The 1,064,909-nt window shown below is 37.6% G+C and overlaps 87 protein-coding genes, 4 long non-coding RNA genes and 5 other non-coding genes across 232 annotated transcripts; 45 read left to right on the plus strand and 51 right to left on the minus strand.

Moving 5' to 3' along the window:
* Positions 1 to 2,172: 2,172 nt before the first annotated feature.
* LOC114878174 (carbonic anhydrase-related protein 10) lies at positions 2,173 to 250,206 on the minus strand. Of its 3 annotated transcripts, none has more exons than XM_029191669.2 (10): positions 249,107 to 250,206; positions 128,334 to 128,381; positions 94,846 to 94,982; positions 57,750 to 57,941; positions 36,123 to 36,218; positions 27,544 to 27,610; positions 6,690 to 6,844; positions 4,686 to 4,811; positions 4,111 to 4,159; positions 3,868 to 4,026 (listed from the first exon to the last, which is right to left on the minus strand). In XM_029191669.2, the coding sequence occupies exons 1-10, from the start codon at positions 249,159 to 249,161 to the stop codon at positions 3,959 to 3,961; spliced, it is 993 nt and encodes a 330-aa protein (XP_029047502.1). In that variant the 5' UTR covers positions 249,162 to 250,206; the 3' UTR covers positions 3,868 to 3,958. The 3 variants fall into 3 exon arrangements, with proteins under 3 accessions (XP_029047501.1, XP_029047502.1, XP_029047503.1); XM_029191670.2 differs by having other exon boundaries at positions 3,868 to 4,008; positions 249,107 to 250,198; XM_029191668.2 differs by lacking the exon at positions 4,111 to 4,159 and having other exon boundaries at positions 2,173 to 4,008; positions 249,107 to 250,203.
* On the plus strand, positions 98,002 to 103,301 carry LOC123988302. The gene is made up of 3 exons (XR_006829879.1): positions 98,002 to 98,322; positions 101,682 to 101,834; positions 102,323 to 103,301. It is a non-coding gene; the product is annotated as an uncharacterized LOC123988302 (long non-coding RNA).
* Positions 250,207 to 305,579: 55,373 nt separating the features above from the next.
* Positions 305,580 to 319,698, minus strand: LOC114878175. The gene is made up of 17 exons (XM_029191671.1): positions 319,665 to 319,698; positions 316,700 to 316,763; positions 316,061 to 316,166; positions 315,823 to 315,921; positions 315,585 to 315,768; positions 314,919 to 315,105; positions 314,380 to 314,468; positions 313,564 to 313,837; positions 312,967 to 313,048; positions 312,486 to 312,638; positions 312,213 to 312,405; positions 311,343 to 311,521; positions 309,694 to 310,060; positions 306,772 to 307,115; positions 306,399 to 306,716; positions 305,791 to 305,904; positions 305,580 to 305,720 (listed from the first exon to the last, which is right to left on the minus strand). Exons 1-17 carry the CDS (start codon positions 319,696 to 319,698, stop codon positions 305,580 to 305,582), a joined length of 2,928 nt encoding a protein of 975 aa, XP_029047504.1.
* Positions 319,699 to 362,702: 43,004 nt separating this feature from the next.
* LOC123988308 lies at positions 362,703 to 366,871 on the minus strand. Its single transcript, XM_046287777.1, has 3 exons — positions 366,236 to 366,871; positions 365,237 to 366,071; positions 362,703 to 363,951 (listed from the first exon to the last, which is right to left on the minus strand). Exons 1-3 carry the CDS (start codon positions 366,869 to 366,871, stop codon positions 362,966 to 362,968), a joined length of 2,457 nt encoding a protein of 818 aa, XP_046143733.1. The 3' UTR covers positions 362,703 to 362,965.
* An 867-nt stretch (positions 366,872 to 367,738) lies between these two features.
* Positions 367,739 to 371,366, plus strand: LOC114878559 (putative lipoyltransferase 2, mitochondrial). Of its 9 annotated transcripts, XM_029192479.2 has the most exons (7): positions 367,776 to 367,792; positions 369,108 to 369,133; positions 369,474 to 369,621; positions 369,699 to 369,923; positions 369,991 to 370,135; positions 370,209 to 370,310; positions 370,403 to 370,567. In XM_029192479.2, coding segments are annotated over exons 1-7 (726 nt in total). In that variant the 5' UTR covers positions 367,776 to 367,790; the 3' UTR covers positions 370,481 to 370,567. The 9 variants fall into 9 exon arrangements, 7 of the variants coding, with proteins under 7 accessions (XP_029048317.1, XP_029048319.1, XP_029048312.1 ...); XM_029192484.2 differs by lacking the exon at positions 369,108 to 369,133 and having other exon boundaries at positions 367,739 to 367,788; XM_029192483.2 differs by lacking the exon at positions 367,776 to 367,792 and having other exon boundaries at positions 368,833 to 369,283.
* LOC123988316 lies at positions 368,239 to 368,722 on the minus strand. Its single transcript, XR_006829890.1, has 3 exons — positions 368,683 to 368,722; positions 368,340 to 368,580; positions 368,239 to 368,274 (listed from the first exon to the last, which is right to left on the minus strand). It is a non-coding gene; the product is annotated as an uncharacterized LOC123988316 (long non-coding RNA).
* Positions 371,367 to 372,840: 1,474 nt separating the features above from the next.
* On the minus strand, positions 372,841 to 397,706 carry LOC114878582 (tetratricopeptide repeat protein 37). The gene is made up of 13 exons (XM_029192545.2): positions 396,319 to 397,706; positions 395,860 to 396,233; positions 395,378 to 395,793; positions 379,955 to 380,422; positions 379,734 to 379,888; positions 379,410 to 379,545; positions 378,931 to 379,298; positions 376,179 to 376,498; positions 375,771 to 376,067; positions 375,433 to 375,690; positions 374,980 to 375,363; positions 374,078 to 374,339; positions 372,841 to 373,995 (listed from the first exon to the last, which is right to left on the minus strand). The coding sequence occupies exons 1-13, from the start codon at positions 396,642 to 396,644 to the stop codon at positions 373,839 to 373,841; spliced, it is 3,921 nt and encodes a 1,306-aa protein (XP_029048378.2). The 5' UTR covers positions 396,645 to 397,706; the 3' UTR covers positions 372,841 to 373,838.
* On the plus strand, positions 380,611 to 384,054 carry LOC114878588. Its single transcript, XM_029192558.2, has 2 exons — positions 380,611 to 382,084; positions 383,079 to 384,054. Exons 1-2 carry the CDS (start codon positions 381,319 to 381,321, stop codon positions 383,147 to 383,149), a joined length of 837 nt encoding a protein of 278 aa, XP_029048391.2. The 5' UTR covers positions 380,611 to 381,318; the 3' UTR covers positions 383,150 to 384,054.
* A 1,547-nt stretch (positions 397,707 to 399,253) lies between the features above and the next one.
* LOC114878590 (putative nuclease HARBI1) lies at positions 399,254 to 400,220 on the minus strand. The gene is made up of 3 exons (XM_029192560.2): positions 400,131 to 400,220; positions 399,837 to 400,043; positions 399,254 to 399,750 (listed from the first exon to the last, which is right to left on the minus strand). Exons 2-3 carry the CDS (start codon positions 399,972 to 399,974, stop codon positions 399,448 to 399,450), a joined length of 441 nt encoding a protein of 146 aa, XP_029048393.2. The 5' UTR covers positions 399,975 to 400,043; positions 400,131 to 400,220; the 3' UTR covers positions 399,254 to 399,447.
* A 117-nt stretch (positions 400,221 to 400,337) lies between these two features.
* Positions 400,338 to 403,648, minus strand: LOC114878583 (ankyrin-1-like). The gene has a single exon (XM_029192546.2). The coding sequence runs from the start codon at positions 402,993 to 402,995 to the stop codon at positions 400,341 to 400,343; it is 2,655 nt and encodes an 884-aa protein (XP_029048379.1). The 5' UTR covers positions 402,996 to 403,648; the 3' UTR covers positions 400,338 to 400,340.
* Positions 403,649 to 405,215: 1,567 nt separating this feature from the next.
* On the plus strand, positions 405,216 to 421,442 carry LOC114878584 (tyrosine kinase receptor Cad96Ca-like). Of its 3 annotated transcripts, XM_029192548.2 has the most exons (10): positions 405,216 to 405,886; positions 405,986 to 406,334; positions 406,846 to 407,123; positions 416,253 to 416,503; positions 417,259 to 417,371; positions 417,562 to 417,982; positions 418,492 to 418,665; positions 418,752 to 419,102; positions 420,466 to 420,771; positions 420,855 to 421,442. In XM_029192548.2, the coding sequence occupies exons 3-10, from the start codon at positions 407,063 to 407,065 to the stop codon at positions 421,089 to 421,091; spliced, it is 1,914 nt and encodes a 637-aa protein (XP_029048381.1). In that variant the 5' UTR covers positions 405,216 to 405,886; positions 405,986 to 406,334; positions 406,846 to 407,062; the 3' UTR covers positions 421,092 to 421,442. The 3 variants fall into 3 exon arrangements, with proteins under 3 accessions (XP_029048381.1, XP_046143802.1, XP_029048382.1); XM_046287846.1 differs by having other exon boundaries at positions 405,216 to 406,334; XM_029192549.2 differs by lacking the exon at positions 406,846 to 407,123 and having other exon boundaries at positions 405,217 to 406,334.
* Positions 413,855 to 413,973, plus strand: LOC114878616. Its single transcript, XR_003789765.1, has one exon. It is a non-coding gene; the product is annotated as a 5S ribosomal RNA (ribosomal RNA).
* Positions 414,119 to 414,237, plus strand: LOC114878617. The gene has a single exon (XR_003789766.2). It is a non-coding gene; the product is annotated as a 5S ribosomal RNA (ribosomal RNA).
* On the plus strand, positions 414,383 to 414,501 carry LOC123988343. The gene has a single exon (XR_006829941.1). It is a non-coding gene; the product is annotated as a 5S ribosomal RNA (ribosomal RNA).
* A 382-nt stretch (positions 421,443 to 421,824) lies between the features above and the next one.
* On the plus strand, positions 421,825 to 425,087 carry LOC114878586 (geranylgeranyl pyrophosphate synthase). Of its 2 annotated transcripts, none has more exons than XM_029192555.2 (7): positions 421,825 to 422,023; positions 422,142 to 422,296; positions 422,383 to 422,527; positions 422,592 to 422,640; positions 422,842 to 422,981; positions 423,061 to 423,163; positions 423,275 to 425,087. In XM_029192555.2, exons 1-7 carry the CDS (start codon positions 421,967 to 421,969, stop codon positions 423,502 to 423,504), a joined length of 879 nt encoding a protein of 292 aa, XP_029048388.1. In that variant the 5' UTR covers positions 421,825 to 421,966; the 3' UTR covers positions 423,505 to 425,087. The 2 variants fall into 2 exon arrangements, with proteins under 2 accessions (XP_029048388.1, XP_029048387.1); XM_029192554.2 differs by having other exon boundaries at positions 421,827 to 422,023; positions 422,592 to 422,712.
* A 352-nt stretch (positions 425,088 to 425,439) lies between these two features.
* LOC114878585 lies at positions 425,440 to 428,487 on the minus strand. 4 transcript variants are annotated; one of them, XM_029192553.2, is made up of 6 exons: positions 428,367 to 428,487; positions 427,477 to 427,927; positions 427,051 to 427,373; positions 426,744 to 426,973; positions 426,498 to 426,630; positions 425,440 to 426,438 (listed from the first exon to the last, which is right to left on the minus strand). In XM_029192553.2, exons 1-6 carry the CDS (start codon positions 428,393 to 428,395, stop codon positions 426,195 to 426,197), a joined length of 1,410 nt encoding a protein of 469 aa, XP_029048386.2. In that variant the 5' UTR covers positions 428,396 to 428,487; the 3' UTR covers positions 425,440 to 426,194. The 4 variants fall into 4 exon arrangements, with proteins under 4 accessions (XP_029048386.2, XP_029048383.2, XP_029048384.2 ...); XM_029192550.2 differs by having other exon boundaries at positions 427,477 to 427,948; XM_029192551.2 differs by having other exon boundaries at positions 427,477 to 427,948; positions 428,124 to 428,393.
* Positions 428,488 to 428,652: 165 nt separating this feature from the next.
* On the minus strand, positions 428,653 to 430,183 carry LOC114878589 (protein FRG1 homolog). The gene is made up of 5 exons (XM_029192559.2): positions 430,097 to 430,183; positions 429,947 to 430,023; positions 429,581 to 429,873; positions 429,302 to 429,501; positions 428,653 to 429,213 (listed from the first exon to the last, which is right to left on the minus strand). The coding sequence occupies exons 1-5, from the start codon at positions 430,153 to 430,155 to the stop codon at positions 429,066 to 429,068; spliced, it is 777 nt and encodes a 258-aa protein (XP_029048392.1). The 5' UTR covers positions 430,156 to 430,183; the 3' UTR covers positions 428,653 to 429,065.
* Positions 430,184 to 430,330: 147 nt separating this feature from the next.
* Positions 430,331 to 431,906, minus strand: LOC114878587 (nudix hydrolase 8). 2 transcript variants are annotated; one of them, XR_003789764.2, is made up of 5 exons: positions 431,562 to 431,906; positions 431,107 to 431,415; positions 430,833 to 431,035; positions 430,548 to 430,775; positions 430,331 to 430,428 (listed from the first exon to the last, which is right to left on the minus strand). XR_003789764.2 is itself a non-coding variant. In XM_029192557.2 (4 exons), the coding sequence occupies exons 1-4, from the start codon at positions 431,797 to 431,799 to the stop codon at positions 430,605 to 430,607; spliced, it is 921 nt and encodes a 306-aa protein (XP_029048390.1). In that variant the 5' UTR covers positions 431,800 to 431,905; the 3' UTR covers positions 430,450 to 430,604. The 2 variants fall into 2 exon arrangements, 1 of the variants encoding a protein (XP_029048390.1); XM_029192557.2 differs by lacking the exon at positions 430,331 to 430,428 and having other exon boundaries at positions 430,450 to 430,775; positions 431,562 to 431,905.
* Positions 431,907 to 432,045: 139 nt separating this feature from the next.
* Positions 432,046 to 434,740, minus strand: LOC114878564 (4-galactosyl-N-acetylglucosaminide 3-alpha-L-fucosyltransferase 9-like). Of its 2 annotated transcripts, none has more exons than XM_029192501.2 (6): positions 434,631 to 434,740; positions 434,422 to 434,541; positions 434,129 to 434,218; positions 433,630 to 434,026; positions 433,356 to 433,513; positions 432,046 to 433,255 (listed from the first exon to the last, which is right to left on the minus strand). In XM_029192501.2, exons 4-6 carry the CDS (start codon positions 433,825 to 433,827, stop codon positions 432,322 to 432,324), a joined length of 1,290 nt encoding a protein of 429 aa, XP_029048334.1. In that variant the 5' UTR covers positions 433,828 to 434,026; positions 434,129 to 434,218; positions 434,422 to 434,541; positions 434,631 to 434,740; the 3' UTR covers positions 432,046 to 432,321. The 2 variants fall into 2 exon arrangements, with proteins under 2 accessions (XP_029048334.1, XP_029048332.1); XM_029192499.2 differs by having other exon boundaries at positions 434,129 to 434,324.
* A 187-nt stretch (positions 434,741 to 434,927) lies between these two features.
* LOC114878566 (ribosomal L1 domain-containing protein 1) lies at positions 434,928 to 436,678 on the plus strand. Its single transcript, XM_029192505.2, has 4 exons — positions 434,928 to 435,034; positions 435,238 to 435,579; positions 435,794 to 436,359; positions 436,436 to 436,678. Exons 2-4 carry the CDS (start codon positions 435,257 to 435,259, stop codon positions 436,615 to 436,617), a joined length of 1,071 nt encoding a protein of 356 aa, XP_029048338.2. The 5' UTR covers positions 434,928 to 435,034; positions 435,238 to 435,256; the 3' UTR covers positions 436,618 to 436,678.
* A 99-nt stretch (positions 436,679 to 436,777) lies between these two features.
* LOC114878565 (RCC1 and BTB domain-containing protein 1) lies at positions 436,778 to 439,675 on the minus strand. 2 transcript variants are annotated; one of them, XM_029192504.2, is made up of 8 exons: positions 439,493 to 439,674; positions 439,103 to 439,349; positions 437,938 to 439,016; positions 437,611 to 437,883; positions 437,409 to 437,533; positions 437,252 to 437,349; positions 437,062 to 437,195; positions 436,778 to 436,983 (listed from the first exon to the last, which is right to left on the minus strand). In XM_029192504.2, exons 3-8 carry the CDS (start codon positions 438,040 to 438,042, stop codon positions 436,843 to 436,845), a joined length of 876 nt encoding a protein of 291 aa, XP_029048337.2. In that variant the 5' UTR covers positions 438,043 to 439,016; positions 439,103 to 439,349; positions 439,493 to 439,674; the 3' UTR covers positions 436,778 to 436,842. The 2 variants fall into 2 exon arrangements, with proteins under 2 accessions (XP_029048337.2, XP_029048335.2); XM_029192502.2 differs by lacking the exons at positions 436,778 to 436,983; positions 437,062 to 437,195; positions 437,252 to 437,349; positions 437,409 to 437,533; positions 437,611 to 437,883 and having other exon boundaries at positions 438,052 to 439,016; positions 439,493 to 439,675.
* Positions 439,676 to 440,600: 925 nt separating this feature from the next.
* LOC114878597 (splicing factor U2AF 50 kDa subunit) lies at positions 440,601 to 445,875 on the plus strand. 3 transcript variants are annotated; one of them, XM_029192587.2, is made up of 8 exons: positions 440,601 to 440,778; positions 441,415 to 441,644; positions 441,718 to 441,978; positions 442,057 to 442,207; positions 442,305 to 442,360; positions 444,877 to 445,158; positions 445,283 to 445,447; positions 445,518 to 445,875. In XM_029192587.2, exons 1-8 carry the CDS (start codon positions 440,757 to 440,759, stop codon positions 445,647 to 445,649), a joined length of 1,299 nt encoding a protein of 432 aa, XP_029048420.1. In that variant the 5' UTR covers positions 440,601 to 440,756; the 3' UTR covers positions 445,650 to 445,875. The 3 variants fall into 3 exon arrangements, with proteins under 3 accessions (XP_029048420.1, XP_029048421.1, XP_029048422.1); XM_029192588.2 differs by having other exon boundaries at positions 442,057 to 442,195; XM_029192589.2 differs by lacking the exon at positions 440,601 to 440,778 and adding an exon at positions 440,975 to 441,050.
* A 49-nt stretch (positions 445,876 to 445,924) lies between these two features.
* On the minus strand, positions 445,925 to 446,803 carry LOC114878599. The gene is made up of 3 exons (XM_029192591.2): positions 446,665 to 446,803; positions 446,375 to 446,458; positions 445,925 to 446,302 (listed from the first exon to the last, which is right to left on the minus strand). The coding sequence occupies exons 1-3, from the start codon at positions 446,705 to 446,707 to the stop codon at positions 446,142 to 446,144; spliced, it is 288 nt and encodes a 95-aa protein (XP_029048424.1). The 5' UTR covers positions 446,708 to 446,803; the 3' UTR covers positions 445,925 to 446,141.
* Positions 446,804 to 446,921: 118 nt separating this feature from the next.
* On the minus strand, positions 446,922 to 455,074 carry LOC114878591 ((E3-independent) E2 ubiquitin-conjugating enzyme UBE2O). 4 transcript variants are annotated; one of them, XM_029192564.2, is made up of 9 exons: positions 454,623 to 455,074; positions 454,189 to 454,362; positions 453,953 to 454,111; positions 453,248 to 453,892; positions 452,965 to 453,175; positions 452,704 to 452,887; positions 450,637 to 452,612; positions 450,195 to 450,551; positions 446,922 to 447,217 (listed from the first exon to the last, which is right to left on the minus strand). In XM_029192564.2, the coding sequence occupies exons 1-8, from the start codon at positions 454,842 to 454,844 to the stop codon at positions 450,202 to 450,204; spliced, it is 3,921 nt and encodes a 1,306-aa protein (XP_029048397.1). In that variant the 5' UTR covers positions 454,845 to 455,074; the 3' UTR covers positions 446,922 to 447,217; positions 450,195 to 450,201. The 4 variants fall into 4 exon arrangements, with proteins under 4 accessions (XP_029048397.1, XP_029048395.1, XP_029048396.1 ...); XM_029192562.2 differs by lacking the exon at positions 446,922 to 447,217 and adding an exon at positions 447,250 to 448,484 and having other exon boundaries at positions 454,623 to 455,073; XM_029192563.2 differs by lacking the exon at positions 446,922 to 447,217 and adding an exon at positions 447,250 to 450,016 and having other exon boundaries at positions 454,623 to 455,073.
* Positions 455,075 to 455,369: 295 nt separating this feature from the next.
* Positions 455,370 to 459,237, minus strand: LOC114878596. Its single transcript, XM_029192585.2, has 9 exons — positions 457,904 to 459,237; positions 457,560 to 457,746; positions 457,265 to 457,400; positions 456,915 to 457,132; positions 456,784 to 456,844; positions 456,575 to 456,703; positions 456,175 to 456,510; positions 456,025 to 456,107; positions 455,370 to 455,911 (listed from the first exon to the last, which is right to left on the minus strand). The coding sequence occupies exons 1-9, from the start codon at positions 457,938 to 457,940 to the stop codon at positions 455,785 to 455,787; spliced, it is 1,314 nt and encodes a 437-aa protein (XP_029048418.1). The 5' UTR covers positions 457,941 to 459,237; the 3' UTR covers positions 455,370 to 455,784.
* Positions 459,238 to 459,804: 567 nt separating this feature from the next.
* Positions 459,805 to 462,935, minus strand: LOC114878598 (ceramide synthase 6). The gene is made up of 8 exons (XM_029192590.2): positions 462,630 to 462,935; positions 462,346 to 462,535; positions 461,972 to 462,089; positions 461,464 to 461,576; positions 461,044 to 461,374; positions 460,833 to 460,951; positions 460,610 to 460,754; positions 459,805 to 460,536 (listed from the first exon to the last, which is right to left on the minus strand). Exons 2-8 carry the CDS (start codon positions 462,522 to 462,524, stop codon positions 460,414 to 460,416), a joined length of 1,128 nt encoding a protein of 375 aa, XP_029048423.1. The 5' UTR covers positions 462,525 to 462,535; positions 462,630 to 462,935; the 3' UTR covers positions 459,805 to 460,413.
* Positions 462,936 to 463,150: 215 nt separating this feature from the next.
* On the minus strand, positions 463,151 to 471,523 carry LOC114878594 (beta-1,4-glucuronyltransferase 1-like). Of its 10 annotated transcripts, none has more exons than XM_029192573.2 (6): positions 471,208 to 471,523; positions 465,551 to 465,915; positions 464,597 to 465,356; positions 463,984 to 464,372; positions 463,682 to 463,883; positions 463,151 to 463,540 (listed from the first exon to the last, which is right to left on the minus strand). In XM_029192573.2, the coding sequence occupies exons 3-6, from the start codon at positions 465,140 to 465,142 to the stop codon at positions 463,331 to 463,333; spliced, it is 1,347 nt and encodes a 448-aa protein (XP_029048406.1). In that variant the 5' UTR covers positions 465,143 to 465,356; positions 465,551 to 465,915; positions 471,208 to 471,523; the 3' UTR covers positions 463,151 to 463,330. The 10 variants fall into 10 exon arrangements, with proteins under 10 accessions (XP_029048406.1, XP_029048409.1, XP_029048408.1 ...); XM_029192576.2 differs by lacking the exon at positions 471,208 to 471,523 and adding an exon at positions 468,987 to 469,402; XM_029192575.2 differs by lacking the exon at positions 471,208 to 471,523 and adding an exon at positions 466,434 to 466,516.
* Positions 466,196 to 472,101, plus strand: LOC114878593. 6 transcript variants are annotated; one of them, XM_029192565.2, is made up of 8 exons: positions 466,196 to 466,287; positions 466,492 to 466,620; positions 466,757 to 466,878; positions 467,271 to 467,510; positions 467,603 to 467,935; positions 468,237 to 468,467; positions 469,443 to 469,547; positions 470,235 to 471,139. In XM_029192565.2, exons 2-8 carry the CDS (start codon positions 466,568 to 466,570, stop codon positions 470,801 to 470,803), a joined length of 1,653 nt encoding a protein of 550 aa, XP_029048398.1. In that variant the 5' UTR covers positions 466,196 to 466,287; positions 466,492 to 466,567; the 3' UTR covers positions 470,804 to 471,139. The 6 variants fall into 6 exon arrangements, with proteins under 6 accessions (XP_029048398.1, XP_029048402.1, XP_029048400.1 ...); XM_029192569.2 differs by having other exon boundaries at positions 466,589 to 466,620; XM_029192567.2 differs by lacking the exon at positions 466,492 to 466,620 and having other exon boundaries at positions 466,199 to 466,287.
* Positions 472,102 to 472,458: 357 nt separating this feature from the next.
* LOC114878562 (protein tumorous imaginal discs, mitochondrial-like) lies at positions 472,459 to 476,764 on the minus strand. 4 transcript variants are annotated; one of them, XM_029192490.2, is made up of 8 exons: positions 476,532 to 476,763; positions 475,726 to 475,922; positions 475,403 to 475,647; positions 474,535 to 475,001; positions 474,197 to 474,460; positions 473,668 to 474,112; positions 473,142 to 473,262; positions 472,911 to 473,002 (listed from the first exon to the last, which is right to left on the minus strand). In XM_029192490.2, exons 3-7 carry the CDS (start codon positions 475,614 to 475,616, stop codon positions 473,153 to 473,155), a joined length of 1,500 nt encoding a protein of 499 aa, XP_029048323.1. In that variant the 5' UTR covers positions 475,617 to 475,647; positions 475,726 to 475,922; positions 476,532 to 476,763; the 3' UTR covers positions 472,911 to 473,002; positions 473,142 to 473,152. The 4 variants fall into 4 exon arrangements, with proteins under 4 accessions (XP_029048321.1, XP_046143682.1, XP_029048323.1 ...); XM_029192491.2 differs by having other exon boundaries at positions 472,914 to 473,002; positions 473,146 to 473,262; positions 476,532 to 476,764; XM_029192488.2 differs by lacking the exon at positions 473,142 to 473,262 and having other exon boundaries at positions 472,459 to 473,002.
* A 1,031-nt stretch (positions 476,765 to 477,795) lies between these two features.
* On the minus strand, positions 477,796 to 484,854 carry LOC114878561. Its single transcript, XM_029192487.2, has 5 exons — positions 484,428 to 484,854; positions 483,980 to 484,047; positions 482,884 to 483,891; positions 482,425 to 482,754; positions 477,796 to 482,331 (listed from the first exon to the last, which is right to left on the minus strand). Exons 1-5 carry the CDS (start codon positions 484,837 to 484,839, stop codon positions 479,893 to 479,895), a joined length of 4,257 nt encoding a protein of 1,418 aa, XP_029048320.2. The 5' UTR covers positions 484,840 to 484,854; the 3' UTR covers positions 477,796 to 479,892.
* A 2,190-nt stretch (positions 484,855 to 487,044) lies between these two features.
* On the minus strand, positions 487,045 to 496,711 carry LOC114878563 (transcription initiation factor TFIID subunit 3). Of its 5 annotated transcripts, none has more exons than XM_029192498.2 (11): positions 496,064 to 496,711; positions 495,702 to 495,873; positions 495,371 to 495,613; positions 493,862 to 495,033; positions 493,158 to 493,724; positions 492,800 to 492,979; positions 492,612 to 492,712; positions 492,276 to 492,403; positions 489,543 to 489,637; positions 488,284 to 488,384; positions 487,045 to 488,056 (listed from the first exon to the last, which is right to left on the minus strand). In XM_029192498.2, the coding sequence occupies exons 2-11, from the start codon at positions 495,865 to 495,867 to the stop codon at positions 487,921 to 487,923; spliced, it is 2,889 nt and encodes a 962-aa protein (XP_029048331.1). In that variant the 5' UTR covers positions 495,868 to 495,873; positions 496,064 to 496,711; the 3' UTR covers positions 487,045 to 487,920. The 5 variants fall into 5 exon arrangements, with proteins under 5 accessions (XP_029048331.1, XP_029048329.1, XP_029048327.1 ...); XM_029192494.2 differs by having other exon boundaries at positions 487,898 to 488,056; positions 492,067 to 492,403; positions 496,127 to 496,711; XM_029192495.2 differs by having other exon boundaries at positions 487,898 to 488,056; positions 492,067 to 492,388.
* Positions 496,712 to 499,171: 2,460 nt separating this feature from the next.
* On the plus strand, positions 499,172 to 507,419 carry LOC114878613 (uncharacterized abhydrolase domain-containing protein DDB_G0269086-like). Its single transcript, XM_029192632.2, has 3 exons — positions 499,172 to 499,354; positions 503,475 to 503,671; positions 505,269 to 507,419. Exons 1-3 carry the CDS (start codon positions 499,333 to 499,335, stop codon positions 507,129 to 507,131), a joined length of 2,082 nt encoding a protein of 693 aa, XP_029048465.1. The 5' UTR covers positions 499,172 to 499,332; the 3' UTR covers positions 507,132 to 507,419.
* Positions 507,420 to 508,051: 632 nt separating this feature from the next.
* Positions 508,052 to 510,732, plus strand: LOC114878614. Its single transcript, XM_029192633.2, has 4 exons — positions 508,052 to 508,795; positions 508,912 to 509,295; positions 510,157 to 510,299; positions 510,377 to 510,732. Exons 1-4 carry the CDS (start codon positions 508,718 to 508,720, stop codon positions 510,462 to 510,464), a joined length of 693 nt encoding a protein of 230 aa, XP_029048466.1. The 5' UTR covers positions 508,052 to 508,717; the 3' UTR covers positions 510,465 to 510,732.
* A 102-nt stretch (positions 510,733 to 510,834) lies between these two features.
* Positions 510,835 to 513,478, minus strand: LOC114878610 (zinc transporter ZIP2). Its single transcript, XM_029192628.2, has 4 exons — positions 512,571 to 513,478; positions 511,809 to 512,142; positions 511,207 to 511,374; positions 510,835 to 511,143 (listed from the first exon to the last, which is right to left on the minus strand). The coding sequence occupies exons 1-4, from the start codon at positions 512,927 to 512,929 to the stop codon at positions 510,934 to 510,936; spliced, it is 1,071 nt and encodes a 356-aa protein (XP_029048461.1). The 5' UTR covers positions 512,930 to 513,478; the 3' UTR covers positions 510,835 to 510,933.
* Positions 513,479 to 517,695: 4,217 nt separating this feature from the next.
* Positions 517,696 to 522,478, plus strand: LOC114878608 (probable ATP-dependent RNA helicase DHX34). Its single transcript, XM_029192625.2, has 14 exons — positions 517,696 to 518,583; positions 518,673 to 518,839; positions 518,908 to 519,114; positions 519,182 to 519,314; positions 519,380 to 519,761; positions 519,825 to 520,011; positions 520,086 to 520,280; positions 520,352 to 520,561; positions 520,629 to 520,997; positions 521,062 to 521,237; positions 521,311 to 521,421; positions 521,632 to 521,753; positions 521,857 to 522,115; positions 522,193 to 522,478. Exons 1-14 carry the CDS (start codon positions 517,899 to 517,901, stop codon positions 522,467 to 522,469), a joined length of 3,480 nt encoding a protein of 1,159 aa, XP_029048458.2. The 5' UTR covers positions 517,696 to 517,898; the 3' UTR covers positions 522,470 to 522,478.
* A 188-nt stretch (positions 522,479 to 522,666) lies between these two features.
* Positions 522,667 to 524,180, minus strand: LOC114878609 (GPI mannosyltransferase 2). Its single transcript, XM_029192627.2, has one exon. It carries the CDS (start codon positions 524,140 to 524,142, stop codon positions 522,673 to 522,675), a length of 1,470 nt encoding a protein of 489 aa, XP_029048460.1. The 5' UTR covers positions 524,143 to 524,180; the 3' UTR covers positions 522,667 to 522,672.
* On the minus strand, positions 523,001 to 538,667 carry LOC114878606 (protein polybromo-1). 9 transcript variants are annotated; one of them, XR_006829918.1, is made up of 29 exons: positions 538,570 to 538,667; positions 537,131 to 537,245; positions 536,801 to 537,046; positions 536,591 to 536,719; positions 536,346 to 536,525; positions 535,826 to 536,270; positions 535,632 to 535,744; positions 535,461 to 535,559; positions 535,322 to 535,384; positions 534,961 to 535,113; positions 534,725 to 534,892; positions 534,479 to 534,645; positions 534,010 to 534,304; positions 532,917 to 533,122; positions 532,494 to 532,833; positions 531,827 to 532,411; positions 531,584 to 531,741; positions 531,343 to 531,515; positions 531,081 to 531,253; positions 530,896 to 530,967; positions 529,976 to 530,158; positions 529,640 to 529,762; positions 529,024 to 529,267; positions 528,808 to 528,958; positions 528,681 to 528,730; positions 528,446 to 528,563; positions 525,859 to 525,956; positions 524,187 to 524,333; positions 523,001 to 523,064 (listed from the first exon to the last, which is right to left on the minus strand). XR_006829918.1 is itself a non-coding variant. In XM_029192617.2 (27 exons), the coding sequence occupies exons 1-27, from the start codon at positions 538,599 to 538,601 to the stop codon at positions 528,166 to 528,168; spliced, it is 4,995 nt and encodes a 1,664-aa protein (XP_029048450.1). In that variant the 5' UTR covers positions 538,602 to 538,665; the 3' UTR covers positions 527,639 to 528,165. The 9 variants fall into 9 exon arrangements, 8 of the variants coding, with proteins under 8 accessions (XP_029048450.1, XP_029048449.1, XP_029048451.1 ...); XM_029192617.2 differs by lacking the exons at positions 523,001 to 523,064; positions 524,187 to 524,333; positions 525,859 to 525,956 and adding an exon at positions 527,639 to 528,382 and having other exon boundaries at positions 534,964 to 535,113; positions 538,570 to 538,665; XM_029192616.2 differs by lacking the exons at positions 523,001 to 523,064; positions 524,187 to 524,333; positions 525,859 to 525,956 and adding an exon at positions 527,639 to 528,382 and having other exon boundaries at positions 538,570 to 538,665.
* LOC114878581 (pyruvate dehydrogenase E1 component subunit beta, mitochondrial-like) lies at positions 524,594 to 525,844 on the minus strand. Its single transcript, XM_029192544.2, has one exon. It carries the CDS (start codon positions 525,671 to 525,673, stop codon positions 524,594 to 524,596), a length of 1,080 nt encoding a protein of 359 aa, XP_029048377.1. The 5' UTR covers positions 525,674 to 525,844.
* LOC114878612 (succinate dehydrogenase assembly factor 4, mitochondrial-like) lies at positions 526,083 to 527,791 on the plus strand. Its single transcript, XM_029192631.2, has 3 exons — positions 526,083 to 526,406; positions 526,475 to 526,567; positions 526,677 to 527,791. The coding sequence occupies exons 1-3, from the start codon at positions 526,307 to 526,309 to the stop codon at positions 526,844 to 526,846; spliced, it is 363 nt and encodes a 120-aa protein (XP_029048464.2). The 5' UTR covers positions 526,083 to 526,306; the 3' UTR covers positions 526,847 to 527,791.
* LOC114878615 lies at positions 527,017 to 527,791 on the plus strand. Its single transcript, XM_029192635.2, is given in 2 exon segments — positions 527,017 to 527,131; positions 527,208 to 527,791. Coding segments are annotated over 2 exon segments (435 nt in total). The 3' UTR covers positions 527,528 to 527,791.
* LOC114878611 lies at positions 538,582 to 540,135 on the plus strand. 2 transcript variants are annotated; one of them, XM_029192629.1, is made up of 4 exons: positions 538,582 to 538,671; positions 539,109 to 539,324; positions 539,441 to 539,633; positions 539,788 to 540,135. In XM_029192629.1, the coding sequence occupies exons 2-4, from the start codon at positions 539,115 to 539,117 to the stop codon at positions 539,895 to 539,897; spliced, it is 513 nt and encodes a 170-aa protein (XP_029048462.1). In that variant the 5' UTR covers positions 538,582 to 538,671; positions 539,109 to 539,114; the 3' UTR covers positions 539,898 to 540,135. The 2 variants fall into 2 exon arrangements, with proteins under 2 accessions (XP_029048462.1, XP_029048463.1); XM_029192630.2 differs by lacking the exon at positions 538,582 to 538,671 and adding an exon at positions 538,739 to 538,838.
* Positions 540,136 to 540,293: 158 nt separating this feature from the next.
* LOC114878567 (terminal nucleotidyltransferase 4B-like) lies at positions 540,294 to 546,388 on the minus strand. The gene is made up of 8 exons (XM_029192506.2): positions 545,742 to 546,388; positions 544,542 to 544,712; positions 543,924 to 544,281; positions 543,650 to 543,796; positions 543,017 to 543,210; positions 542,780 to 542,933; positions 542,544 to 542,679; positions 540,294 to 542,443 (listed from the first exon to the last, which is right to left on the minus strand). Exons 1-8 carry the CDS (start codon positions 546,098 to 546,100, stop codon positions 542,244 to 542,246), a joined length of 1,719 nt encoding a protein of 572 aa, XP_029048339.1. The 5' UTR covers positions 546,101 to 546,388; the 3' UTR covers positions 540,294 to 542,243.
* A 443-nt stretch (positions 546,389 to 546,831) lies between these two features.
* On the plus strand, positions 546,832 to 548,683 carry LOC114878568 (solute carrier family 35 member G1). The gene is made up of 2 exons (XM_029192507.2): positions 546,832 to 547,098; positions 547,280 to 548,683. The coding sequence occupies exon 2, from the start codon at positions 547,282 to 547,284 to the stop codon at positions 548,326 to 548,328; it is 1,047 nt and encodes a 348-aa protein (XP_029048340.1). The 5' UTR covers positions 546,832 to 547,098; positions 547,280 to 547,281; the 3' UTR covers positions 548,329 to 548,683.
* A 989-nt stretch (positions 548,684 to 549,672) lies between these two features.
* Positions 549,673 to 551,890, plus strand: LOC114878580 (transport and Golgi organization protein 2). 2 transcript variants are annotated; one of them, XM_029192542.2, is made up of 5 exons: positions 549,679 to 550,077; positions 550,278 to 550,566; positions 550,878 to 551,118; positions 551,252 to 551,470; positions 551,547 to 551,890. In XM_029192542.2, the coding sequence occupies exons 2-5, from the start codon at positions 550,422 to 550,424 to the stop codon at positions 551,755 to 551,757; spliced, it is 816 nt and encodes a 271-aa protein (XP_029048375.1). In that variant the 5' UTR covers positions 549,679 to 550,077; positions 550,278 to 550,421; the 3' UTR covers positions 551,758 to 551,890. The 2 variants fall into 2 exon arrangements, with proteins under 2 accessions (XP_046143791.1, XP_029048375.1); XM_046287835.1 differs by having other exon boundaries at positions 549,673 to 550,566; positions 550,878 to 550,914.
* LOC114878569 (Fanconi anemia group D2 protein homolog) lies at positions 551,772 to 557,432 on the minus strand. 2 transcript variants are annotated; one of them, XM_029192508.2, is made up of 16 exons: positions 557,182 to 557,432; positions 556,741 to 557,115; positions 556,345 to 556,618; positions 555,909 to 556,268; positions 555,478 to 555,838; positions 554,982 to 555,415; positions 554,799 to 554,890; positions 554,536 to 554,710; positions 554,204 to 554,461; positions 553,793 to 554,126; positions 553,384 to 553,699; positions 553,105 to 553,311; positions 552,720 to 553,017; positions 552,431 to 552,648; positions 552,118 to 552,326; positions 551,772 to 552,036 (listed from the first exon to the last, which is right to left on the minus strand). In XM_029192508.2, exons 1-16 carry the CDS (start codon positions 557,336 to 557,338, stop codon positions 551,917 to 551,919), a joined length of 4,188 nt encoding a protein of 1,395 aa, XP_029048341.1. In that variant the 5' UTR covers positions 557,339 to 557,432; the 3' UTR covers positions 551,772 to 551,916. The 2 variants fall into 2 exon arrangements, with proteins under 2 accessions (XP_029048341.1, XP_029048342.1); XM_029192509.2 differs by lacking the exons at positions 551,772 to 552,036; positions 552,118 to 552,326 and having other exon boundaries at positions 552,549 to 552,648; positions 552,799 to 553,017.
* Positions 557,433 to 557,866: 434 nt separating this feature from the next.
* LOC114878578 (17-beta-hydroxysteroid dehydrogenase 13-like) lies at positions 557,867 to 559,894 on the plus strand. 3 transcript variants are annotated; one of them, XM_029192538.2, is made up of 8 exons: positions 557,867 to 557,963; positions 558,086 to 558,266; positions 558,394 to 558,570; positions 558,642 to 558,818; positions 558,900 to 559,049; positions 559,123 to 559,379; positions 559,442 to 559,567; positions 559,649 to 559,894. In XM_029192538.2, the coding sequence occupies exons 2-8, from the start codon at positions 558,264 to 558,266 to the stop codon at positions 559,713 to 559,715; spliced, it is 957 nt and encodes a 318-aa protein (XP_029048371.1). In that variant the 5' UTR covers positions 557,867 to 557,963; positions 558,086 to 558,263; the 3' UTR covers positions 559,716 to 559,894. The 3 variants fall into 3 exon arrangements, with proteins under 3 accessions (XP_029048371.1, XP_029048374.1, XP_029048372.1); XM_029192541.2 differs by having other exon boundaries at positions 558,086 to 558,157; XM_029192539.2 differs by having other exon boundaries at positions 557,905 to 557,963; positions 558,059 to 558,266.
* Positions 559,895 to 560,224: 330 nt separating this feature from the next.
* LOC114878571 (symplekin) lies at positions 560,225 to 565,824 on the minus strand. 2 transcript variants are annotated; one of them, XM_029192516.2, is made up of 17 exons: positions 565,485 to 565,824; positions 565,302 to 565,401; positions 565,013 to 565,209; positions 564,692 to 564,925; positions 564,334 to 564,620; positions 564,036 to 564,265; positions 563,777 to 563,962; positions 563,255 to 563,697; positions 562,925 to 563,197; positions 562,668 to 562,851; positions 562,335 to 562,576; positions 562,090 to 562,268; positions 561,851 to 562,011; positions 561,639 to 561,774; positions 561,191 to 561,555; positions 561,036 to 561,113; positions 560,225 to 560,930 (listed from the first exon to the last, which is right to left on the minus strand). In XM_029192516.2, the coding sequence occupies exons 2-17, from the start codon at positions 565,353 to 565,355 to the stop codon at positions 560,844 to 560,846; spliced, it is 3,336 nt and encodes a 1,111-aa protein (XP_029048349.1). In that variant the 5' UTR covers positions 565,356 to 565,401; positions 565,485 to 565,824; the 3' UTR covers positions 560,225 to 560,843. The 2 variants fall into 2 exon arrangements, with proteins under 2 accessions (XP_029048349.1, XP_029048350.1); XM_029192517.2 differs by having other exon boundaries at positions 560,225 to 560,952; positions 565,302 to 565,824.
* Positions 565,825 to 566,061: 237 nt separating this feature from the next.
* Positions 566,062 to 568,020, plus strand: LOC114878576 (ketohexokinase-like). 2 transcript variants are annotated; one of them, XM_029192532.2, is made up of 3 exons: positions 566,062 to 566,388; positions 566,712 to 567,308; positions 567,386 to 568,020. In XM_029192532.2, the coding sequence occupies exons 1-3, from the start codon at positions 566,246 to 566,248 to the stop codon at positions 567,780 to 567,782; spliced, it is 1,137 nt and encodes a 378-aa protein (XP_029048365.1). In that variant the 5' UTR covers positions 566,062 to 566,245; the 3' UTR covers positions 567,783 to 568,020. The 2 variants fall into 2 exon arrangements, with proteins under 2 accessions (XP_029048365.1, XP_029048366.1); XM_029192533.2 differs by having other exon boundaries at positions 566,086 to 566,236.
* An 18-nt stretch (positions 568,021 to 568,038) lies between these two features.
* On the minus strand, positions 568,039 to 575,330 carry LOC114878577 (short-chain dehydrogenase/reductase family 16C member 6-like). Of its 3 annotated transcripts, none has more exons than XM_029192534.2 (8): positions 575,227 to 575,330; positions 570,219 to 570,378; positions 569,676 to 569,830; positions 569,409 to 569,586; positions 569,199 to 569,328; positions 569,000 to 569,123; positions 568,662 to 568,787; positions 568,039 to 568,590 (listed from the first exon to the last, which is right to left on the minus strand). In XM_029192534.2, exons 1-8 carry the CDS (start codon positions 575,244 to 575,246, stop codon positions 568,521 to 568,523), a joined length of 963 nt encoding a protein of 320 aa, XP_029048367.2. In that variant the 5' UTR covers positions 575,247 to 575,330; the 3' UTR covers positions 568,039 to 568,520. The 3 variants fall into 3 exon arrangements, with proteins under 3 accessions (XP_029048367.2, XP_029048370.1, XP_029048368.1); XM_029192537.2 differs by lacking the exon at positions 575,227 to 575,330 and adding an exon at positions 572,319 to 572,528; XM_029192535.2 differs by lacking the exon at positions 575,227 to 575,330 and adding an exon at positions 571,690 to 571,884.
* A 1,111-nt stretch (positions 575,331 to 576,441) lies between these two features.
* Positions 576,442 to 576,515, plus strand: Trnai-aau. The gene has a single exon. It is a non-coding gene; the product is annotated as a tRNA-Ile (tRNA).
* Positions 576,516 to 577,624: 1,109 nt separating this feature from the next.
* On the plus strand, positions 577,625 to 590,486 carry LOC114878574. 10 transcript variants are annotated; one of them, XM_029192530.2, is made up of 7 exons: positions 577,625 to 577,747; positions 577,869 to 577,998; positions 586,997 to 587,066; positions 587,697 to 588,407; positions 588,542 to 588,779; positions 588,842 to 588,932; positions 589,062 to 590,486. In XM_029192530.2, exons 3-7 carry the CDS (start codon positions 587,015 to 587,017, stop codon positions 589,170 to 589,172), a joined length of 1,203 nt encoding a protein of 400 aa, XP_029048363.2. In that variant the 5' UTR covers positions 577,625 to 577,747; positions 577,869 to 577,998; positions 586,997 to 587,014; the 3' UTR covers positions 589,173 to 590,486. The 10 variants fall into 10 exon arrangements, with proteins under 10 accessions (XP_029048363.2, XP_029048357.2, XP_029048356.2 ...); XM_029192524.2 differs by lacking the exons at positions 577,625 to 577,747; positions 577,869 to 577,998 and adding an exon at positions 578,025 to 578,395 and having other exon boundaries at positions 588,545 to 588,779; XM_029192523.2 differs by lacking the exons at positions 577,625 to 577,747; positions 577,869 to 577,998 and adding an exon at positions 578,026 to 578,395.
* On the plus strand, positions 579,026 to 579,098 carry Trnar-acg. Its single transcript has one exon. It is a non-coding gene; the product is annotated as a tRNA-Arg (tRNA).
* Positions 590,487 to 590,728: 242 nt separating the features above from the next.
* Positions 590,729 to 594,940, plus strand: LOC114878573 (cleft lip and palate transmembrane protein 1-like protein). Its single transcript, XM_029192522.2, has 9 exons — positions 590,729 to 590,828; positions 590,916 to 591,931; positions 592,013 to 592,127; positions 592,194 to 592,417; positions 592,485 to 592,770; positions 593,185 to 593,373; positions 593,451 to 593,626; positions 593,688 to 593,939; positions 594,013 to 594,940. Exons 2-9 carry the CDS (start codon positions 591,678 to 591,680, stop codon positions 594,101 to 594,103), a joined length of 1,587 nt encoding a protein of 528 aa, XP_029048355.2. The 5' UTR covers positions 590,729 to 590,828; positions 590,916 to 591,677; the 3' UTR covers positions 594,104 to 594,940.
* An 87-nt stretch (positions 594,941 to 595,027) lies between these two features.
* LOC114878570 (putative phosphoenolpyruvate synthase) lies at positions 595,028 to 602,158 on the plus strand. Of its 5 annotated transcripts, none has more exons than XM_029192511.2 (19): positions 595,028 to 595,140; positions 595,208 to 595,332; positions 595,414 to 595,552; positions 595,633 to 595,798; positions 595,876 to 595,983; positions 596,064 to 596,279; positions 596,354 to 596,481; positions 596,551 to 596,673; positions 596,744 to 596,952; positions 597,014 to 597,159; positions 597,229 to 597,492; positions 597,568 to 597,718; positions 598,294 to 598,833; positions 598,904 to 599,209; positions 599,271 to 599,660; positions 599,732 to 600,057; positions 600,132 to 600,216; positions 600,295 to 600,595; positions 600,878 to 602,158. In XM_029192511.2, exons 1-19 carry the CDS (start codon positions 595,035 to 595,037, stop codon positions 600,937 to 600,939), a joined length of 3,891 nt encoding a protein of 1,296 aa, XP_029048344.2. In that variant the 5' UTR covers positions 595,028 to 595,034; the 3' UTR covers positions 600,940 to 602,158. The 5 variants fall into 5 exon arrangements, with proteins under 5 accessions (XP_029048344.2, XP_029048346.2, XP_046143789.1 ...); XM_046287833.1 differs by lacking the exon at positions 595,028 to 595,140 and having other exon boundaries at positions 595,243 to 595,332; positions 595,414 to 595,453; positions 595,516 to 595,552; XM_029192513.2 differs by lacking the exon at positions 600,878 to 602,158 and having other exon boundaries at positions 600,278 to 600,388.
* Positions 595,165 to 607,401, minus strand: LOC114878572 (exocyst complex component 2). 3 transcript variants are annotated; one of them, XM_029192519.2, is made up of 11 exons: positions 606,899 to 607,401; positions 606,512 to 606,812; positions 606,085 to 606,280; positions 605,513 to 606,014; positions 605,151 to 605,440; positions 604,791 to 604,975; positions 604,612 to 604,726; positions 604,257 to 604,535; positions 602,576 to 603,168; positions 602,275 to 602,486; positions 595,165 to 595,254 (listed from the first exon to the last, which is right to left on the minus strand). In XM_029192519.2, exons 1-10 carry the CDS (start codon positions 607,005 to 607,007, stop codon positions 602,300 to 602,302), a joined length of 2,757 nt encoding a protein of 918 aa, XP_029048352.2. In that variant the 5' UTR covers positions 607,008 to 607,401; the 3' UTR covers positions 595,165 to 595,254; positions 602,275 to 602,299. The 3 variants fall into 3 exon arrangements, with proteins under 3 accessions (XP_029048352.2, XP_029048353.2, XP_029048351.2); XM_029192520.2 differs by lacking the exon at positions 595,165 to 595,254 and having other exon boundaries at positions 602,248 to 602,486; positions 602,576 to 602,760; positions 602,842 to 603,168; positions 606,899 to 607,398; XM_029192518.2 differs by lacking the exon at positions 595,165 to 595,254 and having other exon boundaries at positions 602,248 to 602,486; positions 606,899 to 607,397.
* Positions 607,402 to 607,959: 558 nt separating this feature from the next.
* LOC114878601 (RAC serine/threonine-protein kinase) lies at positions 607,960 to 610,866 on the plus strand. The gene is made up of 7 exons (XM_029192597.1): positions 607,960 to 608,248; positions 608,581 to 608,848; positions 608,934 to 609,156; positions 609,243 to 609,440; positions 609,520 to 609,790; positions 609,870 to 610,106; positions 610,192 to 610,866. Exons 1-7 carry the CDS (start codon positions 608,167 to 608,169, stop codon positions 610,530 to 610,532), a joined length of 1,620 nt encoding a protein of 539 aa, XP_029048430.1. The 5' UTR covers positions 607,960 to 608,166; the 3' UTR covers positions 610,533 to 610,866.
* A 694-nt stretch (positions 610,867 to 611,560) lies between these two features.
* On the minus strand, positions 611,561 to 614,025 carry LOC114878602 (acid phosphatase type 7). Its single transcript, XM_029192598.2, has 7 exons — positions 613,463 to 614,025; positions 613,148 to 613,342; positions 612,743 to 613,070; positions 612,484 to 612,666; positions 612,199 to 612,418; positions 611,934 to 612,128; positions 611,561 to 611,869 (listed from the first exon to the last, which is right to left on the minus strand). Exons 1-7 carry the CDS (start codon positions 613,560 to 613,562, stop codon positions 611,768 to 611,770), a joined length of 1,323 nt encoding a protein of 440 aa, XP_029048431.2. The 5' UTR covers positions 613,563 to 614,025; the 3' UTR covers positions 611,561 to 611,767.
* Positions 614,026 to 614,145: 120 nt separating this feature from the next.
* On the plus strand, positions 614,146 to 660,669 carry LOC114878600. 4 transcript variants are annotated; one of them, XM_029192592.2, is made up of 18 exons: positions 614,146 to 616,457; positions 616,938 to 617,050; positions 617,164 to 617,221; positions 623,501 to 623,561; positions 624,492 to 624,573; positions 626,290 to 626,375; positions 626,913 to 627,054; positions 628,024 to 628,214; positions 648,241 to 650,104; positions 652,263 to 652,439; positions 654,884 to 655,103; positions 655,990 to 656,225; positions 656,315 to 656,645; positions 656,729 to 656,943; positions 657,024 to 657,226; positions 657,649 to 657,821; positions 657,887 to 658,051; positions 658,131 to 660,669. In XM_029192592.2, the coding sequence occupies exons 1-18, from the start codon at positions 616,394 to 616,396 to the stop codon at positions 658,619 to 658,621; spliced, it is 4,872 nt and encodes a 1,623-aa protein (XP_029048425.2). In that variant the 5' UTR covers positions 614,146 to 616,393; the 3' UTR covers positions 658,622 to 660,669. The 4 variants fall into 4 exon arrangements, with proteins under 4 accessions (XP_029048425.2, XP_029048427.2, XP_029048428.2 ...); XM_029192594.2 differs by having other exon boundaries at positions 623,504 to 623,561; XM_029192596.2 differs by lacking the exons at positions 614,146 to 616,457; positions 616,938 to 617,050; positions 617,164 to 617,221; ... (3 more) ...; positions 626,913 to 627,054; positions 628,024 to 628,214 and adding exons at positions 638,905 to 638,969; positions 639,824 to 642,025.
* A 1,079-nt stretch (positions 660,670 to 661,748) lies between these two features.
* Positions 661,749 to 679,999, plus strand: LOC114878558 (protein stoned-B-like). Its single transcript, XM_046287778.1, has 13 exons — positions 661,749 to 662,669; positions 667,243 to 669,980; positions 670,073 to 670,667; positions 670,753 to 671,731; positions 671,791 to 671,959; positions 672,033 to 672,234; positions 672,313 to 672,807; positions 672,881 to 673,115; positions 673,187 to 673,355; positions 673,444 to 673,558; positions 673,656 to 673,974; positions 674,225 to 674,435; positions 674,806 to 679,999. Exons 2-13 carry the CDS (start codon positions 667,276 to 667,278, stop codon positions 674,948 to 674,950), a joined length of 6,339 nt encoding a protein of 2,112 aa, XP_046143734.1. The 5' UTR covers positions 661,749 to 662,669; positions 667,243 to 667,275; the 3' UTR covers positions 674,951 to 679,999.
* Positions 680,000 to 680,560: 561 nt separating this feature from the next.
* On the plus strand, positions 680,561 to 692,073 carry LOC114878604 (tubulin-specific chaperone cofactor E-like protein). Of its 2 annotated transcripts, XM_029192614.2 has the most exons (7): positions 680,561 to 680,845; positions 685,041 to 685,282; positions 687,218 to 688,228; positions 688,312 to 688,481; positions 688,946 to 689,054; positions 689,417 to 689,521; positions 689,810 to 690,453. In XM_029192614.2, the coding sequence occupies exons 3-7, from the start codon at positions 687,230 to 687,232 to the stop codon at positions 689,960 to 689,962; spliced, it is 1,536 nt and encodes a 511-aa protein (XP_029048447.1). In that variant the 5' UTR covers positions 680,561 to 680,845; positions 685,041 to 685,282; positions 687,218 to 687,229; the 3' UTR covers positions 689,963 to 690,453. The 2 variants fall into 2 exon arrangements, with proteins under 2 accessions (XP_029048447.1, XP_029048445.1); XM_029192612.2 differs by lacking the exon at positions 685,041 to 685,282 and having other exon boundaries at positions 689,810 to 692,073.
* On the plus strand, positions 691,954 to 708,385 carry LOC114878603. Of its 10 annotated transcripts, none has more exons than XM_029192599.2 (17): positions 691,954 to 692,039; positions 692,132 to 692,338; positions 692,818 to 693,146; positions 693,346 to 693,810; positions 695,229 to 695,576; positions 695,734 to 696,254; positions 697,094 to 697,321; positions 697,519 to 697,925; positions 698,250 to 698,371; positions 698,657 to 698,831; positions 700,219 to 700,546; positions 700,624 to 700,927; positions 701,009 to 701,293; positions 701,505 to 702,682; positions 703,388 to 703,786; positions 703,858 to 704,013; positions 704,117 to 708,385. In XM_029192599.2, exons 9-17 carry the CDS (start codon positions 698,282 to 698,284, stop codon positions 704,277 to 704,279), a joined length of 3,078 nt encoding a protein of 1,025 aa, XP_029048432.1. In that variant the 5' UTR covers positions 691,954 to 692,039; positions 692,132 to 692,338; positions 692,818 to 693,146; positions 693,346 to 693,810; positions 695,229 to 695,576; positions 695,734 to 696,254; positions 697,094 to 697,321; positions 697,519 to 697,925; positions 698,250 to 698,281; the 3' UTR covers positions 704,280 to 708,385. The 10 variants fall into 10 exon arrangements, with proteins under 10 accessions (XP_029048432.1, XP_029048433.1, XP_029048435.1 ...); XM_029192600.2 differs by having other exon boundaries at positions 692,851 to 693,146; XM_029192602.2 differs by lacking the exons at positions 691,954 to 692,039; positions 692,132 to 692,338 and having other exon boundaries at positions 693,056 to 693,146; positions 695,229 to 695,354; positions 695,417 to 695,576.
* A 1,030-nt stretch (positions 708,386 to 709,415) lies between these two features.
* On the minus strand, positions 709,416 to 716,252 carry LOC114878605. Its single transcript, XM_029192615.2, has 8 exons — positions 716,231 to 716,252; positions 714,461 to 714,662; positions 713,655 to 713,894; positions 712,222 to 712,308; positions 711,913 to 712,044; positions 711,515 to 711,666; positions 710,000 to 711,426; positions 709,416 to 709,921 (listed from the first exon to the last, which is right to left on the minus strand). The coding sequence occupies exons 2-7, from the start codon at positions 714,659 to 714,661 to the stop codon at positions 711,300 to 711,302; spliced, it is 939 nt and encodes a 312-aa protein (XP_029048448.1). The 5' UTR covers position 714,662; positions 716,231 to 716,252; the 3' UTR covers positions 709,416 to 709,921; positions 710,000 to 711,299.
* A 7,458-nt stretch (positions 716,253 to 723,710) lies between these two features.
* LOC114882136 (interaptin-like) lies at positions 723,711 to 726,179 on the minus strand. The gene is made up of 2 exons (XM_029199014.2): positions 725,952 to 726,179; positions 723,711 to 725,766 (listed from the first exon to the last, which is right to left on the minus strand). Exons 1-2 carry the CDS (start codon positions 725,962 to 725,964, stop codon positions 724,688 to 724,690), a joined length of 1,092 nt encoding a protein of 363 aa, XP_029054847.2. The 5' UTR covers positions 725,965 to 726,179; the 3' UTR covers positions 723,711 to 724,687.
* Positions 726,180 to 727,978: 1,799 nt separating this feature from the next.
* LOC114882410 lies at positions 727,979 to 729,117 on the plus strand. The gene is made up of 5 exons (XM_029199298.2): positions 727,979 to 728,258; positions 728,325 to 728,446; positions 728,521 to 728,642; positions 728,713 to 728,789; positions 728,891 to 729,117. Exons 1-5 carry the CDS (start codon positions 728,135 to 728,137, stop codon positions 729,046 to 729,048), a joined length of 603 nt encoding a protein of 200 aa, XP_029055131.1. The 5' UTR covers positions 727,979 to 728,134; the 3' UTR covers positions 729,049 to 729,117.
* Positions 729,118 to 733,559: 4,442 nt separating this feature from the next.
* On the minus strand, positions 733,560 to 738,507 carry LOC114882126. 2 transcript variants are annotated; one of them, XM_029199000.2, is made up of 4 exons: positions 738,117 to 738,507; positions 737,816 to 737,861; positions 735,898 to 736,167; positions 733,560 to 735,393 (listed from the first exon to the last, which is right to left on the minus strand). In XM_029199000.2, exons 2-4 carry the CDS (start codon positions 737,841 to 737,843, stop codon positions 733,880 to 733,882), a joined length of 1,812 nt encoding a protein of 603 aa, XP_029054833.2. In that variant the 5' UTR covers positions 737,844 to 737,861; positions 738,117 to 738,507; the 3' UTR covers positions 733,560 to 733,879. The 2 variants fall into 2 exon arrangements, with proteins under 2 accessions (XP_029054833.2, XP_029054834.2); XM_029199001.2 differs by lacking the exon at positions 737,816 to 737,861.
* Positions 738,508 to 739,373: 866 nt separating this feature from the next.
* On the plus strand, positions 739,374 to 740,504 carry LOC114879998 (proteasome subunit beta type-2-like). The gene is made up of 3 exons (XM_029195513.2): positions 739,374 to 739,606; positions 739,803 to 740,159; positions 740,240 to 740,504. The coding sequence occupies exons 1-3, from the start codon at positions 739,516 to 739,518 to the stop codon at positions 740,413 to 740,415; spliced, it is 624 nt and encodes a 207-aa protein (XP_029051346.1). The 5' UTR covers positions 739,374 to 739,515; the 3' UTR covers positions 740,416 to 740,504.
* Positions 740,505 to 740,862: 358 nt separating this feature from the next.
* LOC114879996 (minor histocompatibility antigen H13) lies at positions 740,863 to 743,121 on the minus strand. Its single transcript, XM_029195511.2, has 6 exons — positions 742,814 to 743,121; positions 742,493 to 742,603; positions 742,329 to 742,411; positions 742,065 to 742,239; positions 741,491 to 741,984; positions 740,863 to 741,410 (listed from the first exon to the last, which is right to left on the minus strand). Exons 1-6 carry the CDS (start codon positions 743,003 to 743,005, stop codon positions 741,335 to 741,337), a joined length of 1,131 nt encoding a protein of 376 aa, XP_029051344.1. The 5' UTR covers positions 743,006 to 743,121; the 3' UTR covers positions 740,863 to 741,334.
* A 246-nt stretch (positions 743,122 to 743,367) lies between these two features.
* Positions 743,368 to 748,223, plus strand: LOC114879995 (zinc finger protein 85-like). Of its 5 annotated transcripts, XM_029195510.2 has the most exons (4): positions 743,368 to 744,380; positions 744,607 to 744,991; positions 745,070 to 745,542; positions 745,611 to 748,223. In XM_029195510.2, exons 2-4 carry the CDS (start codon positions 744,910 to 744,912, stop codon positions 747,291 to 747,293), a joined length of 2,238 nt encoding a protein of 745 aa, XP_029051343.1. In that variant the 5' UTR covers positions 743,368 to 744,380; positions 744,607 to 744,909; the 3' UTR covers positions 747,294 to 748,223. The 5 variants fall into 5 exon arrangements, with proteins under 5 accessions (XP_029051343.1, XP_029051339.1, XP_029051342.1 ...); XM_029195506.2 differs by having other exon boundaries at positions 744,607 to 745,542; XM_029195509.2 differs by having other exon boundaries at positions 743,368 to 744,341; positions 744,607 to 745,542.
* LOC114879997 lies at positions 748,147 to 750,382 on the minus strand. Its single transcript, XM_029195512.2, has 2 exons — positions 750,155 to 750,382; positions 748,147 to 749,762 (listed from the first exon to the last, which is right to left on the minus strand). The coding sequence occupies exon 2, from the start codon at positions 749,724 to 749,726 to the stop codon at positions 748,425 to 748,427; it is 1,302 nt and encodes a 433-aa protein (XP_029051345.2). The 5' UTR covers positions 749,727 to 749,762; positions 750,155 to 750,382; the 3' UTR covers positions 748,147 to 748,424.
* Positions 750,383 to 753,774: 3,392 nt separating this feature from the next.
* On the plus strand, positions 753,775 to 756,917 carry LOC114880005 (26S proteasome non-ATPase regulatory subunit 2). The gene is made up of 4 exons (XM_029195533.2): positions 753,775 to 754,006; positions 754,098 to 754,822; positions 754,900 to 756,470; positions 756,544 to 756,917. The coding sequence occupies exons 1-4, from the start codon at positions 753,929 to 753,931 to the stop codon at positions 756,843 to 756,845; spliced, it is 2,676 nt and encodes an 891-aa protein (XP_029051366.2). The 5' UTR covers positions 753,775 to 753,928; the 3' UTR covers positions 756,846 to 756,917.
* A 372-nt stretch (positions 756,918 to 757,289) lies between these two features.
* Positions 757,290 to 763,131, minus strand: LOC114880003 (VWFA and cache domain-containing protein 1). 4 transcript variants are annotated; one of them, XM_029195530.2, is made up of 9 exons: positions 763,044 to 763,131; positions 761,501 to 762,040; positions 761,073 to 761,438; positions 760,823 to 760,999; positions 760,276 to 760,745; positions 760,015 to 760,216; positions 759,037 to 759,941; positions 758,591 to 758,960; positions 757,290 to 758,503 (listed from the first exon to the last, which is right to left on the minus strand). In XM_029195530.2, the coding sequence occupies exons 2-9, from the start codon at positions 761,973 to 761,975 to the stop codon at positions 757,971 to 757,973; spliced, it is 3,498 nt and encodes a 1,165-aa protein (XP_029051363.1). In that variant the 5' UTR covers positions 761,976 to 762,040; positions 763,044 to 763,131; the 3' UTR covers positions 757,290 to 757,970. The 4 variants fall into 4 exon arrangements, with proteins under 4 accessions (XP_029051363.1, XP_029051359.1, XP_029051361.1 ...); XM_029195526.2 differs by having other exon boundaries at positions 758,582 to 758,960; XM_029195528.2 differs by lacking the exon at positions 763,044 to 763,131 and adding an exon at positions 762,178 to 762,501 and having other exon boundaries at positions 758,582 to 758,960.
* LOC114880007 lies at positions 762,900 to 763,341 on the plus strand. The gene is made up of 2 exons (XR_003790014.2): positions 762,900 to 762,991; positions 763,071 to 763,341. It is a non-coding gene; the product is annotated as an uncharacterized LOC114880007 (long non-coding RNA).
* Positions 763,342 to 763,436: 95 nt separating this feature from the next.
* On the minus strand, positions 763,437 to 767,722 carry LOC114880004. Its single transcript, XM_029195532.2, has 3 exons — positions 767,523 to 767,722; positions 767,151 to 767,308; positions 763,437 to 766,829 (listed from the first exon to the last, which is right to left on the minus strand). The coding sequence occupies exons 2-3, from the start codon at positions 767,185 to 767,187 to the stop codon at positions 763,954 to 763,956; spliced, it is 2,913 nt and encodes a 970-aa protein (XP_029051365.2). The 5' UTR covers positions 767,188 to 767,308; positions 767,523 to 767,722; the 3' UTR covers positions 763,437 to 763,953.
* Positions 767,723 to 767,813: 91 nt separating this feature from the next.
* Positions 767,814 to 768,988, minus strand: LOC114879999 (putative nuclease HARBI1; the record flags this gene model as incomplete). Its single annotated transcript, XM_046287779.1, has 2 exons — positions 767,814 to 768,807; positions 768,890 to 768,988. Coding segments are annotated over 2 exons (405 nt in total), but the record flags the coding sequence as incomplete, so codon positions are not given.
* On the minus strand, positions 768,896 to 772,068 carry LOC114880006 (ankyrin-1-like). Its single transcript, XM_029195534.2, has 2 exons — positions 769,184 to 772,068; positions 768,896 to 769,096 (listed from the first exon to the last, which is right to left on the minus strand). Exon 1 carries the CDS (start codon positions 771,975 to 771,977, stop codon positions 769,401 to 769,403), a length of 2,577 nt encoding a protein of 858 aa, XP_029051367.2. The 5' UTR covers positions 771,978 to 772,068; the 3' UTR covers positions 768,896 to 769,096; positions 769,184 to 769,400.
* A 1,153-nt stretch (positions 772,069 to 773,221) lies between these two features.
* LOC114879994 (transmembrane protein 64) lies at positions 773,222 to 775,665 on the plus strand. The gene is made up of 4 exons (XM_029195504.2): positions 773,222 to 773,399; positions 773,472 to 774,070; positions 774,144 to 774,305; positions 774,384 to 775,665. The coding sequence occupies exons 2-4, from the start codon at positions 773,540 to 773,542 to the stop codon at positions 774,546 to 774,548; spliced, it is 858 nt and encodes a 285-aa protein (XP_029051337.1). The 5' UTR covers positions 773,222 to 773,399; positions 773,472 to 773,539; the 3' UTR covers positions 774,549 to 775,665.
* LOC114879990 (alanine--glyoxylate aminotransferase 2, mitochondrial) lies at positions 775,394 to 778,019 on the minus strand. The gene is made up of 8 exons (XM_029195499.2): positions 777,703 to 778,019; positions 777,537 to 777,625; positions 777,260 to 777,444; positions 776,833 to 777,148; positions 776,568 to 776,771; positions 776,164 to 776,478; positions 775,845 to 776,096; positions 775,394 to 775,770 (listed from the first exon to the last, which is right to left on the minus strand). The coding sequence occupies exons 1-8, from the start codon at positions 777,770 to 777,772 to the stop codon at positions 775,663 to 775,665; spliced, it is 1,539 nt and encodes a 512-aa protein (XP_029051332.1). The 5' UTR covers positions 777,773 to 778,019; the 3' UTR covers positions 775,394 to 775,662.
* Positions 778,020 to 778,240: 221 nt separating this feature from the next.
* LOC114879991 (evolutionarily conserved signaling intermediate in Toll pathway, mitochondrial) lies at positions 778,241 to 779,796 on the minus strand. The gene is made up of 2 exons (XM_029195500.2): positions 778,675 to 779,796; positions 778,241 to 778,595 (listed from the first exon to the last, which is right to left on the minus strand). Exons 1-2 carry the CDS (start codon positions 779,549 to 779,551, stop codon positions 778,303 to 778,305), a joined length of 1,170 nt encoding a protein of 389 aa, XP_029051333.1. The 5' UTR covers positions 779,552 to 779,796; the 3' UTR covers positions 778,241 to 778,302.
* A 185-nt stretch (positions 779,797 to 779,981) lies between these two features.
* On the plus strand, positions 779,982 to 782,240 carry LOC114879992 (ell-associated factor Eaf). 3 transcript variants are annotated; one of them, XM_029195503.2, is made up of 7 exons: positions 779,982 to 780,223; positions 780,321 to 780,679; positions 780,817 to 781,048; positions 781,111 to 781,344; positions 781,484 to 781,773; positions 781,852 to 781,957; positions 782,031 to 782,240. In XM_029195503.2, the coding sequence occupies exons 2-6, from the start codon at positions 780,538 to 780,540 to the stop codon at positions 781,953 to 781,955; spliced, it is 1,002 nt and encodes a 333-aa protein (XP_029051336.1). In that variant the 5' UTR covers positions 779,982 to 780,223; positions 780,321 to 780,537; the 3' UTR covers positions 781,956 to 781,957; positions 782,031 to 782,240. The 3 variants fall into 3 exon arrangements, with proteins under 3 accessions (XP_029051336.1, XP_029051335.1, XP_029051334.1); XM_029195502.2 differs by having other exon boundaries at positions 779,985 to 780,233; positions 781,472 to 781,773; XM_029195501.2 differs by having other exon boundaries at positions 779,985 to 780,223; positions 781,472 to 781,773.
* Positions 782,173 to 785,471, minus strand: LOC114879989 (chondroitin sulfate synthase 2). Its single transcript, XM_029195498.2, has 6 exons — positions 784,478 to 785,471; positions 784,087 to 784,394; positions 783,429 to 784,019; positions 783,088 to 783,363; positions 782,831 to 783,011; positions 782,173 to 782,739 (listed from the first exon to the last, which is right to left on the minus strand). Exons 1-6 carry the CDS (start codon positions 785,121 to 785,123, stop codon positions 782,429 to 782,431), a joined length of 2,313 nt encoding a protein of 770 aa, XP_029051331.2. The 5' UTR covers positions 785,124 to 785,471; the 3' UTR covers positions 782,173 to 782,428.
* Positions 785,472 to 786,372: 901 nt separating this feature from the next.
* LOC114879984 lies at positions 786,373 to 788,504 on the minus strand. Its single transcript, XM_029195490.2, has 3 exons — positions 788,412 to 788,504; positions 788,070 to 788,319; positions 786,373 to 786,890 (listed from the first exon to the last, which is right to left on the minus strand). Exons 2-3 carry the CDS (start codon positions 788,227 to 788,229, stop codon positions 786,439 to 786,441), a joined length of 612 nt encoding a protein of 203 aa, XP_029051323.1. The 5' UTR covers positions 788,230 to 788,319; positions 788,412 to 788,504; the 3' UTR covers positions 786,373 to 786,438.
* A 358-nt stretch (positions 788,505 to 788,862) lies between these two features.
* LOC114879983 (tsukushi) lies at positions 788,863 to 813,084 on the plus strand. 4 transcript variants are annotated; one of them, XR_006829897.1, is made up of 4 exons: positions 788,863 to 788,955; positions 789,054 to 789,140; positions 789,213 to 791,638; positions 795,130 to 795,211. XR_006829897.1 is itself a non-coding variant. In XM_029195487.2 (4 exons), exons 1-3 carry the CDS (start codon positions 791,590 to 791,592, stop codon positions 811,107 to 811,109), a joined length of 1,107 nt encoding a protein of 368 aa, XP_029051320.1. In that variant the 5' UTR covers positions 790,676 to 791,589; the 3' UTR covers positions 811,110 to 811,122; positions 811,200 to 813,084. The 4 variants fall into 4 exon arrangements, 3 of the variants coding, with proteins under 3 accessions (XP_029051320.1, XP_029051321.1, XP_029051322.1); XM_029195487.2 differs by lacking the exons at positions 788,863 to 788,955; positions 789,054 to 789,140; positions 795,130 to 795,211 and adding exons at positions 809,975 to 810,192; positions 810,270 to 811,122; positions 811,200 to 813,084 and having other exon boundaries at positions 790,676 to 791,638; XM_029195488.2 differs by lacking the exons at positions 788,863 to 788,955; positions 789,054 to 789,140; positions 795,130 to 795,211 and adding exons at positions 809,975 to 810,192; positions 810,270 to 811,122; positions 811,217 to 813,084 and having other exon boundaries at positions 790,676 to 791,638.
* Positions 789,720 to 809,968, minus strand: LOC114879986. Of its 2 annotated transcripts, XR_006829899.1 has the most exons (4): positions 809,451 to 809,968; positions 809,265 to 809,378; positions 790,445 to 790,520; positions 789,720 to 789,808 (listed from the first exon to the last, which is right to left on the minus strand). It is a non-coding gene; the product is annotated as an uncharacterized LOC114879986 (long non-coding RNA). The 2 variants fall into 2 exon arrangements; XR_006829898.1 differs by lacking the exons at positions 789,720 to 789,808; positions 790,445 to 790,520 and adding an exon at positions 802,873 to 802,947.
* A 369-nt stretch (positions 813,085 to 813,453) lies between the features above and the next one.
* LOC114879987 (probable multidrug resistance-associated protein lethal(2)03659) lies at positions 813,454 to 821,714 on the plus strand. Of its 2 annotated transcripts, XM_029195494.2 has the most exons (14): positions 813,454 to 813,730; positions 815,181 to 815,297; positions 815,739 to 816,038; positions 816,119 to 816,265; positions 816,503 to 816,927; positions 817,007 to 817,163; positions 817,237 to 817,439; positions 817,509 to 818,325; positions 818,416 to 818,599; positions 818,667 to 818,843; positions 818,915 to 819,371; positions 819,456 to 819,828; positions 819,893 to 820,589; positions 820,677 to 821,714. In XM_029195494.2, exons 2-14 carry the CDS (start codon positions 815,221 to 815,223, stop codon positions 820,818 to 820,820), a joined length of 4,158 nt encoding a protein of 1,385 aa, XP_029051327.1. In that variant the 5' UTR covers positions 813,454 to 813,730; positions 815,181 to 815,220; the 3' UTR covers positions 820,821 to 821,714. The 2 variants fall into 2 exon arrangements, with proteins under 2 accessions (XP_029051327.1, XP_029051325.1); XM_029195492.2 differs by lacking the exon at positions 816,119 to 816,265 and having other exon boundaries at positions 813,455 to 813,730.
* A 145-nt stretch (positions 821,715 to 821,859) lies between these two features.
* LOC114879988 (single Ig IL-1-related receptor-like) lies at positions 821,860 to 883,200 on the minus strand. 4 transcript variants are annotated; one of them, XR_006829896.1, is made up of 8 exons: positions 882,227 to 883,200; positions 848,316 to 848,497; positions 841,098 to 841,311; positions 829,799 to 829,932; positions 829,219 to 829,383; positions 825,400 to 825,537; positions 823,651 to 824,644; positions 821,860 to 821,998 (listed from the first exon to the last, which is right to left on the minus strand). XR_006829896.1 is itself a non-coding variant. In XM_046287847.1 (7 exons), exons 1-7 carry the CDS (start codon positions 882,439 to 882,441, stop codon positions 824,205 to 824,207), a joined length of 1,488 nt encoding a protein of 495 aa, XP_046143803.1. In that variant the 5' UTR covers positions 882,442 to 883,200; the 3' UTR covers positions 821,860 to 824,204. The 4 variants fall into 4 exon arrangements, 1 of the variants encoding a protein (XP_046143803.1); XR_006829894.1 differs by having other exon boundaries at positions 821,860 to 822,820; XR_006829895.1 differs by having other exon boundaries at positions 822,197 to 824,644.
* Positions 883,201 to 883,326: 126 nt separating this feature from the next.
* Positions 883,327 to 921,800, plus strand: LOC114880000 (acetylcholinesterase-like). Of its 7 annotated transcripts, none has more exons than XM_029195518.2 (12): positions 883,327 to 883,510; positions 884,771 to 884,900; positions 894,805 to 895,002; positions 895,297 to 895,552; positions 908,961 to 909,129; positions 912,642 to 912,966; positions 913,184 to 913,414; positions 913,860 to 914,151; positions 914,388 to 915,023; positions 915,119 to 915,280; positions 916,359 to 916,534; positions 920,227 to 921,800. In XM_029195518.2, the coding sequence occupies exons 6-12, from the start codon at positions 912,654 to 912,656 to the stop codon at positions 920,400 to 920,402; spliced, it is 1,986 nt and encodes a 661-aa protein (XP_029051351.1). In that variant the 5' UTR covers positions 883,327 to 883,510; positions 884,771 to 884,900; positions 894,805 to 895,002; positions 895,297 to 895,552; positions 908,961 to 909,129; positions 912,642 to 912,653; the 3' UTR covers positions 920,403 to 921,800. The 7 variants fall into 7 exon arrangements, with proteins under 7 accessions (XP_029051351.1, XP_029051349.1, XP_046143923.1 ...); XM_029195516.2 differs by having other exon boundaries at positions 908,961 to 909,125; XM_046287967.1 differs by lacking the exon at positions 883,327 to 883,510 and adding an exon at positions 884,297 to 884,698 and having other exon boundaries at positions 908,961 to 909,125.
* Positions 888,938 to 892,221, minus strand: LOC114880002. Its single transcript, XM_029195525.2, has 6 exons — positions 892,114 to 892,221; positions 890,518 to 890,599; positions 890,257 to 890,425; positions 889,975 to 890,166; positions 889,302 to 889,410; positions 888,938 to 889,222 (listed from the first exon to the last, which is right to left on the minus strand). Exons 2-6 carry the CDS (start codon positions 890,594 to 890,596, stop codon positions 889,025 to 889,027), a joined length of 747 nt encoding a protein of 248 aa, XP_029051358.1. The 5' UTR covers positions 890,597 to 890,599; positions 892,114 to 892,221; the 3' UTR covers positions 888,938 to 889,024.
* Positions 921,801 to 927,595: 5,795 nt separating the features above from the next.
* Positions 927,596 to 930,077, minus strand: LOC114880001 (RCC1 and BTB domain-containing protein 1-like). The gene is made up of 10 exons (XM_029195524.2): positions 929,898 to 930,077; positions 929,614 to 929,813; positions 929,360 to 929,518; positions 929,042 to 929,282; positions 928,836 to 928,966; positions 928,509 to 928,781; positions 928,307 to 928,431; positions 928,150 to 928,247; positions 927,953 to 928,083; positions 927,596 to 927,874 (listed from the first exon to the last, which is right to left on the minus strand). Exons 1-10 carry the CDS (start codon positions 929,983 to 929,985, stop codon positions 927,734 to 927,736), a joined length of 1,587 nt encoding a protein of 528 aa, XP_029051357.2. The 5' UTR covers positions 929,986 to 930,077; the 3' UTR covers positions 927,596 to 927,733.
* Positions 930,078 to 933,967: 3,890 nt separating this feature from the next.
* LOC114880985 (RCC1 and BTB domain-containing protein 1-like) lies at positions 933,968 to 939,369 on the minus strand. Of its 3 annotated transcripts, XR_003790193.2 has the most exons (11): positions 939,072 to 939,366; positions 938,765 to 938,964; positions 938,511 to 938,669; positions 938,192 to 938,432; positions 937,986 to 938,116; positions 937,659 to 937,931; positions 937,457 to 937,581; positions 937,300 to 937,397; positions 937,102 to 937,232; positions 936,828 to 937,023; positions 933,968 to 934,494 (listed from the first exon to the last, which is right to left on the minus strand). XR_003790193.2 is itself a non-coding variant. In XM_029197560.2 (10 exons), the coding sequence occupies exons 1-10, from the start codon at positions 939,160 to 939,162 to the stop codon at positions 934,438 to 934,440; spliced, it is 1,506 nt and encodes a 501-aa protein (XP_029053393.2). In that variant the 5' UTR covers positions 939,163 to 939,369; the 3' UTR covers positions 933,968 to 934,437. The 3 variants fall into 3 exon arrangements, 2 of the variants coding, with proteins under 2 accessions (XP_029053393.2, XP_029053392.2); XM_029197560.2 differs by lacking the exon at positions 936,828 to 937,023 and having other exon boundaries at positions 939,072 to 939,369; XM_029197559.2 differs by lacking the exon at positions 933,968 to 934,494 and having other exon boundaries at positions 936,797 to 937,023.
* Positions 939,370 to 939,558: 189 nt separating this feature from the next.
* On the minus strand, positions 939,559 to 942,624 carry LOC114880986 (RCC1 and BTB domain-containing protein 1-like). Its single transcript, XM_029197562.2, has 10 exons — positions 942,047 to 942,624; positions 941,763 to 941,962; positions 941,510 to 941,674; positions 941,219 to 941,441; positions 941,015 to 941,145; positions 940,693 to 940,959; positions 940,493 to 940,617; positions 940,336 to 940,433; positions 940,142 to 940,275; positions 939,559 to 940,063 (listed from the first exon to the last, which is right to left on the minus strand). Exons 1-10 carry the CDS (start codon positions 942,132 to 942,134, stop codon positions 939,923 to 939,925), a joined length of 1,572 nt encoding a protein of 523 aa, XP_029053395.2. The 5' UTR covers positions 942,135 to 942,624; the 3' UTR covers positions 939,559 to 939,922.
* A 1,745-nt stretch (positions 942,625 to 944,369) lies between these two features.
* Positions 944,370 to 946,702, plus strand: LOC114880988 (zinc finger protein 706-like). 5 transcript variants are annotated; one of them, XM_046287807.1, is made up of 4 exons: positions 944,370 to 944,762; positions 944,952 to 945,103; positions 945,272 to 945,416; positions 945,508 to 946,702. In XM_046287807.1, the coding sequence occupies exons 3-4, from the start codon at positions 945,273 to 945,275 to the stop codon at positions 945,595 to 945,597; spliced, it is 234 nt and encodes a 77-aa protein (XP_046143763.1). In that variant the 5' UTR covers positions 944,370 to 944,762; positions 944,952 to 945,103; position 945,272; the 3' UTR covers positions 945,598 to 946,702. The 5 variants fall into 5 exon arrangements, with proteins under 5 accessions (XP_046143763.1, XP_046143764.1, XP_029053398.1 ...); XM_046287808.1 differs by having other exon boundaries at positions 944,952 to 945,076; XM_029197565.2 differs by having other exon boundaries at positions 944,371 to 944,762; positions 944,904 to 945,110.
* Positions 946,703 to 947,075: 373 nt separating this feature from the next.
* LOC114880987 (glycine N-methyltransferase) lies at positions 947,076 to 949,945 on the plus strand. The gene is made up of 5 exons (XM_029197563.2): positions 947,076 to 947,257; positions 947,914 to 948,272; positions 948,924 to 949,059; positions 949,144 to 949,264; positions 949,355 to 949,945. The coding sequence occupies exons 2-5, from the start codon at positions 947,939 to 947,941 to the stop codon at positions 949,643 to 949,645; spliced, it is 882 nt and encodes a 293-aa protein (XP_029053396.1). The 5' UTR covers positions 947,076 to 947,257; positions 947,914 to 947,938; the 3' UTR covers positions 949,646 to 949,945.
* Positions 949,946 to 955,958: 6,013 nt separating this feature from the next.
* LOC114880982 (potassium voltage-gated channel protein eag) lies at positions 955,959 to 996,781 on the minus strand. 10 transcript variants are annotated; one of them, XM_046287740.1, is made up of 16 exons: positions 996,364 to 996,781; positions 987,729 to 989,129; positions 972,638 to 972,738; positions 972,032 to 972,164; positions 970,967 to 971,024; positions 970,471 to 970,577; positions 968,577 to 968,845; positions 968,208 to 968,507; positions 967,862 to 968,115; positions 966,601 to 966,866; positions 965,913 to 966,198; positions 965,473 to 965,836; positions 962,212 to 962,327; positions 961,043 to 961,159; positions 957,413 to 957,570; positions 955,959 to 957,346 (listed from the first exon to the last, which is right to left on the minus strand). In XM_046287740.1, the coding sequence occupies exons 2-16, from the start codon at positions 987,805 to 987,807 to the stop codon at positions 956,316 to 956,318; spliced, it is 3,639 nt and encodes a 1,212-aa protein (XP_046143696.1). In that variant the 5' UTR covers positions 987,808 to 989,129; positions 996,364 to 996,781; the 3' UTR covers positions 955,959 to 956,315. The 10 variants fall into 10 exon arrangements, with proteins under 10 accessions (XP_046143696.1, XP_046143695.1, XP_029053383.1 ...); XM_046287739.1 differs by having other exon boundaries at positions 967,847 to 968,115; XM_029197550.2 differs by lacking the exon at positions 996,364 to 996,781 and adding an exon at positions 989,873 to 989,945 and having other exon boundaries at positions 967,847 to 968,115.
* Positions 962,887 to 965,331, plus strand: LOC114880984 (MTOR-associated protein MEAK7). The gene is made up of 2 exons (XM_029197558.2): positions 962,887 to 963,164; positions 963,245 to 965,331. The coding sequence occupies exon 2, from the start codon at positions 963,245 to 963,247 to the stop codon at positions 964,574 to 964,576; it is 1,332 nt and encodes a 443-aa protein (XP_029053391.1). The 5' UTR covers positions 962,887 to 963,164; the 3' UTR covers positions 964,577 to 965,331.
* Positions 996,782 to 1,000,934: 4,153 nt separating the features above from the next.
* LOC114877715 (glutaredoxin-related protein 5, mitochondrial) lies at positions 1,000,935 to 1,001,735 on the minus strand. Its single transcript, XM_029190652.2, has 3 exons — positions 1,001,534 to 1,001,735; positions 1,001,322 to 1,001,463; positions 1,000,935 to 1,001,229 (listed from the first exon to the last, which is right to left on the minus strand). The coding sequence occupies exons 1-3, from the start codon at positions 1,001,606 to 1,001,608 to the stop codon at positions 1,001,045 to 1,001,047; spliced, it is 402 nt and encodes a 133-aa protein (XP_029046485.1). The 5' UTR covers positions 1,001,609 to 1,001,735; the 3' UTR covers positions 1,000,935 to 1,001,044.
* Positions 1,001,736 to 1,014,342: 12,607 nt separating this feature from the next.
* Positions 1,014,343 to 1,063,058, plus strand: LOC114877719. 8 transcript variants are annotated; one of them, XM_029190662.2, is made up of 4 exons: positions 1,056,877 to 1,057,206; positions 1,057,284 to 1,057,361; positions 1,059,180 to 1,059,510; positions 1,059,834 to 1,063,058. In XM_029190662.2, exons 1-4 carry the CDS (start codon positions 1,057,194 to 1,057,196, stop codon positions 1,060,420 to 1,060,422), a joined length of 1,011 nt encoding a protein of 336 aa, XP_029046495.1. In that variant the 5' UTR covers positions 1,056,877 to 1,057,193; the 3' UTR covers positions 1,060,423 to 1,063,058. The 8 variants fall into 8 exon arrangements, with proteins under 8 accessions (XP_029046496.1, XP_029046499.1, XP_029046498.1 ...); XM_029190663.2 differs by lacking the exons at positions 1,056,877 to 1,057,206; positions 1,057,284 to 1,057,361 and adding an exon at positions 1,014,343 to 1,015,107; XM_029190666.2 differs by lacking the exons at positions 1,056,877 to 1,057,206; positions 1,057,284 to 1,057,361 and adding an exon at positions 1,053,348 to 1,053,576.
* The last annotated feature ends 1,851 nt before the right edge of the window (positions 1,063,059 to 1,064,909 follow it).

Below are 1,064,909 nucleotides of genomic sequence, written 5' to 3' on the forward strand. Positions count from 1 at the left end.
GGTTAAAATCAGTTCGAAAATAATAAGATATCTTATCGACGCTGTTCGATGATCGAAAAGCCACGTTCCGTAGCGGTAGGCGCGTGATTTTCACAGGGGAAGTTGTTAGAATGAAATTCACTTACCTTGCCAGGTCCCCGAAGAGAGAGCCTGATCGAAAGTTGCCGTAACAATGGGAGATAATTAATGAAAGATGAGACACGGCCTCGGAATAAGGCGCGAACTTTGCCCGTCGTTCGACCCACTTCCCGTCCAGACAATTTGTCAATGTAATCGGGATTTTTCGATCGTTGTATCCCGGAATCTCGTCCCACGGGCTTCGCACTCGATAAAGAAACTGCAGGAATCGTCTGTTTCTTCGAATAATTATTCGAACGTCCGCAGAAACGGTACTGCTCGTTAATTCGTGTCACCGTCATCTATATGCGGTTCTTTATAACCTGAATACAATTTTCATTAAACTTTATTTTAAAAGAAATTCTTATTACAGTAAGTAGTTAATAACTTTTTAATTCAAATATGTGTTTGATAGATTTAATTTTGAAAAATTTCAACTTTCTTTTGTGATTTTCCTCAAAAACTGTTATTGTAGAAATATTAATTAAACTTATCTGAAAATTCAAAGATTTCTTTCCCCAGTAATCCTAAATTTTATTTTAAAAATTAAATACATCTGTTTGAAAGAGCTATTTTATTAGAAAATTTCAATATTAAGTACAAGTATCTTATTTTTAACCAATTACACTATCACCATTTGAACCTTGAATTCGACTTATTTCGTTGAATAATTATTCGAAGAAACAAAAATTGAAGCAAGGCAAGGAATTAGTGGCAGCTCGTCAGAATTTATACATATAGTGGCAAGGATGCAGTGGTAAAAATAAAGATCAATTGAAAAAATTATACGATTAATAAAACTAAAGGTAATTATAAATCAAATCTGTAACTTTTAATACTAGCGATAACATTGGCGTAACTTGGACGTTCTTCTGGAGCAGTTCCCTTAAAAATTTTGAAATTTTGAAATTTTTTGGGTGTGGAATTCTGAAATTTGTGAACCTTAAAATTTTAGAATGGTAAAGGTTTACATTTTTGAGAAGGGACTAGACAAAATTTTTAAAGAATTTAGGACTATCTTGGTTCCTATCTAGTTACGGTAATGAGCGGTAATAAGATGTAGCAACTACCATTCTAGTCTCTTTATGGACGAGCCGCCACTGCAAAGAAACAAATCTGTAACAACGTCTAGTACAATATAACGTTGCGTTTATTATTATCGTTATTCATTAACCACAATCGTTAAACGTTCACTTTCGTATGATACAACGTTAGTCTCTATACACACTCTTTTCTCTTATCGTCTCCCTAAATATCCTCTTTTAATTTGCTTACACCTATTTTCAATGGTAGCTTCATTTTACGTTTTCCTCCTTTCAGTCGTCTTGTGTTTATATACAAAAGCGCCGGATCATCCGCTCATTGTTCATCTAAGCTACGAACAACCCAATTAGTTTTTTTCGCGACTGGTTGATCTAGCACACGATTTTATTTTTTATTTTCATTCTCACGCATCTTCATTCCCTAAACATCGAGCTATGTTTCACTCGTTCCGCTTAGAGAACATCGTTTCGTGAATTCTTTTCTTCAACGTGTCCCGTTTTACGTGTATTGGCTACAAAATAATTGACAAAAACCTGTCAAGTAAGTCGATCATTTATTCTCTCGTTTCAGCTCCATCAACACATAATTTCATCGTTTCGTCTGCAAGCGGAACGAGCGTGATTCTTTTTGCTAACAACGACAGGCACACGATTTTTTAACCCTTTCGCCACGAATTGCTGCTGTAAAGAATATTAAGTAGACGTTTATTAAGCTGTTCTGAATTGTTTTTAGTGCTTTTTATTTATATGTACTGTGCGGAGCTGACGAGTTTGCCGAGTTGGACAGACTGCGAGAATTTAAGACGTTCGCTCGCTCCACCTATCCCCACTTTTACGTTCTCGTGGGTAGACGCACTGTCATAGTCGTAGGATAGTGCTTCCATTAGGTACACTCAGTCCCATCGAAGTTGTCGCAGTGAAGTTGGCTACACATTCACCGACACGGCGTGAATGGGTTAGTGCGCCAACTTCACTAACACATTCACGCCGGGTCGGTGAGCCAATGGCGAGATCGGTTCACCGACGCTGCGGCGTGAATGCGTTAGTGAATTTGGAGCCAACTTCACTGCGACAAGTTCATTGCAACTCACTGTACACATCTGATGATGTTTAAGGTAAGTAAAAAAATTCATGTCTACGCCAATGCCTTGAACCGCTCGCTCAGTGCAGTTGCATCTCACTCACTTTCGATACCTCGTTTTCACTTTCCTTATCTTACATCGAATTAGTAACTGTGATCCTATCTGCCAATACCGAAAATACGTGTGACAGAAGGTCACTTAAAAGCAGGAGTGGGTCAGCAACCATCATTACGCAGACCGCCCAACTCGGCAAACTCGTCAGCTCCTCACAGTATGTACATACTGTCGAGAGATGAAAAGAATATTAGGAAAAGGAATGCGGGTACGATTGGTCAGAGTCGGTATGTCACGCCTCACGCACACGCATTTTAGATCGTCGCGTGTTATTGGCCGATGCGGTCACACACTGATCGCGTCACCTGACAAAGAAGGAGAATGAGACTTCGCGACAAAGCGAGATGGTACGAAGTCAGCGTTGCGATGAACTTTAAACGTGAGGATCAAATGTGGGGATAGGGCGGAGCGTGCGAAGTGCTCCATTTGCCCCTGTGCCGTCCCGCTAATATTCTTTCCATCCCTACACTGTACCTCGTGTACCTACGATTTTTTGTAAACAATTTTATTAATTTTATTAATGAGTAAGTAAAAAGGTTGACAGATTCAAAAATGGATGACAGATTCCAGTGGAAATTTGTATACCTATGTTACTCAAACGCGACTGACGTGGAACTGAAAGTGTTAATCATAATCAATAAGTTCATCTATAAGAAAGTATACTGCAATTTTAATCGTAGAATAATAATTGCAAATTTTTATTTATGGCCGATAGTGTAAGTACGTATAGTTTTCTCGATAACGATTAATCTTTATCCGTGATGAAAGGGTCGTATAAAAAATATTACAGCTAAAGAAGAGACGAAACTATTCTCCAGTGAATGATTTACTGGCAGACGGAAACAAAAGAATTTCAAACTGAATGAATCTCAGAACGAACGTGTCAGTGTCGATTAAACTAGTCGTAACTTACAGGAGACACGCTCAATCGAGCTTGTACAGGTTGCTCATCGAGACAAACGTGCCTCAAAATATTTCCATTCGCCGGTACATTTGCCTCGATCCTGGCCACCCGAGGAAAAGGACGACAGGAACGATTTCCTGAACGTGTTCCAGTGACAAACACAAATTTCTCTCGCCTTCGAACACACTTATCATCCCCGTTCGAGAAACCCAGAAATCCTGTGTTATTCCAACATTCGATATCGTTTTTTCTTCGAAATTTTCCAGCAATTCAATCTGCTTGGAATTTTCAATAATTTTGTTACTTATTCCATCATTTGCAATGTCACACTTACGATTAATATTTTGACTATGGCTGCCAGTGTAGCTGTCATTTGCGCTATAAAAATTAGTAATTTTAATAATTTTAACAATGTTAGAAAGTTAGGAATTAGTAATTGACAGAAATTTTTGAATGAAAAATTATTAAAATTAGCAACTCTGCAGCGCAGCAGAAATGAAAAATTTTTGAAAAAATGTTTGAAGGATCATTGAAAAATCGAAAATCTATCACTGGGCGACTAATCGTGGCTGCTCTCGTGTTAAAGCCTATCACGTCTGCTTTTCTTTTCCTGTGCTATCATCTCTTTGAAGATGATCGCGTGAGCCTGTCGCGTTGGAAGCTGAAAACGTCTCTGTTCCACATAGCAGCGGGCCAATTCAGACGACAACGTTGTGCGAAACGGACCCATCGTCTTGCCACGTGTTGGCTGGAAAGAAAAAGTCATCTTTTCAGATTCTCATCGAGACAATCCCTTCGCTAAATGGTAAGAAATTAAGGCCTCTCGAGCCTGGATAATGTCCTGGGTTACCTCTATAATGCATGTCCTGGGCCATCGATGGACATTTTGCATCCGGCCGCTGTTCACACAAACATAAAATAAAATTCCAATTAATTTTCTAAATAAGCTACAAATTTTAACATTGTGCAAGGTGTTCCATAAGTTTTAAATATTAAATTCGTGGACTACGCATTTCTTTAAACAGGATTATTATAAATTAAGCTTCATCGGGATGAAAGATATTTTATTATACTTTTAGTAATTCTTGGCATTTTCTGTGATAAAAAATTCTAAAATTATATTTTGAGGAGCAGTTTAGACGAAACTTATGCAAATTTAATAAGACTAATGATCAGATCATATTGAAATTTTGATTATTATTAAAAATTGCAATATTTAATTTTCAATTTTGGAGTTTCAAGCTTTCCACTTGCTATTATTGATATAATATTTTTTTATTATTTTTTTCTCCAAGTTTTAGGAACGATATATTGGTAACATGCTTGTTCGAAGTTCATCTAAGGAACCAGAAGCGTAATCGTATTAACCAATGAAAAATTAGCGTTTCCGGAAGCGGAAGGAGATAATAGAATACGGCAATTCACCTTGTGAAAATCGATGTTTGTCCGTATAGTCCTGTAATGAAGATCCTGCAGCGGCCTCGAATTGTTTCCCAGGGGTGCTTTCGGTGTGCTCGCCGGACCTTGCATTAGTCTCCTTAGTGCGTAAAGCTGGAAATGGGATTAGGATTACGATGTAACGATGCCGTTCCCTCGTTCAATATTTAACCGTAAAGCAGAGCTTGTTAAGTAATGGCATGGGGAAAGGAACGAGATAAGGAACAACGAACTGACGTTACATAAAGTGGATCTTGAAAGTAATGCACTCAGGATATCAATGTCAATGGCTGATATCTTCTATAATTATACATTATTTGCTCATAGATTCAACCCCACTGGCGTAACTTGGACTTTTATTCGAGGTGGCCTACGTTCTTTATTTTTAGAATTTGGAAAATTTGAAATGTTGAATTTTGAAATTTGTAGTATCTGGAATCTTAAAATTTCAAAATAGTAAAAGTTCACATTGTTGGAAGGGGGCCATTTCAGATTTTTAACGGGATCAGGTCCACTTCTGTGACTTCTATCTACTTACGCCATGGATTTAACTATAATTATACTTTATTGATAAAATTCAAAGCACCTTGACGCGGGAAAATTTCGGAAAAGTTCAGGAAACATTCACTTGCTGAATGAATAAGTAAGTTAATTTTCCACTATGGTGTGCTTTGTTTAAGGACACAGACTCCGACGTCCGCTTCACGGTAAGCGCCGTTGGAAAAAATCGGGCATTAATGAAAACACATGATTGAGAAGTTGGATATTTGACGGTGTGCCATCTAACGTCATTATTCAGAATAAGAAACGAAAGTGAGAAGGCATAGTTGGCAAATCACATCATTTGAGAGTTCTGTCGCGCATGTTGCCGCATCTGTTACAATTTCGACCATTAGCAAAATGAATCGGCTCGAGCTGAGATTTCGATTCCTGCCGAACATAGAAAAGGATAGCGTGAGAGAAAGAGAAGAAGGGTTAAGAATGAAACAGTGCACAAATGTGTACACCCATAAAACGTGTAGACGTAGAAATTACAAAACGACCATACTATTTTTCTCAACGTATGGTGTTTATTACCGTTCAAACGGACCAGACCACCCTGTGGTGAAGTCTACCCGTGTGTGCTGTACCCGCAGAAATTTCATTTATGCAGTTATCGAGACGAAGAATGTAATCTACGAAATTGAGTGTCTCTCTCACGCATGGGTACACGTGCATGCTTTCTGTTGTTTGTGTGAGTTCACGCATACAGGTCATGGCATAAGGAGTCTGTGCCCTTAAAGGTATTATGAAGCTCTAATTATTAGAAATACTAATGGTTAATTTTTAAATTTCAAATCTACTACCTTAGTATAATAGTAACGTTATTCAAAACAATATTTCTCTATTATTTTCTATTAATTATTCGATAGAATTATATCTAATTTGTAGGGGTGTACGGGTATCCAAGCCTCGGGTCGGGTCGGGTCGAATCGGGTAGGGCGGAATCCCGAAAGCTTGCGTCCAGCACGTAATAATTTTCAGGTACCCGTAATTTCAGAACCTGAAATATCAACTTGATAATCGAACTTGCCTCGGGACCCGAAATTCAATTCGGAGCATGACTTTTTAGACTTATTCTAAATTTGTTGAGTTTGAAAGTATTTTTTCATATGTTATCGTAAATAATTGAGTATAATTGAATTTCGAGTCTCGGGTCGAGTTCGATATTTGGGTTCCAAAAGTATGGGTTTCTCGACGAATTTACATAAATTTTTGGAGTCCCGGCCGAATTCGAAAAAAAATTCCCGATCCGAATCTTTGAGTACCTGGTACATCCCTATTAATTTGTAACACTCGTGGCATTCAACATCCTAATAGACAATAATAAATAATAAATTATTCTCAATTATTGTGTCAGATCAATATATTTTGCATAGGTAAAAAAAAAAAAAAAAGAAATAGCAAATTTGATAGAACCAAATACTTATTGTTAGATAGAGTTACAGTCACCTCTCGTGCTGTTACGTAGATGGGTTTGTTGAGGATCAACCATACGGCCGTTTCCCAACAACCCGGATGAGTCGTGCTACCCTCATAAGTCATGTAAGCGTTCGTGTCCGGAAGCAGACTTTTCAGAGACAGATGACGAACTGGTGCAGCATCGCCTGCACAGAAATACCAATCTTTTGTTAGCACTGACGTTTATCTCGTTGACAATCAAAATTCTACGAAATTCATACGGTACATAGAACATACAGAGAGAAATATTGGCTGGAATGAAGACACGACAATATTTGTAGAATCTTAAAATATTCCAACCCTTGACCTATTAACTTCTAGCTTTGTAGTTTAAATTGAAAGGTCAATGTAGGTAAACAGTATTTATTGAGTTTGAAACTTTGAATTATAAAAGACAAGCTCTGAATAATTAAATTTTTATTTATTTAATGTTTGCAAAATTGAAAATTAAATCTGAAATTTCGAAACTTATTATAAATATATTGAAAGTTTATCTATGTTGGTATGTTTGACTCGTTCGAATTTTTCTAAGTTCTAAAATATTTGATTTACAAAATTAAAAGCGAACACAAAAGACACGCTTTCGATTCAAAGTCTTTTTAACTCTTTTTATGGTGGACAGCTAAAGCACTGGAGAAAAGGCGGGACTTGTATCGTACGAATTCGAGAATGTATTTGCATTCTAAACGATCAAAATTCGCCTCGTCCTCTTATTCTATCGGTGGAACGTTGCGTTGCATATTCAAGAACGTTATTTCGAACGCGACAAAATTACTCGATATTCGTTCAGCCGGCTCTTTGAACTTTGATCCGCGAGACTGGCGGCTTGGAAAAAAACAAGCTCGTTCCACGAGCTGTACGGAAAAAGAATTCCGTCACATTGCAATATCTATTTAGTTGTACAAACCTAGAGATGTAATGAAAGAAAATTCATTTACACCATTTGCCGTAAAGAAAACAAAAATCACTTTATAAAAGCTCGCTAAAAAGCTCCTGATAAAAGCTAAATAATTATCATAAAAAATGATAAAATTGTGATTTATTAAAAAATATGTAATTTACTTCATTTGTAACATGATATAGATACTTTTATTTTTGCTTCATATTTTACAAAAACTAGCCCGAGAGTCCCCGATAAAAACTATAATAGATCAGTGTTATATAAAATATCTAAAATATGATTCAATTAAAAGAGAAAAATGTTTGGGTCAGTATATAGGACTCGCTTAGAGCGGTTTGGTAAACAACGCGTTAATATAGTAGTAGAAAGCAACAAACGATCATTAAAAACCCAGGGTTAAGCATTTCCAGTTATCATCTTTCAATATCCATGAACGCAACAGCTGTCAGAGAAATTCATTTCTTGGTAGAAAACGATTCATATCAACATCCCGAATGACACTCGAACCACTTTTCTCCTCATTGATCTCCTACATAGGGTGAATTATGCGCGTAGAAAACGTCAGGTATCACGAGCTGCTTAGAATATCAGCGAGCACTCGTTTCGAGTACTCTGGCGAATGTGTTCGAGCGTATTTCCATTAGTCGTTCGTAACTTCAACGCAAGTACCGATGATTCCTGCATTCGCACCATATAATTTCGCAAAGTTACACGAAATATAAATTTCGCACGAGCAAAAAACAAATCGGTAATCTTTAACACCTTCGCAGTGGGATAAACGGCATAAATTATTTTTATATCATTAGTAATGAGATTCGACATTTTTCTTCTTTTGTTTTCTTTTATTAAATGTTAATAATTACTACTTTGGTTAAATACAAATTCAACAATTCATGTGGTCTTGCTTTTGTTTCTCTCTTTTTTTAAATATTCATTTGCCTTAAAAGTTTAAATTATGAGTAGAGGAATGTGGAGGTCAAGCCGAATACCCGCTTCTATTTCATACTTTCTATCTAAAGTGTAAATATCATTTACTTATATAAATTTATATAAATAATAGTAACAAATAAATAATAATAACTTATATAAATAAGCGTTACATGTATACATATAATAATAAAATGTTTTTCTTATAAGAACTAATTTCTGTAAAAAAACTTACCACCCGTTCCTAGCTACGGGGATATACATAATAATTTTTACAGGTAAGTCAAAATTGTAATTATATTATAATGCTACTGAATATATTATGAGATTAAATAATTTTAACTAGTAAGTTTATGCGATTTCGTAAGAGATAAACAGCTTTGCAGTTCAAGATTTTATTTGTGACTTTTGTTTCTTAAATAACTTGAAATAAATGTATAAAATTGAAATAAATCAAAGAACAATGAATTAAAACTGTTCATTAATATATTTACCTTTTAAATAATTAAGATAAATTAATGTGAATAAGTTAAAGTAAATTAATATAAGCTAAAATATGCTAAAACTTGTAAAAATCATGTAAAATAAATTCTTTATTAATTTTTTAATAATAGAAATAATGGTTTTATAGTTAAATAGTTATATAGTTAATAGGTACCCGGTTTCATCCACCCTTTTAGGGAAAAACTAAGTATATATTTGCATACTTTTGACAAATCTTGTTTTTCTCTGAACCAAATTTTTTTTTTTAATGGAGCTCTTATTTTCTGATTCTCGGAAGTGTAATTAAGATTTTTAACGGCGTATAAAGTTCTGATATCTGGCTCTTTGTTAATAAGGTAACTACATAAAGTATCCGGTTATAGCCCACATTCCTCTATTGCTGTAATATCTAGTATTATTCCAGTATTTAGTAATAAAATATAACGACTGACGGATAATACTCAAAATCCCATAAAATGAAACTTTTCTATCAGAATTAACTTGGATTGAGTACACATTGAACTCGATCCCATCTCCACTCTGTACTTACACTCCATCTCGTTCGGATGATCAAACAACGAGCTCTATCTCACAAATCCTCTCGAATCCCATTGAAAAAGCAGCAAACTCCTTTTGTGTGTAGGAAAAACATCAGCCATCACAATGCAAACTATTCGTTCCATTAATCATCGAAGAATCTTCCATTTCCTGCGTCGATTCGCGGACACGTTTGATATATCCTCGTCGTCGAAGGTGTTCCTTATTATTTATCACAAGAGCGTCGAGGAAATCAGAACGCGCGATAAATGAAAATAAAAGCACAGAGAGGAGATACGCATCCAGGATAAATGCTCGCAGGTAGACATAGAAAAAAAAAAAAAATAAAATAAAAAAGCAAGCGTCTGAAGAGGGAAGACGCGAATAAAAGCTCCGCTACTTTCTGCCCTCTAAGCAGACCTGAATGGTGTCCTAAAAGTGTTCCCTCGCGACGGAAGTAGGGAACAAGCCGGATGGCTGAGGCGGTCACATTTATCCCTTGTGTCAGGCCGCCACCATTTTCTTGACGCACGCCTCCTTAATGTCACCAGCTCGATGAGAGAAATAGTCGGTCCGGGCCGCGACGTCGCGACCAATACAACTCCTTACGAGCAAAGAAGCCTTTCACACGGACCTGAAGTCTTGAGCATTTGACTTACATCTGGTGTTGATTTTTATTAAGGCTCGATTAATGACGCCGCCAGCTTCCCTTTTACGAGCTACATCCGACTTTTAAGATAAAATACCCTCTTGTGTGGGGTTTTCAATAGAGATGGTGTTAGTCGAGGGAGATTGAATTACCGTCTACGTTACTAAGTTAATGAATTATGGAAGAATAATTAACACGTTAAATACCATGCTGGTGGTCGAGATCTTAAATTTTGAATAATCGAATAATTAATAATAAATGTAGGATGTGGTTAAAAGAAGGTCGAAAAAGACACGTATCATCGGAACAAAAAGATATTTAATATTGATGAGAATGGAAAAGAAACAGAAATCATACATGGACTGCGACGCGTTCGTCCTCGCGACCTTTCGTAAAACTGCCTTCCTCTGTTTTCCCCCTCCCGCACGCACACACGCATCTTCGTCTGCCTCATTCACACTGCCTTTAAGCTACATTCACACATCACACATCCATTCCCTCATAAAATTAGGATATTTTAATATTTGGAAACTGGAAATAGATGTCAGAAAATATATTAATATATTTTAGTATTTGAAAATTTGGATATTTACATATTTAAATTGCTAGACCAGTGCCGGATTAAGGGAAGGTTTGAGGAGGCTACAGCCCCGAGCCTCACTTCATAAAGGGCCCTATTATAACCTTTCCATTTATTACATGAAAAAGATTCAATGAAATTTCTGTTTATCGTTACCTTTTTTCGTTACGGTAAAATGTTCTTTAATTTTAGTTAGAATAAATTTCAATTTTTGGACCAAGTTTATCAACCAAAGTGTTTTAGAAATAGCTCCTAGATCTCAGAAATTTTAATTTGGTCCGAACTTAGACATTTGGAAATTGGAAAGAATATATAAGATAATATCCTCAGATAATATCCATACAAATCCTCATCGTCAGTGCCAGCGTTAGGGTGGGGCGCGGTCGGGTAATCGTTCGGGGCGCTAGATCTGCAGGGGGCGCTGCAGTCCGATGTCCTTAGTATGCGAATACATATACCGATATTTTCTCATTGTCTCTTTTTTCTATCTACATCTCATATGTAATATTACATATATACTATATATGCTGCGACATTTATGTCTAAGTACATCTTCTCTGACGCGTTTTTTGAGCCTCTGAATGGGCGCCACGATAATCTTGCCCAGGGCACCAATATTGCTAATACAGGCACTCCATATTCTTAATAATTACAATTTTAATATGTCTGACTACATATGTCAATTTCCACTGTGGCGGTTGATGTATTAATAGATAATAAAAGGGTTATGTTATTATTCCATTACAAAACAAATGACGAAAACAGCTTCCTTCGACTCGGAATATAATGATGGTCATATTTTATTTTGTATCGAACGTGAAGCGACGAGTTTCTTTGTCGCGAGAAGCGTCGAAGCAGAAAGGGCGCGAGACAAAAAGACGAAGCGAGGAAAAGAGCAGCTCTAGGCAGGTGACAAATAATAATAAAGAGGTGTCAGGGATGGAAAGGAGCGTAGGGTGTGGGGCGGATATCGCGAGAAGAAAGGGTCGCCGGCTTGAAATCCAAATGGAAAGAAGGAGGACAGAGGGTGCTGCCGTGATTAATGAAATGCATTAACTCATACGAAGGGTTGGGGATTGAAAGAAAAAACAGAAACTCGTTGGGAGATTGAGAAACGTGCCACGGTCCGGTTCTGTTCGATCATCTCGATTTCGAATATGCTGACAATGAATTTTGGAATTTTTGCCGAACCACGCGGCAAGTGGAACTCTCTTTGTCGAAAAGTGGACAAAATTCAAACTGCTCGATTTAGGCTTTTAGACCATAATTGTCGATTTCAGACACAACAATTTTCAGAAAAGCAGAAGGGGAAAAAAGAAATTGAATTCAACACAGTCGCGGTTCCACGATTTTTTATTTTTCACGTGTGCAGCTGGCGACACGCATCACAGAACGGTTAATATTTGCAGCCGGCAAATGTTTCATCGACTTTCGGTAGCGGGGTGTCTCGTTCGAAAGCGAGAATTTTTCGAATTTCAAGCTGCTCTAGTTTCCTGTGTCGAGCGCGTGGAATTTTTATCGCGGCTGAATCCGCGCGCGCGGAGAGACGCGTGACGTTAAACAACAGCGTGAATGGAAAGAAGTACGGTCGAAAATTGTGAACCGAGGAAGAATATTTGCTTGGCTAAAGGAGTAACAGAGGGAGAACGAGAGAAGGGGGAAGAGAGAGAGAGAGACGTCATGTACCAAATTAGCTTAGAGAAATGCTGTGAAAAGGATTTATAACTGTGTAACGCTCATGTTGAATACTAATAATGTAGAATGAGCTTTGAAGATAAAGTTAACGTCATTTAATATAATGGCTCGATGTATGTAATTTTTTCAAGATAGAGAATTTTTTACGATGTTAAATATAATTCTATCATGCATCAAAATTGGACAAATGAATTTTAATTAAATGCATTTTGGAGATTCCTGTACCATACATGTAACGAGACGACACTTAAATATTCATTAATCTTTTACAACAAATTAATTAAATATTTCACGTAAAGACAAATAAAATATTTTAATAAATAAGTCAGAGTTCATAAAATATCAAAGGGACGCGCAACAGGTACAATATTTCATTAATCGTGCTTGGAAAAATATTTTCTTTTCAAAGTACATAACTCCAACGATTTCAATAAATTTACATGTAAGTATATTTCAGCCAGCAGTTCCCGTTTATCTCCGCGCCGCCGCCCGTTCAAAGATTTACTCGCCTCCAGCCTCTCACCTTTCCTTCCTTCAACGCTCTCAGAACGTTTCTCTTGTTCGACGAACAGCTCGAAACTTTCACAACAATCAGATTCGGCCTACGGCTTGGCCTGAACAAGTTTTTCGAGTAAAAGTTTCGATGGAACAAGCTCTGCTTAAGGAAACACGATGTCGAACGACTGTTCCATTAGGAAGTTCGTTCGAAAGTGTTGCTCGATCTGATCGGTGCCAGCGTTTATTAATCGAATCACGATAATAATTGAAATAGAATTTCACTATCGTTTTCCAAACGATTAATTTCATTTTAGAATGTGATTTCAGTTTACGAAGTTAGAAAAATACATGTATCATAGAATATTGTATTTTAATAGAAGTTATCAGGTATCCTAATACTTATTCTAATATTTAGATATTTGAAAATTGGAAGTATCCGCTCGTGGTCAAATTACGCTTCTCTAGAAATAATGATAATATAGGGGAAGCAGGAATTCTTAAAATTTTAATTTTGACAATATTAATACTAGAAATAATTTAGAAAACGAATAACATCATTTTTGATGATTAAATATTATAAAATTTAGTATTTACCTGAGAAATATAGTTATTAAATAAATATCAATTTAAATTTTTTCGAGTAAACGCAAAATTTTTTATACGCAAATAGTGGGAGGCCACAGACCTATATATGTACATGTATATATTATGTATACAGGGTGTTCGACAACAGGTGGGCAAAATTTTAAGGGGTGATTCTAGGGGTCAAAATAAGACGAAAATCAAGAATAATGAAATAGCGTTTGCGGCTTTATTTTCCAGTAATTAACGTTTAAAAATTCGAGTAAAAGCGCCTGAAACCTGCAATCCGCTCAGTATCGATGACTGAATGTCAGGTCAGCAGGGGTCGGTACAGTCATAACCAAAAATCGAAGCTGAATGCTGTAGTACTGAGAAACAGAATAGCACGAGGTAAGTTTCTACTATTCAACGATTCTTGGTTATGACTGTACCTTCCCCTACTGATCGGACGTTCAGTTGTCGGTGCTAGGCGGATTGCAGGTTTCAGACGCTTTTTACTCGAATTTTTAAACGTTAATTACTGGAAAATAAAGCCGCAAACGCTATTTCATTATTCTTGATTTTCGTCTTATTTTGATCCGTAGAATCACCCCTTAAAATTTTGCCCACCTGTTGTCGAACACCCTGTATATGTATAAGTACGGAGTCTCCTTCCGTACATCGTCATTCTGTCTTGACAACGCCCACGGGAAAATGCGAGAATGCTGGACATTATTATTTTTTCTGGGAAAGTCTGATTTGATCCTAAGTGTACATTAGAGAACATATTATATTATTGAGTATGTATTTTGATACTCTGATATTTTAATCTTTGAAAATTGGAAATTTATACAGTCAAATCTTTCTAGTTGTGCATAAACTGAGAAGCGGAGGTGGACAATGTGGGCAGGGTAGATATCATTTTTCGAGCCTTGCGGCTACTTTTGATCTCCGGCTACAAGTCATAAAAGAGAAGGATAGCATGAGAGTCGTAGCTGCTGAGAAATTAACAATAGTATAACTTTCTTATTTTTAGATTTTTCTGGATATAAATTGTTTTAACATATTATAAAGTGAGATCAAACATAACATAATTTGAGTTAAAATGACGAGAAAAAAAATTCGCATTGGGGATGTTCCCTTGTACTATAGAGAGACGAAAAGTTGACGAGTCCATTAATCGCATCGCCTGACAAAGAAGAAAAATGAAACTTTGTGACAAAGTGACGAAGTCAGCGTTGCGGCGAACTTTGAACGCAAGGATCAAACGTGGAGACAGGACGGAGCGTGCGAAGTGCTCCCCCAGCCCCTGTGCCATCCCGCTCGTCAACTTCTCGTCTCTGCATAGTACTGTGCAGAGATGAGATGTTGCGGAGCGGGACGGCACAGGGGCTGGAGGAGCACTTGGTCTGTCCCGCCTAGTCCCCACTTCGTCACTCACCCACACATTCTCGAAGCGTCTCATTTTCCTTCTTTGTCAAGCAGCGTGCTTAGTATGTGTGAGCGTTTCGACCAATAACGCGTGACTAGAAAACTCTGACTTCCTTAGCTCCTTAGTCTAAAGTCTAACCTAGACTTCCTAGTTCCTTAGACCTCGAACGCGGCTTTAGCCTCCGCAACATCTCATCTCTGTACAGTACATAAAATAAATAAATATGACCCAAATTATATTGTGGATGGTCTCATTTTAATCAGAAGAGTTTGGCTAATATGTTTACAAAATCTATAGGTAAAAAAGATTATAGTGCTTTATTATAAACTATCAAACTCTAACTCTCACGTCGGGTGAGAAATACATAGGCGTATAGGACGAAACCGGTGGACACTATCAGCAGGGCAACAAAAGAACAACTAGAGAGATTTTACTATACCTTGAATTTTATTAAATATGAAAAAATAATTTTCATTCAATCTCCAAAAAACAATTCACGCAGAAAAAAAATCTTTGTGTTTCCTCTGAATAATACAAATGCAAGGCTGAAAGATGTTTTCACGTTGATTCTTTCGTTGTTGCTCAGCAACGCAACGGATCAACATGATTCCCGTTTCTTGAGTTTCTCAGCAACGAGAAAACAAAAGATCGGAAACAGGGCAACCGCACCCCCTTTCGTTGTCCAGATGGCCAACAATGACCGCTCGATGCTTTGAGAAACACAAGCATCCAGCATCGGCCAATAGGACATGTCAACCATTGCAGTGCCGCGCCGTTCCGTTTCGTTCCGTACCGAAAACGCTAGGATGCCAGCATACCGACGAAATGCGAATAATAGATGAAATATTCGCGAGGCATGCCCGACTATTAAACCAACACACCTCTGAAATTGTATTTTATAGCTGTGCCCGTTGCCGTTTCACCCCTATTGAGATGAAACGCTCCCTTTGTGGCATCTTCTGCAACGAAGAACACCGACAAAGCTCAGCTGAACAGAAATGCAAGATGTATTTTGCCAGATTCCATGCTTGATGCTCAAGAATTTTGAATGAAAGGAAAGAGAAAGGGATTGGTTTGATAACACTTTCAATTAGTTATCAAGCTGAAATACAAGCTGCTAGGAAGATTTCATTTTTAACACTAAAGAGTTTTTAAGTGTTTACAATGCAGCGTGTAAAAGTATTTATTTAATAATTGCAGCTTTCTTAAATGTAATCGTGGAACTGGATACCTATAAGGGGATTTTAAAATATATGACTAATTCTACTCATTTATTAAGCTGTTAATTATTTCTTTCTTTCAGAGTTATCAAACGATAATTATTTAGATTACGGACGGCAACTCCGATTTCGATGACTTTAAATATGTTGTAGAAATTAACATTTTGAACAACTTTTTCCTATACATACATATAACCGCCGCTCGGCCTTAGTTTTCGAGATATTTTCGAAAAACTGTCGAGACTGCTACATCTTACACATAGTGTGCGATCGTCGCTTTTCTACTGTTTTTGCAGGTATGTAGCAGCACGGCGCGGCGGCCGACACCAATATACATATATAACGGGTGGGCTTAAAAATTTTGAATCTCAGTTTGTGTGTCTGGTCGCCGTTAGGCGACCAGAATATTACTTTAGTCTAACCTAACCTAATTCATTGATTAGGTAGATTAGATTATGTTAGGTGAGGCTATATTAAATTCTCGGCTGTACACGATAGAAGTACACAAGGTATATATTGGTCATCGGTCGCCATGCTGTGGCCTGCAGAAACAGTACAAAAGCGGCGATCTCGGGTGGACTTCCGGAAAAGGGTCACCCCCGACTGCGTATACTTACGTATTTGGATACGCTGATTACATAAATGATAGTGAAAATTGGCGCAAATTTGATTTCATGGTAAAAACCGTAAAAAACCCATGAAAATTATGATTTTTTATGTTTATCTTGAGAAATACTAAGAATTTTAAAAACATTTCAAGTAAAAGTTGTAGATCTCATCGAAATATATATTTTATGTTGTATCTATTTTTCTTCTATGACTGATAGTTTTTGAGAAAATCATTGATGTAGTTGTATGATGTCTCACGCCCCACCGCTTGACTGTAGGCTATCCCCACTACACGTTATCGCATTATGTATGTACTTATACAGGATTGCTTCGAAATAAGCAACTGTTCGGTCCCGAGCCACTTGCTTATTTCGAGGCAATCCTGTATGTCCAGATTCGGTTAGGTCAGGAAACACTAATATCCCGGCCGCCGCCGCGTCGTCAGGCGGCCGGCATCGCAGGCAAATGTCAACATTATTGAAATTAGTTAATTTTGATTTAAGCTCGCATTAAATCGCAGTTACATGGTCGGTAGCCAGGTCAGAAATAGTAGAAAAGCGATGATCACTTGCGGACGAACACACAACTGCGGATGTATATTCGTATGTCCAAGTGAAATTCAAGTTCATCGCAACTTTCAACCCCTATATCTCCGCTCTCTTAAGACTTAGACACCTGGAATCACCATATTTGTGATCCTCATCCTCCAAGCTATCCGACTATATATATACTAAATCGGAGCCCAGATTCAATCCAAATATCAATGTAGAGTATCACGATATATACCTATAAAAAGTTCATTTGAGTCATAACAGTAAAAATAATAACTTTACGAAAAAAACGTATATAACTTTTTTCGTAGAGCTCTTTAAGTGCTTTATTTTTTGTTTGAAACTTTTTCCTCTAAAATCAATATTTCTGGAGATACACAATAAAAACGTTTCAAACTTTGAAGGGGGGTGGGGGGCAAACGAGGCCTTGCCGCCAAAAGTCCTCTTAGGGATTTTATTCTCTAATCAGGTATAAGCTTTGGTAAAAATTTCATCCAAATCGGGGGTGACCCTTTTTCGGAAGTCCATCCGCGATCCCATACTAATGCGTACGTTGCTACGGATACACACAGATGGGCAGAATTCAATGTGTTAGTTTCGACAGTTTTTCGAAAATATCTCGACAACTAACGCCGAGCGGCGGTTATATGTATAGGAAAAAGTTGTTCAAAATGTTGATTTCTACAACATATTTAAAAATCATAGAAATCGGAGGTGCCGTCCGTAATCTAAATAATTAGCATCTTTTTTTTATGTAGAATGTTTTAAATATAGGTGTGGGAGAATCCGAAAATTTCGGTATCCAATACTCAGATCGGGTTGAACATTATTTCGGTCGACTCGGGATTTCCACAATTTGGAGAACTGAATGAAAAGTGTTCACCAAAAACTGTACATAATTCACTCTGAGCTGACCAAAACAATTTTCGACGCGATTCGAAATTTTCGAGTTCTCATACACACATATTATCGAGAATCCAATCTAACCCGACTCGATATTTAGAGGTTTCCATTTAAATATCGAGTATTCGGATTCTTTTAGTTTCAAAACAACAAAAAATCACTTGAAATCTCGGAAGTGCCTCCACTTACGTTAGATAAAATGTAATAACGATAATTATGTGAATAAAGTAAAATGAGACATTCCGTCCCATAAATAACGACAAAAAAGAAAAAAAATGAAAGAAGAATTTCCCTTGTATAGCATCTGATTATACATCTTTCTATTCAGAATTTTATCATACGTGTCTCAACATAGATTCCTCACAAATGTTGTACAGATTAAAATATCCCATGCGTAAGTTAACCTCGCGAATAATTAACAGACAGTTTATTCATTGAATATCCGGGCGTGAATCAGAGTCCGTCGATTCATCGCACGCGGTGGTTGCGATTCTGAAAGGGTGCGAGCAAGAAAACGAAGAATGCTTGCTCGCGAAAAGCTTCGCCATTAGTTGGACGAAACAAAGCGGAAACGCGCGATGCACGTGACATTCCCGACCCCGCGTTCGTAGATAATAGGGCATGCTGGCTTTTCCAGCCCCAAAGTGGCTTGTGAAAGACAGCAGACAGGAGAGGATGGATTTTTCTGCTTCAGATCCGACTTGTCGTTCTGAATGCCACGCAGTTTCCGCTGCTACGTGTTTCCGTATTGTTTCCAAGGTTTGTCCCTGTTATTCGAACGCGATTTACGCGTGCAATGCACGGTTTACTCGGTGCTTGGAAAAAAAATCGGATAAAATTGGAACCGTTTGCTATCAATTGTCAACTGAGTGACGTGAGGTTAATGATGATTGAAATTCAAACAATCAGTGAAGAATTTAATTATTTAGATACCATTTTTCCTTTTACTTGGAATTGAAATTGCAACATTCCTAATAACATAAATTTCCCATAAAACAATTATTGCTAATGACAAACTACTAATAACTGAAAACTCATTGCGGGACCCGAGCCCAACTCAAGACACGAAACTCAATTCAGAAGTCTACATTTATATTCAAGGAATGATTTTTCAGACTTACTTCAAAAATTTGTTACAAAAATTAAAGTTATAGTTAAGTTTCAATTTATGTGTAGGATATAAACAGAACTTTCGGAATCCCGCTCGAATCTGAAAATAATTCTCAACCCGATCATCCCTACTCGAATTTTCGGGTACCCGTATGCCGTATACCCTTATTATGTTACATTGATTAAAGAGATAACGAGTCGTTTTTAAAAATGTCATATTTCAACGAACGATTCTTTGATTTACATCAGCATCGTGTTTCCATCATTTCCACGGGAACTCATTTCCTTCGATCCTTCAAATAGTCATAGGGAAATATTAACGGCAAAAACTTTTCCGTCACTTTTCCCTCTTTCCCTTTCCTCGCGGAGCGCCTGTTTCGTATATCACAGAGTTAATATAAATACTTACATTACACCGAAGAGCAGATTCACCGTGGCACGACAGACCGAACGCAGCAAGAAGCCATAAAAAATTTTATATTTGCTCGGAGCGTTGGCAAGTAATGCGTCGCATTTTTCATTTTCCTTTGGAAAATGCGCGCATAGACACACGTTATATTCATATTCACCGGCCGCTGGCTTGTCTTATTTCGTCTCTTTCCCCCATATTTTATCGTTCCCATATACTCTACGGGGACCGTTTACAATGAAAGACAACCCGACATGTATCTTCGTTCTTTTCTCGAAAATGTAGTCAAAGAGATAGTATGCTTTCTGATTCGCTATCGACTTTCTTCTGCTATGTGAATGTTTCTTTTTATTCTTTGTACTTGTTTTGATTTCAATGTTCAATTTTTCCGGATAATAATAACCAAATAAATCGAATATTCGGATAATCTGGATAATTTGAATTTTTCAAGCATTCGAATTTGAAATATTCGAATGTAATATTGCAATAATTTTGATGATTCGAAAATATTCGTATTCGAATAATTTAAAGAGTTCGAATTTGGAATATTTGATAATTTTAATTTTCGAAACGCTTCAATTGCAAATATTAAATATCGGAGTATTTGAACAATAGGAAGCGTTCAAATTTGAGATATTCAAATATTGAAATATTTTAATAAGTCGAACAATTTGAATATTTCAACATAGCAAAAATTCAGAAACGGAAATAACAGAAATTACTTTCAAAAATCCACCAGGCTGCAATACAACAAAACAATCTTGCTAAATTTCGCATTAAATACCTACTTGGAAACTTTTCCAGCAGCCAGGATCAGGTCCCATTGTTGTCAGCAGTGCCGTACGAGCGTACATCGGCACCCGTGCACGTACAATGGAATACTTAGATCCACCCCCTGTCGGTCCAGCGCTATTGTCTCATGATTTATGTGCCGTGGTCGCGCAGTGTCAACAGGGTATTGATTAAAATACACAGACAAGCGTAGGCGAATTTATGCTCGCTAGCCAGACACCACCGGTCGAACAACATCGTTGTCCCTTGTAAATCGAGCCCCCGGGTCGTGTCGATACGCCATGTCCTCGTAAAAAGCCATTCCATGGCGAATCGTTTAACGCCAGGACACCGAGGACACCTACGAAAGGTCCTCCGGCAAGTATCGACACGCTTCGTTGAATTCCTTCAACGCGTTTAGCGATCCCTTTCATACGTTTCCACTTGGAAATTCCTCACGTTTATTGTCGAAGAAAGTTACTTGTGTTATGATTTCTGTTTCTCTTTCTTGCTTTTGTGCTTTATCCTAGCTCATGCGCGTTTTTTATCAGTTTTAATAGAGAACAGAACATCGAACGAAGTGATTGGTAGCTGTTACTCTCAATTTAATTGATAAACAAGGTTTATACAAGGGTGCAGCGAGTCTTTAGAGGGTTTTCATTGAATTTTTTCTAAAGAGGAATTGTTTTTTTTTCATAAAATTAACGGAACTTCAAATAGCAATAATTTTCAAAAATTCATTTTTTAATAAAATCTATATCGTTCGAAAGCGCTATTACAAAGGTAGATACTAAATTCCTAAAATGTAACTCCAATCTACACATTTTCCCTACATAAAAATTCACTCAAACCAAAAATCAAAATGGAAAAAGCAACCCAGGCTTTAACCCCCCCCCTCCCGCCCTCCCCCCACCTGGTTCAATGCGCATTCCTTTTCATCATTTGCGCAAAACGTGGCCACAATTCATTCAGTCAGTCACAGTCTGGCAACACCCTGTAGGTTAAATGCTCAATCGTATTCATCCCTTCAGGTTCGTTCCTTTTCGCGAAATGCCCGACAATATCGAGTCTCGCGACGAAATAAACTTACCCTTTCGAGAAAGCTGGCACGGATATCCGCCACGGAGAAGTGACTCGTTACCTTAAGAGAGTCATTCTCCCTGCCCCTTTTCTCCACCCTCGTCTTCTTTTTCTCCTTTCCGTCGACTTTTCACCCCTTTCGAATCGTGTGCCACCCCTCTACCCATTCCTATCCATAGTTCGTGTAGCCTGCAGCGTCGGCACACTCCCTTTTCTGGCACCATTTTATTTATTATCCGGGGTTATCCCAGCGACACAGACTGCGGCCAACTTTCCAGCGCGGCTCGCTGAAGCGGCCCGCACGGTATTTGGTGCGTGAACCCACGTATTCATCGTGTACCATCTCACTTACTCTTACCCAACATCTGTTGGCATCTACTGTGTGTATCTGTGTGTGTTTGTATCTCGCTTTTGCAAACGAAAACTCGGGTTTTCAACCTCCTAACTCTTCCGCGCGTGCTTCCACGGAAGACCTTTTGATGGTCCACTAATTGCGACCGCGTCTTTCAACCACGGACGCGCGACGATGAATTGCACCCGTCTTTTAACCAACTGATAAACTACATATACGGATAAGTTGTGCCCTAGGATTTTTAGAATTTTTCGAGAATCGAAGGCATTTGGCGTGTTTAACGTATGTGCGATGATTTATGGTATGAAGAACTTTAGGTATAATAAACTTAAGACGAATTTTGATTTTTAGAAAAATTTGAAAAGTATCATATTATTAATAATGACGTGCGAGTTTCGGTTGGTGAACTGTTTTCGAGTTTTGAAAGTTGGTCCTGTCCCCCGCTCACAATATGTACGTAAGTCTTGCGTGACCGGCATAAGGGTAAGATGAGGGGATACTGCACATACCTTGACTGGCCCTGTAGTTTTATACGTACCTATTGTACATAGTAACACGTGACTGTTCCAACCAATAATACGTTACGGCTGAAAGTACTCGTGAACTAAAGTGAGCACGACCAATCATGTCGCATTATTTTCATGGGACTTCTTGTCAGAGAAAGACAGAGTACAGCACATAAATTTGTTTGGGTAGCCGTCGTTTCGAGACCCAAATATCAATTCGAGACATCCGATTATGTTACACACAACATGATATAAGAACACTTTCAAGGATACAAATTTAAGATAGGTTTAAAAAATCATTCCTCGAATGTAAATGTCGTCTTTCAAATTAAGTTTCGGGTCTCGAGTCGGGTTCAGATCCCTAAACCTCGAGTCGGTTCGGATAATTGAATTTTCAGCTGCGAAAAAAGATAGATGATGATGAAATTTATTAATTGAATTTAAATTTCAATTCTATTAAATCTATTGATGATTTTTATAGATTGACTGATTGCAACTGATGAATGATATTATCACCTCTGTTTAGATCATAAATCAAAAGAGTAATTTGTTTCACGTTAATGTGCCGTGAAATTATTAATCGCGTGATAACTTGGTGAAATTATTGAACGATGCGTTCTTCACAGGACGAGACGAGACGAAACAACAGAAGATAAATCGTAATCAGAGAACGCGACGTGAACGAAACTATTAATATTCCATGTGCAAAAGCAGACGTTAACGGAGCTCGGTGTATCGTGTTGAAAGCCTATAACGTAACTGGATATTCTGAAGCAGTACTAATGCGTAAATGTGTATTGATAGTGTACAATGGCGGCATGGATCGCATTTAACGGGAAATTACAATGAATCATCGATCGCAAAGTACACGAACTTCTGCTACCATTCAGAAATTTATTATCAATACTTGTGCTTCATTTAAGAAAATTTCAAAGGCCTTAAGAAATTCACATTTCAAAATTCAAGTTTCAAGTTTCAGGTCTAATATCGCAAGTTTCAAATCTAAATATTTTAAAGTTAGAGGGTTGTAACGTAAAATATTCTCAGTTTCCAAGAAAATTTAAAAGCTTTTTAGTAATCAACACTAATTAATATTTCACAGCTTAAGTTCAGCTTTTAAGTCTAATATCTGAAATTTTCAATTTAAATAATTTAACATATCCAATCGACATACATACATACAGAAATTTAACAAGAAGTTCCAGTATAAAATATAATATTAACAATTTTTCAAACGTTACTGCAACATTTCACGACTTTGTCACGTAGGCAGACCATTTTTATCAAACATGCCTCCTTTCAAATAAACCTTTAACATCTGGAAAGGAAAACTCTCAGGCAAACAGGCCACTTGCTCTTGAAATAAATAGCAGTCCCAGCGATAACAGGACCAAATGTTTAGGGAAAGTAATGGGTCCACTGTAATCGCACAACAGATGCAATCACTCTAAACTGTCACCAAAACAGATGGGCCCAAGCCGATCATCTGAATGTTACGTTCCGGACAGAAATTTTTACACATTCACCTTGTGCCCCCCCCCTTCTGTCCTCTTTTGGATGGGTCTACCCCCGTCATCTTGATCCATCGTACCCTTGACCTTGGTTAGAGGTACAAACGGAAACCATGAACATCGATGAATTGTTTTACATTCTGGACCTCCCCTGATTGAACGCAAAAACGATCTTTGATATTTCAAGATAGTCTATCTTTTCCAGACATAATTCCGATTGTTAGCGTAACAAATTCCTTCCTCGAAATCAGCGTAGTCCCGCGGCTCAAAATCACGTGTCGTCTTTGGTTCTGAGTATCGCCGGATGTAAACCCGAAACATCATTCGTGTGGTCCGATAATCCTGACCACTCTAGAACGTTCCTTATCGGCTCCGCGAAGATGATCGAAATTCCTTATACATACATTATAATAATCCGAATTTTCTACTAATTTACTAAACACTGTAATATTGTATTTCCTCCACGCCGGTCAGTCCAAGTTGCGAATTTATTTAGCATTCGTTCAAATTCAGTAATCTGTATTAATTTTGAAAAACATGTTTCCTTCCTATGACGTTAAGATCAAAACAATTTTGTAAAGTTTATTATATTTTAATGAATATCGAAATCTTTAGTATGACAGGAAGAGTAAAGGAATATACGCGAATTAGAAAGAGAAAGATTAAAACAGAGAGAGGAATGCACATATCCCTGCTGCACCACCGATAAGCGAATCCCGCCTCCTTACGCATCGACACCGCCGCCTAATTCGTTAGGAGCACAACAACGCAATGTAAACAATTTCGGACGAGGCCCACTCTGGTCTTCTCCGAGAGGTACAGATTGCGACACTCTTCGACGTACAATCGCGAGCAGCGTGTCGGCGGGTCCGCGAAGTGGTTCAGAGACGAGTTTTGTTCTAAGTTGTTTGAAAGTAGCAAATAGGGCAAAAGACTCTATCTTCGTGTATCCATTTTATTTTTCTTTTATTTTAATTATTATTTTATTCATTATTCTAATTTTTCAGTTTGATTCTATTTCTTAATAAATATATACAATTACGTAGTTTTAGTTTAATAGACTTCGCAATAGTTCACGCGTTAAAATTGTGTATCGGTGCAACAGTTCAGGGTGTGTGCTCTACTCTCCTTCCTCCAGAAACCAGTCAACAGGGAAATAGCAGCAATAGGAGTTTTTCCATATAATCCGGTGAGTCGTTTCTATTACTCTTCTGGTCATTTTATGAATATTTTACCGAGGAATCTCCAGTAGTCAAAATTGACGTAGTCAATTTTGATTGTAAGAGTCTTCTTCAATTGGAAATTCCTAATTCTGAATTGTATTTCATCACATGTATCTGTCCATTTCCGGCCAATAATTGTGTGTCTCAAATCTAAGTTGTTCATGAGCTAAATCTGCATTCTCTTATATTTAATCGCATTATTATATTTCATTATATTTTAACATTTTATACCTATTATTATATTTCAATATTTTATATACTCTTCACGTTCCAATATTTTATATATTTTATACCTTTTAATATTATATGTATTCCATTATATTTTAACATTTTTATTTTATAATATACCATTTTGATTCATTTTAATCAAAGCTAATTTTCTTTAACATTATCTTTTATAGCCTCCTTCATAAATCCTATTATATGTATCAGCGATCTGATGAAAGGGCCCGTATGGGACTAGCGTATCTCCGAACTCACAAATATTTAGTAAAACTTTTCCGGCTTTACGGCGTCACACGCGCGTTACGTTATCGATAGTTGCATTGCTCGACTAACACACTACCACAATTCATACTCTACACTCATACATCAGCTGACACTTCCACACAGTAGCGTCACAATCATACGCGCGCGCGCCGCACGTAACATGAATAATAACCAGATCACCCTTTCTCATTAGTATATGTATAAACCCGTTCGTACCAACGCTCTTCGGTCAGTACCAAAAGTCATCTTGTGTCGAGAACTTCGTGTACAAACGTGAGCTGGTTGATGTTTAGTGAGATCGGGTTCGAGTCCTCTTCGAGCAAAGTTTAACCCTAAGCCTCGTACTGACCTGAGCATTCGTGCATCAAAAACGTTCGTTCGGGCAACAATTCTCAAGTGAGTACGGCCCGTTAATGTGTTCACGAAGGCCCAGAGCACGAACTAACCCTTTTCGACGGCTGTAGCCTCGTACTCACTAGAGAATTCGTGCGCCGAAAACGGCCCGTTATGTGTTCGCGAAGGCCCTGGGCACGAAAGAACACTTTCCGACGGCTGTCAGTCCATCAAAGGATATTCGTGCGAACAATTTTACTGTGCCGGTTACAAATTTCCAAGAACCGTTAGTCGACCGCTGTCGAATTTACCCCTCGCAAAAACTCAGTTTATGATATGACCTGATGAACCGTCATAAACTGATTTTCGAAATCTGGATCAATTTTTGATATTAATTGTTTGGATACTTTAAACAGATATGTACTGAAGACTCGTATATGAATCTCCCGTTGCTAAAAAACGTAGCGTTATCGCTAAGCGTTCTTTTACCGTCACAGCTTTTCTAAATCTGGTGTCGTTTTTTTGTATTTTAGGGCCGATAGCATTTATTAAAAATTCAAAATCTTCCGATGACATCCGCACAAAATTTTTAAAATGTCCACTAGCTTCTACCTATAAATCTCTAACTAGTTTTTCACCACTAGAGGTTGCTCTATTTTTATACATCTGACTAATCCACCATCGTTTATCTTCATTTTTTCTCCTTCTTTTTCTTTTAATTATTGTGTTCATAATAATATCATATATACTGCACTGGCGATCGAGACGTCTGTTCCTGTCGACATTCTGACTTCGACTGGTTCACGGTAGAAAGAACCTTTCTACATAGAACCCAGATACAAAGGTTTACGGTACCCCAGGTAGAAAGGTTTGCGCGAACAGCCGGAGAAATTTCACGTTCGTTCGCCGAGAGCATTCGTTTGGGCAAAATGCACAAGTCAGTACGAGGCTCTATAGAATCCGCGAATCGAGTCAGTGTTTCTATTTGGCATTTCCAATTAACCACACACGACATCCCGCATTGCCAGTGCGTCAACCCCGAGCATACTACGGAGATAGGTAATATACACATTACACACCTATATTCGCGACAAGAACAATTGTAATAGATAAAATTGTAAAATACATTGCTGTATCAACCCCACATTAGCATCTTTCTTCAAACCCAGTGAACCTAGTGACAGTTCCCACAACAATACAATCTAACCGTTCGGGTTGTATTGACATTAAATAATATAAGTTACGCGACCTCTCGCCCCAAAGCCTCCGCTAGCCACACGTCCTGCCTACCCTTCGGCCACGTAACAACTTAAATTTCAAGTTTCAGACTTAACATTTCAAGCTGTAAAACTATATATGTAATTTAATATAAAAGCAAACAAGAGCAAACTAGCCAGGAGACTTGATTGAAACCGAATTCATTTCCAAGCAGAACTACCGGCATGTCCTCGATGCATCAATACAATACCTACCATATTCTACAGATAATTCATAGGAATCAGAATCAGTACTCACCACGATAAATAACTTTGTTGAACACGCTTGTTATGATTTGCAGCTCCGGGTTCAGTGTTTCACCAAGCTGAAACAGACATCAAATTTCTTTGAGTGTACATATCGTGAACACGGTTAGGTAGTAGTCGCTGATACCTAAGGTAGGGTCCAGCGTAGGCAAGGTCCATTTATTCTATGCCCTAATACGTTTTCCATCGATTTCCCATGAAAACGAGGTTGTTCGATGCTGCTAAGTGCACCGCATAAAGAGGTGAAGGAAAGCAGTCGTTTCGGAAAGGAAAGTTCTATGCTGGCCACCATTAAAGGTAATCGTAAAAGCCGGCTAAACCGGCCACCAACTTTGAAGTGACGATAAATAATAAAAGCTTATCCGAGCATCGTGCAATGGATCAACAGATTCGTCGTTTCTATGATGGAACGGTTTGATCATTGTGCACACTCCCATTCTTCATTCTTATTCCTTTTTTATCCTATATTTGTTAAGATCATTAACTGAAAAATTTAGCAACGATATTTAAGGAAACAATTTTAAAATATCCCTATGGATCTAGTGTAGAGGATAGAGGAAAGGAGTTTCACAATATCCGATGTAATTATCGCGTCTTCATCCGGCAGACAAAATAGAGGCAGGCACCCTGGATTATTAGCTTCCGAGCATGATAACTTATTAACTGATAATCAAGTTTTCAGTTGCATGTAATGCAGCAAAGTCAATAGCTACATTGCTGAGATAATTAGGGCACCTGGGTTGTTCGATGCCTATTAAACGTTCTTATGTAATAAAGAGCAATTAAAAACAAGCCTGGGAATATGTAAAAAAGATTCAAACGTTTACAGAATCCATCATTTACAGAAAATTTCCGATAAGACAAACAACGGAAATAGCGACAAGTTGTCACTAAGAATAAATCAATTACCTCGATAACAATTGTTCTATAACTAGAATGAACGAATGAATGAATGAACGAAGCTGCCCAACCTATGGTAAATTACATATACATAGAAGCAACGCAATGGGTCCAGATAGTTAAGATAAATTAACGAATGCACCGGTTGTGTAAATGGGCGAAAGAAGAATTCTAAATGATCCCAAAGCGGCTCGAACCTTTAACAGGTGCTCGATCTCTCGACAGGGGGTGGGGGATCGTAAAAGCGTGTCGTGGCGAGAGGTGGTCCGTGTTGACGGCTGTAATTCAAACGGATTATACCCCAGGGGTGTCTGAGGGATGAGATCGAAATGAGTCGCTACCAGCGTAACCTGTCACCGTCCGGACAATCCCTACCACCCGGATGTGTTTCTGGATATTTTCACTCAGTCAGAGTGTGACCCTTCTTCAGAATCATAATTCTTGTTTTTGGAGATGGATTTAGTATTTCTAGTATTCAAGTACAATAATATTCATACGTATCCTCAAATTAATCCTATACAATAAATATTCGATGAAAGTAAAATGCTCGGGATCAAACTTTCGCCTACATCATACAGTTCCAACATCATTAGAAGTTTGTCAACCGTTTCGAACGTAGAAAGGGACAACCAGTGAAAGAGAGCCTGCCGATTGTCAACGGTCGCAGCATTTTTTTCTTTTTCATTCGCTACCCTTCCCCATGTCCGAAACTAATTATTGTCAATTTAACCAGTATGTAAATAAATCATTTTAATCAGAAAAATGTCACAAATATCCTGGTAAAAGTTATGTAAGAAAAAAAAATTAAAAATAACAAAGTTCAGTCGTTGCATTAGTATGTATTATCTAACTGATATATCCGATCCCAGATCATATTATGTACACTACTAGGCGAGCGAACTTCACGGCATCTCAAGGGGTATACGTCCTCCACCGCACCGGTGGGAATAAGTTCTTCGCTTTCATCGGACAGATCTTTTTCGCTTTCATCGAATCTTTACTGTATTGTGAAGTTATTTATTATGTTGGTGAATTCTCAAAACTTTCTGCGTAAGCTTCTACTTTATTCCAATTTTTTTAAATTTTGAATGTATACAATAGCAACCTTTATCAAATTACACACTGTCTTATAATTAATAGAGAAAATTGCAGTTGAATTAAAACTAAATAAATTTTGTATTATTTGAATATGGTCATGTTTGACATTAGGACTCGACCTAAGGTCTCATATTTTATTAATAAGAAAATAATAGCACATAATATTGTATCGTAAATGAATTTTAATCAGTTGTCGTTTACTTTTCACAGTTCTTTAAAAATATCTCAGAAAGTAAATGTCCGACAAAACAGGATGGCTAGTTTTACACAAGCAAAAAATTCGTTGCACTGGATGAGTTTTTCTTTGAGATTTTTCTCGCGTTGCCTCGTTAATTTCGCGTCCTGCGATTTTTGGTTAATGATTTGGAAATAATCGAGCGAAGCGAGACGCTGTTCGGATGACTAGGGAAATTTTTGTGCTATTAATGCTCGGCATCGTTTGCCAACGAATTACGTCACTTTTGGTAAAAAATAGTAATTATGAGAACAAGCATGTTTTAATTTTCGATGAAGAATATGAAAAGAAAATTCGAATAAATTTACAATCGTGTGGTTCCAAAAAGATTTAAAATCTTTTAGAACAATGTATCTTTTACTGGCAATTTTCTGTTTCATATTATTCACGTAATAAAATAATATTAAACCATGTACAGGTGCTACAAAGAAAACGAGAAAAATGAGATTCAGTGGGGTAATATGAAATTTATCGCGTATTAAATGCAGGTTCGTAAAAAATTTAGGAGGCATATATTCTGGCAGAGTATTGCAAAATTGAAACTTTTCTCTCATCAGAGGGATTGTGAAACGTGCAGAAATTTCTTTTTTATCTTTCTACCGGTTAGGGGATTGTTTAATATGAGATGAAACTCTTTTGATACAAAGATATTACGATTTCAATATTTCACTTATTCGTTAAATCGTATAATTAATAATAGGCGAGAGCTTTGCTTAATCAATTTGATTAAAATATGTTAATCAATTATCAATTAGCAGAATATGTTTCTAAAAGGAACAATTAATTCGTTCTTTTATAAAATAACGTATAATACTGAATCTGACCTTCATAATAGTTTCATTAAATATTGTGTTAAATATAATTATATGTCCCAATTAATTATTAGGATATTTTTCAACTCTCGTATGGATGCTAATTGAATTGTAATTAACCGAATATTATTTTCAAATTCTTTTCATATTAAAAAAAGATTTATTGATAAAAAATAAAATTTGAAAAAATATAGCACAATTAATCCTTGGAAACCGGAGCTTGGATCAATTGTGACCCAAACTTACAAAACGTATACAAGGATATTAACTTAAAGTTAATTTATGTATTAACTTTAACTTAAAGTTAAATACATATATCATTTTTAAGAGAAAGAGTTTTATATATTGGAAAAATTATTTTTAAGGGAACAGTATAAAATTTAGATAATGAAAATAATATAAATTACAAAACTAAATTAAAATCGGGGTTTTCCCCATGGTTCGACAACCGAGGGTTACAGTTATTATATATTATTGTTGTTCAATTTTAGTTTATAAAGAAAGCACTTTACTATAAAAAAGAATATACTTTTGTCGTGGATAATCAACGAAAGACAAAAAAAGAACGGTGTTGAAAAATAAAACAACAAGGAAAGAAGGAAAGCGAGCTAGAAAATAGGTGAACGTGTTGACGAACCCTTTAAGCCAACTTAGAGCCGATTTTGTTGAACCATTCTGTCAGAAATCAGAAGCATGAACGCTTGTTTCCCACGTTTGTTGCCTCGTCGCTCGAGCTTTCCAGTTTCTTCTAGCGGAACGCCGGTTCCACGGAAAAGAGAACGAGAACTCTAGACAGAGAGGGAAATAGAGAGGAGAAAATGCAACGGTGGAACGAGCAGGTGAAAGCAGAATGTTTCCTTCGAAAGTTTGGAATTTACTCGCGGAATTGCGCCGACCGTCCGCGAAAAACGTCGGCTGGCTCTTTGTTTGTGAGAGTCCGAGCGAAATAATTGTTCTGCCATAAGAATATCGCCAACGAAATCTTCTCTCTTTCTTTCTTTCTTTCTTTCTTCCTTCCTTCCTTCCTTCCTTCCTTTCTTCCTTCCTTCCTTCCTTCCTTCCTTTCTTCCTTCCTTCCTTCCTTCCTTCCTTTACTTCGAACTGTTTCCGTGGGACATATTTATTGCACCATGCTTTTGCTTTCTTTATTATTCTTTTTCTTCACTTCTTTTTCTTTATCGAATTTCTAACTTGATCCAGCAAGTAGACCAAATTTTTTGGGTTATTACTGAATAATCGTAGATACTAAAATTTAGTGATTTTCAACACATTAAATATTACCGTGAAAAATTATTAATTGCTAATCAATGCTAATTAGAATTTTCTATTAATTATTAGAGTATATTAGAATATATTAAATACTGTGGTTTAAAGTGATACAAATGCAACTAAAAAGTACACTCGCAATCAAATCAGGTTTCCATGCGGAAATTGGCGATGTCTTAAGCCTCGTACTGACTTGTGTATTTTGCCCAAATGAATGCTCTCGGCGAACGAACGTAAAATTTCTCCGGCTGTTCGCGCAAACCTTTCTACCTGGGGTACCGTAAACCTTTGTATCTGGGTTCTATGTAGAAAGGTTCTTTCTACCGTGAACCAGTCGAAGTCAGAATGTCGACAGGAACAGATATCACGATCGCCAGTGCAGCATATATGATATTATTATGAACACAATAATTAAAAGAAAAAGAAGGAGAAAAAATGAAGATAAACGATGGTGGATTAGTCAGATGTATAAAAATAGAGCAACCTCTAGTGGTGAAAAACTAGTTAGAGATTTACAGATAGAAGCTAGTGGACATTTTAAAAATTTTGTGCGGATGTCGACGGAAGATTTTGAATTTTTAATAAATGCTATCGGCCCTAAAATACAAAAAAACGACACCAGATTTAGAAAAGCTGTGACGGTGAAAGAACGCTTAGCGATAACGCTACGTTTTTTAACAACGGGAGATTCATATACGAGTCTTCAGTATCTGTTTAAAGTATCCAAACAATTAATATCAAAATTGTTCCGGATTTCGAAAATCAGTTTATGACGGTTCATCAGGTCATATCATAAACTGAGTTTTTGCGAGGGGTAAATTCGACAGCGGTGGACTAACGGTACTTGGAAATTTGTAACCGGTACATTAAAATTGTTCGCACGAATATCCTTTGATGGACTGACAGCCGTCGGAAAGTGTTCGTTCGTGCCCAGGACCTTCGCGAACACATAACGGGCCGTTTTCGGCGCACGAATGCTCTAGTGAGTACGAGGCTACAACCGTCGAAAAGCGTTCGTTCGTGCTCTGGGCCTTCGTGAACACATTAACGGGCCGTACTCACTTGAGCATTTTTGCCCGAACGAACGTTTTCGGTGCACGAATGCACAGGTCAGTACGAGGCTTTAAGTTCTTGCTCTCTCATGAGCATCCCCGAGGAAAATGACTAAGTGTATATGTAAACAGTACTTATATAGATCTGTGACCTCCCATCACTTGCGTATAAAAGTATATGCGAGAAAATTCGAATTTATAGCGAGCTTTGTTGTCTCTTCACGTAGACACGTGACTTTAAAAAATACAGAACGTGCTAAGCCGAAACGTTGCGTGATCGTGGTACAGGTCCGGTCATTGGGTCGTGGGCTGAGGTGCTTTTTACAAAATAAAAGTAAACTCGCTCCTAAGCGGTACCGGCGCGGTGTACCGTGCGAAGAATCTGTGTTGTCCATTAGTGCTCTTCGCGATAGGTGTAGGTTGCCGAACTTTTGCATGAGAGGTTCAGCGGAGTTCTGCTGTGCGGTGTACCGGGTGTACAGGGTCATTCGATGCCTTCTACTCTGCCCGTTCGTTTTTTTTTTTGTTTTTTTTACGATGACTCGTGGGGGGGGGGGGGGGGGGGAGCCGGAGTTCGTCGGTAGCACAAGCTGGAGGCACCCTTGAATATATTCGAAAGCGCGCCCCACCTCTGTGTGTCGTGCCTGCTAGCTGGGGCCAGTTTATCGGCATTCATGGTGATAACGTGCCGTTAACTTCATGAGGTAAAACTTCTATGCCCGTTCGTCAGAATTATGTCCTTCTTACACCCGACGGCGGACCATGAAGAAATCGTGTTTTACGACTTCCTTAGCTAACACGACCCTCTGTATCGAGATCGGGTACCTTCAAATTGGTTAGCGTGCTACAAATTGATATTTAATTTATTCTTAATATTTCTCAGTTATATTGTGGTGGACTGTCGCGTCGGCCTGGAAGAACGTTTTTCGGGGTTTTGTATTTTTCCTAGAGGTTGTATACATATTGTGTTTGACCGAACTCGAGAACCTTGGTTCAAATGGAAAGTCGGCTAACGACTAAGGTTAATGAAGGGACGTTTTCTTTTCTAGTCCTTAAAGCTAGAAGAAAGTTATTTTTTCCTCTTCCTCATTTTTCCTGGGACGACCTTTTTATTTTCACGGAAAAACAGTAGAACGTTCCGAACAGTTGCCACGAGCACTTCGCACACCATCAATTATAATCTTATTATTAAAGTTAGTAATAAATGTTATTATTTATTATTGTGTGTTACAGTCATTGACATTACCCCGTCACGTCACATCCTAAGATATACTAAATTTTATTTACAGACAACGTACTGTACGGTTAAATGTACCTCGAAGGGGACTTAAATACCCGATCTTGCAGAGTTTTTCTCGTTGCAGAGATTTTCCGTAAGCAAACCGTACTGACGCGTACTGAACCCTTTCTAGACTTTAACTAAACCCTAAGTGCCTTCTTCGTCGTCATCGTTTTTATACCCAAAAATTAGAGTAAAAAGAGTGATGAGGACGGACGTTACGTGGTTCTGAGAGACCGCGCCTTTGCTTCGCGTTCGTCTCGAATATTCTAAAAGATTGACTATGACAGGTGTACATACGCATCTGGTTCCAAATAAGGAAATTTTCGAAAACGGGAACGTAACGCACACTTGTTATTCCACGTAATAGATCTCTTAATTTCTAATGTTGGTCTGAAAATTATTTTATCGTGTGAGAGGTTAAATTTTTTTTATATTAATGTTTTATTAATATGTTCAATTCCAAAGTTAAAATGACTGTGTACCAATATAGCATGCCATAATTATAACTATTTTATTTTCCAATTTAAAGTTTGAAGAAAATAAATAATATTATAAACCTTGTAAAATGATTATACATGTTTTTATATTGATTTTTCACACATTTTTTTATAGTTACTTACACAAAATGGAAACTACAGAAGGGAATTTAGAAAGTTTCGTTTCCACAAATAGTAGCATTCGCAACTTTCGTAGTTTCCTTGGCTCTGATTGCTCGCGTACTATTATAGAATAATTATTTCGATCGAAAGGACAGGGCAAACACGCGATACCTTGTTCGTAAACTCGACAATAAATTTCGAAGTTACCCCAACGAAACCATCCACCGTCAACGTCAACTTCCATGGTTTCCATCCCCTATTTTCGAATCCTTTTGTCCCCTATTCTTTTGGGAATCCTTATCTTGTCTCTCGAATCGTCCATTTAATTAACCTAATATTCGTCTAATTAAATTAAGCTGATTACAGCGTTTCCATGAAACACAGTTACGTGCTACGCTTTTGTAATCTTTCTTAAATATTTCATTATTTATAGAGTCAAGAGAAATATATTTCTCATTTTTAGAAGATACATTAAAATTTTCTTTGAAATGAGGTGAACGATGTTTGATTTTGAAAATATTAACGAAAATTAAACAAATACTTTGGGATGCTGAGAATCCCATGTCTCCAAACATCTCACGTCTATCCAATTCCACCGTATCGTGTGAAACTTAAGAACCTTCATCAAAGAAGAGGCGAGTACAGCAGAGAAAACTTAAAATAGCGGTCAACTTTGACCGCAACGTGCCATCAAAAATCCATTAAGAAATTCTTTTCTTGTAGACGCGTAATCGTACACGCAATCCAGGCCACGCTCACGCAAACGATATCAACTGAAACAACAGCTAAAAGTAGCTCGAAATACATACTGTGCAACCATTATACAGATTGTTTTATGGAAATCCTATGTAACCCGTTTGCTTTCAAATAACAAGCAACCTGAGTGGGGTACTACATTTTCTGTATACCCTATTTTTACGAACGTAATTTCTCATCTCAACTCATCACATTTTGTATAAAGAAAATAAGGAAATTATGCGAAAATATTTCTAAAATTATCGAATCTTTTACATTTAGCGAGTTGCAAGGTAATGATTTTTAATTTTACAAGATTTATAGTCTTTTAACACGTTAAACGTTGCAGTGAAAAAGCTATAAGTGTAATTTTTCAGAATACCATAATTTTATTTTCTAATTTGAAATTTTCTACCTGCCGCCTTACAGCAATTAATATAATAGGTATTGATACTACTTCGAATTTTTTTCAATAATTTATTATGTGAATTTCCATAACGTTTAACATGATAAGGAGGATATTCTGGAGTTTCTATTGATGGAAACATGTATGTATATTAATTAAGCTTTATAGTGAATATCATCGATTTACCTGAACCATCAACGAGATCGCGACCAGGCCTTGACTCTTGTGCTGCGCCTCGCTCATATTGTGATACAATTCAGCATTGAAGCCGTACACTTGTATCTGCAACAGAACATCAGAACAAAGGAGCATGAAATTATTTCCTCGTGTAATCGTGTCTTGTATATCTCGGCGTGTAATTACGCCGAGAAATTTCGTCTTCGCACGAAGACATTGCTCAAATAATTATAACCTGACTATCGTTAGGTTAATCTGCATTTTGTTAAATTGAATGGTGGTCATTGGTAACCTATAGTAAATTTTAATTAACAAGAGTGAATGAATTCTTGATTTAATTTTTAAGCGAAATGGGAGTACAACAAAACGGATAATAATGACTATATATTTTCTATAATTCCATGTTGGAGCATAAAATTCTTAGATATTGTTTAAAACTGACGACAACCACAAATTACTCGAAGGAAAATATTTTAATAATAGCATATTAGATGGATAATAATAAAAATTCTTGAGGGTATTTCGTCGATTGATACTTCGTTTCATGGCATACCACGATGCTTTATTAAGAGCTTCAATTTCGATAAAACAAAGATGCTTTCTCGTGTCTCGCATTTTTTCCTGTAAATATTCAATCGATAAGGATTCTTCTATGCATTCCTGATACCGTGTTTTTTCCATCGTAGAAATGAAGCGTCGATTCCCTCGATAGCTTTGATGCTTTTTTTCTGTCGAGTAAATTCACGGCAACGAGATTAAGAAATCTACCGATAAAACGGCTGTAAAAAAGAGTAAAAATATATTACATCCATAAAAATTGTACGAGAGAATGATATGTAAATTTTCCAAACGTAGTGTCAATATGCAGAATTACACGACTTTTTAAAATATATGCACAGCATATTTTAAAATTTCTTTTATTTACCTACACCTATATAAACAGCTTCATTTTTCAAAACTTATGCAGAATACATTTTAAAATTTCCTTCATATTATCCAACTTCAAACAAGTTTAATGAAATCATAATTACTGTTTAATTCTCTTGAAAAATCAACAGAAGAGATTTTCTTTCCAACCATCTCACATTACAACCGTTAAATTAAAACCATATTACAGTATTCATAACTTAAACGTTCAGTCAGTGCCGGAGTAAGAGAAGATCTGGAGGGGAGGGGGCTTCAGCCCTGGACCTCATTTTCCAAGGGGCGAGCTGTTACAAACTTTTCATTTATAGTGTCAAAAATATTGAACGAATTTTGTACTGTTGTTCTTTTTCTTTTTGATTAAGTGTTGTTTAATTTTATTTAAAATAAATTTCAATTTTTCAAGTGAAAACTTCTTCAGGCGCACCGCATAAACACTTTGCTGGGTAGTGAATGAGTCTGATCCGTCACGGTCCGAGGTGAAATGCTCATTCGAACTAAAAACAGACAGCTGTGCGTCGTTGCGGTGTTTAGTTTTGTCACTGAATGTTTTTGTTTTTTAATATTTAATAGTAGCGACGATGTGCATGTATAAATATTTGAATATTGCCCTTTATCTTCTTTATATATATATTTCTTCTGTGCGTCTGTATGTCACTGAACTCCTCCTAAACGGCTGGACCGATTTTGATGAAATTTTTTGTGTGTGTTCAAGTTGACTCGAGAATGGTTTAGATTCACAATTCGGTCCACTACAAAATGTTTTTTTAATTAATTTTTTATTTATAAGTTGTTGTTGATCTAGTTATGTTCAAAAACATAACCTATTAAAATTCCCGGGCAGAGCCGGGTAACGCAGCTAGTAGATTATAAAGACGAAGAAGAATCAAAAAAGCCAGTTCGATGATGGATTGAAATGAAAAACGGAATTAGCTAATGCGCCATACAAGTTTTCACTTGGGTCGTGCGGTCTTAAGCACACACTCACTTGTTTTTAACAAAGGGGGGTCTCGAAGGTTTAATAAACTCGGGTCCCAGAGTTACGTTCAGTGCCATAAATCATCAAAGAACTCAATGACCTATGACTGAAGTTCAACCAATTATTTTATAAAAGAACAATCAAAGATCTCAATTTTTAACCATTGTTCTTATTTTCTTCGATCTTCTATCGGTAATGGCATTGCAATGCCACTTCTGTCGCAGCTTCAGCTTCGACGAAATGCCTACGATGCGGTGGCTCGTGCTTCAAAGACATCGCGAAGCCAGCTTGCAATACAACGAATTAGAGTGACAAAGAGGGCGAACGGAGTTGAAACGCGAGAAAAGAAGACTCAGACAGATGGCAGATTGCCGAGGATGAACGTAAATCCAGTGCCTCTGATCAAAGTACGGCCAGCACTACTTGGATAAGGAGACGATTCCTTGCGTCCTACATGCATTCTCTTCGTCGTGCCTTCTGTGTTCCATCTTTCCGTTTTTCTATGCCATTCCTTTCCACAAGCTGGTTAGAAAATCGCTGTCTATTTTGATGATTGTGTACATGACGTTAGTACAGATGTGTTTTTTATAACCTTTATGATAAGTCAGAACTAATATTTATAGATTTATGACATAAATGTGTACATAGTAAATGACATAATGCAATAAATTTGTATTAATTAGTTCAATATAAAATCTCAAACGTTTTTAAAAGTACGGCATAGTAAGCCAGAAACAAACTTATCCCAGTGTAAGTAGTACTGATAAAATACTATGTCAATATCTTTAAAAAAAAAGAAAGAACATAATTTACACATTTAATTGCAAAATTACAAAATAAAAAAAAAAAGAGGAATGAACTATATCAAATGGTAGTCCTGATATTGCAACAGAGAAACAATTAAAACAAAATTGTCAAGTGACCGATGATTGAAATAAATTGAAACTCGTCGGTTGTAAATTAAATTTTATACTTTTTCCTGCGCGTCGAAAACAGCATCGAGAAGTACCGGCCAGAATCACCTGTGCGTATGTATATATATATATACGTGGGGGCATTCCAACACTCGCGTGTCGATTTAATTGAATTTTAGGTAGCCATGTAATCGAATCCTAGGTACAACTGCGATTACGAAAGTCATTCTATGTTTAATGCACTGCGGGGAAATAGTAAATGCAATTTGGAACGTCCTGCGGTGTGGTTAATTTATTGATATCGAGAGCGTTCTGTAATTTTACTTTGGTGTTAATTATGTACGATAAAATTATCACAAAAGCCATTCTATGCAAATCCAAAAAATTTGAAAGAAGAAAAAAAGGAAATTTTCTATATTACATGAATTCAAATAACTTCTGAGCAAACGTCGATTTTTCCATTAAAATAAATTTTCTCAAGATAAATAATTAAAAAATAATAGCAAACTGTAAATATTTAATGCTCAAATCTTTCACAAGCTATAGAAAGGGGAGCCAAAACATGTGTTCCAGGAGTGGATTCCCCTACTTGGACAGGCCTGATCTACAGTATAGCGTGAGATAGTGAAAAAGTTATAATAATTATAAAAATGGCACTTGGTTCAACCCAAGACGTTATTTGACGTCGCGTAGAATTGTCAAAAGTTGTCTGAAATTAACTACGTATATGTCCCAGAAATTCCAAATTCAGCCTCAGCTAAGAGAAATGCAACCATTGGATACTTCTTTTGCCATCTGCCTCTTATCCTCGGCCTACTCTTGGTCCCCCTTGTGCTTTATCGGCTACTTTGCCACCACTACAGCATAATCATGGTTGGAAATCCGCAAGCGTATCAGGCCTTAAATACTTCTGTCGATCGCTTTGAAGAGCAAAGGGACTATATGCTGCGTGTGTATGTATACACATCTCTTCTTCGAGTCTTTCGGAAACGGCTGGTTCAGCGATTTCAACGGCGACGAGAATGTTACTTTGCGGTTCAATAGCTCCTTTATGGGAACGTCTGACACTGTTCCCAGACTTTGTGGTGATTTTCCTCTTCATGAAATATTGTTTTCTAGTTGTTGAATTTTATGATAATCGGTTATATATTAACAATTGCAATATGTAAGTACTTGTGCTTTCGAAAACATATAATCTACAGGTGTTTGATTCTGATGGTAATTAATTATTGGTCATTGTATTACTACATTGTTTTTAAAATAATAATATATAAGTTATACCAGAGCCTTCTGTACTGTAATATAGATCGTATTAAGAGTTATGCGGCCATGATTTCAGACATACTGTTATGGTATTTCTCATGGGTTCAAGCATGGTTCTCGGGACGGTGACATGGGTTACGCCATGAGTTATGGTACAATGACTTGCATCGCACCATATTCCGTTATGTAGTATTTTGGATTACACCATAAGTTACGGTGTGATGATTTCAATAATCACATGAGTTATACCATCATAATTTGAACTGCGTTATGGGATTACATACGACTCATATTCCACCATCAAACAAACCTATATTTCACATCAATTATTTTTGAAATATTTTACTTTTTCAATAAATACCTAAACCAAAATCGTCTCTCGGTCCTTGCCAAGTACATTTTCTATGAAATTTTCATCGTTTTCCCTTGGAAATTCGCGACGGGTAGGTTTGAAGGATAATTCGCGCGTTAGAAACGGCGCGGCGCGACGTTCCTGTGGCCTATGGGCATTCCATATCCGGATTTCAGGTACAATGCTGTATTCCAGCGTGATAGATATACAGCTGTAATCCCTCGCAGCCTCACCTCTCTTCATAGTTATAGCAGCTATATTAACTCGCGAGCATGCTGCGTGCATCAGTACGTCTGCATCCTACGCGTCTACCTGAGACCCAACAATGCGTGTAGAACACTTCAGGGTACCCGTCTGCATTAATATGTAGATGCACGTGAACGTGTACCCCTTGACAATCCGACATTCATATGTAGATGCATTTGGTAGATCAATCTAATCGAAGAAAAAATTAAAAACGTGTATTCCATTATTGGGATAAACTTTCGAAAAGGACATACCTCCGATTTGCTTTATACTTTGGCTTCTTACGTATTTTGACGTGCTGATTGCGAAAATGATAGTGAAAATTGGCGCAAATTTTATTGTAATGGCGGAAACCATGAAAAAATCATAAAAATCATAGCTTTTCCATTTATTTCCGTAAATAATAATCGTTTTGAAAAATACTTTAAATAAAAGTTATAGGTTTTATCGAAATACATATTTTATGTTCTATTGATTTTTGTCATAAAGACAATATTTTTTGAGAAAAACGATATTAAATATTCAAAACTTCATACAGGGTGTTCGACAACAGGTGGGCAAAATTTTAAGGGATGATTCTAGGGATCAAAATAAGACGAAAATTAAGAATAACGAAATAGCGTTTGTGGCTTTGTTTTCCAGTAATTAACGTTTAAAAATTCGAGTAAAAAGCGCCTGAAACCTGCACTCTGCCCTGCACCGACGACTGAACATCAGGTCAGCAAGGGAAGGTACAGTCATAACCAAGAAGAGAAAGCCGAATGCTGCAGTACCGAGAAACAGGATAGCACGAAGTAAGTTTCTACTATTCAATGATTCTTGGTTATGACTGTACTCACCCCTACTGACCTGATGTTCAGTCGTTGGTGTTGGGCAGATTGCAAGTTTCAGGTGCATTTTACTTTTGACTCCTAGAATCACCCCTTAAAATTTTGCCCACCTGTTGTCGAACACTCTATATAATTCATCCAACACAAATTAAGTTTTATTGTTAATTTCATTAGCTAATACTAGAAAGGGATACAGCAAAGCTTCTTCCTCGGCCACGTGTTTTCTGTATCATTGGATTTTTAACTTTCCACGCGTAGCGAGATCCACCTTTTGTGGAAAGCTTCATCCCCCAAACGAATAACCTAACCAAACCTTACCTTACCTAACCTAAACCTAAACCTAAACCTAAACTTAAACATTAAGTTATAAGGAAAAGTTACCCAGGATTATGTCCCTGATAACATATTGTATAAAGGACATTAAAATCGAGGATGGCTCCGTATAAGTGAATAATTACATATCAGTTTTCTTAGAAACTATTATCTTTACGACAAAAATGTTGAAATATTACTTAGGGTACTCTAGGATAATATTTCTATATTGTAAGCAAAAATGTCTAACGTTCAATTTAAACAAAGGCGATAGAAGGACGACCAGATGTGTCTGGTCTTCGTCACCAAGTCAAGGGACTGCATCGTCAGGCAGGGTCATAAACACTTTTGTTTGGAAAAGCGGACCCCAACTTTCTTATGGGAGTCGAGTCACTCGCAGTCAAAATCTTAGAAGAGCTAGACGTGTTTTTCCTGTTCCGTGAAATAAAGTTAGCAATTTTAAAATAAAACTGTGTGATTTAATCTCCCATAAACCAATAAAAAATCAATACGACATAAAATGTTTATTTTGATGAGGTCTACAACTTTTATTTCAAGTATTTTTCAAAATTCTCATTATTTACTGAAGTAAATAAAACAAACTATGATTTTTATGGTTTTTTTCATGGTTTCCGCCATGAAAATAAAATTTGCGCCAATTCTCACTATTATATTCGTAATCAGCACGTCATAATACGTAACAATCCAGAGTATAAAAAAAAACGGAGGTATGTCCTTTTCGGAAGTACACCCATTAGTTGCAACATTTTGTCATTTTATTTTATGGTAATTAATGAGTACCAATGATTATGCTAAAAAATATATTGTACAGTATACTAATGCTTCATATAACATCAAAATAATTTTCACTCGATACTTATTTAAAATTTTATCATTTTATTTATATTTATTAATTACTCATTGCCCATGGTAATGTTAAAAAGATATATTATGAAATATACTTGTGTTTCATACAATTTCTAAGCAATCTTTAATCAGAATTTATTACTGAAAAATGACTACGATGTTTCTCTAACAAAAATCCTTCAACAGATGTTTCCCAGAAAAGTAAAACAACAATTCTATCGCGATTTCTTCAGGTGAAGTGATAGAAAAAGATTAATTAAAATAAAAACATTTTTGCCAAGGACTTGCAAGCAAGGCAGAAGTTCTTGTTCCGCAAATTCAAAGTAAACTGACTCGGCTTGGCCGGAAAAAATCGACGCGTTCTCGAGTTGACGGCCTTTTAACGCCGACCGGAAGTAGGAGTGCCACTCCCGACAACAGACAATTGCAACGCGACGAGAGTCGTTCAACTATAAACGACCACTACAATTACGAGGGGAACGTGAACGCCACAGCAGTCCCTCTTTCTCTCTTGACTGGTTAACGTTCTGAGAGGGAATAATTAAGCAAATTTGCGCCACCATTTCTGATTTAACTTGTACAGTAACGCGTGGCAAATTTTTCTCCCTTCTCACCCCTTCGTCACATGTTTCCTGAAGAAACTTCAACGATTGTTTTCCGATTGTATCGAATGATTTTGGGTGCGTTGTCTTTTGAAAATTAATACTTTTTATTTTGCGTCGAATATCTGAAAGTAAAAAAAAAAATTGCATGTGAGCCTTCAAATTTTTTTTTAAATTTCTGGGGCTGTGTGGGTCTGTGATAGGGTGGCATCTCGAAAGTTTATCCAGCATATAAACCTATCCAGGTATCCGTAATTTCAGGACCCGAAACTCAATTACATTTAAATTATACACTATAAACGTTTTTAAAGTAAGTTTGGAAAATCATGCCTCGAACTGATGATGAGTTTCAGATTTCGAGAAGAATTTGGATACCGAGGCGGGTTTGAGTCCCAAGTTGATGGTCTGGGTCCTGCCTATTGTTATATTGTGATATTATGTTGATACCACTTGTAAGAGTGAATTTTGGCAGCACTATCTAAAAAACTGTTAATACTATAAGAAGCACGCGTGAAATAAAAACGATACCTAAAAATACGTGTCAAGATTCTTTCTAAAATCCATATATAAAACTATCGCTGCCCTACACCATCAGACTCGAAGCTTGAGTGTTTGCCCACCTCCAGTAAATTCCAATACAAATTTAAATCCAAATTTGATTACTTCACAAATATTACTTTTTTAAAACAATTAAATATAAATTATTGAAAGCCCTTCAACAACCCTTAGTTTTATAAATTATAATCCTAATTTAGTTGGAATTTGTTCTACTTAATTATGTAGGAAAATCCTGAAAATTCTTCGACAAAATAGCTAAAATATTTTTGGCAACAATTTCGTAATATTTCATCAGAATTCGATGACACGATTTTATCCGCTAATAATCTCGCAATACATATTCGGTTACTTTCAACCAAACCAACCTCCACCCCTTACGTTATTACCCGCATTTGCATCGGAAAGATTAAACCGTAAAGTTAAATTACATAGAGAGAATGAGCAAGAGAGACAGAGTGTAGTGAAATTAGAATACCCTCTCGATAACGGGTTCGCACGCGATAACGCATACAACCGGCTGATGAATTGCTTCCCATACCTTTATCTATACATAGATGATACCTTTCTACAAATCGTTGATTATTCGACAAACCATTTCCATGCACACAGGAATCATCTGGTCAGCCTCTGCTCATTCGTGAAGTATCGCCAGTAATTTATGCAACTGACTGGATGAAGCACACGCTGATTTCATGTTACAATTTCGCTAAATCTTTTGGGAGGAATTCATTGGAGCATCAAATGAAATCGTATAACAGTAAATAACCATGGGAATAGGATTAATTTTCTAATTTTGATCGAAACTGATAAAATAGCACTGGCAAATTCAATGTGTTTTAAAAATTGTTTGAGGAAAAATTCTTTAGATATAATATGGATTAATATTATAATACAGTTTGAGGATTTCTAAGTGATCGTGAATGGCAGCTGAACTAACTTCGCGTAGAAATTAAACCAATTATGTCTGTCAATTTGCGCCCTTCCCGGTACCATAATAATAGCACTCGAATCTGGTCGCACGCTGTTTGACCATTACGTGGCATACCGGCTGTCATGCTTCTCGCAAATACCTACGCCCGTCAAAAGGGTCCTCAGGAGCCCGCAGCGCCGATTTCCATGGGCATTGATCTATACCGACTCGGTGCTAGTATTAACCGATCAATTGGGCACCCTAGATTTTGGACCTGTGCTCGGGATTAATCACTATCGCGATAACCTCCTTTGTCGTTCGTAAATTTACTATGAATACGCGTATACTACGATTCGGAAGACAAAGATCTTTTATTTAGTTAACGGAAAGTAGAAAAATTTCTTTATTAATATTTTCAAGAGAATTACTTAAAAAATTGAGAGTCACATTATTGTTGAATAACTTAATATATAACAATTTTTTTACTGCAAAAATGATATTAATATATTCATATCCTAATTTTGAAAAATATCATTTCTTGCACTTAATTATTTATAGATTATTTATTCTAGGAAGAATGCGTGGTAACCTTCTTTTTCTTTTTTCTTATATTAGATACTATGGACCACATCATGTGGAACTATCGAAAATATCTTGGATAATATTGAATTATTTCATACGAGGGCGAAGAAAGACGCCGGGCTAAGATTACTTCAAAAGAGACGGAATTTAACGGGAAAGTCGAGTTCCTTGAAGCGTCTTGAGCCAAGGATTTCGCGTGTCTGATGGAATTTCCTCGAGAATAGCCATGGAAGCTTTTCATTCGCACCAGACCATACACAGAATCAGGCCTGGCTTCGAGTTCTTTGACCTACTTGAGACTTTTTCGGATTCGACACAACTCGCCTCGCTAGGATACACATGACACCGCGAAAAACCCGAACGGGGAACTATTTTCCAGTGAAAAATGTTATCATGACAAAGAAAGGTTGGTTTTCTTGTTACACGCACCTCCGTGAGTTCTGACAAGCCTTACAGAAAAAAATAAAATAAAATAGATCCATAGAGTTTTGTCAATCCTATTTTCTTTTTGGATTTTTGACTTTTATAGATTTTTAAAAATTATTACCGTTTTAAATGAAATAACATTATCATTACTATGGTATATTAATTACTATATTAATCCTTGAACAAACTTACAAAACATATACAAAAATATTAACTTGAACTTGAATGTATACTCTTTAAACGAAATAATTTCATATATTGGGAGAATACTTTTTAGAAGAATAGTATGTATATTATTTCGAAAATGAAAATAATATGAAATACGAAATTAAATAAAAATTAGGACTCTCTCCATGGTCCGCCGTCCAAGGATTAATATATTTTATTAGAGTGATTTTTGGAAAAGACGGAGTAGTTTTTTAAAGACTGAACTTCGACTACAATTAAATGAAGAAAATGCACTTGTAAACAAACTTGCAACAACCATGTTTTATGAAAATAAACATTTTGATAATTGTAACAATGGTCCAACTTCACACACATTATGGGTTAGATAGACGTCACAAACAACACATTTTAGCTAATCATCTATTTTATTCGTTCCAAAAAAAGCATGTAGGCACATTAACAATCCAGTTCATTTGAATTTTTTAAGAGCATTGTTGCACTTGTCCAAAAATTGAGCTTATAGAAAAATAGACATTCCTACATTATTCAACATTCTCTCTTTTTAACTGTTTTCTATTCTAAACTACACTCGAATTGCGAATTGTCCCAATTATACATATAACAACTCATTCTATAGTGGTCCAAGGAACTTATTTTTAAGAGTTAGATTAACCAGTTTAGGGTCAAATTCGTATACCATATAATCAAGTTTAATATCACAAAGACGAAATTTTACGTCAGAAATTTTTAGATCCAATTAAAATTAAAAGGATAAAATACTTATGTTTTATGTAAACAAACTGCTAGTAGAAAGTACAACACATAAAACTGAAATAAGATAACGATTGTGAAATTTAACGAATGGTACAAAAGTTATAGAGGTGATCCATCTACAGAATATTTGTTAATTTTGCAAATTATGCAGCTATCCGATTTTCTTTTTGTACAATCTCTATTCCATAGAATTTATTTTACAAAAATTAATTAATAAACTACAACTTTCACAAAATGTTATTTGAAATCATATTAACGTTGTTCACACCCACTGTACATATATGGGTATTTAAGTACAGTAGCAGGGTCATAGATTAATTTCCATGAAAGCCGAAATACATGGTTATCAGCGTCGTATCATTTCCAGCTATTCCCAGTAACCGGAAGCCAAAATTTGCTTTCTACCATTCTTGTTTACAGTCTCGCACAAATTGGCCGTGCTGTGGCCAATCTCCATACAACTGTGTTCTGTTTATATCGGTTACACCGATTATCAGCTTTGTTTGTTTAAAATCGTGACCGCTGGTGGATCGAAAGTTTGCCGATTGAAAATGGAAAAAATTCACACTAATTTTTTGAAGTTCAAAAAGCTACATTTTTTTTGAATTATACTAAAAATTATTATTAATCAAATTTCGAAGATTCCTTTCCACCACTACAATATTAAAAAATAAAGATCAGTAGCGTAATTTAAAAATAGGTAACAAATGCCCGAAAATGAACTCTTTCATGGTGTTTCATGGTTATAAAAGGAAATGGATAGCAGGAGAAAGGTGGCGCAGCAACTTCGTTCCCCAAGGATGAGAAGGAGACGCGGCGCGGCGGGTCACGGAGAGACGAAAGGTATGTTTGAAAGCCCTACAGAAGGACAAGGGGATTCCCAGAGCCACGCCACTCGAGCCGGTCTGAACCATTACCGGCATGTTTGAGCGACGAGCCGCTTTGATGCCGAAAGCCTACTCGAGAAGGAGCTGATGGAGTAGCTCAAGTGGCTCCTCCAACGGTCCATGCCTGTCCCACCACCTGAACCGAATGTCCGCACGGCCTGCCAGGCTGGTTCACGAATTTATGGGCCAACCCTTGGGGCTAAATTGCCCTCGCCTAGCACCTCGTATTGTTGTCTATTAATTATTGATCGAGAAACATGCTTCGTCGATGTCTAGGCGATGATGGCTACTATAGCCTACGAGTAATTTATCATCGAACGTCTCTTTTTCTCTGTACATGCGTAGCTACTTGCTAAATTTTCAAATCTGATTACGCAAACCTCCCTTAAAAGAAAAAGAAGTAAACATCTAGGATTTCAGTCTTGTATTTCATAAATTAACGTAGCAGCAACGCAATGTCTAATTTCGTCGAAATGTCAAAAGCCACACTAGTATTGGAGATGACTTGGAAAATTGGTGTAGCACATTATTCAAATTCTTCTTTCGTGAAAATGAAACAAATGATTACCTTGTATCTATCTCACGAAGACGAACAATTAAAAGCGACGCGAACAATTATTTCAATGACATTCATAAGTAAGTGTAGGGAGAATTGGGAGGAAAAGTATATAATTATGATAGGAGGCTGTTTAGGCGTGGTCGCGGAAAAGAAATTTGTAGTCAGTCTCTATATTTGTTTATTCTCGACGACCTCACTCGCAATACTGAATATGTACTCGCTCTCGTTCGAACTGCTCAACAGTCATTAGCAGGTGTATACACTGCCATCTAAGATAATCATGGCGGGTGGAAGGAGGGAAAATATAAATTTCGTCTACATAAGTGTTCAATTTCGTAATGCTAGAAATGTTAATCGTGATATTTTTTGATCGAATTCGTCTTTTGGGGAATTTTCATTTACAGTAAAACCTGGATAAATGCAACCAACATTGGGACCCAGTGGTTGCATTTATCCAAGCGAGGTGTCGAATCTCGGGTTACACGCGACGACCAGCCAAGCGTGAACGTAGAAAGGGACAGACAGTGGCTGAAAGAGAGAGGTCCGATGATCAAAGGAAGGAGCCGAAACGTATCGGTGTGACTAATACTAATTGAAGTATAAAACTTTTTTATTTTTGACTTTTTTTTATTGAAACTTTTACGAACACATTGGTGAAATTTTTCTGATTAAAATGGTACCAAACACGATATAGTTTCAATTATAATTACTTGCTAAAATTGATGTTAAAGGTTGGCGAAAAGCAACAGAGATCGAAATCAAAACCAGTCGCGGTGTCGGCTCTGGTTTCAAAGGTTTCATTTATCCAGGCACGGTGGCGATTCTGGGCATTTAATGTTGCATTTATCCAAGCGAGGTGTCGATTCTGGGCATTTAATGTTGCATTTATCCAAGCGAGGTGTCGATTCTGGGCATTTAATGTTTCATTTATCCAAGCGAGGTGTCGATTCTGCGTCTGTACACATGTTTTCTATTCAGCCGACATGCCGACTCTGTGTCCGTACACATGTTTTCTATTCAGCCGACATGCCGATTCTGTGTCCGTACACATCTTTTGTATTCAGCCGACATCATTTATATTCAGTCGTGGTGTCAATTCTATGTTGTTTATTCTATTACTATTGTTTATAAATATAATTCAAACTATATCGTGTTTGGTGTCATTTTAATCAGAAAAATCTGACAAATGCGTTAGTAAAAGTTTCATTAAGAAAAAGTTAAAAATAAAAAAGTTTTATCGTTCAATTAGTATTAGTCACACCGATATTACGGTCGGATCATATTACACGGTTTCCTCATCGAGCGGCTCGGTTCGCCTAGGGGGATCCCCCCAAGTTGAGGGGATAATGATGTTGCACTTATCCAAGCATTCTTTCGTTGCATTTATCCAGGTTTTACTGTATCGCGTTACGTCGTCGACCAATGAAACTGTCCACGATTGGATTTTCATTTGCCCCTTTTCTCTTCGAATTCGAACGACGATCGATGCATGGATACGCATACCAGTCTGGTCAAATAAAAATGCAAATCGCATGGACAGTTTACGTTTTACGGAAACAAGGCAATTCCTTTCCGGATTAAAATTTTATTTGCGATTTAAACGGCGACGTTCATCCACGTTTTTTCAAAAAGGAAAAATATAATTCTATTTTTAAAAAGGGTTCTTCCAATTTTCTTATTTTAAAGGAGATCTTCAATTCTTCAAACTTCCTATAATTTGTTTTCTTTTTCTTTTTTTTTTCTTTACTGTCATATACCTAATTTGTAGTCAACGTGTTAATGATATACTTTTAATTCAAAGAACTGAATCATATAAAATTATGCTTATAAGTCATCTTTTGTAAAACAGCTGTCAAGTGCCCATGAAAATTCAAACGTCACCCAAATACGGGTTAAAGTATTAAGCGACGATCCTCTCCGTGAAATATTAAGGAATTCCAATGGAATCATTTTCTCGCAGGATAATATCCCTGTTTCCGCTGGAATTCGACGGAGAATTCGATATTAATTTGATCGAGATGGATGGTGCACGACAGACTGAACGATTTCTCGCTTGACACTAAGCCTGTAATTTTAATTCTTTATTACTTGTCAGATAATTGACTTACAACATTATTGCTATTAAATATGTTTAAAAAATAGCTTAAAGTTACAAATGTATGTATTTCGTTTAAGATGCTGTTTTATTCAAAAATTTTTATAATTTATAATTATTTCAGTCATTTAGGTTTAGCATAAGATTATTATTTATCCCTCGGACGGCGGACCATGGAGAGAGTTACAATTCATGTGACGTACAATTGTACTCGTATAATTGTGAAAATGATGAATCTACTTTAAGGTTTCAATAACAGATAACAATTGCAATTAATTTTATAACAATCAAATAAATTAAACACCTTCATTAACGTTTCGTAGAATTTCTGTTTGATTTTATAATTATCGCAACCTTTTTCAGCGATGAGTTAATTAAATTAGATATTATACGTGATGGAATCTTGTTAAAATTAATTAATAAACCATAATTTTAGATCGTTCATGTTTACAAATACTTTCCGTGTTAATTCTAGCATCTTTCAACAAATTTTATTTCATCACACTGATCAACCCACTTTGCATTCCTGTCATTTCCTCGTTACCCTTCGAAACTAATTACAGTTGGCTCTAATTAAAACCCAAATATCAATTTACAACCTCTATTATGTCGTTACCATTTAATTACTTTTGATCAATTTTGATCTGCTACTATACAAATTTTGTTATGTTTCGCTTCTCATTTTACAGATTTTATTTCATCACATGCGACTACTTTCCATACCTGATTATTTCTCCTCATTTTCATAACTAATTATCATCACATTAAACAACAAACTGAAATATTTAAATCATTGATGAGCAACTTGTAACATGGGAGTTGTGCCGGATCAATGAGATTTAAGGGGGGCTGTAGTCCCGCACCCCGTTTTAAGAATTTCATTAACCATGTATGTCAAAAAATTCCACCGCTTCGAATCCACTATAATCTTGCAAATTTTTGACTCAACTGCTATTGTAAAAATAAATCCGCTCGTTTCAATTTTGATAAATCTTCGTTATATGATTATTTAATGATTTATCATAATTGTGATTTAATGATCGAATAATTTTTCATAGTAATGGTTTAATGATTTTTTCATAATGATGATTTAACGATTTTTCATCATTCAGTGACGACAATTCAAAAAATTTCAAATTTTGATCATTTTGCTATTATGAAACTGAATTCTCTTCATTTAAATTTTTTAAATCATTAAATTATTAATATATATATATATATATATATATAATCCTTTGCAGATTATTATTTTTCTCTACAATTGAATGCCATTTAATTTCAATTTTTGAAGCAAGTTTTAAGTAACCACGGCGGCCCTTAAAGGTTTCTAGCCTCGACCCTTATGAATCTTAATCTTGCTCTTGTCTGGAGGCCACATATTGTTGCAATTGTTTATACAATCCTTTTTTAAGGATTATAATCCTTAAAACAATCCTATTATATTTACCATAATATGTGAAAATCATAAAATAGTGCAATAATCCATACAGATCATTAAATTTTAAACGTTGATTCATTGTAAAAAAGTTTTGATACCAAAAGAAAAGAAATTTAAAAAAAAGGAAAACTTTAATCTTCGAGAAATGAAAAACAATTTATAGAAAAAAAAGTGCTTTTTTCTGAGGCAAAATTCTAATTAAAATGAAAATCATGGACGATGCCTGTCACGCACGATGTTCTTTCTCGGCCCGTTGACGTCCACGAAAAGTGGGTCGCGTGTGGAGAGGGTTTGCTTGCCGGAAGGATGAACAGGCCGCAGTTAATTGGGTCATCGTCACGTCGCGTTTAACGAATGTTTAATTTGTCTCGTTAGGAAGCCGGCCCGTGATTAATTTTGATTAACTACGTCGTCGTCGTCGTTGGACCCGCCAACCGGCGTTCTCGTTATGCTCTTAACCTTGTCCATGATTCGCTGATGAACCTTGTCAACTCTCTGTTAATGGATTTTCATAATTATCTTTGGACCTCTTCGTTTCTCGTGTTATTGACAAAGTCCCTGTTATTTCATAATAAAATTCATACATCAAGAAAAGAATCTTTAATTCAAAACATTGAAAAATATTTTACATTTTTACAAAACGATTCAGTTTATAATTGCATCATTAATAATTTAGCAATATTAATAATATTTCAATGAGCTGAACTTTATTTTGCACGTGTTAGGTTAACTTTTTTGTAGCAGTAAATTAATGCACGTTTTCGCGGACCAATCAGATCATAGATACAAGTCGGGATGACGTCAAACCAAAACGGTCAAAAGAAAAATCAAAATGTTCAGTTTTATCTTCTATATATACAGTGTGTCCCAGAACTGGGGTAGGAGCCGAAGAGGGATGATTGCTGAGATCATTCTAAACAACTTTTTCCTTTGTCAAAATGTTGTTTAAGGCTTCGTTTTCGAGTTATTAACGAAAAACACTGGCCAATCAGAGCGCGCCCTTAGCGCGGGCCGAACCACGAGAGTGTTGGGTATGCTCTGCGTTCAAACCGTGGTCGTGATCAAGTGCATTGGCACCACATCGGTGTAATAGGATTCGTTGTTCATGAGCAATCAATAATTCGATACTATTATTCCTTTCTTTTTTTAATTCATCATTCGATACAACTTTTGCCCAACGAATCTTATTATACCGACGTAGTGCCGATGCACTTGATCACGACCGCGCGGAGCATACCCAACACTCCCGTGATTCGGCCCGCACTAACGGCGCGCTCTGATTGGCCAGTGTTTTTCGCTAATAACTCGAAAACGAAGCCTTTACCAACATTTTGGCAAAGGAAAAAGTTGTTCAGAATGACCTTACCAATCAACCCTCTTTGGCTCCTACCTCAGTTCTGGGACACCCTGTATAAAAAGAAAAGACCTGACTCACTGACTCATCAACGCCCAGGCCAAACCCTCGGATCTAGAAAGCCGAAATTTGGCACAGAGGTTTCCTTTATGATGTATACAAGGAATAAGAGAGGATATTTCGAAATTCCACCCATAAGGGGGTGAAAAGGGGTTGCAACCTTTGTATGAAGAATATTTTATTTGTGGTCGGATTTGCTTGAAACTTGGTCTTAACGCTCTCTGATATATTTAATCAAACACCTATTTCAGCATTTTAAAGAATTCAACCCCTGAAAGGGTGAAAAGGGGTTGCAACCTTTGTATCAGGAATATTTTATTTGTGGTCGGATTTGCTTGAAACTTGGTCTTAACGCACTTTGATATATTTAATCAAACACCTATTTCGGCATTTTAAAAGATTCAACCCCTGAAGGGGTGAAAAGGGGTTGCAACCTTTGTATCGGACATATTGTGTTCGTGGCCGGATTTACTTCATACTTAGTCTTAATGCTCATTGATACAATTATTTCGGTAATTATTTAGAAGTTGGTCCTCCTCACCGACTTTCGTGACCTTGAAATATGTTGTCAAGGTCATCATTCTGAACAACTTTTCCCTATACATGTTACCGCCGCTCGGCCTTAGTTTCCGAGATATTTGCAAAACTCTTTGGTTAAACTTACAATTAGATTACGAGTACAATGTATTCCGGGAAAAATGGAGACTGAATGGTGATTGAAAGAGTGATTGAAGTGGTTTGAGGTTAGGGTTAGGGTTAGGGTTTTGTTTTTGATGTTTTCACGTTATAGTTACTCTTTCTTTCATCTTTTATATATTGTATACCTATTAGGTATTCATTTTATGTTTTGTCAGAAATCGGAAACATTTCGCCCATCATGTCGCAAAATGCCATTATACGCTCATTAACATCATGTTGACGTCGGAATAAAAACTCAGCTATATATCCCACGTAATGAGACGTACGAGTTCCATAACGAGGAATATTAGCTCCCGTATCACGCGATATACGCTCTAAACCTAAACCTAACCTAACCCTAACCCTAACCCTAACCTCCAACCACTTCAATCACTCTTTCAATCACTATTCAGTCTCCATTTTTCCCGGAATACAGTGTACTGGTGACAGAAGTATAATTGCAGTTTTTTACGAATATCTTGGAAACTAAGGCCGAGCTGCAGTAACATGTATAGAGAAAAGTAGTTCGGAATGATGACGTTGACAACATATTTCAAGGTCACGAAAATCGGTGAGGAGGACCAACTTCTAAATAATTACCATTATTTCTCTTTAAAGTTGCCTTATTTCCGTAAATGTATCTAGAAACTTCAAATTTAACATGTAAGTACGTAATTATTATCTTATCACTAAACCGTTGTTTCAAAGTTATAAGGCCATTATCTTCCAACTGTAGGCATTTAGTGGAGGGGGAGAGAGGGTTTCGTCTCCCCGGACGCCTTGAGTTCGGGTCGGGGTCCGCTAGGTGGCGACGAGCCTAGGTGTTCTCGCAAGCGGTACCCCGGCATACGGTTCAGGTATATATGAGTTCCGAACCCCGGTACGATAGGTGCCTAAAAATCGATATGGGTGAAGTTATTGATGTTTCTTGGGACGTTAATTACGAAAATGGCATCAATTTTGAAATCTAAGATGGCAACATGACAAAATTAAAACTCTATAGGGGCGAACAGGGGGATAAAATGTTTTATGGAGTAACAATATCAATTTCCGAGGGCATTAAACGGTTTCCTGTGCGAGCGAAGCTGCGGGCAAAAGCTAGTTATACATATGCGTAACTTTTAAACGGATGAATTCCCAGATTAAAAAATTATATTTTTAAATTTTTCTAGTATAACACTATTAAAATATATGAAAAAGACAATAATTTTATGTGCCTCAATGTAAAATTTAATCTTTCAATTTTGGTAATAATAAGTATAGGTTATGACATTAAAAATCTGAGTATACACGTGATCAAATCAGGCTTGCTCTGGAAAAATGGTTATATGTATCCCGGTTTCCACATTACCCCCTGGATATCGCTGAACAAAATGATAATGTAGAAAAAAAAGCTCCACATGCAGAATGTTCATAAACAGATGGGATAAATTTCAGTTCTTTAACTAGAACTACCAAACCACTAAAAATGACTGGTTTCAAGTTTCTGATTTTAAGTTATAAATTTTATCGAGGTATTTTTGTTGAAATGTATATTGGCTATTGTCGAGGTAAAGAATGGATGTATATATTAAATTATGTTTCATTCCTTATATATTTAATTTTCTACATTATTTTCAACTTAAAAATAAGTGTGAATTAACTGTTGGTAGTTCTAGTGTTAAAAATACCTAATTTGAAATTACCACTAATAAATAGTGTTAACCCTAATCGAAACCAGAGAGGATTAATTGTAAAAATTAAGCGATTGAATGTGATTGATTGTTGAAAATTCAAGTTAAAAATCTATCAGATATTATATTTTGAGTGACAAAATGATGTAAATGGCACAGAGTCGTGTCTGTAAATTTTATATTTCGTTTGACGAATAGGTTTGACGTAAGACGTAAGGTCACAGAAAATGATCCTCGTCGAAACGAGCTCGCGTTAATATCTATATAATTAAAGACGAAAAACTTTTACGGCGAATTTTCAATGCTAAATGCTCAATATCGACTTGATAAAAAATTCAGAGCCTTTTTAATTCCTGACTCGGGGAATAATTTTTCCGTGCTACTGTAAAAGCATTACCTCGCTAATTTCATTCGACTCATCCCTTTTCACTTTTCTGTTTCGATACTTTCAGAGGACAGAGTGATACAAAAGAGAATTATTTTTTGATGCAATTTTGCTGAACAATGGATATTCAATTCTGCATATGATTCTGCAGAGATAAAATTAGTAATTCAGTTGTATTTCGCGCAGCCTTTCATCGTTTTACGATATATTCGAGCAGTAATTACAAATTCCGGTATTGTGGAAACACAGGAAATAGGTATATTTATCGATTTTCACAAACTTTGAAAGAAAAAACGAATTGTTTATTTCCTAAGTCAAACATACGTATATTAATCTTTAAATGATTACAACAATTTAAATTTAATTTTAGATTCTTTTTCACTTTCATTATTAATTTACATATCAATTTTCCAATATGTAAAAATCTTTCGAATAATTTATTCATAAAATTTCAAGCATCGAATTTTATTGTTATTTGCTATACAGTGAACGATATTTAATTAAAATGCGCGATAACAAAAGGGTTGAGTAGGTACTTACAATTAGAACATTATAAGTTCCTTTATTTCGTAATGTAAAGTCATCCGAGTCTAATACGATCTGCAACGAACCCGATTCCGTGTTATTCCTCGAATGTGTTGAATTCGAAACTGACTTCGAATCGAGGCAATTTCATATCCACTGATTCGTAACATCGATCAATATTACTGGTAAATATGCTTGTTTTGCCTGTTGCTGATCATTTCAAAGGATCATTATATGAAAAATGAATCAATTCTAACAGTTATTAATGTAACACAACATTTTGTGATAAAGTTTTGCTTTGTTTCTACGGAGCAAATTGAACAAATTGATTTTAAACATTCTTAGTAAAATTTTCATTAAATAAAGGATAAAAAATAGTTAAAACCTTTAAAAACTCCTGGTACACATGTGTACCGGCACCGATATTTTTTAGCACGCTTCATTAAGTGTGCTTATGTCACGACTTTTGTGTGTCTGTCAGATTTTGAATAAGGGTCATATACTTCTATTATTGAATTCTTAAATTCACGCGTGCGTAATTCGAACTTTTCATCATTTCAAGTTTCTTCCATTCTTTACTGTCATAATCGAATTCTTAAATTGCGATGCATAGACCTTTAAGTTATAATGTCTGAATTTGATTGTTTTGTTAAACGGATTCATATGAATTGGAATGTGCCTTACTACAGAAACAATACATGAATATCTTATTCGTGAACAAATTATATCTTAATAAATAATTTCGAAATATTGCACAAAGTGAAATTTTTATTCGTTGGACCGCAATGCTTTATTGAATCAACGAGCGTGTTTTAAACCGGGCTTGACTGCACTTGTTTTTAAGATCTATTGAGTTGTAGTACATATCTTGATAGTTAGAGCGATAGAATTTTCTAGTCTTCTATTTTTTTTAATTTCCTAACATCCTGATTTTTTACCTTTTTGATTTCCCAATTTTCTAATTAGCTAATTTTTTCATTTTAGAATCTTGAAATTGTAGATAAAAATTGAGAATAAGATTAGTATTAAAAATTTGTCTTCAAAGGGTTAAAGTTTGGAAAATAGAAATAAAGAAATTTAAAATTAAATTTTAAGTGTTACTGTCAGTTGTTCACCGTTCAAGGATTACTAATAAATTTTGAATAATTGAAAGAAATCTATTATTTCGGAATTATTATTATACATATTCTAACACTTCAGATATATGTAGAACAATTGCAAGCGCATTGAATTTATTGAGTTATTATTATTGCAATAATGAATTATTTCACTCACCTCAGCAGGAAATGCATAATTATTGATACGATGCTCGGACCCATGATCGTTGTCCATTCCATAGTGAATGTAAATTTCTTCGAACTGATAATGATAAGCGAGTGGACCACCCGTTATGTTGACCCGAACTTTTGCTTCTCGATCGGCTCTGAATACCAGGAACTGACCAGTGTTGTGTAAATGTCCAGAAACCTGGAAATGAAATTCATAGAAGTCATTTTATTTTTTGTGCGCCTGAGTTCAATCAAAACTGACTGAAAATCATACCAATCTGTTTCAAATAGAACTTTTTACCATGTTTTCTATGAAAATTTTCTTAATTTAAATTTATTATCCGATAAACACAGAATGTTTATTACCTATACAATTAGTAGTAGGTGTATTTTCTCCATGAAAGTGGAAAAAGAATGAAAAAATAGTAATTGAATAAAAAGCTGATAAGCAAAAGAGGAAAACGTAATATACAATTAAAATAGCGTAACTCTATTAAGTTTCGCATGGAACGCAATTATCCTGTATTACGTTTTCCGCGCAAATCATTTTCATTTAAATCACCATCGTTCCTGGTAAAATTTCAGTCGAACAACCGTTCATTGAATTACAATCACCCGTATAAAACTACAGCACCAGCTTCTAGTCGGTGTTTTGTAATTCGACCGAAAATTAATGAGCGATTAAAGTATTTTCAATAAACCGTTCTCGATCGATTTCACTCACTTTTGATTGATATTTTAATCAAACGTTTATTATAATTGCGAAGCTGACCGGTATTTTGTAAACTTTGAAATAATAGCAGAATTGTTTCGTTTTATTAATATATTTTGAGCAATTTCAGAACGAAATTAATCAAGTATAATAATGTTCTTGGTTATTATAATGAAGTATTTAATATCATTTAGTAAAATATTTGGTATTGAGCATTGATTGTAAACTTTAATAATCTTATATGTATTACGGGTGTGGTGGTACCCGAAAATTCGAGTCGAGAGTTCGGATTGGAACTTTTGTAGATTCGAACGGAAATTCAAGTTCAAAAGTTTGCCCAGAACACAAAGAGGCCCAAAAAATTACATCTAATTTTATACGCAATAACATATGAAAACACTTCCAACTTGAAAATTTAAAGTAAGTGTGAAAAACCTGGCACCCGACTTTGAAAAATTCAATTTCGTCAAATTGTATTGTATTCTCCTTCGTTTATACCCGTTTGTACCACCTTCACTTTCGTTTGTATGTACCCCAAGGGGTTCGTTTGTACCGATTTTTGAAAATGATCCCAAGAGGTAACTTCGCCTTTTTTGAAGATTTTTCAAATCTTCTTGCGGGTGTTGTTTCCTAGTTGTTTGTACCCGTTTGTACCACCTTCACTTTCGTTGAAAGTGAACCCCAAGGGGTTCGTTTGTACCGATTTGTAAAAAAAACCCCAATGGGTAACCGGGAATTTTTGTTTTATATCACTTAACAATCATTAATTATATGCACAATATCATTCCGTTTCGTACGAAGAGAATTATCGCGTTAAACTTATTTTGCAGATGGTGCGATAAACTTTTACGATACTTTGAATGCTAAATGTTATATTTTCTCAGTAGTTCTTTCATTAATCATTCGATATGTTCCATTAAGTATATTTGAAAATAATACTCAGATTAACAGTTGTTGTCTTTTTTGTAAGGTCGAGCCATCAGGTTTTGCGTTGTTTTCTGTTACTCAGCACATAAGAGATCTCATTTATCTCGGATAGTTCTTTTCTTTTAACGAGCCACTATAGTTTCCGACTAACGCATAGGGGGTGAAATTCTGTAGGTCGTATATTTGGAGTTAGTAATATTAGGTAAACAATATTTATGGTCTTTATGTGATTAATATAAAAAATGTTCAAAAATGGCGGTCAGCCTTGGAGTCAGTTTCAGAAATCGGTACAAACAAACCCCTTGGTGTAAAAACGAAACTGAAGGTGATACAAACGGGTACAAACGTTTCTTTTTTTTATGGCGTTGAGAGAATTAAAAAATGTTAAAGTGGGCTGCTAAGGTATTTTCGCCCCCTTATATCTTTTCACCCCTCGGGGTAAAAATGAAAGTAAAGGTGGTACAAACAGGTACAAACGAAGGGGAATACAATACAATTTGAAGAAATTGAATTTTTCAAAGACGGCTGCTAGGTTCAGGTCTTGAAAACTTATATATTACCGAACACAAATACATCAACGAAGTAAAATACATTAATCATGTAAAATAACGATTAAATAGAATAAAATAATGACCCTATTTGACACATAAACCATTCAAAATCTCAAACACTCGTGTTTAACGACGTACCTTTTTAAGTAACGAGGCTGAACGAGAAATTATAGCAATACCACGAGGTCGTTGCGAAGAGAAAAAAGCATTCCTTTATAACGAAGTTAATGAACCAACCTGTGCATCACGGGACTTGGCGGTATGTCACACAGTTTTCAGTCGCATACAAAGCGTTAATTTCGTGTCGGCCTCGGTAAGACCAGGAGATGAGCTGGTACACGGTCAAGGCTTTACCAAATTTCATCCTGTTCCCAAAATTACCTGCCGCGTGACTCTATCTTGAACTCTCATCCTCGCTCTTTTCCGCACAGCAAAGCTTCTAATTAGTACACCATCAGCATAGGTATCAGAGATTTTGAACGTTTTCAAGGCCCTGTGTAATCGGCTATTCACTTTCAGTTATTTAGGTTATTTAAATTTGTAACAGTTAAAAACGGGTCGAGCCACTGTTCGAAAAATTGTTAAACTTTATCTCACAATCAGGTAATTCAAATAATTTAGATTCGTAAATGTCCCAAAAAATTCATCTATCTTAATTTTTTATTCATATGAAAATAAAATTTGTCAGTTGATTCTCAAATGATAAAAATAAAAAAATACAAAAATACCTATACTTGTCGTGGTAAAATAATTGATTAGGTCAATAATTCGTAGATCGACATAGCAAGGATTGGACTCATATCGGACTATACCTAAATACGTAGGTAGAAAGTCGATTTACTTGTACGTCGCGAGAAGTTGAATTATGGTATCATCAGTTAGAAATAATGAGGTAACCTCAGGGAAAAGGTAACCACGGAAGACACGTCGGCAAAAGTCGCTCCACGGATAACTTATTATTTTGCAATAGATTTCCGTCCCACGGGCTCTTTTCCGGCTAGTTTCGTCTGCCTTCCATTAAACGTGCCGCAGTTTCCGCTTCGACGCCCGGCTACCTCTTTTTCTCTGTCTTGATCTTCGATTTTATGACAGGTTTTGTGCCTTGTAAATTATTCTAGATCGATTTTGAAGGAAATGTTTCTAAATTTATTTTTTAAAATAAATCAAGGAACCTTTGCTATTAATTTCGAACCGATGAATAGTTTTAAGGAAATTTGGTAGGTAGGATTTGTAGACTTTTATTTTTGGAAAAAATGATATTTCATTATATTATTTATATTATTTATTATAATCAGTCTTCTAAGTGTTACTTTCGAACTTCAATTCATAAATGTCTCTCTCGTTCCTCGAATCGCGTCACTTCCCTTTTTTTCCCTTTCCATTTTCCGAGTCGGAAGTCGGATCGATGAGAGCCGGAAGAAGACTCGCGAGGCGATTCTGCGAGGTCCCAGTCTACACAAAAGGCGTCGTTCTTTCGTTGAAACTCAAAGTTCATCCCCTTTCCACGAAAACCGTCTAAGAAAGTCGTAGCAGGCGAACAATCGTCATCGCGAATTCTGACTATGCTTCGGCCGTTTTGTTCCCGCCGGAAGTGGAAGATTCACGGAGGACGGTCCGCGGAAACCGGCTAGCTCGTGAGACGCGTCGCGAACTTCATCGGTGCATCGGTGATTAATGCGACCGACAGAAGTTTTCCACGATCAAAGGAAAGTTCGCTCTGAACAGATGAGAGCGAATTCCTTGTTCGCTATGAAGACGAATTTCGGTAAAGAATCGATAGTTATTTAATTTAGAATTGTTAAAAATCAAATTATTGCTTATTCAGGAATTTAATTTCATGATTAAGTTTACATTAATTTTGGTTCCGCTGTTCAAAGATACATCGATGGGATTTTGGACTAATAATAAGTGAAACAGGTCCATGAGAATTCAGACGAACGTTCAGAGGAACAGCAGCGCGTGTGGTCAAAAATAAGGGGAACTCAATGGACCATGAATTTCCACCCGAGCGAATAGAATGGATACGTATAAGGGATGAAATAGAATAGAATGAAGCATAACAAGACAGGGATACAAAAGGATATGAACAGAGCTTCGAAGCAAATGGTAAACAGTAAACAGTAAATAATTTACCACTTGCTAGAGAAAGAATTTTACTTCACTATACAGGGTGTCCCATGCAACTGGGCCAACTGTATTATATTTCTAAAATGGTAACAAATAAAAAAAAATTACACGAGACAAAATTAAATATTTCAAAGTCGTCTTCATTTTCTTTTCTTTTCTTTCTTTTTAATGGAATCGTATATTTTGTTATATATCAATTGAAGTGTTTTTTATTCTCTACAAAAAGGTATTAGGACACTTGAATCGACAATTGAATAGTTGAAAAGATATTTAAGGGAGTGATAGGGGGAACTTAGTAGTCTCCCCTTAAGATATTCTTTCAATTCTAAACTGCTGAATTTTCGACCCAAGTAACCTTAATACTTTTTTATAGAGAATAACTAGATGCATCAAATGAAATTTAGAAAAGTATACAATTGAAATATACGATAAAATAATTTTTAACAAAAAAAACATCCGACTTCGAAATGCACTAAAAAGTGTAAAATAATTTCTATTTCATTTATACCAAGATTCCATAGCTATTAAAAATATCTATTTAATCGTTAAATAGGATACCAAATATATTTCAAACTTTTCGGAGGCGGCGCAAAATTAAAAACTTTTCCTCTACTAGGAAGATCATAACTCGGGCGTCGGCAACCTATGATAAATCACCCATTTGATAATTTCAAGTAAACAATATTCAACGGGAATCAACAAACCCACTGCGAATTAACTATACTGCATGAAGTCTAGGGAGATTTTTAATAGTGCGTGTGATTCTCCTTTACAGCTTGTTTCTTACTTTGCGTTCACATCATTTTTTTTTGCGACAAATAATAGGAATTTCATTGTATCGTGAAACTTTACAATATCATCACCGGTTATCAGTTATCGTACGTCATATATTTCTGCCCACCATTTATATGATCGCAAAGTATAATAAGAAGCAAGCTGGAGAGGGGAATAACACACGTTATTAAAAATCTCTCTAGACCTAGTGAGCGGCGAGAGTTAAGTATGGTCTCTTGTGAACTGCAGTATAGTGCATGTCCATCAGGAGTGCTGCCAATTTCTCATACAATCGTTACAATTACAAATATTTTCAGCCGGACCTATAATTTTTCTCTTACGACTTATTAATTACCAAGTTTACCATACCACAATCAAATCGGTATTGGCAGCACCGTTTGTTCGGGTATTTTTAATTTTGCGCCGCCTCCGAAAAGTTTGAAGTATATTTGGTATCCTATTTAACGATTAAATAGATATTTTTAATAGCTATGGAATCTTGGTATAAATGAAATAGAAATTATTTTACACTTTTTAGTGCATTTCGAAGTCGGATGTTTTTTTTGTTAAAAATTATTTTATTTCAGACTTTTTAGTGGAACCAGTAGTATTTGTAAGGTAGTGTAAGGTGATTTTAGGTTTCTGTTGCTTAGCTAATAACCATAAACCGAAAAAAATTGACCGAATTTAAGTTGTTAGTAAACAACAAATTTCATAAATGTTTACGAGTGAGATCATCGCGGATATACAGGGTGTCACGCGACTATCTCGACAGCCGAAGAGGGATGATTGCTGAGGTGATTCTAAACAACTGTTTCCTTTGCCAAAATGTTGGTTCGTTTTCGAGTTTTCAACAAAAAACACCGACCAATCCGAGCGCGTACAGCGCGCGGGCTCAGGAGCTGCAATGCCGGCTACGAAAACAGGGCCTGACGTAGGTCGCGAACGATCGGCTCGGCACCCCGTTGATATAGCACAATGAAAAAACTGAACTGGTAGAACATTTTTAGTCGTTTAAAATGAATACGAAACTTAATCTCTTGTCGCCTGTCATAATGTAAAAAAGGAAATTCTAAGCATTCTAAACAACAAATAAAAATGATTGAAATGGAATAATTAATAAACGTTTGAATTGTAGGCTACGTTAATGATGAAAAATTTGAAAAACAATTTAAATGAAACTTTCGCATTCGTCCCTAAATTAACCTGCTACGCTGAAAGCAGATAATTGTCACTGGGAAACGAGGAAACACGTTCGGTAGAACAGCTGTTTTCATGATCGGGCCAGTGAACTCCACTCATTTATTGCACTTAGGTATGAATAATAGGCGAGGTGTTTCCTCGTCGAATGTTCAGAATCGACACAGTGACCTAGTGGGAACTATTTGCCTTCAGCGTAGCAGGTTAAGTTAGAAACGAATGAGTAAGTTTCATTTAAATTGTTTTCAAATTTTTCATCATTAACGTAGCCTACAATTCAAACGTTTATTAATTATTCCATTTCAATCATTTTTATTTGTTGTTTAGAATGCTTAGAATTTCCTTTTTTACATTATGAAAGGCGACAAGAGATTAGGTTCCGTATTCATTTTAAACGACTAAAGATGTTGTACCAGTTCAGTTTTTTTATTGTGCTATGCCAACGGGGTGCCAAGACGTTCGTTCGCGACCTACGTCAGGCCCGGTTTTCGTACCAGTCAGTGCAGTCCCTGGAACTGCGCGCTATACGCGCTCGGATTGGTCGGTGTTTTTAGTTATTAACTCCTATTAACACCCTGTATATCCTACTAAATATGAAAGATTTCACCGCGAACGGTACATTCCTTGCAGAGTAACATGAAGGAATGGATTTTTTGCTATAACAGTAGTTATTAACAAATTCCATAAATTTTTGCAAGTGGGATCATCGCGGATATACCTCCTACTAATTGTAAATGTGAAAGGTTTCATCGCTATCGGTACATTCCCTGCAGCATACATGCAGGAAGATATAAATGAAGTATTACGTATTTTGCGATAAAAGTCGTTAGGAATGAAAAAATACAACAATCTTTTTGCAGGACCAATTGGAAGATATACTCTACAAGATGCAATATTTTCGATCCGACTGGTCCATCCGTCTCGCGGTAATCGGTGTAAAATGTAAATCAAGCATTACGTTCTTGCAAAAAAATGGTTAACAATGAAAAAATGCAAAATGCCTTTCTGACGGGACCAAGTGGTCGATATACTCTACAAGATGCAAAAAGTTTCGTTCCGATTGGTCCATCCGTCTCGGAGTAATCGGCGAACGTACGGCGCACGTACATGAAATAGTACGTTTTTCTGCAATAAAAAGCGTTCGGAATGAAAAAATATAAAATGTTTTATTAACGGGACCAATCGGGACACATACTTTAGAAGATGCAAAAGGTTTCGTTCCGATTGGTTCATCCGTCTTGGAATAATCGGCGAACATACATTTAGAAAAAAAAGTCGTTAGGAATGAAAAAATGCAAAATATTTTTTTAACGGCACCAATCAGGAGACATACTCTACCAGACGCAAAAGGTTTCGTTTCGATTGGTCCATCCGTCTCGGAGTAATCGGTGAACATACATAAAAAAACAAAAAAAATACATACACATCGAATTGAGTATCCTCCTCCTTTTCGAAGTCGGATAAAAAGTACACGGTCCTTCATTAAACACCATTTCATTATTCCTACTGACATTTCTTTTTATTTTATATCTATCATTTTAGAAATATAATTTATAGTGTAAGGCCATCTATCGGCCCAGCTTCTTTTGCTAGTAATCTTTTATGTTTTATGGCGTGACGCAGTTCTCTAGTAGCCATACGAGCGATGCGAGTGCATTATATTTTCTTTCATTTAAATATGTATTAATCTCTACTTTCTTATAATATAATAATCAAAATGAACAGTCTTATCTTAATTTAACACTTGGTTCAATTATTTTGTATAATTTAAAAATAAACACCTTTCTAACGATACCATGATAAAAATGTTAAGTGTATCATATTGTAGTAATAATGTTTATAATAAAATTTGGTTTATCTATTATATCTGTTATTAAATTACACTTCATTTACATCACGCAATCAGCATATTTTCATGATGTGTAATTACATACATTCATCTTGTTAAACTCGGTAATATCAGACTCAATCTCAACGCCGTAATTGTTGCTAACAACAAAACAGCCGCCATCATTGCATATCGAATTCTACACAAATTGAATTCTATTTCGGGACAGGATACGTCAATCAACAGTCTTCGATACTCCCGAATCAATACAATACTTCCAGTTTCATTATTCATCATTTCATTCTACACTGTTTCATAATTTCTCCTATTACGAAAGCCAAAAACACTTGTTAAAATCCACCACTCATATTATTATACGTCTAGAAATGCTTCATTCTCTCGAATTAGAAATATTTGTATTAGCTACTTGTATTTAGGGCCGCGTCTAGAGCTTTTCAGGCTCTAGGCGAGCAAACGAAAATCGGGGCCCTCCTTAGGTCCCTAGAATCACTCCTTAAAATATTGCCCACCTGTTGTCGAACACCCTGTATTTTTAAATTTAAAAGTCAAGGCCGACAGAGATAGGTATTTTATTCACTAATGACAAGCACTTTGATGCGGGTCCCTCCTTTTATCTTGGGCACGTGCCTATTTCGCTTAGAATTAAACGCAACCCTCCTTGTAATTATAAATAATAAAAATAAGGAAATACTGTAAAAATAAAAAATTAAATTTTCATAAAACGAAAAAATATATAATGAAAATCGTCAACAACTTCACGCTGAAGCAACAGTCAACGTGTTGAATATTGTTATTTTACAATAACTTTATACCAATTTATTACTGGTATTTCCTGGCCAATAAAATTGTTGGCCAAATCAGTTAATGGTCCGTAAGATCAATAAACCAAACTGCACCGATCAGGTCAGAGATATTTCGGAAACCTTCTATCGGTATTCCCACATATTCGGAACGAACCGCGGCCGGAAGTCCAGACGGATCGTGCCGTTCGTCTAGAATTAGGATTCTCTTCAAACGTGAGCTCTCGATTGCGAAATAACGCTATCCGACGTCTGACAATGTAATTCCGCATAGACGTTTCCCGGCTAGAATCAGGAGGTTGAAAACGCGGGAAAGAGGGGAAAGGGTAGGTTGAAATGTCGGAAGGAAAAGGACAGAGGAAGCTCAGTCGAAGACGTACGTTCGACTCGGCGCGGTGCGGAGGCGCGGTTTGTTCTATTGTTTAATTTAAGTGCCAAAGTTTAAACCGGGTTAAACGCCGTATAAATTCACGAACTACGCCACACCCCTACCCCCTTGGTTCACGGCTTCCGGTGGGATGGCGTGGCTACGAAACGGACCAGGGGCTGTGTTTAAGTAGCGACGGGACCAGATGTGACGTCATCGTGGTTTCCGGACCGCAATTAAGGCTGACGATGCTTCCGGCTACCCGATTTTTCTATGCTTGATCGTCTCGCGAATTATTTTTTGCCAACTAAAGAACTTCTGAATCGACTGAATCAAATTCTTTCTCCTTTTTTTTTAGGTTCTGTGTCATTGTAACGTAGTTGGATTGCTTTAATTAAAGAAGTTGGATTTTCAGCAGATTAGCATTAGTATTTAAAAGAAACGATAAAACGTTTTGTTAAAATATTATTATTATTATTATTATTATAGCAGATATATGTATATACATGGATAGGACTGGATTAAAATGTTTAGGGTGTGGCGCCCGGAGATATCAAACCTTTGAGGCTTCCTTCGGTTGCTAAAAAGGGCAACAATAAAAAAAAACTTTATTGAATGCTTTTGAATGTAGTAAATGGAAGGCTTGTAACAAGGATCCCTGGAGAATGGAGCGCGGGGCTGTAGCCCTTAGACCTTCTCTTAACCTGGCGCTATAAATGGGTGTAGTAAATTTTTGAAAATGAATTTCAAATTTAATTTCTACTAAGGTGTACTTTACTAAGGATATTCTTATAGACTGTTTGTTAGAAGCGATTCATGATTCTTACTCTTTGATAATTATGTATTTTTATTAGATAGTGTTACATATACTTTCCAGTATCACGTAAAAAGTTATTGAAAATTTGCATCAAGTACAATAAAGCATACCTGTTGCTCAACAACTTAAACACTTTCCAGGAGACAGTTTGTCTTAAAACGAAGTACCTCGTCACCGTTACAACAATCCAGAGGCCCGAATACAAGGCTGGAAACGGAGCAGGATGTGAAATACAGCGGGACAAGTAATGGGTATCAAGGTTTTGCCCTTTGTCGCACGGAGTCCGGTTGCACATGTACGCTTATACCCGTAAGATTAATAGTTACATTAGAGGGATGCGACGGTCCAGATGTATTTGGGCTTGCGTTCTGATACTTCCTTAGAAATTAATATTCTAAACAGGCTATTAATTCCGTGGACACGCGAGACTTGTCGCATTAATAATCCAAGGATAATTTGCCATCCAGAACAACGTAACGAGGAACAAGTTTCAGACGTTTCGGAGACGAATCGAATTTTAGATTCCCATTCAAATTACTTCAGGAATACAATGTTTCGTCGTTTCTTTTTTCAGAATTAAAAATATCTCAACCGCTAGAAAATTTCTCATTGTAAATAAAATTATTTTATTTGATGGGTTAGATAATTTATTATAAGAGATAATCTTAGTGAAAAGTTTAATATTATACCGATAAAGGCTACCAATATGAAAACTTAAACTTGAAAATTAATATTTATCTTAACATTAGATTTACGAAACCCGTTAATTTGACGGGTTTTCGATTTTATGCTTACAAATTCTGAACATGCAAATATTATTCTTTAGACATTGCATATTGGTTTTTAGTGATATAATGCAGCAAATATACATATATTTCTACTCATTTTCTCTGGAACACCTATATTTTATTATTTCTCGATGGTGTATACCTATTTTTACGAAAATCCGTCAATTTGACGGGTTAATTTATATAGATCAATTATTGCGAAATAACCATGAATAAGAAAAAACAACACCAAGCAAATGACGGCTGTTTAGCAATAAATACATGGGCAAACAGGTTTGAACTAGTTGTTTACAATTGTGAATATAGAACCCAGGTGTCTGGGGTAGGGACCGTCTACGTCAGTCCCACTGACGAGTTCTAGTAGACGGTACCCTAGACGAAACGCTATAATTTTTCCGCCGGCATCTTACACAAATAAATGTAACAAGTATGTATGCGGAAAGTGTACTTCCAAGATAGAGTTTACATGTAAAAAATGTATTGAAGACAACAGTAAATAAAAATCTATAAATTTTAAATAAATAATTTACAAAAAATTTGCATTTTAATATACCCATCAAAAGCATGGATTTCTGTAAAAAAAAGTTAGGGGATACCGGGACTAGTTGAGACATACTTCAGTTTGTAATTTATAATTTCGAAATTGCTTACTTTATGCAACTATTACTTTAACCTGCAATTCTTTGATTCGTTCTACAACTGCTAATTTCGTTTCTATTTATCAATTTTTAAATTTGTACTCAAGAAAAGCATTTTATAGGTAACGTGTCTCGTGTCTCAAATTGCCCAATAGCCGGGACTAATTGATACTGAAGCGAGGCAGATTGATGCGATCAATTTATCTTTAAACTAAACAGATATAAAATACAAAGTATGATATATTTTTCTGATTTGACAAATAGTATTAATAGATTAATATTTAGAAACAGAAAATGCTAAAGGGTTACAATATTCTTTACTTTTTATTTTTTTTATTTTTATTACAAAACTGCGACGTAAATCGTTTCCTTATACCTTTTTTCTCAATTTTAGCTTTTTTAACATTTTTTTTTTGTTCTTCATGACTAAGGGCTTCTTTTTCAGGAGTGTCCGTCAATATAGCAGATTTTCTTTTTACCCCATTATTTCGTTTTACAATTTATTGAAAAAAAGAAATTATAAATAAATTGGTACCCAGGGGCATGTTGATACGCCCCGTCTCAATGCGCCCCAAATCACATGTATCAACATGCCCCTCCTGTAATGTACATATTCTTTAATTTGCGATTTTAAGGTTAAAATTAGTTGTAGATTATGTGTATAAGCCCATTACAATGTATTAATAATGAACCTGCCTACAAAATGTTATATATTTATTTACTTATCTCGAACGATATACGAGATATGTTCACTCAAACTCAAACATTTTTTGTTATGTTCATTGGCATAAATTTTAAAACGTGAACCACATCCAAAATACGATATATAATGAGAAATTTCTAAAGTGAAGTTGCATGCGACACCGTGCAACATACGTTGACGCATTTTTTATTTTATACGAGAAGAGCTATTTTTAAAAATATAAAATATATCAATTTGCGTTTGTCTCAACTAGCCCCGGTCTCCCCTATATAGTCAATGTCCGTAAATCTAGTGTTAATAATTAATATTTCAACGTGTCTTACTACACGTTTGTTAAATTATTAATAATTTCGTCCACAAAATAATACCAACTGCTTTATAATTCAGTGTCTCGAAATTCTTTCGAAATTTTCAAGCATCTCAGTTTCGTCTTTATACAGAGTGTTTCGAGGGGTTTCGAGGGAAAAGAAACTCGCATAGTTCGAATTTGTCGGAGCAGGACAAAAGTGGCTTCCACGGAAATGCCCGTGAAAAGGTTTAAACGCGCACCCAGGGGATCGTTTGCTCTTTCTCTCCACCCTTCTTCTTCTTCTTCTTCTTCTTCTTCTTCTTCTTCTTCTTCTTCTTCTTCTTCTTCTTCTCCTCCTCCTCGACGGCAACCCCTGACCTCTCACCTCTTGGCCAAAGTCAATCCTTCCGGGCGCAAGTAGCCACGGTTCCCACGAGTCGAGCTCATCGGATGCATTCTGCGCTTTGAGACGAGCCACGTACCGGCTTCTTCATTGTTTGGCCTACCCTCGGCCCTCGACCCTCGACCCTCGACCCCTCACTCCCCGCTATAAAAGCGCGAAAGGAAGCGGTTTCAAGTGTTCCTGGGGCCGGTTAGCCGCCGTCACATGCGTGGTTTAAGCCAGACAATTGTGAATGAAACACCCTCCCACCGTTGTTACTTCACATTCACGCACTTCGTATGTCAAATTTTTAACACACAAAGTTATATTCATCAACTACAAAAAGCTTTGATTTTCTTTAAAAAATAAACAAACTTCCTAGGTCGATGGTACAAAAATTCCAGAGCTCGATAATTAAACTTTATGGCCGCAGAATTTCACAACGAAAAACAAAGCAAGCGGAAACTGAAAACTCACCAAATTCCGAGCGGAAAACACGGCTCGACTCTGTTTATCGAATTGAAGCGAGAACGGGAAATGGTAACTCGACGAAACAAGGGTCACGAACGTATCGCGGTTTCGGCGAAGAAGAATCATAAAGGCGCCAATGACGAAGTGGTAGGCAGACAACGAAAGAGAAGCGGAGAAAGGGCAAAGAGGAAAAGGCAACGAGTGTTTGCACGAAAGTTACTTCTCGTCGAGTGTTATTGTTTGATAAACTGAAAAGAGAGAGAAAAAAGAAAATGACGCCCTTCTTTCGTAGGAAGTTCCGTGGTTTACAGACGAGCCAAGAAACAATGAAATACCATAAAAGGGAGAACCAAGCAAGTCGTTTAATCATTGAAGCACGAACCCACTTCCGGCTGGCGTTATTTTTATTATTAGCTCTTTCTTTTGGCTTATGTTAAGAAACTTCTTTTTCCTCCTTCTGGTCTTTTGTGTCTGCTTTCTTTGAGCTCGGTGTGACAGAACGTGAATATTCTTTGGAGCTACGATACTTGATTCTGAGGCTTTTGAGCTTTTCCAAGAACTATTCGTATTTTTATATAAAAATAATAATTACAATAACAATTATTAATTAAAAATTATTATTTAAACTAATATTAAATAATCGTGCGGAGGGCTGGATGACACCAGGATAATGTTGTCGCCCCCCCCCCCTCATTGTATTATCCTTACTCTCGTATAGCAGGCTCTGCGAGGGCGGACCACCCTTTCCTGCCTACTTGTGGAAACATCTATGGACCCATTTAATTTAAAAACAAACAATGCCTCAGTCATGAGCAAAGAGGAGGAGCCCTCAAACGAGGGACCTTTCTCTTCAGGGGCGACGAACGTCGGTGTTGAGGGACCGGCCGAGGTCGACGTGGCACTAGCTGCAGCAGCTGAAGAGAAGCTCTTCCTGGCAAATGTCGTGAAGTTGGGGAGGGACGAGAGCGCAGGCAGCAATGTTGAGCCCACGTCGGAAACTCAGGATAAGAGGAAGAGGGCGAACCGTAGTGGGGCGGCGAAGAGGTGGGCCCGGAGGGCCAAACTGGCCACCGGAACCTCCTCGGAGGCGTCTTCCCTCCAGGTAGTACCAGGGAACGGGACGGGTCCAAGAGATGGGAAAGTCGCGGCATCTGGACAGGTCAAAGGGGTCGAGGGGACGCGGGGGCTGCGGGGCTCAAAAGAGCCAAAAGGGGTCAGATATTCCCGGACCCATCTGAGTACAGGGAGGCTCTCGTGGCGGGCAAGAAGGTAGCGATTGCTCCTTCAGACTATCCCGAGACCACCCTGAGCTCGGAGTAGGGGGATCTTGTCCTGAAGGCCCTTAAAGCGGTGTTGGACTCGATATCGGAGGGTAAGGAGTAGAGGTGTGCGAGTACTCGATTTATTCGAGTACTCGAATTTTGAGTCGAACAATGATCGGTCGATCAAGCCGAGTCGATCGCTTGAATTTGCCGAGCTACTCGAAATCGACGAACTGTTTGATATAAAAGCGAGCTACTCGAAAAAATCGAACTACTCGAATATTCGAGCCCTCGTGAAATAGTCAATTGTTTTTTTTTGGTTCTACATACTCTTCTTTCTCTTCATCTTCTATGGATGGTGATTCTACCAATAATAATAGATGAATATTCGTGTAACTCGAACAGTTCGAATTTGTACGAGTAACTCGAAAGTTAAACATCTACTCGAATATATTTGAGTAATTCGAACATTTTCGAACTGAAAATTCATCTTCAAGTAAATCGAAGTTTCACAAGGGCTCGAATATTCGAGTAGTTCGATTTTTTCGAGTAGCTCGCTTTTATATCAAACAGTTCGTCGATTTCGAGTAGCTCGGAAAATTCAAGCGATCGACTCGGCTCGAACAATCGAAGCGAGTTCAGCTCGACTTGTAAATTACGAGTACTCGCACACCTCTAGTAAGGAGGTCCCACGCTTCGAGGGAAACAGGCAGGAGCAGGGGGTGCTTTGGGTGCTTCTCGGACGACACGGCCAGGGCATGGCTTAGGGACACAGCGGGAAAGGTGAAGCCTTGGGAGGGCGCATCTCTTCAGGTAATGGAGAGGAAATGCCTACTAAGGCTCCACAAACTCATTACAATCATCCCTGGCCCACCGGCGACGACGGGAGTGATTTTGAGCCGACTGAGGAGGCAAAATCCGAGATTCAATACCCATCTATGGAGGATATAGTATCGGAAAGAAGAAACAAGATTAGTGCAGCTGGTCCTAGGAGTCGAGGACGAGTCCTTCAAGGTCCTCGTGGTTGGGGCTTCGTGGCAGAGTTCTCGTTAGGGAGCCACGTGCACGGTCCGACGGGGTCGGGGAGAACCGACAGGGGCATTGGGCACCGCCAAGGACGGTGGCACGAGGCCTCCAGCGACCACGGGGACCTAGGATGCGGAGCCAGTATCTGTACCCGCGGGGACCGAGGTGGTCTCTGCTACCCCGATGTTGTTCAGGGGTGGAGGACTGCTGGAAAGCGAGAACAGAGGGAAGGGCCCGGCCAAAACTGGGGAAGGGACCAGGGACCCAGAGGCGGAAGGCTTGGGGGCCACTCCAACGGAAAGGGGAGGTCAAGGGCTCACCGGAAGGGGACCAAGGGGCGGACCTCCGAAGGCCTGGGTGTTGGGCAGAGTTGGCCTGTCGGAGATTCGGAGTGGGGTTCACTACGGGTAGCCGAACAGGACAAAAGTATGGGGGTAAATCGGGAGCCCCCCCAGTAAATCACAGGGGCAAATAATGGGCTAGAACAAGGGCACATTAAGCACCAGCGCGGTACACGCGAGGGAGAGCAATACTGCAGCCTCTATAGCTGCAGGATGCTTCTCTATCTCGCGGGTTAACTTGCAGCACTGCAAAGCAGCCACGGATTTGCTCTGTTGGCGTCTAGCAGTGCAGCACACAGATATTAACAAAAATATAGATATTGCCCTAATACAGAAACCTTGGTTACACCAAGGGCATGTAGACGGGCTGGACTTAAAACAAGGCTCCATCTTTCATGGGGACCTAACAAACGGTCCAAGGGCAATCGTCTTCGTAAAAAGAGGACTCGGGGCCACAAAACTGGCAGAATTCTGCACAAGAGACCAGACAGCAGTGTTACTGACACCCGGGGTGGTGGGTACAGGGCGAATCTGGTGGTTTGCTCGACCTACCTACCCTGCGACTCTGTGATACCTCCACCTTCGAGGGAACTCAGGGGTCTGGGAGACTACTGCAAGACTAAAAGGCTGCAACTAGTGATAGGGTGCGACGCGAATCCGCATTCTATAGGCCAGTCAGCCTAACATTCTTTCTGCTTAAAACGCTGGAAAGATTGGTGGACAGGTACATAAGAGAGCATACACTTGTGAGGAGACCGGTACATGCCTCGCAGCATGCCTATCAGGCTGGCAAATCCGTAGAGACGGCGCTCCACCATCTGGTAAGGGAGATTGAGGAGCGTGATCATAGACATAGAAGGGGCGTTCGACAGTACATCCTTTGACGTGATGTGCGAAGCTGCTAGCAGTTTCGGCATTGACAATAGCTTGGGTACCTGGATCGACAATATCTTGCAAACTAGGATTATAATAACTTATTCCGGCGAGACTGCGTTGAGGGCACGGATCGCAAAGAGATGCCCGCAGGGGGGAGTTCTCTCTCCCCTGCTGTGGACTCTCGTGGCGGACGGGCTGCTACGTAGGCTAAGCGAGGAAGGAGTCCTAGTGCAGGGGTATGCGGATGAAATTTGAGATTGCAAGAAGCACTCATACTCGTGCAGGAATGGTGCCTATCATATAAGCTGAAGGTGAACCTAACCAAGACGGAGATAGTACTGTTCTCGAGGAAACGGCGCTTTGAATCCAAGGCCCCCTCTTCGTTCGGGGTGGAGCTTGATATATCCACCTCAGTAAAATACCTAGGGGTTACCCTATACACGAAGTTAGCTTGGAATTTCGACATCAAAAAGCAGGCTCAAAAGGCAATCCCAACTTACTGGGCTTGTAGAAGGATGTTTGGACTAACGTGGGGTATAAAACCAAGAATGGTCAGGTGGATTTACACCGCGATCATGGTACCCCATCTAACGTAAGCCTCCGTTGTATGGGGGACCTCTATGAGGAATCACTGCAACAGGAAGACATTGGAAAAGATTTACCGACTAGCGTTGTTTGGGATGACAGGTGCCTTCCGGACCTCACCGACCCTGGCAATGGAGGCACTCATGGATCATATGTGGCACCACCACATATTATAGTAGAAGCCGGGACCAGAAGTGCAGCTATGAGGCTGCATCTAGCAAGAAGATGGAAGGGGGCGGGAACGGGACACGTGTCAATACTCAGGGAGTTCGGAGAACCAAGCAGGGCTTTGACACTGTAGGGAGACATGTGCGAACCGACCTACCACTTCAAACATAACTTCCGTGTAAGACTCCTGTGCAAGGAAGTGTGGGAGGTGAACCGGAAGGAAATCCTCACTCCGGGAGGGCTGATCTGGTATACAGACGGCTCTAATTGTAAGACTAAAATTGGGACTGGAGCGGGGATTTGGGGGGAGAGGCCCAGGGTGGAACTATCTCTGTCCCTGGGTCAGTACCGATTATTCAGGCGGAAATGTTTGCCATCTGGGCCTGTGCCAAATTAATTCTGGACCGGGGCTATAGGGACAAGCACATCTATATCTGCAGTGACAGCAAGGCTGTTCTTGGATTCCTCCGAGCCACAGTAGTGAGATCCAGGCTGGTACAGGACTGCACTGACACACTAGAACGGCTAGTTGGAAACAATAACCGTGTCAATCTGATCTGGGTTTCTGGACATGCAGGAATACTAGGAAATGAAAAGGCGAATATGTTGGAACGGGAAGGAGCCATGTGGCCCGACCCAGTTACATTGCACCATATAGGTGTCTCCGTGGGGACGGTAAAAGAAATGGTGAAGGCGTGGGTGAGAACCCAAACCCACCAGATCTAGAGCCGGACTCAAGGCATGAGGCACACTAAGGCCCTGCTCAGAAGGCCATCAACGCTGCTAGGCAGGACCCTAAGCTGCCTAGAAAGAAACCAGCTACGTTTACTCGTAGGGCTCATCACTGGGCACTGGTACACGAGGAAACATCTGACACACCTAGGCATGGAACGAGAACCTGGGTGTCCGAGATGTGGGGAGAAGGATGAAACTCCCCTCCACTTGATGGTGCGTTGCAAAGGCCTGGAGGCTCAGAGGCGTTCAAGGCTCGAGGCCCCCAATCCTTGACGGCGTATACTTGGAGGACATTGGAGTGGGCGGGCTCCTAGGCTTTGCAGGGAGGTCGGCCTTCACAATCTACCTCGGTAACTGGAACTGCCCGTATGGGTTCGGGTACAATGGTTCCCTGAGGACTGAGTGCTCGGTGCGTTCATCAATAATAATAATAATAATAATAATAATAATAACAATAATAATAATAATTATATAAATTAATATTAAAATTAATTAATTAAAAAATTTTAATTATTTAAAAATAACAATTATAGAAAAATCGGAATATGGTATTAAGTAATTTTAATGTTCAAATAGTGTGGGTTTCATTAGTTTTTAAATCAACTTTTCTATTAAATAATGAGATAAATACATGGAGAAAATAGGGTACTAATATAGAAGAGAATGAAATTGAAAATGTGCATTGCAGGAATGCATTAAAAATTAAAGTATTATCATTATGAGGAGCAAAGTTTATAACAATTAATACTAATGATACGCAAGAGGCAGCTGAGTGATACAGGTGGATAAGTTGTGCAATATACGGTGTAACAATTAATTTGTATAATTAATTTATTAGAAGCAAGAAAGAAATAAAAGGAAATAAAAAAAAGTAAAAAGTCTTCCATTGGGCGGTACGTATAATAGAAAAATATTTTTAAAGCGCCATCTTTCGAAAAATGTCTTTAGCATTCTATATTTGAAATGCTTATACCAACAGTACCAACTTAGCGAGTAGGTTGAAAACGATTTAACGCCAATGTATAGTAATATTTTTGAGGACAGTTATATTTCTCTTTTTGTTCATAAAAATTATTTTTTATACATGCATTTTACCTTCAACAAATGTGCGAAATATTAGTAAATATGAATAAGAAACATGAAAAGTCCGCTTAAATTGGGCCATAATACGTTTTCCATCCGCTCCGCATAAATGGCAGGTTCGCCCTGACTTAGCTTTTGACCGCTGACTCACTACTTTTTCACCAGAGTGTATGTAGCAATTAAACATGTTAGTGCCCAGACGCCGTTAGCTCGAACTGGCGATCGCCAGGTAGCCGTGGGAACTCAGCACTGTTCTCGCTGACGGTCGCCCGGCATGCGATTCGGATATGTACACTGAGTTGCATTGAACTTGTCGCAGTGAAGTTGGCTCCGAATTCACTAACGCATTCACGCCGTAGCGTCGGTGAACCGATCTCACCATTGGCTCACCGACGCGGCGTGAATGTGTCAGTAAATCTGGAGCCAACTTCACTGCGACAAGTTCATTGCAACTCAGTGTACAAGTTCCGAAAAGCGGTGTTATAAAGGGCAGGGATTGTCTGTCGTCAGTCCCACTGACGAGTCTGGCAGACGATCCCAAGACAAAACGCCTTTTTCTATTCCTACAATATTATCTCCTTTTTCTTCTGCAACTAAAATTTGAAAGCTTGACAAATTTTGCACCCCTACTTGCCTCGTCCGCAGCAATATAACGTATGACTGCCATTAAGCATTTGCCATTCTTTGCCTATTTTGTACATCTACTTATTCAGATATTCCTTTATTAACCGACTTCGAAAAGGAGGAGGTTACTCTATTCGATCAGTATGTTTTTTCTTGTGTGTTCACCGATTGCTCCGAGATGGATGGACCAATCGGAATGAAACCTTTTGCATCTTGTAGGGTATGTCTTCCGATTGGTCCCATTGAAAAAAAATTGTTCACTTTTTCATTGTTATTGCAAAATACAGGAAGTTTTTAATGTCAAGATTGGACGATTTCAATGACCTTTCAATATGTTGTCGGGGACATGATTCTGAACAACTTTTTCATTATGCATAATTAACGGAAAGTTTTAGTTTCCGAGATATTCGTGAAAAACTATTGTTACTACTACATTGAATTCTACGTATGCCTACGTGTCTCTACCGGTGTATGAGTCAGCATGCAGTCACCGATCCTCTACTGTTTCTTATTATGTATACATGTGTAATCTGTAAGGCATGTACCGATTGCGATGAAACGTTTCACCTCTAATCTATATCTATATATATATATAAAGAAAAGACCTGACTCACTGACTCATCTATATATCTATATATACAGGGTGGCCTACATAACTCTTAACAGCTCAATATCTCGAAAACTATGAAATCGATTTTAAAGTTCTTAGTCTTAAATTGCATGGATCTGAAGGGCCTTTCTAACTACATAAACATGAAGTGGCCCCCCTTCTTCTTTAATGGGGGGCGAAGGTACCTTTATAATTTTAAATGGAACCCCTTATAAAACGTTACAAATTTAGATTCTACAGGAAAAAACAAATAAATTTTGTCTGAAACATTTTTTTGTCAGATATTTCCATGATGAGATTAGAAAGCTGAAATTTTGCACAGAGATTTTCTTTATGATGTATACAAGGAATAAGAAAGGATATTTCGAAATTCCACCCCTAAGGAGGTGAAAAGGGGTTGCAACCTTTGTATGAAGAATATTTTATTTGTGGTCGGATTTGCTTGAAACTTGGTCTTAACGCTCTTTCATATATTTAATCGAACACCTATTTCAGCATTTTAAAGAATTCAACCCCTGAAGGGGTGAAAAGGGGTTGCAACCTTCGTATGAGGAATATTTTATTTGTGGTCGGATTTGCTTGAAACTTGGTCTTAACGCTCTTTGATATATTTAATCAAACACCTATTTCGGCATTTTAAAAGATTCAACCTCTGAAGGGGTGAAAAGGGGTTGCAACCTTTGTATGGGACATATTGTGTTCGTGGTCGGATTTACTTCATACTTAGTCTTAATGCTCATTGATACAATTATTTCTCTTTAAAGTTGCCTTATTTCCGTAAATGTATCTAGAAACTTCAAATTTAACTTGTAAGTACGTAATTATTATCTTATCACTAAACCGTTACTTCAAAGTTATAAGGACATTATCTTCTAACTGTAGGCGTTTAGTGGAGGGGGAGAGAGGGTTTCGTCTCCCCGGACGCCTTGAGTTCGGGTCGGGGTCCGCTAGGTGGCGACGAGCCTAGGTGTTCTCGCAAGCGGTACCCCGGCATACGGTTCGGATATATATGAGTTCCGAACCCCGGTACGATAGGTGTCTGAAGCCTAAAAATCGGTATGGGTGAAGTTATTGAGGTTTCTTGGGAGGTTAATTACGAAAATGGCATCAATTTTGAAATCTAAGATGGCAACATGACAAAATTAAAACTTTATAGGGGTGAACAGGGGGATAAAATGTTTTATGGAGAAACAATATCAATTTCCGAGGGCATTAAACGGTTTCCTGTGCGAGCGAAGCCGCGGGCAAAAGCTAGTAGGAGATATTTCCGCGATATTTCACTTGCAAAAATTTATGCAATTTGTTATTGTTAATAACTATTGTTATAACTTGTATGGAACTTGTTATCGTTAAAAACTATCGTTATTGCAATTAACCAGTAAGAACGGTAAACCACCTTACAGCATCCTACGAATACTACTCGTTCCACTAAAAAGTGTGAAATAAAATTGAAAACTTTTCTCCTACTAGGAAGATTCTAGTTCAGACGTCGGCAACCTATCAAATCATTATTGGCAGCATCGTATATTCGGGTATTTTTAATTTTGCGCCGCCTCCGAAAAGGTTGAAATGTATTTAGTATACTATTTAACGAGTAAATAGGTTTTATTAATAGCTGTTGGGTATTTGTATAAATGAAGTAGAAATTATTTCATACTTTTTAGTGCATTTCGAAGTCGGTTGTATTTTTTGTTAAAAATTATTTTTTAATAAATATATTGTTAAATTTGATAACTCGTGTACAGAAAATCCCTGTCATACAGAAATAAATATGTAACTCAAGCTTTCAATACTACTAAAAATTAACGCTCAAACGGTACAGAAGTTCAAAGATAAATTAAGCAACGTATTGTCTTTGATTCCTATGAATTTACCTTTTCACAGGTGGATTTTCAGTGTTTCGCGTTTGCGTCTCTTTCGTAACATTTTACACATCTCATTAGTTATTACCAGTCGGAAAATAAACGCACAAGGTATTGCCGTTTTCCTGGATTTCTTAATTACGATCGAGAAATTTTGCAAATTCAGCGTTTGAATAAAGTTATTGAACAACGATACATGAGTCTGTGCCTGAAAATAAAATTTCAATTTCCTATTTGTTACAGCGAGGTGAACCGAAATTGTCAAAATGAACAAAAGTCTACCGATTGAATCGTCGCGTCGACGAGGGAAAGACGTGGCTAAAATTAGCCACTATGTAATTAAATAAATCAATACGAAATCTGAAATTCGACTGTAACCATTCGAATTTATTAGAGTCTTCATAAAAATAGTCTCATTGTTTAATTCAATTACTTTTTGTAGCACTGAATTTAATATACATATACATGTATTAGGCGAGACAAGTGAGAATTAATAAATTGCACGCTTCAGTTATTGTAAATCGATAGAATAACGAAACGAATTTGGCAAGTATTTCATTTATTTCATTTATTTAATACCTATTAAGACAGAAAATCTTTTCAAATATCACAGAATAAAATAGATTTTCTACGATAATCATTGTTAGGAAGTTCGGATTGAAATGAAAGAATCTTTTATAAACCTTTGAAAAGTTAACCACCGTAGGAATGATTGCTGATGGGTAGCTCGAACTTGGTATGCTCGTTGCTTAATTTATGTTTCAGGAACTTGGCTTTACAAATTTAGTAATTTAGAAATTTAAACGTTTTGAAATTTAAAAACTAAAAATATTGGAAGTGTAAAATGATGGAGCAACATTTTTAACATCATAGAACAGAAACCAGCGGAGTCAACAAGTTCTCCATTTTTCAAGACCTCTACACGCTCAGCCGACGAGTGTTCAAAGAAAGTTCCAGTTTGCTTGAACCGTGAATCGTTTCTTCGTGGAAAGCATTGCAAGCTTTCGTTCAAGGAACACTGGCCGGCCACGTGCGCTTTGTCCGATTTTCACGAAAGCCACGCGACACGACTCGAGGCGAGGCGACGCAAGGCGTCTCAAAGATGAAAAGCGCCTCGTTTGTCACGCGTTAACTTGCAATCGATGCAAGTAGATCTCACGTGGACTCTGATTATTAGCACGTGAGCCGAGATTTTTGATTTTCAAGAGAATCTTCACCGGAAGCTTTTCCTATTTGTCATGGTATAATAGACAATAAAAAATGCTTCCTGTACCGTGTCTTTTGTCATTCGAGACTTCAGTTTTGTAAAAATAATGTGAGTCACCTGACTTGATGACTTTGTCTTTTGAAGCAAAAACATCGCGTCGCGATGCTGTTTGAAGCTTCAGACCTTCGAAATTCGTGAGATGTCTACGATATTCGGTACTTCTAGGGATTAACTTGAACTTTATCGTGAGAAACTAATGCGACAAGTTACGGTAACGCGTAACGTGCAAGGATTCGAAATATAAATCGGCCTTACGGCTACGACGACGGAAATTCTCGACAAATGGGTCAGGGCTCGGCCGACGTTTCCAGACAAAACTTTATCTCTTGTGTTTTAGCTCATTGCACCTATAACAAAGTTAAGATTTTATGAAATGCATCATCAAATTTTTTCAGACATGACATTTCGCTTTAAGTATTCGCAATTTTAAATGCTATATTGGCAAATTAGTTTATATGAAAATTGGAAGAAATGTAATTGAACGGACAGAACGATATTCACTCCAAAAGTGCAATAACCGCTATCAAAAATTTAGAATCAAATAATGAAACTATACTACAAATTTTCGAAACCCACCAAAAAATTCTTGAGAAAGGCAATAAAATCAAAGTTGTTTGGATCCCTGGCCACGCAGGTATAATCGGCAATGAAAAAGCCGATCAACTTGCCAAAAAAGCAGCAAACTCTCAAAGGATTAATAATGAAGGCAAATTACACTTAGAAGATCTGACAAGGGAAATAAAAAATAAACTGAACACCCAGTGGGAAGACGAATGGAAACAAAAGGCTCCTAACCATATTAAAAATATATCCGACAATTTCTTCGAGGACCTGAAAGCGACCCCCACTCTACTCAGAAGAGATCAAGTGGCCATCTCAAGAATTACAATTGGCCATTCTAGAATCACTCACTCCTACAGACTATCAAAAACTCCAGCTCCTCATTGTGAAGAATGTGACGCCGCAATATCCATAGATCATTTAATCCTCCACTGTACTAAATATGATTTTTTTCGTAACAAACATAAACTAGAATCGTCTCTCAAGGACAACTTAAAAATCAGTAAAATTCAGGACTTACTCAAATTTATAAAAGATACTAAACTAATAGAACTAATAATGTAAGCTTTACCTACTCCTGGATGTCGCTAATAACCTTGTAGTTGATGTGACAATAAACCTTAATTAAAAAAAAAAAAAAAAAAAAAAAAAAAAAGATTTTTAAAACAAAAGTATTATAATTACAATATGGAATTTTACCCTTCAATTTGTAACAAGTGTTGAATAGCTATAAACAGACTTACTTTCCACACTGCAATCCTTAATCAAACAATCCTTAAGAAAATATTTTACATTTCCTTCTTTCCCTACGAGTTTTATGTTTCACCCCTTCGTGTCAAAATTTTAATGAATATTCCATATGTGTATCGTAATTTAAATATAGTAAATTGTAAATAGTTAAGAATTATAAAAACATACAGTTTGACCCTTAACCTTTGATCCTTGCAGTTTGAGCCTGGGTCAATCATGATCTACACTTACAAAACATATACAAGATTATTAACTTAAAGTTAAATATATAATTTCTAAACATAAGGGTTTTATATACAATATTGGAAAAATAATTTTAAAGATACGTAAAATTAAAAAAATGTGAATACATAATGTAAAATACAAAATTAAATTAAAATTCCTGTGGTTCTCTCCAACGTTCATTACCCGAGGGTCTTCGAATACACGAGTGGGTAAAAAGGTCCTGTCGGAAGTTCATTGTTTGAAGCGAAATTGATCCAAAGATTTTCAACTGAAACTTTAATATGCATCTTATTTCTGCAATTATCGAATAATAATGATGCCACGTGTGCCCCCCGTTACAATTGCTTCTCTACAAAATCTCAATACATATATAGTACTGCTCTCTCGCCAAAATCTAAGCCTTTCCCCCACCTCCCGCTCCAATACATCATAACCCACGAATAACCCTTCCCTCACCGTAGTCCCCTTTCCCATCCGCCGGTAACGGGCCGATGGAGGCGATGGAGGAAACCCCTAGCAAGCGGCCACCACAAAAAGGAGCTTCGAAGTCGGCGACAGCACCAGCACCCCTCCCCAGAAAGGGAGCAACCCTGAACCCACAACAAAGGTCCAGCAACCCAACAACGGCGGAAAAGCAGCCGAATGGAGCCATCTGTCGCCGAGTCCGAAGACCACAGCCCGCCGTCGAGTCTCCGTCAGCCTCATCGATCCCGATTACCGGCCGATCGACCATCGATCAATCTTAGTCCCGGAAGATGTCCCCAATTCACCCCTATCCCCTCCCCAAAGATTCGTTGCGACCGGCTCGTCGCCGCTACTGCGACGACAAGCCGGCAATTTAGCGTTACGACGTTGTATAGAGAGAGAGCGAAAATATAGAAAGCGATTTAGAGAATATCATAGAGTTGTGTGTGTGGAACGTGCACGGCGATTGGTGAGTCCTTCCGATTACTAAAAATTGTAGATCTGAGTCCGGGAACGGCAATTTCCGCGTCCGCGCATTGTATTTCTGCGAGTCGCGCTCGCGTTAACCCGGTCCTCCCCTTAAAGATTCCCTTGAACCCTTTCCCTCGATCGCGTATCGTACATGAACCTTCCTGTACACTCTGAGATTTCCCTTCTCTCGACGACCCGCCTTGCGGACTCCCCAGCGTAGCGATTGTTACGGCAGAACACGGTTGAGCCGCGGAACCCGTCCCCTGTAAATCCCAAAATTTTCCCTTTCCTTTATTTGCCACAGCGAGTGGCTGGCGCCCAACGAATTTCTTATCATTATGAAGAAAACGGACATTATATATTATAAAGTGCACCCACGCGATTGCGGGTCACAGATGATGTTAAGAAAAGTACTTTTTTTCTTTTAAATAAATAAATAAAAAAAAACACAATTAATATTCTTCGAATTTTTATAAGATAAAGCTATTATTATCTCCTTAAGGAGGTATTCTAGTGTGAACCTTTGAAAAAATCGTTTTTCCCTACTTTTTCAAAGAACATACTTTTAAAAATATACGTGCTAGCTCTTATGCCAGAATTACTACAATTAACGAAGTTATAACTGTTGAACGTTACGTCGTCGTAACGATCAATGATATTGTCAAAACATTTTTTTCAGATCTATGTTTTCTAAAATGGCGTCCATGATATTTGGAAATTTACTTATCCAACTGTCTTAAAATTTTATATGCAATTTCAGTGCATATATCACTGTAGCCTGTACTAGACTTAATTCAAAATCTTTCATTTTTTATATTTTTTTTAAACGTCGGAATATTAAAAGGCATGGAAAAATCGATAATTAAATTTCCAATTGTCTTGAAATTTCTTGGTTTCTTTATTTTATATGTACATATAAGCAGAGCAGCCGGAATCACGGACACCGTGTAACGTTTTCTATAAGCGATTGCGTATCAGGGCACAGTTTTAATTTTGTTTCGATAAAAAAATTATAAATGTTACTCAGAAATGGATTCTGAAATTTTTACTGCGAGAAAAGCTTTGTAACTTTCTTTATAAAAAATTTCCTTATAACACACAAAAAAACTGTTTTACGGTAGAATACCCCTTTAAAATTCGTAATTACCATGAGAGTAGGAAACAATGAAGATACTAGAAAGGTATAGTGCTGCTTTGTAAATATTATTGCAGCCAAATATCAATTTCTAAAAAAAAAGTTGCTCGTGTCTTCAATTACAGCCTGAACGTGTTTAACCATACACGAATATTTCTACTGTGAGAGCAAACGTATTAAGGAAACACCATAAAAGGCATTATATTATTCTTCGTTAAGAAATCATGCTTTCGATCATGGTCATCGGTGAAATCGATGGAGAAATCCCCATGGCTTGTTCGGAATCAACGAGTTTCCGTTGTGATAGGGAGGAGAGGAAAACAGGGCGATGAATAAATGTTTACTTAATGGAAGATTAGTGTTTCTGCAGACTTAAGGGTATTACCGGGCGTACAGTTCGAGCGAGACAGAAATGTGGACGAACGTTAAATAGCCTGGCTGGTAATTAATGGATTTATTATCGAATTAACGAACTCGCTCAGTGAAAAATGGACAGAGAGAAAGTGGAGAGCGGTCCATGGTGAATTCGAAATCCATTACCAACTGGCGACAGCTCTGGGAATACCCTTGGTGTACAGTTGCGAGTGGACGTGAGTTCAATGCGCTCCGATAGAGAAGTCTCTTGGTGAGATAAATCATCTGGAAAATGTTAATTTTCGCTCCAACATTGAATAAGAATTTTTTGTTACGTTTTGTATTTTTACATTCGATCTATTGATCTTGCATTTGGCATTTAGGGAGCTCAATCTGTTTATTTTCCTTTTCTTTATATCGGTGAATATAAAAGATTATTGTTGTTATTTGTTGTAATAGGGAAGAGGCGGATGGCTGGGTAGATCTATTGCTAATTCACGATACTTTTCACTTATCTCCATTTTACATTTCTACAAAACGCTCGCGAACTCTGACACGTGTTTACTTTTTGTCAATCGCCGAGAGAAAAAGAGAGTCGGTGCGCCAAGTGTGCATTATTAACACGCAGCGCTCCGAATCTCGCATGGCTTGTTAGCGCGCGACATTTGACTTATTCATAACACCTTCCCTTCTTGAGAAGGTTTACCTCATACCGCTCTATACCATACCGGCGGTTTCTTAATTCTAGTAGATCGACGCAACTCGATTTCTTTCGCTTTCTATGCACGAGTTCCTTCGTGCTCTGGTTACATTATAAAATTCCCCTAAAAATTCTTCTAACGGCCCATAATAATGGTCCTCTTCCTCTATCACTTTCGGTGTCTTTTTCCAGATCGAACGTATTTGGTTCAGGTGTCGTTTCCAGATGCGGCCATCATCTAAATTAATTTTATAATGAAGCTTGCCTATACTTTCTCTTATTATACCGAATTTCCACCGATCGTGAACTACATAGTTCCTACAAGCCACACAGCTTCCTATCGCTAGTTCTTTTACATTTATGATCTATTTTCACTTTCCTTCGGAAATATTAGATCCAGTTTAGTGCGTACTTTCTGTCCTAAAAATAATTCTCACTTTTGTCGTCGTATGCGGTGCCGACCGATATTGCAATAAAAATTTTTCCATTTCAGTTTCGAGATTGCTTTCATTCGCACTCTAGTGTTTGTATAAAACGCTCTGCCTGTCCATTCATGACGGGGTTATAAGGTACTGTACATTTGTGTATAATTCCATGAATTGTTAGGAGCTTTTGAAATTCTTCTAAAATAAATGTTCTGCCATTATCGGTGTTACGTGGCCGAAGGCTAGGCGCGTATGGCTAGCGGAGGCTTTCGGATGAGAGACCGCATAACTTATATTATATTATTGTCAATACAATCCGAGCGGTTAGATTGTATTGTTGTGGGAAGTGTCACTAGTTTTCACTGTGTTGAAGAAGAATGCTAACGTGGGTTTGACACAGTAATGTATATATTTTACATATCAGGCTATTACAGTGTTGTGGTCGCGTATATAGGTGTGTACATTGTATATTACCTATTTTCGCTGGGTGCTCGTATTTGACGCATTGGCAATGCGGGGTGCTGTGTGTGGTTGCTAATAATGCCAAATAGAAACACTGACTGTACTGACTGTATTCTACATATAAGGTTAACTTTGCTCGAAGAGGACGCTAACCCGATCTCACTAAATAGCAACTAGCTCATAATCGTACACGATGTGCTCAACACTAGATGAACTTCGGTACTGCCCCAGAACGTTGATACGAACGGGTTTATATACTAATTAGAAAAGGGGTAGTCTGGTTATTATTTAGATGATCGGTCTGGGCCCATCTGTTTCGGTGACGGTCTGGAGTGGTTGCATCTGTTATGCGATTACGGTGGACCCATTGCTTTCCCAAAACATTTGGTTCTGTTATCGCTGGGCCTTCTGTTTGTTTCAAGAGCAAGCGGCCTGTTTGCCGGAGAGTTTTCCTTTCCAGATGTTAAACGTTTATTTCTTAAGAGAGGCATGTTTGATAAAACGATCTGCCAACGTGACATCGGTGACGAGAATTTTTGGTATACCATATGATGCAAAAATGTTTGTACATTCTTTAATAATTGTTTTGGCAGTAGGTAATGTTCCTTACAATTCGTACTTCCGGCCACTTGGAAAATGCATCAATCATAACCAAGAACCATTTCCCTAAAAAGGGACCTGCAAAATCCGCGTGCACTCGATGCATTGCTGTTGTTGCTGGTTCCCATATATGTTGTTCCGCCTTGGGCGGATTATTCCGTATTTTATTGCATGCTGTACAATTTTCTATTAAATCTTTTATATCGTTATCGATACCTGGCCACCAGCAATAACCGCGTGCAATTTCTTTTCTTTTACTTATTCCGAAATGACCTGTATGCAATTGTTTCAGAACCATTGCACGCAATGATGATGGAATTATTACTCGGAAGTCTCGCATAATAATTCCATTTTGTGCATTAAATTCTTCCAAATTTAAATTAAACCTATCCTCGCTTAGCACCTCCTTTCCTGTCTGCAATGCGTCCAATAATTTCTTACACTTAGGATCTCGCTTAGTTTCTCTTTTAATATACTCAGCATTAACTGGAAATTCTTGTAATTCCTCTAATTGAAACGCTTCTACTACATCTATTTTTGCATTTATTTTTGGTGCCGGCAGTCGTGAAAGGCAGTCTGCATTACTATGTTCGCTTGTCCTTCTATATTTAATTGTGTAATTATATCCCTGTAGGAAGATTGGCGTAATTTATATTCATGAAAAAAATGTTTTGAACAACATGCCTTCTTACTCAAGAACATCTAACTGTCGGTGTTTCATCACACAGTGTACATTTCATTTGTATGTTCTGTTCAAAAGCAAAATCTACACGATTCACAAAATATCCTGATTTTTTCTCTGTGTACCGACTTTTCTACCAAGCATACTGGAATAGATTTTTATATCCTGGTAAAGTCAGTTGATTGTGTGCAAGTGATTGTTATTTAATTACATTATTTCTTAAATGAAGATTAACGTCGTAATCACGTAACAGTACATCGTCGGAGAAACGCCTAACATAATTCTTTCAGACCCTAAATCCATAAACATCTTATAAAAGATTCAGATTAATACATTTATACCACATACACATACCTAACATATACTTGAAATATAATTACACTAATTATGTTACTAATACCGGAAATTAATTTACATTTATTTTATTCCTTACCATCTTTATCGCATATTAATATGTAGGTACTAAAGTAACCTTTATTAAAATTGTAAGCTATAAATAACTTTACTAATGCCTAGTATATGTATATGGTAAACGCCAGATATCGTAATGGATATTAACCGTACATCCATATCTGGTATGTCCGCGACCCGACGCGACGTATGTGCGCGATGCATATATAATATTAAAATATACAAAAATGTAAAAGGCAAAAGTTCGACATCATAGCACCGTCCGTGGTGCGGTAGGATTTATCTTCAATCATGTCCCAAATAATATGGATTAGCCATCGGGGAAAGTTCTTTCTGTTGAGTTTGAATATTAGGCCGTCAATCCAGACCGAGTCAAACGCTTTTTCGAGGTCCAGGAGGGCTGCTCCAACGAACCTGCTGCTACCGACTTTTATGTTAAGTTCTGAGACCAATTTGTGGATCGCGTGCGTCGTGGAGTGGAGGTGTTTGAATCCGAATTGGCAATCCAGGATAACGTTAAGTATTTTGCAGTAGGAGGTAATTAAGGAGTTAATGTATGCTTCATAGACTTTGCTGATGGCCGGAATGAGGCTTATAGGGCGATAGCTTGAAAGATTGTTGGGTCCTTGCCTTTTTTAAGAATTAGTATGACTTTCACGCATTTCCATGCGGGCGGAAAATATTTATGGTTGAGGCAATTATTAAAGACTATGGTGAGGGCCAGAATGAAATTTGGGGGTAAATGTTTAAGAACTATCGGGGGGATGTTGTCAAGTCCGTGTGAGGTTTTGTTAGGAAGTTTACTTAGGATAAATCCAAGTGAATAAGGGTTGCAAAATGGGTGCGGCTCATCAGCCGTAAAAAGGGGAGAGCTGGCTCTAATGGTGTCCAAGAAGGTGGTGAAAGTAATTCCCCGTATTCTATCGAGGATTGCTTCGGATTTGACAGCGTGGGCGGCCGAGTCAACCATCTCTTTGAGATTGGTGTTTTGGTTCATGTATCTTGGCATGTTAATAGATTCGAAGTGAGCCCCGAGTATGTTTAGTTTATCGTGAGGTATGGTGAAGATATATTTGTCATTGAATACTGGTGTGTTAGAGTTGCAGCATTTGCTTCGGTTAAGGAGTTGAGGATTGTCCTTGTCGACGTGGAGATCGCTGATTACTAACGACAGCTTAGGCCGAAATAGGGAATTAATTTTGGGAAAAAACAGTTCGGGGGTTCTGTGACCATTAGTTCTGATAACTTTCTCCCAGTATCTTTCAGATGTGATTCTGAGTTCGTGATGGATAGCTTTTGTGGTTGTAGTGAGCAGTGCTTTTAGCTATTTTGTTATGGCCAGGCGAGAAGTAGGATCTGAAAGGAGGAATTTGTGTAGGGTAGTAACAATTTTTCTTCTTTTTCGCTGTAATTTGATTTTTTTTTATTGAGGTATTTAATGAAGTTGGGGGTGCTGTTGACAGGAGGGGCGCCTTCTCTGAGATAGTGTTTATTATGCTATTGTTAATGTTTTGTAGTTCGCTATCTATTTCTGCTATTGATAGGTTGCGGTTGTCTGGGATTGAAGTAGAATAGTTGTCGTTAAGTCTCTTTGTAAAGCTTCCCCAATTAGTGGCCTTGAAGTTGAGGCGTTGAATCTGGGGGCAAGTGTTCACCAGCGGTATAGTGTCGCTCACCAACTCGAAAGATAAAAATATCGCCGCGTGGTCAATATCGTAAGGAAGTGTGAGCGCTTTGTTGGTGTGCCTGTGGTGGCTTGTGTGTGTCAGTCGAGAATCAGTCAGGCATATGTCTAGGAAAGTGTGTGCGGGTTTGTAAGTTGGGGATTGCGACGTGATTATGTTAAGTTTAAATTCCTGTTCTGAGAGTTCTGCCCATTGATTTAAGTATCTACCTCGTTGGTTATTTGCTCGGGCGCCCCACTGTTTGCGTCTAGCATTGAAGTCTCCAGCCATAATATAGTAATTGTCAGTCTTCTGTAATTGGAGCACGAGGAAGAGGGAGATGAGTTCGTCATTGAAAAATTTTCCGTTGTCGTTTCGGGCGTAAATACTGACGAGGAATAACTTATTTCTGTGTCGTTGGGAGCTTTAATATTGTGCATTCTATCTGAAAATTACGAGTCAGTGGAAGGTCTATGGTTTCGAAGTGGATGTTTTTCTTAACGAGTATGGCAGTTCCACCGCCGTGGCTAGCAGAGGGTCCATCATTTCTAATTATGTGGTGACTGGTAAAAGAAACTTGTGTTTGGCGTTGAGTTTAGTTTCTGAGATGAAAATAGCATCGCGGTCGTACTTTTGGGCAGCCTAGTAGTTCGAGTCTACGGTAGTTGGCGCATATGGAGTTAACGTTGATAGCGGCGATTCTTACATTACTTACGGATGCTGAGTTGTTAGCCATTTTGGGAGATGACCATAGAGTTAAGTATAAATTCGATTTCTTCGGTGTTGACCGAAATTTGCGCTGAAATTAATTTTAGGTGTTGCGAACCTAATAGCAAGATTTCAGCTTTGAGTTCGCTCATCCAGCTTAAGGGATCGCGTGGTGGTAGCAGAGGCTGTAGATGCGGCGATGCTTGTGTGATGGCAGGCATGTTGGGTAGAGGGTTGTCAGTCCGCTGTAGGTTGATTCTAAATGGCGTTCGGTGGTCCAATGTCCGGTTCAGTCCTAGCGCTTGGGCAAAGCTCAGGTCCTTTCTTACCGTACTGCGCCGTGTGTTTAAACTACGTAGCTTTTGCTGGTATTGAGAGGCCCTATGCGTTTTGCTACCTCTGGAGGGCAAACTTAATAAACGGGCAGCCTTTATATGAGGCAGGGTGTCCTTCCTGTTCGCAGTTGGCGCACCTGAGCGCCGATTTCTCAGAGGCTTGTGTGATGGGGCAGCATTCAGGGGTATGTGATTGTGCGCATTTCACACATCGAAAAGGTAGGTTACAGATTTTGCTGGCGTGGCCAATGCGCTGGCACTTCCTGCATTGGTAGATTGAAGGTTTTCTGAGGTGCTTCCATTTTATCTTCTGGTAGACGAGGATCTTAATCTTGAATAATTCAGCGGTCTGAGTATTGCTGGACACTTGTAGGATGTGGTGGAATCTTTCTGGATCTTTCTTGTGAAAATAAAACTTGTTTAGGCTGATATTCTCAAGGTTGGCCATTTGTTTTTCTTGGATCTAATCCTTTATATCGTCGCAATGGAAGTCACCCCTTATTCCTTTAATAATAAGGGATTTAGGTTTCTGACCTTTCGGGGTGTATGTGTAGAACTGGGCATTATGTTCGGCCAGTTTGTTCTTGAACAACTCGAAGTGTTCGAGATGTTTGATGTAGATCGTATGACTACTGACGTCAACCTCTCTTATAGTGAAATCACTTCTAGTTAGACTTAGGCTTTTTGCCAAGCCTATGAGTGCCGATATGGACGTATTACCATAATTGAGTATATAGGTGGGGATCGGTGTGTTTTTAATGCTGTGGGTTGCCCATGAGTGGCGCCGGTGCTGCCGTTGTCTTCCGTGTCCATATCCGAATCATCGTCAGATAACGCACTGAAACGGTTGTTAATGTCTGCGGCAACGTCCGTTGCGGGGGCTATTCTATCTTTGTTGATTTTGACTGTCTTTTTAGGTGTTTGCCAGCCATTGGGACCTGGGTTATGAGCCTGCGCGCTGTCCAAGATGGCGGCATTCGTAGGCCGCGCGGGCGTAGCACGTGGTCTAGCGGCTTTTAGGTTAGGCGCCGACGATCTTAGTTAAGACCGTCTTAAGTCCTTGCTTAAGTCGCGACTCTGAATACGGCCCTTAGCGTTTTTGGCTCTCTTAGCCGGATTGAATGCTCTAGTGTGGTGGCTTCTCGATAGGGGTCACCTGGCGAGACCCCCCGCTTCGCGTTATGCGTGGCTGCGGAAGCCATTGTAGTGTGTGTATTGTGGGCCAAGCACGCCAGTATATTAGGATTCCACTCATATAGTGTGATTATATAGCGTCTGGTGTCACAAGAAATGTAAAAAGGAAAATAAATATATATACACGAAACACTCTTGGACACGGGTGCAAGCACCAGTAATTACAAATGATCATACACTTTTCACCAAGTCGTTAGTATGTCCGTTCACTCTTACGGTTGCTGCGAAACTCCACGTGGACGGTCCCTGCCCCAGACGCCTGTGTTCTATATTCTCAGCTCTTATATATATATATGTACATCGACAAGTCCCGTGATGGAGCACTTGCGAGAAAGGATGGAGTTACACGCGCGACACCTTGCGGTCATCACAGGAAAGGTCCAAAGCGCATGGGGCACCACGCTCCGCTCACAAACCCCACAGTAATATATCCTAATATTTTTATAACCGATTTACAAAACGCTACTAAATTTATTTCTGTACCGTAGATAGTCGCGTCAGGAAACCACCAGCGCACATCGTTCTGATTCATAACGGTCACTGCCGATTCGCTATCTACCTCAAATTTCATTTGCTTGTTATTTACTTGCAATGTGCAGTGAAACTTATTTCTGAACTGGGGATGTTTCAACTGTAGTATATCCTCCAGTTGATTGATCTGCTCCTTTATCTTGAAACATACCTACTCTTTTCAGATCAATGTGTTCAGATGAAACATACTCCTTTTTCCCCACAACCAGAGCAACGAATTTCTCTATTTAATGTACATTGTGCTTAGTTACTGTTCCTTTCATACCCTTAACATTTTCTCCCCGATAATTATTGGAATAATAATTTAACAGAGTATTAGAACGATTATTGGAATAACTAGGAAATCCGTTTGTCAACTTCCCTTTTTGTCCATTTCTAGGTCTACTAGCCCCTGGTTTCCTTGGTGTAGAGAAATACTCTACAACATGCAAAAAGTTTCGTTCCGATTCGACCATCCGTCTGGGAGTAATCGGCGAACGTACGGCGCACGTACATGAAATAGTACGTTTTTTTGCAATAAAAAGCATTCGGAATAAAAAAATATAAAATGTTTTTTTAACGGGACTAATCGGGACACATACTTTAGAAGATGCAAAAGGTTTCGTTCCGATTGGTTCATCCGTCTCGTAGTAATCGGCGAACATACATTTAGAAAAAAAAGTCGTTAGGAATGAAAAAATGCAAAGTATTTTTTTTTACGGGACCAATGGGGAGTTATACTCTACAAGACGCAAAAAGTTTCGTTCCGATTGATCGATCCGTCTCGGTGTAATCGGTGAACATACATAAAGAAAAAAAATACATACACATCGAATTGAGTATCCTTCTCCTTTTCGAAGTCGGATAAAAATTAAGAACCGTCCCTGTAACATCTGTAACCACCTTCGCCATATTGTAATCCCTGCATCGAATGATTCAATTGTTAATGAATTTGGTATTGCCGTTGTCTGTGCAACTTTTTGGACTATACTTCCAGATCCTCCTTGGATCGCCATTCTTTTTTTCTTTTGTATAGTTATAGTTTAACGTCTTGGTCCTGATTCGTTTCCTTCCTTACACGGTATAACCGCCACGTGGTCTAATGGTGATACCAAATCTCCTCGAAGTTTTTCTTCGTCTTCGTATATCTTTTTTAATCCTCATCGCCAATTTGTTGTTATTTGTTGTAATGGGGTGGAGGCGGATGGCTGGGTAGATCTATTACTAATCCACGATACTTTTCACTTCTCTCTATTTCACATTTTTACAAAACGCTCGCGAACTCTGGCTTGTGTTTACTCTTTGCCGGTCGCCGAGAGAAAGAGCCGGTGCGCCAGGTGTGGCTCATTAACACGCAGCGCTCCGAATCTCGCATGGCTTGTTAGCGCGCGACATTTGACTTATCCATAACAATTATAAATATCGCACTTTTAAAATTATACATGTTAAATTTCCAAACGTTAATTATTGAAATATAAATTCGATACTTTGGAACTTCACTGATTACCTTGACCTAATAATCAATCTTTCTTTACTCTTCGTTATAGAAAGAATACCAATTGTAAGAAGTTATAAAATTACGATTAAGAAGAAAACAAAGAACATTGGATAAATTACCTTGTGTTTATCGACCACCACTGGTCTCAAGTGGCGGTCAAAAAGAAGCTTGTCAGGCTCGATGTTGATAGGACTCTGTCTCCTTCCTTTGCTGCACAGAGACCACTGTGGGTTTATCAGACCCCAAAACGAAGGACCTGCACAAAAGTATCAAAACAAATATTATAATAAATTTTACTATATACTATAAGTATAAGTATAGTATACTAGTAAATGTATAAGTATAGGTACACGTAACACCTATTTTTATTATTTTCTTTAGCCCTTGTAAATAGAAAAATTGTAAAATCATATGCTTAATAATTTTTAATAATATCTAACAGGGATGAGTGTTTTAATTACATTAATCAACCTCTATATACAAAGATCCCTGGCGTTACAAGTTTTATTTCATGTAACAAATAATAAATATATTTTAAAAATATATATATAAAAGAGTATTCGCTGACTCATGGGAGTCGTAAAGGAGAATTATAGCTGCAACGAAATGTAGTTGTTGGCTCGATGAAGACATTAGCCCGATACAGAGGAAATGCTGAGTAAGGAAAGAGAAGCAGGTCGTGGTAAATTCACAAAGGAAACGACTCGTTAGCCGTGGTATTCTTGCTATCGATTCGACCGGTTCACTCGACACGAAGAAAGTTAAATTTCTCAGAGGGACGCCAGCAAACGCGACCAACAGAATGGCTAACCTTCCCTGTTGGTTCCTATCGTACAGTAAAACGAGTTCGAAAGCCCTTATACCGAATAAAAGTTGACGCGAGCGAGGTATGCTTTAAAGGGGAGGCTGTACGAGCCTTTCGGCTTCGTATACCGGCTGGAAAAGTTGAAATTATAAAAATTTCAGATTTCCAAACGGCTGACAGACGACAAGACGACGATTCGCGACCATTGGGGATACGCTCGGCCACGGTTTCTCCAACAACTTTCCTTCAAGTTCGACCGACAGGGAAATTGGAAACGTGGCTGAAGGAAAAAAGACTAATTCTTTTTTATTTTCCACAAAGAAACAAAGAGTGACAATCAATTATTCATTTATTTATAATTTACAGTTTCAATTAATGCAACAAATTGTTTCCTATAAATATCAGTGTCGGGTTGAGGGGAACTACTGCCCCGGTCTCCACTTTGCAGGGTGCGCCATTATAAGCCTTCCACTTACGTTGTCAAAAAATATTGACAAATGAACGAAATTTTTTTTTTGCTACTACCCTTTTCCTTCACAATTAAATGTTACTTATTTTTATTCAGAATAAATTTTTTTTTAACCAATTTTATCAATCTGAGGGGCCCACGAAGAACTCTCCTGCGCCCCAGAAACCTTAATCTGCTTCTAGACAATATTATACTGTAATACGTATCAAAGTAATTAATATTAGTCCTGTAAGTTTTAAATGATCTTACTACGATTGATAAACGCGCATCTCATAATAAACACTGTCCTTGTGCCTATACATGTTATATAATACCTCGTACGGTCATATTTGTTACAATTTAATTTTTGCTGCAATTTGCAAAACTGGAAAAGATAAATCTATTATATTACCTATATATTAATGGATTTAGGAACAAATGTTTTTTTTTGTTATTATTTAAATTTGTGTAATTTTTACAACTATGTAACAATAAGTCTGTTGTTGTAAACAAATTACCTATTCTTTCACAAAATTAGTGACCCCCTTTTGTTTTATTACAAAAAACCATAAATCTTTTTCTTAAGAAGTTTTCTTATATCTGAGATTTTTGTTAAGATAGCCAATGGTGGTGACCTTACACCTACAAAAATTATTTTCACCCGATGAATATATCTATCATCAAAATCGGAGATAAACATCTCGGTATGTATGTTTCTTTATAAGTTACTTTTCGAGTAGTTGTTACGTCCGGATTATTTTCAATAATCCGACCATGGTTAAGATCTATTTCCATTTTCTTTCTGATAGTTTGAATAGTTTGACCGTTCACATACCGAATTTGTGTACCTCGTCAGTGCGCAGCACTTGGAGATAATCACACAAGGAGGCTATAATTAGTTCTTTTCAAATAATAAGAAGTCAACCTTCCTTAGGACAATTGCCTCGTCGAAACCGCGTAGCAATAAATATATAGAAATTCGAAATCGCTAAGGTTAAGGAGAGGTATTATCAACATCTTTCGCCGTGCAGTTAAGCAGTGCGACGCACTTGGAAATTTCCCGGCTTAACCGCGCAGAACAAAGGAAATACGATTTTGTTTTACCTCGCAAGCGAGATATCTCTCCTACCTGCAAACCATGCGTCAGCCGACCTTTCCACAAGGAATGAATGCAATTAAGATCGAAGGCAATTAGTATGAAACGGAATGAAACTGTTTGAATGACTATGGAATGCGAAGGTTTGCGTGACAACCACTGAAGTTTGAAATTTGTCGACCGACGTTCGAGAACGTTCGAGACGAAGGTCGACCAAGGCAATAAACATCGTCAATGAACTACAGCTAAATGTTAAACGTAGAACGTTTAGAAAATACGTAAATCGTTAAAAATTGATGTACGCGGAACTAATGACAATTAAATGCAGCAACATATTTGCATATATCCGCGATTCGATAATAATTACAAATATCCATTGCCTTTTTCGTAAACCGCCGAAACGCAAATAAGAACGGAATAATTTAATATTATTCAATTACTAGTTGTTCAATATAGCGAGTTAAACATCTATTAAGAAAGCTAGATCTTCTTCGATACCGAAAATATCATTTATAAGAGCCTCTTTGATTAGTAAATTCGAACAAATAAAGTCATAATAGATTTCGAATATTCCAGAAGGGTGTTAGAGGGGTGGAAAGAGATAGACAACGCTAGACAAGGGAAGCATGAAAGGTCGAGAAGGGATGAGAACTCGAGAAACGCGCCTAGATAAAACCAATGCGTGCGGGTCTTCCCCTTCGACACGTACCCTGATTTGCCAAATGATGTCCCCACTTTGGGCCCATGATCGCGGGTTGAACCCTAAGATACGATCGCTTGACTGAGGCAAATCACTCTTCGTCGAAAAATCGTAAGGTACGTGACGGGGAGCCCGTGTTCGCGTAGAGACAGAGTTGTCTACGGGATCGTGTCATTAGATTGCTCGGCAAAGTTCCTCCGTGTAACGAGGCAGAGTGTCGAGAGTGTTTCAATTCGCGATTGTCAAGGACTCATACGAATACGTTAAATTCATTTCACACTTTTCAATTCCTATCTTTTTCTTTTGTTTTTAAATCGATCGTTAATTAATTATATTTTCTTTTCCGCGCCGCGTTGTTTTCGTATTTTGCTTCGTAATTCGTATCCGTAACAATAATACCGTAACGAAAAGGCCGATCGCGAACGCGTAGTGCGTGTGTTAAGTTTTTCATCCTTTCTTCGCCTTCCGGATTTCCAGACAACATCCAGGCTTTCAACGAGATATTATCTTGAATCATATTATCATATATTATTTAACATCGAGCTTGGTAAGCTGTCTATTTCATTTTGCTCAATACGACGAATCTGGATTTAGTGAGGCAAAACGGGCGATCTTGAAACCGCGTGTTCTGGAAATTTCCCACTAGATCGTTCCGTTCAACGCCGTGTTTAATGTATCGAAGATATTTAGCATTTTCTAATAACAATTCCGTTTACAATAAGGAGAGGCGGCCCACGAAACCGTTGGTCTTGGTAGTTTTCCCCCTGGGACCGTTTCCTCTCACTATACACTAATTGTTCACTGAAATCGTCGCTTGAATCTAAAAATTTACTTTTCTTGTTAATTAATATATATATTTCATTTTTCTGTATTTCCAACAGCTCGTACTTTCTGTTAACCAAACCATTTTATTGTTATGCTTTTCTTTATTTGAAATTATACTTTTTGTTACACATAACTAGTTTCAAATTCATTTTTGGTTCAAACACACTTCCTTCCTATACGTTCACGCCTACCATCTTCGCACGAATTCACACGAGGGACCCGTATGGGACCAGAGCATTGACGGACTTAATAAATAATTCCAGAATCTTACTTTAAATTTATCGATTCTTTTTAAATTGTTCCAATCGTTACCGACCTAACATCGTCGAGCATGATTAGGACTGGTGGCAGCGATAATACCGTTTTCAACTGCGTATTAATCACTCAGAAAGTAAAAGAAACATCAATTTCTTTTCTTTTTATATTTTGTACGTCGCGCGCCGTATCACGCTGGCAACGGAACATAGTGAAAATTTAGTCAGACGATGGATCTCATCACTACTTTTTGCATCTAATATAAATAAAAATTCATTTTTGTTTCTATTTTGCTGTTAATTGCATGTTTCTCATTAACATGACTATAAACTTTTTATGAAATTAGTAACTTTAGAAATACATAATATTTTAAGAATTCATTAATTTGTTAGGAAATCATACATTTATCTCAAGTAGCCCAATAAATTGAGCAGCCACTCTTACAAGGAGAAGGCAAGCTCTTCGGGTCTCAGATCGTTAGTTGAAACTTCGTACACTTATAGATCTCGTTCTCTTGTTTACGAATAGATACTATTATAGGTGTAGATAATAGTTTTTTAGATATTTGTGTTTGAAGTTTCATTATGCAGAGAAATACAGATTTAGTTAAATAGTAATTTGGTAAGAAGTAATTTGACAAAGTGGTAACGTATTTGAGGTGCACCTGTTGAGCCGCTCCTGTTGTGTAACGTTTTTTTTCTGTTTTCGATTTATTTACTCCAATTAATTGGATTTCAAATGTATATGCAATGATACTATTCATGACAAACAAAAAATAAAAATTGTATGCAAAAGTAATATAATAAAGAATTAAATCAAAGCACACTTTAGGAAGGACATTAACAACAAAACGAGCAGATGTGCGTGCAATAAAACTACATTTATTAAATGTGGAAAATGTTTTCGTCATTTATGTTACAATTAGTTTGTTTTTACGATTATATTTTGTTTTCAGGCACAGTCAACGAAGTGTGCTTTGATTTAATTATTTATTATATTACTTTTGCATACAATTTTTATTTTTTGTTTGTCATAAATAGTGTCATTGCATATGTATTTGAAATCCAATTGATTGGAGTAAATAAACCGAAAAAAAAAATTACACACCAGGAGGAGGGATTTGATACGTGACTACTTCGCCAAGTCACTTCTTGCCAAAACCTGGAACTAAATCTATATTTCCCTGTATAATGAAACTTCAAACACAAATATCTAAAAAGCTATTGAGTATCTACGCCTATAATTGTATATGTATATTCGTAAACAGAAGAACGAAATCTATAAATGTACGAAGTTTCAACTAAATCTGAGACCCGAACAGCTTGTCTTCTCGTTATTAGTGAAAACATTGTAAGGAGAAACTTGTATAATGAAATGTACATATCATATCTGATTTTCTAGTTTCACTTTCACCCGTATCAATCATGCAAAAATTCCCGATTAAGATGATTAAAAGGGCCGGTGTTGAAGTGGTTCAAGTATCACGCGTATTTCCTCGTTTAAGCATGTTACTATTCCGTTGCATTCTCCATCTTCCACCTTCTGACGTCTATGATATTAACGATCACATGCCTCGTACGGGTATAAGTAATAAATTATTGCTCGTATAAACAACTCGTATAACCGACGCGCGCCAAGCACGTCAGCAAGGAAATTTGCCACCGTGACGGCACGCGACGCTCTACACAAAAGATATCCCTCTACAACGATCCATATATGCTGTGGTTTTCTATACATGAAAATAAATATATGCGAGGCACGTTGTAATAACAATTATTAACTTCTTAGACACGACATCAGTATATTTTTTTCTTCTCTGACTTATGGAATTTCAAATAGAAAACTTCTCTACGAACTTGAAGCCGAAAATATTAAGTTTCATTAAAAATTAAACAGAATACCAAAGTATTCGAAAAGAAACCCTAATCATGTTTCAGAATCTTTTCAATTATAAAAACATCCATCTAAAAAATAATTCTGCGAAAATTTTTAAATCCACAATACACGATGCAAAGAAATTTTGTTTATTCGATAACAATTGCACTCGTACTTGTCAACAAGGGTGAAGAATGTCGAACAGGATCGAAGCGTAACGACATGACACCCTCCTCGCACGCGAGTGCAATTAAAAATTACAGTCCCGATGAACGTGCACACGAGAGGTCAATGCCGATGCACACACATCTTGTTTCGCATTCTTGTCTCGTGTTCTCGCATAGAAACACCCTCCATCCACATTCTCCTGATATCGACGCAATTAACCTCATTCATCCCCTGTGATTCTCACCCTCGAACGTCACGTTACAACCCTCCTCTCCTTTTTGAACGATTTCCTCCATTTCTCTCTTTCCCTCTCCGATGGGAAAATAAAAGTCGTTTGTTTTCTTCCACAGTTTATCTGAACTGTCGTAATTATTTTCAAATTTCTTCACCATATTTCACAAAATAATATTGGACGTAATTTTAGAAATTTATTTTAAGAAATAAATAGATTCATTAATTACTGTAGAATTTAAATTTTGCAATAATTTTATTTTATTCTTAAAACGTTCTTCATTCTTATTTTTCAAATTTAAAATATTATTTTTGTATGTGTACGAGAACTTGAAAATTTTGCATGCTCGATAGATACTCGGGTTTCTCACATCTCTTAATTAATTTTCTAATCTATGAAAATTCTCTTTATAAATCAGAGTGCCTAATTTTGGTCTGAGCCACGATTGACCCACTTCCTTTATTCTAAGGTTAATTAACATAAAGAATGTAACATTGATAAGAACAAGATTAAAAAGTGGATATCATTTCGTCTGTATTTTAATCTTTCAGGTCATCAAAATGCAAAATCATTACATATGATCCACGGGACGAGAATACCATATTCAACAGTGTACATATTCATACGTAGGAAAGTAAACAGTTGCATAAAACGACACGCATCGCGCGATTGAGCGATAGAGCGAGCCAAGTAATTTGCAATAGGTATGTTGATCCTGCTTTACGGGTTGATTTGAAATTCTCACATTCCACAGCATTCCGTGTTTATAGTCATTTCCAGTTGATCTGCGTTTATCGTCGATCCACTTGACTTTTACGTTTCACTGAACTATCAAGAAGAGAAATATTTGACATTTCCTTCTCCTGCGAGTTTCATGTTCCACTCCTTCGTATCAAAATTTTAATGAATATTTCATACGCGTACCTTCATTTAAATATAGTCAATTATTTATGTATAGTTAAGAATTATACAGAAATGTTGATTAACACTTTTATCATTACATTATCAGATGAAATTAAATCAAGAAATTGAAGACATTTTTTTTACACTACTTTTACTCAGAAATGAATAGAGGAAAAATTTAAAGAAATTACGTTTTTCATTCTTAATATTAAAATTTATTATTTCAATTGAGTAGCTTTATTGTTGCATCAAAAATTTACCTTACTCTTTCCTTCTTTTATTTCCACAGGTCGAGGGATACGAAACGAAAATGGCGAGAAGAAGAAGAAGAAGAAGAAGAAGAAGAAGAAGAAGAGAGGCTGCAGAGTATACGTTGAGCAGAGGGTGGCGAGCTGTGTTAGCTTCTACACTTAATCACTTTTGCTAATTGCAGAATGATTGCTCCTCGCTTGAAGTTTCAATAATGGGGTTGTTACACCCCCTCCACAATTCCTAGCCACGGCGTAACTGGTTATACAGTAAAGCTCACCAGTTATCACCCTCTCTCTCTCTCTCTTTCGTTATCTAGTTTCTTCTACCCCTCTTCTGGCAACCCTTCTTTTCAGCTGGTCTCACTCTCCTTCTCGACTTCCTCAGGTAACGGCTGATGAATGCCATAATAGCCTACCTGCCTTCAGGTGATAAGAAAGTAATCATTCCATCTGGCCACGGTTATTTCATTACCCGTTTCTGACCCACCCCTCTCTGTTCGGTTTGCTGTACAGCCTCCAGAGAAGCGGACGGACGGTGCTAATTATGCAATTATATCGGCCACGGAGAGGTCGAGAGCTGGGGATAGTCTGTTTGAAAATGAAATTCCTCTGGTACGGGATGGGCGACGTTATAAATATCGGCTTAATGTTTCGTCGCTTGATAAATAGCAGCTGCCTGGATGCGCGATACTATAAATTTTCAGGCGTGTTGGCTCACCTCAGCCCCGCGAGCATTCAGCTTCAAGCGTTTTCGAGAGCGTTCTTTTAGATTTGTCCAGGAGTTTTCCGCCGGATGTTTATTAACACTTCACTCACCGGAAATTTATTAATAGGCTCATCATCGGTTGTTGACGAAAAACCAATTAATCTTTCGATTATTATTATAAATTCATTTATAATTCAGTTGAAATAATAAAAGTTATGTATACACTCGCCATCACATCAGGCTTCCTCATAAAAAATGATGATGTGTGGGTCCCTATCCTTTCCCGGAGGGATCCCTGGTGAAAATGACAATGTAGGAAAAGGATCTCATATGTATAGTATACATATACGTATACACACACAATATGTATAGGTCTGTGCCCCACCACCACTAATGTATAAACGTTTACGCAAAAAATTTGAATTGATATTTATTTATTAGTCATATTTTTCGGTTATATACTAAATTTTATTATCACGTAGGCAGATCGTTTTATCAAACATGCCTCTTTTAAGAAATAAACCTTTAACATCTGAAAAGGAAAACTCTCAGGCAAACAGGCCGCTTGCTCTTCAAACAAACAGAAGGCCCAGCGATAACAAAACCAAATGTTTGGGGAAAGCAGTGGGTTCACTGTAATCACACATCTGCAACCACTTCAAACCGTACCGAAACAGATGGGCCCAGCCCGATCATCTAAATAATAACCAGATCACCCCTTTTCTAATTAGTATATAAACCCGTTCGTACCAACGCTCTTGGGCAGTACCGAAGTTCATCTAGTGGTGAGCACATCGTGTACGATCGTGAACTGGTTGCTGTTTAGTGAGATCGGGTTGAAGTCCCCTTCGAGCAAAGTTAACCTTATAGAATGCGCGAGTACACTGAGTCCCATCGAAGTTGGCGCACAAACACATTTACGCCGCGTCGGTGAGCCGATAGGTGAGGTGCATCGTCTCACCGACGCGGCGTGAATGTGTTAGTGCGCCAACTTCACTGCGACAACTTCGATGGGACTCAGTGTACATAGTCTTTGCTTCTATGTGGCATTCTTAGCAACCACACACGACACCCCGCGTTGCCAGTGCGTCAAAACTGAGCACCTAACGGAAATAAGTTGTTGGATCTAAACTAATCCAATCTTTTTTAAATATCGCGCGGCTAGTTTGACCGTTGCAACGCCCTGAGACGGATGCGCGTCAAAGAAAAAGTTGACGTCGCTATGCGTCGCCCACGTTGTGAGAGAAGGGGTAGCTGGGTCTAGCGCGGTCGAGCGTACCGCTCGAGGGCCCTACGCAGTTCTTCCTGGTTCTTCAAAGTACATAGTCTACAGTGTTCTGAATTAGCGAGTTTCATTGTTTAAAGACGCAGTTCTGTCATAATTGCAAAGGTACGTAACCACAAAATCGGCATTTTACAGCCCAAACATACACACAATCCACCCGCGGTCGTGACGACGACCCGGTAGGGTTGGCTACTCCATGTAACCACCCTGATTACACAATACAAAATACAAGCGGCCGTTTATCGGTCAAGCCGATGACGACTCCATGTCGTCATCAACAATGCACTCCCTGCCGTTAATCGGTACAGTCTTTTGACAAGTTAACTTTTGACAAACACACGTTAAACGCTACCGTCTAACGATACAGCTTACGGCGACTCCACGTCGTCGTACAAACAATACGCGATCATGCATGATCCAATCTGATTACGTCAAAAATAATCAGCCAAATCAAAACACATACATGGGACACACACCTCACATTGATACAGACAAATTATCAAGAAATATACAACTTTATCGAGGTTTCTTGGCCGCAAGGACTTTTTTACCTCGGGGTATGCCCCCAAACATTGTGTTTATTTATTTATTCATTTATCTACCATAATATCTTTTCCATTTCCATGAATCACGGAGCTCAGACAAAAGGTTTGAGTTTCGACGCTACATAAGTAATATACAACATACACACCTATATACTCGACAAGAACAACTGTAATAGCCTGATATGTAAAATATATACATTACTGTGTCAAACCCACATTAGCATTCTTCCTCAAACCCAGCGAAAACTAGTGACAGTTCCCACAACAATACTATCTATCCGCTCGGATTGTATTTATTATAACATTGTCTGTTACGCGGCCTCTCACCCGAAAGCCTCTGCTAGCCACACGCGCTGCCTAGCCTTCGGCCACGTAACATTATAATATTTATTTATTAAAAATAATATTATTTTTCTCTAAGTCACTTTTAATACTAATATTCTGAAAATTAAGGTTTTTAAAATTCTTGCTTCCTCTATACCGCCATTTTCCCCATAGAAGCCTGACTTGTTCGCGAGTGTACTTTAATTGAAAGTAAAAGTTACACCTTTTAATCTTCTACCTAGTTACTATTATCTAAGTTAATGTAATGTATTAAAGGTGATGTTTCAGTTTTTAACTTATGGCTCTTGTTTATGAATTTATGATCATTGGTGAAATATTCAGCTTTAAATTTAACCCTCAGAAAAAGGCTAAATGATGAAGTTTCATTTTCATCCATTTTAAATAATAAAATGGAAAATCATACGAATAGCAAATGTGTTGAAGAAGATAAAAGGTTTTTCATAAACTCCTAATACGAGCATACTTCGTGTTGATCCTCTTATAGTATATTTCCTGTTCTTACCGCCCCTTCTGATAGCAGAGCTACCCCTCTGCGGGTTGTTTCAATGACACCTGTTTTAATTATCCAGCTGTCCTTCTCGCGGGACGCTTAATAATTCGTAATGAACGGACAGCGACGAGGATAACGGGAAAGTGGATATACACCCCCGCGGCTAGCTTCATCCACCCCTCGTTAACCGACGTAATTACGGGTTAGCCCGCGCCAGGAATAATTGTCAGGGATTTTTTTTCTCCTCATCCCAGAAGAGAAGAAAAGGATAGTCTCATCCCCTATCCGTTTCTTTTCTTCCTATCTTCAGTATACGCTCCTTTTTCTCGTCCCTTTCCCAGACACCAAGGCCCGTTAGATTCCTCTCGATAAGGAGAACGCTCAGGATGAGGATGGGATTAATCAAGGGTGGATTAGCTCTGCCGGGATTTCTCGATAAAAACAATTAATCGCCGGATGGAACGGTTGAAAAATGCCGGAGGAGTTCTTCGATCGTGAAGGGCACCAAAGGAGATCCTTTAAAAGTGTCTGAAGTACGCGATGATTGAAAAATTTGAATAAAAATATTTTAATTATTATTGTTGGCATAATTAATAAACAATTATTTCAAATGCAAAACTTGTATAGAAGCTTGGAATGGAAAATATTAACTGTACCTATCTCTGATAATTTGAATTTCCAAGAAATGAATCCAATTAACTTACTTTTCTTCAAAACAATTACAATTTAATTTCCTCCACGTTCGCGTATCGTGCATTCCAAGAATTACCCACGATATTACTCACGACCCGTCTCTATTACCCGGCAACTTTCGTCGAAGGCTAAAAACAAAAGCATTCCAAGAAACCCTAATCACTACCAATAACGAACTAAGAAACTTTCCAAACTGGACGACCTTCGAAGGATTACCTTGGTGAGAATATCTACGATTTCATTGGGCTAAAAATAAGCAAATAAGCATCGCGTTCCTCCTTGCAGGCAGCTCGACCTACATATGTGTATAGTTACTTAGGTCGCCAATTGCAGCCCCTGCGGAGTCGGTATCGGAGTGTAAACACTCGAGCCATCCATCTATCAAGCGTGTCAACCCTCGAGTGGTAACATGTCGACGGGTTTCAAGGGAAAACCAGCTGAATCCCTCGTGTAAAAAGCCTAATTACGGATCGCTGGATTAAACAGGGGTGGGAGATGGTAGAAGAGAAACACCCTTCATTAACGTGTAGATTTTCCACGGTCGAAAAACTACCCCTCTCTGGGCGCGGACAAAAGGAAGGATAGTTGATTGGAACGCGAGGAAAATATATTCATGTATGCATATGAATTCAGGGACAGGTAGGCTGAGATAGAAGTCGAAAGCTGGCTGGCTTTGCTACTTGAAAAACATCTTAATTGGACTTGGCGCCGATGTCGCGATCACCCTTCTGTTTTCGACCCCTCTTTTTAGCCTGTCTTCGAATCGTCGTAACCCTCCCGGCGGAATCGGGATTGCTCGATAATCCAGACGACTCGAGGAGATGTTTCCTCGTGGAGATCGACGCGAATGTAAAATGGGAGAAGCTCTTTGGGTAGGTAAGAGGATCTTGTTACGACCGACGAGGACTCGTTGAAGAGGTTTTTAGAGAAGGCCGTTCTCCAAACCTTTTTCCTTCAACGCTGTGTAAATTGCGTTTAACGGTGGTTAATACTTAGAACGTATGTTGAATGATAGTATGAATTATAGTAACCGTCTTACTAAATTTTACTTTACTTTTTTAACCTGGAAAATTTAGATAGTAGATGTTTTTTAATAAATAATGAAAACAAAAATTGTTTGTTATCAAAGAAAAAGATAAACGTGGATCTTATAAAAAATTAATTAAGAAAAGATAAGCAGGTATGTTATAAACAAGCTTGCAAAACATGTAGAACGATATCAACCTGTAGTTGTATGTATAATTTTTAAACGAAAGAGTTTCATACATTGAGAGAATAGTTTTTAAAGAAATAGCGTAGAAATTAGAAAATAAAAATAATTTATTTTCTCTCCCCCATGGTTCGCCGTCCGAGGGTTAATGATCAATAAATAGGTTTAATTAAAAATGACGTGTTTTGCATTGAAAAAGAACTATATACCAAAAATAAAATTGTAAACAAGAATAGGGAACATCTTCCATTGAAGTAGAAAACATTTCAGAAAAAGAAAGGAACAAAACACAGTTAACGTTTTATACATTCGAGTACATTGGTATATAAATGGAGGCCCGTAACACAATACAGTGGAAGTTTTCTATTTGGTTCTAAAATCGAACCCTATCGATAACCAGACTGCGACCAATATTCCACTGGATGAGATGGCTGCGAATATCTCGAGAAAGAAAATACTTTTCTTAAAGCAGATAAAACCACCGAAGATTCCTTTTTCGATATCGACGCCCGACAAAATTCCTACGTTCTGTCTATTGAAATAACAAACACTAAAATTGCTCCAACGCGAAAGATAGGTAATACCTATACTCGGTTCATATAAAGCAAACACGGAGACGTCTGTGCTATCGATAGAAAAATTACTGAATCCTTGGAAAATCATGCTATCCTTTTAGTTATTTTTCTGGATAAGACAAGTTTCAATAAAAAATTTTGATATTTTAAATTTTATGAGAAAAAAGAGAAATAAATTAATTAAATAATTTTACAATTTTCTTCTATTTATTATTTTACCATTATTGTACAAGAATAGACATATTAATTTTTATGAAAATTGTCATCTTGCCAACATGAAAAGTTTTCACTTTTTTTTCTAAAACGGAAACAAATTAAAAATGAAACGTCAAAAAATCCTATTGCAAAATTACCGTTTGTCCTCTATCTGTAATTTGCAATTTCACCGTCTAAGATCGAGCCAGTAATAAGAATGTAAAAGAAGAGAAAACTGTCGGAATCGTGCGACAGCATTTCGGAAACGCACGCGAAATGTATGCAAATACGGGAGCGGAAGGATTACTTACGTTTAAAGTACGCCGAGCCAAGAAGAGAGAGCTATTTCCATAAAAATTCCCGATCCCGGTTCCGGATCAATCTCGATACGCATGAAATATTCAAAAACAAAATGATTACAGCCTTAAGAGCGTCGATGCAGCCGGAAGTATCGGGAACGGTAGGGGGAAGAAAAATAACGAGGCCCTCGGAAATAAACGCTATACGAAAGCATGAATATGAGATGGTTAAAAGCTTTTGAGAAAGTAAAGACAGTTTCTCCAGTAAATATACTAAAATCTTTAAAATTATGCAATGATCCTTAAGCTATGAAAACATAATTTTACGAGATAATGAAAGAAAATTAGGAAATACTGGATACGCTATAATTTCATCAGGGTTTTAAAATTTATAAATTTATTAACATCTATATTATAATTACTCTGATGAAATTTAATTAATAAAATTTAATTAATCTAAGTCAGATTATGTGCAAACCTAAATACTCGTGTAGAAATTAATTTGTCAGCTTTCGTTGTTTATATTAAATTTCGATAACATTTTAAAATAATTTACAACAGTGGTTCTCAGCTATATGAACAGCTAATGGCAAGTACGTAAGAGGTAGCTGAGTGGCATGCGGATAGTTTGTGTAATATACAGTATAACTATTTCAATATTGTTTGATAGTTGTACAGTATCGAGCATGATAAGCTTCCCCAGAGAAAATGGCGATCCCTCCACCCGTAGGCTACCCTTTCTTCGGGCTTCCCTCCCTCTCCATGAAGTCTGTGACTGTCCACTACTTATTTACGTATAAACGTTTACATGAGAAAATTTTAATGGACATTTATGTTATTATTCATCATTCGTAATTACATATATATCAAATTTTATGATATGTAATAATCAAAAGTTATATTATTGTTTTCTAAATCACCTTCAACGTTAATATCGTCCAGTTTAGAATTTTGAGAACTCCTGCGTTCCCTATATCGCCGTTTCTCTTAAGAAAGCCTACTTTACTCAATACTGTAATACCTACTTAATTTATACTTTTTTCTTTTGTACAATTATTTGATTAGGAAGATAAAAAAAGAAATATATGACAGCAATGTAATTAAGTGTGTATAATCTCTCGTAAATTCTTATTCTTACTTCGTAAAAAAATAATATCTTATCTACCGATCATACTTTCCCCGATGATACTGGAATTCTTAAATTTTCATTTCGATGGTACGCACATATTTACGAAAGAAACTAGATCAATTGGTGCAATGACGTTCCGCCAATAAATTTAAAAAGACAAACAACAAAATGTTTAGAAAAAATTAGAATAGTCATATTTTTTAAAAGATTATAACACAAATTTAATTATTTAAACATTACACTCATAAAGTATGGGTCCAAAAAGAGTCAAAATAATAGTACGAATATTAAATGTGTTTAATTTCTTCACAAATTTTGCAAGAAATTTAGACTGACCTAAGTCCTAATTAATTTATCCCGTCTGTTAATAAATTTCTCAGCCTTCATAACCCTTCACCCTTTACTTCTTTCCTTATTAAGAAGCTCGATTAATTTGTTTTGGCAGCGAACGTAGTTTCACGATGCAAACGGCAATCTTAAGAAGGGTGCCGCTTGCGAAAAAGAGATAACCATAGTTCGATCGATGAATCTCACGGTTCAGAGGAGTCCTTCGACCCCTTGGCAATCCCCGTGTTCTGCTCGTTCACTCCTTACCAGAAGCTCGTTGGTCGGTTGCGACACTTTTCGTGTTCTCACGGAGCCGATAAATCTCTTTCTCTCGTTCCTGTGAAAACGAGAGTTTCTGTCGAATCGAGGGTCGTCCAATCGACCCCACAATATACATAGAAACATTTCCTTTTTTCTTAGATCATTCTATTTTTGAATAATTCTAAATTGCGTTGGACATTGATATAATGATTGCGTTGACTCTAGATTTGATATAATAATAAGTAGAAAAATAAAAAAGAAAAAAATAATTAGATGTGCACGAAAACCCGAAAATATCGAGGCGAAACGAGTCGGATTTATTCGGGTTGGATCGGGTCGGATACATCTGTATTTTCAATAACTCAATCTAAACCGACCCTAGTATTGGGTACGCAAAATTTTTTTTCGGCTTCGCGCACACCTCTACTAATAATCTATAATGCTAAACTGAAAGGTGATATTTAATAATATGTTTAATGTATGCAGTTAATCACAGAAGAATGAAAATCGCAAAAATAATAATTGAAAACTGATAATAAAAAGAAACAAAGATGAAATGGTTGTACGTCCTCAATTCGATTCTTCGTGAAATTGAAGGACATAGAGAAAGTTTTCAGATCACCTGGACCCGCGAAATTTTTGAGACTGCCAGGCCAAAGAAGTTCCGTAACACGTTCAAAGCTTCCAAGATTTGCAGCACTCTGGAGACTTTAAAGCTTCCAGGCCCATCACGGTTCGGATAACATTCAAAATAATTTTAAACTTCACGCTGCTCTGATCTGGACCGAAACTTTCCATGAAACTTGTCAGGGACCTCTTAGAACGTGTCCGCGGAACAAAACTTCATTTTAACCGGGAAAATGTTTCGCGAAAGCTCGCCTACCCCATCTCGCCAACCTTTATTCTACCTTTAAATACTTTGTTTATAAACTATACCCAATTTGTAAATACTATTATTATTATGATCATCTAACAATCATAATTGAAAAATTATCAAGTTTAATCCTCCAATAAAATTCCTCGATGCAAATTATCCGACATTGTTTGTAAAATGTTATTGTTCATAAAATAAAAGCAACGCTATCCTTCATTTATTTTCCCAGTCAAGGGAACAAAGCGGATACTCGACGGAATGTTCGCGTTTCCGGTGTGCTGTTGTAACGCGGAGAATCAGTCGTTCAATGATATCGTCATTTAGAAGCTCGCGCGGGCGCGCACGCGTGTACGGTGAAACGACGTTGATTAATTGGACCGCAGTAATTAATTTGAAACTCGACAGGCTAAATGGCGCGAAGACTTGAGACACGTAATCCAAGGGCCAAAGTATTTCATTCCACGCCCGTTATCCATCCTTGATAATCTTGAATTTAACTATCCAAAGATAAGAGAGCCGGACTCTATTCCGGATTCGAGCAGCCGTGAAACTTTTATTAGAAGCTACGGAATTTTTCACAACTCTTTCTGGCTGGTAGGAAGCTCGAGACGAATGGGATTCTTTCATTTCTCTTTACCAACTTCTTCCTGCTTGTCTTGTCGCGAATGATCGTCGATCGATTTGCTTTTCTCAGCTTGTTACTTCTTACTCGTGAACAATTCAACTTCCACTTCAGATTCTTCCAAACAATTGATCAATTAGTATTTTGATCCTTTGGCCCTTTTTGAAAAATGTTGGAACAAAATTTGTCCGTTCATCATTCTGGAATTTTGAAATTGAAACTTCAAAATTTCGAGGATTTTAACATTTCGAAGGGGTCTGGATCCACTCTAGAAAAAGAATTAGATACAGTAGATGCTCGCTGATTATCTGCCACATGGTTACCTATTAGAAACACCTCCGCCTCCAGCTGCATTCTGTCCCCCAGCTAGCCAATAAAAATAAATGAAATGTGAAGAATGCATGTGTACCATTGACGCTCGATAATTCTCCGTTTCTCACAAGTATCCGCTTCCAAAATCCCAAATGGAGGAAATTATCGAGCGTTTACTGTACACGTGAAAAAATTGAGTTTGAAAAAAAAAACACAAACAAGCAAAAGAATATACTCCGCAGGGAGGCAATTAAGAGTAACAACCGGAATTACGAACGATTCGAAAAGCTGTGCTTGCAAACAACGGGAACGAGCTTTCGAAGCTTACACGGCTAGCTCGCGATAACGATATCGTCCGATTCGCAATCGCGAAGCTGCTACGTAGAACAGGCCGATTTACACTGCGTCGCTGTCGCAGTTGTAAATTCGTTAATTAACTAAGGTAATTGCTCCTGTAGCCGGGTAATGCATTCGGAAACCGGATAGGCCGTAACACGCATCATACGGACGCGGGAACATACATGGGAACGAGTTCAATTTGAATATAACCGGTCTACATCGGCCACCCAACGAAATCCCGACAATGTTTTTTTTTCTTTTTTTTCTTTCTTTTTTTTCTTTTTTTTCTGTTTTCAACAACCATAAACCCACCGAGTGATAAATAGCAAATTTATAATGTACAGTGAAGCTACTGGGAACGTTCAGTTGTGCTGATTCTTACATCGTCACATATCTATTGATCGGCGGGGGCCAAAATAGCCTATGAATTATTAATTAATAGAAGGATGCTAAGAAACAGGGCAACTTCTTGGAAGAAAGAGTAAGGGGAATGCAGCTGCTGCAAGTTTCAATGAAAAATAGACTCGCAGGACGATTAATCCTCAGATTGATCCCCCTCCTCTAGACTACCCCTTCTGCAACGTATATTGAATTTTTCGCCCTCGAATTTCCCACCCCAACTTTTATCGACTTCCAAATGACGTCGAATCACGAATGAAACGGAAATCGAGGAAGGCCGAACGAACCGATTCGTTGGAAAGTTCGACGAAGCGTTTAATGCTTCGATCGTGGCAACAATGCGAGGATATATCGAAGGAACAAAGTGCTGCACTTAAGGTGCTATTTGCGGGGGTGGATTGGAGGGTGCAGATTATTGAATCGCTTTTTGATACTCGTTATGAGATCGTGCTTGGTATAGAATTGATTGGTCAAGGCCACCTTCCTTCTTCTTCTATAATTTCACTCGATTCTTGGATTGTTTAAACCCTTCGCGTGTTATGGGAACATGTACCGGTTCTTGCAATTAATGGTTGGTTTCTCAGGGCGTGTATCTAGGCCATTCGTAAATGAGAGACTATTTCTGTTTGATCGTATATAGGGTGCCCCATGAAAACTGGTATGATATTGGCTAATGCATATTCTGGAATTACGTTCATGCAAGTTCTGTGCATTGGTGCAGTAAAAAAGTGAAATTGTATCTTTCTGTAAGTGTAATATGTACTTACACTTTGGAAAGATTAGGAATGAAAAGAAGAACACGTCATGAAATAAGAACAAATGATAATAAATGAAATACAGATATGTGTTTTTGTACATCGGTGCATCCAAATAAATTAACTACACTAACTTTTACGATTCTTCGTCCTCTTAAGAAGTTATTACAATTAAAACTTTAGTGTAATTACTAACTGGTTTCAAAGTGATAACAATGAACAATTTACTGTTATTACTGACAGCTTAATTATTGTAACTATAATTGCATCTTGATGCATTTGTATGCATCGATACATTTAAAAAGTGCAACTGCATTTTTTCGTTAAATGAGATTCTAGTTAAAAACTATTATAATTACTAAAAGCCTAATTATGTGTCAGCCTTGTTTCCTAAGGCACAAATCCGAAACAGAAAATCCTGGGACGACAGAAGTGAATTTGAGCAAGCCCACGCGAACAGAATTGTAAAAGTCCTGGTGAGCTTGTTCAAAATCCGCGCGGTGCGTATTTGCCCTCTCACGGGTACATATACGTCGCACGGATAATGTATGCGCGCAATCCAGCCAAGCCGGCTGCTGTTGGATGAACCGGCGCGGCGCCAGGATAGTTGCTTTATCCGGAAACGTATTCTATGCATACATACATGTTCAACACCTGCGTAGCACCGTCCGGCCGCTGCCAGCCAGGATGTTAAATTACGACATTTAAATAATTTCATTTAATCTTCTGCACGGCCCGAACCATACCCCTCGGCTCGACTTTCGTCGCGAAACGGAGAAGGTATTCCTTACGATTCGACGTCACGAAATATTGTATTTTCCCGTGTAATATCTGTCGGACGACGAAATAACGAAAATGACCGAAACACTTTCACGCGTTCGTTACTCGCTTCGTTTCGCAGAGATTAGCCCAACGCTGCGCTGAGCCGATTTCATCGACGCGACGCGACGTGACGCGACGATGGATCGGAAAAATGGATGGAATTCCAGAGATTCTGACGTTTCCAGTTACTCGGTATCATTGATCCCAGAAAGGTCTGAAAATGAACCCATCGGTATATTAATCCTTCATACTTTGATTCATAAAATCTTTTCAATGCTTATTTAAAAATTTTCCTTCCATTCCTACCTACAGCTGATCAGTGAAACATCTAAACGAGAACTTCTCTCACAGAAAGTAGAAAAATATTTTTCCCAAACATCCAATCTAAAACCGCCCTCGGTGGCTTTGCAAGCAAATCCAAATGAACCAACTCGCGTCCAAGGAAGCACATTCCGTGAAAGCCAACAACAACCGTTTTAAATTCCATCCTCAGAACGTACCGCACCGTCTCGAATTGCTGATCTCGAAATGTCAGCCTTAATTCGTTCAGCGTAATAGCATTTCCGGGCTAGTTATCTACCCGTTTCCGCGATCTTACAGGAACCACGATGCTAAAAAATCCTCGTTGATCCGCCTTTGTTCGACTTTCCACGCGAGAATCACGACGAGTTTTGAATCAGCTTGCCACAATTCAACGCGAGACGATAAAGATGGAAGGCGGCCGACATTTGCATGTTTATTCCGCTTCTTTTATTCCGGCCACTTCGACACACCGTTTCCATCTGGAAAATACCAACAATACTGTTTTACCTCCGACAAACTTGAAATTCAACGATCTTTCCTTCTATTTCCGGCTAGGTTTCCGTTCAGACACTCCATGCTTTATTTCGTGACAAATGATTCTATATTTGGCTACTAATTAGAATTCTGCAAGAATATCAGTTGTAATTAGTAAAGGTGTACAAAAAACCTGAAAATATGAAGTCGGGTCGAACCAAGTAGGATTCTCGAAAGTAAAGATGTGCGAAAACTCGAAAATTTCAGATACGCGATACTTGAATTGAGTCGGGAATTGTTTTGGTCGGCTCAGAGTGAACTGGATACCGTTCTTGATGTACACTTTTAATTCACGGTCATGTTCAACAAAGTTCGTCCCGGAGCACAGTTCTCTGGGAATCCCGAATACACCAAAGTAGGTAATCTCCCATCCGATCCGAGTACCGGGTAGCCGATATGCTCGGATTTTTGCGCACTTCTAATATTTAGTATTCTCTATTCATTTCTTTTTTGTAGTATAAAATTGAAAGTTGAAACTAAAAAATTAAATGCTTGAAATAATATTTGAAATTTGAGGAATTTTAGTAATTGAGAATTAGATAAAATATGAAACTTTAAAAATAAAATATGCAGTTTAGAATTTGGAAGTTAAATTGACACCAGTAAAATTTTCTTTAGTGATACGGTTCCTCGCCAGTTTCACAGACTGACAATGAGTTATAAAACGTCCACTTTCCCATCTCGCATAAACGTCCATTTCGTGTCACTAAAACGTTATTGTTCCATGAAAATTCTCATCGAAGAAACCCAGAATTGGCTGCATCAAATTAAAAGCAGACCTGTCGTTCAGATTCTCGAGACCATTCGTAAGCATTCAGTTTATTTCATACGTCCTGGCTAAAAATATTCCCTGATACGCGAATATTCATTCGCTTCTATTATTCATGTCTTCGTCCTACTTTTTCGCTTTTGCAACTCTTGTTGCGTCTTGCTATGGGAAACTATGCGAGCAGCATAACTGAATGAACGTCACTTGAAGAATGAAATAAAAATATAATAAAAACAATAAAAATAAAGCTGATTAATCGACTGCGGATATTTCTACAAATACATCTGTTTTTTAACCGACTTCGATAAAGGAGGAGATTACTCAATTCGATCAATATTTTTTTCTTTTTTTGCGTACGTTCACCGATTATGTGCTCCGAGATGAATGGACCAATCGAAACGAAACCCTTTTGCTTCTTGTAAAGTATTTCTCCCAATTGGTCCCGTAAACGAAACACGTTGCATTTTTTTATTTCTAATGATTTTTACCACAAAAAATGTAATGCTTCATTTACATTTTTCGGCGTTTACTCTGCAAGGAATGTACCGATCGCGATGAAACCTTTCACATTTAGTAGGAGATGTTTCCGCGATGATACCAATTGCAAAAATTGATGGAATTTGTTGTTGATAACTATTATTATAGTAAAAAACCTGATCCTTGCAAAAAACTCTGCAAGGAATGTATCGTTCGCGATGAAACCTTTCATATTTAGTAGGATATACAGGGTGTCCCAGAACTCGCGTTCGTCCCGTGAAGGGGTGGTAGCTGGGGTGATTCTGAATAACTTTTTCCTTTGCAAAAAAGTTGTTTGAAGCTTCGTTTTTGAAGTATTCAACGAATTATCGAACGGCTCGGCACCCCGTTGGCATTACACAATAAAAAAATTGAACTGGTTGAACATTTTTAGTTGTTTAGAATGTTTAGAATTTCCTTTTCTACATTATGACAGGCGACAAGATTCGTATTCATTTTAAACAACAACTAAAAATCTTTAACCAGTTCAATTTTTTTATTGTGCTATGCCAACGGGGTGCCGAGCCGTTCGTTCGCGACCTACGTCAAGTCCCGCTTTCGTAGCCGACAATGCCGTCCCTGAGCCCGCGCGCTATACGCGCTCGGATTGGTCAGTGTTTTTCCTTAATACTTCAAAAACGAAGCTTCAAACAACTTTTTTGCAAAGAAAAAAGTTGTTCAGAATCACCCCAGCTACCACCCCTTCACGGGACCAACGCGAGTTCTGGGACACCCTGTATATCGATATATCCGTGATGATTTCACTTGGAAAAATTTATGGAATTTATTGTTTATTAACCATCTAAATCCGGCCAATTTTTTTCGGTTTATAGTTATTAGCTAAGCAATAAAAACGCAAAAACATGAAATAAAATAATTTTTAACAAAAAACACAACCGACTTCAAAATGCGCTAAAAAGTATAAAATAAGGAATAACTTAAGTTTATCCCCCACAAAAAAATGGCGATTTTTACGAATGAAATCAATAAAACTAGATTCAAAATGAATTTTATTCAAAAAACTAATCCGCGGAAAGATATACAATATTAATTTTTACGCAGTTTTCATCCGTTTCATCAATTTCAGTTGACCGCTCCTCATCGCTCATTTCCACTTTAGACTTCTTCATTTTCCCGATATTCGCAAAAATAATTTTACTGCCGTCATTTACGACTTGAACAGTAACATATTAAATTCGTTTTGCTGACTGGGAGGCTGCGCTCCCCAGACCCCCCGTAACAACTACCCTAACTAATACCAATTTATTTTTAAATAATTATTTTCGTACTCTAAGGCGGGGGCCTCCCGCCCCAAGAAATATAGGCAATTATGTGGATGATTGACAACCTCACCGATTTCGATTACCTTGATAATATATTTCAAGGTCATCAAAATCGGCGAGGTCGTCAATCATCTGCATAATTACTCATAATATAATATAATATAATATAATTACCAGTTCTGACTTTGCCTAAAAACTAATGTTGTACATGTTTCCGCGGATTATTTTTTGATTAAAATTCATTTTGAACCTAGTTTTATTGATTTCATTCATAAAAATCGTCATTTTTTTGTGGGGGATAAACTTAAGTTGTACCTAAAATAATTTCTATTTCATTTATACCAATACTCCACAGCTATTAATAAAACCTATCTAATCGTTAAATAATATATTAAACATATTACAACCTTTTCGGAGGCGGTGCTAAATTAAAAATATCCGAAAAAACGATGCTGCCAATAACGATTTGATTGCGGTATGGCGTACTTCGTAATTAATAAGTCTTAAAAAAAAATACGGAACGTTATAGATACGGCTGAGAACATTTGTAATTGTAACAATTGTATCAGAAGTTGGGAGCACTTTTGATGTATGTACGTGAAGTTAATTCCCAATGGGTACGTTGATTCCCGTTGAATATTGTTTACTTGAAATTATCAAATGGGTCATTTGTCCTAGGTTACCGACGTCTGGACTAGGATCTTCCTAGTAGAAGAAAAGTTTTTAATTTCGCGCCGCCTCCGAAAAGGTTGAAATGTGTTTAGTATACTATTTAACGATTAAATATGTTTTATTAATAACTGTGGAGTATTGGTATGAATGAAATAAAAATTATTTTACACTTTTTAGCGCATTTTGATTATAAAATGCTTTCTCTCTTCAGGTGATTTGAAATATTTAAACGTTGAAACTAGGAAAAAGCTTGGGATGTATATTCAAATTTATATAAAGCTATTTATTAACAAATACATTACGCTAATTATATTTCCTTCGAAAAATAAAATAAAATCATTTATATAAAAAGATTAGAATTTTTTTTTATATAAGAAACATTGCTCTTGTTTTATATAAAAAAGCATGATGTATCCTTGCTTGTATATTGATTGAAAATTTTCGCTTAGCTCGATGCAAAAAATATGCATATTAAAAATTCTGCACGATCTATGCGTAACGTAGCCATCTCGTTAATTAAAAAACTTCATCGAATAAATGAATAATATTGCAAATAATCAAAGCTGCAACTAATAACTGGAATATTGATGTAATATAAACGTGTCGAAAAGTGATATTCAAATTAGTACTTTGAGATGGAAGGAGAGGCAACTATGAATATGTTCGCATATCCGACAAATGACGGACATATTCTACTTCACTGAATAGAAATATCCCTCATGGCTAACAATAAGATACTATTAAAGCAAAACATATTAAACTTTCTGATAATTTATTACAGAAAATACATTCTACGGTAATTTTTGTATTACCAAACACACTTCATTGCAATTTTTGTATTCAATAATTTACAAGATTGGACGTAATTTATTATACTGATTGTCAAATCTAACAATAAGTTATAACAATTTTGCAATAATTTAGAGGTAAAATTATTTATAATCGCTATCAAGCATGTTTAAGATGTACCTATAAATTCAATCACTTACTTATTGATAGAACAGCGTAGAAGCTGACCATGTGGTCAGATCTCACTCCGTTTGGCAAATTAGCGACATTCTCGAAATTCTGGTCGGAAATGGCGTTTAGGAACGCATAGCCCGCATAGCCGTGCAAATTTCCTCATGGTGACCAATGTTCAAAGCGTTCTAAATTTAACCCCTCTCAAAGACATTGATTTTTTCAATCTAATGATAAAGAATTTTAAATTTTAAATGCACTCAAGAATTTGAGCTCTCTATTGCATATGTAACTTATTTAACAAGAATTTAATTCTGAATAATATTAAATAAATTGATCTTTTCTAAGATAAAAATAAATATATTATATTGTTTTATTTCACATTATTTCAATCTCAACGAAGTAAAGTAGATTGTTCATGCAAGTAGATTATCCTAGCGCTAGTTAGATAAAAGATCTAATGTCACCATGGTAATAAAATATGTGGCATCGAACATTCGTAAAAGCACAAGCGGAGAGATAATGTTATTAAATGTCATTGAAATGTTAATATCGGAGGAAAACTTTTGCACTTTTCAAGTTATAAAACAAAAGAAGACTATAAAACTGCCATCATTATTTTCCATAAGAAAAATATTATAGATCAGCTATTATTACATTTCTTACTTTCCTAATTTTAGTATTATTAGAAACGTTTTTTTCAAATATTAGGAATTCTTTAATTATTTATAATGGTTAGCTGCATCAACCCATCATCGTTAATTTCTTGCTATTATAAAATCTACGACGCAACCATGCATAGTATTTAATATTCTTAATCTAGAAACATTGAGAAACTGGTTGAAAGGGCTTATCTAACCGAACTCGGTCGATCTTGGTCATTTCTAGTCGGAAACCAGGCTAACGCACGCGATTGTTGCTTTTCATTCGAATTTATAAAATAAACGCTATTCTCGTTGTAAGTAAAATATGCTTTATATACAATATACAATACGATTAAACATGCTCCAAAGGGTTGGCTCGGGGTTTAGATATTCGCGGTTCGTCGCTTTAGAATGCTTGAAAAATTCGTGAATAGGAGTAGTGACACGAACAGGACAAGATTCCATTACTTACTGCAAGAGCTATTTCGCTCGAAAAGTTGCTTCCTTTCGTATTAATTATTACGTTGTTGTTGAAAAAATTCGGATGAATTAATTTGTGACAGTATTGAAACGATAAACAAAATTGTAATTATACATTATGACCCTCTGCGGGGGTTAACGCTATCTTACAACAATCGGAGTTTCGTTGGGCGCCAGCCACCCGCGGTGGCAATCGTAAAGTGAAGGACAAGGGGAGAATCGGGGGTCTACAGGGGACGGGTTACGCGGCTCAACCGTGGTCTACCGTAACACAACCTACGCGGGGGAGTACGCGAGGATTGTCGTGGGAGGGGAATCTCAAGGGTCGGGAAGGTTCACAGGAAGGTTCACTACGTTATGCGTTCGAGAATGGAACTAAAAGGGGTGAATGGGAAGGAAAAGGGCTTACAAGGGAACATCGGGGACTGATACACTCCGATTTTAATGAAACTTTGCATAAATATTTATTAGACCTGTTTATGAAGATAACTATAATTCGTTGGTGCCCGTTTTTCACTTTGAGGGAGATATCAACCCTTTTATCCGAACCGCCCTTTCTATATACGTGCTTATAAATCGTAAACAACAAAAGATATCAAAAAATAGTTGAAATAAAAGTTATACCGTATAAGGCTGCGTGCAAGTTTTTTTTTTTTAAATCATCCTTTTTGCAAAATTGAATTTCCCCTCCTCCTCCGTTTTTAGAAACTTAACTTTTTTCTCAATCAATAAAAGCGCCTATTTATTATGAATTCAACGATGTATTATAGTGTATAGTTGTTTTAATTATTCCGATGGAATTTTTGATTTAAGTTGTTTGATTTGTGTGTATTGACCGCTAACTCGACGTATAGTCGGTACTTGCGACGTTGATAGAACCTATATATGTTTTACAAGATATTTGCGTTTATATAAAATCGCAATAATAAGCCATTTATTGTAGGCGTATGATATTTTTTAAAAAGATAAACATATTATTCCCGAAACACGTTCAAAAATTCGGATTTTACTCTTTCGATGTTTCGTGATGCTCTTGAAAGAGGATCCATAGTCCATGATATTGATATTCGAAAATGGGCATTAGAAGCAAAAGAAAACATTGATTTGCCAACATTTAAAGCAGAAAAGTGGTAGATATTTAAATTTAAAAAAACTGCATGGAATAGTTTCGCGTAAAATAACAAAATTTGTATCTTACCGGAAATGTGAAAATTCTCAAGAAATAGATACAGTTATCGATAATTTTATTCAAGTTGTGAAACCGAATATTAATACTCGTAGTTATGGCGTAGAAAATGTATTTAATTTGGACGAAAGTGGTTTTAATTTAGAACTTCATTCTGGTCGAACGCTAGCTGCAAGGAAATCAAAAACCATTGAAGCTGTCGTACTGTCCATATCATCAACCACTCATAGTTATACCATACAACCTACTGTATCTGCAAATGGAACATTGCTTTCACTGCTTTACATAGTTTTAAAGGAATCAAGCAGACAGTTCGGACCAAGACTAAAAGAATGTTTCTGCTTCAATATCTAGCAAATTAACTTCAGAGCACTTTAAAACTTGGTTTACTGAAATATTTTTAACAAACGGGGGATCCCGAAGCGTTCTCCTACTAGATTCATGGAATGGACACTGTCCAAATGCTTTGCAACATCTTGTTCCTGAAGGAAAAGAAGTACTTTTTCTGACGATACCGAAAAAGACGACAGGAAGACTACAGCCTCTTGATCTTCTTGGTTTTCGAATATGGAAAAATTTTGTAAAAACCTTTAATCATTACGTTATTTTACATCAACGAAATAATATCATAAAACTCCAATCTCTTGTACATAATCAGTTGTCTTCACCTAGATTCCAAAATTTGTTTAAGCATTCGTGGTACAAAAGTGGATACATAGAAGAACGTCCGGCACGCTATGAAAATCCAGTCGATTATTGTTTTACAAAACAGGTTGACAAAATTCATCGGTGTGATATATGCGGAGAATTAGCTATACTTCCATGTGCTTGGTGTAAAAAATATTTATGTTTCAAACACTTTTTTGAAGAATTTCACTACTGTAAAAGCTATGTCGAATAATATTGGTTGTTATGTATATGTACAATAATATTATATTATAATAAACATTAAAGTCAGAATAAGCGAAATATGTATAGAAGCGGATTTAACGAACACAGTATGGATGAATGAGAGTGTTACTGTATCAAAAACTCTTTACATTTGCAGCTTATTTTTATATGTAGATTAACCGTCTTTTCAATTGTACTACTACATCGGAAGTACTCTGTATATTGTAGAAAGCCTACAAAATAAATGTACTTCATCATATGAAGATGAAATTAATCTTGCAATTATGAAAATGACATGTAAACGAATGGAAAAATGGTTCTTATCAAAAATCTTATCAACGTTGCAAGTATAAGTTGAGTTAGTGGTCAATACAGACAAATCAAAAAACTTAAATCAAAAATTCCATCGGAATAATTAAAACAACTATACACTATAATACATCGTTCAATTTGTAATAAATAGGGCTTTTATTCATTGAAGAAAAAGTAAAATTTTTCAAAACGGAGGGGGAGGGGGAATTCAATTTTGCAAAAAGGATGATTTAAAAAAAAACTTGCACGCAGCCTTATAGACCTCAAGAAACGGTATAACTTTTATTTCAACTATTTTTTGATATCTTTTGTTGTTTACGATTTATAAGCACGTATATAGAAAGGGCGGTTCGGATAAAAGGGTTGATATCTCCCTCAAAGTGAAAAACGGGCACCAACGAATTATAGTTATCTTGATAAACAGGTCTAATAAATATTTATGCAAAGTTTCATCAAAATCGGAGTGTATCAGTCCCCGATGTTCCCTTGTTAGGCGAAATCGCGATTGTACCGTGCGCGAACAAAGGGTACCCGGGCGGAGAAATACCGTTGCCGGATCCGCGGGACAATACTATACTGGAGCACGCCACACATACACACCGTACACTCCGCAAATCGTACTTTATAAAATCGCTAGGTAATTTCGCTAAGACCGCTACGCGCTAATTGCCGGCTCGTCGCAGGGAATTTCTGGAGAGGGGATCTATGGCTCAGGAATTGGCCGGTGATCGGGATCGGTAGGGCTGACGACGGGGCTCGGCGATGCTGGCTGCGGGCTAAGGGTCCTCGGGCTCGACGATAGATGGTTCCACGGTGTCCTTTTGGGTCGCTTTCTTAGCTGGACGCTCCTTTCGTGGGGGGCTGTAGGGTCGTTGTCCTTCGGGGATTGGGGTTGCAGCGTCGTTGTCCAGTCCTTCCGTCGCCTCTACCGGCCCAATACCGGCGGGTGGGAGAAGAGGAGAGGGGTATTAAGGGACAGGCGCGTGGTGGGCGAAAACCTGGATTATTGTAACGGGGGGGCACTCGCGCCACCTTGTTACAATATATTTCATATTTCAATTTTATAAATTACTGCATAATTTCAGACAATTAAATGACACTAAATTAAATTGGATTTCCAAAATATTAAATATTTGATATGGAATTAATTATTAAAATTCAATTAAAATGTAAGATCCAAAGTGCCTGCCTCCCCTCCTGGAAGCCTACAATTTTTAGATCCTACAACTCAACATTTTCAGTAGAACATTCTAGTCACATCAATGTCTACATTTTTCAATTGATCTATGGGTAGAATTCAAATGATTTTGAAACAAGAAATACGAAAATTCGCATAATTAATAATAATGATGATGACGAAGATGATAATAATGTAATCATGCTAAAGGCGAAAGATAAAATGTAACATACAAATTACATCCTTCGCTCGTTTAAAAGCACTGGTATGGTTTGATGAGAAATTCTTAATTAACTCCTTTATTTACGAGTTAAGTGAGATGCCCACTTTCGTGTACCGTCTCTCTGACACATTTAACAAGTATATCATTAAGTCTCGGTGGATACGCGACAGGGAAAGGGAGTGCCCTCGTCTCGCGGTAGAAATTTCATTTTCACTTCGAAATAGTACTCTTCCACCGGCCGGAAAAGTGTTCTTCAAGTGGCAACGAGAACCTTGCTCGGCTACGAAACACGACAAGCAGCCGGGACAGACTTGATCCCGCACGTGGAAAACTCCATTGGAGATTTATATCTTACTCTCTTATCGCGTCGAATTTTCTTATTTCCTTCTTCAACGTCATTATTCAAGAAGTTTCAAGGTTCATGCAAAATCTACAATATTTATTCTTGAATCGCATCATCATTAAAATTTATAATTGATTAATATTCTTGTATTTGATACGTTACAAATTAATATCATTTTGTCACGTTAAATGTTACAGAAAATTCTTGATTTATTTATTTTTAAATCATATTATCGTGAAAAAGTAAAAAAGAAAATATAAAGATTTAAATCGCCAAGTATGAGAAAGTCGATCGGTTTGTAGGGGATGGGGGGTGTGGAAGCCCTTAATTTTCTGAAGTTACGGAACCATCGAGTGGCTCATGCCGCTGGCACGAATTTTTTAATCTCGCCACCCTCCTCGTCGGGATCGCAGTTTTTATTAAAAATAAGACGGCCACCAAAGGGTCGTGCGAGACTACGGAGCCTCAAGTTTACTGTTGTTTCCGCCATGTGAGCCAGCTGCCACAAGAGAAACAGTGCCGTATACTTTGCCTTAAACACTGCCACCCCCTCTCCCTCACTCCCCAACCCATAAACTCGCCGACGATATTTTCGTTTCGCTTCTCGTTCGGATTCCTTTTTATCGCGTCAATTTTACGGCTTCTATTCGGAAAATTTTGTCGTGCTTATGATTTTATCGCTGTCTCACGATCGGACAGTGTATAAACTGCGACGATCCATTAACTCGAACAAGAAACAGCTGTGTGGTATAAAATTTTCTAAAAAGATATATCGCAAAGTTAGAGGGCTTTGGAATATTTGAAATATAACATTAATCACATATTACGAATAAGCTGTACTTGAAATAATTGCAAAATAATTTAAATAAAGGCTGAATAAATATTTATATAAGTTTGAAACTGGCTTTGGCTTTCAATACTGTGTTGAATTTCTTTTTTTTGTGAGGATAACAGGGACAGAACCTTTACGTGACTTATTACTACCATCGACAGAGTTCGAAGGTCGATTTTTAGGGTGCACCGAGTCTCATATCGCAGACAGATGGCTCGTCCGTTTTTACAACCAATAACGGACTTTCGTCGAAGATATACGTCTGTACTACCGTGCCCACTCGTCGATCTATACAGGGTGAATCACTCAACACCAGAATCTCAAATATTTTTGTTAATTAAATATTTTCTCTTAACGCGTTGAAAATTTCATTATTTTTCAATTCAGGTCGGGAATTTTTTTCGGGTTCAGACAGGACCCTGAAAGATTGCCCAACACATGAATTTGTTCGAGTACCCATCATTTCGGAACCTCAACTCGATTCGAGACTGGAAATTCGATTACATTACGTGCTACGCAGTAACATGAAAATATTTTCAAACTTAAAAATTAAAAGTATAGTGTATGCGTGTGTCGCGAAGCGCAAGGAAGCTTCTAGAAACGTATAGAAAGTTAAAGTCAAAGTTCTCTATATGGATCCAAACATCAAGGCTGCGAAAATCATTGAACAATTCATTAAATAACTCAAGACAAATAACATTAAAATCTAAGACGTACAGTGCCGGGATAAAATATTGACACACTGTTTAAAACAAAATATGTATCTCATTTAAAATTGGACCAAATGACTTGAGGCTTTTGGAGAAGCTATAAAAATTAATTTACTAAGATATGTGCTTCTGTTGTTTTAAAAAATTACAATTTGTCGAAATCGGGAAACAAATAGTAAAAGGCAATTTTTTAATTTTTTTATCTGAGTTTGCAATGAAAATTTAAAATATGACATTTGTAAATTTAAGTATGTTATGTGTATGCTGAAAATTTCATTGAAATCGGTCAATGCACTTAGAAATTATAAGTAATTAAAATTTCCGAAAATCTCTAATAACATAATTAGTCACATTCTTAGATGAAAAGCCGAGATTTTCGGAAATTTTAATTACTTGTAACTTCTAAGGGCATTGACCGATCTCGATGAAATTTTCAGCATGACATAACTTATTTGAATCCACGAAAGACATATTTCAAATTTTCATTATAGACTCACATAAAAAAGTTGAAAAATTGCCTTTTACTATTTTCCTCCCGATTTCAACAAATTGTAATTTTTTAAAACAACAGAAGCTCGTATCTTAGTAAATTAATTTTTATACCTTCTTCAAAAATCTCAAGTCATTTGGTCGAATTTTAAATGAGGTATTCTGTTTTATACGGTGTGCCAATGTTTTCTCCCGGCACTGTATTTCCTAGCAAATTAGTACCTGATACACTTAACTTTTAAAGGACATGGTCCAAAAAGAAGACTGAAATCTAGCTGTAAGAACAACGATATATTTTCCACACCGAAACATCAAACAAATGTATTACATTTAACACAGGCACATGGGTCGGGTAACGCCTAGCTGTCTATATTAAATTTAAAAAAAAAGTTCTCTATACGTTTGATGAGAAGGTACATTTTCTTTTAGCCATCTTACAAGGGTTAGCCTGAAAGAATGTAGTGTCGGCTTCCGAATTGAGTTTTGGATCCCGAGTTAATATTCGGTTCTTGAAATTACCGGTACCCGAATAAATTTACGTACTAGACAAATTGCCCGATCCAACCCGATGATTACCCGCCCCGAGCTAAGGCTCCTTCATCTGCACACCCTTAATATTTTTACAATATTTCATTACTTCTGTTACTAATATTCAAGTACTAAGTATTTCTAGTTAGGTAAGTAAAAAAAAATTCTAGTAATATGTACAATGGATGTCTTTGGAAATTCATGCATTACCTACCTATTTATGAGTGAATCACAAAAACAAAATATAGGTATGCATAAAATATATTAGAAAGAAACAGAGGGAGAAAGAAAATATGAAGATAAGGTGAAAGTTTTTTAGTGAGAAGCAGCAAATCTACTCTTAGCAAGTTTTTCACGGATAAAAGTGTCTCTTTGCCACCATCGAAGGTATTTCTGTAATCGTGCTGGAATATCAACTCGTCATAAAACTTTTCCAATATTAACTCCCTTGCGCGATTAAAGAAAAAAGAAAGGAGAAAAAAAAAAGAAAAAAGAGTTGTTTTCAACAGAACCATCCCCGATATCTCATTATTCAGGCGAGTTCACGCTTGCTGAAGATACGGAGTCGCTCGTCGAACTTCAACCAATCGATCGTGAAATCATCGAATATTAATGGAAATTAATTCGCGTCGATTAATTTCTCTTTCTGAGCTTGGCCGGTATCGGCTTCAATTCACCATCACACGGACGATTATTTTGTCCAGCTGCTTAGGGAATTGATGGAACATTCCTTCGAAATCCCACATCCACGATCCATAATCACTCGTAAACGTCATTACTATTTCAATGAAAAAACTCAATTGTTTTATTCTAACAGTGGAATTAGTATTTTGAAACTCTTGTATTTAATTTTTAGTTTTCAAAGTAAATATAAACAGACAAAAGAAGTGTTTTATCGTCTGCTTAATAACAAACTTTTGTAATACTCTGAATTTTTATACCTGAGATACCTACTTCAATTGCAAATTGAATTAATTACAAGATATTAATTAAATGGAAATTAATCGAACTTACCAGAAATACCGTCGTAGGTCCACCATTCATCCCAGCTGGCCTCAGATTCTGCAAAACAACAAAATACCACGTTAATACTAATATTTGTAAATAAATAACACCTGATATATTACAATATGTATTCCTATAAGTGTATCTAAAATTTTAAATAAATCCATTTTTAATTCCATCAAGCTTGCTATTTGAGTAAAGAAAGCATGGATAATAAAAGCCCTGCTATGTAATATTACTAATGCTTATGTGGCTTTAATACAACAACACTATGTTTCTCGTGGTGCACCATGAACATAAACTCGTTCCATTAACAATGTACCAGTTTCTTGGCCTGCATATCCTTGGAAACTTTCCGGACGCCGCCGGGAGAAACTTTAAAGCTGTATCATGAAACCGCGAACATTGATCGATCGAACTTGCTGGTAGCCACGGATGATCGATCAATCGATTATACCGAGTAATTCAGATTTGAAATTCCGAAAGTGTGTATGTTGAGTCGGAAACCGTTCTGATAAAATCGAATTGTGCGAAGAAATGAAGAAAGGAAAAATTTGAAATGGTACAATTTTCTTTTGTAAAATAATGAAATCCTTTTAGTATATTGATTAGTGCAAAATAGAAGATTTTAGAGTGAAAATAAAAAATATATATTTGAATATGTTCTCGGAGAACACGAAATGCTAATCGATTCATGAAAAAAGTCTCACCCTCGAAGCACTCGACTCAACGCCCTGATAATTGAATTTTCATTTCAACGAACGCTTTATCTGTCGCATTACCGCTTCTCTTTCCATATTCATTGCCTTTCACACCTCGAAATAGCCAGTAGAACACGATATCGAGTGGCTCGCTGTTCGTTTTTTCGCATGCAGATTTTTCCATGGCTATGCTTCCTCGGCAAACGTTTTATATTACACCTATATGCGTAAGCCTTCTTTGCTAATTTTTATTTATGATTTATTAAATTAATGTCTTTCATAATATAACTTGGAGAGGACAAAAAAATATAATGAATACAAATTAATCACAGTATAATCAGCAAGAGTTGCATTTTCGGTAGGGTAATTTCGGAAGAGATGGATCACTTTTGAACTGCAGAGTCTGAGTCAATTGATACTCGAACTTACAAAACATAGATACACATCGGATATAAAAGTAAAGTTAAATGTATAATTTCTTAATTAAAAAGTTTCATATGTGGGCAGAATAAGTTTTTAAAGGAACTGCATAAAAGAACATTAAAATTAAAGAATAAGGAAATTAAAATTGGGGCTCTATCCATGGTCCGTCGTTCGTAGATTAATTGAAGAAAATGCCCGGGGTTTGGCTTATGAACTTTCAAATAACGAAATTATAATAAGCATTTTAATCATTATAACAATGGTCCAACTACTTCCACGCTGGTTAGTTTAACCACTGTGTACGAAATAGATTGATTTATATGAGAAAATAAAATACACTTATTCTTGTGTAACAAAAATCCATCTTTTTGTTTATTTTAACAACACTTTATTTTCTTGTTGTACATACATAAATACTTTCGGTCTTTTTGTCGCAATAGCTACCACGATTTTTATACTTCATTTAGCTTTCAGGTGACTATTTTATTCGTTCCAAAAAAAGCATGTATGGCCATTAAAAACCAGTTCATTTGTATTTTTAAAAAGCATCGTTGCACTTGCCAAAAATTGAGCTTATAGAAAAATAGTAATTTCTACATCATTCAATCTTTTCTCCTTTAACTTTTTTTCTATTTTGAACAAAACCCTAATTACAAACTATTTGAATTATATAACAACTCACTTTATAGTGGTCCAACTAACTCATTTTTAAGACGTAGATTAACCAGTTTGGGGTCATTTACATTACGCCATATACACCATATAAAAATACTTTAAATTCGTATACCATGCGATCAAACTGAATAAAGTATGTGCTCATCTTTACTTATCACAAACATGAAATTTTCAGTGAGAAATTGTTAGACGCAAATAAAATTAAAAGGATAAAGTACCTATGTTTCATGTAAAGACGATACAAGTAAACAAACTACTAGCGGAAAGTACTTACACGCACAATGAAATCAGGGAAAGTGGCGATATAGGGGAAGCAAGAATTCTCAAAATCCTCATTTTTTCGATATTAATATTAAAAGTGATTTAGAAACAAAATAACATGATTTTTGTTTATTAAACATTATAAAATTTAGAAAGTACGAATAACAAAGTAGGAAAGGCTACACGCCTATTGTATACATACATACAGTCACTCACAGTGAAAATCGTCCACCCGCCACGGGGCGTATATTAGTCTAAATAAAACAATAAATACAAATAAAGTACAATGATTGCGCATATTAAATTATTCTACATAAATAACTACATAATATAATCTAAAAGCAAAAGATTCTGTAGAATAATAATCAAGATATAGCATTGCAAATAGAATCTTATTCGAAATGAACTTCACAGTGAAAATCGTCCACCTACAACAACGTTTGATAAATTGCAATAGTTATTTGATTTTGTAATTTTTAATGAGTGATTCATATAGATTTCTGTGTGCTGAATCCGAATCTCTAAACCATTTTTATCCGACTTTTATAATTTTCGAGATAATCAATCTTAAACACAAATTGCAAATATTCAACTTTGAAAATGATTTCCATATGAGTTTTTACAATAGCAGATATTCAGGTTCTTTTTTCACACAATAATTCTGTGGAATCTACCGAATAAAATGATATAAATTGTTACTACATTATAAATATGTAAATATGTTTAAATAATAATGGAAGTGGAAGAGACGCCTAAATCACACGAAGGCCTGCTGATATTTTTTTATTATATTTCAAAAACTAACAATCTAGGAGAAGATCTAATCATATCACACGATAGAGAAACATTTTTACTAACGATAAGTACATTAAAGCAAGGTATAAAATTATGTTTCTACTGAAAGAAGGAACATGATCGCAAAACGTACGCGACAAACAGGTCAACCGTCAGCATTGAGAACTACTGCTGTCACCGCTATAACGCCATAGCTAATTGATATCTAATAGCCGTGAAATCTAAAGTTATACAAGCGGTATATCTCACAGTAAATTACCTTATACCTATCATTCAAATATGCAATACATATATTATTTCATAGATTTTGGCACGAACCTTTCAAAACTTCAAAAGTGAAAATTTTACTATACCAAACTGTTAACTTTAAGATTTCCTCGAATAATTATTGCTTTATGCTATTTTCTAGTCCATATGCACTTCAAACCTCTGTCTATGTCTCGCATACTCTTAGCATCGCTGTGTGTGTGGTGTTCTCTCGCCTAGGATCGTCAGAGACTCGGTCTGACCAAAGCACGAGCCATTCCACTTCCGACGGTGACCCATATTCGATTATCTGGATGCATGCCATCCAGTCCCCGTGCGGCAAACTAATTGCCTCAAATTGGAAAACTTTCCAGGCCTGTCCTGATCTCCGCTCTCTCCTCTCTATTGTCAATCTCCTCTGCTTCTCTAACCATGCCTCCTATTACGATGTTTCTCGACGCTTGTTTCGTACCTCCTCCCCTTAATTCGCAATACACGAGTTGCTGATATCATTAAATTTTCGAAATTTCAATAAAAATATTGCTTTTCTAACACTTTGGCTGCCATAGTAATAATGAAGGTACTTACATAATTTTCCCATTTATCTTGCACTGTTAGAGTAACAGAAATTTTCCTTTGTCTTCTCTTCTATTTTATTTGTTGAAAATGCCAGTTATAAATGATAATGACATTTATTAATGGTTGTTAATTTGAACAATATTAAAAAATAATTCCATAGTCGCCTACAATGTAAGTTTCCGCTCTTTCCACTTTTATTTCGATGAAACTCAGCAGGATTTATAAAACTGCTTAAAATATTTTTTCTCCACTCTTCGACTTTCCCGTATTCCGTAATATTCTAAGAAAAAGGTGGAAGCGAACGAGAGCGCAGTCTGGTAGCAGCAACCTCTCCAATCTCTGGCGAGTTTACGGTGAATCAAGCGCATCGAAAGGAAACGTAAATATACTTAAAAGCCACTTCTCGAACGAGCTCGACCGGTCTCTGAAAGCGGGTTAATCGCTCGCTTCGGGCAACAAGGGATGTAACCTAGACAGCATCTCCGTCCGTGTAAATCTTGACGAAATAAACGTCGGGCGATAGAGAAATCGAGGTTACAGGGAATTAATAATTTCCGCGTGGAGGATTGTCACCCAGACGCCACGCTATAATTATGGTTAACCAAAATGTCTACGCTGAAAACGACCGTCACCTTTGGGAGTTGAAGTGTATGACTGGCTGGGACCGGGAGACATTGTTAACTTTAATGGCAAAACTATAGTAGGATTAAGCGTAAAACCAACTTGGCAACCAGATACCATTACCATTTTCACACCTACTTCGAAGGACTTTTTACAAAAACGAGAAGAAACTAAAGTGAATGATTTCTTTCTTGATGTAGTAAAGAAATTTATTAACGCTGGTTCGAACGTTCGGCCATCTTTACAGCTATCTATTGATATTGTATAACATCATAATTTGTATTTGAAAGGCTACAAAATGTAATTATTTCTCTGCTTATTGTAAGATGTATTGATTACTAATTGGAAATCTCTATGTATACATAAAATCCTAAGTGATTCAAAACCCCTGGATGTAGAAGGTTGAAATTTTAAGAATGGCTTCTCTTTAAAATGGAAGCATTCAATAAAAAGGGATTTTTCAAAATTCGACCCGTAAGAAGGTGGAAAACGAGGTTGAAATTTTTGACTTTTTCGGAAACGTCCAACTCTAAAAACATGGGAGGTAGAAATACTTGTAGTAAACTTATAGAAAAGCTAATCCTACTACGATTTCGATGATTTTTAAATACAGGTAGGTCTCGATTAGTACGAATAATAAATCCCAAAAATTGTTCGCATTATTTGAATTCGTACTACATATTCGAATACTTGAAATACAGGAATTGGTTTTTAGTTGAAGAAAATATACGATCAAAATTTGGAAATATACCTTTCATACGTATATTATTAAATTATAATAGCATAAACATGTTTATTATTTTTTTAAGTATTTTAACAGTGTTGATTGCACTTTCTTCTGCTTTTTCATATCTTCGTATATGTGATGATAAACCCACAGTATTTTATCCAAGTCTCTGTTAACTTGCATGCTTCGATCCCTGTCTGGATCGAAAAAAGTCTCGCAAGACTCGCATTAACTGAATATTTGTACGCATTAAATGCGACCTAGTATCATTTTAAAATTCGCACTAAATCGAATATCGCACTATATGAACTCGGATTAATCGATTTTAACACATCCGCTGCCACCGTCGAAGCATTGTCAGCATAGAATGTCATAATCCGTGTGCCATCCGTTGACTGTGCTTCGACGTTGCGCGTAAGAATTAGGATATAGTGGCACACAGCATGTCCTTCACATTTTCGGGCTGGCTGCGAAACTTTTTTCCTCTAAGCTATATGTCGGACTCAATTAGTTTACGTGATATTCGCGAAAGAATATTGTTACTATTGCAGTGAATTCTGCCTATACGTATGAGCTCGCGCTCGTGGCCGTGTGTGCGCCGGGTCGCTTTCCTACCGTTTCTGTAAGCAGCACCATGTGGTCCGGCTTCTATTCATACAACGGATGAACTGAAAAATCAAATTATAACATTTGACTCGCGTGAGTCGCCTTTAGGCGGCCGGATTCTTAATGTGGCCTGACCTAACCTAACCTAGACGTATAAATAACAAAAACATAAAATACCGCCGACATAAGTACCGACAGCAAACAATCTTGTGGTGCACAATGATTAATATTTTCCGTTACTTATATGTCTAGATTAGGTTAGGTTAGGTTATATTAACACGTTGAGTGCCACGTCAGTCATCGGTGACTGACACCAGGGGTCGAAAACTCTCACTGATTTTCTTGGCTTTTCAGTTTTAGTTCTCTGATGACGGACAATACGTAGATAGCGCTACTACGACGACAATCAGCGCCGCCTACATTGGCGTTGATTGGCGTCGTTTGGCGTGTTTTGGCGTCACAGCTTCATAGCGTCCGTTTTGGTGGAGTCCAAATAATTAATGATTATTAATTTATTATCGTATCCCTACAGGTGGCTGCTTTAAATCACAGATTTATGATTTAAAGATAAGAAATCAGCTGAATCATAAATCTATGATTTTTAGCAGTCACTTTATGACTATCCAAAATTGTGTATTCTATATATATACATATAGATGAAAAATGTAAATTAATTAATCGAATGAATGTAAAAAATAAAAAGATAATTCCAATAATTACATCTTATATATATGTGAGACATATATAGTATATGTACTTATACATATACAGGGTGTTCGACAACAGGTGGGCAAAATTTTAAGGGGTGATTCTAGGGATCAAAATAAGACGAAAATCAAGAATAACGAAATAGCGTTTGCGGCTTCGTTTTCAAGTAATTAACGTTTAAAAATTCGAGTAAAAAGCGCCTGAAACCTGCAACCCGCCCAGCACCGACGACTGAACGTCAGGTCGGCAGGGGTTGGTACAGTCATAACCAAGAATCGTTGAATAGTAAAAACTTACCTCGTGTTATTCTGTTTCTCGGTAGTGCACCATTCGGCTTCGATTCTTGGTTATGACTGTACCGACCCCGGCTGACCTGACGTTCAGTCGTCGGTGCTGGGCGGGTTGCAGGTTTCAGGCGCTTTTTACTCGAATCTTTAAACGTTAATTATTGGAAAACAAAGCCGCAAACGCTATTTCGTTATTCTTGATTTTTGTCTTATTTTGATCCCTAGAATCACCCCTTAAAATTTTGCCCACCTGTTGTCGAACACCCTGTATATGTATGTCTACTTTTAGTACACTCATGACGGATGGTTAGTAGATGGCGCTACAGTCAATGTTAGACTTTTTGTAGAGGCGAGTTTCCGACCCCTGCCTGACACTAAACGTTCCGTTCAGGCCGCGACAGTCGCCGGTGACTGACAGTGTAAAATACGATATCAAACTAAAAAAATTACATTGTTCTAATTACATTGTACGTTTCAATCTTAGAAGTGCGCTTGGCATTGCTGTATCACAATACCAGCGCACTTCTAATTGTAAGCAGCGCGCGTGGCCTGACGGAGATTTCCTTATAAATTTGCGTAGCACTCAACGTGTTAATATTCCGGCCGCCTTTGGACGATCGGCCACACAAATCCACTGTCAAAATTATTGAAATTAGTAGTTTGATTTTAGTAGTTTAACTTTGATTTTAAGCTCACCCGTTATATAAACGGTAACCGGGCCATATGGTGCTGTTGACAGAAACAGTAGAGAAGCGAGATTCGCCCGCCGACGCGCACACAGCCGCAGACGTATACGTACAGGCGAAATTCAATGTACATAGTAGTACTCATAGTTTTTCGCAAATATCTCGCAAACTAATCGAGTCCGACATATAGCTTAGAGGGAAAAATGTTGCTTAAAATGACGAATTTTACAACATATTTAAAAATCATCGAAATCTATAGATATATCTATAAGAAGAAATTTCAATTTCCACTTTTTAAAGAGATGAAAACAGGGATGGTAGGTGTATATTAAACAACATATATATTGCTCAAAAAAAAATTTGAGCAATGGACATTCTCCTGAGTAGATAACATTCTTTAAAGAAAGGAAAAAATAAATAAAAATGTAATTAGGAAGACTGCGCGAAGTACGGATAATCGACTAGTTATAATAAATATAAGTCCTTGATATATTCGAGAAATTAATCATTTTTTCGTACGTTAGTATAAAAATAAACCTTAAATAGAAAACTGGTCCTGCTAATTATACCCCTATTAATTATCACAGATAATCACATTGTCAATTTCCATGAATTTTCTACAACTCAATAAATCCTTTTAATCTCTAGTCATTTTAAACAACATATGCATCACTGTGTATCGACAACAAATACCAAAAGTATAGTTCACACAGGTACAACGAACAATGTAAGGGCTCGTTTTCATAAATCCCTGCCATTTGGAAGCCCTTCGAGCGAGCCACGTAAATGATCACCCGCATTATCGAAATACTGCGAACACGTCGGTAATTTTCTGCTTAAAATCGGTCATACATCAAGCGGCCAATTAATATCAGGAAAATGTTTCGTGCACCGTAAACCTCGAACCGTGGCTACGGACATCTGCTCTCGTAGAGAGATACGGTTTGCAACACCGTTAGCTATACACTTATTTGATATGCTCGTTGATAAAAGAAGAAAGGCAGAACCGATACTATCTACACCGTTATTTGCCCAGTCTTATCTAGTGAAACAGAGAACCAACCCCCTGACTGCTCTGTAATTTTCGTACAGCCACTAGATCGATATTACGTTTAATCGGTCTCAGCCTCACCTGCTTCTCCTTTGTTTCGCGAAATATTTGCTTAAATTACCGAACCGCTCGATTCCGTTCGTTCACACTGTTCAGACGAACCGTGACGATCGTTCGTTGGTTTCCAATTTTCCTTCCTTCCATAGAAATTGTATTCTCGTATTTTCTACTTTCAATCAACATGTTGAATACCTTGAGAATAATCGATAGTCCGCGCCGCAAATGACATATACTTGAATAATTGAAAGGGAATAATAATAAAATAATATAAGATATCAAATAGCAAGCTGGAAATTTGAAATTTCAAAATTAATTATTCCTTAGATGTGCGCGAAAATCCGAAGATTCGGGTACCCGATACTCGAATTGGGCTGGAAATTATTTCGGTCAGCTTTGGATTCTCGAAATTTGGACAACTGTGTTTCGGGATGAACTTTATTAAACGTGATCGTGACTTGTAAATCCACATCTATACTTTCAATAACCGGAACCGATCCACTTTGAACAATGCCGATCTGATCCGATATTCTCAGATTCTTTCACACCTCTACACTGTTTCTATTCATAATAACTAAAATTTCATTCAACGTGTTGATTTTGATAATTATAAAATACAAGTGCTCAAATACTTGTAGGACTTAAATGAGTAACAAATTTTATAACTTTCTGCAGGACCAAGAGTGTACAATAACGACGAATGCACTTATGCAACGATCGCGCCTTTGCATTCGGTAAATTGTTAGTCTTGTTAGAAGACGAGTCGATACGAAACGGTCGTGCACCCCATTATCCCGTTTTCCAGTAACGCATTTCGCTATCGATGAAACCCTTCGCACTCCTTCTCGCCCTTTGTCGCGTATAAATTGCTCTCTCAACACTTTAGGAATAATTCGCTGTTAACTTCTCAATAATTCATGGAACACGTGGAACCTGATGCGTTGGATTACGAGGGTGAAAGGGGAGCATCGATGGACTGCCATGCCATGCCGTTTAGATAATCCACGGTGTAACGAGTTCGGTGGAATGAAAATCGAGGGGAAGCTTTAAAGAGGGAGAAAAAGTTTGAATTCTATGATATTAGGTCATTCCGTAAATAATGTATATTTTCTACGATCGAAACAAAAACAAAGCCTAAAACGTTTCAAATTCGTCCAAACAAATCTCCAAAGGTAGGTAACCGCAGTGTAATTAAAAGCAAAGCGTATTACAAGCTCGCGGTGTCGGATTAATCCTCTTTTCGTTCGCGAGAAAAGAGTCGAGGCGAGCCTTAGACTTAATTCACAGTCTGAGCGTAGCCAAGATAAAGTCTAGATTAAGAAAACCTTACCCTTCCACCCCTTCAGAATGTTACCACGGGTAGTGTACGAAGCCCTATTCACCTCGAAATTATTTTCATTTTTTCCCACCTGCTACTTCCAGTCGATTTCACCCGCGAACGTTCCAAAAATTTCAACCAACCCCTCCTTCTTTCTCCTGATTACGTTTTTTTACAGAGAGGCGAAGGGGTGGTAAAAAGGCGAGCAAAGCAGCAAGTTGGTTAAGTGGCACGACGGGTCAGCGACGGTATTCAGAAGGTATTCGCTTAAGTGAAACGTGAAAAACGCGCGGAAAGGGAAATCATATTAAGCTCTGGACGAAGCAGAGAGGCTGAGGGGAGAATCAGCCCTTCTCTTTCGCTGCCGCTTGATTCACCCTGAGAACCTGCTATCATAATTAAACAACCGACAGACAGCTTCGTCCAACTAACCCACCAGGGAAATGAATAACTGTGGATAGAGGTTGGCACAAAGGGACCCCGGGAAATATTTAAATGCACCTTTGAATAGGATTTAATGCACCCAATCGGCTTTCCTAAGAATATACATATTACGTTCCAGGAAAAAGAAAAACTTCGGGGTTCGGGGTGAGCTTGTCTAAACCATACAGAGTACAGTATTGCCTCGAAATAAGCAACTCGCTCGGGACCGAACAGTTGCTTATTACGAAGCAGGTATGCTATACGACACTCGTAGAAACGAGTGAGAGATTCGAAGTATGTAACGGCAAACGGACCTCTCACTTTGCGGGCCACTTCAAACAAAGAAGAGGGGACAGCGAGTTGCTTATTTCAAAGCAGAGACCACTTGCTTATTTCGAGGCAATACTGTATTCCTCTAAAAACTCTAAACTTCTAAGATTCGAGGATTCTAAGCTTTTGAAATTCCAAAATTCTAAACCTACGAAGTCCTAGAATTGTAAAATTCGAAAAGTTCAGGCCTCTAAAATTTTTAATTCTAGAATATCAAAATTCCAAATGGTACAATCCCAAGGATGATAGAATTTTCTATGGCAGAAGGACCATAAATTATATTAATTCTTAATTATTATATTAAGACATTAATTTATTATTTCTGTCTTTTCTACAAAAATAAGAAAATCTAAGATCTAGGTGTACTAATCAAAGTTCGATCGTCTCGTTCTCTATAATTATTGTCTAGTCGATTATCATTGATGGTATTGATGAAACAATTGGCAACGGTGCTACGTACTTCCAGCTATTTCGTGAGGCTTAAAATACGGAAAAGTCACGCGATGGAACAAACACGAACGAAGGAGGGCGAACGAGTTGAATCGAATCGCTAGTTAACAGGTTCGACGCGTTCTTTGTTTAATTTATGCAGTTGCGTGCTACCATTGTTGCGGTTCAATTTGCGAATTTACTAGCGGAGAAATTCATTGATCTCGGTACAGTCGTTTGCCTCTGACGGAAATTTATTTTGATTCTCGTTTTAGATACTGTTCGCGAGTTTTTTTATTTAACGCGACACGAAACAACGACGATAAAACGCACCTGCAATATGAAACACTTTAACGTTGAAATCATTATTAATTACTTTCAATGTCACGTCACTTACAGTCGCTCACGGAAGTCTTTATATACCCTACAAAAAGGTCATTTTGATTGAAAGTTAGGGTACATTTACTATGTTATTATTCTATACTTAACACTGAGTTTCATGTTAAAATTGTAGAAGCTCTTCTCAAATAATTATTTTATTTTAGTAAATTTAGTAATATATCATTTATAAGATGTTTTTTTTTACCAAAACATTACTTCCAATTTGCGTTTTTTTTTTCTAAAAATTCATACTTCCTAAAAATATTCCTTCAGAAGTCGACATTTCCACTTTAAAAGTTAGCAATTTTTAAACATGGAGTTCTCAAAGTTTTTCCCAAACTTGTCGAGAATAAAACACTTTTGCAGTCAGTCAAAAATTCACGAGCGTAGCATGTAAATTCAAGGAAACCTTTAAAAACATTCCGCCAATTTCATCCTCAACGTTAATAATACAATTTTTAACTGGAAACTTTGGAGTACTTGAACGTCGATCCGAATTCGAACTTTCTTAACATTTCTTCAAAAATTTACGTCAGCATATCTAAATTCAGGCAAAATTTCGTAAAAATACTCCCCCGGTTCTTGGCTATTGATAATAGAATTTTCAATTTAAAGCGTCGAATTTCAACTTTCTTCTCGAACTCGAAGCAGGATAAAACACTTTTTATGCAGTTTCAAGAATTCACGAAGCAACGTTTAAATTCAGGTGATCTTTCAAGCGTAACTCCTTTCTCAATATTAATGGTAGTATATCCGATGAAACTTCTAGTTTCAACTAAAATAATGTATTCAGAGATACACCGCATGTAGAAAGTGTTTGTATAGCAATCAATGTCAAATAATGTTTTGTAAAATTGAGGTTTATTAATTCATTTCTGTAAAACAGTACGTTGGGAAAAGTTGAAGCTAAAAAAAATTACACAACAAAATTTACGAATCTATATGTACTAATGCATCAATAAAGTGCAATTGCATATTTTTTTTTTTTTTTGAATGATTATAGTTAGTCACTCATTACGAATACCCGAATCTTTTAATTTGTCTCCATAACATAAAAAATACACAATTCTTGAACAAAATTAGCTAGATACATAATTAGTAAAATTGTGTAATTAAAAATTAAAATATTATTGCAATACATATATAGTATGGTACTTTAATAAGCAGCATAATGTAGTGTAACATGTAAGAAATATATGTATAGATATAATATCAACTTTTTTAATTGTGAAGAACAAGGTATACCTACCAATCATTTTTGAATTATTTAAAAGTACTTACAAGGGATATTACCCAATCGACACACGCCGATTTTGATGCCCTTTGAGTATGATATAGAACTCAAAAAAATATTTGACACGTATTTTTTTTTATCGGCAATTGTCCACGCTGAAGGGGTGAAAAAAATGACAAAAATAGATTATTTTTCAATATATTTTTTAAACAAATAAATTTATCAAAAAGATGGCTACATAGAAAAATTTGCTATTCAAAAACACACAAATTTCATTTTGAATTTTTCGCCTACACCTAATAGGTCCTGAGATATTCAAGAAAATATGTTTTGCAACCCCAAATTTGAGGGCTATTTTCATCCCTTCAGCATGGACGATTGCCGATAGAAAAAAATACGTGTCAAATATTTTTTTGAGTTCTATATCATACTCAAAGGGCATCAAAATCGGCGTGTGTCGATTGGGTAATGTCCCTTGTTAGATGTATTGTCGATGCAACGAATATTTGCAATTCACATTTTCCTCATTTTACCCCTCGGACGACGGACCATCGAGAGAGTCCCAATTGTAATTTAATTATGTATTTAATTTTATTACTTTTATTTTCTAAATTTTATACTGCTCCTTTGAAAATTATTGTTACAATATATGAAATTCTTTCGTTTAAAAATTATTGGTGAACTTATAGAAAACGTGCTTCCCTTTTGATTTCGATGATTTTTGAATATTTTGGAAAAGTCGACATTTTAAGCAACTTTTTCCCTCTAACCTATAGGGTAAAGAATCTATGCACCAGATATTTAGCGCATGGCATGAAAGCTGTTGAAAAATTTCAACATGATTTTTTTGTTTATCCTGGGAATTTTTTGAATGAAACTGGTTATTAAGCATTTTTATAAGTTCGGGACTTACCGAATTAAATAAAAAATAAATTATTAAAAAGATATTAAGTAAAAATGTACAAACAAATTCTGTCATAATACCGGACACCGCAAAAACTGCAGAGCTATTTACTGTGCCTGAGTTACCGGACATTGTCCCGGATATCGTACTGCAGCTAACGGATATGAATAATTTATGTTTACGCGCAATTAAAGTTATTTTAATGTCGAATTTTGCAACATATTAAAAAATCGTCGAAATCGAAGGGGAAGCGCCTTTTCTACAAGTTCACCCAATTATTTTTAAACTCTAGGTTAATATCCTTGTGTTAATCAAAGGTTAATCAAAAGTACTTAAATACTTTTTACAGAGAGTGTATCAGCTAAAACTAACCCAGAAGAAGATTCATGGTATACGAACGAGAAAGAGCGGGACAGGGTGAGGGTGTCCAAACGAGTGGTCAAATGTAATTTAAAGAAGGAAACCTTCCCCTTTGCCACCCTTCGACTCCAGTTCGTCCAGTCTTCGGGCAACGACCAGAAAAGAAGGTAGAAAGTTCCGGCTGGTTTACAATTCAGCCCGCATAGGGCAACTCTTTTGCACCCTTTCTGACTAACCCCCGATCACCTTTACCCATCCTTTTTTTCAAACCATCTCCTTATTTGATCCCGTGAACTTAGGTGTGGTACGCGTTCTGCACCATCGACAACTCACGCACCCCAGCCACCTTTTTACGTCCCCTTGAACGAGCCATCGATCTGCGAATATTACAACCCCATTTTTTTCTTTTTTTTTTTTTTTTGCTGCTTGTAACAAGACTCCTTTCGACGGTGATAGATTATTGGAGGATTCTGTATATTTGAATTCGGACTGAAAAGCATTCTTTGGGATTTTTTCATCAATTTTTGTAATAACTTCTTCTTTATTTCTAAATTTATTACATTAGAAGTTGATAGAGATTAATAATAGAACTTGGGATTTTCTAACACAACCATGAACACACATGCAATCATGATTTCTTTACGATAAAAACTAAGATTAATAGAAACATCTACAATGTTTTAAACCATCTCACGAATAGGAACAGTGAATGCCATCCGGGTGGGAAAACTTTCTCACCAGGTATTTTTCTTTCGCGAATATACGAACAGCATCAAGAGCAAAAAGTAGAAAAAGCAGAGCGCAGCTGGATTCTTTTCGAACGTAACATGATCGTGGAAAATACTCTTTGTGTTTTATTTAATCCTTTGCATTTCCTGTACAATTAAATATTATTTACGTTCAAAGTATACACAAAATATAGAATTAGAGATATGTCACGCTCGATAAAATTTCACCTAATCGTGATTAAGTTAAGAAAATAAAAATAAATTAATACTTTCAGTCTACAATGTACTTAATAACATTTCAAACACACAAAGTTATTTTCAATATTAAACGCTACTTAAAATTATTTGCCTTGCACCCTTGCACCCAATAATTCTTGCCTACCCCAAGAACTTGCGCTTCTCGAAAAAAAAATAATGCAACGCCACCCTATTTCTCCAGGTTCATGCCGCGAGAGAAAAAAAAAGAACACTTCAATTCAGTGTGCTTAAAAAAAAGAAACGCTCCCTTAATCCCAGAACAACCCCCTAGTCAGGGCAGAATTTACAGCGTCTCGTTTTGGAATCCTCATCTTCACGCGGAGCTGTTGGTGTACCTAAACGTTTCCAACGGAACCATGTGAAAAGTAGGTGGTGGAAGGTTCACGGAGGTGGAAGGACGAGAATGTTACGGGGGTGAGAGAGGGAGAGAGAGTCGGATAAAAGGTCTGAGCCAGGTTTACTCCGCGTCATCAGCGTAATTGTATGCGAGGGAATAAACAAAACTATAAAGCTCGCGGTTCGGATTACTTTTCCGCAACTTTCCTCACCCCTCCTTGACCAACAACCCCTATTTCATCCCCTACCGCTTCTCTTCACTTCGCTGTTCCCGTTTACTATGTTTCTGGTTCGTCTTCCTTTTCTCGCTTCATTTGTTTCATACTTATTATTTTTAAATATTATAATAATGTATCCTGTAATTTGTATTAAATTTCAATAAATAACAATCTTCAACAAGAGCAGGTGTCATTCGCATCAAAATTCTTTTGTTACATTTAGGGTATAGCTTTTAAATTTCTCTTTATGGTAGAATTTGGATTGTTCTGAAGTAAAATTAATTTTGCAAATATTTATCGTATAAACTATGATGGTTATTTTCTTGAAAACCTGTACGAATCAATGGGTACATAAAGGTGCACCGAATCTCGACCTTTTCTCAACGATTGCTTTTTATTTACTCCATTTTCTTCTTTGTTTACTCCACCGCCTGCACCCTTCTTCTCGAATCCTCTCGCGTTTAATCTGGCGTCTTTCAACATCGACTGAAGAGCCGAATCGAACGATCTCGACACCCTGGGAGAACAGGGTGGCCAAGGTCCGGCCAATGAGAGTACAGGACGATCGAGGAGGAAGAACAGCCGAGCGGAGTTTCTCGATTCACTCCCTCGCTCGCTTACTGCAACTTTAAACAGGAAGCTCTTGCTTGATAAGCTGCTCTCTTTCTTCTGGAAACTTCCCCTTTTGAAGGAATACTTGTTATCTGACTCGAATCTGAACACGTGCCGTCTGTTTGTCGCCTCTAATGAGTTTGCTGATTCTTTAAAGATGATGTAAAAGGTAAACTTTCTCATGATTAATAGATTAATCCCTTCAGGGTTTGTTAAAATAAGGAAGTAGTCAATTCTTTTTTATTGACTATGAACTATTACCACTGAATAAGACCCTTGAACTATTAAACATATAAATAATTCATTTTTGAATTTAATTTCTCAATTATTAATATTATTATAGTAATAATGTTCAATCTGTTTATTTTTTAATTATTCAATTATATTACATTTGATACGTGGCAACGGATCGATCACCAATGTCTGTCACAGCAGTCAATGTATTAATTACCTTTAATAATTCGAATTACACGTAATTACTATCATTGCAGCAATTAACGTGTTAATTAAAATTAATTAATCGCGTAATTTGAATAATCGCCTGTCTAGTATCGAAATTGTTCGAAAGACACACCGAAATTGCAAATATTTGCCAATTTCAGCAATATACTAGAACATGAATTGAAATTCCAGCAGCTAGTAGTTATTTGAAACATACCAAGTTATAACATTCAGAATACTGTCCGGAATACTTCGACGGATCACCAATATCGTCCTCAAACATTTTCCAGTTTCCCACATTATTTCTAGCATAGTTCAGTGACTATCTCAGTAAGCGGAAGCATCGAGAATTACCAGGGAATCAGATCCGGTGTTTATTATGCTTCGTTTCCGTTCGACCTCCGTTATCGAGTCTAATAGTTGAAACCGCGGTTCGATTGAACCTTCCGATCAGAAATGCTGAAAGTTTGAGAGGTCAAACCGCACTTGCAAGTGGCCTTGTCCCAATATGCCCGCCTCGATACGTTTCAATCGCCTCTAGCTTTTTTTGAGGAAGTTAAATATTTTCTTTTCATTTTTGAAAAACTATTATATTATATATTTCAACGAATTATTGAGAAACTGATAAATATTGCCAATTACTATCAATTATTGATTTTGCAAAATTGAATCCTTTGAAACCGTCTGGTACATACGTCTGTAAGTATGTATGTATATTAATTTTTCAAAGCTTGATATTTTTTCTGAAGTTTGCTGGTACAAATATCTACAGCACACACCCTTTTCTTCATCCACAACGTATTTTTATATTACTAAAGAATTTTAGAATTTCAGTCTTGTAATTTCGCCGTTCCCCCAATTTACTCGCCATTTCCCATTTCCCATCTCCCATCTCTCATTTCTCATATTTTAGACAAACCTAATCAGATCAAAGGTTTAAAATGTGATAATTTAGAATAACTGTTTCTGATATCTGCTTTTGTTTTACAGAAAATCAGATGTGAAAATTGCTAATAAAATAATGTATATTCAAATAATAGCTGGAAAAAATGGAAAATTGAGTTTCGCCTGGACGTCAAACGAGTATACAAGGAAAGTTGCTTAAATACATTAAGAAAGTTTTGCGGCTTAGGTGGTTCAAAAACGCGATTGTGAGGAGATTCTTGGGCGAGTTATTCGAAACGGTAAACTCAGACGATTCATTTGCATGAAGAAGCAGATCTGCATTCATCAACTGGCATAACTTTCTCGACAACAGAAACGAAACGTGTGCAGAAAATTCGTTTAAAAGAGACCTTTTCGATATTTAACCGCAATATTAAATTATCTTTCATTGAAATAGCGAACTTTTTGACGTACAACTATTCTCGAAATTTAAAACCGATAGAAATGCAGAACGTGTTTTTAAATTCACGAAATATGACATTGGTTCGAAATTGGACAGATAACATGAAAACACAATGAATATTACGAGGAACGTGAAACAGTATGGGGCCTGCAGTTTATTTATGTCAATACAATTTTCGAAACATGCCCTCCGGCACAATCGAAAAGTACGACGCAACGTACGATAAAATTTACATCGGCGCCGGTGTTTGTCGATACCAGCTTTCCAGCTGGTGGAAAGCCAAGTTTTTCCCCGGCTTCGAACCGTTCGGCAGCTGATCATGAAATTTTAATCGCGTCGCGCTTTCTTCCGCGAGAAGCAATCACGCGAAGAATATCGGAAGGCAATAGAAAATGCTTTTTCGCCAATCGAACTGATGCATACGACATTGTCAATAAATTCTCAACCCTATTGAAAAATGAATCTGAGTACATTTATTTACGACAAAAATCATTTTCACTATTAACTTTGAAACATGTAAAATGTCTTATCGTCAATTCATTACATTGAAGTATGTACTTTGTAATTTACAACTTGGCACAAATTGTTTTTTCTTGATAAATTATCGAATGATTCATCGCAAGTCGAGTTTAGTTTAGAATTTAGAGTAACTTTTGAACATCTTATCCGGCTATACCTTTTCTAAAACAAACAAGAATTCTTTAAAATAATAATTGTTTCTTTAGAATAATTTTAATATTTTTTACTCACAATTTAATTCTATTAAAATTAAAACTTATCGAAATTAAAAATCTACGTTCCTTCATACATTGAAAGTTAAGAAATAATGTCAATAAGTCTTTCACAAACTTTGTGTAAATGTTTTCCAAAAACTTTATCATTCTTATTTATATTGCTTTATTTATAGTTAAACTTCTAAGTTCCACTTTAAACAAATAAAATGATAATAAACAGTTAAATGTAAAGGAACATACGGTCATATGTCAAAAAATATGAAATATGAATGTTATTTGCAATTAATTAAGGGATTTGATGTTTTCCAGTTTCTTATTAAATTCAATTTGCATTTGTTCAGTCAAAATTCATCGCCATTGAGTTAGAGGACGAAAACGAGGATCAGAGCAAAATCCTATGTAGTGTACAGCCATAAATACACAAGCCCGTAAACACATGCTGGTGCGGTGACATTAGGACACGAAAATGAACTAATATCGTCTCCCATCTCGCTCTACCAGCGACAAGTGCTTTCTGGGCGTCGTCCTAATTACAGCGGTATAATGAACTCGTGTACCACGACCCTACCTCAACATCGTTTTACTACGAAGAATAACAAACATTCTTTTTATTTGATATCACGTAGAACCTGTACCGTCTTCCCTTTGCAATTCAAATTTGAATTTTGCGAGCTTATAAATCTTCCACACGTGACTGCAATTTCAACTTAATTCATTTCTAGTCATGTTCCAAATTTGGAATAGAATATAATTTGACTCTGTATCATGGAATGTGGTAAGTAGTTATTAGTATATTTGCATATATCAATGTGTCATCGCATTTTTTTTTTATCATAAATCTTAATTAAAGATTTAAGTAGGTACGTTACAAAATTAAAAACAAAAATAAATTATTTAACTAAATTTTGCGCTAGAGTTAAATTAATCATATTTTTAAATTTTCCCTTCATTTCATAATTTTGCAAACGAATGACGCAAAGTGCAATGCTTGTGGCTATCGAAAAAGTGAAATTCAATTAACACGAGACAGTACGATCCGATTACCGTTTTTTTCCATAAATTAGCCGCGAAAGCGACCAATGGTTGGCAGGGTCGCAATTTTGGCTGGACAGCTTTTTCTCCACGGATTCGTTCACGATGATCAACGAGTGACATTTGTCCACTGAAAACGTGGCTCGTATTATCACGGGTCGGAAATTAGGGCGATTTAGAGACCGAAAAGGCAAGCGATTATATGCGAAAATAGGTCGTTGATCCTGGTGAATATTAATCATTTGATTAAAACAGTAGAAACATACGAAATTAGAATTTATCCGATGGCACTTGCCTTCTTTTTTTGTTAGCTAGATTTTCAAACGTAGATACTGTAGAAATATTTATAATTTGGTAAATAAGATTATGGGTGATATGACAAACAAACTGTAAATTATAATTCATTACTATTTTTTTTTTCTATCCTGATTTCACAACTATGTATTTTATTACATTAACTCTTGAACGGAGGAACCATGGAGAGAACCCCAATTTTAATTTAATTTTGTACTTCATATCATTTTAATTGTCTAAATTGTACAATGTTCCTTCGAAAATATGAAATTTCTTCGTTTAAAAATTATACATTCAACTTCAGGTTAATATCATCGTAATAATCCATATTATTGCGTATCTGACTAATTACTGATATTTCTACTGAATGGAGTATACTCGATATCACGTTGAGAGTTACAGTAGAAATAGCCATATCTTGCGTGGTACACAATAGTATGGACTGTTAAAGACATTAAAAATTAATATCAATTCCCTCGCGATCAAATCAGACTGCTGTAGAGAAAATTACTTAATTTTAACGATATTAATTTTAAAATTAATTTAGAAAAAATATAGTATCATTTTTAATTATTAAATATTATAACTAAAAATTATGAATAATAAATAAATATCAATCGAAATTTACTAGCGCAAGTGATAGAACCGATCTCCTATACATAATATACATATTGTATGTACATTGCCTTACATTGCCATTTTCTCTCCGGACGCCCATAGGAAAGGGCAAGAACTCGGGATTTTTTCCTGAGTAAGCCTAATTTGATCGCGAGTGCACAATTTTAGTAATATTTAAAAGTATTATAGAAAAAAATAATTGAAATTTTATAGCAATCTGAATATAATGGCAATATGACGGCATAAGCAGAAAAATTTTTCCATTTGTTTATATTCTATTTTTAAAATTACCGTAAAATTTTCCTACTCAAATGACAATGAAATAGCATATGCAATGAAACAAATCAAAGGACCAATATCTCTTTTTAAAAAGAAAATGAAACAGTTTTAAAGCAATTATGCGGAATCCACTACAACGAATTGTTCAGAATAGCAGCTTTTTCACGTGGATCCAGCATTATAAATGAAAGTTTTCGCAGGTGGCTCTTTCGAGGCGAAAAGAAGGAAGAAGGGAGGACAGTAGAGAGCAGCTAAAATGGATTACATATTGCTGTCCCAGCTTGCAACGGACAGGGCATACTTGACCCTGCTGACCATCCGGATAAATCGAATAGCCTCTAACCCAAACGAAATTATACTCTCCTTCCCTAACGGTCCTTGAAAATTAAAAAAGAAAAGAAGACTTTATCCATAAAGAATATCCCACGAAGATTTCATTCTTTCGATCTTGAAAGAAACTTTATTATTTAACCCCTAGATTACAAACAGCAATATTTGAAACTCCATTGTTTAATAATAAAATTTTCTAAGACAACATTTCTCAACCTTTCCATAAATGCATAGGTACCATCTAAACTAAAATTTAAGAATTCCAATACCATCAAGGAATTTCCCGTACAGTATCGAGCAAAGTAATTTTCCTTGAAAAAAAAAAAACAAAAAACAAATAGCGATAGGAGAAGAAGCAATTCTCAAAATACTAATTTTCACGACATTGATCACTAACAATGGAAGTTTACAAACTGTTCCTGGGATCTGGTACTTTTGACGCGTGATTCTTATGTAACTTTTACCGCTGGTCACGAATCTGAAGTCAGTTTGGGCCACCGTTGAACGGTTCTCGAGAAAAATGAATATTTCTGATTATTAATTAGTTTTTGCCAATTGACGCGTTAACGATGGAAGTTATAATACTGTGGTACTGCGCATGCGAAAGAAAACGATTGTACCTTATTTGAGTTTCTATCACTAGTATTAACATTTTTACAGAGGTTTAAAGTTTCGATGAGAAAAAAGAGTACATGTGTTAATGACTTTAAAAGCTCATTAACTCGAGAACCGTTAAACGGTGGCCCAAACGGACTTCAGATTCGTGATCAGCATTAAAAGTTACATAAAATTCGTGTGTCGAAAGTATCAGATTCCAGAAACATTGCAAGACGTACCATGATTCTTCACCGTGAGTGGAGAGGTTTCACACGCCATTACACGCCGAATTAAGGATGATTCACGCTACACCGTGCCCGAGATGGACCGTGCCGGAACCGAGCCGTTGTCGCCGGGCATCGTCCGGGCATACTATGCATGCTACACCGACGCTACGCCGTGCCCGAAACGGACCGAGATCGTTTTTTTCACGAGTTTCCATCGTTACGCCGCAAAAGACCCGTTCGCAAGTACATTCATGTTACACCGTGCCTGTACCGAACCGAACCGGGAACGGAGCGGCGACGGCGAAACATTATAAGGATGATTCACGCTACACCGTGCCGGGTCCGAGCCGTATCTCGGACGGGTCACGGTCAAAGATCTTCATATACGTTTTATATGAATCTGTTCATGTTACACCGAGTCGAGCCCGAGCTTCGGCCGTATGTCGGCCGTGCCCCGGCATCGAAACGTCCGTGTATATTGCTTCGCCGTCGCCGCTCCGTTCCCGGTTCGGTTCGGTACAGGCACGGTGTAACATGAATGTACTTGCGAACGGGTCTTTTGCGGCGTAACGATGGAAACTCGTGAAAAAAACGATCTCGGTCCGTTTCGGGCACGGCGTAGCGTCGGTGTAGCATGCATAGTATGCCCGGACGATGCCCGGCGACAACGGCTCGGTTCCGGCACGGTCCATCTCGGGCACGGTGTAGCGTGAATAATCCTATAATACACGGACGTTTCGATGCCGGGGCACGGCCGACATACGGCCGAAGCTCGGGCTCGGCTCGGTGTAACATGAACAGATTCATATAAAACGTATATGAAGATCTTTGACCGTGTCCTGTCCGAGATACGGCTCGGACCCGGCACGGTGTAGCGCGAATCATCCTTTAACCTTCTGTGAATGAGTTTAAACAAAAAGCGATGAGTTTTTTCGTATAATAATTTATTCGCACAGGAAGAAAGCTCAAATGTGTTCAAGGAACGACGTTTATATATAGATTTTTGATGCCTAATTGCTACAGATTCAGCTAATCAGCGGTCATTGTCAGTGCAGTTGTCGTTGTATCTGCGAGCGCACTTTATCTAAGAAAATTGAAAAGTCGCGATGCGCTGACTACTCGATAATATTAGGACGCGTCTATCTGTGATTTCTAACTAACATAAGTATCAGCGGTTCTCAAACAACCTGTCATAACATTAGTATTAAAATTAAATTAGAAATAAATAATGTAATTTCAAATCATTCAATATTATAAAATTTAGTGCATAATTAAGAAATATGAATAATAAAATCAATATCGATTTAAATTCTCCCGCATAAACGAATATGCGCAAGTGGTGGGAGGTCATGGATCGATCTTTTATTATTATTATTATTTTCATGGCTACCTATGAAGAGAAGCATGAACACAAAAAAACAATATTCTACAGGCGGGGCATCTCCGTTCTACCTGGGAAAGCCTACCATGCCCAGTAGTGTACAACGATTATCAAACAATATTAAAATTGTTATACTGTATATTTTACAACATTATTCGCATACCATCTAGATGACTTTCGCGCACCACTAGTTGAAAACTGTTCTCCTAAAGCTGTATTTAATTGCCAACTGCCTAATGAGATTTTTAAGTCCTATCTGTAGAACATTAATTTTGCAATAATAGACAATTTTTTAAATTATTACAAAAGAAAGATTTTTTTTGTTATTTTATTTTTCTTAGATTAGGTAAGACAGAATTAAATTACCTTCTCTTAAACATAACGCGTATATTATATGATTATAACTTTCAATGTAATAGAGTTTTTCTTTTCAATTATACGAAACAGAAAGTCTGGTAGGAAACATTTGCTTAAACCAACCACGTTTCACCCAATATCGTACGGTTTTATTTCCGCCACACCCTTTCACGCTTCTCGCCCTTTGTTTTTCTCGGCCGGTAGGAAAAGCTGGAGCACTAGGTGCATTCGAAAACGGCTAATGCGAGAAGGCAATGAAAATTTCAATCACGTGCTGGTCTCACACGTTCCCAACTGCAGTAACTGCAATCGTGGCAATTCCAATTGCACGTAATTCCGACGTCTAGAATCCGTACCACGTCGAGATTCAAAGTAAACTCGTAAACACTCTGTTTCGCGTAAAACTAAACGGCAGATGGAAAGAAGGATGCTACAAACTTCTGCTTCAAATTTCATTCAATTGTTGAAATAATATTTTGTTACTTCTTTAAAAATTAATAAATAGATTATTAAATTACAGGATATAAAACAGGCTAAATTGTAAATGTTTTGCCAAAAAATATATTCCTGTTTTCAAATAATTAAAATTTCTATCAATTTTGAAAACCAATACTGACAATGAGACCTTTTCTTTTTGTTTTTGATTTCACTACTTCAGGCCCAATTTCCAATCTAACAATAAGATCAACTTCCGTCTCGCAACAATAAAAAGAAAAGCTTGGAACGTCAGCTGTTTAAACCACTCTGTATCAAGAAAAAAGAGAAAGAGGAAAAGAGGGCAGACAAAGATGAGGCGGATGTAGAAGTGTACACGGAGAACGCTGAAAACACCGAGACAGCGTGTGCGGTTAAAGTGGATTACATATTGCTGTCCCGGCTCGCAACGTGTTGTACACTTGGCCCTGTTGGCCTTCCAGGTAAATCGAATCACCGCTAACCCGAACAAAGTTAGCCCTGTCATCCCTAGGAATCTCTGCTCGCGAGCTGCACGCGAGAAGAAACTTCGAAATGCCTCGGCTCGCGCTATTTTTACGGACGATTGATTAACACGTTGACCGTTATTGGTTACCGATGGAACTATGAATCTAATACAAGCAGAAACCTAAAAAAAAAAAAAAAAAAAACGCTAAAGAAAATTATTAATAATATTAGTGTTAAGTAAGAATTAAAATTATTAATTTTTGAACTTGTCTTCCGCTTGCTAATTTGCTATGTGGTTGAAATATTTTGAAATTGATAAAAATATTGATTGCACAATGATTGGACAGATATCAAGAATCCATGAGAAGTTAATATGTTAAAAGTAAACTGAAGTGCATTAACGGGACGCATGCATTTTTGAAAACAACGAGAAATCCGAGAAACGAGAATCCGATAGAAGAATTCTAGTGTCGTATTCACCAAGAGAATTTCAAATTCCTGTTTCAAGGGGCTTAACCGATGGATATTTAGGTCAACGATTTCGAAGGGTTTTAGAGGCTGCATAAAACAGATGCAAATGACGTCAGCGGATCAGGCTCAGAGAAGATTAACGAATAAGGCGGAGGAAAATTGCATTTTCTGATTAAAATTAAAAGGTAATTATTTTTTGATGAAATCCAGAAACCGGTATTCGAGAGAATCAATATTGCCTGCCTGGTGATTGTAAGAAACAAAGCTTCATAAATACGTACTAATGGCGACTAATCTTTAGTCATACTTTTAATGTTAATTAATTAGGTTTCAATACTGTCAAATAAGATATTGAGGAATGAATTCAATTGAATTGTTTCAATTGATGACTCATATTTGTATAATTTCTTTAACTCTGATCGCCCAACGCTTCATTTAATTAATAGAAATTTGTTTATATATAAATTGTTATAAATTTCAAAATAATTATGATTTTGGTTGTACTTGTTCCAATAAAAATTGTACTATGTAACTAGAGAATTAATTTAGTGAAGCGATCAAACATCCACCTGCCATGATTAATCCCAACTTACCCTTTGCATAGAAATATTTACAATTTATATGAATTTAATATTCAAGTCTCTAATTAATTCAGAGTTTCACTAAAACCTTCACGATCCCAACCACTCTCCACAATTTTTCAGTTAAAGTTTAATAATTAACATTCATCGCGCGTCGATGCTATCCTTGGAATGTTTATTAACGCGACAACATGCAAGGCACGTGGCGGCCACAGAAAAAGTGACGCAATGTTTATCGATGAAATGAAAACAATTTGCAGCCGTGAACGTGCAATTTTTGTCGATTTTCAGAAAGCGTTAATTGAAAGTAATCGTTGTTCACGCGTCATAATAAGAGAGACACAGACAGCTTCCGATTTAGCGATAAAAACGAGGTTTCTTTCCTCTGGTAGGAACTTCCTCTTTGTCTTAGCTCGCCCCCTTTTAATAACAAATTACTATTGTTCACCGAATTACCAGTCCCGGTTACGATCGCTTAACGTGATTAATTAATGCCACGGACCGATCGATTACTTGACACCTTTTGCTAATTACCGTTATTCCAGCGCGATCGCTTCTTGGCGTCTTCTGAACGGCAGCTGCCTTTTAATTAGACCAGTTTATGCAACTGTGTCATCGATTTCTTGCGGAAATCTAATGAAGAAATAAGGGACTAACTTCATCTTCTTTTCGGTAAAATTTCTACGAATTTGTGTTACAAAAAGTTTTGAGGTTTCACTTGAATTTTAATATGACTCATTTTTTAAAATTAGAAATTTCAGAAAATAAATAATTACTTTACAAATTAGTTGAAGTTTCTAGGTTAAATTTGTATATTCTTAAAGACTATTGAAAACCACTATTTTTCAATTTTTAATTTAAAAGAAAAAAGAGCGTATTTTCAAGCAATAATTTAATTCAATAATTTATGTACGAACATCACTCTATTACTGATACAAACTTGTCACGCGGATGTACATACTTCGTCAAGTGAATCTTGAGTATGCTCCGACTTCAGTTTGTCACAATGTTTGAGTTATCATGACAGGCAGGATCGCATGACTATTTGCGGATGACAAAGCTCGTTTCAACAAGAAGCGTCACCGTTTGTCGTCTACACGATCGGTTACTCGAGTGCACTTAATCCAATAATCCCAACGGTAACGACGATGATTCTCCTACTGATGTACACCTTAACACGATCATGTCCTAACCCTACATAAACTGTGCCATGGAACTTGAGAAATCCGCGTGAAAAGTAATCTAGTGAAATGAGTCGGTGTATAATTAAACATCACGTATTATAATGAAAACGTACAGAAAATTTGGAAATTTATTTTCACACTACGCTAACGCAACAAAATTTCGGTGGATCAAAGTGTATAATAAATGTGATCTCTTCTAAAGGTCAATAATATAAATATTGGAGGTGTACGGGTAAATTTGGGTACTCGCGTTTCGGGTCAGGTTGGGTCGGGTTGGGTCGGGTCGGGAGAGGGCCAACCCCGCCCCAAGAAGGAGACGCGTGGGGGAGGGTCCCGGAGTGTTCGTCAGAGGTCCCGAGGCCCTCCCTATAGCCTTAGTGCAGGCCACCGTGGGGGTTTTAGCGTGTAAAATTTCCGCACTACCTCCGGCCCCACCTCAGGGAGGCTGGAGGTGTCTTTGGAAGATTTCCCCCACGTGAAAGAAAAAAAGCGGGATCCTAGAAATTTGTCAGCACAAAGTTCGGGGTCCCGCCCAACCCGATACCGACCCCAACTTTTGGGTACCTGCATACTTCTAAGAAATATCAAAAATCACGGAAATTATTTGTCAAACTTTCATTCCTCTTTTGTAGATTAACGTTACAAATATCAATAGTTAGGCCAAAATTTTGAAACTTTAATCCCTCTTTCAACGGTTAACAATACAAATATTAATAGGTACACAAAAATGTTTAAACTAATTCCCAGCAGAAGTTTATGCTTTTACAATTATTTATCTAGTTTTATCAGCTAAAGTAATCTCCATCAGGGGGTTATTTGCATTTCATTGTAAAGCGCAGCCACGATCGATAGCGCGATATCGTGATGTGAAGTCAGTGACAATCAGGTATCCCGCGATTATTTGCGGATAATAATCGACGCCGAGCGTTTCACACCCACTCGATCAAGTTACGCGTGTATTTAATCCAATATACATCCTCCATATAACACAGACGCAGACGTGCATGTAGGACAAATGAGCACAAAGCGTCAGTTGCATCGCGCGTATTGTAAATTCGTTGCGTGTGCTCATCGCGAGGCCGAGTAGCCCTGTCTGTTGAAAATTTCAACCCAAGTACAACGTTACGCTTCTAATTACATGGAAACGAATTCACCGGTCACAAAGGATTTCTCCTACCACCATTTAATATTATTCTCGGCTGACACGTAGCCTGACTACAAATAACAGGATTGCTGTATGTGTTTTTTATCGTTCACCATAATGTAAACAACCGAGCTTTGTTCTCTGTCTCGTTATGAATTAACGTATTCATATAATTACGCACCAACGTTATGATCTAATTTTCTATGATGATAACACTACCTCTCGTGGACTATGGTGGTCACATATAGTTGTGTCGACATTTGTTTCACGATTTTCTGTGAATAATATGATAATTCTTATTGTTAGTCGCAGAGTAATTTTAATGAAACACTATTAGTGTGTTTTATCTAAGACACGATATGCGTGTATATATTTACTTTTATAATACAAAAAAGCATCATTGCAATGCAATAATATTTTTCCACGGAAAATGTATGTATGAATAATATAGAACACTGTATGCCTAAGAAATGTGTGAAGATAGTACAAGTGATAGAGGACAATCATATATCAGAAATATTCTCCATACACTATTGGTGCGCGAGTACTTGAATGTATCGAGCACTCGGAGCAATCAAGTCGGGTCGAGTAAAGTCAAATGGTTTCGGGCAAGTATCCGAAACATGCGAACATTCGGGTGGCCCGACACCATTGGACCAATTCGGAAAAAATCGGACGAGTCGCCTCAATAATTAAGATTCGATTCGGCAATATGTTTGAAATAGATATGCAACATAATATTAGTTTTTAATACAATCTTTAATATATCGAATTGTTTAACCCTTTCATCCCCGAATATACATTCTTTCCCCTAAATCAAAGAGAGGGCCAAGATTTGCCCTAACACTTGCTTTCAAGTGGTATTGAAACTTTTCAGTGAAAGAAATAAGGTGATCCTTTTAAGATGAGCGGGGAGAGGTGGTAAAAAAATGTATACCAGTAGGGTTTTAATTTGATACCTATATATACCAACAGGTAAGGAAAGACAAACATTTACTATATTTTCAACAATGTATTCTAGCTCCTTTTGGCTCACTCGACAAGCACGTGCACAATGTTTATCTTTATAGAAATTTGAAATAATGCAATTTTCACTTTATTCAATTAACTCGTATATTCATTTTGTATATGATTTGAATTTTTACTTTATCAGAATTTGAAAATATAGGTGTATTAACCTTCGGACAGCGACCCTGGAGAGACCACTAGTTTTAATTTAATATTGTATTTCATTTTACGCGATTCCTTTGAAAATTATTCTTCCAATATATGAAACCCTTTTGTTTAAAAATTATACATTTAATTTTAGGTTAATACCCTTGTATACATTTTGTCAAAGGATCGCAATTGACTCAGACTCCGCTGTTCAATAGTTAATGGATTACTTTTTTCTTTTTTTAATGTTGCAATATTCGGTACACAGGAATTAATTAATTTGTCAAATGTTTGAAAGTAATAAAAACATACAAGCTGTAGGCGTTTAGTGGAGGGGAGAGTTTCGTCTCCCCGGACGCCTTGAGTTTGGGCCGGGGAGCGCTAGGTGGCGACGAAGATGATCGGTGTTCTCTCGCAAGTGCTCTCCCGGCATGCCGTTCGGATATATATAAGTTCCGAATAGAGGTATGATAGGTTTCTGGGGCAGGGATCGTCTGTTGTCAGCCCACTGGACCAGTCTGACAGACGATCCCGAGACGAAAACGCCCTTTCTCTCTTCTACAAAGCATATGAACTGGGAAAGATTATATTGGGCTACCCGAGTGTTCGTATGGCTTTGAGTATCCACCTGAACCCAACCCGACCCGGATTTATTCCATGGTATCTATTATTGAAATATTAATAGCAACTAAAAATTCCACATCCTTGTGCGATTTTTTAATAACTAACAAGTTATCAATTACAAAGTAAAATCTCCAAAGACCCAATTGAGAAAAATTCAAATTTTCTCATGAACTTATGCTGAAATGCTCCAAAATTTCATATGTAAGAATAAAATTAGTAAATCAAGCCAATGTCAAAAGAGATCATCCCACTAACAAATGCTGTTCTATCCGCGTGTATCGAAGCGCAGCATGTTACGATGCTCAAAGTAGCGCGGTAATAACAAAGACGCGTGACTAGTTGCGTAACGAATACGATTTCGAGCGGATGCTTGTCCGTTGATGGCTTATTCGGGTGTACAGAATTCAATAACGCTAACGGGTCCCAACACAGAACGTCGACAAATCTCTCCGGGACGAGCTGTACGTGCGCGTATCTCAAAACGCGTTTCGATTCGGCTCGCGTTTCACCTGTGTTTAACAGTGGCCTCACGGACCGTGACTATTCATGCGATGCATCATGTTTTTCTATACACTTTCGCGACACGCCGGCTCCTGTTACAAAACTATCGTGAAAATGTTCGTTTGTTCGTGTCTGTGAATTTCCATAGCTGCGACGAACAGTACTCCGAATAACAATTTTCAATCCGAGTTTTCCCAGTTTCATTCTTAATACATACCTTATCGACAGATGACGCCATTTAATCGTTTGGCTGACTATTGTTATTTGATAAGGTGTGAAAGTACGTAGAATCAATGTTATAGGAATTTTATTAAAAATATATCAAAAATCTGATTGTGGCTCTTAAAATAAATATTAATAAAATGTTGTTATTTTGAATAAAGTAAAGGTTAAAAGCGATTGAAATCATTCTTAATATAGTTACGTCATAAAAAATTATTAACTTTCCTGAATACATTTCCATGCAATTGGAAAACTCATTCCTATAACCATAAAATATTAATGACGTTGCACGCCGTGCTCACACGCTTATGGTGAATAAACTCGCCAAATTGATTCGACGATTCGTCGATTTCAACAACTTGAATAAAGAAAACTTTCCTACAGGACCAGGCTCTCCTACATACACTAGCAACCAAAACTTTATTCATAGAGAATTAAAACGTCCAGAAATAATTTAGTACTTTACAGAAAAATCTTTTATTTCACAAATTATTTGTGCAAATCAAAATAATAATGTTAAATATAATTTTAACCATACCAGGGTACCACTGTAAATTAATTCATAATATATTATTAAAATTACAAAGAAAAAATTATAAGGGATATGGGGGTACCCGTGCCTCGAGTCGGGTCCTATCGACCGAGACCCCGTAATTTCAAGACCCGAATGCGACTCGATACTTGAAACTCAATTACGCTTTGAAACTTAAAACTTTAAAGGATGTTTCAGAAATCATGTCCTAAATGCAGTGGCGAAGTCCCAAAATGACGAGTACCTCTAATAATAATAAATTAATGTGCTGGATAAATTTTGTAAGGTGGTCCTGTACTTTTGACTTGCAATGTAGCTGTGCTCGTATAGAAATTCTGTGAAAGCAGAAAGAACAGGAGAAACGGTGCACTTAAGGCTATAGCAATTTCACTCGGAACGGCAAGCTGACGAAAAAGAGTTTCGAGAGAGAAGAGAAACGAAGAAAAAGGGAAAGTTTCATGGTGTATACATGTATATCTACCAGTATAGATCGCGTGACCACGGACAACAATCGCACTTCCATTTAGACGTCCGTCTGCATTAGGGAGTGTATTTAATCCAATAACACCAACCGGACCAACGGCAATTCCCTCGTTTGCACGCATATGCATCCATTTCCGGTTGGCGCGGCGCGCGCACGTTGCACCACCACGCTTCAGACACGCACAGCTGTTTGAGATGAGTTTACGTATTCAACGCGTGTTTATGTACACGCTCGACGACCCGCTACCAAGCGTGCACACCTACCTATATTTGCACCAACTGGATGCGTGCCTCTGTAGGAAGGCTTGGTTCACAGCGCACGTTTTCCTCCATGCCAGAAGACTCTCAAAATATTAGGAACCATCCTCTCGACAGCTTTCTTTATTCGCGTACTTTTCACACGGAGGAAATTTTTTATGGAAGAGTTGAATGTTAATAAAATTTTAACTTCAGAACTCTGGTGCCATATGAGACTAAAACTGAATATTATAAATCCTATTTTAATCAATATTTGAGAATGGAATGCAAAAAATTTAATAATATTTGTTGTGTATTAGATTTATAAGAAAATACACTAAGAAAAAAGATTGAACACTGTGAGACTCGTGAGATGAAGAAATGTTTAATAATTATAACTTTTTTTCATTTGTGATTAGTAAATAATTGTAAATACTACTATAGTTAACAATCAACAGTGTATGTTGAGCTTAACGCGTGGTTCTCTATGTCCGACTTATCCATTCGCGTACTACTTAATCATGTAGTTTGGTCCATACACGTGTATTATTACAAAATCCTCTTAGCTGCAAATCGAATGAATGGCTAACAGTCATTTCGTGATTCTGACCTAATAATCCTTAAACTTCATGTTCCTACTAAAGTGCTAATACTTTTAATATTTAATTTTGTAACCCTATAACAGCGGAATCTGCGTAAATCAAGACCCAAACATAAAACATATACAAAGATGTTACTTTCAAAGGAACAGTGTAAAATTTAGAAAAAGAAAATATGTAATATAAAATACAAAATTCAATTAAAATTGAAATTATTTAACCAAAATCACTTCTTTATTATCTTGTATTAATCTTGAAAGTACAAGCGAAAATAAATAACCTTTCAGAAATGTTTTATACGAAGCAAATAATATATTTTCGATATTTTCTAAGTAGTGAGCTTGATATACTCCCTCCTTTCTTTGTATTTCTAGGGTTAATTCCTGAAGGAATAATACGTAATTATGCAAAAATCACCATGTTATACTATTAAAATAATTATTGAAAATAACTGATTTTTCAATTCACTACTAAGATATCCATTTATTACTATAATGTTAAACAACAGAGTTCAATCATGTAAATTACAAAATGAAATGCTGCATTAATGTCACACCAATTCCAGGTGTGCGGCTGTCCAAATATTTATGTCGAGTTTAGATCAATCGAAATTTTTGTTTACCATATAAAGTTCGGGTACTCATGATTTCAGGCCTCAAATTCGACTTCAGACTCGAAACTCAATAATATTCGATTTTACACGATAACTTATAAACAATTTAAGGCGAGTCTTCAAAATCGTGCTCCGAATGCAATGCCGGCTCGCGAATTCAATTTCGGGTCCCGAACCGAATTCGGGTTTCGAAAGTACGGATATTTGAATAAATTTATGTGCTGGACGAATTTTCAGGGTCCTGCGTGATACGACCCCAAACTTAGGTACCCGAATTTTGGATATTCGCACACCCCTAACTGATCTTTAAGAGGTTAATGAAAATTTCTAAGATATAAAATAAATTATTTTACTTTTTTTTTTTTTGACAATTTGAAACGTACATACATACATTTTATCATACCATAGTTTTTTAACGCAAGCGTTTAGATGCCATTACACTGAATTGCTACACATCTTCAGTTTTACTACCTACCATTACATACAGAGGATATCGAGATGCATTATGGAAATCCTCTTACTCTTGGATATTACTACAGATCACAATTTTAGTACTATCTTCTGGAAGCTATCAATACAGCGGATAAAAGGTACCAGAAAAGTCACGTGCCATACTGAGAAATTCTATTATTAATTATCATATCGATTGCAGCGTAAACTTTGATCTCCGAGCCCTTTACCATTTCAACCGTGACGTTTCAAAGGCGATGCAGTGCAGGTGACATGGTCGGACTGCAGCAAATCGAATCCTATTATTCGAAAGTGACGTTAGAACTTATAAATTCTTCCAGAATATTTTATTATCTTTTTTCCTTAATTTAAACAATCTAATTTGCTACAGCTACATAATAATACGATGCATTTAAAACTGACTTAGAAGTTAAAAACGATAAAACTAAAAAATTAATTATTTCTTAAGCTAAAACTGGTGTAAAAGTACATAAGAGTTCAATTTGTTATTGAAAATTGAAAAGCAAGTTAATTACAACGACTAACAATTTAAATAAATGTTTGACTAATGGGTGAGCTGAACTACTGACGGTTCCAATCAGTATAATCCTTATTAAATTAGTTTATTTGAAAGGTTACCCCGACAAATGTTAAAAGGTAGCGATAATCTTCGTTAAAGGAAGCAGAAAATTAGAGATTAGCGAAGCGAAAACGACCTCTGTTGATTGGTCCAATTACGAATGACAAGCGTGGTTTCGTTGTGGCCGCTCGTTTGTCTCGACGATCGGATACTCGAGTGTATTTAATCCAATAATGCCAACGGGACTGGCGACAATACCCTCGTTGACGGCATACGTTTGCATATGCCTCTATTTCCGCTTCCCCTACGCCCTACGTTCTCGTCGTGTGCGCTTACGAGTGCGTACGAGTACTTCCGTCTGCCGCGTTTGCGCGTACAAACCCCTACGATTGTGTACGTATGTACGTTCGCGCCTATGCGTCCCCTCTGGTTTGCCTCGCTTTCGCCGAGCTATGGGAATTTCAATGGGCCATCGACTTTCCAAACAGATATTCAATGAATTACAAAAAGAACAAAATTATATACTATTATTATATTATATGACAATTTTCAGAGGAAATTGTTTTATTTAATATTTAAAATTGTCAAGTTAATTAGTAAACCGTAATGAGAATTAAGGATCTTCGTTCGTTTGATTAAATGAAATTTCTGGCACTTGATGAAACAGCATACGAAAACGTATCACATGGCCCGATCTCGTAAACCTACTACGAATAGCTTGAACACCGTAAATTCCCGGTTTACTCGGTACCGCGACTCGGATAGCCATAATCCAACGGGGTATCCGTTCGGTTTCATTGGCAGGATAATAATTATCCGGGGCATAGCTGGAAAATGTGGCCGGACCGAACAATTTCATCCGTTTCGAAACTGCGTACGATACACCAGATTGCTTTGCATTCGGACTGCTGCGATCGTCGTGGAAATACTGTGGTGGTGTTGCTCGCAAGGCGGGACAAGGTCCTGGTAGAAATTATCCGGCATTTCGAAACCCTTGGATTACCCTTATCGCGCGACCCAAATTCAAACCCCTCTTCCATCCCCCTCGAAGCGGATTACCAACCCTTCTGCACGCTAACATTCCGGAGAAATCCCATCCTGAAACATCCTGTGGGGGTTATGGATACACACGCCGCCGGGCTGTACACATTCACGGAGATTCGCGGTCGGATTCGATACGGAATCGAGGATCGCGCGCGGATATGTAAAGAGGAAAGCGTACACGCGACGAGACGAGCCGCATCCTACCGTCTCTGTATACACGGTGGCTCATAATAATATCATGCTTTAAGCAACTGCTTTACTGTTATTACCTGGTTAACCGCTGAAAGTTTTGAGTTAGTGTGTATTTTGGTACCATCTGTTGAAAGCTTTGGTCGTAATTAGGATGGAATTGGAATTGAGGTTTAAGCGCCGTCTCCTTATCTGAATATCTATTTTTAAAACAATATTGGAGAATTTATTTAACTAAAATGATATTTATATACGTGCTATTTTGGTTCTATATTTAGCATTTTTATTGACAATTTAAAGAATTATATCGAGTGTTAAAGCAATGATACTAATTTGTTTTTTAAATAAAATTTGATTTTGATTATTCCCAATTTTTGTAGCCATGAATCTTTTAGATTATATTATGTCAAAATCTTATTCTCTAGTCATTTTCTTATCAAAAAATATTCCATTATTTGCCTACAATTTCACGATCCAATACCATCTGAAAACCTTCAAATTGTTGCATTTATCAAGACTATCAACGGTAGAAACACAAAGCATCGTAGGTCCACTTTACCGTACCATTACACCATTTCTCCATCTTACAAGGCAAAGTAATTCCAACGTTTCCGCCAATTCTAGTGGTACCAGTGAACGAAAGCACATAGAGAACCGACCAGAAGCTAACCGGAACTGCGACCGACTTCTTAGCACGCGGTAATTTAAAAGCAGCAACTTTGAGTGGCCTCTGTAAATCAACGAACGCACAAAAGTCGGGCATCATTCCGTTCAAGAGAAGTTTTTTCCAGAATTTATTCAAGAAAATCTATTCCATGAATTCGTCTAACCTTTTTTTTTTATTATGCAGAGGACATACTGTACACCATGTAAGAAACATGGTCTTACAATTATTTCATTGCATTAATTGCTCTTATAATTTGAACTATAACTGTTTCAATTTTCAAAACTTTTTACTAAAAATTTTATAAACTATTCTTCATCATAGCCCAAATATAAAAAAAGAAAATTCATTTTTATTTTTTAATTTGCCAGAGTACGTCGCCTCCTTACAAGATAATACCCAGGTAGCCGAGGATGATACGGCGGGGTGCATTCGCGTACGCGGAACGCAATCTTCCCTCCTCCCCTGGGCTTCCGGTAGCGGTGTTCGTTCGTTCGTTTTCCCGGCAGAAATACCTACGGAACCATGCAAATACCTCGTCGAAATAAGGTCGCGCAGCACCGTTATTTCGTTCTTCCTTTTTCTCACCGTGACCCTTCTTCTTTCGGTATTCTGGCACCGATAAATTCCAGCCGGATTCCCGAGAATCCGCCAAGAGGGTTTCAACGACGAACTAGTCTATGCTTACTAAGGATAATAACGATAATAATGACGATAATGGTTGCGCCATCCAGTTCAGACGCAATCCCCTCTCCTCGCCACGACGCCTCACACCTCCCTTTTTCAAGAATAGCTACGCGGAATCGAACGGAAGGCTCGTCTTGAATCGTTGAAAGGACCAAAGAACTTTCAACTCGCTTATTCCTTCGCCGAATTCTTCCAGTAAGACTGGAAATATTATTTCGTCCATCGAAAGGAGCTCGACCGACCCTTAAGGCTGCTTTCATCTCTCTCGTTCCTCGTTAATCGACAGACTTCGAACTTTAGATTACGCTCGACTTCTGCGTGGCCACCACTGACAATTCAAAGAGCATTCCGTCGAAAGTTCGAGACGATGGTGGGTAAAAAAGTAAGAGATGACGGGTGTTGGTTGGAAGAAGAGTGACTCGAGTCGTCAAAGAGAACTTGACGCGTCCCTATTCCTTTGAAAAATGGATCTCTGACAGGGAATCTCTGCAACGAAACTGTTGCCAGTTTCGAGCCAGACGGAAACGAGCCCGTGTTTCGCGAAACCCACGGACATTTGACTTGGAGATGAAAGAACACAATGCCGCGAAACGATTCACCATGGAAAAGGTCGAAACTGCAACGACCCTGTTCACATCAGGATAACATTTGGAATATGGAACCGTGATGAATCATAATGCTTCATTGCTTTGATGGAAAACATGAATAATTTTGTCAAATGTTTCAGTAACAACTCATTTGACAATTATATAGTAATTTCTTTATCTCCAACTGAGAATGAACAAATTAAATTTTTATTTTTCATAAAAAAATGTAAAATGATTTATTTTTAAAAATATGGTATTCACGAGCGCAACTAAAATATAATTATTATGCTGTAAGTAAATATATAATTGTTTGCTTGGCCCTGGCCCTGGGTTGGGGAATGTTCCCACTTGTTCCCTTGCCCTCCCCCCGCAAGTGTATGTATCTATTATATATACAGGGTATTCGACAACAGGTGGGAGATTTTTTAAGGGTTGATTCTAGAGATCAAAATAAGACTGTAACACCAGAAAAAGAAGCTTCGCGAAAGCGACGCAATCTGGAAACGTCCAGACGATTTCGAGAAAGTCGGTGATAGAGCATCGCGGGAGTCAGAGACGCGAGGCGCGAGCGGAGACGCGGAACGCGAGCGCGGAAAATACCAAATTCATTCCTGACGACGAGATCGTTGATTTCGGCAACCGCGGATAGCAACGAGCGGATATAAATTAAGGGCTCGCGACTGCCTTGGTCTATTTCGCCTGCTGTTAACAGAGAGAAAGGACGAGGTAAGACCATCGGCCGCTCTTGGTCAGCAGGTTAGGGACTCCGGCAGGAGAGTACGGCGACAATACCTGGACGCCTGCCGGAGAAGAGAGAGAGAGAGATCCCGGTAGGAGAGTTCGGCGACAATACCTGGACGCCTACCGGAAGAAGGGAGAGTACGGGAGACCTGTTCCTGGACGCTCGACCGGCATGGAGAGTACGGCGATAATACCCGGACGCCTGTCGGTCGAGAGAGTACAGAGCATCTCCTGGACGCCCTAGTAAAGTTAGTCTTCTAAACGCCCGTTCGATATGGAGAGTTCGGCGATAATACCTGGACACCTATCGAACGGGAAGCGTATAAACATGGCGCTCGTCATAGAATGTTTTGTACGAATAAATAAACAAGAAAACTGTATCCTACACCTTGTAACCTCACCTAATCCGAATAAATCCTGTCTTTCAACAGATTTCCTTGTATTTCAATTAAACAATGGCTACAAGACGAAAATCAAGAATGACGAATTAGCGTTTCCGGCTCTGTTTTTCAGTAATTATCGTTTAAAAATTTGAGTAAAAAGCACCTAAAACCTGCAATCTGCCCAGCACCGACGACTGAACATCAGATCAGCAAGGGAAGGTACAGTCATAACTAAGAATCATTGAATAGTAGAAACTTACCTCGTGCTATTCTATTTCTTGGTACTTCAGCATTCGGCTTTCTCTTCTTGGTTATGACTGTACCCACCCCTACCGACCTGTCAGTTCAGTCGTCGTTGCTGGGCAAATTGCAGGTTTTAGGCGCTTTTTACTCAAATTTTTAAACGATAATTACTGAAAAACAGAGCCGCAAACGCTAATTCGTCATTCTTGATTTTCGTCTTATTATTTTGATCCCTAGAATCACTTTCTTACAAAGATTTCGGCTAGATGTAAGCAAAAACGGCCGTGGTTCCGCGATGTATCATTCAAATTGATTCCCGTTACAGTGTAATTAATAAAATTAAACGTTCGGTGCGCAGAAAGAAGAACCTAATTTATCTAAACGCCCAACCCAAATTGAGTAGAAACAGAATTAACTACTACAATAATTTTTTAAACTTAGTGAGCTAAATTACGTCATGAAGTCTTAGCAAGTTAGACTTGCAGTCTAACAATAATTAACGGAATACTATCAAATAATTATTATAATATACAAAAATGCACTTGCAGACTCTGAAGAGTGTACAACACAAAAACAAATCTGCATTACTCTGGAGGCTGACTACCACACAATGCACTAAATTTGAATTCTATAACTTGTAGAACAAGAAAAAACAAATGTCTTGAGTCGATGATCTGCATTTATAATACGAAGCTCATAAACTTTTTTTAAGCGTCCTACTCTGTAGGCTACCTATACCTTTCTTTTGAATAAATAATAAATTTACATACGACACCAATATTTTTACAAATGGTTCGTTTTCATACACACGTTCAACAAACAATTACTTGTTTCCACATTCAACAATCCATTTTTCCCGAACAAACAAAGAATTTAAATCACCAACAAAACTAACTACAGCCGAATATAACAAACGCGTTCATTTTTTCGATATCCACTCGATTAAAGCTGTGTTTGGGAAACGAACTTTTTACCCTTTGTCACCGCAATATTTCATTAAAACAAAATGATCCAGTTGCCATGAATTTATTTTAAATTAAATTTCATAGTCAATGAACGATGCATTAACTAAAATTAGACGCTGAGACTTTTTTGACGAAAGACTTACGTATGTACATGTTGGAACAGTAATCTATAAAAATGCGGTAAAATCTAGAAAATGAAAATTTTCTATCAAAGTTGTGAGAGAATTTAGAGAAATTAGAAATTTGGAGAATCTAAATTTAGAATATTTGGAAAATTTACATTTAGAAAATGTAGAGAATCTAAATTTACAAAATTTCCAAAACATTAGATTAACTGATAAAAAGTGAAAATTTCAAGTTCACTGAGTCAGCGAAGACCCACCTGTGTTAATCAAAGGTTGAACGGACCACACAACCAATTGACGGATCCCTTTAACTCAATCAAGTAATTACAGAACAGGACACGAACATATTATGAGGACAAATCACACGGTCAGTAATATTACTTAATCGATTTATTCGATTAACTATTAACCGTCCAGCTAATCATCTTCATCGATCACGCAATTCGATCGATCCAAGAGCATCGAGCGTGAACTGTTCACAAGCTAGTTAGCTACAGTTTGACTGGTTGAATAATTGAAGGCAATTGGTTAAGGAACCGGGACCAGCTGTGATAAGTTAATCGATTTGCAATGCTTCCCTGAACGTTCGTATACACGCACGAATTCCTGAATTCTACTAAAATTATCTCTTCCCATGAAATTCGAATCAAATTACGTTAATTACCATGGTTAATCACACTTTAATGACTAAATTTTTGTTAATTGTTGGCAAGATTCGTACATAGTCAATTTTTATTAAAAGATGTTAAATTATATTTTGAAAATTTGAATCATATTTCAACGCATTGTTATTCAAAAATGTTTACTCAAAATGCGAAAACTATAAATAAAATTTTTTTATTGCAGAACCTTCAGTGATTTTGTTCCTGGTATTCAAAGTATTGAATTGCAAAATTTTAATTGCAACTGGTTCGAATATAAAATATTTAAAAAAAAAAAGGAAATAACGAGGAAACATAAAAATTCCAAACACGAGATGCAGTATCCAGTATGGTTTACGCCGTAGCACGTAAAAGACGATTCTCGTAAAATACTGAGCAAGCAAAATTGTTGGCGAAACTATTCGGCAACGTTTCGGTAACTATGTCGTATCAACGTGTTTGAGACGCCGCAACCGATGTCGTGTTGGGTTATTTCGACGATGACGCCACACTCTGCCGTTCTTTACCTTACCTTCACCTTCGACCTCGCGTGTAAGTGCCACCCTAGACGGCTGTCTGCACCTTTTTACGGTCTGCCTGATGATCCGTGAGAAAAAGGTTCGTAAAGAGAGACACGTTTCTACAACGAGATCAAAGATAAGATACAACCAAGAATTCTCTATTCCGCATGAACTCCCTTGAAATTTTTTAAACAAAACAATACCCTATTTTGTAATTACATTAACTGAGTTTTATAAAGAAGATTTAATTATAACGTCCACAATTCTTAACTTAATTTGTAACACGTTGAAGGATTGATCATTGATGGTCCACAGTATTCACCAAAGATAATCTTCAACTCATTGTTGCACATTTGTTTAAATTTTGAATTAAAAAGAAATACATTACTATATTTTTTGAATAATAATAATAATAAGAGAATGATATTTGTTTATTTTGGAATCCTAATACAGACTTAATATTTCAAATTTACAGTGCAATGCAACAAAGCATTAATTAAGAGAACAGAGTTAATTAAGATATTTATCAATTGAATTGCAAAACAAAATCTTTAACATATTCACAAATTATATAACACACATAAAAAATCTTCCGAGATAGTAATTGACCCACCATTTGCAACCTAACTCACCTTATCATATACAGTGGTGCCTCGGTATACGACCTTAATCCGTTCCTGATGTTTGGACTTATACCAAACCAACCTATCCCATAAGAACTAATGTAAAAATGATTAATCCGTTCTCATGTAAAAAAACTCCTATTGATATTATACCTACATTAATGGGGTTGTAAAATAATAATTTAAACACTGTTTATGTCATGAACAGCATTTAAACGATTTCCTAGAAGGTTATAAAAAATATTCACTAGTTTATTTAACATAATTAATTTATAAAATATAAATGCAACCTAATGATAGATTCTAAATTAACAAACCAAATGGAATAAATTTTATTGCCTCCTGTCTTGCGGTTATAGTTTGTTATATGATATCCTTACTTGTATGATCAGTCAGATAATAATATATCAACTCCGAATATAATTGATTATTAATTTAATTTTTCCTCTGAGATAATTATTTAAAAATGACGCAAAATTCACCGAAAAAAATGTCGTATACCGAACAGAAGTTATATACCGAGCAAAATTTGTCACGTCCAGACAGGACGTATTCCGAATTGGACGTACTCCAAAGCAGACGTATACCGAGGTACCACTGTAATTTACTATTCAAAAACATATAGAACTGCGATAACATAAGACAAAGACACTGATCAGCAAAAAACCCCCGAATTGTCCTCGTACCATCGAACTGTTTAAAGCCAGTTCGACGAACCGGTCAGAACAGGTTGCACGAATGTAGAGACAGAGGGTTGAACGAAGAAGAGGATGAAACAGCAAGTGAGAGAAGGTTTAGCCCCGAGCTATCGACTGATGGTATGTAGTAGGATAGGATTAGTCGACCACAGACTAAATTGGGTTTCTGTACAGTCGCCTGCAAATACTTCCCCGACAGACACTATACCGGTTAACAGACACAAGGATGCGCAGCCATTGAGAACCGAAAAGAGAAGTTATCCTTTGCCGTCCCATCTTTTTTTTTCTAATTAATCCAGTATGCTGGAATAACAAAGCTAGGTGGTTCATTGAACAAGGAATTTTAGAACTATTTAATGTTAGGAATAAAGAGGAAGTAGAGGATTTACTTCCTCTTTGTTTGTGTCTAATATAAACTACATGATATGGTGCTTTTCAAGAAAATATCATCTACTGTATATGCGACGATAATTCGATTGATAAAAAACAAATTTATAACATTTTGTTTTAATAATTTGACGAAGTAACAATTCTAATTGAAAGTCCCAAACTACAAATTTGGGAGTCGGGAATTTTAAGTCTTATCGTTAGAGCCTAGATTTTAATTCCAAGTCCCCTGCGTCGCTCCAACTCTTCGGACTCTCAAAAGGTCCGAAATAGACAAAATTAGCTACTGTATCCCGATGAGATGTTGCGGAGGCTAAGGAATGCGGGTGCAATTGGTCAGAGGTTTCTAGTCACGCCTAATGCACACGCATTCTAGACCGTCGCGCGTTATTGGTCGAAACGCTCACACATACTAAGTCCGCCGCTTGCACACCGCAAAGTCAAGTGGTGTGGGTGCCTGACGACGTTGGGACTAGACGGGAGAGACCGAGGAGTTACTCCTTAGCCTCCGCAACATTTCATCGGTGTACAGTACATACCTCGGACCAATTTCGAAGCTTTGTTTTCGAACACGCTTTTCCAAAAGGTGTTCACTACAAATGGCGTGCGATCAAATATTTGACGACGCTAGCAAGTTGTTGCTGCATCAATTGAAACGCACGTGGGAATGTTCGATTTGAAGGTCAATTTCGAAAATAGGTATCTCGGGCAACTGTAAATCCTGCTACAATGCAAACTAAATCACCGTTACCAGACGTTCAACTGCAATTTCTATACGTGCATAAATCCTCCCCAGCCTGTCTGATGTAGTCTGCTTTATACACGCTGCGGATATATCGTTTCTCCTTCGCAATTGCGAGTCGGCGAGCTTCTCGTCGCGTCAAAATCCCTATTCACGATAGCACCTGATTGATTCGAAACTGCGCAATATCCCGAGATTGAAAGATCCTGTTATAGAGGGGCCGGACTTGCTCATTTCACTCTGACAGTATCTGAATTTTTTTAAGATTTAAAGGGATACGATCACACATGAATTCAGTTTCCAAAAGTCATCGTTGCTTTAATTGAAATATATATATATTTTTTTTTTCATCTATATTTATTTATTCTATTTTCTAAGAGTAAAATTTATGATTGGTACTCAGAAGCATAATTTGATTTTTTACAGTTTTCATTGAATTTTAGGTAAAAGCTTCTTTTATGTTGACTAATAAAACAGTCAAATTCTCTCGCAACAGCCTCACCATTACAACAAATTATTTTCGGACAATTAAATACAATTGTCCTCTATTATACAAGAGATCCGCAGTAACACGAAGTACTCTAAAATAAAAGGGATAATTAACCCCCGTTCGGACAGTGTTTGACAACGAAATGAAAGTCCGACACTCGACAGCACACGCCTGTTCTAGAATTCCAGCGAAACAAGTGTTAAGTAGAAATTACTCAGCCACTAATTATGCTAACTGCGTGCCAAACCGTGCACCGTCGAGATTAGCTCTCAAACGCTGAAGAACAGACGGGGAAACAACCAGTTGAGGGGCTCGAAATTATCCCAGACACAATGACCGAATTTAAACGCGACAAAACTATGCTAATCTTTTAAGAAAACAGGTGGTTTAAAAAAAATATTATATCAACGTTTCAAAGTTAAAACATATCGGGTGTTGTTAATGTCCCGGACTCCCTTTTTTCCCTGTAGGCGTTCCCGAGAAAATAATTTTTAACAAAAAGTACAACCGACTTCAAAATGTGCTAAAAAATGTAAAATAACTTATACTTCATTTCTATAACAAAATGCACTAAAAAGTATGAAATAATTTCTATTTCCCAAGAAAATAATTTCAATTGTATTTATACAAATACCCGACAGCTATTAATAAAGCTTATTTACTCGTTAAATAGTGTACTAAATACATTTCAACCTTTTCAGAGACGGCGCAAAATTAAAAATATCAGAATAATCGATGCTGCCAATAATCATTTGATCGCGGTATGGCGCACTTGGTAATTAATAAATCGTAAGAAAAAATACGAAATGTTATAAATACGGCCGATCACATTGTAATGCCGACAGTACACGCTCGCCGAGGCAAGACGTCCCGAGACCCGAGATCCGAGAGCACCGCGAGGAAACCTAGTCTCGGCTTCGCTTCCTTTGACTCGTCCTGAAAGATCGCGTCTAGGCCGAGCGCTCCGAGAACGAGGTTCGTGCTCGTCTGGTTTCGGGTCTCCTCGGCGAGCGTGTACTGCCGGCATAACGATTGCATCAGAAGTTGGCAACGTTTCTGATGTACATGAAATTTAAATAAAAAGTTTCTCAGAATGCAAAAATGCAAAATGTTTTTTTAACGAGATCAATGGAGAGTTATACTCTACAAGATGCAAAAAGTTTCGTTCCGATTGGTCCATCCGTCTCGGTGTAATCGTTGAACATACGCCGAACGTACATGAAATAGTACGTTTTTTTGCAATAAAAATCGTTCGGAATAAGAAAATGCAAAATGTTTTTTTTAACGGGACCAATCGGAAGACATACTCTACAAGACGCAAAAGGTTTCGTTCCGATTGGTCCATCCATTTCGGAGTAATCGGTGAACAAACATAGAAAGAAAATATATATATATATATATACTGATCGAATTGAGTAAACTCCTCCTTTTTCGAAGTAGGTTAAAAAATAACAATGTATGGGATGATCCCTTTCGTAAGGTAAGTGTACACTCTCGGTAGAGACACGTAGAGACGTGTATGTACACTGAGTTGCATTGAACTTGTCGCAGTGAAGTTGGCTACAAATTCACTAACGCATTTACGCCGCGTTGGTGAGTGAATGCGTGGCCAACTTCACTGCGACAAGTTCAATGCAACTCAGGGTACACTCAGTCCCATCGAAGTTGTCGCCGTGAAGTTGGCGCGCTAACGCCGCCGCGGCGTGAATGCGTTAGCGCGCCAACTTCACTGCGACAACTTCGATGGGACTGATTGTGAGTGTACACTGAGTTGCAATGAACTTGTCGCAGTGAAGTTGGCTCCAGATTTACTGACACATTCACGCCGCGTCGGTGAGTCGATCTCGCCCATCGTCTCACCGACGCGGCGTGAATGTGTTAGTAAATCTGGAGCCAACTTCACTGCGACAAGTTCATTGCAACTCAGTGTACATACACACCTTGTAGAGCTGCACCGTAGAGCTCTACGGTCTCTCTACCTGAGAGCTTTTTGTGGAGATTTCTCTACCGTGTAAACAGCCCCAGTAGAGAAATTTTTGTCTCTACATCGTCTCTACGTCTCTACGCATCGAGATGTATAAGTTGGTAGAGCTCTACCTAGTTTCATGCGCTTTATTTTGATATAGCTAACGAATTTTTAAGAATGTGGTGAAAAGAACTATTAAACATAGAATGCTAAGATTTGTTATACATATAAATATATTTATATGTTTTTATTTTATTTTTACATTTTTTATTTTGAGCTGTAGAAGCAGCGGGAAGGTTGACTGAGCGCTTATTATAAAACAAAGTTTTTGATACTTTTGAACACTATTTTAAATATTTGTACCTGCCATAGACTTAATCCCTCAAATAGATTTTAATAGGTAGTAATAAGTACCTTGCACAATTTTATAACACCCCCTTGTACGTATTTGGGTCCTCATCCTTCAATTCATTTATTAATTGTCGATAACATCCAAATTGTTCTCTTCTTTGTATCCACTCACGCACTCAACATTTTCGATTTTGCTTCTTTTTTTTTTCTTAATAAATAAACAACACTAGCTGCTGCGATTTTCACTTGTTCAGAACTCATGTTGCTACTGCACTCCGCAAAAATTGGAAGCATACTAAATGTACTTACTTCAACGTTTCTCTACCTGGTAGGGTCTATCATATATCTACCAGCCTACTCTCGTGTATAGGTAACCCTTCTACAACACGGCATCCTATAACACTGTTTCGTTCTAACACGATAGGATAAATTGCGGGAACCCTCGTATAGCACTGCAACCTATAGCACTGTTTCGCTCTAACACGATAAGAAAATTGAGAAAATCTTTGTACAACACTGCACTTCTACAGTACTGGATAACATGATTTTTATTTAACATATTTAATAACTAAATTACTTAATAATAATAACAGGAAGGAATAATGAACTACAGTGCCTTTACATGAAAACATATAAATAAATTATAATTTACTCATTTATAACTCTATTCCGATGTTATAGCGGAAAGCGTCATGCACAGTTTATACGCCATCCGCGTCTCATTATAAGTAGTGACGAGGAAGAATTTTAATAAATTAAGGATACATTAAATGAAAATAAAATTTTTTGTTTTTTTTTTTCGTTTTGTGTTATATTTTTAATAAAAATTAAGTAGCTTATATAGAATTTAAGAAAATAATGTTTGTTTTTAATAAGTTCTCGGAACGTAACCCCACTTTTTGTATTAGGACTGGGTCTCATATAACACGATTTCACACAACACGGCATTTTCTAGGAACCTATCTACCGTGTTATAGGAGGGCTACCTGTACATACATACACAGAGCTGTAGAGCGCTAACGTAGAGCTCTACCCAAAATTTCTCTACGGCTCTCAGGTAGAGCGAATTTATGGTAGAGACACAGTCTCGTGTACACGCGTATGGTAGAGCAAATCTCTCTCTCCCGTAGAGCTCTACCATTTTTACTTTCTCGTGTACTCGTACCTGTATACATATAGGTCTGTGGCCCTCACCACTTAATTTAAATTGATATTTCTTTATTATTGATATTTCTTAGTTGTATACTAAATTTTATAATATTTGATCATTAAAAATTACATTATTTTAATTGTAAATTACTTTTAATATTAATATCGTCAGAATTAAGATTTTGGGACTTTCTGCTTCCCCTTTAACGCCATTTTCCGTAGAGAAGCCTGATTTGATCACGAGTGTACGCTATCATAATTTTTCTGTCCAAATGTATAATTGAAGAAAAATATAAATAAAATCATTGTATACTAAAAGTTTTAATGATTCGAACATGACACTGATGCGTTAAAACAATAATGCAAATGTTCGATTCAATACTGAATCGCGGCAACAAACATTCAATGCACAGTAAAAAAAAATATATAATAGAATAATTCAATCACAGTTTATTCAATGAAAAAAAGAAAAAAAGAAATTTCTTTCTTTGAATGACGACGTTGTTTGTTATGCGAGAATAAACTGTACAAATCAAAGCTTTTTTTTTCTCTACCCTCGATCAGTTTTTTCTTCTTTTTTTTTCAACCACGATTTGCGATACGACTCTGACCGCGTTTTCCCGTTGCAGAATAATTCACAAGTTCATCGATTTTCTCGGTCATAATAGCAATATCGGGGCTTATTTATTCGGGCGCACTGTCGAATGGCCGGTTCTCGTTTTTTCCCCCCGATTTCCCCCTTTTTTTATCCCGCGAAATATACGGGACAACATTTAGTCCACCGCGACGTGTAAATGCAACTTCAAACGTTGCTCGCAAAACTGTCCTTTCACCTTTGAAACAATTCCAGGAAACGTACAATTTAATTCGTACGCGTGATCCATTTTACTCTGTAATCGGATATACAGAAAGTATACATATATTGAACGTATGGAAAAATCGAACGTAGAATTGATGGTATTATTTCACAGAAGACGATCGATGGTTCACTCGGTAGATTGCTTGCAGTCTGCAAATTTTCCGTTGCCCTCGCATTGCAGTTCGTAATTTACAACAATACATTGTGCATACGTTTTGCAAATTAAAAATCACGATTTATGGATAAAAGAGCTGTTTTGCCGACAGCAAATATTAAAACCGTGGCAGAAAATTATTTCAAGTTTAAATATTCGTTGCATTGTGCTGCAAATATGATATATTATTTATTAATGGAATGATAAAAAACACAAAGTTACAAATCTGCAAAATTAAACAATTTTACTTCAAGTAAGATTTCAAAATTAAATAAATTATACAACGAAGAATTAACCCTCTGAATATGAAACATGACTCTATATGACGTATGATTGAGGCCAATTTCTAACTTTTGCATAAAAAAAATAACCTCAAACAACAGATCATAGAGAGGCCCCAATTTTAATTCAATTTTGTATTTCGACGTATCAACTCTCGTTTAAAAATTATACATATAGGTAATTTATATTTTTAGTATCTTTGTATATGATTTGTAAGTTTGGACCTCGATTCAAGGGTTAATGCAAAATTTTGAATTTTATCCATTAATTTATTCTCAAATAAATCAGTCAACCAAATTATATTAAAATTTCTATCGTGTTTATTTTATGGTAAAAAAATCGTGCCCACGATTCAGTCATTCATCATCCAACAGCCAGTATACATCATTCTTCTTTCTGCACAAATCATTGAGGATCTATTACACACTATGCGATTTTTACGAAGCGTGTTTCCGGTATCGTCGTTAATTTCAGCGGTCTATTCGATCGAGCAGAACGCTCGCGGAACAAAGGCAGGCACGCGATTCGTCTCGCGGCTAACTTCACTAACTCAGCAACCTTTCCCCTCTCCCTTCTCTCTTCTACCCTTTCATTAACCCTTTGTACCTCGTGTACTTATTCTCTGGTTACGGTGAATCAATAATTCAACCAATTATTCTCGAAGAATTCATAGAAAAATTCGCGTAACGAAATCTAACGAAAGGTGAAACTCCTATTCGATCATCTATTTCTTACGATTCATTAGTAAATTGAAGAAGAAAAAAACGGAGGAAATTAATTAGAAGCTGACCGATACAAACCGTTTAAATTATTACCGGTGAAAAGGGGTTAGAATGCAAAAGAAATGAAACAAAAGGTAGAGGCGAGCAAGTGTTTCCGTTCGTTGAAAATTCCGCGCCTTTAAGCTTCGTGCAAGCAAACAAAAACACCAGGACGAGATAAAAGGATAGAAAAAGGACTCGATCGATGCCCTAGGCGTAACGGAAGCTCGCGAAACGGTGAATTAGACGAGCAACAAGAGCAACGAGAAAATAGAATAGAAGGAAACAGATAAAGGTGGATGCGAGAATTCAGAGGGAGTCGATGAAAATCGTGAATTCGAAAACGTTTTCCAACCACCACGCGAACGTGTCTACGTTTCGACAGAGAAATCGTCAATCGGCCTGAAAACGTTGGCCCGTTGTAAATTGTGATCCTCTGGCCGGAAAAGCCCGTTCAATTCGACCGGCTGCGAAATACAGACACAGATAGAAACGGCCCCCTGTCGTCCAATGATCACACGATTATTCTCTTTAGCTCGAAACGCGTATCGATTGCCTGCTGTCCACCGTTTCGGTTCACCGGGTGTCGAGGATGCCGATAAATCAAACAAACTGTTCTGGCTAACTGTACACTCCACCAGGAATTTGAACGTCTTTAGACTTGTCAGCGACCAGAAGCTGATTTTAACACATTCGCTACCAGTCACCAGTCACCAGCCACCAACAAAAAGTAGAAAAATCGATAAATTTGAAAGAGTTAACCCTTTATTAGAACTGTGTTGCAAATATGCTACGAATAATAATAAATAAACTGTACATTTCAGTATTAACGAAATTATAGATATATTAAAACATCCAAAAAATGAAGTTTCAATATTTAAATTTAATTTTACAATAAACTTTATACAATAAAATATTTTTAATTTTATATAGCTATTTCTTTAGATACCCACTATTTTTTGTAAAGACGTGCATACCAATATATGTACAAGTTTTGAAATTTCGCGATATTAAAAGTGAGAAAACACTGGAATGTCAATATTCATGTATTTGAATTAGACATGGATTTAATATCAGGATGTTTGATTTTCGAGGTCGTGAGATACACAGTATTTTGTGGAAAAATACAGGTACCATCCTACCGCCTTTTTTGTTTTTTAGTTTTTACAGATGAAGAACTGACATGGAAGTATGTTACCTGTCTCGGTGATAGAAGTTTGATTTGTCACCTGACGAAGAATCGAGTTTTTGGACATTGTGATTCATGATGAAAAGAAATGTATATTTTTTTCTTTTTTTTTTTCATGAGATAACAATGTTTCGAAGGTACGATGGTGAACAAGAAATTTATGATTAAAGCTAGAGATCCTTCTTTCAAGAGAAGAATGAAATAGTATTAAATTATTTACAATTTTACTTTTAATTACAATCGCGCTGTAATTCTGTTCTAGTTATCTGAAATTGCAAATAATGACAATGCCACGAACTTGTAACAGTCGGTTCCCCACGAGCAATTACCAATATTTCTTGCCCACAACTTTTTTCGCTATCTCATCTTGCACTTCGAGTGTACGTATCGATACATGTATGTATATGTACATATATCGAAGCCAAGGAAATTCACGTGCGTGGCGAGCTCTGACCCATGAAATTGAACCGTATGATTTCGTTCCGAACGATGGACAGCCACGTTTATACGAAAGCGCGCTGCACCGGAAGTGAGTACCTTACAGCTATGAAAAATCGCATTCGCCACGATACGTGCCATATGATAAAAATTAACCCCTTCTAAGACCCAATGCAGGCAAGCGACTTTTTGCGATACCACTGCGATTCTATATCTTCCTTTTCTTATTCTTTGGAAAAAAAAAACTAAGGCAGACATATGATCATATGATCGCAGTGGTATCGCACGACAAAAAGTCGCTTGTCTGCATCGGGTCTTAAGAAAGCAAAAAGTGTTCATCTGTAAAAATTAATTAACCAATTAAGTAAAATAACAATACCTTTTTTATATTGTTAATTTTAATCAACATCAATACGTGTGATGATAAATGTCAAGTATAAATTAGAAAACTGTTTTTTAACTTTTCGTAGGACTAAAGTTAATTTATTTATAACCTAAATCAATTATAGATTAATCCTTTAACAAATTGGGTCAAAACATATACAAGGATATTAACCTTGAAGTTAAACGTATCATTTCTAAACAAAAGAGTTTCATATATTGGGAGAATAATAATTTTTGAGACGTTAACCGCCCAGCAAGAGCCGGGTAAGTTTCTTGTGGGATCCAAGTTCAAGACTCACCAGTGTGACGTACTAACATAAAGTTTTAAGTATACGTGATTATGGTTAATCTACTTGCCTTTATTTTATAATTGAGATTGTTTTAAAATCGATTTCTTTCCTAGCTTTTAATTTCCACTGTGTTTACGGATTTATACAGTGCAATAGGTCATCATTTGTTATTGAATAAATTCGAATAACAGAGAATGCTGTTAGACGAACGCTGAGATGCCGTGGCGTCGAACTCTCAAGCTGACATTTGTTTGCTCTAATGGCTCTAGTGTGATATATGATCAGATAAAGAGAACCGAAATAATTATTTGTTTAGAATACTGTCTCAGCAGTGGGTATAATTGCTAACTCACTTAGGTTAGTTTTTTCCACCCAAGAACAAAATTCCATACGCTGACGCAGAGTCAAATACCTGACACAATGATTAGCCAAGCCCATGAGTATTCAATTTATCCATACCCAGCGCCACTTGAAGCGTGATGGCTGCTGGGGAGTGGATGTCTTTTAGCGCTCTTGCGCCCTTTAACACCGCACGCCGGTATAAGCAGAAACTACCTACTAGAAGTTAGCCCCCCACTTGTAAAATAATTAAAATTTGACAACTGTGCTGACTTGTGCTAGGTTTGTGCTACATTGTGCTCGAATATTAAAATCGTAATATGAAAAATACGATGGAAAAATGAAAAAAACGATTTTTTAGGCCAGCCTCCTACTTTCCATGTATTTCAATTTTTCCAATTGTGCTAAGTTGTGCTAAGTTGTGCTAACATTGTGCTAAAATACCGCTCTTAAAAAATGATTTTAAAAAATCTTACGATAAAAAAGACATTTCTAGTAAGTTGGAACATATTTAATATTATTATCCGTATGCTTTGTCTGATAAATACAATATTGTATATTTGAGTTGTGCTAGGTTAGCACAACTTACAAGGGACATTACCCAATCGACACATGCCGATTTTGATGCCCTTTGAGTATGATATAGAACTCAAAAAAGTATTTGACACGTATTTTTTTTTATCGGCAATCGTCCATGCTGAAGGGGTGAAAATAGCCCTCAAAGTTGGGGTTGCAAAACATATTTTCTTGAATATCTCAGGAACTATTAGGTGTGGGGGAAAAATTCCAAATGGAATTTGTGTGTTTTTGAACAGCAAATTTTTCTATGTAGTCACCTTTTTGATAAATTTATTTGTTTAAAAAATATATTGAAAAATAATCTATTTTTGTCATTTTTTCACCCCTTCAGCATGGACGATTGCCGATAAAAAAAAATATGTGTCAAATATTTTTTTGAGTTCTATATCATACTCAAAGGGCATAAAAATCGGCGTGTGTCGATTGGGTAATGTTCCTTGTTAGCACAACTTTCAATTCCTTCGGAACATCGATATAAATGGCACTTTACTCTTGTTCGCGATGCGTCGCGGTACAGTTTTCCATCCAAAATATGCATTTGCAATCACCTGAGGGATATAATATTGTATATTTGAGTTATGCTAGGTTAGCACAGTAAATCACAATAGAACACAATAAAACCATAAAAGTCACAATAACACGTGCTTGACCAGCAACGTCCAAAACTCAAAGTCACAAATGTTAATAAAATGTCAAATTTAAACGCGAACACGGTAACCTGAAAATAACACGTGGTCGAACGTTAACACGTAATAGTCCTTTATTCCACTTCTGAGGTTGTAGGCGAGGGAAAAATAAAATAAATGCTCTCACCGTAATGTTCGTTAACTGGGCGTTTTAATAATATAATTAACTTTATTGTATCACAGTCGCGAAACCACGCCGTTTATCTAAATCGGTTGTCTCGGTCTAATCTCGTTTTAATCTGCGACTAATCTCTGTCTCTAGTCCGCGGACCGTAATAGGCCCATTTTCGCCGATAATGTCACCTTGCTGCATTACCCATATCTACGCCCTTAAAGGGCAAGTGTAAAATTCGAAAAATGAAAATAATATTGTTAGATAGGATAAAATTTAAAAAGGGCAGCTAAATATGTTAGTACTATAAGTTCATAGAAGGTGGCGCAACGGTGTTGCATCTGGCCCCTTTCTTTTTGTTTCTGGCGTTCTCACTTTTACGTTTTACGTTGACTCGTGTCACATGTGCGCCGCATTCGGTCAATGAAAATTCGTTTATATCGTCTTGTACTATTAAATCAAAGTAAAAACAGTTTATGTGTAGTTAAATACTTATGTTATTCATAAAGACATGCGTGGTTTATTTAAATTTGTCTGCTGATGAGAGGTTGTTTGCGAGTACATATTAGCACCAAATGTTCATACATATATCAAAATGGAAAGTTTAGAATAACATTGCCAGTTCTAATTATTAAACAATATTTGGTGAACTTGTAGAAGAGCTACTCCCCTCCGATTTCGATGATTTTTAAATATGTTGGAAAATTGGACAATTTAAGCAACTTTTTTCCTCTAAGCTATATGTCGGACTCGATTAGTTTGCGAGATATTCGCGAAAGAATATTGTTACTACTACAGCAGCGAATTCTGCCTATATGTATGCACCCGCGACCGTGTGTGCGCCGCGCCGGCTCCCTTGTCTACAGTTTTTGTTAGCAGCGCCATGTGGTCGGGTTCCTATTCATGCAACGGATAAACTAAAAATTCAAATTATAACATTTGACTTACATGGCCGGCCGCCTAAAGGCGGCCAGAATATTAGTGTATCTTAACCTAACCAAACCTAACCTAATCTAGACATATAAATAACAGAAAAAATAAAATACCGCCAACGGCAGACAATCTTGTGGTGCACAATGATTAATACCAATATTGGCGAAATATAATTTTTTACGTTACTTATGTGTCTAGAATAGGTTAGGTCAGGTTATATCAATATTCCGCAAGTCTAATGTCAAAATTATTGAAATTAGTAATTAACTTTGATTTTAAGCTGACCCGTTATATGTGTGTACGGTAGCCGGGCCATGTGGTGCTGTTGACAGAAACAGTAGATAAGCGAGGGTCATTTGCCGACGTGCACACAGCCGCGGACGTATATGTACAGGCGAAATTCAATGTAGTAGTACTCATAGTTTTTCGCAAATATCTGGCAAACTAATCGAGTCCGTCATATTAGAGGAAAAAAGTTGCTTAAAATGACGAATTTTACAACGTACAGTAAAAGCTGGATATGTACATATATGCAACAGAGATTGGGATCCAGACGTTGCATATATCCAGCTTTTACTGTATTTAAAAATTATCGAAATCAGAGGGGAATAGCTTTTCGATAAATTCACCCAATATCTCTTAAAGATATAATACAACCGACATCAAAATGCGCTGAAAGGTATAAAATAACTTCTATTTCACTTATACCCATATTCCACAACTATTAATAAAACGTATTTAATCGTTGAATAGTAGGGGAAAGGGGGGCATGACGGGGAAGCGAGGTAAGATGGGGTATCGTACTTAAACGACAATCGAAAAATGCTATGCACATGATGAATGCACCAATAGCGAGCCATTATGTTAAAACAATTGGGTCGTCATCTATAACGTGTGGGAGAGCACATGTCTTTTGTTTCTGTTGACGGAACAGTGCGCGTGCTACGTTGATCTTATTTTCTATAACAAACAGATTCGTAATAAGTGTATATTTAAAAAAAGTAAGTCCACTATTTTTGTAATATCATAGTCTTCATTTTATCTACTTTAATATAAGATGTATAAGATTAAGGAATTTTGTTATTTATTGCAAAAATATACTAGTTTCTCAAAAATGATGGTTTGAGGCAAGATGGGGTCTTTGATACGGGGAATAATGGGGTACCCCATCATTCCCCATACCATAATTGTTCGTATGAGATTAAGCAACATTATCGTTCTCTGTTTGTCGTAATCTAACATCCAGTTTCGAAAACGCTTCTTCTATAGATATTTTACCTAAACCTGCAGTTGAACGAAAAGAGCCCAGAAAAAATTATCGCCGTGGAAAAACCGCAATTCTTACTTCCAGTCCATGTAAAAAAGAACTCGAGGATTTAAAACGTAAAGAAAAGAAAAAATGTTCTAACCCAAATGATCCACGATTAAAGAAAAATGCAAAAAAGCAGAAGAAAAAAGTAGAAAAGTCTACAAAATCAGCAGAAGAAGACAGCAAATGTTTATATTGTTATGGTTCATATCTGCAGTCAACGGAAGGTTGGGTTGCATGCCAACTTTGTGGACGTTGGTCTCACAATTCCTGTGCAGGGGTTGATGAAAATCCGAAAGAAATACATATTTGTATCGATTGTAATAATACTTAGGACAAACCATTTTGCCCCATTTTCGATACCCTGTTTTACCCCGCAGTAGGGGCAAGACGGTTTGTCTCTGATTTTTCTTAAAACATTAATAACTTAGAAATCTGATTTTATATTGACCAAAGCATCTGCCAAAAATTACAATGTTACCTTATAACTGTCTTATAATTCATAAAGACTTAATTAAAAAGTACGGTTATTATTTAAATTGCATTTTTCCTTAGCTTCCCCATCATGCCCCCCTTTCCCCTATATTAAATAGATTTTAACCTTTTCGGCCGTAAACGCCGAAAGATATAAATGAAGCATTACGTTTTTTGTGATAAAAGTCGTCAAGTATGAAAAAATGCAAAGTTTCTTTTTTACGGGACCAATTGGGAAACATACTTTACAAAATGTAAAAGGTTTCGCTTCGATTGGTCCATCGGTCTCGGAGTAATCGACGAACATAAAAAAAAAAAATAATATACTGATCGAATTGAGTAACCTCTTCCTTTTTCGAAGTCGGTTAAAAATCTAAGCAAATGAATAATAGGTAATACGTTATGCAATAACACTTTAAACATTAAATATGTTATTAAAATTCCATGGTAGTATTTTAACATTCTGTAAGACCCTTTAGAATAAATTTACATATTTCTCAAAGCCTTCTGAAATGATAAAAAAAAATTATATTACTATATTGAACAACTTTCATTTACTAAATATCTTTTTTAATTTAATCTTACATTGTAGGAACTCCGCCCATGATTCTTCTTTTATCAAGGTTTTAATTAAAACGATCCACGAATAAAACCAAAGAAAAACTCTTGACATTGCAGAGTGCCAATCGAAGAACTGCAAACAACAAGGAGCCACGTTATCAGAAGCTCGAATCGGAACTGATAGCCGATACAGTTAACCGTATCCCCGTGAATTAACTAGCCCCGATTTCTGTTCAAATATGAACATCAAAACGAAGCGTGCTTCATGAATGAATTTATCTAGCCGTGCGTTATCTTTACCGCCTTCCTATCTCTAAATGATCCTTGGCTCTCGAGCCGCATTAAATCAATTAGAATCGCATTCACGCAAATCGGCTCATTTACTTAGAATGATTTTGTACCCTGCGCAGGAAGTTATTAAGACAAATTCAACCAATTTTGAGAAATGTTAACTAGAATCAAAATTGGTAGACAATTATGCAGGTGTGCAATTTATTTACAATTGGAAGCTATGGAAATGCTAGATGATTAATAAGTAGCGGAAGCAGGTTCAGTCAATGAGTGTTAATTATACTAACAATAAGAACAATATTGTTATATTATAGAAAATTATTTTGGTGAAAAATGCTGTATGGTATAGAATATAGAAGAGGGGTCGATCCGGACTAATCTTGCTAAGACTAATCTTGCGGACTAATCTTGCTAAGAATCTGATTGACAGTTAGAAAAACTATTAAAATAATTATTATAAAATTGTCATTACATGTAATACATAAATAAACCACTAAAAATAAATTTTGTGGGGAGCGATAAGAGATTTCGAAGATTTTTAGGTGGTCGATATAATAAAAAACGTTTGGCGACCCCTGGTGTAGAATATTTTGTATTAAGAAAAATAAAATATTTGTAATAAAAGATTAAAAGGGTGAAAATAGTGTCGAATTGTTTTATTACCCATGTCTACCCCCTTAAGAGTTCTTACTTAATAACTGAACAAAAATCTGAATTTTTGTCACATTTTTGGATGGTATTCGTCTGTTAACGTTTCCAAATGTTAATTGCCTTGTCGAGTTTATTGGAAAATGCATTCATGCAGATTTTCCTATTTGCACCAGAGCCAATCCCCAGGCATCGGCCTCGAGTTCCTCGCGTTCGTCGGTTTCTTCCTGAACCACTATAAAGCCATTCGGCTTTATCGTCTTACATGGTTTAGAACGTGAATTACACCGTGGCTGATCGCATCTCAAAAGCACTCGAGCCAGTCCCCAGAGAATGCTCGGTTCGTTAGCTTACGAATTTATATTCAAATTCCTGTGCACTCGCAAATTTTGGCGCGAACGACTCCTTTTCATCGAGTACTTTGCTATCTGGATCGATAATCGCGTACTCTCTATTACCTTGCACATATATTTTCATTTAATCAAAATAGAGGCAGTCAATTTGTTTTTAGACAAATTTTAAAACAGATTTTCATTTATTTCCAATAACAATTTCTTTAAATTAAATCGATGTACTTTTTTCATCATTTATCATCTTAAACCTGTCATGTATTCTATTTCACATTTCTAACAATAAACCATGATAATAAAAGGTTAATCGGATGCCCTCGAAACTATCGATGCAATTATTTCTCTAAAAATAGACTCGGATCTATTCTAGATTAATTTCTCTTTAAAGACAACGTGTCACCTTTGCTACGCGAGTATTTCGTGAATTAATGAAGCTCCCTGCAGCCAGTCGCACCCTCTCCATCCCGGGAGATCGCGTTGCAAAATTCACGGGTGCTCGATTGAATTTGCATTCAAATATGTAGACTGGCTGTTCGCCAGAAGGGACGAGAACCTTTGCCGACCCTTTACCAAGCCGCACCCGTCCCTTTCGCATTCCTCCGACTTTCTTCACCACAAAGAACAGTCTACGATGCTATTATACGCCCATCTTTGCAACCTTCATCCTTGGGTTGTTTCGTACACGCGAGAAGAAAAGTGCCCTTTCGTTTTTAGAAGCACTCGAATCTGCTCTACTAACCAAACAACTTCAAGGTTTTATTACTGATATAAGCTGTAGCAATTCGGTAATCATACCTGACGTTTGAAATGAAACATCTAAGGACGCGGACGTTACCGATCCCGAGGTAGGTGATAAAAAAAAAAGCAAAACGCACTGACGCGACGCTTTTAAAGCTAAGAAGAACACCGAAATTGACAACACTATTCTCGCTGGCATATTTTCGCGTCTGAAGATCTCCGATCCAGCGGCAGTCACTGCACTGTCTTTAACGAAGGATGCACATCCGGCTGTCGTCCCTGTGTCATTTGCTAAGCTGCTAAGTTACGTTGCACAGTGAGGCACTTGCCTCGAAAAGCTGGCCAAAAATCAAATGTTTTTTCCTCGAAATGGAATATCTTTTTTTCCTTATGATCCTGGGATACCATGGAAGCAAATGAAACTAGAGACAGCGTGCAAAATCACTAACAGTGATTCATCACAGTGATCGCAAAATCACGATCATGAAGTTATTTAACTTCATTCATTAACAAATAATTGAATTCAATATAGTTTGCATAAAAATAGCTACCAATAATATAAATTAACAATTTATTATATACATGATCTAAGAGTGTAACGCGTGAAAAGAACAGTTATGCTCTCCACCAATCAGAACATTTTATGTAACATTTCACATCAACTTTAATGCCTAGCAATATCTCCGATACGCTTGGAATATGTATTTATATATATCTATTTTTTATTTTTATTTTTCTGCTATTTGTTTAATTTATAATAATGTAACTGATATTATTGTATATACGTTTATAAAAGGCTACGCCCGTTAATTTAAATAAATAAATAAATGATGAACTTCGTATAAATCGTTATTTTGTAATTTTGAAAAATGAAAGGGGTTGAATATTACGATTAAGAGATTTAGATTTTAACCTACTTAAGATTCAAGTTGTAAAATGATAGCTTTTATTTACATTTAAAAATGAAAAGAAGAAGATGTCAAATGTGAACAAACTTTTATAATTTTCAAAAATTGTTAGTAAAATCGTTAGCTTGATATTGTCAAAATTACAAAGAAAATTTGCATTTTAACCTATAATAATTGGCTACGAATTGTTTGCCAAAACATAATATCAGTTCTCGAAAATAGCTGTGGAATAACAGTCGAAGGGAATCCGCAACTCCTGCTTTTGCGGAGATCCAGATAACACAATATTTCTCTTGCATAACTGAAAAGTACTCAGCTCGTTTACATCGATTATTATACAATGAAAATATAGCCAATTAAGCGGCTCGTCAACAGTCATTCGCCACCGTTTGTTCAATAACGTCAACACTGTTTAACATCAAACTCACGAATAACAAGTAGTATCGCTTGTTTAATTGTTTACCGCAAACGAACAACCATTAAGCTAAACAAAGAGTATTGAAAGAATTAAGTTATCCATACAACACTCCACAAAATACGACGCATATTGAAACAACAGACTCCGATTCACAAAATCGTTACATTTAGTCTATATTCATGGAATACTATGGGATTATACAAAACTAAAGATTTTAAAAAATGGTACTCTAAAACGAAGTACTAACAATAAGTAATGTATCTAATGTTTTAAAAAAGACAAAACTTGAAAAGGGCCATTTTGTTTAAACTTTCTGAATTTCTAAATGAAACCAAGAACCATGAATAGGTTCAAATAGATCATCACAACTATAATTGCAATGCTCCATAATTTCAGACGAAAAATTTCGTCTTATAATAAGTAACCATTTCTGACCCAGTCGGTACTAATACTTCTCGGAAACTAACAAACTCGGAATGAAGTTAAGAGAAAATCCGCATGAACGACAAGTTTCAGCGCCAAAGAAAGAAAATGGAGTGTTTCTTGAAAAATTACACTTTGGATCGACTGGTTATCGCGTGATTCTCCCAGGGCGACAGCGATTATTCCATTAACCATTTAAACGATCGAATGAAAACTCGATTGTCGGACGTTCGAGTTTCTTCCAGTTCGCTTCGAGAACGAAGGGAAAGAGAATTAAGTTGGCGAAAATGAAATTGCATCGTCGGTTGCATTATTCGTGGTCCATCGCACCATGGAGAAAACTTCCGACCGAGGAAAAAAACTTTCCTTCACCGTTCGCAGTTAATTAATTAAGGACGTCGTAGGAAAGTTCCCTAATAAACGATGACAAATGAAAATCTCGAAGCTGCTCGCGAAAGAAAAAACTTGGCCGGATATGGTGTTGAAAAAAAAATGTCGAATTTTCGCATGGAACTCAGGCAGTTCGTATAGAAGCGAGAAATCTGATGGCCGGAAGTTCGATACGCAACGTCTCATCGATCATACCTCGCTCCAATCATTTTCGTATCGGTATGGATCAATGTTTTGCTACTGCAAACATGTCTGTTCGCTTGTATTTACAATATAAAACGACCTGTATGGATCTATCGCTACCTTTTGCCCTGAAACATGGCTTCCATTGCTGTTTATCCTTCTTAAACTATTAGATTGTAGATAAAGAAAAAGAAAGATCGTCTTGTGATAATATTACATAATAGATAGTATTTTACAGAAAATACGAAAGCGTGTCTACTCTTTTGTGCGATAGCTTCGAGATAAATTAAGGAGTGCATAATTAAATTTCCATGCGACCATGGTAAATACGCGTCACGCCATGAATCCTGTAATTCGCGTTTCAATCTGCACGCAATCCCCACGATAATTGCACTTATTTTCAAACGCAACAATCCATCATTTATCTTGATTTATCATACTACTAAAAGTTAGTAAAATTTATAGAATTTGGCAATTGTGCTGACTTCTGGTAGATTTGTGCTAGATTGTGCTCAAATATTAAAATCGTAGTATGAAAAAAACGATTTTTTAAGCCAGCCATCCACTTTCCATGTATTTCAATATTTCCAATTGTGCTAAGTTGTGCTAACATTGAGCTAAAACATAGCTCTCAAAAAATGACTAAAAAAAATTTTACGATAAAAAAGATATTATTTCTAATAATATTGAACATATTTAATATTATTATCCATATGCTTTGTCTGAGAAACATAATATTGTATATTTGAGTTTACGTTAGCACAACTTTCAATTCCTCCGGAACGTCGATATAAATGGCACTTTACTCTTGTTCGTGATTCGTCGCGCTAGTTTTCCATCCAAAACATCCATTTCCAGTCATCCGATGTGGATAATAAATAGCATATAAGTGTCGGTCATAATTTTTGGCACACCCTTTAAAACGGAATAACTTTTTTAAAATTGGAACGAACGACTTGAATTTTGTTGATAAGTTAGAAGGGTAAGTGTACTAGATAACGGGTTTTCGTTTTTTCAGTTGCCACTGGTTGAAACCTCGAAGAAAATAGTGGAGATCGCTTTTCAGAACTGTAGGAGAAAAAAAGGAGTTTTGTCTCGGGATCGTCTGTCAGACTCGTCAGTGGGGCTGACAACAGACGATCCCCCTGCCCCAGACACCTATCATACCGCTATTCGGAACTTATATAGATCCGAACGGCATGCCAGGCGAGCGCTTGCGAGAAGCTCCGTTCAATCTGGCCGCCATCTAGCGCTCCCCGGCCCGAACTGAAGACGTCCGGGGAGACGAAACTCTCTCCCCTCCACTAAACGCCTACAGAACTTGTTTATCTGAGTCTGTAATGAAATTTTAAAATATACCTTTTGTAAATTTAAGTAAGTTTTACATTTCTGCTGAAGGTTTCATCGAAATCGAATAATGTGTCTGAAAGCTACAATTAATTAAAATAAACGAAAACTGTTTATATCTTCCAGGTACATTTTCCGATTTCGATGTCAGCACGTATACAACTTACTTAATTCTACAAAAGATATATTTTAAATTTGCATTAAAAGTTCAGGTAAAAAAGTTGATAAAAAATAACCTCCGCTATTTTCCTCGCGATTCCAACTAGTAACAATTAAATAAAAAACGAAAACTTGTTTTCAAGCAAACTAATCCTTCTAGTTTCTTAAAAACATTTAAGTAGAATTTTAAAAAAGTTATTCTGCTTTAAAGGGTGTGCCAAAAATGATGACCGACATTATACATATACTAGTATCCACATCGGATAACTGCAATTTTGGATGGAAAACTAGTGCGACGAATCACGAAAAAGAGTGAAGTGCTATTTATATCAACGTTCCGGAGGAATCGAAAGTTGTGCTAACGTAGCACAACTCAAATATACAATATTATGTTTCTCAAACAAAGCATATGGATAATAATATTAAATATGTTCAATATTACTAGAAATATCTTTTTTATCGTAAAATTTTTTTTAGTCATTTTTTGAGAGCGATGTTTTAGCACAACTTAGCACAATTGGAAAAATTGAAATACATGGAAAGTAAGAGGCTGGCCTAAGAAATCGTTTTTTTCCTTTTTCCATCGTATTTTTCATATTACGATTTTAATATTCGAGCACAATGTAGCACAAACCTAGCACAAGTTAGCACAATTGCCAAATTTTATGAATTTTACAAGTGGGGAGCTAACTTCTAGTAGGCGATTATCAGTTGTAATAAAGAGAATTTTCCTGGTGAACTACAATATAAATTATACTCTTGGGTGCAAGACCCTTAAGCCTTTTTTTAATAAAATTCTCGTTTATAGTCTATGTCCCGGAAAATGGCACCCAAAAAGAATGCATCTGAGCGGTCGTGCCCCATCTTAGCTTGCATGAACTTTCAGTCATAGCGTATTATTATTGGTCGAAGTGGTCACATCTACTAATCGTGTAAAACGAGGGAGCCGAGAGTGTGTGACAGGAAACCGGAACCTCTCTTGGCCTTATACACTTGCGATCAAATCAAGCTTTTGTAGGGAAAGTGGTAAACTTCCGCCTTTACCCGCGTAAGCTTTCCCTGTCCGCGGACATCCCTGTGGAAAATGGCAATATACAGCAAAGGGACACCTATACGTACACATAGATATGTGCACTTTCACCACTTACGTATAAACGTTTACGCGAAAATATTTGCATTAATATTTAATAAATGCAGGAGAGGGGAGAAAAAGGCTGTCGGGATCATCTGTCAGACTCGTCCAGTGGGGCTGACAACAGATGATCTCTGCCCTAGAGACACCCATCATACCGCAATTCGGATCTTCTACACGGTGATTCTTTCGCTACTTTACTTAAAGGAAGTGCTGCCATAATGTAGAGTATGAATGGACCCAAGCCGTTTTTTCGACGGGGGTGCATACTGTAGCTGTATCCGTGAAAAGGTTTCGATGACAGAAAAGGGCTTGGGTTCATTCATACTGGTGTGGCGGCAATTCCTTTGTGTAAAGTAGCGAGAGAATCACCCTGTATATATTCGAACTGCATGCCGGGCGACCGCTTGCGAGAACACTATCACCGATCATCTCGCCTCCACCTAGCGATCCCCGGCCCGAACTAAAGGGGCGTCCGGGAAGACGAAACCCTCTCTGCCCCTCCACTAAACGCCTACATAAACAAGAATCATATTATTTTGTTTCTAAATCACTTTTAATATGTATTAATATTATCAAAATCAAGATTTTGGGTATTCCTGTTTTCCCTGTATCGCGATTTTCCCTAAAAAAGCCTGTTCTGATCGTGAGTGCATCACTCCCCATACCTTCTTTTCTGGCAAAGATGATAGATTACACATTCATTTCTACACGTAACCACTAAGTTTCATTTTTCTATTTTCAAAATTGACGGAGTTACAACAAATTTTGTAAATCAATGCTGATTAATTGACTTTTATTCTTCGAAAGATAGACACTTTTTCTTTAAAAAAGAAAGCTTCAAAAGGTTATTTTTTTCTATTCTTTATTCTTTGATCAACCATCGAACAGCGGAGCCTGCATCAATTGTGTTTTAAACTTACAGAACGTATACAAGATTACAAATCTAAAGTTAAATGTATAATTTTCAAACAAAAGGGTTTCGTATATTAGAAGAATAATTTTTAACGAAACAATGTGAAATTCAGAAGATGTCCAAGGGTTAATATGCTGACAATTGAAGACATCCTCGAAGATACCAAATGATTCAACAAAGGAGACTGAAAGTCTTTCATCATTACTTTTATTATTGTATAATATTTGTAATTCTTGTAATACATAATATTTTTTCTTCAAATACTATGTAAATATTAAATGAATAATACAAAATAATCCGAAAAAACAATACTGATTGCTGTATGTTATCATTTTACGTAATAATGGTCTCAGAAGATCACAAATAAAATCCATTTTATTCATCAACATATTACATAATTCAGATTGTGTTAATAAACCGGTAAAGAAGAAATATCACTTTTATAGAAAATATTCAATATTTGTTTCGTCCGACGCGGAATACAATGCACGATGGTTCTCGAAGGTTGGTTTATGACATGAACGTGCAAAACAAATTCTGGTAGAGATTAACTTTTCCGCATTTTTTATTAAATTTTACAACCGACAATTTCACTTTCGCGCGACAGTAAACTTTATTTTCTCGAACCTCTTAATCCTAATACAATAGCTCCGAATTTTGCGCCTCGCCGTCCCAACAGCTCGAAGACATGTCATAAACCTGGAGACCTGAAGAGTCGGTCAGTAACACGTGCATAACGGCATCTGCTAAACAAAGGTCGACTTGAAGGAAACCATGTCACTCCGTCAAACCTTCGAGAACCGCCTCCTTCCACAAGACAACCCACACCCTCTCTCCAAGAGGGGTGGCCAAAGGACGTACACGCGAGTCCACAATTTTTAGAAAGGGACGTTGATTGGAAAAGGCAAAAAAAATCAGCAACGCCTTGGACAGCACTACGAGGTGCCATGGCAAACATCGGACGGTTTGCTCGACACTTCTCTTTCGAACGTCGCATCGTGGAGAACACAAAGCTTATTAGTTTCGAAGTACAACTGGCATACGAAATCGGCCACAGAACAACTGGCATACGAAATCGGCCACAGAACAACTGGCATACGAAATCGGCCACAGAATAATCGTCATTCACGTCTAGCAGTCGAGACGTGAATTAGATTTCTTTCTATTGAACATCGTTCGGTTCAGGTGTAGTGGCATACGAAATCGGCCAAATTCAATACCTACACATTTATCGGCAACAAAAAAAGAACAATCGATCACAGTGTCCAAGATTAACTTGGCGGACACGTGTTGTGTAGCGTCGCGTACCACAAGGTTTAGTTGGGCCTTACAACCCCAACAAGGAAACAATCCGCGCGGCGATACGCAACACAAGTTTCTACGCGTTCGAAGAAACAATATTCAAATGTTTATAGACATTTTTCTTCTTCTTGAATCCAACATCACAATTATAGATGCACGATACAACTCTACCAAAAAATTTAAACACAATTAAAATAAAATGATTCATTTGAAATATACAGAACGAATCACCTAATTCTGTATAAGTAGTATAATATCAATAATTATTAGATGTATAAATTAATTCGATGCCTTTTGAACTATGCCTTTTCAAACTACTATTTTAAGTTTGATTGTTTTCCTGCGCTTCTGTGTATTTTAAAAGTAGCGGAAGAATATAATAGCAATAAAAATTATTTCAATAACTAACGTTTGTAAAAATAAATCTTTAACTAAAAAAAAGGAGCATTTGTGGTATCGATCATTAGTGACCACAGGATGTTCAACGTTTTCAAAAATATTGGTAACTTCTCTAAAATTTAGAAACGAAAAAAAAAGCATTTGAACAACGTGTTGCTTTCGGTCGGATAATAATCCAGCAAACGCGGTCACGAGCCTACCTTCTAGCCAAATTCGAATTTATCCACAATTCCCGAAGCTCCCAATAAGCCTCGGTTTTTCGTGGTACGTCACGCAATGAAAATTCAGATTAGAGTCAAACGGCATTAATTAATGCAACCAGACGAAATCCGGGAAATTATGAAACCGGTTATAATCGTTTGTACGTTTTGTGGTTGAGCGGTATTGTGAATAATCAATCGGTCTGCAATCGCGTGGATTGAATTCTATTAAACAATTAAACTGGCTGTGAAATAAATATTACGGAACAAAGAAGAATGTAATCTTTGCAAGAAACGTGAAAATAAAGTTAATCTTTTATACATTCTTAAGGAAAATTAAATTTTAATCTTATCGAATATTTTAACTTCTTTAAGCCATGTCTTTCAATGCTTTCGAATAATTCCGTTGGAACACATTTCTGAAGTTTTTAAAAGTGCTTATTAACCGATAATTACCTGAATCGGTAGAAAATTCTACCCTTATCAGCTTAAAATACTTAACTGGATTGAAGAGAATTTCGTTTAATCCAAAATTGCGCTGGAATTATTCATGTCAACTAAAAGTGAGTTGCTTTGAAAATGAGTTTCAATTTCAGGGTAATATAATTAAAGCTCCTTTTATAAACAGAGCAGCAGTCGTTGACCTGGTGCTTTTAATTTACGTATGATGAATAAATTGAATTTTAAATGTATAAATACGTACATATGTATATCATCAGGAAAGAAATGTTTCAATGAAATTAGATGCACCAGAGACTGAATAATTACATTCGCGAAAACGAGGAATAAATGTAATAAGATTATGGTTAAATTAAACAAACTATTGCAGCACGCCAAGTTGAATCCGAATTGATTTATTTTAAGACGGGTTATTCCGGCCAAACATTCCTTTTCCCAGGGAACTTATGATCGTTAACCTGCGATGTTTGTGTTTATGATACTCAGCTAACCCTTAAACAAACGCCATGAGCTTATTTTCAGCGAAACAAGACCAGCATAATCGCTTACGACAACGTCAGATTTCTTCCTTAAACAATTTTGGCAATGCCAACATTGAATATTAATCTTAAACTACTGTCTTCTCGAAAAAATAACAAAATGTATATCAATACTTACTCACTAATCAATTATTGCATTGTTAGAATGGGCCAATAAGTGGTGCTTGTAAAATATATTATCAGATGAATAAATAAATAAATAAATAAATAAATACTAAGCAAATAATTGAAATATATAGCATCACGAGTAGACTAGATAGTGTATGTGCCCAGAGAAATAAGAGTGAAAGAATATGTGCAAGATTAATAGAATACAAGTAGTATGAGTCAACCATATACGTCCCGCCAACTAGTACACGTATTCTATTATGTGTGATCGGACAAGTAGAACAGGTATGGTATACACTCAAATAAGTAGTATCGAAGGAATGTAAGATTGGGAGTAATAAAAAAACAGGTAGTACAAATCAAGCATATACGCAGCAGCTACATAATAAGACAAGCAACTAGGAGAACACACAACGATGATTAAACTTATATGGAAAAACTACTATCTTTAACATGCAGTCTAAGAAAAATAATTTGAACTAAGTTTACCATGTATAATAAACAATTCTGGGTAAATATGTATAAAAAAGTCGCACGCCTGCAGGTGTCTAACGTTAATTGCTGTGAATAATGTGAGTTTTAGGGAGTATTTTCCACAAAAAGCAATACGACGCGGCGCGGCGCGGCGGTCGCAATTATTCGTTGAGATGTAACGATCCTAAAATGTAAACAAAAAACGTAAACAAAGCTTTTAATCTAATATAAACACTGCTGTATATAAAAGAATTAGTTTTAGTGCAAAATATAACAAGGTTGAATTGTTAAGGGACGGTGTTAATACGCATAATAACAACATGCCTTCAAGTGTTAATTATATTTAAATTTTGCTACACCTTCGTCTAAAATAATATATTAAAACCTAACCTAACACATTTTTTAATTAAATTCAGAGTCATTCAGAATACAATAGTTTGATCTATTTCAAACGTAAATTAGGTTAGGTTAGATTGTTACAGAGAAGGGGTATAAGGAGGAAGGAGCAAAGCCCCTTTTTTGTTTCTCGTTTATATTTTGGAACGAGGGTACCTACTAATACGATAGAGTGCATACCGTAGCTAACATTGCTACGTTGGCTACTGAAAAATGATTATTTATAATCATTATATCTCGGTGAATAATTGCGACCACCTTTTTTTTTTTAAATACTCTGTGTAATTTACTTAACCAATAACAATCAACATTAAGCACTTAATTCTTCTATTCAACCCCATATTCAAATAAATATACCAATGAAGCATTAAAAATTTTTCCATCGAGGCAGAAATTTCAAAACTTCCGATGAATTAACATACCGTGGTCGTGACTATGAAAGTGGCTGGTTGCGAATGGAAAAAAGAGAAGGAAAAACGAAACTCGAAAAAGTTTTTCCAGTGCTTCCTTCGTAGTCGTCGCATTTATTTTATCGGAAAACAGAGGTCAGCCGACCTTAGAGCATGTCTCAAAAACATTTTGCACTTTTGAGACCCCGACCCCTTGAGGAATACCCTCTTTCGCGAACTTACCTGTCCCATAGGAATATCCGTGTGAAAAGCTCGGTACTCGCTCCTTATTGTCTTTGCGACGCTTGACGACGCTCAGCGTCCCGTGTTCCGTTTTCGATATCGCGGAAAAGACGAATAACGTTTCCCAATTTACTATTTTATATCGATCATATTATAATGAAACTATACTGAATTTGTTTTCTCTTTCCGTTTAATAATTTTTCAATTATATTGCATTTGAAAACTAGGTCACCAGTGATTCTCAAGGTATTTAGAATACATAGTTAAAGCATGCAGTATAATACTTTCTAAGTAATATAGGTAAATACAGGGTGTTCGACAACAGGTGGGAGATTTTTTTAAGGGGTGATTCTAGAGATCAAAATAAGGCGAAAATGAAGAATGACGAAATGGCGTTTGTGGCTTTGTTTTCCAGTAATTAACGTTTAAAACCTGCAATCTGCCCAACAGTGACGATTGAACGTCAGGTCAGCAGGGGTGGGTACAGTCATAATCAAGAAGAGAAAGCCAAATGGTGCAGTACCAAGAAACAGAAATAACAGAATAGCACAAGATAAGTTTCTTGTAATCTGACGTTCAGTCATCGGTGCTGGGCAGATTGCAGGTTTTAGGCGCTTTTTACTCGAATTTTTAAACGTTAATTATTGGAAAACAAAGCTGCAAACGTTATTTCGTCATACCTTGATCCCTAGAATCACCCCTTAAAAAATCTCCCACCTGATGTCAAACATCCTGTATATAGTCAAATCGATAATACAGGTAATAATAAAACTATACAAAATTTGTCTTCTCCCCTTTCTCATAATCATTCACAAAGGATTTCAAATACACGAAGCATTCTACTTTCCAAGTAGTACAGATATCTTATAACAGGACTACGTAGTCAAATATAACGATATAGGTAAATTATACAATCAAACATAGGAAATGAACCTACCTGACAAGTAGAACAGTTCTACCAATGGACGATCTATTGTTCGACAAGTAAAATGACCCTATTATCGACCAACAACGATTCTACAAGTTGAACGGTTCAACTTACAAGCAAACTACGAAACGACCCACTGTTAATTCACCGACAAATTCGAATAAATGAAATTCCTGTTCGATTGAGTGCAATTGTAGGATTGATTAACGAAATGGAAGCAAATTGACTGGCAAAGGTGTTAGATTGGTTGATTGGTCATGCGTAGATCAGAATAGGTTGAATACTGGTTGAATGGGGTTGCGAGATTGCTACGTCCAAGATGGCTGTGTGCAACGTAATTAATCAGTACTGGTTAACGATCAAAGGAATTTAAATTAGGCCCTGGTATTATTAACGTCAACCAGACGAGAACGGCCTGTATCACTGCAACTGCTGCTCGAGGTGCAAATTGCATCTTCAGAAGATTCCTGACGATGGGAATTCCTTGAATCTCGGGCCAACTTGAAGACGAGCTATGGTTATTGCATAAATAGAACCTTACAGAAACACCAGTGTTATTAGCTACGAACCGTAATTGAATGAAGTCCAGACAATGAACATCGAATTCCGAATGAAAGTCTATTTCACCTTAATCTTCCTACTATGCTGTTTACAATTTTCAAACATCAACATTTTAACGAATGTTGCTGACTTTGAACGTTATATTGTATTATATATTTTTCAATTGAAGGGAATTTTATATCTTGAGTAATGTCTCCTGAAATTAGAAATACCCCCGTTCTTCTTTTAGTTCGAGATCCCATAGATATCCAGATATGAAAATTCTAATATAATCGGGACTTGCTCCGCGATCCAACAAGATATGTTGAACAAGAAATTCGTGACAAGAACACGGTGCACTTGTGCAACTACGGTTTAAGCGTAAATTACGTTTGAGCAGTTGAGCCTGCCTCTGTCTCTGTAGCTGACTTTGATTATCAGCTAAGAGAGAGATTATGAACGTAAGCACCGTTCGAGGTCATTAAGCATGGGCTCTAATTAGCCAGGAAAACTTTTCGGATATTACCTCTTATCAAATGACAGCATTTTGAAGATGACTTATCATTGGGTCAAAGTTTCATTCCATGTTTTATTTACGTTAGAATGTAAATTACGTTCAATTTTAAAGAAATGATTAAAATTTCATCAATTACAAAATTGTTAGCAGCTAGCAGCAAATATTTTAAGATCATTAGTAATTTTAACGTAAGTATATGAAAGTTTATGTAATTTTATGTTTTCCCATTTATAAATACAATAAATTACATCCATATTGTTATAAATTTAAATTTATGCCTACAAGAAAAACTAATGTGTACAAAATTAACCATTTCATTCTTTTATTTCCCAGCCCTATTCCCAAGCACAAAGTCACGAGGTACTCGAGTATAAATCAACACTGTCTTCAGGAAAATTACTTCATCGCTTTCCCCTCAACCCGTTGCAGCCAGTTTCTCGGTCGCTTTTACCGAACCCGACCAAGGGGGTAGCTATTTAGAAGCTTAGCATCTCAGTAGGGGGTCTGGAAAAGGGGTGGCGTGTAGCTGGTGGCGTTAGGTGGCTGCTACCAGCCACGCAACCACTGTGTCACCTTTATCACCTTTATCACCTGCTGCAAATTGCCACCATTTGGATGCTAAACCTCCCCCCTCAGGTCTCGCCTCGTTGACGACTATTCGTAGGGACGCATCGAGTCAGGAGGGTTGGTAACGAGCGGAGAGGGGCTCGAAACAACCCTTGGCAAGTGTATAGGGAGATGATCGAAAGAAACAACCACGCGACAAGAACAAGGAAATGAGATGGAGCGGTGAAAAGGGGTTGTGTATGTACACAAGGAGTAGAAAATGTTAATAATCTACTGTTTTTAAGTATTTCCACATTTAGAGATTTCTTGAAGCAAACTGAATACTTTTCTTTATAAAATAATTTCAAATCGTGCAAGTATGCATAATTTTATCATGTTACCATTTAAAATGTTATAACAGTTTTTAAAATATCCATTTAGTGAAATGTACAATTATTTGAATAATGTTACTATGACGAATTACATTACTATCAGTCGTTAATAATGAAATAATTAAAACACTAATCTCGCATTAAAAAAAAATAATAACAAAAATTAACGGTTGTATCTAAAGAAACAGAAGTAACTATGAACGAAGGCAATGCGTTCGAAGATTTCGGCGACTTCGTCAGCCTCTGTTAAGCCGGATAATCCGCAAAGTGCAAAGGTAGAGAGCCCCGAAAGACTTGACAAAATCAACAGCCCGAAAAGATGAAACGAACGCAACAAAGAACCCAAAGACTCGACGATCTAACCAACGAATCCAAATAAATAAAAAGTGACAGTACACATTTTTCTCATTAAACACGCAGTTTATCATAAAATTAATCGCGATTTTTTTAGGTCAAACGGAAGAAAGAATAAAGAGAAACAAGAATTGAAGAGAAATAAGTGGGACCAGCTACTTGAAAGCTTCTCAGACTTTTCAAGGCTCTTCTCTAAAGCGGATAAGAGGTAGGAATGCAAAGGTATCCGAAAAGTGAAAGAGAAAAGGAGAGGAAGAGATTATATATTCGTTTTCTAGACAGAATAAGCGAATCTCTTCAACGACAGTGAATTAAGAATCAACTGGAAGCTAATGCACAACTTAAAACGATCTCATCTGATCGGTTTCTTCTTTGAATTGCTCCATTTGGATTTGAATTAAACAGCGTGTTCATTTGTATTATTCTTTCCTCGGATGATGATATCTAATTTTTTGGATTTCAACATTGACGGTCGTCAATAGCAGATATTATCAATGTAAATTTAAAATACCTACTGTAAGTACGTAACGTGTTATAAATTTAAGATGCTCAAATAATTGAAAAACAGGAACGATAATTTTGAATACTATAAATAAAGATATGCGAGAACCCGCGGGGTCGAGTTCTCGTAAGTAAGGACATGAGAGCACTCGAAAATTTCGGGTACTCGATACTCGAATCGGATTGACAATTATTTTCGGAAAACTTTCAATTTAAGAATGTTTAAGAACAAGCTCGGACGGGTATCTAATTGTAAGATACGCGTACGCAATCGGGCCACCTGAAAAAGTCGGGTTACCCGAGTGTTCACATTTTTTGGGTACTCGCCTGAGCCCCTTCAATTTTACCCGACCCACACCGAACTCGAAATTTTGGAAATCTTAATCCGACTGAATTAATTCCCGATTATATCCGAGTATCAAATTTCGGATTTAACAATTTTCGGGTTTTCGCACACCTTTAACTATCAATATTGTGCTGTTAATGTAAGACTAACAATTTGAAAGCTAACAATGAATAATTATATAAATACTTTGCACTACAGCTATTAAAGTGTTCAGACGTATCCCGTCCCTGGAAGGAATTCTATGGAATGTTTGAAATTTTCTGCTTGTTCGTCGATGGTTTACTTTCAAATACATTCTTTAAGAGGAACACACAGGATTCCTTGGTACTTGTGTGTTGCTACAGCTTACTATTCACTTGTCCCCACACCAACGTGGAAAACAACGCCTGTCCCAGACAAATACAAGCTCTCTTCCCTGACAACAAGATTTCTCTAAACAAACGGCTGCCAGTGAATTGCTGTAAATCTTCTGGCGAGAGAAAGAAATCTCGGAGAAAAAGTTTCGCGAGAAGGAGCTTTAATTTTCCTGGAAAAGGAGCCACGAAATTGACACGTCAGCAGAGAAAAGGGGAACTACTTAAGTCGTAGCTGGGAAACATGCTCTAAGAATTCGCGGATAGAACAGCTGCTGATTAATTTTTCTCTGTAATCTGATCGAATTCGGACGAACTTTCTCTCACGCGAAAATACACCGAGATTTCCTCGACCGGTCGAAAAGAGCCTGGAAAATATTGTACGAGGGAAAAGAAGCTTGCTTGTTTCTTTGTGGTAATGTAGTTACAGAAATACGAGTAGCCAGAAGAACGTACACGATACCCGGAGACTTACGCTCCCCATAGACGTACCACCACCCCCATAAACATAATGCTGCTATTAAGAACGTTACTAGCTCCACTAACGTGAATTTCGATGGTATTCTGTAACGATAGAAAAGGTTTTGAATCCTTCGTGAACGATTCGATCGGTAATTGATTGTGAGAATATCAAGCATGTGTTGAGAGGTTTTATACAAAGATTCATCTGTATTTATGAATTAAAATTTATAGATTTTTGAGTTCGAAGTTAAATTTTATGTTGGTAATGTAATGGTGATGCAACAGACTTGAAATATTAATAGAGATGAATGGTACGTCAACCATCTGTACAGATTATTAATTATAATATTAAATAAGGTACTAATGAGAAAGATTTGGGATTAAAATGCATTCGGAATATTAATGGAACATAAATAGGTTATTAGCACTTACTGTAAATGATTAATTGAACGTTGCGTAAAGTAATGACGAATAGAATTTTATAAATACCAAACATTCCTAAAATTGGGAATACTATTTCTTATCAGATCTTTAACTAAAATATAAAGAAATCCTCAACTAAAATCGGTAATGGTATATTATTTGGTCGATGTTTCTCATTTTTTTTTCGAGCTTTAATATCATTGAAAAAGGGCCACAAACAATTTTAAGTACTTTTAATTTTATATTAAAACTAAACCCAAACCTAATCTAAAACTCTAATAATGTATACGAAAATAAAGTATCAGAAAGTAAACAGTAAAAATAGTTAAAAGAAATTTAATTCAATGAAAATAAATAAAAAAGAAAAATGGAATAATCATCCGAGTCGCTATCAGTATTTACTTAACGAAGTAATAAATGGCTTTTGTTGGGATTAAATATTTATTGTTTAACATGTTAAGATGTGTAAGTGATTACAAAAGACAGCATCACGTGTTCAACACTTATACTCTCTAACGAACTCTACATCTAATCGTATATGAAACGCAAAAAGGAGAACAAAAGAATAAAAGAAAGACACGCGCAATCAACGGATTGGCGCGAGTTGTGAATGATTGACAAATCTCTATCAGCTTTTACTTGCTAGTTTTTTAATTAGTTAGTTTTAGGTAAGATTTAGATTTAGTTTTAATATACAATAAAAAATACCATTGCTACAACACATTTTTTTATAATATTCTTCCGTTTCAAGTATCGAAATTAACACTGGTTTTCACAGTAAACGAGTTTCTCAATCAAAATAACGAAATTTAATGCTTGCAATGTGTACTACTGGAAATAATTAGATACAAATGTGCCACAGTTTTATATTTTCCTTTTCATTCTTATATCGCACGCTATTGACTAACTGATTTTCTCTTCTCCACAAGACTTTAGTTTTAAATTAGGTTTGGGTTCAGTTTCAATATGACATTAACAATGCCAACCTTTTTTATTTATATTTTACATTTTTAAGTAATCCTTTTTAACATACTCAAATTTGAAAAAAATCAGAGATAGCGACCAAACAATAAACAATTAGCTTAAAATCAATGAAAACCCAGCCTACATCAACTAATACGTTCTTGCATACTACTACTATTCCTCCCTCCCTCCCTCCCAACATCTCATCAACAAATCCCTCCCCCAAAAATCGCAGACCTAGAAACCCCTTTTCCTGTCACACAAATCACCAGTGTATCTCTCCAGCGTGTCTTCCAAAGTACTCGCTGTAAATCAGCTCGCGACTCGAGCGTAACAATGACAGTAGCACATGAAACGACCCCGTAACGCGCGAGCGCATTGAAGTAAGAAAATATTAACTGGTCCGTAGCAGCGCTATTCCTCTCGGTTCTTAACACGCTCGAGCACGAGAAAAATAGCGTTTTCCTTTCGGTAGTCGGGACTTAGCCGGCTGGTATTTCACAAAGGGAGAGGTTCCAACGCCTCTGAAGGGTCTTTTACCTCACACCAGACCGGATAAAACGGAAAAACGCTCTCCTGGGAGGATGGAGGGGAGGATGGAACGGAAGGTAGCAAACGACCAAGTATGGGTGGCTCGTCGACACGGAGGATGGGTGGGCCACTTCCTGTGACGATAAGTCAGGAAGGCGCCTCGCGGATGTTCGCGCCATTTGCGCGAACGCTGCCCGAGATAATACGAAGCCGATAGACGATACTCGTTCGCGATACGCTCGCCGTTTCGTCGTCGTCGCTGATGGACGTACGCCGAGCGTACATCGTTTTATCTCATCGAGAAATATCAAGGGACCCCGATACAACGCGTTCGTATTTGATTCTATGCGGACAATGTAGCTCTGTTGGTTAGAGGAGGATGAAGAGGGTTCCAAGCCACTTGCTTTTATCGCAAGATCGGGTGTTGTTTCTGGGCTCTAGGGATTTAGATGATGCTTGAAGACGCTTTTTATATAGTGTTGTACAAAAGTGCACATCCCCCCCCTCCCTCCGGCAGTCCACCCATCACTTTGACAGTTTGACCATTGGACATTGAAAAGGCAAATCACACTTATTAATTGAATTAACCCATGATTGATATGGTGGTGACTTTATCACCTAGATGGAACCCACAGAAATAGTAAAAAATTTTAAACAATCAGCATACCGACTGTGCCCTAGTGAAATGAAACATTTGTAATAAGACATGTTGAAGCTCTAATTATTAAGTTCTCAATTTTCTATTTTCTATTATAAGTTTGATCATTTTAAATTACTCGCATCAAATCATGTTCCGTTGGAATTTTATTTACTTTCGCTATCAGTTTTATCTAAAATGCTATGTATCGTCTCATTGCCAAGTCAAGGTGATCTACGATATTTAAGCGAGATAGCCCGTATATCTAGGCAGTTACTAATATCAACATCAATTCTCAACTAAACCTATCTAATTTCCACCATCAGTGGAGAATATAGACATCGTCTACGGCATTCTGTTCAGCAACTTCTCATCGCTTATTCGTATTCGTGAACCGATAGAATCGTTACGTTACGCATTTCAGATGCCGGTAGGAGAAATTCGTAGTCACCTCCTCTTACCATCTTTCCCCTTCTGATTTGTTTCAGTCGAATTAATGCGTTCGATGAGAAGTTCCGGGGTTCAATGCCAGACACGTCGCCACGATTTCAATTTACTAGTCGACTCAAACAGGTTCCCTGAGGCGCAGCCACGATACCTACGCATACCGATGAACCTCCTGGTACACACTTAGAAACATCCGGCACCGGCTACGTGTCACGAAGCAGCCTGTTTCATTATCCTCTGATTTCCTGGCGCTAGTCCATTTCCGGCTTCTTTTGGCAAAAAAATGACGCCTTTCGATCCCTTCTTGATTTTTCAAATAGCGAATTCAAAATATGGAGAATCATAAAAGTATCTCAAAATGGCACTTATGGCATTCGTCTTATTAAACAAAAGGGAAGAAATCTCAGGGAAGGTTCAACAAACCTTGAATACACTTCATTTAAAGAAAAAAAGAAAGAAAAAAAAAATTCTGGTCGAAATAAGTTGGTCAAATGTTTCGCGACACGGTAGGCGAGCTTTTCCGCAACAGAGACGAGGCCAGAGGATAACAGGAAGTAGCTCAGTTAGTTTTAATGCGATGCTAATCTGGAAGTTCAGCGGTGCATTGTTAGCGTCTAGTTTGAAGTGCGGCCACGTCTTCGTGAAACGAAACGCCTTCTTCCTCTCTTTTTATTCCTACTAAAATCTTTGCAGCCTGGAAACCACGGCGAAAGTAATACGAGAAAGTGGCAGCTTTCATGCGAGCTTCTCTTGAAATGTTGTTCGAATTGCCGTCTAAGAATGAAATAAAGCGAGATCGATGAAACTGTTACTCGCACGGTGTTAAAAGCAGTATCATTTTAATCGCAGACATTCGTCGTTAGTTTTCGTAGTATACCATAACATACTTTCTTTTAAATTTTGAAAAATATTACGATAACAACTTTCTACGATCTTCGAGAGAAAGAAAATAACAAACAACAATTACGAAAAATCCCGAAACTCATTTTGCATTCAGTTTGAGAATATTAAATTCACAACGACATAAATGGTTCGAGCGGCCAAGAGGAAACCTGAAGAGAAGAAAAGTAGAAAACATGTAGTGAATTATTACGTCGATCGCTTATCCGAAATCGAGCAAAGTATACCGCGCGGCTGCTGATTCACGAAAAAAAAAACCAGCCAATAAACGTCATTCCGGCTTATCAGTCAGAGTTCATTAGCCCTGAGAACAGCGTCGCGGACAACGAAGCGACTGCTGGAGAAAATAGGAAAAGCAGAAGAAAAACCGCGAAAAAACGCTGGCTACGTAATGGCACTGGGAGCCAGGGATGGCGAAAACAAACAAGAAAAACACGCCAACGGGACATTGGACGGAAGAGAAGGGTCGTACGAGGTGGGGGGAAGGGGTTGCAGGGGCGTAACGCTGCTAATGCATGTACAACGTGCCAGGAGAAAGAATTGGTAACGTTGGCATCGTTGGATACCAGCAAAGTAATTTAAAATTTGCCTTCTCACTCGTGGAAATGAACGCTGATCGTCGCTTGGAATACGAAAAATTGCTCGTCCTTTTTGTTTTTGGGAGACGGAAAAGAGCGGTCCCTTTTAAAAAACGGAAGCGACATAAGGAATGGTTTGTGGCCGCCACAATTTGTTAAATAAAGTTTTATGAGCAAAAATTAATAAACAATAATTCACAATATTAAGCTCTCTCAAGTTACGCGCACTGAAAGCACATAGACCCAAACCTAACCTAAAATTAATCATATGAAAACAAATAAAGTGACAGAAAATAAACCGTAAATAGTTAAAACAGGTTTAACTTAATATCTATTAATAATAAATTCAAAAAGAATAAATAAAAAATGTAACTTAATATGTAATCATCTAGATAGCTATCAGTATCTACTTCATTGCTTGTGCTTGGTAGTTTTTCGATTAATTAGTTTTAGGTTAGGTTTAGATTTAGTTTCAATATAAAATAAACACAATTGTTTGCAACACTTTTTTATGGTACTATTTTACTTCTTTAATTATCGGTACTGGCACTTGTTTCCACGCCGAACGAATTCTTAAATAAAATTAATGAAATTCAACGTAAGTTTTAGGTTAGGTTTGAATTTAATTTTAATATGCAAATAATCCTTGAACAATGGAACCTGGGTCAATCGTTACCCAATCTTACAAAACGCATACAAGGGTAACAACTTAAAATTAAATGTATAATTATTTAATGAAAGGATTTCATGTATTAGAATAATAATTTTTAAGGGAACAGTATAAAGTTTAGAAAATAATAATAATATGAAATACAATATTGAATTAAAATTTGGTCTCTTTCCATAGTCCGCTGCCCGAGGGTCATAAGTACTTACTTAGAACTGTTTACGACATTTCTTTCCGATATCGACGTAAAAGTAAAATATTACTGAAGAAATAATTAATTTTGCTACATCAAAAAACTCTCAGATTCCCGCCATCTTATCTGAAGGAATCGATTAAAGAGTTGGAAAACGGTTCAAAAGAATTCTGGTCTTTTCAAGGATATTCGTCCTATACGATCCTCTTGTTTGGCAAACTCCCGGACAGGCCGTCTTCGAAGGGCGAACCTCCCAATTCCATTTCGTCTCGTTGGACTCCCATTAAAGCGGACGAATGCGGACCTTTTAACGGGGCCAAGTGTAAACGTACACCGTTGCAACGTCGCCATTTCTCCAGGAGCTCTTCACCCCTTCAGGACACTGCATTCCTGTCCTTTCGGCAGCGTCTCTTGTAGCTCGTGTCCTCGTGAACGATGCCCGTACTTTGGCCGGCGATGAAACTTGCCACCCGTCTGGATTCTGTCATCTCTTCTCGAGCGACGTCTCACCCCTCACCCCCCACATCTTTCACGACGTCTACATTATTCGTCAGGCTAGCACCAGAGAATACCAGGGACGATTTTAAGGGACAAATCTATCGAGTTTGATGGGGCTGTTACAGAAGGGAAATTGGTCTGTTGTTCGTCCTGACGAAGTTGCTTTAAGGAATCAGAATTTTTGCAGAGATCGTATCTTTATGACAAATAATAATCAAATAGTAAAGCATCATTATTAATCTTCGAGTGTGGGGTTACTCAATGTATTTGTTGCAAAAATCATTCCCAAAAAATAAATTAATTTTGTTTTATCCTTATCGTTAGTGATTTATATGAAACAAAGCTCATATATATCTTCTGTTTTTAACTACAAATTGTCACTACAATACCACCTACAAATACCACCATTACAAAAATAGCACTGTGAAAATTAACTATCAGGAATTCTATTAACACATTTTTAGTTAATCCTCAGGAAGCTGACCATGGAGGGAACCATAATTTAATTTTACATTTCATGTTGTTTTCATTTCATAAATTTTACACCGTTCCTTTAAAAATTTGTCTTGTAATATATGAAACCCTCTCGTTTAAAAATTATATATTAATTAAGTCAGTACCCTTTTGTAAGTTTGAATCACGATTGACCAAAGCTCCGCTATTCAAGACAGGGGTATATTTTTGTAAACGTCTGTTAATAGACATCCAGTTAATCAAGTAAGTTTTAATTTCTTCCAATCTAAAAAGAGTTAATATTTTGCAAAAAGTTATTTTTGTAAAGAAAAAAATTAAAATCGCATTCCTGATCACCAATTAAGAATCAATCAAAAATATGTCCTCAATCACAGAAGAAAATATTTGATCGTGTTTGACTAATACAATGCTCTCGTTGACATCTTCGATGATGAATCTTTTGATGTCAGAACGATTTATGCCACACGGTGACGTGCTATTAACGAGATTCTAGCAATGCGGGTATATTTATTGCTTGCACGTCCATACACACGAGTATCGGTGAAACAAGTTCCGAAATAACTGCCCGCGGGCAAACAGAAATAAAAGCGATCGAACACCGCGTAGCTAGCTTGTTTAACGAACAGCTCGCATCAAGCTACAAACACTTTTGCAATTTTCATCCGTGAAATTACCAACCATATCGAATCTTTTCATTCTGCTGTTTTGATTATTTTTTTTTTTTAAATTTCACAAGGAACACTCTTCGACGAGGTTCGCTATATTAATTCACCCCATATTTTGATGCATTTAATTAAATCGTTAATGAATTAACGAAATTAAATTGTTTGCTCATTGAACACGTATTACAAACCATATCTATATCAATGTATCTTGATATTGTTAGCAGATGGTAATTATTCAGCATTTAACAAGTAACCGATATGTTCATTAATTATAGCAATTTAATTTGATCGCACAATTAAAAATTATATAGTGAAGTATTATAATATGTAATAGATTATTAAAATTTTTGGGAAAATAGCGACGCCCAGGGACACACACACACACACACACATCTACACCATAGTAAGTACCGAGCAGAATGACAGCACTACCGGATCGAGGGATAAAAGGAAAAGAAATTTAAGTTGATATTTATGTTATCATTCGTGCTTTGCAATTATATACTAAATGTTATGATATTTAATAATTAAAAATTGTATTATTCCTTTTAAAAGTACTTGAAATATCGTCAAAATTGATATTTTAAGCATTCCTGTTTCCTCTCTAACGCAATTTCTCCAATGGAAGCCTATTTTGCTCGATGATGTACGTATACTACTGAAAGGCTTTGTCAATATTGACTTGTATTACTGCGTCTAACTGCAAGTACATATACATTGGATGATCAAATCATGAAATCAATTAGAAATCATTCTGAAGGATTAATTTAGTAATATTTGAAGAAACTAATAAACATTTAACGAGTAATTATTAAATACAGGAGCATATGGTACTACCACTATTTTTAATAAAAGTGAAATTACTAAAGTTTATTTTCGATTATGTCAACTTATTTTAAATACAATTTATTCACCGATAATTCCCTTTCTTTCAGAATAATTAAATATGACAAAATACGAGTACACTAAAATCAAGTAATTTTATAATAAAAATTGTAGCATCTCTTCAAGTAATTCTTCTCCCTTCTTGTTTTAAAGGTCTTCGGAAAACTTATCTAACGTATCGTTTCACGTTGCATAATAAAGTCAGAATAATAATTCAGTCGCTGTGTATCGCGATAATGGACAATGAAATATTATCAAGTTTTGAAACCCCACGTCGGTTCTAGCGAACAATGAACAACCCCTTTGCGTTAACAACGAACTCTATAGCTGTTCCCACAAATTATCGAGCAGCTTTTTACTCCGCGATACGTTTGACCGTTTAAAAAACTACTCCAATGCGTTAACATACCTCGTATTATATCAAAAATAATATTTTGCTAAATGAAATTCATTTATTATAACGACAAACTTTATAACAGAGAATGAACGTGAATAAATGGAACGAATGGAACCAGGTAGCGTTAAAAATTGCTTTATTTTAAAGAAGAAACTAATATATTAACGTAGTTGAAAAAACTGTGTAATAAAAAATATTAACTCATTCTCATCGTTATAATTAGTAACAATTAATAAAGCATTGAATAAAAGGTAAAGGATTTTAAATAATCTATTGAAAATCTATTATAGAATCTATTATAGCAGTAATTATGAACCTTTTCATAAATGTGTACTGCCGAAACCAAAATTCAAAAAATCCAGTACCATCAAGGAAAATATGTCCTGGCGATCTATGGAAAGCAGGAATTCTCAAAATCTTAATTTTAACGATATTGATATTAAAGTAATATAGAAAAAAATCAATGTAATTTTTAATTATTAAATATTATAAAATTTAGTACATAATTAAGAAATATGAATAATAAAAATAATATCAATTCAAATTCTCCCGCGGAGACGCTGCATAAAGCTCCCTTTTCCCTACATCGCACAATGGAGCAAAATGCTAATCTAGGAGTGCAAAATGACGACCGCTTATAACGATAGATGGTCATCAATCATATGCATTTTATACATATTAAATAAATATAGAGAAGGCTAATAGACTTCATTAGAGTTCGTGTTCCCTTGGAAAACCTGATTTAATCGCGAGCGTACATAAGAATTTAAAGGAGACTGCATATTTAATTACATTTCTTTCATAGTATATGTAGTTCTTTTTTATTTCTGATAGAATAATTGTAAGATTATCAAACCATATTAAAATTGTTGTACTGTATGTCACACAAATTATCCTGAGCTGCCTTTCGCGAGCATTAATTGTTTTTTTTCCCTGTACATTCGTGATCAAATCAGGCTTCCCCATAGACAATCCCAGGTAAAACGACAATGTAGGAGACCCATATATGTATACATCTGTATATACAGGGTGTTGGACAACTGGTGGAATAAATTTGAAGGGAAGATTCTGGGGGTCAAAATAACACAAAAATCAAGAATGACAAAATACTGTTCACGGCTTTGTGTTTTAGTAATTAAAATTAAAAGATTCGAGAGAAAAAGAATTGCCTAAAACTGGCAATCTGCACAACACCGACAATTGAACGTCGTCCTATTGTCCGTAGACATGTGTACAGTCATTGTCAACAGTTATTAATGACCTCCACTTGCATTTAAACGTTTATTGTATTTCTAAATCACTTTTAATATTAATGTCATCAAAATTAAGATTTTGAGAATTCAAATTCACCATGTTCTCTAGAGAAGTCTGATCTGATCGCAAGTATACTACTAGTTAACACTTTACTGGCCGCTCAGACAACATGTGTGTGATGGCCGGAACAATTGCTGTGTGATGATTTCTCTAAACGTTATAGACGGATAACATAATACATATAATTGGCACGTAGCAGGGTCAATGCATTTGGGGCTTTCACCTGCTTTTAAAGGGTATCGAAGGTGTCGATGTCAGAACATTATGTCTGTCACCGGAATCGGGTCCGGCGCGGCGGTAAGTGATACTCAAGCGCGACGAATTCTTTGTAAGAGTCACGGATGTTTTGTTTCTTTTTTATTATTTTTTTTGTAATTATAAGTATAAGTATTTAATTGTTTGTGTCTTTTAATATTTTTTTATCACTTTATTGTTATTGTGTTTATTTGTATTGTTTTTTTATTAAAAATCTGTGTGTTCGCATATGTTGAATTATTTCGTAAAATAAAGCTTTTTTTTAATTAATTCTTTAAAAATATTGCCAGCTCCTGGCGAAGTTTCGCTGCGTAAACGTGTGGACACTAAAGTGTTAAGAATTATATTATATATTTGTTTATTCTGTTATAATTTCTATTTATAAAGCAACTAATAGTAATTTTTCTTTGCAATGTAATCGATTTATCCAATCACCAACACATTCTCTACCCTGTTGCTCTTAATGGCTCGTTATCCTTAAGATTCTGATATAAATTTAGGAAAGACTTACACCTTAATAATGAATGGTCCATAGTCACCATTATGTCCTGAATTAATTACTGTTAAATGATCACTAAAAAGTTAAACAAAGCTGATCCCGGCTTTTTCATCGTATCGATTTACGTCTCGTTATTTTCATTGAACCTTTAAACGTAACTCCAAGTTACGGTATTAACGGATGAAACTTTATTTCCCTTCGCTAACCGCCCCTACTACCAAGGGTCGTAATTATATCTCTGGAGGCTTTCACGAAGCTCAACCGAGACTTCGTCGAGAATCCATAAATTTTCTCAAAGAATTCATGGCACGTTACGTCGGCGAATTCTCGAAATTTTCTCGCCAAAAATATTTCAGAAATTCGTCCTGTTCCCTTGTACGTCGACACCTTTTTGTGTACTTTCTATTGTGTACCGCTTTTTTTTTCTTTTTTTTTAGGAACTACCGAATTCTCGCTAGGCAAAACATAGTTCGAAGATACAAGAGAATGTTGTGTTACTTGCTGGAATTTTTCTAATTGAACTTGGAAACGTACTTTTAGAAACGTTTTATGCATCGATGATGGTTAAAAGCTTAAATTTTGTTAATATGAATTTGTCTGTAGCGCAATATTGGCTTTGAAAGAATGTTCGTTACGTGCCAGCTGCATTTTTGCATAGTGGTCCCAGTTGCTATGCAATGTTTTGAAAATTTTTTGAATAAGAAAAAAACATATTTTTAATATTTTCTAAGTGGTGAGCTCTAGAGGGTCATTTTAACCCACTTGTAAAAATATAAGACAGAATTAAATGATTGAAAGGAAAAGCACCATCCTCTAATTAAAAATCCATCGTTCAAAAGGCGGCTTCTTATGATTTGCAAATGAACCAAATTAGACCATATACATACATAGTAAAATTTCGTTCGATCTTGAATTATTTATATCGAAAATCGAATTCGAGCCAAGCGCTGCTGCCGGTACTCGATTAATTAATATTTTTAATTAAGCCGCCCCCTCTCGCACGTGGACCAACGGTGAAATCGGTGTTCAGCTACCGATAAATTATCGAGACCAGAGAGACTGGAATTCTCGTTGATTTGTTAGTAATGATTCTCTAAATTGCACTCTAAATTATTGTGGTTTAATTATTACTCGCGCCTCTGTGCTAAGGGTAAAAATATTATTGGATAAAAATGAAATCAAACTTACGAATGTCTTACAATTTTTCATTAAAATAATTCGTTTTTATATCACTTTAATCGCATAACACTGATTCCTAATTATTATATTCGATGAGCTTTTTAATTAAACACCAAATCAAATTTCTTTCAACGACATGTGATGTATTTTTTGAACAGCCTGTTCAATAACCGCTTCATCGAAACCCGTTAAATTCGGAATTTGCTTGATTATACCGATTCTTTAACCGAATTCATCGTTCAGTTATTTTCGTTTAACGTGGAAAATATATCAAAAAGGGCCGTTAAATTGGTAGCTACTTTCAATGTGAAATTACGAAATTTCATCGTTGAATCGTAACGATACATCTATACAAAATTGGATTCGTTTCGAAAATATATGTTTATATGTATACACACACGTAAGTACACATGCACATATATGTATGTATGTACATACATGTATATATACATATATATTTATTACGATATATTTCAATGCGATACCCGCGAAAAACATTTATTGCGAATACGAAGAGAATGAACAACACGCGTAGCAATATTCTCTCTCGATTGTTTTCTACACTTTTCGCATATAACTTCGAACATTTCAATTCAATCGATGGTACAAGCTATTCGTAAAATTATTAATTACCATTGGTAATGTTATATGAAAATTTTTATCGATTCTATACTCGCGACCTACATACAATGTAGGTACGCTGTTGAAAATATTCAATCACCGACGAAAGGATTCATCATGCGTTATGTAATAGCCAGGAGATGCTGACTTCAGCTTTGCACCAGATGTCATACAATAAAGCATGTATATACCAGTGTACCGTTTCGTGTTTGTTACGTTTAAGAGAGATTAGGAAACCCGCATATGCATTGTGCATTTGTGACAAGACAACGTCAACGTAACAATCTCCAACCTTGATGAAACTACCCACCGAATTTGAAGACGATGACGAGCTGAATATCTTGCACAATATAACTGTTAAAATTATTTTTATATTGGTGGAAATGGAACTTCAATCGTTTGCGCATCTATATTATTATTATTATTAATTTTCGGTTTGTAGCGAAATATCATTATTGCTACTGTATTGTTTTTATTTATCTAAAATTGATCAACCTCTAAAATCCTTCTAGCCAATCACAGTCAGAATTTCAATCGTTCACGTAGTTATACACATTATTATTAATTTTAATATTAATAAGCTATTATTATTAATTTTAATATTGATTTAGCTTTCAAGTGAAATAGCAATTTACTTAATGTTGGAAAATAGTAAAATTACTAAATAACTACTATTTACCTCTAAACTTTACCAACCACTGGATCTCTAGGTAAAATAGAGCAACAAAGAACCCCAACAGCAATGTGTCGGAGGACACCGGAAATGCGTCCCAAACGAGGAGACTAGATTCTAATTACAAGCCAAGTTTCACGGTTCACGAGTTGGAAGGGTTTCATCAGAAGGAAGCGAAGGGTGTTCGTCACCCAGAGTTGTCCTGATGAATCCGTAAGGTGTTCATTAGGTCACAAGAACGGATTAGGAAAGATATATGTAACTGAAAAGACAGCTAGCAGATGTTTGAAGAAACAAGATGAAAGAAGCGGTTGATAGAATAAGGATTCATTCGAATCAGAATCTTTCTTTTTCCGTGGAATTTGAACAAGAATGAAAGAAACCATGAGATAAAGAACGTATAATTGTTAATTGTTCTTCCTGAACAAAAGACAGAATAAACCGCAATTAAAGTTTCTCCCTTGCCAGTTCTTTCTCTGTTTTATTACCTTTGGAAGTTCTTCCCCCCTCTTTTGCTTCATTGTTCATTTTCGTTCCGAACGAAAAAGAGAGGGAAAAGCTTTGTGCCGCTTAAAAGCTTCTCCGGAGTGTCCGTGTTGCGGTCCAACGATTGTTTCAATAAGCATTTTACATTTTTATCGTCAACTCGAATTCGATACGCTTGCTTCTTTCAAGTTTTTCTACCATTTTCTACTCTCTTTGTATCTTTCCGTTTTCTTTTTTCTGGATATTATAAGATCTATGTTTCGTTGTTAAAGGATTGTTCGTTATTATGGAAATTAGAACTAGCTGCAAATAAGGTATACTTAAATTCTATATGAGTATTTTGAATTCTAATAGATATTTGTTAAATATAATTAATGATGGATCAAAGGGAATCTAAGGATAGCTATGTCTCTATTGTTATTGTTAACTAATTTCAACAAATTTTGAAGTTTGAAATCCTTTATAATTTTGAAAATTTTAGACCCAATTGCTATTATAAAAATAAATCTTCTCGTTTTAAACTTTTTAAACTATGAAATCAATAAAATACGTTTTCTATCTCTCTCCTTCAATACTTTTATTTGTCACCAACTGTTAGTTTTCTTTACAACTAAATATAATTTAATGTTGTTTGAAATAAATCCCAATTCTTGGACCGAGTTCATAAACCAAAGGGACTTGAAGAGATTTTAATCTTAATCGTGATTCTAATTGTTCTCCTGAGTCTAATTAAAAATTAGATTTGATTTGAATTGTAATAATAGTTCGGAAAGTTCGAAATTTAGAATGTGATCAATGGTATTCGCGTTTTCTTCATTCTCTATCAGTTTGGTTGAACGGAGATTTTGGAGACGGTCAATTGAATATCGGTGATCTTCGAAGGGTACCTATCGCTTTGCGAAACTCCAACGCAACTACTCCGCAGACATTGGCGTAACTTGTACTTTCTTCTGGGCTGGGCTAGATTTTTGAGAAATTTTTTAATTTCAGAATTTTGAAAATCTGAAACCTTTAAATTTTCAGGATATGAAATTCTGAAATTTTAGAGCGGTGAAGTTCCACATCTTAGGGAAGGCGCCAGTCCAGATTTTTGGAGACAATTTTTAATAGCTCATATCTTGAAAAAATGGTAGAATTTTCGATTTGCATTGACAAGAATAATCAGTGATTTGCGGGTTGTACGCTATCTTCGAACTCCTTGTACTTACGTTGTTGTATATTTGTACATATGACACAGTTTATTCATAATATTTGTTAGCGTCAAAGCGTTGCTCGAAGCTAAAAGACGTGTCGGGGTCGTACTTACACGTGTCTCACAGGTCACTTGGCGGTAAGAATAGTTCTAGGAAATTAGAGGGGAATTAGAGAGGTGACATCTAACAATAAGAGTCGTAGATGTTATGATTACTGATCAATAACGAAGAGTCCGATCGCTGATCGCCGATCAAGGCGTTAAGAGTGGGGAATCATCTTTTGATAAGAAGACCATGACAGTCGGCATGGCACTTATCCCAGAACCTTTAATGAACGCGCATCGCGAAGAAATTAAGAAATATATTTAACATATTTATGTACCATAATTAAAATAAATTCATTATTTAATTATATGTTTACTGACTATTTGTAAAAAGAACCTTAATATTGCTATAATATATTAAAATGTACATGAATTAATCATAAAAGGAAAAAATTTGATTCTTGTTTCTATATTCTCCTTTATTCGACGAGAAAAGAAACAAAATTGAATAGAATTACTTTTATATCAATAATATAAGATAGAAAATGAAGAGCTTAAATTTGAAAATTAACTATATTTTCAACTATTTCATTAAATTTCACCGAAATAAGAAAGAACCATATAATTAACAATAAACTGACTATAATAATTTTTCTGTTGTGGAATTTCGAACTATTGCAATCACAATTACATTATTTCGCGAGGTTACAAGCGAACGTAGATTCCAGAACAGGTTCCCTGCGAACGTACGGAAACTTTAATTGGAAAGGAGCAAATAAATACACGAATCCGCGGATACTTTATCGATCGTCGCTGGGCCGAGTACGATTTAATAAGTACGATCCAATCAGAAGGATGATTGAACGGGCCACGAATATCAAGTACCTCGCGAATTCGCTAGAGTTGCCGATTCAACGCGTTCGCGTCCGTTCGATCGTTCCTATCGAGCCTCGTTCGGCTATCGTTCGATCTGCAACACGGATTATGTTTTGTCCCATTAACTCCGTGACCGAACCGTACTCTGATATCATCAGCTCCGCTTCCGGTTGCCAATTTTGCAGTTTTCTCGGAAATGGATCGCTACATTAATACCGTTAACTACCGGAAACGCGATTCGCAAACGGGATTAGCTAAAACGCGCGATTAGCTGATGCTTTGATTATATTAAGACTCAAAGGGTTCAAATAGCTCGTATTTTAGGGAATTTTTGTCTGGCTGACGAAAGGACTTTTCTTTCCTTCAAAATTCAGAAATCCAAGATTTTCTCATTATTTTGCATTTCTAAAACTTCATTAATCAACGCGAAATATTGTTACGTTGAAACAACACGATTTACTTGAATCAAAGCCTTTCTTTATTTTATGAAAAATGGTTTTAGATAGAAACAATTGAAAAGGAATGCTTGCACGACAGACGGTAATGAATTCGTTCGATCTGTGATTGGAAAATTGGCACTGTTAGCGTGGCGATGAACAACGAACCAAACGAGCGTGATAAAATAATTGGAAAATAATTCTGTCGATAGAAAACCTATCCTTGCTTTGCAACCAGAGGTATTCTTCATAGAAACAGAGCTTTCTTGTGACTTCTTTCACTGACGATGAGAGAAAACATTGCATACCTGATGAAACCCATCGTTTTCTCGACGGTCGTTGCGTAACAAAGAACTTTCTTGCTATATACTCGATAATTATACATATTGTAAAATAAAATCTAGAATTTATTTTAATAATCTACTGATAATACTAAATTAAACATCTATTCGTCATTAGATAAATCGATTTGTAAAATCCATGTATCTAGAATAGAAAAAGAAAAAAGACTAAGCACTAGAAGTGTTATTAAGAATTTAAAAATTTCGGGTACCCCATACCCGGTAGCCCGACTATTTCGGGTTCGGTCGGATAAAATCGTACTGATTCGGACAAGCTCCCGCGGGCCGCGGTCCGCGACCCAACCCTCATGTATAGGGGAGAGTTGCCGAATTTGGACCGTCGCCTAGATTGGACCCATCACCTTATATTACCTCCTATAGCAAATAATATCGCAGTATAGGCAGCATATCTAACATTGATGTATGGTTACAATGTTAGATATGCTGCCTATACTGCGATATTATTTATTATAGGAGGTAATATAAGGTGATGGGTCCAACCTAGGCGACGGTCCAAATTCGGCAACTCTTCCCTACTTGTTACTGCTTACAATAAGCATGTTCAAAACCTATTTTGTATAAAATGAACATACAGGTGACATGAAATGAAATTCATTTTGTAACAACGGTAAAAAGAATCTCCGCGAAAGCGACGCGGTCTGGAAACGTCCAGACGATTTCGAGAAGGACGATGATAGAGTATCGCGGGAAGCAGAGACGCGGAACGCGAGCGCGGAAAACGCCATATTCATTCCTGACGACGAGATCGTTGATTTCGGTGACCGCGGATAGCAACAAGCGGATATAAATTAAGGGCTCGCGACTACCTCGGTCTATTTCGCCTGCTGTTAACAGAGAGAAAGGACGAGGTAAGACCATCGGCCACTCTTGGTCAGCAGGTTAGGGACTCCGACAGGAGAGTACGGCGAAAATACCTGGACGCCTGCCGGAGAAGAGAGAAAGAGAGATCCCGGTAGGAGAGTTCGGCGACAATACCTGGACGCCTACCGGAAGAAGGGAGAGTACGGGAGACCTGTTCCTGGACGCTCGACCGGCATGGAGAGTACGGCGATAATACCCGGACGCCTGTCGGTCAGAGCATCTCCTGGACGCCCTAGTGAAATTAGTTTTTCTAAACGCCCGTTCGATATGGAGAGTTCGGCGATAATACCTGGACGCCTATCGAACGGGAAAAGTATAAACATAGCAGAATGTTTTGTACAAATAAATAAACAAGAAAACTGTATCCTACACCTTGTAACCTCACCTAATCCAATAAATCCTGTCTATTCAACAGATTTCTTTGTATTTCAATTAACAATGGCTACAATTTCAAATAAATTCGATACAAGTATTATTTTTCCACATAAAAATTATCTTATTCCAAAATTCCAAATAAACCAGATTTTGCACATGCTTATTGCAAGTATTAACAAGTACTGTGCAGATATGAGATGTTGCGGAGGCTAAGGAGTGACTCCTCGGTCTGTCCCGCCTAGTCCCAACGTCGTCAGGCACCCACACTTGACTTTGCGGTGTGCAAGCGGCGGGCTTAGTATGTGTAAGCGTTTCGACCAATAACGCGCGACGGTCTAGAATGCGTGTGCATTAGGCGTGACTAGAAAACTCTGACCAATTGTACCCGCATTCTTTAGCCTCCGCAACATCTTATCTGTGCACAGTACTTTGAGAGTTGGGTCGCGGGCCGCGGCCCACGGGAGCTCGTCCGGATCAGCCCAACTGTACCCGACCGAACCCGAAATAGTCGGGTTACCCGACTGCACGCATGTATCGGACGCCCGCCCGAGCCCATAATATCGGGTACTCGCACATCCCTAGTTTCGGGACAAATTCTGTTGAACATGACCGCGATTAGATATTTTCAAAGAAAAAAAATGTATCTAATTCACTTTATGAACCGACTCTGAAGTTTCTCCAAAAATCATTTCAATTCCCCAAGAAAATCTCGGAAACTCTTCAGGAATATATCCATAAACGGAGTCGGCTCTCGTGAAACTCTTAAACATATAACACAGGCGAATTGAAAAGAGAGCTCCAAGCAAATTGAAACAAATGGAAACTTATATGCATTGCGGCGAATTTTTGTGCCTTTACTGTCGGCTCATTTCATTTCCGGCAGTATAGTTTTATTGGTGTTACAATGTTACGGATCTTCCGCCGTTATTGTCACTCCTCTGCTTCGTCCTTTGTTCAGCGTTGACGAATCAACGACCAGACAACAAAAAGTGTCCGCGTCTGATACTTTCTCAACCCTCTTGTTACTATTTATCCAAATGACTACTTCGAAGGGTTCCTTGAAATTAAACCAAACTCCCTGATGAATTCTTTCTTTTTTACGCGGTGTTTCGAGGAAGAATGAAATTTCACTTTCAAAGGATGTCGTAACTCTCTTTTTATTGCTTTGAAGGTGAAAAGAGCTTAATGATGAGGGGTGATAATGAGAGGATAGGTAAGGAGATTGCGGTACTCTTTTTCATGATTTTGACAATGTGTCTTTAGGGTGTTTTTCATGGTGATTACTGAAGGATTGAATGTAGGGATTAATTGAAAAAGCACGAAAGAACATTTAAATATTAAAAAATAACATAATTTAAATTTTGTTGACTCTAATTTTTCTATTTCCTCTGACAATTTCTCCTGTTCTGCATTTCTAAGACAAAATATTTGTGACGAAATACAAATTCAGAGAGAGATACGGAGTAGCGACTGTAATTGCTTGTCGTATATCAAAGGCATCGTATGGAGAGCGATTAAGTTATTTCCGTGCTTTCCTTTTTGCAATTGAAGATTTATCTTCAACAAGTAATAGTAACTCCAATTATTAAAGTAATTATTATTGTTATCATATTCCCTCTGCACTTTTCAAATACACAGAAGCGCGGGAAAATATTCAAATTTAAAATAAAAATAAAATACAGTTTTAAAATTCTGGTTGAAATATAGGCTTTTCATTATTTCGAAATAAATAGGTAATCGTAAGCTCTCGATCTTCGTACAATTTTCCAGCCTCATCTTTTCATTGGATAGAAGGACTTGGTTCGCGTGTGAGAACAAGCCATAACTCAGGAATTCTATCACCAAAGTTCGCTTATAACCGCAAAACTTCGTTTTAAAGGCCCATCGATTCTGAAAGTTCTTTGCTTCATTCCAGGTTCGTTTTCCGGATCTCGTTAACTGGCTGGCTGGTAATCACTCGTCGACACGCTGTCGATCGTAACAATTACTTTTTCTTTTCCTCAAACATATCCGAACGAATGAGAATGTTGAAAAACGGTTAATATACAAAAGAAAAGCATATCATCCCCTTGTACACATCTCCTCGACTACTCCATTGTACTACAGAATCTCAATTAGCGAGGATGAATTTTACGAAAATTAACTTCGTTAAGCAAACTTTGCTAACTAAGTGAATTTAAAGCAAATTCCCCTAACGAACTTGCTTGCTAAAAGCAAATTGCACCGAGTCGGCTAACATTCGCAACAAATTTCAATTGCATCGTTTCCTCGTCAAAATCCACCCTATTAATTACATTTCACCGCTACAAATATCTGTTAAAATTTCTATTAATCCCGGAAAAGGAAAAATTAAGATACTAGTGACCAAGTCCTACAAAACGAATAAAATTAATCCAACAATTTCTTAATTTAATATTTTAATTTCTTTCAATAATTAATTTTAGTAATAATCGGGAATCGATTGAATGTTAAGCTGAATCTAATAGAAAGGTGAAGAGGTATCGCGAGTTGGGTCAGCAGAATCTTGCTTTGAAACTTTATTCCTCTACTTCCTGCGATAGGCACATCCGGCTATGAATGTCTGCGAAACTGTAGCTTTTCCTGTTTCCTGCTGAATAGGGAGAAATGGGATTTGAGGATAAGTCGTAAGTCGACTAACTGGGAATGAGGAAATGAAGGGTCGATGGCGTGGGTTGGTTCAAGTTGCAACAAAAGGGCCAGCGAGAAATTATCGACTTCCATGGAGCTCATAAGATTTATCGTAATAATAACAACGAATGGGGACGCGTACAAAATGTTCCCTTCCCTGGTGTCTAGAAAAACTCTTATTACTTTCTTGCGTCATTGGCGCAACCAGAATTTTTTGTGAAATTTTGAAATTTTAATACTTTAGGAATTTTAAATTAAGAAATTTTTGAATTACAAACTAGCTCGTGATGGGGAGAAATTAATTGGGATAAATTAATTGTTTCGAAACTTTTTAAATCTCGAGATTTTATATAAATTGGACAATTTAATCATTTTTAAATCCTTAGAAATTTTTATAACGTTTAGAATTTCCATGGAGAGAAGCGATTTAAACATCTGAATTGGCGAAGGATCCTGTTATTGCACCGTTTCACGATTTATTTATAGAATTCAGACGATGCGAAAAATTCCCTGACGGATCCTGAGCACCTTATACCGACGACGAAATGCATCTTTCCGCTTTCTTGTATAAAGCAGAAAAAGGAAAGGTTCGCGAAACGGAATGTAAATCAAACGTTGGGTGGTCCAGACTGGAAGAAAAAGATACGAGCGAGAATGAAAGTAGAACAACCTACGGTAATCTTTCGGGTCAGTAATTTAATGGCTATCGATTTTTCAGCTAGCATTATCGAATTTCATTTTTCATGCTCCGACTGGAGATAAAACAGTAAAGAAAAATCGTTCGGTAAGTCGAATTTTAAGAACTACGCTTTCCTATATCTTACACTTTTTCAATTTATAATTACACAAATGGTATTTTTTAGTTTCTTTTAAAATTGGCCATATTCTACCATCTTCCTTTCAATTTGCTTAAAGAAGCATTTTCAAGTTTCAGGTACAAAATAATTTTTTTCCTTTATATAGAATAAAAGTATGATCCTTTAGAAGTTTGTCTAAAAATTGTAAAGATTTATAGCCAAGCAATCTTTTATATAGCCTTCTTTTAGTCCCTTCTTAAAAGTTTTACAATTACCTATAATCTATGCATTCCTTAAACATCACTAATAACATCACTAATTAATCATAAGTTATAAATTTTAATTGTCGATTGTGTAATTTAAACCTTTTTTGGGATGAGCAAGGTCTCTTAGAAATTTTGATTTGGAATTTATAAAATCCGGAATTTGGAAGTTCTGAAATTGTAAATTTCAATAGGTTTGACGAAATCCACATTGTTGGAGTAAATAATCGTCTACTCCAGATATTTAAGGAGGTTATGGCTCTTATGTACTTATCGCAATGATTTTTGTTACCTTAACGCAGTTTTAAATTTTTGGAACTCGAAATTTGTTTGGATTCTTAGAAAATGATCCCTGTTACTATTATTAATTTCTACTTAAAAATGGATCATGATTATAATTCAGTCACCCAATCACTTAGGTTACATTTATAGACACGACTGTTCTAACATTGAATAGAGTTCTATCATATCAGCCCAGGAAACTAGAACAATCGAATCGGTAAAATCTTTCATTCGCTTTTCTATTTGAGGAGAAAGAACCGTGACAAATGTAGAATCTGATCCTCGAGGAAAATACGTGACTGGAAGATCGCGCGTGTCCCAGGCGATAGGTTCGCCGATAATTCTTTCAGCCGAAGCGTTAAAAGCCCGTCTCGTGGGAACGTCGCGTACCGAATTCCCGGCAAGATGTATGTAAGTTTTAAAAGGGGTCGTCGTAGACCCGTTATATCGCTGGCTCGACCAACTTTTCCCGCCGAAAAGTTACCGGAACAACGAAGAAACTGGCTAGGTCGCCGGTAGAAACTAAAGCCCCCTTCGTGACTTGGATGCCTGTCTTACCCGATACCAACTTCGCATCCGCCCGATATTTCCAACCGTTTCCTGTATCCCATTACTTTTATTCGACCGACCTGTCCCCTCGTAACTCTTTCAAACCTTTCTGCGTTTTGTCCCGCGACTTATTGTTAGCCTTCTTCGGTCTCTGGTAGAGGCACCAGAGCACCAGAGCACCAGAGCACCAGAATACCGGAAGTCGATATCAATTCGATCGGCTGGATATAATTTTAGATGACTTCGAGGATATGCTACGTTTGTGGATGTTGGACAGAAATTATTTTAGAGAAGGATGGTGAAACAAAACGGCTTGTGAAATTATTTGTATTAAACAAATTTTGTGAATTATAGAAATTCATATTAAATTATAAATATATTTGCGAAGTAACGTAAAGAATGGAGGAATTGGGATATTGTGGGGGTTATAAACGGAGCATCGCGCCCCGGCGCGGCACCTGGGTCTCTCTTTCCTGTGGTAGCCGCAAGGTGTCGTGCGTGTAACTCCATTCTTTCTCGCAAGTGTATAAGATCTGAAAATATAAAACCCAGGCGTCTGGGACACGGACCGTCCAAGTCAGCCCCACTGACGAGTTCTAGTGGACAGTTCCCGAGACTATAACGCCATAATTCTTCCGCCCGGCATCCTACAATATGGATACTTTTTAATTGGAAATTGAGCAGAGTTTGTTGAGACGTTGAGCAATTCCCTTTAAGGTTCAATTTATAGTTGAGAGGGTGAACATTCGTTCCATGATAAATCAAATATCATAATTAGCTGATAAGTTAATTATTAAATTCATGACCCTCACATGGGACCAAATTACGATTTTTGGGACCGAGATCTATCAAATCTTAAGGCCAGATCCACACTATCGGTTTGATCACGGTCCGCTCTCGGTCTGATAGTCAATTATAAAAAGTCTTTTTCGATTGTGCCTTTGGCATTAGTAGATACAAATTATAAATTTACTGCTGTAGATATAGATACATATGGAAAAAATAATGCTGGTGACATTTTCGCGATCTCTGCTTTTGGAAAAAGTTTACAAAGTGATAAATTGAATGTTCCCGAGGATTCTCCTCTGTCAGAAACAAATGTAATAGCACCTTATGTGATATTAGGCGATGAAGCATTTCCATTAAAGAAATATTTAATGCGGCCTTATCTAGGATCAAAAGGTATAGAAGATATTGAAAAAAAAAAGAATATTTAATTATCAATTATGTAGAGAAAGAAGATTAGTCGAGTGCGCATTTGGGATTTTATCAGAAACCTTCAGAGTTTATTGCAGAAGATTCATAGCTGATCCTGAAAATGCCACTACAATTATTTTAACGACATGCGTTCTGCATAATATTATTAGAAATAGTCGATTTTAAATTGCGAAAAGAATTTGGAATACATTGAAACAAATCATGTAAACAATCTACGAAGACAAGGTGGAAATACACAAGCTGGAGGGTTTCAAACGAAGGAGCGCAGTCACGCTCCAGGAAAATATTCTTCGTGAGAGATCGGGACCGGACCGGGATTGGAGCGTGATCGGATCGAAACTGGAGCGGACGCATAGTATGAATACGCTCATAGATTCACATTGTAGGTATTATATTTTACTGAACCGAGAACGGACCGTGAGCGAACCGAAAGGCTCCAGGAAAATATTCTTCGCGATTGCTCGGGATCGGTGCGGGATCGGTGCAGGATCGAGTAGGATCGGTGCAAGATGGGTGCAGGATCGGAGCGGGATTGGAGCGAGATTGGAGCGTGATTGGAGCGTGATCGGATCTGAGCTGGAGCAGATGGATACGCTCATAGATTTGAAATTTTAATTACTTGTAACTTCTAAGTGCATTGACCGATCCCGATGGAATTTTTAGCACACACATAACTTATTTGTTCTGCGAAAGACATATTTTAAATTTTCATTATAGACTCACACAAAAAACTTAAAAAATTACCCTTCACTATTTTTTTTCACAATTTCAGCAAACTATAATTTTTTAAAGACAAAAGCACATATCTTAGTAAATTAATTTGTAAGGTTTCTAGAGAAACCTTAAGTCATTTGGTTCAATTTTAAATGAGGTATTCTGTTTTAAACGGTGAGCGAATAAAAGACTACTTAAATAATATTCCCTACACACTCAATATTTTTTGACATAGTAATTGAAAGGCTTGAAAGGGGGCCTGAGGCTATAGCCCTCTTTCGACCTCCTCTTGATCCGACGCTGCCCCCACAATAGAAAAATTTGAAAATTTAATTATCAAAAAATGTAATTAAATATATTTTAATTGAATGCTGACAGCGAAGGCGTTAAATTTGTGCAAAAATAAATAATAATAAATAAACGAGAGAATTCATGTATAATCCTTCAGTTGACGAGTGAACAACACTAAAGTCTACTTGTTAAATCTCTCAACAGGATGTCATCGAGCTACCCCTGCTATCAAACATGATTAAAACGACTGGAGGCGTTATTACAACGATTTCACGGCTGGGTCGAGGTCATTCGGCAAGCACCGGGATTATGGTCACGGATATAGGATAATAAGGATCCGAGGTGGTAAAGACAAGAACCTGAACGTACGTGACAGGAATCGGAGCCAGAGGAGTGCTCGAATTACTTTGACAAACTCCGCCGGCATACGTGCCTGTCTTTCTCCTTTCCGTTTCTCTTCATATCTCTTCCTCCCTCTCACTGTGTCGTCGTTTTTCTTTTTCTTGCTTTAGATATAACGAGACCATTAGGAATCAACTGACAGAGCTGTACGTGTCGTCAAAACATTATTAATTTCTGTCGTTGAGAAGCTGTTTTCTCTGTTATCATGTTTGTTTTCTACAATTCTCACGGCTCTAATCGGTCAACTTTTCTTTCAATCTCAAACGTGTTATAAATCGATTTTAATTTTAAGACTCTAAAGGAGAATAAATCAAAATATTTTAACAGATTTATACGTTATGTGTGTGATACATGTTTTTAGGAGTTCATTATTCTCTTAATTACCTTGTCACGTAGGCAGATCGTTTTATCAAACATTCCTGTTTTAAGAAATAAACCTTTAACATCTGGAAAGGAAAACTCTCAGGTAAACAGGCCGCTTGCTCTTGAAACAAACAGAAGGCCCAGCAATAACAAAACCAAATGTTTTGGGAAAGAAGTGTGTTTACCGTAATCAGACAACAGCTGCAACCACTCCAAATCGTCATCGAAACAGATGGGCCCAGCCCGATCATCTAAATAATAACCAGATCACCCCTTTTCTAATTATTATATAAACCGGTTTGTACCAACGCTCTGGGGCAGTACCGAAGTTCATCTTGCGTTGAGCACATCGTGTACGATCGTGAGCTGGTTGATGTTTAGTGAGATCGCGAGAACTGGCGACAATGAACCCCTTGACCGCACCATGAAGACACACAGAGTCGTCTCGGCCCGCTGGCACATGACAACGCGGACCTTCTTTATGGTGCGGTTAAGGAGTTCATTGTCGCCAGTGTTCCTTTGTGTCCGGCTGCGAGAGGATCACCCTGTATGTACAGGGTGATTCTCTCGCAACGCAACACAAAAGCCGTGCCGCACAATGGAACTCCTGCTGTTCCGTTTCTTGTCTTCGTCTCAGCCATAAACACAGACAAAGCAGTTTTGGGTCCGGCGATATGGCCCCTGGGTCTCTTTACCCGCAAAAACAGCAGGGTTCCATTGTACGCGACGGCTTTTGTGTTGTGATGCGAGAGAATCACCCTGTATAAGTTCCAAGTAGCGGTACGATAGGTGTCTGGGGCCGGGGTCGTCTGTCGTCAGCCTCACTGACGAGTCTGATAGACGATCCCGAGACGAAACGCTTTTTTTCCTCTCTCCTACAGGTTGTATTGACTATAATATGTATTAGGTCATCCCATAAGTTCGTGCCGTTTTTTGAACGGTTACATATGTAAAATTCAGCACGAACTTATGGGATGACCTAATATATGTTACGCGGACTCTCGCCCGAAAGCCTCCGCTAGCCATACGCGCTGCCTTAGCCATCGGCTACGTAACAACCTATATAAAAATATTGGTAATTAATATTTGAAATTACAGATAATAAAAATATTAAAATACTGTTAAAATAATTCAAAATTATTAAAAAAAAGTATAAAAATGCTGTCTAAGAAAGTTTACTGATTTCAGCATGGTAAGCATCTTCCTTTATTGACATTTCATAAATAATATAATAATTTTAATAAAAATCCTAACGCAATATCAACGAAAGGATAAATTTCACGTTTTTTTCTAAAATTTCAATTCTTTTCCAAACTTTTGCTTATGATTTATCGTTCTGGAAATGTAATTACTTTCTTCGCGTTGCTTGCTTTTAAAGACTGCAAACTGAATTAAAGGATCGAACTCGTGCTATAGTTGAATTCAACTAAGATGAGAGGAAGGAAGAAGAATCGCTTTTAGTCTGGCTACGTGCACAGCGATCCCAAGGAATTCACTTAATCGTTTCGAGTGCGAAGAATCTCTGGAGAAGCGATATGTACTCGATGGGCAGGGAACAGAAACGATATGTACGTATAGGAAATCTTTGAACTAGTCAGCACCGCGAATTCGTGTAATTTAATGAAAAGCTCCAAGGAGTCTCGGACGACCTTTTGCCTCGGAATTTAGATCGACAGGGTTTTTTTATGGACAAGCCCGTACAATGGAGTACGAGAATTCGAACTTGCTTGGAAGTTCTTGCAAGAAATTTGGAAAGTTTCGCGGCAAGAGATAACGTTTCAACATTTCGAGGGATTCTTTCGCGAGAAAACCTTTTTAGTGAGAAATTCAAGTTGAGGGATTCTTATCGAAAATTTGAGCAACTTATGGAAGACAAGGAATGAAATCAGTACCTATATAAAATAAATTATTTATTAACGATAAAACAAAAAATTGGCCATTTCTACAATCGAAATTAAAATTATAAAATTGTCTAAAAAGAGTTTGGCGTGAAATCTATCGATTCGAAGCGTTTTTAACGAACACATCAGTCAGATAAAAACTCTAACATCGATTATTAAATTTGCATGATAAATTTTTTCCGATAATTCGTACGCCGGCACGTAACGGACGATCTGATCTGCATTGTAAATCAGAGAAATTTTTGTCGGTGTCCGCTATTGTTTATTCGAAACGACAGCTTTCGAACGTTTCGCGGTCGAACCGTGGCCGCTGCTATTATTAACAACACGCAAAACGTGAAAGCGAGCCGCGACGATGGCAAAACGAAGATGAACACCGTGACCGCGTGCGAATTTTAACCGCAAATTGCGACCACAATAGAGGTCGTTATAGCAGGACAGGAAATTAATGCTATAACAAACACTGTGTCACTTGCATTGTAACTCACAAAAACATAGCTTCTACCCGTCTACGCCATAATGTTGTCGATATTGCACACAACGTTTCCATCGAACGGCTAGATTATCCGATAATGCACGATAACTCGATAAAGAGTTTTCACAGAGAACGCGTCAAAAGCAATGAAAATATTTTAAACAAACATTGAATATTGAAAAGGTACTTTGAGAAATAAAAATAGATGAATGAAATAATTTTCAATGTTGTTTTCAAGAAATTATAGAAAAGTAGTATAAAAAATTATATAACGGAATGCAGTAGTTAATAATGATTTGTATAATAATTATTCCTGACGAACAGTTACTCTGCGCTCACCATTTACAGTTCAGTTGTCAAGTGTATTTGTCGTCTAACCGCATATTGACTTATACTACTGAAATGCGTCCTACTGTGCGTTTCTTACTATAGTAATGAACTACTTGCTATAATTTGCATATACAACACCTCATTCAGCGCCGAATCAAACGGAGGTCTAAACGGTGTTACAACCCTAGTCACCACTTTACGTGAGACGACCCCATAAGTTTTCGATTTACTATACCAAAAAATATTGAATTAAATTTTCCTTACTATTGCCATTTTTCTTTACGATCAAATGTTACTTAATTTTGCTTACAAGAAATTGCAATTTTTAAGTCAAGTTTGATAACTCCGAGCTCCAAAAATTTTAATCCAGCCTTGATCTCATGTTCTTCAATTTCTGCTAACGAACAGAAATAGGATAATAGTACAAGTTGCCATCAATTGAAATATTATAAATAATCACTTTGAACTCTTTCTACTATTAATTACAGGAAACAAATTAACACTTGAATTACTTTTTAACATTGATATCTAACTTTGTACGTTAACATATTATGTACCAATTCCAGTTATAGAAACCTCCAAATTTTATCAATATCAATAATATTGATATCTGAATAAAATATTATATAAAACATTTCAATTATATAAAATGCGATATAAGCAATAGAAGCAATAGACAAAACATCTGTCGAACTATAATGGACAGTTTAGAACTATCACATAGCAAATGCCACAGCAAAATGATTAAACCAATAGATACATAGAGTTATACTGATGTGAAACATTGTTCTAGAGGAATTGCCTCTCAATAAACACACACACCATATGATTACGCGCTTCTAATTAGTACATCGATCCCTAGTTTCAACTAAATCGCATAAATGTTCGACCAGACCGGCTTCCCAATGCTCGATGATACAATGCTCTCTCACATCCCGTTATTCTTTCAGTCCGTGGCCTTCAAACTTTTCTTAACATTTTAACATCCCAAAATTCTAGAATTACAGATTTCCAAAATTACAAATTTTCAAAATTTTAGAATTACAAAATTACAAAATTTTAAGATTCTACAATTCTAAGTTTTCAAAGGATTAGAATTGTCGAATTTCAAAAGTTCAGAATTCCAGCTACTAAAAGTTTCAAATTTACAAAATTCCAGATTTCCAGAATTATAAAATTTCAATATTTGTAAGAGAATTAATCGCAGAAGAAGGTCCAAGTTACGCCAATGCTAAGATATCTAAATAAAAATACTGAAGAATATTAAAAATATTTGATATAACTAATAATTTTTTCTATTAAAAGTGAAAATTCAGTTATGGGTCTAAAGTTATATTTTCACGGGGTTAATATGATTTGTACGGTCACGTTTTTGTAAACTTTCTTTGATTCGTCTCCAGTCGAGGATGAAGGGAACGAACAAAAGCAAAAATTCCATGTTTGAACGATTTGAACTGGAAATAACGTCTGACTGCTTTCCTAAATAACGTAAATATCGCGAATCGCGTACGACGCCGGGTAAAAACGACGTCGAATCCTCCTCGTTATCGCGTCCTATCCGCCTCGATCCTGAAAAACTTCCTTTGCTTCCTAAGGAACACGACGCAACAACTCGATCGCGATAATTTCGCTTTTTCCACGAGCTTATTTTGTTTGCAACTCGCGACTAAAGTGTACACAACGATTCCACAAACATTCGGTTATTTCGAGCTCGTTAAATCTCTACGAGATACCGACAAAAATGTATGTTATATTATGTAGATTATCGTTCCTGGAATTTTCAGGTATACAGAGCTTGAAAAGGGAGTATGAAAGGATTAATTAGCATAGAGTTGAAGAACCCCCCCCCCCCCCCCTGCTGCTAAATAATTCTAAAGAGAATAAACAAAGTATGGGAGGGAGAATATAAGAAATTAATCAAAGGAAAAAGTAATATATAAAATTAGTTCTAAGAGAGTATATCAAATATTTGATAACAAAGGGTTGAAAATGAATCCTTTCTAATTAATGTTCACACACCATTTTGATGATGGTTTAACAGTCTTTATGGAAAATTTGCAAAAGGAAGTACAGGGAATATTTTATTAATAGAGTTGGGGAAGTAACTCATCCAGAACCTCTAATGATAGTAAATCATTCATCCTACATATATCTTCTCAACGAACAATTACTTTCAAACTATTCCACAGACGAAGTGTTAATATCAGTGCTGTCTACTGATAAGAGAATGGATCGTGAATCTAAACTTACAGATTTGAACAAAACTTTCTGTGGACATAGAGCTGTCTGACACATGAACAGAATCGAGCAACTAGAATAGAATGGTGTGTGCTCTGACAGGTGGAATGGGGTCTACAAATTATTAAAAATTAACAGTGTCAATTCCAAAAATAAATGTCAGAATCTGGTTGTGTGTTTTAAATAAATTACGGTTTCAATCGTTAATAAATTGACTGTGCCAAGTTAATAATAACTGCAGTTATTATTTTATTTTATTTCTTTTAATAAAACTGTATGTGTTATTTTTATTCCATCAACCATTCATATTTCAACCATTCTTGATACCTATTTCAATTAAATTTTTGAAATAATAATTGATTGACATGAAAAAAGAAACGTGTAATTTAATTTAAGAAAAGAAAAATAGTGACGTACAGATATTTTAGTGATCAATTGTATATACAATGGTTCATTTAAATACTATTCTGATTTAACAAACGAGAATAAAATCCCCTTTCCCGTTTGTTGATCGTTTTCCGTTCCTACGACGTTCTTGTCGCCTCTCTGCCTCTTTGACTCCACCATTTCGACTCTCACCGCGTTGAATTATAAACGCGAAAGCCCTTCCAACTCCATTTGCTCGGCACCGTTGCATATTGCACACAACAGCATATTACATGTCGCGCATTACAGACGAAGGTGTCTTCTCGTTGTAAAGAATTCGTTCCGTTGCTTATAAAACCCTTCACGTTCCTAGATTTCCCTCATCTCCGTTCCTTCTGCTTCGTGATTCTCTTTCAAATTAAACTCATCCCTTGTCTCACCTCTTTCTTTTCTTTTAGTTGACCATCTTCAAGCATTTCAGGCAATGCGCTGCTTGGTCATTTGCGTTATGAATATATTACATTTGAAGAAATAAATTGTTTTAGGTGCTTTCTTTGTTTTTTATTTACTAGAAGTGTGCGAGTACTCGAAGTTTTGGGTACCCGAGCCGAGGCACGGGTCGGGCAAAACCCCAAAAGTTCATTCAGCATATAAATTTATTCAGATAACCGTAATTTCGAGATCCGAATATCAACTGAGGGCCCAAGACTCAGAACTCAATTCGTACCCCAACATTGCATTCGGAGCACGATTCTTCAGACTTATCTTCAATTTTTTAATTTGAGTCGAGTTCGGGTCCTGGAATGACGAGTGCCCGAACAAACTTTCGTCGACCCCTCACGAGCCCGAAAGAAATTCCCGACCAGAACCTGTTCCGAATTGTCAGGTACTCACACTCCCCTATTATATACATTTTTTGAATATTTAAAATACTGAAGCTTCGCCGAGTACCCATTTTTATATTTCTTTTTAACATTTTTTAATTAAAAAGATAAAATTAATTATATTGTAAATAAACATGTGGCGACTAATTGTTAACAAGTTCAAAGTATCAAAATTTAAAAAAAAAAGCAAATTATTAAGCATTTGATTCACAAGTTTTATATAGACGTAAGTAATATTGGAATAAAAAATATGGAAGGAAAATTCCATCCTCTTTGACGTAAAACGTAAAGAAAGCTGGATGCAGTAAATATGCAGCTGTGCATCTGCAATTCGTTGTCGTTGAGATGGTCGCCTTACGCCACATTTCTAGCGACGCTCATATGCAATACTCGTCGCGAATGCTTGCTAGCTACGATGCCGAGGAACGTATCCCATGGAAGCGAGCGTTTCCGCGCGGATGGACGTGCTCGCAGCCCGCCAGGCGGAAAGACGGTTCCACGCGACGACGAATCGAGCCTGCAGACGTTTCCGTGACAGACTGTCAACGTCTCTTCCGCGATTAGTCGGGTCGATACGTTATCTGCTTTCGTTTCGTGAATTTTTCTGCTCCGTAACTCGCTTCTGTACAGAGGTTCGCGAAATTCTCTACAAATCGAGCAGTTATTTTCAATTGAGCTTTTAAATCTGCTTTGCTTCACCGTCTACCATATTTTCAGAATAATTCAACAGTCTTTAGGCATTCCTTGTTTAAAAATAACGATTTAATTACCATTCAGATGGTAATAACAGACATTAACCCTCGGACGGCGGACCATGGAGAGAGCCCCAATTTTTAATTAATTTTGTATGTCATGTTATTTTCATTTTCGAAATTTTACACTGTTTTTTTAGTTATTTTTCCAATATATGAAACCGTTTCGTTTAAAAATTATACATTAATTTTATGTTAATATCCTTATGTTAATACCCAGCCTCCACTTATCAAGGGTTAATTGGAAATTACATTTAAAAAATTTATTTATGATAATTATATTATGGAAGAAGATAGATCAGCAATTACTAGTATCTTAATTATTTAGAAAATTATAACAAGCTGAAAAATATTATTTTATTTTTGAAATGTGCGCTGTGCGGAAAAAGATGTTATTTGTGTAGGGGGATAAAATGTTTGATATATAAAATGAATGTGATAAATAAGGGAAATCTAGAGAACAATTAAATTAAAATAATGAATATTATTAACCTATCAAAAAATTAAAGTATCACATGAATTGTTATATTTTTCATTTTCTATAAGAATTTCACAGTAAACTTCCTCCAAATAAACCAGTCCTCGTATCAAGCATTGGACACCTACTTAAGTGAATCAATTTAGCTCTAGAGAAAATAGACGTCACTTTGATCAACCATATCATATTTTCGTCATTCTTCATGAACTCGTGACCTTTGCAAAATAATCGTCACCCCTGCTGATTTATGTGCCTTCATGAATATCAGTTTAAAACTGATCCCTGACGTAGACGATCACAGAATGTCCAAGTTAACTTGTTTATTTTTAGACTCAGAATATCTATATTCCAACCCCTTGCAATATAATAACGAATCACACTTAGAATATAAATATGTATATTTTCAAAATATTGATTGTATTCAATGAGTTACAGTTTTGAGGAATTTTATATGTTTCGATCAATTCGAACGATTCTATTTGAAGTATCTGTCGTTAGCCACGAGTTGGTAATCAATGATCTGCAGCGGAAATTCCCGCCAATTTCCGGTAGGTCGTAGAGAGTTGAGAATGGCAACGCGGTGCTTGGAGAGTGCTCGAGCGACTCGCGAGTGCCTCGAAGAGGGAGAAGAACGCTGATGCAACTGCTATTTATCTCCAGCCACCCCTCAAGCATTATCATTTCAAATTGGTAAGCTACTGCTGCGTGAGGCAGCTTGAAACCGTGAAAAAGATTCGAAGAAAATAATCTCTACGTTTCTCTATGAAACTGACTAACTTATGGAAATTCTATTCAGGTTAAATAGATGAGTGCATATCAAGTGACTGATTTTTAAATGTGACGTGATTTCATGACATGACACCTGTGGCATATTAATTTAAAGCTTAAAGTTTAATAAAAATGACTACATAAATGCTTTATTCGTATTATTAATACAAAATGGCTGAATACTAATTATATCAAACATTAATGGATTTTGTAACGAAGAAAATTTACTACGATTTTATAAGAAAAAAGGGTGGCAAAATGGTACTTATGGCATATCAATTCAAAGCGTAAAATTTAAGGAAAATTATTACATATAAGCTTTATTATTATTATTCTCAATACAAAATAACTGATTGTCGATTATGGAAAACAGTGGAATTTTGAAACGTAGAAAATCTAATGCGATTTCTTATGACATATTAATTTAAAGCTTAAGATTTAGTGAAAAAGACTGTATAAATATTTTGTCAACGTTCTTAGTATAAATTGTGCAGTTCCTCATTAAAGAACAATGAATCAATCAATGTATAGTTCACTTCGTATTGTTCAGTAACGATTATTCTGGACATATAAAACAACCTAGATATGTAAATATCATTTTTTATACACCCTGTATAAAAATAAATTTATTTTGATTTTATTTTATTTTTATTTGATTACATGGAACCAGAACGATGCTAATCGAAATACATTGTAATTGAATTGCGTAATTTAATCACATTGTATTTTATTTGTATAGTATTTGAATTATATTGTAATTGAATTACATAATTCAAACCTTACACTTAATTTAATCGCTCCCTAGTTAGGCAATTTGATAAATTGTATGAAAAGTTTAATAGTATAATTCGAGAAAGAATAATGAAAATTGACTTTGATTAAACCACGGCAGACATATGGTCCACGAAAAGGAGGAGTTTTCTAGGTGTATCGTATCATTGGATTAACAATTCTTTGAAGAGAGAATCAGTTACTCTGGCTTCCCGGAGGTTTCGTAGCCCCCATATACTTTGTTAGATCGGAATTGCTGAATTATTAAATGAAATAAACCAAGACCTCAACATTGACACTAACAAAATTATAGCGACAATAACAAACAACGATAGCAACTTTTTAAATCCCTTCAAAGAATTTGGAATGAAAGAAAAGAATATAGAAATGACAGTTGATGTGGGAGAAGAATTTGTTCACGCCGTTTCGGATTACCAGGGTGATCTGCCTAACAGTAAGTACCTACAACGAATGCATTAGCGGTGACGGTAAAGATACTTTGCTCATTATAAATAATGAAGATATAGATATTCTCCTTCCACACTCTCTATCAAAGCATCTAAAATGTGTCGCTCATATTATTAGTCTGTATCTTACGACTGATCTTAGTAATTTTATCAAGTGTGAAAAGGAACCTCAGGAATTACATAAGAAGGTGATAGGAAAATGCAATTCACTTTGGAAATTATCGAAACGCCCTAAATCGGCAGAAATAATACAAAATGTGTTTGTATTATGGAAACTAGGTGGAACAGCCTTTACGATTCGCTACAACAAATACTTCAACATAAAGTAAAAATGATATCCTTATTTAGATCGCTACGAGTACCAAATGTTTTTCTGCCAACCTACTTTACGTAGACATTGAAGAACACATCATGTGTACATATACGCCCCCTTACAGATGCTCTGGACATTCTCCAAAATGATAAAAATACTTTTTACAGGATTTTCTTGCCCTGTTTGGTAGTCGTTCAAAGGAAATTGAAAAAATTAACTGAAAAAAAACACCTAGTTTATTGCAGACCCAAATCGGAGCTGTTGGTAAACAGATGGATGCACACTCACAATTTAGTCAGCTGGGAAAGTCGTGTATGTTCAGCAACTTCTTTGATTTCGGTTCTCCTGCGACAAATGAAGAGGAAGAAATCACAGTTTTAGATGCTGAACTCCATGTGCTTCAATATTTCAAGGATCTATCGGAAGAACTATTTCTGCTTAATAAATATGCACCAATTAATGGAGTTTTTATTCAGCACAATACACCTCTCCCTTCATCTGCAACTGTAGAGGGGATGTTTTATCATGCAACGATGACCAACCTTCCAAAATGTAGCAATCTTAGTAACAAGATGTTTGAACAAAGAGTGTTCATTAAAAACAATTTAAAATTAGCTGACGATTGATAATAATCAGTGAATGTGACCTCATAAATAATTAGTGTCACATGAAGAATGTTCTTTTTTGAGGTTTTTCATATTATTCATATTAAATAGGAAATTTCTGAAACGAACGTAACAAACAAGTTTATTTCTGATCACATACTATGAATTTATGAATAATACCATGTTCATCACTGCTACTAATCTTTTTCATTTTCTCCACCTAGTATTTCTCTTATGTAATTCAGAATTACACTGTACTTTATAATTGTATTTCAATTGTAAAAACTAATTACATTTTAACGTAATTGAATAACAGACCAGAATTGCAAATTATATTTTAATTTAATTAAATGAAGCAACTGAATTTCGAATTACAAAATAATTGAATTAATGTAATTGAATTACTTTGTAACGATAATTTGCGAGGTAACTCTGCATGGAACAATGTCGTGAACATGAAAATAGCAAGGTAGAAAGGATCGTTAGCAAGTGTGAACGAGAGTAAAGACGAGAGATGTTTGTCTCGATTTGTTATCAGCTCTGGCCGACAACTACGGCCGTCAGTCATTTCGAGCAAATTGTTATTCGTCGCTGGCTCGAACCTTCAATCAAAATGATTGACGGGGCGTCGCGACGCGACGTCGGTGTCGCCGAAACCGTGCTACGGGCTACTTGCATCCTTTACGTGTTTCTCTGTTTGTTTATCCAATTGATAAGGGACAAATATCATTAATTCATATTTTGCAGATTTCTTTTTGCTCTTATCGATATTAATTTTCCAATATATTATGGAAGAATGTTCTTTAAAAATTTAATTATCTAATTTTAATCAATGCAGCACTGTACATCCGTAATCGAATCAATGTTTCAGGAACGGTGGTTCCTACCCTTTCCCATAGGATTCCATAGGGAAAATGACAATGGAGCGACAGGTCCCCTATACATATATGAATACACAGCCGACTCTAGTACTGTTCGTTGCAGCTAAGTTGCCGTCCAATCAAATTCGTTGACCTGCCTCCAGTCACATGTATTATGTTTATTGGCCGCGGCCTTTACATCCACAAATCTATCGCGCGACGAACGTCGCTAAGGACAGAAATTGAAACAGAATGAGATGAGGTGATAGGGAGCGACGATTCGGACACATTGACGTAGACGTAGATTCGGGGTTTACATTATTAAGAAAATAGGAAAGCTTTTACACTTTCCATACTGTGATTTACATAAATTTTGCATAATAACAACTGTTGTCAAGAACGAGTATTATAAAAAATCCATTAATATTCCGAAAAAATCGCATGTTTATATAGTTAAATGTATCGCAACAAATGTATAGTAAAATATCGCAAACTTGTCAGGCCCCTCGAAATACGAAAGGGTCGCCGCAAGTATCATCGGGGGTAATTTCTAGCCTCCGAAGATTTACCAGGAACGAACGCAAGAACTGCGTGGCCTACATGCGAATGGCGGCATAACTGAAAGACGGAAAGTTGGGAAGTCGGACAGTGGACCAGAACGGACAGTGGACCAGAAAAGATGTTCAAATTTTGAAATAAACAGAATAATCCGTAATTTTTTAAGGTGAACTTGGAGAAAAGGCGCTCCTCTTCCGATTCTGATAATTTTTAAATATCTTGTAAAATTCGACCTTTTAAGTATCTTTATCGCTCTAAGCTACATGTCGGACTCGATTAGTATGCGAGGTATTCGCGAAAAAATCTTATTAATACTATAGAGAATTCCGCCTATACGTATGTGTCCGTGGCCATGTATACGTCGACTAATTTGCCTACCGTTTCTTTAAGCAGCACCATGTGGTCCGGCTCCTATTCGTAGAACGGATGAACTGTAAAGTCAAATTATCACATCTGACTCGCGTGGCTCGCCGCCTAAAGATGGTCGAAATATTAATCCTTTGACTACGGTAGACTTTGAGATGCACCAGCCGTACCTACTGATTTTCGGTAGGTAGGAAATCAGACGAACACCGAGAACAGTGAAACTATTCGTTAGGCGTGCATTTTAGAAAAGCATATTCAGATAATTAAAACATTGAATTCCACTATTTATTTCTTTGTTTTCTGCATTCAATTGTTAGAGTACATATTCACTAACACATATTCATGCCGGAGAGCTGATGGGCGAGGGGCACGCGAAGGAGGGACTGCAGCCAATCGACTGCTGGCGTGAATATGAGTTAGAGCCCCCGCAGACTGCAGACTTTCTATCGGCCGATAGTTTGATCGGGATCTTAATCAGTATGAAGATGTATGCAAGTGCGCATATTACAACGATTCGGTATCGGCCGATAAATAAGTTTGATGGGCTACACGATTGCATTCAAACTAAACTATCCATCTCTTTCCACCCTGTTTCTTCTTTCACCAACCCGAGTATTTAGTTGGCCCAGTGTGCGCGTTAACAGGCCAACACGACCAAACTATCTGCCGATAGAAAGTCTGCAGTCTGCGGGGGCTCTTACAATTAGTCACACGCCGCGACAAAATCAACGAAACTCATCGTCAGTGTATGTATGTACATACATACTAAAAATTTAACATTAAGCTTTTTCCACAATATATCTAATAATCTAGTAAAGTGTGGTACATTTTTTTTGCTTTGGTGTAGCTTCTGTGCTATTCTCTTTTGATTCTGATGAAGTGGTTAAAAGACGACGTTTTTTAATCATACGCTTGTAAAGAGGAACAGGCATTTCAAAATTACTTGTTTCCTCAAAATCAGAATTATCTGCTGTACGCACTATTTGCACGCACTTTTTCTAACCATTTTCTTATCCCAATTTGTCATTTTAAGGATAAAACAAAAAATAACTGCAAAATATAAAAAATCATATTTAAATAATATATGACTAACGGAATAAGTAATTGCTGAAATAGCTTTCACTTACTTCTGACTGAAATAAGATCTGCCGAAATTATGATGGATAAAATTTTCCTGGCGCCTATAGGCGCCTTTCGTGTCAATGAACCGAACTCGTTTAAGCGCCTATAGGTGCCTACAGTACCATAAGAGCAATATTTTTAAGCGCCTTTAGGCGCCTACAATATCACAAGCGCGAGTTTTCTAAGCGCCTTTAGGCGCCAACAGTAGTGCAAGGGTTAATACAGTATTGTTTTGAAATAAGCAACTGGTTATCCCCTCTTCTTTGTTTGAAGTCGCCCGCAAAGTGAGAGGTCCGTGAAAACGAGGCCGATGATTTTTGGGTAATAAATTGTTACGCTAAATTGAGCAGTGACATCGGTTAGTAGAAGAAGGATAGAATACATACATATAATGCTTTTTCAATCTGGTATGTTTTGCCTCGAAATAAGCAACTCGCTGAAAATCATACTGACATAGGGGGGACATATGTAAGTACATATAACAAGCAGGGGTCTAAGCTAGGAACCGCAGACCCAAAGAATAACCGCTGTGGCACTTACCGCAACAATAGGACCGCTTTTACCATTTGCCACTCAAACCGAGACATATCTACTGAAAATCGGGAAAATTGTAAACGTTATATCTTGAAAACTAATTAAAATCGAGTGTATACATTAAAGCTTAATGAATTCATCTTGAGAAGCACTATTACATGATCTGAAAAAAAATATATAGTTGCATTTAAAAAACAACTTGACCATCATATCTCTTAAACTAATAATGCAAAAGATTTTTCACTTCGGCCAAAACATAGGCCCCATTTTACCATGCAATTTCCATATCAACAATTTTTTGTATCATTACTAATACACCCTGTATGTATAGGAAAAAGTTGTTCAAAATGTTGATTTCTACACCATCTGTAATCTAAATAATTACCAAAAAGTCATAAATAAAAAAGTTTTATCGTTGAATTAATATTAGTCACACCAATAGTACGGTTCGGATCATATTACATACACAGCTTCCTCCTGGAGCGTCTCGGTTCGCCAAGAGGGATCCCCCATGTGGAGGGGATAGCCACCTTGCACTTATCCAGCTTTTACTGTAGTACCAAAAGTTTTTTGCAAATATCTTCAAAACTAAAGGAGACCGCCACATACTTGAAAAGGAAAAAATTGTTCTAAATTACACCCTCTACCACGTATCCAAAAAATTTTAAGATCGTAGTGGAAAGTAAACTTCTGAATAATTACCGAATTTTTATCCCTTAATTATCCTCGAATCTGTCTCGATCGCGTACACCTCACAATTAGTTTTGCTTCGGAGGGGGTCTGGGAATGCCCTATACCGTCAAGTATAATAGATAACACTAAAAGTTAAGTATCTTAATAACCAAAGTAGATTCTTTTGAAATGAGAATAGTATTAAAATATCCTGTGATATCCAATACTTATTTGCCATTGTTCAGTAGTGTTTGTATTCTACCATATCAGTTAAGTGTTAAAGCCATCCCACCCCATCCCAGGTTTCAATTTCAAGAGGTGACAGATCCCCTTCCCTTCTTTCTCTTCATCACTGGTGAAAATCGAAGGTATCCTTCGTAGTTGATTCCAATCGAAATACAAATTTCGTGAAAGATCGTATCGAATGCAGCAGTGTATCGAACACTTAGGTATGGAGAAGGTACGGAACAAGGAGGAAAGTAATAATCCCGCGTGCAGCGGGTGTATTGGAAATATTTAGTTGAGCTACTTCACACCCGGCTCGGAGCTCGTTCTATCGACGTTTCTCGCGTAATTACGAGGTGGTTCCCGTCAATAACGACGATAACAGTCGACGAGGTTCGATGGAGAGTGCACGCTTACGCGATAATGCGTGCGATTAGATGCAAGCTGAAGCGTCCTTGTCCCGGAGATGGTTTGGGACCAGATAGAAAATTACGATCGCTTCCATCCCCCTGTCACGCCTCGTGCATTTCAACTTTACGAGCTATTCGAACCGCAATATTCAAACAAAAGCGTTTAAATATGGAGGATAACGAGCCGTTGCTTATAGCGATGAAGCTTTCTATTTCAATGTTAATACGTGTCTTTTAGAACAGATTGCATCGTTTGATGCACCTTTAGTTTTGTTTGATTTTATTTAATGTCTGTTCGAAACTTTAATTATAATCATAAAAGTTTATAAATTCATCAATTTGTCAGGAAATATAATTTATTCACATGTCGACTGCTGTAGAGTGTAATTTCATCCTCTCGACAGTAGTCGGACGCTACTGTCCTCTGCGAATGTTTCTGACCCTCTGTGGAACGATACGTGTCACATGTGCGCATTGCATTAAATTGGTTTTAGTTTATTTTTGATTACTAACTATTGACTATAAACAACAGCAACGTACAAGATAATCTTTATTTAGGCAATACAAAAAAAGAATAAAATCCAAATGAAAAATGCTCGCATCGAAAGGATTCAGCCTCGTATTATTTAATACTACATAGCTGTTGCCCGCGACTTCGTTCGCGTGGTCTTCAATTTAATGCGATAAATGAAATACACGCTATTACACGCACAAAAACCTTCGCGGACGTTCGCACGACTCACCAAAGCTTCATCGCAATCGGATGAATGGTGCAGGAACGCATACGGGACAAACAAAGAAACATTTATTTTTATATATATAGATAGAAGATAAAGATAATATTAATCATATTTATTTAAAACTTTTTTGAAATGTTTTTTCTTTTATCACTTCAACGCCATTAATTTACGCCTTATTTTTATCTTTTTTATCAGGTACTAATTGCACTTTGAAAATTAATAATTTGATATGTTAAACCGAGTCCTAAAACACGATTATGTATATCAACAATGTTTGTTAGATATAAAAATAGTATAAAAATTTAATGAATCATAGATTCCATGAAGCATGTAACCATTAATCTATTGTATTCAGAAACAAAATGATCAACTTCTTATCAATTTATAAAAAGTGATACAAACACGATAATTTGTTTCTCTCTACACTGGATGGATTTGTATTTTACCTCTAACTAATAAAAAAAATATATTGCATATCGAACGAAACAGGTATATCGGCGACGGCAAAAAGCGTCAGGTCTATTTGTTGTTTGGAAAAAAAAAGTGAATCGTTCGTTATCGGTGGCAAGCGTAGAAAAATGACTAGATAACCAGGATGGAAATCAATCTAGATAGAGAGGGAGAAAGATGGCTGGATAATCTCGGATTTATTTTTATTAATCCTAGGCGATCGACCCGGTTGCCGGTCAAATACTTGCCAGCGAAATTTACCGAAATATTGCGGTCGTTACGTCGTTTCTATGTATCCCGGAGTCGAGCAAATATTTAAAGCTGTTTCTGAAACTGTATCCTGTATCCTGTATCCTGTCGAAACGAGGAAGTCAATTTTTCTCGATTTCTCCCGGGGTTTAGCTGGCGTCCTTTTAAAAGATTCAACGCGATTTTAATCTTCGACGAGCTGACGCGACTGAATACGATTTTTCTTTCTTTCAACAAATTCTCCAGAGAGAAATTAATACACCTACTGCTCTTGAATTTTGTACAGGAAATTTGCGACACTTGAATGTCATGCGATCCTTTATATCTTCAATTACTTTTATGCTGCAATAAGTTTTTACGTATATGATTAATTTCGAAAAATAAAAGTTATAATGCGATTTGACGACATGAAAGTATTTTATAATGACACTTATGTATATCACACCAATTTAAAACTTAAATTTTGATAAAAATTGCTACATAAGTGCTTAATCAATATTTGAAGTATCGTTATAGGAGAATTATTCTGTTTTCAATATGATTCATGGAAAAGGGTTAGGTTATTTTTAGGGTTAAAGAACTTGCCCCAGAACTTATTAGACGGTTGAACTGCGTTTCAATTCTCGGATGTTACTCTCGTTTGCCGATTACACGAGCAAATTCGCGAAACAAAGCATTGCTCCGAAGCACTTACTCGTTTATTTGATTGCGTTTCGATGTATAACGCGCGTTTCCTTTTACCAGAAAGAGAGAAGAAGAACTGTATTTTAGCCGAGGGCTTCGAAGTAAACGCGAGCGCTAATAACAACTCCGTATCGTTTTCATTCTGTTTTAGCTTCTTACATTCTTCTGGTGGCCGTATTCAACCATTTCCTTGAAAATATTTCCTTTAAGTTTTCTAAACAAAGTACTGTTAGATAATGAAATTTTAAAAGTATATTTAAAAAAAATTCATTTGTAGACGACCGAGACAGGTTCGAGGATATTTTTATACTTCCAAGTTAATAATAATATAAGTCTTTAATAGTAGAATATAGACTGAGACGTCGCAGTATCGTTTTTACAAATGTCGGTCCTCCAAGACGCATAAAGGTCGATTTATCCGGTCAGACACGGCGCGTTTCCGTTCAGTTCGGTTTAGACAAATGTTTATATGTATATACAACCGTGATGGATCGCAACCGAACGGACGCTATCGTTTGATACACGTTCATTTCAGACAACATCTTGCGACAGAACAGACGTGTGAACAACTTATTATAATGCAAAATGAAAAACTGATACAGTTTGTGAGAAACTATACTTTTTTATTCGAAGAGGATAAAAATTCCAATATTCTTCACAAATCTCTCTTTTCTTTGACATTTGATAAACCCCAAAAGGTCGTTTTCTTTTCTTAGTCTCTTTCTCTTCATCTAATAATAATGCTATACAGCACAAATCTATTAAAAATAAATATGAAAACATTTTCGAACGATGACCATTAACGTTCATTAGCTGTCGTTGTTGAACATGAACTGATATAAATACTACATTCCTTTTGTCTTAATCAAACTGAACGGATAATACATACATATAAGGGGGTAGACACGGGTAATAGTAGCGCGTTGACATTACCGGCAAAAACGGGGTTCACAAAAATACACTGGCGATCTAACGAAATTCTGTCATTAGGAAAAGTTATGCTAATCTAACACAATCCGGCATAATCAAAGAAAATTCGGAAATATCCAATTTTTGAATCACCCCCAGCCAACCCATTTTTGTTAATTTTTATTAACCCTCAAACTAATTTCAACTTTTAACGCATGTGTCTCGCAGATTGTAAGTAGCACAATTCAGCACAACTTGCAGAATTCGATTATCTGTCGCCGTTCGCAAGTTATACGAATATTAGATTTTTTATTCCTAAAAATTCAACATTTTTTATCTACAAAATGAATAGAGATATCGAGTTTGAATCGTCGGCACGTCGTAGCACAAGTTATCACTACCTTTCTAAAAGAAAAAAAAGTTTGTTTCGGCAAACGTGCGGGGCTAGTATAACTTTGTTTCCATTTTTTTTCTTAATTGTTATTGATGTTATCGGTCTCTCGTTTGCGGCACAATTTAGCACAAACGTAGCACAATACGGCACAAAAAAGAAAAACTCAAAATTCGAAAAGTGCGGAGCTATCAAAAATTTTTTTTTTTTATTTCCTTGAGTATGTACACTGACTTGCAGAGTTGCGGTTTACGGCATAATGCGACACAAACGTAGCACAATGCAGCAGAATTTAAAAAAATACAAAATTCGAAAAGAGCGGGGCCAACTTTACATACATAACGAATTCCGGATTATTATCGAACGTCGTCGAACGAACCAGAATCTTATTTCCTTACAATATTAATATCCCATGCGTAAGTAGTTATTTATATGTATAAATTACAGAGTCAAAATTGGTTAAAATAAAGAATTCCTGTTTCTAGTAAATAATTCTAAAGTTTATTTTACCCTACACAACCTAACAACGGTTCCATGGAAATGGCAATGATAAAAGAGAACGAAGAAGAACGAGTAGGAATGCTAACACCGAGGATCGCGAATGAAATTAAGCAAACTCGAAGCGGTTGCATATTTCATTGGACTGGTAATCTTGTTTATTGCAGAGTAGCTACGCTCCTAAGTAATTGAACGTAAACAATGCAATTTTCAGCTGCGTTCGTTTGCTCGATTTCCCTTGGAAAATCAATCGATCCTTCTTTTCAATCAGGAAACAGAGGAGTGTAAAAAAAAGAGAAAAAAAAATGAAAAAACTCTTAAACATAGTACGGATTTTCATTCATTCAAGGCAAAGCAAAGCGAATCGGCATCGACTCTCTCCTTCATTCTCCGTTTTGACAAAGGGACATCATCAGAGCAAAAGGGAAAAAAAATGAGAGAACAAGGCGTTTTGATTCACTTTCACGGGCTCGTGCTCTTTCACCTGGCAGATTTTTTAGGATCGGCGCGAAAATCCACCGTCCATCCATGCATATCGTTTTTTATTTCCCCGACGAAAGCTCCGTTAATGCACGCGTTAACACCCTACGATCCGTGTTGGCGTTTTTTTTTTTTTTCTTTTTTTTTACAATCTCCCTTTTTCTTCGCCCATTCCGAGCTTACCCATCTCTTCGTTGTTCTCTCTCTCTTGTGCCACGCGTAGATTACGAGAGTCGTCTGCGCACGCCGTAAAATCTGCCGACACGTGTAAAAACGAGCTGCGTTAGCCCGCGGGCTATTCCATGTTTTATTTTCCTTGTAACTATTTGCTGTAAACCAACCCCGAAAAATCTCTTTCGAACGAGCTGACGAATGCTTTTAACGGACTCCACAACTTAACGTTCCTAATCTTCGTTTAACTTTTCTACCTTGACTATGTCGCTTTGATATCCTCTTTTGCTCGTTAATTCAAGCATTAACCCTTTCGCAATTATGAGCGATGATAATCGTCGTTAAGAGATGAGTTATAACTAGCAAGCATTTAGATACTCAAAAAGGAAACTTTTAGAGTACATTTGCGATCAAATCAGACTTTCTCAGGAAAAATGATGATATAGGGAAAGCATGAGACGATATTAAGAATAATAGTAATTTAAAAAAATTATACAAATGTTAATTATTAAATATTATGAAATTTAGTATATAACTGGAATATTAATTCAATATTAATTCAAATTTTCCCGCGTAAATGTTTATACGCAAGAAGAGGGGAACCACGGACCTATATGTATGTATATCTATATTAATAGGTATTTAATAAATGTACACAAAATATAACGATTCTGAGTGTCAGAATACATTGGTTCAAAAGTTTGGTATTTTGTCAAGTATGGATAATTTAATCCTTCTAATACTGTTTTGTTTGGATTATACATGCTGTTGTCGGTACATAACTAAATAGTTCCTCAAGTATTGAAAACAGACCCTTTAAAGAGTTAGTTTTTATTGATATCAAGACTATGACTGTTGATATTACTGACTAAATCTTCTTTTACCTTCTTATGCCTTGATAGTGTTCGGCGAAAATTATCTTTTGCACTTAAAATTTATCTAATTTACCAAATTCTAAAGATGTAGCAATTAAGTTCCGAACCGAATCTAACCTAGCCTAACCTAAGTAATTAATTCTGTTAGTCGAATACGATTACTATCAAGTTGAAGTTGAAAAAAGTAGTGCCTAAAAACGAATATTAGCCCTCATGTTTATTCTATTGTTAACGGAGTTAGGTTTTTTATCAGCTGAAAGTCGAAGGATTTAACCCTATTCCCACCCCGTAAAAACAGATTAAGCAGGCTTCCTGTTGCTCCAAGTTTATTAAGTAATTTAGAGTTAAACACGTCGAGGGGAAAAAAAATAGTTTGCAAGAAGTTTCGGTTAGAAACTGGTTAGCTCCAAACTTCCTTGCCACTTTATGGCACCGTCGAGTTTGCGTTTCTTCATTTAGTCAAACAAAATATCCACCTCAATTTAATACGTCAAATTGCTCTATCAATTAACCATTATTAAATGTTTGAAGCGAATACACAAATTAACGACAATAAATGTGCTTAAATTTACGAGCAACAAGACACCAAACTCGATTCGACACGAACTCGTGAATGTAAATATTTTGCAACTTCACGTGCAGGTTGCTTAGTTTGTTTGCCTCGTTTGTTCAAATCGTAAAGACGCGTTTAAGCGAATCAAATGTTTCTAAAACATAGGAAAACTATTCTTGACAACCTTTGTATTCTTTTTTTAGGTAGGGTGTCTGCAGCCGATAATTCCCACGATATTGAAGATATTAATCCTTTTGACCCTGCTGAGGCACATACATTTCTAACCCTCCGTGGGACGTGTGCCACGTGTGTAAATTGTTTTATATCATTTTTTTCACCTTATTCTATCATATACTATTATCTTTGAGTGTGATGACAACATAGCAATGTGCAGAATAATTTTTATTTAGCCAACAAAAGAAAGATTAAATCTAAGTAGAAAAATGTCGGGTTGAAAGGAATAGTTATTTAATTATACCACGAGGTATAATTTAAGACGTTATGATCTGCACAGTAATCAACATCCTACAAAATTCATCACTAGCAAGCTCTGCACAATTATTATGCATTAAGTTAACCCTATTCAGCGAGCAGTCCTAAAACAACACACGATATCTCCATTCAAACAATCCCGGATGCAGTGGTAAATCATCGCGAGGAATAGTCGCAAAATATCCGCGTTGGAAAGTTTACTCGGTAAATCATGAGGAACAAAACCATCGCACGAAAGGGCAAGTTTCCAGAAAGACATAGAACCGACAGGACACCTCTCCAAGGAACCTAGCCAAAAACTGTCGAGGCGTTTTGTCAGGTAAGCAACGCGATACGCGAATTTCGATTCAGCAGCATCGGTCTAGCACAGCCGGAGGGGTAAACCACCCTTGTATTTTTCCGCGTTTCGGGGGTGTCATAAGAAGCTTCAATAAAAAAAGAAACTCACCGTTCACGATGAGGATGACGCCTAGAAGGCAGAGCAGCAAGTGTCGCAGGCACATCTTCTCCTCTGTCGAGTGTCGAGCACAGAAAAAAAAAGGAACACGCAAAAAAGGGGATCCTCACTTGCTCCTGTCGGACATCGTTTTTTTAATCTCGCTTAGAAAAAGCCTTCTCTCGTTCGTTCTTCTATGGGACTATGGGCGATTCCGTGGCGATCAGTCGAGCAGAGATCCACAGACGTTCATCGTCGTCCTGCTGCGTCTTATCATCCTGGAAGAACTCTTCAAGGGAGTTCCAGGCAATTGACAATCTTAAAGAGTCAGCCAGGAAAAAGCAGCAAGGTTGTTGGAGAACCGAATTCGATGATAAATTACAATTAATTAGACTAATTAGAAATCCGATTCTTTACTCTGAAACCGTTGTATTCCCTTTCGTCTTCATTCGGTTTCTTTTCTATCCTTAGAATGGCTCTCTTCCCTTTTCTGTCCGTGGCACGGGTCTCGTCTGCGACTCTTTGTCTTCCGTCTTTCAGCCCAGGGATATAATATCTCCTTTCCCGAGGATCTTCGATCTGCTTGTTTGTTTTTGATGACGTCAGCTAGCTAGAAGCCGTGTCCTTTACGTGCTTCCCTTAAGAACGAACAGGGGATGGGGCTGCTCGAATACCCGTCTTCTACTCGGGACACTTGGTGACTCTTAACGTAATTACTTTCCCCGAGGACCTGCTTCGAATTCCTCGAATTTTAACAATCCAACGAACCGATCACTACCGTTTTTCTCTTAGCCATCCTCTTATCCTTCTCGCCACCGAACGAATGTTCTTATCTTTTTGTGAAATTACTTTTCAATAATCTTCGATTATTTTCGGGAGAATCGATTGATCACAAGGACGCAGAAATGACGAAAAGTGGCACGTCGAGAGTTAACGCGACGCGTGAACACCTCTGAAAGTCACCACGAGACACAACCACCCACGGTAAACTCGCGGCGCGTACTGATTGCGAGTCTCTCAAGGCGCTCCTCGAGGGTGATGAGCACGTTTCTCATCCCCACCACTGGCCCTAACTGAAAGACCGCGCGCCGATCGGCCGCGCATGCGCACTTCTCCTACTTCGCGGTTCAAGCACGACTCGCCGGCGCGACGCGACGCGACGCAACGTCGAGCGTCCCGACGCTTTTCAAGGAGCCAACTGACTGAACAGCGGCCAAGGTGGTCACGTGGTGGGGCGAAAGAGGAACGGAGATAGAAAACACGTAAAGCGCAGCGGGCCACGCACACACATCCGACTTGCGGCAAAAGTTATGACCTCAAAGGGGTCGTTAACGAGCACCCGCCAAATTAGTATAACGACCACTCCTCTCCCCTCGACGTCTCTTGGTACCACCCCGCTGATACCCTGGGTCTCCTTGGGACTGACTACTTTTCAAACTTGATCCTAGTTGAATCTTTCAGTTGAAGAAATCAAGCTAATTTTCTAGGTAAATATACTTTAAGCAGTCGTGGATTTGGCAATCATTTCATTCGTTCGTTTGATTGTATTTTAATCCTCGAACGGCGGCGGACTATGGAGAAAGCCACAAGTTTAATCTAATTTTGTATTTCATATTATTTCCATTTTCTAAATTTTATATTGTTCTTTTAAAACTTACACTTCCAATATATGAGACTCCTTCGTTTAAACATTGTATGTTTAACATATGTATGTTTCATAGATTTGGCTCTCGATTGAGCCAAACTCTGCTGATTAAGAATTAATAATTTATCAGCTGGAAAGGTATTAATAAAATTGGCGATGATGGTAATTACTGTTTCGAAATTAATTAATACGTTGATTGAAATTAAAGGTAATATCTTACTTTTTGGTCGGTATTTCTGACTTTTTTTTTCAAACTTCAATATATTGAAAAGCGTTATTTAAAAATGTGAAATGTCATTGGAAAAAATATGGCAAACAATTCTTAGTACTTTTATATTAATACTAAACCTAAACCAAACTTAAAATTAACCATTTGAATGCAAATGAAGTGAGAGGAAGTAAATAGAAAATAGTTAAAAAAGGTTTAATTTAATATTTGTTAATAATAAATTCAAGGAGTATAAATAAAAAGTGGGACTCAATCATATGGATTGCTATGTATCAGTATCTACTTCATTTCTTGTCCTTCGTAGTTTTTAATTTAGTTCACTTTAGGTTAAGTTCAGATTTAGTTTATAATAAAATAAACTATACTTACAATTGTTTACAACACTGGTAAGTGTTGATAGTGTTGCAAACAATTGTAAGTATAGTTTAATTTATTATAAACTAAACCTAACCTAAACCTAAAATGAACTAAATTTAAAACCTGGAAACACAAGAAATGCAGCAGATACTGATAGCAACCCACATGATCGAGTCCCACTTTTTATTCATACTCCTTGAATTTATTATTAACAAATTTTAAATTAAACCTTTCGATTATATTTTATTTTATTAAATATCGGCACTGCTACTTGTTTCACACTGAACGAATTTCTAAATAAAAATAATAAAATTCAACGTAAGCTGTAGGTAGATTTCAACGGAGAATTCAACGTAGATATTGCTTACTATTCCTAACCAAGAATACTTCTATATTTTCTATATTTCATGTGACTAACTTTTAAAATGTAAAAAATACAATTTTTAACGTTTCTTTTAAAAACGATATGTTTTATATTTTAAGGATGGCCAAGAACGTAAGATCTCCAATGTTATTATAATCTGAGAGTATCGTACTGCAATATTATGCGTCGCTCTCATCCATTTTAAGTGCATTCCACATTAATATTAACGCTAAGATTAATATGCGATACATGTGGCAAGATTTGAAGCACAAAGAGACTAGGTAAGCTGGAATCTGCATCGAAACTCGCATAATGTTACCCTTGATGACATGCCGACACCGATATACTTCCAATTTATGTCTCGTTAACGATGAAACTTGAACTATGCCGCGCCAAAATATCAAGCATATTTTTGTACACGATATCCTTATCGAATTTCATCCCTTTGCATTAACGTTCATCGAATTTTCCTTAACGATATCAACATTCTTTAAGGTCCACAAATTTTATTTATTAAAACAGATATTAAATGATAATACAAGTACTCTTCATTACTCTAAAAAAGTATGATAAATTTTTTAATAATCCAATTATTGTAACCTTAATTTTACATAATTCATAAAAATCTCGATACCCTTTTTTTATCTGATATCCAATTTAATATTGCGCAAGGGAGAATAATGCACATATATAGGATGTATCGATGATGCTCGACACCTGGTTGGTTTTTGTGGAGAAAAAAAAATTCTACAAGCATCGATACCCGTCGTGATCGTTAATTAATCTCTATAACGCGATCATGTATTCGAGGGAATACAAGCTACCTGTGTACTAACGAGCTGCGCGTCATACGCGATCGATTTAATTAATAATTAGTTTCTCCATATCAAAGCGATCCTCTGAACTCTGCTTTCTCTAGAGACGTAAATAATTATCCAATAGCCTGGACAGTGTAACGTATAATCAACAACGTGTCGGGCTATGGATCGTTTGACAAAGGAAAGGATTAAAACACTGAACCAGTTTCGAGGCATATACCACAGACCGCCAGCAATCTCTGTTCCAATTTTATTCATATGGGGTGAATGATCTCATTACAGGTCGTTTAAAATTTTATTTTTTAACTTATAAAAATATTTCAGAATTGAAAATTCCCAAATTCTCAGATTTAAAAATTCCACGGCTCTAATGCTCTAAAACTCTAAAATTCTGAAATTCTTAAATCCTAAAATTTTCAGCTTCTAAGATTCTGAAATTCTCTCGTAAATTTTTCGCGAAATACAAAGTAGGCACTAAACACTTGACATACTATTAATAAAGCTAAGGGACGTGGCCCACCTTCGAAATCCCACTCACGCCAATGCCCGAAACCCACATTTGGTAAATATTTAATTTAATTTCTGCACAGTCTCGGTGTTAAGATCATTAATTATATAATCAGCTAATAAAAAATCAATAACATTATAATATAAGATATAATATGCTCTTAATATAACTAATTCTGTTACTATTAGGTATACAAATTAATTCGGTGCCTTTTCTTTATTTTAATTAAAGATTTATTTTTGAAAAGCCATAGTAATTCCAATTATTGAAATAATCATTATTATTATTATGTTGTCTTGTCACTTTTCAAATATTCAAAACCGCGGGAAAATATTCAAATTTAATACATTAATTAAGAAGGCGTAATACTAAAGGCACTGAATTAATTTCATACACCTAATAATACGTTAATACTAGCATGTACCGCCGTATTAATTAGTAGAACAGAGAAATAAATGAAAATTACAGCGCCTCATAGTGTTTGTGCGTACAATGGACAAAAATCAAATATCCATAGTATTTAAATCATGATGTTCTATATATCAAACTGATCTGAAAGAAACATAGATTTCAAAAACATCTCTACTTTTAATAAGTATACTAATCTTTCTTTTAAATTGAGAGTAAAAGTTCGCCGTAGATTTTGGTGAATTTTCTTTAAACAAACGTAATTCGTAGAATATTTGTATATTTCATTTCATTTTTATAAGTTTTGTTAAACATTATAATACCTTTAAAAAAAGTGAAACAATTTTGAATGTTTATCAACATTGACGAGACTTTTCAAAAAAGCCCAAAAAGTACCTACTTGATATTTTGTACATTCATTTTGGGAATATTATACTTTATATACCTAGCTATCAACTTTAGCTGCTCTTTTCCCGAAACGAAGTAAATAATGAAAATTATTAGTACGACGCTCACCGCTCAAACTCTTTCTGGGACACTGTGTACAAATGCAATGTAAGTTCTCCATTGTGGATGCTGTCTTCAGTTTTGGAAAAGCAATCAGAGGTGACACGCAGCGAATATTACACAGTTATTTTTTCTTTATGTTAATTTTCTATTAGTATTATCAGTTTATAATTTAATTCTTATTAGTGTTATTATTAATTATTTTATAGTATTAGTGTAGCGGATATAGTGTAGTATAATATAAATATATAATATGTGTTAATATAGACATTTTACAATTTTATATTACGGACATGAGTCAACAGCCGCTAAGTGGTAATGTACAATACTTTTACAGGAACGTGTTTTCTTTATCATTGTGTTAACCCTTTGTTACATTGTGTTGGAAATGTACAACATATCTTCCATTTAAAATTTTTTTCGTTATAACAAACATTTGCTGCGATGTATAATTACTTTATTATGAAAGTTATATTTCCTAATTTTCAGAAATTTATATAAAAGATATTTATTACAAATTATTTATTAAAAACTGTTATTCTTATAATACTTAAATAATATACAAATAGTAAACTAATTATTAATTTGTATCTGAAGGTTAATATTGGATCATTTTAAATCATGTAACTATTTTCTAGACACGATAAGGAATTCGGATTTAGAGGGCTAATAGAACGACAATGTAAAATTAAATAGAAAAAATAATTTTGAGAAAATTCCATACTAAAACAAAGTTATGAATGTATACAGGAAATCCTGTTCGCCGTCGTCAATGTGTTAAGGTATTTCAAAATGTATTGATCAATTTTTTGAGGATTCCATCGAGTCTGAAATTTACGAGATATGGGTAGAAAGTTCTATTGAAAAATCGAAAATTCTGAGCGGACAGAAGGGTTCTTGGACGATGCTTTGGAAGGGAGGAGGAGCCGTTTTCCGCGCGGCGATTTAGCAAGTTCCAGCAATAACCGAGCGGAACGAGGCGGAGATGAATTCGTCGGGAGAGAAAAAAAAGTTTTTTTCGTGGCTCTCTCGTGGCACGCTTTGATCGGCGGCCCTTCAAAGCACCACCGACCCCCTGTCTCATTTCGATTCTGTTTTACTCCGCCCGCATATCGATATTCTCCCTACCCCCTTTTTCCTTCGACCTTTCTCTTTATTCGCGCCTCCGTCAGGTCGAGCAATTTTCGGCTTCGCGGAGAAACGCGACCGAGAAGATAGAACAAAAAAAGAGAGAGAGAATAGTTGAGACTAAAAAGAACAGTCCTCATTAACCAGTGCTGGTACCTCTATGGGGAGGAAGCTGTGCCTAAAAGAGGGTGAAATTTCCTTTTCTCCTCTGAAATGGATTTTGCTGTGAACGATTAATCTGTTCGGAGAGTGAATAACCATTGAAGCTCGTTTCAAAATTATCTGAATGTCAAACATCGATTTCTCAGAGAGGTTGATGATTCGAAAAAAAAACTTGCGCAGCTTTGGTGATTTAATCGTTGAACAGAGTAGTCTAGGTCGATTCAAATCCAAACCTATAAAACATATGTTAAATGTACAATTTTCAAATGAAAGAGTTTCATTTATTGAAAGAATAATCTTTAAAAGAACAGTGCGAAGTTCAGAAAATGAAAATAATATAATACAATATTGCATTAAAGAGTATAGCCCGTTAAGGTGGTCAAAAGTGCCCCTAAACCAAATTCGATTTGCGATGAATTATTCGATAGCTTATCAAGAAAAAACAGTCTGTGCCAAGTTTCAGCCCTGTATCTCATCGTGGGGGGGGGGGGGGGGGGGGGGGAGAGGAGGAGGAGGAGTTACGGGTAAAAATGTAATTGCGAAGTTTTTGGCCAATTTCTCCAATTTAATGACATTCGAAAATTCTGAGTCCAAGTGTTAATTAAACGTTCAATGAGGGAGGAATTCGATGGACTTGAGTCAATTGTGACCCGATTTAAACATAGACTCATCATTTATATAGTTTGTATAATTAGACGTGGCATGCCAATATAATATCTCCCAAAAAAAGGTGAGGGCCGAGAATTTTAATGGTTGCAATAAAGAAGAAACGTGCTCTGTGAAATATTGAATCGTACGAGCGTGAATTTCAGCACGAGGTAAAGAGGGTCGTTCGAAACCAGATCGTTAATAATCAACGATGCGCGTTACTGCTGTTTTAAATCGCGAACAAAATTAATATTTCATCATCGCAGTCGAATATCGCCTACGTTTTGCAACTTTCGATTCTCCCCGTGGAAAAATCAAATGTCCGATCGAACAATTCAAAAAATACATAGCCGTGAACTCTGAATAGCAAGGACAACTTATATGTTGCGTGGGTTAATTGGCTCACATTTCGATTCAGAACGTTGTATTCGTAAAACATAACAGCAATCTTTAAAATGCAATATTTCTTCACTGAATATATAATCTTATTTATTCAACATTCATTACAATCATTACGATAAAGTATTAAAAGACTTTATACGCAAATAAACTTTTTAATTTTTCGAAAAATTAAGAATTTTTAGACCTGGGGCTATCAAACCTTCGAGTACGTTCTTGGTACATATTTTAATAATTTAAAGATACGCAAAGTTGGAAAGGAGAGAATTTATTTTTACAATAGTAATTGGATCAAAAACTAACACAATTATAGTAGATTTAAAAGTTTGGAATTTAGTACCATCATCATGAAAAATTATTAGACCATCATCACATAAGAAAAATTTATCAAGATTATAACAGATTCCAAAATTTCGAATTTTTTGACATAAAAAATGGAAGGCTTAGAACGGATCTACCTCAAGAGTGGGCCCAGGATCGTAGTTCTGTATCAAACGCCCGTAAATTGTATCACCGTTGCGTATCCATTTGAAGAGACAGGCGTTGCATCGTTGCATGTCACAGCGTGCTACGGTTCGGTCAATATTTCTTTGTTTCTTGAAAGAAACGGTTCGGCAATAGGACTATAGTCCGTCCAACGAGACGAGTCAGTAAATGTATACAAACTCTCGGGCGCGAAGCAGGATCGCAGTCCCATCGAAGTTGTCGCAGTGAAGTTGGCTACACATTCACTAACACGGCGTGAATGGGTTAGTGCGCCAACTTCACCGACACGGCGTGAATAGGTTAGTGCGCCAACTTCACTGCGACAACTTCGATGGGACTCAGTGTACAGGGTGATCCTCTCGCTACAGGACACACAGGAACACTGGCGACAATGACCGCACCATAAAGAGGTCCGTATTGTCACGTGTCAGTGGGGACTCTGTGCGTCTTCATAGTGCGGTCAAGGAGTTCATTGTCGCCAGTTCCTTTGTGTCCGGGAGCGAGAGGATCACCCTGTATATCGATCCCTGCATACTAAAAGTATACAGGCAAAAGTGGTCACGGCAAGGGACCACCAAATGTTGGCCCTGAGCTCGACACTTGGCAACTCGTCTCGTTGGACGGACTAGAGGCCACTATAGTCGAGGAGTTTCGGTTTACTGCGTGCTGTTCCTTTGATATGAAGATACGCAACGGGCTCATCCGAAAAATTTGGCGGTTCTTTGCCGTTGCATCGAAGGAAAGGTTCATGCGTTTGCACTTGACATAGCTTATATTGCAATGTTATTTTCAGAAACTATATCTTTTCAATTGCGATTTTCAAGTAAAGGATTAGTCGTATCGAAAAAATGAAAGAGACCTTCTTTGTGCAGAATTTTAAGACAAACAACTTTTGTCTAAAACATTCTTTCGTATCTGCATTTCTTTTCGAGAAATTCAATAAAAACTGTTTTGAGGGTAGTTCTAAATATTAAACAACCCTTAAAATGCTAAACAACAGGGATGAAGGAGTCAGAAAACCACTTTGACTAATTCTAGTAAAATCCCCACTGTTATCAAAGAAGTGCTTGGACAATATTGAGAATAGTGAGAATTTAGTCACTTTGACCTCCCGTATCTCCAAAACTACCTCTATGCTCAACTTAAATTTTTTCTGAGATTAATGTACCATCATATAGAACTGATTGGCACATACAGGGTGATCCTCTCGTTACGCTATCCGAAAGGAAGTACCGCAACAATATAATGTACAAGTCGACATCCCATTTCTGTCATCGCTTGCTTAAAGCCTCGTACTCAATTGAGCATTTTTGCCCGAACGAATGCTTTCGGCGAACGAATGCTCTCGTAAGAACAACATACCTATTTGAAAATCCAAGCGAAGACACGAAATGCTAGATATATCAAGCGGGAACATGACACTTGAGGCACGGATATAATCATTGATAGTTTCTATGCGAGCGAATATGCATTTCTTGTTTTTTTTTACATTTTCAACTTTTTAAAACTTCAGAATATTAAAATCACGTTTTTCTCAAAAACATTTCCCTAAATTATAAACCGATTCCCAAAATTCCTCTTTAAACTTGCAGATGTAATGAAAGTTCTACAGTACTAAGCGATGGACTCTTACAATAAAGAAACAGCACGCAGCAGATTGAAACTACTCGCCTGTAGCGGCCGAGCCCTATTCCCTTACCGTTTCTTTCAAGAAACGAAGAAAAATTGACCGAGATGTAGCACGCTGTGATGTGCGGCAATGCTACGCGTGCCTCTTCAAAAGGATACGCAACGGTGAAACGATACGGACGTTTGATACAAGTGGATACCCGTCTTTAGACCCTCCATTGCTCGACGCTGACCTTAATATTTAAACTTCACATTTATCATTTTAACATTTAAATCTTAAAAAAAAGTATCATACTGTCTATTATTTTTATCTGCACCCGCCCCTAAACCTTCGATCACCGTCAGACGAGTCAATGAACTGAACAAACAAAGAAAATCAGAAAATCCTCCGGTTTTTCTCTCCTCGTTCCTTGTAAACGAGATCCGTTCGAAATTTCGATTAAATGGGATTTCGATATGCGCGAAACATGTCCCGAAGGGAAATTTAGCGAGCTCTGTATTAGCCTGGTTGCGAGGGTGGGGTGGTACGAAACGGAAGGGGAAACGAGGTAGTTTTCGCCGATAGAGTCATTGGCCGTTCGGCTGGATAATGCGAAATGAAATTGTCACAATAATCGTTGGCGACCGTATACGCCTGCGACTGAATAAACTTGGACAGTTATACGGGGTGGTCAGTTTATTCGGGATCTCTACTCGGTAATTCGACGGATCGGCAACCGAACAGAAATTTTCGCATCGAACGATGTTTGCCGAACGCACGTAATCGCTGAGTAATTGAAATTAAATAATTAATCGAACGACTACGTGATAGATTCGACGAAGAACGCAGTAATGAATTGAACGACGAATTTAACGATTGAACGTGGGCAAGCTTTGGATCTTCTATATTTATCAGGTCATTACAAAAGTCTTGCAAAGATGTTTAACTACTCTGTAAATCGTTTTAAAGGGGTGTATTCAGTTAGGCATTAAAAAGAAAGGACGATTTTTGTTATTTTTTATCAACAAAATGTTAAATCATTTTGTAATAAATTTTTATAACATATGAGAGTTTTTGGGATTTCTTATTGCAAGATATTAATAATTTTTTAAGGTAATCATTTACCTAGAAAAAACCTTTCCTGAGAAAAAAAATCTTGAATATTATTAATTATAAACTAATTTCTATGGAATTGTTTAAGTATTAATAGCAAAGAAAATCTTCCTCTCGATTGCTCCAAATCCTCTCAAAGTTCTTTCCACCCACGAAATTGATCGTATCTTTTTCTTTCGTTCTTTGTTCGAAAAAGCTGATTGGCTATCAGCGGCGTGCCGCTGATAACAGGTGAACTGTTATCAGAATAAATTCGCAGTCGATTTTTCGACGCTCGTTACGCGGCCACGAGATTCATCAGGAAGCAAACGTTTCACGTCCGCGATTGTCCCCTTTGGTCGATCGATTATATCCTCCGAAAAATGCAAACACCCTTCCTGGTGCAGCTGTTCCATTTTCATATTTTTTTTTTGTCATCTTCCAGCCAAGAATTTTTCAATATTCGCTACACTTCCCCCGGGATGTTCCCGCGTATCGATATTCCATTTCGTCGAGCGAATCGAGCGACGATGGCGACGCTGCACAGATCATCGAGAACGATGAACAAGGGTGAGAGAGAGAGAGAAAGTTTCGGCTAGAACACGCTGAAAGATGTGACGAGGCCGTCGTTTACCTTTATCGTCGCCTTTACCTTCCTCGCTATCATTATATGGATTGGCGCACCCTGCCAGGATGCTGGACTTCCACCCACTATGGGATTCATTCGGCCGCCGAAATGGGTCGAATTTAAACAATCTGTCTGCACCATGTGGAAAGGAAATAGAAAAAGAATTGGTTTATGAGTGTTTTGTTGAGTGAGATGGAGTTGAAGGAAAGGGTTGCTTAAGCTTTGAATAGCGGAGGCTGGGTCAATCGAGGTTCAAACGTATGAAACATGTACAACGATATCAATCTAAACTTGAATGTATAATTTTTAAACAGAAGAATTTTATGTATTGGAAGTATAATTTTTAAAGGAACACTTCAAAATTTAGAAAATGAAAACAATATGAAATACAATGTTACGTTAAATTTGAAGCTCCCTCCGTGGTCCGTCATTCGAGAATTAAGAAAGTATTTTGAGAATTAAATTAAAGAAAATTATTAGAGCTAGTAAGTTGGCGTGTTGCATAGATATTTATTTGTGTATTTAAGTAAAATGTTATAAATCTGTATAAAACATTTTGTTAAAAATTGTGTGAGTTATAAATAAGTAAGTTATAACAGCTTTTGAGGAAATTGGCAATAACTTCCATAATCATGAATATTATTCAATGAAAAGGTTATATGTTAAGGGGGTAGACACGGGTAATGCAGCGAGGTGACCTTACCGGCAAAAATGGGCCTAACAAGGGACATTACCCAATAGACACACGCCGATTTTGATGCCCTTTGAGTATGACACAAAACTCAAAAAAATATTTGACACGTATTTTTTTTTATCGGCAATCGTCCATGCTGAAAGGGTAAAAAAAATGACAAAAATAGATTATTTTTCAATATATTTTTTAAACAAATAAATTTATCAGAAAGGTGGCTACATAGAAAAATTTGCTGTTCAAAAACACATATATTCCATTTTGAAATTTTCGCCTATACCTAATAGTTCCTGAGATATCCAAGAAAATATGTTTTGCACCCCTAACTTTGAGGGCTATTTTCACCCCTTCAGTATGGACGATTGCCGATAAAAAAAAATACGTGTCAAATATTTTTTTGAATTCTATATCATACTCAAAGGGCATCAAAATCGGCGTGTGTCGATTGAGTAATGTCCCTTGTAAGAAGGGGTCCGGGATTTTTCGTTCTTCGTCCTTATATGAGAATATTTTAGGCTGGGTGAAGGCTCATTCAAAAGAGGAAGGTTCAATACAGCGCGCTCTGGTCATGATTCAACGAGATTTTGTTAATGTCTAATAATATTCTTTCGCTATTTTGGGGCAAGTGCCGTGCTGTTCCTTGCTCTTTCTGGAAGGCATTGCATTACTGCCCCACTCCGTGACTAGATTCTTCAAAAAACATGTCTCTGTTTTTTAACAATGCAACGTCGCACAGTGGGGCGACCATATACGAATGTTGGACATTAAGGCAAAATATTAATGTTGTAATTTAAGAACTTAAGTATATTTTTATGAATCTTTAAGTCTTCCACAATTATGTTCCACAATATTTTTACGTTTTGAACCACTATTTACCCTGAGGCATCCAAAATTAGTTACATCGATCAATTTTTCTTTTTGGTAATTCACATTCTAATCCTTGTATTTTGTGACTTTACCAAAAGAATATGTGTAATATCTAATGTTGTGGTTCTAATAATTCTGAAATAAACAGAGAGGTGACATAAATAATCAACAGAAATGTATTGCATTTGATTATAAAAGATATAAATGTTTTATTCAATTACAAAAATCGCCCAAAACGCCCAGAAAAAACTTTGCACCATTTGTTTTTAGAAAGTATGTAGATCGTAGCCATTCAAGTGTTTTTTGCTTTTTGTTGCCTTTTCGTCAGATATTTAATTTAATTGTTTAACAGTTTAAGCTTTATATCTTTGGTTGTAAGGTATGAAAAATATTGAAAAAAATCAGGAATATTCTGCTCCATGACCAACGTGTTTCTGAATTTTTTCAGAATTTTTCATTGCATAATGGACTTTTAAAAAATTCGGAAAGTTTAAAAAAATTTTTTCTTTAAATAGATTTTTTATACAGATGTATCACATTATATATAGACGCTTATGTTTGAAGAACAATTAGTATTAAATATTTAACGAATTATATTTACTTCATACTTCATTATACCAATGTCCAACATTCGTATATGGTCGCCCCACTATGCGTCGGGTTGCCTGCCGTCCCTCACACTTATCTTCTGGTAAATAGTCAGTTCTGAGTCAACTGATAGGACACCAGTCACCAGACATCGTGGGGCGGCGCGGCGTCTGGAGTGTTTACAATCGTGCGTTTCCGCGAGAGCAGGGGACCGAAGGGGTCTCAGCCATAAACCCGGCAGAGTAGTACGATAACTTAGCGACTTCGAAGTCGCTGATTATTGTTCTAGCTAAACCTCTCGCTCAAGTATTCTGGGTCGAAGTCCCAATTCGGGCCTTGTTCCAGCCATAAACTATTGAAGAGTTGAATGAACATAAACCACCTGCCTTCACTCTGCCAGCAGAATTTGCCCCCGCTAAAATATTTAAACTTTGTGGAAAAAATATTGTACGAAATGTAAAACCATGTGCCAAAGAAGATCCATTAGTTTTTTCGAAAATTTCCTAAAGATAATTAATGAACGTATTACGCATGGTGAAAAACTTCACGTAGGTAACACGAATTTTTGAAAGGGCCTTGTGGTAAAAAACGGTTCTTTCACTAGCCATATTTTCTTATCACAGCCTTCAATTAGGACTGTCGTTCAGTCGGCAGAAAATCATTAACATTTTCCGCCAAAATATTTCGCAGTGCTCAGCAATGGGTTCCCACCGGTCTCGTTTCTATTTATACCCGTGAAAAGTGCGAATACCACTAAAGGATAAAACGAAAAGAAGAAAGAAAGAATCGGGATGAAAAGCGAAAGAGTATAAAAAACAATTTCGTTGCCGTGCGCCGGCGAAGCAATGAAGTTTTGGGTCACCGAACTTCTATTGCCATTAATTAAATTGAAAGTTTGCCGCGCGATAATTTGATATTTCAGGAGTCTCGCGAATTTAGAAACACCGCGGAACTTCCTTTTACCCTTCCACCACTCTAATTTGCACGCTTTGCGTGTCACGAAGAAAAATCCTTACCCTTCTCCCTTTTACGGCTCGCGAGAGGATGAACTCCGTAGGGATCTCGCTTTTCTACTCGTCGATAAAACGTTGAAGGATAGTCGGCCACTTTTTCGTGGAAAGGTTCGGCCACTTTCAACGGTTACTTTTGTTCTTTCAATACCATGAGAGTTTTATTATATTTAATTAGAACGAGATCGTGGAGCTTTTCATAATAGCGGTAATGCCGTAATAATAATGGTGGTAGATTAATAGTAGTGATAGTGATTGATGATTGGTAAATAGTGATTAGCGGTTATAGTTGCAGTGATATAATAGTAGTGCTAATAAGCTATTAATAGCAACAGTAGTAGTAATTACATAAAACAATAAGTATCTTCTCTGCACTACTATTAAATAATATAATTTTCCTCGTATTTATCGAACGTAATATAAAGACCTTTAACGGGTAACGGTATTATTCAATGCGGAGCAAACGCAATTAAAATTTAATTAACTTTCCGATAGTGGAAGCACAGAGAGAAGATTACAGGAAAATTATGAACTCGCAAACGAAACAAATGTTTCTCGCACTCATAAATATCGTTCAGGCAATAATTACCAACTCTGTCGCCAAATTATATGAATTTTAAATTTAATTAACCTGAGTGGTTTCTTCGATCCAGTCGTTTATTTGCAGGGGCATTATATGAATCCCAGATTATTCGCATACACTCAGGAAATCATTGATTGCAATTGTTATAACGCAACGATCCAGTAATACCTCAACGGAATGATTTCGTTAAATATTATTCAGGTAAATATTTTTCTTTAACACGTTACAAAATTCCTGATAGAATACTGTGATACTTGGTTCACTTTCAACGTGATTTTCCATCGGTTTCCAATATCGGAAAATGAGTGGCTCAATTGGTCGAACAAGTTGTCCGACAAACGAAAAAGCCGAGTTTGAGTTCTGATTCAGCGATTCTATATAGAACCTTTCTCCTTCTACGAATTTACTTCAACAAAGTCGTTCTATCCTATCAGCAATCAGATTTCAGTTACTTCAACCTCCACTGTATTCTTTTATATCTATGGTCACAGCTATAGATGTCGTTTCATACCTTATTAAAAAAGTGGCGAATTTTTTTAGCAATATTGCAAAAAATTACTAATCATCAGTAACCATAGCAAACATTGAAATAAGCACAGAAGGTAACTATCGACCACGATAAAAAAAAAAAAAGAATTTCAGTGTTCGTTACAAAAACAGGGAGGAAGTGAGAGAAACAGAGGATTGTTAGAACAAGGGTAAAAAAAAAGGCTTGCGGTGTGGTGATTCAATTTAAAATGGACCACGGAAAGGACGATACCTCGCGGGTGTGTATAGGAACTCGCGGGTATTATATTACTTTCTATTGGCTCTCGTCACCCTATACGAACAGAAGGAAGGGGGATGAAAACGAAAGGGTGGCGAGAAGAGGAACGGTGCAAGCTTGCACCGCGAAATCCGCACTCATAAAAGCTCCATTTTACACGTTTCGATGGCACCAGGGAATACCGTCCGTTTCGCGATACTTTTACCTCCTCTCTTTTTCTACCTCTTCCTCTATACTCTATTCGCTACAGTTTACCACTTCCACAACGACACGCTTGATGTAAAATTAAAAGAACTAAAAAAAAGTATGAAATAAAAAGATAATGATTTAATAATAACATAATTTTTATTATTGTCTCTTTAGTGAAAGTTCCTTGTTATTATTTTTCTTCCTTTTTTTAGTGAGAAAATATTGCATATATGTAAACAATTTAAAAATATATTAAAATGTAATGAAATAAAATACTACCAAAAGAAACGTTATTTTAAAACGTAAATTCTTCTTTATTTTAATTTCACTATTCTTTGAGGAATGAATCTACTGCACTTCTGGAAATTCGTCTCTGGTTTTCGCCAGAATGAAGAAAAATTATACCACCGCTTCGTACATTTTCCCATCTCGCTTTTCAATAAATTTCGCGACAGTGAACGAGCCGTTACGCGCACCAGGAGGCGAACAACGCTAAACACGCCCACAAAAGAGACCACGTCCCGACAGGATACGTGACCACGATGCACTCTTGCAAGCCCACAGATTGAATCACGTTGTCGATCGAGCTTACCCCTTTTCTCGACTGATGAACTGCCCCAGCTTTCTACGTAAACGCATAGGGTGTCGTTAATACTGTGGACGGGCTGTTTAGACGGGCTCTAAACAGCTGCGGCTTTTGAATACGTCCAATGAATGCGTCCTTCAGGTACTCCAAGGAAATTATAAATGAGGTCTTTCTGTAGTGTTGCCTTTTTAAATTAAGCTGTATTACGTGACAATGGAAACCGTTATTAATACGATTACTTGATTCTTTAATTTAAACTTTTCAATTACTACCTTATAAAATTAATGTAATATTAATACTAGGAATAATTTTTCGTTTAATTATTTATTTAATTATGTTATACTCGTGGAAATTCTATAAATTCTATTTACAGTGGACTCTCTTTATGTTGCCATAAAAAAAATGATAAAAGTGGAATATTTACAGAAACAATAGCATAAGAAAAATTCATTCTATGCAGCAAATAACATCTTCCTGGATAGATTTATCTATACCAAGGCAGAAAATTTCAGGAAGTCCTTAAATTGCTCAACAGTAAATACGACAATATTACAAGAATCTAGTTCATATAAAATTTTCATAAAATCGCCCCTAGAAAGCGTACTAACCATTATCCCATCTCCAGCAATGTCTAAAACAACAAAAGTTTAATGATTTCTTGGGTTACTTCAAAGCTTCAATTCAATGCACTTCACACTTCCAGAAAACTTTCCAAGATTACAAATCGACCAGCAAACTATATAGTTCTTGCTAGCTGAACCGACCGGACCGCAGGAAGAAAGGAAGAAAAGGAAGCAAGTACGATGGCCAATGTTTCCTTGGGCGTCGAATCAGGAAGTCCAATGATGGTGCTCCTAAATAAAGCATGAACTTGGAGAGTTCGGTTCCAATTTAATGGCAAACCGCCGGACTGTCCGATATGTGGCAGTGGCCACTTGGCAATCCGCTCGAATACGTTCGCGTCCTCATCGAGAGGCCGATCGTCCTGCCTATCTTCTGTTCCATCTCACAATCTCGACCCTCGGACCCCAGCTCTCGTGTGTCCAGCCCCACGGTGCTCGTGGGAAACCACGTTTTGGCGTCACTCCAAATTGCGTGCAAAACCATCAGTGGTAAATGTGAACGACGAATGGCCCATTCGAGGAACGATTGGGATGAGTGTACCTACCGATCGTGATCGATCGATCCACGTTGTCGTTCGTAACGAAAAGTGGCCGGTCGTTAATGAATCGAGCTAACGGGAACGATGAAACGACGCCTTCGAGTTGTTCCAAACCTTTCCACCTTCGCGTTGTCTCTAATTTTGAATTCGTCCATTCTTTCTGTTTTTATTCTGTTTCGAAGATCATGGTATACTCTGCTAATCTCGAAACGTAGATTTTAGGAAGTGCTGGAAATTTTAGACATGGATTTTAAAAAGTTTGAACTAGTGTATTTTGGAAATTGTGGGCTTGGAAGTTTTAGAAATTTTTAATCCGTAGGTTTTCAAAATTTTGGACTACTAGATAATCAAATTCGAAGGGAAGGTTTTCTAATTTATTTTATTTCATTAATTTTGCTGGAAATCAAAAAGAAATATTAATATAGTTTTTAGCACCTCTAAATAAAATTTATATTTTTCAAAAATTCAGATTATTATAATTGTATTTTACTCTATTTTGACAGAAACTAAAAAAACACTTCGAAAAAAGTTTTAAGATATAATCTAAAGATTTCAATAAAAGAGTTCACCTAAATAAGAGAGAAGTACAGATTGAAATCACCTAGAAGCTTATTTCGGGTTGAATCTGGTCGTTAACTTCCGCAGAGCAAGCAGCACGTTGACCCAAAGCATTCGTCTGACGTTTAGACGTTCTGGTCGAACTACAACTACCTTGGATCGAGCAATCTGACGATTCTACTGAGAAGTCCAACTCCGAGAAACACTCGATCCGTCGGATAACCGTACGACTGGCCAATCTAACGCCTCCATCAGCCAATACAGAGGTTTGGTCTGGTCAACCGCTATGGTGTCACTTCCAACTATTTATCTATTCCACCTATTCCCACTTGGCTGCCGAGTTACAGACCTATTCTGCTTGTCTGACCGTGCGTCTGGCCACACGCTGCCCTCTACTACTTACACCGCCAGACTATTTTATTATGTGTATTTGCTGGACTATTTTAGTCTATTAGCGGAGAGGGTACGAATATTGGATACCCATTTTATTTTAACATGTACAGCGTTCCAGAATAGTCATAAACCGAAAAATCAGATATAGAAATTTGAGAAATATTGTACGGAATGTGCTGAATAAATATAAATATTATAGATATTACAAATCGGTTAAAGTCTAGACCTTCTGTTTTCTCATTTTTTCTAATTTATGACAAATTCAGGCTAACAGAAATTCGGGTAGTAATATGAGATGAAATTACTTAATAATTAATGAATATTAATAATAAATTAAACATAACAGAACGTTAATTTACGTTTCTTTTATTTTATTTTGCTCATAAGTGGCATGATGGGCACTCAATCCATAATTCGCCTTTACAATCTTCAGAAAATCTTTTATTGTAAAATATGCACATTTTATATGTTCATACGTTTATTTTAGTATTTAGTAATAAGTTTAGAATGTGGTAGTAATATAAGAGTGATCAAGTATCTCATATTTCTACCCATTTGTCATTTTAATATCTATTAATATTTATCATAATCAAACCACAGATACTTCAAATATCCTTTGATATACTGATACTATATGATTATTATAGTATAACTTACTTGTTTTGCTTTTTTAAAACGCACAATATAAACCCAAGTCACTTTAAAAAACACAAATCTATCGCGTGACGAACTCGCTAAGGACAAACATTGAAGCAGAATGAGATGAAACGATAGACGTTTACATTATTAAGAAAACAGGAGAGTTTTTATGCTTTCCATAATGTAAATTTCCATAAATTTTGCACAATAACAACTGTGTTCTTGTCAAGAACAAGTATTATAAAAAATCCATCATTCCCAGAAAAAGTCGCATCATAGTTAAATGTATCCCCCGCGAATATGCAGTGTGATCGCTGACACCTCAAGATGAGGGATCCTGAAAGGAATTATGTAGGTGGAGCCAGCGGCCAAGCCCCATTACCCCTGTGCTGTTCAGTTTGTACTGTGCAGAGATGAAAAGATGACGAGCGGAAGGAATACGGATACGATTGGTCGTATTTGGAAAATCACACCTCATGCATACGCATTACGCATTCTAGATGGTCGCGCGTTATTGGCCCATGCGGTCACATATTAATCGCTTTGCCTGACAAAGAAGGAAAATGAGACTTCGTGACAAAGTAAAATGGTACGAAATCAGGGTTGCGATGAACTTTAAACGCGCGGATTAAAGATGGGGACACAGCGGAGCGTGCGAAGTGCTCCCAGCGACCCTATGCCGTACCGCTAGTCATCTTTCTATCTCTGCACAGTAGGTGCTCGGCAACTTACGATCACTGCATAGTAGATACCTTCTTCTCTACTGCTACTTTTATTTCAATTGATTATTATGTACAGAGTGATCCGTGAAAAGAAAACATTTAAATATTTCCTTAAATACAAAATTATGGTTACAGAAAGAGTTCTATTAATTTAACACAGTCACTGTGGGGATCTTCAGAGCCACGTCCTTTTGTATAAGCAAAAATCAAGGTGTAGACCAGGCCTGTCCAAGTAGGGGAATTTACTCCTGGAACACATGTTTTGGGTCCCCTTCCAACGCTGCTCCTTCAAGTAAGATGGGACCGAGGAGACAATACCGCCGCTAGGAAAAACGGAGAGACGATAGTCGGAACCGTTCCATCTTACTTGAAGGAGCAGCGTTGGAAGGGGGCCCAAAACATGTGTTTCAGGAGTGGATTCCCCTACTTGGACAGGCCTGGTGTAGACTTTAACCGATTTATAATGGTGCCGCCGATTCTTGCGTCGCAGCGTGGCAAAATTTGTAATCGATCTATAGTGGTGCCGCCGAATCCTGCGTCGCAGAACAATGTTTGCGACTCGTGCTTCGGTGAAAATGTAAAATCGGGACGTCAAGGAAGGACAACGTTTTTAATAAAATAATTTTTAACAAAAAGTACAACCGACTTCGAAATGCACTAAAAAGTATGAAATAATTTCTACTTCATTTATACAAATACCCAACAGCTATTAATAAAACCTATTTACTCGTTAAATAGTATACTAAATACATTTCAACCTTTTCGGAGGTGGCGCAAAATTAAAAACTTTTCTTCTACTAGGAAGATTCAGGCGTCGATAACCTATCAAATCATTATTGGCAGCATCGTATATTCGGATATTTTTAATTTTGCGCCGCCTCCGAAAAGGTTGAAATGTATTTAGTATACTATTGTATTTAACGAGTAAATAGGTTTTATTAATAGCTGTTGGGTATTTGTATAAATGAAGTAGAAATTATTTCATACTTTTTAGTGCATTTCGAAGTCGGTTGTATTTTTTGTTAAAAATTATTTTATTTATGTACAGTATTACAGTATTATCCGTGCTTTTGTTTCAGAAGAACACTATGGAGATAATTTTTTTACCATTTTCAGTATAGAAAATGAATGTTAGTATTGCAATAAAAGTATTATTATTGTTGTATATTTTTTATTTAAATTTAGAAATCGCTGCCAACAGATTTTTAATTTATTTGATGCAGTAATGACAAACTCTTCTCTACGCAGACCCCTCTTTTCAGGGAGCCTTAGGCATGTACTGTTTATCGATCACAAGAAGTCCCACGAGAATAACTCAATCTGATTGGCCGTACCCTACTTCAGTCCACACGTACTTTCAGTCCTGACGTATGATTGGTCGAAGCGGTCACATCACTATTTAGACTCGTGTAAAACTAGGGTGTTAGTCGATGTGCGCGTAGTACCTCCTCTTGTCCCTGTGGCGTCCCGCAAGACTTCTTGTGATTGGTGTACCTATATTACCTGTTTTGCTTAGCAATAAATACGGCTCTGGGAACACCAGTGAATGACAGTGTAAATTATATATGTATGTACTGTAACGTGGTGACACGATTGCTCCTCCGTTACATTGCCAAGCTTCGCCTGGCTTTGTTTTAAGCTCCCCCCCCCCCCCCCCCCCCCCCCCCCCCCAAACCCCTACCCTTCCCAACCACCTGCTTCGGGGTCAAGAGGGTCGAAAAGAGAGTGGGCCGGGAAGCAGAGTTAAGCCCAGCGACGCTGCACAACCAGAAGAGGAAATCCAGTCCACAAGGACGCCGACGACCCACACAAGAGCACCCCAGGGGAGAACGTCCCGCTGTCAGCTGAGTACGGCCCGAAGAAGTCACTCGACGTCCCAATGGTGCCATCTCTACGCCCGGCCCAAGGATCCTCACCGAACAGCGCATTGCCAATCACTCTCTGTATCGACCCGTTATCGACTCCCGTCCCCAAGCCAATCCCTTATCGATACAGACCCACCAAGTAATTAGCCCCTGACCCGTATCCCCTTCCCAAAATTTCCGTGCGCAAGGCTCGCCGTCGCGACGACAGCGACGAGCGAGCATTAGAAATCGAGATTTAGTAGTGAAAGCGACAGTTACGATTTTGTAGAGAAGCGAATTAGGGATTGAGTAGCGAAAATAATAGATATAGAAATTTTGGTAGCGAAGGAGAATAGCGATTTTAGAGTTTTGCAAAGCGATAAGAGTGTGTATGAACGAGCGGTTACGGACCAGAGCATTTGGTGAGTCCCTTCCATTACCTTTTATAATATCTGGAGAGTAACGGGTACGTTCCGCGAACGGTTTATTGTAAATCGCGATATCGTTCCACCTACTGCCCTACTCCCGACGATCCCCTGTTTCACTGCACAATCCTCCCTCGATTGCGTAACAACCAACATCCTCGAGACCCCCACCCCTGAAATTCCCGACCCCCCGTAGTTCCCGCTTTCACGAACTCCCTCGTGAAGCCTGTGACAGGGGACGTGCCCGAAGCCGGCCACGGTAGAGCCGCGTGTCCCCTGCCTACTGTAAAGACCCAGAGATCCCCGCACCTCCCCTTTTCTTTCGATTGCCACAAAAGTGGCTGGCGCCCAACACGATAGTAAAGACCTATTATATTGTATAAAGTGAACCCCCGGAAAAGGGTCACAGTACATCTATTCGAATAATTAAAAGAATAATATTATTCTCAATAACGTCACTATTACGCTAATAATGTAAAATGGCAAATAGGAAGCTTGAAAGTAGAAATTTGAAAATTAATTTAACGGCAACAAAAGAATAATATTATTGTGGTGATTGTGAACAGTTGGAAAGTGCGCGCGAATGAGAAAAGTAGTGTGATTGGCAGGATGCGAGTAAGGGAGAGAGAGGATGTGTGCAAGGGAGAGGAAGAACGAAGTGCGAATGTTTGATGACGAGTTAGTGGATCCTTCTTGAGCGATTAGCGAAACAAGTAACGTGCTACGTGAAAATTTATCAAAGTTTGTTAATTATCTGTATTTTAATAAGTGTTTCTTTACTACAATGCAAAGCATGTTTAATGTAAGACTAGAATAAATTGCCACATTATTTTGAATAGCATTGTCATTAATACTAATATGTATCGTGTTCAAAAGTTTCATATTGCTAGTGAAATGGATTTGAATAAAATATGACATGGAGTAATGTTTGCTGTAATAATAATAATAATATAGATAGAATAACAGGTAGAAAGTCCGTCCACGTCGTCAAATATTAGCGTCGTCAAAAAGCATCACATCAGACATCGATTAAATATTGAACGGCGTTGTTACAAGCGAAGCTAATCCCTTTACTGCGTCGTTAAATTTGATTCATTCGTCGTCTCGTAAAATTTAACTTTCGATTAAACCGCCGATCGTTTAATACGATTGGCGCTTTTAGGATTTAAAGGACAATAAATTTAATCGAAACGAGAAAAAACTGCCGCTGCCCGTACGCCCACCTCTCTCCTTCTCCCTTTGGTGCGTGTTTTTTTGCGTTCAACCTATCTAATGAATTTATTTGTCGACGATGCAGCCCCGATATTTACCACGTTTTGCATAACTGACATTTAATTTTCGTTAACAGAGTGTTCACAGGTGTGTACGAGCATTTTTAGTACGTATTTCCGGGAAATAATCTATGGGTGCTTGTGACTCTTTTATTGTTATTGTTTTTCAAACGAACATCCACAATTTTAAAATAAGCTCCTCTACAGAGTAGATAAAACACTGTGTAAACTTTTGCTAATTGGTGATTTTAAATTATTATTTTGCATTAAATGTTTTAAAAAGTTATTTAAAAATTAAAAATAAATTCAATAAGATTTAAGCATCAGAATAAGAAGAAGCAATATTAAATTAATATTTTTTTAACTCTCAAACTGTGGATCATACAGATGATCCTGGTAAAAATAATGCGAACCAATAGTGGATACGGAGCGAACAGGAAGCGTATTTTGAAGCGAACTGAAGACAGCGCCGTTTGTTAGGCCCCAATATTGTGAAACTTTTCATACCGCTAATTTATATTTATTAATACTTCACACACTTATTGGAGGAAAATGTACATAAACAATTAACAAATTAACTTTTATCAATATAAATAAAATATTATATACTTGTTTTAAATCGTTTTCAAAGTACTCATTGATTTGATACTGATGGTACGACTTGCCACTCAAACCGAAACGTATCTACTGAAAATCGGGAAATTTGTAAACGTTATATCTTGAAAACTAATTAAAATCTGGTGTATACATTAAAGCTTAATGAATTCGTTTTGAAAAGCACTATCACATGATCTGAAAAAAAATATGTAGTTCCATTTAAAAAACGAAACTTGACCATTATATCTTTTAAACTAATAATGTAAATAAATTTTCGTTCACGCCAAAACATGGCCCCGTTGTACCGTGCAATTTCCATATAAACAATTTTTCCTATCATCAATAGTTACAAAATAAAACGTCTGTCACACTTTAGCGCGGACACCCTGTATGTATCAATCACACTACTTTCCTAATTCGTGCGCACTTCCAAAACGCACAATCACCACAGAATTAAAATTAAATAAAGATTGTATAGTACAAGATTTAGTCGAAACAAAAAAGTTTTTCATTGGGCAGTATTTACATATAAAATAGAAATATTCTTGAAACGCCATCTTTTGAGAAATGTCTTTAGCATTTCGTATTTGAAATGCTTATACCATCAGTACCAAATCAGCGAGTACTTTGAAAACGATTTAAAACAAATATATAATTAAGGGCAGATATATTTTATTTATATTGATAAAAGTTCATTTCTTTATGTACATTTACCTTCAATAAGTATGCAAAATATTAGTAAACATAAATTACCGACATGAAAAGTTTCCCAATCACAACGACAGGTTCGCCCTGAGTTTGCTTTTTTATCTGCTTTCTATTCGCTTTTTCGCACGCTACTTTTACAGGGGAGAGCCACAAAAGTGTAATTTTGAATTTCATATTACATATGTTCTTTTTTCAAATTTTACGTCGTTCCGTTAAAAATTATTCTTTCAATTGTTGGATGACCAACTCCAGATAAGCATACGTTAGTCAACCTTGTTTTCGAACACCAAAATCTTAGAGAAAGTAATGTCTCATCCAGGACTATGCACCAAGTACCCTTCTCATCTGTGACATCACCTAACATATAAGAAGTAGAGCCCTTAGGACAGCAGCGTTATTTTGACTAATCGTAAAATCTTCCTACCGTGTTAGAGTGTTTCCACATAGTAGTTGTATCCGGAGTTGTATATTTGAAACGTATAGAAATAAATCGGTCTCCTCGTTTCTCACCCGGATCCCAACACAATATATGAAATTCTTTTGTCTAAAAATTATGCATTTAACTTTACATTAATATCCTTACATATATTTTGTATGTTTGGATTGACTCAAACTCCGCTGTTCAAGGGTTAAAATAAGCAAAAATTGATGACATTGCTTTGTTGACATAAAACGGTATTTGCATTAACATTTTTTAGTCTAAGAATTCGTATTAGGCGCATAAAAGAGGAAGGTTACAATACTTCTTCGTAATTGCAAGCATAGTTCAGAATAAATTATCCCCATTTGCATTTATACTTACTTTATTTACTCAGTTGTGTAAGGCGAATGGTAATTTATTAGAGATACTTCGCGAACGTACGCTTTCAACTTCCCTGTATACGCTTACCGCTTATTATTGTTGGCAAAGTAAACGTTTTAATTATGAGCGCAAAGCCAAAGTAGTAACTCCTCAACAGAAACCTATTTGCATAATTATATACTTTCTGCGTATCGTAAGCTTTGATTTTGCAACTTTAATGATACGTTTTTCATTGTGCACTGAAGGTATTACTATCAATTAATAGAAATATATATTGTATGTTACGGACAATGTGTTTAACGTGGGCATTTTGTAAAATGACCCGGGCATTGTGTAAAATGCCCGTTTTTTGGGGCAATGTATATAATGGGCAGGTATTTCACAAATGGCCCGGACATTTTATACATATAATGCCCACAGTTCGTTGAGTAGTGTGTTGAATCCATAGTTGACATTCTTTTATCTTCATTTATTATCGCTTGCACTTTGTCTCGCTTGCAATCGCCTCGGGTTGTCGTTGTCATTGTCATTGTTATTGTTATCGTTATTATTATTATTATTATTATTATTATTATTATTATTATTAATAATAATAAGGCGGCCAGCTACGCTTTCGTTATTATTTAAACAACATTATTATTTTAGGAAAGCGTTGCCGGCCGCCTTGCGGCGCAGCGGCCGGATTTAAATATTTGGCCTAACCTAACCTATTACATCTATGTAACAAGAGCGTTTCAATACATTGACCACCACCCTCTAGGTATTCTGTATAATGACCGGACATTTATAGATTGACCGAAACTTATTACGGACATTTTGCACAATGTTTTTTCGAATGGGCATTCTACACAATGCCCGGTCATTTTACAAAATGCCGGACATTAAACACATTGTCCGTAACATATACATTAAAGCTTAATAAATTCGTCTTGAAAAGTACTATCACATGATCTAAAAAAAAATATGTAGTTCCATTTAAAAAACGAAACTAGACCATCATATCTTTTAAACTAATAATGTAAATAAATTTTCATTCACGCCAAAACATAGGCCCCATTGTACCGTGCAATTTCCATATAAACAATTTTTCGTGCCATCAATAGTTACGAAATAAAGCGACTGTCACACTTTAGCGCGGGAAAACCCGATAAAATTAGAGGGGGGTGAAGCTTGGACTACAACCATCCTCCCTAAAAAAACCTACCATGCTCTATACTGTATGATGAAATAAGACTTTTTAATAACAAATTAACTATAAATTATTAAACATGCATTTTGAATTTTATACTCCTATTCTACAACCCATTTCTCGCTTTAAAAATCAAATTAACCCTTTGTCCCTTTGTATTATAGTATCGGTAGTCGGTAACCGATATTAATTAAGTACACACACCAAAGGTCGCGTATCGAGAGGGCGCGAGACCTCCGGACGTGCCAAAACACGATCGTCGAAATCGACAGTTAAAATAAAGACTTCCCGACGCCAACACGTGTGATTCTTTAGAACAACCTTAGTACCCTTAGTGCCGTTACTACAGTATATATATAATATCGGGTCACACTCGTGACGCAACTTACAGTTCAAACATGTCAAATTTGACTAATACTTTTAGTATGGTTGAATTTTGAGTTGAATTTTAATCCTAATTTGCCCAATCAAGGATCCTTGAATGCCATGTATGCATGATATTTCAATTTTCTTTATTTGTTTTAAAGTTCAAGCAATGAATAGTTAGTTCTGACTAATGCAACTATCGAAAAAATCATAAGAGAAGGTGTTAAACCTCGATTCACCATCTGAAAAATAAAAAAAACAATCGCTATCAGAAGTAAACCGAATATTTAAATCACTAACGGACGTTTATTATAACCGCCATAAAAGAAGGATGGAAGGGTGAACTTATGGAAATTCGTCGAAATTTCAATAGCTGAAAGGGTCGAAGAGGTTCGGGACGTGTATGTATGTGTGTATGTGTATGTCGCGTGAAACGTGCACGGGCTGCGAATGTGAACGAGGCTTAATAACGCTGGAAGCTCGCGGCCTAACATTCCAACGTGACCGCCGACATACGCGGTTAGCACACCTGAGGGATTTTGAGTTATAGCCGGAAGCCGGGGTAGGAGGTTGAACGGAGGTGAAATGGAAGGAGGTTACCCCTTGAATCCGTTATGGTGCTGGGGTAGCGAGGGGTGAAAGGACCAGGCTAATGTGGTAACGCGTAACGTCCGTCTCGTTCGCGAAGCCGCATTAATTATTTCATATCCGAAACTCAATTTTCCGCGTAGACCCGTGAAAGCTGCCTCCGCTCTTTCGCCCTCCTTTCCTCGCAATTACCAGCCTATTCAGCTGCTTTTCCACTACGATCGTCTGAGTGGTATTGGGTCATCTTGAATGTTGCCACCATTTTAAAGTCGTTCATTCTAAAACATCATAAGTTTGTTGAAATTGAATATTTTTAGAATATTTTAGAAACTTTTGCCTAGATATTATAAGGTATTATTTCTGAATGTTGCCAATAGAGAAGAAAAATCAATTTACTTGTATCATCATGTTAAAGAATAATATTTAACATAAAGTTGCAAATGTCAATGATTAATACGTGTATGTGCAATAATTTGCTCCCTCGTATAAACGTAGTTGTAGATCGACCCAACTACAAATCAATTATTGATCCTTTGAAACCTAAGAAAATCATTGCGAAATGTCAAACATTTCAAGTTGTGTATTAACAGGGTAACGGTGACATAGAATCGAGAAGTTAGCGAAGCAGGGTTTGAAACGGTACAGAAAGAACGAGAAACGTGGCACGGTTAGCGTTCATAGATCTTCTCTGTAATTATTACTCTGTACTAGGGTTACCACAGCCGACCCGCAAACGGCTGGCATTTGTCGTCGATCCATAATTGCCAATAAATCAGCCTATTTGCGACGATACGGTACAACGGAACAGCGAACTGCGCGGCTAACAGAACGGCATAAAGTTACTACGGAAACTTACCACGATTAACCTCGTTTGGGACGCCATTGCTCGTTGCCCTTTCACCGTTTCCGTGAAATCAGGGATATCGGGGACGGTTCGGTGAATTATCACCGCGTTTAAATGCGTTCCGTTCTGTTCTTGCAACTGTGCATGGCTACGTTATTTGTTAATTGGTCGTGAAACAATTAACTGTTCCATCCTTTATAAAAGATTTTCATGGAATTTTGTTTTCTAAATTATTCGAATTGTTAGATACAATTATAGTTTGATACGACATTTTTTATATTATCTTTTAAACATTTTAAATACTACACTAAAATTATAGAAAATTCTACGAATTAATATATTTTACATATTTACTTTATTGTTTTTAAAATATCTGGATTTTTCTATTGCCTAAAGTTTTAAATCAAAGTATTAAGGGATTATGCCACTCTAGAGCAAAAAAAAGTAGACGTACTTTGGGAATTTTTTTTTAAATTATGGAATCGAAATTCTGTAAGCATGCCTTCATTTTACAACTAATAAACTTTAAAAATTAATTTTTATATAGTGATTCAAGTCAAAATATGGGCTCTGCAGCATTTCTTCGATGACGCCTCTTTTTTGTAGGGCTAAACGGCCGGACCAGTAGCCCTTACAATTTTTAACTTAGAATAAAAAATCAAAGTATTTTCGATTATATATGAGAACAGTTACAGAAGTACGTAGGATTTTTTTGATATATTGATTTTTGCCCAAAATGGCGTGTGTTTTAAAAAAAATTTTTAATTTCAAGAAAAAGTCGCGAGAAAATTAGTTATAACAAAAGAACTATGCAATATAATGAAAGAATTTAGTTTTGAATGTACTGTTAAATTTTCAAATCGATTGGTGATGATCTGTTTGATTTATGAGTCTGACCAGTTTGAAAAATGCGGTTTCGAGAAAAATGCGTTTTAAAGTTTTCAGTAATGCTTGCAGCAAATTGGGAGGGGCTGCACCAGAATTCGAAATTCGAGTACTTAGAGATTTTTCCCACCCATAATCTTTTGCCGTATCATTTTTAAGACATTAAGGCACCTTTTAAGTAAAAAAAAAATTTTTCATTTTTTCAAACTCCTAGAGTGGCCTATCCCCTTAATATTCGCCTGTTTTACTACCTTTTGCATGGTACTTGCTTATAATATAATAACATCGAATATTAAACAATAAATATTGAAAAAAATATCGAAGTTGCCGAATACACTTGCTATTAATTCAGGCTTCCCTAGGAAAATTGGTGATGCCCTGGATACCCACTCTTCCCCATAGCCAATTTCTGGGAAAATGACAATGTAGCGAAAGGGACCCCATATATTCAAAGTGTTCGACAACAGGTGGGACAAATTTAAGGAGATAATTCTGAGGGTCAAAATAAGATGAAAATCAAGAATAACAAAACGGCGTTCGAGATTTCATTTTTTAGTTATTAACTGGGTAAATATTTAGAATAAGGGAGCCACCTCCGATTTCGATCACCTTGAAATATGTTGTCAAGGTCGTCATTCTGAACAACTTTTTCCTATACATATAATAGTCGGACTCTTTTAGTTTTCGAGATATTTGAGAAAATAGTACATAAATTTTCGACAGCATTTTGCGTTCAATAGAGTGCCTTGTGTGTATATATATACATATATCTTGTTTATGTTTCTTATTAAAGTCGTTGACTCAATGTCCAAAGTTATCAGTGAACTTGACATTTAGCATTAGACTGTATTAAGCTTATACCGACATACTGAGGAAAAAGTACAGGAACGGTGAAATATTTCGAAAACAAAACATTTTAGGAAAAAATATTTGATACATAAGTTGTAGAGTTTCAATAGATGCATCAAACGGTGGTACATATTTGACCTTTTGCGTAAGTATGGAGGAGCTATCAAGGTCAAGTTAAAATTTTTAGATGGGAACACCCACTTTTTATTTAATATTCTTGCAGCTGACATCGAGAGCTTTTCAAAACACTTCCATGAGCTTCTTTCTATTGAGTACTTTTCCAGATATGAGTCGATAAAGTGCAAGTACCGTCGGCATTAGCAGACGCGGTACACTTTGGTTACTACTACGAAGTACTTAACTTTGTCCCAAAGGGGTTTGGGATTATTGTCGCCGTGGGGGCGGGAGTGTTTGGGGGGCGAAGCCCCCCAAAACAATAGAGGGGATCCTAGTTGCAATTTATTCACTTTTGGAAATATTGACAGTAAAGCGCGTTATTCTTTCAAATATCTCGAAAACTAAAAGAGTCCGACTATTATATGTATAGGAAAAAGTTGTTCAGAATGACGACCTTGACAACATATTTCAAGGTGATCGAAATCGGAGGTGGCTCCCTTATTCTAAATATTTACCACAATATGATATAAAATGCTGACAAATCAGTGTCTAGCATAAAATTCTTCTTTTTTTTTTTATTTCGGTGCAAATATTATATAACGCCTACCATACTCATTAAAATTAATACGGGATTGTCAGTTGTTCGCACGTCACATTAAATAGTGCAGCATCGAAAAACAGAATAGCACGTGGTAAGCTTTTAAATAGTATTCAATGACTGTTAACCAGTTAATTGCGTTCGACCTGAATACCCGCTAATCCAAAACTTTATTTTGTTGCGGTTAACATGTATACTCGTCATGTAAAATAAAAAATCACCATTTACTATAAAAACTCTAAATTTCAATAAGAAGTAATAAACATGTCATTTGGTGATATTTTTCCTTTATATTACCAATAAAATTGTTATGTATTTTATACAAAAAAATTTGATTATTCTCTTTGGTGTATCGGATGTTACCTATATATTGCAATCCTTTTTACAAACTGAGTTGATTATTTTTCCCAATGTATCTGGTATTCTCCGAATTATTTTGTATAATTTACTGCATATTTATCTTCTTAAAATTATTTTTTTTCTTTAATTTTTCTTGTTTATGAATTTTATTGTTTATTGACAATTTTTAAGTTTTTAATAACCATAACCGTTTCAATAAAAATGTAATCCTTTCTTGTTTTACTTTACCATTTTCATAAAATTTATAATAGGGGCATTTTCCCTGCGTTGGACGTGTATACTTGTCACTGCTTGATTTTAATTACACATCCCGTTTTGAAACTAAATTCCGTAGTTAATTGGTTAACTGTGGCTGTACAAGCCCCTAATAACATGATGTTCTAGGCACTTTTCACTCAAATCTTTTAACGTTCATAACTAAACAACAAAGTCGTGAACGTTATTTTGTCATTCTTGATTTTTGTCTTATTGTAAACCCCAGAATCATCTCTTAACATTTGTCCCACTTGTTCATAAACACCAGGTCTATGGCTCACCATCTCTTGTACGTAAACGTTTACGCGGAGAAAGACTGATGCCATTAACGCTATGGACCATGGACCAAAAATTTCTTCAGTAAAATTTCAACACAAACTTTGCATAGAATGATAGATCTCGTCGTCTTGATTGCAACGGTTTGTCGTTCCCGAGAAAACGGATCCAGAAGATGGCGCTGCGATCGAGACGGCATTTTCAATTCTCCAAATGGACTAAAATTGGACCTTAACGAAAAAGTAGTAGGTAATTGATGTCCACGTGTGAATGCTAATGTTCTTTATCACATTTAGTCTGCTCAGCCTGAATACGGCCCATTTGGAGAATTGAAAATGCCACCTTGATCGTAGGCGCCATCTTTAGGGTCCATTTTCTCTGGAACAACAAACTGACCACTTTAATGATTCATTCATGCATTTTCACTTTACTTGGGCGTAGTCCAAGATGGCGCTTTGTAGGGGGCTGGGGTGGAGTATCCCCCTGTATTGCCCAACGTAAAATTATGTCTATTTTTCCCCCAAGTCCAATCATATCACAATTTATGTTCCTATAAAACACTCACATCTTAGTTTGTACATTAGTTTTAATTATACAACTTTGCATTTTTATAGAGTCCATTCAATCGTTCCAACACTCAAGCCGTTTCCATACGTTCCAAAAATTAACATTACATAATTCCAGATAGTTACCATCCTGTATTTGTGTTATTCATTCTCAACCAAAACTCGTTTAAAATGTTACACTCTGTGTTATTACTCCCTGTCTGTATCTCAGAGAGGTGAAACCAGGCTCCTTTATTCAAATTCAAAAATCTTACTATATTCAAATAATTTTCCCCAACTTGTTCAGAAATTTGGAAATCTTTTTACATATTGAGGAAGTTCCCTTCATTACTATACTGTGAGCATCCGAATTTGTCGGAATTCCTTTTGCTTCCAAAAATCTTACTAATTCCATTCTCTCTCGGTACCACTTTAATAATACACACCATTGCAATCAGGACGACGAGATCTATCATTCTGTGCAAAGTTTGTGCCGAAATTTTACTGAAGAAATTTTTGGTCCATGGCCCATAGTCCATAGCATTGATGACGTCAACCTTTGAATTAATATTTACTTTGTTATTCTTACTTTTCAGTTATATACGGTTTCATTTTTATAATGTTTTATAAATGAAAATTGTATCATTTTGTTCCTAAATCATTTTCAATATTAATATTGTCCAAATTAAGATTTTGAGAATTCCTGCTTCCTTCATATCATCTTTTTTTCTAGGGAATGTTGATTTGATCATTTTTGTACAGATTTTCGAGATGCTCTAGAAAAGTGTAAATACACTTAGTTAGTTGCTTTTACCTTTATTGATTTTCTTACCACAGAAGCTGTGCTAAAGAAATACAACTTTGAGTATTCTACGAAATTGAACATCTCCGAAGCTCAATATCTTCTTATCCTTTCGAGAAATTTTTAAACTTACCCGTACCTTTTCATCCATTATCCTTTCGTTCAAGATTTTTCTAAATATAACAAATTGCATCAGGATTTTCTCTTTAATAAATGAAAATATCCTAGAATACCACAAGATATTAACTGCTGCCATATTTCTAAAATTGATGGCTAGTGTAATTTAATTTTCCTTTTTATATCAAAAAAAGATTACTGAAAAAATTATGTTTGAGATTTTTTATAACCTATACCAGAAAATTATACTTTAAATTGCAATTAGCATGTAACACAATAAATGAAAATAAACTAACTATTTAATTTAACCTTTGAACAGCAAAGTTTGGGTTTATTGTGACTCAAATTTATAAAATGTTAAATGTACAATTTTCAAACAAAAGAGTTTCATGTATTGGAAGAATAATTAAAAGACCAGGGTAAAGTTTTAAAAATGAAAGTAATATGAAATACGAAATAGATATTCTTCCTGGGCCGCCGTACGAGCATTAATAAATCATTAATAACCCTTCCACTCCGTATTTCACAGAAGGCATGAATCAACCACTCAAATATTGTCCGAAAACTCGGGTATGATATGTTTGTTTAAATTAGATACTCATATTTGCAAACATCGTGACATCGATCGACCGATTGTTTGGCCAAAGCACGAATAGGTAGAGACGTAACCATGAAACGGAATAGAACAGGAGTAAGGGAAGTTGTACAGAGTACGATGGGTCACGATTTCGGAACAGCATTAGCCAAGTATATTGTGACCCGTTGTAACTAGTAATCTGAACTAGCTCAAGCTATAGTCAATCAAGATCTCATGGTGGATTGACTACGGTAAATTGAAGCGATTCACTTGAGGTACCGTTCTCGTCATTTCATTTTCTTCCTTGCATCTATACGCTGCCCTGGTTACAATTATTATTTAGACGTCTTGGGATTATTTGTATCAACTTTGAGACCGAAATTCGTCCATTCGTTTGATTAAAATGAAGAGGGTACATTGGAATGAAGAAGTTATTTTGAAAGGGATAAAGTAAAGATATATTAATTTGTAAAAATGCTAAATAGCTAATTTAAAAAAAAAACCGTATCCAATTTTTATATGAATTTTAAATCGAATGTAAAATAGTGTGAATATTCAGGAAATATCCATTATACAAATAACACTCCACCACTGAATGGTACGAATAAACTGGTATATTCCTGGAAACTCTGCTTTTCGTTGGAATTGAAGTTCTGTGTCTATTCTGTAGCCTGGTTTTCCATAGATCTACCAGTAAACTAATAAAATTCCGTATCTCCGTAAAGCCGCCGCAAATTGAGTTGGAAGATCAATATTTACTTTCAAAATCTCGAAGTTTACTTCTACTCTTTGCGTTCACCCCCTTTTCTCCCTCTCTCACTCTGTGTCACTCGATGGTTTTGTTACCTCGCGAACCACTCTCTGCAATTAAAATTTCCACCTCATCAAACGCATTATTCACCAAAACATTACAAGCGCGTGTAAATCAGAATCATCCTCTGAATAGAAACTCCAATGAAAAAAGAAACCTTGATCAGACGAGAAAGTTCACGCGGATTGCCTTTGTGCAACTAGAACATCGAAGTTTCGTGTAAGATTAGGACGATCGTTTGTACGGACTTACAGGCATTCCGTGGAATACCATCAAAGACACGAAGACGCTTCTGTGAGGTAGGTCGCCCTAATGATCACAGGGCTGAAACCGAAATTCCTCGACAACGGAGCGAATCAGTCGTGCTATGCAAAGCCGAATCTGCTTGGCTGATGAGCAGCTGACGGCGCGACGCGGCGGTGCAAACGATCATGTTTTTCAACCTTGCGACAAAGGTATGTAAATTTCTCATTGCAAAACTGACCAAAACTCTGATAGAATTAGTGTGGTACCGTAAAATATCATTTCCAAGAGAAAATCATTCTTTTATGCATCATGTACGAACGAAAGCCAGCGAAGGCGCTCTGAAAGAGGTGTTTCAGCCCAAGTAGCTAGAAGCAGAGGGCACACGCGATAATCTTGAATAAGCGCGTCAACGGTGTTTAATTCTTCTTGGTCAGGGAGCGAAAGAGGGCGGTGAACATGGTCGGCCTTTTCAAGTAACCCAAAACCGCGATTCACCGGCACCGCTCGAAAACGTTGAGGTATGAAGAGGAACGAGGCGAATGGTTAGGAGAAGAAATCTCGCACGAGCGACGGCTGAAAAGTTTGCTTTTCACGAGAAGCAAGGCCCTTTCATTCGTTCCGCGAATCAATTCGAATCAGCTCGCGGCAAAGGCGAGCCGTTCCAAAGCTGAAAAAAAAGCATGAAAGCCACTGCAAAGCACCATATGTGTCTCTTTAACTGATCTTTTTTTTATCACCATTATATTAATATTAGGCTGTTGCATATTAATTCTTGAGAAGTGAACACATTCAGAAAGTGACAAATTAAATTTAACTCTTTATAACAGTAAGAAAAACGATAAGAAAAAAGGAAAAAAAATGAAATATGGAAAGTTCATATCTTTTAAGTTCTAATATGATGACTTTTCAGACATTATGTAATTTTGTTTCCTAAGGATTGATTGATTCATCAATGTAGCATCTTGGCTCAAGTAGAGGTTTCATTCTGTAGAAAGCAATATAGGTGACATAACTTATAAATATTCGAACCTTTGTCTAAATAGTTTTCTATTGCAATCTAAACAACTTTAAACACTAACAATGAACCATAACGAAGTGTCGATCGCCGATTTTGATGAAACTTCACTATAATCTAGTTTTCATAAAAATATTACACAGGTATTTTTTTATAGCTGCTAAAATTCATTTTAAAGGGATGAAAACAGCCCTCAAATTTGGGGGTGCGCGACGTCTTTTGATGAATATCTCGAAAAATTATTAAAGATACGACATTAGTGTACATTGATAAAATTTGTGTTTTCGAATGGCGAATTTAACTGTGCAAATACATTTGCAAAAAGTCCATTTGTTTAAACAATGTACCAAGAACCAGTATATTTTTTTTAATTTACTCTGTCAAATATTAATATTTTTTCCTCTACATTTGCATGAGATGTATCTATAAACAAAATATGGATAAATGGAAATTTTGATTTTTGCATTATAAGAAAAATTGTTAGATCTAACAACTTTTCGTATTTCGTGCAAGCGCGAAACACCAAATCGCATATAATAAAACAAATAACGTGTTTTCACAACTTCTAATTAATTACATACAATTACAATATGTTTTATTGGCTGCTTCTTGAAGTGGTAAAAATTTGGAACTGCAGGTATAACCTTGTGTTACGCGTAAAAGGTGAAGTAGCTTGACGAGTGCAGAATGATTTTATTTTATGAGTGTAGTGCATTTATTAAGGGATTTTTGTTGAACGAGAATCGTTTTAAATATTCCCCGTTTGTAAATGAATGGAATTCTGAAAAGAAGTCTTTTTGTTGCCAAGGTTTGCCGATCCTCAATTGGTAAAAATTGAAGTTGCTAATAAATCGTTGACTTTAGGTGTATAATAAGCATTTGAGATTTTCCTAATTGAAAGATATGTGGTAGCTCTGAAAAGAGTAGTTCTTGTTATCGGGTTGTTAGCATAAGATTATTCATTGCAATTTTCACAAAAATGGTGAGAACTTTTGAACAAATTCATAGTACATAATAAATATCCCTGCCGCTTGAAGACTATCCCTGTCATAAGATATAGTGGAAGGGAAATGGTTATGGTAATACCATTAATCGCCGCATGGTGTGCACAATTGGTATTAACAAAGAGGAGATATATGTATACTCTGCCAAAGAAACTACTTATAGAGAAAGAGAAAATGATACAACCAATTGAAATGTCCATTCGGTAAACTTTGTATGTACTCGTTCGTGAACACTCGCCCAGTCTAATATGTAGCTTTACGTATATGTGAGTACAGGGTATACCATTTATCTCGGAACCTAAAATTCGATAGATGCGCCCTCTGCAAACCATTGCTGAAGTAATGTCATGTAGAACTGTGGGGAGCGATGTAAAAAGTACAAGGTTTGTAGGTTTGGATCTCGATTGACTCACAAGGAAATGATTAAAAGTGGATGGTAGAGTTGCTCGTCCAGACTATGTTTATTCGAAAGAGCATGAAACGAGGAGTTTATGGTGCAATTTTTGGGCGCCATTGGCAACAGGTTGCAAAAGTTATGGGACTTTGAAATTTTCATATTTTTAAGTGCAAATGATCACACAAGTGCAAATTGCATCACACATGCAATTATCCCTGAAACTCATCTTAATTGTTAGTAAACATCATTTAATCGTCTCAAATTCATGCCTTTGTCACTTTTACACTTAATTTTCACTTCATATTTCGATTTCTCATGTTTTCTAATAATTTGCACTTAAAAATATGAAAATTTCAAAGTCCCGTAACTTCTGAACCCTTTGCCAATGGCACCCAAAAATTGCGAATAAACATAGTCTGGACAAGCAACTCTACCATCCACTTTTGACCATTCCGCTGTTTAAAGGTTAATGGAAGATTCTTTTGTAATTTCCTTGTAAATGAACTTTTTGACCGAAGCATCAAATGCTAAATATACTTATCAACAACCTACACAGGGTTAAGTCATTTTCTAAATTTTCCATTATTCCTTTAAATTTGATCGAAAAGTCGGGCAATATGGGGGACAGGAAACGCGAAAATGGTCATTTTATCGGGTACCATGAAGAAGATCACAAAGGATACGTGAAAAGGAGACAATCGTGGAGAGTAACGTGCAGCTTGACGTGTTAGGGTGCTGGTAGAAAGCTCGCTTTGGTAGATGTACAGGAAAGGGGTTGCAAAAAGGGATAGTACTGATGCGAATTGAATCATGGGGGCGTTTTAGCGTTTACGTGGGCCGCGTTCAAAATTTTGAAGCTCCGTACCGTCGAATACTCGAGATCGCCCTAGGTATACTCCACGGAAATAAGATTTACGTCGAAAAATTGCGAAGAACTCTTTCATTTAACCCTGTTCCATCGAAACGACGACATTTATCGCATTTCCTTAAGAAATAAAAAAAATAATAACAAATAACTTGTTTTATAATACGACATTTGCATTTATACCAACTTTCAAGTGAATTGATTTAATAATTGGAGCGTGACTGATGATAAAATAAAGCAAAAATTTTTATCTACCCCCTAAATATTTGATCACATATTCTCCATTAAATAAAATCAAACTACATATTCCAAGGTGGTTACCTGTATCAACAGCTGCACGTATCCAGCTATGTCTCCTCTATTCACGAAAAACGAGGAAGAAAAGAGGAACGGAGGGTGGGTTCCTCGAGACTGCATCGATTTTTAAACTTGTTCACTCGCGTGCAGGAAAAGACGAGGGAGGGCGGGCTTTCAGAATTTGTCCGATTGAAAATTTATCCGATGCGCGTGGTGTACCAAGCAGCCCCTGTCCCTTCGTCTTCATTCCCTTTCACGATCCCCTCACCCTTCCATCTTCATCGTTTTGCCACCTGCATTTGCTTTATTCTTATTTCTTTTTACTTTTTAGCAATTTCTGTGGTCGACAACGTCCGTCAATAATTCGTAGATCATAAGGGTGGACAACAAGAGAAATATTTGATCGGTAAAGATGTTTCAGCTAGCTCGTCAGCTCGTGAAGAATTCAAAAACAACGGTATTCCTCGCTGCAACTTTTAGAATTCGCCGGAAAGTTTCCGTTCGCTGATGGAAAGAAGATAAAAGGATGAAGAGGGACGGAGGGAGTCGCTAATGGGGAGGTAAGAAGAAAGTCGGCTGTGGATGAATTACGAATGACGCGATTGCTTCTTGGAACCTTAACGGGGACGATTCGACGAGAAGAAAACGATTTCTTCATCGATTTTCTCTTTTGTAACTCGTTTCCTTTCCTTCTTTTGCTGAAAATCGACAAAGAAATTGGATTATTCCAATGATACTTATACTTTCAAGCTCATTCTTTAATATTTCTTGAAAATAAACTCAAAAGTTCAATTCGATATTGATTTTTTAGTCTATCATATCAAGAATATTAGTTTACAAGGTAGGTATTGAGATTTTAATGATTTTTGAAGTGAGAATGCCATGAATTTTAAGTTATAATTTAGAAATTTTTTAAATATTTACTGTTTTGGAATTAATAAAAATATCACACAAGTGTAGAATGCCGGCGGAAAAATTATGGCGTTTCATCTCGGGAACCGTCTACTGGAACTCGTCAGTGGGACTGACGTGGACGGTCCCTGCCCCAGACGCCTGGGTACTGCAGGGTGATCCTCTCGCTAGTGGACTCAAAGGAAGTGCCGCCACAATAGCATGAAGTGTCCCAAGTCCTTTTTCTGTCATCGATACCTTTTCACAATATGCAACTACAATATGCACCCCCGTCGAGAAAAGGGCTTGGGTCCATTCATAATCGTGTGACGGCATTTCCTTTGAGTCCACCAGCGAGAGGATCACCCTGTATGTACAGGGAGGAAGGAAGTGCCGCCACAATAGAATGTAGTAGTCGACATCCCATTTCTGTCATCGCTTACTTGACCGAGGTGGCCCCTTTTGCTCATTACACACATTTTCACGCACACAGCCGTCTTCGCTGCAGGGGTCAAGTAAGCGATGACAAAAATGGGATGTTGACTTCTACATTCTATTGTGGCGGCACTTTCTTTCGGGTAGCGTAGCGAGAGAATCACCCTGTATATTCTCAGATCTTATATACAGAGCGATTCTCTCGCAGCAGGACATAAAGGAACTGGCGACAATGAATCCCTTGACCGCACCGTGAAGAGATCCGTACACACACAGAGACGTCTAGGCCCAGGTAGGTCCCCGCTGGCACGTGGCAATGCGGACCTCTTCATGGTGCGGTCAAGGGGTTCATTGTCGCCAGTGTTCCTTTGTGTCCGGCTACGAGAGAATTACCCTGTATATCGACCAGACCCGTGATAGAGCGCTTGCGAGAAAGAATGGAGTGTCACTCGCGGGTCACCTTGCGGCCATTACGGGAAAGAGGCCCATGGCGTCGGGACGCCATACTCTCCGCTTATAACCTCACACAAGTTTATGTCTATCAGAGGTGTGCGAGATCTTGAAAATTTCAGGTAACTGATACCCAGCTCAGAGCGGGAATTGTTTTGGTTCAACAAAGTTCGTTCCAAAATAATTCTCGAAATTTCGAGAATTTCGAGTGAACCGAAATAACTCGTAAACCAATCCGAGTATGGGGTACTCGAAATTTTCAAGTTCTCGCATATCTATCTCTAGTGTCTATTAGGTATACCATCAAAGTAAATTTACAAATTTACAAATTTTTCATATCAGCAGTGGAAATTTACAAATTATTGAGATTTTTAGAAATATGTGTGACGATGATGTTAGGAATTCTAAACAACAAGCTGAAACAAAATTTCAAAAATTTTTTAAATACTTTTTATCTGAAAAATCTCACGCGATTCGTTTATAAACATTATCGGTAGTGTGAAAGTTGAAAGCCATACCAACACCTGCGGACATCAGTTCAGGGACAAATTGGAATTGCAAATGAGGATTAAACGTTTCGTTCGCAAAACAGACGCTGGTGTGAAGTAGCGATAAATAAACGGTTTGACAAAAAGCTCGTCGATTCGATCCGACTTCTACAAATCTTGCCGTTGGAAACGTGAAATCGGAAACGCGAACCATAACAGGATTCGGCTGACCGCATACGCATTACGAGAGTAACATTACCATACGCTGTTACCAGCGGACAGCATCCTCTGTGAAAGTCGATGAAATGGAGCGGAATCTTATCGGATCCATAACTCTTTCCCTCAGCTACTCAATACCGATGAGTAATCAATCCATCGTCGCGTCGCGTCGGTTCGACTGGTGAGCCGGGAAATATTTTTGTCACTTTCACATGTCGTGATCCAACAGCTGTTGCAGTGTATATTGTTTTGAGTAATTTTAAACACGATTGAAAAAGAAAATATTTTCATCTTCGAACAGCGCAACTGAATCATTTGTGACCCGAACGATAATTCGAGAAAATTAAACGTATATATTTTTAAATAAAAGGATTCCGCACACCAGAAGAAGTTATTTGAAGGTATAACGTGAAATTTTAAAAATAAAAAAATCATATGTAGTTTGAAATGGAATTTAAATTGTCGTTTAAATGGTCCGCCATCTAAGGGTTTATATTACGTAGAAAATTTGCATTGTGATACTAACAATAAGACTTATTATTAGAATGTTCTTATGAGGGTAGTATCACTGTAGGTACGACGTGATCCAAAAAAAAAGATGATTAATCTAAAAGTTTGTAAGAAAAGGAAATGCGATGAAGACGAAAAATCAAGACGACAAGAGTGGACTAACACGAAGGAACGTGCAAAACTTTGATACACTTCGGAAGACATTAGCGTAGTGGAAGTGGAGAAGTCAGACACACGAAAGGAACACATCAAAGTCGATGAACACAAAAAGTTAAGAGGACAGAAGGTATTGACGTAGTCAGTGAAGTTTAAAGTTCAAAGTATAAAGGATCTTCCATAGAAGATTAATGTCAGAAATCAATATTTAAAAAATTGCTTAAAAATAATCTCCTCTAGAATAATTTATTACAAATTTGCATTTCGGTTAGATAGCTTGCCTAATTATTTTTATTGTATGTTAGAATGGATTAAAATTAATTAAAAGTGAATAGAGCATCACAAAGTAATTGTAACGGTAGTTTTATATTAGCAATGTACCAAACCAGTTCGCAGCTGTTCTGAAACAGACTTTGAAAGAGCAGAAAATTCCTGATATAATGTTCAAAATCCTCGGCCATCGTACGGACGGCAGGCCTCTCTTAATCCAATTTAATTTGACTTATTAAACTCACCATCTGGCGGTCTACACGCTCCTTTCAGATTATCGCCATTAATTATTTTCAAAGTTTGCTTAAACGTGACGCATATAGTTATCCCTGTTATATACATATGTACGAACGTGTATTAATACTACCTAACAATACCTAAAAATCAATGATAATATTTTCAACTTTATTTCTTAGGCTGTAGACACTAGACTCTGGAATTTTGACTTTTACCTTTCGACTTTACACTTGAAACTTTGGATTTTGGATATTTGACTTTTAACTGTGGCCGTAAGCTTTAGGTTTTGAGAGTTTAACCTTGGATCTTGGAGATTGAATTGTGGACTCTGGACACTTGACTTTAGCTTTTGTTCTGTTGATTCCGAACTTTCGACTCTGCACTCTTGATTTTTGTCGACTGGCTTTAGGAAATTCCTTCATTCAAACAACCACGTATTTTTTTGTAATCTTTAATAAAAGTTTTATCCCATTTGCTTGTTTGTCATGAAAGTATAAAATAAAATTTCTCTTCATTCCATTAAAATCCTGTTCAGGATTCGCAATACTTTCAACTAATGACGTGGACGATTACCAGTTAGATAAGAGAAGCGATTCAAGGAAAAGTGAATTTCCATTATTAAGTAGCGTGCTTAATCCGAAAGGAAGAACGCTTCTCTAATAGGTCGCTAATGAAAAATTCCAAATTGTATCACGACAAAATTCTCATTGATATTAACGTAATTAGATAAAGCTACCTTTGTTCCAATTGAAAATTACCTGATTTTGCACCAAGCCTATTAAATCAGGAAGCCTGCTTTACCGTAGATCTGACATGATTTCTTACAAACGGGATTCGCTTCTTCAATTATCAGTTAATTAACTCGGAGTATTATTAATTAATATTTTGAATGGTAGTCAATATCAATGGAAAACAGAGATGAAGTTAATTTCGATACTGTTACTTCGTAAAGTTTCTAAAAATAATTATTTAATATTTATTTGAAAAAATTATTACCAATAGCGTTTACTCTGCCTTACCCTATATCTTTGCAACACACAATTTTGAATGCAGTCAATGTATCTTTCCTGAACTTAACCGATTTCGATGGACTGTGTGGGAGATACTTGACTAGCTATTACTCGTTGAAATGACCAATATCGGCCAGTTGCATCATCGATTCACGTACTCGTTGCTATTTTATTGCAGACCACCGACCGACGAAAATTGTGTTCCTCGCTAATGATGAATTATGGAGGTATGAAAAAGCTGGGTGAACCCTTTAAAAGGCCGCTATTAACTGCGTGCGAAGTACGGTGACGTTGAAAAAGAAGCGTAATATCGGGAATGTGAGAACAGATGTAGAAAACATTGGCATAAATTATGCGACACGGGGTAGAATCTCGCTAATTGGGTTTGCCAATTGAACGCGGGGTGTATGGTTCAATTTATAACTGTTTTCATGGGTGTTGGTTGTCCATAGTATCTGCTACTGAAATATGATTTGATAACATTTTTTCTATTGCTAGATGAACAAATTGTATGTCAATTAACACTCACAATTTCTTTAATTAATTAGATTTTCATCTGTCTAACTTCTACTAACGGTAAGATCAATTAGGATTTTTATCATAATTGCGTATACTGTTGTTATCTGGTAGCATATTGTGCTGTTATCAAGTTTGCATATCGTATTTCAATTTCAATAGGAGATAGGGATATTCGGACAGTTACGTGTTCCGGCAGTAGAATATTTAGATAATTGCCACTCTACTATATGAAAGCAGCTAAATTATTAAGTGTAGGAGGTAGGGGCATGAGGGTCAGTCACGAAATGGAACTAGTTACTAATAAAATAATAATCTTATTAATAATGATGTACACTCGCTATCAAATCAGGCCTCACCAGGAAAAATGATAAAAATTTGTCCCACTTGTTGTTGAACACCCTTTATACATATACAGCGTGTCCCAGCCCAACTGTTACTGAGCTCTTATTCCGTAATTATTAACGATACAAAAATTTGTTGATATGGAAATTGCATTGTAAAATGGAGCCGAAGTTTTGGCCGAAGTGAAAAATCTTTTGCATTATGGTCAAGATTTGTTTTTTAAATGAAACCATATATTTTTTTTCAGATCATGTAATAATGCTTCTCAAGACGAATTCATTAAGCTTTAATGTATACACTCGATTTTAATTAGTTTTCAAGATATAACGTTTACAAATTTCACGATTTTCAGTAGATACGTCTCAGTAGAAAGTCGTAAAAGCGGCTCAATTGTTGCGGTATGTGCCACAGCGGTTATTCTTTGGGTCTGCCGTTCCTAGCGTAGACCTCCGCTGTGGCACTTACCGCAATAATAGGGCCACTTTTACGACTTGCCACTCAAACCGAGACGTATCTACTGAAAATCGGGAAATTTGTAAACGTTATTGGTATCTTGAAAACTAATTAAAATCGAGTGTATATGTTACTGTAAAACACCGAAATTAGTGAATCTCAACATTTTCCGGCGAATATCGACACATACCAAACACGTCGGCGATAGACCGAATATTTCTCAATATTATTATACATTCGGACCTTCGGCGGCAGATGTCGACAAATACAGATGAGCTCTGGTGAATGTCGGACGACACGTCTAAACAGGATTAGCCCGTCGCGGTCGCGTCCAGGCCCTCCAACTAAAATTAGTGTTACGCCTCACTACCAGGATCGCTGGTGTCGCTACAAACACATATAAATGATATCGGTGAGGTACATACACAAGCACATGGTCCCTATATACGTGTGCATGGTCTTACTTATTCCAAACTTTGAAAAATAAAAATAAAAGAAAGGAAAAAATTACAACAATATATGTGCAGTACTGGAAATATATTAAATTTTTACTAAAATATAATAAATATATATACATATATATATCAATAATAATATACAATAATATACAATCGAAAATCACGTTCTCCACTCCCCTGGTGCAGTCAGGTTTAACTATAAGAACAAAATTATATAATATTATACATACACTTCATGTAAGAAGTATTATTATGTATACTTAGTGTATTAATACCATATTAATGGTCTTATACATATATAGTATATGTAAACTGAATACTTACAATCTTCCTCTTTTTCTTCTTTTTATTTGCATCCAGGTGTCTTGTTGCTCTATTTTAATAGAGGTAATCTCTGACACTGTAATAAATATTTTCATTAACAATTATTTACATATGCTATAAAAAGTATACATAAGAGTACTTACCAAGTAAGTTCAGTATTGGAACTGCTGATGTTGTTAATCTTTTCCTCATGAAGTATTTTTCTTTGAAGTAGCTACTACAGATCATTCGGAATTTCTTTGGGTTGTCACATACTTCCACCCACTGTGCCATCCTCTTCTTATCCTTTCTCTCTTAGGGGAAGGAGAACACCTGCTGTTTTCGTTAATACACCGTCTGATGATGCATATTTTCTTCCTCTTTCTTTAAAGATACATTTTAATAATTAAAATTAAATATATTACTAAAATAGCAATGTAAACAGTTGTTTTCAGTAACAATTTAAAAAAATTCTGTACTTACTTAATTTCTATCTTCTCCTCCTGTTACTGCATCTCATCAGCAGAAGTTATTGAAAAAACTAAACACCTAGAAAAAACTTTAAAAAATATCTTTTTCAATAATAATAATAGTCATAATAATAATAGCTATAGTAATAATAATAGTAATAATTATAATAATGGAATTCACGAACCTGGAAATTCAGTCACCTACACTGCCACTGCCTGTGCGCCATATTTCTTTTGTCTCTTTAAATTTTGAAACAATTGAAAAACGCGGCGACAAATTTCGCGGGAACATGACGTCACGATATCTTTAGTTGTGTGTTAAAATCAGTGATACAAGCTATGCATGTAGAAAAATGACATCAGCGCCTCCTGGTAGTGAGGCGTAAACCTAAAATTTGCATCAAAATCACAAGAGTGGAGCTTGGAGGGCCTGGTCGCGTCGTCTAGCGCAACACGAGGTGTGTTGTGTTGTTGATGTTCGTCAGTTTCACTAACCTAACCTAACCTTCTCTTAATATGATTTTTCTTTTATAATAAATCATGATATACAAATTTTTATTTTGTTTGAATTAAAATGGACAATCGCCACCAGTGCATTCTGATTGTCGACATTCACCAGTGTAAGTGAGAAATAATGATATTTGCTGAATTTACTGGAGGATGTCGACATTTACCAAATTTCGGTCTTACACTGTCACATGTACATTAAAGCTTAATGAATTCGTCTTGAGAAGCACTATTACATTATCTGAAAAAAATATATGGTTTCATTTAAAAAACAAAACTTGACCAAAAGATTTTTCACTTCGGCCAAAATATAGACCCCATTTTACCATGCAATTTCCATATCAACAATTTTTTGTATCATTAATAGTTACGGAACAAGAGCTCTGTAACTGTTGGGCTGGGATACCCTGTATAACAGGGTTTTCGCGTTAATCTTTACCATCGTTTTCTTCGTAAACGATAAACATTAACAAAAAACCGAAGAGGAGAAAGTTATAGTATATTTTACTAGCAATATGATAGCGTATCTATAAATTTTGTAATTTTAATATTTTTCAAGAAACAAAGGTGACCTTCATTTTTTTAAATGGAATGATACATATTTTTTACATCATATGAAAGCAGGCATCGAGGCGAGTTCAACCATGTAGTACATGGTCTTCAAGGTCATACAAAGGCAGAAATAAGAAAATAATTTTAACATTTTGTAATATGTATTTTATTTACTAGTATGATGTAGTACTGGGATTACATTTCGTGTTCAATGTGCATTCCATTAGCAAGAATGCATTTCTGAGTTCTGCTAAACACACTCCTGGTAGTTTCTGCCAATGTTGCACCAGATATGGATGCACACGCTTCTTTTATCTTAGTTTTGTCACCATTGGATTTTTTTTTGTGAGGACATATTAAAAACATTGTTTATACTACACCACCGAGAAATTTAGACGACCTACAAACTAAGATAAAAGAAGTGTGTGCATCCATATCTAATGCACCTTTGGCAGAAACTACCAGGAGTGTAGTCAGCAGAACTTAGAAATACATTCTTGCTAATAGAATGCACATTGAACACGAAATGTAATTTTAGTACTACATCATAATAGTAAATAAAATATTACGAAATGTTAAACTTATTTTCTTATTTCTGCCTTTGTATGACCTTGAAGACCATATTGTACTACTTGATTGAACTCGCCTCGATGCTTGCTTTCATATGATGTAAAAAAATATGTATCATTCCATTTAAAAAAATGAAGGTCACCTTTGTTTCTTGAAAAATATTAAAATTACAATATCTATAGATACGCTATCATATTGCTAGTAAAATATACTATAACTTTTTCCTCTTCGGATTTTTGCTAATGTTTATCGTTTACGAAGAAAACTATGGTAAAGATTAACGCAAACACCCTGTAGATCCTGTAATCCTCCACAACTTGCGTATAAACGTTTACCTGAGAAAATTTTAAGTAAAAATTATTTATCATTTATACTTCTCAGTTATATATTTTATTTTAGAATATTTAATAACTAAAAGTTATATTGTTTTTTTTTTTTTAATTACTTGTAATATTAATATCGTTAAGATCGAAATCTTAAAAATTCCTTCTTCTTCTATATCGCCATTTGCTTTATAAAAGCCTGATTTGATTGCGAGGATAATCTTATAAGATGTTTTATACTAAATATCTTTTGAATTTGGGTGAGTAATTTACTACAGTTCTTAATTGATATTACTGTGACTTTTGAAAAATGAATTCTCGATTTAAAAAAACCGACCGAATTAATTTGCAATGTTCCACTGACAAAGTGCCATTAAGTGGCTAATCAGCGATGTTTTTAAAAGTGAAATGGCCGAAGAAGGTGCCATCGTCTCCCGTTCGTTAGGCAGATGCGACGAATGTGAAGCTCACAAAACCGACGTAGACGGAAGTCAGCGTTGCACAATCGTGCCAGACGATTAAGGCCGCAAAAAGGAGGGTGGTAAGGGGAGAAGCGAGGTGTATAAAGTGCGACGTAATCAGTATTCGGCCGGCGCCGACCGGAAATTCAATTCCATCTTGGGGTTATAAATTTTTTGCACCGCTCGTAAAGGCGTGCTCGCAGAGAATCATCGTGATATATCGGGTGTCCCTTACAAAAGGGGTATCCTTCCAGCTACGAACATCGAGAGACAAGGGTGCACTTCTGAAACCTTAAAAACCAATCTCTTTAGAGAATTTCCGGTGGAGAACATAATCTTATGAAATGTTATCTTTCTGATTAATATCAGAATATATATACAGTACCGAACATAGTGGCCTTCCCTACGATAAAATGGTAATGTGGAAGGAAGAGGTCCCACCACGGTTATAAATTAAATTTCATATTACATGCTTGAAAATTATATTAATTTTTTTTTTAATTAATCTTGTGCAAAGTAGGTATAATGGGTAATAACTTACAAGTATTATAAGTAGTTGGACAATTTTCTCTAAGAAAGCCCACAATGCTTGGGACTGTACATTTTAATTTATTTTAGACCACTGTTTCTATTAGAAGTCAATAAATTCCAAATTTTTTCATTATATTAATTAATTAACTACTGCACAAAACACAGAGAATAAAATTTACATTACTGATAATATGCTGATAATTAATTTTATTATATTTAAATTGCTATAATGTCCAAGATACGTAATTAAAATATTGCTTTGTGGTCTTCCCAACTAGAGTCGAAATAGTGATCTGTTACACTTTAATACTTCTGAAAAATTAAAAAAAAGAAAGAAAAACGTAGTTCCTACGATAGAATTAGCTAAAAATTAAGTAAACACCCTATGTACCCTTTCTTCTGAACATCATTTGCAAGAACTTATCAAAACGTTGCTGTTCACAAGTAAACCGGGCCATTTGTTCTGCCACGAGGGTTGAATTTCATCAAACAGTTACACAGACACCGTTCACCCACAATCGCATACAATTATTCGCAGACGTGTAAGGTAAAACAGGGGTTTGTTCGCTCACAGTCGTTAACCGGTATTATTGAAAATTATCTAACTTCCGCAGTCGTTGGTGGACGAAAGGTACGCTTGCTTTAAAGCGAGGACACGGATGCATCGATAAAACCCTCGAATATTCGGATGTTCCAGGAAAATCGAGCTTGCTGTCGTCAGTAGAAAGTAGGACTGTGATTCGGTCGTTGCAACAAGAAATTCCTGTGGTCAGCCAAACAGGGATCAACGAAGAAACTTTATCTGCCGAATGGACGGTCCATTTAAATTGGAATATGAATATTAAACGTTTGGAGGGTCAAAGAAACTCGAAAACTTTGTGTATCGCTAGAATTTTGCCGTTCAAGTACAATAATTATCGGATTCATTTTTTTCATTCTTTTCTGATAACATTTTATTTGGAGGGGACTAATAATAAATGAAAAATAATGTCAGATGTACAAACTAATTTTGTATAGATTTTTAAAAGTTATGGTAACTCTGATTATCAAAGTAGTTTTTACTGTTATCATATTCTCGTGTCACTTTCCAAATATACAAAAACGAGGAGAAATATTCAAATTTAAAATGGTAATTATGGAGCCGTAGTGCTAAAGACATTGAATTAATTTGTACATCTAATATATATAATGATAGATGTAATATATGTAATGATGATTGGATTTTTTTTTTATATCCACCGATATTGTAAAATTATAAAAATATACCTATATAAAAGTAAATACAATTTATGGATAATATTGGATTTAAACGATATTAAGAGAAATTTTATTATTATTAAGAATCTTGAGGATTTAAATATTTTAGGAAATTCTTTTCCACAGATGATACATAGAATTTCAAAAACAAGCTAAAACTTATGTGCATATTGTTTCAACATCTTAAAGTTTAAAAATTATAAGCTATAAATAGAAAATATGAACCCACAGACGGCAGACCATGGAGAAAGTCTCAATTTTAATTTAACTTTATGTCTCATATTATTTTCATTTTCTAAATTTTACATTGTTCTTTTAAAAATTATTCTTCCAATATATGAAAGTCTTCCGTTTAAAAATTATACGTTCAACTTTAGGTTAATATCTTAGTATATGTTTTGTAAGTTTGGGTTACGATTGACTCAAACTGTTCATGTATTATGATCTTCAATAAATTACAAAATTAATATCAATAAAATGATGCAAAATTCACCATTTAATTTAATAAACGATTATGCAAATTGTCTCCTATTAGTGATTTACTGATCCTATCGAACGACAACGCATAAACGAAGAAATTAGGCGGGTCTCAAATAGTAATAAGTCAATGAAAGCGGCAACGAGGCTTCCTTTATTTTAATAAATATGACGAGAAGAGATACGAAGGACTGCGGCATCTCTGTGGGTAGGATATTTAGATTTATTCGCGAATCCTCGAGCCACCGATATTTTCCTCGGCTGCACGTGCCAATACCAATAGGCGGAGTGGTTAATACCGTCTGGCCTGGCATCCATCCTTACTACTTGATAGTCAGCTTCCATTCGAAAGCTTCGTCTTATTTCGCGGCCTATACGGTAATCCTAACCCTTATCCGCCTTTTTTTTCACCCCCTGATCGCTTCGTTCTTGGCTCGAAATGAAGGATACAAATGTTGCTGCAATTTCAAGAAATTTCAGTAGTAAAATCAACGATGAGTCGGGTCTTAGGATTTTCATATTCTAGCTTCGATATATTTTCAAAATTATAACACATAATATTTATTTACAAATTATAAACTAAACTAAATAAAGAAATATATCATTTTTTTGTTGTACTTTAATAAATAAATAAATTCCTCTTTCCCACGAATTGTTATTGCCAGATGGTACGAAAAGTGATTATATCATTAGAAAACGAAGCCAGGAATGAAAAGTATTTATTCGCAAAGTTCAAATAATAAAATACTCGTGGCAAAGATTTATTCGCAACAGTGAATCGAGCAGGAACCGCAATATTTCGCCAATCGACTTGGCATCCATCCTTACTACTTGATAGTCGACTCGGCTACGAAGGACTTGCTTTATATTTATGTAGGAGCATAACGGTTACCAGTAACCCCAACTGTTTCTGTTACTTTAACCGCACGACTCGTGAATCGTAAAAGTGTTTTACAACTCTACGACCAACAATACTGTCGTTTCCTTTACTTTTCATTCGCTCTTTTAAGCCTAATACACTACGTTTTCTACACTTTACAATAAATGATTACCTTTAATAAGGAAATCTTATTTTGATGTAATAGTTATTAACTTTTGTTGTTTTTACAAATTTTCAATTATAATCGACGAGTATTTGAAAAATGAAATTTAATTGATTTATTGTTTATTGCAACTAAGAGCCATCCAATTTATGTAGTAATTTTCATGAAATTTTAAGTTTCAAATTCATATAAGTGCCAACTTGTATTTTTGTGTCATCAAATCGTATCAGAACTTTTACATTTTAAAGTTTCTTAGTCATTATATGCTATAAGTGAGAAGTAACCATATTGCATTAAACACCCTGATAAGACGTTAAAACATTAATTTTCATGGAATCCTAAACTTTCAATTCGCATAATATAGGTGCCATTTTACATTACTTTTATATGTAATGAAATCCTATCGGAACTTTCATATTTTAAAATTGGTCATGATTTGCTATAAGTGACAATCAGCCGTTTTGTATCAGGGATACTGCTAAATGTTTACACAGTCGTTTTCGCTAAGCCTCAATCTTTAAAGTGTTATTTTGCAATATTTTTATGTCACGAAATCGTATCAGACTTTCAATGTCTCAAAGTCAGCCGTTTAATACAAAATAAGCTAATATCATTCTTTATTATTAAACTCGTCTTTCAAGGGAAAACAAACTAAAGAAATTCCTCTCGATCTTTTGCCTCGTTGCGATCGCAAGACATTCCCGACTGTCCTCGACTACTTTGCATGGAATTATTTAAAAATGCACCCGACGTCCCGGGAAACATCCACTTAACAAGGGTTGTCGGGAGGGCTTAAGGCGCTAAGGGAACCGTGAGAATATTGGCTTTAAGGACGAGACGCGGTTGGCGTTTCACGGGAAAAAGGACAAACGAATTCGAACGGGAACACAAGTTTGTAATAGAGTCACGGTTCTGTTAAAAATTCCCGCCTAAAGAAAATGTAAACCGTATCGATGTGATAAATACATTGTTAAGTTCACCACACTTCGTTCATGAAGATTTAAAAACTATTTTTCTTGGATATTCATTGTCAAACTTCAGGCTAAATACAAAGGATTTATTAAACAAATAACATTAAAATATCTGTATTCTTACAACATAAAAATTAAACAGTTTTATATTTATATTAGTCACACTTCGATTGACCCCCTAGTTTTATAAGAATCTGATTAGTAGGTGTGACCGCTCCGACCGAATCATACATCACGACCGAAAGTACGCGTGAGCTGTGGTGGGGCGTGACCAATCAGATTGCGTTATTTTCATGTGACTTCCTGCGATCGGTGGGCAGTAGGCCCATCGCCGCGAAGATGCCCCCACCACCGACCGACCGCAGTAATATAGACAGCTACGCCCGTGACAAATCCGATTGCGACCTGCCTAAGCGTGCATGCCATAGAGCAGGCCTGTCCAAGTAGGGGAATTTACTCCTGGAACACATGTTTTGGGTCCCCTTCCAACGCTGCTCCTTCAAGTAAGATGGGACCGAGGAGACAATACCGCCGCTAAGAAAGACGGAGAGACGGTATTCGGAACCGTCCCATCTTACTTGAAGAAGCAGCGTTGGAAGGGGACCCAAAACATGTGTTCCAGGAGTGGATTCCCCTACTTGGACAGGCCTGCCATAGAGGGTCGCGATCCCCACGATTCCAAAATTTTAATTGAAGAGTTTTTCAAGTTTTTTAATATGATTTTCAAAATACCATAAATTTTTAACTTAAAATGGCAATACTTCTCCTAATGACTTACCAATAATAAAAATTCCCATTATATTTACAAGTGGTGGAAAGTCCGTTCGAAAAACTTTATCCGGTAAAATTGCGTGAATGATTCGATGTAACACCATTGACTTGTTCGTTTCGCCTCGTCTCGTCCTCCGTCTTTGCGAGAGACGCTCGGGCTCGATCGAATTTGCAAAATGGCTGTGCACGAAGGTTGAATTCCTGACGAGGTAATTCGCGGGGAGGGCGTCTACGTCTCTTGGAAGGGAAAAACTTGTAACGGGTGCGAAATTCAAAGTGAATTCCCTCGAAATAGGCGTCGCGACGCTTCACGTTCCTGCTGACAAGTTATCAGGACATTGTTCGGTGAACATGCAATGATTTTTCATATTTTATGGATTTCATATCACGTCCTCGTGTCAGTTTAAATTTTCAAACTGAACAGAAAAATTCTGTTGCAATAATTATTGCACAGTATTTTATTTAGTAATTTTCCTCGTTTGATTAAAAATATACTCCCAATAAACGTCATGGACCAGCAGTGATCTTCTTTTATGAAAAATTTCAATATTGGATAAATTTGATTTGGTTATTTCTACCGCGTCGGTCAACGCAAAATTAAAAGAAATTTTTTAGAATTTTTCGGTGAAGGAAAAGCAACGTTGACGTCCGGCTTATTTAAAATTGTACCCGATAAAATTACACAGAGAATGCAATTTCTGAAATGTAATTACGCATCCCTGGCTTTGATGCAAATTATCTTTGAACGGCATTTCATATTCAATCTATTTTCTATTCATTTTTGTATATCTACCATATACTGTAACAAACAATACAAAAAGTATTTGTTGTTAAAATAAAAGATAAAAGTTATTGTCAAAATTAAATCAATACAATTCACAACTAGAAACATCATAACAGATACGTAATTTAATTCAAGCTCCAAATTTTCCTTTCATTTATTTAATGGGACAAGTGAGATTATTTTTTAGAAATAAAAAAAGGAGACTGATTGACTATCAGCAGTCTGTTCCACTATTCGACAATTTGCATTCGATCCGATTTAGCGACGCGTGTCGTGTTAATCAGGTTACATGCATTAAGTCGCCCTCGATTGTTTAAAATTCATTGGTCGATCGATCGACCTTGTTTCTGACCGAACACCCCGTCACTCGATGCCGTCATTAACATATTTGCCAACGATATCCCTAAACAAATCACTCGATATTCTCGTTGAAGAACTTTCATCCATCGTTTCCTTTTTGCTCTTGCTTGTTCAAGCAACATTACGTATTTTATCGTTACGTAAAAACAAAATATATAGAGTGGCTATAAGATGAATACATAAATTAGGACTTGATGTTTACTAACGTTAAAATAAAAGTATAGCAACATTTTTAGCTTTTGTAATGTGTTAAGTTGGTGAAACATATTATGGCAATAATAATATAATACTTTTAAGAATCATAGTAATAATTATAGTAATAATAGTAGCACTATTTAATAGTAATATTAAGTAATATGTAGTAATAATATGATGTAGTATTAATTACATTAATATTATTAGTAAGTATAATAATAGTAACATTATTTACTAATATAACACAATTTCTATTAAAAATTATCTATCTAACAAGATTAAAGTAAACTTGGGTCAAGATAAAATCACCCGAAAATCCACTGAAATAACCGAAAATGTAATAGAAAAATAAAAAGATGAAGACAATTGTAGATAGAGAGAATAGAGAAAAGAATAGCACAAGTAAGTATTGTGGTCTTTTTTTTAACGTAAAAGAAAGGAGAATGCTAGTAAGAAAGTTTACGCTAATTAAGGCCGTTTCATCAGAGATTCCCTTTTTAGAGGGGTTGATCCTCCGCTTTTAAATAAATTATACCGCGTTAAAAGCCTCTTCGCACTTCCTCGGATAATCCATGGGTCGATCTCACCTTGGAAGGAATGTCGTAAGCCTTCTGCTTAGGAGGTGTATCATAATGCACCTAGAGCTGTCCAAGCGAATTGCTTTTTACTTCCATTTTAAACGACGAAGCAAAATTGTATAAATTTAATAAAATAACAATTTATCAAATTTCTGAAATTTTTTGGTAATTTATCTATCAATTTAAGTGTTAATATTTTAACTTTTACAATTAACCTATATATTACTAAAATTATTGTAATATCTGAATAATAATTAATTAAATTTGTTAAATTGAAATAAACGAGTAAAAATATGAATCACTTTGGCGTTATAAATTTTTATAACGATATCAGATAGAAATGTATAATTTCAATAGTACAATTTATAAAATTTATAGAATTTTATACCACGTCGCCCATATGTTATTTAAATTAATTACATAATAATAATTAATTCAGTTCGTTAAATTGAGATAAATGACTGAAAATATGAATAGCTTTCATATTTCAAAGTTTCGCATTGAATTTCGCAATTTAAAATCGAGCTCTTTCATATTGCAAAATTTTTGTATGTACACTGACGATGAGTTGCGTTGATTCTATCGCGGTGTGTGACTCCAACACATATTCACCGATTGGCTGCAGTCCCTCTTTCGCATGCCCCTCGTCGATCAGCTCTGAATATGTGTTAAGAGTCACACACCGCAACAGAATCAACGCAACTCAATGTACATAAAAACTCCACAATTTAAGCGTGAAATTCAATCGTTACACAGTTTCAAATAAACGGTACAAGGATGGATAATTTTCTGCATATAATTTTATTCTCCAACCTCGAAATTCAAATGTAAAATACTATTCGAATTTATACAATGTAATCAGCCATGTTAAAATAGAAAATCCGGAAAATAAACAATGCATATTTCGAACAGGGTGGCCGGTAGACGTTGCAGGGAAAGAATTGAAATGTACATACCGTCGACATCGACGTCGTGCAAAAATACAATCATTCCACCCGTGAATAAAATCATTGACATTTAAATGGTGTATACACTCTTAATCTTCATTCCTTTGTTTGCTCGAAGCAAACCACGAATCGCAACTAAAATGCTGGTCGACGAGTCAAAAGTTTACAAAAAAAAAAGAGCAAACAAAATTGTTTCTAACTACCTTCTTCGTTCTCGGTGACCAGAAATCGCCACACTTTTTAAAGAAACTACTGAAGGTGTCTTAGTTTCTCATGCTAAAATTTGTCATTTTATCACCGAATGAAAATCTACTCGGTCAGAGAAACGACACCCTATATATTTTAGAATTAAAAAAAAAAAAAAAAATCGAAGAAAAATAAAAATATAATGAATGAAATAAATCGTTCTAATTGTTCTATTCAAAAACGACCGCCATCTGTCTAATTTCTAATTAAATCAGTCACAGCCGTGGAATAATTAGTTTCTGCATGGCAAGAAACTGTTAGTGCGAGGAAGGCGAGGACTAAAAGATCCGTAGTAGGATGCTAGGTCGGTCAATCGAGATCCGGAAGTCCTCCGGTGGAGCTAAAACTGTCCCGAGAATCTTTTTGAGCTCGCTCGAAATGGCCGGTTGGCGAGGTGTCCTTCAAACGATTCTCGAAATTCAGAAAATCTGACCCGCACGGGCTACAGGCCTGCATAGATCGGAAAAAAATTCTCTATTTCAGCAGTCTGTGAATTGTATAGGGTTTCTGGGGTGTTTACTTGAAGAAGGAAACTATCTGGTCCGCCATTTTCCGTGATCTGTCGGTCTAAACGTGGAGATGAAATCACCCCACTGTCGGTACTGTTGCAGAGCCCTCCAACGCTGTCCATCATCTTCAAAAAATTAATTCCTTTTAATTATTATTCATTTATAAGGGTGTGCGGGTACCTGGAGACTCAGATCGGGGTCGGCGCCCAGAAAGTTTGTCCAGTACATAAATTCGTTCAGGTACTCGGCGAGTTCGAGTCCCGAAATTACGGGTATCCAAACAAAGCTATGTGCTGGACAAACTTTCGGAGTAATGCTCGGGTACCCGCACACTTCTACTAATTTAATTTTGAAAATATAATAAAAATTTAATTCCGTAAATTTCAAAATATAAATTTTCTATCTTTCGTGAAATCATTTAACTTTGTTTCCTCTTCGAAATTTTAATTTCCCTAAATTTCAAAATTAATTTTCGAAATCTCTTTCCTTCAGATTTCACCTACCTGGCAAACGCGGCGTGAAACGTTAGAAGACCGGCAGGGGTAAAACGGAAACGGTGCGCGATAGGACGATACGCTTAATGAGCGAACAAATTGAAGGTAACCATGAAATTTCTTACCAGCTTAGTTTTCTCCTCGACTACTTCCACAACGTTGCCCTCCTCGGTGCTGGTAATAATACCTGTTCCCAACTTCTTGCCCAGAATCTTTACCTCCTTTCTGCATCCGCCGGATGCGTTCACGGCGTTGGTGTCGCAACCGTTCGTGTTCGAGGCGGTACTCTTCAAAAACTGTTCGTACGGGCTAAGTAATTTCGTATCCTGATACTGAGACACCATCAGCTCTTGATTATGGTTCTTCGGACCCAGGATTTTCACTTCGCCCAGATCAGAAAACAGTTTCGATGACGGTAGACTATTGATTTTATTGCTGAGAACCTTTAAAATAGAACGATTGTTACTACTAATTCAGAGGATGAATAGAAAGCATTACCTTTGGGGTTGAAGTTATCGATCCAAGGATCTTCATATCCGATTGACTGATAGGTATTAATCCAGCATCTGTTTCAGAATCATCAAAAACGGAAGGTAATTTCATTTTTGACTCGTATACAGAGTGATGATCGTCCATGGAACTGTTGAGAATATTCAGGTCTTCGGTTAAGCTATTGTTGCTTTTGAGATAAGGGAGGGTGTCGTTTAGGATTGATAATGGAGGATGGTTCTTCATTAGGAGGGAAGATATGGAGGGGTGAGATGTGGTTGATAGGGTTGATATGTCACTTCGATGATTGAGAATGTTTGTTAACTCCTGTTGGCTAGAAGGCACTCCTATGGCTGTAATAAAATTGCAATTTATTTATTATTTATTTAAACTTAAATTTAAATTGCTTAAATTCAAATCCACAAATAAGAGACAAAATTTTATTTTATTAATGCTTATTAAAATGTCTTTTATTTAAAATTTGCCTATCATTTTGAGATCTCCAGAATGGCCTTATTACCATAACAATTTCTGTAAATTTTAAGAATACATAGGTGTTGCAAATTAATTATTTGAAGCTATCAGTATATGAAAAAATTATGGATATTGCGCTCCAGCCATCTCTGGCATTATGTTTGCGCGTTTTAACCCTTTAACTACGGATGTGGTTTATAAACCACATACTAAAATTAGTGGCTTATATACCACTAAAATAAAAATAAAAAATACAATAAAAAAAATCTTTTAAAATAGAATATCACTTCAGCAATACTAGAAAACCTTCAGGCGAACTGCACGTGAATGCCGAAGGCAAGACATAAACAAAATGCGCAATTTTGTATCGCTTGAACTTTTGAATCGACAAATCAACACCAGGTTCTGAATGAATTTGCATCAATAAACTCTTTTGAAAATATTTCGAAATTTAATCCATGTTGACCTATTTTCGCCAACTGTTTGCAAAACTAGAGACCGAGACCTTTACATTGACACCAAACATAGTATGTCCAAACATAGTATAGTCCAAAAAGTATGGAGGATAAGGTCAGAAGAATGGCAACAAAAAAGGTAACAACGAGAAACGGGGTCAGTGGTTCGGGCCTTCGGCAATAATTTGAAATTAGAGCGATCGGCAGTGCTAAAAGTACCCGTAGTTAAAGGGTTAAAGTTTGACGGGGTGGCTCATGGTACTGCCGTTTATAGGCCTTGTTGTGGGCCTCTTTCTGCGATCGTTTTAGTTAGTTCGTTCATTCTCAGACATGTTCGATCATTAGAAAAAGCCAGGGAGGCGTTATATGAGAAAATATGTACTGTCCACCGATCACAAGAAGTCACCTGAGAATAACGCAACCTGATTGATTGCGCTCCACCTCAGCTCACACGTACTTTCGGTCGTGACGTATGATCGGTCGAAGTGATCACATCTACTAATCAGGCTCGTATAAAACTAGGGGGTCAGTCGATGAGTACGTAGTATCCCCTTTTGCCCCTTCGTCGTTCCGCGAGACTTCTGTTCATCGGTGCACAGTAGTTGCAATGATTTTGTGTTTATTTTTAAAGTTATATTGAAATAATCATATTATTTAAGATCTTTCCATTTCTTTCTAGTTTGGTGTTTAGATTTATATTTATCCGATTAATATACATTATTATACATACATATACAGGGTGTTAAAAAATACCCTGAAGACTTCTACACCGCTGGATAGATCACGAAAAATCGAAGTGAAAAATTCTGTAGCATTTTTCGATGTGATCAGTAGTTTAGCCACATTTCGTTATTGAAAATTGAAAAATTGACGAATCAGCGCGCAGCTTGAGTGGCAAGACCCGCGGAGTAGGAGACTAGCTTCCTCTACCGCTGATGAGCCACGCTGCCGAGCGTCGCGCTTACGCATGCGCCGAGAGTCTAGTGGAGCCGGAATTAATTAATTATTTAAATAATTCAAACGTTGTTTACTATTGTTAAGATAACAATTTTAGGGTTTTTTGAATATGTTCGATATCAATCTTTACTACACGGTACAAACGAAAATTGTACGTGTACAATTTATCAAACCGTTTAATAAATTGACACAACTGGGTATGACCCACTTAAGGCTGGTTCAGACACGGCTAGTAGTTTAGTCGAGTGGCGAGTAGTTTAGTGTATGGACACTAGAGTTTAGTCGAGTAGTTTAGTAAAACGGTTTAGTCGATCCGTTTCATTGGATTTTGCTGGTCGAGTAGGCTTCCCCCACCACTAACTAGCCTTCGGGACAGACCTGTCCGGACGCATTTCTTTATTCAAGGGATATATCTTGAACTCTTGATTTTCAAAGCTCAACTGTACTAGTCCGGACACTTTTCTATGCACTAAACGGTTTAGTAGTAAGTAGCTACTCCCCACTCGACTAAACTACTAGCCAATCTAAACAAACAACTCTCGGCGCATGCGTAAGCGCGACGCTCAACAGCGCGGTTCGTCGGCGACAGAGGAGGATATCTCCTACTTCGCGGGTCTTGCCATTCAAGCTGCGCGCTGATTGGTCAATTTTTCAATTTTCAACAACGAAATGTGGCTAAACTACTGATCCCATCGAAAAATGCTACAGAACTTTTCACATCGATTTTTCGCGATCTATCCAGCGGTATAGAGGTCTTCGGGGTATTTTTTAACACCTTGTATAATCTTATCAAAAAATAATTTTCAATCTATTCAAAGTAAAATTTAGAAAATGAAAATAATATGAAATACAAAATTGAATTAAAATTGGGGCCCTTTTCATGGTCCGCCGTCCTAAGGATAATTGCAAAAAAATCAATTGTAATAAAATAAAAATTTGCAGTCGCAAGAAAAAAAAAATGTTAAAGGCGATGTTGGTTCAGATGCGAACAAAGCTTCCTATATTATCGAAAGGAGCAGTTAACTTAATTTCGTATGAAACTTACTCTCGTCCTCGTGTTCGGCAACGGTAACTCCACTATCGATAGTCAAAGGTTTTGGACCAAGGATCAAATCATCGATTTTCGACTGCGAGAGGAAACTAATGCCGTCCACGAAACGGTCGTCGAGGCTCTTGCTGTCGAGAATTCGGATGTCCTTGTCCTCCAGGATCTCGATGCCATCCATCGACATGGATTTCTGCGTCGAAGCGGAATCGAGTACCATGATCTGATTATCGGAATCCCCGATGATGACTTCCCCGTTGCTACGCATATTCACCACATTGATCGCATCCGCTTCCTCGCCGTCCAGAATAGTCACATCGTGTGAATTCTGTGCCATCAGGTCTCTCGCTTCGCTGTTCGTCATCACCTGATTAATAATTATGCACCAGATATTTCATTAATATTTATTTACAATTCCTACTATGGGTCTAAAATTACCAATTTTAGAAGTGGCCACAAATGGAAAATTAAGTGGATAAAAATGATATAGTCAGATGCAACTTAAGCACACCGGGTGGCAAAGGGGACAAGAGAGGTACCTACTACGTGCAATGGTCACTAATTGCAAGTACTATGGATCATAGTCATCAATTGCAATGAATTTACATTACAAAATAGGATGTTTGCAATGGAAATTTTCAAAAAACCAATTTTACCAAAATTTTCGTTGTAAATAAAATTTTAAGAACATAATTACGGTAAACGTTAAGGAAAGTCGTTGATGACCTCGACGTATGCTATCAAACACTGTCCCTATATTCTCATCTCAAATTAATTTAACCCAACTCATCCTTGAATTACATTTAAGATAAAATACTCTTAATTATCCCAAGGATAGATTAAGTTAGATACTATTATTTTGAAGTGAGGTTGTAGAAGCCCTTCCTCGTCCATACGTTGAAGTTTTAAACAAATTTTGCATTCATTAATAACCAAACGTTGTGATGTGCCACATACATGGCACTTACCGCAACAATAGAGCCGCTTTTACGACTTGCCACTCAAACCGCGACTTATCTACTGAAAATCGGGAAAGTAAACGTTACATCTTGAAAACTAATTAAAATCGAGTATATACATTAAAGCTTAATGAATTCGTCTTGAGAAGCACTATTACACGATCTGAAAAAAAATATATGGTTCCATTTAAAAAACAAAACTTGACCATCATATCTCTTAAACTACTAACGCAAAAGATTTTTCACTTCGGCCAAAACATAGACCCCCTTTTTCCATGCAATTTCCATATCAACAATTTTTTGTATCATTAATAGTTACGGAATAAGAGCTCCGTAACAATTTAGATGGGACACCCTGTATATCAACTTTATTGTCAAACAAACGTCCTTTTCAGTTCTACGTTTAACAATGAAGAATTTTGTTTAGAAATAACTAACAACGGCTAAAACCTTTGAAAGTTACCGAGAAAGCGACTTTGCCATCGGATCAGCCTGGCTACCAATAATTACCGCAATTATTTTATTTACTTTTTCATATTGAGTTTGATAATTTGATATGAAAACGTACCTTCCTCTAATATTTAATCTTAGCCAAAAGAAGCGCCGAAATTCCGCTGAAATTTATTTTTGTGGCCACAAAAGAAATATAGAAAAGGTAAATATGAAAGTGATGAGCAATGAATTCGTCACCTCGTAACGGCCATCTTCGGTGGCTCTCACGAATTGTATTCCACCCTGGGCGGCCAGTTCCAGTAACTCGTTGCAGTCCTCCATCGCTGTGGACACAACAGGACCATTCTGGCGATCTGGTTCATTCCGGTGGGACTCGGTGTACGTGAACTGGGAATCCAATGCCGTGACGAGACTCTCTGTCGACAATACACCAAATAAACACCATACTGCAACGACACTTTGAAAAACATCGTCGCTTTAACGAGCCAATTATAGACGGACAACTGGCATCAGAGTCCCTTGGTGCGAATGTGTCCTGACTGAAATTGTCCAGCAAACGTCGTAACAAAACGATTACGTTATAGAAACACCATTGATGTCTATCCTGAATTTTTCCATGGGAAGAGAGAAGGTTCTTTGAAAATTGCTCATGTTGCATTTTAAAGTGAAATAAGTAAAAAAGCTTGCATAAAAACTAAACTTTTGATTAGAGTAATTTAGATTAAAATTTAAAAATTGTTCGAGTATAAGATTATTACATAATTAATTAATATTATTGCCACAAACAGGACTGGATTAATATGTAATCATAAAGAGAAAAGACAACAGTAAACAAAATAACATTCAATACTTTTTAACATAATAAAAGGAAGGGTTATAACTGTGAGTTGCAAAGTGGGGCCCGAGGCTATAGTCCTCTTTCAATTAAACCTCCTCTTAATTTAGTGTCGACTATAAATATATGAAAAAGAAATAAAATTTGGGATATTTACTACTTTTCACAAATTCAAGCTTCTCCACAGCCATCAATTCATCACTGAGGACACAGCAGTTTATTTCTTTTGATGGACACTTTGATAGAAAAAAGATAAAGGAAAATTTTCTCACCGTGTTCATTTTCTGGTCCAGGCGGTTCAACGATGAAATTCATCTTTCCATCAGGATCTATGTTCTGAATGACGGTGGCTACCACGGGTACTTTCACTTGGACAGCTTTGACCCGGTCCACATCTGGGATCATTGGACTTAGGCTCATCTTTCCCGCCATTCGTAGATCCTCAGCTGTAGCTGGTGTCAGAATCTGAATTCATAAGTAAAACTTGCTTTTTTTTTTCAAACTAGTCTCTATTAAGTTTTGTATTAATTATGTAATAACTTTACATTTTTGTGGGTACCGGTTGGCGAGACTTTTACAAGCACTGGAATTCCTTTAGCCGGTTTGAAAAGGGCGAAGGGTGTTTGACCCTCTAAAAGTGCCATCTCCATTGCTTTCGTATCAATTTTGTCTATTACCACTGATTCCATCATATCAGACTTTTGTGAAACAGAATTTAAAATCTGTATTAATAAATTTTTTTTATTTGTACGAATGGTGGTACACCGTTTATATTAGTGTTTTAAATTGTTGACATTATTAAATTGTAAATAGGCTGACAATTAAATTCGTAACCTTTTTAGGTATTTTGCTTAAAAATGCTGCTAATTCTGCTATGAAGGATACAAAAACGAACACAGATATTGGAAAAGATGGAATGGTACTTAACTTGACTGAAAAATATTGTTTGTAAAATTTAAAAGAATTTCAAGATTGCGAATTTAATTGTTAATTTAATATGATATTATAGCATGTCGAGTTACTAACCGAAATCAAAGGATCTTTATCTCTAACTTCGATGGTCTGATTACGATCACTATTGGGCAGCTGCACAATCCTAACATTCTTGCTGAAATTTGATTTTTAATAAACAATTATTACCTTTCCTAAAATTGGTCATATTCTATCACATTATGCTTTACATTTAAACATTGGGTTATTACCGATATGATAGCTAATTATTATTTACTGTAACTAACAATCAACCACATTATAACAAAAACATTCACAAACTATTAACCTAGCTATCTCCACCAAACTTTAAGCTAAAAATTAAGGTAATACAAGTGTCATTTCATAAAACTTTTCTGTCATGAAATCTCGTTTGAAAAATTAACCATCCCCCCGTGCAACGATCTAACACTATCAGAAGGTGTAATGTCTCCATGAAATCCTTTGCGAAGAAGAATCAATTTACGTAGAAAAGAAAGAGAGGAAAGGGAGCGTGAAATTTTCTGCTGACTTAGAAAGATCAACATTCTGTCTACGTTCGGTTAACGGGGAGAAAAGATGGCCTCCACTGTCCGTCAAGGAGGAAATTAAGCGTGGTAGTTCGCCGCGATTCCGGTGACGACGTCTACCTACTTTCTTATAACGTTCGGATCGTTGATTCCTGGCTGTGGCGTAGTCGGATGTCGATATTTGATGCCGTGCTTGTACTCTTCGTGCGATCTCAAAGCGAATCGACGCGGGAACTCTTTGCCGCAGATTCCGCACACGTACTGCATTTTCTCCGCGTGTGCATGCGCTTTGACCTTGTGGCAGACCAAATTCGACATCTGATTGAAGCCTTTGCCGCAAAGCTCGCATTTATACGGTCTCTCGTTCGTATGGGTAAACACGTGGTTTCTCAAATTGCCTGACAACGGGAATGATATATTTAACTGTTAAACGTTCTCTCCTATATCCAATTTGCCATTCAATTTATTGTACTCTCAAATGATCAATTTTTATGCAATTTCCAAAGAAAATGAATAACTTTTCCTGATTAGAAGAATGGCTAAATCAGTTGTGGATTTATGATTCTTTTTCTGATTCAAATTTGACGTTTATAAATCACTAGGGGTGTGCGGGTACTTGAAAATTCGGCTCGGACTCGGGTTGACAATTTTTTTCCACTTCGAAAAGGACGTCGAAGGAGTGTTTAGTATATAAATATGTTCGGGTACCCGTAATTTCGAGACCCGAAATATTTCAATTATATACGAAAACATTTTCAAATTTACAAATTAAAAGTAAGCCTGAAAAATCATGTCCCGAATGCAGCGTCGACTCTCGAATTGAGCTTCAAATCTTGAGTCGATTTCGGGCTCGATATTCAGATCCTGAAGTAAAGGGTACCCGAGTAAATTTATATACTCTACCCGAATCTTCGGGTACCTGCACATTCCTATAAATTACCCTTTTGGTGGAATCCTTTCCCGCAAACTTGACACTTGTGCGGTTTGTGTTCCGAGTGCGTTTTCCGATGAGAGATCAATGTGGACACTCTAAAATTCAAAATATTAAATTACTATCTCAAAGCCCTCTAAAATTTCATCTAAAATACAATCATATAAAATAAATGCTATAATAACACATTGTTAATGACAATTTTTAAAAATAAAAAAAAGTATTTAAAATTATTTCAATATTTTAAAGCTGCTATTGCTTTCATAAAGACCTTCCTAATTTTTTCAATCATTTCGTTTTTCAGATACATTTAAACGACCCCCCTCCCCCAAATAATAAATCATGCTCTATTAACGTTAATTTTTAAAACGACAAAAATATGCTCGTTAAAATTTTGCGCTCGTGATCCGCTAATGATCCGCGACCAAGCGGATTGCTGTCAGAGCCTTTTCATTAAAACGCTTATATTGTTGTTTTAAGGTTTAACTTTAAAGTTTCGATCATTAGGCAAACATGAAGGAATTGTATATACTGATTTAACTGCTAACCTGTTGAAAGTCTTCTTGCAAAATTCACAGACGTACGGCCTGGCATCGCTGTGTATCGCCTTGTGTTGACTCAGAGTTGATAACTGGCGAAAAGCTTTGCCACAAGCCTCGCATTTAAAGTTCCTTTCGTCAGTGTGCGTTGGTAAGTGCCTCATCAACGTATACTGGTGTCGGAACTCCTTTGAACCTGGTTTGAATACGTGAAATTTAGAATAGTTTTATCTGTTGCTAAACCCTGTTGTTATTTCAATTTCCACCACCCAGAATTTTCTAAGTTTGAATTTTACCCTTTCGAATTCCATAAGTTCAAATTTTACTCTATCCAATTCTATTCTTCCGAATTTTTTATCTTTTCGAATTCTATCTTTTCAATTTTTATCCTTCCAATGTTTACCTTTTCGAAACCTACGCTTTCAAATTTTTATCTTTTCGAATTCTATCCTTTCAATTTTTATCCTTTTGGGTAATTCTGTCCTTTCAATTTTGACCTACCCTTTCAAATTCTATCCTCATAATTTTTATCCCTTCGAATGCTATCGTTTCAATTTTTACGCTTTCGAATTCAATCCTTCCAAATTCTACACTTTCAAATTTCACCCTTTGAATTCTATAAGCCTAAACTTAAAAAGGAGTCACATTTCTTTTCTGAATATAATAATTACTCACAAATTCCACATTCCCAAATTTTGAGCGTCTTCCCATCCCGTTTCAGATACTTCACGAAATGGAGCTTCGATCTTGGGTCATCTTTATCAATAAGATGAGTGGTGGACGAAGATGGCCGTTCAACCATGGGGTCCGGGTACACCATAATGTTGTCCTCGGACTTATTAACATTCTGATCAACGATCTAAAGATAAGTCTACTGTAAAAACGAAAACTAAAAAATATTACTACTTGATACCTTGTATTTGAAAGCATCTTTGCCGAGGAATTTCGCCACACTGCTGTCGATATTAATTACCTCCGAATCTATAGCAACATCTAGATTCATGCAGTCACCCTTTAGTGGAACAAATGAAATTGAACAGTAATTAAACGTCTATGAAACTGGAAGAATAATTAGACTATGAATGTGTTACGATAAAGAGATTAATCGTACACGGTACACGTTGATGATATGAATTGAAACAATTAATTACCTGAATTAATTGATGATCATTTGTGGTTGGTAAGCTCGGTACAACTGTGACATCGTTCCTGTTGTCAGAACCTGCGCTCTCTTCTTTCACGTAAACTTCATAAACACTAAAAATACAAAATTTTTGTAACAAACTACGTATATTTTCTACAAATTCATCGATCAAGTGAACCCCCGAAGGTTTGATAACCCCAGACCATGGATATCTTAATCCGGTTCTGTTTAAAATTCTCTAACAACAAAACAGAAAATTCAAAAAATAATCAAAATGAAAATAAAATAAAATTTAAACAATTGCAATATTTAATTAATAAAATATATCCTCGATAGAAAAATTTGCAGTAATATAAGGTTTTAAAGCCTGTGATAATGAAACAAAAATAAAAGAAATAAATCATTGCAATGAAAAAATGTTGCAGTATTTATATTAGTGTCTGTTTAATTAAACAAATAGAAAATAAAGAACCGAAATTTTTTCCAACGAAACACTAGCCAGGTTATCTACAAAATGCAGGGACACCTTCGCGTCGTCTGCAGAAAACTCCGCTTCTAAATTACATCGTTCGCCTCCAAAAATTTCGGGGATTAAAGTCAGCTGGTCACTGTGTAACACTGATACATGCTAATTTTTTAAGCTCACCTGATAACTTCGTCCGGAATAGGACGAGTGAATTGCATCTGCGGATCCTCGTACTGGGTCTCCCCTGAAAGTTTGAACAATATTTCGTGAAAATATTCCCGTTTAAAAATAACAATGACAATATAATAATTTAATAATTGTAATTACGTTTTCCCAGAGAAAGTAACATTTACAAATTGTTATCTTATATAAAAATAATGTTTATTGATACATTAAGTGCATTGATGCAACTAAATAATGGCCAAGATGGTGGGCCTAGCTCCTCTAACAATCTGAACTGATCTTTCCTAAAAAATGTAAAGCTTCATTATTCTAAAAGTTTAAGATTCCAAAATTTAAACATTTCAGATTTCCTACTTTCAGAATTACAGAATTACAAATCTTTAACAGCTGTAAATTCCAATATTCTCAGATTCTAAAATTCCAAAATTAAAAAATTTCGGAGTTCCAGAATTACAAAACTTCAGACTTCCTAAATTCTAGATCTAAAAAATTAAAAAATTATGAAATTACAGATTTATAAAATTATAAAATTTCTAAAGGATCTGGCCCATTCCAGAATAAATTATACCAATGGTTGATCGCCCGGGTGGGTCATCAATGGTCTATGGTATTTATAAAAGGCAACTCCTTAATTATACGAAAATTAATAAATATAGTATAACTGCAATTGTAATTATTAGAATCTAATTTTCAATAAAAAGATTTACATTTGTGTCAAAAAATTAATACAAATTCTATAAAATTACCAAAGATAAAAAATTACGATATTTCTATTCAAAGCAATTTTTTCAATTTTATATACATATATGTAGAACGAAAAATTCAGAGTAAACATGCTATTAAGTAGTAATTTCTAAAATGGTGGATAGTCTTTATCTTTTAGAAACTTTTTACTCGAGGATTCAAAAGCACGATGTTCTAATAGCGTAATAAAATAATCTCTTCTGGCAAAATAATTCCTTTCCTTCTTTCTACGCTCTTTTTTTTCTCATTGAATAATCCGTTACGTATGTAGATCATCCAATATGCTCTTTGCGACATTCGTTCATATCCAACTAAAAGAACTAATGGGCACGAATGAATATATTCTGTTGCTGGTATTATCTCGAACGAAAGCTCCAGCCTTGAAAACACATTTAATTTTTATCGTAACCTTTTCCTTTTATTTTTTCTAAGTAGATATATCAAAATTAAGACCTCCGAAAAAATTCAATTTAAAATTCATTACTTTTTTTATGAAATAATCTTACGTAATGTCTTCTTGCAATAGTACAATACATATGAATGATAATTTTAAAAAGAATTAAAATTAAAAATATGAAATAAAGTTTGATCTGAATAAATGCTCAAATATGCTCAATAACTATATTTATTAGAAAATGTTCGTAATTTGTAATTTTATAATAGCTTCTAATGGTCATTGGCTTCTCCCCAAAAACATGAACCTTCAGTATTCTGAAACTTCAAAATTTGTAAATTCCAAAATATCAAGATTTCAAATTTTCTCTATTTCAAAATTCCAACATTCTGGATCCTAAGAATTTCAAAATTCCAAAATCCTAAAATTTCAAAATATTAGAATTTCTGAATTCCAAGACCTCGGAATTCTAGAACACCGTATCACAAAAATTCTAAAACTTCAGATTTTCTAAATTCTAGATACCAAAAATTTTTAAATTCTAAAAATTTGTAAGAGACCTGACCCACCCCAGAGAAACGTCCAAGTTTTGCAAATACCAGCGGTTTTAACAATTATCATTCAATAAAATAAATAATAGTGGTAAAAAACATAATTTCTCGAATAAAGCTCGATCTGAACAGATAGTGTTTCGCCACTCTACATATAATGGAAATGTTCATTTAAACTCATCGTTAGATAATATCTTAAATGACCCTCGAATTGAGCGACACTGATTTAAATGGAACTGAGGATACAGGTGCCTCTTGAAACAATGTATCGTTTCCATCGAGCGTTTCGTCCACGCGAACGAGACAATGTTGCGGCGAACCTCACAAATGCATAAAACTGATTCCCTCGATCTGATCATTGAACTTGACCAATATATTATATTCCAGATTAAAAACTACAATGCTTTCCTTGCAATTTTATAATACCTTGATTTGTAATTTGAAATATACAGAACTATAGAAATTATTTAAAAGTTAAAAATGATCATTTTTCTTCCCAAATACTTTTACTATTTTGCAATTTTATAATACTTTGATTTACAGCCTGAAATATTCAATATACAGATTGAAAGTTATAATTTTTCTACCCTTACACTTTAGTTTTTTTGCAATTTTATGCCTCGAATTGCAATTTGAAGTATTTGACGTAAAATTATCTCAAGATTAAAAATTGCAATATAAGTGAAGAAAATCTAAACAGAAAGTGAAAATGTTGCAAAATAAGAACCACGATCATTTCTATTCGACGAGACTAAATAAAAAGAAAAAAAAGAAAAAATCCTTAAATTTTCTTAAACAAACCAAATCATGCATCTCCAAACTTACATGTTTCCTCGATCAGTCCCCGTTCCTCGAAAATCGGGTCACCTCCTAATAATTCCCCAAAAATCCATGGTTCACGTTGCAATCAGAGAATTAAACATTACACAAAACGTCGCTAAGTAAACTATTAGAAAGGTGATCGCCATTGAAAGACCGACGAGACGGTTAGCGACCGGAAGGCGAAGAGAAAAGACTGTCAAAGCGGAGGGATTTCGAGGTTCGTGGAGCGCGATCGGCACAAGTCGGACATCGCCTTTTTTTTCAGCAAGCAAATAAACGAAAGCCGCCATTATCACAGCTCATTTTTCACAAATTGGTAAGCAATCGAATAGTGAACAGCGAGAGGAGACGATGAAAATCAGAAGAGATCGCGAGACGTCGCGAAGAAAAATTTCCGAAGAGTAAATTTTAGAAAATCGGTTGTTATTGTTTTTTTATTATTAGTACTTACAGTTGTATCCTTGAAGAAGGTTATTCTGGGACATTTCACAGCTTGGACCGAGCCACTTTCCACGTGGACGTCTCGCGGCCTGATTCGCATCGATCTCTAACGAGGAATCGTTTGAGACGGAACCAAATCGGTTCGCCCATATCGCCGCCAAACGGGCAACTTTGGAAACTTTGATTAACAGTAACGTGCCCTCCACTCTCAAAACCCTCTTAACCTTTCATCTTCTATATACGATTTTTTCTTTTTTTTTTTTTTCAATTTTCTACTCAAAATTTATAGTGTTTCCATTGGTGTAATTACATAAGTAAAAAGCTTTAACATTGTAAAATTTCAAAATTCCGGAATTCAAAATTTCTTTGGGGCCTGACCCACTGCAGAAAAAAATCCTAGTCACGCCAATGAGTGCTTTGTACCATAAAATAGTCACTACATTTAAAAAAATATTAATTTTTGCAATACTACTAATTATGAGATTATAATCGAAGCATAGATTTTTAACTTAACCCTCGGACGGCAGACCATGAAGAGAACCACAATTTTAATTCAATTTTATTCATATTATTTTCATTTCCTAAATTTTACACTGTTCCTTTAGAAATTATTGTTCAAATATATCAAACCCTTTTATTTAAAAATGATACATTTAACTTTAGATTAATACCCTTGTATATATTTTATAAGTTTAGGTCATGATTGATCCAGGCTCCACTATTCAAGGGTTAAAAACAACACTAATTATACAAAAATTTGTATTTATTATTTAGTAGGATTTCCTTTACTCCTTAAATCTATTATCAAGTTTTTTGTATATTCTATAGTTTCTAGAATGTTTGACTTATTTTCTCAACATTATTTTATTTATTATATAGTATTGCTAAATTCTGAATTCCATTTAAGAATCTTTGACCAACATGAACAGAACGTACTCTATAATTTATTTCGCTAGAAATTAAGTGTATTTGGAACTTCCAATTTCCTATTTTTTAAATACTACGAAAACAATTCTTTACCTGAAAGCAAGACTAACCGAAGTTTACTTTCATTACTTTTCAATAGAACAGGGATAACAAGAGCGGCTACACACGGCTTTGTACAGAAATCAAAATACAGTAGACTCTCGTTATATTGCCGCGGACAAGGTTGCAGCCGGCTGAAGTTCTTCAAGCTTCCAAGCTTTCGGTCAGATGAGAAAGAGAAGATAAAAGTATATCATTTGCGTATGCCCCTGGAAGAGGGGCATTAGTATGCTTGAAAATCTGTACGAAGAATAAATCACTCATGTGGCATTATAACGAGAGTTTGCTGTAGTTCATATGATTATATCTTCTTTACTTAAAATGCAATATAAATGTGTCCCTGTAACTCTTATAAAACAAAGAAAGAACAGTAAAATGGTGTACATGCATAACTGAATTTAAAAAATAAGTAGACTTGGATTAATCGTTAGGTACAGAATTGATTATTGATATTTCAATAATAAATGTCAAAATTTCCCTATACCAACTTAAATTTTCTCCAGAGTTTAAGGGATTAAACCACTCAATCAGTGCAGAAGGTGAGAAAACTTCGTTTTTAGTTGAATCGAGATACCCCAGTGGCCCTGATTGTAAGGGGGTGCATTAATATTCCAAGAAACATCTAAATTCTATCCGATCGACGAGGCAGAGGTGGAGCCATCTTCTATCGTCGAAGTCGCCGGAATTACCCACCCTCTTCGCCTCCTCTGTTTTCGAATTCCGGTCGGGTACGTCCACATCGCCGTTCTCCAGCTTGCTAGCTTGGTCCGCGGCATACTTGCCTGACTCAATTATTACTTGCTACTTCTTGTTACCCGCTGTTTAAGTTGCTTCGATCCTTCTCTTCTCGCTATTCCAGTCACTAGAGTCAGCCCCCTCTTTAGCTACCAATAAGGGTTCGCCATAGTCGAGTAAGTTCCGGAACATTCAGGATTCGCTTAAAAAAAGGGAGGAGGGTGCAAAAGTGAATTTTAACCTTACATTAATATACAATGTATCAAAAGAATATTTAATAATTGCAATTACATTGAACTTTAAAATAAATAAATCTTAAATGGTGGTACTGAACGAGTCTTTCTGGACTGAAATTCAATTTAAAATTATGTTTTTAAATAATTTTATGATTTTTAACAATGTTTGTAAATCTAAAATGGCGGTACTAAGTATTCCTTCACTCAACATATAATTTACAGTTTAAGTGTAATTTGAAATTCGCCTTTAACCATTTTCTCCGACGATATCAGAATATTTTCTCTAAGAAAATATTAGATCCGATTCATCAAGTAGTCTTTAACTTTTGTGAAAAGTTGAATAACAGAGGAGTTGGTCGGACATTTCGATGAAATCTTTTCACAAACTTCGCGAGAATCTGCAAGAAAGAGTTCACAGGACGAAAAAGGGGCGACAATTTGATTTTGTAAGCTAGATAAAGAAAGCTTTCTTCCTCGTTATTGGTTACCAGACAGAGTTCCACTCCCTCTTGTAAACCAAGGGAAAAAGAATTTCGCTGAAACGAGCCGATGTTTTCGTTGCAAGTAACCTTTATACACAATAAACGACGCCTAATCGAATTCTTCGACGGGAAAGGAAAAAAGTCATCCCCCTTTGCCGTGAAAATGCGTGACGTTAAGTGATGAAATAGTTCAACCGTGATTAAACGTAATTTATTATATTTCTTACACGTTGCAACTTTGTTGTTGCGAAACTTTGTAAATCAAAATAGCTGGAAAATTCCTTAAAGTGTAAAAAATCATTTTTATTGCAATGTAATGTTCAACGAAAGCACGTTTAACCCTCGAAATACGATGCGGATCGTGTGTATATAATAAATTCTCGCTATATCGGCACTTTTTAATAAAATGTATCATTTTTTTATTATATTAAAGTTACAGATTAAAATAATTAAAGCCTATACTTCAAGCCAGATTTAAAAAATTGTTTTTCTTTCTTTTAACCTGAAAACTCTGAAAGGAACTTCTTGCTGTTAGTTATAGGGGTTCATAACATCAGGATTATTCCAATTGATTAACTGTCTGGTTTCGCTTGGTCAATCAAAGAGCAATATTTAAAAACGATTCCGATTGGAAAATCACTTGATCGAGTAAAGTGATTTCGGTGAATTGATATTCCTTGCGTTGCGTTTTTGTAACGATGCTTGTTTTTAGTGGAAACACGAATCGTGCTGCGCTGCAGGAATGCTTTGATAGAATTGGCCATGATTCCAATCACGAACGATTTTCAACCAATACTAACTGCTATCTCGTTCAACAGTAGATCGTTGCAATTCACCCACAGCGTTTCCTTTATTTTTTCTCCTCTTTTTATTCATGACTTCTTGCTACATTTCGAAATATGAGTTCTTAAAAAACTGCTGTAGTATTGGGTGAAGCACTTAAAATCCGTCCTTATGAAACCTCCTTAATTGATGATTAATAGATCATCCAATTTATGAAAACTACAAACAAAAACAATCTCTGGGATAGATGTACTTATATAAATTTTCCAGATAATCCATTAACTTTTCTAAATTTCACAAAAATGGAATAATTAAACACACACCTATGTGGAGTTCGCTTAATTTTAAATATAATCTAATGAATAGTCGTTTTAATTAAAAAGCCCTAGGTATTCTTGAGAATTTATCATGAACAAAAATATACTTACCCCTTATAAAAATCAAAAAATTAAAGATTTTGAAACGAATTAGGGTTTTTATCAACATAACGGTTCAATTCTCTTCCGTTCCCTACTATACAAGGTGTTCGACAACCGGTTGGGAGATTTTTTAAGGGGTGATTCTAGGGATCAAAATAAGACGAAAATCAAGAATGACGAAATAGCGTTTGCGGTTTTGTTTTCCAGTAATCGTTTAAAAATTCGAGTAAAAAGTGCCTAAAACCTGCAACCTGCCCAGCACCTACGACTGAATGTCAGGCCAGCAGGGGTAGGTACAGTCATAACCAAGAATCACTGAATAGTAAAAACTTACCACGTGCTATACTTTTAGGGGCCACGCGAGATGAGATTGCGCGGGCAGCACACTAATGTCTAGGATTAAATAAAACTCTAGGTTGGATAATTATGTTGAGATAAGACTTTTTATTTTACAAAGACTCGCGATTTCTAAGATGGCGATGGAAGTAAGAAAGGACGCGTGCCTTTACTTCCGATCGCGTTGCCGGATATGAACAGAATAAATAGGGTGAAAATGGGGGTGCGTTGAAGCGAGGGCGTCAGGCCCCAAGCACCCTAGAAAAGAGGGCGCGGTTGAAAGGTTTGTTTCCTCTTGTGATCGCTTGATGGTGCGAGGATCGAGGGCGCCACATACTGTTTCTCGGTACTGCAGCATTCGGCTTTCTCTTCTTGGTTATGACTGTACCTACCCCTGCTGACCTGATGTTCAGTCATTGATGCTGGACAGGTTGCAGGATTCAGGTGCTTTTACTCGAATTTTTAAACGTTAATTACTGGAAAACAAAGTTGCAAACGTTATTTCGTCATTCTTGATTTTCGTTTTATTTTGATCCCTAGAATCATCCATTAATAAATCTCCCACCTGTTGTCGAGCACCCTGTATAATGGTACAGCTTGATTATAAAAATATACTTAGAGATTATGTCTGGATTCTAAATCTGGATCAATCGTGACACATATACAAGGATATTAACCTATAATTAAATGTATATTTTTTTAACGAAAGAATTTCATTTACTGTAAGAATAATTTTTAGAGGTACAGTGTCAAATTTAGAAAATGAAAATAATAGGAAATACAAAATTGAATTAAAATTGTGATTCTCTTCATGGTCGTCTGCCGTCCGATGATTAAAATAATTTTACTCATTTAATTGTACAAAAAATGTTACTAAATAAATTGGAATATATTCACTAAAAGTTATCAAATACCATAAAAATTAATAAATTAAAGTTATTATATTAAAAACCAAATTATTATCTGAGAAGATTTTCAGACAATTTATCATAGTATTAACAATTAAAATCTAGCAAAGCAGTCTATTGTGACTCCTGGCATGATAGGATTCATCAGAAAATTATTTTAACATTCGCATTACAAACGCGCATAGTCCTCTAGAATTTTCACGTGGATCGTATGTATAAAGGGCCGTATCCTTGGTGAGATTAATTTTGCTAATGGAACGACGCGTGTGATTTCATTTTCATTTATTAATTTCGTTAATGGTATAATCTCTAGTTTGTATCCGATTGCTTGACTGCTGGCCGTGTACCGTCTCGAATCAATTTTCCAAGAACGCTGGATTGTGCCCGTGTTCCCCTTCAGGAGCGTCTGTAAAAAATTAATTTTCTTAATGCAACACTATCTGCGAAATGAGGTGAGTGCTGAGATTGCGAAATAATTAGTGTTCCCGGAGCTTGTCCGTGGCACAACCTGTTTAAGGAGAATTTTACACGCCTCGAGATATAATTTTGTAAACTCTCCGCTCCGGCTATCTTGAAAATATTCCCTTGGACCCTCCTTTACAAAACCGGCTGACCGTTTCCTATTACGCTTAAAACATGTTCAGGACAAGGTGACCCAAGCGTGGGACGTTGGATGCTTCTAATTATTATTGGGTTCTAGAGATGAATTTTTCAAGAAAACAGTAGAAAATTTGAATAATACAAATTTCGATAATTATTGATTCGTTGCTGCATCGAGTTTTAATGTTTAATTTGTTTTAAGATTGTAAATGTTTCTCTTGTCAATAAGCTGCGCTATTAAGGAAATGAAATTTACAATTCAGATAAGCAAGAAAAGCTATCTCTTCTTGCGTTTGGATTGACGTTTGCCACTTTTCCGATGAAGAAGTCGAGACTCGTTGCGAAAAACCGGAAACGTTCCATCAGAGAAAATAAAAATTACGCTTCCTTATCCTCAATCTTCATTAAGAATTTATCTTTAGAGAACGTCTAAAATTAGCCTGTGATTCTAAAGATTTCTTCAATAAAAAGGTTACTTTTCTTTATAAAAGCTTGTTATTATTTAAATTTTAATTATTACTAATAAGCATTTAACACAAATTTATAAAGAAAATTTCGAAAGCTATACAGAAGAACGAATATAATAGTGATACAATACAAAAACTAATATCTGAAATTAAAACAATTTAGATAATTAAAATATTAGAAAAATAGATACAAGGAAGCAGGATGGACCGCCACCTCCTTCAGCGGCGACTTGAGACTGAAATTTTAGCCAAATTCCTATCGATCCACCGGGAATTAAATATTTTGAAAATACATAACATTCTGAAGTTTCTTCAGTGATAAAAATAAATACATAGTACTCCTTTACCATTACAGCCTCTGTCCCCCCTCCATATCCTTGGTTTTTCACGTGTTCTATTTGTTAGTAGCTTATTCCTCGAATCCAGTCGAAGCTTCTCGTCATCGCGGCGTATTTCGTGGAAGGAAATCGGTATGCGGCGAAGGGGGTCAAATAATTTTCTATCGTCCGCGAGGCAGACTTGCCGAGGGGAATGTATTGCTCGGCCCCAACGAGCCAGGGCCATCTGCTCGCAGGAACGATTCCCTTCCGCGTTCCAATCGAAATATGTGCAGCACGTTCCTCGAAGGTAAACTGGAAAGGTACGGGGGTGCGGTGGTATTTGTCAAGACTCGTGAGACGTGCCCGACGGTATCCGACGGAGATATTATTCAAGATAGAGGAGACGGAAGCAGCCAACACGAAAATGGCCACTTGGACAGTTGGACAGTTGGTGGTTCGCGACGAGAAGACCTAGTATCTCCTCGTCGCGTTCCTACGCCATCCGCCAGGGGGGATGACGAGCGGAAACGATGGAGAATCGCCTCTGCTTCCGGCGTACTGCTGTCACAACGAGTTTCCTAGGTGTCACCGGGATGTCTCTATCGAGTTACGGCTTTGTTTTTGGGTCGATCGACTCCATCGTCACTTCTCTCTGCCCTAGCGTCTTCCTTTGACCCCTTGCAATGTCGTTTCCGGCTTCCAATGATAAGTACTGATACCCCTCGTAGTTGGGAAATTGACTTTCCAGCATTTCGTGGACTTGATGGTTTGACCCTAACAACAAGTATATACAGGGTGTTTGACAACAGGTGGGAGATTTTTTCTTGGTGGGACGAAAATCAAGAATGACGAAATAACGTTTGCAGCTTTGTTTTCCAGTAATTAACCTTTAAAAATTCGAGTAAAAAACACCTGAAACCTGCAACCTGTCCAACACCAACGACTGAACGTCAGGTCAGCAGGGGTAAGTACAGTCATAACCACGAAGAGAAAGACGAATGCTACAGTACCAAGAAACAGAATAGCACGAGGTAAGTTTCTTTATTTATTTACGTTTACTTGGGCTTCTGCCCAAGATGGCGTATCAGGGGAGACGCCCCCTATATTGCCAATGGGTAAGTTTCTACTATTCAATGATTCTTGGTTATGACTGTACCTACCCCTGCTGACCTGATGTTCAGTCGTCAGTGCTGGGCAGGTTGCAGGTTTTAGGCGTTTTTTACTCTAATTTTTAAACGATTACTGAAAAACAAAGCCGCAAACGCTATTTCGTCATTCTTGATTTTCGTCTTATTTTGATCCCTAGAATCACCCCTTAAAAAATCTCTCAACTGGTTGCCGAACACCCTGTATGTATTACATATTAGTCAATAAAAGATTCAAATTTTTGACTAATCCGTAAAACAATTTAACAAACAAACCCGATGGCGAATTTTATTACACAAAAGTAACGATCAAAGGGGTCGTAAAGGTCCAGAAAACGAGTTAATTAATGGCCAACGAGCGAACAGATGCTCAAACGATGTTGTCGCTTAGAGCGGCACGGTTGGGCCGTAAGTTTCGGCTTAATTTCGGCCGGATTTCTAAGACCCTAGCTCCTTTTTTTTCTTTTCCTTTTATGGTTCCTCCTAAAACCTCGTGCACACGATGAAACGACACAGAGAAAAACGGGAAAACAGCCAAGCCGAGCGAGATTGCTTGTTTTCTAATTTACAACTAGACACGACCTGACCTTAACAATTTACGTTGTTCCTTAGAAGACCGCGCATCCCACTCTCCTCCCTCTTTGGCCACAAATTCTGATGGCAGAAGGGTAGGTAACTGGCGTCGCGACCGTGTATTGCTACGATCGAACACTTTCTCGTCGTCGTTCCGCAGGAAGAATTACTACCTCGTTAACGGGACGATTGATTCTGATTATAGCTGGCGCCCTCGATTTCCGACACTGCCACCACCTTATTACCGCCCACGAGAAATGATCTAATCTTCCTTCTTTTCGCAGCCCATTGACGAAAGAAATTCTTCCTATATGGCCACTGAGTAAAATTTTCAGTAGCTTTAATGAAATATTAAAGTTACAGCTGATATGTTTACTTTTGAATTCAGAGCCTTCGAAAGTGCATTGTTTTCTTGAAACTTTTAGCGTTACACCTCTATTGCTACTGTAATAGTAGAGATGTGCGGGAAGTCGGAAGTATCGGCTTTAGGTATACCAGATGTTAATAAAAGGGCCAATTGATTACTTTTCTTTCCTTGCAAGTAATCTGATAATTCAAAACTTTGACCCCTGTGCAAGAAACTTTAATGCTTTTGACACAAAATCCTACAAAATGCAATGCTTCTTTAAAATTTTCAGCATATTAAGATTAAAAGATCTCCGATATTCAATTAGAAGAACTGAAAACGCAATTATCTCTTGAATCTTATATTTGAGTGCTTAACGAACTCTAATTATATTAAACCGCATTAATCGTTATCAAATATTCTTACAAATATTCAGCAATGAACTCTTGCGGTATTTCCGTCACTCTCAATTCATTATTTTAACCAAACATTAATACCAAAAGTTTTCCTGCGTGACGTTTTGTTTACTTCGTACTCTCGCGGCTGCAGTTTCGCGTTTTACCTTCCCCTCCAGCAAGGTTCGGGCTCATTAGAAAGCGGAAAAGCGGTGAATTTGTATTAAACGAAACGGCACATTGTGATGAATTCGATTAAAACTTTGTTAATAGAGACCTTTGCACACTTACAGGGGGAAGCGGGGGTGAATGAAGTTTGAACAGTCGCCGTGCGTAAACAGCAACGAAAGTTAGATATGAAAACCACAAACTTGCTTAGGGTCTAATCTAGTCAGTCGAGTTTCATAAATTTCAAAAGTCAAACACGTTTCCGGATTATCTAACGCGGAGCATCAAGAAACTTTCCTCTTTCGAAATTTTCTCTGGCGAACAAATGACTATAATAGATTAATTTTCACCAAAAGGACCAAAGGTTTTGGGTCATTTTCATCCAAGCATATGATTTCCTTTTCCCTTCTTTTTTTCGTAATAGCAGAAGGACATTGTAGAAGGAACGGTAAGGTACCGAAAATAATTAGTTCCTTTCATAAATAAAAATGTTACTTTATTTTATTTAGAATGAATTTCAATTTTTATACCTTTATCAACCAAGGGAGCTCTTGAAAGTCTGATAGACCAGGGCTGCAGAAATTTTAATACGGTTCTGTTCTATATTTGTTACCTAAAATCTGGTTCATAATTGAAACTGCTTTAAAGTTTGCTTAAAATATAGATAAACTAAGTTTATCTGTAATTATAGGTGATAGCATAAGGGAAATAATTTAACTAAATTTGACTGAGTTTGAAAAGTCCGAATTTTACTTTGAGACAGACACAATTATTGATTTTTTTTATATAATATATTCATAGAATTCAATGAGAAAGATTCAGAAATACTACTTTTGTGTTTAAAAATCCAGCCATGAAAAAGTAGCGTGTATATAATACTGAGCGTTTATTTAGACAGGTTATCTTCACACCATAATGGCTTCTATTTATATTTCATCCAACAAGCGAAGTCGATGCCTATAAAGAAATGCACGTAAGTAAGTAGGTGGCGTTGATTTTGGCAGAATAACTGAAATATCTTTATCCAGATGTATTTTGCACGTGTTAGATTAGATTAGGTTAATGTTTTCGTCAGCATTTTGATGCTCGTCGCCGCGGACCAATCAGATTATAGATAGAAGTCAATATGGCCTCAAACTAACCTCAAAGTATCCTAAAAACGTTTTCACTATTATACACACATGACTTTCAAACGAATAACATCTTACAATTAAAACTTGCCTCTTTTAATTTTTCTTGTCTAATACTAGCAGAATATGTCAAAAAGGTCAATAACTTGATGTGCCCCAAAATAAAATTCAATCTTTAAAAATTACCTAGGGAACCATGATATCACCCTTTCGCTTATAGTGACTATACATACACAGATATAATAAAAAAATTATTTTTCCATAGTGAAAGTGTTTAACAACGATGCACAGGAACGTGATAAGACAACTTTGGATTGTTTTCCATTCGGAAGTAAAACAGTATCGCCATTCTGAGGATCATTTTACAATGGGAAATTTGAACTGCGCCTCTTTATATCGGATTGACTTCTGAGGTGGAACAGGAGGCTTCCGGTTACACATTGGACAAGTGATGGATGGTGAATAAATGGGGAATATCGGCAGAAAATATTAGAGATATTAAAAAGGAGACGCCCTCTGCTCGTCATCCATGCCGGCATCCTTTTAGAAAATAGCTTTCGACAGGCTTTCGCCATATCCGTCATCGCGACTGATTGAAACCTGACGCCATTGAATTATTCCAATCAAACGAAAACTATCTTTTCGCTTTGTTTTTCTTATTCTATTCTATTTTCTCCTTATTTCCCCTTTTTACGTACTCTCTTTATTTTTATTTTGGCTAACGAAGAAGAGGTCAGTTTAAACATATTCCCTTTTAACACAGTTGCATTTAAGCGTTCAGATCACTAGCACATCGATTTCCAATTCCCTCGAGCGGCTTACAATTTCTACCTTTCGAAGGGTTTTCGATGGGCGAGAAACTCAGCAAAGAATCAAATCGAGTGTCCGTCAACGGGCTTGGAGAACCGGAAACTCTTGTCACGACACATCTAAAGCGAAAGCAATAAAAAGGGAAGAGATAGCCGGACAAACGCTGCGAATAACTGGATTCTTCACAGTGGTTACGCCCAGGTCTGGTCAGACTTACCAGTGGGTTGGTCCGATTAGGGTCAGCCAGAAGTGGAACCAGACTCTACTAGCTACGATCGCGTTCCATCTTTCGCAAAAAGAAACTTCCATTCGATTTCTCCAAAGGACCTTAGAATCCACGAACACATTGTCGCTACTATTTCCAAGATGTTTCCTCTTGGAAAACCAACGTGATTTTTTATTCAATTTGAAAACAAGCTTTGGATATTTATTGATGTTTGAACAAATTTTTCGATCGTAATTGAATAATTAATTACTTTTAGATATTTTAATAAATAAGATTCAATTTATTGAAATTTCGTCCTGTTAAATCATTAATAACCAATCAATTATCAAGTGTTTCAGAGTGAATTGCTCGTCGAAAGCGTTAAGTCGAATTTCCATTATAGTACACTCCATATCCAATCACTTCAAGTAGATTATTGATGGCAGGAAGCGGTCCACACCTTATTTCCTGACACCCTTATACAATAAATCTAAAGTGATTGCCATAAATAAACGACGATCAATTTCTACTGTCTTCCCTCAGGAAAAAAGAGTTTCTTTGTACAAGAAACATATTTACATAATTACAACAGTGTTCAGAACCGGATTAAAATTTCTAGGACCCGGGATTTCGAGGATCCTCTTGATTTATAAACTTGGTCCAAAAAATAAAAATTCTTTCTGAATGAAATTAAATAACATTTAATCGTAAAGAAGAAAACTTTTTTTAATAGTGAATAAAAGGTAAGTGGGGCCCGACGCTGTAGCTCCCCCTATATGTACCTTCCCTTGATCCAGCGTTGACAGTGATGGAGATTCTTTTAAAATAAAAAGGTAGATACGAGAAGCAGCGATGTTCATGGATGTACGATAATTAATAACCCGTGGAATTTTTCAATGCTCGATGGGTTTACGGCTATTAGGTGGAAAGCGTGGGTGGAATCGGGCCACGTACGTGTACCGAAGGCAAACCTGGGGGACTCTTCGAAAGTCCTCGAAAGTAACGGCCAGCCTCTCGGCCTATCCTCCAAGTATCACGAATTAGATCTCGAGATAAGACCGCTTCGCCACTAATGAATCCCAAACTTTCGAACTCCAATTACAGCGTCACGCAACTATACCTAACTTCCTTCCCCGTTAAGAACGAGAAGGAGGACCGAGGCGCGCGTACACCGACGATGAATATTTCTACATAAATTTTCCGCACGGTGTTTGCGGTGAAATTAAAATCACAAGTACGCGCGAATGAAAATTTCACGGGAGAAATTCTGAGAACCGAGTCACGTCGTTCGATCGACGCGACGATCTTCTAATGAATGAAACAAAAGTTTCTTTGTCGGATAGAAGCTTCCCGATTTGGCTGGGAAATTTACATAAATCTTTCTCAAAAGAAGCTTTTCCTTTTTTGCATATCGTTTCTATGAAAATAAATATACTTTTCTGAATATTCGTCTAAAAATTAATATTTTTTGATATTTATTCTTATCACATAATTAAATATAATTGAGTAAAAATGAAATAAAAGGATTCATTGATGATGGGATAATTAATAAAGATGAGATTAGTATCAATTAATTAATTATTATTAATCCTTAATTCAATTTTAATGAAAAATAAGAAAATTCAAATAGATATTAAACAACATTTTTTATAAATAATGTGTAAATTTTTGAAATATAATTTGCTGAATAACTGAACACTCGCGATCAAATCAGGCTTCAATAAGGAAACTTGCGATATAGGGGAAACTGGAATTCTTAAAATCTTCATTTTAACAGTATTTATATTAAAAGTGATTTGAATTTCAATTATTAAATATTATAAAATATAATACATAACTGAAGAGTAGAAATAACAAAGAAAATGTTAATTTAAATTTTCCCGCGTAAACGTTTACATGCGAGTGGGGAGTACATTCTATATAGATATGGAACCCCCCTTCGTTACATCCTCTCTTTTTCCAGGGATGCTTACAGAAAAAGGTGGGAACCCAGGATTTTTCCTCGAGAACCCCGATTTGATTACGAATGTACTTTCAATTACAACTAAAAAAAGTCCTTCATTGATCAAAGAATTCTTTAAAAATACATTGCAAGCCACATTCGTCGAAGAAAGACTGAAAAAGACACTTTCCGGTGGAAGTAAAATCGTATTGCAACACGAATGAAATTCTTCGATAGTTCATCGAACAAGCAACAATTTTCAACCCCAATCTCCTTTTTCCTGTAAAATCGTTCCCACTCCTGGTACTGGAAATGCAACGAAAACAGCGGAAAACAAAGGCGAACCGAGAACACGAGCGCCGCATTCCATTTGCATTCGTCGAAAAAGAACCGACTCGAAGAATATTTCAGCTGCGGAACAGGTAGCGACCGACGCGACGAGAAGAAAAAAAAAATACAGAAACTACGGAACGAGTAAGAATACTTTCAAGCATCGATATCAAAGGAATGAACGTCGTCCTTACTTTTACAATACCGCCATCCTTGCGAACGAAATTCTCCCCGCTTGTTGTTCATACGCCACGAGATTCAAGTAAACAAATATTTTTGCAACGGCATAAGATTCTACCCGTTTCTGGTCGACGAGAAAGAATCCTTATTCTGGAGAGTCGGTTTGCAGTGCTTATGTAATCGCGATTTATCTGCTCGATTAAGCAACAGTGCTTGCTGCTGAAACAGATTGACGTGTTCATCGTCTCTGTGAATTTTCCATGTCTGAGCGATGTTAAGAACGCTTTTCCGTGGAGCACTGAAGCATCTTAGCATCAACCTTCGATACCTTTTTAAATTTTCCAGCTGCAATTTTCATCTTTCCTCCTTACAACGAATAATAATTATTCGCAACGATAATGTAAATAATAATAATAATGTTATAGTTTTGGAATAATGATATTTATTATTTTTAACGAATATTTATTACTCTACTATTTCCATCCTTATCTTCGATTGGATGTCGCAAAATTGAATGTGGGGCTAGTCTGATCGCAAGTTTATTGTAACGACACACGATAGAATTAGAGGATTTCCTTTGCCTTTTAATTCCCCTTTTCACTGGACTTCCGACCGATTTCAGAGCGTACCGTGGAGGAAGAATCGCCAGATAAAAGTGGTCAGATTAGCGTTATCGTTGAATCAAAGTGGATGGAGTAAGTTCAACGAGCCACCTCTGTCTCTCTCTCTTCGAATTGCGACATTTCGAACTCGGATCGAGCCTGTTTCACTAAAAAGATCAAGTCTGAAAGAGCTCCTGATTATGCTCTTATCGGGATCATCTAATTGCCATTGACTTTTCTCTCGAACAATAAGTAAAGAATCCTCTCATTAAAATTAACAGAAATTAGAGCGATCCTTGAAGTAGCAAAAATGTTCTCTTGTTTGTCTGTGTTCTTTGTAGGCAAGGATAAGAGGTTCTAGGTTAGGTTCTTCCTAGGCTTTTTTTAGTCTCTCGATACCACAGCGGTCTAAACTCTCCTTAGGTTCTTCCCAGATTCACATTGAGCTTTCCTTAGAATCTCTCTAAATTCTCCCTCAGTTCTCACTAGACTGTCTCTAGGCTTTTTCAAAATTAATAATATAAAATTCTCTGCGGACACCACATACCTAGGTTAACTATGATGATATTAATATTAACTAATTATACTATGTTTCAGTTACTGGATCGGTTGATGGATTTCCTTAGAAAAGAGTTTCATAGAAGGATCGCGATAGACACCGTCGGTTGTTGAATTGCAACGACACGAGAAGGAAACACAAAGAAAAAAATAACGTAGTTTATGAGAGCACTGCATCAACGTTCCAATTGTTTATTTTTCACTTCTCACAAAACAAGTCGCTTGATGGAATTAATAAGAGAATCGCGTAACAAAAGGTTCGGTTGTATAATAGACTTTGGATTACATTAACCGTGTTGATTTACTCATGGGGTCTGAATTACTAATTGTAGGAGAGGGGAGAAAAAGCCGTTTTTCGTCTCGAGATCGTCTGTCAAGGCTCGTCAGTGAGGCTGACAACAGACGATCCGCAATTCGGAACTTACATATATTCGAACCGCATGCCGACCGCTTGCGAGAGCACTGTCACCTCGCCGCCACCTGGCGGTGCCCGGCCCGAACTAAAGGCATCCGGAGAGACGAAACCCTCTCTCCTCCTCCACTAAACGCCTACATAATGACGACGATGAGCAAGCAGGTAACGATCGCGGTTTCAATACAAAAAATTCGGTTATTACCGTGACAATAGAGGGGGACGGGCTAGACCTTCAGGAAATGGCAAAGTTATTCTAAATTTCGGGAACAAGAGCATGCGTGAGAATAAACATACCGTCGAAACGGCTAAGACAAAGAATCTTTCGCCCGAAAAGGAAGCCGTTATACCGAACATACTACAATAATATTGTATTAACTGCAAATTCGTCGAGTCCTCGGCGAATGTGTTAAGCAAGGTAAGCAAATTTTCAACTGCAAAACACAGATAAACTTAAATTCAACATCCTTTTTACCCTGAACCACCCTTTTCGAAATGTTTTTCAGGAAAAGAATCTCATCCATGGTCACTAAAATTAACAGTTTCATAGCATTTCTGAAAATAAGCAGAGGATCTTCGGTTATTGACACAGGAGGAGGTCAACGGTTAAATCCAACGTAAAAATAAAGGCACATTTTACGTTCGTGGAGGATCTCAAGTCGGAGAATAAACCGTGGAAGCCAAGGATGCTGGCCACTGTGTGTAGAGCCGGGATTTACGCGGGTTCCAGTGGGGTTGCGGGTGCAAAGACGCGGCCAAAGAAACCAACACGACGAGACAGAGAATAGAGTGAATCTCTTGGTCGGCGTTTATGTAGCCCGCGTCTGCACTTAACTCTCTATGAGCCAATGAAGTGGCTAAATCACTTTACGGTGGACGTTTACAACGCCATCGACCTCTATTTATTTATTACGCTGCTTCGCTCTTAAGACTGTTCGTGCGCGAAAACCAGCCTTAAACTAGGGACGTGGTTGACAACGAATTTAACACGCGTCGAGATTGTTGGAAACTTATGGTTATTATCATCAGCAACGAGATATTAATTTTGCTAAATTTAAATTCTAAACATTTCGCGTTTATTTATTGATTATCATGTTTCAAGGACGAACAATGAAAATTAGGTAAAGGGTTAAAATTACTGCTTAAATGGGACTTGGGGGTCGACGATATTTTGAGAACAAATTTTATGGGTTTTGTGAAATAATAGGGATTGGAAGAACATATTTTATAAGATCATTCATTTCTCTGGCATATGTGTGCTGAAACCTTGAAAACTAAGTTTCACTTTTTATAAGAGTTTTCCATCATAACTTTATCAATTTATCAAAGTAATTTAATACAAAAAAAAAATTATCATTGACCTATGGATATTTGTACAAATATATATTTTTATAAAATATTTTCCATATAACTCAACGATTATATTAGCTTAATTTACGCATTCCGAATAATTTATTTATATATTTTACAGAATGCTGCAAATGTATAAACAAACGCAAGGTAATTATTATTACGACTTCATTAATCACTGTGTGATTGTAGGTTAATAGAAATTAACAATCATAGAACGATCGAGCTCTGGCAAACAGTAAATTACAGATAATTTCTACGATTTCCTCGTAATATCTAAATCAAACTTGACGGTAGTCTGGTTGTTCTAGAAGGGTCAAAGGTTTCGACGAAGGGTTGCTCCCCGTATTACCTCGATTACCCTTCGTCCCTTCCACTCGATCTTCGTAATCGATTAAATATAAACGTCCATAGGTCGACGAATCTACCCTATCGAAACTCCTGATACCAAGGAAAGCTTGATGGATAATTAAATGCGACCGGTTAATAGAAACCTCTCCATGGAACGATAAAATAAATAATTTGCTCAACGACGAATCGAATGACAGGCCAAAACTCATCAACGGTATAACAATCTTTGACGATCTCATTTCCATATTGACGATATACAATGTTCAACGATACACCAAGCGAAAATTGATGCAACGACCATCGATTTGGTAATTAATTATTCACATGTCGAAACGTCACGTTGGCGAAATGTAAATTACGCGATGCACGCCGGACGAAAGATACCGTGGATTTTGTTGTTTTTCTATGGAGAATCTTTTATAACTCTGTCGATAATAATTGGCGAAGAAAAATTTCATTATTACATGATACGGTTTCTTTGTCAACGTTTATTGACGTACTGGAAGCAAACAATTTTAGAATAATAAAGAATAACGCTGCGCCGGGTCAAGGGGAGGTCCAAGAGGAGTAGACTTCCAAGTCTCCATTTAGTATACTAAAAAATATTGATGAAATTTAAAGTTAAATATCTACATAAGTTGTGGATTATTTGAATATTTAATTATACAATATATACATTTTTCTTTGGATTATTATTATAATTTAGAAAGCTAGAATGTCTAATAAAATGTACCTACATGTAGGTATAAAAAATGTTTTCCTTACACCCGTCTACTGATGATAAATTGTAACAAAAAAACTAATAGAAAACTTTCAAATACCAATATAAAATTATTAAATTTATTTACGCTCTCTAACCCATCAAAAATATGAAAAATAAAATACAGAACAAACAACAATAAAAAGAATCACGACGATTATAAAATCGGACAAACTTGCTACCGTTCTGGTCAGATTATTCGATGCAGCGTGAAGTAATCGTGATTCGTAATTAATTTATTCACTCGTGGCTACGTTGCTTTGTTGCGGTTGAATATTGCATTTTTCGATTAACAGGCTGCCATTTCCCATAATCGATATTTAATAATTCAGAGGTGGTAGGGGGTAGGTGGTTTGATACGTGGAAAACAGAAATTGAATGTTCACGCTTAAAAAGATCGACGTTTTACAATACACGCCGATGTGCGCGACGGATCAACCGGTACATACACCTTGATATTCTCATTTCCGGTTGCGAAATCTCTGATAATCAATAACAGAAATTTCTGTATTAAAAAATTAATATTAGTGGATAGAAAAATATAATACACGTATTCTGATGTGGTAAACCTGAAATTATGTGTTAATTGCCATCATTTTATTTCATTAAATTCTTATCTTGAGGAAGGAATTAGAACGATCAGGTTCAATAACTCACTCTTATTCTTAAGCAAAACGAGATATACATATTTAATATTATTACGTCGCGTCGGTTGTTTCCGTTACGCCTCCTTTCTCGTCACAGTTCTGCCAACTTATCTCCTAATACAGGCCTGTCCAAGTAGGGGAATCCACTCCTGGAACACGTTTCGGTTCCCCTTCCAACGCTGCTCCTTCAAGTAAAATGGGACCGAGGAGACAATACCGCCGCTAGGAAAGACGGAGAAACGGTAGTCGGAACCGTCTATTACTTGGTGTTAGAATTTAGAATTCCCCTACTTGGACAGGCCTGTCCTAATACATTAAGCCTAGTTTACAATGTACTTACATACTACATACATATTTAATTAATAAAAATAACCCCACATAAACAATAACGGCTGAAAATAAATTCTCACGTTTTATATCAGTGAATATTTTTCATGAAAGATTTTAACAAATTAAGAAGATAAACTTTATTTTAGGGGATACAGAATTAATGATGTTTTCGTTTGCCATTTAATAATTTTCAGTGTGTAGAAGCAAAAAATGTAATTTCTAAGTTTATAAATCCATCGATTCAAAAGTAGTTATTTATTCATAATCTGATTGGTCTACGGAGACCAGCGTCAGAATGTTGTCAAAAACCTGACCTAACTTAACCTAAGACGTGCAAGCACATTTGGATAGACATTTGAATTATTCCGCCAAAATGAGTGCCACCCACGTTCTTCTGTCTACAGTCTGAACTAAACAATTTCATTCATTGGACAAATCATGAATAGAATACGATATGGCATCCCAGTAATCTATCAAATAGAGAAAGTTTTTGCAAACCTTTCTTTTACACCTTCAACAAGATTATCATTATAAGAGTTAACGAAATCCCCGAAGATTACTGCGCGCAAGCTAAAAATGCATAACGTTTGCGCCGTTAAATTCCTAAAGTTAAAACTTACATTTTGTTATTCTGCGCATCAGAAACTATTAAGAAGCAAACAAAAAAATTGAATAATTTTGTGTTCTTTAAAGTAAAATCTAGTCAGTTAAAAAACCACTCCCGGTTTGAGAGCTTGAAAAATTGTCGCAAATCTATCTATCATTTGAAGCATAAATGAAACTAAGCCTGAAAAAAATTGTGATTTTTTATTTTCAGCATAGAAAAATCAAGTAACAGAGAATCTTAGACGAAGAATAAAATCGGTTGAGAGGAATAACTGTGTTTGGAGGATCTCGGAGGGTGACTGAAAAATCGTTTGGTCCTCTTTTTCCGGTGCTCGTGGCGACGTAAACCGTGGATTATCCGGTCGTCGAGAAGCCACGTCGCGAGATTGAATATTGTATTCTTTTCGACGAACCAGTCGAGAAAGGGTTGCGGAGGATGAGAGCCGACAACAGTACGTAACAGCTGACGCCATCAACTCAGCATAGCTACCTTTCCCCTTATTTCTCTCCCTCCTCTACCCAGCACCATCGTCCTTCGCGGTACTTGGATAGTACTTGAATACAGAGCTTCCGCACTTCAATCCATCTGTCTACTTCCGTTAAGAGTCAGTCGTTCTATTGGTCCGACGCGATGCGACGTTTCGAACACACGCGAAAATGGTGCAACCCCCTCCGCAAAGGGGTTGAAGATTAAACCCGATGGAAAATGAAGTCGTCTTTCGAATCGTGAAAGGTCACCAGGATTGAGATGCTTTTGCTACTCTTTGGATTCTTCTCGAAAATCGACGGGATTAAAGTGTCTCTTAAAGATTTTCCGATGAAACTGCAATTATGGGGATGTTTCCCTTTCACAGTATCAACTTTCCATATAGAAATCACTCAGTTTTTAACTTTGAAGAAAAAATAGAATTCAGAACACAGAAACTCGAGGTAAGTTTATGATAAACGAAGCACGCAAGAGAATATCAACTCCCAGTGCCGGATTAAGGAGGTTCCAAGGAGGATTCCGTTTTAAGTCTTTCATTTACTACGACAAAAAATTCCAAAATCTGGAATCCGCTCTAATTTTGCGCACTTTGGATCCAATTATTATTGTAAAAATAGATCCCGTTCTTTTAATGTTTTTAAATCATTAAATTATTGAAATAATTCGATGTTTCTACTTCAATATTATTTATTTACTTCTTCAATATTAATTTTTGAACCAAATTTATCAACCAAGGGCCTTCGAAGATTTGATAGTCCCAGGCTCCAGAAATATTAATCCGCTCTTGATGCCTCCTCCCCCCAATTTTATATTCCGTCCGAAAATCTGCGTCATATTGTAATTTTAGTTGCTTAAAATATTTGCTTAAATGTACTGTAACGTGGTGACACCCGTGCCCCCCCGTTACAATCGCTGCGCTTCTCCCACCCATACTTTCAACTAACGCTAACCTCTAACCGTTCCCTCACCTTACCCCTTTCTCCCTGCCCGCCGGTGTCGAGCCGATGGAGGCGACGGACTAACCCACAACGAGGACCGCCCTCAACAGGAGCTTCGAGTCCGGCGACAGGCCCCCTCCAGCAAACACGGAGCAACGTGGAATTCCCAGAAACCACGATGAAGCGGCCCAAACACTGACGCAAACGTCCACCCGGAGCCATCTGTCGCCGAGCCCGAAGACCTCAGCCCACCCGTCACCGCAGCGGCGACGACGAGCCGGCAATGGGCCTAAAGGCTGGTTCAGACACGGCTAGTAGTTTAGTCGAGTGGGGAGTAGCTACTTACTACTAAACCGTTTAGTGCATAGAAAAGTGTCCGGACTAGTACAGTTGAGCTTTGAAAATCAAGAGTTCAAGATATATCCCTTGACTAAAGAAATGCGTCCGGACAGGTCTGTCCCGAAGGCTAGTTAGTGGTGGGGCAAGCCTAGTTAGTGGTGGGGGAAGCCTACTCGACCAGCAAAATCCAATGAAACGGATCGACTCGACTAAACCGTTTTACTAAACTACTCGACTAAATTCTAGTGTCCATACACTAAACTACTCGCCACTCGACTAAACTACTAGCCGTGTCTGAACCAGCCTTAAGGCTACGATATAGAGCGTGTCAAAGAGAATTTTGTAAAGAGTGTGAGAGTGCGATTAAGAAAAGCGATTTTGGAAAAAGTGAGTTGGAGTGTGAGGTTTTGGGTAAGCCCTTCCCTTATTACGAGTATATCAATTACATTATTGTTTGAGTATTGGCAACGACCCCCTTCTCGTTTCGACCCCGTTCTATTGCCGTAAATCTACGCGTAACGTAGTGAACCCCGTGAGGACCCATCCCAGCCCTGCAACCTCCCTTCCTCCACTATTCCTCCTCGCGTGCTCCCCCGCGAAACTGTACGGACGCAAGTGCCCGAATCCCCTCTATTATGAACTCCCAATACCCCCTTCCCTTTTTCGGATTTTGATCGCCACGATAAGTGGCTGGCGCCCAACCCAAAGTATCGCGTAAAGCCCCTCCCTAGTATAGAGTGAACCCCCGAAAGGGTCACAGTACGTAAAGTAATAAAATTATCTATAACGAAAAGGTAAAAATAGAAGAAAAACAATTTAATTGAATTTATATGATATAAAAAATTATTAGCAGGGTGTCAAATTACCAGCCTTCCTGTATCTATTATAACAGTTTTAAATTTTCCTAAAAAGTTAGTACGTTCGATGTATCACTAAATCCGATTAATTTTAATCGGTATACAACGATTTGCGCGTTCGCGTGTCAGATTTAAGTGGTACGGATAAATCAACGATTGTCGACGGCCGATATGACAGCTAAATAGTCGCTTGTGTGCAATGAATGACATGTTAGAGCATCGAATTTATATGTGACCAATAAAGCAGGCTAAAATGTATGTACGTCACGTAGCGGTACGTTAAATTGTCATAATGGAGCTCGTCACAAACAAAGCTGACACGTGAAAATTTCAACGGTCATTTTACACTTTCAATGGAAAACGTGCGTGTCACTTTTCATGGCTAATAGTCTACGACATTTGACTGCATTTATTACATAAAGAAAATAATAATTCTCTTTTCTCTTCTCCTATGGGGAAGGACACTTTCCCTGGGGAAGCCTGATTTTATCGCGACTGTACAGGATAATTCTACGTGCAAAAATAAGTAATAAAAGTAGAATCAAATTTTGTAATTTTTGGCTTCATTTTCAAGAAAACTAAATTTGAAAATTCCAGTCCCCAGCGACACCACAGCATTCATAGTTCATTTTTAAAATTAAATATTAAATTTGATATATTTTTAATATATTTTACTTAGTTATTTTATTAGTCATTTCATTGCTTGAAATTTGAAACGCTGATCACTGATGGCTTTGAAGTAATTATAATATTTGTTATAATTTGCAAATATTAATAAAAATCAACTACACAGACAAAAAACATTTAAACTCAAAATCCAATTTCCAAATAAGCCATTTGTACGTATTCGTTAACGTTTTATTGAAATCGAAAAAAGCGAGAAAGAAAAATATTTTGTTTCAATTGAGATCGACAAGCAGCGTAACGTGTAACCTTCATTAACGAGTTTTAAAAAAGTAATAATACAAACACTGTTTCTATTTGAATAAAAATGTGTGTATGCTTTTTTTATTTTACAAACGCATTCAAACAGTAATTCCATTACAATTCAATCTCTATTTTATATCCTGCTCGAATCTTTTAATCATCACAATATATTTGGTTTTATACTGTTGTTATGGATAAACGTTGACATTATTTTTTGAAATAAAACCATCGATCAAAGGTACGAGTTCAATATAGTACAGCGTAATTCTGTTCATTTCATTTCCATCACGGAACGTTAAAAGTGGGTTACCAATAACCCCTGACCATTGGCACTACTAAAGAGCTAAAGTATATCTGCCCCACCGCCCCATGTAAAATTGGCCCCCTGACTATTCTGAAATTTAAAGGTTTTAAGATTTTAGTTTCAGAATTCCAAAATTGTAAAACTCTAAAGTTTAAAAATTCTATAACCCCAAGTTCCCAAAATAAAAAAATTCAAGAATTCCAAAATTTTTAAACTCGAAAATTTGAAAGATTCAAAGTTAAAAATTGAAAGATTTCAAAGTCTCAAATTTCACGGTTCCTAAATTCCAAACTTCCAAGATTCTAAAAATTCCACAATAGCAATATTCAAAAATTTTTAAATTCTCAAATTTCAAAGCTTTAAAGTTCAAAAATATTAAGAATATTTAGTACTATGTATATTTAAAATTTCTCCAAATTTAAATCTTGTTTTGTTTTGTAAAATTTAACATTGTTACATGCTAATTTAACCCTTTCTCCATGATGGTCTCTGCCGGGGCTACTGTCGTGTGACTTATGAGCAGTATATATTAAACAACACACGGGATCAATAGATACCTTAGACTCCTTGGAGTCAAGCCTTTTATTAAAAACAATTTCATCGCAAGAAACCTAAAAAAAAAGAAAAACAATCCTCAAATAATATGTCTATCCACAACCTTGGATGTTCTCGTAGCCTTGATCAAAAAACCGACGAAACTTTATTAATATTTCACAGTGGCTGTGGTTTTTCGTTCTTCCTTTTTTTCCATCACAGTCGGCCGAAGAATCGCGTTTCAGTTCGGTATGGGTTAAAAATGGGCCAGTGTATTTAAGTGGATTTCACGCGGACACGCTCGTGGGACCGGTCACCGAAAACGCTCTATCGATTCCGACAATTTTGCCGTCGACAAACCGCACCGACCGGACTGGTTAACGAAAATTAAAAAAAAAGAGAGACAAAGATGAAAAAGATAGAGGATTTACATGGAACGAGACGACGAAAAAGAACGGCGCGGCGGCCAGCCACGATGCGAGAACGTTGCAACTCGAATATACGTCGCTGATATCCCGTTGGCACGTTCAATAAATTGTTGACGGTTCATAAGAAATCGCGGGAAAAAAGTTGTTCAACGTTATCACAAGAGATAAAACTCTGAATTCGTTTTTTACTGCGTCGTTCGTAGGTACGCTTCGCACTGGCAACGAAATTTGTTCCGGACCAACCCTTCTTCTCTACATTTATTCTCTTTCATTTTTGATACGCCATTAATACATTCACTATAATTCATGGAGAACAGGGAAAATAGTTCTTCAATGTCCAGTAGCTAAATAAAATTTTTCATTCCTTCCTCTTTTTATTTTTTAAAGTGCCTGTTTTGAAAATATTTTTCTACTTAAAGTACCACTGGAATTTGCTTTGCAAAAAGCTCTTTATTCTTTTGTTTTATTCTTTTATTTTGTTATTTAATATTTGAGAATTAATGTTTAAAAAGAATTTATTATATTTTTTCTTATTTTTTAAAGGAGGCACAGCTAATTTCTTCCCCGCCAGAAATACGTGAGCCCAACTGTTAGTCAGATTGTTCGCTCCACCATTAGTCAATTCGTGCCCTTAAAATTCCGCTATCTAATCATCACTTCATGTATCCCTTATGGTAACTCGGAGATGCGTAATAATACTAAAACAACTTACCTTATTTTTTTCTTCTACCTGTATCAATCTTACGTATATGTATATATATTTTGCATATATTATATATATTATATATATATGTATGTTTGAAATATATTTTAAATATCGTTGATAAATAATTAAGAAGAAACAAATAATTGAAATACGCTGTGATAATGAACGCAAAATTATGGTACCAAAATCGGTAATTTAATTACCGACTAATGAATTGATGTTACAAGAGACTGCACTATCAATGGAAAAGTACACATGGCTAGGCTCAATGGGGTGGCTCATAGGGAAATGGTTCACGAATCACCAGTTAGCCATGCCTTTTTTAAAGAACCTCTTTTGGGGATATTTTATGCTTGAAAGGACCAACAATATTTGTCTCACGAAAACCACTATCTATCTATATGTTTCCCTCCATGGATCAGTGAGGATGCGTTTCGCCGTGAGGGTGGCGTATTCTAGGAACTTTCGGTTCCTCTCTTGCCCACCGAAAGATATCGTCCACGAAATTAAACACACTATTTATTTTTGTTGTTGTTCTTGTTTAGTTTTGTTTGACGTTTAAAAAAAGCATTTTATTTTCTATTTATTTTTTAAAAGACCTCTTTTGGAGATATTCTTCTATTTGATTGTATTAATGGAATTTGCTGTATAAAGTACACTCTGTGACCTTTTTTTTTTTATTTTGTGGTTTATTTTTTAAAAATTGATGTTAAACGAGAGCTTGATCAACAATTTTGTGAACTTTGATATAGCGTATTTGATCTGGGTTTGTTTATGATCAATAACAAAGAGGATAATAAAAATAAGAAAATAGAGAAGCTGATAAAAAAAGGGTATTCTTTAACAGGGTAGATCACTGCCTAATACATTTGGAGCCAGTAACGTTAAGAAAACCGATAACGAAACGATTGTCGTGGAAATTCATGATTGATAAAAAAAAGGAACATGGTCAGCGCACTCCCTTGGGAATCCTTCGAACGTCCTATAAAAAATTATGAATGAATTCTTTCAGGATCAATATTCTTTCATGAGAAATTCGAGAATTAAATAAACGATTCAACGGAAACTATTTGCAGAATAATTATTGAAGTAAATTATTTTAATTTATTCCGACCATGAATATTTTCTTTTTCTTCAGTTAAATAATAGACATATTAATGATTCTGCATATATTATATAAGAATTGTATAATTTTAAGTATGTAAATTTTACAAATTTCTGTTCCAAGAACATCTGTAATAGTTAAACGAATTTTATATAAAATATGGAACGAATACGCGGTGAAATACCAGATTTGCAGATAAATTATAACAAAAATGGCAGAAAAGAGGATAAAATTTGCATGAAAATTAAAATCGGAACCTCCTGCATTTAATTCCAGTTTCTTTTTGTTCCTAGTGCAAAATCAATTAAAATTTCATATACATTTTGAAAAAATCAATTACAACGTTTGCGGATGGATGGCCAATCGATTGCTTTTGAATATATTATAAACGGAGAAGTTGGTTTACAAGGGAGCAAAGAGGAATGAAAAAAAAAAATGGAATTCGTGAAAAGATCGTATCGACGTCCCAATTGAACGTGCAAATGCCCCTGGATAATCAATTTGAATAATTACTTTCGGACATTCGGTATTAACTGGTCCGCTGCGCGTCCAATTCCCTGGGCGACGATAAAGAAATAAAGGAATCAACCCTCTTTTTTTTTTATTTCTCTCTTTGCTCCTTGTTTTCTGCTCTTCGATAAATGCCATGGCGTAATATTTCCTGCGAAAAAATTTGACAAGGGTTGCTGTCAGTTCGATTCCCTATTTATCTGACAAATGTAAAGATTGTCCTTTCGGTTTGCATTGCGTGTGCTCCATTCTCCATTCACGTTTATTCGTTTAAAATCGATCAGACGTGATTAGAAAAATATCAAAAGATTTTTTTACTGTAAGGGATTGTTGCATTTTTCAATTGTATTTATGGATAATTAAATATTGATACCATTCTTGCACCTAATATTAAATTATCTTAAGAAGTTTAAAAAATATGAAAAATTTCAGACAATATTATAGTTATTTTATTCATATACTTTGTGAATAAATTAAAAATCGTACATTGACGATCAAATCGGACTTTCCCAGGAAAAATAGTGATGTCCCGGGTTCCCACTCTTCCCTGTAGGTATCCCTGAGGAAAATGCGCGACGTAGCGATAATAGTTACAGTAACGTATAACGTAATGGCGGCGCGGACCCCAGAATTTTGGTGGGACTGTACTGGGCAGGAACAACTTTTTTTGCCTTATCGTCACTTTTTTATCTTAGAACATCATGTATGCGTATATTTATGGGACTTCTTGTGATCGGTGGACAATACGTTATTGTAACCGTGATTGTTACGTTACGAGAAGTCACGCATGCGCGAAAAAACCTATGTAACATCACTGATCCAATCATCTAACATCATCGGGCCCCATATTATCTGGTATTATGCCAAAGAATGTGAATTAATATTTACTTTGTTATTAATACTTTTCAGTTCTATACAAAATTTTGCAATATTTAATAAATAAAAGGTATATTATTTTTTTATCTATTTATTGTTGTTATTGTTATTGCTATTGCTATTGCTATTGTTAAAGTCTGAGGCTAGCCGGGCACTCAGTCCTTAAGGACCATTATACCCGGGTCGTGAGGCAGCCTTCCTTATTGGCTGAGTCTTGGTAACTGGGCCTCCGTCGCAAAGTGTAGAAGCGCCGTCACGATGCTTAGCGATGGAGGTTTCAGGGTCCCCAGGATTGATTCCCTTAAGGCGCTAAGTTCCCTGCATCATAGGAGCACGTGGAGAGGTGTCTCGTCCTCCTCCTCACACCTTGGGCATGGAAACTCATCAGTGAGCCCCATACGTGCAATGGGTTGTCTCGTGTACCAGTGTCCTGTCACCAGTCCCACGAGCATGCGCAGATGCGCCCTGTCCAGGCGAATTAAAGTGTCACCCAGCTTCTGCGACGATCTCTCAAGAAAGGCCCTCGTGTGTCCCATACCGTTTACGTTGCGCCAGAGCCTGGTGAATTCCAGGTTCAACCATTCCTTAGCCAGGCCCCTCAACGTACAGGTTGAGACACCAATGGGGTACATGGGGCATGCCTGAGAGCTTTTCGCCCCCCGTCGTGCCAGTTCGTTAGCCCTCTCATTTCCTACGATACCAGCGTGACCTGATACCCATACCAGCTTAACTCTGTTGTTCAGAGATAGCCGCCTCAAGGTCAGTGCACAGTCCCTGACTAGCTTAGACCCGATTTCCACTTTGTGGAGGGCGCTGAGCGCGGCAAGGCAGTCCCTGCTAATATAGATGTATTTGCCTGAGTGGACCCTGTCCAAGTTGTAATTGGCACAGACCCAAATGGCAAACACTTCTGCTTCGAAGACCGATACGAGGTGGCCCAGCTTATAAGCCATTTCGACTTTTGGGCTCTTCCCCAATATCCTGGCTCCGGTTCTGGATCTAGTCTTGGAGCCGTCTGTAAACCAGACAAGCCCCCCCGAAGTTAGAATGTTGTCTGGATCATCCAGCCACTTCCTTTTGTCAAGGAAGATGATTTCGTAGTTATGTCTGAAGAGGTACACAGTCTTGCAGCGGTCACTTCCTTGGGTCAGAATTGACTCCGACTCCAATTCCGCGAGGTTCGTGGGGTGCCCGCTGCTCAACGGTGACCAGCTTCCAGCCTGGTGTAGGCGAATGGCTGCTCTCCAAGCCGCCGCAGTCACCACTAGGTGAGGTGGCTTGATGTCGAGCAGATTTTTTTATCTAAATTACTTCTGATACAGGGTGATTCTCTTGCAGCGCAACACAATAGCCATCCCACACAATGGAACCCTGCTGTGTTTGCGGGTAAAAAGACCCAGGAGGTCAAGTCGAGGACCCAAGACTTGGGTCTGGCGACTTGACCTCCTGGGTCTTTTTGCCCGCAATCACAGCAGGGTTCCATTGTGCGGGGTGGCTATTGTGTTGCGCTCCGAGAGAATCACACTGTATTAATATCGTCAAAATTAAGATTTTAAAAATTTCTGCTTCTATATCGCTATTTCCCCTATGGAAGCCTGATTTGATTGCGAGTGTATTTGAAGCTTTATTATAAGTTTACAGTAAGGAGAAAGTTCATAAAAAAATTTTTGTATCTTTTTTCAATAATTAGTTATTTAATTACCTTAAATTTAAAGCGTCGATATATTAATATCGCCTGAAACTCCGGTTTTAACCAATTGATTTATTATATCTATCACCTTCTTATATGAAGTAAATTTATTCCTGTTTATAGTTTATTATCATCTAAGAATCTTAACAACCACTAACTTCCATAGCATTTGAAACTACAATTCTAGCATAATTCAAGCAAATGGGTACATACAATAGACGTGCTAAACATGCTCCAAGCACGTTTCTCTAATTCATCCCTTCACCTTCACATATTCAATGAGTTTAATTAACTGCGTGTTAATTTAAACTCGCTTTAAGTCAAAAAGTGACGAATAAAATGTAATAATTACTACAGTCTATATTTATTTTATTTACCATAATCATTGTAAAAATTGTTTCTTCTTCAATTTATGAAATGAAAAATAATTTATAATTATGAAAAATGATTTTTTGTAAATGAAACTATTTATCATGATCGATTTGCCATTTTTAAGGGACAGTGATCTATCTATTGAAGGTATACATGTCTGTAGGGTATTTTCTGCACGCGTTGGACCACTACCAGACCGGCAGACACCGCATCTATTAGTCAATACCGGATGAATATTTGATAGTGAGAGTTATGGTCCTGATCAAATTCCACACCATGTATCCACTACTTACATATATTTCACGTGTTCGACCAACCGATACATAGGGTGTTTCTATTATTCGAAAACTATGGTTAAATCAAATAATTCAACAATTGTTATTATTACTAAAACAGATAACATTAGGATTTAAGATTCTAAGAGACTTTAATATAAGATTTTAAAATTCTAAAATTCTGAAATTCCACAATTCCAAGATTCAATCTAAAATTCAATAATTCCAAATTTCCAGAATATCAAAATTTTTAAAAATCCACAATTCCAGAATTTCAAAATACCAAAATTCTATTAAAAATTCAAAAATTTCAATCTTTCAGAATATCAAAATTCGAAAATTCTAGGATTCAAAGATTGTAATATTTTTAAATTCTCAAATCTTAATTTTCTAAGTTTCTAGGTTTCTGAGTTTCTAAGTTTCTAAGTTTTAGGATTCTTAGATTCTACGTTCCTCTTATAAAATCTTATAAAATGAAAGATATTAAACACTTGGCTCTGTTAACAAAACCATGGAACCTAGCTCACCTCTCAGAAAATCTTAGTTACACCAATAATATAATATTCAAAGATTCCAAAACTTAATTACCATTACTGATCTTACGTACCTTTATTGTTAATTGTAACTAATCAAGTGAAGAAAATATTAAATCCATAAAGTTACAAGTTTCCAAAGCTGTTTAATGCGGCAGCAATAGATTCTGTAATCCAAAGAATGAAAAGCTGGAGCAACGAGTTTATAAAGTTAATAATTTCACTTCGATTCGCTTTCTGTTCCAAGCTGTTTATCGACAGATTGGATAATTAATTGTTTCCTTTGCATCAAAGTTCTCTGTGAAGCCAGCATCCCTTTAGAACACAAGAGAGATGAGTGGAGAAAGCAGCCTCGTGCACCGCTTGTATAATTGAAGATATACTTTAACCAAAATCTCAGGGCTGGCTGTAGTACCCTCTATTGTTGTTGTTACATTGTTTCGTCGAAATTAATGGACCGACCTCGTTTCATTCGCCACGATTTCACGAAGGATCAGCTCGGCGACGCCTTCAACTTCCTTCCAAACACACCATAGAAATACAAAAACTTTCATTTCCTAAAAATGAATACACGCAAAATTTTATTTCGCAATTTTCTATTTGGAAATAGTCGAACTTGACTGACTTTGGAAAAATTATAAATTTAATTTTAAATTGAAAGAAAATTTAAATTTTTCGAAGGAAACTATATGACAGAGTTGCAAAAATTATAAATTTAACGAATAATTAAATTTGTCAATCGTGGCAAAAAACTTACAAAACGTATTCAAAGGTATTAACCCAAAATTAAATGTATAATTTTTTAACGAAAGGGTTTCACATACTTGGAAGAATAATTTTATGGCAACAGTACAAAATTTAGAAAATGATAATAATATGAAATACGAAATTGAATTAATCGTAAGATTGGAGCTCTCTCCATGGTCCACCGTTCGAGGGTTAATTTATAACTAATTTAATTTTATACTTAACAGAAAATTAAGAATTTATAATTACTTCTCATTGTTAGATTCAATAAAATTGAGGAAGAAAACAAACTAGTACAAACTGTACAAACTAGTTCACTCAAGATCTTTAAAATTCTATTAATAATTTTTCTTAAATTTTGTTCATAAACTACAAGAAAATCGCTTTAAAAGCACATCTTCTCCATAACAGAGAATCTTCTTCGCGATTTTAGGAACGTTGATCGACCAGAAAAAACAAAATACACGCGTTTCTGTGTATTCAAGTGAGAGGCCTGGCCATCGAGTGACTTTACTACTCAACGATTTAGGCGTGATTCGCGTCGTGAACGAGCACAGACCAATTTTCTTAGGAAAGAAGACAGACTAAAAATCGGCGTACGAGACGGAGGCGAGGTTCCGGTTTGCAGTAGGTAGCTGCTAACTTTATCGAGCTTTCGAGTTTATGTACTTTGCAGCTCGGTCGCGATTTTATACTTTTTTCCTTTGTGTTTTTAGCCCGTTTACCGACTCTCCTGTCCTCGCTTCTCCTTTAAGTATTTCGAAAGGAACCAACCATCGCTGAGGAAGATATTTCGTCATAAGTTTATGACTCTTTGAGGATTCTGCATTCCGAAACACATAACATATTGCAACTTCTGGTAAGAACGCTGCTATAAAATGGTAGCTCGACAATGTTTGTAAAATGTATCTACAGAAAGTCTGATTTTCATGACAGAAAAGTATCGCTAAATGTTACTTCTGATTCATTAGTTTAAAGAATGTAAACGATTTAGGAATGTAAACGATTCATCAGTATCCTTAACGCGAAATGACTGATGAATAATTATAATAAAAAATGGCTAATTTTTAAATGTATGATACCTAACATGATTTCATGACAAAAACGTACGACAGAATAACATAGAAAGTGATTACATGTTCTCTTGATTAATATTCTTAATATAAAATTGTTGATACCTATTTGAAAGAAACAGTGATTCAACTGATATAACAATAAACTGTAACTTGAAAAATGAAGGATCAATCATTTTGTACCAAAATATTTATGAAACGTTTATATAGTAATTTTCAATAAACCTCAAACTTTAAGCTGATGTGTCATAAGTGTTTATCTACCATATTTTTCTGTCGTGAAATCATGTCAGACCTTCAATATTTCTTTCAACAAAATCCAAAACCAAAATCTTTCAACTAAACACCAAAAACACATCTGCAGAACAAAATTAAAAAATATATTTCTTTGAAGGAAAAGTTTGTTAAAAATAATTAACGATGCTCGATTTCCTCCCGGTGTTGAGCACAATGGTAAAATCTCGTCGCGAGAAAAGAAACAGAAACGAAAGAGGGGATAGTTGATCGTGCATCCAAGAACGACCCAGTAACGGAGTTCTGCGCGTGACAGAGGTCATGACACGAGCATTATTTCCCTTTCTGTTCGAATTCTGGGGCGGTTACGAACAAGAGAAACAAAGAGGAAAGGTGAATCCAGGCAAAAGGAAGCGAGTTTGTCGTAACAGCGGGTACTGACTTTATCGGCCTTTCGAGTTTATATATTTCTCCTTTACAAGAGGTGCAACCCCCGCATTTTCACGCTCTCGAACCAAACCGCTATTCTTTCTTTCTCTTAGCCCCCTTTTATCCTTCTCTTCCACCTTCTGACACTTCTATTCAATGACGGCCAGACCCTGGTAGCACGCATTCATTTCACCCTTCTTCGAGCAACCCTTCCACGTTAAACCTCTCCCAGCCACTCTCCATCGGTTATTTATTCGCCATAGTTCTTACTTTTTACACTTTACGAGACTATATCGATGGCTTTTGTTCGTGCCCCTCCTTCTCGATAAAAGGCAAAGAAACATACATTTCTCACCCTTCTGCTTCAAATTCTTTAACATGTGCACTCTCTTATACAAACGAACAATGGTCGAAAATTGAATAAATTCGACATAAAATTGGAAGTATACAGCGTGCTTTTCTTGTCATTGGAGGAGACAAGATAATTTCAAAGATAATTTAATTTTTATTTAATAGGATACTTTGTTGCCAATATTCAGAAGAAAAATTATTAATAATATCATTATTGTGATAATAATACAAGACAGGGTGAATAGACCGAATAGAGAACCCCCCTTCAGTGACATATGTACCTACATATATCATAAGAGTCGCCATCTGGAGTAACTTTTCCTTATAACCTAACAGTCAGTCACTGTTTATTAAAAAGTTATTAGCAAAAAACGTTTCACTCAAAAAAATATCTACCCTAAACTAACCCACAGCCGAAATGTTTTTATATTAGTTACATATTTTAGTATTTAAGTCGATGTGTAAGGGGAGAGTACTCCCTCGGCGAAATCAGCCGTAGATTCGGCCCCAAAATAAAGATTCAGTCAGGTTAGGTTAGGATCTTTTAAACAGGTAGGGGTGCAGGAAAAAAGAGCAAAGCCCCTCCCCCCGTCTATTCACTACCTTTAGTACTAAAATGTATACTATAACTAATATAGCAGCACTTCATATGAAGAAGAATCAGATGTTTTTAAAAATGACGATACATTTTTAACAATGACCGATAGTTGGGTTAGTAAATTAACAATTAATATAGGGTTAAAAGTTTAAATTTAAGAATTAATTACTCGATAGTCAATAACACGGGACAAAGATTACATTTCCGAATTCGAATATTATCCGATAAGTAAGTATTGAAATAACCATCATAAAGAATGAAGGATAACGTAAATTTTCAGCGTCGTTATTTAAAATAAATTTTAGAAAATCTTCAGACGTTGGAATACCATCGAGAGATAGCACTGCAAGTTTAACGGTATTTAAATAAAAGCAAGGTGGTTTACATAGTCGTAATTAATCTCGCGAAGCCGAAGAAAATATCGATAACAGCCGAGGGCAGCAAGTTATTACATTTATCTTCCGGCCGTTTGTTTTTCTACCCTTTTAACAACTTGTTAATGCTTCTCGTCTCGCATGAATTTTTCACGCCACCCCTTCGCCCCCTTGGTTTTTTTCCACCCTCTCGCTAAATGATTCCAGGCTACAAACGCTTCTCTGTCCTTTTTCCCTCGGCCTGTTTGCGAGCCGACCCTGTTAATTATGATTAATCATGTCTCGGAAATTAAAGCGATTAATCTTCTCGTTGTGACGACCACTAGTGAGAGCAACAACACACCGTATATGTGGCTGTTTTCCACAGAGAGGAAAATGCTTTTCTCAATTAGTTCAACCGCTAATCGTTTCTCGTGACTTATGCATGTTTTCAGACCACCATCAGCGAAGAATTTTCTCTTGAATAACTGTTGAGAAATATGGAAAGTTCCATTAGAACGTATGGAATAGAAAAATATATTAACTTATAATTCTTGGAAGACAAATATTGCCTTATATTAATTATTAATTTATTATTGTAATTCTAATACTACTAACAATTTTTTCTTCAAAATATAAATTATTATAGTTTCTAAAATATTTATATTGTATTGTGATTTTCCCAATTATTAAATTTTAACTCTTTAACCTTAAAGGTGTAAGGTATCGGTACCCATTAAGGCCTACCTAAGCTTTGAATATTTTTCTACTTTTTTTAATCGATTAAATTTGCATTCCTCGTGTTTCATATGAAAGATCATACTGTTTTACATACTATATTGAAAAATTGTCAAGAAAAGTTTGATTAGTTCGACACAATTATGGATTTGGTGAAAAGTGTTACCTAATAATGCCTACTCTTAAGAATAAAAGATTTTTTTCTTTAAATAAGCAATATCAAAGTTTTAAAGAAAATTCAATTCTAGTTTATTCAATCAAAAACGCAACATAGACACCAGATAATTTCTCTGTCTTTTTTGGTCAAACCCATACATTCTTCATAAACATAATATTCACAAACACATCCTCATTACTCACAATACCATGAACTCTTGTCTTTATTTCTCCCCCTGTGGCTCGGGGGGCTTAGAATACGGCCACGGTATCCCCTGCCTGTCGTAAGAGGCGACTAAAAGGGGTCACACAAAACATACACACATGTACACATACACGCACACACACACGTACACACACACATATACACAGACGAGCGAAAAGAGATTAAAATGGAAGGACGATGTAACGATAATAATGGAAGGAAAAATGTATGAGTAAGAAAAATTCAAAAATGCGCGGGAGTTTGGTGCTGGCAGCGTGACTGCCAGCACATCTCCCTATGCGCGTGGACGCTAGTTTTCGTTGGGCAAAAGGGGACGGTTAAGTCCCCAAAGTACGCCAGCCCTTTATGGGTAAAATCCAAGATAGATAGATTGTCTTTATTTCCACCACTTTTACTTTTTCTTCCTCTTCCGCGCGATATGGTGGCAGCACCTGTCAAAAGTGCTTTTTAGTTATCCAGATATAACCTATGCCTTATTGGGTACCAGTACGGTATGTACTGTACACACCCTTCTTGACACAACGTTCAATCGTCGATACTGTGCAGATTGCCGGTTTTAGGTGCTGTTTACTAGAATCTTTTAACAATAATTAAAAAACAGAGCCGCGAACGTTATTTCATCACTCTTAATTATTGTCTTATTTTGACTGCTAGAATCATTTCCTAAAATTTGTCCCACATGTTGTCGAATACCCTGTATATGACCAGTGGATTCTTCTTAACACATTTAGTATTTTACTAAATTGGTGTAGGCATACTGTTATATACATATCGTGCTGCAATTAATCAAATAATTTAAATGTTAAAAAGTGTCCCAAAGTTTTCTGATCTTTAACAATGCAAAATTCGAATTTAGAAAAATATTGTACCGTAAAATGATGATGATTTCCCTTTAGAACACGTTGCAATTAAAGAATCATTATTTAAGTTACGTACAGTAAGCTTCCAAACAATTCTACAAGGTAATATTTAATTGGTGTATGAGAATTTGGGTGTGAGTAATATACCAATATCCAACGCCGGATCAAGGGGAGGTTTAAGGGAGCTTACAGTCCTGGACCCTGTTACCCCCATTTACTGTGTCAAAAAAATTGAATGAAATTTTCTTTACTGTTGTCCATTTTCTTCACGATTACTACACAATTGTTATTTAACTTTATTTAGAGTAAATTGCAATTTTGAACCAAGTTTATCAATCAAGTCGGTCAAGTGAATAATCTTTGTATCAAAATTACAAATGAAACAAGGTTATTCGAAAATAATGGATAATTTTTTATTCGAGCACTATAGATAATTCATTTGAATGATATAAAAAATATTCCTCATTATTCTTATTCAGTTTCAATTCTTTTGAAATGTATTTATTTCAATAATTACGATAAATGCAATTTGTTTAATTCATTAGAAATATTTTATTGAAACTTTTTTAAAATTTTCGATTTGGAAAATTTATTGTACGATATTTTGTTCATTAATATGATTTCATTGGTATATCGATATTGTTTGAATAATGTCGAGGCCTTTAAATAAAATATTGGTTAAAATTGGGCTGTAAAATTGCATTTGGAAAATGTAGGAATTGTATTGAGGGGGTTGCAGATCATCTGACGGTAAATGAAAATGCTCGTTACGCTTTTCGTTGAAAATTGAACTGTTGAATTATATGTAATCCACAGGTATTGGTAGATACCGTTATCTTGTCATCGTTCATTCGCGGCTCCAGTTTGGATTATTATACCGACGTATGTACAGATTATTCTATACATCTACAGATTATTATAAATACATTTTATGTATATAAGTACACTCTATTATTTGTCTAATTATTAAAGATGTAAAAAAAACATTTCGTATGAGAACTTGATAAGGAAATTTTAATATTTTGTTTTACGAATTGACGAACAGAAATATTCCTAAATTTTTTAATTTACAGATATCTAAATGTCTATATTTAGAAATTTTTTAAATTTCAAAATTTTTAAAACTTAAGAATCCCTAAATTTCTAAATTTTATATTTTTATATTTCCAAACATTAGGATTTATGGGTGGAAGCAATAAAACAATATTAAAATAATCAAGTTTTATATAGAAAAATATTTAATTATCAGAAAAACTATTGAAGGCTGTAGCTACGATGCTTTGGATTCAAAGGCTTCGTTCGAACTAAACGAAAACGATCCTGTTTGACGCGCATAAGATTTTAGGAGAATGTTTACGTTAGAACCCTTATCGCTCTTACGGTTCTCAGAAGCAACGTATCCGAAGACTTCTAATAAAAGAATCTTAAATTCATTTTCGCTTATTCGTTAAAATCAATACCAAATTTCTAGTTGTAAGAAGAAAGATAATATGAAATCGAAAGATGACAAAGTTGTGTATTTCGGTTTCACACGATACAATAAATTCTAAGACAAGGCGATGTTTTCCGTCTTACAGGCCAAACGGGACTGCCCTTTTTCCCGCTCAGGAAAGTCAGCTTGACTTTCCCAATTTTTCTAAAATCCTTCCGTACCCCTTGGAGGTCTAGGTCATAAAGACCGGCCAACATCTGGGCGGCCGTACAATTAAGCGCTGGGTCGTCAATGCTTGAGCGCCGTCGTCGAATTTTCTAACACTGTCTTGAAAAATTTCCAAATTTCAGACTCGAGAGCTTAAGTCCACCTTTAGCCAATTTAACAAAACAAACATTGGAAATGCTGAGTTCTAAAATCAGAAATCAAAGTCCACATTTTGCGAATTTGGCGAAGTAAAAATTGAGAGTCCCAGGACCCACAAGCCAGTTTAAGCCCCATGTGTCGCCGATTTTCCAGACGTATATTAAACCCTATACATATGTATACTAATTCATTCCCAAAATGAAAAGCTTGATATCACGAAAGTATTTCGAAATGATTAAGTCCAATGGCAGTATGGTTAAAATAACCCATTTACAGGCGTAAAGCGAACAGGGCGAATGTGGGGTGCATGGTAGAAAGAGAAGGAGGAGCAGGAAAAAGGGTGTCAACGAGCTTCCAGTCGAAATGAATAATACCCCAACAGGTGCAGGAACACAATCTCGAGCTCTCGTTGCCACTTAACGCCTCTGAAAGCGGCGTTCTCGCACGGCCCCTTGAGGAAACAGTGTTTTTCGCAAATTAAGAGATTCGCAATAATGGCCTTAATGGTGCTGTAAGGGGTACAAACTGAAATTACATAGCCGCTTAAACGCGGTTATTTATCGTCTACTTTATTATTAACGCCCGCGAGATTTTCGTGGCCTCTCTCTGTTCGAGACAACAGAAAACGTTCTTAAAAACGACGTTACACCTCGTTACCCTTACATTTTCAATTACTTTCTTTTATTTTCAGCTAGGTTATTAATGGTTGAATAGGATTTATAGGTTATGAGCAAGCAGGATTGGCCAATTTTTTGATTACATAAACAATTTATGCATGAAAGTTATTAGAGTAATTTAATTTCAGTATAAGGGGACTGTTTATATGGCTAAAGAGTTTTTTCCTGGAAAATTTAACACCTCTATTTTTGAAGATTATAGAAAGAAAAGAAGGTTTTCTTAATTGGGAAACTTAACACTTCAGATCTGATATAGTTATATTACTTATAGGACTGGATTAAAATTTCTAAGACCTCGGGGGTTATCAAACATTCAAGAGCCCCCTTAGTTGGTAAAATTGGTTCAGAAATTGAAATTTATTCTAAATAAAATTAATAAATAACATTTAATCGTAAAGAAGAAGGGGGAACAGTAGAAAGAATTTCAATCAATATTTTTTGACATAATGAATGAAAGGCTTATAACGGGGCCCCCTGCAAAATAGAACCTGGGGCTGTAACCCACCTCTGACCACCCTTTAATCTGATGCTAACTACTCACACAAAAATTTTTATAGGTTATATAAACTTTGACATCACAAATAATTGAAATTCCAAATAATATCAATATGCAAGTGGAAAGCTTAAATTTAAATTTTCAAAAGAAATTAATTTTTCAGTTCGAAAAATTTCCAATCTTTATTTGCCGCTCTGTACCATCTATATTTATCGGCGTACGTTTGTCAGTAATGAATCACTGTTCATTTACTGTCACAATTTACAAGGACACCCTCCACGACGAGAAGATAAAAAATCCAAAGCAAAAAAAAGGAGAGATGAGACAGATACAAGGAGAAATCGTTTCTCGGAAATTAATTTCAGGTCGTCATTTTAAAGACAGCGACCGGTAATTACGAAAGTTTACCTGCTGCGAGGGTAGCAAACGAAGAGAACGGATCGTAGGGGTGGAAAAATCGAGAAACCAACACGAAGCTGAAGCCGAAGCTGAATCGGGTAGTTACATAATAAAAGCGAGTCGAAATCACGAACGCGAGGTCTAAGATCTCACGGCTCAGAGGTGTTATATGAAGTCCTTTAAGCCTCGCTGCCCGATCGGAAAGTATTTCTCATTTGACCTTTGAGGCTGCTCTTAGGATTACCCTTCTCCACCTCCGCCCATCTCTGCACACATCCATCGAAGACATCAATAACGCCAACTCGAAACTTTCGCTCTGCTTCGAAGTGTTTCTCTCCTGCAACCCTCCGCCCCCATCGTTTCGCTCTCGAGTTTCTCTTCGCTTTCCAACCCTCCTTTTTTCTTTTTACTTTTTTTTTTACATTTTTTTATGGAGCACCTCCAATGGTCCGAAAAGCAATGAACTTTTACCGGGCGAAGTGACAAATGGCGATCGCGAACGAAACACGAAATATAAGGGGATGAGGCTAATAAAATCAAATGACAATCGGTATTGAGAATTTTGATGATTAACCCTTTTGCTAAATTATTCAAATTAATTTTCATTGATAACTCATCGTGTCCACTTAATATTAAAAATTTATTATATTTTCTATCTACAAAATTTTCAAAAAATTAGTTATCCTCACCTATATCTGTAAGATGGCAAAATAATCTTGATTTATTAGATATACAATATTAAAATTCCATTTCGAAACAACGCGATCGCGATCAAATCGTGTTAAAAGGATTCGAGCTGGTCCGGGAATAAAAATTTCAAAGGTGGATCTCGACTGACGGCGTCCGGCAAAGGAAGAGAAGAACAGACACAAAAGGATTTCAAGCTGATGCGATAGAAGTAGATGAAGAAGTATTAGGGAAGCGGAAACGATGAAGCGGCGCCGGTTAAAGACGCCGGTGCATCAAGTAGATCAAACATTGGTGTTGTTCTGTAGCGAAGAATAAGAAGAAGGGAAAAAATCTTTTAACCAAATGATGTAGAGGAGAAAGAAACAAAAGAATAGAGAAAGGTAAAAAAAAAGCCTTTTCGAAGAGCAGTAACTGGTAAGAGGATGGAAATAAAAAGTTCTGCAAATTTGAGTGGTGGTTTTAACGCTGCTCTACGAACTACCCTGACTGACCGTCTATAAAACCGCTACCTCGACTACGCCAATACCACCCCTGAAGACGATTCCCAGTTTCGATCGATTGTAATTAAATGGAAACGCTTTTACCTCCTCGACAGGCTCCTTACAGCTTCGCTAGTCATCTTTTTACCGAACGGACTGAATAATACTTCAACTGCGACACCTAACCAATCTTGTACAACACAATGATGTTAATAAACACTCGAGTTTAATTGCGTGTTTCGATTTAAGTGGAAAAGACGCCATGGAAGTGCTCTACATCTTACTACGGCAGCTTAAAGCTTCACTTTTATTCTTATTATCTTGGCTACTTTTTTTTCTCCTGCTTTTGCACTTGCACCTGAAAAAAATGTAACTTTTTAATGAAATTTTAATTAAGAGATGTGGATTATCATTTCAATTGAAAACGATTTTAAAAATATCTTGAAGTCTGTTACAATTTAATGACATGATTGTAATTACATTTTTGATATATTTAAGTAAAATTGTACTTATGACACATCTATTCATGACAATTTCAAACAAAAACTTTGACGAAAATAATCATATAAATTTTTCCATATTATTTTTCAAAAGAAATATTTCATTCCGGTTATCAAGGTCAAAAAACAAAACAAAAAGGTGTTTTGATAAAAGCACATATAAGTACGAAACGATGCGTCAATAACTCATATTTCTATACTCTGATACCCGAAACGGATTCAATATATGCTATCAGAAATATTTCGGATAGAAGGAGAGAAAAACGAGGCTGCGCACATACGCGAACCCTTTTCAAATAGCCCCTCGAACGAGAAGGATCCTTTCACTTTGTGTCGTTCTCCTAAGAGCATTACAACCGTTTCTAGCTCTCCGATCGGCAATGATTTCCAAATGGTATTAACGGTTCTCCGTTCGCAGTAAGCCGTAATACCGCAAATGTGGTCGACTGGTAAGTGCAGATTTCCGGGAGGACCAGTCTGACGCAGAAAGCTCCACACGAAATTGCAGTCTACAACACCGAGCCATGCCCCCAAGACTCCCATTAAATTAAAAGAAATATTTGTTTATACTTTCAACTAGAGAATAATTAAACAATCTTCGCGTTTAATTGATGCGAATACATCTTATTTTAATTTTAAAAACCATAGCAGATTTGTATTTCTTTTTATTAAATATTTGAAAAAAATTCATGATATTAGATTGTTATATTAACAATTTGCTTCTAATCTATTTTTAAAGATTAGATATATTTGTGTGTTGGAGAAAAAAAAAGATCACTTTTGTATGTACAACTGACAATAAGTTGACTACATAATATCAAAAATAAATCAGAGAGAACATTATACTAGGGTAAAATAATCAATTAAATAAGTTGTTATTTAAGATTGTAAAATAGATTTTTTAATTTTATATTAATGCGCTTTCTATAAAATCGTACCTTCAGCACTATCTGACGGTAAACGGAGAAACTAACTGCTTGCACCGATGAAATAATACAGGATACTGTCGAAGTAAAGTTGACGTGGAATATTAATATTTCTTAACAATTTGTATCTTAAAAAATTGTTCCCCATTTGCTCCCTCGGAATCTAAAATTGCTCCAGTCGCAAATATTATATTTAATTAGATATTCGCAAATAAAGAAGCAGAAATTTGTTATAAATGGTCTTTTTACAAAGGTATTATGGTGCCAAAAATCCGCTCCTGATTTGTTTTATAAAATTCAACGACCAGATATCTAAATAACAACTTATTAACAAGGAGCAATTAAAAATGTTGTTGCGTATCTGCCGGTAAGTTATGACGTCATAAACGACCGTTGGTTAAGTTAGCGATGGGGAAGGTGTCCCCATCATTGTGAGTATGACTGGAGACTTTTGTATTCGAGAAAAAACAAAATTTTCTCAAATAAATGATTAACTTAGAGACGACAACTTGGTAGGCAGAAAGGAACTAATAGTTCCTAGAACATGCCACCCTCGTGGGTAAAGGGTGGTGGAAGGTTCGTTTGGTTCACGAAGTCGTCGAAGTCTCTTCGACATCCTGTTCATTCATAGGGGGTGTAGATTTTCTCAAGGGTTGCCTCGTTTCGCTAGCGCGAGATCCATAGACATAATATGGCGAGATCTCTTCACTTTCCGTCTTTCTCTGGGTCCCATGCTTTCTCTTACCACGTGTGCATGGAATCGTTCTCGTGTTTTGGCGGAGTACCACCACTTCCACTCGCATCAGGGTAGACCGAAACCAGGGAAAGGGGCATCTTCCGGACAGAGATGGACTCCTACATCATTGGACCAGGAATGATCCTGAGGGAGGATCCAGGATCCAGCAAAGAGGGAATTTCAGCCGACATCGAACGAGGATCTTCACCGCCAAGGGCAGATCGATTCCAAGCTTCAAACCGCCTAGATACGCTTTTACAAAACCATTCTAAATAAAATAGTCATCATTCATACAAAACGCTCAAGGCTCTACGGGCATTGTAGGTACATACATACATAAGCACAGCCTACTCTAGGGCTGCGTTCGCTTTGGGCTGTAAGCGCTGACGCTTATGAGCGCTATTTTCAACCGTTTTGTTAATTTTTATTTGTGAAAAGAACTATGTAAAACAAATTTTCTAAAAACATTGTATTTATATAATAAAAATAATTTTATAAAAATTGATATATGATATTGATGATATTAAAATATGGTGTCGTAGTATCAAACTCTCTACAGCCTATTAATTCTAACTACAAATACATATTATTATAATATATGACCTAAAAACATTGGTTATAGTTTTATCTCATTATCTTATTAGTGAAGACATTAAATTGAATACAGTAATATTAACACATGAAAGTTTGTCTGTCGTATTCATCTTGATGTATTGCTATGTAATAAACATGTTTCATCTTCTTCTTTATTGGCTATAAAACTAACATAACAAAGATGGCACTAGTATATTCTTCGTCTTTTGTGAACTAGCTTAAAATTCTTTTGATGATCCTGGGACCAGAACTCTTACATACATTTCAGACTGCTTCTTGGCCATGGCCATCTTAAGAGCACTACATTTCTTTTGCTCAGAATCAAGGACTCTAATGAGTTCTTCATATGCAAACTCTGATGGCACTCCTCCAGGCACGTACTTTGAAATAATAGCAATTCTGTTTTTATCAGGAGCAAATCCTTTATTTATATACTGTTTGAGCACCTTAATCACTATCCCCTTTCTTAGATTTTCGTCCTTTAAGTTACGAGTGGCTGCAATAGAAGAGCATACAGCTATGTCGATGTCAGATTTTGTAAGATACTGCCCACCACTTTGTGTGCTTTGACTTAAATTCACTAGTAGCTCCACCTCTGTTATGCCAAGTTCTTCAGCCAATGAACTTGTATCATCCTTACTGAAAAACGCACAAGCAAGGGGGGTCACCAATTTGTAACCTTCATGATAACCCATTTTGATCAATCGTGAAAATGTCTCTTGAGCTAGTAAACCAGCTTCCTCAACTGAAAGGACCATAAATTTTGCATCATTCATTGAAGTATATTGCGCATTTTCTTGTTTGTAATCCACGATAAATACAATGTGTTTGTCTTGGGCTTTACAAAAGATAAATTTCCAGATCTTATCTTTTATACCGCGATTGACTTTACGCAATTCTGGGCCAATTTGAAATATGATCTCAGTACAAAATCCCAAAGCCTTTGATGGTTTATTTTGATAAAGTTCCTCCATATAATCGTCACAGTGTTTCTTGAACTCCACCTTGAGTTCTTCCATGTTGTACTCTAAGCCACTGTGAGGCTTGAAAAAGTCCCTTGAAGTTATTCCGAGAATATGGTATTCTTTTTCGATTGTGTGCCTTAACAAGACACTAGGTACAGCTGGTACTGATCTTACAACCTTAGGGTGTGCCATTTTCTCTAAGCCACTGTGAGAGTTGAAAAACTCCTTTGGTGTTTTTCCTAAAATATAGAATACCATTTTCACAGATATATGTGTAAACTATAGGTACTGTTTTAATCTTGCTATTGTTGCGAACCTCGCCTCAGTGACTACAGATCTAACAAGACTAAACTGGACTAAACATGCCTTTGTTCTGGAAGGGTCGTGAATTTGTGCCTATGGGTACTGGAAATAATCCGACACGTTTGCGGGGAGATAGCACAATGTTTATTGTAAGGCTTTAACAATGAGAACCCACTAAACGTCGAGCACGCTAAACAACCTAATCGGACGAGGAGTTCTAACGCGTACGATAACGGTTTTAATCCAGACGCCATTAAAAAGTCTTAGTTCGAACTTCGGGGAAAACCCGAAAAGGCATCGGAACCTAGAGGGTAAACTCTAGCACGACAGCGAGCCGCTGTTGGCGCGGAACCTTGGAAGGCAGGGGGGCAATTCCATTCTTGCCGATGCGGAAACCCAGGTAATCGACTTCTGACTTGCCGAATTTGCATTTCTCGGGATTAATGAGTGATCCGTACCGCTGGAGCCTGGTGAAAAGAGTTCGCAAATGATTACGATGTTCTTCATCTGACCGAGATGCGACAAGGATGTCGTCGATGTACACAGTGCAGAATTCCAGTCCCGCGACGACTTCGTCCATAAAACGTTGGAAGGACTGGGCAGCGTTGCGCAGCCCGAACGTCATAAACGGGAACTCGTACAGGATTGCCTCGTAATAAGCAACACAATCGGGTCTGGCCTGTTGCTTATTACGGATCAGGTAGGCTATTCGGCTCGACTTTGTTCTCGAAACGGGACGATAGAGGACACGAGAAACTAGTGAGAGATCCGAGGTAGCGGCAAATCATAAAGTGATCGGCCGAGCAAGGATGTTATTTTTTGAACAAGGATAGAATATAGCATGCCCTCTCATTCTCGCACTATTTCGCTTATTTCAAGGCAAATATGCTAGACTGAGAAAGCATTAGATACATTCCATCCTTCTTCTACTAAACGATGTCACTGCTCAGTCGAGCGTGAAAATTTATTACCCAAAACATCGGCTTCTCGCTTTCACGGACCTCTCACTCATTTCTCGGACCTCTCACTTTGCGGGCAACATTAAACGAAAAGGTGGGGATAGAGATTTGCTTATTTCGAGCCAGAAAACTGTTGCTTATTACGGATAAATACTGTATAAGCCAAAAGGTGTGATAATTGCGGTCTTGGCAATATCTTCAGCGCGTACCGGAATCTGCTGGTAGGCTCTCTTGAGGTCAATAGTGGAGAAAATTGTCGTACCGTGCAGAAAGGCTGTGCAGTCCTGGATGAACGGGATGGGGTAACGATCTGGAATCGTGACCTGATTCAGACGTCTGTAATCGCCGCAAGGACGCCAAGAACCATCCTTCTTCTTGACCAGATGTAATGGGCTGGCCCAAGGGCTGTTGGAAACTCTGCAGATACCCTGCTGCTTCATTTCCATGAAGACGTCGCGTGCTGCCTTAAGTTTCTCCGGGTCCAGTCGCCGTGCACGAGCCGTCAACGGTGGGCCAGTGGTTTCAATGGGGTGCACCACACTGTGTGCCACCCTGTTGACCGGGGACCAAGTACTGCTCTGGAGCGTAGGAAAACTGGCCAGAACGGTGCGAAAATCGTCGCTCCGGGTTATGCGGCTGATGGTGGAGACCCTGGAAGAGCACAGACGACAATTAATGCTCAGTAACGTCTTGCCGTCCACCAGCTTGCGCGTGCGCACATCTGGCAATAAGTAGAACTGCTCGAGGAAATCGTTCCCAACGATTGCCTTGGTGACGTCGGCGATGGTAAATGTCCAAGGGAAGGAACGTCTGAGCCCGAAGTCCAGCTCGATCTTCTTCTCTCCGTATGTGGAGATAGTGGAACCGTTGGCAGCCAAAAGCGGTGCTCCAGGCTGACGACAACGATCCAGGCGGGATGCTGGTAAGACGGACACGTCGGCGCCAGTGTCCACCAAGAATCTGATGCCTGGTCGGCAATCCGCTACGATGAGGCGACGTTCAGGGGCGTCGCCGCTGTCAGCCGCCGCAATAGACGGCGATCCTAGTTTTCCGCCTGCCTCGAGGTCCACGAGCATGGTGCATGGCAATGGCGAGCCCTGTCACCATATTTACGGTGGACGTAACACAGCCCGTCCTTGGATGAGGCCCTGGATCGTGACGGACTTCTGCCACGTGAACTGGAGCGACCTGGTCTGCGCGCAAGTGCCTCGAGCCTGCTGAGCCGCGTACATATCTCGTTCAGCTGTGCGGTGATCCTAACCAGCTCACCAGATTCGGCCAGGGTTGAAGGCGGCCTGGCAATTGCGCACGCCTCGCGAGGTGGTTCCAAAACACCGAACTGCTCGCAAATTCTGTCCGCCTGTTCGGCGAGCATCGACAAGTCCGCGTTAACACTAACAGCCAGGATGGTCCGCACCTTCTCTTGCAAACGTTCTAAAAAGAGAGTGCGCAATAAATTGTCCGGGCACCTGTCGCCCGCCAATGAGCGTAACTTGTACAAGAATACGGAGGGTTTATCACTGCCTAACTCTTGCTTGTGCAGCAGACGGCGCAGTTGAACCTCCTGGGATTCACCGAAGGAGTCAAGGATACGCTTTTTCACCGCGTCATATTTCCCGGTCGCGGGCGGATTTGTGGCTAAATCGCGCACGGCCATGAGAACGTCGCCGGTTACGTTCATAATCACTAGACGGAATTGCGTTTCGTCGTCGGCGTATCGAGAAAACGCGAAATATGTCTCCAGTTGCACAAACCATAGTGCCGGGTCACCACTTATATACGGCGGGACGCGGGGGGCACGACCTGCACTCGCGTCACCATTGTTCGTAGACTCGGCCATATTGTCACTGGGCTCTCTAACTGGTGTAATTCGCGTTTGTGAACGCGTTTCCGGCATATCACTTAACACACAGCAGAATCTGTCTTTTTGGGCAGAAAACCGTCCTCAAAAAAAACGCTTTACACTGTGTCGATTGTTTTTTTTAGGAGACACTTGCACACCACGCGGATGACACGCTACACGTGCTGTTTTTATCTTTTCCCGATCACGTCGGGGTCACCAATTATGGATACTGGAAATAATCCGACACGTTTGCGGGGAGATAGCACAATGTTTATTGTAAGGCTTTAACAATGAGAACCCACTAAACGTCGAGCACGCTAAACAACCTAATAAGTAACGGTTTTAATCCAGACGCCATTAAAAAGTCTTACGTTAGTTCGAACTTCGGGGAAAACCCGAAAAGGCATCGGAACCTAGAGGGTAAACTCTAGCGCGACAGCGAGCCGCTGTTAGCGCGGTAGCGCCACATGCCTCGAGAACGAACGCCATCTGCTCTATCCTAGTACAAAAATGTGAAACACTTCGCACTGCAACAGTCTACGGCACGTTGACGATAATGGAAAATTGCTTCGATACCAACGACTATATCTCTTTGGTCAGTGTCTCGAGCTCAGTGTTGCCATATCTTTGAAGAGCAAGAAAGAGAATATGTGTAACAAGATAAAAAACGAGACAGAATATGTCAAAGGGATGCCGCGAGATCTTTTATACACGGATGAAAGCAGATATATGCTTGTGTGAAGTGCGAACACCAATTACCATGCATATGGAAACAGATGTGGCAACACTGCAAACGTACTATACATGTATTAGTTTCTTCAGTCAATAAGGTAGTTGTGCCATGCATGCTCTAGCGAGGTGTGGTAAGAGAAGAACTGATAAAACAGACACAACTGTTATACCAACTGAGGAAACCCAACCTCACCTTGGGCACCGGATTCTCCGATAATGACGCCCCAGCGGTAACAAAGGCATGTTTAGTCCAGGCCCTCCAAACTCCCGTATTTAATGCTGTAACTAAAATTAGTTTGGCGCAGAAAATCCAGGTAGCGCTGGTGTCGATACAAACACATATAGATGATATCGGTGAGGTACACACACACACAAGCATATGGTCCCTATATACGTGTGCATGGTCTTACTTATTCAAAACTTTCAAAAATAAAAATAATGAAAGGGGAAAAATGACAACAATATATGTATAATAAAGAAAATATATTAAATTTTTACAAAAATATAATGAATATATATATCAATAATAATATACAATTAATCACAATCATACATACAATAAAACACACACTCTGCTCACAGATTATACTTAATATATATTAATACTATGTTAATGGTTTTATATATTGTATATGTAAACTGAATACTTACAATCTTCTTCTTCATTTCATTTCTTCTCTATTTTAATAGAGGCAGCCTCTGATATGCAATATTTATTACAGCCTCTGTAATAATAGTTTTCATTAACAATTATTTACATATGCTATAAAAAGTATATAAGAGTTATTACCAAATAAGTTCAGTGTTGGAACTGCTGATGTTAATCTTTTCCTCATGAAGCATTTTTCTTTAAAGTAGCTGCTACAGACCACCTGGAATTTCAGTTTTCAGGTGGAAGCACAGACTTTGGGTTGTCACATACTTCCACCTACTGTGCCATCCTCTTCTTATCCTTTCTCTCTTGGGGGAAGAAGAACATCCTGCTGTTTTCGTTAATACACCCTCTGATGCTGCATATTTTCTTTCTCCTTCTTTTAAGATACATTTTAATAATTAAAATTAAATATATTACTAAAATAGCAATGTAAACAGTTAATGCTTTCAGTAACAATTTAAAAAAATTCTGTACTTACTTAATTTCTATCTTCTCCTCCTGTTGCTGCATCTCATCAGCAGAAGTTATTGAAACACCTAAAAACGTAGAAAAAATTAAAAAAAACATCTTTTTAAATAATAATAATAGTCATAATGATAATAGCAATAGTAATGACAATAATAATAGTAATAATTATAATAATGGAATTCACTAACCTGAAAATTCTGTCACCACTGTCACCCACTGTGCGCCATATTTCTTCAGTCTCTTTAAATTTTGAAACAATTGAAAAACGCGGCGACAAATTTCGCGGGAACATGACGTCACGATATCTTTAGTTGTGTATGTTAAAATCAGTGATACAAGGTATGCATGTAGAGAAGCGACATCAGCGCTGCCTGGATTTTCTGCGCCGAGTTAAAATTTGCATCAAGTTCACAAGAGTGGAGCTTGGAGGGCCTGGTTTAGTCTTCTTGGATCTGTAGTCACTGCGTGCTATCACATTTTTAGAATTAAAAAACAGTTTGTAATTCTATATAAGCTTCTCTAATTTAAATTTTCAACAATAAACAGAAATTTTCATTACTATGGTATAATTCATAATGCAGAATCATTAATAATTCTCAAGCTCTCAAGAGGTTAATGTAATTTACATTTATTTATATATATACAATCTTGTAATATATCACACATTAAATGTAAATTAAATATAAAATTTAATTAATGTATAAAATGTACATATATACATATTTTTCACTACAATATTTTTATTAAAAATTCACTGTAACACTTTATTAACCTAGTATGTAAAATGTAATTTGTTTGTAGTAATGAATGCATTAAAAACACAATCGGAAAAAGGACGTATAATAGAAAAAAAGCTTAACATGTCTGTTTTACCATTTATTTTATTCAAAGGTTGCATTAATTATGTCAGTGAGTTTGATACCTGTGCTATGATTTGTGATAATATTATGTAAGATTTATGTAATTAATATGACACAATAAATAGATGTTTTAATACATGTTTTATTATTATCATAATTTTTTTAGCAAAGAAGTGGAGAATTATGACAGTGATATAGTACCAGTAGGATTTGATTTAGAGTGGCCTTTTAGTTTTCAAACAGGAAGTGGAAAAACTGCTTTAATACAAATATGTTTGAATAATAATATATGTCATCTATTACATGTATATTCATTGAAAAAGCTACCTGCTGCATTGGTCATTCTTTTAAGTCATCCAAAAGTAAAACTAGTTGGAGTTAATGTAAAAAAGTAAGTTTGTTTCTAAAGAAAATTAATGGTGTGTTTTATGTTGTAATTTTAATTTTCTTCTTTATAGCGATATTTGGAAATTAGGTAGAGATTTTACAGAATTTCCAGCAAGTAAAGTGGTGGAAAATAATTGTATAGATTGTGGTACATTTGCAAATAGGGTATTAAATAGATCTTGTCGTTGGAGTTTAGAGAAATTAACTGTACATTTGGTTAGTTTTTGTAAATTTAGAACATACCTATGTAAAACTATAAATAGTCAAATGTTATGTTTTATTATTTTAGCTAAACAAAAGTCTAGACAAAAATTCAAAAGTAAGAAAAAGTAAATGGCATATACATCCTCTAAACGATAACCAAAAAATGTATGCCGCAACAGATGCTTATGTATGTTATTTTTATTTATGTTTAATTATGTTTTATTAAGTTTAATTTTATTGTATTTTAAGTTTAATTATTACAAACACTTTTTTAAATAGGTTTCATGGCTTCTATACATTACCATACAAGAAAAAGCAAATTTAAAAGAGATTGAAGAAAATGTGAATTGTATATAATTTGGGTTAATAAATACTCAATGATATACCAAATCAGATTTAAAGAAATTGCAATTACAAGGAAAATATTACTACTTTATCATGTCTTCAATGCTGGTCAAAGTTTTGTGGGCAGGGAGATTAAGTTATAATTCTGGACTTAAGTTACAAAAAATATTAGCCAACCAGCATCATCAAAACTTAAGCAAGGATACCTGTAATACATTAGTATTGCTTGAACATGATCCAGTGTTTACAATTGGAATTAGAGATAAAGGATACACAGTTGAAGAAAAAGAAAGATTGAAAAAATTAGGTGCTGAATTTTTTAGAACAAATCGAGGTGGTCTTATAACTTTTCATGGACCTGGACAATTAGTGGCATATCCTATATTAAATTTAAAACAATTTAAATCCAGTGTTAAGTGGTACGTCTCTCAAATAGAAGAAATGGTAATTCGTTTGTGTGCAGAATATGGTATTAAAGCTGAAACATCACCTGATACTGGCGTATGGGTGAGTGATAAAAAAATTTGTGCAATTGGTATTCATGGAAGTCGTTATATAACAACACATGGTTTAGCTCTAAATTGTAATACAGATTTAAGTTGGTTTGATCATATTGTACCTTGCGGTATCGAAGGAAAGGGTGTAACTAGTATCAGCAAAGAACTAAGCAAAAATGTAACTATTCAAGATGTATTACCACTTTTTCAAAATGCTTTTCAAGATCAATTTAATTGTACATTAATTCCATACTCAATAGAAGACTCTATGAAATTACTTAAAACTGCCAACAATGTGTGTGAATGAATTTAAAACATGTTGTGCATAATGTAATGATTTTAACAAATTCATATTTGTAATATTTTACTATTTGATTAAATTTTTTATTAGTAACTAGGTATAGAATGAAATTAAATCCAATTTATTTCCTAAAAACAAATCCCTCTTCCTCTCACAAGGAAACATATTGAAATGTCCGTCTCCGATTTTGATGGAACTTGGGGAATATATAAAGCAGATGAAGATAAGGGACACATATTTTTTTATAGCGGCCCAATCGCAAGTTTAGGGGGTGAAATCACCCCTTGAAGTTTCAGCAGAAAAATGGTATCTCGAAAACTTCTTAAGGAAAAGTTTCATCATTTTTTTGAGGTAAAACAAAAGATGGTCACAGATTTTGTAAAAAGTACTTTGTTTATAACAAAAAATGTATTGTTACATTATTTTAAGAGATACAAAAATTTACATTATAACAAAAAAGAACCGACATTTTTTTCTGAATTAATTTATATATAATATGATAGATTTGCCCTCTATAGTTTTGTAAATTTTCATATAATGCGCAGACCGCCGGGATACGGCCGCACGAGATGTACATGTATAGGCATACAGGCGACTATTTCTATGAGATACGCATTTATTAATCATAACAAGATCATTTAAAATTTGCAATAGTAATCTTAGTATAAGTGCTCATACACTGCTAAACTTTATAGAGACTATGGACAAACAGTTAATAATTCACGATGTAAACCTAAGTACAACATTGGGCTTTAAACGGAAACAACAAAGTCGGATCAGCTTGCACGCCAGGTGCACGCATAAACTTCATGGGTTTCTAGATAGCTGTGTCTTTGTTGATTATTAGTTTTTAAAACCACGTGCTAATGTCAGCTATCTAGGAACCCACGGAGTTTATGCATACATCTAGCGTGCAAGCTGTTCCGACCTCGTTTTTACATGTATCTCGAAGGAAAGTGGTAAAGCCTCAATATCTTTTGACTCCGACGATCTAGACCCCAGTATCCCGGCGTATTCGGGCGGCCTGTGTATTATATGAAAATTTTTAAAACTGTAAGAGGCAAATCTATCATATTATATATTAATGAATTTAGAAAAAATGTCGGTTCTTTTATGTCATAAAAATTTTATTGTTATAAACAAAGTACTTTTTACCAAATCTGTGACCACCTTTTGTTTTACCTCAAGAAACCATTAAACTTTTCCTTAAGGGGGGCAATACAATTGGAAGCCATTTTGCAAGCTTTTGAGGAAATTTTTTGAACAGAAAGAAATAGTCGTACATTTTTGAAACTTTGACATTTATTAATACCTATATTAAGGTACAAAATCATATTTTTTTTAATCTTTAATTTTTCAAAATGGTGGTTTTATTAATACGATAGTCCAACAGGTCCGCGCGGGAGGTGGAAATCGGCGTGACGTGTAGCGCTCGTTATATCCTTCTCAAACATTGGAGACAGAAAGAACTTATTACTCATACCCATAGTTTCTAATTGTACCTAAATACAAATTGAAAAGTTGAGAATTGGAAGATTTATATGCGTTTGGAAAAAATAGTAAATTTTTACAGGTTTTCTTGTGTACTTTTTTTATATTTTTTGCAATAACAAAGTACTTTTTACAAAAACAATTAGGTTTAGCGACAAGGTAATAGTGTTATGAAGCTGTGATAAAAATTTCAGAAAGATCGGTTAAATAATTTTTGAGTTACAGTTCCCGCCAATTTAAAAAATCATGTTTCGAGAAAAACGCGTTTAAAGTTTTGCTTGGCCTCAGCAATGCTCAAGAGGCGTGTCACGCTCGGAGACTATAGCTTCAAAAATACTTCGAATTTCTTTATCAAATTTTGGGATGATATTCTTGACATATTGAACTAACAATTTATGCAAAAAAAAAATTTGCATTTTTTGAAAGTTCTAATTGTATTGCCCCCCTTAAAAAGTTTTCTTATATCTGTGATAGTTTCCGAGATACCATTTTTCTGCTGAAACTTCAAGGGGTGATTTCAGCCCCTAAACTTGCGATTGGGCCGCTATAAAAAATACGTGTCCCTTATCTTCACGTGCTTTATATATTCACCAAGTTTCATCAAAATCGGAGACAGACATTTCAATATGTTTCCTTGTCAGTTAAAAGGAAAACATAAAAAGGTAAACAAAATAAAACTGTCTGTACAAGCTATGAAAGAAATCCAGGCCAGTTTCGAATGTTTTATTCAATATCATAAAAAAATTGATTTTGAATTATTTAATATGAACTTACTCTGTTGTTATTACAAATAAACTTTTTGCGCAATATCAATCTTGCGACCGTCATGGTTGGCTGACGTCAGTGGTTTATGCTACTTTTTTTCAAATATTTGATTTTATATTTGAATATACAAATTACAATAAAATATGTTTCCATAATTCCTTATTCACTTTCTTACTTTTCTAGAAATTCTAATTAAAATTCCCTTACATATATATGTATATTGACAAGGTGTATAGTATGGTACAATGAAATATGAACAAGATTAAAAACCTATTTGTACTAAACAATGTTTTCTTTTTTTTGTAGCATGTATAAATTAAGAAGTTTCCTTTATTTGAACGATTTGTTTTACCTTCTCTTTACTTTCATACAACCATTTAGCCATTAGGTCTTTAGGTTGATAATTTTGTATAGTTACCGATATCAATGCGTCAATCCGTTGAGCATCGATGCCCAAATTCATATTTGGTGACCTATAAGCGATTGAAAGATTTTTGATATACATATATGTCTGGGAGAAAATATGACAGTTGAAATAAGAAGGTATTTACAAACCTTGACAAACAAGCAGCTATAAATGTAGCCCAGCTTTCAATATCACTAGGATAAGTGAATAGAAGTTTCTGCAACAACCTCTTACTGTTTGTTAGCGAATTTTGTATACAGTAACTATAAAATGATGCACATGCAATATGTGTAACATTTTCAGTAGCAGTATTTCTACTAAGAAACAGTGTTTTCTGTGCACATCTACTAAAAGATTCTAAATCTGTTTCCAATAAAATTCTTAGCAATTCCTTCCAATACCTTACATCACCTATAAGTAAGAATGAAAAAGCGTGTTTACAAATATTAGTAATCATTTATTATGTAAATATATAGTATGTATAAATCAATATACAGGGTGTCCCAGAACTGGGGTAGGAGCCGAAGAGGGATGATTGCTGAGATCATTCTAAACAACTTTTTCCTTTGCCAAAATGTTGTTTAAGGCTTCGTTTTCGAGTTATTAACGAAAAACAGTGGCCAATCAGAGTGCGCCCTTAGCGCGGGCCGAACCACGAGAGTGTTGGGTATGCTCCGCGCGGTCGTGATCAAGTGCGTCGGCACCACGTCGGTGTAATAGGATTCGTTGTTCATGAGCAATCAATAATTCGATACTATTATTTCTTTCTTTTTTTAATTCATTATTCGATACAACTTTTGCCCCACGAATCCTACTATACCGACGTAGTGCCGATGCACTTGATCACGACCGCGCGGAGCATACCTAACACTCTCGTGATTCGGCCCGCACTAACGGCGCGCTCTGATTGGCCAGTGTTTTTCGTTAATAACTCGAAAACGAAGCCTTTGCCAACATTTTGGCAAAGGAAAAAGTTGTTCAGAATGACCTCACCAATCATCCCTCTTCGGCTCCTACCCCAGTTCTGGGACACCCTGTATATGTTACTTACCAGGATAAGTAAAAATTGCTTTAGAAAGAGTAGCAATAGCATTTTTAATATTATTTCCAATTATATAGAAATATGCTAACAAATTTGTAACATGATGTCCATGTACAGAGTGATTTTTATAGATCTTTAATTCATTCAATACCAACGTAGTCAAGTTTACATCTCCATGCAATATGCCCAACGCTGCAGCTGCTAAGAGACCCATTATAATTGGTGGTTGTATCTGTATACATTGAAACAGTAAAATTTTTGCATCTTGTACTCTCTGAAACGTATATGCTATTGCTGCCATTGCGCATAATGTATAAGCTTTCTGTGTATCAGTATTAGCATACAAGTTCAATGTTGTTTCATAGGTATTATATGATTCTTCATATTTTGCGGCTAAAAATAAAATTATAACAGATGAATTCAAATAAAACTTGTTAATGTACAGTAAAAATGTACTATCACCTTTAAACAAAGATAATGCTAAATAACATTGAGAATTGTAAGTGGTTTCTTTGACAGCTTGACAAAACTTTACAGCTTCGTCATACTTAGCGAGTTGCAGTAAAACACGGGCTAGATTTATACACACAGAATCTTTTTCTTCGTTAGTACTGATGCATACAGCTGCAGCAAATTGTTCTGCTGCTGATTTATAAAGTTTCTGCCTCTCAAGTAACAATCCGTATGCGTTTCGAGCATAACAATCATTAGGATGGCGCTCTAAAATGTATAAAAACGTATACTAGTATAGATAATTACAAATTTATAATTATCTATGATTAACTATGAAATAAACTTACCAACATACCAAGTCACAACATCAGTAGCTACAAACACGGCGTGCATTTTTTCTATTATATATGTGTGAAAATGATTCTTTTCAATGTCAGGATTTAAGATCATAGTAAGTACCGAATGAGTATATCCCACTGCAGCTTGATCGTGATATCCTAGTTGTGTGCAATGTCTAAATAAATCTATTGCTTCTTTTCTGGACAACTTTTCAGCAATTATAGCCTGCCCTACCCAGCTATTTATATATGCGGGATCTAAACGCTGAGCTTGAGAGTAAGCTTCATTTCCCTTATATAAGTTTCCTGTAATAGAAAATTCAATAGAAAGAAATAACTTTCAAGTTCTTACTTTGCATTCTTTTACTATTAATAATTGTTATCTTGAATTTTCATACATTTTTAATTTAAACATACCTATATGTAGATACAAAGTTCCCAAATTACAGCAAACTATAGCACTGTTTAATCCTTTATCAATTGCCATGATGAAAGCATGCTGAGCTAATGCATAATTTTTTATATATGACGACATACAGATTACACCCAAAAGATTCCAGTGTAACCACATTGAAGGACACAGTTTAACAGCATGCTTTGCAGCAGCAAGACATTTACCAGCTAATTTTGTATGATCAACTGATGGGTCAAGCTGTAGCTGCATTAAATAACATAAAGCTAAATCGTACCATAGCAGAGATGAATGTGGAGACAGTGATAATGCACAACAGTAACATCTGTAAATAAAATGTTGATTTAGTAATCTATGAAGTACAACAGCAAGTTTTCATGATAATTTCATAGCACTCTTAATTACAGCATAACATTTGTTTAAATAGTATATATTCTTTTCTTTTCAAATCGTCACTTTTTACAAGATGATAGAAAAGGAAACGGATCAGTCGGATCGAGTCGGAAGTGCTATATGCGTTATATTGCAAGTTATGTTAAATTATTTGTACATTATTATATTTTGTTCCTTTGTAATTAATTATATCTCAACGAATGTGTGAAGTGTACTTGCTGAAGTTTATTCTTACATACATATATGTATAAGAATCTTTAAAGTGTCCGTTTGACGAGACTAATAAAGACTTCCTGGACAATGTTTAATCGTTTGATTGCCACAGACTTTACAAAAATCCGATCGAAAAATGCCTACTATAAGTTAGCCCCCCACTTGTAAAATTATAAAAATTTGACATTTGTGTTGACTTGTACTAGGTTTGTGCTACATTGCGCTCGAATATTAAAATCGTAACGTGAAAAATACGTAATGTGGAAAAAGGAAAAAAACGATTTTTTAGGCCAGTCCCCCGCTTTCCATGTATTTCAATTTTTCCAATTGTGCTAAGTTGTGCTAACATTGTGCTAAAACACCGCTCTCAAAAAATGACCAAAAAAAATCTTACGATAAAAAAGACATTTCTAGTAATATAGAACATATTTAATATTATTATCCGTATGCTTTATCTGACAAACACAATATTGTATATTTGAGTTGTGCTAGATTAGCATTTGTCGGAACATCGATATATGTATACCGCAGTTCACCAGAGTCCATAACTGCAACGCGCAGGTTGGAAGATGGTGGGGGAACGCAGCGAGCTCTCTGCTAATCGCTTTCCACTTCGTTTGGGAGTATCGCCAATCAGGGCGAAGATGCGTACTGGCGATGCGCGAAGAACGAAAACGGGACTTTTCGCAGTTATGGACTCTTGTAAACTGCGGTATAAATGGCACTTTACTCTTGTTCGCGATGCGTTGCGCTACAGTTTTCCATTCAAAACTTGCACTTGCAATCATCTGAGGGACATAATATTGTATATTTGAATTGTGCTAGATTAGCACAACTTTCGATTCCTCCGCAACATCAATATAAATGGCACTTTACTCTTGTTCGCGATGCGTCGATGCACGAATCCCTACTTCCTTCACGCGAGTTTCGCGAAATACGACAATTTACGAGTCGGCTTTTGTTCTTTCGTTTTCAGCTAATGTTCTATGTATTTACGTACTTTTTTTAATATATTGTTTTTCAATATATATTTTAGTGCTTCATTAGTATGGCTCAATACGCGTTGGAACTGTTAAATATAATTGTAGTAGACGAATATAAGATTCTTTCGGGTTTTTCCGGACAACCTATTGCACCAAGTTCAGGGGTATATGAAAAAATTAGTAATGTTTTTGAAAATGTAACTCGGAAAAATCTGTCGCCAAAATTTTAAAAGGAAACAGATATGATCTTTGGGATAAGTGTAGCGCGACGAATCGCGAACAAGAGTAAAGTGCCATTTATATCGATGTTCTGGAGAAATCGAAAGTTGTGCTAACGTAGCACAACTCAAATATGCAATTTTGTGTTTGTCAGACAAAGCATACGGGTAATAATATTAAATATGTTCCATATTACTAGAAATGTCTTTTTTATCGTAAGATTTATTTAGTCATTTTTTGAGAACGGTGTTTTAGCACAATGTTAGCACAACCTAGCACAATTGAAAAAATTGAAATATGTGGAAAGTGGGGGGGCTGGCTTAAAAATTCGTTTTTTTCCTATTTCTATCGTATTTTTCATATTGCGATTTTAATATTCGAGCACAATGTAGCATAAACCTAGCACAAGTCAGCACAATTGTCAAATTTTAATAATTTTCCAAGTGGGGGGCTAACTTCTAGTAGGCTCGAAAAATGCCAAGTGCCGCGATCGCACTTCTTCTGTTTTATGTCAGAATGAGTTATATAGCGTAATAACTCTGTCATTTAATTTTACATTTCTGTTAATTATTTATCCAATCATTTGCGTCCTAAGATAGCCAGCTTGCAAAGATACTGATGTTCAATCATGTAACATTAACAATGTATTTTGGTACTGAAACGGTTAACTGACACTATATTTAAGTATCAACAACCTAAGATAACGTTGGTAGCGTGTAAGAAATGATAACGTATCTAACACATCGCTTCCCGGATGGACGGTCTTATATAGACGTGCTTTTACAGACATAGTTTGTAAGAGTTTACGGACTTTCAGAGTAATAACGCTGGCAATTCAGAATTAGTTTATAAACTAGACGAAGGCATGAATTTTTATTTTGTGTAAGTTTAATATAGTGTAATTGCTAAAACTCTTCAACTATCTCATCCTAATGCAATTGGTACATACCTTGATGACAAAAGAAATAAGTCTCTTCGTTTAAGCAATACAATATCTTCAGTATCGTCACGTTTTATTAAAATAGAGGATACTTGTAAATGACCATATTTTTCTGGCATTGTTGCAACTCTATAACACACATCGCCTAGTAATTTCCAGATGCAGGATGTATTTTTACGTTCTTTAATAGCCGTAGTTAAACAATCCATTGCCAGTTGTAGCTGGTTCTTAGCACGACCCAATAACTGTTTAGCAATATATTCCTTTGCTAGTGCTAAACAGGTTTCACCCAATCCTTTTAAAGCAGGGATATAATTTGGTTCGTTCAACAGTAGATTTTCAAAATCTATTTTGGCTTCATTGTATTGTTTAATAATCTACAAAATAGTATTATATATTAGTAACAGTTTAGATACTTTTATAAATACTCCATTTCAAGTATGTAAAGTTATGTATATTGCTAAATAATTTAAACAAACAATACTAACTAATTTTATGTTTGCCAGTTGTATTATGGGATACAATGATTTCGGGCATAATTCTAATGCCCGTTGGTACGATTTTAATGCTGACGTGTATGCACCCCGTACGAAATATGCATCGGCTAAAGATTCCCAACAGTGACTGAAAGAAATGGTGACTTATCAAAACTTTATACCTGACTTTTTATCAATTATAGTAATAATTCATTATCCAGCAGTTTCGTGTGGATGTTGCTCATTAATTTCAAATAACAGTAGAGACAGTTCGAATGTAATTAATGAATTCGTTTCATACATAATTATTACTATACTTATACTATTATGTAATACTTGTCATAAGGATCAGCTCTAATAACATGTTGAAATGCTTTAATAGCTTGTGCTGCATCTCCTTGATCGAGATACTGCAATCCAAGTTGCAACCATGCCCATTTGGGACCGCTATCTCGTACAGTTAACTTTTGTAACAGTTGAATATTAGCATCCTAGAAACAATATTTTGTATAAATACTCATGAAAATATAATATAGAAATACTCATCCGATGTTTACCTGATTTTTAAGAAGTCTGTATGCAGTACTTAAACCAATACCAGCTTCTTCAGAATTTGGATTGATTTGTAATGCAGTTTGATAACATCTTCTGGAACGCTCAATATCATTACCATGTTCGCGGTAATAGTGACCCAAGTAAACCAAACACTCCCAATTGTAACGATCCGTCTTTATTCCATTTAAAAAGGCCATCAGACTATAGTTGTACTCTGCCATTTCCCAGTATATTGTACCAAGAAGCAACCATGCTTCAGACGTTTCCAAAGCTGAATCAAGACTATTTACAGCTTCCTCAAATTGTTTATGTCGTTTCAAATAAAATGCTCGAAGGATATTAGCCTGAACTTTAGTTTCGAATTTTGATTCCAAATTATTTAGTTTAATGTGCACATCAGGGTCGTCCAGTAGTATAGCGACGCGCGCACAAACCAATTCCAATTTCGCTGATGCGTATTTCTTTAAATTCTAATAATAAATTTAAAATACATATATAAGTATAATATTTAACAAATAATAAATATATTAGAGTAGATTTACTTGAATCCATCATAAACGTGTTAAAAATTATAACTGATATTACAGTATCGCCTCGAAATAAGCAACTCGCTCGGGACCGAACAGTTGCTTATTACGAAGCAGGTATGCTATTCGGCTTGACTTTATTCTCGAAACGGGACGATAGAGATCACGAGAAACGAGTGAGAGATCCGAGGTAGCGGCAAACGGATCTCTCACTCATTTTTCGTGATCTCTCACTTTACGGGCCACTTCAAACAAAGAAGAGGGAATAGCGAGTTGCTTATTTTGAAGCAGAGACCACTTGCTTATTTCGAGGCAATACTGTACAAGTGTAATTCATATTAATGAAGGGGTGAAGTTGACGATCGGTGGGGGGCTGCGCGACGTGTCGCATCACGCGTGATCGAGGATGCGTTTTGTTTTCTAAAGTTAGTCGTAAAAAATCCGTCGAGTAGCATTGTCGACGGAGCGTTACATTTTTTTTTCCATTTTATTTCGCTCTTTATGTATTTATCACAATTACAGTTATTTTCTTAAATTTCGATTTACTCGATCCTACAAGTGGAGGCTCGTCCGAGATCGAGAGAGGCAGACGGACGTAGAAGAATTGGAAGACTGAAAAAACATACGCACGCGATTGAATACGCAGTTGTGGTTCGCGATCGGATAAGTCGGATTTAACGGATGTGCGGTATGGTGGAAAGTTGACCACGTGCCGGTAAGTCGCAAGTTGTAATATCCGGAACGTAACGATCGAACAAGAGGAAGTTGTAACCGTGGTGCGAGACGTTGACGTGTAAGTTGAACAAGTTGTTAAAGAAATAAAATAACGACAGTTCGCGATGAGTAAACAGCAGGTAAATAGCAGTGTTGCTACGCAACAAAATGAACAGGGTGACGAAAGTGAAGCTGAAAACAGTGGTACAGACACGATGAATAATACAATAGTTGCTAAAAACCGAATGGAGGAAACGCCTGGTGCCAATGCAAGGGAAGAGCTGTCGGAGGAAATGATTGACAAAATGAAAGTGTCTCAGCTAAGGGACGAGTTACAACGACGCAACTCGCCGACAGCAGGGAAAAAAGCAGAACTTCGTAGGCGGTTCATAAAGTCGTTACAGGATGATGAGGAATCGGACGAAGAACTAGACGCAATCACCGCAGAAAGTGAGAATGATAGTTCAGAAGAAGAGGACAAACAAGTAGGAAAGCGTGAAATGCATAGGTGTAAGCGGACGATGAAAGAAAGAAATGAACGTGTGGATGTACGTTCAGGGGGAAGCCCATGCCAAGTAACAAGTGCATTTACAATCAAGGATGTGGAAGGTAGTCTTTGTTACTTCACGGGAGATGACAAATTACCTATTAAAAAGTGGGTCTCTGATTTCGAGGACATGAATGAATTACTTAGTTGGAACGACCTGCAAAAATTTATGTACGGGAAAAGAATGCTGAAGGGATCAGCGAAAAAGATCGTAGCGTTTGAGAAAGGAATAACCACGTGGGAGAAATTAAAACGTAGGTTAATACGGGAGTTTCATGTGCGGAAGAATAACGCGGAAGTACACGCCCAGTTGTACCGTCGCAGGAAACTGCCAAACGAGAGCAGTAGGCAATATGTCTATGAGATACAAGAAATCGCAGCTCGGGGAGAAGTTGATGAAGATGCTTTGATTTAATATACAGGGTGTTTCGTTTAAAACAGGCCACCTAAATCTATCTCTGAAAATACAAAAAATGTTTCTGACGTAATCTAAATGGTTTCAAAAAACGAATCAGATGGAAGAACCGTTTTTTATAAATTGTAATTTTTTAATCGTTTTTTTAAGGTCACTCGTGTTTAAATTTTAGAGTCCATGGTCGTGAATGCACAATAATATTTGCTATAACATACAACAATAAAAAATGTGTGTACATACGTAAAAAACACGAGTACCCTTGAATAAACGATTAAAAAATTACAATTTATAAAAAACGATTCTTCCATCTGATTCGTCTTTTGAAATCATTTAGATTACGTCAGAAACATGTTTTGTATTTTCAGAGATAGAGGGGATATTTATTTTAAGTCATTTATTACACACATATTCAACTGCTGACTTATTTGACAAAAAAATACATACTCTTCCATTGGAAATGAACCGGATGGGGTTTGAATCGATTAACTTTGCTAGCGCATTTGCATATTCCTTAATTGAAACACCTTCCTTGGAATCGACAATAATGGCTTCATCCTTTTTTGGAAATACATCATTAGCAATAACTTTGGCATAAGACTTCTGATTACTCGCGTTTGGCTTAGTGGCTTCGCTTTCTTCATTACGCTGTTGCTGTACACTTTCTTGGGAGTTGATAAAGTCAACAACCCCCATTTTGGGGTTGTTGCTGCTCATGCAGCTTTCGACTAGAACTTTAATTTAACTATATAGGGCTTTATACAATATCTCACTGTCAAAAATCAGAAATCACACAGAACACCAACACGCGGCCTATGTTTACACCAGTAGAGACAGAAACACGTCTGCTCGCTTCGAGATCTAGAACCGAACTCCAGAGACGATATTTAAGTGGCCTGTTTTAAACGAAACACCCTGTATAATAGACGGTATACCGGATCATAACGAGTCAAATAAAGCTTCTCGAAGCTTGCGCGCGCTGAAAAAAAAATCTTGAGACGTACGATAGATTACGTGAAAGAACAGACCGGAAGAGAGGAACAGTGAAAAAAGAGGAAAAGAAAGAGACAAAGGCAGTGGCAACTCGGCGTGACATGAAAAAGGAAAAAACGATTTTTTAAGCCAGCCCTCCACTTTCCATATATTCCAACTTTTCCAATTGTGCTAAGTTGTGCTAACATTGTGCTAAAACATCGCTCTCAAAAAATGACTAAAAAAAAATCTTACCATAAAAAAGACATTTCTAGTAATATGGAACATATTTAATATTATTATCCGTATGCTTTGTCTGACAAACACAATATTGTACAGGGAGTACCATTTATCTCGCAACCCATGCGCGCGCAAACTGATGAAAATGGCAATAGCGCAAAAATTCTAGAAATGTAAAAATCCGTACAGTTAAGTTGGTAATTGATTCGGGATACGAGTACATTGAGTTTCATCGAACTTGTCGCGGCGCACAGTGGGACAAAACGGCTTTCGGCGATCAAAACTCTGTAACTTCGGTTCTATTGGAAATATTTTAATCAAATTTTGGTAAGTTTTTGCCTATATTATGGTACTTATGTTGTACCAATATGAATCATATTGAACTACAGTGTAACGTGTAACGCATAAAGTGTATAAAGTGTAACGCATTCAATATCCTTCACTTGTTAGACATATTTTATGTCATTTAACAAAGTTAACAAGTTCGATGAAACCCAATGTACTACATACTGTTCGTTGCAGCTAACTAAGTTGCTACAAACTGAACCGACAGGGGGGCAAGGGGACTGTGCGTTCGCTCCACCTAATCCCCTCCAGGAACCCGTAACTTGAGAAGTGATCGGCCAGATTGCATAGGCGTAAAATTTCCATATTTGCGGAAGATACATTTAACTATATGAACATGTGATTTTTTTGGGATATTAATGGATTTTTTATAATACTCGTTCTTGACAACAGTTGTTATTATGCAAAATTTATGAAAATTACATTATGGAAAGTGTAAAAACTTTCGTTTTCTTAATAATGTAAACCCCGAATCAACCTCTACGCCGATGCATTCGACTTGCCGCTCGCTATCGCTTCATCTCATTCTGTTTCAATGTCTGTCCTTGGCGACGTTCGTCACGCGATAGATTTGTGGATGTAAGGGCCTCAGCCAATAAACATAATACGTGTGACTGGAGGCAGGTCAACGAATTTGATTGGACGGCAACTTAGCTGCAACGAACAGTACTCGTATCCTGAATCGAATCTTGGACCACAGTTCAGCCGATTACCAACTTAACTGTATGGTTTTTACATCTCTCGAATTTTAACGCTGTTGCCATTTTCATCAATTTGCGCGCGCATGGGTTGCGAGATAAATGGTACTCTCTGTATATTTGAGTTGTGCTAGATCAGCACAACCTGCCCGATCTCCCTCGCGGGCGGGTGGGGGGTTGCTCCTCCCCGTAGCCTGTGAGGAGATCGAGGCGCGGGGACTGCAGGTCGTATGGGTGGGGGGGCCACCATTGCACGCAGTCCCCTCGCGATGGAGCCGGCAGCGGGTGCGACCCGCGGTGTCGGCTGGAGGTGTTCTGACACTCCCCTGCCACCCTCCCCAGGGGCCGGCGGGGGGTCTTACGTAAAATTTCCTCACGATAAAAAAAAAAGGTTAGCACAACTTTCGATTTCTCCAGAACATCGATATAAATGGCACTTTACTCTTGTTCGCGATTCATCGCGCTACAGTTATCCCAAAGATCATATCTGTTTCCTTTTGGAAATTGGCGACAGATTTTTCCGAGTTACATTTTCAAAAACATTACTAATTTTTTCATATACTTCTGAACTTGGTGCAATAGGTTGTCCGGAAAAACCCGAAAGAAGCTTATATTCGTCTACTAAAATTATATTTAACAGTTCCAACGCGTGTCGAGCCATACTAATGAAGCATTAAAATACATATTGAAAAACAATATATTAAAAAAAGTAAAAACTTTTGCAACTAAAACAACCATTTGCAGCGTTACGCTCGTATGTACGTACATAGAGCATTAGCTGAAAACGAAAGAACAAAAGCCGATCCGTAGATTGTCGTATTTCGCGAAACTCGCGTGAAAGAAATAGGGATTCGTGCATCGACGCATCGCGAACAAGAGTAAAGTGCCATTTATATTGATGTTCCGGAGGAATCGAAAGTTGTGCTAATCTAACGCAATTCAAATATACAATATTATGTCCCTCAGATGATTGCAAATGCATGTTTTGAATGGAAAACTGTAGCGCAAGGCGTCGTGAACAAGAGTAAAGTGCCATTTATATCGATGTTCTGGAGTAATCGATGGAGAATTCAAAGGTAATCCTTCTATAACACGGTAGATAGGATCCTAGAAAATGCCATGTTATGTGATACTGTGTTATAGGAGACCCAGAGCCAGTACAAAATGGGGGTTACGTTCCGAAAACTTTTTAAAAACAAACATTTTTTTTTTAATTCCATATAAGCAACTTTATTTTTATTAAAAATATAAATGTATGTACCTATAACACAAGACGGAAAAAAAAATATCATTTTCATTTAATGTTGTAAGGATATTGTGATATATTCCGACGTCGACTGGGGAGACCTCCCTCCACTTTTTTTCGACTGTGTCGCTGGCGATCGTGTTTAGTGCGAATTAAGACGCCATAAAGAGAACGCGAAATAAAGAACCAAACAAAATTTTAACCTGCGCCTGCTAACAGGTTATGGGCCCAGGATAACAGTTCATAGTTAAAGTCGTCTGAGAAGTTATATTTGTTGCAAAATGCATAGTAGTGCACAGAATATTGAAAAAAATTACGAAGCATGGCGGATGCAGATGAAAAGCGTGTTGATATATAACGATCTCTGGGGTTACACTAGTGGAGAAATCGTGAAACCAGAAGAACAAGCAGCGGCGTTAAATTGGAAACAAAGAGACGAAAAGGCACTCGCACTCATTGTTTTAAGCACATCAAAGACAGAATTGGGACACATTAGGTAAGCTACCAGTTCGAAAGAAGTATGGGACGAATTAATAAGGATTCACAGTTCCAAAGGTCCGATAAGAAAAGCATACTTGTATAGACAGCTGTATAATTTGAGGAAAAATCCGTCCGAAACAATGTCGCAGTATTTAAATAATTTCCAAGAAAAAGTTAACCTATTGGAAGATGCAGGAATAGAAATTCCGCCTGAGTTACAAACGATTATGTTGCTAAGCAGTCTACCTGAAGATTATGAAAATTTCTGTGTAGCAATTGAGTCGAGAGATACTGTTCCTACAATAGATTTTGTAAAAGGGAAATTAATAGAAGAAGAAGCGAGACGTCAAGGATCGGACAGCAACAAGGAAGATGGCGCGTGGTCGGCGTTGGTTTCTCGAAAGGTCCACACGAATAAAAAACAGCGCGCACACACGTATAGAGGTGGAACTAGAGGCGACCAAAACAAAGGGAGGTTTGCTGGTAACTGCTATAATTGTGGTAAATATGGCCATCCAGCCAATCGTTGTTGTGTAAGAAGAAAGGATCAAGGTAAGGCGAATCAAGTATATAAAACATGTGAACAAGAGGATTCGTTAGTTGCGATTTCGGCGTTAGTATGTTCGGCAGAAAGAAACGAATGGTACCTCGATAGCGGAGCTACTGCTCATATGTGTAACGATCGAAACGCGTTTGAAACTTTATCCGACGAACCGATTACTAATATTAGTACAGCCGGTAAAGAAAATATAAAATCTCACGGTATAGAAGTCGTACGAATTAACGTAAATTTACATGGTAAAATAAATACGGTGAAATTAACAAATGTATTATATGTGCCCGAATTACGAAGTAACTTGATGTCGGTTCAAGCTATCACTGAAAAACAGTATGAAGTAAAATTCGTAAAAGATAATGCGAATGTCATTAGACCAGACGGCTCGTTGCTTTTTGTTGCATTTAAAAGGAATCATATGTATGTAGTTAAGCAAATGGTCAATCATAAGGTTTATAATACAATTAATGACCCTAATGCAAAATTAAAATTATGGCATGAGAGATACGGACATTTAAATTATAGTGATTTAAAAATATTAGCTGATAAGGATATAGGGTAAATATTTAGAATAAGGGAGCCACCTCCGATTTCGATCACCTTGAAATATGTTGTCAAGGTCGTCATTCTGAACAACTTTTTCCTATACATATAATAGTCGGACTCTTTTAGTTTTCGAGATATTTGAAAGAATAACGCGCTTTACTATCAATATTTCCAAGAGTGAATAAATTGCAACTAGGATCCCCTCTATTGTTTTGGGGGGCGAAGCCCCCCAAACACTCCCGCCCCCACGACGACAATAATCCCAAACCCCTTTGGGACGAACTTAAGTACTTCGAAAACACATGTGAGGATTAATGAACGGATAGTATAAAGGGTGAGGAAAAAGTCCGGGACCGGTGAAATATCTCGAAAACAAGACATTTTAGGAAAAAATATTTAATACATAAATTGTAGGGTGTCAATAGATGCATCGAACGGTGGTACGTACTTGACCTTGAGCGTAAGTATGGAGGAGCTATCCAGGTCAAGTTAAAAATTTTAAATAGAAACACCCACTTTTTATTTAATATTCTTGTAGCTGACATCGAGAGCTTTTCAAAACACTGCCATGAGCTTCTTTCGGTTGAGTACTTTTCGAGATATGAGTCGATAAAGTTGAAGCACCGTCGGCATTAGTAGTACAGTCTAATGCTAAATGTCAAGTTCACTGATAACTTTGGACATTGAGTCAACGACTTTAGTAAGAAACATAAATAAGATATATGTATATATACACACAAGGCACTCTATTGAACGCAAAATGCTGTCGAAAATTTATCTAGCCTTAAAATAACTATTTTCTCAAATATCTCGGAAACTAAAAGAGTCCGACTATTATATATATAGGAAAAAGTTGTTCAGAATGACGACCTTGACAACATATTTCAAGATGATCGAAATCGGAGGTGGCTCCCTTATTCTAAATATTTACCGATTCACGAATTACCATTCGCAGTAGGTGGTACACGAACGAAAAATACTTTGGAAATAGTACATACGGACATTTGCGGCCCGATAGATACAAAGTCGTATGGAGGTGCGCGTTATTTTGCAACGTTTATAACGATAAAATGAGATATACAGAGGTAGTATTTTTAAAGTCTCATAGTGATATCCTAACCGAGTTTAAGAAGTATCAGTTGCGTGTCGAAAAGCAAACAGGGTGTAAAATAATTAAATTACGCAGTGACAATGCCAAAGAATACGTCAGTCATGAATTTAGTAAGTATTTAGAAAGTCAAGGTATCACTAGACAATTATCGGTTGAATATACACCGCAACAGAATGGGGTCGCGGAGCGTGCAAATAGAACTATCGTCGAAATGGCGCGTGCAATGTTAATACAGTCAAATGTTCCGAAGAATTTATGGGCAGAGGCTGTGAATACAGCGGTATTTTTAAGAAATCGGTGCCCTTCAAAGGCAACCGGTGGTATGACCCCTTACGAATTATGGTTTGGTCGCAAACCAACTGTTAAATTCTTAAGAATTTTTGGATCACAGACCACGTACTTAAGAAAAGAGCCAGGGCACTCGAAATTTGAACCAAAAGGAGAAAAAGCAATTCTTGTATGGTATTCTACCGAAGCGAAAGCTTACAGATGATGGATTCCGGGTACTACAAAAGTAATTAAAAGTCGTGACGTTCGTTTTATTGAAAATGTGAGTAACAAAGTAGATTGTATAAATGTAGAATTATTGTCTGATGAGGATAAAAGAAATGAAGCCGAAACTTTAGAAAACGCGTCTGAAGAAGAGTCCGCAATTGAAACAGAAGATAAGGTATTAGAGAATCCAGACGGTAATTTGAACTCGGAGATATATGAAGATATAGATAACGAGTTAGGCAAGGACAATTCAGTATTTGAAAAGAGAAAAATAGCTCGAGGTAGACCAAAATTAATTAGGACCGGAAAACCAGGACGACCTAAAAAACAATATCATACAGCAAGGGTTGCAATAAGTACGGTAGATAACGACCCGGAAACAATAGAAGAAGCTTTAGGTAGACCCGATAAAGAGACATGGTTAGAAGCGATGAAAAGTGAATATAACTCACTATTAGAATGTAACACGTGGGAGCTAGTTGATAGGATGCCGGAAATGAAAGTAATTTCTTGTAAATGGGTTTTTCACATAAAAAGGCTTCAAAACAGCGAAATAGATAGGTATAAAGCGAGATTAGTCGCTCGCGGATGTGAACAAAAATACGGTGTAGACTATGTTGATGTTTATGTTCCGGTTGCGCGAATACAAACAGTAAGAACTCTTTTATCGATAAGCGTAGAAATGGGATATTATGTTCATCAGATGGATGTAACTACTGCGTACACATATATACAAGGCGAATTATCAGAAACAATATTTATGGAACAGCCGCCAATCTTTGAATGCAATACGAAGAAAGTATGCCGTTTGCGTCGTCCGATATATGGTCTAAAACAGTCTGGCCGTGCGTGGCAAAATAAATTAAATGAGAAATTAGAGACAATCGGTCTATACGCGTCGAAAGTGGAACTGTGTGTTTATACAGGCAATATTGATGGTCAAGTTGTGATAATTGTTGACTATGTAGATGATTTGCTCTTAGCGTCAAAGTCATTAGAGGTTTTATACAAAGTGAAGTCAGAACTAAATAAGGTTTTTAAAATGAAAGACTTAGGGCCGGTGAGAGAAATGTTAGGAATACGCATCGAGAGAGAGGGAGATACAGGGTCAATTAAAATTTCACAAAAAGAGTACACAAATAAGTTAGTAGAGAAATTTGGAATGGGTGCATGTAAACCTGTATCTACTCCGTTAGCATCCGGAATTAAATTGTCAAAGGAAATGGAGGCATAGACTCCTGAAGAAAAAAGGGAGATGGAAAATAAACCGTACAGGGAATTGATAGGAAGTCTCCTCTATTTAGCTAACACTACAAGGCCCGACATATTATTTGTAGTAGGAGCTTTGAGCAGATATTGTATAAATCTAGGCGTGCAGCATTGGAAGTGTGCAAAACACGTTATTCCACATTTTTTCGACTGTGTCGCTGGCGATCGTGTTTAGTGCGAATTGAGACGCCATAAAGAGAATGCGAAATAAAGAACGTCCAACCAAACAAAAGTTGTACTGATTTTTAACTGATTTCGAAAAGGAGGAGGTTACTCAATTCGATTAGTATGTTTATTTTTTTTGTGTTCACCGATTACTCTGAGATGGATGAACCAATCGGAACGAAACCTTTTGCATCTTGTAGGGTATGTCTTCCGATTGGTCCCATCGAAAAAAATTTTTTCATTTTCTCATTGTTATTGCAAAATACAGGAAGTTTTCAATGTCAAGATTCGACGATTTCAATGACCTTTTAATATGTTGTCGGGGACATGATTTTGAACAACTCTTTCATTATGCATAATTAACGGAAAGCTTTAGTTTCCGAGATATTCGTGAAAAACTATTGTTACTACTACATTGAATTCTACGTATGCCTACGTGTTTCTACCGGTGTATGAGTCAACATGCAGTCGCCAATTCACTACTGTTTTTTGGATACATGTATACTCTCCAAGAGATGTACCGATTGCGATAAAACCTTTCACATCTAATAGGAGATATTTCCGCGATATTTCACTTGCAAAAATTTAGGCAATTTGTTATTGTTAATAACTATTGTTATAACTTGTATGGAAGTTGTTATCGTTAAAAACTATCGTTATTGCAATTAACCAATAAGAACGGTAAACCACCTTACGGCATCCTATAAATACTGCTCGTTCCACTAAAAAGTGTGAAATAAAATAATTTTTAACAAAAAATACAACCGACTTCAAAATGCACTAAAAAGTATGAAATAATTTCTACTTCATTTATACAAATACCCAACAGCTATTAATAAAACCTATTTACTCGTTAAATAGTGTACTAAATACATTTCAACCTTTTCGGAGGCGGCGCAAAATTAAAAATACCCGAATATACGATGCTGCCAATAATGATTTGATAGGTTGTCGACGCCTGAACTAGAATCTTCCTAGTAGAAGAAAAGTTTTTAATTTTGCGCCGCCTCCGAAAAGGTTGAAATGTATTTAGTATACTATTTAACGAGTAAATAGGTTTTATTAATAGCTGTTGGGTATTTGTATAAATGAAGTAGAAATTATTTCACACTTTTTAATGCATTTCGAAGTCGGTTGTATTTTTTGTTAAAAATTATTTTTTAAATGTAACTTTAATTTAATAAACTTTTTACTCATCACTACTCAATACAATCAAACAAGAACGTCTTTTTGGTTGAACGATATCATTTCACTTTCGCAATTTTCTTATCGTGTTAGAGCGAAACCGTGTTATAGGATGCCGTGTTGTAGAAAGGCTACCTGTATACAATATTATATCCCTCAGATGATCGCAAATGCATGTTTTGGATGGAAAACTGTAGCGCAACGCATCGCGAACAAGAGTAAAGTGCCATTTATATCGATGTTCTAGAGGAATTTAAAGTTGTGCTAACGATAAGTTGTGCTAATCTAGCACAACTCAAATATACAATATTGTGTTTGTCAGACAAAGCATACTGATAATAATATTAAATATGTTCCATATTACTAGAAATGTCTTTTTTATCGTAAGATTTTTTTTAGTCATTTTTTGAAAGCGGTGTTTTAGCACAATGTTAGCACAACTTAGCACAATTGGAAAAATTGAAATACATGGAAAGTGGGGGGCTGGTCTAAAAAATCGTTTTTTTCCTTTTTCCATCGTATTTTTCACATTACGATTTTAATATTCGGGCAGAATGTAGCACAAACCTAGTACAAGTCAGCACAATTGTAAAATTTTAATAATTTTACAAGTGGGGGACTAACTTCTAGTAGGCGTAAAAGGAACCGAAGTGTTTTAAGTGTAACGAGTTCGGTCATATTTCGGTCAGGTGTCCTAAATTATTGGGAACAGAAAAAAACAAAGTGGTGAACTGTATACGGAGTACGGACAGAAAATTCTATGTGGTAAATATAAATAACTTCGCGTATAGTGCGCTAATAGAACGGGAAGTGACGTAAGTCTAATCGAAAAAGACATTTTCGTAAAGATTACAGGTGTGGAACTATATTGAACTCAGCGGGTGCTAACAGGTTTCGGAAACGCACAGACAGTTCCGCTAGGTCGATTTAACGCTGAATTAAGTGTAAACGGGTGTGAATACCGGATTGACATTTTAGTGGTACCGATGGAAACCATGGCGGCAGATGTGATACTAGGACAAAACTTTTTGACGAAAGTGAAGGTGAATATTCGGGGCGGTCAGGTCATCGTGAAAACAGTGAGTTCCGAAGATTCGCAGAAGATCATTGCCGATAAGGAAACGGTTGAGTCCGACGAAGGGGGTGAGGTAGGGCACGATCATACGAAAGACGTTACGACCGGTTAATGGCGATAAATTACATAAATGAAGGCGAATTAGATATGCGTTCGCCATATCGAGACGAAATAAAAAAGTCGATCGCGGGATATCAGCCGGCCAAAGAAATAAACACGTCTATAGAAACGAGAATCGCGTTACACAGCGAGGAACCAATTAGCGACTGAGACGACTAGCTCCGAAAGAGAAGGCGATTCTCGATAAGCAGATCGACGAATGGCTGAAGAAAGGCGTGATTCATCTTAGTTCCAGCGAATTTTCAAGCCCAATGGTAATTGTTCCAAAAAAAACGGAGAGTACCGAGTATGCATAGACTATCGAAAAATAAACAGACGAATGGTGCGCGATAGATTTCCCATGCCGCTTATAGAGGACAGTATAGAGGAGAGTAGATTCTTTAGCTGAAGCGCGCGTGTTTTCAGTAATAGATTTAAAAAACGTGTTTTTCCACGTGCCGGTGAAGAAAAGTAGTCAAAAATATACGTCGTTTGTAACCCCTAATGGACAGTATGAATTCGCAAAGACACCGTTTGGTCTTTCTAATAGTCCGGCTAGTTTCTCACGTTTCATAAGCGAAGTATTTGAGGATTTGATCAAACGAAAGGTTGTTTTCGTTTATGTTGACGATTTGATAATTCCGGGAGAAAATGAACAAAAAGCGTATGAGGGACTGGTAGAAGCGATAAAAGTAGCGGAGAAGAGCGGATTAGGAATTAATTGGTTGAAATCTAAGTTTTTGCAGACGCGTATAGAATATTTACTTGGGCTACGAAATCGAGGGCGGGTACGTGTATCCGTCTCCCGCAAAAACTAAAGCGGTACAATGTTTTCCGACGCCGAGAAATAAGAAATAGATGCAGAGCTTTTTAGGCCTCACAGGCTATTTCAGGAAGTTTATCTGTAATTATGCTAAGTTAGCTCGCCCATTATCAGAATTATTGAAAAATGAGATTTTTCAGTTTGATATAAATCAACAAAGAGCTTTCAATGTACTGAAAGATTCTTTATCAAATGGTTCGGTGTTACGTATTTATAGTCCTAAGGCGGTAACAGAATTACACACTGACGCGAGTAAAGAAGGATATGGGGCAGTTTTATTGCAGAAAGATGAGGGAGAAAAAATGTTTCATCCAGTGTACTTAATGAGTAGAAAAAGGTCAGACGCGGAAAAGAATTATCATTCATACGAGCTTGAGATATTACCGATTATCAGGGCAGTGCAGAAATTCAGGGTATATTTGTTAGGGGTAAAATTTAAATTAGTTACCGATTGCGATGCGCTCCGAAAAACGTTGTATAAACAGGATTTATCGCCTAAAATCGCGAGATGGGCGTTAATTTTGGAAGAATTCGAATATGAAGTTGAGCACCGTTCGGGATCGCAGATGCGTCATCTCGATGCGTTGAGTCAGTGTCCGGTTCGCATCACTGAAGATAAGGTGATCGAAATGCTGCGAGGAAGGCAGGACGAAGATGAACGGATTCGAGCGATAAAACAAGTGCTGAGAAATGAACCTTACGAAGACTATTTAATGGAGAGTAATTTGCTAATCAAACAAGTAGGGAATAAAAGACTTGTAGTCGAACCTGTTAGTATGTACACCGATGTTATCAGAAGAGTTCACGAAAATGGACATTTTGGGGTGAAAAAGATGACCTAAACTATATATTCAAATTAACAGAAAAGTTAGAAAGATACGTAAAGTGTTGCATACCATGTGTATTGGCAGAGAAGAAGAAGAGCTTAAACCGATACCGAAGGGAGATGCCCCTCTCTCAACATACCACGTGGATCATTTAGGACCGATGACAGCAACAAGAAAATCATACAAATATCTTTTCGTAGTAGTGGATGTGTTTTCCAAATTCGTTTGAATATACCCGACTAAAACGGTGAAGACCAAAGAGGTATTGGATAAGTTAACGGTGCAACAGAAGATTTTTGGAAATCCTTCCCGTATAATTTCAGACAGAGGTACAGCTTTCACGTCGACAGAGATCCGTGAATACTGTAACAAAGAAAATATTGAACACGTACTCATCACCGCAGGAGTTCCCCGAGGAAATGGTCAGGTGGAAAGGATTAATCGAATTATAATACCGATGCTAACGAAATTGTCGCTGGACAACCCGAACAGATGGTATCGCCATGTGGATAAGGTGCAAGAAAGCATAAATAGTACTTACCAGCGTAGCGTGGGAATGTCACCCTTCGAGTTGATGTTTGGAGTAAAAATGAAGCAGAAGAAAGATTTAAAAATTATTCAACTCATTCAGCAGGAAGTAGCAGAAATGTTTGCTGAGGAACATGATCAGCTGAGAGAAATTGCAAAAGAAAACTTAATCAAGATTCAAGAGGAGAACCGACGGAATTACAATAAAAATATTAAGGAATCTCGTGGCTATTAAACGGACACAATTTAGTGCTGGATTGAAAATCAAGGCAAAATTCCTGGGGCCCTATAAGATTACAAAGGTGAAAATGAATAATAGATACGAGGCCGCGCGACGTGTCGCGTCACGCGTGATCGAGGATGCGGTTTGTTTTCTAAAGTTAGTCGTAAAAAATCCGTCGAGTAGCATGGTCGACGGAGCGTTACATTCTTTTTTTCTATTTTATTTCATTCTTTATGTATTCATCACAATTAAAGTTATTTTCTTAAATTTCGAAACGAAAAATCTCCATTCATTCGTCCTCCTCGATTTACTCGATTCTACATTAATAAAAAATTTTCTTACCTTTTCGTATATTTGCAAAGTACTTTCCCATTTTTGTTTGCTATTACTTCTACTCATGGATTCAGCTAATATTAGTTCTATTTTATGCAACAATTCATCATTCTGTTTGCACTCTTTGATTTTCAGTGCTTGTCTCGCAGCACTTTCTGCATCTTCCCAACAATAAAGTTTTGCATTTATTTCGCTCAATGTTACCCACCCGTATACTGAATTTGGTTTTAACACAAGTACATCTGTTAATATTTCTCGTGCTCCTACCAAATTGTCATGCTCCTTTAAGTATACTGCTTTAGCAACAGCTGCACTTTCAGAATTTACATTTAATTTTAACAAAGATTCATAGAATTGTGTTATATCAATGTCAATATCATTTTCATACAAAATATTTTGTTCATAATAGACTTGGCATATGTATTCTGTACAAAGAAAACAGTAATAATTAGAAAATCATAATTATTATTCAACTCATTTTTAATACTTACCCAATGGCAAGATATCTTGTGGAAATTTCTGATGTACATTTATAGCTTGTTTAATTAAAACCATTAATTCACTTCTGTTATATAAAATTTTTAAATATTTTCTATAATAATCCTGCCGATCAGACACACTATCATCGTTGATTACAGATACAAAAATACTCTCGAATGCACCTTGATATTCTGGTGTCATCAAACCATTATAATTATTTATTAATATCCATGCTAGTGTTTTATTAATCAACATAATTTTATCATCATCTAATTCCTTTTGTAATTTAAATAAACTTTCAATACACTCAACTAATACATCACTATCTTTAACTTGTAAAGAAATATCTAAGAGTTTGTTTAAAGTAGTTGAAAATTTAGAACCACTGTAAATAAATGATTGAATAACAAATTTTAATAGATACATTTTAAATAGAAATGAAACTTATAAAATGTGTAAAGATTTTATACCTATCTAACTTCAAAAGTTTGCAATAAGCTAATATAAGCTTATTATAAGATTCATCGTTGTGTAAATTTGTTTCATAATAAATTACTAAGCCTTGCCAAGCTAATGGATTATCTGCTTGTATCTGTATAGCTTTTTGAAGAATCAATGGTATTTGTGACTTGTGTTCTTCAATTTCATTCATCGCAACAGCCAACAGAACAAGAGTTCCATAATGATTTTTATCTTTCTTTAATATCTTTTTACATTTCTTTATTACATCCGCAAACTTCTTTTGCTTATATGCCTCACGAGCTTCTTTATAAGCTGCTTTCACTTCGTCTGACATGTTTAAATTACAACAAATTTTTGATAAATGTTAAAAATATACATTAATAATTCAACTTCTGTAATGAAACGTTTAATTGCCGATATTTTTCACTGTGTAGTTTGATTAACTTTTATGTATCTTTGAACATCACATTACATTTCTAACATATATTTCTGTTATTATCTCTTTACAGATAAATTTTATACAATTTTATTTTACACAGCTTTACAATTTATGACTCAATTACATTCAGATTACTGTATTACAATGTGTGTGCTTATCAATACAAAATATAATTTGGTTACGTTTTCACAGTACGTGTATGAAGTTAGCCCCGCACTTTTCGAATTTTGTATTTTTTGAAATTGTGCTGCATTGTGCTACGTTTATGCCGTATTGTGCCGTAAACCGTAACTCTGTAAGTCAAAGCGTACTCAAGAAAATTAAAAAAAAAACAAAATTTTTGATAGCCCCGCACTTTACAAATTTTGAGTTTTTCTTTTTTGTGCCGTATTCTGCTATGTTTGTGCTGAATTGTGCCGCAAACGAGAGATCGATAATAACAATTAGGAAAATAAATAAAAACAAAATTATACTAGCCCCGCACTTTTGCCGAAACAAACTTTTTTTTTTAAAATAATTTTTGATAACTTGTGCTACATTGTGCCGTCGATAGAAACTCAATATCTCTACATATTCATTTTGAAGATAAAAAATGTTGAATTTTTAGGAATACAAAATTCACTATTCGTATAACTTACGAACGGTGACAGATAATCGAATTCTGCAAGTTATGCTGAATTATACTACTTACAATCTGCGAGATACATGCGTTAAAAGTTGATATTAGCTTAACTGTTAATAAAAATTAACAAAAAAGGGTGGGATGATTAAAAAATTTGAGATTTTCGAATTTTCTTTGATTATGCCGGATTGTGCTAGACTAGCACAACAACTTTTTCTAATGACAAAATTTCGTCAGATCACCAGATTACGCAGCATTGGCAAAGTTAGGAATTTACATGCGTTAAAAGCTGTATAAGTGCAAGAGAGATTGGGACAAATATTGTATACATATATCCAGCCGAGGTGGCGATTCTGCGTTCGTACATATGTACACTGAGTCCCATCGAAGTTGTCGCAGTGAAGTTGGCGCATTAACCCATTCACGCCGTGTCGGTGAATGTGTAGCCAACTTCACTGCGACAACTTCGATGGGACTCAATGTACATACATACATACACAGAATCTCGTGGCGTATCATCAGTGCGTAGCATTATGCCGTCCCATCAGTTCATGGTTCGTATGCACGTCCAAACTTGCATAGATGGGGTGTATCGTGAATGCGTAACATTTCTTTGATGGGACGGCGAAAAACCGACAATTGATGGGACGTTGCGATGTTACGATGTTACGCTGTTACAGTGTGGCGTCCACACTTGATACACGATGGGGTTACGTTACTGTGTTCTGTTGCATGTCTGTACCCACCTTTACACGGCTTCCTCGTCGAGCGTCTCGGTTCGCTTAGGGGGATTCCCCCAAGTGAAGGGGATAGCGATGTTGTATATATCCAACCAATCTTTTGTTGCACTTATCCAGCTTTTACTTACTATTAAATAAAAGATTTTATTGAAATACATTTCTCTTCTTTTCGATACCTGTTACTTATTATATTATTATGATTATTATGATTACTATGATTATTACATTATTAATATTATTATTGATTATATCCTACAGAACCTATGTAATATTTTTTATTCATTTTTATTTCTAAATGATTTCTACATGAAATTAGAAGAAAATAACTTTTTTCCAATTTTTTTTTCTATTCATCATTTTTTCTAAATGAATATTTATTTACCTTAAAAACACATACTTTACACTTAGAACTAGAGTTCGTCATTTATTAAAAAAATAATTTCCAATAAACTAAAGAGGGTTATTAAGTTACCTCCTTTAAAATATTTTACGTCTTAAAAAGTATCTCCGAAAGGTTTGTAAAACGAACTTAACTCGAATCACCGAATAAATAATAATAGCATCGACCAGATAAAATATCATCTCATGTCTCATGATACAGTTCAGCACCGAACCTCGTCGTTGGTAAACTCACTGATTCTGGTTCTGTTTCTTACTGCGGCCGCAATATATTCTAGAGGGCGTAAGAAAACCTCGAATTTTTTCGCCGCCGCGAACTCCCATAAGGATGGCAGTCTTTAACAGTATCTTGTCGGTGGTACCGGGTACTCCAATAATGACGCCTCAGCGGTAACAAAGCATGTTTTGTCTTCGACCAGTCGACGCACACATATTCACATATGCGTAGCTGCGAATGAGCGCGTGGTCGAGTGCAGAAAACGAACAAACTGCGCCCTACAGAAAAAACGAGGAACTAAATTTGTGGTCTGTTTTACCTTTTTGACGTCTTTTGGGGGTGAAAATCGTAGTTCTCAAATTACTTCTACCTGGAGACTTGTACAATATCAATCATAGTGTCCGTTCGTCTAGTGTATTTTGTAATTTCAAATAAATTATTGAATATTCGAAAGCTTTTATCAGATGACTATGTTAATTACTTTAACGCTTTTATTAAATAATTAGATTTATGATATTTGCTGCGGTTAAACTTGGACTCCAAAGTCAGTGCTTTTTCACTAGACGAACGGACACTATGATTGATATTGTACATCATCCCTTGGGTGCTCGTTTTATTCTATCCGACGCAAAGAATATTAGTCTAGTACCATTTCTTTTATAAACCATTTCTTTTATAGCCATTAGATCGATTCAAGACATAGGCAAGCAATATAATAAACTACGCATACGGCACACGGCCTTTTAATAGTGCGAAACATCTTTCCACGACTCTTGCAGACGATTGACGGAAATTAACATTTTTTTGTGCAGCGGTTAAATGTCCGTTATCTTTAAACGGAACCAAGAGATGCTGATGTAATTCATACGCAAAATCTCCAACTAAATGATTATCAAAAGGAAATTTGCAGTCATCATTTAAATATTCAGCAACTTTCGATTGTCTGAAGACTCCCCGGTCATGAACTGATTTTGGATGACCCACATAACAATGAGTAATCATTGCCCTGTGATTACACACCACCTACAATCAATAAAAAAATTAAGAATACAAGCATAAATAAAATTAATACATAACTTTTATATGTAGATATTGTAGTAAGAGTCTACCTGAAGTTGAATGGAATGGTATCCTTTTCGATTTATATAATCTTTAGAATTTTCTTTAGGTACTTCAATTTTAATGTACGTTCCGTCTATAGCGCCAATCGTTCGTACAAAACCAGTATTTTCTTCACATTTACGCATTGTAAGTTGAGCTTCATCACTCGAAGGCCAAGAAATACACTGAGGAGCCAGGTTGAACAATGCATGTGACTAAGTAAATTATCAATAGAAACTGACAATTCATTTGCTATTCGTTTTAAATTTTTAGTTAGAATGCCATATTTTCCTTTTGCATACCTTAACAGCGTATAGTATCCTATACCTGTTTTATTTACTAAATCTTTTACAGTGTATTTCCATTTTAATATCCAGCTTCTTATATTCTCTGTTATTTGGTACCTTATCGAGATAGTAGTATTCTTTGCCATGTCAATAGCGATTTTGCAGAAATAAACATTACACAGGTTAACACGAATTTTTCACTAAATATTGATGTTAAACTTCTAGTTAGTATCTAGAAATTTGGCTACTTCTAGAAGTAGCTATTCTATCGCAAATGTAGGTATTAGGGCTATTCAAAGGCTTACAAGCATCTATTAAATTTCTTAAATCTTCACCACTTAGGTAACTCAATATGTTTTCAGTACAATAAGTTGATAATCCAAGAAGGCTTTCGAAGAGAGACTGCAAAAACATATTGCCTTGTTCCAGTAACTTTTTTCTTTCTATGCCCCTCCTAAATCGACCATTTATGACACTAGCATATATTGGAAATTTCGTTTTATAATCATCTGATTTCAAGGCCTGTACTATATTTTTATTCCTTGCATATATTGCTAATTGACTTATACTCTTTGTCAGGATATCGTGAAAAGAAGTATTGCTATTATCAATCTTCTCACCCCTCATAATTTCTATTTCTGCTTTACATTCCCTCTGAAAATTGCTAAATTTAATGCCTATAATTTCATTATCATTGATTTCATTGTCACTAATTTCATTGTCACTAATTTCATCGTCGCTAATTTCAATGAGCCTAGTTTCATCGAAATTAGTCAACCTTAAATTTCTTGCGCTTACGTATAAGCCTGCAGTTTTTACTTTAACTATGTACTGTTTAAGGATCTCAGCAACTTCTTCACAAGGGGAAGTGCCACGATCAGGATCATAATAATCACGATCAGAATCATAATAATCATGATCAAGATCATAATAATCACGATCAGGATCATAATAATCATGATCAGGATCATAATAATCACTATCAGAATCATAGTTATTAAATTGATGATCAAATCTATCATGAAAGTATTGAGCACTAAGCATAGCATATTCAAGTGGCGTATGACCACTTTCACTTATAATGTTGATGTCAGAACCATATTCTAGAAGAGCATTAACAACTTGTGCATGTCCTTCTTTAGAAGCAATATGAAGTGCTGTTCTACCATACTCGTCTCTAAAGTCAACTTCAGCACCAAATTCCAAGAGAATCTCAACAATTTGCGAATGACCGTTTTCAGCAGCAATATGAAGTGCAGTTATTCGATCTTTTCGTGTAGCGTTGACGTCGGCCCCTTTATTTAAAAGCATTTTGCTAATTAACTCATTTCCTTTCTGAGCAGAAAGATGAAGCAGTGTCATATCACCTTTTACTACATAGTTAACATCTGCATTGTATTCCAAAAGAGCTTCAACGACTTTTGTACATCCATTCTTAATAGCAGCGTGAAGTGTTGTTTCTCCATCTTTAGTTTTAGCATTAACATTAGCCCCCTTACTTAGCAGCAATGCGGCAATTTCTCTCTCTTTATCAAGAGCAGTAAAATATAAGGCTGTTCTTCCATACTTATCACTAGCGTTAATATCAGCATCATGTTGTAAAAGAATTTCAACAATTTCTTTGCATTTCTTTTCAACAGCAATACTTAGTAACTCAGGTCTATCTTTTATACCAGCTCCATTAGTTAAAAGTAGTTTGGTGACTTTTGCATCAACGTGTTCAATAGCATAAAATATTGGAGTTTTTTCAGTTGCATCTTTAGCATTAACATTAGCTCCATAGTTTATCAATAATTTGGCCATTTCCTTTTGCTTGTTGTTGGCTGCACTATGTAGAGGTGTAAAACCTTTTCTATACATCGAACTGTGTAACATATTAACATTAGCACCATACTTCAACAGGTCTTCAACAATTTTCAAATATCCTTTCTCAACAGCAGTATGCAGCAACTCAGGATTATTTACATCTTTAGGATCAACAGTAAAACCATGTTGAAGAAGAGTCTCGACGATCTCTTTTCTATACCCATATACTGCGGCATTAAGAGAGCTTCTGTTGCTTTGATTATTAATATCAGGACAATACTTTAAAATATCCTTAACAATCATTGAATGTCCTTTTCCAACAGCAAGATACAGTGTAGTCTTGCCATTCTTAACCTGGGCATCAACCTTAGCCCCACGTTCCAGGAGTAGTTTTACAACTGTTTTATGTCCTGCTTTAGTAGCCATATGAAGTGGCGTTAAATTATCCTTTGCGTTAGCATTAACATCAACACCTCTATCCAAAAATAATCTAACAGCTTCTAGACTACCTCGTTCAGAGGCAAAATGTAGTGGTGTATACCCCTCCCACTGTTTTGAAGTACATACAGAATGAATATAAGCCCCATGATTTAGAAGAACTTCAGCAATCTGCACATATCCATTGTGAGCAGCAACATGAAGTGGAATTTTACCGGAAATACCTACAGCATTAACATTAGCTCCCCGATTCAAAAGGAGTTGAGTAATTTCCACTTTTCCTCTTTGAACTGCATCATGCAGTGCTGTCCAACCGTTTGCATTTCTAGTATCAACATCAGCACCTCTATCTAGTAGCAGTTCAACAATTTCTCTGTTACCCTTCATAACAGCTAAATGAAGTGGAGTATCAGAGGGTTTCTTGTTTTTACTGTTAACTTTGGAACCATTTATTAAAAGTAGTCTAGCAATTTCTGTATGTTCATTTGCAATAGCATCACGGAGTAAAACGTATCCTTCTGACCATGCTTGTGAATAAGATAGACCGTAATAATTTATTAACTTGCGTACTCTTTTTAAATCCCCAGAACGAACCGCAGAAATTAAACTGTAGTTTATATCTGATCCGCCTAGCATTATGCGCGTATGTTTATACACAAACAAAGACGAGTAAAATCGACAATGGGTATGTGTAGTGACTACAGATCAGCCAACAAGACCAAACAAGACGCTTTGCTTTTGTTCTGGAAGAGTCGTGAATTTTGGGCCTGTGGCAGCCGGCGTCGAGGTCGGTAAAGAAGAAAACGCTTTCAAGAAAATTCTCAACGCCGCCTTTATCAAATCATGCTTTTAACCAGACGAGCCGTTTCAACATTTGCCTCAGGAGGATTTGAAAAAGATGGTGCTTGCTGCACTGCTTCTGGTTCCTCCGGTTCCATTTGAAGTCTTTTCTCATGAACAGGTGAACATTTCTTTGTTAGAAAAAATTAAGGTTTTCCTTCTTTGCGAAACTAAGTTATTACTGCCGTATATATTCTTTTACAGCAAGCTTGATTTGCTAAAGGCGGCGATGAGAATTTTCTTGAAGGCGTTTTCTTTTTTACCGACTTCAACGCCGGCCGCCACATACCTACTTACATGAAGCTAGCCGGAAGGAATAATAAAATATGATTATTTTTCATTTTTCTTAGTGTATTTCGTTTGTATATAAGTCGTTTGTGATTGATTGTGAGTCTATTTTTAACGTTTGTGACAAATTAGTTCTTTTGTAATTACCAATTTTATTTCAGTCATGATGTGAGCCAGAACTTTTTAGTAATTTTTTATAATAAACAAATTTTGTGATAACTGATAACTGTAATTGATTGGAAATCGTTTGTAATTTACAAATATATAATTTTCATTGTTTGTGAGTGAATAATTTCTTAATTATCTACAAGTTTGTTTTATAATAAATAATTGTAGTGCGCATGCGCAAAATATACTCGCGACTCTTGCCAACAGAGAGCGTATCGGCGCGTTACGCATAGCGGAAATCGTTTAAATTTTCTGTTTCATATTCTATGGGCAAAAGTTCTTTTAATTTTTTGGAGCAACTGTCATTGTGCTGAGGATCTCTTATAATAAAATAAGTTATCAAGCAAAAAGTATTTGAAGGAATTATGTAATAACAAAAATAACAAAAGATAAATATTAGATAAGTATTTATTAATTAAACGATATTGTATATTTTATAAAAATCTGATACTTTGTGTAAAATTGTTTGTTACAGAAGTACACAGAAATCAAGCAAGTTTAATCTTGAAAATTATAAAAATGGAGATATCAAAAGATAACAATTATTAAAACTTGGAAAACTGAAAATGCATCTACAAAGAAAGATTTGATATAATATTAATAGAATAGAATTGATTTATTTTACAGAAAGATAACAACTCGGTTTACAATATTTATAAATAATATATAATATATAAAAATATATGAAATCATTTAAAAATTACTGATTTTTACTTTTTATGATATAAATTGCGGCATGTGGCTCAATATCCTAATAAGATGAGTATAATCACATTTTTATAAAACATACAATATCGTTTAATTAATAAATACTTATCTAATATTTATCTTTTGTTATTTTTGTTATTACATAATTCCTTCAAATACTTTTTGCTTGGTAACTTATTTTATTATAAAAGATCCTCAAGACAATGACAGTTGCTCCAAAAAATTAAAAGAACTTTTGCCCATAGAATACACTAGAATATGAAATATAGAAAATTTAAACGATTTCCGCTATGCGTAACGCGCCGTTACGCTCTCTGTTGGCAAGAGTCTCGAGTATATTTTGCGCATGCGCATTACAATTATTTATTATAAAACAAACTTGTAGATAATTAAAAAAGTATTTACTCACAAACAATGAAAATGATATATTTGTAAATCACAAACGATTTCCAATCAATTATAGTTATCAGTTATCACAAAATCTGTTTATTATAAAAAATTACTAAAAAATTCCGGCTTACATCATGACTGAAATAAAATTGCTAATTACAAAAGGCTTATTTGTCATAAACATTAAAAATAGCCTCACAATCAATCACAAATGATTTACAAACGAAATACACTAAGAAAAATTAAAAATAATCATATTTTATTATTTCTTCCGGTTAGCTTCATGTAGGTGCTAGCATCATCTTAATCCCATTAACTTTGAAGGAATTAGAAAATAATCGATTTATATTGTGTAAGAAACATTCCCATGTATGTATGTGCATACATACATATACATATAAATAGAAAAACAGCTATGACAAGACAAGTGAATAATATTTAAATATTGATATTTTATTAAACTATTTAGCGCAATGACTTAACCACTAAACGTCCAAGTACATAATATTACGTTGACATGCTTTTAAATGAGGATCTTAAGTGGTTAAAATAGAAAAAATGCTGTACGATCGAAGTGCTACGCCAATGATACACGTTCTTTTAGTTTAATCGGTATGGCTGCCGCGAGACTTGCGGACACTTGCGGACAGACAGATCGCGTTGCGACACGCAAGCGAGCATTGTCGGGTGTCCTTAAATGCAACTTTCATTCAATAGTGCACAAAGTAAATACGCGTAAATATTATTCTACTGCACGCTGGTGATTAACAATATAACAATAAATTGTTTAAAGTGGTGAAAAATTATGAAAGGATTGACAGAAGACCTAAAAAGAAGTGAAATTGTGACAGGCTTAAAAACATCTTCAAAGTTAAATACAGCAACGATCGAGATAGAGAAAATTGATACGATTTTTTCTTTTAAATTCAATAGAATAAGTCAAAATCAGTTAAATTAAATGTATTTATAATTATTAGTTTGTTATAAAATGTGATTATTCTAAAAAGATTGTGCCGATTAATTGTTCGACTTGAGAGAAAGTCAACAGTTGTTTCAAACGGTAGACACGTAGTTCAAATTTCAAACTAAACTTCGTGTTGTTACCAAATCGAGTGCATTAAATTAATTGCAAAGTATGTGGTTATGTGGATACAAAGAAATTTCTGATATATTGGTGAAAATTGATTTGATAACATTAGACTGAAAACATATTTTTCATATTTGTTGTGTAGAATTCCAAGAGATATGTTCATTTGCAATTGTTTCCCGTTGTGTCGAGTGAACGACTGAAGCCGGATATGAAGAACGTAAAAGGATCATCGCAAAAAAAACGGGAAAAAATAGCGGATGCATTGGACACGAATGAACGGGTGGCATGAATGACAGATGTGTGTTTGCATAGACACGATCCATCTCTTAAGGTGTTCCGAATTAGCGTGGCTTAATTTAAGCATATCGAACCACGGTATCGGTGGATCGAATGCGGTCGCATTCATATTTAATGTACCGTAGACCAATGTAACGCAATGTTCGTCAGATTGGCCATCACTATTACGGCATTTTGCCTGTGGAACGGAGTTGGTAAGATATTTCATCTTTATTTCACACCTTCATCAATTCAATATCTTTTGTTTCCATGTCCAATTATGGTGAATATATTCGTTCATTCCGCTAGGATATTATCACCGATGTATAGAAATATACAGTGTTATCACTACCTACTTAATATATATGTTACTTTACAATATTATTACTATATTTATATAATAATAGTGGGTAATAATTCGGTTTATAAAAACCAGATATCTTTATCTATTTTATTATATATTATATAAAAAAAGGATTTTTTTATTAAAAATCAGTTAAATTACAAAAATACGTATATTTAGCAAGAGTATAAATAATTTAACATAATGAAGCAGCATTTTAAATTTCATTGGTACTTTGTTACATATTAATTTTTAGAACTATTTTTTTTTTAATAATAATAAATATTAACAATAATTTGACTCAGAATAAAATAAATTACCATAGAAAAATGAAATATAACAAATATAATATTTCGTTAATTAAACTTTAATTTTCTATAAAGATGACATTTTTGATTACATCAAAAAGCCACTATGGAAAACCAAAGTTTTGGAAATTATCTTACTAGAAGCTTGTGGTATTTAACCTGTACTTTCTAATATGTCCGGAGAAAGCGTCGACGAGATTTCCTTCGACGTGCGTCTTGGGTAAATGTGAAACTAGAATACATTTTAGAATTTACAATTGAAAATAAAAAAAGAAAACGTTTTAACTGATCCATGTTTACAAACAAATTAATTTTTGTTCTTGAATGGATAAAAAAGTCTTCTCCAGGTTTAGGTAAGCTTTTAATTTTCTTTATTAAACATATATAACTTTATTTCGACCTTAACCTTAAAATCCAATTCATCCTTTCATATTTTATAAAAATGAAAGTTTTTTTATTATATTTATTTTACAACTTTTCCATTCTTGATAGGGCTTTCATCATGGTAGTTTCTTCAAAGTATTGTCCACACTGATCACAAGAAGTCTCGCGGGACGGCACAGAGGCAAGAGGGGTACTATGCACACAAAACTGACCCCCTAGTTTTACACGAGTCTGATTAGTAGATGTGACCGCTTCGATCAATCATAAATCACGACCGAAAGTACGTGTGAGCAGATGGTGGGGCTCGACCAATTAGAATGCATTATTGTCATAGGACTTCTTGTGATCAGTGGACAGTACATATTTATATTTGTTGTATAGTGGTTTTCTGGTTCTTATTCTATTTTATATGCCAACAGCATAAAAGTCACCCATCCGTAGGATAATCGTGCTTAACGTAGCTTAACTTTGCTGTTCTTAGTAATACCTGTATATTGTACGTAGCTAGGGCCATTAGCGTATTGCACAAAGCGCATTGACCCTTCGTGTAACATCTCATTGTGCGGCCCTGGCCGAAGTTTCAAATTCCTGGTCTCCCTGTACATCTACTAAATCGCTCTTTCGGCGATCGAATTTCATTTGCTTTAACGCCTGACTGATTTTATGACCTCGTTGGATTGTGGCCTTTCAGACGTGATATTTTATTTAACATACGTTCAGTGCCGCTCACTCAATACCGTCAACGCTGAATGCCCGTCCACGCGGTATCGCGTGCTCTATTATTAATACTTAAAAGTTGCGGCACACAACAACCGGCTTGTTTCTTAGAACATATTAAGACATCATATGGACGATTAATTCCTTACCGTTTGATGCTTTAAGGCTTCATCCATGCGTTAAGGCATCCATTGGTCACGTGATGGAAGAATTGCATAATGCATTCCTCTAAACAACTTGTGACACTACCCACGATTATTGCTCACGGGCAACCACATGCCCCTAACGACATCTATTGTGCAAGCCTGCTGTAAACTGCTTTCACGGAATCAGTGACCCCTACTCACTCTCCTCTTTCGTAAAGAAAAACTGTCATGGTCACGAACAATTCTTTATGTTTCAAGGAATTCAAACAAAAAAGTTGCTTAATGTGTCGTATGATAAAATAAAGGAGCAAGAGGATCGAATGACCGCCAGACGAATTAACTTTTAAAAGAAGGAGCGACATAATCAGGTCACCAGACACCAGACAAGAACTTGTACTCAGTCTTTACCGGTAATCGAGCTACTTGCTGCGTGTCCCCATCGAATTTACAATATTGGCAGTGTTTGTAAAATATCTTTTAAACGAATTTATACGTATTTATATGAATGATACGTAGAAAACGAAAGTGTTATATTAGCGGCATGCTAAGAGAGCAAAGAAGTTATTTAGTTAGTTAAAATTCTTATTTATTTAATATTAATCATATTAATATGAATAGTATCAATATAATAGTATTATTGTTATAATAGTTTAGTATTATAATACTATCAATACTAGTATTAACGTAAATTAAATCTGGAGTCCTCAAGTCTCATCGGTTATGAAAGGGCTAATGACATTAGGTTATGTCTTACAATATCTATAACCTTAATATTTACTATATTATTAATAAATTATCAATAGCTTAAGAAATGAAAATAAATAACAAGTAAGAATACATAGATTTGCATAATAAAATTGCACATTTTGTTCGTCTTAATGATAGTTTAACGATGTTATCAGTATTTATTGATAGCAGCATCTCTATCCCATCGTTCGAATTCGATTTTTGGTGTGTATTGCTGTGCATGAAAGTGAAGCGTCATGCTAACGGATATTTAAGGCCCGACGATGACCTCATCGAAGTGAAAGTTCTCCAGTTCGGTTCTCTGTAGTGGTAAAACGAGCAAATGGTAAAAAAAGCGTGCGCGGCCTCTTTTGAATCCTCGTAAGCCCTGTTGTATCCGCTTCCGGAAGCGAATGCATTGACGTCACGATCTTGAGGGATTCGATGAAATCAATCGTTTCGAAAGATTATACTTCAATATGTCATTATATTTTGTCATGAAACGACCGTTTGCGTCATTTAAAGAAATTACTTTCTATTTTTATGAATAAAATTTTGTTTTATTATATCAATTTTTATATTATGTAAATATTTAAGATTCTTTTTACAGAGGTGATTTCAGGCCACAGTTATAAAATTAAAGAAACATTAATATAGGTTGTAAAATAAACTAACTTTTGCTAGTATCGGAGATAATCACAAATATTCGACAGTTTATTTTGTCAGCGTTAAATGTTAAGGTCGACTACTACATTCTTTATTCAGAACTTTGATGTAGAATACACATTCATTAGAATTCTGCGTTCAATAATTAATGAAACTTTTTTCTTCTACATTTTACAAATATAATTTCTTCAAAAAAACAATTTTCTGGTTAATACTGTTTTCTTTAAGTAAATGTCTAATTTAAAACAGTATACTGTTATTACCAGTTTACTTTTAATAATTATGATGGAATCTGAATAACTTTTGCATAAACAGTTTAAAATATAGAGATATGCTTTTTGTAATTGTAAAAGAAATACTTGCAGTTCTGTCTTTTACAAATTTGATATAAAATCCCTATCTGAGATTCTTATTAAATAATGTTACTTTATTTTGTTATTTTATTACTGTAACTCAAAGGTCTTCTTCTATCAAGATATATGTAAATTAGTAAAATAATTGGTAAGAGAAATCCACGACAGTAGCTATAGGTCTGATTGGTACGCGGTATTATACTTTAGTGAATGACCATTCAATCTATTTGGATTGTGCATTTCCGATGATAATGGAAAAACCATGAGTCGAGAGCTAATGATCAGAAGCGTAGGTAGTGTTGATCCAGTCGTTTGGTCGCACTTTCATCGTCCCACTTTCTCCTTCTGGTTCGGGGCACGTTGCTGGTTGACCACATGCCATCCTCTCAACCTTTGCAACCTGTACGTCCACCGGAAATTTTCTCTGTTCTTTGACCGGAAGAAACACCATAGACTATAAAGTTGAATTTAAACGCTCATATAATTTGCATAAACTAACTTGTGCAATTAAATTTGGAGAAATATAATATAAGGTGTAAGATGTAGGGTGAACATTTGAAATTTTCTTTAATTCTTTTTTACTTCAATTATTCTATTACTGATGACTTTTGTGGCAAAATTACAAATTAATTTAAGTTCATAATAATAGTAGTAAAAGTTTCTAATTCTTTGAAGGTAAAATTATGTCTGACAATCAACGGCTATACTATTTAGGATAAACTATAGAAAAAGCTGGATAAATACAAGAGAGATTGGGACCTAAACATTGCATGTATCGATTCTATGTTGTTTGTTCTATTACTATTTTTTATTTACTGTGTTGCGGCACAACCTCGTATCGGCTCTTTATCATTAGCTTGTAAATTAGTTTAATTTTCAATAGAACAAAATGTTCGGCTTAAAGGAAATCACGGACTTTTCCTAACATCATAAAGCATCTAATTTGCAGTCAATAGTCTCGCGGCTCAGAAACTTTCTGAACTGAACCGCAACAATAAGTTTATGAAGCCATCGACCAGCTTAGTACTTTGCTAGAAATATTTTCGTGTTCTTGTTCTTTGTGTAAATATAATTCAAACTATATTGTGTTTGATCTCATTTTATAATCAGAAAAATCTAAAAAATGCGTTAGTAAACGTTTCATTAAACAAAAGTCATAAATAAAAAAGTTTTGAATTAGTATTAATCACACCGATATTGCAGTTCGGATCATATTACACGTCTTTCTCGTCGGGTGTCTCGATTCGCCAAGAGGGATCTCTCTACATGGAGGGAATAGTCACTTTGCACTTATCCAGCCAATCTTTTCTTGCACTTATGCAACTTTTACTGTACCTCTTGTTTGATCAGCGAAGTGAAGCTGTGAATGTTACTATTTCACAAGTGGAAGCATCGAAATATTGCTTGCCACTCAAAAATTGTTATCTACTCAATTTTAAATATTTTAATTGAAGAATTCTTTAAATAAAATATGGCTTCTTAAACCTTTGGGGGTATATGAGTAGAAACTAGTTTTTGCTTCAGATAATACATCTTTTGTAGGCGTTTAGAGGAAGGGGAGAGGGTTTCGTCTCTCCGGACGCCTTGAGTTCGGGCCTGGGACCGCGAGGTGGCGGCGAGATGATAGGCAGTGTTCTCGCAAGCGCTCGCCCGGCATGCCGTTCGAATATACATAAAGTTCCGAATAGCGGTACGATAGGTGCCTGGAGCTATTATCAGCCTCACTGACGAGTCTGACAGACGATCCCGAGACGAAACGCCATTTTCTTCCCTCTCTTACACTTTAGTCTTTTGAAAATCTTCCACAGTGTTAAGTTGCAAAATATGCTGTGCTTTGCTTTAATCTCTTTATATGAAAGTTTGTTTGACTGTTATTTTATGGCTTATTAATTGTATCTTTTCTTTAGGATCTTGATACAGAATATTAATAGAGGGTGGTTTGGATAAAATAAGTGTGGGGGTTACTTCCCTCGTTGCTTTGTTTTGTTCTGGAGATACCTTGGTTTCCCCTAGGAGTATCGTCATGGGCATCCGCAGGATTTTTTTTAGGGGAGGCATGATATAAAATATCACTTCTAGATTAACGAATGTATGCTATAACCGTGTGAAAGAAAAGGAGAGTCAAGAACAATTCGAGATACAAGATAGTTCGAGCGAGAAAGAGACTAACAATGAGTTCCAAACGAAGGAGACAATAAATGCTGTATTCGACATCCGACTCTCTCTCTATCCAAGGGGGGGCCAAGTGCCCCGATTGCCCCCTCTTGTGGACGCCCATGAGTATCGTAGAGCTTGGTAGCTTTGGTTTGTTGGTGGTTGTTGTTATATGGCATGGAATGTGGTAGAATAACGGAACTCCCTTTTCGTCTTGTATGTAACCCTGTTTGTCTAGATAAATGAAGGCTTTTGGTGGTATGTAACCTGAAATAAGTGTCTTTGATACGTAGTTGTCGTCTGGGTATGGGATCGGAAAGATCATGCTGTTGTTTGAAAGGATCCCGCACTAAACCACGTGAAATTGGTCCTCGGCGAAAATGGCTGAATTTGAAATATGTTGTACCTTTTAGGTCACTGAACAAATGTTTCTCAGGCAAAATGTCGAAAAATGGACAGTTTCTTTGTTTCAATCCTCCAAAAGCCTGAGGTCAGACCAGCAAAGATATCATTTTCGGATCAAAGCGGTTACCATTATAAGGGAACAATATGAATGTTTAGTGAATAAAATGGTTAAAGAATAATTGTTTATGACAGTATTATTTAAACAATTTGAAAATGTCATTATTTGCAAGAACAGATTGGTGATTTAAAGTGGGAAAAGTGATAACGGATAGCGTTTTTCTAGCGCATTATTTGTTTTAAAATAAGCAATAAACAGAAACAATGATACTGAGTGTTTTTATTACACCTGCGATTAGCCTATATTATATGTAGTTACCGGAGTCTACCACGTGGAGGTTGCAGTGCGATTTTAGACTCCTTTGGGGTTCTTTTTGTACGTGGTGCGGGTCCTTTTGGCTGCTGCTACAAAATAGTTTCTGATGAGCTTTTTAATAAAATTATCGGTTCTGTTTATCTCAGCTGCATTGTATATTCGAGTATTGCTTACATATTTTTGATAGTTCGATCTAGGAGTTTTATATAAACTCAAGCATACCCGTAAAATTTTTTTAAAAATTGTCCGAGGTAGATGTGGCGATTTGATCAGCCAACGGCCACACTACTTAGTAAGTTAAACTGAGATGGGCGCGGGTAGTACTTGGATGGGTGACCGCTTGAGAACTCCACGTGCTGTTGGCTTTACTTTTTTCTTTAATTAAACAATATATTAACTTTGTAGCCATGGTTCAGCGAAAAACAAGGAAATCTGTTGAATAGATAGGATTTATTGGATTAGGTGAGGTTACAAGGTGTAGGGTACAGTTTTCTCTTTTATTTATTTGTACAAGACATTCTACGGTGAGCGCCATGTTTCTACTTCTCCCGATAGATAGGCGTCCAGGTATTATCGCCGAACTCTCCATATCGAACGGGCGTCTAGAAAACTAACTCTACTAGGGCGTCCAGGAGATGCTCTGTACTCTCTCGACCGATAGGCGTCCAGGTATTATCGCCGTACTCTCCGTATCGGTCGAGCGTCCAGGAACAGTTCTCCCGTACTCTCCCTTCTTCCGGTAGGCGTCCAGGTATTATCGTCGTACTCTCCTGCCGGAGTCCTTAGCCTGCCGACCAAAAGCGGCCGATGGTCTTACCTCGTCTTCTCTCTCGGATAACAGCAGGCGAAATAGGCCGAAGCAGTCGCGAGCCCTTAATTTATATCCACTCATTGCTATTTGGCGTTTTCCGCACTCGCGTTCGCGTCTCCGCTCGCGCCTCGCGTCTCTGATTCCCGCGATAGCCTATCATCGACATTTCTCGAAATTGTCTGGACGCTTCCAGACCGTGTCGTTTTCGCGAAGCTTCTTTTTTACCATTGTTACAACTTCTTTTATTCAATTTCGAATATTTTAACAGCAGAAATTTTTTAATATATTTTACTTTCTGTATGTACTATTGTTTTTAAAAATTGTCCGAATAGATGTGGCGGTTTGATCAGCCAACGGCCACACTACTTAGGATACACCGGTTCTCGTCTGATCACCGCAGTTAAACTGAGATGGGCGCGGGTAGTACTTGGATGGGTGACCGCTTGGGAACTCCGCGTGCTGTTGGCTTTACTTTTTTCTTTAATTAAACAATATATTAACTTCTTTTATTCAATTTCGATTATTTTAACAGCAGAAATTTTTAAATATATTTTACTTTCTGTATGTACTATTGTTTTTAAAAATTGTCCGAATAGATGTGGCGGTTTGATCAGCCAACGGCCACACTACTTAGGATACACCGGTTCTCGTCTGATCACCGCAGTTAAACTGAGATGGGCGCGGGTAGTACTTGGATGGGTGACCGCTTGGGAACTCCGCGTGCTGTTGGCTTTACTTTTTTCTTTATTTAAACAATATATTAACTTCTTTTATTCAATTTCGATTATTTTAAAAGCAGAAATTTTTAAATATATTTTACTTTCTGTATGTACTATTGTTTTTAAAAATTGTCCGAATAGATGTGGCAGTTTGATCAGCCAACGGCCACACTACTTAGGATACACCGGTTCTCGTCTGATCACCGCAGTTAAACTGAGATGGGCGCGGGTAGTACTTGGATGGGTGACCGCTTGGGAACTCCGCGTGCTGTTGGACTTTTTTTTAAATTACAAAATTTATTAACAATTTTATTCGATTAAATTTTTACACATTGAGCGTCATAGTAGACGGTTTCAATATTTAAATTACAGTCTTTTTAATCCTTAAACAGCGGAGCCTAGATTAATTGTGAACCAAACGTACGAAACAGATGTACAAGGATATTAATCTAAAGTTAAATGTATAATTTTTAAACGAAAAGGTTTCATATATATATAATTCGGGAAATGAAAATAATATGAAATACAGAATTAAATTAAAATTGGGGCTCTCTCCATGGTCCGCTGTCCAAGTGTTGAAGACTCAATTATTTAATGTTGATAATTTTATTTTTGATCAACTCCGTCACTAATCACCTACATCTTGTTCTGGTCCACTCTTGCAACAAACTCAGAGATCTGCCTCCGCTGGCCACGGGAAATGGCACAGTCTGTTCCGACACTGAAAAAGCTGAGGCCCTGGCTAAAAATTTCATTGAAGTCCACGATGCTCCCGTCAGTAACCTCGGGATTTTCCCATCTCAACACTTCACGAAATCGCCTCAGTTCCCTTAATCTCCGACTTCATTAAAAAGCTAATATCCAGTTATCAAGTTGACGATCATGAAAACCCCTTGGTCTGGCTTACTGGAACATATCTTGAGGATAATATCCCATTCAAAATCAAGGTTCGATTTCCGATGCAGAGGAGATAGTCCTGACTATACATGACGTCAACATATTCTACTACTATGCGAAAATTCTCTTACAATTAGTATAATACTCTTTTCCAATTACAATGTTACTACCACGCTAATCCTCTGGTACGGCTTTCTGGTTCTTTTCAAACTGATAATATTCCTTTTATAATCGAGTTCCTTTCTCCATGTTAGGGGCTTATTTCTGGTTGTTTGGTTTAATTTTTTTCTCTTTCAGAGCTTTTAGTTTTCTTCATGCAGTCATTGCTGATGACTGCTACGTTAGCTGGGTGTGTCGCTCACGCACCCTCCATCCAGCTTACTTTTGTTTGTAACTTCATTTAGTTTTTCTATTTTATTTTGTTTCTTTTCTCATCTAACCGCGGTTTTTTTGAAAATTTTCCCGCGAAAATTTCATCTTCAATCGTCATTTGATGTAGTATCATGAGAGCTAGGTTTGCTGGGCGAGACTACTTTGCTCTCACTCATTGTAAATTATTTTTAAAAAAATGTTGATAATTTTGTTTTTGATCAAAGTCTTAGAAAATTCAGTAGATGAAATTATTTCAAGAGATTATCATTGTTATAAAAAATGTCGAAAATCTTGAAGCTGTACGGTTTCTACTTAAAATATTAAAGGTTACACTCTACTTGGCGATATGAACTCAAAATTCAGGAAGGAGTGCATATCAAGGTCGATCTCCCAAGCTAGCGGCTCTCTCTTAATTATTATTCCGTAAATCCGAAGTTAATTAGAGTTTATGCCATTAAAGCCATTCATTTGGTTGAACTAATGGCGTTCAAAATACAAAGAAATATATAAACTTCAATTTGCATGATATCCTAAATTGCGGAATTAGAATTGTTGGAAATTGCAAATGAAGAATAATAATAATATATACGAATTTCTTTAAAATATAGTCATAAGTATAAAAAAAGTCAAAGCAAACGATAATATAGATATTACTCGATCACTTTGAGTAATATGTATAAATAAGTGATATTATATACAAAAATATGATTAAAATTCATTAATAACTAAACACCATACATTTTGTATTTTGCATCACAGGAAGTCAATTCAGTGACAACACACCTCCCGTCATGTGGATAGATCGAAATTTGGTACTTCAAGATTCAGAGCCCGTTGGAAGTATTGTAACTAGAGCTCGTGCAGAAGACAACGAACAAGGTCAACTGACCTACGGTCTTGAATCTCTTAGACATGACTACAGTGGAAACGACAGTCCGCAACCACCGCTTCCCTTCTTTATTGACAATCGTACCGGCATTATCTACGTTAATGAAACGCTCAAAGACAGAGTAAGGGTCTTTAATTATGTTGGTAATGTTAATTATAAGCAGTGGCGAAGAAGGCGCCTGCTACGGGCGCAACTGTATATTTAGTAAAATGTATCTCGTTACATTAAAATTTTTAATTTGTTTGTCATTATTGGATTACGGGGAGGCGCAAGTTAGACACTTGCCACGGGCGCTTCATACCCTCGTTACGGCACTGATTATAAGTATTGGAATAGTGTGACATATCCACGTTGAATTGTGGTATATTCGCGTTGAAAGTGTTAAGTATAGGTATTTAACCCTTGAACGGTTGACCACAAGGAAAGCCACAATTTTAATGTAATTTTGTATTTCATATTATTCTCATTTTATAAATTTTATACTGTTTCTTTAAAAATTATCTATTTAACTTTGACTTAATATCCTTGCATATGTTTTGTAAGTTTGGGTCACGACTGACCCAAGCTTCGCTGTTTGAGGGTTGAGTACCTACTGTGGTATAATTGTAAATAGGAATATAATCGCATTGAAACTGCCAACTATAGCTACATATTAGAATACTATAATACAATCACACTAAATTTTGTATAAGTATAATTGGTGATATAGACAGGAGATAAACAAGTTTTTATTGTTAAACAAAAACAAAATGCAAACATATACAATTATTTGTTCTTTTTTAAAGCTATAAGGACGTAAGACAAGCTGCGTATGGTCGATGTTGAGCGATTAAATGACGGTTGAGCGAAAAATAAAAAAATTTTTTTTCTTTCCAGGGAGGGCAGAACCTGTTCCTCTACGTGACCGTCTCCGATGGTCAACTCACAACAAAGACCGAGGTCTACATCACCATCAAGAATACTTCAAGTCCCAATGGAGGACACACCAGGTAGGTTATTCGAGGATAAAATTGGTCGAGCAGCTGCTAAATTAACTTCAATTAAACCACTGTTTAATTATTTTTATGGATAGGTATCTAAATTGAATCTTTACCAAAAAAAAATGTTTTATATTGTTAATAATATCACCCTTAATCGGTATACTATACTATTTTAGTCTTTTAATTTTTTTCTTGCTAGAAATCCATTTTTGGGTCAACACGGTTCCGGTGGAAGAATACGACCGCCATTGTTGGGTCTACCTAATCTACAAAACTACCCTAGGCCACCATTACCTCACACACCGGTGATATCGCCACCAATAGCGCCACTGTCTAATGTACCTAAAACGACAAAATTACAACCGGAAGAAAGAAAACAGAACGATAGTGATCCGAATGGCAGCACCATTAGTGGCTTCGAAGAAGCTACAGAGGAGAATGAGGTCGAGGGGCCGCCCCTTAGCTCAAAAATTGCACCTGCGGAGGCACCGCCTTCTCAAGATATAGCGATGACCTTGGTACCTGTTACAGCGGTCTGCGTTCTTGTAGTGGGCCTCGGGATGGGTGCCTGGTCTTTAAGAAATAAATTCTGTGGCAGCAGGAAATCTAAAGAAGATACGGTACGCTCTTTAAACGCACATCGGAGAATATTATAGTCGGATAGGCCTACATAAAGGAAATAGAAGAAATTTCAACCATTCCAAATGTCCTTAGATCTTAATGAACTTTTGCATGTTGATAAATTATTGTAACTACAAATTTCAGACAAATATTAAATTTCTCAAGTCTCCTCTCAAGGCTCCCCCAGGATTCTCTTAAGACTAAAGCTCAATAGTAGCTTCTTTCTCTATACTTATTTTTAACGAGAAGCCCAAGGTTCATCCGATTGTATCACGTCAGTGCAGTACCACGCTGTACTATCGGTTTAAGTTACTTGGAAAATTGATAGCTTGCGGTCGGTCATTAGTATGAACAAAACGAAACACGACAAGACAGATTATTTCTTGTAGTGTACGAGACGGAGTTGTTTAAAGTAACGTAGTACATATAGAATTATTAAATCCATTATTTGTGAAAAATTAAATACTTTAGAGACTTATTAAGATAACGGTTTTCCTTTTTTATATAGAAAGAACAAGCTTCTGTTAGTGTCTCGAATATATCGGACGATCCATCTCTTGTTCTAAAAAGATGGAGAGGACCAAAAGCGCACAATAATCGATACGAGCCCTGGGAAAAAGAGAATCAGACTATACAAAATAAGCAGGAAGATCAATGGGAATTTCCACGACATCGACTGAAGGTCAGTAATAACTAAACACTAGTAAAGCTTCAATTGATATGATATTTTATTTCCAAGTTGAAATCTACCTTAAAATTTATTTGTAGGTTTTTAACATCCTTGGAGAAGGTTGTTTTGGTCAAGTTTGGAAATGCGAGGCGTTGGACATAGACGGGAATGCTGGCGCGACTATTGTAGCTGTAAAGACTTTAAAAGAAAACGCAACGGAAAGAGAACGTTTAGATCTTGCTCAAGAGTTGAGAGTGATGAAGAATTTAGATCCTCATCCAAATGTAGTCAGATTACTAGGTTGTTGTACAGAACGCGAGCCAATGTTCGTGATATTAGAGTATGTAAGTGGTGGAAAACTGCAAAGTTTCTTGAGGGCATCCAGAGAAGAAAGAAACCATGGTGGACCTGGATTAACATCCAGAGATCTGACTGGATTTGTTTACCAGGTATATTTTATATCTTGATTATTTTTCTTCTTCTGATTACACAGTCCAACAAATTTGAACTTTTTCTGTGATCTGCAATATCCATTACGTGATTCTTATAGGCTTTTGTTCACTGATTACGAATCTGCAAACCGTTTTGCTCCTATATGTACAGTTTTTGAGAAACAGGCATTTTTGTGAAAATGTGTGGTTGTGGGAAAAAGTGCAGTATTACATGAAAACTAAAAATGCGAGGAAGTTCAGGTTTATGTCAAAAGATAGAGGAGACTTTCCTCTATACGTCTGTATGAACAATTATATTTTTTAATGATTTTTAATATTTGTAAGTGCTTGTCAAAGTTTGAAAAAGAGGTGCTGTAGGTAGTTTGTACGTGCTATTTTTGTATTTTTATGAAAAATCTTTTATCTAGCAGGAATTTACTATACAGGATTGCATTCTATAAACATTTCCGATGAAGAAACCATTCACAGAAAGTATCGGTATGGTTTGGTGTTGGAACAAATAAAGAAAATATCCATCGACAACATAACTGCGACGCGTTGCCGCCAGGAGGCCATTGTATGCCTACCTCGCCGCATCAGTACCGTAACTACGCGTAATGGACATTTGTACCACTTTAATAGATTTTTGCTTACTATGAGTGTGTATAATATTACTATACAATGAATGCTATCTCACTCATGTCCACGTCGGAGAAATTTGACTGTTAAAGAGCAAATAGTTATTAAAAGATACCGTGGGTATGGGTAGGCATACAATGGCCGCCTGGCGGCAACGCGTCGTAGTCACGTTGTCGATGGATATTTTCTTTATTTGTTCCAACACCAAACCATACCAATACTTTCTGTGAATGGTTTCTTCATCAGAAATGTTTATAGAATGCAATCATGTATAGTAAATTCCTGCTAGATAAAAGATTTTTCATAAAAATACAAAAATAGCACGTACAAACTACCTACAGCACCTCTTTTTCAAACTTTGACAAGCACTTACAAATATTAAAAATCATTAAAAAATATAATTGTTCATACAGGCGTACAGAGGAAAGTCTCCTCTATCTTTTGACATAAACCTGAACTTTCTCGCATTTTTAGTTTTCATGTAATACTGCACTTTTTCCCACAACCACACATTTTCACAAAAATGCCTGTTTCTCAAAAACTGTACGTATAGGAGAAAAACGGTTTGCAGACTCGTAATCAGTGAACAAAAGCGTATAAGAATCACGTAATGAATATTCCAGATCAAAAACCGTGTTGTACCGTGTTATTTGAAATAATTGTTAACCCTTAACTGGTTCAGAGATTTTAATTTCATAACAAAGTGAACGTGAATGTATTTAAGGAATGTTTATATGTATAGATTGCCAAAGGCATGGAGCACTTGGCTTCGAAAGGAATTATACACAGGGATTTAGCCGCGAGAAATATATTGATCGATGAGAATCGTGCGTGTAAAGTCGCAGACTTTGGATTCGCACGAGACATTGCTGTGAATCAAATATATGAAAGAAAGTCTGAAGGAAGGCTACCCATTAGATGGATGGCCCCAGAAAGCTTGTATGACAACATCTTTTCCGTGAAGTCGGATATATGGAGCTTTGGTGTATTGATCTGGGAAATTGTAACATTAGGATCTACACCTTACCCTGGTTTAGCAGCAGCAGAAGTACGATTCCTTAGAATCTATTTATAGTTTATTTATTTAGTAAAAAGGAAATAAAAGAGTGCTATATAAAATTCTTTGTTTAGGTAATGAGGAGAATCAAAGAAGGATACAGGCTAGATAAACCAGAGCACTGCAAGAGAGAATTGTATAATATTATGTATTATTGTTGGAACAAAGATCCAGCTTGTAGGCCATCGTTTGGAGAACTCGTCGGTCTAACTGAAGGCCTATTACTTGATGAAACTGATTACATTGAATTAGACAGGTTCCCAGACCACTCATATTACAACGTACTTAATCTCAGTGGAGAGAAATTGTAAATGGTGTATCTAAAATAACATGAAATTTTGTGAATGATTTTCAACTAATGTATAAAATTTTTTAGCAATTAGAACATTCAATTTTGTATATTTTTATCAAATCTGACTGACTATATGTATTATTTTCTTTTTCATAATATGATTTATACTGCAGTCAAAATTACACTGTACATACAAAGCATTTATATCATTTATATCATAAATGCTTCGGTTTGATTACACAGATTTTTATTCAAACATCCTTCAATATGTAAATATAGAAAACATATTATGTCATTAGTGTATTTTATAAGTTATTCAATCGATGGTAATTATTTACATTAAAATTGTACATACATACTTACAATTTTAGTAGTGTAATAAAAATGAATGTTGTGGACTAGTCAAAGTTCAGATAATAAACATTTGCTTTTTATACAAACAAGTTGTCTAAAGTGTATACACACTTTTTTTATATTAAGTTTATACATATTAAGTTAGCTTTTGTATAAATTATTGTATATGTTATTATTGTGAGAATAAACTACATATTATTTATATGTATAACGTGTTATTTCTTCTTATAGTGACTGGATTTCTTTTAAGTTGCTAAATAAAAGCAGATATTTTGTGAAAACGGAATGGACAGATTATAAAAAAATTACACCTAAAACTTTTATACTTTGATCTCGACTGTGTACATACATATATACATACATTCATACATACATAATTGCATAGCAGACGACATGACACACCGACAAAGTCGGCTGTCATGCTCGCGTAAGTGGCTCGATTAATGGGTATATATAATTTGCTTGCATTTGATTTCTTAGCCCAGTTTAACGAAACATCTCGACCGTGCATCACCAATTTTACTCGTACTAAAATACGTTATGGATCAGAGTAAACATATACCTTATTCTCGGACCGGTGATAAGGAAGAAGATAAGGTTAGTTTGCATCGGATTATGATAGTTTGAGGTTAAGAAAACTGTCAAAGTGACAACAAACAACATTATTATAAACATTATTTCTTTGTCTAATAAAAGATGTACATCTCATTTTAAGATATTGTTGGAACCGTTTACTTACATCCTCCAAGTTCCTGGAAAACAGATCAGAGCAAAGTTAGCACATGCCTTCAATTATTGGTTAAAAATATCACAGGATAAACTACGAGCAGTCGGGGATATAGTACAACTACTTCATACCTCTAGCTTACTGTTAGTTTAGAGATATTTTACTTACATTCAATAATCTTTATCATTGATATGTTATTGAAGTTGATTAATTAATAACATTTTTACAGAATTGATGATATTCAAGATAATTCAGTTTTAAGAAGAGGTATCCCTGTAGCTCATAATATTTATGGGACAGCGAGTACAATAAATGCTGCAAACTATGTAATAGTTATTGCTTTGGAAAGAGTGCTTGCTTTAAATCATCCAGAGGTAGATAATCTCTTATAAAAATTTTATCTTGTCATAGCCTTAATAATATTTTATCTAATGACAGGGTACTCAAGTATATGTGGAACAATTATTGGAACTCCATAGAGGACAAGGTATGGAAATTTATTGGAGAGATAATTATATTTGTCCATCTGAAACTGCATATAAACAGATGACAATTAGAAGTAAGTTTAATATAATGACTGTGTAGTTTTGTATATTTTGATAGGCTGAAGTATGTATTTTCATTTATTAAGAGGTTTTTGGTATTATTAGAAATATGCATATAATCATGAATGCAAACAAATTTACAGAAACAGGTGGACTTTTCAATTTAGCTGTGCGATTAATGCAACTATTTTCTGATTGTAAAGAAGACTACACTCCTTTAGCAGGAATTTTAGGACTTTACTTTCAGATTAGAGATGATTACTGTAATTTATACCTTCAAGAAGTAAGTTCCTAGAAATAGGTTTTTATATTATTATTGTTAAAGTATATATATTCATAAGATATATGTATAATTTCCATAGTATGCTGAAAATAAGAGTTACTGTGAAGATTTGTCAGAAGGAAAATTCAGTTTTCCTATTATCCATGCTGTACAAAATCACTCGGAAGACAGACAGATAATGAGTATCCTTTGTTAAAAAAATAGAAATATTTATTTACAAGTTATATTATTTTAATATCTTTAGTCGCGACTCTGCGTGTTGGCAATTATTATTCCTTAATTATTACTAATAGACATTCTCAGACAACGAACTAAGGACATTGAGGTAAAACGATATTGTGTAAATTTATTAGAAAAGTTTGGGTCTTTCGCTTATACGCGAAATGTACTTGAAGAGCTAGATAAAAAAGCTAGGGACGAAGTTCAACGTTTAGGTGGGAATCCTTTATTAGTTGACGTATTAGATGAACTAATGAATTGGAAACATCAAAATACTCAACAAAATAGAAAAGCCACAGTTTAAACTGTATTGCTCTTTTCTAAAAAGTGTAAACAGCATGTCAAAACATGTCAACTTTGGTTAATATAAGAACATAGGTCAAAAGAAGTCGGGAGATCCTTTATCATTTTGCAATTTGTGGCTTCATTTCCAAAATATATACTACCGAGCGATTTTACAACTTCTTTGTATTCCACAGTCCCCCTGGTGTGGGTACATCTGCCCAAGTAGGTTCAAATGTGTTAAATCAAGCATTCATTTTAGTTTTATAAATTTAATTGAACTTATTGCATTGCAAAATGGTAAAGAACTTCTTGTTTCCTGGGAGAAATTTTGCATACTTCGACTTGCTGCTCATTTTTGGGATACCCTCTGTACATATTTAATTTATACTGTTCCGTTTTATTACCTATATACATTTAGGAAATGAAGTGTTCTTTGCTGCAGTACAATATGTGTAAAGGAAAGGTAATTATAAACCATAAAAATTTAAATGAAGTCAACATATGTATCTAAACAAAAAGTTGCTATTACCATAACAAAATTATGACTGTAGTTAAAGTTCACATATTTGGTACCACATACAACATGCCATATTGATGCATTAAGTATTATAAAATAGTTGTTGAATACAGATAGTAATGGAAAACAGCATGTAAAAAAATTATTTTAGATTTTTTATAAAAACGATTATAAATATTAATAGATCTTCCGACATTGCATTTGTTAACATGCAAATCTTGACTATACAGATTTGCATTCTTCAAATTAACCCTTAGAGGGTGAGTCACTGATACAGTGACACGAACTGCAGAGTCAGGTCTACTGATCTAACATACGATTTAACTATTCCAAATATTGTTTTAAATATTATTTTTTCAATACATCAACATTCGTTTAACAATTTAATACCGAATAAATATTTCATAGGATTGGGTTATAATCGACTGAGCTTCATTATTCGAGAGTTAATTACACTGTATGAATTGTGTAAAGCATTTGTTTTGAATAGGAAACATTTAGACTACTGCTTTTGTTATGAAAGGACCTTAATACTTAAAAAAGATATTTATTTGCCATCGAATGTATATCTTTAAATTGTTTTATTAAAGTTGATCAAATAACATTTAAAATCATTTTGCTATTTAGTTGAAGAACTTAAAACTGTATTTATGTATGTTGTGCAACTGTATAGAAATAAAATTATGGTTTATGCTTTTGTATAAGTAAAGATCTATGTAAATTGTGACTAATACATAAATTACCCATAGTTTATCTTCGTTGTTTCACCATATTTTTGTCATATTTGGGGTAAGACAATAAAAAATTAAAATACAATTTCATTCTATTGAACGAAATCGTTGGAAACTATTATGTTTTGCAATAATGTTATTTGCTTTATCGTTAACTTCTGTACGTATGAAACAATTTCAAATTACCTTGTACAATATTACGTATTATATTTAATATCAATTGCTTGTATTAATATTTTACTATTTAAATCATATGATAAAACACTGCACAAATTCATAATTTGATACAGCTGTACTGTTATATACAAAATTATTTGTAATAAATAAATATACTTTCAATATTTCTTATTAGAACTGACTACTGATTATGTTTTTCAAATTATTTTGGCACCTTCTTGTGACTATATACTATGTATGTATGAGGAAAACAATCCAAAACAGTCCAATTCTAATATAAAGAACGAGAACGTCGCAATCTTCTATAGTAAATAATTTGTTAATAATTACCATGTAATCTGAAGATCTTTTAGAAAATAGAATATATTTACCAACATTGTTACAAAAACCCTGAAAAATGATATGAGAAAAATACATGTCGATCCAAATGGTTCCCTGTTACAACAGTAAGTGAAACCAACAGTAAAGCGGGAAATCCCTTAATTTCCAGCAGCTATCTCAGAGAAATAAATTCATAAGCATTTTCGAAAATATTTATACACATATCACTTGTATATTTATAACAAGCACATTCATTACAAATGTGTGCATTACAAAAATATATTCACTTGCGCATATAAGCATGTGCGTTAATTAAACAACGTACAGACATTCAGTGAGGTAGACAGTCACAATAGTATACATATTCATCTATTAAACAACATGAGCATTTAAATTACACATTTTTACTTTTGGAACATTAACTTCTATCACTTTTAAGAGAGTATATTCTCTATATAGCATAAAATATCGTATATTTAACGTACACTTTAATACTGCAACACATTGAAGTTTCTTATCGATAACCATAACAATATATGCGTCTGTTTATATATACATACAAAGAGTATTTTAACCAACACTGAAAATTCTCTATACCAAAATGCTAAAGAACTTTTTTATTTCTGTTAGCATATAGAATTTTTAATTTTCATTATGTTAATTGTTTCTTCATCATCTTATTTGCGTTTGTGCATGCTGAATTATTGATATTTGAATTTATGAACAATTACACTTAAAAATTATTCAATAAGAAATAAATAGTAAAATACCTGTAACACATCACTCGTACATACATCATAAAAACCATCATGAATTCTTTCTTTATGTAATTTAAATCGTTCTCTTATATCCTGGTCCCATATTTTTCTCTCTTGTGTGTTGTAATAAAATAATTCTTATCACAAAAATAAATACATTTTATAAAACTTATAAAATTCATTTTCTTAATTAATTAGTTGTAAATTATGATTTTATTTTTAAATAATTTCTTTTCTTTTTACTTTTACTACTTCCAGCATTACAATCCCAGGAAGTACCAGGTATACTTAATTTAAGAGATTGTCCAAGAGTTATATGTTTTCCTTGAATTTCTAAACCTTCGTGATTGTTATGAGTAGTTTGTGCAGAAATAGGAAGAGTAGGCCGAGAAATAGGACTTAAAGGTTTTCTGTTGCGTAAAGATGTTACAGATGATGATGTTAGAGATCTAAAATTATAGAGACAGTTAATAGCCACAAAAAATAGTACTTGGTTTGAAGAATTTACCTGTTTTTGCTGTGAGGAAGTTTTGAAGTATCCAATGGAGCAAGCTTCATATTTTTTGGCCACATAGCAGAAGAAACAGGAGTATGCCAAGTGGACTGATAATTTGAAGTTCTTGTCGAAGTTGAAATTTTTCCTAAATTTTTAAAAGTAATATTTCTATTTGAGACTAATATAAAATAATATTAATGCTAAAAATATTTTATATATTTTATGTCACATGTAAGATTTAAAAAATATTTAACATGCCTTGGAAAGTGGACTCATTTACAGACTGTGCCATAAACTTAATTGGTGTGGTTTTTACAGTAGAGAAACTTTCCCTAGTTGATAAAACATAAGGTACAGGACTAACTACAATCTTTTCATTAAAGACAGTTCCAAGTTTATTTCTACTAGTGTGTGGCCTAGAAAGTTTATCTTCTATAATATCCACCTCGCTTTTTATTTTATCATTATGCGTAGAATTATTATATTTTCTATAAACAAACACAAATTATAAATATTTCTAATATTATAAAATTCTTTTATTTTCTATAGTAGATTGCACACATACTTTTGAATTTCTTGAATGTTTAATCGAGATGTTTCTTTCCGTAACAATGTAGTATGATCTTCTATTGCTTTACATTTGCTGTTTGAAAACCGATTTTCAAGAGAAATTGTTTCTTCAAACCAATTTATACCTTTTGCAAAACTTTTATTGCTGTGAACAGGTGTCATATGTATTTGCAAAACATCATTGAAATCATCACGTAACAAATCAATTTCATTTTCTTTATTTGGAAATAATTCAGATATTACATATTCATAAAGTATATTAAATATCTCATCTTGGGGAGTTTTTTGTAATTTATACTTGGATGAACTTTTTCTTTCCTATAATAATGTAAACAATATCTATAGGTTGAAAAATTGATAATTCTGATTACTGCTATATTTTAGCAAATAACAAACATTAAAAATATTAAGTATTCTTTACCTTTAATTGAAGACTATGTTCTGAAAGTGCTTCTTCATTCCAAAAATCAGAACTGTTTCGTATTCTATTATAATTTATATTGAAATCTTCATATTTAGTTTTAGTTGCTAAAAACGGATTTTTTCCAACTACTCTTAAATGAGGTATTTGTGTTCTCCATTGTATACATTCTTCCAAAACAGCTGGTTGGATAACTTGGTTCCCATCTTCGTAAAGTGTATTTTCAACAGCTTCCCATTGTTGTAAAACTTTTCTTGTTGCAATATTTTCAATTTCTAATGAATAAGATGTAGATGTTATTGCACTTGTTTGATCCCAAGTTGATTCACTGTCATCCACTTCTTTCCAAGCTTTTTTCTTTTGTGGTATGCTTGGTAATTGAAAGTCACTTGATTCATTCTCATTAGCTTTATAATTTTTTAGCTTTGGTAAATTCTCAGGAGTTTTTATCCTGTATGTTAATGAATTAAATCTATATTAAAATATGAACATAACTTTCTTTAGTGAACAAAGTTTTCTTTCCAAAAGTAATCAATTAAATCAGAATTAAACTGCACAAAAACTAAAGAATAAATCTTGTCTAAAGCATAGTTATTGAATTACAAAAATTTAAATAAAGTGAATAGAACTTTGTTATTAAAACATACGTGTTCTGTTTAATTATCCTTTTATGCATTTCATGCTTCTTAAAATCTATCTTAAATCACCTAGAGTCACTTTATCATTTATCTAAAAATACTTTCTACATAGTTCACAATAATTTTATTGATTTTGTTATAAGCACCTCTTTGACTTAAACGTTTAGTTTAACTTATATTACCACTACCATTATGTTATAACATAATTTACTCAATTTTATGGACAATTGAAAAAACATGATCAAATAGTACCTGATTTGTGGCAATGTATAATTTGTCATACAATTTATATTTCATTATAGCGACGAAAACTTTACCGACAGTCCCTAGAAAAATCCCCAGAAACAAGTTTTCATCACGGCGCTACGGTCGAATTTGGGAACTCGTTCCCTTTTGGCGGGAAACTTAATTTTGCAACACTGTCTTATTAAAACACAAGTCAAACAATTGTTTTAATAATTTTTTGGAGAAATATTTTAACTTAGTGCCTTGTTTCTGTAAAATAATAATAGATGCATCAGAAAAAACAGCAACATAATAAATGTCATAAATTTTATTAAATATATAAAGTGTGTCCCGTAACTGGTGGTACAAACGAATAGGGGGTGATTCTACGTGAAAAATTGAATCGAAAATGTAGAATAAAATTTTTTCATATGACGCTTTATTTTAAAAATAATTTGAAAATAAGTTTGAAAATTTGCCGAGTACGCGTGCACTTGGACCAGCTTCAACTCGACGGATTTCATTGTAGATCACCTCCATTCTTGTTCGTGAACGGTTTGAATGGATCGATGGACCGATTTTCAGAATTCGTCTAATTTATGAACTGTTGGAGGTGATGTCCACATTGTTGCAAACATAACTGTACTCGCGTACACGCGTACTGTATATACATTTAAAACTTATAGAGTAACATTTTCCAATACAGAATATAGTTATTATACAAAGTTATTTACAATATCGATCTGCTTTCATTTTACTTCTTCTATCTAACAAAGTTTCATGTAAGTTTCCCTCGCGTTTTGCTTTCTCTAATTCAGAACGATCTGTTTGATTTACTTTCAGTTTTTTGTCTTGAAATTTTTGAAACTTTCTCCTAGAAAATACAGTTATATTTCAACTTTTCTGCTTATTGAAGATTATTGTTAGTCTTTATCTTTCTGTATTATATATACATAACTTACACATAATTTACTTCAACGTCATGAAGTGAACCCTGTTCCTCCTTTGGAATATCTTTATTTGGATCTTGAGTTTTTTGAGTTATACTTCTTATTATACAAAATTCAGAGGTTCCAGCAGTTTTATTTTGACAAATAATATCATCTTCATCTGTGACTGACATAAAGCAATTGTTGCTATTTGAAATGGCAAGTTTGTTATCCTAAAAAGAAAAAAAGATAAAAGATTTGCACAACTGTACATTAAACAAGAAATGTGATATTTAATATCGAATGATATACTTGAAAAATTGGTTCCCATTGTTCAATTGTGCCTACTGCATCGCTTCTTCCAACAACTACACCATTTTTATCAACACCTAAATATTTTCCATAACCAGATTTTAGTGCAATCTTAGTTTCACCTATTGGAAATGCTGTTAAAATCTCTTCTGGAGAAGGTCCTTCACCTTCGTTGTGCGGTGCACCTAATGTAAATAATCCATTATCTAAAGCTTTCATATAAGTATGATTTCCAAATTCGATTGCCACTGTTCCTGTGACATCAGATACTTGTATAGCTTTCCACCATCCACCTATAAGATAAATAAATCATTGTAACATAACCAAGTTGTATGATAATATTAATAGTATAGGTAATCAAAATACCGTGAGCTATTGTATCCTTATTTTCAGAAGTAGAAACATGTTCCTTTTCCTGTTTTTTTGATTTTCGTTTCTTCGACCTATAAATTGTGTATATATAAGACGTTATACTAACAACAAAATAGTTAGGTTAGCTTTAAGATTCATTTATACCTTATCTTTTCACCCTTCAGGACAAGTTTTCCTGTTCTCACTTTATCGTATTCTGACATCTTTATATTTTCTTTATTTTGTCTACTAAGCACTATATATTATATTGATAGTAATACTTCTGTATTACTTAGTGTTGACGTGTTGACAGAAAGGAAATGATAGCACTCACACTTGAGAATTCGTCGACAATATAAAACGCAGGAACTGAGGCATACTTATATCACAATTTTTTGAATATCTTTTTTTTTATATTTATTGTCATAATTTTAATTTTATCATTAAAAACATAAGTCAATATTGGTACTATTATACATATGGATTTTTCTGTTCATCTGAAAGTAGAAATACATCAATTTCAATAACAGTTATAATCCTACCAACCCGCTAATAAAGTTTATTAAAATACATTTGTACAAAATACTCCTTTCTTTGTAAGAAGTAAAGTAATTACATTTTTGAAGTGGTTTGTGCATTATGTATATTTTAGTTATTTTAATTCAACTAAATGCTATGTTCTATTGATTCTAGATATAGTATAGACAGAGATAGGTTTCTTTGTAATAGGATGTTGTGTATATTCTACAACAATTCCCATTCTATGCTCAAGTAATTCTAACATCTTTCTTGCAACCAATTTATTATTTTCATGTACTTCTGAATGTTTTAGATAATCACTTATCTGTAAACAGAAACAAACAGTCATAGTAGAAAAAATGTGTAAATAATACAAAATTACCTTCATCCATTGACATTTAGAAATTTCTCTTTCACACTTTTTAATTTTATTGTCATTAGGAGACAAATAAGCAACTATATATATGTCAGAACAACCAAATACATGATTATGAGTGTGTCTAAAACCTAATAGACATTTAAAAGTGGTTTGAATACCAGTTTCTTCTAAGACTTCCCTTTTTACAGCTAGTTCTAGATTTTCCCCTACAATAAAAGAATAGTAACTAACCATGTAATTATATATGTATTCATAGATTTGCAATTAAATAAAATACCTGGCTCTACATAACCACCTGGCAGTTTCCAAAATGGTGATTTTTCTACATACTTCTCTTTAACCACTAAGAGTTCAGTAGTTTTTTCATTATAAACAAATGCTCCAACACCTAAATTTGTATGAGCATAATGTGGAACAGAGCATTCTTCATCTGTAACTAACCATCGATAAAGCATAACATACTCTTGCTTTGCGTGATGAAACTTAAATCCTTCTTTTACAAGTATTGGTATCCATTCTGAATGTGGTAAATATACACGAAACCAGATTGTCCTTCTTTTTTCTTTTATCCATTGCTGCAAAGATGCTGTAAAAATAGTACTTACAGTATAATATTATCACAAACAACTTTTAAACTCAATTTTGAGAAAAGTAAAGTAATTAAAAAATTTTTATTTTATAAAATGAATAATAAGTTATAAATTTATTAGTAATAATTAGTATATTACACACCTGCAAGAAGAGGTGCCAATGCTTCAGGGCTACAAGATTCTTCATTCGAATCAATGGTTACGCCATTGTAATGGTCTTTGCACCCTTTAAAGTACTTTGAAGTCATAATTATGGGAGCTGTTGCGTAGCGTGTTATACAATATGATACAGGAAAAATGATTGTTCGATATTTAGAAAGAAATTGTTGCCGATTTGTAACTGTAATGATGTGAAAAAATTTTGAAATTACGATATACATTACATAAACATAGGCGAATCTACATAAACGATGAGCATCTTTAAAAATTTCCTGGAGTGCTTTATAATCTCGTTCTGTAAACACTGTTGATAATCTTTACGTAACATTAATGAAATTTTTTTATTCTGACACATACGGTATTGATATTAACATAACAAATCATTCTAACCTGACATTGTTATTATATGTAATAATATATACATATGTATATATATACCTATAGTTTATCCCATAAATTATTTATATTTTATAAAATAAAATTTTTTAATAAAATTTATTCTTAAAAAATATGTACATGCATTTCCCATGCATTTCGTATGCAAATGTACTCATGTACATTTTAGTTTAAACGACATTACGTCATATATTAAGTAATTTTATTATTATCAAGCAGATATTACAGAATTGACGAATATTTTAATTATAATTATTTATAACATTTACAAGGTACATAAATATCTTATACATGTGAGAACTGTATAACACTAAACAATTTAATTAAAAAATATGAAATCAAATGTACTAAATGGTACAATCTCGTTTTTTGTTCCAAAATGACTCCATATCTTCGTATACTTTAATAGCAGGAACATTATAATGAAGAGCTTCGCAAATGCGACAATAATGCCTCGAAATACTACCAAAATAGCCGTGCTCATTATTTACTTTATAATATTTACGCCATTTATGATATTCCAAATATTTATCATCGTGCTGATTAAGATAACGAATATAATTCGCTAAGGCAGTTGGATTAACGAAATCGCTAATATGAAGAAACGAGTGAGGCGGTAGTAGTTGTTCGCAATTTTCTTTCGGTGCACCCATTATTATCGGAATTGCTAATTTACGATATCCATGCCAGAATACTTTTTCCGTAATATATTCTTTGCAATTTGAATTCTCAAAAGCAAGATAAAATTTATATGCATTCAAGGCTGAACAGTCTTTATCAAAATGGCCTGGACACGCTGTTGTATTACCGTTTAAACATTTCCCGTATATATGTAGATCATTGCCGAGAATTGATTTCAACTCATTTACATATTTCCATCGACCATTCGTACCTGCGCAATTACTACCCATCACGGTAACTAGTTTAGTTTTTAATTTTCGAATAAAATCTTCGGAAAAACCTGTATCTGAGGAATTGATGAACGATTTCAAAACCGTCCTACCATATGGTACCGGTATATCACTATCCATTCGATAAGTCATAGACCAGTTAAACAGGCCATTATATTCTGATATTTGTTGATTGCCGTAGAGAAAAGTATGCATCGGTGATTCGTCTGCCAGGAAGATCCACCTTTGGTTCTGTCGAGTTTTAAATGGCAATTCTGATATGCCTTTCGTTAAATGTAAATGAAATACAACCGCATCAGCTGTATCTATATCTTTCATTTGGTAACTTAGCACGCATTTGTTTACTGTACAACCATCCCACGGTGAAAATCTAAAAAGTAACATTAATTTTATATTCTAATGAAAAAATCAAAGTTAATGTTTTATTAACTTATTATTAGTGAAATTTGTATTGACAGTATTATATTAACTTATTATTAGTGAAACGTTTGATATGTCTACGTTCCAAGAACTTTCCATGTTTCCAAATTAATATTAAGTATGGCTCCTTTTTCGTATTAATTATCGGTGGTGGTAAACTTCCCTCGGGTGATAACAGCCATTTTCCAAGCACAGAGGTGTTACTAATCTGGTATAAATAAAAGTTAAGGTTTAATCAATCTTGCTTATAAGATTTCTGATTTCTGATTAATAGTAAAAAAAAAATTAACCCATTAGTGAGAGTGACTTTCGCCGTATCCATACCTGTCCTTTCGTTAAATTGTATTTTTTTGATAATGTAGCATAAATTTTATGTGTTTGTTTTTGACGTTCTGTTTGACCTGTTTTTTTATTAATTTTCCCACCAACGAAGTTCGGGAAAGTAACGAAAACTGCACAAAAAATCGTAGAACCAAGGAATAGGAATAACAATATTCTAATGTATCGTGATATCCTGAACATTATACTTTCGACTATTTCGACGACAATACGTAGCAAGTGTTAACCGGAGCATATCGGCACTTGGTCACGACTACGTTCCTCTTCTTCTTCACGAAGCCGCTTTTCCTCTTTGAAATCCCTTATCGCATATGCAAATTTAGTGAACAAATAGAACTTTATAGTGGGAGAATCCTGGTAACAGTACTTGTGATGATCTGAACTATTGCCGACAAAAGAACGTTCCGTGAAAAGTAATAAAAGGAAAGTTTAAATAAAGATATTTGAAAGAAAGGAAATAGGTCTGCTCAACGGCTGAAGCTACCTTTGACGTGTGCTGTAACTGATCGTTGATCTCGATTTTCTTGGTTAGCCAAGTGTGACGGTCCTCAAGAGAACAATTGCGAACATTATCCTGAACAATAATAAAATATCAGTATAAGTGATTCAAAATAAAAATATTTAAGTGAACGAGAATTTCAAATACAACTTTGAAATAATGAACGTCCTATAGAATTGTCCTGTATATTAATATAAATTAATTAATTTGTATCATTTAAGCATAAACCATTAACAAACTTAAACACCAATTGCGATAATTGAAAATACTTTACTTACATATTTTGAAATTTTTGAACTTTCCGCATTCTCTTTTATAGCTACGAGTTGTAACTAACGTTTCCCTTCGTGTTCTTAACCAATAACATGATTTTACAACGTGATAGTTAAATTAATTATCTGTGAATATACACAACGTCTTTAATAATATAATAGGAATAATAATAAAATAATTATTTAAAAACTTATTACAGTCTCTATAAACTTACCGGAAGACGAATTTTCGTCCATTTTTGCGCATATTGGTTCTGATTGGTTTACTACATGCTCCATAATCAAAGAGTAACGCAAGCGCTTTTACGATATTTATAACGCCGAGTATATATGTATCCATTAATTTATATAATATTTATGAATTTTCCTTTTCTTCAATACACAATACACGTTTTTACTTATTTAAAATCTCATTATTTCGACAAAATTGCGTCAAGAAAAATTGAATCTTAGTTCTCGTCAGTAGGACAGATGGCGGAACATGCAATGCTTCACTTTTATGTTAGAGAGGAGTTTCCGGCCCCTGTTCACATTTGGCTTTTGGCACGACAGCCACGTGCACGAATGTGAAAAGTTGAAATTACAAGTTGAAGAAAAGACTGAAGAGAAGAGCAGTAAAGTATGTATTTAATTGTGTACTAAAAGATGTTATATTATTGTGTTGCTATTTGATCTTTCCTTTTTCGTCTGTGGTGTTATATTTTAGTTGCTTCGTTGCACAATTAAAACTTTCGAAGGAGGGATCACGTTATTTCTAAAGAAGAAATTTTTATATTTTCACCATATTCCTTGATGTTAATCATATTATTTAATTGCTTTCAGGTCGAATAAAAGAAAAACAATGAAAACTTTGAGATCTACTTCGGAACGTACAAAAAGATTAACGCGCAAGAAGGGCAGTATACAAAGGAATAAAAAAATTGTTTTAAGTACAAATGAATTGAAAAATAAAAAAGTAGGAAATAATAGTGAAGAAAATACAGATTCTTTGAATTTGGATGATTTATCCAGAGAACACATATTACAATGTATCAGTGCTATTTTTCATTTAACTGAAGAACAATTAAAAAATAAAAATGCATTATTCGATGGAGAGAGTAATCCAATATTTATGCAAGTAACATGCATCAAAGTACCAAAAACACCAAAAAGATGCGTGAGGATGTAAGTCAAATTTAAAATATTTAAGACTTTATTTTTTAAATATGTAAGTAATATGATACTACTTAAGTTACAAATGATTATACCTTATAAAATGCCAATGGATCCTTATGAGAAACCATGATTATATTCTTAGAAATGATGCATTCTTTTTTTGTAGTAATTTAATATTTTATTCTGATGAAATATATTAACGATGTTGTTATTTATTTTTCAGATTGTTGCCACATTCAATAATATCATCAAACGATGAAGTTGCACTTTTTGTCAGTGATTTTGAAAAAGGCAGAAGAAAAGATTATGAACCAACAATAGAATATTACGAAGATCTGTTACGTAAACATGGTTGTACCAGTGTAAAGAGTATAATACCAATGAATCAAGTAAAGACAGAATATGATCAGTATGAACTAAAAAGGAAACTTGTCAACAGCTATGATTACTTTTTGGTAGATGGAAAAATAGCAGGTCATTTGTCTCATTTATTAGGGAAAGAATTTTATAAGAAAAGAAAACTGCCAACATCTATTAGGATGCAAAGTAAAGATTTAAAACATGAAATAGAATATGCTTTGAGAAAGACTATTATGCAAATACATTCTCTTGGAGATACTCATATAGTCCAAATTGGACACACTGCGATGAAAATAGAAGAAATTTTAGAAAACATACTTGCAGCATGTACTTATTTGTCTAAACATTATCCAGGTGGTTGGAACAATATACGTTCCATTCGTATTAAAACGGCTAATAGCCTTGCTCTTCCTATTTACACAACATTGAGTAGGTTTTATTATTTAGTTATATTAATGGTAGTAACATATTTTGATATATGTGAATAACATAATTTTTTTTCCAGAAAACAAAAGTGCTGTTGAAGTACCAACGGAGGAACCTAAGAGACCAAAAGCATACCGCGATGTGTCAGGTGAATTGTCTACTACAGCTCGTAATGTTGTTGTGACTGTTACTCCAGAAGGAAGTATTACTGTTCAGAACAGAAGAAAAATGACAAAGAGACTGAGAAACCCTAACAAATAAAACATCTTAATATTTTTTTTTGTATCATTTTATTAAAAAGCAATAAACAAAATTGAAGTTACCATTCTACTTATTATTAAGTTCATCATAATATTTTGTAACATTAATTGTGTTGCGTACAGCTTAGGCTATGAGAAATGAAGGAGTTTCCAAAGACGGAATGGGTTGTCGCATTCCTCTCCAACCAGAACAAAAATTGCCTTGTATTGTTCACATAATTACAAACTACATTTTAAAAGCACCAGCTTGGGCAGCTTCACTAAAAAAAATCTTTAGAATATTTGTATCCAACTCTAGAAAATCTGGATTTTGCATTACTGCAGTCATATGATTGAATGCAAATTTGAAGCAACATTTCTGTAGTTCCTAAAGAAGCACAATGTGTGACAATCCTTCAGAAAAGACTACTATATTGTAAGGAGTAACATAAAAAATGTTACTTACCTTACTATGATATTTAAAAGATATAGCATAAAAAGGAACTATGTTTTCCAATGTAACTTTTTTCATCAACATCTGTATACAATGTTCTTTTAAGTGGCTTACAAGGTACATATTGGCTAACTCCAAAAGTTCCACTATATAAAAAATGCACTTAATAAGATTTAGAAATTAGGGTGTAAAAAGCATTTACCTAGTTCGGAGTCGGAAACTGGATCAATTTTGTCGGTATATAAATATTTTAGAAATGATCTATATACTTCATAAGAAAATGTATCGATTGACACGTCACTAAAATAAGAAACTTAATTAATAAAAATATAAATATGTACAGCAAAAAGCTGACTCACCTTGCAGTATTCTCTGCCCAATTGTCTTGAAACATTGTTCTGAAGTATTGACAACGTATTTTCAAAATTGCTTTATGTACGTGGATGGGTTTTCCTTGCACTTTTATGATCAGGTCGCTTGTAATCTTTCATACAATATAAAAATAATTAGAAGAAACAACAAACAAAGTAAAAAATGTAAACTCCCTTGAAAAATACTTACTGGGTCGTTAAATGCATTCCACAAACAATCGATCACACTAGCTTCCGTTGGTTCTTCACAAACTATAAGTGGTTGATACATTATACGACCCGGTGAATAAAACGCAAAAGGATCGTGCAAATGTTTTAATGGTGTATACTTTGGGACTCTAATACATTGTCCTAGATAATATCCCCAAACATATACCACGTTTTTCTCTCCCATAGCTACACTAATACTGTTACGAAATGAAACTGCAACATCCAGCATTCTTCCCATTTCATGTGCCTCCAGCTAAAGAAATCTGCATTACTTTAAATTCAGTAACAAGAGTACATTTTATGTTACCTTCACTGGACGAGAAACGCTATCACGCTGATTAGCGTGCCTTGGAGAAGGCAATGGCAGTACTTTATTATTTAATATAAAGTCGTATCCTTTTGGAGACCTCATATGAAACAGCAAACATAATAAAATCCATTTCTCAGAATAACGTCTGCCTTTAGCATTCTTTTTCAATGAAGATGATAATATTTCTTTCAGAGCTTCTTGTTGATAGGTTGGGATCTTTCTTTCATTACATTTTCCAACATTTCTTTATTTCTTTCATTTAAATCTTCTTGTATTTTTTCTATCTCTCCTCGTATCTTTTCAATAGTACATATTTTACGATTTTTAAACTTTGTTAGATTATATTTCTGTTTTCTAATATCATCAATTATATTTTTCTTTGTTGGAGATAAGTAATCCACTCTAATTCTTTTTATCTCAGTTCCTTTATCATTTAAGCGCTTTCTCTTCCTGTCTAAAGTGTAACTTAAACTTTTACAAAAGTCACATTGAATTAAATCTTTTAATAGTACAGGGCATTTTTGGTGTCTTAATATATTATTGCTTTCTTTTAATGCAACACTGGTGCACTCAGTTTCACATTGCTTCTCATAAGCTTTGCATATCTGAAAGGTTTCAACCATCTTTATCAAATCTTCTAATATATTCAGTGATGACAGAAACTCATTACTTATACCAAATATGTTTAGATTAATAGGCTTTCCTAAAGCTTTTACTTGCATTTTCATGTCCTCAGTTATCCATATTTCTTTTATTGAAATTAACTGACTTTCTGTTTCATTGATTTTACATATCATTCTATAAAATATTATGACAGAGGTATTTTCGAATGGAAATGTGTTTCTATTCCAGCCAACAGGAAGATAAAGCTTATCATTACATTTTAATTCATTAAATGTTAAAGTGTCTGAGATGTCTTCATAGTTGAGTTTAGTACTTTCCCCTATACAGATATTGTTTATATTGTCTGCATTGTCTGTTACAGTACTTTCAGTATTTCCTGTATTTCCAAACTCTGTCCAAGGAAACATTGAAGGTACTGCACCTTCCTTAAGATATGCTCTTTTTAATGGAATCTATAAAATCAGTATTAAGCAATCTTCAATTACATTCTATTACTTATAGCCTTATAGCTATAATATTTACAATAATTTTAACCTACCTCTTGAATAATTTCACCATCTTTGTTACGAAATATTTTTTTACAAATAATATCTTCTTTTGCGAAGTGGTGTTCGCAAAAACAATGTGATGAATTTAAAACTAAATCCTTTCGTCGACATGCTTTTTGCCATTCTTCCGACTTATTTTTATTTTTCGGTACACGAAAAAAATGTACATTTTCAGGATTACTTTTGTATCCCGATGTGCATCCAACAGCTATGCACCTCATTTTTCAATATTTTAATCTATACAATATGAAATTAATTTCCTTTAATCAAAGATAGAAAAAACTAACCTAATATACATGTAACTATGTATTCTTTGAATAAATAATAAATAGGAAACTATCTACATATAGTATTCTACACTTATATATGGATATACATACCAAACTTAATTTGGATGATGGAACGTTTTTCACACCAGATATCACGTATTACGCTAAATAATTTACTTCGACTAGTTCGACCAATTCGACTCGACCTACGGCCTACGGATCTGTGCGGATCTGTAGTCACTGCGGCCAATTAGACAGTATCGCCACCTACGATTTCTTGGTCATTACGTGGACACGGTAATTATGAGTCGGATAGGCCTGGTGGGGACACTTTCTCCTGTGCTGACCATAGACATATGAAAATATAGTCGGAGTCTTTCTACGAGGGTCAACCATAGACATAAGAAGTATAGACGGAGCCTTTCTACGAGGGGTAAGTGATAATCGCGGTAAGGGGGGAACTCATCTGACTTCGACTATTTTCGTAAACGCAGACTCGGGTATGTTCGGCTTTTCGCATCCGTACGATGAGTTGTATTGAACTTGTAGCAGTGAAGTTGGCTACAAATTCACTACGCATTCACGCCGCGTCGATGAGTGAATGCGTGACCAACTTCACTGCGACAAATCAATGCAACTCATTGTCGGTGTACATACATACATACATGTGAAAAATGAGCCGAATACTACCGAGTCTTGCCGGAATAAGTCGAAGTCAGACGAGTCCCCTCCTCGCCCCGATTATCACAGCCCCCCTTACCTAAAGTAGCAGTTTATGCTCCGTCTATATTTCTTATGTCTATGGGGTCAACTGATAATCGCGGCAAGGGGGGAACTCATCTGACTTCGACTATTTTCGTAAGCGCAGACTCGGGTATGTTCGGCTTTTCGCATGTACATACATACATACATACATGTGAAATGTGAGCCGAATACTACCGAGACTTGCCGGAATAAGTCGAAGTCAGACGAGTCCCCTCCTCGCCCCGATTATCAGAACCCCCCTTACCTAAAGTAGCAGTTTATGCTCCATCTATATTTTCTTATGTCTATGGTGCTGACTTAGACCGCCATTTTCCCTAGAGGGACGCCGAGCGCCGAGCCACAGGAGTCGGCTGTGGCCGAGCGTGATCCAGGATGCATATGCTAATCTAACCTCACCTGGGGGTGTTTGGAACCCCCAAAATTAAGACCCTTCGCGAACAGACATATCCTATCTTTCTGTATCTGTAATTACTGTATTTACCTAGACTAGAGTATCGCCATTTCTTTAATAAAAATTTGTTTTAAGAGTAATTGACATTTAATAACCGTGTTTTAATTAATATTACTACTTGCTGAGAAGAATATTATGTACCAAGTGTTAAATTGAAAAATGGGTGAAGATTATAATGGAGGTAAGCGTTCGAAAAGTTTCTGAATATACTGTGCTTTTTGTCATCGTTCCCGCGTTACAACCAGGTAAATAAGTCCGGTGATTGTAATGGCCGGAGAAACGTATTCGTGAAAGTCGTAAACATACTTGAAACAGTTCCTTTTGAAATTTCTTTTCACGCAAGATATCTTAAGCTACAAAACGTTTTCATCAATTTCTTGAACATTTATCGAAAGGTCATTTGATTTTATCGATAACCTGAAAAATAAGCATCTACGAAGATTGTTCTTATGGGTACATTTTTAATTATATACTGATAATATTGTATCATTTCATTCATTTCATTTAAACTTTCCATTGCGTTTTTTGAATTACAAATAAGTTTAGTAGCTTTTGTAATTATTTTGATCATAGTCTTGCTGTTTAAAGTTCAATTGATAAATTTATATAATTTATAGAATACAAGTCTATCTATATGTATTTGAATACATATATACATATGAGTTAAATAATTAAACAATTATATATAAGCATATATATTTGTAATAAAACACAGTTTGTATTAAAATCATAAATTTTTTATACTTCATAAATCATTTTGTTACATTATTAATAAGAAAATGACTGTTAATTAATATTTGTATGATACGTATATTAGATCGTGACCGTCAAGACCGTGACAAAGATAGGGACAGGGACAGAGATCGTGATAGAAGACACAGATCTCGTAGTAGAGATCGTAGGAAAAGATCACGTACTCGTTCCAAAGATAGAAGAGATAGAAAGAGAAGCAGTTCACCTAAAAAGAGTCGCAGTTCTAGAAGAAGGAAACCTTCTCTTTATTGGGATGTTCCACCACCAGGATTTGAACACATTACACCTTTGCAGGTAACTATCTACAATTGATGAAACTTTCAACTGATGAAAATGAAATTTTTGTATTAACTTCAATTTTTAACAGTATAAAGCTATGCAAGCTGCAGGACAAATACCTGCAAATATTGTAGCAGACACACCACAAGCAGCAGTGCCAGTAGTTGGTAGTACCATAACTCGACAAGCAAGAAGACTTTATGTAGGAAACATTCCATTTGGTGTGACTGAGGAAGAAATGATGGAATTCTTTAATCAACAAATGCACTTATCTGGTCTTGCTCAAGCTGCTGGAAATCCAGTTTTAGCATGCCAGATTAATCTTGATAAAAACTTTGCTTTCTTAGAGGTATTTACTTAAGGAAACTTATTTGAATATAAGGTTTAAAAATATATAACTAACAGATTATTTATGAAATCGTTTTAGTTCCGTTCGATAGACGAAACAACGCAAGCTATGGCATTTGATGGTATCAACTTCAAAGGGCAAAGTTTAAAAATAAGAAGACCGCATGATTATCAGCCAATGCCAGGAATGACTGATAATCCAAGTATGAACGTGCCAGGTACGGTTCCTGGTATGTTTTATACATACTCTTCAGTATTTTTTGTATGTTTAAGAACTTTAACATTTACATTATGGACGCAAAATAATATAATATTTTATGATTATAGATTCTCCACACAAGATTTTCATTGGTGGTTTACCCAATTATTTGAACGAAGAACAGGTATGCAAACCAATCTGTAATACAATTTCGTTTATTGCACACCTTTGGATACAGTCACCTTTATTCACTGATGTCTATGCGTACGATAAATTTACAAAAATCTATAGTTATTGAGTATTTTAATAAAAATTTGATAAGTATACCTAAATGGCATCAGAGTTTAAAATAACTGTATCGCTGTATAACAATGCTGTAGGATTACTTTAAATATATGCTAGTTCTCAGCATTGTGAGTTATACCAAAGGATTAAATTATAACATAGGTATTTAGCTATTTAGCGGAGATCAAACTAACGAAGATGAGTCAACTACCCAAATGCCATTGAGGTATGTATGTGTATCCATTGGATTCCAGCGTCGACTAGGTTTTATTTAGCTAGGTGTACCAGATTCCGATTCCATATTTTTCGTCGAAGTCTAGGGACAATACAGAATCTTGTCGTGTTTCGCATTTCTTCTCAGAGTACCATTATTAGATAGTGGATAGGGCAATGGTTAGTGGTGTTACAGCATTCAGGTGGTATGCAGTGTCACGGCAGTCGCTTCTTTTACAGTATTTTAAGGAACATCGTGGACCCAGCCAAGGGAATACGAAATTTATTAATATAGGAATATTTAACAAGATCATTAAACCAATGGTTAAATAAGAAGGAAGGGGGAGGAGGACTAAGTAGTTGAAAATAATTATGCAATGTTGTTAGGTGCAAAAAAGTATCTTCAGAAGTAAATGTTCTTCTTATTTTTACATCTGACACTCTCTTGCAGTCTATTTCATTCCAGTGGTATTACATGCAAAGAAAAAAAAAACAACACATTTTAGGATTATGAAAAACAAATCAACGTTTTATCTAGCATATCAGTATTTTCTTTTTTTCTTGATGGGATTACAGGGTCAACACATAATCTTATGTGCATCTGGTAACAGCTCCAAGTCCTTTGGCACCTGTTCTTTTCAGCAGTATCTTTTCTCTTGCAGCTGTTTTCTTTACAGGCTTTTACAGGCTTTACAGCTCTTCGCCCTTGTGCCTTGTTACGTTTACAGGTTACGCGAATGAACTTATGCGTTCAAGTATCAGTAATGTGCATTTATACAAAGACAGAGTGTTAAAAAAAAGTAAGAGAACTAAAAATCGGTAAATGTGAAACGTTAAACACCGGAAAAGTTAACATTGTGTTATTACAGTGGTACATTGTTGAAATAATACAATCAAAAAAAAAAAAGAAAAAAAAATTACATAACCATTTGGTTATTATATAGTAACTGTGGACTGATACCAGTGCCCTTTCTCCCCATTTCTTAGCTTAGGGTTGCGCCGATCAAAAGCATTTGCTTACCACTACCACTACTTCTACCACTACTACTACTACTACTACTACTGAACATGACAAAATACCACACTGCCTGGAGAGAGGCTAGCCCAGTCCCTCGAGGCAAGTACTTATATCATTTTCATGTCTTCGTATTGGGCTTATGCGACTTTTGCAGCCCCTTTTCTGAAGACTTTGGTTCTTCTATGTACATGGTGCGTTTTCTAATTGGATAGTTTTTGATTGATAATAGCGTGTTGCTTATTTACAAGGAGTGTAATAGGAAAAATTGTATAGGACTAGAGATATACTATTATTTGCCGAAACTTCACTAATTACCTGACACAGTGATTTAGATTTGTAGATAGTAATACTGCCTAAAATATACATATAAGTTTAACATCTTCTTAAAGGTACAATCCTTATTTGATCATATGCATATAAATGTTTGATATGCATTAGTTACATCATATAATATCCTATGATTCAATATCATATTATAGCTAAGATACAATAGGCTGTATTTATGGTATGTCTTCTTGATAAAATGAACTGAACTGTTGGGAATGTTAACTCCCAGAAATGAAGATAGACAAATTTTCATTAAAGGCAACATGCTGTTATCTCTGCTTCAGAGTTTTCAGTGCTTCTGGATAATGGAAAGACGTAAGTAAGTTTAAGATATACATCTTTTTTCAAAAGCAAATAAAAATAGTTATGAGAGAATCCACCTTTGAAGAGCTGCAGCATACCGTTTAAATTGATCTTGACAAAGATCTATTCCAGACTGGATTAAGACTTTTGTGCGTAAGAAATTAAGTGAAAATGTTAAATAGAATTTTAGTAGGGGAGATATAATAAATTTATGCATTTATAGTGAATTCATTTTTTCATAGACTATGCAACTTTTACTTTAGATTCACATAATGGTATTGTAGCACTTGTTATTTTTATAAAATAAAGAAAATTCATTTTAATAACTTAATAGTGTTATCAATATTTCTCTTTGCTTGAAGAAATTTAGTCAACTATATATATTTTTTATATAACTGTAATTATTTAAAAGATTGATATACGAAAATAAAACAGGATATTCCTTAATTTTATTTATAAAACGTAATAGGAATAAGAAGGATGCATAGTCTATATAAATTTAAATTATACGAATGTTGTATGATTAAATAAGTAATGTTATTTTCTCAATACAGGTCAAAGAATTACTGATGAGTTTCGGACAGTTAAGAGCATTCAATCTAGTAAAGGATTCAGCTACAGGTCTATCCAAAGGTTACGCATTTTGCGAATATGTTGACGTGTCAATGACTGATCAAGCAATTGCTGGATTAAATGGAATGCAGCTGGGAGACAAGAAGCTAATTGTCCAACGAGCTAGCGTGGGTGCCAAGAATCCTATGATAGGTGCACAAGCTCCAGTTCAAATTCAGGTGCCTGGATTGTCTATGGTGGGCACGAGTGGACCAGCAACTGAGGTAAAAGATTATTTACATTTTAATCTTTATTTATTTTATCAGCAATACATATGTTTGGACTGCAAACGGTTAAATATACAATAAAATACCAAATATAATGGAAAATATTATTATACATTATCAGGTCCTCTGCTTACTAAACATGGTAACTCCTGAGGAATTAATGGAAGAAGAGGAATATGAAGATATCTTAGAGGACATTAAAGAAGAATGTAATAAATATGGTGTGGTTCGATCTGTGGAAATACCAAGACCTATAGAAGGTGTTGATGTACCTGGATGTGGAAAAGTATGTATACGAACTTTGTCTCGTTTCAAAAAGGATATATTTTATTTATTTTGTTTTTTGTATATTATAGGTATTCGTCGAGTTTAATAGCGTAATTGACTGCCAAAAAGCACAGCAGACACTTACAGGACGAAAGTTTAATAACCGTGTTGTTGTGACATCATACTTTGATCCTGACAAGTATCATCGCCGAGAATTTTAAGATGTAGATTTTTTCATACATTAATTAACTGACTCCAGTGTATAATATATATATTGAACGAATAATCTAACAATCTCTAAAATTAATCATTTTTTCTCATCAGAATGTACAATAAGTAATGTAATTGATTTGCAATCGTACTGTGCATTGAAAAGTAGTTGTTGTAATTTATGTATCTTTCGATGATGTAACCATGTACGAGTAAAAACGTAATTTACAAAATTAATTATTTCTTGGTTTTTAGGTAATAAGAAAAACAAAAATTCTGTGAGAGATACAATTATACGATGACGTCATTCACTAATTTATTAGTGAGACTGAAATACATATTAGACTATTGTCAAAATAGAAGTCATAAAAATAAATAATACATTGTCACTGTGTTCATAAGAAATGTTTTTTGTGAAAATGTTTTAATGCTCTCATTATATTTATGTTAAAGGATAAAAAATGAGATGACAAATGCCATTTGATGTGTTTAAATGTTTAAGTTCATGCTTCGTGTTGCAATGCGGGTTGATACGAATGGCTTTCTCCAACATCGGCATTGTCAACTACGAATTTTTGTAATATGGCGTAAAGTCCACCACCAGCGAGCAGCAAACTGATTCCTATTAGAAGTACTATAGACCATGCTGGTATTGCGGTTCCCCCTAGAAAATTTGATATGCTTTGTTATTACTCACATTACTTTGTTTTTCCCATGTTTTTGTATTTGGACTTACAGTAATAATGTCTTGTAATTGTCTTTCGTCCTTTTAGAATCTTACGCCTGGCTTCAACTTCATCCATAAACATTCCCATGATTACTGTTTACAAAAATTATTTCTTTTGAGTATAACTATTAATTTCAGGCAGTTTTAAAAAATTTTATTTTGTTCCATGATAAAATTCCAACACAAGAAATTATGAATGTTATTCATATAGCTATGATTACTATTATTTGAAGAACAATACTATAAAAATGGGCGTAGAAAGCCTGATAATACTTCAAATTAATGTTACATTTACTTACGCAAACCAATGGTAATGTAGCACAATAATTTTTTAGAACACATGTTATTGATAAAAACTTTCACTTAAAATAACACTAAATAATAAACGTTTGAAATCTCGTTAGAACAGCTAAACGGAATAAAGGTGAATTCGTTATGAATCAATGTACTGATAAAGGGTACAGATAACAGGTGGAAATGCATCTTATCTTACATTTACAAGAGATAAAGAACCAGTGTGAAGTATGAAATCATATTGGATTTACGAATGTAGTTAACGTATTTTTACTAATAATTCTCATTGATTATCTTCCTTTGAGAACTATTAATAATTATTTAAGTAAACATAAAGAATAGCTCAGTTTATTTCAGATTAATTTATACAAGCATCATAATATATTTACAGGTTGACATCAAATATTTGATTAGAATAATATACTGAACGATTTAAGGATCAAATCATTGAACTGTGACATGTTGCAAGCACTTAAAAAAATATAGAACTCCAGAATGCAGCTGGAATGAAGATTATCGGGGGTGCAGGTCGAAGATTCGAGTAAGTATGGGTAGGATCTATTGAAAAGGAAAAGTTTCAAGTCAATTAATGTGTTTTAATCGCATACTGACTTTTTATTAAATAAGATTCAAGGAAATCAAGTTACAAGTATAACTTATTACATGATCTTTGTAATACTACATAAGCCGATGCCAACAAAGAAAAACTCTTTAATTAAAAGTGAAACCAACAAACGTTTTCCTCCTTATTTTCTCATCTTTTGAAATGTTTCATCTACAATGAAATATGTCGAACACTTTTTTTTCAATTTTTAACATTTTGGCAGCCAATATCATAGCGTTACAATAAATACAATAATGATTAACGTTACCTTACTCATATTTTTCTTTTTAAACAATCATAAATTAACTGTTGGCATCTAAACTTTGTATACTGACTCGAATAATTAAATATGCTTCTTTTGGTTTTTTTTTCCTTTTTTTAATATAACATCAAAGTAATTACAACCGAAATAAAGCTTTATGCAACTTACAAGTATAATTATCATAGTAATGTAAATAGAAATAGCTGGCACATATACAAGGCATTCCAAAACATCACCTTTCATATAACAAGCTCCTCTTTATCTTAAAGGGCAGCATTTGCATTTTTTTCCCCCTTTCTCATAATTTCTTCAGCTATATGTATAGTTTTACTATCTTTCTACTTATACATACACACAATCTCTCTCTCTCTCTTTCGCGCGCGCTCTTTCTTTCTTCTCACTGGAAACTGTAGTTTCCTGGAGATAACTGAGTTTTCCTCTTATTTTTTGGTTTATATTATCCAGCACCATATGACTTCAAAGAAACTTTCATGCAAGTACGTTTTCTTTTGTAAATCTTGCCTCTGTACCCGTGTCAAGTGCGCCCTTCTGGCGTGAGAATTCCAAAACCATCGCATTTTTAAGATACTGCAATTTGATCCAAGAATATCAAAACCTACAGATCCATTGCAGATTAGACATTCTTCGATATGCAGTACTGTATACGTGATTGTATTACGTTCTTTAACACTCAAATTTTTGTGCTATTCTATGTCGATAAATATTCAACATAATATAAATCGTTCTGCGATACGATTGAAACAACATGCAGACAAAAGTATATTATGTATACACGTTAAATTCTTGGTTTAAAGGGTAACTTTTTTTATCGGTCTCTGAACACAAATTTTCTCTTTTTTAAATTACTGTACACTAACCCGGGGTAGTAAAAAAATCAATGCAGCGTGTTAGTTTGAAATCATACCTTCAGCTAAGCGATTAATAAGATCAAGCATCATCTAATAACAAAAATTTGACGATCGTTTATTAACACATATAATATATATATATATATATGTAAGTAGTATATAAATAAAAAATGTATTATATAAATATAACTTAAACAATATACAAGTATTTTGGAATTAAGCCATAACTTTTAGAAAAATATAACTTTTATACATAACTTTCAATGGAATTTCATTCCTTTAAAATAATTATTATACATATGATATATATATACTTTAAGGAGAAAAATAACTAAAATGTGATACTGATTAATATGAATAAAATGTAGTAGTACAATATAATCAGAAAAGAAAACAAAGAATATTCATTTTGTGTTAATACAAATAGTTACATAACTGTTGATCTCTCTTTCTTATTTCGTTGTGAGCAATATATTTCTGTAGAATACATTTTCGCACAAATGTTACGTGTATTAAGTACCATATTTGTAGATACATTCATTTTAAAATTTATAGAAACAACCCCCTCATAATAATGTTTTATATTACACTAGGGAGTATAGAAATAAAATAAAATAAATATAAGTAATACTGTACGTTATATGTATAAGTATCAACATTATCTGCCATTGAATATATAATAATACTAAGTACTTTGTTATTAAATTATTCGTAAAAGAAAAAAACAAACAAATTGAACATCGCAAACATAATTTTCTATAAACGTACGAAATAAATCATCAATGAAGAAAATTGTTAGTGTTGATAATCGTGCATCTAATAATATTATAATTTACAAGTTACGTTAAAAGTGTCTAACGTTAGACATAGCTTTCATAGGTTCTCATCTAAATACGAATCTTTGTTTCTCTAAGCTAAAACCTATATGCAATCAAAACCACTTCGTAATCTTTATTTGAAATACTGTATTAGTGGATGGCATAATGATTCAAGGTAGTTGAAAGGATAATGGATTACTTTTAAAGTCTGTGATATTATTATTTCGAAGTGTATTCATTGAAATGCATTTAGAATTAATAGCTATTATTATCGTGTCTCTTAACTCTATTGCAAAGTGTTCTCATGTTGGCTCAACGTATTGCTACCGGTTACTTTACCTTTCATTTAATTCTTATCTTTTTTTTTTATTTTTTTTTACGGAATAACGATGTTCTTGAGTTTACCTGATTTTATTTGCCTCGACATTGATTTCTTTTTTCTTTGTTTTTAATAATTCAGTCAAGTTTTTATTGCGTTTCCGAGGAACGCTTTTACTCTTATTGCAGAAAATTACAGAACTAAATGCGTGTAGTATCCCGTATGTATTTATCCTCGGGGCAAATATTAATTCTACATCCATTAATTATTAACAATGTTATATATTATATATAATTCCGTTATTATATATTTTATATAACATTATAAATGAATAAATCCCGAGAAATTTACGAATTGTTTACAACAACAAAATTTGCCCGCACGTGTCTATGTGTCATCGTATTTTATTACTTTTATATGTTACTATAATGGTTACTCTACAGTAACAAGTATTACCTAGTTGCGGAGCAATGACAGCGGCATTTCTATGAAAAGTTATCGCTTGTTAGTAGTAGTTAATGTTCATATAAATAAATAGATACCGCGAACATCATTGAACATATCTTTCAATATATAATATAATATAATAAATTAATTCAATATATTACCGAATAATGATGTACCTTTTATAAGCTACATTTTTAGGTTTAAACTTAGATTTACCTTGTGGCTAGCTGATGGTATGATCCGAAGTGTTCTTCTTCGTTTCGCATAGTGGCGGAGAAGAAATATTCGTGGAGGATGATGAAATACAGTCCTTAGATATTCCTCCATTCAACGTTAATTTGCTACTTTCTTCACTGATGTTTCTTTTACTGTTACGATGCACCACGTTATAAGATTCGTGACACTCATTTTTTGGTTGCTGTTTAACATTCTCACGATCCAGTGTTTCATTGTCTCTTTCTATAATACCTTCGTTAATTAGTACATTTTTAAAGGTAGCCAAAGTCTTACGGAGTGTTATACAAAAGCCTCTAGACGCTGGTATTAATGGAAATTCTGGTAAAATTTTCTTATCTATGTGAAAAAAAAGAAAAGAAAAGCATTACAATAAAATAATATAAATATATATGTAAGAATAATGTATTATACCATAACATACCAAGGTCAGATATTTGTTTGAAAGTAGTAGGTGTTACTGGAGATAATGGATGCTGATTGTTATGCTGTTCAGAAATTTCCATCCATAAATCTAAGCGTTGTAGCAATTTCTTTGCATGCCTCTTGAAGTGTTCAATAATAATATCTTTAAATACTGGTGGCGGATGCTGTAACAATTTAGTTTGTGCTTGAACCAATTTCAATACAACCATTTCATTGTACATTCTTGAATTCTCTTTTCCCTGTTGAGAACCTTTCTGTTTTTCAAATCCAGCCTCGTTAAAATATGGTTCTGGTACGAGGATTAGCCCTTGAATAGAAACTATAACTTGTAACAGAGTCGAAGAGCTTGTCCATACTTCTGTTCCACGACCGGACCAAGTTCCGAGTAAACTTACACATACTTTACCATCCTCGTAGAGATTAGGATTCAATCTATCGTTACAGTAAGAAATGTAATGACAAAGTGGTGGAGCAGCAGGATAATCGGCGGACAATTGAAAATCGAAAAGGAAAAGTCCATCTTCGTATGGTGTTTTTTCAGGGCCTCGGAACATTACCGAGTACAAATCTATTCTATCTTCAAATCCTTTTACCCATATGCCAGGTGGAAGGGAACTCTTCAAGAGTTTTAATTCCTTAGACACAGTCCTAAAAAAGTTTGTAGGATCTGTAGGCTGAAACATTGTTAACTTAAATTTATGGCTATCCGGCGCAGTTTCATCTATAGTGAATCCTTCTCCTTCCATGTATACTGGCGGTGGAACTTCAATTGAACATTCAGACGATTCCTGTAATAATTCTATACGCTTTTCCTCGTCTTTCTTCTGTTTCTTCAAAGGAGAGGAACCTTTTTCAGCGTCGAATAACCTCATTTTCGATAATCCAAACCGTTTAGAAACTTCTGCATGCGCTAATACAAGCTGAGCTTTTATCAGAGTACAAAGTTTAACGCAAACTTGAGAACTGGCTATGTGAGAGCTCATATTCATTTGCATTCTGCTAGCCTTATTTGATTCAATTTTTTCCATTGAACGATCAGGGATGTTATTTACATCTTCGCTAAGTAAAAATTCTCCGCTCGACTCGCTCGAACCTGATTCCTTTTTTGAATTCTCCGCAGAATACAATCCAGAATCTTCAGGATTAGGATTAGTATTGATAAACAATCGATCAGTTGAATCTTCACCTTTTGCATTCTTTTTGTTGCTGTCATCGTTTTTATTATCAGGAGATTCAGTCATATCTGTTACAGTGGTAATGATTTTTTCACAAGGACTACTTCTAGACTGTACACTATTAAAATTTTCACTATTCTCCTTTTCTATACCTTCCTCTGACCCATCAGATTTATGAGTAAACAATCTCGTCACTTGATCCGCCATACGTTGCGCTACATTTGCTCGGCCACGTTCTCTAACTCTTTCTAATAATCCCTGAAAATGGCTTTCATGGAAGAAAGAGGTACCCATTAGTTTATCCATATATCGACAATCTTTGTACACTTCCAATAATCTTCTCATAACTTCAGTTGTTTGAAGCGATGGATTCTGAGTAAAGATCTCTTCCAATCTAGACAATGAGATACGAGCTTTCTCGATATGAGCGGCTAATTTTGGCTTGATATTTTCTAGTTCCGTTTGTTCTGTAGCATCGGTGTCAGCGATAAAGCAATCTTCCAATTCCGTCTCCCATGACGCATCAGATGACACATCGTCCCATAACTCTCCTTCATCGCTATCGTATTCCCCTACTTTGTAGAGATCTTGAGGCCAACACATACTTACATGTCCATCAACCCACCAAACTTTAACTCGTCCCTCTGGATAATTATCTAACACTTGACCTGCAGTACATCCAGCATCTTCTCCTTCGAAATTAGCTATTCGAATTACTAATGTACCTGGTCTGTATTGAAAATCTGGATGATCTTTTAAATCATACACACTGACTTCACGTTCTTCTAGTAAAGTTGGTCTATTAAATATATATATATATATATATTTCAATATTAAAGTTTAGTCAAATCAATTTCATTAATATCGATTAAAATAAAATGATTACTCACTGTGGACTCTGACTTGAAGTATATGTTTTGAACCACTTTATTTTAGCTGTTCTACCTTGGTGATCAACACTTTGAACTACACCATACATTCGAGATTCTTCTTTCTGATCAACTACAAAATCACCCGGAAAGAATTCTTTGTCGTCTAAGTGATGAATTGGATAGAGTTGTGTTGATGGAATACCTAAATAAATATAATGAAAACAGTTATAGATGTTCTGTATTATAAGAAAATTTAAACAAGTATTATTTTTGAAGTACCAAATTCTACAGAACCATCCTGCCATACAACATTAGCTTTCGTGTTTGTAGATAGTGTTTCTACAACAATTTTAGTTCCTGGGATAAGCGGAACTGGTGGTACTTTCTTTTTTGCTTTACATAATTTTTTTTTCTTTAATACTTTTGTCATTAATGCAGGACCTTTTTTCTTTTTACCCATAGAAGACATGCTTGAACATCCACTAGATATCTAAAAAGAAAAATTTATTTGTTAATTGTAGAGGTGGTATGAACGAATTTAAAAAACAATCAAATATCTTACCGAAGCGCTATCGCTTTGCGAACCTGTATCTTCCGTATCCCAATCATCAGAACTTTCAGTAATTTGATTGTGTATCGGAGGCATTAAAGTGTTACTACTTGTCACATTTTGTAAATTGTTAATATTGTTTTGAGCATTCTCTTCTAATGCCTGCTGTTCGCTAACTTTATCTTTTCTTTTATCTTCGACCGGCTTTGTAACACTGATATTTGGACGTGTTTTCTTTGGACTATGTTTAGGAACTTGATACATATCTTTCTGTTGCTTCCTCCATTGTTCTCGGGTAATGATATTTTCATCACCTTTAATTACATAGAAATTGCGATCTCCCACTTGTACAGTCGAAGACTCGAAAACATTTAATAATTTTAATTTCTTTAAATTTTCTCCTTCGACTACAAATTTTGGTTGAGCTTGATCAGACCAAGCGCCATCCTTTGAATATGCTCTACACTGCCAATGTACTCCTACCCAATCTGTTTCTACCTTTTCTACTATTACTTTTGTCATCTTTTGTGGTTTAGTTTTCCTCTTTGCTTTCATTTCTTTTGTACACGTAATCCACTGTGCATCCTCTAGGCAGTGAACTGGTCCCCACAAATTTTGACCAGGATAAAATTCAAAAGAACGAGGAAAATCATTGTCCTAAACAAAAAATCTTTGTTGTACTTGTGAGAAAATAATTATTCTAAATGTGATTCTTACATTATCGCGTTTTTCTTCTAATTGGCCCAACACACGAGAATCCATTTCATTTATAACACATCGTGATCCATCTGGTGTAGTAAGCCATAATTTAAAATGTGCCATTTTTATACCACCAACCCATGAATCCATACAAACAGATATATCCGTTGCAAATTCCTATAAACAGAAACTATTAATTATAGCATACAAGTTACTTTATTCAAAAATAATTGTACAAATGCTTGATTACATACTTCCAAAGGTACTAAATCTTCGCTTCTAATATTTGTAAGGACCTGTTTAGTACCGATCACTTGAACACAAGCAGTAAGCTCAATATCTCTGCAATATCCCCTTTGTGTATCTTTTCCCTTGATCATTCGACGTACAACATCTCCTGGCATCAGTGTTCTATCCGCTAAGTGAACCTACAATTAAAATGATAAAATTAAATTGAAAAAGTTTAGGTGTACTATATATGAAAGGTCAGAATTATTACATCAGAAATGGATTGAAATTTGAATTTAATGTACAGTTGCAGATATCGTTCGTATACAGGTGTCGCTTTACGTAAAATTAAAAACAAATACGATAAGAAAAAAGGAATAACAGTAAACATAAATTACTTTGTACATCGTACGTTTCTTTATTAAGGACATGTTCTTTTACGATATCAAATCTCAATTACCTTCTTCGAGCTGACCAGTTCCGAGACACCGGAGGGATGCCAGACCACGCGAATCTCGCCCTTTTTCCTTTTTGGACTCTCTTCACTGTCAGAACTTTCCTCAGACAAATCTTGGTCGTCGTTTTCCATAACGATCCCGAATACAACGTTACCTTTTTTGTCCACACGGTAGACGACATCCTCGTAAAAGTACTGACATTCTACCCCAAAGTTCGTAGCCATCTTTTCTCTGATCACTGAGTACTCACTCCTCGCCGACGACGGCTGACAGAAGGTTACACGGCGCAACGGTTATGGCGCACGTCGCAAGCAGGGAACTTGACTCCCGACCCCGAACCCGACCCCAACCCCGACTTTAAAACGACCGATTCAAGATGTCTCTTGGCTTCTCACCGATCGAGTTGTTATCGACTTTTTTTTTCAAATCGAGATTGTTTGCTTTTCAACCGTTATTTCAAAGTATCCTATCAAAATAGTTTTGATTTGATGCTTCATTATGAATACGGATAATTTACATAATATATACATTATACATATATTATTGCAATACATATATTAATGCAATAATATAGCATTATACATGCATATCACACATATGAATCCATGTATGCATATGAAGTATATAGCTGATATAAATTTAACTATTGTAATGTAACTAACAATAAGTTCTATAGTTTGAAACAACAAAAGTAGGAAATACATTATTACCATAAAAAAAATCTTTTAAAAATAAATATATACATAATATGAATTACAAAGTCATTTATTATCAGAGGTTTTGTAATTGCACGCACATTTGATTGTCTGATAAATACATTTGTATTTACATTTAATGAGTTATTCTAATATAATGAAAGACAGAATATCGATGAGTAATCAATATTAACAATTACATATGCATGGAAAGATATGCATTATGACTAACAGGAAGAAATGTATACGATATACATTAATTTTACTTTAGCAAATAAAATTATACCTTCTTCACAATTTCCTTTTTTATTAGAAGATAAATATTTATAGAATAAAATAAAGAATGTATCCATTCTATAACTGACTAGCTTTATAAGTAAGAATGTTCTAGGAACATTTTTATCACGAAATATTGTTTCCATTATTGAAAAGTACCTTTCTCTAAAAGTGTTATTTTTATTTCAAACAATTATACCGCAAAATGAGTACGTTGAAATCCTTGACCCAAACTTTGCAAAATAGTTTGCACTTCTTGCTCATTTTGGCTATAAAATACATATGCATCAAATCTGGTTGCTAGATTACAATTAGTATCTCTGAAAATTGAATTAAAAATACATTTAGATCAATCACATAGATTATTTTATAATTTTGAAGTATAAATAAATTATTAGATATATTTAAAGCTGTATAATATGATTTGTATTACCCTGCAATGAATGCAAAATAATTAGGAATGTTTCTCGTACGGCCACAAGACGAAATTTCCATGTAACTTTGTTTACATATTACCTAACATTTAAACAGAATTTACTATTATATCATATATTTGTGTTCATTAAGAGTTATGTTTACATACTTTATCATCAGTGTCTTGCGTCACTCTAATTCCAATTTCTAGACATTCAAATTTTGCAGGAATCGACTTTATTTCCTCTGATTTTAGTATTAGCAAAATTGCTCTTTCAATTTGTTTAACATCGCCTTCTGTACCAACATATGCAGAACCACAATATTTAACACAAAATCCAGCATTTAATGCCTTGTTTTCTGGTTTTATTGTCTCTTTCTTTTGCTTCTCCTCATTGTTTTCTGAACTGAATTTTTTTAAAATTTTTTTCAAACCTTCGATACCTGAATTTTTTATGAGATGTATAATTGGAATGTATAATTCATTTGTTTCTTTATTACGGTGCTAAAAATCAATTATACAATATTATCTTATATAGTTTGTAAGAAATATTATCTAGAATACATACTTTAATTACATATAGGCACACTGGTTGGCCTACACTTTTTTTCATAATTTTTCGTAACTGTCCTTTAGTATTAGATGTTATAGCAGTTCCATTTATCTCATCTAATATATCTCCAATTTCAACTTTATCCTTGGACAATATGAAAACAAATATTAAAATACATTATTTCATATTTAGGTAAAACCTTAAGTAGGTATTATATTCCTTACATCTTCTGCAGCTACACAGTTTCTGTCCAAATTAACTACCAATGCTTTCCCTTTAATGAAACTACAATGATATAAGATAATAATTAAAAATATAAAATTAGAAGTTTGTTTTAATGACTGAAGTTTCTTACCATACTGAAATACCTAAACTTCTAGATGGTACTAATTCCAAAGTTACACATTCTGGTAATTGCCAGGACTCATCGAGGAAACTCGAATTTCGTAAATTTAATTTAAAATTTAGTTTACTGCTTTGCAGTAATACTGATAACAATATTTCACCAAGAATATCATCTCCCAGAATACTGTTCTTATCATAGTAATTTATAGCCATTAATGGTGTTCTGACCTATGGAGTTTTGCATGTAACAACTGTTAACTGTTAAAAATTAAAAAATCTTGCATTTATAATCATTTGTTAATAATACAGAATAAAAAAAAAAAATGTATTATTAAAAAAATAAGTATAATTTGGGTATACCAGCATTTCGACTGGCACATGAAGGCACTTTCGTATCAAACATGTTCTAATTAAAAGTCTAAGACGTCCAGTAGCTGTATGAACTTTTGGTGATTGTTTTACTTGTTCAACTACCAAAGAGTAGGTACAACAGGAACTAAAACAGTAGTATTTTGATTTCATAAATTGTAAAATATTATGTACTTTTAAATAAAGTATCACTTATTTTAATGTGCAAATAATAAAATAATGGAAAGAATTAAAAAAAATTAGAAAATATTTCTTTTTGAAGAATAATTTACATCTTTTTATAGACCTAAAATTTTTTTCTGTAATTTCTTCTAGCCAGTACCAAGCATCAGGTAACTTTGGAAAACCTATAGGATTGAAACGAAGCAATATGCCTTTTTGAAAGCATTTCTCTAAACATTTACAAAAGAAAGGCAGATCTATATTTTCATCATCAATCTCTCTGCCTCCTTCTGTCAGCTTTCGTGTCCAGCCTGAAAGTACGTTACCATGATAACAAACTTGATATAATCATTTTCTAGTTCAAATAAATAAAAATATTAATATTTGTAAAGGGAGATTAATACTTATCATTAGATATTTCATTAGTGAAATACTTTTCTAACCTATGAAAAAAAAGTCGTTAATTACCTTTCAGTTCTTTGATAAGTGGATTTGAGACCGTCATCGCATTATTAATCAAAGTTATTTTATTGTTTTAACAAATCAATTTAATCATCAATTAGAAATAACCGAGAGGTTTATCATTTTAATTGATCATGTTTTATGATGTTATAACAATATTTGTGAAGCACACGTTTCTATGCATGTATACAATATGTCATTCAACAGTAATTACAGTGGTAATTATATGTAATCCCAAACATATGGGAGATAATCAATGCAACGTTATTTTTTATGGATCATAAAAGTTTCTTTAAGGGGTTATATGTGCATTCTGGGACAATGTATACACGGTGTCCCAGAACTGGGGTAGGACCCGTGGAAGAATGATTGCTGAGGTCATTCTAAACAACTTTTTCCTTTGCCAAAGAGGCCGAACTTCGAATTCCACGTCGGTAAAACAGTCAACGTTTCATCGAAAATTAGGCCGAACAGAAACTAATTTCAGCGCTACCTCAGTTATTGCATCCAACTAACGGCATGCTATTCTACGTCACTCTTCGCATACACCTAAATGACACACGGATGCTACGATAGCTCAGTGACTATAGATAGTAGAAGTCTATCTATAGTCACTGTGCAAGGAATACAGGGATATAAGAGATGCAGGGATTGATTTTCATATATATCATGTTTTTAATTTATTAAAAATTAAACAGCTATTCAATATCGTGTATATGAATAACTGAGAAAAGAAGTTAGCTTCATTGAATAACTAAAACGATAGAAGAATTTAAGTCAATTAAATAAATGATTGAGAAAAAAGTACCGGGCATTAAACAAGTAACTCAGAAATGAAATTGAGTAAATTAAATAATAACTCAATTGCTCTTTTAAAATGATTAATTTACCAAGGTGCATCAATTGAATACAAGTTTGTTATATAATTGTAATAATAATAATTGTTATTTTTCAGAGTTGCGGATGATTTTGATGATATTAATGATGCCAATAATATCAACGGAAGGATAGAGTGGTAATATAGAGTGTGACGGCCATCGTCGATGCCGATAAAGAAGAGATCTTCGATGTCCATAAAGAAGAGATTTTCAACGTCGCTTAAATTTGTCATTATCACCACCTCTCTTCGGTATTATCACTCATTTATTTTTATCAAACAAATTCAAATAACTTTGTAAAGAATGATTCCCCAAGGGGAATCCAATAAAATACATACATACCATACATACATACAATTCAAATAACATTCTTGTACTTTCATTCGTTCTTCAATCTTCTAATCGAGAAGTCTTGTTAACATTTATAAAGATCAATTTCAATTTCAATAAATGATTTATATTAATTCTATCTAATAAACCTTCATACTTTGAAGCACATCTTCCTTCCCTATCGACGACCGAAGACTGACTGACGTGCCTCAGCGCGAGACGTCTAATTTATAGAATTGTATATCTGCCCCACAAGGACGCGGCCAGTTACATTTACTTGAATAAAATATATTTTCATGGCAGTCTTTTTAAAATACAAGTTTATTAAACAATTATTTTAATAATATTTTGGTCATGTGCTGATCTAGACTACATATGGAGTGATATACCTGTAACATAGAGTGATTGATTGAATTTGGCGTTTCCTTTTATGGGCAATTTTAATTCTGTTTTAATATATACATTCAAATTTATTTAAGTACATATATTAAATCTTTTACTATTTTGTGTTTTTTTATATTGCATTTTTATTCATAGTATATTGAAGGTTTAAATTTTGCAGTAATTATACATTTTCTAGTACACAGTGATGAATACATTTATTTTCATGTGGAAAATATTGTAGTATTTTAATATTATAAAAATTAAATTAATTAAATCTAAAATTATATATAATAGAGGAGATTAATTTAAAAAATATTAAACTTATTAGAAATATTATTATTAATTTCCTTAATTCACAAGTTTTAAGATATTATTTGACATTTTAAACTGTACGGAAACAAATAAATATTATTAATATAATCAGTTACTAGACTTTGGATAGATTAAGAAATTAGAGATATTGAACGCTTTCTAAACTTTGGTCCATTATTTGTTTGGCTAAATAATTAGAATTTAATTAAAAAAAAAAAAGAAATATGATTTCCTAAGTTGTTAAATAAAAAACATAAATAAAGAATATCATTAATAAAACGAATAATTCACAATTCTCAATATTCGGCCTTTCGTACATAACGATACTAAAAGTAATGCATTAAAGTGTGATGCATGAAAAACATTAATAATTTTTTCATATTTATATAAAAGCACCAAGTTGCTTTAAAAAATAGATACAAAAGAATAGAACAACGTAAAGAATTCTAAGATCAGTGACCTCTTTACAACTTTATCAAAATGTAAGTTTTTAATTACTATACTACGGCAAATTCAAGGACTGTTAAATTTACTGAAATTAATTAGCGCCTGGCTAATATTTGAATTCTTGTCTTATACTGGTATAATAACTTTTCTCTAAAAAGTTATTTGTTAATGAACTTTTTGCCTTGAATTTTGTTTGGTAATGTAATTGGTAGAATTATTTAATGCATTATTTTCCATAGAATTATCTGAAATGTCTTCACTACTACTGCTACGAATGTCACCTTCCATCTGAAAAAATTTTTAATTGGAAGTATTGCATAATCATATTGCATATAAAATTTATATATACAATGTTACTTACTTGACCGGCATAAAAAGCATTATAGGCAATTTTAAGTATTAAATACGTCCATATCATGTGAAGGAGTAATAATAAGATTAATAAAAAGTTGAAAATATAATATGCTGGGAACATCGGTACTATTATAGGTGCTTTTATCGATGTGCTGTAATATATAATAAGACAGATTTAGAACAATAATGTGAATAATCTCTAGTTACATTAGTGAATAATGAATATTTACCTATAAATTATCCAAAATGGATAAACACCGATGCGTGTGAAAATCCATAATATTGTGAAAAAAACGAATATGCAATCACATAATTTCTGGTAATTAGCATACTTAGCTATTTTTGCAGCCTAAAATATAAATGTATATGTATTTAGTACATAACTGTCTTTACAGTTACATAATTATATATTCAGATAAAAAATAAGTATGTTCTACTTACTTCTAGAAAAATATCTGCACAATCATGCACTAATAGAACTAGCGAACCAATTCTAGTTAGATTTCCGACCCATGAAAAACACATTAATATAATAGTAGCTTCATGATGAATAAACATTTGCCAGAAATCTTTTCTTTTCACATCGAAAAACTGAGAGAAACTTAAAGACCAGTAAAATGCCATTGATATCATATAATACCACCATACATCATTAGAAACTGGATGATATGGATAATCATAGTAACAATAATTAATGTCCCACAACCATGGTTTATCCCATAAAATAATAAGGCCATAAATAAATGAATATGTATAATATAAACATCGCCAACTGTAACAAAATAATTTAAAATTTTATCAAGTAATAAAGAGTTTGAAAAATATTTTATTAATAAATATACTTTCTAATAGAAAGCTAACCTGTTTTCACAAAATTTTGTAAGAGTCGATGGCTTATCCTGAGCACGTCTTAATCGCAACCATCTTTCTACTTGTCGTTCAGACCAATCTAATTGTTTAGCCAGTGCCAGGATCTTAAAAGACACCCATATATTACAAAAAAAAATCTATAACATTTAATTTCTCAGTTATTTTCATTAAGATTACATGAATTTGTTTCAAGGACCTAATATTAAACATATAATTTAAAGCTTAACAGATCCGTAATATATTCATCATAGTAATGTTATTTGATTTTATACAATTGTACAACAGATCATTTTTCTTACCAAATTAATTATACCAACTGAATAAATAAAAATAAGATACCTATTAATATATATTATTTCTGTGATTCTTACATGTGTTAAATGTAGCCTCTAAACGACCATTTACTAAAATTTATTTTGCTATTTCAATATGTAGATAAAACAAATTAGAACAGTATATAAATTCTACTTTAATTTTTATTGATATAAAATAAACTCACCTGTTTATGTTTAATTTGTCGCTTAACATAGGCTTTTTCTAATAGCTCGTTTGGTACTGCTTTCTTTGCTCTTGTATTTTTTATACCAAGAGATTTTCCAATAGGTCCAAAACAATACCTACAAAAAATTAATAAGGTATATTATTTAAAAGAAACCAATTATTTTTCTCAGTTAGAGAATTTAAAGAATATATAAATGAACAATGTATTATTACAATATATTAATTATTATAGACGTACAATCCTATTTATTTTAGATAGATAGCAAAATATATAAAAAGTCATTATTTTCTGTTTATCGAATGTGTTCGATAGTGTAAAATTTGGATACAAGAAAGAAAAGATATATAATATTAAATGAATAGAATAGTTACCTTTCTAAGGCATATCTAATTACTAAAAGAATTAATGCCATAGGTAAAGGATAAATTAAATGCTGATAATTAGCATATTTGTTTTCTGAATTTGGTTTAATATCGTCCCATGTTATGTTAGGCGGTAACCAAATATCAGTTGACCAAAAAGCCGATGACACGTTTTTTAATATATCCATCGTCGAAATGTCTGTAATTAATTATTCATATAATAACCTCATTAAATATTTTTCGTAGAATTATTAACTTGACATGATAAAACGATTGATATACACTTAAATTACCTTAATAACTAAATTTGCCCTATCTTTCTGTTCTTACACACCACCGCTCGAAGACTGCGCCCGTACCCGTACGTTTAACGCACCGCGTTCAATTTTTCTCGTAATTGTTACCTCGAAGTGAAAAAATACTTATCTTTTTTTTTTACGTGCTTGGTTGAAATTCACTGTTCAATGTACAATTAATACGTACTTTAGTTACACAATTATCATTCATAAATGTATATTAAGCGCGAGGTGTAATCATTTTGATAACGAACTTATCGCGGATAACCTCGACTATAAATTTCGATTAAATTTTATAATTATAATTTAAGTTATTACTTTGAATGTACTATTTTAATAAAGTAATGTAATATCAAAAATCATCATAAACAGTATCGAATAACTATAATTGTAACATATGTTTGTAGATTCAAATTCAAATAATTTTAAAATTAATATAACTATTGATATATAATATATATATAATGTATATAATTTTAACCTTTTTATGATATAAATATAATTAATCTAATAATTATATTGAGGTATATTTAAGATCTTTATACTAAATTAAAGTGAAATATTAAATATGATGCACATACACACATACATAAATACATACAAAATGCCAATCATAATATTATAGTTCAATTATTATATTTCTTTTATTATATATTAAAGACAGTTGTTTAGGTACTGCCTTTTATAGGTAATAAATATTACGAACACTTATGATTAATAGAATATTGTTTTAACAAGTTTTTAATTACTCGTTGATATATTGCAGCATTTTTTCTTTCTTGAACTCTCAAAAATTCTCGTTTTGCCATATTAATTCTTTTTGTTTTTCGTTTAATACCTGGTGTATGGACTAAAAAGGCACCATCAAGTATAACTAATCGATAGTTTAGAAGACACATCTCAAACATCTAAAAAAGACAGAAATAAATTTTAATATAAATTATAATATATTGTAAAGTTTCACCGTCTTTATTTGAAACAGATTATACATTTAAATTCGTATTATACAAATGAATTTGAAACTGGACTTATAGAAATTTATATTACACCTGAGTCATTTTATCTTGTCTGCCTTCCCAAGACATTTCTTCCATGTAAAGTGGATCATTACGTGTTCCAATAAAAACAGGTTCCCATCTATTATGCGGATATTCTCTTTTTGTAACGATAAGTGGTCTAACTTTGCCTGGGTCAGGTCTGAGTAACCACCTGGTGAGACCAGGAAACTTTTGGCAATGTGAACAAAGAAACCTATAAAAGGATGAGCACTTGTATTTTATCTAACAATGATGATAATAGTTATCAATAATAACATTGTCTATTTGGTTTCAATTCATGTGAATTCACAAACCTATGAAAATATACTGCTCTACCAGCTTCTATTGCTAAAAGCAATTCCTTTTTTGTTGAAGGTGGCTTCTGATTAGATTCTATCTCAAAAACAGGTACTACAAAAACGATGCCAGTTTTTGGTACTCTTCTACGGACGAGTTTCATGAAACCAGAAGCTAATTTCTCACTAGGAAGCAATTCAATATCTGATACTAGAACACGAGTAGTATTTGCTTGTATTCTAGCCACATTTCTGGCCACATTAATGGGATAGGTCATGCGTTTTTGGTTTCTTTCCGTTTCTCTTTCGCCTTTCTGGAGATCAGACGCGGCACAATCACCGTGATTTCGAGCAGTTTCTCTCAAAAGAGGTGGACTGTCCGCCGGAAATACCAAATGAATGGAGACCTGCGGTATTAACGAATATTAGACAAAATAAATATACTTGTAAACTGAAGATCTTTTATGAATTACGATTTTAAACACGTTCATTGTGAACTGAGAGCCATGGACACTAAGTAATATAAATAATTAATAATAATAATATAAATAATCATTAAAATGAGTGTAATATTTTGTAAATCTAATCATGGTTCTAGCGACTCGTTTTAAGGGCGGGTGCATGAGGAGACCTTGTACATTTCGGGTTCACATCGACAGGCCCGATCTAGGAGAGTAATGGCGATACCAGCGTCGAGACCAGGTGTGAAAATTGCCAAACTTAATGGTCCCTCCCATCTCCTGGCCAACTCGACGATTCCATAAACCTGATCAGCGGTGGCGTGAGTACAAAGGGTCACCTCGGGCAATTTCTTTCTCTCCTCGGTTCCGCGTAATACAAATGGTAGGATTCTGTAGGGGCTCTTCTCACCGATTTCCGGCCTCCGGATGACTGCGAATCCCGGATACGAAAGAACACGTGGTAGACCGTGGTACCATCTACAATAACTATCGTTCCTAGGTCGTTGACCCGCCATATATGTCCCTGCTACGAACGTCGGTCTTCCATACCGTGTATCGCGTTCAGAATTCGGATGACTGTTCGATATTAAAATTTCGTCGTTACCGATCATCAAAATAGGTAAGTAAAATACGCGATTGACCAATAGACGGCCAACGAAAATCAGAAGGAATGTTAGGCTCGACCAGATCAGCAACTTTCGACCAGAACAACGCATCCTTCTCTTGTCTATACAAGGTACCTTTCTTCAATCCGCACCGATGATCGTAGCCAAGAAAACGCTTTTCCATATTACAAACAAGCTCAATTCATTGAACTTAGGTTTCTGCGGTGTCGTTACAGCCGGAAGAGAGAAACCCTCCAGCTGCGGATCGATGTGGCGCAGGCGTGTTAAACTTTCATCTAATTTTATACAAGTTATAAGTTGAACTCTATAAAAAAGAAGAGAAAAAAAACAATGTTAGATCTATGAAATAAATGAAACGAAAATATATACATATATTATAATTAATCAAATTGATGTTCTTTATTTCTTCGAAAGAGAAAAGATATGATATTCAAATTTCATAATCAGCTTTTTTTATTAAAAATATACTTCGAGTTTTGCATCTCTGCAGCATCTGACCTTTCGAGAGTTGATGTATGTTTCATCTTATTTTCATCAATATTTATACCTAATATCTATGTGGGATCAATAACAGTATGTTTGATCGAAGAAAGTAAGAGTTTCGATTCACAATGAAATACATTTAAAATGTACGCGATTGATCGGAAGGTTGCGTTCTAATTTTACTACACCGATGGGAAATAGATTACTCTGCAACACCTTTCGTTGTAACATGCAACCAGTCAATCTCCATTTCTACTGGGGTCAGTAGTTCCTAAATTATACGAACAGTTGCAGTATACACCTGGTCGGTCCTATCGCGTATTCTGTTTCTTCTAACGTCATTAAGCTTTTACATTTCTATGAATCATGTTGATCGTCACCTGCGAAATCGAACAAAGTAATCGTTATTCGTTGAATAGTTATAGCTGCATAAATTATATACATAAGAAAAAAAATGTTCGTTGAAAGATCTATATCGTATGTATATAATTAATCTTTCGCTATTAATAGGTACTATACTATTTCACAATTGAAAATATTTTTTCTTCGCGCGTGTGCGAGACCGTGCGTATAAATGTTAATTATTAATAATTCACGCTCTCAACTGTGAAGGTGTTCAACAATCACAGGAATCATTTTGTTAGTTTCACCTTGCCGAGTTATGATTCGAGCAATAAAGTAGCCTTTACTCGACCTGTACTCAAAGTTCTTGAACTTGTTTTAATGGAGATGCGTTAAACATGAGGTAGAAGGTAAATTAGCATATTGCATTATTTATAATCCAACACGATCTCTAATTACTTTAACCCTTAATCCGAGATACTATAAAGGAAGAAATAAAATGAATATTCCATAAGATTATCACCTTCTCTAACATTTCCATTGATTGTACCTGTACCTCTACACGAAGGAGATGATTATAGCTGCTTTCATTATCCTTGAACTTCGAATGAAAGTGAATAGATTTAAATGGAAAATCACCGAACATCGTCTCGTAGCAGCTTATAGACAAAACACCCTTGACCTCCGTCGATGGATATATCCTTTTTCCAGCGCCACCGACTCTCGAGGGTGCATCGACGCCTGTTAGTAATGTGGTAAACGTTGGGAAAGTTGCCGTACGTTACCATCGTCCGCGATTGCATGTGTTAACAGAGAAAATGTTGGTCCGAAAACGCGGAAAACCGTTGGGATTAGTCGAATACAATGCTCTGCTCGTAGGAACTTGGTATATCCGAAATCGAAGAACGACGACCAGCATCGAGTTACGGAATTCCGTATAACGATGACGGAGCAACAACCAAATGACAAGGAAGACGATGAGGATGTGGTTTGCGGAATCGGTATGAGCTATTTTTTTTATACATCTATCTATGAATTTTTCTATTATTTCAAGTCGACAAAGTCGATGTACAGGTACATCTTTCAGGCAGGTTTCAAAAAATTCAATAAAATTTGTTTTTAGGAATTTTCAAGATAATCGATTCTCTTTGATTTAATAAGCATGTACTTTTTGACATCAATCGTTTATCACTCATGAATCACTGTTTTATTCACACCTGTATTTATAAGCTTCGTGATTTTTAATTAATTTCACTTCTATCCATCTGATAATCTTGAATTTATCAAATGTAAACAAGCATTTCAGGAATGTATACAGTTCAAGATATGTTATCGCTATTATATTTGGTACAGTCTGTGATAGGATTATAATAGTTTGATTTATTGTTGTCAGATACATCTACGACAATATCAGAAGAGACTTTTCCACGATACAAAACGCCGGTGCATTTACAAAAATCCGTCAAATCGGTTGCCATTCAAACGATAATCGGCCAACCATTGCGACTAAGAGTTTTACCATCCGTTAAAGACATTGTTCATGAAAACGAAACGAATTCAGCAGATGTAAAAGGATTTTCTAAAATATGGAAATATATTAGATTCTTAGGAAGATTATCCCTTTCTTTGTTCGGTAAAATAACATCTTATTTCTATCACCAGCGAAAAGATTAAATTAATCATTAATTCATGAAATATTTTTTTAATATAATTTCCATGTTGTAGGATTGTTCTGGTTTCTCATCTCCTGGGCAATCGTAGGTGCCATTGTTTTCTGCGCCATCGAAGGGCCAAGGGAACGTGAACAAGTAACAAAACTGAAAGATATGCAAAATGATTTATCAGTTAGCTTAGCAACGGAGTTAAGGCAATTGCGTACAGAAAAGGAGGAAGATCTAGAGCCACTTTGGAGCGTCAAAGTAGAAAAATATGTGGCGAAACACGAAGAGCTTTTGCTGAGGGCAGTTAATTCTGGATATGGTGAAAGTGGCAATAGTGGAGAACTTTGGACGCTTCCTGGTTGTATCCTTTTTTCTCTTTCACTTCTCACTACTCTTGGTAATTCAGATCTCCGTATTTTCTTATTATTCGTTAACCCTTTCGCTGCCACGGTGGTCCCATGGGACCGGGGCTTGTCTTTTCATTTGGGCCATGGTGGTCATCAGTGACCAAAGAAAAATGTCCTATTGGCAAGATAGTACCGTTATTTTAATTTATTTCGCACCTCTTTGCCATTATAAGATTTTCAATATGAAATTTCTGGCCCACTGGTGCAAGTTAAAAAATTCTCGTAGCAGCGAAAGGGTTAAACTATTTATTAGTTTTACATACATATGTTATCATTTCATTTACTTCATAGGTTTCGGTGCTCCCGTTCCACGTACAACAATCGGTCGTACGGTAACCGTTATTTTTGCAGCAATTGGTATACCTGCACATTTCCTTTTGATCATGAATGTCGGCCTTCTGTTAGCTATTCGATTACAGAGATACGCCATATCAAGGAAATTTGATGAATACGATCAAAAGGATCCGAAATATTTAGCACCGATACCCAAATGGGTTAAAATAGTACCTTTCGTTTTTGGAGGTAATTATAAAATCATATCAGATATTTCTCCTCGGACCCCCGAAATCTCAGGGCCGGCCCTGCAAACCGAATCCTACATCATATAACGGGTAGAATTCACTCGCTGGCTACCATGACGACCGTGACGCAACGAAAGCGTGACGTTAACGCTCCGTAGACGATCATCAACCATTCCTTTATATTGCCTTCTGCAACGGAAGTATGTAGTAAGTCTATACAACGCGATTATGACAGCAAGTATCAAAGTTCGGAATAATTCCTCCGTACATCTTTGAAAAATTAATGAGAGCCCTTTAAAAAACCCGTAGAGCTACCACAGAATTCCGACAGGCGGCCGGATCCGACCGTCGGAACGTGTGTAGCCGCCTTAACGGTTATCCTTACCGACCGTGTCAGACGCGTAGCGTTGCATGCACGACAGAAGTATAATTCATTAAACATCGCGAATAAGCAACTTATTTAATCGGATTATAATATGTATATATGTATATATATGTAAAGTATAGTTATTCTTCTTACGTGGCTGTTTTTTAAGAAATAGTACTTATCGACAATTGCCAACAAGCTTGACGTACGCAGAATATAATCCATGAGGGGAGACGGGTGAGAGGGAAGCCCGAAAGGAACTTGGCCATTTCTGGTTTACATTTACAGACATTGAACGTGTCAGACGCGTAGCGTAGCAGACATGACATTTATTCCTCGCAACGTTATCTAATAACAGAAGCTCCATATTTAACGTAACGTAGCTGCACAGACGACGACGACACAGACAACAGACACGCCCCGTACCAATACGACGATATTCTTACGTGAAATATTTTGTCTGTGCTGGTACGTGTCTGTGCTTGTTTGTCCCCGTTTGCACGGACAGTGTGAATACTGATTTTAGATCGTACAGACACGGGTTCTTAAATAATCGTGCGGCAAAAGTTTTTATAGAAACAATGGATAATTTAAAATTAATTGATTTAGTTAGAGAATATAAGTTTCTCTATGATCCAAGTAATAAGTGGTACAGTGACAATCAAAAGAAGGATATAGCGTGGAAGGAAATTTCAAAGCATCTCAGAGTGCAAGGTAAGTATTTTTTTGTTTTGTTTTTAATAGATTTAATTATGTATGTAATTATGTTTTTGTTAATGAATTGAAAAACATTGCAAACTTGTTTCCGTTTCCTTGTTTTGATATATTTCTTATACTGCATGACAAGATAATGTTGTTTTCATCTAAGAAATAAATCCCGCTGAATGTGATAAGTTTATATATGGGAAATAAACGTCGTCATTACACGTTTCGGGATTTTAAGACTGGATAGTACTCGCTAATGCAGGGCCAGCCCTGGACCTTGGGGGGCCCGGGGCCCCCGTAAGACGATTTGCATCTAAGAATGCAAGAAGAGTAATGTTTACTTGAATATTAATCGATGTAAATGCAAATGTAAATTAGTTATACAAACTTTAATGTTTATTTTATCAATTTTATTTGAGGTACTTTTTTTTATCTATGTAATATATCTGAAGGGGCCCTTTTTAGGAGCTCGCCTCGGACCCCCGAAATCTCCGGGTCGGCCCTGCGCTAATGAATAGTTAAACTAGGCTCTTCCTGGTTCTCCCTAGACTGTCTCTGATTCATTTTGGTGCTCCCTAGATTGTCCCTAGTTCTTGGTTCTCCCAAAAGAAACCTACGTTATAGCCGAATATCCACGCTATAGAACCTACGTTGGTCAAAAATAGGCATACTAATACTTATTACTTTTTGTTTTAGAACAAGACTGCAGAAAAACTTGGGCCTTATTGCGAGACTCCTTCAGGCGTGCCATAAAGAAACAGAAAAAGAATAGCCAAGCGAACGTAACTTGCAAGAAATGGAGGTATCAAGATGAGATGTCGTTTCTAATACCGTTTATGAAGGAAAGATCTACTCTTTGCATACTGACACCTCAAACCGACGAGCACGATGATTATGAAGTTAATTTGGATAGTGAAAGTTCTATCCCATCTCTAGATTATACATCCGATAGAGTGTCAACAGACAACAACCCATTCAATCTGAGTACAGCAACGGCCGTGGTGCGTTCAACTAAATGCCAACGAAATAATTCATTTAAAAATCTCTCGAGCGAAGAAACATTAATGAAATACGTATTAGATAATAAAAGGAACTGCGACGACATTGAACAGTTCTTTGCCAGTATGGCTACGACAGTGAAATCTTTTCCGCCGCGAGAAAGAGCTATAGCAAAAGCTAAGGTGTTTGAACTTATTTCCAAAATGGAAATAGATATTCTAAGCAATCCATCTACTTCTGATAACAAACCAACGATTCCCTTCTAGTCAAATGACACTTATGAAAGGAGTTCTTGCACTCCTTCCTCTTTTAACTCGTTCACTGCGGACGTTACAGGTCTGCTACGGCTGTGATTTTGGAAATTATAAGAAATAATGTTATTTTTATATGGATATATATAAACATATCACTATTTATAGATGATTGATAAAAAAATATTGAAATTTTTAAGTTTACATTATTAATATTATTTTTACTTATCTGAATGTCTTTAAGTCTGCAGCGAACGTGTTAAGTCACCGATGTGTGATTTTTTAAATATAATATAATAGTATATTTTTCTTTATAAGATATAAAAATAAATCTGTTCTACGTTGAACAAATGGCTAATTGTTCTTTCTATAATAATACTTGGTTAAAAAATGTTTCCAAGCAATTCTTCATCACTCACCTTATATTTCTATATTCTTTATCTACGAAGAGTGGAGGTTCTATGTTAGGCTTTCCTTGACACTCCCTTGGAGTTCTTCCAGGTTTCCTCAAGATCCAAAACAAACCGGAAAGCTTCCGTTACACCCAACTGCTTCGTTAACAATGTCGTGTCTGGTACGTTCAATGTCGGTAAAATATGTAGCGGGACAGGCCCCTGAAGTAGGCCACCAGAACATCTTGGCTGTTTTCGGTGCTCACCCCCTATAAACGGTTTAAATGTTAAAATTTAATTCTAGAGACATAGTACAAATGAAAACTAGTTTTATTATTTTTAATTATAGCCAGTTACTATCTGATGGGAATTGTGTGCTTCGGAATAGCCAGATCCAGACCGATCGCAGCAAGCGTTCTGTTCCCTTTAGATTTTACTGCTGCCGGTGGTCTTTCAACTATCGTTGGCCATGTACGAGTATTGTATGGTCTTTATCTCGAAGGTGCAGTCACTATTGCAGCTTTTGCAGTTGCCGTATTGCGTGTATCAGCTACACAGAACTTGACCAATATCGGTCTCAAATACGGTTTACTAATAGAAGCTTAATGACTTTTAACAAAATATTTTAATTACAGTTTGTTATTGTTCGTATCTTTATTCGTAGTTGTTATACGAAAAGCATGGCATAAACTTATTGCATACTTTAATATAGTATGAAGTATAGCATCGAGTAAAGTAAGCATACCTAAGATGGATAGCGATTCAGTGAAACTTCTACGGAGAGGAATGGAAGCCTGTGGTAAGGGATGCCCATGGAGAGGATCAAGAGCCCTTGTATGTAACACAAATAATAACAAAATTAGTAAATTGAATTAATATCACATTGAAATATATACACATATTAATTAATTATAATGCATTCCAATGATTGTTATAATTATATATATAATGTTACATTGTTAGACAATTAATTATTTATTACCATCTTTATAAGAAGTAATATATACATTTAGTATAAATAAATTTAATTGTCATATAAGTCTGGTACGCAACTAAATTACATTTGGAATCATTGTGTTGTTTTATAAAAGATATAAAAAACAAAACATTAAATGCAAGAGAAAGTATAAATATACTATGTATTAAACGAAAAATAAGGTGCAAAAGAGCACAATATTTTTATCACACAAGTTGTTTATGTAAAATTTTGTACAAATTATTAAAAATAATTATTATTTTGGATAGCATGGATTAAAGGACGTAATGATAAAACAATGATTAGAAACGTAACGATTTGCGTAATTTATTACACGAATAATATATATATATGTATATCATTAACGTGGAACTGTAACTATCAATCTTTGCTGCATACCTTGTTTGGTTGTATCAAAAAAAAAATTTCTGTATATATGGGATAAGCAATGATCCCAATCTATGTTTTTAATAATGACAAGAAACTGCAGTCAATCTCATTTAAATGTAAATAACATTTGTAATGTCAATATATTAAATCTTGTTGTACACCAATTATTTGCTTTTACTTTGACTTTACTTCTTTTATAGATGTTACAAAGGACTAATTCTAATGAGAAATCTCTAACGATTAAACTAAAACTTTAAGACACTTCTCGTCTTCGAGGTGCGTCATCGTCTTCATCACTCCTACGAGTGTTCTTTATTCTGGTTTTATTAAGGGGTTGATCTCCTGGACCTTGGGGTTCAGAAGTTGAACACTGGCTATTGGGAACATTTTTGTCCCCCAATGCTATTCGTATAGATTCCACCAAATGCAAAGGACCGGTATAACTTTGCTTCGAACCTATAAATGCAAAGTATAGAAATTTTTTACCTAATATACTTTTATTCTCATTTTAACGTATCAAATTTGTTACTTTCTTTTAGAAATAAATTATAATCACTATTGTGCGATTTTATGTCCCCGCTAAAGATTCACTCACCTACTTTTAATTTATCCAAATATAGCTTTCTTGATTTTTTTAAGTAGACCGTCATTTTCAACATTTCCTTCATTTTCTGGGTATTGTCTCGCTTGAGTTTTTACCTTCGGACCTGCCGCGCCTAAAAAAGTATATATAATCTAATGATAAAAGAATGTAATACAACAGTAGGCAAAAACAAACACTCTATTTAACCTACTAAACAATTTGTTAATTCTTTTCACAGTTCAAAAACGTGTACTTTAGTTATAATGAACGCTAATGAAACGCATACATAAATTTTTACATCATTTATTTAATTAGCAAGGTCAGGTACACGTAAGAAAACTCAAGCGACACACAAATTTTACGTGATTCGATGGGAAACGAGTCATTTAAAAAATGTTACGTAAAATATTCAGAACTTTCAAAAAATATTAAAACATAACTTACATATAAAAAAAAGGCAATGTGAAAATTCACACATTTTAGTTCTCCCATAATTAACAGAATCTTCATTATCATGTTTCATCATATTTATTCTTACCATCTGTTTTGTACGTTATGCCATGTATACTTCCAGGGGTGTCTTCTTCAAGTTCAGCGTAAGCTTGGAGCAATGCTAACTGTTTATCATTTAATTTTCCAGGTACAGCAATTTTAATGTTCACGTAATGATCTCCGTATCCTGTGCCATCCACTTTTTTTATTCCTTTACCACTAAGTCGAATTTTAGTATGGGACGAAGTACCGGGTCGAATTTGTATTGTGTGATCCTCGTAAACACCTTCTATTCTGATTGTACCACCAAGTATCGCTTGTGATATCGAAATTTGAGCATCTGTGTGTATATCTGGACCATCTCTTCGAAAGTATTTTGACTTTTCCACCCGGAATGTTATAAATACTTCTTTGTTACCCACAGCCATTCGAATTGTTTGACCATCTTCAACACCAGCTGGAACTGGGACTGTCACTTTTTTGCGTTGTATCTATTATTAATAAATTTTGTATATAGTAAAGCTATTACATTTAGATATCCAATCGACATATTGATATATAAAATATATGTATACCGATTGTCCCTTTCCTTCACATTCGGTACATGGGAATTTAATAAACATTCTGGTACCATGACAGTAACGACACGTAGAACGCATCACAAACGGACCAGTACTAATCGTTTCCATTCCAGTTCCATTACAATATTGGCATCTAACTGCTTTCGTTCCCGGCTCGCATCTCGACCCTAAACATTTTTGGCAAGTGTCTAATACGTTTAACTGGACATCCTTATTCACTCCTCTGGCAGCTTGAGAAAACGTTAAATTCATAACAACCTTAAAAAAGAAAGGATTAAGTTATTGCTAAATGATGTACAAGCAATTAAAAATTTAATAAAATATATACACACCTCTTGAGCTGCACCAAAACCAAACTTTGATTCAGCAAAGTCTTCAAAATCACCGAAAGTACCACTTTGAAAGCCAGCATCTCCAAATATTTTTCTAAATAAGTCCTCTGGATTTACCGATGATCTGAACTGCCAACTTTGGCTAAAGTCTTTGGCACGACCACCGCCTCCGCCTTGTCCCATTCCCATTTGTTCCGATGTTGATCCCCATGTATCATATTCTTTCCTTTTAGTGTCATCGCTTAGTACTTCGTAAGCTTCAGAAACCTCTTGAAACTTTTTACTAGCATCTGGATCTCCTTTATTTGTATCAGGGTGATACTTTTTAGCCAACTGATAGTAAGCCTTTTTAATATCCTTTGCTGAAGCATTTTTGGATACACCCAATATTTCATAATAATTACGTTTTAAGAGTTTGCTAGTTACGTGTATGCCTCTTTGAGGTTGAGTTAAATTTCCTATTGTACCTACAATTAAATTTATAATATTTCGAGTTAAAAACACATTTTCATAAGGAATCAAGAGAAATATAGTATTATATACTATTGAAAGTATTATTATATTATATAGAAACAAAGTTTAAGTAGAATCAATCTACCTTAAAACACGGTATAAACAATAGTTGCTGATAAGGCGAAGAATGAACATGTGTCTTAAAGTGTCAGGTTATAACCCATTTTATAGTTCATTTAATGAAGTTCCAAGAAACAACTAATAAGACGCTTATAATGGGTTTTACGATTCGAAATAAGACATATTTATAGGACATTAAAAATACTTATTATGTGTACAAAAACAGAATAAAAGTGAAATTCTTGAAAAAAGCATGATGTAATCTGTGCTTTTCGTAAGCAGAAGTGTACATTACATTTTTCTATTTTCCTTGAGTCCCACTTGCCGACACTCCATACTACTGTTGTAATAGATCGGTGACATGTTCGACATCTTTGTACAATATCACACGAGAATTTATTTAAATTACTATTGTTGATTAAATTAATAGCCTTTGGTCGAAAAACTATTGCCAGTCCTTTGCCGGTCGCCATGTTGCACAAGAGACGCATGGCCGTGTCACGTGACATATGGAGAATATAACAACGTGCTTTCTAGAAACTATTTGCAAAGATATAAGTTTTACATAAATATACATACATTAAATATATAGAACTTTATGTTATCTATCTAACCTACCTTAAATCGACATGTAATTTACAATACATACATACGCACGTGCGCGTATAGAAGGCATTTTTATAGAAAGTTCATTATTAACTATCAGGCAATGACTACAAATTTAACAAGACTGGACGTAGTCACTGACTGGACATGTGTGTGGTATCAAGAGGTCTTGAATTTTTGCCTTGAAAACGAGTGCGTTCTGCTCTATCCTAGTATAAAAATGTGAAACACTTCGTGAAACACTACCAGTCTAACACGTGTTAACGGTAACAACAGATTGTTTCGATATGAACGATTATACCCTACCATTGTCAGTCAGAGGTTCGATAAATTAAACATAAAACTTTGTTTGAATTTGATTTTGAATGTAACAATATTATACTGTAAATACATACATATATCTATAAACCAGTGATTAATTTTCTTTCAAAGTTTTAATTTTTAGAAACATGATATTAACCAGTTCAATCTTTAGTACGGTTCTATTACGCGGGCAAGGAAATTTTTAAACAATTTGGAACAGCGCCATCTAGTTCATGGGATCCGAACTAACAAGCTCTAGAGAAAATTCACTGCAAAAGCACCCTGTCGATAAAATTTTATATCAAAAATAAAATTTTCGTAATACGTCCGCAATGTGTTAATAACGCAACAGATTCATATTCTTATATATATATATATAATTCGTTTTAAAAATAAAATTTAAATGGTATAAATAATGAGCTGTGAAGAAAAATAGTAAATAAAAATAATACAAGGAATATATGTATTGTTATACGAGTAAATAAATAAAAATAATAAGTTTGCTTCTTACTTACAAACAAAGTCTTTTAATTGCAACGAATTTACGAAACGTTTAAAGCTGGTATTACTTTCAACATTTCTTACTATGTTTATTTTGCCATTGTGATTGTACTATAATACGTGGTACATACACATATGAAAAAATAATTGTACAACATCGAACATGTAGTAAACGTAGGTTTCTCCGGGTTCGAGGTCCACAGGCTACCAACACCTCTACTCCGACGATCCGAGGGGAATGACGATACATTTAAGGGTTAGTGCCCCCCCCCCGCTTAGGTACAAACGTTCACGCGGGAAAATTTGAGTATTGTTCATGTACTCAATGTTATATTCAATAATTCAAAATTATATTATCCTATTTTTCTCAATGACTTTTAAGATTAATATCGTCGAAATGAAGATTTTGAGAATCTCTGTTTCCCCTGTAACGTCAGTTACCCTAAGAAAGCCTATTTTGTTCGATGCTGTATCGCTTTTCGTATATAAAAGAAAAAATTAAAATTATCGCGTAATACCGGCATTTAAAGAATATTTCTAAAATTTATAAACGTAACTTTTATATTATGTACTGTACGATTTTAACATATCATACAAATACAAGATGGGCTGTTAGTTATTAATACCGTTTCGTTAACTTCTAGCCCATTCCGTACAACTTCACTACTTATTATTGTTTTTGTTTTTAAAAAGTTGTAGTTATATATTTTTAGTAGTATGTAATCAATGTGAAAACGTGAACAATATTACCGTTTGTATTACAATAGGTGCAAGTGTATGTTACGAAATAATTTAAAATGAAAAAAATATTCGCAATAACTCACGCTATATACATAAACATAAGGAAAAAAAAAGAAATACATAAAATATGGAAAATGAAACTATCACCTTATAAAACTAATATGAACATCGAGCACATCTAACATAAGACAGTGTGTTAAAAGTAATGTAATTTAATTATATTAACAGTAAGTATATTTATATCATAAGATATGGTGTATTTGAAATTCTGAGCTTTTTAAACAAAACATTTTTCAAATAATTCGAAAAAGTATAGTAATCATCCTAACGAAGAATTTATCAGCTTTTTGCTTTTTACATAAATTTCGTTTCATAAAAGATGTATAACATTCTTCATTATTTTTTTTCTTTAATGAAACTTAAAACGTCGAAAGATCTTTAATAAAGATTGTCTTTTAGAAAATGTCTAAGAATCAAAATGAAAATAAAACAATTATAAGAATGTTTCAAAACGATTGTTCAATCATACACATAATCTTTTGGTAAAATTATTATTATTATAAAATTTTTTATTTCATGTAGTATACTATTTTAATCTAACAAATTTCAGCTAGGTTTGGAACTGTTCAGATGATACAAATACTTTTTTTTTCTTCAGCATTTAGTACATAATACAATTTGTAATTCTGAATAAAAATAATGTTTAAATAAGCTTAATGTTATATTTCATAGAACAGAATATATTTTTCTCATGCGAATATTCCTTTCTTACAATATTTCTCGCTATTAAATAATGTTTCATATGCACAAATCTACACGATGCCATTTTGATTGGCCATTATTAACTGCACTGGCAGATATTTCATTATTAAGTGATCTGTTATCGTTTATTTTAAACCGAGCGAAAAAAGTTCATTGCGTTTCGTTTGTCGCTAACCTGTATTGTTAACTGTTAATTACTAATCAAACTAAATCAAAGATTCACGTCATAACAAGGACATAATACATGTACACCGAGCTTCTTGTCGGCTTTTATCCTTCATCGATTTTGTCGTATAAATAAAATTCATCGAGATACAGAAAGTGCTATTACATATTAATTTTGCTAGCAATATATTACTATGATTAGACTTCTTTTATGGTACACATGAAAAAAAAAATGCGCATACCATTATGGTACTGCACACTTTTTTTCTTTTTTTTTTTGAAATAACAATACAATGCTTTTTTTCTTTCGCTCTACAATACATATATAATAGAAGATTATCGTCCTTCTTTTTCACCGTTGAAATAATTGTTAAATAGCTTAATTTACATGTACAGAAAGTCTTTTTCCTTCAGTATTGATAATCTTCTTTCTCTTCTAATATAATTAGAAAAATGATTGCAAAGTAAAACTTTTAATTCGCGCAGAGTGTCAAGTTATAAATAATTTATATTTACACTTTCGCTTTGTTCTTTCAAACATTCATATACCTGTGTGTATAGCGCGTATACACATAAGTATATACATATACACGCATACAATCGTTCATACACAAATGCTTATATGTCTGCATACACACGTTCATACACGCGCAAACATACACATTAGAGAAATACTCAGGCACACTTATATATGTACATATGTATATAATTTAAACAAGATTCGTACGATTCTTTGAATAGATTAACGTATTCATTTATATACAATGCACAGCAATAATACGCTGATCCGTTTAATTTCTGATCACAAATTTGTACAAATTTTGTTTGTACATATCATATTGGTCACCTATTCTATAAATATTTATTCATCTTTTTTCATTCTTAGCAATACATGAGACGCCCTGGGTTTCATTTTCTTTTATAGCAAAATAATCTTTGCGATTCAATATTAGAAAGTGCTTTTAGACGATAAATACTAACTTCGTAGTTTAAATTTTCTTGTTAAGACTAATTACGTGTACAATTGCATGAAAACGATAGCAAATTTTGTCAATTACTAACAATTCTAACTGGTCTTTGGATAAAACACGACAATTAGTTCTATTCTGGTAATGTCTGACACATTGTATTCTTTTTTATAATTTAATGTATTGATACTAGGGATGTGCGGGTATCCGATATTACGGACTCGGACGGGCTCGGAAAGGATCGGGCGTACGATACATGTGTGCAGTCGGGTAGCCCGACTATTTCGGGTTCGGTCGGGTACAGTCGGGCTGAACCGGACGAGCTCCCGCGGGCCACGGCCCGCGATCCAACTTTCGTGTACTTGTTAATACTTGCAATAAGTATGTGCAAAATCTGTTTTATATGGAATTTTGAAATAAGATCATTTGGGAGTTCGTCCGAATCTGCCCGACTGTACCCGACCGAACCCGAAATAGTCGAGCTACCCGACCGCACGCATGTATCGGACGCCCGACCGAGGCCGCCCGATGTTTTCCGAACCGACCCGACTAGTCGGGCCGCACATCCTTAATTGATACGCGTCTCATATTTCTGTAAATTCGAATGTAAATTTACTATACTCACATTAGTTTGAATCCATACATTCGAGACCGTCAGCATGTAAGCTCAACTGTGCAGACTTTCCACGTCTAATCTAACAAGTAGATTGTACTACAGCTTAAAATAATGTTCATCTTTTCACGTTGACACGACAGTACTTGTAGTCGTAGTCGTCGTCGTCGTCGTCGATTGAGCCACCGTTGCCATTGTCATTAAAGTTAACGTAGTACCAAGAGCATTTTGCTCTGAAGTTCCTGGAACAATATCCTTTTCAACACACACTTTTTTCGATTCTTTCCGTTCGTCAGAAGAACTTGACTTCCTTTTGTGATTCGAACTCGACGAATGAGAACGACTCAATGCCGAATCAGCCGACCGATTACCGGACGACTTCTTCTGTCGATCCCTACTACCGTGGCTATGATGTCCGTCTCTTCTTTTCTCAGATTTCCTTTCACTGTCTTTATTATCTGCACGATCACTTTTATTAGAAACATTATAATCTCTCGGTAACGAAATCATTTTTAAAGTATTCCCTTTACTACTACTATTACTACTACTACTTTCTCCTGTTTTATTCTCGGATTTATTAGACTGAGGGCTACGATAATGATGCCTTTTGTGATCTTTATCGCGTCTATCTCGATCCCTTTTGTCTTTATGCCGTTGATTTCGAGAACTCTTATCGTTTCTGTGCTTTCTTTTAGATTCTGAATGTATCGTATGTACATCCGATGAAAATTTCGACGAATTCTCATCGCTACTACCATTTCTTCCGTTACTACTACTGTGTCTTTCAGTTTCTGTTGACGCCGATGTAGATATGATCGAAGAACAAGAAGAAGAACTAGCAATTTTTGTTACCGGTATCGAACCTTCCTCGCAGGAATTATCAGTAGTCGATGTACAAACCTTTTCATTTTTTGCTCTTTCCTTGGCTTCGTCCTCAGCCATTTCAATAAGCGCTTTCACCGCATTTTCGGTAGCGCATTCCATTTTTGACGTGAAAGCCATCGTGGTTTCCATCTCCAGTAATTGACAATATCGTTCTACTTTTGTCGTATCCTCTTTGTACTTTTGTTCGGCAATTTCAAAACTTTCTTTATGAATTTTTTCTAGCACCTCTTTCGAAGCCTCCGCGACGCCAATCCGTAGTGACTGACAGACTTCTTCAACGTCAGTTTTTGACTTATATATCGCAATCTCTAAAGCCTTGTCGACAACTTCTGTTGCATACGTTTTTGCGATCATTTGCCGTTGAGCTAATACGTCCTGCTCAAGGATAACGGTGCTGCCACAGTCGGTAATATTATGCTCCGTTGAACAAAGCTCCGAGGAAGTCAATTTTTTACTATCCTTCGAAGAACATCCCGAGATGTCATATTTATTTATTGACTTAGATTCGAGAACATTTGAAATGCTTTCTTTCACCGATGCGCTATTACTGCTAGATCGACCGTGATGACTACGATGATGATTATTACAATCATATTTCTTTTTCTCTCCGGAATGACTACTATTACTACTGCTGTGAGAATGATGACTGGATTTTTCATTGGACCGTCGACGATCTTCGTGTTTTCTATCAGATCTCTTGTCATTCCGTTTCTCGTTACTTTTTTGTTCTGCTGTATTATTCTTAGTACATTTATTATTAAAAATACTCGAACAATTATCATTACCCCCTCTCGAATTCTTTCTCTTGCTCGAAATCGAAGAATGCCTCGAGTGATCTCTACTTTTACGTTCCTCCTTACGTTTTCCGTGATGATCTGATTTCTTCAAATTTCCTTGATACTCAGCAGCTCTTTCTTTCGCTTTCTTCTCTTCGAGCGAATCCACGCGTTGACGATTTGTATTTTCCTTCTGTTCGTCCCCTATATTAGCAGTCTCTAAAAGTTTCTTATCCTTTATACGATGAGACGATTCGTTCCCGACACGTCCATGTCTAACGCTTGAATTATGCTGCGAGTCTGGGTAATACTGTTTTAATCTGACATGCCAGGCTATGCTCGAGACTGCAGAAACTGTTCTAAACTGATGAATTATGTTACGTGGTAAAAAGTAAATGTCATTGTCGTATAAATTTATTCTAGCATAGCGAATACCCTGTCTACGCAATTGATTCAACTTAGCATCCTCGACCCATTGTACACATTGTGATATTGGCGGTTCGTGAAGGTCTAGCTGCAATTTCTCAACTAGCTCAGGAAAATCAGCAGCATAGAAAGCCACAACGTCTTTTGTAATTCTGTTATACTCTGATGGTTGCCCACCATGAACGGCCTTGAGTATGCCAACCGCAGCTGTCGTCATTCTATCCAATCCATGGCCTACATGATCAGCGTGAGCCTTTGTACGATCCTCGAACATGTATTCACGTGCTTCGCTAAGACGTGGTAAATATTGTAGATTTCGTAATTCGTTAATGCCTGTTCTACGTCTCTTGCATGGACTTTTGTTGATATCCGCTGTTGGGACTAATTGTTCACCCGGTCTAATCCATAGAATTGGACCGTCATTTGATTCTTGAGGAGTATCCATTTTTACAACAGACAGTGGTCCCCAAGGCATGGTCTATAACAAGAACGGGGTAAAGAATATTACGCACTTATATATGCGTATAAACATTAAAATGGTATCTTAAACAATAACGCAGTTTGTATTTACCAGTTTTAAAAATGGATTTTCTTCTAACTTCTGCAGAAGATCCGGAAAATATCCACCAACTTCTTCGTGAACAGTACCCACGAGACTTATTTGGTGGAGAGGTCCGTACCTAACAGTACCATTACTGTACGCTTTACAAACTTGTTCCTTGTATTGAATCATTGTTGTAGTTTCTATATCACTGCTTCTTCCTAACACACCGTTTTTAACGGTTAACGTAGGATAATTATCTGCCATGTAATCCAAAAGATCAGGAAGATATGCGGCAGAATTATGTACTATTCCCATAACGTGATGGGCATAACCGTTTTCGTCTTCACCAAAAACTACCTGTAATATCGAAACTATTTTCCTTATTTGCTTTTTCGAACGATTATTATATTGATAGCAGCGATACCGTTTAAAACTAATTATAATGTACTTAATTTATTCTTAAATTATTTATCTATGTTTACGTACTCTGAAATACTCTTGAGCTAATTCTTCTATTTGTTCACGTGACAATGTATCAATTTCATCTTGATACATATGTACAACAGTGGCACCGCCGTTAGGATAAGTTTCTATATGAATGTACTTTTTATACTTTAGGCCTTCTAACAATTCATTTTTTACCGGTGCATTGTGTAGCATTTTATAATTTTTCGTTTGTAAATTTAACCTGAGATTTTCGTTTGTAGATTTTGAGAATGGTTGAGACATTGGTTTATTACTTAACGAAACGATACTACGATCTCGTTTACATTGTACACCAATGCTTGCTCGTTTTATTTTACTTCGCTTGTAACATCGCGAACAATAGCGTCGTTCATTGTGTTCCTTGCTTCGTTTCTCTCGTGACGACGAGTACGATTTAGAATGTGAATTCGAGGAAGTAGAGCCAGCACAGTTTATCGGTTTATCATGGGACAATACAGTATCTGTACGTCCACCTATTGTCACAGGTATATTATCACTAGCCCATTCAGATTTGAGTATACTCAATTGCTCTTGAGTATCAGTCAATTCTGTTTTAATTTCAACCTCTGATTTTACTTCTCTGTGAATAATATCCGTTTGTTTATCCATCTTTTCTTCTTCGTTTGATTTTATTTGTTTAACGGGAACGTGTTCGTCGGTATTTTCTAATTGTCCGCAAAACGAATAAGACAGATTTTTATTCATTTTAGCGGCTAAATTATTTGTATTCTCTGCGTCATATTTTGCTGTATCCATTACGATAGTTGAAATCGTAATTGGCGACGCCATACTACTGGGAAGAGTTGTATTAGGAGTATTCGGACTATCAGAAACTCTTGGAGGATAATCTGGACTTCTTGGACTGCTAATCATTTCACCGCTACTCTGAGGACTTTCCCCTAATTGAGGCGTGTTACTGTGTTCGAAATTTATACATCCTTCTAATTTTGTTGGCAATGCGAGCATCCCACTAGATACAGTTGTATCTTTGTTACATATTGAATCGACCTATTAAATAACAAATATATTAGTTATGATTGTCCAAGTTTCGTGAAGTAAATTTTATATTTTCATATAATTTCTTGTAGATGCATACATGGACAGGATGTTGAATTGGTTCTATCAATGTTTTTCTTAATTCATTGTTGCAATAATCCGGATTCCCTATAATATTGATTTAAGTAATTAAAGTATATACAGTAATTATTCTTTTAGATAATTTATAAAATTCTCATATACTATATATACATGTATACATATATACGTGCATACATATATCACGGATTCACTGTTTCAACACTTTATCTAGCATTGGATTTTATTAAATTAGATTTATTTATATTCAGTCTTTTGTTTACGCTATAATCAATGTTACATAAACAATAATATATTATGTCTGTTAAATTAATTGTAAACAATATCTTCATCTATATATACAAACATCAACATAAATTTTATATCATATGTAATTCTTAATCTTTAAATATATTACGAGTAAAGATATAAATATTTATTTAACAGTAAATAACAACGAAAGATATTACCGTCTGGCTGTTCAGAAATACAGGCAATACTATCCAGATCATTCTTCTGGCTGGACATATTGTGTGCCTCCACGGGTGATATATGTAATTTAGCGTTGACAGTAGGTTTATAATTATTATGATCTTGCACATCACCAGAGGAGCTCATGAAAATTATATTTTTTTGTAATTCCTTTTCTTCCGTGTTTGCGTTAAACGATGACGCTGTAGAGAAAATCGTGGGCGTCTTGGTAGAATGTAAAGCGAGATTGTCCGAAAAATCGTTTGTCTCTTTAATAACACTATTCCACGTTGTTCTCGGCACTTTTAAACTAGTTGTTTCCGTTTGTATTGGTTCAAATACTTGCTGAATCGTGTTATTTACATCACATCGTTCATTTGACACAATACCCGTACTAGTTTCGGATGCCATCTTGATTCTGTGAGCAATGTCCTGAACATAACGATACTACGCAACATTTGATTGGATATTTCTTAGCCGCCTTTCGAATAGACCTTATTCTATTCGTCTGAAATCGGATAAAGAGTGGGGGTAAAACCAGTAGATATAGAGGTACCATGAAGATTTTTATTCATTCCACTCTTCTACCGCCAATCTTGTTTCCTTCGCAATTTTTTGATTATAAAATATATCATAGCTCTTTACAATTCTTATGTTATGTATTACATAGTTATAGACATTTCAAATTACAATGTTAATCATTTTGCAATAAAAGATTTGATAAAAATTATTCTTCGTGAATATTTCATTTTATCGCTAATGTTGAAACTTTAATTAAATTTAAATAACATTTGATAATAAATAAATAATGATGTTTAATGGCCTTGAAACTTGAAAATGATACTGATGCAAATACTTTTCAGCTTATACGAATTTTATAAATATTTATCTTGAAGTAGAAAAGTCTTATATTTTATTTATTAATATTTTCATACATGAAATTTCTATAGTTTTATCGTGTTGCCATCAATCGATAGCTATTCTTGTAATTGTATGTTTAATGGCATTGTTTATTATTTCATAAAAATAGGTAGCTCAGTTGTTAAAATATTTTGTTATTTATCTATTGTAATTATATAAACTTCCAAATGTCAAAATGTATAATTTTATATTAAATACCATTTATGATTCGAGTAAAAAATTTATTTACATTCATATTTATGAAAATTCCCATCCAGGATTCATTTCTATACATTGTTTAGCTGCGAAATTATTTTATTCTATTTTTCTTCATTTTATTATAAATACATTATTACCATCATCATCTTCAATACAATGTTATTACTTATTTTGTAAATTAAGTTTCGATACAAAACTATAAAGCATAATATTTATTATATATAAACATTTTTATTCATTTTAATCTTGACTTTATAAGCCTGTTTGTATCGTAACATACCATCTAATAACAAAAGAAATATGCTCTTTAAATTATATATATAACGATGTTTAATATATTACTATATTAAAATTAAAATTAATCCTAACAACTTTTGAATTTGACTATTATATATAAGTTTAAATTTACAAATACATTATTTACTGCTTGAACAAAATTTAATTTTACTTTTCTCCATAAAAAAAAAACAATAAATGAATGTTACATTTGAATTTTAGATCGCTTAATTGAATTTTGATTCTTATCACATTGAGACCCAATTGTTTAACTAGATTCTGTATTAATTTTAGCACAGCTATATCTGAATATATTATAGTTACATTTTTGTAATATTTCTTTTATGTATAATAATTAAATTGTATATAAATGATTATTATAAATAATAAATTATATTACAAATAATATTTAAATTACATCTCGTTTATTTATCAATATTTATTGTCAATGAAATGAATAAATTTATATATTTAGGCATTTATTAATAGCCCGAAATGTGTAAATTTATCCATGAGGGTTTCAATGTGGTAAGTGGTGTATTAGTTGTTTTGCAAAAACAAGCAGATATATTATGCTCTGATATGCTCAGAAAAGTTTGAAAAGAAATATGTCAAATATGGTTTTAATTAATATAGTAAAGGAACTTGATAGAAAATAATTAGAATTAAGAAATTATTATTACAAGCGGAAAGCGGCCAGTCACACGACTTTATAATTACAATTGCAATGGTCCATGATCATGGAATTGTTAGAATGCATTCAACACAAGTGACACAATTTATACAGTAATTAATTATATAAAAACTTTTGCATTAAAAAAGCATACAATAGAAATTTTTACTACACAGAGCATCTAAAAAAAGAATCTTCACTATGAAAACTATGAATTTTTCATGTCAAAAGAAATAAAATAAAAATTCTCATGAATTTGTAAGTTTAGGACTTTACTCGCTAATCTTCAATAATTCATGTTTCGAAGATGAAGTTATAAATTGTAAAAAATGATAAAGAACTTTTTGATTTCTATTGGCATGAAAAATTTTCATTTTCCATGTACACTTCCTTTGGATACTCTGTATGTTAGATTATTACTTTTAACACGTTGATTGCGTTTTTGATGCACAGGGAAAATATATAATAGATTTCAGATTCATTTGCGAACACAATACCCAATATTACATACTTGCCTTAGAAGTGATTTTTCAAATGATATATAAAACATAAAACATTTCCATGATACAATACGCTTTGGTTACCACAAATAATATATCTTACTTAAATGTTGATACAAAATAAAATATCTCGAACAATGATAATATTTATTTCTACAAACATTGTTTCAATTTTTAAATTATATATAATTAATATTAAATATACACAAAGAATCTATAAAACTCGATCATTTATGGCACAATATTTTTCTGAATTAATATATACACATTAATATATATGTATATATTAAAATTAAGCCTATCTATCATATAATCTTTTTACAAAGTCCATGAAATAATTTTTAAATAATTTACTGAAACAAATTCAGTATAAATACAGAAGTACAAAAAATATTTTTATTTTATTGTTTGCATAATCCTTTTCTACATGTTCGGAAATATTTTATACTATAATGATATTAATACAATATCATTTCCATGTATCTTTTACTATAAAAAAGAAAGAAGAAAAAGATACTGTGTTTTTGTTTTTTTTTTTTTTTTTTTTTTTGAAAATAATGTTACGAAACTCAAGTTTAGTATTTGTATAAATTTCTTTTTATTAGCTATCAACGTGTTAAAATTATCTGAATCTATTTTAACGATCACAAAAGGTAACATTTTCTTTTTTTAAATCAACTGAATTGCACTATCTTTTATCTTTCTACTTTTCTTCTTTACAGCCTTAACTTTCACGATAGTCTTTCCAGCTTTTCCCTTAGTAGATACAGATTTATCTTTTAATGATTTCATTTGTAATTTCATTTCTGTTTTCGGTAATTTTTTGTTTTTTATACTCTTTACACTGAGCTTGCTGTCTTTTTTAACTTTGGTTGCAGTTTGAATCGCTATGCCGGATCTTACACAAGACCCGGGTAGCTTGTACTAGGCAGTAACTTTCACCTTTTTCTTCCTCTTTTTCTTCTTCTTATCGTGATGAAGCTCTTGTTTTTTCGCTATGCAAAAACGGCAATACCAATCTTCATTTTCAGCTGGTGGCACTTGCATACCAACGCATACCCTGAATCATTTAAAATACACAAACTAAGTATGAAATGTAATTATAAGTTAATTATAGTGTGGTAATTATACGAGAAACTAACATCTTCTTCCTTCCTGTATTTTATAAAACAAACATTGCAAAAAAAGAAACAAATTATAGGTGGTATGATTTTTGTAATCAGGGAAATTATTTAAACCAAGTGTGTACTCATGTGTTTGTTTATAAACGTTTAATCTTTTACTTACCAATGATACCAGGCATCGCAATCATCACAACCAACCATAGGAGATCCATCATCCTGGTTGCCACAAGCAGGACATATCCAAACTTGAGTACCACCTTGATCCTAAAAAACTCATATTACAATAAAAACACAACATATTTTGCTTTTATTATATTTATGAATAACCCAACCCATCTTTTGTACCATCTTAAAATATAGAAACATATTAAATAGTATAAAAACTAAATAATTTCTTATATTTATGTATGACAAAAATTTGTATATCTTATAGTATATAAAATAATTAACAAACGTTATATTTATTGAAATATTCTTATGTAAAACATATAGCAATTTATAAACATAAGTATGATGTATCGAAACTAAAAATTGTAATGCATGACTGATGAGATATAAATATGTAAGATGCTTAATAAATAAGATGTTACAGCAGGTTTAATGAAGATGAAATGGTTTTAAAATTAAACAATTATAACTATTCTGTAATAGTACATTATATATATCTAATAAATACTATTAGATTCAAGTTGTGGTGTATAAGAATAATGATATGTAAATACACCATTTACTTTTGATATTACATACATGAATAATAGGAAAGGAATAACACGTTATGTATAAAAATTAAGATTTTGGCTTGTGGTAATTAAATTTTCACTTGGCCCGCAAATAGAAACAAATATAATAATTTAATATTTGATGAGTTACTTAAAGGACCAAGTTCGTTAAGCCAAGATTATAGAGTTACTTAATTTTCCCTATCGGATTCACCCTTCTTATAGTTGCACATTTTTGTCACAGTTACAACTATAAATTGAAATTGTATATGTTACTTTTAAAATTTTTATAAATAAACGTTAATGTTTAAGGCAATTACATGTATAAGACAATGCAATGTATAAACATCAAGACAGAAGTTATGTTCCAAGTTCATTAATAATAAATATGTAAAGGAATGAAAAATCGTCTCAACCTTGACTTGACAATTTTCTGGATACATTAATGATATTAAAATTTTATTATAGAATCATAATTCTGAAGTGTCTTATAATAACATGTGTTGTAATAAGCTTTTCATGGAAACTTCAAACTAAATACTAAAAAATTGTCTAAGATCATAAATTCAGGCAAAAACTAAACTGAACACAGGAAATCATACACATGTAGTTTTAATTCAGTTAGAGCAAATAGGAAATAGACTGTTTTATCGTTTTAAAAGGAGTACCTAACGACTTTTGTGTAAAATGGGAATGTACTCACCACAGTAGTGGTCGGTGTTGGGGGCAACACGATCCTGCCATTTTCTTTGTCTTCCTTAGCATCATCCTTTTTAAGAGCTGCATCTGCTTTCGTCTCTGTACCGTTAAAACCGTTGGTTATATTCCTAACTGTTTTGCATGCTTTGTTTAATGACAACATGCAAATTGCATGCAATCAATCAATTCTTCCTATTTTGCAGATTCTTTAATATTTCCCCTTTTGTATTGCAATATTTGTTTGTCAAATTGATGATTACTTGTCAATGTTCTCCTCTTATTTAAATTTAAATGTGCAAATCTTTTTGTAACGGTAAAACAAACAGTAAAGAACACTTACTGTCAAATACACCATTCACATCTCTTTGAATAAGTATTGTGTTTATTTTAGTAATAATTAACTGCTTTGCTTTTAAAGCACGTTAAATGCAAATTAAATTTCAAATCTCTGTTTTTAACATTAACTTTGTGCAAAAAAGTAGTACATTAATGGGATTTGTAAATTTTTTCCTTACATTGCATTTCAAATATGTAATTCCAACGTGTAAGGAAGTCTAACAGTACTTTAGGGTCTTTAGATGTTTTCACATTGCATGTCATTTCAAAATTTAATGTATAATAATACATTCTTATTAAACGTATAGAGGAAATCATTCTTTTTTACAAAAAACAACAACTGTGTAACAAATATTCTATAAAAATATATAGAATCTTTAGGTGCTGTACAATTGTTTAAGAAAGCATGTATTACAATATTGTACATCAAAATTACATTAACACTTATCTACATGCATATAAGCCACAAACTTCGTTAACAGAAGTATGGTATGTTAAGTTGTTAACTTAAATAATTAGTTAAATAAAAAAGAAGTATTTTCTATAATTACATAGATGCGCAAAGAATTATTTAATACATTTAAAAAACAATTAGATGTCAGAATATTTTCTAATTTTCATAACTAATTCAAATCACAGTTGTACTGTACACAAAGGGAGTGTAATTTTATCACTCAAATCATGCAATACTGTTATTTAAATTATAAAACTAGAAAAAAAAAAATTACTTTTGTATCAGCAATATTTATCCTCACTTGAAAAGTATAAAGAGTATTTCAGTAGTCTGAAATATACTAAACACATTGCAAAAATATTTGTACTGAATCAGTGTAAAACTTTTTATGGCTTATAGGCATCTAAAATAAACATCTTTTTCTTTTTAATCTAATCCTTGAAGTGTAGAGATAAATATTTAATTAAATATGGATGGATGTGTGTTACCGTAAAAACTTTAAAAAATGTTTTCTTTCATTTAAATGTAACATGATAAAATTTATACTGCTTTATGTATAAATTATTATTTCTATGAAACATTCAATGAACTCAATTATCATTTTTAAAAATCTTGCTTCAATTATGTTAAACACGTATTTTCGTAAAAATTTTGTAATTCTATTACAAAAACCCTCTAGAAAAAAATATCACTTTGTATTTGTATTTTAGAAGAAAGTATCAAAAGAAGAAGAAGTTTAAGACCCAGTTGAGCAGTAGTGCAATATGCGAAAGATCTTAAAAGTTGATTTGTCGTATAAAAATGTTTAAAATACAGAATAATTACGTTTTAAGATTTTTTCTACGCGTAAAGTTCCACCTATATGAAGATGATAGAAGTGTTAAAATTTACAATTAAGTAAACTTATAACCACAACATGAAATACATAACAAATCTAATATAAGCTATAAGATCGTTCTAAATACAATTTAGAGAAACGTAACTATATAATAAAGCAGGCCAAATGAAAATTATACCATCACCGCAAGTCATAAATGCATAGAAAGTAAAATATGAAATACTGGGAAATAGGAAGTTTTGGAATGAGGTGAAATTTGAACAGTATCGATGGGTTGAGTTAACTGTTGCAATAAAAGTAATATCAATTATATATAAAATGATGTTAGATATATGATGCTCAAGTGAAATTTTTGTCAAAAATTTAAATCAGCTATTTGAAATCCACTCCGATTTATGCATTTCTTTTTGTGATAAAGTATATTATATAATTTTAGATAATGAAGATAAGCAATTATGATTGATAAATAACTAATCTGATATGAATTATTTATTACTATGTGCGAACGAATAATAGAATAGGGTTGTCACTTAGGCTTATTCATGATTTTCTTTGATATGAAACTCCTTTTACTTAAATAAATAAAATTCTAGTTATAATCATCACAAAAAAACTTTAATAAGATGCAAATGTTTATAATCAATTTATAGCAATATGTATATAAAGAAAAAATTACTTTGTACTAAGATCATGAACTAAAAGCACAAAGAATGATATTAATACAACAAAAATATAGAAAATTAAATACGAAATTATTTCTTTAGATCCATAAGCAGTGACATCCCTAAGCATGAGATTTTAAATTTAATTTCGATAATTCATTTTTTAACACATAAGTATTTGAAAATATAACGTTTCTTTATATTTGAAATATATTTTTACCATATAAAACGTACTTACATAATAATATGGTGGTTGTTGTGGCGTCATAGGAGGTAGGAGTTTGGGAGCAGGATCAAAGTGAGGAATCTCTCTTGGAGGTAAGGCTTTGAAGAGAGATTTCTTTGCTCGAGGAACTGTTGCAAGTGGCACACTAGTAAGACTAGCAGAGAAAGTATCTGTAGGAAGAACAGGACTTCCATCTAATGTTCCCTCCTCTGTTTTCTTACTTGCCAACTTTTGTTTTGGTGGTCGCGTTACTAGTGCTGATATTTTTGCTAACTCTGGGCTTGGTTCTCGTTTTGTTTCCTCCTCAGGCTTCTTCAGCAATGTTTTTATAGTTCTATAACACAGTTCCCTAATAATAATATATGCGTCATTAAATGGACAGAAATGTATTCAATAAAACCCATGTACTCTATACTTCTATATTAACGTAAAATCAAAAAGGAATAAACAAAACATACTACATTAATATGATAGTAAACACAGCTTCAAAATACTACAAAAAATTATAAACTGTAAATAAAAAGATGAAGAAAAAAAAAAATTAGTTATAAACTTACATCTTTTTCATCGGAGTACTATCAGGCGTTGGTGGTCTTGGAGAAGCTGTCCCTAATTTTAGTGTTATTTTTGGCACAGCTTCTGAATTCTTATCTTCCTTCTGCGACAAAATATAAAATTTGTCATTTTATATTACATATACATAATAAAAGTAAAATAAAAACATAATAAATTTTACTTGTTGTACCTCTTTTTCTTTTCGCTTATCTTTCTTTTCCTTCTTTTCTTTAATTTTATCTAATTTTTCTTTTTTATCTATCTTATCTTTCTTTTCTTTTATTTTTTCACTTTTCTCCTTATGTTTCTCCTTCTTCTCTTTTTTCTTCTTTAATTTCTCTTTCTTTTCCTTTTTATGTTCCTTTAATTTCTGAAAATAAAAATCATATGCAATAAATAACTGTTCAGGAACAATGTCATTTTCATTTAATTTCTTATTCGCTTCAATTTTTGTATAACTTTTATTATATGTACATTTATCTTACATATAATTACTTGATAAATGTCGAAACATAAGAGAGAAAAATTGAACCGAAGCAAACAATTACCTTATCATTTTTATCCGGTTTTTCAATTTGGGGACTTTTTGAAAGTAATAACGGCACGATAGGTACTGGTGTAGAATACGTAATTGGTGCTGCAAGTGCGGATGATAATGGTGGTGCAACAGTATTTGTAGGAACTGGTGTGACAATCTCTTTGTCCTGCTTAACCACCTTTAGTTTATCTCCTTTTTCTTTCTCTATTTTTTCATGTTTTGTTACTGAAGGCATAGCTTCGGTAGACGAAGGTGCTGAAGAAGGTTTCTCACGTTCAACAGATTTATGTTTCGGTAAGGTTGACAAATCTTCTGATTTTTGTGGTAAATTTAGAAAACGAGGCGGTAAAGGTAAATTTGGCATTGCTGGATGGGGACCAGTAGTACCTCTTCCTAAAGGTAACGGAAACCTGGGGAACATAGGATGTGGTATTAAACCAGGTGCCGGAGGAAACGCCGGAAAAAATGGAAACGGAAGCGGGAAACTTGGATCTTTCGACAGTTGAGGTTCAGGTGCCTGTGGAGTTTTTGGCCGATCTAATACATCCAGTTCTGGAACGTCGTTGGTAAGCTTTGTCTGAAAAATGGTAATCGCGTATCGGCGATGTCTTTCGCCATCTTCAAGCAATTAATGGTGCTCGCACGTACGTGCACGCACGCACATGTGTATATGTGTTACCATGTTACACTATATAGAAAGAAAAACCAGCTTACCTTTTTCGGACTAACGCAACGTTTCGGACTTCTTGATTTTAACTCCTTCTTTTTACTGATCTTTTCTTTTTTCTTTTTCTTATGATCTGTAGGAGTAGTGGGCATATTTAGTTCAGGGGTTCTTGGCGTACTCGGAGTTCCTGGTGGAGACATATCATCAAACATGTACACATCAGATTCTGGACTTGGTACATCAGTTAATTCTCCTCCATCGGGTTGAAGGTGGACATCCGGTGTATGAGGTGTCTTCTTTTCTTCTCTCTTCGCATCATTATCATTACTAATTGTTTGCTTATCAATATTTTCATCTATTATTAAACCTGGCGAACTTTCCCTTGAATCGAGTTCCTTGTATTTATGTTGCTCTGATATGTCTTTGTCCTTATCCTCCCGTGGTTTTGAAATCTTCTTAAAAATATTTAATTTTTGTTTATCCGGCTCTGATGGTAATTTATCAATGTTATCCTCCTTTCTTTCAACCGCTGTAGATCCATCGACAAGATCAATTACTTTCTCTGTTTTTGCCTTTGGTTGTGTAACTTTTTGCAATTTTGGACTACCACTAGCTTTAGGTGACATCAGTTTTGGAGTTGATGGTCTACTCGATGAACTTGGCATGGCGCATTGTGCTTTTCCACCTCCAGGCTTCAAAGGTTTTAATTTAGCTAATTCTTTCATACCAGCTAATTTTTTAATTTTATTGTTATCTATCTTGTCTGGTTTAAATAATTCTTTAGCACGATTTTTCTTTTTATTCTCTTTATCGATTTTACCGTCTTCTAATCCTTTCTTTATAATCTTTTTAGGTTTCTTATCATATTTTAGTTCGGGTGGTACCATGGGATAAGAACTAGGCTGTGGTGAATCTGAGCGAGTTTGATGAGGTGTTCTTGCTTCAGGTAATTTTCCTTCTCGGGCAGGTGATAAAAAACCAGAAGTAGTCATCATTACACTATGAATTTCACGCAATGGTCTGCCTTCTTCTAATACTTTTACACGCTTCACTATAGGACTTTCATATGAAACAGGATCGCCTGGTCGCTTAAAAACTACTTGTGGTGACATTCTGTGTGGAGATGCATTTGTAGAATTATTGATTGGTGTTGTATTGTTCGATGCTACATCAGCGGTACCATTTACTAAATTTTCTGATTTTTCTGCCACGTACTCTTCTGTAAAATAGTAATTTACTTCATTTTATCTTATTCTCATATTTAAATTTTTCGTACAATTTTTTGTTACTTTAGTTATTTTAATAAATGTACATCGGGTTACTAAACATTAAGATTTGAAGTATTGCAGTTTTGTATTTATTGATGAAATAAACTTAATTAAAGCATAAAGAAATTAATATCATCTTCCATTGTTTAGTTTCAATAATACTGTACATGTTACACTTAATTTTAACATATTCCGATTTAAAAATATAAACAAATAAGTATTTCAGCAGTTTAATTTATAATTTATATAACAAAGAATATGTATTAATATAATTAGTACATATTTTACCTTCAGTACCAGGATACATAGCTGGTAAATGTTCATGTATATGTACTGGTCTTGTTACAACCTCTCTACTTCCAGGTTTTAGAAAGTTCAAATGATTTTCTCGTCGGATTGGAAATTTAGGTACTGCTATAGAACATTGAACAGACTCTACATTTTTAATGTACTCGGCCAATTCTTGCACATCAATGTTCATATGGCGAAATGCTAAACCTAAATCATTTATATTAGCTTCTGTTCTTCCCACTGAAAAAAATTTTAACTTGAAATATATTAACGTTCAAAAGGTATTATGTTTTATAACAGACATCTTGATATTTTTTTAAATACTTACAAATTTCTGCATACTGATGAGTAAGTTTAGAAATTCGTAAAATATATTCTTGCATAAGATCAACCATAAATTCTAATGGCGTAGAATTAATAGAATGCCATCCAATTGTCTGGCAAATTTGGGCAACAACCATTCTTAAAACACCTCTGCTATATTCTGTTGACATTTTTAACTATAACAGAAACAATGAAACTTGCATTAATAGTAAAACCTGTCAAAAATGTTTATAAAAAATTTCAAACAAATCTATTAAAAATCTTAGTGTATTTTTAAATATTTGTATAAAATAAATAACAAGATTTATACATGTATGATATAAATACAAGAATTACATATAAATTAATTTGTGCAATTTTACTTACCAATGTAAAAGAAACTGTACAAGATTTTATCAATTTTTTAGCTTATTATACTAGAATACATACATTTTTATTACACTATTTAACTTCATTTAGCACTTCGGTGTTAACTTGTGCAATTCACTTTGATAATAATACATATTTTACTTGTGAAACGTAATGAAATGTAAATAACACAATAGGCACAAAACGTAATACGTCTTCACCGCCTTCACATCTTCCTTCGAACGTATTTTTACTCCTCCATAACCACCGATGCATATTAGAATATACCGTACACCATGATGGCGGAAGGTTTCTTCAGTCATGAAAGTAAAAAAAGTAGCGTCATTTTAGTTCTACTTGAGCCCATTTATAATGTTAATGTGTAAGAAGTTGTCAGATTAAAATTTTACAGTCGTTTAATTATTATCATTTTATTGTATAGATTTATATAATGTTTAATTGCACAAGCACAATTTTATATGAACACAAATTTACTCTACAAAACATTTTATTACGAAAATTTAATTTGCACAGAAACACTACTTTTCGATCCACAGAAAAATTGTGAGAAATTATATTCCATATTTATTTGTTTCTATTTATAAATTGTAAAACAGAACTATTATTTTAATGTTTCAATGTTTATTACGTCCATAAACTACTAATAAATAGAATGGCGACTCTGGAAACTATACACATAGCGATCATAGTATATACACCGTCCGCCATACTGCTCCTGCGCAGTACGAGCCAATCAGAGTCAACATGCGCAGAGCGAACGAACATTCATTTTTTGAAAAGTATTGAAGAGAAGCACCCTCGCATATTATGAATTAATATTTTATCTAATAGAATAAATATAGTCCAATACATATAATAAAGATTTGAAGAGATCTAGTATGTATGTTCAAAAGGTTCTATGAAAATGACCAACTGAATTTCTTTACAAAATTCAACATACCTGTTCATAAGATTGAACGAAAAAAAAAAAAAGAAAAAAGAGAATCTTATAAACTGAAGCATATATTTCTTGAGTTACTCTCATCAATTTTATAACAATAAAAAGATAAAATTCTCTTATTTTGAATGTATAATTTTCTAGCTAAGAACTTTTCGTTTTTAACGTAAATTTTGAAGAAGACAAATCAACTTCCGGCCTGAAGCTATTTAGATCATGTTACAGGAGATTGAAAGCGAGTACTACTCGTACACATGTATGTATATCTTTTAGTCTGCTTTCCTTCTGACCGATTACCTTTCCCACGGCGGCTTATAGGAACATAACTACGTTTATATTACAGTCTGCCGTGTGCATTTAGTCACACGAGCATGCACATGCACGAATAAGCTTAACATACAGATCACTATGAGAAATTCTTATTGCGAGGGCGATTGTCTGTTGCAATCCTAAAACAACGGCGCTGATCTAGTTTGAAAATCGAACGAGTAAAATTCTCTCTACCGAACTTCACTGATTCGATGACCTAAATATATATTTTACAGTCATTCGTGAATGTTTTTCAAAACCAACAATTGGTTTTATTTTTTAAAACAAATTATCTACATTCAAGAGCAAAGGTTGAATAATAATTATATGAAATACTTTAAATTTAATTGAACAAAGTTATATAGCTTTGTTCTTAATATATCTAATAATTGTTATAAATCTTTTTTTTTTTTCTTACTGCAGCAATTGATTTGGTTTACCCGATTGTATTCTGTAGTTCAATCATATTTTCAAGCGGTGGTCTAGTTCGTACTGACCCGGTGGTTTGCTCTCGAAATTCTTACATTCACCGTCTGGCGTTCACCTAAGTAGATGATAGAATGTTCTGTTGTCCTCTCGAGCAACTACCTTTTAGTATCAATTACATCCTTGTGTAAATTAGATGTAGAAATTAAATCGGTGCCTTTTCATTAATCGAAGATTTATTTGTAAAAAGTCATAGTGACTTTGATTATCTTCTTAATCGTCCATATTATCGTGTGCCGTACTAGGCATGATTGTTTCTACTGTGGGAATCAACGTGTTAAGGTCATATTGTAGAGCGGTGAGGATATATCTAACTAGGGAAATGTAAAATCTTTCATTTACTTGCATAGAATGCTACAGATTTAATTTGAATCTGTTTCTAAGGGATATTAAGTAAAATTACACTTATTAATAATGGTCTTAAAACGGCCACCTTTAAATAATCGTTGAATTATGCAATTCACTCGGGCTGCTGTTTTTCGTGCTCTGAGTAATCCTATTTCATTAGAAACATTACAATACGTATATACAAATATGTTTGAAAACTCGGTAACAAGTATTGCTGAAAATCTATTCCAAAAAGTTTTTAATTTTCACTGGGTAATGGTCAAATTTCTTGTCGTATACTCGGTGAAATGTATTTACGACGACCTATTTTAATAAAGTGAATGTACCAGTTAGGAAGCCGGAACTAGTCTGTGTATGCCACGCCGGTTTTCTTACCGATTTTTCACTGTATTTTGAGACATTGAACATTGGAATTTTGTATTTTTCCTCTAGGAAAATACCTATAAGAATTGTTTACTTCATTTCGTTCCGAAAGTCAACGATTATATAGAAAGTCATGTAAAATGATATTACGTTGCACGCTCATCCATAAACTACTTCTTAACATTCAGCTATAGGGTGATTTTCTTGAAATAACTTTGCGTAAAGAAGCGCGCCGCTCGGAGGCGCCTGGGAAACGTCGACCCTCTTTGCATTTGGGGTTGCGAAGCGTGGGATCATACATCGGGGGTTACGTTGCTGGCCTGGCACGATTCTTTTATTTTCTTCTATATCTTTTAAACTAAAAGTGAGCGGCGGTTATACACGTGAAATTACTCAGGACATTGACCTCTATAATCTATAACATATGTCAAGATCACTGAAATCACTGAAGTGTACCCTACTCTATGCAATTACCGCAAATACTCTAATTGCTAATTGCATTTCACTTTGGGCAAATGGTATTTTTTGAACGGTACGGAATGAAAAACAACCGTGCAAATTTATTTGGGATAATGTTAAAAGAAGTGTGAGGTCGTTGGTTGATAATGAGGTCCGTAAAATTCAAATGTATATTAATGTCTTTGTTTCCTGCAGTTCGTGTATCCACGATAGTAGTAGACACTTGGAAACAGTTCTCCGTGGAAAAGTGGTTAACAACCCCACCTGATCTGCCGGGCGCGGCCTTTCCCCTTCATCTATAAAGCCACTTGGAAACCATTTCCACTGAACATTCACTCAGCGCTTCGTCACTCATTTGTTCACCATGCGGCTGCTTATCCTCGCAGGTAAGTGTACTTCATTACCCTCTTCCTTCTTTTTTTTTTTTTTTATTTTCATTTTAATAAAAGGATGCGTATTTTGGTGTTTATTTTAATTCGTGTTAACACCACAGTGGAAATTGTCGGGTGTAGTTAAACTGGAACTCTAATTATATTAACACTTCAAAGGACACATTTTGCAAGTTTTATCTCGGCAGGAGATTATCATTAAAATCAACTTTGAGCATTTCATTTTAATTGACATCTGACAGAATAGATAAAAAGAAGACTAATGATGCAAAAAACTAAAGATTCCATCAATTAATTTTCAGATTTAGGATTTTTCTTCACTGTCGTTAATAACAATTACCATTCAACAGTTTTTTTATCCCTCTTTCTGTACGTGCTACGAAATCGACTTGTGTGAATTTATTACTAATACAGGAATGTGTCAGATGACCCAGAAGATCAAGAATACACGTTATTGCAACATCTTTGTTCTTATTTACGAGTGTGGGAAAATATTCAGTTTGATACACTTCGCAGTCTGACGCAACAATATACGTGCCTATTTATTTGTTTATTTGAAATTTAATACCAGCTGTGTCTTCAGTGATGATCTACACTTCCCTTCCTATGTTGGAACCCTCCTTTTTTTTTTTCTTTTTTTTTTTGAAAGTGTTATAAATTAAGTGAAATAGGTATTCGAGAACATTGCATTGGACTATGTCAACATGTACCGTTCTTTAAAATGAAGAACAGGCAGCACGACTTTCCTTGATTCGTCGGATAAACTGGTGCGTGCGGGCATTGCATTCGCATTAGAAACTTACTTTCTGGACAACTTGCTTCACTTTCGCGTGTCAGTTTATACAAATATACGGGGTGTCCCGCGTATAACTGTCGTCGCGAAATTTCAATATTTTCTATGAACTTTGTGCCAGACAAAAATTCAGACTCGAACGAATTTAATAATTAACGCTTCTCTCGTTTCACTTGTATTAATACAATTGATTCATGTATTTTAATTTCCAACCTTGACTTGGATTCTTTTTTATGCGAATACCTTAGATCATCTAAATCAGTATTATCGTAATAATACAATACCGATTATTGAACAATTGTATCACTTTCTCTGCTTATCGTAACGTAATAATCACACTTGACATTAGTGAAATCTGTTATGGGAATGATCTGAAAGAGAAGACGATATTGTTACGCGTGTGAACCTAATTAGTGAATAATGATCTTCAGCGTGTGTGAAAAATACTAGACTCAAATCTTCTCAGGCGTGTAATGTAAATTCTATTAACATCATTTTTTTTTTTCTTATCCAATTTTGTTGGGATTACGGATCTATTCTGAGAAACAGTCGCTAATTTTCCAATGCAATGTTATAACGAATGTGAATATTCTAGGATAACAGAGTTCGTAGATTGAAATGTATCAATTTATAAATTAGCATAATGAATTGAATTTAATTGAAATAAAATCGAACCTGCTACCATGTCTTACTTTCATTTTTTCATTTCATTTCTTCACTTGATCGTGAACAATTGTGAATAGAATAACGCTTAATGATACATTGAATAAGAAGAAAAAAGTAGACATTGACATTCCACTTTCTATTTTCTTTAGAATTGTGAACTAAAAGAATATTGTACGTTGTAATACCGGTATTTATAACTTTGATATAATTTTGAATTCTTAATTCTTCCAGAAAGATTTCTGGATCTCTGTCCATGCATTATTTTACAATTAAATTAATGCATTCACTACGATCGTATATAGAAATCGTTTCACTATAAAATTCGTGTAATAAAAATGCACTTTCATTCCGAGAGAAATCACAACCTCGTCCTTGGCGATTTCTTATTAATTCGTATTTTGAAAGAGCCACGATGTTTATGTTGATTGTAACTCGATTCTGAGCTTCAATTAGACATGATAATGAGAATCAAGGATGTGGAAGTCATTGTGGATCGACAGTTATCATCGATCTTACGAGTCATTGTCCGATTGCATCGGTTTCCGGTGAAAAGTTTTACCAGATTTTGCGTAAGATTTTTATTCCCATCTGCTTTCAGATATTAATTTCGAACCGTACATTTCCAATGATTGTAGAGAATAATTCTAATACAGGTAAAGTATCTGAAAAGCAATCTCTCGTTTCTTTAGAAATAACGATAATAATCGTAACGAGTAAGGAACTTATACAAGAAAAGTGGAAGTCCCTTTCATTTACCCAGAGAGTGGAAAAAACTTGGGAACAATTCTTTGTTCGAGCAAGGCCGTGTCCTAGAAATATTTCACAGAATAATACCTTTTAAAATTCACTCTTTGTAACGAGACATTGCTTATTCATACTTTTGTTGTTCTATATAACAAAGTTATGAAACATTCTTCGATCATTGTAACCGGATTAATTTACCATTTTCTTCTGTTAATCTAAAAAGTTGATTACTTAACGTATTTAAACAAACAGTCTGTAAAATGAATTTGTATCACTTGCCGATACAGTCGAAAAGTAATAATTATGTAAATAGTGCTATTTAAGAGATGAAGAGATAAAGAGAAGAAAAAGGATAAATTCGATCAGAAGGGAAATATTTAATGAATGCTTACGCAGGGGATAACTCGTATGATTAAAGAAAATAACAGCGTTTCAAAAGTTGCAAGATAATTTGTACGCAGAAATCGGTATCGATGGAACTGATCATTACGGAAGAAACGGCAAGCGTGGTTCAAAAGGTCAATTGGTGAAATTCGAGAAGCGGATCTTTCAAAATCACTCAGCTATTGCGTTTAATAGATTCGAATGTTAATCAGATTGAAATGAAATGATCGAAATGCAGCATTAATTATTCCTTCTCATTGCTGTCCTCTTTAATTTCTACTACTACGGTAGTCGAGTAATTAAAAGATTGAAAGTGTATAGGTAATCGGTAGAAATCATTAAAAAAAATTCTGCACGTAGGTGGTAACATGGAAGTATAAGGCTTTAATTAAATAAGATTTGTTAACCGGAGGTTGTTACTTAACTGTCTTTCAGCTGAAGACCCACAGCTTATTACTCAACGCGAGCAAATTGCTTGTATCCGCGTAATTTCTTGCGAAGGTAACAACAAAGGAAAAGGAGATCCAGTGCTCAAGTTTCCTTTTTCTTTGCCAGCTTAAACCGAGATTTTCTAAAGAGGAAAACGCGTTAAGTAAACACGCGGTATAGAAATCGTTTGGCAATCTTTTCTCACAGTGTAGAAACTCTTTATGATTGTTCATCTTTGGGCTTGTTCACAACTTTCTGTGAAATAATTGTGGTACAGGAAAATAACGGGGTACAGATTTTAGAATTTCTCATAGCTTTTCTTCATCTCGATATTATTTATTAAACGGGAAAAGATGATTTATATTATTTATATATGGCGATGTCTCGCGCTCTCGCCCCTTACCGTAGGCATCCTCGAGGAGAATGACAGTGAAGCAAAGAGGGAAGGGATATATAAGGGGCGCTGTGACCTCCCCCCACCACTTGCAGACAAACGTTTATACGAAGGAGAATTTCAATTAATATTTATGTTATTATCTATATTTCTTGAGTGTAATATTTCATTAATAATAATTATATCATTTTTTTTTAAATCACTTAATAAATGAAAAAAAGGTACAATATTAACGGAATTTCAGTTAAAAATGATTTCGATCAGCTGAGTTTATTATACTTTCAGAATAAATTTTCTCTTTATGAAAGATCTGCGAGAAAGTCTTCCGGTTTAAATCATGAATGAGCATAATATGTATTCGTACAATCTTATTTAGCGGCTACTTTTAAAATGATACTGTAGAGAAATATTTTATTATTCCATAGGTTGCCTTTGTCGTGCGTTTATCTCGGTTATGTATAATGAAAGGTTTTATTAAAAACATCGAAAGCGAATCTCGTGGGAAAAGTTTCTCAAGAGCGCGTAACTTTCTCTGCGTCGCGTCGGTCTGCTTTCTCAACTCCCTTCCGCCTTTTAGACTGCACACTCTCAGTCAGCCAGAACGACATAAAAGTCATTTGCAAATTCGTGTGTTACGCTATTCTTACCGATCCAATTACAAATAGATGAAATTATTTTACATATCTGACATTTTTCTTCTTTGATAGGTCTTTTAGCGATTTCCGTTGGGCAAGAGACGAATCCTAGCGTAGCTGAGAAAACACCTTCTCAAAATGCAGACGACATTGTCATGTTGGAAATCGACGTTAAGGAGCCTGTGAAGAGATCTCCGCTCACAGCCAGTAACGACTATGGGGCATCACCTAATCAATACGTTCTCCAATCTGCTGATGGAACTCAAGAGGTAAGAAAAATTATTAATAATTCAGTTTGCATGTACAGAAGAAGTTTGAAAGTAGCTTCAAAAGGGGTGAAAATGTAGAAAAATTGTTTATCTAACATGATCGTATCCATATTTCTTTCTCCTGCATGTAACAGTTGACACGAATGTGCATTCAGACGTGCATAATAACTATGACCTTGGACTCTAAAATTTTTAATAAAATGAGAAACTTACTTTCGTATCGTTACATATGTTTCATGTAGGTATAACAGTTTCGTTAGATTCAAAGGGTGTGTTAAGAATCATTTAATGAATTGTCGATTTATTTATTTAATATTTAAGAAAAGAAAGGTAAACGCCCTAGGAACAGGCAATAACATTGTCTTTAGTCAACCGTGACTATTGACCACCTATCACCGATTAACGTAGCAGTCTAGTGTGTAATAGCTAAGAGAACTGTACATTTTTCTTACCTAGTAGAACGGAGGGCTCGCCTTGTTGATCTAGATATTGTGTTGCAACAACAATTGCAATAGGTTCATTTCAATTAACGTCGTTACTTAAGATTGCCACTGTCAATCCCATCATTCCGTTTTCAATATGAACTCGAAATATTAAGTTTTCTCTGAAACATACATAAACGATATTCGTCTACTCTTAATAAGAGAAACGATACTACATCTTGAAAAGAGTAAAATGTAAGCGTTATTTTCTCATGCATACTCGTATTTATGTTGGAGTATTTGAACCTCTGGAAAGTGAGAGGAAGTAAATTCCAGAGCACAAGAATGCGTAAAATCTAAATCCTCTTTTCAAAAGTACGACGAAATATTAAAATTATTATACAATAGAAATGATCATTTCAAATAACTCCAACTTAGATTTTCCGCTATATATTATTATTATTCTAATGAAAATGAATCGTTTTTGAAAAGTTGATCAGAGAATTTCTCCATGACGAATACAATTCCATCTGGTATCCGGTATTATGTAACGCATCGAACGTTTCAAAAAAAGGTGTAGATAGAGAAGAATTTAAAAGTGTCCTGTTCTAAGAATAAGTAAGAGTTCGCATAAAAATAGTCGAATGAATCATTGATCCATAATATCCTGAAGGGGTTTTAAATCTCCTCAACACCTACACCCGTTCATGATCGTTCCGTCGTGTTAAACGCGATCATGCTCTGTTGCATAACTTTTACCTTCTAATCGGTCCGACCAGACAAAACCGGTAATACCACACCCAACGATCGAGAATATATCCGTCTACGAAGCTCGCGGGTGGTAAGATACATTCTCTATATGGTGTCCACGTCCTTGTGTACCGTTAACGTGATAAGTCATATTGAATGAATCTTTGTCTTCATTTATGGGTCATCGACTCCTATTATACTACGCGATGAATGCACTCTGAGAAACAGAGACGAACATCGGAACAGGAACATGATATTTGAGAAACCGAACGAACCAGTTCAAGACAGCATTGCTGCCTTAAGCCACTGCCACACGGCACCTTTCGCGGATGTCGTTAACTGCAACAAAATATTCACAAAATATCAGCGAAAGAAAATCTAATTGAATGATCTATTCTATTGTTTTTTTTTTTTTTTTTTATTAGATACCACAAGAATATCTGTCAGTGATACAACAATACGCACCAGAACAAGCTCAAGCGGTGCCACCGCAACGCAATCCGCAGCCAGCATACGCGAAACAACAACAAGCGTTGCAACAAGCTTATTACAACTACCGGAAGCCAACGGTCGTCCCGCCCAGACCTCGTCCTCAACTTCATCCTCAGGCTCTGGCGCAAGCCGAAGTGAACGCAGAGATTCAAGCTCAGGTCGAAGCGCAAAATCGTGCGGATGCTATTCGCACTGCTCGTTTAGGTTCGAATCCTCCGGCTTATCAACCCGCATCCCAACCGAAACTGGGTACTTTCGAGCAAGAATTATTACAATTGGTCTCTGCAAATCAAGCGGAAGAATTCAAGTTGATCCCGACCCAGCCTAAAGGTAGCACTTCCTCTTTCACTCAACAGTTGGTCAGTTATCCAGTTCAGTATGCGAAGCCAGCAGCGGCGCCTCAGCTGTCCGAACAGTATCATATCGAGACATCTCCTCCTCGTTATCAACAACCCCAGCAGGCAGTGGCATCGTATCAATCCGTCGAAGAACCTGTACAATATCAACCGGTTCAACAAGCGAAAGCTTACAACCCGGCTCCGCAGTACGATTACATCGAAGACGAGGCACATTTAAGAGGCCTCGAACAGGCTCAGGCTCAAGCTCAAGCCCAGGCTCAAGCCGACGCGGTTGCGTTTCAAAAGATTGCCCAGGCAGCTTACAAAAAGCACAGGCAAGATGCCTTGGAACACATGAGGATCACTAACGAACGTTTCAGGCAACAGTCTGCATTGGAACAGATTCAACAGGGTGCCCAAGTGAGCAACGCTGGACGTTACCATTTACAGGATCAGCTCAGCCCGAAGGGTGCAGAGACTGCCTACAGGGCGAAGCTGAAGGCGCAAGCAGCCACGGAGACAGCCGAAGCGAGAAAACAGCAACAAGCTGCTGAGTTCAAGGCTCACGCTGATGCTATCAAGAAACTGGAGGCTCAGCAACAAGTTCATCTGAAGATACAGGAACAGGTTCATAATTACGCGCTGAACTTTGAGAAGAATTTAATGCGCGCACAAGAGATTGCGCAGGCGCAAGCCGAGGCCCTCTACAAGTCGCAACAGCAAGCTCGTGGCCAGGTTAACAACGAGATTCTGGCGATCTCGAAAGGGCAAGTTCAAGGAAAGAAAGTCGACGCGGAATCACCTTTGTATCATTACACTCTATCGACGACCACTCCGCTTCCTTTGCTCAACAGTTATTTCACCAACGAACAGTTGCAGAAGTACCAGGCATCGGGTTCCTCGCATGTCCCTAGGTCCGTGCCGAAGCCGGACGACACCCAAGCGGAATCTGTCATCACCCAACCCCGTCAAACGCACAAATTAAAGATTCCTCCCTCGCCTTCGTCTGTTTATGTTTCCGAATCGGGTTTGCTGAAGAAGTCGCCCATCAAATCTATAACTATAGAAGAGGTGATCGAGTCGGAGCGACCGAGCGGTCACGCTATACTACAAACGGCCGCAGCCAAGGGACGTACCTTAACCGAGGATGATATTTCGGCACTGATCAATCAGGGATACACCGTCACTCCGGTACCACCTCCTGCGAAACCTGTTCAACAGATATATGCTATCGAGAACACGTCCTCGGGTTATTACACCAAGAAGGCTCCTGTTTCCAGACCCGAGTACATAACTTACGAGGAGGTAATACAACGTCCGCATAAACTTGTCAGAAAAAACAAGTCCATCGTGAAACAGGACGAGAAGGAGAGTAATGCCAGTGAAAAAGTTACCTACTTGCTACCTATCGAACCTTCTTTCGGTACACGACAACCTGCCCTTAAGCATCAAGAGTAATTCGATTTAGACGGTTTGATTGTCGCCATTGCATTGGGTACTAATAACTCTTCTATAACACGAAAATTCGTACTCTGTTAAACGAGAGAAAAATATTATTTCATTTCCTTTGGCGAACAGTTCTACAGATTTTTAATAACTTTATAGTGTTATAGGAGGGTTACATGTACAGAGTAATGCAGTATGTAATAATGTAATCGAAATACGATACTCTGCAGTTTATCTTTCATATCTGATTCCATATTCTATGCTGGCATTCAAAGGTGTCGATGAATTAATTAATGAAATATTGGAATTATTAATACCACGAATGTGACATTAATAGTATATTAATGTTGGATTGAAAGATGAAGCACGTGAAATAATACATTATTTACGCGTTGAAAAATATTTAAAAAACCATTAAATATTAAAATATAACAATGGTTTAATATCTAGATGCAATATCGATAATTCTTCATACACTTCAACTTACATTTTCCTCTTTCTCTTTTTTTTTTTTACATTTTTATATCATACATTTGTCTTCGAGTACAGTTAACGCGAATCAAACGTGTTGATTGACAAACGCAAAGAAATTGATAGATTTTTCTCAATGTAAATGTCAATCAAAATGAGTGATTGAATTCAATCAAAGCTCCATTATTAGCACAAATATACCTACGTAGATTAACAAAAAAAAAAAATCAACTTTCTACTGTAAACCAGTAGAATTTAACGTAATATTCTACGTAAATGTCGTTTGTAGACGTTATGTGCTGCGGTGCTGAGTCGAATAATTCTTAATTTATACTTACTAATTGTATATACTAGATGATCATTTTTTTTTACTTAATAAAACAGTTCAAAAGTTTTGCCTCAACGTGTATGACATATTCTGGTTCCTACAAGCGTTCTTTTTTCATCGTTATAAAACAACGAACATTCTTCTGTCAAAAGAAAAGCTCTTATATAATAAGGTAACAAACAATGTTAAACTCTATTGACCGTTTCAAAGAATTGTTTGTAGCTGTACTATTTTCGTAATAAAAATATCGAAAAATCACGTCTGAAATGATAACATTCCGAATATAAGATATCGCTTCACCCTTGATCATTATCGATGTTAATATTATTTAAAAATACTAAAGTAACGAAAAAAAAGGGAAAGGATAGTTTTGAATAGCATTAACCCTTTCGCTGCTGCAGGCGATCGCAGACTGTAGCATTCTAACTAAAAGTGGTTTTATTTAATAACGTATCGCTTCTACCAGAAGTGACCTTAATAAAAGAGTTAAATTTTAACTATACGTTTCTATTAAATCAAGAAATTTATTTGATGTATACCTTGCTTTACTTTACTGCAGAAGGAAAAGAGTTATGGGTGTTATAACAGTCGAGTTGACTACCCTGTATAAAACAGTATTTCACGTAGCAATTAAACGTTGCACGTATCAAATCAGAATAGTCCTTGTTCGAGTTGTGCGCTATTACAGGTAGGACTTTCTCTCCGTCGCTGTGACATAATCTTTTGAACAGGAGAGCTGGAACTGAACGGCAGATTGAAAACTGGATTAGTTTCGTTTATTATCACGTACAGTGCGGACATGACAAGGAACAGTTGCAGCTTTGTTATACCGGTGTTGGGTGTTCTTCTGGTAACAGGGTACACAGCATCGCTTCAGGTAATCGTTATTATTCTTCGAACGTTCAATTGTTTTTGATCCAAAATAGTCAGTGCTTCGTGCTTAGACGCTTTCACGGTAGTTGACGCGAATTCATATCTATTGTAACTGTTTAGAATCGAATAGTGGTTGCCGATTACAATTACAACGACTACCAGCAGGACCACCACAATTACCAGCCAGTTACTAAATATGATAAATCTTACAACGACTACCAGCAGGATTATCAAAATTACCAGCCAGTAGCTAAATATGATAAATCGTACAACGACTACCGGGACTACCAAAACTATCAAAACTTTCGACCAGTTGCAAAATTCGATAGACCGATCGTCGTGAAAGCCATCGAGAAGCCGAAAAACGAACAAGATTTTAGTAAAATACCTGGTATCCCTGGGGTAGATTTCCCTTTGTATCATACCGTGCCTCCGACAAGCTTTTCCTGTGCACACGTTCCATTCGTGCCTGGAATGTATGCAAACGTGGAAACTGGTTGCCAGGTAATTCATTACATTCTGATCTCATTTACAATTAATTGCGTAAGTATGGAACATATCATGGAAAGCATACCGTAACTAACGGGTAAAGATCGTAGGGTGTCTGCCAGGAAATAATGTTATGTACAGGGCGTTCGACAACAGGTGGGAAATTTTTTAACCCTTTCACACCGGACGGGACATATGATGTCCCATCAACAAAGCTTGTAAATCATTGTTGTTGATGGTGCGTCGTTATGGGGTCGTTTAAGACCTTCAGCCTTTCAGGCAGAAAAGATATTTCATCGTAATAATCACCTGGAGGAGAAATAACTGTTCCCGGTCATTACCGGGCGCACTCGAACTGATTTTTTCGCCGTATTGAAAGGGTCAAGGGGTGATTCTAGGGATCAAAATAAGACGAAATAGCGATTGCGGCTTTGTTTTTCAGTAATTAACGTTTAAAAATTCGAGTAAAAAGCGCCTAAAACCTGCAGTCTGCCCAGCACCGACGACTGAACGTCAGGTCAGCAGGGGAAGGTACAGTCATAGTAGAAACTTAGCAGAAAGTACTAGCAGAAAGTAGAAACTTACCTCGTGCTATTCTGTTTCTCGGTACTGTAGCATTCGGCTTCGATTCTTGGTTCTGACTGTACCGACCCCTGCTGACCTGACGTTCAGTCGTCGGTGAGGGCGAATTGCAGGTTTCAGGCGCATTTTACTCGAATTTTTAAACATTAATTACTAGAAAACAAAGCCGCAAACGCTATTTCGTTATTCTTAATTTTCGTCTTATTTTGATCCGTAGAATCACCCCTTAAAAAATCTCCCACCTGTTGTCGAACACCCTGTATGTACGTAGTTAAGTTTATGTTATAATTTCAGGCATATCATATTTGTCACGATGGTCGGGAAGGTCATCAAGGAGCCTCATTCCTCTGCACCAATGGAACTCTTTTCAATCAAAAGGATTTCGGTTGCGATTGGTGGTATAATGTGAATTGTGCTGAGGCACCAGCTTTGTACAGGTACATACACTTCTGTCATTTACTTAAATAGAGTAATTGGGAAGAGATTAACAACAAGTACATTTTATTTATTTTAGATTAAACGAGGATCCTCTAAAGAATCCGTTCGTGCCAAAGGAAAAGAAAGATTCGTATCGAAAACTAACGAGGATCGTCGTTGTTTAAATTCCATGACCGAAGCGCAAAAAGAACACTGAACACTCCTACTGCGTTCGGATTTACAATGACCCAATAGGAGGGTCAAACTCAAATGATGCAGGCTCATTTTGATCCGTAATTAAAACTTTATCAGATACAAAAAATTTGTTTTCAAGTGTAAGTAGTACATTTGAATCAAAATGACCCTGCAGTTCGAACTGCTTACTTCTGGACAGAAATCTTTTGATGAATGCATTTTATAATAGCAGTATTTTCATGAATGTAGTTTGGATCTCTTGTTAGATTTCATTGTACAAATCATATCTATTATTATATGTAATGTGAAATAAAAGGAATTATTAAGTCTTCTTAAAAATAAAAAAAGTAATAACACGAATAAGTATAAAAAATGATGATTTAAAATTATTACCACTCTACGTATACATATTTTCGTTGTACTCTGTTAATCATCGACAGAATGAACGTAGACTCGAAATTACGAACCCACGTAATTATTCAGAATGTAGATAAGGACAAAACCGAGGATCACAGAGGTAAACTGTAAAATACCCGCGCAACGACGTTCGCTCTTGTGCCATCTTGCTCTTTCCCTTGGCAAAATTTCACTGACCGTCCCATACAACAAGGTTCCTCCTGCTAAGCCTTGCAAAATCGGTGCCACGATTTTCGTCCATTTGTTGTTCACCTACAGAAATGTTATCTTTCAGATTTCTGTATAATTCAAGGGGTTGAAAAAGAAGATACTTGCTCGCATCGTTAGCATTCCAATCCCTATACCGAGGGCAGATCCAGCGGAGAATACGAAAATTGCCAACACCAGTCTAACAACAGAACTATTGGCTCCAGCTAATTCTAATCCTAAACAAAAACCGACTACGAACTTATGAGAGGCCACTGCTCCAACCAACAGAAAGACCTGAAAATGAAAAAAAGAAAAATTTGGTAACCATGGATTTGAACCCGTGAACCTTTAGAACCGTTTGTATGTTTGAGTTTGTCATACTTCTCAATGTAAGCAGTAACTAACTTTAATTGTTAATATCTTTTAAACAATTAGCCATCATCCCCTCAAAAGAGGGTATAGGCGTATTCAACTCGACGAGCTTTACAAGGTGGCAAAGATTCATTATTAAGTGAGCGTTACACTTGGTTAGTTCCCTTCGTGAGTTGCGTTGATTCTGTTGCGGCGCGTGACACTACGCATGCGCACGCCACGCCGGCAGCCGATTGGCTGCAGTCCCTCATTCGCGTGCCCCTCGCCAATCGGCTGTCCGGCGTGAATATGTGTTAGAGTCACACGCCGCGACAGAATCAACGCAACTCATTGTCAGTGGATTTACATATATTTACCTCGGACAATGCTTTCTGCAGACCAACCGCCAATCCTTCGAGAATAGCATGAACGGTAAGCGCTAATAAAAGACCCATAAGGTTGGCGTTCGAATTTGCACAGGGTTCCGAGTGATTCCCATGACATAAGAAGGTCTCTTCGTTGGTAAAGTTAGGAGCGGTAGGTACATACTGCACTGCTCCATAGGTAGAAGTTCTTGAAGTGGAATTATTCGTTCCATTTCCGATAAGATTCGTCTGATACGGATTTACGTCGAATATAGAAACGCTTCTGGTAGTATTCCGATTGACAATGGCAGGTCCGACCTGGTGTGAATGACTTCTGCAACGCTCTCTGCAACCGAGAAATCCAGCTTCTTCGTTCTCATCGATACGTGCGATCGATTCCTACCGGTTACAATGCGACCTGATACTGACATTAAAGCAATTTTCATTCTTCAATGTACGTATAACAATTAAAGAGTGAAAATTGCCGCTATCTTTAGACGAAGTCGAACCATCGTTATCTCTGCACAACGAATCAACAAGTACATACATGTCTCCAATCTCCTCCTCAACGCTTGTGAACTCGCATGAAAGACGCTCTCGTAAATACTAAATATTAAATACAGTAAAACCTCGATAAGTCGTCACTCAAGGGACCGAGAAATTTTGACGACTTAAACGAAGTAAAAACCATGTAAATTTTAAAAGGAGTGACGACTTATAGAGGTTTTACTGTATTTCTACGTTAAAAAATCCCACTCAAGTACTTATACGTACACTTGACTTGCCGTGTTCCAATCGGCGGGTTTACAATTGTTCAAATGCGTCGCAGATCGATCGTCGATATTCCAAAAGTAATGAACAAACTCGTCTATGAAATACAATAGAAGAAAACCGCAAGAGAAGAGTAGCTCCGCGTACTCGGGCATGGACTCGCGGATCTCTGGTAACATGTGAAGAATCGCGGTTGCAAGCAGTACACCACCACCGAAACAAAGAGTACACGAAAGTAATAGTTTCTGCTGTAGATAACGTACACGCGAAACGAAACACGAGGGTGCAACGCCGACGATGAAGCTACCGGCACCGATAGCGATCATCGAGGCTAGTTTTGCCTGGACCACGGTAACAGTCATTTTCGAGATGACAGACGGAATACGTTCACTGTCGGCTGACACTGCCAAGAACGATTGACGCTAATCTAGCTAACGTGATAAGGTCAATCGACTCGAGAGATAGGAGCACAATCGTGACACTTGAGAAAACGACTATTATATCGAGGAAATTGGAAAAAACGAAAATCTCTATTTCGCTCTAACTAAATACATAATGACGTATCTGCGATCGTCGACGTGTGTCGATGATGAAAAATGCTACCGCGAAAAACCCATCGGGTAGTAGCACTGACCGGAAGCAACACAAAGACGAAGAAGATACTGACCAAAGTTTTATTTGATATCGATAAACTGCTTCGATAATGTATTCTTACGTTCACTGTTGTTTAGAGCTTTATCTAATAGCTATTTTTGTATATCTTCCTTAACAAAAGGAAAATTTAAAGATCGTGACACTATTTTGTACAAACAGTTATTCATACTTATCTTCTTGTTGCGGTACTAACCGAACTACTATATACAGTACGAAATATTACTAACTTGTTAAAATTTAATTGAAGAATATACGCTTTAATCATAAATAACTTAAGTTTTTAAATACATATTACCTTCATTTTTAAGTTGATTGCAATTAGCAAGCATTAAACGAACAAACATTAAACTTGAAATTGACATATTTATATTTAAAGAAGACTATGGCAGTATGTAGTAAGATCCCCTCCCCTCGTAGAAGCTTCCTTTCCCACGAGGTTCCGCCACGCACCGTCCCTATCCAACCATATCCAACGACACTCCCGAAGAGAGTGACGAGCAGTGAAGCCAGAACCGTGGGACGTGGGACAAATTTTTACCCTCTCCACGACGTCCCACGACGTCCCAGTGACTCCCCTACCGCCGTTGTTTCATCTAACACAAGCGCGTTGTCCCACGTGTCCGTGTGAGCTCTGCGGGTTTAGCAGAGTTCGGCTGCTCTCGTCATTTCTATGTTATCGGCTCGATGCTCAAGCCGCTAAAGCACGTGGCAGCAGCATTGAGGAATCGACAAAATAATATAATTTCGTCCATGGCAATATGGCTGAATTAAGAAACCAGGAGAATCAGTTCGAATCCCGATTTTACGGTTTCAGTTCTGATTCTTAATGCATTAACGTTTTTTTAATACATAAACATACATTTTTAATACATTAACTTGGGAAGCAGTTAAGAAAAGGAGTTGAACTGCATGTTTCTTTGATATTTTTTTAAATATTTCAGTGTTATATATACACATATGTATGTACGTACATATAATAAAAGAACGTGATATAGAAGTTATTTCTACAATTATGTAGATATTACCGTTATTCTAACTATTACAATACGTAAATGCGAAGAAATACGAGGAAAATTGGTTAGGTTAAATTGTAAGGATATAAAGAAATTTCAATTTTTTACGGTTGGTTAGTTTTATTTTTTATTAATTACAACTATTATCATTTTATTCTGTGAATAGTCATTAAAATGGAAGACATAAAAGTACAGTTTGATTTTTTAGTTAATTTGTACTACATATTTCATTAGGTTTCCGGCAACTGTTGCAGCTGGTCCACGCTTATACGATGCTGAATATTTTACCTTTCTGTAATATATTTAGGAAACAAATAAAAGTATAGTTTAGTAATTGTTATAATACAGTATCAACTGTTAACCTTATTAAAAACTTATCTCATTTTGCGTAATTATTCTGCATTTTCGCTTCCTTGTTTTGTAATGACGAATGACAGATTTTTTTTAATGAAACTTTTACTAGTGCATTTGTGAGATTTTTCGATTAAAACAAGATCAAACGTGGTATAATTTGAATTATAATTTTTATTTACTTATTTATATCTAAATAAGTAAAAATAATGCAAATTATGTCGTGTGTGGTCTTATTTTAATCAGAAGAACCTTACAATTACATTGGTAAAAGTTTCATTTAGCAAAAATGAAAAATAAAAAAGTTATGGTTGAATTAATATTGTCTCACTCAAATGTTTTTTTTTCGGGCCCTTTAATTCTCGGACCTCTTTCTCTTTCGCTATTTGTCTTTTTCTACGTTCGCCAGCATTCAAGAACTCGCTCGAGCCAGCGTCAGATACTTTCAGGAGAATCGGGAAAATCCAGCAGAATAACACATTTTATACTGAAAGAATATACTAACTTATCTGTCTAATCAAATGTTAATAAATCTGGCAACAGATTTATTTTTGGACTGCTTTTCTTAAGTAATCAGAATTTCACCATTCTTCTGTACAGATCGTGTGTAGCAGTTTGTAGCAAATTCAAGATATTTTCGATATTATGTAGAATACACAACCGATCGAAAAATATTAAAAATCCAGGATATTTTGTGCCGTTTTTTATATGTTAAAGGCGATTGAAATGAAATAAATGACCAACAATGAATAGTATAATAAAGGTGATCGCTGTTCATCTATTTCCTTCCTACGATGTACAGGATTGCCTTGAAATAAGCAAGTGGCTCGGGACCGAACAGTTGCTTATTTCGAAGCAGAGACCACTTGCTTATTTCAAGGCAATCCTGTATTTCTTCCACAAGTGACGGTTTCCTAACAATTTACAGTACAGTAAAATCTGGATATTCATATGCAAGAGAGATTGGGATCCAAGCGAGGTGTCTAATCTCGACGCCAGCCAAGCGTGAACGTAGAAAGGGACAGGCAGTGGAGGAGAGAGAGAGAGGTCCAATGAACAAAGGAAAGAGCCGAAACATATCGGTGTGACTAATACTAATTCAGTTATAAAACATTTTTATTTTTGACTTTTCTTAAATGAAATTTTTACTAGCGCATTGGCCAGATTTTTCTGATTAAAATGATACCAAACACGATATAGTTTGAATTGTAATTACTTGCTAAAATTGATGTTAAAAGTAGACGAAAAGCCAGAGAGATCGAATCAAAACATTGCCTATATCCAAGCGAGGTGTCGAAGTTTGACCGAACGTCTTGCATATACTCAGGTTTTACTGTACTGTAAATTGTTAGGAAACCGTCTCTTGTGGAAGAAATACATCGTAGAAAAGAAATAGATGAACAGCGATCACCTTTATTACACTATTCACTGTTAGTCATTTATGTATTTCATTTCAATCGCCTTTAGCGTATAAAAAACGACACAAAATATCCTGGATTTTTAATATTTTTCGATCGGTTGTGTATTCTACATAATATCGAAAATATGTTGAGTTTGCTACAAACTACTACACACGATCCGTACAGGAGAATGGTAAAATTCTGTTTACTTCAGAAAAGCAGTCCGAAAATAAATCTGTTGCCAGATTTATTAACATTTTTTTAGACGGATAAGTTAGTATATTCTTTCAGTATAGAATGTGTTATGTTGCTGGATTTTGCCGATTCTCCTGACAGTGTCTGACGCTGGCAGAACGACACAGCTCGAGCGAGTTCTTGAATGCTGGAAAACGTAGAAAGGACAAATAGCGAAAGAGAAAGAGGTCCGAGAATTAAAGAGCCCGAAAAAAAACATTTGAGTGAGACAATATTAATTCAACCATAACTTTTTTATTTTTCATTTTTGCTAAATGAAACTTTTACCAATGTAATTGTAAGGTTCTTCTGATTAAAATAAGACCAAACACGACATAATTTGCATTATATTTACTTATTTATTTAAAACCTAATGCAAATATATAAAGTAACTATAATTCAAATTATGTCGTGTTTGATCTTGTTTTAATCGAAAAATTTCATCAATACGCTAGTGGAAGTTTCATTCAAAAGAAAAATCAGTCATTATAAAACAACGAAGCGAAAGTGCAGCATAAGTACACAAAAAAATAATAAGGTTTATAGCAAGCTTAACATTTTCTATTGTATTATGGTAATCACTATATTATTTGTTGTATTATAGGTAAGTAAAATATGCAATATCGTATAAGCGTGGACCAGGTGCAATAGTTGCAAGAAACCTGATATGTAGATAACAAATTAAATGAGGAATCAAATTGTATCTAATCCATCTTTCATTGTAATGACCATTCAGAGAATAAAATTATAATAGTTGTAAGGAATAAGAAATAAAACTAACAAACCGTTAAAGATTGAAATTTCTTTATATCCTTACAATTTAACCTAACCAATTTTCCTCGTATGTCTTCGGATTTACGTATTGTAATAGTTAGAATAACAGTAATATCTAATTGAAGAAATTACTTAAATATTAATAAAAAAAATATCAAAGAAAGATGCAGTTCAACTCCTTTTTTTAATTGCTTCCCAAGTTAATGTATTTCATAGTATTAATGTATTAAAAAAACGTTAATACATTAAGAATCAGAACTGAAACCGTAAAATCGGGATTCGAACTGATTCTCCTGGTTTCTTAATTCAGCCATATTGCCATGGACGAAATTATATTATTTTGTCGATTCCTCAATGCTGCTGCCACGTGCTTTAGCGGCTTGAGCATCGAGCCGATAACGTAGAAATGACGAGAGCAGCCGAACTCTGCTAAACCCGCAGAGCTCACACGGACACGTGGGACAACGCGCTTGTGTTAGATGAAACAACGGCGGTAGGGGAGTCACTGGGACGTCGTGGGACGTCGTGGAGAGGGTAAAAATTTGTCCCACGTCCCACGGTTCTGGCATCACTGGTGACGAGTGGAATTGGAAGGAGGCCCTCTATATATATGCCTAAGACTCCCCACCACTTATCTATAAGCGCCAACGCGGGAAAATTTGATTACATTTCATTTCGTTTATTATATACTGCATACGAAGACATAACAAATGTTACTCTATAACGTAATATATTTATACAATAATTATAATCCATAATAAAAATTTGATAAATAAAAGTGTCAATAATATTATATTCTTAAAAGATACATATATAAAAAAATTATTCTTATGTATTTAAGGTTACGTCATGAAAACGTTATAGGTAATAAGTTATAAGTTATAACATTCTTCTTTTACCACAGTATGAGCTCACAATACGAATATACTAATAAATTTAAACGTGAATATCAATATGACGATAGACGAAAGAAAAATAAAAGTAATAGTTCCAAATCACTGCCCAAACAAAGCTATAACCAAGAAATTATATCAACTGACAGAGAAGTAATTTATAAATCTGATAAAGATTATGATAGTTTCTGTTTCACTAAATACAAACATGAATTAAACAAAATATTCTCAGGGAATTTGAATACAGTACAGGATACTGATGACTTTTGGAAATTTGTTAATAAATATGAAACTGTACAAAAGAAACTTAATACTTCTGATACTGCAGTTAATTTTTCGTTGAATGATATTGGTGTACCAAAGATATATCACAAATTACATTGTATAAATTTCAAACTGAGTTTAAACTTTAATGAATTATTTGCACGTGTTCCTCCGACTGAAGCATTAACAAAGGAACAGTTATCAAGATTTCAGAACATAATAATTTTGTATTTAGATTTTAAACAGAAAGAAAAGTTTGCTAAATTGAAAAAGCTTAGAGAATCACAAGCAAATTTGCCAGTTTATCAGTATAAGCAAAAGATTATCGAAACAATAAAAAATGAAAGAGTAGTTATTATAGCTGGTGATACTGGTTGTGGAAAGTCCACTCAAGTACCACAGTATTTATATTCGGCAGGCTTTCAAAAAATTGGTAGGTGTTCAAATTACAATTTTAACCATGTGTGCTTTCAAATGTTTTTCCACAGAACATAATTATTGTATTAAAACAATTTTTTATAGCTTGTACGCAACCCAGGAGAATAGCTTGTATATCATTAGCCAAACGCGTTGCCTTTGAAACACTGACAGAGAATTGCAACCAGGTTGGATATCAAATTCGTTTTGAGAAACAAAGAAATCAAGATACTAAAATTACTTTTATAACAGAAGGACTTTTGTTAAGACAGGTAGAAATTATAATAAAGCTAAAAGTTCTATTAGTACTGCAAATACTAAAGCATTATGTTTTGTTTAGCTATCTGGAGAATCTACCATATTACCCTATGATGTAATTGTTTTGGATGAAGTACACGAACGTCATTTACATGGAGATTTTCTTCTTGGCATTATGAAGTGTATCATTAATCAAAAACAGGACTTAAAATTAGTGCTCATGTCTGCTACCATTAACATTGAACTTTTTGGTAATTACTTTGCAAAAGAGGATGTTAAAATAATACAGGTAAATCTTTAGTTTACAATTATTAATTAATTTTGAAACATTCTTACAATAATAATTTCTGTAATAGGTTCCTGGAAGATTATATCCCATTCAGTTATTATATAGACCTATTACCATAGAAGATTTTCGGTACAAAAATGATAGATTCAATCCAAGCCCTTATGTACAAATAATGCAAATGATTGATCAAAAATATCCAGGTAAAAAGTATTATTTGTTAAATACAGCTATTTTTAACCATATAATTAATAATTAGTAATTTCAGTTGATGAAAAAGGCGATTTGTTAATATTTCTAAGTGGAATGAGTGAAATTACTGCAGTTGTAGATGCAGCAAAAGAGTATAGTCAGAAGAAAAATAACTGGATTGTCTTACCGCTTCATAGCACTTTAGCTATCAGCGAACAAGACAAAGTATTCGATTACGTTCCTGAAGGAGTGAGAAAGTGTATCGTATCAACGAATATAGCTGAAACTTCTATTACTATAGATGGAATTAGATTTGTTGCTGATAGTGGAAAAGTAAAAGAAATGAGTTATGACCCCTCGTGTAAAATGCAACGGCTAAAGGAATTTTGGATTAGCAAAGCCAGTGCCGAGCAAAGGAAAGGAAGAGCTGGTAGAACTGGACCTGGAGTTTGTTATAGGTATATCAATAAATTATGTTATAGTTTTATAACATGTATTAATACGAGAATATTTCCATGTAGGTTATACTCGGAAGAAGAATATACGGGGTTAGAAAAATATTCAACTCCAGAATTACAACGCGTGCCTTTAGATTCCTTACTTTTACAAATGATAGCCATGGGACTTCCAGATGCGCGAAAATTTCCTTTTATAGAACCACCACCATCAGACAGTATAGAAAACTCTATTTTATCATTAAAAGAACATGTTAGTACATTTGATACTAGCCAAATAAATTGTACAAATCAAAGAATGAATAAAACATACATCTCTTATTATAGGGTGCACTTACAGATAATGAAAAGATAACGTGTATTGGAAAAACACTTGCACGTTTACCTGTTGATATAACAATAGGGAAAATGTTAATAATGGGTTCAGTTTTTCATCAGGTTGAACCAGTACTATCCTTGGCTGCCGCTTTAAGTATACAAACACCATTTACAAATAGAGCGTATAGAGATCCAGAATGTGAGGTAATAGAATGTAATTGATAAATTCTTAAAAATATTTTTAATTATATGTATACTAATTCAATGATTTAAAGACATCTAGAAAAAAATTGGAATCTGATCACGGTGACCCAATAACATTACTAAACGCATTCAGAGAATGGTTGGAAATGAAACAACAAAATTCTCAGGAATCTAGAAGTTCTGGCAATAGCAGTAGAAAATGGTGTAAAAGAAGAGGCTTGGAAGAACAAAGATTTTATGAAATGACGAAATTAAGAGCACAGTTTAAAGAACTACTTCAAGTAAATTAACATCCCCCAGTAGCATTGATTCATGAAATCCTTTTACTTTAACATTTATAATTTACAGGATTGTAGCTTATTAAAAAATCTTCCAGAACCAAATTCTTCCATGAGTAGTGCAGAGCGTGCAATTAGACATGGAGAACTGAAACTTTTAAAGTCTTTGAAAAGAACTTATAAGCAAAGTGAACCCAGAAAGCGAAAACAATTAAAATTGGAGACTTTTGATATACACTTAGAAGATAATGATAACGACGAAAAAGAAATTGACATAAAAGATGTTGAATTTCGTATGAGAAACGATCCAAGTCAAGTTCAAAATTTATTGGTCGCAGCTAGTGCATGCAGTTATAAGGATTTAACAATGTTAAAGTTAATATTGTGCAGTGGTTTATATCCACAATTTGCATGTGCCGATGAATTTAATTATTGTAAGGTAATGTTAATTTGTGCTTTTCAAGTAGTTGAACTATTTGCCGATGAATAACATAAATTTTCAGTCAATGAGTGAACAATTGTTTCATACAAAAGCAAAACCGTATATTGCCTTACATCCAATGAGCTTCTTTGGAAACCATCCACAAATACTACAGTTAGAAGAAACTGATATTGTATCAATATTAGGATTCAAAAGTAAAACTCCTGTTAGTCCAAAACATACAATATTAGCATATTTGTAAGTTTTTAATCATATTTTACATATCATTTCTACTTTAATCAAACGTATTAATTTATTGTACCATTGACAGATCTCTTTTAGAAACGACAAAGCCTTATTTAGTAAATACCCTTAGAATGCCTGCTGCACAAACGTTACTTCTGTTCGCACGTGAAATTGATACGAACAGTACATTTTCAATGTGAGTGTATAGCATATACAGTAAAACCTCTATAAGTCGTCACCCGGATAAGTCATTTTCCTTTCTTCGTCATTTTAAAATTTACATGGTTTCTACCCCGTTTAAGTCGTCAAAATTTCTCGGTCCCTTGAGTAACGATTTATCAAGGTTTTACTGTAATTAGGTTTAACAAGGATATATCAATGTTGTATTGCATTCTATGTTTTATAGAATTGTATGTGATTCCTGGTTAGCATTAGAATTTCCAGTACCTGATAGCGGTCAAACGTTATTAATGAAAGCTACTAAATTACGACACAAATGGGATTTTTTACTAAATCAACGCTTACAAGGTATTGTAAAAAAGTATTCAAATCCAGAAACAAAGTAGAAAGTTATTACTTAACTTAGATTAATGACTAAGTTTTAATATTAATTACCACAAATATTTTACAGAGCCAAACACAAATGATAATGAAAAACAAGATTTTAGTGAAATCGAGTATACGCTTACTCAAGAATTGATTGACTATATGCACACCACAGTTCCTTATACATTAAAACGACTTTTACCAGCCGATCTGAAGACAATCTATGTGGGAAGCACTGAAAACAACGTATCTATAGATCCTAATCCATTTCAGTCAGATTTTCAAGTAATTTCCAATTCAACTAAAGGGGGAGTTCATTTAACAAATACCATCACATATAATTGGTAAATTAATCCTAATTTATTTTTATGAATTAACAAGGTATAATTTAAAAACTCCATTAACTATAATTTATTTTTAGTTTGAAAGAAACTGAATGGAGTGATAAGCTTTTTTTAGAAATGTCAGAAACAGAATGGCAATGCCATAATTGTAATATGCAAGCAGTTCTTACAAGCATACAAAAGTTACAACATCAACAGTCCTGTAATAAGCAATATACAAAGGAAATTGAAAAGCCTTCTAACAATATTAAACGTAAATCCAATACACAGACTTACGAGTGTCCTGACTGCGAGCAAATACTGCATCTAACACCAATCGAAATACTTAAACACAAGAAGTCACATATTAAATGAATCTTTTTTTAAAAACTTTCCTATGAAACATATTTTGTATTTTAAATTATCATCACTCGTTTAATTATAATTGTGATAATTTACATTGGCTTATAATCTTTGTTATAAAATAATATTGTATATTACAATTTTGTACATGTTTGATATAATCATATATGGATCATATAAATAATAAATATTTAAATTATTCAACATGAAATAAATCATGTCCAGGGTAAGAAGTTCGAAAACATGAAACAACCTATAACTGTATATCCTAAACAGTACAATAGTATAAGTTTATCTTGTAAAGCATATTTTTTCTGTTTAAGGAAAAATACTTTCCATTTGGAACATGCATTTTCTTCGCTTTCATATGCCTCATCATTAATCGAATGAGGGGTATACGTTAAAGCACAATACCAATATAATAATGGACTTGCTGAACTTATCAAACGTGTGCTTACTTGAATGTGTACAAAAAAAATACAAAATACGGTCAAAAATAAACCATGACTAACAAATACTAACATTTCTATTGGATATTTCTTGATTTTTATCTGTTTTTCGTTTTCAATATTTGGAATAAATCCAAATGTATAAAAATATCTCTTATCTACAAAAAAGTATTCCTTAATACATCTAATCATAATATAAAGTATTGGAATTGCTAGAATAAAATTTGGTATTTGTTTTAATTCATAATAATTTAAAAATCCTACATTCCAATATTTTTTCTGTATGTAACCATATGCTACTGGAATTTTTAAACTGCACCACTCGCTATTGTTGCTACCTGATAATACTAAATTATTTTTTATACCATAATTAGTAATATGTTCAGGAATAAATGTGTAGTTTAAATTTGGAATACAAAATGTAATATAATTATACATTTGCAACAGAACAAATGGAATGATTGATATAATTATTGTATTAAACATTACACAGATGCTTCTTAAAGTTGTTATTTTGAATATAAATTGACATAATGTTTTTAATGAAAAATTTGTGTGCTTTATTAAATAACTATAGGCTAAATTTTGTAATCTAAAATATATAGGAAATCCAATATTAATCATACCATTTGATCTTGTAAGAATGGACAAACCTATTGGAAAAGATACGTACGGATCTAATTTAATAGATCTCAACATGCTATAAAATGATAAATAAGCAAATAAAGATTCTGTGTAAATAGCAGAAAAAAATATGGTAGCTGGATTTATACAATAAAAAATTGCTGCTCTGTAGGACGTATTTGTATTTTTTAATACCATCTTACTAAGATCATAAAACGTAACAGCAGATTTAATGAAACACACAAAATTAATCAATGTAGCTGCAAGAATGATAGAACTATGAAGATTCAATACAAAAAATATCTTTTTAATAGGAGTAGCAACAATTCGAATCAATAGAGGGTATAATGGATAAAAAGCTAAAGTGTTTTCATATGTGTAACCATATTTTGAAATATGTATAAAATATTCACCATCCCATCGCGTGAGACCGCTAAATAAATATGTAATTACATTATCGTATATTGAAACTTGTTCAGAATTACTTGTGAAACTTTTAAATGCATCTGCACAATGATCAGGGCATAGAATATTAAAAATAAATTGTAAAATTAAAATTACTATTCTACTAATTATTGCAAACCAAAATATCTTTCTTCTTGGACTGTACATTATTACTAAGTTGTGTATAAATACGTTCCTTTGATAATACTTACATTAATTATAACTTTGGTTCCATTATAACATTTTGTGGTAAAGTTATCAATGCACTTTATTCTTCTTAGTTTTCTGTTTTTTTATATGAAAACAGTATGGTTGTACATAAGGTATTCCTCTTCCTGTCTCTTTGGAGAAGTGCATAACTAAAACAAATATTGTAAATCATACCACATTAATACTTTTTCTTAGTATTACTTCATTGAATTAACAACGTTTCAAATTAACAACGTTAGTTAATAATTTTTTCAACATTAGTATTTTAAGAAACAAAATGAAAGATTATCACTTTTTAATACCATAGTCTTTTAAAAATATAATTTAATTTATACAATTTAATATATGTAAATATTTGTTAAACAATTGTTTAGAAAGTAAAATTTTATTTATAAAACACGTAATAAGTTTATGCTTTTACACCACAAACTTTTTTAGCAAAATCTGCAATATGGTGATCTTTGGGTACACATTCATATTCAATAGTTTCTGCATATGGCATAGGTACATCGATACCAGTACAACGAACAGCTGGTGCGTCAAGTTGAAAAAATACTGGATTTTCCATTACTGTTGCTACAATTTCAGAACCAACACCACATGTTGGCCATCCAAATTCTACGGTCATTAGTCTATGGGTTTTTGTAATTGATTTGAAAATTGTATCCCAATCTAGTGGTCTAAGAGAACGTAAATTAATCACTTCTGCTTCTATTCCTTGTCCCGCTAGGATTTCAGCTGCTTGCATCGTATAGAGAGTACTTTGGCCGTGTGACGTTAAAGTAATATCTTTACCAGGTTTTTCAATTTTAGCTTTACCAATAGGTATCGTAAAATCTTTGTCCATAGCTTCATCTGATACAGGAAATTCAAAATTATAAAGCATTTCACTTTCTAAAATCACAACTGGATCAGGATCTCTAACAGCAGCTTTTAAACATCCTCTATAATCTTCGCAAGTTGAAGGTGACATAACTTTTAAGCCAGGCACGCTCATATACCATGATGCAAAACACTGAGAATGTTGTGCTGCCAAACCTTTAGCATTACCATTTGGACCACGAAATACAATCGGTACAGGAATCTTTCCAGCAGTCATGTAAAAAGTTTTAGCAGCCCCATTTACTATACGATCAATAGCTTGTAATGAGAAATTAAATGTCATAAATTCACATATCGGTTTTAAACCAGCAAGTGCAGCCCCGATAGCTATACCACAAAAACCAGCTTCTGTTATAGGTGTGTCAACTAATCTTTTATCTCCATATTTTTTCCAAAGATCTTTTGTTACTTTATATGCACCATCATATTCTGCAACTTCTTCCCCCATAATAAATACTTTTTCATCACGAGCTAACTCTTCGTCAAGAGCTGAATTTAATGCATTTCTTATAGTCATTTTTTTAATAAATCTATAATTTTGTTTCCAAAAATTACATGATATATTTGACAGTATACTACTTCTCAAATAATGTAAAAATAACATCATAAATGGTATATTTAATAACTAAAAATATTTGGAAGAATGTATTAACATGTTCTTTCTCTCTTTTGATATAATTTGGTTTACGTATTACAATTGTAATCAATACTGTGATTAGTCTGGTGAAAAAATTTATAATGAAGTTTTAATAAACAAATAATATCAGTATACTGTTATTAATGAATGATTACCTGAACAAAAAAGAACAAATCTTCCTTTACGCAATGCTAATACGTTGAAGTTTCTACTTTATTAGGTATTTTGTTTATATTCCTTCATGTCCTTGAACCTGTAAACAAAAATTAAATTGAAATAATTATATTAAGTTACAATACAATTAGAATTAAAGATATAAACATTTTTAATGTTTATTATAATTACATTTCTTAAATTACCTCTTATATATGTTCAGAATATAAAACTAATGTGAAATTATTGATTACTATCTTATAAAAGATAACAATTGTATATATATTATATATAAGATGTATATATATTAAATTAAGTATTCACTAAGAAAAGCTTCAGTGATTAAAATTATCACTTTGCTACAAATCATCAATATACTATACATAATAATTTTATTATAGCTTTATGGTAACATAACCTTTCCTGTCATTGAAATAAAAAAAGCTTTTGATGGTTAGAATTATGTTTACTCCAAACGTCTTAAAATTTGGTGATTTATTAAAAGTAAATTATGAAATTAGAAAATCCTCAATCAAACTTTTCCACACACGTAAGTACTCTGCACTGCGAATACAATAGTAATTTAATGAATAGGATTAAATTCAGAATTTTTTTCAGAATTTCAAATACTGTTTTCAAAGGAAAATGAAACAACTGAAAGTCCAAGAATGCGCGAATTTAGAAAAAAGCTAAGGGAACGGACACCCATAGGTATATTATGAAGAAACATTTATTAAAAAATTATATTATTTTAATAAAATAACATTATATTAAAAAATAATATTATTTTAATAAAATAACATTATTTAATTGATGACAGAAAAATTAGAAGAACTGGAAGAAGGAAAACATCCTTATCAAGAAAAAGAACCTTTGAAACCATTTCCAAATGATATTAATCCAGAAACAGGTGAAATAGGAGGCCCACGTGGACCAGAACCAACTCGATATGGTGATTGGGAAAGAAAAGGCAGAGTAACAGATTTTTAGATGTAAAAATTCTGTATGCGTAGTTCCTATAGAACAATATCTAGTATTAAATAATACATGTATATATGTATGTATAATAGCATATTTTTATTAGATGTTTTGTTAAAACTATAACAAAAGAATAGCATAAAATTTCATTGCTCCTGCTATCATACTAATCAAATGTAAATATGCATATTTTAAAGCTAAATTTATTTTTAAATTGTGCTGGTTTCAGTAAGTTTAACTTTTTGAATAAAGTTTTGATGAATCAGCCAATTTTCAAATCCAGACAATTTGCAACAAGTATGAAGTGTACAAGTTTTAATTTGCAACCTAATAATTTTTATATTTTAACCGTTGTATATTTTATTATATTTAGCTACTTTATTACAAACTGAGAAATCAAATCCAGGTATTAAAAAAGAGGAATCAACAAGAATGAAACAGTTTCATAAGAAATTAAGATTGCAACCCATACCAAGTAAAATAAATACGAATTGTAAATAGTGTATAGATTACAGAAGATAGATTATTATAATCATTATAAATATGATAATAGGAGTACCGCCACGAGAACGATTTGTAGATTTGGTATTAGTAGAAACTAATCCAAAGAATGGAGAAGCAATAACAGATAGCGAGAAAGATCCAACAAAGTGGGGAGATTGGCAAAACGGTGGACGAGTGACCGACTTTTAATAAAAGATATTCCAGTTCATATATGATTTTGATTTGAAAATATAAATTAAAAACGCGGTATGACACGAAATAAACATTTATAGATATAGTAATATTCTCGTTCATATGAAATTGTTTTCTAAAGTGCATTATTTTATATTTACAATACAATTTCATATTACAATATGAATACAGAAATTTCCAAGTCACACTTTCATGATGCGCGATACACAAAATACAAAATTTGTTTATGAAAAGTTAAAATTAAAAATAGCGAAATATGTACACAGTGGTGATTCTTACATTATAGTTTCATCCTACTCCTAACAGATCCATAGATGATGTATTAAAAATAACATCCAAAACATCTTTAATGAAAGAATTAAAATTAATTGCTTTTCCAAACTGAATCATTTATGATTAATACAAAACAGATCTTTGTAAATTTCTTAACGAAGTCAATTTTCTAATGCTTTTACTTACAAACCGGAAATCAGTAGTGTTGTAAGTGCTGTAAAATGAGAAAAATGATCTGGAAGTACAGATACGCTCATATTCAAATAATAGTTTTTCAGTCTTTCATCTAGCATCGACGGACCTGAAAATTGTTTTAAGGTAGCATCGAATTTTAAAGATTATAGATCTTAACGAATTATAAGCTATAAAGTTTTATTGATGGCTAACACATCTCGCATCATCATGTTTTTGAGCGTCCATAAGGCGTTCACCACATTTCCATGGTTGCCTACACCGTTACCTAGCCATTCAACAGGTAATTTTGTTACATCAGGAATTTGTGTGTTATCAGGATTAGCATTCATTTGTTTATCCCAATTTGATATGTATCGGTTTTCTACATTTAATGCTTCAATGTATCTAAAGAAATAAATAATGTGTTTTTAAAAATTCACAAATTTGACTAAAATTATAAAAATTTACCGTAAGTAGGCATCTGAATGTAATACACGACTTGGTCTTGGAGGAACAGCAACGAACATTGGTTCAGGTTGCTTAACGACTGGTATGTTACTTGTTTGTGTCGCAGCTGCCGATGTTTCTATAATAAAATAAATGTACACATAAGAATACACAGAATATTAACATGTTCCCCGTTTTGCTTAGATGAAATTTATATTTTTATCGTTAAAGAGTTGAATTGTTAAAAACCAATTACCTGTTTCCATTGGTGGTAATACCGTTGGACCTTTTGATGCCATGTAGTTTCTAAAATAAAAATAATAAAAGATACTGAATGATGAATTTAAAAATACGTATTTATGGTATAGTAAGATTTAACATACTTGCTTCTCTCTGAAGGAGGTATGATGCGACCATTCGACTTAAGAATATGAACCTCTTTAACATGCCTTGCAAGTCTTTGTACACTTGGAAATGGAGGTACAGACTTTTTCGTACGACCACAACCTCGCCACTGGCATTGAAATTCTACATCTATCGAAACATATAAATCTTAAAACTTTATTCTTAATAGTATTAGAATAATATGATACACTTACCACTAGCGGCGTTAACAAAAGATGATTGAACATGACCATTTTGTTCGGCGATACAATGGTCGATACAATCAGTCATATCTTCAAATTGCCAGTCACAATTATCCCAACAACATTCGTATACTACATCTTGTAAAGCATTAGTGCCTACTGAAACAGCATTTCCTTTAAGTTGTCCCCCATCCTCGTTCATTTTAATTGCTCTCTCTTCCCAAGCCTGTTTCTCTCCTGCTGGCAATTTTCTCCACTGAAATTGAAAAAGGATATTTTGTACAATTTCTCCTTCTATTTTAATTAACATTTCAGAATGCAATATTTCAAACCTTTGCAAACCTAATCTACGGTATGTTCCAACAATTATTGCATACAATGTTTGTGTTCAAATAATAACTTTTATCACAGTAATAATATTTGCTGTTTTGGCGGGAAAATCGTAACGTACTTGAAAGAAAGATGAAGCATGCAGAATGACACAACACTCCCTCGACAATGTTTGATAAAAATAATTCGGTAACTTTCTTTATAATATTATGCTTGGAACCATTTAATCTGCATACTTTCCTTCTTCGATGAATTCTTATAGTAAACTAAAAATCAACAGTAAAAAATAAATAAATACCTCGTTACCAACAATTCTGCTAATCTCCCCAAAGGATGATTCAGGATTGTTTTGTGTAATCTGCGTTCGCATTTTACTCGAATATAAAATATAGCCCGTAACTAATTTCTTACCCGCCGTTTTCTAAACAGAGGAAAACACAAATTATAATGTCAACGTCTTACCGATATTATACCTTCACGGATAAAACATCTAATTGTCGTTCTAATGTTAAATAACAACGCTGAAACGGTGCAAAACAAAAAATATGCTGGCATATTTTTTTAAATAAATAAAATTAAAATGAAATAAATCAAATGAAACATATAATCAAAATAATGTCACGATAAGGCCTACCTTTTTAGTCGACACAGGTGTTTGAGTATTGGAGAGCACCGGTTGAGCTTCTGCAGATCCAACGGACGGTGGACCACCAGCGTCCATGCTGTCCTCCCCAACTCCTACTCCTACTCCCACTCCTAATCCTACTCCCATGCCTAGTACATCGGGTTCCAGCTTCGGTAACAATGGTGATGCCTCCTATACCATTTACGTTATGTTACGTTCATTATCCGTTACCGAATGTAATGTTATGAATATATATATGTATATATTTTCTTTTGATATCAATATAATAATTTTGTATAATCCTACCGATTACATAGACTTTTCTTAGTTACAGAAATTTACAAATATCAGTTGTAGTACAAGTTAAAGTATAGCAATAATGATATTATTTCAATAGTTCAATTTGATTTTTTGTCTATATTCTAAAACCTTGATATTAGTACTTTATGCATACATTCCATTTAAAGTAAAATGCTTGATTTTTACATTATTTGGGTTAGAGTGACATGGAAGCGAGACTTTTGGTGGTATTCTACGTACATCGTATATGTATGTACATACATATGGTAAACCCAACAGGTGCTCTGAATTGAAATCCACGAAAAATAATGTACTTCTATTAAATACTACATAGAAAAATATACTTTCACGAAAAGAAAAACATGTAAGAAAGAAAAAGAAAGAAAGAAAGAAAGTAAAATGAATATGCCGGCATAAGATGAAAAGCATGCTCAGATATATGAACTAGTACACAATATTTTTATCACATGCAAGTCATATTGCATATAGTGTATAGTCATAATTTAAGCTCATAATCTTTGGAATCATTATCAATTTGCATGTGAGCTTGCGTGTGATTTTAATAGAACATGCATTTCCGTAATATTGTTAACAGATGAAACTTAACAGTAGTTAATGATAGAAATTACCATTTCAAACTGAGTTGAGCTAGGAGTAACAGACTTGACTTGATTTTGCGTCTGAGCCACATCGCCCGGAACCTATAACACACACATCACATGCAAAGCAATTATATTCAGTTAGTTGCATATCAAATAACAGGCTACTTATTGTTATTAGACTTTTGTGTATGATATTACTCAAGTTTTCTCACCTTAGCAGGATTAATAGGCCTTCGGAAGAAATATATTTCATCTTCAGTTACTGCTGAACTATGATTTAATTTTTTTAAACCTTCTTGTCCAAGTTTTTTCATGAGGCTTTTACTTTCATCGTATAAAGATTCACAAATATATATATCATCTTCTGGAATCTCTGTGGGTCGACCTAAACAAACGTATCAATTTGAATAAAAGTATAAATGTTTCTATAAAATGCATACTTATTAATGTACTAGTACTAGTTCGTATACTTACTACAAATATATTCTCCATAGTCAAGAACAGCACACTTTCCAACAATGGCCACGATAGGATGAGTACCATCTACTGTAGATAGGAATAATTCTTGTTTATAAAATAATTTTGTAGGCGTATGTGGTACTTCTGCAGGCATTAACAACCATGGCCCCTTAAAGTAACACTTTCCGCTAAAAAAAAATTAAACAGTTGTTTGAATTTCTGTATACGATATTTATTTCTAAAATGTATCACTTACTCTTTTGTCGACCATATAGCATCGATTTGTGCAATTTGTTGCCTGCCCCCATCTGTTGCTACATAAACAAAATCTCCAGTTTTTACAGAACCCGCACATGTATTATATTGTTCATAATAAGTATTCTCCGTGTCTTCTGCATTATATAGTATCACATTCTATAAAACAGAAATAATTTTTAAAGCAAAAAATTACTATATCATATTGTAATGCTATGAACTGTTACGAATTTGAATTGCTCACAGGTCTTTCTTTTTCCGTCAATTTTTCTCCTTCTTCTAATTCAGCAATTTCTTCTTTATGCTTTTCTAATCTTTCTTTATAAACTGATATAACTCGCTTTGGTTCTAACGGTTTCTCTCTTGAAATTAATTTCAAATGATCCGGATCGAAATTCCACACTTTGATCTTTTTGAAAGCTCTCGCTTTCGTCGAGTATCGTGATTCACATACATAAACATCTTTTTCTATGAAACCTTCTGGTTGCATTCTAAAATAATCCTTAACACTTAAAACACAACACCTTCCAGCTACTTTAGCCAAAGGTACAGCGACATGGGCATCGCTTTTAAATAACTCTTTATCAAGAAATTTTCTAGATGCTACATGATAAGTTTCACTTGGTCTATAAAATAAATTGCCGTATAACATTTGTTGTCCTTCCGCATTAGTCCATAGCCGTTCTATAAGAACTACACTATACTCCATTCCTCGTTCTGTAGGTTCTATATACGCAAAATCACCCGCTCTATACACTTCTTGATTAAAACTCATTGAACCACCATTATCACTATTATTTCTCTCTGTGCTGGTATTTGTTTCAGCATCCTAAATAAACAAAATAAAAATACTTATAAATTTTTGTAATTTTTATAGAAAATTATATTTTATGACGTGAAGTATTATGTACTTTTGCCTCATTTCCATCGCAACTTTCATCTTCGTTGGGTAATGACAATTCTTGTTGTTGTTTTGCACGTTTCAATTCTGCGACCTGAGTAGAGAGATCTAAAAGTGTATAGTTCAGTGCAGGTGAGTGTAATAAATCTCCGCCACGAGTTACTTCATCGCGAGTACGTAAAAAAAATGCTTGAAGCTCCACGCTATCTTCAAATGGTTGTGAATCTGTACGTGATAATCTTCTAGCTCTTTCTAAACACGTAAATACGTCTTCTTGGAACCGGTCTAATCGCTTATACACTCCGCGATCTAATCTCCTTTTAATTAAATCCAACGATAATCCTCGTACCCTAATACATAAAAAGAATTTATTCAAACTGAACAGGTAATAAACAATTGTTAAGTAACGCAAATTAAATAAGAAATAACATACTTCTTTTCATCGATAATATCATGTTCTGGAAGTTCCGCCATAGAATCTGAGTAACATCTTCCTTCTTCATCTTGATGATTATAAAGAGCAGTAAAAATTGTTGCTAATATTTCTTGAACTGCAGCTGATACATCTGGTACACTTTCTTCATCTTCACTTAATTGTAACTTAGTTTGAAGAACTAATCGTTGCAAAATTAATGCGTCCTAGAATATCATTTTAATATTTCATAAATTATTAACGTTTTATAGATAAATAAAAATATCTACGAGAAGAGAATAATATATTGGAAAAAAAATAAGTTAACTGTTTACTTCTGCTTCATTTGTCTTGCATTTTTTTGATAAACGTTGATCTACTTCTTTATCTCTCATTAAACGAATAAAACAAGGTCGAACTTTTAGTGCTCTTTGTATAAAAATATTACTTTCATTGCTGGTGTCTCCTTGTTCAAACATTCTGAACAGAGCACACACACATGCACAAAAATCTTACAAAGCAGATCACTTCTATTATTATCTACTGAACACTTTTCCATGAACTTTGTGTATAATTACTTTGGTAAAATTACATATTCACGAAGAATTTATTATTATATTTATTCGCGGATAAAAATTATTTGTTATATGTTAAAATTTTTACGCGAAATTACATGAAACGACAAAGCTGCGGAGGAAGCTTACTTCGCGTAACCTCAAAAACTATGACCGTAAACACATCGAGCTTTCCATGTTTTAGCGCGAAATTTCAATTGAACCTTAATATCCACATTATTTTTACACACTATAGTAAAGATTCTATAAAATCAATTTAATCTGGGCTATAAATATAACAATAATTACATTTTTCGATAATATTTGAGGTCATTAACTAACGTAAAAGTAACTGTTATCAATTACGATAAATTCGTTACTCTATATAATTTATCTTTTCTTATATTTAGAATTATTAAAAAAAAAAAAAAAAAATAACAGACTATAACTTTTAAATAAATAAATCTTTGTTTCGTTTCGTTTCGAAATCAATATCATGATTTATTTAAAACTTTATTTTACTCTCAAATAAATATTTCAATATATATCGACATACAAACCTTATATATTTGTGAATCAGGCTCATTATATTTGCAAGCATTATCAAACATTAAGATGAAATCAGACACGAGTTCATCCAAATTGTCATATCCATTATTTTTCAGCGTAGAAGCAATTTTTTCCATATTCATTGGTTGTTTTATAACTTCATAATAATCGGGATACTCGTTTTTATTTGGCAATTTCATAAAAATTAAAGATAATTGTCTCCCTTTTGCATCGTGATAATCCTTTATAGTATCATACATAGTTTTCAATTTTTGTAAGTGTAATGGTACAACTTTTTTAGGTCTCCTATGTAATTGTAAAAATGTATATTACATTTTTACACATCAATCATGTTACAACCTTTGTAAATAAATTCTAATACATGTATATTTCTGTAGTCATATACAGGATGTCCCAAAAATCAAAAAGCTATCCCATGCCAAAACAATATTTTAGGACATATTTAAACATATTACATACCCAACATTACGAGTAGGCGTAGATGCACTGGATTTCGTAGGTTTCGGCGTGTCTGGCAAAGGACCTAACTCTTTCACTTTATCCATTAAAACTCTTTCCAAAGTATTTGCATCTTCATATATTAAAGAACCTTCTTCATTGTATTGACGACAGTTATTAAACATTAACTGATAAGAAAAATGCCATATAAAATACAGTAGTAAATATTTAATTAAATATATAAATATATACATGTATAAAATATACCTTGAAATCTTGTATCAATTCGTTTTCACTCTGATATTTTTCTGCTTTGATATTAGCTTCAATAGCTAACATATCAATAGGTTCTGCTATTACTTGATAATAATCTGGATATAATTTTTTTGAAGGCTTTTCCATGAACATTAACATTGGTTGCCGTCCATCTTCGCACTGTAATACAACAAAGAACTCTATATTGATAAGCTTCAGTTTCAGTATTTAAGATTGGAATTACTTACAACGTATTCCATAACACATTTAACCAATGCATACAATCTCTTTTTCAACGGAATATTGTCTTTATATTTTCCACGTGTTAATAGATTTGAAGCACGTTTAATAAGTTTAGGTTGATGAGAACTATTTTCAAATTCACTATCTGAATCTGAATCCTAAATGCAATATAAAACATGTAAAATTTATACACAATTTATTTAGTATAAAAAAACAATTTGTGTTAATATAATCTTTTATATAATATTGATTGATATTTCAGCACATTAAATATTCTAATGTGCTAAAATCTATTACAATTCAATTGTAAAAGAAATTATATAATTAAAGAAAAATACGTTCTTACCTCGACAGAGTTTTATTTACCTGATCAAATTCTAATAATTCTTGCACTTTCTCCTGCATAATCTTTTGTAGTTTTACAGCACACTTTAACACAAAGCAATAAAAGTAAGTAATATAAGTTAAGAACATAGATAGATTTAAATCAATTAATATACATTACCTTGTATAATCTAGATGTATGAATATTATATTTCTTTGCATTTTCAAACATAATATTCATGTCACCAGCTACTTCACTAACAGTACCATATTCACCTTTCTAAAATAACGAAAAATTAAGTAACAGTAATTTTGAAAAGGTGAGATTATTATTTTTTTTTTTCTTCACTACCTTTATCTTCGTACGAATTTGTAATAAAGAAATAGGATTCTTAATCATTTTATAATAATCAGGATATAATCTCTTCGATGGCAGTTTCCAAAAATATTCACTCATTCTAACTCCTATGCAAGGAACAAAAATATTACTAATACTATTATCATAAAACGTTGTAACATTAGAGGTATTGTAAACCATTTAAATACCTTGATTGTTAGGTGCTGTTCTTATAGTCTGAAACAGCTGCCATTGTGGATTGTCAGCTTCTTCAGTTTCTGCAGGTTCCTCTTCTTCGTCATCACTTTCTTCATCTTCGTCTGGCAACGACGCAGTTTGGGCTATTAAAGATTGTGCCATTGTACGACTTCCTCTTTTACTTCGTGTCGATGGCGCAGTTGTCGCAATTTTTGGAATACTGCTACTTATTCCGGTATCTTGTTTTCTTGTTGCAGCGGTAATAATCTTTTTTAAAAGCTTAGCATCTTTATAAATTTGTGAACCAGGTTCATTAAATTGACAAGCATTACGACACATTAACATTAAATCTTTTTCCATATCTGAAATAGTATTATAAGCTCCTTCTTGAATTTTTCTTGCAACTGTTTTTAGATCTACCGGCGTCTCGATCACATCGTAATATTCTGGATATAACTGGAAATGTAAGATTGTTCATACGATATTTCAGTTTCGAAAAATGTTGACATTTCACCGGTAAAAAGTTATTACCTTTTTAGATGGTTTCAGTTGAAACATTGTGTGTAATGGCCTGTTATTATCAGCTGGATCTGTTGCTGTCATAACTGCAGCAAATAAGTCTTCAAATTGTTGCATTGTCTCTTCATCAGGATTCGTAGAACTTTCAGATGTATCTTCCGCATCTTCTTGCTTTAATGTAGCTTTTCGAGCCTGTATAATTAATTTTATACAAATTATTAATTATAATATGCACATAGTTTTATGCCGTTACCCACCAGTCGTGCTACTTTTAGAATAAGTTTTCCTTTGGGTTCTGGATCTTCATATTCTTCCATAATACGGTTTTTTGTATTTACACATAATTCCCAAAGTTCAGTGGCATCTTTGTATTCAGGAGATGTACGCTACATTTAAAAAATGATTATAATCAAGATATTAATCTATGTCGATATAGATGTACATTAATTTGATTCAACATATATTACCATATAAAAAGCTTTTGCATTGTTAACCATAAGTTGAATATCAGCAGCTAAATCATCCATATCCCTATATTCATCTGTTTTCAGTTTTTGCTGAACCTTTAATAGGTCTATAGGATTTGTTACAACTTCATAATATCCTGGTTCTTGTCGACGTTTAGGCACACGTATGAATGCGTCACACAATAGCGTTCCATCTTCCTTTTTTTGATTTCTCAACACATCATACAATTGTTGACACAAGTCACTCTAAACATTGTAAATCAAATAAATGTTAAGATTCAATTTTCAATTCATTTTATATATTTAAGGATCTACAATAAAACAACTTACAGGGTCCAATTTTTTTCGTCTCTTTGTTGGTTCACGTGGTATATCATCCCCATCATCTTCTGTTCCTCTACTTGCAACTGAAGATGTTCTACGGCGCTTGTTCATTTTAAGTAATCTTAAAGAAGTATAAAAAATCAATATGTGAATAGACATAAAAACAGTAATATTTGAAATTAATATACAGCTACTGTATTACAATTCTTTATTTCAGTCATAATGTCATAAAGAATATACACAGGACAGACTAACTGCATGTTATGCCTAGCTAATACAATATAATTACATCACTTTAATGCAGATGATTAAAATGTAATTGAAAATTCAATGAAAAGAATTTTATATACAATATGTCAATTTACTAAATATGTTATTTCACAAAGAAATTCCTTGGCGTACTTATTCGGTATGAAAATAACCGAGATACACAACCGCAGCTAAGAAATTCTTGTCGCCATGATATGTCGCCACTGTGCTTTAAAATGCAGAAACATACAGCATTTCAATTTTTAGCTATAACTTAATATTACAATCGACCCTGCTTTACTTGTAATGTAACACAAAAATTGGGACACACTCACATTTAAATAACCGATGGAATAACTAAAGAATATTATCGTTTTACAATAAATGCTTGCCTAACTAAAATTTGCCGCCATATCAAAACCTCACTGAATCTTTGAACAGAACTTGCCTACAAATATCATTTATCTCTTAAGGCACTGCTGTTATTGTTCACCTGAAATTTTCACTTACCGTTAAAGTATGTATAAAAAGTTTTTCATTAATATACAACATGTAAAATAAAAACGTTATAAATGTATTACACTTTTCATATGCAACGTACAATGACACACGACTTGGCTAACGCCATGCCGTAAGCAACCGCGGGTTTATATCCGCACAACCTATACGATCCTATAGGCAGAATTAGAGACTATTTTATGTAACTTTTCGTATATAAATTCACCTAGTCGATAAGGTAGATGCATTTCAACTTTTTATTAAAATTTTGCAAAATGTCTAATAATAAATTTAAAAAAAATATTTGAAAATGTATACATATGTATTACTAACATCTATCATATCAAAATTTACAATACAGAAAAGTGTTTTGTACGTTGCATTAATTATAGAAAATTACAATTTCACTTGTTAATTAATTTCATTGAAATAACAGTATTATTGATACGAAGTTAAAATCTATCGTTTAATATAAAATAAATTATGTGTTTAACGAAATAAACATATTTCTTTTCTACGAAGATGTAACATTTAATGAAATAGTGTTTCTTAGAACATAATTTAAAATTTTTCACGAATAAACTGAACCATCATCATAGTCGTTTAAATACTAATTGTCAGATACGAATTACATATCGATAGTTTATTTATATATATATATATACACATGCATACATATTAAGTACTTATGCACGTACAATGCATTACCCATACGAATATACCGAACCATGATCTAACCCACTCCACTGTACAACGTAGTAGCCATATTACGTTTCCTTACATCTGGGTTTGCAAAAAAAGTAAGTTCTCACTTACTTTGTTAATAATTGCGTGTAATATTGAGTAATATTACATTATCATACAATAATGTATTATTTCTGATAAGTTAAAACATATATCATTTTAATTTTTACATACTTTTCGTGCAATTGAGTGTTAGATAACCACCGAACGAGATGATCAATATGTAATATAGAAAAATTATAGTGTTTTTATATATTTTTTAATTTCATGCTGTTGTAAATTACATTAATATTTCAAAAGTATTTAAATATTTTATCAATAATATTTCGTATCTAAAAGTTTTTATACTTCGTTTTTTAATATAATCACATATCTCGTATCAATAAAGCTTAAACAAGGGATTGACTTTTTCAAAATATTAGATAATATGGATATTTATGAAAGATGAAATATAAAAAATTTTACACATCATTAAATAATCTTATTATTTCAGTACACAATGGCTAACAAGTTATTCCTCTTCCGTTTACGACAAAGTGTACCATATATGTGTACCCGTGGAATGGCTTTGCCTGGTCCAGTATTCCCAGATAAAATTGGTAATCGGGATATAGTAGGCAATGGATACAATGGGGAACCTACCTACTTAGATCGAGTTGATTTTCCTATGCCTGCTATTCGATTCAAAGCAAATACCCCAGATGTCATGGTAAAATAATTTGTATAATTGTAAATTTCCAAATATAATTGACAAAATATAGCTGTTATATGTTTTTCATTAACAAATTAAATGTTTCATTATTTTTTATATTAATCTTTATGTAGGCATTAAGAGAGAAAGAAAAGGGTGATTGGAAAAAATTATCAATAGAAGAGAAGAAAGCATTATATCGTGCCAGTTATCGTCAAACATTTAGTGAATTCCTAGCCCCATCAGGTGATTGGAAAGCATGTCTTGGATATACATTAATGGGATGTGCCTTCAGTATTTGGTTGTTCATGTTCCTTAAAACATATGGTAAGTTAAATTCTATACATATTATGTATCAAACTGTGATCTATAGTTTATAAATATAGTAAATTGAAAAAGACGAATTGATTAAGTTAATAATTTAAAATAGTAATATCCTACTTTAATATTCACTATTAAATAATTTCATTAAATTCTATAGCATACCCACCATTACCAGAATCATTTAGCGAAGAAAGTAGACTTGCACAACTGGAACGTATGCAAATACTTGAAGTCAATCCTATAACTGGAATTAGTTCTAAAAAATAAATTATCTTGGTATAAAAATATAGTAAAGAAAAAATACAGTTTATTGTACAGTAACAGTTACAAAAATGTTCTGTATATGCTTAGTGAAACAAAATTTTAATAAATTATTACTACCAAATTAAAGGGATTTTGAAGTATAACACCTGTGTTCTAAATAAATTAGAAATAGAACATAAGCAATATATATTGTACATTCTATACCAAATATTAAACATTTATCATTTTTATTATTTCTTAATTTTTCTGAATTATTCTTTACCTAGAATTAATTGTTGTTATCCTTTACAATCAATTAATTGTGTAATTTATTATTTACTCTCTTATAACATAAGGTTTGAAAAAATAATGTAAATAATACTGACAATTGAAAAAAAAAACCAATAAAAATGATAGAAAGAAACCTGTTATTATTGTTTATTAAATTTTTAATACTTACACATCTTTTAATAATTTCTGAAGATAGACAAACACAAATCATAAGTTATTGATAATACAATTTTATGAAAATTTGATCCCCAATTAAAAAATTTGCAATAGTTTTCGCAGACTAGTTAGCTGTAATAACAACAACAATAGTAATAATAATTACATGTATAGCTTTAAGAATTTATAAGATCCATATTTTACTGTTCACATACGCACACACATCATACTAATTACAAATCGAATCACAGAGCTTATAATAAGAATTTTGAGGCTTTCGCGGCTCGGTTTATTACAGCTAATAACTGTTTGAGGCTTTCGTTTATAACCATTAAACATTATTAACTGTCAGAGCTTATTGGAGCTTATAATAGTATTCATGAACAACGTTTCATTGAATAGTATATAGAACACTCCGCATGTGTTATAAAATTTGCAGGAAAGTAAATACTATCGTTTTTTGCTGTTTCATTCGAATTTAATAGAAGACACCGTTTGAACTATATTACAACCTGTATTAACACAAAATGCAATCTAGATAAATATTCTTAATCAGTAAACGCTTGCTATAATAAACGCAGTCGTTTCTGTAGTTAATTTTAGAAATAAAAATTTACATTGAAAAAACGGAATGTAATTTTTAATAATAAATTAAATATAAGATAAATTTTACAAATATCAAGAGTCTTCAATAATATAAAGGCCTTCTGCGTATTGTCATATACAAAATTTTTGAAATGTTGCTCAGTTTTTTAAATATTTAATACAGAATACGTTTAAATGCAATATCTGATTCGTGCATTGAATTCATGTGACGTTCTATCATGATGTATATGCTTACTATTAGTTTTCGTAATATAAAAATAATGTATTATTGTTCAGGGGAGACTAAAAATTACAAACTAGTGTTACGAAATCAGCAATTCTGTATAAAAAGTAAAGTATTACGTACAATTACAACTTGAAAGAACACGATGTAAAAATCTAAAATGTATTATATCATTTTTTATCGATGAGTTAGTATTTTCAAAAATATTTTTATTTAAAATTTCTTGATCATCAGCACACGAACTTATAGCTTTATTAAAATCCGAAAAATATACCAAAACATTTTCACAACAATATTGGACTTACATATTACAGAAAAAATAGATAATTCTCACATAGACATAGACGTGAATTTCAAATGATAAAATTATTATAACAAAATAGAAAAAAAAAAGATTTAGTAGGTAACTCTTAAACTTATGTTTCTATGTTTGATAATATATATTACAATATTTACAATAGGTAAGTTCCAATATCACCAATTTGTCTGCCACCCCTTTGTTATAAGAATATAATTCCATATAGAAAACTAAGTCTTTATCATCATTGTTAGAGCTTGTTTTATGGCTTCATGAAATCTTTAAGAAAACTGTACTGTAAATAATTTTTGTATATATCATTCATATCATATAAATGTATTACAATGATTTTATCGTGATTATGAACACAATTGCTATTTAAAAATTGCAATAAGCTTATAACCTTGTAAACCATAATTAGTAAAATATTACATTATTTTCTCAGTGTTACTTGTAATATGTGCAGGAATACGAAATGAAAGTAAAACTAAATCAATCTATATTACAATTCTGTACGTCTTTGGTATTTAAATTTTCGTACAGAATAAAATGTTTCTGGTGAAATGGAGAACTTAATTACACTGGGGCCACTTTCTTGTTCATATAAGAAAAAAGGGACATAGAGTTTTATCGACTCTATATCGTTATAGACACTGAGCCCCTCTGTACACTAAAATGGAAAGGATAGTTTAGTTGTGTGATGAAAGTTAATCCAGTGTCTTTTCACCACACGATTATGATATTGAGCTCTCTACTTAAGTGACAAACAAAGTCCAACATTATTTTGCACGTTTCATCACCGCACACAATCTCCTGTACCACGAGGTGTAATGCACTGTTTTTTTCGTTTAACGGTTTGTGACCTTGAACTTGGACTGTGGCTATTATTATTACTTCCATTACTATGAAGAGAATGTTTTGCCTTACTCTGTCCACTTATGTTGTTATTTATTCCACGATGATGATAATTTCCTCTAGAACTGTGATGATGATTGCCTGCAATAAATAAGAGTGACGCTTTTAAATACGTTAAAAAAGGGTAAGGTTAATGAAATGTAAATTTAGTCGCATTCTGAAAAATCTAAAATATTCGTACCATGAGCAGTTCCTTTGAATGGCTTTTTCCACTGTGAATGATGAGTATGTTGATTATTATATACATTTCTTTCCTTATTCCTATCTTCTCCCTTCCCCCCAGTATTAGGAGAATTTCCACGGCTACATTCGGAATCCTATTAATGTTAAAGTCGTATGTTAAGAACAATGATTAGTATGTAATTATTTTTATGTTTATAAAATAATTTATTAAAATTTATTAAAATTATTTTATACCGTATCGCTAGCTGGAGCAGATAGTGTTGATGCATCTGATCCAGTTGAACTTGACAATGAATCTACCTCGCTCAAAGGTAGTGGGAATGTTTCTTTGATCCATTTGCGGTATTCTATTACTTCATCTGTCACGCGAATTATTCTTCCTAATATACTGTATATAACATATTTTTTTAGAAAACGTTTGATCGAGTCGTGATGTGTACCGATGAAGATTAGATGTATAGATAATCTCACCTTACTTTATTTGCATCATTAACTAAAATATTTAAAGGACTGACAGCCTGTGATAGAACATAATAAGCCCAATCAAACGCATCTTTTACATACAGAGCACCGTAACTGCTACGACCTATATCATTTCCAGGTGTAAGCGGATCTTCTATGCATAATAAAGAAGGTCGATGACCATCAATCATATCTCGTTGAACCTATGAATCATACATATAAAATATAAAATTTAAATTATAGTATGAATTATTATATTGTATTTGTATATTTATTACACTAACAAATTTTCGTTCAAATATTTGTGTATTTATGTAAACATTATATTCATGTAGTCATTAACTTTTATCCCAAATTTTTAAATTTAAATATTTATTTTTACTTACTACTTTCTCATTTTGATTAATTAGTTTATAATTACTCCACGTGTTTAATTACTGTTATTATTGTTTATTGTTAGAATATAATAATATTCAAAAAATATACGCTGTTATGTTAGTAATGTTTACTTCATAAAGACATAGACTATTGTTCTTTTTTAAAATTCATAAATAACAAAATTCCTTTGATAACATCCAAATTATTAAATGAATTATATAGTATTTTATCGGACGTACGATTTCTTTTACGTATATACTTTACCTCTTCTTTTGATATGTAAGTACCACCATCTTTTACTCGAATTCCTGTTTTAACATAATTAAATTTCCTACCATATAATTCCAAAAATTCTATTAATAGCACCCCAAGATTAGCATTTGAGCAATAAGCATTTTGCCTGGGATGTAACTGAAATAAAAATTTGACTACATGGTAAAAAGATTAGTTGCTCACCTTTAATTTGCTAATATATTAAATTTAATAATTATTCCCTTTATTTAAGCACCAAAGATTTAAATTAGATTATTAATCTTACCTGTAAAAAACTGATAGTCATTAGTATTAAACTGTAGGAGGAGATTCCACCAGTAAACACTTCATTCAGGTCTCTTTGCAACAAGAATTGCTTTAATACCATAACTAGTTTCTCCAATACTGGATATCGTTTTTTAAAAGAATTTATCAATTCTGCAGACTTAACCCCATTACTCATATTAAAACTGATATCTACTTTAATTTCAGTTTCTTTATCAGTTAACTTAACAATCGGAACACTAGCTTTATCTAGAACTTTAATAGAGGAAGGTTCAGCAATATTTTGATCCAATAAAGCACGTTCCAGAGTACGCAATGGAAGATTTGTCCACATTCCTATTACTACTAAATCTATATCACTGCAAAAAGAAATAAATTCTATGCATTCAAAAAACATTTCACGATACACATAAAGTATTAACTATATTAGTTTTATTGCTTTAAAATAATTAGCATTACTTCAATGTGATAAGTTATTTGCGTATAGTAAATTGAATATTATATACATAAAACATTTACAGACATAGGAAACAGTAAAACTGATTTAAAAGCTATATATATCTCAGTATGAACACATAACTAAATACAATCTGTTTTAAATATGTACATTGATACGTACCTTGTAGGTAAATATAAACCAGTGCGAAAGCTGCCAAATACTTCAACCTTAGAATCTGGCCACAGATCATGTATTACTTGTTCTATCCTTTTGACAACACGCATTCGTAAGTTGTGCTCCTCATTAGAGGGACACATGTAAGAAAAAAAATCTTCAATCTCTTCATGTAATCTAAATACAATGAACAATTGTATTATTAAAAATATTTGACAGATATCAATTTATAAAGAGTTGTTTCGTATAAAAATATATCTAGTTTAATTATTTTGAGTACATAAATAATTTATGGATACTTATTAACGTCATTACTTTTTATAAAAAATCAATTCTCAAAACAATACATAATGATTTTCATTGTAATATATGATTATAAAATTTGTGAAAATAATGAAGAAATATATTTTTAAATTATTAAGTACTTTCAAATTCAATTGCATATATGCATAATTTATTAAATTATAAAGATAATTGATAGACTACTTATATTTTAACTTAAAAAGGAATATGAGTCAGAAGAATAAAATAAAAATAATCTAAATACACAAAATATTGAACCAAATAAAATTTTTAGAATCTTTTCAGATAAAAGGTATCTTACTAAATCTTAACAAACTTGGATGTACAATACTTCAGAAACGCAAATTATTGAAAAGCAGTGAAAATAAACTGACTGTTTGAAATAAAAACATGTATTATAAATATCATATTTGTTTGATACATAAATTCAAATTTACAATAAATATAATATTCCTGTATAATTTATAATTAACAATACTTCCAAATTGAAAAAATCATTATCTGGGTCAATTATTTAAAAAATAATAGATAAATTTTACAGTACGAGCAATATGAAATATTATACAGCCAAAGATAAATAATCATGTTATATAAACATCCACGTGTGTTTACAAAACCTTTATATTGGTAGAGATTAAAAATGCAACAAGAGAATTTGCGTAAATAGTGAAGAAAATCGAAATCACTTAAAAATATTCTGTTAGATCGAATTCATTCACCAAAAGAAAGTAAGTTCTTCTTTGCAACATTTCTAATTATAAAGGGACCTTGTTATACCCTATTTGTAAACGAGCGTGCAAGCTACATAACCTTAGTCATGCCCATATGGATAAACCATGTAAACCTTAATAGCTTAGTTTTTCTAACACAAATAATGAATCAAGGCTTGATGGCAAGACTTACCCGATAACCCCTTTTGAATAATGTTTATTGGGTACCCTCCACGGGCAACCGCCGTATTCGCCGACTAAGGCATCGTAATTGTAGTTCATGCCGTAAGTACTAGCACGATTATCACCTTTCCTACGTGATGGATTATAATAGCTGTTACAAGTATTAAGTTGCATTCGGTCCCCTGTACGAGAATTAGCAGAATCCAAAGATATAAAGTCCTGCTGAAGTTTCACTCCCATAACATTTGAAGACGAGTCGTTCTTCAGCGTTAAGATATCCAGGCCTTTCTCAGCTTCCCAAATGTGTAACCACAAATCCTTAGCGGGGCCGAACTGCTCCGGTTGATACCAACCGATAGTCGGATCCATTAAATAGTTCTCGATTCTGTATCTTACGATTAATGGTCCTTGTGCACTACACTATAATTTCAATCTTAATTCAACTTTAATTGAAAAATTGTCTGATTTATTGTAACCTGCGAACACTATGAAATTCATACATACAACCAATGAATAACAGTATTTTAGAAAGAACTTCATATACCGTGGAAGCCTTACTTGAACATAGAATAATACAGCTACCCGAAGAGCTTGCCCCTGCAGATGGCATTTTCACCATACACACTTGAAAATAGTAATTCTTGCTACAAATGGAGATAAAAAGTAGTTAAACAAATTTTCAGAGTACATACAAGTTGTTTAAAACGTTTTTGTTCATTCGATTTGTTTTAATATTTGAAATTTATAATAATAATAAAAATTACTAGACTATACGAAACATGATAGCTGTGGAAGTCGAACATGCGGGAACATTCGAATCTTCTAAATAAAAACAAATAATGCAAAGTACATATTTACAAATATTTAGATAGTAACTGTAAGATTAGAAATTTCTTAATAAACTTAGTAAACAATAATATTAACATTTATAAATAAAAAGTAATATTAAAAATATAACTTAATTATTACTTTACACTAACTAAGAAGATATTAAACATTCACTTGGAAGATATTAAAATATTTCAAATGCAGATTGCACAATTCGCGTATAATTTAAATTATACTAACATCGAATTTTTATTTATTCATATTTATTGCACAAATCGTTTGCCCTTCAATACGATCATGTCGATAAGATAAGTGCTCACTTCATACAAGTGGCAACGTGATGTTTCAATTAAAATAGTAATTGAAAAAAATGTAAGGGGCAGCATCAGTAGCAATGAACGAGAATGAATTATCAAAAGTTCTAAAATAATTTAGTCTTCCAAATAATTATAAATGTACTACTTATACCAATTATTTATTATATAATTTTACTTGTATATCTGTACACTGTGGTTAACCACTTATTAAATTTACGACAGGTAGGTTATTCATTTGTTAATATTAACAAAATCAGTTGTAGTACGTTTTTAGTATTTAAGTGATAATACAGTTGTGTTTCAAAAATAATTTTGCACAAACTGAAGCAAATTATTTTAATTTTTACATTGCTTATGTACTTAAGATATTTTAATATATAAATTTGATTTTTTTATCTTTCAGAAATGTCAGAACATGTTGAACTCCAGCATTTAGTTGATGCTGATGTTGAAAGTAATATAACAACACGACAGAAACAATTTTCAATTTTAATGTGCAAATCCTGCCCTTATCTTGGCCTAATATTAGCAACACTGTCATCATTATTTTTTTCATTATGCAGTGTCATTGTAAAGGGTTTAGTGGAAGTAAATCCAATGGAATTGGCAGCATTTCGGTTTGTGGGTGTATTGTTGCCAGCAATACCAATTGTGATATACAAGGGAGAACATCCTTTCCCAAAAGGACGTAGATTAATGCTAATATTAAGAAGTTTTGTAGGGACCACTGGCCTCATGCTAAGTTTCTATGCATTTCGACATATGCCATTAGCCGATGCATCTGTTGTAGTTTTCTCAGTTCCTGTATTTGTAGCTATATTCGCAAAAATATTTTTAAAAGAGCCTTGCGGATTATTTAACGTTATTACAGTCTGTTTAACACTGGTTGGTGTAATTTTGATAACACGTCCACCACTTATTTTCGGACATACTGTAGAATCACTTTCAGATGGACATGTAAAAACAGCACATGCAGATTTATGGGGTGCTGCGGCAGCTTTTTCTGCAACTCTTTTTGGTGCAAATGCATATGTTTTATTGCGAGCTTTGAAAGGTCTTCACTTTTCAGTAATTATGACAAATTTTGGGTCATTTGCTTTAATTCAAACAATAGTTATATCTTGGGCTATAGGTGCACTATGCTTACCAAGGTGTGGAACTGATAGACTTTTGGTTGTTGCACTCGCTCTTTTCAGTTTTGGGGGTCAGATACTATTAACTTTAGCTTTACAGATGGAACAAGCAGGACCAGTTGCAATAGCAAGATCAGCAGATATAGTGTTTGCTTTTTTTTGGCAAGTTTTATTTTTTAATGAAATACCCAATCCTTATTCAGTAGGAGGAGCAATTGTAGTTACAAGTTCAGTTTTATTAACAGGATTGAGAAAGTGGGCTCTTTCATTACCAGAAACATCTAATGTAAAAAAGTCGTTAGGTATTTTGGTAATGTAGAGTATGATTTGTAAAGGACAGAGCAAACGTTCTAAATGTATCATATCTTTATAATGTATCTTTGATTTAATTCATTCTTTTTTCACAAAAGTATGAATTATGATCTTTATTATGAACTTTTGTTATAAAACTTCCTTGATACATTCTCAAGTGTAACCAGAAATATACTACAATTGTTCAAGTTGTTTATTTAAATGTATTTATAAAAATAAATAATATATTTGGTCTATACAAATAGACTTTGAAAATTTTATAATACTAAATTATTTGAACTTTGTGACAGCAAAAATATCTCTATAAGCATGTTATAGATTCATCTAATAAAAATAAAGCTATCATTAAATATAAACATAAATGCTTTAAAATATTACTGATTATTTGTACTTAATATGCAATAGGTCAGAAACAAATTGAAAGTTTTAATCATATAAAATATTTCAACTGAATGAAACTTACAAATATGAAATTAATACAATGAAGATTTTGGTTTGTACGTATGGTCAAATAGAAATAGATAGCTAAATCTTGTAATAGAAACTCATTTGTAAGATTTTTATTTAGTTTCTGAAGAATGTACTTTTCCTTTAATATTATTATGTTCAAATTATTCCAAAGAAATACTTATTGTAAATTCTAGTCTAAAATGCAGTATTATATATATTGTTTATTATATACATATATACATATATACATATATAAGTTTTAATTTAATTTTGTGTATGTAAGTAATTGTATTTGATTTTATATAATGCACAAAATAACTTTTATGTACTTCGTTATATTGATAAAATGCTTCTTACATAAATACCATATTTTAATTAATATAAAGCATTTAAATAGTGCACAAAGATATGTATATATATATAAGATTATTTAACTTATAAAATATTATAAGTTAAAGAAAATACCGTCACGTTTTTTAAGATCATAAATTTTTCATCATTGTTAATACCAGTCATTTTAATAAACAAATTTTAATGAAAATAAATAATAATCTGACAAAATAATAATAGTATTTATTTATTTTTTTTTCGAACTGTTTCTGAATTTAATATCACATTATGTATGGAATTCGTATTGCTTAAAGTTCTGTAACAAAAATTTGTTCAACAACGAAACAATAATGTAATATTTAAATAAAATCTAATTTACGATATAAAAATTTAAGTAAATTTATATTTACCAATTATTACATATAGTATATGTATAATAAAGTTTGTTAGTATCATTAAGTTTATTCATTTCAATACTGAAAAAATCTTCCATATTTCGAATTAATAGACTTATGTAAATTTGTTTTTAAATTATCGTAATCATTTATCAAAAGTAAGTCTGAATTTCTGCATGTTCAGAACGAAATTTTTTAATTTGACCTGTTTATTGCATCAATTTCCTGTAGATGTCGATGCATAAAATGATTATAAGGAAATCATAAATATGTATTGTTCTTTCAGTTCGTTTTGGTATAAAATGCAAAACTTTTATATATATGTATTTAAAAATAAAATATACAGACATAATAATACGAAGTTCAAAAAAGTACTACATACATAATGATGTAAGAGATAATGTAAGAAATTGTATTGTAAATACTTGTAGATAAAAACATGTGTAATTATTGACGTAACAGAAACAGTGAAAAACATAATACTGTTATTAATTTCGTTTACTAATATTAATATTTTTAACAATATTACAAAAATTGTAATATATGGCATACCGTATTGATTTCGCAAAATAACGTTAAAGGTATAATATCAAATTAAATTGTAAAATGAAATTTACAAATTTTTAAGCCTTGAACAGTGTAATACATTTTTTTATGTTATTAATAATAATTCTAATCATAATTTGTGTGTTCATTTAAGAATAATATTTTTAGTAATATCAGTATTTTATGTAATATTAAACATCAACATAAAATATATATATTACTTCCTTGTCTTCAGTAATCAACATACTCACATTATCTTAATTTATGATTGAAAAGTACATAACAATCTTATCAATGATATATAACAAAGCTGGTTTAAATCAAACCTCTTCAGTGATATAGAGGGATACTGTTTGAAACATTTAAATGATTTAATTCAATGATGTGTATCTTATTTATTTATCGTAATCCTAATGCTACCTCTGAGTCCTATCGATTAATTTTGGCCTCAAATCGTGATGAATATATTAAACGTCCAGCCTTACCTGCCCATTATTGGAAAAATCATCCACAATGTTTAGGAGGTATGCTAAAAATATCTTTACCTAGAAGTAAATTTGAGAAGTAGTCAATTTTCTGAGTAAATATTATAATGTAAATTGTTACACAATTACATAAATTAATATTATTCTCTTATACCTTTGTATTAAAGAATTGTTATATTTTTGACACACTGATTTGTTATAATAATTGCATTTATCAAAATAAAGTGTTATATTTTTTTGTATTTATCATTACAAAGAAATAAGAAAAGCTGACTTCTTATTTATTAATTCTATTTTAATGAAAATCACTAATCCTACTTATAATTTAAAATAAAATTATAATTCATCAGGTACTGATATGGAACCTGGAAAAGAAGGCGGAACATGGTTAGCATTATCTGTGACAGGGAAAGCTGGCATTGTTTTAAATTTATCTAATGAAGCAAGTTTAACTGATATTCCAAAACAGGGACGAGGATTTTTAATACCCAATTTTATTACTTCAAATGATTCTGCAATATCATATTTGGATAAATTGTATAAAGAAAATGAAATGTACAATCCATTTTTTTTGGTTTTAATTAATTTACAGTATGTAAAAATAATTTTTGAAGTCTTAATAACCATAATGAATATAAATAAAGAATATATATTGTATTTATTAGTACATTATGTATTATTCAATATTATAATCTTGTAAATTAATAAGACATTGTTTATTTAGTAATGCAGATGTTCACTACCTCAGTAGCTCTATCAACTCAATGGGACCTTCTTCAGAACAGAATAGTATACTAGGGTTTAGTAACAGTGGCCTTGACGTTCCTTATAAAAAAGTTGAAATAGGAAAAAAAAGATTTAAAAACATTGTTAGCGATGCTAAAGTCTCAAAACAGACAGAATTAATTGAAGATCTTTTAACATTTTTGAAATCAGAAGAAAAGTATACATCATTTAAACAATTATGAGTTATGTACTTACTATTAAGGCACAAAATATAATATCTTGAATATTTACAGGCATTTACCAGATCCAGAGTTGCAAAAGCGAAATCGATCACATTATGAAGAACTCAGCTCAATTTTTGTATCTGCTGGGGAATATTCGACACGTACTCATTCTATAATATTAGTTAATGGAAATAATGAAATAACATTTGTTGAAGAAACACTTATGCCAGACTTAACATGGAAGCGTCAAATATTTAACAACTTAATGTGTAACTGTTGAAGTAAGGAACAATATTTATGTACTTAACTTATTATTAATTATATAAATAGTATAAAACGCGAAAAAGTATTGTAGTGTACGATATTTTGTAGATTATGTACAAAAATAATAAAGATGCATTATCATTATAAAATGCAAGTTTTCTATCATAGTCCATATTTAATCTTCATCAAGATCATCACTTGAATTATCACTCTCTAATATGTCTGGTGATACATCAGCTACATCATCAATAGCATCAAAACTTGATAAAGTAGTACTTGCTTCTGATGATAAATTCTAAAAGTATCAGTAACGATATGAAATATAACATTTGTAAAAATCATCCTAGATTGATTTTTAAAAGATTAACTAACAAACCTGTGAGAGAATTTCATGACCTTCTAAATTTTTGTTAACAAGATTTCCCATCCAAAAAGCAGCAGGACTGTTATTAAGAACTAACATTCCTTTCACACTATAAATTAACTTCTCTAATATAGATTTAGCTGCAGGGACATATTTTGTTAATGTAAGATCTTTCTTTTCTGCACTATCACAACATATTGTATGCAAATATCGCGTACCCCCTAAAACATAAATAATTTTATATTTAATACATATTATTTTTATTATGTTAGTGCTGTTATCGCATTTCGCATATTAATTATATTATGCGAATTAAAATTTATACCTTGCATCATTTTTAATATTTTAGTAACATCTTCCGTTTGATATTTTAAATTATATTCAAGAACTGGCATACCGAGACTTAAAAATGATTTCAATAAGATGGGCATATGCCTTATAAAAATTAATATGTTACTTTTTGTAGTTAAAGTTTTACATATTTGAACTAACTTCTGAACATTTGCCGCAACTTCGTACCATAATTTTATCCTTTTGGGATCACTAATAAAAAATTAATAATTTAAAATATTTATTCAATATGAGATAGTTTAAATAATGTAGAATGTATGTACTTATTGGTTAATGGAAGTGCTATTTTTATACCAGTAATCAGACCATCAAATATTTTTTTAAGTAAATAATGGAAGTTACTTCTTGTTATTGAAGGTAATCTACTTAAAGAATTTTGAGGCTTTTCCAATTTTGCAGTTTCATCTGGTAACCATTCTAACATTAATGTAATTGTTTTTAGCGGTAATGGCTCATTATCAATCCAATTGTTTAACAATTCAATTACTGCTGTTTTATACTGAGGGCTAGAATGCTTCTCCTCTGGCCATTCAAGAGATAAGAATCCAAATGCTATTTTTGCTAAAGATATTTTACAAATACATAATCATGATTTGTTCAAAATCCATGTTGATGTATAAATTATAAATAATGTATAATGTTACTTACCATATTTTTCCTTACTTTGTTTAGTATAAGATTCAGAATGTTTCATTAAAGATTTAGACACATTAATTAATGCAGTAGCTAAAGATATTTGTGTAACAATATCAAATAAAGATTCGAAATATTTGCAGCCTTCTGCAACAAGTTCTTTGCAGGATCTTAACATAGCATTACTTTCATTCACTTGACTTGCTAAAATTCGTAAGCCCTCTAAACAGAAAACAAATAAATTATTAAAGTATATAATTTTATGCAATTATTATAAAATTATTATAAATATACCTCTTAACAACACGTTATAAGTGACACTTTCAAATCCTTTCCAGTCAAAAATTTTTGTTAACAAACATAACAGTAATCTAGTAGCGTCTCTATTTTGACTATTACTGTCCGTTCTTAAACTATCCACAATGTCTTGCAATTTTGAACAAACTTTGGGTAATAATTCAATTAAATCTGTTATGAACTTTTCATTAGCATCATATTCAAAAACTCCTAGCAATTCTTTGACAATGAAACATATTTGCTTCACAGATATAATGTAACTTGTAGATTGTGATTTATGCATTTCTACTTTTACATCTAACAAATGTACTATCTATGAAAAATCGTTTCATTTACATGAACATTATTATAAGTTTAAATCAAATTAAATACAAAATAAAATAATAAGATGAATACATGTGCATACCGTTGCATCTAATCTTCGAAAATAGACTGGGTTTTTAGAACATATTTTAGACCCTAATTCCCAGTTTTCATCTTCATTAAAACTGACAGATTTCTTCTTAGGTTCCTTTTTTCCTTTTTTACTTTTTTTGCCTACTTTTTTCTCATTTTTCATAAACGGTGGTATCGGAAAATAATGAAAATAACTTGGAGGTGGCTGGTACTTTGTATCACACAATGAAAGCATCATGCTTAATTTACTTTGTAAATATATAAGATTATCTAATCTTTGTAATACTTTCTTTTGTAATAAAGGATCTTTTTGTGTAACAAAACCACTGATTACTTCTCGAAACCTTAAATTTGTTCTTATAATTTTTTTTTTTTTTAATTATTATTGAATTTCAGTTTACTTATTTGAACTTTAACTTACCAGTTAATACAGCATATTGTTAAATCCATTATATAATTTTCTGTAATATCAAAATGTTCTGGCATTAATATTGCACATCCTAAAAGAGAATTTATAGCATCCAAATCTCCTGTTTCACTTAGTTTTGTACAGCAAGTCCTGAGAAGTTTAAACGAAATTGGGACAATTGCGCCATGCTTTTTGTTTTCAAAAGTTAAAACATCATTTCTTGGTTCATGTTTTGTATTATTCAACCCAAATTGAGGTACCAATTCTCCTCTAGAAATAATATACAAAAAAATTACATTAAAATGTTGTTATAAACATTAAATTTAAAACTATAAATTGCATACCTGTAGCTTGTTTTATCGATCATATTTTCGTTAATAAATTCTTCTTCGATATAATCTTTAAGGTTTTCCAGAAACTGTTCATTAATATTTTGAGTTTGAGAAATAATACATGTTAACTGATCATAAAATAAAGCTTTCGACCTTGAACAAGTCTTCACATTATTTAATACCGTTTCTATAAAACAAACCAAAATTTGCTTTTGTAATGTATCTAAATCAACTAAATTTTAATACATATTTCATAAATACTTCATGATGCGTACTAAATAAATTATAAGCTGCATCAGATGTTTCTGCTTTTAACATCAAGTGTTTTATTGCCATAACTGCTGCTAAAACACCTTTACATTTTATTCTGAAAAGAAAAAAATCGTTTAGCTTAAAGAACTGCATACAATATTCATAATTACTTTAAAAGGAAATGCTTATATTTAATTAATACGTACAATGGTTTAAAATTAGACAATTGTTTTTGAAGTAATATGAATAAATCATTGCGTAAAGAGTCAGTTATAGAACTGGAGTTTGAACATAAATGCTGCAATAAATCATTTAATGTGCCAACTTCTTCTAAGCCTAAATTATCCATTTTTTCAAGTAAAATACGAAGATGATTACAATGCTGTGCTAAATATGGTTTTTCTTCTTCTGTCATTGCCATTTTACAAAGAAATGCAAGCGCATTTTTAACTGTTTGATCATTATCACCCATGAGAAATATAATCTTTTCTAGAATCTCACGTTGTTTAAATATATTTTCTTTATGACACATAAACTGTAAGCGTAACCAATGAATAGCAAAATCAATAAATACACGTTGATCTGTTTTTAATAAATTACTTGATATTTGCAATGCAGCGGATTGTAACTCTTGCACAACCTGAAACAAAATACTTTGTTATGTTTTAATGTTTTACAGTATCTTTTACGTTTATATTATACCTGTTTATAATTATTATATAATAAGTTTAATAAACTTATTCTATAAAATCCAGACCGTATATTTTGTTTAAACATAGTTTCAATATTTTTTTTCTTTAGCTCTGTTGTTGAAAATATAAGTAGTAAAAGAATGATATCAAATGGTTTTGGATCATTGGTAATATCTTTTATAACTGTGATAGCAGTATTTACTATATTTTTTGATGTAAACATATTCATTTTTAGAGTGTTGATTATATTCAATTGATTTTGATAACATTTTTCAACTTCTTCTCCAACAAGTGGTTGCATGTCAATATTGCGTAATATTAGTAATGTTTTTTCAAAAACTTCTGTATCAGTACAATCCTCTAACACAAAGCTGCAAAAATATTAATAATGTAAATCAGTAAAGTATACCTTTATACTGTGCTTTAAACAACTAAACATACCTTATAATAGCAGGTACCGCATTTAAGTTTACATTCGTTTTTAATAAATTTAATGTTTTTTCCTTGTATTCGTTTAAGTATTCCTTTCCAAGATTTAAATTACTCATACAATTTAATATTAAATTTATTAGTTCAGAATTTTCTTCCAAAACTTTATTTAAAATGTCAGCAATAGTTTGATGTTGTTTATCAGTTACAATATCAGGCAAGAACAAAAGTAATTCACTTTGAAACCATATGGGGCATGATTCTAAAAGTTGTTCTAAGCTACTAGTTAAAGCATCAGAATTAGTTACAACATCCAAAAACCGAAATTGTTGCAACAGTGAAAGAGCCCAAGGTACAGATTCAATGGAATCACTAAAAATGTATAAAAGGTTTTTTAAAAATTATAAGAATTATTGTATTCATAAAGTGATATAATTGTAAACCATACGCTATCAGCACAGCTTCATTAAGTTTAGACAGGAGACTACTGTATATTTCTGGATGCAGCTCTGAAACTTGTAATAAGATTTTTATAAGAGACGAACTGTGTAAAACTTTTGATACTTGATCATTAACAAACAGTTCCATATCAGTTAGTGCATTTTCAAGATTTTGTTCATTCTCAAAATATTTTTCCATTAAGGAAATTATCTTTTGTTTTTCATACTTTCTTGAGTTTAATAATTCCTTCATTTTCTTCTGAACCTTTATAATATCTGTACCTAAAATTTGATGAGGTTTATTATTAATATAATTAATATAATATATTCAAATTTGTATTTTAATAACATTAATATAACTTACAAATATAAAATTTAAATGACAAGAATTAAGAAATACTTACAAAGCAAATGTGGAGCAACTGGATTTAATTTAATACCTGATTCAGATAAAAATTCAACAAATTCAGATTTTATAGCAGGAACTACATTTGTATGACTCTTCGCTGTAACTAATAAATTTGTTGAACCATTTTTACAGTTATTATTTACAGATTCTTCCTGTATAATATCAGTATCATTTCGTCTTTTTTTTAAAACAGTAGATTCTGCCAAAGGAAGACCCAGGTCTTCATCACTTTCACTATTTGGTATATTAAAACTTAAAGATTTGCGTTTACGAGATAGTATACTATCTTGAAGTGTTTTACTTTTTTCTGCTTGTGTAAATGCTTTATCCTTATTTAAAAATATATCTTCATCTGATGATTTGTTTTCACCTATAAATATACCTTTTATTTAGTAATTTATTTTGATTTTAGAATGTTTGTTTGCTGTTAACTTACTTTCTGTTGACAACGTCTTTTCAGCTAATAATAAACTTTTACTTCTTGCCGGCTTTGCAGTTAATGATATATCATCAAAGTTACTTTGTGACGATGTTTGGCTTCCTATTAAGTTTTTGTGTAAACTACCTTTCAATTTTATCTTTCTTCTATCCATAATTGATATGTATAATTACTAACTGACTGTTTTATACGGAATCGCACATAACAACTTTTCGCGCGAAAATAGAATATATTTATATATAGATTTACGTACACTGAGTTGCATTGAACTTGTCGCAGTGAAGTTGGCTACAAATTCATTGACACATTCACGCCGCGTCGGTGAGCCGATGGGCGAGATCGACTCACCGACGCGGCGTGAATGTGTTAGTGAATTTGGAGCCAACTTCAGTGCGACAAGTTCAATGCAACTCAGTGTACACTGAGTTGCATTGAACTTGTCGCAGTGAAGTTGGCTACAAATTTACTAACACATTCACGCCGCAGCGTCGGTGAACCGAACTCACCATCGGCTCACCGACACGGCGTGAATGCGTTAGTGAATTTGTAGCCAACTTCACTAACACATTCACGCCGCGTCGGTGAGCCGATGGGCGAGATCGACTCACCGACACGGCGTGAATGTGTTAGTGAATGTGTAGCCAACTTCACTGCGACAAGTTCAATGCAACTCAGTGTACATTGTACAGCATTGAGTATGTATATATATACTTATACATTACATACTAGCGGCGGTTGAATGTTTTGTAAAAGTGTGTTCAAACTAGTTTAAACACGTGGTACGTATATACAATAAAATTCAATAATCTGCCGTTTCTTTTTAATTTTTATGTAAAACTTATATTTGTATATATATTTTGGTGTCTTCATAAAGTACTGATTGGGTATAAATTTCGGATAGGTACTTACCTTCCCCCCTATTAATGACGTCGGATATGTTATCATAAAAGTTCACGACATAAGTTGATACAAGGTACATATCTCTCAATTGAATAAATTTTCTTCTCGTAATTAATTCAAATTGGTCTGTGACACGATCGCGCTTATATTTGTATCTGATTAAAGTTTTATTGAAGAAAATGGTAAGTGTTAATAAACATTTATGCTTAACATGGAAAAGATATTTTGTAATTTCAATATTAATTTCAACCTTAAACTACCTTTAAATTGATAAGATATGCGTTTCTTTTAATAAGATTTTTATTGCAGGAAAGTTTAAGAAGAAACTTCAGGCCACCAAAAATGCTATTGAAACTGTATTCTCTGTTTATCTTAACATTGGATCTTGTGACGCTATTATTCGGAATAGTTTTTGCTATCTTAGTTACATTTTATAGAATGTTTAGACCTCCACCTTTGAAAAGTCTTCGTGGAGAAATAGCAATGGTAATAAGATATGAAACTTTATTTGTTATAATAATCTGTTAGAACTACAATGTATTCTCATTTTGCTGTAGGTTGTTGGCGCAGGACGTGGAGTGGGAAGAGAATTAGCAATTCATTTATGTCAGTTAGGAGTTAATGTTGCTTGTGTAGATATCAATGTTGAAAACTGTTATGGTACCATACTACAAACATCTAAAGGTTTCGGAGTAACTAAAGCATATATTTGTGACATAACAGATAAAAATGAAGTAAGTATAATATTTGGAAAACTGATGTTCACAAAGCTTAATAGATGTCACATTGATTTGATTGCAAATGAAATATAATAGGTAGCTCATACAGTGAATAATATTCAATCAGAATTAGGTGAAGTTACAATGCTTTTCCATTGCTGCAGTATACCTAGCCCTAGAGCATTACTTCAGGATCCACCAGAAATAAGGCATACAATTGATTTAACAGTTATTAGTCATTTCTGGGTAAATATTCTTTGGGTGGTATGTATTTCATAGACAATACTTGTAAATTTAAGTGGCTCTTTAACTTTTTTAGTTATTGGATGCAGTTTTACCATGCATGGAGCGTGTTGGCAGAGGGCATATAGTAGTTCTATCATCTGTGGCAGGGCTTTCAGGTGGTGCCACAAGAAGAAGTAGAGTCCCTTTATCCACTGCACAGTTTGCAGTTCAAGGATTGGCTGAATCATTGCATACAGAATTAAGACATTCTAATAGCAACATCATAATCACTTTAGTTCACGTTTATCCGTTTATTGTAGGCGCTGAAGTGGCAAAAGACATTCGCTTCAGGTGAGGAATAAAATAAACTATGTCTCATTAAAGTAAAATTTGATTTTTCATAATTCATGCAGAATACCGAGTTACTTTGGCACGATGCCAGCTGCAGAAGCTGCTAAACAAATTTTGGATGGTGTCCGTCGGAATTATGCGGAATTCAGTGTACCTGGTTATTTACTTTATTTGGGACACATTCTTAGGTAATTTCATACTAATGTTGGTAATAAACGTATCGGGAATTCAGAATTAGCTTATATGTAATCAATATTTTATATTTTTAGGATACTTCCAAAAAAAGCATCATTTATGTTACGTGATTTGCTAGATACGGGCGTTGATTTTGGATGATAGGTATTTAACATTATTTTTACTGAAACAGAAATCAATCTTGATTATATAATTTAAATATGTATTGTGAGAAAAGAGTTCGTAGTTTTGGCACTAAGAAAAACTTCGAGATATATAAAAATTAATATTTTCTTTTTTCTTTTATATATATATATATATATATATATAAATATATAAATATATATATTTATATATATATGGTTTAATCTTTGAGGCATTTTGTAATAAAGATCAGTTATTTATACTCTTTTGTTTCATGTTTTTGATATGAAACCTGATATATGTGTATGTATTTAGTTTTTACATGTCTAGTAGTTACAAACAATGAATTAATCGCGAATATAAATGATTTACTACTTAATATAAAAAAATATATCGTATAATTAACACTTAGATATATAATAACTAGGATTTTTATACTTACTGTTAAGCTTATGTTATCTACATGTTCATGTACAAAGACTGAAATTTCATATTTGTTAAATGGTGTGAATGCAATATGGATCTTATACATTTTATGATGATTTAATTTGGTTAAATATATTTTTTCATATACAGTAAACTATACTTTGGGATCAATTTTCGTAGTTTTTCCAAGAAAGTCTAATTCGCTCGATACTGTACATTTATAACGAACCTTGATGTTTTATCGAAAACGTTATATATATATATATATATAGTTTTTTTTTTACGAAGACTGCCAAATATTAATAAATAAATGTTACTGATTACTAATCGTATTGAATTGTTTGAAAAGTAGAAAAGATAATTGTGTATTTTATAGACACGCAAATGTGTCGACATTAAGAATTACTACAACGTGATTAGAAATATACATTACTGTTATAATAACACGTGTATGTGTGTTTACAAGTATGAAAAAACTATTTACAAGACCTAAATCAAAGAGTAATTTGTCATATCCATAATATAAGCTAAACTTTCAGCAAATTCTAAAAAAAAAAAAAAAATATGTACATATTCTGTGTCCTTTAAAAAATACGTGGATCTAACGTTTCAGATCATCAATGAATGTTGAAAACAATTTATGATTTACAATGTGAATTCGTTAAAGTTGGGACAATCGGTAGATGATGATTCAGATCCCAACACTGGAATGAGTTTATGCTAATCTAAACCAGGGGGAGCTGGTTCTGAAACATCAGTTTCCATTGTATCTGGTTTTTGTTCGATCGGATAATCACCGGGTGGTGCCTGAAAGAAATTTAGGGGGAAACTATTTGGATCAGTTCACATATTTATTTTGTTTTTATGATAGTATAAAAATTAATTTTTTTATATACAACTACTTTTACTCACAATATCAAATTCATCATGCATGTCACAAGGTGATTTACCCTGAATAACATCCATTATGGACTGCGGAATGTGTGCTTTCTGAAACATCGATATCACTTTTATTCCAAACACCGACGAAATACAATTTTCAATACATTATACACATGTACAATTACCTGATTTTCAGCAAAAGCTTCGACGTGCGCTAATAAGGGTGCTCGTAAATTGCTAGCCATTTTTAATGCTTCTGATAATTGTGCGGGAGGAAGCTGTAAAATAACAGCAAAACTCTGTGGTTGCGTACGTTCACAGCACTTCACGAAACCCTCCCAAACTTTCGGCTGTTTCCAAACTTGCTTAAGAATTAACCGTTGCAGTATATTCATAACGAATCCGCTTAACCTTGGATACAGTGCTAAACTTTGTATCACTGTTCGCATTAACAAGGTAGGTAGCGGAGTCATCTCCATAAGATGTTGCATTACCACAGCTACAGTTTCTTGCGTGTATACTTGTTTCTCCGCGAAGCACAGAGATGTAGCTGTAAATTGATATTATTAAAAAAAATTATCATAAACGACAAGATGTGGTATTATCACTTAAAAAGGAATTAATATATCATACCTTTTATGACTGTTTTTAATTCTGCTTTACTTGGATCTATATTATGTAAAGCAATTAATAATTCAGCAGGTGTAATGGGTGATGTATGAGGTACACCACTTTCATTATTATGAGTGCCTAACAGTCTGTTGAATACCTGCAACAGAGTCATTGAAATATATTGTACAATCTCTGTTTTAGATTTGAAACATCATTGTCAAAAACGCATTTACCTCCTTAACAACAATAGGATTTAGTTTTATAAGTTTTGGAAGGGCAGCTATGACTTCTTTTTTCGTTAAACCGTTCAGAACGGGTATTAAAAATCGAACATCCGAAACTCTGGTCTGATAAAGTTCTCGTACCCTTGCTACTAATTCCGCGCTTGGCGCAGCTAAATTATAAAAAGATATAATTTATTAGGTACACAAAACAACACGAATACAGAATGTACAATTGTAAGTTTCCATACATTTTTCTGTGAGAATATGAATGATTCTCGTAACTAATGTTTCGGCTCCTTTAGGACAATTTTCAACTAACGCCAATAACTGTGGGCTGCCCATTCCTAAAGATCTTACAGGTCCTTCTACTAAGCGAAGAACCATACGTTTTACGTCTGCGCTCATCGACGTGTAAACTCTCGCTAATCTGAAAGACACTGTTAATAATAATTTAAATTTAATATTTAATATGCTTATTGGGATGTGAACCTACTCATGAATTAAATCTTGATGTTCGCTCAATAAAGCAAGATACAATCCAAGACAAGCTCTCGTAGTAGACTCAGTCCATTGGGTTTCCACCTGCGGTCTACCTCTATCTTGCCCAAACACTATTTCCGGTGGAGTATGAAGTCGTAAGAAACCTAAATAAAGAACTGCATACTCTTCTATGAGTTTACTCAATTCAGGGCGACTATACAGTTGGCAAACTAATTCTATTGCAGCTTCCCTTATCTATTCAAAAACAGAAATTAGAACATTTTAAATATCTAAATAAAACAAGTTTGTAGTGTTTCAAAAATAGCAGGATAACATTTTAATTTACCGTATTGTTCTCGTGACCGGTATGACATAGTAATACATTTAGAAAAACTAATTGTTTCGTCGGTCTACGAACCACCATCTCTTTTAATAACTGTAGAGGTGCTAACCCTCTTGTTTCATCGGAAGATACCATTTTCAATGCCTCCACGGCATCCTCGGTAATTAAAGGAGCTTCCAAGTACAATCTTTTTCGAAATACGTATAACAGTTAGTACTATTTATTTAATTATCAAGAACTCAAGTGAAATTATTTATTACCTGCATAGTAACGTATCGCGATCTTTTCCTTGGACTAAGTCTATCGCGGATACTAAAGTGCACAATAGAAAATTGTAAGCTTGGTGTGGTGCTTCTTGGGGCTTTGTACATAATGTAGTTCGTCTTTGGAAACCCTGAAGTAACGCATATTCTTCGTATAACCATCCTAAGGCTAAATCCAAACGATTTCTCATATCGTCAGTAATGTAACGTAATACTGCTTCTTTAATGTATGGATTAAACGTTGCAGCTAAAGTGGTTAAAATCTTTGATCTAAAATGAAATGTAATTAATCAATTATATTTTTCAAGAGGTACAATAACTCTTTACCTTACAGCTGCTACGCCACCAAATACAGCCGTTTTTTCAGAAAGTAGAATCCTATTAACTGCCATTAGTAACATTTTTTCTTTTACTTCTTTTGACAATGGTTTCGTCACTTCAGACAATTTTAAAGCTTTCAAGCGTGTTCTTGCTTTTACAAGAGATTTTTCATGAGCTTCCAAAGAAGCCTTTGCTTCCTTTTCTTTTTCCCTATCTTTTTCACGCTTCCGTTCTCGCTTTGCTTCGGCTACACTAATAGTTGGATTTTTCACTAAATCTTCCATCACGGCATCTTCATCTTTAGCTTCTTTTTTCTTCTTAGTTTTAGCTTGTTTTATTTGAATTGCTAGTAATTTAGCGATAGTCTGCCGTTGTACATTTATGTCGGTCGTGGAAGTAGGTTGGTATTCTCTTTGGAAAATTGTCGTCATCGTATCTGGGACCCAAGCCTATCAATGAAATGCACTTTATAAAAGAGAACCGCCAGTGATAGCGATGTTTATGGTTTCTGTATACAAAATTATGTACCATGCTATCCATTACTAAATCTGTAGCAATTTCCACGCTTAATCTTTCGGCAATAAAACTTTCAGAAAGTTCGATTAATTCCGGTAATTTCGGGGTGGATACTATATTGGGTACAACTTCTGGTTCATCTGGTATCAAAGGTGCTTCAATTTTAACGCGTTTCGCAGCAGAAGCAGCCGCAGCTTCCTTAAAAATTATACAAATTATTAATAATAGAATATGTAATCATATCGCTAACAAAAACCAATTAAATATTTACTTGCTGACGCTTTTTTATACGTCGAATATCTTCCGGTTTCGGATAAGCCTTAATTATTTCCTGTTCTTTTGCACCTAACTGTGTCAACTGTTTAGCTATTGTAGAGGCAAATTCTATGCTAGCAGGATGTTTCATCAGTCCTAACAGAGTTAATTTCAGTTGTTTCTGTACACTAGTTACTTGAGAATCGGATAGCGTTGGTGGTAAATCATGCTGTAACCTTTGTATAGCTGCAAATCAAAATCTTGTAGTTATGAACTTGAGATAAATAAATCATATTTCTAACAGTTCTACGCACCTTGTATTACACCTGGCATAAACTGAGGTCTCGTTTTAGCAATTAATGCCAGAGATCCCATGCATGTCATTAAATTGACACTACTAACATGTGGAGATCCATGAAATTTAATTAATAAATCCATTACATCATTGGCTTCTTCCTCCAATTTTCTTCTTCTAGCTATTTTTAATGTTAATGGAATATCCTCTAAGGAGAAATCATCTGGTTTTTTAGGAGAATCTGGGTCGGGGTATGTTTGAATCAAAACAACACCCTCAAGAAATTTTACAGCTTGCGTTCTAATACTGAAATACAAAAGAATATTGTTACTTGTACATAATGTATGCAAACAAAACAAGCAAAATAATTTCCTTACCCATCATTATCGCTATCGATCATGTTAATAATTTGAATTTTAAGAGTACTAAGTTGACTCCATGCTACTTCCATTTCTGGTGTAACAGTACTAGCACTAGCTATCCATTTTAATGCAGCCCTCAATATTCTACCACTAGCTCTGAGGGCTCTTTTAGCAACAGCTGATGATTCATCAGAAACTAATCTCAGAAGTATCTGAACTACACGTGGAATTACTTCTGGTTGTTTCACTCTGTAAATAAATATATAAAATTTATATACAGATAACCAAAGAATTATTATGAATTACCATATAATACATTTGAATTATGATCATTACCCAGCTTCTTCTATAAAACCTGTAACTGTTTTCCTAACTTCTGCATTTCTATCTAAAGAAAACTGTAACGCTTCATCTAAGTATAATGGAAGCAACTGTGGTTCTTTATTTACTAATATTTCTTGGACTTTGCATAAATTGGTAATTTTCATTTCTTCCCCTGGACTTAAAGAGGCTTCATTTAACCATTCAACTACCTGTGAAATGATAATGCAAAGCAAAATCATTTATAGGTTCTATTGTAATGATAAAATGTCTGGGAAACAAATTTTAAGGTTATGACACTGACCAAGTCACCCGGTCCCTTTTCCGGCTCTGTCCTTCTGTGTATTCGAGGATCCATTGTATTTAATATTAAATTGTATAAAAGTAAATGTGAATAATGATTACTGAAAAGGAAATTATCGGATAATTATATGTCCAGGATTCGATATGCTATATATAATACGTTATATATGTATAATTTGCACACTCTTCTATTGCTCATAGATTTAGCCTACTTAAGAAACCAAATAATTTATCAAATGATCCAGCTAAAAATGATCTATATTGTTCCATACGATAAATTTTCTCAATATCGTCTTTAAAATTATTAATCAATAAACGTTAAAAGTAGCCTCAACATTCAACAATCTCTTGCGCTGCCATCTTGGCATTTTTGCACATTTTTCGTAAGCGCTACATTCGTTTGATGTATGAAAAGCGGGAATTTTTAAATTTTCATGAATTTTTTACTACCTGTTGAAAATATTTTTACTTTGCAATTAGCTCTTATGAAAATGTGTCAAAGTAATTTATAAAACCGTCTATAAATGATCAATCGAAAGGAAAATCATTAAACGTACGTATCTAATTTTTTTATAAATTTATATTTGCATATATTTTTAGGCAAATTGAAATTGTAAATGAAATAATACACCTCGGATTAAAACTATTCTATGATAAACAAATTTTATCACTATTTTTGGCGCAATAGTTAATCCGGGGGTTTAAAAGTTATCGAAAAATATGGCTGGATGGATCAAAGGTCAAGTAGATTGAACTGATACACATGTAAGCCGCATAATCTAATCTAATAGATATTAAAAGGAAGTGTATATAAACAAAACGACAACACAGAATTGGTTAAGCATAAAGCATAAAATTTCTTTGCGCATATATTATTCGATTAAACTTCTGTCGTCCGTCGAAGAGAAACTTAATGCGACTTGCGCTTTTCAATCAGTAAGTGATATGATTTCAAGTTTTTATGAAAGAATTGTGGGTACGTGTTCTACAACGGAACCGAACCAGCCAAAAATCCTTTGCGTCGGGTTAACCTGTATAGATATCATACAAACCTGCTGGCAATATCCCGCGGAAGATTCTGATCAAGGGTGAGATAGGTGTTTATATTTCTACTCGCGATTGCGCAATGTTATGCTTCATTCGCATTTTACTGTTTACATCTATCAGCTGATATCAACGATATCTGTTGAATAATGATTAATCAGTAATTAAGCAATGTAATTAAGTTGTTATACATATTCTTTGATCGATAATTTTCGATACACTCCTCTCTAACCTTGACTGCAAAAAATGTATATATTTTATTTTTTTATTTTATAGAATGCCTGTATTAAAAAAATATATAAATATCATGGAAAGTTACAGTTTTATTTGATCTTAATTTAACCTGATTTTCTTATGTGATTTACAGAACTCTAGACTATAGATGGCAAAGAGGAGGCAACACGTCAAATAGTTGCACGGTACTTTCTCAGTTAGGAAGTCTATGTGAATTTTTTGGTAACCTGAGCGCAGAAGAACATTTAAGTTTCTTGCAAAATGATATGAGAAAACATAACATTGACTTTTCTCATTGTCCTATAGTAGAAAATATTGGATGTCCAACATCTATTGTCATTTTGAGTTTAAGTTCTGGTTCTCGTACAATTCTACATCATAATCAAAATTTACCAGAATTAACATTAAAAAATTTTGAGCAGTTGCATTTAGAAGATTATAGCTGGATTCATTTTGAAGGCAGAAATTTGAACGAGGTTTTATCTATGATGCAATGCGTCGAGAACTATAATAACATGTTAAATTATAGCCAAGACTCTAATAATAAGGAAGCAGGCATAAGTCAGATACCGATTACAGTTAGTGTAGAATTAGAATGTCCTAAACAAGAACTTTTAGATTTATTACCTTATGTTGATGTAGCATTTATATCAAAGGACTTTGCTCGAAGTAGAGGATACGATAATATGAGTGAAACATTGAAAAACATAAGCGAGGATGCCAAGTCTGGGTATGAATTAATGTCAATAACTAACTTTTACATTGTACATATACAATGGCTCTACTAATAAATTAATTCTCTTTTAGAGCAACCCTCATTTGTGCTTGGGGTGATCGGGGTGCTATGGCAAGAACTCCAGATAATATTATAGTACAATCTCCTGCATTTCCACCACAAAAGGTTGTGGATACTTTGGGTGCCGGTGACACTTTCAATGCAGCGGTGCTGCATTTTCTAAATAATGCAAAATTAGAGTTCTTTAAGACAAGGACATCAGAAGTAGACGAAGCGAATAGTACATTCCAAAAAAATGTTGCAAAGAATTATAACATTGAAAGTTTAGAATGTAGCCATACAGAATTTATCACGCCAAACGTGTTGCAGTCAGCTATAACATTTGCCTGCCAAATAGCTGGAGCTAAAGTTGGTATAAGAGGTTACGATAAGTTAGATGAAATTTTCAAGGATACATTAAGAAGGTAGTTAAAGTGTAACATTAAATTAGGCTATATGTATATAAATATTTCATAACATCAGATTGTGATTAGAGGAAGGGGATGTTGACAGGAATTTTCCGAGATTTTTTAGAAAATTATATCCACAATGACTTTACACATATTTACAGTGTAAACTGAATTACAGTAATTAATTTTATTTTTGCATCAATGTTGTTTGTATGCTTATTGATTGGAATAAAATTTAACTTTAACAAGGAACAGAATGCATAAAGATAAGAAACTCATTTGTACATTCATTTATTATCATATTAAAAGATGTATAAACAATACGAATCGTTACATATACTTCAAGAGATATTTCCTAAATTATACTTTAATCATTATACAACCGTCTTCCTTACAAAGTATCAACGTGAACAAAAAGAGATAGATTACAATGATACCATTGATAACAATGGTAGAAACTATGTAATTGTGTTAAGCATCTTTTTTTTCACATACTGTAAAATTATCTACAAGTTTATAAAAAATAATTATAATAATTATACAAGGGTACTAGAAAACAGATACCATAAGTAAGCGACACGTGGTAAATAAGAGATTATTTTTTTTGATAGTTTATAAATATCCTTGTGAATGGTATTTGATCTTGTTGATATCGTTGTGAGGCAAATGTATTTTTTGTTAAACGTGTCCTTACACAGTGCTTATATAATTATACAATACACTTTTTTATACGGTATGTAGGAATATTAAATATTCGCTAACTTTCTGCTTCGAGGCCGGCGTCAAAGAAGTCTAATGTAGAGCGAAAACTCCGGTCGGGAGTACATCTGTAATATAAAGGAAAAGTGTTAACGAACGATAAAGAATGTTTTAGATTGTTTTGATAAAGATTGTTTACCTGAAAAAGGCGTTAACATATAGCCAACAGAAGGGGATAGATAATTCTGTGTAATTTCGCCTCTGTGCTTTAACTATTTCAGTAACTGCCTGTTCCGGTGAAACGATCGCCATGAGGCTTGGAAATCTAATAAAAGAAATATATCATTTTATTAATTACATTTCCTTAATCATTAAATTATTATCTGTTCTCTGTACAATATGTTTCTACCTTTGAGCCAGTAATCGAGTCTGCATGCAAACAGTATATTATAAATGTGCGTATATTAATTATATTTGTTACATTTATTTTTTTAAGCGATATTAATTTCTTAAGTTATTTTCTTTAAGTTAATTCACCTGATTTTTGGATTTTTACAGAGACCCGTGTTCACCATATACGGATAAATTGTTGTGAAATTGATATTTGAAGTTTTATCCTTGCTCATTCCTCTGATCTCTTCGTTTAAAGCTTCCATTAATCCTGGATAATATAATGAAGAAAAGAAAGAATGTTGATGCAAGGGTAGTGAGATTCCGCGTGAGTGATTATATTTACCTCTGACTGCAAACTTTGAGGCACAGTAAGGAACGATATTAGCCAGACCAAGAATTCCAGCCATAGATGAAAGGGCAACAATGTGACCATAATTCTTTTTAATCATGCTGGGCAAGAAAGCTTGCATGGTCTGTAAAGAAACCAATCGATAACGTTAATCGCTCGAAAATGATAAATGATCAATCTTATGTTTTATTTCAAATAACTCACCCAGAAATGTGCCATTACATTGATATCAAATATTCGTTTAATATCTTCAGGTGTGTAATCCAGGAAAGCGCGGCAAGGCATTATGCCAGCATTGTTGATCAGGATCGTCACATTTCCAACTTCTTCCTTGACTTTCTCAGCTACCTTAAACACCTCTTCTCTATTCGACACATCGCATCTGCAAGATTTATAAATTTATTCAAATTACTAATTCTATTATGACAATGTCGAATAATCATGAGGTAAATCATTGAATCTTTTCCATACTTGTAAGCGTAAGCTTTAGTTGCGCCAAGTTTGTTAATTTCGTTCACAGTTTCTTCGTTTCCTTGTTGATTCAAGTCCCAACAGACAACAGTAGCGCCCAAAGCCGCATATTTTAATGCTAATTCTTTGCCAATGCCATGGCCAGCACCTGTGACCTATGCAAGTACAGCAGATATAATTGATTTATCTCCTTGGCTAGTCAGTGCCATAACTACGCGTAAACAACACCAATAGGGTGGGGTTCAATGTGTATCCAATTTTTATATCTATAATGTTTGATTTTTTCTTGCTATTATTTCTCTTTCATTGTTATTCATTATTATTTTTAGATACCAACGATAAAATGATAAAGCATTTTTAGTTTCCTCGTGATAGTTGATTTTACCTCCAAAACACATGTTTTTATAAAAACTCGTGTTTTTCAAAAACTGAGGGTAATAGAGCAATTCGGATTTCGGATTCGTGTTCAGGACGAGAAGCTCTACAACGATCACCCAATGGCTATTGGAAAACAGAAAAAAAGTTTAAATTTGTTTAACGTACCAGAACAATTTCTCCAAGGACACTTTTTTCTTCGACTGGCACGAACAACCTGTACGTTGCTTCAACGATGTAGCAAAGAATTTTTAGAAGAAGAAGCAACGCATCCGCCACGATCAACACACCCCCGTACGCCTTTACCATGATTTCCTGAAACGTTGCTCTGTAACGCGAAATGTTACTCATGAATATTTTTCATGATTTTTCATGTCGTAATGTGGATAAATCTTAATTGTCGGTGTCAGTAAAATAATGAAAATCAATTGATATGTTTAGAATGATCAGTGTAGTATGTACCGATTACATGTTCTGCGTAATACTGTGTTGCATAATGTAATAGCGTATCGACGATTTAAATCCGGCCAGTTTATAATTTTTATTGTCGACCGACTGTTTGTTCGTTGCATTGAAAATTGGTATATGAGATCACTCAGGAGAAAAAGTGGTTATATAAAATCTTCGCCAAGCCCAGCGTTTGGCCTTTCAATTTCACCGTTTACGAAATCTTACACGTTTAATCGGGGACAAACGAAAAAATTGCGAAATAGACGATATAGAAAATTGAACGTTTATAGCTTTGCCAATTAGATTTCATTTTTATCGCATTCGTTGAAATGTTAATTATCTCTATCTATGATTATAATTGAAGTAATTGAAAGTTGAAACTGATGTATTTCAATGCAATATGTTAAAAGAAACAAAGAACATATGTTCAATTTAAAATACTGAAGAATTTTATCAGACGTCCTCGTTTTTCGTCCTCGACGATACGTGTTTGAAAAAAAAAAAAAAAAAAGAAAATGAAAAATTGTAAATATTTTCATTTTCGTGATCTTCATTATGATTCGTGCCAGAAGGACAATTTCGGAAGAGATAGTACACGCTTCTGTAATTTCTTATCGTTCGCTCGGTAGCAGTTTAAATAACTACAAGTATTTATAGACCGCCTTCTTAGTATCCTAAACGTTAATGATCTTGAATTTTTGATCACATAAATGAAGCACGCGAAGATGAAATATGAATGAATTTCATAGAGGATGATCTTATCGAACATTAACTGAAGCACGCAATGAAATTTTTAATCAAATATTTTCTCGCTTTGTAAATACATTTATCATTAGATCAAAGATAATAAGTTTCCGTTTATCTGTACGTAAAGTGTTTTGATATCTCTTCATTGAAAAGCGGTGTGTATATACAACGTATAATTGGTGTCGGTAACCGATTATCATTAGTAACACTTAATTATTGATAATGTTATATTCGAAAGTAATTCGAAAGAGAAAATTGAAGCGTTAGACTGGAACATCCACCGACTGCGAATCCTTAATACGCATAGTGATGATTTATCTTAGAGCTATCTATATTACTACCATCGCATTAAATGCGTGAACCGCTGAAATGAAATCAGTCTGTAAAAACAGAAATTTTACAAAAAGAAACAAAGATAGAGATAGGTACAGAGTTTCCTCACCAATATCAAACACCTGGAGGTTCTTCAAAAGAAGCAACTTTACTGGAGGAAACAAAGAACTTCTTTCAAGGAAAACAGAGGTTTTATTCAAGCAAACGAGATACGCAATATTTGCTTGAAAACTGAAAAAAAAAAAGTACACGAAGCGACGAACCGCAGTCGTTCGTGTTCAGATCGCAACTAAACCATCCGACTATAATGCTTCTGACCACTACCACTCTTGACATCGTCATCGAACGAGTGTTCGACTATAGGATGATCACAAATACCGGCCAGAATAGCAGGTGATAGCGTGGGTGGCCATGCACTTCCGGAAGCGTGTAATAATTTCGATGAAACGTTATTATAATATTAAACCCTATTAGCAATATGGTTGCAGAGCTTGTCATTCAAAATAGAATCTTTTGAGTATCTTCGTAAAAAATATTAATAGGTCGATATCTTAAAAACGATTCCGAGGGTAATAGAAATCGAGAGGTTTTGTATCATTTTGCAATCGAACTGAAGATTAGACGTCGCGACTTCCGGGGTGCGCTCCTCGAGTTTTGATCGCCTAAGATTCAAAGAGGCCATCCTGGAAGTAGAGCGGTCAATCTTTTAATCTATTATTCTCTATTCGCCAGAAATACCTTCAGATACCCTCAGCCTCGGGAAAGATCCAGCAGCCCTTTGGTTGCAAATTGGCACTGTCTTCGTAAAATTACGAAAACTCGCACTATTGTGATCGTTTCTTCTAACACTTTTCTTCCATCGACTTTTCTTCTTCGCTGTCGTTGAACGAATGTCGATGAAAGCAACGGGTCATCGATAACGCGTTTCCCGATTTCGTTTCACCGTTGAAGAAAGACCCGTCCCGATGACCCCCGTACGATAACTTCCTCCAATGTGATGGTAGCACAATAATGCGAAGGAGAGAAGAAAAAAGGAGGGGACCAGTTCGAAAATACGAATATCGAACAACGCGTGCGTCACTTTCGCTTTCGTGCGAACAGCATCACTCGCACGAAACTGCAAGCGTTTCTTCCTTCTTTTCTGGTTGCAACGGGCCACGGTTTATACCGGTTTTCGTGTGTCGTTTATGCAATCACTTTCGTTCTGCGATGTACAGGGTGTACTGAGCTATTTATTGTCCTGTGCTTCTCTTCTAACGCGCGTACCAGCAAAGATCAAAGAGGAAATCGTTTTACCCTTCTTTTTTTTTTTATTTCACTTTGTAATGCATTTTTCTACTACAGTGAGTGTAAAAAGTGTTTGGACACCGTTTAAAAGAGAATACCTTGTTTAAAATTGGACCGAATGACTTGAGGTTTTTTGAGAAGTTATACAAATTAATTTACTAACGATAAGATACCTATGTGCTTTTGTCGTTTTAAAAAATTACAATTTATTGAAATCGTGAAAGAAAATAGTGAAGGGAAAATTTCAAATATGTCTGTCGTAGATTCAGATAAGTTATGTGTATGCTGAAAATTTCATCGAGATCGGTCAACGCGTTTAAAAGTTATAAGTAATTAAAATTTCCGAAAATCGCGACTTTTTATCTAATTGTAAGAACGGAACTAGTCACTTTCTTCTTAACTTCTACGCGTAAAAGTAATTTCGCAAGGATTTGGAAATTTACAAATTACACTTACGTTAATGAAGAAGAAAAAAAAACAGTAATCACCTCATTATTGACAATGAGATGGTTAATTCTCATACTGCTTATTGTATAAGATGAAAATAAATCAGAAACAGCGATCTAATTAATATGTATGATAATATTACGATCTTAAAATGTTAATTCATTTGCAAGTGACACATGCCTGGTAAAACGAAAATTGCTGAATAAGTTAATTATTATAGTACTTACTTAATTAGGTGAAAAGTCGCGATTTTCGGAAATATTAATTACTTGTGACTTCTAACAAGGAAGGGTTTTTAGGTGTCCGCCTACGATTGTTTTGATTTTTGGATATGTTTTAAAGGACCGAAAAATAAGGTATACGTATTTTTTTTTGCCCGTTTTCATATTTAGGGGGTGAAACGACCCCTTAAAGTTTCGGCTACAATAGGCTATCTCGGAAACTATCATAGATAGAAGAAAACTATCGAAGGAAAAGGTTCATAGTTTTTTATGAACATATAACAGCTGATCATAAATTTGTAAACATATACCTTATTTTTCGGTTCTTTAAAACATATAAAAAAATCAAAACAATCGGAGGCGGACGCCTAAAAACCCTTCCTTGTAAGTGCATTGACCGATTTCGATGAAATTTTCAGCATACGCATAACGCACTTAAATTTACAAATGTCATATTTTAAATTTTCGTTACAGGTTCCGATAAAAAAGTTAAAAAATTGCCTTTTATTATTTCCTTCCCGATTTCGACAAATTTTAATTTTTCAAAACGACAAAAGCACATATCTTAGTAAATTAATTTGTATAACTTTTCAAAAAACCTCAAGTCATTCGGTTCAATTTTAAATAAGGTATTCTGTTTTAAACGGTGTCCAAACACTTTTTACACTTACTGTATAAGAATGTTGTTGATCTTCGTGTCGAGGACTGTCTTCGTTCATCATTCATCATTCATTTAGAATTTAGAATGTTGAAGAAAACAAATGAAACGCTCTCTATGTAAATAAGGATAAAGGAATCATTAATTTCAAAGTTGCAAGACGTATACTGCATTTGTCATGCCCATGGTGCATATTTAATATAGAAGATTACATAAAGTTAACATTAATGCGTAACCCAACAAGTGCGTAGAAACAACAGTTATGTATCACTAAGTAACACGATTGTGATTAGCAGCCAAGATAAAAGTTAGGTACCGATAAGATATGATAATCAATTTAAGGCCATACATTTTTACAAAGGCAGTGTCAGTTAATAATTGTTACAGTTTTATTTTCAAAAGAAAATCTTCACCTCGAACAAGGGTTGTTTAGCTCTTTGCGTTTCAAGGGTGAAAGTAAAAGTAAAAGTAATTTCGCAAGGATTTGGAAATTTACAAATTACACTTAATGTAGAAAAAGAAAAACAGTAATCACCTCATTAACACAATGAGATAGTTAATTCTCATACTGCTTATTGCATAAGATAAAAATAAATAAGAAGCAGCGATCTATTTGTGGTAACGTAGTTTAGAACTTAGGGTAGTTTATATTTCCAAAGGCAGGAAGAGAGTCATAAAAGAGAAAGGCCCAAGGGTGATTGTTTTTTCGGGCGAGGCCTATGGCCCTAGCGAAGGGTGCGGGTGTAAGAAAAACTATGTATACATATGAATGCAAGTGCCTTTGCGGGATGGGTCAAATTTGAGTTGACTTTCGAGGAGTGAAGAACGTTTGCGGGCTACCTTGTCAATTTTGTATCTTATTCAATACCGTCTTTTATTATCAAATCTATTTGATTAAATATATTACCACATATTTAAAATGTATGATAATATTACCATCATAAAATGTTAATTCATTTGCAAGTGACACATGCCTGGTAAAACGAAAATTGCTGAATAAGTTGATTATCACGGTAATTACTTAATTACTCACCGTGCGACTTGTTGATCCATCTTGCTACTGAACAGTTTGACCAGAACGAAATAAATCAGTGTAAGTTTCACAAGCGAGCAGGCGAATTTGAGATATCACGTTCAGCAGATAAAGATCCGTCAAACAGATAAACAACGGTTGAATGAGAGAGCAAAGGAAACCTGGTTTGATTAAAAAATATAAACATGTAACAAGGAGATAAGCGATTGTTGCATTCGATGAAAAAACGGCAATTTGTCGTACGGTTGGTTAGCTGTGGAATCCTTTAACGTAAGTTGTAAGTCCAATCGGTCTATAGACCATGGGTCAATGCACCAATTGATCGATTTCCCATGGGATAGGTAACGTGTCTGTTCAATAGTTGGACGAATATTTATTTGTCGATTTCTGTATCGATCGTATCATAATTCGTGATACATTTAACGACCCTTTGTTAATGATCAGCGTGTAATTTATACGAGGAGTAGCAAAAGAAATCTTCAGATTTATTCTCCACATATGTGTTAATTAAAATTATCTTGGTACATACTTCGTACTAGACGGTCAATTAAAGTGCATCCTATTGTATGTATACGGAACGCATAGAGTTACAAGTTTTTCCTCGAGTATGAAATTTGGTCTTGACCGCAAGGTCTCAAGATTTTTTCCCCTTGTTTTACTTGACAAAGAGTTTGAACCACGACATAGACGTTATTGTTAGACCGTTTGATGCATGTAAGAGAGGATAGTCTATTGACCGTTCCTCATTGTGTCTAGGAATAGTGTGATCGATATAGGGTTCAGGAACCTCCCTTTGCGAGGAAAGATTCTCGATTCTCCAACGCATTAAATAATAATGAATGTTTCCCAACGACGGAACCTCGCGAACATGACATTTCAAGTACAATGGAACAAAACTCTGCGATCTAGTTTGCGTACATAAGTCGACGATAGAATTAAACTCTGATAATTTAAAAATACGCGAATGTTGCTGAAAATGGAAATGAAATATTGTTTTTTATTGCAAAAGACTAAACAAAATTGTGGGTAAGAAATAGTAAAACTCTGAGGTGTACTACTAACCAGGATGGCTAAGGGCACCATGCTAATGCGGAGGTCGCAGGTCGACCCTTCCGTGAATTCCAATCCGTTTTTGCAAATAATAATTTGATTTTAATAATAGAGAATAAATAAACAAAATATAAAATTTTGCAAAAATCTCCATGTAGCTCAGTTGGCCCATTAGCTCAGTTGGTTAGAGCGTCGTGCTAATAACGCGAAGGTCGTGGGTTCGATCCCCCCATGGGCCAAATTTTTGTTCAAATTTACACCGTTTTTATAGTTTAATAGATACTTATGTGAAAATATTTAAGTGAGTGATTAAATTATTGAATGAATTATTTAACTTTTTGTCATATCCAACGTTATAGATTTCAGGTGGAATAAGATTACAACGCTAAGCCGGTAAGAAATGAAACTAATGGTAATAAAGTTATCTACTTTAACGATAATTGATACATATTTGAATTGATCTAAAATGTTAATTAGATAGTATAAAACCTATCCAAATGGTAAAGACATAGTTTTCCATGTGAGTTAGACAATAACTATAGTTGCAAATTACGTAGCAGTAGCCGCCCAATTTTCAAATTTAAAACTATCACGTGCTGCTCATGCGCATGCGTTTGCGCATGCGCGAAACGTTGCAATAACGGACGCATTAAAAATCCTTAGGTAAGAAGTGTAATTATTAATAACTAACAATTTAACGCATTTTTATGATCGTTAATTAAGAAATATATTATCACTTGTAATTATTATGTTCTCTAGAAATATGAGTTGCTTCATTATGACATTATTCGAAACTGTAGGAAGGACAACGCACACTGTTTCAAATCTAAGTTTCTTCATCATAGACAAAGTATAAAACAAGATCATTTGTAAGACTAAAAATACAAGACACAATATTATTTTTATTTTTATGTTACGGAATTGATACAGTTACAATGATTCGGGTCCGATGCACATGGCTCATCGTATCATAACCAACAACATGGGATTTGTCTAGACGACTGTCAGGTTATCTTACACGATTTTATCTTTTCTGGAAGTACAGGTAAGAAATGGTGCAACAGAGATCTTTTAATAATTCGATTTACTAATATCATTCATTCTTCTAGCCTCAGTTGGTACGTACATACATATAATATCAATCATAGTGTCCATTCGTCTAGTGTATTTTGTAATTTCAAATAAATTATTGAATATTCTAAAGCTTTTATCAGATGATTATGTTAATTATTTTAACGCTTTTATTAAATAATTACATTTATGATATTTGCTGCGGTTAAACTTGGACTCCAAGGTCAGTGCTTTTTCACTAGACGAACAGATACTATGATTGATTTTGTACATAAAACCAATTTTACGGCTCCGTATCTTTCGAATAATCCTTCATCGGGTAAAGGCGATAGATGGAGCGTTAAAGTGTAAGTAGCTTAGGTATCAAACGAACCAACTACCGATCAAGTAGAACTGCCAGGTAATTATCTTCAACAGTGAGAATCAAAGTTTGAACATATTTTCTCCTGTATTGGAATAAATTTTTATGCGATTACTTTTAGAATTATATCTGAAATATATAGCAAGTCTTAATATTGCAGGTAACTGATTATGCATGATTCTAAATCAGCTGGCATAAAACCAACTTGATACTCTTGAAACATCGACGATGCATTACGGACGGTATTCAACTCCCGGGCAGCCACCTGTCGCGCGCATGCGTGTTTTACGGTAAGACACCTCGCTGCTTATTCCTGAGTGCCAGTGTAAACCAAAATGGCGAGCATAACGATAGGTCGTGACAGCCCTCGGCGTGTTTCGCTCGTGTTCTCAGATTTCTAAACGGGACGTGCGCGGGTATGTGATTCACGTGACATATCTAACTACGAACGGTGAGTGAAGAATAATGATCTATTCGTGGGAAACAGCGATACACGATTATTTCGGATTTCTTCGATGGGATCGACACCCTTCTGTTTTCGACGGACAGTTACGGGGTGACACTGACGTTACTGCTTGAATATAACTGCCCCTTTGGTTGTCCGTCCACCGGAATCTTTTTTCTCTCTAACACCGAATGTCTGCTACCTGTATTAACACGAACAACGGAGGAATATCTCTTACCTGGGTGTGTATCGATATTAGTATATGTATTTAAAAGAAATGAACGTTAGAAAGAGAGATCGCATTTGATAGTGTTGATTATTATTGTTTCGCGGAAGTGTCACGAGGTGTGTATTGTTTCGAAAGTCTTGGTTCTGTTCTGTGTCGTGCACGTTCGAACGTGCACCGCTTACGTTCCTAGTCCCTGATCGTAGATACTGGATAATATGGATATCGTGCGTGTAATATTTTTTAATTCCAAGTCTAACATTTGTACCGATGACCACGGTAAGTCGATATTCACGATCACGTTAAATATCGTGCAATATTCTCACGTGATTTATAGGTGAGTCTCTTCATCGATACGTTGCTGCGTTAACGATCTTTCATGTATTTTCAAAGGATGCTTAACATAGTTCAATCGAAATGTCAGAGGCGAATGTCATTCATGGGATTTGTTAAATATAACAAGTATATACGTGAATCGATAGAAAGGTTACTCTTGCCTACGTGCATTACTTCCGTTAAAAAAGGCATAAACACTTACTTGTTGTTTAAAGATAAAAGACACCAAAGGACGATAAAAGATTTATTAATCAAGTTAACAAAGTTTAAGGGATATTTGTGTAGTAGGTAAAAAAAGGTGGAGCGAATTGGTCCTGTGGCGCAACGGATAACGCGTCTGACTACGGATCAGAAGATTCCAGGTTCGAATCCTGGCAGGATCGACGTGGTTTTTTTTATTTTTATCCCATTGCTTTTATAGTTTTATTTGCAATATGTTTACAGCATTGATTACATGCCGATTAAGGAACGTTTTTTAACAATAGTTCTTTGTTTCGTAGGTGTGAGTGAAAGTTTGTGCACGAGTGTCTTCGTTTAAAAGCACATTTTCGAGGGAAAAAAATTCGATAAAGAATGTGTGTTGAGAGGGAGCGCAAGTAGGAACAAAGTTTTTCGCAAACACGAGCAACGAGTCACCGAAGAATCTCCAGGAATAGTACACATTTACGACAGACCACGATGCCGATGCTCTTTAGTCCTCCCTTTGCATTCTTTGCCTCGAAAGTTCACCCGGAAGATAAACACAGCGACGGCTCTTAATCTTACAAAATTTACTTGTAACTATTACAGAGTTTAACTCCTTGCCGTGTAAAACGAGCCTCGCTCGTGTCACAGAGTATATGAAATTTGAATTCGGACTGTAATTACAATTTATAGACATTGAACATTTTCAACGGTTGATATTTTAGTAAAAAAATAATCATAAGGCAAGGGGTTAAAATCGATGCGAAGTGAAAGGATTAAAAATTTTGTTCGACCACGCGATAAACTTTCTCCGTTTTTGAACGCACTTTACATTTTCATTTTTTTACTCGAGTCGCGTCTATTTCTAGCGAAATTTCAACGAAAGAAACGTTCGTGGGCGTTAAACACGTCCTATTTTCTTTACTTGATTTTACTCGATCCATATATGTACCGGGAATCGAAAAGCGAGAATATGCAGTTCGGACCGCAAAGGGTTAACGATTCATCGTCCTCGCTGATGCATCCTTTACGCGCAATAATTACGGACTAATGACTAATTGAGTCAATTAATCGCAGTTTGATTCGATTAAACGAAAATTGTCGCGACCGCTGGATCGCCTATCGGTCGATAATAGATTACTCGCGCGTAAACGCTCCGGCTCGCCGGACAAATTGCGCACGGATCTTGTTTCTCTGGTTCTTGCGTTGCTCGAATTATCATATGCATGTGAAATAATGTGTGCTCGTCTGTTGGTCACCGCGTATCTCGTTTGTCGTCTCCCTCCAACTTCCGTCCAGGGACGTGAATTTCCACGACAGGATGTTCCTATATTCCCTCTTCCTATGCTCGCGGTCTAAACAAGCAGAACCAATCGCGATTTCTCTCTCTCTCTCTCTCTTTCATTCTTGCCCCTCTTTTGCGATTGTTCCTCCTCTCTCTTTCGACGATTCGTTTCCTACAACGTTCACTTTTCTTAGCCCGCATTTACGGTGCTCATTGTAATTCAACACTAGCGTGTACATTAACAGAAACACCGTTATCTTCGTGTAATTTTGTTTTTCGTAACTCGTTAGATCCGAAGAAAGTTTATCTGTATCGTGAAACAGCCGTACTCCAATCGTGATCTGTGCAAGTGTAATAATTGTTTTCTTTTCTTTCTCGTGATATTTTTGGTATGCTCGATGTAACGACCGTTCTTTTTTTTTCTTCTGCTTTGTCTATCGCTTGGAGGGGTCTGACATTTTTATCTATCGACATTTACGTAATCGACTAATGCCTTATCGGTGAACAGTTTTGTTTTGGTAATTATCTTACGTAAGGTTTATTAATATTCCAAAAAAAATAAACTTTTTAGATATTTCTAGAATTGATGTGATTCCAAATTTTCTTATCGTTCAAACAAAGTTCAGTGAATATTTTCTTTATCGTTTATTCTGAATATTCCCAAGGAAAATTTTCGAGGACGTATACAGCGAAATAGTTGAAGCGTGTATTAGAACTCTCGTGGAATCTATTGTTCCTCTCGATGTAACCGAGATTCTTATCCAGAAGGTGGATGCAAGTGAAAGGGAACTTCTTTCGGCTATCATTCCGTGTGGGCAGATGCGGCTCGCGAAATTGCGTATCGTTTTCTTTGCTTTTCTGTTATCGTCCCAACCTGGCACTTGTTTAATCGTTGTAATTGACGTCCATTGTGCCACGTGACCGTGCGGCTATTTTACCTTCTCACTTTTTTCCCTTTTTTTTTGCAATCTCGAATCTAATCTTGATTTCACGCCAACCGACTAAATTTCCATTTTACTTCTTCTTTCTCCAATTTCGCGCTTTATGGATTTTATTTTTAAGCTCTGTTTTCGTTGAAAAGCTCTTCCTTCAGTTTGATTGGATTATTTCCAATTCTCGTTGGGCGAGGTATCCTCTTCTCATTGTCAGTTTCAATTTTTAATCGAATTTTTGTCACGAACCTGGTTCTATCAGATTTTGAACGAGCCACCTTTCCTCTGAAAATTTTCTATCGATTTTAAAAAGCGAATGGTTGAACAACTATGAGTTAGACGAAAAGATGTATTAGCGAGGAAAAACAGGAAACTAACAATTAACCCGTCCTCGTGCTGACCTTGATCGTCCTTTCGGCTGCATGGATGTAGATTTAAACTTACGCAACTATGTATTACCTCGCACAGCGCCGCGATTATGCACTTGTTTGTCAGTAATTTTAGTTGCAAGATAAAAATAAATCTGGCTACTCGGTTCTTTTTCAGTAGGGGAATCACGGGTTCGAACTGCATATTAATTGCGCTCGGGAGAAACTGCATTTGGCCGGTGCATCGGATGCATTTTGGTCGAGTAAATCCAAACGTTCGAAAATATGTATACGGAAATTTGTAATTTTCGTAGATCATTTTGACACGTATTGACTCGAAAAGATCGGAACCCGCGATCGTAGTTGTAAAAATAGATCGAAGCGAACCGATGCGAATGTTATTGCTGACACAGATTTTTTGATTAGCAAATCCTGTACGTTTGAATTTGCAATATTTTCTGCATGTAGGTACATACAACCGTGTGATCGTCGAATATTATAAAAAGAGAAGGTACAAGGAAGGTACAAGGAAGCACAAGTTAATCGCGCAGTTAAATAGTAAACGTCAGGATTGATCGAGCATGGCGAAGTTTTAATAATCAGCGAGGAAAGCGAGTCCTTGTTTTCTCACCGGTTTTGCATGAACGCAAGCGTGACTACCAGTTACATTAGAAGCTTTCGCTTTCAGAAACATATATACATATATGTATGTTGACGTTACAACTTATTATCCAGCCACGGCTGGAAAAACACATGTGTCGCAAAGCGATTAAATTATTTTGCTCGTCGTACTTTTTGCCTCTGTTTCCACTGTCAGTAATTATTAATAGACACGGTAACGAAACGCGATGGATGTCACGATGCGTATAAAAACGAAAGAGTTAAGTTGGCAATCGAAGGACGGAGAGGTAAAAACGATGCGCGACAATGCAACGCGAAACAAAACGTGCCAGCGAGATCTGAATACAACAGATGAACAGGGAAAACACTTAACACAGTGGGGTCTCGTTAGTAACGGCCAGACAATTCGTTGTTGCGGCAACCAATTATTACGGCTCTGCTCTCGTCGCAGTTTCAAAACTCATGAGGAGTAAAGTTTAATTTGTTTTTAATTGCGTGACCATTCTAACGACGACACGTTCATCTACAGGGTGTCGAGAAAACGATATCTACACCGTGAGAATCTAAGGCTTCGAACGCTAAGAAACCGGTGTGAATGCCCTCTTACTAATTGACTGTGCTTACCGAGTGTACGTTTTGTTGCGCCAATGAAGCAATTTGTGACCATGCGACCGTCTGATTCTCACCTAAGGTTTAAACAGAACACCCCGGAAGCGGAATAGCTAATTTTCTATCGTTTGTGTCTCAAAAGCGTCAGATTACGAAAGAATACAGGATTTTTCGCAGCGCGAAAAGATTATCATTGTCTTTGTTCGAGGATTAATCCTCTCCAGAGCGATTTTCAACGAACGAGTTTACGTATTATCGTGTCCCTCTAGGATGCGCAAATCTCGTTACAGACTCCAGGAAATTGGATTAATTCGGCTACACGTTTGTCGCTCTAATTCGAGTAGTTGCAGGCTGCGGAGCTGTCCGCACAGCGTCAACGAAGACTTTCAACCAGCCAAATCGATGCACGATCGCTCGGATTCGTTCTCGTTTAGAGAGTTGTACAGTTCTCGAACGTTTTAGTTCTATAATCTGATCCATTTATAAAATCATGTATCTTTTCACGTAAACTGTTTGCCCGTTGAGATATCTATTGATAGCGATAGTCTCTCGAAAGAAGCTTCCACGCGGCGCGGCGGTGGTAGAAGAAGAAACAAATTTGATCGTTTCCTTAGTGAAAGCATATGTTGGTCGAATCTAACTAAGAAAAAAAACAGTCAGTTAGTGAACCAAAACAATTTTCAGTAGACTGCGAGGAGAAACGAATGAAAAGTATAGCGTGAAAGTGAAAAGAAACGTTTGAACGTTGCTCCAATTGTGTCCGACGACTAACACAACGGAGTCTGAGAAAAGTCTTCGGTGTCACGAAGGTTGAACAATGGGTGGTATAAACTCGTTAAAATTTCGTCGTGCGCGAACACATGATTTACCCAGTTTTCTTGCTTCTTTGACCGAGATTCTCACGGATTCTCCTTGGCTGAAGTAAGATTGTATATCGTTTGTTACTCGGGAGGATGTTTTTCTTTCTTTTTTCACGCTGAAATAACTCGGACGTTGCTTTCGAAGATGAATAAAAATCCAAATGTTCGCTGACGAATGGAATCGAAAAGCTTTTCATTACTTTGCAAGCTGCTGCTTCGTTTTTCAGATACGATTGAACGTTCAGCTTTCAAGGTGCTCTGTTAAATCTTAAAACGGCGTTAATATTAGCGTTTAACCAAACAGGATTTTACGGTGCATTCGCGTCTTGTTCCAATCTGGTCAGTGTAAAAATACTAGAGGGAAAATTGAAAAGTTCTGTTAGTCTCGTACACGGAGTAATCGATTCTCAAGCTCAAAGTGTGTCAGCGCCTATATGTGGTTCATGGACTCGCAACGCGAGTGCTATTCTGACCCACATGGCTGCGAACGCGTTAACGATCACTTGTTGCGAGCGGAAGTTGGAAGCGAAAACGCGGAAGATTCAGACGGCTGTTGTCTACCGCCGCAACAATGCCTACTAACAAGTTCCTTGACACGACTCGAGCTTCTAAGACAATTCACAATCGCAACGCTGTAGTAGTTCATTATTACAAGATTCCGTTACGTTTTTGCTTCCTATTCGATTCAAATCGTTTATATGCCAAAACAAATGTATATCAAAACAGTTTGTAAGCATTCGTTTAAAAACGTTTAAACAAATGTCCCCGTGTTTTCTGTTATCTATCGTAGATGGAAACCGTGTATGCGCTTAAAACAAACAAGCTCTCGCAAACAATGAAGCGTCAGAAGCGGTTTTGCACAAACGTTTAATGTCATCCTATGATAAGAATCGATAACAAAAGAACGAGCAAACGAGGTTTCTTCGTTCTCCTGTTAGCCCGCGGGCACGACGTTACTTTTCGTAAAGCGAAACTAGGGAAGGTTAACCAAGCTCGATTGAGAAACGTGATTAACGAGCAATTAGAGACGGAGCGGTGTCAATCGCTAAAATTAACCTTTGCTCGGAGCATACTAGATTGTTTGCTCGTAGACACGAATAACATCTATTCTAAATTGATGTAAGTTTTCAACGTCCTCTGGAAACAGGAAGAAAATTGAAAGGTGGACATTTTGAAACGTGCATGTTATATAGGACACTGTGGCAACCCTCGAATCTGGGCCGAAGGTTGAATTTCAGCTCGTTCTCGTAAAACCCAGTCGAAGGTTAACCTTTCCGATGAATAAATATGGAAAGTAAATCAAGTACAGCTGGAAGGAACAGGTTCCAGAGAAGCGTTTACGCAATATCTTTTATTTGCGAACCATCTTGAGCTTGTTCACCGTTTAGGAAATGCGAGCACTTCTCTCGTTAAATGTCAAAATAGGTACGAAGTTAAAGAGTGCAGCGTTGCAATGGCCATTCGTTGGTCGGAACATTAATGAGAGCGCGTAGAAGGCGATCGGCGAGTGAGTTTTTTGGTCTGAAAACCATGTGGCCCATTGTTTCTCGCGGAAGTATTCTTACCTTCTCTTTATCTGCGTTCTTAATATCGATAAGGTAAGCCCGATTCTCATTGGGCTCCGATTATCTTTCCGTGATTCACCGATACGTGGCTCGGTGTGACTCGTCAGTTAATGCTGTGCCTCGGATCAGGAACTCAAACGCTGACGCTTAATTAATTCAATCGTCTGGTAAGAGCACGACCTTAAATCTCGGGCATTGTGTACGACAGAGTGATTTATACGATTATGTCGGGAGTTCAGAAACTTCAGCCTTTCGTAAAATAGGGCCTCGTTTTTGAGACGCGTAAGCGAGTCAAAATTGGCTGTTTCGCTTTCGGTGCTGCTCTGTTTGACTTTTATACTCGGATCGCCTAAGACTGAAATAGGTCACCCGGGAGCTCGAGCGATCAGCCTTCGAAAACGGGGCCTCAGATTGCAAAATGGAAAAAGCCTTTTCGGTTTCTTTTACCAGGAAATATTTGCATTAGCTATTGTCGCACGACTGGTTGCGTCCTCGTAGCTGTAACGTCTCTCCGAAGCGTTCCTCATTCTCTGAGAGGCTGTGACGTCAAAACTCGTGTTTCGAGAAGAATGATTCAGACGGTTAGCAGGCGGAAAGGGAGCGGTAATGCGACGTTTGTTCCGGTATCTTTATCTTTAATGCTGTGTACCAGTGGCGGGAAAATTGCGACATTGTTCGCGCACCCTGACGTCCCGGTGCATCCAAGCTACGACTGGTTACACTCGGGAGAGCATGACCGGTCCGTGAATAACTGTACTATAGTCTCTCATTTTTGTCCACCTTTGCTTGTTTCTCGTTTCGAAAAGAGTCCTAAGCGTGCGAAATTTCGAACACGGTTACTTTCTTAATTCTTCTCGAGATATTTTTACTTGTAAACTACCTGGTCAACCATCTTAAAATTCTCTGCTCCGTTCTTGCCGCGATGAGTCACGCAGAAATCTCAGTTGAGCAATCGGCGATTACTCACCTAAATATATGATTTTCTGGATGGCCAGGTAGCGGTGCTTGTCCAGTCAACTCACTAGTGCACTTTCTAAAGTGTACAGGGTGTAAAAAAATTAATGGTCATTGCTTCAGGGAGTGAATCTACACCCTAGGATCAATAGACATTTGTAAAAAAAACACTTGCCGCAAAATTGTTTAACATTGAAAATTAATGTCAAATTTTTTTTTTACATTAACGTATTCTGTGCATCGAGAAGAATACGAGAAGAATTTTTCAATAATTTTTCCTGACCAAACGGTTTGTTTGCGACATATGGTTCCTCTCGGACTATTTTTCTTCTCAATGCGTAAAATGCGTTGATGCAAAATAAAAATTTAACATTTTTTATTTGTAGATTCACCCTCTAAAAAAGCCACGACCATTAATTTTTTTACACCCTGTACAGATAGCAGGATACGGCTCGTAAGAACGCTATAATTTCGAAAAGATTTTTCTATCTACACAGTGTTTTCAATGTTCTCTGCAGAAGATTTTCCTGTTTTCCCGTTGTCGATTAAAATGCCCACTTAGCCTGGGTTAGCTGGACCACTAAATCAATCTTCCGAAGCACAAAGGTTCGAGCTGCACTCTGTCTACGTCGATATTAAACGCGTATCCACAGGACTAATGGAGCATTGTCCCGACAACCAGTCGACGAGTCGCTTCAATTATCCGCATATTCACTGAAAGCATAATTTTTTTTTTAAATTTTGAATGAGTCTTGTATTCTGCGTGGGTGTGTTCGTTTAGAATATTACGCTGTGAATCATTGATCTGTTGCAGGATCATTCGAGCTTCCGCTCTGTGCTCGATTCCACAATCACGATTACGCAAGCGATCGACTAATATTGTTCTGTACACGTTCTGTTCCAGGTACACACAGATGACGCGATGACGTTGCATTGGTGGATGCACTGGTTCTGGGTTACCGCTCAATTTCTCGGTGCGTTCTAAATAGAAGCTAGAATCAAGGACATCCCGTGATTTTTCATGCCTTTCACGCCTTCGTTCCTCGGCTCGTTGTTTGCTACAGTCGTTACGGTCCAGATAGAATTCGCATGAAATTACTAATGAAGATCGTTTGACGAAGATCAAGGTTTTCGACGATTCTCTCTTTTTTTTTTTTTTTTAATTTTATTTTATTTCACTGGGGATATAGAAAGTTTCGGAATATCGGCATCGATCGATGCGTAAAAGCTCATTTAAGTATCGACTGAAGCGTTGAGTGACTCTGGTTGCCAACATCTGATGCTTGTCAGCAAAACGCGAGGATACTCATCCTCTCGAGCACGACTTGCGCCTAATTTTCGACTTTTTAACTCGTCGACTGTCACGGTGAAAACGAACATGTGTGGTAAATCTGTTTCCCTGTTTTACACTTGTCACCAGAGGAATTAGGATCCTACTTTCTCGAGAGTCCTCGCCTATATCTTTCCCCTTTCCTCTTCCGCGACATAACCACCGTATATACATATATCAGTAAAGTCTGTAAGTTTGCGCAAATAGCTTGGATCTACTCGTAGATCTGCCGGGCGAAACGGACTTTTGATCGATAAGTTTGATTCTCTTTCAGTGATCTTAGGAAACCCGGTGCCGTCGAGCACGTCGGAGCCGCGTAGCCAGGTGCAGGATCGCCTGAGCTCCGAATCGACGCCCGACATCGCCTCGATCGACACGGATAGTCCGGAAGCTAGACAAAACTTGCGCGTTGCCAAAGCAATCGGTCTTCATCCTCCCACCAACGCGGCCGTCATCTTCGACAGACAATCCAGCACGATTTCGAGTAACATGGAGGTCGGACTGAGCGTTGTCGAAACGAGCACAGAGCTGGTAGACGAAGAGTATCACGGGAACGTCAGCAACGCGGTGAACCTGGACACGGTTAAAGTTTTAACAGCTGAACGCGCGACGGAGAGCACGGACAGAGCACGAGGTCCTTCTACGAAAAAGGACAGCAAGATCACCTGGATCCTAACGACGAACAAGGCTGGAGTTAGATCGAAGTACGAGCAGGAAGAGAAAGTGGAGGAAAATGGGAATCGGAACGGCAGTAACGACCAGGTGGAGGATCTCACGGTGCTACCACTTCAGGAAGAGGTGTCTAGAATCAGGCTGGTACTGAACAAAACGAAATCGTCGTCGTTTCTATCCTCCTCTTCCTCGTCTCTTTCCGCGTCCGTCGGAAGTTCCGGTATCAAGACGTTCAATCGGTCGGACGACGTTGAGATCGACGAGGAGTTGGTCGAGCCTCAACTGTTCGCCACAGCTGCATCGATTCTCGAAGGTATGTAAGAGCCCCAGCAGACTGCAGACTTTACCTACGTGAAATTGAGAAATTGATAAGAGTTCTAGAGTTCTCTATCAATTTCAAAAATAGTTGAAAATAGCAGTTTACAAAGTCTTTACGTGACGTTACAGTAGGAGTAAGCGAATCCACACGACTGAGTAGAGCGAGGAGCGCGTTCCCGAAGGATTTTCAAAGGGATCAGGTACAGGAAGAGCAGCTTACCGATTACAATGAAAGCAGTAGCGAAGACGCGAAGCAAGAAGGTGGTGCATCGGGATCGACGGTGGACATTGCCGCTATTACCGGCAGCTGTTTAGCGACCGTGGTTCTACTAAGCACGATGGGCAGCCTCGGATTCATTATGTACAGGTAATCGATTAACGCGGTAATGAAAAAGTGGTGTCCGTTCTAAGGAAAGATACGCGTTATAGGCGCAGGTACCTGAACCCACCGCAGACGCTGAACAGCGATAAATGCAGTAATCCAGATAGTTCCGGTTATATCGATGATTCCACTATTCGTGTAAGTATACAACGGTACAGTGACCTCTCCTGCAAAATGTCGCTTCGTCTATTTTCCACACCGTTTCCTTTTAGCTGGATCGAGCATCGATGAAGGAAATTTTATACTCTTTCTTTGCTTCGTTTGCAGGATAACTCGGAGGAGATGTACAGCTTGGATAACGACTCGTTCCTAAATTCGTTAGAAGCGATGACAATACAAAATTACTGGACCGACAGCGTGAAGCATACGAAGCTATGACAAAAGAGGATAATCCAGTCCGGAAAGAGAATGGAAACGTTCAGTATTTCCGACGGTGAAGCGCACGAACAAATATCGTTGTTGGAGCAGTAGTACTTACACGGCGCGTATCGAACGAAGATAAAGGAAGAGTGAATTTTTTAACGTAGCCGTTCAGACACGCAGGGAGACACCGTTGTTTATTTCCATTAAGCGATGTCGCTGATCGTTAGCGAGCCGCGTACAAAAAATAAGTGAACAAAATGGTTTTAAACGTTTACGCAGACTTTTTAGGTAATCTCCGTCGATTTTGCGGTTTCTTAAAGAAGATTGACGACGTGTCAAAATTGTTTGGCGCGCGACTATTTTTATACATATTCGTGCTATACATCGTACGCGTAAACATTTTTTGGTTTAGACGAGGTACGTGTACGACGTATAACGCGGTGTATACAACGTATATCGTGCGTATAGTCAAATTTTGATCACGTCACTTGCATCGTTCCCTATATTTTTCTACCGCTAATACAATTGGCAGAAAATCGGTTTAGAGAGTGAAAGCGACGTATCGCTTTTAGTTGGACTGCAGTAATCGGATAGTGCAATAAAATATGTACTTTATCAACGCGATAATTAATGTTACATTTTTAGGACAGTAAGTACAAATGAATTAAAAAACCATTAATTTTTAGCTAGACGTATTAGGGAGTGCGAAAAGTAATTTAATACAAATGAATTCCTACGAATCGCCAGAGAGATACTTCCGTACTAAACGCACTGTGAATTTCAATTTATACATACACATACAAAACCATACCTGTGTTTGTCTTTTTAATTCGGGAGTCGAGCTTGGAACGTTTCGCAGTCTTCGAACTTTAAAAAGAGATCAAACACGGTTCTAATACCTAGAGTAATAGAGATCAAACTAATCGCTTAGCGTACACGATCAGCTTTAAATATTTTCGAAACAGGATCGGGCTAACAAACAAGATTGGACCAAATACAATACCGTAGTTTGTAGCTTTACGCCTTTATAACATATCCAGCAAAAGGACATGAGAAGATTTCATTCGTGTTTTCCACTGCACTTCTAGCTTGTATATATCTATGTACACATGTACATGTACTATACAATAATTGCAAGTATATCTATTATGTATAGACATGCGAACTCCGTGGCGATTTCTCGCCATCTTCCAAATACGATTTACGTTTCAGTAAAAGTTAGCACTTGTTTGTTCAAATATATTTCTATACGAGTCTCGCGCAGAGGAGGAAGAAAATTTATTGTGATAGATTATAGCGTTTAATAAATGTAAAATTATCACTGATTCACCTTATGGTACCGGTTGTGAATAAACCCAGTCGCACATTATTATTATCTTTTTAACCATTATCATTATTCTTTTATTTATAAATATTCCGAAATTCGACCGCTGCGCCATCTATACAAAAAGAGCTGAAACTATTCGACAATTACCGACCTATTTACCTATGCCGATGTGGCGACCGACGTCGATGCCGATAAAGAAGATTGCTCCGTCGAGAATTTTCTCACCGCCACCTTTGTCGAGCTACACTTATTGTTCATTTGTCCACCGACGAGAGACAGTATCTCGCAAGAGCATCACGAAGTAAAACGTATCCTTCTGACCATGCTTGTGAATAAGATAGACCGTAAGAATTGATTAACTCGCGTACTGTTTTTAAATCCCCAGAACGAACCGCAGAAATTAAACTGCAGTTTATATCTGATCCGCCTAGCATTATGTGCGTATGTTTAAACACGAACAAAGACGAGTAAAATCCACAATGGGTATGGCAGTGACTATAGATCCAACCAAGATCCAACAAGACTGAACAAGACCAAACGAGTGATGCCAGAACTCGGTGGTTTGATGAATGCTCAGGAAAGTTTCAACAATTTCTTCTTTATCGACCTCGTCGGCGCCGCATCCACCGACGAGTTACCGACTTATCGACCCACCGCCAGGGGTATACTGGCGCCATCTATCAGGAGGTCGCGGAAACTCTTCCACAAGTAGTTTCCGCTGTTTTCGTATAGATGGCGCAATGGTCGAATAATTAAATTGTTATTAACTGTTATTAACGTTTTGATTTGTAAACTAATTTGAAATTGTAAAAATAAAGGCTTTCTATCTCTTCCAAAGTGGACTGGGGGCTAATTAGTTCGCGTTACAGCAGGAAATACAAGAGTTTAGAAAACCTGCTCGAAACTATTGGTGGTCTCGTCGCAATTCTTTTAACATATGTTAGGTTTTTCAACCGGCTAAATGTAAACATGATGCGTATGCATAATCTGGTATCAATGAACTCTTAGTGATAGAGTAGTCATTAAATATTCATGAGTTACATGAATTTGTACGTAATAAGTATCTACAATTTCATTCCAAAGCCTGGGAGAGATTGTGCCACATCGCTTCTGATCGCATCAGAGTCGAGCGTATGTACACAGACTGATACAGACAATGTTAAAATTATATTAACGAAGATTTAAATACAAAGATGCAGTGGCCGTCGTTTACTCTTATATTGACCGAAGTATTTTTAGCTTTTATTGCTTATTCAATTTATAGTTTGTCTTTGTTGTTTGTGGCACCAGTTTGCGAGGAAGGCAAATCATGCTTAACGTCATACTTGAATCAACAGCCACAAGTACAGTTACAGGTGTACAGTTCTGTTGATAAATATCCCTCAGATCGACAGATCGATTTTGTGTATGGCAATGAAAATTTTAATTATACACACTCAGATAACTTGTGAGTATATGCTGATCTTGTATTAGTAAACTTAATGTCGGTAAACATTTCTTTACATAAATATTATTTATGTTCTTTCAGTCCTTTGACTTTGACCATTCCACGCAAAACACGAAACAATGGAACATTGTTTCTACATATTATCATTGCACCAAGTTCTAAAAGATATGGAAAAAGTATCATGGATGCACAAAGGGTACGTGTAAAAGATAACATAAATTATATTTGTATGTAACTGTCAATTAATACAGAATTTTCTCAGGATCCATATGTATCTTATACAAGTATTAAAATGACTCAATATATGGTACCTGAAGCAGAAGTTTTTAATCTACTAGGTGAAAAAGAATCTCGGGTAAAAAAGAAGAAAACAAATTCAATGCAACCTGTGACTCATCTCAAAAGCCGTGTAACTTTCACGATAATGACCGATGATGCGAAGCTTCCTGTGAATAATGTACCAATGGAGCTTGTTAATCACTTGAAGTATGACAGTAATGTCTTTGATAAATAGTTATTTGTAATAGGTATAAAGATAACAAATTTCTTCTAGGATTATACACGGGAAAACATTTTTACCTATAGTCAAGTGTGATTTCCTACAAACCAGACATCATGATTTGGTAAAAATCATGCCTCAGAATGACACAGTCAATATCACCTTACAGTACTCTCCAGTTTCTCTTGGAAAGTTAAGACTGTTGCTACACGTGGAAGCTACTATGCAGAGCTTAAAAAATCTCGGATTTTCTGATAAAGATGTAAACGAAGTAAAAGGAATTTTTGCAGACACTAATATATATATCTTGGGAGGAACTTTCTTTATTGCAGCCATTCATGTATGTAAATTAAACCAGGCCACCATCTGTTTCATGGCTGACATACTGGAGCGAAGCAATTGATTTGCAGTAAAAGTAACTTTAACAGAGTTATGACACGATATAGCAATTAAAACTAGTGTTTAATAGTTGATAAAGTAGCATGTAAAAAGTAACAGTGAAGAGAAATTTAGATTATAGCATAATTCAGATTTCTCTCATAGACTCAACATGGGTATTGGTTTCTGTGACCATTCCTCAAGGACACCACTGGTCTCTGATTTTATTCTATATAAACACTCACAGTGACCACTGTGATCGGCTTGCAAAGAATGGTTAAATTTGATAATCTAAAATTGATAATCTTCGCTCCAACAATGTGTATGGGAAAATTTAAGATACAATGTAATATGATTATGTTTTACATTACCACAGTTGCTGTTTGATTTTCTTGCCTTTAAAAACGATGTCAGTTATTGGAGGAGAAAAAATAATCTTGTAGGCCTTAGTAAATGGACTGTTATATGGAGAGGATTCAGTCAAACTATCATTTTTCTGTACTTGTTAAATGAAGGTTCTTCTTTGCTTGTTCTTATTCCTACTGGGATTGGATCCATTATTGAGGTAACAGGTGATATATTAATGTTTTGTTTTTTTTCTTTAATACGTTTTAATAACATGTATATTAATTGATTTAACAGATATGGAAATTAAAGAAGGTATTAAAGTTTAAATTTAACAGGGACAATAATATTAATATAGCTGAAGCTAAAACAAGACAGTTCGATGCAGAAAGTATGCATTACTTAAGTTACTTGTTATACCCTCTTGTCATTGGTGGTGCAATATACTCCTTGCTCTATCAGCCTCATAAAAGGTGAGGATTAAGTTTAAATTTAAAACATATAACTTTTAATGCGTACATTTAAAATTTTCAGCTGGTACTCGTGGAGTATAAATTCCTTAGTAAATGGTGTCTATGCGTTCGGATTTTTATTTATGCTTCCTCAGCTTTTCGTGAATTATAAACTAAAATCTGTGGCACATTTACCATGGCGAACGTTCATGTACAAAGCATTTAACACATTTATCGACGATGTGTTCGCATTTATAATTTCCACGCCGACCGCGCATAGAATAGCTTGCTTCAGAGATGACGCAGTTTTTCTTGTTTATCTTTATCAGCGATGGTGAGTCATCAATTTTTTACTAAATACTATATTCTCTACATTGTACTCAATTACACTATTTATATCTAATTAGGCTGTATCCAGTAGACAAGTCTCGCCCAGATGTTGACTGTATTGGTGAGGAATCTGTTGACTTTAATAGTGTGAACAAAAAATTGGATTAAAATAAAAATTTATTTTATTGCTATTTATATTTCTATTATGTTTAATACAAGATAGCACTATTAAACAATATTGTTTGTATTAGTAATGAACATATGATACGAACATGCTTAAATGTTACAGCATTCAAATTTTTATAAAGCTGGTTTAGATTCTGTTAAGGAAGCTTGAAATACCAGTATCCTTTAGTGTTACATAACAGAAGAGTAATCATTTAAAAATAAATAAAATTTGCTATGAATAATATTTTATTTTGTATTTTAGATAAAATTTCTGTTATGAATTATGCAGTATATTATTTTGAATGTAATAATATCACATGTAAAGTGAAAACAAAATCCCTCAGGCTTTTAGATAAGATTAGATTATATTCAGTTTTATTTCATTTAATCTCTTCACAGCGACCTTTAACATTATTTCCTATGACACTGTAATAATGCAGAATTTGAGATTTCAATGTTTTTACATTCCATGTATGCTGTAACAAATTAAGTGTATGTGTTATGTAATTTTTTCTCGAGATTATTTCCAAGGTCACGTAACACTATTTAAGTGGTACATGAAATGATGAACAATCTGCTAGTATAGTAGTAGTCAGCATTCGTACATGATTGACGTTTCGGTTTAAAGCAACATTTAAACTGCGTAAAAAGAAAATAAAACGCGTGAATAAATCGGACATAGATTAAGACGTTCAAAAGCAAATATGATCTATTATGAACGATTACTATTGAAATCCATCATTACGAATCTTGTAATTGTATCTGTTATCTTATATTGTTAGATAAGTGTACCAATCACAATGTCAAAAGCGATAAAGATAAGAAATTTTGATTAAATTTCTTGGCCCTATCTATTTTGCTCCCATTCTCGTTAGAATTGTACAGTCGTAAATATCATTGATATTTCATCATTAAGATTACCGAATACAGAATGGCAAACATTCTGTATGTCGTTCAAATTTTATTTTTCATTTTTTTTACTTTACAACTATACTTTTGGATTAAAGCGATAAAAAAACGAAAATACACTAAAGAAGGTAAGCTTTTGCAATTAACTATTGTTAATAAAACAGGTATGAAACTATTCATAGAAACTTCTTTTAGATGTTTACTTCTCACTAAAACGTTGGTGGGCAGAGTGTTGTATTAATCTGAAAAAGAAACGAGACAGGAATTTGCATCATTCTGGAAAAAATGTTTTAGAAAATTTAAAAATCAAACATGAAGATGTAAGTATTATTTACTTCACTAAATTAAGATTCAGACTGATTCATTTTACAATATATTTCCTTCATTTATATTATATTTAGAGCAACAACAGTGTACTTTTCTATGGCACAGATCAGAAAGGTAACTCCTTATTTGTTAAATTTTCTCACAGAAAATTTCAACTGACTGAAGTATCACTGCAGCTTTCTACATCTGATGGTCAGCTATATGTTTTGCCCGGTAAAAAAGAATCTTTGTTTGCCAACAATCAACATTTCTCTTATTAAAATACAGCATAATATTATTAATTTTATCAACAGACTATCCGGACACTACATTGGTAAGCGGTTTAAATCAGGAGTGGATTGCAGGTGGACTTAAAATTGAATTTTTAGAATTTCAAAAACGTTGGAGGATAGTTTATAATGGCATGCTTCGGAACTTAGCTCGCGGTGATAATATTGATCACGTTCGTTTGAATTTCTTGTAAATATAAAAGGAAAAATGTTTATCATACTATTTAAACAATTTTATTTAACGCTAAACTGATGATCTTTGTTTAGATTTATTAAAAGTTCATATCCTTTAAAATGGCCAGAAGATTGGAGTTCTAAATTGCATGCTGAAGTATTAGCGAGTGAACCATGGAGTTTCAAATGGATAAATAAAATGTATTCGATAAATGCAAAAGCATACAGTTACAATTTGATTTTCATTTATTAAAATAATACACTATGTTTAATGTTCACAGAAAATCATTCGATAACGCAGGTTTTGATCAAATGGGATCGATGTTGGGACAAGTAACGTACAAAGATGCGTCTGTTTCTACAATGTATTTGCGTGGACTTCACCAGCATCGTTGGGGAAAACATGAATTTCACGAATCAGTTACTTTATTCGTTGTAATGCCATTTGGGGATATATATTACCTTGGCGTGGGCAGTACAAAACACAGCTTTCCACAGTAAATTTATATATACATTACACTTTCATATACCATAATCTTCAATTAATTAAATGAAAATAATTTGCTTACAGACTGCAGTTTGGTCAGTTTAAACATAGTAATGAAGAAATATACGAGATAGAGAAAATAGACTTCAAGTTATCTGATTTCACCCAAGGAAAGTTTAATGCTAACTCTATGCACAAAGTGGGATTCGAAGGTTAATTGCAATTTATATAAATGATTCGTGTTTAAATCTACAAATAATAGATTACGCGTTTAATTTCAGTCGACGGTAAAGAGTATAATATCGTTTTAAAGGGTAACGATCCAATAACATTATATTATGGTCAACCATGGAACTGGATAAATAAAATTGCTACTGTAAAGTTAGAAGTCAATGGGAAAGAGGGTATGATTACTGGAATATTTTAATATAACATTTCATAGAGCAGTATCTAACAGATAAGAGTTTTAAATAGGTTCTGGATTAATACAATTATGGTCTCCTTATACTGGACCATGTCGTACAAAACTGCCTAAACAGTTACAGTTTTTGAAAGAACTCAACATACCTGCACAAAGAAATGATTATGTTTTATACTTTAATGATGAGAAATGTCAAAATGAAAATATTGTCGGTGGAAAAGGATTTTCTCTTGCAATATTAACCGCGATAAGGGATGTAGAAGTAAGTGTTATGAATATTATTGTATTTACAAATGTACTTGGATTTCTATTTATTGTTATAGTACGTTGTACCGAGAGGATTTTGCGTAACTGTTTTTGCCCTGGAATTGCAATTAAATACATATAAAGAATTACAAGAAATAATCAGTGACATTGAGGACGTCAGTGTCGGTAGAAAGAACGGTGATCTTCAAAAACGCTGCAACGAGTAACTTATTTAATTTATTAAAATCATAAATATTTTCTGTTTAGAGATATTTATTATCTGTATTTTCAGAGCAATGAGTATTATTCAATCAACTCCTTTAGCTGATAAGATTAGAAATGCGGTTTTGAAAGGAATAGAAAATCTGGAGTCAGTAGATGATGATAAATCACCTAGATATGCAATAAGATCTAGTGCTGTAGGTGAAGATAGCGAGGAAACCTCCGCAGCTGGACAGAATTCAACATATTTAGGTGTTCAAGGGGCGGATAATATTATCAAAAGTATAGCTATGTGTTGGGCGAGTTTGTTTTCGTATCAAAGTGTTAAGTATAGGTAATTCCAAACACAGTAAGTACAATTAGTCTTTGTAAAATCTGTAACATTAACGTTAAATCATTTCTATACCAGGCAACAACATGGCATGTTTATAAAAGCATCTATGGGAGTTTGTGTGCAAAAAATGGTAAATCCTGATGCAGCTGGTGTAATGTTCACTAGACATCCAACCACCGGCGATCCCTCAAATATTATTATTACAGCTAATTATGGACTAGGAGAGGTATTGTTGAAAAGAAAAAGAAAGAAAAGTACAGTGGTAGCTCGGTATACGTCTACTTTAATAAATTTTTTCTATGAATTTTGCGTCATTTTTAAATAATTATCTGAGAGGAAAACTTAAATGAATTATATTCAGAATTGATGTATTATTAACTGACTGATCATACAAGTAAGAATATCATATAACTATAACCGCAAAACAGGAGGCAATAAAATTTATTCCATTTGGTTTGTTAATTTAGAATCTATCATTAGGTTACATTTATATTTTACAAATTAATTATGTTAAATAAACCAGTGAATATTTTTTATAAACTTCTAGGAAATCGTTTAAATGCTGTTCATGACGTAAACAGTGTTTAAATTATTTTACAACCCCATTAATGTAGGTATAATATCAATAGTAGTTCTTTTTACATGAGAACGGATTAATCATTTTTACATTACTTCTTATGGGAAAGGTTGGTTTGGTATAAGTCCAAACATCAGGAACGGATTAAGGTCGTATACCGAGGTACCACTGTATGTTATAGCCATGGAATGCTACAATCAGTGATATTTTTATGTTTTATGTAGACGGTTGTATCGGCAGCGGTTGAACCTGATACTATAGTCGTTCACAAAAGTTGGGATAATAAATTAGCTGTAAAAAGTTCGACAGCAGGGAATAAGAAGGAAAAGATTTTGGCAAGTGGCGATGGAGTAGTTACAGTTAAATTGGACGATCAAGAGAGGAAATCAGTTTGCTTGCCAGACAAAGTAGCTTTACGATTAGCTGCTATAGGAATAAATTTAGAGACTCTGTTCGGCAGTGGTAGGGACATAGAATGGGCAGTGATCGACGAGGAGATCTATTTACTTCAAGCTCGTCCTATTACTACGTTATACATGTGGACAGAATTCGAACTGATACACGAATTAGGAACAGGTGTTTCTAGCGATATTGACTTCAACACATTTGCTAATATCGGCGAGGTATTCCCACATCCAATATCACCCTTAACAGCATCTATTCTTCCTTCAACGTTCAATTCAAATTTGAACGATGAGATTGGAACGAAAAATCAAACCTGTTTCAACATAGTCACCATGAGAAACACCATCAATTATTATGCCGTAAGTTATACTAAAGAATGTAATGAAATTTACAATACGTATGTTATAAATTATGTATTCTTATTAACAGACGTTTCTACGAAGGCCTGCTAAGAAAATAACGCTTCAGAATAAGATCATAGATATTGCACTTAGCGGGAAAGTGGTAATAACACCGGAACATCATAGAATCGCGTGTGAAAGAAACGGTATAGCCACTGCAAGATTTCAAATGTTTGAAATAATAAAGATGATAAAAGAAATGATACAAAACGGTAGAATAGAAAGAACTGCGGTGGAAGCTTGTAAAAATTTAAATTTAAAAGCAGAAGAATTTTCTACCGCGCACAGTTTGTACGATGAAATCACTCGGAGATTGAAGGATTGTTTCAGACCGGTAGGTTTTTATATATTATAATGTTTTAATTAATATATTATTGAATTGCATGAAATTTCAGCAAGCAGATTATCATTCGCATGCATCGAGAGTTAGTATCGGTTATCAAATGTTCGCAATGACACTACTGATAAGCGGTTACACAGACTTCGTACCAGAGCACTTTTCAGACATTGCGCTTTTATTGAGTTCATGCAGCGATATTATTGGTACCGAGATGGTGATGAGCCTTAAAAAGATTATAACTTACATAAAGAAAGATGAAAAGGATGAGGAATTTAAAATAGTTGAACCTACAAAAGGAACTGATTGGTTGAAAATTAATTGCCCAGCTGCTGCAGAAGAATTGGACAAATTTCTTAAAGAGCATGGACATAGATGTATTCAGGAGATGGACTTTATCTCAGAACCATGGGATCTTAGGCGTGAGAATCTCATCGCCACGCTTCAGGTAAACTTGATTGAGTTATTTCCATAAATACAATGAGAACACATCAGTGAATCAAATTATATTTTTCCTAGACAATGATATCAATCCAGGAAACGAGCAGTCCAAGTAAAGTACTCAGCGTGGAAGAAACAGTAACATTATTAAAAACACCAAAATCAGCGATTTCTAAATGGCTCCTTAGAAAAATTACACCTTTCTGCAGAAAAGCTGTTATGCGTAGAGAGCTAACTAAATCAATTTTTGTAAATGTGATACACAAATTCAGAATAGCTTTTAGAAGATTAGGAAAACTGATGGTTTTAGAAGAATATATACCTTCAGAGGATCTAATATTTTTCTTAACGATCGAGGAAATAGGAGAAACTTTAAATCAGCGTAGTGCAATATTAGTACAAAAGTAATAGAATCATTGAAATTTTATGATATTTCAAAATCTTTCAAATCACTGACGCATTTTTATACATTTTTTAGAGCTTGTCGCAGAAAACGAATTTTTCCTAAATTAAAAGAATTCGAATATCCAGAATTTAACATTGGCATGCTGAACCCTATAAAGGTAAATTATCCTATTTTATTTTATAATAATTTACGTACTACAGAGAAATAAAAAGAAGCAGTTATTCCTGTGTTACAGAAAAGTATAGATGTACCAATAAGCGATGGTAATGTGAAGATTGAAGGAACTTCGGCATGTGGTGGTTCCATTGTTGGCAGAGCATGTGTAATAACAGATGTATCAGAAGCGAACGCTATACAACACGGTGATATTCTAATTACTCGTTCTACTGACATTGCTTGGAGTCCATATTTTTCATTACTGAGTGGAATAGTTACGGAATTAGGAGGACTTATAAGCCATGGAGCTGTAATAGCTAGAGAATACGGGCTTCCTTGTATCGTGGGCGCTAACAAAGCTACACAATATTTTCGAACAGGTAAAATTTTAGTATTTTTAACACGTTGGCAAAATGGGCATTAGAGCATAATAATTAGAGCATTAAAGCAGGAATTATTAAGAATAGGAATAATTAATCTTCAAGCTTTTAATTTGGTACCTTTCATTATTAATATAATAACAATACTATTGAAAATAATATTTTTCTATCTTGAACTGCGTGTGATTTGTGATGCCGGTCACCGGTGACCCCCGTGGCGTTCAACGTGTTAAAAAGAAAATGAAAACGGAGAATACACTAGAAATATAAATGTATTTTCAGGCGATACTGTATTACTGGTTGCGGATACTGGCACTTTGCAACTAGTGAAGAAACACGAATAAGAAAACCAGAACATATATTTTCACTCGTAAATCATAGTTCCAATAACATTTTATCCACGATGACTGGATTGCGGCAGTAATAGATGCAAGGAGTGGAGTACAGTAAAATCTCCCTAGTTGTCTCTTCGTTGCCCTGCTGACAGTGTCCATCGGTTTCGTCCTACGCCTATGTATTTTTCACCTGACGCTCATGGTCTGTTCGTTCGAGTTAGTCACGCGATACACAACGCGGCTTTTTTGGTGAGAGTTAGGGGGCGATTTAAATGGAATAATGACACATTGACATATTTTTAGAGAAATTTGATATATCTCAAAAACTACGCAGCTGATGAAAAAATGTCATAGGACGTAAATAGTTGGAAATTTAATTTTTTACAAAAAAGGTGGTTGGACTTTACCAAAAGGTGGGACGCAAATTCGGATGGGTCATATGTCATTGGAAAGCCCTTGACGAGAGGAACACAGTGGTGTGGGTGGGAGGGCTTAAATATGTGACCTTGACCCGCTAGAGGTCAAAAACTAAAATTATGTTAATTTTGTTGTGCGAGAGGTTTTCGTCCAGGTAGACCCGCTCCTGACGCTGGATTATGATAAAAAAGCGAATGTTGCTGTGTAACGTGCAAATCACCGCAGATACAGCACCATCACCGCCATATTTAGGTTAGGTTAGGTTAGGTTGGGTTAGGGTGTCTTTTTCGAAGATTTCGCCTCGTTAAATAAGAAAAAAAAAAGTTAATGAATTTATATGTTTTGGGGCATTTTAGTTTTTGACCTCTAGCGGATCAAGGTCATATATTTAAGACCTCCCATCCACACCATTGTGTTCCTCTTGTTAAGGGCTTTCCAATGACATATGACCCATCCGGATTTAACGTCGAGCTTTTGAGTAAACTGAATATATATATTTGACCTCTACCGGGTCAAGGTCACATATTTAAGTCCTCCCACCCACACCATTGTGTTCCTCTCATCAAGGGCTTTCCAATGACATATGACCCATCCGGATTTGTGTCCCACCTTTTAGTAAAGGTTAACCAAAAAGGTCTCTTGATATTTTGCCATATTTCGCATAGTTTCCGAGATATTTGCAGATTTATAAAAAACAGGAAATCTACTTTACTGGCTAAACTAGGCCGATTTGGTACCTATAACATATAGATTTTTTTAAACTCTTCTACGGCTTGTTGCCGAAGATCAAAAGCAGCCGTAAGACTCGAGAAATCGTGTCTACCCTGCCCATATTCTCCACTCTCGCTTCTCAGCTTACGGACAACTAGAGAGATTTTACTGTACGTTATAAAAACATAATGTTGGTAAATGTAGTGATTTACTTACTTAGATGCTTACGTTACTAGTACAACTATACAGTGGTAACACGATTAGGATCAGCAATCAACGTAGGAGTATTATTTTTTGTATCACTGGCAAGACACGACAATTGTAAATGCATGGATGTTGCCACTTTTGATAACAGCATGTCGACTCGCATGCAATCTTCTTTGCTAATAGGTTGTGGTATTGCATCTAAAGCTTCTTCGAAGAAGTTTCTAAAAGGTAAAAATAAGATTAGAAAAAAAAAGACATAGTTGTATTTTAACTGTAAGATAACCAGCGCTAACGAAAAGCGAATACTTACTTCGCCCTTGTCGTACTGTAAAATTGTAAAGCATTTCGTAAAAATATAATGTCTGTTCGTGCTTGTACAACTCCGGCCGGTCGAAATTGAGTCACGCATGACATAAGTCTTGCAAGTTCTTCCGCTACAGTTTCTACTATATGTGACAATACTCGCTGCAATAAAGCTGGCGCGACACGACGTACCTGTAAGAAAAAGAAAGCGTTACGATAAATAAAAGCCGTGTTTCTAAAATCCAATTTAGCTGAGGATGAAATGGTAAATACTTCTGCATGAACTCCGATTAAATTTGCCAAGATTTCTTGCGCATACGGTCTCACGTGAGTGGGCTCAGTTTCAAAGTCCCATTCTAAACCGCCTAGATACATGCTCGGCTCGATTGTACCGACTAATGGATCGCAACGACGTTCCAAGTATGCATCCAAGACAGCGGTATCCAATGTTTCTAGTTGCGTCCAATCAGAGTTCCATCCAACCGCGTTTGATAAACTTGGATAATCCAGATCCTTTAATGCGTCTCCAATTCTTGGTAGGATGGTGTTCAGTGTATAGCGAATATTACTTAACGAGATTAACAGGCATTGTTCCCACGTCTGATAAAAAATTCAGAAGTAATGCTAAAATACATTACTGACTTCAAAAGATGCTACAAATTGTATTTATTTATTTATTTATTTATTTTTTGTAACGATAATTAATATATACAGTGTGTCTCGCGTAACTGGAAACACTCCATTATTTCCTAAACTATTAAAGATACAAGAAATTGCTTTGGTGGTCATTGCATGGTAAGAGGGGGCAATATTTTGACGTAGACGAATTTTGTTTTACATTATTATTTTCAAAAATATAATGGCAAAGTTTGGTTTTTTAAATGGAACTATATATTTTTCTTTCGATCATTTGATAGAGTTTTTGAAGTCGAATTCAGCTTGCATGTATACACTTTATTTTCATTTGTTTTCGAGATATTGCGCTAACAAATTTGGAGATTTTTCATGGGAAATATTCACTTCAGTGGGAAATATCAGCATGGGTCCTGTTCGTGTTAAGCAGTACCATTTGAAATGGATACCACGGGAGGCCAGCGGGACGGCAGGCCCAAACTTTAGACGCGAACAGGACCCCTGCTGATATTTCCCACTGAAGTGAATTTTTTCCGTGAAAAATCTCCAAATTTGTCAGCGTAATATCTCGAAAACAAATGAAAATCAAGTGTATACATGCAAGCTTAATGAATTCGACTTCAAAAACACTATCAAATGATCGAAAGAAAAATATATAGTTCCATTTAAAAAACCAAACTTTACTATTATATTTTTGAAAATAACAATGCAAAAAAAAATTCGTCTACGTCAAAATGTTGCCCCCTCTTACCATGCAATGACCACCGAAGCAATTTCTGGTATCTTTAATAGTTTAGGAAATAATGGAGTGTTTCCAGTTACGCGGGACACACTGTATAACATATGGTATTAAGATTGATTATCTTCCTTTATAAATATAAAGGATGTCCCAGAAAGAGTGTCAGTCCCTTAAGGGAGTGGTAGCTGGGGTAGCGATTTTCTTTTGCCAAAATGTTATTCAGATTTACCCCAGCTGCCACCCCCTTAAAGGACTAACACTCTTTTTGGGACACCCTGTATACATACATATATTAGGTACACACTACAAAACTTACTGGGCCTTGATGTTTGTTGCCCTTGCTTTTATACCCGGAAGGGGAACCAACCAATTGGGAAACGGAAGACTCGTCATCATCTAGAGCTTCTTCGCACCCGCTAAATGCCAAACTCTGTAGACATCGCGTAAACGATGTGAACAATGTTTTGATAGAATTGTAATATAAATTTTGATGCGCAGGATTGGCAAACAATGCTCCTTCACGAGGACCACAAGCGACCACTTTCTCTCGTGCTCGTTTCGAAACTTCCATAACCATTTCTTCAAATAGGTATGGCTATTTAAAATTAAAAATATATTTAATCACAAAACATGTACCTTATCTTAATGTTTACGAAACGAGAAACACTTACCACTTTCGTAAGGCCACCATCTTCGTTTAAATATTCCATTTGCCACGATTCCTTTTTATGTAAAGCTGATATACTTTCTGCGGTTTGTTTAAAAAGAGCCCCGAGACACTGCAACCTGATTTAAAACTTCTTTAGTTTATTACAATAACAAAAATGAATATCTGTGCAATGTTTCATACCTTAAGTCGAGTATAAATTTTCCGAAAATATCCAATGCTTCGTTTGGCAAATCCAGATGAATTAACGAAGCATACATTTGTCTAATCCTGCGTAAGATGTGCAAAAGCCATATGGCGTCCAAATCGTTGCTACATATACCTCTCATTGCTTCCATAGCATGCTGCATGCTTGACAATACTAAATTCTACATCAAAATATTTTTTTGTAATGGAAAGAAGCCGTACATTTCAATCATTGTAATTTCACGAATTCTTCATTCTCCTCGGGAACGTCTAAGGGGAGAAGACAGGCGCAGGGGAAGGGAGCACCCAGGATATCACCATTTATCATAGGAAAGCCTACTATACTCCATACCGTACCTTGAACGGAATTTGTTTCTCTGCATCCACTGCAACGTGCAACTGTCCTGTAAAATAACTTTGACCTAATCTCCATAAATCGGGTAACTGTTCAACTATTATGTCACAAATAGCTTCAACACACGATATTTGTGGCGGAACATTAGTTGTATCATTTTTGTTTGATTTTAACTGTTTATTATTCTGCGCCGATTTCATTTTATTCGAATCCTCTCCAGTCAAGTTATCGATTTCTAAATGTTCTTGCATACAGGCGGTAATACTTTTCTTTAAGTAATTTGAATGTGAAACTGGGAAAAGGTAATTTTGTTAGTGCTATATTTTGTTAGTGCTTCATGATATACGTTATCATGTATAAATACCTATTGCATCCCAAGCTGGATCTCCTTCGGCTTCCAAATTAATAAGATTTCTGATTATCTTTTTATGCTCCTCCAAACTGAAAGGCATTTCTTCAAGCTTTTTCCTTAGATGCACTTTAAGCATATCAATTTTATCGTCGATTTTTTGTAACACTTGTTTGAAAACATCAATTTCTGTGTTTTTAAATAAATTCTTTACTCTAGCGTAATCGTTAATTACAAGATCGTAATTACTCCGTTTTATATTCTTGTCTATATTAACTGGCATACAAAAAAGGAACTTGTATCTTTGCATTACAGCTAGGGCATTTCTCGTTGCATCTGCTCTGTCTCTTCTTGCTAGTACATCGTCAAATAATTTGTTAGCCTCTGACATAGACCTCTGAATAGATTTTTCTAATTTTTCAGTAGGATCATTGCCATAGGTTTTTATATCACTTTCAAACTGTTCTTTCAACAACATTATTGTGTCTAATTGTTCTACTACCGAGCCTACATTAGCCTAAAATATTATTTAAAACATCAAGCAACATTGTAGACATTAAATATGTTTTTGTTTTTTGACTGATTACCTTCAAAAATGATAGTTGACCTTCTTTCTGCGAATTTACTTTTCTCTTAAGATACGCCAACCCAGCTTTCAAGTCTTCAAAAGTGGTCGCATGATGGTGTTGCAATAAAAACCATCCAGGGTGAAACTTTTCACTGGTAAGATCACCGCTACCTTCTCCAAATAATTCTATTAATTCATCTTCAGGAAACTTTTTGCTGGAAAAAAGTATGTGAAAGTGATTTGTGTTAACACGTTGACTGCCACGGTACGTAACAGAAAGCTCTTTGCAGAAGCCAACAACGAGTCAATTTGTGCACAAAGTACAGGATAACTATATAGTTGGTGTCCTAGGGCCTAGGCAATAACGCAAACTACGAGTTATCTCATAGTTGGCAGTCAATGTGTTAAACTGATCAAAAAATATAATGTTTATTCTATTAACATACTCGTTGCCTTCTACGCTTAAACCTAGAGGATCTTCTTGTTGATAATTAGTTGGGGACAGTGTTCTTCTTCCCCATACAAAACTTTGCATAGGAGCTTCTTCGACCCAAACTGCAGATTCTTTCATAGGACCTATAGTTTCATGGTAACCACGAAATTGTACTGTTGATGTTCCCTGTCCTCCACTACGGGTAGTTACTATAATATCTCCACGACCTTTACAAGGTCCCGATCTAGCAATAATTTTGTTAGAAGATTTCCATTCCGCTGACAGAAGACAATCACATCCACATATCGTCAAACCTAAATGGAATAAACATTGCATGAATAATGAAGTATATTTAAAAAAGCAGAACATTTTTAACTACTTTATTACAAGTGAAATTAACCTATAAGATCCTGTGCCTTGTTACCCAAAAATTCACCACGGACTATTACACGAGTTCCGGGAGGACCTTCTTTAGGAGATACGCCCGTCACAACCGGAGGAGGACCCATCTCCCTGATTATATTTTAATACAAAATTCTTCTATCTTTGTACAAGTAAATATCGATTACACATAATTTTAACCTTAGTAACTTAGTTAGTGTATCTTGTGTTCAGATATTTTTACTTATAACACATCACAGATGCACTTCATTTTTTTAAATTATAGTTCTTTTAAAATCAACATCACACAATACTATTGAAAAGATAAGAATATGGGTTAAATCGAGCCACGGTTTCTGTAAACGACGGCCAATAATCCAATGACAGAAATGACAACTGATATCCGAGAGTGGGAGGTAGATAAGTTTAATTAAATATATGAAAAGGAAACATAAATTTATGGTGAAGATACTTGCTTATACAAATTTGCTCTGTGATTAATTTTTATTAAAGACACGGTAAAAAATTATACATAAAACGATGGGATTTGTGATACAATTGTAATTTCTATATATGAACGTTTAAATCATTATATAAAATAATTCATTTGACTAATTACATAAAACGTTTTAATTATTTGTTTTTAGAGTTGAAATTTGTTGAAATTATATGCTTTTATTCAGAATTTTAGATAGAAGTAATTCAAAGTAGTTAATCATTTAAATATAAGAATTCAAAATCACTGATCATTTCCAGATTTCCAGTTACCCCATAACTGCACGGATAATCATACAGTGGCATATACGATTAAATATTTTAATTTATTTCAAAGAAATAGTGTTTATTTTTTATTAAATACATATGCGTCCTTCTATAGATACATTTATATATATAATAAACCATAATAAACAAAAGGTTTTGCGCATGCTTGTCTAAAAGGATAGAATGCATAGAAAGATGATATTGACGACAATAGTTGCATCGGATGCACCAATGTTGATTGAAATTAGGCAAGCGTTGTTCATGAGAATTCTTCTTTATTTGTAATCGATTGATGCGCCATCTCCGGAATACAAGGAGGCAATGCTAGTTAGTGCGCATTAGTGCGTCTGCCGATCACAGAGTATAGTCGAGTTTACCTGCCAAACGTGTATCTATGATTGCTCAAGTTTGTATACTCGTGCCATCCTTGCTGTTGTATTTCGCCAATTTTTGTGGAATATTGAGCTTGGACGGAAACACGAAGTATCTGGATTCTTTCCATAAGTGCGCATTAAGAGAGAAGTTATGGGGGACGCAGCGATGAACGTCGCAGCGTCCGGTGGCGGCGGTCAGCGTGTCGTTAAAGAAGGCTGGCTGCAAAAACGCGGTACTGCAGAGCACTTTCATAATATTTGTATTTACTTTATCGTTTTATACTAAGCTGATCAGTGATATGAAATTCAATCACTATTTCTTATATTCACACCTGATGTTTTAAATTATGCGATTCCCTGTTTAAGAAGATGTCAAAATTACATTCATTGATGTCCTTTGAAGAGATATTAGATATCATTTTTTAAAAATTATTCCCTTCATTTTTGCGTCCCTTCGTTTTATTTCGTTCACGTTAAATGTTATTATTTTCGTAAATAATTGAAGAAAATTATGTAAACATTGGTAGAGACAATTAATAATTGAAATTTTGTTTTTTATGTATAGGTGAACATATAAAAAACTGGAGGTCAAGGTATTTTGTTTTAATGGATGACGGTACACTGGTTGGCTTTAAAGCTAAACCGGATCAACAAATGGCAGCTTCTGCACAGCCGTTAAATAATTTCACAGTTCGCGGATGTCAGATCATGTCTGTAGATAGACCTAAACCTTATACTTTTGTAATAAGAGGTTTACAATGGGCAGCTGTAATAGAAAGAACCTTTCACGTAGAAACGGAACAAGAGAGAGAAGATTGGGTTGCAGCTATTAGGTTTGAATTTTTTGGATGTCGCACGTAACAGTCGCAAAGTTTAAGTTTCCTTAAACAACATTTAAAAAATTTCTTTTCCCGATAGGTACGTAGCTGCTAGACTGGCAAGCGAAAAACAAACCCAAATGCAACATTCGTCTTCATCGGAAGATGTCGATATGGAGTCTTCAGGAGTCGGTAGGTCAGATTCTTGCGGATCTGTTGGTGTAGTGTCTTCAGATGCGGATGGTGGTAGTATCGATGAATTATCCGCAAAGTTTAGTGTTCAAGGAACCTCGAGTAGTAAAAGTACAGGGAAGAAGAAAGTAGTACGTGTACAATTGTTGTGGATTACTTTGTTCCTTGCGATGGAAGGATCGATTTGTTCTAATATTTGGATAAACTTTTATTTCAGACCCTTGAAAATTTTGAATTTTTGAAAGTTTTGGGGAAAGGTACGTTTGGAAAGGTGATACTTTGCAGAGAAAAAGCAACTGGACACTTATACGCTATAAAAATATTAAGGAAAGAAGTGATCATCCGTAAAGATGAAGTTGCGCACACGCTTACCGAAAATAGAGTATTGCGTACCACTAATCATCCGTTCCTAATTGTACGTATTTCCGCAGTTATTTCATAATTTTTCAATTAATTTTATTGCTAATTTATATTTAACGTTTATTGATTTACAGTCTTTAAAGTATAGTTTTCAAACAGCAGACAGGCTGTGTTTTGTAATGGAGTACGTAAATGGCGGGGAGTTATTCTTTCATTTAAGACGTTCGCGCGTGTTCGGCGAGGACCGTACTCGATTTTATGGCGCTGAAATAATTTCAGCATTAGGCTACCTTCATTCGCAGGGTATAATTTATCGTGATCTCAAACTAGAAAATCTTCTCTTAGATAAGGATGGACATATTAAAATAGCTGACTTTGGATTGTGTAAAGAAGATATAACGTACGGTAAATACGACGTGTAAATTGAAGTAGAACTGTTTTGAGTGTATAAAAACATCGAAAAGTATCGATAACGAACTTTTAGGAAGGACGACGAAAACATTTTGTGGAACTCCCGAATACCTTGCGCCGGAAGTGCTCGAAGACAATGACTATGGAAGAGCAGTAGATTGGTGGGGTGTTGGTGTTGTTATGTACGAAATGATTTGTGGTCGATTACCTTTTTATAATAAGGATCACGAGAAGCTTTTCACGCTTATTGTAATGGAAGAAGTAAGATTCCCTAGAACGATCAGTAACGAAGCGAAAGATATGCTTGGTGGTAAGTAAAAATAGTGTAACTTGATCTTCATCCTGTGAAAAGTAAATGGGAAATATTTTATTTAATCTTTAATATTCGTTTGCAGGTTTACTTATAAAAGATCCAAGTAAAAGATTAGGTGGCGGACCTAACGATGCGAAAGAGATTATGGATCACGCATTCTTCTCGTCGATCGATTGGTCCGATCTTGTACAGAAAAAAATTCCTCCCCCTTTCAAACCTCAAGTTACTTCTGACACGGATACCCGATATTTTGATAGCGAATTTACGGGTGAAAGTGTTGAACTGACGCCGCCTGATCAGGGCTTCTTAGGGAGTGGAGGTGGTTTAAATTCGATAGCTGAAGAACAGGAACATTTTCCTCAGTTTTCGTATCAGGAAAGTCACTCAGCAGCAACTTCTTCCATTGTTTCTATTAATCACTGACAGTACCAAGCGTTTCCTTTATTTGCGTATTGAAAAGCATGACTAAATGCATGGAAAAGTCAAAGACACTCGATCGCGAAAAGTGATTTGTCTAACAGTTTGGAAGAATTTTTCTTATCTTTTTTTTTTTTCCTTTAAAGCAGATAAATCGAAATATCAGTTTTCGCTAATTTACGATGCTTTTTTGTGCATCTTCGAAAGATTTTAACACATATCTCCGATGGCAGATTCGCTTGTACACGTGGTATACGTGCGCGTATACGTGCATTCGTTAAAATTGTACATGGAAAAATAATGTACTATAAGATTCAACTATTTATACCTGCTGAGTAGGTCGCGACGATATAATGGGGATTGAATTTTTGTTTAAGAAAAAGAAAAGTGGAAAAAGCAAAATAAGAAAAACGGAAATTAAGTTTATCCCCTCGATTATGTTATGTTATACAGAGTGGCACATTTCTTTTGCGAAAGAACGGTATTACCATAGTTACAGTTCTATGTTTAACAAAAAAAAGAAGAAAAAAATGGTATTTAAAACTTCCTGGCTTCATTGTCAACTCTGTTGATAATTTATATAGAAGGGCAGTTCCTGGTTAATTTTTTTTTTTAAATTCATTAGTCAACTGTTATAGCAGAAACCAAAATAGCAAATTATACTTGGCAAGGAGTCAGTCAATGGGCAAGTGGTTTATCCATTTTGAAAGTAGAAGCATAGAAACATTAACAGCTTTAAGTGAACTATTATGTAAATTTAAAATCGATTTTTAGCATCGAAAGAAAGCGTTTCTTTGTTATACTAGCGCTATTGAATTAGGAAATTTTTCTTCTCCCTTAGTGTGGATCGCGTTGTTCATCATGTATCATTGACAAATAATGATTTACTGTGAGAATCAGATGGAAATATGAAATGCTACCCTAATATTATATTATTAATATTATATGCTACGATGATTATACATACATATATTTATATTTTAACAATTAAAGGATTATATTGTACGAATGGATTATTAATAATTTCCATCTCATTTGTAATTAGTAAATTTGTATAGTTTATTCGTTTTTATGCAAGAAAGAATAAGGTGAATTTTCTAAAAGTATACACAATGTCAATTGCTTGAAATTAACAGATATACCATTTTGTTATTTACCATAAAAGAATATGGTGCATTATTGAAGAAAAACGACAGAAGACGTTTACATAATATTTCAATTAACATTTCCTAAATTATACTTTATATTTTATTTGCAAGGTAATCTAAATTGTACGTTGGCAAAATATCGTCCTTTACGAGCCAAACTTGATCCAAAACAGCACCCTCCTTGTCGTCCGATACCTAGTATCAAAAACATTGTAAATTAAATAATGAACATTCCCGTTTCTTCCAAAGTATTTAATACCTGCTCGAGATAAAGATGAGTCAAATTATATGCTTTCATTCTTGTATATCCATAATCCGCACTGCGATACGCGGACCACTCCGGTCTCTGTGGAACAAACTTTTCTCTGCCTTCTTTACACCCTGCTGATCCAGTTACTATGTGTACAGGTGCCTTGTAATTCTTATATGGTTCCTCATAACTACCATTTTGTACCTGTAATTATTTCTTCTTATTTTTCTCACTATTGATTAAGTTTATTTAAAAAAAAGTATGTTTGCATTACCTTGAAATTGTACATGGGCCACATACGCTCATAACTATGTTCGTGAGCCCACAATAATAAATCTACTTTATACTTAAAAAAGAGATCTTCAAGTCCGAACCAATTTAAAAACGGTAATCCAACTCTGACAAGACTTTGGTGATTGGTGCAATCATCAGCATTCGCATTACTACAGTACATTGGTCTGTGACCAAATGTTACTATCCATGGTCGTTGCATTCTGTACATAATTGTTGTTCATTTTTACTCAAACATAATAGAAAAGAAAAAAAAATGTGAACTTACCTATTCTTAGGCATATTTGCTTCTATTAAATCTTTTTCTAGCCACTGGTACTGTTTAACAAGTTGCTTTATACCATAATTCATAAAGTAATAAGCTTCAGTTTCTATAGCTATAAAGTGAACAGGTCCAATATTAAAACTGTACCATAACCCTTCGCTATCTCCAGGCATCGTAAAACGGGCTCTGCCAAAGTTACATTAATATTAATAGGATTATAAACGAATTGGTTAGTAATCTAACATTTAAAATGCATTCTGACCTGTAATTACTAAAATTATACTTTTCTTCATGATTACCAGGTACTGTCATATAAGGTAAATAAGCAGCAACACCTTCTATTTGTTTCATAAATTCATCACCGACGTGTGCATTATCAGTGTCCATATCATATGCAAAATCTCCTACATGAATTGCTGCATCGTATAGTCCACGTTGTGCTTCTTCCTGCAATCTTGACAAACTCTGAGCATTTTCGTTACCCATGTCGCCGAATATAACAATTTGTGGAGACCATTCTGCCGAGTCTTTAGGAGCAGTTTTTACATAGAATACATTTGACCATCCATATTTACTACCACAATGATAAACTGTTCAAATAATTTAAATAAAGGATTAAGCAAATAGTCCCAACGTAAAGGAATGCACTATAAAAAATTATACTTACGGTATTTACTATTGGGTGTTAAATTTTTCAACCATACTCTATGGATGTATTGTTTTTGTTTTTCATCTCCACCATCAATAAAGAGAGTGGAATTTCCTGTCGCTGTAAGAATTAATCCTCCTATTCCATATTCCACGATTGATTCTTCTGTATCGTTTCTGGTGCTCCATGTCACAACAATATCATGAATATTGTCTGAAAGAATATATCAAGTTAATTTTTTTGACAAAACTTTTGTCATTCTTTTGACGATGAATATACATAGAATAACAGTAGGAAAAGGAAATATAATAAGTAAAATATGGTGCATATTACCTCCATAGGCAAGATGTACAGCTTCAGGTTGATAGTAAATAACGTTGCACAGTGTGACAGAGATTAACGATAAAATAACGAATCCAACGATCACAGCCATTTTATTATAACTAAATTACTGACAATGTAAATTACATCTGACGTTTATTAGTCACAATGACAGTCGATACATAAATATATGTATATATATGTATATCTTGTGTGTACGCAAACGATCTCCGTTTTTCAAAATTTCACTGCATTTATACTACGCTATAAGGAAACACACTGTGTTCTTATTTTCGATGAACAAAGAGACGTAACAGATATGGACTTATCACTTATGATCGAATGTCAAAAACTGTGAAAAACAATGACTCAAGCATTATCGAAACACTGTTATCGGTTGTGTTGTATGTACAGCTATTTATGTATCACAGTTTGCAGTATAGACTGTTAAACTTATTAGGTAATTGTAAAATATGTTTTATATTTGTAATGTTGTAACAAAATCAGAAATTTGTCCTCATTGATATTTAAAATCGTTTAACTTTTTACTATCGACGAAGCATTTGTAGAGTTATGTTACGATCCGAAATTATATAATAGCGCCATCTCGAACTGCGATGGTAATTAGTTACAGTTTGATGCACATTGCATTTAGAATATTCAGAAGTTTAAAACATTCAATAAACAACAAATATCAGGTGAAAATATTTAAAACATTTTTATTCGTACAATCTAAATGTTAGATTCAAGTAAATAATTCAATTATCTAAACGTAATACGAACATGGAAGATGAGATGGAAGAAGAGTTTTACAATAATTGTATGAAAATGTAAGTTGAACCAGCTGATATTAATCACGTAAGATGAAAGGTGAAAGCTGAAAGGAACTAGCTCGAGAACTGTACAAGCAATTACAGAGTTAGCATCCCCTATATTGATCACGCGCTGTGTCATTTCTTTCTCCGTCTTTCTCTCAGAGAACTCTGATTTTCCGACGCACGTGCGCGGACACGTTTTTCCATATTGAATATATGTATGCGAGTACATTCATCGAACATCAGCTTACGTTTCCATTTTATTAATTTTAATCGTGGCGATTGTTCTTCCAGCATTAAAATATATTCGCGATTTGAATAAGTGCTATCCAAGTATCGAATGTTTGACGTTATTCGAAAAAAAAAAACGTTATGGATGAATAAAAGGTGAATAAAAATGAAAGTAAAATTTGTATAAAAAATGAAGAGCATTTTATTGATGAATCGACAATGCAAGTAATAAAAGCAACGGTGCGGTGGAGGATTGGCAACTCGAAGATGGAGGGGTTACCGCCACGAAAGTGACGACGGCGCCGTGTTTAGCCGCTACTGCCGCCGCTTCGCGGCGAGGGATGGAGATCACCGGACGACGAGCGATGTCAGGGCTGCTGCCGCCGTCGGTTAACACGCACAGGTTCACACCCATCCTCGCCGATACCTTAAACCTCTCTGACATCGCGGGAAACGAAGAGGATCGCTTTCGATCGGCGGAAACTATTGTTGTCGGATTTCGGTGAATAATCGATTTGATCGTAGTGCGTATCCAGATCGGTGAAAATAATTGCGATCGGGCAATAGAAAAAAGTGTTGTAATGTGCATCGGGCGAGTGTAGGGTGGTCGAATTTGCTGTGATGGTTCGCGCGATCTTGAAACAGAATCGAAGTAAAAGTAGGGAGAGATAAATAAGGAGAGAGGTTAAGCGTGTATAGAATTTAATAAACTACGCGAGAATATTTAGCGTGTAAGTACACGTTAATCGTTCGAGTGAGAAATTCATCTTTGGTCCTGCGTGCAATTGGGATGTCGTAAGTGTCCTTCCTAGAGGGTGGGCGGAAGGGAGAGTGGAAGGGTGGGAGAGGAAGAAGATAATTCAGACAGGAGCGAGAAAGGAAGAGGGTAGAGAATTGCATATGGGTTTTCGACGTTGGAAGAGAATGTGTTTCGTTTAGTGTTATCGAGGCTCCTTCTTGGAGTGTGTGCGTATTATCGAAACGACAATAAGCGATGAGGTTAGCCGCTGAGAATTTCGCCTCTTCGAATCGGGGCTCGTTTCACGGATGCCACTCGCAAAGACCCATGCGCTCAAGGATGCAAGTAATCAGGATGAGCGAACCGAGCGAGGAGTCGCATTCAGTGAAAGCTGTAATCGATAAGCTTGGGCTCGAGAGATTCTGAACTCTGTGATCATTTGTGGAAGGCGACATTGTTACAAGGATGTAGGGGGGCCCACGCTCGGGGCCCCGGTGAGGGTTTCCTCCGAACTCTTTTCACGTTCACCTTCGTAGAAGAAAAACAGAGTCGTGTCAAGCGACTTATCAGGACTTCCGTGCGTATATTAAAGTGCATACATTACGTATAATTAAACACGAGGCAAGAGAGATCGTTCCTCCAACCGGAAGTAACAGGCTAAGCCTGTTTATCGAAAGGAATGATCGACGCTTATTTTTAACAATTTAACGCAATTCTCTTAAGGAATACCCCGTCGATAATCTTCTCGTCGTTTGTAGTCGTTAATATCGGTGTACGTGGATGCAACAGCTTAGTAATTGTTAGTGAAGTTTGAAATTCCCGCGCGACTTTGGCGACCGTTAGTTCGAATCAACCGATCGAGAAACTGTGCTCGAAGTCTTCGAGGATGCGTTCACGTTTACGGAAAACGTAGGTGTTGCTAGCGGAAATATAGGTCGCCAAGTCGATAGTAGCATGGAACGCGAGGATGCAAGAGGAGCAGCGAAAAGAATGGGACGCGATAACGACGTTAATATCGGCGAATCATTTTTTCGGTGATGATGGGGCGGCTTCGTGTGTCGTCAAGTTTAATCGTGCACGTCGCGTCAAGATTCGACCAAAGCGTCGCTCTCTTCTTGTAATCGAGTAGACCAGCGTCTATCATAAAGACCAGCGAAAATGGTCGATTTAGGAGGATACATTATCATACTGATCAACCACAATGACAAGATCAAACTATACGGTGAGTATCGATTGCATTATAACAAATAAAATTTAATTTTTTATTAAAAATTTCTTCATGATATAAGTATTCATTTCAAGATTCTAATTCCCCCTATTTTGATAATTTAATATCATTCCATAATTTTACCTTAATATTTATAATTATATTAATTATTTCAATTACATTTTTTATATTAATAGATATTTTTAATAATAAATTTATTGTTTGTCACTGTGAAACGAGAAACTTCTTTGTTCCTGTTTAATTAGCACTGGCCTATATGGCTTAAGGAGTGTTACAATAGTTGCTCATTAAGCACGTACACGTTTAAACGTATTTTAGCTGTAAAATCGTTTTTATCTATCTTTATGTTTTTTGCTTTTTTTTCTTGGAAAACGATACCGCATAAAATTATTGACATAAAAGCTTGTCGTGTTTATAAATTATTAAGTTACCAATATTGTTTTATAATTGAAGTTGGTATCGAATATGCTACAGGTTCACCGGCTGACAACGCGGACACGTTGGAAGTGGCCGATGAAATTTTACAAGTGAATGGTAATACGTTGGAAAATGCCAGTCAATCCGAAGTCATTCAGTATATTTATCAGGTATCTCATACGTTTATTTATTTTTTCCACGTTAATTTTTTAAACGTTAATTGGTCTGATATCGATCGATAGTTAGACAAATCGATTAATCGATTAATCGTCTCTTGTCTTAGTGTATCGAATCGCGAACGATATGTCTGCGAGTGCGGAGGAGAAGCGGAAACAAGATGGGTGAGTGTTTTTCCAAAACGTTTGTTCTCTAATTTCCATTAGTTTATAAAAATGTTGTCGGTTAATGCGGATTTACAAATAGTAAGTAAGAAACTTCATAAAATCGTTCGATTGCGCGTAATGGCGCAGTTAAATTGAGTAACAGGGGTTGTGGATCGAACATCGAGTTGATCGATACCGAGTTTCGATATTAGGATCGATAGTTTCGCCAGTATGGCGGCAACACTTGTCGAAGAGGACACCTTTTTCGTAGCGATTCTCAAGAATAGGGAGTTTCTGTTCAATGTTCAATGCGATTTAACGTTTTTACAAAGTAATTAACTGTCTTCTCAATTGAATCGTTCGTATCAAAGTTATCCTCGGTGGAATCGTAGTTCTTCAGGATTCAAACCGTACGGTCGCGTGAGAGATCGGCCGATTTCGTATTACCTCGTGCGGTTCCGGCGTTCGCCAGGTAAACGTTCAGGTCGTCGCTTGTGTGTACCAGTCACGATAGAAGGGCGGAGGGGGCAATGGGAAACAGTGAAGAGAACTCGGCGAGAGGCAAACAGCACATTCGAACCGAGGGAATCTAACCTTCGAATGTGTCCGCTGTCATGCTCGGTTCTCGCTAGTACGGAACCGTACATACGTGCCAGCGGTTCCGCGAGATTCCGCGCGCTCTTACCATCCTCCTAACCTCTTGTCTTTTCCGCGTGGTTGCCAGTGGAATTTTCGCAGGACGTTTCACGGTAGCGGGTTCCTTTCGCCGAACCAGGAAGCATCCTTAGACCGAGTGTGTTTACAGTGTAAAAGTGTGCGTTTTGTTCGCGGATTCGTGGTGGGTTTCCCAGTGCATTCGTGGCCGTTTCTGTGTCTGTCTGCGAGCAGCGTACTACGCGGTTGTCTTACCGGTCGAGGGAACCGGGACGACGAACCAGATGGCAGCTGGGTGCGCCGACGTATCTTTTAGGATTCCGAGGATGCGAGATTACCGAGCTCCAGAATCTTTCCACGATCTCTAGTTGTTTACCGTTAATCGTCGATCGCAGTCGAGAAGGTGTCGTCGATACGGAAGGTGATTGCTTCTCCTTTCTTATTCATTTCTTTTTTTTTTTTCTTCATTTTTTCTTCCTTGCCGTGTTGCTTTTTAAGGCCACGTTTCGTTCGTCCTCCGCTCGATTATTGCGCAATCAACGTTTGTTCCCCCGCTTGTGTTATACGGGTCGTATCTCTCTGCGAACGAGAGAAATGCGTTTTTGTAGAGTTGTTCGTTCGTTCGGCGGAGGACGAGACGCGAGGCGCGCGGCGGTGCGACAATGTGTCATCGTTACGTGACACGTTAACGGCAACGTTTCCGTCCGCGAAAACGGAGACGAGGAATCTGTCGCGATTGCAATTTCTTGCTTAACCCGGTGATCGGTGTCGTCTGCGAATTAGGATTCTTGCTAACGAGAGCACCGGTTCCTTCGCTACTCGAGCTGGAACAAAGGTAAACGATTGAGTATCGTCGGTAAATCGAACCATCGAAACGAGTTCCGTTCGTATCAGCGAGGAAAAGGAATCGAGCTGCGTTCTTTCTTCGTTCCATCTCCCCCCTCTCTCTCTCTCTCTCTCTTGCTCTTTTTGTCATGTCTTGGAATTGAAATAAAACGAGAAAAGTTACGTGGAATCGATAATCGATTAATTTTTTTATTCGATTATTCGATGGTCGTTGAGTACTGTTATAGGTACACCTAATCCTAATATGCTATTATTAGGAATTATTTTCGTTACGATGTCCGTTTGAAGTGTTTTCGAGTTCGCTTGGTAGGGGAATTGTTTAAACATTAATACCGTTCTCGCGTCCGATCATTATTATTCGTTGTCGCGTAACGAGATTTACGAGCGTCGAGTGGTAGCGTGCTCTTTCGTTTGACTGGTAATTAACCGGCTCTTTCTAAAGTGAATAACCTTTAATGGTTGAGGAACTCGAAGAGAGGGTCAAAAAGCGCGCGCATTAATAGCGGGGGAGGGCTGGTAAAAGTGCATAGAATTAAAATTGAATTGTGAACAGTGAAATTTCTGTTGCGCTCGAAATCGATAGATACGCGATATATCCTGGTCAGTATCAGGGCCGGCCTTGAGATTTCGTGGGTCCGGAGCGGGATCCAAAAAAGGGCCCCTTCACATATATGACATAAAAAAAGTACCTCAAATAAAATTTCTAAAATTAACATTAAAGCCTATATAACTAATTTAGATTTACATTTACATCGATTCTCTTGCATTTTTTGATGCAAAATCGTCTTATGGGGGCCCTGGACCTTGGGGGGCCCTAGACGGTCGCCTAGACTCCCTAGGCCCAGGGCCGGCTCTGAGATTTCGGGGGTCCAAAGCGAGCTACAAGAAAGTGCCCCTTCACATATATGACATAAAAAAGTAGCTCAAATAAAATTTCTAAAATTAACATTGAAGCTTGTGTAATTAATTTAGATTTGCATTTTCATCGATTAATATTCAAGTATTCATTACTCTTGCATTCTTTGACGCAAAATCGTCTTACGGAGGCCCTGGACCTTGGGGGCCCTAGGCGGCTGCCTAGTTTACTTAGGCCCAGGGCCGGCTCTGAGATTTCGGGGGCCCGAGGCGGGCTCCGAAAGGGGGCCCCTTCACATACATGACAAAATTTCTAAAATTAATATTAAAGCTTGTATAACTAACTTAGATTTGCATTTACTTCGATTAATATTCAAGTATTCATTACTCTTGCATTCTTTGACGCAAAATCGTCTTACGGGGGCCCTGGACCTTGGGGAGCCCTGGGCGGCCGCCTTAGACCCAGGGCCGACCCTGAGATTTCAGGGGCCCGAGGCGGGCTCCGAAAAGGGGCCCCTTCAAATATATGACAAAATTTCTAAAATTAATATTAAAGCTTGTATAACTAACTTAGATTTGCATTTACTTCGATTAATATTCAAGTATTCATTACTCTTGCATCTGACACAAAATCGTCTTACGGGGGCCCTGGACCTTGGGGAACCCTAGGCGACCGCCTATATTGTCTAGACCCAGGGCCGGCCCTGAGATTTCAGGGGTCCGAGGCGAGCTCCGAAAAGGGGCCCCTTCACATATATGACAAAATTTCTAAAATTAATATTAAAGCTTGTATAACTAACTTAGATTTGCATTTACTTCGATTAATATTCAAGTATTCATTACTCTTGCATCTGACGCAAAATCATCGGGGCGACTTTTGTTGCGTTTCTATCAACTATATCAGTTACCTTTCAAGTTACTTTACCTATCACGGTATCCGAATATTAATACGGTCCAGTGTACGCGTTAACCATCTACTTTGAGACATATTCGTTCATCGAGCGTCTGAAAATACTCTTGCACGATCGATAGAATGCCCGATAAAATAGAAAATCTCCGGTCTAAAGCAAGGCGAAAATGATTCGTTGTCCAGAGGAAAAAGAAGAAGAACCTCGACGCTTCTTCCTGTTTCGGCAACGAGGAAGAATCGAAAGGAGGAAATCGTTGGGGAACGGTTAAAATCGAGTCTCGATTGGGAATTCGAGGGTATCATTTGCGGTGGTTCAGCCACTTGTTAGCGTACGTTCCTTCCGAGTTGCACGCGTTACGAGCACGGGACAATTACTGGATAGCGTGGCGAGTGAAACGGTTAGCGGTTAGAAGAAACAGAGGAAGGAAGTGGAAAAAAGGAAAGAGAGGAGAGGAACACCGAGGGAAGGTGTACCTATAAGAGGGTCGGTAGAACGTGTGTAGGAGTTTTACACGGGCGTTAAATGCACGGCGAAGGGCGAGAGAGGAGAAAATAGATCGCTGGAAAATATATTTATGCTTGGCTCGTTTGATTATCAGGTCATCCTGTGATACGAATTTTCCTTAGGTATTTTTAGAAGGCTCGCTTTTACTGTGCGCTACAAATACCTGATCAATCAGGCAATTAAAACTCTTCCTTTTATACTCGTTCAGATACGTACGTGGACGATCTTCGATCTTCCTGAGAATTTAAATGCATATTCTTCGATGCGAAAGGTATCGAAAACTCTAGTATCGTTTTGCAATGCGAACTTTCGTTTCCGAGATACAGGCGATCGAAAGTTGACTACAGTATTGCCTCGAAATAAGCAACTCGCTTACCCCCTCTTCTTTGTTTCAAGTCGCCCCCAAAGCGAGTCGCTTAGTGCCAGAATGAGCAAAGAAGCCATTTTCTATCCTTTTTAGAAAAACAGATTCTCATGTTCGATCCATTACTTTATAGCAGTGATGGCGAACCTTTTTGAGAAGTGGAAAGCAGTATACCTCGTGTTCTTTTTACAATTTTCAGGAGGTAGATTATTTTCACATCTCCAATGTGTTAACCCCAATTAACCTGTGTTATTTTAGCACAGATTTATTGAAATGTCATAATGTTTTTGTAAGTCTTAATCGTTTGCCGGCGACGTAAGTCCAACGTCAATGTGTCGAGGGAAAGAAACGTGTACGCAGCATCTGTTGACTATGTACAGTGTGTACGGTAAACACGTTTCGATAATAGTTGATTCGCGACCAACAGAGAAAAACCAGTTTTCTAACTGTATAAACGTTCTTCAGTGCACTCTATACGCGTACACAGGGTGTCTCGGAAAACAGGGGTAGTAGAATTGAAAATAATATGATTTTACGTAAGAGCGTTAATAGCCTCTTTATAGTCGAAAGTACTCTCTCTGTTCCTAATTAGTAAAATACCGAGAAATTGCTAAATACTTTCTTCGAAGCTGTCAGTAACACCTCCTGGTTACAGGGTGAAAGTAAATTCGATTAACGATGACCACTTTCCTATCCTCGCTACGGAGTAAATTGAGTTGACGCTTCTCGATAAGATCGAACCATTAGCAGTGGAAAACGCATGCTCTAAATTGCCCTGGCTGTATAATCTAGTCTCTAGAACACTTCGGACACGTTCAAAGGATCTTGCCAGTCCTTTTAAATACAGAAAAATCTTTTGATGTATATAAAGTGGGTGATCAAAATTATTAGCCATGGTATGAAAGATGGCTTTTTCGTGTTTGCGTAGAAATAGAGCAAGAATTTTAAGGTTTTTACACTGTGTAACTTTTAATCAATAATTCTTCACTATTAATATACAAAAAGATACTTATGAAAATTATATTTACACATGTATGTTAGTATTTCGCTTTAATGTTAATTCTATAAATTTTATTTGATCTACTTTTTTTTACGTCATATACGGAGCTCGCCTTGGATCCCCGAAATCTCAGGGCCGGTCCTGTTCAAAATATACTTTGCTTCTTGCAAAATTGAGAAATTATTGCATTTAAACATTGGAATTTCTTGTAGTTGTTCGTTTTACAATTCGTTGATTTCGGACCCTGTCGCCAGTAAAGTCATCGACGATTGAGATACATTATTTCTGTTGATTAGAAAAGTTTAGACACACGGTAAGAGGGTGTGTGTTGTTGTTGAACGGAAGGCATTGGCGTAAAAGTACGTTGAACCGTCTTTCCTCTGTTCATTTTCACCAGCCATACCAGTGGAACATTTCCAAATATAAACCCCTTGGTCGCTACCAGCGCCGATGCCATCCATTCCTGTCCCTGTTCGGAGAGTTTATTTTCTATGGTCCGGCGACACGTGCGCGAGAACTCGTCGTTCTTCTCCGTTTCCCAACGATTTTCTTCGAATCACGCCGCTTTTCCGACCGTTCGCTACCTTCCACGAGTTTTCCACGCGAAAGTTTCTCAAGTTTTCTCGAAGAAACACCGCGTTTTTACCCTTTGATACCCTCCGCGAGCAATAAACGCGTCGAGAATGAATGGAAGTGGAAAGAATCAGTTGGCGAATAGAGGATAGCTCGAAGATGTCCAGCTTTTTCCGTAGGGTGATCCTTTGCGGATGCTTGTCCAGGCCGGGAATCGATGGACGAAGGTTCGTCGTCGACGAATCCGTGGTCGACGATGGCTCAAAGTCGATCGAGTTCCCGGCGGACGAACAGGAATCCGAGGATGTCGCGAAATACTTTGATTTGTCCAGCATCAAGTTCATAGACGACGAGGAGGTGGACGATGATGCAGGAAACGGTATTCTCTTCGACTCGTTCGAAGTTTCATTATTACGCCGTGTGTGACGGTGATTTTAGCTTCATTTTAAATAGAAGTAGTCGGGCCTAATTTTAAAGTGGCATCAAGCCACGATTTTTTCTCCATTCCTCGGACGACGAATTTCCTTTGAATAAATAACGTCGAGACAGAGTTTGTATTCGCGATTAATTGTTTGTAAAATTGTTGACAGTAGAGCTGGACGGCTTCAACGCTGGTCGGGTTCGAGAAGCTTGGATCATCGCTGTCGAAAGGTAACTACTCGTTCCTGTTTTTAAATAACTGTTAGCTAATAGAAATTTATCGAGGTTTCACGCGATTGTCTGTCAAAGTTTTGGCGTAGAAAATTCACACGAGTCCTTGGAAGTCTTTGAATGAAACGTTGGCGGTTGTTCGTAGCCAAGTTCACTGGCGCTTGCTATAACATTAATGTTTTATGAGATACTTTGGCTACTGGTTTTAGGTCAGTTCACCTTGCGCACGTTTAGGCGTTTCTACAGGGTGTTCTGAAATTCCTGTATCACCTGTTCAAGGGGTTAGGCCACTCTAGAGGAAGAAAAAAATAGGCATATTTTGGGAATATTTTTTTTTTTTTTAAATGATCGAATAAATTCAAATTCTGTAAGCATGCCTTTATTTTACAACTAATAAACTTTAGAAATTAATTTTTGTTAAGTGATTCTAGTTAAAATATAGGCTCTGCTTTTTTGTAGGGCTAAACGGACCAGCAGCTTTTGCAATTTTTAACTTAGGATAAAAAACGAAAATATTTTCGATTACATATGAGAACAGCTACTAAACTACGTAGGGTTTTTTGCAAAAATGTAAAATTTCAAGAAAAAATCGCCAGAAAATTATTTATAACAAAAGAACTATGGAATATAATGAAAAAATCCTACGTAGTTCGGTAGAGAATTTAGTTTTGAATATACTGTTAGATTTTCAAATCGATTGGTGATCTGTTTGATTTATGAGAAACCCTGCCAGTGTGAAAAATGCGATTTTTCCCACCCATAATCTTTTGCCATATCATTTTTAAGACAGTAAGGCACCTTTTAAGCAAAAAGAAAATTACGATTTTTTCAATATTCTAGAGTGGTAACCCCCTTTAAGGCCACACTATGGATATCATAGAAAATGAATTGTTTCAATGATACGATAATGAAACGGCATTTTCGTTACAGGCCAGCAAAAGAAAGACTGCAGAGGCTGGCATCCCACTGGAGGATTCAACCGCGGGATATTCAAGCGATTTTACACCAGCAGGTAAGATTCTTCCAGTCCTGGTTTATGCATTCGATCAACAGGTTAATCGATTCGCGTACAGTTCGAGCGACGTTCTCTCTTAAACGGCGATCGATAATCAGATAAATTACGATCTCACGGTTCCATTGTATTCAAACAGTCAGGAGTTTCTATTCCATCAACGTTCGACCGTGATCCATCGAACATTCCAATCGGAAGACCAACCGCGAATTCATAGTGTATTTCCAAACCAGCTATGTCTCGTTCTTCGTCCAAATGGAACAACGATTCGCGAATGAATCGATCAGGGAATAAGGATACACGTCACGGGTTCTGCTTACGATACATGAAATGCAAAGTAAACGAAGTTAAGAGTGAACGGTGGACGGGATCATGGACGGCCTTGGATAAAGATTGATTCACAATACAGCTTACGCCCAAGATACTCCCACAGATGTTGGCAAACGAGCTAGCTACTAATCACACGGTTAAACACTTAACAATTTGTTACGGTTCATCCTTTGGATCTTGGCTAGGCTCGTTTTTCCGATGCCGTCATTGCGAACTTGCTTGATCTTGCCTGAAATTACAACGTGTTTATATGCAGTTTTAATTAACACGTCGACTGCCACAGTGAAAATACGTATTAGAGCTCGTATTATTAAGAATAGAAATAATTAATTTTCAAATTTCAAATGTCAAGCTTTTAATTTGGTACGTTACATTATTAGTATAATAACAGTACTATTGAAAATAATATTTTTTTATTGTTTTCTTTTAATTATTGGAGTGCCTGTAATTTGCGATGCCGGTCACCGGTGACCCCCATGGCATTCAACGCGTTAAGCTCAATTTCTTGCAGGATTATTAATTTTCAAATTTCAAATGTCAAGCTTTTAATTTGGTACCTTATTATAACAATACTATTGAAAATAATATTTTTCTATTATTTTCTTTTAATTATTGGATTGCCTGTAATTTGCGATGCCGGTCACCGGTGACCCCCATGGCATTCAACGTGTTAAGCTCAATTTCTTGCAGGATTATTAATTTTCAAATTTCAAATGTTGAGCTTTTAATTTGGTACCTTATTATAACAATACTATTGAAAATAATATTTTTCTATTAGTTTCTTTTAATTATTGGAGTACCTGTAATTTGCGATGCCGGTCACCGACCGGTGACCCCCATGGCATTCAACGCGTTAAGCTCAATTTCTTGCAGGATTATTAATTTTCAAATTTCAAATGTTGAGCTTTTAATTTGGTACCTTATTATAACAATACTATTGAAAATAATATTTTTCTATTAGTTTCTTTTAATTATTGGAGTGCCTGTAATTTGCGATGCCGGTCACCGGTGACCCCCGTGGCATTCAAGGTGTTAAACTCAATTTCTTGCAGCATTTCATCGTAATTACAAAGTGTGAACTAAGCTTAAACTCGCGTGGCTTCGTTCCCGCGTATTCCACAGGTTGTGGCCCGAAAACCGTTGCCAGTATTTTCTCTTTCCATATTTCTTTTTTTCCTGACTCTGTTTTTCCTGGCACGATCATGTGTGTTGGCAGAGAAAGGAAGGAAGGAAGGAAGGGAAAAAGAGCATCGATCGAACTGTCGCGTCGGGTAAGCCTTTGTTTCCGCGAGGAACGCGGGTGGGGGTTGGTAACCGACAGGTAAAACTCAGCTGATTGTTGTTCGTATTCCGTGTATTTTCGTTTCTGTCTATGCACACGTGCAGATCAACGAGGCAGTCGCGTCCACGAGCGGGGACAGTGCGGGCAAAAATGTGACGGGCAACCAAATAACCGTGACGCTTGCCGACAAGTAAGTGCCATTTCATTCCTTTCATCATTCTTTGAAATATCTGATTGAACGGGACGTTTCAGAGCTTTTTATTCCTGTACTAATATATTTTAATTGAACGAAAAAGGAATTTTTCTTTAAAAAGGTTTATTCAAATAATATCCGCGTCTATTTTATAGACGTTTTATTTCCGCCTTCCTGCTCGTTATATTCACCGTTTCAATTACGCTGCCGTGGATAATTTCACTTTTTGCATTCTCAAACGGTTTCGATTTTCTGCGATGGAAAATGCTTTTATCGCTCTCGAGTAGAAACGTGAAAATTCACGACAACACCGATGGGAAGTACAATTACGGACCGGATGCGAGAAATTGCGATTGCCGTGATTGATATCCCATTGCGATGCAACCGCGCATACCCTGTCGTTGTTTTTATACCGAATGCCATTCGTGCGTCATAACTCGATTCTCCGCGAAATTTCCCTGGTTATTTAACCCGTTTCTCTCGTTACCAGAATATATCGAAAGACATTGAAAAATTTGGAAAAATCTGTTTCAGGGAACCAAGTTCGAACTCGTTCACACCGAAGCTGAGCAACGGTACGATTCCAAAGGGTTTAGGGAAGGAGGTGAAAGACGGGAAAGAAGGAAAGGACGCATCGGAGAAACAACAGATCTGCCCCGAGGAGACGAAACTTTTGGTCTGTCGATTTTCTTCTTAGAAATATCATTCCGTACGAAACGATTCATACGTGCCTCGACGTAGAATGCAACGGCGAGTTGCATCGATGATTTAATATCCTTGAAATCCGACTGGTCGTTCGCTTCTCTCTTTGTACCTTCCCAGCGGCAAAAATGATTTCTCCTTCTCTGGTTGATTATGTAAACGCCGCCTGTGCGCGTGGTTGAGCAAGTGTGAAGTAAACATTTCCCGGAATCGTAATTCATTCCTGCATAATTAATTGCAAAGGATACCGTGAAACTTACATTTTGTATACAAATAATCCTTCGCGCCCGATGCTATTCTCGTCTGACAGACGCAAAGGTTCATTGTAGCAAAAGTGCCTTTGAGCGTAATTTTTAATTATTTACAATAACTTCATTTTCTTCATTCTGATCTTGCTTCATCCAGTGCAAGAATATTAAAAATCACATGGTACACGGAGTGTGTGAAGGAAATGTAAAAATTGAAAGTATTTCTCATCTTATCGCACGAAATGTCGGTTTTTGCTTCTTTTCTGAAAAAAATTGGAGATACTTGCCATGCTAATATCTAATTACTGACAGTATCAAAAAAGTGGTGCCGAAATCGCTTCTACCCGAAATCTCAATTTTTCGTTTTTGATTTTTCACGCCTGGGATTTACAACTGATGAAAAATCTGAAAAAATTTACAATCATAAAAAAAACATGTCTAGAATATTCTAGAATTTTTTCAGATTTTTTGAATATCAATAAATAGGAAAAATATGGCAAAAACCGTTTTCTCGATTGTACCCTCTAACTACCCTCCCAGTTCAGATACAGGGTTGAAACTTGGTGCGTAACAGTTTTTTTTATAAGCTATTAAATAGTGCTGAAGGGCACTTTTGACCATCTTATGCTGCTATACCCTTTAACGCAAAAGGTTGAAATATCTGCGTTTCGACTAACGATGATTCACGTTTGCAGACACCGGTGCAAGGCGGAAGAATTGGAGAACGACGTGCCAGCAGTCCCTTCCAAAATGGTCAGACAGAAGTCCTGATCGGCGAACCGGAGGGCGGCCCGAGGTCGCCGCGGGGATCCACCTCTTCGGCGGTGAACGACGCCAATTTCCTCAACACACCGGATGAACGTGACGATCAGAAGCCAATTTGCAGGTGAGTAAGAAAAATACTACGGTGATGCATGCTTCTTTCTTATTTTGCCAGCGCCTGACTAGCGTTGCGTCACGCCGTGAAGAACGTTCCTGCAGATTACATTATACATACGTGTATAATCTGTTTGACTTTACTTTGAAAAGCGAAAGGATTGTATTATCATATTCATTAAGTATATTTCACTCGGTTCATACGCGTTATCTGTCCGTCGAGAGACAGCTAAACCTGGTTGTTTCACCGATGAACTCCTTGTAAGGAAAGGCTTGAGAGGACGTAGGCGTAGATCTCGCAGTTCCCTGCAAGTTGTCCGTCGAATGCAACTGCATCCTAGTTACCCTTCCGGTGCATACGGAACTCTGCAGGTGACTGTCAGATGTCGCGGTGTACGTGTTCGTCACGATACCTGTGCTTCCCCGTTACCAGGGATCTCCGTTATCGAGAGAAACCAACGCAGGAGTTGAGATCCAGGTAGACAAACATACGGTTCTCCCGTTGAAAGATCAGCCATGCATTTGAATAGATCCCCAAAGATTCTTTGAATAACTTTCTACCAGCGATTGTATTGTGAATGAGCTAACAGTTTTTCTTCCGAAACTTGTACCATAGTAGGAACTACCTGCAAGGTTGTAGAGAGGACAGGTCCAGAATTTGAGATGACATAATCGCCGGAAGATGGGATAGGATGGACGGCGTACGAGAGAGGGAAGGTTCGAGGAATTTTCGGTGTTTAGTCAACTAGCTCATGGAAGTTTTAATTGAACGCATATCGTCAGAAGTTCGTGGTCCGTGAAGCACGAACGCAATTAATTTGTAGAAAGTGCAGTCGATGGAGTAGGAGTAGGCCACTCGGTTCAGAGGATCGTGCAGAGTCCTGGTACATACATGAACATGTACGTTCGGAATCTAGGGTCACTAGGGTTCGGTTTCTAGACCCTATCGGGAAGTTCCTACCGGAATCTCCGACGTGGCGGGATAGTAGTCGGCAAAAGTGGACACCGGGGTCTCTCTGTAGTCAGTCCGGCCGGTATTTCACGCTTGTGACACACCCACCCGGCCAGGCTGGTGTAAGTGCAACCTAAACAATGCGTTTTCCAGTCCTCGCGATCCACCGCCTCGCTGTATCTCAGCGTTTCCCAACCTGTCCACCCTGTGCATCAGCTGATTTCGGAGAAACACAAACGTTGCAACAGAGTTAACTTTATTGCCTGCATACCAGGCCAATGACCGAGACTTATTATCATTCATCGAGACGCGAAATCAATTTCATTGACTACGATTAGTAATTCAATTAGGTTATTGCTTCATGACACAATTTTCATAGCTCGAAAAAATATCTCGTTTCTTCGGGGTTTGAAATTCACAAGAGCACTGTGCTCAAGAATTCCGTACGGAGTTTCGAGCGAGTTGATCGCAAGAGGAAAGTGACATTCGCCAGGATGGTATTCGAGCAGGCAAGATTGGGAAACGCTGTCGTCTTGGCTACGGATTCCTCCCTTCTTCGTTCCTTTTCTCACTCTTCGTCTACTTACGAGCGTACGACAAAGACGAAGGAGGCCGAGCAAAGGCGGTCCAACAGCCTCCACGCTTGCGAATAATCTTCGTACGCTTTCTATTACAATTACATTCGTATTTTTTCCGCGCGAAATTCACTTCTATTTTTAGAACGTATTAGCCGCCTTTCAAAAGTAACGATCGTTCGTTAATTAACTGCACGTTACGGAGAATTTAAAAGGAGTCGAAAGCGTATTGTTGAACAGCGCGTGTCTTTTTTTTTTTCATCAAACAAACGTTTACTTAATAAGTTTCGTCGGCGAGTTACTAGGAACACAAACGAGACGAAAATGACCGTGTAGGTATTCATAAAAGGGATCAGGGGAGGCGTACAGGTGCGAATGAATGCATCCATTGACAGAGGAGTCGCTTTGACAGAGGAGCACAGCGTGAATGGCCCGAAACGAGAGCTTTTTCGACTTTTAGATAAACGCTGGTGACACGAGGTCATCTAGGAACTAGGCTGCTAGATCGCAATTATTTCTTTCCCTTTTTCCCTATTTTCGCTATGGATCTCGATCGAGCCGTCGCTGTCCTAGTTCTTTTCTCATCGTTTTCTCGGTTAAACCCTTTGAAAACCTGTACAGATTGCGAGCCTCGTTTCCCTGCAATGAATTTCCTGTTTCAACGGATGTTGACGCCTCGTCGCTTGAATGTGAAGCGTTACCCTTGACTTTTTGATAACTATTTCTGCAGCGATCGAATCGTTTCAACTTTTATTTATTCGATCGTGTCCGGACACTCGGGTATATGTAATTGTTCGACTGGTAATTTTATTCCTTGATATCTCGGAGATAAAGAAAGACTTTCTCGAAGATAAGCGCTCCGTGACCGAGTCCTGCGATTGGTGGTCTGGTATCCGTTATCCGAGCCACGGATATCGATTTGCGTTCACGAAATCGATATCGAGCCGACATCCTCCGACGTACAGGCTCGCACACGACCCCGTGTACAGTCTTGTAACATTTTTTCACGTCGTCGCCTCGAGCCGATTTGCATTTGACGACGCGGCTCGAGGACAACGTTCGTTTGCTTCGCTAGACGCTAAACATGAAATATCTCTTAGAATATAAACCTTACACACCGGGGCTGTGTTTCCGAATGGCCCCACCAAAATTGAGAACTCGGGTTCGGTAGGGTAAGGTTGCTCAAGTTAAGAAAAAATTCGTATAAATGTTAAGAATTTTTCAAATAAATAAGAATTATAAGTGTTATTCAAAACTTGTGCGAACATTGATATTATTTGTTATAATAAAATTCAAAACTCTGTATGATTTTACATGAAATAAACTAAATATTTAAAAACTTATAGCGGCACCATTTACGATTAGGGAACTGGTTTCCACCTATAAGCAACAATAATAATTAAAACCTATTTTTTTATTAATCTGTTTACATATGTTACATATTCAGTTAGTACAAACATCACACATATTTCTTTATTCTTTTGTTAACTCCAGCGCACAAATCATGCACCCAGGAATTATATTTTCCTCCCGGTTTTCTGCACAAATATTACAAAATCAGTGTCAGTTTTATTGGTTTTCTTTTTTTAAATTTTTAATGTAGGAACTTTTATATAAAATGCCTTTACATGCCTTTCACAAGGTACGACTTGAGCAACCTTACCCTGTATAACCTAAATTGACTACAAGAAACCGATTAAAGTTGGTTTCAGAGCTGGATGTCTTACAGTTTTCGAGATATCGTGGTAAGGTTAGGTTAGGTTAGGTTAGGTTGGATTCTGTGTATGCGCAGTATCGAATAGCGCATGCGCAGTATTGAATAGCGCATGCGCAGTATCGAATAGCGCATACGTAGTCCCAAAATTGTATGTACACAAATTTCTTACTACGATATCTCAAAAACATCTAGCTCTGAAACCAATTTTAATCGGTTTCTGGCAGTCAACTTAGGTTATATACTGCACCTGAATTCTCAATTTTGGTGGGGCCATTCGGAAATTATACAAAATTGTATAAAATTGTACCACGATATCTCAAAAACGGTAATACTCTGAAACCAATTTTAATCGGTTTCTGGCAGTCAACTTAGATTATATACTGCACCTGAGTTCTCAATTTTGGTGGGGCCATTCGGAAACTTATCCCAAAATTAAACTTAGAATTGTAAATATGTAAAAAAAAAATTAAAAATGTAATTCTTTGTATTGATTATCCCATACCGGTGTTATTGATTGTTTCGATTTAGCGAATGTAAGCATCGACGATTAGCATCGTTAGAAAGACGGCGAAGCATCTGGTGCAACGGTAGGTTCGGTTCTCGTGGTCGCAAACGTTTCGTGGAGGCTCACCGTGACACAAGCCCATGGAATACCGATTGCTCACTCTCCCATGGCGTTTCCTGTTCCGACCACGTATACCTACATCTCCCTTTCGAAATGAAACGCGTAATACAGAAGAAGAGGAGAACGAGGAAAAAAAAAAGAAGGCATACGGGGCGCCGTAAACGGAGACGAACGACAGGGTGGAGACGATTTAACGACGACGATGACGGCATTGGTATCGTCGAATCGACGCCTCTCCTATTGTTTCTTTGTTGCATTGTGCGCTTCGTTCAATGCCTTTTATTACTCGGCCGTGTTCCTTGGCTCGGTGTACACGAGCCAAATGCAAAGTTAAAAGTCTTGTTACGTGAATTTCAAACACTTGTATCGTTTAAAGGGATTATATCTATTCAGGAGGCCGAAAGAAAACGATTTTTCAAGTACTTTTTTTTTTGGAAAGACGTTTGCATTTATTTTAACAAATCTTTTTACATTGAATTAAGTTGATTTAAGTGTGCCGAAATAGCACTTGCTCTATATCAATTCGAAGGTTAAAGGTTCCCGAAAAGGACTACCCAAACGATTCGTCGATATTCTTAACATAAAGTGACCGATTCTTCGTTGGAGCAAACAATGGATCAACTTAATAGAGACAATCTCGATACTGAAGACGCATTGCGAATGATAAAGTGGACAGATAAATGAGAAAAAGGTGTTGAAATACACTAGTGGAATTAATTCTAGACAGAAATTTTTAATTTTAGAGCGTAGCTTATATTTACAGTCATACTTTTAATATACAATAAAAATTACAATTTCAACATATCAAAGTAGGAAGAAAAAAATTAATATGTCGTTTCATCCTTTCATCCTGTGATTGGCTTGAAACAAAAATAACAACACAGTTTAGATTTTTTTTACATGAAAATTTTCAAACATTCACGAACCAAATCGTGTGAAAATATTAAGTATAAACATTATAGATTACAATAAAAATATCACGGTATCAATTTAGCGTAGCAGAATATACGTTTTCTGCAGAAATATGAAATAAAGAATATTTTTATTCAAAGTGTCCAGAATTAATTCCGCCGGTGTATCTGGGGAGGAGGATTTTCCAGCAGTTTCGAGAGGTGGAACTCGTCGAGTAAACTGGATGAAACGGATTTCTAATCCCGCCTCGACGAAACCGACGAGAAGAGGATGGTAATTAACTTTGAAGGGAAGAAACACGCGAAAGCACTCGATTCGGAGTTTCAAAGTTACTGGATATAGAGAGCGCCGCTTTAACAGTTCAAACCACTTTCCTGGAGCCCGCCAAGAGCGCAGTGAACGAGCACTCGACGCGCACTCTCGAGCACCAGCACTTGCATGTATCAGCCTGCTGGCTGTTTCTCGTGCGCATCATAATATTCACGGTAACTAGTTTCGAACGTTTAGCTGAAAAATATTCCAAGGAAAAAGAGAAAAGAGAAAAGATTAACGCACGTTTGACTGAAAACGGTGTCTTCGAATCGGATAGATCATCATGGAATGATGATTTTGGATAGATTAGATTAAGTCTGGACGATTCCACAGCCGTAGGGCAGTTATTTAGCGTACGCGATGTGGCAAGATGACAGAATGAAACAAATGTCAGATGTCTGACCAGAGATAAAGAAGAAAGTGAACAGTCTTTCTCTTAATGACTCGTGACGTCATTGTCCAACACCGACTGAGATTAATTGCGTAAATTGCAGAAAGTTTTTAAACGGTAATCTTACGAGGAAGTATGACGATTGTGCAATCCAGAAAAGAGGAAGAAGATAAGGAGAACGATTCGTTCTGGGTTTCCTAATGGATTTATCAATTAGACATAGGAACAGTCAGCGCTGTTGAAATTGTAAATTCTTTATAACATATATTACAATCTGTGACTTCGTTATCGTATTCATTGGATCGCACTGCTGTTTTTGAAAAAAAAAATAATACAGGAAGAAGAGAAAAGAGGAAGAGGACGAGTAAACGAGTGGATCAACGGGAAGAAGTACGGATCGTGAGACAGGATCGAATAATGGAACGTTGACAGAGAGGCGGTCGTTAATCAAACCGATTAATCGAATGTCATGGAAGGTTCGTCGATGAATTTCCAACGCGTGGAAAACGGTACTTAAATACCCCCTGTTACCCCGCACAATACTTTCCAATCTTCCACTATAATGAGCCGCAACAACGCTGCTGCAGCTGGGAAATGGAGCATTTTATCGATGTTTCTCTTCTCTCTTTCTATCTCCTCGGGAATCAGCTATTTAGACTATCGCGAGGCTCAAGGTTGAAGGCGTGTATCGATTTGAAAAGAGAAACATGTGATTATGTTTCCGTGGAAAGTCGATCGTAGTTCCATTAACGTCGCGTACCCGTTGAAACCAGTCGGTCGCGTGTCGTTGCTGATACTAACGATAAGATCAATTATTCAGCGACGATGCTCAGGATTAATGGTAAATAATCTCACGAGACGAGAAATCGAAGATTCATCGAGGTTTTCTTGCAGATACAGTGGGTTACAAAATTATTCGTCCACTGTTTAAAACAGAATACCTTATTTAAAATTGGACCAAACAATGGCAACAGTTTTCCTCTAGGTATACTTATTTCAAAGAAACAAATTTCTTTTCTTAATGAAATAAAGCGCGATTCGAAGGTACCCAAAGTCATGAAAGTTCAAAGCTAGAGTTCTTTTCAATTTTGTTTTGTATGACTTGAGGTTTTTTGAGAAGCTATAAAAATTAATTTACTAAGATATATGCTTTTGTTGCTTTAAAAAATTACAATTTATTGAAATCGCGAAAGAAAATAGTGTAGGGTAGTTTTTCAACTTTGTCATATTTTGTCATACTTTAATTAAATGAATATTTAATGACATAATTAAATTAAAATTAAATTGAATAATAAAAATAATTAAATTAATTAATTCAATTATGTTATATTTAAAATTTTCATTACAGACTCGAATAAAAAATTTAAAAAATTGCCTTTTACTACTTTTTTCCCGATTTCGACAAATTGTAATTTTTTAAAACGACAAGAGCACATATCTTACAATTAATAAATTAATTTGTATAGCTTCTCGAGAAAGTTCAAGCCAATTGGTCCAATTTTAAATGAAATCGTTCGTAATTAATTGGTAAATTAATTTTTATAGTTTCTCGAGAAATCTCACGTCATTTGGTCCAATTTTAAATGAGGTATTCTCTTTTAAACGGTGAGCGAATAATTTTGTGACCCACTGTATATCGACTACTTTCCTATCCGTTAATTGGAATCAACTTAAATTACTATTATCCGTAATACTTTCTCGTTAGTGAAAAGTTTTTGTTTTAATTTGTCTGTAAGGATTTAAACGAACAGTTTTTCTTCGAGCTCATCCACTTTTTTGCCATCGCATTAGCTGTAATGCTTTCTCGTTAGAAGGCCTAAATACTTATTACCGAACAGAGATACTCGTATCTTAATTACTTTGTAATAAATTTAAATAAGTCACTTCTTTTTAAGTGCATGCACTTTCCTGTTCGTGTTAGGTTCGAACGAGGTTCGTGTTGGTATTTCCTTGTATCAAAAGAAAAGACCTTAATAATGCAATTATTGAATGCACTTTCAAGTTTTTCTTTCGAAACTTGTAATTATTGCATAGCGTCGAAGGCGTGCAATTGATCGGCGTCTTCCGATCGAAAGAAATCTCGTAAGAAAAGAAATAGGTCGAGTTCGTTGGAGACCTTCTTTTTTTCTTTTTTCTCATTCGTTTCGCGTCAATTGCAAGCAACGTAATCCTTCGTCTTACACTTGGATGCCGTTCACGTTCGTTTGAGAGCCACTGACCTATTGTCAAGGTTGAAACGAGCAAGCTAATTGAAAGTTCATTATGGTTCTCGTGGTCGTAAAACGGCCGGGTCCGTTCTGTAATAAAAATTAGTAATATTCAACGACGATTACCCCCTTTCACTCAGGTAAAACGCGATCTTTTCATTCGCAAGAATTCCAACAATGGCAATAGTTTTCCTCTAGGTATACTTATTTCAATGAAACAAATTTCTTTTCTTAACGAAATTAAGCGCTGTACGAAGCTAGGGGGAAACTTCCGAAAGGCCCACCCACTCTAGGACAACCAAACTTCGGATGTATAATAATTGAGGGACGAGAAATCGAATGAGACCATATTCAGAACTGGCAAATAAACCGCTCTCGAGATATACAGGGTATTCTAAAAGTGTAGGACCCCCCTATCATCTCAATAAGAACTCATTTCCACGGAAAATGACTATCCTAACCTAACCTAATCCTAACCTAAGGATAGGTTACTCAATTACTATAAATCCGAAGTTTGGTTGTCCTGGGATGGGGGGGCCTTTCGGAAGTATACCCGAAGCTAGAGTTCTTTTCAATTTTGTTTATCCTTTGTCGAACGATGTCCTGAAAATGGTCGTTCCTTGGAACGATAACGAAATAAATGAAAAATCACAGAAGGATTTCCGTTGTTCGTAGATCTATGGATCGTCGAGGTGAGCAGGCATGCGAGTACGTGCAGGGACTACGTTCGTAAAGGAATTCTCGGCTCGGATAGAGTGACGGTCGTTCGTTTCTCTTTCCTACGATATTTCTTGGCAATCCAGTCACGCCGAGCCTCGAATTAATAAATAATCGCGGCAGACTCTAATATGAGATCAAAGTTTTTAACGTTGAGCCTTTCGGATCTAACCGATGATTTCCTAAATAGAAATTATTTCATCTTTCGAATTTGAAACGAAAAATCTGGCGGGCTATAATGATTGAATGGCGTCTGCGAGCCGATTACTAAGCGTATGGCGGCGAGGTTTCACGGTATCGTGGCCTTTTCAATGGAAATCGTTACGGGAAAAGCCGACGCGGCTGGCTTTACTTGTTTACTCGTACCTGATGTCATTGTGATATACGTCCCCTCTCGAAAACCTCACCAGTCCTCCACGAATTTCCGACCGACTGTACGCTTAAGCCTACTCCACGCTTGGATTATCCTGGCTTTTCCTGTTTCATTTATTCCCAGAGGACTTTTTCGTCACCTTTTCACACCACCGATCACGTTAGTCCACCTCTGAACGTCCTATTAAATACGAAATCTCCGACAAATTAATTCTACTTTAGAATCTTCTTGTTGTTTAACCCTGTAACTGCGTTCCACGTGCATACACATCTCGTCTTGTTACACATTCAAGTGTAACACAGCTTGTTTTGTTTTAAACGGATGCTCGTAGACGCGTAGAGTTTACTCTGGCTGCAGGGGAAAAAGAAATGAGCCGAGCGTAAATGGTTTGCCCCGGGCAAAGCGTGAAACAGGCTTTTGGTAGTAGTTGGCCGTAGTGGAGTTTGGGTTAGTTGGACCTCCAGGTAGGGTGGATCCACCTAGTGTACACCTGCGTTTCCTGCCCCTCGAGTCGTAGGGACGCGCACCTGACAACCGGAAGCCAATCGTCACTAAACCAGAGTGGGAAGGTTTTGCCTCGTTCCCAAACGAAAGTGAAATATGCATTTTCGTAAATGCATTCGTATCCACCGCCGTAGTCTTTTTAAATTTCACGTCCCTATGGGAAAAATTAAAATTCAAAAGAATGAAATTACACCCGTTTTACGCGGATTACTGTCTTTGTCGTTTTAAAAAATGAAAATTTGCCGAAATCGGGAAAGAAATAATAAAAGGCAATTTTTTAACTTTTTTTATCCGAACCTGTAACGAAAATTTAAAGTATGACATAATTAAATTAATTATTCATTATTTTTATTATTTAATTTAATTTTAATTTAATTATGTCATTAAATATTAATTTAATTTAATTATTAATTAATAATTAAAATATGACAAAGTTGAAAAATTATCCTTCATTATTTTCCTTCACGATTTCAACAAATTGTAATTTTTTAAAGCAACTAGAGCACAATTTATATTTTTATTCGCGTTAATTGAGGAACGATCGTTTCTGTCGACGAAGATCGTTGACGTTCGATAGCATTAGATACCGCCGCGTTCTCGTTTCTACGAGCCAGGTAAGAAGGTCGATTCCATGGCTTCTTTTTTTTTTCTTTTATTCATTTCGAGTGACTCATCGATGGGGTTGAGTCTATCGCGTGCACGATTGATCAGGCTGTTTGTTCTGTCAGGTGTGCACACACACGGTGTGTTACCTGCGAGGCAGACTATTCGATCGGACACGTGTACGCACGCGAGTGCTAGTCGATGACTTTCAGGGATCTGTTATCGTTTTAGGAAAAGGGAACTCGTTATTCCGGCTACGAGTTGCTGATAAATGAAAAATTCAAAAGAATAATTTACGTTTTCCCTCTGTTTTCATATGGTATGTCGCGAGTGCAGTCTGGTATTTAGAATAAAAAAGAGATAGAGAGGAAGAGACAATTAGTTCGTTTGAAATAGAGAAATAGTAGTAGACAGTAGGAAACACTTGTCGGCAATTGTGTGTCAAAGTCTACTCGTTGAAGGCGAGTACTGAAAGAGGTTACGTGTATGTGCACACACGGTCGAGGAAGATAGTAACGACGCTCGTATGCACACAGAAGGAACGAGAAGAAAGATAAGAGTTCGATATCAGGTGGCGGGGTCTGATAAAGACCACATTCCAGGTCCCAGTTCTCATGCTGTACGTCGACCGTGCGTCGTGTCAACAATTTTCGATCCTGTGTCCACCGTGTGTGTGTTTTATTTCTTCACCCGGTTCGTTCACCTTCGTCGAGAACCCTGGTAGAGGGTTGCATCCACCCTCGCGGTCTAATTAAAAGCATGCGATCCAAGTGAAAATGATCGACGTCGATTGGGCCAGTTGGTTACCCCGCGATTCCTGCAGAGCCTGTTGGCTCTGCATCGCCAACAGACTCGGCTTTACCACCATTTTTTGCAGGTAAACATGTTTCGATTGCGAATGTACAGATTTTCTTTGTTGCGTTTTCGAATCAGATTCACGAGACACTGCTTGCTAATTATCTATTTCATTAAAGCTTTGATAAGACGTAAATGTTTCGTGTCGCGTCGGTTAGATTGTGTGCTTCGAAACCGAAAGTCCTCGTTTCGTTCCGAAGGTACATGTCTCGATTCTCCTCGAAATTGTTTTTCGAACTCTAACGAGATTCAAATCAGATCGAAATGATCCGAATCTTCCGGAAGTAAATCGTTCGAAGGAAAGTTTAAACACGATCGAGTGCAAGTGGTTCTCTCTGAAACAGCGACCCTTGGACACCTTTAGGACGACCTTCGAATTTCACCGTGGAATCATTGAAAACCACAATTATTTACGTCTATCCGAATAGAAGCTGATGCAGCCACCAGCAGCGGCGGTATTTTTCTGCATTGCAGGTTACGCAATCGTTTCGTAACGACCGAGTTAATTCACGTTCGCGAGGAGGAAACTCATCGAGGTCCGGTCAGCGGCGTTTGTTCGAACGTGAATTTCACGTAACGACCGGAAAACGACGGATGAAAAACTGACCAAGTTCCGACGAAATAATGAACGGCTTACGTAAACGGTACCAAACGACGAGGCGCGAACGTATAATTGAAATTGCATGGAAATTATTTTCCCAGCTAAATTGCGCGTGCCGTTGAGAGCGATAACGACAGTAATACTTTAACTGGAAACCAGTAGATGGGCGAGGAGGAAAAAAAGATTTAAGGACGATTTAAGGTGTTGGAGGTAGCGAAAAATGGAATTTGAAAATTCTGCTCGACGGATTTCTTACGTTTATTACGGATTTGCAGAGGATTTGCGGAGGAAGAACGATAGCTTCGAGAAGGATCGTAGGATCAGCTGAGAGTGGAAAGGCGAGGCAGAATCCGAGTTGTTGGTTCGGCTTCCTGCGTGAGCCACTGCGGCAACACAGGGTCGAGAGACTTCAATGCCTGGTTACGCGATGCTCGGAACGCAGGAGCGACGACACCAGCGGCGTACAGCGGGACAGAGATGCCGGAGAACAGAGAAAGCCATCGAGAGGAGAGTAATCCGTGCGTTTGAAAGAAAACATTGATAACGCAGCAAATGGAAAACGAACAAGAATTTACGATGAAATGTTTGCGGAAAACGGAAGCTTCTGCTAGACCTGAAAGGTGAAAAATTATCTAACTTGAAGAAACGCATTCCGTGTATTCCCTGCTTATCTTCACGCGAAGAAACTTTTTCCAAAAATAACTTGCCTGTAACGTTTCAACCTCTTTTAGCCAGTTATCAAATAACTTTCTTAATCTGAAATAAAGGTGTTTGATAAGGGTCTAGAACAAGGTCGTACATAGCTGTACCAAAGATTATTTTTAAAATGACACGCTACGTGCCGGAGCATCCGGCCAAAATGTCACTGAAATTTCATCGATTCTCTATCAAGGTAATCCACGACGAAGCAAAGAGAAAGAGTGTTCTCCTGTTTTTCGCTTCTCTGGCGAAAAATACCGGGTACGGTAGTCTCGTTGAGAAACAAAAGCCAGCCGGAATTTCGTGGCACGAACAAAGAACGAGGCAAAGACGAAGCCCAGAAGAGGTATATACACGAAGAGGCGAAGAAACGGACGAGAAGGAGCCCTGGTGGCGCACGGTTAAGAAGGAAGGATAAGGAGAAGCTGAATAAACCTGGTGTGCATCGAAAAGAGAGGAGGATGCAGGTTGGAGGGGAATGAAAACGGACAACACCAGGTTGGAGGGAGGGCAAGGTAGAAACGCGCAGCTGAAAAGTGGTGGAGAACACTGTGGAATAAGGAGGGGTCGTCTGTTGAGGGAAAGGTGGGGAAGAGAGAGAGAGAGAGAGGAGAGGAGAGGAGAGAAGGGGACACCGGTGGCTTGCCTCGGAGTGAAGCGAAGCCAACAAACTCACGTCAGTTCGAACCTGGAGGGATGCCAGCGTTCTTCGCGCGTTCCTCATCGTTTATCGTGTACCCTGGTGTCTCGTGGTCAACGGATTGTACCCCTGAAAACTTCCAGACAAAACTTACTACCGGTGAACTTCGCCCAAGAAACATCTACGAGTTTCCTCGTCGATGCGGAAGAACTTGCAGAGGGTGGAGTTTTTGCTCCTCGTACCTGTAAGAAGTTGGAAATAAGGATATTTTCAAGGACCAACGGATTGGAAACGTTAAAAGAAGCGAGCAAGAGTCTCGTAGAGTGCTTGCCTGAGTAACAACCGAGGTGTTTCGAAGAAAGTTGTAAGGAAAAGAGGCAGAGTGTTTGGGTCGTCGAAGAGGAAAGTGGTGGACGGAAGATTATTGTTCGAGTCAGCGAGGTTAGGAAAGGGTCCGGATGATATGAGCCGGTCGCAATTAAGGCGGTTAACGGAGTCGGGAATACCTGTCCGGCGTCGGGCCAAAACCGGTACGAGCGTTCTCCACGCGATATAGCGCGCCTTTACCTCCTCCACCTCCTTCCTCGTGGCGCATGCAGCCTTCGAAAGGTGCATACACCTTCGCTTGCCATCGAGTCTGCGCCTCTTCGTGCCACACTGTACCTTCTTCTTATTCTTCTTCCTTTCCTTCTTCCAACCCGTTCCTCGCGTGTCTTTCTCGTTACATCGAGTGATATACCCTGGTTGTTGGTAGTGCTACCGTTCGAGAGGGGAAGTTGGTGATACGAGAGAATAGCATTTGGAATATCTGTGCGTGTTGTGCGCGTCCGAATATCGAATCTGGTGGTAATGTTGAAAAGGGCGGGAAGTAAGAAGTGTTTGGTAGGATAGAAGAATTTTTCACAGGACGAAGAGGATGAAGAGGACGATGATCGACGGATAGAACAAGGGAGAGGATTTTGAAGAAAGAAAAGAGAGAATATGGAAGGTCTTCGGATATAGAAACATTGAGATTCTTGGCTCGTTTGTTAGTCGAGCGAAGAATATAACCGCGAGCTGCGAGAATCGTCCATGAGGTTTGAACGAAGGACGAATCGTTGAGAAGCCACGCCATGAGAATCCTCAAAACGCTACACTGGTACGTTTCAACGACCTGACGATAATTCTTCTCGGTTAAATCTAACGTTCGTTCTTTCTATGGAAATTAACTCGACGAAATAACTAGAAAATGAAATTGCTTTTTTGAAAATGTACAGCCAAACGATGACTGATCAGGAGTCGTGACACATTCGTCTTTCACGGTAACTGAATCAGACTAGCAGATAGTATGAATCAATGTTCGTATTGATTAAGAGATACGTTACTCGTATCGTGTATGATGCGCAGGAAAGCAACTCGTTCGTTAGCTGGAAATTTTTTTAATTATCTTCGTTCAATATATCGCAAAATAAGAATCTCATCGTCTTCCACTGTTCATCGTTCTACACTGGTGGAATTAATTGTGGATAGTTTGAATAAAAATATTCTTTATTTCATATTCGTGCAGAAAATGTATATTCTGCTGTGTTAAATTGATACCGTAATATTTTTACACGATTTGGTTTGTAAATGTTTTAAAATTTTTATTTTAAAAAATCTAAACAATGAAATATTAATTTTTTTATATCTCCTTTGATATGTTAAAATTAGAAAACAATGATTAGAATATATTAAATGATTTGAATGAATGCGAAATTTAAGTAAAAACTTCAGTGTCCAGAATTAATTCCACTAGTTAACTTCCAGTAGCGTTTAATTAAAAAGACGTTGATGTAGATGAAAAATGATCTACTCGTTGTCTTTCACGGTTCGTATTTCTATGGATAACTTTACTAGGGATAGAAATGATACACAGGTACTCGTTACTTCAGCAACAGTCACCGAACGTGGCTGGAATTTCTTCGAAAGTAGATCGTTTGGGGCACGTGGGTTAGGTCAGCACTGTCCAGTCAATAATGTCCATTTGTTTTAACGTTTGTCTAGCCTGTTGCCACGAAAATATGGGTAACGAGCATTATACCGAGGTCGGTTTTAACGAGCATGAATAGACAAGCAACGGTACTCGTCGAAAGGTAGGCATCGTTCGATGCTCGACTCGTCGAGGTTCAGAGCACGAAAAGTGCTCGAATTTCGGCGAAATACCGGGAGGTACGCGTAAAATCGACTCGAAACTATTTTCCGTTTCCAAAACGTACCGTGAAAGCATAAAAATGCCGAAAAGAGACGGTAAACTTTTGAAATTAAAGCCTTTTTAAACCTTTTTCGTGTTTACCATATCAAATGTACGACTCGTTATTGTCAAATAAACAGTTTTATATTCTACTTTGTGGTCGGAGCCGGTTTTACGTTCGCTACCTTGTACTTTTCGAATAATTTATTGGACAAACTTCGTCTTTATGGACAGAAGATTCCCAATTTCCAGGGTGAATTTTTCTCGAGACGCGCAAACGGTTGTGCGATAAAAAACCGTCGAATAGCTGTTTAAAAATATGTAAGATACGAGGAAAAAAAGAAATGAAAAATTTTGCGACGTATTTTCGTTTCTACAGCCCTGCTTACCTGGCCGCCTCCGCAGGTATCCCGGTGCCAGGCTCGTACATTACCAATCACGGAACCTTGCGAATGTTTGCCATTCTGATTTTTCCCCTCGCTTCGAATTCCTTGCCACGGAATTTCCCACGATGCGCGAACCTCTTACTGTTGGAAAATTTCTCTTACCTTCGGAATCGAACGCCTCCGTTTCCTGGAAATAAGTATCACGAAAATTCGTAGCGTCGGCATTTCTGAAGGAAACTTGGATTTTTCGATTTCCGATCGGAATGATCGTAGGATTTATTATACCCCTTTGTTTCTACTTCGACAAAGTGGTGTAGCTTTTCCAAATAGAGAACATTTCTAGGCCTGAAACGAGTGAAATCTCGGAGCAAGCTCGTGAAAGGAACATGTGGAATGGTTTTAGCGAATTCCTTGCGGGAAGAAGCCGACGAAAGAGAGTTCGGGTGCTGAAGAGGCGCAATGCCATTAGGTCTGTTCAGCTTTTGAACCTCTTCAAGACGACACGGGGTACTTCGTGGAACGACCGTAGACAAAAACCAGATCCTTCTCAGGACGAAACTGCTCGGGAGTTGAAGAGTTACAATTCTTCGAAACGGAAACGATTTCTTTCGGAATCCTAGATTTTTCAACAACCGCTACCATTCATACAAATTCACGGTAATTTGTCAAACGCGATCCTGTTCTTTCTTCGTCGTTGTTTTCTAAGAGCGGAAGTAGAAAAATAGAAACGAACGTTAAACAGGTGATTTTTAAACTGGATTAACCTATTCGGCTGCAAAAACACGATTATTAATTTCATGCTTGTGACACTGAAAGCCATTTGACATTGACCGTTGCAACCTTGAGGAAATGATAAAAGGGGAAACAGGAAATGGTTAAAGAGAGAAAGTTTGTCGAGAAAGTGGAAGAAAAAAGAAAGACTCGAGTAAAAATTTATTGGTCACCCAGTTATGGATAACTCGGTAATGAAACTTGCGAGCATAACTAAGAAATGAGATTTTAAAAAAAGGACACTTTCTCCGAATGTAAACGCGAGAAACGTTGGGAAATATGGAGATTGGCGTTCACAAAAGAAGAAGAAGGAACGTTTTGATTGGAGGTCACTTTGTCGGATATAGAATGTGTTTTTCCAACAAGTACCCCGTCGAATCGAGGCTCGTATGGTCGTTTCCTTAAACAGTAATCCCTATTAAAAGCGTGTAACCTAGATATCGTTTTCCTGCTTTAGACCGAGAGTTAGAGAGCTGGTCGAGTTTCCCATCGCGGTAGCCAACGCGTAGTCGCACACTGCTTACCATGTATCGTTCGATCCATTTTATTTTTCATTTCAATATAACATATTTGGTAAATCGTAGATAATATTACAATAGATAGACCAGTACTTGCTTAGCACCCTATAAAGATGTGCGAGTACTCGTAATTTACAAGCCGAGCTGAACTCGCTTCGATTGTTCGAGCCGAGCCGAGCGCTTGAATTTGCCGAATTACTCGAAATCGTCGAGCTGTTTTAAACAAAAGCGAACTACTCGATTAAAACTTCGATTTACTTTAAGATTTCAGCTCGAATATTCGGGTAGTTCGATTTTGTTTCAAACAGTTCGTCGATTTCGAGTAATTCGGCAAATTCGGCGGCTTAACTCGGCTCGACCGACCGATCATGGTTTCACTCGAAATTCGAGCTATCGTGAAACTTCGATTTACTTTAAAATTTCAGCTCGAATATTCGATTTTTTCGAGTAGCTCGCTTTTGTTTCAAGCAGTTCGTCGATTTCGAGTAATTCGGCAAAATTCAAGCGCTCGATTTACCTCGACCGACCGATCATTGTTTCACTCGAAATTCGAGCTATCGTGAAACTTCGATTTACTTTAAAATTTCAGCTCGAATATTCGAGTAGCTTGCTTTTGTTTCAAACAGTTCGTCGATTTCGAGTAATTCGGCAAAATTCAAGCACTCGGCTCGACTTGACCGACCGATCATTGTTTCACTCCAAATTCGAGTACTAAAATTTCAGCTCGAATATTCGAGTAGCTTGCTTTTGTTTCAAACAGTTCGTCGATTTCGAGTAATTCGGCAAAATTCAAGCACTCGGCTCGACTTGACCGACCGATCATTGTTTCACTCCAAATTCGAGTACTCGGACATCTCTAGCACCTTCTACAATAATTTATTTATTTATTCGTTAATAAACGGGATTAACCCTTTGGTACAAAATTTTTACCAGAAATAATTTAGGAACCTTCGTGCATATAAGATACTACATGGTACTTGTGGTATTCAATGGTATTACACTGTCAAAGTATTAGGCAGATGGTTAATGTCGTTTTCACAAAATTCCAACAGGAAGTACAGTGAAAGCACATGAACCCGTTTACGTTTGACCGTGCTCGCATAATGAACCGTGTATGCTATTTGTCTGTGTGTACATGGTGTTTCGAAAAAAAGAATTATACGTCCCTTATTTCGTTTTTTAAACACGAACGATTAAAAATTGGATGCTCCACTTCCGGGGTACCATATTGTTATCTCCAGGAAGCAGCCCGTAAGTGGTCCAGTTAATTTTCAAATTACAAAATGGTAAAGGAATTTTCGATTATTTTTTAACACGAAGAATCTGCAACTTCCATTCGGAATTTTTTCCCGAAGACACCCCGTAGATTCTGTCGCTTTTGTTCGAAGGAGCAGAGCATAGTATTGTCTGGTTGTTCTTGTTGGAGCCGGTGAATTCACGTGGTCGCCACTTAGGAACAAACCGTAATGCCGTCGTCTCTTGTTCTTTGTCCCCTTTCCGTTTGCCCTTGTAACTGGATCCACGGGAAAAATCGTATTCAATCACCAGCCATCGTGTTCTTCGAATTCGTTTTCGTTTTCTTCCCCTTGCCGCCGAGCTGAGTCTGCTTTGTGCCGCTTCGGAGTAACGTTTTACTTTCGCTGTAATATATTGATAAATATCATTTACAGATTACCGAATGCCTGTACAATCAAAGGGTTAACGAAGGGGTGTAGGAGGATCTCTGTAAAGCAAGATCTCGTTAATTCATTCTTTCTTTTCCTTTGTTATTCTCCTCGTGCCATTGGTGATATTCTTTTGTAATCGAGAATCGTCATCCTCGAATACCGTTCGATATCTAATCGTAAAAGGTTAACGAGCATCTGGTCGTTTCTAAAACTGTTCCAATAATAACGAGGTTTAATATTCCCAATCGATGCATGAAATTTTGTAAGAATACTAATTAATTGTTGGACAGTGTGTAATGAGAATGGAGTAATTGCGAAAGTCGATTGGAATTAATTAATTGTCGGCGATCAATGTACGGCGAGTGTGATTGCCACCGGTCGGAGAATTGAGATCGGGATCGGGATCGAATAACAGGCGTGCTCGTTCGATATTCGTCTGAAATTTCTATCGGGTTATTCACGTTGCTGTTATCGAGCTGGTAATAGCTACGCTACGAATACGTGCACGCCGGACGAGTATCCGTTGCGAATTTTCTAACATTGCAAATGGATCTTTAATCTGTTTCGTTTCGCTAGTTTTTCTTGAATCTCGAAGCTATCCCTTTAAACACCAACCGTTTCGAGTTCGATAAGATTTATCGTTTCGACGATAAAACTCGACTCGTTTTAAATACCGAAATGACACGTACCTTTGTAATGGTCGCATCGGAGTAGAGCAGGGTTAGTTGTAACTCCCCTGTATCCAGTGTCGCGTAAATTTCCACTTTCACGGAGATTCTTCACGCGCAGGTTCGACACGCGCCACTACCATCCACAGGTTTCCATCTTTTTATAACGTCGCCTCTCTTTTTTTTTTTTACCGTGAAAGCATCCCTCCTCTAACGACGTTTCATCGTGCAAATTACTTCTTGTCGCGAGGAAAATTCGTATTCACCGTGTGTTCGCGCGACAAGTTTCGTTTCACGGTTCGTTCGAGTTTGCGGCGAAACCGCAACGTCTAACGTTTGATTGTAAGAAACTAAAGTATCTAGATAATTGTATTGAAAACCAGATGAAGTTGAAGCGACGGGGAATCGTCGAGGGAACGTGAGAAGGTGTGAATCTTAATTCCGAATGATTGTTTCGCGCCGGCAAGTGGCTGCAATTTTAGTTGACCTCGATCGCTGTGTCAGGAAGTTCGTTATCTTCTCTTCAGCTAGTTCCATTCTTCTATAGAATTTACATGCTCCATGTTTGTGTCAAACCGTTCCCACAACGCTTGCTCGGGCATCGCTTTTTCATTAACTCTTACATCTGATTCTGATTCAACGTAAATGTATTAAATTATTTCATCAAGAATTTTCTTATTTTTTTTTCTAATATATCAGTAACTGTACCACTTTGTGTCACTATATCGTAGTAGCTAGTTGTAAAACATTGCCAAGTACAAGCAGCCATCTTTCTATATTTGCCGTTCGATTCTTATCTTAATAGACGTTGCTTGGAACCTCCAGCTTAAGAACGAAAAGGTTTGAAAGTTAAATAAGGGAAGGTGGAATGTCGCATCGATAGCGATAGGGTTAAAAAAAAATTAGGCTAAAGATGGTGGAGGTTGGAAGCAGCGTGCCAAGAAGACGCTTTGTTTCTTAAATAGCTGGCAACTGGAACGACCCCCTTGAATAGCAAGAGGCAGAACGTTCTGGTAAAGCCGGGAATAAAACGCTAAGAAGAAAAGAATTAGGTAGCGTTGGTAGTTGGTAGTGGTAGCACTCGTTGCATCGAAAATCGTTAAAAGGGTCACCTTTGTGTTTCCGTGTTGCCAGGTCCCGAAGGCGTAGCGTCGTGACGGACATACACTCGCAGCAGCAACAGCAACAACAGCAACAGCAACAACAGCAGCAGCAGCAGCTGCAGGAGAACAACAACAGTAGCTCGCGGGAGGGAAAGAAGGCTGCGGAGGGGCTGGTTCCCGATGAGATGTGGGCCCCTGGCGGGCTAGGGCCTCACCGGGAGCTACCAGTCGACGTGCCCGACACCCTTCTGCAGAAGGCCTATCCCAACAAGGTAAACAACTGCTCCTCCGAGTATCGGAACGAGCTTCGTGGTCCCCGTAGCGCTAGCGACCTCGATCATCTCGATCACCTCTCCCTAAACCTTAAAAACGTCGACACCCTTAAATCGCCGTCGACGCGAATCACCAACGCTGACGATCGCGCTAGAATCGTGCCGTCCGTCGATCTTTCAACCGACATCACCGACGACTCGATCTCGAGACACTGCCTGAGAAACGGTCAGCCTCAAGTGCTCAAGATCGAACTGAAGATCGAGTCGTCGGAGAACCTCGAGGACGAGGAGGAGAACGAGAACGAGAACGAAGACGAGCCGAAAGACATCAAGGACGCTGGAAAGGAGACGGATTTGGACAAGTATCGAAACAGTCCGTCTACCTTAGGCTCGCCGGACTTGAAGAATCCTTTCAAGGATTTCGAGGAGGAGGAAGAAGAAGAGGACGAAGGAGTGAACGAGGAGACTACCGGTCAGAAAGAGTCGAGCGTCGACGTGGACGTCGAGGAGGATTATCCTTTCGCTAAGGAGGACTATCCGACTATGTTGAAAACCTGCAGCGACGACTCGGCCAGTCCCAGAAGTTCCTCCGGACGGTCCGACAGCACCGCGCCCCTCGATAGCAGCCTAGTGTTGAGGCACGCGAAGAATCGTGGCAAAGAATCGCCCGCATACGACGCCAGAAGGATAGATCTCGGTTCGCCTTGCAGACCGGTCGTTCCGGACATAAAAATAGCCCCTCTGTTCGGTAGAACCCGGGACACAACGTCCTTCGACAATCCCGCCTACGGATTAGCCGACCTGCAAGATCTCCAAGGGCTGCTGATGAGGTCGGACGAGGTGTCGGACTTGACCAGGCTGATCGACGAGCAATGCACGATATCCAGAATGCCTCGTGATCAGGAGCGAGCCTCTCCGACGTTACAGAGCCCGTCGCGACCGGAGACTACCCCTTCGAGCAAGTCGGCGAAGAGTACGAAGACTCGGAGACAAAGCGAGGGGGAACGCTCGAAACAGAAGGCGAAGACGAGAAGCGTGGACGCGGAGGAGCTGATACGAGCCGGATCGAGCGAGGATCTTCTGGGAATCGAGTCGGGCAGCAGTCTCTCCTCGTCCTCGAGGCAACGGCCGAAGAAGAAGAGACACCAGCAGATCTCCAGCGGTTACTCGACCCTAAGGAGCGACGCGTCCACCGATCTCGAGCACCTAGATCGTAGCTTCCTTATGGTAGCCGGGAAAACGTACCGCGAGGTGGCCGTCGATTGTCCGCCCGATTTCGTACCCGTCACCAAGTGCCACCCCGTCTATCCCCCGCCTAACAAGACCCCGAACAACAGCAAGCACAACACTCTAGAACCGAAACGGGATCGTGGCGGGAAGTCGAACGATAAGTGCAACGTTAACAGAGACAGTAGAGATGCGTTAACCGGCTGCGGGGAGGACGGGAGTGGCGCGTGCACTGGCAACAGCAGCAGCACGATCCTAGTAGCCTCGTCACCACCCTGCATTCCCTCGAACGACCTTAGTAGCTTCGCTGCTCTAGCCAGCGGCGAGGATACTAGCGCCACGGAGAACGTGGCCGCGCGCACGCTAGACAGAAAACGCGACTCCTCGTCGAAGAAGGTAAGGTCCAGAGTAAAGAGTTTGCTTATCGACAGCTTCTTTTCTATCGTGCACCAGCATCAGCAACCACGGCACGACAAAATGCTTCTTCACGCTTCCAGCACGCGGCACAATTCCTCTGATAGCTCGTTACTCTCGTGCTCTAACGATCGGCTTCGACGCTACAGTCTCGTACCGAGATCCTTCGATCCGGACGACGCTTCCTCTTCGTTCTCGCTCACCACTCGCAAGCTGTCCGTTTCCAAAGAGGACCTGCCCGCATTCCGTACCGTACAAACGCGTTTCGCCAACGATTGCCGCGGATGCACACCTCCCAGAGTCGTTCTCTCGAATCGCCTCGAAGAAAGCTTCTCTCTCGACGATCCTTTCCCCGAGAAACAGAGCACTCCGGTCAGATGCTTGTCATTCGTTCAGGAGACCAATCAGAACTGCCGTAATTCTTTGCGCGAGTACGATCGTTCTGTCGATCAGGACGTGACATCTTGGAAACGCGAGGACTCTTTTAACGCTTTCGACGACTCGCCCAACACACAGAATCAGAAAAACTCGCGGTTATCTTTCGAGTATAGACGCTCAAAATTGTTGAACGCTTCGCGCGACTCGCGGACGAGAAGCGAGCCGGAATTGTCCGCTTTGCGCGTGGACGATCGTCGTGCCGATCGCCGTGATTGGTTCTCAGACGGCTGTTTCGTTTCCCGTTCGAATTCTTGGAAAATCGTTGTCGATAATGTACGAGCCACCACGAGAACAACGAAACTGTCGCCGGATGCACCGAAGAAACGTACGTACCCCTTGTGCGAGGACCTTGGCGATCTTGGGAAACATCAGGTAATGCTTTGCTTCCATCTTTTTCACGCTTTTTTGTCGTCGAAACGGTCTTCTCTTGCGCTGTCCAACTTAGCCGTCTATTTAGAAACAGAAACGTTTTAACTGAGTCGTCAGAGAACTTTTCAGGGTAAGAGCTCCTTTTAGCACCCCCCTACAATTGACTCAAAAATTACCAGGCAAACTTCTCATGCATAACGTGGGTAAGTCACGTGGCGCGGAAATTCTTGGCTCATGAAAAATTGCGGCCATTTTCATCACCACCATCTTCTAAACAACGAGATTTTAAATTCATCTAATCAATGTCATCTCGCGTCTCTTGTTCCCTCGCTCGCCATAATCAATGGCAAAAATATCCAGTTAGTCCTGTTAGGTGTTAAATTTAGGTTAGGTTAGGTTAAAAGGTTAGGTGTTAAATTTAGGTTAGGTTGGGTTAAAAGGTTAGGTGTTAAATTTAGGTTAGGTTAGGTTAAAAGGTTAGGTTACAAACTTCTCGTGAGTCGTAAGTCAGAAAAACATTAATGTGGAGGCACGGAAATTCTTTTTTGAGAAAGATTTCTTTTATATTTTGGATTCTACAGAATGAATTTTATTACAGGAGTATAAATGAGCTAAAAAACTACAGAAACTTCAAAAAAATAACCTAATCTAACCTAACTTAACCTAAATTTAACACCCAACAGGATTTACTGGATATTTTTGCCATTGATTATGGCAAACGAGGAAACTAGAAACGCGAGATGATATTGATTAGAGGAATTTAAGATCTCGTTGTCGTTGTCTAGAAGAGTAAAATGGCGGTGATGAGAATGGCCGCAATTTTTCATGAACCAAAAATTTCTGCGCCATGTGACTATTACGCATGAAAAGTTTGCCTGGTATTTTTTGAGTCGATTGGAGGGGGGTGCTAAAGGGAACTTCACCCCTTTTCAGGGCATATGCAGAAGAGCAATCGACCGTTTCCGCGGCAAGCATGCTAGAGAAACCTCTAACGTTTACTCGCAATCTTCTAGAGAATGTACATACATATTTCGTAGTGCACGTGCTTGCTTTCCGACTGTTTTTCTATTCTCGCCTCTCTCCCTGTTTTCTCTTTTTTTTTTCAATTCTCTGGCTGTTCTTCGCTTCCGTGTGTAGCCAAGAATATAAACGAAGGAATTGCTCGAGCCATCGTTCAGAAAATAATTTAAATTAAAAAGAAAAAAGAAAAACAAAAGAATCGGATATACAGACACAGGGATGAAGAGAAGAAGTCTTTGGTAGTTGCGATCTCGAAGGATTTGCCGAAGGGACCTTTAATGCGAGCTGTGTTTTGTTTGAAACGGATTTTTAGGCCGGTCTGAACGGAGTGAAACCAGCCATCCCTCCGAGAGATCAAAAAAGGGCACCTGCCAGACCACCGAAAGATAATCTACGTTTGTCCGCCAGCCAGAACAACAATGTGGAATCGACCGATAACGCGAACGCCGAGCCCACGCAGCAGCAACTGCATTCCATCAGGAAATACCAGGTACCGTGTTCCTTTTCTTTTTTTTTTGTTTTTTTTTTTGGAAAACCTATCATTGGTCCTACACCTTCTTTTTACGTTAACAGAGAATACCTTCAAAATGATTCCTAGGATCTCTAGCGAATTTGTTTTCAAATGGAATAGAAACTGAATCGGTTGTTTATGGTGTTTCATCGTTGGAATTCATCGAATGCTCATTGTTTCGCGTCGTTTCGAGCTCGGAACGATGCAAAGCCGCAGGAATAATTGAATCGTTGACCAAGGTATTTCGGTGTGGGAATGCAAAAAGTATCGAACGCGTGGAAACGCTTGGTATTCCGCATGAATAATTTAGCGTTGCGTAACATTATAAAAGCAGCGTAGGACAGATGGTTGTTTAAGAGGGACGTTAACAGTCGCCACGTTCCAACAGGAAATTACGGATCCAGCAGAGACAACAATGCTCGTCGAACAACCGTGTCCCGGCGCCGTGCCTCTATCCATTTTTCAATTTCCTATATCGTCGATAAGAATAATATTTGGAGAGAGATGAATTTTAAATTAAGTTTCAATTGTCATTGATGAGGTAATCATCCAACTACGCCGCCAGGTGTATCCGCTGATAAGCCAGTACGATAGCCCTCTTGGAATTGTTAAAAGTCGAGTATCGGTACTGAGAAATACCAGAAACAGTCTGGGGTCTGGCGTCCCGACGCGACGCGACGCGAGTCTGTTGTTTGCCCGGTGAAGAAGGAAAAAATTCTCGCGCCGCCTCGACCACCTTTAAGTCAAGTGTGGTCTGGAATGTAAAGAACCCCGTGGCAATGGTCTAAGATTACACGACTCCAGTGTAACGTTACGAACTTTCGATAGGTGTAGACTGTTGGAGGCGGAGAGGCAGGCTGACTCAGGCCAACAGCATTCGTCTCTCCCTTTTCTGTTCCCCAACCATTTTCCATACCCTGACCTCGGTTAGGACTGCTCTTTCTGCCTGTTCATGGCAGAAGACCCGTTTTCTTTTTTCTTATTTCCGAGTCATCGAAAACCAGACCACATCGGTAGATCGAAAACTCCGAATCTTTGATGTGGAAGTTTGGCTTCGAAGCTTCGAGTGCTACGCCAGCCATGTGCGGGCGATCTATGAATTATAGAGAAACGTTTACTTTGGTTTTATTTATTTTTTTTTTGTTGAAAAGGTAGGCAGATTCATAGGAAATCCATCGAATAAGGAGGTAGAAGCTGACGTTCGAGAAACCCTACGCGTGTACCGCGAGAGTAAAACGGGGCTTCGTCCAACTATTTCTGCTCTCTGGCGATAATACGCGAGCCTTCTGCGTTACATAAATCACAGATCACCGATTGCTGTTCAAATGATTTTTGCGTCAACGCGAACTGACATCAGCTTTTTATCACACTCGGTGGGCGTTGATCGACAAACATTCATACTGGCTACTCTTTTACAATAGATCACATTATACGATAGTGGAATTCATTCTGGACACTTAAATTTTTGCTTGAATTTCGAATTTATTCAAATTATTTAATATATAATCATTTATATTTTATATTCTAATCATTGTTTTCTAATTTTAGGACGTTGCTTATATAAAAAGATCATTTACAGCGATACTTTTAATATACAATAAAAATTACAATTTCAACACATCAAAGGAGGTAGAAGAAAATTAATATTTCGTTGGATATCCTTTCATCCTGTGATTGGCTTGAAACAAAAATAACAACACAGTTTAGATTTTTTAAAATACAAATTTTAAAACATTCACAAACCAAATCGTGTGAAAATATCAAGTATAAACATTATAGATTACAATAAAAATATTATGGTATCAATTTAGCATAGCAGAATATACATTTTCTGCAGAAATATGAAATAAAGAATATTTTTATATTCAAAACGTCCAGAATTAATTCCAGTGTACAGGGCGATACAAGCGCTTAAGTTGAATTTTATCGAATGCTTGCTTGATGTTAGATGGAATGTTACGTCTTCCACGAATCGTTTTTCCTCTGTCAACGTGTCACACTTGTTTTTTGTTCCTTGAATGTTCTTTAAGTAAGATACGCTTACGAGGAACATTTCGATAATACGAGGTAGGTAATCGAAGGATTCACGATGATACTTCCAATTTACACGAATATCATTTTTCTCGTTTGCAAATGAATGTTGAATAATCGAAAGATTCGATACCTTGTTTTGTCTGTTACGATAATTACCTAGAATTACCCGAAATCAGGCTTTTAAAGGAACGAGGTAAGGAAACGAAACATTTCAGTCTTGATAAGTGCGAGAATAAGAAAAAAAGAAAGAGAAAACATTCGATTCACGGCTGACAGCTTTGAATTTCTTATTTTTCGAAGATAATTAAACGTCTTTAGTGTTTATAGGAAACGGTTGGATCTGTTTTGAAATCGTCAGAAGGATTGATAAATGGACGATTCGATTGTAGGAGCAGTTGCGGAAACGAAAGGATGAGGAGGAGAGGCAAGAGATACTCAATCGATCGCTTCGTGGATCTAGAAAGCTGCAGGCATTGGAAAGTCACGCGACGAGTCTTTCTGGCCAAGAGAATCCTGCTTACGCTCAAGATGAGGTGACCACCGTCGCTCGTCCGACCCATGTCGTTGCAAATGCAACGCAAGAAGTCGAGGAGCCTCCCAGGCCCCTCAGTAAGTTCCATTTTCTCTTATACAGGCTATTTCAGAATCAATGTACAGTGGTACCACGGTACCTGATGTTTATTTATTTATTTTATTTGAATATACAGGCATGGCCCTTTTTATAAATGGATACATAATGCTTTCAATTGTTCAATCATTAACATAACTTATAGTTAATATAATTTTTGTGGACACGCTATTGCTGATCAGTGCAAACCTGGTACAGTATACAGAAAAATAAAAAGAAAAACAAATTTTGTTTGGACTTATACGGAATAGGGCGTATACCAAATCAACCTTTCCCATAAGAAGTAATGTAAAAATGATTAATCCGTTCTCATCTGAAAAAATACTACTATTGATATTATACTGTTTATGTTATGAAAAGCATTTAAACGATTTCTTAGAAGTTTATAAAAAATATTCACCAGTTTATTTAACATAATTAATTTGTCAAATATAAACGTAACCTAATGATAGATTCTAAATTAACAAACCAAATGGAATACATTTTATTGTCTCCTCTTTTGCGGTTATAGTTTGTTACATGATATCCTTACTTGTATGATCAGTCAGTTAATAATACATCAAATTCATTTAATTGTTCCTCTGAGATAATTATTTAAAAATGACGCAAAATTCACAGAAAATATTGAGCAAAATTTGTCACGTCCAAACAGGACGCATTCCAAAGCAGACATATACCGAGGTACCATTTTAATCATTCCTTCCATTTGCCTTCAGTATCGAGAAAACTCAGAGAGAACCTTAAGATTTTAAGACACCCTGTGTACACTGTAGTCCGTGATTCGCCTTCTCAAGACTCGTATTTCGATATCGTTACAATTTGATAAGAAGAATCTCGTTTAATCAGTCGACGTTTCGTATTTCTCAGCGTACGGAGAGGTCGTCGCTACGTTGGAGAGGCTACAACTTCAGCTGCGCAACATTTCTGGTGCTCTGGGCATCTCTGGTCCGGGAGTGGAAGCCGAATTGGAAGCGGTGCGAACACTTTTGGTACAGAGTCGGTTCGCGTCTGCTTTAGCCACCCATCATGCTCTGAAGAATCGCTTAAGATCCAGCAAAGCTCTGAAACATCATGCCGAGGATGCGTCCAGCTTGGCTCGTGACGTAAGTCCCGATACTTTACCTATTCCTTTCTTTAACCGAACGATAAATAAGCAATTCCAGAGTACTCAATCGTATGATGTAATTTCTAGGTCGTCGACATTCTCGAGAAATGGCAGTCCTCGTCGACGGCAGCAGGTGTCGGCGGAGCGGAAACGATCGCCGCCGTGGAGGAGCTGACCGGAATTCTGACGAGCTACGACATGGAAGCTCTCCTTCTCGCTCACGACTCAATCGTCTCGTGCGTCGACGGTTTGCAGAGAAAGCAGAGTCCTTCCTCATCGTCACCCAGTGGTCCTCCCAGTCCGAATTCCAGCTGGAGAGGCTCTCGAGGCGTGGACAATATCAAGATCATCAGAATCGAGAAGACTAACGAACCTCTGGGTGCTACGGTTAGAAACGAGGGCGATGCCGTTATCATAGGTATTATCATATCGCTCTAGATAGTATAGTAAACGCAATTTCCTTTGAAACGGGGACCTCATTGTTAACTGCTGCTGCTACAGGTCGCGTGGTTCGTGGCGGTGCAGCGGACAAATCCGGGTTGCTGCACGAAGGCGACGAAGTTCTGGAGGTGAATGGTGTGGAAATGCGCGGGAAAAGCGTGAACGAGGTGTGCGACATTCTGGCCGGCATGCAAGGCAGTCTTACGTTTCTCGTGCTTCCAGCTCCCACGAGTCAGAGAAATAATTTGTCCAATAGAAGGGAAGACACCAACCAGGTATCCGTGCTTAAATATCTTCTGATCTTCCGGAATACAAAGGATCAAATTGCTAAATACTTTGTGAACCTTCTCCTTAGATACAGCATATACGAGCTCATTTCGACTACGATCCAGAGGAAGATCCTTATATTCCTTGTCGAGAGTTGGGTGTAAGCTTTCAGAAAGGTGACGTGTTACACGTGATCTCTCAGGAGGACCCGAACTGGTGGCAGGCATACAGAGAAGGAGAAGAGGATCAAACTCTGGCTGGCTTGATACCTAGCAAAGCTTTCCAGCATCAGTACGTTGATCGATTTTAACACCTAGGCTACTGTGGGCGCTTATAGGCGCTTAGAAATTTTGCGTTTGTGACACTGAGAGCACCTATAGGTGCCTAATGGCGCTCGACGCAGTTTGGCTTTCTGTCACGGAAGGCGCCTGCAGGTGCCCTGAAAATTTTATCGATAATTATTCTCGGTTCAGAATACAAAGAAATAAATAATATTGTTTTAATGTAGTGAAATTCAGTTTTTTGATTATTGAAATATATTTTCACAAAAATGCATCCCAATCCAAAATTTCGCCGTTCTCTGCGTTCGTCGTAACTGAATTCCTACTGTATGGTACGGCCGGTGCGTCTCAAAGTCTGCCGTATTCAAGGGATTAACCGAACAATGTTTGGAACAGTCTTTGGAAACGGGTAAAGTTATGTTTTCGTTGCAGACGAGAATCCATGAAACAAACAATCGCCGGTGACAAATCGACCGTCCGCGGTTCGAAAAAGTCCAGCACGTTGTTGTGCGCCAGAAAGAATCCAAAGAAGAAAAAACGAAACAAATTCGGGGCGAACTACAACGATGACGGCTATCCGCATTACGCGACAACTGCCATCGATGGTAGATACTAAAGTTGATTTTACATTAAACTGTGTTTTTACTAATAAAATGTTTATAATTTGTAGATTACGACAGCGAAGAGGTGCTAACGTACGAGGAAGTAGCTTTGTATTATCCGAGGGCGAATCACAAGAGACCAATAGTTCTGATAGGGCCACCGAATATCGGACGGCACGAGTTGAGACAAAGGCTGATGCAGGACAGCGAACGTTTTGCAGCGGCTATTCCTCGTAAGCACTCGTCGATCGAACCATGAGTGTAGAATCTGTTTTCGAAAAAGATTTAAGCGTGTTTCTTTCTCCTTTTCAGATACCAGTCGTCCTAGGAAGGATTCCGAAGTGGACGGCCAAGACTACCATTTCATCTCCCGTTCTCAGTTCGAGTCCGACATTCTGTGTCGAAAGTTCGTCGAGCACGGTGAATACGAGAAAGCGTATTACGGCACATCCGTCGAGGCAATTCGATCCGTCGTGAACTCTGGGAAAATCTGTGTCCTTAATCTTCATCCTCAGAGCTTGAAAATCCTGCGAAACTCGGACTTGAAGCCTTACGTAGTGTTTGTCGCACCTCCGAGCTTGGAGAAGCTTAGACAGAAGAGGATCAAGAACAATGAAAGCTTCAAGGAGGAAGAATTGAAGGATATAATAGAGAAAGCAAGGGAAATGGAGGACAAGTACGGCCACCTTTTCGACATGATCATCATAAACACCGACACAGACCGAGCTTACAACCAGTTGTTAACGGAGATCAATTCGTTGGAAAGGGAGCCTCAGTGGGTGCCTGCGTCTTGGATACAGTAAACGTAAAGCCTTTCAAACCATCCCAGATTTTCGCTGGAACGGCAGCGGAGGCCAGTATTCGAGAGAGGCGACTTGAAAGTCTGACTGGAAGAAATTGTCATAAAGGGCAGGTTCTTTTATCGGTGCCTGTGTTATACAATATTACGTTTCGTACAGTAACGCTCGTCGCCCAGGCTGTCGTACTCCAAGTACCGCTGCTTCGGTGCAGTCTTCCGTGTCGTATTTGGTGCCATTGGATGCTCGAGGATCGTCGTCGATAATCTTCCAGATTCTTCGTTCCTCGACTTCGAGCTCTGCGTCGCGTGGAAACAGATAAACGAGATAACCTCGTCTCTGGAGTCGGATAAATCCCAAAGAAATAATCCTTTGGTTGTCGGATGCACGACGCACGTTTCTCGAGGATTTCACTCTGCACAATTTGTGTTCGCATAGAGATACGGTGTTGCCTTTCGAAAAAGGCAAAATTTTACCACTTCTCATTCTCAAGCTATAAGGACATGCCTTTCAAGTTTTACTTTGATATTTAAATAACAACTTTTGCACACTGATAGATTGTGATATTCCAAATGTATGAACGCTGCGGTCCAAGTGTGCCTCCTCATCAACAGTCCAGAACCAAAAGACAAATTCTAATCTCGATTTTTTTCTTACCACAACACGATTACCAAACTCGTGCCATTTAGAGAGGCAATGCAGTAATCTCGAAGAAAAAGTCGCTACAGTTCCACGTAAGATACTAACGTTTCCCAAAGATGTGAATCTTGAATAAGATTACCTCCTCGTTCTTTCCAAAAAAAGAAAAAAAAAAAAGAAATCGTCAGATTTTTCTAGGATACAGCAAGTAAGAATCTTGTACGACAGAAGCGTTTTCACATTCGTGGACGTTTTTTGTCATATAACATTCAGTAGTTTCAGAGACATCTTACGTAAAGGAACGTGTCACGCTATACTTTAGCCCGGAAGATCGCGAATCGTTCACGATCAACGTCTCTTGGTACTTATAATTCGTGTGAACTAGTAAACTCCAAAAAAGGCGGAACACTCGTAAACGTTTCATCGTTCGCCCTAGGCACTGTCTCGTGTTTGTTTAGAGATGAAAAGTCATACCTTCTCCCCCCCCCGTAGACCCTCGTTAAATGATCGATAGACTTAGGCTCGTGTGTGAACCAGCGTAAACAGATGTTTGAGAAATTTTGGATTAAAAAGAAAAAACGAAGAAGAAGAAGAAGAAGAAGAAGAAAAAGTTCTACGGTATTTATTATGTTGCTTTCTTCGAAACGTAGAATTTTTATTTGTTATTTTCTTTTCTTTCTTTTTACGTCTGATGTCGCACTTTGCGTCGATCATGTATTATTCACGAACCATTTGCATCTTCTTTAGGCGACTAGCAATAACGAAGGATGTGAAAAACGTGGCTCCAGGGAGAAAAGAATAGAAGAAAGAATTGCAACGATGATCGATCAGTTTAGTTAGACGAGGAAGCTTTCTGCAAGGGTAATTTGACCCTTTCGCTGCGGACTGTGTACAGAGAGTAAAGCTGAGTTAGAAAAACTTTTACCATTTTATAGTTAAAGATTTCGAGGGATTGAAAAATTGGGTGTGTTTAAATTTTGGACGACGTGCAACTTATTATACAACATGTATTTCAGCGAAAGGGTACATTTTGGTGTGAAAGGAATGGAAAAAAGAACGGCGAAAACGATACTATAATTCTCTATCGTTTTTGTAATCTGTCTGTTTGAATTAAGTTAGGAAATCACGCACGATGGTCGGAAGTATTGTGCCAAGTAACGGACCGCGTGTTTAAGAGACGTGAGAAAAACTGAGATGTGCCAAAATATCATCTGGATTCTGTCCAGGAAAGAATTGAATTTTTAGCAGAATAAAGAAAGTAAAGAGAGAGAGAGTGAGAGTGAGAGAGAGGAAAAGAATGGGAAACACGCTCAACGGCACCTTCGTATCTGTCATTATATTGATTCTGTAAATATTTGTGCACTTGTATAGAAAAAAGAGATGATGAATAAGAAGTTTATCGTTATTATTATTAATTATTATTATCGTACTCTTTTTCTCGAGCAATCATTACACGTTTAAGCGAACGAAGGTAAGTAAACCTTTTTCTAATTTAATTTCACATCAACGCGAAGGTTCCTGGAAAATGTTATTAATGATTTTTCTCTGTGTGTGCATAGTATACATCCATAGTTAGTTTGGATCCCCGTCGCTAGATGGCGCTGTTCCAGAATCATTTTTAAAATTTTCCTTGCCCACATAATAGAACCGTATAAAAGATTGAACAGGTTTAGTATCATCTCTTTAATAATTAAAATTTTGAAGGATAATTAATCATTGAATTATATATATATATAAAAGTACTTATCTTAGACTTATTAATATTTATTAATATAAATTATAGATGTATAATATCTATATATATTTAATAAGTACTTTTGTGATAAGGAATACCATACTTCATCATTGTCAATAACTGTCTCGAGCTCAGCGTTATTTTTATTTATATTGATAAATTATAGATAAAATTTTGTTTAAAATTGATTTTGAATGTAACAATATTGTACTGTAAATATATATATATATATATATATATTGGATTAAAAGCGTTATATATATATATTTACAGTACAATATTGTTACATTCAAAATCAATTTTAAACAAAATTTTATCTATAATTTATCAATATAAATAAAAATAACGCTGAGCTCGAGACAGTTATTGACAATGATGAAGTATGGTATTCCTTATCACAAAAGTACTTATTAAATATATATAGATATTATACATCTATAATTATAGATAAAATTTTGTTTAAAATTGATTTTGAATGTAACAATATTGTACTGTAAATATATATATATATATATATATATTGGATTAAAAGCGTTATATATATATATTTACAGTACAATATTGTTACATTCAAATCAATTTTAAACAAAATTTTATCTATAATATTTTTATATATATTTTAAATATATTTTATATATTTGAATGTAACAATATTCTACTGTAAATATATATTTACAGTACAATATTGTTACATTCAAAATCAATTTTAAACAAAATTTTATCTATAATTTATCAATATAAATAAAAATAACGCTGAGCTCGAGACAGTGATTGACAATGATGAAGTATGGTATCCCTTATCACAAAAGTACTTATTAAATATATATCAATAATTTATATTAATAAATATTAATAAGTCTAAGATGAGTACTTTTTACTTGAGAAATACATTTCTGTATCTCTTATGGTTCTTTGAATAATTAAGATGACATTAATTAGGGAAAATATACTAGCCTTTTTCGATCTATTATTAAATTGGTCGAAACGATCAATTTTCCATGGTGTTCCACTAAAGGATCGATCGGGGAGGGAAAGCAGCGCGCGTTTCGGTTTCGAATCGACGTTTCGCGGTCCCCGCGGAAGACTTAGACCATCAAAGAAGGGTAGTAGCGTTCGGAAGAAGGGGTCAGAAGGTTGTTCGGGGCGTCGGTGGCGTCGGTGGGCGTCGCGGTACGCGCATGTTTCTCCCGCGAAGCGGATCGATGCTGGAAATAGCTCGAGCCGCAGGAGAGAGAGCGAGTACGAGGTGAGTCGGCTTCGCTTTCAGCCAGGGCCTTCGTGGCTCTCCACGCCCGCTCTAGCTGCCTCTTTTCTCTTCTTCTTTATTCCAGACGAAGGGAAAAAAAGTACTCCCCAAGTACCAGCTCCGATTCGTTCAAATTCATTATTCGACTCGTACTCTGTTCACCGCGGGTTTCGTCGGGTCCGCCCGCGAGCTTCCCTCCATCGACCTTGTTCTTCCTCTCCACGATACCCCGGTCTCTTCTTCTCAATACTCGTCACTTCCGATGGTGGTTCCATATATCCTGATCTAAAGAGAAATATAAAAGTGCGTGTATTACTCTGGACAAATTTCACGACGAAACAGACGCAGAGATAAGAAAAGGGGTGGTCTGTTGTCCGCGGGGATGAATCGGGAAAAATGTGCGTCGTACCGATGTGGCTGACCAGGCTGGAATCGTAAGTACTCTAATCGAGATAGATTAAGGTGAATCAAGGCTTTCGAATGTTTAGGAGAAACTTATAGATTTTCGCTTGTCGTACGCGACATCTACGCTTCTACCGACGATTGATCCGTTCTAGAAAATAGACGACACTCGCTCCCGTACATTTTCGGCTTAATTTATAATAGAGATCCTTGCCGACCTTTTTCATTTTCCTTCTCGATTCGTCGAATGATTTTCTCAGAGATGTTTTCGAACGGTCGGGTAGCTTCGTTTCTAGGGTTTCATTCGAATGACGCTTTTAGAGTTTCCTCGAGAAGATTCGGGGTTGAGCGTTACCAACGAAAGTGTGTCGAGACAAGCTTTTCCTTTGCAACTTTTCATTTATCTGACTGTTATTCGAAGGTTTGGCATCGTTTCTTTCATGCTTGTTAACGTGTTAATTATTGGCACAGTGAAAATGTAGTAGACCGCACTAAAGCACTAATTATTATTAACGATAAGCACTCAGTTTTTCTTTCCCTTTCAGTTAATTATTCGATTACACAACGTCTGAAACACCATTCAACTCTGCGCAAATATAAGATTATTTATTTAGAGTGATCGCGAATAAACACAATATTTGTAATTTCTTACCGAGTTTCAAATATTACTGAAACGACTCTGGCTTCGTGAACATAGCTGACACAGCGATGATCGTTGCTAAGACGATAATGAAAGCTTCTCATTTAAAACTTGGCTTGATCGATACACGCCGTTTGCTTTTACTATCTCGTCGTTTTCCCCTTTTTTCCTCCATAAATTCGTCCGAGGAAACGTCGTGTGCGCGGTTTCTGAATTACCAAGGTAAATTTTCGGTAAGATTTCTCGATTCTCGGGACGAAGTCTGAATGGAAAAGATAGCTGAAAGAATTCCATAGAAATAGTTTGAATTGTGTCTGATGGAAAATGTGACGGATCAAAGAAATTGTCGAGGAAAGAGCAACGTCTGTGCTGATTTTACGCGTGCGCCTTTGTAGGACAAGCGTTACAGGATATTGGAGGAATGTTCCTCATTGAAAAGTTTCTCAATTACGTCATAAATTCTATAGTACCTGTCTATATAGAGTATCTTCAGTTTTCCATTGAATCGTTTTAAAAGGACCTTTATCTTCAATTTATAACTTTCATTCTTATCTTTATCATTAGGCATCGTTATAATTTTCCAACAATTAATTCCTCTTATTTTTAATAAATATTGCATTCCATAATGTTCTTCCACATAAATAAATCAAGGTGGTGCCGTTTTCTGAAACGTACATAGAATCTATATTTCCACCACATCACTGGATTCCGTATGGGGTTTGGATCTTCTAAATATAAATCGGCATGCACGCCATTTTTTCCTCTTTCTTTGGGTTTCGTGACCTCGTTCTGTTGAAACCTGTGTTACAATTTTTCCAATTATAACGTGCCCACGTACCATGGAATCATTTATCATCTACAACTGGAAATCTCCTTGAAAAATTTACTTTCTGTCCGTGAAACACAGGTAAGTCTCGATTAATGCTAGTTCACATAGTGTGAATTTTAAAATGATACCAGGTCGCATTTTTCGATCCAGATATGGGTGAAAAAAATACTGCGGATTTATCGTCACATATACGAAGATATGAAAAAGCAGAAGAAAGTGCAATTAGAACACTGTTAAAATACATAATTTTCTTTAATTAAGAACCAATTCCTATATTTCAAATATTCGAATAGTACGAATTTCTGGGATTTATTACTCGCACTAATCGAGACCTACCTGTAATTCATTTTTTCCAGTGACGTTTAATAAATGATCTGCTTATTTAAAGAAATTAAAAATACTAGTTAACGAAAGTGTTAACTTCGTGTCACGAAGCGTCCTGGTCGATAATCCCTATTCACCCAGTGACGCTCCAGCCAAATTTAATTATCTGGATCTTGTAGATGAGAATACACCTTATCATGCTGAGTTATCGGTGTCTTCTTTGTGCGTCATTCGATTTTTCTATTTAACTACCGTTCGATGAAAATGGCTCTTCTTCTTCTTCTTTATTTTTAAAGTTAATCCATGACCAACAGGATTGTTAAAAAGTTCATGTTTTCTCGCGGTTCAATAGCGACGAATATTAAAGCGTACGAAACAGAATTTCGTCGATAATTGAAGGGAACAGGAAAGAGGGGCACGTGCTCCAGATTACAGTAGGGTGGTCGTGTCGGGTCGGTGTGCTAACAAACTCGTCGTCGACAATCCCTGTGATACCTTTACTGAAACCGATATACAAAGTACACCTGCACACACGATAGGGAATGCTATAATCGATAACAGGAATCGGTCGACTTCTCCACAATTTCTCCTACAACCGGTGTTCTAATTCTATCAGCCGTCCCTTGAAAATCGATTCGTTTTATTCCAATGAATGCTGGGACCAATTATTTCTTCTTAATAAATTACTGCACTTCTACTCATCTTCAACCAACGTCGTCATTTTGATATTAGTTTAAATAATCATGGAGGCTCTTGGAAGTTTTGTTCTTTCTCATCTGGAGCAGAGCCTGCTTAATAGAATATACCAAGCGTTAATTAAATTTTCCATTCGATACGGATTAATAATGCTAAACACTGCTATCGCGTAAGACTTTAAGCTTCTTATCACCGATACAGACCCTACCGTGACATAGTGAATCGAAATAATACTCTTCAGCTGTACGAAAAGCTTAAAAATGCGTCTTCTTTTCCTGCGCTCCACAAATGGAATTGATCGAAAACAATTGGTGCCGGATGAAAAGTTCAGTAATTCCTCATTAATTGGCATAAAAGTTGAAATGGAAGGGTAAAATGGGCATGGATACGGTACTGCAATCGATTAGTCTGTATTCTGGCAACGATCCCATGACGCGTGCACGTCCGAGGCTTGGATTCGTATGAAATCGTTAGAAAAATCTCGGATAACCAGTGTACTGTTCCAATCGCTCTTCCTCCTTTTCTTCTCTTTCATTTGATCCTCCTTAGTGATTCACTAGATATTAATCGGTTTTTCCAACCACGTACAGACAGCCTTCTTACAGTATCGACGCAGAAAAGTGCCGAGGATGGACGTCGTCGAGAACCGTGTTTCGCGACGTGCACGTGTTAAAAAAAGGACAGGACAAATTTAGCACGACCTGCTAAATAAAGATCGGTAGTGTGCAACAAGTATTTATGATGATACGACAAAGTACAGTTCATCAGCTGGTAGCAGCTGCTGTTGATTTGCACGTTTCGACTGACATGTACGTTCGAAGTTGATGGAATATGGAAAATGACCGGACAATCCGTAGATCCACTTATAAGTTCTTGAACATATCTGTTTGAACTTTAACCCTTAAAGGTCGGAAGAATCAGCTGTGGAGATATACAGGGTGTTCGACAACAGGTGGGCAAAATTTTAAGGGATGATTCTAGGGATCAAAATAAGACGAAAATCAAGAATAACGAAATAGCGTTTGCGGCTTTGTTTTCCAGTAATTAACGTTTAAAGATTCGAGTAAAAAGCGCCTGAAACCTGCAACCCGCCCAGCACCGACGACTGAAGATCAGGTCAGCAGGGGAAGGTACAGTCATAGCCAAAAATCGTTGAATAGTACAGTGTGATTCTCTCGGCGCGCAACACAATAGCCGCCCCGCACAATGGAACCCTGCAGGGGCCATATCGCCGGACCCAAAACTGCTTTGTGTGTGTTTATAGCTGAGACGAAGACAAGAAACGGAACAGCAGGGGTTCCATTGTGCGGCACGGCTTTTGTGTTGCGTTGCGAGAGAATCACCCTATAGAAACTTACCTCGTGCTACAATTCTGTTTCTCGGTACTGAAGCATTCGGCTTCGATTCTTGGTTATGCCTGTACCGACCCCTGCTGATCTGACGTTCGGTCGTCGGTGCAGAGCGGATTGCAGGTTTCAGGCGCTTTTTACTCGAACTATTAAACGTTAAATACTGGAAAACAAAGTCGCAAACGCTATTTCGTTATTCTTGATTTTCGTCTTATTTTGATCCCTAGAATCACCCCTTAAAATTTTGCCCACCTATTGTCGAACACCCTGTATAAAGAAGAATTGAAAAATGATCGGTATTATAAAAAGAAACGTTGACCGTTAAGGGTTAATTAACCGTAGATGGAATGGCTGAAGTTTGAGTAGTCTTGTAGGAGTTCCTTAACACTTTGAGTGGCAGACTAAAATCCTGGAAAATCATTTCAGTTGTTAACATCTAACAAGTCTATTTATATTCTACTTTAACGATGTTTACCTTTTTCCGTAACATTATTTATAATTGAAGAGATCGTTAAACGACGTGGCATTCAAAGTGTTAAATTTGAACCGGGCACTTACTCCTGGCACGCAGAATGCAATCTTGCAATTTATCGTGGATTTACTTTGATTCGGTGCTCGCAGCAGACGCATTACACGTTCCTGAAAAGTAATATGAAAAGTGTGATCACGTTCTGGTAGTTTAGAAGCACTGAAAGCAACGAAAGGTGTGAATATCCTGATGGATCTGGATCCTGACGATGTTTACGTTGGAATTCGGTTGGTTCCAGGGGCCTCGCGCGTTCCACGTTAGCTCTTAGAGGATGCACAAGCTAGCCAAAGGCCTGAAGAAGAAGAAAAAGCAGAAGAAGGGTAAGAAGGGGGCAGAGGAAGAGGAGTTCGATCCGGAGGAGCTCGAGCGTTACAGACGCGAGCGGGCGGAGGCCCAGCAGAAAGCCGAGCAGTCTGGCGAACAGTCCAACACCGCCGCCACCTCCGATGAGTGGAAGAAATTCGAGGCGTTAACAGCCGGTGTCGATTCGATTCTCAAGAAGACCCAGGGTGATCTAGATCGTATCAAATCCACCTCATTTTTCCAACGTAAGCCACCGTTAGAGGAGGAGAAGAAGGAGGAGCAGGATAAAGAGGGGACCGAAAAATCGTCCTCGAAGAAGTGGGTCGGTTTCGACGAGGACGGGAATCCGATCGAAGAGGAACCACCAGATTTCGAAGGGAAAGGAAAAAGGAAGGAGGAGAAACCGTTGGTGAACGAGGACGGTTTCGTGGATGTCCCGGAAGACGAAGATGAACCGGAGGACTCTGGCGACGAGGACATCTTCGACACCACTTATGTGGAAGTTCTTCAGAACATCGACGTTCAATTAGCTTACATTCCGGACAGCCCTACCGAGCAAGAGGCCGGGGACGACCCTTTCGACACCACCAGCGCGGACAAGGTACTGAAGACCGTCGACAGAAAAGGGAACAAGTTGGTGAGTCTAGGAAACGCGGTCGAGGTACTCTCCGGGAGGATCGACTATGTCAGTTCCTGCAAGATCTCGAAAGGTAGACGGCCGAGACTTCAGCAGGATCTGTTGTTAGACGATTTCGAGGAAGTTGAGAAACCGGAAGACGGTAACGCGGTCTCGGCACCTGTCGAGGTTGAGAAAACCTTGCTGGACGATGACAACGATCTTCCGGATATTCCTGTGGATCTGACCAAGCTTCCGCCCGTCTTACCCAGACCAGCCAGCCCTGCTGTCACTCAGGACAACACCGCCGTCGAGAAGGAACCATCGAACGGACCTCTGGACATCTCAGAATTCGAGGTGTTGAAGGAGAAGACCATCTTAGAGGAAATCCCTGACTTGGACGAGGCTGAATTTGATTTGACCGCTGCGCCCGAAGATCCGGTGCTTCTCGAGGAGGCTGAAGATCCATTTGGGAGCAAAGGACCCGACGCGGTTGACTTCCAGTCGGAGATAATCGAAGCTAGTTTCGAGGCAGCTACCTTCGTCGACGAGGAGGATCCTTTCGACACCACTTTCGCCGATAATATCCTTCCCGGCAAGACTGAGTTGAAGTTCATCGAAAAGGAATTGGAAGAGTTGCCTGTGTCGGAGGTGACGATATCTTTGACCGATCCTGCAGGTCTGAACAGGGATTACGAGACTGGTTTGCTCACAGAAGCGAACGGGATAAGAAGCAATGGTTTGCTAGGCAAGAAAGACCTTTTAGGAGGATCGACGACCGATCTCAGTCAGCTGGCCGACGAACCTATAGCACCGGTTGAAGACATCAGCTACGTTGATCCATTCGACACCTCGGCCGTCAAGGAAATTCCGCCTGGAAGAACGGAACTGAAGTTTCTCGAGAAGGAACTACTTGGCGAAGAGACGAAACTTACCAGCTCCCTAGAGGACGACGACTTTGACCCCAGAAAGGACGAGCAACCAGTAGCCCCGGTCCAAGCGGCTCCCCCCAACGCTCCACCGAGGCCAGCTCTTCCACCTGCGCCAGCTAAACCAACTTTCAAAGTCGATTTCGGCGAGGACGAGGACGAAGCTACCACAGTAGAATCCAGTGATCGTGGACGAAGAACATCCAGGCCGGAGGTGCTTGAGTTAGCCCCTGCCAAGGCGGTTGCCTTCGAGCTACCAACACCGTCCAAGCGACCCGATCTCCTCGCTACCAGCGAAGAAGAAAAAGCGTTACCCTCGAAACCGCTCACTCCATATTACTCCCAAAAGTCGATCGACGAAGGTCTGCCAATCGAAGAAGAGGAAGTTGACGTGGATCCCTTCGACACGAGCTTCGTGGCCAAAGTAGCTCCCGGAAAAACTGAGCTGAAGTTGATCGAGTCTGAACTGTTGAAGCAGGAAACGAAGTTGCCTCACAGCTTGAGCGATCACGATTTCGACCCCAGGGCGGAGGTAGAGCCAACCAGGAGACAGAGCGACTTCACGGCTAGCTCAGTTAGGCCCAGCAACTTGAAGATCAGCGAACCCCAGAGTACGGGCCTGCAAAAATTCAAAGAGCAGAATAAACCGAAGCAGCCAAAGAGACAAGAAAGCTTACTGGACGCTGAGATCGAAGTAGACGCTAAGCCACTGACCCCTAGAATCGAGGCGAAGCCTATCGAGGAGGAAGTACTTTCTTACGAGGACCCCTTCGATACTTCCATCGCCACCAATATCCTTCCTGGTAAGGCTGAGTTAAAGATTTTAGAGAGTGAATTGCAACAAATACCTGAAGAGATTCCTGTACGTCCGGCAAGCATCGCTTTGACGGCAATCGTCAGCAGCACCGTTCCAGAGATAGACGACTTTGATCCCAGGGCAGAGGAGAGGAAGGAATCGAAAGACTTCTTGTGTATCGACGACCAAGACCCCGGGGCGAAGGTACTCACCCCTGTACAGAACGAGAGCTTTAGTTTAGGCGAGGAAGTGGATCCTTTCGACACCAGTTTCGCTACCATTGGACCAGGAAAGACCGAGCTTAAACTATTAGAGTCCGAATTGATGGAGCAGTAGAAGTTTCGTTTTAAGTATCCTTCCAAAGACTCTGCTAACGCCTTTCACGAAAGTAATTCTGTAGGAAACGCTTAAAGTTAGTCAATTAACCTTCGATCAACATGGATTCCAAAGGTGGAAATCCGTTCTTAATGGACGACGACGGAACCGGCACGAACGACACCATGACCGGACAAATCTCAAACCCCTTCCTGCAGGATTTCACAGACACGGAGCCACCTGCTGGCGGAGAGAATCCGTTCCTGAACTTTGCCGGGGATCAGTCGTACCAGTCGGCGATCACCGTCGACTCGACCAATCCTTTTGCCTCTTTCACCACGGATACCACCGCACCGAGCACCGGCTTCGAGACCACCACCACCACCACCACCGATACCTCCTCCGCCAACATATTCTCTGATCAAGGGACAAACATATTTGTCACGACCAGTGAATCCAGCAGGAATCTGTTCGAGGCAGCAGCCCCAGCGCAACCGTCGCAGGAAATCTTTGATCAAGCTGCGGCTGCACCAGCCCCTCCAGCCCCGGCACCAGCTCAAGCGAAGAATGGGAAACCAGCACCTTCGAGACCGCCTCCGCCGAGGCCTCAACCCCCAGCACCTCCTAAGAACACCAAAGACCTGATCTTGTCCGTGACTGGGGCAATGGACGCCACTTCGAATCATCTTCTGGATCGATTACAGGTCTGTATACGTCCTCTCGTTTCATGGCCCTGTTTATGAAATGCAGAATGTCATACGGTTAGTCTGATTTAATTGTTTATCGCAGGCGACGAGGACACCCAGTCCTACCCTGATGCATTCTCCATCTCCAACACCGGAGCACAGCTTCGCGGACCTCCTGGACGTCGACTCGAATATCCCAGACTTGATGTCCGACGACAGCAAAGGGGTAGAACCGTCACAGAATCAGGATATCCTAGACTTGTTCGATGCCCCCAATACCGACACGACCACCACTACCATTTTCTCCACTCCGATGACCACCGCGGACACTACCAGTTTAGACGCCGAGGTCGCTAACACCACCGCCGTCCAGGATAATCCATTCGCCAGTATGACGGATCAGGAAGCGACCACCGACCAGGAGGATGATGATTTTAAGTCGGACTATCCAGAAACCGCGTCCGTAACCAGCGAGAAGAGGCCCTCCATCGCTTCCACGACAGTGGTGGTGGGCTCTGAACCCGACACCAAGACTGCTCTCGACTTAGATTTTAGCAGCGAAACCGAAACTGCTGTCACGGAAACTCAACCTGCCAGCACAGCTGACGAATTATTCGCCACGAGCGCTATGGACCAGTTTTCCACCGCCACGACAGTGTCCGCGTTCTTCTCGGTGGCGGAAACGACTTCTTCTGCTCCGTTTCCAGTGACAGATAGTGCGTCCGTACCGTTTGTGATCGCCACGAGGGAGCCAATCGAGACTAGTGTACCTTCTACGCAGTCTAGCGGGCCGTTTGCAACGGACTTGCTTGGCGATTTCGGCGAATCTGCCCAGGACACCGGTGGAGTAACGTCGACCAGTCCGATTCCTGGTGCAGAGTTCCCCACTAGCGAAGCTTACAAACCCGAGGAGCAACTGGACAACTTCGCGGCCACCACGAAAGCTATCGAAAACACCAGCGATGCATTCGATATTTTCGCCTCGAAGTTCGATAAGGCTGCAGAGTCGGAGACCAACTCGGGTGATCCGTTCATGGATGCCTTCGGAGGTGGACCAACTGCTATGGACACGTCCAGTGATGGTAAATTAAATTGAAGTATATTTTCGAGCAACTTGTTACTAATTCTATACCGTTCACAGTTTGGGGAGACTCGTCTGCAGCCGGGTCAGAAACAGCAACCGCTGGTTTCGGGGAAGCTGATGGATTCGACTCGTTCTTAAGCATGACTGCTCCTCCACCGGAACCGAGGATGAAAAGAACCGAATCTGCAGAGTCGGACGAGGGTCCAGATTTCAGTGTATTCATCAAGTGAGCATCGAGGGTTTAATCTTGAAATTGCGCACTCGTGCCTTGTATACTAACGTTTATGGTTTTCCTTAAGACCAAAAGAAGATGAACAGGCTGCGACTGGAGAGGGTGGAGTGGTACCCGCGTTGGCCCCACCGCCGAAGAGTCCTCAAAACACAGCCTACACCGATACCTCGCCTCGATTTAATCCGTTTGACAAGTTTGGATCTGCACAGGACGCCATCCCTACCACAGAAACAGCTCAACCAGCGGAACTGACTAGAACAGATTCTCAGGTAGTACTTTATACATATCTATAGTACTTTAACGGTCATTAGTACAGAGTATAAAAAACTGGGACAACTTAACTTCAGGAAACTCCACCAACACCTCTGTTCGACGAAGACGTCAGTCAACCTTTAGAGGATTTCCCAAGAGTGACGTACACTGGTGACGGTTGGGAGATGCACCTACGTCAACCTAACAAGAAGAAGATAACTGGCCAGAGATTCTGGAAGAAGATCTTCGTCAAGTTGGTTTATCAAGGCGATAATCCTGTACTTCAATTGTTTAACAGCAGAGATGACAAGGACCCCTTCCAAGAGTTACCCCTAGTACCCTCTTACTCGGTGTCCGACATAGGAGCACAACAGTTTGATCAATTCGGCAAGATATTCACGGTGAAGCTGCAGTACATTTTCTACAAAGAACGACCTGGTGTTCGACCAGGTCAGGTGACCAAGGCGGAGAGACTTACCAATAAACTGAGTCAGTTTGCTGCTTATGCCATTCAGGGTGACTATCAGGGGGTGAAAGAATTTGGAAGTGACTTGAAGAAGTTGGGACTCCCCGTTGAACATGCTCCACAGGTAGAGTTTTCTTCTTGTATCAGGAAGTTTCTTATTATCATTGAACTGTCACGAGGAAACGAATCTTCCGTAGATTTCCCAGCTGTTCAAGCTCGGTTCCCAATGTTTCGAAGACATGAAGCAATTTTCCTGCGTAGTCGAGGAAGCACTGTTCAGACTAAATGCTCATAGAGATAGAGCGTTGCATTACAAGATGGAAGAGGTGCAAATAACAGTAGTAGATGAGCTGTATGTCGAGCAGAGTGCTCAGGGTATCGTGGAGAAGCAGATAGCTCGTGTTCGACTGTTTTTCTTGGGCTTCCTTTCTGGTAAGTACTCGTAGCACCATCCCACCCAGGGTTGCTGGGAGTGTAATGGATCGTTCATTGAATTATTCCAGGCATGCCTGACGTCGAGCTGGGAATAAATGACATGTGGCGTCAGGGTAAAGAAGTAGTGGGTAGACACGACATCATTCCAGTTGTCACCGAAGAATGGATTCGTCTGGAGAACGTAGAGTTCCACGCGTGTGTCCAGCAGGATGAATACGAAAAGTCTAGAATCATAAAGTACGTCCTTTAACGAGTCTTCGTAACAGAGTTTTAACTGTACTAACAAGCTAACCCTAATTAACACCCCCTTTAACCCCTTTCGAAGGTTTAAACCACCGGATGCATGCTATATCGAGCTCATGAGATTCCGAGTAAGACCACCTAAAAACAGAGAGCTTCCTCTTCAGCTTAAAGCCGTAATGTGCGTTACGGGTAACAAGGTAACATCGCTTTCTCACCTCCTTTCCATGAACAATATTTTCACGCTTGTTGCGTTGTATCCTTGTAATCTGAACCCCCTGTTCTTCGGGCTGGCAGGTAGAGTTGAAGGCAGACATCCTTGTGCCTGGATTCGCGTCAAGGAAACTAGGACAAGTGCCCTGCGAGGACGTAATGGTCCGTTTTCCGATTCCAGAGTGCTGGATCTATCTATTCAGAGTCGAGAAACACTTTAGGTACGGGTCCGTCAAGTCGGCTCATAGAAGAACTGGAAAGATCAAAGGTATAGAGAGGTTCCTTGGGGCGGTGGACACACTGGAACCGCAACTGATGGAAGTTACCTCGGGTCAGGCTAAATACGAGCATCAACATCGTGCTATCGTTTGGAGGATGCCTAGGTTACCGAAGGAGGGCCAAGGTAATTCCTCCGGTGGCACCCAAAATCCCGACAGCCAAAACTCCGTGTTCTTAGTTAGGTTAGGTTAGTTTTGTGTAACTTTTTCAAAGATTAGGTTAGGTTAGTTCTGTGTAACTTTTTGTAAGGTTAGGTTAGGGTTAGGTTAGGACACCCAAACTTTTGGGCTGTCGGGATTTTGGGGCGGACCCAATTCCTCTTGATTCCTTCAGTTCGCTGTTGACATTCTATAATTGAAACCTACTATCTCTAGGAGCGTACACGACACATCAACTGATCTGCCGCATGGCTCTTACCTCGTACGACCAAATCCCTGAGAATCTCGCCGAGTACTGCTACGTTGAATTTACGATGCCTGCGACCCAAGTGTCTCACACCACCGCGAGAAGTGTCAGCCTTCAAAACACTGACAGCGACGCTCCACCAGAGAAGTATGTTAGAAACCTGTCCCGACACGAGTACAGGTACGTCCTTTTTAGATAAGGCTCTTCTTTAACCCTTTGCCATACTTTGACGAGTCTGACTCGTGACGCACCTACAGTTCTAATATGAATTGTTGTATTACTTCAGTTGTATTACAATTCAATTTGAATTATAATTTCAATTAGAATTTACACAACCAATTTCCTTGATTTGCCTCAATATTATAGCAGTGAGTAGTTAGCTTTGGCAAACGCAAATGCTGAGAAAATGGTACGGCAAGGGGTTGTAATTTAGAAGAAGAAAACTTGAATTTTCTCTCTACAATGGTAGATGGTCCACTCGTCAACTTAATCCATCTACAATTGAAGCTTTCATTAATATTTCAAGAAAATAAATTTTCTCATCAATTAGGGTTGGAATCGAGCACACTCAAGGCGAAGGACCAGCAGCATACGTAGCGGCGACGTTTACAAGGAAGATCCCAGAGGCAACAACGGAGGCACCGAGTGAAGTCTCAGACGCGGGTGCCGAGTCCGATTCGGATTCCTCCGATTAATCTTCGCTGTCTGTGTGTAAGGTAACGGGTTAAGATGTTACGAAACTAAACTAACGAGATTCTTATAAGAGGATAAAGAAAATTGCTTGCTAATAGTATATACAGAAAAAGAAAGAAAGAAAGAAACCGATGCCTGTGACTCGACGCACGATGCGTTTTGCGGGTCATGGATCATCTCAAGAATGTGATTTTCTGTAGCTTCAAACGCACATCAGTATTACAAAGTTTATAGCTGTGCCAAGTGGGAGTGTTATTCTAATTACGCATGCGTTGGGAGATCCTTCCTCTTCAGGAAGGAAGTACCTTTTTCCCACCGCTACTTTCCCTCCTTAGCATACACACAGCATGCAATTTTAGATCTGTGAAGGGTATAAAACAGGCCTCATCGTCGATATCGAGTATGTTTCTAGTTGTATCGACGACAATTTCTATCCCAACTTACGCTTTTAATCCTTCTCCGTGACGCAAAGCTCCGCCTTCGGCTTTCGTTCTCGCTTGGCAAAACTATACCGCAGGATACCGTTCGCGTTGTTTCGCTCGTTTCGTGACCCTCGAAACGCTTGTCGCCGTGTGTTGTTCATGTAACAGTTAAAGAGAGATATACATATGAAACGAGTAATTTATAAGGGTGGACAATACTGATTTTACGTTCAGTCTAGCTTGATAAGTAGTTATACGCACTCGCAGCGAAAGGCTTTGCGCTGCGGGCAGCATGTTTCAAAGACGGATATACAATAGACATTTTATTATTTTACATTTTAGATTCCCGATTCTTTAGAGCGTTATATTATTCATGTGAAATTTTTCTTATTCTGGATTAATTTATCAGAATTTTTCATTCGTTTAAGCCAGGGATGTGCAATTGTTTTGGCTCGGGGGCCACTTTATGGAAGCACCTTTTAAAATGATTACATTCATTAATTAACTTTGCATTTCAGAAAGGTATCAATTTCACCATAAAAATCAATGTTTTAACGTGGCCGTCCTAGTGGAAAATACGGGATGAATCTTTTTCGAGCTGAAATCTCGGTTCAAGACGGATTTTTCTGATTGACGGTGGGCCACAAAAAAACTCTTAGCGTGCCGCTATTTGCCCACCCCTGGTTTAAACTATTTCAATGTTTCACAACATTTTTAAGAGGATAGTTATTGTACAGTCAGTCAGAAAAATATCTGTACACTTTGTTAAGTCATAATAGTTACAGTATTTCATAGTATTTATCATTATAAATATATAAAATAATGTAAATATTATTTATTTATTATTTTCTGTGTTAAAATTACGCGCAATACACTAACTGAACTTTAACAAAGTGTACGGAGATTTTCTCGACACAATGGATATCGCAACAACACGACGATCGGAGGACAATAGTTGTTAATTAAACGGACTCGTTACAATTCGAAGGATCGTACCCGCGTATCGTATCGTTTTGAGCTTGCAGATGATCTATATCGAATGTTATCTAGTCGTTTTTAAGAGTTAGTTTATTTATATTAATCGACGGTTATTAAGCACGTAAGTAGACGATAATTAATCAAAGTTTGCCTGTTTCGAGAATGCGTGTCGATGGAAGTGTGAGAAATCTAGTCCTTAATTTATTTGAGCGCTTTGCAAATGATATATCTAAGACGTATACAGGGTGTTCAATTATAGGTGGGCATCCTTTTAGGATACTCATCCGTAGCTGCACATCCTGTACAGTCGTTTCAATTTCGCGTTTTAATTTGTCGAGAATATAGCATCAAAGTTGATTAATCGAAATTTCCCGCGGTTAGATTAAGCGAAACGAGCGTGTATTTATCTGCAGATAAGGTAAGATTATTCTATAAGAACGAAAAACTTAGCCACGTAAGTTTCCGTTGAGGTTTTACCGATTTTTTGTTTCACATTTTTCCTCCTGCAAAGGAGATCAGAAGAGTCTATTCTAGTCCTTAGCACGTAAGAAGATCGTATGACCTTTCAGGTTTTACACCAGTCATACGTTAATGTTAAGTCTATTTAGGAACTAAATCGATTGAGTCAACGACGCGCGACGTTCAATAATGTCGGCCGATATATGCCAACTAAAGTAATAGATAATTAGTGCTATTAATTAATAATGTCGATTGTTGCTCTGATCCGTGTCAATGCGAATATAGATTCACTAGTTTAAATCTTTGAGCGCGCGTTTTCTGAAAACGCGATTGGTCAAACGATCCATCGAATCGTGTCAGACAATACAACTTAGTTGAACCGGATAGAAAAAATACTGCTGAAGGCTGTATGATATATAAACATTGTATTCCGCTCTTTGAAACAGCGCAAAACTTTTCGATTCGCGGCATGATGGTCTGTTTGCGTTGGTACATTAAACAAGTCCCGAGGGAACTTTCCCTGCGAAAAGTTCGACCCGGGATATGACGTTTCCAGCTCGTGATCTCAATTACGTGTAATATCGCGTTATCTTGCGATATCCAAGGCGGCGTTTGTGTATCTAAAAAAGGGAAGATTCATTTAAACACACGATGCATGTATAGATATCTTAGGAAAGGTATTTAAATTAGAGATTATGTGCATTGCCAGCAAGCCTACCGATGTTTCTTCAAGTGTGATTAAAAACCGTGCGATTGTGGAAAAGAGAAAGAGAAGTAAAGGAGAGATCGTTTTGCCACTTCGAGGAGAATGTAATTCGAGTTTCATTTTTTAAGAGAGTAAGAAATGCGTTCAGTTTCTTCGCCCCTATAAATTGATTGTTTAAATTAAATCTTAGTCTTACGGTATATCAAATTTCGGTTGAACATTGCCTAAAAAAAACAACAGATTTTGTACAATTACTGGTTCCTTGATTGAAAGCATAATTAGATCTGTCGACCAGTGGTAGAGTTATAAACCATAATCATGAAAGATGCGAGTCAGAGATTGATCTTCTGTTTCAAATAATCATGGAAAGGGTACAGCAGGATAAGATGGTCAAAAGTGCCCTTTGAGTCAATTTTATTGAGCTATACAACATTTAACCCTTTCGCTACTACGGGCCACTATAGTGGCTCTCCATAAGATGCCACTGACGTACTGCGGCCAACCGTTTTGCATAAGTATCTGACTCTGGGTATGCACTGATAGTGTTTTTATTTATAAATACCCTTTGGAGAAAAATTTTTTCGTCCGAAAACATTCAAGCAGCTTGGGTTCTCCACAGCGGTACTCTCGCTGACGATCGGCGTCGCATGCAGTGATGTCGCGGCGCTCCGTTCAGCGGAAGTACCGCGGCGGAGAACCCGCCCGTAGCGAAAGGGTTAATAGTTTATTAAAAAAAACCATTATACACGAAGTTTCAACCCTGCGTCTCAACAGGAAGGGTAGTTAGTGGGTAAAATCGAAAAAACGGTTTTTGCCATATTTTCCCTATTTATTGGTATTCAAAAAATCTGAAAAAATTCTAGAATATTCTAAACATGTTTCTTTATTATTGTGAATTTTTTCAAATTTTTTGAATTCCAAAAACCGTTTTTTGGATTTTACCCTCTAACTACTCTTCCGGTTGAGATACAGGGTTCAAACTTGGTGTATACATAATGGTTTTCTTTAATAAGCTATTAAATGCTGCATAGCTCAATGAAATCGGCTCAAGGGCACTTTTGACCATCTTATCCTGCTACATCCTTTACCCAGAAAATTTTAAGTTATTAGGTAGACGTATTATTGTGTTCGAACACTGTGAAGTTGCTTTCGATAGGATGTTACTGGGGCTAAAAAGAGTCGGTAAGGTAGATATTAACATATACGACCTCCATTTGTTGTTGCTCCTATAGATATCATCCCTGCCTTTGCGAAAACTTATTCCTTTACATGCGTATGATTATTATTAAGCTACGTAGCCTTTAGATATAATCCTGTTAACTGAAATCTGTAACGATTAATTGTAAAGAAAATATTAGTAGTGTCGTTGTTGATCTTATTATTATTAAGCAAGAAGACAAAAAGAAAGAAAAGAAGCGAATGTTCTGTACAGGTGAAAAAGCTCTGTAAAGATGCAGTTTATGTGTCGCGCTAAGATCGCTAATTACTAGAATTTAAAAAGGAACGTCCGTTGTTGTATGGAACGAGTAACGAAGGAACACAAACCCCTTGAAGATGCATTTTCGCTTCCCATGGTGTGATCGTCGCCCACCATGACAGATCGATCGATAATTTCGTCCATCAAGCTTTTTATCAATAGCTGCAAAGTGAAATTTTCTACCAAATTTTCTCGATATTTTAGTTAAACGATTCAAAATTACTTATTTATTTATGTTGTTTCTTTCGATCGTTAGCCGACCAAATTTAATTTCTTTACCACGCGCAGTAACCTAATATATCAACGAATAAGAACATAGTATCGATGTGTACTTGGTAAAAAATGATAGCATTTAGCGCCATTGATTTTTCGAGAAAATCGAAACTGTTTTAGTTTTCGGTGAGTGCTTCGATATGTAGTTAACGAATATTTTTTAAAAATTCCGTTAAGGATTAACGTTGCGGACGCGAATCTTAATCTCGAAAAGTTTATAAGACCAGTTGAAATGAAGAAGGACACAGAATATAAAATGTTTCGTTTTGATCGTTGTGAATAAGTTGAATATTTCTGACAGCAACGAGTCTCGAAATAATGGTAAGCAATTAATGATCGAGAGTTTCGAAACATTCCCTGAAAAATGGAGGTACGATACCTCTAATCTCCGATCTGTAATTTATAAATATATAAATATATAAATATATATACAGGAACACGTGTATGTAATGTCGTAATGTGTAATTAAACATGTATGTATGATCTGTAATTGTGATCTAATAGTAATCAATGCGATGTATACAAAATGATAAAAGGAAGAGCGAGAGAGAGGGAGAGGAGACGATCGAGAGGAGTGAGTTTCTCTTCGTATATGTATGTATTATAATTTCGCAAATGAGAAACGAGAAAATGACAACTTTCGAGAAACTAGACAAAAGCAAGTGTAACACTGTTAGCTAAAGGTATTATTGATAAATTCTATGTATCAATAAATAATATAAAATTGTTTAAGGGACAAAGTTGGGTTAACAATGCATCGATTTTTCTCACTCATCTTTATTATTAATTTTTTAATTTTTATTTTAATCATGCTCGTGGATTTTAAAGCAGATGATTCTAATACATCTTCATCTACATTCAAGTTTTAACAAAATTTTGTAATACTCGTGTCACTGATAAATTACGAATGCACGTTTCGTAAGTGTACATCTTAGAAATTCTTGTTCATTGCATTAATTGATTTCTTCTTCCTTGACACTGAAATTCCTACCGCACCTTAATTGAATTATTCAAGCAACCTGATAAGTATCATAAAAGACATCTGTTTAATTAATTAAATTTGAAAAATTGTTAAGTATTTCAAGTAATTTAAATAACTCATTCATGTATGCTGTTTAAATATTCTTTATTCATGATATTGTTTAACACAAAATTGTAATACGGCGATACGCTACTGCGGGATGTAATTCTACGATTGGCTGAACGCTCAAGCTCACGTGACCAGTCTGACAAGAACGGCGCATGCGCAGTACCTTCGGCGTTGTGCGGGAATAGTGGAATTAGCTCCCGCCACCTCTACAACCATAACCAGTAGCGCAACTCAGCTGTTTCTGTTTACTAAACAAAGGAGCCAGAAATCAGTTCAACGGTGGACGGCGAGCGGCACGTTTGTGTGTCCGTACGCGACACCACATTCTACCTAACCTCTTCGATCAACCAATATAAAACCGATCTCGCTTCGTGATCGCAGGTAAAAATCGCGAGTGCAACCGAACCAGGATATTCTTTGTAGCCTCGTCGACCACGGGATATACGTACACAAGTATCAGAGGAACGAGCGTGAAATAAAACGGATGAAACAGTGAGTACCTGTAACATCGAGCTTTAAATACACACGTTTGTATACGTTATCCAGAGCCAAGATAATCCTTGACCCGATTCTTTCGCGATATTCTTATACTACGTCTTCATTTCTTTTCCCGTTCGGTCTTTCTGAACTTGTGCTTAATCGATCCAACCTAGCTCCACGATGAACGTACAATGAAAGTTGTCCTTTTAGGAGTAACGCGAAATTTTCCACTGGACGTTGATTAAAGAACCAGAAATTAAATTATCGGTCTAGGTGTTTCTGGTGTACCGAGAAACCTAGTTAATGGACGCGCCAGAGGTACGATTCTGGTAGCAAAGATAATAAATACGTCGTACTTCGTTTTGGAGTAATCGAATTGCTTTGAAATTTTCCTATGATTTCACAGGTTCTTGCTACTTAAGCATATTTTCCTACGCGTTGTGCGTTCAAGCCTTACATAATCGCCATCAGCTGTGCGCGCACAATTTACGCTTCTAAAGCAGCGCGCTTTGACAGCTGGTAGCGTCATATTTTTATCACGATGCATTTTTCATGGAGTACTATTTTTCAACGTAATCTTTATTAACATGTAATTGAAAATCTGTTAAACTCTCCTCGATGGTATGTTAAAGGGACATGTGATTTATTGGTAATGAAAGTGATGGTTCATCAGTTATTAGGTTATATTTGAACGTTGATCAGGAATTCATTTTTCTCGGCAGACGCGTAGATCAGATGAAGGTTGAACGATTGAAAATTGTATTTGTAAGACATTATTAACGGCAGTGTGATAGTATGAACGTTTGTAATAGTTTTCAGAATGTATTACACGTAACGTTAAAGCTGGACGATAATAGAGCGTAAAAGAAGCTGGAACAAAGAGTCAGGAATCGTGAGAATTGCGTCGATCTTTGTCTACTAACTTCAAGGCCAACACAATTGAAAGTACAGTAATTTTAACACGTTCGTTCGAACATAAAGAAGCGCAAAATTTATGCAGTTTCAAATGGCGCGTCTCAATTTGCAATCTTCCTGGAAAGTTACTTTTCATTTTTTTTTATTTTTTTTTTTATCATGTATCAACGTTTCATCGAGTTATTACGAAAGAGCAATGCTTGACGTCTTACTGTACATGTTGTATTGTAAAACTGATTAGATAAATCCGATTTATATTGCGACATCGTTATCACGGTCATTCGAGTACGATCGATTGATTTTTCTTCCGGCAAAGAAATGAAAAGTTCTTTCAACAAGATCATTATCGGATCGAACCGTTTTATATGGAACGTTTGCGGAAGACGCGGGTTGTGTAAACGAAAAAGGGATTTTACGCCGGGAATAACGCTTCTGTAACGTTTATAGTTACAGTAGGCGTGTTTCGATGCCAAAAATACTCTTATAAATAAATGATTAGAAAGCATGCCGCGTGTTCGGACGTCTATTGTTCTATGATGCGTAGCTAACTTTCTGATTTATTTTCGAATAGGCATTTTTCAGGGAAAACAAAGAAAAAGGAAGGATTTTAAAATTAGTTGAAGCATAGTATCGATCCATTGGACTGTGTTTCCGAATGGCTCCATCAAAATTGAGAACTGAAACCGTTTTCAAGATATCGTGGTAAGGTTAGGCTAGGTTTGGTTAGGTTCTGTGTATGCGCGTATCGAATAGCGCATGCGCAGTATGGAATAGCGCGTACGTAGTCCCAAAATTGTACTAAAATTTCTTACCACGATATCTCAAAAACGGTAAAACGTCCAGCTCTGAAACCAATTTTAATCTGTTTCTGGTAGTCAATTTAGGTTATATACCAAACCTGAGTTCTCAATTTTGGTGGGGTCATTCAGAAACTATACAAAATTGTACCACGATATCTCAAAAACGGTAAGACACCCAGCTCTGAAACCAATTTTAATCGGTTTCTGGTAGTAAATTTAAGTTATATATCAAACCTGAGTTCTGAATTTTGGTGGGGCTATTCGGAAACTTATCCATCGATTGATCTATTCGAAACGATAGCTCCGCAGTCTGCAAGAATTGACAAAGGGTCGATGTGATCGTGTTAAATCGTTGATCCGATGAAGTGCAAGCAAACCATCGCGTCGGTGAAGCGTCCTCAGTTCAAAAGGGAGAGGCCTGGTATAATACGGACGAGACTAGCACTTTTGTGTAGCGAACGGTGTTCAATGTATCTCTTGTCGACTTTCACAGAAACATATGTAGATGTAATTGCCGTGCATCCATGTGAGACACGCTCTCAAAAACCGAGAAACGAACAAAGAATACGTGCGCATCGCTTCCCAATTTTGCGGTAAATCAATGTCTCGAAAAGTAAAAAGCGTAGGTTAACGATAATCCTCGTTTTTCAAACCTTGGAATCATTCGATGATTATGACGCAGTTGTATGCGATTTGAACGGTGATTAATCGTGTAAAACGCGTTACGCGTAATTGATAGATTAAGTAAAGAAAAAGGTTGGGAAACGCTGCTAACATGTATCCCCCCTGCGGTTACGTGGTATATACATTAGAGAGGTAGATCTATGCGTGTATCGTAAATGCACCACTGTAGAGGTGTGTCTCTGTAAGTGCGTGGCAGATACATCTATGCACGTGCATAATGCTCGGGTCGTGAGCAGAACGAACGGCAACCTTGGGCAACCGAGTAATAATCCGAGACAGGAGAGCATTTGCGCAGCATACGGCCACCGGACTTTCGTCGATATTTACTTCTGCCGACTATACACATTGGTAACGGGGAAAGAATAGATCATTGATTATCTCGAGCCAAACGGAAATCTTCATTCCGTTAACACCTGCGAGGCTACGTGTACCAAGAAGTCTCCGCGTTTCGCGTTAACTCATTAACCACTTAACTGCGGAGTTTAGTTTGAATAAAAACTCCTCGCGGTATGCGGAATTAAACTTAAGCAAAGAAGTGTATACGCGTCGACCGCAGGAGCAAATGCTCCTATTATAAATTATACGAAAAAAGTAAAGCAAAAGGTGGAAGGGTTACATTTTTATTCGATACAAAATTAACACTACATTGTTGATAATATTATTATTATTAAAAATTGTCAGAATATAATAAAATTCATAAAGAAGAAAAATTGAGGAAAATAATTAACTCAGTTTGTAAAAAATAATACATTGTATGAGGAATAATCAAACTTTTTTGTATAAAATACATAGCAGTTTTATTGGTAATGTAAATGAAAAATTTTGATTTCATCTTATTGAAATTTCGAGTTTTTATAGTCAATTTTATAGTACAAGACGTGTATACACGTCGAGCGCAGTTAACTGGTTAATTCTTAATATACACACAACTTTGAGTATTAATGGGTTAAAGGTTCCTACGTAGTTTTATTTCAGCCTCAAGTTAGAAAGTATCGTTTATCAGTTTTTGTTAGCCTCCAGAACTTGAACTAAAATGATTAGGGGAGAATTATAGTGGAAAATGGTCGAGAGGCCTCCAAGTTTTCTGCTTCATATCTCGCAATAACTTTCTAAGTCCTTGAGCTACGAAAGAGTAATGCAATATCACGGTCTGCTCGAAGAATTAAAAATCCGGCAAACTAGTTTCCTTTATACTGTTTTACCATTTTTTTTTTTCCACTCGAAATTGATTGATTCTTACAAGACGCGCTTGCAAAATATTCCAGCTTTCCGATTGACCCAGTAGGAGTCGGCTGCTTCTGTTTGACATTTCGTAATCGTCAGTGGCAGCGTATATTTAGCTACACGCGTTGCCCCTGCGCACCCGGCAACCCGTGAATTTGTTTGATATCGTTGAACCGCGGCGCTACGACACCGGAAGTCGATGAATAGTCAGCTGTTTGAACCACTTGCGCGACCCAACTTCGTAACGATTGTAAAAGTAATTCTCTAAACTTGTTTTCCATCGAAACTTCACCTTCGTCTTTCTCTTTGTTTATTTCCGTGATCGAGCCGGTTTGATCCAGAATTTTCAATTCAATTTGTACGCTCGGTTTTACGAATAGTTGGCGCGTAAAATCATCAGCCGAGGAGAAAGTAGCGTGTTCGTGTTTAGCATTGTTACCCCGTCCGATGTTAGAACAGTTAACAAATACTGCAGTCTCATGATGCAACTAAACGCATTGTATAATTTGATTACAATTATTTTACGTACTGTCAATTTGAAGAAACATATTTTTATACATTCTAACGCTTGAATATAATTTCAGACTTCGGATGGACAAATGCCTTCTTCCTGACCTATCTTCCTGCTCTTCCATCGAAAAGGAATCATCCTGAAGGACCTTCCATATTTCCTCATCATTCAACATACACCGACCTGCTGTAACACGATGGCTATCCAAAATTTCTGTTCCAAATGCTTGAGCAACATGGTTCAATTTTAGAATCGTTCGAGTACTTCAAGATTTATCGAAACAGTTACGTCGTTCAGTGTTTCCGAGACTTCTAGGTAATTTTTCATTTTTGTAAGAGCTACCGATTATTTATTATAATAATAATACAATACAATAATTTTCCCTCTTTTCGGTAGTTTGAGATGCGTTTTCAGGCGAGCGCTTGCGAGAGGCTCCGTTCAATCTCGCCGCCATCTAGCGCTCCCCGGCCCGAACTCAAGGCGTCCGGGCAGACGAAACTCTCTCCCCTCCACTAAACGCCTACAACCAAACTTTGCCATTATATTTTTGAAAATAACAATGCAAAAAAGAATTCTTGTATCTTTAATAGTTTAGGAAATAATGGAGTGTTTCCAGTTACGCGGTACACACTATAATAATAATAATAATAATTTTATAACATATTCTTGTTAGATAATTGAAAGGAATAAGAACACTTTGTATATGCAAAGTTGGAAATTTCACAGGTATCTTGCAGAGCAGAATAATTGAGCATATGGCTAGGAAAGACGCGTGAACCGCAAGGGTTAATGAAACGGTCGATAGGAAACCGGTTAACCGAGCATCCAGGATTGAAACCAGATTGAATCGACTGGAGTAACATCGCTAGGCTTCTACATAGTATGCACCAGCAACACGATGCAACGAGCTGTTTCTAGTCGGGCTTCTCGTAGGCAGACCCGTGCACGGAGAAAGTTAATTTCGCATGGCCGTTGAACCGATATCGCGATTACGTGTAGGGGAAGCCAGGGAGTAATGCAACGACTATTATGCCGGGGTCCACTGGCAAGCGTCGATCACCCAACGAGACTCCTCTTTGTTCCTCTTCTCTCGCTCATTGCGATTTTCCAGTGGAGATGAAACCCCGTTGCGTCCCCCAACGAAAGGATACTCTTCTCTTGTCTTCCAGTAGAACGTATACCGTATTTCGTACTTCAACGTGCGGCAGCAACGATATAAAATCACCGTTAGAAAGCGAGAGATTCCTATTGCCGCCTCGTAGTACGAACTACGGTTTCGTGATAAATAGAAAGAACACTGATTGGCGAATGTCCAAGAAGTGTTTTTTCACTGGCACGTCGGATCTCCGCCAAATTGACGCAACTGTTCCCTTCTCGTCCGCGTTGTCCGAACGATAATCCGTAATCGCCCTCGTCTTGGTTCGTTGCACTGCTGCGCTTTTAGCTTCTACGATTTTTCGCGTGAAAACCGTCTGCCGCATTCCATTCGCGCGATTCCTGGTTCCTCTTAGCGTTGTCTTTCATTGGGTATCGTCTTCGATTTGACCAGAAACTTCCTAGAATCGCCTCCCGTCCACCGTTCTTGAAACACTCCGTATTGTTAACCTTTAACACAGTGAAAGTCTAACATTCAGATCGGTTTATGCGCTATCTATGCTTGCAAAAATGATTTCCTCGATCACACAGCATGGCTGGGGTATCTTTCTAACCGATGGTATACGCAGGATTGATTTAGGAGGTTGATGTTAAAGTATCACAAAGAGTACCTGGAGAAACGAATGAAACGGGACACAAAAGAGCATAGAATAACTGCGTGGGCGAAGCTCGCTTCGGCTGTAGAATGGTTTTCCAACGTCAACAGGGGAACCGGTACCGGTTTTTCGTGGCGCAAAAAAGACAATACCGCGACCTTAACGGATATGGTCAGACAAGATATTCCGCGTTCGACGTCGTCCTCGAGGATCCTCGATCCGCGTACTTTTTTTTTACCTCTGTTGCCCCTTTCTTTTTCTTGTACCCTTTGCCAGCGACAAAAGCAACCTTGTGTGAATATCACTCACAGACTTTTCTTTGTCTCTTCTTTGTTAGTCGATGATGCTTTGAAGTTCTGGTCGATGGTGTCGTTTTGTAAGGCATAAAAATCGATGCTACTATGATAGTTCCTGTATCCAATGTTTCTATGTTACGGTTGTTTCAAAAGTAACAGATCCATTATAGGGGATTATAAAATTGACGTATGGTTGCTTTCAGAATGCAGTAAACATGCCGTCGTTGTTGGAAGCGCTGGAGCTTAAGTACGGTAGTTCAACGACCGACTGCTCCCTCACGGACGAGGAGACAGAGTCGAGCTCGCCGAAGGCCGCCCTCTCGGTCAGCATCTTCATACCTAAGAAGTCACCCCGTCACACGGTGCCGGCGTTACTGGTGTTACAAGACTGCGACATCGAGTCGGCCGGGAACGACGCGGAGAAGCTTCGCAATAAATGCAAAAACGTTGAGGAGCTCGATCTAGCGCAAAACAAGCTGTCCCAATGGACGGAGGTGTTCGGTATTCTACAACACATGCCGAAGATCAAGTTTGTCAACTTGAGTTTCAATTGTCTGGCGGAAGTTCTTGAGATCAAGCACGGTAGTTATGATCTGTTGAAGAATCTAGTTTTGAACGGTACCAGGGTCTCCTGGTCGACGGTCCAAGGACTCGTACGGCTCCTTCGTAATCTCGAGGAGCTCCACCTTTCCCTCAACGAATACAAGACGGTCGACCTGGACTATCAGAAGCCGGAGAACGGTAACGATTCGCTAAAAAAGCTTCACTTCACTGGAAATCCCGTTGAAGTATGGAACGAGATCTCCAAGCTGGGATACATCTTCCCGAACTTGGAGAGTCTGGTGCTCGCGGAGTGTCCGATAAGGTCGTTGGCCCTTGTGGATAATAGGAACTCGAACGAGGAGACGTGTTCGAAGAAAGAGACCGAGAACCTTAGCCAGGACAACGAAAACATGAACAACGTGGACGTGGAAGAGAATATCGTAGACGAGAAAGGTAACAGGATATTCAGCGAGGTGAAGGTCAACTACGATAGGTCCGAGTCAGAATCAGAGTCCAGTGGCACCACCATTAAGTCCTCCCACGATCCTTTTAGGAAACTTAGGTTCCTAAATGTGAATGGTACCCTTTTGTCCACTTGGGACGATGTGGAGAGATTGGCTAGATTCCCGGCGCTGAAGTCGTTGAGGATTCAGGGCTGTCCTCTTTTCGAGGTAAATCTTCTGAAAACTTTGTTCGGAAAATCATCCTGTAGAGCAGCAAAACAGCAACAAAAATTCTTCTTTTTTCGTTACAGAGTCCTCGAGAGTACACGGAACACGAAAGGAGAGAACTGTTAATCGCCAGACTTCCAAACGTGGAAACGTTAAACGGCGGTGGCGTGATATCGTCACAAGAGCGCGAGGACGCTGAAAGAGCCTTCATTCGATACTACATGGACAAACCGGAAGCTGATAGACCCGAAAGGTGACGCGTTTCTCGCCGATTTTAACGCGTTTCAGGAAAAAATACTTCTTATTCTCCGCGTAGTCTTAATACCAATGTAAATTAGAAAAGAATCAATGTAAAAATCAACGGAGAATTGCTGCTAATTTTGTCTTTTATAAACGGTCAGAATTTTAACTACAAGCGAACTCGTGCGTCTGAGAAATCGTGTCTCTATTTAGAGTCTCCTCTTTATTTCCTGCTTCGCCATTTTTATATCTTAATTTCCCGCTCGGTGTCTCTATATCGTCATCGTTATTCTGTTTGCATTCTAATGTTAATTAGATTCGTAAGTGTGTCGTATGATTTACACCTGTTTTCTACCCTTTACCGCTGTCGTTTCTATTTCAGTCAAACTAGGACCCATAAAGTTATTCTAGTATCGTCACCATTGCAGACGTCGCTGGTAAAATATATCTCGAGCTAACCCTGTTCCTTGGTTTCAGGTATTCCGAGCTTGTGGCTATTCATGGAAAGCTGGATCCTCTGGTACACGTTGACCTAACGCCAGAGAAAAGGGTCAAGGTCACGTTCACTTACGGAGACCTGGTCGAGGTAAGTTTACAAGATAATTTGACTTAATATCAGGGCCGGCCCTGAGATTTCAGGGGTCCGAGGCGAGCTTACACATGATATAAAAAAAATTTATAAACTTAACATTAAAGCTTGTATAACTAATCGATTAATATTCAAGTAAACATTACTCTTGCATTCTTTGACGCAAAATCGTCTTATGGAGACCCTGGTCCTTGGGGGGCCCTTGGCGGCCGCCTAGACTGCCTAGGCCCAGGGCCGGCCCTATTTAATATTAAATTTCAAGATCAGATAAACAAATCAGCTTATTAGTATCAATTAGTATAAAATAGTATCAATTTTGTAACTTGAAGTATTATTAATATTAATTATTATATTTGTAGGTACGATCTGTAGATGTATACAGAACTGTTTTCGAGTTGAAAACTAAACTGGAGACAATGGTTAAAATCCCCGCTAATAGGATGAGACTATTCTACGTGGATCAGGTTTGTTTCGATAAGTTAACTTGTTAAGAAATCCTTCTGTTCTTTACAGAACGTTTGGTTCCTCGAGAAGCCCCATAAAAAACACGGAATCACCATCTAGAATTTACAACAATTTCCATGACTCCTGACTCTTGATATCCCTTCAAATTTTCCAAACATTATATCATGCAAAATTTCAAGGTATAATTGTAACTTGATATTATATTTGAAGCTTCGTTCATGTGTCATTTATTTTCAAACGAAAAATGTTCAAAGAGGTTTTATGTTAACATAGTTATATACCTACAGGTGATGAAGGCACAGTATGGACCAGAAGAAATGCTGTATCCAAACAAACAATTGTATCGGTACAATATTCGAAACGGCGACGAAATTATAATTGACAGCAAACTAAATCGCTTCGTCTCGACGTCTTCGACTACGTCTTCCATTCGTTCCTGAAGAAGATTTACCAGCGAATCGTCGGACGATACGAAACACACCTGACGGTTGTTGGAATCTGATCTCCATTGATGAATCCTACGGTTCAAAGGACGAGTTTGCTTCGATCGTAGATCGACCACGAACTTTTTTACATAATACATACACAGAGTAATTGTTCTAGCAATTGTATTTATCGATTCTTCAGGGTCGAGGAACGTATCGTATACACTGAGAACAGGTGGAAGAAACGTTATGAATGATGAATGAATGTCCGAGGAGAAACGAGGTGGGATATTCACGCAGTATGAACGTGTCAAGTGAAATTTGGATTAAGCAGATTCGATGGAGGCGACGAGCGAAACTGTGAATACACGCTGGATAACACGTGTATTATATTCGTCATATTTTTACGAAAAATTTCAATGGATACAAGCTCGTAAAGCATAGAGGCTCTTCGAAGCTTCGCATTAATCTTTAGCATAGATTTCAATCAAGCCTACGGGAAGAGCGAAAAAAAAAAATTGTATAAAGTACTTAGTTAAGTAGTACTCGATTTACAAATTGTTTTCAAGTAGTACGCGTTGTCTGTTGCTTCGAAAGATGAAAGTTAACATACCTTGACCATTGTACAAAACAGAGAACCTAGTGACTCAATGGTCGACTCGATTGAGGATGAAACATTAAAAATTCATATAGATCTTAATGTCGTTGTTGGTTTTTAGTAGAGTTGACATTTTTTGTAACGACAAAGGCGACACAGCTCGGTTACACAGGTGAATTTAACTGTGTTAACAGAGATAGTGGGAGTTGAATGATCGAACTTGTGAATTCTAAACGTGACACAGTCACATAATCGCAGAACAATGCAACGAGCGTGATGATAGAAGAAAGTTATCGAAGCTGCTGAATAGAATAAACTATTTTTATAGATTGCAGCCGTCTGTGTTTAAGATTAACGTGAAGAAATCGATACAGCTTTCTTCTGTTTCCACTAATGAACACACCAAATTTTCCTTCTTTTTGTTACTTTTTTCTTTGGAGAAGTAAGACCTTGTTTTATGATGTAGCAGCTTAATTAATTTAAAATGCATATGTATGTTTACATAGGTGGTAGAGAAGAGAAAATCATTTCTGAATTATGAAAAGAAAATTATATCATAATTTTGGTGTGTACTTAATCTTGGAAGTTATCAAGATAACAATGAATTAAGTATGTATCGCTATATTCTATATTTTTAGTTTGTAATTCATAACATGTCTTTCATTATATTGATTTCTCTTTTGATGTTTGTAAAATGTCCAGGGTGAAGCCTCGGTATCGTGTGAAGTTATCTAATGAAGTCTGATGGATATAAGACGTTGACCTTTTGCACTTGTATGAAAATTATGATAATTAGAAGATAACGTACAGAAAAATAAGTCGAAGTAATTCGCTATACGTTGACTGATCCACAGAGTTTAAATGATTACTATTTAGTGCAAAGGGTTAAAATGGAAGACACGAAGATGTTGCACGTTTCAGTTTAGTCGCTTGCAAAGATGGAACCTTGAAGAGTCACTTAGTGCCTGCCTTTTAATAGCGTAACTTGAATACTTCTAACACTGCCCTGTAAATACCATGAAAACGCGTACTTCAAAGCATCTTCGTCGACTCTTCATGGTATAATTAATTCGGTTCACTGGTATGTGTATCTCGTCCTTGGCATTGGAATATTTTATGCTTCATTGGTAATTATTGAATCAGTTACATTTTTACAACTGTATTACAAATATCGACAAGAAAACCATAGAGAAGAAAGTGAGAGCGTGTAAATATAGTCCAGTGCATGGGATACAATATATTCATCAAAAGAGAAAGAGAAAGTTCATCATTGACGAGGAAAGTCGGTCAATGTAAATCTTTCAGAGATGAAATCTTGCATTGCGAACATTCTTGAACGTTGAATTTCAGGGTGATCTGAATGGATCTGAATTGTTCCATAGAAATCGATGATAACCCTGAAATTCTACGACTTGTATGTGTCTAGTCTCGGAAAAGGAACCCTGCATTGTTCTCGTTTTATAATATGATCCTTTTTTGTGCTGGCGCAAATGTGTACGTACTAACGAAATAAAATCTTTATATGAGACGACCCGTGTTTCTCTACACGATGTCGAAGCTAAATAATGTTTCTATTAAATTTTCAGCTATTTACTGTTTGAGATTATTTGACAAGCTTGAAAACAATTTCATGGGGTTGAATTACAGCCATCAAAGAGGGCCAATAAAAGGAAGATGTTTACGAACTTGGTTTTTGCATGTGGCTGCATAGAATGTATCTGTTTTGACCCGTGCGAGGAACATTGATCGGAAGCGACCCTTGGTGCCGAAACAACCCTAAAGGAGACGCTGTGGTAATTTAGTGGCGACATATATTAACTTGAATAAAAAGTAAAGAAAAGCATTCTTTAATAATGTTATATTCATATATTTATTAGTCAATGATTTCATCGTTTTGTATCTCTTGAAATTCAGCAGGGGATGGCTTTGCAACTCGCGCCACCTCTGTTCTTAGGGGTGTGTGCTTTTATTGGATACCAGAGTTGGGTGCCTAAATTCGAGCACCCTGTATAGTTATTTCTGCAATTGTAAAATATTCGTTTAGCTCTATATTTACAGAGAATGCATTTAAACGAAATCTGATCAGAGATAAAATTTATGCAATCGTTAATACCTCAATACCGTAAGGATACTATAGTATAAAGAATATGTTAAAACATCAACAGAAAATAATTCTACAAATCTTTCATTTTCTTTTTGAGCTGCTCGTACATAGAAACTGAAATCAGAATTAATTTTAGAACTATGCAATTTTGTTTGATGTCAATTTCAGATCCAACCCCTTTCATGTTGGAATCGATTTCAGATGCTTTCTTGTACACACCGGCGGACAAGTAAACAATTAACGCCGTCGTGAAATTCTGCTCGATTACATGGTGCACTGTCCGATCCGGAATAATAGAGAGGCACGAGGTGACAGCTCGTTACGAGGCTCCACTTTTTTTTTCCTTTTACCTTTGAAATTTTACGACCGAGTAGGATCGTGACTAATCCTACCCTGGGGGAGGGTGCGCCCCTACTATCCGCTAAATCCGCACAGAGGACTATGCCGATTCATAGGCCCCGTATCTCCAGATTTTCAACATGTTCTCTCTACCAAAGGTGAATTATTTTATCATGTATTTATAACCAACCTTCTTATCATAATTATTCTAAAACCATCTTTACATCTTTTTTTATATTTCATTTGCAAAGAAGGTATCCATTATTACCATTATTACCACCTTGTCCATTATTATTGCCCTCTTAATTTACAAATACCATGTATAAGAACGTATCTACAATCACATTAATTTTGCAGATCATCCAGTATCCCTGGTATTTATAAGAAAATTTCAAAACTGCCGGTGTTAGGAAATGGTCAATGGCCCATCGCCAAGAGACTGCACCCCTGGCACAGAGCAGGCAGTAGGTAAGGGCAGCGAGTGCGCGGTGGTGAGAGTACGCGAGCATGAGTAGGACGTGGGTCGTCGTGTGTCGCTGCAGAGGGCCGAGAGAGCGTGTCTCCCGCGGAACACAGCTGGTACGGACCGTCAAGATGTAAGGTGTGGGCAGAGAAGTGACGGTAGCCGTTGGCCCAGGCCAAGAGAACGCACGAGGAAGAGGAACAGGAAGAGGAGGAAGAAGAAGAAGAAGAAGAAGAAGTAGTAGTAGAAGAAGAATCGGAGCGACGACTTCGATCGAACGGACGATCCGGGAGGATGGAGTAGCGGGAACCAGGGATCGATTGCTTCCCGATAGTTGGCATGGAGGACACGACAGTGGGGTAAGTGAGACACCAGGGTTCTCGTTTCCTTTATACGTTTACTGTCCTACATATCTTTATCTTCGATTGACTCTTTATCAGTTTTCACTACGCATCTCCTGTTCACCAGGCTCGATCGAGTGTGTAAGGACGAGCTTGAAAGAATAACGTGAAAGGAAAGATGATGAGACAATGAGATAGTCAGTGAACAAGAAGTAGATAGCGCACAGGATGTAGGGAATTTAGATCGAAATATGGCTCGCCAGGAACGAAGATGCGATACAGGACACGCTTTTCAATCGTGAAAAGAATGATGCCTCGTGGAAGAATCAGAAATTCAGAATTCCCTTGTTTCTTATAAGACTGTTCTTCAGAAAATCAAATGACCTCTTTTTCAATAGTGTACACCGAGTTCAGTGGGCTACTAGATAGTTGAATTTGATTTTCAGAAAAGAACTATTGATTTTTTAAAAATGGTGATAGACTTGTTTCTTCTGCTTTTTAACATTTCTGTTTCCTTATCTGAGAAGAATTGCAGTTTTATCATCTTCTTCTTGGTATCATGTGATTTCAGATCATGGGCTCCATAGGATTTAGACTTCTGTAAAGATTCGTTACACTAATTGATAAGGATAACTAATGGAAATTCAGTAATATTCAGTGATCTCTGCAAGTAGATCAACGTGTTATACAAAATGTTTCTTACGTAAAAACGTCGATTCTTTTTTACTCTCGTTCTTGTTGTACGTTTCAGAAGCGACCCTTTTCATTTTACCGAAGCACGCTTGTCCCACACCCCCTAAAGTCGTTCACCGTTCATGGAGACGTGAAACGAGCGTGCTCGACTCGTGTCCTGAAAACGCGTGAAGCTGTCGACGCGAATGGTCGATGGGGGTTTTCATGGGGTATCGAGTGGTGGAGCGTCGAAGTGCGTCAATGGGTTAAGGAGGAACTTAAAGCGACCCTTTCGCTTCGATTCACTTTCTCCTCGCGTCGAACAATTACTTTGTACAATTAGTCGCCTGCGTGACAATTTCAAATGATGTACATCTAACCGTATTAGTTAGTTATACTAGATTTTTTGAAAATAATTCATAAGGTTCCCTCGGTCAGTCATATTTCAAATTGCATCGCTTCCATCGTGGGCGTTGCGTTGAAAAAAAGCAGGCCTCCAAACAATGCACACTCGTCCATTGTCCATGAAATAACCCGAGCGTCGCTCCGTTTAAGCAATTTTTGTCCTCTCCAGGCTGGGGATCTATTCGGGACGCGTATAGAGGAGTTCATTGTATCGTTGAATCGATCGAAGATTTTATTCTCCCTCGTTGCTTCAGTTTCTAACGAATTTCTTCACCTGTTTCTCGATCTTCGCCAAATTTCTATTACTTAAAATATATCGTTTTCGGTTAGCGGAAAGTTTTTCACCAGTTTTCTTTTAGCTATCCTTCCGTTTCGAGGAACATTCCGTGGCTCTGCGAAATATATTCCAATGGGATCGAGAGACGTATTGTAATCGTGCAGCGATAAAATCGATTCGTCAGCGCCGACGGAAAAATATCCAGATGGTAACGGAATTTTGAATGCCGTCCGACGAGGAGGACGTTTATAAATAAAATTGAACGCTCAGGTTTGCTGCGCAACCATCTCAACTTCTAATACGTCGAAAGATAAAATGTACCAACGTCATCGAGCACACACCCGCTCACGAAATGCTCCCCTGGAGGATCTACATAGTTGAACACGGGGGAGGAGAACTATAGCAGTTGAGCAGGGTCGAGGAGTTATAGGTATATAATACTCGCTGATCTTACCACTACTACTACTATAGTTATTTAATGATAATCCTGTAACAATGTAGTTAGCGGCATATTAATATTAAGTACCGGAAGAAAATCTTAATCTAAATTGATATAACAACTTCTTTTTCATTGTCTGCGAAACAAGGTGCACCAAGGATCGTGCTAAAGAGTGTCTAGCGTTTCTCTATGAAGCGATAAAGGGGCGAAACTACTGGCTACCTTAATATTAAGCTGCTGCCGCACGCAAGGAGGTGTATCGTATCGACCACTCTTCCTTTGATTCGCTGTAATTGTAATAATGAAATCTAACCAACTCGATGCTCGAGTATTTATTCCGTATTCTCATTACTGATAGTACCATCGTGCAATTAAGGATCAATTACACGGTGTGTAAGGACGGTCGTGTTGGATCATAAGTAACGAGGTGCTTGCCTTGTCAACCGTAAATTGCTCAAAGTATGGCACGCAATCATCAACGAGAGCTTTGCATCAGGGACTAGAATTGTCTATGGTTTCACTGTTTACTTGGCGTCACGAGCACTGTCCATTTTGGTTATTACTGTTATATTACCACATTGCGGTATAATCTGCTAATAGAAAGATTTCCAGAAAACGGCAAAGGGTTTGAAATACGAGGATGACGAAAAATCAATGCTCGAACCAGAGGTAATCGATTGAGAGAATAGAATGAAAACGAGATCATAGAAAGAGAGAGAGGTGAAACGTGAGGAAGGTAACGGGTAGATAAATCGTTGAAACCACGACTGGTGCCGTTTCATTATTCATTTGGCCGACGACGGAACGATTATCGGCTATCGGTGGTTCACGATCGCCACCTTCCTCGTGTATAAAAAATAAAATGAAGAAAATTATGTCTGGTGTGTCTATCCGCATGTATGTACGTACGCGAACATCGTGTAACCGCTAACAAGGCTTTTTCTATTTATAGCACCGTCGTTCCCGTGTTACAGCTTCGAGAAGCCTCGACTGTTTTCCGATTTTCTCCATCATCCAACCTTACCTACCTACACCTCGAGCTCCCCGTCTATTACTTTGATGCACTTTGTTGTTGTTGTTGTTGACACTTGGAGTGTGTAGTCTAGAGGATCTTCAAAATTACAGCTAATAGTTAAGCAGGATGTTTGAGTTTCATCGATTATACTATACGTTCCTATTTTAAAATAGATTAATTATGTCATTTTGGGATAAAGTTCCGAGAGCAACAACCCTCCGATTTTTCTGAAATTTTTCCCAAAGCTTATCCTTAATTAGAGAAGAAAGCCCCTAAAAGGATTTTTGGCGCCAAAGCCTCGTTTACCCCCCAGCCCCCTTCAAAGTTTTGACAGTTCTTACTAAATATCTCCGATAATATTGATTTTAGACCAAACAATTAATTTACCGAAAGATTGGAAGCCGTGAAATAGATTCAGACAGTGAAACGTTCTTCGTTTTTTAACAACGATCTTTTTCTATCTTTTTCTTCCTCATCAATTTCCTTCTGTTAGATGCTGGAGCTGAGTTATGCTTATCACGTAATCCGAAGGTTGTTTCGTCAAGAAAACGAAGACGAATTTACGGCTGAACAGGGTGCATTTAACAGTCTGAGCCCGTCGAGACTTCGTTGCTAATTGGCTCAACGTATCAACGACCTTTCTCACCTGCCGAGTTCCTTTTTTTTTTCTTCCCTTGGCTTGGACAGAAAGAGATTGGAACGGACCAGTTTACTGGAACATGTAATTTTTTCATCTTATTCCCTTCATCGAATTTATTAATTGATATTAGTAACGTTATTAGGATAAATAGTTGATTCGTGGAAAATTTTATAGGATTGATTATCTGGAACTCTCTGTTTGATCTAATATAATTTTTTCTTTCATTCATGAAACAACTCAGTTATGTTATTAATGTTTATGTAACGTTTTATTTTTAGATTCATACCGTGAAATGCTAACACGTGGCACAGAATGATTGAATATTTCCTGAAATAACTCAACTTCGAGTCGAAATATTTTCCTTTTCCATTGTTCTGACAGGAAAACGGTTGTGTTTCGTTTTCAAGGGAACAACGAAAAGAAATGACCAGAGGATCTGTTCGTTTTCGACCTCTCTAACTTCTTGGAATATCTTTAACTTCTTTACCAGCCATTCGCGTAACACGATTTCACAAACTACGAGGCGTGGTCAAATTTTTAAGTACATCAAAAGCGTAGAGAAGTTACTGGAGTGACTGGAGTGTTAAAAGAAGACTTGGTATCAAAAACTGATTGTTCTAATTCTTCGAAAGAAATTGGAGGAAGTTTTACGAACGACGTGACCGCATTTTCATCGTTCGACGAGGTAATAGGGTCACGCAAGAAAAATATTTCGAAATGGTTTAATGGAAAATTGCAGCGCTGATATACGACAAGTGGTCCTCAATGTCGGCACATCCTGCACATTACTGCGCGACCTAATCGATTCGTTTAAATGTTCTGACATCGACTTTAATTAGCTTCTTTCTTTAGCGAAATCACAGCTACTCGACAGTAACTGTTAATAATATTTAAAAAAAGCAAAGAATATATATACATTCTTTGGAAAATTATTTTATTTTTTAAATATTATTACAGGCTTTAAAGTAATTGCAATCGAATAAAAGCTAAAATGATGGGTGTTTTCCAGCATCATCGAGGGCTAAACTATTGGGATAAAATATGGCGTCAGAGATACCGAGCGTTCATCAGAGGAAGCTTGGACCAGCGCCGATAGCATCCTTCGAAGACCTGTCCGACGAGGTGGAAAACGTGAGTCCTTCCCTGTGTCCTCCCTGACTCCTCTCCAAATCGGCTGTTCCGAGCGAGATCCGCTCGAGTTGTTGTCGTTGTCGTCGAGGATCTCGTCGAACGCGCTTCACCTGCGTCGTGATCCCCGTGTTCGAAAGTCGAAGCTCCGTTGTCCCGTGAACGGAACAGAGCCAGACACCTGTGTCCACCACCACCACAACCACCACCATCACCAACCACCATCACCACACCCCACAGTGACACTGTGACTCGACGACAAAACCAGCCTTACGAATTTGAATGCAGGGGGAACCGGCTACGCGAATGCCAGGCATCGTTGAGGTGGCCACGCCGGCAACGCCTGGTAGTTCGCTTAAGACACCCAGCACGCCGAGAATTGACATCAGCAGGGCGAGCAGTTCCTCCCACCATGAGGATAGTAACTCCAGGGACTCGTCGCCGGAAAGGGAGCTCCTTGCAGGTACCCTTCGTCTAAAGATATACACCCACCCACACCTAGGACTACCCCGGTACCGTTGGAAGCTTACAAGATATTACAATACTTTCAGAATTCTTCGCACCATATAAAACATAACACGTTCAGACTCGAGCTAGCAGCTTTAATATTACCCCCTTACGTACAATTCGCACCCTTCTGTCGTCGTATTGGAACAAAGCAGGGGAACGATAAGATCGTAGGTGACTCATTGTTACCGAGTTCTCTTATTCGACCCTCGAGTTAAAAATATAAATCACCGTTGTCAACCATTGAATATCTTCGGGCAAACAGAGCCATTACACTTTCGAGCGAAGAGCTGTTGTTGCACACGATGCGTGAACGATTGGAATATAGAATTTTACTGCGGCAAAGTCTCACAGTTTTCCGCGTATCTTGGAAATTGGAAGTTGAATCGTTTACACGGTTAAATTGAATTTTCCACGGCTATTCGACGGAGACGTGCGACGAAATTCAATTATACCCAGCTAGACAATGCGCCAGACCTTACAGCTTCGTCCCCTCGTGTGGAAATTTCAGTCGCGATAACGCGACCAAACAGCGACAGCTTGTTTCTTTGCTCAGGAGTCGTAGAAACAACCCTGTTACGTTCTTTTTTAGTCCTCTGCTTTTTCATCTTCTCTGTACAAGCATAGGTGAAAATAATCTATTGCAGCTCTGATAGGTCTGTCTACGATTTTAAAGGTAATAGGATTTATTGTAACAATTGTAGCGGTACAAATATAGTTTAGACTGTTGAGTCTTTAATGTAACCACCTAATGGTAAATATCTTTGATTTTTCTTAACATTTTAATTTATTCTTCCTGAATTGTGTTTCGAAATAACACAGAACAGTCGTTTGTATTTTGTAGTTAGAGAAGCAGGTTCTAATCGATCGCGAGGTTCTAAATGGTCCCTAGAGATACGCGTGCCACGAATTAATACGCGTCGCAAGTTGCGGGAGAATCGAATGGAAGTTTGTCCTATATTCGAGAAGCAAGCTCGGTTCTATCAAGTGACACACAAACGCGACACGATTCTCATTTGCTTCGTTAACACTTAACGCATTCGTTTCATAACGTAGCGCTAACTATGCTAGTAGAAACCAGTATATACCTACTAGCACTGATTACAGTATTAATATTGTAGCTGTATAGTTGTATTTATAGCACACATTGTGCATCGTAGACAGTGTTATATTTGGTTTAAAGTATAATAAGGAAATATTATTGGTAAAAGGCAGTTTGTAGATTCCTTTGAAAAATAGATAGTGCACTGTTAGCTTCAGTTATTATACATTAAAGGGCTATAGTTATTAAATTAAAGAGCTTATTATTAACGTCATTAATAATATACAAATGGAAATTGTAGGTGGAGAGCCTCCGGCTGGATGCAAGCTGACTCTGGGATACAAAGAGGATGCTCAAGATTTGAGATCCTCGACGGAAGAGTTAGATCTGCAAGATCCGATTCACGAACAGGATCTCAGAAGGGAATCCAAGAAACTCGCCAAAAGACGAAAGGATGATTCTCAGTCAGATTACAGTGGTAGTAAGTTGGACCGTGAACGCAAAGACAGCAACTGTTCCGAGATCATTTTGTTGAATATCAGTGGAAGAACCTCCAGACTCTCTTCCGTGGGTAGCCAAGGTTCTGGTGCCTCTGGCAAACTCTCTGTCGTTTCAGCTACTTCCTCGAGGTACACGAAACTTGATGTACTAGGTGGCAACGTATCCGAAGAATACTGAAGAAAGCTAATTAGTATTTTCATTTCAGGTCACCTAGCCCGCATAAATGCCTGCTGGAAACATCGTTCTGTGGGAGCAAGCCAACGCTGGCAGACAATCTGATAGAGCCATCAAAGCCAGAGACAGACGACCTAGAAAAGATCCTGTTGAAACGAGAGGCTGACACTACCAAGGCGTTGATTCCGGACAGTATAAAAGTGTCGATGGTCGATGGAAATTTGAAACCTGATCCCTTGGACAAGCCTCGAAGACGGGGTCGCGAGGAAAGAAAGGAGATCTTCAAGAGGGAGGTGGAAATCACCAAGAGATTTTTAGAGAAGGTGAACATAGAGGTAAGGGTTTCACAGAGTTAAACTGTAGAGCGTAATTTGGAATATACACAGTGAAACTTAACGATATTTTGGCAACTGTAGCTGCCTGTCGTGAAGAAGTCAGCAGACACGCAAAGCACAACGTCCGAGCAACAGACGCCGAAGAACCAACCGCAAGAGGTTCAGAAACCGGCCACGTTAGACTTCAACGACAAAAGAAAGAAGACGCAGAACTTCAAGGAAATCGTGCAAACCACTCCTACGACGAGCAGCGTAACCGGCAGCCCGAAACTGCCGAGGCATCAGAAAGTGCGGGACCTCGAGGGTTCACGAACACCCAGTCCCTCTTCCGTGTCGAGGAAGAGCAGCTTCACCTCCCTGTTCAAGGTACTCCCTCCAATTAGACACAGTAGTTCCTCCTAAGCTACCGATAATAGAAAATAGACAGAATAGGTTAAGCTTTCTACGCTTCTTCACTTCGTCCAGCACACGGATTCCTCGCTTTGTCTTTGTAGAAGATCCGCTAGCTTTAACGAGAAGAAAAAAAAACACAAAAAGACACTGCATGTTCTGACCACCGCATGTTCGACTTTTCAAGGCCCGCACAGACAGCAGTGTTTTGAGCCCAGAATCACCGTCGCCCAGCACGAAACCACGACGTAGCCTGACCTCAAAGATAAAGGACACCACCGAGAGTCTGCGAAGCAGATCGAAGTCGCGCGAAAGAGTGTCCATGGACCGAGGGTCCAGCTTGAAGAAGGACTCGAAGAACAAAGGCGTTTTCTCGTCGACGTTAAGTCTGTTCAAGAAACGAGAGAGAAAGAAGAGTTACGACGAGGCTATCGCGGCTTCATGTGGGACCGACTTGGAGGGCAGCGGAGGACACCCGTCTTTGGAAAGCATCGGTCACGTGGAGTTCCGGTTTAACGCGGAGAAGGAGGAACGCAAGGACGACTCGATTTTTATAAGCCTCCACGCTGACGATAGAAACTACGAGGAAGCACTGCCGTCGGAGAGCGTCTCGATTCCATTGGAAACCCCGACGAAACTGTTGGACGAGTACGAGTCGGAGCCTCGTACAGGAAGCATTGTGACGGAAGCATCGATAGAACATTACCCGCCACCGTCGAGAATCAGAACCGAGGTTCTGATCGAGACCACCTCAAGATCGTACGCGCTAGACCATGAGGTACCTCGAAGCGGATCCAAGGATTCAGAAATTTCGAGAAGCTCCTCGAAGGATTCCAAGTTAAGTGGTCAAGTTAAAACGAGCGAGGTTGTTGGGAAATCATCGACGGTGGAGAGCAAACATACGGAACATCGGGTGTCCAGCAGTTCTTCGAAGGATTCGATCGGTAAGAAAGAAGCCACGAAGCCTAAGAGAAGAAGCAAAGAGGTTAAACAAACGATAGAACCGCCTGAAAGAATAGACGAAAGTAGACAGAAACAGGTGAAGGAACAAGTGATTCAGAGCACGGAAATTAAAAGCTCGAATTTAATGGACGACCTGATCAGTCTCGCGGATGGACTCGCGAAAATGTCCAGCGTGATTTCCGATCTGGATCACAACAGCTCGGAGTCGGAGAGAGACTCTGAGATCGAGTTCGTGAAAAACAAGGTTGAGAAACTCGCCGAGGAATTGCCTGATGAGAGAAAGGGTTTGTTCTACGAGGAGAGCTTCGAGGAGGATCTCCCTTATGTTCCCACCACCTTGCCTATGGAGAAAAGCGTGGCTGTGCCGATGCTGCCTGTTAAACAACGACTTCAGGAAGTAAGGTAACTGTCACAAAACCAGATGCGGCTAACGATGCGATTAACGATTGGCGGTGAGATTAAGCTGGGTCTAATTTTACCGTAGATGAAAGGGTATAGCAGGATAAGATGGTCAAAAGTGCCCTGGTATAGCTTATAATAAAAAACCATTGTACACCAAGTTTCAACCCTGTATCTCAACTGGGAGGGTAGTTACAGGGTGAGAAAGAAAAAGTGGTTTTTGCTATATTTTCAATAGCCAGTCATGCCAATATCTAACTACTGTGAAAGTAAAAATCTAGTGTCTCGAAAGTTTCTACCCGAAATCTCAATTTTTCGACTTTTTTTTGCGTTTTTGATTTTTCGCGCCTAGGATTTGCAACCGAAAAATCTGAAAAAATTCACAATCATAAAGAAACATGGTTAGAATATTCTAGAATTTTTTCAGATTTTTTGAACGCCATTAAATAGGGAAAATATGGCAAAAACTACTTTTTCTTTCTCACCCTGTAACTACCCTCCCAGCTGAGATACAAGGTTGAAACTTGGTGTACAATGGTTTTTTATTATAAGCTATAAAATGGTGCATTGCTGAATAAAATCGGTTCAAGGGCACTTTTGACCATCTTATGAAATAATTTGTACTATCGCTGACCCGGCTCTACTAACCGACTATTGATCGTTCTTTTTCTTCAACTACTGTCCCTTAAATAATTCGTTGATATTTAGAACGATCCCCATTGAGAGGCCTCGGTCCACGACGCCCATAAATCCGACTCTCCTCGACGAGTTCGTGATGCACACGTCGCTGGACGAGCGTCGCGTTGAGAAGATGAAGATATCCTTACCGCGGGAGGAAAGTTTTAAGCTAAAGAGTCCGAGGAAGCACGCGGCGAACACGTTCATGGAGTTTGCAGGGAAAGTGCCCGATGGAGGACGAAAAAGTGCTGGGAAATCGCCGAGTCCACCGCCACTGCCACCAAGAGCATCCACGAGACCAAGCAACTGGATCAATTTCGAGGAGATTCCTGAAAAGAGGAAAGCACCGAAGAGAATTCAAACGATCCCCCGATCGGATGACGAAGGCAAATCGGGAGGGTACAGTTACGTGCAACCGGAGGAGTGCAGGTATTTGACAAAAGTTCGCCATATCACGGTTAATAGATCGCATCGATTTAATCGATCGTCCATCGTTGCAGGTGCGAGTGTCACGAGGAGTCGCGAAGAGCGTCGATGAAAGAAGCGACAACAACGAGAACATCATCTTCCTGTAGCAGCAACGGCGAACGACCGTGTAACGGCGATAATTGCACGGTACCTAGCTCGACATCCATGGACCGTGCCAGCATCGTCAGGTAAACAAGCCCGGGTACGATCGTCGATCAAAGCACAAACGGTCTCGTAGGGCGATCCTCGAAGACGCTAGTGATGAGTAGAGGTCTGTTTCTGTACTTTCAGTGACAGCTCGCTGGAGTGTAGCCTGAGCATCGAGGAAGGCAGCCAATCATTGTACGCAGGCTCCTCGAAACCGTTTAGCATTGACCTGGATGTAAGGTCGAACAGGTCCAGTATCGTGTCACAGGACGAGACTGACGAGACAGCCTGCACCAATAATAGTTAAACACCGGCACGCCTCGCCTTATTCTCCTTATTTCTTTTTTTCTAGATTCTCCTCGTTGAAACTCTCTCTTCGAGACGAGTTCTCCGTTGCTCGTTTTAGCGCGCGTCTAGCTGTGTTCTCGAATTTCTATCGAACCTTTTCGCCAAGAACGTAATACTATTCTACGATGATGTCTTCACGTTAATAGAGAAGTTTCTTAACGAGTTATTCCTATTTCGGGATGCTGTCTTAGGTAATTTTTAGAACTAGAAATAGCCCCTCCAAATGGGAATACCTTCTTAACGAAACGAAAACTTGTATAAGCACAGAGTCGTTCGTTATTCGGCAAACGCGTACAAAATGTACAGGGTGCCTCGAAAAAGATTGTACATCTTGGGAAAAAATCACAAGAGTCCTTTTCCATCTTTCGTGTACCATCTTTTTTGAAACAGCTTGTATACTTGAAACTCTGTCAATCGTTATTGCAATTTTTCTCGACTTTTCTCATCGTTGGCCGTAAATGTTTTCTGAAATTCGATGCATCGAGAATCTTGAACGTTGAACAACCGTTTCACGGTCGATTTCATGAAAACATTATTGCGAAAGTCCCTGAATCGTTTTAGAGTAAAACGTATCTTCCACGAGAGCTCGTTCGTTCCCTCGTTACTTGAAACTTTGCACTAGGGTATGCTTCCTAACGACGGTGGCTCGCCTTTGAAATTATTCGTTTCAAACTTTTCGAGATCCATACTGTTAAAAATTAATCGAAATTAATTAGCTAGCTGGATTTGAATTGCCTTGAAAGTATCCTGGATCTCGAAAGTTAGGGATCACATTTTCTACGCTTCATATCATGTAGATAAACTTAGATTTGTAAGTGATTCGTTGATAGAAGAATTTAAACGCATGAGAAATTAATCGAACGTTGAAAAGAAAAGATAAGCAAATTATGATTAAATAAGGATCTCAACCTCGACTTTTCTAAGTATCCTTTTCTCTAGTTCATATCGCGGTTGGGTACAAAAGTCGAGGAGTTTCTTCTTCGTGCATTTCATCGACACATCATTCTATCAGTATTACGTGTAAGAAATCAGTGTGCTTGGTGGGCGTGTATGAGGAACTCGTGTGTATCGTCATTTCATAAACGGTGCACAGTCATGGTGCACTTCATATCCATGGAATTCACATTTCATTCGAAAATGTAACGCCTCTATTGAAGCATAGTTTCAGAAACGAGCCACCATCCACGGATAAGAAACGACGAAAACGAGAAGATGTTGTTATTGTAACGAGTTTAGAATCAAATGACCAGAATCGTACCAGTCGCACCTTCATCTTGGACGTTAGGATATTCTGATTTAAGGTTTATGCTGCTTTTAAATGCTGGAATCTGTGCATACGAGCGAGATTAATATCAGTTCGCATTCACTACTTTGTTATTCCATTTCACATACCTCCAGTGGCGGCTCGTAGCTAAAATTAGTGGGGGGTGCTGCTTCAGAAAATGTTTAGCCTTTGTTTTATAAAAACCGGCACTGTGGAAGCGACAGTGCTCTCTCTCCCGCGCAACCTCGCGCGCAGCTTCCTATATGCGCATGCGCGCGCAGCTACCTATGTGCGCATGCGCACGTAGGCTAACACCATGCCACTGGAACTGTGAAGCGCACAGTCAAGATTTTTGTATCTTTTTCATTAACAGGGAAATGGCTATTGACGTTAAGCTTAAGGATTATATATTGTACAAGTATAAAGAAAGAATGAAAAAAGAAAGGACTCGGTATATTAAATGTTATCGATAATATCAAGTGGAAATAGGGGGTGCTGCAGTTCCACAGTGCCTATATGCGAGTCGCCACTGCATACCTCCTTGTCTATTTTCAGATTCGTAGAAGCGTTGTAATGGCGTTTCAAATTCTTCCGTTCAGAAAGAGATCCAAGGGAAAAAAAGAAAGACTTGTATACACGTTTAGGAATTGAGTGGTTATTCTGTTTTTTGCCATTGGAATAAAAAAGGAGCCTAACTGGCACCTGAAAAGTAAAGCTTAACGAATTGTTCAGTGGTTAATCATGTAATTAGCTAGCTCGTCGAGATCTATGAAAGGATCTTCGATCGACGAGACTTTTCTTAGATATTGATAGTTTATCTTTGCCATCTTCGTCGGATATAATCCAACTTGATCGTATTCGATATCCATTGAGTTTTCTAGTACCGTGATGAGATATGGAGAACCTCTAGAGATCGTCTGTTACTTGCAGACGAAAGATCAACTCGTTAGAGAAGATTTTCTTCCATGGATCATTGATCTGCTGATTTGATGATCAAATTCTTCATTCTCATGTACATTTTAAGAATTCCAAGTTTCTCTCTTGGATTTTCATGGTGTTCTTTAGAAATCTGTATATGAAAGAAATTCAAAAGAGGAAGATTAGATTTTCTTTTGCTGGACATGTTCAAGGATATAAGTTAATCCTTTGCATTCTGAATTACATTGATTAAATTACCTTTACGAGCGCTAAAGGTTGTATGTTTGTTTAATTTATAATTGGATAAAAGAAACAAATTCTTCTTTGTCATTGCAAATTTCATTCTTTTTTTTCAGCCATTTAATGACATTCAAACTGTGATACATCGTCGTTCGAGTGCAAAGGATTAAGCTTTTCTGTATCCCAGAAAAGAGGAAGAAAAAGACAAGAATTGAACGGATATAAAAGTTGTTCAAAGGAACATCCTAAAACCATATTGGGATATTCCCTGGTAATCAACCATCCAGTCTCCCTTTAGCAATACATATACACATACACACAGGAGCGTTCAAGATTATTTTTAAGATACGCGACGAACTACGAGAAATTTAAAAGAATATTTAAATGTTTCTAACGTTGTGTATATAAATAAAAATGAATTTTCAGAGAGTGCATATCTTGAAGGGGTGTGTGTGAGAGAGAGAAAGAAACGGAGAGAAACGTCATATGTGTGTGAGAGCGAGAAATAGAAAAGAAGCGGACAAAGAAAGAGAATAAAATAATGTTTGTGTTTTGACGGCTGGCTCAATCATTTCAAACTGCGTTCCTCTAGACACTAGAATGCTCTCTTGCCGTCAGAAAAATTGTAAGAAATTAAAACAAGCTTGATAACGATCATCGTTAATGTTACGGATGAATCCTTTGGCAAGGAATCGTCCACGAGTTGAGATTTTGAAGAAAACATTGCCTGAACCAGAATTCATTTGAAGGTACCGTTTAAGTTCTTCTTTTAGAATTATCGACGGTACATCGATCAAACGATTGGCATTTGAATGTATTTTCTAATAATTGAAATGTATTCGAAGGCTCTCGAACGTCTCGAGAGTTTTCTGAGAATCTTTCAATTTAGAGCCAATTAATTTGCAAAGTCAAGAATAGTGAAAAGTAATCGGTCGCTGATCGAGTCTTCGTTTCAAAGACACAAAGAAAAAAATTACAACCAGAACACAAATCAAAGTTTCAAAACGACGAGGAGAAAGGTCGAAAATAAATAACGAAAAAGAAATAAAATAAAACAAAATAAAAAATAGTAAAAGATAAAAGAGAAACGTGTAGAGAAAAAGGAATCCGTAGGAAAGGAAAAAGCTTCGTCGTGGACGGCTCTAAGCCTGTTATTTTCTCAGAAACAGCATTAAATTATTCCTATAGAGTCTATTCTTATAAATATAAATATAAAAATATATATATTATATCTTTCGACTGAGTTCCGCGTCAAATTACCGGAAGTTCGATCTTCATATTCGTTCGCGGGTGAATTACAAAAAGAAGTGAATAAGAAATCCAAGATTTTTTTCGCTGTATATATATGTATGTTTATTCTCAAAGGAACTATACTGCTATTATATAACTTACAAACAAAATATAAATAAATATATATATATATATATGTATAGAGAGTGAGAGAGAGAAAGAGAGAAAAGAAAATCACACACATACAATAAAACAAAAATTCCAATAAAACAAAGTATGGAATGTATGCTATACATATATGATATTTCGAAGCACATCTGTTTTAAGGAATTGTTACAGAATGATTCAAATAAATATTATCTTAATAAAACTGATGACCCTTCCGGGCGGATCGTTAACCGGTACGAAAAGAATAAGCTTCAAACTAATTTCTTCATCCTCTCTGTGTGAACTACCATTCATCTTGTACGAATCATTATGTACAAATTAATTTCATTTAATTAATATATTGACTGTTAAGCCTTTGGATCTTGGATTTTATCGATGTCCCATAGATACCGTCGTGCTTCACCTCGTCCTTCTTGATGTCCTTCTCCTCTTTTACATCTGCGACCACCGATTGATCATCGTTCCTTAACACTATCGTGGATGTCGTGGTTGTTGCCATTGAATTGTTATCTTGCATGGATTGCTGAAACGATAAGTATAATTGAATAATGGTAGGGGAGAGTTGCCGAATTTGGACCGTCGCCTAAATTGGACCCATCACCTTATATTACCTCCTATAACAAATAATATCGCAGAATAGGCAGCATATCTAACATTGATGAATGGTTGGATCAGCGTAGTATACATCAATGTTAGATATGCTGCCTATACTGCGATATTATTTGTTGTAGGAGGGATTATAAGGTGATGGGTCCGATCTAGGCGATGATTCGGCGACTCTCCCCTACATTTGAAGCTTAGAACTATTGGAGATGTTATATCTTTATATCTAAACAGTGATTAGACGCAAATAAATATTCTCTTTCAGACACGACAAATCAACAGGAAGCAGATCCTTCCTCGACCTCCTTCCACAACAGAAAGTTCCACTGATAATTACCTGCATCACGTTTATGAGGAACAGGAAGGCGAGCAAGGTCAACGCACTCAACGCTGCTCCACTTCCGCCTTTACCCTTGTAGCTTCTACAAAAATAACTCAATTTGGTTTAACGTTAAATAGTCACATTTGAATAGGCATTAAACAGGGTCGGCTTTAGGTCTAGGCAGACTAGGCGGCCACCTAGGGGCCCCATAAGACGATTTTGCGTCTAAGAATGCAAAAAGAGTAATGTTTACTTGAATGTTAATTGATATAAATGCAAATCTAAATTAGTTATACAAGCTTTAATGTTAATTTTATAAATTTTGTCATATATGTGAAGGGGCCGTTTTTCGGAGCTCGCCTCGGACCCCCGAAATCTCAGGTCCGGCCCTGGTATTAATTGATATTAATTACCCTCGTGAACCATGATGATAGCCACCAGAATCACTATGATGGTATCCATTAGAGTTGTGGTACCTATCGATGCCAGGATGATAAGGCCCTTTGGCGAAGTTTCCAAAGTTCATCAGAGATTTGAACGTCATCTGAAGGAATATCATAAGCAAACATGAGGTACTTGAAAATAACGCAAGCACTATTACCTTGCCTTGAAGAAGAAAAAGCTTCCGGATTTCACAATCTTAGACTCTCTCCACGAGGCACTAAAGCAGACTGTTTCGTCCAGAAAACTATTGTCGGTTCAATCCGTTTTCTGTCACGGCACGTGAATTTTCATGGTTCCTGATGACACCTACGTCTTTCCACTCGTTGCACAAGTTAAACATACATTGTCCTCGTTATCGTGCTTGGTTGCAATAGAGTTTCAAAGATTAAGGTGAACAAAATAATACTGTTAACTGTAAGAATTTTCATTATCAATTTTAAGTATAAATACTCATATTGTATGTATTTGTTATATTCTAATATGTTTGTACCATTTCAGGAATAACGATGGAAAGGTGAAATGAAAAGAAGATTACTTATGAATAAGACCGTTTATTAGCTTCAATTTAAATATAATCGTACCACACGTCATACATACAACTTATTTCTAAGTGATACGCTAACTGATCTAAATAGAACGTGGTTATTGCGAAACACTCCACCCGTGTATATATATATATATGTATAATGCCTATATACAGTAGATAATTTTGAGCGGGTGATAGAACAAACACAATATCCTGAGACGTTAGCTTGTATGAATAATGGAGGGTCTTTCGAGGACGAATCTGTCGTTTACGTGCGAAAGAACAGAATAATCATACAATTTGAATGTTTCAACAAAAATTTCGACCTGTCTACAATGTTACAACTTTAAACTTTCATTCAAAATTGTTTTTTTTTTTCTTTTTTCTTCTTAAAAGCTATGTCCTATTTTCCATCGTAACCGATCCAGTCCTCGAGAGTATACGCTAACTCTACTAGATTTAATACATTCAAATAAATAGAAATAAATATCGTGATTGTCGTTGAGAGACCTAGACGAACGGTTCACAGTTCGTTCAGGCCTGGATTCTCGTTCAGTCTATTTCTACGTTAAGTGTTTCTCTCCCACTGCATGCACTTTTCTCCTTTCTACCTAACTCTCTTTCTCTTAGAACTTATTACAACGTAAAATCTGCATTAGTGTACTCAGAAATGTAGAATCTACGTTAATGAACTCTCGGTGTTCACGGAAAAGATGCGTAGTTTCCAGGGACACCAAGAGTTCTTCCTATAATTCATTGCATCATTGATCAAATCATGGTTGCGTAGTTAATTGATTAATGAATTACTATACAATCACTATAAAGATATTCACACTGGCACTTGTTACTTTACAGATAGGACCAGTGTGAATGACCTTTTAGCGTTGCTAGTGTGCTGTATGTCTAAGTACACGTATCTACACGTGACCGTTAGTGTATCAGTTGTAATTAATTGATTAACTAATTGTGACGTTAATGAAAGACCGATTAGGTACTAAGCGAGAAGAGAGTTAAGTTTCTGGTTTTGGTCTCGGCACGCTTCTTGCGCATATTCCACGTCGCGTCTAAAGCTATTTTATCCACCATTTCAAGTGCGATCTAAACCTCGGGACAGAAGAAAGCACTCGAAAGCGATCGAAAGGAATAGAATTTGAAGCTAGTTTCCCGAATTTTCGATGTTGAGAAATGCGGATGGAAATCCGGGGTCGATGGTGTCCCCGAGCGTCTAAATCGTACTTGAATGGATCGAGACGAAACCGCTTCTTCATACGGCGTTACAATCCACGAACAGAGTTCTGCAATCCTCTCCGGTACGTCCACGTCGACCTGCCTCGTAGAGTGCCTCGAAACCTACTCCGCTCTGCCTCTGCAGTAAATAGCTCGTCGCGTATCTTGAAGAAAGAATAAACTTTCGCTTAGACACTTATAATTGAACAGTTTCAGAGGACTGGCAATGTAGTTTTCAGGGAAGATACGTACGATCCAAGCTGACAGAAGATGGACGATGTGCCCTGAGCATCTGCAACACACTCGGCACTTGCCTCGCAGAGCGCTCTCTCGGCGCACCCTCTCTGACCCTCGTCTTCGGCGCGACCAACATTGTTAAAGGATTTCACCGACCTCATGTAACCCTGTATTTAAAATTTTATTCGTTTAGACACGACTAATTGTTAATGTAAAACACTACAGAGTCCATAACTGCGAAAAGACCAGTTTTCGTTCTTTTCTGCGCATCGTCGCTCTGATTGGCGATACTCCCAGACGAAGTGGAACGCGATTGGCGGAGAGCTCGTTGCGTTCCCCCACCATCTTCCAACCTGCGCGTCTTACTGTTAGTTATGGACTCTCGTGACGTCAAGTATAGATATAAGTTGTACCTTGAGCATGGAAATGGATGCGACGGCAGCTTCTGAAACGGTATCTCGTCTTCCCATAGATCTGGCCGTCAATGAACGATGAGAGAACGAAGTCTTCAATGCGTCCAACAGGTTGATCACTATGCTAATGAACTATTCAAGAAGAATCAAGGTCAATTGATATATGGAAGCAACAATATCAAAGATTCTTTGATCCTCTCTGCTTTGTTATTAACACATATAAATGATACTCGTTAAGATATCAAAGGGCAGTTCTCTATACGGCAATTGAAAAGTGCAAAATCGATAGAAGAGAAGCATTCTACTAACCTCGGAAGCGTTTTTAGCCATGACAGCAACCTGATCGGGGTCTCTGCCCTGTCCTAGAAACGCACCCAGCACCGCAGTCAAAATGCCCTAAACAACCGACACCAGCCGTGTGCTCTAAGTTCACATTCTCATCATTGTATATGTACAAGGAGTCGTATCTAACATTGCACCCAAGCAATAGATATATTTTCGATAGATACGCTGAACATTCACGACAATGAATTATTGATCACGTTAACGTATTCAGTCGATGCAAAAGATTTATTTCGATTAATAATTAGATAGTACTGTTACTTAGAGAGGCGTTACGTAAATTAATCTCAAACAAATCTAATGCATCAATACATAAACTTCATAAGAGTTTTGTTACCAACAAGGGAGAACAGACATTCTTTCTTTCGACCATCGAGAGTGACGCATTTAACTTCGCCTCGAAAGGGAATTAAATCGTTTAGAAAACGTGAAGATCGTTAACGGATCTAAGTCCCCGTGCGAAAGTAACGTCGCGACTCTTAATTGCCGAAGAGACAATGAGCTTCATTACCGTAAGCAGTCTCACGTGTCAGGAAGCGATTTGTACATCGTTGTAAGTTTCTTTCAGAACGATATACCTCCGCGTATAAAAGTAGAGAAACGGATAAGCGACGATTATTTTACAATGCATGCATGAACGACACTTATAAGTCCTCAAGGTTTCCTATCACTTTCTGTTTTCTTTTTTTTTTTCTTCAGAAGGCAAAAGGATAACAATAGATGAATGGAGAATGTTTCAAGATTATAATACCAATAATTGATAACTGTTCGTGTTCGTTTCATGCTCAGCGATGTACTATCTACTGCAATAGACGTGCTACTAGATTTAATTAGCTACTGAAATGTACAGCGTGTCGTGTTTAAACTAAATGATCTACAGAAGGAAACAAATCGAACGATTCCATGGTAAACTTGAATGAAAATAAGAACATCTAACGCAGATTTCCATAGAAAAAAGAAAAAAGAATGTAACTCGTCGAAGCGATCATTGCACGGCTGTTAACCATGGAATAATTCAGTTCTCCGATGCGTTTGACCCACATCGGCTCTCGCAATACATGTACAGTCAATTCGGCTTGTGCTTTCGTTACGCGACCCGAATCGCGATGAAAGTCTCGGAAACTCGTTGCTCTTATTGCTTGAAACGATTTTCAACGACCCTTCGTTGCTTTCTAAATCCGTTTTGACTGAAACCACCTCCGCGGCGTACGAGGACGACATTGTATTCCGTCTACCGATTAATTATATTTCTTCTCTAAGCGGAAATGACCGTAGTTCCACGTATCGTTTCAAAAAGCATGTACACCTCGACAAAATTTGTCTTGTCAGTTTTCACTGTGTACATCCTTTTTTTCAGAAAAAGAAAAGATATGACATGATCAGAAGGATGCACTAAGTACCTGCATGGGACTGCTCTGATTGTCAACCTTGTCGATACCGTCGACGGGTTGTTGAGGACCTCCTAGCAGGGCTGTCAGTACCCTGAGGCCTACCGAAAGCAAATTCGCCCAGGGGCTAGCTGGTGCACCATCGTCGATCTCGTTCTTACTCGGTCCAGCTACACCGCCAGTTTGTCCCAACAACATCTGCATCAGCATACTCAACATGTTCGACCACGAGAACCCGGTACTGCCACCTTCCTGATAGAACAGTTCAATGAAAAGTTCGACATACGTTGAAATTAATTGAACATAAAATTGAAAGGGTGATGTATTCCAAATTCGACACAGTGGTGTCCAAAGTAATATTACTATTCCATTTTATTAATAGTTGTGTATTTTTATACAGGGAGTAGATAGAGTCAATGGATTAATATTTATACAGGTACAGTTGTAATCTATATCATTGGATAGCTTGGAAGATGAGGATCACAAATATGGTGGTTCCAGGTGTCGAAGTCTTAAGAGGGCGGAGATATAGGGGTTGAAAGTTGCAATAAACTGAGACTCGAATTTAGTATATGGGCTACTTCCCACTGGGTTGCAATCTATATCGTTGGATAACTTGGAGGATGTGGATCACAAATATGGTGGTTCCAGGTGTCGAAGTCTTAAGAGGGCGGAGTTATAGGGGTTGAAAGTTGCAATGAACTGAGACTCGAATTTAGTATATGGGCTGCTCCCCCCAAGGGAGGTTATACCCTTTTTGGATTAGATACCGTTTGTCAGGTAGTAGATAGGTGACATGCATAAATAAAGAGGCTCACTTGAATCTGATTGGTGCTGATATCGTCTAGGTCATCAAGGGCAACCTTCTTCATCGCGTTCGGTTTCTCAGCAAATTTCCTCTCGTCCCTGACCTGCTGTTGGTACTGTTGCGGATGATACTGGGGATGCTGTGGCAGTGTTGCTGCTTGTCCCAGGACAAGCGCCACCAAGCATAGCGACACGTACTGATTGTAATGCATTCTAGAAGGAAAAAGTATAAACTGTCCATTAAGGATAGCGTTATTTAATTTTAAACTTATGTTTTTTCTATTTTAATTATTCAATTCTACTAAATTTGTCCTGTCACGGTAGTCAACTGGTTAAACGAGGAACGAACGTGAACTCTCTCTTTCCGTAATCATCGAATGATTCAAAAGAGAAAATAAGAGGGAACGACCAACTCGAGAGAAAATTCGTGAATCACGTTTCTAATATGACACACAATTGACCCAATTGATCATCGATGAGAAATCAAAGATAGATCACATTGTTTATAGAAGACACTAATATCCATCCTGAGTTGAAGAACAACAATCCCATGATTTCGTTGAAATTTACCTGGTCCTTCTACTATCAATGGCCTTGATCTTGGAGTTAAGAAACGGTAGGCAAGAAAGAGCAAGCGATCGCGCGAACACGGAACGAATAAAGCTGAACGAAGTGGAGGAACAACGCGAACCGCGGCTGGAAAGTGTGTCAGAGCGGTTAAGGTCGTCCTGGCAGCACCAGGTAGCCCACTTCTTGATCCGAGCTACCGGTTTGTTGAACCCGGCAGGTACCGTTACCTGAAAATGCGGTCGCGACCTACTGTCGTCTTCGCCGTCCTCCATTGCACCGATTGGCTTAATGAAGAATGGGAAAAATAAAATAAAAGGCACCAAGAGGGAATGGGAGAAATTCTTTCACTCGAAACACCCAGAAGATTCTAGACAAGGTTAAAACCATGTAGTTTTCTTAATGATGAGAAGAACGTGTTATTGAAAACCAGATTTCCTTTTTTAACTGATACGAATTAAACTTGAGAGAATAGAGCTAATTTCTTTTTTTTTTAATTTGTATCTTTTCTCTTAGATTCTTCGTCGTATATTATTCTGATTTTTAAATATATCTAATAATTTAATATAAAAATGAAAACTTTATTATAATTTATCCAAATCTTTATTGTATAAATTTTATTTAACATTTACTTGGTTGACAAACGGATCGAATACTGAGCTCAGAAACGGATTGATTCTTCGACGTTTAAAATACAGTTAGAAGAACGGAAAGAAGAGTATCGCGTGCAATACCGTGAAAACAAACAAGAAAAGTATCTTACAGAGTACCACACCTTTCGAAAACGGTACCTACGGCACCGGAAAAATTGCTCACGATTTCTAACTGTACCGTGATACCTGCAAAAGGTATTTTCTACCTGTCCCAGGCTTGTTCCTTGCAATTTGAACAATTCCTACATCTGAAACTTTTATTTCAGATCTGTCAAACGGAAGATAAGCAACGAGGCGCCATAGATTGAGCTTAAAATATTCGGAATCCGGCACCAAAATACTTTGCCGATTAAATATCTCTATTTTTCGTATTCTAGATTGTGTAAGTACGAAAGCAAAACACTTTGTTCTAATAAAAACCGATAAAAATCGTATCGAGAACTGTTTCGACGCTTGCACGCTACTTACGTGTATTTCAATGGCAAGTATCGGAAGAGAAACGATCCACAAATTTTCGTAGCTTTCCTTGACTTAAGACAATGTTAAACAAGCTTTACTCACTTCGTTACTTCCAGGTAGATTTCCTTGACACTGACTCTCAGTTCTGAAGATGAAATTCCTCGCGGGGTCTTCTATATAGCTTGCGCACTTACGTGGGGGTAGACTGCACGGCCAATGACCACACACCTTTGGCACTATTTTCAATGGAACTGACCAATCCTCTGCTTCACTCTTCGTCGCGGATTACCAAGCTCTACTTTTCGAATACTTTTCGACCAGATTTTACGCTCCTCAACGTTTCGCACGTCTTTTATTTCAACCAAATTCTCTTACACGAAACAGTTGCTGTTACTGACAAACATTCTTCTTCTACAGATATAGTTTGAAATAATTTCAAACGATAAGATACTTGTTTTAAATTTAATAAGCATCTTAAGAATTTCGAATCTTCTCGACTCGAAACAATGGCAAATTCCTCAAAATTTTAAAGGTCTCTAATAATCAAATGATAGTAGTTGACGTAATTTTTTCACCCACTTACGCATGCATTCTTGCTAGGATATTGCAACCCCGGATTCCTGTCATGCTACCCAGAAGGAACCAGTTGTAAAGCGAATATTTCGCGAAAGAAAAAACAGCAAGAGAGAGAGAGAGAGAGAGAGAGAGACTATATTCATGAATGAGATCGAAAGAAATCTCTGTCAAGCTTTTCTGAACAGAGAGTATACATAAGTAGAAACAGAACGTTATGCTTTCATAAAAAAATTGGTGAAACAGAAGGAGAAAATATCAGTTGGATTTAACGAGCTTCCAGGTACAATGAATTATGTAAAATTACAGGGGCAAAGACGTATTATATTATGTAGTTTAACAAATTCATTAATTATTACAGTAAGAATACAGCACACTATTATTAATATTTATTACTTATTGGGGGGTTGTGGTCATATTCAACGTGTTAACAGGCCCCGCAACTTGCACACGCCTGAATAATTAAAAGAAAACAATAGAAAAACATGTTTTTAAGTAATATTGCTATGGTACAAATAATGTGAAATGGCAAATGGAAAGCTTGAAATTTGAAATTTGAAAATTAATTATTACTATTCTTAGTAATTAAAGCTTTGATACGTCCCAAAAAAAAAAATGCCCAATTTCACTGTTGCGTTCAACGTGTTAACCGATATTCCTGGAAAAAATTCAGATCGATCGCTTGATCAAATCTTCTATTCAGTCATCCGGAACGTTACAGGCTTTACTTTTCTTCGTCAAGGCTCATTTTGTGTTGCGTGCACCCTGGACTGGGTGATCGGGATTCATCATAACTGTTTCAGTAGCGGAATGTTGGTGTAGTGTCTTCTTATTAGGAGGATCTCGCTAATCATCGTGTACAGCGGCGACCCGTACTTCATGAAACTTAAATCGAATCCCAGGTGAACGTACTTGTTAATACATCTTCGACTCTCTCCCTGTTTCGACGTTATCGAACGACTCTACAGCAGAGAGATAAAGAATTCAATACATAAAGCTGTAAGTAAATAGAAAGCATTCACATCTTTCATGAAGAAAGTTGTCTTATTAGATAGATACATTTATTCGATGGCCAAAAGAAAAAATTTTTTGTTAATAACATTTTAATTATATTTGCAGTATGTAGATCAGTACGTGAATGCGTAATTTAGTTCAAACTAATTGGATACTTCGGTGTAGTGTTAAAATGCGCCGAGAGTCCATCGTTGAATGCTTCACTCGCGTCATAGATGGATAGTAACGTAACGGGACTAACGAACGACCTTCAACGAGCCTAAGCTGGCGATATTTCCATGAACTTGCCTTGGATGTCGATAGATTTTGTTCTTCCATTCTTTCTCTGTTGATTGAACGGAATGAAACAAACATTTTGTTTCATAAGAACAAGATATACAAAAGGTTTGTGCAATTTTATTTCAGTCTACAAATTATATATTTAGAGGAACCTGTCTTACCTACAAACGTACAATTTAATTCACGCTATCTACGAATTATAGCTGTTTCTTATTTCAGTTATATCTTAACCAATTACTAATTAATTATATTTAATAATAAAATCAAATAAGTTACACGTAAATATAAATATTTTCAATTTTATTTCAGAAATATTAAATTTGTCGATAAAATAGATTTCGTCGAATGACCTGTATAGAAATGATTGAAGCATAAATTTTATCGGCGAGCCGAAAATGTTGAAAGGAATACGATCTTTCCAATAACGGAAAATGTTTAAACAGTTGTTAGCGAGTTTAAAGTTCGAAGGAACGGGAACTCGTAACAAATATATGTACATGCTCCGTTTCTGCACAAAGAAATTTCTTCATTTAACGAGTTTCTAAACTAAGCGTTACCTCTCTAAAATATCCTGTTGAACGTTCGTTCTTCCCGAACGAACCACAGGAAATTATCGGTATTCCGGCATCTATAATAAGGCTGAAAGGAATAAAAGATCGAGTCCGCTATTAGACCTTTACCACTGACATAGAAATGCAACGGCATACCAGTTGCACGTGAACCGGTCATTTCTGTGCGTCTCTCCCTTCCATTTACTTTTATCGTAACTGATTAAATATACGATGATGATTAATTTATCCTATGAGCTCCTATAAAGAAATCCGTTTACTGCCTGTAATACAATCTTCTCTGAAGTATATTTTTATTCCCTTCCATTATTTTTATTTTTCAAAGTTTTGAATAAGTAAGTACCATGCACACGTATATAGAGACCATGTGCTTGTGTGTGTATCTCACCGATAACATTTATGCGTTTGTAGCGACACCAGCGCCGCCTGGATTTTCCCCGCAAATACTAATTTTCGTTACAGCATGAAATACGGGAGTTTGGAGGGCCTGAAGTTAGTATCGAAGACAATCGATAATCGAGATTAATTATTTCGCCAACCGAATTTCTAATCGTGCTGATTATATATTTTACTCGTTGAGGAATGAACCGCCTCACTTCTCCGATTAAGCATTTATTTGAAAAAATTTATTTTCTCCTGAAATACAAAGGTATTTCTCATGCGAACGAGACATAATGGCTGCGCGCTCGCGCGTGACCCAGTGGTAGGGGCACCTTCCCCTTTAGTGCTTTTTCACTAGACGAACGGACACTATCACAGCCGACTCTAGTACTAGCCATGCTGAACAACGTGGTAACACCGCTCACGTGACAATCGGGAGTCCTATTTTCAAAAACAGAGTCCTGTGCTCGGAATTGTAATTACCGTCTTTTTTAATTAAAAGCTGTAGTAATATACGCTATTTTGTATTAATTATGTATAAACAATACATAAACGTTGCAACTATGGCAAGTAGAAGTGATGTGGTAGTATAAAATTGTTATAAATGTGATATAAATTTTGTGTACTCTCGAAGTAGTTTGGTGTTGTGAAGCATGATATTTGAAATATTTACAGTGGTTTCAAGAAAATTTAGGTATGAAGCAAAATGAAACCATCTTTGGATCAAATTGAAACATTTAAGAATTGATAAACGTGTATATAAGTGAATAAAAACCTTGAAACAAGCGAAATTATTGGAACGAAACCAAAGAGGTTATGTGAAGTCCAGAGAGTAGCCGAGAGTCTGACGACGTTGATTGGCTGGGAGTCTGGGAGTCCGGGAGGCAGATAGAGTAGGGTTAGATGTTGATATATTCAGACCGGACTCCCGCGGTGTTGCCATTTTTACTTCAGCACGGCTAGTACTAGAGTCGGCTGTGACACTATGATTGATATTGTACACTGAGTTGCATTGAACTTGTCGCAGTGAAGTTGGCTACAAATTCACTAACGCATTCACGCAGCGTTGGTGAGCCGATTTGTAGCCAACTTCACTAACGCATTTACGCCGCGTTGGTGAGTGAATGCGTGGCCAACTTCACTGCGACAAGTTCAATGCAACTCAGGGTACATATGTATAGTGCACCGATGACAAGATGTCCCTTGAGAAGGGCAGATTTGCGGCCTTCTCATGGGACATCTTGTCAGCGGTGCACAGTAATACCTCTTAAAATAATGTAACAATAAATTTTTTTGTTATAAACAAAACACTTTTTCCAAAATCTGTGACCCATTTTTGTTTTACCTCAAGAAACCATGAAACTTTTTCTTAAGAAGTTTTCCTATATCTGTGATAGTTTTCGAGATACCATTTCTCTGCTGAAACTTCAAGGGGTGATTTTATCCCCTAAACTTGCGATTGGGCTGCTATAAAAAAATACGTGTCTCTTATTTTCACCTGCTTAATATATCCACCGAGTTTCATTGAAATCAGAGACGGACAATTCGGTATGGTTCTGTTGCGAATGGATTTCAGGTGTCTAGGGATTTTTGGATGCTTACAACGTGGGTAAGGTGCCCGTGGAGCGCTAAAGCACTCTGCTCGCGGCGCGGGTTTTAATAAAATACACTTTGAATTTAAGGAAAAATAATAGTTTGAATTTCTTTATTCTTTCCAACAATTTGACTCAAGTCGGGTTGAAGCTTTGAATCGTTCTGAGCTTGGCGGTGAAGATCCTCGATCGAAGTTGGCTGCCATCCCCTCCTCGCTGGATCCTGAATCCTCCCTCAGGATCATCCCTGGTTCAATGGTGGAGGGGCCCATCCCTGTCCGGAGGCGGTCCCTCTCCCTGGCTTCGGTCCACCCTTGGGCGAGCGAAAGATGGTGGTGCTCCGCCAAGACTCGAGAACGATTCTGTGCACACGTGCTAAGAGAAAGCGTGGGATCCAGAGAAAACGTAAGATAACAAAAGGTCTCGCGCTAGCGAGCCAAGGCAACCCTTAAGAGAATTTACGACCCTCTGTAAATAAACAGGATGTCGAAGAGACTTCGACAGTTTCAAGAACCAACATGATTTTCGTTACTAGTAACGAATTAGATACGGCCCGCAATAAATTAGTTTCTTAGAAATTTCAAGTGTGACAGTCTTATTTCTCCGGATTTCCAACTCTCTCCCAACACGATTACCCGTGTTGAAAGTTTTACAATGTCTTATCTATTGTTTGTTTATTCCTTTGAATTTTGGCTCCTAATTTATGAGCATTGATATAACATAATGCAGACATGTTGCAGTCATACTCTTATGGCATCGTCGCCATATTACATTTCATTCAGCGCTTGTGATTCCAAGCTTGCAGCTAAATTCACACGATATCATACACATACATACAAGCGAGGTTCGCAACAGTTCAATGCAACTCAGTGTACAAAAATTTACATTATGACAAAAAAGAACCGAGATTTTTTTCTGAATCCATTGGTATATAATATGATAGATTTGCCGGTAATTATTGAGATTAGGTTACACCTCACCGATTTTGATGAAATTTAAATATGTTGTAAAATTAGACATTTTGAACAACTTTTTCCTATACATATAACCGCCGCTCGGCCTTAGTTTTCGAGATATTTTCGAGAAACTGTTGAAACTAACACATTGAATTCTGGCCATCCGTGTGTGTCCGTGACAACGTACGCATCAGTATGGGATCGCCGCTTTTCTACTGTTTTTGCAGGCAGCAGCACGGCGACCGACATCAATATATATATACATATATTACGGGTGGGCTTAAAAATTAAATTTAACTAATTTTCATGATTTTGAATCTCACAATCAGTATGTGTGTCTGGTCGCCGTCAGGCGACCAGAATATCACTTTACCCTGACCTACCTTAATTCACTGATTAGGAAGAGTAGATTGGATTAGGTTAGGCTATATTAAATCCCCAAGTGCCATCATAGCTACGATACATTGAAATCATGAATGCAGAAGTACAAGGTATATATTGGTCATTGGTCGCCGTGCTGTTGCCTGCAGAAACAGTAGAAAAGCGACGATCCCATACTAATGCGTACGTTGTCACGGACACACACGGATGGCCAGAATTGAATGTGTTAGTTTCAACAGTTTTTCGAAAATATCTCGAAAACTAAGGCCGAGCGGCGGTTATATGTATAGGAAAAAGTTGTTCAAAATGTTGAGTTTTACAATATATTTAAATTTCATCAAAATCGGTGAGGTGTAACCTAATCTCAATAATTACCGATTTGCCTTCTACAGTTTTGTAAATTTTCATATAATACGCAGGGATCGATATCCCAAGTAAAGAAAAATGAATGAATGAATACGCAGACCGCCCGAATCCGCCGAGATACTGCCACACGAGATATGTATAGGGATACGGGCGGCTATTTCTGTGAGATACGCATTTATTAATCATAGCAAGACCATCTAAAATTTACAACAGTAATCTTAGTTACATTAGTATGCATTGTTGGATGGTATTATTAGGAAGTAATTTATTGCTTGGAAATTAATATACGTTAATAACAAAATTGATGTAAAAATTAACGAAATCGTAGACATTAAATTCGAGAAGACTACCAGTTTCTTTACTTTCATGTATATACATATAGATATGATCGCCATTGGACGAGGATGATTTCGTCAAATTTAACAATTGATATCGTTTCATTTCGAATGAAGATTAAATATACTTGGCGTGTGTACTATTCGTTAGTGAATTATTTATCCCAATCATAATATAAAACATACAATATTAATAGTATGAAGACTGAATTTACGGAACATAAGTTTCACAGAAATGGTATTCCGTAAAAAAATGTTGAAAGCAAAATGATTTTTTACACCACGCACAAGTAATAATAGCAGGATTTCCACAAATGTCACATGTTGATGCTGAATTTGCACCGAAACAAAAATCTACTGGATTGTCGAAATGAGTTGGCCTGTTATTCTGAAATTCAATCGTATTACCACGAATTGATATTTTATGCCCGTACGATATTTACAAAACGCAGCTTAAATTACATTAATTAAAATTAATTAATCATCAACACAAGTGATTGTGATTATTTGTTATTTGTGTATATTATGGGTAGTTGTATTATCGTAATGTCTGCATGTCTCAATGCCAGCCTTTGTTAGACAGACATGACGCAGAAATGCAGCAAAAAAAGGACCGGTTGTGATTAATAAATGCGTATCTCACAGAAATAGCCGCCCGTATGCCTATACATGAGAAAAAAATCTCGGTTCTTTTTTGTCATGATGTAAATTTTTGTACCTCTTAAAATAATGTAACAATAAATTTTTTTGTTATAAACAAAGCACTTTTTATAAAATCTGTGACCACTTTTTGTTTTACCTCAAGAAACCATGAAACTTTTCCTTAAGAAGTTTTCTTATATCTGTGATAGTTTTCGAGATACCATTTTTCTGCTGAAACTTCAAGGGGTGATTTTATCCCCTAACCTTGCGATTGGGGCTGCTATAAAAAAATACGTGTCTCTTATTTTCACCTGCTTAATATATCCACCGAGTTTCATTGAAATCGGAGACGGACAGTTTGGTATGGTTCCTTGTAACGTAAATGCTTTTTATATAGTAAAATTAAGTAACACAATTATAATTTTTAATCTTTTTATTTGATAATATCGACATTTTTTCATTAAAAATCATTTTCTTAAAATTATGTAAATTCATTTTCATTACAAACTAATGTTTTCGTCATAATAATAATGTTATTAAGATATAGTCACATGCTGACGTATCAAAACTGAATATTTTATATCATAATGAAATAAAGATAAAGATAAAATACTTATAAAGATGAAAATTTGTTAAAAATTATATAACATATTAAAAAGCAAATGCATAAATGTAACCAACAGTACTTACAATCCCACATTTCTAATTTGTGCGCACACGGTAGAGATTCATGTTCCAGCTATGTTCCATCAGAGAGCAGTAATTAAGAATCCTTTGTGTGGTTAATTTCAATTGAATTAAAATCTTTTTGTCACAATAAAGTCGCTTTTGTTACTGTATTTTTTATTAGTTGTTTATTGTTCAATCAATAAGAACGTGATTTTCTAGCAAAATAGCCTCTAGTAAGGCTATTTAGTACCGATCTTGTCGCATTTAATATAGTTTGCATTTTTTGAACTTGTGCTAACTCTTCATCAGAGCCACCTTTACTTTTTACTTTATCAGGGTGATATTTTGAAGATAGCTTCTGAATGGTTTTATCAGCCACTTTTAAATATTCTTCATGCTGTTCTTTATGCTTTATGTGCCTCCTTATCTCTTCAAGACTACTATCAAGTTCCTGTAATATGTTAGGCAACCTAAACAATTTCACATCACACGTTGAATCAACATGAATCAACACTGGGATAAGTAAACCAAAAACTATCTTCCAAAACCAAGTATAGTTCACATATTCTATTGCTCTCTGATATTGTTTCTTATCTATTTGAGTACTTTTACCTTACAGCTCCATGGCTACCACCAATACAATTTTTCCTTGCCAAAAACCTCAAGCAGTGGGATATACTGTTCTTTTATACCTTCAGAAAACTTATGTTCTAAAAGTTCTTTAGCATGAAAGCTTTTTTTTGTATAAATTTTCAAATAAAGTGGATCCAAAGCCCCACCATAATAGTATGCTTTTGCCAGATTAACGACATTGTGAGTTGCTGATTATTTCAATGTCGCTGGCACTATCATTAGAACATAAAGACCTTAACTTGCTACTTGGGTCTAATTGATTACCATTGCTACTACCAGTACTTGAAACGCTTGACGACCTACTACGTGGTTTTGACGGTACATTTGAATCATTAGCAGGTTCAGTACCTGATTCCTTCTGTTGACTAGCCTGATCACTGGTAACTTGAACATTTGACTTTTGTTGCTGATTAGCTTCGATGTCAGAAGCTTGGACACCTGATTCTTGTTGACCATTAGCACTTTGAGCATATTGTTGCTGCTGACTAGAGCTTTCTCCTTGTTCATCAGCATTATTTAGATCTGCTTCTCTTTGTTCCATATAAATAGATATTGCTTGCATCAAATTTCTCATATCTTCTCTTATTGTCTTATTTTCTTCTATAACTTTTTTACACTCTTCTTTAATTTCTTTATTCTCTTGTTGAAGGGTATTTATTTGTTCTTTATTTTCGTCACATACCTTCAGAGCACTTTTCAATTTATTCGTTAAACCTTGTATTTGTTGTCTTGAAATGGAAAGTTCGACCCTTTCTAATTTTTTTACAATCTGTGTTTTCCTTGATATCATATCTTTGTGTAAGTTATAAACAGTACTGCTACTTGTAGTCTCTTTTTCTATTTCAGCTTTTTTAACCATATTTGTTAACTCATCGTACAAATCTTGAATTTTATCATAAGCATTGTTAATGCTCTCTTCATCATTAGCATCTTTCATGTTCTTGATATCATATATGTCTTTGTAAAGATTTAGATACTTTTCTATTGCTTGAGTAACTGCTTGCTTATCTGAAGTCTGAAGAGAAAAAAAATAGAAAAGCCATTTATCCTTCTCAGGTACTTTGGAATCCCACATTAATCCTATTGGCCACTTTTTATTGAAATCGTCTAGTAGTTTTTGCATTTCATCCTTTCTTGTTTCAGCAAATTCAGTAACATCTCTAAATGCTTCTTTTTTGTAAGCAAATTGTCTATCTGATTGTACAGATCGCTTCAGAACTTGTTTATCTTGACTATCCTGAATAGCATCTTTAAAAATAATACACAATCTACCTTAATCTACATTGAAAAGTAATGCTAAAATTATACTTGAAATAATTGTTTCTCACAAAGGAAAATCGACAGTAAAAGTATTGTTTTACTTTATGAACACTACATATGACTTAATTCTTTGGAAAAATTAGTTTAAAAATCAAGCTTGCAAAAAAGCATACCTTTTTTGTCCATCGTAAAGTATTCAATTGTTTACTCTCTACCAAAACTGCAAAAATACACAAGTATGTATATTTGTAATAACAAGCCGCGTAAAAAGAAGATTGTGGAAATAAAAGCTTCAAATTTTTGCAACAGAGCTAAACAGATCACTGCGTATCTAAATGTGGTTGAAGTAAGTATGAATCATAGCATCCGTTCGTCTAGTGAAAAAGCACTGAAGGGAAATCCCTTACCAGTGATGGGATATGAGAGGGGTTTTCCCGCACATGCACGAGTTTTGTAGGGTCGTATCTATGTGGTAGCGCAACTAGGGACTAGGCCCTAGTCATTAGTCAGTTTTGTTTACAATTATTTTAGTACTCGTCCCTTTCCTATATCCCCGAAAAAAGGAAAAGTGTGAATTATGTATATATATATGTATATGTGTGTGTGTTATACATCCATTTTTCACAATCAGATCATAACAATTTTTGCAAAATTATGCATGGTGATTAAGGTACCCCATTTTATTGAAACTTGTACTCTACTGATGCTAAAATCACCGCACATGCGCGAGAAAACCCGTCCCATATCCCATCTCTGACCCCTACCGCCGAATCACGCGCAAGCGCGCAGCCATTATGCCGCATTCACATGAGAAATACCTTTGTATTTCAGTGTTGCTTGTCCAATATCAATCATAGTGTCCGTTCGTCTAGTGAAAAAGCACTAAAGGGGAAGGTGCCCCTACCACCGGGTCACGCGCGAGCGCGCAGCCATTATGCCTCGTTCGCATGAGAAATACCTTTCTATTTTAGGAGAAAAGAAATTTTTTCAAATAAATGCTTAGTCGGAGAAGTGAGGCAGTTCATTCCTCAACGAGTAAAATATATAACCAGCACCATTAAAAACTCGGTTGTCAAAATAATTAATTGCGTTGAGCCTCGGACGGCGAAGGTGGCTCCCTCCGCCCTATAGGATGGTGCACGAAACTGCGAACGCAGACCGTGATTCCATACCAAACCGGCAGCTGCATAAGAGCCTCTCTCTCGCACTGTAACTTCTGTCCTTGTTTAGCCCCATTTCACTCCAACTCCAGGCTCGTCGAATGCTATCCTTGTCGTTTCGCTTTCGTCGAGATAGCGCGAAACCGCCCCTCGTTCGAATGCTTCGATTACTTCTTAGCCACGTGCAACAACAGATCATTTTCTATTTTCATTTTCCAGGCTTTAAACTTTTTCGTTTATAACTTTTTGTAATTGTTTAAACAATTTTTTGTCAAGGCATAAAAAGATACTATACTTTAAGGTAAATAACTGTTGCTTATAAAGTTTGTTGATACCTTTAACGGTTTCGGAGAAAAAGGAAAAAAACGAAAAACGAATGAGATGAAACTGTTTCATTTCATTCGCTGTTATTCAATGCTTGCATTTACTCCTGTGTTAATGAAAGTGATATAAGAAAGAAGATCTTCCATTAAGTTACTCGTATTTGCATTTTGTAAAGAGGATTGTTCCCAAAAGCCTCTAATTACCTTGTTTCCCAAACTCTGAGTTATTATGAAATTTGGAACACTAGAAGTATCGCACGTGGCTAAGAAGTAATCGAGGCATTCGAACGAGGGGCGGTTTCGCGCTATCTCGACGTAAGCGAAACGACAAGGATGGCATTCGACGAGCCTGGAGTTGGTGTGAAATGGGGCTAAACAAGGACAGAAGTTACAGTGCGAGAGAGAGGCTCTTATGCAGCTTCCGGTTTGGTATGGAATCACGGTCTGCGTTCGCAGTTTCGTGCACCATCCTATAGGGCGGAGGGAGCCACCTTCGCCGTCCGAGGCTCAACGCAATTAATTATTTTGACAACCGAGTTTTTAATGGTGCTGGTTATATATTTTGCTCGTTGAGGAATGAACTGCCTCACTTCTCCGACTAAGCATTTATTTGATAAAATTTCTTTTCTCCTAAAATAGAAAGGTATTTCTCATGCGAACGAGGCATAATGGCTGCGCGCTCACGCGTGACCCGGTGGTAGGGGCACCTTCCCCTTTAGTGCTTTTTCACTAGATGAACGGACACTATGATTGATATTGTACTGTATAGCAAAAGTTTAATGTGTAATCGAAGCTAACTGACTTTAAAAATTTGTATCAACAGAATTATATTCTTCTTTAGATTGTGTTAGTAATAATATTGTTGTAATCATAATGGATGTTATATTATCCTTAAAAGATAAGCATGTAAAAGTTTCCAATTCACAGATTAAAGATTTATTACAAAAACAAATAAAATTTATTGATGAAGTGAAACAAAAACAAAAAGATTGCAACGGTAATTCATCGCAACGTAGTTTGTATCTCTCTTTACATATAGAAATATAGACTTTTTGATTTTTAGAAAATGAAATAAAGATCCAGGAACTAACAATAAAAGTAACCTCAATGAAGGAAAATCTTAAATGTGAGCAACAGGCATTGGAGTATAAGAATCATGATTTATCTAAACATTTAGACTATATAGTAATTATTTATATATATTCAATATAATTTTTTATTTCTTCATAATCAGAAATTAAGATTTATTATTTTCAAAGGCAAAGCTGAAGGCAGAAAAAATAAAACTTTTAGAAGAAAATCAGTTATTAGAATTACAGAGGAATAAATTAAAAAACTGTAAGCAAAATTTGAAAGATCAAAAATTATTAGATCAGGGAAGGTTTGTAATTTAACATAATTACTTAATGATACATCATTGTTTTACATTTCTGTTATTGTAACAATTACAGAAGAAAATATACACTGTACAAAGAATTAAGTGGAATACGGTGGGATTTTGAAACATTTAAAGAAAATGTTAGAGGTTGTATCCTTTTTGTATTATAAAGACTATGTTTGTGTTTTTAGTTATGGATAACTTCAGTGTAAATAAAATTTATCACGATATATCCTTAATTGTAATATCAGATGTGAAAAATAAAGAAAAGTACATTCATCATTTTTCTTATAAAAATGAAAATGTACAAAATTTAAATAAGCTGTTATGGCAAGAAATATATCAATCTACAATTGAAGCAGAAAATAAAGAACATGATAAAGAAAGTGTACAAATAAATGCTATATAAGTGTAGTTTACATTTATATGAATATTGAACGCTTTGAAAATTTTAAAATAAAAATATTTTAAAGTAAAATGTATTTTTCATTTCAATTCCCACCGCTAATAGTGCTGCGATGCAATGCCAATCATAGTCGACATAGTAGCATGTGACATAAAAAATGGTAATGATTTACAAGAGATGAAAATATTTACACATTTTTTTAATTTATGATAAATTACTAGGAACAATAAAAATTAAATTGCAACTCAATACTAACTTCACACATGGCACTGACATAATATATTTAATGTGGATCAGATTTCAGATATAAATTATATGATTCTTCATTCATAAGATCTTTAATTTCATCTGGGTTTTTTAACTCTATTTTAAACAACCATCCTTTTTCATAACAAGAACTGTTAATTAAACTGGGTGTTTTTTCAACTGCTTCATTTTTTTCTATTACTTTTCCACTGACAGGACTATATAATTCAGAAGCAGCTTTTACTGACTCTAATGCCCCACACTCAGCTGTAAAATTAAATTCAATTAAATAAAAAGTTAGCAAAACTTTCTTTTCTGATTATACGAAATACGTATGCATATACAGGGTGTTCGACAACAGGTGGGCAAAATTTTAAGGGGTGATTCTAGGGATCAAAATAAGACGAAAATCAAGAATATCGAAATAGTATTTGCGGCTTTGTTTTCCAGTAATTAACGTTTAAAAATACGAGTAAAAAGCACTTGTAACCTGCAATCCGCTCAGCACCGATGACTGAACGTCAGGTCAGCAGGGGAAGGTACAGTCATAACCAAGAAGAGAAAGCCGAATGCTGCAGTGCCGAGAAACAGAATAGCACGAGGGATGTAGTTTATTATCAGCTGATGAAATATCAGAATTGGAAGAATTGGAAATCAAAAAAAACGAAGTAAGTTTCTACTATTCAAGGATTCTTGGTTATAACTGTACCTTCCCCTGCTGACCTGACGTTCAGTCGTCGGTGCTGGGCGGATTGCAGGTTTCAAGTGCTTTTTACTCGAATTTTTAAACGTTTATTACTGGAAAACAAAGCCGCAATCAACAAACTTTATAAGCAACAGTTATTTACCTTAAAGTATAGTATCTTTTTATGCCTTGACAAAAAATTGTTTAAACAATTACAAAAAGTTATAAACGAAAAAGTTTAAAGCCTGGAAAATGAAAATAGAAAATGATCTGTTGTTGCACGTGGCTAAGAAGTAATAGAGGCATTCGAACTAGGGGCGGTTTCGCGCTATCTCGACGTAAGCGAAACGACAAGGATGGCATTCGACGAGCCTGGAGTTGGAGTGAAATGGGGCTAAACAAGGACAGAAGTTACAGTGCGAGAGAGAGGCTCTTATGCAGCTGCCGGTTTGGTATGGAATCACGGTCTGCGTTCGCAGTTTCGTGCACCATCCTATAGGGCGGAGGGAGCCACCTTCGCCGTCCGAGGCTCAACGCAATTAATTATTTTGACAACCGAGTTTTTAATGGTGCTGGTTATATATTTTACTCGTTGAGGAATGAACTGCCCCACTTCTCCGACTAAGCATTTATTTGAAAAAATTTCTTTTCTCCTAAAATAGAAAGGTATTTCTCATGCGAACGAGGCATAATGGCTGCGCGCTCGCGCGTGACCCGGTGGTAGGGGCACCTTCCCCTTTAGTGCTTTTTCACTAGACGAACGGACACTATGATTGATATTGTCACAACCGACTCTAGTACTAGCCGTGCTGAAGTAAAAATGGCAACACCGCGGGAGTCCGGTCCGAATATATCAACATCTACCCCTACTCTATCTGCCTCCCGGACTCCCAGACTCCCAGCCAATCAACGTCGTCGGACTCTCGGCTACTCTCTGGACTTCACATAACCTCTTTGGTTTCGTTCCAATAATTTCGCTTGTTTCAAGGTTTTTATTCACTTATATACACGTTTATCAATTCTTAAATGTTTCAATTTGATCCAAAGATGGTTTCATTTTGCTTCATACCTAAATTTTCTTGAAACCACTGTAAATATTTCAAATATCATGCTTCACAACACCAAACTACTTCGAGAGTACACAAAATTTATATCACATTTATAACAATTTTATACTACCACATCACTTCTACTTGCCATAGTTGCAACGTTTATGTATTGTTTATACATAACTAATACAAAATAGCGTATATTACTACAGCTTTTAATTAAAAAAGACGGTAATTACAATTCCGAGCACAGGACTCTGTTTTTGAAAATAGGACTCCCGATTGTCACGTGAGCGGTGTTGCCACGTTGTTCAGCATGGCTAGTACTAGAGTCGGCTGTGGTACTAGCCATGCTGAACAACGTGGCAACACCGCTCACGTGACAATCGGGAGTCCTATTTTCAAAAACAGAGTCCTGTGCTCGGAATTGTAATTACCGTCTTTTTTAATTAAAAGCTGTAGTAATATACGCTATTTTGTATTAGTTATGTATAAACAATACATAAACGTTGCAACTATGGCAAGTAGAAGTGATGTGGTAGTATAAAATTGTTATAAATGTGATATAAATTTTGTGTACTCTCGAAGTAGTTTGGTGTTGTGAAGCATGATATTTGAAATATTTACAGTGGTTTCAAGAAAATTTAGGTATAAAGCAAAATGAGACCATCTTTGGATCAAATTGAAACATTTAAGAATTGATAAACGTGTATATAAGTGAATAAAAACCTTGAAACAAGCGAAATTATTGGAACGAAACCAAAGAGGTTATGTGAAGTCCAGAGAGTAGCCGAGAGTCCGACGACGTTGATTGGCTGGGAGTCTGGGAGTCCGGGAGGCAGATAGAGTAGGGTTAGATGTTGATATATTCAGACCGGACTCCCGCGGTGTTGCCATTTTTACTTCAGCACGGCTAGTACTAGAGTCGGTTGTGAGTAGGGTAGATGCACAGCCGACTCTAGTACTAGCCGTGCTGAAGTAAAAATGGCAACACCGCGGGAGTCCGGTCTGAATATATCAACATCTAACCCTACTCTATCTGCCTCCCGGACTCCCAGACTCCCAGCCAATCAACGTCGTCGGACTCTCGGCTACTCTCTGGACTTCACATAACCTCTTTGGTTTCGTTCCAATAATTTCGCTTGTTTCAAGGTTTTTATTCACTTATATACACGTTTATCAATACTTAAATGTTTCAATTTGATCCAAAGATGGTTTCATTTTGCTTCATACCTAAATTTTCTTGAAACCACTGTAAATATTTCAAATATCATGCTTCACAACACCAAACTACTTCGAGAGTACACAAAATTTATATCGCATTTATAACAATTTTATACTACCACATCACTTCTACTTGCCATAGTTGCAACGTTTATGTATTGTTTATACATAACTAATACAAAATAGCGTATATTACTACAGCTTTTAATTAAAAAAGACGGTAATTACAATTCCGAGCACAGGACTCTGTTTTTGAAAATAGGACTCCCGATTGTCACGTGAGCGGTGTTACCACGTTGTTCAGCATGGCTAGTACTAGAGTCGGCTGTGGGTCGGCTGTGTAAATAGGGATTTCTGGGAATTTAAAGGCGTAGGTATGATAATTCGTGGAGCGCGGGGGCGCTCCGCTCGCAAGGCGCGGAAAAAATGAAATAATCAAACTATTGTTCTCTGTTGACTATGATTTTATACTTGAACTCTTTATTTGAACAGACTTGAAGACTCTGATTTCAAGATGCTTTATAATTGCTCGTGAGAAAAATCCGTCTAATTTAGCTGACAAAATCATTCTGCCCCTTGTCTATTGCACAATTTGTAAATCCTCTTATATCTGGATCCCAGTGTCAAGCACTGGGATGACAGGAATGGGTACTGGAATAATGGAAATGGGTGCTGAGATGACACATAGCAACACGAAGGATTTAATTTATACATGTTTGAGATTACCCATAAACATTAGATAAAGAATGCCAAAATAAACAACAACACCTAAAGATATTAACGCTACTAAATGAATGACACGAGCAAATATTTTATCGAGAAATAACCCTGCTAATAGAACTAGAGACATTAAGAACTACTGACATGATCAACGTTGCGATAAGAATTGTTGTATTCCGCTCGCGATATTTATTTTAATCACAAAATGGAATACAAGCGAAGTTTTTTTAGATACAATATTCGTCGTGACAGAAGTAGATTCTAGTTCCTAAGATGGTTCGGAAAAATCTGACTCTGAGGAAAAAGTGCTGGGTAATTTATAGAATCGGAAAAATAGGAGAGTGGGAGTTATTGAGAGTCCAGTTATCGGTAAGGGATGAGGTCGTGAGGTCAAGGTTTGAAGATGACTGGTTCGGCTGAATCATTAGGAGTAGAAGGAAAGACTTGGGATGTTTGTCGTTAAAGGTTGACTTATAATACGAAGAGAAAGCCGGACTATCTAAGTACAATAGTGAATAATTCGGTATATGATAATATGATGAAAAAGCCGGGCTATTTAAGTACGATAAAAAATGATTCGGTATACAACAGAATCTTTACGATATTTAATAGTAATACTTGGCTAATCTTATACATTTTATTTATTATTAGATAATTAATTAATAGAATAGAATTTATCCAAGTGGAAACGGAAGTAGCGATAGAAATTGCTGTGTGCTGATATCTGTGCATTAACAAAAGATTTAGTACCACACACATTAGTGAGAATATAGTTGGTATTTTTAGGTTCACGATCATTAGCAGCTTTAGTATCTGATTCCTGCTGTTGATTAGTCTGATCATTTGTATCCTAAACATTTAATTTTTGTTGCTGACTAGGTTGGGCATCAGAATCTTGAGCACCTGTTTCTTAGTAATTAGCTTTATCCTGACTTGTTTCTTCATGTTTCATATAGCTAGACATTTCTTGCATAAAACTTCTTATATCTTCCTTTATTTTTCTGTTTTCTTCTATATCTTCGTTGCATTCTTCTTTAATCCTTTCTTTTTCTATGTGGGAATTTATTATCTCATTCCAGGTATCTTCTATAAATTTCTCCTCTTTCTTCAGAAACTCATCCATAATCCGCATCCACTTGGCATATTCTTTCATAATATATTTCTTGGTACCTCCCTCAATGTAATCATCAGGTTTGAATTTCTTTTCTAAGTCATCCTTGATATTTCTTATGACTTCATTAAACTTGTTTTTGACATTTTCGACACTAATTTCTTCGTCTCCTGCTATTTCAAGTACATTTCTCAACTCGTTTTCATCATACTTAGTATTGCCATTAAAATATGATGCTAAATGGTATGCATCAACGTATCTTTCCTCCTCTTGTTTTAGATCTTGTTCCCGAATTTTTATTTCGTGTGTTTTCGTTATAAATTTTTTGATATACTGCCATACTCCGTTATTTTTCTCTTTACTACATACCTTGCTACACATTAATAAAACATTAATATACTTAACAAAAGGTAACACGAAATATTTATCCTCATTCTCACAGTTAGTGAAAATTTGAAACCTTCCTGTAAGTGAGCTTTTAGCAAATTGTTCTAATTCTATCAATGTATTTAACTGCATACAGATTTCCTTTGCCATTCTATTTATTAAAGAACTCATAATCTCTAGCTCTTTATCTTCTTTAAACTCTTTCTTTACCTCATAAAACTCTTCAGATAATTCGTTGTATCCATCAATACACGTACTCAAGTAAAGTAGAGCATTATTTCGATGTTCTTCAAAATCAGTTACATTGTCTTTAGTAAAGCTTTCTATACTTTTATTGCTTGCGTTCAAAAATTTATTTATTTGTGCTATAATTTTCTGTTTTATTTCTGATAACATAACTAAATTGTGTAATACTTGTAAATTCAGCTTCTTTATCTCATCTTCATTTCCTAACAAGTTAATTTCTATTTTAGCATAAAATTCATACTTATAATCAATATCAAGATTTTCGAGAAATGCTCTAGTAAGGCTATTTAGTACCGATCTTGTCGCATTTAATATAGTTTGCATTTTTTGAGCTTGTGCCAACTCTTCATCAGAACCACCTCTACTTTTTACTTTATCAGGGTGATACTTTAAAGATAGCTTCTGAATATTTTTATCAACCCCTTTTAAATAGTCCTCATGCTGTTCTTTATCCTTTATGTGCCTCCTTACCTTTTCAAGACTACTGTCAAGTTTCTGTAATTGTTCAGGCAACCTAAACAATTTTAACGCGTCACCCAGAGTTATTAAATCAGGATCTTTATTCAGATCATTAGAAATATTAAACGACATTGCTGGCACTTCTGGACCTATATTTTTTGTACGACCTTTTTCACCTTTAGAATTTCTTTCTACTACAACCATACACTCTCCATAATAATCTGTAATTAAATGATATTCCACTGTAAAACTTGACAATGAATCAACACTGAGATAAATAAACTTAAAACTATCTTCCAAGAGCAAGAGTAGTTCACATATTCTATTGCTCTCTGATATTGTTTTTTATCTATTTGAGTATCTTTTACCTTACAGCTCCATGGTCACCACCAATACAATTTTTCCTCACCAAAAGCCTCAAACAGTGGAATAAACTGTTCTTTTATACCTTTAGAAGACTTATTTTCTAAAAGTTCTATATTTTCTATAATAATATTCTATATTTTCTCTGCTCAGCAAGAAAAGTAATAGTTTGCTCTTGCCAGATTAACGACATTGTGACTTGCTGATTGTTTCAATATCAGTGGCACTATCGTTAGAATATAAAGAACTTAACCTGCTACTTGGATTTAATTGACTACCATTGTTACTACCAGTACTTGAAAGGCTTGATGACCTACTACGTGGTTTTGGCGGTGCATTTGAATCATTAGCAGCTTTATTACCTGATTCCGTCTGACTAGCCTGATCCCTGGTAGCTTGAACATTTGACTTTTGTTGCTGATTAGATTGGATGTCAGAAGCTTGGGCACCTGATTCTTGTTGTTGATCAATAGCACTTTGAGCATATCGTTGCTGCTGACTAGAGCTTTCTCCTTGTTCATCAGCATTATTATGAACTGCTTCTCCATGTTCCGTACAACTAGATAACGCTTGCATCAAATTTTTCATATCTACTCTTATTGTGTTATTTTCTTCTACAACATTTGTACAGCCTACAACAATTGTCTTCTTTAAATTTCTTTATTCTCTTGTTGAAGGGGGCTGCACTTCGTCTTAGAGGACCAAAAATTTTTGAATATAAAGTATCAAATCTTATAGTTTTTGACCTGAAACATTCGAAAATGGAAGTTGAAAGTGCAGGAAACCAATGGTTTAAATAATACAATTGTGTGAAAGAAGTGTATTTAGCGTCTTATTTACCGCTTACTTATTTAAAAACATATTATTGCCGAATTGCCTCCATCATAGATCTCATGAGATTGATTTTGTTATGACAGCAAAACCGTTGCCACAGGAATTCGCATAATCTTTCGGCAAATTCGTCGTCGTAAAAACGACCCCCCCCATCAACCAATCCTTTGCCGGCCGCCAATTCGATTCTATTTTCTGCGTATGGATTCCATCACTGTATTTAAATTGCTCATAAAACTGATACAGTAGAAGCAATAAGCAAATGCATGGGCTGTACCCTCTCTCTCTAAAATAAATATAAAGCTAACTAACTCAGACAGTCAAATCAAATTTACGGTTTGACTAAACCCGCTAAAGTGGGCGGCACCAAAATGCGTCCACCTGTAGCTAGCGACATCGTTCATTGGACAAGCCAATATGGCGTCGCAAGTGCACTAATGTCAAACTTTACAGGCTCATAACTTTTTAACCATTGGATTCCTAAAGTTAAGACTTGCATTTTTGGATTCTACACATCAAAAACTATGGATTGAAAGAAAAAGGTCCAAAATTTTGGGTCCGCTAAAGTAAAGTTCAGCCCAACCTTTAATTATAGCTCAAGACAGAACCCACACGCAAAAAATCGAAACTAACTGGCCACCGGCAAAAGATTGGATGCGTGGAAGGAGTCGCTTCCACGACGAAGACTTTTTCCGATCGCCTATCAGAATTTTTGTGGCGTAGGTTTTGTAAAATTAACCAAATACATATTATGGATTCCTTGATCGCAGCAATCAAGGAGCAGTACGTTTTTTAAATAAGGTAAGCGGAAGTTACAGTCATTTTAACGAACCAATCAGAGAATGCGTGGAAACAATATGACGTCGTACTAACCTGTCAAACATTAATAAATATGTACGTATACCTGTTTTCACGAGAGAGCATAACTGAGCCGCGCCGGTTAAAGATGGTAGGGGAATTCAGCGAGCCTCGAAACTCCCACTCCGCTAATCGCTTTTAATATACGGGGTGAAACAATAGTACGGTTGAATAGGAAGAATACAGAATGATACACGTGAGTAAAAAACCGTGCTACCCGTTATACATTCGAAATGATGTAGTTTCGCGTAGATGCACCGCGTGGAGGCGCTACAGCGACGCTGTGCGCAAGCGTATGGGAGTGGGAGTATCGCCAATCAGGGCGAAGATGCGCACGAAAGAACGAAAACTGGTCGTTTCGCAGTTATGCTCTCTCGTGAAAACAGGTATACATACATTTTTAAACAATCGTATTTTTTAAACCATTGATTTCCCGGATGTTTAACTTGCATTTTCGAATGTTTCCGGTCAAAAACTACAAGAACTTATATTTTGGTCATCTAAGACGAAGTTTGATCCTTTATGAACACCATATATAATCTAACTCTTTGGAAAAATGAATTTAAAAATCAAGCTTGCAAGAAAGAATACCTTTTTCGTCTATCGTAAAGTATTCCATTGTTTACTCTCTACCAAACTGCAAAAAAACACAAGTACATATATATATATATATATATATATATATATTTATGAAAACAAGTCGCGTAAAAATAAGATTGTGAAAATAAAAGCTTCAAATTTTTGCAACAGAGCTAAGTAGATTAGTTCATGTGTAAATGTGGTTAAAGTAGGCTAATATAGGTTGTTTTAGCGCATAGTAAAGTTAATATATTAAAAAGTTCGAACGGTATACTCGGTTAGTCCAACACATCCCAAAACAAACTGTTCTCACCCGAGCTTAAGATCTTGAGATGATACCAGAATATTCTGACTGATACTGACGCGCTTCAGCAACAGGCGGCTATTATATGTGTAGAGTTGAGTTTCTGCGTAGTTTACATGAAATTGTATAGGAAGTATAAATATTAGTCATAGACATATGCCTATGTATACATATTAGTCATATGTCTGTGACATTAGTAAGTGTCGCGAACCTCGCCTGTATGTATGTGTGCAATATCGTGTGAATTTAGCTGCAGGCTTGTAATCGCAATTGAATGAAATGTAATATGGCGACGATGCCATAAGAGTATGACTGCAGCATGTCTACATTACGTTATATCAATGCCCATAAATTAGGAACCAAAATTCAAAGGAATAAACAAACAATAGATAAGACATTGTAAAACTTTCAACACGGGTAATCGTGTTGGGAGAGAGTTGGAAATCCAGAGAAATAAGACTGTCACACTTGAAATTTCTAAGAAACTAATTTATTGCGGGCCGTATCTAATTCGTTACTCTTAACGAATATCATGTTGGTTCTTGAAACTGTCGAAGTCTCTTCGACATCCTGTTTTTTTTCAGAGGGTCGTAAATTCTCTTAAGGGTTGCCTTGGCTCGCTAGCGCGAGACCTTTTGTTAACGTTTTCTCTGGATCCCACGCTTTCTCTTAGCACGTGTGCACAGAATCGTTCTCGAGTCTTGGCGGAGTACCACCATCTTCCGCTCGTCCAAGGGTGGACCGAAGCCAGGGAGAGGGACCGCCTCCGGACAGGGATGGGACCCACCACCATTGGACCAGGGATGATCCCGAGGGAGGATTTAGGATCCAGCGAGGAGGGGATGGCAGCCAACTTCGATCGAGGATCTTCACCGCCAAGCTCAGAACGATTCAAAGCTTCAACCCGTCTAGATACATTTTTGTTGAAAAGATAAAGTCTAAAAATAAAGAAACATAAACTATTATTCTTCCTTCAAAATAAAGTGTACTTTATTAAAACCCGCGCCGTGAGCAGAGTGCTTTAGCGCTCCACGGGCACCTTACCCACGTAGCATATATCAAAAAATCCCTAGACACCTGAAATCCACGCGCAACAACTTACTCTTTGCCCACGTTATACACATTCTAAAATATCCCTAGATAACTAAAATCACACGCAACAAAGAACTGCCGACAGTCCCTCCTTCACGTGTCCCTCGCTCATCGGCTCTCCGGCGGGAATATGTGTTATACTCTATGCACTATTAGCTCTATGATTATACGTGTGCCATAGAGTATATAAAAGATTGATGCTTAACATTGCTATAGTCACTGTAAATTTAACCTCACAATTCGTGACAGGCAATTTTCAGTGTTATTTGCGAGTGTATACTTCTAGTGGAGTTGGTTAAAACAATCGTTTGTCAAAATGGAATGTTTAATCGGAATTCAATTTAAAGATTTCGTGTTAGTTGCAGCCGATATGACTACAGCTCAATCCATTATGGTTATGAAAAGCGGTATGAAATTATTTACTTGATTACAAGCTACAAGTAACTTGATGGAAATTTATTTTTTTATTGTTATTTCTATTTTATATGAATGCTTATATTTGTAAACCTATTTATGTCAGTAGTATAATACAAATGTATACGTAAAATGTCTATAGAATGAATATAAATCACATTATACTTTTCATTGGTTCTGTTATTTCAGATGAACAAAAAATTCATAAAATGTCTGACAAGCTTATCATGGCAGTCTCTGGAGAGGCCGGTGACACTACACAATTCTCAGAATACATAGGAAAAAATATACAACTTTACAAAATGAGAAATGGCTATGAGTTATCACCAAAAGCTGCTGCCTCCTTTACAAGAAGAAATTTGGCTGATTATCTTAGAAGCAGAACACCATATTTTGTAAATTTGTTAATGGCAGGATATGATAACAACAATGGACCAGAATTATATTTCATTGATTATTTAGCATCATGCGTCCGAGTGCCTTATGCAGCACATGGTTATGGGGGATTTTTCTCTCTTTCCATTTTAGATAGATACCACAAATATGGTAATAGAACTATTTCAGTTAAATATTGCACTAAAATTTATGAATACAATAATTGTCCATTGTATTGTGATATATTACAGATTCAACAGAAGAGGAAGCTTATATACTAATGAAAAAATGTGTCAGAGAAATACATAAACGATTAATAGTTAATCTTCCGAATTTCAAGGTACAAAAGGTATCTAAAGATGGCATAAAAGATTTGGAACCCATTACAGCAAAAGTTTTGGCAGTAGAAGATGCTGAAAGAGCATAAGTAACTATTTCTGTTCATTTTATTTGTAATATTATGTTTACAGCTAAAAGGATAAATATATTAAAATAAAATGTGGTCAATAACGTGTACATTTGAGAAATTGTTTTCTTTCATATAACAAATCTAAACAGTTATTAAAACAAAAAATATCCAAATTTTAAAAAAATGTTTTATTATATTTTTGAAAGATTTTTACAAATTGTTCTAACTATACATATTTTACAAAATTCATTTTTGAAGAAAATTAGCTTATATATTAAAATTAAATAAAACTTGGTTTCAAAAATTACATTTATCACTATCATTTTCCAGATTGTGTACATACAAATTAGTACTTTATAACGAATAACACCAAATATCATGTAATACTTTCCATGAAGTCAGTTTTTCAAGGAAAAAAAATGCTCACATGATCCGTGACAAAAGTAAAATTGTTACTCGCTCAAATTTAAAATGTGTACAATTGCTGATTTTATTTTTGATAACAGACTTGATTAGGAAGAATAATTAAACAAGACAGCTTATAGATACCTTGTACCAATTAAATTATAAAGCTATCACGTGCATTTTCGAACAATTCTAGGAATAATTACTATCAATTTTTCTAAATTTTTGTATGTTTATAAAAATGGAACAATTGTTGATTATAAACTACAGTAAATTATTAATTCACATGAATTCATATGTATCAGAGTATATTGTCATTAAAAAAAAGTCGAATATCTGATTATATCCTTGCAATGTGCACGTACGACATAATTCATATGTCTTAGATACTTCGAATTTTATGATTGTGCGTTTTGAGCATAAGACATAATAAATTATCGATTCTATTTCCTACATTCGACAAATTTTGAAAGAGTACAGCATAATATTAATGCTGAAGGTTTTATTATATTAATTATTTCAAACATGAATACTATGTCTCCTTTTTTCCTTCAGTTTGTGCTTGTACAGATTGTTCTTCTTTCGCAATAGTTGGGTGATCTTCATAACTGCATCAAAAAATTAACAATTTACAACGCGTTTCAACTTTACATACAATAACACAAAATAAATATTTAATAATACGTACGAAAATAATGCCTTTAAATCTCCTTTAACTAATGCCAAAAGTAAAGGAGTTCCTAAACAGGCAGGTACCAAATACAAAAGAGCTGGCTGTGCATGATTGAACAAATGCATAATAAGCATCGTCGCCAACAGTCCCATGAAGTATGCGAAGAACGTTGAATAAAAGTACACATTTGTTTTCCTACTCAAACTATTGTCAAACCGCAACAGGAGAGCAATAAAAATTCCAGGTAAAACAATGTCTCCCAAACCCAACATAGCAAAGTTGCTAGCAGTAAGACCTTTTTCTAATATATCTTGAGGGAACACTAATTTAATTGGTACTTCAAATGATTTTGCAACTGTTACCATCACGTCAGTACCAAATACCCAAAATGCGTCGTAAAACAGGAGTCCGCAAAGTAAAATACATCCTGTTACAACATTATTTAAATGCAACAATTCAACTCCATTAATTGCAAATGCGATACCAAATAAGTTATTGGCAATCCAATGCTGAAAATCATAATGGTATTATAATCATTTCTGTAATAATTAATTTCTGTTTATTAGGGTAGGGCATTAAGTGACAATACCTTCTTCAACAGATACCAAGCACCAACAAGCGAACAACATATCAAACAGACAATATCATGGAGATTGAATTTATAATTGATAATATGTTTTGCCTTATCATCTTCACCTCTGGTGAAAAGTATGTGATATTGAGTTTTTGGAATTGCAGCAGGTACCAATGATGAAATTAATGGACTGAAATTATTGGATACAATTACAATACATAACATTCAAATCTTATGAATGGATTATATAAAGATATTGAAATCAGTAATTACTCATACCTAGTAAGGTGACATAAAGCTAAGATTCCTAAGAAGAAAAAATAACCAGCTAAGATCAGATTGACTAATTCCTTTGCAAAAACCTGAATAAATAACATGACACTGATATAAAATATATTTCTAACAACAACAACTTACAATATCTAGAACTAAATTAATATTACCTGATACAATACATAAAGCCCAACTAATGTAAAACTGGAAATGAAAGGAAATATTGCTGCTTCTTTACGTGACATTGTATCTGGTTGTTCTCCACTTTCTTTATATTGTTGCTAGAAAATACATAATTTGTATTACAAAACTATATTTCATTGATAAAAGGTATGAAAACTTTCTTCGTCAGAAACTATTTGAAGATGTTACAAACCAAACACTTTCAATAATTGAATCTGACAAATGTCTAACTAAAGCTAGTCACTGAAAAGTTATAGAGATACGCTTAGAATGAATGTGTAAAACATATGTCAAAACGCGTGGCTAACCTGCTGCTCCTTATGGTGTTTAACAGCACGGTAACTACCGAAGAAAATAGGTAAAATAGCCATAATTATCAAACTTCCATAAGCAATAGCCATTCCCTCGGGCGTCGAGGGTATTCTTCCCGTTATGTGATCATTGTTTTCCGTAATATTTTCACCCGCTTGAGCTAATAATTCGTTTACCTCACTTGCCATCTTGAACCTATTAATTCGACTGTGTATAGTCAGTATAGTCAACGTTGTCAGAGGTAGGGTAAAAATGGCTGTGTAGGGTAAAACTCGAACTATACGAATCACTAGAGGAGACGATAGAAAAGAGAAAACGATGGATTCCTTGACGTCATCTCTGACCACGCCACGTAACCACAATCCACCGCATGATGTGCATACCATTTAACATTATATTCGGATGAACTGTACTTTACCGGATCCAAAATTTTGGACCATTTTTTTTTTTTGAATCTATAGTTTTTGATGCAGAGAATCCAAAAATGCAAGTCTTAACTTTAGGAATCCAATGGTTAAAAAGTTATAAGCGTGTAAAGTTTGATATTTTTAGCGCATTTGCTACGTTACTGTGACGCCATATTGACTTCTTGTCCAATGAACGGTGTCGCTATCAGCAAGCAGCAGGTGCCGACCACTTTAGCGGGTTTAGTCAATTCGTAAATTTGATACTGCCCGAGTTAGTTAGGTTTATATTTATCTTTAAGAGAGGCTACAGCCCATACATTTGCTTATTGCTTCTACTGTATCAATTTTATGAGTAATTTAAATACAGCTAGAGATGGAACTCGTACCTAACAAAAAATTTGGTGTCCCCTAAAGTAAAGTTTAACCTGACCCCTGTGGCTCGGGGGGATTAGAATACGACCACGGTATCCCCTGCCTGTCGTAAGAGGCGACTAAAAGGGGTCACACACACACAGACTCAAGCAAAAAATTGTAAAAGTATGGCAAATGTATGAAACAATGTAAAATGCAAAAGGGAATGAGATTTGAAAAAAGGCGCGTAAAGCGCGCGTGGCCGAAAATGTTCGTTGGGCAAAAGGGGACAGTAAAAGTCCCCCAAGTACGCCACCCGGAGGAAACGGGATATAAAAATGCATCCTTTTTTCCCGAACCGGGGAAAATTAAAGTAAAGTAAAGTTTAACCTCATATTCTATGAAAAAAAGCGTTAGTTATAATCCTTAGTACAAGCTCCTATTATTGAAATCCCTCCACAAGGGGTTTTGCCACGTTGTTCAGCACGGCTTAGAGTCGGCTCTTTTTGCCCTTAACCTAGTGATTTTATCGAGGATGTAATGGCAGTACTAATAAGCTGCTTGGATGGATACTCGTGTGATTCCACGAAAACCCGCTGTGAAAATTCATGAAAATGGCAAAGAAGCGTTCGCGTACGAATGGTAAACAAAACTAGGAAAACCTGTGTACAGAAGAAAGATATTAACAAATTTCTAAAATGTAACTTTGAATCAGACATAAAGATTTAATTGTGGTGTAAAGTCAACATTATAGTCGGTAACTCAGGTTAAATTTTCTGCTGTTTAATAGTTAAGGAAAATAAAGGTGTTACATGAATGTTTATTTTAATTACATATTACAAATAAATAATTTACACGTAGTCAATAAAGTTAGGGAGAACACTTTTGTACATTCAGCATATATTCATGTTATTTTTCATTTTGATTCAGTACAGTTTATATCTCAGAAGCACAGTTTATAATACTTAACCTTTGTTATCATTCTTATTTTTCAACAGTATTGTATCTAATATATTTATTTATTTTAACAGATTTTAATACATTAGGACATTAAATAATGGAAACAACAAAAATTAATAAAGTATCAAGAAATACGTGTAATCTGCTACATAAAAAAATTAGTATTAGATCTTTTAAGCATGATGTAAATTCTTATCAAGAGGTATTCATTTGTACCCTTTTAAAAGAAGTATTTAATCACAAATTGTGATAAGCAGTAAAAAGATAAATATAGGGATATAAGACACATGTTGGAGTTATATGGAATAATTGTATAAAACCTTATGGTCTTCAAATAAAGTACAGTTATATGATTCATATATAAAACTGGAAAAATGTATTCAAATAACATCACGAACAGAAGATTATATCATAGAGGACAAATTGATGTAATAGATATGCCAGTACAATTCACATGTAATTATAAATATTTTTTTGTTTATGAAGATCAAATATCTAAATTTGTAGTATTAAAAGGCTTACGTGAAAATACAGCAAATGAAGTAGCTATAAAGCTCATGGATATATTAACTATTATTGGAGCACCGCAAGTTTTACAAAGTAGAAATGGACGTAATTTTGCAGAGCAAGTTGTAAAAGAATTGCGTTTATTGTGGAAGGATTTTATAATACTTCATGGAGAAATTTTAGAGAATAAAGAAAACAGCAGAAATTTTAAGGATTTACTTGAAGATTGGGTACGGGATAACCCAACAAAGACATGGTACGAAGCTTTAAAACATGTACAGATTATGCAGAATTCGACGTTTCATTGTGAAAGCGGAAAAATTCCTTATGAAATATTATTTGGACGAAATGTTCACGTAGAATTTCAAAAGCAAACTAGTACTGTAGATTCAAAAGAAAATATATGGGCAGAAGAAGAATGGTTTAATACGAAAGATGACGGTAAGAAGGATGGAAATGAAAACTTAACTGAGGATTCAAGCATGAGGGATGCAGATAGTGTAAGTAAAATATTAGTAATATAGTAATTTTTAAGTAAATTATTAACAATTTTCTTTTAATTTATTAGTCAAGGGATTTTGACAATGACTCCTACAGTGATGTTAAAGATGATCCTCAAAGAGACACTCCTGGTTTTAATTTTGTTAATGTTAGAAGTGAATCCTTAAATATGCATACTGAAGATTCAACATTTGAGGATGAATCAGTGGCAGAAGATAAAATAAAGATAGAAACTCAAGATTTAAAATGTACAGTTTGTCAGAAACAGTATATGAAGCCTGGTCATTTAAAAAATCATATGAAAACACACATAAAGAGAAGAAAGTTGGAATGCAAACTCTGTAACAAAAAATTTCATGTTTTAAATTTATATGAAAAACATGTAAGGCAATCTCACAAACTCAAATTATTCAATTTGAGTAGAACCAGAAGGAGTAAGGATTTACAAGACGATTCGATGTTAGATGAAAAACCGCCTGAATCAAAGTGTTTTTCGGATGGAACTTTGAGCGATACAGAATCCAATGTAACTGATAAATCTCCGAAAACAACAAAAGAAAGGAAAAAGGTCCCTACAGAGAATCGGCCATTAAAAATGAACGGAGACCCAGGTCTGAAATGTACATATTGTAATCAAAAATTTAATTTTCCTAGTGTACTGAAAAGACACATGCGATCTCACACAAACGAAAGACCGTATATATGTGAAATTTGTAATAAAAGTTTTAAACAATTGGGTCACCTTAGTCAGCATACATTAACGCACAAGGATTATCGTTCTTTCCACTGTACAGTTTGCGGGGTACAATTCGAGACGTTGAGCTCGTTAAAAGTCCACACTCAAACACACAAGGAAGACTATGTTTCAAAAACTAAAGAGCATTTTCGTTTATTCGAATGCGATAATTGTAAGAAAGTGTTCACTACTAAAAGTGTTTTGGAGAGGCACATACTTACCCATTCCCAAGAACGTCAATTCGCTTGTGTAGTTTGTGGAAAAAGATTCAAACAGGCAGGACACGTGAAGTCTCATATGTTGGTGCATACAGGTGAACGAAAGTTTGAATGCACTGTATGCAAAAAGAGATTCAGTCTTTCGAATTCTCTTAAGAAACATATGTACGTACATAATGGGGAGAAGCCATATCAGTGCGACGTGTGCGGTGCACGGTTCCTCGAGAAGAGAAATCTAAATGGGCATCTAATGACTCACACGAACGAGCGTCCGTTTCGCTGTAAAATTTGTGGAAAACGGTATACTTTGGCGGATACTCTGCGTCGCCATATAAGTGCAGCTCATGAAGATGGCCGCACGTATCAGTGTGAAATTTGTGCAAAAATGTTTAAGCAACTTGCTCATTTATCTGTTCACAAAAAGGTTCACAATGATGAGCGACCATTCCAGTGTCATTTGTGCGAGAAAAACTTCAAGCATAAAAATGTGCTTAAATCTCACTTGGCCATACATGCTAATGTCAGGCCATTTGAATGTGATGTGTGTAAGGCTACGTTTGTAAGAAAGACGAATTTACAAACGCATATCGCATCAGCTCATATGAACGAGAGACCGTATGTTTGTAATATATGCGAAAAACGATTCAAACAAATTAGTCATTTAAATGGTCACATTGTAGTACACAGTAATTTAATGCCTTATCAATGTGATTTCTGTGATCGGCGATGTAATAGACTGGATAATTTGAAAAAGCATATGCGTCTTCATACGAAGAACAAAGAACAAATAGTATAAGAGTATTATTCGATACAAAACATTTGCAAATTGTTTCAATGTGAAACTGAAAGTGTATACAGTAATGCTCGGTTGAATTTCACTACGTTCGGAAGCTAGCAGTGAAATTCTCGCGAGCAGGGTAGCGTTTGTATTCAGCTGGGTACAGACGAGCGCGCCGCGGTTGCAACGCGGCATGGAAGCGAACATGTCACGCGGCAATACTGTAATGCCGCGCAACGAACCAATTTCTGTCGGTCTTTTGTGCGAACACAAAGGGGTTCCTTGCCGCATTGTGGACGGTTTTCTTCGGGTTTGCCGCGGCATCTATTTGAGGTGCGTCTGTCTTATTTCTTTTCATTGAATTCATTTCCTGTCCCTGTCTACTGAAATCAGGTTTCACCGAGCTGAGCTGAGCTCGCTGCGCTGACAGGTGGGGGAAGAGTGGGGCTGGATGTGGAAATTTAACCGAGCAGATTTTAGTGAAATTCAACCGAGCATTACTCTATTAACAGTAAAATCAAATTAATTTTAAACTGATTAATTTACGTTCGCATGAAACTTGTAGTATATTATTTGTAACCATGCATGTACTTCTATGTAGCTAGTATACATATACTTGTAGGTTTTACATATTTTTTTATCTTGAGCAGAATCTCATACCACTTATAAAAGTTCTATTCTTTTGAAAAAATGAAAAAGAAACAAACGAAGATTGGTGTAAAAGAAAATTTCACTGTAATGTAGCTACAAGTTTTAATATACTTTGTGTTACTAATTATAAACTTTACAGCAGTCTAAACATAATTAGGATTAAGATGTATAATTTTACTGTATAAATATAGAAGAGAAATTTTTAACTGAAATCAAACCCTTAAGTTATACATGTAAGTACTTTGTGTATTTAAAAAAAATATGAATAGTAAAATACTTTTTATATAGAGTATGATATTTATGCGTTATTTTCTTTTTTTTTTAATAAAAAAAATTGATGCCAATTATTTAAGGACATCAATTAATTAATTAGTTAGGTAACTAGGTGATAATATTATACCGTACATAAGCAACGTTAATATAATATTCGTAGTAATATAATCAACGTGATATTCGTAATAATCCGTCAGGTTTACTAGAATCTAGAACTGTTGTTATTTATTTCTCGGAAGTCTTGAATAAATCTGTCAAGATCGCCTTAGTTCCATTTTGATCTGGTTCGACAACAGTAGATTGTTTTGCTAGTTTGAGCTGGTCCAAACGCTGATATAAAGTGTTTCCGTAGTGTCTCGCACTTGCATACAATTCGATCTTTCCTTTAATCCACTCAGCTCTCCACACGCCATCCCCGTGACATTTTTCCAGAACGCCTGCGAATATCACAGCCAAAAACATATTTTCTTTGGGTGAAAAACCTCTGAGGTATCCGTCGTCAATTATCCTCGCCCAGCGGTAACCATACTGGAGTCTACCTTTTAAAGCGAACGTTTTGTAAAAATTGTCTATAGTTCGCCAAGAAGTCAATGTCTTGTCCAAGAGGGTGTAATTACGCAACATTTTCCAATTTAAATCTAACACCCCCGTGACTTGTTCTATCATCTGGATCATGCCCAAACCGTTGTTTGCCGTATACATCAGTACAGCTTCATTGAGGAACTCAGCCACTCCCGGATTCTTGTAATCTGTTTTTTGTGTTAATGTAAATTCATGCGCGAGAATTGTAAAAATCGCCGAGGTACAAGGCGTCCCTTTGATTAAACCTCTTGTTATTTCTTTTATGCACCTTTCACACGGCGGAGCCCATGGTAACGCGGACCAATCTGTAATTGTGGCCAGTTTGAGGCGAAATTGTTTTTTCAAAAACACATTTGTCATTTGAGTCTGATTCTTGATTGCTGCGCGGAAAAAAGAAACCGCCAAGAAACTAGACATTCGAATAAAAGTTGTTTCCTCTTTGGTGACAACTCCATCTGCTTGAATTTTCCGAAGCAAAGTTTTGACTAGATCTTTGAATCTTTTGGCTTCATATTTATTTTGTTGTTCAGTGGTTACCGCGGTAGCTTGCATGATTAACTGGATAGTTGTTCTCGGTTCGACTTGATTAATAGTTTCACCTAGGCTGGTGTTTGGTTTGTAAAACAATCGTCCTACTACGGATGGTTTCCATATTGTACCATATGAGGTAGTGGCTAGTCCGACCATGTCACATACCGTTGCGGCTAAAGAATCACCAGGTCTTATTGTACCCGAAAAATAGAAATCGTAAAATCTCGCCAAAATCCTTTTCAGCTCTGCTCTTGTAAATATCACATCTGGAAATTTATATTGCACCCGTAGTTCACGTAGATGATCATCACTCCAACCTTCTTTATATGGGGCTGTAGCCGAAGGGATATGGTCGAGTATCTCATCGTCTGTGGCTTCAAATTTCCGTAGCGAAGCTTCCAATTCCAGATCCATAATTATATTTCTCAGTCGTGGTTCTCTCTAAATCACCTAAAAAAACGATAAAATTATATTTACTCTTCTCCGCCAGGATTACTATAAAGGAATAGAAAATTGTCAGAAACGTAGAAATTTTTGTTTTTCTATCCAATTTCTGGAAAAGACGGTTTTGAAATGAAAGAAAAACGCCGACAAAGAAACTGTGAATTGGTTAAACGTATGATGGATCAGATTTACAAGGAATGCGCAATCTATAAAAATTTAATACAAAACGTCGACGGAACGAGATACGGAATTAAAAATTCTCAATTTATCGCCGTAACATGGAAGAGCAAGTAGTTTTGAAAATATAAAATTACCTTACTTAAATAGTTTAATCTAAGAAGTATACATAAACATTCAATTTTAATAAAAATAAAACAATAATAATTAAAAATAATTACCATCTATACAGACAGAACTATTACAAATCTATGAACGCATGTAAGATGATAATATGGACGCCAAAACAGAAACGGTAAGACTAAAACGCAAAAACTAAGAAAGAAACACGGAATAAAAGGAAAGAGCACTAAAACAATTGGGCTGATAATGTTCGTTGGGCGATATGGCGATATAGGGCGGTTCCCTGACGGTAGGGGGGTTCCTTGACGACAGGGGCGTTCCACGGGGTTCCCCACTCAAACGCCACCTCTGGGTAAGAGCCAGAGTAAACCATAGAATCAATCAATCAATCAATCATCAACGCTAAAACCGCAATGTTCTGTTGTGTTGCCAGATTTCGCGGGGATTATAGGGATTTTCAGTCCAAGGGCCGTGGATTAAGTGCCTGTGAAGCGCTAAATATTTCAACCTACATAAAGCTAGCCGGAAGGAATAATAAAATATGATTATTTTTAATTTTTCTTAGTGTATTTCGTTTGTGATTGATTGTGAGTCTATTTTTAACGTTTGTGACAAATTATTTCTTTTGTAATTAGCAATTTTATTTCAGTTGTAACGTGAAACGTATCACGTGAATATGTTTAGAGTGGTATGGCAATACTGCCATGGGAATATTTATCGATAGTCTGTAGTATCGATATGTCTCGAGTGTCAGTCGAGAACCTTTTGTATCGATGGTTATAAATCAAGAGCGAAATTTAAACACCATCTACGCGTACATTTATGTAAATATACAAAGCCTAAATTGTAAACCCCTCGACGTGGGTGATCGAGCTGAGAGACGGCCGGAAATCCAGAGAATGGAATAGTTTCACTTCTAAAATACCTAAAAGACTAATTTATGATAGACCAAAGCCAATTCGTTGTTTTCGACCAAGTCACGAACGGTCCTTAAAAGTAACGAAGTCTTTTTCGATATCCTGTCTTTTCATGCACTCTAAGAGGGTCGTAAATTTCCTCAAGAGTTGCCTTTGGCAAGTACAAGGTCTTGTCGTTTCCTATTTTCTCTGGGTCCTACGCTTTCTCGTAGCACATGTGCGCTGCAACGTTCTAGCGTCTTGGCGGAGCGCCACCACTTCCACGCGCCTGAGGGTGGACCATGGCCAGGAGAAGGGGAGGAGAAGGGGAAAGGAGAAGATGGTGGCCTGCACTAGGGCGGGGGCCACATCCGATGCCGGCACTTCTCGGGCCGCGTGCAGTAGAGACCGGGGCCCCAGCCCCAGACCCCTACGGAATTCCTTTACATCCCTCGTTCCGATTCATCTCTGCATCCCTTACATCCCTGCATCTTTCCATCCCTACATTCTTTTCATCCCTACATTCCTTTCATCCCTACATTTCTTACACCTCTTCATCCCTTAAATCCCTACATTATTATCATCCTTACACTCTTTTCATCCCTACATTCTTCTCATCCCTACATTCCTTTCATCCCTACATTCTTTTCATCCCTACACTCCTTTCATCTCTGCATCCCTTATAATAAATATATTATAAAGACTGCTTCGAGTAAAGGTAAGTACAGGTGAGTTAGTTCCTTTTTCGCCGCCAGAGGGCGCTGATTCGACGTCGAATCAGCGCCCTCTGGTTTTTGAAAGAGGAACTAAATCAAGCCGAAATTTTGGCCCCCTGGCGGCAAAAATGTGAACTAAAATCTCGACCTCGAATCAGCGCCATCTGGTTTTTGAAAAAGGAACTAAATCAAGCAGAAATTTTGGCCCTCTAGCGGCAAAAATGTGAACTAAAATCTCGACATTGAATCAGCGCCCTCTGGTTTTTGAAAGAGGAACTAAATCAAGCCGAAATTTTGGCCCCCTGGCGGCAAAAATGTGAACTAAAATCTCGACCTCGAACCAGCGCCATCTGGTTTTTGAAAAAGGAACTAAATCAAGCAGAAATTTTGGCCCTCTAGCGGCAAAAATGTGAACTAAAATCTGGACATTGAATTAGCGCCCTCTGGTTTTTGAAAAAGGAACTAAATCAAGCCGAGATTTTGGCCCTCTCGCGGCGAAAATGCGAACTAAAATCTCGACCTCGAATCAGCGCCCTCTGGTGGCGAAAAGAGGAACTAAATTTGTATAAAATCGAAGGCCTTATAGCCGCAAAAATTTCAACTCAATTTCATTGAGGTACTGGGACGTATGGAATGCAGGAATATAAGTGATACAAGGATATAAAGGATACAGGCATGTATGGGATGCAGGGATGTAAGGGATGCAGAGATGTAAGGAATGAAAAGAATGCAGGGATGTAAGGGATAAAGAGATGTGAGGAATGTAGGGATCTAAGGGATGAAGCGATGTAAGGATTGTAGGAATGAAAGGAATGTAGGGATGGATAGAATGTAGGGCTGAAAAGAGTGTAAGGATGATAATAATGTAGGGATTTAAGGGATGTAGGGATGGAAAGAATGTAGGGATGCAAAGAATGTAGGGATGAAGTGAATGTAGGGATTTAAGGGATGTAGGGATGGAAAGAATGTAGGGATGCAAAGAATGTAGGGATGAAGTGAATGTAGGGATTTAAGGGATGTAGGGATGGAAAGAATGTAGGGATGCAAAGAATGTAGGGATGAAGTGAATGTAGGGATGAAAAGAATGTAGGGATGAAGTGAATATAGGGATAAAAAGAATGTAGGGATGAATAGAATGTAGGGATGAAAAGAATGCAGGGATGTAAGGGATGCAGAGATGTTAGGAATACTGAGATATAAGGGTTGCTGGGATGTAAGGAATGCAGTGATATAAGGGTGCAGGAATATAGTGGATTCAGAGATATAAAGGGTGCAGATGGAAGTAATAAAATCAACACGTTCGTCCTCCTAAGGAGTTTATTCAATAAGCTAAGAAGATAGTTACAGCAAATTAAATGAACGCAGAAAATAAAATAAGGGTATATGTATGGCTTTAGCTACCTACATGAAGCTAGCCGGAAGGAATAAGAGAAAGAAAAGGAACTCGGTTTACAATATTTATAAATAATATATAATACATAAAAATATATGAAATCATTTATCTTGTTATTTTTGTTATTTTATTATAAAAGATCTTCAGCATAATGACAGTTGCTCCAAAAAATTAAAAGAACTTTTGCCCATAGAATATGAAACATAGAAAATTTAAACGATTTCCGCTATACGTAACACGCCAATACGCTCTCTGTTGGCAAGAGTTCTGAGTATATTTTGCGCATGCGCACTACAATTATTTATTATAAAACAAACTTGTAGATAATTAAGAAATGATTCGCTCAGAAACAATGAAAATGATATATTTGTAATTCTTAAACCATTTCCAATCAATTACAGTTATCAGTTATCACAAAATCTGTTTATTATAAAAAATTACTAAAAAGTTTCGGCTTACATCATGACTGAAATAAAATTGCTAATTACAAAAGAAGTAATTTGTCAGAAACGTTAAAAATAGACTCACAATCAATCACAAACGATTTACAAACGAAATACACTAAGAAAAATTAAAAATAATCATATTTTATTATTCCTTCCGCTAGCTTCATGTAGGTACATATATCCTCTGTAGGTTTCTAGCACTAGCTGGGGAAATCATCCATCTGAAAAACAAATTGGGAACCTTCAAAATAATTTTCCCGAAATAACATACAGAGACGATTCTTATAAGTATCTAATTGATGATAAAAAGCGGTGACTAGCAAGTAGAGGCTACGGTCATTCTAACCTAAACCGTAAGCAGTTGCTAAAAGGAAATTGTATTTTCTGTTCTGTATTCGTTGTATGATATAATTGAAACAAAATGCCAGAGAGCGTAAAAGTAGAGTCGAAGACGAGTAAGGATGTCAAAAACGGAAAGGAGGAGGATAAAAATGAATTGGTAATTTCAGTTAATATTAAAATATTACGATGTTTCGGTGTTTGATGGGAGAAGGTACTAACATTCTTTTTTTAAATGTCATACTTTTTAGTCTGAAGAAGATAAACTCCTGCAAGAGGAATTAACTCACCTGGTTGAACGCCTACAAGATCCCAATACTAGTTTACATCATTCTGCTTTAGAATCACTTCGCAATCATATTCGTGCATCTACAACTTCGATGACCAGTGTTCCAAAGCCTCTTAAATTTATGCGACCTAATTATGATACCATGAAAGCTATATATGATAAGTTGACAGATGTAAAAGCAAAAGAGCTATGCTCCGATGTTATTTCTGTTCTTGCTATGACAATGGGCGAAGGTAGAGAATGCTTAAAATACAGACTCACTGGATCTGCAATAGCTATTGGAGAATGGGGACACGAATATGTTAGGCACTTGTCTGGTGAATTGGCAGGAGAATGGGATGAGCTTTCGGATGATGCGGAAGCTACAAAGAAATTAATTGCTCTGGTACATGAAATTGTACCATATAACATGGCTCATAATGCAGAAACTGAAGCCTGTGATTTATTAATGGAAATTGAAAGACTGGATCTTTTGGAACAATATGTGGACGAAAGTGCATATCAAAGAGTTTGTTTGTACCTAACAAGTTGTGTAGCATACGTAGCAGATCCAGAAAATAGTACTCTTCTTCATGCTGCTGCTAAATTGTATAGAAAATTTGGTCAGTTTCCACAAGCAGTAAGATTGGCTATGCAACTGAATGACTTGCCACTCATCGAAGATATATTTACAAAATGCACGGATCTGTGAGTTGAACTGATATTGAAATTAATTTCATGTAAAAAGAAGAAAAATCCTATTTATCACTTTCTTTTTGTTTCAGTTCAGTGCAAAAGCAATTAGCATTCATGCTGGGAAGGCAACAGATTTTCCTAGAATTACCTGAATCCTCTCCAGAGTACGATGATTTGGTAGAAATAATGTCTAACTCTATGTTAAATTACCACTTTTTGAATCTGGCACGAGAATTAGATATAATGGAGCCGAAAACACCGGAGGACGTGTACAAGTCACATTTAGAGAATTCAAGACCAGCGTTTGGAGGTGGTCAAGTTGATTCAGCAAGACAGAACCTCGCTGCAAGTTTCGTTAATGGTTTTGTAAACGCAGCATTTGGTCAGGACAAATTATTGATAGAAGATGGAAATAGATGGTTGTATAAGAATAAAGAGCACGGAATGCTGAGTGCAACAGCGTCTCTTGGTCTTGTGTTGTTATGGGATGTTGACGGTGGTTTGACACCGATAGACAAGTATCTATACTCCTCTGAGGATTACATCAAATCTGGTGCACTGTTAGCTTGTGGTCTTGTCAATTGTCGTGTTAGGATCGAGTGCGATCCCGCTTTGGCTCTTCTCTCTGATTACGTTTTACATAGCAGTAATATTATGCGTATCGGTGCAATAGTTGGTCTTGGTCTGGCGTATGCGGGCTCAAATCGGGAAGCTGTTTTAAGTCTTTTAGTTCCAGTACTAAGCGATCCCAAATCTAATTGGGAAGTGATAGGAGTAGCAGGTCTTGCGCTTGGAATGGTTGCCGTAGGTTCCTGCAACGCTTACGTTACTACCTCGATAATGCATACTTTGATGGAAAAATCAGAGGCAGATCTTAAAGACACGTATGCACGATTTCTACCGTTAGGTCTTGGTTTGTGCTTCTTGGGAAAACAAGAAGCGGCAGAAGCAATCATTGCAGCTTTAGAAATAGTACCTGAACCTTTCAAATCAATGTCCACGACTCTGGTAGAAGTGTGTGCATATGCTGGTACTGGGAACGTTCTTAAAATTCAACATCTTTTGCATATTTGCTCCGAACATTATGAACCGTCTAATGAAAAAGAGGACAAGAGCGACCGTAAGGACAAAGATAAAAAGGAAGAAAAGAAAGAAGATAAGGCGAAAGACCTTAGTTCTAGACAAGCAATCGCCGTACTTGGCATTGCTTTGATTGCAATGGGAGAAGAAATTGGTGCTGAAATGGCGTACAGAACGTTTGGTCATTTATTGCGTTATTGCGAACCTGTTATACGGCGGTCGGTCCCTCTCGCACTTGGACTTATATCTGTTTCTAATCCGAAATTGAATATATTAGATACGTTGTCGAAATTTTCTCATGACAGCGACCCTGAAGTAGCGCATAATGCAATTTTTGCGATGGGTTTAGTCGGAGCAGGAACGAACAATGCTCGTCTAGCTGCAATGTTAAGACAGCTGGCTCAATTTCATGCTAAAGACCCGAACAATTTGTTCATGGTTCGTATTGCCCAGGGTTTAACGCATCTTGGGAAAGGTACATTAACGTTATCTCCTTATCACAGTGACAGACAAGTATTAAGTCCTGTAGCGCTAGCTGGACTTTTAGCTACACTTATTGGATTCCTTGATGTAAAAAATAGTGAGTATTTATAAACTATTATAGTATTACAATGATTTGGGGTTCATTAAATGGATATAATTTTTGTTTGCAGTCATTCTTGGTCGTTCACATTACTTGCTATACACGTTAGCAGTAGCAATGCAGCCAAGGATGCTGGTGACATTTGATGAAAAATTAAATCCACTCGCTGTACCAGTAAGAGTTGGTCTTGCCGTCGACGTCGTAGGTCAAGCAGGAAAACCAAAAACCATTACTGGTTTCCAAACTCATACAACACCTGTTCTGCTTGCATACGGTGAAAGAGCTGAGCTTGCGACAGAAGAATATATTCCTTTAACTCCGATTATGGAAGGTTTTGTGATTTTAAGGAAAAATCCAGATTTTGTACCTTAAGCGAAAAACATATTTCATATTATATAATAAGTTCTAGTATAAAATATAATAAAAATGATTGTGTATACACAATTTTTCTGGTATATAATTTACAAACTAAATAATAGATTTAAAACTAATGAAAACGACCGAAATTTATTTTTCACGAATCACTGAAACATTTGAATAAATAAATAAGGAATTTTGATAATTTTTTGTATTTTTCATCCACAATAATAATAAAACTATACTTTTTCAACGACAATTATTATGTTTTAATAATTAAAATACTGATACAACGTGTAAATTACTCAAAAAGTAACTATTGTAAATTTCATTTATAAAAATAGTAAAATTTTCATTTACAATAAATCGCATTTTTCTTAAAGTAAACAGTAAAATATTGGCAAGATGATGTCATAAGTAGTTCAGTCATGTATACACGAAATATAAATCCTTACGAGATTGTCTCTTAAATCGTTATATTCTTTGATATAGAAGTTAACGTTTCTAATACAATAGAAACCTGTACATCTTTTCCAAAATAGTATCTCAATGTATAAAAATGTAAATATCTAATAATTATGCAATAATTTTATATCGGTCAATATTTTATCGTAAATCTTAAAACTACATAGCTTACACTTATAGAATATATAAATAATTAATCTGTGATGCTTACTTTTCAACTACGTACGTAATAGAAACAAACTGTAGAATCAAGTATCCCGTTATTTTATGCGTACAAAATTATTTAAAATGATATGTAAATTTCCAAAAGTAATTTCAATAATATGGGATACTTCAGTTACACCATTTGTTTCTTATATCAAAAATAGATGATTGTTCTAAGTAATATTCGAACACATTTAGATTTGTCGCGTCGCACTTAAGTAAAAACACACGATTTAATAAAAAGAAAAGTAATAACAGTAAAAGGTTTTCAGTTATTGCAACATATGTAATTACAATTAAAGTTCTCGTGTAAAATATTAATTTTAAATAATATTATTGGACATATATATCTCTATATATCACTGCAGTTTGTAGAAACTTAACATGTATGTAAAAAAGTTACCAACTTTTTTCTTAATTAAACAAATCTTACCTTAACAAGGTTTTTATTACATTTACTTAAAATACTCACTAACAGAAATTTGCTTCCATGTTACAATGAACAGTAACAGGTGCTAAAACATGATGAGGAGATCCTAAATGAGTTGTCGGAGACGGAAGGCAAATAGATCGTCTTCGAAGATCAGGTTCGGTGTTATTGCCAACTACCAATAATGGTTCAGCAAAAGTTTGTTGTTCAGAATCATCGTAGGGTGTCATTGTACTATACCCATGATCGCTATCACCTCCAGGTGGTTTCCTGTAGTTCGTCGATACTTTATATGGCGATATAGGAGGAATACTATCTTTTATAAGAGAATCTAAATTATTTTTCGTTTGTTGTAACTCCATAGGTTCTGCATCTCCTTCTAAATGTGTCATGCGTAACATATCAGGCGATGTATGTATATGCAAACACTGATGTTCTAAACCAGATTGCACAGAACGAAGTCTATAACAAAAGAGCATAATTCCTAATATTAAAAGAAACGCTAATATTCCACCAGCTACTGGTCCGACGGATGGCCATTCGTGTACTGCAATTTCTTCGGTTGACTGGGAATCTAAAAACAAAATAAAAATCTAATTAAACATTCTATTTTGAAAATAGGATCTATATATTTAAGAAGGAATTCACATACTATATATACCATCGCTAAGGGGTATATAAGACCCAAGAATGCCTCTGAAACATCGGGACATGTCGCTACAAAACGGAGTTTGTAAAAGTGTTTCTCCGTCGCTATCTACATGGCACCATTGGCAGCCTACTATTCCTAGACAATCGTTTTCTGTCTTAAATGCCTTACAATCAATGGACGGACAGATTTTTAAGTTTGTAGATTGTATCCAAGACATCTGTGAGCTTCCTCCGTGTTCATACATTACTGGACAGGGTTCGAGATCACGCATATCGTGCATATTATACTCCGCACAGTTTGAAAAATATAAAGCACATTCACAGGGACATTCGCACTCCGTTTGTTCCATTCTTTTACAATTCAAACACGAACGATCCATCTATGATAATTCAAGATACTTTTGTTAAGCATTAAGAACATTGATATCCACAAAGAGTAGTTATGTTATTACTTACAGTGCTGCACGGACAGAATGCTCTCAATAAATTGCAAGTTATGTTAACTACTCCCAAAAATACATTTGTTCCAGGTACAGCTGCTACTTGGTACTTGACACAATGCTCACCATGGACGATATTCGTAAGTACTTCATTGAGGGAAGTGTTAAACTGATAGTATCTTTGTACAGTACCATCTAAATAATTTGCACATGCTTTCTTTTTTACAAAGAATTCATGATTCAATATATCATTTGCAACTAACAGTTCTTTATGCGTCAAATGTTGTTGTTCAATCTTTCCGACTGGTTCTAACAATGCTGGATGAGATACCAAGTATCCTTTGTCATCCATTAGGAAACATTTCACTGTAACATTATTGCAAAATGGAAACATTTCTTTTAAGAGCCTAGCAATGAAACCCATTGTTACGTCCATAGAGAGAACTGCTACAGCAACATCGTTTGTTCTGGATTCTGAATTACGATGAACTGTACGACTCAAAGTAATAACGTATCCAGAACCACCTGCGCTCAAATAAGGAGGTGTAAAGATTAATTTTCCAGGATATTCCAATGATTTCCCATACCACATTCGTCTTTTAGGATCAAAACTAGAATCAAGCATGATTCCTGGGTATATTTCTAAGACTCCGCTCACAGTCCCAGTAATATATCTTCTTATTATAAATTTATTTAAAGCACTTCCTGTGTGTCTATCTTTAAAGTGCCCTAATATTTGAGTCAACGTGGCTACATCTGGTCTAACAGACTGATGAAGGCCAGGATTAGCTAAGACACCTGTTAAATCTTTTAGATACGCCATGTAACTTTGAACAGTTACAGCAGGCCCGGTTTCCAATAATTTCAACTGTTCTACTGGTGACTGGAAACACCATGGAGAAAGATAAACCACTCCTGTTGCTAGAAAATAAATATGTATATATATATTTTTTCCTAAAATTTAAAGCTACACTTTTCATGATTATCAACTTACACAAAGTTAAAAGTTTGTTGTGGTAGGTACATAGAATACTTTTATCGGTAATACTATGTAACAGTAGGTCGAGACGATGATGCAAAATATTTGTCGATGACGTTGGCACTAATTTTGCAACAGGTATTACACTTTCATTAGTTGCTGACACCAAACATACTATCAGATCTTTATAGGCCAAATGTTTCCATCTATACCATTTCTAAAAAATAAAATCTAAATCAATATAAACTGTACGAATATTGATAAATATTAATATACCTGTTCTCCTAATCTTGTTTTCATATTTAGAACACCTTCGTATTGCTGAATCATCGTATTTACGGTCTCAGGACTAATATTTTCAATGTGATGCAAGTTAACTTTGAAGGGTTGATCCATCATCATTTCCATTCGCGGAAAATCTTTATGAATCCAAACTGTACCTTTGCTATCAAATAATATAGCATATATATGGAAACCGGCATTAAAATATGTTATGTCATCAAGAAAATTTCGTAATTTAATATCTAAAGATATCAGTGCTTTGTCTGTAATATGTCCAATAGATAAAGTCATTGTTTTACTATACAAGTCAAAATATGGATCAGACAGGTAATAATCTTTTTTATGTTCTCCTGAACATTTCAAATCAGAGAATAATTTTGATATTTCATAACCAAGCATATTCTGTGTTGGAAGAGTTAAAATACTACTATTGTACTTGTTATCATTTGTATGTGCCTCTTGATCTACGAAAAAAAGTATAGCGTTAATTATATAACAACAGAAAATATAAACAATTACATATAATACAACTTAAGCACACCTGAAAGAATCAGAACTGTTCTTAAGTAACCATTCACTTTCCCTGTAGATATCATGCTTTTTATCTTCTTTATGGGCAAAGTAGCTTTAAGTACATTAGTCAAATGTATAAATACTATTTCACCCTTTACATTTTGCAGCAATTTGTTGAAATTAAATTCCAATGTATCATTTGTTTCTAAAAATTAAATAAGATGATTCTGTAAAAACAAGCTAATGACAATACTTACAAAGTTTAAAATAAATTATACCTGTCCTGATTAAGCTGTGAATATAGCGTGCTAACTGAAACTTATTGACATCTGTTGCTTTCAATAAACCATCTTTACAATATATAGAATTATTGCTAGAGAGACCAATAACATTAATATGGTCTGACTGAGACAGCATGTCAATTATTGTCTCTGCAGTTATCTGAGCTAAAGTAATATCCCCTTCAGACATGAACATGCCATGCTCAAGTAGCAATAAAACTTTTTTGTTTGGACAATACTGGGACAACAAAAGAGGTCCAATATTGTGACCTGCACTGGGTGGACCGCACATAGTAACAGGATACATAAAAGGTAACAGATGTAAGTTCTTCCATTCCTGACTTCTTATATTAATTGCCAGAGCTGAAATATATACAGAAACATGTAAAAAACAAACAAAAACATTAAATAATTAAATTCAATACCTTGAGCAATCTGTGAGCAAAAATCAGACAACCCATTTGATATGATATCTAATCCACTTAAAGATCCAGAATAAATGAATTGATCTTCATTCTTCGTTAAAATCGGCTCTACAACGTGGTAACTTTGTTTAAGAAGTTCCGCGTAGGACGATAGTTTCTTGTTTAATTTATCGGTCAATAAATTTAGCTTGCTGTTCAAACTCCTTGAAACATTTACAAATTCCATTTCGTTAAGCAATATCTCGAAGGATTTTAAACCGAGCTCCGAATCTGTGATCGACCGAAACTCGTTTGACAATCGGACCACGATATCTCGTAAACATGTTCCATTCAATGGTTCCGGATTCACCTGTTTTCGTAATGTTTTACCGAACTGACATTTTGAGTCAGTAGTCGAATCATCTTCGGCTATAGTGTACAAATTCAGAAACACTGTCACGATGAATCCCAAATGCAAAATCCTATCGACGATCATTCTGTCAACGGTACGAATAATTTAAATGCACCGTTTGTTACTGACATTAGCGGCTCAGAATTCACCTAAAATTACAGATTAGTGTTAACGATCACAGTATTTAGACAGTGTTCATTCAAAGAGACAGAAAAACAATCATTATATCTGTTAAGTATAACGTGTATATTTTCTGTAACCTTAAAAATTCGTTATGCCGCCATACCGACGCGACCACCACAAACAAGGTTGACAAGTATACAACTGGAAATATTACTTTCCTAGTCCTATTACTTTCTAACTGAAACCCAACCGATATGTCCTTAGTATTCTCAATATTATCTTGTGGTTTTATAAACCTTCGATTCTCCTTTCTTATTTTTAAATGTTATTCTAAATATTATACATGAAATAATGCGCTATTGCGCTGCAGTGCAAAAAATGTAATGGATAGCCGAGATTTTTCATTTCAAAAATAGATAAATTAATGAAATCAATTATTTGACAAAAATTAGAACTACGATTAATGAATTACAACAAAAGATTTCATTTAAATATTCATTTATAATTACATTTATCCTAACCATCATGCTCTCTCATCGCTGCTATCTCCTATACGTCATATACAAAAAGACTGGATATGCTTTTGTTCTCGAGGAGTCATGATCTTTTAGGATAAATAGTCAAAGATTTAATGTAAGTCAGTATTTAAATTTTGAATGTGTATATTATTTTTAAGTTTTAAAAATGCCGATAAAACGGGGTACAGATTCAATCCCAGCGCCATCTATACAAAAGTTGCGGAAACTACTCAACAACTTACCGACTTATCGACTCTGTCAGTCGATAAATTGCTGTGTACCTTCTGATAAACGGTTTTTTAATGTCTTTTTCTAGGTTATTAAGAAGTGGCACAAAATGATTCCTATAATTCACTATTACTACAACTTTTCGACTACCATTTAATCTTTAACTGGATAAGAGCTACTCCTTCTATAAAAACTTCTGGATCATCATTACCTGCTGTAATTTTAGTTACTGTAATCTTTTTCTTATTGATTGAATAAAAATAAAGCTCTACACTATACTTACTGGTAATAATCTTGCCTTCGATTTCAGGATGTCCCCATATAGTAATAGGACCATTCTCTCTAGCCATATTCTTAATATCTGCCAGGTATTTATCAAAAGTCGTTTCCTTGTCTGGAACCTTATTATATACCTTTTTCATCTTTAATATGACCAAGATTAGGAAAAGCAATATTCCCCGTGGGACAAAATAGCCCCCTAATTCTGCATCCTCCATAATTTTAATTTTGTATTTGTGAGTATCACTTGCACAATCTTTTCTGGATGATTCCACATTAAAATTTTATTGCTTGTAATCAGACCATTACTTTTTAGTTCATTCAACCCTTGTGCAACAGAATCAAAAAAACAATCCCCTTCACCTACAGCAGCTCCTATTTTAAAGCCGTTAGGTAATTCTTCTCTTAATTTCTTTAACAGTTTTTCATGTTCTTCTTTCTTTCCGCTATTTCCTTCTTTTATGAGTTTAAAAACTGAAATAGGATTTCTAGTAAGTTGTCTAGGAGCTCCTATTATGCCATATTTTGATCTTGTTGACCTTGCATGAATTTTAGCCATTAATAACTATTTAAATAATAAAACTTTCATCACATTATTACTAAAATAGTATTACAATTCAACATATTTCTTTAATAAAAATTTAATCATCCATAGATGTCAGCGATATAGTTGATAATGGTGTTCTAAAGAGAACTTAATTAAAGCCAACCAAAACTGATGATAGTAGACGGAAATCTCGATTTCTCTTTGCTATTCTTAAATCAATCTCTATTAATTTAGTATTATATATCTCTAGAAACTTAAATAATACAACCATCTCTAGCGCCCAAAACTAAGGGCCGCGAGAGCTTTTTGTTTTGGAATGTGTTGGTCTACTCAGTAGACTTTACTGTGTAAGATCATCTATATTTTCTTATTTTGTTTTCTCTGTCCCGCTAATATTCTGTTGTTGCAGTGATATACCATCTAAAAAGGTAGAAGGAGCTTTTTTAACTTCTTTATGTAATATATTAAGTATTTTATTTGTCGGGTTACTTTTGATAAGATTATCTAAATAATTTGTTTTGTTTCCTTCTTTATCAAAACAAAGATCATGCAGTTTTTCAAAAGTAAAACAAATATTAAGTCCTACTCTATCTAATATCTTAGATAAATTATTTGGTGTAAAGAGTCTTTTCTCTGCTAAAAAGTGATTTAAATAATTTTCTTTATTAAAACAAGATTTATAAAAATTTACTAAAATAGAAGAGGCATTATTTCCTGCCATGGACAATATTTTGGATAAATTACTTGCTGTAAAACCTGCTCTATAGAAATCATCTAAAAGCTGTGTTCTATTTCCTGCCCCATCAAAACAAACATTATGAAAATCTATTAAAGCAAAATAAATATTAGCTCTTGCTCCATGTAATATACTACATAAATTACTCGGCGTAAAACTTTCTTTCTCATCTAAAAAATGGTACAAATACTTTTTTGTTTCTCCTATAAAACAAAAATCGTGAAATTCTTCTAGATTACCTGCTACGCCACTCAATATATTGCATAAATCACCCAACCTAAAACCTACATTACAGAAGTCATTTAAAAGCTCTGTTCTTTCTCCTTTATCATCAAAACAAACACTATGCAATCTTTGTAAAATAGAAGAAGCATGAACTCCTGCTCCACATAACATACAGGATAAGTTACCAGGCTCAAAACCTGCATTATAGAAATCATTTAAAAGTTTTGTTCTTTTCCCTTTGACGTTAAAACAGACACTATGCAACTTTTCAAAAGCATATTGAGCATTGACTCCTGATCCACTTAATATACTTGATAAGTTATGTATTGTAAAACCATTTTTCTTAACAAAATGCTTTAAATGCTGTTTTTTATTTCCTTGCTCATCAAATAAAGTATTATATAGGTCTTTAAAAGCTTTTACAGCATTAGATCCTGTTCCATGTAAAATACTGGATATATTAGTCAGATTTATTTCTTCTTTTTCTAGAGTTTTTAAATATTGTGTTTTCTTTCCTTCTGCATCAAACCAAAGATCATATAAGCCTTTAAAAGCTTTTGCAGCATTAGATCCTGCTCCACTTAAAATACTGGACATATTAGGTAGATTTATCCCTTCTCTTTCTAAAGTTTTTAAATATTGTGTTTTGTTTCCTTCTGCATCAAACCAAAGATCATATAAGTCTTTAAAAGTTTTTGCAGCATTAGATCCTGCCCCACTTAAAATACTGGACATATTAGCTAAACTTATTCCTTCTTTTTTTAGAGTTTTTAAATATTGTGTTTTATTTCCTTGCGTATCAAACCAAAGGTCATATAAGTCTTTAAAAGCTTTTACAGCATTGGATCCTGCTCCATTTAAAATACTGGATATGTTAGCTAGACTTATTCCTTCTTTTTTTAGAGTTTTTAAATATTGTGTTTTATTTCCTTGCGTATCAAACCAAAGGTCATATAAGTCTTTAAAAGCTTTTACAGCCTTAGCTCCTGCCCTACTTAAAATACTGGATATATTAGCTAGATTTATTCCTTCTTTTTCTAGAGTTCTTAAATATTGTGTTTTCTTTCCTTCTGAATCAAACCAAAGACCATGTAAGCTTTTAAAAGCTTTTACAGCCTTAGCTCCTGCTCCACTTAACATACTGGACACATTAGCTAGGTTTATTCTTTCTTTTTCTAGAGTTTTTAAATATTGAGTTTTATTTCCTTGCGTATCAAACCAAAGGTCATATAAGTCTTTAAAAGCTTTTACAGCCTTAGCTCCTGCCCTACCTAAAATACTGGATATATTAGCTAGATTTATTCCTTCTTTTTCTAGAGTTCTTAAATATTGTGTTTTCTTTCCTTTTGAATCAAACCAAAGACCATATAAGTCTTTAAAAGTTTTTGCAGCCATAGCTCCTGTCCCACTTAAAATACCGGATATATTAGCTAGATTTATCCCTTCTCTTTCTAAAGTTTTTAAATATCGTGTTTTGCTTCCTTCTGCATCAAACCAAAGATAATATAAGTCTTTAAAAGTTTTTGCAGCATTAGATCCTGCCCCACCTAAAATACTGGACATATTAGCTAGACTTATTCCTTCTTTTTTTAGAGTTTTTAAATATTGTGTTTTATTTCCTTCTGCATCAAACCAAAGATTATATAATTCTATAAAAGTAACTTTAGCCTTAGCTCCTACTCCATGCAAAATACTGGATATATTAGGTAAATTTATTTCCTCTTTTTCTAGAGTTCTTAGATATTGTGTTTTATTTCCTTGTTCATCAAACCAAAGGTCATATAAGTCTTTAAAAGCTGTTTCGGCATTGGCTCCTGCTCTACTTAAAATACTGGACACATTAGATAGATTTACTCCTTCTTTTTCTAGAGATTTTAAATATTGAGTTTTATTTCCTTCTGCATCAAACCAAAGGTTATATAAATCTTTAAAAGCTTTCTCGGCATTGGCTCCTGCTCTACTTAAAATACTGGACATATTAGTTAAATTTACTCCTTCTCTTTTCAAAACCTCTAGACATTTTTTTCCTTCCTCTTCAATTAAAAAATCTAAGAATCGATTAAACCTAGGTGTCCCTTCTCTACCAGCAACACTTTTAGCAAATTTAGCTTCTTCATTGTGCAGCCTCTTCGACACTATGTCACCTTCGTCTATAACAGAACGCCTCCGTTTTCTAGAGCTAGGACCAGCTTTAGAACTTTCCTTGGCTGAACTCCTTGAACAACTACTTTGTTCGGATGGGGTAGTTCTAGCATCTCGTAACGGTTTCAAAGGCTCTTTGCCTAACATAAAAATTACCTCTTGTTCTGATTATCACTTTATTGCATGATATTACAGAAAAAAGAAATTATTTTTGATAACTCATGGTGTGAGCATAGGATATTAGATACCATATGTCAAGTGATTGCAATAATAACTATAAATCAGCATTCAGCGTAATCCAATAACTTTATGCTGTCAACAACCTATTAGTGTTAGGTTCAAAGTAATAAATTTGTTTTATATTATTTGAAATGCAAATTTTAATTCAGTCACTTGATTTATATTCGTAAATATAAGAATTTCTTATGTAAGAATGGTTAAATAGATCAAATGTTACTTACAATCTGTATTATGACTAGAATTTAGTAGATGTTGCATCAATGCTGTTGGATCTTGAAAAACTATTTCCTCATAAAATTCAGATACCAAGCTCTTCTTTCCTAACTGTATTTCAGATGTTGTATGGAACTATTTTAATATGTGATATACATATAGTTACCTATTCAAAGCAATAACATTTACAATTTATTGTCGAGTTCACCAGAGTCCATAACTGCGACGCGCAGGTTGGAAGATAGTGGGGGAACTTAGTGAGCTTCGAACTCCTACTGCGGTAGGCGCTTCAATCGCGAGTTTAATATACAGGGTGAAAGAATAGTAGGGTGAAATAGGGAGAGTACAGAATGATACACGTGAGTAAAAAACCGTGCTACCCGTTATACACTCCAACTCCAAATGATGCACTTTCGCGTAGATGCACCGCGTGGAGGCGCCACAGCGACGCTGTGCGCAAGCGCATGGAAGTGAAAATTTCGCCAATCAGGGCCAAGATGCGCAAGAATGAACGAAAACTCGTCTTTTCGCAGTTACAGGGGTTAAACTTCGTCTTAGGGAACCAAAAAATGTATTTTTGTAGTTTTTGACCTGAAAAGTCCGAAAATGCAAGTTAAAAGTTTAGGAAACCATAGTTTAAAAGATACGAGTGTATAAAAATGTGTGTATGTACTTGGTGTACTTTGACAGGTCAGTACGATACCATATTGACTCTTCCCCGCATCCAATCCTTCGTTTGGACTCTATTTGTTGGGTGTGAGTGCCATCAGTTCCTATCGAATCCGAGGGGATAGTATCAAGAAATGGAAAAGAAATTTAGTGATGGAAAACTCTACATGTGCTTCAAAATTAATAAGTTTAAAATAAACGTATAAATCAATAAAAGATCACAATGCCAAATCTGGCAACGATCGACGTACCTGCCAACATTTTGAAGTTTGGAATAATCTTACCTGATCAACTTTATGATTATATTGTATTATTATATAGGGGAAGTTGGGGGTCATTGATACAGACATCATATCTCCGCATGGAAAACATCTAAGGTTATTTATCGATGCATAAATGAATTATAATATTGTATAATATATGAAATAATGTATATATTGTTTTTACTGTGTATAATAATAAGAAAATATACTTAAATACAAAAACTTAATGCTAAATTATTTAAATTACTAAAAATGATTTATACCTACTTCTTAGAAATATTATTACTATTTTATATTTAAGTTATAAATTCAAGGATTTTGTAAGTATTTTGTAATCATGAATATAATGTCTTTAGAAAGTATTCATAATAATATTTCTTTTATAGCCAGTAGATCGATTCGAGACATAGGCAAGCAATATAATAAACTACGCATACGGCACACGGCCTTTTAATAGTGCGAAGCATCTTTCAACAACAACTCTTGCAGACGATTGACGGAAATTGACATTTTTTTGTGCAGCGGTTGAATGTCCGTTATCTTTAAATGGAACCAAGAGATGTTGATGTAATTCATACGCAGAATCTCCAACTAAATGATTATCAAAAGGAAATTTACTGCCATCATTTAAATATTCAGCAACTTCCAATTGTCTGAAGACTCTCTGGTCATGAACTGATCCTGGAGAACCCACATAACAATGAGTAATCATTGCCCTGTGATTACACACCACCTACAATCAATAAAAAAATTAAGAATACAAGCATAAATAAAATTAATACATAACTTTTATAGATATTGTAGTAAGAGTCTACCTGAAGTTGAATGGAATGGTATCCTTTTCGATTTATATAATCTTTAGAATTTTCTTTAGGTACTTCAATTTTAATGTACGTTCCGTCTATAGCGCCAATCGTTCATACAAAACCATTATTTTCTTCAAATTTACGCATTGTAAGTTGAGCTTCATCACTCGAAGGCCAAGAAATACACTGAGGAGCCAGGTTGAACAATGCATGTGGCTAAGTAGATTATCAACAGAAATTGACAATTCATTTGCTATACGTTTTAAATTTTTAGTTAGAATGCCACATTTTCCTCTTGCATACCTTAACAGCGTATAGTATCCTATACCTGTTTTATTTGCTAAAGTGTATTTTATTTACAGTGTATTTCCGTTTTAATATCCAGCTTCTTATATTCTCTGCTATTTGGTACCTTATCGAGGTAGTAGTATTCTTTGCCATGTCAATAGCGATTTTGCAGAGATAAACATTACACAGGTTAACACGAATTTTTCACTAAATATTGACGTTAAACTTCTAGTTAGTATCTAGAAATTTTGCTACTTCTAGAAGTAGCTATTCTATCGCAAATGTAGGTATTAGGGCTATTCAAAGGCTTACAAGCATCTATTAAATTTCTTAAATCTTCACCACTTAGGTAACTCAATATGTTTTCAGTACAATAAGTTGATAATCCAAGACGGCTTTCGAAGAGAGACTGCAAAAACATATTGCCTTGTTCCAGTAACTTTTTTCTTTCTATGCCCCTCCTAAATCGACCATTTATGACACTAGCATATATTGGAAATTTTGTTTTATAATCATCTGATTTCAAGGCCTGTACTATATTTTTATTCCTTGCATATATTGCTAATTGACTTATACTCTTTGTCAGGATATCGTGAAAAGAAGTATTGCTATTATCAATCTTCTCGCCCCTCATAATTTCTATTTCTGCTTTACATTCCCTCTGAAAATTGCTAAATTTAATACCTATAATTTCATTATCATTAATTTCATTGTCACTAATTTCATCGTCACTAATTCCATCGTCATTAATTCCATAGTCACTAATTCCATAGTCACTAATTTCATCGTCACTAATTTCAATGATGCTAGTTTCATCGAAATTAGTCAACTTTAAATTTCTTGCACTTACGTATAAGCCTGCAGTATTTACTTTAACTATGTACTGTTTAAGGATCTCAGCAACTTCGTCATAATAATCACTCTCAGAATCAGAGTTATTACGTTGAAAATTAGATCTATCATGCAAGTATTGAGCAATGAGCATAGCACATTCAAGTGGTGCATGACCATTTTGACTTATGTTGATGTCAGAACCATATTCTAGAAGAGTATTAACAACTTGTGCATGTCCTTGTGTAGAAGCAATATGAAGTGGTGTTCTACCATTCTCATCTCTAAAGTCAACTGCAGCACCAAATTCCAAGAGAATTTCAACAATTTGCGAATGGCCGTTTTCAGCAGCAATATGAAGTGCAGTCATTCGATCTTTTCGTGTAGCGTTGACGTCGAGCCCTTTGTTTAAAAGCATTTTGCTAATTAGCTCATTGCCTTTCTTAGCAGAAAGATGAAGCAGTGTCATATCACCTTTTGCTAGATAGTTAACATCTGCATTGTATTCCAAAAGAGCTTCAACGACTTTTGTACATCCATTCTTAATAGCAGCTTGAAGTGTTGTTTCTCCATCTTTAGTTTTAGCATTAACATTAGCCCCCTTACTTAGCAGCAATGCAACAATTTCTCTCTCTTTATCAAGAGCAGTAAAATATAAGGCTGTTCTTCCATACTTATCACTAGCGTTAATATCAGCATCATGTTGTAAAAGAATTTCAACAATTTTTTTGCATTTCTTTTTAACAGCAATATTTAGTAACTCAGGACTATCTTTTATACCAGCTCCATTAGTTAAAAGTAGTTTGGTGACTTTTGCATCAATGTTTTCAAGAGCATAAAATATTGGAGTTTTTTCACTTTCATCTTTAGCATTAACATTAGCTCCATAGTTTATCAATAATTTGGCCATTTCCTTTTGCTTGTTGTTGGCTGCACTATGTAGAGGCGTAAAACCTTTTTTATCCGTCGAACTGTGTAACATATTAACATTAGCACCATACTTCAACAGGTCTTCAACAATTTTCAAATATCCTTTCTCAACAGCAGTATGCAGCAATTCAGGATTATTTATATCTTTAGGATCAACAGTAAAACCATATTGAAGAAGAGTCTCAACGATCTCTTTTCTAAACTCGTATACTGCGACTTTAAGAGAGCTTCTGTTGCTTTGATTATTAATATCAGGACAATATTTCAAAATATCCTTAACAATCAGTAAATATCCTTTTTCAACAGCAAGATACAGTGTAGTCTTGCCATTCTTATCCTGGGCATCAACCTTAGCCCCATGTTCCAGGAGTAGTTTTACAACTGTTTCATGACCTGCTGTAGTGGCCACATGAAGTGGCGTTAAATTATCCTTCGCATTAACATTAACATCAGCACCTGTACTCAATAATAATCTGACATCTTCTTCACTACCTCGTTGAGATGCAAAATGTAGTGGTGTATACTCTTCCCCGACTTTGAAAGAATAAATATAAGCCCTATGATTTAGAAGATCTTCACCAATCTGCACATATCCATTGCCAGCAGCAACATGAATTGGAATTTTACCGTAATTGTCTACAGCATCAGCATAAGCTCCCCGATTCAAAAGGAGTTGAGTAATTGCCGCTTTTCCAGTTTGAACTGCATCATGCAGCGCAGTCAAACCGTGTACATTTCTAGCATCAACATCAGCACCTCTATCTAGAAGCATCTCAACAATTTCTCTGTTACCCTTCATAACAGCTAAATGAAGTGGAGTATCAGAGGGATTCTTGTTTTTACTGTTAACTTTGGAACCATTCATTAAAAGTAGTCTAGCAATTTCTGTATGTTCATTTGCAATAGCATCACGAAGTAAAACGTATCCTTCCGACCATGCTTGTGAATAAGATAGACCGTAAGAATTGATTAACTCGCGTACTCTTTTTAAATCTCCATCACGAACCGCAGAAATTAAACTGTAGTTTATTTCTGATCTGCGTGGCATTATGTGCGTATGTTTATACAGGAACAAAGACGAGTAAAATCCACAATGGGTATGTTACAAGTTACAGATCCAACAAGATCCAACAAGACCAAACAAGACGCTTTGCTTTTGTTCTGGAAGGGTCGTGAATTTGTGCCTGTGGCAACCGGCGTCGAAGTCGGTAAAGAAGAAAACGCCTTCAAGAAAATTCGCTTGCTGTTCATTTATTATATTTGTGGCGCTGTGGGGTAATGGTAATGTAGAACGGATGTTCGGCATGAATTCACTGTCGGTAAATGCGTGCTCTTCTTACCTCCACCTCACTTTACGTACTATATATGATTCAATGTGTTAGTTTCGACAGTTTTTCGAAAATATCTCGAAAACTAAGGCCGAGCGGCGGTTATATGTATCGGAAAAAGTTGTTCAAAATGTTGATTTCTACAACATATTTAAAAATCATCGAAATCGAAGTTGCCGTCCATAATCTAAATAATTACTCAATGATTTCGGCATGCGTTGCCGGCCGCCAAAAGGCGGCCGGAATATTCATCTGACCTAACCTAACCTAATTCACTGTAGTTAAAGCTTGGATTAGGTTGGTATAAAAATATTATTGATATGCAGAATATACATAATTAATATCATCGACTAATTGATACATTGTAATTCTAGTATTCTTGTACATCGATACCTTTTAAAAAACAATTGAAAATAGCAGATTTCACAGCATCAGAACCGCCTTCAAATTTTCAAATCTGTCTCAAGTATTCCTGCCGTTATAATTGCGTCGGTAAAGTAGGGAAGGACACCCAAATGATAACAAATTTTTTCTCGAGTCGCCAAAAATCCTTCTTGGAATCATTATTTTTATTAAAAAGAAACCTATTTCCAACATTTCAGCTAATTTGAAGCATGGAGGTTTTCGGAAGTACAGCCACAATTTCTATTGATCAATTTTATGGGTAAACTTTACCTCAGGGGACCAAAAATTATGGCCTTTTTTTACACATTACATGTGTACGTTTCTTCGCCTTACCGTAATCGATAAGGTAGTTGTGCCAGTAAGGTATGGTAACAGATGAACTGCCAAAACAGGCACGACTGTTATGCCGACTGTGGAAACCTCTCTTCATACTGGGGGGACACTCGCCCCAAAAATGACCACCCTTCGGTAACAAAGGCATGTCCAGTCTTCTACTATCTATAATCACTGCTGTAATGCAGACCTAACGTCACCTGGGGATGTCTGGGACCCCCAAAATCATAACACCTCGAAAACAGTAGCATGTCCAGTCCTTTTTGTATTTGTAATCACTGCACGATTTGTGTTTTCATCGTAAAAGTTATATGTTTTACCATGAATATACACAACAATGTAAAAGTCCAATGTAATAATTAATTTCCTTATTTTATTAGTGTCATTAATTTGACATAACATTGGTAAGGATGAAATGTCTGTATATCTAAAACATTATCATATACATGCAATAATATTTCATACATTTTAAACAGGTCATAACAGAAGAATGGCACTGAAATGAGTATTTTAGTATACATAATGAATAATAATTGCATTGGACATGGATATAATTAATATAGAAAACGTAGAAGCTGGTGTGCGTCCATCAAAAAGTTCTACTCCAATACAATGCAATTGCATCCATTCAAACTCAATATGTTACGTTATTGTAACAGTTGCTACCCTAGCTCTTCTGGGAGCAATTGTTTTCATCTGTAGGGACTATATTAAAATCCTACTTTATTGGATTGAACATCAAAACATATGGGTTGTTACTGTAATATTCATTGCACTGTTTAGCGTGGTTTCATTCCCTATTGTAATTGGTTATTTATTTCTTATCATTGCTAGTGGTTACCTCTTTGGTATATTAAAAGGTATAGTAATGGTAGTGTTATCTGCCAATTTGGGAATAGCCATAGCACATGTTACTCTTAGCGCGTTGTCATCGAAATTGCCTATTGGAACACTTTTACAAAATAACACTGCAAGAGCAATTCTTAGGGTTATTTCTGGACCACAAACTTTTAAAGTTGTGTTGTTTGCCAGATTAACTCCGATCCCCTTTGGTCTACAGAACACAATTTTCGCGGTATGTATATTTTGACAAAAATAAATCGTGTTTATAAAAGTTTATATTAAAAATAATGTATATAAATATCCAGGTTAGTAATATGGGTGGTTTTCAATACCATGTAGCTAGTGCATTAGGCTTACTACCTGCTCAGATCATCAACATTTATCTTGGTAGTAGTTTAAGATCTATGCAAGATGTTCTTGAGGATAAATCAACAGCAGCAACTGGTTACATTGTCTTCTGTTTTCAGGTATATCATTCTGTTTTTTTCTCATCAAAATATTAAGATTGTTTGAACACAATATATATTTTTTCATTTCATTTTCAGATTTTAATAGGCATTTCATTAATGGTGTATGTTGTACAAAAAGCACGAAGGGAACTTCAGTTAGCATTGTTAGAAGCTGATCTTGCTTCAATGACAGATTCTTCTCATTACCTTCTTGACACGCTCCCAGATTCTAAAATAGTTCTAACTAACTTAATTGCTTAAAGGTTTGAAAGAAAATTTTATTTTACTAATGGGTACCTACATGTTTCATACTTAATATGACCCATATTATTTATGACTAATGACAGAAGTAAAATTTAATACCTTTTCAGAATTCAGAATTAGATTTCATTAACTAAACAGATAATTATTGATCTTTTTTTATATCATATTCTAAAAGAACTGAGTATTTTATAATACAAGCAATAATGGGAAACTGTATAGCTGAATACATTTGAGCAGTTTTTAGACAATAACAGGAACTGATAGAGTCACGTGTTCATATTATTTCTTTTGATACTCTAATTTTGTGCCAAATCTCATTTCCATTTATTAAAAGTCTTCATGCATTATATTTTAATTCGTTATAAGAAATTTGACTGCATTTATATTTGTCAGTATGTCTTCATTTTTATGTTCTGTTGACAGCCTTACACATTTTTATTTAGGAGAATATAGTTTCTTCTTATAATGCTGTTATAAATAGGTCTTCCATTAAACTGATTAATTGTTAGAATTTTAAGAAACATGGAGGTTCTTAAATACTCAGATCAAAATCTATAATTTATTTAACTTAAAATGGATGAAACTTATTGTTCTCGTTTATCTGCATATAATTTTATATATTAGTTTAACTTAAAATACATGATTAAAAAACGACGTGTAAAAATACATTTACCATTGTAAAATAATTACCATGACAATTGCATTTGTATAAAAATAATTATTCCGTCAAGAAAATTATCGAGTAAACTTACGCATTTTATCAGGAAGACTGAAACTATGGTAAAAGGTATCAAATGTTCACATTAATTCGTTACATTTTTGTTAACTTGGACATCTGTTTATCCGATTCTATAAAACGTATTATTAGTTTATTAGGAAAACATACGTTTGTACATACATAGTGATCAATCTTTATTGTCTATGGATATTGTGAATCATTAGCATCATGTACAATTATATTGTAGTGACTGCAGTGTAGTCACAAAATCTGCATGTTAAATTAAGGTGTAATAACAATAAAGAAAGAAATTATATTGTACAAATGTAATATAAATGACTATACCAAACAAAAAGGATTGTATTCGCTTAATGTATTAAATTGTTCTTTGATCTATTTATGGTATTTTTCTTTATGAACTTCTAATGCTCTTCTTATAACTGCAACTGTAAAATTTGCATCTTCCTTTGTTATACATAAAGGTGGTTTTATTCTCAATACCTATGTATAAATAATTATAAATATATAAATATATAAATATATAAATATTTAAATATTATAAATATTTAACTCACATTCCCATGTACTCCTCCTTTTCCGAGAAGAATTTTCATATTCTTTATATCTTCAAAAATATCAAGCATGTGCTCAGCTTTTAATGGACTTCTTGTCTCGGCATTTGAAATTAGTTCAACTCCAATCATTAATCCTTTCCCTCTAACATCTCCAACAATATTGGGGAATTCTGATAACAACGTACTTAATTGTTTAATCAGGTAAGTACCGACCTTATGTGCATTCTCCTGAAGACGTTCATTTTCTATGATCTGAAATAGAATTATTCATATTCCAACAATATTTTAAATAATTAATATTTTAATAAGCGATACTTACATCAAGCACCGTTATCCCTACGGCGCAAGCAAGCGGATTTCCTCCAAATGTATTGAAATGTAAAGCGGCATTTAGACTCTCAGCAATTTCGGCGCTTGTTACTACTGCGCCTAGAGGAAACCCATTACCTATACCTTTCGCTAATGTCACTATATCCGGTTCAACCTTATGGCTTTCAAAGCCCCAAAAATGCTCCCCTGTTCTACCAAAACCAGTCTGAACTTCATCCGCTATACACAGACCACCTTGTGCATGGATATAATCATATACTTTCTGAAGAAAGTTTTTAGGATATTGTACTGTTCCTCCTATTCCCTAAAAATTACATAATGCTTATCGATAGTAGCTATAATTAAAAAAACAAAAATCAATTATTTTGCATTATTCGTATGGTAATAAGGTACCTGAATACTTTCAGCTACAAATGCTGCTATACTGTGTTTGTATGGCAAACTAAATTGAAATGTCTCCTTAAAGTCATCAAAGTATTTATCTGAAGCTATACATTCCTTCTCCCCACAGGCACAATTCCTTCCACTTACTTGTACAGGGGAATCTCTGCAGCTGGAACCACCCCAACTACCCTTGTATACATCTGGGTATACTATCTGAAATAATTAAATAGTATTAATATAATGATGAAGGATCTAATATTTGTATTGCACTTACGTGCATGTAACCAGGTGGTTGTACAACAAAAGGATATTTCCAGTTACTTAATGCAGTAGATGCTGAGGTTCCATAAGTTGCTCCATGATAGCCGTTTTTTAAAGAAACAATATTTTGATTGCGAGTATAAAGTCTAGCCATCAAAAATGCTAACTCGTTAGCTTCAGATCCACTGTTTGTTAAATAGACTACTTTTAACTTTCCTGAAAATTTACCGATCAACTTGGCCACATATTCTTGTAGACGAGGTTGCATGTAGACAGAAGATACATGGTTCAATTTCGATGCTTGCTCAAATATAGCAGCTACTATTTTTCTGAAAAGTAAAAAACAATGATTTTTATTGCTCGATAAATATTTAAATTTCAATTGTATTCGTGTTAACTTTTCAAAACTTTGTTATCAACAGCTAATAAGATTTTCTTACGGATGAGAATGTCCTACAGATACGGTAGCGACACCGCCAAACATATCCAAATATCGTTCTCCTCGATGATCCCACAACCACTGTCCTCGGCCTTCGTGTATAATTAGCGGTTCTTTGTAAAATGGTTTTAGAGAAGGAGATACAATCGTCTCGTGTGCCCTTTTCATGTCTTCGTAGCATTTGCCCTAGATTAAAAAGACATCGTTAACTTAGGCAAAACCCAATCGATAAACTCAATAGATAAAATTAAAATTTCTACAATAACATGAAATATTACCGTATACGTTGGAGGTACATGTTTGCAAGCGGGCATTTCCAAACAATTTCTTACATCATTTACAAAAAATCTATTTTGTATGATAAACCCTAAAAGAATAATTGAATGAATTTTTACTACATGATCCATTAAAACTTTAAATTTTAATTAATAAAAAGATACTTACACTTTAAGTATGATAAATATGATGTATTAATATAAGCTGAAGATGCGCTTATAAATTTATTTACTTGCATGTTTGTTTAAAAGTCAATTTATACTCGCAAATTCTATTTTCTATTTTATTAGAAAATTAATATTCACTTTTATAAAACTTGTACTGGAAAGTGTTTTAACCGTGTAAAGAACGATCACTTACTGGCAGTACATGATTATGCATGCACAAGTTTAAAAGTTAAACGAATTTATTTTGATATGAACATTCATTATCTAAATGTAGATACGCTCCCGAAGGAGGTCAAAAAATTCGTTTAAGAATACTGATAAATACGCATTGTTTCATTGCGAATTAAGTGTTCATCGTGAATATCAATGTTGTTTTTATTTCGAGTGAAACTTTAATTCACATCCTGTAAATGCAAATTATCTAAATTACTCAAATTTTACAAGAAAAAAATATATCTTTAGGAATTTACTTACTTTGCTACTGGCCATTAATTATTCTGAGGAAGTTTCTGATATGTGGACAAGAAGAAAGATAAATATTAAGCATTATAAATACTTTATTTATACATTTTTATGTTACTTATGCTCATAAACCATTAAACTATTCTTTCAATGCACCTGTATCAGAAGGTAATTGTTCCATAACAGGTTTATTTTCACCTTGTTCAATAAGTGCTTTTTCTTGCGTGAGTGATTTCAATTTGAACACTATTGGTATATGTTCTAGAATGGGATTTGTTTTTTCTAAGCACCTTATCCAAGATAATAGAGAATCTTTGGAAGAGGTACCAGTAGCACATATCGCATAATACACACCATCAGGCTGTTCATGAATGGTATAAGGTATTTTAAAGTGATGCCTTTCCCAAAAGGGAATTTCTAAATTAGAAATATCTGAAAGAATACAGTAGAATGCATAAAAATCTTATTGCAGTCTAAAGTAAACAGTGTTTAAGGCACAGTTCGATCTTACCATCATAACTCTCATAAATAATTTCTCTTTTTATCGGTTCCCCTTTTAGTACAAAATAATCCATGCAGGTAGTTCCAATCCAAATAATAAAAGGACCTTCTACAGATAAGGATTTGTCAGTTGGTTGTACAGCGAGTAGTTCTTGTTGTGATCTGCTCATAACAGATACAATCCATGTATCATCAATAGCATCTGGTACATCTTTTGTTCTATATTCGGTAACATTGCTTTGTACATCTATGCTAGATATCTTTTCTATTGCTAATTGTGCTAATTCTCTGGGGTCTGTTGGCGGAGGTTCAGGGACTGGCCATGGATTTAAATGAGCAAATTTTGGCATCCAATAAGTCATACGCCAAAATTTTTTAATAACATAACTTCTTTCGCCAAAAATATTTAATATCATTTGCTGCATTTCATAATCAGGCATCACAAAATTATCTTCCATTTGTGCAAGCAATTCTATAGCTGTATCTTGTTGCTTTGGATAATGATAAGACAAGGCTTGATAAATATTCACTGGTATGAATTTCCCTTTTGGAAATACATCTAGTAATGCTTTATACGTTTCCAAATCTTTATTCACACCAAATTCATTCATGTATTTTAATGCCCTTAATATAAATTGTGTATGTCCTCTTAGCAAAGTATTCTCTTTAAGATATATACGTATTATTTCTAAGAATACTTCTTTCTCTTTGCTTTTTGATGCATCAAAATAATTGAGTGAAATATCACTGGATGCTTTTTTTCTTCTATTGTATAAAATTTGATTGTTGTGAAAAGCATGAACAATCATCACTTGTGGACTAAAATGTTCCTTAGTTATTAAAGATTTACTTAATGAAGTAAAAGCTCTTCTAATAAGTAAACTCATGTTAATAAATTATTCGAATTTTGTTGTTACATAAATTTAATACCATTTACAAATGTACATTATGTATGTATCTTTAACCTTCTTTATAACCTGTTTTCTTGATTATTAATAAATACCTTAATACATAAATGTACATGTGCAATTAACATTCTGCGTATGTTACATATTCTGAAAACATTAATAACAATTCTTAATTTCAAATATTAAAATATATCTTGTTTGACTAATATATAAATACATATATTTGATATAATGTAATAACACAGACTCATAAACGCCACCCAACGTAACAATGAAGTACTAATTTTAAGATCAAAAAAGGCCAATGAGAGATCCATTTCTTTAAACGTCATGTCCGTCATGGGATATTATAGAGTACAGATAGTCCATCTATATTCGATACAGATTCTATGATAATACTTAAATAATTCCTCTAATTCTATGGAAAGTTAATTTTTGCTGAAATCAGAAAACGTTCATTACAATGCTGTTGCTCAGAATCCGTGAACAGATCAATCGTAACATATCTTGAGTTCGATCGAATCGACGAAGCATTGAACAGCTGTAATTAATTCTGATAACGAATTCTTAAATTATCAATCGAATTAACCATAAGTGTGGATCTTCATGAGTGCAGATATCAGGAGTAACTAGGTCAACGAATCTTATTATGTGAGCTGTGGTATTTTCGTTCGACTTTTCTATATCGTATTAATTTGATGCTCATTAAAATATAATTTAATGATAATCCTTTCCACACACATAACAGATCAAATGAACGAACTGGCTAGTCGGTCGTAACAGTATAAACGAAGGAACTTTCGAAGCAGCTGTTACTGGCAAACGCAAGTGCGCGTGTCTGCCATATTTTGGCAAAATAATTAGTAAAACCTGCGACGATTAATCTAGATCGTCCGTAAATTTCACGTGCCTCCAGTACCTTGCGTATTCACGATATCAAGAAGTGATAAATAAAGGTGTATTCAATGAAATCAGTCACCTCTGTTCCCGAAGCAAGCTTCGGGCGTGACATGGCAGAACGCCTTGGTTTGGGCCCCGAAATTCGGGAACTCAAGCTTGGACCTACATTTACAAATAATAGATCAACAGCTTTCCATACTTTAAAATGTTAGTATGTCGATTTGGTAAATATATAAATCTACTCTGAGAGAATTTTCTGGATGTCAAGTACAAAGAGTACCAGCAGTTGCCAAACCGATTAACTTCCAGATAGCAATTGTGAAATTAAATGTATTTCATTTCAGATGATTTTAAACCAGCTAGCGTGGATGTTTCTAAAGTGGCAATGGTAGATGTTGGAGCAAACAACACAATGACAGTTACTGTCCCTCATTTAGATGGTGCTGGAATTCCTCATACAGTGTTTAAAGGTTCCCAGAGACCCTACAGCAAAGAATGTGTATTAATAATTGATAGAGTTACAGGAGAAATTACTTTAGAAAAGTTAACAGCAAACATACAAGTCAAAAAGACCCGGTATGGTTTTATACTCTCATACTATCTATTAAATTATAGTATATACATATATTACTTTTTAGAACCGAACCCAAGTCTCAGTCACACTTAGGGATTTCCGGAGGTAATAGTAGCAACAGACCTATAACTCCAGTTGAAACCAAAAGGAGTCCCACGCATGGAAGGGCAAATGGAAGAACGAAAGTTACAAGTGGAAAGAAAAGGGAACCCAGTGTGCAGTTACATCCAAAACAGTACAGTCCGCTTAGAGTTTCTCCTTATCATGGGAAAAGTCCACCTTCAGCTTTCACTAATAGGTAACAGATATTATTCCGTATGAACAGTATTTCATTTGAATTTCATTCAAGCTGTATTTATGTAGTGATGTTATAAAATTATATTAAGATCTTTTTCTAAACGTACTAAAAACATACAGAACTTTAGTTCACCATTTAGTTCACCAGTGCAACCACAAGTGGCATCATCGACTCTGGCTAGTTTGCCGATGATCGGTTCCGACAACGATGATTGTCCTTTACCATCGTCTGGATCGTTACCAACTGTAAACTCTTCTGCACCTTCAAGATCGTCCCCTGCAACAAATACTCAGTCTACCACGAAACCTTCCATAACTGTAGACAGTGAATTAGTAGCTCTCAGTGATTCTACATCAAGTAGCTCAAGTTCAGATAGTTCAGACAGTGATTCTGATACTGAGAATGCTCCAGTGTTAATGGGAACTAATGGTATTTCTTTCAGAATAATTTTTTGAAGATTTTTTCCTCATTGAATTTTAATTGAATACGTATCCTTTTTTTTTTTAGGACATTTGAATAGTACAACTTCGTCACCCACCGTCCTTATGCCACCAAATAATCTGTTGAACGAAGATTTGCAATTATCAGAATCAGAATCTGATAGTAATTAATGGTAAAGTATATTATAGACTTCGTCTAATAATGTTTTACGCTTTAATGAATCTAATTCTGTTAAAACTTTTCAGGGAAAAAATAAACGGTCTTTTTAAGATCTCCTTCGTTTTAAAACATTCGAAAAAATTGAATGCCATACCAATTAATTGATTTTTCAATTTGATTAATTGATTCTGTGTTAAAAGAAACGATTGAATGACTGAAACGATTGCATTACTTACAAAATATTTATTTAAATGAAATGCTGTATAAATTTAATAAAGTATGCGTTATAATATAAATTCTATTACGTACATGCATAAAAGGTTAACATTTCATATCAAATTTCATATCAGATATAAAACTTTCGTTTACTTACCTCATTTAAAATTATCTCAACTTTTGTACTATAGAAACTACATAAATATTTCCAACTCGACAATAATATAAGTTTCAACGTTTGATAATACTTTTTTGTGATAAATATAATTTATGCCAATAAACTATTCTTATAACTCTGGTAATCTAGTATTAATCTAGCGAGTTGACTATGTCGACCCAAATAAAGATTTCTTGATTGAATACAAATCTTGTACATATTGTTTGTGGTATTAGCACAATTAATGTTTTTATATTTTACTTTGAGCGCCGGCTCTACTGCACGTAGTACGTGAATATTACTAAAAGAAACGAACATCTCGAACAAAGATGTAACAGGTATTTCCTGTGACAACTTTAACAAAGAGTGAATGTCTCGATCAGAGTGTATTATTGGAATACTAACTTCCACAGTTTTTCGCACTGTAACAAAAATGTAAAAGTATTAGTTAAAACGAATATTCCATTTAATATTCAATAAAAGAACTTGTAAAGAACATAATCGAGTACATACTTGCATTATAATCCCTAACATAAAACGCAATGTTATTGTAATTGTATTCATCGTATCTCCCATGATTTCTGTTAATATCTGTGTCTTGTTTCATATCGTTTATGTGGGCTATATCCGGATGGAATTCCATAAATGGAATTGGGCTAAATATTTGATACTGATTGATAGTATTCATACGAACCTAAATATTTGAATGTTAATTAATTTGCAAATTTTTACTATTATATACAAATTATTTCTGAAATAAAAAATATTACTCTATTTAAATAATCCAATCGAAGTTGTACGTCCATCTCGACGAAAAGTATTAGACTTTCAGGTGAAAATTTTCTAATGCATAAATCTGTTACAGCGATATTTAATAACTGATTAGATCCTATAGATGTTATACCATTTGGTAAGCGTACAGAGAGCCAAGTGATTTTGGACTGATGTTTCTTGTATTTTTCAGCCAGCATCAGAATATAGTGTTTAATGTCATAATACATATCTTCCTTACCTTTCGAAGTGGAATCAAAATTGTATAGAAGCACCTGTACATGAACAAGTATTAAACAATTATATTGAAACAATAATTAATTAATTTAGGGATACCAACCACCATAAGGAAAGTTTTGTACTTTTTCTCCATACAGTCTAATGCATATTGCTCTAAAAAATTTAACGCAGCCTGTTTGTTTAACAAATCTACAGTCAATATTATATTTATTCTTGTGTTTTCTGTTACATATGGCACAGGTAAAATTTCAACTTTACCCAGTGGCTTGCATACTTCCACCCTTTTTATCAATTCTTTATCAGTATCAGTATCAATAAACTCTAAATCTAATATGTAATCCATCCCTCGGGATGCATCAAACTTTTGATATCCATTTAACAATCTTTTAAATTTCAATTTTTCATCATAACTAGCAATAACGCTAGAAGCCGTAAAGTTTATTATTCGATCTATATCAAACTTCGCGTCAGTTTTTAACTCCTGCACGCTGGAGAAATCAGTATTAAAAAATTCATGAGTCTCGTTAAAATACGTCCATCGTAAAATATCGAAACGTCCAGTAGCTTTGTTTCCAGGTTGATTACCAATAGGCCAAGAAACATTTCGTTCTTGTAATGGTCCTAAAGGTGCCATATTTAAAACAGCCTTTCGTATGTAAGCAATTTTTTCCTGAATCTCCACAGACTTCGTCTGAAATTAATAAGTGGTAAGAATTAAAATATCAAATGATAACTTCAAATATGTCCAACAAACTTACTGCTGCAAAATAGGTATTGAATTTATAGATAAGATGGTGATCGTATATTGGATATATTACAAGAGAACGTAAAAATTCTTCATTTTTAGCTAATTCTTTAAAATTTTGTTCAAATATAAAGGTCGGTTTCAATTTTGTAAATACAAATTTCTGTCCTTGTATTTGGTTGGAACAAGGCGTTGACATAGAATGGATAATACATCGACCAAAATTAACATCATCTGAATCAGAATAAGCATTTTTTACGCACCAATCTAAATTACTCTTCAATTCTTGAATCACTGAATTACTCAAGAGAATTCCTGAATCTGAAAAGAAGAGTATAAGTGATTATGATTCCTAGAATATTTACTTCGTTAGAATGAACTTTTTATTACATTAATTATTTTACCTAAAGAACAATAAGTTGGGATATCTCCAGGAACGCCTACATGAACATTCTGACTTACACTGATCTTGGAAACAAAGTTTAATAATTGTTTAACATTGATATAACTTATATCTTTGACTAAAAAATAATAATCATAATCTTCCAAGTAATTATCAATGATATACTTCATAGTATGAAATGGTTTCAAGATACTTCTAGTGTCTGTAAATCCAACTATACCAGGAAGAGTTACATTAGGTTTGGTTCCTTCCGGTATAGAAATAAAATACCTTACTTTATCTACAATATGGGCAACTGTTTTATTAATTGCTGTGTCTCTACTGTGTAAATATTGCTGGCTTGTTATCACTCCTATGAAGAGCTTTTCTCTGATTCCAAGCTCTGTAGAGTAATATCTTGGACGTATTAATGTTTTGGAAACTTTTTGTGCTTGTTGCGGTTTATTGTTAATGTTTATCTTTGGTTCATATTCATCCAACTCATCTTGATAGTTTGAGTAATGCAGTAAATTCTCTGTTTTACTATCGTAATCATTGATATCGAGTGGTACTGATATTATGCTGAGACTTAAACCCATGCTTAATCCAATTATTAAATACATATTGGTCCAACAATAGGAGAGAAGTATTTTTAATACTAAATTCATTTTTAACAGTATTTATTTCAGTGTTAATACTTAACAGAAAAAATAGGAAGATTCTTTAGTTATCTAGTTTCAAATTTTTTTTTCATTTTTAGTGCTATCGGTATCTGACATAACCATGTTTATGTAAATAGGATCCATAATAACCATTATCAATAATCTTCTTTTAAAATTTCATTGACTGTATGTATATTAGTTTATTATATAAGTGTTTTTCTAATATCACTTTACCAATATTAAAATAAATTATTTATGTAATTACTCTGTTAAGTGAAACACTAACAAACTCGAATACCATAAATTTAAAAAAAAAATGGCAGCGCCATCTTGCGGCCGGGGGCGGAACTAACTGTTTCTAATGGGAGAGCAGGAAGCAAAGGAGGTATACCAGGAAGTATACTATGCGCATACAGAGAAAAATCATTAATAACTAATTTTCTAGGAACAATTTGTAAACCTTTATGATTGATTCTTGAAGTATATGCTCATAGCAACTTTACCATATAGGTTTTGTAAAGATCCTGCCAGTAATTAATTAATTATAAGCAATTATAGTAGCGGCGACTCGAACCTGCAGGAACGATCACTCCAAAAATTGTTAATAACTAATTAATCACTTATTGGAGATTCATAAAATCTATACCAGAAGAAAGCTAAGATAGTATTCTTTATTCTTCAATCATTGAAGTACGAAAATTGATCACCGGAAAGTCGAAAACTATGAAAGTTCCCTATCTTGGGTAGGCGCGAATCAAGCCGTCGATCTTAAAATTGCTATAATTTATTAATTACTAGCTGGATCTTGACAAAACCTATACGTGAAAGTAGCTGCGAGCGTGTACTTTAAGAATCAATCATAAAGGTTCATAAATTATTCCTATAAAATGAGTTATTAATGATTTTTCTCTGCGTGTGCATGGAATACCTCCTGGCATACCTCCTTGCTCTTTCTGCTCTCCTGTTAGAGATAGTTAGTTCGGATCCTATCCGCTAGATGGCACTGTTACAAAATTTTTAAAAATTTCCTTGCGCGCGTAATAGAACCGTATAAAAGATTGAACTGGTTTAATGTCATGTTTTTAATAATTAAAATTTTGAAGTAAAAGTATTGGTGCTGTGCTAAGTGTTTCATATTTTGATACCAAGAGAGAGTACCGTTTTCAAGGCACAAATGAAATACTGTTGAAAATGAAAATAGGTTGTATGTATTGTACAATACACATTAAAAAATAGTTATAAATTTAAAAACAGGTAAATGAAGATTCGGTTTATTTCCTTAAATATGTAAAAATATAATAATAATAATACATACAATCATTTACAGTTCATTCAAAGTTAAGACCATAAAAATCTCTATAAAGCACAAAGAATACTGGGTCAGATCAGTACTTGGTATATCATAATAATAACAAAATTCGTCAATGAAAAAACGCTCAAAAATATAGGAGGCAACTAAACTGATAACATTATAATTACTATTCCTTAAACCAACCAATGTGATCATCAACAATTGTAAGGTATAAATAATGTTCATTAACAATTGATGCTTTCTCATCTGACTTTCTTTTCTCTTTGGTTGTAGGTAAAAAAATATTGGCAATACACCTAAGGACAATACTGTAAGCCAAACTTTTTGACTAACGCCATATCCGTGTAAGAAACCAGCCGTAAATAATGCCAAAGGTATAACATCGACAATCTTGGAGTACCAGTCATAAAAGATCCTTAAGTACTTTGTAACATCAATTGCTGATGTGATAAATGGAGCTCCTGCAAGTAATATTGCTTAAAAATAATGTGTTCAATGTTGGATGTTAATATTATCAGTGCCTCTATATTCACTATATGTTATAGCGTGAACTAATTGTTTTTAAATAGCCATAAATGTTTTTCAAGATGTAATTTATAAAAATATTATAAAACTTTCAAATCATTTTATTAAACAAAACCTTGTAGTAAACCAAGAAGAAATAAAACATGATAATATTTGATTTTAATGTTTATAAATCACATAAAAATATATTGATGTAGTTTTAAGATTGTCTGAAGAATAGTTGGAACTTGCGAGAAATAATATGAATATCAGATATTTAAATTACTACAGATTCTAATTATAACAGGAACCATAAATAATTTGTAACTCCTGAGGTACTGAAGCTTATGTCAAAAAAGTTTGCAGAAACAAATGTTAGTAATAAAATCACATTTTAATGTAATCAATAAAGTAATGGGATTAAAGTAGATGTTTAATAACTATTGTATGAAAATGTTATATGTAAGGAAAAGATTGTACAATACTTTTTTTTAACATTCATAATTACTATGTAGACACAAAAAGTTCAAGCAGTATCATATGTACAAAATCATTAAGGAACTACAAAGTTTAGTTCAAAACTACACATGCAAATACATTTTACCATCAAAGCAAGTCATACTACAAGAAGTTAATGATATGTGTGTTTGAAAAAAAGCAACATATATATGTAAACAATGCATGCATACAACATTAAACAAAATTGTTATATCATGCGCTAAGCACAAATAAAGTCAATATTTACTCAACATTATATTAAATGTATAAACTAATATAATATTTGAATAAATACTACTCTACTGTTACTGAATAACATATTTGTTTAACCATTCATTTTATGAAATATTTTATTTGAATTAGTGCACTGAATTACAATATTATTTCTCACCTGTTCCAACAAAATTGAAATATTACAAATGAAGAATTAAAAACACGTCTTCTTCCTTTGGGTCCTATATTTACAAGTCAAATACAATACCCTTATGTAGTTTCATACCAACTAATCCTTTGCGTGACCCCCAATAACTTATAAGATGAACTTTTAGGGGGCCCTGTACAGATAATGCTGTTTTAAAAATATACTATACAAATGGCAAGATGCAAAATGTACAAATATCAGAAAATCTTTCCCTTACCAAATCTGAGCAATCCAACCATTGAGTGTAAAAGTTGCATTTGGAAGGCACGAACTGACCAAGTGGTTGCTTTGCCGTAATAATTATTAAGAGCTCTCATACAACCAATTGTCACAACAAATTTCGCTAAATGCGCTAAAACGCTGCTGGGACAAAACATCGTCAGCTTTTGTTTAAAAATACTGTGTTTCTTGAATTAAATAATTTCAGGGATGTAACAAATTTAACTCCAACTTCCATACGAGCGCAACTGTGAAAAATTAATACAAAATAGTATTCTTATTCATTAGTAAATAATATTGTTACAATTTCTTTGGTATTTGAGAAAGGAATAATCGATACCAATCAATCATTATCTTCCAGAGAGTAAATCATGTTATTGCATCTGTCCGAATTTGTTCAACTCTGTTAAGACATAAACGGTGACATAGATAGTAGCACGAACACTTTATTTAAATATAGTAATGCTTGACTTATGCAACAACCTCACGGGGTAAGGTGTATATTTTTATTAATCATTTGTACAACATATGTATGTACAGCACCGAGCATAGAAGGTTTTCCCATGGAAAATAGTGCTATCCCTCTCACTCTTCCCTAGAGAGAATGACAACATAGGGAAGATGGTCCTGCTTCCTCTGTAATGTCATTTCCCCTAGGGAAGGCTGCTTTGCTCGATGTTGTATGTCGCGTATAAATACCTAGCATATCGGTCGAATACAAATGACGTAATTCTAGATGAAAGTTCCATTTGGGAGGATTGTGATTTAATAACAATTTATTAAAAATGTGGTATGAAATACTTCCTACGATGGGTATAATAGCAGTTTGCTATGTAGTACCACAGTTAGTTCCATATTATGTAGAAAAATTGGTTTATGGAAACGTAAGTAGTTTTTGTAACATAACCTCTATACATAAGTATATTGTTTTCATTTACCGATTATGAGTTTGTAATAATTGTTACATATTTTATTGTTACAGCCAAGGAGGAGAGACTTTACTTTAGATTGGACTGCAATTATGACTGATAGGGATGAGTTGTTAACCGGTGACTATAGAAAGCCAAAGGTAACTTGTAGTCATCTTTGAAATATTAGTTGTTTATCAATAAATACATTTAATATGATTCTTCTATTTCAGGGCTTGGAGGCTATTCCAGATAACTAAAATTTATTCAGTATCTATTTAGTATTATTGGTATGTAAATATAATATTTCAAAATACATAATTGAATAATGACTTGTGGTATTGATTTCCTTTAACATTCCTCGTTTCGTACAAGTTTGCATTTTCATTGAAAGGAATAAATACCCAGGAACAGTTATGCGATCGTTTCAAAGGGTACATCGCGAATCTCATAACCCGTTATTGCAACGAAATTGTCCTTTGAGTGTTACACGAGAAAACTCGTATATTTCTGGTCGTCGAATACTCTGAACAGAATGTAGAGTTGAGATGAAAAATTAATAATTGTAAAGTAGTTCCGTCTGGAGGAATATTGTTATTATGCTTCCGTGTACAACTAAACGGCTGAAGTCCTTTGGTTGTTAACCGGTCGGTAAGAAAGGAATACTTGCCAGTTTCAATAGGAATTCTTGTTTTTTTCATTTAAAAATATATTCCCACAGAAAAGTTCGTTATTTCAAATAAATTTCGAATATTATGAAAGGGTAAGTAGTTCTAGATATTCCGATCGGCGATGTTCTTTGTTTTCACTCCATTATGGTTTTGAACCCCTGAAAAATATATATAAGATCGGCCCCTATGCATAGGCAGAGATAACGAACAATGGACAGCCAAGGGGGACGGGCCTTTGAACCAGGAGCATAAAGGGCGTTACAGGTATATACCGTATGCTTTTTTTTTTCAGTAAAAATTTTGATAGAAAAGAAAGCGAAGTAATTATCACGAAATTAATTAAACCGTTACGTTGGCAAATCATCGACAAATATTTTCGTTGGATTTGATTTCATTCAAAGATACAAAGTACGATAATGTGTCGATAAAATCGTTCTTTTCAAAGAAAGATGTAAACGTATCTGTAGTATGTTACATGTGGTCTGAAACGTTTTTAGCTCGAAGGTGAAACAATCGTTACAGATATAAAATAACGTAGATATCGTTAGGAATAATAGGTATTGCACTGACTCATCGATTACGAATACGAGAGGATATAATCTTTAGCTCGAGATAGGAGCACTTAGAAGGCAGGTACTTTCTTCGAACGGATCTCAAAACGTTTTCTCCAATCGGTGTAGCGAATCCGGTCACGAGATCGGAATTTATCGATTCTCCTATTCATCTCCGGTACTCTTACCTGACGGCGCTTCCGACTAATCGATACCGATCGTTCGTCTTCAAAAATTACTCACCGAGAGTACTATGCTCCGATGATTTCTGACGCTGTCAACGAGTGGCAATCCCTTTTGTCCGGTACTGTACCGTCACCTAGAAGGTTAATTACCTGTCAGCTCTTATCCGTGTCGTAGGGCATGCCTTCAATTTCAGCTGCAATCACGAGGAAAACTGGCAGGAAAATCGGCCTTGCTCGAGATACCGCTCGACGAGCTGGGGCTGGAGCTTTAAATCGGTCCTCGCTCTGAACGAGCAACCTCGCAGTCCAGTGCGAGGCGTCGTCGGAGTAACATCGCGCGTCACGCGTCAATCCTTTCGTTCACGATTTTTTAATTCGATCTTCTGCCAATATTTTTCTTCAAATTCTGAACGAAAAACATATTCAGTACCGATCGGAATCAAGGCAAATAACAACGAAGAAAAACGAGAATGGTCAACCGTGTTCGTTAACGGCGGGAATTCTTGAATCTCGGTGGTCAAATAGCAAAGTGCATCTGCATCTCTCAGGCGTTCGCTCGTTTGATTCTCAAGGATCTCTTCGGTAAACTCGTTCGGAATAATATTTCACTGGCCAGAGAGGGGGAACGGGAGAGGGGAACAGGACTTTGAGTCGTTTTCTAAAGAACGAAATAGCGCGGCACGTTGCAACAAGTCCTTCGATACGCCACACTTTTCTGCTTGCCCCTGTGTAACCTACCCTTCTCGTAACGGTCAATTGTTCCATTTCGTACCGCGAGGGAGAGAGTGAGAAGGAAAGAGGGAGAAAACAGGCGAACAGCATTCGGTGCAGAGTGTATCGAGGAAAGTTTCGTTTGCCGTTTCACGGTCAACCTGTTAGTCATGTGGGAACGGTAAAAACTGCTCGGGCAGGAACTCTGGAAGAGCAGTTTCTCGGAAACGGACGTCGGAATGGTAATAACGACGCGGTAAAACCTGCTTCTATGTAGCTTCAAGCAAGGATACACGACGCTCCGACGATCGTCCTTTCGGTCGTGCCTACGCTGTGATGTTTATTTACCGGTTTTATAAACGGTGCGTTCTCATACGTGTGTGCAACGTCGTTTCGTTCGTACACGGTCGTGTAAAAAGACAGGGTGCTTAAAAACTCAAGACTAAAACTGAAAAAAAAAAAAAAAGAGAAAATTGATCTAACGACGTAACCATGCGGCACTTTCGGAACGTATCCTGGGGATGGCACGATAAGAAGATGGGTAAGCGAAACGTAGCAATCGGTATCTCTGTTTCAAACCGATTTACCGGTCGTGCAGTGTCTAGCTCTTGTTTCGAGTGCGAGTGCTCGTTCGCTGCCTACTCGAAACGCATAATCGACGTTTACTACGCGTTTGTCCTCGTTCCATCGGTGAAAATGTCGACTTTTGTTTTCCAAGTTACTTACACTTGTTATCGTGGAAAGATCGACTACGCTCCACGCGATGCTCCGAATATAACAATTTCGACGCAAAAGGAATTGCGACTCGTCTCCTGAGAAATCGATCGCATTCCCGTCTGCTTACTTTTTGCGACCCATTCAAACCTACGAATTACAATAGATACGTAGATATCGGAAACGTCTTTGGAGCGTTCGTCGCGCTCGATTGTTGCTCGATTGGTGCACGTATCGATACTGACGGAAACACGAGTCGATATTTTCGGTCCAAGGACGCGTCGAATTCCTAAAAATTTAACTCGAGGTCCATTACGTGTAATTACCACCTTTGTCGTTATGTATAAGGTTAGCTTTTTTTTTGTTACTTCATCATCAGTTACGGGACAACCGGTGAGGGAATTGCACGAGGATCGAGGTTACTCGAGGCAAATATTTAAGATCCATTTAGAAGAAGCGGTAGAAGGATGGCGAGGTCGGCGAGTCTTTCTCGATGGAACCGTCTTGCGAGATTTCTTCCCGTGCAACGACCATAGATCAAGGATTAAGATCGAGTTAAATTACTTTTCTTTCGACGTTCCGCTCGCGTTATCGGCAAGAAAGCTAATCTATGTTCCTGAGCGTTGATAAATCGGCTTTCGACCACACTTTTTTCCCTTCTAATCTCTAACAACCGTTGCTTCCCACCGTCTCGTTTGCTATGTAAACACGCGGTTGTTTCGTGGACAGGGTCGAAACAAATATAACCTGCAACGATAAAAATCGGTTGTTCTTGATAGAAAAAAAAGAGGGCGCTCGCGGCTCCTCTTCTTCGAAATCGTCGAACGAAGAACCCGGGACAAGTTTTTAATTAAAATAATATTCGCTGCTGCAATTAAAACTTTCCATCCCTTTGAATTCGTGCATATCCCCGCATCCTTTTTCCAGAGTTAAATATTCAATTCGCGGTTCGCAGTTCAGCGTCGGGGCAAAGATTAGTCAGTTTTTTATCCCCGATGTTAACCGCCCGGAGGTGCAGCTCTTTTCGAAAAATAAAATAATCGCTTGTACGCGTGCACGGTTGCTTTTCTCTCTGTCGGTTCTGCGAAAGCGGTTGCGCAGCGACAAAGGAAAGGTAACGGCTGATTTATCAACTTTCTTATAAGGAAGACTGGTCAGATGTTGCGGCAATATTTAGACGAATTTTCCGCAGGAGAAAAGTTCTTATGCTTCGTTTTCTACATGGTTTTCAGCGTGGACGATTTCCAGGAACTTTGAAGCAAGTAGAAGCCAGCATTGATTGATATCTCAGACACGCTGAAAGTTTTAAGACTTGGCCGATAGAATGAAACGTCACGTATAGTAGTTATCGGATCTTGTAGCGCCATCTGTTGGAAGCTTTCAGTACAAATAGAGGGGTAAACTTTAGGGGTTCCTCTTTCTTTGCTCTTTGCTGCCGTTAATTTCCGTTACGATTCGAAAAACTTTTAGCGAGACGCAGTTGGCGGCGCGCTCGAGCCAGGAGGAAAGTCTTAATGCAAGGGGTTGAAGGTTGACGATTTCTCAGGTGTCACGAATCCTTATCTACAGTAGAGGATAGGGTGCCGTGGGATCGGTGTTAAAACGTTGGAAACTCATCGAGTCACGCGACGTATGTCAAGACTGTCTGGAAGTTCTGCTTTAGGTGGCAGTATTCGAATCGGTTGGCTGCTTTCGTCGCACGTTTCGAAGCGTTTCCAAGGGTTTCTCGACCCATCGTTACGCACGGCACGCGCCGCACGATTGTTCACGTATTTAAACGTGGTAATTAAACGTTGTTGCATCGGAGCCAAATGCAATAATCTTTGCGCGCGTCGGTTGGTTTCCCATTCACCCGGGAACGCGAGCGAATAATTGCCTTTTGCTTCATTGTGCAACGCGATCGGTCGGGCTCGCGTTTCGCACTCAAATCAGCATTTTCTCTTTGTCCGCTCACGCGTTCCATTATACGAAGGTATACTTTTCTTCCCGGAACACCGTTTCTCCTCAGCTTGTCCGGTGATCCAACCGTTCTTTTACAACGGCTGCCTCGCCGAGGGTTCTATTCTGTGTCACCCAATGTCTCGAGGATTTACGTACACCTGGAACAGATGTAACACCCCACCCATCGACCGAATAAGATCGAAATAGGTCAAAGCAGTATCGTGACTTTCTCGTAATTCTTTATGTCAATAGTCATGGAAATTTTTCCATCAACCAATTTCTGTTCCGCGCTGTTTCCAGCGTAACGCTGTCGATGGTTCGACCATCGATTCCGAGCCAACATCGTTGTTTTCGCCGAAAGGATAAGGTAGCCAACCGTCAAACTTACTTTCGCCTCTCGCTTTTCCAGTCGAACCGACGAGACTCGTTATTACATTCCCGTGTTTACAACTCTGTATCGTTTGCTTTTATTATTTTCATACGATAACCCCGCCGCTTTTTCCCCCCTGGTACACGAACTGCCGACGATGTTTGCCCCGTTTTATCGAGAAACGTGAAATTCAATTCCTCTGTATCCGCTTCAGACAAATTGTCTTTCGCGTTGATCCTCGTGTAACGTTCGGTATACAATCGCATTCGTGGAACAACGAACGGTTAATCGTTAACTTTGTTTCAACGACGAGATAGAGCCCCGCATGTTCCGGGTCTTGTTCCATCCACTCGTCGATTTGTTAGATATTATTTTTATAATTGCATCTACCTCGCTGGTTGATCGTTGGTTCACCGAGAACCTGCTATCGGCACCGACTATGTACCTCAATTACCTCCGGAAAAATCTCTTTCTCCGATCTTGTTACCTTTGCTTCCTTAACGTTGCTCTTGAAACGTTAAATCGATGGAACAAAAAACATTCCCTCTTTGTTTCCTTGCATACGTTATTCTTTTCCGTTGTTCGATCGCGAACGATGAAAATAATTTTTGCGGAACGATTAAAGCTTTCGATTGAATAAATAGATATTTTATTCATTGTTCCGCTTTCCAGTGAAACGCGTCTTCCACGGTCGCCGACTCCCATATTTCTTTGCGTATCGGTATAAAAATGAAATATCGTTCCGAGAGAGGGTAAGCGATTAACGTCGAACGATCTTTGAACCGGCAGCGAACTCGCTGCTCGAATCAGTATACGTCGAATTAATTTTATTCAACGAAACGCGACCGTGATAGCTATCTAAATTAAAGATCAAAATTAATTCCGTCCGAGAGGAAAAAAAAATCCGAGGAGATACGTGAATGGATGGTAGGGGATCCGTTTAACGTCGGAGAAAAACATCCCCTATCTCTGTGGATGTGCCAGTAACGATACAACGTGCATTTCAGTTTCAGTTAGTAGTCAGCGTTGCGGCAGTCGCGTTTCCTCCGTTTCGAAGCGACCAGATAGAGGAAAAGAAGGAAAAGGGAGGCTTTAGCGGAGTCGCGTTGAAATCGATGTTCCAGTTAAAACTGCACGGGGCATGTTAATGAGCGTTAATGGGAGAACTAGCGGGGCCACGGAACACCGGCCACGGCAACAAGAACGGGGAGAAAAAAAAAGAAAACGCAGGGAAAAAGAAAGATGGATAGCGGGAAAAACGTAGAGTGAAAGAGAAGGAGAATGGCAAGGGACGAAACTATAGGGAAGGAATAATTACGTAGTTCAGCTGGAGGACAGTGGTAGCGGGTCTGCATTCTTCTTGAAATTAGCGGGAAATTTCATTCCGGAAGTTGGATACGCGCGAACAGCGTGCAAACTTCTTCTGTACCGAGTTAGCGAACGAACAACCAGATTTCCTTATACTTCGTTGCCGATTTTTATCCTTCCCCCCGCGACACGCGATTATTCGCGATTAGAGCCGCGTCTCACAGGGGGCCAATTTGATTGTTAAGGGGGGCGATTCGAAAATTAACCGTATGGCGACTCTCAGTCGCTACTCGAGCTGGGTAAACGTCCATAATTACTAATAATATAGAAAAATCTTTCATTAAAATTATTTCCTACTTGAATTTCGGTTCTCCATTATATGTTTTGAAAAACCTATCATTTAAGTTTCTTCAGTGAAGAATTCAATTTTTGAATATTAAAAATTATGTTTACGTTACATAGGCTTAAGTGGGACATGGCGCAAAAAGGGTTGGGAAACACTGTATTAATCTGTTCGAAATAATTCGTCGAGTAGAGAAACAAAGAGAATTCGAGGGAAGGACCTATTTAAAGTTTCTAGTTTCTCAGAGATCTTTTATTTAATTCGAGATTCGCATAATTCCGTTGCATCACAATTGAGAGCTTGTGAAAAACGGGCACACGGTTCCCAATCAGAGGCCGTAGGCGCATCGTTCGCAGCGACTCGAGGAAAAGAATGAACGCAACGAGTTCTATAGAAAAAGGCTCGTTTGCCTAACTGCATCTTCGCTAAATTACTATGCGATCACCTCTTCTGAATACTTGATTGCACGTTTCAAGGCCGTTGCATCTACGGAATGCACATCGCAGCGGAATCGTTATAGAGTATGCAGTAACATCTCGATAAACGGATAGATCGATCGTTCGCAGGCGAAACAAGAACGCGACACCTGTTACTTGATTCAAACTTTTTTGCCAGCTGTTTAATTACAAGTAGATTGCTCGTTAAATCGACCGTCTATTAATTATCGATTCCTATACAGAAGGACGTGTCGTGACGAGAATCGTTTACAAGCTGACTTTCCTAGCGGTACAAGTTTGAATTTAAAAATTCATTTCATTTTCTAACTTGTCGATTCGCGTTGTCGATATCTTCGTTGTTCCCTCTTTGCGGAATTATCCGATAAAATTTTCATCTACATCGGTAATCATCACTGACCCCCCGTGGCATTGAACGTGTTAAGCGGCAAAGGTTGAAGAAGCTTTCCAGTTTCCTATAATGTAAGAACTTTTCTATGACCCCCGGAGCTTCTTTGCCGCTTTTTCCCTCCGGGGAACAAAACTGGAAGGTGAATTACCTTTCTTTCCACTTACTTTTTAGGACGTTCTTTCGAGCAAAGCGATGCTGTTCTACGTTCTATCCCGCATTAGTTTCGTTTCTTGTTCGTAACGCGGTATTAATGAACCTCCAGCGAAACGAACCATCTCATTTTTCGTTAAAATAAACGTAGAATTCTTGAATTCTCGTTAGCCGGCCGTGAATCGTAATAGCGAAAGAAACGTGGTTTTGATAAGTGTCGTAAAGCGGAAGAAACCGAGGCTCGATTTCTTCCACCTTGCCTAAATTTAGCTGATGAGCGTCCTTCAATTTAATCCGTTCTTCTTGACCCAAAAAGCGTTTCCATCCTCGTGTAACGCCAACCATGAACAGGTTACCCGACCAGCCAATTATTAATGGCCCGTTGAAACATGAAATTCCCACCTTAATCCATTCAAAGTCTGCCTTGTTTGTCCCGTCCGGCGTTCAGTTTAAATCTTGAAAGAACTTTAATACCTCGCCTCGTATTTCCGAATCGGCCAACCGAGATTCGAAGCTCGCTGAAATCAACGTGTTTGATTTCAGAAATCGGTTTAGTCTTCAAAGTATTCGAAGGTTTCAAAAGCGCGAGGAATAAAATGAAAAATTTGACGGCTGGCAAGCGGATCGCGCAATTTCAAATACATCTCGAATTGCGCCGCTTTGTTCGTGGCGATGCGAAGAGGAAAAGAGCTGCTGCATTCTGTCCTCGTCTATTTGATACGATTGATTCCGCTCTGATATGCAATACATTATTAATATCGAATGTCAGTGGACGTATTGATATCGAGTGTCACGCTACCGGTCTTCGAAGGTCTTCGAAGGCGACGAGCTTGCGATACCTCGGCGATTTTTCATTCTGTATCCTAGATACCTACGTTTATATATTATGCGCGATATTGTCGCGTAATGATTCACCGAGAAAGACAAGTGCTTTCAATGGAATCCGATAATAATCTTCTTTGGTGAAACGTGACGGCATTGTTAAGATGCCTTCGAAGAAAAGAAGATTTCGCGGAATATCAGAGTCATTTTAAACATGATCGATATCTATTATTTTCCGCGTCTCTGATTTGCAAATATCGGTCGAAAAAGTGTAGAAAAAGAGAGGGCGAAGGACCGCCGGTGCAAAGGGTTTTAAAACGAAAGCAGAAGCTTCGGTGTGTTTCGGGTTAAAGGGGAGAAGGTGAGGAAACATGGAAATAGAGAATATTCATAATTCTCGTTGAAACCGGTGAGCGATCGAGCACGAGCCCGTCGAATAAATTTGGAAAAAGCATAGAGTTGTCAAAGGGGTTGATATCTGAGGGAGGGTGGTTTTTCCCATCGGTTGATGCGTGCAACGGGAGAATAGGAGAACGGTGGCAGAATTTCCGTGGGTTCATTTGTCCAAGTCCGGGATGAGAACTCGGCGCAATGGATACACGCGCACAATATATCCCAGCAAGCTGCAGAGAATATTTATGAAGCTTCGACCGAAGATGAATGAGAAATCGTTCGGGAGAGCTTTGTGCGATCCTCTCTGCGATGGCTGCCTTCATCGGGAACACGTCAAACGTTCTCCAGAGACTTTGATTCGTTTCGTCACCCCCTCTAATGATCTAGCTCGCCTTCAGGGATATTGTCATCCGGTGACGAGGATGTCCTGGTGCATAAGGTCAAGAAGACGAGAAACAACCTCGTATTCTTGAATGATTTTTCTTCTTCTGCCTCGTCGACTGCAGAAGCAGTTCAAAATGACTACTAACTTTTGAAGTGATTTTCAAAGAGGACCTTGTTTCGTATGGACGTGCCGGAACCATTTTAAACTGTACACTTCCTGGTGCGAACGAAACACTTTGTAGCCTGACGTCTCTATTTATGTGCGCTCACGAACGTACCTTTTGCTAGATTCCTTTAACCCTTTAACGCTTTGACGGCCACGCGTTTCACGGTACATAAATGTGCAAGTCGAGTGATCCAGGCTCGCTATAAACAAACTATTAGGATACGGTGATAAATAAAACAAGCCGTTCCTGCTTCTAAATTTAAAGAAAAGATAGTTTATTATTTTCTTTTAATTCGAGGAACGTACGTCTTAAAACTTCGAACGATGCAACAGAACTAACTGTATGGGAAGAAGAATGTTGCGTAGTTCGACGCCCTTATCTGTTCCTATAAACAGTTTGGAAACTGAGAACTTGTATAGAGGAGGATATTCGAACGGTGTTGATCGAGACGTTCTCAGAAGAAAATAATAGATTACTTTTAGCTGTGTTTCCAAATAGCCCGACCAAAATTGAGAACTCAGGTTCGGTATATAAACTAAGTTCACTACAAGAAACAAGAAACCGATTACAGTTGCTTTCAGAACTGGATGTCATACCGTTTTCGAGATATCGTGGTAAGGTTACGTTAGGCTAGGTTCCATGCATGCACAGTATCGAATAGCGCGTGCGCAGGATTGAAGAGCGCATGCGCAGTATGGAATAGCGCATACGGTAGTCCCAAAATCGTACAAAAATTTCTAACCACGATATCTCAAAAACGATAAGACATCCAGCTTTGAAACCAACTTTGATCGGTTTCTTGTAGTCAATTTAGATTATATACCGAACCTGAGTTCTCAATTTTGCCTTTATCTTGTTTAATAAACTCGACACAAAGAGGGTTCGATAGGTTTCAACGCGAATGAAAAGCGTAGGAAAAACGCTTGAAAATCTTTCGTTGAACGCCGCCGTAGGATTGCTACCTTTGCCGCGATATAACCGATATTCGAATTATATTCTGTTTGCAAATGAAGCGTGGATCGAAATATTCTCATTACCGATCCACCCGGCCGCTTTGGAGGAGCTGCTCGAAACTTTTTCCACGCTTATTCGTCGTGCGGTGGCTTTTCAACTTTCGAGGGCCGAGCTTTGTAGCATTATTCAGCCCGATGATTCTTATTAATTCTTCGTGTAGCCTCTCGAGCCACTTTCCACCCTCTTTATAGTTCGCCCCAGCCTGCAATTTCATTACGGATCCATCCCTCTTCGCTTCCGTTTAATCGAACCGGTCGAAAAGACCAAGATTCTCTAAAGTCGCTTGAAATCGATTCAAGTTTCTTTTATGAACGAAAGGGGGCGGACTGTGGCCGGCTCCGTCGAATTCGCGCGGCTGTTTATAATTAGCGGCTTCCGAGAGGAAAGGAAGTGCACGCGTGCGCCGCTCGACGCACGTAAAACGGTGTGGAAACAACAATGCCTGTTTCTCGTCAGACTGACGGGACCACTCTATAAATCGACCGTTAAAATAATATTTGCCCTTTCCAACATTATATCCGGTGGCCGAGTAGCAAGAGGCTCCTTCTTGTTTCGTTGCATGCAACGAAATGCAATCACGCGATGGCAGAAACCTAACGATCGTACGATCGGAAAGTATGAAATGTTGGTTTTTGATTTCGAGCGATTCGCCGAGTGGTGGTAGAGAGAATGGGATGAAACGTGACTAGCGATCGGATGGAACGCGCGCTCTCTTGAATTTCTGATTCGAGGACGAGAGCCGTTCTCGTTTCTAGAGCAGGCAACCGGTTAACCCGGAATCGAGGACTAATTGTTACGTAATCGATACATGAAAGTCACTGCCAGAGAATAAAGTGACACGAGATCCTAGTTCCGACCGCAATGGAAGCTTGAAACTCGCGAGCGATCTCGTTACGGATCGCCTACTTCCTCTTACCTGACAATTCTCAGTTAAATAAAGCGATGACGCGTTACTCAGCGAAGTTACCATTGCTTTTCCATTCGAAATGAAATTTTGAATACTAAACTTTTTCCCTTTTTTACCTCGTTGCGTTCGCTCCGAGTATCGGTCGTATTGTCATCGAGAATGAGCGTTTCCACAAGCGTTGCGCGACAATTAACGAAGTCGATTTCTCTATAGCCGATTCGATCGACGATTAAATCGAACAGATATCGCGTCGAATCGTTTCTCTATAACGATGCTTGTTATCATGAGCGATAACGGAACGCTTCGTCAGTCTTCGGCATTCGGGCGTGGAACAATGCCGTGAAAAAAAGGGACGAAGAATCGACGGATATCCGATTCACCGGCTTTCCCTCGTCGATCACTTCGCGATCGATAAATCGTGCGAGAATCAACATCGCCCCTATACATCGTGTACTTTCATTCACCCGGTAGAATTAGGAAGTTCTCCACTCACAATCAGTTGGACATTTTATTTTTAACGAATCCGTTACGAAAATTCTACATAAAATCGGCGATGATTGTGCGTTTCGGTAGTCGATGATTCACCGTGACACAATCAATCGTTAAGAAGTACTTCCACGGAAGGCGATAACGCTAGCTGGATGCACTTTGCTTGCCAGACCACCATTGGAACGCATAAATCTCGGTCGCACGCGACCACGCGGATACCTCGGGACGCTAGCTGAATGCAGAAGATGATCTCGTTCGAATCGTTTACACGGAATTAAATTGCTTTTCAACGCGGCTTCGTCTTTCCCTTTCAGCTACCCTTGCCAGTTCAGACTCGGTTACAAAACTTTGCAACGATTCTTCTTCGAGTTTCGTTTCGTAAAAACGAAGGAAAAGAATGCAAGGACAACGGTTTGAATTTACGTAGTCGTAGCAGCCGCGGAAACGAGGAGAAACAGTAAACTTGACCCACTCCTGAAATACCGTTCCCTGTTTCTCTAATAACCTACCCGAAGGAAAGGGAAAGCTGCCGTTGCTGGTGTTCTTACGAAATTAAACGATACAGGTCGAAAGAAACTGGGCGGTCTATAAATCTCGGTACAAGTAGAGGTTGTTAGCTCGTTAATCGCGTTTACTTCTTTAGTGCTGCTTGTTCCTTTTTCTCTTGCCAGGAATATACTCGCATAATTCGCTTCGAATAGCGTCGAACGAAGGTAATTGAAAATTCTCGAGAGGTAAGGATCGCGCGAAAAACGGCGCGTCGATCAAAGAGGCGACGGGAAATCGAGTTGCCCGGACGAATGTCGGTAATTCCAGGCCGGTCCTCAACGTCGACGGGACGAAGAATCAAATAAATAAAATCGAGACTCGCGTTGCGAGCGTAGCAGAGAAGCGGTTGTTATTTTTAGTAAGATACACCGAGGGAGCACGTTCTGCTTCGTTTCCGGGCCAAAGAGGATCCTTCTTACTTACGGGCAAGTGCGATTCTCGAGTAGAACCGATGGAAACTCTAGCTTTCCCCGTGATCCATCTCGGTAAACTCTTGCTTCTTTGCCTCGATCGGAACGGGATCCATTTTCGGACCCACCTAGCGTTCTTCGAAATAGACAGAGTGAGAGAGAAAAAAATGGAAGAGATTGCAAAAGACAGAGATTTATATTTCCTCGAGGAATTTACACGGCTGATCGGCCTGATCCCGAAACTTCTTACGACCAAAGTGCTAAAGAGATGCTCGTTAAGGAGCACGGAATGCCCGATAAAAAATTCAATTTATACGTAAAAAAGTAGTGGGGAAACTTAGATGAAGAAAGTTCATAACTGGCCATTAACTCGTTTTCCCTGGCTGCAGGAGTTGCCTTCCTTTTTTCCAGCCCTATACACTCGTGTGGAAAAAGGAACAAACCCATAGCTTTTGTTGCACTACCCCTATTATGCGCCGCTTCTAAACCATACTGCCCGCTTCGATTCGATCGTTCCGATAAATATCTCCTTTAGTTATTTTCTATTTTCCTTCGAGGAAAATCGTATCTTATTTATGCCACGGTCCGCTGGCAAATGCCAGATCGAAATAAAGAGCAGGTGGATTTTCATCAACGGTCCGAGCTCGGGAATGTTAGAAGAATATTTTTCGCGCTTCGCTTCCTGCCTCTAGCTCTGGTAAAAAATAATAATGGAAAAACGAAATGAATCCCAGGCTATACGGCACGTACCGCCATTCTCTCTATGTTAATATCCTTCCCATCAGCCGTAGCCATCGTTGTTCCGTTTCAACTTCGTCAAATGAAATTATCCGTTAGTCATCGTAGCCGGAGTTTCCTCCTCTCTTCTCTTCTCTTCTGCTCCGGAGGCCGTAAACGAGGTCGCGAAACAAAGCTGCTTAGAAAACGCAACTAATGCTGTTGCCCCGGGCGTTAATCGCCTCTCTGTTCCTTCTACGTTCGGGTTAATTTTCAACCCCTTCCAAGATTCGTCTCACCGCGGTGTCAACGACCACCGTCTTTCCCTGAAAAAGTGCAAACGCATTTCGTTCTGGGCAACCTGTTTTCCTCTTTCCTCTTATCTTTTCATACACCATTTTTATTATTCTCGATAAGAGTAACTTATGCTCGTTATCAGGAAGAAATACGCGTCGAAAAGTTTGATTTTTCTGCGCGTTACAGAGCAAAAGTTTATCTTTTCTATTACGAGATAACGAAGAGCGTACAGAAAAGTGAATTCTAGCAGGTAGCAAAAGTTCCTCTCGGCCACTGATTGCCGCGTTCGCAAAGATTTGAATAAGAAGATCGAACTTTCAATTATTAACAGCCAGAATATTTCATGGCTCGTATCTTTCGCGTTGGAAACGATTTATCACCCACGATACCTATCGTGCTCGCGTACAACGGTAGAAACAACAAAGAGCCTAAACTATAGTCCCTGGGCATGGAGTTAGGACCACGTACGAAAATTTCACTTTTATGGCTATAATAGTATGTTATATATGGAAGATTGTCTTTGGTGTTTCAAATTATTATTGTGATGAAAATAAAATGATGTGGGGTGCGAATGTTTGTCTGGAGCCCACTCAAGAGACTTATTTACAACTCATTATCTGAGTTGAAAATAAGAATTACAGATATTTGGGAAAATAATGAAGATATGAAGCATATGATCAAGCAATGTATACGGAGCATGCCGGAAAGGATACAAACTGTCATCGAGGCAAATGATAGAAATACAAGATATTAATATCTGTTAATAATGTTATGTACACTGAGTTGCAATGAACTTGTCGCAGTGAAGTTGGCGCGCTAACGCATTCACGCCGCGGCGGCGTTAGTGCGCCAACTTCACTGCGACAACTTCGATGGGACCGAGTGTACAATATCAATCGTAGTATCCGTTCGTCTACTGTAAAAGCACTGATTTTGGAGTCCAAGTTTAACCGCAGCAAATATCATAAATTTAATTATTTAATAAAAGCGTTAAATTAATTAAGATAATTTAATAAAATAATTTCGAACTTCAATAATTTATTTGAAATTACAAAATACACTAGACGAACGGACGCTATGATTGATATTGTACAGTAGTAGTGTATTATTCATTACAATTTAAACAGGCCTTTTAATTTTACGGAGAACGTGAAAAATGCTGAAAATTTCTAGTTGTCCTAATTCGATGGGCATTTATATCAATCGGGGGGTACGCGTGTTACCGCGTTATCCGAAACATCAGATTGGAAAAAACATTGGGAACACAGGGTTCACGCTCGGAAAGCCTCAAGCTAACAAACCAGGCCTGCAAGCTGTCGTTCGAATTTCCGTTTGTTAACGGAAATCGATTCGGCTGGGCTAAAGGTAGAAAAAGCGAGCATTCCAGGTGTCTTTTTGGGGGCGAGAAACAACCGGTGACAAGAGGGTCACGAATTGCAACTCGTTTCGGGAACACGCAATAAACGGGAAACCGTGTTAGACGGACGTACTATGCCGGTGAAAATATTCCAGTTACGTGGCAAATAATCGTGGGAATTTCGTAGGAAAGGAATCAGGTCGAAAGTTTGGTTAGCTAGACGATCGTTTGCCAAAGGTACACTTTCCTTTTTAACGATACCGAGCGTTGTTATTTGCGTTGTTAAAGTCAGCCATGTTCTCCACGCGAACGACTGGCAAGAATTTAATCGAACACCCAAGCCTTTACAGGGTAAACCGTGCGCTGTTCGTTGCTGTAACAAAAGGGATTAAGATTCGTATTTCTCCCGATAGTGTCCTGTTCCCGATTACCATCCCTGTTCGCTCTCTTTTCCGTTATTTTCTCTCCAAACTACAGCTTCGGTTGAACTAATTGTTAATAGCCAACTGCGAGAAGTACGAATGTTTGCTGGGAAAATATCTGGTCCCGGTGTTTGCACCGGCTTCAAAGCTGGCGTTTGAATTTTTGACGAAACACCGCAGATTCCTCCTGGCGGTCGTTTACCTTGCGTTTCTCTCTCGACCTTCGACACTGATTCCTTTTCTTTCTGTTCCATCGCTCTGGACCCTTCGTGGCAACGACCCTTCTCGCAAGTGTTTCAAGGTTGATGCTCGATCTTCCAACCGATTGCCTTTTAGCCGTCCCAAATACGGGAGGGTAGAACGGCGCTTTGTTAATTTGCTTGAAATAATGAGCCGGACTAATGCAAGATAGCCCCGAAGCTTTGATTACATTGGTAGAGTAAGGGAATGGACCGGTCGTAAATAAATTCTTCTTTGCTTTTGTTGGCCCCATCAAAATTGAGAATTCAGGTTCGGTATAACATAAATTCACTACCAGAAACTGATTAAAATTGCTTTCAGAGCTGGATGTCTTACCGTTTTTGAGATATCGCGGTAATTATGCGCTATTCAATACTGCGCATACACAGAACCTATTCTAACCTAACCTAACCTTACCACGATATCTTGAAAACGGTAAGACATCCAGCTGTGAAACCAACTTTAATCGGTTTCTTGTAGTAAATTTATGTTATATACCGAACCTGAGTTCTCAATTTTGATGGGGCCATTCGGAAGCTTATCCTTACTTTTTGCCTTTATCTTGTTTAATAAACTCGACACAAAGAGGGTTCAATAGGTTTATCGTGGTAAGAAATTTTTGTACGATTTTGGGACTACCGTATGCGCTATTCGATACTGCGCATGCGCTATTCCATACTGCGCATGCGCTCTTCAATACTGCGCATGCGCTATTCGATACTGTGCATGCATGGAACCTAGCCTAACCTAGCCTTACCACGACATCTTGAAAACAGTAAGACATCCAGCTCTGAAACCAACTTTAATCGGTATCTTGTAGTAAATTTAAGTTATATGTATACCGAAGCTCCGTTCTCAATTTTGGTGGAGCTATTCGGAAATAGCCTTTCATTCTTTCGGATATCAATTTACGTGATCGGGAATTCATCGAGCGTTGTTTGCAAATTGAAATTGTACGGTTGTTTGCGATTGGATCGAGCAGCATTTTCATTTGTTCAGTTATTAAACAAATAACGGGCGATTCCGTTGGTCTGTTCGCGTATCATTCAGCTGGTAAACACTGAGACAGTCGTTGAGAATTATGAACGTTTAAATTTCGAAAACGAGCCGTCAACCTTTATCGCGACAGCGTCGGGACGTCTCAGGTTTTGTTTCCAGAACGGGACGCTCGATCGCTTTGTTATTTCTGCTGCTTTTCTCCTCGGATACGTTTTATTTCCAGACGCATCGTCGCTTGCACTTGCAACACGCTAAAATTGCACCGCTCCTTAACCTTCCACGGGAATCCCGCTTCCGATCGATCTTCCACGACCTTTAACTGTTACCAACGAATTTTAGCCGCGCCTCTCAACAAATCCTTGGTCGCAACGTTGTCATTTTGATTGATTTAAAGCGGCAGGTTTAATGGAACGTAGCCTGAACCTCGTCTTTGGATGTTCTTTTCTTGGAATAATTAAAAAGTTTAGTTTATCCGAGGTGTTCCGGCTTGATAGGGCGAAAGAAGTTGGTCAACGAGTTGGAAGTGAATACTAAGCAGCACGAAGAAACGAGAGCTTTGCTGCTTTTGTTGAAGCGGTAGCGTTTTAACGCGCGAACACGGGCACACCTATACCTTTCCTTACGAATAAAAATTGAATTCGTAAGATTCTGCTTCCTTAGAAGTAGAAATACTCTTTTCCTCCGCTTTCAAACAGCAATTTATTTCTTCCTCGCGACTCGTTTTAACGCTCAATTACTCTCAATATTCCTTTGGAAAGAAAAAAATGCTAACAGGTTTCCTCTTTTCAATGCTTCGGAGTAGAAATTGAGCGTTCAATGAATTCTAAGAGACGGAATCATTGTCGATCATAAATGCTGTATGTCGGAACGTCCAGCTAGGATGAAAGTTTTCAGAGAGTTCGATGCTTAAGATTCGAACAAGGCAGCCGGAAGTGAAACGATGAAGAACTTAACGATTTTTCGTGACAATTTCAGACATTCTATACATATCATAAACGTCTGATGAAACTTATAATAAATGACTCGTGTAAAATACTCTCGCAATCTCAATCAACAAGTTGAAATTGTGTCGAAACTGAAGGCAAACGTGTCGCGGTGATAACGTTATCCACAAAGAATTATTATATAACATTATCTTGACAAGACATCCGTCTCGAGTAGACGTAATCCATTCTAATCTACTTAGGCTGTTAAAATGGAAATAGATGTCGTTTCCATTCAGCCGAATCGCTTTTGTCTAAACGAGTTTTATTTTATTTCAATTCCCTTCCATTTACCCGTTCGATCGTTAGTTATCGTATCGAAAAAGTTATGAAGAATGTCTGTACGATTTTCATAGAGAAAAAGAATTTCGACAATCATAAAGAAACATGTCTAGAATATTTTAGAATTTTTGCAGATATTTTGCATAATGATAAATAGGAGAAATATGGCAAAAACTACTTTTTCTTTCTTATCCTGTAACTACCCTCCCGGTTGAGGTATAGGGTTGAAACTTGGTGTACCATGGTTTTTTGGGATAAGCTATCGAAAGGGCACTTTTGACCATCTTATCCTGATATACCCTTTGCAGAGTTAGTAATAATTTGAATGACCCAAGACAATTTTCTACTATTATAGCCATAAAAGTGAAATTTTCGTACGTGGTCCTAATTTCGTTAGCCAGGGACTGTACGGTTGTCTGTCCTTTTTTTTGCCGTTAAAAAGAACGAAAATACTTTGGTCTATGCCGAAACTAGGTAAAATTCCGATGGATTGCTCGTGATGAAAAAATATGCAAAGCAATGATTGCGATCGTTTCAGTCCGTTGAAAGCATTCGCCTTTTCGGATAACCGAACCGTGAATATTAACCGAGATACGAATATTCGTTCTCTCCAATTTTATTCGTGTTTTTATTTTTATCATGATGAACCAATAGGTCAAGCTCCTATTATTCTAGACCCGGCTGATCCCCGAAATTGACAAAATTGTCGGAATCGAGAAAATGAAAAGAAACAGAGAGATTATTCAAATACAAAGTGCCTCGATGTTGAATACGATGCTCTTTTTGAATAATCCGGTAGGTTGAAACGGCTGGTAAAGCGAACGTTCGTTCCTGCTTTCTAGATCGCGAAGCAGCGAAAATTCGCTAGAGAATCACGGATCAAACGATTCAGAGATTCACTGATTTACGAAAAGACTGTTTGCTCGTGTTCGAGGACGAAATGGGAACATTTATTGCCTCTGGTCACGGTTTAACGACTTACTTGTCGCGAAATTAACGAAAACAAATCGAAAGCTCTCTTCTTCGCAGTCTATCTCGTTTTACTGGAAAATGTTTACAAGTTCAAGCGAAACTCTCTTTGGAAAGCAAGCAACCGTAAGAAAATAAGCTAAATTGAAGGTTTAAAAATAAATTTATAAAACTCGTTATGTAGACAAACTCGAGAGCTCGTTTTCAATTTACCTTTTGAAAAGTTTCGCCCGTAAGCGAAACGTGTACCTACGTACTCGCTATATTATACAATATTTATCAGCGTTGTTGAGGAAAAAGCGTTTAGATAACGCACTGTTCAAATAGTCAAGTACTTGTACAATAGAAACAGTAACAATACAGGTCTCAGCGAACTCGTGTTTCCTAATTGAATCAAATTGAATTTTCGCAAGTTTGACCCAGCCGGATCCTCGGAACTGTTCGCGCGATTTCATGCTTCGACATCCCCTTCTTGATTAGAATAATTAATTTTTCACGTTCTGCACAATTGCAAGGAATCATTTTCGAGAGCAGTACCGTGGATAAACGCGATCGTGTTGCTAGTCTCTTCTTTCATTACATTTCGCAGACCTGTTGCTGTGTAACGCGTTCACCTTTGCGATAACACCGTCTATTTCGGTTCCTCTCTTCATCCACCAGATCTCTGTTAACCTTTCCGTCACGTACATACATTGTATAGAGTCTGTTTCAAAAAGAAAGAGGTGCTCTCTAGAAAATAGTATGCTTCCTTCCATATGCTGGCTCCGAAACGACAAGCATTTAGCTGCAGCAACTCGGCCTTCTAATCGAAAAGCAGCAGCCGTCTCTTGAGTGCCTTCGATATCCAGGAGCTTGTTGAAAATTCATGCGATCCTAACACGTCGAGCTAAGCGATTTTTGAAACTTTAAACACTTTGCATTTTCATCGAGGCGGAATCGAATCGAATCGAATCGAATCGGCGAAAAGTAGCAACTCGGATTAAGCGCCTCGCAGTTAAAGAACGCGAAGGATCATCGGCTTCGAATTTCGCGACGCGAAGCGGTAAATGTATCTCGAGCGAGTTTATTCGTGAGAATATAGTTCGTTTGCTTACCTTTAGCCGCCTCTGCAGTTCATCAAAGCCTGCTATAATAAACAGACGTCGCTCGTTCGCGTGGTCTTCCCTCGAAACTCACCCGGACGGTTGTGAATCTTCTTTCGTATCAAACTGATCGAACAGAAAATCTTCTTTGACGGTTTCTTTAATATTTGAAGAAATATTTGATGGGTGTATGGTTACCTCTAACGAAGCCTCGTAAGTTCAATTTTTACGTCACTGTAATTTCAGGATAAACTTCCGAATCCTTTTAAAAGTAGCTCCCGGTCGAAGGACAGTTTCCCGACCGAAATAGACTTCGATAGGTGTTCCAGGCTAGTGAAAGATTCAACGGAATCTGTAAACTCATGTACCTCCCTGAGAGACGCGGTGTCTCGAGAATACCTATCAGAAATTCTCTGTTCATTGTTCATTCCCGAAAGCGACCACCTACTGGGTCAAACGAGAATAATTCATTGAAATTTAATGCCGCATACCGCATACCGCTTCGACTCTACGTTGTATCGGATTTTCCAAGTTTTCCTCCTGAAGGATGTCCAGTGGTTCCATCGTTAACGATGCCACGAATTCTCCGCGAACCAGTAACCGTGTTTTAATTTAGCTTAAAAATCACCCTGACGTTGCTGCAAGAAATCGCACCTCCACGAACGTCGCCAACGTCTCTCGATATCGTTTTCGATTTTCAGCGAGAAAAATTTCGTTTTCAGATATGAGCATATTTCTCGTTAATGGACTTTCGATGCTGCTCTTGGTTGTCGGTATCGTCCCAGAAGCAACGGTCCTCGGATCTAACCCGACGTTGATCCTGGACCAGGATCTACCTTTGAAGACCTGCAGGTACAGCAAGGCGTACTCGATGTTTCAGGTTCGTTGCAGCAATCTGGGTCTCAACGATATTCCATCCACCCTGAAAACAGACATACAAGTGAGTCGTGGAAAGCGAAACTTTCGAATAACCTCGTTATAACAGAGGAACCTGGAAATATTAATAATTTCCTACAGATTTTAGACGCCTCGGTGAACAGAATTCGAAAGCTGACCAACGATAGCTTAGCAGCGTACAAAACCCTCTCGTACCTATACCTGGGCGACAATTTCATCCAGGACATCCACGAGGGGGCATTCAGTAATCTCCAGTACTTGGAAGTGTTAGACCTATCGAAGAACGGATGCCGCGATCTGCCCAGGAATCTCTTCCAGTTACCTTACCTCCGGAAGGTCTACCTCTGCGACAACAAGCTAGACGACGTAGTGTTCAGGCGAATGGACGTAAGGTCACCTCTGACTTTCCTGCAACTCTCCAAGAACAACCTCTGCAGGATACCTCAGCTCGGTCCTGTACCATCGCTAGCGCACCTGAACGTCTCCGATAACTGCATCGCTGCAGTTTCGCCGGAGGACCTGGCACCTTTCTGCTCCCTGAAGCTCCTCGATCTATCCGGCAATCCGATCAAGTTCGACGCGAACGAATGCGAGTGTCTCGCGTTCAACGCGTGGTTGAATGCTCGTGGGATTCACTCGAATCCCGTGTTCAACTGCACGGACGAGGAGGAACGTGGATGCTCGCCGAGGCAGGAGTTCAGCAACAAAACCTCGGAGCTCTACGAACGGTGCTCGGAGATTCTGCGATTTCAGATAGAAACGGAGAAGGCGAGAACCACGTGGATAGTGGTCGCCTGTTGCATCGCCGCGTTCCTCTTCTGTTTGTTCATCAGCCTCCTCTGCGTCCACAAGAAGAACAAGCGGAAGAAGAGGAGGCTGAAAGAGGAACAGAGGCTGAACGCGAACAACGCCAACACCGAGCTGTTGAACAGTAATCTGAATCAACCTGAGAACACTTGAACTTTCGACAACGGTACGTCCGCGTTTTAGATTTCTCTTCTATTATTCAGGCTGTTTTGAAAAACGCAATCTTCTTTTGAACTGTTATAGAAATCTGTTGTCTGCAGGTGTGTGCCGTTGTGCAGGAGCGAATGAATTTCTAGAAGACTGCGCGAGCTGGATGATTTGGTGAACGTGGAACATCCGGTAACAGGTGGCTGAAACCGACAAGAAATCGATTTTACATAAACGGGCGTCGAGAACAGAGGGTAAAATTTGTGATAAAACAGGTCGTATTCTCCTTGATTTAGCCTTTGTATTTACCAATCCACGTTATGAAAGATTAAGCCGTAAAAGTGATTTCACTGCTGTGCTATACAACATTTATAAGGCTCTGATTTGAATAATCCATTTGGTCGAGAACGAAACCTCCACAAATTTTATCCTACATTTTCGAAACATTTCTAAAGAACGTTACCGTTCAGCGAGTTACAAGAGAGCGAAAGAATCAGTGAGCGAGTAAATGAGAGAAAGAGAAAATAAAATCGCGGTTAAACCCACAAATACTTAGGTCTGACAAAAGATACTCGTATTACGATTATGGCACAAGTTTGTCAGCGATTTACGCGAGGTTCGATCGAAAACCGATACGCTGAATCGTTGCCCTTCGTGTTTTCAACCAGCAACCAAGCAATGAAACCTGCGTTGTTCACGGATACAGAATTTCGATATTAGCGAAACACGTAAACTGATGAGAGTCGATTCATTTTAATCTAATTTCAACATGTTTGCGGTCCATTTGAATTCTATACATTTCATCCAATTCCCTAATGGAACTAATTTATTTTCAATCGATGTACTTGACGTTACAACAGTGTACTGGAATGCAGCGATTAACGAAAAGCTGATAAATCTGTTAACTATAAAAAGTTACCTAATATTGGACTTGTACTTAGCACCGTACCGACTTCATAGCCCACCACTGCTCGTCGAGAATGCTTTTCTCTATCCACGTATTGTACAAAATCCCCCGTCTACCTATTTGCGTAAATTACAGTTGCGTGCGCATTGATGGTTATATGGAATTGTAATAACATGTACGATTCTAATTAGGTCGCGTGTAAATGTTTGGACGATCTTAGTTTCAAGCGTCAACCGCTTGACTGTCTGCCATGTGACATTCATTTCTCTCAATCAAGTCTCCGTTGAAACACGAAAAAAAAATCAGTGATCGTTGTGCACTTTTATACACTAAAAAACTTTCAACGTAAATGGACAGTCGAGCGGTTAATTGCTTGCGACTGAAAGGGAATATATAAATAAAGCTACGAACAAATATTCCTGTTTTTACGTTAAGCGAAACTCCATGTTGTAGATATATGTATATTATATATTAATATATTAATATTATTCTATTTATTTATATTTACCGAGAGAAAAAATTCTCTAGTTTTTTTTTTTTTTTGCGAGACATCCACGCGACAACGATGTGCCATTTGTTTTTCTTCATTTTTAAAGAGCGTATTACTTTAACCAGGAGTGCGAATTAAATGTAATCGTCGTGCTTTCCTGTAAAAGATGCCAAATGTTAACCCGTCGCTGAAAAACAAAGGCAAAATTAAAAAATATGTCCCGTGGTGTCGGAAAATTGATACACCAGTTCCTAGTAATTGTACGATTTCCCTTCGGTTACCTTGTTTCCGTGGGAAACACCCGTTCAATCTTCAGCGAGTGAAAAACATATCTTTTTTAGTTGATTCTCAATGGAAATCTTGTATAAGTAAGACTAAAACTGATTCAATGTCTGCCAGTAAATGAAAATTCTTATTGTTAGTATATGAGCGCGTTGTGTACTTAAACTGTACTCTTAATACTTTTCTATTGACTTTTCTTTAACTTTTAATATACGGTAAGAATGTAACTCCGTAGGTTGTACAAAAATGTTACCAACAATTGGATGAACTCTACCAAATAAATCTTAAATCTATATACGAGATATTGATTTCTAATCATTTTTATACCCTTGGTTCACAAATTAAAATGTTAATTACAATTCAATTGTAAAATAGCCCGTGAAAAAAAGTTTCAAATTCGACCATTGCGCCATCTCTACGGAAACGGTTGAAGCTACTTGTCAATTAAATGTCTTATCCGTCGATCCTACGGCAATCGGTAAGCCTCTAACGGCATTTAATGAGATAAGGCGGGAAAGAGGAAATTAGCAAGCAGATAAGAGCCAGATTTGGATAGAACTAAATTTGACATTTATGTAAGTATGTCGTTACTATTTCGTTATCTGAATGATTGTGCTTTTAGATCGTATATCATAAAAGTACAAATGATAAATGAATGTTCTTTCCGTCAGAAGATGCCGTGCCGATCGTCACGGTGAAAAGCAAAAAGCTATTATAACATGCGTAAAGAAAAATGTAGAGATATATCAAAGATATCTGGCAGTATCACGTGTTAATTTAAGGTTAACCAATAATGATACATTGGAGCGCTGTTCAGTCAAGCGCAAGCACAGTCGAGCAACGGCCTTCTACTTAAGTGGACGTCTGTCATCCAGCGAATTGTTGAGTAATCAAAAAGTAATGGAACGTTCACGTGTTGGAAAGTAGAAACGACTATCCACATTAATTGTAAGTGACACAAAGAAACCAGTCAACATTTCGTTACATGTCATTTCATAATTTTCAATTTATGATTTTAATATAATATATCGTCAATCTCGTTAAAGCTATTGCGCTTCGAATGTCGGGGAAAACCGAGTGACAGATCATTTTATTAAACATTGCCGTTTTATTAATTGGTGAATCACTGCCGTTGGCGATTAGACGTGACCAGCGATTGTTGCACGCAATTTCGAAAGGTTCAAATATGTATTTTCTTTATTAACGTTATATAAATCATATGCAGATTATTTATTCATTTATCATGTTAAATAACTTATCTATTGCACGGAAGAAATAATGCGCTAATCTAAAATGTAAAACTTCGATCGCGGTCATCGTGATTTGTAAAAATGGCTTTAGCCGAAATAAGCACGTGTCGATTAGATTACACCTGTATCAGTCATCGCTTGATTTTGATATATGCCGTTATTAATGCTCGTAAAATTTTGTAAACACTGTTTCATATAAATCATTTTTTTATCTTCAATTATAAAATTTCTTATAATATACCAACTATTATTCTTGTAAAATTCCTATGAAAAATATCTTTCCAACAGTTTGTTAGTTCAGTTTGAACTGAACGAATTTATGTTTTGAGAAAAAACTCATGATATTTCTGTTTGAATAATAAGACAAGGAAATGTGCACCAATGTAATGTTCACTTATTGTTAGCCTGTGAAGGAAAGATCTTCTTTTATAAACACAGATAGCAGCACTAAGCAGTATAAAAAAATATGAATCAAAGAATTTAAATTATTTGATATTAAGAATCAATTAATCGTTTCAAAAGCATTGCCTTTGTTTCATTGTAATACAAGTATGTTAGCAGAAAGTAACATACAAAGTAGTAAAATGTTTATTCAAGTTGGTAATTAACTATTTACTTGCTCAATTACTATATCTTATGAAGCAATGCTAGATGAATTTTATTTTTGCTGCTAACTCATTCTGTTATAGATCATAAAGGAAGTTAGTTCCTGTGATATTGATACATTGATTTCAATATATACATGTATTGGCACAAGTGTCGCAAAGACCTTCCTCTTTATCAAGTTGTTATAATTTGTTTTTTTGTATGTGTGTGTGTGTGTTATTTATGTATGTTTGTACTTTGAAGGAAAAATATACAAAATTTATAAAGAAAGATATTTACACTGTTTCTGTATTATGCCCGCAAATAATGCAAATTATGAATATTCCGTACATTTTTTTTCTCATTGGATTTGTGGAATTTAAGATACTTTATTATCACATTTTTTTTTGCAATGATTAATATGTTTATTTTCACTGAAACTTATATGTATAGATTATAGTGTATCTTTTGTATGTTTGTTAACTTTCTTTAGAAGAAGATAGTAGTTTTTAAATGTTATATAATACTATATATGTTTTTAATAATCTTTTGTCTAATTTCAGAAATTTACATAAAATATTAGTAAACGAATAATAAGCTGTCATGGATGGAAAAATAAAAGTAGAAAGAAAAAAGAACCCAAGAGAAGGAGCAAATCCCCTTAGCATTTTAACATTTGCGTAAGTTTTGTAAAATGTGATAAGTTTTGTTCCTCTATTTTTTTTGCTTGTCATTGACTGCCAACTGATACACAAAATCATGGTGATAAATAAGCATTACTTTTAAAATATCTTGATAACTGATACTGAGAATCCTTCTGTAAATAGAACAAAATCTATCTTGGATTCCTCTTTCAAGTAAATAAATGAAGCTTTCAACCTGTTTATTGTTATCTATTAGTACACTTAAATAAAACTTTTCATAGGAACTTTTTCGTTATCTTTAATCAATTACCAATGATATTAGTTGTTCAAAAACAAAGATAAGATACATACCTTGAAATATTTGGCATAGTCATTGATAGAGATAACGAAGAATAAAGTTATTATATTTTTTATATTGAATTCAAAGCGTTCTTCGCTTTACCGACATTCATTTTAATTTTTAACATTTGTCAACAGATTTACACTGCCTACATTTTGGGTGGGTTGTCGCAAGGATTTAGAAATAAATGATTTATACAGACCCCTCAAAGAACATACAAGCAGTCATGTGGGTAAAAAGATATCAAAACTATGGGAAAAAGAGTATAGTGCATACGAGAAGCAAAAGTTGCTTAACGAAGAGAAAGCAAACAGTGATAACAAGTACGATGTTAAGAAGTTGAAGGAACCCAGTTTAGTAAAAGTTCTTTTAAAATGTTTTGGTGGTCAATTAGCACTCTATGGAATAATTTTAGCGGTACTAGAAATTTTCTTCAGGTATGTAATAAGCATATGATGTACTCCTATTTTTCCAGTTTTATACATAGAATCTTAAAATCTGTTTAATGTCTGTTCAGACCATTACAGCCTTTGTTTCTTTATCTTCTGATTCATTCCTACCGTCAGATGAAAGTTCCACATACAGCAGTGCATACCGTATTATCATCCAGTTTACACAACTTATCCAATTCGCAAGTTTATGAAAGCGAAGATGCAGCCGAATTGTTAAGTCCCTCTAAGCCTTTTGTTTCCTGTACCTGCTAATCCTCCTACTATCTTCTGTGTTCCGAGGCTTCATTATTCCTAATTGTTTTGTCAAAAAAGTCTAAATCGATTTTACATGAAAATTTGCTATTTCATTTAACGTGGTAACAATAGTTACACTTGTTAGAAAGTTGTAGTTGCGTTATTAATTTAATCTACAAAGATCTATTAATAACTAAACATTGTTTCATGTACAGGGTAATGCAGCCAATATTTCTTAGTCGACTTTTACAATACTTCAGCAATAACTCAGAGACAAAAGATAATGCATACTTGTATGCAGGTGGTGTGATATTGTGTTCGGGCGCATTAATATTTGTTATGCATCCATACATGATGGGTGTACTTCACACGGGAATGAAAATGCGAGTGGCATGCTGTACGTTAATATACAGAAAAGCGTTGAGGCTTTCAAGAACAGCTTTAGGCGAAACAACAGTAGGACAGGCAGTTAATCTACTGTCGAACGACGTTAACAGATTCGACGTAGCAATTATACATTTACATTACTTGTGGATTGGACCGTTAGAAACTTTGGTCATTACATATTTTATGTATAACGAAGTCGAAATACCTGCACTTCTTGGAGTTTTGGTGCTCTTGATGTTTATCCCTCTACAAGGTAATGAATCTCGATAATTCGTATCATTTCTTCTCTTTTCTATCGTTTTTCTTTTCATTACTTCTCTTTAATTGCACAGGCTATTTGGGTAAAAAGTCTTCCGTATTAAGATTGAAAACCGCTATTAGGACGGATGAAAGAGTACGATTAACCAACGAAATTATCAGCGGTATTCAAGCAATTAAAATGTACACTTGGGAGAAACCGTTTAGTGCTTTAGTTGAAAGAGCAAGAAGGTATTGTTTATTCTTTCAACGGTTCTCTTAGTTTTAATCAGCAAATACGATAACGTCTTCTATATGATTACAGGAGAGAAATAAACGTTATAGGAGCCATGTCTTTAATCAGAGGTGTTATCATGTCTTTTATCATGTTCACCACAAGGATGGCCCTATTCATTACCATAATAGCATATATTTTATACGGCCGAAAAATAACTGCCGAAAAAGTGTTCATGTTACAGGCGTACTATAATATTTTACGTCAAACCATGACTGTTTATTTTCCACAAGGTAAGTAGAAACGAATAAACAAATATCGATAAGAGTTGATTGAACTTCACTAAGCTGTCGTTATTGCAGGAATAACGCAAATGGCTGAATTGATGGTTTCCATAAGACGTTTACAAAGATTTATGTTACACGAAGAAATGGATATTAAAAAAGAGAAGAACGAAGATTACAATGAAACGTCGAAGGACGAAGAGAAGAACAAAAATGATGTAAATAGCGTAAACAATGAAGTAAACGATGCAAAACGCGTGAATGAAGATGATAGCATTATATCTATAAAAGATGCTAGCGCAAAGTGGGTTTCGTATGAACAAGAGGACACTCTAAAAAATCTTAACATCAAAGTAAAACGAGGCGAATTAATTGCGGTTGTCGGTCAAGTTGGTTCTGGTAAAAGTAGCCTGCTTAATTTAATACTTAAAGAGTTACCCGTGTCTTCGGGTAGTATAGAGGTGAACGGAAAAATTGCGTATGCTAGTCAAGAACCGTGGTTATTTGCTGGCTCTGTTAGACAGAACATACTCTTTGGTAGAAAAATGGATCAGCATAGATACGATCGTGTGATTAGAGTGTGTCAATTAAAAAGAGATTTCACCTTGTTTCCATACGGTGATAAGACGATAGTTGGTGAAAGAGGAATTAGTTTATCGGGTGGACAACGTGCTAGGATTAACTTAGCCAGAGCAGTATACGCCGAGGCCGATGCGTATCTACTTGATGATCCGTTAAGCGCCGTAGACGCTCATGTCGGGAAACACATGTTCGAAGAATGTATCGAAAAGTACTTAAGAGGAAAAACTAGAATCGTCGTTACGCATCAGCTGCAGTACTTACGAAATGTCGATAGAATAATCGTCTTAAAAGACGGTGATATAGAGGCAGAAGGGTACGTTTCTTTCCATTCTACTATTTCCTTGTTTTATGTAAGTTAATTTCTGTATAGAAACTTACGGTTCTTCTCTCTTTTTTTTTTTAGTAATTACGATGAACTTGCTGCGATGGGAATAGATTTTGGAAGACTCATGGAGAAACAACCACTCGACGAAGAGGAAAAACGAACAGCATCTGGCCCACCGAGTAGAAGTACTTCTCGAAATGCTAGCATTTCGTCTTTAAGTTCATTGAAGAGTAGTATCGGTGACAAAGATGACCCAGTGGAAGTAAGTACATTCGTATGGTCGGATGAAGATTAAATTGAAGTCATTCATATGTACGTTGTTGGTTTAGGTAGCTGAAACTCGCTCGAAGGGTAGTGTTTCTGGTAAAGTGTATTCAGGATACTTCCGAGCAGCAGGAAATTGGTGCGTCATTATTGTTGTTGCTTTGCTCTGCGTCATGGCTCAAGGATTAGCCAGTGGTAGTGATTTTTTCATTTCCCAGTGGGTGAACATGGAAGAGAAATATGTGAGTATTCGCTTTGCTCTCATTTCTGTTCACTTTTAAATTATTATAAATAAACACGTATTCGTTTAAAGGTAACAGAAACACCGAATGGACTCGTTGAAAATTGGGAGGGTCCCATCAGCCGCGAAGTGTGCATGTATCTATACAGTGGTTTAATCGTCTGCACGATAGTAATCACTTTAACACGTTCGTTCTCATTCTTTTCGGCGTGCATGAAAGCATCCACCAAGCTGCACGACCGAATGTTCCGATGCATCAGTCGCGCCACTATGCTTTTCTTCAATACCAACCCGTCAGGACGTGTCCTAAATAGATTCTCGAAGGATATGGGTGCTATAGACGAAGTATTACCAATGGCGCTAATCGATTGCATACAAATTGGCTTGTCTCTGCTCGGAATTATAATTGTGGTCGGTATAGCTAATCCATGGCTGATGATACCCACTGTGATCATTGGAGTGATCTTCTATTACATTCGAGTATTTTATCTGGCAACCAGTCGCAGTGTGAAACGTCTCGAAGGAATTAGTGAGTAGACCTTGAGTAGATTTTTATTTCATATCAAAAGTTTTATGGAGTAAAATTAATCAGAGCTTTGATAATTATTCCCAGCTCGATCGCCAGTGTTTGGCCATCTCAGCGCAACATTGCAAGGATTGCCGACTATAAGAGCCTTCGGAGCTGAAGAAATTCTCACAAAGGAGTTTGATCAACACCAAGACTTGCATTCATCAGCGTGGTACGTCTTCATAGCATCATCCAGAGCGTTTGCATTCTGGTTGGATTTCTTCTGCGTTGTCTACATCTGCTTGGTCACTCTAAGTTTCTTAGTAATGTACGACTCGGCGGTCTCAACGCAAGGCGGTAACGTTGGGCTTGCCATAACTCAAAGTATAGGGTTGACTGGTATGTTCCAGTGGGGTATGCGACAAAGTACCGAGTTAGAAAATCAAATGACCTCGGTCGAGCGTGTGTTGGAGTACAGGTGAGTTAACAATTAAAATTCTTTAAATTTTCAACAATTAATATTATTCGAACGATGATTTCAGTAACGTGGAAAGCGAACCACCATTAGAGAGTACACCGGACAAAAAACCCCCAGATACTTGGCCGGAAGAGGGTAAAATAGAATTCAAAAACGTCTCGCTGCGATACGATCCGGCAGAGGCTCCGGTGTTGAAGAATCTGAATTTCGTGATTTACCCTCAAGAAAAGGTTGGAATCGTTGGAAGAACTGGCGCTGGAAAATCTTCCTTAATTTCAGCGCTTTTCCGTTTCGCGTATCTCGATGGTGTTATAGAGATCGACGGTGTCAACTCGATCGAGATAGGTCTTCATGATTTGCGTTCAAAAATCAGTATCATCCCTCAGGAACCGTTCTTGTTCTCGGGCTCGTTGAGAAAGAATTTAGATCCATTCGATAGCTACAATGACGACGTACTCTGGCAAGCTTTGAGCGAGGTTGAGCTTAAAGAGATGGGCCTGGATGCTCACATAACCGAGGGTGGTTCCAATTTGAGCGTTGGACAACGTCAGCTCGTCTGTCTGGCACGTGCAATCGTCAGGAACAACCCCATCCTTGTGTTGGACGAGGCTACAGCGAACGTAGATCCACGAACCGACGAGCTGATTCAAAAGACGATTCGTGAGAAGTTTGCTAAGTGTACAGTGTTAACCATTGCTCATCGTCTCAATACCGTGATGGACAGTGATCGTATACTAGTGATGGATGCTGGTACCGCCGTGGTAAGTGTATCACCGTTGATCCCTCGTCGAGTCTTATATTTCAAGTGTGCATCAAAATCACACATTACTAATTCGTTTTATTCTTAGGAATTCGATGCTCCATACGTTTTGATACAAAAGAGTGCAGGATACTTGAAGGGCATGATCCACGAAACTGGACCAGCAATGGCGGAAGCATTGAAAGAAGTAGCTCGTTACACTTACGAGAATCGTACATCCACTGCCCTTTGATAAATTATCAACGTATTACGCCAATTTCTACGTTGGACTCTGCATTAAGCCCCATTCTATAGGTTCAATTTTTTAGTAGATCTATTCTGTCGATAATCTTTTTTGTACGGTGATCAATCTGGTGATTACATAGTTAAGTGAAGGCATACGTTATCATCGTGATTCTTTTCGTCTCTTTCACCTTCAGTATTATTGCATTGATTTTTGTAAATGAAATCGACGGGAACTTTGTACTGGGACAAAAGTCGCTCTGGTGTACTTAATCGTCAAGATAAACTCGTTAAATAAGTGGCGTCACAGTACTTTCTTGTTTTATATACGTCGTGCCACAAGTAGGGATAAACAATTTACCTCGCTTTTAAGTAATTTTTGAGATATTTATACGCAATATTAGGTTTCTCTTGCTCTCGTTTCGGTGCTATACGAATACGAAAAGACGGGTGCCTATTTTTTCACTTTACAAGCAGAACATGTCGAGCGCTATATTGGAAAGAAATTTTTATTCAAACATCGAAGACGGTACCTTGATTTTATGTACATAATCGTTCAAAGAAGAATTACCAATTAGAAATCTTCGATTGTTTGTACTGTATCGTTTGCTAGGTCTTACGCTTTTGATACACTATGTCGTATCTGTTACACGTAAGGCAAAGTCAACGAGAACAGCGTTGTCAATGCAAACAATTACATAGTGTTTGCAAACAGTGCAATTCTTCCTATACAAGCTTCAAATTCATATCTTCATACTATTCATATTTGTCGTACAAGCATAAATGTTTGTAAAAAAAAAAGAAAAGAAAAGAAAACAAAAACAATTGCCTTATGTACAAGTGCCTATGTAATTTAATTATTATTAATGAAAAATATAAATGCAGAGAATTATTTATCTTGCTATGCAGTGTGTCTTTCTTCCCTTAAAGATCTTGTCAAATTCATCTGGGGTCGATTACCCCAGATGGTTACACAATAAACGTAATCGGCAGTGAATGTATTATATTATATATATGTATACTTGTTAAGAAGAAAAGTAACAGCAGTCTGACGTTTTCTGGAAATATAAATATTCTCGTTTATTCACGGACACTCGAACAATTTCTCTTCTCTCCTCGACGTCAGAGCGAAGAGAAACAGAGCTCTGCCTTTTCTTTATTTTCCATTTGGTACTTTCGTAGAGCCTTCTAATAAAAAGAAACGAAAGATTAATGCATATAGGCATGCTCTGGCTTCTTTTTTTTTTTTTGGTACATTTCGCTTCGCGAGAAATGCTAACCAACCGTACATAGTTTTGTATTCACGACTATACATATACAAAGTATAAAATGAAAGAAAGAAACCTCGTACTCTGTTGTACACTATCGTTAAAGAAACAAGTATACCTCCTAATATGTCTATACTCTGCTTACTCGGCTCGCAACAATTGCCCGGGGCACTAGAATATCGCCCAAAACACATTATCGCGAGACAAGTACACTAGTGTATCGTAATACTGACAGTAAAGAGAGATTACTATATATGACGTTAAAAATTAAGCTCAACGCGCGCGTTGCGGATCGGTCTGTAACACCTAAAGTACAATTACACGCGGATATAACAGCTAGGCTACAATATAGTTACAGATAATCGTTACACGTTACGATTAGAATTACAGTTGCAGGATTTTTATCGAGATTACGTTCGCCAGATACATTTTTCTAAGTCTCTGGTATTCGATGGACTGATGAGAACACCTTTCAAAGAACGGTACAAAAACTGATATACATATATATATACATATTATATAATACGCACAGATATGTATATATATCCATTTTTTCCCTTTACACGTATATACAAAACAGTATAAAACATTACGTTTCTTATTCATTTTGCATGCGCTTTCAAATCCCTAATTAAATCTAGCGTGATAGTTTGCTTAGAAAAGTGTGCCCGGTAACGTAAGTGCATGATACTCGTGCGTCGAACCCAATCGATAGAAAAGAAAAAAGGCTGAATGTAAAAATCTAAAAAAAAAAAAAAAACGGTATAAATAATACGGCTAGCTAAATAAATAAGGACGATAGAGCACCGATCTATCCGATATATACAAATAGAGAAAAGAAACTCGCTTGCAACAATCGATTACGTAACACGGGCAACGAGTAACGAGACTCTGATCGTTGTTTCGTTGCGCTCGAAACGCCGTGCTCGCGAGAAGGAAGACTGCGCATTAGCCGTTTCCCCATTCTTCGAATTTCGCATAAAAATATTGGTACGGTGCGATGGGAAAAGTGGATATTCTTGGTTAAATAAAATTGAAATCGCGATTAGCTGCAACGAGAAAAAAGTATGCTCTGGTACACCGGTTGACGCGATCGTTCCGTTTGTTACCGACGGTCGGTAATATTGTACAGGCTGTCCCAAAAGTTGCACTCAGCGCGAATAAAACTTTTGACGCAATCTTAATTACTAAAATCACTAGAAACAACTTATTTCTTCGTTTTACTATAACGTAACGTGTAAAATAATAGGAGTTGCGGTTTTGTGACAGCCTGGAAAAGTACGAGTTTACGAGGAACGATCGGCGTCGTTGAAAAGACGTTTGCGAGTACGATCTTGCGAGATTCGACGAGGAAACGGAATTGATGTCGCTCACGTTTAATTATGTTACAAATAGACAAATTTTTCACAAGTGTTTCGTCGCACGATGGCGGTTCGTCAATAACTGTCTCAAACTTCACACGCATCTAAGCATTTATAATTTGTATCGAGCCTTTCGAGAATTAATAAAAAAAAACACTGAATATCGCATTCGTATTAAAACAGGCGCTAAAATATCATTCGAATTTTATACCTCAAACGTGTTGATGTTCAACTGAAGTTACACGTCGAATCTGTTTTCGTTCACTTCCATCTCTATACACCTGTTTCGATGCAAGACTGGTTGAAACTCGATCGCCAAGATAAACAGAAAAACATAATTTACCGTATAAAATCGCATTTCGCGGGTAATAAAGTCGACAGAAGCAAAAAATTTCACGCAGCTTTGAACGATGGCGTAGGTCGGCGGCCATGACACTGTACATGCGCGATTCTCGAACCGGCAGATCGCGCATTCGATTATCGAACTCGATCAGCTATGTTTAAACGTCGCGATAGTAGAGGCGCGAAAAACGTTTGAATTTGAACGCGTAAAACGTACCGCACCTATAAAACATCACAAAATTTTGAAAATCAACGATAGTTCTTCGAGATCAGCATCTCTCGAGCTATTTTCACACCATGTTACCTTACGTGGACGCAAAAGAGGAACGCGAAAATTAGTGAAAGTAGAAACAAGTCAATTGTTCTGCGAAACTCTTTCTTTCTCTTCGGAGGTTGTTTTTTTTCCTGCGGTTCTCTCGCGAATTAAACGAGAACCTCGAGACTCTCTCGCGAACGTGCCTTCTGTTGTCCACATTTTCCATTAGCTTGAACAATCATGGCGACCGATTGGCAGGCACTGTCGGAATTGATCGGTCGTACAGGCGGCATCGCTAATCGAAGCTTATACCAGAATTTTTGCCCACCCGATACAGGGCTGGTGTTCTCGTCCCACTTAAGAATCTTCAAATGATCGAGCGACAGCTCGCCAGCATCATTGCAACCCCGATTCGATCGTTTCGCGATCGTGGTTGCATTTGGTAGTTCTTTCGTAGCGATTACTATCGTTCGCGTAGTGAGCGACGATAATTGTTTGAGAACAGCACCTACGCTGCTCTCGGTCCACGTGTTTCCCAAAGAGGACGGGCTCAAAACGACTATGACCCTTCGGCTCGAAGCGGCGTGTGGTCCAATCTCCAAACCCCCTGAAACACAATGTTTCCTTTGAACAACAGGCGACAGAATTTTAGGAAATCATTAATTGGGATCAAAGTTAAATCCCCGCGAGAGATTCCATGCACCGATAAGCATCGTGAATCATCGACGATCCCCACAGGTGTCATAGAATATCAAAATTTCAGCAACGAAAATGGAAAAACAAAAAGTAGCCGGGGCCCGATTGGAAAGGAAATTTATGTATAGGTCGCTTTGCATCGTTGGAATCGAGGTGGCAAAGGCAGGCGGGCAGGCAGTGCGCGGCAATTTACATGAATAAAATCCTGGTTACACCCGAGAGAGTCGGCTCACCTACACCGGCCAATTTTGTCCTGCCAATTAGAAGGAAATTAGCGTCTGAATATTTTGCGGCGAGCAGCCGTTATCGCGTTGCACGCCTAACCGTTGATATTCATGAGATGCAGAAGCGGATTGGGACGAAACGCGTCCGCGAAACTAGATCCCGTTGCACCCTGTTCACTTTCGCCCACTTTTATCCCTTTGTATTCACGGTAATAATCGCCTTCAGTTTGCCTCCTTTGCCCGGTCGAACCGATCGATCTACTATACCGAAACGCCCATCGATCCTCTCTCCCATCCCTAAGGATTCGATTTTAATCGATAGCCCCGCGACCAGGGTCTCTCGTTTTCGTTTCGTTGGAGCGATCGAGAAGTACAAGCCCTCGAAAATTCAAAGTCCCCAACTGCGACGCATCGAAGAAGATGTTCGATCTATGGTACTTACAATTCTGATTGAGCTGAGAAAGCTCAAGCGACGTGCATTTGTATCGATGTCTCGACTCCAGGGTAGGTATCACTATTCCGATGACCAGGTTGGAATCCTTCTCGTGGTAGCACACCAAAGCGTCGCATTCCTTGCCGTCTGTAATTCACGATTGTGTTACACGCATGTCTGTTCTCCGTTCTCCTTTCTACTATTCACCGTCCAGTAGGTACTTTGCGATTAAAAACTGCGAAAGTACGGTGTTTCTCTTCAACTTTAAGGGGGCCACCTCATGTAAACGGCCTGTTTTTCAAGAATTTTTTGTGGAAAATGTAATGCGCCGATTGATTTAAAATTTGGAGTGTCATTTATTCACGTTATGATCTAAACAGAAATATTTTTTATAAATGTTGATTGTTAATAAGGATGGTGCAATGGCGGCTTGAAGATGGCATCTTGGAAAATCGCCGTGCAGTGTACAGTGCACAAAAATGATTTGGAACAAAAAAATCAAAATGGAATAGGTACTTGACATTTGTATTTTTTAAAAATTTTCAAAATTGCGAAAATGGCAAGGTTTTGAAGAAAAAACGGGAATTTCGGCTACGAAAAATTCGTAATAACAGTAATTTAAGTAAAAAAAAAAAAAAAATCGCAGAATGTCATGCTGAGGCCAATTGTTTATAGAATATATATGTCAAGTTTCATAAAGATCGAGTAATTAGTTTTTGAGCTACGTTGCACGGCGCGAAAAATTTTGCGTTTCGAGAAAAACGCGTTTGAAAGTTGAGTAACAGCCGCTCCGGCCAGTGCAGCCGTTCACTTGATTTTGAAAATAACATACAAGGACATCTCGGATCACTTTCTAACTTTTTTTCTCGCATTCCCGAGGAAATTTCTTATTGATTTCAGCGAAAAAATTTCATTTTACATGAGGTGGCCCCCTTAATTCTAAATTGAAGCGGAAATCGTAAAAATCTCGGAAAAGCTAACGATCGAAGGAAAAGAAAAAGAAGCAGAGACAGTCGCGTTTACGGAAAAGGAAGCGGCAAGAAAACATTCGAGATAAGAGTAGTTTTCTGGCGACGTCGATAAGGGAACGATCTGTATGGCAAACAATCGTCGCGAGCAGGCTTCCTATTTACGAAAAGGGAGCGATAAAAATCGGTGCCAGCCTCGTCTTCGAGGCTTCTCTCTGTTTGTAGGCCATTGCTTTTCTACTCGAAACCTTGTTTGCGATGCTGTTTAAACCATCGACGAAGCTATCGCCAATTCCATAGCGAGTATACAACGAAACGAGGCGAAGTGAAAGTGGCCGATTGTTTGTGGATTCGAATAAGGGAGAGTCGGTCACGAGTAACACGAATTCGCGTAAATTGCCGGTCTCTTTTATCACCGTCTCTATACACTAAGGCACTGGTTCTTAACCGGTGTTCCGCGAAATTATGAAAGCCGAAATTTTTTAAAATGATTTTTATAATATAGATATTAATTTAATCATTTTGTATAATTAATAAAACATGGATAAGAAAATTTGATTATATGTTATATGTGTATTGCAAAAGCGGAGAAGCTCAGGTATCACATTAGATGATTTTAGCCTCAAATAAATTTCATTCAAGAATATATATGTATTTCTAATTAATTTTATTTTTTCTGTTATATAATAATCAGTTTAACTTTTAATAAAAGTTATATCTGTATACTTTTTTTCTATTTCATCAAATATACAAACTATATATTTTCAAATGTATTATTAAATATATTTAATAATATATTTATTTCTATGCGGGATTTTTTTGTTTGTTTTTTGAATCATTAATTTTGGTGTTCCGTAAATTTTTTGTTCCCTAACTTCAAGAAAGTTAAGAACCACTGCACTGAGCTGTTTTGAAAATCTCCCTGATCGCCTATGAGAAACGCTAATCGAATTCCATCGTATATGTAAAGAATTGATTGGGAGTAGGAATATTGGCGAATGGAATGACAAAACTGAACTTCATCTCGACCGGTTAACAGGCGAACAAAGAGAAAAGTATCTCCGTGAAACGTTAATGGGAGACGTCGTCGAGTCGATGGTTCCGAGAATCCTCAGTAATCGTGGTAATTTTCTAGCTTCCGTATACGGGGCTGTTGCTCGCGGCACTCGATGTAACCCCATCGAGAAGATCTCGTCGTTCGCATAGCACGCGGCCTATCCTTCTGTAACATGCTACCGTTTACACGTGTAACTCGCGTCTACTCGCGATTTATCGACCTCCTCTCCTCTCCTCATTTTTCCCCTCCTTTCCATCGTTCAGTTCAATCATTTCGCCTAGAGAATTTCATTTGCTTTTATAATCCCCGATTCTTGGAAGATACAGAAACAGAATTCGGGGTAGAAAAAAGTTCATTAATGCTGCATCGACCGATTCGAAGCTACGTTAGAACGTTCCAGCGAACAAGTTTTCGTTTAACCGCGCAATTTACCACCTCCCTCCGGCGAAGGAATCTGATCCACCTAGGTGTAATTGTGCCGTGATAATTACACGTAATAGCGAGTAGCAAAGAAAACGCGAAACCTTAAGATCGACTATGCCTTTTTAAGGAAAATTCGCGACATTTGCTGGAAGTAATTAAAGGCAGGACGTTTCGAACGACGTATTCAAAGGAGAGAATTTCAAATAAATGAAATTACTTTAAAACGAAATTGTCGGAACGGAGCGATAAGCATCGAGGCATGCTCGTTATCAGCAAACCGCGACAATTGACAGAAGAAGACGGAAGGAAAAATGATAAGCGCGATGTTTATCGTGTAGAAACCGGGAATTCCAACATTTAAATTTGCGTTATTATCAATCTAGACGGTTTCTAATTACTCGGAGCATCGGAGAGGGCAGATTAAAGTTGCTCGCTGCCCGATTCGGTTCGCGATGGAAAGAAACGAAGGAGAAACTCGTTAACGCCGCCCGTGGGACTGTTCCAGGTTGGATTAAACGAAGATTAAGTAAACTGGCATCGAGCGAGAGCACTCGTTTCTCCGGAAGGTTCGTGATATTACGGTGATTCAGACGGAGAACGCGCGCTTCCTTTCGCTATCGAGCGGATACGAGGAGCCCCGGCGAAATGGGAATTCGATATGTTAATTTCGGCGTGGGTCAGAAAAGCTGGCCAGTCTGCCTCTTAAAAGCTTGCCCGGAACAAATGCGATTTCGTGAAGAGAGCCGTTTGTCGAGAAAAGATTGAAAAGAAAATAGAAAGAATTTTACATTTTTGGAAAAATGGAAGGGTGTAACTAATTTGGGTTAAGTTATTTAAATTTTTTCAGTTCGTTTTGCTCACGTGAACAGATCTTATTTAATAAGAAGAAAGTACTGGAACAATCGACTTGAAATTTTAACGTTTGACGTACAATCAAAATGATAGGTTGCATAGATTTATTTAAAATATCAAAAGTATGAACAACTTGTTCAGTAAAATTGAACTTTTGACTTTGAATAGTTACCATTTCTCACAAAATATTTTTCTTTGTTAATTGTAGATCAGACGATAATTATATATATTAGAATTTTTGATCTTAGATAAACTGGAGGGCAGATATATCAAAAAAATTTAAATAACTTAACAGAAGTTCAAATTAGTTAGTCACACCCTTCCATTTTACAATCGATATTTTTCACGGAGAAAAAAACCTCCCCCCTTAAATCCTCCCTTCGTTACACCCTCTTCTATTCCTGACGTCTGAGAAAATATGCATCATCGTTGTTTATAGCCTGAAAGATGTCACGTTTCTCGATAAAAGGACACGATAAGAGAAGAGGGTAAGATTAAAAAGAGATGACGAAGGGTTTTGATAATTACCATTCTCCTCGAGAGGGGCGAATTTGTCGCGACAAAGCAGAAGCAACGGTAGCCAGCAACGAGCGTAAAAGGCACCGGCTGAGATCAGCAGAACCAGCACCAACACGCCGACCAGGAACGACTTCCTCCAAGATCCATTCTGAAGTCCTAGCGCGAACTGTGGTTCTGCAAAAACAAATATTCACTTTATTTTTCCGTCCCCTCGACTCGCCGTTCAACGCGAACGCGAACGCTTTCTTTCCTTGCAAATATTACAGGGAGAAGATTAGAAACCGCGCCCCTTCGAGCTTGGCGAATCTAAAGGGAATTGAAGAAAATAAAATTTTAACAGAAAATTTTCTACGGTTGTTGGAGAAGAAAAATTTGTATCGCTGTTGCGTTTAACGCAATAAGCGTAGACCGAATCGAATCACGACGAGTGTACGAATTTCGGTTAATTGGCCGGAATTAATTGGGCCACGCTGGTAACGAGCGGAGAATTAAATCGGATCCGATTGAAATCGGTACATCGGATCGTTAATTAGCCACGGGGGATACTTTTCCCCTCTCATCGTCTGTCGATGAAGCCTCAATGTATTACCTTGTCGATAAATGTGAGCGGTTAAAGTGATCTCCTCGTCCACGCCGTTGCTCACTTCGCACTTGTACTCCCCGTAATCCTCCAGAGTTATGTCTTCGATTTCCAAGTAAGAACCGATGATCTGATTGTTTTCCCTGAAAGCAGTAGTTAATCCTTTTTTAGCGTGACCATGGAACTGATAAATTGACAATAACATGCAAATTTCAATTCCCCGCGTCGGAGGACACGCGACTTCAACTCCAAAGTCCTCGTTTTTCGTCGAATAACGACAATCGATTTATAAGTGGAACCGACCGGTGTATCTATCGGCTTTAAAATATTCTTTTTCTACTTTATGTTTTTTTTTTTTTTCCCCCCTCGATCGTTTCCATTAGCCTTGATTGGATAATCCGACCTAAAACGATTTCCATGAAAAATAGAACAGGCCGAAGAGGTACTCAGTGTCCGTGCGAATATTTCATTTCCAGGTAGCCGTTTTAATTGCACCTGGAAACGAGTAACTCGAGCACGCGAGATCGTATTTGGATCGACTGCGATCGTTTGTCCGTTCGTAGAGCGTGAAACCGACTCGAATCGATCCTGTTTTATGTTCGTTATCGAAAAGTTTGCGCGCGTCTAACGGGAATTTTAAATCGTCAAACTTTTCTCCCGTTCGAATCGATCCATACTAGTCGGCATCGGTTCGATTCGACAACTTTTAATTAAAAAGTTGCGCGGTTAAATACGAAACAATCGAGAACCGTGGGGCAACCTGGTTTAGGACGCCGAAAATTGTATAATATTGGGCAATTTTATTTTTTTTAACTTTAAATCATAGTAGATCAATTTAAGAACTTTTTAGCTGTTTTATTGAGAATAAAAAATTATAAAAAAATTTTTTTTATTGCAATATGATCATGTTATATAATAGAAATTAGTTGTTGCGACCATTCTTTTTATTTGAAATATATAAATCAAACAAACTTTTCAACTTTATGAACTTACCTTCTATTTGAACTAAAAAAGAATATTAGAAAGTCGAAAATTGACAAATTTATTCAATATTGAAGAAAAATTTCATTTTTTACTCACAAAATGATTTGCAAAAAAAAGTTGTTTAACATAACTTTTTATACAATGTTTTTAGCTTAAATAGAAGCTATACTAATAAGCTTTAAAATAAGCCCCGGTTCATTAAAATCCGTTGATTACAATTTGTTTTCTTAAAGCATACCTGCCTTGTGTCTGCGTGGTCTTTCATTTCGAATTTCGACCTGAAACTTTGGCAAAATATTTTCAGATGTGCCTATTATCGTTTAATATAACTTCCAAAAAATCGATATTTTCCCCCTTAAGAGAACGCTTCGTTAACAATTAGAAAAACGAATTTAATCGCGTTAGAACTCAATACCTTCTCCTCCGTAGCTACTCCGATTTGCTGGAACTGCTGTATTGATTAATAAATTTCCTTTGCACGGACAAATGTTGTTGTTTGCCAAACACAGCCTAGCCGGTCAGGTTGTCCGAGTTCTCGAGGACGAAACGCGGACAACAGACGGACGGAGCGACGTTTCCTGGTTGATGTTAGCAACGAAGAAGGAGACTATATTACGCGCGAAATTTTGCGCACGGTGAATTAATTGCAGCCGAGTTACGTTCACGGTACACCTACACCGGGGTAATTAAATTAGCGTGTTGAAACGTCGCGGTTCCCTGGTCGAGGCTAATTTTTATCGCTGTAGGCGTTTAGTGGAGGGGGGGAGAGGGTTTGGGGAAACTTCCGAAAGGCCCCATCACCCCAGGATAACCAAACTTCGGATTTATAGTAATTGAGGGACGAGAAATCGAATGAGACCATTTTCAGAACTGGCAAATAAACCGATCTCGAGATATACAGGGTATTCGAAAAGTGCGGAAACCCCCTATTATCTTGATAAGAACGCATTTCCACGCAAAATGACTAACCCTAACCCTAACCCTAACCTAGGTTAGGTTAGTTATTCTCCTAACCCTAACCTAACCTAGGTTAGGCTAGTCATTTTCCTAGCCCTAACCTAACCCTAACCTAGGTTAGGCTAGTCATTTTCCTAGCCCTAACCTAACCCTAACCTAGGTTAGGTTAGTCATTTTCCTAACCCTAACCTAACCTAGGTTAGGCTAGTCATTCTCCTAGCCCTAACCTAACCCTAACCTAGGTTAGGCTAGTCATTCTCCTAGCCCTAACCTAACCCTAACCTAGGTTAGGCTAGTCATTCTCCTAGCCCTAACCTAACCCTAACCTAGGTTAGGTTAGTCATTTTCCGTGAAAATGCATTCTTATCGAGGTAATAGGGGGTTTCCGCACTTTTAGAATACCCTGTCTATCTCGAGAACGGTTTATTTGCCAGTTCTGAAAATGGTCTCATTCGATTTCTCGTCCCTCAATTACTATAAATCCGAAGTTTGGTTGTCCTGGGGTGATGGGGCCTTTCGGAAGTATACCCGAGGATTTCGTCTCCCCGGACGCCTTTAGTTCGGACCGGGACCGCTAGGTGGCGGCGAGATGATCGGTGACAGTGTTCTCGCAAGTGGTCGCCTGGCATGCAGTTCAAATACACCGGGTGATCATATTATTATGAACAGTTCGAAATCACCACTTATTTGGTACTTAAAATGGTTTCCCTTTTTATTGCAAAACTTACTGTTATATTCTTCTTCTTATTATTATTATATTGCTATATTTTACAACTTTTCGCTCTTCTCTTGATTTTTTCCTTCAGGAAAAAAATCAGAAAGGCTATATAATATATCGCTACTGCGTGTCCCGACACCTGCGATCTTGACCAAATCTGAGATACTGGTAGAACTTGACCCCCTCAGTAACCACATGCAATATTATTTGATAGATTCTTTTAGTTCCTGAGATATGAACATCCAAAGTTCGAATTTCGACTTAGTCAAAATTCAATGAAATTCCCCGTAACTAGTCAGAACCAGCTGCAAATGCATGAAAAATACGTTTCTGAGCAAATGGTCGCTATTTATATTTATTATCCATAGGTTATAAAGACGTCACCACCATGAAGAAACGGATTTTGACTTTCCCAACTTGGTCACGCCGCCCTTGGCGGAATTCTTTCCATATTTTTTCGGCAATTTTCTAGCATTTCTGGGTCCGTAATGCCATACGAATATAATTTTGTCAATCAATTGTTGCTTGTCAGTTATCGTCTCTGATGCAATGGGACGCTTTAATAATTCCCATAGATTTTCTATTGGGTTCATATCTGGTGAGTTTCCAGAATTTTTTTATTAGTTAGGTAGGCTGTTACGGTTTTTGCTAGAAAGGGTATATTTCACCTTTATGGAATATACATATAATAGCATCGGAAACATAAAATATGTAAGTTTCCACTGTAGAAGTTCCGAATTGCGGTATGATAGGTATCTGGAGCAGGGGTCTGTTGTCAGCCCAACTGGACGAATCGCCTTTTTTCTCCCTTCTCCTACACCACCTTTATTTTTTCTACTCTTATTGTTTCGCTACGTTCGATCGCGTTGCCGAGAAAAACCAACGGGCCGATGAAATCGATTCCTGGGAACGATTTACCACCTGATTTTTGTCCATTAACCGCTGGACGGCCCTGGTCGCGCCTATCCTCGGGATCAATCGACAGGAATGAAGATTGATGGGTCGCCTCTAACGGCAGTTCATAGAACAGAGCCTGCAAAGGCTCCAAGTATCTCGTCAATTGAAATAGTTTAAATCGACTTAACGGCACGGAATTTATAGAGTGTTCGTAGAAATGCGTTACACGATCTCGCGAGGTGACGGGAAATCGATGAATCTAGTCACTCTTCCTCCTTCTCGTTCTTTTTTCCTGCCTTTCTTGCTTCCCGGTCTCTATCGTGTACGCTATCAACGTCGCCCGATTGATCCCACTTAATTAAGAGAAACCAATAAACTCTTTGCCACAACCTCGGAAACTCGATTCCGGCAACGAACGGAAACGCAATGACTCGCGTCGCTGGTGTTTTAATTAAATTTCAATGAAATTAACGAGAGGATAATAATCGTTTCGCCTTTTCACGAAGAATTCACCGCTTTCAGGAGCGACCCAGTTATTTTCAACCGTGTCACCTGTTTCGCTAAGGATTTTCTCGGATTTTTCGAACCCCGCACACGTATCCGGAACGAAATCAATAATTCAGCCGAGATGCAGGTGCATCGGCTCCGCGCATTGTTCAACCGACGAAATTTACTCTGTCAGCCGAGTTTTGTTAAAGGTTCGGGATTTCTTGGAACGCGTCCAACGACTTCCGTTTCCGGCTGCATTCGCTCGAGTATTTGCATGGATGCGTCACATCGCGCTGGAAATTCGCGGCTCTACGACACGAGATATGTATTCGAAACGCGGTTAAATCGTTCCCCTCAGCTTCCCTTCGGCTCCTTTCGAATCGAATCAAGGGTTAGCAAACTCCGTTCTCCAGGGAGAATTAATTAACTCGAGCGGAAGAATACGATTGCGTCGAGGATCTGGATCGACTTTCGACTTGGCTTGCAACCTGTAACTTTCCTCGGTTCCCTGTTCGCGATACTAATTTCGTTCGGAATTTCCATTTAGACTTCTCGAAGTCGCGATTAATCAAGATCCCTGTACGGTTACCAAATTTCATATTAATTATAAATGGGCGATACGAACCATCTCGGATTTTCTTCAGCTCGGGACTGAAACTGAAACTCGGGCTAGATGAGAAAACGCGTGACGTAATTTCCTGCCAGGCAGGAGCGGAACGAAAGGAGGACGAAAGGAGGACTAAAAGGGACAGGCGGGTCGGGCTGAAATAATTAAACGGCACATTGTAATCCGCGATGACAGTGCCCGTTGTCCCAGCGGCAGACGGGACTCGTTCGTCAAATTCCAGCCAGCTGAATCAGGACAGATTAAGTTTCCAACGAGGAGACAGTTTCGCGTGCGTAGGCACGGGTCAGACAGGATTAAGTGTCTGCGCTGCGATTTCTCTACGTTTCACCGAGTGCATCGTGCACGTATTCACGGTCTCGTTGCAGTTCGCGTTCCCTCATTCATTTCGTTGAATCGAAACTTTTAACCGAAACCATTAGGAACGGATTGTCGCGCTTTGATTCGTTAAATTCCTGGAAAATCGGCGAATAACGTTCGCGTTGAACGGGAAAATCGTTGGACCGTTTGTCTGGATGTAACAGGCGTTGACGGAACACAACACTCCGAGCCTACGAATTCCAGCCGCGTTGCGTCCGAAATCGGACCGCATGCCGGAATCGATGGAAACAGACGATAATACGCTAATTTAATCGAGTAAATTGCACGCTGGCCGTTTCGCGCACCCGATTCTATTGATCGCGGAATCGAATTAGCGGAATGGTCAAATGTTAATTAATCAGTTTGTCACGGGGCTATCGTTGCGTTTTGCGATCTCCCCCTCGGCTCGATTCCATTTCATCGCCTCGATCCTCGCGGCAAGTTTCCGTTACTTTCGTTCGTTTCTCTTCTGAAAAATTTGTTCGACGGATCGTCGAAGTTCCATCCTTATCGCGGCGTGGAATTTGAAACAAGAAAGAAGAGAATATTTCTCGTTATCCCCCTGTTTGCGTCGCTACACCCTTTCTATTTCCATTTTCCAATTACTAGATCCATCTCTCTCGTGGAACACTTCCTTCTTTCTCCGCCCTTTTGTTCCCTTTCAATTTTCCTCTCTGGACGTTTATTTTCTCTCGCGAAATTTTCATCATTCTCCGGCCGGCAAACTTTCACCGGCCACCCTCTTTCGAGCTTCGTTCGATCACAATTAAACGAAGTAGAGAAACCGGCGAGCAATGCTCGATAAGATTATCGATATCCGACCGTATTACACAGCGTACGCCCCTGAACAATGCAACGACATCGAACAAAAGCAGGCTGACTGCAGTTTCCTAAAACTCTATTCAATCAACTTTCCCTGCCGACCAACTTATACCGGTGAAATTGAAAAGGGGCTTTGCACAGAAATGTCGATTTTTTAACCCTTTTATCAAACCGCGGCTTCGATCCGCAAGGGTTTGCCTTTGAACGCGATGCGCATACCTCGCTTCACACTGATAGCGATGCGGTTGAAACGAAGTTTCTTCCAGCGATACCGTTCCAACGCTCCAGGGATTGTATTTTACGGGGCAAACTCGGGGAACGTGGCGATTCAAAAAGAAGAAAAACCGATCCGCTCGTTTCAGATGCAGTTTAAACGTTCTCAGGGTACTCATCGATCGTTGGATAACTCGATGTCTTCTTTCTCTTACTCCAGGGGATGCATTATTCGAGCGGGACGGCTCGGAATTAAGTTACGGGCCCATTAATATTAATTCCGGTTCCAACGTGCCGATTAATTCGCCAAGTCGCAGGGAATTAAACGGATTACGCGGGAAATTTAACCGGTCGTGCTCCAACTGTTTTTCACTGTCACCAAACTCGAGGGTGGTATCCTTTCCCTTCCCTTTCCCTCTGCCGATTCAACCAACCGTCCCGTGTTAGACATTAGAGAAATTTCACTTGGCGGACTCGCGGAAACGAGCTCGTTTCATTTTCATTAGAAGCTGGAAACTTTGATGGTTTGTATTTGGTCCGGGACTGTTTGCAAAAATGTTCATTAATCCGAAGCTATTAGGAGTATGAAAAAAGATTAGCACGATACGAGCGGTTTTGGCGAAACCTGCCTCGTGTTTCATTTTTATTTTTTTTTTTTTTTCGCGTAACTTTGTCACAGCGCAGGGAGATTTCGATGATTAGTTCGATGATAAATCTTCATCTCCGACGGCTTCTAAACACGAAGCAATTTTATTCGCAGACTGTGGTTCGTTATTCCTCTCTGAACTTCATTGCGGTATTCAAACATTTTCCACGTTTATCGCCGACGGGATTACAATTAAAATGCTTCGCGGAGAAGTGGGTCAACCTCCGGTAATTGCATCGCATTCATCGATGTCCCGGGCATCGACGACCCCGAAACTTCATCGAATATCGTTTTTATCCTGCACAGTTTTTGCTACCCTCTAACACTGATGTTCACTTTTTCTTCGCTCTTCGATCCGCCTCCCTTTTCCTGTTTCCTTTGTTTCCTCAGCTCCCTTTTCGATATTTCAACCATCATTTTTCTTCTTCTTCTCCCTTCCACCTTATCTCATCTTGGTCCGTTTCTTCAACCTTTTCATAAGGTAAACGGTGAGTCTTTCAACAACTTTCTTCCTATAGCTACTTCTTCGGAACACCGTTCCTCGCCGCGATCGTTTTGTATTTTTACCATTTATACTCGTGCAAAGTTCAACGGACTTTTTCAATACCTGGCGAACAGTTTCAGTTATTTCCGTGTTACAAGGACCTATTCGAAAATACGCGCGACAGCTTGGAAGGATAACAACGACAGGTGTCAGCGGAGGGAGAATCTTTCCACGAAGAAGTTTGATTTTGATTTCGCTAATTGGATGACGAAACGAGAGTTACACGGTTCTCTGCTTTCCTGTTCATCGGGGCACAATTAAAGCCGACAGAAAGGGGCAAGAGTGGTCTCGACTAGTCGAGATCCACGAGCGAGCAACGCGAATTTGCATTCGAACGCAATCAACGTTAATAGATCCGCGTGAATGGCGCGGAGCTAGTAGGCCGAAGGTAATTCGTCTCTATTAGTCGGTGAGTAACCGGTCGCTTAGGATCTACGGGACCGAATCGCCATCAATCCGTCGGAATCTGTTCGTTGCACCTGCTAATCCCGCCCGTCCATCAATCCGCCACCCAGCTGCACCAGCCAACAGAAATAAAGCTTAATCGTTTCTCTAAGACATTACCATTTCGACGGAATTACTTCCTCCTACGAAGACGCGATGAAATTGCTTTAAACAAGAATCGTAATTCTGAAAGTTTCATTATTTTTCAAGAGTTACATTTTTTGTTTTTCCTTTTCTTTTATAATATATTGTACCAGCTTTGCACAGATCAGCAATAGCGTGTTTACAAAAGTTATGTAGTAAATGGTTGAACAATTGAAAGCATTGTCCGTATATTCAAATAAATAAATAAATCTACTGGAAATCTCGTAAGGTTTCGTTACGGTCGTCCGTGCCTTCTTTTCGGTCCAGCCAGAACCATGATTTAGTGGCCGAATCAGCGAATTTCCGGCTTCTAAAAGATCTTTCCAGACCACTGTTTATCCCGATAAAAAAGACGAACCGATTTCTTGTTTTCAATAAACAGAGTAATTTTAATCGCGAGCCAATTAATCAAGAAAGCATCATCTATTTAGCTAGGTTCGAATCGTAATCAGTGACAGGTGTTGGATTAGATGTTATAAGGTAGGGGATTAACCCGATCTTCTCGAGCATAATGGAAGCTCGATTAAAAGGGAATGGAATATAAATTGGAGGTTGACGAAGAGCGAAGCGGTTCTTCGTCTATCGATGATCTCGTTTAATCCTGAGCAAGGAGCGGCGAAGCTTAGAATATGAGAAGCCTGGATGGGACCACCCATAGCCGGTCGAGTTCAAGCTCGCTATCTCGCCACGATGATCGAGAGGCTCGACGACAAAACGAGAGACAAAAGGAGAACCGGCCAAGAGAGACCGGACAGAGACCCGTGACCCTTCTTCTTCTTCATCTTCTTCCATTTCATTCCGTTCTTCTCGCGACCCGGTTCTTCCTCTCTTCCGTCTCAGGCTTGACCTCACGACTTTTCTTTCCTCCTCGAGAGACGCTCTTGCCCTCTTATCGACACCGACCAGCCTGCCCTTGCATTTAATTGGACCCTGGAATCGTTGCGTGTACCTCGACGCGATTCCACTGGCCGTTCCTTCGACCTGTCTAAGACTTCGGATTCTACACGCTTCGCTCCACATACCGGGTCTCCTCCACTTTTCAACAGTTGCGTACCGTGTCTTCTCTAATTTTACCGCGAAAACGGAACAGCAATCGAACGACTGCATCGAAATGAGGTCAATTTCCTTTACCTTCTTGCTCTGAAGGTCTATATCGCATTACTAACTGGAAAGCTCGCGGTCACTCGAATTAATCCGCAGGTGGACCAAGCTGGACGGCTTCGCAAGAAGCGTTCGCGGACGGACAAACGAACAATTACCGTGTCGCATTTTTCTGTTTCCTTCTGTTCGTCCGCTCGTCCGGTCGTGCGGTGGTCGAGTTTCGAGCGTGATCGAGATCGAGATCGAGGGTACCGACGGTGGAGCGGAGCGCACGCGAAAAAGGGGGCGATTCTTAGCGAGGTAAGAGAGCAAGGTATCATTACCGTAATGACGGAGCTCCGCTAGAAGAAGAGCAGCGAGAGAGGGAGGGACGAAGAGGATTGCTTGGAATTTCTTGCCTACCACCGCACTTCCTTTCTCCAGCTCTTTCTTCTTTCTTCCATGGAAGAACCGATTTCGTCCTCGTTCTTGCCTCAGCTGGACTCCGTCGAGTTTGTCCCGACGTTATTACGTCCATAATGCCCAGCGGTGGGAAGGGCCGCGGCAAAAAGGCTAATCACGTGGACCTGCAATCGCGCTCGTCGACCCTGACGACTCTTCTCCGTCGAGGTTACATCTCTACGGTCTTCTGCCGCGGTGCATCGCGCTCTTCAAACAACACCGTTCATTTTACCTTGAAATTCCGTCATCTATCTATCATATCGGTCTGCCTAGACACGTACAGCATGTTCCACGATACGTAACAGAATGAAAAATAAAAATCCTTTGATTTTAGAGGTCTGCGAGTACTCGAATTTCGAGTGAAACTGATCGGTCGGTCGAGCCGAGCCGAGCGCTTGAATTTGCTGAAGCTACTCGAAATCGACCAACTGTTTGAAACAAAAGCGAGCCAGTCGACAAAATCGAACTACTCGAATATTCGAGCTGAAAATTGATCTTCAAGTACATCGAATATTCGAGTAGCTCGCTTTTCTTTCAAATAGTTCTTCGATTTCGAGTAATTCGGCAAATTCAAACGCTCGACTCGGCTCGAACAATCGAAGCGAGTTCAGCTCGGCTTGATTTGATTTGAAACAAAGACCCTTTCTGTTTTCCTAAACAAAGCTCATCGTTAGCAGAAAACAAAAGCGCAGGGTAAATTGCAGAGAATTAGATCGTTCCGAAATCGATACGGAAACGTTGGAAACGTAAAACCGTATTGCAGGGTCTCATTATATTCCGGCCGGCTACAAGCATTACCCTAGTAGCGTGGATGTGGTCACTAATTGGAAGACAGGTTTGCAGCACAATTTCGAAATTTACCCGCGAGACACATGCTTGAATGCGAAAGCATTTGCATTCGCGGAAACCACGGACAACAAAGGGTGTCTGCAGCCGATTATACACCAGCTAAACTTCGTTCCGTACGCGAACAATACTTTACAAAATTAATTTCCATTGCCCTTTAGAGTTTATACGTACAATCACGGCGTCTACCTACGAAATTCTCAAGTGATCGTACTTGTTCTTTCCTTCTTTAACAAAATTTATTGGAGCGATGATCCGCTATTAACCCTAATCACTCACTAGGGGGTCTGAAAGACCCCGACATCAATTTCAGCCAAATGTAATCAGAATTCGAAAAGTTATGAATTTTTGAATGAAAAAGTGGTCTTTCTCCAATTTTTAATCTATCAGAACTTTTCTCAGATCTTCATATTTTAATACCTCAGGAATTTTGAATTGTCATCAAAAATGTTTCGAGTCAAAATCTTCGGTACAATAAGTTTCAGAACAGTCGAATATGATTTTTTAGAGGTGTGAGTGATTAGAGTTGTGACTTTTTAACTGAAAATCTATATTATCAATTTCGACCATTCTTTGCAAGCCGATCACAGTGATCACTGTGAGTGTTTATATGGAATAAAATCAGAGATCGACGGTGTCCTATGAGAGAAATCGAAATTACGCAATCGCGCAAGCTTTGAATTCCTGTTCCGTAAATTAAAACTCGGCATGTTTTTTCTTTTGCGCTCCAGTATGTCACCCTTACCCTTTTCTCACGTTTACGTCTTTTCAAGATAACCCTAAGACCTCCGCATCCGGTGGTAAACACCGTGGGTATTTCACTAAGCTCCTATCAAGCGTTTCACGAACAGGAATTTCACGGCTCCCACGTGACTTCCGTAAGCAGGATATATGCGAGACTAGGATCAAAGAGAACTTCCGATACGCCCCTGTCGAGCATGTCCCTTAATTAACGGTTCGCGTTCGATCTTCAGCATAACCTCGACTGACTCTTCTGCCCTCTCGAACTTCCTGTTCCGTAATTTCATGGTTTTCTTTCGAAATAAAAATAGAATTTATATCAGTTAAGAAACTCACCTAGACACTCTGTGCTGGGCGATCCTCCCTTGACTCGGTAAGGTCGCGTTGCTGTCGCTTTTCGACCAGGTCACCGAATTTTTCGCATCGGGAAGCTCGACCTTTCCCAGGTAAGCTTCGCAAAACAATCTCGCTGCACCTCCCAGGGGAACCAATTGCGATGTTGGCTTGTACGTCGGCAGTGGTTTACCCGTATATCCGCCGGACTTCTCCCCTAAAAGCATACGTCCAACAGCTCGTAAAATATTTGACAACCTCTGCAGTATAGTACCGGTTGTTTCATCGATTTCACTTCTCCTTTAATCCCACTCTTTTAAAACCAGTCACACCCATGGTTGAAAATATTAATTTTGATATCAAATAAAATTTCTAACACCGAAAAATACCGTCGCAGGAAATTGGCAGCAAGTTGACGAACGAGGTAATTTAATGGAAGTGTGGGTGGGATTTCATTTGGGTTACGGTGGGTCACTACTCGGTAGCCAATTCCACCTCCTACGAGCTGGCCAATCGATATCGTTTTCTACACACTGCGGAGATACAAAATCTCTACAAATCTTTTCCAATAACGTTACTCTACATCCGTGATTTTTTTTTTCACGTTCCCTCTGAAGCACCGAGAAATCTCTACGAATGCAGTTTCCAAACTTTCGGTAGCTTTCGAACGGGAAAATTCGTAGGGTAACGAGACGAAACTTTCTTCCAACTATCGCGACTGTTTCACGTTCGTCCATTTTCCCGTTTTCGCAGACCGCGATCTATATAGACGGAGATAGAGAGAAGCTTTTGTATCTAGCCGGAACAAACGCGCGGAAAGTATTTCATGGAAACGCGAACAACTCCTAATGGCTGAATTACAGTTAGACGAGAGTGGCGTTATTAAAGCGATTTTCATTTCCCGTGCGATTCATTCTTCGCCTCTGTGCCCCTTAAAACACCCGGTGTCCTACCGCGTTCGAGTAATTACGAAATCTCATTTTCCTCGTGGCCGGCCACAAATTATCCGCGCGAACCACCGAATGTCCCCTTTTCTTCCTTCTCCGACGCTCGTCCGAAAAATGTAAACGTAATCCCGCTACCGATACGTTTGATAAACAAATAAATCCTCATATTACAAAGGTAACACACAATCTCCATTTTCGACTACTCGGCGAGGAGAAATCTGCTGGCATTATTACACGGCCACGTGCACGGTTAATATCCTCGATGCATCGTTTGACAGTGGCAAATGCAGCTGTGTATACATGCGGGTATTCGGGTAGAATAGCGTCGAATCGTGTCACGTGTCGCACAGGATGCGTGTGCACCTCGTATACATACGCGAGTGTAGATGCACCTTGTCTCGTGTCGAGCCATGGAATTGATCCACGGGGGTAAACGTCGTCTACAGGCTATGTTTGCAACCGACAGCAAAGGACACAGTGTCCATTTTCTGTTAATGATAATCTAGGATAGTGGACATTCTCTAGTATTAAGCTTAGTCATAGGGATACGTTTAGTTTAGGTTTGGTTAACAGTCGTTTGTACTTCAGTCGTTAATCGTAGTTTTGTTGTCATTTGTCGTAGTTTAGTCGCTTAATTGTAATTTCGGTTTATTCAGGTCGGTTCGCCTAATAGAGCCCAGAATTCCAGAATTCGTTTCCACCTTACCATCGTGAAATCCCAGAATAATTACCTCTTTTCACTTTCCACGATAAGCCTTTGGTAGGTACGTTGCGGAAAGATCGAAATTTTTCGCTCGTACGTGCTAATGCGTACATTAATTCCACGTATTCCGATGCGACGACGAGCAACGCCTCGAAGTTGAATAACTTTGAAGGAAATACCAGCCTGTTCCTTGACTCGAGACACGCGTGCATCGCGACGCGCCACGTCGCATCGTGCATAACGCATCGAGCAGCATCTTGAGGCTGGTCAGCAGGCGCCGTTAGTCCGTTTTTAAACTATTCTTCTCTGTTCAACGACAAGAACGCGGTTGTGAAACAGTTTTATCGCTGGCAAGTTTGATCGTTCGTTCTTTCGTTGGACGTTCGAGGGGGTCGTTAAACGGAAGGACCGAGAAAACTTTCCGATCAACCGTGAAGAGACTTTCCTCCCGTTGTCGCGGTGGAAAACTCGCTTCGAAAACGAATCCCCGGGTACGGCGACGGGGATGAAACGCGTTCCTATCGACGTTTCTCTCGTCTTCGAGGCTGTTGCTTTCAGGCAACTACGCCGAGGATTCCTCTCTGGATTGTAAGCAGAGAAACAAGAGAAATTGGAAGTCTTTCAAGAACGTTTCCATGACAGGTATTCAACGGTTCCTGCTACTGTTGTCGGTTACAATCGCAGTCATTTAACGTCGTAATTAACCGAAGCACCGTTCAGTCTCCTCGAAGGAGATCGAGGAAAATTTCAACGGTTTCGCGAGGAAATGCACGAAAAGCAGTATCCCCTTGGAGCAAAAGCTGAACGGAGCAGAGCCAAGACCAAGTTCTCGAGAAAGACTTCCAAGAATTCCGGTTACCGGTGGCGAAGAAAGGGCACACGATTCCTTTCGCGGTTTTAACAGGGCTTCTTGGAATCGCGCGTGGGTAGCTTTATTCAAATACTTGTACTTCTCTTTGTTCCTCTTCCCTTTCTCCGTTCGCGAAGGGAAATCGATGAACACGGAACTAGAAGCAAAGGCGGAGGAGACAGTGGGTCTCGGTTGGCGAGGTAATAACTCGGAAACCATGCTCCTTTCTCCATTTTATTTCCCCTAGTGACACTCGGCCGTCACGCTCGCGCTTTTCCACGGGCTTAAGATTTCCATTAATCTCGGAGAAAATCGCTTCTTCTGCTTCCGAGAGAATCCATCCGGCTCACTGATAGCGTTACCTTTCTTATCCCGGGATTACGAATTTCAATGGGGGCGGTGGGTTTACCTTTCACAGACTTTTCACTTCATAACAGACAATCTTGCACGATTCTACGGGTAGAATCTGTTTTCAGTTTCCTTGTGATAAGTAAACTTTCTGGTATCCAGTCAATTCGTCGAATGCCAGTTCATCGAACGGACAATTCGCCCGATCGAGACAATTCATCGAAAACAATTCCCCGAATTGACAGTTCATCGAAAATTGTTAATACGCTTATGGTACTCCTTATCACGTTATATAAATTGTATCTGGTCATGATCTAAATATAACCTCACCGAAATTGGAATAACCGAACTTAGCTCTTCCGATGTGTATTCCTAAGAGGTACAGGTATATACATGTAATGTCGAATTTATTTTGGTCATTGCAATTTCGATCGCCTGAGGGATGTTTTATATTTCGGATCCCCGGAATGTCCAGGCAAAAACATATAAAGAGAAATTAACCCCTTGACATACAAATAAAACGGAATTTGATGCGTCCGAAAAATACTATTTAATTTCGCTAAACTGAACAGTTATGTGCAAGCTTAGAAACAGAACAGTTTATTTTGAAATTTGCATTGCTATATAACATTTAATCGGGTTTATATATAATTTTAATGGACAATAATTAAGTAACATTATAAAATAATGACGTCTCCCAGACGTCATTGTATGTCAAGGGGTTAACATGGCCTGAGGAACGTTCAGTTGAAATCTGTAGTAAATATATATGTTTATGCAGTGGCAAGAATTCTTTTACTGTAAAATATGTATTTAGACTTTAACTTCATACTTAGGTACTAAGGATAAAAAATAAGTTAATTTATGAAGAAGCAATTAAAGAAAAGAACAATAAATGAAAAAATAGAAACAAATTACAGATGTAAAAAAGGCGATATTAAAGAAAATAAAATCAAAACAAAAAAAGGAAAGTAGACTCGCAAACATAAAATGGGCAAATGCCCGTATAATTTTATTATTATTACTACTATTATTATTATTATTTCTATTACTATTATTATGACTATTATGATGATTATTATTATTACTATTATTATTAATATTCTTACTATTATTTTTTTTTAAGAGGTGGAAATGCATTACACAGACCCCCGCAAAGTATTGCGGGGGGCTGTGGGGCTCTCCCTCCAGCAATTATTATTATTATTCTCACTATTATTATTATTATTATTATTATTATTACTGCTACTACTATTATTATTATTATTATTATAAAATAAGATAAAAAACATTCGATGAATTGTCATTCGATGAACCAAACTTTCTACTTATCTTTAAGAATGACGGGGATAATTAAGGTAATCAAAGTTCGCGGTTGGCGGTTGACTTTATGCGTTTGCCGTTTGCATCGAATCGTAAAACGCGAAACGGAGAGGAAGATAGGTGCGGGGCAGAGTTGGGCCTGCAGAGATGCAGCGGCTAATTGCATTACCGGGAACATGATCGCTCGCAGCCTCACTCGCTACGAGCTCATACGCATTTACTTAATGTACGGGCCACACAACCGCTCTGCCCGTGCACTTAGCCCTCAGCTATTGGCTCGTAACTCACCCTCCGTGTCGCTCCAGCCCCTCGTATACATATTTGCTCGAATCGACTTTCAAGAGGGTCGCTCGGTTAGGAAATTAATTTCGTCTCGACCGTTCGGTTGTTCCGTGGAAAATTATTGTCGATCGACGCGTCGCGACGCGACGGCTAATCCGCTTCGATCAGCGAGCGTGAAACAGGCAGGTACAAGAAAGAATAGAGATTCAAAGCCGAAGCCTTTCGCCAACGCAAATTAGATCTTGCTAGACCTATTATTCCCCGTTTCATGCTCGATTTACCACGCGTTTCGTCTCCGAAAGCAGAGGATTCGATGAGAAACCATTGCCTGAAGGGTTAATCGTGGAACAAGGAGAAATTGATTACGGGGAAAAGGCGTCTAATCGAGAGGTTCCACGAAAATAAAGCGACGAGATATGCTTCTACGTTCTACGCCAAGTTATCTCGATTCGCAACGCGCATCCGTACCGATAACTATTTGCCACTCTCTATCCATTCCCTTCCGTTTAATTTCCAAGAAAAAAGGGCAATCGATTTACGCCTCCTAGAATCTACCACCTACCAGCTAAGTAGGTATGTACCTACCAGCAACCCGAAGCATGACGCATCGATCGAGTTTGCTCGCTTCCCTCCTAAATCATCCCTAGAATCGTGGCTGTTGAACGAGAATGGAAAGGCGATCGTCGAGCAACGTAGCTAAATAATCGAGACAGAGAACCCGAGCCAATTTTCGTTGTCGATCCACGGGATAAACGCGGGCTAAAAGTCTGTGCAAACGAATCGTCGGCGAAGTTTGAGGCCGTTCGTTTCGAACGGCGATCGTCAGCGTCTGCGAGTTATAGCATGCGAGAGGATATACGATGTTTGAACGGTTCTCTCGCATTTTCTCTCGTAAATTTTCGGAAAAATCGAACAACCCAAAGTTTCGAGAATCGCTTCGATACTCGTTGGAAGCGAAACATTCAGAAAACTGTGAGAAACTTAACGTTCTCGAAGAGCAAAATGTTTGAAATCCACTGTTACAGTGGGTGATTTTACATAAAAACGATTAATTCTTAAATGAAAACCGAATTAAACAGAGTTTTTATTTTTTTATGATGTATTGGTGCTTGTAAAGTTATGATACAAAGTTCAATCCCATCGAAAATTTGTAAAAATATTGATTATTAGTAATAAATGTCAATTGATTGAACGTTTGATAGAAGTATGAGCCAGAAATAGAGCAATCAAAATGAATTGTTTATGCTGAAAAGAATTGAGGCAGTAATTGAGACGTAATACTAACATACATGTGTAAATATAATCTTTTAATCTATTTTTTTATTTTTACAAATATTTTTTTGTATACTATTAATGGAGGATTATTAATTAAAAGTTATTCAATATAAAAACCTTAAAATGAAAAACCTACTATTCATACCGTGGCTCTAATAATTTAATCACCCACCGTAAAATCTAAATTAAATTAGAGTCCTCAGTAATCGTGTCAAATTTTAATAATACACGAATGGAATTAAAACGATTATTCCTGCGTCTGCAATAAACCTGTAAATCGAAACCCGACGTGGAACGAAGGGGACTGGAAACGACGAGTTTTGCATTATTAAAAGGAACGTCAGAACGGAGAGAGATCAAGTGTTTGCTCGACGATTCGATCTCCTGTCTCGTATCCGTGTCGAGAGATCTCGATTCATTTGCACGGCATACTCCTCTCTGCACTCGATTCTCTCTTTTCTCTGCTGTTTTTCCTCGCGTCGATTGAAAAGCGATCGCTAACGAATCCGAATCCGAATTCGTGAAAGCTGGAATAAATCGTATCTGGTAAATCGTCTATTTCTACCCTTGTTTTCTGTCCCAATACAGAGAATACGCAAAGAAATTCCCTGTATTTTCAATGAGGATGGTGTCGATGTACAGGATGTTCCAGTTTCAGTGGTCCAAAAGCAAGTAAGTGATAAAGAACATCATCTCCGACAAAAGAGGTCCTAAAAAAGGTTCAAAAGTTATTTCAATTTTAATGATTTGCTCATTATTTCCTACCTTTTGCAACAAAATCCGTTTGTAGTAAGATTATCAAAATTTTACATTGAGTTTTTCTAATAGAAAACACGGTTTTCGCGAAGACATTTTCTTTCATAACGATTCTTTTAAAGTTAAAGACCAAACACAAAAATCAGTAATTATTCAAAATAAAGAGATATCTCATAAACTTTTCTAGCAAATAGATAACAATTTGTTTTTGTGTTTGATAAGCTGAATTTGAAATCGATCCACCGAGTAGTTTAGTCATAATGATCGATTTTGTTGCTAAAGATAGGAAATAATGAGCAAATCATTAAAATTGAGATAACTTTTGAACCGTCATAAATCGAACATATTATTATAGGTAGAGGTGTGCGAGTACTCGATTTATTCGAATTTCGAGTCGAACAATGATCGGTCGGTCGAGCCGAGTCGATCGCTTGAATTTGCCGAGCTACTCGAAAAAATCGAGCTACTCGAATATTCGAGCCCTCGTAAATCGAAGTTTCACAAGGGCTCGAATATTCGAGTAGTTCGATTTTTTCGAGTAGCTTGGCAAATACAAGCGATCGACTCGGTTCGAACAATCGAAGCGAGTTCAGCTCGGCTTGTAAATTACGAGTACTCGCACACCTCTAATTATAGGACCTTTTTTGTCCAAATTATATCCTCTGTCACCCACTTGCTTTTGGAGCACCGAAACTGGGACACCCTGTATAGGTAGGTAATAGAACGGAGACACTTACCAAGCACGACCAGGGTGATATCTCCTTCGAGGATGGTCGTGTCGTTCCTTGCTCGACAGGAATACCGGCCCGCGTCCGATGCTCTCACCTTTTGCGCGTAAATCGTCTGATTCGCGCTCTCTGGATACAGGATGAAGTGACTCTCGCCACCTGGCCAAGGATAAGCCCTGTTGTCCTTGTACCTGCAACAACAAACGCGACAACGTTATTAATCACCGTTCCAAGATAGAGACCGACCTTTCTCTCAATCGTACGATTCGACCAAGGTGGCCGGCATTTCGCTAAATCATTTATTCTCAGCGACAGAATATCGCAGCTAAAAAAGCTTCCCATTCGGATGTTGTCCGTGTGCAAGGATCGCAGGGCACTTTTCAAACTGCGCTCTCCGTTCTGTTGGTTTACGAAAGGTCGAGAAACGGATAACCTTTTTCTGGAGCCGCTCCCTGTTCTGCTTCTCGACTCCTTCGTCCAGCTGCTTGCTACTCTCTCTTCCGAGAAGCTTTCTTTCCTTTCGACGACGTCGCTCGTTCGAAATTTCATCGAACAGAACACGGCACGGTTTCGAATCTCGTAAGCGTATCGCGTGCTGGGAGATCGAAGCGGCCCGCTTTCAGAGGAAACGATTAAACCCTATCCGTTTCTGGTCACGGATTTTCGCGCTGCATCGCGAAACTACACGCTCCGAACAGCGATTTCTTCTAGCTCGATCACTGGCTGGCTGCTCGTTTTTGCGGTAACCGAGGCGAAATTGCGAATCGAAATTACACGTGCCGGATACGAGGCGTTCCCGTGGGACAGGTAGCCAAGGGAACGCGAGAAACGTGTTGCAAAGCGGCGAACGTCGAAGAAGGACATCGTTTCGCGTACTTGGAGATCGAGTACTCGATCATTTCCATAATCAGAGCGTAAATCGTGGCGATAACGACCGGGCCCGATCGATCGTCGGGAGCATTTCCATCGGCACTTGCACGCCGTGTAATTTCACCGATACTCTAGCGAAAATCCTGTCTCTGTAATATCGTAAATTCGCTACGCCGATTTTACGAGATCCGCCAATCGTCACGTATTATTCTTTTTCAAGGAAACTGTGAACTTTTCCCCGGTGAAATAAACAAGTTCTCTCTGGTACTGCCCACGCTCGCTGGACGAATCAATTTTCTGGCTTGACACGAGCCCATTCGGTTGTAATATTTCCAGGAACAGCGCGGCGTTGCGTCATCAGTTATCGCAGAGTTCGCGTCAACGAAGCTTTCCAGGAAAATTAACCCAACGATTCATCCCAAAAGGAACGTAACATCGACCCACCGAGGTTCCTCGAGCGGTCGAGCGGAAAATATCGATTGGAAAGCAATCCCTGCAGATATACGTAGGTACTCTCGGTCCTACAGATTCCCAGAAGTATACGCGAGCAATTTCGTCGTTGGTTATCGGTTATCAGAAAGGCAGCTTACGTTGGCGAAAGATTCGCGAGATAATTCCTGGCCCGTGATGCAATTAACGCGTACGATATCGTCGAATTGGCGCGTAAACAGCAAACGAGCTATGTACGCTATTAACATTAGATCTACCAAGGGGGGTCAAAATCACTTGTTTCGCATTTCTTATAATTATTATTCATTTTCACTACATTTTGTTCTCTAAAATTTTGTATGACTTTTTCTAAAATATGCAAATAATTAATTCTATAAAACAGTTTTCTTTTTTGTCTTTTTCATGTTAAATTTTATGCAGTATTCCTCCATATACCGAGATGAGTCATTTTTGATCCCCATGGAACATTGTTGAAGTTTCTCATATTATTTTTGTATAGTTCAAATACCTACATTTTTAGAAGAGACATAATGACTTATTAATTTGAAAAACAAGTTATTTTGACCCCCCTGGTAGAAGTAGGTATACGTCAATCGCCGGTTGTTCTAGATCGCGATTGAGAATCGAATAACTTTGTTCAGAGAGGAACGAAATCGGGTTGGTTTGATTTTCCACTTTTTTCCTATCGCGTCCCACCTGTCCCATTTTCCATGAAAACGGTTTCTCGAAGCGTGGTGGAATAATTTCCCGTTGCCGCTATTGATCTCGTGGGGAACGAACGCGTCGGTGAATCGACGCGGCATGGAAATTTCATTCGGTTAGCTTGGAACCGAGAGCGAAACGAGAGTTATTAAAATCGTGAACCGTGAACAACCGTGGCCGACGATCGTTCCCCCCTTAGGATCCCTTTAATTCCCTCATTTTTCTTCCATTTTATTCATTTTTTCTTTCAAGGAACGCGGAAGGAACTGTCGCCTCTTTCGCGCTCTATTATTTCGAAGCAGCCATTGATTCCGATTCCCGGCACGTATCTTAGAATTTCTGGCTTTCTCCCGTCGTTGCACGCTATGTACACACCGCGTGAAACAAAGGACTTCCGGTACCGGTGAGCCACGAAAATATCCTCGGAGCCACGAAACGAGTCGGAGAAAATTGAATCGTGGCGCCTTTTCAATTTCGAGAAAAGAAGAGCAAACGTGCGCATTGAAATCCCTTCTCGGAATCGACTCAGAAACCTTTTTTTCTAGAAATATCACGTCGTGGAAAAGCGGCTATTATACAAGCGTAGGCGATCGAATTAACGACGACAATGCTGGTCAAATTCTAATGGCAAGGAAAAGACAGAATTCCGGGAAAAGCTGCTACGAACTCTGCGGAACGAGTCTTAATCGCATCCACTTGCTTCTAAAGCAATTGTAACGTGAGTGCTCTACAGAAATACCAGGAATACGAGAAACGGAGAGTAACCTGAGGAAAGTTTCAATCATTCTATTAGTTTCGGTACGTTGTATTCTAACGCGATTATAACGCGTTACTAGTCAAGCTGGTCAAGTGTCAAGAGTGTAGACGTTTAGTGAAGGGGGAGAAAGGGTTTCGTCTCCCTGGACGCCTTTAGTTCGGGCCGGGGACCGCTAGGTGGCGGCGAGACGATCGGTCACAGTGTTCTCGCAAGCGGTCGCCCGGCATGCAGTCCAAATTGCGGTATGATAGGTGTGTGGGGCAGGGATCGCCTGTTGTCAGCACCGGAGGAGAAAGGGTTTCGTCTCCTCGGACGCCTTTAGTTCGGGCCGGGGACCGCTAGGTGGCGGCGAGACGATCGGTCACAGTGTTCTCGCAAGCGGTCGCCCGGCATGCAGTCCAAATTGCGGTATGATAGGTGTCTGGGGCAGGGATCGTCTGTTGTCAGCCCCTCTGACGAGTCTGACAGACGATCCCGAGACGAAACACCTTTTTCTCCCCTCCTACAAGATTAAGGGAAAACGCAAGAGACAAACCGAAGGTTGGATCGATCGGCGGAGTTTAGTAGCGATGAACTTTCTTAGAAGAGCGACATGACGCGACGCGACAACGGCGGGACCTCGGTACACGCAGGGAGCAATGTCGTGGAAATGTGGTACGTGGTCGTGGAGCGGTATCAGCGGCTCGTTTTTCCCCTCTAATCGTTTCTACGAACAGAAAAGTGGAAGATTGCTCGGTTTGCAATCGATCCGTACCACCGAGTCCCTACGTAATCGGCGTGTATCCTGTCCACCAAGCCGCGCTGCCGCACCACCTTTTACTCTTCCTGCAATTTCCTTTTCCTTTCTATTTTATTCCAAACAGATTTTCACATCCAGGCTATGAAAACGTCTAACTCCTCTAATACATTCAAGGCACACGGTATTCGATGCAGGATTTTAATTCCAGCTCTTGCTCGCGATTCCCGTAGCGGGTAGCGAGTGAAATAAGCGAATCGTTAACCTGTCCAAAGCAGCAGCATCGAGAATCGATAACACAGCAACCCTCCGCACATCGAATTCCTTCCGATGAAATTTCCATTTTGTACGAAAAACTTGTAATAATACGGAAATAAAATAGGAAATAAAATATTATATTTACCTTGGAAATACGGGTAATATTTGTTAGGTCGAAAGGGTTAATACAACACAATTAACAAAGCTCAAGAGAAATTGCAGGCAAAACAACGACGACGTCGAGGTGGTGGAGGACGATGATGGTTGTCTGCACTTTCTCGCTCGTTGGCCGAGGATTTACGAGCGCGACCGCAGACTTATAATTATGCCCGAAACGAGGATAACCCGTTAACCGGGTTGCAATGGGAAGCGAGGCAATTAGAGAGGACGAGAATGTATCGAATATCGTTCGATGAAACGCATAAAGCGAACCAATGGAAATTACGTGGCCAGCTACGCACCAGCGAGAGGCTGATTACAAATGCGGGGGGCGGGTAATTAAAAATCGCCGAGACCAGCGTGAATCAAGGCTTTCGTGAGAAAACCGTATAAAATCGAGCCTCGAACTTTCATCTTGTCCTTGCCAACGATCGTTTCACAAGTATCGAGTTTCTTTAATCTCACCCTCTCGTTTTCAATTTCTGCCTATATTAGCGAGAACGAATATCTTTCCTTGCGAAAAGAATGATCAAAGCGAAACTCACTGGGGAATGGTCAAAAGTGATTGGTAATTGCTCGTCCAGACTATGTTTGTTCGAAAGAGTATGAAGCGAAGTGTTTATGGTGCAATTTTTGGGTGCCATTGGCAACTGGTTCAAAAGTTATGGGACTTTGAAATTTTCATATTTATAAGTGCAAATGATTAGACAACATGAGAAATCGAAATATGAAGTGAAAATTAAATGTAAAAGTGATGAATTTGAGATGATTAGATGACGTTCATTAACAATTAAGATGAGTTTCAGGGAAACTCATGAAAATTTCAAAGTCCCATAACTTTTGAACCCGTTGCTTTCTAAAAAAAGTTACAACTGTTTTACCTGTGAAACGAAACCATTGTTCAACGAGCAAAAGGATTAAAAACAAGTTTCCACTACTAACGATCAACGAGACTGCATTTTGATATGCATTTCATTTCGATACGCGATCCTATGCATCGAGTAACGAGGCTCCCGACCTATCGAACGCGGTAATCTCTGATCTCCTTTTCGCGAGGATTCAATAAGATCAAAGGCAGAGTTCGTTTTCTAGGATGGCGTGTGCTGCCCGTTACGCGATCGGCTGGGGAAAAAAACGAATCTTTCGCTCGAATCGATTCTCTTTGGATACCGAGGAAGAGATCAAAGCTCGAATCAGGATAGCTCGCGTCGTCCCAAAGGACGTCTCCTTTCGTTCGGTTCCTCGTCTAGAAGGATTCCATCCGACCTCTCTGCCACAGTCGACGACCCTTAAGTACGATAACTAAATCTGTGCAGCAACCTTTGTTCCTTACTATTCTTTATGAAGAATATAGAATTTTTTTTCAAATATTTCAACGCCATTAAATGCGGATCGAGGCGATGAAAGCGCGGAAATATGGCGATTCGCGCTGCTGCTTTCACCGCGAAAGAAAGATGGATAAACGACCGGTCTATCGTCGTATTTCACCAGAAGAGAAACGTCGATAGAGTTTCCAGCGAGGTTCCACGCGGCAAGTCAATTATTCCGGGATTTGAAAAGCGGAAGCGTCGCGAGGTCGTTAGACAGAGGAATAAGGAGCTGATTGAACGGTTCATCTCTGTCAGCTGCGAGAGGAGCTGGCAACTGGTTAATCATGTACCAGCTATAAATTAACACCTGTCCTACCTGTGACGTTGTCTGTTACGAATGACGCAAAAATGTCTAAAATTAGTACACTTATACGCAGAAAATAACCATCGTTACGCACGGTTCGAGGAACGTCGAGGTAATTGAGTTGACTCTGCTGGATTTTAATCCACCAGCGTCCCCTATTCTTTCAGAAGTCTCGTTTCTTCCGAAACTCCCGTGGGATTATTATTTCTCGGGCAGGTGCTTTCCCGTGAGAACCGAGCAACAGGAGAACTTTGTCTCGCCTTCCAACTTTCTTTGTCCCAGCGGACGAACCGTGAGAATATTAACTCTTTCCCTATGAACGACGTACGTATTTGTCGTCGAAAGTGGATCGCAAATAAACTAGACTTATTTCAAGGAATAAACTTGACACAATTAGAGCGAACCAATTGTAGGTGGCGTTTTGCCGACGAAAAAGGAGCTCGTCTTTTCTGCCGAATCGAGTTTGCGTCGATCAAATTATTCAGCTATTGAAAAGGTCCGTCGCATCGAATACCGAGCAAGAATACAGATGCTTCCTTCGCGGTAACCGCAGCCCGAGTCTTTCCTTCTCCACGGGAAGCTTGTCAGTTGCTCTAAATACTCCTCCTTGTTCTCGTTTTTCTACCTCGACAAAGCCTTTCCCGTCTAACGCGATTACTTCTTCATCGAACCAGCTACGCAATTAATCAACGCTTAATGTATACGCCTACGAGGAGCAAAACGCTAACACGCTCGTTGCTGCGCTCACCTTAATTTAGGGGTTAATCGCAAACTACGGTCTATTTTATTATAGCGCTAAGCCGAAGACAGCCATCGTGGAGGATCGAAAATGGATGTATAGTGGAAAATCTCTGAAGACGAAGGAAAATGTTTTTAAATCTAAATGCTATACGTCTGATGGTACCGAGGGTCAGAAATGGAAGCTCCACTCGAGACTGAGGGACCAGAGTCTAACGACGAATTCTCGTCGAAAAGGATTAAAACGCGTTTGTAGGTGGACGAAGGAAAGCCCGTTCACTTTCCAGGTGATCCCTGGCCCATTAAGTGGCATTCTTCGAAATTCCCATCAACGGGAAGAGAAGGAAGAGAGAAGAAGAGAAAGAGAGAACGGATCGATCCATTCTTGGCTCTCTTGAGACGCTATCATCACGGCCGGTACTAATTGCGTGACCGAGACTCGAGACCGTGGACAGAGAAACGAGGGAAGACTCATGCCTGATGTACGAATTCTGTTCCTCCGATAAGAGGATCGTAGTCTTCTTCTTTGCCGCTAATTCACCATCCGACTGAATATTTTCTACGTGTTTGCTCGTTTTAACCTCGGGACCAGTTATTTAAGTGCCGTCCAAGTTCGACCAGACAAGAAATAGGTACAAGAGATTGGATTTTGCTTTCAGAATTGGGAAAAATCTTGAATCCTTCTCGTTCGCGCAATAAGTTTAAACTAGCTGCTAGTTTAGCTTGATACCGGTGTCGGTAACCCGAATGAAATATTTCCTCTTCCTCCATAACCATTACGGTTATACAATAATAATAATAACAAGGAAGAACGTAAGCAAAAGAGGGACGGGGGCAGGGAGGGAACGCGGTAGCTGGATCGATTTTCCATAAGGAATTCTGTGAAGTGTCGTGTCTGGGAGAGCCCGTTGTTCCGTAGAAAGCTAAAGCCGAAGCCACGTGGGTCTCTCGGAATCGATCGCTTTATCGTTGCCTCTTTCGATAGCCGTGGCGCGAATTTATCGCACGCCCACCTCGAAACTTTACACGAACGATTCCGTGGAAACGATTAGCAACCGCTCCGATAGACCGACTCCTCGCCACTCTAAGTGGTCGTCGGGAAAAAATTCACTCCTCCGATTGCGTCGTTTCCATCGCAGCTTTGTTTCATTCCGCGAACGATTGCACCACGAACAATTGCTAAACATCGTCCATTCCGTTAAGGGTCGAACGAGTCTTGGAAAAGTCCAGTGTTTTCTATCGGAACTCCAGGTTCCCCGTTTAACGAAGAAAGCACTGTAGTGAAATTAAATCGCTTTGATCGTCCTGAACGAGTTTCGACAAACTTCCCCAATTTCTCTCTGATTCGTTTTTACGAACAAAACTTTCGACAAACAGAATAAATTAACGCTCGTCCACCGGCCGTGCCAATGTTTCCTTTTCCCCGGTTCCCTTTTCCAGGAAATTGGATTTTTCCTGATTTTTCAGACCTCCGCGAGCTTGCCAGATTTTCCACCCGACTATTCCGGCCAGAATCTCTAAATATTTGTACGCTCGTTCGAGGGTATACTAGGAATCAGTGGAGAGCACTCGAACCCTATTCCGTTCGGCAACGCTCCTCCATGGAGGTCGTCGATCTTACCCAGTGACCGACACTGACCTTACCCCCTAGGCCCTAGGCAAGGTTACCCTCGCGTGTTCGCAACCTATACATCGGAAACAGAGTCGCCGTTTTTCGCAAACTTTTAACGCGAACACCACTGCTAACTTCGATACGAAAGAACGTAGTTTTTCCGGGAACGGACAGCTCCGGGTTGCCACCCTCTTATTGTACGTTCCTGTAGATGCTTAGTGGAAGGGGGGAGAGGATTTCGTCTCCCCGGACGCTTTTAGTTCGGGCCGGGGACCGCTAGGCGGCGGCGAGATGACAGCGTTCTCGCTAGCAGTCGCCCGGCATGCAGTCCAAATTGCGGGATGATGGGTGTCTGGGGCAGGGATCAATATCGTCTGTTGTCAGTCCCACTGACGAGTCTGACAGACGATCCCGAGACGGAACGCCTTTTTCTTCCCGTTCCTACATTCCCTTTTTCTCTCGATTCTGCCAAAGTACACATACGCGTACGAGTCACTCGTTTTCGTGACCGGTGAGAAAGAATATGCGTTTTTTCCACTTCTGAATTTACTGCGTCGAGGGGAGTTTTTCACCGGCTGCCGGGACGAGTGCTTTTATTTCCTGCACGCGCACAGAGAGATTCGGTATTCCCTGAGTGGAAACCGGTGGAACAGCGCGGTTATTAACGCCGGTATAATTAATTCCTGAAATAGTTTTCAGACAGGACACTGCGTACCTTTCGGGTGAAAAATAAATCGAAAAGCCATCGGGATCGAGGTCGAGAGTTTATTTTCTCGAGTTCGCGCCGTTACGTTTTTCCTTTCCGCTATAATCCTCTGTCACGATTTCAACGAAGAATAGGAAAACGCGAGAGATAACTGGGGTATTCGAGACCCTGTTTTTTCCTTCCTAAACGTCGTTTCGAGTTTTTTGCACGCCGTCAAGATCGTGGAAAACGGAGAAAATTAGGCCACGTTTTCCTGAAAACGCTCTACCTTTTTAATTAACCGTTTTCGACGTACCTGGTGCGCGAAATTCTCCGTTTCATCCCGAACGAGCACATTGCGCATTGATCCCAATATCGACTACTTTTTGTTGCACGGGAAAGGGGTTAACATGGTTCTGGTAATTTTTAACTTAAACGTGTCGCAAGTCCGGGACAGTTAACGAGGTAAGAAGGATCGTTCGTCTGTAAAGCGAACGACGCTGGTGGGTATTATCGATGTGCATCAGGATCCCACGGAGAAAGCGGAACACTCTGAGAAGCACGCTGGTGAAGAGAGGAGAGGAGAGGAGAGGGAAGAAGCTCGAGGAAGGAACACGGGTCATGCACGTGGATTATTATCGGCAAATGAGAAAGAGGAAGGCGAAGGAAGGCGAAGGAAGGCGAAGATGGAGAAGTGAGGTCGAAGGTACGGGTAGGGCGTAGGACGAGGAAAGAGGTCGAGTAGTTTGTTTTCAAAGGACAGGTAATAATGGCTGTTAGAGGTGGGTAGGGCAAGCCTGCATGGAACTCTCGAGGATGGTTTGTATGCAGACGACACAGCTCGTTCCGACACCCGGCACGCGTGATGAAATTTCCTGACGGCGGAACGCTACCTTTTACGTCATCCAAATGAAACGAAACGAAACGAAACGAAACGGAACGGAAAGCTTCGACGACAAGAAGACACGACTCCTTTACGCAACACTATCCACGAGTTGTTCCTTTATTGCCGGCTTATCAAAGGGAACAATCGTTAACGCCTTCCCTTCCGGAACTAACTTTTCCTTCTAATAACATTTCGATACCGCACGCACCGATTCGACGAGGGAAAGGTAGAACGTGTGCTAAGACTAGTAATAGGAACGGTGGAATTAAGAACCATTTCTTTCGAGAAGATTCTCCTTTAATTATCGAACGTTCCAAGAGACGGCATCGATTTCGTAGCCGTTGGAAAGAAGAAACAATGGACGCTCGGGGTGTTTCGAAAGGGGTTAAAGTCGGCCGTCGAAGTTGATTTAATTGCATTTGCATCCTTCGGAGAAGGAGAGAATAGGAGAGAGAGAGAGGTAGGAACCGGGGGAATTGAAAGGCAGCCGTCGTTGTAAGGGACAGCTGCTTCCGGTTCCTCGAGCTTCGACAAACCTATTTCGAGGAAGGAAATTACCTGGCGTCGCGTGGCAGCTCGCAGAAAACTGAAACAAGCCTGCTTCACTTCCCTTTCCCTTTATCTTCATCCACCTTTCAATGGAGTACCCATAATTTATTTACTCTTTTTAACAAATTTCCGGCGACTTTGAATCGAGAAAGACAAAACGAGGGAAAGAAAAGAAAAGTAATCTCGATCCACTTTAAGCGGTTGTTTGCAAGAAGAATGAACGGGAAGCAAATTCACGGACGTTGAAACGATAAGGAAGTGTAAATGAGCCGTTGAGAACTCCCTACCGTCTCGAGGAACTTTATTAAACTTCTATCGAACTCTGTGCCTCATTAAATTGTAATTATTGGCTTGTTACGAAATCTTTGTCGAACTGACTCGCACCACCTATCCCGTTGAATACCATCGATACATTGTTTTAAGGGGGGCAATGCAATTGAAAGCCTAAAATTTGCAAGCTTTTGCGGACATTTTTTGGGCAGAAAGAAATAGTGGTACATTTTTGAAACTTTGGCATTTATTAATACCTATATTAAGGTACAAAATCATATTTTTTTTAATCTTTAATTTTTCAAAATGGTGGTGTTTCTCAAACATTGGAGACAGAAAGAACTTATTACTTATACCCATAGTTTCTAATTGTACCTAAATACAAATTGAAAAGTTGAGAATTGGAAGATTTATATGCGTTTGGAAAAAATAGTAAATTTTTACAGGTTTTCTTGTGTACTTTTTAAATATTTTTTGCAATAACAAAGTACTTTTTACAAAAACAATTAGGTTTAGCGACAAGGTAATAGTGTTATGAAGCTGTGATAAAAATTTCAGGAAGATTGGTTAAATAATTTTTGAGTTACATTTCCCGCCAATTTAAAAAATCATGTTTCGAGAAGTGTCACGCTCGGAGGCTATAGCTTTAAAAATACTTCGAATTTCTTTTTCAAATTTTGGGATGATATTCTTGACATATTGAACTAACAATTTATGCAAAAAAAAAAAATTTGCATTTTTTGAAAGTTCTAATTGTACGTCCCCCCTTAACAAGCCTGCCTTTGGATCAAAAAATTGGCAAAATCTTTCGAAAAGGAAGGCAGGTAAAATACACGAGCTGCCGAATTAATTCGCCGCGCGGTTTTTCGAAGCAGCGCGTCAACCGATCCCGTTTCGTTCGTCATCTCGAGGATCCACTTAGCATAGAAAGAGGAGTCGAGAGGCGGTAGGAAAGAGAAAAGAAAGGTCTTCCGACGTGATCCACTCTCGGCCAGCGGTCCGCGAGGCCGGGATTAATTAACGTTCCCTAATTTGCATAGCGTTTCGCGCGTCAACCAGCTACGGAAGCTCTATTCCCCGAGCACCCGGTACATGCTGGAATTTCAGCGGCTCGAGACAGGATCCGCCTACCGTCTCCTACGCTCTCCTTATGCCTCCTTTTGCTTCTTCCCTCTTATCCTTCGCCATTTCGTCTCCTCTCATCTTGTTTCGTTCCATAGCTCGACGAAACGTTTACAACGATGACCGGTAAATTCCAAGTTTCGCAAGTTCTTTGGAAAATCTATCGATTCGTGAAAGCTCGTTAAAATTTCAGTCGGTGGCACACGGTGTCCTTGCACCGATTCTCTTTCCGTTCAATTTAAAACGACCATGCAATTATGGTATACCTTCCTTCGCTCAGAATTGAACGGCTAAAAATTCCATCGTCCAATTATTTCTAACCGTGTTTCGAAGCCGAGCTCGTAAATTTCTGCGGATTACCTTTCGAGGGACCCAGCCCATCCCTGACCCGCCACTTTTTCAGGTAGCCGCTTCGTTTCGACAGATTCCATAGATTTGTACCGGTGAAAGAAAGAAAGAGAAAAAGGGACTTCTTCGTTTCCCTTTCCTGTCTCTTCTTTCGCCCACCGTTGCTTTCGTTCCCCTAGCTTTGCTCTTTTCGCCTTTTTTCCACGACCTGTGTTACCTGCTCTTCGCGGAACGTTACAAGTTGTTTCTGTGTCCGATGAAGTCGTCCAGACAGTCGGCTACCCTGTTCTTTTTCCCTCGCTAATTTCGTTGCTCTACACACCGAGGACACGCGTACCTCGATAATATCGAGCGCGGACGACACGAGTCCGATCGCCGTTTCACATTCCTTCGGCAAGAAACTGGGAAATCGGGTTTCGTCGAACGTCGACGAATCGATAATTTTATTTCGATTTCGCGATTTCGATACGTTATCTAATCGGTTCGAGCGATTAAAAGCCTGCCAGCGACAGGGCGTAGGTTGAAGGAAACGGAAGACGTTTCACCGAGGAGGTGAGAAGGGAGTTGGGTAAGAGCTTTGGATCGGGGGAAAGCGGGAAACTCGCGGTTCAACCAGTCGATGGGGATTGTACGATGGAAAATGAAATTCTCGTTTAATTGAAGCTGAATGGGAAATGGGGTAACGACGCGAGCCGATCAAAGAAAAACGAAACGCTGCCAATTTATCCGCTGAATTTGACGCCGCGTCATCGCTCACCGGAAGTAATCAACGCTGACCTGCTTGTACGTTAACGAGACGGCTGATCCGCTTCGTTATTCCATTAGTCCATCTGCCTGTCGTTAGAACGCACGAAAAACATCGAACTCTTTTCTTTCGACTCGATCGATCGTTATCGCGTTGTTTCCATAACGCGCTCGAGTTGCAATTACCGTGCTCGGAAAATTTAGCGCAACTGGAAATCGGTTTGCATGGTCGGTGAATTTATTTCGGGCGACGAGCGCTCTTCAATCTCATCGGCCACTGCTCCAAACTGTTATTCCTCTCGCCGGAAAATTCGATAAACATCGTTTCGACTCTTCGCCTAATCCTGCACCCGTTCGAGTTAACGAATTAACTTCGGGATCGTCGACCGTCGCACAGTGGCGAATTTGCCCGAAATCGTGGAGAAAATTAATATTTAAAAATGTGAGGTAAATTAATGAAATAAATTACAATATTACAGTTGTGGAAGGATAATAATATACTTTTTTAATGAAAAATATTGTATGTTTATATAGTGTGACTTTGAAGTTTTTTATGTATGAGGATGGTATGGCCGAAAAAAGGAAAAACATATCTGCGAGATGTAATTCAATTTTTCGATATTGCTAATATCAACGAATCTGAAGAAGAAGAAGATGATGATGAGAAGAAGAAGCAGAAAAATAAGAAGAAGAAGTAGAAGAAGTAGAAGATGAACAGGAAAGTAACTTAGAATAATTTATGTATATAAGTATGTTTATCAGTAAATATTATCTATTTTGTATATATTAATGTATATATGTATTATATTGTGCATTTCTTTTCATTTTTTAATATTACACGTATAAAAAAAGATGTGCCATTCTAATTAACAATTTAAATGTAACTTTCAAGTCACACTATATAAAAATAAAATATTTTTCATTAGAAAAGTATATTATTATCCTTCCGCAATTATAATATTGTAATTTATTTGATTAATTTACCTCACATTTTAAGATATTAATTTTGTCCACGATTTCGGGCAAATTCGCCACTGTGCGTCGCGTTAAATTCAGCAAAAGTGCACTAATTTACCCCGCGTACAGGCGACTCGCACGCAACCTCTAACGAGCGGATTTCAATCTCGCCTGCGTTTTATTTTTACGAGATCCTCGTAAATCATTCTTAATCCTTGCTCGAATTTCGGACGATTCGATTTCGGGTACTCGGCTTTGAGACGAACGGAACGGAAAGGAAGGCGGTGGCCCGTGGCAGGATTAGCCGATAAATCTCAATTCCGCACGGATCGTGAGCGATAAATTCTAATCTAGAGAGTCGCGTATATAGGTTGACGAATACGGAACGATGCAACTCTCGTAGCCGATGTCGCAACGAAGCCCAGTGTTCACGCGATTCAACGTACGCGTCAACTATAAATCGTTTTACGACCCTTCCCATCCGATCTTCGCGGCTCGTAAACAGTCATTTTCTGGGACAGACCGGCCAACGCGCATCTCTGATTCTCGTTACAAAGGCTAACCCCGTCGTCACGAGCCCTTGTTCGAATGGGAGTTTGCGATCAAGGTATAATTGCAGTACCGAGTGAAAATTTGTCAAACCGGCGAGCAATCGATTAAACTCTAGCAACTCGCGTTTGGAGAACGCTTTACGACGTTATAAACGGAACACGGTTTAACTGTTTACGCTTCTAATTACCTACGCTGTTTCGTTACACGGTCATTGCGAACTTAGCCCATAACTCGATGCAATTAAACGCTGCGAACGCGTTGATGTTTCGATTTCAACGAACAAAGAATTTTTCCGACGCTATGATTTCGCACCAATTTCTCTGCTCCCAGTTATCGTTACCGTCCGTCCCCGTTACGGTCCCCGAGGATTCTGCAAACGGAATACAAGAACACAGGAGAATGCATTATTCTAATGGAATTTCGCGGAAGGAGCGAGCCAGTGTTTCGAGTAAACACGATCGTGCCTCTGCATTGTAGACGACCAACGTCTTAGCCGCTGATCCTCCCAGGAATTAGATTAATTGGCCTACCACCGGATATACCTGCCCTGCGAGCAACCGCGAGAAACTCTATCGTTAGCTCAATTTCATCCCTCTTCTACTGCTGCGCTGCTGTTCGCCCAATAAAATTGGGATCCAGCTTTGCAATTTTAATAATTCTTTCTTGTACGCGGCTCTATGCTAATATTTCCGACGAATCGCGATGTCCGGGTTCTTTTGCCCCCGTTTCATTACTATTTGTTGCGATTTCGAAGCTAATAAAATGTATACCTACTTATTATAAAACGAAGAAATAGAAAGAAATTTGGTTTGATTGTAAGAAGTATATTTCTTAGCTTATTATATTTCAAGCTTATCAACGGTATTATCATTTGCCCACTACTTCTCGAGCTGATAAATTTCTATGCTCCAAAGAGAACAATTAGATTTCTGTAAACTTTTCACCTGTATCGCTATACATTTTGCTTTTCTGCACATGATCCCGTAAATTGCATGTGTTGCGTAGCAAATTCCTTTTGTACACACTTGGATTTTTTCACAAGTAACGTAACTTCTTTTAGAAATTTCATTGAAAAACTTCTACCAGACCAGGTTATGCGACTCGTCATCCTATCTATAATCTTTCTTTTTCATCACCTGATTTTGTAAAATTCAAGTGCATAAATCAATCGACAAAAAACAAACAACCTATAACTGAAATATGCTGCACCAGAATAAACGCATTCCATTTGTATATATTATTTTCTCCTTTATTATTCGTGTTACTTGTACTAGTAAAAGAAATCAATCGCTACAAACAAAGAATAATTTTCCTTGGGTCTAAACGGACCCAGGGATAGCCGCTCAGCGACCAGCCATCCGAGTGTTAACGGTCTTGCTAATCCGTTACCAAGTTCGTTGATCGATCTATTTGCTGAAAACAAGTCCACTCAGACCGTTTGTACCGCAAATTTGTAACAAAGGAATTTGTAAAGGATTCGCTTTGAATTCTCGTGTTGGAAAAGAAGGCTTTACCTTTGGACGCAACAAGTACTCGAACGAAGGAACGAGTTTAACGAAAGGGAGGAAATTTGAAGAAAAAGCCTTTGCGAGCGCTCATTGTTTCGTAACAGATGCGAGTACCTTTGCTTCTCGCCACTTTGACAGACTTTGTTCGACGTCGGAAAAGCGAGCAATGCTTACCGTACGAAAAAACACCGAAACAATGGACGATCCGAGGCGAAAGAGTCTTTTAACCGCTTAATTCGCGCCTCCCTTTTCATTCGAGCGGCTAAAAAGCTTACTTTTTTCAAGACTATATAATATTGTAGAAGCATACAATGGGTGATCATATTATCATGAACAGTTCGAAATTACCACTTATTTGAAGTTTGATCTCTTTTTATTGCAAAACTTACTGTTATATTTTTATTTTTATGATATTGCTATATTTTACAACTTTTATAATTTAAAACACATAATATTAATATTCGGCCACGCTGCCCTTGGCATCTACAGGGTGTCCCTGAAAGAGTGTTAGTCCTTTAAGGGAATTCTGAACAACATTGTCCTTTGCAAAATTGTTGTTTGAAGTTCCGTTTTTGAATTATTAAGAATTATTAAGGGCTCAGGGGCGGCAGTCTGTGCGCTATGCGCGCTCTGATTGGCCAGTGTTTTTCCTTAATAATTCAAAAACGAAGCTTCAAACAACAGTTTTGCAAAGGAAAATGTTCAGAATCACCCCAGCTACCATCCCCTTAAAGGACTAACACTCTTTCTGGGACACCCTGTTTAATTGCCTGAATACGTCTCGGCATGCTTTCCATATTTTTTCGGCAATTTTCTGGCATTTCTGGCCATACGAATATAATTTTGTCAATCAGTTGTTGCTTGTTAGTTATCGTCTCTGATGCAATGGGACGCTTTAATAATTCCCATAGATTTTCTATTGGGTTCATATCTGGTGAGTTTCCAGAATTTTTTTATTAATTAGGTAGGCTGTTACGGTTTTTGTTGGAAAGGGTATATTTCACTTTTATGGAATACACAATAGCATCGGAAACATAAAATATGTCAGTTTTCCATCTGTTCATAATAATTTGACCACCCACTGTAATCAAGATACATGGTCGTTTAATTAAACAAGGAAAGTTTTCGGTGTCGAGGGAGGAGGGTAATTTTCTATGGGCCGTATAAATGTTGTAAATGGTAGAAGGTTGAATCGTGTAACAGAGAGACGAACAGGAAAGTGCAAACGGGAACTGACGTAACTCGCGTTCGATCCAGCCGTTCCCGTTAAATTACACCTTCTCCCGGTCGAGGTACACGGGTAGCTACATACACGGACCTGGTGGAGGAGCGACGAGAGACGAGTACCGATAGTCTGGATCACCGACACGGCACGATGCGGCACAAGGATCACCCTATAAGTAATGTTGTCCAGCGGTAACAGCGCGCCTTTAAAAGCGTTTCGCCTGATGGATTATTCAAGAAGAACGCGTGCTTATTGGCGAATCGGTTCGACGGAAATAGAAAGCCAACCGCGACAGAGGCCACCGATCTCTTCGATATGAAATTTCTTGAAAACTAACGTTTCAAAGGGTGGCGGGAAAATCGTAGACGATCAGTCTTTCGTGGAAAGAAAGAAAGAAATCGGTCGATTTTTAGGTACATATCCGAGGCTGTTCAGGTCAGGAATAAAGATACGAAATTAGAGACGTGTGATTTTAATGATGAGCTCTAGTGCGTTCGAAAGGGTAGGTCGACGGATTTTGGGTGTATGGACCTTACTTTTTGAGAAAATTCCATAAATATCTGTGCATTTTTTCAGCTACACCATAAATACCATGATTTTCTATCCATTTTGTGATTACTATTTTATTAATTATTACTAATTTTTGTAATCCATGCAAGCCCGGTTCAAGACAGCATTTTGACAATTTTTTGTTCTTCTGAATTGATTTTTCTCATTTTTTGCACTAGAGCTGATTGAAAAGTCAAGTTACCACCTCGTGGCATCTTGTTGCGAGTGAAAAACAAAAGGGAGCACGCCAAGAACCGTGGCCCCTACACTCTCCGCGGCCATACAGGAACGCGGTGATCTCATCCGGATAACGATCTTGAAAAACGCATCCGGTCTTCCTTTTTTGAAACTAATATCGCCAGACGAGAAAGGAACGAAACTCGATTCTCTCCTCTCCACTTGGGCTGTGATTTTCTCACGATATCAACCGATTTCGAGATGATTCCGAGAGACGCGCGTCGAACAGAGCCACTCACCGTCAACGACGATAAGCGGGCCTTCGCCTCCATTATCCTCCTTTTTGCCCGGCTACGCCACGTCGCTGCCTCGCTTTCTCTTCGACGATGACTAATGCACCTTCTCGAGTGTGCTCGTTCGTGCCTGCACGGTTCACCAGGCTGCACACCAGAGAAAGGATCTTTCCTTCTCGCCGGCTACATTCGAGATCCTTTTGCCGAGCGACTTTGACCTAGCCAGCTTGTACGCGGTTCGTTCGATAAAATATCGAGTGGACGAAATGGAAGTCGAATGGAATTTTCAGCCTCTCGGTGACTCGACAACCCTACTCCACCTTCCTGTCGCAATTTCTTTCCCCTTTTTTTTCCGCATTATCAAACCCGATAATGGGTCCTATAGGTCCTATAGTGATAGCAAAGAAACGATTCGGCCGGCCAAGTCTCTATCGAGATTCGAGGAAAGAAGCGATCCAATCTACAGGGATAGGACGAGGGTCTACGGAGGAGAAAAAGGGAAGCGAAATCGATACGGGGTTTATTATCGGTGCACGCCCACCTGGACCTGCATAGGCGGTTGCCTGCGATGCAACAATTACTATCGAAAAGCCCGTGGCTGTCGAACGAGCGTTAGAGGTTCCAGCCTCGGCTACGCCGACTTGCTCGGCCAATTGCCCTTCACCGTTCTCCGTTCTCCGTTCGCGGAATAATCAGCCAAGGGAGATCGCAGCCCGAAGAAGCAGCCGGTGAATAGCTGTTATGAGTTCCCTTTGTTCCAACTCGCCGATCCACTCTCTCCGTTCCTGTCTCCTCCGCTCCGTTCCTCGAGCTCTTTTTCCTTTTCTCCCCGGCGCGACCACTTACATCGGTCGCTGGTTCCGGCAAGCCGGCAGAAATCGGTATGTAATACGAGCGAAAGAACCGACCAGCTATGGTATTCGATTATATCGGTGAATTGAAAGCCGAAAGAAGAGTTGCGAAAGGGAGTTTAGACGCGCAACGCGTGTAAACTCGCGAGGAATCGATGCCCACCTACGGCCTCCTCCTACAGGAAACGGCATATTCCGTTCGGGACATCCGGTCACGCTTTTTATAGACAGGTGCTTCTCCCACTCTTTCGTCGAATACACCTACGCCTCTGGAATGAGCTCTGTTCGCTCGTTAAACGACGCTCAACTCGACGTGGCTCGAACGACAGACATCTTGTCGCCGGTGTCGCTCTACGAAAATCGTCGAATACGCGCGAAAACAAGACTCGCGTTTTGCGAAGGCAAAACTAAATGAGAACCGTTTAAATATTTGATTTACGTTTCATTGGAAATCAACCGATTGAAATAAAATCGCGATGATACCAGGGGATAAATATCAGAAATTAGCTGGACGCTCGTTTTCACGAACGTGTTTGCACCGCTTCAAAGGCACAGCGTATTACGCGCGTTAAACAATGTCATCGAATTTGCAGATCGGCGATGGCAAATAGGAGATGGTTGGTAAACGCGATTTAATGAATTCGAATAGAGACACGTCCGCGCAAAATAATCCTCGCGTTTATCGATGAAGAGATCGATCTCGAGCGAGGATCGGTCGTTTCTCTATCATCCTGACAAAATTAGTCTCGTTTGCATCGTACAATCTCTTCCGTTCGAGAAGAGATCAGCCTCTTTCGACTATGTCCCGTTTCGCTAATGGCGTCGCCTGTTACACTGGATGTAAACTAATAACGAGCTCGATTCCACGCTCCGACGGCGCAGCAATTAACTTTTGCCTAGCTAAAGGGACGGACCAATGGTACCCGTTCGTTCGTTCATCCTTCCGTGGTACAGTCTGTTCTCGAACGTTTGCATCGTTCGCTTTTCGAAGCTAATTATGGTGAAATAATTTGCGAAAAGAATTCCAGAAAGCCCCAACGAGGCACCGGTGTTTCTCCGTCTGTTCTTTAAAGAAACGATCGGACGATCGTTTATCCGTCGCAAGTTCGGTAGAAGTCGGACTTTTCGACGCAGCGCAGCGAGGGTGAGGAGATCGCATTGTGAAACGGCAGGGCATTGTGTCGGGACCACGACAAGATACGAGAGCTTTCGAGGAAAAGCTTTCGGCGAATCGGAAGTACGTCGTAAATCGAAGAGAAGAGACGAGGAACCTCTCTCGAAATAAACGAGGCCCGAGCTACCATCTTTCCTTAATCTTTCCAACTCCTATTCCTTTTGCTGAATCGCCCGAATCCATCTCACCCTCGGGATCTTTTACCGCTCCTCTTACAATACCAAGTCACGTGTCAAATATTCAAACCTTTCTTGTCGCAACATTGATCGCTTTCTTCGCGATAACTCCGAAAATCCTGAATAGAAGATCGCATCCTTTCCGCGTATCCTGTTGGACGGATTTAGTTATCGCGTACAATGCGGTGGAAAACTCGCGTATCGGCAGGCTTAACTTTACTCGTTTCACGCGAGACAAAGAATCCCCGTCGAGTTTCAAGTTTCGAGTTAGAGCCCGCCATCAACGGGGTGAAAAGTTTTCGACGATCGCTCGTCGACAGAGGGAGGAGAAGCTGTTGAATCCTGATTCCAGGATCGCGCCAGGCCCGAACCGTTTCAACAGACCCTGAAGCCGAGTTTCCCGCAAAAACTTACCGGTAAACCGGTAGACCGGTTCACCGGCGTTCGCGTTTCCCCTCTATCCGACCATAACGTCTGCCAACAGCACAGATTTAACTTCCTTTCGCGACGTTCCTTCACCCTCTCTTCCAGCCAAACGGAACGGAACCACCCTGTATTTCCACCCTGCCCCAGCAGAGGGTGGACCGGAGTTTGTTCGACGTACGCTGCTACATTCCCAGCGAAAATCAAACGAAACAACAGACTGCGAAACAATCAAATTGAAAATGTTCGCGTTAAAGGGTTAGTTGGGACCGGGTAATTTTCAAGATCATTTTTGCCGTCCTAATAAATAATTACTATCAACTGAAAAATACATGTTTTAAAGTAGTTTTTCGAAATCACTTGCGGTTGTCACGATATCTTCCAAACCGCTTATTTGAGTTTGTAACACTTTTGAAAAATCGATTTTTTTTTGCAGTTTTTGAAAGTCTATACTCTCTAGAATATCATATTAAAATTTTAAGGTCGAATCTCAATTAGTTTAGGAATGGCTGCGTTCTAAAGAGTAACTGCTGGCATGTCAGAAACGCGTTTTTCTCAAAACGGTATTTCTCTGCAGCTCTAACTCGAATACAAATTATTGAAAATTACTCGATCCCAACTAGCCGTAACCCCTTAACGTTGCAGCAGCGAACAGTTGGCTTTAGCGAGGGCTAAGAGAAAACGGTGATTGAGAAAGTAAGACGATAAACGCCTGATGGTGTAACGTTGTAACGCTGTCTAAAGTGCTCGCTGTTCGGGCAGCGTCGATGCTCGACGAGCTGGAACACACTCCGGTGGTGGCAATATTTCTTCTCGTGGCTGGCTGATAAAGGCAGCTCGGATATAACCGGGTTACTCTGCCGGGTCACCGCCCCGCGCGTAAAACTTTGCTCCCGATGTAAAACGACTTAGGAGAAAGGAGGCAAAACAGCCCGCAGCCTCCTCTGGTAACGATGTTTACGCCACGAAACTTCCCTTCCGTCACGTAAATTAGATTATTTCGCAGGGTAGCGTTTTATTTCCCTAATGAAAAGCCCACTCCCCCGCCCTCTTTCGGTTCTCGCGATTAATAATCGCCCGAAAGTTTTTCCATTCCTTTCTTATCGTTAGCGAAGAATTGAAACATTCGAAACAACGAAACTGGTACTTTTTATATCGCAGCCTCGATATTTTTACGAGCACCCTTTGCTCGGGGTGTACAGCATCTCGTAAAGATGCCGCCCCAACCGGAATACCTCGATTGTTCCGCCCTCGCTCGCACCGCCAACTCTTTTCATTCTCTTCTTCCTTTTTCTCTCGAAACTTTGATCGATGTACAGGTCAGTTGGCGGAGAATTTAACGCCTACCTTTTTTCCACTTTATACCGGTCCTCTATAAACAACTCGCCCCGTTACTTATTTCCATTATCGCGAAAACTATTTATCCCCGACCTAGCCGGAAAGCAACTCGGTATCTCTTAATAAATAAAAAGTTTCCTCGAAAGAAAGAAAGGGAAAACGCGTGGTTGGACTGGTTGGCCGAAAGTTTGCCCGGCTCGGAGAGGTTCTCACGATCGCGGAGCCGAGACACGGGCAAAGAAATCGAAAATGGAATGGAAGAGCGTCGGTGGTGGGCCCCTTTGGATCCCTTCGGCCCTTTTCGGCCCTCTGGCGTTCCTTCTTTTTCTTCACGATCCGGTTCGAGGGCTCGAGACATTCTTCGGTCGCGTTTTACCTGACTCTCGAAACGCACGGTGGCGGGCCACGGTGAACGAGGGGCGAGCCGATCATCGACTCGATCGGCGCAAAACAAAGGGAGGAAGAAAGGACGAACTGGCAAGGATAATAAGCGATTCTCTTTTCTCCACCGCGTAATGTTTTTAATAGAAATAAATTAATTCGCGTTTCTGTAAAATTTTCGGAAGTTGCGAAACGAAGGGTGGTTGGACGCAGACGGGTCGAGTGTTTTTCACGCTCGATGCACGAATTTCAGTTTACTCTCGGTTCGTTTCGTTTTTCTGCGGCTGCCGGGAATCAACAGCCGGCTCGCTTCAAACTCGAGATCCCCCTCGAGAAAGGGAAAGAACGAACGACGAAATAAGTGGCTCTGATCTGCGGGCAGGAATTACCTTTCGGAGTTTGCGACCGGAGAAAACCGGACGAGGATAGAAGCAGCTGTCTTCTTCGTTTTCTCTTTCTTCGTTTCTCATCAATTTCGCCACTTTTTCGAAGCGTTACGCGCTCTTCTTCGTTTCTCCTTGTCTTGCTTTTTCATGCTGCGCGTTTCAAGCGCAAAACAAGCCCCTTTAAAGCCGGGAGGATAGGTTAACTGGTGTTTGCGGCTGGATTAATAACATACCGAGGCTCGACGGGGCTGCCTAACGCGATATCGTAGACAACAGGTGCTAACAATAGCTACGTTAACCTAACAGTTGCTTGTCACGGTTTACTTCCGCGCAGCTAGTAATCAGCACCGGCTTAATTAAGTATCTCCTACGGTAATCGCGCACCGCGTTGTTGAACGTGCTCGCTTTACAGCGGCTCTCAAAATCAGCCACTGTTCCTCTCGATTTCCAGCGTGTAATCTCTCGTGTTTCGAGTTCGTTGCCTCCGCGTCCGTTATCCTCGGAAAATCGAGAAAGTGTTTTCAATTAACGCACCGGGAGAACGCGTCGAGTGTTCCTTCGAAACGAACGAGACAAAGATTGCAAGAGCATCCTGGTATTTTTCTCGTTTCGAAGGTGTCCTGCGCGTAGCGAAGATAGGAGGAGCGTTGATGATCCTATACCTCGGCTCGATTCGTCTCGAGCGTAGTCGTCGAAAGGACTGTTAATTATTTTGCTCGAAGAATCGCCTTTCTATCGGATCGAGCAACGTACGCCTTGCCTCGATTCGGCTCCTTTGACTGGTTCGAGGAAGAAAGCCGTGATTCCAGGTACGGGACAATGGCCCGGGAATTTATCATTCCGAGACGCGAGTACGACGAAGAGAGGTACGTGACGAGTGCATAATCGCGATCTCCTTTGTCCATGCGCCGTGCAGAATCGTCCGTCGTGCGTTGTCGTCGCATGAAAATGAACCCCGATCCACGCCTACCCCCTCGATCGATCACTTTCGTGCTTTCCGATTGAAACTTTTTCAAAGTTCTAAATGTTACTGCCCGAGCTTATAATTGAAAGCCATAATTGTTCGGTTGACGTTCGTGGTAATCTTTCGAGCGGTAAACGCTGCCTGTGAACAAGTCGATGCTCGTGATCCCCGTTCCTTGTCAATCTGGGCTAACGATATATTTATGTTACGTAGACGTAGCACGCTTTTATTACCCTTGATACACGCGACCGAGTCACGAAAGAAGCGGTCGACTACTGGGAAACCAACCCCTATCGATCCTTCCTTTTCAACGCTTATCCCTTACTGTCCCAAATAGGCGCGCGTCGCTTGAAATTATTTGGAAATTTTTCAAGAGGGCCTACATTCCAGACATTCTGATCGCGGAGAATCGACACGCGAGTACACGCGTAAAAGGCGATTCGAAATCGGTTCAAGAATCAGTTGGCTCGTTTGTCGTCGATTGGATGTTTGGGGACAGTTTGAAGGAGACGGCTGCTTCGGTGGCGAAGCTCGAGCCTGCTTTCAGCATCGAGATAAAGGTTTCCCTTCAGCTCGGAAGGGACCGAAAAGGCCATTTACCTCCGGCTTCGTAGCGTGTCGCTGGAGATTAGAGCTGGGACCCCACGCGAGGCGTCGCGTCGCCATCATCGTTCCAGCTTTATTGTTTCCCCTCGGTCCCAAAGATCGCGACTCACAGCTGCGAAACTCATCGATTCTAAATGCAAACACCTCTAACCTTATACGCTTTATAAGTTCGAGAAGGTGGTATGTTAAGTATGCGACGAGGAATAACCACGGCTCGTCCCAGATTCTAGAATCACCTTGAACGAGAAAATCTTGCTCGAGCAGTTTGGAACTTTCTCATCGAACGATTCCGTGGAATTGGTTTTCGGAAAACTGGGCATCGCAAGCGTGCCAGCAGCTTCTACGAATCGAGCAGCTCTTCTGACCGAGTTTCGCCTCTAAACATAAACTCGAGACACTACCCTGAAACGTGTTCGCGTTACCGAACAAGATTGCATTAGTTTCCCTTAACCCTTTAACTCCGAGTGTGGTTTATATACCGCATATTAAAATTATAGCCAGATGCGGGTGTGGTATATAAACAATATGTTAATTTTTGCTAATATCAAATACCGGCTGTGGCTTATGTACCACTAAAATAAAAATAAAACAAATAAAATAAAAAAAATCGGGTATACTTCCGAAAGGCCCCATCACCCCAGGACAACCAAACTTCGGATTTGTAATTGAGGGACGAAAAATCGAATGAGACCATTTTCAGAACTGGCAAATAAACCGTTCTCGAGATATACAGGGTATTCTAAAAGCGCGGAAACCCCTTATTACCTCGATAAGAACGCATTTGACTAACCTAACCTAGGTTAGGGTTAGGGTTAAGGTTAGTCATTTTGCGATAAGAACGCATTTTCACGGAAAATGACTAACCTAACCTAGGTTAAGGTTAAGGTTAGGGTTAGTCATTTTGCGATAAGAACGCATTTTCACGGAAAATGACTAACCTAACCTAAGTTAGGGTTAAGGTTAGGGTAATATCAAGATAATAGGGGTTTTCCGCACTTTTAGAATACCCTGTATATCTCGAGAACGGTTTATTTGCCAATTCTGAAAATGGTCTCATTCGATTTTTCGTCCCTCAATTACAAATCCGAAGTTTGGTTGTCCTGGGGCGATGGGGCCTTTCGGAAGTTTCCCCAAAAAATCTTTTAAAATCGAATATCACTTCAGTAATATAAGAGTTAAGAAACCGCGCTAAATTCGCTTCAAATTGCTCACTTTCGACCAACTTTCGTTTCAGAAGCCTATAAAGTACCACGGAGAAGACTAAATTTCAAGCTGTCGAGCAAATTCCAACTTAGCCAGCCTTTTTTCGGATAAGAAAATTTAATAATTTTAGTGCCGTTTTCGAAAAGGTTCTACCAAGAAAGCGGAATCCTTCTTGGTAGTGGAGCTATTGTGATTTAGAGGAGAAAAGGCAACCGGAAGGACGAAATAGTGATGGAGTAGCGTGGAAGGGAGCGAGATAGCAGGCTCGAGGCTAATTACAACAACGATCCACCGGTAGTTCCACCTGCTAGGGTAAGGAGAATTTGCATAAACGCATTCGCCGAATACGCAAAGTGGAAACAATAGGTTGAACAAGCAAAACGAACGGTGACTCACGCAAATAGGCTCGCTGCGTGTTCCAGCAAGGTGGGTTCGAAACGTTTTACTTGCCCGTTAACTCGGATACTTCCTCTCTGAGGACAAAACAACGAGAAATGGAAAGAAAGTTGGTAAATAGCCGATCGTCGATGTTTCATTTCACGGCCGTTACGCGTGAAAGGAAGATAATTGATTCTTCTGTGCAGCAATCGATGTGGATGCGCAAATCAATCAGCGTTATTAACGTCGATCCACGTTCCTAGTTACACACGCAAACTATTTATAGATTTCATTCTCGAGGTATGCGCAATGCCTACTCGATGCATCGTTATCGATATCGATATCGCTGCGAATATCAATCGATTCCTTGCTATTCACGCTCAGCTTGAAATCGCAATAAATTCTCCGCGAGATTTCTCTACGATTTACATTTCGCCGAATCTTAGATGTCGAACTGAAGGATAAACGATGAATTCCAGTAAGAGATTCGCAAAACTGTGGCCGATTTAATCGAGGCCAGGCTTCTTGGATCGGTTTTACAAAATTTCCTGACTAATCGAAAAGACTGTTCCAATTTCACGCGCGGCGCTACGGAAAGTTTCCAGCAGTTCCTGGTATCTCGTTCGCGGTCGACCGGTAATTAATAAAGCATGACGCGTTTGTCGGCTGTTTTGCCTGGAGTAACGGTGAATCGAAAGCAACGACTCGAACGCAAACCGAGAAATGTCGGTAGAAAAATAAAGGCTGCTTCGGTTAAATATTTGCAGTAATGGATGTATGTATTTTGTTGATTCGAGACGACGTTCACCATACACCATGCGCCGTACATTGAGAATCCTAAGCAAACACAACGAAGAATCATTTACTTTCACCGAAACAATCTTTCTCCTCTCTTAGTTTTTGGAAACAGTACCGCGCCCGTTCTCTCGTTTTCTAGGAAATCTGTACTTTCTGCTCGAAAAACACGGACCCGTTAACGTTCTCAAAAGCCTAACGATAGGTGTACGAAACGGTAGTAGCGTTTTCAGACGGTTATTTGTAATTTCTCTGGCAAATTTCACCGTTCGCCGAGTCGAACAGACCGACCCTCCGCCGCAGTGCAGCTGGCTGCATTTACTTTCATTCGAAATAATAAATTGCAACGAACGTCCGATTACAGGCGACCAAGGATTAATAAATTATTGGAAGCAACAGGTTGTGGAAACTGCAATCCACTGTCCTACGACACTTGGATGGTATTACAAGCGCTCCGAACATATCTATAGGTTTTACATCATACAGTATAGAGATAAAAGAAGCTCCTTCGTGTTAATCCTATGATTAACAAGATTATCCAGTTATTCTTTGAGAAAATTCAATGAAATTTTTCCCTGTATTTGTTTCCGTTCCGAGTATCGTTACCGCAATGCTACCACTTTCTCACGGTTTCTCCGTTTTCTTTTCTGTTCCGTGGCCGATTTTCGTGTTCGCAATGTACCGACACGCCTGCTTTAATCTCGCGATTCTAGAGGTGTGCGAGTACTCGTAATTTACAAGCAGAGCTGAACTCGCTTCGATTGTTCGAGCCGAGTCGATCGCTTGAATTTGCCGAGCTACTCGAAATCGACGAACTGTTTGATATAAAAGCGAGCTACTCGAAAAAATCGAACTACTCGAATATTCGAGCCCTTGTGAAACTTCGATTTACGAGGGCTCGAATATTCGAGTAGTTCGTCGATTTCGAGTAGCTCGGCAAATTCAAGCGATCGACTCGGCTCGACCGACCGATCATTGTTCGACTCAAAATTCGAGTACTCGAAAAAATCGAACTACTCGAATATTCGAGCCCTTGTGAAACTTCGATTTACGAGGGCTCGAATATTCGAGTAGTTCGATTTTTTCGAGTAGCTCGGCAAATTCAAGCGATCGACTCGGCTCGACCGACCGATCATTGTTCGACTCGAAATTCGAGTACTCGCACACCTCTACGCGATTCGTTGAAAGGTAGAAAGAACGTTACCGTAGGTCGTAAGACATAGAGCGGTGGGTGCAACATGATTCACTCAGGTTGGAAAAACCAACAATTATTCCGCGGCTTAGAAACGATGATACTCGATAGAGATTCGAGTAACGTAACAAGCTAGTCCGGTACACGTAATCAGTAAATATAGTATCGTGGATTCTGCGGAAAAACAAGAAAAGAGGTAATCGAACGGGAAAGTACTCTTCCCAAGAATAATAACAGGGAAAAGAAATGGGCCCTTTTTCGTAGCTCGCCTCGGACTCCCGAAATCTCAGGGCCGGCCCTGTATAATACTATATTTCCCGATATTCCTGAAAACATATGCGATGGGTGTCGGAGGGTTCGCGTTAAAGGGTTAATCGGCGTGACAGGAAGCAAAGCGGGTTGTCGAGGGATCGAAGCAGCCAATTCTCAGCGACCTAGAATGAAATTTCAGGCTGCCAGAGACTGTCGACTAACTATAAATCGAGGTATTCCAAGAAGCAGCGTCGTCATGATTTTCGACGCGCTTTTCCTCGTAACGCAGAGGAAACGTGATCGCAAATCGCGACGGATGTACGTCAAGGTAAGAAACGATTCTACGAAATGTTCGCCTTTCGATCGCATCCTTAAAACGTTTTGCGCAATTGCTTCGATTTTTCGCAAGAAACTATCGGACCGGATCGAACGGGACCATGACGAATCGTTTCGCAACGCGATTTGCACACCGTTCGAGCAACCGCAGAGACACCGACAAAAACCGTCCTCCAACGAGGAATAACGAAAAGGAAATGGCTTCTAGAACAGGAAGACTTGTTCCGTTCGCTGAATTTGCACTGTTCTTTGAAAACCACGAATTCTCCGCGACAATGATTTAAGATCGACTCTTCGAGCCTCGGATCGTGCAACGAACAGCGACGTTGCATTTGCATCGATAACACCACTCGGAATCCCTTTTTCTCGCTTTCGTAACCGTAACCTTACACGGATGCTGCTACTGCTGTGCTCTACCTTTCCTCTAAATTTAATCGCATCACCAGCGAGTTTGACGCCGGAGAAAATTCGACTCTGCCGCGCCGCTGTTCACGGAAAACCTCTGGAGAAAAGTCGAGCGAAGAAACGGAGCGAACGGGAAAAATTGCGAGGGAGCGTTTACAATTTCAGGATCGAGAAACTTTTGCCCTGCGGGAAATTTAGGCCCTAACGTGCGCGTTTCCTCCACGATTGAAATTCGTCGAACTGCGAGAACGTGACCGCGATTTTTCCCTCCAATTTATCAAAGTCAATGCCCCGTGGAATATTCGAAGCGAATTTCCCGATTATCGATCTTATCGGGAAGAAAATTTACGAGTGGAAGTTTATCGAGCCCGAAATTAGCGACAGCAGGGAAAACGATCCGATTTCGTGTTCGATCGGTGTAGCTGTTTTGTACCGTTCGAACAACGCGTTCGCATGGCGGAGGATAACGATGGTAGTGTGTGGATGGCGAGGGAGAGACAACCGGTCGCGGGGTCGGGGACACGCTTTCGATGTAACGGAAGTCGGTAATCGTTTTGCGGAAAGTCGTTTCCCAGCTGTCCAGGACGTCTCCTTTTCGTGCGTTTTCCAACGACACGCGAGCGTGTTTGCACGCGTTCCACATCCGTTCCGACATACTTTTCCTCTAACTATAATCGCTCGAAACCCTTCCCTTCTCTTTTTTTTTCAAAAGCGGTCGTTAAAAAAATCAGCAGAAAAAGGAACTACCAGTACGTAACAAGTGTACTTGGTAAATTACATATCGCTATGAATGAAATTGCAACTTGTTACCGTTTCATTTGCACATTCCCACGAATACTTGAAACGATCGCTCGAAATCACGACTACGGCCAATAATTTGCGTAAAGTCTCTTGCGTTCTTTTTATTTATTTATTTAGTATAAACCGGTGGGTACCCTTTACATTTTACTAAGGTGTGACAAACACCTCGAGAGACCTAACAATTTTTACCGAAGTTTTCTTTAGTTTATAGATGGTGTTTTCATTTTTTATTTTTATTTTTTTATAACGAATCGAAATAGGAAATGTCGAAACTGCCGGAGGCATGACGGCGGTTCGTATATAAGGGGGCTAGGAAAATTTTTCCAAGGAATAAAGTTGCGACTGCAGGGAGGTTGTAAATGTTGTTAGAGGGCAGAGAGCGTCGCGTCGCGTTCCGTTGTGTCGCGTCGGTTTCGAAGGGCCTCGGGGCCTGGATAATGACAAGTCAGAGAGACAGAACTGTAATTTCAGGTTGGAAAAGGGGACTCTTACCGCGCTCTGCCTCCTCGAGTCTCGTCCGTTCGCAGAACCGCAGAACGCGTTCCAAGACGATTTTCGAAGAGGGAGTATGTAATTCCTAGGATGGTTAAGGCTGTTCGAAGCAGCCCGCCAAATTGACGACTGGCCGGCTCGTCTGATTACGGTTCTCGAAGAACGTTGAATACAAACACGAATACCCAGATTATTCTTTTGCTCGATTTAAGAATCACGGGGTCCGTTTTAACATATACACCGGATGCATCTTTGCAACCCACATCTTTTCGCCAATTCTTCCTTCGGCTATTCCCAACCGATCTTTTCTTACCTTCTCCCTCCCTTTTATTATATCCCCTAATCGAATCGTTTGAACGAAATGAGGAAACTACTCGTCGAATTCCACAGCTTCTTTACGTAGATCACGTTTTATGCCGATAGTACTCGCGTCATTCTTGTAAACGATGAAAATAATTCCGTTTACGCGTATAAATAGCCGATGACAACGGCAAGACGAATGGAACACGTCGCATCAATGCAATTCCCTTTCACTTCTAAACGATCGAAACAATTATACAACGAATTCCCTACATTTCTGATTCGATACCCTCTCTATCCAACGACTTTACAACAAATCACTATGGAACGCGAGCGCCTTTTTACAAACTCCAGACGTTAAATATTAAATAGTTCCCGTACCTGTTCCTGCTACTCGAAAGGATAATTTACGCGTTCCACGTGTCCTTTGTTCCGTGCATGAATTCGACCGCTAATAAAAAGCGTCACTGAAATGTTCGCGCATCGACGAGTTCGCCCTTTGTTCTCGTCGACCATCGGTGCCTTGTTCTCGGAATCGTCATCGACGCGATGCACGCCACGCCGGAAGAAAGAGGGCACAAATCGGCCGCGGTGGAATTCAAATAGCGGGAAAAAAGAGAAGAATGAAAATAAGCTTTTCTCGTCACTCAGGAACAGAGCGCATCGCGATAAGATCGGAATCGGTTTGGAAAACCCGACAGGTAAAGATCGAGGTATGTAGGTAGCTATGGGAATATTTGGAAACTGGTATCGAACGACTGTTTGTCCAAGGTGCAATATGCCGCGGCACGCTTGCGAGGTAAAGAAACGGAACGGGCCGATTTGCTCAGGAAACCTAATCGAGTCTATCCGTCTTTTCGAATTAACGACACGACATCGATGGGAGACCGGCAGAGTCGGACGACCCACGCACGAACATCCGCATAATTTCGTGCGCGTTCATCGCCGACGAGCGGAGCGGCGTGGCGCGGCGTGCTTTAGATGGACACGCTCGATAGAGATGTAACAGGTGTGGACGGGACGGGACGAGTTCATGGCACACGTCCGTTACCCTGGGACTTTTCGAGAACCGCACACCATCTCTATTCCCAACTTCATTTTTTTTCTTTCTTTCTTTTCCCTCTTTTCGTACGAAAAGCGAACGCGTGGAACAAATATACCGTTTGACACCTGGAGAAGCACCGTCGAGGGAGCACAATGGGAACTCGGTAAGGTCCCACTTTGTCCCAAGAATAATAAGGTTCCCGGTGCGGAAGGGATTCGGCAAATCGGCCCGGTCAGCCCCTTCGAGAACGCTTCTCGGAAGCGTTTCTTTGTTGCTTCAGCTCGGGGGCCTCGGTTCGGCTCGGTTCTCGCGGCTTACCGAGGGACAGTCGAACCGTCTCAAACTGCGACCCCCTACAGCGATTTCCATCTCGCACTTCGTACCGTGCTTCTAGATTTATCGCGGAATAAACAAGCGTTTCGTGGAAACGCGTTATTACCCGAGCGAACGGCTCGACTCGGTTCGCCCTCCGCTTCGCTTCAGCCACTGCCTTTCTTCCTCGTTTTTACGAATATCGACCAACAATCGGCTCGTTTGCCACGCTTCGACGACCCTCGTTTTTCTCGGAAACCTGTTACTCTCTCTCTGACAGACCGAACACCATTTCCACAGACAATATAACGCGGACGCGTCGCGTCGCTACACCTATCGGACCTTCTTACCACGTCGACATTCTTTTCTTTTACAAGATGACAAAATAATTCGCATGCTCAAAATCAATTCCATGATCGCAACAAACTATGAAAAACTTAATTATTATTATTGTCGACTATCTATTGCGCTGCGCTTCCTCGTTGTACGTCTCATTGTCTCACATTTATGTACCTTCATATTCTGTACTTATGTTTGCCTAATGTAATGTTTTCAGCAATAATGCAGTATGTACACTCAGTCCCATCGAAGTTGTCGCAGTGAAGTTGGCCACGCATTCACTCACCGACGCGGCGTGAATGAGTTAATGAATTTGTAGCCAACTTCACTGCGACAACTTCGATGGGACTGAGTGTACAATATCAATCATAGTGTCCGTTCGTCTAGTGAAAAAGCACTGACTTTGGAGTCCAAGTTTAACCGCAGCAAATATCATAAATCTAATTATTTAATAAAAGTGTTAAAGTAATTAACATAATCATCTGATAAAAGCTTTCGAATATTCAATAATTTAAAATTCGAATAATTTATTTGAAATTATAAAATACACTAGACGAACGGACACTATGATTGATATTGTACACTGACAAGGGACATTACCCAGTCGACACACGCCGATTTTGATGCCCTTTGAGTATGATATAGAACTCAAAAAAATATTTGACACGTATTTTTTTTATCGGCAATCGTACATGCTGAAAGGATGAAAAAAAATGACAAAAATAGATTATTTTTCAATATATTTTTTAAACAAATAAATTTATCAAAAATGTGGCTACATAGAAAAATTTGCTGTTCGAAAACACGCAAATTCCATTTTGAATTTTTCGCCTACAACTAATAGTTCCTGAGATATTCAAGAAAATATGTTTTGCAACCCCAACTTTGAGGGTTATTTTCACCCCTTCAGCATGGACGATTGCCGATTTAAAAAAATACGTGCCATATATTTTTTTCAGTTCTATATCATACTCAAAGGGCATCAAAATCGGCGTGTGTCGATTGGGTAATGTCCCTTGTGAGTTGCATTGAACTTATCGCAGTGAAGTTGGCTACAAATTCACTAACGCTATCACAGTGGATGTGTAGTGAATTTGTAGCCAACTTCACTGCGACAAGTTCAATGCAATTGTACCTTATATGCGCGAAGGTTGTTGTTATTAATATTATTATTATTGTTTTATTAAAATTTGTATTAAAGGGTTTATTCCCGTTTAGTAAAATAAACAAAAAAATTGTGAACCGTTGTAATTCAATAGACATCTTCCTAAACTCAATTGGAATTACTAGAAGCAAACTTCGAACCCACTTTCAGCAAGCATTAGTCACTCTCTAACACCTAAATTCCAGCACATATTTTATATCGCACTATTTTCCTAGTATTATATCATTACACTATTATAGTGTCCATACAAAACAAAAAATTCTATTAACCACTTATAAAATGGCCATGCCCGTATATTCTAATAAATAAATAAATAATAATGTATTTATTATAAGACAGGGAATATTGCACAATGTAAACGAATTCGCGGAATCATATCGACAAATTGGTTCGAAATCGTGAGTCAGGCGATCGAAATGAAAACAGGGAAAATTCCGGCGGCGAGACTACGCGTTGTCTCCCGCCGACGCGACGTCGAGCTCGAAAATGGAAATAGGCCGTACGGCATGGAGTAACGGAGTAAACGTATTAATTATATACTCGAATCGAGCAGACGCGTCGCGTCGTTTAACCTTCGTTCGTCTTTCGAAACAAATGCACGTTCTAACGCGTATTTTACATCGACTATGTCTATCTTCCGGCCGCTTCCTTCTCCTTTTCTAACTAACGAACCATCTGTTCTTACTCGTCGACTCCGGAATCCGGCAAGGAAAAAAGAAACCGAACGTTTCTTGGACGAGCGAAGGTTACGCTGCGAAACGAGAGAAAAAGAAACTGTCACTCACCATTCGATGCTCCTGTATCCTCGTAGACAGCAATGGAGGGCTTTGAACGCACCGATGTTTCCGTACTCGGTCGTCACCACTTCCTTCGTGAACCTCAAGCCGCCAGGTAAATTGTCGAATTTGTGCATCGAACAGTAGTCCTTCAGTTCGTTCGCTCGACATATCGCAGTCAACACGGACAGAACGATCAGGAGGCTATATTCCGTCGGTGTCATTTTCAATATTCGCGACGCGATACCGAAGTAATCACCAAGTTCGATGAGAACGCTTCACAGTCCGCACTTTTCGAACGAAAGAACCGCCATGACCGGATCCACGAGAAGGTTATGTCCCCACGGTTCGCGGCAGCTTTTTCCACGAAAGAGAGAAACGATCTTTCCCTCGCCCGGTCGGCGCTTAGTTAACCTTCAAAGAGGTACACGAAGACTCCCGTTCGTGTACGAACGGGTAAGCTTAACCGATCCACTCTGATATTTGTCGTCAAACAGAAACTCTTCGTCCTGCTTGGGAGTCTGCGTGTTTACTCGGGATTTCAAATACCACTCGTCGCGCGTCTTTCTCGTGTCAACCGATAAACCAACCGCTTAACCGTTCAGTCACCTTCCACAAAAGTCATTCTCTTCTCGCGATCTCTCTTCGACGAACTTTGCCACCACTCCGAACGGACGCTAACAGATTTCGAGAAAAATCATAGACGTGTCCGAACGCGTTTTCTCGTTGCAACGTTTACGTTACTCGCAACGCATCGTGGGACTACGGTGTGTTTTCAAAAGCGTCGCGTTGTTGCGTCATCGACCGACACCAGCACGATATTACGGTCGAAAAAGCAATAAAAATTATCGAGGAAGATTTCTCCGATGAGAATAATAAGCACCAACAGATAGGAAAACAGTGGCAATAAATTCGTAACTGTACATTCACCAAAAACTGACGTTTCACGTACGCGCGATACACACAGTACGAAGGTCGGCGGCTTACTGTCAGCCCATCGCTCCGAAAACCTCCGTAGGCCGCCGATTTAAAACGAACCGCCTGTTGCCTCGTGTTCGCTCGGCCGCCCTCGGCCATCTTCGGTCTTTCTCGGCGGGATACCTACACGCCGGTACGGTCGCACGAATCTGTGACTTGTCGTTCTCCCGTCAAAGTTATACTTAATCGTCATCTTTTTCTTCAATTTTTGTTTTAATTCTTAGTACGTAGTGCACGAGACGACGATTTGCGACAGTAGTGTTGTTTGCAAGCTGATGGTGAATAGGAATCTAAATCGACCAACTGTCAAGAAAGGTAAGAGTTGGAAATTTTGAGCGTGGCTTTCTCTTATTGCGTGTGATCAAAAAATGCATAACCAATTCTCGTACGTTTGTGTAGTTTACTTTCGATATTTATTTACTTATTATTGATTCGTAACGGGGAAAGTTGGATTGCATTGGAAATTGGTAAAAGTAACGACGATTAACTTTCAAAACAGAGTAACTATTCTGGTACGACTGTACGGTACATTCCATAACGTCAGAAAAAAAAACATTTCTCTATTTACCGATGACATCGGTATTCTTTTGACATGGCTTATTCTACATTATGATTTATAAAATTTCAAAATTAACTTGAAACCGTGTTCGTCGAGTACGGTTTGAGGTTACAGTTAGTCAGCCATTAATCACGTTGAATTCAAGATGGCGGCTCTTCGAATTTTTGATAGCACAGTCGTCGTGAAAAGATAAGTTCAACGATCTTTTATCGATCTCATCGATTTTTAAGAAAAAAGCATGTAGTTGAGAAAACTAAGGGACTAGTTAAACGACGAGTTCTCGCGTGTATTTGTTTTGCTTTTACTCCTCGTTTAAGGGTAAACGATTCGTGCGGCGAGTATGTGTATGCACGGAGAAAAACAAATAACCAAGGAATATACGTATTTTTCGACATAACATAACGAGATACTTGGGAAGATGCATCAACCAAGCCGGCACGTGATCAGAGTAATCAGGATACGTATTCGGTTTCGAAAAAACTTTGATTAAAGCGTACGACGCTTTCTGCGAACTCGATAAACTTCGAATTCATGTACATAAGTGTATATGTATTTAACCACGCCACGAACAGATAACTTTAGCGGATAAGATTCTATTCAAGGCAATCGGGCCGTCCGATATTGTTCGTCGAATTCGTTTGTGTCGTGGTTGTTTAAAGTACTTACAACCTTCTCGATATTTCAACTGTTCGTGACGTTAAATCAATAATGGTAATCGAAGAAAACGACGCGGCGCGTTTCAATAAAAGTTGAAGATAATTTACGATAAAGTAGCGAGCAAACTCGGTGTGTCCAGTATCGCCTAAAATTGCTGTTTTTACTCCTCGTTGATCCTCGCGTTCGTCGTGCTCTATTTCTGCGGCTTAATCTTTATTATCCTCGTTATCGTCTTTACGTTTCTTCTTTTTTTTTTCCCGCTCACATTTCCAAACGACTTCTGCACGGTTCGTATTCTCTGTATCGCAACGACGTACGGTGTCTCATTTTTACTTTCTCTCTTGGCAATGTTGTTTCAGGTTATCAAACTCGATTCCTTGGAAGCCGTACCCGGTGCCGCTCTCATTATCCAGTTTCGAATATTTCTCGGTTGCATTGCTCACCGTCCCATGATTTGATCATCGACGAACACAACGACGGATGCTCTTGGTACGTTCACTGTTGGACTCGGCCGGTCGGTCCCGGTCAGCTCGCAGCTCCCGCCGGCTCCGCTGACTTGCATTCTGGGAATTCGAGTATGCGGTCGGTCGTTTCGTGTCGTGTGGCAACGATTATGCCGGATGATGATCGTAGTCAGAGCCATGTTCACGTGTATACAACCGCCACACATGCGAGAAACTTTTATGCCTGCCGACGATCAGCGCAACTCCTCGTAGAACCAGTTTCTTTTCCGCTTATTCCTTTGAAAACGAAGGGCTCGATGGTGTATCACCTTTCTCTTCGAGTATGTAACAGTCTTAACAACGATCATTCGAAAGAATCGATGTCGCGTCATCCTCGAATCAATCTGGTTAGATCGATGGATCGTTGGCTCGATCGACGCTTCACTGTACCCGCGTGTCGTTTATCTACTCCTCTTGATCGTTGCGCGGGCTTTGTCAGAAATTGAAATTTCGATAAATTTCTTTATTTACAAATCGACGTGTATCGAGCAGTCTACTCGGTCGTTTTGCAGAGAATAATTATCGAGTCACCCCTCGAACCGAGCTTCACAGAACAGTCGTGTTATCAATTAGAGTTCCGAGATCACAGTGTACGTAACGAAATTAATCTTCCCTTAATTAATGGCGTTAAGACGCATTCAGCCGTCGAGGCGGTACGAGTTTCCTGATTAAGACGACGATACGCGTTCTTAGAAGCGACATCGAAGGAACCGAGAATGGCCAGCGTGACCGGCACGCTTTATTGAAATCTTGTACAATTAAAGCTGGTACAAGTGCTGTGCGCCTGGTGTCGACATCGATTCCGAGGGGTCACGATACCGCTCTATTTTATTCTAACCCGGTTGTAAGGTGGATTTCGTTCCCGTTCCAAACGATACCCCTTAATTGTAAATACAAACCAGTGGTTCGCGATAGAATCATAACTTTTAATGGAGTAATTGAAAAGCGAATAGGTACCGCTTGGAAGTGAAATTACACTGGTAATTTGAAATATCAAACCGAAGCCGTAAGATGGTGGTACCCGCATAAACGTTCAACTTTGAACTGTTTAGGAAGAAACACGGTTCAGATATTTATTTGTTAATAAACGGGATTTAAGAAAAATAATTTAAAACAAAAACGGCATACAGAAATCTGGTGTGACTGCAATAAATTAGGCAAAACATAGAAAGATAAGCAAGATAAGAAATGGTTTTCGTAGCGAAAAATTTGCGACTTTCGAGGAAATTGGTAGGAAGTTTATCGTTACCCTTTTCGCAAGAGGATAATGAGAAAGGGCGAGTAGATAGAGTAAGGCAGGTCATGGTAAAGGCGGCAAAGCGTTTTCACGCGTGTTGGAGAAGCGACCGCGAACCTTTGTCCTCGCGTATATCTTTGTGTCGCGGCACGATATCGACGTTTCAGCGGAAATGAGAAACGCCTGGCGGTATGTTGGCCGTTTTCCTCGCTTTACCGAGAATCCGTAATTACACGGCACACACGCCACTTACAAGCGTTCTCGGTCTGCACATACCGGGTGTCAAGCGGTCGTACCGTCGTTGGAAAAAAGAAGCCGCTGTTACGAGATTAGTCCTTAGACGGCTTGGATCGTTTTTACTTTCGTGAGATTCACAGGTGTCCCACGGACGGTAGCCGTTTCGCTTATTCGACCGAGCGGACCTCTGTAATTGTCAGCTGTCCGTTCCGTCGTGTCACCTCGCCTCCACTTGTCTCACCTCGCCTTACCTTCCCATCCTTTGTTTATTTCCCGCTCCACTACCCGACCGGTTTCCTTCGAAACATTACAATTTCTTTTCACGACACTTTTCGCCCTACTCGAGCAAAGTTTCGCATTTCATTCTACGCTCCACTTCAGCCTTTGCCAGCCAACTAGTTTTTTCAAGTTTCACAGTGGATCTTTTGAAAAATTAAATAACGAACTTCAACCTTTAACGAATGTTAGAAAATGAATCTTAGAACCCCGTTAAGAATCCATTGGTAGCCAAATGGGAGTTAACGGCCTTAGCCACTTGGGCCATACCGGTACCCGTAAGATCACCGAAGTCAAGCTAAGTGGGCACGGTTTCGCCAAAAGATGGGTTACCGTGTGCTGTTGGCAAAACGATACACGCACGCACACACACATATGGACTAAAAAAAAGTATGGAGTACAGAAAGTAAAAATATGGAATGATAAACTCATAGAATGAAAAGTACGGAAAATGTAAGACAAAGCAAATTCAAAAATGCGCGGAGTTCAAAAATCCATAGGCGCGTGGACGATAGGGTTCGTTGGGCAACAAGAGGGTAGAAAAGCCCCAAAACGCGCGCCGGCCCTGTAAGGGCGAAATTAGTGATAGTGATAGTAGCCGAATGGTCAAAGAAAAGGACCAAGAGTCGAGAATGTTGCGTGTGCTCGTACGCGATATTAGGAGCATACATATCCGAGTACGTAAAACACGGCCTCGTCGTGATAGCGTAGCGTTACGTTAATCGCATTACATCAGCTCGTTTCTAGGAAAAATTGTGCTGGAACGGTGTACGGAGAAGCAGTCGCGAAACGGACGAATCGCGCGTTTAACCGTGAGAAGACGATCCCGCGTTGACCTCGTTTCTATTTTTTTTTTTTTTCTTATTCAACTTGCCAAACTCGATTAAACCACTGGCAAATCTAACCGAGTGAAAATTCTTCGAAGAAAGAGGTCGGACCTTTCTTAGCGAAATTCGATATTGAAGATCCGAGATTTATCGGTATACGAAACGTGTTTATCGAACTGACACTTGTTGCTCTAGTCAGATATCGACAATTTATAGATAGCAGAAATTTTCGTTGGAATTTTAAACGAAACTTAACTTCCAACCGGCGACGAGAAGTTTTACTAGGTCGAAAAGAAATTTATCGTTGCTCCGTTTCCTTGAGCCTTGAATTTATCTTTCTCGGTGCATCGGTTTCCCATCGATTTTCCGGCTAATTACGTTGGCTAAAAGTGCATCCCGGATCAAGAGGATTTTACGTGAATTAATCGAGGATAGCAACGAGACAATGAAACAATCGAACCGATATCGTAGACAAGGAAATCTACCCCGTTTTTTCTTTTCCTTTTTAACCGACTTCGAAAAGGAGGAGGTTACTCAATTCGATTAGTATGTTTTTTTTTCTGTGTATGTTCAACGAGGACTCCGAGATGGATGGACCAATCGGAACGAAACGTTTTGCATCTTGTAGGATGTCTTCCGATTGGTCCCATTGAAAAAAAATTTTTCATTTTTTCATTGTTATTGCAAAATGCAGGAAGCTTTAATCTCAAGATTGGACGATTTCAATGACCTTTTAATATGTTGTCGGGGGCATGATTCTGAACAACTGTTTCATTATGCATAATTAATGGGAAGTTTTAGTTTCCGAGATATTCGTGAAAAACTATTGTTACTACTACATACTTCTACCGATGTATTTACTGTTTCTATATACATATGTATATTCTGCAAGGCATGCACCGATTGCGATGAAACCTTTCGCATTTAATCAGAGATATTTTCGCGATGATCCCACTTGCAAAAATGTATGGGACTTGTTATCGTTAATTAACCAATAAGAACTGCTCGTTCCATTAAAAAGTGTGAAATAAAATAATTTTTAAGAAAAAATACAACCGACTTCGAAATGCACTAAAAAATATTAGTAACAGCTATTAATAAAACCTATTTACTCGTTAAATAGTATACTAAATACGTTGCAACCTTTTTGAAGGCGGAGCAAAATTAAAAACTTCTCTTCTACTAGGAAGATCCTAGTTCAGGCGTCGACAACCTATCAAATTGTTATTGGTAGCATCGTATATTCGGGTATCTTTAATTTTGCACCGCCTTCGAAAAGGTTGAAATGTATTTAGTACACTATTTAACGAGTAAATGGGTTTTATTAATAGCAGTTGGGTATTTGTATAAATGAAGTAGAAATTATTTCATATTTTTTAGTGCATTTCGAAGTCGATTGTATTTTTTGTGAAAAATTATTTTATTAAAGATCGATTAGGTACACAGTTGAAAGCAGAAAATTAAATCTTTATTTTAAAATCGCGTTACAATCGAGAAACAGAAGCCTAGAAGAGCTAATTCATTAATTGCCAATTAATTTTTAACCATATTCAAGAAATCCTTAAGTGTAAAGTGCTGAAGATACTTGTTCAACATATTGATAATTTTTGGATTACTGATATGAGACACTTCCTTCTGATGATCTTCGATCCATTTGGGCATCGAGTTGGTTATTTTTATTGTTGCCAACATGGATTTCTCCTCGTTATCGTATAATCCGGTGATTTTGAACTGTGTACATTTGAAAACAGCAAACATGTCAATCGAATTTCGGGTCTGTAACGTTCGAAAAATGACCAACAATACTTACAGCAAATTGTTTTAAATGAACTTGGGACGACAGAGTCGATACGGCCATTTTTCCATTCTTTTCGGCCAGTTTCGTGTTCACCGTCACCTGAAGATCTCTGATGACGAGTCTAAAAATGAAAGAATTCGTTGTACATTTCTGAAGCTAGTACGGGTTGAGGGCGGATTGATAAATCGATGAGAAATCGCGTTACAGAGACCTAGGGAAGGAATCGACGATACTGGGTCTTGGTAACACTGTTTTACTAACGCCAGGGAGCTACAGAACCGACTGTGATCGCGTTTCGAATCGTATACCCTGTGCCAAGGATGGCACGTTTCAACAGCTGATGCAGAGATGCTGTTGCATGCTCGTATCCCGCTTTGTTTCAGGAATTTAAATAACTTGCCGATTAATTTTCAAAGTTCAGCCACGTTAACCCTTTCGCTGCCACGGTGGTCCCATGGGACCAGCGCTTGTCTCTTTCATTTGGGCCATGGTGACCGCCACTAAGAAAAGTGTGCTATTGGCAAGATTATACCGTTATTTTAATATATTTCGCAGTTCTTTGCCATTATAAAATGTTCAATATGAAATTTCTGGCCCATTAGTGCAAGTTCAAAAATTCGTGTGGCAGCGAAAGGGTTGATACGAAATAATTTGCAGCAAACTGATTGCAGAAAGAGAAGCTTACCCAACGGCTCCTTTCCCCCAGAAGGAAGTATTGTTGGCGGTTTTTCCTGTTACGCTGTAATTAGCGGCGATCGAGATTTGATCCCACAGAAGACTGACGTCGGCTGTGAGTTTGCTCGATGAAAAATCAGCCTTCTTTACATGATAATTGGACATACCAGCTGCGCGGATATTCGTCAATTTTCCTTTCACTCTGTTTACGAGAAATTCAAGGTAAGTCGATTTACGATTCAATTTAATTATCTTTCACACCGATATTACTCGAATGCAAAAGCGTACTGACGTGATAAGCTCGTTGTTGTTTATGCTCATTTGACTTTGTGTGAAAGGATCGAGCTTCGGGACGCCGGTTTTCGAATCCCCGGTTTGCATGGTATGCTTGAATCTCTGGAGGAATCCTGTCAGTCCACCATTTTCCTTTTCATTGGCATACACCTCCATCTCGATGGGTACTTGAAGAGAGAAAAAAAGAAATGAACGTTCGCTTATGATTCTAGAGCTTGATTTCAACACGATGGAAGATGAAGAGCTGGAACATGCTTACGATCCATGTCGATCGTGTCGGGCACGAATGCCTGACAGGAGATCAACGTAATAGCCAGTATCACCACGGAGAAGTACATTTTCTGAAAATGAAAAGAAATAGATAAATTTTGTTGATTACACTACTGTACGCGATCGATCGACCCACTTTGACAACAAATGTTTATCGCGGAGTTTCGCGATACAGCACAAACATATCCGAAATCGCAATACGATCAATCGTGGCTAATTCTAGTTGCTGTTCAATCTCCAATTTATTGTTTGCTAATCGCATGCCGATCGGTTCAACATCTGCTGCGTATCTCGCTCGGCACATGCGGGGGACAGATCTCCCAAGTTATTATTATTATTTATTGTACAGGCATTTGCCCATTCATACATATACATAAATATACACGAATATAGAACTCGCTTCAGTTCTTTACTGAAATAATATGCTGAGTTTAGTCTTGGTGCCGGTAGTGTCATTAAAGATGTCTAAAGAAAATTGGTAAGAATTTACCGCATGTCCGAAACCTGAGGTATATCGGCATGGTAGAAATAAGCTACAAGGCCTGACGCAAGGCAAGGGTTAACCTCAGGAGTACTTCTTCTATGCTCAAGAGTCAGTATGTTGAACCGAGTAATGATTTCGTCCTAATTGTGATCAAATCTGCCCATTGGATGGTCAGTCCTAATGGAAAGGAACCGTAAAAATCTGTGCTGCGCCCTTTCAAGAACATCAACATGCCTGCGTAAGCTAGGAGCCCATATGACGGAGGCATATTCAAAGCAGGAAGGAATAAAAGAGTGATACAATAATAATAACGTGCGTGTGCTATGGAAATATAAGCACGAGCGCCTCAGGAATCCAATCATCCTAGATGACCAGTACAATATCAATCATAGTGTCCGTTCGTCTAATGTATTTTGTAATTTCAAATAAATTATTGAATATTCTAAAGCTTTTATCAGATGATCATATTAATTATTTTAACGCTTTTATTAAATAATTAGATTTATGATATTTGCTGCGGCTAAACTTGGACTCCAAAGTCAGTGGTTTTTCACTAAACGAACGGACATTATGAGTGACTCCCAGGTCTCTGACAGAATCAGAGGAAGTAAGAATAGAGCTATAAAGCTCGATGGAAGCGCATGACAGAGCACTTATTAACATTTAAAGACATATGATTGGAATTGTACCAAGGTTCTAAGCTGTGTATGTTAAATGGTTTTTCACCAACAATTTTCATAATCCGCTTTTTTGAGCCGTAAGCAATATGCCAGTCGATTGTCTGGAAATTTCGATTTACAACATCAGTGATTCTTATTACGTCCCAGCAACGACCTTAGAATCACGGCGAACCATTTCGTAAAACGTTACAACGTGTCTCGCGGTTAATTGCGTGGAAATAGGCAGACCGAGATTGCTTTTGGCAACTTTTAACCAGTCGAGTTGTAGCAACTGTTTAAACGATCGTTAAAATCTTTCACAATGTTGCGAAATAAAAATTTGAAACAACGAACCGTAAAGATCCTATCACGTGGCACGATTGATCGAATAACTATTGAAAGTTGTCGAGTTTCTAAGAATTGAAAAATGAAAAGTACTCACGATTTCGAACGAGAAACGCAATTACGATACTACTTCGAACACTGTCTCTCGTTCGTGAATAGTCTCTTATATACTAGAACAGCTATCGTCCACCAGAATGGTAAGATTCTGTTATCTGAAGCAACTTATTGATCGTGTTTGATCGTCCGACCAACGAGACGAAAAATCAGTAAACAGGTACTCGAAGTTACGTCGTTCTCTTTTGCACTCTTTAACGAGATAATAACCAATAACTACACGAACAGCAAGTGTACACACAAGTGTACACGAGCAATAGTAGTAGAGATGCTAGAGTATGTGTGTCATGCATCGCATTTGTGTTGATGAATAGTGTTTAAGGGGTTACGCCTTTGGGATCGGGTAACTTTCAAGATTTCTTTTTGCCGTTCTAATAAATATTTACTATGAAGTGAAATATACCATCAAATAATACATGTTTTAAAGTAGTTTCAAGATTTTTTTAAAAGTAAAATGTTAAATAATGGGACGCCTTTTTCTCGAGATCGCCTGCGGTGGCCACGATATCTTCCAAACCGTTTATTTGAAATCAAAACCAAAGAAGATTGAGTTAGTATATTGTATTGTTAAAGGCCTGAACGAAGAATTTTTAATTCCGTTGAAAAAATTGTTTTTTATTGCAAAGAAAAAATTTGACCACTTCAAAAACCGGATTTTTCAGTAAAAATCAAAATTTCGCAAAACCCTTCGTTCAAGACCTTAACAATACAATATACTAACTCGATCTTCTTTGGTTCTGATTTCAAATAATCGGTTTGGAAGATATCGTGGCTACCGCAAGAAAAGGGCGTATTTTCCGCATTGTTTAACATTTTACTTTTTAAAAAATCTTAGAACTACTTTAAAAATGGTATATTTCACTTCATAGTAAATATTTACTAGAACGGCAAGAAAAATCTTGAAAATTACGTCATTTCCCTGATCCCAATTAGGCGTGCATTATTATGACTGGAGAAACGTGGTTGATATGTTTGATATCGAATATTTATCGCGGAGATTCGCAAAAGGTCCAAATAAACTTTTAATCGAGGTGCCATTTTACTCGCAATGGAATCTGCAATTTATCGTTTATTAAATAAGGAAAAATCTTTTGATGTATCTACGTTAATATACATTGTCGATTGACAATACATTATTTCTGCTGGCTAAAAACGTTTATTTACAGTTCGCCGAGATATTTACAAAGTTATAAAAATTGCAATAAGATTTAAAACACTTGATGCTCTTTATTAAACGCGTAACGGTCGATTAAGCATCCTTAGAGCTGCGGTGAACCGTTCGGTAAAGCGTTTCAACGTATGTCTTGTGGTTAATTGCGCGAAAACAAACAGACCGGGATTGTTTTTGGCAGCTTTCAGCCGGTAGAGTTGTAGCAAGTGTTTAAATTACCGTTCTATTGTACCGAATGTATTGTACCTTCTCTGTTCTCTGAATAAATCGTGTCCGCGTTACCAGTGGACTCGAGTCCTTTGAATTCTACGAAACGTAAAATTCAAAAGAAGAATCGCAAAAATTTTATTACTAGTCACGATCAATCGATTACGCAACGATCGAAGACATTTCACGTCTATTCTAAGATGTTTTCTGGGAAACGAGTTATCGAACACGTTTGGCGAGTTATCATCGCATCCAGTGTGAAAGTCAATTAACGAACACTCGTAATTATCTTACACTGTAAGCTCTGTAGGAGGAGAGTGGTAATAACGAGTGTCGTCGTCGATGACCGACGCGACGTTACGAATTTAATTCTTTGCGCTTCGTTGGCGCTTTTATGCATTCAGCTATTCAACCTCTATTTATATCGATACAAAGTAAATAATTAACCCTTTTTTTTTATTTTCACAACCATCATCACGAAAATAGCTTAGACCGCTGGTCGATCGTATTGGAAAATTCTTGTAGCGCATAGGGTTAACACAGTCGAATAATTAAGAAAAGAACGAAGATAGGGAAGAATTCGTTGATACGTACGTTCTACTGTTTCTAGCGTACCAGTTATCGTGCTAATTGTTACGAGAAGAAAGTTAATTACTCGTCGCAGCTGTCCGTTCGAATGCTCGTTCCGGCGCGGCGATTCCGACTTCGAAATTGAATTAAACCGCTACCTGGACCGTGTAAAGTAACAAAACGTAGACCAGCGGTAATTGTTTAAACAGCGACGAGCGAACCGTGAATTTCCATAAATCCGAAAAGTCTGTTTTCGCTGGCCATGAAATTCGCCGGGTGTATCGATCGTCATGGCGTAAATACTCGGTTATTGGAAGGCTGAAATCGGAGCAAACGAGAACGAAGGATACGGGATGAGGTTGTAAGCCGGCGAATAAACTACGATATCGATGGGTAGTAAGTCGCGAAAGGGATATAAGGCGCGATGGGAAAAGGAAAAGAAACAGCGAGAATATCGCGGGATGGCGGGCTGCGGGAGTACATAGATAGTAAGGGAAAAAGTAGCAACCGGGGGCTTCGATGCACTCCCGTTCGCCAGATTAGCGAAGAAAAATGGCGAGAAATGGAGAAGCGGGTTCGCGAAACGAACCCTGTAAATTTCTTTGCCACATTAGCCCTACTAACACACCCTGCCACTCGTAAATAAACGGTGTCGTCGCAGACGCGAGGAAATCTACGGAAAAATTCATTTCGACGTTTCTAATAATTTTCAATTATTCTTTGCAGACAGTTCGGGAAAGATTGAAACGTTCGTACGGAAAAGGATCTAGGGGATGGAATAGGGTGACGATGATAAAATAATCGAAGACTATCCGTGGACTAGCGGTTGAAGAAGAAAAAGAAGAAGAAGGAAGAAAGGAAGGGAAAAGAGAAAAGCGAGAGGGAAGAAGAGACAGAAGGTGAAAGAGGGGAAGGACTAGGAGGGTGAGTGTTAGAGAAGGAGGCTGAGCGGAGAACGAGAGGGTAAGAGTGGGGTGAAAGCAAGAGGGGATGCCAGGCCAGTTCACCCTTACTAGCTACGGCTCGACTCGTCAGTGCGGCCTGAACGGTTAACCGGCCTACTTGTTTTTCGCACGGTTGTTTCCACTTACTCATTTCGTTCTTCCAAGTTGCGTCTTAGCCTTCGTCTTCGTTTTACCGATCGTTCCTAAACAATCTGCGACCTCGTCACCGAGGATCAGCAGTTCCGTAAAATTGAAAAACGATTATCGTTCGCAGAACCAAAGAGGATCGTTCCACGGTGAGAGATCTTGGTCCATCGTCCGCGTCTCGGTGTTTAACATTGCCCACCGAGTAAATTTCACCGAGTCGACGTCGATGCAGAGACGTTGAACGGAGGGATAAAACGAGGGAAGAAGAGAGACGAGCGATTTTCCAGCTGGACACGTCGCGATTCGCCGTTTCATCGTGGTCGTCGTCGAGCTGGACCCAGGTGCAGGAGAAGCGGCGACGGTGCACGCTCTCCCAGAGATTCGTAAGTGTTTCCTCGCTATATGGTACAGTCTTGTTTGTAAAATTTTCACGATGGACGGTCGACTGACCGAGATTCCGGAGCAAGCTGCGTCACTTCCGGCCGGCACGGTTTTTCAGCGGCTATTACCTCGGCGAATACGCTCGCCGCGGGTAAGAGGGTAACTTGTTTCCAACAGGGCTAACGCTCGAAAGAGATCGATCCTTGCGCCACGTTTCCTACGACCCGTACAAACGGTCCAGATGAGAAAAGCAATCGAAAGGATTGCTGCAGCGCGTCTCGTCCGCGTTCCCTTCGCCGACCACTAATTAAACAGAGGTATACCAGAGGTCTTTGATGTTACTCGGGGGACAGAATCTGCACGCTCCGTTTCTCTTCTGGCCTTCTGGCCGTCTGGCGTTCGTTGCGCATCCGACCAGCGATGCTCGTGGACATTACTCTTTTGCTAAACGATTTTCCCGCTTACAGACTATCTTTCATTCTTATTCGTTGCAGAAAATTAGCTATCGGGGAACTTTTGGTAAAGAGACGGAATCGATTTCGAGCAAAGATTAGTCGGCAATAGTCCTATTAGTCCGCGTGAATTACGAGGACAGAACTGCCGGATCGACGATAACATCACCGAGAACGGACATACTATATAGGTTGGTGGCACGGATTAATGGCAGGATAGGTCTGCCAAGTCCGGCAATAAATTTCGATAGGCTTAAGCTGGCTGGATAGAGCGGAGGAGGGCTCGACCCCTATGAAATTTCCATTTCTTCTTCTTTCTCTCTCTTGGTTCACGACAGCTTTCCTGTCTGTCGCGATGCACACATAGGGCGCATAGAAAGGGAGGAGAGCGATGAATCGCGTAGCCCTTGGAGAACGGGGTCCTTGAAAAGATTCGAATAGAAAATTTATCGATCGCACTTGACTCGTCGGATGTCTATGTGTTTTATCGTCGAGCGTATTACGCGAGCCTTCGGCGTCCGTTACGCGATTGTTTGGCCGCGTTTGCGAATCAATGGTACGAGCCGACCACGGTGAAAACGAATCGCGTGCCACCCAGAATTCGTCTCGACCAAACATTAATTTTCACATTTTCAGATTATTTCTTTTAATTCTTCTTAAACGAGTATGTAGATAGGTACATATTTCTTGTGGGTTCAACAGGAGATGGTGAGCATTCCTGATCTTCCATACCAGGGGATGGTCGGCGCGTACGTAAATGTATTTCCCTCCCTGTCTAATGAAAAATAAATAAAAACAAGGTACATATTTGTTCCTATCCGAAGAAAGTAAACACTCGATACAATATCTGCAGAGTGGCTTCGAGTGGTTCGCGTTTACCTGTGCCCCGAGATAAGAGCTTCGTTAACCCTTTCATCGCAAACCCGTATATGCATCCAGAAATACCGTGATCCCGTGTACACTATCGATCAAAAGTTTCGCATCTTCGAAATTGTTATCGCGAAGCGAAATTCACCTGGTGTTCCAAAGTTTTCACCTGGTCGGTCTGCGTTTACGAGCAAGAACTGTTCTGATGATCAAACACGGCATAAAAATAACTATTGTACAGAAAAGTTGCGTCGATTGATGGAAAGGACGGAGAAAATTGAATCTCGAATTTGGAACTTTTTCGGTTGAAAGCGAGTCGCGCGATTCGTAACATATTTAGACGAGTGGGGAACGGCACCCAGCGTGGCAAGCTCTCGTGTCGGTGGAGGGTATTAAAAAAGAAAGAAAGAGAAAAAAATACACACAATGACAAGGTTATATACACGTGACAAAAGGAAAATTGACGCGTACTCGACGGCCGCGTGGAAGCTGGTTTTTTCCCGTGGGTTGGCGCGCCGAAGCTTTGTCGGATCAAGGGTCGCGTCGAAAGCTCGGCAAAGAGGAAAGGCTGGGTGGGTGCGTGTGCGTCCCTTGGTTTTCCACGACCGAACGTGAAAAGAAAGCAGCAGATGAGAGGTGAGAGCCGGTAAAAGGACGGGGTAAGAGCAAACGTTGGACGGACACACAGGTGGCCTTTGGCTTTCGTTTCAACTCGCGCAATCGGTCCCGAGTAAAAATAGGAACCGTGACCCAACTACGCTCGATTCCACAATTATGCATTTCCTCCCGTTGTCCGACTATTTTTCACTCCTCGCGGTCGAATCAATGCGCCCGTTAAGGGTGTCTCTGTGTCGCGGCCAAGTCGATCGGGAATCCGCTCTACGCGAGCTTCGGCTGAAAGTGAGATGAAATTCAGACGGATCGAGGGAAACAGGGTCGAGTCGATATTATTTTTTTCTTTCCTTCTCTTCGACGATTATCCCAGCGCCGCTATTCTTCCAAACGATTCCGTGCGATCGCGAAAGCTATGATTCGCGATAAAGAGCTTATTAACGTTCCTTGATTAACCAACAGATGCCGGGATGCACCAGCAACGTTGCTTATCCGTGATTCTTCCGAAGATGCGGAATAAGAATTCTGCAAAATTTCAACGCTCTGTTCCGTGAGAACGAGTCGTTTCCTTTACAGCTTTTTAACCTTTTAACGAGTCGAGTTAACGACCTTCAATTTCGGGGTCTCAATTAACTTTGCGGCTGAGTTTCTTTTTCCCGTGTCACGGCCGTTACTTTCTTTTTTAACACGTTGCCGCGAAATCCTGTTTTCCCGCCAATTAACTGTCAACGATTTCAATGAATTTTCATCAACTTTTCACTTGCTCCTTGGTTAAACTTATCTCGGAGAAGAAATGGTTGCTCTCGTAGGAAAGTAGGTAGATAGGCTGGGTAACGACGATTCGTTAGCCGGTTGTCCGTCGTTCGGAAGCGTGACGATTCGCGTTATCCACCATCGTTGTTCACCTCGCCGGCCGAATATTGTACCTTTCTATCTTCGACGTCCTCTGAAAAAGAAGTTCATCTCGATATCGATAAGCGTCGAGATGAACGGCTCCGATAAGCACGTTGTCCTTTATTCGCGCGTGGCACAGGTTATCGCGCTGAATCTGCAAAATTTTCGTGTTTCCAGTTTCTTTGCTCGTCTCGCGACGAGGCCTCTATCAGAAAATGAAACGGGAAATTGAAGGAATAATCGTTGAAAGGTAATAGCGTACGATCCCTGCAAAGAAAGCGTCCGTCGATGATAAAAAAGAACACGGTGAAATATAATGCGGCAACGGAGAGGGAAGGAGAGGTCGTGACGCGGTGCAATATTCATGAAGTTTCGAGGCTAGAGAGGAAATTGGCCCTCGCGAACGAGGTGAAACAAAACGGAACGGAACGAAACGAGACGAGACGAAAGAGAAATGTATCGTCCGCTGTAAATATTGGCGGATGAATCGCGTTATAGGGAAATTTAAGGGATATAATAAGGATAGAGAATGGAGGTGACGGAGTGGAAATTAGAAATGGCTGTAGGGTATCGAGAGGGGCCCGCGTTTGCTTTCGGGGAGGAAAGGTGGCGGTGGTGGTAGTAGCGCCTGGCAGCTAACCCTCCGGCTCCTATTATACGGCCGTGTTCTCCGTAGATCCTTATCTAACCAGGTTAATCTATCCTTTCCTATCCCCCTTACGACTTACTAGCACCACCCTCAACCTTCCTCTTCGTCTATCTACGGCCCATTTTCTAGGGCTTTGTGTCAGCTGACACGTAACTGTTTATACCGTATATCGGACTGGCGCATCGCGTGACGAGACTCGTTGCTGGATACGCCATTCCAGAGGACTAAATTGCACGATTTTACAGACTTTCCAGCCACTCGTGTCGTTGTCTCGTCCGGCCACGCCAATCTCCCTTTTCCACAACGTTTCATCCCTCCCCCCCCCCCCCCCGTTTGTTCGCCTCTTTTTAATCTTCCCACTCGTTTCCATCGCCGGAACAAAAGGGAAATAAATGCGGAAACACCGAACGGTACAACGCCTATTGTTTTAAAGTTGGAAATCTTCTTTTCCCTGATTTCCTCGCGTTCCCCTAGTTTTATCTATAACGATGTTAATCAATTTTTCAACGAGGCTAAAAATAGAAAGGAAAGGAAAGAAAGAATCCTGTGAACGCGTTAGGTAGAAGTGTCAAGTGAAAGATGAAGACGCAAAGTCGGCCAGCAAGTAGAACGTAAAGCTCGTTGACGCGACGACGGTGAAGGCGAGAAGCCGGGCTGGCAGCTTTCCCTCCATTTGTTATACCACCGCTCGTTACGCTCATTATGTCAGCTTTCACAGTAGATTCTTATCTAATCCGGTCAATCTGCATTTCGTCGTTCCCGCAGGCCCCCTGCAGTCTGATTTTTATGCATGACCTAAACTTCACGCGACTTCCTTAACTGCCTCCGAAACCTAATCCACTTTTCTGGCTGTGTAAAAAGTTTTCACCACTTCCCCGCGACTTTACCCTATAGAAAGAAACGAGATAGATAAAGGGACGCTTCTTTATTCAAGTAAATTTCAACGAATTTTGCGTCCTCGACCGTATCGATTGATAAAACCGGGGTTCTCCTAGTCTCTGTGAAATTGGCAAACGGCATGGCAGGGCGGTAAGGCGTCTCGCGACTCGCCTTCTCGGTACGTCCATAGGACTCGATGGGTCCTGTACGGGCGAAAGAAGAGACGTAAAAAAAAATGAGAAAGAAACAAGCGCATCCGGCCACGAACGATTTTTCTTTCCACCGGAGCTGCATTGCGGCTGCAGCAGTTTCCGACGCATTGCTACCGTGAACTCGCGTCGAAAGGCTGCATCGAACAGGAGAGGAGGCTAAGCGTTCCACCTGAAAGGATGTCTCGATTCGACTCGCGTACACCTATCAACGAAACGATTCGTACGATTGTTCGCGACGTTCGTCATAGTCGGACGAGAAAGATCGAAGGTATCGAAGGGACGTAGAGAGAAGGAGCGCTTTCTTGTCTTTATTGTTTCGAGCGATTAGACGTTTCTGTGCAGAATACTGACAGAAGGGAGAAATATTTTTCAGGCACGTTAACGTCGCGAACACCGGTTCCGAGAGCTTTCGAGGAGAGCGAAAAGCTCTCGGGGGAAGAAGAAGAGGAGACCGGGTCCTTTGAGCCTGACGATTAACGCTCGACTTATCCGAGTCGAGTCGAGTCGAGTCGAGTCAAGTCGCGATGTTCCCAACAGCTTTTCAATCTGTAAGAGCGGCTCTTGGTTTTCCAACGAAACGCTTTGATGTCGCGAGCTCCCGGTAGCTGGTAATTCGAAGGAGAACCATCGATACCGCTTTTATAGTTGCCTTCTTCCATCGAGAGATACAAAGAAACTTCGTTTGAAACGGTTTCAGGTCCGTGGGAAATTCGTTGGAGAAATGGTGCTCGGCTAGGTTTCGACTTGTGGCAGGCGTTTTCGAGGTCAGGGAAGATGGTAAAAAGTGAGGGTAAGGTAAGGAGGAGTTGGCCGAAGGAGAAAAGAGGTCTCGGTGTCTGGCTCGGCCTGGCACTTCTCTCCATTGCCAGCTTTTGCTTTGGCTGCGGCTCGCGTGAACTTTCAAACTTGCCGTTTCAAAGTTTCCCCCGTACGTGTTAACGAGCAAAAGATTCTAAAGTCTAAAGGCTCCCATTCGCGTGTGCCGTTGAATGTTCTTTTTTCTGATTGACGCTTTTCATAAATAGGCAGCGTTGAAACTCGTCGACGCTACCATTGCTATACGCCCCCGCCTCCAAATATCCCATTTTCTGCTAATAAAACCGAAAATTGGCACGTTTGGTAGGAAATAGGGTCGCGTTTATCGCAGCATCGTCGATGCGTCGCGTATCGAATTCTCTGAAAAACGTAGTTGTCGGGGAGGTAAACGAAGCGAAGGGAGGCAACCTTCGGAAATACATTTTCAAGCGTGTTTCTTCGCCGGTTGCATTTGCATCCGCTTTCCGACGCGACATAACACCGACGACACTCTTCGCGACGTTGATCCAGCTTCGCTCTATATACTTTCGACGCGCAAATATTTATACTCCATTTAGAGGGACGAGTGTTGGAGTTCTCTAACGCGCGTCTACGCGTTCTATACATCAATGCGTTGCAATTTTTTCCGAGGTCTCGAAAGAAAAAACGGGGGTGAGAGAGAGAGAAAGGGGATGCCGGATACACTTGACCCAAAGTTATTTACCGAGTTTTTCTAGATATCGATCCAAAGCCACTAATCTCGAGTTGTCTATTCTAAAGACGAAGCAGGCGAGTGCCTTTCCAAGGCAGACTTTTCGACGCCTCTAGGTACACAAGTTTACCACGCGATCGCAGATTCCTTGCTTTTACGCGGACGACCACGGGGAAATGATTTCTCGTCATCGAGGAGGATGAAACTCGATAAGACTTTTCGTCGACGAGAGAACGCAGACAGGCTGGCTCGTTATTATTTGAATATATGCCAAAGGTAAGGCGCGCGAGTCGCGACAGTAACGAGCCGTGAAACGGTGTCGCGGTTTTAAGAAGAGGGGACCTTTCGTTTTTAACGACTTCCTAAAGACAGGCCTCGGACCTGGCTACAGAGGTTAGGTTAATATTTGGCTCGGCCGCGGTAACCGGGTCAAGGATCAATGGGCTTGGCTACCAGACAGGGTAGTCCCAGTCCTGATCCTTTCGATATCCTTGCCTCGAATGTTTTATTCGAGGCTAGCAAAATAAGCGGATAAATAAACGGCTTGGTTTCCGAATGGCCCCACCAAAATTGAAAATTCAGGTTCGGTATATAACCTAAATTGACTACAAGTTCGTTTCAGAGCTGGATGTCTTACCGTTTTCGAGATATCATGGTAAGGTTAGGTTAAGTTTGGTTAGGTTCTGTGTATGCGCAGTATCGAATAGCGCATGCGTAGTCCCAAAGTTGTACAAAAATTTCTTACCACGATATCTCAAAATCGGTAAGACATCCAGCTCTGAAACCAATTTTAATCGGTTTCTGGTCATCAATTTAGGTTATAGCGAATTGAGTATATACCGAACCAAAGTTCTCAATTTTGGTGGGGCCATTCGGAAACTTATCCAAATAAAACGATGGCGTGTGTCGTGTGTCGTCCGCTCGGCTAGCCAAGCGTGTTTGCTAGCGAATATTTGCACGTGCTCTGCTACCCTTACGCAGACGAACGCAGCACCGTGCATGTGCGCAGTGTACGGAGGATGCAGAGTTGCAGTCGTGCTATGAATGTAGCTTGTACTGCAGATACGTTGCGGTTCTGCTCTGCTAGCCGTTCCACCCGGTTGCCGGACGAACGTGATACATTGTTCCTGCCAAATTCATGCAACAACCGAAAATTTGCTCGGCATTGTCCGGGAAACAACGGACTGCTGGCCTCCGGCCGTCCGATTATCTCGACACGTGAACGTTCTCGATGCTGGACTGGCAAGTTTCCTCGCGATCCTTTTCCTGCATCGTTTAGCTTTTGTTTAATCGCTGGAAATCAAGACAAAATTGCGCTTGCCCTGCATTTTTTTCCTCCCCCGCTCTGGTAAACCATTGTTCCCGGAATGTCCCTTTGTTCGTTCGTTGCAATCAGCGAAATACATTCGAGCGGAAACAGAAAAAAGACGTTCGATCCGCGAACGTCCCTTGGCTGGAAATAGCTGGTAAACTTTAAATATGCAATTCAGTTTCTAAACGCTACCCCGAAACGTCTGTTTCTCGTCTCGTCGCTTTATAAATAAACCAGCAGACCAGGGATTTTCTTTCCGTTCGAATATTCGATCGTCACAGTCGAATTTCGAGGAAACTCGATCGAAACTTTTGTCCGAAAGCAAATTCGATGTACATAGAGAAAAGATGACCGGTAAAAGGAGAAACGGGCGTATCGATGGCACGAAGGGACAGGAAAATTTGCATGCCAGTCTAATTGAAAATTAATCCCACGGCTGTTTGTCGCCGATTTCATCGTACTCGACTTTCTCATTACGTCACGTTACTCGGTTCGCTCGTCGTGTCGCGTCGTTGCGGAACTTGTGCCGTTCGAAAATTCGCTGACAAATTCATATCCGTTCCGCGTAGCCGGAGCATTCACGGGCTAACGCGCGACACCGTTTCCATTCTGTGCGGCTGTAAATCGAGACGAGGGATTAAAGCGGGAGAAAACGGGAGAAAACGTCAGACCGAGCACAGAATGCAGCTTGCGCTAATAAAACTTCCCGCTCAGCAGGAACGAATGAATTTCGGTGTGTTCGTTTCATCCGTCAACCCTTCAACCCACTCGTTACGCGATTTTTCTCCTCTCTTCAAACTTGACAACGGTACACGTTCTTCCATCTATTTTTCTCTTTTCTTCTTTTTCTTCGGACTTTGTCCGGTCTTGTTTTCCCTCCGTTGATTAAATTTACACCATCCCGTCTTCCCTTTGACTCGTCGGATTATCGATTTCCCAACATCGGGTGTTCTTAAAATTTCAATTGAATTCGGAGCATTAATTCGTTCGAAGCGCGTTAATACCGTTCCATGGTATCGAGGCTCGAATACGCGTATAATACGGGTAATAGGTAAGTGGAAAATGAATTTCCTCTCGATGCCTTTCGCTAGATTACGGGGAATTAAATCGGCGATAGTTGTTGGAATATTTTGTTTATAGCGATAGAAAAGCGTCGGTGATATCCGAGCGAAAGCGGAAGTCTTTGGCCGCTCCCTCTCCATCGATCTTGCTCGTCGTTCTTATCGAGGATAAAGTAGGTCTTCGTTTTTCGTTCATCGACCATCGAATCAAATTAATTTTCCCATCTTGTCGATGCTCTTGGAAGGAAAAAAAAGAAAATGATTCGATAATATAGTATCGTAGAGAGAGTGGTCGAATACGATGTGTTTGGTTGGTACCTCGTCGATTGGAAAGCGTTGAAAATTAGGATAGAGGTTTAAAGGTTCGCGTGCCGATGTAGGATGCAGAAGAACGGTCAAGTGGAACGGGAAACGTCCGTATGTAGATATCCACAGGGCTGCATGCCAGCCTATGACAAGCTAAAACCGAGTGTGTATCACCAGCTATCAGGGTTATAGATGGCCCATGGGCACGCTAACCCAGTGACATCTCTAGGTCAGCAGCGATTCTCGAACCACCCCTTCGTTTCTCTTGCCTGCCTACCCTGCCCTTCCCTTCCCTTCCCATCCCTTTGTGCAGACCAACCCTCGTTGTCTCTCGTCTTGTTCGTCGCTGTTGTTTCAATCGTACGTGCTTTTATTCCACATTTTATTAGACTTTGTAATCGAACTTGAGCTAAGGAAAAAATAAAACGTTCGTGGATCGATAGTTTATCGTTGATAAATTGGAGATTGGTCGATTTACTCGTAGCGTAAATGGGAAAGATAAGGAAGATAAGTGGGTAACGGTGGCGATTGTTGATAAGTACAATTGGTTTATTAATTGAATCGATAAATGGAAAAGTAAACAATTGGAAGTGGTTTAGATATGAAATTAGATGGGTAATCGTTGAAGAGGGCTCGGCTCGTAAAGGTGGGCGGAGGGAATCGAGGCTACAAACACACGTAAATAAACGGCTATACGATGCTAGTTGGTGCAGAAAGTTTCTGGCACGAGTTCGCAGGGAAATCTCCTGATGGTATAAGGGGGCGCAACAACCCTGGCCTGATATTATTAGCCCTCGAAACAGCGATCGAATCTTCTCTCGAGAATTTTGCATATCGTTAGAACGTCGTTAATTTTGATCGAGTGTAGCTTTAGTTTCTCAATTCGGACAGGCTAATAAATATTTTCGAAGAAACTAACAGCGTTCCGTGCCTTTACGAATCTAATTGCAAGTCTCGCGAGTCGATAGTCCGCTCTCGAGATTTCAACGAATCGTGCCGCGAGTCGCGGTGAAATTTTTCCAGCAAAACAGACAGCGGCGAATTAATTAAAGGGGATTCGCAAAGAGAAGAACTCGTCTTACGAGTTTCCCCTTTCGCAATTCGCGTTCTACCGTAGGGCGAAAGTTTTCCTAGCTGCGAATATCGAAGTTGCCCGAACTCGAATAATCGTATCGCGTAGCTCGTCGTGGCGCATTGTTGAATTTCGAGTACTCGTTACCACGACACGCGATAGCTCGCCTAATTACCCGGCTTGTTCGATAATTGCGACGAAATTACGCGCGTGAGATTACGAAACACGAGTTGTCGCGTCGAATTTCACACGGCATCCGCTGACAATTTATTTTCACGAGAATCCTAATATTACGGAGCCAGGTTTCCAAATATGGCTGTAGTTCCGAATACGATCGGTCGCCGATCAAGATGAAATTTTGAGGGGAAGGGAGGAGGGGAGCCCAAATATAAAGTGGTATCTTCGGCTTCGTATTAGTTTCCGAGATATTAATTAAAATCTTTCGTACAATACATAGAATTTTTCCTGTACTGACGCAACTAACACCATACCACTTTATATTTGGGGTCCCCTCTCCCCTCAAAATTTCATCTTGATCGGCGACCGGTCGTATTCGGAACTTCATCCCTAAATATTCCTGGACAATTAGGCAACAAAATTGGCTCGCTCGAACAATCGAGATAAAAGTAAACTCGACTTTGAATTCCTAGCGAAATAAATCGTCGAGTCGATTCGTTTTCGTGCTTCCGACCCGACCCGACGAGACGCATCGAAAAACGCTTTGCCCGGCAGACTGTGCCACGGGGAAATTTATTCGCGTCGATAGGCATGTGCGTCGAACGTCGAACGACCAACGAGAAAGTCTCGTTTAAACGTTTTTCCCGACGACATACGGGTCAAACGATAACTGCACCTCTTGCCAGAGGGAACAATGATTCCCATTACGGGTCGCAGTTTTATTTAAAAATTGCTGCGAGCTATTGTTTTCCACGGACAATCAGTGGACCGCGAATTTTTCGTCGCGTTTTCTTTTTCTCTTTCTTTCTTTCTTTTTCCAGTTTGATCGCCGACGACACGGAATCGCGAGGCTGTTCGCGTTTAAAGGCTTCTTACGCGCATTGTTCGTACGATGAAAAGCTTCCTCTTGGTGAAACTATTGGACGAAGATCGCGGACGGGACTGTCAGAACCTTTTCTCGATCTTTTCGAGAACACCGGCAAGCTTTGTTCCGCTAGAAGCTTCGCTGCTCGGCTATCCGCTTATAGATGAGACGTAAGAAGTCGAGATTCGCTCTATTGTTTCGGAAGCTCTAGATTTTTACTTTCCCTCGTGTTAAAATTAAACAATTTTTTTATTAAAAATAATTCGAACAAATTTAGCATAGCTTACTTTAATTGACGATCAATTAAACTCCATATCGAGCGATTAATCGAGTTCAATCGAAGGCGTTGTCAAAATAGTAGATAACGTCACGTTACGGTAACGAGTACTCGTGGCCGCGTTATTTTCGTCCGTTTTATCGGGACTGAGTAATCGATTAATTGCGATCGGAATTTCGATAAGAAAGGAACACGAGTGTGTTTCTCTTTCCTCGAAGTTGCATCTTGCTGAAGAAAAAGAAGAGAAAAAAATGTATCCGTGAAAGCACACCGATCGTCATCGTCCTGGATAATTTTCTTCCTTTCTCGTTCGTGTCGTGTCTCTTCTCTTCTTTTTCGCGTAGAACTCGCGACAATGAAGAAACGGCACGCGAAAAGACAGCTTTTCGCTTCCCCTTTGTTTCGAGTGGATTTCAGCCGGGAAATGGATCTCGCTGCTTGCTTCCTAGCTAGCTTGCTTGCCTTTGGGAAATCTTTTCCCGCGTGTTGGTTTTTACACTGGTTTTATTCTTTTTTTTTCTCTTTCGAACAAAAACGTGTTTCAGTGAAGGCGTGTTTAAACCGTCGACCCGCTAAATTTCTGTCCTACTACGTCCTTTCTCTGTCCATTCCTCTCCCTTTCGTTTGGTCAAAGATTAACGCGTTGAACGCCACGGTGAAAAGGGCCATTTGTTGTGGGACGTATTGAAACTGTAATTAATTAAGGAAAGAAATAATTAATTTTCAAATTTCAAATTTTAAGCTTTCTATTTGCCATTTTACATTATTTGTACCATAACTATATTATGGTTATAGTATGGTACAAATAATGTAAAATGGCAAATAGAAAGCTTAAAATTTGAAAATTATTAAAAAAGAAATAGTTAATTTATAGTACCATACCATACCATAACCATAATATTGTTATGGTACAAATAATGTAAAATGGCAAATGGAAAGCTTAAAATTTGAAATTTGAAAATTAATTGTTTCTTTCCTTAATAATGTTTTTCTATTATTTTCTTTTAGTTACCCAGGTATGTGCAATTTGCGATGTCGGTCACCGATGACCCCCATGGCGTTCAACGTGTTTACCATTTTGTTGCACCGTCTCCATTTCTAAATAATCCAACCATTTTCACGTTCTTCAAGAAAAGTGGACGAAAACGTTAAAGAAATTGCGTCATTTTCTATCGACTGGCAAACAGGAAAGAAAATGGGGAAAAAGAGGTTGGAAAACCATCGAAGAAACTCGAGGCCATTGTTTCCACGGTCGACGATGTTAATTTTTCCGCTGGGTGGACGAGGATCGAGCAAGGGGTTGGCAGGACAACGATGGAACACGGATGATCAGAAATTTCTCTGAAGCATTGTGTCCCTTTGGACAAAACAAACTCTGCGAGGCGATTGCACAAAGGGGCAAATTGGGTGCGCGAAGTCGATAATTCATTGGTACATTGAATTCTTCTTCTTTCGCTTCGCGTCCTCTTCTTCCTTGTTTCTCGATCGAAATCAAACGAAGGAAGAGACAGAAGAGGTGAATTAATATTAATACGCGTTCCATGCTTTTGGAAGACAGATGAAGTCGTATCAGTCTTTTAATTGGTAATATTGTTGGTAGGTTGCGACAAGCGTGTTCGATATGTCGAGGTTGAGGCTGAAAGAAGCGGGAACGCGAAACGGGGGTGGAATATATATCTTGACGGTGCGATCCAAATTCATTATCCGCGTTCCCGCGAGGCGAGGCGCCGCGAAATGAATTCCGAAAGTGGGACGTACGCTTATTAGAAATTCCTGGATTGTTCGGCGAACGTGTGCGCCCAAGTCGGGGTTTATTTGCTTCCTCCAAGTCGACCGGCTTGGAATTCACGGGCAACCTTTGGCCAATGGGTCGGAAGCAGCCAAAATACCGTAGAGAGCCCTCCTCCAGCCATCTAAGAACGAGATATATGCTTTTATTAAAAGCCAGCCAGCTCGAATTCAGCGTTTCCACGGTTTATGAGGTCGCGGCGGTACCTACTTCTTCGAATTTATTAGGTCGTCCCGATACTTTGAACAGCCGGGAGGCTACCACTCGGATGCGTACGAAATTTCTCAATTATCTAACCTTCTTCTAACGATGTCGGTAAATTTAAAAAGCGTGAAATTAAAAAAGTTGGACAACGATAGCTACGTACCGGAAGAGCGTAGTTCTTGCGGGATAACGATCGTCTGATCTTTCGACCTATCGAATTTTTCACTCATGATTGCCGCCACTACCGACTCAATTTTCCACTCGCGCTGTTGCAGCCAAGCGATGATCCGTGAACTGGGAATGTAGACGGAAGGGCGGGAAAGCGGATCTGCCCCTCGCAGAATCGAAGAAAGGGCTTTTCCTCCATCTCCACCGTCGTCTTCAACCTCCGCGAGGTTCTTCGAATACCTTCAGCCTCTTCGTCGATTTGGACACCGTAAGTAAGTACGTTTCAACGATTTCTTCTTTTTCGCTCGAAAATCGCCGATGACGACACGAGGTACATTAATAATTATATTTCTTCCGTTTTCCCCGTTTCCGTGCCGATTCACATTAGCCCGTTGGACCGTACGAGCAGAAATGACGGTATCGCATTTACATTTATTCTGAAATTAACATAAACGCGTAGAAAGGGGGTGAAATAACGGGAGAGAGGAATAAGGAGAGGTCTGGTGGGATTTCTCATTCTACAGTCTGTCGTCGTGGCACGCGCGTAATTAATTATCGAACGATCCGCTTTGTAGAAGGCGAGGGTGCGCGCCCCGTGATTTATTCACGCGACCGTCAACGTTTCCTGATCGTCGTATTAATTCGAATAATCGCCATGCAAATGCATTGCTCTTCTCTTTCTCTCTATTTACATTTCTCGTGTTTCCTTCTCGTTAACCCTTTCGTTGTACGATATCATCTCCATTAATTACGTCGAGCCAATTCGATCGTTCGGTATTTATTCATCGATCTGGTGTCGAAACGGTATCGAGGCTGAACTGATAGCTCTTGAAACGGTATCGGACAATACTAATACCTTGGTTACGAACAAAAAGTGTCGATACCATCGACAGCGCGATCAAACTTTTCAAGAAGTTTATGAACACGAAACGTTGCGAATAAAAAATGAAGAAAATCTTCAAAGTCGATTTCTGACCAAACTACTCAGCGGATTTTAACCAACTTCCCGTTTGACGTTTTTGGTGCCCATGGGCTCATTTGAAAGGTATTATCGTCTAATTTGACATATCCGGAAACTAGGGTGCCGAAAGCACGATTTCGACCACTCCCCATAAAGCCCCGTGTTGAAATGGTCAATTTGAATAAAACTTGGTGCAAATCATCTTGGCGGCCTATTCTATCAATTCCACGGGGTAAAAATTTGCCGGGACAATGGGGGTCGACTAAGGTATGGAAATAGTTAGTTTGAGATATTTCTGTGTTGTGAATATGGATTTTAGGAGATGGTTTTTTATTAAGAATAACACGAAACGTGGATCGAGTGATTCGTAAGCAGATTTATTCGCGAACGAATTGTTTTTCATTTTTCCTTTTATTTTGAAAGTCAGCGTAAAGGCTGACGCAAACGCAGCTATACTTTTTCACCGGTAATCTGGCAGCAGCAGCAGCAGCACTGCGAAACGATGGCGGATAATTTCGGCGTATAAACTGTATATAGCCGGATAAGCCAAGCAGCTGTGGTCGCGCGATAAAGCGGGACGGAATCTCGCATCCGGCAAATTCCAGCGGGACGAGCCGCCGATATATTTTCCCGGTTTAATCGAGCGGCTCGATTCCACGCGGCCCGACAAATTTCAGGGGTTAGATTTTCCGGGACACTCGTGGGAATTGCTCGTTACTCGTTACCCGAACGCACAGTTAATACGAAAGCGTTTATTACACCGATACAGTGTCGCGCTATCATCGTTTCCACTCGCATTTGTCGTTTCGCGGTTTCGTTGGCTTTCCCTCGAAACATATACCAGTAAAATCAGTCTATAAACCTGCTCGAAAACATTTGTGCTTTTAGTTTTTTCACCGCCACCATGTGTAACAAATATCCACAATAATTTCGCTTTATTCGAAAGATACTCTGGCTGTTCTACTTTGATCCAACCTGTCGAGAGAAGGTTCGATTACCGCTATCCACAGAGTCGAGGGTGCTCGGCGAACTTTCGACGAGTGTATCGCAAACCAAACCGAAGACGAGTAGTTGCTCGTGTCGAAAGCCAGTCGAGAGAGCCAGGAATCGGAAGAAACGTGGAGGAGAAGCGGTAAAGGGCGTAAATAAACGAGAGGTAGACAGCTCTATCGATCGATCGCGATAGAACACGGGGTCCTCCTTGGACCCCTAGAGTGGTCGATCCCTCCGCGGACAACTCGAACAGAGACTACTCGAAGCGAAGCTCTGTATCTTCTTCTGTTTTTATTTCTGCCGAGGTATACTAGCTGAAAATATGGAATTTTCACGATCAGTCGTCGTTGCAAAGAAGCTAGGAGTAATTATTTCGGTATAAATGAAAACGGGCGAAGAAGGAAGAATAGCGTGGCGGAGGCGTAACTATCATAGCCTTAATAGACAGCGGTTTTACGTGGGTCATGGTGCGTTGCACGATGCTGCCATCGCGACAAGGGGGATAACTATCGGCAACGCTTCCATTCGCAGCCTCTGTCTTCGTGTATGCCTCTCGCGATCGAAAGGCACCTCGCTTATCTAGTTCCAATCATTCTTTCGTTTTCAAATTTCTTGCCCGGAAATGCGGTAGTGAACGTGAAAAGGAAACTCGTCTTATCGCGCGTCGCGTGGTCGTGAAGGGAATATTTGGGAAGCAGAGGAACGCGGTGATTCTTGAGAGCTTCGCAACTTTTGGTGAGTAAAAGAAGAAAAATCGATTCGTGGTAGGATCGATCTCGCGATCGTGTGCCGTTCGAAATCGGGGATAGGAACGTTCGTCGTGGACGATCTCGCGATAAAATCTGCACCCTGGATTCTGGACGTCGCTCGTTTAAATCGTTTCGCGTCTTGAAACGAAATTTTGTCGAGTCGAAAGAGAAGAGCCGGTGTGTCCCCATGGCGTTAATGGAGGGACATGCAAAGCAGGCAGGCGGTCGATGATAAATTGTCACTGCCTATGACAGCTAATGCGCTATTTTCTCTCACGAACGCTTCCGCGTGTAACACCTCCACGTTGCGTGTAATCACGCGTGACCACACGGACGGAACACGTAGAAGGAAATGACCAATCAACGCGGACCTTCGTTCACAACTGTACCGTGTATTTCCTTCTGCTGGTGTAGCTGCGAATCGAGCTGCCTCTCCGCGCGGAAATATTTTTATTCTCTTTCTTCGTTTCACAGAAACGGCCGTCAAAGTATTTTCAAACAGAAATAAAAGCCCTTTCCCTCTGAAAATGCCGAAATCGTCGGCGAATCCTGTTATCGCCTCCGAGAGCGAGAGGAATTTTCGAAACGAGAAGGAGGAAAAAAGTTTGACTCGGATCGATTGAACGAAAAGTAATAGAAGGGAGAAAGGTGGGCTTAATTATCGAGTAAATGGTGCAAGCTCGACGAGTGAAAGCGATAGGGAAACGCGCTGTTGGAGGGTACACGTTGCTCGAACAAAGACCGACACCATTTCCAATTAATCGGACGAGGCGACGATGGGAATCGATCGCGATACCGAATCCTGTCCTCGCCGAGAGTCTCGCCTCAAGAAAGTAACAATCGTTTCCGACCGATCTGTTCCGCACAAAGCTCCGCGTTCGTTTCTCGCGAGAAACGCTTCTACTCTACTTACGCTCTTCTTGCCGTCTTTTCGCCAATTTTCTTGTTTTTCATTTCCTCGAACGATAAGAACGTGTTTAAATTGTCGAGCAACCTAACGAAGTTTATCAAATAGGTAGGAAATGAAAAAGAATATAGACGGAAGGTTAGGGTGATGAAGTTACACAGATAGACGGTGTTTTCAGGCGTGGGACAGGATGCCAAGGAAACGATGTTCATTGACGAAGCTCGAGGCTCTGATGGTGCTTAGTTTAACGGTGCTGGTGCAGCTGGACGTATGCTGGTGCTCGCTGACCCACAGGAGCAGACATCACGCGGACATGTCGCACGAGGACGGGAAGAGCTTCAGAACTAGCGAGGAGCTACCTAGACCAGCCGCCCTCAATTCCAACGACGATCCGCTGATAGTTCAGACGAGAAAGGGCAAGGTCAAGGGTAAGACCATGACTGCGACCACGGGAAAGGAGGTCGACGCCTGGCTCGGCATCCCTTACGCGCAGAAACCTCTCGGTAGGTTACCACCTGTGTACGGTCTATCGGCTTCAACCACTCGCTAATTAACCTTTCATCAAAGTCCAGCCACTGCACTACAACGCGCTCTCTACCCTACAATCTCTTCTTTCCCACTTTCTTCGGCTACGTCGAAACGAAAGAAATTGAGAAAAAGCATTAATCGTATACGCGTGATAAGCATCGAGGAACGTTACGAGAAGGGATTCTGTTGCAGGACCGTTGAGGTTCCGGCATCCGAGACCAGCGGAACGTTGGCCGGGAATTCTGAACGCCACCACGCTGCCGAATAGTTGCGTGCAGATACTGGACACGGTGTTCGGTGACTTTCCAGGTGCGACGATGTGGAATCCGAACACCCCGCTCAGCGAGGATTGCCTTTACGTGAACGTGGTCGCGCCACGACCTAGGCCTACCAATGCCGCTGTTATGGTATGGATATTCGGTGGTGAGTTCCAGCTGACACCTGTTCCGTCCTCGCGTTACACACAGACAAAGAGAGAGAGAGAGAGAGAGAGAGAGAGAGAGAGTAAAGTTGCCTTTACAGGTGGTCGGTTCTTGGCGTGAAACGCTTATTTTTGGCCCGCGGCCTTATTTTAAGACAGCTGCACTTTTCGAACGGAAAGTCGAAAGACTAACGGGTTAATTTTAACGACCGCTTCGCTTCCCCTCTCTCGCTCTGTCTGTGCTTGTATCGCTCGAAGCTCGAGAAATAGACACACGATTTGAAAAAAAAAAAAGAGGAAAGGTGTAATAGCTCTCGGAAAGAAATAATCGAAGGAAAAAATGGAAGATAGCCCCCTTGTAGAAAGGGCTGGCACGACGGGTTATGTAGATATTTGAAGAAGAGAGGCATTTCTTTGGAGACATGGAATCGCGGGACATCGTTGTAGGTGGCTTTTACTCCGGCTCGGCGACCCTCGACGTTTACGATCACAAAACCCTGGTGTCCGAGGAGAAGGTGATCCTGGTCTCGATGCAGTATCGAGTGGCCAGCCTTGGTTTCCTCTACTTCGGAACGTCGGACGTTCCTGGGAACGCCGGTCTGTTCGATCAGATGATGGCCCTACAGTGGGTACGCGACAATATCGCTGCTTTTGGCGGAAATCCTGAGAACGTGACCCTGTTCGGAGAGAGCGCGGGCGCCGTATCCGTTTCTATGCACCTACTTTCGCCTCTGTCAAGGTGCATACCTTTTTCTGCTAGTCACAACCGTTTGTTTGCAATTGCTTGCCGTTGCTTGTCGTTGCTTGTCTCGCTTCTCGCTTCACGCTTCTCGCATGCCGAGATCGTTTCGACCGAGCATTCGTCGGTCGACGGAATCGGTAACGAAATCGGACCTCCTTCGAGTAATTTCGACGAACGAACAAATTATCCGGAGAGGCCGCCCGCGTCGTGGCGGCCGTTTCTATGCGTTCCAGGCATCTGTTCAGCCAAGCGATCATGCAGTCCGGTTCGCCGACGGCACCTTGGGCCATCATCTCGCGGGAAGAATCGATCATGCGGGGTATCAGATTGGCCGAAGCGGTCGACTGTCCCCACGATCGGGACAATCTCCAGGAGGTGATCGACTGTCTGCTGGTGAAGGATCCGATAGAGTTGGTTAAGAACGAATGGGGCACTCTGGGCATCTGCGAGTTTCCTTTCGTCCCCGTCATCGACGGCGCGTTCCTCGACGAGACCCCTCAACGTTCCTTGGCCACTTCCTCCTTCAAGAAAGCAAACATCATGATGGGTTCCAACACCGAGGAAGGTTTCTATTTTATCATTTACTATCTGACCGAGCTGTTCCGCATCGACGGGACCGAGGACGTGAAGGTCAGCAGAGAACAATTCGTCAGCGCCGTCTCCGAGCTGAACCCGTACGTCAATCAGATCGGAAGGCACGCAATTATCTACGAGTACACCGACTGGCTACGTCCCGACGACCCTCACGTGAATCGCGACGCAATTGACAAGATAGTCGGCGACTATCAGTTCACCTGCAACGTGAACGAATTCGCCGGACGATACGCCGACACCGGAAATACCGTGTACATGTACTACTATAAGCACAGGTGAGAATTCTCATCGGGATTTTCCGGCTGAAAATTTTCCAAACAAACGAACAATCCTACTGTTTTCCTTTCCGTGTACGTCCTGAATCGAACAGATCCGCAAACAATCCGTGGCCAAGGTGGACCGGAGTGATGCACGCGGACGAAATCAGTTACATATTCGGAGAGCCGTTGGATCCCTCGAAAGGCTACACGAAGGAGGAAGCGAACTTATCGAAAAGGATGATGAGATATTGGGCGAACTTTGCGAAGTCAGGGTAAGGCGGGAGGAGAAAGGGTAGAGCCGGGTAAGGTAGGCAAAATGGCCCTTGAACCAAATTAAAATCAGAACGCGTCGGTACACCAATTTTCAACCCTTTATCTTAACCAGGGGGGCAGTGAGGGAGGGCAAAAGAGACTGTGCCAGATTGTGCCCCATTTCTTCTATTTAATAACATCCGAAAATTCTGATACACTACAAACACAGCGCATATTAAGGAATTTTTTCAGATTTTTTCATTGCAAATCCTAGTTGTACAAAATGAAAAACCGAACAAACAATCTGAAGAGACGCGATTTGTTATTAAAAATGTAAGAGCACTACTTTTATATTACTCAGATTTTTTGTTGTGGTGCAATGTAGTTAAAAAAATCAAGAACCAATTATTTCGCATGAAAAAGTAACTTCTACTTTGAATTTTTATTACCTGTTTTATCAGAATATGTATTAAGTATTTTTAAATGGATTCACATTCATATTCTAAAGGAATATGTAAATAAAAATTCAAAGTAGAAGTTACTTTTTCATGCGAAATAATTGGTTTCTGATTTTTTTAACTACGTTGCACCACAACAAAAAATCTGAAAGAATTGAAGAGTAATAGTTATACTAATATGTTATTACCACAGTAATATAAAAGTAGTGCTCTTACATTTTTAATAACAAATCGCGTCTCTTCAGATTGTTTGTTCGGTTTTTCATTTTTCACAACTAGGATTTGCAATGAAAAAATCTGAAAAAATTCCCTAATATGCGCTACCGTGTTTGTAGTGTATCAGAATTTTTTCTGAATTTTGGGATGTTACTAAATAAGAGAAATGGGGCACGATCTGGCGTCTCTTTTGCCCCCCCCCCCCTCACTGCCCCCCTGGTTAAGATAAAGGGTTGAAAATTGGTGTACAATATTTTCTTTTGATATGCTATCGAATGACGCGTGCTGAATTTAATTTGGTTCAAGGGCCATTTTGCCTACCTTACTCGGCTATACCCTTTCGTCTAATAGTTTCGTTGTTACAGCGAGAAAAAGGTGTCTCGTTAAGAAATAAAAAAATGATAATGTGATATGATTACGTTAGGGACCCGAACATCGGCGACGTCGCTTCGTGGACGCTGTCTTACTGGCCACCGCACAATGCCGCCACGAAAGAGTACCTGACGTTGGATACCAACAGCTCCGAAATCGGCAACGGACCTAGGGTGAAACAGTGCACCTTCTGGAAGAAGTATCTTCCCCAGCTGCTAGCCGCCACGTGTGAGTAACACTTTCTTCCAACCATTATCTCCATTACACCACAATCGTCGCCGCCTCCACCGCGTTTTATCCGACGCGAGACATACTCTTCTATGACACCTGTTGAGTAGAAAATGCGTTTCGTTAACGACGAAGCAAGCGGTCGCTCGAGACCGCCGAAAGCGAATCGATCCTCGCGATTATTACTTTTCTCGGTTGAACGATTTTAATCGAGCAACCTTTTGTTTCGTTAAACATCGGTGTTTGTCGTCCAGGGATTCGTAGGGAAATTCCTCTTGATTCGCTGCAACGAAGTAGAAGTTTTTCTTAAAATTTCGACCAACTGGTTTTCCTTCTTCCGGACACCGGCCAATAATGGATCTCCAGGCATTCAATCATTGCAAAATTTCTTTCGCGCGAAAAACGCGTTCGAATTTAAACGGGCTTCTTTAAATTCGCTTCGTTCATTATGTAAATCCGATCTGGTCGGTCGGTGCAGAGACAAAAGATCTCGACGGGTTCTGCTTTAAACGTCTTAAGAAGCCTTTCCCTTTTAACGTAATCGCCTTTTCGAAGGACCCGCTACAATTTTCAACGTCGCGATCAGAGTCGCTGGCAAGCAATAACGAACGAGTGAAAGAGGAAAGAAGATTTCTACCGTTAATTCGAGGGAAAGTTGGAAAACGAGCGAGGAGGCAGCAGTTTCGAGAGAAAGAGGAAAGGGATGAAACGGAACGAACGAGTTCTCTCTCCCCTTTGGAAAGCAATTTCGCATCCCATTGACTCTGAGCCGAGCTATTAATCGAGGCTGCTTACCCCGCTCGCTGCTCCTCCGGCAACTCAGATGCTGCAAGAAGAAATGGCCGCGTGCCAATCACCGATTTCTATTCAAAGTACATATAATACGCGTCTGTTTCGTCTTTGATCCAACGACGAATAAAAATCGCGAAAGCTTAGAGACGAGCCAATTTTTATTGGCACCGACGTCCGACCGTTCTTCGAAAGCTTTTTCTAAAATTACGGAATCGTTGGCACGGAACAGGATAACCCGTGGCCGCCGACTTCGAGTGATTTCCTTTCTCTGAGAAAATACAGTTTACTTTTGGAAGATTTGAGGAGAGAGGAGCCTGTCATTCGCGTAACGTTCCTCTTCGGATGAGTTTTTCGTCGCATCGAGTCTTTTAATTCTAAAGCGTCTGTTTGTTAAGAATCGTACGAAGATCAAACAACTTTTGATTCGAAAGGAATCCAGCGACAATCGCAAGTGGAAGAGTCAAAGGAGAAATCGGGAGCATCCGATGGATGGTTTGACGGCAGTGAAAACGGATAGATTAGAAAAGAGACATCACGGTGGAATAAAATCGGCGATGCAGCGGAAAATTGCCACCATGGCTCCCTCTTTGTCTCTGCTCCATCCTGTGATCGTTTTCTTTTTTCCTTCTTTCAAATAATATCCATTCTACCCTGCAGCTAGTATCTCGATGCCTTTTTACGAAACCTCTGTGGATACACGCGACGTAGCTATGCGTTTGCTTCCTTCTGTCAGTTGAATAAAAGTTTCTCTTAAAATAGAAGAGGAAAAACGCGGCGGTATTGCTTTATAATTACTGCATCGGTGGGTTCGGAAAGGGTTAACCGCACGCGGCGAAGGTAGACGCGACGCGTCGTTGTCACGAGTACTGATGCTTCGTTTACTCGACAAACCATTCGCGTAACCGCAAATACACTCTGCCTGTACACCCGCGTTGCTTCCGAATCAAGGAATTCGAAATCGACTGATCTCTGGTTGAACGAAGAAACGAACTTTCTTCGGCAGCATCGACGAGTTGATCCGCGTTATCCCCCTAGGTGCTTACCAACGCCACTCCAAATTTCATTTACAAACAGAGAAAATCGATTCGAACCGAGGCATTCGGGTATTTCAATTTTTACGACCGGCAAAGATTTACGACGCTTCGTGAAACGTAACAGCGAATAACGAGAACGGACGTGGATACGTGTCATTTTCATCGAGGCAGTAGCGTAACATTGTGGCCGAATCGAACCGTGAAACTGATTCTCACCAATGTCGATGGCAGTGGTGCCGTGACGTCAGCCGAGTTAAACGCACCTTTGCTTTCGACGTATTTCGTCGTTCTACCGTTCCAGCGTTTCCCATAATCTACTATGCGGCAGAGAACTGCCGTTGACACGGTGCCAACGCGAAATCCCCTGGGAACAGGCCGTGGCTGCGATCAAATTCAGGATAGTAAGCCGTTATCTCACCCTAACGATCCCTCGTTAAATCCTATTTATGTCAATGCCGCAACGTTTTGACTTTCGTCCAACATCCTCCCCCGTTCGTATCCCTTCGACCGATCCCTTCGCCGATCTTCGCGCGCCCTCATAAATACTAGTGACAATCGATTCGTTCATCTTTATCGATGCGCATTACGCGCCGTAACGAGGAGTTACAGCGTTTCGCGATGTTTCGACGAGATCGAGGAGAGGAGAGGAGAGGAGAGAGCTTGCGCTTCGACCGAGACCAGATTCAATTTCACGCGGCCCTGCACACCCCGATACGATTGGTAGGACGATACAAAAAAACGGACGGGAGACGAACCAATGGACGATCGATCAACCGAAATCCACGTCGAGATAGAACGGGCTGGGGTGTTCGCCGTTCTCCCCTAACCTTTTTCATCAGTCGATCACTCCTCCAACTCGCTTTCCTTCGCTCGATCGAATTAACGATCGTTTACCCTATAAGCAGCTAACAATTGTCCGCCAAGCGTCGACACGATTAATCGATCCGTTTTCCTTCTTTCATCAGGAATCTCGGACCTCTTTTCACGCAACCATACGTAGAAACCTCCTGAAACTTAATTACGGTGCTTGCCATCAGCGACTGAAATATGTCGCCAGAATTCCATCACGAAGCCCTCTCTCTCTCTCTTTTTCTCTCTGCCAATTGGTCGGAAACTTTTCCAATCGATCGCGAAATCGAGTGTGCTTCAGGGAATACTTCCGCGTTCGGTTGCCCGTTTTTTTTATCTCGTTAGCCGACGTATCGCGCTCCCATTTCCAACGAATTCATTTGAGATCCGACACGGTTTTGGGATTTTTAGCAAAATCAGAATGTAAATCCTGAGATAAAAAAATATAGCTAAACCACAAAATAAGAATGTGATGAAGACGGAAGAGTTGTAGACCCCCGAAACAAAACGCTGATAACGAAACTGATAAGGGCAGGGGTGGCAGAAAGGAAGAAAGGAAGGAAGGAAGGAAGGAAGGAAGGAAGGGAAAGATTGGGAGACGGAAACGTGTAAGAGAGGAGTAGGGGTTTTGATCGCGGCAGCCAGGAACGAAAGGAACGGTCGAGCAGGGCAGACGAGGGTGCGGGGGTGGAAACTGGCCGCTCGGCAGGGTGGATCGATGCGGCCGCGGGTACGTCCGTGCGCGCAAACCTGCGCGCGTGTGCGTGCACCTGTGTACCTACACGTGTGCGCCCCTATGGAGACGCGTAGACGCTTGAATCAAACGTTTCTCCTGGATCAGGATCCCTTCTCCCAATTCCCTCCAAGAAGATGACGTTCGCGTACCGATCATCGCGCGACCTTCTTTCTTTCCGAATCGAATTTTCATCGAATTTCCCCCCACATTGCCCCCTTTGTAGCCTCCTGCGTAGAGGGAAAATAAAGAGAATGATAATTGGTTTTTTTTTTCTGTTGTAGCGAAACTAGAGCTCGGCGCGAAGGAGACGTGCAGCAGTACCAGCGTGAACGACGGGGGTCATTTGTTGGTGGTATTAAGCGTCGCGGTAATCGGCATTCTCTTCAGCCAGAGGCTGGCGATCCGAGTGGACTCGGACGGCGCACCGCGGATCTTCGACGCCCGAGGCTTCGTCTAGCTCCGGCAGTCGGCTGGCCGCGGACCGTCCTCGATCGTCGAGCATTGCCAACAGGGTTGGCCAACGGGAGACGAGAAGCGACACAGACATATCAATGCGCTCGAACGCGCTCGATCGACCGAGCACCGGTCGACGCGAGTTTCTGCTTCGCTGGTGAGACCGATCGTACGCGAACTACGAACTGCAAACTAAGAGCCGAACACGGGCTAGAAACTGTACCGATGCCGAGGGGACTCGAGGATCTCCTAGGACCGACGCGTCGGCAAAAAGAGTGCCGTTTCTCCATTTTACTTTTCCCTTTTCCCTTCTTTCCTCTTCCCTTGCTTGCCATTTCTTTCTTTTCCATCCACTCTTGTTGCTTTACGCAGCGAGCTCTCGAGAGCAGGATGAAAAACAAATAGTTGCGACATCGCGGTTCCGATGGAATCTGCAAATCTCTCGCGTATTGTCAGAGTTACACCCGGCGATTGGCGAAACGTAAGAGATGTTTGGGGAAGATAGAGACGCGTCGCGCCGTAAATTGTCCGACCAACTTACGGCTGCGAAAGACCATCGTTGCTTCTACCCTTTCTTACGCGTTTACAGAGTTACTTTATCACAATCTCTTCTTATCCCTTGTAAAGGAGATCGTAATCGAGGCGTCGCGTCGTCGCGATAACGTTAAGCCGCGTTGTGTCATTGAAAAAGCAAAGCACGCATTGTCGGAAGTATAAAGAAATGAAGAATCTCGTACAGATTTTACCCTTTAACCAGGCGACGAGCAATGTGGGTCACCGCATCGGAGCTTTTATTTTACGAGCAAGATCGCCGTCAAGCTGGACGTTATCGCGTCGATATGCTATATACCGCGTGTACATACTCGACAGGATAATTCGAGCTGCCTGTTGGAAAATTTGTTAACGCGACCGATCCATTATCCGCGCATTCCTTATCGTCTACATATTTCTAAAGGTCAGCTTTCGTTTTACGTTCTATCGAGCAAGATATCAAACGACGAAACTTTTAGCGAATTCGTCGCGTTCACGAGTACAGTCGACTTATTCAGTTTCGCCGGTACAGCTTTTAATCCGACCATTATGGTACCGTAATGGTAGCCGCAATTCGATCTATACGTTCTGCGGCCGTCTATACCCGCGCATATTTGTAATGGAGTTAATTGCATTCGTACGAACTGCGGAGACTTACAAGGGGAACTACCCAAGTGTTACACTCACTTATCAATGAAACTTTGCCAGCTTGTAGAACTCGTCGAGCTGAACTGACTAATTGTTTAAAAGATATTAATAATTGAAGTTAGTTACTACTTACATTGAGAAGTATGACGGACTCACACATACAACTCGCAATCTAGAGATCCTTGATTCCCAACATTTTTTTTTGTTTTTAAATGATAATTAGTCTCTTTTTGAATAACTATTACATCAAAATTAACATTAATAAAAAAAAAATTTTTGGGAACCAAGGATTTGAACCGAGGATCTTCAAATTGGGAATCACGGATCTGCTCCGTGGTTGAACATATGACGCGTAATCTAAAGGTTCTCGGTTCAAATCCTGGGTCCCCATTTTTTTTTTTTTCTTTTTAATGATAATTTTTATGTAATAGTTATTCAAAAGGAGACAAATTATCATTACAAAAAAAAAAGTTTTGGGAACCAAGGATTTGAACGGTGGATCTCTAGATTGCGAATTGTATGTGTGAGTTTGTCATACTTCAGAATGTAAGGAGTAACTAACTGTAATTACTAATATCTTTTAAACAATTAGCCGTCTGCCCCCAAAAGGGGATATAGGCGTGTTCAGCTCGACGAGCTCTACAAGCAGGCAAAGTTTCATTAATAAAGTTCGAATTTATCTGATTTATTGAAATAGATGAGAAAAGAAAAAAACGATCCGAAATGGTGAGCTTCAGTTGGATTTAATTGAATACCAGACACGGTAAATTGTCGACAGGAGCCGCGATCGTCGGACAGAATTCGATAAATTGTATCTAATATAGTTTGAATTTTATAATAGACGTGTACGATGTATTGGAAAAGACACGTTGAATTTCGCGGTGGTAGCTGGTGGTGGTTCCGCAGAATAAAGCAAACGCCGTAAAATTTTACGACGCGACAGCGAATGTAGATCTGGTCGCAGACTGCGGCACAGGCTCGATCGAAATTAAACGGCCGCCAGGACGCGTCCAGGTGCTCTGTATCGCCGCATCGAAGGTGCATTCCTACGTGCATCCCATCCCATCCTATCCTATCCCATCCAATCCCATCCCATCCCATCCCATTCCGTCCCATGCGCTCTATTTTCCTCGCGCGGCTCCGGGCGGCATCGATTTTACACCAGAATACGCTTCTATTCTTCCAGCCTGGCGGCGAAGGTCGAGCCTTAACGTTCCAACCACGAATCGCGTCGAAGGAACACGGTCTGTAAAGCGAATCATTTCAATTCCTCCACACACATTTTGCGTTTTACGTTTTCCTCTTCAGAAATATTCCAAGTTAGTTGTGCAACCGATGCATACGTTGCCTCTATAAGCGACAAGATTTTTATCAACACCATCTTACTCCGACCAGCGAGTAGGTTGTCTCTAAATATGAGGGGAGGTAACGATGCAATGTACACGCGTCTCTTGCCCTCTGAGGGTTAATAGTTGAGCGATAGCCTTGAAACGAGACTCTTCCTTTGTATTGGTTTCCTCTATAGATTCTCTACGCGTTAACGTTTCGCCCGTGATTCTGTCAACCGCGATTTAATCGAACACCAACAGACGCCGTCGAGAACCGGCGATTTTCTCGAAGCTCCAATTAAATCAGGGAAGATCCGTGATCGAACAAGGTCATGGATCACGGATCTTCTTCTTGTTTCTTCCGTTTCTCGCTCCGTCAACCCCTGTATCGATTGTAACGCGAAAACTGCGAAAAGGTATCGCGCACGAACGTAGACTAAGCTCGATCAAAATTAAACGCAGAATTATTTATAAGATAAACTATTACTGTAAGTAGAATGAAACACTGCGTGCGTACACGTATAACGCGTGTACCTTCAGCGTGTACATATACATATATAATATTATGCAAAGTGTATGATATGTATAGGTATACATATGCGATGCATTGGCAAAAGTTCACCGGTGTAAAATCATCGCCGTCGAATGCTTTCTCTTTCATCCCTTACCCTTTCCCGCCAATCTTACCTCTTACGATTCGAATTATTCCAACGTGGATCCTGCAACTTTGATACGTGCATGCAAAAGTATCGATGAGCATACTTGAGAGAAATTGTTTCTGTCTGTTTTAATTCAACCGGAAGGAGATACGGGCGAAAGGGAAAGCGTTCGTAAGATGGGGAGGAAGCGATTCGAGTGGAAACGAAAAAACGAACGAACGACGCACGCGTCAGTTTGAACACGAACGATTCTCCAAGCAGCGAAAGGAATTTATTCGATAAAACAAAAACATTCGTTGATCGATCGTTTGAAAGGAACGTCAAATTGCTAGCAAACGCGACAACGTTGAACATGTTCCATTTTTCTTTTTTCGTTCGCCAACGACAGGGCAGGTAGCATCGCCTTCTAGTTCGTTGGATACGCGTTTTCGATTATGTGTATTATATCGTGTAAATATATAAACGTTAAGAGCCGAAGGAAAGTGTTCCAGCGACGATAATTGACGATGAAAGGCAAAACGTCGAAGGAACGTCATTCTGACGCGTGAACCGTCTCGATTCGCCAGAAAAGCAACAGCCATGTGTGAACAATTATTACATTCACCCCGGACGATTTCTCGATACACTATGTATAATAACTTTTGGATAATTAAGTAGCTGTGAAGGTATGGTGGTGCGTGTGTACATACCTACAATACCCCTAGCATCAGGCGCGAGTATCGAGTATCGAAATGAACAAAGGAAATAATTTATTGTTCTATTGTAATCATCGCGAAACGGGACTGATAATAATTTGACGAGAAAGCCGAGATATTTTCGTTCCTCCTGTTTTTCCCTCGAGAAAAGGAAATGCGTCATTTGCATCATTTTCTTTTCTTTTCTTTCGATAGCTTCGAGAAATCTGTGACGGTTTTCTTGTTCGCGGAACTCTTTTCTTTATCGTAAACTGGCGATATCACAGAAAAGCTATCGTCCCGGTTTCTAAGCGGGGGGTCCAAGCCAAAGTAATCCCGCTGATATACTTATTCGGATCGGTGAAAAAGAAACTGGAAGAATGCCGTCGGCTGGAACATTTCCAGGAACGTTTCTCTATTGATTCTTTATTTCGTATCCGTGTGTCGATGCAACCAAACGGATATTTGCCAGACTATCGACGTTCTGTCCTGGAATTTTCTTCCTTCCTCCCCCTCTTTATTTCTCTTCTTCATCGTCCCTTCTTCTACGATCCTTACATTTGTTGTTATCGCTATCGATACCGCGTCCTCCTCGAGGACTCGTCTCGATTGACCGCGAGAAGGAGCGGCACGAACGATCACGAATCGGATAATCGATAGTTGAATGAAGTAAAGTGCAACCAATACGAGTCGATTAACGAGCAACGATTTTTCCTCCGACTTTTACCCTTTGTCTTTGTCTTTGACGATAAATGGAGGGGAAAAGCAGGCGTCTCTGATTCAAAGCAAAATGCTTTTCAACCATTTACGCACTTCGAAGTCTGTACAAAGGACTCTAAACGATGCAACATCGCGGTGCCAGGCGCCGCGATGGATTTCAGCTAAAGAGCTGAAGAAATGCACGCAAAGCTAAGAAAATCGTCATCGGGGAAACGCGCAAATATGATTTTCCTCTACGAGAAAAGATATACCGGGTACATGAAAGACATCCGAACAATAATATGCGTTCACGGCTGAAACAGATAGGGGAGTTCCCTTGTACCGATCGGCACCTAGTATCGGACCATTAGCTATATCTAAAAGAAGAGACATGTGACAAAATTGTAAAGGATAAGATAAAACAAACGTTTGACGGTTGAAACAATTTTCACACATTTCAGTTCTTTTAGATTTAACTAATGTCCGGTACTAGGGGAACTCCCCCTACACCTACCGTTCATTTTCTCATCATTTTTTTCGACAAATTTTCTGTGATATGTACCTACTTCGAATCAGCTTTAAAGAAACCGAACAAACGCGATGATAGCAAACAGAGTTGAAATACTTTTGCGAACCGCGCACTATCTTTCGTTGCTGTTGTCTTGATGAAGAACTCTGTTACCTAAATTATACAGTGTGTAGTATCGTATCGTGTCGTATAAGTATAAGTAGGTAGTGGTACAAGCTGAAAAGTGGCGTTTTCGAGAAAATTGATCTTGAAAATTCTCTTGACACGAATGTACGCTTCGTTTCCGTTCGTGGAACAGCACAGTTACCTATGCTAATAGAATGAGCGACGCTTTCAACAATTTTTAAGCTATTCAAATAAAACTGTTTAAAAAACGAATCTTTTTCTTTTTTTTCATTCTTAGAAATTTCACTTTCCCGTTTGTACCACCGCATTGCTTTCGTTGTACCGTTTTTGTTGCGAACACCTCCATACTCTGTTCGAACGCCAACGTGTACCCGTGTACAATCCGCTCTGCGATCACCGTTTCAATTGTCGCTTAACAAACTCTGGCTAATCCTGTATATAATTCAATGTATAATAATCGCTCGTAACACGTCGAATGTCGTTCTTCCGTGCATCGTTCGACGCGATGCTTAGAATAAGCATCGTAACTGCGGCGATGTTTCCAGATTCGTTAGAAACGAAATCGGCTTTCGGTGCACCCTGTCAACATTTTCATCTCCCTGTATGACGCGAAATAAAAAAAGAAGAAAAAGAAATTTCATTCGAATATTGAAAGAGAGAAAGGAGGACCGACGGATTGTCGAAAGCGGCGAAACGATTTATTCGATAAAGATCCATGTTTTTCCTTTCTTTCTATCTTTCGTCGTCGAATCGAGCTCCGTCTAAATGGGGTAGAAAGGAGATTTACAGCGAGTCGTTGAAGAAAAGTAGCCCACAGGCCTAAATACGCTCTAATTAATTACAAAACACACATACATACACACGCGCGCGCGAGAAATGGAAAAGTAAATTAACCATAGCCGAATAGCTGATCGCATTCGATACATTTCTTAGCCGCATCGTCATATTTTTCTCGTTCGTTGTCTGTTATTACCATCGTATTAGATGCCGATTGCCGAGACACGATCGACTGCCAGAGGGTTGCGTCCGATCGGCGGTGCATTCTACTATCCCTCTCTATCCCTTCCGTTCCTCTCGATGCTTCTTCTTACTCGACAAAGCCTTTTCTTACCGAGCAAATGTTTCGTCCGAGTAAACCTCGATCCTTAAACAATTAAACAATTCCAGTAAAAGAATTTCTTCAAAGCGCAGTTTTTTAGCAACGAGAATCGAGGCACAACTCACGAAACGCGAACGCGCGTAACGACTTAACAAACGACAAACCAACTACCTAATATTACCTAAACGTATAAATATAGAGATACAAAACAGCGTAACGATTATTTATTACGTACAATTATTCATTGTTTTATGTTCTTTCTTTATTTCTTTGCGATTTCAAATTATCGCCTCACTGTATTATCAGATAAGAGATATGAAACTCTAAGTTTACGAACCTGACTCATGAATGAGTTATTTTCATCGAATAGATTAATATTGCTATCGATATTGTTATTATCATTATCATCATCGCCATCAGTCGTCGTCGTCATCATTAACGTTATTATTATTAACGAGTAGTTGTTGCGTACATATTATACGAAGAAAAAGTTTTAAAAAGTAACTTTACTGCTTGTATATACTGAGAATATCATAATAAAAATAATATGCGAACCATAGTGCAGTGCCGTTCTGTTGATCACATTTCCCTTTGAAAAGGATAACGCGTTGCCTCGGTTACGACTTAATTAACGTTTAATTACCGATTAAACAAATGGAAAACTTATCGCTTTCCATCTTCGAATAGTGACCAATTCATCGATAAGCGGATCAAATGAGAAGCGATACTATTAACAGGAATTCGATTGAAATGTATGCACAAAGAACCAGGATATGTCGCGTGTTATCTTAAAGAAAATTAAGCTCGTCATTAAATCGAACGAAAAAACTAACGTTTTACATGTATGTATATTAATGTAACATATATTTATGTACGTACAATGTGTCAAGGAATAAATGCACCGTAACAGAATAGTATTTATTATAAAGTACAAAATATAGAAACATACAGTAAATATAAAAGAAATACATCATAGTATTATTGTACATGTATCACGTGAAAGATGTACATCTTTCTGACTGTGCCGAACAGATATCGTAAGCTACTTCTTAAAAGCACCTTTTTCAACAGCTTTCATTACAAAAAGTTTGTATGAACGGTCATCTAATTCAGCGAAACCCGGAGTACGTAACATTACGGTGATACGGTTCGTTGCAAAATTTAAGCAGTATTCCTGTATTTCCTGAAAGAAAAGTAATATACATCGCATACATTAATGTTATTCTATTAAGAAAGATATTATAAAGAAAATAATACTTACCTTAGCTTTATATTCAACAGCATTATTATACAATAAGATTACATTTTTAATAGTAATCAATTTCTTGAGTTTAAACATACAGAGATCCTTCAATTCATCTTCCGAATAGGTATCCGCTAAATTAAAAAACTCTTGAAAAAAAGATACACAGTTGTTAAATATAAAATACCATAAACAGTATGTTTATGTATATTTACCTGCTACATCTTCTACAAGTAAATTAATCTCACTGGTGTACAGATATTGCAAGAAGCCTGCATATACATTGTAGGAAAATTCCTCGATTTCTATAACACTAAAATATACCGACTGTGTTAATAAAAATACAGACGTGTATGAAAATAATGAACCTACCTCTGATTCTGCTTATCCCAGTCTTCGTCAAACTTTCTTCGAAGGTATGAACAACGTATTTTTAAAATAGCTTTATGTACGTGGATAGGTTCTCCTTGTACTTTTATGATGAGGTCACTTGTAATCTTTCATACAATATAAAAATAATTAGGAAAAACAGCAAACACAGTAAAAAATGTAAACTCCCTTGAAAAATACTTACTGGGTCGTTAAATGCATTCCACAACCAGTCGATCAAACTCGCTTCCTTTGGTTCTCCAACAACTATAAGTGGTTGATGCGTTACACGACGCGATGAATAAAACGCAAAAGCATCGTGCAAATGTTTTAGTGGTGTATACGTTGGGACTCTGATACGTAGTCCTAGACAACGTCCCCAAACAAATACCACGTTTCTCTCTCCCATAGCTACACTTATATCGTTACAATATGAAGCCGCTACATCCAGTACTCTTCCCATTTCATGCTTCACCAGCTAAAAAAATCTTCATTATTTTAAATTCAATAACAGGAGTACATTTTATGTTACCTTTACTGGACGAGCAAAACGATCACCCTGATTACCAAATCCCAACTGCCCGCTATTGTTTCCACCCCATGCATACAAAACTCCCGTAGTACTCAATGCTAGAGTATGTACACAACCACAAACTACCTTTTCTATCAAACAAAATAAATACTACTAAAGTTACAAAATAACTTTAATTTATGCAGAGAAACAAAATTTGATATTACCAATCACAATGCCATCGAGTGCAGCTACTTTGCAAGGATTCTTCTGGCTAGAATAATGATCAATTCCTAGCTGACCCTCACTATTTTCGCCCCAACCATAAATCTTACCCTTATCTGTAACTATCATGTTAAATTCCATACCACAAGTAACAGAAACGATGTATTCATCAATTAAACCACTTCGTATCTCCACTTTGATAGGTACATTTATCCGATTACCAGAACCACCCCATGAATATACCTTAAATATACATGTATCTTGAATTAATTTAAAACAAAAAAAAGTAAATTATTTTATATATGAAGCTTCCATTTTACCTTTCCTTCATTTGTCAGTGCAAGAAAGTGACGACTTCCACAAGCTATATCTGTAATATGTTCATTGCGTATAGGATTCCTTACAATAGTTGGTATTGCAGACGGTTTGTAAGGTCCAATTCTTAATTGACCATAATCATTTTGTCCCCTTGAATATACCTTTTACATAGAATTATATTATTAAGCAATGTAATGTTATATTAAAATTAGTAATACTATTATTAGTATAGTTTGATTTAATAAGTTTTAAGTACCAGTCCTTGCTTTGAAAGAGCTAGAACATGATCTTTGCCAAATGAAAAGGTTTTTATGCCCTGGTTACATAAGCTTTTAATTTTAATTGGATTAAATGTATCCCTCTGATCACCAGTTCCAAGACATCCATTTGCGTTAGTTCCTATAGCGTATACCATGTCATCGTTTGTTACGATTAAAGCTTTGTCACCTGAATAACCTATTTAACAGAGGTCAATTTTAAATTACAAACAGTGATAGTAATTAAAATTCTTAAACAAAGAAACCGAAAACTAAATATTACCATACACGACAGCTATATGAATCTTTGACAGAAACCCTGGTTCTAACGTATTAAAAATGGGCCAATGTTTTAAGTGATGATAATTCATTGTTGCAACAATTACCGATCACACAAGGGCAAACAAGACTACACCAGACTACACATGCTTTTGTTTTCAAGGGATTTTGAATTTGTGCCTTGAGAACGAACGCCATCTGCTCTATCCTTGTATAAAAATGTGAAAGACTTCGTACTGCAAGTCTAACTCACGTTGATGGTAACATTACTCATTGTCAGTCAGTGTCTTGAGCTCTGCTTTGGCATATTACAGCAAGGAGATAAACAAAAAGGGGCGGTTGTGCCAGCCCTTTTGTCAACATTACATATGACGGCTGAACTTTACCTCAGAGACCCAAAAATTATGGCCTTTTTTTTTTATACGTTTTATAAGTAATTTACGAGTAGAATCTAAAAATCCTAGTTTTAAGTCGCGGAATCCATCGGTTCAGAAGTTATACGTGTGTAAAAGTGAGCGTTTTTAGCGTATTTCACGGGTTATTTCGACGCCATATCGACTTGTAACCTATTGCCGTCCAATGAGTGGAGTCGCCGTCGGTAAAACAGAATTTGTAGGTAAATTAGTCTAAACTTCGCTTTCATTTGATTTCTATTATAATTCGCATTTTTTACTATTGCTAGGGTTAGGGTTAAGGTTAGGGTTAGGGTTAGGGTTATGGTCAGGGTAAGGGTTAGCATCCACCCCTGTGGCTGGGGGGTTTAGAATACAGCCACGGTAACCCCTGCCTGTCGTAAGAGGCGACTAAAAGGGGGGGCGTGAAGATGGAAGACAGCGAAGAGGACAAGGACAGTCGTGGTTGGGGCGCTGCAGTGGGAAGAGGACGCTCTGAAGGAGTGATGCAGAACACGGGTGAGTTTTCGTTTATTTATTAATTAATCATTTATTTTGTGTGCTTGAGATCTTGTGAGAATGTGCGAGTGTGCGCGAGTGTGCGTGGAACAGGTCATCGAGGATTGCAGCGTACGAAGAGGTGGCGCGGTCACGCCGGGATGGTGTGATCCTTGGGGATATCCCCCCGGTGCCGACCGTTGCCGAAGAAAATTATGTTCCTGCCTCTGCAGGTCGGCGTGATGACCTCAGGGATAAGGCACATCATCAGCAACCTACCAGGCGGACGAAGAGGGGCACGGTCAACTGTGGAGATATGATGTCCCTGTCCTGGCCGTGCTGAAGTACAACCCCTGTCCTGGCAATAGTGCTAGGCAGGCGAAGAGGTGGCGCGGTCACGCCGGGAAGGCGCGATCCTGGAGGATGCCCCGGTGCCGATCGTTGGTGAAGAAAAATGGCCTGTCCTCGTGGCAGGTCAGGTGGGCGTGATGACATCTAGGAAAAGCCACATCATCATTATCAACCCACCAGGAGGACGAAGAGGGGCACGGTCAACTGTGGAGATATGATGTCCCTGTCCTGGCCGTGCTGAAGTACAACCCCTGTCCTGGCAATAGTGCTAGGCAAGCGAAGAGGTGGCGCGGTCACGCCGGGAAGGCGCGATCCTGGAGGATGCCCCGGTGCCGACCGTTGCTGAAGAAAAATTCCTGCGTGTATTTCTCAGGTTTAAAATGTCCTTACTGCTAGATCGGAGGTGCAACGGCGTGGATCCGCAGATGCCCCATGTTACATGGCGTTTTTGCGGGAGGACGGAATAATGCGAAATGCATTGAATTGCCAAAACGCCGTTGTGGCTACGTTGGTAACCTGTTATATATCCCAAAGGATGAATAGGTACTGGCGGCCCACACAGGGGAGAGGTTTTAGTGGGTAGTATACTCAGCCACAGGACTGTCCCCTATGGACTACCTGCGCAAGGTCGCCCCCTCTGGGCTGACGAGGGGAACTACCCAAGTGTTCCGCTCACTTATTAATGAAACTTTGCCACATTGTAGAGCTCGTCGCCCTGAACACGCCTATACCCCCTTTTGGGGGCAGACGGCTAATTGTTTAAAAGATATTAACAATTAAAGTTAGTTACCCCTTACATTGAGAAGCATGACACACTAACACATACAAATGTTTAGCTCTGCGGTAAAACGCTTGACTCGCAATCTAGTTGTCTACGGTTCAAGTCCATGATTCACAACTTTTTTTTTCTTTTTTCTTTTTAATGATAATTTGTCTCTTTTTGAATAACTATTACAACTGTGCTATAATCATTGCATTTATTAATAATTAATTACATGTGCTGAAATTTTTTTGGAATTTAAGTTATCTTTTCTATCCAATACGTACATTAACACCCTTACCGCATTCAAAATTCGATATATCGATAGTTGGATCGATTAATCGATATTTTCGATATATCGATAGTTGGATCGATTAATCGATATTTTCGATATATCGATAGTTGGATCGATTAATCGATATTTTCGATATATCGATAGTTGGATCGATTAATCGATATTTTCGATATATCGATAGTTGGATCGATTAATCGATATTTTCGATATATCGATAGTTGGATCGTTTTATCGATATTTTCGATATATCGATAGTTGGATCGATTAATCGATATTTTCGATATATCGATAGTTGGATCGATTAATCGATATTTTCGATATATCGATAGTTGGATCGATTAATCGATATTTTCGATATATCGATAGTTGGATCGATTAATCGATATTTTCGATATATCGATAGTTGGATCGATTAATCGATCCAACTATCGACATATCGGAAATATCGATATATCGAAAATATCGATTAATCGATCCAACTATCGATATATCGAAAATATCGATTAATCGATCCAACTATCGATATATCGAAAATATCGATTAATCGATCCAACTATCGATATATCGAAAATATCGATTAATCGATCCAACTATCGATATATCGAAAATATCGATTAATCGATCCAACTATCGATATATCGAAAATATCGATTAATCGATCCAACTATCGATATATCGAAAATATCGATTAATCGATCCAACTATCGATATATCGAATTTTGAATGCGGTAAGGGTGTTAATGTACGTATTGGATAGAAAAGATAACTTAGTAGGGTATGCACCACCGCTAATAGATTCAACTCAGTCTGTGATATATTTGTTGACTCTGTCGACAAAACTAAACATAACCTCCGAAACTTTTTAACTATTAACTCGGCAATAGGATAGCTCTAGCGTCATACTTACTGCACCACACTACATCAACTTATGCTAGAAAAACTCAGCATCCTAGGCTCATTAAAATCCCGGCTATAAGCACTTTCAAAGCACCATTTATGCACTTAATCTATTGACATTCACGTGACTACAATAGCGCGGCCATAGTTGTACTATCGTTTGAAGTTTACGTTCGGAACGAGGCGATAATATGTTTACAATACTCATTCATTCATACACTATTATTCTGAAGCCGACTAGGGCAACTGACACAATGTATACACTCATGTTATGTAATGTTTGTTGTAAAGGGCTATGCCCGTATATATACTAAATAAATAAATAAATAAATAACTTAAATTCCAAAAAAATTTCAGCACATTTAATTAATTATTAATAAATGCAATGATTATAGCACAGTTGTAATAGTTATTCAAAAAGAGACAAATTATCATTAAAAAGAAAAAAGAAAAAAAAAGTTGTGAATCATGGACTTGAACCGTAGACAACTATATTGCGAGTCAAGCGTTTTACCGCGGAGCTAAGCATTTGTATGTGTTAGTTTGTCATGCTTCTCAATGTAAGGGGTAACTAACTTTAATGGTTAATATCTTTTAAACAATTAGCCGTCTGCCCCCAAAAGGGGGTATAGGCGTGTTCAGGGCGACCAGCTCTACAAGGTGGCAAAGTTTCATTAATAAGTGAGCGTAACACTTGGGTAGTTCCCCTCGTGAGACCTACTCTTGGGCTAAACCCCACCCTTCGGGGTCGGGTTGCCAGGTTGCCCCCTTCTGGGGTTGCCTCTTTGGGTTTGCCCCCACCAAACGGGCGCCAGGCTGCCCCTTCAGGGCGGGTATGAGTCCCACACTGCCCGGGCCCCCACCAGCCGAATAGAGTGAATGGGGGAACAACCCGCGCGTGAGCAAATGCATTTCCTCTCTTTATTAAAAAAAAAAGAAAAAAAAAAGGGTTAGCATCGGAGTACAGCACACCCGGTATACGCTAAAAACGCTCACTTTTACACACGTATAACTTCTGAACCAATGAATTCCGCGCCTTAAAACTAGGATTTTTAGATTCTATACGTAAAATACTTCAAGAAGGTAAAAAAAAAGGCCATAATTTTTGGGCCCCTGAGGTAAAGTTTACCCCATATGACGACTTCACCACCAACAAAGGGAGCGGTTGTGCCAGCCCTTTTCTCAACATTACATATGACGACTTCACCACCAAACTGCTGAAGCCGTAAGAACCGCCGAGGTCGGGTGCAGGGGTTCCAGGCGCAATTACACGCGGCCAGAGATGCTGGTACAATGAACATGGCTCATCCTCCATCGAATTTGTCCCTTTCGTTCCTCTCAATGGTTCTTCTTACTCGACAAAGCCTTTTCTTACCGAGCAAATGTTCCGCCCCAATACAGGTTGATCCTTAAACAATTCCAGTAAAATAATTTCTTAGAACTGCAGTTTTTTAGCAACGAAAATCGAGGCACAAACTCACAAAACGCGAACGCGCGTAACGACTTAACAAACGACAAATCAACTACCTAATATTACCTAAACGTATAAATATAAAGATACAAAACAGCGTAACGATTATTTATTACGTACAATTGTTCATTGTTTTATGTTCTTTCTTTACTTCTTTACGATTTCAAATTATCGCCTCACTGTATTATCAAATAAAAAATATGAAACTCTAAGTTTACGAATTTGACTCATAAATGAGTTATTTTCATCCAATGGATTAATATTGTTATCATTATTATCATCATCGTCATCAGTCGTCGTCGTCGTCATCATTAACGTTATTATTATTAACGAGCAGTTGTTGCGTACATATTATACGAAGAAAAAAAGTTTTAAAAAATAACTGTACTGCTTGTATATACCTGAGAATATCATAACAAAAATAATTTGCGAACCATAGTGCAGTGCTGTTCTGTTGATCATATGTCCCTTTGAGAAGGATAACACGTTGTCTCGGTTACGATTTTTCATATTCACTAATCTCTACGCTTTACCGTTTAATTACCGATTAAACAAATGGAAAACTTATCGCTTTCCATCTTCGAATCGTGATCAATTCATCGATAAGCGGGTCAAATGAGAAACGAAACGATTAGCAGGAATTCGATTGAAATGTATGCACAAAGAAACAGGATATGTAGCGTGTTACCTAAGCTCGTCATTAAATCGAACGAAAAAACTAACGTTTTACATATGTGTAAATTAATGTAACATATAATTATGTACGTACAATGTATCAAGGAATAAATGCCCCGTAATAGAACACTATTTATTATAAAGTATAGAGTACTAGCATCCCCGTCGCGGCTTCGTCCGCTCTCATAAATAAAAACTTCGAGAATTTGAAGTAATAATTGTTGTATTATTTTTTGGTGATCAATCTCTAGTATTTCAGGAAAGTATTGCTGCCTGCAGAATCAGTAGAAAAGCGGCGATCCCATACTAACGCGTACGTTGTCACGATCGCACACGGATAGGCAGAATTCAATGTGATAGTTACGACAGTTTTTCGAAAATATCTCAAAAACTAAGGCCGAGCGGCGGTTATATGTATAGGAAAAAGTTGTTCAAAATGTTGATTTCTACAACATATTTAAAAAAATCATCGAAATCAGAGGTGCCGTTCGTAGTCTAAATAATTACATTCATCCCTGAATCTAGATTTGCGCCTTTAGAGGTTGATTAGAACAAAATCTTGAATTATGTTTTTAATCATTTGTATGGGTGACCTTCGTAAGCAAAAACCAAGTCGATATCTCATCGGGCCAACGAGATATTGTGAATCCGTGTAAATAGATTTTAACCCTTTTTACACTCTTAACGGTCGAATTTCTAAAAATCCCTTTTTCGTGGGTGCTTACGTCATGAGAGGAATACACTAGCCCAATTTCATGTTTCTAGGTTCAGGGGTTTGGGTTGGGCGTTGATGAGTCAATCAGGACATTTGCTTTATATGCATAGATAGAAGATGTCCGGTCAACTTTGACACCTATAGTGCGTACTATGTGCAATGTTTTGATTCGATCTCTCTGGCTTTTCGCCAACTTTTATCAATTTTAGCAAGTAATTATAATTCAAACTATATCGTGTTTGGTATCATTTTAATCAGAAAAATCTCACCAATGCGCTAGTAACTTTCATTTAAAAAAATAAAAAGTAAAAAAGTTTTATAATTGAATTAGTATTAGTCACACCGATACATTTCGGCTCTTTCCTTTGATCATTGGACCTCTCCCTCTCCTCCACTGTCTGTCCCTTTCTACGTTCACGCTTGGCTAGCATCGCGTATAACCCGAGATTCAACACCTCGATTGGATATTGCATATACAATTTGCATTAGCATACAATATTGCATTGCATGTACAGGATTGCCTCGAAATAAGCAAGTAGTCTCTGCTTCGAAATAAGCAACTCGCAATCCCCTCTTTGTTTGAAGTCGCCCGCAAAGTGAAAGGCACGAAAGTGAGTGAGAGATCCGTTTGTCGCTACCTCAGATCTCTTATTCGTTTCTACGAGTGACGTATGTTGGACGATCTCTCATTCGTCAAGCAGAATAGCATACCTGCTTCGTAATAAGCAACTGTTCGGTCCCGAGCGACTTGCTTATTTCGAGGCAATTCTGTATATGCAATGTTTGGATCCCAATTTCTCTTGCATATAACCAAGTAGAAGAATATAGATAGAAGACTAGATAGAGGCATACAGTAAATATAAAAAAAATATATTTGTACATGTATCACGTGAAAGATGTACATCTTTCAGACTTTGTCGGCCAGATATCGTAAGCTATTCGTTAAAAGCACCATTTTCAACAGCTTTCGTTACAAAAATTTTGAATATACGGCCATCTAATTCAGCGAAACCCGGAGTAAGTAACATTACGGTGATACGCTTCGCTGCAAAATTTAAGCAGTATTCCTGTATTTCCTGAAAGAAAAGTAATATACATCGCATACATTAATGTCATTCTATTAAGAAAGATATTATAAAGAAAACAATACTTACCTTAGCTTTATATTCAACAGCATTATTATACAAAGAGATTACATTTCCAATAGCAATCCCTTCCTCTAGTCTAAACATACAGAGACCCTTCAATTCATCTTCCGAATAAGTATCCGCTATATGAAAAAGCTCTTGAAAAAAAAAATACACAGTTGTTAAATATAAAATACCATAAACAGTATGTTTATGTATATTTACCTGCTACATCTTCTACAAGTAAATTAATCTCACTGGTGTACAGATATTGCAAGAAGCCTGCATATACATTGTAGGAAAATTCCTCGATTTCTATAACACTAAAATATACCGACTGTGTTAATAAAAATACAGACGTGTATGAAAATAATGAACCTACCTCTGATTCTGCTTATCCCAGTCTTCGTCAAACTTTCTTCTAAGGTATCGACAACGTATTTTTAAAATAGCTTTATGTACGTAGATGGGTTTTCCTTGCACTTTTATGATCAGGTCGCTTGTAGTCTTTCATACAATATAAAAATAATTAGAAAAAACAGCAAACACAGTAAAAAATGTAAATTCCCCTGAAAAATACTTACTGGGTCGTTAAATGCATTCCACAAACAGTCGATCAAACTCGCTTCCGTTGGTTCTCCATAAACTATAAGTGGTTGATGCGTTACACAACGCGATGAATAAAACGCAAATGCATCGTGCAAATGTTTTAATGGTGTATACGTTGGGACTCTGATACGTTGTTCTAGACAACGTCCCCAAACAAATACCACGTTTTTCTCTCCCATAGCTACACTTATATCGTTACAATATGAAGCCGCTACATCCAGTACTCTTCCCATTTCATGCTTCTCTATCTAAAAAAATCTTCATTATTTTAAATTCAATAACAGGAGTACATTTTATGTTACCTTTACTGGACGAGCAAAACGATCACCCTGATTACCAAATCCCAACTGCCCGCTATTGTTTCCACCCCATGCATACAAAACTCCCGTAGTACTCAATGCTAGAGTATGTACACAACCACAAACTACCTTTTCTATCAAACAAAATAAATACTACTAAAGTTACAAAATAACTTTAATTTATGCAGAGAAACAAAATTTGATATTACCAATCACAATGCCATCGAGTGCAGCTACTTTGCAAGGATTCTTCTGGCTAGAATAATGATCAATTCCTAGCTGACCCTCACTATTTTCGCCCCAACCATAAATCTTACCCATATCTGTAACTATCATGTTAAATTCCATACCACAAGTAACAGAAACGATGTATTCATCAATTAAACCACTTTGTATCTCCACTTTGATAGGTACATTTATCCGATTACCAGAACCACCCCATGAATATACCTTAAATATACATGTATCTTGAATTAATTTAAAACAAAAAAAAAGTAAACTATTTTATATATGAAGCTTCCATTTTACCTTTCCTTCATTTGTCAGTGCAAGAGAGTGATAACTTCCACAAGCTATATCTGTAATGTGTTCATTGCGTACAGGATTCGTTACAATAGTTGGTATTAAAGACCGTTGGTAACATCCATTTCCTAATTGACCATAATCATTTTGTCCCCATGAATATACCTTTTACATAGAATTATATTATTAAGCAATGTAATGTTATATTAAAGTTAATAATACTCTTAATAGTACAGTTTGATTTAATTAGTTTTAAGTACCATTCCTTGGTATGTGAGGGCCAGAACATGATCTTTGCCAAATGAAAAGGTTTTTATATCCTTTTTACATAATTCTTTAACTATAATTGGATTAAATGTATCACAAGTATCACCAGTTCCAAGACACCCATTTGTATTAGTTCCTATTGCATATACCATGTTATCATTTGTTACTAATAAAGCTTTGTTGCCTGAGTAATCTGTTGAATGAAAATTCATTTTAGGATGTATTACTTGTAACAAGATTTATTTTTTTTCCAATATATGAATAATATACATAAAATGTAAATTACAAAATAAGTATTACCATGCACAATAACCATACAGACTTTTGAAATGAACTGGGGCTCTAATATAGTGAAAATTGGCCAATTCTTTAATTCAGAGGAGGAAAGCATCTTTATATTTCAACCAAAGTTTTGAAATAATAAAATAATCTGAATACTTAATTTAAGGCTTTAATAACTCAAAAAGTTTTCATAAACTGTTCAAACTTTATAGATACGTATCAATACTCCTTCTGTTCTTTCATTTATTTTTCTTTTATACTTAATTACTTGCAGGAGTTGTCAATAATTATTGACAATCTATAGTCACTGCTGTGTAATAGGAAAAATCTCATTTAAAAACAGGCATTTCATGGACGAAAAAATTACCATCCATCTAGCGGCAGAAAGGTGGAACTAAAGGGCCAATACTTTTCCTGCCTTTCTCAACCTTATAAAAAATTGAACTGATTTATATTGTATCATGTTTTTAATAATTAAAACTTTGAAGGAAAATTAATCACTCAATTATAAATATATATGTATATATTTGCGGTATAATATTGTTGCATTCAAAATCAGTTTTAAGAAAAGTTTTATGTTTTATTTATCAATATAAATCCCTTTAGAGATGTTATGACCAATCATTCATTTTTCCTATTATAATAACGCAGAAGGGTGCCTGGAACCTCTAAAATAATAATCCCTCGAGAACAAAATCTCGTCTAGTCTTTTTTTGTAATTGTAATCACATTTTTATTGGAGATAATCCATAAATGTCTATATAAATCTGTACATTCTCTCTCTCTCTCTCTCTTGGAATGGTGTGTCGCATTCCTCTCCAACCAGAACAAAAATTGCATTGTGTTATTCATATAATAAACATTACAACCTATGTTTTAAAAGCACCAGCTCGGGCAGCTTCAATTAAAAAACAGTTTAGAATTTTTTTATCCATCTCCAGAAAATCTGGATTTTGGATTACTGCAGTCATATGATTCAATGCAAATTTGAAGCAACATTTCTCTAGTTCCTAAAGAAGCATGATGTGTGACAATACTTCAGAAAAAACTGCTATATTGTAAGGAGTAACATAAAGAATGTTACTTACCTTAGTATGATATTTAAAAGATATAGTATAAAAAAAAGCTATGTTTTCCAATGTAACTTTTTTCATCAACATCTGTATACAATGTTCTTTTAAGTGACTTACGAGGTACATATCGGCTAACTCCAGAAGTTCCACTATATAAAAAATACAGTTAATAAGATTGAGAAATTAGAGCGTAAAATGTAAGCATTTACCTAGTTCGGAGTCGGAAACTGCATTAATTTTCTCGGTATATAAATATTTTAGAAATAATTTATATACTTCGTAAGAAAATTTATCGATTGACATATCACTACAATAAGAAACTTAATTAATAAAAATATAAATATGTGTAGCAAAAAGCTGACTCACCTTTTAGTATTCTCTGCCCAATTGTCCTGAAACATTGTTCTGAAGTATTGACAACGTATTTTCAAAATTGCTTTATGCACATAAATGGATCTTCCTTGCACTTTAATAATGAAATCACTAGTGACCTTTGAACACACAAACGATAACATAAGGGAATAGTGAAACCAATAAGGATATCATTACTGATAAAGAATACATACTTGATCGTCAAACGCTTCATCCAAATTATTCGATAAACTTAAACCTTTTTTATTAAAAAGGAGCGGCTGATATGTTACCCTAGGCCACGCATAATACGCAAAAGCGTCGTGTAAATATCGTAATGGTGTGCATCTTGGGGCTATGATGTTCTGTCCTAGACACTGTCCCCAGATAAACACTCGGTTCTCTTTTCCCATAGCTACACTTATATGACTGCAATGCAAAGCCGCTATATCCCGTACTCTTCCCATTGCTTCTACTTCCAACTGAGAAATTTTTCATTATTTCAAACTCAGTAACAAAAGTATACTTCACCATTACCTTAAGTGGAACGGAATTATTCTCCAATGTAGAACCATGACCTAATTGTCCAGAACTGTTCCCACCCCATACATACAAAGCTCCTTCATTACTCAAAGCTAGGGTATGCATGTAACCACAAACTACTTTTTCTATTAAAAAAATAGACACTGTTACAATTAGGAAAAATTATAATCTATACAGCCGGACAAAATTTGATATTACCAATTACAACACCGTTTAGTGCTATTACTTTGCGAGGACTCTCTACATCACAATAGTTACCAACACCTATCTGGCCAACTTTATTTTCACCCCAACCATAAACTTCTCCTTTAATTGTAACTACCATGCTATACTCCTTACCACAAGCACAACAAACAATGATCTCATCATTTAAAACAGGATATGTTTTTCTTGTACTGTCAGCACATGCCCATGCATATACCTTAACAAAAAAAAAGAAATAAGTATATACATACAATTATAATTCTTTATCCAAAGCTTTCATTTTACCTTTCCTTTATTTGTCAATGCAAGAGAGTGATAAGTTCCACAACCTATACTCACAATATGTTCATCAGATAGAGTATTTATCATAATAGATGGTGTTACAGATGTTCCATGATATGAAGATGAACATTGTGGACGGTTATGATCCCTTTTTCCCCAAGAATATACCTTTATAATTATATTATTAACCAATATAAAGTTATATTAAAGTTAGTAATACTATTAACAATATAGTGATTTTATAAATTTCAAGTACCGGTCCTTGCTTTGTAAGAGCCAGAACATGATCTTTGCCAAACGCAAAGGTTTTTATATTTTTTTTACATAATTGTGCAATTGTGATTGGATTAAATGTATCGCTATTATTACCAGTTCCAAGACATGAATTTGCATTAGTTCCTATAGCGTATACCATGTCATCGTTTGTTACGATTAAAGCTTTATCACCTAAATCGCCTGTTTAATAAAGGTTAGTTTTAAATTACAAACAGTGGTAATAATTGAAGTTTTTAAACAAATAAAATGAAAACTAAATATTACCATACACGACAGCTATATGAATCTTCGACATAAACTCGGGTTCTAATGTATTAAAAATTTTCCAATGTTTTAAGTCATGACAAAGCATTGTTGCAACGACTACAGATCACTACAAATTGCTACAGATCAAATAAGACTACACAGGCTTTTGTTTTCACGGGATTTTGAAATTGTACTGTGGCGACTTTTGATAGGGGTGCGACCATGGCACTGGTCGGCACTCGTCCGAAGGTTCATTTTCTGTAAATTTTTATAATTTAAGTTGCGACCTTTGCTTCCGGTTCGAGGATAGCATTCTTCCGGGAAAAGCGGAAAACCACAAAGCGGAATTCCTTTACGTCCCTCGTTCCGTTACATCCCTGCATTCTCTCCAACCCTACATTCTTTTCAGCGCTATATTCTCTTCAGCCCTACATTGTTTTCATCCCTACATTCTCTTCAGCCCTATATTCTTTTTATCCCTACATTCCTTACATCTCTTCATTGCTTTAATCCCTACATTATTATCATCCCTACATTCTTTTCATTCCTTAAATCCCTACATTCTTATCATCCCTTAAATCCCTACACTCTTTTCATCCCTTCACTCTTTTCATCCCTACATTCTTTTCATTCCTACATTCTTTTCATCCCTACACTCCTTACATCTCTTCATCCCTTACATCCCTACATTCTTTTCATCCCTACGTTCCTTATATCGCCCCATCCCTTACATCCCCACATTCCTTTCATCCCTACATTCCTTACATCTCTGCATCCGTTATAATAAATATATTGTAAAGACTGCTTCGAGTAAAGGTAAGTTAGTTCCTTTTTCAAAAAGCAGATGGCGCTGATTCGAGGTCGAGATTTTAGTTCACATTTTTGCCGCTAGAGGGCCAAAATTTCTGCTTGATTTAGTTCCTTTTTCAAAAAGCAGATGGCGCTGATTCGACGTCGCATAAGCGCCCTCTGGCGGCGAAAAAAGGAACTAACTCACCTGTACTTACCTTTACTTATCTTTACTCGAAGCAGTCTTTATAATATATTTATTATAAGGGATGCAGAGATGTAAGTAATGTAGGGATGAGAAGAATGTAGGGATGAAAGGAATGTAGGGATGAAAAGAATGTAGGGATGAAAAGAGTGTAAGGATGATAATAAATGTAGGGATTTAAGGGATGAAGGGATGAAAGAAATGTAGGGATGAAAGGAATGTAGGGATGAAAAGAATGTAGGGATGGAAAGATGCAGGGATGTAAGGGATGTAGAGATGAATCGGAACGAGGGATGTAAAGGATTTCCGCAGGGGTCTGGGGCTGGGGCCCCGATCTCCGCTGCACGCGGCGCGACCGGATCTAGCGAAATATAAGACTTAAAAACAAACAAATCATGAAACTCACTTGTTCGGGATAGTGATGGGTACGACCGGATTACTATACGGGGATTCCGAGGATCCCGGTCGCTCTACTATACTGGGGTTCTGCGGACCGCGGTTGGGGTTTCGACAACTCCGCTGTTCTACTATACGGGGTTTCGAGGACCCCGTATTTGTAAATAATTAAGAAATTATTCACTCCCAAACAATGAAAATGATATATTTGTATGCCATAGTGTCGTTATGCAGAGCATCTCTGGTGGTTCGGGGTCCCTAACACCCCAAGCCATCGGCCATTGCGCCATCTATATAAAAGCGGCGCAAACTTTTCGTTAACTTACCTACTGTCGCAGGGTCGATTATCGACTGTCGGTAATTCAGTCGATAAGTTACTAGTAGTTTCCACGGCTTTTGTATAAATAGCGCAACCATCGAAACAAAAGAGTACAACTGGCAAGTAGTTCTTTGATGTCCAAAGACAACCCGTAGCCAAATACAACTTACTCTTTGACGTGGTATCATATTCAGTAGTGGGAACAACTTCCCCTTCCTTAGCTTAGACCCTCTTTTTCCCTATTTAACATATCGTATAAATCTTTCCTTTATTTTAATTCGGAAAGATTGTTCTTTATCAATAAATTTCCATTTGTTTTTGCAAGTAGAATCATCTGTGAATTGTGTGACACCTTGTATATTTATCAATAATAAAGATTTTATGTCAAAATTTAATGTTTATTACAAAAATTCATCATCCATTCCTTTTGAATACAAAAAGAGAATTCTTCTTATTAACTATTCATCTTATCATTTTCTTTTTAGTGTTACTTTATTCGAGAATTAATTGCTTTGGGAAATTTAATCCAATAGAATGGGAGAGCTATCAGAAAGAAGTCTTCCTTATTGGAAGAGAGTTTTTTCATGCTCGTACATATGTATACATATATTTCTCGGCTAAAATGCGGTCACTGAACTTACAAGCCTTAATATTTAGATATCGATTAAAAACAATTTCAACTTTGCTCCATTGATCAGACAAAAACAAAATTAATCAAGAAAAAATCACATTGCAAAAGCTTAACTCAAAATAGTTGCTCCGATTTTTTTTTATTTCACACATTGTTCTCGTTCCTATGGCAATACTTTACGTACAAGTGCTCGAAGATTGGCTTGTCCTAACAGACGTGCCGCGAGCACTGCTTTTGAGTGCTGGTTATTTTTTGTAACCTTTTTTCTTAACAATTTTTAATTGTACATCAAACTAGAGGGACAAAATTACTTTTCTTTGTTACAAAAAACTGAGCCCCGGATCATCAAGGTAGCAAGGAAAACTTGCTTTCAAACACGTTCATTCTCGCACAGGTGAGCAATCCATATATCATATAAAATATTCTTTCTAAAAGTTCTTTTACTTTGCATTCGTCGGGACGCTTTACTTGAGTGAGATTTTTCTATGTAGTAATTCTATGTTTTGCCTGAAATTTATTTGATAATGGGAAACAGTGCTATAGCATCGGGCAATCTTTGGCACCTCGCTCACCTATTTTATAGGTTGGGTATATCTCGGAGAGGAGAAAGTATGAAACAATAATCTGTAAAAGAGAAAGAATCGAAGATCTTGCAGTCGAGTGAAGATGTCAGCATTTCTTTACGAGGAACATCACAGCCGGAAATTTGTATAAACTGTATTTTGCATTATATCGGTACTTTGTACGTTAATTGAAAATAAAGATATGTCGAAAATTTATAACGGAAACATTAATTTTGCGTAATGGAAGCTTTACCACTTTTCGTTTTTTATTTCTATATAATTTTTACGTTTGTAGAAATAATATCAAAGGTAGAAATAATTTACATTACTTCTATTTCAGAATGGCTCGTGGACAACAAAAGATTCAATCACAAGCTAAAGCAGCAGAAAAAGCTGCAAAAGTAAAAAAGCAACAAGGACACAGTGCCAATGAACAAAAAAAGGCTGCACAGAAAGCTCTAGTACATGTGTGCGTAGTATGTAAGGTTGGTAAACTATTATAAAGAAGCTCTATGTCTTATTATTTATAAGTATTGCCAGAATATGGTTGACACTTGATATTTCATGTATTAACAGGCCCAAATGCCAGATCCAAAGACGTATAAGCAACATTTTGAGAATAAACATCCCAAGAACGAGTTGCCAGATGATTTAAAAAATATATGAGGGTGCGATCTTTTGTATAATTGCAGAGCTGAGATGCAGCAAAAAAAGAAATGACTACAAATGACAAAGTGATATACTTCAATGTTCAACCGATCATTAAATAGTCTTAATTCAAAAAATAAATGAAATCTTGTTAGTGTTTAAAGTGAACTATTGCACAGTTAAGAAATGAATTTTTGTGCACAGCCCCGAATTATTCTAACATTATTGATGGTTCGCTTACAAAATCAAATATCCATTTCTTCCAAAGATATTCAGCATTCATCATCTAATATGTGATTCTTAAGTTTTTCACTTAAGCATAAAAGCAATGGAGTATGTATATTGCTAAGAAATAAAAATAATGAATTTAGCAGAATTGTTCCAAGTATTTGTACGTATTTTGATGTTATAGGCAGTAAAACAGTATTTATTCTTCTGTTATTAGAAAAATGATTAATTCAATGTAGATATTATATGTATAACGCATGGAAATCGCACGATTCTCGAGAATTTAAAAAATTACAAGAAAAAGATGAAAATGATATTTTACGAGAATTGAGAAACTGCCATTTTATAGCATCTACCATTTACTTATTAAAAATATTCTATGATTAAAATGTATCACGCTATGATCTATTATTTTTTTATGTATTTGAGCCTCATTTTAACTGAAATGAAATAGTTCGTTATTTTGAAATACGTTATATTAATGTAAAACTTAATAGATATTTGTTTTTGACAAAATTACAATTAGCTTTCAGTACTTAAACCCTTTGCTATTTTATACTGAGAATAATTGATGCAGTGAACTGTTTTGTGTAAATTAATTTTACAAAGTATAGTGTACTACATTGTACATTTGTCTCTATGCGTTAACAAAAATGTGTACCACTTATTACAGAATCTGTTATTCTCGGTAATTGATAGACTCATTGTACTTCAAAATACATACATATGCTTTAATACGCCAAGTGCATAGAAATTTAAATATACTGAAGATATGTTAATAGTGTTCAGTGCTAACGTGGTTTGTGGGAATTCCTAGCATGTGTTTAACTTAGAAATAAGTATGCGCATTATGTAATTTATTCTGATAAAATAATTATACAATTTTTCACAACAATTGCATCATGTTAATTATTTTCTGTTTAAAACCTTTAAGGTACACAATTATGTTGCAGTATCGACATCAAGTAATTTTAAGATTACTTTATTTTTAAACATCTTTTATTTCGCGGTACCTCAACGATAAACAATAAGCAGAAACTTCAGTGCAGCAACGATGACGTCATGCGATAGCAATCAGTGGGAAAAATGTTGCATAGAAAGTTACGATTCTTCCTATTAGATAGTATTTTTTGTTGGTTTCGCTGTGTCACGATTGTTTATCAACTGATTTTAACTGTAACCGTAAAGTCTAGGGAAGATTACATCATTCAGGGAGGAAGATGAGATCTTATATACGTACGAATGATCCATGGGTATCTCAGTCAGTTTTAATCTGTCGTTGCGCGCGGCAGCATCGATATTTCCTTCGGAGCTAACAACTTTCGTTTTTATACTTAACACAATTTAGTAACTTTCTTTCTGGGGCTCATTTTACATAATTTTATACTTGAAAATTGATCCTTTGTAAATTCCATCATCGACAGTTCCAAGAGATAGCAAATTAAATCAGGTACTGTGTTCTTTTTTTAAATAATTCAAAATCCGTGCAGTTCGTTTGTTTCGTCTCCGTTAAAAGATAAAATCTTGGAAAACATTTGAATATTGTATTTCGACTCGTAATGCCACGTTAAACGGGCTCGTTAGTATTCTTCAGTAATTCGTCTTAAAAATTTCGTAACTGATTTACTATAATCTAATCACAAACGTACACTGATCATTTAAATAACAGATAAGAGGATGAACGTATTTATTTAATTAATCACAGCTACAGTTCTTTACAAATTAAGACGTGGGGTTAGAACAAAAATTCCTGCTTTTCTATAGTTAACTTTACAGATATCAGCTACTTGGATTAGAAACGCTGCTCACTATCTAAACTCTAATCACTGATCGAAGAAGTAATCTAAATTCCAAGAAGACGTTATTCTTCATTATTCTTCCTGAAGAATAATGATCACAGTTTCATTATCCTAGGGTAATTCATGCGATAAAATAATTGACAATATATATATGTATTTATTTGAGAAAGATGAAGTAACTAAAATCTTGGTTAAAATCTTCCAAGATGGTGGAAGGTTTATCTCCTTAAAGAAGAAAAGCCTACGTTGCAGCTGAGTGCAATATATGTATATACAAATATAATTAATTTTCACATGAAAATTTCAGCCGACTTCTATTGGGAAATTGAGAAATGATGGACTCGGTATTCCGTACCCGATCACTTGGTACCGCAGCCGAGGGTGTCCGCGATCAGTATGCGGATGGAAGAGCTGCTAAAGTATGGGAAGTGTTCATAGGCGACACGAAACAGAGGACCCAAAATTATCGAGATTTCTTGGTGGGTTTGTTACGAGAGAAAGGTTGTCATAGAATTCTAGACGTCGCATGCGGTACAGGCGTGGACTCTGTGATGCTTCTCGAAGAAGGTTTCGAGGTGGTCAGCGTCGACGCCTCGGACAAGATGCTTAAGTATGCACTGAAGTCTAGATGGGAACGTCGCAAGGAACCGGCCTTTGATAACTGGGGTAAATATCACTCGGTACCTAACATTACACGTTCCAAACAGCCGGCGAATCTTTGATGTTCCGGTGGTGATGGATGGATATAGAGAAATAGTACTATACATATATCTTTTTTGTAGGGGTTTATTCATTTTATTTGATCTAATTATATTGCCAAGGCATTGTTGTTATCGAGAGATACAGCAAATGTTGCTCGGTACGAATGCTTTTTATCTTCTTTGTACCTCGAAACATGTTTTGTATTGACGAATCAAGAGTTGACCGATGTGTTTTCGTAAGATAGCAACTGATTAAAATGGCAGCTCGATCGTCGTTGCAAGAAATTACGTAGCGCATACGAGAGCAATAGAATCATTATGAAATCACTGTCTCGATAAGCGCTCATCTTTCATTATTATTGCTTCTTTTTTCTTCTTTTAAAACTCGCTCCTGATTATCGCTTATCGTCCGGGAGCCACATGGTAATAAAGAAAACTACCTTATCAAAGGTCAATCGTTCAGAACGCTCTTCTATTTTTCTTCTATTTCATTTAAAATCTCTTTATGTTTCGATTTAGCAATAATGTTTACTCCGTTAACCGTTTTCAGTAACGTCTTCATAGTCACGTATATTTGCATGAAGTGTGATAGCCACTCTTCTTTTTCATGTTACAGTAATTGAAGAGGCAAATTGGTTGACTCTACCAAAGGACATTCATCATTTAACAGGAGATGGTTTCGACGCCGTGATCTGCTTGGGAAATAGTTTTGCTCATATGCCGGATAGTTTTGGCGATCAAAGGGAACAGAGGTAAAACTTAATACCATCAATTGACTGTGGATTATTCAGACTATTTTGTTTGAAGTTTTTTTCTAATTTGGTTACTGTCTGCAGGCAAGCGTTGCTAAATTTTGAGCGTTGCGTGAAACCAGGTGGTTTATTGTTAATCGATCACAGGAATTATGATTATATCATTGAAACTGGCAACATACCTCCAAAATGCATATATTACAACGCAAGTATCTTTGTTTTCTGTTTTCTCTTTCTAATTGATATATTTCTCGTTTGAATTGGCTGACTTTGACAGTTGTGAAACTCATTACAGAGCCAACACATGACAAATATTAAAGCTTCGGTGCTGTTCGTCTCAGGGAAGCCAGCGATCGTCACCCTAGACTATATGATTACATTGGACGATAACGAGGAAGAACAAAATGAAGGGAACGTAAGCGAGTTTAGACTCTCTTATTATCCACATCGATTAAGCGTCTTCAGAGACATGCTGGACGAGGCGTTCCACTATAGGGCCAAGCATACCATTTACGCTGACTTCAAGGCTCTCGAAGAGGCGAAGAATCCTGGTTTCTATATTCACGTGATGGAAAAGCCAGTTTAAAAACGTTTTCTGCAAAATTCTGATCGTTTCCGGCGTCAAGAGCGGTTCATAATCGGAGTCACTATTGCATCTGACGCTTCATGGGAAAACAAAACACCATCGCGCAATCCTTGCTTAGTCTACGATTTACGTTATAAGCTTCATTTGTGCATTTATTCAAAAGTTCGTGGATCAAAGGTCCTCGAGCTCTTGTCAAGGATTAACCTTGGAATCTATTGTAGCTTCTTGGGCTTACATTTTGCAACATGACTTTTTACTTTTATTGTACTTTTTTATACCAATAAAAAATCTCACAACTTTGTTTGCAGTTTCTTTTGTTATAGCACATATTCTTCTTATAGTACTACAAGTCAGACAAAATCAGCACAAGACCAAAAAATTATAAAAATAATTATCTGACATATATTTTGAGAAGACCGCCAAAGTTCGACCACTGCGCCATCTATACAAAAGCGGCGGAAACTACTCAATAAATTACCGACTTATCGACTGAACTTCCGACAGTCGGTAATCGACCCTTTGGCTGTCGGTAAGTTATCGAATAGTTTACGCTGCTTTTATATAGATGGCGCAATGGTCGATTGCTTGAGGTGTTTGACTGACTTTATATGAATTTACTGTAATGATATGTACCACTTATTGCTGTTCCGGATCTATGAGCTTGTATGGAGCTTACGATCCTTTTTCAATAAATACAAAATCCGAAGCACCGGTGATGCTGTTTGCAAATATCGACATTATGGAATCGGGGTGTCAGGGACCCCGATGCATGGATGGCGCTCTCCACGTACCGACGTATGACATCCGGGGTGTCAGGGACCCCGTACCTAAAATGTGCGACCCATAGACTTTTTATAGAAAAATTGAAACCTCTGTAACTTTTGACTCCGACCACTTAGCCGCACAAACGCAACGGTTTTGAACTAGTTTCAGTGAGATCTGAAACTCTAACCCTAGTAATTCTCAAGTTGAAATGTAACACGGACGGACGTCTTTGCGCTTTACATGTATTGTGAAGTATGACTTGGCCGAAAGTTCGACTCTTAATAAAGGGAAGAATGAAAAAAAAAAGAGAAAGGATCGCACAAGGATCGATTCAAAATGCGTATACGCAAGAGAGAGCAGCTGTTTAAATTTTAAACTTTTTTTATTATAAGTTCGAAAGCAGCTTTCCTTTGAGTATTCTAGCCAGGCTTCATTCGATGCTACAATTTGATCTCTCGATGATACGATTTTTTTTTTATTATTACTATTTCTGAGCGGTCGTCGACGACATGTTCTTGCATAAATGGTTCCATGCTTCTAGAAGAAACTGGGCAAACCAGCTAACATGTAACATGTTTGCTCGATCTTCACGCTTTGGCTTAATCCTAGATGTTGTACTTGAATTTGTTACCTCAGCATCGATACTTTCTTCGACTCGATCTCTCCTTTTTTTTTTTAAACTCTATACCTGTTTTAGTAACGAGTCATCATCCTCGCTACTTGCTCACCAAATTTCCTAAAATAAGTAATACACTTATTCTAACTGTCTTCCATCGCATTTTTACTCTAGTCCATCAGAAAGTTCAAAAGTGAGCTAGCGGAGGGACAGATAACAAAGTGAAATCCTAAAAGCAGTATCCTTCTAAGTGGTAAGAGAGGGATTTCAAACTCGTGCCACTTAGAAAGTTAATTACATGTACATAATCATGAATTTTTCACTGACCCTGAAACCTTCAGCAATTTGCAAGATATCCTTTATCGAAATTGTTCAAAGTCTCTGTGGAAGTAGATATTTACAGAATCGTTGGATGGATCAGCTTACGAGGAAATATTTCAGGGTCAGGATAGTTAAAAGTAAGCGATTATGATGTGAATTTCAATCGAAGCTGAGGTCTCGTACGATCCTCTACGATGGTCGTCGACGATCGCTCGAAATTGAAAATGACAAGAACAAGAACGTTGGCGAGGATCATTCGTGTTCGTCGCGTTTATTTCATTTGCGTACGAGAGTTCGCAATAGATCGGCTCGTCGAGCCACGAGCGCCACGGAAACCTGATCCTAATCTACAATCCCAACGATATCAATTCGTCCAGCATGATTAACGATCTCTTTTCAATATTCTTCTCAACGTCAATCGATGTTAATTCGTTAATTCGTACTGTTGGATGCCTGATTTTGTTTTTCATTTTGGCTATCTCCCGAAACATAAACCACGATTCGATTTCGTAAAGTTAAGATCAAATTTTATTTCAAGTTTAATCGCAATACTATAACCAATTCTCCGATTTTTTATTTCATTGAATCATTTTAGAATTTTGTACAAAATTCAAAAAGTTGACGACTAAAGAAACTAGGAAAGAAAGTATTCTCTTGTAGATGAATTTCGAATTCGAATTTAGTTCTATCTCGAACATCGAACAGTACGTTGATCGATCGATCGATATTCCGTGACGCTCGACAATCGAAGAGCGCTACCGGAAGTGACAAGGACAGAATTTACAAGGCCGAGGATTGATTACAGTGCAACGAATTGCCCATATAGAAAAATGGACGAAGTGTTAGTTATAGCAAAAATTTGTCCCCCCCTCCCTCCCGCCCCTCCCTCTTCTAATCATAATAATCATAATAATAATAATTATATATATATTTTCTTCTTTATTTCTTTGTTATTTCGTCGGATAGCTATTATAGACTCTCTCTTCGATCATTTTCACAAAAAATTCAACACGATCACGGCTTCTTCGATCGTCGTAGCGATCACTGTCGTCGTCTGTGCAAATGTGTGTTTGATTTTGGAAAAAATATTTGTATACAAGTTTTTACAATAGTCATACATACGGTAATTGGAAAAAACATGTACATACGATTATATCATTTATATTCAGGATCATCTGATTATCAAATGAGAAGAGATCAGAGGATTAATCCTAGAAAAGCCGAAAAAAGTAAGGAGTTTCGTTTATTTGATTAAGACCGACGACTCGTGTCGCGACGCGGTTTTCATTTTAGAATAACAGCGCGATATAGTCAATTTATTGCGATGTAGCTGATATATATATATACACACACACATACACACACACACATATCGATTTCGTGGTCGTATATGTAATAATGATATCAGCTACATATATAAAATCGTAATATCACATGTTTATATCTGTTTCTCTTCTTTCTAAATCTTGGGCGCTCCTCGACAGTTTCATCGCCGATGTACTACAATTTCTTCCTCAGTTACCGATTGAACGCGAGTGGGTTTTGTCGTTGCATCGTCGGTAATGTGGATCGATCCACATGGAAACTCGTCGTCCCTGTTCCAACGAGTCGAATTTTTCTCTTGAACTTAATTGTTATAAAGTTTTTATTCAGTAAAAGTCTGCTGTATAGCAATCTGTGTAAAAATTTATGGAAAAAGAAAAAAAAAAATGGAATGCTCCTTCCATTGGGAATCGAACTCTGGTCCCCCGCGTTGTAGGCAACCACCTTGTACCCAACGCCAAAACGTAATCGTGAAACCTAACCCCTACGGTTAATGCTCACGCGTTATCGCGTGTTAGGACTAGTTCTATAAGGTAATCGCTTACAACGCGGAATTTATAGTACGTGCAAGTTATAAATTACTCAAAAAAATCACACCGTTTTCCGGTGGATACTCAGAGCCAATACGAAGGTTGAGAATGTTCGGTTGTACGTGTATAAGAGGATGAAAAATTTATCAGTCTTTAGCGTTTTAAAAAGTTGAAAGATGTACCGTTGACAGAGTAATTGAACAGGGACGAAGGAAACGTGCGCGAAAAGAGAAACTCTTAGGTTTCGATACTTCGAACAACGTGATCGATCGATCGATACCACGACCGAACGGATTCGTTCTTCAGCACTTTTAACGTTTCTTGTTAAAAGTATAGAAACTACGATAGAGCCAGCTATATCGTATCCGTCGCTAAAAACCTAATTAACAAAGTCCTCATAACTGTTCGATAATTCATTACTTTTTCTGTTTTTCCTTCTTTATATATATATATCCATCTCTTCGTTTTAACATGAGATTATAACTATATTTTTCGCTCGTATTCTCAAACATACTCACTCACTTTACATTCACTCGCTATCGTCTCTGCGCTTTTTTGCATAATATTTATAATATTTACACGGATCGATGTTTTTGTCAGCGCGTTTGCAACGTTCATGAATTATCTCTTTCCTTCGTTCTTTCGTTGTTGACATATTAGAACTGTATCTTTCTTTATCAATTTTGATTTTTAAGAATCGCTAATTGAACGCCAATTATCTCCATCCCATTTGCACCGTGTAAAATGATACGTTCGCGTCGCTTTACGCCAGGGTTCTCTACGCTTCAGCTTAAGCTAACGAAATATACCTATAGCCTTAATCGATTAATCGCGTCGATCTATATGCGAGATCAATACTTTCCATCTTTGATTGTCCTTCAGAATTGTGTGTATACATATATATGTTGTTGTTGTTTGTTATTCCAGTGGTTAACAAGCGACAGCAACGCAACAAAATGTACTCCCGGTTCTTTCATGATGGATGCTTGCGAATGGAAATTGTCTGTTTTCTGAAAAGCTGCGTTGGAAGTCGAGAAAAAGACGAAAAGAATCATTTTAACGCGCTAACTGCTTAAAAAGCTATTCTTTAACTTTCTTTAGGTTCACATAAATTAGACTCAAGTTGATCAATTTGTTAAGTATCCCTATAGAGACGTTCATTTCTATACAGAAATCATTTGAACTGCATAACTCACAGACAGCTATATACAGGGTGTTCGACAACAGGTGGGCAAAATTTTCAGGGGTGATTCTAGGGGTCAAAATAAGACGAAAATCAAGAATAATGAAATAGAGTTTGCGGCTTTGTTTTCCAGTTATTAACGTTTAAAAATTCGAGTAAAACGCGCCTGAAACCTGCAATCCGCCCAGCACCGATGACTGAATGTCAGGTCAGCAGGGATCGGTACACTCATAACCAAGAATCGAAGTCGAATGTTGTAGTACTGAGAGGGGGCTATATAGGAGGCGCTGCCCTCTGAAACGCCATCTTGGGCGAAGCCCAAGAAAACTCGAAATAGAATAGAATAGTAGTACTGAGAAACAAAATAGCACGAGATAAGTTTCTACTATTCAACGATTCTTGATTACGACTGTACCTTCCCCTGCTGACCTGACGATCAGTCGTCGGTGCTGGGCGGGTTGCAGGTTTCAGGCACTTTTTGCTCAAATCTTTAAACGTTAATTACTGGAAAAGAAAGCCGCAAACGCTATTTCGTTATTCTTGATTTTCGTCTTATTTTGATCCCTAGAATCACCCTTAAAAATTTTGCACACCTGTTGTCGAACACCCTGTATTACATAAACCGATAAATGCCAATAGTAAAAGAAAAAAAGCAATTGCAGTTAACGCGTTAACGTGATGCACTCTCGCAAACGCGCTGCCACGAACACGCGCGCCGTATTTCTTATTTACGAGTACTTATATACACGTGACCGTAGTTACAAGAGATATATACACCTAATATTGCTGTTTGGCTTCCGTGAATGCCACCATACGCGGGATTAGGTCATGTTTTCAACGTAACAAAGTAGAGAATCTTCGGATCGCGAGTAGGTTGGTCGCGTAGACACATGGGCTCTCGTTCAGGACAGTGCTGTCCATGGGAGGGTTTCATTTTTCTTAGGCTCATAGTAAATCAGGTAGATGGGGAACAAGGGATTTTCTGATTTGATGAACACCTCCTAAAGGCACCCGTGGACAGCACCGATCCAAGAGAATATTTTGCTTCGATACTGCAGGGAATCTCAGAAGATTGCCTCTGAGAACCGTGAACTTGCTCGCTTGTAAATGTATCGCACGCTTCCGCAATTTTAACTGAGATCCCCTAAGATGCGTGTAAACCTACAATTATAGTATGTGTATCTGTATGTGTCTGTGTTTGTGTGTACTTTAGTTGTAGAACGTGAGTATTCTGAATAGTTTCTTTCTCTCGTTTAACGTTCGATGTCTCGAAGAAGCCGTCGCAAGCAGTTAATTCGATATATGTACTTGGTTTCTTTACCGCGTGATTTGGCCATGCAAAAATATGCCAGATTTTAGTAGCCGGAGATTTCATCTCCTCCTTATTCTTCTTCGTCATCATCAACATCTTCTTCTTCTTTTCCTTCTTTGTTGCTTTTTTTTTTATATTCGACGATACGCTGCTAGTACTTTTCAATTATTTTAGGTTCCGACGACCTTCGATGAAGCTCGCTGAAGACCATACGCGAAGCGAGTAGCGAAAATGCAGCGTGTACTTAAACGTACGCGGTGAACTTAACCAATAATACGATTTATTTATTTAATCGTTTGTCGACTTTATCACTTCGTTGAAAAACAATGTTCGGTGAAACAGTCTGCTCGAGGATACACCATTTCGACGAGAACGAGTTCTTCTACGACACTCTTCTTCGTTGTTTCATCCTTTCCAGAATACTTTCCCTTAGATCGATACTTTCGGCGAACAACTAAGACCTTGGTAAGGCAATTATTTTGGTTGAAAAAACATCAGAATCAAATTCATTCTTGTTCCATCGAATATCAAATATTCTGAAATCTCGTTCTTCGCTGTTTCACGCGTGGATATCCTCAGGCCAGAAACGCTGAGACGTTCGTTCGGAGCCGGAAGAACTTTCACAAGTACTCCCTGGTCCTGGGCGGAGGCCTCTTCCTGTCCGACCTGTCGCTCCTGTCAGTGGTGACGGTGCTTTGCTCCCTATCGTCGGTGCACTCGAGCATCTGCGTAGTTTCTGTCGCTTCGGACGGGCTAATAGGCTGGGTGGCAAGGGGCGCTAAAGGCGCAGCGCCCTTGTTCCGCGACTTGCTCCGCCGTTTCCTCAGAATCAACGGTCCGAGGGAAGTCGAGTCGTCTCCTCGAGAGGTGGACGCCTGGGCGAGCCTTTCGAGCAACTCTTTGCTCACGTCTCTGGGCGAGCTCTTGTAATCCGTTTCTTTCAGCCTGTCCGATTGTTGCTGCGACTGATGGTGATGATGGTGATGATGATGGTGTTCCTGAGACTTGGAGCTTCGCTCGGTCGCGGTGCCTTGCTCCCTGTAGCTCTCTGTACACGTGGTGGACGTCGAGGTGGTCGCTAACGACACCTTCTGCTCGCTCGTCTGCGTCCCTTGAGAGCCTTGCTGACAGCTGGACGAACTTTGCGACTGACCGGACTGAGCCTGAGACGAACCACCGCCCCCGCCTGGTCCTAAGCTGTTCGAACTCTTCTGTTGTTGCGCGTTGCACGCTGGCAACCGGCTCATCAACGTCTGCATCATATCCTCGATCTTGGCCAATCGTTGATTCACCCGTTGCACCTCCAGCTTCAAGTCCACTTTCACCTCGAGCACCGCGGCGAGGATCTCGCGTTCGTGGCTCGGCTGCGTGGTGATCAATCCGTCGTCGTAACTCTCCAAACGACGAAGCTGCAGCTGCTTCGAGTCGACTGTGCTTTGCTGCTGTTGTTGCTGCTGTTGCTGTTGGCCACCGTCCTTCCCGCTCTCTGCGTCCCCCGCCTCTTCGATGGTACCGCTCAGTTTGCCGAACTTTGGGAATATCTTGTTACCACCGGCGCTTGATCCTGCACGGGCATCCCTAGCGCTCAGCGACCGTTTAAACGTGTCCACGCCGGTCCCTGCCTCGCTACCGGAGTCTAGGCTCGAGCTCCCTAAACGAAACGCTTCGTTAGCCTTCCTCAACTATGTAATATCGATTAATTCAATCGCGATTTTACCTAACAGTCGTCCCCATTTTCCCGGTCGCGTCTTCACGGCAGTGGTCTCCTCCGCTGTGGAGAGTTTTCTAGTATGCGACGATTCTCCCTCTTTCCCGTCCTTTCCATCTTTACCGTCTCCTTTCTCCACGTCAGCAGTGTGTCTCTCCCTGCGGAATCTGTGTAGAAAAAAAAAAAAATGTCGAGAGCGAGAACGCTCATCTTTAGTATCGAAAGAGATGGTCACAGGACTATTTACATTACGGGGTTAAAGGTCGGTTTCACTAGGCGACTGATCAAGTAAGTAAGGGGATAATAATAAAATACATGGTGTATACAAGTCGTGGGGTTTTGGGAGTTGCTTGCCGAAAGTTTCACTTTGGCTCGGTGAAACTTTTCGCTTTCCCTTTTCTCTGATCAGAGAGCATTCGTTCTGCTGTCATTACAGTGTGTTTTTTTTTTTCTTTTTTGAGATGGGGATTTGCTCTTTCTTTTTTTCTTTTTTGTAGGGATGAGGTGAAGAGTTGTTTCATTTTTTGTGGTTTTTGGTAGCAAATGAGTCAAGTTCGTTCTACTGAGGCTTAGAAAAAGGGAGACAGCTCCAGCGGTGTTCACGAGCAACCTACTTTGGTGTGCCTACAGGATTCGAAAGAAAGTATTCTTAGTGGTGATAAAAATGCCGATAAAACATACGGGAAAATCTGGCCTGCGTCGATGAACCACTATTTAAATATTTAGAAATTATCGATACTTTCTTCAAAAATAATACTCTATAGTTCCTCGCACCACGTGTATTAACTTATTCAAATACAGGTTCATCGACGCAACGTTCGATGATACAGTTGTAAATGGTAACGAGCTGCTTGATCAACTTTAGGAATGCCATTTTAACATTCAAATCATAACTAGAAAAACTTCTAAATACATATTTAAACGCCTCTTTCGTTTCCCGGTTTCTAATGCAAATCGATGGAAGAAAACAAAACACGCTATTAGTATCTATCATGCATGTAACATGCTACACGATCGAGGCTTCTACAAGATTGATATCGCTGTTCCTTGGCAGTCTGGCTGTTTTTCAAGCAGCTACTTGGCATCGTTATATATACATATATGTATGTATATACGTATAAAGAATACAGGGTGTTTCAAAAGGTTTGTACACCGTGAAAGTTACAGATCCTTCGTGGCGAAACGAATGAAAAATTTCATTACCATTTTATAAAATTCTTTCGTTCGTTCTGCTGCGAAGAATTTGCAGCTTCCACAGCGTACGAGGATTTTGAGACATTCTGTACACGTAAGTACAGGTGACAAAGAGAAATTTGAATCCTAGAGTGTGTACGTCACATGCATTCGGCGTTGCATAAAATCGTAAAAGGATCGGATGCTCGAGCCACGTCGAGGACTCTGCTACAACTTTCGCTTTGGACAATCAACTTTTTGGAAAACTAACAAAAAAAAAAAAAAAAGAAGGGTAGTGAAAGATCAGTGAAAGAGACGAAGAGTCCTCGAGTCTGCTCTACGCAATCCTGGTTTCGCAAAAAAAATGTACATATGTATATATGTATATGTATATGTAGATATACATATACAATATATAGTGGGAGAAAGATGCGCATAACCCTCTAAAGCCGTATATCTTACAGCACTCTAGCATTCGTCAGAACTGCAGTGATCGTCAAAAATGGCAAAGTTTGTAATGGCACCGAGGTTTCAATGTGTACGCACCTGAATAAGATGCGGCTTCCAGGCAAACGGAGCTCAATAACTTACACGTTTGTTCGTACGTTATTTAATATTGACAGAAACGAGCGAACCGAGTAGCAGACAGCTAATTTATTCTATACTTTTCCTTGAACCTGATTTACATTGGTAGAGTACATCGATGCTAGTAGGAAAATCCGTTGACTATACTCGTTTCATTGATGGAGTGAAATAGTACCGTGGTAGATTAACTTTTACAGTGAATGTTGTATTGCTAGAGTATACTAGCAGTACTACATTGGAATGGTGAGGAGAAGGCTACTAGCAGGTTGAGTATACTAGCGCTAGTACATTGGAGTGGTGAATGAAAGCTAGTGGTAGATTTACTTTACCACGGTGCTATCCCACGATTGGTTTCGGTATAGTAATCAGACTTTCTCTACTAACGCTAGTATACTACTTTAACCCTTTCGATGCTATGCGAATTTTTGAACTTGCACCAGTGGGCCAGAAATTTCATATTAAAAATTTTATAATGGCAAAGAAATAACGGTACAATCTTGTCTATAGCACATTTTTCTTAGTGGTGGTCACTTGAGACCACCATGGCCCAAATGAAAAGACAAGCGCCGGTCCCATAGGACCACCGCACCGTGGCAGCGAAAGGGTTAACAATGTAACTCAGGCTCACCACCATTTCATTGTCAGCCATTAACCTTCTCCCATCACTTCAGTGTACTAGAGCTACTATAGTCTACCATTACATACATGTATAAAGTAAGCCTTACGGGGCCTTACACGAGTATGGTAAATGGATTTTTCCTACTAGCCTTGCATACTCTACCATTTGCTCTACCAATGTTAACTTGACTTTACTAGGAGATGCCTTCATTGCACGCGACAATATGTATGTATCAGTCATTTTTCCTGGCTACAGGAAATATTGAATTTCAAATACGAGGCTCGATTTGCCTGGGCTGTTTCGAAGACGTGCTAAAGTGAGATTACGTATTCAGTTTCTCTTTCAAGCGTGTGTACAGCGATTGCACATCCGTGTGATACCCTTCGAACGTCGCAATTTCTCGAGATGCACTTATCGTTACTCTCGTTGGAGCGAGTTTCAAACACGAGACGAGAAGAACAAGAAGAAGAGGAAGAAGAAGATGAGGAAATAATAGAAAAATATTTGTCAAAAGATATAACGTCAAAAGATTCGCACACGTTCCATCGTCGCTTACGTATTTCCGGTAATGATCGCGCGATCAGAAAAAATCTCTCTCTCTCAATCTCTCTCTCTCGTGGTTTGAAAATGTTTCGGCTAAATTCGCAGCTACGCATATACAGAATCGACGCGTCCAGTATTATATACACGTATATAATTATGATGTATAATAATATTCGGATGTATATTTACATCAGTGTACAAGGTGTTTCAAAATAAAAGATCACGTACACTGTGAAAAATTCGCATTTTTCACAATGCACATACGTTTCGATACAACCTGTACACTGATGTAAACATACAGGGCATTTCAAAGTTAAATGATCAAACCCTCACTGTTCTATGAGTGGAAATACGTGTTTGTTAAACAATATGCAACATTTGAACAAGAAGAATATCATCAATCTAATTTTACACAACGTTCCTTCTCTTTCCATTTTGTTTTCGCTCATAGGACACACGAGGTTTGAATCGTGTAACAGTGAAATGCTCTACAAAGAGAAAAAACGAAATCACAGCTTGAGAGTTAATAATAATATAAAATATAACGATATACAATAATAAATAACGTATGGGTAATAATCATAATGAGAAGAATCATAATCGAATCAATAAATATAGTTAATATAATTAATCATAATAAAGTGTGTACGTAAGAAGTAGCAGAGATGGCAATAAAAAAGAATGAAGAAGATAAATAAATACGTAAGAAATGAAATTGCCTAAAACTGGGCCAGGGCGGCAGGACGTTCACGGTGAGCTCCTCGTCGGAATCCTGTTGGGACCGTCCGTTCGCGGCCCTAGTCGCGCCAATCTGGGCATCCCCGTCGGTCTTGAACCTTTACGGACAACAGGCCAGCCAAGCAACGATCAACAATCAACAATCAACAATTTACCAGAGATACGAAAGGAATTGTACATAATTTGTGCCACGTGATCGCCTCTCGCTGACGTCACACAATTTCTGCTTTCTCTCATTTTTTTGGTTTTTTTTTTTTTCACTTTCTCTCACACACTCATGCTCTTGCTCACTTTACTTAACATTAACATGTTATTATTTTATGATTCAAACGTTAATGATTGCCTCGTATTTAGTGATTAACATTTGAATCGTGTCTGTATGTTACACACGTATACTCTTCTTACCAAAACACCCTTATCAGCCGGATTATATTATTACTCTTCTTTACTTTTCTTCTTTCAGAAGAGTATACGAAAGTATAGAAGGTAGAATGCAGTCAGTACCCGTTTGATTTCATTCAAATTGTCTGAACGTTCATTCTGCTTCATTCTTTCTTCATTCTCTCTCTCTCTCTCTCTCTCTCTCTCTCTCTATCTAAAATTTTCTTTTTACTGAGATTTCTCGTAAAAAAAAAAATAAAGTTGTGTGTATCGTCAGCTTGTGGATCTGTAAAGACACAGAGACCAGATGTTTGTTTGGTCTTCCATACAACAGTGGAGAAATCGAGGCTGGATGATTGGTTAATCGTTTATGAAGTTGTATATTCGTTCGTAAATTCATGAAATTTATGGTTTATTTCGAATCAAAATCAGCGACAAATAGATTCCCATCTTATTTCAGCTCCAATTCAGATCCTAATATCCCTGCATTATAAAGAGGAAAAAAGAAAAATAAATATTAATGTAAAATTCTTTTTACGAACGAATATTTAAACGCCTAAAAAATTCAAATTAGCGATCAATTTAAAATTGATTTCCTCCGATATGCCCCTATCGAAAGATTTATAAGCTTTATAAGCTTTCGTTATTCTTATAATAATTCTTTAATAATTTATAGAGACTGAGGCATACCGGAAGAAATAATAGTTAAAAAATGGAATGGATTCGACGACATCCATTCGAGGGGAGTGAGCAATAAATCTGTCCCTACCTCGAGAAAATTTTTCGCACTAGATGATCCTGTGCTTGATCCAACTGAGGCTCATTTTTCCTTCTCTCGGCCAACTCTTTCTCTCGACGAACGTCAGCCACTTTTCGAAATATTAGCTGTGAAAAATATTTTTCATTTCATATAGAACATTTTTTATAATTCACAATTAAACGAGTTAATCGGAGCGATTGATGCAAAGTACTCGCAAACGAACGGGTATGTTTTATTTACGGGGTCCGGAACAATTATTTCTGCCCTCGAGTTCCTTCTTCGCTATTATTAATTGTTTCATAGCGCGTCAAACCTTCTATCGGTTTTTCCACCCTACGTACTTAGGAATGTAGGTGAGCATTATTCGGTTAATTGTTGGGCGTTAATAATTATTTTGACATGGGTTGAGTTCAAGTGACGCTAAACGATAAAATGTAAGTATATTTGAACAATCCCTTAAAACTCCATCGAGTATTTGAACCTTTTGCTTCATTATTCCTAATAAAAAAGAAAAATAACTTAAAGTAATGCTTTCAATGATTTAGTGTTTAAATATTTCGTTTTTAGCAAATTGTGGTTAAGTTGAACGACAGAATTTTGTCAGCCGAGCCGAAGAACATTGCTTCCTTTTTGTGATCGGAAAATTAAGATGGAGGGGATTCCCCTGTCTATATATTTCAACTGCGCATGCGCGTAAGCAGCAGTCGATAGGCGCACTGTTAGCAGACTACCCGTACTCGACTAACCTCAAAATATTTTATTTATCAAGAAGGTTGCGGACCGGTCTCCGACGAGTTCCGTCCTGGAACTTCGTCTCGGATGAATCGTGAAAGGTTTTAAAAATAAAAAAGTACGCGGTCCAACGCGTACTTTTACCGTCGTGATTCGTTTCGAATCGAAGTTATAGGTGAAACAGACAAAGTGTATGGATTGTGGTGCAAAGTGTTCCTCGCGTTCGAAAGGTTTGGCTAATAATATTATTCTCGAAGAACGCTTGCTTTTTTAGTCACGATTATTGCATCGATTAATCGAATTATTTCAGATGGGTCATGGTACGAGCCGTTCCGCATCCTCTGCGAATATACTTTCCGCGGACGAGCTGACCTTAGTGGAGAATTTGTTCAAGTCCATGTCCCGTAGTTCTGGTTCCATTAAACGCGAAGACATATTTAAGCACTGGTCAACCCATTTAGACGACGTATTATTGCAATTTGTGGTAAGATTCCTATGTCACGAACCCGGAAAGAGAGTATCTACTATCAACGGAGAGAATTTTGGACGGTTATACGTGTTTGCCGTTCGTGGTAGTCCAGAGGAGAGAACTAGTTTAATTTTCAATGGTTTCTCAGAAGAGGAACAGAAACATGAAATACCCACCACTGCGTTCCTTCAATATGTACAAGCTACTATAAATTCTTATTTAAAACTGCAGAAGAGTTCTGGAAATGCTCATTATCTAACTTGGAGCAGTATTGGCTGCACAGTAAATACCAGGAGAATAGGAATGCGTTCTAGAAGTCTGTGCGAAGATCTGGTTAAGCACAGCGACTCTTTAACTATAGATCAAATTGAAAATTGGTTCTCCATGGCTGGTACGTTCAAGGTGATTCAGTCGCACGTTTTCCAGTGCCTTTTCTTAGTCTCCCAGAAAAAAGGAGACAAGAACACCAGTGCTAGAATAAACGATTTGAACCTTCTACCGATCTGCCGAGGTTTAGAAAATATACCGCATTTCCCTAGTATTCTCGGGCTGGGCGACGTTCTATTCTTGAATCTAAGCTTGCCTCAAGAAGTTCGCAACGAATGGAGATTCTTGTTCTCCAGTCAAGTTCATGGAGAATCATTTTCCACTATGCTAGGAAGAATTACTATGCAAGGAGCCACGATCATGATACTTCAAGATACGGACGACCACGTATTCGGTGGTTTCGCTTCAGACAGTTGGGCGATCGGGCCAAATTTCATAGGAAATCAAACTTCTTTTCTCTTCAAATTAGAACCAGATATACTAACGTTTTCCTCGTCCGGTTACAACAATCATTACCAGTATCTGAATCTTCATCAACAAACTATGCCTAACGGTTTGCTGATGGGCGGCCAACTGAATTACCCTGGTCTCTGGCTAGATTGGGAGTACGGGAATGGTAAATCCAGCGTATCATGTACGACCTTCCAGAACTACGTACAACTCAGTGGCAAAGAGAACTTCAAGATCAAACACTGCGAGGTATGGGGTGTAGGCCCAATTCCAGAGGTAGAAGAAGACACGCGTGATTCGAGATCGGTTCTGGATCAAGATTCCACCTCGAAAGTTATATTGCAGATGGCTGGACGAAAGATGTACAGCGAGGATTTAAAGGAGGTGAAAGAGTAGTTGCGATACCAGAGATCCGCATGAAACTCCAACTATCTGTCAGGCTATTTCAAGTATACCAACAGCTTCCTAGAACAAGAGTCATTGTAAAACAGTATCTGTAATGCGATGAGATAAAAATAATAACGATCGTAGATTTACGTTTGTACTTATAATTTCGTAACTCGAATCATTTCGTTTCGAAAAGGGCTAAATAGAAACAATCGGTTATGAATTACACGAACGATCGTCATCGTCAGCAAATGATAAAATTAAATTGCGTTTCGTAAGCTTCTTCTATACTAACACGTTTCTTTCCACCTGTTTCGACTGTTAATTTAATCGAAAAGAAAGTTTCACATATCCTCTGTAACGGCCTGTCATATCAATCATATCTACGACTTTAGTCTGCCATGTAACGCTACCTACGAACACCATGTCGCGATATTTAACAAACAGATATACATAATATCGTACGAGTTGCTGTGTCTTTTGAATGCCTATTATCTAGTGCCTGGTGAGTCATCAATCATTTTTAATCAGAGTTCTTGATAACCTGATCAAACTCTATCGATGAAACGTACAACATGGATTGCTACCATTGTTATATAAGACTATATGGATGTATGTATGTATGGATGTGAGCGCGGATGTATGTTATTGGAATTTGAATTCTCGCAAACGGGTTGGTTGCGTCGTCGACGAAAGAAACCCAAGAAAAACACACCGCATTGTTATTCGGTATGTTAAGAGTTCAATAAAGAATTGAAACCTTAGCCAAGACTCTTTATTGTTTGGAAAGAGGAATGATTGCTCAAGGGCGGGACACTTAAAATTTCATAGGAAACAACACATGGGCCATAGAGGACCTTGAGCAATCAGCAAATTAGCCAACTGTAATTAAATAACGTTCTTACCCGGTGGCTTAGGTTGTAAGTTAGTACGAGGTTCCTGGCGAAAGAGTTTGCGAAAGCTTGGTAAAAATCCAACACTTCCAACAGTCGATCCCTCTTGATGGTATGAAGGTCGCAGTAGGTCAGAGCCCGTACATTGGCCGCGCTTTGTCCCACGGACGGATTCGTCCAGAAGCTGTCTCCGAAGACGTCTCCCTTTCCAAGAATCGCCACCACCTCGTCGTCCTGGATCACTTCGAGGCTCCCGGTCACGATGAAGCACAACGAATCGATTGACTCGCCTGTGTGATAAAGTAAATCGCCGGGCGCACTGTGCGACATTGTAAAGTGCATCGCCAGTGCGCGCAGGCAACCGTCAGAGGCCAACCTATGAAACATTAATCGTATTACACGCGTTAGCTGTTTAATTAATCAAGTTGGTTAAAGTAGCGGATACCGCTTACCTGAACGCTGGGTGTTCGTTGAAGACTTTCCTGTTTAGATGAACACAGATGTCCGCTTTCATGTCTTTTGGGCAGTAGTTGAGTACCTTGTCAGTGTCTAGGCCCTTGGTCATCGCCCAGGTGCTCACAACGTAGTCCATCACCCGTTCGCTTAGCGCTTTCGGCACCTCGTGCAACTTCATGAATTCTCTCACGTTGTTCAGCATGTCGTGATACTTGGCGGTGGCGGAGGTCATCTGTTGAATTATCGTGGTGACGTGACCAAAGATCGTGGCGTACAGTAGGGCTGTAGGCATACAAACATATTGTCTAATGAGAACTCTGGGCGCTAAGCGCCTGGTGGGTGTAGTCGCTAACCCACTCGAGTTAGCTTGTTAGCCCTAGACAAAAATTCCTTACACGCCGACAATGAGTCAAGTATCGGGTCTTCCGTACCCGTACGACGATTGGTAAGCCCATGAGTGGAATTTTTACCAACCCCGCGCCACCTGGGTGGTGGTTGCTGCTGGGGTGTGGATTATTTCTTTTAGCGCAATTTGCGCCCTTTAACACCGCGGTATAAGCGACAGCTTGGGTACGACAGAACGGGTTATCAACGCACCAAGGCTCACATTCGACAATAACCTGTCTAATGAGAACTCAACTTCTATCTACGATATTTTAATCGTCATAGCAAAGAATATTTTACCAGCGATGATCATCATGCAGATGGTGAAGATTTTCTCGTTGTCGGTTTCCGCGGCAACGTTCCCGAAACCCACGGAGGTCATGCAGGTCATCGTAAAGTAGAGCGCGGTGACGTACATGGTCCTCCTGGACGGTCCTGCGACCAGTTCCGGTGCAGTGCTGGTATTGGTCCACAGATAGCTGTACGGTGACTGGGTGACGTTGGCCAGCTTCCACAGCCAGGAATACTGGACCCCGTTGTCAGCATCCGACCTCCCTATCGAGTACCTTTAACGCAACAACACTTTTTATCTGGATGGAATTTCGTCGATAAAAACAGCCTCTAGGTTAGAGAATGAAGGATGACAGGGTACACTATCGAGACGCGTGAGGAAAGCTCGCTTCATGCTCTTTTTTCATCCACTAATCGCGCGTTAAGCGTTTCTTTTTCTTTTTTCTGTATCTTTTTCACCTCTGTCCTTTTACACTTCTCTTTTGTCTTCTCGACAATCTCCGTTTCAGGCCAGATTCCTTCTGTTCCGACAGCGGTTCGCGAGAAAGATCACGATTAAATACTCGAAGCGTGATACCTTTGGAAACGAAGAGGTTTGCCAACTTAACGTAATAACGATGAAAGAGACCGACCACCGTTATTACGTCCCGTCTTTCGTCTGTTCGACGTCCGACGACAAAAGGGAAAGATTCTTTGTCGAAGAAAAGGGCAGAACGTTAGCATCGTCGAGACTTTCATCCTCAAAGATAGCGTTGATCTCGAGCAGCTACTTCATTCATGCCGCTTCGCGAGCAAGCAGCGAAAATAATTAAGAAGCCGCTCTAAAAGAACTAGACAGCGTTTTAAATGCAACGTTTCTTCTCGCTTTAATAGCGAGATAAGTCTATCCTTCTTTCCTGACTCTCGGAACCAGAGTTACGTAAATTAAGTGGGCATCTGTAACATTCTAAAAGCTGCGGCAAACTGGTTTCTATCGAAAGAACAAAATTAACTTGAAAGATTTAAAAGAATGAAAGAAAAAAGAAGACACTTCGGATTGCCTCCGATTAGAATAAGAGAGTGTAAAGCTGTTGAAAAGCAGCAACGCGTGTTTTATGTACAGATGTGTATGTGTGTGTATGTGTGTGTATGTACGTTTGTGTGTTTGATGTGTTGTAGGGTTAACGGTGAATCAAAAGGATGGAATGACGTCGAGGAAGCCGTCAATCCTGCCGCAGCCGTGTTACCTTTCAGTGTGTGGGCAGGGTAAAATCACCTTAAAGTGACGTACCAGACACAGGCCAGCCAGTGAGCAACCAACATGTAGAAACAGAGCAGAAGAATGAGCATCGCGGCTCCATACTCCAGATACCGGTCTAGTTTCCGAACTACCCGACCCAGACGAAGCAGACGCACCACCTTCAGAGCGGAGAACAAGCTACCTATACCGTCCTCGTCGTGATCGAACGCGTTAAACACGTCGTATGGAAGGCAACTTAGAAGGTCGATGATGAACCATGATTTCAGGTAGTTCATTCTGATCACCTGCAACAAAGGGAAATGGAAACGTTACATCCTGCTGATCAATTTCTCACTTATGATCCTTCATTTCTACTTGATCATCGTGCAGTTTGTACCTTTGGGTCAGACACCACCTCGCCACCGGGACCAACGAAGGTCGTGTGAAAATTTAGGACAATGTCGATGAAGAATATGACGTCGACGATACTGTCGACGACTAACAGAGACACATCCTCGCTGGTCTTGTTTTTGAAGGCGACGTTGTATGGTACCATGATGGCCGTGTAAAATGTCAAACACAAAATGATCCAATCCCAGATTGCCTTGAACGCGCAGTAATGTAACAAAATGTGCGGCGGAGTTTTCGGCGCCTCTTGTCTGTACTGCGGCATAACGTCGCCGCTTAAGGACATCATCTGGAAAATTCGCATCAATGTAACGCAATGTAACTTTGTAATTTTCATTTAAATTTATAATTAACTTACATGAGCTAAATGCGATTGTTTGGTGGTGGTTGGTAACGCGGAATCCTTCAGGGCAGGCAGATGGGAGCTGAACTGTGAGACAAGAACCGATCTGGACCTGGTGACCGATCTGGCTAACTTGGCGAACTTCGAGAGGCCACCTTTGGTGTCGTCCGTATCGATTGGCTGCTTCAGGGCAGTGATGTCCCGGAAAGTCAACAGGAACAGGACCACCAGGTCCCGTTCGTTTTTTATTGGCGCTATTTGCAGAAGCAGCCATAGTGGTGTTTCTGTGCATCAGGTGAAATCAGACACTCTATTATTCACTGGGAAACCGTTCGGCATAAAGCTAACCTATCATCAGCTAATTGATACAATATGGTAATCAACTTTGATTAGCTGTTCGGGTATTCGTACAGTGAATATTTTACTCAACTCCCTGCAGGAAGGAATTATTCATTTGTACACTCAATTGTCTTTGAAGACTAAAATTCTTCAGAATTACAAACGTGTTCAGATATTCCTGATCCTTCCTGCAAGGTAAATTATCCTTATCTATCGTGCTACGAACATTGAAGCAATTGTTATCAGGCAAATGAGTAGCGCAAAGAAAATATTAAATATGGTTTACACTTATGGCGATGCATAAACACATTGGAAAAACCAGCTGATTGAGCAAAGCTATATAAGATTCCATAAGAAGGTTTTCTTCACCACAGAAGAGTGAACTCATGCCACCATGCAAATGAGTATCGCGTGTGTTGGGTGCGAAACACAGAAAAAATCGTTTTTTTTTCTGTGAATATTCATATTCTTTTTCCTTTGCAAGATATTTTTGATTTTGTGAAAAATTGAAGCGGTGCTCGATTAGGATTGCGAATAGAAAAACTAGATTATGGAATAGTGAAATTGGTGATATAGATTGAAAGAGAAAAATTGGTTGCAGAAAATGTGTCTGTCGCGTTCAGAGGGTTTTTCAACCCAGTGCTGGTCCTATTTGGATTTAGAAATGCTAGTTTCATTTTATTTACAACAGTACTGTTTGGGATATTAACTCGGTCAAAGGTTTAAATAATTTTCGTAACGAGGTTTTTGGGAGGTATCCAGGAATTTATGTGTAAATTGATAAATTGTGTTTGAATATGCAATTTCGTTAATTATCGTGTAAAATAATCAATTATCCCTCATATTACACCCCTTGATATTATGCAAAATATTTTTAAGGCGATTCACCCTGTACAGAATTTTAATTATACAATTACTTTACTACCAATGAACCATTCAAAATGAAGGGAAACAATTCTGAATAGCACTAAAATTACGTACACTAATGATTCTACCGTGTCAGTCAATTCTACTGGTTAGAGTTAATCGAGGGTGGCTGGGTATGAGCGGATAGCTTTGGGTTATCAGAATTTGTAATCCCATTTTAGACGCGATTTCCTTTACTCGAATATACAGGGTGTCTCAAAAAGATTGTGCACCACAAATGTGAATTTTAATAAAAATACTTCCTTCTATTGTACTTTTTTTTCTGTCAAGCTACAACTTGCCTACAGACATGTACAAATAGGAATATGTTTACGAGTGTGTTCAAAGTGACAAAGACACTGGTGATTACTCGGCCAACGCCTGCTCTCATCGTTAATTTTCATATTCTCAACATCAACTTCAATAAAGACGAAACATACGAATAAGATACATTGCGCCTGCATACGTACTCGGCGAACGCTGTTTCGCTGATAAAATGTATTCCCTGAAGTGTTGAAAAATTTAAAAATATAAAAATTCGTAAAATCGTGGTGCAAAAAGCACGCGTTGTTCGCCGAGCTGGCAACGGTACATCTGCAAGGCAGCTGATGTATATACGTGTGTCTAGAGTACTTAATTAGGAATTGATTTGGGAAAAATTAACTGAAATCAAGAGTAGGTGGGAGGTCGAATAGTGTCCTCTCATTATGGCCGCCCCTTGGTCCCGGGATCGTTCGACGATCCTTGTAAGTGTGTCGCCTCTTGTTCAGGCTAGATATGGGAGTGTATAATAATCGTATACAGTACCTTCAATTTGTACATTTACATGTATATTTCTTAACATATGTATAATATAAGCACAGAGTCTTTCCATATTAAACTCTGTCAAATTCTGTCAATCTATTCTGTCAATACGAGCAGGATAAACATATTCGATTCGTTTTGTCATCAATTATGAACAAAGCTTTTTTAAAATAATATCGACGGAATATTTTTATCTTTCTCTTATTCACAGAACGCACAGACAAAATCTGATCGTTTCATATGGAAACACTCTGTGCATGTATGCATATATACGTGTATGTATATATATATTTGTATGTATATATATAATCATAAATTATATGGTGTTTGTATAGTTAGATTCGAGGGTGACTTACTGGTGGGTCTTTCGAGCACTCTTTTGCGAACCTGTGCTAGACATACCTCGTGGGGCACCTTTAAACAGAACGATCACACATTATTGGGCTCGATTGTCCGGTTAAGTGTTTGCACGGCCTAAATAGAAGAGACGTGTGTTTCTTTGCATAAAATCGTTATTTCGCAGATTACCCCTATCGATCGTTTCAAAATGTCCAAGTCGTCAGTTTGATTATAAATGATCGTGAATCGAACGCGAACGGATGATAATGTATAGGACGTTTAAAAAAAGAAAAAAAGAAACGCACACGATAAAAATTGTACATTCCTCGTGGCAAAATTGGAATCGAGAATCATCCAACAATTTGTACTTACGTTCTTGATTCCAATCCCTTTTGCCATGGAAAGTTTTCAATTTTTATAACGACTACCTCTTTTCAACTGCTCTGTAGAACGCAGAAAAAAAAAACTTGAAAAAAAAAATAGAGGGTATGAGAAACTTTGAAGCATCGTGATACAGAGAAAGAAGTACGAAGATGAGACGAGCGTAGATCAAACGTATGTATTCCTGACGCTCGTTACGTTGATACACGAAGCGAAGACTCAGGTGAATATCAGGCGTAACACCAACGCGTGACATTGAGAAAAAAAAAAAAAAACAAAAAAAAATGACATAAAATATGTAAAGTAAGACACGACACTCGAAGCCGAGAATCGATAATATAAACGAAGGCAGACAGTTCGATTTCGGTGGTCGGACCAGCGTCGAGCATGCACAATGATACATCGTCTCGTGCCTCGAGGTCTTCTGTCAGAGGTAATTTCGTCGAGAATAGACGATTTCCTGTTTTCCGTTCGCCACATTTGTCAACCCGACGCCTTTCAAAACACCCTGAACAATTTTCATCCATGTACACAGTTAAGTACTACACAGATGGTTCTTAACGTGATAGAGAAACTATAATATTTTGATCGATATTAATTTAATAAAAATCGTCGATTCTGACAATGAAAGAAGCCACGAAGAACACCACACATTTAATTAAGCTTTCTCCCATGCCGCCCTTATCGTTCGTAGTACTTACTGTTCTTCTTGTACAGCAGGATCTCGAATTGATCGTGAATCTGGCCCTCGAGGCATTCCTCGATCCTGGCGATCGTCTCTTTGTCCGTCAACTCCCCGTACATGAATCCGCAGCGGCAGGACTTTTGCATAACCTGTTTTGGTACAATTCATATCGCGATGTTACCACGATTCCTGTTATTCTGATGCGACGATTAAATTTTATCCTTAGCCTGAAGGGGTTTAATTACAAAGAGGTAGAGAAAGGGGAATGGCGAATGGAGAAATAGTAATTACTCGAAATCGGTGGACGGTAGAAACATTGGTAGTGTTTTTATGGGGTGCATTAACGGTGATGCGTGCGAGTAACACAGGAAACTAGATTAAAATTGGCGGGCCAGGGAACGCTACCCTCGTGTAACGTACAATTACATTAAACCGATTATATCTTGGTGGATACTCGAGGATAATAGGATCAACGGTGTGATTTTCGCGAATGAAATTACCGTAGCTCGTAGGGCAGGAATGAAAAATCATGGATCACGCTTGAAAAATAAAATATTTCAAATAAACTTCGCGATAAATAACCCGAATAGATAAAAAGTAGAAATTGTAAGGTGTTTATTACCTCGGCACGATTATAGCCAGAGATTTTGCAAAAGCTTTCGTTGCAATAAACAATAGGGAAGTCGACGATCTGAGCGTTCGCCAGGAGAAAACTGCTGTCAGCTGTAAACAGAAAAAAGAAATAATCTAAATTAGTCGAATATTTGCTGTTAATTTATAAAAAAAAAACAGAAAAATTCTGCGATTAATTCTATTAAGTAAAGCAATGTTCGATGCGGGGGTAAGAGATGAAAAGGATTTCGCGGAAAGTTCGAATGAAAGACTTGCTGGCAAGTCTGCAGATATTCTCTGTTGTTCTTTCTAGCCAGAAAGATGGAACAATTCTTTTTCCCCGTCGGTATCCAGCTGTTTCTTTATTATTGAAGTCACGACACGTTCTCGTGTTGCTCCATTTGTTTGTCAAAACACCGAGGCTCTATTATTCTATAACGGACTAACTCGTATCTCCGCGAGTTCTTCTTCTTTTATTCTCAGCATCTGTACGACGCGGCGAAGGTTTAATAATAAAACGTTGTTTTAGAAGTAGCGGTATGCCGCGCCGTTACGTTGCTGAAAAATGCAAGCCCAAAGGATATTTGTCGCGTATCTATCAAAACTAGAGATTGAAATTGTTTTTTCTTTCTTCAATTGTTCGATCGCGTTATATTTGAGGTGAGCAATATGGTTCGAAGAAAGTTGGCGCGACCTTGCCTGCTTTTTCCTTGCATTTCCCTCGTCGTTTGTCATTTCTCTTGGAACGATAACGATAATCACGCGTACACGCGCGAGTTAATTCGCTTTCTATGCACGCCAACCGAACAAGCTTCGCCAATTTGCCAGTGTTTCCATGTTCCTGACCTCGGTCACTCGTTTGAAACAGGTCAAGGCCACGTGTTACGACCTTATGTGCACACCTCCGCTGATCCTTTTGACTATCCAGTCGAAATCGACCTATTCTACCTCCGCCTCGTGAACCATCAACCAGCAGAGCTTTACTACTTCAATTAAGACATCTACGTGCACTGTCACATTCAAACTCAACGCGTTAAACCTCTAATTATTAACCCTTTGAGTGCTATGGATGCATATATACGTTCAACGAAAGCTATCTGTATGAACTAACGACGCATATATGTTCGAAAATAACTTTCTTATATTATTTAATTTGACGTACAGGAATTACAATTAGAACTTACAATTAGTTGCGCCTTGAGTATCACATCAACATAGTTCATATTAAAAAGAAAGTATCGCAACCGTAAGGTACGTGCCGTCCATACGAGCTGCTTCCGCCGGGAGTATTCCGCACTCAAAGGGTTTGTACGCGTTTAGTGGAGGGGGAGAGAAGGTTTCATCTCCCCGGACGCTTTTGGTTCGGGTCGGGGACCGCTAGGTGGCGGCGAGATGACCGGTGACAGTGTTCTCGCTAGCGGTCGCCCGGCATGCAGTACAAATATAGTATAAGAGTTCCGAATTGCGATATGATGGATGTCTGGGGCAGGGATCGTCTGTTGTTAGCCCCACTGAGACGAAACACCTTTTTCTCCCCTCTCCTACAGGTTAAAGGTACAATTTTCTACCCTATATTACTGTTATTTTATTGTATCTACGAAGCGTCGCGATGTGTTAGATAACGCTTATCATTCACGCGATTGTTTGTTAACGAGACTATTGCCGGGTTAATAGATCAATTAGAATTGACGTCGCTTTTATAGTTTGCGCATCAAGGCTCTGGTCCACCACCTCGTTCTTAACTCTCAAGGTCTAGAAATGTCATAAAATGGCAATCAAGTCGGAGAAATATCGCGTTACCAATCGTCACGTTAGGTTTTTCATCGAGATATTATCGAGACTCGGTCGGGGGTGTTACGCGTGGCTCGTTTGAAAAGTCTTCCTACGATTGCTAGCGATCGAAGCTGATAAAAACTTCCTTCTTCCTCGTCGACTTGCTCTGCCATAATTTTCAAAGTCGATGAAAAACACGGGAACAAGTAGTATAGGTAGTATGGTTGGTAAACGATCTAGAAGAACGCTTAAAAGTTGATCTTCACGGAACAGGCGGAAGTGGATGCCTGTTTATCGCCCCAAGGGCTTCAAATGTTCTCTTACATCAGCCGGTTAATCTCATCCATATTCAAGAGGCACTCCGTTCTGCTGAATCGGATTTAGCCTAGCTGTCTCGATAAACACATTAAAAAGTCCTGATGCGGTGCAAGCTTTGAAAACACCAAACAGGAATATGTATCAAGCTGGATTTTATAAATGGAATTACAGTAGGACCCAAGTTTCACTTGTCGATCGTCACGTGTCAGTAGAATTAATCAATCTTTCAAGCGACATACTCTAACAAGGAGAACTACCCAAGTGTTACACTCACTTATTAATGAAACTTCGCCAGCTTGTAGAGCTCGTCGAGCTGAACGCGTCTATACCCCCTTTTGGAGGCAGACGGCTAATTGTTTAAAAGATATTAACAATTACAGGTAGCTACTCCTTACATTCTGAAGTATGACAAACTCACAGATACAATTCGCAATCTAGAGATCCACGGTTCAAATCCTTGGTTCCCAACATTTTTTTTAAAATGATAATTTGTCTCTTTTTGAATAACTATTACATAAAAATTCTCATAAAAAAAAAAAAAAAAAAAAAAAAAGGGGAATCCAGGATTTGAACCGAGGACCTTTAGATTACGTGACTTCCAATTTGAAGGTCCTCGGTTCAAATCCTTGATTCCCAACAAAAATTTTTTTTTTTTATGATAATTTTTGTGTAATAGTTATTCAAAAAGATACAAATTATCATTAAAAAAAAAAAAAAAAATGTTGGGAATCAAGGATTTGAACCGTGGACCTCTAGATTGCGAGTTCTATGTGTAAGTCTGTCATACTTCTCAATGTAAGTAGTAACTAACTTTAATTATTAATATCTTTTAAACAATTAGTCGTCAGCCCACAAAACGGGGTATAGGCGTGTTTAGCTCGACGAGCTCTACAAGCTGGCAAAGTTTCATTAATAAGTGAGTGTAACAGTTGGATGGTTCCCTTGTAAGAAGACGAAATCTCATACTTCTTCTTCTTCTTACTAATTCGTTTGAAGAGCCGTGCCAAGCCTCTCGAGGATGCCGACTGTTTCCGGTTTCCTGTTGCATAGGCCTTGGCCACGCGTTCCGAGGATGCACCGTTCAGGGGCTCATCGAGACGAACAGCCGTCGCCGTTCGAGAGGGAACACTCGATCAAAGTGCCTCCTTCTCGTAACGTCTACGACCCGACCATCTTTTGCCCCTCTTTTCTCTTCATCCCCAAGCCCATTCAAGCTCGATCACCTTCTTACATCGCGGTATAAACTGTACATTAGAGGGGCGATTGTAAGCACTTGCTCTATTAGACTTAAGATCAGGTTAGTTTAGGCAAATTACTAGTCACTCTATCTATCTCGCTTCTGTTTCCAGGTCTGATTGCACCGAGTTAACCATCGACGAGCCGAAACCCCTGACCCCGGTTCCAGTTAACCAAAGAAACGAGGCGAATGATTTTAAAGAGCCTACGGAAATCGATAATAAGTAGGTAGGTAGGTAGAAGGTTGAATAACGAACAAGTGGTAAGCCGGTAGATTGCTAATTGAGCGAATTGTAAAAGAGGAAAACGTGCACCAGCTTCGAATCGTTTTGTTTCGCGATGGTTGTTCGAAAAAATAAGGTAACGGGGTTGTGTTTCACGAACAACCGGTTATTACGACATTTATTCTAATTTCTGTGCGCCTATTAATACTTGCCCCGCTCGTTATACCCGCCAGCAGCTTTATCGTCCACGGGCAAATATTTCCTTCCGGCAAACGAGCAATAAGTCGCGATAAGATTGGACATTGGCTTACGTTCTACGTTCGTCTAATAGGCTGATTTACGACCCAGTTAAACTACTTTCGAGCAATCCTCTAACAGAGACGAAGACGCGGAGATGGAGAACGAAAGACGGTTCAAGCTTTAGCTTGGATGCAGAATATTTATCGCTAAACATTACAAAATTCGATTCGATCCATCATCCGCAGGATAGTAGAAAGCCTGGCTTGACAACGTGCATTGACTGTGACTCGTGGAAGAAACATGGCGTTATATTTATCGGTCGGCATAATCGATAGTTGGTCTCTCGGGTAAACAGTGCTGCACAGGGGGTGTGACCGTTATTTCGGTGGAGAAACGCGGTTGCATGCTTGTACTTGAACCACTTTCCGCTTTCCGTTCAATTCGAAACGCGATTATAAATCGGCTTCGTGCGTCGGACAGAAGGAACGCGAGGAAGTTACCTTGAAAGAAAATTTCGTGAACCGACTAGAAATTTCTCTCTAACAACCCGTTCCTCGTACTATGCTTTTCTATACACATGTAGATACCAAGGATCCGTCCAAAAAGTCGGCGACGCACGGTACCGATTCACTTTACCGTTCCATTTCTAGGCTTTCCGAATTTTCTAACTTATTAATTCGGTTTCGGGTTGGGCTTGTGCACGAGTTAGGTAAGCAAACGTAAACTTACTTTTAATACTATTAATATCCTTAGGTAAGGAAAGTTAAATTTCATATTGTGAGAAGAACGTAGGTAACAGGCGAGCGCACGTGTACACACACACATATGATGCCCGATGTTTAATGGACTTTTCTACTTAAGAAGCCAGTAAAGTGCTTCGAACCATCCCGAACATCTTTCCCCTTTCACGTGAAAGCTCTGATTTACCCTTGGACGCGAACGCTTGTGCTTCTTGATTCCGCGGAATGAAAGGGGTAAACAAGTGAAAAGAGAGAAGAGAAAAGAGAAAGAAAGAGAGCGAAAGGGAAGACATTGAAAAATAGAGTTTAACGCGTTCGACGCGTCAACGGGTCACTGGTTGGCACAACACAGAATGTCAAAGTAAATGTAACGATTAAATGAAAAATATTTTAATGAATTTAAAGGAAAACTAACTTAACACGTCTATGTTAATAAATTTATAACACGACAATGGTGAAAGTTAATACATTCCATGAGCTTCTAATTGTCAGTTTCGATATAAAGGAAAATTTGGCCGCGCTATATTGACCCGTCTAGAAGGGCCGACTAATGTTTAACCCTTTCCACTAGACGCGCGGCTGAACATTAATGGGCTGTTCTACTAGCCGCGCCTCACTACCATGCCCGATTAAACACACGTTGGGTTTTCCTATCCACACAAATTAGAATACTAAATGTACCTGTACTTCTCTCTCTCTCTCTCTCGCCATGCTTTCTGTTTACAAAAGTCTGAATGAGAGTGAATTTTCGCAATAAGAAAACGTCTTAAAGAAGAGAAAACACAGCGTGTTACGCAGCTGGCGATCGTGTTTACCGAGAGTAAGGTCAGTCAGGGCTGGCTGACTGCTTAATCTTGATTCACACGCGACAGAAGCCGGATCGGCTGGGTCAAGGTGCAGTTGCACGCACCTGCAGCTGCGCCTTGACCATTGTTCTCGCACCTGTACACCTGTGACCGTGGATGATTTCAAGTTTCATTATTTTCAAACGTTCCAACGAACGACAACACCCTCTAACCCTTCATCGACTCGAGAAATTTCTTCGAACCACCCACGGTATTTGATTATACCGTTTCATTTGGTTTTTCTATTAAACCGAAAGATTTCGTTTTACGAGCAGAACCATTCTACGGATTATCACGGCTAATTGTCAAGTCGACCTTCCATAGAGCGTGTAAGAAGTTCGAACAAGTCGACCTATCTCGATCGTTTCTTGGATAATCTTGACGGACACACGAGGAGGCGGTTAAACACGGCCATGGTTATCTAATATCACCCTTCACGGCTCTTGAAATTTATTATTTTTTATATCTATCGAAAGAAATAACTCTGCTTAAACTAATTATCCTCGGTGTAATTGAAAATCGTTTGCAAAATATCTGTAACCTTATTTAACAGAGGAAGATTCGTCGAGTAACCGATGGGGAAAGCATGATTTCTAGGTCGAGGAGGCGAGCAGATTGTCAAGTTTGGTATCGATGTCAATTGATCGAAAGATTTGAACGTTATTCCGTTTAATCCTCGCGAGGAATCCTCACGAGTGAATCATCGGTGACAGGTTAAACTGCATTCTCATCGATGCGACGTCTCCGACGATCGATAGTCGGTGTAACCGAGTCATTTTACAAGTATGAAAGTTCGAAATTTTCAAAAATATCGAAACTATTAAAAGGAATACGAAAGAAGAAGAGAGTAATGATGGAAAACAGAGGATCGATCGGCTGGAATTTAATAGACTTTAGTGTATGGCGAGCAGGCATTGTGCCGTTCACTAAAGCGATCATTGAAAATTGCCGATATTCAACGCGACGAATACGGAATACGGGAACGAGCCCCGGTGAATGACAACGAGATAACCGAATCAACAGGACGCTATCTCCGTTATTAGGAAGGCCGACGATTTCCTCGAATAATGGCTGACTGCTCTACGTGCCTGTACATACCCGATCTGTGTGCCTGAGAACGCGCCCGAATAACCAACATTTTCCACAAAAAAGGCAGTTTCAGAATAGAGGGGGAAAAACGCTGAAATTGCACCATCATCGTCGAGAAGGAAAAAAAGTTATCTCTGAGCTTTTTTAAATTAAAAATTAAAATTCGAGATTAAAGACAAAGTAAGCGGGTAATAAATGAGACGAGCGATATTTTGCACAATTTTCAATTTTCTTCGCTTCAAATGGTTATCAACGGTTAATTAATGTTGAGCTTTTGATAAATCCCTTGGGTCATCTATAATGATGATTGGTCGAGTCTCAAGATCGACAAGATTGTCACGAAAGTGAACGAATACGCAATAAAGTCGTGCACGGTTGGTACGGTTCGGCCGAGTGACACGCGACATGATTGAAAGCAACAAAAATATACTTGACCGCGTTGAGCGTGACGTCTTAAGACGACACCCGATCCACGCCAGGAATCGGGCAATCTTTCATCGCTTATTTCCCGAAAACTAAGCTTCAGATTGAAAAATGGTTGAGGACTTTTCGGTTGGTTTAACCGCAAAGAATTTATAGCTGTCGTGATGTACAACTTCTTCTAAGGCTTTTTCTATAAAATTTCCCAAAAGGTTTCTCGAATTTTATCGGTCACGGCACGCGCCATCCTGCCCGGCATTCTAAGGGAAAAGCGAAACTGTACCGATTACGGGCACGATTTGTTGGCCAGGATCGCGTGTCGTCGTCGAACGATAAAGCTACTAGTCTCGTTGGAAATTCGCCCCAAGGCTGATCTCGAATTCCGGTGACAAGCTTGTACCAGCCAACCGTACGCAGTCACATTTTTCTCAGCGAACGTTATTTATTCGATTGCGTGGGACACGGGCAACGTAAAAAAGAAATAATAAATGTGGGCTGGTGTTTCTGAAAGCTTGCCTCGACTTCTACTACGTTCTAAGCTACACGCACCCCAATTGATTCATTAGGTACTTCCTTCAGACTTTCTTAGTCACTATTATAGTATTTTCTTTTCTTTAGATTTCATGGCCTAGTTTCTGCGAGGGTTAGGGCTTGAGTCACGATAAAAAGTTTTTTGATTATTTTGATTTTAACTACACTTTCAACGAGCCTTTATTGAATACTATTCATCGAGGAATAGTGAAAAGTTCAAGGCGAAGGCGGTGAATGAAAAAAAGAATTCGCAAGAAGAAGAGAAAGAGAGAAAAAGAAAAAGAGATTGCGGTATCGCGTGTATCGTTGTTTATAAATTATACAAGTCCACGGAATAAGGTAGCCCATTATTCGGTGGAACCTGTAAATTTGGGTCACTAATTAACTTCTCGTTTTTAAAATTCACGAGAATCTTATTCACCGCACAATCGGATTTTTTAATTTCAATTCTAAAGATAGTATTGGAATTTGCAAATTATAGGCCCTATTACCGATTAAAAACGAATCGTAAAGGAAACTTTGAACCGTGAAACGCGATAAAAAAAGCCGTCCCCTATAAAGAAGAGAAAAAAAGTTTCCCTCGCAATCATAAAAGCATCCATTAAATTGAATCAAAGTCAAACATTCCAGAAGGCAAGTACAGGTTACAAGTTTCTTCGATGTTCCGGGTTTTCATGTTTACGGTTGAGCGGCTGGCACAGACCACTGCTTCCGTTCTTCTTCCGTGATCTCTGTTCCCTTTTTCTCTCCTACCTTCTGTCAATCGCACCCCTTTTTTTTCCACTAAAAATAGCACCCCCGCTGGCTTTCGAGAAAATTTATGTCAAGTCGGAGGGATGATCGCGACCACCTTACCAACACAGCTTCGCCACATCGACAACCTATTGTCTACCCTATCTCTCCCTATTTCGTTGCGCTTCTACCCCCTTCTTTCGTCTCCTTCCTTCCTCTTCGCATCTCCGCCCAAGTCCTCTACTTTTTCTTCAGATTTCTCGGATTCAATTGATGAAACGTACTTCACCCTAATTACTTTTCACACTAATGTAAGCAGGTTGATCGTAGTCACCGGTGCGGTGGTACCATTCAGAGAAACACAGGCTAAAATCTCGAGCCGGTGTTAATACCTCTGGTGAAAAGAGTTTAAGGCGTATTCTCGCGTTGGTTAGGACGTCAGTCGAGGGCCGAGGTTGAAGGTATCCAGAAACAAGTATCTCTACATTTGATCAGTCGACAATTGTTCGAGATTCCAAGACCGCGTCAAGATCTCTCGTGACAAGAGGAGAGGCACGGAAAGAAACGCCGATAATTTCCTCATCCTCCCCAACGTCTCTTCGTCCTCGATTTCCTTCGACTGTCGGGACTCACCCCCGAGCGACTTTTTATTATTCCACTTGCAAGTATTTTCTATTTTTAGCCGGTCCATTTTCAGAACGTCCCACTTCCCGATGTTCCCTTTCCCGTGCCACCAATATTTTATTTACACATGTTCCACGGAACATTGTATTCGTTTTTCTTCATCCTTCCTTTTCTTTTTCGGCAACCTTAATTCCTTCGACTCCTTCTCTTTCCCGCGCTCCATTGTTATCCGCATCGCCGATATAATTTCCCGTTATTGTTCGTTCCGCATTCGCATTGCCACATCCGCAGGAAGTTGTTCGGTAGGGGTGCTTTGTTTATCGAGGAACGTCGATATCCGACGATGAAATTCAATTTTAAGGAAATCAGGGAGTTGATTCGCGAACCGAGCCTCCAACCAGAAGGTACCTTGCCGTTTTCTTTTTCTCTTCCTACTCTCCTTGTTTCGGCTGTACAGATTCATTCGTAATAAGCGCGGGTGACGTAGGAATCGTTGAAAAATAGGAAACAGCCGCACCCTGGTTCCATTGCTTCTTGGAATACGAAGGTTTCGCGGTGGCCAATTTTGTGATATTGCTTATCAATTATGTACTTAATTAGTTACGATTCGATTCAGAATGTACATACGCGTTCTTAAGATTCCTCCGTTTATTAATTATTTCTATTCTATTCTATTCTATTCTGTCCTCGCTGATTCGAGAACAACGAGATTACAAGCTCCTCCAGGGATATGTAGACGCGGTGGTTACACGAATCGAGGATCATTTGCTAATTGATCTATTATGCAACGTCATTTCGTGACGCGTCTAATTGGAAGGAATCTCTGGCACAGAGGAGGAATTCAACGGGGATTCGTGTTGATTGGAAACTCTAGTGTCCCTCAAATAGACAAGTAGTCTACTTGCGTTGATTTAAAACGCAGAGACCGTCGACGAAAGAGGAACGTAGATACTCAATTTTCAGTGAGAAAAACAAAATCCCACATTGCACAGCACCTCTGGGACTATCAACAAAGAAGCAGGGTTTATTTTAATTTTCCTGAAAAAATCTCGAGGCAAAACTTATACCGTTCCTTAATAAACCCAATTTGTTTTCAGAGGCTGAGAAGCAGCCTCCAGGCGGCTCTCCATCATCTCACCCTCTCGCCACAGCCTCACCCCGAACAAAACAAAAAAAAAAGGAGAAGAGAAGAAAAGAAAAGATGACTCTTCTGTGCTCGCTTCGTCCCGAAATTTACAAAAGATGCTACTATGGAAACGTAAACGAAGCTCGGCGGGATGAAAAGACCGTAGAGATTGTTGGAAAGCTAAACATTCATCCAGGCAGACCCGATCAGATAGGGTCGAAAGGACATTGGATTCAGGCTCTGGCATCGACAGCCGACGTCGAAGGGTTAACAACCCTCGAAGCTGTCTAGCGATCGGTTGTACACGGTGGGTCGAATTGACAGGACTCGTTTTAAAATCGATATCAGTATCGCGAACGGTGAGCGGCGAGCAGGGGAAAGAAGGGTTGAAGTGGGTGGGTGTTACGGGGCACCGTGTCTCGTGCAGCACGAGTTATTCATCTTTTATTCGAGCTCGACCCGGCCACTCGGTCGCTTCTCTCACTCGGGGCGGTCGGCTGTTTCTAAAAATAGTCGTGCATCGAATAACGAGCCGGCCCACCCCCGGCTAACGCTTCAAGTTTGCATTGTGAACGCGTACTGTATGTACACGGTTAGCCCGATGTAACCGAACCTTTGACCCAATGACCCAGCGGTACCGAAACCGAGTGAAAACCACCGATCGTCTTTGACGACTTTCCAAAAGATTCGATCGCGCTCTGATGTTTCTACCGATACCGGTGTGCGGTGTTAACCTTGCTGGTTAGCTGATAACATAACAGAATTTACGAGATAGAATTTATGAGAGAAATTACTGTGAACGAGAAACGTGGATGATAAAATTATTAGAGCCACGGTATGAAAAATGGGTTTATCGTGTTTCTGTAGAAATAGAGCCAGAATTTTAAGGTTTTTGCATTGTATAACCTTCAATCAATAATTCTCCACTATTAATAAACAAATACATTTAAAAGATTATATTTATTTCAAGCAATTTATATTGATTGCTTGATTTTTGGCCCGTACTTCTATCAAACGTTCAATCAATTGACATTTATTACCAATAATAAATATTTCCACAAATTTTCGATTATTCCAGGCCAATCAAGATCCTTCACCTTTTTCAACTGTGTATCACAATTTTACAAGCATCAATACATCATAAAAAAATAATAAAAACTCTGTTTAACTCGATTTTTATGCGAGCGGCTCTGATAATTTCATCACCCACTGTATATCTTTATCGACGTGGAAAGCGTGGAAGGCGTGGCAAACATTTGACGGGAAAACAGAAGTATGTATATCAATTCGGTTTTTTTCTATCGAAAAATCGGCTTTCTCCGCTCCGACAGACAAACGTTGCCAGAACGGGTGTGTATGCCCTTTAAACCCGATCACTGGGCGCATTCAGTTTCTCCACTCGACCCGAAAATGTAAATTTCCATGCGGGCACGCGAACTCGTGCATTTTTCTACGGATTTCCATGTCTCGATATTGTTACATAGGGATTGAAAGGGATCTAAAGAAATTTTCCACGCGTTTTTCGCAACACAATACGTTTCTGGCGGAGGGCACGTTTCTTCCAGATTTGTCGGAGGACGCGTCGCATCGCGCCGTTTCCTGCACGTCGATGCAACACGACCGGAATCTGGTACGTCCGAGCAGCGAGTGCAGGACGAGTGCAGGACGACTGCAGGATGAATATTCTAAAGAGAAAAGCGAGATAGGGCGGTGAATCGCCGCGAAATATCGGCAGAACGATGCGACGATAGAGCGCTGTTCCAATAGACGCTCTATATCCTGTTCTATTTTCGATACATTTCCGGTGCTTGGAGGTGGGACGATTGTTGCGTTTTTAAACATTCGAATGCACGAACAAATATCCACTTTCTTTTTCGAAAAAGCTAATCTTGCTACTTTGGTAGAAAGAAAGTAGAAAGTATAAGTAGAAAAGGTCGAAGGAAGGGTGGGTGTGCAGCAGTATTATGGGAAAAGCGCGATGCAAATGTTTGCACGGATTAATTGACAAACTGATATCCGTCGGGGCCGCCTTCACTCGCGACAACTCGTGTCCGGTAATTAATGGCGAACGTAATTAAAGCCGTATTTATTTCCATTATTGAAGGGACGTTTATCGCGCGGTAATGAATCGTCGCGTTGTAATAAACAGATCGAAAAATCATCGATCCTACACTGAAAATTGTATTAATCTAACCTTAACGATCAAATGAATTCGTTCAACGGCGTCCTGGCTAATTGATCCAACAATTATCGTCGAATTCCAGGAATACCTGAGAATTTATCGAGTCGACGAAGTAAAATTTGCTGCGGCTAAGGGATGAAAGAGAAGGGGAGTCATTCAGCGGCCGGGAAAGGTCAGCGAATGTTGATAAACCGATGTGAAAATTAACTCTCCTAGTATTTAAAATTGGAAAACAACTTTTCCTTGGGCGACCGTTCAACGAGGCAGCCGAGTTTGAAAACTCGCGTGTTTGCGTTTACCGCGAAAAACACGTATAGAAAAGTTTCGATTAAAAGCGGAACAAATTTAATTTCTTTCGAGGAGATTGAAATTTTCTCTGACGATTAATCGCTAAAATTATCTTTCCGATATCGACGACTTCTCGCGTTAAACAAACGATAAATAGTAAAATATAAAATATCCTTTTTTTTCTTTCAATAGAACAATAAGAGTTTCAGCTTTCGTCGAACGTTAACGTCGTTCTGGAGGACAGGAAATTTCCTTTCGACGATCGAACCGGATCGTACTTGGATGAAATATCCGGCCAATTAATCGGCATCGACTCGCGATCCGTGTCCCTGATTTTCATTCAATGGAAATCAATCTGTTCTTCGATCCAGTTGCATACGTGCGATCTTCAAGACTCGAGGCAATTAGATTTAAAGTAAAAAAATGGTACGCTAGCGAATTACAAAGTAATCGCAACATTTGTCGTTTGCACGGTATTCAAAGCGGGTAATTCGCAAGACAAAAGAAATGTCGCTATTACAGGCGTAGTTTTTTCGGTGATTATTTTTTATCTTTATTCGTATAAAATCGTAGCGTCGCAGCGTCAAATGCTACTTGTGAAAAGAAAAGAGATGGCAAAGGGAATTGCGATATTGGTCTGTGTGGTACCATATTTTCGCACATACCACACAAAAGTAAACTTTTGATTAAATATGATTTCATTTAGTAACCATTCATGGTTACTGAATTTTTCAAGGTTTTTTATTTCACAGTTTTCATTTAAACATTTAATTTCTTGAATATTTTTTAAATATAATAACATTGTCTTCAATGAAGCTTCTCATAAATTAAAAGAAAAAATTAAGGTGTTTATTTTTTCCCGTTTCATGCTTTTAAATAGGGATCTTAAGTGGTTGAAGCTTCCTACGTTGTTTTACGACACGACAATGTTAAACGGGTTAATGGCCGGTTAGCGAGAGTTACTTAAACGCGGACCCTCTGTGCTGCTAATTGTAAGTGTGTCGCTGGCAACTTCTTTATCTTTGTTCCTTTTTGACCGGTCGTTTTTCGCGAGGACGAAAAACATAGGTGGTACGTGACTACGGCTCTCCCTCCGCTAGTTAATTCATTCGCGGCACGTTTGAATTGAGGACGTAACAACCTGTGCACAAGCACCGCCGACAGAAGTGTGAACAAGAGAGGGAAAGTAGCACCGTTAACGTTCTCCTCTTTCCAGTCTGCATTTCAAAACACTGCGATCCATTTAACATTAAATACTTTTTCCAAGATTAATCTAAACTCGTAAACTTGTTACGGTAACTATGAAACATGGCGAAGTTAACGCTAGTACCGAACGTTAGTATCAAACATGTGTCGCTAATGTTAGATGTTCCGAAAGGTTTCCCAGAATTTCGATTAGCGAAAGCTTTTGTTCGACGCTCGAAGCGTCTAGCAGTCTAGTTGTTAATCATCGTGTGTATCAGCGACAGTTGAAACCGCTGGAACGGCTGACTCCGTGAATCGCGATACAGATTCGCTAGGTAAATCATGTCACGCTATTGCAGTGGTTCATCAAAAATTTAACGGGTTAATACACTGCGACTAGAATGTTACCTATTTTTTTCCCTCCTTGCCTGTTAAACATTTATCGAAACAGGAACGTGTACCGTGCGCGTCTCCTCCAAGGATCAATCGTTAATTTTCTAATGTTTCAAACGAGTCTTTTTTATAATTAATATCGACGTTGGAAACCTAGTATCAAAGTACCTATTAAAAACAATAGATTCGTTCAGGTTACTCGTCATCGTTGCTTTCTCCCTAATCGTAAGACGAGGATATCGACGGATGAGTAGTTCATGGTGTACTCGAGTTTCCAACCACTTCGTGGAGTTTCGAAAGTCCCTAGGATAGGTCGAGGAAGTTGGAAGGATGCTTGGAAAGCTAGAGAGAGTGTAGGAAAGTTTCGAGAAGATCGAAAACGTTGAAAGGCAAGTCTCGGGGAAACTGAATCCAGTATCAAGAAGGTCTGCAAGCTGAACAGGATGTTAAGCCTCGGACCTCCTGCATGAAATTTCAACGAGACGAGCGTTTAAAACTTTGCTTTGATGCATTTCAAGGAGCTACAGATTCGTATGCGTCGCTTTTGCAACAATTTTTCCAGAAAATTTCGAAAAAAGGAGGATTTATGATTAACAAGTCGACTATCTTGTCTTGGTAACTAGTCATCTGATCTCCTTAAAAAATTAAGGACTAATGCCAACTGTAATGCAGTATTTGGCTTTAAGGCGATGGAAACAGAGGAGTAAGTACTCGAAGGAAGACCATCGAAAGTAGGAATTTCACTCTCCGTTCGGAACCGAAACGGTTGACTAGAATCTATCACGGTCATCGGGAATAATCTCGTTATACGGGGTAACTTTTATCTCTGCACGCTTGCTGCGGTTACATAAAGTTATTAGTTTGACCTACTTCCGCGAGAGAAAGAGACAAGGGTATAGATGGTTGGTAGGAAGAGACAGAGGGATGAAGAGAGAGGCAGCGTGAAAGAACACGCACTAAAATGCCATGAATTCCCACAAAAGCGGTCTCGGAATCAATCTCTGTCTCTCTCTGTCTCCTCGTCCGAGCTGTTGAATCCACAGGGACTCGGCATTATATTCGTCCAATCATCGATTCATCGGAAAACGAAACCAATCAAGGTACATATATACCGTATAGTGTATAATGTATGTATATCAGTTGGACAGCACTCACGTTGACTGCTGCTACGACGTATGATGTTCTCGAGGAATGTGTTTTGCGGGGCGACCAGGCCCCTGCGCCCCCCTGGCATCCTTTCTCCTTTGGATAATCCCGGATCCTGGTCGCTGCGGCTATCAGGACCTCGGCCAGCCTCTGGCTACGACGATCTCTGGCTGTCTTTCTCGCCTCATTTCATGCAATCAGTCCGGCCGCATATCCTTTCGCCGTCGACGCTAGGCCTCTCTCGTCGCTTCTTCTCCTATCCTCCTATCCTCCTATCTCTTTGCACACGCGACACAGACGCGACTCCACTAACCGAACCCCATCGTCCGAAGGTAGTTCACCATCGTGGATCGAGTCCGAATCACCTGTTTGACGCGGCCTGGAACCGGTCCAAACCAGCACGCCGCGCCGCACCGGGTCGCACAGAATATCTGTGTACTCTTGCTTCCACTACGATCACCAAATTGTCCCAAACACGTTCCAGTAATCCTCGACGAGGTAGATTACACCGCGGCTGTTGCTTTTCACCTTGCCCTCGTCCTGCGAGCCTTAATCTCGCTGACGAGGATAGAACGGCGTTTCCAACCAACGTCCGCTTCTTTACGCTTCTTTACGCTTCTTTACGCTTCTTTATGGTACAGAATGACTATGGCTAACGGTAACGCGATTTCCTCCTACGGGACAAACGTTGGACCCTTCCGGAACTCAGGATCCACCCGCGGCACACTTACGATGTCTCTGTCGTCACCTGAACGCGAACGAACCAACTCCTTCGACTGGGCTGCTAGCTTCGTAACTCGTCCTCCAACTTGCCACGTGTCCCAACTCCTTCGCCGACTCGGTTCGAAGCTGAGCAGCTATATGCTCAGAGTCCGTCGGGTCAAGGGTCGTCGGTGAAGAAGGACGCCTCGACAAAGGGAACGGGGAGGACGGTGATCCGGATTTATCGAGGCACCGACCACGACGACGTCGATGGGCTCGCGGAAGTGTCCTCGGTTGGTGGACGCGCGATCGATGACCCATCTAACCGCAGTCCTTCCAGGTGATCGCGCGCGCTATCGTTGAGACCCGACGGCAAGTAATTAGACGACTGCGCGCTACCTGCCACGTCGTTCTCCACATCCTCGGCGTCCTCCTCGGCGTCGGTGCAGCTGGTGCCCGCGGAGGAGGACATCCCTTAGACAGGGGAACGCAGCCGTAGAGTAAGCCTCGATCACATCCTCGTCGCTGAACCGCGGGCCCCTGTCGTCGCTGTCGTTGTCGTTGATGTTGCCGACACGTCAAACGTGACCCGATCACAGACCAGAATCGACGATACTTATTCAACGTCGACACGATTTCATTTGCTCCTCCCGAATCTCTTGCGAAGACCCTGCAGCAATTTCTTCGCTGCTGCTCGACGTACAATTGCTGAAACAGAAGGAAACGATAATTCAGCATTTGTATCGTCGCGGTCGGTGTAGTTATTTTATTTTATAACGTCATCAGTCGAAACCTTTCGACGCGAATACGATAGAGCTACAAACAGTGGTATAGGTTTCAATCGTTTTTCCAACCGAATGGGACATTCATAGGGTTGTGACGGACAACTAGCAGCCAAGAGTACAGATAAAACTGAGTTTCCATGTTGCGAGTAATGAATCGTGCCAAGTTATCTTTATGGTTCCGTGGAGTCGTCTTTATGCGGAACAAGATCGGAGTACTGACATAATAATGGTTTTGAAAAACTCATCAATCTCCCACCCAAAGCACCGTAATTAAAATCCTATATTTCGAACGAGAAGTTTAATCTAACCTGAATACAGTCTTCACGATCGTTGATGTTTCAAATATTTTTCATTTTTCGATAAAAATAAAAAGAAACTGCTCAGCTCTCACCTGTCTAAATGATGAAATTATACCAATTCGAAGCCTGTTTCCAAATTGATTGCACTTAAAAATTCAAACAGTAATGGCGTCTCAAATTTCATCGAGGTTCACGATGACGTAACGTTTGTTTCTCGGTTATTCTCGAGATTAAAGAGTCGTTCGAGTGCGAGTACTCGAATCGATCCGATACCCCTACCCCCACCCCTTGAAATACCGAGGATCGCGAAGCTAGAATTTCCAGGCTAAAATTAAATCGGCCGAATTGATGAAAATTACCGCGATACCTTCGAGTTATCGAATCCGCAATGGGCCGGCCTCCTGGTGCAGTCATTGTTAACGCTAATTACTCGAGATCGTCTCGATTCGAAAACCGCTTGTTCACCGTCCTTTTCGCAACCTGTTCGTGCGATACTTCAGCCGCCCTGTTCGATAGAATCGATTCACCGTAACCGTCCATTGATTATCGATTACGTATCGATAACTTACCAACCATTATCCTAGTATATTCAGTCCGCTTGATATCCTCGACACGTTGTTAATTGTTCATCGCGTGTGCAAAAGTTAATAACTGTGCGAGTGTTGTGTTATTTTAATCTAAATCGAAAAGGCTCGAAGTTATGAAACAATCGACGATCGATGACACTTCAGCCGACTAATTAGGTAAGTGCATTAATTCGTGTCATAGCAGTAGAGGTTATATAGAGAAAATTTTGGTTTAAATTATCGACGCTTCTTTTTACGTGAAATCGTGCTACGTCTTAACCTTCGGTCTCAAAGATTAATCGTTCGAAAAGTCGACGCTATCTCGAACGAAAAGAAACTACTTCTTTCAATATTTTTCAAACGATTCCTCGATACATGTAGCGAGCTTAGCGGATTCTACGAGAAAATCCTTCAATCTCTGTTTTGGGGATGGGAATTGAAGCAAAATTCCGCTCGGTCCATTCGACGGAAAGATTACTTTTCCTCTCCGTTACGTATACTCGTTTCGTAACGTCATCGTCGCTCGTTCTTCCAATACGCTTTATTTCTCCTAGAACGTAGTGGTATTATTTTCGACATCGACAAGATATTCCTTGTTTCGTTTCGCATCGTTTCAAAAATTCTCCCCAGTGCTGAATTCTCCGATGAAAAATGCATCTTTTTCTTCTCAGAGTTACAGTTTAGGTTAGGTTTTGACGCTTTGACGGTCGATGTCACGTGGTGTTGTAACCAGGATATATGTATACAATATCAATCATAGTGTCCGTTCGTCTAGTGTATTTTGTAATTTCAAATAAATTATTGAATATTCTAAAGCTTTTATCAGATGATTATATTAATTATTTTAACGCTTTTATTAAATAATTAGATTTATGATATTTGCTGCGGTTAAACTTGGATTCCAAAGTCAGTGCTTTTTCACTAGACGAACGGACACTATGATTGATATTGTACAGTATGCGTCATAGTGTCCTTTCATCTAGTGAAAAAGCACTGACTTTGAAGTCCAAGTTTAACCGTAGCAAATAAATATTCTAAAGCTTCTATCACATGATTATGTTAATTATTTTAACGCTTTTATTAAATAATTGGATTTATGATATTTGCTGCAGTTAAACTTGGATTCCAAAGTCAGTGCTTTTTCACTAGACGAAAGGACACTATGACGCATGCTGTACAATATCAATCATAGTGTCCGTTTGTCTAGTGAAAAAGCACTGACTTTGGAGTCCAAGTTTAACATATATTTGCAAATATATTATAGCAAATAATTATCATAATCATCTGATAAAAGCTTTAGGATATTCAATAATTTAGAATTTCAATAATTCATTTGAAATTACAAAATACACTAGACGACCGGACACTATGATTGATAATGTATGTAAATCGATGAACAGTTTTAGGTGGGAAGACGAATATAAAATTGAGAGACAGGCGGAATTTCTATCGATCCCGAGTTAGAGAACGAATTACTTCAATCCGATAAATTCCAACCGCAAATCCTAATAAGAGTAATCGTTTGCTCGATCAACGGTAAACCACGTGACTACAGAGAAAAGTCCCTAGCGATGTTCGAATATATCAGCGAAATACAAATCCATTGAAACTTAGCAGAGAGATACTTGTACTTCAGATAAACAGAGAGCTAATTAACTACGTAAAATTTCACTTTTTTTTTACAAACACTACTTTCGACTGTTCGTTTTAAATAACTCCACTAGAAAGGAACGCTTAAAGGTTTCACGAATTACTGCTCGTTGCAACATTAACTCAGCCAGCATTTTCCTTGACCACTTGATATTTTTGCACCCAAATAGCAAAGGACGTGATTTGAATGGCGGAGCCGGGTGAATCCTGACCCATACCTATGAAACTTTATAGTATAACGGTGCTGCGATTAAAACGAAGAACTCACCCCCAAGACGCTTTGCACCCTCTATTATTTGGTGGCTGGTATAGGACAAAGGAGGGAAAATCGCTGTTCGTCGTAGAAAAAGCAATGAAACCCTAGGGTTTTCTCGCGAATACGTAACTGTTCCCTAGGGTTCTGTTCAAAGGAGAATCGAAGACACGATGTTAAAGGAACAAGCTCCTTTTATAGCCCTCGAACTAACCCAAAGAGAGATGAAGAAATTCTGCTTGTCCCACGGTTGAAATTATTCTAACGTTAATATAGCGGTTTTGTCCCTTACTGTTCTTACGCTTGTAAGGCAGCACGCGAGCGATAATATTAGAAATAACGAAACGAAATCGGGCTAGGTCCGATTCACAGGAATACTAATAGCTAATAGTTCGAAGGTCGGTCGAAAGTGGAAAAGTAGTTCGCTCGATCGATGCCAACTGTTCTCACGTCGAAAGGTAAAGTACGAATGATGAAAGGTACGGTTGAATGCCGCGCATCGTTTGTCATTCGTTCGAAACCGAATAAACACCCTTCTCTCGGCCCCTCGTACCCGATACGTTCTGGGATTAGAGCTCGAAAACTTCAATAAGATGTACGCTAGTAGGTATACATAAACGAAGAAACAAAGTCGCAGAGCCCTTGAAATCCGACAGAACCAATTGCCTCGATACTCGAGGAACACGAGGACGGACCAGGAGAAGACAACGATTTTCCATTTTCCGATCGTTGTTTCCTTTCCGCGTCGTCGCTCGACACGAGGGCAAACTGGAGGCAAGACTTCCGGAAGATCAACTTGTCTGACGGATAAAAGAAGAGAGAGAAGAAGAGGGTTGGAAGCTTAGAAGAAGGGCGGAGGGGAGGAAGGGAGGAAGGAAGGAAGGAAAGAGGGCAAAGACCGTGTCGGTGGAAAGAGGTCACCCGGATTTCGAGCGGTCTACTACTCACCAGAAAGCAAGTCGTATCTCAAGGTAGCCCATCATTTTTCGTGGGAGGAGTTTTTGGCACGGATGCCATCGTTTTTTTCTCCCCCCGTTCTTCGGTTGATCGATCGACACCAAGACTATGCATTCAACCGACCAAGAAGAAACCTAGACTACCAGGCACTACCATACCCGATTTCATTCGCTTCTACCCCGTTCCTCCCAATTCTTTTACAACATTTAAAACGCCTTTCGACTCGTCTTGCGAAATCTCATCGATGATTATTACCTTGCCAGGCTAAAAGCTTGTTAACACACTTCTCCATTACTTTACCAAATGATAAGGCTACATTTGAAAAGCTGTAAATCTATACGACCGTATAAAGTCCTAGAGTATGCATTTCGTTCGAAATGTGAATCGATTCCATTACGTTAACTTGCTTGAATAGTTGTTTACGATCTCTGTTCGGGGATAGAAGCGTAAGTTTTCTGGAGAATGCGTCGAACAACGTTTCACTGGTTCGTTTTGAAGGCGGAGCGTATCGATCGATGAACCTTCAACGTTCCTCGAAGGTGGGCTACCTTTTCGGTTTCACCTTGCACCTACGGCGAACGAAGATAAAGGGCAACAGAGATTGATGAGTGGATAGATGTGTAGAATAGATGCACTAGAGGGAGAAAGGGAGAGAGAGAGATATATCGAAGAAAGAAGGAAACGGTTCAAAAGAGGAAGGGATCGAAATAAAGCGAATCATAAAAGGCCATAGGGGAAGTTGACGAAAGAGAGTAGATAATACCTTATAAAAGTTTAATTTTACCGAACAACAAGGTTACTCGAACTCGAGGGATTCCAAAAGGACTATTACGAAGATAAACATACATTTCAGGACTCGTAGTTCCTTCTACTGAATATGTGACACAAAATGACGTCACTTGTCCTGCTTTCGCGATCAATGCTACAGGAATGCGCTGGTAAATGCCATTTCGGCAATGCGAACCATCGGTTCTACAGGCAGTTCCAAACAAAAAAGCCAAGAATCCTTTAGCTACAGGAGGAAGATTCGAGGAAGAAAAATCGAAGATTAAGGTGGCGAAATAAAGATGGACCAGGAAGTAACGGTTTCCGATTTCCCGTGGGAGATCAAGAGAATTCATAAGGCGATCTATGCGGAAGCAGAGAAACATCACTATGAATTCGATGAAGTTACGATCGGGCTTTCGTCCATATTGTTAATCGATGAACAAAAAGTTATAAAACGCAGAGAATATTTTATATGACGAGGGCTTAATCATTTCATAGATCGCCCTAATATTTCTCCCTGGTCTGGATCAGTGACACCAAATGGAACGAACATCTCTCTTCGTCCAACGTAATATTTAGACAATACTTGTATAACTTGTTATAGTTACTTTCTAAATAGGCTGTACTTAAAGGCAATTCAAAATTTCTTTACACCTCTCGTTACCGCTTTACGTAACTGAACGACACATGTCGTGCGCCTGTAAGAACCCGGTAAATCGTATTCGTCCCGGTGCGCGGCATAATCCTATACATACAACGTAATCGTAGTGTAACGCATATGTTCCGAACAATTGGAATAGCATTCATCAAGAGGAAAACAAGGAAAAGCAGCTGGCCAACGTACAACGGTGAATCAAAGAGAATAAATTCAAGGTAAAAAGAAAGTGGTTCCCTATCGAAGAAGGATATAGAGAAACGTAGAGAGAAGGGTTGCTATACAGTGTCTGGGTTTGCAAACGGGACAGGACTATTTAAAACTGGCAGACACCCAAAACTGACATCACTCATGAAAAAACTAGCATAATCATTCTACACTTTGTCGAGATCGTCGAGGAGAATTATCTACTGCCGTTCTTAACCCTTTAACTGCGGGTGTGGTTCATAAATCACATTACTAAATTTATATCCAGAGGCGGGTGTGGTATATAAACAAATTTTTGCTAATATCAAATAGCGGCTGAGGTTTATATACCACTAAAATAACAATAAAATAAATAGAATAAAAAAAATCTTTTAAAATAGAATATCACTTCAGTAATATAATTTAAAAGCACCCGCAGTTAAAGGGTTGAATTTCCCTTTTCGTACCGTCGCGGGGTACAGGATAAATTAAGTCCAAATACATTTTCCCGCCATACGACGATTTCGAAAAGACATCGTTAAAGGGGGTAGAAAACACCGTGCGAATTAACAGCATGCTCGACCGTGAATTCGCGTAAGAAATGTGGCAAAGTTCGAAACAGATATATTCTTTGTTTTCGCACGAGTAGTAAATCGTATTGACCTCGATCCTATCGCGTAAGCTTTCCTCGATTATCTTAACTGAGAAACCCTAATAAATCTAACCTATTTCTTTTTTCTTTCTGAAAATCCGTGCGATTCGCGCACGACAACCCGTTCGAGTGACAACGACGCGACCACTTTTCCTCCGAACCAAAGACAAAAGGAAACTGACGAATCTCTGGAAGTTGACGCGAAATTTCACGCTCCTCCTTGACCTCTCCTCTGCGACCCAAATATTTTCTCTTCCGATAGACTCGTTCTAGGCTTTCGCCCACAGCGATCGTCAAAGGAACCTTCAATTAATCGCGATTCACAGAAGAATCATGGGCGACGTTCGTTCCTCTAATTCGACTCCTCCTCCACCTCCTCCTCTACCTCTTACTCCTCCTTTTTCTTGTCAAACGGACAAAGAAAAAAGAGAAACGAGATCCATGTTTGCACATTGATCATTCCATCGACAAAAGTTACGCGCACTCTTTGTTTTCATCGACGAAGACTCGAGCATCCCTTCGACCGGCTACCCTTATGACTAAAGCGAGATCCACGAATTCTCCCTGTCTCGTAGCGTTGGCTCGTATTTTCATGCCATGACCTATACAATACACCATGCCAGGCTACAACGTATTCTCATAGGTCCCCCTAAAGCTTAGCCTTATGACTCGACGGATTGATCCACGCGCGTTCCACTTAACACACACGCTCCAGCTTCCATTCGTGGTCTACCGAGAAATTTCCACCGTTTCTCCCCTGACCTTGCCCCATAAGACGCAGAACTTCTACACCACGATCCCACTGTTCCATCGTCGATCCGTGGATAGAGCCAGACGCGCCAGTCGGACCGGTCCACTCCCTAACGAACTCATCTTCTTCTTCATCTTCTTCTTCTTCTTCCCTGTCGGTCGTTTGATCAGACTGTTTTATCCGCGCGTGGCTCTGTCAACGATCCATCAGTGGACGAACAGGGATGAATCGAGAAGAGCGAACTGAATGGAAGGACAGTGTACGACAGAGAGGGATGGGAAGGGAAGAGGGAAAGGGAGAATCCAGTGGCGCACCACGCGACCGCAATGATCGTCCAACAACGGAATCACCGCTGGATCCTTCTGGAGGTGGACGATTGAAAAACTAGGTTGCCCGATCAGCGATGGGAGATTGTCGTACCGAATTATATGCCGACGGTGTCTGCTGGATTGTTAGACGTCGTTATCCGTGCCGTGGTAGCAGGGTGGTTCCGTCCATCGCGTTTCTGGATCGTATCGCCCCGAGGATCGATCGTGGTCGGGTGCACACGCGCTGACCGGTTGCGGTACGCGTTCAGAAAACGCGTCCCAGACACACGTTTCGTCTCTCGAGACACCCTCCAGCCAGGATAATCAACCCCGTCCTCTATCCTAGCATCTTCTTCCAAGATCCGATCTCGACGAGTGCACCGTATGCACCGTTTTCCTATCCCTCCTATGTTGTCCTTGCTTAGAAGAAAGAAAGAGAAGAGAGGAGAGGAGAGGAGAGCGCGCGCGCGCGCCCCTTTCACCGTAGTATTCTCGCGCAGATGGAGACCGAAATCCAGCCGTACGGCAGGCTGACCGAGTGGCGACTGAGACTCACCCTCTGTGGCGGCGCTGACTACCCCCGAACAACGTTCCACCTACCCTCTCGCCCTTCTCCTTTCACACCCTCCTACCCTCCATACACAACGCGCCACCCTCTTGCCCTACTCCTCTCTGCAACCCTCTCTCCTTTCCGAAGGAGCTTGCGTGACTCCGTCCCTACGTCTTTCCATTTCTTCGCATTTCCCTCTATTCGTGTCTCAAACAGTCTCGAGCAATTTTTTTCTTTTCTTTCTTCTCTATTTTCTTTACTTTTAACCCCTGATTTTCGATGCTCGATAAAGGTCTCTTTTCAGGGGGAGAGTGTAATCTTTGACCATGTTTCCAGGATTATGCCCCTCGCGAAAGGTACAGGGTTCGAGGGTATTAATCCATTGGCCTCTCCGTTAGGGTGCGTATCAATCGACGGTTGATGTTGAGGAGATTGAATTTTAGAAGGGATTCTCTAGGTGGGGTTGCGATGGCGAGTGTTCAGTCGCGCGGACATCTGTTGCGACCGAACACTTTATTCGATATAATGCCTAGTGCACACATTTCGATCTTGAGACAAAACGATTTTGTGAATTCCAGCGATTGGATGAGAAGTGTGTACCTTGTTCTATAGATCGTGTACAATAGGGGGTTCGATGCTCGCTTTTCCTCGCCCCTTGGACACGCGAAATATAAATAACTGTAGACCCTTTGGCACAATATAGCTTTATCCTATTCTTCCAATAAAGAGTTGTTACGAAATGTTCAAGCTCGTAGAACAGTAACTCTCGACGACAACGTAGGTAATCAAGCTCGTCCTCCCTTTTCCACGTGTAAAACAACGAACGACCCGTGACATTTTCTTGAACGAGACCTTCTTGATCATTGTGTTGCTATTTTTAACTGGTGCTTCGCGACTTCTGTCTTGTACCCTCCTCAAAAACTCGATTCCTTCAAATTACCCAACTGACAAAAGAACCTTCTGCTGAGCAAGAAGCTACGTTATCCTCGAATCAAAGTTTCTGGCTGAGTTTCGATGTTTCGGGACAGACACGCGCCGAGATAGGCGACAACAGGCTGGATTTGGCGAGCGAATTTCTCGAGTCGAAGGGGAGAAACAACAAAGTGCCAGGGGCGTCTCATTATCCACGAAACGTGTTTTCACCGCTTTAACGAACCACCCTTTAATTACTTCACCGACCATATACACGGTTTGATGAAATTGCCGCTGAGAAGCTACTCTCCGTGAAACCTTCGCGAAACTGAAGAGGGTTAGATGATGTTCCGTTTCTTAAGTTGATTCGCTAAGCTCATCGACCAAGGCAAACGCGTTATTTTTTTCTCAACCATCGTACTTCAACCCTTTTCCTAGATATAAACCTCTTAGACCCTGAAAAGTTAACAGCCGAAAGACATGGATTGAAGATTTCGAAAAGAAGAAAACGCTGTTGTTATATTTTCACGAAGCAATTCTAACTTTTAATCGTCCGTTGAATCTAGAAGAGCAACTAACAACCCATTAAACGAGATCAAGCCTCGATAGGGGTTCAAGATCAAGGGGTGGTCGAGACGATCGTGACGATCGAGACGTTCTTCAAGAAAGAAGACGAAGAAAGAACAGCTTGTAAAGAGGAGAAGAAGTCGAGGGGGTTAGTTCGATCGAAGTTGTCGAAGGGAGGGCGCCACCTTGCCAACCACCCTATTTTCCACTTATCACCCTATTCTTACCATACCTGTTTGTCATTTAACATCACCTGTTAACCGAATCATTTTTCAACCAAAAAATTACTCTTCTCCTTCGTACGTCTGATGAAATATGATATTATTGTTAATATTTTCCACCTATCGAATATTTGCAATTTCATTTCGCAGAAGTATAAACGCGATTTATCGTATGGAAGGTTGATAAAGTATTCCTGAATCGTGTGTAAAGTTTTCCAACAATCTGTCAGAATCGCCAAGCAGAAAATGAAAAGTTTCGAAAGAGATCCTCCTATGTCCTAAGGGAGAGGTGGAGGAGGAGAGAGAGATAGAGAAAGAGATTCGTGGGTAGAAAAGTTTCAAGCTCGATCGAGCTTCGCGTAATTCCGTAGAAACGAGCGTGAAGAGAGGGAAATAGAGGGAGAGCGAGTGCATTTACAGCAAGTTCGCCGAGAAATCGTTAAGCGAATGCGTAATTTCGTTTGGTCCTGGCTAATGCGCGTCACAAGGGCCTTTCTGAACCGAAGCCGAATTCAATTACACCCCTGCCCTGGCTATAAGATAATTGAAGCTGTACCTACCTGCGCGCACCACCGCGCTGTCCCGCCTCGCCTTACACGTTTATTCTTATCATCACGCCGTCTCCTGTTCTATCTCACCTTTCTCCTTCATACGACGCTCTAATTCTTTAACTTTCTTAATGAAAAGTAACCTTCGACCTTTTTCTTTCGTCCTTCTACACTTCCAGTCCTCGAGTCCTCTTTTAACTGTTCTTTCAAACTGTAATAGGCAACAGGGAATTGAATTGCTGTCGGTTCTACGTTAAATCAACTTAAATTAACTCGATTGGTTGAAGCTTAGGAAACTAGTTTGAAATTCAACTGCATCTTGCGGTGCCAACTGTCCATCCACGAGTGTATATCATTTCGCCTAATCCCAGATATACTTGTGCCTAAAGTAATTGCAAAAGGGTTGGATTAGCTACTTTTACCAATGGAGTACAGTAGCTGCAAATCCCTTGATACCAGGCCAACCTTCAACGCTCTTAAATTACTGTGGGCGTTTAGTGGAGGGGGAGAGAAGAGGGTTTCGTCTCCACTTTAGTTCGGGCCGGGGACCGCTAGGTGGCCGCGAGATGATCGGCGACGGTGTTCTCGCAAGCGGTCACCCGGCATGCAGTCCAAATTGCGGTATGATAGGTGTCTGGGGCAAGGATCGTCTGTTACCAGCCCCACTGACGAGTCTGACAGACAATCCCCGAGACGAAACGCCTTTTTCTCCCCTCTCCTACATTACTGACACGCTTTTTTAATACATCGGAATTTACTGTCGGTAAATTGGTGAGTTTCTTAGCCACGAAACGATGAAGTGAATCTGTCATTTCCAGAAGGACGCAAAAAATTCTCGCCTTTAAACGATCATTTAAAAGGCTAAATACGTTTCGCGAGCATATGAAGTATAACCGTAAAATAGAGATGGAAAGGTAATGGAAAAAGGTATGAAAATGATAGAGGATGGTAGGTCGTTAACGAGCACCGTCGACATGCTTCTTGTTGACAACGAAGGAAGCATTGATATTCCCGGCACGATCGTGTACACCGTGTTACTTAATATCTTTTTTCTTTTTTTTCACCTTTCCATGTTACCGTAGAGTCGAGATTCCGCTCGTCATTTGGTATGCCATTAATTAATTTGGGCCTCGAGAGCCAGCCAGACGCGAGCGACACGCAATTAGTGTCAGAGAATCAGAATGCACGTGTCTGCCAACTGCTCCTGTAAATATTTCTTCGTCCCACTCGGAATCAGGTTTTCACATGTATTTTTTTCCCCTGAAAATTACCGAGATTTTATTTAATAAGGTTCATCGACTAGTACCGGAAGTCGCCATCGTAATAAACCAAATTTAAAGGGTAATCGAATGAAAAACAAATTTTTTTTTATATCATTAGTGATAAATAAAATACGATATAAGTTCTGTCAGTATCGTATAAAACTTCTATTAAAGTTACATGAAAATTGAAGACCTAGCGCTTTCTAAGTTTCCCCTTTTCCCGATCGTTAATGGAAGTTACCGAAGACAAAGAGTGTTGCAAAGAAACGTTTCGTCTTCGAATAGAAGTTGCAATGGGACTGCAATGAAGGGAATCGAGTCCAACTTCGTGAACGCAATGCGGAAAAGTAGGAGGTACGATCTGGTGGTAGTTGTGCGTGCACGTGCACGCAAAACGGAACCCCTTGGACCATGACCCGCGTCACGTGACCTTGATCCACTTTTTCCCCCCTCCAACCCTCGGTTTCGTTCTTTTCAATGAACGCTGAAGAGAAACGGTAGTACTGTATTATCTCTTTAACTGCTAATATGGTATTGCAAAAGTTACCACTTATACAGGGCAAAACAACCACCCTAAATTCTACTTAAACGTTTCAATATAAATATTCAATATACGTTTCAAGTTCTCGCATATTATTTATTTAAAATGAACCATACTTAAATGCGAACATAAATATAAATAAAAACAACAATTAGTTTATTTACAAGTTACAAACAAAGCTTTGGAATAAGCTTAATTAGGTTTCTCTTCTTTGGATTCCTCTTTTTCTAATAGGGCACTCGTGATACCCACTTTTTTTAGTTCTTCCACAAGCTCTCCATTCTTGTGCATTTCTAACAATATGTCGCATCCACCAACGAACTCTCCATTTATAAACACTTGAGGTATTGTAGGCCAATTAGAATAGGTCTTGATACCTAGATGTATATTGATTAGTTATTCATTTATATACTACAGTTCATTGCATTTAGCTCAGAGAAAGTACAATTGTATTTGGAACAATATTAACCTTGTCTAAGATTCTCATCTTCCAGAACATCATGGGCATCGTATTTGACATCGTGCATCCTTAGTATCTGTATAACAGCATTGCTAAAGCCGCATTTGGGGCTGTCTGGAACACCTTTCATAAATACAACTACTTTGTTTTTCTGTAAAATACAATTGACAATGAATAGTATAATAGAAATGCAATAAAAATGTTACCATGAGAATGCTTACTTTTACAAGGGTAGCAATTTTATCGGCAGTCGTAGAGAGATACCTAATACCGTTGTAAAGTTTAAAAGGAAACATTTCTCTGTCAACGATTATAAAACAGTTAAATACGATCTGAATTTTCTAATGGAAAACAATGTGATAGGTTAACCGGTTAATGCATCGATCACGAATGAATGAAGCCATCTTGGATTTCAACGTCTCTTGAAAACAGTACTGCCGGCACCATCTCGGGGTGAATTACAAAACATGACAGCATCATTTTCAGAACGTTAAATGATAAGTATCATTTTAAAAGCAATAAAGGAAAAACCAAATAAATAGAGCATCGAACAAAGTAGACTTCCCTCCCTATGACATAAATATCAATTCGAATTCGTCCGCGTGAACATTTATATGCAAATGATATATTTTTTTTATTTGATTGGTTTTATAATTCGGTATGAGATGGCGTGGACGGCACCTTTATCAAAGGTCGTTATAAAATGAAGAAACATAAAAAGGTAAGATTCGCCCAAAACTATCAACTTATTAAATTAATTATTTTGCAATAACACACAGAATCATCTTTACCGGCGAAGTGCGCAGGCCTGACAGCATACGTCACTTCCTTTCGCAACTTCGTCGTGAGTGCACGCGTTTGTATCAAAGTGACATTAAATAGTATTAAAATATTGTATTAAATTGTGTATTAGGTATCAGAAGTACAAAAAACAGGAGACAAAGTTGAAGAGACGACCGGAGTCGTGATTTCTGACATCAATTCCACATTGTCTTCAGAAATGCGTAAGCTGAAAATTTATACTCTACTCTGTCGACATAGATACGAATTAAAATAACATTTTCCTCATCTATTCTGCTTTTATGACAGTAATTTATTAAATACCATTAATATTTTATTTTTCTTCTACTTTCTTTCCTATATTTCGGTGCCTTAACCTCTTAACTTAAAAGCCGGAGAATACTCGGACAAAATACACTTGTTATAATATAATTGTTAAGTTAAGAGGTTAAGCTGAAAAAAATAATCTTGTCTTTATTTCAATATGGTCTCGATAATTTTCAACGAACCTTTCCCTTACGATTAGTATTAAAGTTTCGAAGCGCTTCGAAACTTCTACCAATGGCTGTGATTGGTCGACCCATTATGGCGTCCTCTCATTTCGACCAATCAGATTCACCGTTGTAGAGTGAGGTGCACGAAGTGTAGCGCAGTGCAACGTTCCTCTTCGAAGTTTCGTGTTGCACGCGTTTACAACAGGTAAGATTAAATTATCTTTAAACATTATATCAAATTGCCTTTCGAGTGTTAGAAATACATAAATAAAGGTCGAAGAGAAGTCTAGATTCTTGATTTTTGACATTAATTCGACGTTTTCTTAAAAAATACGTCAGTTGCAAATTCTTGCTCTTGTCGCGAATTCACAATGAGGTTGGAATAGCTGAATCTCAATAATTTCCTTTTTATATCGATAATTTCTGAAGTATAATTGAATGTTTTTAGTACTGTGTCCCACAATTTACTGTTTTAAGTTGTGAAAATTTATTTCCACAGTTTGTTTTTAGCAAGAGACTTCGATAACGTTCTTGAGCATCGTAACATGAGACGATGCCGGCCGGGGCCGAGCGATACCGAGCAGTACCGAAATACACCGACTGGTCGCGCCACTTCTTTCGCGAATGCCGAGGTGATAAAACGTGTCGAGAGCCGCCTTCCGTATTAGTACATAGGTACGTGTACTTTACCTATAATTTGCATGCGCTATAGACTTCGATCTTTCGTTAATAATAATTTTATTGCTGTTGGTCAAATTTCATTTGCTTAAATTCGTATCTCTTATTTGTTACAGATATTTGGTTGATATTGAAAAGACGCCACGCGATACGACGACGTGACACATGATATTGGTTTGAAATACAATTTCATAAAGAATTGGTAACGTTTTAATTTACTGTAATCAATTATTAATATTTATTATTACTTTTTTTCATTGAATCGTTGTTAACTGTAAGCATTTTTGATATTTAATTACTACCAAGGTCAAGGAAGAAAAGATAAGAGAAATTTTTTTTTCTTTGATTAATTAATAGAAAAAGGATACTTAATCTTTCATTTTATTGAATAACTTCGAGTAGTAATTTAACACATGTGTTTTAGGTTAGAACAAAATTGAAACCATTTGTATTTTACTGCAGATAATTACTTCCCTTCCGCAATTATTTAATTATATTATAATATACACTTTTCGGTGCACGTTTATATTAAAATAAAATCATGTAATTTATAAATCACGATATAATAGAATTTCCAACAATTTTCAATATGCTTACAATTCCAACAACAGAAATCCCCTACTTTAATCAAATAATTTAATATTTATTTAACAATGATTTTCTATCCTTGTAATATTCATTGAAATAATGGTCAACAATTATTTAAAATATATTTCATTATTATGATATAATCTAGGATCAATATTCAACTTCAATAACATTCGTCTTCGTTGAAAATATTTCACGAACACTGATATTTCCATTTACACATAATAACAGTACATATTTCCTTAACGAACGCTCAATAAGAAGAATATTTTTCTGTATATTTCCACTCGTTCAAAACATCCGCCCTGATTTTTTCTTCCAGGAATTGTTGTGGCCGCGCGCAAGGCGGTCGGTAGAGTCAGGGTTTGCACGTACATACTTCTAATGTTTTAATTTTGTCAAGGGTGAACTGGCCCTGAATAGAGTTGCGATTGAACGATTAGGAATCACGCGATAGTAGAGTCAGTGTTTGCTGCGTATTATAAAATATTTTCTAGAGCATCGCGGCTATGCTTTTCCCTTTTTCATCGCGAAAGTAGAGTCGCTACAATTGTTCGCCGGAACTTATTCACGGTCGCGTTACTAGTACTATATATCTTTATTTTTATTTTTTATTTTTTTGTTTTAATTGCTCGATATATTCGATATTAAAGTCAGTGCAGCACTGAAGAGGAGTCTTGGGCGTTGCTCCATAAGGAAAGAGTGTAAGTATCTTATTACTTTATTTAATTAATTTTAATTCAAATAGAATAATTTACAATTTCAATATTTGAGAGTTGTTTTTAATTGCTATCACTTTATAAAATCAAAGTTCATATATAATTTTAATAGAATAAAAATTGATAATTTGCAAAATTAACCGTAATTCTTTTTTATTTTGTTACAGATGAATTCTTTTATTTTGCCGAGTTCCTGGACGGATCCTGGTGGCTTTCTTCACGTGTTCTGTCTTCTCCAATAAGGCAACCTCCTACCTGGTTGTTGTGCATCCTTCTACCTGGTTGTTGTGCATCCTTCTACCTGGTTGTTGTGCATCCTCCTATCTGATTGTTGTGCATCCTCCTACCTGGTTGTTGTGCATCCTACTTGACTGTCGGAAGAAGAGTATATCTGCGAACGGTGAGTCGCATGCGTTATGGTTCCTCCAGTGCCCAATCATGTCGTAGGACGAATGGTCCGAATCGACACGGGTTACTGGTTGTATATGTGGTTGGCGGGCATAGTGACCATGGGTATGATTATACCCACGAATAGTAACATTTTTATTGTGTTCCATTTCATTTAGTTCAGGCTAGGTCTTCTTGCACTTCGCGTTTAAATATTATTTCTATTCCATGTATTCCAATAGATATTTATGAAATATATGAATGCTTTTAAATGTTATAATAAAACCTGGAATATGAAATTTTAATACAGAAACAATTTTATTTAGTTTTTCTTTAACAGAGAAGTCAGATACCATCTGATTTAATTATTGCAAAGATTCAAACCGATATAATATTGGTAATGTAATATGTATACTGGATATTCATATTAATAATGCTTTTACGTTAATTTAATTACATTTTGTACGTTGTAAATTCAAATATAATTTGAGAATCTTTTATGAGTGGTAAAAGTTTCATTCATTCTATAGCGAAGTTTAACTTGTTCATGAAAAATTGAACCATTTATGTGCAAGAAGATAATTCGTGACGGGTAGATTTCCAACTCAGAGTGATCTATTTCAACACATTTTGCGTATTCTTGAAAATTTACTCTGAGGAGGGAGTCGCCCGAGGATGTTTTAATTTTTTCATTAATTTTCACAATAAATTCATTTTTCATTGCAAAGAAATCTTAATTAGAGTCATTTTGCTTTCAATAAAGTATCAAGTTCAATTTTCTTTTTCATAGTTGCTCAACATTGCTTTTCAGTATTTGCTCTTGAAGCTTTATATATACAAAGTCGAGTCACTTTTATTAAAATATTGAAATATTAGCCCGTTAGATGTTTATGTATTGATCATGGTTTCTAGATCAGGATTTTCAGGTTTAACCCTTTCCGTGTTTATTGCCAAAGTCCATTCACGTGCCCAGGTGCTACTTGGATGGACAGAGGCAATGGGCACGATGACTTAGTTCATAAGAATAATAATTAATAAGCGGCTGGCATTGTGTTAGTATATCGTGCACGACGTAATCTCCACATATAGTGTGTGTGTGTGTATTTTTAGGCTGTGGGATTGCGTCGGTTTAATGACTTTTTCATTTAACTTTTAATTTGAAATAATATTTTATTCAACAAGATGTACAATCAACGTACAAACCAAATAATATTATTACCATTACTATTACTATATTGCCATTGCTATTACCATGATTATTACCATTATTATGAAATATTCTATATCAAAGTAGTTAATTAAATTTTGTAATTATCATTATACGCAATGATTGCTAGCCTCGCCAGACGATTTCAGTGAAAAATGGTACGTACCTTAGAGTGTGATGTGAGATGAAACTCGGGTGACGGAGGCGTCCCGGGACGTTCTCCCTAGTTTAGGCTCTTGCGCCCGGGTGGAGTGTATGGAGGTCGTGGAATGAATTTTTGTGAGAATGTGATTTTGCCTTTTTTAAATATAGCGTTAGGTAGGTAGGTAGTATACCTTCTGGTGTGTGTGATAGATTGTAAGTAGGTAGGGCCGGGACAGGTTGTCACGGTCTCTTGGTCGGGCAGGCGCGATTTCGCGTGATCAACCTGTACCTGGAATATATTTGAAGAATTGACGATACGATCGATACGAACGGAGTATGCCGTTCGCCTTCGATTCTATCTGTACAATTTTTCAAATTTTTGGCGACTTCATAAGTCGTCATACGCGATCGCGATGGCACGAAACGCACAAGTTCTGCTCGAGCACGGCACGTGTGCACGAACAACGACTTATATAAAGTCCTTTTTCGTCCACGTGTCTATTAGAGTTTCGCGGTTTTCTTTTTTGTTGATTGTTTTTTTTTTGTTTTGCGAATTTGCAAGTCTCGAGCTTTAGATATAAGTTTCAGGTGGGTGGACCGCCCGAAGAAAGAAGAGGCTATATGCCGAAGCGCCCCGACAAACTGTCTTTCAAGAGGGGAACTACTAATGATTTTGCATCCTTTTGCAAAAAAGGATGGGAAATCATTATCGTTACTACTTTGTCACTGTGCTCGCTTGTAGTTGTAGTTTTGTAATTGCAGGAGAAGAGGGGGCCCGTGACCCCCATGATTTTGGGCAAATCGCGTTTTCAATTTACTGTTGCGAATGAATATTTATTACGGTTCAATTTAGTGTTGCGAACTTTAAATATCGCGTTTCCCTTTTGCATTGTTTTAAAATAGAATTTAACTTTTCAATGTTGATTGCTTTAAGATTTTTGAGAGTTTTATTTTATAATGTTAATTGTTTTAAGATTTTTTAGAGTTTTGCTTTTAATGTTGATTACTTTAATGTTGCGATTAAAAAATTCGCGGTTTGCGAATCCCCCTTTTTTGCATTTTTATTGCATGTCTGTTGAAGATAGCGTTGCGAATGACATCAGCGCGATTGTTTCCCAGTGTTGCGACTTATAAATACGCGATTGCTTTGCGTTAGTTTATAGAGTTCCCTGCTAATTAGTGTTGCGATAATGAATATTCGCGTTTTGCTTATTAGAGTTGCGATATATGATAAAGTGCCCAAAAACGATCCAGTGGAGCTACCATGGTCCATAAAGCAGCTATGGACCAGCTGCAAAAGTACAGCCTTGGATTGGCTGTACCAGTTTTTTAGTTTAATGTTGCGTCTTACAAAATTCGGTAGATTTGAGTAGAGTTGCGTTACAATTCGCGTTTTTGCTTTTCTTTTTTTCAGCTTAGCGTTGCGCATAATGGAGCAGCCTTTACGCGTACGCTTTTGTATTATATAATTAATGAAATTAGTGTTGCGAATGAATTCGCGATTGTTATTAAATTTTTCACTTTTTTGCATTTATTCTTCGGTGAGAATCCATTATTAGGCAAGGATTCCGCGGCATAGTTTAGTATTTTTGCATTTTTTTAAATTAGTGTTGCGTGTTATTTCGGTTTGTTTTATAGGGTTTGCTTAGAGATTGCTCTTATGGGCAATGGGCAATCAAACTTCTTTTCAGGTTCCCCTGTACCCCCTGCCCCGCCTTCATTCTTTTTTCTTCCCTTTTTTTAATTTTGAGAATTTTGAGCTTTTGGTTGTTGGAAATACTGTTAAATAATATATGCATTTAATGTTTTTCAGAATATTATTAAATACGATGAAGTTTTGAAAATGGAATTTCATTTTATTTTGTGATGATTGGCGATAAATTATTTCAAGGAATGTTTGTTCATTTGAAATACTTTAGGCCCTTAGATTTTAGGCAGGTTATCAGTTTATGTTATATAGGATCTATATATCATAAATGATCTTAAGCACTGCAGTGTTTAATTAGGTTTGTTTTACATTTAAGCGAATATTTAACATTATTACGAGCGCTCGTATACGCAGGTATCTTTAGTATTTATAAATAGGCAGGACAAATATGCAATTGCATATTTATTGATTACAGATCTGTAATAAAGATAAAAAATGTTGAGGCAGGATTAAAAAACAAAAATGGAAATACATAAGTAGATCGGCAGGTAGCAAATAAAAATAATGCTTCTTTTGTTGCTCGTTTGCACAACGCTTAAAAACGTTTTACAAATGTTCATCAAGAGGATGATGTTATTGAATAAAAATAAAAATTTGCATAAATGGAGGGTGGATGGGATGAGGATAGGGCGAATCTCCACTTGCAGCAACCTGCATTATCGTTATTATTTGATGAGTAATTAATAACTGCATCATTATTTCTATGATAGATTTATTAATTATACAGCAAATAATAGAGCAAATGGGCTGTGAGATGTTTGCTTCTTTTTTCTTCCATTTAATCTGTGTTATATTTTTTCAGTAGCTATGCTTTTGAAATGTCGAGACTTCAATCAGAATTTGAAAATGACAGTTGAATGCAAGTTGCAAATACTATTTTAGAAAGGGAAAATTATTATGAATGAATGTGGTTCTTGTATATGCTACCTTGGATGTCGTTTATAGATTTCTATTCTTTTGCAAAAGTTGGCCGCGTGGTGCAGCACCAATACGAGGCAGCAAATAAAACTCCGAGCGTGAGCACTCTCTCTTCCTATCAAGATTAAAGTTTTCAGAATTCCTGCTTTCCCTGTAACGCCATTTTCCCTGGATAAGCCTACTGTTCTTGATCCTTACATAAGTACGTATTTGAAAAATTCGGTAACTCTTCGATAGTCTATCAAATACGTATATTTAATCTTAGGAACATTTCGTTTCAGTATTATCTCGCTCATAAGCATGAAATAATCTGTTTCTTTTTTTTTCCAAGGATATGACAACCTAATTACATCGTGTAATAATTATGTAATTATTTTAATAAATATTTCAAATTAGGTGGGACGAAATAATGGTAGATAAAAAAATGAGACGAAAACAATGTTACGTATCAAGGTTTTTATTTAATAATTCTGTGAACAGCGTGATTCTTAATATTTATAAAATACTTTTACACAGTTTACAATATATTGTCTGTTTCCCGAAAACTGTATAACGTTTCAGCAGATTCATAAATGATACAGCTGTGTAACCCCATTTCATCGCAGTCACTTCAAATTCGATCTACGTTCGTGGCCTACTTTAGTAAGTAGACTGTGTACGTAACGCAAAGAATCTTGGGAGCGATATTTCATAGATTATCATTAAATATTGTCCCACCTAGCCTACATTAACGACGAACAAGAATTCAATCTATATATTTAAAAAATGTATGAATTCTATTCCGAGTTCGTCCGCCAGTTCTATCCGCCCGATTTGCATTATTTTTTTTTTTAAATGATAGGTATTCTTGCATAGATAACGCAACAAGCATTGGAATATATCTACCTTTCGTGATTTTTCTGGAATTTCTTTCCACTCAAAGCTTCTTATCTTCGGTTCTAATTGATAGAGGTGTGCGAGTACTCGAATTTCCAACCGAGTCGATCGCTTGAATTTGCCGAGCTACTCGAAATCGTCGAACTGTTTGATATAAAAGTGAGTTACTCGAAAAATTCAAGCGATCGACTCGGCTCGAACAATCGAAGCGAGTTCAACTCGGCTTGTAAATTACGAGTACTCGCACACCTCTACTAATTGAGGTACGGTGTTCGTTTTTGTCTAAGAACACTCAGCGAATCAAACTCTTTCATTTGAGCTATTGACCAGTTACATTGGATAACCTGAAGCAGAGTTAGGCGCGCACAACAAAGTTGAATTTCAATTTTTCTAATAATCTATATAAAAATTGATGTTTGAATGCGAATTTTTCGCACAAGTCAACTAGTTATATAATAATACAATTTGGGGAAGAAAGAAATTAGCATACTTTCAAATGTTTTTAGAAAGTACACGCATTCATATTCGCTTATCGTTAGCAGCTTTAAATACAAGAAACAAAATATGACGCAAAGTACCACACGATTACGTGAATATTCATAAATACTCGGAGTTTATCTTATCTAACAAATACAAAGTATCAGCTTGAGTGAAAACGCGTTAAACAATTTTTCGAAAGGCGCTGTTGAACAATCGATCGTAAATGATCGGTGTCGAAAGAATTTCCTGGGAAAATGTTTCGTTTCGTAGAGGTTACTGTCATCGATTGCGAAATGAACGACGCCCAGTAAACAATGCAAGGCGTTCTTTCAATCGATTCATCGCATCGACGCGAAAATATCTACCTATACAGGTATCGATGAATTTTTTTCAAAAATAATCATCAAGCATGAATCCGCCACCGCTGTAACCCACGCGCTCGTTATTTTGACGCAACGACTTTTTTTCTCGTGACGCAACAGTGAAAAATCGTTAGAGAGGGGTAAATTCGTTAACCCGATAACACGTACGTAGCGCGTGGTTGTCCTTTCCAAAGCTGTGACGTCAGGTTGAAATCATGGTCACCTGGTGACTGATCGCCATGGAAACTCTGGCTGGTGTACCGACGTGAGAAACGCCCACGAGATTTTAAAGTTCGACCTGTACGCGGCAGCGTCGAACCGCGTCGCGGCGCCACGCGGTTTTATACGGGTGGAAGTCGTTGCGATAGGTCGGGGATGAAAGCACGAAAATAGCAACAGGTAAAAATATTAAAAAATATTCACTTTCGAGTGAATCACGGGAGAATTCGCTTTCACCGCGATCCTCGACGTTGAAATTCACCGGAATTTCAACGCGTTACTCTTTCATTTTCGTCGAAATTAAAGTGAAAAAGAAAAAATTACGAATCGTTGAAATAAACGTCGTGCCAACAACAGGTGTTAATTATACTTAATCATTTATACTTCATTTTCATTATATCCAGATTATTTCCTTCTGTACTTTCCTGCTGAAGAGACTAGTACGCTCGCCACTGGGCAACTATGATATCGTACATATGTATACCGTGTGGCACTTTGGCTTTCATTTTGCCGCAACGTGCCGAGCTACTACCGCCTGTTAATGCATTTTCACTTGTACATTGCAGAACGGTGATGCTGAACGATAAGCGGTTTTTTGTTCGCAAAAAGAAACTGGAAACTCCAGTTCTACAAAGTGTATCAAAAACTGTAATTTTATTGAAAATATTACCTCCGTTGCGGCGCAAAATGTACACCGCCTCTGTTACGGCTACAGCCTGTTCGCTGAGGCCACGAAACTTCTCGCGTATTTCGTTACGCGTCCCGTAAAACGGTTGCCTCGTTGCAAAGGTTACACGAAACATAGGTAGAGGGGAGAAGGAAAATTGAATAATTAACAAAATTATTATTTTTTTTTTTTTAAATGTCGAGGTTGGAAAGAAAATGTTTTTAACAGAAATCGATTAGTTGGTGTGCGGAGAATAGGAAAATGATTTCGATAAACAGGCGAGACTCGTACTCCTCGTCTGCGCGTCTCGATTATCCTCGCGAGTCGCGAGGTAAGTTGGGTGGGAGAGGTTATCGGCACTGGCAAGCATCTGCGACGGAGAACAAAACGGTGGAACGAAAAGGAGAACGCTAGTCGGAAGAACGAGGAGAAAACGATTCGTAAACGAAGATACGCCGATTCCTTTCGAGGTCGAACGAGAAGGAAACAGAAGACAAGACCGGTCGGTCAGCCGTTCTGGTGCATAAGCGACGACTAGAAATAAGAAAAATCGTCGCATAATACATGCGCCTTGTTACATAGGGTGCAACGTTCCACTGTCAAGAGAGGAACCTTCCACTTTTCTAGAAAGTGATCAAAGATCTTACAATACCAGATGCGCATTACCAACAATTAAAACCGGATTCACCGAGATATTATCCGAGAAAACAATGCAAATATTGTGAAAGAGAGAGAGAGAGAGTGTGTGTGAGAGAGGAAGGAGTGGAGAGAGTGGAGAGAGTGCCACGCGACTTGTTCCGAGACGAAAGAGCGAGCAACGGAGAGAGGAGAAGGGCGTGAAAGGAGTGGGGGAAGTAAATGGAGTATCCTGCGAGAGAAGGGGGACGAGGACAAATAACGAGGCGCGCGCGAGCCATCAGGGCCGTATGCTAGAGAGCACGCGACACGCGTTCCGGGAGCCATGGCTTTGCGCCTGACCTTAACCCTTAACTGCTATGGTTAATAAAAGTCACGAAGCATGTTAACACAAAGCTGTCGCGTTCTGCTTAAACGACCTGTGTCAGAAAACACATGTTCGTAGTTCCACGATTATTTTACAACCAAACATCCATAGCATAGTAGTCCTTCCCTAATGGTAAATGGTAAATGTAAAATTTCTCGAGTTTATTTGATTTCAATGGACCTGTCCGTTCGTAAAGTTCATTCGCGAGCAATAATTTATACGAAATAATCGGTTATCGCTATTCGCGAATTTCAGCACTCGACAAAGCATCCATTGTATCCAGAATTGAAATGGCTTTTTGTACTCTGACGACCGAATTGCATCAGACGATTCATGAGGTACCTACTATACTCCTGCCGAGATTTCCTACCACCTATACGATTTACAATTTTTTACCATTGACGTTGATTCACCGCGAATATCAGGGAAGTAAAATAAACTGAAAACGTAGTCGTAATTGTCGATGGAAGTGACCAGAATGATTTCAAGCTCGACAGATGGTTGGATGGTTCGACGATATCCCTGGAAGACGGAATCCAGGAGACATCTGTCCGGCTTCCCAGGAGCCAGGCTAAAAGGTAGCGGGTTAAAACCAAGAGACGCATAACTTTGCGTTTACTGGCCGGTTACCGGTAACCCGGGTAAGCCATAACCTGCGCGAGTACGGGAACGAGGATGGGAGCCCTCGCGAAGGACAGGGAATGAGAATGGTGGCGGGAGAACGGGACGTAAAATCAAGCTTGGGGAATAGAGTGGGAAAGGATACGAACAGAAGGAGGGGGAGGTTGAAATAGAGCGGGAAAGAAGTTGGAAACCGTGAGAGGAACTGAAATAGAGAGTGGAAGAGGATTCACGAGTGCCTCACGAACTTCTCTGTATTAACGCTCGCAGACTACAAAGTACGAGAGGGAAAGAGAGAAAAAGTCGAAAGATAAAGAGACGCGTCTAATATTCCACAATTATTTAATACAACTCGAGGTTTAACGATCGAAGTTTAAAGTCAATTACGATTACAAAAATTGGAGACTTACTCTACGAGTCCAATACCCTTCGCTAACTCGGATAGAACATTGACTGTCATGGCGCGTCCCTCTAAATCTATAGCGTTATTTTGCTAATACTCGTTCGTTATCTTTGAACAAACGTCTTGATTCGGTGCTAAGCCGTGTCGTCGAGTAGCAGCTTACCTGTTAAGTGGGTCAATTTCGTGATGAAATTGATCTAGAAACATACCGTTTCGTATACGTTGTTTTTATCTCAGCCAGCCTTGACAAAAGTATGCGCCCAGCTCGTACTCGACCTATTTCTAAGTCATTTCCTCCGGCTCGGTATCCCTAACTCGAGGTTAATTACGTTTCTTTGATGCATCTCTTTTTTACCGGTATATTATCAGCGTGCTCTCTCGATTGTATCACGATTTTTACGTCACCCTGTATATTTAACGAGGGAGACGAACGAGAAGAAAGGAAGAGAGAGAGAGAGAGAGAAAGCGTGCGAAGCGTGGCAAAGAGAAACAGTGAGAGAGAAAGTAGCGTTGGAGAGAAAGGGGTGCAGATAGATGGCACGGCGCGGCGCGGCGACGAGGAGAACAGCGACGACGAGAGGGGCGGGGAGAGACAGACGTTCTACCGTTGCTTGGAACGAGCAAGCTTGGTTCACGGAGCGAGAGTGGGGCGGCGAGCGGCGGAGAAGGGCGGAGGCAGGCGGTGGGGAGAAAGTAGTGGGTGGTAGCGAATCACGGAGTGATAGGGGAAATCAGTCGCGGTTCGAGTACCGCCACGTATGCACGTGAGCGGGTCTGCTCTCTTTCTAATAGTCCGAAACGAGCACGGTTTTTCACCCTTTCACGGAGCTCCCTAAAATAATAAATACATAAAATACGCGTTCTCGGAATTAATCAAAGAAAATCCCGACCTTCCCCCGACGTTTTATATAGGACCGAGACGGTTGCGCCGCTCCGTGGCGACGGATGAACTGACCGGTCCAATCAGGGATTACCGATGTAAACACAGAGAGTAGAGTTTGAAACGGAAAAGAGTTAGTGACGAGAGAGGCTCGCGCGTTCGAGAAACTCTGTCCCGTTCTTTCTCCCTCTCTATTTCTCATTCTATCTCGATCGTTCTCCTCCCACTCTACCGGCTTTCTGTCTCACTGTTTCACTCGCCGCTACTCTCCTGACGAAAGGACGTTCGAGATAATCCGAGCGAACGTTTCTTCGAGGGGAAAGTCTGACTCTGATATACCAGTTTTCAATTGTCGCTCGCGAGGATTCCCGCGCGTTCGTAGCAGTTCCACGGAGCTTATCGACGATCGAATCGACGCGATAAATAATCGTTCTCGATCTAGAAACCGGCGGCTGGTTACGTAGAAGGGTGTTAAGTGACAAGATATTTGAGCGTGCTAACGAAGACACCGCGCTACCAAGCAGCTGGAAGTGGGGGAGAGAGAAAGAAAGATAGAAAGAAAGCAAGCTGGAGCAGAGGACCAAGATGCTCGACTTCGAACAACAGGCGAATCAGGCACAAGCTCTGGCCTCACTGGACGAGGACTGGCACCTGCTCGAGGGTGAGTGCACGACCTTCGTTATTTTTTCTCCTCTCTGTCTGTTGCATTTTCGATGGAAACCTGCGACAGTGGCGTCGACGTTAGCGGCACGCACCTGGTGAAATCCGAACCGAAGGTAGATGCCTCGTTGACCCTTTCGAGCATATTAATTGGCTACTCCGAGCACGCTCTAACGAATTACCATTTCTCAACATTAAATACGTTATTTCGATATTGGAGTATCGATGACGGGTTATTTGTTTCTTTATGTCCTGTTTCGTCGCAGACAGGCTCGACTCGTAAGGACCTTCTGGACAGACACAGTACTTACACTTACGTAGTGTTTACGCGCCGCTCGATACGCGATTCACTCTCGCTCGTAAAGAAAATAATGAAGTCTCGGAACAAAGATAACGAAAGTTCCTCTCGAAAATAAACGTTTAATCGTAATTTTTTATTTAACCGTGTCGTATCTTATCGAATCGAAACAAAACGTAAATATGCGTTCTTGGAGAACAACGTCGACCAATTTACAAACGTTACCAATGTTTTTATTCCTAGATGAAAAAATAAAATTTACAATAGAGTAAAACGTATCAAAAAAAAAAAAAAAAAGAAAAACGTTGAATCGCCCGAACAATCTCATATGCTTTATTCACAGTTGGTGGTTAAACGGGGTGATCGAATGATGTTCGGATTAATATCCTGGTTATATTTTATTCAAACACTGTTCGAAATGTATATCTTTCGAATTTGACGGATTGCATTTTCGACGAAATGATTTTAATTTCTCGTTATTCGCGTTATATCGTGCTTCTGTTCTTGGAAAAAAGAAAAGATGCGAACGTGGTATTTACGAGACGAAGACGGTGTGACATTTGGCCGTTCGAACGTCCCTTTTATCGAACAGCTGCTTTACGGACCGGCCTTTAGACTTTCTCGCCTGTTTTTCTGACCACGCCAACACGTCTGGAACGTCGTTCACGGGTTTCATTCTGATTTCTTAATATCCAACGAGGAAAAGTAACGGCGCGTACGTGAATACGTGGGTTACGCGTGCACTCGACGCCACTGACTATAATATAATACAACCTGCTGCATGTCAAAGTATTATTTCATTGGCTCGTTCCATGCTTATACGATACCCAAGTGTCATTTAATTAATACGATCGGAAATGAAAGTGAAAACGTAACCTACATTCGATGGAACATTGATCGTCGATAAGAAAGAAACGATCGAACGGATTATCTTTGATTATTGATCCACGCGTATTCATCTAGTTGGTTGAACCCGTTCAGCTTACCTAGATAAATTAATCGCGTATCTAGGGGAAACTAGTCGGCAAATATTGGTGGCGCGCTTTGAACGCGTCTCGCGATAGTTTGCTCGATTGACTTTTAAATGTGTTTCGGAAAATTGAGATTCGTTGTTACGCTGGTTGGGAAATGGAAACGATAGAAACTTTATTTAATAGTTTTTTTTTTTTTTCATTTATTTCTAGTGGAGTTTTGCCATCCTAGTTACAGCAATGTCAGTGGGTCGAGTTGAAATAAGCGTTGTTTAGATTTCGAATATATTGTAAAAGCAGGTTGAATGACGCGCGCGTATCACGCGACGAAAAGCACACGACTCGCACCTGTTTCACGGTACTACGGCACATAAAATGTTTGCGGGAGCAATATCGTGTTCGGCGTTTGCTGACGCCAACTTCACCTGGCCGTGCTCGGGGAAGCGTAGTGTATTTTTCTAGAGGTCTCTGTAAATTCCCGTTGAAACGCTTAGCGCCTGACAATCACGCGAGTTAACTTATTATCAAACAGTGTTTCTTTTTCGAGCGATAAACTGTAAGCGTGTACGAATTGCTTTGTTGTAAATACGCTCGACAGGAGTAACGCGATAGACGAGTAGAAAGATTGATGCTTATCAAAAGAAAGGAAGGAGGAGGTAGGGTAGTAATCGGAGTAACCGTGTAGAGAAGGTGGAGGTAGCAACCTGTCGTCCTGACTTTTCACGAGTTTCTATCTCGCTTGGTTCGCGTGGCAGCTCCGTTTTCATGAATATCTAACGGTCCCCTAGAGCTAAAGCTTCTCATCAGGCGAAGCATCCGCTACCGTGCCACGTCGCGGCAAGGGATCGGAAAAACTCGCTCTGTCCTCGATTACGCTCGCGACTTAACTTTTCTCGCATACGTCGTCGCGATCGACGCCATCGTCGATGAGATGACGATTTGTCCTCGTATTTTCTTCGCTTTCACATCGTTGATGGCCACTTCTCTCTGTGTCGCAAGGCTCGCCGCCTAACCTAAACTGGCCTCGAATTAGGAAATCGTCGAAGGTGGACTCGAATCGTTCGGAAGGCCGTTTATTTTTATCCTTTGGTAACGAGGACCGATTAAATAACGAATTGAGAATTATTTTGGAAAAATTTTTAAGGAGGAATTGATGGACGAACGGAGAAATAGATGTAGATGCCGGGTGAATAAACGGGAGAAGGATTTTTCGGGGGTCATCGGTTCGGAGAGGCATTGGCCGAATTGTCGAGTCAGGGACACGAAAACATTCACGGGTGCGTTGTCGATCGTTGATGCTGGTTTGTCTCAAGGATCTCCACCGGAGTTCGTTCACACCTCGATGCTTATCTTTCACCGTTTCGCGATCGAATTTTTAGCTTCCATCCAGAGAAACGATAGAAGATGGTCCTTGCTGCCACTGGAAGCTGTGTTTATACCATTCGCGTCGTTGAATTTTCATCGTGTGGCAAGATTTTAAAATGCATCCGTTCCAACAGCGTACCTATACACTCTCTCTTTCTCCGTTCGTTTCGTTCGTCGACCGAAACGTTTTGATGAAAAAAATGCAAACGTGTAGGAAGAGAGGGACGGCGTAGGGCATGGGGCGACGAGGGGGTAGAAGCAAGTACACAGAGAGAGAAGGTGGAACGGAGGGTTGGTTTGGAGGGTTGGGAGGAAGGGAGGATAGGAAGGAAGGGTGAGAGAGCAGCTTCGACACAGCAGCACTGCGGCAGAAAACTGGTCCAGGTGCAAGCTCGATACTCCCGTAGCGCGTGATTCGCGTTGAATATTCGCCAGGTTAGAGAATTCCTTATATCCTGCGAGAACTCGACAACGGTACTTTTCACCGTTCATTCTTCCTCCGTTTCCCACTTTTCAAACTAGAAATCGCGTGTCCTTTACCTTCTCCAATACGCCTTCTGACGAGAGAAAGCAATCGCGCTTCTAAGACGTCAGGTGAAAATCGCCTAATTGTAACACTTTTATTCGAATAACTGTGTACATATTAGGATTGACGATCGACGGATCGACGAGACGTTTCTCGGCGATCCCGCGATTCTAATTTCCATCCATGCAGGTAGTCGGTTCGCGACTCGTCTTTGAACACCTCTGCTCGGAGCGTAGGTAGGTAGGTAGAGCGAGCTACATAATCGATATCTCGGCGTGGCCAAATGCCTTATAACATGGGTTATTGATTTGCAACTCCGCCTCTGACGGCGTGTACGCGCACATAACACCGGCATAATAAACACGGCCCATCCGCGCTGCCACGCCGCGTGTTAACGTCCATCCAAAGAAAGATAACTCGTTCCGTTCGCCGACAGTTATCTCGGCTCCTCGTTAACCTTCGCCATCGCGGAATGCACCACTCTGCAACTGTCCTGAAATCGTCCTGCAACCGTGTATACCCTAGAAAAGTTGGCAGGTCCTTTCAGTCGTCTAATCGTCGCGAGAATTACAAGGTTCGAGTGTTGTCGTTTTCTAGACGGTTCCCTCTTACTCCGCTACTCGGGATAATTCGTTCGATTCTTGCAATCACCACCAATTGGACGTATATTTGTTTATCGGAGCAATATATGTATAATTAGGTACATAGTCGTTTGTCTGTGTTAACGGAGATTGAAGGATTACTCAAACGGTGGGAGGGGAATGAGTCTGCCCCTTCCCCAATGAACAACACTGCTATAGACCGATATTCCGCTACGCCATTATGGACAGAGCGTGGTCGAGTAAAAAGCAGCTGAAATTTAGGCTGCCCTTTGACATTTCGAACCCATCTTACTAACTAGTTAGGGGACTAGCCAAGTTCTATAGGGCCTGTTGCTAGTGCACTGCACTTGATCCACCTTTGCATCGAAATAGGGGAAAATGGGTATTACCAAGTAGCGGGGATACGAGTTAACCAAGGAATACAGAGGGAATTCCTGCTTTCGATGACTCAAGGTCGGATCCTTGATGGTCAGAAATGACGTTCATCAGTTTTTACCGGGAATTTACCGAGAGAATGGACCGTTGACGTATGCACGTTACATGGATCGTTTCGATCACGTTTTCCTTGCCCGATGATACTTCCATTTTTCTTAGCGGATAAGATAAGTGGCCCTGGTTATCGCCACGCTCGCGTTCCAACGAATTATTCCGACGCAAAATTGCTTTCTGTCCTTTTCTGAATTCAACGAATGTTTACCCGTCGCGTTCGCGTTATATCGAGACGGAGCAGTGTGCGTATCGATTGCGAAGCGACGATAAGTCGGCTCGTTAACACGACCTCGTCGTGTAATTTATTATTCGTAATTAATGGTAACGATGGCCGATCACGTTCGATTACCAACCTCTTCGAACTTATCGAATTACTCGGAACGCGTTTGCTCTATACTCTATCCTATTGTTGGATGATTCGTTTTTCTCGTAATCGTACGTCATGAAAATGTTCCGCTTACGTTTTCCTCGTTCCACTTAAAACCGTCTTCTCGTAATCGGAATAGACGAACATTTTGTAAACACATAGATATACCCTTTTGTTCTTTTTCAAATGCAGAGGAACTGTTCGAATCGAGTGACAATTCACATGCTACAAATAACTTTTTTGCTTATTATGGTAGAACTGGTTGTTTGCGGATACTTGTCCCGATTCTTTCGAAAGGGGAAGCTAACGAATTCGAAGCCTCGTCAAAGGATATTCATCCATCTGGTGTTACGCGAATTTACAGCGAGGATAATTTGGGGGAACTCCGGCACCCTTTGTCGCATGGGGATGACTAGGTGTTTTACGCAACCGATTTTATTCTCGTCTATTGTCTCTCGTAATAACGTTACGACACAACGATTAACCTTCTGCAGTTTTACGCGTTCGAATTGTCGCGTAACCGAGATGTTGAGCTTTCTTTAGCTACGATATCGTACACGTACGAATTTTAGGCGGGATTAACGCTCCAATTAGTTTGGAATTTGCGTGTCTTCGCATTTTTGCAATTTCATTCGCGATCCCATCGGTTCAAGAGGAGGATCGCTTTTGCAACAATATTCCTTTCGCGTTCTTTCTCGTTCAGTCGCGACTTTCACGGATCAAAAGTGTTTTAAAAGCTCGGTCTGAGATAATTGCCAGCCGTAACGAACGACGAGTACAATGCGCCAGCACGGAAACAAACCAGTGTTAGTCTCGTTCGTAACGCCTGTAAAATTCTTTCGTTCCCCTTTTTCTTCTTTTCCTTTCTCTCTACTTTTGATCATCCTCTCGCAACCAACGCGACGATCTTTTTGAGCAAAAGGAAATTCAGCCGAAGGTTGCGAATTATTTCCCGCGCTTTTCGATTGATAAACACTAGTCAATTGTTTGAAAGACGCGCGCGAAGGAAATTTAAAAATGCCGATAAGAAACGAAGAAAAATATGGTCGTGATAAAAGTTGTACCGTTGTTGTTGCATCTTTTCCGGCGAGTAACAAGCGGATCTTTAATTTTCGAACCGGAGTACGAGAGATACCGTAAACCTCTGTGAAGACCGTCGCGCCCCCTCCGCCATATCGATTGCAGTATCGTGCGTCATCGTGAAACTTCGGCGACGATCGCGATCGTCCGCTCGCAGGGCACCGACAGGTGCGTAGGATTGGGTCAGGGGCCCGGTCTTGCTTCGTTTCACGGACAAGGTCTGTGAAACGGTGTCACGGCTACCTTCAAAACTCTATCGATCCTGTTAATTGCACGCGTCTTATCATCCACGTTACACTTCGCGTATCTCTGCGACCAGACATTGGTTAAACAAAATGACTCTGCTTTATTTGCTCTTCGTACCAACATATTGCGCGCATGAAGTTTACAAATTTTCCGTATAACTCGAACAAAGGATTAATTCTGATCAAGCCGAGGTGGATCGATCTCTTGTCGATATCAAAATAATGAGTCAGGTTTTGCGCGCATTCCTATGCAACAACGTATCGCGAAAACAGTGGCAGGTTGAGCAACGGCGACGGTGAGTCCTTCTCTGGTCAGGACTTATTTAGCGTTGCAGCGTTGCACTTTTGCACAGTTGCACACTGCACGGACATTTTAGCCTTAGTTATACGCCTTTCACCGAGACCCTGCCCCGCGCCTCATCCCTCTCCTAATTAGATGGACCGTCGCGTCGTTCCGTCACGTTCCTGCGTCACTGACAATTAACGTAAGACAAGCCGGACGCGGAATCGGATTATTCGCGAGCAAAACAGTTGATCGATAGAAAAGCAAACTAGTAGTCGAATGCAGACACGTATGGGGGCAGTTAGGTTTATCTCGTTTTTAGACTGCTCGCGGGGAGTTTAAAATCGAAAAGGTGTTTAGCATTGGTGGATCGCCAGACAATAGCCGCAACCGCGTCGCGTCGCGTCGGTTATCGGCCGAGAAGCTGTTAAAAAGATCCCAGCCGCTATTACACGAGAGGAGGATGCAGGATAGAAGCGGTGTGCAAAGAGGATTTTCCCGAGCGAAGATTATTTAAATCCGGCATTGAAAGCGGTTTCAATAGAGACACCGATACGCCCGTGTCACCGCCACCCATCTTCCACCTATCCTCCACCCTTCTTCACCCACGCGTCTTCTCCTTAAGAAGAACAACCGAAAGGAGTCAAGGTCGTCCTTCGAACTTGTTTCTCTCAAATACGAAGCTACTTATTTAAAAATATTTTTCCTTTTTTTCCCCCTTTTTTTTTTCTTACATCAGGATGCACGCGCATGCGTAAGCTCGGAAATAATCGCGCTTAGTAGATCGGGGCCGCGTATTTCCGCTCCTGTCAGCGCGGAGGGAGTCTACTTACTATTTAACCTCGTTTCTTCTACCCACCCTGTTCCCGTCCTCCTCGGTTTCTACCATTATTCGATCGTCTCCATCGAGCACAAGAATCACACTGAATATCGGATAACGAGCCACGTGGAAGAAATACCGTAAAAACGGAACTTTCGATCTTGTTGGTGCGCGAGAAAGCCGAGCATTATGTGCATATTAGGGATGTTCGATTCATCGAAAAGAATCGATTCTGAATCGGAATGAGAGAATCGATTCCTTTCAAAAATTGAAAAAAATTTTTATTTTTTTAAACAGACTATTCCATACTTTCTTTTCAAGAATCGACTTTTTATTTTTTTATATTTCGTGCTTTTACACCAAAAACAGCCGCTCCACATTGTTTATATTTTAATCGCTATTCTTATACTTTTTGTAGGAGTGAATGTGTTTTTATGGATCAGAAAAATCGATTCTTCTAAAAATTCGAAACCAAAAAGTCGATATAAAAAGTGAGAATTAATTCCCTAGAGGGCAAAAAATCGATCTTCGATTCTTGCATGAAAGAATCGATTCTGGGGAAAATCGAATACCAAAGAATCGATTCAGAAGATCGATTTTTTTACCGAAAGAATCGATTCTTCTAAAAATTCGAAACCAAAAACTCGATATAAAAAGTGAGAATTAATTCCCTAGAGGGCAAAAAATCGATCTTCGATTCTTACATGAAAGAATCGATTCAAAAGATCGATTTTTTTACCAAAAGAATCGATTCTTCTAAAAATTCGAAACCAAAAAGTCGATATAAAAAGTGAGAATTAATTCCCTAGAGGGTAAAAATCGATCTTCGATTCTTGCATGAAAGAATCGATTCTGGGGAAAATCGAATACCAAAGAATCGATTCAAAAGATCGATTTTTTTACCGATAGAATCGATTTTCTAAAGAATCGAAACGGAATCGTACATCCCTAGTGCATATTATCTTTGTGTACTAGCTCGTTCCACTTGATTTTCGCCTTTCCTCTTAACGTTTTAATGTTTCGATACATTTTCATTAATTTTTGAACGATCAATTGTAGAAAGGAACGGTCGACGATTTACGAATGAATTTAATTCAGTTGCAACAGATATCGCAGCTCTGCGTTTGCCTCTTCGTATCTAGTCGAAAACACCGGTACGCTCGACGATGTCGCTTTTAATTCGGTGTAAGAAAGTGGGTTTCTGGGTCATAGTGGCGCGATACGCCGACCAACCGATGTACTATGCCACAGCCACAAGCAAACGGCTTCCTTCGCACGGCTCGCGATGAAACGACTTTCTTCGCGGACAGTGCCGTACCTTTCTTACATCTACGACAAGCGCCCGCATTTTATTTTTAAATCATCGTTAATTTGAAATTAACCAGACGCGTGAAGGTTAATCGTCGAGTTTGACCAGTCGTAAGTTAGAATGGTCAGTTGGGAGCATAATACATTAAGCAGCGCGTGCGTTTCGAAAAACCGCATGGTGGGGACATTTTTGTCGAGAGTGAAAGTGGCAGTTCGTAGTTTCGATGGGGCAACGTTAACTTTTACATTTCCCGGTGAAGAAATGCGCGCGCGTCGATCGTGTTCCAAGGATTGCGCGCGTTTAGCCTTACGTAAATTCGACGCAACATTAGTATGTAGGTTTTGGATCGCAAAAATTGGTAAACTATGTAATAATTGGTCGAGTAAAAGCTTTCGGAGAGAAGCAACACGAGAAATGACGTTCCAGAAAAGAATCATACGTTAGCTGTCGTGACTGGTGGAAATAAGAGTAGTAGGAAAATTCCCTAGGGGGAAGCGAGAGGGAGAACTAGCGCGACCCACTTACGTTGTTGATAGACAATAAAACAGGCTTCCGTTGACGGCTTGCCTCTCGACGAAGGTTAATCGGTAATTAAAACTCGATTTACCGTCCGCCTTTCCACGGAATATCGATGAGCCACGATCTTCGTTTTCCCTCTGATCGTGAGTCTTCTTCGATTCTTGCCGTTCGCTGTTCGCCGCTGCGACTCTGAATCGTTTCAACTGATAACCGAGCTTCGAACCGGGTGCAATAACCTCCATCGTTTGCTAATACTTGAATCCAAAGCTTTCGACAGATGGCGCTATAGAATGCATCAAGCGGAGATTCGGAAAATTTTCCAGCTCACAATCGAGGCTTTCCCTAAATCAAAGGCTTTTTATCCTACATTCCTCCTTAAAAGAAGCCTACGTTGCTTCCGGGTGTACATACACGCTTCTTGTTCGTTAGGGTATTCGATAGAGATGACTAGCGACTTGGCTACAAACTTCTCTCTGGCGAAAAACAACGAAGCGTTGCGAGATTGAACGGAACGGGCCACTTCGCGATCCCTTCTCGCTCCCTTTTCCCTCCCTTTTCACGTTGATTTATGACCCCTTACCAAGGACCAGTTTCCGAGAGAAATTATCGTCCCGTTTATTCGTGCCTTCCTCGGACGAACAAGTTGAGCGTCGATGATATTTTGCGAAGCAATGAAGCAACTAACCATAGTGCCTCAACCAGGGGATAATCTTGCGGTAACACCCTCGTGATCCACCATTACCTCTAGTTTCGATTCATAATCTATATCATAGGTTCTTAAACTGTGGTCCTCGGATTATAAAAATGGTTGACCAACTATTTTTATTTTTACCAATATTTATTATAATGTAGTGTCTATGAGATTATTGAGCCAGAAATGAAGTCTCAAGAACGGCGTAAAATGCCTAGGGTTAGGATGGGGTCCGCAAAAAGAAATCCTCGAACTACATAAGTTTAAGAACCCCTGATCTATACCATTTGCCCAACTATAGAAGAATAAATTCATGTTATAAATATGCAGAATGCACAGGTTGAACGAGCGTAAAGTATTCGCAGAGTTTTATCGTACTTTGCTTCCTACGTACAATACGTATATATATTGTATTAAATCGATTGGTTAGTTTAAGCCATGACACGAAGCGTATTAATAGAATTGCTAGAGGGGGGTAAAAGAAAGATTTCCTGGCAATTTCTCCGGTTTGCTGGCACGGTTATTCACGGGCGACATTCATAGGCAAATGGGGACGAGTACGTCCGATTCGGCACGGTCTCGTTCAAAATTCGCCTCTCGTAGAAGGGAGGCTTTACGATTTCATTCAATTAACCAGCTCTATCTTGGCAGATGTAGATTACAAGAGTGTATCGTGTGCCGGGGGGGTATTTTGCGACACGGGCGAGGCCTGTGTCCACCTGACCGCGTCACAGCCACCGCTTTACGTATGTCGCTCTGGCACGCGAACCTTCCGCCTTCTCTTCTTCCTCTTCAAAACCTTAATACACCGCTGTCCAGAATCAGGGAAGCCACTTTCTTACTCCGCGAGCTATCCCGTCACTCTACTCGGCGTCTTCGGTTTCTCTAACACGGCAAAAGACTTGGCAAACTTACGGTTCTTCGACGAAACACCGCTCCAACGATTATCTACTTGTAGACTTGCTAGGTCGCGTGCAGCTTAGCCTTCCCTTGGTTAACAGGAAACTTAAGGAGTAGAGTTCCTTTATGCGGCAGAAAAAGAGATTCTAGCTTGGTCTCTTCTCCCTGTGCTTACTCTCTTAACCAAGAGAAGCCTACATTGCAGCCAAGTGTACATGCGAATACGGACATGGTAGAGCAGGGGCAGTGGGGATGCCCTCTGGCCACGGAATCAGCTCTCCGCTGGACAGCATTGCTTTAAGCCTTTACCATACAGCGCCACTCTGTTTAATCACTTGTGTTCCCCTCTTTCTCTCTCTCTCCTTCTCTCTTTAGTTTGTTTATTGACTTTGTACGGTACATACAGGGTGGAGTATCATCCCTCGCCAGTTTGACCTGGACGACCATTAATAGCGTAATTCATTAAACTGTGTAACAAATCAATTTTTCCTTCAGGAGGGGGAGAGGATCTCCTGAGTCATTTGCTTACATTGTTTCTAGCTTCTGTCTTGAAGCGATTGTCAAACGATGATGTCATCTCAGATTTTAGATTCGGCCTCTACGTATATAATCTCGTTGGCGATACTTATTCTCGAGCGTGTGATTTAAAACGCTATCTACCGAGGTCGAAAATACTTTTCATCGGGCAGCGATTACGCTCTCGTGTATGTAAATATCTTAATTGTTAGAAACGATGCTTTCGTGAAAGAAGGAATGGCGGATCGCGTTTACGATGGAGCAACGCCACGCGTCCATCCAGAGAATTAACCGTAGTTCGAGCTTACGCTTTGCCTCCCTCGATCACGACGCCAAAGGATACTCTACTCGCGTATGTACGACGTGTTAGACGCGTGTAAACGTCTATATATACACACGTGTACACACCTTCCACTCCAGAAAGGGCAGCTTCAAAGATAGCGTTGCAATTGCTTCCGAACCCATTTGAATACCCTTTCCACGTTTATTTCTCACTGTCAGACGGAATTCGAAATTAGGTTACAGTTTAGCGTTTGAAACGACGCGAGTCGAGATTTTCGAACCCGAACGAGACAGTGAAATTCCATTTATTTTACATCAACGGAATTTCAAATCGAATCTCGTTCGATATCATTTTATCTACCTCCCTTTTGCGCTTCAAGAAATAATGGATTCGAGTAAAATGTGCTATAGGCGACAGTAAAGATGTTTAAGTCTCCTGCTAGTAGACAACAGTTTGGTCTTACCTCAGAAATACATACCTATTCAGATGGACAAAGTAGAACTCGTCAGAAAATTATTATTAATTTTGCCCTGTCGTTATGGGGAAGATTTTATTGTACGTAAAAAAGATGGGAAAGCCTGGAGAGGTTTTCGAGACACCTTGTGTGCAGAGTCGCTATTCGTCGAGGGGAGAAACGTCGGGTATGATGGTGGAAGCGAGACGAACGTATCGTTGGAAAAGGAGAGATTGCGGGTAAAAAGGAGGAACGAGTTGCGCGCGAGCGGAACGAAAATGAAGCTACGACTCTCTGCCGTCTCCCCACTTTGCCAACGCTCCCTCTTTTCTCTCTTTATCTCTCTGTTCATCGAGTGCAGCAACCCTGCAGGAGGACAGGAGCATCGACCAATACTCCGACACGGGCCGAGTAGGACGAAGATAGACGTCGCGAATAACATGTGGCACATTTTCGAGTTAAACGAGCCGCTCGCGGCTTTTATTTCACTTCCGAGGAATCTTTCCCCTCTTTTTTCTTTTTTCTTCGAACGCTGTTCCTTAGGCACACGGTACAATGACACTTTCCTCGTGATCTTTGCACCGTGAAAGATACCGCGTTATCGTTCGCGCTCCTCTTCGGAGTTCATTGATATCCTATTAGGCTGGCGAGAAAATCGTAATCGTAATTTTTAAGAAAGGTTAAGACGTTGACTGGCACGATTTTCGAGCGAATCGGTGAAAAACGGAGAAGCGTTCATCGAGGGAAAACGATTTGAAATAAGCTCTTCTCGGAAACGCATAGAGCACGGATGTCGTTCCTGTTCTTTTCGCATCGCGGCGCTTCGAGGAAGCATAACTTCGCCGAGTTGTTGGCAGTAACTTAAAATTTAGCCGGTTTCTCGAGTCGGTTTCACCGATAAACAAGCAGAAATTTACGAGCTCCATCCTTCGAGACTATCGATTGGTTTTTTGGTAAGTCTCAAGGCCAGCAGAAGATAGAACGTTTTAAAGGGTCTGCAGGATGGTCGCGTCGGGAGGGTAGAAGAAGCCTACGAAGGCTAAAGCACCTAATAAGTTTTCGAGCAAGAATGTTGGCGCTCAGAGTGCGAGAGAGAGGTAGAAAAATTGTTCAGACAGCCTCGAGTAATTCCTCTTTATTAATTCTCGCGTTTACGAGAGCGCTTAAATCCCCCTCCCCAAAGAGGATTAAAAGCGTTCACTTTTATTTTGGTTTTGTCCGAATCGGGTAAAGCGGAATGGAAATGCGGTATACGATATCGTTTTGTTCGCGATACGAAACGAAACAAACACTTTCGCCGGACCGTTTGCGAAATCCACGGTGCCGGTAAATCGAGCAGATTACTTGGAGTTACGATGCTGGAGGAGGCGGACGAAATAGCAACGAGAGAAGCCGACCACGCAAAATCCATCGAGGAGAGTATACCACTTTCCAGCTTGTTCTGAAATCCTGCTCGCCACGTTCCCGTACGCACACTCTCACCGTGTCGCCACTTTGCCTCCTCCCAACAGTGTTGTTTACCGTGCAACGGAAACGCGGCTGGTGCGGTGGGAGCACACGCGCGCACAACAACGAACAGGTCATTTCCCTATGTATTAAGTGGCAAGTGGCAGGACAAGGCAAATACACGGAGTAGACGAGTATCGCCAGGTAGAGGGTGTCGAAGGTCTTGGAGAAACAATCTTCGACCCACTCTCGCGACGTCTGAAACAGAGATGGTGCTTCGGCGAGTATATTCGACAAGTATCGGTCACGATCGCGACCATGATACTTTGAATACGAGTCATCGACGAACGCGAATACCTACTGTTTAAAAAACTGCTCGCGTACTCTTGTACGGTATGTATCACAAACGCCGAGGTTAAACAGGCCTACGGATCTGGCGAGATTCGAGTAAAAGAGACGACGGACCATGGTAGTAAGCGAACAGACTAAACCGAGAGATCCTTGAAGACAGAAAGAGAAGCGAGAAGCAGAAGAGTAATGGTAGTAGTAAAATGAAGCGAGACAATCTACGTAGAAATCAGCAAGGGAGTGTGTAAGAGGAAGGAAGATAAAAGAGGAGGCTAGCAATGCATCGAGTTGGAAAAAGAGAGACGGAGAAAGGTTGCAGAGCAGCGGACTGCGAGGAGCAAGTAAGAAAGGAACGACCAGCTGTTTCCTCGTGTGACGTCACGCAGGTGCCTCACGGTCGGCTGGGGGAACGAAGGTGGACAGGTGGACAATGCTCTTAACCCTCTGCTCGTATCTGGATCCTGTTTCCCTACACGGCCATCGGTTTTTATGTTTCGTAGCAAAAATATCCACTGATTTTTGCGTACGTAATAATCATAGAAGAGGATTAGTCGAATCGAAAGAGGCGGTGCTAAGTAAAATCGTAACTCCGAATCTCCCGAGGGGAGAACGTGTCAACGAGAAAGCCGATGCAACATGCAACTCAACCCCCTTGCAATAACATCCTACTTGCGCGTGTACGCATGCGTTTCCGACGTCCACACACACGGGTTCACGCACGTGCCCGTTATACACACCGAATACCTGCTACCTACATATGTACCACCTACATATTTCGTCGGAGAATCGACCGACCTACGAGCGAGGCAACTTCGGCCGATGTCATCTCCCGAGATCGTTCAATCTGCCCGAAAACCGCTGAAAATACGATTGTTTCGCGTTATTTGCAACAGAGATTTTCCACCGATTCGTACCCCTTTCTTTTTCCAAGCAGACAACACTGCGAGTTATAATATTTGAACCTTTATTATAGCCAACTTGCTACGTCGAATATATCGAATATATATTCAGCTTCTGTTAGGTAATTGTCTGCCACAGAAAGGTCGAACGAGTTTCCATGGATTTCCATGGTTAAATTTATCGACTGCGTGGTTCTTGGACCGTGTCATAAATACGAAGACCCGTAACCACCATTGACGCGAAAGCAACCGTATTTTTAAAATATGCCAGAGGCTTCAGGGGTTCGGTGGTGCTTGCCCGTCTTAAAAGCACCTCCGCAAACTGGACCGGAGCGATTAATCACGAATAGTCCTCGGCTATGACAGGGTTGTGCAACATCACGGATCTTCGACAATAATCCTGAATCCTGTTGCATTTTACACGAGGCTAATTTATTCGCAAAGATAACGGGACAAAGTTTGTTCGTCCCGATTAGTTTAGCTAATTTCTCGAAAGTACTGGTGTTCTAGCCAAACAATAGGCTAGACTGAAGGGTTCGGGTAATCAAAAGGTTTGTACAGCGGCAAAAGCATCGATTCGGATAACGCGGAGTCTTGCCATGCTTGGCTTCGAATTCCCTAAGTAGGCAGGTATGCGCGTGACTAACAGTGTCTCGGGCGGGAGAGAAACGATCGGCGGGTCACTGTTCGCCGCGTCCTTGTCTGGCTCGCCAGGGATCCCTATCTTTCCCTCTCGCTCCTTCATCCCTGCTCTCTTACAATTAGCTGTCCAAGGTATCCGAAGGAGGATTACTCATCCGAGCACATTGTTTTCATTGTCCACGAGTTATGATGCCATAGTCGATAGGATCTGAGACAGAAACCGAGGAAGGACAGGAGAGACTACCTATGCCCAGGTATCCTCACATTTTTCCCTTTCGAAAATTCTTCCTTCCTCTGTTTCACTGTCTTTGACTATGCGTAACCGAGTCTAATCGCTTGGCAGATGAAAAATATTATTGTCGTTATGACCGTGAACCCTATGAACACCGAATGTTCAACGGAGCAACGAACGTTCTTACTTTTAACACTTTGACTGCCACGCTAAAACCGTTGAAAATACTTCATTATAAATTTCAAGTATCTAATACCGAGTATTTCCATTTAGGTAGGTCAAAGAATTCCTAATAATATGAGTGATGGATTCCTATTGAAATTCAACCGTTACCCATATATGGGCGTCGTGGCAATCAAAGTGTTAAAGGATAATTATGAATAGGTTGATAAAAGGACGTAATAGTATTAATCGATCGATCGTGTCGGTGCGTGCGACGACAAGACGCCTCGTATTTTGCAAAAGTGTTTTTGTCGAGTGGCAGAGCCCAAGTACGTTGCTATTTAAACAGCTGCTCCGTGGAATCTCGCGTTTGACCTATAATTAAATGCGCTATTTTTCGCCGCACGCCAATTTCACTCTCGATGGCTCCTCGAAAATTCTCGTTTCTTCGGAATAGCGTATCGCGTCGCGTCGGAGGGAAGGCAAAGAAACATCCCTCTTCTCGTGTTCTTTGCATTGAAATTCCACGGAATAGCGCCATCTCGGTGAGACGACGATATTTCTTCTTTTCGAAGAACTCTATTTCACGAGTTAAAGTTAAGGAATGGAGATGCAAGGGTTCTACAGAGAGAGAGATCGCTAGCTGGTGGTTAGAGGAAGGAAAGGGTATAAAATCTGCCGGTAATCCGTGTCAACGGACGTAATGGAAGGTTAACAAATTCCGCGTGAGTTTATGAAAGAAGCACGGACGTTGCGGAAGCCGAACAAGATAACGCCTGGACAGATCCTGTAAACACTGTTATCAGCGACGCGATCGCAACTCCCTGTATTGTAATCGCGAGAAAGGAGGATACCAAAGCTATGTACAACTCAGACTTCTTTTACTGTCTCGATCGAGAAAAATTCCTTTTTACGATAAATATGGTTACACGGTTAATAGAAGTTTGAGAATCGACATGTCGACGAGCCAGGCGTTTTCGAAGGTGACCAAAGCCGTTTATAAATAGAGCCAACTCTGCCACTGAAAATAAAGACCAGAGTAGCACTCGTTCGACAAACGATTGCTCCGCTTTGATGCGTCGCGTCGCATCGCCTCCATTACGGATCCAGTAGACGCGCTCCGTTTCGTGCTTAGAACCTAATAAACAAATAAACCGTGTTTTACGATTCTTTTTAACTAAAAGCAAGCCCCCTAAGTTCCCGAGAAGTGTAGATATACGAAAGATAGCAACACTGGATGCTCGACGGTAGACCGATTACGTAACCGGTTGCCGGTTTAATGATACTTCGATGGGATCTATCATTTCGTTCAAAACAATGATCGCTCGATTGGCTAACTGTACAATTATGCTTTTGTAACGGCCCGTTCAAAATTAACTTTCACTTCTTTCCGTCGAAGGAAACTGTATCTGGCCGTCCGTTGCAAATCGGACATCTTGATTTCTATTTCAACCGATGTGCCAACTTATCGACAAGGTCGTGAATACAATTTTTTTCGTCTCTTTCTCTTTCACTCTCGAAACGTACAAACGTTGCATGTAAAGAACGCAAATGGCGTACGCAATTACTACGGAGCGAAGTTATTGTTTATTAGAGGCTGGAACACGGTGTGTATGGCTTAGGAATGAAAGCTATACGTTATCCGTGAGATCCCTAGGAAAGTCGATGGAACCAGAAAGGAGAACGAGGGTGAATGTCGTGCGAGAGAGAGAGGGAGGCAGTGTGGTAGCGATGGGGGAGATGGTTGGGTCGGAGGGAGAAAGGTGAAAAAAAGAAAGAAAGAAAAGAAAAGCCAGAGAGGCGACACGAAAGACGGCTTTCCACTTGTGTTCGACCATTTTCATTAGAGGCCCACCGAGATGTTTATATCGTGTTACAAGCACCCATGAATTTCTTACAAAAAAACGTTCATGTTTTACGCGTCTTTTCTGTTCGACTCCCATTCTGTGATCAAATTTACCATTGAACCTATTATTTATGGATTATTCTTTTGGTACATTTCAATGAACAGCAGAGACGCGAAACAAGATTGCTCGAACATACCTGTCGCGATTCGAAAGGTTGCCTTTATATGCATACTAGTCCCTGACCTAACCTATCGGAAAACGCGGGATTATCAGAGCGTACGGTGCTTGTTTCGCGAGCGCTTATTCGCATTTTAATTTGGTACCAACGAAACCGGTCCATATGTCAAATCGAATATTTTCCTTCGCGAGATTACCTTCGGTCGTACCTAGAACCATACAGATTTCAAATTACGTTATTCCTTACAAATAAACGTGTTTGTTATGAATTCGTGACGAGGTGATTCGTACAATAGGAACGGGCGCAATGGCATATCGAGCATCAGACCCATCCATGCTGATCGATCTTCCGGTGTGGCGCGACTAACTGTGAAAAGCTGTCGGCGCCGGCAGCGCCGCCGTCCTCCTCCTCGTCGTCGACGTCGTCGTCGTTACTCTCATCTCATAGTCGGGACCCTTTCGTAGCATCGTCCGATAACGAGCATGTTTTACGCACCACACCAAAATAATCCGATTACCGGGCCAAGCTGGCTTGCTAAAAGGCGCCTTCGAAACGGAGGAAAAAAGGGCGGGAGGAAAAAAAAAAGGAGGTCCTTAACCTCTTTGAGTCGGTGCTGTTTTACCTGCGATTTTACTAACTTTTAACGAACTCGTTCAATCGTTTCGATTAAATCAGATTCATCGATTCGGAACATCGTTGGTTCGAATTACCTTTTTTTTTTTCATTATTTATAGTTAATATAAATTTGGAGTATCAACATTCACGATTGATGGAAGAAATTGGGGAATTCGGCGGCTGTGGTTGCTCGAATTTTTAGTAGTTTGCATAACGTTAGGTGAAAGTCGAACTGGAAAGGTAAGGGCCGCTTAACGCAATCCGTTCCGAGATCGAAACCTCTCCCATGGAAAGTGAAATTTTTTTTTTCTTTTTTATTTCTCTTCTTTCGCTTCGTAATACGCGTACCGCTTAACGAGCCCACCATTGGACGATTTTTAACCCGAATATTTTTTGTTTGCTCATTAATTTCCTTGTTCGTTACCGTATTTACACGATTAACTTATTTTTGCGTATGCGAAATGGCGCGTGTTCGAACGATCAGGGAAATATAAAAGGTTAGAGAGCGGCAGGTGGGCGCGAAAAGTACCCACGACCGATATCTTCGGAACGCCTGTTTATCGATTTGCCAGGAGATGGTAGTATACAATGCCTGTTATACTGGCACAACTTGTGTTTCTACACAGAGAAGCGGGATCAGATTTCGAGGGATCGGGTCGTGAATGCTCCCTAAAAAGAGACCGTCCTAGCAACTTCTTCGTCTTTCGTGTTGGCTTCCATTACACTTTCCTAACCAGGAAAATGGGAAAGAAAATTTTTAATCTCTCTCCAGCATCCATATGCCTAATGAACGCGTTAATTTGTTCGTTTTTTCAAGAAGTTAGCTCGACTCCCATGACAGGATGTTAGGAATGTTGCAAGGCTGGAAATGTCTGTGTACGTTGGAACGAGTGAAAGAGAAAGAAGAAAGTCCAGTGACCAGTTAGAAATAAAACAAACTATGTAGGCAGGTAGGCAGGCAGGCTTTCGAGTTCTCGAAAGTCCGGGGCCTTCTATCAGCAAGGGAGGTTACTAACCGTGGCAGAAAATAGGGGTTGGCACATAGAGAGCAATGGAGCCGAGGTTCCATTGAGAACCGTCAAAGCAGCCCCTACAATCGCTGGTGCAGGCAGGTCGAGGGTGCACCTCGGTTAACCCCGTCTATTCGCTATTCCAAATAATAATTTCCCACGTGTTATTAATGCTTTTTCTGCCTTTCACTCGTATGGATACTCTCTCGTTCTTTGCGACACCGTCTGAGAAAATATCTATCAATTAAAAGTATTTCAACGCACAGTTGGCGGTCCGATTTGAAGGGGGAAATCAAAGAAGCTAACGTGCTTTCTAATATTTACAAATAACCGCACCCGATTAACCAGAAAGCCGACAGCGAACGAGTTGACCTCTGTTTCAGCCACCATTGTGCCTAGAGGGGGGGCTGAATTGACCTCCAATGAAACAGCGTACATGCATAATGCGACAGAGGCTAATGAATCGCAAAGTGGTCGTCGTTGACGTTGAAATTTTCTTACTCCAAAAAAAAAAAAAACATTTTCCAATCTTTACTTTTCACGCGCTTGTAACGGAGACGTTAAACACGGAGAAGGTCGCGTTGAGATTCGAAACGGTAATCTGATTAGATATAAACTCGCGTTTGAGAGGAGAGATCGATAAGCCGTGGAGATAATCGGCGAAAGAATCGCGACGGCGAAAGAATCGCGACGGCGAACGATTTAACTTATAACGTTTAGTGGCGTGACTAAAGATGCGAAGTTGCCGGAAACTCGAAGAGCTTCTACTAAATCTTAGTTCAATAAACACTCCATAGAGCGTGTTACTGGAATTACCATGGCGTTAGTCTACTCGGAGATTAGTCCAACAGCTTAACGATCCCCCCGAGGTCTGATGGAAATCGACCGTATGACTTGTTATTCGACGAACAAGATTATCGTGTCATCGGTTAATCGTTGGAAATAAATATCACATGTATTCCATCCGGGCTGAAAAATGAATTTCCTGTTAACTGTGAACAGGGATCGAATTTAACTTTAAGCCCAGAGATGAAGGAGTTAAGGGTGAATTTTTGGGCGACGCTGAGCAGATAAAAAGTCTCCTCGATCCGTCGGAGGTGTAAGTGGTTAGTTCCTGGACAGGATGTGCGGAGAGAATTTTGAAACACGATGAAAATCGATCGGGCCGGCTGCTACATGCTCGGTTAAACCGGCTGTTCACGGATTGCCGGTCTACTACGGTGACGCGTTGAGAACGAGAACGAGAACGTGAACGAGAACGCAACTGCGTGCTCGGTGTGGGTTTGTTCTTGACGAGAGAAGAAAAACACAGACAAATAGAGGGAAACGGCTGGCGGGGGCAGGGAGGGCGGGAATCTATAAACGAAGAGCGAGCGAACGAGCGAGGGTGGCTGGGCGAGAAGGAGAGAGAAAGAAGGCCGACAAAGCGGCAGAGCGAGAAGCAGAGCGAATCGATGAATACGAGGGAGACAAGGTGCCTGCGTCTGACCATGGAGCGAGCGAGAACATAGAGTAAATGTAATCTAACGCGAGAGAGAAACAAAGTGTACGAGAGAAGCGTAAGCTCATCATCGTTCAACTGTGGAACGAGGGGACGAGTTAGCGTGCAAAAAACAGATGAATTATCGAACGAGAGAGATAGGAGCGCAAGAAAAGGGTGGACGCGTGCGACGATGAACAGCGAACATTGAACGGTGAAGAGTAACGAACAGAGAAGAATAACGAATATAAAACTCAATGAGAAGGATAAAAGCGTGAGCGTTAAAAAGGAATAAATTCATACGAGTACGCGAGCGGGACAGCGAGAGACAGCTAAAGACAGAGAAAGGAGCAAGAGGATGCGAGTAAAAAAAAAAAAAGAAAGAACAGAGCCACGTGACAATCGTACAAGAAAGAACGGTAAACGAACCAGAATAAAAAGCTCTCTCTTTCTCTCGTTGTAACGAAGAGAAAGAGAGAGAGAGAGAGAGAGAGCAGTGAAAAGAAGGAGACAGAGAAGATGACGAAGTTGGAGGGACGAAGTGGATCAACGCGAACCACGGACTCGTCTTTTCTCTCTCCGTTTCTCCTCCATTTTCCCTCTCCGTTCGCGACGGAACTCTACCTACGAACTCGCTCCCTATACATATATCCTATTTTACGTCCTTCCGTGCATTCGCGTATTCGTTTGAAAACGGCATCCCATCGGGGGCGGTACTTTTTACCTTCGGTTACAATTATTACGAACGTTCGATTCGTACGAAATGGCTAACCCTGATACGGCAAGTTGCCGTGACACGAATTTCTTATTTTTCACTTTGTTTTTCACTCCGTTTCGTTTATACGATCCACGGGTTCGTTTTATCAACGCGTTAATTGTTATTCGTGCCGATAACGACGAATACGTGGTTCCGAGCGCGCCATTGTTTTTCGAGCGGTACTGTCTTGCCGGGTTGTAGTAAGTGGCGCAACTCGAGAGATTCCCCGCCCCGTCCATTATTCTACCTGAGATTTAGCAAACGCAATAGCTCGCGTCGATTTCTCAACTTTTACAGAAGGCTGTGCTCCGAAACTGTAAAGGCACAGAAACCTCGTTACGGCAAACAGGCCCGAGATTTTATTCACAGAAAAAGAAAAAAAGGAATATTGCCTATTTTCGGCGCATCTTTAAAGCGATAACGATATTCGCGAACGACGGTGGCTCAGAGAGAGACGGTCGGTCGATCGGCAGGAATTAAAATATCGAGCGTCTCGAATAGGAGAGCTCGGCTCGAGAGTTGTCCGTGGGAGAAAGAGAGAAGGAGAACGAGACGCGGTGGAACGATGGAAGGAACGAAGAGAGGAGAGTCGAGCTGTCCTGGCTTATTCCCTCCTTCTCGCTCTCCGTTTCTCTCCTTTCGTTCTTTTCCTCCTCGCTGCCGCGCCGTGCCGGCCGAAAGAAGGACAGAGGCTTTTGTTCTGGTTCGTGTACTGGATAATCCGTGTTTAAACGATTTTAGTTGATGCTCTCGTGTAATATTATTGGACGGCGGGAATCCGTGCGTCGAACGCGCTATAGTTTCGGTAATGAAGTACTCGCTGCTTTCGAACCACAGCTGTTGCGCGACGTTTGCGGACGTGGCAATGGAAATTCGGTGGACACGATCGTACGATATTATGTATTACCATCGGTCGGTCGAGTTTTGTATCTTTCTAACAAGCTGGTACCTCTGGCTTCTTTAAAGAAGCGCGATGAAAATTAAAAGGAAAAGGAAGAGGAGAGGAAACGGTGAGTCAGGACTCGTTTGGTAGAGAAGCTGGTTAGTTGGGGAGCGTTGTACCCCGGCTGTCTTGTAATTGAACAGACACGAGCCACTAAACTTCCTGAGTCGGTTCCAGCTGTAGGGAGGAGAATCGTCCCTATTTCTAGCCTACCGCTCTCCATCGGCTCAGGATTAGAAGCTTGTTTGTCCTCAGCATGGAATCCTCGGTGTTTCCGCTTTTCACCTACGATTTTCACATAGTATCTATTTTTACTCGTCACCACGCGACCGCCATCACCTCTCGCTTATCGTTCACGAATCTTTCCCTCGCTCGCTCCAACCTTCTTTTTTTTTTCTGAATTGCTGGAATTAATTCTGGACACTTTGAATAAAAATATTTTTTAAATTTTCATTTTTAAAAATCTAAACTGTGTTGTTATTTTTGTTTTTGCAACGCGAAACGGCGAAGGAAAAATATTAATTTCTTTCTACCTCCTTTGTTGTGGTGCAATTGTAATTTTAACGCCCTCAAATTAGAATATAAAATGATTTGAACAAAAGCGTTTAAGTAAAAATTTAAAAGCGTCCAGAATGAATTCCACTAGTGTACACTCAGTCTCATCGCTAACGTTAGCGCGCCAACTTCACTGCGACAACTTCTATGGGACTGAGTGTACATATAACACGTACGTATGAAATTTCGTGCCGAAAGTTTGATTTCCAGCGATACGCGGTGCTAAATTTGGACAACGATTCTCTTTTCGAAGAAAGGCACAAGTCGAGCGATAACGATCATTGTGACACACGATGGTCGTCCGCCGTCGAAGGCCAGGCTTTCGAGGTTGAAAATTCTTCTACTAATTTATTCGAATACGTTCGGCTTCGTGACGAACCGAACGTAGTCCGCTGCAGCAGCACTGGCAAGGCGGCTCCCAGAATCCAGCGATCTTTTTATTTAATAATTTTATTACAAATAGATTTCTCACGAGTCCGAATAGCGGACGAAATAGATTCGTAAGGTTATCTGTTTCCAATGAAACGTTTTCAATAATATCGACTTTTGTCCGAGGGCCGCGTGTAAACTGTACACGGGCTGGTCTGTGTGCGAGCGGTATTACAGTATTCTCTTGCAAACTGTCGCCGACTCTGATCCGTTCGATTCGAATGTCGAAAAGTCCTCTCCTCTCTTTCTGCGAGTTGGTTTGATTCGACGAGCAAAGAAAGCGACGGGGAAGCGTCCTCTTTGAAAGTAAGTACCAGCTTTGACCGTGTCTTGGTGGGATCGTAGCGGAATTACCGAAGGGTTAAAAGGGTTAAACGGGGCAAGACCTTTCGAATTCGAAGGACCCACCGCTAAGGCGCCTCTCTGCCGTGAATTCGTGCCGAGGGAAACGCGGCTCACGTTCATTGACTTTGCGGGAAACGTTGAGATTTAATATCGCGAAGAAAGGACGTTGCGTTGCTGGCGTGGCCACCGGAGAAAGGACTTTTATCGTAGAAAATAAGTTGAAAGTTGTTGAACGCCGAGCGAGCGCACTGTTCGAACGGTGAGAGGTTCTTCCCGATAGCGACGTAACGCGATAATAGTTAGGCGTGTCTCGATTAAAATTAATTCCTTTTTCAAAAGATTTCTGAAAAGAAATTTACGGAGGTTCCATTTCTTGAATCAGGAATTCCCTTCAAGTTTGATTTTCATGGTTGCCCTCGACGAGCCGGCTCCTAACCGAGAAAAATCGCGCCGCGTACTCACGAAGGACGCTCGAAGTAGTGGAAGATGTGTGTATATGTATAGGTAGTAATGGCAGAATATTAACGGTGAGAAGAGAGAAGACGAGCTTGTAATGGAAAGATCGACGAAGAGGGAACGGTTGGGCGGATGGAACGGTGAGGTAAGGGAGCGAAGGGGAACGGAGGAAATCGCGCGAAGGGGAAAACAACTCGGAACTCGTGTCGTAGCGGTACTCGTTTTCTTCTCGGCAGCGAAATTGAATAACCGCGAATACTTGCATCTGTCCAGCTTCGAATTTCTCTATTTCGAACTGACCGGTTATCGTTCGAAACTAGGAAAAACGTGATCCAGAGAGAAATCAACGGCTCCTTCCTCCGCCTATCGAATAAAAATCTCGTCGTCGTAAAAAAACGATGAACAAGCAGTTTAAAAACAGAATGATATCCAACCGAGTTGGTTTTCAGTCCCGATTCGCATCGCATTACAATCGTACGCCTCTCCCGCACCTACGGCTGTCGTTACTTGAGCACGAAACTCGAGGGAAAAGGAAAAGGCTTTCCCCTCTCGACGTAACTCTTTACTCCTTAGCTCGGTGCTTGGTCACGTGCTGCGCAGAGCGGATGCGCACCAATCAGAACGTCGTTGACCGTTCAATGCAGCGGATCGAACCGATACGCGGTCCTTCCGTTTTCATTTCACGAATAATTTGCATTCGTTCATCGACAAAATGCCAGTTAAATATCATTCAATTTAATGTCACATTAAATCGAATTTACATGTGTGTAATAAATTCTTTATCTATGCTAGATTCGATCCATCGTATCGATCGTCCGATAGCGTTTGATATCATTATAATAGCCAATAGCCTGTCGTCGTTTTGTTAAATAGAAAACTATAAGATAATAGCGTTTCGCGATACCGTTAAAAGCAACGCGAGGGGGATAACGCGGGTAGACGAAAGAAAAGCGAGCAAAGTCGATATCGTCTGAAAGTATGTGGGTTCGTGGCAAACGAATACCGCTAGGTACAAACAAGTACGAACTCGGTGCGTCTATTTTGCACCGTACTGCGCATCGTTTCTCCTCCTTGCACCTCCCTCCTACCCGTTCATCCAACCATCCCCGCGTCCCCCTCGTGCCCCTCCACGATCGACCCTTTCTCATCCTGACAGAGGATAACTTTCATTCGAACTGGTTAAAACGTTACGGCATAACTTGAGACAAAGGGCTCGAGCAATGAAACTTGCTCCCATAACGTTCCATTCGAAATAGAGTTCCTTAACGTTATATCCTCGAGGAGTGGCGTTACGCTGCTTCCAAGTAACTGTCCCCCCCCCCCCCCCCCCTCTGAATTTTAGAATAATTCAGGCTGCCTGCTAGCCTGGATTCTCTCGGTACCGCTATTAATTTGCTCGACGCCAGCAATATTTAATGGAAACACCTTTCCGAGGGGACATTCTTCGTTAAAGTTTACAAACGATTACTTTCGAGAAAAGGGCTGACTGTCGTAATTAGGCGAATCGGTTGTCTATCTCGCGTATCGCGCAGCCACGAAATCGAAATTTTTCGACGATTGAACGATTTTAAAGTGAATATCGATTAGCTGCAGTTTCGTGATTCGATGTCCCGTAATTGTTTCCATACAGCGCGTGTATCGCATATTGCGCATAATCGCGTGCAATTTACGTAGGGACACGGCGTGTAAGCAGAAGCAGAAAACCATAACCCGAATCGTAAATTATGAGGTCGCCTATGAAACGTCTTCTCCCCGTTTGGCACGTGTTACGTAATTAACGATCGATAAGTTTCTTGTTCCGCTCGACTGTTTTCAAACGGACCCTTTAAAACAAGAAAATACTATTTCTGTGGTCACGCTGATTTTCCAGCAGAGGTGAAAGATAATTTTGGAAAAAATAATTCCTACAACGGGGCTTTCACGCAAGAGCCCCCCACACGGGACATCCACGACTCGCCGCAAAAGTGCTTTCAACCCCTTCTCGTTTTTCCCCCCCTTCCTTCCTGTTGGCTTCCTTAGTTCGCGCTAAAGTTTCCGCTGGATTCTCATTAGATTACATTCAGTTTCAATTATTTACTTTCAGTTTAAATATTATAGTTTAAACGAGGAAACTGTGTAATCCTGTAAAGGCAACTGTCTGACTTACTATCGTCCCCGGTGCACTAGATCAGTATATTACACTATATCTAATGTAGATATAGTAATAATGATATTGTTATTAAATGTACATTGATCTGTGGGAAGGGATCAGAATATTACATTATATCTAATGTAGATATAGTAATAATGATATTGTTATAAAATGTACATTGATCTGTGGGAAGGGATCAGTATATTTCATTATATCTAATGAAGATATAGTAATAATGATATTGTTATTAAATGTATATTACATATCTAATGTAGATATAGTAATGATGATATTGTTATTAAATGTACATTGATCTGTAGGAAGGAATCAGTATGTTACATTAGTAATAATGATATTGTTATTAAATGTACATTGATCTGTGGGAATGGATAAGTATATTACATTATATCCAATGTAGATATAGTAATAATGATATTGTTATTAAATGTATATTACATTATATCCAATGTAGATATGGTAATAATGATATTGTTATTAAATGTATATTACATATCTAACGTAGATATAGTAATAACAATATTGTTATTAAATGTACATTGTTCTGTAGGTAGGAATCCGTTCTTCGGCTCGGATCAGATAACAGTTCGGTCAATTCTTGGAACGTTTATCTCTCCCGGAAAGCGTCGCGACGCGTTACACCAAGTTCGGGCAGGACACTTAGTGAAAACGGGCTGTATTCGATTTTGAATTTTTCCCCGTTACCGTGCGGACGGGCGATAAGGGAAACCGAAAGGGACAGTGGAGCACGCAGCGTGTTCCAGATAAGGTTGAACGTGCACGGAAGAAGTTTAGAAATCGCCAGCCCGAGCGAAAACAGGCCGTCGAATTAAGTCCGAGCAACGAATGAATATTCATAAGACCGAATTATCAAGGTAATCGTAGAAACTGAGGCAGAAACGCGCGAGTAAAAGCTCCTACAAAAGAAACGTAGCCGAGCATGGAAGCGACGTTGGCAAACAAAAGGGTTAAAGGGACAGGTTTAATGTTTCGATACTCGAACCACTTTTTTTCTTTTTTTCTTTCTTTTTTCTGCGCGTCCGTGCGCCACCACCGCACCGTCACGGCATTGTAGACGTTCACCAGCTAGCCACGGTATTTCACGTGGATGTTCGCACAAAAGCGCACGGCTCATTATCATATCGGATTACGGTACTTGCACGCGCGTACATCTACTAAATTCCACGTATGCCATCGGGTATAATGTACCCTTCCTATCTACCATTAAATCAAACGCAAACTACCTCCTACCGATCGGTTGGACGGTTCATTTGGTATTTGCCTACCGTGTATTCGTTTCGAAAATCCTACTTTTCGTTCGACCGCCTGTCAGAAACAATGGCGGACAACTTTTCCGACGATAGGATAAACCGATGAAATATCTCGAGCGTTTCAAGTAGGAATTGTATTTCAGAAGAAACGTGAGAGAAATAAGCGGGCGACAAATGTAAAATAAATCTGGTCTTACCGCTTAATATTCACCCGATTTTATTTGACCCCCCGTACCCTTTGTATCGGTCGAAGCTCGCACCTGTTCAGCACCGATCAAAAGCGGCCCGCCGCGTCGATTCCGTGAGAAAAAAAAAAAAAGTTGCCATTATTCGAGTAGTTGAGCAGCGGAGTAGTCGAGTAGCGGAATGGATTTTTCGTTTGGCGGTGTACGAGTTCATCGTCGAGGAAAAATCGCGGTGTATCTCGTACGTATATAGTACTTACGTATGTATGAATGTATATAGCGAAGGACGTGTACGGGTTTAAGCAAGAGATATAGAGGGGCCCCAGTGACGGAGAGGAAACGAGGAATCGCGGAGGGCTAGGCTGGTTGATAGGCTGACAGGGAGGGAGGCGGAGGGAAACGAAGAGAGGGGCAAAAGGACTCGGAACTCGTGTCGTAGCGGTACGACGTTCGGTCGGGTATCTCCGTATCGTGGGCCACACGCTCGGCCGGTGTCGGCTCGCATACGCGCTCAGTCGTGCTCCGGCCTCGCTTCGATACGGACGTTGGCCAGGAGCTCAGTTGATAAAACGAACACACTGTTTTCCTTCTATTGTGTACGTGTGCGCGCGCGTCACACTGTGTACATCTATACAGAGCCATACGTACGTACGTTCGTTCATCGTACACCCGCACAGATACAAACGCGTATCTTTCTTACTTTGTCCTTCGTCGATCATCTGGTCTATATCGTGAAACCTTTTACTCCGAAAGAGACACAAGTAAATTAGAGGAGTCTAAGGATACATTATAAGAGTGGTTGCACCGAAACGTTATCTGTGACTGATATACGGACTGGTAGTGCGGTGGAAGTAGTGACGAAGGGACGCCGAGTCTAACGTGCTCCGATTAACTTCGTTCCGTTAGTCAGCCGAGTGTGTGGTATAGCTGAGAGTAGTGCCTGCGAGAGCAGGAAGGAAGAACAAAGAAGCGACGTCCTCTGCCAGTTGGTGGAAGCGGGGCTTGCGAACACTGTCCCCTCTGAGAAGACTCCTCTTCTCACCCCTTTCTCACTGGATTCTCATCCCGACCTTCTCTCGTCGTCTCTCTCTCTCTGCGAGTGTGTTTCTGCTCGCATACTCTCGCAATACTCTGCTGCTTCCATCGGCGCATCTTGCGGACCCCGTGGACAGCGCGTACGAAAAGTTGATTTCGTCTCCAGGTAAACCGATTTTCCAATGACGTCACGAAAGTGATGTCAAGTTGAGCAACCTCCGTACACGCACGTCATCTATCCGTTCCCGTACTTGCTTGCGATTCTATCCCCACCCGAGATCCCTTCCTTCTCCCCTCGCTCGAGTGTCGCGCGTGACAATCTTGCGACAGGGCGACAGGAGAGTAGCGATATTAACACGACTATATGCGTATGACACAGCATCTATCATCGACGGATAACGTAATCCAAGGAAAAAACGATTGAACCAAGATTTTTTGCGTGGGCGTTACTCGCGAGGATTGATGAACCGTAAGCTCGTTCCTTCGAGTGGCTCGAGACTCGAGCAGGGAATCGTTCGAAAATTAGGGGGGAGGGGGGCAGTACGTTTTGTTCGAGTTGTTGCGGTATTGTTGAACGGAATGTCGGAACGATGCGGGCGTAAGGTTACGATTGCACAATGATTCTTTCCTTTTTTTCTTTCTCTTTTTCTTTATAAACAACGATTAAAACGGAGCAACATTTACCAACGTTGCACGAGTTCGCTTCGATATCACTCGGCGAGCCACTGTTTCTTTATAATAATATTCCTTTTTCTTTAGTAAAAATTAAAAGACAGATTCGATTCGATTTCTCCTCTACTTGGTAGTAAAAGATCGTAAGAAACTGTTCGTTAACGTTTAATCTGTCTTCCATCTGGTGTTGTACCAACAGTTCGATATATCGTTACGGCATATCTAAATAGTCCACAGCCTTCGATTTATCACGTTCAGCGGCTGTTTAGAGAATGCCATTAAGTGGATTGCTTAGCCGCTATCGATTTTCTACACTTGATAGTAGCAACGCGCGATCTTGGCCAGTTCCTGTCTTCATTTTTCAGCAGATCTTTAATCAACCGAATATAATTATTGCTTATAGTGTAAATAATAAAAAAAAAATGAATCAAAATACGACGCGATAGAAAGGGAAGGAGTACAATTTTTTCTAAGCGATACCCTTTATTAGAGATGGGGTTCGACCGCGTCGAGGGATGCGATAATGTTTTCACGAGCGTTTTTAGAGCCGATGAGTCAGAATAACTGGAACCCTTATCGATTTAAATCTGAAGTACACGAGCTCAGATGTCTCCTCGAAATCTTATTCGTAGAGTATCGTAGAATTGATGAAGCGAGTAACGCGTCGAAACAAGTGGAGAGTTAATGGAATTTCAGACGGTAGTTTCGATACGATTCTTGTCGCGCTGCTGCGGTTTTCTCTCCTCCTCCCCTTTATTCTTGCCCCCCTTCCCAAGCACGTAACATATGCGCGCAGATTTACGAACAGAGCGCATTCGAGCCAACCTATCGAGTTATTATCGCAGGAACGGCATTAACCCCGACTACTCGACCGGTAACAAGGACCACCGATCCCATCGATACCACCGACGCGGCAGTCCGAATCTGTTTCGCGTTACATAGCTCCTCTTTCAAAATATTGATGTACAGGCAAAAATTAATATGATCTTATGTCAACGCGTTCACGATCAAATAAAATGCCGAGGGTACTTCCTGGACCAAAAGGCATTCGTAACTCAATACGTGAACGTAGAGTGTTGAAACATAGATAAGGGCTATGAAAGCCGGCCCGCCTGGGATGAGGACTTCTGGTCATTGCCAGTCAGTCGTTTAAGAAAAGCTAATTTCATTTATAGTTATCCTGTTTCCCAAAACCAATACAAAAGCTGACCGATTAGAATTTTAAACAGCAAATTGTTGAAATACCGTGTCGAATCTATTTGGCGTTACATAAAATGTAATTAGCCAATGATCGTTGTCTAGCCAGTTCACCAGAGTGAACGTTGTATCGAAGCCTTTAAGGTTCCTTTACGTGAACTACATTCTTCCGATCGGTGCGCGCCTTGTCTCCGCTTACATTCAAGGACGATTTAGACGTAATCGGTTGCTTTCTTGCGCATAATATTCCTAACGTAGTTTCAGCTTTAAAAAATTCCAGAATAAAGCGGCGATGGTGGATATTCTATCGAAGTAGACGCTTTATCGCGTAATCGAAGGATTAATGTAACATTAGTGGCCTCCTTTTAGCGTAGCTAATCTGCATTAGTTCTACGTGTTATGTATCATCTCGTTGGACGCGCGTGTCTCTCTCTCCGGACTTAAAATTCAACGACAGCATCGACTTGACTATTTACGACCCTGCCAAGACAGTGTCCCGCGAGTGTGCGTCCTACACTCTTTTAAACACGCGTTACTTACCGTTTTAAACAACGTATCGCTCATTGAGCGTTCGTTATCGATTCAACGAATCGCTGGAGATTCATTTGACGTATCTTAAATGATTCGCGTCAGATACCGTCTTACAAGGAGAACTACCCAAGTGTTACACTCGCTTATTAATGAAACTTTCCCAGCTTGTAGAGCTCGTCGAGCTGAACACACCTATACCCCCTTTTGGGGGTAGACGGCTAATTGTTTAAAAGATATTAACAATTACAGTCCTTACATTCTGAAGTATGACAAACTCACACATACAATTCGCAATCTAGATATCCACGGTTCAAATCCTTGATTCTCTTTTTGAATAACTATTACATAAAAATTATCATAAAACAAAAATTTTTTTTTGGGAACCAAGGATTTGAACCGAGGACCTTCAAATTGCAAGTCACGGATCTGCTCCGTGGTTAAACACATGACTCGTAATCTAAAGGTCCTCGGTTCAAATCCTGGGTTCCCGTTTTTTTTTTTTTTAGTGATAATTTTTATGGAATAGTTATTCAAAAAGAGATAAATTATCATTAAAAAAAATATTAAAAAATGTTGGGAACCAAGGATTTGAACCGTGGAACTCTAGATTACGAGTTGTACGTGTGAGTTTATTATACTTCAGAATATAAGGAGTAACTAACTGTAATTGTTAATATCTTTTAAACAATTAGCCGTCTGCCCTTAAAAGGGGGTACAGGCGTGTTCAGTTCGACGAGCTCTACAAGCTGGCAAAGTTTCATTAATAAGTGAGTGTAACACTTGGGTAGTTCCCCTTGTTAAACGCATCGCGAAGAAGGATACATACGTTAAAGTTGACTTGAAAATTCTACGGCAATAAGCTCGTAACTATTTACGTCCTTGGTAAAGAAGAGAGAGCATATTATAGGCATAGACACTTTCGTAGGACTAGTACGCGTACGCATCTGTTTGACTCGACTACTAGCGAGCACATGCAATCACCGTTTCTCTTTGTTGGCGCATGCGCGTGCACATGCGCGCGCGCATGCGCATCGAGACGACGATCTGGACTCTAAACAAAGGTATTATCGCGCATACCAGATCTGCGTTGAATTACAAAGTGACTTACGAAAGGGCATCCACTTTGCTTGGTATCTCTTGTAAGCGCTTGCAAAAGAAGAAGTCGAGAACAATGGGCTCGGGTCTCCTAATTAACGGTACGAAAAACCCGTTTCGACGGAATCCTATATAATCTCTCCTAGTTTGATAACTTCTTCGAACGATAACCCTTTAATCCACTTATTTCGCGTTACCGTTTCGACAGAGAAAAATATTTAGAAATCAATCCGGTATGTATTTTAGTCTGAACAGAGTGTTTCCTTAGGCATCGTTATTGTATCGGGCGAGAATAATAATGCACTAGACAGATCGCGTCTTTTGATCATCGGAGCGAGTTTATTTCGCAGTTGACGAGAACGTTCGATAACAATTGACGACGACCGCGACCACGACGCTTTGCATTTATTTTTACGATTAACGAGTGTCGCGATTGTTTTTCAACGAGCCGGCCATAGGGTTCCTTTTATTTGCATACCGATACTCTTATCGATTCCAGCTCCGAGACTCGTGCGTGCATCGACGTACGCAACGTCTAGTGTCCCTTTAAACCTTATGTCATAGGGAATGATGACGTTTCGAAAAAAACAATAGTAAGTAGGTGGATAGATTTCGGAACGGTTCTTTACGATCGTAAGCAACGAGAACGAAGGTAAAAATGTATCAACAACGAATTGATACTGATACTACAAACGTAGAAACTACATTGTGGCGTGTTTGTTGGGATGTGTGCGTGGAGGAAGGAGAACCCGTTAGAAATTGTTGGATGCTACTCTTGCATGTCGCGAACGGGCGTACATGCTCGACTCGAGTCCGCCTGCAGTGGTGTGCCGTGGTTAGGTGCGCGCATGTGTATGCACGTATGAGCAGCAAGTATGCACGTCCGCCATAGACCCTTTCTCGTCGTCGAGAGTTACGAAGCTCGAGTAGTGAGCGCACCTCGAAAGAAGAACGACCACGACGGCCAGCGTGAAAGTAAAGAAAGTGGGCCGCTCAAAGTAGCGTTCAACCTAGTACCCACCATCTTTCCCTCCGTTCCTTCAATTCATTCAAGGCTCGACTAATCGCGAATTACGCTTTCCTCGATATCTTAAACTTGACAATTTTTCTTTCAACATTTAGGACAGACGATTGTCGCTCCGAATCAGTATCGATCCACATCTCTCTATCAGAGCTCGGTAAACTTAAATTAATACCTCTAATTTATATTATTGATCTATCGGGTCTGTTCGAGCATGTCTGGAAAGTTAGAATCATTCCGATGGTATAATATCGAGAAAACTCGTTTCTCTCTTTTTTCCAAGTCGATCTCTTCTCTTCTCTTTTCCTTTCTCTGTCTCGCCGCTGTTCGAGTGATAACCCGTGCAAGCATCGGACAGAGCTTCCCATGGTCGCGTGAAAAATAACCCTATTAACCGTAATTGTCGCGAAACGTACACTTCCGTGACTGGCAAAAGACGACGCGACGTCGGAACGTAAGCTCGATTCGTATATTTTCTACTCGATTCGAACACCACGCGACACAACGCAGGTCCCGTTTTTCCTGTTGGTTGGGTGTCGTCATTGTGCTCAACCGAGAAGATAATAATCGTAACGTGGTCGACTCGAATAGCCGGCCTTGATAGTGCGGCGATTCTTTTATTGGCTACCGACAGGCTAAGAAGCGAACGATATTTACCGAGGTACTCGGTATAATTGTTGTCTTATTTGGAATTTGGAAAGGCAATGGGGTATTTGATTAGTCGCGATGGATGTCGGGCTGCGGGGAAATAAGCAACGTTGCACGGCTTATAAATATGCATAAGTACTCTGTCTGCGTTATCGAACACGGCGTGCCTTTGCTCGTTGAATTTTTGAAGGAAATACCCGAGAACACAAGGAAGAGCCGCTTTTGAAGCAACTTTGCGATTTATAACTTCGTTGTCACGGTTAACTACGTAAGTAACTACGTCAACAGATAAGACGCGTTCGTTTACGATGTGTTTCATTTTACGTTCGAATACATTTGTTTTCCCTGAATATTCCGCCTTTCGACAATCTCGTTGTCACTTTAAATAGCGATTAGAAGGAGAGAAGAATGAAGTGGAAGAAAATGTATCATGATCACGCGAAACGTTTTACCGTCCATTGTACCTGACCTCTTTGAATAAAATCGTCAAGCAATGGATTAGTTGGCACGGTTCCATCATCCGCTGGTTTCTCGAAACTCGCAACTCGCTGTTACGATGCTACTTAGAACATTTTCTTCCGATACACGTTGATCTCGAATGTACTTTATATTTTATCACGTACTTGTACCTTTAGCATACATTTTTCGCGAGATATCGAGTTGGAAAATCAAGTAAAAGCGTTTTCAAATGAAAAATGACGCACTCTCTCCTGCGTTTCTTTCTTTGTTATCCGAACACGACGCATTGCAACACAATCCATCCACTTATTTCCAACTCGTACGACATACACCATACGACACGCACGTACAGTTTGCTAGAAAACTTACGTGCACGGAAAGAAAGCTTTATTCTTCTCCGTTTTTTCGTTTTCTCGTCGGACAATTCGATTATCCGAGGCACGCTTCGCTCGAACGACACGCGTATTCCTTTACGATCTTCAAAAGTCCCTATCGATTCTTTCTTTAGTCATACGCGCCTTTCTCCTAAGTCATTGCCGATTCAATTGTTCCCGCCGGTGTCTCCTAACAATATAAATTTACCTGTTGAAAAATCCAATCGATGAAAAATAACCAACTAACATTCACCGTGCTTCTTTCTTTACTTTCGTACCTTGGCTGCAACGCGTCGTAGACCTAGTTTTGTTTTTGTAACCGCAGTTACCCAGCGTTATCCACGTAAACGTTTACCGCCGCATACACACCGTGCCCGCACACAGCTTGCATACTGAATTCGTTAGACCTGCACGTGCGCGCATTTAATACATATGAGAGCATCTTTTTAAAGCAGCCGGTAAACACTTACACGCGTGTATACACGCTAAAGGGGATAAAGGTGTTCGTACTTTTCGAGATTTGTAAGCAGCCGCTTTAACGGCATTTAATATTTTAACTACCGAACGCTGCTGATTCGAACTTGGCATTTTGAAATCTTTGAACGAGGAAAACAGACGGTTTATCCGAACCGGGAACAGAGGTCGCGTGAAATATGAAATCAGTATCGGTTAATTAGTATCGAGTGTAATAAATACGTCGTTGGCAACTGACTATGTTTTTCTTATGATCCATTGTTGCATACGATGAATAGTACGCGATAAATAAATAATCTTTTTTCGGTGGATGTAAAGACGCATTTAAATTGACGTTATTTTAAGCGCTTGGTAAACTGAAAACACGTCTGATCTTTTACGCATCGGTCAGCATGGAGGGACTACCGGCACTACGAATGATATTTAATCGAATAATTAACCTCTCGGGAGATTTCGTTATTAGAAGACTATATCTGTACAGTATACACGGAGAGAGATACGCTCCAGGCAGGTCAGTTTCCACGGGACGGTTACGGCGATTTAGAACAAGTCTATTTAACGATGAAAGCAACGCAACAGACAGACAGAGAGAAAAAGATAGAGGGGATAACATTCCAGCGCGTAAGAGAGGGACCCGTTGTAAATTTAACGCACTGATCTCATTCTATGGTGAATCCGTCGACGAAAATAGCGAATGGTGAACGTGTTATTATTAAAGTGCGTTTAGGCTGCTTCGACGTATGGCATGCCATTAAATTCCTTTCGAAGCCGATTTCTGTATTGAACAATTTTCTCGAAAATATTTTTACGATAGCGCCGCAAATGGTAACGCAAGATCATACTTTGGTGCGTGACAAAGGCCGTCGTGGCGACTTAACCTTTTGACTGTAACCTTAGGTTAGTTTAGCTGTAATCTTCGTTTACGCCTCGCGAACTGTTCCCGCTTGAAACATCAATTTTTACCAAGTTAAAGCGATCATAGGTATTCGATGAAACATAGAAAAGTTGTTTGTAAAAAACGAAACGTAACGTTCTTTATTTGGAACGTAATAAACGCTTCTGATTATATTCGATTCGGGAAGGGGTTAACAACCGACATCGAACACCTAACGTACCTTTACGGTGGAAACGCATAATAGAGGAACCGTGCGTACGCGCATCCGTTCGTTCACTCCTGGAATGAGTTTCGAGCCGCGTTTAGTCAAGCAAATAGCCGCGACGCGGCGCTGCAACGCTGCGAATGCAACTCTAGTCGAAATTTCGGGAGGGCGATGACTGGGAGGGCATCACCTCCCACAAACTCTGATCTCGTTTTTCTGTCACTGACCTTCCGCGAACCGTCCATCCACGCTCGATAGAACTACTCTCGCATTTATTAATTAAGTAATTATAAAGAAACGAATTTTTCGTAATTTTTTTCTTGAAAAGTAGTAAGAATTATTTTTACTAATAATGAACACTATAAAGTTTGTAGATGCAACAGCGGCATAGACAAAACAAACAGCATGTTAAAGGTATCGACGATCCAAGTCGGGGATCACCGAACCATGTGACATCCTTAGAATGCAAAGCGTCGCTTGCAGTGGCAGAAATCCAAGGGGGGAGTCTTTAAGTATATACGTACATTCGGTATACATAAGTGGTCGCTGTTGTTATTACTGTGCTCAGTTTTATGAATTCCCTTAGGCACGCGTTTCTTTCCACCCGCGTGGACATAAACGGTCGGCGAGCGGGCACGGGCGCGTGCGCCTGCGAGCATGCGCACCACTCGCTACCCATTATGCCACAATAATTACTAATGTCTGCATTACATCACGCTTATATACGCGACACACGCCTTCAGGGAAATCCTGCGCGTGTTAACGTCATTAATGTCGTGTCTCTTCGAAACGTTTGATGCCATATTCGAAAACTGCTTACCTTTTTCACGCTTGTTTTCCATCCATTAAACCGTTCATACCCAAAGCTGTGCGGACGGAACTTATAAACGGTAGCGGGAAATTAATAAAGCAACTTAGAAGGACTCAATAATCACGAATAATCACGATCAAGAATAAGCGAAACCAGATGAGCTCCTCTGACGCATTCGCGAGGACACTTGGCCAGAAATAGGGAATGAGCATGCCGAGAGCAATCTCAGTCAGCAGCGACAAAGATTTTCTCTGTTCACCGATGCTCCGACAAATGGTTTATCTTGTAATACGAAAGGAAAGTTTAAGTTGAGCACCTTTGTGCCGTAACGATTGAAGGGCCGAAAAGTTGAAGGGATTCTCTGGTCGGTGTCATCACGGCAAAAACACGGGCATGGCAACAAGGAGAGTTAGCGCGTCTTCCAACCAGCTGGTGGAACGTGTGACGTCACGCGTCTACCTACATCGACGCTACGGTTGTCCTCATCCACCTCCTCCCCGTCACTCCATCCACTATCGATACACTCTACTCTCCCCACCCTTCAACACAATTCCCCCACCAAACTCTTGGAATACTCACACACGTCACGAACACTCGGTCCGTACGTGCACACTGTCGTACGTGGCACGAGACACGTGTCAGGGCCGTAGTTCCCTGTTGGACCATCTCCCGTGAGAGTCTCATTGAATCGTCATGCTATATTTATTGTTAATCATGGTGTATTATAGGAAGAGGATTCTTTGATTCAATATTTATGCATAACGCTATTTAACCGACTGAAATGATGTAATAAGAAATCATGTTATGGACACATCAGAAATCTTATCGATGAACCGAGTAAAGCGTGTTTCATTCTCGGTTCGTGTGTTAGCACGATCGATGAAAGCATCGATAAAAGAGCAGAAAATAAAGAAGAATCGCGTACGAAAGCAACGCGTCGTGGCACGAGCCTGATTCGTAGTAGATACACAGGGTTGCTGATAGGTGGGCAGTGGGCGGCAGGCAGAGGGAGCAGGGGCAGCCGAGTATCGGCGACACGAGCCGATCCATCCCCTCCACTTTCACGACCGATCTCTGGCTCGAGACTAGAAAAGTGGAAGGGCGGTGTTGGTGGGGATAACATCTGCTCTTAGCGTGATTGCCGTGTATTGATGTAGCTTTATGGTGCGCGGCAGGCTGTGGGCAACAAAGTAAGCTTACGGTCGTTAATGTTCCCTACTACGTGAAATTCGAGGCCGCCGGAATATTGCGCCGCGTACGATTTCGATGTGCTTGCCGCGTTCCAAGCGAGATTCGCTAAGTTACGGGACAAGTGGTTCGCCGGACAAGAAACACGGAGATCAACCAAGATCGCTTCGACCAAAGATCGACAACGCTACCTATAGGGTATCAACGAAGCCACGATATATGTATACGCATACACGTAGATTTAGAATTAACATATTGTAAAAAAAAATATCTATGCTCGCGGTAATTTGTTCTTCGCGATGTCGCAATAGATGCGTGTAATAGCTGCCGTAATCCCTCTTTGTACATTATATAATAGTTTTTGAAAACCTGTTGTTATAGAAATAACGTCTTATGCAGTATTGAACGTTGTGCAACAGGCCGGTGTCGATGTAAAAAAAAAAAAAAAGTATGATATAATTATTTTTTATCCGCGTACGATATTAATGAAGCTTTGAAACATTTTTCTTTCTACGATCTTATCCGTGTTAATTCTAATACACAGATACGGATAAAACGGAGCGATTAGGAGCACGAGACTTTTGATTATTTTAGCGACACCGATGTACAATTTTTCTACGTTTGAAATTCGTGTCGTAGCATATAAGCCTTGCTAGAATTCACGAGAAAGTGGGTCTTCCTATAGCAACCCAATTGACCTGCCTTAAGAGAGACTTACTTTCACAGATATAAAATTACATGAATTTAAGGCGATCTATTTCAGAATTTAGAAATTTCAACGTTTTCCGTTTGATTCTGGATAAATATCGAAATATATTTGTAACAGTGATCTCCAGAAATGGTAAGAATTCCAAGCAGCTGAAAATACCCAATTCTTTTCCGGTCTATTTTAAGGTCCATCGGGATAGGCGGGAAATCTCCAGGGCTGTGTGTTACACTTCTCGTTGATAAGATGTCGCTCTTGTCCTCCTCGTCTTCGTTGGTGTAACGATGTTTAATCAATAGGCTATATTTTAAATGAATAATAATTCTGTAAAAATTTGAAAATTTCCTAAGTTCGACCAATTGTATTTGCCATTTTGTTTGGTAGAGACATCGATAGGTAACTCTATTCCGGGGTGAAACGTTCTTCGCTTATAGGACAAAGCCGTTCTAAATACAGGCAATTTTTTTCTGATGTCTTCGCTTATTGCGGCTACAGGAGAAAGTCGTTCGAATGGTCGCGGTCTATTTAGCGATTGCTTCGTATAATTTCAACGATCGTGTATATGTTTTAAAATGTAGAAATTTCAAAGAAATTCAGGAAATTTCAGAACATCAAATTTTCAAACAGGTACACGACGCCTTATTAAAAAATGGTTTTAAAAGTTAAAAACCAGTGAGGCGGACGAGATGAAAAAAAGCGTGAGAAGTGGCCGGAAAAAACGGTAAAAATGGCTCGAGGAAACGGTACCGCGCGTCCTTTATGGAAACGAACCTTTCATGAGTCGAGGCTCTATCAGCGTGGATCTTAAAGAATCTTTGTCTCTGGAGAACGTTATCTTGAGAATATGTCTTTGTTCACAAAGAATATCGTGGTATCCGTTTCCTTGACGTACACAGCTGCTTTTACACTCGCAAATGAAAATTTCAATTTTCCTTTATATTGAATATTATTCAAATTATTCAAATATTATTTAATGCTGGTAATACGAAGCGAAAGTGATCGGTGTGAAATCCTACAGTCGTTATCTTTTTTTTCTTCTTGTCTTATCTACGCGAATTCGTGCCACAAGATAAAGCAGATAACGCTGAAATTAAAAATAATACGCATTAACCCGCATACAAGTGGACCGTTGAGACAACTTTTATACTCTTCATTTTCTAAATTCCAAATATCATTATATATGTTTCGTTAGTTTGAATCATGATCGACCTAGCTTCACCGTTCAAGGGTCAGTTTGAATAAAATTCAAAGAGAGTGACCACGGTGCGGCGGATAAAAAAAAGACTACGTGAAACTTACTCGTTTCATTATTCGAATCGAGTAAAAGTACTTGGGTTGGTGCAATTAACGAGCTCCCAGGAATCCTTACTAGAGTTTCGCGTGTACGTGTTTATGCATACGTGTGCCGTCCGGTATACCTGTTCCCTATCGCGCCATGATATCTGAGGCTAAGTGCTTAGCGATGTGTTCGAGCGAAAAGACCACGGCGTCTACCTTCCGTCAATTTTACTAATAACCCAATGTGTAATGTTGTGCTCGAATATAATATCTATAAGAAAACTAATTTTCTTCTCACAGTGGTTTCTGTAAATATTTCTTTGCCGTAAAAAGAGAAAGTGATATAGGTATCTCCTTCGAAGTCGAGCCAAGCTCATCACTAAATGCATACGCGTGACAGGCAGAACGAACCGTGTCCGTGAAGGTAGCCGTGCGCGAGTGTGCGGTAAGTTGGCGCGTCCACGGAGTGGGGAGAGACGTGCGCGCATGCGCGAACCGTGCGTAGTACACACGGCCAATCGTGACGTCACGCAACGCCCGATAACACTTTTGTTGTCGTCGGGCTGTCGTCGTACGTATGGTGCGATTACGCGTGACGCACAGATCAGTTCCAGCCACCAGCGACTACGTCTCACGCGAAACGCGAGTTTTCTTTTCTCCGCTACCATTTCGTGATCGAACACGAACCAACTGTCACGGAACAACATATATATATATATATATTTTTTTATTAGTTTGTTAACGGGCTTTGTTTGCCCGACACGGTTATCTCGTGGTACCGCTGGTCGCTCGGTTTTCTGGTTTCCTTCGCTCGTGTCGCACAAAGGAATGTGGAAAGTAGTGTAGTGAGCGTACGCCCGACGTTACAGTTTTGCATAGTTCGAAAGTGAGTTCTAACCGCTGACTTTACAATGTTGTTAAACCGTACATCGCTTTCCCTTTTGACGTTTTATAAAAGTTGGAACAAGCTCGAGCAGAGTTGAATTTGGTAATTTCACGATCAGTTGAGTAATACAGTGATCGAAGCTTTTGTTCTAATTATAAACACGTTAATCAGCATTTCAGCGAAAACGGTATACGTGTTGAATATCAATAGGCGCGAAAAAAGGGATCCAATAAAATACGGTCAATCGTCAGTGTGATAACAAAGATAATCGAAAACAAAGATAACCATCGCGTTAAGAGGAGCGATATGGACGATCAGCCCCGTTCGGTGTCCGCATTTATTTCTAAGCTTGTAAAATGCTCGCCGATTTCTTTTTATCCTCGCATTCCATCCAAGGCCTCTGCAGGCAACGCAATGGTCTGACCCGATCGTCCCCATATACCGATCGCTTTCTACTTTAAACGATTCAATATGGAACTCCTCGAAGCTTTTCCTTATTTACACTTTATGTGGAGCCTTTGTCGCCAGGGCTCGTTTTGCTTTTCTTCTTCGTCCGTCGATCCAGAAAACGTTGGGAAGCGTTCGAAAACGAGCAGCGATGATTCTCAAAGGGTTAAGTATATCTGTTTCGAGATGACGCGTTTAAATCGATCTAATTTCGTCCGAGGTCAAAAGCTTCGTTTAATTGCCAAACAGTGCGTTACAGCTGAGATGTAAGCTCAGTTGTAACGACGTGGGTTTTTTAATCGCGTAAAGAGTCGTGTTTAAAATTTATTTAACGTAACAGTTGGTTATAAAAGACATAGCCGCGTTTAACTATTTCCACACAATCGAGAACTAGTTCTTTTTTTCAACCCGATTCGTTTGGATCGCATAAATAATGTCGATCGTATCGACAGTTACGTTGTTTCAAATAACTGTACCGGCTAAAAAGGAGACGGGAGCATGAGGAGAGAAGGTACATACGATATATATATACACATACACGCTCATATACGTAGAGGGAATGGGAAATGTGTGTATTTGTATGTATAGATGTAACTAAAGTTACGGTAAGGAGAAGGGAGAGGACGACGCGCACGAGAGTCAGCGACTCCAAAGCAGACTTTACAGGTTAGGTAACGTGTATCCATGGCGGTTTTTTTCCCTGCGGAGAAAGTTAACTTAGGCTCACTTCGAGCGTAAAATCGTCTTTCTGTACACGACGGTTCTTCTTTATTTTCCCCTGCCGATGGAATTAAATAATTTTCCAATGACATTGCGTTTTGGACGTTATTAAAGAAAAATGAGATCGTTCAAATTCCAGAAAGGTTCTTTATTGATTGACAGTGTGATACAAAATGGACAAATCGTTTAGCAACAAGTGTCATGCGGTTTGAAACCGTCTGTTCTTTGAATGTGATTAATGTTACGCGGTAGCCATCTTGTTGGCACGTAAAAATATCGAGGGGTGCCATCTGTCGACTAATGGAACAATTTATTTTCAGAATTATTTCCGTCTGTACGTGACTCAAGCGGTCATTCGTGGAAATAATTTTGGTAGAGATTCATCTTTCCGCTGAATGTTAATGATTTACATTTAGAAATGTAACTGACTCATTTCGCGGGAAGAATCTTTCGCTGAATGTTAATGATTTTCATTTGGAAATGTAACTGACTCATTTCGCGGGAAGAATCTTCCGCCTCTGCAGGAAAATTGACCAAAATAACTTGATAGCATACTGTTACACACGGTAGTAAATCACGGTTGAACGTACTTGGAAATAAAAATAAGAAATTAACGTAGTTTTAATTTTTTCATCAAAAGTTTCTCGTTCTACAAGTTCGAAGTTATGTTAGGATCATCGATATCTCGTCGGTCGATCTATAAATTTGTTTGAAATTTGAATACGTAAGTAAGTACATTAGCAGCCGATAAAATAAAATACATAGGTGATAATCCTGGTTACAAACAATAAATGTATTGCACTTTATCGGTTTATCAGGCTGTAAACGAAATACGTTAGGCCATTTTCGAGCAAACCGTACCGGCGAACCGGTGGGTCGAGTAGATCCGGACGTTACGGACCGAGTAATTTGTTCTAATTTTGCAAAGCACCACGGGTTGCGAAAAGTGCGCTGCGATCACGAACGCTTGTTTCCTCTCAACTATCTGTTACGCTCGATTTTCATGGACAATATGCAATTTGATCAAAGTGTGTTAAAAGCATATCGTCATCGACGAGAAATTAGCAAGCAAATTATATGCGACGAATTGTGCGACGAGCATCGATATACTTACTATGAAATCGTCGACTGTATTGCTTACAGACGACTATGCTCCGATTACGAGCGATAGAATTACGCGCTGCTATTAATATCACTTTCTTGTTAATTAGTCAAACGATATCAGACGCTGTCGCATTTGTTGAAAAATTATACGCAACTATAAAATATACATCGTGCAACATCCAGGTGTAAGGAAGGAAGAAAGATTTAAATAAATTTCTATATCTATTTCTCTCCCTGTTTCTGTTTCTCGATCAAAATTTCAGGCGATTTCTTTAGCTGTGATTGCGACATGGCGGAAGTAAACGAGTATTCGGGTCAATCGCGACAATAGCGGAAAAGAATACGAGTATTCGACTCATTATTGGCCACTACGCGCTATATAAACGCGTACTTACGTACCGCTACGCTGCCCTCTATAACTGTCTTTTTTACCGTCCCTCGGTAATACCGTTACGCATGCATTTTTTCGGTAGCTTTATAGAGAACAAATCTATTACATTCTAAGTTAACTAAAATAAAATATTCATTCGAAACCATAAGTTTACTTTTAGTTTGAAGCATTGGTCCCTCGAAGATGGAATCGATAGAAAAATAAGCTACGTAGGCAACAATTATCTCCTATACCGTATAACTAACCAATTTCTTTTTTTTCTGTTTCAGACGCTAAGATGAGATTGGAGGAAGATTTAGTAATTCGTAGGAGCAGACCCACAATGATTTCCGCCAAGTATCGCGCGAGAGAAGAACGCCGTCGCCTGTTGAAGATTTCGGCCGGCAAATTGAGGAGGATCGAGGATCCAGAGGCCAGCCTCTGTAGATCGGTTCTGATAAACAATGCCGTTAGGCGATTGCAACGAGAAAATCGGGACGAAAAGACGAGGAATTACGGTCTTCCGGTGGTCACATATCTGAACGACTCCACGAAAGAGAACAACGTTTCTAGTAATCTTATCGTCGGCGTGACGGACGACGAGACGTCCTCGAGGAAAAGGTAAGCAGGATGTTAAACTTGGAGTAGTCGGACGTTGTCGAATAGCTTTGAGATTCGTAGGCAGTAGCGGAAGAAGAACGGCAAACGTTGCTGGCGGTCGGTAGAAATTGGTTTTACATAATGTAGATTACGCAAGTAATGGCGAATCGCGTGGTTGTTGCGCAATATTTTCAGTAGCGTCGAGTCTCGTGTCCTGATCACGCGTGCGCACCACCACCACCACTACCGCCACCGCCGCAATAGTTTCCTCCTAACACTTTCCAAACAGCCGCGCGCGAACAAATTGTAATCGGTGCTAAATCATTCTTCTTATTTCTCTGTAGATTGAACGACGACTCGAGGAACGAGGGACTCGGTACGAAGCGACAGAGGCACGACGACCTCGACCTTCAGGACGACGTGTTCAGCGACTTCTATATCCTTCCACCTACCCCGCGATTGCTCTCTCATATCGACGAGGTTCAAGAGCCTGAATCCCCGCATCACCATCATCTGGTATATCCAGAGGATCGTTTAGGATCCGTGGATGTTCGGTCAGGCAGCACCATCATCAACACGAGTACCGCGGGCACAACGACGAACGGGAATTCCGCCGCGTCCGCGGCCAGTTGTTGCAATTCCGTGATGTTCCCTAGCGAGTTGGACGACGCGAGTAGCCAATTGACCGGCGTCACGAGATCCAGTGACGTTGGCATGATGGAGGCATCGGACGTGGTCGATCCGGACAGGATCTGCGATTTCGCGAGGTTCGCGGATTCCGCGAAAAGCTTGGAAGAACGTTTGGTTGAACTGCAATCGTTGGACGAACATTTCGATCTAGCGAAATTCGAAAGAAATAACAATCAAAGTTGCGGCAGAGCATTCCACGATATCCAAACCTTCCACAGCTTAGTGCCCGGTTTGGAGACCTAGAAGGGAGCCTCGTGCCTCGAGCACCCTCCTATCGTTGTGTCTGGCTCGACGGAGAATCACGACCACGACGACGACGATGCGGGTAGACGGCTTCGCGGCACACACGAGGAACCACGGCGAGGATGAACCTGGACTGGAAGGTGAAGAACGCTGCCTTATCAACGGCAGCTACGGTTCCCGGCTCGATCGGTGCACCAGAGTCGCTCAATGACTAACGGGGTATGCTCGCGGTCGGTATACGAGCAGACACGGAGGGTGCATGTCGTACCAAACGGAGTCGAATTAAAGAAGAAGAAAGAGGAGGAGTAAGAGAGGAAGAGATGAAGAGGAAGAAGCATAGGGGCCCCTTTTGGATCAGCTGCAACTTCGAATAGCTTGTTCGAAGGTGCAGCTGTGGCCTAGCATGTCGCTACCAACAAAATGGAATACCCAATTGTTTCCTTCTGTTTTCCTTTGCAGTTCGTACGATGCAAATCAAATGCAATCGACGGATAAAATCTAGGAAAAGAAAGACTGTTCAAGAACGAGACTATATAAACCCGAATCGGTGTGTTTTTGGCTATAGGACACGGTCACGGATATTTCTTTAGAATTCGATGGAATATTTTCGTTGTACGTACGAGTGTCGGTACCAAAATCTCCTGGAACACGCGTTACTTTATGTAATTTGTATATATTCGAGTACGTTCGTAAGAGCACATTAATGATAATATTATAGATCAATTTGTAGTGAAAAAAATTCACGGAGAAAGTAAACGCTGAGAAGCGAGAAAAACACTGAACGAGATGCGCGTGTACGTGTATAAATGCCTTTAGAGTAGCTGTGAATCGATGTAAAAGTGACGTACGGTGAAAAAGAAAAAGAAAAAAAATTGGATGAATTTACTACTGCGCGATAATGCCACAATGGGCCTTCAATTTCTATTTCTATTTAAGATATTTCCTTCGTATTCTGTCGTGATCCACGAAACGAGCAATTAGTTTCTCGCAAACGATTCCTCCGCCAAACTTTTCGTTTTCGTATAGCGCGTCGATAGTTTCTGGTTGGTCGAAAAGGATGCCGAATTAGAATGATCAAGAGTGTTCAAAATATCCACATACAGTGTCACAAAATCAATTCAAAGTATTTTTTCCTTCTTTGTTCTCTTTGAAAGCGGATCGTTGGACGTTTGTTTCTCGCGTGGTATTTTTCTTCTTTTTTTGTTAACGTTTTTATTTTAACGATGAATCGCGTTAGCTAGCTACGTCGGTTTGTAAAGTTTCGAATTTTTGTTACGACTCGTATACACGATCCTGTATATAATGTATTGTTTTTAGGGGTATGTAAATGAATAAGTTCAGTTCGATAAGCTGTATACACCCACATGCGCGCTAGGCTACTCTCGGTTCAGGGATTTCATACGATTGAATAAGTGAAAGAAAAAGCTCAAATTGAAAATTAAAAAAAAAAGAGAAAAAAACAATCAACGAATTAACCGTGAGTAGCCTAGCATTCACAACGTCGTACGGTATAAGGTATAAACAGTGCGGTCCACGAGAGAGCTCTTTGCACCTTATGCTTCCCCACCATCTCCATTTTCCTTCAATCTCCCTTGCAACCAGGCCAACAGTTCCGGAACCACACGACTCTCCCTACCCTGACAAACATATACACATGTAATCTCCACTTGTGGAGTGTGTGTGGCAAGTGCATACGAGCACGTGCACCTACTTACATAAAGGTGAGAAACCGTCTGATTCCCTAAAGGACTCTCGTGGTCGGTACTGTATTACAACATGGACTCTGCAATGCTTGGTCCCTTCAATTCCTTTTACGTCGTCTTCATGGTATACCTTGACGAAGGACCAAGAGAATTCACTGTTGTGTGTTTACGTAAATGCTGGAAATCGGTTGGTGGTGAGCTTCTATGCAGCTTACTTAGTGCTGTCTATTGGTGAACATTCCGAGAGTTAGATACTGCCGATGAGAAAAACACTCGTGTTAGTTATTCCATGTCCGAAATGTCGAAGGAACCTTGAAGCTTAAGTAAAGACAGCACTGCATTAAACTTATCGACGTTCAAAGTTCAAAGAAATGCTAAAACAGAAATGGGATGATCGATGTGTGTCGCGTATGCAGCTGATTTTTTTCTTTTTACATTCGACCATTTTTGTATGTTTCGTAGGATCGACAGCCCTTGTATCGTTTCCACCGAGAGCATAGAAAAATCCGATCAACCTTTTATACACGTTCGTTCCCTCGTCTTTCTGCCACGTAATAACGATATTTGAATCCGCTCGGTTTCGTCAGAGACGTCAAGGCGATGACGAATCTGCTGGTAGAAACGTGTTTGTAAATTGAAAAATCGATTATTGGAAATAGAAAGAATGAGGAAAGCGTGGAAACGATGTAAAGAGAAATCCAATCTTCCTTTCGATCGTTTGGATCGCGTTTCGAGGGTTATCTTGCATCCGCTGAGAGGACCGATTCTTGATCCGTGGTTCAACGCGATTCACACTGTAAATAGCTATGTTAGCACCCCTCAAGCAACTAGTTATGTATAAAGTTTCGTACGTTGTTTAGGTTTTTAGTACTAGTTATCCGAGATCAGTTACCAATTATACGAACAAATTGCAAATATACCGCAAAAATATAATTCGCCGTTCTACTTATCTACCTCAGCCCTTTCCCTGTGGTTTACGCAAAATAGGGCTGGCATATAGCGGCCCGCTAAGAGTTTTTCTGTGACTCGCAAAGACAGAAAAATCCGCCTTGAACCGAGATTTCCTTCCCGTGCGCGACCGAAGATTCGTATTTTCCCCTAGGACGGTCACGTCAATACATTAATTTTTATGGTACAATTTATACCTTTCTGAAATGCAAAATTAACTAATGAATGCAATCATTTTAAAAGGTGCGGACCTCCGCTAACCTCCGCTTTCACAAAATGGCCCCCGACATAAAACAATTGCTCACCCCTCGCCTACACTGTATACAGGGTGCCCCAGAACTGGGGTAGGACCCGTGAAGGGATGATTGCCGAGGTGATTCTAAACAACTTTTTCATTTGCCAAAATTCGAGTTATTAACGAAAAACATTGGCCAATCAGAGCGCGCCTTTAGCGCGGCCGAACCGCAAGAGTGTTGGGTATGCTCTGTGTTCAAACTGTGGTCCCAGTTTTGAGCTCTGTATATCGAAGATGATCTTCGATCCTATGGAATCGATGGGTCAAGGTCTTCGGAAGAAGAAAACTTGAGAATACAGTTTTTTGGTACTTTTTTATTAAGTGTTGCGAATATATATACAAAGGATGGCGAACTAATAATAACTATTACATTAGAACCAAATAAACAAAGGTTATCATGATAGTATTTAACGTATGTTAACATTCGTTTAAATAACATAATGGTTGCAACGGTGTGTGCCGAAATTTTCAAAAAAGATGTTGGTCAGTGCGTACGCGAAAGGCGTCTCATTGTCATTCATTTATTTGACGCACACGCAAAATATGTGTAATTGCTTTCATACTGTATCGACATTAGCTTTAAAACGTTCGATTCTCGAACAGAGAAAAAATGGGTTCGAGATCGGGGTCGATATCCTGTCGGTAATTACTATTGGAACAGTTACACTCGATATTAATAACGAATCCACCAAACGTTCGTTTAATCGAATCGATATTCGTTTGCTCCCCTCGAAAATGAGGGTAATTCGCATTTTCAATTGAAACGATAAGTTAGAATTAAAAAAGAAAAATAATAATAATAATAATAAACTACTACCCGATTAGTATCTGTTTGCAGAACGTTTTCATGTCGAACGAATCGTGATCGTGTTATCAAACGAATTGCAAATCGATAGGCGTGCTTGTTTCGTTGACGTATTAAAAAGGTGAAAAATTTTCTATCGTTCCCGCGTTCCCCTGATATTTGTGCGTTTAAATCGCGACTGTTCGAATTCATTCGAAACGCGGATCACGAAGCTACGATTCAAAAAGTTGCGATTAATTGACGCGGATACAAAATCGTGTAAAAAAATGAGAACACTTTTTTCCCGATTCATCGATCGATCGATCTTGGATTTCCAATCGCGAGAACTTTCATTTCGTTAAGATACCTTATGTTGACCGTTAGCTATTGTTCATTTTGGTGGACGCGCCAACACACATATACCGCAGTTCACCAGAGTCCATAACTGCGGAAAGATCAGTTTTCGTTCTTCGCGCATCTCCAGTGCGCATCTTCGCCCTGATTGGCGATACTCCCAAACGAAGTGGAAACCGATTGGCGGAGAGCTCGCTGCGTTCCCCTACCATCTTCCAACCTGAATGGCGCAGTTATGGACTCTGGTGAACTGCGGTATAGGTTCGAAGTTAAGAGAATAAGTTTTACACGGAACGGATCGATTTTGTTGCACGAGCATCGATCGATTCCGTGTCGCGTGAGGTTTCGTGAATTGATTAATTCAGACGTAGCAATAACACGACGTGTTCGCTCCTAAAAAACA

Source organism: Osmia bicornis, chromosome 11 (assembly GCF_907164935.1).
Source record: "Osmia bicornis bicornis chromosome 11, iOsmBic2.1, whole genome shotgun sequence".
Classification (NCBI taxonomy): Eukaryota; Metazoa; Arthropoda; class Insecta; order Hymenoptera; family Megachilidae; genus Osmia; species Osmia bicornis.

Excerpts from the sequence above, each read along its gene's own strand:
- LOC114878605 (XM_029192615.2), bottom strand. The coding sequence starts at position 714,661 with ATGCATTACAATCAGTACGTGTCGCTATGCTTGGTGGCGCTTGTCCTG. Across the intron at positions 713,895-714,460 it reads TCAGCACCAATCAGATTCAA|GAAGGTGGCAGTACCGGGTT; the intron begins GTGAGCCTCTTT and ends CTGTTCTATCAG. Across the intron at positions 712,045-712,221 it reads TGGCTAAAAACGCTTCCGAG|TTCATTAGCATAGTGATCAA; the intron begins GTTAGTAGAATG and ends CTTCTTGAATAG.
- LOC114878597 (XM_029192587.2), top strand. The coding sequence starts at position 440,757 with ATGGGTGAAGATTATAATGGAG. Across the intron at positions 442,361-444,876 it reads ATTATTTGAACGAAGAACAG|GTCAAAGAATTACTGATGAG; the intron begins GTATGCAAACCA and ends TTCTCAATACAG. Across the intron at positions 445,448-445,517 it reads ATGTACCTGGATGTGGAAAA|GTATTCGTCGAGTTTAATAG; the intron begins GTATGTATACGA and ends TGTATATTATAG.
- LOC114878591 (XM_029192564.2), bottom strand. The coding sequence starts at position 454,844 with ATGGCTACGAACTTTGGGGTAGAATGTCAGTACTTTTACGAGGATGTC. Across the intron at positions 453,176-453,247 it reads CGCAAAGCGATAGCGCTTCG|ATATCTAGTGGATGTTCAAG; the intron begins GTAAGATATTTG and ends TTTTCTTTTTAG. Across the intron at positions 450,552-450,636 it reads CAAACAAATATCTGACCTTG|ATAAGAAAATTTTACCAGAA; the intron begins GTATGTTATGGT and ends TTTTTCACATAG.
- LOC114882410 (XM_029199298.2), top strand. The coding sequence starts at position 728,135 with ATGGATGTTATATTATCCTTAAAAGATAAGCATGTAAAAGTTTCCAAT. Across the intron at positions 728,259-728,324 it reads AAAACAAAAAGATTGCAACG|AAAATGAAATAAAGATCCAG; the intron begins GTAATTCATCGC and ends TTTGATTTTTAG. Across the intron at positions 728,447-728,520 it reads CTAAACATTTAGACTATATA|GCAAAGCTGAAGGCAGAAAA; the intron begins GTAATTATTTAT and ends TTATTTTCAAAG.
- LOC114878567 (XM_029192506.2), bottom strand. The coding sequence starts at position 546,100 with ATGGATCCGACTATCGGTTGGTATCAACCGGAGCAGTTCGGCCCCGCT. Across the intron at positions 544,713-545,741 it reads TATTCAAAAGGGGTTATCGG|ATTACATGAAGAGATTGAAG; the intron begins GTAAGTCTTGCC and ends CATTGTATTTAG. Across the intron at positions 544,282-544,541 it reads GGTTTATATTTACCTACAAG|TGATATAGATTTAGTAGTAA; the intron begins GTACGTATCAAT and ends TTCTTTTTGCAG.
- LOC114879997 (XM_029195512.2), bottom strand. The coding sequence starts at position 749,726 with ATGGATCTGGAATTGGAAGCTTCGCTACGGAAATTTGAAGCCACAGAC.
- LOC114879990 (XM_029195499.2), bottom strand. The coding sequence starts at position 777,772 with ATGCAAGTAAATAAATTTATAAGCGCATCTTCAGCTTATATTAATACA. Across the intron at positions 777,445-777,536 it reads ATGTACCTCCAACGTATACG|GGCAAATGCTACGAAGACAT; the intron begins GTAATATTTCAT and ends TTTTTAATCTAG. Across the intron at positions 776,479-776,567 it reads TTGTAGCTGAAAGTATTCAG|GGAATAGGAGGAACAGTACA; the intron begins GTACCTTATTAC and ends TGTAATTTTTAG.
- LOC114879989 (XM_029195498.2), bottom strand. The coding sequence starts at position 785,123 with ATGAATTTAGTATTAAAAATACTTCTCTCCTATTGTTGGACCAATATG. Across the intron at positions 784,395-784,477 it reads CCCAACTTATTGTTCTTTAG|ATTCAGGAATTCTCTTGAGT; the intron begins GTAAAATAATTA and ends TCTTCTTTTCAG. Across the intron at positions 783,364-783,428 it reads ACAAAACTTTCCTTATGGTG|GTGCTTCTATACAATTTTGA; the intron begins GTTGGTATCCCT and ends GTTCATGTACAG.
- LOC114879984 (XM_029195490.2), bottom strand. The coding sequence starts at position 788,229 with ATGTTTTGTCCCAGCAGCGTTTTAGCGCATTTAGCGAAATTTGTTGTG. Across the intron at positions 786,891-788,069 it reads GGTTGGATTGCTCAGATTTG|GAGCTCCATTTATCACATCA; the intron begins GTAAGGGAAAGA and ends TATTACTTGCAG.
- LOC114878569 (XM_029192508.2), bottom strand. The coding sequence starts at position 557,338 with ATGGATAGAAGAAAGATAAAATTGAAAGGTAGTTTACACAAAAACTTA. Across the intron at positions 556,619-556,740 it reads AGTTGCTCCACATTTGCTTT|GTACAGATATTATAAAGGTT; the intron begins GTAAGTATTTCT and ends ATCAAATTTTAG. Across the intron at positions 555,839-555,908 it reads GCGGTACCTGCTATTATAAG|CTTTGTGTTAGAGGATTGTA; the intron begins GTATGTTTAGTT and ends ATATTTTTGCAG.
- LOC114880985 (XM_029197559.2), bottom strand. The coding sequence starts at position 939,162 with ATGCTTTCCTCCTCTGAATTAAAGAATTGGCCAATTTTCACTATATTA. Across the intron at positions 937,932-937,985 it reads GTTTTGCTCGTCCAGTAAAG|ATAGAGAAGCATGAAATGGG; the intron begins GTAACATAAAAT and ends AGATTTTTTTAG. Across the intron at positions 937,398-937,456 it reads TGGGATAAGCAGAATCAGAG|TGTTATAGAAATCGAGGAAT; the intron begins GTAGGTTCATTA and ends GGTATATTTTAG.
- LOC114879991 (XM_029195500.2), bottom strand. The coding sequence starts at position 779,551 with ATGAGTTTACTTATTAGAAGAGCTTTTACTTCATTAAGTAAATCTTTA. Across the intron at positions 778,596-778,674 it reads TATTTATGAGAGTTATGATG|ATATTTCTAATTTAGAAATT; the intron begins GTAAGATCGAAC and ends GTATTCTTTCAG.
- LOC114878577 (XM_029192534.2), bottom strand. The coding sequence starts at position 575,246 with ATGGATCAACAAGTCGCACG. Across the intron at positions 569,587-569,675 it reads ACTAAAGCTTACGCTTACAA|ATGCGATGTGTCGAATAGAG; the intron begins GTATGGAAAAGA and ends TAAATCTTGCAG. Across the intron at positions 569,124-569,198 it reads CTCAAAGTTTGCAGTCAGAG|GATTAATGGAAGCTTTAAAC; the intron begins GTAAATATAATC and ends TATATTATCCAG.
- LOC114878581 (XM_029192544.2), bottom strand. The coding sequence starts at position 525,673 with ATGATGTTATTTTTACATTATTTGAGAAGTAGTATACTGTCAAATATA.
- LOC114878563 (XM_029192494.2), bottom strand. The coding sequence starts at position 495,867 with ATGTCAACAGAATATAGCAGAGGTGTTTTAAGAATGGTTGTTGCCCAA. Across the intron at positions 493,725-493,861 it reads GTTGCGTTAGTCCGAAAAAG|ACAAAGCTTACCAACGACGT; the intron begins GTAAGCTGGTTT and ends ACCATTTTTCAG. Across the intron at positions 488,057-488,283 it reads TGCGATGCCTGGTATCATTG|GGTATGCGTTGGTATGCAAG; the intron begins GTAAGTAAAAGA and ends TAAATGATTCAG.
- LOC114878610 (XM_029192628.2), bottom strand. The coding sequence starts at position 512,929 with ATGACTGTTACCGTGGTCCAGGCAAAACTAGCCTCGATGATCGCTATC. Across the intron at positions 512,143-512,570 it reads TGGAACACGGCAAGTCAAGT|AGAGCGTTGCAGAAGTCATT; the intron begins GTACGTATAAGT and ends TCTCGGTTGCAG. Across the intron at positions 511,375-511,808 it reads TGCAGAAAGCATTGTCCGAG|GTCTTTCTGTTGGTTGGAGC; the intron begins GTAAATATATGT and ends TTTCATTTTCAG.
- LOC114878606 (XM_029192616.2), bottom strand. The coding sequence starts at position 538,601 with ATGGTTCGGTATATTCGTATGGGTAATGCATT. Across the intron at positions 536,720-536,800 it reads ATGCAAAAGCTTTTTATATG|CGTACATCTCCTGAATACAA; the intron begins GTAATATATGTT and ends TTTTAAATGTAG. Across the intron at positions 532,412-532,493 it reads GCGATGGAAATGAGGCAAAA|GATGCTGAAACAAATACCAG; the intron begins GTACATAATACT and ends TTGTTTATTTAG.
- LOC114878570 (XM_029192511.2), top strand. The coding sequence starts at position 595,035 with ATGGCAAACATTCTGTATGTCGTTCAAATTTTATTTTTCATTTTTTTT. Across the intron at positions 598,834-598,903 it reads ACACCATCAATTATTATGCC|ACGTTTCTACGAAGGCCTGC; the intron begins GTAAGTTATACT and ends TCTTATTAACAG. Across the intron at positions 599,210-599,270 it reads TGAAGGATTGTTTCAGACCG|CAAGCAGATTATCATTCGCA; the intron begins GTAGGTTTTTAT and ends ATGAAATTTCAG.
- LOC114878602 (XM_029192598.2), bottom strand. The coding sequence starts at position 613,562 with ATGGCTGTGATCGTTGGATTCGTTATTTTATCGTTAATCTCTGTCACA. Across the intron at positions 613,343-613,462 it reads TGTACATCTTGCCTATGGAG|ACAATATTCATGATATTGTT; the intron begins GTAATATGCACC and ends ATATTCTTTCAG. Across the intron at positions 612,667-612,742 it reads TATAATTTTAGTAATTACAG|AGCCCGTTTTACGATGCCTG; the intron begins GTCAGAATGCAT and ends TAACTTTGGCAG.
- LOC114878588 (XM_029192558.2), top strand. The coding sequence starts at position 381,319 with ATGAGTAAACAGCAGGTAAATAGCAGTGTTGCTACGCAACAAAATGAA. Across the intron at positions 382,085-383,078 it reads GAAACTGCCAAACGAGAGCA|ACGGTATACCGGATCATAAC; the intron begins GTAGGCAATATG and ends CCTGTATAATAG.
- LOC114878608 (XM_029192625.2), top strand. The coding sequence starts at position 517,899 with ATGAGCTCACAATACGAATATACTAATAAATTTAAACGTGAATATCAA. Across the intron at positions 518,840-518,907 it reads AAGGACTTTTGTTAAGACAG|CTATCTGGAGAATCTACCAT; the intron begins GTAGAAATTATA and ends TGTTTTGTTTAG. Across the intron at positions 521,754-521,856 it reads ACTAAATCAACGCTTACAAG|AGCCAAACACAAATGATAAT; the intron begins GTATTGTAAAAA and ends AATATTTTACAG.
- LOC114878576 (XM_029192532.2), top strand. The coding sequence starts at position 566,246 with ATGATTTCAAGTTTTTATGAAAGAATTGTGGGTACGTGTTCTACAACG. Across the intron at positions 566,389-566,711 it reads GCGGAAGATTCTGATCAAGG|AACTCTAGACTATAGATGGC; the intron begins GTGAGATAGGTG and ends TGTGATTTACAG. Across the intron at positions 567,309-567,385 it reads AGCGAGGATGCCAAGTCTGG|AGCAACCCTCATTTGTGCTT; the intron begins GTATGAATTAAT and ends ATTCTCTTTTAG.
- LOC114878585 (XM_029192550.2), bottom strand. The coding sequence starts at position 428,395 with ATGACAAATTATACATTGCCACAAATCAG. Across the intron at positions 427,949-428,366 it reads TATACATTGCCACAAATCAG|ATTTAATTCATTAACATACA; the intron begins GTACTATTTGAT and ends ATTTTAATATAG. Across the intron at positions 427,374-427,476 it reads AACATAGTCTTCAATTAAAG|GAAAGAAAAAGTTCATCCAA; the intron begins GTAAAGAATACT and ends ACATTATTATAG.
- LOC114880984 (XM_029197558.2), top strand. The coding sequence starts at position 963,245 with ATGGGTCATGGTACGAGCCGTTCCGCATCCTCTGCGAATATACTTTCC.
- LOC114880001 (XM_029195524.2), bottom strand. The coding sequence starts at position 929,985 with ATGAATTATCATCACTTAAAACATTGGCCCATTTTTAATACGTTAGAA. Across the intron at positions 928,248-928,306 it reads TGGGATAAGCAGAATCAGAG|TGTTATAGAAATCGAGGAAT; the intron begins GTAGGTTCATTA and ends GGTATATTTTAG. Across the intron at positions 928,084-928,149 it reads ACTTGTAGAAGATGTAGCAG|AGTTTTTTAATTTAGCGGAT; the intron begins GTAAATATACAT and ends CTTTTTTTCAAG.
- LOC114880006 (XM_029195534.2), bottom strand. The coding sequence starts at position 771,977 with ATGCCACGCAGATCAGAAATAAACTACAGTTTAATTTCTGCGGTTCGT.
- LOC114880986 (XM_029197562.2), bottom strand. The coding sequence starts at position 942,134 with ATGCTTTGTCATGACTTAAAACATTGGAAAATTTTTAATACATTAGAA. Across the intron at positions 941,146-941,218 it reads ACTAAACGGTGTTGTAATTG|AAAAAGTAGTTTGTGGTTAC; the intron begins GTAATATCAAAT and ends TTTTTTTAATAG. Across the intron at positions 940,276-940,335 it reads AGTTTCCGACTCCGAACTAG|TGGAACTTCTGGAGTTAGCC; the intron begins GTAAATGCTTAC and ends TTTTTTATATAG.
- LOC114878612 (XM_029192631.2), top strand. The coding sequence starts at position 526,307 with ATGGTTAGAATTATGTTTACTCCAAACGTCTTAAAATTTGGTGATTTA. Across the intron at positions 526,407-526,474 it reads AATCAAACTTTTCCACACAC|AATTTCAAATACTGTTTTCA; the intron begins GTAAGTACTCTG and ends AATTTTTTTCAG. Across the intron at positions 526,568-526,676 it reads AAGGGAACGGACACCCATAG|AAAAATTAGAAGAACTGGAA; the intron begins GTATATTATGAA and ends AATTGATGACAG.
- LOC114878600 (XM_029192592.2), top strand. The coding sequence starts at position 616,394 with ATGGTCGATTTAGGAGGATACATTATCATACTGATCAACCACAATGAC. Across the intron at positions 652,440-654,883 it reads ATTCCATCAGGAAATACCAG|GAGCAGTTGCGGAAACGAAA; the intron begins GTACCGTGTTCC and ends ATTCGATTGTAG. Across the intron at positions 658,052-658,130 it reads TTTTGCAGCGGCTATTCCTC|ATACCAGTCGTCCTAGGAAG; the intron begins GTAAGCACTCGT and ends TCTCCTTTTCAG.
- LOC114878604 (XM_029192612.2), top strand. The coding sequence starts at position 687,230 with ATGCCGTCGTTGTTGGAAGCGCTGGAGCTTAAGTACGGTAGTTCAACG. Across the intron at positions 688,482-688,945 it reads GAAGCTGATAGACCCGAAAG|GTATTCCGAGCTTGTGGCTA; the intron begins GTGACGCGTTTC and ends CCTTGGTTTCAG. Across the intron at positions 689,055-689,416 it reads CTTACGGAGACCTGGTCGAG|GTACGATCTGTAGATGTATA; the intron begins GTAAGTTTACAA and ends TTATATTTGTAG.
- LOC114878609 (XM_029192627.2), bottom strand. The coding sequence starts at position 524,142 with ATGTACAGTCCAAGAAGAAAGATATTTTGGTTTGCAATAATTAGTAGA.
- LOC114879983 (XM_029195487.2), top strand. The coding sequence starts at position 791,590 with ATGCGGCACTTTCGGAACGTATCCTGGGGATGGCACGATAAGAAGATG. Across the intron at positions 791,639-809,974 it reads ATGGCACGATAAGAAGATGG|ATATGAGCATATTTCTCGTT; the intron begins GTAAGCGAAACG and ends TTTCGTTTTCAG. Across the intron at positions 810,193-810,269 it reads CCCTGAAAACAGACATACAA|ATTTTAGACGCCTCGGTGAA; the intron begins GTGAGTCGTGGA and ends AATTTCCTACAG.
- LOC114878175 (XM_029191671.1), bottom strand. The coding sequence starts at position 319,698 with ATGTCCCAGAATAACCTTCTTCAAGGATACAACT. Across the intron at positions 315,922-316,060 it reads ATGATCATCAATTAATTCAG|GGTGACTGCATGAATCTAGA; the intron begins GTAATTAATTGT and ends GTTCCACTAAAG. Across the intron at positions 306,717-306,771 it reads CGATAACTTCAACCCCAAAG|GTTCTCAGCAATAAAATCAA; the intron begins GTAATGCTTTCT and ends TCTATTTTAAAG.
- LOC114880004 (XM_029195532.2), bottom strand. The coding sequence starts at position 767,187 with ATGCAACATCTACTAAATTCTAGTCATAATACAGATT. Across the intron at positions 766,830-767,150 it reads TTCTAGTCATAATACAGATT|GCAAAGAGCCTTTGAAACCG; the intron begins GTAAGTAACATT and ends TTTTTATGTTAG.
- LOC114878580 (XM_029192542.2), top strand. The coding sequence starts at position 550,422 with ATGATGTGTATCTTATTTATTTATCGTAATCCTAATGCTACCTCTGAG. Across the intron at positions 550,567-550,877 it reads TCATCCACAATGTTTAGGAG|GTACTGATATGGAACCTGGA; the intron begins GTATGCTAAAAA and ends ATAATTCATCAG. Across the intron at positions 551,119-551,251 it reads TTGGTTTTAATTAATTTACA|TAATGCAGATGTTCACTACC; the intron begins GTATGTAAAAAT and ends TTGTTTATTTAG.
- LOC114878559 (XM_029192479.2), top strand. Across the intron at positions 369,134-369,473 it reads TCTTCTTGGATCTGTAGTCA|TAATGAATGCATTAAAAACA; the intron begins CTGCGTGCTATC and ends ATTTGTTTGTAG. Across the intron at positions 370,311-370,402 it reads ATGCCGCAACAGATGCTTAT|GTTTCATGGCTTCTATACAT; the intron begins GTATGTTATTTT and ends TTTTTTAAATAG.
- LOC114878564 (XM_029192501.2), bottom strand. The coding sequence starts at position 433,827 with ATGTTCAGGATATCACGATACATTAGAATATTGTTATTCCTATTCCTT. Across the intron at positions 433,514-433,629 it reads ACAATTTAACGAAAGGACAG|ATTAGTAACACCTCTGTGCT; the intron begins GTATGGATACGG and ends TATTTATACCAG. Across the intron at positions 433,256-433,355 it reads AAACGTTTCACTAATAATAA|ATTTTCACCGTGGGATGGTT; the intron begins GTTAATATAATA and ends GTTACTTTTTAG.
- LOC114878598 (XM_029192590.2), bottom strand. The coding sequence starts at position 462,524 with ATGGATATATTAAAAAACGTGTCATCGGCTTTTTGGTCAACTGATATT. Across the intron at positions 461,375-461,463 it reads ACAAAATTTTGTGAAAACAG|TTGGCGATGTTTATATTATA; the intron begins GTTAGCTTTCTA and ends ATTTTGTTACAG. Across the intron at positions 460,952-461,043 it reads GTGCAGATATTTTTCTAGAA|GCTGCAAAAATAGCTAAGTA; the intron begins GTAAGTAGAACA and ends TTTATATTTTAG.
- LOC114878586 (XM_029192554.2), top strand. The coding sequence starts at position 421,967 with ATGGATCAGAGTAAACATATACCTTATTCTCGGACCGGTGATAAGGAA. Across the intron at positions 422,297-422,382 it reads CTTCATACCTCTAGCTTACT|AATTGATGATATTCAAGATA; the intron begins GTTAGTTTAGAG and ends ACATTTTTACAG. Across the intron at positions 422,713-422,841 it reads TAAACAGATGACAATTAGAA|AAACAGGTGGACTTTTCAAT; the intron begins GTAAGTTTAATA and ends ACAAATTTACAG.
- LOC114878599 (XM_029192591.2), bottom strand. The coding sequence starts at position 446,707 with ATGTGTTCTAAAAAATTATTGTGCTACATTACCATTGGTTTGC. Across the intron at positions 446,459-446,664 it reads CTACATTACCATTGGTTTGC|TAATCATGGGAATGTTTATG; the intron begins GTAAGTAAATGT and ends TTTTGTAAACAG. Across the intron at positions 446,303-446,374 it reads AATTACAAGACATTATTACT|GGGGAACCGCAATACCAGCA; the intron begins GTAAGTCCAAAT and ends CAAATTTTCTAG.
- LOC114878590 (XM_029192560.2), bottom strand. The coding sequence starts at position 399,974 with ATGCGTAAATGTGAAGAAAATACTGGTTTTGTACGAACGATTGGCGCT. Across the intron at positions 399,751-399,836 it reads ACCATTCCATTCAACTTCAG|GTGGTGTGTAATCACAGGGC; the intron begins GTAGACTCTTAC and ends TATTGATTGTAG.
- LOC114878174 (XM_029191668.2), bottom strand. The coding sequence starts at position 249,161 with ATGTGCCTGCGACACTTGCTGCTCTGCCTTCTAGGCGTCATCCTCATC. Across the intron at positions 57,942-94,845 it reads TGGTGGTCGATAAACACAAG|GTTTCTGGACATTTACACAA; the intron begins GTAATTTATCCA and ends TTTCATTTCCAG. Across the intron at positions 36,219-57,749 it reads ATTATGCATTTCCTGCTGAG|ATACAAGTGTACGGCTTCAA; the intron begins GTGAGTGAAATA and ends GTTCTGTTGCAG.
- LOC114878596 (XM_029192585.2), bottom strand. The coding sequence starts at position 457,940 with ATGACGGTCTCAAATCCACTTATCAAAGAACTGAAAG. Across the intron at positions 456,845-456,914 it reads AGTTTAGGTATTTCAGTATG|TTTCATTAAAGGGAAAGCAT; the intron begins GTAAGAAACTTC and ends ATATCATTGTAG. Across the intron at positions 456,704-456,783 it reads ACTGTGTAGCTGCAGAAGAT|GATAAAGTTGAAATTGGAGA; the intron begins GTAAGGAATATA and ends ATATTGTCCAAG.
- LOC114879994 (XM_029195504.2), top strand. The coding sequence starts at position 773,540 with ATGGATATAATTAATATAGAAAACGTAGAAGCTGGTGTGCGTCCATCA. Across the intron at positions 774,071-774,143 it reads TACAGAACACAATTTTCGCG|GTTAGTAATATGGGTGGTTT; the intron begins GTATGTATATTT and ends ATAAATATCCAG. Across the intron at positions 774,306-774,383 it reads ACATTGTCTTCTGTTTTCAG|ATTTTAATAGGCATTTCATT; the intron begins GTATATCATTCT and ends TTTCATTTTCAG.
- LOC114879998 (XM_029195513.2), top strand. The coding sequence starts at position 739,516 with ATGGAATGTTTAATCGGAATTCAATTTAAAGATTTCGTGTTAGTTGCA. Across the intron at positions 739,607-739,802 it reads CATTATGGTTATGAAAAGCG|ATGAACAAAAAATTCATAAA; the intron begins GTATGAAATTAT and ends CTGTTATTTCAG. Across the intron at positions 740,160-740,239 it reads AGATAGATACCACAAATATG|ATTCAACAGAAGAGGAAGCT; the intron begins GTAATAGAACTA and ends GATATATTACAG.
- LOC114878571 (XM_029192516.2), bottom strand. The coding sequence starts at position 565,355 with ATGGATCCTCGAATACACAGAAGGACAGAGCCGGAAAAGGGACCGGGT. Across the intron at positions 561,775-561,850 it reads ATCCTATTGTTGTTAAGGAG|GTATTCAACAGACTGTTAGG; the intron begins GTAAATGCGTTT and ends ACTCTGTTGCAG. Across the intron at positions 560,931-561,035 it reads TGCATGATGAATTTGATATT|GCACCACCCGGTGATTATCC; the intron begins GTGAGTAAAAGT and ends AATTTCTTTCAG.
- LOC114878584 (XM_046287846.1), top strand. The coding sequence starts at position 407,063 with ATGTTTACAAACAAATTAATTTTTGTTCTTGAATGGATAAAAAAGTCT. Across the intron at positions 416,504-417,258 it reads ATGAAACGCTCAAAGACAGA|GGAGGGCAGAACCTGTTCCT; the intron begins GTAAGGGTCTTT and ends TTTTCTTTCCAG. Across the intron at positions 417,372-417,561 it reads CCCAATGGAGGACACACCAG|AAATCCATTTTTGGGTCAAC; the intron begins GTAGGTTATTCG and ends TTTTCTTGCTAG.
- LOC114880000 (XM_029195518.2), top strand. The coding sequence starts at position 912,654 with ATGCCAAGGAAACGATGTTCATTGACGAAGCTCGAGGCTCTGATGGTG. Across the intron at positions 913,415-913,859 it reads TATGGTATGGATATTCGGTG|GTGGCTTTTACTCCGGCTCG; the intron begins GTGAGTTCCAGC and ends ACATCGTTGTAG. Across the intron at positions 914,152-914,387 it reads CTACTTTCGCCTCTGTCAAG|GCATCTGTTCAGCCAAGCGA; the intron begins GTGCATACCTTT and ends TATGCGTTCCAG.
- LOC114878561 (XM_029192487.2), bottom strand. The coding sequence starts at position 484,839 with ATGGCATCCGAAACTAGTACGGGTATTGTGTCAAATGAACGATGTGAT. Across the intron at positions 484,048-484,427 it reads TATTTCTGAACAGCCAGACG|GGAATCCGGATTATTGCAAC; the intron begins GTAATATCTTTC and ends TCAATATTATAG. Across the intron at positions 482,755-482,883 it reads TAGCTCAAGAGTATTTCAGA|GTAGTTTTTGGTGAAGACGA; the intron begins GTACGTAAACAT and ends TCGATATTACAG.
- LOC114878582 (XM_029192545.2), bottom strand. The coding sequence starts at position 396,644 with ATGTCAGACGAAGTGAAAGCAGCTTATAAAGAAGCTCGTGAGGCATAT. Across the intron at positions 376,499-378,930 it reads TTATTTCTTTTGTCATCAAG|ATGTTACTGTTGTGCATTAT; the intron begins GTATGTACCAAT and ends TTTTATTTACAG. Across the intron at positions 375,364-375,432 it reads AGCATTATCTTTGTTTAAAG|CCGCAAAATATGAAGAATCA; the intron begins GTGATAGTACAT and ends TTTTATTTTTAG.
- LOC114882126 (XM_029199000.2), bottom strand. The coding sequence starts at position 737,843 with ATGGAATACTTTACGATAGACGAAAAAG. Across the intron at positions 736,168-737,815 it reads CTTTACGATAGACGAAAAAG|GCTGTACAAATGTTGTAGAA; the intron begins GTATTCTTTCTT and ends CAATTGTTGTAG. Across the intron at positions 735,394-735,897 it reads GGCTAGTCAGACGGAATCAG|ATTATTATGGAGAGTGTATG; the intron begins GTAATAAAGCTG and ends ATTTAATTACAG.
- LOC114878601 (XM_029192597.1), top strand. The coding sequence starts at position 608,167 with ATGGGGGACGCAGCGATGAACGTCGCAGCGTCCGGTGGCGGCGGTCAG. Across the intron at positions 609,157-609,242 it reads GTACAGGGAAGAAGAAAGTA|ACCCTTGAAAATTTTGAATT; the intron begins GTACGTGTACAA and ends CTTTTATTTCAG. Across the intron at positions 610,107-610,191 it reads AGCGAAAGATATGCTTGGTG|GTTTACTTATAAAAGATCCA; the intron begins GTAAGTAAAAAT and ends ATTCGTTTGCAG.
- LOC114879988 (XM_046287847.1), bottom strand. The coding sequence starts at position 882,441 with ATGACACCGACGGAATATAGCCTCCTGATCGTTCTGTCCGTGTTGACT. Across the intron at positions 829,933-841,097 it reads GCCCAGCACAGAGTGTCTAG|GGAAAACAATCAGATCATCG; the intron begins GTGAGTTTCTTA and ends TACTGCTTTCAG. Across the intron at positions 829,384-829,798 it reads CGCTCACATTTATCGACAAG|AACCACAGTTCGCGCTAGGA; the intron begins GTAATACATTGA and ends TTGTTTTTGCAG.
- LOC114878566 (XM_029192505.2), top strand. The coding sequence starts at position 435,257 with ATGAAAACTTTGAGATCTACTTCGGAACGTACAAAAAGATTAACGCGC. Across the intron at positions 435,580-435,793 it reads CCAAAAAGATGCGTGAGGAT|ATTGTTGCCACATTCAATAA; the intron begins GTAAGTCAAATT and ends TTTATTTTTCAG. Across the intron at positions 436,360-436,435 it reads TCCTATTTACACAACATTGA|AAAACAAAAGTGCTGTTGAA; the intron begins GTAGGTTTTATT and ends TTTTTTTTCCAG.
- LOC114878574 (XM_029192523.2), top strand. The coding sequence starts at position 578,345 with ATGTCTGCTACCTGTATTAACACGAACAACGGAGGAATATCTCTTACC. Across the intron at positions 588,408-588,541 it reads AGCTGCATCGATTCTCGAAG|TAGGAGTAAGCGAATCCACA; the intron begins GTATGTAAGAGC and ends GTGACGTTACAG. Across the intron at positions 588,933-589,061 it reads TCGATGATTCCACTATTCGT|GATAACTCGGAGGAGATGTA; the intron begins GTAAGTATACAA and ends CTTCGTTTGCAG.
- LOC114878594 (XM_029192579.2), bottom strand. The coding sequence starts at position 465,142 with ATGCGTTGTTCTGGTCGAAAGTTGCTGATCTGGTCGAGCCTAACATTC. Across the intron at positions 464,373-464,596 it reads GTGAACCCGAAATGTACAAG|GTCTCCATTCATTTGGTATT; the intron begins GTCTCCTCATGC and ends TTAATACCGCAG. Across the intron at positions 463,541-463,681 it reads GACAAGATAAAATGACTCAG|ATGTTTGAGATGTGTCTTCT; the intron begins GTGTAATATAAA and ends TGTCTTTTTTAG.
- LOC114880005 (XM_029195533.2), top strand. The coding sequence starts at position 753,929 with ATGCCAGAGAGCGTAAAAGTAGAGTCGAAGACGAGTAAGGATGTCAAA. Across the intron at positions 754,823-754,899 it reads TTTACAAAATGCACGGATCT|TTCAGTGCAAAAGCAATTAG; the intron begins GTGAGTTGAACT and ends TTTTTGTTTCAG. Across the intron at positions 756,471-756,543 it reads ATTCCTTGATGTAAAAAATA|TCATTCTTGGTCGTTCACAT; the intron begins GTGAGTATTTAT and ends TTTTGTTTGCAG.
- LOC114878568 (XM_029192507.2), top strand. The coding sequence starts at position 547,282 with ATGTCAGAACATGTTGAACTCCAGCATTTAGTTGATGCTGATGTTGAA.
- LOC114879996 (XM_029195511.2), bottom strand. The coding sequence starts at position 743,005 with ATGGCAAGTGAGGTAAACGAATTATTAGCTCAAGCGGGTGAAAATATT. Across the intron at positions 742,412-742,492 it reads GGCTTTATGTATTGTATCAG|GTTTTTGCAAAGGAATTAGT; the intron begins GTAATATTAATT and ends TTATTTATTCAG. Across the intron at positions 742,240-742,328 it reads GCTTTATGTCACCTTACTAG|TCCATTAATTTCATCATTGG; the intron begins GTATGAGTAATT and ends CAATAATTTCAG.
- LOC114880988 (XM_046287807.1), top strand. The coding sequence starts at position 945,273 with ATGGCTCGTGGACAACAAAAGATTCAATCACAAGCTAAAGCAGCAGAA. Across the intron at positions 945,417-945,507 it reads ATGTGTGCGTAGTATGTAAG|GCCCAAATGCCAGATCCAAA; the intron begins GTTGGTAAACTA and ends ATGTATTAACAG.
- LOC114878613 (XM_029192632.2), top strand. The coding sequence starts at position 499,333 with ATGCGGCTGCTTATCCTCGCAG. Across the intron at positions 499,355-503,474 it reads GCGGCTGCTTATCCTCGCAG|GTCTTTTAGCGATTTCCGTT; the intron begins GTAAGTGTACTT and ends CTTCTTTGATAG. Across the intron at positions 503,672-505,268 it reads CTGCTGATGGAACTCAAGAG|ATACCACAAGAATATCTGTC; the intron begins GTAAGAAAAATT and ends TTTTTTTATTAG.
- LOC114877715 (XM_029190652.2), bottom strand. The coding sequence starts at position 1,001,608 with ATGTTTCCTTTTAAACTTTACAACGGTATTAGGTATCTCTCTACGACT. Across the intron at positions 1,001,464-1,001,533 it reads AAATTGCTACCCTTGTAAAA|AAAAACAAAGTAGTTGTATT; the intron begins GTAAGCATTCTC and ends TGTATTTTACAG. Across the intron at positions 1,001,230-1,001,321 it reads AGATGAGAATCTTAGACAAG|GTATCAAGACCTATTCTAAT; the intron begins GTTAATATTGTT and ends ATATACATCTAG.
- LOC114878573 (XM_029192522.2), top strand. The coding sequence starts at position 591,678 with ATGCAGTGGCCGTCGTTTACTCTTATATTGACCGAAGTATTTTTAGCT. Across the intron at positions 592,128-592,193 it reads GTATCATGGATGCACAAAGG|GATCCATATGTATCTTATAC; the intron begins GTACGTGTAAAA and ends GAATTTTCTCAG. Across the intron at positions 593,374-593,450 it reads GGATTGGATCCATTATTGAG|ATATGGAAATTAAAGAAGGT; the intron begins GTAACAGGTGAT and ends TTGATTTAACAG.
- LOC114878593 (XM_029192565.2), top strand. The coding sequence starts at position 466,568 with ATGGATATATCCTTTTTCCAGCGCCACCGACTCTCGAGGGTGCATCGA. Across the intron at positions 466,879-467,270 it reads GGATGTGGTTTGCGGAATCG|ATACATCTACGACAATATCA; the intron begins GTATGAGCTATT and ends TATTGTTGTCAG. Across the intron at positions 467,936-468,236 it reads TTCACTTCTCACTACTCTTG|GTTTCGGTGCTCCCGTTCCA; the intron begins GTAATTCAGATC and ends TTTACTTCATAG.
- LOC114880982 (XM_046287739.1), bottom strand. The coding sequence starts at position 987,807 with ATGCCAGGGGGGCGCAGGGGCCTGGTCGCCCCGCAAAACACATTCCTC. Across the intron at positions 971,025-972,031 it reads CCTGCTGTACAAGAAGAACA|GTGCCCCACGAGGTATGTCT; the intron begins GTAAGTACTACG and ends TTCTGTTTAAAG. Across the intron at positions 961,160-962,211 it reads GTGCGAAAAATTTTCTCGAG|GTTCAAGACCGACGGGGATG; the intron begins GTAGGGACAGAT and ends TTGTCCGTAAAG.
- LOC114880003 (XM_029195526.2), bottom strand. The coding sequence starts at position 761,975 with ATGATCGTCGATAGGATTTTGCATTTGGGATTCATCGTGACAGTGTTT. Across the intron at positions 760,746-760,822 it reads AACAGTTCTGATTCTTTCAG|ATCAAGAGGCACATACAAAT; the intron begins GTGTGCTTAAGT and ends TTTTTTTCGTAG. Across the intron at positions 759,942-760,014 it reads CAACAAACTTTTAACTTTGT|CAACAGGAGTGGTTTATCTT; the intron begins GTAAGTTGATAA and ends TTTATTTTCTAG.
- LOC114877719 (XM_029190661.2), top strand. The coding sequence starts at position 1,057,262 with ATGTGTGTATTTGTATGTATAGATGTAACTAAAGTTACGGTAAGGAGA. Across the intron at positions 1,057,362-1,059,179 it reads CTCCAAAGCAGACTTTACAG|ACGCTAAGATGAGATTGGAG; the intron begins GTTAGGTAACGT and ends TTTCTGTTTCAG. Across the intron at positions 1,059,511-1,059,833 it reads GAGACGTCCTCGAGGAAAAG|ATTGAACGACGACTCGAGGA; the intron begins GTAAGCAGGATG and ends ATTTCTCTGTAG.
- LOC114878611 (XM_029192629.1), top strand. The coding sequence starts at position 539,115 with ATGGCTAACAAGTTATTCCTCTTCCGTTTACGACAAAGTGTACCATAT. Across the intron at positions 539,325-539,440 it reads CAAATACCCCAGATGTCATG|GCATTAAGAGAGAAAGAAAA; the intron begins GTAAAATAATTT and ends ATCTTTATGTAG. Across the intron at positions 539,634-539,787 it reads CATGTTCCTTAAAACATATG|CATACCCACCATTACCAGAA; the intron begins GTAAGTTAAATT and ends TAAATTCTATAG.
- LOC114878603 (XM_029192599.2), top strand. The coding sequence starts at position 698,282 with ATGGCGTCAGAGATACCGAGCGTTCATCAGAGGAAGCTTGGACCAGCG. Across the intron at positions 701,294-701,504 it reads GCTTCACCTCCCTGTTCAAG|GCCCGCACAGACAGCAGTGT; the intron begins GTACTCCCTCCA and ends CGACTTTTCAAG. Across the intron at positions 704,014-704,116 it reads GACCGTGCCAGCATCGTCAG|TGACAGCTCGCTGGAGTGTA; the intron begins GTAAACAAGCCC and ends CTGTACTTTCAG.
- LOC114878589 (XM_029192559.2), bottom strand. The coding sequence starts at position 430,155 with ATGTCAGAATACGATAAAGTGAGAACAGGAAAACTTGTCCTGAAGGGT. Across the intron at positions 429,502-429,580 it reads AATGGGAACCAATTTTTCAA|GATAACAAACTTGCCATTTC; the intron begins GTATATCATTCG and ends TTTTCTTTTTAG. Across the intron at positions 429,214-429,301 it reads GACGTTGAAGTAAATTATGT|GAGAAAGTTTCAAAAATTTC; the intron begins GTAAGTTATGTA and ends TGTATTTTCTAG.
- LOC114878558 (XM_046287778.1), top strand. The coding sequence starts at position 667,276 with ATGCACAAGCTAGCCAAAGGCCTGAAGAAGAAGAAAAAGCAGAAGAAG. Across the intron at positions 671,960-672,032 it reads GATTTCAGTGTATTCATCAA|ACCAAAAGAAGATGAACAGG; the intron begins GTGAGCATCGAG and ends GTTTTCCTTAAG. Across the intron at positions 673,975-674,224 it reads GTTACCGAAGGAGGGCCAAG|GAGCGTACACGACACATCAA; the intron begins GTAATTCCTCCG and ends TACTATCTCTAG.
- LOC114878565 (XM_029192502.2), bottom strand. The coding sequence starts at position 439,333 with ATGAGGTGCATAGCTGTTGGATGCACATCGGGATACAAAAGTAATCCT. Across the intron at positions 439,017-439,102 it reads ATGGTGAAATTATTCAAGAG|ATTCCATTAAAAAGAGCATA; the intron begins GTAGGTTAAAAT and ends CTGATTTTATAG.
- LOC114879987 (XM_029195494.2), top strand. The coding sequence starts at position 815,221 with ATGGATGGAAAAATAAAAGTAGAAAGAAAAAAGAACCCAAGAGAAGGA. Across the intron at positions 817,164-817,236 it reads TTAGTTGAAAGAGCAAGAAG|GAGAGAAATAAACGTTATAG; the intron begins GTATTGTTTATT and ends ATATGATTACAG. Across the intron at positions 819,829-819,892 it reads GAGCGTGTGTTGGAGTACAG|TAACGTGGAAAGCGAACCAC; the intron begins GTGAGTTAACAA and ends CGATGATTTCAG.
- LOC114878562 (XM_029192488.2), bottom strand. The coding sequence starts at position 475,616 with ATGTCACGTGACACGGCCATGCGTCTCTTGTGCAACATGGCGACCGGC. Across the intron at positions 475,002-475,402 it reads CTCAAGGAAAATAGAAAAAT|GTACAATAGGAAATTTAACT; the intron begins GTAATGTACACT and ends ATTTAATTGTAG. Across the intron at positions 474,113-474,196 it reads GTGAAGGAAAGGGACAATCG|ATACAACGCAAAAAAGTGAC; the intron begins GTATACATATAT and ends TATTAATAATAG.
- LOC114878578 (XM_029192538.2), top strand. Across the intron at positions 558,819-558,899 it reads ACATAACAGATAAAAATGAA|GTAGCTCATACAGTGAATAA; the intron begins GTAAGTATAATA and ends GAAATATAATAG. Across the intron at positions 559,568-559,648 it reads TATTTGGGACACATTCTTAG|GATACTTCCAAAAAAAGCAT; the intron begins GTAATTTCATAC and ends TTATATTTTTAG.
- LOC114880002 (XM_029195525.2), bottom strand. The coding sequence starts at position 890,596 with ATGTACTTCTCCGTGGTGATACTGGCTATTACGTTGATCTCCTGTCAG. Across the intron at positions 890,426-890,517 it reads CGACACGATCGACATGGATC|TACCCATCGAGATGGAGGTG; the intron begins GTAAGCATGTTC and ends TCTCTCTTCAAG. Across the intron at positions 889,223-889,301 it reads TTCATTTAAAACAATTTGCT|TTCAAAATCACCGGATTATA; the intron begins GTAAGTATTGTT and ends AAATGTACACAG.
- LOC114879995 (XM_029195506.2), top strand. The coding sequence starts at position 744,910 with ATGTATTCAAATAACATCACGAACAGAAGATTATATCATAGAGGACAA. Across the intron at positions 745,543-745,610 it reads GCATGAGGGATGCAGATAGT|TCAAGGGATTTTGACAATGA; the intron begins GTAAGTAAAATA and ends TTAATTTATTAG.
- LOC114878587 (XM_029192557.2), bottom strand. The coding sequence starts at position 431,799 with ATGTATATCGTAATTTCAAAATTTTTTCACATCATTACAGTTACAAAT. Across the intron at positions 431,036-431,106 it reads AGGTGGTTATGTAGAGCCAG|GGGAAAATCTAGAACTAGCT; the intron begins GTATTTTATTTA and ends CTTTTATTGTAG. Across the intron at positions 430,776-430,832 it reads CTAAATGTCAATGGATGAAG|ATAAGTGATTATCTAAAACA; the intron begins GTAATTTTGTAT and ends TTCTGTTTACAG.
- LOC123988308 (XM_046287777.1), bottom strand. The coding sequence starts at position 366,871 with ATGCCGGAAACGCGTTCACAAACGCGAATTACACCAGTTAGAGAGCCC. Across the intron at positions 366,072-366,235 it reads TGGCCGAATCTGGTGAGCTG|GGCTCGCCATTGCCATGCAC; the intron begins GTTAGGATCACC and ends ATATGGTGACAG. Across the intron at positions 363,952-365,236 it reads CTGCACAGCCTTTCTGCACG|GAAAAACACCAAAGGAGTTT; the intron begins GTACGACAATTT and ends TCTATATTTTAG.
- LOC114878583 (XM_029192546.2), bottom strand. The coding sequence starts at position 402,995 with ATGCTAGGCGGATCAGATATAAACTACAGTTTAATTTCTGCGGTTCGT.
- LOC114880987 (XM_029197563.2), top strand. The coding sequence starts at position 947,939 with ATGATGGACTCGGTATTCCGTACCCGATCACTTGGTACCGCAGCCGAG. Across the intron at positions 948,273-948,923 it reads ACCGGCCTTTGATAACTGGG|TAATTGAAGAGGCAAATTGG; the intron begins GTAAATATCACT and ends TTCATGTTACAG. Across the intron at positions 949,265-949,354 it reads CAAAATGCATATATTACAAC|AGCCAACACATGACAAATAT; the intron begins GCAAGTATCTTT and ends AACTCATTACAG.
- LOC114878614 (XM_029192633.2), top strand. The coding sequence starts at position 508,718 with ATGACAAGGAACAGTTGCAGCTTTGTTATACCGGTGTTGGGTGTTCTT. Across the intron at positions 508,796-508,911 it reads GGTACACAGCATCGCTTCAG|AATCGAATAGTGGTTGCCGA; the intron begins GTAATCGTTATT and ends GTAACTGTTTAG. Across the intron at positions 510,300-510,376 it reads GAGGCACCAGCTTTGTACAG|ATTAAACGAGGATCCTCTAA; the intron begins GTACATACACTT and ends TATTTATTTTAG.
- LOC114879992 (XM_029195502.2), top strand. The coding sequence starts at position 780,538 with ATGAAATCAGTCACCTCTGTTCCCGAAGCAAGCTTCGGGCGTGACATG. Across the intron at positions 780,680-780,816 it reads AGCTTTCCATACTTTAAAAT|ATGATTTTAAACCAGCTAGC; the intron begins GTTAGTATGTCG and ends ATTTCATTTCAG. Across the intron at positions 781,345-781,471 it reads CCTTCAGCTTTCACTAATAG|TTCACCATTTAGTTCACCAG; the intron begins GTAACAGATATT and ends ACAGAACTTTAG.
- LOC114878572 (XM_029192519.2), bottom strand. The coding sequence starts at position 607,007 with ATGGGTCCTCCTCCGGTTGTGACGGGCGTATCTCCTAAAGAAGGTCCT. Across the intron at positions 606,813-606,898 it reads CAAGGCACAGGATCTTATAG|GTTTGACGATATGTGGATGT; the intron begins GTTAATTTCACT and ends TATTCCATTTAG. Across the intron at positions 602,487-602,575 it reads TACAGTACGACAAGGGCGAA|AAACTTCTTCGAAGAAGCTT; the intron begins GTAAGTATTCGC and ends TTTACCTTTTAG.